This window comes from Odocoileus virginianus, chromosome 4, assembly GCF_023699985.2.
Source record: "Odocoileus virginianus isolate 20LAN1187 ecotype Illinois chromosome 4, Ovbor_1.2, whole genome shotgun sequence".
Taxonomy (NCBI): Eukaryota; Metazoa; Chordata; class Mammalia; order Artiodactyla; family Cervidae; genus Odocoileus; species Odocoileus virginianus.
This window is the reverse complement of record NC_069677.1, coordinates 47,272,796-48,426,228: the sequence shown is the minus strand read 5'-3', so window position 1 is coordinate 48,426,228 and position 1,153,433 is coordinate 47,272,796. Positions and strand designations below refer to the sequence as shown.

Sequence of the window (1,153,433 nt, the reverse complement as noted above, 5' to 3'; positions counted from 1 at the left end):
GGGCAAGAGGGGAGATCAGTGTCAGTGCCTGGGGCTCAAGAACTAGCGGTAAAGTTGCCCAAGGCATCGGCAGGGTAGAGGGCCTGTATCTCGGGACCCTGCCTTCATTCTCTCTTACCCTCAGGCCTCAGGCTCCTTACAGCTTCCCTAAAAGGCCGTTTACAGCACTAACACGCTGATGGATGTGCAGTCCACTGTCAGAGCCTTTCCTGTTGCTAGGGTGTTGCTAGGGCGGGGTGGGCGGGGAGTGGAGGGAGGAAGCCGCCGTGGCTCTGGACTCAGGGGGAGAAGGAGGATGATGTGGTACCTTCGTGTCTGGGAGAGCAACTCCAGGGAGCAGGGGTGAGGGACAGGGGAGTGGCCTGGTGAAGGAAGGACCTACCTTGGGCCACTCTTACCCTCTGGCAAGACTCTCACTGAACCCTATTTTTGGGTTTTTTTTTTTTTGGCCCTATGAGGCGTTCTTCTCCCTCCCCACATGCCCTGTGCTGCTTCTGTGTGGGAGAGGGGCTCCTGCCGCATCTGGACCCGCTTCTTTGTGTGAAGTGATTCTTGTAGTTTCTTCTTGTTTTTTTTTTTTTTTTTGCTATTGAGTTGTCTGCCCTTTTGCTATTGAGTTTTAGGAGTTCTTTACATATTTTGGATAAAAATATTTTGTTACTCATGTTACAAGTCTTTGTTTTCCTACTCTGGCTTTCCCAGACTTAAGGGCATATATATATATCTTTTTAGGAAACAAAGTTCTTAATTTTAACATAGTTGAAATGATCAATATTTCTTTTATGGTTTGTACCTTTTGGCTCTGGTTTAAGACTCCTTCTCTACCCTGAGGTCATAAAGATATTCTTCTGTATTAGCATATGAAGTGAAGTGAAGTTGCTCAGTCGTGTCTGACTCTGCGAACCCATGGACTGTAGCCTACCAGGCTCCTCTGTCCACGGGATTCTCCAGGCAAGAATACTGGAGTGGGTTGCCATTTCCTTCTCCAATTAGCATATAGAAAGCCTTCCTCATTTAGATCTAATTGATTTTTCCTACTGAAGGGTTTAATGTGTATGTGTGTGTGTGTCTGTGTCTGAGAAACAGAATGGCATGACTTGATTAGATGCTGTGTAGAGAGTGGAGCGGGGAGCATTGGAGACAGGTGGGGAGTGTTTGCTCTAGTCCACCAGGGACATCACGGTAGCTTTGACCTCAGCGGTGAGGGTATACACCCTCACCCAGAGAGCTCTGGGTGTATTCAGTGGCTATTTAGGAGGGAAATGAATGTGAGTTGGTGGTGAATTAAATATGGGGGAGGACCTGAGGACTACCCCTAGTGGCCTCTTTCTGCTGTCCTAACTGACACCTTCAACCCTTTTCTTTTTCCCTCTATTTCGTTGCTTTTCTGTTCAGTTCCTGCTTCCTCCTTGCTCCCCCTGACCCAGCTTTCCCTCTGGGCTTCCTTCGCCTTCCATCACTGCCGCAGATGGCTAACTCTGCCCACGGAAACTTGGGAATTTTCCCGAGAGACTGATTGGCCCAGGTGGTCACCGTTAATTCCTGTCTGGCCAGGACGGCCACACCGGGCCTCTGGCACGCTGGGGGTCTGCACACCTCCTGGCTGCCTGGTGGCCCCTTTCTGGTGCCCAGGGGCTGCTGGATGGGATCATGGAGGCAGGAGCAGGTCGCACTTGATGGGCGCACACCCATGGCTGCTGGTTCTGGGGAGGCTTTCAGAAAGATGATTCCCCCTCCGAAGAGGGCTCTGGGCAGCTGGCGCTTGGCATGTTCTGTGAGTACAGAAGCGTGTTAGAAAGAGAAGATACACTTAAGAGAATGGATTTTCTTTTCCACTAAACCCAATTTTCTTTAATAATGTCTATATTGTGAACTTGCTTTCTAAAATGCATGTTTATAACAGAAACTTGTCATGACTCTTAAAAGTGATTGTCGATAGCAAACGTAATATTTGAAGGTGGTCTCCAACACAGAGAGTTTCATTTATTAATAGTATACCAGTCAGAGATTTGACTCTGAGATATTTTGTTCATGCATAAACTATTTGAGTCAGCAGTCCTATTAATGATGGAATGCAGATATGTATGTTTATGGTAAAAGAACTAACTGGATATTTTTTGAACCTCATTATATGCAAGATGTATGAAAAACAAAAGTTGCAGACAGTAAAATCAGGCCTCAATGTCATGTTCAGTAAAACATGTCAGAGGTGAAGGCCTCAATGTCATGTTCAGTAAAACACGTCAGAGGTGAGGGCTCAGAAAGTGCCATGGTGAAATACAAGGGGAAGGTGTGGAGTTGCAAGGGGTTTCATTTAAACACAAGGCTCACGTATTAATATTTTCATTGATTTATTTTCATGCCAATATGTTCTGACATAAATATGGTGATCTATAATGTATCGACCATAAAAGTCAACATTATTTTTAAAGCTGACTCAGGGAAATAAAACCACATTGTTAGTGCTGATATATACGGTATGTTATTCTGTTGAAAAATTAACCTCTCCTATCCTGTTCCTGATTGAGCTAAATAAGAAGAATGCCTTTTAATAGCCAGTGACCTTTGTTGCATGTTTTGCTTCCTGGACAATGTTCAGTTTGCAATGGGACAGGCCCATGGAATGAAGTCCAGAGTGGAAAAGTGAAAGTGAAATTCGCTCAGTAGTGTCTGACTCTTTGCAACCCCACGGACTATACAGTCCATGGAATTCTCCAGTCCAGAATACTGGAATGGGTAGCCTTTCCGTTCTCCAGGGGATCTTCCCAACCCAGGGATCAAACCCAGGTCTCCCACATTGCAGGCGGATTCTTTACCAGCTGAGCCACAAGGGAGACCCAAGAATACTAGAGTGGGTTGCCTATCCCTTCTCCACAAGATCTTCCTGACCCAGGAATCAAACCAGAGTCTCCTGCATTGCAGGCGGATTCTTTACCAACTGAGCTACTAGGGAAGCCCAAAGAGCGGAAAGACTCTGCCAATATATTTTCCTTTCAGAGGCTCAAAAGGCCTATGAAACTCCCCTGGCCAGATATTATGGAGCCATAAATTGTGTCTTCTGTATGAGACCAACGGTGAGAATAGCAGAGTGGACCACCCCAGACAGCACACGTGGGTACAGTGTCAGCCGTGGATGGTCACAGAGAAGAGAGTCTAGCATGCCAGAGGCAGGGGACACCCCCCAGTGCTCTGCCCAAGCCAACCACATCCGTGATGTGACCTTCAGTGAAATGATATAACCAAGGAGAATTTAACTTAGCAACATTGGAGAGAGTGCTCATGGAACCTGGATACATTTGGATGACTTATTCTTCCACTAAGTTTCAGAACAGAGCAAGTGTGCGGACTTTTAACAAAATACTGAGAAATTTAGAAATACTGAGAGTTTTAGAGCTAGAGGGACCCTGGGTGTAAGGCAGGGGTAATCACTTGATCGATGAGGCAGCTGTTACACCCCAGGAGATTAAGTGAGCAGGTTGCCCAAGGAGACACAGCTGGTTAGTGGCTGCCATACCTGTGGTCCAGATCTCCTGGTTCTCCGTCCAGGGCTCTTTCTGCTCCCTTTTATCCACTAGAAGCCATGACTGATAATGCACATTCTTGGAGGATATTCCTCAGAGCCATCCAGATCTAGTTTCCAACCTGCCACTGCACCAGAACTGGTCTTGTTAAGGCTCTTGATAGCCACCAACTCGCCAAATTCTCTGGACTTGGCAAGTTTTCTTACTTGGTTTAAACCTCTCATCGTATTGCAGTTCAATACTCCTTGAAGTGTCTTGTCTCTTGCTTTCTCCATTAGTTAAGACTTCATTGCTGGTGAGAACGGTGACAAAGCTAAGCGATAATTTATTGGCTCATAGAATCACTGTCCTGGTGATGCTGGTTTTAGACACAGTCTGATTCAGGAGCTCAGACAGAGTTACTAAGACCGCTTTCTTTATATGTTATTTCTTGGCTTCATTTTCTCCAAATTGGCTCCATTCTGAAACATACTGTCCCTTCATAGTGACAAGATGGCCACCATAAACTCTGCTCTCTCATTTAATTATGTGCAACTCTGGCAAGAAAAATTATGCCTCAGCCAGGAAGTCCTGGGATTAGCAGTGATTGGTCTTGTTGTCTTATCCTGAGTTCAGTGTCCATTCCTGAACCTACCACTATGGCCAGGGGATGGAAGGCATTGATTGGCTCAGACTGGAGTTAAATGCTCCACCTACGAGAGAGCTGAATTCACCCCAATCCTGAGTATTAGAGTGAGGAAAGGGTGGTTCCCCTAAAGCATATTTGAGGTCCTGTTACCACACAAAATGGACTGACTCCGGGACAGCAAAAACAGCAAATGCCCAGAGCAGTTTTTCTGACACCACACTTCCCTAATATGCCTCCGACTTCACTCTTTTCAGTCTCGCCCACTGCGTCACTCACCTCAGCTGGATCTCTAATGCTGAATATCCCTGTGGCCAAGCCCCAGATCTTCCCCTCTTCCATGACTGTACTGTTCTCAAGGCGATTTTATCCAGTCCATTGTGAAAGGAGAAGTTGGGCATAGCCCAAAGCGCTTTGAGAAAACCTTGGCTCACACATGGTATTGAAATGGTAGGCCAGGGAATATAATGAGAAATAGTACTTAATGGGAAATTTTGAGAGGAAGGAAGATTGTTGACGCAAGTGTATCTGAGAAGGCAAAGCATCGCGTTACTCCTTATCCTTTGGTCTGAACATAAGGGATAAAGTATGAGAATATTTAGAAGTAGTTACCATAAAGGTATGGGGCTTCCCAGGTGGTGCTAGTGGTAAAGAGCCCTCTGCCAATGCAGGACACATCAGAAAAGCGAGTTTGACCCCTGGGTCTGGAAGATCCCCTGGAGGAGGGCACGGCAACCCACGCCAATGTTCTTGCCTGGTGAATCCCATGGATAGAGGAGCCTGGCAGGATGCATTCCACAGGGGAGCAAAGAAATGGGACTGAGGCAACTTTGCACGCACCATGCACCATAAAGGCACAAAACATCAAGTGTATTAGCCAGGTGGGTTAAAAGTCTGGTTAACGTTAGATCTATAAATGCTTGCCTTTCTCCCTGTGAAACTAAATTTCTGGCTGGGTTGCTTGCTGAGAAGGTAAAGAGTTCGCCTGGGATATTTCCCTTCCTTATTATACAGGTTTATTGTAATCCTTTATGGTCTACAATCTTTAACCTCGAGGCTATGGTAACTGCAAAGCTTGTTTTACATATTTGTTGTGGGGAATTCCATTTGTTCACTATATATCTGTTATAAGAAATTGTCTATATTAGAATATGTTTGGGTAGGAGATAGAATTTATGTACCTAAGCAGTCATGTGCTCACCAGCCCTGTTAATGACTCCACTCGCTTTGTCCCGTGACTGTTTCTACATAAATTCATAAATCCAGCTTCTAGTCAGGAACCATTAAAGACCTTTGTCTTGGCTTTCTTGTTGTAGAGTTTATCTGAGGGAAATATATTCATGATTCTAGAAGAATAATTTCTTCTAGAAATTATTATATGAAGCTTGTTTTCTTCTCACCATCCCTGTCTTGATAATTCCTTCCCCATACCCACAGCTCTGTTCCGTACCCTGAGCTCCACACTTGTATATCCCATAGTCCACTTGGCACTACCTGGATATTTAGGTAGATTTTACCAATCTACTGTGGTCAGGAGTGAACATCTAATTTTCTCATTTTCCTCCTACCAAATCTGCCTCTCTGCTGAGCACTCTATCATTTCAGTAAATAGCACTGTTATAGATCTAGTTGTTCAAGCAAAATCCCAGAAATCATTCTTCATTCTTCTCTTTTCCCTTTGCCCACATCAGTCCATCGCCAAGTCTTACCACGTATCTGTCACACCATCCACCACTGGTGTTTGCACTGGGATCTTTTGTCCACTTCAACTGTACCCGTCACTTGTCTTCTTGCCTCCTTTTACCTACTCCATGCAGAGTGGTCAGAATGATCTGTATGAAGCAGAAATCAGACTCTGTGCCCTTCTAAAGGTATTCTATTGCCTTCCTTTTGTTCTTCAGAATAAACCCCAAATGTTGTCCCAGAGACTATAAGGTCCTCTGTGGTCTTATCCCTTCTCTACACTTCAATCTCATCTCATCCTCTCTAGCCCCTGGTTATGAGGCTGTAGCCACACTTGCAATGTGTCCACTGGGCTATGGGTGTGCAACAGGAGAAAACTCTCTCTCTGTCTCACACACACACACACACACACACACACACACACCCCACCACACCCTGGTTGGTGTCATCAAAGCCTAGGAACTTTTCAGAAGAGGGGTGGCTTCAGAGGCCAGGAGCAGATGCAGTCTATTATGGTAGGACTTTTTCCTCTATGCCAGTCCACCCACCCCCCCCACCCCCCCATGGCATGTCCGCACACAACAGGACGGGGGCCTGCTGTGTCTAAGTAAGCAGCCAGATTTTGGCTGTGCCTCGTCTTTTACACACAGGACTCACCTCAAGACTGAGCCTAACCTTCTGTGCACTGTGTCCTTTCATTTTCCAGGTTTGAACCAAATTCAGCATCAGCAAAGGCCACATTATCATGTTGAAGGAGAGTCAATATTCAGTTAAGTCTGAAAAATGTCTGCTGCTTGCTTTGAAGCATCTGGATAGCCTGTTTACCCACGGTTCATTCCCGACTCTCCTTCAGTTTGGATTATTCTCATGCTGAATTTGGTTCCAGGACCCAAGGCACAAGCTCACTTCCCTGAAGCCCTATCTGTCCCCTGTACCCATCGCGCTTGTCCATGCCTCAGAGTGTTTACAATTCCTGCCCCAACTGCTTGGAGCACACGTTCCCAGTTTTTTCTCTGTATGACCAAATTCATCTCATCACATCTTAGCTAAAATATCATGTTCTAAGAAGGCTTTTTACTACATAAAACAATTTGGGCTGTAATTCCTTCCTACAGCACCTAATTCACTTTCCATATATATATATATATATATATATTTTTTTTTTTTTTACAAAATCTTTATTACTTTGCTTTGTTTTTGTCTGTATGCCACTAAAATATAATTTAATTGAGGTCAGGGACCTTGTCTGTCTTGTTATTTTTTTTTTCTTTTAAATTAGTTACTTATTTTTGGCTGTGCTGGGTCTTTGCTTCTGTGTGGGCTTCTCTAGTTGCAATAAATGGGGGCTACTCTCTAGTTGCATGGACCTCCCACTGCCGTGGCTCCTCTTGTGGCAAAATACAGGCTCTGGGTGCATGGGCTTCAGTAATTGTGGCACATGGGCTTAGTTGCTCCGAGACATGGGGAGTGTTTCCAGACCAGAGATCAAACCCCGTTTCCCTTGCATCAGCAGGCAGATTCCTTTCCATTGTACCGCCAGGGAAGTCTTGTTCTTTTTTGTATCCTCAGGCTTAACAGCACTTTGTACATAGTTGGCACTCAACAGAATTTAGCTGAATGATGGAGTGGGCTGTGTACTGTCCCTGAAGGGCGGGAGACAAGTGACTTGCTTTGCTGAGGGCCATACTGCCTGTCTTGCCCCAGCGGGGTGGATTTCATTGCTGGGTTCATACAGATGATGACAGGCTGGCCTCTGAGACAGTGGTTGTTGGGGAACCACCACCATGGATGGGCACGGAGAAAAGAGGCTTGAGCCTTCAGCTCCCAAAGTCTTGGCTCTTCCTGTGTTGAATTTCTCAACGGCCCTTACTCCTCCGACTCCTTCCTAGAAGCCATGGGTGATGATAGAGAGCATCATGAAAAGCACCTATTATTGATCCCATAGCCAACTTTCCACACTGCTCTTGGAAATTCTGTACAAAGTGAAAGTGAATACATAAAAGAAAAAAAAGAATGGATTATGACTTGTCTTCATCTCCGAAAACAGTTATGAGGTTGGTCTTGCTACTCACAATTTTATATGAGTTGTTTTGTGATGACTGACCATTTTTGTGATTTTCAGTTTGTTGGTAACTGTGTCAGTCAGCTTTCATTAGGTGATGTTGCAGCTTCCCTGGTGGCTTAGAGGGTAAAGTGTTTGCGTACAAGGGAGACCCGGGTTCAATCCCTGGGTTGGGAAGATCCCCTGGAGAAGGAAATAGAAACCCACTGCAGTATTCTTGCCTGGAGAATCCCAGAGATGGAGGAGCCTGGTAGGCTATAGTCCACGGGGTTGAAAAGAGTCGGACACAACTGAATGACTTCACTTTCACTTTCCTGAACTCCTAATGGCTTAAAACAGCAAAGATTTGCTTCTCATTCTCCATGTGCCAGTGTGAGTAAGGGTCAGATCTTCTCCATGTCTCTTACTCATCTTGGAATCTAGGCTGAGGGAATGGCCCCTGTCTGGGACATGTTTGTCTCATAGCAGAGGGAAGAAAAGAAAGAGAGGAAATATTCAATGCCCTTTAAAGCTTCTGCTTAGAAAGTTACACTTCAATTCTGGTTGCATGTCATTGGCCAAAGCATATCACGTAGTCAAGCCTGGCATCAATGTGCTAGGAGGCAGAGCAAATGATTGAGAATGTTAATATAATCTTCCATAGGAAGTTTCTAATGATCAGAAAGTACTGTTCCTGAAAATTTTTGGCAAGCTTCTAGTAATGAAAACATAATAAAGAATGAATATTTTTAATTATCATCATGTATTAACAGTATATGAAAAGCCACATAATGCAAGACAAAGCCCAGGATATAGAGAATTTGGAATCTGTATACCGATAGTTACTGAGTAAGCCTCAACAAGGCATTTTGTATCACTGGACTTCCATTTCTGCAAAACATAGGGTTTAAATGAGAGGATCTCCAATTTCATTGTAAATAAAAAACATCCGTGTTCCACTGACTCCAGGTACATGCCAAGTGGCATATCTGGGTGGCAGTGTTGGTAGTATTGAGGGTGTGATTTTCGGGGTCTCTTTGGACTGTTCGTGTTCCTCTGCATTTTGTAGGCGGGTAGGGAGATGAAAGATTTTCACCCTTAGTCAGCCTTAGAGGGAATGAATTTTGTACTTAATTTCTTCCCACTGAAGCCTTGCCACTCGCCCACATGGGACCTGCTGTTCAGTTTAGAAGGGTTTTTCATTCTCAATTCACTTAGCCAAAGGGCAAGTTCTGACAAGGTGGCTGTTTGAGTTTTCTTGATGAGTGATGATGAAAAAAGCAGCACTAGGAAGTGAATGGAAATCCTGACTCCAGTCGCCCAAGATTGTTAGTTTTGGGAAAGAAAAAAATTAGGAAAGAAAAATAAGATCTTGAAAAATCTCATCGATCTATAGATAATTCTATGTAATTCTTCATGTTGGATGAATCTCCGGGGTTTGGGAAACTTATTCAGTAAGATGCTAACCTGAACATGTCAGGACATTTTTTTCTCTTGGTACATCTATTCCCATTTTTCTTTGCTATTTATGTCTACTTGGCATATATCTTAAATTAGAAATGCTTATTAGCTCTTTCAACTAGATTTTCAGTTTAGATCAGACCCTGCAGAGCTTCAGCCACTGAATTAAAAACTTGACCAAGTTCTGGTTGACCTCTAAATGCCCATTCTTCATTCTACAAAATTGATTTCATTTATTTTTGAATAATTGTCCTGAAAATGGTGGCTTTGAACTATTCCCTGTAATGTAAACATGCCACTGTCATTGTCATCACTACTAACAATTAAAATATTACTTCAATTTAGTGGACTACTTTCCTGTAATGTGTTAAAACATTTTACATAAACACTGTCCCTCAGAGAAGCTCTCACACATGTGCATCAGGAGATAGAAAAATGCAAGGATGCTCACTGCAGTTATTGTTTGAGTTCAGGAAAAAAAAAGAATGCCTAAATATTCACCAATAGGAGATCTGATCAATGTATAGTACTATAATCATACAGTATTCATGCAGCAGTTAAAGTGAATGAACTAGAACAACATGTATCAATATGAAAATATCTCAAAAACATGTTGGGTCAAGAAAAGCAAGTTGCACAATTATACATACAGTATGAAACGACTTCAAGTTTAAAAACATAAAAGACTCCAAATTATATATAGGTATACATATTTATAGTACAGGTAAAATGTAAAAGAAGGATACACAATAATTTCAAAATAATTTTCCCCTTTGGGGAAATTAGTTTTTGTCTATAACTTATTTATCAAAAATAAGAACTCATAAAAACAAAAAAAACAACAAATCAAATATTATTAGATATTAACCTTGGCTAAATCTTGCTGGTGGGCATGGGGGTATCTGTTATTGTTTTTTTTTTTAATGCTTTTTGGTATATGGGAAATAATATTAAAACAGCCATTCCCTTTCTCCGTTTCCCCCTTTTTTCTCATATCAACTTCAGAGAGGTAGCATAGAATTGCACGTGGAAAACAACCCCTAGAAGATGGGTAATCTTCATGGGGTTTTCAGAAGGTGATTTCTTCTTTGTTTTTAATTTAAAAACACTGCCGCAAACTTAGATTCAAGATAGGTTTTGAAAAAGATCTGGACTCTCGGGACCTTTTCATTCATAATGATTTTTTTTTTTTTCAGGTGTCCTTGAGCGCCTTCCCTTGCTTCTGGCAGCCCCATGCTCCAAATCCTCCTGCAGCCACCTGCTGTCCTCAGAATGGAGCCCAGGTGGCCTGTAGCATCTGGCCCCAGGCATCTCCCCTGCCTCTTGGACCTCTGTCTCCTGCCACATTCCCTCTTCTCTCCCACCAGGTCTTCACAAGGCAGTGGCTTCTGCCTGCCTTCCTGCTGCCCCTCATCCCCCTTCAGCCCCAGACTCCAGGCGCTTCTTCAAGGATCCCTTCCCTGAGACCCTCACGAGGGTCGGTGTTGTTCTCATTTTCTACTGGTTCCCCAGTGCTGGGCCTATGCTCCATATGTATTTTTTGTTTGTTTATTTAGAAAAATTTCTAACAGCTACGTATTTATTAACTCTCACTAACTAACTTGAAATTAGAGTTGGAGAGAGTAAGTGAGTCATGTCACACTTTTAACACCCGTTATCTGTCTTTACGAATGGAGATGTCTATTTATTCTTGCCTCATTTTTTGCTGTGCATAAGACATTAACAGGCATACAGTTATCTTACCAGACTTAATAGAAATTCCTATCATGTTCTTTGCACATATTTAAATTTAATGTTACTTAGTCACAGCAATAGAAAGCTGTTACATCATGAATTAAGTTTCAGTAGTTATTTTTAAGTCAGTTACCTGTAAAGTAGACAATTTGTCCTCCAAATCAAGAGCGTCTATTGGTTAATAAAGATTCCTGGGATTTTCTGTTGAGTTTAATATCAGTATTAGCATGCACTATGCATGAGAAGAAAGTTACTGAAACACATTCCATGTAAAGCATGCTTCTTTTAAACTAAAGGCTTTAATTATGGAAGTAAGGGTAATTTTTTTGATAGTTTCATTATATCAGGCAATCTCTTAGAAAGAATTCATTGGGTGGTGTTAAAGTCAGAATCCTCTGAGTTTAATAATGCAAGTGAAAATTTAAGTAGTGTCTTTGAGTAAGGGGCTGGAAGTCTGCAGATCTTAAAAGAGTATATCTAATAACATGTTGATAACTCACAAATTGTCGGTTTTGGACTACAGACCCAGAGTGAAAGGGCCTTCATAAATTATGCATGTCTGACAAATAGGTGATACATTTTTCAAATCACAAAAGTTCTTCAGAATAAAGTCTGCTCTGTGGAGATAATTAAAGAAAATCAATGTGTGTTTATTGATAGATATTTGACTTGAAAACACATTTTCCACACTCGCTCAGACAGTGGGGCGCCCGAGCTTCAAGTCCTCTGTTCTCTGGGGTGGGAGGCTTGAGTGTGCTGGGTGTGGTCCTCTTGACTCCACATGCTGGTTCTCGCCTTGGTCTTTGCCCTGACGCTAACCCTTATAGAGCTGAGGACAATTGACCTGACTTCCTATCTCTGTCTCTTTTCCTGAGTGAAAGAGTATAACTGTGTTTTAGTTTCATTGGGACCACGAGAGGCTTAATTCATCAATGTTGGTAAAGTGCTAGGAAGATGAGGAGTGCTGTGTCCATTCTGAGCAGCATTATTGATTCCATTTTTTCTTTGTGGTTAATATAAAATTCTCCACATATCAGATAATGGCTAAGCATTGCATAAACAGCCAAGAATTGCTGGCAGGAGAGATGTGGCCTGTGTTTTCCCCTAGGAAAATTGATGTCTGTAAAATGCCTTTGCTTTCTCTCAAAAGACATTATTATTTGACTTAAACTGATTATATTGGTACTGTATTTTTATTTGCCTATCAGTGTATTTTCTTTTTATTTGCTTGTTTTGGTTTGCTTTTTCAGTAACTATTGGTGATAATGTTGAACCTAATAAATGCTTTATACTGTGGAAGGCCTGGATTGGTGAATATTTTGTTTATCCATTTTAGATAATCCTGTTTGTCAAATAATAAGGAGGATACATACATACGTGTGTGCATACATGTATAAGTGTATCTATATATGTAGCATATGTTTGTGTATATATACAAAGAAATATAAAATGGTAATTTGCATTATCCATAATGTATAATCCTGTCCATTAAATAATAGGCTATAGGTATGTATATATACATAATACACACATGGATACATATAAATATATCAATTTTATGCTAATATGCTTAACATGTCTGTTATTATTCCGCTAAAACAATGTAATATAAGTAACTACTGCTGCTGCTGCTAAGTCACTTCAGTCGTGTCCGACTCTGTGTGACCCCATAGACGGCAGCCCACCAGGCTCTCCCATCCTTGGGATTCTCCAGGCAAAAACACTGGAGTGGGTTGCCATTTCCTTCCCCAATGTGTGAAAGTGAAGTCGCTCAGTCGTGTCCAACTCTTAACGACCCCATGGACCGCAACCTACCAGGCTCCTCCATCCATGGGATTTTCCAGGCAAGAGTACTGGAGTGGGGTGCCATTGCCTTCTCCGAAGTAACTACTAATTATGACATTTAGCTAATTCATCATGCTTTAAAATATTTTAGGAATTGCACTCCTGAAATTACTTTTCACAGGCATTTAAAAAGCATATGAAGAATTTAGGCTAGTTACTTTATAATTTTAAAAAATGGCGTGATATAGTTGAATTATCTAGCTTATTATTCATCAGAGTTGGTTCTGGATCACTTTTCCAAATTCCAAACACAGCCTCACAAGATAGAGGATTCAGCACCATTGGTTACTGTAAAAGAGACCCTGCAGTGGGCTCTGAAGAGTGCTCTGAATGTGAAGACTCTTCTTTGTTACATGGGGTCTGGTTTGTTTGTTTAAACAAAATTCTGTTTCTAATGGTACTATGATCATGGCTTTTAGAAAGTATCTTTCCATGATACATATTGGAAAAAGAAATCAGTTTCATTATCTTATGGTCACACTATTTGTGTGGAGCTCAGCCATGAAAATCATCTCCATAAACACCCCAAAGATTTATAAGAATTTGCTTGTTTCATTTGTCACTCATCAGTTCTTTTCCTACATCATTTATTGGATGCTTGGTATGTATTAGATGCCTTGAAACACATTAAAGAGTAGAAGACAGCCCTTATTCTTAAGGAAGTTGTCATCTGGTTGAGTCAAAGAAAATGCCCTAGAAACAAGAGATTAAATAAATGTTTATGGACAGAGGCTAGTAGGTGTCCCCCAACATCCCCTCCTTCCTCAGTAATGGAATTCCAGTTTTTAGTTGGCCACCCAGGGTAAAGATGTATCTCTCAGCTTCCCTTGCCAGTGCCAAGGGCCAGTGCCAAGTCTGGCCATCCTGGATAAGAGGAAGTTTCTAGACCCTCCCTTATATGTTGGTTATGTCTCCTTCAATCTTTTTCACATTTTCTTCTTGCTCACTGGATAAGAATGTAATTGCCAGGGCTTCCGTGACCATGCTGAACCACACAGATAAGGGTCGAACCTAGGGATGATGGAGCAGAGTCTGAGGGTGACTGGGGGGCCCTGCATTTACGGGACTGCCACACGGCCCTGGGCAGCTACCCCTGGGCTTCTCCGTGAAAGATCAATAACTACCACCTGTCTATTATTTTAGGTGTCTGATACTTCCAGGTACTTGTAATCCCGACAGGCACTTTCAACGAAGTGTGCATTTTAAGTGTGGAGGGGATAATATACAGTGAGTACTCAGAATGGGGACGTGCCAAGAGAGGCTTCTGAGAAGAATATGCTATCCCAGCATGATTCTTCTCGCACCTGCTCCTTATTTTTGCTACCTCACAGTTTCCTGAACATGACACTTTCTCTCGTCCTTACCTTTTTCCCTTCTGCAATGCTTTCTCTATGTAGCTTCCTTCCCGTCTAGTTAATTTCATAATTATATTAAATTATATAAGCCACATAAGCAGTTAACACAGTTAATTAAGCTATGTAAACACACAGTACATTTAGCTGTTATCCTCATTGTTATCACTGACCTGCTCAAATCTAGCTTCTGTTCTGAAACCTCTCTCAAGATTCTTTTTTTTTTTAATTTTTATTTATTTTTTCATTTATTTTTATTAGTTGGAGGCTAATTACAATATTGTAGTGGTTTTTGCCATACATTGACATGAATCAGCCATGGATTTACCTGTGTTCCCCATCCCAATCCCCCCTCCCTCTCTCAAGATTCTTTCCGCCTCCCCATTTTATCAGAAACAACTAAAGTTTCTAATACAATTAAAGTCCTAATACCAGGCACTAAGCAATACTCCAGGAACCCTAGTGTTGAGGAAAGTGGCTAGCTAATTACTTGTGTAGCTACTGCTCAAGAGGAATGGGGGAGGGCAGGAGGAATGTGGCTCTTCTACGTTCCTTTCCCTTTGCCTTCTGGCAGCTTCTTTGTCATTGTGTCCCCTCCCCATCCCTATGCCTCCTTTCTAGGCTAGTTCTTCGTGTTCAATAACTTCAACTCTGCTTTAGCTCTGCCAACATTATAACCTCTGCTGTTTGGAGCGTCAGGGACGTGGTGGCAAGCAGATCAGAGTGTGGGGCTGAGAGCAGGCAAGCTGTGCTGGCAAGATTACCCCACCTCCTTTTGTGATAGCTGTGGGACCGGCGTTGGAGGACCAACAATGTTGCTCTGCTCTTTGATTTCCAGGTGTTTCTGCTCAGATGGGATTGCTCTGCCAACAAGATGGATGTGAGGGGCCGCGTCTCAGAGACAACCACGCTCAGCTGTACTCACTTTCTGGCACTTTCCCACCTCCAGCCTGCGGGGGCTGGGGGCACAGTCACGCAGGTGTCTGTGCATCTGACCATGGATGGCACAAGCCAGCATTATTCTGATGTCTGGGTTGGACTTGTACGTAGACTTCTTGCACCGTCTTTGGGAGTTCAGACACATTAAAAAAAACAGCCCTGTCAAGAATAATGAGGGCCCTGATGCTGATGGGATGAGGCAATTTCCCTCTAGATGGTGGTCTCTAGCAAAAGAAACTGGTGCTGTCAGACTTGAGGTTTTCAGTCACTGAAGAAGAATGACTGATTGAGGATCATTTACACAGCCCCTCGCTTTTTCTTGGCTTCGTCTCTGCTTAGAGAACCAAGTGGTCTGTCCAGCTTCCTCCTGTTGGTACTACCATACCTATGTTGCCTGGCTTTTGCACCACATTCCACAGTGGTATGTCCCTGAGGTCAGCATACGTTGGGGCCATATTTCATAGTAATTGCCTATTTCATTGAGACCCTTTTAATCTTGGCTAATTTCCCGAACAGGGCAAATTCTTACCTACTTATTCAAAAACTTTCTTCTGATAATAGGTGATTACAAGATGGCCCTTCATCTAAGCCCATCCACCCATGATATCCAATGAGCAAAATTCCCCAGGTGCATACTTTCTATCTTTTTATTATTATTTTTTTTAATGAAGAGGTTGGGGAAATTGAGTTTTAATATTTCTTTCTGTGCAAAGGTATTTTAAGTTTTATTGAGTTAATGCATATTTTTAAATACAGTTAGTCCCGGCCTCCAATATGAAAAACAGCATAACTTGTGTTTAGTGAAAAGTACCAGTTGAAAAGGAGAATTGAAAGTATTTCTGGAATTGTTATACTAGAAAATATCTTTAAAGAAATTTGCAGCATACAGTGGGTAAGGAACCACTTAATAACTGATGTATAAACTAAAGGTATCTTATGTTTTCTTCTGGGTTTTTTTAAAAAACCTGGATTAAGTAGGATTTACAGATGGAGGCAAACCTGGCTTCCAAGTACTGAGGAAAATGTTCTTGAGTTTCATTGCTTTGCACAGGAGGAATTTCATGATTTTCCAAACAGCTCTATTGTTTCATCAGGACAGAGTACTCACAAAGAATCCTCCCTCTTTTATTTTATTTATTTATTTTTGGCTGTGCTGGGTCTTCAGTTGCCGCGTGGGCTTTTCTCTGTGGTGAGCGCGCTTCTTACTGGGTGGCTTGCCTTGGAGAGCACAGGCTCTTCGCTCCAGAGCTTCAGTAGTCAGGCTCCCCAGCTCTAGGGCACAGGCTCAATAGCTGTGGCCAGGGGGGCTTAGTTTCTCCAGGGCATAAGGGATCTTCCCGGACCAGGGATTGAACCCCTGTTTCCTGCATTGGCAGGCGGCTTCTTTACCACTGAGCCACCTGGGAAGCCCTCCTCCCTCTTTGATTTACTGACATACAGAGATGAGAGGAACTAACCATTTTTCCTTGCAGAGTGAAAGCCCCTCCCCGCGAGGTTGGCACCTGGAGGCTTAGCAGCCTCGGGGAAGCCTACGCCGCGCAGAGCATTGTGGGAGCGACGGGGGCTGCTTCCGGGAGCTCAGGTTGAGATGTGCCCTCGCCGGCGAAGAATGCTCTGAAATCTGGTGCCAACAGCTGCCTTGGAAGAAGTTAAAGGCCTTAGGACCTCCCGTGTGCCCATTTCTCCGGATGACATACTCCAGGATGAAAGGCAGGTGACGAGTTTCTGTTCTGAAATGTGGGGTCCCTCCGAGCTGATGTGGTGTTGCTTTCAGGCGTGGAATGAATGTGGTGTTCCGAGGACTGCTCTCTGTTGGATGCTGAAACTCCCCAAATTGCAGTGAAGCTTGGAAAGCAAGACTCCAAGCCACCTGGATTAGCTTTGCCTGTTCAGGTATAACCCCTGGAGATGACTGCGTTTGTGCTGTCTGTGCTCATCCTTAAAGAGACCTGAATCCCAAAGGTTGCGGCGATTGGGAAATGGCAGACAGGCTGGTAGTTCTTTGTTAGGAAGCCCGGTGACTGAGGCTCATGTACGCAGCTGTCAGCAGTTTGTCATCCTGCCTCAAATCTCGCAACCTGGAGGCAGGCGATAACGGTACCATGTTGTCGTTGTTCAGTGGCTAAGTCCTGTCTGACTCTTTGTGACCTCATGGGCTGTAGCCCACCCACCTCCCCTGTGCATGGGATTTCCCAGGCGAGAATGCTGGAGTGGGTTACCTTTTCCTTCTCCAGGGGATCTTCCTGACCCAGGGATTGAACCTGGATCTCTGCATACTCCAGCATTGGCAGGCAGATTCTTTACCACTGAACCACCAGGAAAGCCAGTGGTACCAGGTTGGTCAGAGCCAAAGGCTGGTCAGTCGCTTTCCCAGAGCATGGAACGCTGGTGTTCTGGTCAGCCTTCTCAGCACCTCTGCTTGGGAGTTGTTAGGTCTGGTTTACAGGCTGCATGTCTCATGTGTATGTGGGTGTGTAGGAGAAATGACTTAAAAAATGGCCTTTTCAGCATGGTTAGCTTTTTCTCCACCCACCTCCTGGGCAGGTACAAAGGGAAATGGGAGCTACAGAATGGCGTGTGGCTCACAGACTTATTTTATTTTACTTGTAGAGGATTTAACACTGGGGGAGGGGGATTAGTTCCTACTTACTAAGAGGAAGAGTTCATCTAAAAACGATTTCCACTTTCTCCTGAAGAGTTGGTTTTTGTCTCAGGACAGTCAGCTAGCGCTAGGCAATGGCCGCCTCTGAGCCGAGGCACCTGCTCCCTAGTTCACTGTGGCCCACGTTTGTCCAGGGTTGTTCATTGTCTGCTTGGCCCTAGAAGGCATTTGAGGGTGAGAGCCTCAATTAACACAGCCGTCCTCCCTGCTCCCGCCCTCTTTAATGTCCTCTGTGCCACCTCTGCTCTCTCAGGGGCTCCCTCCGTGAGCCTGTCCTCCTGTCCCCAGTGCAGACCCTGGGCGGCAGCCCTCTGTTCTCTTGGGGAAGAGCTCCACGCTTGTGTTGCTTCACCACAGGTGAAGGTGAAAGAACTGGGAAGCCGAGTCCTGACTGGTACTCTGTTGGCACATCCCAGCGGGCTGGGTACTGGGCGTGGCGCTGAGTGCTGTGGCACGTGGGTCTGCCCCTGACTCCCTGGAGCTGAGCTTGACTACAGCCTGAAGTCGGGGACAGAGATGTATATGTATATATATATTTTGGTTTTTAAACTCCTTTTGGAGAACTGTGGGGCTTCTTCATAATAGAAATAATAATAACACAATTACACATATACTCATATTATATATAATGTGTGTATACATACCTTCTTGTAAATCATTCCTTTACACTCAACCATGACCTGCTAAAGTAGGGGTAAATTATTGCCCCTGTTTCTCAGATAAGCCCCAGAGAAGGCTCAGAGCACCTGCCCCAGATCTCACTCACTCATCCCGGCAGGGACATAGAAGCCCATGTTGGATTTTGTTTGTTTTATCTGCACAGTGCAAGGCCACACTTTTAAGCTTGAATGTTTCTATATATATGTAAATGTCTGTAGTCACAGCTTAGCACAAGAAAACATCAGGGTTACTACTCACATTCACTCTATCATTCAATAGGCCATTAAGAGAACTCGAGGAGGAAAAATCCCCAATACTCCTTACACCTGTAAATTCCTCCGTTAAGCTTTCAGTATCCTAAACTATTCGATATTAAAAATAAACACATTTTTAGTAACAGAAAAAGGTTGGCACTTCTAAATATTCAGAAATTTGCAAGCCCACCAGCACCCTTTTTACTATATTTGTATACTGTTCTTTAAATTTTTTTTAATTTTAATTTTATTGGAGTATAATTGATTTATAATGTGTTAGTTTGGGGTCTACAGCAGAGTGATTCAGTTATACATATAATCATTAATTTTTAGATTCTTTTCTCATATAGATTAGGATCATATTCTTATATTCTTAAAAATTTACATTTAGGTTGACACATGTTAAAAATATCAACTTAAATTTGAATGAAAAATTTTAAAGAATCCAGTAGTCACATATTAAACAATAGTAAAAATTAGTTTCATATGCTAGTTGTGTATTTAAATGTCCATGAAAATAATATCTGATTAGTAATTTCATTTTAAAGTTTGTCTATAAATTGGTTAAAATTGTGGCACATTTGCCACCTTTTGGGAAACCTGCTTCTGATGAAAAAAAAAAAGTAAATTGCAGCTCTTCATGTCACCAGCAAGCCTCCCGAGCTCAGCGTTGGAAATGTATAATATATAACACAGCAGACATAGAACAAAACTACTGGGGGACTTGTGCCGCATCTGGGCAGTTGTACAGTCTGTTGGGTCTTCCTAGGATTTCATGTGGTGATGGGCAAAGCTAGTGCATTGGTGGATATGGGATGTGCTGGGCACATGTAATGACTCATCCTTATGCTGAGCCTGCCCCAAAGGCTGGTGAACTGCTTTCTTCATCTGCCTTTATGTTCATGGCTAGCTGATAACCTCCATCTCAAAGAGTTTACTATAGGAATTGTCATGCAAATATTTAATTTCTCTAATCCAAAGTGTTAAACTTGATTGGTTTAAGAGATGGTAGGAAAGTATGCTTCATGTCTTGAGTATTGAGTTTAAACGCACTTTAGAAGTATAGCACTGATTCGTTTATTTTGTATATTTAGACTTTGAACATTTGAACTCAAGTAAATTTATGTACATCGTGAACTACTTATTAATTTGAACAAAAGGTCCTGATCATGGTTTTTTTTTTTTTTTTAGGCTAATTACTTTACATCATTACAGTAGTTTTTGTCATACATTGAAATGAATTAGCCATGGATTTACATGTATTCCCCATCCCGGTCCCCCCTCCCACCTCCCTCTCCACCCGATCCCTCTGGGTCTTCCCAGTGCACCAGGCCCGAGCACTTGTCTCATGCACCCAACCTGATCATGTTTTAAAAATAGATTTCAAGTACTGAAGAAAAAGTGAGAAAATTTTTATGTATTTACTTAAAAATATCTGAACACTGAAAGCAACACTAAAACCATTAATAATCCTTGTAGTTAATGTGCTAGGGAATTCACAATAGATCTCATGGTCTTCTGAAGTACTGACTTTATTGAATTATCCATGTGGTTCATATTGGTAATGGAAGGTGGGGCCACCTTACAAGATTCAGATCCAGGAAAATAAGAGCTTGGGATATGCCGTTTGGGCTACTTGGAAAGAATAAGATTCGGATAGCTCAAATTGTGGTATATATTAGCTTGACCCTTTGAAGACCAACAAAATAATCATTGTAAACATTTCTTAATACAGTTTTGAAAAGCTTGCATTGTTATTTAAATATGTTACCATTATAATAGCCATTGTGGTCTTCTAAAAATAATCTGGAGTTTTTATTTTTTAAAATATATTTGTTAAAGTGTTATTATATTTTTTAAAGTATATGCATTCAGTTCAGAATAGCTCTCTGAGGATATGCTGTGCATATAAATATCACGCTGCAGACAAGGCTTAGATTAATGGACCAGGGAGGGTTATTTTATGGAGAGTTTAAGTGTGTATTATTGTTATTTATAAATTGTATTAATAATAATATCCTACACATGTCCAGCATGTGTATGACATTTTACTGACCTTAGAGGGTCACTGCATACATTATCTCATTTGTTTCTCACAACAACCCTGGGAGGGAAGTGGGATGGTATCAAGTGTTGACACTGAAGTCCTTTGGTTGAGATAAAGTCCTGGTAATATTGGGAAGAAAAAGATGCTATAGAAACACAAGCATTCTTTTTATTCTGTGTTTCACCAGTGTGGTAGCAAGTGTTCAGACTGACTCTGGACATGTCAGTCTCCAAGGAGAGAGCCTATCTCGTCATTTCTTCCGCTGGTAGGAGGGAAGAAAAGAGCAAATTGTGTGAAAATGTTTTCCATTTCTTAGTGGAAAAGCTGCAAGATTAAGGGAGTAAACTACCTTCTACTTCATAGAAGTTAGCACTGAACCCTTGGATTCCCCATCGAGTACTTACATACACTCTTGTTTAAAACACTTTTCTATATCCTTTCTGTGCCATTCATGATGAAATCTGGAGAATCAAGTATGTAGAGGTTGTCAGAGGAAACAAACAATTTTATTGTTTATAGTGATTCAGTCTGGACTTATGTGTTGTTTACGAAATATTTTGAGCTTTCCTGTTTTACCAACAGCAGCATGGGAACTCAGAGACAATGGTATACTGATAGCTGAGCTGGAGTAGTGAACCCAGGACTGTAGAATTCTGGAGCCTGTGCAGAGAAATATTTAAATAATTTATCATAATGATTATTTCTATCAGATATGACTCCAGGATTAAATGCTAATTTTATTTGACTTACATAAAGGGGAATTATTACTGCAGTTACTTTTAAAGAGCTCCCTGGGTTTGCCAGGAGTATTTGAATTAACAGTAAATTGTGCGCCATTACTTATTAATGGGGTCCAGCTGATTTATTGGTGGTCTGTCTGGCAATTAGCCATTCTGTATAGTGTCTTCTGTTTGGCCATTACTTTTTCACTATTGAGTGCAAGCTCAGGGCTGAGCACCTTGAACCAATGGGAAAGTCTGCCTGTCAACCTAATAGGGCCTTGCATCATCTTAATGGTGAGTTATGATCTGTCTTGAAGGATATTTGGACGCACTTAATATCTTTTGGATGACAACCATTGGAGGCATAGATGAAAGTACATGTTGTCATTGAACCACTGAAAATCTTTACTCAGTCACCAGATAGCCATTATATTATATGAATCTCTTTAGAATATTTCTTTTATTTAAAAAAAATTACACAGGTGTTTTTTGGCACTTGTAGAATGAAATGCTGTGAGCAAAGTGTAGCACAGCAAGTTACGGCTGGCAGTATTTATTTGCAAGTGTCACTTTGGGGTGCCTAATTTGTCCTCAGGAGAAATATTTTTTTGCTCAGCTTGCAAAATGTTGTAATAAAAATTGGTGATTGATGTTGATTATAAGATTAAATGGCTGGGCCACAGTGGCCAACGTCGTAAATCAAAGCAGCTCAACGTTGTGATTGGCCACTAGAGGAGGTTCTAAGTGGGAGCATTTTTTTTTTTTTTTAATGATTCAATATATTCCAGGTCTTTATAATATTGACTCCTGAACTTCATTGAAACTGTATTCAAAACATCATTTTACAGTGCTTTTAATAAGTTTTAATACAACCTGGTTTTGCCTATCTAAGCATGCAGGGAAGCTACAAGGCTTCCCTCATAGCTCAGCTGGTGATGCCTGCAATGCAGGAGACCGGGGTCCAATTCCTGGGTTGGGAAGATCCCATGGAGAAGGAAATGGCAACCCATTCCAGTATTCTTGCCTGGAGAATCCCATGGACAGAGGAACCTGGCAGAGCCTGGGTCATAAGAGTCGAACATGACTGAGTGACTAACACTTTTGCTTTTTTCAAGCATGCAGTAGTGGAAGAAAATACACGAAAATTCTCTTCTTAGTGGAAAGGCAGTTTAAGAAGTAGTGAGGGTGTAGGAGCAGCTAAACCCAAACTCATCGCCTAATTCTTTGATTGAAGAGTTTTATATTTGGTTGCCTAGCATTAATTTCTCCTTCCTAACATTCCTTGGAGGGTATGTTGTCTATAGTATGATGCCATCCTTCAGTGTCCTAGGGGCCATCCCCTACTCTGACCCAGCTCCTCTCTGGAATTGGACTCTGGAGTAGAGGGAAGAACACTGGGAAAGCTTGGGGTTTTTTATTTCCAGTATGATCAGAATGTTCTGGTCACTCCCATTTTCTGGCCATCATAGTGACAACTGAGTGACAATTGTTTTCCAAGTCTGTTTCTCCTGTCTTTGACACTTCTGGGAGCTCCATGATAGCATCCCAATAAATCTCCCTTTGTTTAACTAAACCAGAAGTGGTTTCTCTTGCACGACACTAAAATTTGGCATCTGTAAACATAGAGGAAACAGAGGTTTTCTGATTGGGACTGAACATTAATTAATTAATTAATTCATTCACCAAATATTTATTGCATACCTATGATATATGTTAGGTACTCTTCTCAACAACTTGGGAAGCAGTAGTGAATAGAGCAAAAATCTATTCTTTCTTGAAATTTGCTTTGTAATGGAGAGAGATATATAAAAAGGTAAGTTAAATATATGTATGTATCATATATATAAAAATACAATATGTAGGCCATGGTGAAAAGTGCTATATATATGTACAGTATTTCTCCTCTTAGTTCTTTCCTTGTTAAAGTTCCTTGAATCAGATGTGGCTGCTGATCTGGAATGACTTATCTTGAAGTTCTGTCTGTCTCTTGAACTTTGCTCCAACACATTTCTGCATAGCTCTCAAAGGGATATCAGCTGGAGTCTGAGCCGAGTGTCTACAAAACAGAGAGCTGGAGAAAGGGGGCTGGGGTGAGAGAAGGCAGTGGCAGGAGTTGAGTGAGGGCTTTAGTCTTGAGGCCAAAATTCTTCCTTCTGGGGCTCTGCCTGGGCTCAGGCAGCAGCAAGGCTGCGGCTTGGGCAGGTGGCCTGGAGCAGGGATACAAACTGATTTGTGTGTGGAGGGGGAGTCTGGGTTGGAGATGTGAGGAAATATCACAGGACTGTGTGAGGCAGAGCAGGGTAGCAGCAAGTGGAGGGACCTAAAGAAAGAAAGTCTTTGAGGGTAAGGGCAGGAAGTATTGCTCTGGTGAAGTAGGTGGCCAGCACCTTCTTCATTTAGTAGGCAGATATCAAGTGAGGGGACCAGAGTGGTATCTGGAATAATGACCTAAAAGAGTGAGGAGGGACGTGGTGGTGCTGCCTTCAGAATTTTAGAATACAGCACATTTCTCTTCCCATGAGGTCGGGAGCCTGGCAAAGCATCCAGCCCAGTGTTAGCAGCAGGTTAGCGGAAAGCCCCATAGCAGGCCTGTTCCCTCACTAGGTGAGAGAAATCAAGGCCTTAATGCCAGCAATGGAAGTCTAGAGCCCCAGCAGGTCTGCAGGATGACAGAATATGAACACAGAAGATCTTGGGAGGCGAGAAGGAAGGTCTGGGTTTAATAGGGATGAGCTGAAAGTCAGTTTTGGGATGTAGAAAACCAGATGCATGGCACAGAATGAGGGAGAGATGGCCTTCCAGCAGCATGAATCAGGAAACAGGGCGAGTGTGTTTGCCCTCAACTTTGGCCTGCATTTTTAGGAGAATAATACTCAGAAAGAGAAAGGTGATTGTTTTTTTCCTACAGTGTATTGAAGACAGAAAACCTGGAACAAGCATTCTGGTGCCAATACTCTGAAAAAATTAGACAGAGTGGGACTCACTCAGGAGTGAATAACTGAAGGGATGAAAAGACCAGAAACCATTTTATATGTGAAATGATTGGAGGAATTTTGGATATTTAGACTGGAAAACAGGCTCAGGGGCTATATGAGAGCTGTTTTCAAATGTCTGTCTCATGGAAATGGTTTTGAGCTTCTGTTTGCTTCAGAAGCATTTGGAATGATTAATGTGGAGGCATAGAGTCGGACACAACTGAGCAACTAACACTTTCACATTTTCTGATAATAGAAGATCCACAGATTGGATAATTAGCCTCACAATGGGCTCAGTCTGGATGGGATAGTCACATGATGCCTTTTAGCCAGGTAAGGGTGGAGGGAAACATCCAAAGGCTTTTCAACCCTTCTATCATTTGGCTCTGCTAATAAACAGCAGACTGGACAAATAGCACAGAACTTAAAGAATCAAACACATACATGCAATATAGAACAGTTGGTAATTTCTTTTCTTCACTTTTGCTTGATGTTTATAGCTCTGTTAAATATAACCCTGGTCTAAAAACCTTAGCCTCAAAGTTACAGCCACTTCTTGAATCTACTCTTCGTGTAGATGTCCTTCGTGGTCATTTTTTTTTTTTTTTAATACCAGTGTGGCTCCAAAGTTTCTTTGTTGAGCTTCCGTGTTTTCACACTTATGACTATCTTAGTGAATTATTTTATTCACTGAATTTTTGTATAGCCTGCTACTGAAGTCATTGTCTCATAGTTCTAATCTAGTTCCCATTAGAGTTTTCTTTCTGTTTCTACAGAAGCCAGAAGAAAGGGCGACATAGCAGTGGTGGCTCCCTGGCCCCCGTCTTTCCCATTCAATAGTATACTTTTTTAAGTTCCTATTCGTGACTTAAGAGAACATCTTCTCCCTTCCATCTTGCTGGGTGCTCCTTGAAATTTGCAGCTAGCTTAAGTACATGGGTTAAACGTACTCATTGACCCCTTCACTGAAGCTCAAACTTGGTTCAGAGCACAACTTTCTTTTGCAGGGGTAGTATCTCTTCCCAGTAACAAATCCTAGTAACCAGGGTTTAGATTTACCAATTATTTCAGAAGGAATGTAGAAGGTTATTTGGACAAAACCGTAAAGATATTTCACCCCAGTATATTATTTCTCCTGGATTATATTCTTGACTTTTTATCAGGAGCCCCTGGGGACTGAACCCAAAGTAGTAAACAGTGGGGTGATTTTCTAGAACCTGGAAGTGTTATATAAGAGAGGTTTCAGTAGGTAGGGTTCTGTTGTCCTTCAGATAGCACCTTAGGTTTGGTGTTTACCCATGTTTAGGTCTTATTTAGAATCCCAGCTATTAATAAAGTAAAAGCCCTACTCCCCATAGTTCCTGAACCAAATAAGAAAAGCCACTAGCGAACCTCAGCAGGCCTGTGGCTCTGCAGAAATAGAAGTTGGGTCAGTTGAGAAAATGTTAAGGAGCAAAGCCTTTTCTTTTCTTAGAACTGAACTGCTAGTCGATCTGGCAACAGCATATTCCAGCTAGAAATAAACACATTTATCTTTTATCGCTGAAAACAAGAAAGAAATCCTGGACTGCTGGAAACAGCTTTTCTCCCTCATCACAGGAGCTTGCCATGTAGGTTAACCTGCCTGGCATTTCTGAGAACCAGGTTTGCACTGGGCAAGGTGGGGCTGGGAAGGTGAGTCAAGCCAGGTTAGTCCTGGAAGAGTTCTCTTCACCCGTGACTTTTGCATTCTGTGGCTCTTCCAGAACCTGGAGATAGTGAGAGGGGAGGTCTTGGTATCAGTTCAGTAGACCTCCTTTAAGCTCTGCATAGAGAGTAGGTCAGTGTCACTGGCGGCCTTGGGCTTAAGGGAATGGGACTGTTGGAGTTGTCACAGCCTTGGCCTGACGACAAGCTGAAGTAGGCTTTCACTCAGCTTTGCGCATCTTTTCTTTCAGAGCACTAATTGTTCTGTGTGATTCTACGCTGTTCTGACAAGATGGCAAATGTACAGAGTAATTAAAGTAAGTGTGTGGTTTCAGTTGTTAGAATCTATTGCCCTGAGCTGAATGCCATTTGAGGGGGAACCCAGAGAAGGGCTGCATTCAGGCATGGAGGACAAATAGTTTCTTGGTTGGTTTGTCTTTTATAACAAAAATTCAACTCAGGGAAATGACTGAAGAAAGAGAAACTTTGGGCTTTCCTTGGTAGTTCTTTCTCAGAACTTTAGGGATTCTGTGTTGTTGTTTATGATCAAATTTTTGAGGGTATTATCCATATATGTAAACTGATTAGGAAGACTACTGATATAAATCAATTTATACATGGTTTGTGTACAAGGTACGTTTGCCTCTTGTTGAAATAAAATAGCATTGGAATGTTGGGCTTGTAAACATTCCTTTTAAATAAGACTATACATCTCTGAAATAATTTTCCTCAGACTAAATCTTTGGGAAATCAAATATTTGCCCATTTGGAAAGCCTGAAAAATGTTTTGTTACAAATAGTTTACACTATTATTATTGTAGTAGCAGTGCTTATCAAAAATATTTTAGAAAACAGAGACAACTGTGAAGAAAAGAGAAGATTTTTTGCATTTTCATTAGGTTGAACTAATCTCTGAATATTTTCTGTCTTTTTTTTTTTTTCCATTTATTTTTATTAGTTGGAGGCTAATTACTTTACAACATTGCAGTGGTTTTTGTCATACATTGACATGAATCAGCCATGGATTTACATGTATTCCCCATCCCGATCCCCCCTCCCACATCCCTCTCCACCCGATCCCTCTGGGTCTTCCCAGTGCACCAGGCCCGAGCACTTGTCTCATGCATCCAACCTGGGCTGGTTATCTGTTTCACCCTAGATAATATACATGTTTCGATGCTGTTCTCTTGAAACATCCCACCCTCGCCTTCTCCCACAGAGTCCACAAGTCTGTTCTATACATCTGAGTCTCTTTTTCTGTTTTGCATATAGGGTTATCGTTACCATCTTTCTAAATTCCATATGTATGTGTTAGTATACTGTAATGGTCTTTACCTTTCTGGCTTACTTCGCTCTGTATAATGGGCTCCAGTTTCATCCATCTCATTAGAACTGATTCAAATGAATTCTTTTTAATGGCTGAGTAATATTCCATGGTGTATATGTACCACAGCTTCCTCATCCATTCGTCTGCTGATGGGCATCTAGGTTGCTTCCATGTCCTGGCTATTATAAACAGTGCTGCGATGAACATTGGGGTGCACCTGTCTCTTTCAGATCTGGTTTCCTTGGTGTGTATGCCCAGAAGTGGGATTGCTGGGTCATATGGTAGTTCTATTTCCAGCTTTTTAAGAATCTCCACACTGTTTTCCATAGTGGCTGTACTAATTTGCATTCCCACCAACAGTGTTTTTTCTTTTTTAAAATTAATGTGTAATGTGTGTCTGTGTGTTTACATAATTAGATTTATCCCCTGCAGTGTTTTATATCATGATTTTTTCTCACTTTCATTTCACTGAAGCTTGTAGAAATGTTTATTTTTAATGACTGCATACTATTTGATATTATATTTGGGCCATAACTTATCTAGCCTAGATACAGACATTTGGGTTTTCTCACATCTTTGGCGCACAGGACATTTGACTGCAACTTTATTGATTTCCCTTAGTGGATTCCTTGAAGTTCTTTTTCAAGGACAACAAGGTATGATTCCATCTTTTAGGTTACTGTGGCACAAACAAACAAATGTGGAACAGTTGAATTGAAGCAGATCTCATTTTTAGAGAAAGGGTATTATTTCTGGATGGTTTTCCTTGTTTCTTTTCTGATTGGGTTCTCATGGTGCTAGAATTCCTTGGACTTCAGAACTAGGTAGACCAAAATTCAAATTCTAGCTCTGTGACTTTTTAGCTACTTGATGTAACAAATAAATTACTTGATGTAACTCCCTTGTCTAGTGCCCCCATTCATAAAATAGGGTCAGTAATAGGTTTTCAGTGAGGGTTAAGTGCCTATCTCTTATGCTTGTTCCCTTTTCAAGGAGTATTCAGAGCTAAAGAAGATGTGAAGTCAGATGGATGATGAAGGTAACAAATGTTCTTACTGAGTAATACGTAGCTTGAGATACCAATTTCACACCATTTAAAATTTATTCTAATAAGAAAATCCACAATAGATAGGGATCAAAATAATATATTATTTAGTTATTTGGAAAAAAATCAAAGAATTAAATAATTAGAAAAATAAATTTACTAGTAAACTCACCAGTTTACTACACAGTGCTTGATTTCTTTCAGTGGGTGGTTGGGTCTCTGGAAATGATGAGACACAAAATTGTGTGAAGAACAATCCTTCCCTTTGGGCTGTTTGGGCCATTGTTATGACGAGGCACACTTTCGTGAACTATACTACAAAATCATAAAACTGATGGTAATATAGTCACAAGAAAGAAAGTAGTATGAATGATCTCATTTTTCCACAATAAATACTTGATATTTTGGAGGTTAGAAGTCATAAACCTGTTAACTGATAACTTGAGAATTAATGGAGAAAATCTTACAAATCTACTGAAAATGCATAAAGAATAATTAAAATGCACAGTATTGCAAATATTCTTTCCTGGTGAGTCCAATCTACTCTAGCCTAAGTAATGAAACACGTTTTTTTTTTCTTTTCCTAATTAATCTTCATAAATTTACTGTACTGACAAGAGACAAAACCTTTTAAAAGGAAAAAAAAAAAGGCTTAGTAGTTAGAGATTGTGGAAGTGTGGTATTTTTACCCATGAGAAAGAGACTTAACCACGGACAGGAAAGAAAATACTGGCATCAGCCCTTTAGCTCTCAATCTGTAACTTTCTTAATCACTTAAAGGTATGGTATTTTTAAAAAGATAGTTTAAAGTTTGAATTAAATGCAATAAATACTGAATTCCTCTGAGCAGAATAAGTTGTTTCAAAATATATAAGGATTAATTTGGTTCTTTTCCCTTTGTTTCTTAATGAGTCTTGCTAATGGTTTGTCAATTTTGTTAATTTTTTCAAAAAACCAGCTTTTAGCTTTGTTAATTTTTGCTATGATCTCTTTAGTTTCTTTTGCATTTATTTCTGCCCTAATTTTTAAAATTTCTTTCCTTCTATTAACCCTGGGGTTCTTCATTTCTTCTTCCTCTAGTTGCTTTAGGTGTAGAGTTAGGTTATTTATTTGACTTTTTTCTTGTTTCTTGAGGTAGGCCTGTAATGCTATGAATCTTCCCCTTAGCACTGCTTTTACAGTGTCCCATAGGTTTTGGGTTGTTGTGTTATCATTTTCATTCATTTCTATGCATATTTTGATTTCTTTTTTGATTTCTTCTATGATTTGTTGGTTATTCAGAAGCGTGTTGTTTAGCCTCCATATGTTTGAATTTTTAATAATTTTTTTCCTGTAATTGAGATCTAATCTTACTGCACTGTGGTCAGAAAAGATGACTGGAATGATTTCTACTACAAAGCCACAGTCATCAAGACAGTATGGTACTGGCACAAAGACAGAAATATAGATCAATGGAACAGAATAGAAAGCCCAGAGATAAATCCACGAACCTATGGTCACCTTATCTTCGACAAAGGAGGCAAGGATATACAATGGAAAAAAGATAACCTCTTTAACAAGTGGTGCTGGGAAAACTGGTCAACCACCTGTAAAAGAATGAAACTAGAACACTTTCTAACACCATACACAAAAATAAACTCCAAATGGATTAAAGATCTAAATGTAAGACCAGAAACTATCAAACTCCTAGAGGAGAACATAGGCAAAACACTCTCCGACATAAATCACAGCAGGATCCTCTATGACCCACATCCCAGATTTTCAGAAATAAAAGCAAAAATAAACAAATGGGACCTAATGAAACTTAAAAGCTTTTGCACAGCAAAGGAAACTATAAGCAAGGTGAAAAGACAGCCCTCAGATTGGGAGAAAATAATAGCAAACGAAGCAACAGACAAAGGATTAATCTCAAAAATATACAAGCAACTCCTCCAGCTCAACTCCAGAAAAATAAATGACCCAATCAAAAAATGGGCCAAAGAACTCAACAGACATTTCTCCAAGGAAGACATACAGATGGCTAACAAACACATGAAAAGATGCTCAACATCACTCATTATCAGAGAAATGCAAATCAAAACCACAATGAGGTACCATTATACGCCAGTCAGGATGGCTGCTATCCAAAAGTCTACTAGCAATAAATGCTGGAGAGGGTGTGGAGAAAAGGGAACCCTCTTACACTGTTGGTGGGAATGCAAATTAGTACAGCCACTATGGAAAACAGTGTGGAGATTTCTTAAAAAGCTGGAAATAGAACTGCCATATGACCCAGCAATCCCACTTCTGGGCATACACACCGAGGAAACCAGATCTGTAAGAGACACGTGCACCCCAATGTTCATCGCAGCACTGTTTATAATAGCCAGGACATGGAAGCAACCCAGATGCCCATCAGCAGACAAATGGATGAGGAAGCTGTGGTACATATACACCATGGAATATTACTCAGCCATTAAAAAGAATTCATTTGAATCAGTTCTAATAAGATGGATGAAACTGGAGCCCATTATACAGAGCGAAGTAAGCCAGAAAGATAAAGACCATTACAGTATACTAACACATATATATGGACTTTAGAAAGATGATAACGATAACCCTATATGCAAAACAGAAAAAGAGACTCAGATGTTTAGAACAGACTTGTGGACTCTGGGAGAAGGCGAGGGTGGGATGTTTCAAAAAGAACAGCATTGAAACATGTATATTATCTAGGGTGAAACAGATAACCAGCTCAGGTTGGGTACATGAGACAAGTGCTCGGGCCTGGTGTACTGGGAAGACCCAGAGGGATCGGGTGGAGAGGGAGGTGGGAGGGGGGATCGGGATGGGGAATACATGTAAATCCATGGCTAATTCATTTCAATGTATAACAAAAACCACTGTAATGATGTAAAGTAATTAGCCTCCAACTAATAAAAATAAAAAAAAAAACAACAAAATATATAAGGATTAGTACACTTTTGTCTGAAAATAGGTTTTATCCTTAAATATATTAAACTGTGTGTTGAACATTTCCTCTGAAGGATATCACTGGATCCGTGAGTGTCCAACCAGGAGTCAGAAACCACATGGTAATTTGAGCAGGGGCTTCCTGGGTAGTTCAAATGGTAAAGAATCTGGCTGAAACACAGAAGACCTGGGTTCGATCCCTGGGTTGGGAGAGTCCCCTGGAGAAGGGCATGGCAACCCACTGCAGTCTTCTTACTGGAGGATCTCATGGACAGAGGATCCTGACAGGCTCCATACAGTCCTTGGGGTCGCAAAGAGTCAGACGTGACTGAGTGATTAACACTTTGTTTCACTTTCAATTTGAGCTGGACAAGTTGAATATAGTTAGTAACTGTAACAGAGGTTTGGACTCATGGGGAATTGGCTATTAAGAAGTAAATAGAAATGAAGAATATGGGAATAGCAGACCTAAGGAATAATCACCACATCTAGGACTGAGGTAGGACACTTGAGAAAGGCCTCACTTCACCCCAGGGCTGAGATACAGACCTCACTGGAGAGGGCATGGCCGTGGCTGAATATTTGCTGGAGAAATCACTGAGGTGCTGTGCTGGCAGAACCTGTCTGAAATCTGCCCTCTCAGAGGCAGGGGAGTATCCATAGGAAGATGCCTCGCCTGGAACTTGCCTCAAGACCGCTTGAGGGGAGGCTGGGGGAAGCTATTCGTGGGAAGATGCCTTGCCGGTGGTACTCCACCATGAAGCTGCCTGAAGGGGTGCTGGGGAAGCTGTGGCCACAGGGGACTGCTGGAAGCTGTGGGCTACAAGAGCCGATGCTGGAGATGCTGCTTGTGCTTCTGGGGCAGGTGCTGTGAGGCTGAGTGTTTGGAGGACTCTCACAAGAGGAGCTCGTCGGAACCAGAGACGGAACTGCTCCTCCTCCAGTGTGCTTCGGCACTGTCACGGGATGAAGGCTGTCGTGCCAGCTGACAAAGGAGAAATACTTACAATCTCGGTACCAGAGGAGTCATTCAAGTGTGAATCTGGAACCCAGGAGCAATACATTGATAATGACTGAGTCCAGGCCTTTGGCTAACTCAGCTTCCATATACACCCTTCTACACAGATGAACTTGTGTACAGCAGTGAAACAACTCTCCCTAACGAGATACAGCTATCTTTTTACAGGTGAAAATGTTCTCCTCTTCTTCCCCAAATGAGGAGACACGCACAATGACACATTGTCATTGTATCCATCACTGGCTAATATTAATTACTTGTAAAATTCTGTCAAGATCCATTGAATACTTTGTTACTGACAAGCTAAATAATAAAGTTAACTCTCAAGAACATGTATATGAGATAAAGATGAGAAGGAAGTTGAAGAAAATTGTTGGCATCTACAAATAAACACACACATATAGCAGGCAAGGAGAAAACATGTAAAGCTACTGCAGACCTTGATGTTTCTCTATTTGGTAATGAGACTGTAATTGATTCTGATGGCATTCTTTTCCCATTGTCTTATATTTTGTCTTCTTTCCTGTTAGAACCTCAGCTGGTTGGGAATATTTATCTGTTGGAACAACCCACACTTTCCTGAAGGGTCTGAGCCCTCAGTTGTCCTGTGTTTTTTTTCTTTCTATAGTTTTCCATTAACATTTACTGTTGTGCTTGGAAGTGCCCAACACTTTTGGGGTGAGAGACACCCCAAAGAATCTCCTATTTTCCAGAATAGTTCTCCTTGCACTCATTTGTAACAGCATCCTAATTTCTCCTTGGTAATTTCCCCTTTTTTTGTTAAAATAGTTATCTTTTTATTTTTTCTGTTTGTTGGTTAGGTGGCATAGGCCTAAAATGGCCCAATCTCATCTTCCAATTCAGTGGAACCATTGAAAAGTTACAAGCACATCTTCCAATTCAGTGGAACTGTTGTTGTGCCTCCCGATTGGAGTATCACCCCATTGGGAACTGAGACCTCCAAACTAGCAAAACCTGAGTCTCCCAGAATAGGAACCAACAGTTCTGGGAATGATTTGTTAGGTAACACTAAGCAGAACTAAGATCATAGCATCCGGTTCCATCACTTCATGGCAAATAGATGGGGAAACAGTGGAAACAATTGCTGACTTTATTTTTCTGGGCTCCAAAATCACTGCAGATGGTGACTGCAGCCATGAAATTAAAAGACGCTTACTCCTTGGAAGGAAAGTTATGACCAAGCTAGACAGCATATTAAAAAGCAGAGACATTACTTTGCCAACAAAGGTCCATCTAGTCAAGGCTATGGTTCTTCCAGTGGTCATGTATGGATGTGAGAGTTGGACTATAAAGAAAGCTGAGCCCCGAAGAATTGATGCTTTTGAACTGTGGTGTTGGAGAAGTCTCTTGAGAGTCCCTGGGGCTGCAAGGAGATCCAACCAGTCCATCCTAAAGAAGATCAGTCCTGGGTGTTCATTGTTAGGACTGATGTTGAAGCTGAAACTCCAATGCTTTGGCCACCTGATGTGAAGAGCTGACTCATTTGAAAAGACCCTGATGCTGGGAAAGATTGAGGGCAGTAGGAGAAGGGGACAACAGAGGATGAGATGGTTGGATGGCATCACCGACTCAATGGACATAGGTTTGGTGGACTTCGGGAGTTGGTGATGGACAGGGAGGCCTGATGTGCTGTGGTTCATGGGGTCACAAAGAGTCGGACACGACTGAGCGACTGAACTGAACTGAACTGAACTGAAACTGAAGCAGAACCACTCCCAGGTCTACTCTTTGACTCCTGAATCTACTAATTTTGGCTTTCGAAAAGATAACACCATACAATTACCTGTGATTCAAAGCATATACTACATCCTGTAAGACAGAGCTCTCTTTCAGGGTGCAGGGTCCTGACTGGTGTCATAACTGAACCTTCTGTAAGTTATTCCACCTTTAAACTAGCTAGCTCAGTTCATGGGTCTGAACCCATTGCTACACTTACTTCTCTGTGAAGTGATTTCATAGATCAGAAGCAATGCTACTGAGAATATCATGATGATGGATAAAGCGTTCTATGAGTCTATGGATGGTGATGTTTAACTACCTTTTCAGCAGGGAAGGCAAATCCATATCCACAATATATGTCTATTGCAGTAAGGATAAATCTGTGCCCCATCCATGTTGGAGAGTCCAGTGCGATCAACTTGCTCCCTGATGGTGATCTGCCAAATGGTGTCATATCTGGGGATCAGTGCTGGTTTCAACTGTTGACAGATTAGTCACACTTCGCAGGTCATTTCTAGGGAAAGTCCATGTCTTTGAGCTCTTGCATAGCTTCTGTAGCCACTTTGTTCATGGGCCCAGTGAGAAAGCACTGGAGTGATGGAGGAAAGAGACTGACTGACATCCACAGAGTGCACCGTTTCGTCCATCTAATTACTAGGACCTTCCTCTGCAGTGGATAAATATGGAGATTCATTGAAAGAAGTTTTCTTCAGTCACTGGTTGTAAAGAAGCCACAGGCGTGTATTGAGAAAGAGGAGGCAACATAGCTGGACTTGTGTAAAACCTGAACGACACTCATGCAACTTGTGGAGAACACTGCACTGTTAACCACCGTCAGGGGAGGACTCTAACTATGTGGATGATAGCAGAGGTCATCATGATGCCATCCATCAGAAAGAGAAGTCCAACACTTCTGCCCACCGCATCCTGGTATCAGAGTCACTGAGGAAAGTACAACACGGTCAAGCACTAGATGGAATAATATTTTATTTTTACACGGAGAAGAGACAAAGCAAGATCCACCCCAGCAGTGTGCTAGTGTGTGCCCTGGCAGCCAGTTGCACACGGGGCAGTTGGCCTATGCACACCCCTCTCATGCTGCAGCAGAGGGACCTCTCTTTTCTCAGTTTCCAGGAAGTCTGAGATACTGAAAGCTGGGGCCGTGCCTGAGGGCCACTGATCCACATGCTTAAACAGAACCAAGGGGGTAACACGCTGCGTCTGCAATAGCAAGAGATATTCCCACACAAGGCAGTGATCCCAGCACAGGCCCTGTGGACTCTTTCCATCTTGGTAAGAATGCGTTCTAGACCCAAGGTCCATCTTACGTGGCTGTGTAGGGGTCAGAAGGCTGTGTGTTTGAGACTACCTTTCTCAACACATCCTTCTCCTGCCTTCCAAACCTGCTTGATCTTAGTCTTTCATTCCCGTTTTATGACAGACTGCCACTGAACATACCTGCTGCTGCTGCTGCTAAGTCACTTCAGTTGTGTCTGACTCTGTGCGACCCCATAGATGGCAGCCCACCAGGTTCCTCCATCCCCGGGATTCTCCAGGCAAGAACACTGGAGTGGGCTGCCATTTCCTGCTCCAATGCATGCATGCACACATGCTAAGTCTCTTCAGTCATGTCCGACTCTGTGCGACCCTATGGACAGCAGGCTTCTCTGTCCACGGGATACTCTAGGCAAGGATACTGGAGTGGGTTGCCATTTCCTTCTCCACACTGAACATACCTAGCCGATGGCTGTACAACACTCAATTCATGATGGGAAGCTCAGGCCTCATGGTCACCTGTTATTGCATAGTTAGGAGTTCAATCTTTATCTAGGTCTAGTGGCAAAACCAGATGCTGTTTCTCAGAAGGAAAACAGTTATTTACAGAAGAGAACATAATTCATTTCCATAATCCCAGCAGTCTGCATTGTGAGTCTCCAATTTGTCCTTCACCAGAGGCTCTAAAAAACATCCATATTTGCCACACAGATTTCCAGGTGTCATTGAATTTGCTGGATAATAAAGATGGAGTGGTAAAGAAGTTTGTACTTCAACCTGAACTTACTGCAAAGCCTTCTCTTGCTCTGGTCCCACTTGACATTGGGAGACTTGTGGGTGACTGTCTGGAAGTGTTAAAGTAGCACACTCAAGTGTGGTATATTTTGCTACCAAGAGGCCTCCCGAGCATCATGACTTTTACTTGGTGGTAGGGGATGTGAAGTGCAGGAACTTCCCTCTTTTCAGTTGAAGTGTAGTTGATTTACAGTATTAGTTTCAGGTGTACAACATAGTGATTCCATATTTTTACAGTTTATACTCCATTAAAAGTTGTTATAAGATATTGGCTATAATTCCCTGAGCTATATGATATATCCTTATTCTTTATTTTATACATAGTAGTTTGTATCTCTTAATCCTGTACCCCTAATTTGTCCCTCTTCTCTGCCTTCTCCCCTTTGGTAAACACTAGTTTGTTTTCTATATCTGTGAGTCTGTTTCTGTTTTGCTATATACATTCATTTGTATTATTTTTTAGATTCTTCATGTAAGTGATATAACACAGTATTTGTCATCCTTTGTTGAACTTATTTCACCAAGCATAATCTCTAGGTCTATATACATTGATGCAAATGGAAAAATTTCAAATTTCATTCTTTTTTTTTATAGCTGAGTAATGGTCCACTATTCATATACATACATATATATATATATATATATATATAAACAAACAGTAACTTATCAGAAACTTATCTTTAACCTTAGAGGAAATACCTTGACTTGCTCCAGACCATTAAACCCCTAGAAACTTCCCTGAGGTTGGGGTGGGGTAGAGTGGGGCTGAAATTTTGTGGCTGTCATCTTCCATATGTCTTATGAAAATGTTAAGTACTTGTTCCTTCCTGCTCATTAGGTCTCATCAGTATAATCTTGTCAGTGTAGTAGGACAGTGTGAAATTAGTGGTTGTGGTCCAGCTGGTAAAGAATCCACCTGCAATGCGGGAGACCTGGGTTTGACCCCTGGGTTGGGAAGATCCCCTGGAGAAGGGAAGGGCTACCCACGCCAGTATTTTAGCCTGGAGAGTCCCATGAACACAGTCCATGGGGTCACAAAGAGTCGGACACGACTGAGTGACTTTCACTTCACTTCAGGACAATCAGGCTCTCTACAAATTATGTTAGAGCAGAGAATAATAAAATTGAGATACTGTATACTCCTGAAGCAAGATTATGAGGGCATAGTGTTTTCACTATGAGGTAAAAACCAACTACTTCTGGTGGCCCTTGCAAATTACTGTGAGAAAAAGGCATTAGTTATATGCTATGTGCTGGAGGACATGTTTATTTGCTCTAGTTAGGATATTACCTCTGGGTCAACTGCTACAACTCTAGTCATCATTTGATTAAGGCTGTGATAATCCACAGTCAGTTTTCCAAAACCCATCTGATTTCTGCAGAGGCCAAATTGGTGAGGGGGATATGATAGGTATCAATATTTTAGCTTCTTTCAAGATTTTGATGGTGGCAGTGATCTCTAAAATTTCCCCAGGTTTTACTGTCTTGGCAGGAAGAGGACATCCTGGTAACTTTCACCCCATAGAGATCCTTCCAGTTGCCAAGTGTTTCTGTTCCAATTATACATTTAGAAACTGGGGAATAACTGAAAAGTAGGTCCAGAGCCCAACTGGGCCTACTGTAATTTAGAGTTGATGTAAAATTCCATTTATCATGTGACCATTGTGAGCTCCACTTATTCACAATGATAATTTTGGTTTCTAGAAATGAGTGTCAGTTCAAAGTCAGTGTTTAGTAATCTCTGAAAAATTTAGGTAGTTATTTTTCTTTCCCTGCATTGTACAGACACCTAGTAAATAGCTCCATGTCCTTTGGGGAAGATTTAGAGGAATAGTTGCAGTGTGAACTGTGTGGTTTCTTTCTTAAAAAAATGTATTTATTTATTTGGCTGCAGTGGGATCTTCGATCTTAGTTGCAGCATGTTGGATCTTTGGTTGTGGCACATGGGATCTAGTTCCCCGACCAGGGATTGAACCTGGGACCCCTAACACTTTCTTTGGGAGTGTGGAGTCCTAGCCACTGGACCACCAGGGAAGTCCTTGTGGTTTCTTTTGAGGCAGATTCCATTACAAATTTAAATAGGAAATACACAAAGATTAACAAGTCTTTACCTGAAAGTCAATTTTATTGGTTAATTTATCAAATAACATGGTGAACATTTCCTCCAAAAGATATGGTACAGGAAAAAACACTTGCCTGACTTTCCAGCTGAAATTAAGTTCTGGGCCATTTCAAGGGCATCATCACTCAAACCCTGACTCTTTGCAGACTTGAGAAATAATATTTATAATGACCCAGAGCTGATATTAGAAATAAATGAAAGCCAAGAGAATCATTCTCTCGGAGTCCAGAAAGCAGCTGATTATTATGACAAAGGTCTTTGCAGCCAGCAAAGGTCAACTTGTCACCTTTGCTATAGCTGCAGATCCTTCTCAGTGAGTTACCTTTGAGAAGTAACTTAAGGCAATAGACCCAAGCATGTGCTTCCTGACTGTCAGAAAAAGATAGCAGTAGTGGACTTAGACATTTAAAACATAAAGGTTCATCAATTTAAGGTGAGCAAGATGCTCCACTATTTTGCTAAGTTAGAGAAAAACTCAAATCCACACTTGATCCCGAAACCCAGTCGAAAAGTGTAGATTTAATTGTCCATTCATCTCATTGCCTATTTTCCTAGTTCTAACGGATTGTACCTAGATAGCTTGAGGGTCGTTCTTTTCTTTCTGAGTATACATTATTACTGCTAATGAGCAGGGGCGTGGCTCAAAGCAGACTAGAAGCGAAGAGTTTTGGAGAAACTGCAAACTAGAAAACCAGGTGAATAATTGACAGGTTAGCAGCCCACACAAGTGCCATTTAGAAGCCTGCTTCAGCAAGGACTGGGGGGCGCTACATTACTTTGCTGGGAGCAAAAGCAACCTCTGAAATTACGTGCTAGAAGCTTTGGCAGTTCAAACTGGGCTGCCCATTAGAGAGAATAACTTATTTAAAATAGCTCATTTGAAATCTTTGTTGCCAGGGTTCATTTGCCCACTGCTTCTTTCAAGGATAATCTCATTTCTACTTTCAGATAACTTCAGAACCATAGGTTTCTCCTGTTCTTTTCTTTAATTTAATAGTAGATATTAATGCTTATTAAATATTTTATCTGATTAAAGCTTAGATCTGGCTAGATGTTTAAAACTGCTTCCATGTATTTAAAAATAGTAAATAGATGATGCATTACTATCATTTTTTTCCTCTGCTTTTGGTCTCTGACCACGATTACTAATTGGAAAATAAGAAATGAACCAAAAACAAAACTAGGAAAATGAATTCTATGACATGCCAATTAGAAGCACATTTATAGTTTTAGGAACCTGGATCATACTAGAGTATTATGACATATAGTTTTAGTTATCAGCTTCTATTACTTTTGAAAATGATAAACATACAAAGATAGTTTTCTGTATTTAATTTTTCTCTTAATCTGTTCCAGCTAAATGTCTATATAATTTCCACCCATAATGTATGGTATAACTTTCAATTTATTACTTATGTTGGTCCTTCATTTCAGATTCATCTATTCAACAACTTTGAACCTATATCTATATTTTTACTGACTCTTCAAAGTTCATTATTGTTCTAAGGTCACATATAATTCTATCTTGAGGAATTTCTTCTTTTTGCTTTAGTAATATGTAGTATGGTCATTTGAAACTTTTGGGGTGGGGCATTTCACTATAGTATAAATTGTCCCATTGCTGCTTACTTGTGAAAATGCCCTAGTATTCACAATTAAAAAGTACCATAAAATGCCATTTACCCAGCTCCAGGAAAAAAATCGGGATTTATTTTGAGGAACTCTGATGCGTGTGTAAGGGTTTCCGTAAGGAGAATAGTCTTCAGGCAATAAATGATAAAACATAGTTTAGTGCAAGGAGAGCCAAAGATATATGTGAATTTTGGTATGAGACCACCTTTCAGCTACGTTGAATTGGACTTGTCTCTGTGTCACTCAATCATGTCTGACTCTTCTGTAAGCCCTTGGACCCTAGCCCACCAGGGTCCTCTGGCCATAGGATTTTCCAGGCAAGAATACTAGAGTGGGTTGTCATTTCCTTCTCCAGGGGATTTTCCTGACCCAGAGATCAAAGCCTCATCTCCTGCATTGGCAGGCGATCCTTTACCACTGAGCCACCAAGGAAGCCCATCTTGGTCTCTCAGTTCAGTTCAGTTCAGTCGCTCACTTGTGTCCGACTCTTTGCGACCCCATGAATCACAGCACGCCAGGCCTCCCTGTCCATCACAAACTCCCGGAGTTTACTCAAACTCATGCCCATCGAGTCGGTGATGCCATCCAGCCATCTCATCCTCTGTTGTCCCCTTCTCCTCCTGCCCCCAGTCTCTCCCAGCATCAGGGTCTTTTCCAGTGAGTCAACTCTTTGCATGAGGTGGCCAAAGTATTGGAGTTTCAGCTTCAGCATCAGTCCTTCCAATGAACACCCAGGACTTATCTCCTTGGTCTCTAGGTTCAAGCAAATGACATCCTTAGTGAAGAAGAAACCTGCACAGGTGAGCTGTTGGTTGGAGAAGACTTGGGCAAACATCTTGATTTCTGAGGTGGAAGGTGGTAGATTCTGAACAGAATATAACCAGTATAGATTCCTAAAGAAAGTTGTGGTAACCAAATAAACAAAACATTGGCTAGCTACTGGGGATGGTTTCAGTTAGGTTGAACCATATATAATTATTGATATTGGAAGATTTTTGACCTGGAAAAAATGGCAGTTTCATAACATTCAACCCGTTAAATAATGGGTTTTGATTTTTAAATTATTTATTTATTTACTTATTTTCTGACTCCACCCTGTGGCATGTGGAATCTTGGTTCCCCACCCAGGGGTGGAACGCTTGTCCCCTGCAGTGGCCACACAGAGTCTTAATCGCTTGACGGTTAGTGAAGTCCCCTGTGTTTTGATTTCAACAAAGCATTTTTAGAAGCCTTCCAAGAGTGAGATGATGAAATATAACCAAGATTAGATGCTTCAGCATCTAGAGTATGGGTAATGACTCAGTGTCACCTTGACAGGAGCCAAGGGCTCCAGCCTTGGCTCCAGCCTGCTCAATGTTTTCATCAGTGTCTTAGGTAAAGATGACACTGAACAAAGCAGACTTATTAAATTTAGAGGGAACATGAATTGAGAAGTATAACTATTGTTAAGTTTAGACTGCAGACGACCTCAACTAACTGAATCTCAAGGCTGATTCAAAAATTAAGTAAACAGCAATGGATGGAGTTTCCTGAATTTAAGTTTGTTTAGTTCATTAGCCCTTTCTGAATTCCTGCCATATGCTAGACACATTTCAGGTACTGGTCATACAGTGAGGAACAAACCTGCCAGTGTCTGCTTGCAAGTATGGATTAAAAAAAAGAGACAAAGACCAAATTACCTCTTACCTAGGAGAAGGAAATGGCAACCCACTCCAGTATTCTTGCCTGGAGAATCCCATGGACAGAGGAGCCTGGCAGACTACAGTCCATGGGGTCACAAGAGTCGGACATGACTTGACGACTAAACCACCACCACCTCTTACCTAAGTAGGGAAAGAAAGATCCTCAATACTGTAGGTATTTGTGAAACAAATCTGAAGGTTTTTGATAACAGAAACTTTAATACTGCAAACTTTCTGGGTGTGTTAGGAACTGCACCAAAATTGTCACTGCACCAAAATACAGTGTATTTACTAATGGCAAAAGAACTAATGAAAACTTAGGATTTGTTGTCATAAATGCAATGTTCAGCCCTTTGGAAGTGACTGGCAAACAGTTTTCTGGGCCTTTCAGATGACCACAGGGGCTATTCAGAGGTGGGGGGATAGGGAGGGATAACATATTTTGGCAAACTAGAGTGTACCTAGACAAGGGGAATCAGGGTGCCAAAAGTTCTAACAGTCATACATTTAATTTTTAATGATTTAAATTTAGTTTAATGATTGTCTTCAAATAGTTGAAGTTCTGGCAAGTAGACAAGGAAGGAAGCTTATTCTTTTTGTTGCTCTACTTTGTGGAAATAGAATAAAGCAATGGAACTTTCAGGGAGAGAAACTTTTATTTTTATTTTGGTTTAGTAATGACACTGCAAGGAGATCAAACCAGTCAATCCTAAAGTAAATCAACCCTGAATATTCACTGGAAGGACTGATGCTGAAGCTGAAGCTCCAATACTTTGGCCTCCTGATGCGAAGAACTGATTCCTTAGAAAAGACCCAATGCTGCGAAAGATTGAAGGCAAGAAGAGAAGGGGACAACAGAGGATGAGATGGTTGGATGGCATCACCGACTCGATGGACATGAGTTTGAGCAAGCTCCGGGAGATGGTGAAGGACTGGGAAGCCTGGTGTGCTGCAGTCCATGGGGTCGCAGAGTCAGACATGACTGTGCAACTGAATGACAGTGATGAATGACACTTCTCGGATACAGAAACTGACCTTCAGTGGAACACAGGGTGCCTGAGGTAGTTGGGCATCCTTCTTCCAAGCATTTGACCAGAGACTGGATAATTCTTGGCCAGGGCCAGTAAGATGGCATTCCTGCACTGAGTAAGAAAGGGCGATGCCCTGGGCTGTATCTCCAGCTTCATGTCTCTGACTCTTGTGGTGTGTTTGCCTGTGTTTATGTGAAGTTGTGAATACTGTGTAGGTTTTCCTTTCTCCCCAAGGAAAAAAGACCAGTCTAAGGTGGAGTTAGAGAGTAGGTTACCTCCATGCATTTGGGATCAGTCTAAATAGGGGGTCTCCCTGGTGGCTCAGGTGGTCAAGAATCTGCCTGCAGTGTGGGAGGCCTGGGTTGGATCCCTGGGTCAGGAATGATCCCTTGGAGAAGGGAATGGCTACCCACTCCAGTATTCTTGTCTGGAGAATCCCATGGATAGAGGAGCCTGGCAGGCTATAGTAGAGTTGGAAAGTCAGTTAAAAGTGGGCATAGAAATACTAGGAATGGTGAAGAATGGTCAAAAAAGGCTGCTCCAGCTGGCTTAGGGCTAGCACCATAGCTGGGAGCAGGCAAGTCACCAGTAGAAGAAGGTGAGGCTTTTACTCCAGTTACCACTCCTGGACCCTGGAGGGAAGAGTTGGGTGTTACTTAGGATTCTTGGTTGCAAGAGACAGAAACACCGACTCAAACTGTCTTTAACTAAAAAGAGATTTGTTGACTCATATAACTAAAAAGTCCAGCACTCAATCTTACTTTAGGCATGGTTCAGTCCAGTTGCTCCAACCATCTCCTTCCTTCCTTTCCTTTTGTTTTCATCTGTATGGATTGTACCTGTATCTAGAAGGGTGTCTGACAGGGTAGATAGCCAACAAAAATTTGCTGAAGGCACTTGTGAATGAGCCCTCCAGCTTGGCAACCCCAGGTAAAGTCCCCATAGTCAAAGTTCCAGAGGGACTCCAGTGCGTGACTTCAAAACTATCATTGGTGATGGGGAGGATGAAACACACTGATTGATCAGACCATTGGGCTGAACCGATTTAGGTCTGGGAGTCAGCGGTATCTGGTGACATGTTATTCTCCCTCTTCCCTATGGAATCATAAAGGAAAGAGGGAAGGCCCTCCTTTCCTTTTGCATCCCCCATAGAGGCTAGTTCTGAGTGCACTGTTTTTATTTGACAGGCGTGTATTCTTTTCTGCTAACCAGAATGGCTGTTAATAACAAAGGTGCTAACATAAGTGCTTTCCAGGTGGCTCAAGTGGTAAAGAACCGACATGCTGATGCAGGAGACATAAGAGATGAGGGTTCGATCCCTGGGTCAGGAAGATACCCTGGAAGTGGCAACCAACTCTAGTGTTCTTGCCTGGAGAATCCCATGGACAGAGGAATCTGGTGGGCTACAGTCCATAGGGTTGCAAAGAGTCAGACACGACCGAAGCGTCTGAGCACACACACGCATGGCAAAGCAACTGAATTGTGGCATCTCCTTTGAAAATTGTAACAAAAAAGTTGAATGAATTCAGAATTTGATATATTGGTTCCAATTCATTTTTATGTGCATAAATCTAAGTGATAAATAGGAATTTTGAATTCATCCTACCTGGTCACCACAGAAAGTTATCCTTTCTGCTTTCCACTTTAATCTTGTAATTAAAAGATTAAATTGAATGAATGCTTCCTGCAACAGGAATAATCTTCATGGAAAAGCTTGCTTATCTTTCCATCAGGGCTATCTGAATTCTAGCTCTGGAGCAGAATTATTAAAATATTCTTTCACCCAAATTTTAGCTCCTTTATAATCAGGGCTTGCCCCCAAGGGCAGTGCTGTCCTGTTTATCAGCAGGGCTGTGCTGCCCAGATAAAGGAAAGTGGTACTGAGAGTGGACTCAGGAGGATAAAGGGGGCATTACAGGTAGACTCTTCTTTTCAAATCCGCGGGGACAGAGCTCACTTTTCTCAGACACTGGAATGTTAGAGATTTGGGCTGTCAGGGATTTGATGGGAAATATCCTGATACAATGCTTAGGGGACTGTGCTTCTCTAACAGTGAAGGAAAATGGTTCTTCTTCCTCAGATTTCTTCCATTTTGTATTTGAAATGGCCTTACAAAGGTACAGCAGAACCCCGATCTGTGTGGATTCCCTTTTCCCTTCCAGTCTGACTTTACAGACTGAAATATACTCTTGTTTGGTGGAAGTTAAGTGTATTTGCAGTGTATTTATCTTACCTGATCACTCTAGTTTTTAACCATGTTCTCTCCATGTCATTATTACAGCTTTATTTCCTGAGAGACACTGTGTATAAGACATTTGATGATTAAAATAAAAGGGACATCCCTGGTGTTCTAGTGGCTAAGACTCCGTGCTTCCACTGCAGGGAACATGGCTTTGATTCCTGGTAAGGGAACTGATGATTTCTAAAATGTCAGTGTCAGGAAGGGAAAGACTAGAGATCTCAAGAAAATTAAAGATACCAAGGGAACATTTCATGCAAAGATGGGCACAATTAAGGACAGAAATGGTATGGACCTAACAGAAGCAGAAGATATTAAGAAGAGGTGGCAAGAACACATAGAAGAACTATACAAAAAAGATCTTCACAACCCAGATAATCATGATGGTGTGATCACTCACCTAGAGCCAGACATCCTGGAATGCAAAGTCAAGTGGGCCTTAGAAAGCATCACTACGAACAAAGCTAGTGGAGGTGATGGAATTACAGCTGAGCTATTTCAAATCCTAAAAGATGCTGCTGTGAAAATACTGCACTCAATATGCCAGCACTTTTGGAAAACTCAGCAGTGGCCACAGGACTGGAAAATGTCAGTTTTCATTCCAATCCCAAAGAAAGGCAATGCCAAAGAATGCTCAAACTACCACACAATTGCATTCATCTCACATGCTAGCAAAGTAATGTTCAAAATTCTTCAAGCCAGTCTTCAACAGTATGTGAACTGTGAACTTCCAGATGTTCAAGCTGGTTTTAGAAAAGGCAGAGGAGCCAGAGATCAAATTGCCGACATCTGTTGGATCATAGAAAAAGCACGAGAGTTCCGGAAAAACATCTAGTTTATTGACTATGCCAAAGCCTTTGACTATGTGGATCACAACAAACTATGGAAAATTCTTCAAGAGATGGGAATACCAGACCACCTGACCTGCCTATTGAGATACCTGTATGTAGGTCAGGAAGCAACAGTTAGAACTGGACATGGAACAACAGACTGGTTCCAAATAGGAAAAGGAGTGCATCAAGGCTGTATATTATCCTTTATTTAACTTAGAGTACATCATGACAAACGCTGGGCTGGATGAACCACAAGCTGGAATCAAGATTGCCGGGAGAAATATCAATAACCTCAGATATGACACCACTCTGATGGCAGAAAGTGAAGAACTAAAGATCCTCTTGATGAAAGTGAAAGAAGAGAGTGAAAATGTTGGCTTAAAACTAGTATCAGAAAACTAGTATCATGGCATCCGGTCCCATCACTTCATGGCAGTTAGATGGGGAAATAATGGAAACAGTGACCGACTTTATTCTTTTGGGCTCCAAAATCTGCATATGGTGACTGCAGCCATGAAATTAAAAGATGCTTGCTCCTTGGAAGAAAACCTATGACCAACATAGACAGCATATTAAAAAGCAGAGACATTACTTTGCCAACAAAAGTCCGTCTAATCAAAGCTGTGGTTTTTTTCCAGTAGTCATGTATGGATGTTTGAGTTGGACTATAAAGAAAGCTGAATGCCAAAGAATTGATGCTTTTGAACTGTGGTGTTGGAGAAGACTCTTGAGAGTCCCTTGGACTGCAAGGAGATCCAGCCAGTCCATCCTAAAGGAAATCAGTCCTGAATATTCATTGCAAGGACTGATGCTGAAGCTGAAACTCCAGTACTCTGGCCACCAGATGTGATGAATTGACTCATTAGAAAAGACCTTGATGCTGAGAAAGATTGAAAGCAGGAGGAGAAGGGGAAGATAGAAGATGAAATGGTTGGATGGCATCACTGACTCGATGGATATGAGTTTGAGCAAGCTCCAGGAGTTGGTGATGGATTGGGCAGTCTGGCATGCTAGCAGTCCATGCGGTCACAAAGAGTTGGACATGACTGAGCAACTGAACTGAAGGGAACTATACTGCATGCCGTGCAGCATGACCAAAAAAAAAAAAAAAAAGACGTCTACTTTTACTGAGGGCTCAGTTATTAGAAAAAAAACACAAAAAAACAAACCTAAGAGTGATAACTGGAAACAGGCCTGTCATTGTATAGGCAGACCTGGTATTAGAGTGTCTGAGCATCAACAGAGACTGCTTTGGTAAGTATAACTGTAGCATTCAGAATGAACGGATATTAAACATCGTTGTACTTGTGTATATACTTATCTTTTGTTATAAGTCTTGTCTTTCTCTGTCAGCCTCTCAGAATTGAGATCAGATAGCTGCAGAATGAGAATGAGGATAGTGTTGTACTGCAGTTTAACCAGAGCAGATTGGGAGAGATTACGAGTGCTGAGTTATCTGTATTCTGACTTTACGTGATGGCTGCAGGTGTTAGCGCTCCTCTTACCCTATCATGTCAGGTGATGTATGTGGTGAGGCATGTGTATAATTAACTCCTCGAGTATATTGTATTTTGCAGCTAAATGGAAAAGTCTTAAATATTTAAATATCTGAACATTTTCTGTTAAAAAAGTCTAAATAGCTAAAGGACATCTGGACCACTACTACCAAAAGACTGAACAGTTTAAAGGCATGGCTCGTGATGTCCTGTTGGTTTGACAAATAATCTTACTTTAAGGAGGCTAGAGGTCTGTCTAGGAGATTGACTGAGTGAATTACTTGTTCAAACCTTCCACTTTTCTGCTTGTAGCATTTAGTTACTGCCATCAAATGACACTTTCCACTTGAGGAAATCATAGCTTAGTGCCTCCAGAATCTCTGCAATAACCCCTTGGGTATTCAAATACTTTACCTAGCTTGGATTTTAAGCTTCTAGTGCAATAGGTGGAAAAAAGCAAATGGAACATTTTGTAAGCTTGAACATTTCTTCCCCCTAACCAGCCTCTCTCTAAGGATTTTTACTGTAACTCTGAGACTAGATACATCATGGAAAATTTTAGTTAAGTATAAAACACTCTTATGAACCACAGTTTAATTTTTGATTCAGATACTCACCTTCCTCGTATAGTCTATAACCAACAATCCACCTTTTGAAACTTCAGTGGTCTACTAAATTGTGCTAAACAATGAAAATTTAGTAAATATTCCTTGACATTCATTTTGCTTCGTAACTTGTATTCAGTTGTGGCTTTCTGATGTCAACCTGATGGATTTTGCATAATTTAGGTGCCTATGCATCTATTAGAAGGAAGATATGTTTTTTAGAATGTCTGAATATTGATTGTCATTATGTTGTGACCAGAGAGGTTAATGTTCACTTAGAATTTCACCCAATTGAGTAAGGGTCCTGGTTGGCAGACTTTATTTATGTATTTACATTGAGGATGGTTCCTTGCAGATACTGGATTTCGAGCATTTTGAAAGCTCTACCCAGAAGTCTCTCCCATTTCTAGGGTGTTGGAATTCTACTTTATGATATTTACTATTTTGGGTTAAAAATTGTCGTCTTTGGCTAATCCTCTTTTAAGACTATAAACTTTAGTAGAAAGTAGTTTCTCCTAATTGTCTTTGCTCTGTGTTATGGAAGCATGTGTCATCTTGTTATTTTAGGAGTCTAAAATGAAGAAAAAGTATGTAAAATGAGCTTTGCTAAAGATAAACTCAAGTTCCTTCAAAGTTTTTTCTAATGGTCAACCTTGATGTGTGAAAGAGATCTTTTCAGAAACTTTCTTTTCTACTTAGTTCTATTTTTTGGTTAACCAGTATAATAGGTTAATCATACAGACCCTATGGACTGTAACCCACCAGGGCCTTCTGTCCATAGCATTCTCCAGGCAAGAATACTGGAGTGGGTAGCCATTTCCTCCTCCAGGGGATCTTCCTGAATCAGGGATCGAACCAGAGTCTCTTAACGTCTCCTGCATTGGCGGGCAGTTTCTTTGCCACTAGCACCACCTGGCAAGTCCATATAATAGGTTATAAAACAGTAAATACAAAACCAGGGTGATTCCAGTTTTGTACCCCCTGCCAAAAAAAAAAAAAAGAAGAAGAAAACAGGTTACAAATACTGCTTGTTAAAGCAGTTTGATCACATTCCCCCTCCCCACCTCCCCACCCTACCCCCCCCCCCGCCCCCCGCTGTTTCTTTTGCAAATAAAGTAAAACTTTATCTAGGGACAGGTTAATTGAGCTTTGAATTAATAGTAATGGAAATAATAGTGATTAAAAAAACTGTACTAGTTAAAAAATACCTTTTCTAAAACAATTGAAAGCATGTACTTCTTAGAAGACCTCTGTTTTTTGACCCAGTCACTCTGATAGTAAACCAATTTTCTGGTAAAGAACAGTTGATGAAAATAGCATTAATTGGTGTTTTGACAGAGATGGCTGTGAATTGAAGTTTGAGGCACTGAGGGATAATGATACTCTTATCACTGGCTTGGTGGAGGGGAGAATGACACTGTGGTGGGCTTTTGATGGTGACTGGGGTGAAGGCAGGGTTGATGGGAGTGTGATGTCTGCGGTCAGTGAATAGAGACAAAGTCGTGTCTAATGCTGGTTTTTATTGTCTGGAATATCTTTATGGACACTAGAAAGATGAGAGGATAATTTGCTCACTGATAAATTGATGCTGCACAGACTTTGAAATAAGGGGAGATCAGCTACAAAACTGAGTAAAATGTAAATTTATTTAAGAACAGCTGTAGATAGTAAAGATTAAAAAGTATTTTCACTGTTAAATAATTGTATCTCATTTTTGACTGGATCTGTGTTTTTTCACTGTGGTTTTGGATGGACCATGACTTCTTTTCCTGTCATTGTTGCCTGCATGCTTAGAATAGATACTGGAGAGAGACGCACCAGAAGGTTTGCAGTGTTATCTCTGGATGGAAGCCTTATGGGTGATTTTTATTGTCTTGTTTTCTGTTTTTCTCTAGTTTCTAAATTTCCTGTCATGAACATTATTTTTGTAGTATGTGAAATAAAAGGCTGTAGCAGTAACAGTATTTTGATCTTTGATCTCTGGACATGAACATGTTGAATCCAATTCTGCCAGCTGAGGAGGCTACTTCCTTCACAAAATTGAGCTAGTTGGAACACAAAATTACATTCTTCATAAATGTGTCAAATCCCTCTCTACTACTCTAATTGCTTCCCTAAAGGCCTGAAACTTAAATTATCAAATGCTTAATTTACTGCAGGGAGTAATTTACTTACCATGTAGAATTATAGCAAACAAACATGCCTTATAGTTTGTATTAGAAATCTGGGTCTTTTGTGAAAGACCACCCCACTGAAAGTCTGATATAGGATTTTAAAGCAACCAACAAACAAGCAGAAATGTTTAAAAGGGGAGAGAAGGTTTATATTAAGAAATTTGAATTTTGATGCAAGTGAGTAGCATTAACTTAGTTTTGAAAACTGATTGAAAAACTGCTTTTAGCTCACTGTTAACATAGATGTTTGTGTGGTCTCTCAATTTTTAAAAATACAGATCAAAGTCTTATTCTTACTTAGGCAAGATTCTGTCACATTTTTAACAGTATGTACACACACTTATATGAGCATATCTTTTAAGTATTTTAATCATAATTTATTCACATCCTGCTTAATTTTAGAAAAGGATTTGATGTGTCTTAGATCTACTTCCTATGGAAGGAAATGGGTTGTTTTGCTTCTTCAAACATAAATGCATTTAGCTTATTCTTACGCATATACCACAGCTTTTATTTACTAGTTTTAAGTATAAATGGCCAGCAGTAGGATTACTGGGTCAAATCCTAGCATTGGGTTGAATTGTGACTATTTCTGTTCTCACAGGAAAGTCTGAGAGTCCGTTCCTCTGAGACTTGCTGCATGCACTTGCTGGCTGTTCTGCTTTTCTGTCTGTGCAATCTGATCACTGATCTCACTTTTATTTAATTTGCATTTTTGGACAAGTGGTGAAAATGAGCATCTCTTCTGAGACCATTTATTTATTTATTTATTTTTTCATTTATTTTTAATAGTTGGAGGCTAATTGCTTTACAATATTGTAGTGGTTTTGTCATACATTACATGAATCAGCCATGGATTTACATGTATTCCCCATCCCGACCCCCCCTCCCACCTCCCTCTCCACCCAATTCCTCTGGGTCTTCCCAGTGCACCAGGCCTGAGCACTTGCTGAGACCATTTATTTTGTTCTTTTGCCACTTGCCTAGTCATACACAGTCTTTGTCCATTTCTCGATCCATTGCCTTTTCTTCTTATCAACATGAAGGAGCCTTATGGATTTTATGAATAATAACCTTTTATTGGCCATCTGGTTTGCAGTCTTTTTCACTGCATCTAATTTGTTTTTTTAATAGTATCTTTTACTAAAGTAAATTGTTTAATTTCTGTCATCAGGTATTTTCTTTTGTGGTTTTTAGATTTCCTGCCCAGCTTAGAAAGGTTTCTTCTATTCCCAGTTCATAAAAATATTTTCAACATTGTTTTTTTATATTTTAAATTAATCCATTATTTTAATATGTAAATATTGAATTCATTTGGAATTTTTTTTTTAGAGTTATATGCAGTAGAAGTCCGCCTTTTTTCTACCAGGTGCCTAACCAGTTACGCCAGCACTATTTATAAATAAATCACCTTTTTCTATTTATGTTTCCATGCTGACTTTATTCCACTACAAGTGCTCATGCGTACTAGAAGAGATAATTAAAACACAAGTCCCGAATACTTTATCCATCCAATTGGCTAATACAATTTAATGATGCATGAGATGCTTTTTTTAAACAGTTTTCATATATGCATATAGGCAGTTCAGTTCAGTCGCTCAGTTGTGTCTGACTCTTTGCGACCCCATGGATTGCAGCACGCCAGGCCTCCCTGTCCATCACCAACTCCCGGAGTCCACCCAAATCCATGTTCATTGAGTCAGTGATGCCATACAATCATCTCATCCTCTGTCGTCCCCTTCTCCTCCTGCCCTCAATCTTTCCCAGCATCAGGGTCTTTTCCAATGAGTCAGCTCTTCGCATCAGGTGGCCAAAGTATTGGGGTTTCAGCTTCAACATCAGTCCTAGAATGAACACCCAGGACTGATCTCCTTTAGGATGGACTGGTTGGACCTCCTTGCAGTCCAAGGGACTCTCAAGAGTCTTCTCCAACACCACAGTTCAAAGGCATTAATTCTTTGGCGCTCAGCTTTCTTTATAGTCCAACTCTCACATCCATACATGACCACTGAAAAAATCATAGCCTTGACTAGATGGACCTTTGTTGACTAAGTAATGTCTCTGCTTTATAATTTGCTGTCTAGGTTGGTCATAAATTTCCTTCCAAGAAGTAAGTGTCTTTTAATTTCATGGCTGCAATCACCATCTGCAGTGATTTTGGAGCCCCCCAAAATAATGTCAGCCACTGTTTCCCCATCTGTTTGCCATGAAGTGTGCATATAGGCACACCCTCCCAATATGACACCAGCACCATCTTTTATAGATTACCTTTGAAATTCGTATAATGCGTGTTGTTCATTACTTTTTATTCCTGTACTTTCTGAATTGTAGTTGGGTCAGGAAAGGTATTTTTTACTGCTGGACATTGTGGGCATAGTAGCCCATGCACTTTTAAATCATAAATTTTTGTTGACACTCTATGAATTGTAAACAACAAAATTCATCATCTAAACACAGGAAGGAAAGGAGTTAGTGTATATTTACTGTTTATGTGTTTCTTTAATTTAGCTTTATGCAGGTTCATCAGTTATATGGTACACAGTCAATTCACTTTTGATTTAATGCTGTTTTAGGATATATATCTATGGCAGTTCAAGTAAATGAAGTTTACTTGGCAGTCTTTCCAGACATAAATATAACCAAAAGCCATGAGATTTTATACAGTAATCAAGGTTTTTAAATGGAGAACCCATATTTAATGGAATATTTTTGATCTTCTCATTTAAGATTTAATGGAGACTGTCCCTCAGATTTACATATTTATAAAAGTGAATGTGTCAATTACTCAGTCGTGTCTAACTCTTTGTGATCCCATGGACTGAGCCCTCCCATGGAATTCTCCAGGCAAGAATACTGGAGTGGGTTGCCATGCCCTTCTCCAGGGGATCTTTCAACCCAGGGATCAAACCCAGGTCTCCTCATTGCAGTCAGATTCTTTACTGTCTGAGCCAGCAGGAAACCCTTAAATATTTTCCTATGTCCTCAAATAAATCAAGAAATTAACTAGATACATATAGGACCTTTTTACTATAAATGAAAATCTTAATTTTCTCTTTTCTTTAATTTTGAAGATAACCCAAATAACAGTGTAATTAAATTATTTTTGATTATTTATTTTATCCTGAAGAACTCAGGAAAAAACAAGATTGAAAACATGGCTAAACTCAAAGTGAACATAAATGGTGGTAGCTGGATTCTAGCTTTCCTCCTGGCATGATGCTCAGTGGTGTTTCTGAATAAAGTTGTCTTCTTACCTCTGCATCCTTGTTCTGAGCCCTTGCAGTGATCATCACTGCTGCTCAGAGACAACCAGCTCTCCTCATTAACGAGAAAGGGATGCTGACATGTATCCCCATCCAACATAGAATCATGTAGTGGTGGGCTCCTTTCTGATTCTGGGGAAAATTTGGGGATTATGTAGAAAGGGCATTGCTGTCCTTAGGGTTCATTTCTGTTTATGAAGGATAGAGGAATAGGGGAAAGTATGCAGCATCAAGTTGTGAGTAAATAATACCTTTTATTCAGTGATGATGCTCCTTCTTTTCAGAGAAGGCAAAAAGTGAAGGCTTTCTAGCACGGTGGCAATAAAGCTAAACATTGAGGTTGTTAATTGTCAAATAGTGTCTTGAGGCCAATATTAACAACTGTTTTAAATTCTTGAGTAAAGGTGCACATCCTAGGAAGAGGGTAGGGTGGTTGAGTATGAATGAAGGGAGAAGGGTAAGAATTACAATTAGGCTTGAAATTTAGAGTTTTGTAAAACAACAACAACACAGTAGAGAAAATTCACTGATGTTGGGAAGAATTCCATGTAGGTCTTGTACTCTTTTTATGACAGTTCCAACTGGAATAACAGTTTGTAACCTAATTAATATTTTCATTCATCCATTTATTCAACAAGATTTTGTTAAGCCCATACTTCATGCCAGACACTATAGATCCTGGGATTACAAAAAGTCTGTCTTCTTAGGTCTTTTTTGTCTAATTTGAATACAAAAGCTGTAAAGGTATAGTTTGCTAAAAAAAGGGTTTACTTAAATTTATTCAGTGTTCCAAAAGAGATTTAAGAAGGCTCAAAAATTATTTTAATTAGCTTCAATGTGAATTGTATTTGAATTATTTAAGTCCCGTTCATCAGAAGCAATGCAGACTGCTGTTCTAAACTTCCAGGCATTTATGCTTGTCATCTAGTGAGATGAATAATGAAAACTGATACAGGATCTTAAAAATTCAGAGAAGAAAAAAAGTCTTTGCCCTGACACTATGTCTCCCAGTAACAGATATTATTATATGGCTAAGCATAAAGAGTCTATAATTGAGATATCTTTTAAAGTTTACTTTTTGAATAGGTAATATAAGTATATGCCACACAATTCTTGATATAAAATGGCATACAATAAAAAGTGAGTTTCCTCACCCTTTCTCCCAGTTTTCTAGCTTTGCTTGCTCCAGTGGGGATCACATTTTTGGTCTGTTCTTTCTGAGATAGTTGATGCATTTTGCAAACATAGGGGCTTGTGTGTATGTTTTAATTTGTACATAAATGATAGTATGCCACTGTATAATGTTTTGTACCTTACTCATTTTTTAAAAAAGATGTACTTATTTCTTTATTCTTATTTTATTTTTGGTTGTAGTGGGTCTTCGCTGCTGCACAAAGGCTTTCTCTAGTTGTGGTGAGAGCTGCTCTTCACTAGGTGTGCAGGTTTCTCATTGTGGGGGCTTCTCTTTCTGCGGAGCGCGGGCTCTAGGCACATGGGCTTCAGCAGTTGTGACATGAGGACTCAGTAGTTGAGGCACACAGGCTTCGTTGCTCCATGGCATCTGGGATGTTCCCAGGCCAGGGACTGAACCCGTGTCCCTTGCAGTGCAAGGTAGCTTCTTGACCACTGTAGCACCAGGGAAGTCCTGTATCTTACTCTTTGGTTCATTTGTTTAACATATCTTGGAGACCATTCCTTAGCTGGACATGTAATGCTTTCCCATTTTAAAAACTGGCTTCAGTATCTTTCATTGTAAGGATAAACTAGAATTTATTAATATTTACTGTTGCTGCTGCTTACCTGCCTCAGTCGTGTCTGAGTCTTGTGCGACCCCAGGAACTGTAGCCCACCAGGCTCCTCTGTCCGTGGGGTTCTCCAGGCAAGAATACTGGAGTGGGTCGCCATTCCCTCCTCCAGGGGATCTTCCCAACCCAGGGATTAGACCTAGGTCTCCTGTATTGCAGGGAGATTCTTTACTACTGCTGAGCCACCAGGGAAGCCTATTAGTATTTACTAGTTACCTATTATTGGTAGATATTTAGGTTGTTTTTATCTTTTTGTTCTCTAAAAGAAAGTTTCAGTAAGATCCCTGTATAAACATTCTACATGTAAATAACTAAAAGTAGAGATACTGAGTCAAAGAGTATGTACACTTTAAATTTGATGGATATTGCCAAGTTGTCCTACATATATATTGTGTCAGTTTACAATCTAATAGCTCTTCCCATACTGTTTTCAGCCCTCTGTGTTTCCAAATATTTTGATCCTTGTCTCACTAGTCAGTTACATAGCATCTCTTTTTAATTTGCATTTATTTTATAACAAATGAGGTTGAATATCTTTTCACATGTTTAAGATTAATTCATATTTCTTTTTTAGGGAGGTTCCTATGCTCTGCTTTTTCTGTTGGTTTATTGAGCTTTTAAGTTGTTTGTAGGAAGGACCTCCTTATTAAAGAAATCAATTATTTGTCTGAAATGTGGGTTGCAAATGTTTTTCTACAATTTATCTTTTTAAAACTTTTTTTTAACAACTTAAATTTTAAATATTGGTCAGGTTCATTGCTCTTTCCCTTTTATTGTTTCTGGATTTTGTATCATACTTAGAAAGACCATACCAGCTCTGAGGTGAAAAACATTCTCCTGGGTTTTCTCTAATGCTTTTATGATTTGATATTTTAGATTTACACCTTTGATCCATTTAGAGTTAATCTGATTAGAAGGTATGAGGTAATGACCCCACGTTCTTATTTTGGTCTCACACCACAGTCCTTTGTAAGGAAGCTTTAGAGTAGCATGAGGAGTCTGATGGCAGTGAGAGCAGGTGGAGAAGCACCCTGGAGCATCCAGTGATGGGTTCTGGCACTTTGCTTTGCCTGAGCTGTTTCTCACTCCACTTTCTTCTTGTTCCCACCTGTGCTGCTTTTGATTTTTGCTGATAATAATTCCTGGATATCCCTACAAGGGTCTCCTACCTTCCTCCCTGTTGGGAGAAAGGAGTGAGGATGGGGAGCTACAGAACATGCATATGTCTTATGTGATAAGGCCTTGACAAAGCTGACACTAAAACCAAAGTGCCTAGAAGGCTAGATGGGGCATATTATTTGACATTCAAACTTCTTGGGCCTTGAGTAGAAGCTGACTTCCTGAGGAGGTCACGAAATACTGTTTGAGATTGAAGAGCACCTATATTTTTCGTCATTTCGCTGTGGATCCGAACAACTGTTTACCATAGGACATTGTTTACAAGTTGATACAACATATACTTAATGAATATGGTTGTGTTTCTATGTGTAGATGTATTGTTTATCAATACACATTACTTGTTTTGTGGATTTTTATTCTTTGTATAGATTTAGTGAATAGGAACTCTGAAGTCAGCATAGAGGGTGACATTTTTCTTGTGGAACTTTCTTAGGAAGGCATAGATGATTTTTTAAGAAAATTATCTGAAGGAAGTTTGGTAGGAAGCATGGCATCTAGGAAGCTGGAACGGGCACCAGGCTTAGTTCACTTTTCTTTTCTCTTGGCAGTCACCCTCCTTCTTAATCCCTGCTCAGTCTCTAATCCCCTTGAATCTGTACACTTCAGCATTTCTCACCTTTGTAATGTCTACCCTCCAAATTATTAAACACATTCAAGCTCCTCATTATAAAACAAAGATGTAAACCAGCCTCTTCTCAGCCTTTCCAGCCCCCCTTTGAAATAGCACTTTTATCTATAGTCTCTTATCCTCTCTTATCCTCCTTCATACTCCAAATTTCTTGAAGGATTAGTCCACTCTTGCTACTTTCACTAGTTCACTCCTCAGTCCTCTGTTATACAGGTTCACCACATTCATACCATTTATATGACTCTTGTCTGGGTCAACAGTGACATCATCTAGTTGCCAGATCCAGTGGGTATTTTCCCAGTCTCTGTTATTATGGAACATCTCTGCTGGATTTGGGCTTTTAGCACTACTCATCCCTTCCTTCCTTTCAGTTATGACTTCTTCCTGTCTTTCTCTGGAGGTCTCAAAGATCCTCTTTCTTTGAGAGTTTTTTTTTTTTTAAAGTTGGTGTAAGTAAGTGAAAATCACTTAGTCATGTCTGACTCTTCATGATCCCATGAACTGTAGCCTACCAGGCTCTCTGTCCATGGAATTCTCTAGGAAAGAATACTGGAGTGGGTTGCCATTCCCTTCTCCAGGGGATCTTCCAGACCCAGGGATCGAACCCAGGTCTCCTGCTTTGCAGGCAGATTCTTTACAGTCTGAGCCACCAGGAAGCCCCTTCTTTTTCCTCTTACCATTTCTTAAATACCAGGTGGTCCCCGAGGTTCTGGCTTCAGCCATGGTTTTCACTGCTTCACATACTCTCTGTGAGTCATACCATGCTCCTTTTGGGTACTAACTGTTGTATGATTGGAAACAATTCCTCTGGGTCTTTATATTCCAGCAGACTTCTACCCTGACTCCTAGATTAAAAAATACAGCCCCTTCTTGGGGCCCCATCGGTTCCCAAACACAGATGATGGTTGGATTCATCATCTATATTTACATTAGCTCCTCCTCCTCCTTCATTCTCCGTCTGACTCAGCAGCATCACCTTTCATTCAGTTGCCAAGAAGAAACCCAAGCCAGAGGCCATATTGCTGCTCCTGTTTTCTTCAGCCTTATATCCAGTGAAACATCAACTTCTGGCAGTTTTAACTTCTCTTTTACTTATTCCCTCTCCTCTGATGCAGCCCAGGTCTTTAGCCTCTCTTACCTGGACTATTTTTAATTGAGTACTTTGATTCTGGTCATAGTCATTTTTCATAAAGTTCCTGGAAATATTTCTTAAAAATATAGAATTGACCTTTGAATAACATGAACTTGACTCATATAGGTTTACTTATGCACAATTATTTTTTTCAATAGTAAATATACTACAGTATACTACATGGTCTGTGGTTGGTTGAATTTAAGGATGTAGAGTAATGGAGGATATGGAGTACAGACTATGTAAATTATACATGAACTCATTTCCTACATTATATCTTACTAGGTCGTTCCTCTCTGGTTGCTCCTTGTTGCTTGTGGGATAAGGCCGGTCTTTGGATAGGATCAGAGGACCCTCTAATCTCACCTGCCTTCCTCTCCATCTGTCTCTTTCTACTTCTCTTGCACTTTTTTTCACATTCCACAGTGCTGTGGTTCTCAGGCCTCTGTTGCTTTAGTCTTTGTCCTCTGACCATCCCCCTCATTGCATGGAGTGATGTTTGCTCTTTCCTAGGACAGCTCAGGTGTCTCAGTCTGGGGAAAGTCTTGCTTTCTGTTTAAGTAGCCTTCATAGGAGGTTCAAAATACTCAGTGCCTATGCATTTATCCAACTCCTTTATGTCTTCTAAATAGTGTTTAAACATCTCTCCCCCTCTACTGGGCTTAAGGGCGGGATAAATGATTTCACCTTGTATCTCCTGTGCTGCATGCAGAACTTATCACATATTTTAACTCAGTCAATGCTTATTAAAATAATCTTGAATGAATGAATGAATGAAATTCAACAACTGTTTGTACAAAGATAAGCATGACATTGTTGAGTTAGAAAATATCTCAGAATCTTTTATTAAACCATATATAAATACAGATTTGCATCCTTGTTCATATTTATGAAGATTCTGAAGCAGAGAACCTTTGAGAAGTCTGCATTCCTATGCCTTTCCATTTTCCACTGGTCTGATTTTCTTTGAAACTGTGGTGGTTGGACACTGTTAAACATACTTGCAGCTTCTTACTGGGATCTACTTAAAGACAGAGATTAAGAGAGAAATACTGGAAAATGTATATGGGCACATTTAAATGACTTCTTTAAAATCTGCTTTCAAAGCTGTTCTAAACAATTTTGATTAAAAAATTTAACCAGTTTTTTGAACATCTGGTAGGCACAAATAGCTTACTCTATTACAAGGTGATATTACTTGAAGGAAGGGACATAGCAATTGTGGTACCTTTATGTGAATTTCTCTGTGGAGCAGTTATTCTATAACGTGGCCCCACTCTTGAATTAGTGTGTTGCCAGTGGAGTCCCTTTAAACACTATGTTTGTTGGTTGACACTGTAATAACAGCACTGCATGCTCAGTGGCTGATACAGGGTCTTTGATCATTGTTCCATGTTACTAAGCCTTCGTCTACACTCAATCAATCATCCGGCACAGTCAACTGCATTAGGAAATGAGGGCTTGCTTTTGTTTAGCAATGCACTTGATAAGTTCAATCTTCTAAACTTGGAACTAGGTGATGATGTGGCTAGTCTGTGTTCAAGTGGAGAATAATTTATTGTGAATTTTGGCATGCAATTTCACCCTTGCTGGTCCAGAAACTCATTACATGGTGAAGGTGATTGCTAATCAAGATTTCTGGGCTCTGCTGTCTCCCTAATAAAGTTTTCTTACCCCTCCCACTCTCTATTTTTATCCCAATTTTCAGCTGCTATCAGCGTGGAGCCACGTGTAATAAGTAATAAAACATTAGGGAGGGTTATGCGGCATTTTAAAATATTAGGGAATAGTTGTAAATCATGTAAATGATTTTCCTTTGTTTGGATTTTCTAATCATGACATCTCTGTAATGGGAATGTCTGAATCTGAGGCATTGGGGTATTAAAATGGTCCATTATCTGGAGACCCATCTTCTCATTGGTATATAAATGCTTGAGAGGTACCTTATCATGCCTATTCCATAGCCATCCATTCCTGGAACCATGACAAAAGGGAGCAGGGTAGAGCCTCGTTGGTGTGGAACTGTGTCTGTGGCTGACATGGCGCTTGTAACTGGTATGGAGAATTTCCAGGGCATTGAGAGACTTAAGGGAGAGAGAGGATGGATGAAATGGGATTGAGTGGAACCACATGGGAAAAACGTTACATGTGTTTTTACTTTTAATTATTTCATAATAATTGTTATTAGAAAACAAAAATTGCAATGTGGTATGTAATTTTGATACTTAAATTCATTAAAATGAAATTGACAACAGTTAGTTAATACTTCTCCCCCCCAATAGTAGCATTTATACTTTTGTATATTTTGCACAAGTATTACTCCTTTTATGATCATATTAAACAGCTTTTCATTTTGCAGATTATAGAGTGTGATTACTCTTTATGCTTGGAGGGTTGTGCTGTTGTTTTGATACCTGTGTGCAAAATCTTAAGGAATAATATCACATGTAAATAATGGGTGATGGTGTAGTTCCTTATATGTTAGCTGTGTACCAAAATATCTATTATTATATTTTCATAATTTATTTTTAAATGCCTCCAGGGAAGGTTGCTGTTTAAAGAAATCCTTAGTGGAGGTTTTTATAAAGCAAATTCTCACCCCCTAATCAGGATGTTTATGTATTGGGTTTGCTTAAAGCAATGGATGAAGTTATATGTAAAATTCAAACAGAGTTTTAGAATCCAACAGAAAGCAGTTACGGATTGTGGATAAGTTCCAAGGTAAAGTTATTTTACTTTTGTTCTCAGTGAGATTTTATTGCACATTCAGAGTGGCTTTTTCCACACCAGAAGTTTATATAGTGTTGTATAAACTTTACCTTTCAGTAGAGAAGTCTGAAGTTGAGGGTCTCCTTAGATGAGAATATGTTGTCCCCTCCAGCTCCCTAGGCCTGGGCAGTGACTCCCTTGTGCTCAGGGCTGCGTGGCCTGTGCTGCGGGGCTGAGCAAAGTCCAGTGTGGATGTGAGCCTGTGATCTGCTGGGCTTCTCCTTCTACATCCAGGAGCAGTATTCCAGCTGTGGTTGCTCCAAGTTCAGATCTGAGGTCATAAGATATTCAGGATGTTTTCTCTTCTCAAATTAAAATGATGCTCCATGTTTTGCTCAACCTTGTGGAGAGATGTGCAGGTCAGAGGCTGAACCCGTGTCCAGCTTCACTCAGGAGAACCTGTGCTGTGCCCTCTGACTGGCACTTTCCTTGGTTTCATGCACTTCCTTAAAATACTTTGACTTTGTGTGGATTTCTGGCTCCAAATCACAACTAAAAATAAATAGATCTACTTCAAAACAGTTTAAAAAAAAAAAGGAAACTCAAACCACAGTGTGAACAAAAATGACTCTTTCAGCGAGCCAGCTGACAGTCCTGTCAGGGCTTGTTACATTTGTAGGTGGCTGATTCCACCCCATTTGGCATTTGGTGAAATGTCATCACACCTGTGGCAGGCCAGGTGCCTTCATATCAGGCACATTGGTAGATCTGCTTTATGGTAGGATGAAGATGGCCTTGCCCCTCTCTTTGAGCTCCTTACCCAAGCTTCATTGTGGTCACATTTGAAGATTTTTCTAGTTTAGGGGAAAAAAACTGATTTTTATGTGTGATCCTGTAGAGGTGAGGGAGCCACAGATACATAGGTGGGTGTGTGTGTGTGTGTGTGTGTGTGCGCCAAATGACAGTGTTTGGTTGTCTTAGGATAAGACATATGATTTATGCAATATTAGTAAGTGCTAATGGAGAAGGAAATGGCAACCCACTCCAATTCTTGCCTGGAGAATCCCATGGACGGAGGAGCCTGGTGGGCTACAGTTCACGGGGTCACAAAGAGTCAGACACGACTGAGCGACTTCAGTTCAGTTCAGTTCAGTAAGTGCCAATACCTAACATTACTCAATTGCTATTTCAATATTACTTATATATATGTGTGTATAGATAGATAATTTATAAAACAGAAAAAAACACTATGACAAAGTAGTGGACCATTTAAATGGGAAGAAGAAAATAACAATTTAAAGGTAATGTGGGCCCCTTTCAGTGGACTTTGCCAGGTGTTGTGGAGGCCAGTGACCTAGGTTCCCATCTCCTCAGGGCCAGCCTGGCAGGCAGTTTGCAGAGAATCTAGGTGTCCTTCCTGGATAAGGTCCCTTCCCTCTAATTCAGGTGGAATGAGGAAGCTGACTTCAGGTTGACACATGGCAGTTTAAAGATCTATGGAGAAATTTTCTCTAAAACAAGAGTTGCTGTTCTGAGTTTTGAGTTCATGTATGGAATTAGGGCTCTCTGACCCTTGAAATTATATTCAAAACTTTTTAGGTATTTGTATGTGTGCATATTTCTGGGCATAGGTTGGTATGTGTGTATATATTTCTGGGAATGGTTCTGTACTTTTTATCAGATTCTCAAAGTGAAGTGTGAATACTCCCAAGCTGATCAACCAACTATGTCTTAAACCTTTTAGGATTTTAGATCATGAGGATGGTAGCTTGTATTGTTGGTCAGATGTTTTCACTGCATCTCCCTGTTGGCCCTTTCCCTCTAGAGGTTTAGGGTCCCTCTACACTGGTGCTGGAATTGGTCCTGTAACTTCCTTTAGCCAATGAAATGCGAGTGGAAGTGATACATGCCACTCTGAGAACCATTGAGTGGTTCCATCATTACTCTCTTAACTCTGCCACAAAACTCACATGTCCTTGAGACGGGCTGTGCATACTGCCTGGCTGGGGGTAAAGATGCCAGAGCCGAAGCTGACTCTTGGACATGTTACATGAGGGGGAAAATAGACCATGTTGTTTTAAGTCATTGAGATTTGGGTTTTTATTTTTGCTGCTGGTGGCGTTACTTAGCCTGAGCTGACTGATCCAACAAGTGGCAGCTTGAATTACATTCAGAATCCAACAGGGCACACGGGAGAACCCTAGTTTAGTGAGCTTCCTGTGGCCTGGCACATTTAGAAGAGACGCATTTTCCTACAGAGTCTGTGCGGCCCTCCAGGGTTCCCCCATGGAGGCAGAAATAAGACTTCAGCCCTGTGGTTAGTCTGTTAAGAGCTAGAGAGTTCACTTTGTTGAACCAGAATCCTCTTCCTCTGGAGCAAGAGAGCCACTCTGGGCCTGTGCCTTCTCTCTGACCTGCATGTGCAGGAGAGAATTACTGATGTGGGGTGTGTCTGAGGTCAGGAGCAGCTCTCTGAAGCATAACGCAAGCCACCAAACACACTAGGTATGAACATATTGAAAGATTATGGGGTGCATATCATTTGTGGTGCAAAGTACAATACAGATTCATTTTCTAAAATGCTCCCATACGCCAGGCATGACAAGGATGAAGAATAGGTGTTGCCACAATAGAGCACAGCAAAAGGCCACCATGAAAGAAAACAGATTTCAGAGGTGACTCATAAACAAAGTACTACCTTCAAGAAAATAAAGAAGCCATCCATTACCCACACAGAGTGCATAATAATAAGGACAAACGCTTTATCACCTCATATTTGATGCCTAGTGGTCAGAACTCCCACAAAGGAAACACTGCAGAACCTTGTACTTGAGTCAGAAGGGGCTGCGTTCAAATCAAAGAGCTGTTCTGTCTTTGGAGAGATTCGTTTTATTCCATACCCTAGATTCTTAACGATTGCTCCCATTAAGCAGTTTCAGTTTTTAATAATCTTATTGTTTAAGAAACATTTTGTACTGATTATCCCTAGTGTCATAAAATCAGGGAAAGTTAATAGGCAGCTCATAAAAGATCTGCCCTGAAGCTTTTTACTCAGTGGAAAATGATCTAGGAAACTATATAACTGTAGTTACTAGTACCCCAGATGGAATAATAATTTCTTCCTAATCTAGTACATTTAAAAAAATGTTCAGCTTCTTTCATCACAGATTATAGACTTCATTTCCTTTTCTTTTCATTCATTCATTCATTCATTCATTCATTTATTGCCTACTCTTTGCTGGAACTGTTCTTGAGCTGGAACTCAGCAACACTTTGCCCACAAGGTGACTACATTCTATTGGGAGAAGACAGAAATTAAGTACCAACAGCAAAAACAAAGCACTAGTACTATGTCTGGTGGAGATAAATACTCTGAAAATAATAGAGCAGAATAAGAGGAGATAGAAAACTAGGGGCGCAGAATGTTATTTTATACAGGATGGTCAGGGCGGTTCTCGTTGATGGAGGGCTGAAAGTCCTGAGGGGATGGAGGGATGAAAGTCCTGAGTGAAGTGAAGGACTCGTCATGTACATGTCTGTTGGAAGAGTGGGGAGTTGGATTTATGTCTCATTTTACTCAGCTCTATTTCTGAGGAGTGGTATATAAATTGAGTTTTTTTTTAAGTATATTATGGAAACTTCTTATAATTCCCCCCCCACCCAAGTGAATGTCTCTCTAGAATGAAGATCCCATTGGTAAAATGAGCAATTATGCCACAAAATTATTTGCATCATGAATGCGAGTTTCCACACCAAATTCATTTTGAGTTGGTTACACATGTTTATGCTAAGATGTTATAGATGAATGATGGACAAGAAGAACAGTTTGAGTGAAAAAACTTGGATGTAGTTTTTTTAAAGATACATCATTTTTTAAACTGTATAAGAGTAAGCAGGTCAAGAGTGCTGCATGGCTGAGACTCATATTACTTCTTTGAATTAATCATCAGAATGTTTTATTATTGGCATATGCAAATCACAGAAATACTTTCAAAATATCTGGCAGCCCTTAGAAATGATTTCTGTTATTGGGTTAGTATTCTTTTTGTACTTTTATGTACTCTGAGGATGTGCTGGAAATAAACATTTTTCCAAATGAATGAAGATGTAACTCAGGCCTCAGGAAGATTATCACAATCTCCAAATAAATTTGTTTAAAGCTGCAAGTTTATGCTCTGCTTTTTAGTTTCACCCCTCATGGATTCAGAGATTGTTTTGAAAACAAACAAACAAACAAAGCCTGTTAAGAATATAGTGAAAGTCACTCAGTCGTGTCTGACTCTTTGCGAGCCCATGGACTATAGAGTCCATGGAATTCTCCAGGCCAAAATACTGGAGTGGGTAGCCTTTCCCTTCTCCAGAGGATCTTCCCAACCCAGGGATCAAACCCAGGTCTCCTGCATTGCAAGCGGATTCTTTATCAGCTGAGTAACCAGGGAAGCCCGTTAAGAATATAGTGAATTATAAAATTTTGTCATCAACTCATTTTATGTATAATAAACTTTGACTTTATAACAAAAATTTCACGATGTGGTGGTTGTGGTTCAAACCTTGGGGAGTGTAAGCTTTGAGTGCCTTTGCTATTTTAGAACATTTAGGTGGTTGCTAATTTGCAGGAGAGTACAACTGGTGTGAAGGTGAGCAATCAATGTAAGAAATCCTGTTCTTTACCTCTTTCATTCCCTGCAACCTTCCCTTTACCTCCTTTCAGTAGGCATAGTAAATGTCGGATGCTGAAGAAGTAGAATTGATCCATCCTTTTAGCATTTATGACTAGTGTCAGGATTAGGCATTTCTGGGGAAGTACTGTATGATACAGTTCATTTCTCCTTCCCTACCACAGAAGAGCACTCCGAATCATCCAGATTATTACCTCTTTCTATACAAGTTTACCTTTTATAACCATCTTTCTTAGGGTTACCTGAGATGGTGTTTTTGCATGTATTTTTTCTGTTGAGTTAAATAACACAGCTGTTACTGTTAATATGTAAAACATTTGTCTCTTCATGGCAGAATGGTATTTTATAAGCAAAGCACTTCATCTTTAATTTACAGGTGTATTGGACCAAGTTCTTTGTCTTCAGAAATGCTCCAACTTGGCTTCTTTCTCTTTTCTAAGAAATCCATTTTCTATTTTCTCTTTTTCCCTTAAAGAGCTTATTCGTTCATATCTAGGCCTTGAAATAGAACTTGGCAGTATTATAAAATCAATGGCTCCTCTTTAGAGCACCAAACCCAATCCGAGTGGTTGAAGTGGAAGCTGTCTTCCCAATTCCAGACAAGTAACTGGCTGGCTGCGCTCCCTCTCTTCAACCTTCTGGGTGCTTGTTTTTGAAATGAGTTTTCTTCTTGCACTGCTGACTTCTCTACCTGCTGTGTTAGTTTCCTACAACTGCTGTAACACATTATTATAAATTGGGCAGCAGGAATTTATTTTCTCGCAGTTCTGAAAGTTAGAAGTCTGAAATCAAGGTGGCGTCAGAGCCGTGCTCTTTGACAAGGCCCTGGGGAAGAATCTTCTCCTGATGCTTCTAGCTTCTGGTGTTTTCCTGCAACCCTTGGGTTCCTCGTGCTGTAGATGTGTTGCTCCCACTTCTGCCTGTTATCACTTGGCATTCTCCCTGTGTATCTCTGTTTTCACAGGGCGTTCTTTTCTCTATGTGTGCATGCACAGTCACTCAATCGTGTCTGACTCTTTGAGGCCCTTTAAGCTGTAGCCCACCAGGGGTTACAATCCCTCTGTCGGTGGGAGTTTTCAGGCAAGGATACTGCAGAGGGTTACAGTTTCCTCCCTGGGGGTCTTCCTGACCCAGGGATCCAACCTGCATCTCCTGCATTGCAGGCGGATTCTTTACTGCTGAACCATCAGGAGAAGCCCTCTTTTCTTTGCATCTCTGTCCAAATTGAATAAAAGTCATTGGGTGAGGGCCCACCCCATTCCAGTAGGACATCCTTTTAACTTGAATACATCTATAAAGACCCTATTTAAACAGGGGTCCATTCTGAGGCTCTGGATGGGCATGCCTTTGTTGGGGACACTATTTAACATGCCCAGAGCTATTAGGCCCAGAGCATATTCATGGCCAAATATAATCAGTTCTAGTCTAAGACTTTTCTTTTGGTAAATGTTTCAAATATATAGTGTATTTCTTTTCTTTTGTAAAGTTTTTGTTGAGATTTAACATATATGCAGAAAAGTTCATACATTTTAAGTGGATAAATTTTTACAGAATGAAATACAGCTATGTTACTACTATCAGGTCAAGAAATAGAGCATTACCAGCAACCCAGAGCCTCCATCATTTCCCAGTCACTGTTACCCCAGAATGACCTGTATTATGACTTCCATCATCAGCATGGGTGAGTTTTCCTTGTTTTCAGGCTTGGTATGTGTGTATTATTTTGTGTCTGGCTTTTTGGTCCAGCGTTATGACTGGGAATTTCATCCATGTTGTAGTATGTGATTATAGTTTGTTCATTCTTTTTGCTGCACAATATTCAATCCTATGAATATGCTACTAGTATTTTCCCATGCCATTGCTCATAGATATTTGAATTACTTACGGTTTAAAAAAATGACAAATAATACTTTGTGAATATTTTTGGGCATGTCTTTGGATGCACATACATATGTGTCTGTGTTAGATATATAGTCAGGATATGAATTCTTGTCAGATACATGTAATTCAAAAGTCTCTGAGGTTAGTGTTTTTCTGTTAATGGTGGCTTTTGATTGAATATAATTTCTTAATTTTAATCAACTGATGCTGAATCTTATTTCCTTTAGGATTGACTGGTTTGATCTCCCTGCTGTCCGAGAGACTCTCAAAAGTCTTCTCTAGCACCACAGTTTAAAGGCATCAGTTCTTTAGCCCTCAGCCTTTTTTATTGTCCAGCTCTCACATCCATACATAACTACTGGAAAAACCATAGCTTTAACTATATGGGCCTTTGTTGACAAAGTAATGTCTCTGCTTTTAAATATACTGTCTAGGTTGGTCATAGCTTTTCTTCCAAGGAGCAAGCATCTTTTAATTTCATGGCTGCAACTCCATTCACAGTGATTTTGGAGCCCAAGAAAATAATGTCTGTCACTGTTTCCATTGTTTCCCTGTCTATCTGCTATGAAGTGATGGGACTGGATACCATGATCTTAGTTTTTTGTATGTTGAGTTTTAAGTCAGCTTTTTTCACTCTCCTCTTTCACTTTCATCAAGAGGCTTTTTAGTTCCTCTTCACTTTCGGCTATAAGGGTGGTGTCATCTGCATATCTGACCTTATTGATATTTCTCCTGGCAGTCTTGATTCCAGCTTGTGCTTCATCCTGACTGGCATCTTGCATGATTATTTTCCCCATATGGATATCTAATTGGTCTGGCTCCATTTATTGAAAGGATCATGCTTTCTCAGCTTTATTGAAAAGAAAGTAATTGTATATATGTGGGTCAGTTCCTGGGCTTTCTAGTCTGTTCTGTTTAACTTTGTGCCAATACTATTTTGTTTTTATTACTATAGCTTTATAAGAAATCTGGATATCTAGTAGTTTAAAACCTCCAGGTTTGCTATTTTTTTTTTAAAGAGTTTTAGCTATACTTGGCTTTTTACATTTTAATAAAAAATTTTGAATTAGCTTGTGAATTTCCAAAAGAAAATACCTATTAGGAGTTTAATTTGGAGTTAATGAGTATACAGATTAGTTTTAAGATAATTGACATTTTTGTAATTCTGATTCTTCTAATCATTGGAAACGGTGTGTTTCTCTAATTCAGGGGTTAGCAGCCTTTTCCTGTGAAGCATCAGATAAGAAATACCTTAGGCTTTCTAGACAACATGCAGTCTCTGTCACCTGTTACCCTGTCACAAAGTCTCTTTCCTTTTACGTTTACAACCTTTTAAAAATGGAAAAGCTCTTCTTAGTTTATGTACAGTAAAAAGCAGTTTGCTGTTTGTAGTTTGCCACCCCTTGCTTTGTTAATTTAGATTTTGTTTAATATATCTTAAGAATGCTTTATACTTTTCTATGTAGAATCCTTGCGTGTCTTTCATTATATTTAGTTTTGGCTATTTGTGAGTTTTAACACTACTTTGAGGAGTATTTTCTTAAAAATCATTTTTCCAATGTTTGTTTCTTGTACATAGAAATAAAATTGATTTTTGTATATTTACATTTTTCCAGTGATCTTGATAAATATATTTATTAATTATAATAGTTTATCTGAAATTCTTCTGGAGTTTCTACACATAAATAATGTCATGTGCTAACTATAGATTTCTTTATTTTGATTTCCAAACTTTAAGGCATTTATCTATTTTCTTATCTTAGTGTATAGGCTAGAATTTCCAGTACAGGTTGAATATAAATGATGACTGTGAACATCTTAATTTTTTCAAGAAGGCAGTTATATTATGTGGTTAATTATGGTATTAGCTATGGGACTCTTGTGGATACTTTTACCAGCTCAAACATGATTCCTTCTATTTCTAGTTTGCTAAGAGTTATTTTAAAATTGTTAATAAGCATTGAATTCTATCAAATACGTATGTATCTATTAAGATAATTGTATAATTTTTCTCCTGTATAATGTGGTATATTATAATTTTCAAGTTATATTTTACTTTCAAGAATTAAACTAACCTTGCATTCCTAGGATAGACTCTATTTGATTGTTGTATATTATTTTTAAACATCTTTATCTATATCGCTACTTTGTGTATTTTCATGGCAGATTGGTGAGATGTTTTTCCCCTTTTGAAATGTTTTTATGTTGCTTTGATGTGTAGCCTCTTTTCTATTCTCTTTTTGTCTTTTCTGAGGCAGTTTGTAAAGTGAGTAAAGCTATATTGGTCTCTCAAATCCAGCCAGGTCACCAATTAAGTACTGGTGATTGACTGCAGTCAGCGTTATGTAGAGTGGCATAGTCTGAGCTTTGCCTGAATTCATGACTCACAAAAACATGAAATAGAATTATAAGGTTATTGTTTTAATTTACTAAGTTTTAAGGCACTGGGTGTATGGAAGAATCTCATTGTAGTTTTAATTTGCATTTTCAAGATAGAATAATGGTTCGAGAAACTTTTCATGTACTTCTCTGCCAGTCATACATCTTCCTTGGTGAAATGTCTCTTCAAATCTTTGGCCCACTGATTTCATTGGATCTTTCACTATTACTGAGTTTTGAGAGTTCTTTATATATTTTGGATGCAAGTTCTTTATCAGATAGGTGTTTTGCAAATATTTTTCTCCTAGTCTATTACTTGCCTCTTAATTTCCTTAACAGTCTTTTACAAAGAGCAAAAGTTCTCAATTTTGGTGAAGTACAATTAATGAATTTATTTTATTTTTTCTGTGACTTATTTAAGACATCTTTGCCTTAACTCGATGGTCACATTTTCTTTTTTCTTCTGTATATTTTATAGTTTTATTTTTAACATTGTGGTTGTGATCCATTTTGAGTTTGATTTTTGTTTTTGATGTGAGACAAGATTTGAGGTTTGTATCTTTGCATATGAATATCCAATTATTCTAGTACCACTTATTGAAAACTGTCTTCTCTCCTTTGAATTACTGTGGAGAATGAGTTGACCATATATGTGTATACTATTCCTGGACCTTCTACTCTATCCCATTGATATGTATGTCAGTCCTATCCACAGTGTCCAAATAACTGTAGTCTTATCATAAACTTTGCAATCAGGCTATCACATCCTTCAACTTTGTCTTTCTGTTTCAAAATTATTTTGTAAAAACAAAAAAAATTGAGTATGTCTTCTGTTTCATGAAAATTTTATAATCAACTTGTGAAATAAAAAGTCCTGCTGGTATTTTGATATGGATTGTATTGAATTCATAGATCAATTGGGAAAGATTTGATATTGTAAAAATATTGAGTCTTCTGATCTGTGAACATGGCATCTTTGTTTATTAAAGGCATAATTGATTCTCTCAGCAGTGTTTTGTAGTTTCCAGTATACAGATATGTGCTGCTGGTGCTGCTAAGTCGCTTCAGTTGTGTCTGACTCTGTGCGACCCCATAGACGGCAGCCTACCAGGCTCCCCCGTCCCTGGGATTCTCCAGGCAAGAACACTTGAGTGGGTTGCCATTTCTTTCTCCAATGCATGAAAGTGAAAAGTGAAAGTGAAGTCGCTCAGTCATGCCCGACTCTTAGCAACCCCATGGACTGCAGCCTACCAGGCTCCTCCGTCCATGGGATTTTCCAGGCCAGAGTACTGGAGTGGGGTGCCATTGCCTTCTCCGACAGATCATGTGCATATTTTATTAAATGTATTTCTTAAGTATTTCATGTTAATGCTATTGTAAATTCTTTTAAAATTATAATTTTCTATTTTTAATTGAAGTATAGTTGATATACAACATTATATGTTATAGGTTATTATAGTGATTTCTAATTTTAAAAAGTTTATTTCATTTTATAAAACTGTAATTTTTGGCTGTATTCTGTGTGTTTTACAGTACATATTTGTAGTTTATTTTATACATAATAGTTTGTACCTCTTATTTCTCCACCTTGATATTACTCCTCCCCCACCCCCTTTCCTCACTGGTAACCACTGATTTGTTCTCTATACCTGTGATTCTTCTTCTCTTCTGTTATAGTCACTAGTTTGTTGTATTTTTTTAGATTCCACATATAAGTGATATCATTCACTACTTGTCTTTCTCTGTCTTACTTATTCCACTTAACATAATACCCTCAAAATTACAATTTTAAGTTGTTCATTTATAGTATATAGAATGTTTGACTTATACTGACCTTGAATTACGTTACACTACTAAGCTCCCTTAATAATCCTAATAAGAGTTTTGGGGATTTCTTAGGATTTTTCACATGATTTTTACTTTCAACAGTCACAAGTATTTTTAAGAACTTAAAGGATACAAATGGTCTCTGTGCCCAGATACTTACCATTTTTGCTGCTCTTTCATTCTTTAAGTCCTTTGTTTTCCTTTGGTATTATTATTATTTTTTCATTCTGAAGAAATTTCTTAAGCATTTCTTTTTTTTTAATCAGGTGTGATGGCAACAAATTATCTTTGTTTTCTTTCACCTTAGAATGATTTTATTTTTTCCTTTATTCCTAAAGGATACTTCTGGTAGAATTTTGGGTTAAAAACTATATTCTTTTAGTTCCTGAAAGATGTCTTTCCATTCCCTTCTAGCTTTCATGGCTTCTGATGAAAAATCTGTAGTCATTCAAACTGTTATTCCTCTGTACATGATATGTCGTTTTTTTTTCTCTGCCTGCAGTTTGATTATGAAGCTTCTGGGTGTAATTTCTTAATTTTATCTTGTTTGAGTCTCTCAAATCTGTAAGTCAGTATCTTTTCCCCAAACTTCACGTCTGTTCTTTAATATTTTTCAGTTTTTTTTTTTTTTTTTCTGTATGCTTTATGTTGGACAGTTTCTCTTGGTGTGTCTGATATTATTTTCTCTCAAGTATCCCATTGACTGTTAACTCAGTCCAGTGCTGTTTTCACTTCAGATTTTGTACTTTTTGTCTAGAATTTCCATTTAAATATTTTCATATCTTCTGTTTCTCTGCTAATTGTGCTTATGTTTCCTTTATATGGGCTTCCCTTGCGGCTCAGCTGGTAAAGAATCTGCCTGCAATGTGGGAGACCTGGGTTCAATCCCTGGGTGGGAAAATCCTCTGGAGAAGGGAATGGCTACCCACTCCAGTATTCTGACCTGGAGAATTTCACGGACTGTCTAGTCCATGGGGTTGCAAAGAGTTGGACACTACTGAGTGACTTCCACTTTCACTTTTCCTTTGCATATTGGAATATATTCATAAGATTTATAACAGCTGCTTTTTCTGAAAATTTCTGCAAATATCTGTCATTTCTTGTCTGTTTCTATTGGTTGGTAGAATCTTCTGTTTATAATTTGTATTTTTCTTCTTTGCCACATGCCTGTAAGTGTTTGATCAGATTCCAGGCACTGAATTTTATTTTGTTCAATGTCAGATTTTGTTGTATTTCTTTAAAGAGTGTTGTTTTTACCGTTGCAGATCAGTTTGATCCCTTTGAAACTTGTTTTCAAGTTTTCTTGTGGTAGGTCTGTAACAGTCTCTATTCTAGGCTTAATTTATCCCCCACTGCTAAGACATGACTCTTTTGAATATTCTACTTAATGTTCTCTATTTTATGAAGTTTATTCACTCTGAGTGCTGAGAATGTGAGTTAGTCCTATTAACGTGTGATTTCGGGGACATTTCCAGCCTGTTTGGTTCAAGTAATTCTATCCCTTGTCTCATGTAGTATTACCCCAGGCATGTGCAGATCAGTAGCTACAGACTTGAGGGGACCCCTTTGATGATCTCTGGAGCATTTTTGCTTAGTGCCTTCTTCGCCAATATTCTGACCTACAGAATATGTCTCTTTAAACGAGAATACTATATTCTGTTTGAGTTTCCACTCTGAACTACAGTTTTGGAATGTCTCCAGGAAGTAAACTGGGGCAATCAGAGCACTTATCTGATTGTTTTCCTTCTCTGAGAGATCACAGAGGTTGCCTCATTGCCTAGTATCTGAAAAATTGTTTTATGTAATTTCCCTACTTTTCTGATTGTTAATACTAGGGCAATCCCTGTAGTAACTGGTTCTTCATACATAAGTAAAATTCCAAAAGTAGACTCTTGAACATCTTCTGTGTACAGAGCCCCGGGTTGGAGTCACAGGTTAAATATTCTCCTAATTGTGTTAAAATGCATGCTGTATTTATACATACCTCTTATAAGTTATCTGTTTATTTCCTTTCCCCTAGCCTCAAATTTGATACTTTCAACTTATTATTTCTATAAAATTGATTGTGTTTCAGTGTAAATGATGATTGATGCAGGTTAGAACTATTGAAGAACTTAGTCATTTTATAGCTGGACATTTATTGCAATAGACTCCTAACTGATCCTGATCTTCTCAGTCTCACTGTCTTCCATTCTTATCTCCTCAGTATTTCCATAGTGATTTTTAAAGTGTGTGATCTCCTGGATAATTATAAACACCTACTAACTCTCACTTTGCTTCTACCTTATCCCCCAGCCCCCATCTGTTCTCAACCCAGCAGCCAGACTGATCCTTTTAAAACAATTCAGATCGCATGAGACAAGTGCTCAGGGCTGGTGCACTGGGAAGACCCAGAGGGATGGGATGGGGAGGGAGGTGAGAGGGGGGTTCAGGAAGAAGAACACATGTACATCCATGGCTGATTCATGTCAATGTATGGCAAAAACCACCACAATATCATAAAGTAATTAGCCTCCAACTAATAAAAATAATTGGGACAAAAAAATAAAACAATTCAGGTCAAGTTACTGTCCTGTGCCTATGTAAATCCTTCAGTGTTTCCTGAGTTCACTCAGAAAAAAGTCAAAGTCCTTCAAGGCCTTTGAGACCCTCCCTGGTCTGACCCTGTCTGATCGTATCTCCAGCTCTCTCCCTCTCGTTCTGTTCCAGCCACACTAGCCTCCGTGCTGTTGTATAGGTACATCAAGCAGGGTCCTGCTTTATGGCCTTTGAACTGATCGTCTCCTGTGCTCTGAATACTCTTCTTCAGACTGGCTCACACTTAACCCCTCAGCTCCTTCAGGTCTTTGGGGAAGTGGTACCTTCTCAGTGTTGCCGCCCTGGCCCTCCCATTAAATGATGGAATCTGACCCGGTCGTCCTCTCTGCCTCAGCACGTCCAGTGTCTTACACTGCTCTAATTATTTCCACACTATTTATCAGCTTCTAACATCCTAGATGATAAACACGTACTTATTATGTTTAGAATCTGTTACCTCTTTCCCACTAGAATGTAAACTCTCTAAGGGCAGAGCTTGTTGTCTGTTTTATTCTCTGATGTATCCCCAGAACCTGGTACTTTTAGGTCTATAATAAATATTTGTTGAATGCATGTAAATTTGATATTCTTTAAAGTTAGTTGATTTAGCTATTAATGAGCATCAGAAGGATAAAGCCTAAGCTCTTCACAAAGCAGAGTACATTCTTCATGAGCACCTCCTCTTTCCCATGTCCATCTTTTTAGCGTCTCCATCCCTCCATTCCCTGATTTCCACCCATACTTAATTAGTAATTCCTGAAATATTACTGGCTCTCTCACATTTCCTGGCAACATCTCAGGCAGCACCCATTGCTTCATACTCACTTTATGGCATTTAACAATTTCATATTCAGATGTGAGCAACCCAAATTTTGTTGTCTAATTCACAGTAAAGCTTCTTCCCTCTTCCCTGCTAGGGACATCAGCTCAAGGACCTAGAGTGGGGAAGAAGATGTGGTTTTCTCTTTCATGCTCTATCCTTGTTCCTGTCTGTGCTTCTGTTCTCTCCAGAGTCCACTGAAGAAGGAGAGAGAAGGGGTGGAGTCTGTCATCAGTTGAGGTTGTAATCTAGTTGTTGGTGGCCTTTCTGAGGCAGGTGCTTTCCCCCTGTCATCAGGGACCTCTGAGATGCACAGCATGCTGATGCAGGTGACATCTCCCTGACTGATTTACAGCAGAGTGACCCACTTAGCACCTTTCTACTGGGATATTCTCATATTGGTAAAGCCTTCTTGAGTGGGATTCTTTCAAGATACTTTGAAAGAGATGCTGGATGTAAACATGCACAAATACAGATCTGACATCTAAGGCGTAATCGTCCATCCATTTTACTTTACTGCTGCTCTTCTGGTCCTGAATCCTGGATGTGAGGAAATTAGGTAGGATCTAAAGAATGAATCGAATTCATGGACCTGGCAGAGAAATGGAAATAGTTTCTCAGTGAGACTCAGTAAATGACTTCTGAGTGGATGCAAGTTTCCGAACCTTGGTCTTTAACACTCAGATAAACAAGTAAGTATGTGCATAGTCATCTTACCACTGACTTAGCTGTGAGGTAATAGCTACTTGATCTCTCTGGGACTCAGCTTCATCATCCATAAAGTGAGGCAGTTGAATTTTTAAGTTAATGATTTATTGTAAGAGCCTATGATGCCCTTGGGCTTCCCTGATAGGTCAGTTGGTAAAGAATCTGCCTGCCATGCAGGAGACTCCGGTTCGATTCCTGGGCAGGAAGAGCTGCTGGAGAAGGGATAGGCTACTCACTTCCGTATTCTTGGGCTTCCCTGGCAGCTCAGCTGGTAAAGAATCCACCTGCAATGTGGGAGACCTGAGTTTGATCCCTGGATTGGGAAGATCCCCCGGAGAAGGGAAAGGCTACCCACTCCAGTATTCTGGCCTGGAGAATTCCATGGACTGTATAGTCCATGGGGTCCCAAAGAGTTGGACACGGCTGAGCGACTTTCAGTTTGGATGATAGAGACATGATGCCCTTTGATTCTCTGCTTCCCTTTCTATTTCTTGGGTGTGTCATGGAGATTAGGCTTTGCAAGGCTGAGCTCCATTGGTTTACTCTTTCTGTAGGATGGCAGTTCCAGCACTATGAAGCACTGGTTTTGAAATTTACATTGAATTATTAATGAAATACCACTTGTAGAGGGTAAGCTGGAACATAGCAGGGAGTCCAAGAAGCATGAAGATCTCAAATAGGGAACATCCCATTGTTTTCTCTGCCAGTGACTGGGTGGCCACCAGAGATGAAAGATAGGGGCTTGGCAGCGTGTACCAGGAATGCCTGCCATGGGTCTTGGAAAACAGAGGCTGCTCAGTAGAAGGGGGTGATATATCTTCCTGACAAAGCTCCTGCCAGGAAAGAATGTACATAACTCAGCCCTGAGCCTTGCTATGAGCTCTGCCAAATCCGACAGGCAGGTAACAAAACACTGAAAAGAAAGTAATGTCAGTCCAGCCCAGTGACGACCAATATTGCACCTTAATTACTCTACCTAGTGACAAAAGCTATTTATCAAGCTTGAAATAAAGTGGTTTTAAAGTCAGAAAATTATGTGCCAGCCAGTCAGAGGCTGTAATTTTTGGGGCACTGGCTTAAAGGCACATAAACTTAAATGAAAACAAATTGGAGAGCTAAGTAACTATGCATATGCCCAGTAGCTCCCCTGGTTCTGTCTTTGGTTTTTCTGATTTCCACACCATGCCCCTGCACCTGTGTTTCTGGTCAATTACAGCATGTCATCTAAGCCAAGATCTCACCCACGAAGCAAAAGGAAGATGTTCTGTCTTTATTTATTCCATTTACTCAACAAATATTTATTGTATTTTGTGAGTACAGTAGAAAAGAAGGCTGAGGAGGCCTGGAGGAATTCATTTATTCAACAGGTATTTATTGAATACCTGCTATGTGCCAGGTATTGACTGGGGAGCTAAGCATGGTGGTGGTGAACAAGACAGCAGAGACCTCTACTCCCGTGGAACTCACACACAAATAAATAAGAGCATGTATAAATGAGAAAATAAATGACAGTGGTTGGAGGGAAGGACAGCAATGCTAGAGGAGACTGTAGTGATCAGGGAGCAGAGTTCTAAATGCAGGGAGCAGCCTTTGCAAAAGCAGTAGAGCGGGAATAAACTTTGCATGTCTGGTGAATGGAGAAGCAGGTCAGCATGACTGAAGAGGGAAGGAGTGCAGACAGACAAGGTCAGAGAGGCAGGCAGGGGCCAGACTGAGAAGGGCCTGTGGGTCAGGTGAGGAGTGTGGATTCTATTCGAAGTACAGTGTGAGCCACTGGAGAGTTGTAGGGAGGGAACAATGATCTGATCTCAACACTTTGTTGAGAGGGAAGGGGTGGAAAAGAGTTTTGCAAAAGAAGAGGCTTTAATTACTTAACAGTTGTTTAATCAAAGAAGGATTTATTGAATTTTCCTCATGTGCCACATGCTGATGACAGAACAGTGAATTGGGCACACCACGTCCTCAAGATGCTTGAGGTACAGTGGTGAAGTCAAGTGTGTAAGAACAACATGACAGTAGTGAGCCTTCTTGGGCAAAGTCACCTGTAGTCACTGCCACCATTATTAACAGGACATAGCTTCTTAAAGGAGGCTCTTCTGGATGTGACTTTTAAATGCAAAAATCACACTGAGGGCAAAAGGAGAAGAGGGTAGCAGAGGATGAGACGGCTGGATGGCGTCACTGACTCAATGGACGTGAACTTGAGCAAACTGCAGGAGATGGTGAAGGACAGGGAAGCCTGGCATGCTGCAGTTCATGGGGTTACAAAGAGCTGGATGTGACTGAATGACTGAACCACAACAACATCAGCAGATGATGGACATGCCACTGGGTCTGCTCTCTTAGAGATAACACAAACAGTCTAAGAGGCACAGTGGAACTCTAAGACATGAGACTGACTTCTGTTCTCTGTGTGGCTGTAAGGGGCAAGTGTTCCCAGGAATCTGGGCTTCACTTCCTCTATAAGAAAGAGCTGAAATAATTGCTCTATAATGTCCCCTTCAGTTTTATCTGTTTGTAACTTAGAGGATGCTTTATCTTGATCATTCATTTTAGGCTGCTTTCTTGCCATAGTAATACAGAAGACTAACTTTGAACCCCAATTAAGCAAAACATTATCCCTCACAAAAGAATTTCAGTCTTCTCATTAGTAGACCTGAATTGCACAAAATTGCACTCAACTATGAGTATATATTTTTAATTTCATCAAAGTATTTTTAGAAATTTGTTTTCTCTCTTGCATCTAAGTCCCTGCATCATCTCCTTGATGCTGCATCATGGCCTGAAAAGCTTACAGTGTTTATTCTTGGGCCCTTTATAAAAAAAGATCACTGACTCCTATTTTAAGGCTGGAATGTTGTAGAGCAGAGTTTCCTGGTTTGAGATCCCCAAAACCCCACACCTGCCAGATGTTCAGTGGAGAAGATGATTCCATGGTCCCTGACAAATGCTGGAGTAAGAAACAAATCCATAACCACAATCAAATGAAGAAACAAACCCATTTCACTTTGTTTAATTCTGTGTTTCCAAATGTAAATGAAGTCAGACCTTTTATTAGATAACAATCCTTTTTTTTTCATTTATTTTTATTAGTTGGAGGCTAGTTACTTTACAATATTGTAGTGGATTTTGCCATACATTGACACGAATCAGCCATGGATTTACGTGTGTTCCCCATCCCGATCCCCCCTCCCACCTCCCTCCCCATCCCATCCCTCTGGGTCTTCCCAGTGCACCAGCCCCAAGCACTTGTCTCATGCATCCAACCTGGACTGGTGATCTGTTTCACCCTTGATAGTATACTTGTTTCAATGCTGTTCTCTCAGAACATCCCACCCTCGCCTTCTCCCACAGAGTCTAAAAGTCTGTTCTGTACATCTGTGTCTCTTTTTCTGTTTTGCATATAGGGTTATCGGGCCATAATCCTTAACTGCAGTTTGAACCCTGGACCTGAGCAGGTTCCCTCACCTACAGCTCCTGTGTTCTCCTGGCATGTACTCTTGATTTCATCCTGCCTGGCTGCAATGGCAGGAACGTCTAACTATGTTTCATGTTATATCAGTCAGTTCAGTTCAGTTGCCCAGTCGTGTCCGACTCTTTGCAACCCCATGAATCACAGCATGCCAGACCTCCCTGTCCATCACCAACTCCCAGAGTTTACTCAAACTCATGTCCATCGAGTCAGTGATGCCATCCAGCCATCTCATCCTCTGTCGTCCCCTTCTCCTCCTGCCCCCAATCCCTCCCAGCATCAGGGTCTTTTCCAGTGAGTCAGCTCTTCGCATCAGGTGACCAAAGCATTGGAGTTTCAGCTTCAGCATCAGTCCTTCCAATGAACACCCAGGACTGATCTCCTTTAGGATGGACTGGTTGAATCTCCTTGCAGTCCAAGGGACTCTCAAGAGTCTTCTCCAGCACCACAGTTCAAAAGCATCAATTTTTCAGTGCTCAGCTTTCTTCACAGTCCAACTCTCATATCCATAGTCTTCCCCTTTTGCTGGACCAGCTTTGCAGCAAGCTGAGGAGCCACACCAGCTGAAATGATACTTCTTTCTTCCAACCCTGGGAGATGCCCTTTCTGAGGCTTCATACTGCATGCCAGTTGGATCAGTTCAGCCTCAGGATGAGGATATACAAATCTATAGATGATGATGTCGTTGTTCAGTCGCTCAGTCATGTCCGGCTCTTTGTGACCTCATGGACTATAGCACAACAGGCTCCTCTGTCCATGGGATTTCCAGGCAAGAATACTGGAGTGGGTTGTCATTTCCTTCTCCAGGGCATCTTCCCCACCCAGGGTTTGAACCTGGATCTCCTGCATTGCATTGCATTGCAAAGGCAGATTCTTTACCACTGAACCAGCAGGGAAGCCCATAGATGATGTAGAACACATGAAATTGCTTTGCCTGTTTGTGGTGAGGAGTTTGAGTTAAGACATAAGTGCTTTCTTGCCTGTTTTTTCCTGTGACTGACAGAACTCTGTCCAGCTTATTATGCTCCCTGAGTTTCCCTGTAGGACAGCTACAACCAATACACAGTACCATGTGGCTCAGCCTATGTTGTGCAGGCCAGGCCTAGGCCCTGACTTCTCCCCTACCACAAGCATAACAATATCAATAATAATAACTACCATCTCTTCTGAACCTGTGAACCCCCTGGGTGGGCTATGGTCAGAGTGATTCATGTAGCATCTGCAGGGTCAGACTCATCAAGATTTTATCAGCAGTTGTCCAGCAGCTGAGGCATAGACACTGGTTAAATGAACGAGTGGGTGACTAAATGTTGTTCCGCTCTGGAGAGCTGCATCATGGTCGGCAGAGACTTGTGTAGTATAGGTGTTCTAGACTACTCTCTGTGCAAAGGATACTATATATAAGAGGAGATGGGGCAGAAAAATTGAATGGACATGGGTTTGAGTCCTAGACCTATCAACGAGGCAATGCATCACTTTCATCGAGTTCTTTAACTTCTCTTGAGTGTTACTCGTCTCCCCTGTAAATGGAGTAGTCATACCTACCTTGCTGAATTCATGTGATGATGAGGCTATGGACAGTAATTAACATGAAGGCTCGCATGGATCTGGTATGTGATAAAAACCCAATGGACTGCAGCCATGATTATGAGGTTATTAAGGGTGGGAAGCATCACCAGCCATCACTCCATCCAGTCCCCTCATTCTGTCAGTGAGGAGACTTGGTCAATACAGTGGTTGGTGGGAGAACACAGGCTTCCTTAGTCCTAACTCAGTACTCTGTGCAGCACATTTCTCTCTTCAGTCGTTAGTTAATTGCTGAGGGGAAAGTCCTCATTCTGACCTTGGATATTTCCTGTAAATCTTGACTCTGCTTTGAGGTCCGAAGGATGGGTGTCTGGCGTCCAGTGTGCATGGGTTTACAGTTTGACTTTTTACCCACAAAGCACATTGTCTTCCAGAAACAGGGCCCTCTCTCCTGTCGGTACCTCTCACGTTGCCAGGCTAGGACTTGGGAACATTAGGCTCACAGATGCCTCGGACACACGACTGGGTGGCTTGATCACGCCTCAGGGCTTGGAGGAGGTAAGCCGCCCTAGAGCCAGGTGCGGCCTTGTTAGCACACACCTGGCTGGAGTGTTCCGAGGAACAGCTGGAGGCAGCACTGATGAATGGGGGACAGAAGTAGAAGCTGCAGAAGGAGGAGAAGGACCGAGCTCTTGCCATAGGCTGGAGGGAGCAACTGTCTTCCTTAAAAAACCCAGTGTTACACCTGGTGTCTAGATTCCTTCTCAGGCAGACCCATGGAAATCCCATTAAACACAATCTAGCAATTCCAGTCTGGGAATTTACCCAAAGGAAATGAAAGTACTAACTCTAAAAGATATCTGCACCCCCACATTTATTGCAGCATTGTTTGCAATTGCCAAGACTTGGAAGCAAGCTAAGTGTCCATGAATGGATATATGGTTCAGTAGTAAAGAATCCACCTGCCAATGCAGGAGACGCAAGTTTGATCTCTGGGTTGGGAAGATCCCCTGGAGGAAGAAATGGCGACCCACTCCAGTATTCTTGCCTGGGACATCCCATGGACAGAGGAGCCTGGTGGGGCACAGTTCATGGGGTCACAAAAGAGTTGGATGTGACTTAGCAACTAAACAACAACAGCTGCACAGACACACACACACACACACACACACACACAATGGAATTTTATTCAGCCATAAAAAGAAGGAAGCCTTGACAGTTGCAACATCATGGATGGACCTTGAGGCCACTATGCTAAGTGAAATAAGTCAGACAAAAAAAGGCAAATATCATATGATCTCATTTATATGTGGAATCTAATAAAACAAAGACAAAAAGCTCCCAAACTGCCCCATTACAGAGAACAGGTTGGTGGTTGCCAGACTCACCGGGAAAAGTTGCAGGTGGTCAAAAGTTACAGACTTCCAGTTATAAAATAAATTAGTCATGGGGATACAGTGTGGTGACTATAGTTAATAATACTGTGTGTATATTTGAAAGTTGCTAAGAGAGTCGATCTTAAAACTTCTCATCCTGAGAAAAAGAATTTGCAGCTGTAGTGATGGATGTTAACTAGACTTATTGTGGTAATTATTTGCAACACATACAAATATCAAATTATTATGTTATACACATGAAATAAATATTATATGTCAATTATATCTCAATTAAAAAATTTCCACTAAACACATAAAGAATATGAACTATAGTACTCCACAACTGACTGTGCTACTTGGGTTCCTGTGAATGTAACTGGGTATCTACTTATCCAACATTATCATAAAATGAGCTACCACTAATTATTTTACTATAAAAATATCAAAAAATATGCCATAGTGTAAAATAAAGTCTCTTCCCTCACTCTGTCCCCAAAATAGTCCCACTTAGTCGAATTTTCTGCTGTTAACAGTTTCTTATGTATTTTTCTGATATTCATACTTTCTCTATATATACATATATATAATATATATATAGTATTAAAGTGAAGAAAGTGAAAATGCTAGTTGCTCATTCATGTCCAACTCTTTGTGACCCCATGGGCTGTAGCCCATTAGGCTCCTCTGTCCATGGGATTGTCCAAGCAAGAATAGTGGAGTGGGTAGCCATTTCCTTCTCAAGGATATCTTCCCAACCCAAGAATCAAACTTGAGCCTCCTGCATGGCGGGCAAATTCTTTACCATCTGAGCCACCAGGAAAGCCCATATATAGTGTTGTTGTTGTTGTTCAGTTGCTTAGCTGTGTCCGACTCTTTGTGACCTCATGGTCTACAGCACGCCAGGCTTCCCTGTCCTTCACCATTTCCTGGAGCTTGCTCAACCTCCTGTTCCTTGAGTCAGTGATGGCATTCAACAATCTTGTTTTCTGCCATCCCCTTCTTCCTCTTGCCTTCAATCTTTCCCAGCGTCAGGTCTTTTCTGATGAGTTGGCTCTTCACATCAGGTGGCCAAAGTATTGGAGCTTCAGCTTCAGCGCCCGTCCTTCCAATGAATATTCAGGATTGATTTCCTTTAGGATGGACTGGTTTGATCTTGCAGTCCAAGGGACTCTCAATAGTCTTCTCCAACACCACAGTTCAAAAGCATCAGTTCTTTGGTATTCAGGTGCTTTTATGGTCCAACTCACATCTATACATGACGACTGGAAAAACCATAGCTTTGACTTGACGGACCTTTGTATAGTAGGTACAAATTCCACAGGCATTGCGGAGGCGCTGACATTTGATGTGCCGGTGAAGAAAGCTGGGTAACTGGGGGCATGTGAGGGAGTGCCAGACTGAGGGCCCATGAAGTGCAGAGTCCTGGGTTGGGACTGTGCCTGGTATATTTGAGGAACAGCAAAGAGGCTGTGGGGCTGGAGTGGATGTGACAAGAGGTGGAGAATACACAGGGCTTTGTAGGTCCTGGTTGGGACTTGGGCTTTTACTCAGAGTGAAATGAGCTCCTTGAGCAGAGGCATGATGTGACCTGACTTACAGGGAGAAATATTTAGAGGCTCTTATGTAATAATCCAGGTGAGAGATGACAGCATGAACCTTGGTGGTAGTGGAGTAGAAAAATGGTTGGATCCTGGGCGTGTTTTAGAGAAACACCTAACTGGTGTGATTTGTTGTTGACCTGGTTTGTGGGATGTGGGAGAATGAGCATGTAGGGCAGATTCCAGATGTGGTGGCTGAACAACTGGAAGGATGGGGTTTTAAATTTACCGTGGAGCCAGTAGTCACGACCAAGTGTGCTGGGCCATGGGTCTCTGCTCCCTCCTCCACATCTTGCCTCCTGGACACCACATGGTCATCCATACCACTGTTTCAAGGAACAAAATTTCACAGTATTGCCGTCTATTAAGTTGGGGACTTTCTAGCCCAAATTGTTCCTAGTGTCTCAGAGTGTGTTATAGTGGCTATTTCTGGTAGGTAAAGAATCTGCCTGTAATGCAGGAGACCTGGATTCAGTTCCTGGGTTGGGGAGATCCCCTGGAGAAGGGAATGGCAACCCATTCCAGTATTCTTACCTGGACAATCCCATGGACAGAGGATCCTGGTGAGTTGCAGTCCATGGGGATCGCAAGGAGTCAGACTGAGTGACTAACACACACGTATTTAAAAGATACTTATTAGAACCCAGGTAATTCATCCCTGGAACTCTAGACTCATTGGGACTGCCTGCACTAGCCTGTTACTCTGGAGTCCTGCATCTCTGCTCTTGGTGGCCATACCCTTGGTGGCCTGAGTTTTACCATGCTTTCCTGTCAGTTACTCTCTGTGTCTTATAATGAAAACACAGTGAAGATGAACATGCTATTTATAATCTCCTTCCTGGAGCCATTTCAATTAAAAGTTAATTAAATGTCTTCACATCATAATTTTAAAGTATTCTTTGAGTAATAGTGAGATGGGGTGAGAGCTGTAAGAATTCCCAAGTCTAAAATAAACTTATGCAAATACCTTTTCAAAATGCCACTTTATGCACAGACAGCATTACTTAAACATGATTAGTGCTTTTATGTCTTTATTAATTTTATTAATTAAAATATTTAACAGGTGAGCTTGTGATTAGGGGTGCTCAGTGAAAGCATTCTTTAAGTATTGCATTATAGGTTGACCCTTGTGCTTTAGAGCCATGGTGCTCACATTTTGGTGGCTCTAGCGAAACACCTCAGGAGCTGATGAAGCAGACAGAGGCTCATTGGACTGGGGCCTGGGACTTGCCTATTTTTATGGTCTCCCACATGATTCTGATACCCACCAAAGTGTGAGAACCACAGCTTTTGAGTGTCAAGCTGCTTTAGTGTTTCCGGTCAATGATTCTGCACTTGAAAAACTGGGGGGCAGATCTATTGTGATCTGCCCAAGGGCACTCAGGTGCTTTAGGCATGATATCTTCCTCCCCACATTCCAGAGTGTGAGTATGTTGTTTACAATGTGACTGAAATGGACACAGGCCCCCAAAACTTCATGCCTAGGCATATTTCATACACTGTTTCCTTTGAACACAAGCTGTGGAGTTCTGGAGTTCCATTGATAAGACCTCAGGTATGTAGATTTGTAAGCAATATATTGGCTTGTGCCAAAGCAAGACTCTCATTTCTCTGCTCAATGCATCTCCTACTATGGCAGTGCTCAGTCTATTTTTCTGCCAATGACTTCATGGTGGCCGTAAGCGGACGAGGCCTGTGTGGACCAATTCAGGATTGAGTCTTCCCAAACCAGTGGTGGCAGGGGGCTGCTCATCTATCACAGGGAGGATGGTGTTTCTGTAGGGTTTGGGTCTTTTAGGTCTATATCTTATTTCTACTGTGGGTAAGAAAGAGACTCTCGGCCTTATCGATGATAGTGATGGGTAATGAGTGAAGGAATGTTCCACGTGCTTTATATGTATTATCTTAATCCACATAAATCCCACTGGTGCCAGTGCTTTGCTAAGTTGCTTCAGTCATGTCCAACTGTACCAACTGTGGGCTATAGCCCGCCAGACTCCTCTGTCCATGGCATTCTTTAGGTGAGACTACTAGAGTGGGTTGCCGTGCCCTCCTCCAGGGGAATCTTCCTGACCCAGGGATCCATCCCGAGTTTCTTATGTCTCCTGCATTGGCAGCCAGATTCTTTACCACTAGTGCCACCTGGGAAGCACCATAAATCCCATGGAAAGTTTGATATTATTTCTATTTTAAAGGAAAGGAAATGGAAGTACAGAGAACTTGCCCATGGCCACCTCAGCTGGTTGTGGACCCTAAGATCCAAAGCTAAGCCAGGCCATCTGGCTTCAAACTTTATCATTTTAACCATTATGCTCTGCTGTTTTCCAATCTGACAGTATTTATGTTCCTTCTTTCTGTTATGTTGGCCTAGGAGTCATCAGTGAGAATGACACACAGATGGATGCTCCAAAGGGCAGCCATGCAGGGTACTGAGGAATTTGGGGACAGACAGGACAGACAGGAGCTCCTGGGAGCCCTCCCTCACCTGCAGAACCAGAGCCAGGTGTGGGTAGAGGTGCTGGTGGGGCTATACAGGGCAGCATTCAGCAGTGAGACTAAACTCACTCCTTGCAGGTAGCATCCATTCTGATGGGCAGTGCCACGGTACACCTGACATTGGGTGTTTTGAGTGTTGTTGCTGGTTTATATCCCTCCCCTAGAGCCATAACTGGCTTGGAGATAGTCCCCTTGGTTATAATGGAAACTTCTTCTAGTCCAGGAGAAGGAGAGGGCCAGCTGTCTACCAGGGCTGTTCAGATGCTGCTGGCAAATAGCAAACTAAAAGCCCCTGGGAAGCCCCTGGGTAACGGGAAGGGAATAGGTGGAGGATGGTAGAGGTGCAGTGAATAGGTGTCATGATCCAGGGCAGGATTTATAAAATTTGAGTAATATAAGGATTTATTTTCAAGGAAAACTACTACAGTGTATTTCCAGTGGTAAAAGAAATTAGTCTTATTATAGTATTATTTAAATATGTTCAAACAAAACTAATTACAAATTCTTCACATTTTTAGCTGTTGTACAACTGTAAAACTGAAACATTTTAGTAAGACCAAATAAAAGCAAAATTACAATAGCAGTAATATTCCAGTTAGTGCCACTGGCTTAATGTGATGGATACTGCTGTTTTGCTGAAATAGCCACAACACATTATTAATACATGTGCATGGCAGTGACACTGTAGGTTCTGTGGACGTCATGGCCTCCACTTCTTGTGTCATGGGATGACTCAGTTACCATTATCCAGCTCCACTTGTCCAGAGGAACAACCATGTGGCTTTTGCTTGTACAGGGGCGGTGATGTCCTTTGACCTCCATTGAGTGCAAGGACATCATTGGCTTCTGCCCAACTCTTTGGTGCCAACCTGATCATGGTACCAAACCTGGATGCCAGTGTTGTATGGCTCTTCTTGGTGATAAAGGGATTGATTATACAGATGATAAAGAATGTACATATTTTGATTTTTGTTGAGATGATTTGGGATTGCACTCCACTGAAATGTAAGCTGTCTTGAGAGCAGGGACTTAGATCTGCACTCTGCCATATTCTTGGTGCTGAGTGTAGTGCCAAGAACATCTCTGTCCAATAGAAATATAATATAGCCCATAAATATGAGCCACATATGTAATTTAATATTTTCTAGTTGCTACACTTAAACTAAAAAGAACAGATGAAATTAACTTTAGTAATATATTTTATTTAACCCAGTATATTTTATATGTAGTAATTTCAACATATAATGAGTATAAAAATTACTAATGCAAGATTTTATATTTTTCTTTTTCTGTGAAGTCTTGTGTGTATTTTACATTTACAGCAGATCTCAGACTAGCCATAATTCAAGTACTTGGCTATTGTGTTGGATGTGCAGGTGTGGAAGATAATAGGTGCTCAATAAACATGTTTTTAAAAAGAATATTTCTTGATGAGTTAAAGAACTTTTAGACATTCAGGATACTGTTCTCAGAAATACTGGTGCTCCCTCTTATGTTACAGTGAGGCGGGGGAGCAGAGGAAGATGGGGCTCTAGGTTTTTTGCCTCTCTCTTGAATGATTGAGACATCCTCCTATCTGGTCTCACTGTGTCCAGCCTTGCTTCTGGAATTGTGCTCCCTAGGAGGACCAGAGGACTTTTTCCTAAAATGAAAAGCCTATCAAGTCACTCCCTTGTTTACAAACACTCCAGCGGCTTCTCTTAGGCCTTAGAGTCCAGCTCCTTACCTTGGGTTACAAGGCCCTGGATGGTCTGGCCCTCGCCCTTTGCTCCAGAGTCCCCTCTTCTGCTGTCCTCCTTGAGCCCCCGCTCCTGCCGCACGGGGCTTCTTCCTCTCCTTTCACAAGGAAGGCAGGAAATACCTCCCCCTCTGTGTCTTTGTTCACGCCACTTCCTACTCCTGTGACAGTCCTTCCTCCACGCTTCGTTCCCTGCTTATTTCCTGTATATTTGTCAGGTACAGGTTAAAATGTCGCCTCTGCCAGAAAGCCCTCCCTGAACCCGCTGTCCTGTTGGGGCCCCTGATTCCTGGTGCTGTGTGCTAGTTGAACATTTCTCTCTCTCATTTCTCGGAGCTGTGCCTCCTACCCTCTGAGACCTGGAATAACTTAGGAAAGAATACAACTGATATGGATGAGGGAGGCCTGGGAGACTTTACTGTTGTCATAAAGCATGGCCCAAAGTCTTGGAACAAAAGGAACAGACATTTCCTACCTGATAAAAATAGGCTTAAATAAAATACAGAAAGCCTATTCCTCATGGCAATCCCTTCCCTCTCCTCACTGCAAAGACCAGAGGATTTTTCTAGAGGGCTCAGCCACCAAATGTAACCTTCCCTCAGTTGGGAGATGTTGGTTATTGGAAAACTTAACGGCTCGTCTGTCCTCGAGTGTTGAGGGCTCCTCCCAGGCCCTCCTCCTCCTCAATTAGAGTGACTTCCATAGCAGTTACACTTAGTGTCTGTATCAGCTAGACCAGTGATTCTGAACCAGAGGAGCATCTCAGAATCACTGGGGAGTTTTCCTAAAGTACAGCTGTCTAATACTCATCCTCCCCCAGCTCCCCTCCAGACTGATGACTCAGACTCTCTCAGGATGGGGCCCAGGAATGCATATTGTGAACAGGCTTCTCAGCCCGATATTTAATCTGTGGTTAAGAATCGCTGAGCTGGAGTGCAGATCCCTGAGCTGGGATCCAAGAAAGCAAATAGTCTAAAACCAAAGTCATTTCAGGTTGTAACGGGTGCTTTTTTAATGAGGTGCTTTAGGGTCTAAGGGCAGTGACATTTCCTACTCCAGGAGAACAATCTGGGAGAACCATTAGCCAAGGCAGAAATGGCATCCCGTAGGGAAGGTGAAAGAATGCCATACCTGAGTGATCAGGCTTTATTTGTTCCTTGTGCAGCTCATAATCTTAACTTTTTATTATTGCACAGCTGCCAGTTCGATTTTACAATGCAAATAAAAGTCTGACATGTTATGACACTTAGCATGTATTGTTCACCGTATCTATTAAGAGATGAAATAGTTTATTAAAAATTGTTCTCAAACCACATTCAGATGCACATTGATAAGCATGTTAATGTAGTAAAATCTGATCTTCCATATTCCACTGGCCATGGGGCTGGAGACCGAGGATAAAACGTGGTGCTTCTGTTTTTGGGGACCTGGGTTAAAGGAAGCCCACAGTGTTGGTTCTCACAGTATTTTTATTCATTCAGTAGCTACTTATTAAGGCCCTGTATCAGGGTCCTGTTTCTAGCAATAAAAGAAGATCCAAACCTCTGCCCTGTGGAGCTTATGTTTGAGTGGAAGTGACAAAAATAAGCAAAATAAATAGTTACTTACACTAACTATATAGTGATAGAGAAATGGTAATTGCTAGGGAGAACAATAAAGCCTGAAAGGAGGATAGGAATTACTGCATGTGGAATGTTTTTTGAAAAAATTATTTATTTATTTTAACTGGAGGATTATTACTGTACAGTGTTGTGGTGGCCTCTGCCGTACATCGGCGTGGATCAGTCATAGGCATACATGTGACCCCTGCCTCCTGAGCACCCCTCCCCTCTCCCTCTCCACCCCGTCCCTCCCCCAGGTGGTCACAGAGCACTGGCTTCGGGTTCCCTGTGTCGTATATCAAACTCCCGCTGGCTATCTATTTTACACATGGTAATGTATATGTTCCAGTGCTGTTCTCTGAAATCATACCACCCTCTCCTTCTTCCACTTCTCCATCCAAAAATCTGCTCTTTATGTCTGTGTCTGCTTTGCTGCCCTGCATGTACGATCATTGGTGCTATCTTTTTAGATTCCGTGAAAGTGGAAGTGAACGTCACGGAGTCATGTCTGACTCTTTGCGACCCCATGGACTCTATAGTCCATGGAATTCTCCAGGCAAGATTCCTTTCTTTCCCTTTTCCAGGGGATCTCCCCAACCCAGGGATGGAACCCAGATTGCCCACATATCAGGTGGATTCTTTACCGCCTGAGCCACAAGGGAAGCCCTTAGATTCCATATATATATGTGTTAATATATAATCTTTGTCTTTATCTTTCTGGCTTACTTCACTCTGTATAAATAGACTCTGGGTTCATCCACCTCATTAGAACTGATTCAAATGCATTCTGTTGTAGAACTGAGTAGCATTCCATTGTGTATGTACCACAACTTCCCTATCCAGTCATCTGCCGATGGACGTCTAGATCGCTTCCATGTCCAAGCTGTTGTAAATAGTGCGGCAATTGTTGTGTGTGGAATGCTGATGGGCATAGGTGGTGGTGGTGATACGTGAGCACAGCCCTGAAGGGGAAAAGGGGATGAACTGTGCTGGTATCTGGGAGTAAAGTGTTCCCATGGGATACAGTAAGTGCAAAGGCCCTGAGACAGGCAGCAGCATATTTAGAGTGTTTTCAGAATCACCAAACAGTGAGGCTGGTATGGAGAGAAGAGGGAAAGCAGGTAGGAAATGAGGTTAGGGAGGTAAGAAGAGGCTGCAGCAAGGAGTTTCACCCTTACTCTGAATGAGAGGAAAAGCCAGTACTAGCTTTTGAGCTGATGTGTAGAAGAGACAATTTAATTTCAGCAGGATCACTCTGGTGGTGGATGGAAACTACCCTCTACAGGAACCAGGGTGAAGCAAGAAGAACCTCTAAGAAGCTGTTGCAATATCACAGATGGGTGATAGAAGCGGCTTGAATCAGGGTGGTAGAAGCAGAAGTGGAAGGGGTTAGATTCTCGACATATTTTGGAGAAAGAGCAAGCAAGATTTGCTGAGCATGAATGTCAGAGAGAAAGAAAAGAGTTAAGGATGAGACCTGGGACATGTGTGCACCTGGAGAGATGGAGTGGCAGTTCACCGAGATGAAAAAGGTCACAGGGAGGCAGGGAAGGACAGTGCTCAGAAATTCAGGAACTTGTTTTAGACCAGTTTACAAAAGCAAGTGGGGGTTCCCTTGCAGCCCTGAGCTTGCTACTGTACGCGGTTGCTGCTTCTGAAGTCTTAATGCTTCTTGTCACCTTACTAGCTCATATCAAATGGCAACTTTTATTGGTCATGTGCTTGTGAGAAAGGAATTAGGATGCTCCCAAATTTTGTTTCCTGATCTACAATTATTCCTTAAAAAGAAAACTTTTTTTAAAAAATGTTTTCTTTAAACGTTACAGGATTAATTTCTTAACCCCTAATTTGGCTCTCTTCTGTGTGTCTAATTAAATAATTCATCTTCCTTTTCAGAATTTCTGCTTCCAAGGAGCTGGATTAATTTCTCTCTTAAGTTGTTCCTTTTTAAAGAGAGTGACCCCACTCAACTTTCTAAGTTGTGAGAAACAGATTCTCTCATGTTTCCCTTAGTGGTAAGAATTCATGGTAAGGATTCTGTAAAATCCTTTCTGGGAAGAAGGATTGGGGTGGGATTGTTTCTTGCTTGATTCATTATTATATATTTTTTGCATATGTATATATATCATAGAAAGAATGTAAGATTGCAGTTGAATAAGTACATAAAATAGAAACAAATATGTGGGCTCCTAGTGACACTAAATATGAAATAAAACTCATTGGTCACCATTAAAGATTGCTAGGGTACCACCTCAATATTCTGAAAATAATAAAATGATAAAAACAATCTAGCAATTATTCTGTCTTCCTTGTATACTGTATTTGAGTCTGATCAATTGTTAAAGATTTGTTAAGGATTCCTTATAGAAGAATTTCAGCGAAAATGAAGAAGGAATTATGAAATCATAAATAAATGGATCTAGGCCATGTTCATCAGTGGGCGGTAAAACCATCGTGGGAAAGGCAGATGTAGACCTTCATGATGGATGGGCCAGACTGACCATACCTGAACCCACTAACCCGGCAATTTCAGCATGGCTCGAGTTCGGACACTTAAGGGAATAAATGCATAGGGGTTCGCTGTCTTGCTCTATTTTTGTGATGTTTGAAACTTTTCATAGTAATACAGTTTTAAAAGACAAAAATATGTTGATATTATGCACACACAAAATTTTTAACTACAAATAGGATCATACTCTCTATGTTTGCTCTGCACTTATCCACTGAGCTGATTTTCTGTGGGTTCGATATTGCTCAACCTAACTGGTCTCTAGACTTTCATATAGGGTAACTTTGCTGAGAGCTTTTATTCATCAGGACTGGTAGTGAGTATAGGAGATCAGTGATCAAGGACAAACAATCACTTTTCTTCCAAGACAGGCTTGCAAAGTGTACTGGCAGGGACCTCTTGAGTCCTAAGAGATAAGAAACTTTAGGTGAGAGGTGTCAAGGAAGCAGAAGTATTTGAAGCTGTTTTCCTGAGCAGAGAAGGGATTCACAGACGGTCCACGCTGCCATTTGGCGTCTTTAACCTTGGAGCAGCTTGGAGCGTGGTGGGGAGTGGGGGCTGCTTCCTAACGGTGGGTGGGAAGCCGCCGCCTCAGTATCTCCAGCTGTGCTGGCAGACAGTCAACTTCAGCCTCTTTCCCCTGGGTTCCAAAACTCCAACCTCAGCAGTTCTTCCTGGAGAGTTTAGGTCTGCTGCCTGACATCCCAGAGGGTACAGCTCTGGCCAGGCACACAGTGCTTCAGCAGTGGCTGGATCTCTCCAGAGGCCACTCTGCTGAGAGGCGTTTTGACAGGTAAATGGGGAGAGCAGACTGGAGTGTGTGGAAAGAGTATAAACTTTGGAGTCAGACAGGGATTTGAACGGTGGTTCTTCATCAGCTGTGTGTCTGTGGGCAAACCGTTTAATCTCTCTGTGCTTCCATTTCACTCCTTTGTAAAATGCTAAAAACAATTCCTCCTTTCTGTGGCTGTGATAGGGCTCTGTGATGCTGTGTAAACTAAGCCCGTGATGGTGCCTCACACTTGGCAGATAATTTAGGAATGTTCAATCTCAACAGAAGCTATGCTACAGAGATTAGAGTTTAGGAGATGAAAGTGAGGGATCCTAGTTGGGCCTCGGAGAGTCTGGGTTCTGTGGACTGAAAGCTGGTTTCTGAAACTGAGAGGATCCAGGGTGAGGCTTCGCAGAGCTGAGGACCCTGCTTCCAGGAGGCACGGCATTTACCACTGTTTGCATCATTGTGTGTGTCTGTCTGAGCCAGGAAGCTCCAGGAAGTTAGGGCCTGAAAGTCTCCTGCTGCCTGCGTTATGCTTCAGTGCCTCATGTGCCACAGGGACTTTATACTGATCTGTACATGAGTGAATTAGTGTTCATGGAAGAAATTGGAGCAAATACAAGTCAGAAAGAGGAAAACTCACCCTTAACCTAATCCCCCATTGCTAACATTATGGGTTTTTATCCTTTCAGTCCTTACACTTACAATTTACAAAACTGGGATCATGTGGTTTTATAATCTGCTTTGTGAAAATGTTTTGAACATTTAAAAAAATTGTGTATGCTTTCCTGTAAAATAGTTTTAATGACTACATAATAATCTTTGTATGTACATACTATGATTTTTATAATGAATGAATTCCTTGTCTTTAGACATTTAGGCAGTTTGTGCAGTGTTTAGCTAATATAAACAGCATTGTAATATTCTTTAAATTTTTTTTATTTGCTTATTTTTGGCTATGTTGGGTCTTCGTTGCATTGTAATGAACATCCTTGCTCCTACAATCCTTGACCAAATAACCAATTGTTGTTGTTCAGTTGCTAAGGCATGTCCGACGCTTTGTGACCCCATGGACTGCAGCATGCCAGGCTTCCCTGTCCTTTTCCATCTCCAAGAGTTTGTTCAAACATATATCCATTGAGTCAGTGATGCCATTCAACCATCTCATCCACTGTCGCCCTCTTCTCCTCCTGCCCTCAATCTTTCCCAGCATCAAGCTCTTTTCTAGTGAGTTGCCTCTTAGCAGCAGGTAGCTGAGTATTGGAGCTTCAGCTTCAGCATCAGTCCTTCCAGTGAATGTTAGCTTCTCCATTTGAATACCAGTTTTATTTTACTCTTTTTTTTTAGATAATTGTAGACTCACATGCAGTTGTAAGAAATAATACAGACAGATCCTTCAGACCCTTCAGCCAGTCAGTATCCCCCAGTAGTAGGAAAGTGTACTGTATTTTTTCAGAATAGCACCATGATCAGGAAATTGACACTGATGTAACCCTTCAATGCCTATTTTAAGTTTTTTAGTTTGCCTTGGTCAGACAGATGTTGTAGACACTATTGTAAACTATAGATTTGCATTTTCAAGCATGTTTCTTTCTTCTTCAGTCAGCTACCCTCTTCTGCTTTTCCCCTACCTCTCCTAGATAGCCTGTCATTATGACACTATTCTAGCTGTCTTTGTGCAGGTGTGTGAGCTCAATATTCTTGGAATTCCAAGCACTGATGTTCCTTAGAGCCCCTGTGAAGTAAGATCAGAGACTATTTCTTCTTTTATCAATTTGTAGCCTTCTCTTGGTTTCTGCTCCTAATACCAGTGTAGGTAACAGCAGGGTATCAGAGCTGGCAGGAATAATAGATACAGTCTGCTGTCCATCAAATTCACTAATTAAAGCTGTGAGTCAGGCTGTAAGGTTACATTCCTTTGTTCTTATTTCGGATTCTGTGTAGTCACATATTATATACATATGAAAGTGTGTCTATGTTATATTAAGAAAATTTCACCTTACGCACACGTGAAATCGCACAAATTTCAAATAAAAAATATCAAGAATTGTGTAATTTCAAAAATAACATGCAGCTTGAATGAAATAGTCACTGTGTTTACCTTTGCTTCACCTTTTGCTTTAGCCCTGCAAATGGGCACACCCACCACGGCTTGTCAGAACAGGAACTTCTGCAAGAGATGTTGGTGACTGTTGTGCCTTTATCTGAAAAGTCACTGTTATAATTGAGTCTCTTTTTGTAATTGTAAAATAATGTCATACATGTATTTATTAGTGTCTTGGACAGATGCTGGTGCTAGTTCTGAAAATGTGCCTGGAAACCAGTCACTAGAAAGGAAGGGAGATGTGATAAAACTATTGAGACAAGCATGGACTATGATACTCTGTGCTTTTAATTTCAGAGAGAGCATTTCCTGAAATATTATAGATGATGCCAAGGAAATAAAAGGCTGCATTAAAAGGAAATAAGCTACAATGGTTGTAGATTTATGTGCCAGCATCTTCATACATTATATTTATTCCAATGGGAAAATTAGTCATGAATTATGCAAGTTTTGATTTATGCGAGATCTTGACTAACTTATCCCTTACATAAAATGCATCCCCTTATAGTACTGAATTTACTTTGTTCATGATTCACATGGTGTGTACATTTAAGATGGGAGTTTGAAACTCCTTAGTCCTAGTGGAATTGAATTTCTTCTTTATTTTTACAACTTATGAAATTTTCAATTCAGTTGTTTGAAATTCAAGGATACATTTCTCAAAGAAACAGTCATTACATAGGAGCTCACATTTGTTGATTACCTAGTATACATGTGTTGGTGCTTTAATACAGTCCTTTCAACAACTCTACCCTGAATTTGTAGAAGAGGCTTCCAAGAATCAGAGGTGAAGAAATGGGTCCCACAAAAATGAGAAGGCTAGAATTCAAATATACATATGTCTGATGAATATTTGATATATGTCCAAAACCTGTGTTTTGTCTGAGAGCCCATGAGAAGTCAGTGTATGTCCGAAAAAATTATAGGCAAAATTTTGTTGACCTGTGTATTCATTTTTCATGTGCAGAAGGCTCATGGCTTTCATCAAATGTACAAGGAGTTTGTTAATCCCTTCTAGTGTTAAACACCCCAGAACCACACCAAAATCCCTCCTAAATGACCCACAGAGCCTTATTTAACCCTCACCACATATTAATCTTTGCAGTCAGCTATTTTAGGTGTTAATTAAGCATTGATGTCTTTGGGAAAACATTTCACAGTGTGCAGTGAAACAGGGTTTCTCTCTGTCCCACAATTCCTCTCAGAGGGTGGGGTAAAATCTTTTGGCTGTGGGACAAAACTCTTGATAAACCTTGAACCCCCTTTGCTCCTTGGATTTCTAAGGGATCCCAGACCTGTCCTCCACATTTTGTTGAACATCCAGGCAAATGTGCAAGACACTAAAACAAGAATCCATCTGGTTTCCTATTTGTTTCTCTCGTGTGGCATGTTTCTTTCACATATCATGTTGTCTTAAAATGGTCGTATTTATGCCTTATCTTCTCATTCAAGTTACAAGTCTTCTGAAAGCAGGAGCGTGTTTTGCTTATCTTGGGGTTTTCCAAGTGCCCCGGATCATGTGTGACAGGGACAGAAAAGCCCTGAAGTGTCAGATTCACAGCAGTTTTTCTGTCCACATCTTGCTTTGCATGGAGTCTTTGACTGATGTGGCTCCTGGCCTTTGTGGGCTGGCTGTGGTATTGGAGCTGGGGAAGGCGCAGAATAGCGATGGTGGGTAGCCGATCAACTTCAGCTACCTGTGGAAAAAGACGGCACCAGCCAAGGGGCTGGAGGAAAGGTGGGGCTGAGAAGAGATGCAGCTGAGGTTCAGTGTAGGTTATTTGAAAGGAGAGGCGATGGGAGCTGCTCTGTCAAGGGGCGCTCTGGGGAGAGAGATGGTAAAGAAGGTTGTGGAGAATTATTCTATGAACCTGTGTATCCTCCCCACTCTCCATCCCCATGTTTCTATCCAATCCCCCAAATCCCATGGATCTTCAAGTCTTTGGGGACTATGCTTCCGGTTATATTTCATTGTGTAGCTAGGTTCATGCTGATGGGGGACATGCAGATTTGTCAATACACATCTCTTTTAAGAGTGGAGTAAATATAGAACAGTTGAGCAAATTGATTAGGTTGGGTTTTAGTAAAAATGCTTGCCTTTTTTTTCAAATTTCAAAACTTAATTATAGGGACATCCCTGGTGGTCCAGTGGTTAGGACTTTGCCTTCCAGTGGAGGGGACATGGGGTTGATGCCTGGTCAGGGGACTAAGATCCCATATGACTTGAGGCCAAAAGAACCAAAACATAAAGCAGAAGCAATGTTGTAACAAATTCAATAAAGATTTTATAAATGATCCACATCAAGAAAATCTTTAGAGAACTTAATTGTAGAACACAGCATTTTCATAAAATTTAAACAATGTCGAAGTATGTATAAAAACAAAGCTTCCTTTACCCTTCATGTCCCCCTCTCCTTTTCCCATCCCACATTGCCTCTGCTAATAATTTGGATTTGCTTATCAAACCTCTTTATGCAATATTTGTCTTTCTATGGCCAAAGCCCCACAGAGTTAGGAGAAGCAAAAATTCTCTTCTGGTAGTATGAAGTCTAAATAGTGACAGCCATAGAATTTCTTCACTCAGTTTGATCAGAAAATGTAATTGCTTCTTCTGTCATACTCAAGAGGCCACTTGTATCTCCCTTGCAGGAAACCATCTGCATGAGTAGGTCTGAAATTCAGAGGGTGTGAACACAGAACATCCTGTAAGGAAATCTCTTAAATCTTTGTTGCCCTCTCCTGACCACACAGAAATTGCCTTTCCCTCTGTCATTCATTTGGATAAACTACAGCTGCTTTTATGGCTGTTTTTTCTTCCTTTTTTTTTTTTTTTTTTTTGTTTGACAGTGTCCTTTCAGTCAGAACGTCTTAGCAAATGCTCTCCTTTGCTAGGCTTCCCAAGGCGGTGTCAAATAAAGCACCAGGAACATCTGAAATAAAAACAGCATCCGTCACAGTGTTGAGGCTGGCTGTAAATCAGCACGTTTGTGAAGTTTACAAACCATGGTTGACACTCATCAGGGGCTGCCCACAGGCTGGGGTGCAGACTTCCTTACCAAGTGATATGCTTTGTAGATGCCTAGCACTGTCCCTGAGGCCTTTATTGAAGCGCTTGTCTGTGCTCTTGGCTTGTTTCGGCTCACTGCCTACATCCCGGTGGGGACTTACTCTGTGTCCTTGCCTTTGGTTCATTGAGTCTGCTGTGTCTTCCTGGAATGCTCTTACCCCACTCTCCCTGTGTCCTACTCTCATGCCCTTTTTGCAGGGCCTCAGTTCAGTTCAGTTGCTCAGTCGTGTCCGACTCTTTGCAACCCTGTGAATTGCAGCACGCCATGCCTTCCTGTCCATCACCAACTCCTGGAGTTTACTCAAACTCATGTCCATCGAGTTGGTGATGCCATCCAGCCATCTCATCCTCTGTTGTCCCCTTCTCCTCCTGCCCCCAGTCCCTCCCAGCATCAGGGTCTTTTCCAGTGAGTCAACTCTTCACGCGAGGTGGCCAAAGTATTGGAGCTTCAGCTTCAACATCAGTCCTTCCAATGAACACCCAGGACTGATCTCCTTTAGGATGGACTGGTTGGATCTCCTTGAGGTCCAAGGGACTCCCAAGAGTCTTCTCCAACACCACAACTTAATGTAATTACCTCAGATCCCCCACATCAGGTTTATCTGCCTTGCCTATCTCTATGAAGTATTTTGTACTTCATCCAACACTTAACACTTAGAACTCCTTGGTTGACGTCTCTTTTCCTTCCTGGGTGGCAGCCTTCCTGAGAGTCAGGACTGTGCCCATCTCCATCACAGCTGTATCACCAATGTCTTGCCCACAACCTGACACAGAGAAGGCGCTCAATAAATAAGTTGTCAAGTCATGGAATGAGGTTAAGAACAAGGTTTTCTAAGCTTATTTAATCAGGGTCACCAGGAGAAACTTGGTTGCAGTACATATTTTGGGCTCCTTTACTGTGGAGATTCTGATAGCAAGTCTAGGGTTGGCTCCAGAAACGTGTGTTGTTTTAAGCACTAAGTTTGTAGTAATTTGTTATGCAGCATAGAAAACTTAACGTGGTTATTAATTGATGAAATGATGCTGTGTAACAAACCACCCCAAAATTCAATGAAAATTTATGATAAGCATTTATTCGCATGCTGAGGTGTAGTGTGGCATGGCTAGTGTAGGCTAGGCTCTGCTGCTTGCTGTGGGTTATGTTGAGGTCTACTCCACATGTGTTGGGCTGAGGGGCAGCAGTTTCTCCTGACGGTGATCCCCTGGTGCTCAGGAACCAAGTCAAAATGTACAGATTCATCTAATGCCTGCACTTGTGTCACATCCCTAACATTTCGTTGACCAAAGCCAGTCACATGGCTTTCCAACATCAGTGGGAAATGAATTATTTTCTGATCAATAATAAAAAATAGAACAATTTGTCTGGCCTCTCTGTTTTGTAGCTCGTTCTGTTCTCCCTGAAATCTTATAAAGAAGGCAGAACTTTTTTTTAAAATTTTCATTTTCAGTTGAGGAGAGAAGGGCTGATTGGTTAAGTGAGAGTTTCTATCAAATGGATGGTTTCTGTCAGAGCTGTGACTATAAGCAGAGTCCTGTCCACTGCTCTTCTGATGCTCTTCCCGTGGCAGGCATTTCCCCGGATATAGTCAGTCTCTGTTAGTGGTGATAGCAACACTTAAGTGTTCTAAGAACCATGCAAGTGTCTAAGCCATTCTGAGTGGCTCACTCCCCAGACTACCCCGCTCCCTCATTCCAGGCCTCTGTGCTGGTCATCCCCTTGTGTGTAATGGTTTTCCCTGCTCCTCCCAATGCACAGTGCCCCATAACCTAACACCTCTACTTACTGTTCAGCTCTCTGATCTCAGCTTAAACTTCGAGAAGCCTTCCTTGGCTTGGGCTCCTTCTGTCTTCTCTTGTCATGCCCCGAACGTCTCTCTATTGTAGCAGTTACCTCACTGCGTTAGTTACCTGCCTGCCCCTTGGACTGTCGAGTGCCCGAGAGGCAGTAGCTAGGCTACGCCTCCTTTTCACTGCCATGTACTGCGGCACCTGGGACATGGTAGACAGTAGTGTTTGTTTATTGATTGACTAATGTTTTCTGCTTGTGGCCTCAAGTCACAGACGCTACCATTTATCTGTGAGTGACACCCTGCTCTAATGCTTTTATCTTGTTGTTTTACTTACTTGGCATAATGTCTTTATCCCCCCCAATTATTAAATAAAACCTGGAAAATTTTTAAGAGTAAATGGGTCCAACTAGCAATTTTTAGATAACTGTGAAGTCTCCTTGACAAAAATAGAATGGTGATGGGTGTGGCATGAAAGTTCAGACATCCTGGTTCTTGGCCAAATCGTGGAGACTTAGATATTTAGACTCCCCACTTTCAATAGCGCTGTGGGAAGTCACAGTGCTTTTGAAAGGAGATTGACAAGGTCAAATAAGTGTTCTGGGTAGTTCTAAATGGATGAGCAGAGGTGAATGAGGGATACCCGTGAGAAACTGCAATCCTACTGAGAAATCCTGTCAGCTTAGACCAGGGTAATGGTGGCAGGAAAGGAGAGGAGAGATAAATTCTGGTATTGTGTGTTAAGTCACTTCAGTCATGTCGGACTCTTTGTGACCCCATGGACAGTAGCCCACCAGGCTCCTCTGTCCATGGGGATTCTCCAGGCAAGAATACTGGAGTGGGTTGCCATGCCTTCCTCCAGGGGATCTTCCTGATCCAGGGATCAAACCTGCATTTCTTATGTCTCCTGCATTGGCAGATGGGTTCTTTACCACTCAGGCCACCTGGGAAGCTCTAGAGAGATTCTAGAAGTAATGAAACACTCTTATGGGAGATTGGTGACTTTGGGGCAGAGATGTGAGATTCCTGCCCGCCTGAGGCATTTTGGGTTCTGCTCCAAAATAAGAAGCCCAGTGCAGAAATCTGTGACCTAAAGAGGACAGCCCTCATGAGTAATGCAAACAGAATAGCCTTTGGAGTCAGAGGTGAGTTACTTAATCTCTGTGAATTTCAGAATACACAATGAGGAAATAAAAATGTCCCTCATAATCAAAATGAGATTGATATGTAAATATGATCAGTGGTTGGCAACCATCATTAAACATTCTGCACTATAACCACCTGACTTGTTTGTATCTATTAAAAGTCTACTCATCCCTCGGGTGAAATTGCCGTCTTCCCTGACTACTCCCACCTGAAGTGGTTCCTGCCTTAATGCTTGGAGCGTTGTTATCTGTATCTGGCACATGGTGCCTTTCAAATTTGGTTTGTTTTGCTTTGTCTTCAGGAGCTGATTGAATTGATCATACTTCTCACACTCAATGGATTGGTCCAAGCGAGGCATTGTCTTGTTTTATTCCTTTTCATTCCTCTCTACCCCTCCAGGAAACCAATTCTGTGTGTTTTAGTGTGTATCTTTTTGTTCATGTGTATGCTTGCAGAATGTCTCTTGTGGTTCTGTGAACATATATTTTTAATTTGCATAAGTGATACTGTGTTCTACATCTCATTCTGTTTCTTTCCTTTTCCTCAGGACTGAATTTTAATGCTGCATTCCTGTTGCTATGGTGTGCTTCTAATTCATCACATTGACAGCTGCATACTATTCCACGCTGGGCATCCCTCACATTTTACTTATGCATTTTTCTGATGTCAGACCCCAGGGTCGCTCCAATGCCCTTTGTCACAAGTGATGCTGTGGTGCACATCTGTAAGTGTGGCCCTTTATGGCATTGGTTTTCAACTGGGGATGATTTTGCATCTCCAGGGATATTTAGCAATTTCTGAAGACATACTTAGTTCTGATAAGTGGTGGAAGATGCTACTGGCCTCTGGTCGGTAGTGCTGTTAAATAAACATCCTACAATAATAGAACAGTCCCCCCAACAAAGACAGGGTCCCAGCTGTCAGTAGTGCCGAGGCTGACAAATTGCCTCATGGTCACCAGATAGGATTTCTTAGGACAAATCCCAAGCAGGGGCTTGTGAGTCGTGGTGTATGTATATTCTCAGTTTGAGCTGGTGGAAACAGATCAGGGTTCCTGCACAGGACTTCAACACCTCACATCGCTGCCAGTACTTGGATTGCCCAGCTTTTGATTTTTTCAACCTAATATATATAAAATGAGATTTGTTGTTTTAATTTTTCTGATTGTTAGAGAATTAGCAACACTTCTTGGGAGGCCAGAAGAACACATAATTGGGAAGCTGGGAACCTGCCGTTTTGCCTTTTATAAAATTTTTACCAGTTACCTGGTCTCTCTGAGCATCAGTTTTCTTATTGATAAAATCTGGAATAAAAGTAGTAACCTACTCCCATTATTATCTCATCATCATAATAAATGAGACAATAAAAATTAAGCTTTGCCTGGCATGTAGTTAGCACTAAATGAAAGTGCTATTATTTTAATGATAATATAATATGATACCTTTCTTACTTAAATTATATACCTTCCAGTACTTGGCACATAAAAATGCTTCATACGGTGTCATTGAGTAAAGAGCCAAAGGCTGCAGGAAGAAGGGATAAGAGGAGGAGGAACAGGTACTCTTATAACCTGGCCCACCTTTGAGCTGATGATTTATTGCTTCCACAGATGTTGTAAATCTCAGGGCAGCCAAATTCAAGGCTGCAAAAGACAACTCCATTCCTCTCATTTTCTGATGATGCACGGTCGCAAAGACAAGCGTCTACATCTTAAGGGCACTTTCTATTTATTAAATAAATGCCTACCAAGCGCCATGCGTTTCACATGCAGATACATCATTCAGTCCTCATGACTGCCCTGTAAGGTAGATCTTTTTATCCCCATTTCACTGGCACTTAGGTGATCTGCCCAAGCCACCTCCCTTCTTAAGTAGTGAAGGATTTGATGTTGGGACTTCTGGAGTCCACTTGTTCCCTCTAGCTGAATTTAGGTGAACTCTCAGAGAATATGTGTTTTCTTAAAACATTTCTTTGTTGGAGTAGAGTCGATTTACAACATTATGTTAGTTTCTGCTGTATGTTAAAATGATTGTTATACATATTTCCATTCTTTTTTAGAGTCTTTCCTTATATAGGCCATTACAGAGTATTTAGTAGCGTTCCCTGTGCTGTAAGTAGTCCTTATTAGTCATCTATGTTACAGATATGGTAGTGTGTATATTGGAGAGGGAAATGGCAGCCCACTCCATTATTCTTGCTTGGAAAATCCCATGGACAGAGGAGCGAGGTGGTTTATAGTCCATGGGGTTGCAAGAGTGAGACACAGCTGAGCGACCAGACCACCACAGTGTATATATGTCCATCCCAATCTCCCATTTCATCCCTTCCGCCAAACTCCTGGGAACCTTGTCTGTTTTCTACATCTGTGACTCCAGAATACGTACTTTAGATGTGCAGTGGCTTTGGGAGTCTAACAGCTCACTTTCTCTCATTTATTCAGAGTCATCAGATGTGTCTGACTGTATGCAGGGGGTCTCTGGGGAAGCTTGTACACTGAAGCAAAGGTGTGAGCATTTCTGAGTGTTGTGTTACAGGTTTCTCTAGTGGCTCCAGGCAAACAAAATACAACATGATGTGTACTGAAGGCAGTGTTCTAATTCTGCTGTGGTTTGTGCAGCTAGGCAAATGATCTCTGAGCTGGGTCATGAAGCATCTCAGGCTCAATGCAAATGCCATAAGCAGTGTAGAAATTGAGCTGGATACTGTGCCCTGTCTGTACCCCTGATCTTCGAGTTCTTGTCACAATCGGATTCACAGAACACCTTCATAATTCTGGTGGTCTGATGGAAATATTGTTTGCCTGATCTCCATAAAAATTGACTTCAGGAAAGGTTAATTCGGGGCTATAAAAGGACTAAATCTTTTCCTTAACAAGCTTATTTCCTGCCTAACAAATATAATGAGCTAATTAATAAACATGAGCTCAATTTGGCCACTCTTCTGAAGCCAGGCAGTCCGATTTTTACTTCTGAGAGGCACAAAAGAACAGGAGAGCTTCATTATTAAGTGCTAAGTGGAGTCACCTTTCTTTGTGCCTGGTTCCTTGTAACCGCTCCTCTTATTTAAAGGCCAGATGCTCAGATCTGACACCTGGGAAGTTGAGAACTTGGCGACAATACCAGAAGGAAAAAGTGGTACTTAATTACCTTCTTGCACCTATCAGTTCCACCAGGAAGGCAGGCCCCAGGATAATGATACTGACACCCTGAAACTGGTGTCTTTGTATTCTCTTTGATAGCTATAAAATGCGCTGACATGTTTCACTGCAAATTATTTCTTAAACCGTTAACCATAACCTAATAAAGAGACATTTTGACAGAATAAAATGGGAGAGGTTATTTTTGTATAATGAAAAAACATTTATGAGTTGATATAAAAATACAGTGTAAGTGACATAACTTTGCTCCAGCATCCAGCATGGATCAGTTGGGCACCTCCTTAGAATGGATTCAGCATTTTCAAATCTTCTGTGATGTGATCCAGGAGGAACTACAAGTTTGGTTTTAGCACAGGATTTTTTTGTAAGACCCGAGTTGTAGAATGGCTCAAAATAGAGGTGTAAGGTGATAGTGGAAACCTTCCAACTCAGAGCTGCCTAGGGCAGGAGGACTTAAAAGCTGGAGGTGTGGGTGAGTATTTGGGGGGTCTCTCAGTGAGGTTCTGAGTGGGTGGACTTTGTCTCAGAAGGGTTGGGCATCCTGAGCTCCCAGAGCCGTCAGTTACTCCACTTTGACGGCTGTTCTGTGTAGGGCAGGGCCATCCTAGGGTATGTGGAACCCTGGGTGTGGGCCCCTGACTATATAAACAAGTCTGATTAAAACTGTGTTACAGGATTCCTGGGCCCAGGCTAGGTAAGTGACATACCGAAGAAGATTTAGAATAAAGAGGGGGAGGCAGTACTGGCTTAGGTGTTGGTGAATTGTCCAGTCATTGCCAGTGAACACCTATGTGGTATCCAGGCTCTCTCTCTTCCTGTTCACATCTGGAAGCCATCTCTTTGTGTTCTTTATTGTTAAATGCAGTCTTTCTGGCTAATTTCGTGGCTCCCATGGTCAGGAAAATGTAGCGATGTTACTGTTGCTCACATTGATGTGCCTCATTGCACTATGTCTGTATGAAAGCCAAACCGTCAGTGGAGGGGATAAGGGAGAGTCCTGGGGACCGAGTGAGCAGAGGGGCCCATGTGAGCAAGGGCTGTTCCTTCTAGATCTGGCACAGCTTGGCATCAAGTCTCTGTGTCACTGGGGTCCAGTGAGGACCTGGATTGGAAGGGCCCGATAGCCTTGCAGAGTAATTTTCTTGAAGGCCCTCGGGATGGAGGTGGCCATGTGGGAAGTGCAGCTTGGCACAGGTAGTGTGGAGTCTGTGCGGATGGGCATTGGAGTGGGAGGGGCCGCTCTGCCAGCTGGCAGTGGGATCACACATTATGGAAGACCCCTGCTGCCCCCAGGGCCATCCTTGGGGGCTGTACACTGGAGGCAGCGCCCTGGTCAGAATACGGACAGGCAAGAGCCAAAGCTGGAGCCCACCCACGCGGCTCAGGTCTGCTGCCACCCTTCCTAAGTGACGCGTCCGACCTGAGTGAGAGTCATCCCCGATCTGTATGTCAGCACTCTGCACGAACCAATCTTGTATTATCCCAAAAAAGAAACAGTCTGCTGGCTACATCACTGTGTTGGAACTGGAGCTTCCCTAAGATGACAACTGGATTGCTGGAGCTTTCTGAATCGCCTGCGGAGCTCTCTGTACAGAGCCTGGGGATAAATGATCCGGGAGTGCCCTGAAGGGGAGACGTGGGAACCATGTGGCGCTGGTGCAGAGAGTGGCACTGCTGGCCCTGGTACGTCCCAGGTGGCAGAGGAAGGTGCTACTACTGACTGATGGCCATCTAGGGCCTGGTCCAGACCTCCAAATCATGGGGGAGCTCTGAGGCCCGGGTCTAAGCGTGTACATGAGCACTGGGACCATTGCAAAGCCTGAGAAGGGCAGAGGCAAGAATGGTCACCTTTCAGCCTGGGTGCTCTTTGCCCCACAGGCTGCCCTGCCAAGCCCTGGGGTGCTGTGATGCTCACGTGTTGCCCCAGGGCTCTCTTTGGCTCTGTCCTCTGGATCTGTGTATTTGTTTTTGGTTTTCGTCTTCTAGCAGTACCTAAGAAATTTGTGTTTGCTTCTTCCGTTTCACATATTCTTATTCTCATGATTGCATCTCCGGTTTCTTTTAAATAACTAGCTGTCTCCTCCAACTCTCAGCGTGCATTGCTGGAGCAGGGCTGTAGTGGGCCAGGTAATAGTTTTGGCTTTGTGGTCTGCGTGGCTTCTGTTGTGACTGCTCAATTCTGACCTGGGAGAGTGGAAGCCACCATAGACAGTGCGTAAATAGGTGGGTATGGCTGTTCTCCAGTGAAGATATTTTTACAAAAGCAGGCTGCATTTGGTCTTCAGGCCATAGTGTGCTAACCCTTGCCTGAGAATCTAGGGTCTAATCGGGTGGAGAGGGAGGTGGGAGGGGGGATCGGGATGGGGAATACATGTAACTCCATGGCTGATTCATGTCAATGTATGACAAAACCCACCACAATATTGTAAAGTAATTAGCCTCCAACTAATAAAAAAAAAATAAAAAGAAAATAAAGCAATGGCTTTAAAACCCTTTTGAATGTGAGTCACAGAAAGCACATATTTTACCTTACTACTTTATTTACTGTACACACACACATACACATATATATAATTGAAATAAAAGTTTCATGAGGCTCTATTTTCTACTTTTAATATACTCTGGTCTATTCCCTTCCCTTCCATTCTGCCTCATAATTAAAACATGCTAGTCCTCACTAATTTGATTTTATGACCTACTAAAGGTCACAACGCACCAGTTTGAAAGACAATGCCCTAATGAGGTTGACCCCACTGAACGACCCAGGAGTGGGCATGTGGCAGTCGGCACATTCTGTTTCTTTCCGCCCCTGGACCCTTCTCCCATCCTGCTAGCTAGGTATTCTGAGTTTATTTCCTTAGGGAAGCAATGGTCTACTGGTTTGCTTTGAGAGAAGAGTCAGTTCTTGACTTTTGGCATACAATCTAATTAAATGTAAAATTTGAAGACAAGGTCTGACCAGGAAAATGCTTTGCAGGGCCTAGTGTAAAATGAAATTGTGAGGGTCCTCATTAAAAACCCGAGAATTCCTTGATGAACACCCGAGCATTAAGCCCGGTGGATGGAGCCCTTCTAAGCACCAGGTGCTGTGTGGCCGCACAGGTCCCATACACTGTAAGCCGGCCCTGTGTGGGGGCGACATGGTGAATTAGGAACTCCTATCCAGGCTGGGAGCAGGAAGGGAAAGGAGAGGATGTGAGGGGCGGGAGGAGAGGATGAAGGGTCTGGGCTGGAGTGATGTGTGTGTGGATCTGAGTTTATTCAAGTCTCTTGATCCCTCCCAGCTCCCACGGGCACTTCTGTGAGTGGAGCCCGAGTCAGTGCTCTGGGACCCCAGCGTACACCTGGGTGAGCACTGGTTTTCCTGTATGGCTCAGCTGTCTCTGCAGCATCTGGTGATTTCCCTTCTGCAGTAACCATGCATTGCTGTTAGCCTTGGCCATGGAGCAGGAGAGAAGCCCTGGAGCTGTGGCTTAGCCCTCCTCTCGCTTGCCTGTTGTTGGCAACAGCCCTCTGACATTCCCAGATGCTGCTGCGCTGAGATGCAGGAGTGCCATGGTCATCTGGCGGAGGGGCGCCTGCATTTGGACAGGTGGGGTTTGTGTTAGTTTGCCAGGGTGACCTGAAGACGGTGTCACAGACTAGGTAACAGAATAACAGAATGCGTGGTCTCACAGTTCTAGGTGGCAGAAGCCCAAGATCAAGGTGTTGGCAGGACTGGCTTTCTTCTGAGAAATTCAAGGAAGAATCTGTCCCGTGTTGCTCCTCTGGTTTCTGGTGGTGTGCTGGCGGTCTTGGGCATTCCTTGGCTTTTGCTGCGTCAGCCCCATCCTGCCTTCAGCTTTCATGAGGTTCTCCTTGTGTGAATGTATATGTTCAGATGTCCTCTTTTTTATAAGGACACCCGTCATAATTGATTGGGGGCTTACCCCATGCCATTGTGACCTCATCTTATACCTGCAATGACCTTATTTCTAAATATAGGCAGTTCTGTGGTGCTGTGTGCTAAGACATCAGCGTGTGAATTTTGGAGGGCACAATTCAGCCCATAAAAGGGCTAAAGGAAGCCAGCTTGTCTTTATCCTGAGCTACCACAGTGGTGAAACATACCTCGATCAGCGTATAGAACCTTAGCCCTGGGAGAGGCTTGTGGCTTTGGGTTGTGTGCTTGGCAGTTACTTAGTTATCTTTTCCTTACCCACCTCTCACTGCTGAAGCTGGGGAAACCAGATGTTACCCAGGTTCTCAACTTCTGGGGCTTCCCTGGTGGCTCAGAGGTAAAGAATCCACCTACCAATGCAGGAGATGCAAATTCAGTCCCTGGGTGGAGAAGATCCCCGGAGAAGGAAATGGCAACCCAACTCCAGTACACTTGCCTGGAGAATCCCATGGACAGAGGAGCCTGGCTGGCTATAGTCCATGGAGTTCCAAAGAGTTGGACATGGCTGAGTGGCTAAAACTACAGCGATAGCTTCCCCTTGCAGTTTGGGGTGGCCGTATGCCCTAGTTCTGGCTAATGACGCATAAGAGGTGGTCTCCGGGAAAGCTTTTCTTTCCAGGCGAAAGGAGAGAGGGGCCAGTGGAGAGGGATATTGTTTCTGTTCTTGGAGTGTTGCCGTGTGAGATGGAGGCTTGATGCTCTTCTAGTTTTCTGCCACCATGAGGGAAAGACCAGCAGAGTCGCAGAGTGTCACACCTAGCACTGTGACCTCCACGAGCCACAGACCAAATAGGGGAAGTCTTCCTTTGCACTGTGTGACATGTGAGGTGCTTAAATGTCTATATTAAGACAGTGCTGGCTAGGTATTGCCAGTTGCAGTCAACAGTATGCCAACTTTTATAGAAGTTCTGCAAAAATGGTTAAATAGCTGAGGGAAAATGAATACCATTATTTCTCTCAAAGCTTTAGAGTGAATTCAGCAATTCAGAGACTTTACAAAGTTTCGTTAACCCCAGTGTTTCATAAACATTTGTACCTAGGATACTTGTCTTATCCATCTTCTCTTTCTCTCCTTCTCCCTCTTTTCTTTCCTCCCTCTCTCTCCGATGTCATCTATTGATGTAACCGTTGTCTCTTTTAGTATAACATATCTTCATGGAACTCATTTTGGAAAACATTAAAACTATGGTATCAGATATACTCAAGCTCTTTGCCGAAGCCCAAGTTTCTGATTTTTTCCTGCCACCCACACCACCTCTGTAAATTACTCCCAGCACATCCGTCTTCCAAGAACAGGCAGCTCACTATCCTCTCCCCGCTGTGTCTGAAGGAACAGAGCCACACACTTTGGCCCCCAACTTCGGGCAGATGGCTGACCACTGAGGGCCCCCTCGTGCCCCTTGGGAGAGCTTCCTAGATGAAGCAGTGACCTCTCACCAGCTCGTTTACCACCTCTCTCTGCTTCTATTAGAGACAAGCAGAAAAATGTGGGAGCCAGAGGCTGTGCTTAAACTGTCAGCTACAGAAGCCATTGTCACCCTGGAGCTGGCTGAGACTCAATTCGGGGAGAATGTATGTGCTTCCTCTCCGGGAGACAGAACGGAGCAGATGGCCTATTCGCCAGAAAGGAGTTTCATTAGCATCAGCTGAAACAACTTCAAAGAAGCAGCTTTGGTGAATACCACTTGCAGCTTCCAGGGGGACTTAGTTGCTTTCAAACAAAACCTCTACAATATCCTGTCTTATGCTTTGTTGTTTCTGGGCTGGCAAGGTAGAGAATGAAGCCAGCTTATGCTGCATTATATTTGTATTACATTCTGTATGTATTATGTTTCACAAGGTCTTCCCTTGTGGCTCAGCTGGTAAAGAATCTGCCTGCAGTGCAGGAGACCTGGGTTCGATCCCTGGGTTGGGAAGATCCCCTGGAGAAGGGAGAAGCTACCCACTCCAGTATTCTGGTCTGGAGAATTCCATGGACTGTGTAGTTCATGGGGTCACGAAGAGTTGGACACAACTGAGCGACTTTCACACCACGTGTATACAATTGTTTTCATCTGGTCCCTATGGAAAGTTCTCTTTGCTATCACCTTATCACAGGAGGAAAATCTACCTTGTTTCACCCCCTAAATCCACAAAGATTAGAATGTGCATCTTGCGAGTTGCTTAATTCATTCGGGGGGTACCTTCATAAAGTCAAATATCTCAGCAGCTGCAGAGTGAGATTCACACACCTAGCAGAGTGAGGCATGCTGAGTCGTGGAGAATGACTCTCAATTTGGAATTAGATCCAGCAGACAACTCACGCCAGCCTCTTACAGGTGACATTTCAGGGGGTGACTTGAGTTTTCTAAACCTCTCTGTCCTCGTTTGTAAAGTGTGTGGCCTGGCCACTCCAAAGCATTGTTGTGTGGATTCCACGGAGGAGGCTGAGCTCCTCATCTTATTCTGTGTCTGTAACAAATGGCAGCACACTCCAGTATTGTTGCCTGAGAAACCCATGGACAGAGGAGCCTGGTGGGCCGCAGTCCAGGGGTCTCCAAGAGTCGGACATGGCTGAGTAACTGAGCACACACATTTGTAACATTGGGCTTGCTCCCTGGTGAGTCATAAATATTTAATTAACAAATGTTGGATGAGAAGAGGAATGAATGAGTAAGGGTTACTGTTTCTTGTGGCACTTTCAAATATTACTCCTAGCAGTTTTAGTTAGTTGGTTTGTGAAATTGCTTGTTTAATGTTTTGACATTTGTTATAACTACAAAATGACATACAAATATAATAATAACAATCATGTTAATTTTTTCTTTTAACACAGATTGTCCAGGATCTAGATAATTTAAATAGATGTTTGAAGATTATAGATTCCCTCTCTCAGGTTGTAGTCAAATGTTTTTCACAGTATAGACTCAGACCAGTTCATGCCTTCTTGCCTCTCAAGGTGCTGTCTGATTATGGTCAGCATATGAAAGTGACATTGTGTATAAGAGCTTCCAGAGGTTAGGTTCAGAAGACAGTAGGGATAACAGAATAACTTTCAGGATATCTGACTTCATACTTTAGAGGAATGGCAGTAGTTCTTACTGACATGTAGGTGGAGGTTCTTGCCGTTTATATATTAAGAAACATACTGAGCAAATATATATATTGAGCACTTTCTATGCCAGGCAATGTGCTAGGCGCTGGGGAGAGAATGGTGAGCAATATAGTCTCTCTTGCCTTCTTTTACAAAGCATAGTGTCTAGAGGGGGGATAAATATTAAACATTATTTGTGCAAATAAGTCTATGTATATAAATTATATGTATATGCATAGTTATATCCAGTATACATATACATTTACAAAGTACAATAAGAAATGATAAGAGAAAGAGAGATTTAGGTTAGGGGCAGAGGGCTGCTATGAAAGAGTGTAGTAAACCAAGACCTAAATGATGAGTAGATGTAGCAGGTGAAGAGGAAGGATAGGATGGGAAGCTGCAAAGGCCCTGGGGTGGCTACATGACCTGCAGTGCAGAGAACAGGTGTGATAGGTGGCAGAGATAAATCTGGAGAGGTGAGCAGGACCAGGTGATACAGAACTTTGTATCAAAATGAAGGATTTTGGTGGTTTTTTTTTTTTGCATAGTGTTTTCTCCAGCTTTATTGAGATAAAATTGGTATGTAACAGTATGCAAGTTTAAAGTATACAATGTGATGATTTGATACATGTGCATATTGTGACATGATGGCCACAATAAGGTTAGTTACACATCACCTCACATAATTACCTTGTATGTGTGTGTACTGAGAACATTTAAGATTTACTCTCCTGACAACTTTTAAGCACATAATATAGTATTATTAATGAGTTGCTAAGTCGTGTCTGAGTCTTTGTGACCCCCCTGGACTGCAGCATGCCAGGTTTCCCTGTCCTTCACTATCTCCTAGAATTGGCTCAAACTCATGTCCATTAAATCCTCGATGTCATCCATCTCATCCTCTCTCACTTGCTTCTGCTCTTGCCCTCAGTCTTTCCCAGTATCAGGGTCTTTTCCAGTGAGTCAGCTCTTCATATCAGATGGCCAAAGTGATACTACATGTTAGAGCCCTAGAACTTATTCATCTTATATCTGGAAGTTTGTATTCTTTGTCCAACATCTCCCCATTTCCTCCAGCCGCCAGGACCTGCTAACCACCATCCTATTCTCCGTTTCTATGAGTTTGGCTTTTTTAGATTTCACATGTAAGTGAGATCATAAAATATTTGTCCTTCTCGGCACTATTTCACTTAGTGCCCTCAGGGTCCATTTATGTTGTCACGAATGACAGGACTTTATTTTTTTTATAGTTGAGTAATATTCCATTGTGTGTGTGTATATATATATCAGATTTTCTTTATCCATTCATTTGTTGATAGACATTTAGATTCTTTCCATGTCTTGACTATTGTGAATAATGCTGCAGTGAACTTGGGAGTACATAAATCTCTTTGAAACACTAGGATTTCCTTTGGATATATACCCAGAACTGGGATTGCTGGCTCATATAGTACTTCTACTTTTAATTTTTTGAAGAACCTCCACACTGTTTTCCACAGTGGAATTGGTGGACCAATTTACATTCCCATCAACAGTGTACCAGGGTTCTCTTTTCTGCACATTCTCACCAACACTTATTATTTGTTGTCTTTTTGATAATAGCCATTTTCAAGTGTTTGAAGTGATATCTCATAGTGGTTTTGTCTTAACTGCAGTGAGAACCTGTTGAAGAGTTTTCAACAGGGGTAAGATGTATGCTTTTTAAAGATTGTGTTGACTGATGTATGGAGAATGAATTAGGGTCATGTGAGAGTGAACAGTTCAGAGGTTATTGCTATAAGTCAGACAGGGGATGATGGTGTTTTGGATGCAACAGGTGAAGGTAGAAAAAAATGGAAGAATCTGAAATATTTTGGAGGCAGTATCTCTGACTGTTAGAGGAATTGAACATTTGGACAATGGAGAAGATGGATGATGAAGGTCTCCAGATTTGGGGCCTGAGAAATTGGTTGGGTGGAGGAACTACTGGAGGCGTAGTAATTTGATGACAAAGTTTAGACATATAAACTCAGGGTAACCTTGGGTTTTTTTTTTTTTTTTAATAAGACTTAAATTTGTAGAGGAGTTTCAGGTTCACAGAAAAATCGAGTGGTACATTTGTTGTGACTGGTAAACCAACACTGACATAGCATAATCACCCAAAGTTCATAATTTACATAGGGTTCACTCTTGGTGTTGTACAGTTTGTGGGTTTGGACAAATGTATAATGACATGTATCCTTCATTATCAGACAGAGTGTTTTCACTGTCTTACAGATCCTCTGTGTTCTGTCTGTTCAACCCCTGCTGCTCCCCTTTTTATCTGCATTTCCACTTCCTACTGCCAACCACCTAATCTTTATACTGTGTCCAGAGTTTTACTTTTCCTGAAATGTCATATAGTTCGAATAAAACAGTATGTAGTTTTTCAGACTGACATCTTTCACTTAGAAATATGCATTTAGTGCTGGAGGGTGTGTGGAGAAAAGGGAACCCTCTTACACTGTTGGTGGGAATGCAAACTGGTACAGCCACAGTGGAGAAGAGTGTGGAGATTTCTTTATAAAACTGGGAATAGAACTGCCATACGACCCCGCAATCCCACTGCTGGACATATACCCCGAGGAAACCAGAATTGAAAGAGACATATGTACCCCAGTGTTCACTGCAGCACTGTTTACAATTGCTAGGACATGGAAGCAACCTAGATGTCCATCAGCAGAAGAATGGATAAGGAAGTTGTGGTATATATATACACAATGAAATATTACTCAGCTATAAAAAGGAATGCATTTGAGGCAGTTCTAATGAGTTGGATGAAACTGGAGTCTATTATACAGAGTGAAGTAGGTCAGAAAGAGAAGCACAAATACTGTATATTAATGCGTACATATGGAATTTCGAAAGACCATAACGATGATCCTATATGCATGGCAGCAAAAGAGACACAGATGTAAAGAACAGACTTTTGGACTCTGTGGGAGAAGGCAAGGGTGGGATGATTTGAGAGAATAGCATTGAAACATGTATATTACCACATGCAAAATAGATAACTAGTGCAAGTTCAGCGCATGAAGGCACCCAAAGCTGGTGCTCTGGGACAACCCAGAGGGATGGGTGGTGAGGGAGGTGGGTGGGGGATTCAGGATGGGGGGACACACATGTACCCATGCCTGATTCGTGTCAGTGTATGGCAAGAGTCATCACAATATTGTAAGGTAATTATCCTCCAGTTAAAACAATTTAATTAAAAAAAAGAAATATGCATTTCAGGTTCATCCATGTTTTTCATGACTTGATAGTTCATTTATTCTTAGCACTGAGTAACATTCCATTGTCTGGATGTACCACAGTTTGTTTATCCATTCATCTACTAAGCAACATCTTGGTTATGTCCAAGTTTTGGCAGTTATGAGTAAATCTGCTATAAACACCGACATGCACGTTTTTGTGTGGACATAAGTTTTCAACTCATTTAGGTAAATAGTGGCTCACACAGTAAAAATCTGCCTGCAGTGCGGGAAACTGGGGTTTGATCCTTGGGTCAGAAAGATCTCCTGGAGAAGGGAATGGCTACCTACTCTAGTATTCTTGCCTGGAGAATTCGATGGACAATGGAGCCTGGTGGGCTACAGTATATGGGGTCTCAAAGAGTCAGACATGACTGAGTAACTAACACTTTTATTTTCATGATTGTTGGATCATATGGTAAGAGTATGTTTAATTTTGTAAGAAATCATCAAACTGTCTTCCATAGTGGCCTTGGCATTTTGCATTCCCACCAGCAATGAGAAATTCCTATTGCTCCACATGCTTCTTAGCATGTGATGTTGTCAGTATTCTGGATTTTCACTAGTAGGTATGTAGTGGTAGTGTTTTAATTTGCATTTCCCTGATGACATATGATACGGAGCATACTTTTATATGCTTATTTGCCATCTGTATATCTTTGGTGAGGTATCTGTTCAAGTCTTGGCTAGTTTTTAATTTTTTTTTGTTTTCTTATTGCTGAGTTTTAATAGTTTCTTGTTTATTTTACACCTGCAAAGATGCTCAACATCACTCATTATCAGAGAAATGCAAATCAAAACCACAATGAGGTACCATCTCACGCTGGTCAGAATGGCTGCTATCAAAATGTCTACAGACAATAAATCCTGGAGAGGGTGTGGAGAAAAGGGAACCCTCTTACACTGTTGGTGGGAATGCAAACTAGTACAGCCACTATGGAGAACAGTGTGGAGATTCCTTAAAAAACTGGAACTAGAGCTGCCATATGACCCAGCAATCCCACTCCTGGGCATACACACCAAGGAAACCAGATCTGAAAGAGACACGTGCACCCCAATGTTCATCGCAGCACTGTTTATAATAGCCAGGACATGGAAGCAACCTAGATGCCCATCAGCAGACGAATGGATGAGGTAGCTGTGGTACATATACACCATGGAATATTACTCAGCCATTAAAAGGAATGCATTTGAATCAGTTCTAATGAGGTGGATGAAACTGGAGCCCATTATACAGAGTGAAGTAAGCCAGAAAGATAAAGACCATTACAGTATACTAACACATATATATGGAATTTAGAAAGATGGTAACTATGACCCTATACACGAGACAGCAGAAGAGACACAGATGTATAGAATAGTCTTTTGGACTCTGTGGGAGGTTAGAGTGGGAAGATTGAGAGAATAGCATTGAAACATGTATATTGTTATATGTGAAACAGATCGCCAGTCCAGGTTTAATGCACGAGACAGGGTGCTCGGGGCTGGTGCACTGGGAAGACCCTGAGGGATGGGAAGGGGAGGGCGGTGGGAGGGGGTTCAGGATGGGGACACATGTAAATCCATGGCTGATTCATGTCAATGTATGGCAAAAACCACTACAATACTGTAAAATAATTAGCCTCCAATTAAATAAATTAAAAAAGTTCCTTGTCTGTTTTGTATAACAGTCCTTTATCAGATATATACTTTGCAATTACATTCTCTCTGTTGCTTGTCCTCTTGTTCTCTTGACATGATTATTATCAGTGCAGAAGTTTTTACTTTTAATGAAATCCAGCTTATTAATTATTTCATGAATTCTGCCTTGGTGTTGTATCTAAAAGTTATCACTACACCCAAGATCATCTAGATTTTTCCCCTATGTTCTCTTCTAGGGGTTTCATAGTTTTGCATTTTACATTTAGATTTGTGATTCATTTTGAGTTAATTTTTGTGAAGGATGTGAGTTTTGTGTCTAGATTAATTGTTGCATGCGGATGTACAGTTGTTCCAGCACCGTTTGTTGAAAAGATTCCCATTGTTCTGTTGTATGGCCTCTGCTCCTTTGTCAAGGATCTGTTGATTATATTTATGAGGATCTATATCTGTGTTCTCTGTTTCACTGATCTATTCTTGTTATTTCACCAGTTCCGCACTGTCATGATTACTATAACTTTATAGTAAGTCACGAAGTCAGGTAGTACCAGTCTTCCATCTTTGTTCTTTAATATCTTGTCAGTTATTCTGGGTCTTTTGCCTTTATTTATTTATTTTTTGGGTAACTTTTAGAATCAGTTTGTCACAAAATATCCACAAAATTTAGAATCAGTATCCACAAAATAACTTGCTAGAATTTTGATTGGAATTGTATTGAATCTATAGATCAAGTTGGGAAGAACGGACAGTTTTGAAAAGTTGAATCCTATTCATGAGTTTGAAAGTATATCCTTTCTCTTATATTTAAAAACAAATTTGGGTTGTTTCAGATTCAACTTTTCATATTTTCTTAGCAGTTGCAGGATAAATTCATTGACAAGGAAAGTGAAATTTACGTTTGTAATCCTTATGTTTTTATTTTTGAAAGCACGCTTGTTATTGGCTGTGTTATGTTTCTTAGTACTTTTGATGCAGATTTTACAGATTTCTACGTTAACTACCACACATTCATTTTGTTGAGCTGCATCAGGAGAAATGTGGGGAAATCAGTCATACTTTATCATGAAAGCAAGTATACTTGGCATTATTTGGCAGAGATGCTGGTTAGATTCCTTAGGTTATTAGAGATAAAGAGTGATTAAGGTGAAAATTTCTGTTTACCCCTTCAGAATGTAAGGAAGGTCACTAAGAGCCAGTCATATTAGAAGATTTTTCACAGTGGGAGGAATGTTGAAGGCAGGTTAAGTGTTCCAACCTGCCAGAATCCTTCAACAAACTCTATCCATACTTGGTAGCATTAGGCAAATGCCAGTGGGCTCCATTCATGTAAGGAATATGGTGCTTATTCCTTAGCTTTTGAAAGGAGCTTACAGCCCCTTTCAGTTCCACTGAAATGCTTCCTTTGATGAAGAATGGTTTATTTTAATTCCTAAGCCTATGGAATTAAATAATTGATAAATATCTAAGATTGGTGCTTATTTTCTTGGTAGAAAATTGAAAAAGATTTTACTTGAATAAAAGCAATCTAACTATAGTTGAGGTCAAAGTGGTAGATTCAAGAGCTATCTTAAAGAGAATCAGATGATTTCCTTTATTTGCTCAAATTGATAATCTGGATTAAATGACATTGAGGCACATTGCTAATCATACACTGAAATATCAAAATTGGGTACCAAATCACCAGAAATTCCAATATAAATATATTTTGGATCATTTATTGAATATATTCCAAGTTTCCCATTGATTGTATGTCAAAACAGATAGTTCAAAAATATCGAGTTTAAGATCTACTCTTCACCCATTATGTATGCAGTGCAGAATTAAGTCATTGTGTAACATGTTACGTTACCTTAGTATCCAGTATGGGGATGTGGAGAGTACCATGCTGCTGCGGCTGCTAAGTCGCTTCAGTCGTGTCCGACTCTGTGCGACCCCATAGACAGCAGCCCTCCAGGCACCCCCGTCCCTGGGAGAGTGCCATACACGTTTAAAATCTCTTAAATTATTTAACATATGAAAATCCATCTGTGTTACTGTTCATGTAAAAAAGCTTTTCCTATTTCCTTGGCGGCAGCAATTAAGCTTCATTTCTTCCAAGCTTAATGATCACGAATATGGTGCATATACTCAATAAATTTAGTTATGAAGAATACTGAGTCCTCCTTGATAAATTAAATATCTTTAAAATCCTCCTCCATGAAATTTAGAAACTTCAGATTCATTAAAGGCTATTTAAGAAACACTGAGATTAGCACAGAGGAAAGAGAATAAAGTTGTAGGACTTAGGCCAAGGTTAAAAATAGTTTTGCAATTCACCAGTCCTTTATTGAGAGTAAGCAAAGGTAATTATACTCAAAAGTGAGAGACAATATTTATTTCATTTATTATCATTACCTGAATATATTTCCTTCCAAGAGTTACTATAACAAAGTTCTACAGTTGGGTGTCTTAAAACAACAAAAATTTATTCAGCCTGAGATAAACTCAGGACCTTTAACTATATGCATCTTTGAACCTTGCTCTTAAGTTTCTGCTATCAGTTCAGTACTTACTGATATGTTTGACCTATTTGATCACTGGTAATATCCCAGCTTGACATATTAGTTGTTTTAAATCGCTGGAACACAAAGTTAAATCCTGTGTTTGAAGAAAACCAGCAGAAGTCTTCGTAATACTCCTCCTGGTACTTAAATGCTAATCATGAATTCTGCACTCCAGCACAGATTACAAGTAATAGTATTTTACTCACATACAATATGCTAGTGTTGAGCTTTCTTCCCTTGATGTCTGTGAGCCTAGAGTTACTGGTGTCAAAGTCTTTTCCACAGTGCACAGCCTAGGATACTATTGGTAGAGACTGATGGGGATATCTGTTAAAAACTTCACTTTTTAGTGCCCATTGCAAAATGATGATCTGTACTAATTTAGGATTGAAATTTGATTATGTTAACATTTTAATTTTGGCTATGAATGTCAGCTTCTATAAAAATGATTACTTTTATATTTTGAATCACCTTACATTAAATATCATTTTTCTACTTATTCATTCTTATAGCATCCCTGCTCTCCTCTCTACTTGTCACAGTACTTTGCATATTGTAGGTTAAATAAATGTTTAGTTAAAAAAAAAATGGTAGTAGAAAATTTTTGAAAACTTTCACCTACTACAAAGAGGGCATATTTTTTAACAATTTGTTTTTAGAATTTCATTAAACTAACATTTACTATAAACTTACTGCATTTGAGATATTTTCCTAGGTAATGATAAGGAATGGGACCTGGTCGTGGAGCTCACGGTCAAGTTAGGGAGATGGCTGGAAGTACAGGATTGTCACCGACTACAGTGCTACTTACGGAAGTCTCTCATTGACTCAGTGCACTTTCCCCACTTCCTAGGACAAGTGTGGACTTTCCCTTTCACTACCTGTTTAAAACCCCCCACCCCTATTACATTCTGGATTTTCTGCGGAGAGGTTTGATGGGATGAGAGCCAAGTAATGTCTGCTGGTGTGGGAGTTCTGAGTGGTTAAGGGTGAGGTGAGGGAGCAGAGTGGGGAGGAGAAGGACGTCCTCTGTGCTATAGAAGAGGGATCAGGTGGGACCCTGCCCACAGACCCTGGTGCAGGACATGCAAGACGCTCCTTGCAGGTGAAAGCTGAGCTGGCCTTGGGCAAGGACTCAGTTCACATGACTTCCATTGGTTCCAGGCCTCAGGACCCCAGCTCTTTTCATCTCCTTTGCCCTGATTGCTCCCCTGTTTCCTGGTAGCCTTGAGTCCCACCTCTGCCATACAGATTCTTCTCTATTCTCTACTTCCATAAAAGAACTTATTTGCAAGATGTCTTCTACCTGCCCCCCTCCCCTCAATTTTTTCCTAAAGTTTTTGGAGGTCAGAATCAAACCTTCAAAGGGGAATATGTTTTCTTTCATTCTTTGACTGCAGCAAAAGAGAGAATATTTCCATTTCCATATTAACACAGGTTAGCACATTGATAATCAACACTTAGACCCAAACAATTATGGTAGGAATCCAGTGAGCTTTGGTAGAGGCAGATAGAAAAGTTTATGAGAGCTATAAACTTAGTCAAAGCTATGGTTTTTCCAGTAGTCATGTACAGGTGTGAGAGTTGGACCATAAGGAAGTCTGAGCACTGAAGAATTGATGCTTTCCAATTGTGGTGCTAGAGAAGACTCTGGAGAGTCTCTTGGACAACTAGGAGATCAAACCAGTCTGTCCTAAAGGAAATCAACCTTGAATATTCATCGGAAGGACTTATACTGAAGCGCCAACACTTTGGCCGCCTGATGCAAAGAGCTGACTCATTGGAAGAGATCCTGATTCTGGAAAAGATTGAGAGAAGGAGAAGAAGGGGGTGACAGAGGATGAGATGGTTGGATGACATCACTGACTCAATGGGCATGAGTTTGAGAAAATTCTGGGACCTAGTGAAGGACAAGAGAGCCTGGTGTGCTGCAGTCCATGGGATCGCAGAGTCGAGCATGACTGATGACTGAACAACAAGCGGCATGAGAGCAAAGTGGACGGAGCCAGAGGTGAGTGCAGCCTTCCCTGGGGGAGTGGTGTGGGAGCTGGGTTGGCAGATGTGTAGGGTTTTAAGAGAGAATTTTCAGTGGGGCAGAGATGTGCAAGGAGCCACAGAGGAAAGAGCTTTGGGCAGACGGTGGTGGCTTCTGTGGGGCAGTGGTGGGCGCTGCGTCAGGGTGGCTCAGGAAGAGCTGATTGTGATGGGCCGTGTAAGATGCGCTAAGGAGTTGGGTCTTGACCTTCCAGGCAATGAGAAACTATTACCTAAAACAGAGGCACCCTTTCTTGCCCTCCCTCTAAATCAGTCTAGATGTTAATAGCATCCCTTAGCCTCACAATAAATTTGGGGTCGTCCTGCCAACTCGGGCTCACCCCGAGAAGCTGGTGAACAGCTGTCATCTAGTAAATGAACCGTATGTTTAGTAGGAAAGGCTCTGCCTTCTCTCATTCCTCCCAGCCTGTCTAGTTAATCAATACTTGTATATCAACAGAGAGCTGAAGAAAAAGAAGGGAAGATAAATTATAGTTGTTGAGTAAGATGGAACCTGCAGATTCATGGAAGCCTTCGAGGGAAAAGCAAGGTCTAATCGGCATTTCTTATCTTCTTGGCTTGGGTTCAGGTGATGAATGGAAATGGATTGATGGACACTGGTGACAAGGCCTGGCGCTCCCAGAGTGATGGACTCCTGCCACCCTTGTCTGCTCACTCCTGTGCAAAATGAGGAGTTGGCTTCACTTTCTCCTTTGTTTTCCTCTTGCTGTCGAATAATTTAAAAAATCATTTAAAAAATGAATTAAAGAGTCATCACTTGTCCTGCCGCGTTGGTCAAGAGAGTAAGTTTAAATCCCAAAATAATTTTAAGTAGCCCATTTAGAAGTAATGCCAAAAAGGTTAAAATTTATCAGGAAGGATAAACATTTAAGTTTTACCCTTTTCAGATATCATCTCAGGGGATATTTACCCTTTCAGGTCTCACTTTATCTACACAGTTTTTGTCTTGAATGCGTCCTGGTGCCTTGCAGGCCTGACCGGATGTATTTACTGTGGTAGAGCTTCTGTAAATCTTGCCTGCTGATGGGTACAGCCAGTGACTGCCTGGGTGAATTATTATGTATGTAAGCATGAAAACGAAGTGCTCACTTGAAGGGCACAAATGTTGGGAGTTACCTGAGGGCATTTCGAAAATGGCAAGTGTCTGTAACTATGATTTCAAAAAGGACATCTCATCTAATTAAAGGCAGTAGGCATCACATTAAAGCTGTAAATCATGTGCTTGGAATTTCATTTGGGATTCTGCATGAAATCTCATTTAAGACATTTACCTGGACATTTGAATCTGGGTAAAGTGAGAGATGCCTTTGGATTGTTTTTAAGGGCAGAAATCCATTGGCTTCCATTGCAATAATTCCTAAACTTTCCCAGTAGAATTTCTCCCCAGCCTTTCCTCTCCTGTTGATTTCTCCTTTTGGTAGCTGGGGACCTGGTGCTGTCAATGTTAGGATGAAGGCAGAAGGGTAGTCGACTAACAACCATCATTGGTGGGGGTGGGCAGGAAGCCCAGGGGTAAAGAAAGGTATTGCTGTTTCTGTTTTCCTTTTAAAAAGTTTTGTACATTTTTTTTTGTTCTGTTACTCAGTTGTGCTGGACTCTTTGTGAACCCATGAACTGAACCACACCAGGCTTCCCTGTCCTTCACTATCTCCCAGAGTCTGCTTAGACTCATGCCCATTGAGTCGATGATGCCATCCAACCATCTTATCCTTTGTCACCTCCCTCTGCTCCTGCTCTCAATCTTTCCCAGCATCAGGGTCTTCATATTAGAGTATGGTTGATTAACAATGTTGTGTTAGTTTCCTGTGTACAGCAAAGTGATTCAACTTTGCAAACACATGTTATCTAACTAAAAAGTGTAGGCAATTGCCCGGGGGATATCAATGAAGGTTCTGCCTTTATTTAGAATCCCAACATCTTAGAATCTCATATGCCTGGGATCACACTTGAGATTTGGATTTAGTAAGTTTGAGTGGGGAAGCCCGGAAATCTGGCTTTAAATCAGACATCCCAGGTGGTTATTTTTTTTTAAATAGAATGTTTTTTATTTTTAAGTTTTATTATTATAGAAAATTTTAAGTAGTCATGAAAATAAAGTTACATAATGAACCTCCATGCATCCATCACTCACTTTCATCAATTATCAATATTTTTCATGTATGTACCCATTAAGTTTTTTCACCTAAAACCAATACAGATAGCAGGTTGTTTCATGCATCTCTTTGATCAGAGTTTTCAGGGGCTTCCATTATGCAGGTGTGAGTACTACTCACAGAGTTGATCTCAGTCTCTGATCCTCAGCTTTTGGATGTTGACTAGCACTGCTGATACCAAAGCCCTTATCCTAAAGCATAGTGGTAATAGCTAAGGTGGCCACCCTCCACTCTAGAGCTATCTGGTATGGCCTGCATTTAGTCAAAATCACATTGTTGGACTATTCTGTGTGACCCAAGGCCAAGGCAAACAAAGATACTCCTATGAGGCATCACATTCCAAGAGCTCGGAGATTATATCCCAGAAGCTAAGGGCAAAGAACAGACCTCTTTTAACCTCTTTTTGAGCACAGTTAATTTTTTTTTTTACTGTATACCTATTCAGTTCAGTTCAGTTGATCAAGTCATGTCCGACTCTTTGCGATCCCATGAATCGCAGCATGCCAGGCCTCCCTGTCCATCACCAACTCCCAGAGTTTCCTCAAACTCATGTCCATCAAGTCAGTGATGCCATCCAGCCATCTTATCCCCTGTCGTCCCCTTCTCCTCCTGCCGCCAATCCCTCCCAGCATCAGGGTCTTTTCCAATGAGTCAACTCTTTGCATGAGGTGGCCAAAGTACTGGAGTTTCAGCTTCAGCATCAGTCCTTCCAATGAACACCCAGGACTGATCTCCTTTAGGATGGACTGGTTGAATCTCCTTGCAGTCCAAGGGACTTGCAAGAGTCTTCTCCAATACCACAGTTAAAAAGCATCAATTCTTCAGTGCTCAGCTTTCTTTATAGTCCAACTCTTACATCCATACATGACCACTGGAAAAACCATAGCATTGACTAGATGGACCTTTGTTGGCAAAGTCATGTCTCAGCTTTTTAATATGCTATCTAGGTTGATCATAACTTTCCTTCCAAGGAGTAAGCATCTTTTAATTTCATGGCTGCAGTCACCATCTGCAGTGATTTTGGAGCCCCGCAAAATTAAGTCCGACATAGGTTCCACTGTTTCCCCATCTATTTGCCATGAAGTGATGGGACCAGATGCCATGATCTTAGTTTTCTGAATGTTGAGCTTTAAGCCAACTTTTTCACTCTCCTCTTTTATCAAGCGGCTTTTTAGTTCATCTTCACTTTCTGCCATAAGGGTGGTATCATCTGCATATCTGAGGTTATTGATATTTCTCCCGGCAATCTTGATTCCAGCTTGTGCTTCTTCCAGCCCAGTGTTTCTCTTGAGGTACTTTGCATATAAGTTAAATAAGCAGGGTGACAATATACAGCCTTGACGTACTCCTTTCCCTATTTGGGACTAGTCTGTTGTTCCATGTTGGGTTCTAACTGTTGCTTTCTGATTTGCATACAGGTTTCTCAAGAGTCAGGTCAGGTGGTCTGGTATTCCCATCTCTTTCAGAATTTTCCACAGTTTATTGTGATCCACACAGTCAAAGGCTTTGGCATAGTCAATAAAGTAGAAATAGATGTTTTTTCTGGAATTCTCTTGCTTTTTTGAATATCCAGCAGGTGTTGGCAATTTGATCTCTGGTTCCTCTGCCTGTTCTAAAGCCAGCTTGAACATCTGGAAGTTCACTGTTCACCTATTGGTGAAGCCTGGCTTGGAGAATTTTGAGCATTACTTTACTAGCGTGTGAGATGAGTGCAATTGTGTGGTAGTTCGAGCATTCTTTAGCATTGCCTTTCTTTGGGATTAGAATGAAAACGGACCATTTCCAGTCCTGTGGCCACTGCTGAGTTTTCCAAATTTGCTGGCATATTGAGTGCAGCACTTTCACAGCATCATCTTTCAGGATTTGAAATAGCTCAACTGGAATTCCATCACCTCCACTAGCTTTGTTCATAGTGATGCTTCCTAAGGCCCACTTGACTTCATATTCCCGGATGTCTGGCTCTAGGTGAATGATCACACCATTGTGATTATCTAGATCATGAAGATCTTTTTTGTACAGTTTTTCTGTGTATTCTTGCCACCTCTTCTTAATATCTTCTGCTTCTGTTAGGTCCATACCATTTCTGTGCTTTATTGAGCCGATCTTTGCATGAAATGTTCCCTTGGTATCTATAATTTTCTTGAAGAGATCTCTAGTCTTTCCCATTCTATTGTTTTCCTCTATTTCTTTGCATTGATTGCTGAGGAAGGCTTTCTTATCTCTCCTTGCTATTCTTTGGAATTCTGCGTTCAAATGGATATATCTTTCCTTTTCTCCTTTGTATTTCCCTTCCCTTCTTTTCACAGCTATTTGTAAGGCCTCCTCAGACAGCCATTTTGCTTTTTTGCATTTCTTTTTCTTGGAGATGGTCTTGATCCCTGTCTCCTTTACAACGTCACGAACCTCCATCCATAGTTCATCAGGCACTCTATCTATCAGATCTAGTCCCTTAAATCTATTTCTTACGTCCACTATATAATCATAAAGGATTTCATTTAGGTCATACCTGAATGGTCTAGTGGTTTTCCCTACTTTCTTCAATTTAAGTCTAAATTTGGCAATAAGGAGTTCATGATCTGAGCCACACACAGTCCACTCCTGGTCTTGCTTTTGCTGACTGTATAGAGCTTCTCCATCTTTGGCTGCAAAGAATATAATCAGTCTGATTTCGGTGTTGACCATTTGGTGATGTCCATGTGTAGAGTCTTCTCTTGTGTTGTTGGAGGAGGGTGATTGCTATGACCAGTGCATTCTCTTGGCAGAATTCTATTAGCCTTTGCCCTGCTTCATTCCGTACTCCAAGACCAAATTTGCCTGTTACTCCAGGTGTTTCTTGACTTCCTACTTTTGCATTCCAGTCCGCTATAATGAAAAGGACGTCTTTTTTTGGATGTTAGTTCTAAAATGTCTTATAGGTCTGCATAGAACCTTTCGACTTCAGCTTCTTCAGCGTTACTGGTTGGGGTATAGGCTTGGATTACTGTAATATTGAATGGTTTGCCTTGGAGACAAACTTAGATCATTCTGTCATTTTTGAGATTGCATCCGAGTACTGCATTTCGGATTCTTTTGTTGACCATGATGGCTACTGCATTTCTTCTAAGGGATTCCTGCCCGCAGTAGTAGATATAATGGTCATCTGAGTTAAATTCACCCATTCTGGTCCATTTTAGTTCGCTGATTCCTAGAATGTCGACGTTCACTCTTGCTATCTCCTGTTCAAGCAGTTCCAATTTGCCTTAATTCATGGACCTAACATTCCAGGTTCCTATGCAATATTGCTCTTTTCAGCATCAGACCTTGCTTCTATCACCAGCCCCATCCACAACTGGGTATTGTTTTTGCTTTGGTCCAGCCCTTCATTCTTTCTGGAGTCATTTCTCCACTGATCTCCAGTAGCATATTGGGCACCTACCGACCTGGGGAGTTCCTCTTTCAGTATCCTATCTATTTGCCTTTTCATACTGTTCATGGGGTTCTCAAGGCAAGAATACTGAAGTGATTTGCCATTCCCTTCTCCAGTGAACAACATTCTGTCAGACCCCTCCACCATGACCCATCCATCTTGGGTGGCCCCACATGGCATGAGTTAGTTTCATTGAGTTAGACACGGCTGTGGTCTGTGTGATCACATTGGCTAGTTTCCTGTGATTATGGTTTTAGTGTGTCTGCTCTCTGATGCCCTCTTGCAACACCTACTGTCTTACTTGGTATATCTATTATATTATTATTACGATATTATATATTATAATAGGTATACCTATTATATTATTATTATTATAGCAGAAGGAGAAACCATAACCGGCTCATCAGGGGTGCCACTTGGTGTCAGTCAGGGGAGGTTCATCCCTCCTCGGGAGCGGAAGATCTTTCTTGGACTTGTTCAGGGTCAGCCCAGCAAATGTGGTTGGGGGGAGGTGGGGAGAAGATGAGCCTGAGAGAGGAAGGAATTGCCTTCTCTTTGTCCCCATTCTCTTAGCATACTGGGCAAGTGGTGATTATAAACACTAGAAATTCTACTTAATAAGGTAGTTTTTCTCAGGGGGCCTGAGATATTAAACCAAAGAAAACCAATGCCCTCTTTGATCATAGAAAAAGTGATGAAAAGCAGTTACACTATAAGAAAAGATTAGGCTTGAGTTGAGGGGTTATAAAACTAATGGACATTGTGGAATCTTAGTTTCCTTCTGAACTCTCCTAAAAGCGGTGTTGTTGATTTTACAACTGGAATTAAAAAGAACTCTAGGTCACTTAACTCTTCCTCTTGCTCACTAAAAACCTCACTTAATCATCTCAGGCAGACTGAAACCTCTCCTAATTGCAGAACCTCTCAGGAAAATCTGTTGGATGGGGCTCTTTTTCACTCTTATCAGAGATAACTGCAAAAATGTGCATTAACCATAGGTTATTGAGCAGATACCCCACTGCTTGCTAGGGCACCCAAATAGAAGGATTTATCCTCAGCATCTGCCTTTGGCCAATGGAGGGAGCTTTGATGATGGGTCTTTACTAGCAGAAACCTTGTTTTACTTGTCTGCACTCTCGGTGCCCATCCCAGGGCTTGGCAGTCAGTAGGCATTGCCTGAGAGCCTTCAGAAGGAACCCTGAAAGTAATGGTTTCTGTGTAAAGGTCTGCTGTGTCCAGATTAGCTTTAGTTTGAAAAACTTTTGAAAGAGCCTGTTTTATTAGTTACTGACATAATCCACACTAAATGGCTCAGCTGGTAAAGAATCCACCTGCAATATGGGAGACTTGGGTTCTATTCCTGGGTTGGGAAGATCCCTGGGCGAAGGGAATGGCTACCCACTCCAGTATCCTGGTCTGGAGGATCCCATGGGATTGCAGAGAGGTGGATACACTGAGGGACTTTCACTTTTACATGCAGGAAAGGAACTGGAAGCCTGTCGTGGCATAAAATGTTGGGAATTTTTTTTAACAAATTAAGCAAATTAAACTTGTTTCCCAGGTGCTGAAGTATCACTGACATAATAGCCAATTGAGAGTTGATGGGAAGAATATGAGGGGAGAATGAAAAACTTAATAGCATAATAAATATGCAAGAATAATTAGCAAAACTTGGTATCAATTTAATTCGCTTAAAATAATTATTTATTTTTAGTTTTTAAAAATGATGGGGTGTTTTAACCTTCTTGGTCCTTTTATTAAAAAAAATTTTTTTTAATTGGCTGATAATTGCTTTACAGTATTGTGTTGGTTTCTGCCAAACATCAACATGAATCAGTCATAGGTTTTTATTGAAATAGTTCACATGTAAATGAAATCATTCTTTTTCTGACTTATTTCACTTAGTATATTACTCTCTAGATCCATCGATGTGTTGCAAATGGCAAGATTTTTTTTTTTATGGCTTGGTAGAATTCAGTTCAATCTTTTTATGTAGTACTCATCTTCTTTATCCATTTGTCTGTTGGTGAATATTTAAGTTGCTTCCATATGATAATGCTGCAGTGAACATTTGCACATTTATCTTTTTGAATTAGTGTTTTTTTTTTTTTTTTCTCCTTTGGGTAAATACCCAGGAGTAGAATTGCAGGATCATATAGTAGTTCTATTTTAAATTTTTGAGGGACTTCCATACTGTTTTCCACAGTGACTGCATTGATGTACTTTCCCACCAACAGTGCACAAGTTTCCCTTTTCTCCACATCCTTGCCAACACTTATTTGCAGTCGTCTTGATGATAACGATTCTAAAATATATGAGGTGATATCTCATTGTGGTGTTGAATCCTTGGTATTAGTGATGTTGAGATTCTTTTCATATATCTGTTGGCCATCTGTATGTCTTTGGAAAAATTTCTGTTCAGACCCCCTGCCCATTTTCTAACTGGATTGTTTGTTCTTTTATGTTTTTTTCATTTATTTTTATTAGTTGGAGGCTAATTACTTTACAACATTGCAGTGGTTTTTGTCATACATTGAAATGAATTAGCCATGGATTTACATGTATTCCCCATCCTGGTCCCCCCTCCCACCTCCCTCTCCACCTGATCCCTCTGGGTCTTCCCAGTGCACCAGGCCCGAGCACTTGTCTCATGCATCCAACCTGGGCTGGTGATCTGTTTCACCCTAGATAATATACATGTTTCGATGCTGTTCTCTTGAAACATCCCACCCTCGCCTTCTCCCACATGTTTGTTCTTTTTGTTATTGAGTTGTATGAGTTCCTTATATACTTTGGGAATTAACCTCATATAAGATATGTTGTTTAAAAATATCTTCTCAAATTCAACAGGCTGCCTTTTTATTTTGTGGATAGTTTCCTTTGCTGTGCAAACCCTTTTTAGTTTGATGTAGTACCATTTGTGTATTAAAATTTTAAAAAATTTTATTGAGCTATGATTCACATACCATATAAAGTATTAAATTCCACCCATTTAAAGTATTAAATTCAGTGGTTTTTTAAAAATATATTTAAAGATACGTGCAACTGCCACTGCAGTCAGTTTTAGAATATTTTCATCACCTCAGACAGAAATTCTATACCCCTTAATTATCATTCTCTTATCTTCCCCTGCCTTCTCCAGCCCTAAGCAATCACTAACCTCTTTTCTGTCTCTGTAGACATGTCCCTGATTTGGACATTTCATATGATTGGAATCATATAATATGTGGTCTTCTGTGTCTGGCTTCCTTTACTTAGGACAAAATCTGTTTATTTGTTCTATAGCATCTGTCAATGCTCCATTTGTATGGCTGCATAGTATTCCACTACAACACACTTGTATGATACATTTTATTTTTTATTTACCATCATTTGATGGATATTTGGGTTGTTCCCATCTTTTGGCTAATATGAATAACATTGTATAAAATGCTCTTGTACAAGTTTTTGTGTGGGCATATGATTTCATTTATCTTGGGTATATACCTGGGAATGGAATTGCTGGCCTTCTGATAATTCTGTGTTTAATTGAGGAACAGCCAGACTATTTTCCAGGATGGCTGAATTATTTTACATTTCCATTAGCAGTATATGAGAATTCTGAGATGTCTATATCCTTGGCAAAACTAATTTTCCATTAAAAAAGATTTTTTAAAAATTATAGCCATTCATGTGGATGTGAAATGGTCTCTCATTGTGGTTTTGATTTTCATTTTCTTCATGACTGATGAGATTGGGCCTCTTCTCATGTGCTTATTGGCCATTTGTATATCTTCCTTATAGAAATGTCTATTTTTCATTTTTCTTATTCAGTTCTCCTTAAGCTTCAGCTGATAAACGAGGTTGTAATGCCTAGATAATAGAACTAAATGAAATGGTACTTGTAGCCATTTAGTCTGTGTCCAGCTCTTAATTAATAATTCTCATTATTGTCATCACTCACAACAACTCTGAACCTCTGTTTCTTCATCTCCATTGTCCTAAAAATCTGTGATATTTTTCCTAGTATATGAAAATTATAAAAGTAATCACTGGTGTTTAACATTAAATCATATTCTGTGCTAAGTCCTAATGGATAGATTTATTTGATTCCTTCAGACTGCAGTCTTGATATCTGATATGGATTCTCCTCAGCTTGAAGCATTAATGAGAGTGAAATGGACATCCTGGGAGATCATTTGGAGACCCAGTGTTTGAACCTTAGATTCCACATGGTTCAGGGATGGCGTTAAAGGCCTGTAACTGGAATGTCACACTAAGAAATCTCAAGAATTAAGTAGAACAAGATTTAAGTAAATCTGTAGTGATAGGTATGGATGGAAAAACACTGTCTAGCATAGCTAACTCTTAAAATAATAACAGTCACTTGCATAGCACTTACTTTGTGCTGTACCCTTTTATAAGATACATATAATACACTTATTTAACCTTCACACAAAATGTTGAGTGAGTGGAATGAACAGATTCTTAATAAGTGCTTCTTTTGTGCCAGGCAGGCCCTCTGCTCTATGCTGGCAAACCAAGCAGTGAGCCAAAAGCACAGTTTCTACCTTCAGCTTCTGCAGCGTAGAGAGAGAGGTGACGTGGCTCAACTGATTCCACCAGTGATTTGGATTACACTGAGATGGGAGCTGCGGAGGCATGAACGTGGTGCTGTGCAAATGCTTGCTGGAGGGGGATTGCTTTTCTGGGGCAATAGCTGAGCTGAGAGATGAAAGGAATGTGTTTGCTGGGGTAGAGTGAGATGCCAGAGGAAAGAGCAGGAGCCAATGTCCTGTGGCTGGAGGAAGCAATGTGAAGCTGAGAAACTGAAAAGTTAGGGTGTCTGGAATACAGAGAGCAAGGGGAGCATCCATGAGGTGGCAAGAGCCCTGTAAGCCTACAGGCTTTTGGTCTTTGTTTTGAGAGCACAGGGAGTGATTGAAAGATTGTAATTAGGGGGATGACATGACGAGATTTCTGTTGCTGTGGCTGCAACGTGAGAAATAAAGGGGAAGGGGCCTCAGGGGGCTGGGAAGACCAGTACAGACGAAGACTTAAGTGAGCAAGTTAGGGAGGTCCACCTTCATAAGGTGGATGACTCGCTGGCACTATTCGCCTTTGTAAGGCTTGGGTATTTGTGTTCCCAGTCATGCTGCGGGCTGTCTTCCAGGTGCCAGCCAGCATCTGACAGGAAAAATCAATTTTCTGGACACATATGCATATGACTTAGAGACAGAACATGGAAATACTGAGCTTATCCAGGATGCTATTCTGTTATAAATCTTATAATGCCTGAGATACAGCTCCTCTCTTGGTGCCTTTTTAGCCCTTGACATCCTGCAGGACCTAACTTTGAGTCCATCTCTTCCTTGATTTCTTTTCCCAGCACTCTGCCCCTCTTTGATCTCTCCTTCTCTGAACTCCTATTAGAGTTTGTCATCTATTTTTAGTTTAGGTTTTGCAAGGTCAGAGCTTAGCATCTTTCCTGCAATTGGACCTCCCGCTGTCCCCAGGTGAATATACCTTTATATGACCTCATGTTTCTGACAGCTGGGTTCTCCACAGGGAAGGTTAACGGCAAGGGAGAGCAGCATCCATTTCCACTAAATGATACCCAAGAGCAGTAGGCATTAGAATCATGTTTGTTAGAATTACTTTGATTAGAGTCACTGAACACATATATAAGCTTATATGAATAATCACTGAATTTAAATAAGTGTTCAGTATTTACCACTACCACTGAGATAGAGACTCCTTCCCACCCCCTCCTCACACCTTTTGGTCTGTTCTCAATTCTGCAATCTGAATACCTAGAAAAGTGCCTGGCACAAAGTAAGTTGCTCAGTAAATGTTGCGTGAATGAGTGGATAGCTGAATGAGTAAATGGAGAATTTTCTGCATGTCAAACACTGTTCTAGTTGCTTAAGTTGGATAATTTTCCCTTAACCATTATAACAGCTCTAGGATCTGAGTTTAGTATTATCTTTCTAAAGCAGTGCTGTCCAACAGAAATATAATACAAGTCATGTATGAAATTTCAAATTTTGTTGTATAGCTACATTTTTAAAAGCTTTAAAAAGCAACATTAATTTTATAGTATATTTAATGTAGTTAAAACATTTAATATTTAATCAATATAAAGTATTAATAAAGTTTTACTTTGCATTTTTTGTCCTGTGTGTGTATCTCACAATTATAGCATGTCTCTGCTCAGAGTGGCAACAGTTCTAGTGTTCATTAGCCATATGTGGCTCCCAGCTACTGTATTGGCCCACAGAACTCCAGAATCTAGGATGGGTCTAACTTAAGAAATGTGTAGATATCATTAGGCAAACTTATTAATCCTTAATCATTATCAAGTTTCAGTCAATATAACCCAATAATTCTGTGAGGCATGAAAACAAGGTATTTTTTTAGTTCCTGCTAAATCTTTCCTCTCATTGGCCTCCTCCAGGACTTGCTGTCTGATCCAGGACTTGAGGCCACCTTGCCGTCAAAGCCCTCCAGAGGGATGCCCTCAGCCTGATTCCTCTCTGTGATTGGTACCAATGGTACCAACAATCTCTTCACATTGCTAAGACCACTGGGAGAAAGGAAAGCGTGGCCTTTATCCTGCCTGGTCCTGCTGGCTCCCTAGCACTGCCTCCCCACCTGATTCTCCTTGGCTTCCTTGTATACAGCGATCAAATTGGAAGGGGAAGAACAATACACATTTGCCCCACGAGTGCCTTTTCCGCCAGAAGTCTTTTCCTGTCATTTTGAATTTAGAGTTGTGTCGTTTCTATATTTAAGTTGAATAATTATATCAATGATTACAACCCTGGATGCCATACTTTAGTTTGGACAAAGACTGCTTTTAAAAAGGAGATTTCTTATCTTTTTAAAGAAATTTTCTGTTACAAATTAGTGCTTATATTTTTCAGATATAAGAAATAATTACCACCCATTTAGCACTTGGTCATTGTTCAGCTAAAGTGACTTAGCAGCAGCAGCATTGTTCAGCTTTCTATTGCTATGAAACAAATAAAGCCCAAATTTTGGGACTTAAAACATTTACTTTATGTAGTTCATGATTTTGTGGGTTAGAAATTTTGGAAGGGCTCAACTGGATGGTTCATCTCATGGCTGGGGAAAGATCTACTTCCAGAATAGCTTCTTCACCTCCATGTCTAGTGCCTCAGTACTTCTTAGCATCTCTTTCTTACCACATGGCATTTCATCCTGCAGGATTTCTCCTGCATAGCTTGGATGTCACAGAAGGATGGTTTCATGGTGACTGCTATTCTTACATGTGATTGGCTTGTAAGAGGTAGGATGCAGAAGTTTCCAGGATGGTAAAGGGCTATGCTTGGAACTGACATAGTATTACTTCTGCCATATTCTGTTAGTCAAATCGGTCACCAGGCCCAACCAAATTAAAGGGGGTGGAGAAATAGAGTCTACCTTTTGAGAGGATATTTTGAGGTCATATTTCACATGAGCATGTGGGATGGGAAATACTGTTGCATCTATTTTTGGAAAATGCAATCTGCTAGTTTTATGCCATCTTGGATGGTGTCCATTTGTCTCATATGTCTTTTCTTCCACTGAGGTTACAAGAATCTTCATATACCTTCTTTTCTCTGGTTTTCTATAGAGACCATCAGTCCCATAATAGATACTAACTAATTATTATTGATTTGCAGATTGTTGTTGTTTAACTGGTAAGTCATGTCTGACTCTTTGCCACCCTGTGGACTGCAGCATGCCAGACTCCTCTGTCCTTACTATCTCACGCAGTTTGCTCAAATTCATGTCCGTTGAGTCAGTGATGCTATCTAACCGTCTCATCCTCTGCCATCCGCTTCTCCTTTTGTCTTCAGTCTTGCTCAGCATCAGGGTCTTTTCCAATGAGTTGGCTGTTCACATCAAGTAGCCAAAGAATTGGAACTTCAACTTCAGCATCTGTCCTTCCAATGAATAGTCAGGGTTGATTTCCTTTAGGATTGATTGGGTTGATCTTCTTCCAAGGGACTCTCAAAGTCTTCTCCAGTACCACATTTCAAAAGCATCAGTTCTTCCATGCTCAGCCTTCTTTATGAAGGCTTCAACTCTCACACTTGCTCATGACTACTGGAAAAACCATAGCTTTGACTATATGGACCTTTGTCGGCAGTGTGTCTGCTTTTTAATATGCTGTCTAGGTTTGTCATAGCTTTTCTTCTAAGGAACAAGTGTTTATTTTTCTGATAAAGTACCCAAAGATAAATTAATATTTGAAATTTTAGGAAAAATTTTTATATTCGTACCTTACATGAAAACTAGTTTTAGCCACATGATTTTCTTAGTTTCCCTAATTATTTTTCTTTCCTTTACTGTGCCCACCCTTCTCATTTCCTTCTAAATCATCCTTTTAGATTCATATTGTAGCCATCTCCTTCATGAGGTCTTCTCCAGTTAGCTCAGCCTGTGTGATCTGTCCATTATCTCTACTCTAGCCATTTGTGCTGCCTCCAAACCCACCCTTTTATACCCTGCTCAGTGATATTGAGCTGGCCTCCTGCAAACTAGATTTTTCTTTCGTAGCTATCTTCCTTTTAGGTTTCACCAGTACAACACAATAGAGGGACACTGGAAGGCAGGAACGGGAAGGAATGGACTTGCTTCTTCCTGCTTGCTTGCTCTTCCTGCCTTGTCCTCAGCAGTTGTCCTCCTCAGAGAACAGCGGTTGTTCACCCGGAAGCAATGGCTAGTTCTGATTCCAGCCCAACTACCCACAGAATAGGTGTGGTGGGCCCTCAGAGACACAGTGTCCTCTCCCTGGGAGTCTGTATCCTAGCTCCGCTAGCAGCCTCTCCTCTGAGCCCCTACTTCCAGCCCCAGTGGGTAGTGCTACCCCTTCCAGGAGTCTAGGTCTCAGCTCCCGGGGTCCTCGTCTATAACTTGTCTGATCCTAACTGCTTCCTCTTTTTCCCCAGTCCTGAGGTTGGTAGTCTCTTCCTGCAGTTACCATCTCTATGTTACATTCAAATTCCCTTTTTGTTTTCACCATCCTCCAACACCAATCTCTTATATTAAATTTTCTCTGTTGAAATACCTAGAATGGTCTTTGTGTTCCTGACTGGACCCTGACGGGTCTTCTGTGCCTACTCCTAATTTGATAATTGTATAAACCGTGTACTGTTTTGTGACATGTTCTCTAGGTGCCCTGAGCTGTCATTTACTTGTTTTTTATTTTATTAAAAAAATTTTTTTGGCTGTGCTGCAGAACATGTGGGATCTTAATTCCCTGACCAGGGATCACACCTGTGCCCCCTGCATTGGAAGCACGGAGTCTTAACCACTGGATTGCCAGAGAAGTGCCTGTTATTTACATTCTTAATAATTGTCTTCCCATATTCCTGCCTTTCAACTTCATATTTTAAACTCCTAGAGAGGAGAGACCATTTCTCCTGGTGGTTTGTGTTTTATATGACATGTGTTTTACATGGTTGCTTGTGCTAGCTCATGATAACTGTGTAATAAGTCTTTATCAAGTTTTTGAGTGGAGTTGGCAATCCATGATAGAGGATGTGGAGTCCAAGGCAATGGTCAGTAGGTAGAGGGATTGATTGCTCACAGAGATGGAGATGTTTCTCAGCCAAGTTATTACTGTGAACGGCTGGTGGATGGGTCACAATTATAGGGTGGCTGCATCAGGGTTGTGAGTTTGGGAGGTCACATTAATTGTCAGCTGAAACCCTTCGAACTGGTATTTGAAAACACCCAGTTCCTTGAAGTAATTTTCTCCTCCAGTTGAGGCATTTCTGGTTGACATCTTCTAGGTTACTGAAGTCTCATGTTTTACTTGTTCAGGTTAGTTTCATTTTTTTTTATATATATTTTTTCCATTTATTTTTATTAGTTGGAGGCTAATTACTTTACATCATTACAGTAGTTTTTGTTATACATTGAAATGAATTAGCCATGGATTTATATGTATTCCCCATCCCAGTCCCCTCTCCCACCTCCCTCTCCACCCGATCCCTCTGGGTCTTCCCAGTGCACCAGGCCCGAGCACTTGTCTCATGCACCCAACCTGGGCTGGTGATCTGTTTCACCCTAGATAATATACATGTTTCAATGCTGTTCTCTTGAAACATCCCACCCTCGCCTTCTCCCAGAGTCCACAAGTCTGTTCTATACATCTGAGTCTCTTTTCCTGTTTTGCATATAGGGTTATCGTTACCATCTTTCTAAATTCCATATATATGTGTTAGTATACTGTAATGGTCTTTATCTTTCTGGCTTACTTCACTCTGTATAATGGGCTCCAGTTTCATCCATCTCATTAGAACTGATTCAAATGAATTCTTTTTAATGGCTGAGTAATATTCCATGGTGTATATGTACCACAGCTACCTCATCCATTCGTCTGCTGATGGGCATCTGGGTTGCTTCCATGTCCTGGCTATTATAAACAGTGCTGCGATGAACATTGGGGTGCACCTGTCTCTTTCAGATCTGAAATCCTTGGTGTGTATGCCCAGAAGTGAGATTGCTGGGTCATATGGCAGTTCTATTTCCAGCTTTTTAAGAAATCTCCACACTGTTTTCCATAGTGGCTGTACTAATTTGCATTCCCACCAACAGTGTAAGAGGGTTCCCTTTTCTCCACACCCTCTCCAGCATTTATTGCTTGTAGACTTTTGGATAGCAGCCATCCTGACTGGCGTATAATGGTACCTCATTGTGGTTTTGATTTGCATTTCTCTGATAATGAGTGATGTTGAGCATCTTTTCATGTGTTTGTTAGCCATCTGTATGTCTTCCTTGGAGAAATGTCTGTTGAGTTCTTTGGCCCATTTTTCGATTGGGTCATTTATTTTTCTGGAGTTGAGCTGGAGGAGTTGCTTGTATATTTTTGAGATTAATCCTTTGTCTGTTGCTTCGTTTGCTATTATTTTCTCCCAATCTGAGGGCTGTCTTTTCACTTTGCTTATAGTTTCCTTTGTTGTGCAAAAGCTTTTAAGTTTCATTAGGTCCCAACACTAACAATGAGAAAACAGAAAGAGAAATTAAGGAAACAATACCATTCACCATTGCAACAAAAAGAATAAAATACTTAGGAGTATATCTACCTAAAGAAACAAAAGACCTATACATAAAAAACTATAAAACACTGATGAAAGAAATCAAAGAGGACACAAACAGATGGAGAAATATACCGTGTTCATGGATTGGAAGAATCAATATTGTCAAAATGGCTATACTACCCAAAGTAATCTATAGATTCAATGCAATCCCTATCAAACTACCAACGGTATTTTTCACAGAACTCGAACAAATAATTTCACAATTTGTATGGAAATAGAAAAAACCTCAAATAGCCAAAGTAATCCTGAGAAAGAAGAATGGAACTGGAGGAATCAATCTGCCTGACTTCAGACTCTACTACAAAGCCACAGTCATCAAGACAGTATGGTACTGGCACAAAGACAGAAATATAGATCAATGGAACAGAATAGAAAGCCCAGAGATAAATCCACGAACCTAAGGTCACCTTATCTTCGACAAAGGAGGCAAGGATATACAATGGAAAAAAGATAACCTCTTTAACAAGTGGTGCTGGGAAAACTGGTCAACCACCTGTAAACGAATGAAACTAGAACACTTTCTAACATCATACACAAAAATAAACTCAAAATGGATTAAAGATCTAAATGTAAGACCAGAAACTATCAAACTCCTAGAGGAGAACATAGGCAAAACACTCTCCGACATAAATCACAGCAGGATCCTCTATGACCCACATCCCAGAATTTCAGAAATAAAAGCAAAAATAAACAAATCAGGTTAGTTTCAAAACAGCTTGTTTGGAGCACACCTCTTACCTAGGTTGTGAAAATTGATCTTACTTAAGTAAATTGAGATATTTAAGTTTGGATTGTTGTAACAGATGTGGGATGACTTCTACTTTGATGTTCGTGGCACTGTTCTTATATAAGCTTAAAGAATAAGGAAAAAACTCTTTACAGTTGTATTTAATGGTCTTCTTTCAAGACAACATCTGTGATGGTTTATGCTTCAGCACTTATGGTAAAGTGGAAATTACTTTGTTAAACTGATTTCTATCTTTCCCCCAAGCAGCCCAACCTTCCATTTTGTCAGAGTTTAATTTTCTCCTTAACATTTTCCTGTGTTGATCTTCCAAAACCTTTTTTTTTTTTCTGGTTTCTTCTAGGCGCTCATATATTTATTGGAGTTAACCAAGCAGGTAAGTCCTGTCTGATTCTTGACTTTACTTTGCTCACCTCACTGTGAGTTTTAGTAAAATAATGTACTTAATCAGGTGTCAGTGTTTGGATAATGGAGATTTCTGTAGTATCTTTTACTTTCTTTTGGTCAAGCAAATATGTTGATTAATCTATGACATTAGATCACAAGATAGTAGCCATCAGAATGAACCTTTTTTTATTTCTTTTTTGTTAATGATTCCTGTCTAGATGTGTATGTCATTTGGAAAAGGATTAATGGCCACATTAGCATCAAGATTAATTGTAAGACCAGTTACCTGAAGAGGAGCTTCTCTGCTGAGTATCAGAATAAGCAGATAAAATTATAAATTCTAGCCCACATGGCTTTCTTGGTGTTAACAAGTACAAATTCAATCATCTATTTCTTAAATTTGGCACTATTTAAGGATCGCGTACTGTTTGTTTCATTTTGTTTTAATTAGATTTTAACTTGAGGAACTATATCCATGAAAAGAAAACTGATTACCAGTCATCAATGTGCAATTTTATGTTGTTGATTATGCAGCCATCCTATCATCTCTTCTTTTTGCCTAGAAAGCTGATTCATATTTTGTGTTCATAGATAATTTCAGTGCTTTAATAATGTTTAGTGCTTTCTGATTTTAGAATCTGATTTAAAATAAATTTAATTTATTAAATATTTAGAGTGCTTGAACCATTGTTTGTGTATCAGGAATTAGTAGTATATCCCTGGAGGAATAAATCAAGGCACAGAAGGAAAGTCTATGTGCTGTTTTAAAGTTAAGAAGAGATGCCTTTATAGCTTTCAAAAGTGTTTGAAAATTAAATGTTTGATTTATAAGGGCTGTGTACATACAGGGCTCAAATTATTCATGTATCATTTGGAAAATATAAAATACTTAATGTTCTGACATTATGTGATAATTGCTATTCTAATATATAGTGTCTACTAAATCTTTCTGGGAGCGGGTAAAGGTGGCATTGATATACAGGAGCACATGCTTCGTGTGCTAGTAAATCATTCTTCCATTGAGTTAAGGCCAAGGAGGGAGCAGTGAGTGGAACTTAAAGTGATATTACAGTATCTGGTACTGTTCTAATCAAGAAATATGTAGCACTGCTAGTGAAAAATGAGTGGAAACACAGAAATCCACTAAGGAGAAAATGCAGTCAGAGATTTATCAGTGATGCTTTTTGCAAGGTTTCCAAGAATCGTGATCATCAGTCAGTGGAGTTGCTTTTCAAGGTTGAGGCCATCTTAAGTCTCTTTTTTGTGTTGGTACCACTCTGACAACATGCTCTTTGGGGGTGCTTATTCATTAATGAGGCCTTCCCAGTGGGTGCAGTGGTAGAGAATCCGCCTGTCAGTGTAGGAGATGCAGGTTCGACCCCTGCATCAGACAATCCCCTGAAATAGGAAATGACAACCACTCCAGTATTCTTGTCTGGGAAATCCATGGGCAGAGGAGCCTGGTGGGGTACAGTTCTTGGGCTGGCAAAGAGTCAGACATGACTGAATGACTGAGCACACACATTCATTAATGAACTAGAGTCCTCCTGGCTCTATCACTAACCATCTGGGTGAACTTGAACACGTCACTTCACCCTCTGAGTTTCCTTCATCTTCAGTTTCCATAGGCCATAGCTTACCTTGTAGGGTGAATATGAGTAAATGAGATAATTCATGTCTAGCACCTCACCTGGGGCTTGGCACACAGTAATCACTTGATACTACCACCATTCACCTTCTGCAGATACCTGCCCACAGTTATTTTAACAAAGACTGAAGGGGTACATGGTAAAATAGACTAGGAAAAGAATTAAGGAAGGACTACAAAATCAGTGATTTTATCCCCACAATGCCAGTATAGCAAAATGGAACTCTCTGAGTAGGCATGTGGATGTGAAAGACTCGAACCAAATGTGTGTAGGAACTAGTTGACTAATTTAAATTCTTCTTTTTGAGTTGTAGAAAGGCAGTTTCACCCAGTGTGCCTTTTTTTTTTTTTTTTTTTAAATGTACTCTGGCCTCTCTTGGGGATCTCACTTTCTGCCAGGGACAATATAGAGCTCAGTACATGGTGAAAGGGGAAGTGCTCCTTAGCTATAATCATTCTCTTTTCTGGAAATCAGAAGTCAAGGAGATGAGCAGTACATCTCAATTTAGGAAGGTGATACATGAATGTGTATATTCAGGGTGTAGGGGAGAGGAGTGAGAAAGGACTGATCAGGCTAGATCACTTCAGTTCAGTCGCTCAGTTGTGTCTGACTCTGCAGCCTCATGGACTGCAGCACACCAGGCTTTCCTGTCCATTTCCCACGTCTGGAGCTTACTCAAACTCATGTCCATCGAGTCAGTGATGCCATCCAACCATCTCATCCTCTGTCGTCCCCTTCTCCTCCTGCTTTCAATCTTTCCCAGCATCAGGGACTTTTCCAGTGAGTCAGCTCTTTGCATCAGGTGGCCAAAGTATTGGAGCTTCTGCTTCAGCATCAGTCCTTCCAGTGAATATTCAGGACTGATTTCCTTTATGATTGACTGGTTGGATCTCCTTGCAGTCCAAGGGACTCTCAAGAGTCTTCTCCAACACTGCAGTTCAAAAGCATCAATTCTTTGGTGCTCAGCTCTCTTTATAGTCCAACTCTCACATCCATACATGACTACTGGAAAAACCATAGCTTTGGCTTGACAGACCTTTGTTGGCAAAGTCAAGTCTCTGCTTTTTAATATGCTGTCTCGTTTGGTCATAGTTTTTCTTTCAAGGAGCAAGCGGCTTTGAATTTAATGGCTGCAGTCACCATCTGCAGTGATTTTGGAGCTCCCAAAAATAAAGTTGGTCACTATTTCCATTATTTCCCCATCTAATTGCCATGAAGTGATGGGACCAGATTCCATGATTTTAGTCTTTTGAATGTTGAGTTTTAAGCCAGGTTTTTCACTCTCCTCTTTCACTTTGATCAAGAGGCTCTATAGTTCCCCTTCACTTTCTGCCATAAGGGTGGTGTCATCTGTATATATGAGGTTATTGATATTTCTCTTGGCAATCTTGATTCCAGCTTGCCCTTCATCCAGCCCAGCATTTCACATGATGTACTCTGCGTATCACGTTGAATAAGCAAGGTGACAACATACAGCCTTGATGTAGTCCTTTCTCAATTTGGAACCAGTCTGTTATTCCATGTCCAGTTTTAACTGTTGCTTCTTGACCTGCATACAGATTTCTTAGGAGGCAGGTCAAGTGGTTTGGTATTTCTATCTCTTGAAGAATTTTCCACAGTTTGTTGTTGTGATCTACACAGTCAGGCTTTGGCGCAGTCAATAAAGCAGAGGTAGATGTTTTTCTGGAATTCTCTTGCTTTTTTTAGGATCCAACAGATGAGTATCAGGCTAGATACTCTATGTCAATACTAGGATGATGAGTTCATTAAACATCTTTAAGAGTCAACTCTATAAGGAATATTTACTCTATTACTTACAATATAGGAGAAAACTCATGCAGGAAATAATCATCGATCCCTTGTTCTTGAGGATATTATCACCTAATGGCTATAGAGTCTGAGGGATTCCAAGAGAGAGGCCATCACACACACATGCGTGCGCGCGCGCGCGCGCACACACACACACACACACACAGAGGAGATGACCTACCTCTGTATGGGGAAGATCATGACACTACTCGCCCATCTGGATTTTTTTGTCCTCCTTACACCTTCTTTGTCCTTCGTGGAAGGATTGTTGAAGCCTCGGCTTACTGGTCTGGACTATAGAAAGACCCCCAGACTCCAGTGGAGATAAAGGTACCAGTGAAAGTGAAGTTGCTCAGTTGTGTCCGATTCTTTGTGATCCCATGGACTGTAGTCTACCAGGCTTCTCCATCCATGGAATTTTCCAAGCAGGAGTACTGGAGTGGGTTGCCATTTCCTTCTCCAGGGGATCTTCCTGACCCAGGGATCGAACCCAGGTCTCCCACATTGCAGGCAGACGCTTTACCATTTGAGCCACCAGGGAAGCCAGTATGTCTCCTAAAACAGTGGCTCTCAAACTTGTTAGTCCTCAGGACCCATTTCCACTGTTAAAAATTATTGCGGATCTTAAAGAGCTTTTATGTGTGTATCTATTAGAATTTACCATGTTAGAAATTAAAATTTATTAATTTGCTTAAAATGTCAATAGCACTAATCAATTCATACTTATTAACATTAATAGCAATTACTTTAAGCAAAAAATACATTTTCAAAACAAAATTAGAAGAGTAGCATTGTTTTACTTTTTTTCTAAATCTCTTTAATGTCTGAGTTAATAGAATACAACCGGGTTCTCAGATTGGCTTCAGGACTCAGTCCAGTGTGGTCTCACACATTCAGTTGGCTCTGGAAGGTTCCATTATCCATTCGTGAGAGAATGTGACCAAAAGGCAAGTGACAGCATAGTATTAGTGTGAAAATAGTTTTGACCTCACAGACCCTGCTCCCCCATGACTAAGGCTGGAAAGACACTCCTTTAGCTGATTTCAAGGAAGGAAGAAGGACGGCTATTACCTTGTAGTTTGGGGACCGTCAGGAAGCTGGCAGTATTGTCAGCGCTTAGAAGTAAAGGCCATGGCTCTAGAACCTCAGCCCTGATTCTGCCACTTTCTAACAACTGTGTGACCTTGAAGTTACTTAACCCTTTTTGCCTGCTTTTTCATCTTTAAAATGGAGTTTGCAATAGGATCTGCCTCTAATGTCTGTTGTGAGTCTAAGTGAGATAACGTAAGCAGAGTGTTTAGCTGGTTGTAAGTGCTCACTATTAGCTGTGTTTCTTTGGTGTTTATCACTGTTAAAGTGCCAATCCATTATGAAACTGTTTCCACATCTAACAAATGAGGCTGGTCTAGATGTTCTTAAAGACCTCACACAGCCCTAAACATTCTGTGATTTTGCTCTGAAGCTTGCCTTTCCCACATTACAGAAGGGAAGTAGGGGTGGTGATGGTGTATACAGTTCTAGTGGTAAGAAAAAGTACTTATTTTCCTGTTATTTTGATAATTAGCCACCATTCCCTTTCCCCTTCCCCTGCTTATAAGTCTGTTAAAAACTTTCAAGGGCTTTAAGAATAAAACTTGGTGAAAAAATTGTTGTTTGCTTGGGAAAAATTAAATTTAGCCCTTTCAGTTGGAGACAATATAGATAACTGAGCAAACAAAAATTTACAAATTTGTTTCCAGGTCCCATAGTGGTTTCAGGTCAAAGTCATAATAGGGTTTATCTCATGTCTAAATTTAATTGAAGGGTAAACGAAATGATGCTGAGAGATGTTGCTGACTCCTCACTTTACAAAAATATACAGAGTAGGTAATAGACTTTTAGTGGAAGAGGAAAGTAAGGAGCCTGGATTCATGGACTGGGGCAGAAAACAGGAGAAAACAGGTGAAAAAGTGTTTTGAAAAGGTGAATATTAGACCTGTAGTTTGATTGAAGACCAAGATCAAAAGAAATCAATACAGATGTTTTGGTTTATTTTTTCCCCCTCCATTTTCACTTAAGTAGCAGTCTCTAATACAATGGAAAGCTGGCACAAAGCGTATTAGAAAGGAGGTAAGATGAATGGGCTCAGCAGTAATAGGAAGTACGGCACATGTTGCATGCTGCTTAGTTTAAATTTACTGGAGCCTTGCTACAGAGTCCTGAGGGGAGGCTTGGGGATTTGCATATGAGGACTTTATTAAAAGGAGATACTTAGTCTCAAGGATGTCTTGAGAACATCATTGCTAAAGCTCTGTTGCTTGAGTTGACTTGCAAGGATAGTACAATAGCAAGGCTTGACTTTGGTGTGAAAATGTGCTAGAATTCAAATCACAGAAGCTTGTGTCCATAGTAGCAAATAGCATCATGAATGGCCGTCATCATGGAATAATGCTAAAATTCTATACTTAGAGGTAACTGTCAGGATAGCAGCTTTAGAGTTTATAGATATAATTGTCTACTTGATATGGTATGATATTGGTAATTTTTATGCTACTGACATTTCTAGAGTGATGCTTAATGTCGACTTTGCTATCAAAAGCCATTTGATACAATAATGGAAAGCATGGGGTCTTGCAGGTGAGAAACAAGCTCAGGTTGAACCAGCAAACTGTTTCCAACAAAGACAGATATGTTTGTGCTCAAAGGAAAAGAATAATAGCTGTAATCAGATAGGTTAGGAACTCTTACTTGTGGTAATCACTGGAAATGTGAATAATATTTTTCATTTTTCAAAAATATATAGATCAGAAGGAGCTGAACCTGGTTTGTTGCCATTTGCAACCTAAAAAAAAAAATGATCTCTTGACCTTATCCCATATGGAACTAGAAGTCATCCACTTGCAGTTTGTTTCATCAATCAAAGCTGTTATCTGCCTGAGTCTTTCATCTGTCCCAGGAAGTTTCAGTGTATGAAAAAAGCCCTAACGTGGCAGAGGAACACACATGTAGCCCCATGGCCTCTTCTTTTTGTGCCGAGCAAATATGTTCCAGATTCTGGCCCCAGACAGTTCTCCTGGACCGGAGACTCCACCTCTGGTTGATGCTTCTGGAGAGCCAGGACGTGGGTCTGTGGTTACCGGGTGCTATGGCAGGCTTGTGCCCTGATGGCTGGGTCTGGGATCAGGCATCCAGACTGGGGGTCATTAAAATGGCCAGGAGGGATGACTGGTGAGAGCAGCAGGAACCGCTTTTCCCTCTGAAAGACTGAGTGAGTTGACCTGTGCAGCAGACAGACTTCTGTTGATGCCACTGGAAGGTGCCTGGCATTTTCTGGGCACATAGGAGGTGCTTAAGTAACAGTTTGATTGAAGTCCTCAGACAGTACAACAGAGCAGGATGTGCCCATGTAATATAGTCCTTTGATGATTAATTCAGAGAAAAGGCTGGAAAATGATTTATCTTTTCTGTTTACACTTTAGGCAATCTGCTTCAGAAAGAAAATGATGACATTTAAATCCCAATACTGTCTGTTCTTTGTAATAATTGGCACTTTAGCAAAATTCTGCTGAAATAGGAAGGATTGGAAGGATGTTTACCTCCCTGAAAGTGGTGGAGAGACATGAGAGAGGAGGGTTTCTGGTATCGACTTCAGCATGAATTTATGAAAATTACTGAACTTCTTTGTCCTCACTTCTTATCTTTCAGAAATGGGAGGCTTCCCTGTGGGAGATGTCGCTAATGCTCAGCTCACCCATATCTAGTTCTCTTTACCTTTCATGTGTGTGAGAGGTTCGCGCTTGTCAACCCATTTTACAGTGTGGTGAGACCATGAGACCAGTACTGGCCCGTTGAGTTGTGGGCAGAAGTAATGTGTGCCCATTTCCCAAGGAGAGCATTCAGTTGCTAGTGGGGGCACTCTAGCTTTGTCTTGTCCATGCCTCTGCAACCAGAAATGTAGATGGCAGAGCCTCCATCAGTTTCAGTGAGTATCAGTGAGAAGGTAAGGAGCAGAGCTCTGCCACTCTCACCTGTATCAGCATCAGTGCACACTCGACACTTAGTGTGAACAGCCGTTGTTTCAGGTCTCTGGGGTATGAAGGGCAGTTGTCATCACAGCTAACTAAGTTTATTCTGGATGATATATGCCCATTATTTGATTCTTTAACTGGAGGATTATTTTATTAGTTTTCTTCTTTCAATACACAGATGTCTGGTTCTCAGGTTTCAGAGTACATCAGAATCATACCCTGCTGGTTCAATTTGCAGATTTTTGGGCCTTTTTGCCAGAGCATCAGACCTCAGTATACCTGGTGAGAGCTGCAGGTATCTGCTTTAAAGAAACAAAACAAAATGGGTTTTTGCATGATTCTGATTCAGGAGGTAGGGCCACACTTCAAGAAATGTTGTAAATCTCCATCATGCTATAAAGATTCTGGCAATTATTTCTCAAGTTCTCCTAAACAGACATGTTCAGATATTAGCAAAAGGTTAAAGGCATTTACAGTAGGAATAAGTATAATGGATATAAAGTTCACCAGCTCTGTTTCAAGGCTGCATGAAGCAGTGATAAAGTGAAGACATAGAAGTGGTGATTAATAGACCTGACCACTTTCTAAATGAGAATTCTAAAGATTGTTAATCATTTGGAAATTGAAGTGATGACCTGGAAAACAAGTCAGAATTAAGAAATATCAAGTTAGAAATGGATTTATAGAAGTAAAAGCAGAAAACATTGAGACATTTCTCTCACAGTTGATTTGGGAGCAAGGCGGAGAGCGGAAGTCACAGGGAGCTGAGAGCAGGGGGAGGAGGAAGCTGGGTTGAGCTCCACTTGTGGGCTTTGTCCTAGATCAAGATCTCCCAGCTTGATTCAGCATCTTGATATAGTGCTGCCATTTACAAAGATGACAGTGTTCTATGGCTCGTGTTTTCTTGACCTTCTAGAAGTGGGTTTTTACTGATTTTGCAGAAGGAATTTGCTCCTCCAAATTTTGAAATAAAAGACTTTTGGTTAAGATAATGATTTTATTCCTTCTACCCACCCTCCAGCTATCTATCAATTCTCTTAGTACTGGAGAGATGACAGACCTGTGAAGTTGGTAGCATTGTGCACCAATTCGATAGACTCATTTAGGGGTCCTTCCTCTTATGGTTGTCATGGGTGGTGGGGTGACTGCTCACAACTGCTAAATCCAGCAGTGGAGACACAGCAGCTGCTGCATGGTGTCTCAGACACAACCTGTGGGGTCTTCTGCTTCAGGATTCTGTGTAGAGAAGATCCAACTGCCCAGAGCAGAATCATCCATAAGAAATGGAGAGGGCTTGTCAGGGTTTGGGTGGAGGAAAGCAGAAGCAGTACCCACTAGGAGATTAACCCCCAGAGACAGTCTAGCACAATTGAAAGCGGTTCTGCCAACTAGTATTTGAGGTGTCCTGAAGTCATGGTCTTATACATTGAACAGCTCATCTTCCCCATCCCCTGTTATCTTCAGGGAAAAGCACATGGGGTCCATTTGTCCCCACCAGTATTGATATGCTGCTCAGTCTATCCTTGGGTGACTCCTTTTCCCCTGGAAGTTTCCCTTTGCTGTTCCCTGTGAACAAATGGTATTTGTATAAACATTTGAGAAGAGAGGGTAGCAGCAGTGGGCAGCATAATTTGCTTGGGTCCTCTATGAGGACTGGCCTGTGTCCTTCACTCTGCATCCTTGCTTCTACCCCAAAGGGATTCAGAATATAAAATGCCAAAATATACCACTCTGGCATAGGATTATTTTGAACTGAAGGCAATTGATTAAAAGCTCTCTGTCTTCCCTCTATCTGCTTGAGAGTAGAATATAAATTTCCCTTATGAAGGTGCCCCTCCCAGCATTTCTCATACCAGGAAGAGAATAACAATCTTATCACTGGAGATGGATGGCACCAAAGAAGATTCTACACAAACGAACCTTGCTAAATAGTCCTTACCTTCTATCAGTTTCCCCATTTATTTGCCTTCTCATCATTTGCTACCCATGGAGGCTCAAGGCTCAAAATCCTCTTCTTGTCACTTCTGTAAAAAAATTCTTACTCTTTGCTAAGATGCTCTATGAGTCCAAGTTCTAGCCACCCCTTCGAGTTACTCATCACGTGTGTATGCATGATGTGCATATTAATACACTTCTGTTCCTTTTTCTCTTGTTAATCTGTCTTTTGTCAGTCTTGCATATAGGGTCCCAGCCTGAGAATCTAAAATGAGTAGAGGAAATATATATTTTTCCTCCCCATAGTTCCATATCCTCTTTTTCTCATGCCATTATTTTAATGATTTTTAACTCATGTAATTTAGAAGGGAATTTTTTGCTGAAAGAGAGAGAAAGCCAAACTGAAGTAGGTCATGCAGAAAATAAAAGAGTGCACACATATGTTGTGTGTGCACGTGTGTCTTTATCATGTACTTTGAAGAGCCTAGGACAATTGTATTTATTATGTCCCAATCTATGTACTCGAATGATATTACCAGGAATCTGATTATGTTTTCCTCAGTCCTGCTTTCTTCTGTGTTGTTTTATTCTAAGATTCTCTTAAAGAGCTAGCAGATATTCTCTTGACTTGCGTTTTTTCTAGATTAGTGAAATCAATGGAAGGAGAGTTCCAATTTCTCTGGAAATACAGAAGTTCTAGGGCTGACATCTGTTGGCTCTGACTGGCTTGTCTTGAGTCATATCCCCTCCTTGAACCCATTATGGGGCATGTTCAGGTGGACTCTGCCAGTGGGCCAGGCCTTGGCTACATTCCCACCCCTGGATAGTGCAGGTTGGGAAATCCCACCTGAACCATGTGAAAGAGATGAGGGGAAGGAGTGATTCTCTAAAGGAAAATCAGAATATTCTTACCAGAGAGAGCAGGTAGCTGCTGGAAGCCAAAATTCAGAAAACTGTCTATAGCAGAAGATGTCTCCTGGCTAGCGGTGAAATTTGAAGTTTTTAAATTCTAATAAGTAGGTGGGAGAGTGTGAATTGGATTTACTTCTTTCTCATTCACTTTATCAACGTCAGTTTATGAGAGGATAAAATCTAGTTTTCAGGAGGAATATTCTTTGTTTGACCTGTTTTAGGAACCAAGAGAGAATTTGCATAATAGGATTAATGTTGCTTCTTATTAGTGACACATAGTCTAAAGCTCTTCAGGATTCCTATTATAAATTTCCATTTTACTCAAATATGCAAACTTGTTATTTTTGTCAATGAGAGGTATATGCACAGTTCAACATGTATTTCATTATTTTATATTTGGTGCAATACTATTTACTGTTTTTTATCATGAAAGTCACTAGTTGTCATTCTTAAAGGTGCAAAGCAAAGTTGACCTTGATATTGCTTGAAATTTCGCTTGAAATAAAAACTCCACAGAGTTTTTCTGTGATGGAATTCTTTACTTTCTTAAATTCAGTATTAAGAAGATGGATTTTGGTCAAGCCCCAGCCACCCAGTGAATGACAGGGTGACCTTCAACAAGTCACTTAGTCTTGGCTGTAAAACAGGATAATCAGAAAACCTCTGTCTCATTATTGTTTAAGGATTAAATGAATGCTTGTAAAGACCTTAGAACAGTGTTTGGCACATTGTTAGGATTCAATAGATGTTACCTATTCTAATCTTTTAGACATAGATGGTCTGAATTGTTATTCCTTTGACAGGAGTTCTTTTTTGGACAATTTTATGTGCATGTTGAGGGTAGGAGCTGATGGTTTGGAATTTGTAGGCTAAATATTTTTTACCCCTATCTTTACAAAAAATTCTAAATTGGGTTGAGGTTTTAAGTAAAGAAAAGTCTAACTTCTAAATGGTTATATTTATCATGAAAAAAGAAAAATAAAGTACTTATAAAAATTGTGGGTAAAAACCCTCCAGATTAATTCTCTGTATCGGCAGATTATAAAAGCCTAGGTCTTTAAACAGGTAAGCAGTTGGAGAAACTGATTCATAAATATTTTTAAGATATAAAATGTTCAAAAGTATATATATCATATACTTATTTATTAAATAATTATACACTCTCAGGGAGGTAAGATGGGGGAAAAAGAAAGGGAGGAGAGAACTGAGGATGCTAGTTCAGGGCCTAGTTAAATCTACACTTCTGTGTTTTCTTCATTCTAGATTCTGCTCTCTGGTATTTCTTATCTGGGTTTTGTGATCTGATTTGACTCTTGCATGAGTCCTTTTTCTGGCTTCATGTTTTTGAGCTGCCTCTGAGTCTTCTTGACTCTAATATGACACCTTGGGCATGCACCCTGTATTTTAACAGAGGATCCAGCCCTACTTAGATAAAGACCATGTTTAGTTCATTCAGAGAGGAGGAAAAAATGTCTTCTCTAGTTATTTAACTAAATTGGGCTTTCAGTCTAAGAGAATGGTAGGCCTGGTATTTCCATTAGGACATAATCTTATGTGACCAATAGACCAGTGAAAATATTATGGTTTAAGAATTAATCTAAAAAAAATTCATCTGATAAAGCATAGCATCTCAGATAATAGGACCATCCTTCAGTTGGTTAGTCTAGTCAAAACTTCAGTGGACTGAGTGTTTAAATGCATTGGCCCATGTGATGTTTGCTTTCATCATTTTTTCTCCAAGGTTTTATGTTTAAACTTTGTGGAATTTTCTCAAGAGAAACACTTACTTACATCCATATAAAAACAAAGCACAACCCAGAGAGTTTGTTAAAATAAAGCACAATTATCAATGGGTCTCTAATTCCTTATGTGGAAAGTTGATTCATTATATAGGACAACATCTATCTAATATAATGGGTTTCAGTTGCTATCTATTGCTTATTTTACCCTGATTTTCTCAAATTTGCTTAAAAAAAAAAGCTTTTAAAAGTCATTTTAAAGTTGTTTTTTAAATTATGAAAGTGATAAATGGGAATACTGGAAGCTGTTAGAAACAACAGACCAAGTTTGCACACTTTACGGATAGATCTTAATATAGTTCTGAATGAAAAAAAGTAAAAATAAAATGGAAGAACTATCACAATACTATTTATGTAATTAAAAAATACATTTCAAATCAGTGTCACACATTTTACTACACAGCACCATGGTTTTCTACAAGAAAGAAATGGAAATAAAAGAGGAAAAAATGATGAGACAAGAGAGAAAGGCCTTGTGAGAACAAATGATGATATATATATATGCTCCTGAGGACCAATAAAAAATTGTAAGTGTAATGAATACTTACTGTAAAAAGGCAAATAAAAACACACTCATTAATCCACTGGGTCCTACCAAATAATCACTGTTGGCATGTTTATCTATTCATTTACAGCCTTTCCTTCTTTTCTAAAGAAAAAAATCTTCAACACTTTCCATTTGGTTTTCTGAAGGACGAAAAGGCTTATGGATTTATTCATAGCAACTTGAAATTTGTGACCCTGCAGAGCCAACACAGGCTACTTTATTCTATTATCTGTTTTTACCCCTTTCTAATTTACCATTCACCCTGTCTTTCTCTCCCCCTGCAGAACATCTGAGCTGAAGTATCCAGGGATAGTTGGAAATACAATATTTCTAATACAAGAGATCTGGATCTCTCGAGAAGGGCCTGAGTAGTGATAATGATGTGGGTGGTGTAAACTTTTGAAAGCCATTCATTTAGCACATAGTAAGCACCGCATTTATTAATTGATATAATTAATTCTATAGTTATTTATTGAGAAACAGTTATGTGCTAAACACTGAAATAGTAGAGGGATCTAGGGGAGGGTTAAGAATCTTGGGATTGGTCGATTCGTTATAAGTGCTTACTGTATACTAGCCATGAGCATAGTCCCCTAACTTGGAATTTTTAAGATAATTTACAGTTTTTAGAAGTAAAGTATTTGGGAGTAGAGTTAATATGAAGCAAATCTTCCTGTTAGGGGGAAGGCTTTTCTGTTGGAAGAGTTTCCTTCTAAACTCTAAAACACTTCAGGCCTTTCCCTTAAAAAGGCTATGTAGAATTTTACCTTTGCTTAAACTATGAGGAAAAGATTGGGTAAGAAAAAGCTAACTTGTACACAAGATTGTGAGAGAATGTTTAAATCTACTTAAGGACATTTTTAAGCATCTTTGCACTTTTCTTTTTATACAGTGCAAAAATATTCATAACATAAAAATTATAATTTTAAGCTTGTTTAAGCTACAGTTCAATGGCATTAAGGGCATTCATGTTGTGAACCATAATACCATCTACCTCCAGAACTTTTTCATCTTCCAAAACTCCATACTTAACTAAACAAAAACTTACCAAGCCTCCTCCCCTAAGCCTCAGGCAACTATCATTTTACTTTCTGTTCCTTTGAATTTGACCATCCTAGTGCTGTAGACTAAATTCAGATTCCCTCCCAAATCCATGTGTGTGTGTGTGTGTGTGTGTGTGTGTGTGTGTGTATGTGTATATATGTGTGTTAGTTTCTTAGTTGTGTCTGACTCTTTGCAGCCCCATAGACTGCAGCCCACCAGGCCCCTCCGTCCATGGGATTCTTCAGGCAAGAACACTGGAGTGGGTTGCCATTTCCTTCTCCAAAAGGAACTGTAGAAAGAAAGAAAGTGAAGTTGCTTAGTTGTGTCTGACTCTTTGCAACCCCATGGACTGTAGCCTACCAGGCTCCCCCATCCATGGAATTCTCCAGGCAAGAGTACTGGAGTGGGTTGCCATTTCCTTCTCCATCACAAATCCATAGGTTGAACCCTAATGTTCACTGTGATGGTATTTGGCTCTGGGGCCTTTGGGTGGTGACTAGATCATGAGGTGGAACCTGCATGAATAGGACTGGTGCCCTCACACCAGAGACCCCAGAGAAGGAGACTTGTGAGGATACAGTGAAAAGATGGCTGTTGATGAAGCAGGAAATGGGATCTTATCAACACCAGATCTGCCAGTGCCTTCATCTTGGACTTCCCAGCCTCCAGAGTTCTGCGAAATATATATGTGTTGTTTATAAGCCACTAAATCTACGTTATATTGTTATAGTAGCCCAAACTGACAAAGGTACCTTGTGGTCTCATTTAAATGGAATCATACAATATTCGACTTTTGTGACTAGCTTATTTCTCTTAGAATAGTGTCTTCGAGGTTCACTCATGTTGTAGCACTGTTCCTGAAAGTGGGGTCCGGCTACTTGCTGCTCAAAAGTCAATAAAGAAGAAAGGTTGGTGGAAAACAAAGTTTGCTTTATTTTGGATGTCAGCAATTGGGGTGGAATGTGGTGGGGCGTGAGAGGGGGTTTCTGTCCAAAGGCTGACTCCCTCCTCATCCCCACCCAGTGACAATCAGGGGGTAAGAGCTTTTATAGGCGAAGGGAGGGGGTTACATGCATACAAAGTACAGTCAGCTCTGCTAGTCATCTCAAAATTGGTCATGGGGTGGCCTAATTAGTGTCATCGTGTTCTAAGTGCAGTTAATCTTCAGTTCCAGTATTGGTTTGTTCCCATTTCTTTGAGGCCAGCTCTCAGAAGTGTGGCAGCTGATGTCATGGCTACAGTCTGGTCCTCATGCAGTTACCGTCTTCCACCTGGTGGGGGTTTCAGTATCTACAAGACAGCTCAGAGGAAATGGCTCAGAATATTATCTATCACCCCTGACTACACCTAATGACTAAACTATTGGTTTTTAGTCTTGTTGGACTGTTTTCCTTTGTTTTTTCATTTTCTCACTTCTCTGATTAAACTTATTCTTTGGCTAAAGTTTTTCCATAGACAGAAGGCAGGTTGAGGACATGGTGGCAGAGGAGGACCCTAGGACCCTGTTCTATTTCAGCATGAATAATATTCTATTGTGTGTATATGCTACATTTTGCTTATTCATCTATTGATGGACACTTGATTGCTTTCACTTATGGCTATTAAGAATAATTTGGCTGCTGTGAACATGGGTGTACAAATATCTGATTGAGTGCCTACTCTCAGTTCTTTTTGGTATATATCCAGAAAGGGAATTGTTGGATCATATGATAGTTCTATGTTTACATTTTTGAGGAACCACCTCACTCTTTTTCATAGTGGCTGCACCAATTTATACTCCCACCAGCAATGTACCAATATTTGCATTTTCCACATCTTGGCCAATACTTAAAAAAATATATTTAGCCATCCTAATGGGGGTGAGGTAGAATCTCATTGTGGTTTTAATTTGCATTGTCCTAATGATTAGTAATAATCAGGGCTTCCCTGGTGGCTCAGATGGTAAAGCGTCTGTCTGCAATGCTGGAGACCCAGGTTCGATCCCTGGGTTGGGAAGATCCCTGGAGAAGGAAATGGCAACCCACTCAAGTACTCTTGCCTGGAAAATCCCATGGACAGAGGAGCCTGGTAGGCGACAGTCCATGGGGTCGCAGGGAGTCGGACACGACTGAGCGACTTTACTGTACCTTACCTTAATGATTGGTAATATTGAGCATCTTTTCATATCCTCGTTGGCCGTTTGTGTATTTTCTTTAGAGAAACATTTATTTAAGTCTTTCATTCATTTTAAAAACAAATTGGTTTGTTGTTGAGTTTTAGTGATTCTTTATTCTAGATACTAATTCCTTATCATACATACAATTTGAAAATCTTTTCTCCCTTTCTGTGGGTTGCCTTTTCATTTACAGCTCTTTCAAGTATCTTTTTTAAAATTAAGTTTTATTGGAGTGTAGTTGATTTGCAACATTGTGTGAGTTTCTACTGTACAGCAAAGTGAATTAGTTACACATGTACATATATGCACTTTTTTAATTCTTTTCCCATATTGAGTATTGAGTAGTTTCCTGTGCTATACAATAGGTTCTTATTAGTTATCTTTTTTGTATATAATGCCATGTCTGTGTCAGTCCCCATCTCCTAATTTATCCCATCCCTCCTTCCCCCTTAGTAACCACAAGTTTATTTTCTATATCTGTGACTCTATTTCTGTTTTGTAAATAGATTCATTTGTACCATTATTTTAGATTCCTTATGTAAATGATATCATATGATATTTATCTTTCTCTATCTGGTAGAGAAAGATAGCAGATGGAGAGAGATACCAGACATCAATCAGTATGACAATCATGTTGCTGCAAATAGCATTATTTCATTCTTTTTTATGGCTGAGTAATAATTCTGTGTGTGTATGTGTGTGTATGTATGTATATATGCCACATCATCTTTATCCCCTCCAGTGATGGGCATTTAGGTTGCTTGCATATCCTGGCTGTTATAAATAGTGCTTCAGTGAACATTGACGTACATGTATCTTTTTGAATTATGGTTTTCTCCAGATATATGCCCAGGAGTGGGATTGCTAAATCATATGGTAATTCTATTTTTAGTTTTTTTAAGGAACCTCCATTCCATTCTCCATAGTGGCTGGACCAATTTACATTCCCACCAACAGTGTAGGAAGGTTCCCTTTTTTCTATACCCTTTCCATCACTTATTATTTGTAGATTTTTTGATGATGGCCATCCTGACTGGTGTGAGATGATACTTCATTGTAGTTTTGATCTGCATTTCTCTGATAATCAGGGATGTGGAGCATCTTTTCATGTACCTCTTGGCCATCTGTATGTCTTCTTTGGAGAAATGCTTAGATCCTCCATCCATTTTTTGATTGGGTTTGCTTTTTTTTTATGTTGAACTGCATGAGCTGTTTGCATATTTTGGAGATTAATCCGTTATTGAGCACTTTGTTTGCAAATATCTTCTTCCATGTGGAGAAAAACTGTGGAGCTGACTTTTGAAGCGTCTTTAATGTAACTTGGTGACATGTGTTTACACGGAAGTACTCAACATTCATTGCGGAACACAGACAACAGGAAATGGCCTTTGCTCTGCCTCTTTGCACATTAAGGTTAGGGGAGAGACAAGCCCCTTATTAGATGATGATGTAACAGGGCGTGCTGAAGGGTGGGAGAGCATCGAGGGAAAACCTCTGCTGTATTTAGTGTGAAGTGCTTATATTTGTTTATTAAAGCAGTTACCCCAAAGACTGCCACAGAATTTCTCATCCATCTCAGGGTATCAAATCCATATCCAGGTACAGATGACTCCCAAGTCCCAAACAGAAGGATGAGAACCCAATTTTCACTTCTAGACTTAACATCTCTTTCTAGATGTCTTGTAGGTATGTCATAATCTTGTTAGGATCAGTTCCTAACAAATATATTTAAAAAGAAAAATTTTGAATTTATTCTATTGAAAAGTATAATGATTTACCTCTTCATCAAATTCTGAGTTTACTTCCTTAAAAAAAAAAATCATTGCACTTTCATTTTCAAGGTCATTTTGTACCTATATGATGCTTAGATGATACAGAATAAATAAAAAGAAGTAATTTTCAGCTCACTTTGTCATTGCCATATTTTTGAAATTTGATTGAATGTGAACTATTATTCATAGATGGTACTTAGAATTTCAGCAAGAAGGTTAGTATAAATTTCCTATGACTTTGGGTGACTGCTTTTAATATTCTAGAAAGATTTTGATAGAGTAAATATTTCACTATTTTAAAAGCTGGCAAGAGCTGTTGATCACAAAGAAAACAATGTATGTAACTTCGAGATTCTAAAGTTAGACTTAAATTTTTAATCTTATCCCTGATTTATTTTAGTCATTGAACATTCATTTTGCTCATCCACTTAATAATTGATTTTGGATAGCATCATTCTTTAAAGGAGACCAAAACAGAGCAGATAAGTCAAATTTTTCCAGTGCATAAATGCTTTCCTATGAATATATTAGATGTTCAAAATCTATATAAATACTTTCTATAAGGTTGCTTATTATTCATAGATGGTGATAAAATGATGATGAATAAGAGTTATGTGTTTTTTATAGTTTACAGAGCACTTTTGCATATATTATATCATTTTATCCTCATGGAAGCTTTGTGACATAGTCATTATTTTTATCATTTCCACTTTATAAGTGAGGAAATAAAGGCAAGGGAGAATTTAAAAAACCTGCCCAAGGTCACTGAGCAAGAGATTGGATCCAACTCTAGCTTTCTAACTACAAACTGCGCATCTTTTCCATCAATTACCACATCTCCCCTCATGTCTGTTAGTACGTGGGTTTGCTTTAAACTTTTTAGAATCTAGTACTGACTTGAGTGAAAATCACTTATGATCATTTTCCAAGGTTTCTCATATGAAGAAGTTGACCTGTGTCAATCACAAGAGAAACCTGGTTGTTGTTGTAGGGGGAATGAATTCTCAGTCCACCAACTGAATTACTTAACTGCTAGTTCATGGCAGTAACTCAAGCTGGTTACTTTCAGCGCCATTTCTTCTGGGCTCTTGACCACAAGGGACAAAGGTCTTCTGCTCCTTAGGTCTTTCTCAGAGGCTGTGAACCTGTGGTGGGTCGTCTGTAGACTTTGCTTACTATTCACCAACACTGCAAGGCAGAGGAGCCTCTCTCCAAGGCTTGCTCCTCCCTGAGCTGTACCTGGGAAAGGTGTTGCCTTACCGTCATTTCCTCCTCTCTCCCAGTCATGCCTGGGCATGGATGGTGTGCAGGGTCCTTCTTAGGAACATTCATCATTGGCCATCTCTCTTGCTTTCCCAAGACTACCTGTTCCATTCTCCAGTCCAGGCACTTTCCCCCACTCATGTATATGATTCACTTGAATGTTTAATTTAGTTGTTTCTTAAATATTAATGGGTTTCCCTGGTGGCTCAGAAAGTACAGAATCTGCCTGTGATGCAAGCAACCTGGGTTTGATCCCTGGGTTGGGAAGATCCCCTGAAGCAGGGCATGGCAACCCAGTCCAGTCTTCTTACCTGGAGAATCCCCATGGACAGAGGAGCCTGGTGGGCTGTGGTCCATGGGTTCGCAAAGAGTGGACATGACTGAATGATTAAGCACAACAGTACTTAGTGCTTAATACGACTAGTACTTATTTACTAAATTACTCAATGGATAATTTTCTTTCATCCCTGTGCCCTCCTCCTTTCTCCTCCTTACTTACAGACAACTACTTAACTTGTTTAATGTGCAAATATTTGTTTGCATATCTTCTTAAAAATGCATATTATTTTGTGTGCCCACCTTTAATTTACATTAATTAACATTCATTTAATAATAATTAATATCATAGCTAGCATTATTAAAATATTATCCTTTATCTAAGTCATCCCCTCATAGCAGGTTCGTGCTAAAGAGAGATGGACATAAGAAGCAGATTGTTTCAATTTAGAGAATGAGCCCACTCTCTCTGAAATCTTTCTAAACATGTGAAATATTTTCACTTACTTGGATAATTTATTCATTTTAAAACAAATGTTAAGGACTTCATATTAGCTGGCCGAAAACAAATGCAGTCTCAGCTTTCAGCAGTTCTAGTCTTGAGGGCTTAGTATATGTGGGTGTCTTGTTAACTATGAGAAAAGTCTCATGGTCTGCTTAGTATTCCATTTCTGGATGTGTAAGTGGAGCTGGGATAGCACCACCTGCCTTAGGTTGAGATGAGGTGCCATGATGGCAGGATCTGCAGACCCCTCACTGCAGGGCCCCTGCTCCTGCTAGTCCTGGAGTGACTCAGTCCTGGCTCAAATGAAAGAAACAGATTCCCAGAATCACTCAGAAATCTAAAAAGACATTGCAGATCAGAATTCTTCACCATCCTCAAGATATATAAATACTAAGCCCTGAACTTGAAATCCATGCATTTCTGGGTTGAGTGTATTCTTTTTCTACAGCTGTGAGTGACACTCCAAGGCCAAATGTGTGTGGGGCTATTTAAGCACTGTGATGATTAACCATTTTAGCCTCATTCTGTGGCTGCCAATACCAGAGGGGGATCAACATATGGCTCTTCTATCTTTGTTAACATTAACCTTGAGCACAAGGATGGCCAGACCGGGGAGCCAGAGAGAGCAAGTTCCTATAAAATCCAAAGCTATACATGAGACTGAGGGATGGGATTGGAACAGGGGTCCATATGGGGATGGGAAGGTGATGCTAAGGAGAGGTGGTGAAGAGACATAAGAACTGCTTCCTTTGAAGTCTTGGAAGGAGTTTCTCTTTTCATTATTCCTGCTTCTTGCTTCCTGGGTCTCTGATACCACTTGACCCTCTAATCCCCTCCCAGCATTCTACGTACTTGCATTCAGGCTGTGCTCAAAAACATATGGTGTACTGTGCCTTATAAAGATTATCTTATTTATTCTCCCCTTCTAGGAAGTTTTATATTGTTATCATAGGAAATGGGGATGCAGAGGCCTTGGTCTATGGTGATTCAATTTGCATAAAACTCAATCACTTAGACATTTCTGAGAGATTATGCTTTGGTTAAAAAAAAGTATAGTCTCTATTTTTGAGTGCAACATGGTTCCTGTAATAAGTTTCTGAATTTCTTGAGAAATTCAATTGTGAGGCCATCTGGTTCAGAGGTTTATGTCCTTGTCTTGAGATAATTGTATTATCTATACATCAACAGTGATGTCCTCCTTAACTAACTGAGTCATCCCACAATTTCTGAAAATATTTTAATTTGATCTCTATTTTTGATCAAGGACAAAAGGAACACCACCTATGAAAGGATGTTCACAAAAAAGATCAAGTATAGTATTTTTCTGGTTTGATTTCTTCAACAGAGCTAAGGTGCATTTTATCTGCTTTTGTTGTTTCTTTCCTTTCCAGTTGTAATCCTGCAGAAAAATTTACTAGGACACAGCATAAATGCAAATTGGTAAATAGTGACAATAGGTAAAATGATCATTTAAGAAATTATAGGTGAGCATAGTGATGAGGAAAATTATAGATGAGCATGGTGATGAGTTAAAAAACACTTGCACATTGGAACCTCCATGAGAAACCTAGACAGCATATTAAAAGGCAGAGACATTGCTTTGCCAACAAAGGTACCTGTAGTCAAAGCCGTGGTTTTTCCAGTAGTCATGTATGACGTGAGAGTTGGACTATTAAGAAAGCTGAGCACTGAAGAATTGATGCTTTTGAATTGTGGTGTTGGAGAAGACTCTTGAGAGTCCCTTGGAGTGCAAGGAGTTCAAACCAGTCCATCCTAAAGGAAATCAACCCTGAATATTCATTGGAAGGACTGATGCTGAAGCTGAAGCTCCAATACGTTGGCCACCTAATGTGAAGAGCCGACTCATTGGAAAAAGCCCTTATGCGGGAAGAGATTGAGGGTAGGAGGAGAAGAGGATGGAATGGCTAGATAGCATCACAGACGTGAAAGTGACAGTTGCTCAGACATGTCCAACTCTTTGTGACCCCATGGACTGCAGCACACCATGCTTCCCTGTCCATCACTGGAGCTTACTCAAACTCATGTCCATCGAGTCGGTGATGCCATCCAACCATTTCATCCTCTGTCGTCCCCTTCTCCCCTTTTCTAAAGCCAGCTTTAACATCTGGAAGTTCTTGGTTCACGTACTGTTGAAGCCTGGCTTGGATAATTTTGAGGATTACTTTGCTAGCATGTGAGATGAGTGCAATTGTGAGGTAGTCTGAACATTCTTTGGCATTGCTTTTCTTTGAAATTGGAATGAAAACTGACCTTTTCCAGTCCTGTGGCCACTACTGAGTTTTCCAGATTTGCTGGCATATTGAGTGCCCACTTTCACAGCATTATCTTTTTGGATTTAAAATAGCTCAACTAGAATTCCATCACCTCCATTAGCTTTGTTCATAGTGATGCTTCCTAAGGCCCTCTTGACTTCGCATTCCAGGATGTCTGGCTCTAGGTGAGTGATCACACCATCGTGGTTGTCTGGGTTATGAAGATCTATTTTGTATAGCTCTTCTGTGTATTCTTGCCACCTCTTTTTAATATCTTCTGCTTCTGTTAGGTTCATACCATTTCTGTCCTTAATTGTGTTCATCTTAGCATGAAATATTCTCTTTGTATCTCTGATTTTCTTGAAGAGATCTCTAGTCTTTCCCATTCTGTTGTTTTCCTCTATTTCTTTGCACTGATCACTGAGGAAGGCTTTCTTATCTCTCCTTGCTATTCTTTGGAACTCTGAATTCAAATGGGTATCTTTCCTTTTCTCCTTTGCCTTTAGCTTCTCTTCTTTTCTCAGCTATTTGTAAGGCCTCCTCAGACAACCATTCTGCCTTTTGGCATTTCTTTTCCTTGGGGATGGTCTTGATCACTGCCTCCTGTACAGTATCACGAACCTCTGTCCATAGAACTTCAGGCACTCTATCAGATCTAATCCTTTCAATCTATTTGTCACTTCCACTGTATGATTGTAAGGGATTTGATTTAGGTTATACCTGAATGGTCTGGTGGTTTTCTCTACTTCTTTCAATTTAAGTCTGAATTTTGCAATAAGGAGTTCATGATCTGATCCACAGTCAGCTCTAGGTTTCATTTCTGCTGACTGTATACAGTTTCTCCATGTTTGGCTGCAAAAAATATAATCAGTCTTGTTTTGGTATTGACCATCTAGTGATGATGTGTAGAGTCTTCTATTGTGTTGTTGGAAGTGGGTGTTTGCTGTGACTCATGTATTCTCTTGCAAAACTCTGTTAGCCTTTGCCCTGCTGCATTTTGTACTCCAAGGCCAAATTTGCCTGTTACTTCAGGTATCTCTTGACTTCCTACTTTTGCATTCCAGTCCCCTTTGATGAAAAGAACATCTTTTTTGTGTGTTAGTTCTAGAAGGTCTTGTAGGTCTTCACAGAAACATTCAACTTCAGCTTCTTCAGCATTACTGGTTGGGGCATAGACTTGGATTACTGTGATATTGAATGGTTTGTCTTGGAAACAGAGATCATTCTGTCATTTTTGAGACTGTACCCAAGCACAGCATTTCAGACTCTTTTGTTGACTATTAGGGCTACTCCATTTCTTCAAAGGGATTCTTGCTGACAGTAGTAGATATAATGGTCATATGAATTAAATTCACCCATTCCAGTCCACTTTAGCTCACTGATTCCTAAAATGTCAATGTTCACTCTTACCGTCTCCTATTTCATGAGCTTTCATGAACCTAACATTCTGGGTTCCTATGCAATATTGTTCTTTACAGCATCAGACTCTACTTCCATCACCAGTCACATCCACAGCTGGGCGTTGTTTTTGCTTTGGCTCCATCTCTTCATTGTTTCTGGAGTTATTTCTCCACTCTTCTCCAGTAGCTTATTGGGCACCTACCAACCTGGGGAGTTCCTTTTTCAGTGTCATATCTTTTTGCCTTTTCATGCTGTTCATGGAGTTCTCAAGGCAAGAATACTGAAGTGGTTTGCCATTGCCTTCTCCAGTGGACCCCATTTTGTCAGAACTCTCCACCATGACCTGACCATCTTGGCTGGGCCTACACGGCACAGCTCATAGTTTCATTGAGTTAGTCAAGGCTGTAGTGGGTAACCTATCCCTTCTCCAGTGGATCTTCCCGACCTAGGAATTGAACCAGGGTCTCCTGCATTGCAGGTGGATTCTTAACCAGCTCAGCTACCAGGGAATGAGTTTGAGCAGACTCCAAGAGATAGTGAAGGACAGGGAAGCCTGGGGCACTGCAGTCCATGGGGTTGCAAAGAGTTGGACACAACTTAGTGACTAAACAACAACAAAAGTGATGAGGAAGAAGCTGGAAGAATGTAAGGCGGTGTGCAGTTTCAGGCAGTCAATGACTTATGACTGAAATACAGAGACAAACGTTTGTATATATGTGGAGGTAACAGAATTGATTCATGGTGAACAGACTTCAATAAAAGAGAAGTAAAGTATAGCAGGAAGATGGATAAGGAAAAGACATTTAGGAAGTGAGAGTGAAAATCAGGCGAGCTTAACATGAGAAACCTGAGCCTAAAACATTAGGTAAAACACCTTACAACAACGAAAATACAATTAACATTTCAAATCAGTGTTTGTAATTAAAGGCATTGATTTAACAAAAAGGGAAGAAAGGGAATGAACTTGAGAAGGAAATCACTGGAGGAGAATAAGTCACCATAGTGATAGTCTAGTTATTCATTTATTTTCTACTGGAAACACTGCTGTGGGTCTGGCTGATATGAAAACCAGTGACCTAGGCTCTAAAGCTGTTGTACCCCATTAGCAATTTTTTCAGTCATCTTAAAGAAAATTTGAAGGGCAAACAAACATGATCCAGGATAACCTGGTACTATGAACCGAGTGGGAAGCTGAATGAGAAATCTGACCTGTTGAAATGAAAAAGCATGTACCTCATGTTTTTCTCTAAGGGTTTCTTATTTGGCATGAGAAATATGAGTGGTGTCTGGATAAACTGTTTTGGTAATGTTTCTGAGTTCTGTTCTCCTACACAGTTTCAAAGAGTTTTACTTCTCGCTTGTCTTCTGCTGCTTCTTCCATTTTGAGGTTTAAGTTTTGCAAACGTTATCCATAATATAAAGCTTTTAGCAACTTCTTTCCTAGGATTTTATCTTATGGACAGATTCACACATGCAGGCAAATATGTATGTCCGCCCCTGTAGAATTACCTGTAATAGCAAAAGAAAAAAAGGTCTCAATGCCCATCATCCAGGTAGCATCTATAAGTAAAAGAAGTAACATTTAGAAAATGATTACTGTGCTCTTGTTTCTTTCTTTCTGAGCCCCTGGGAGTCTCCAGTTAGTCTTAGAAGCCCATCAGCCTGGGAAGGGGGCATAATCAGTTTCTGACATGCAGAGTCAGATCACAGAGCAAGATGAGAGCCTGGCAATCCAGGCCATTGTGAAGAGAGGATTTTGTGAATATCACTACTTCCCTGCTTCATCATAGAATGGAACAGAAATGATATTCTTTCCTATGACAGTAATGCCACAGGGCTTTCTTCTGTATCTTTAGTGGTAGAAGAAGCCTCTCAAGCAAGGAGAATAAGAGAAAAGATTGACCCTTTTCTACTTGGGGACGAAGAAAGGAAGGAAGTCAGTGGCATAACCTATGTGTGTCCCAGGCTTTCCCTTCCTGATTGTTGCAATAGGGAGGGAGTGGGGCATTAGGTGAGAGAGGATGTTCTGCTTCCCCTCCCCAGGGAGGATCTGGAGCGAAGTCTCCTGTGGGACCACGCCCTCATCCATCTGCTCCCAAGGAGCCCCATTGTTTCACAGTACAGCTTCAAATTCTATGTGATTCTGGCAAATGCAGTAAAAATAACTGGACTTTTTCCTCTTTGAGAATTTCTTAGTAAAACCAAGTTTCATATCGTCATTCTTACCTAAAAGCATTGTGCCTTGTGGCCAATGTAGCTGAACTTGGGCAACTGACCACGAATGTGAAATTCCAGAAGGAAATAGCAGACCACCAATCTTGCTGAGACTCTTTGTCAATAATTAAAGAATTACCAGAGAGATATGGATAAAATCCATCCCTTTATCATCTGGGGTGGAGGTAGGGTATGTGCAGTAGTGATACCAGTATACCCCGACTGTTTATCCCTCCACTCACCTCAGTGGGTCCTGAGGATTCCCACCCTTGGCCAGGACTCCTCCGCACCCCAACAGGCTGCAGTGACATTGCTCTACTCCCAGCAGGGGAATGAAGATAAGTCACCACTTTCGACCATTCCAGCTATTTAGAGCATCACCATTCCAAGTAACTAGCTGGTTTACACTTAGAAATAAGTGGTGGTTTATCTTCATTTTTTTCTACTATGGAATGGCTGCAGCACACAGGCCCGACAGCAGCTGCTTTCCAAATGCCGGTACCCAGGAGTCTCAGAGAACTGGGCTCAGTGCCCAAAAAGTACAAGCACGCATAATGAAAATACGCACCAAAGAAAGTTGGGCAGAAAACAGTCCTGGCTTGGAATTAATGAGCCCCAGCAAATCCCTTTCCCAACAAGAGCATTTCATGTCTATTTTGTGTAGAGGTTGATTTTTATTTTTAAATAAAATTCTGATTTATTTTAAAGAGGGCTTAGAGGTATTTCTGATATGCGTATTTCTGAACCTGCCAGCAAATTTTGACTCTCAATTCCTTCTCTTTAAAAAAATTTTTTAATAAAATTCTGGAAATACAGGAAAAGCACATACCTCCCGCCCTTAAGATTTGCCCCTTTATCATCTGGGGTGGACATGTAGGGGGTGTGCAATTAATTAAAAATTAATACTTAAGTTTTAAGGTAAATATTTCATTGGAAAGTAGACGGAGATTCTGTTTGTGGGTTTTCCATTATTTAGTTCTGTGACCTTCATGGACTTCAGTTACCCCACCTGAGAAATGGGCTCAGGTGGATTTTCCTAAACTTGCTCCTTCCAACCCCAAGAGTGTCTGGTTCTGTGCACACACTCCACCTCCCCTTTCTGTGACCTTCTCCACACTCTGAGATGTCTTCTCACCTGTCCAGATGTTCCGTAACCTTAGGCTAGAGACTGTCTAGACCTCTGTCCTTCCCACCCCCACAGTCTGCTCCCCGTCCTTCCTTCCCCACCTGGTCTTCATTGGCTGAGGAAGCCACAGAGCATGTGAGTGTGGATTGTCCTGCTAGCTTTGGCACTTGCCTATTTCAATTGAAGTAAATGCAGTTTCCTTCCAGGCATTTTTTTGCGATGGTTACCAACTCAGCCTCTATTTCTGTGTACTTGATTAATGCCTCCCTCATAGATGGTAAACCACATGCAGGCAGCATGTGTCTTTGGCCTACCCTGAGTCCCCAGTGCCAGCGCAGGGGCCAGTGCAGAGTAGTGGCACAGTTACATATTTGTTTGAATGCATGAATGGGTCGTTTCCAGGCAGGACCCCTTAAATCACACTTAGCAGGCAGTGAAGTTAGACCTTGCTGAAATCCTTGTTGGCTTCTGTAGGTCTATCCTGACCCCCAATCTAAAATAACCCCCAGCCCCCCTCCCTCCCTCCACTCATCTACCTTTGGTCTTTCTTCATTCTTGTGTCCTGCCTTATTCCCTTTCCCAGGACTCACACTGCCTTTATTTATTTATTCCCAGCTTTGTTACCTGTCTCTTCTATCAGAGTAGACTTCATGAAGTCAGAGACCTTCTTCACCCTTATCCAAGGCTGTATCCTTACCATCTAGGACAGCAGCGGCACAGAGATGTTGGCTGAGGGCATGAAAACTGACATGCTGTTTGTAGCCGATTCAAATGGCGTGGACTCTCTGGCGTGGATGTTGGCTGGAAACCTGTTCCTTGCAGTGTCCCAGGCAGCAGTGCCAGGTACTGCTTCTCCCTGTTCCCGGCAGAATATTGGCTCATCATGTTTTCCTGGTTTCCCTTTCAGGGCCCAGACCTGAAGCCGTGTTGTTGAATGATGGTCAGTTCAAAACAGGTCATCTTCTCCTTCACTTGTTTCACTTATTTTTCTTTGTTTTTAACTTTCCAGAGCTCTGAGAAAAAAAGAGAGCAAGGGACTTGAATAGAGGGTACTAACTCTTCGATCTGATAATGTTTCCTTCGCTGGGCAGGCAGGCAGGCATGCGTGGTACCCAGGCCACTCTGGTGAATGAGGAACATCTGCTCCAGCTAAGCCTGATGTCTTGCAAAGCACTCAAGGCTCCTAGCTGCCTCTCTCATGGTACCCAGGGCCCCTCTCTTGCCTGCTGTTGTTGCTGCCTATTTGCTGGTTTTTTTCTCAGTCTTTTGTGCCTCGGGGTGTGTGTTTTTTGTTGTTACCTACAAAACCTCTGAGCTTTCTTGTTGTAAAAGCCAGAGAGGAGCTGGATTAACAGATGTTTTTTTAATTTTGCTATATAGAGGAGAATTAATATCTTCCTTGTTCAATAAAGAACATTTTCCTAGTGTTTAAATATATTCCTTGTTTAATAATGTTTTAAAGTCACGTGTGTCTGTAGAGAGGTGGAGGTTTAAAAGTGGAGGCAGGAGCAGTGGTGCATTTGAAATGATTTCTGCGGGAAAGACTTCCTGGCTTCTAAAGATATTATTCTTCATGCTGCTAATAAACTCTCTTGTTTGTCTGTGTAGCAGGCACAAATGAATTTGAATTTAATCCAAAGTGGCTGAGTGATTGACACACGCTGCTCGCTAAAAGCATGATAGAAATTTCTCAACATTGGGAAAAGAGAGAATAGACTAGGAAAAAGAAAATGCTTTTGTTGTAAAACATTTCTATATGATGAGTTTGATAGAATTAGAAGTCACTGACTGCTTTTCATATTATGTTGGCCTTTAGTACTGGCTTTGTAGGAGGTAAAGTCAGCTTTAGTTTAGAAAAACATTCCACTTATAAAGTACAGCTAATTTTTGTGAAGACTTGACTTTCTTGAAATGGATTATTTTTCTGAACAGCAAAGTGAATATTGAAAATAATCTTAATAATATGATGTGGATTTGATGAAAAAGGCATTGTTTCTGTATATAATACAGTAACACCTTTAAAAACTATTGTTTAACCTGTTTATTCACTTGCTTTGTATTAGAATCAGACCATATAAATTATTCCTACCAAGCATGTGCTGTTTTATGTGACTCTATTGTTAGCATTCTCCTTCAGATTTCTTCTATAGCTAATTTAGCACAACTGCATTTAAATCAGTCCCCGATGAGAGGACCTGGAGTTCACATTTTTGCTTTTAATAGACACATTAGTCTTCCTACATGGTAAGATTTCATAAATGGCTTCTTATTCTTTTCCTGGGAGATAGCTATTATATATCACTCAGTGCATTTCTGGTCTTACCTTAGGGAATTTACAGGGGTTGTCATTGCTTTGGCTTCAGCTGAAACACAAGAGGTTTTAAATTGGATCTTGTATTTGTGTTCACGATTGAGAAAACTCTTCGGGTACCTTTAATAAGAATCCTGTAAAGATTATGTTGGCTAAACTAGTTTGAATAACCAAATGTTACTGAGGTACTTGGTTATTTGCAGGCTGCTTTCCCCCTACTCCCAGTGAGAAAAGGAAGGGAGGGACTCTTAGAGGCAGGGGTGAGGTGAGGCTCCTGGCAGGGTTATTTACATGCTGGCATTGGGGCATAAAAGCTGTGAGTGCAGTCTTCACTTGCCAAATGAGAAGCTATGGTTGACTTTAAAACATTACACAATATAATTTGCATTCATAGTAGAAAAGCAGGTAATACAAATTAATAAAAATAAAAGAGTATTCATAAGCCTACCAGCCCAAGATAACTACTGTTGAAATGTTGTGTATAACGTTTTATGCTTTTTCTAAAGTTTGTCTTTTTTTTAATGCAAAAATGGATCTTTTGACTAGGATGTTCAATTAAAAATATATATCCTTTACCTGTTCCTTAATCAATAACCCTTGTCTTGTGCCTCATAATACAAATAGTGTTTACAAAGAGTAGAAGAAGGTCGTCATTACCGCAGGTCCCCAAGTGGCCTGGCCTGGGATGAACTCGAGGAGCACATGGTGGTCCCAGGGAGCTTTCAGGAGAGAGAGGAATGTCATGCAAAAGCTGCCTGAGTGAAGCCTCTAGTTACAATGAAAACAAAAACCCTGGTTGTGCATGTCCAAGAGTCACAGAGCAGAACTGGGACATTTACATGAAGACTCCTACACAAAATGGTTTGGTTGAAGGGAAGTAGGGTTGGGGGATCAGATTTTCAGGATTTGTAACTCCTACCCATTTACTTGTCATTTTTAAGACCTGGAAAGGCTCTGAAAATTGATCCTACTTGCAAGCTAGTAGGTTAGCCTGCTACAGTGTTTTGGATGCTGCCAGAAGACACAGGATGCCTGGATGACAGGCAGAGGACCTTATTGCTCATGGTGCAGCAAGAAGCATGAGCTTCATGTTCAGTTCAGGTTTCCCTGTCCTTCAAATCTCATGAAGTGACACAGGGAGGCTCAGGTAGATATCACCCATAATAACTAGGCACCTCTTTTGGCTTCCACAGAGTGGGTGTCTCAAAAAACTCAGACCTTGTTCCCTTCTGCTTAAGCTTCACACACATATTCCCTCCTAATAGATGTTCCCTACTTTAGTAGAATAGTAGGATTTTCCCCAGAAAATGTACTGTTAAAATGTGATTGTTGCTCTTCAAAATAGCCATCAGTTTTGAAGGGCAGTTTATCTAAGCATTGGTGAATTCAAACAAAACCTGTTTAAGTACTTTCCCTGTTGAAAAATAATGTGCTAAATGTTGAAGCCTGGGCCTCCTGCAGAGTTTAGGGGCCTATTTCCGGCCTTGGATGAGGAGAATCAGTGATTAGGCTACTATTTAACAGGACACTAGATCATTAAGTCTCAGAGGAGACCTGGGTATTTTACATTTTAGGCTAACTACTCCTTTTATGACTTTAGATGACATCTAATTTGGAGAATAAACACCTCTGTAATTAGCCTAGAGGCATGAAAAAGTATTTGATGTTTGTACCTTTGTTATCAGGATTTGGCTCTGCCAGCCACAGTAAGCTTTAAAACCCTGAAGGTAAAGCCTGTGTGCTCAGGAAACTCCATTAAGGCATCTGGTAATTAGGATTAATTTCCATCCTGGGCTTTCAATTAATGTAATTGATATAGTGTATTGTGACTTGGTCTGAGGTTATGAATTATAATCTTTCTTCTTTCACAGTATGAGTTTGGGAGATGGTATAGGTTTGGACTGATGCTGAAGCTGAAGCTCCAATACTTTGGCCACCTGATGCGAAGAACTGACTCATTGGAAAAGACTCTGATGCTGGAAAAGATTGAAGGCGGGAGGAGAAGGGGACAACAGAGTATGAGGTGGTTGGATGGCATCACCGACTCGATGGCATGAGTTTGAGCAAGCTCCGGGAGTTGGTGATGGGCAGGGAAATCTGGCATGCTGCAGTCTATGGGGTCGCAAAGAGTTGGACACGACTGAGTGACTGAACTGAACTGACAGGTTATGGTGGGCCCTAGGAAGTGTGATTTCAGGCTCGGCTGGATTCTACTTGCCTCATTTGTTGTGTGCTCAGTCACTCAGTCATATCTGACTCTTTTGTGACCCCATGGGCTGTAACCTGCCAGGTTCTTCTGTCCATAGGGTTTTCCAGGCAAGAATACTGGAGTGGGTTGCCATTTCCTACTCCAGGGGATCTTCCCGACCCAGGGATTGGACCTGCATCTCCTAATTCTCCTGCGTTAGCAGGTGGATTCTTTACCACTCAGCTACTGGTTGGTTAGGGGCTCTTTTAAAAAAATGGCTGTTAAACTCCAGTCCTAACCTTCTTTCCCAACCTTAGTTTTTCCCATTGGAAGGATTTGCTCAGCCAGGCTGTTTACTTTCTGGCCATAGGCAATGAGCCATCTCCAGCTTCATGCCTTTGCCCATGCCTTTCCTTCCCCTCCTTCATGGAGATATTTCCCAAGAATGGCCAGCCAGGTCTTCATCCTTCACAAACCTCTCTGCGTTCATGCCATTTCTCAGTGATGGCTTGCTCCTCTCAGATTCACAGCAGGGCAGTATGAAGTTTGAAGGCAGGAGCCTCACCTCGTACTTTGCTTAACATGCTGCAGTACAAGCAGGAAGACTTCAGTGGCCAGCTGGCTACTTGATCAAATTAAATCATGAAATAAATAATAATAGTGTGTGGAAGCTTGAGGGATTTAGGGGCTAATCTAGAAAAAAGTTAGAATCGCAGGAGGCAGTAACACATCACATGCTTTATTGGGTGGTGACTGGACAGGGTGCATGAGAAGGGACGTTCTCACAGCGCACCATCCAGAGGCTTATGGTGAGGGAACTACCATCCAGAAGGGTGGAGGAGGAAGTGAATTCCAGGGAACAGAGGAATCAAAAGGAGGGCTTGAGTTTCTACACAGTGTCCCTCAGCAATGTAGCAGGAATCTCTTTGTCAGAGAGCTCTGAAGGTCAGCAGTAGCTTGGGGTTTTACAGCTACAAAGCCCATCTTATCACTAGATAACAGCTGTTGGTGAGGTCTTGTGGGGTATGCAAAGTAAACAGGCCCTAAATGGATAGAAATTTGCTAGTTTGGGCTATTTTTTATTGAGTTATAATTAAATGCAATATATATTAGTTTCAGGTATACAGCATAGTGATTTGATGTTTTTATACATTGTGAAATGATCCCTACAGTAAGACCAGTTACCATCTGTCACCATACAAAGCTGTTAACTATAATTTACGTGCAATGCAGGAGACCGGGTTTTGATCCCTGGTTCAGGAAGATCCTTTGGAGAAGGGAATGGTTACCCACTCCAGTATTATGACCTGGAGAATGCCATGGATGGAGGAGCCTGGTGGGCTACAGTCCATGGGGTTGCAAAGAGTTGGACATGACTGAGTGATTAGCACGTTCATTACTTCACTACTTCATAGTGCCTTTGTGTTCATTACATCCTCATGACTCATTTATTTTATATATGGAAGCTTGTACCTCTTAATCCCCTCACCCCAATTTTGGCTTTCCCCTCAATCCCTACCCATCTGGCAAGCACTGACTGATTTTTTGAATAAGCTAGAATGTACGAATGTATGAGTCTGTCTCTGTTTTTGTTGTCGTTGTTAATTTGTTTTGTTTTTCAGATTCCACATATAAGTTAAATCATAGGGTATTTGTTTTCAGCAATATGACTTACTTCACTTAACACAATACCCTTCATATCTGTCCATGTTGCTGCAAATGGCAACATTTCATTCTTTTATTTTATAGCTGAGCAATATTCCATTGTGTCTGTGTGTATCTTGTGTCTCATCTTTTACCCATTCATCTATTGATGGACACTTAGATTGTTTACATATCTTAACTATTATACATAATGTTACAAGGAACATGGGAGTACATATATCTTTTGAATAGTGTTTTTGTTTTCTTCAGATAAATATCCAGGGGTGGGATTGCTGGATCATATGCTAGTTCTATTTTTAGTTTTTTGAGGAACCTCCAAAGATTTTTTGCCTTAGTGTCTGTACTAATTTACTTTCCCTTTAACAGTGCATAAAGGTTCCCTTTTCTACACATCCTCACCAGCACTTGCTGTTTCTTGTCATTTGGATAATAGGCATTCTAACATGTATGAGGTAATATCTTACTGATTTAAAGTTCCTGGATGACCAGTGATGCCGAGCATCTTTCATGTGCTAGTTGGCTATCTTGTATCTTCTTTGGAAAAATGTCTATTCAGATTCTCTGCCCATTTTTAATTGTTTTTTTTTAAATATTGAATGAGTTCACTCTATATTTTAGATATCAATCCCTTATCATATATATTGTTTGTAAATATCTTCTCCCATTCAGTAGGTTGCCTTTTTATTTTGTTGGTTTCCTTTGTTGTAGCCCCATTTATTTTTGCTTTTTGGCCCTTGCTTGAGGAGACACAGCCAAAAAAATATTGCTAAGACCAATGTTGAAGTGTGTACTGCCTATGTTTTCTTCTACAGGTTTTGTGATTTTGGATCTTTAAGTTTTTACAGGGAGGGGATGTTACACATTTTGACATCGGTCTTAGCAATATTTTTTGGAGATTATATGTGTATATATGTTATATACATACACACACATATGTGTAGACACTTTGGCATTGATCTTAGCAATATTTTTTGGCTATATATATCTATATGTCTCTAATTATGACTGATTCATGTTGTTATATGGCAGAAACCAATACAACATTGTAAAGCAATTATCCTCCAATTAAAAAATTTAAAAAAGGTTTTAATCCATTTTGAGTTTTTTTTAATATGTATCAAGTTGTCTCAACATCATTTATTAAAGAGACTCTTTTCCCCATTGTATATTCTTGCCTCATTTGAATAGATTAATTGACCATATGAGCATGGGTGTATTTCTGGGCTCTTGTTCAGTTTCATTGATCTGTGTCTGTTTTCTTGTGCCAGCATTTTATTGTTTTGATTAGTATAGCTTTGTAATATAAAATAAAGTAAATAAAGCCTTCAGCTTTGTTCTTTCTCAAGATTGCTTTGGCTGTTTTGGGTCTGTTGTGGTTCCCTATAAATTTTAGGATTATTTGTTTTGGTTCTGTGAAAAACGACTTGGGTGTTTTGATAGGAACTGAATTGACTCTGTAGATTGCTAGGGGTAATATAGATGTTTTAATGATATTGATTCTTCTAATTCATGAGCACAGTATAACTTCCAGTTTATCTGTGTCACCTTCAGTTTCTTTTCCTCAATGTCTTTCTGCTTTTTAGACTTTAGGGCTTTCAGCTCCTTGTACTGTGCTCTGCTAAGCTGCCTTAGTCATGTCTGACTATTTTCGACCCCGTGAACTGTAGCCTGCCAAGCTCCTCTGTCCTTGGGGTTTCCTAGGCAGGAATACTGGAGTGGGTAGCTATGCCCATCTCCAGAGCATCTTCCCGACTCAGGGATCGAACCCATATCTGTTTTGTCGACCTGCATTGGCAGACAGGTTCTTTACCGCTAGTGCCACTTGGGAAGCCTTTCACCTTCTTGGTTAAATTTATTCCTAGGTAATTTATTCTTCTAATGCAATTGTAAATGGGATTGTTTTCATTTCTCTTTCTGATAGTTTGTAATTGATGTATAGAAATGCAGTGAGTTTCTATATATTAATTTTATATCCTGCAACTATACTGAATTTGTTTATTAGTTCTATTTTTTTTTTTTTTGGTGGAGTCTTTGGGATTTTCTATATATAGGATCATGTCATCTGCAAATAATGACAGTTTAACTTTTACCTGTTCAGTCTGAATGTCTTTTATCTGTTTTTCTTGCCTAGTTGTTGTAGCTAGGACTTCCAATACTATATTGTATGAAAATGTTGAGAGTGGGCATCCTTGTCTTGTTCCTGATCTTAGAGGAAAATCTTTAAGCTTTTCACCATTGAGTATAATGTTAGCTGTGGGTACTTATGGCCTCTATTATGTTTAGGTATGTTCTTTTTATATCTACTTTGTTAAGAGTTTTTATGATGATTAGATGTTGAATTTTGTCAAATGCTTTCTATGCATCCATTAAAATAACCATGTGATTTTTATCCCTTTTTTTTTTTTTGGCTAATGAGAGGTATCATATTTATTGATTTGTAGATATTAAACCATTTTTGCATCCTTGAAGTGAATCACACTTGATCATGGGCACTCAATTTGATACTGCACTCCAGCCCACTCTAGCCATCCTGTCCCACCTAAGGAGAAAAAAAAATCTGAGGAACACTTTTGATGGTCACAGACCAGAATTTAGGCTCACTGAAAGACTGAGACCTACTCATGGGACTCTAGAACATTTCCCCTCCTCTCTCACCTCACCACTACGTTACGAAAGGCTACTGATAGTAGTTCCTTTTACCAAGTAGGTCACGTCTGTGTATCAAGAAAATAAAAAAGACAAGACATACCTTGATGAATCTGGGCGAAGATTGTCAATTAAATTTATCTACTCAAAGAATCAACTTTTAGTTTCGTTACTCTTCAATTTGTTTTTAGTCTCTACTTAATTTATTTCTGCTCTGATCTTTATTGCTTCCTTCCTTCTTCCAATGGTGGGCTTCATTTGTTTTTCTTTTTCTTTTCCTTTAGGTGTCAAGTTGGGTTGTTTATCTGGATTTTTTTTTTCCCCTTGAGGTAGGCATGTATGGCTGTGAACTTCCTTCTTAGAACTTCTTTTGCTGTGTCCTATTTTGGGCAGTTGTGTTTCCATTTTCATTTGTCTCAGGGTATTTGTTGATTTTGCCTTTGATTTCTTCATTGACCCATTGATTGTTTAGAAGCATATTGTATAGTTTCTACGTGTTTGTGTGTTTTTTTCAGTTTTTCTTTTGTACTTAATTTCTAGTTTTATCCTGTTGTGGTTGGAGAAAATGCTTAATCTTAATTCAATTTTAAATTTCCTCTTAAGTTTGTTAACACTTGTTTGTGGTCTAACATGTGATTATTCCTGAATGTTCCTGTGCACTAGAAAAGTGTTCTGCTTTTGAGTGGAATAGTGTATATATATCTGTTAAGCTCATCCGATCTAATGTGTTACTTAAGGGCAGTGAGTGTTTCCTTACTGATTTTCTGTCTGAACGATGTAGCCATTGGTGAAAGTGCAGTATTAAAGTCCCCTGCTGTTATTGTGTCGTGGCCCCTTTTCTCTTTATTTCTGTTAATATTTGCTTTATATGTTTAGGTGCTTCTATATTGGGCCCTTCAGTGCTTACTAATGTTATAACCTCTTGTTGGATTGACACCTTTATCACTGTATAATGCTCTACTTTATCTTTTGTTACAGTCTTTGTTTTAAAGTCTGTTTTGTTTGATATGATTGTTGCTACCCCAACTTTCTTTTCTTCCTGTTTGCGTAGAATGTATTTTTCCATCCCTTCACATTCATTTTATGTGTGTCTTTAAATTTGAGGTGAGTCGTGTGTAGGCAGCATTTAGATATGTCTTGTTTTTCTGTCCATTCAGCTCCTATGTGTCTTTTGATTGGAGCAGTTAATCTGTTTACATTTAAATAGGTCTGTACTTATTGTCACTTTGTTAATTGTTTTCTGTTTTTTTTTTTTAATCTCTGTTTCTTTTGTCTTCTCTTAGTTTCATTCCTTGTGGTTTGATTGATTACTTTTGTGTTATGTTTTAATTTCTTTATTTTTTATGTATACCTGTTAGGTTTTTGGTTTGTGGTTATCAATCAGGTTCATGTATATATTGACCTCTATATATCGCGGGAGGAGGCACTGGAAACCTACCCCAGTACTCTTTACTGGAGAATCCCATGGACGGGGGAGCCTGGTAGGCTACAGTCCATGGGGTCTCGGCACTTTCACTTTTCACTTTCATGCATTGGAGAAGGACATGGCAACCCACTCCAGTACTCTTTACTGGAGAATCCCATGGACGGGGGAGCCTGGTAGGCTACAGTCCATGGGGTCTCGGCACTTTCACTTTTCACTTTCATGCATTGGAGAAGGACATGGCAACCCACTCCAGTACTCTTTACTGGAGAATCCCATGGACGGAGGAGCCTGGTAGGCTACAGTCCATGGGGTCTCGAAGAGTCGGACATGACTGAACGATTTCACTTTCACTTTTCACTTTCATGCATTGGAGAAGGACATGGCAACCCACTCCAGTACTTTTTCCTGGGGAATCCCAGGATGGAGGAGCCTCGTGGGCTGCCATCTATGAGGTCGACAGAATTGGACATGACTGACACAACTTAGCAGCAGCAGCAGCAGCTATATATAGCTGTCTATTTTAAACTAATAGTCACTTAAGGCATTCTGAAGTGTTTGAAATATAGTCTTTTGTCTCTCCATTTTGTTTTTTGTTTTTTGTTTCTATGAATTAGCTGAAACAGCTACCTCTCTGTCTTGAAGGAGTGGACTTGGTGGGAGCATCCCCTGAGTAGACTGCGTCTGGTGGCTTTGGCAGGCTAGCTGGAACTGAAGCAGGCCTGAGCCGAGGACCATCCCTGGGGAGTGCTGTGCCCAAAGCTGCTTTGTCAGAGTGACTGCAGTTGGAGCAGAAGTTAAGTCCCTAGGGAACAATGCACTAAGGCTGCCTTGGCAGGTGTGGGCCAGGGGAGTCCCAGGGGAAACCCAAAATGACATTGCTGGCTTTTCTGAGTTTGGAAAGGGTCCCAGCAGTTTTCTCTCTGTTTGTCAGAAGCTCCAGGGTTAGTAAATGGATTTTATTTCTGTATAGTCTCATTGACCTTTAAACTGCCCCTTTTTTCCTGTGTCCCACGGTGGGTGAACCTGCGCTTGGGCCCCTCAGCAGTATCCCTCCTTGCTTGATTGCCAGGTTGGTGATAGGGTTCCTGTGGATACTGTGTCTTCATCTTTCCTGCTTGTTTCTATGTGGTCCTTCTATGTGCAGTAGCTGTTCCTTCAGACCTCAGGTCTTCTTCAGGAGGAATTGCTCTGTATGTAAGTATAGATTTGATGTGTTTGTGGAAGGTGGTGAGCTCAAGGTCTTTCTAGTCACCATCTTGGACCTAATTTGAGCTACTTTTAAAATAACTTAAAGTATTAAAAAGTGAGTTTGGGGAAGGAAGATGGCAAAGGAGTAGGTGGACGTGGAGTACATCTCTCTGCACGGATACATCAGGAATACACCTTCAGACCTAGAAGTTCATGCAGAACACCAGGTGAGAGTGGACAGGAGTAGCTGACCAGTGGAAAAGAATATATAGAACCATGTAAAACTCGATAGGATGAAGGAGCCAGGGGGAAAAACAGGAGTGTTAATAGAACTGGACCTGCACTTGGCAGGTGGGGGAACTGAAGCTGGGGTCCGATCCCCACACTGGGGCAATTGTCTGAGTCAGAGGAGAAACATTTAAGGCTGATAGGGAAACAGCTGATCTGTGGCAGCCTAAATGGAATGAGAATCAGACAGTCCTTGCTGCAGCCATACATACCCCAGACAGGAATGCTGGTTCCTTGGAAGGTGCAGTGGCTGGGAGCTAGAGTTTAGGGACTGTGGAGCAATTCCAGGGCTAGGGCTGCTATTGGCTGCGGGGGGGATGTGAGGGAGGAGATTGTGGTGAGAAATGCTGGTGGAGGAAAACCTGGCAGCCATGGAAGCAAGGTGTGATACTGCTGAGTCACGCCTAGGGGGTGAAACCATCCCCATAGCCTCTCTCTCCCCACACCAGCATTGGCAGCTGAAGAATAGAGAGGCTGGCCCATCAAACGCCTGATGCCCTGATCTACAGAGTAAGACCCCGGCCAGGGGGGCCTGTCTATGTGCTTGATGGGCAAACAACAGAGAAGGACCCCAGGCAAGGGAGCCCTCTAAGTGCCAGAATGGGTGGAGCTATGGAGAAAGACTGGCCAAAGAGGCTTTCTGATCGCTAGCTACAAGAGACTAGAAAAAAGACTCTGATAGGGCCATAACTCCTGCAGCGGAGGTGGTCTGTGTTCCTGCACACTTGGCACTGCCAGGGTCCCTGCAAACCAACCAGCCCTGCCACCTTCACACTCAACTCTCACTGGGGCAGAACTGCCACAAGCAAAAAAGTCTTGCATCTATGTGTGCAGGGTCGCTTCGGTCGTGTCTGACTCTTTGCAGACACGTGTCTGCAAAGTCTGACCGTGTAGGCTGTGACCTGCCAGGCTTCTCTGTCAGGGAGGGGAGTTCTCCAAGCAAGAGTTTGGAGCATATTGGCCAATACTGGTTGCAATACCCTTCTAGAGCACTTTATTTCCTGCTGCCGCAGCCGCCAACCCCCCTGAGTACCTGGTGCTGCCAGAACCCCTGTGACCCAAGCAGCTGCACCACCTCCGCACCTGGCCCTCACAGGGGCAGACCCAAGTCCCCTAGGGCAGCCTCAGGAGCAAACCCCAGTGGACGACCCACATGCAGAGGTGGAGATAAAACCACAATTGAAACCCAGGGGGCAGTGTGGCTGAGGAAGAAGACCCAAAGCCTTCCCACCAGCTGTACAAGCTGCAGATTAAATCCACACGATCAACTAGGCAGACTCTGTGTGTATGGAATATATAAAAAGCCACTGAGAGCTCCCAGAAAAGAAAACGCACTAGTTCTGACAGCTGTGGACATTGGAGGCAAGAACACAGGAGCAGGACCAGATTAGCATCTGAGCTGCCCCCGCAGCAGGTCCAGAGACCAGCGCAGTGTTGGAGGGCATCCTAGGCAGGTGAGGTGGACTGTGACTCCCAGCAAGGGAAAGGACCCTGACAGCAGTGACTCAAGGAAAACATTTGTTAGTCTTATTTTTAACTTGTTCTGTGGATCTTTTTGGATTTCCACCCCCTGCCCCTTTATAGTCGATTTTATTGGCAGTAAGAAACCCAACTAAGTTTTTGAGCTTTATTTGCTGAGTCACATTTTTTTATTGTTGTTATAAACCTCTGCCTCTATGTTGGGCTTTTGCAGTTCTGTGGAGTTTTCCTTTTTTTCCCTCTTTTTTTTTAAATTTAATTTTTTAAACCTGTTGGTTTTTCGACATTTATTCCTTTGTTTGCTTTTCCTACTGTTCTTTTCCCTTTGCAGTTAATATTTAACATTATAAATCTTCTTTATCTACCTCTATTTAACTTTGCATATCTATTCTTTCTTTTTTTCTTTCTCTCCTTTCCTCTCAACATATTTGTTAGTTTTATTTTCATTGATTTATTCCCCAATTGGCACCTTGCTTTAGTTTTGTTTTCCAGTTTGTGCTTTAATTAATTTTGTTCTGGTAGATATAATTCTTGGTTTCCTTTATTCTCCAGGTCAATCTATTGTATTTTATTTTTGTTGGATTGTTTTGACTTTGCTTATGGGTGTATATGTATATGTGTATATTCAGTTATACTTTTTATTGTTGTTATAAACCTCTGCTTCTACATTGGGCTTTTGCAGTTCAGTGGAGTTTTCCTTTTTTTTCCTCTTTTCTTTCTCCGTTTTTTCTTTTCTCTTTTTTTATAAATTTAATTTTTAAACCCATTATATTTTTCCCCACATTTATTCCCTTGTTTGTCTTTCCTACTGTTCTTTCCCCCTTGCAGTTAATCTTTAAATGTATATAAATCTTCAACTACCTCTATTTAACTTTGTATATCTTTCTTTCCTTTCCTCTCAACATATTTGTTAGTTTTGTTTTCATTGCTTTATTCCCCACTTGGCACCTTGCATTAGTTTTGTTATCCAGTTTGTGCTTTAGTTAGTTTTATTCTTAACTGGTAAATATAATTTTTGATTTCCTTTGTTCGCTGGGTCAATCTGCTGTACTTTATTTTTGTTGGACTGTTTTGACTTTGCTCATGGGTTTATATGTATTGTGTATATTTCATTATTTTAATTATTATTTGCCTGATTTTGTAGCTGCCATTCTGTCTGGGGTTCATCTTTGATTTCTTGTTTTTGGATATTTGTTTTCATCTCACTTAATGTCATAACAAACCACTGGTAGAATCTCCGTTCCTGACCAGAGACCAAGCCCCGAGCCTTTGGAGTGGGAACACTGGCTCCAAGACCCTGGACACCAGGGAACTGACCCTGGGAGCATCAGACAGTGAGAATCACACAGAGGAGACCCCGTGAATACCCTGGGAGCATCAGACAGTGAGACTCACACAGAGGGAACCCCTGAATACCCTGGGGAGCATCAGACAGTGAGAACTCACACAGAGGAAACCCCTGAATACAAGACCCAGCATCACCCAACCACCAGTAGCACCCTGTGCAGGATGCCTTATCTAAACAGCAAATAAAACAAAAATACAAACCCAGTCATCAGCGGACAGGATCACCACCTCACTCAGCCGTGCCCATCAGAGGAAAAACAAACAAAAACTCAGCACAAATCTTACCCTATAGAAGCTTACACAAACCACTGGACCAACCTTAGGAGGGCAGAAACCAAAAGGAAGAAAGAATTCAATCTTCTTCAAAGAAAGAATTCAACTTTCCTTGAAGCCTGGGGAAAGGACACCTCAAACACAATAAGTAAAAAAAAAAAAAAATAATGAAAAGGCAGGAAATACTGCACAAATGAAGGAACAAACTAGAAACACAGAAGTCCAAATAAATGGAGAGGAAATAGGCAAAATACCTGAAAAATATTTTAGAATAATGATAGTAAAGATGATCAAAAACCTTGAAAACAAAATGGAGAAAATGCAAGAATCAGTTAACAAAGACCTAGAAGAATTAATGAATAAACACACAGAGACAAAACAACACAGTTACTGAAAGTAAACATACTCGGAAGGAATCAAGAGCAGAATATCTTAAGCAGAAGAATGAATCAGTGAGCTGGAAGATAAAATGGTGGAAATAACTTCTGAAGAGCAGAATAAAATAAAAAAGAATGAAAAGAACTGAGGACGGTCTCAGAGACCTCTGGGACAATATCAAATGCACCGACATTCGAATTATAGTGGTCCCAGAAGAAGAGAAAGAGAAAGGGTATGAGAAAATTTTTGAAGAGATTATACGTGAAAATTTCCCCAACGTGGAAAAGGAAACAGTCAATCAAGTTCAAGAGGCACAAAGTGTTACATACAGGATAAACCTAAGGAGAAACATGCCAAGACACATGCTAATCAAACTAACAAAGACTAAACACAAAGAATATTAAAAGCAACAAGTAACATACAAGGGAAACCCCATACACTTAATGGCTGTTCATTCATCAGAAACTCTCAGGCCAGAAGGGAGTGGCAGGATATATTTAAAGTACTGAAAGGGAAAAATCTAGAACCAAGATTACTGTACCTGACAAGGATCTCATTCAGAATTGATGGAGAAATGAAAAAGCTTTTCAGACAAGCAGAGGTTAAGAGAATTCAGTACCACAAAACCAGCTTTACAACAAATGTTAAAGGGACTTATATAGTCAAGAAATAAAAGAGAAGAAAAAAGATCTACCAAATCAACCCCAAACAATTAAGAAAATGGCAATAGGAACATATATATCAATAATTGCTTTAAATGTAAATGGATTAAATGCTCCAAGCAAAAGACACAGACTGGCTGCATGGATATAAAAACAAAACCCATATCTATGCTGTCTAAAGAAACCCACTTCAGACCTAAAGATGCATATAGACTGAAAATGAGAGGATGGAAAAATATATTCCATGCAAATGGGAAGCAAAAGAAAGCTGGAGTAGCAATCCTCATGGGCAAAATAGACCTTAAAATAAAGAAGTTTGCAAGAAATAAGGAAGGACACTACATAATGATCAGGGGATCAATCCAAGAGAAAGACATAACAATTGTAAATATCTATGCACCCAACATAGGTGTACCTCAATACATAAGACAAACACTAACTGACATAAAAGGAGCAATTGACAATAACAATAGTAGGAGATTTTAACACCCTACTCACACTAATGGACAGATCATCAAAACAGAAAATTAGTAAGGAAACACAAGTCTTAAATGATACATTAGATGAGATGGATCTCATTGATATCTTCAGGACATTCCATCCAAATGCAGAAGAATACACCTTCTTCTCAAGTGCACATGGAACATTCTCCAGGATAGACCACATCTTGGGTCACAAATCAAACCTCAGTAAATTTAAGAAAATTGAAATTGTGTCAAGCATCTTCTCTGACCACAATGCTATGAGACTAGATATCAATTACAAGAAAAAAACTGTAAGAAACACAAACATGGAGATTAAACAACACATTTCTAAATAACCAACAGGTTCCTGAAGAAATCAAAAGGGAAATAAAAAAATTTCTAGAAACAAATGACAATGAGAACACGACAATTCAAAACCTATGGGATGCAGCAAAAACAGTTCTAAGAGGGAAGTTTCTAGCAGTACAATCCTACCTCAAGAAACAAGAAAAACATTGAATAGACAACCTAATTTTATACCTAAAACAACTGGAAGAAGAAGAAGAAAAAACCCCCCAAAATCAGTAGGAAAGAAATCATAAAGTTTCAAGCAGAAATAAATGAAAAAGAAATGAAAGAAACAATGGTAAAGATTAGTAAAACTAAAAGCTTGTTCTTTGAGAAGATGAACAAAATTGACAAACCTTTAGCAAGACTCATCAAGAAAAAATGAGAGAAGAATCAAATCAACAAAATTAGAAATGAAAAAGGAGAGGTTACACCAGACAATGCAGAAATGCAAAGGATTATAAGCGACTATTATGAACAACTAAATGTCAATAAAATAGATAACCTGGAAGAAATGGACAGATTCTTAGAAAAGTTCAGTCTTGCAAGACTAAAGAAATCAAAATTATGAACAACCCAATTACAAGCACCAAAATTGAAGCTGTGATTAAAAAAAACTCCCCCAAAACAAAAGCCCAGGACCAGATGGCTTCACAGGAGAATTCTATCATTTAGAGAAGAGCAAATGCCTATCCTTCTAAGACTCTTTCAAAAAATTGCAGAGGAAGGAACACTTCCAAACTCATACTACAAGGCCACAATCACCCTGATACCAAAACAAGACAAAGACAACACAAAAAAGAAAACTACAGACCAATATCACTGATGAACATAGATGCAAAAATCCTCAATAAAATTTTAGCAAACATAATTCAGCAACACATCAAAAAGATCATACACTGTGATTAAGTTGGCTTTATCCCAGGGATGCAAAGATTCTTCAATATATGCAAATTAATCCATGTGACACACCATATTAACAAATTGAAAGATTAAAACTGTATGATCATCTCAATAGATGCAGAAAAAGCGTTTGACAAAATTCAGCACCCATTTATGATTAAAACTCTTCAAAAAATGGTCCTAGAAGGAACCTACCTCAACGTAGTAAAGGCCATATATGATAAGCCTACAGCAAACATTATTCTCAATGGTGAAAACAGAAAGCATTCCCCCTAAGATCAGGAACAGGACAAGGGTGTCCACTATCACCACTGTTATTCAACATAGTTCTGGAAATCCTAGCTACAGCAATCAGAGAAGAAAAATAAATAAAAGAAATCCAGATGGGAAAAGAAGTAAAGCTGTCAATGTTTGCAGATGACATGATACTGTATATAGAAAACCCTAAAGATAGTATCAGAAAATTATTAAAGCTAGGACTGGACATGGAACAACAGATTGGTTCCAAATAGGAAAAGGAGTACGTCAAGGCTGTATATTGCCACCCTGCTTATTTAACTTATATGCAGAGTACATCATGAGAAATGCTGGGCTGGATGAAGCACAAGCTGGAATCAAGATTGCCAGGAGAAATATCAATAACCTCAGATATGCAGATGACACCACCCTTTTGGCAGAAAGTGAAGAAGAACTAAAGAGCCTCTTGATGAAAGTGAAAGAGAATAGTGAAAAAGTTGGCTTAAAGCTCAACAATAAGAAAACTAAGATCATGGCATCTGGTCCCATCACTTCATGACAGATGATGGGGAAACAGTGGCTGACTTTATTTTTCAGGGCTCCAAAATCACTGCAGATGGTGACTGCAGCCATGAAATTAAAAGACACTTACTCCTTGGAAGGAAAGTTATGACCAACCTAGATAGCATATTAAAAAGCAGAGACATTACTTTGCCAACAAAGGTCTGTCTAGTCAATGCTATGGTTTTTCCAGTGGTCATGCATGGATGTGAGAGTTGGACTGTAAAGAAAGCTGAGTGCTGCAGAATTGATGCTTTTGAACTGTGGTGTTGGAGAAGACTCTTGAGAGTCCCTTGGACTGCAAGGAGATCCAACCAGTCCATCCTAAAGGAGATCAGTCCTGGGTGTTCATTGGAAGGACTGATGCTGAAGCTGAAACTCCAATACTTTGGGTACCTGATGCAAAGAGCTGACTCATTTGAAAAGACCCTGATGCTGGGAAAGATTGGGGGAAGGAGGAGAAGGGGACAACAGAGGATGAGATGGTTGGATGGCATCACCGACTCAATGGACATGGGTTTAGGTGGACTCCAGGAGTTTGTGATGGACAGGGAGGCCTGGCGTGCTGCGGTTCATAGGGTCGCAAAGAGTCGGACATGACTGAGCAACTGAACTGAGCTGAATCAGTGAATTTAGCAAAGTTGCAGGATACAAAATAAATACACAGAAATCACTTGCGTTTCTATATAGTAACAATGAAAAATGAGAAAGAGAAATTAATGAATCAATCCCATTCACCATTGCAACAAAAAGCATTAAATATCTAAGAATAAACTTACTTAAGGAGGCAAAAGAACTGTACACAGAAAATTATAAGACACTAATGGAAGAAATCAAAGATGACATTAACAGATGGAGGTATTCTATGTTCCTGGGTGGGGAGAATCAATATTGTAAAAATGACTATACTACCGAATGCAATCTATAGATTCAATGCAATCTTTATCAAATTACCAATGGCATTTTTTTACAGAACTGGAACAAAAAATTTCACAGTTCATATGGAAACACAAAGTACCCCAAATAGCCAAAGCAGTCTTGAGAAAAGAATGGAACTGGAGGAATCAACCTTCCTGACTTCAGGTTATACTACAGAGCTAGTCATCAAGACAGTATGGTACTGGCACAAAAACTGCAATATAGACCAATGGAACAAGATAGAAAGCCCAAAAATAAACCCGTGCACTTATGGGTACCTTATTATTGACAAAGGAGGCAAGAATATACAATGGGACAAAGACAGCCTCTTCAATAAATGGTGCTGGGTAAACTGCACAGCTACATGTAAAAGAATGAAATTAGAACAATTCCTAACACCATACACAAAGATAAACTCAAAATGGATTAAAGACCTAAATGTAAGACCAGAACCTATAAAACTCCTAGAGGAAAGCATAGGCAGAACACTTGATGACATAAATCAAAGCAAGATCCTCTATGACCCACCTCCTAGAGTAATGGAAGTAAAAACAAAAGCAAAAGAGTAGGACCTGATTAAATTTAAAAGCTTTTGCACAGCCAAGGAAACTATAAGCAAGGTGAAAAGACAGCCCTTAGAATGGGAGAAAATAACAGCAAATGAAACAACTGACAAAGGATTAATTTCCAAAATATACAAGCAGCTCATACAACTCAATACCAGAAAAACAAAAAAACCAATCAAAAAGTGGGAAAAAGACATAAACAGACATTTCTCCAAAGACATACAGATGGCTAACAAACACATGAAAAGATGCTCAACATCACTCATTATTAGAGAAATGGAAATCAAAATTACAATGAGATATCACCTCACACAGGTCAGAATGGCCATCATCAAAAAGTGTACAAACAATAAATGCTGGAGAGAGTGTGAAGAAAAGGGAACACTCTTGCACTGTTGGTGGAAATGTAAATTGATACAGCCACTATGGAAGATGGTATGGAGATTCCTTAAAAAGCTAGGAATGAAACCACCATATGACCTAGCAATCCCACTCCTAGGCATATACTCTAAGGAAACCAAAATTGAAAGAGATACATTTATCCCATTGTTTATTGCAGCACTATTTGCAATAGCTAGAACATGGAAGCAACCTAGATGTCCATTGACAAATGGATAAAGAAGTTGTAGTACATATACACAATGGAATATCAGTCATAAAAGGAATGCATTTGAGTCAGTTCTGATGAGGTGGGTTAACCTAGAATCTGTTATACAGAGTGAAGTAAGTCAGAAAGAGAAAGATAAATATTATATTCTAACGCACATATATGGAATCTAGAAAAAATGGTACTGAAGAATTTATTTACAGGGCGACAATGGAGAAACAGACATAGAAAATAGACTTATGGACATGGGGAGAGGGGAGGAGACAGTGAAATGTATGGGAAGAGTCACATGGAAACTCACATTACTGTATGTAAAATGGATAGCCAACGGGAATTTGCTGTGTGTCTCAGGAAACTCAAACAGAGGCTCTGTATCAACCTAGAGGGGTGGGATGGGGAGGGAGATGGGTGGGAGGTTCAAAAGGGAGGGGGTACATGGATACCTATGGCTGATTCATGTTGAGGTTTCACAGAAAACAGCAAAACTCTGTAAAGCAGTTATCCTTCAATAAAAAATAAAAAAAATTTTAAAAATTGAGTTTGGTATTGGCGGGCTTTTGAGCTAGTGGTTGTCAGACCGCAGTGACTGCCAAGTCTTAGTTGTGGCACTCTGAATCTTTGATCTTGATTGTGGCATGCAGGACCTTTAGCATAGGGATTTTTAGTTACAGCATGTGTATTCTTGGTTGTGTCATGTGGGATCTAGTTCCCTGAGCAGGGATGGAACTTGAGTCCCCTGCATTGAGAGTATGAAGTCTTAGTTACTGGACCACTGGGGAATCCCCCATTCTTATTTCTAACTCCTCTAAGAATCCCTAGGCTCTCTGTGCCCTCAAAAAAAAAGAAAGAATCAAAAAAAAGATAGATGGAAGAATTTATATCAACTTGCTAAACTACTAATAGACAAATATAATTTTTTCATATTAAAAGTAGTGGATCTAAACCTATTTTTTGAGCAAGAAGTAAAATGCTTACCATCTGGAGGTTAATTAGTTCTTTATGTCATTAGTATACTATTTAAAATATTCAGTGGTCTTTACTTGTGAGCATACTGTAGTGTTAAAATGGTATCTATTGGGCATCACTTCATGCACTGTTCGTTTTAGTAATAGAATTAGAGTAGTTCTTTGGAAAGTATTTCAGATGGTGTGGCTCAGCCATGGGATTTTGAGTAGGCAAAGAGGTTTTTTCCCAATTATCATCTTGTACTCATCAGTTATACTTAATTTTCTTTCTGCTCAGCCTAAACCTCTCTTCTTTTCTGTTTCTCTCTTCTCTGTCTCCTTTTCATATTAACTCCCTCTCTTCTTGTCATCTTCTGTGCTAAAACTCACATACCTAATCTCTAAGTTCAACTTCTAAAGGAAGGGAATGGTCAGTTCTTATCCTTTTAATAGGTCAGAGTGATGGGGATGGAGGCTGATGGGGGAGGTGGGAAGTGGGGGAGTAATAATGGAGGAAGGAATTAAAAACTACTATGCTTTTCCCCCTTTTCTGAACAAAGGGTCAATTGTGATAGATTACAGAAAAATCAAAATACCTGCATTCCTCTTTAATTACATGACAACTAGATTCTCATAGAATTCTACAGGGGAGCCGGGTGAGGTCACCAAGGATGAGTGAGATTGAGGAGGAAAGAAGGCATGGTGCTCTAGACCCCCAAAGAGCACCAGCTGCTAAGATAAATAGAGCATAAGAAACCACCAAAAGAAACCCAGGAGATGGGAGTGTTGGGTGGGGTCAACAAAGGGTCAGTACTGCTGAGCAGTCAAGCATTATGAGTTTAGAAATGCCTTTACTCCATTAGCTACATGGAGGTCATTGGTCCTTTTGCTGAGTATAGTTCAGAGGTTCAATGAGCAGATGACTGATTGGAGTGTGTCAAGGATGAAAGAAAGCAAATAAATGGAGACAATTTGTGTGGTCATCTACACTCTTTTTTTTTTTTTTTCCATTCTAAGACCCACTGTTCCCTTTTTCTCTCTAACCCATATATTTCAGGGGGTGTCTTACAATGGCTGTCAAGGGTGCTTGCCAGAAACTGGGTGGAGGAGTGGGCTGGGACAGATTTGTCAAGGCCTCAGGTATATGTGGACAGAGCTTGGGCAGAACATGTTCATCCAGTTAGCACCTCAGTTGAGTTCTGGGATCTGATAGTACCACATTCTCCCGAATCTTGACTTAAATTCCTATCTCATTTGTGGATTAAAATGTCTTCTAAAAGGGTGATACAGTGATTCAGCATTCAAGCATTTTTAGACACTAGAAATTGATTATAGAGAGACAGTCCATGACTCTGAAGACTGTGAAAGTGACCAAATGCCTGGTTCTAGTCACAGATTTTCAAATGTGGAAGGGTTTGAGGGATGATTCATGCTTCTGAACACCTGTCTGTTAACCACATCTGGTTAATTTCAAGGCATACTGTTTAGCACTATACTAAGTATACTTTTTAAAATGAAATAAAAGTAGCATACCTTATTCATATTATGACATTCTTAGTTTGAGCTTAAATCTTTACATCTAGAGATTATGAATTACTTTTAGCCATTTTTAACAGTTATGTTTAGCCTCAGAAGGACATGCTAATTTTCATAAGCTGAACCCAAGGTTTTGATTTCTGTATCACATTTAAGGTTTGGCATATAATTTTTTTCACACAGTACTCTTTTCCATACAGTGATGAACTTTATTGGCTAATATTTATTAAAGAGTTTTATAAAGTTTGCATTTTAAATTTGACCTAGCAAAAAAAATTATAGCTGATATGCTAAGAGGTAAAAGGAAACTGAATCATATAAAATGCTCATTTAAAATCACAAAAAACAAAAAGAGTGGAAGATACAAATGGGAACAAAGAACAAGGGCGATCAACAGGGAAGAAAATGAACACATGTACTACGTATAAATCCAGCTGCTCAATAAACACTTTGAACATCAACAGTCTAAATGCACCAATTGAAAGAGATTGTCCGAATGGAAAAAAACAAGACCTAACTCTTCATTGCCTATAAAATTCCACTGTAAATATAAGATGCATATAGGTTAAAAGTGAATGAATGGAGAAAAAGATACTGTGGAAACACTAATCAAAAGAAAGCAGGAGTAGCTATGTTAATTTCAGGCAGACTTCAGAGCACAGAAAGTTATCAAGGATAAAGAAGGGAATTACAAAATTATAAAGGTGTTGATTCTCCAAGGAGACATAACAGTCTTTAATGTATATGTACCTAACCAAATCAAACTGCATGAGGCAAAAACCAATAGAACTACACAGAGAAATAGATGAATACATTATCGTAGCTGGAGACTTCAAAACTCTTCTAGTAAAAATGGACAGATTAAGACAATCAGTAAGGACATCGTTGAACTCAACAATATCACCAAGAAAGTGGATGTAGTTGACATCAATAGACTACTTCATCCAGCGTTTGCAAAATATACATTCTTCTCAAGCTCACATGGAATGTTCACTAAGATAGACCACATTCTGGGCTATAAGATACAACTTAACACTCTTTGTTATTGTTCAGTTGCTCAGCTGTGCTGCCTCTTTGTGACCCTGTGGACTGCAGTATACCAGGCTTCCCTGTCCTTTACCATCTCCCAGAGCTTGCTCAAAATTTTAATATGTTCAAAAGAGTAGAAAACTTGCAGTGTCTGCTCTCAGACCACAATGGAATTAAACCAGAAATCAATAAAGAACAATAATTGGAAAATCCCCAAATAGACAGAAGTTAAATAATACAGTTCCAAATTACACATAGGTCAAAAAATGAAATCTCAGGATAAATTTTAAAATATTTTTACGTTTGAAAATGAGAATCTAACATTAAAATTTGTAGGATGCGGCAAAAGCAATGCTTAGAGGGAAATTTGTAGCACTGAATGCATATACTGGAAAAGAAGAAAGGTCTAAAATCAGTAATATACATTTCCGCATTATGAAACAGTAAATTAGCTCCAAAGCAAGTAGAAGAAAAGGAAACAATGAGCAGAAATCAGTCAAATTGAAAATAGGAAATCAATACAGAAAATCAATGAAACCAAAACTGTGATCTTTTTCCTCAAAAAGATCAATAAAGTTGACAAGCCTTTAGGCTGATCAACCAAGAAAAATGAAAGAGAACACAAATTTCTAGATTTAAGGATATCAAATAAAAACACTCAACGTACCAGGTTTCCACGTACAAACAAGAGTGTTTGCCTTTACAGTCCACTTCTTTTAATGGTAATTCCTCCTAGTTCTATCTCCACTTCCCCTGCTCGGTCACCGCTAGCTGGGAGGCAAAAGCAGAAGCAGATTATATTCAGAGAGGCTGAAGAGGTTCCCGCCCACCGTTTATCACTTGTCTGAAACCACTGTAGTGAAGTTTCTTTCAACGGAATGAGTGGTCTCTGACAGGTAGCGATGCCAGTTTATAAAGTGTAAAGCATCAGATTGTTTCTGAACAGGTGTTCAGCCAGGTTGACACGCCCTGATAGGGAAGAGCTGAGGGAAAGTTGGGTGCTTGGCAAGGTGGGTGCCTGGAAGGAAACTGCCTCAGAAAAATGTGAGAAGCTGCGGGTGGAGCTGGACAGTAGCTGACCATGGGTACCCACCCTCCCAGTCAGGCCTCTTTGGCCTGATGTGATGTGATGTGATGTGATGTGATGGTGCTGCCACAGGCCACTCTCCCCATGGTCTTGCCTCGCCGTCTCTCATCAGGTGCCAGACCTCCTCAATTTTCGGTTTTAGGATGGCCCTGCAGTCTGCGCAGCTGCTCGGGCTTGTGATGGCTCAACAGTACCGATCCTGACTGTGAAGACTATGGCTGGTGACTTGTGTGTGTGTGTTTTTTTCATCTACAGCTTCTGTTTAGCATCATTGTGGTAGGGAGATGGTTGGGATGTTTCTGGCTTCCCTGGTTGTGCATATGGTGAAGAATCTGCCTTCTATGTGAGAGACCCAGGTTCAACCCTTGGGTAAGGAAGATCTCCTAGAGAAGAGAATGGCTACTCATTCCAGTATTCTTGCTTTGAGAATTCCATGGACAGAGAAGCCTGATGGGCTACAGTCCATGGGGTTGCAAAGAGTCTAACACAACTGAGCGATTAACACTTTCACTCTCACTTGGCATGTTTCTGCTGCAGTGTGGAATAACTGGAAATGATTTTCTTGCTCTTCAGTTATATGAATCTATCCTGATTAGAGAGGATACTCTTTCTGGCCTAAGTCTTGCCTTATGGATCCTGGGGAGATGTAACTCCTTTTTGGCTTGCGTCACTGGGCATATTCAAGACACTTCAACTGTGGTTTTGGCTAGCCTTGCTGGGTAAAGGGCTGAGGAAAATTCAGAAAACATCCTTGCTTACTAATATCTTCCTTCTACCCTTTTGCATTCACATTTTAATTTTGGCAAAATCTTGTTAAAATTGAGACCAAAGGTAATCTGAAAGGATAGAAAAGATACACCTCAAAAGAGCCAGAAGTCTGCATGTGAGAAGAAAGAGAAGAGTTTATTCAGACTCCCCAGCACTTCCCCTCTCCTCCCTGCTTTGATTGTGTGAACATGAGCACCTCAGGTCTTTCTCTGTCTGGTCAAGTCAAACATTACGTGTTTGTTCCCAAAAACTCCTGAGAGGAGCATATGACAGTTTGGATAGTAGTCATGATAGTCTTATTCTAGGAGGGCAGAACAGGAAAGGGTTAGAGAATGGGTTCTGTAGTCCGTGTCCCTAGATTCACGTGGGTTGTAGGGAAGGCCTCTTTAGAAAGCTAAGTTCTGAATAGTGGCAAGGTGGAAGCCATGCATGGATATGGGATGAGGGCCTCCTAAGTGGAAGGACACAGCAAGTGCAAAGGTTGTGAATGAACAAATCATGCTCAAGAAAGAACAGAGTGTGGAGTGGAGCTGAATTACTGTGAATGGAGAGAGACTATCTGGAGAGCAGGTGGAGGCAGCTTGTGTATGGCCTTGTAAACTAGGGTAGGGAGTTAGATCTCACTCAGAATGTAATGAAAAGTTCATAGAGTGTTTTAAGCGGGTAACAGACATAATTTGATTTTTTTTTTTAAAGATCACTCTGGCTATCATGGCAAATGGGTTGGGGAAGAGTAAGAGTGGAATCAGGGAGACCAGTTAAAAGCCTATTGTAATAATTTAATACAAGAGAAAATGGGGTCTTAGGCCAGAGTGGTTGTGGTAGGGATGGAGTGAAGTGGGTAAGTTTGGATATATTTGGGTGTGGGAGAAGGTGGAAGGACTGATGTTGAAGCTGAAACTCTAATACTTTGGCCACCTGATGCAAAGAGCTGACTTATTTGAAAAGGTCCTGTTGCTGGGAAAGATTGAGGGCAGGAGGAGAAGGGGACGACAGAGGATGAGATGGTTGGATGGCATCACTGACTCAATGAACATGAGTTTGGGTAGCCTCCAGGAGTTGGTAATGGACAGGGAGGCTTGGCATGCTGCAATTCATGGGGTTGCAAAGAGTCGGACACAACTGAGCGACTGAAGTGAACCGAACTGAAAATATAGAGACTGATGCTAGATATTTGGGAGTCACTGTAGGCAGATGACATTTGAAGCTTCAGGAATGGGTGTGATCTTGAAGGGAGTGGGTATGGAGGGAGAAAAGAGGCCTGGGATCTGAGCTCTCCAGCATTTAGAAGTCCCAGGTGGCTGGGTGGTAAAGAATCCGCCTGCCAGTGCAGGAGACATGGGTTCAATCCCTGGGTCAGGAAATGCCAACCCATTCTAGTATTCTTACCTGGGAAATCCCATGGGCAGATGAGCCTAGGGGGTTACAGGGGCGGACACACACACACACACACACACACACACACACACACACACACGAGAGGAAACTGAGAGGACTCAGCCAGACAGGTATGTAAAGTCCCTAACTGAGAGACTGACAGGTAGTAATGGTCAGTATAATTACAACCACTACCACTGCCTCTATTTTATAAAAGAGCTAAAATACATAAAATCTCTGATTTTACTTTTCCTTGGAGATATTACCTTTGAATATACAGTGCCAGCATTTTATGCATGTTCTTTAATTTCCTTATTTGCCTTCACAGTTGAAGACATAGGCAACTGGCTTGAGTCCAGTGAGCTACCAACGGAGCCTAAAGATTCGCTGTTTTCAGCACACCTAGTGATTTCCAGGTTTGTACCAATTATATGAACTTTATGAGAATTATACTTGCTATCACTAGTATCAGCACTTTCATCTTTACATTTTCCACTCGTTTATAAACCAATAAGGACGAAATGCAGTAAAGTATTCACATAATCGCACAAACTGCCGTACAAAGATGGTGCCTGCCAAAATGGACCTGGCTGCAAGAAGGCAGTACTATAGTGTGATAGATTTAAATGTTTATTACTCGGCTGAGGTATGAAAATATGCACGTGAACACAGTTTTACAAGGGCCTATGTTTTTCTACAGCTGCATTTTCTTCCAAAAGTCAAATATAGGAAAAACAAGACTCACTTGTACATGTCCACTACCAGGTATATCAGCCTTCTTTCGTGTGGGTCTCCAGATGCTTTCTTCACAGAATCCAAAGATCAAGAATTATGGCCCCCATTTGTAATACTGGTGCTTGACTTAGTAATCAATAGCTCAAAATATCATTTAGTCAAATAGTCCTCCTGTTTAATGAGGAATTAGAGATTGGCTAGCAAACACATCACAGATGGTAAGCAACAGACTTGAAGGGAGCCATGCCAGCCACTAATTACTAAGACATATTTGGAGAGCATTGGTACTTGTCTTAACCCGAAAGTGAAAACTTCCATTGCTCCAGGCTTCCTTCCATTTCCACAACTTCGAGGCATGGTTGAAATCAAATTCTTTAGCAATTGGCTTGACTTCCCAAATATCAGGCCATTTTAATTCTGAAGAAAGAACCCTTATCCCAGAGAAGATTAAAAAAATTTAGTTTCTCTAAGAACTCAATTCCCTCATCCTTGACTTAACTATACCTGCTCCCAAGACTGCCAGACTCACACACACACACACACACACACACACACACACACATATATGGATATGGATATGTGTATGGCTGCTTACTGATGCATTATTTTAATTGGTGCAGCTTCGCTTTTGGAATCTTTACATTAGTAATAGAAACACCCAAATTTACATTAGTGACCCATTTCTAAAGGTTGATCATTGGTAAAAGTTATTCTAGTTTACAAATTCTGATGGATATTGCAGTATTTATTTACAGAGAGCTGGGATGAGGAGATGACATCTTAATGCTCCAAACACTCATTTAAAAAACTTTTAAATTATGTACCACCTATGTCCAGTATACAACATAATACTAAAGTGAACATTCATGAACCTTTAAGAACTTTGCCAATGCCGCTGAAGTTTCTGCCTGTTCTTCCTTTCCTTCTGTTTTGTCAGCTGTATGATTTTTACATCGTCAGAGCATATGACACTTTCCATACTATTTATTTTCCCCATCCTTATCTTTTAATGTTAGTTCTACAGTAAAATAGATTCAATACTCAGTCTATTCTTTATACTGAAGTTTTCCCAGTAATTTCTTATTTGTTTGAAACTCATTTTCTGGTAGGATACTCAGGAAATTTCATGGAATCAATATCTCTGAATTCTTTCATGTTCATTATTATTTAGTTAAGGCATGTTTTCTGGAAAGATATATATAAAATCTTTGGCTTATATTTTCTTTCTTGGAATATATTTAAAAATATTGTTCCATTGTTTTCACCATAAAATGTTGTTATGAAGTCTAACACCAGTTTTATTCTCTGCCCTTCATGTGTGACCTGGTCTTTCTGTTTGGATGGGAAATACATTTTTCCTCTTTTAAAAAGTCTAATAGTTTTACAAATATATATATATATATATATATATATATATATATATATAAAAGCAATCTCATAATGTGCCTTTTTCATATTAAGATAAGTCTTTAAAATTTCTGGCATATCCATATTTTCTTGAATTATTATTAATTTTTTTCAGTTATATCTGCTTTAGTTTTCTTTTTGAAGACTCAAATTATATGCATGTTTATGCATTTTCCCCCTATATTTTCTTTTACTAAGATCCTTTTTACTGCTTTCTCTATTTCTGTGTGAGTCTGTTTTCTCTCATGTTCCTTTTGATTAATTTTTTCTGGTACTATCTTTTTTCTGATAATTTTTCACATTTATTCACTTCTTTCCTGTCATTTTATTTATGACTTCATTTATTTCTGATGGGTGCTATTTTTTCAAACCAAGTTTTCTTGATTTATTTTTGCTCACTTTGAAATATTAGATTATAGCTTTTGAGTCCACATTTTCTGGTTTGTTCTCATTGTCTGTTGGGATATTTAACAGCTCATTTTAATCTTTTCTCCTAGCAGTCATTTAGTATGGAATTGGGGGGTATATCTATTTCATGTTAAAGGGAGATGAGTTTTCCTGGGCTATGTGGAGAGGATTTCTTTTTTTTTTTTTAAGTTTTATTAGAGTATAGTTGACTTACAATGTTGTTAGTTACACAAAGCACTTACAGTGTAATTACAGTAAAGTGAATCAGTTACATATATGCATATATCTACTCTTCTTAAGATTCTGTTCCCATATGGATATTTACAGAGTACTGAGGAGAATTCCTTGTGTTTTATATATATAGTAGGTCCTTATTAGTTATCTGTTTTACACATAAATGCTGTGTATATGTCAGCCCCAAACTCCTTTATCCCCCCACCCTGCCCCGTTTCCTTCTTGATAACCATGTTTGTTTTCTACATCTGTGACTCTATTTCTGTTGTGTAAACAGGTTCATTTTTACCATTTTGTAAAGATTCCACATGTAAGCAATATCATATGGAATGTCTTTTTCTGTCTGACTTCATGCCATGTGACAACTCGAAAGCTCTTTTTTTTAATTCTAAATTTTAAAACATCTTATACTCAGGTATTTATTTTATATTTGGCATCTGATAATTTCAACTTCAGAAGTTCTTAGAGGTCTTCTTTCTTCAGTCTGTGGACTCATACTCATGAAGGCTTGTTTCCCTGTATGCTTGGCAGGTTTGATTAAACTTATCTGGTGGAAATTCTGAGGGCCTCAGTGTTAGTTTTTTTCTGCAGAGAAGATTGAAGTTTGCACCTGCTGAGAGCCAGGAGGTTTGCCAGTCTTGGAATGTTTCAGGCTCTTTTAAGAGTCCTCGCTTGAAGCAGGTGTATTGGGTTCAATTTCTTCACCTGGCCAAGGGCAGCCTTCCAGATAGCTTATCAGCTCTGGCTTCTGGAAACTCCTCTGACTTTGCTTCTTTATTTGTGTTTGCTGACTGGCACAATGCAAGATTCAGCTCATCATTTTTCTTTTTTCCCTGTCTTGGTTCTTGAGGATTTCTCCTAAGCTCAACATGCCTTACAAAATATGTTTGTCTAAAATAATCTATGAGTTGGTCTTATTTATCCAAGCATCTAGTTTTGGGTCCATCGTTTTGCTGAAAGGGGATGCTACTTTTTTCCAAAGAAAATAATTTCTCCTGTATATAGTACTTGAAATATGTAAAACTCAGAGGGCAAAGAGAAGACCTTTTCCATTAATAAAAATCATAGTGTTAGGTATTCAAAAAACTCCACCAAAATTGGTTCACAACATTCTTTTATTTTTGTCTTGCATTCTTCCATGAAATTAATTTAAATTAGTTTTGTTGTAGTTTATTTATTAAGAATTTTTTTTTTTTGCTATCACTCTAGTCATGGTTCTACACATGCATCTATTTTCTAAATTCTTTTTGAAAATACATTTTTAAATTTTTGAAATCAATAAAACACGACAGAAAATGTGGGAAAAACTGTCACTGTGCCTCCTTGACCTTTAACTGAGATACGTAGGGCCTAGGTAAAGAAGAGGTACAAGGATTCACCTATTCACAGTTCCGTCTTCTGGGATAAACACATGAGAGAATTCAGGAAGCCTAGCAAAAGACATATTCAGAAGGAATCAGAGAAAAAATTTTTTTTCCTTGACATCCAGAGACTAAGAGTGTCTGTTTAAGAATGTCTATTCCTGAACACTGTCCTAGATCCACCTGTCAGGATCTGTAGTTTTGATAAATTCTCTTTGGTTGCTCACAATGAAATCTTAGAACCACTGGCCTTAGGAATTTCTTAGGAAGGTAAAGAAACTAGATGTTAATGTCAGACTTCTGACTGCTTTTAGTTGTTCTAATTATCTATGCTCAAGTTAATATGAAGTAGATGTTATATCGTTCTTATTCCAGACTATGGGTTCAGTCCTCCTGAAAGACATTAATATTGAATACATTTTAAGTTCCATAGACTCTTCATGTAACTGTCATTTTAAATTATAATATGGAGAATATTCTAATGTGGGGAATAAATAATAATTTTCTTAGTCATTTCTTCAATCTGTACATTTAAACCATTTCTAACTCTGGGCTATAATATATGATACTTTGATAAACCTTGGTCTTGTTGTTGTTCAGTTGCTAAGTTGTGTCCAACACTTTGCTACCCCATGGACTGCAGCATGCAAGTCTCCTCTGTCTTCCACTATGTCGCAGAGTTTGCTCAAATTCATGTCTCTTGAGTCAATGAGGCTATCTGACCATCTCATTCTCTGCTGCCCTTTCCTCCTTTTACCTTTAACCTTTCCCAGCATCAGGGTCTTTTCCAATGAGTTGGCTGTTTGCATCAGGTGGCTAAAGGATTGGAGCTTCAGCATCAGCTCTTCCAATGAATGTTTAGGATTGATTTCCTTTAGGATTGACTGATTTCATCTCCTTGCTGTCCAAGGGATTCTTAATAGTCTTCTCCAACACCATAATTCAAAAGCATACATTCTTTGGTGCTCAACCCTTTGGCTTCGCTCATGGCTTAGATGGTAGAGAATATGTTTACAATGCAGGATACTCGTGTTTGATCCCTGGGTCAGGAAGATACCCTGGAGAAGGGAATGGCTACCCAATCCAGTATTCTTGCCTGGAGAATTCCATGGAGAAAGGAGCCTGGTGGGCTACATTCCATGGTGTTGCAAAGAGTTGGACACGACTGAGTGACTAACACTATACGCAACCTTCTTTATGGTCCAGCTCTCACAACTGTACATGACTACTTGAAAAACCATAGCTTTGACTATACGGCCCTTTGTTGGCAAAGTGAGGCCTCTGCTTTTTAATATTGCTGTCTAGGTTTGTCATAGCTTTCTTTCCAAGGAGCAAGTGTCTTTTAATTTCATGGTTGTACTCACCAGCTGTAGTGATTTTGGAGTTTGAAAGAATAAAATCTGTCATTGCTCCCACTTTCCCCTCTTCTATTTGCCATGAAGTGATGGGATCACATTCTGTGATCTTAGTTTTTTGCATGTTGAGTTTTAAGCCAGCATTTTCACTCTCCCTTTCACCCTCACCAAGAGGCTCTTTAGTTCTTCTTCACTTTGTGCCCTTAGAGTGGTATCATCTGCATATCTGAGATTGTTGATATTTCTCCTGGCAATCTTGATTCCAGCTTTTGATTCATCCAGCCCAGCATTTCACAAGATATACTCTGCATATAAATTGAATAAGCAGGGTGAAAACACACAGCCTTGTTGTATTCCTTTCCCAATTTTTAACCAGTCATTCCGTGTCCAGTTCTAACTGTCACTTTCTGACCCTCGTACAGATTTCTCAGGGGACAGGTAAGGTGATCTGGTACTCCCAATCTCTTTAAGAAGTTTTCACAGTTTGTTGTGAAGCACACAGTCATCATTTAACATAGTCAATGAAGCAGAAGTAGATGTTTTTCTGGAATTCCCTTGCTTTCTACATGATCTAACAAATGTTGACAATTTGATCTCTGGTTCCTCTTCTATCTTCAAAATCCAGCTTGTACATCTGGGAGTTCTTAGTTCATGTATACTGCTGAAGACTAGCTTGAAGGATTTTGAGTATAACCCTGTGATCATGTGAAATGAGGGCAATTGTATGATAGTTTGAACATTCTTTGGCATTGCCTTTCTTTGAGGTTGGAATGAAAACTGACCTTTTCCAGCCCTGCAGTCACAGCTGAGTTTCCCAAATTTACTGACATATTGAGTGCAGCACCTTAATAGTATCATCTTTGAGAATTTGAAATACCTTAGCTGGAATTTCATTATCTGCACTAGATTTGTTAGTAGTAATGCTTCCTTGTCAAGTAAGGTCCATTAGATTTCACACTCTAGGATGTCCAGCTCTAGGAGAGTGACCACACCATTGTTATTTGGGTCATTAAGACCTTTTTTGTATAGTTCTGTGTATTCTTGCCACCTCTTCTTAATCTCTTATGCTTCTGTTAGGTCCTTATCATTTCTGTCCTTTATCATGCCCATCCTTGCATGAAATGTTCCCTTGATATCTCCAATTTTCTTGAAGAGATCTCTTTCCCATTCTGTTGTTTTCCTTTATTTTTTTGCATTGTTCACTTAAGAAGGCCTTCTTGTCTCACCTTGCTGTTCTCTGAAACATAGCCTTCAGTTGGGTATATCTTTCCCTTTTTTCTTTGCTTTCATTTCTCTTTGTTCCTCAGCTATTTGTAAAGCCTCCTCAGGTGACCACTTTGCCTTCTTGAATTTTTCTTTGGGATCGTTTTGATCACTGCCTCCTGTACAATGTTTCGAACCTCCATCCGTAGTTTTTCAGGCACTTTTCTATCAAATCTAATCCCCTGAATCTGTTTCTCACTTCCAATGTATAATCATAAGGGATTTGATTTAGTTCATACCTGAATGGCCTAGGGATTTTTCCTATTTTCTTCTATTTAAGCCTGAATTTTGTAGTAAGGAGTTCATCGTCTGAACCACAGTCAGCTCTGGGTCTAGTTTTTGCTGACTATATAGAGCTCCTCCACCTTTGGCATCAGAGAACATCATCAGTCTGGTTTCAGTATTGACCAAAATATTGACAAGTGTTGTCCATGTGTAGAGTCCTCTCTTGTGTTATTGGAAAAGGATGTTTGCTATGACCAGCGTGTTCTCTTGACAAAGCTCTGTTAGCCTGTGCCATGCTTCATTTTGTACTCCAAGGCCAAACTTTCCTGTTACTGCAGGTATCTCCTGACTTCCTACTTTTGGATTCCAGTCCCCTATAATGAAAAGAACATCTTTTTTTTTTTTTTTTTGGTGTTAGTTCTAGACAGTGTTGTAAGTCTTCATAGAAGTGGTCAACTTCAGCTTCTTTGGCACCAGTGGTTGGGACATAGACTTGGATTACTGTGATGTTGAATGGTTTGCCTTGGAAATGAACCAAAATCATTCTGTTATTTCTGAGGTTGCAGCCAAGTACTACATTTCAGACTCTTTTGCTGGCTGTGAGGGCTCTTCCATTTCTTCTAAGGGATTCTTGCCCACAGTAGTGGACATAATGGTTGTCTGAATTAACTTAGCTCATTCCAGTCCATTTTAGTTCACTGATTCCTAAGATATCGACATTCAATCTGGCCATCTCATATTTGACTATGTCCAGTTTACCTTGATTCCTGGACTTAACATTCCAGATTCCTGTACAATATTGTTCTTTACAGCTTCAGACTCTACTTTTACCATCAGACACATCCACAGCCGAACATTGTTTCTGCTTTGGCCCAGCTGCTTCGTTCTTTCTGGAGCTATTAGTAATTGCCCTTCACTTTTTTCCAGCAGCATATTGGACACCTTCCAATGTCAGGGCTCATCTTCTGGTGTCGTATCTCTTTGCTTTTTCATTCTGTTCATGGAGTTCTCCAGGCAAGAATAGTGAAGTTGGTTGCTATTTCCTCCTCCAGTGGACCATGTTTTGTCAGAGCTCTTCACCATGGATCACAGCCTTGTTGTGGTGAAGGGCCTTGAATAACCTTTGTGTGCATAGACTTTTTTTTTTTTTCTCAGTTTAAGCATTATTTCTCTGCACTTAGATACTTAAATTTGTAATTACTGGAAAGAAAGACATGAATGCACTTAAGACTCTTGATGAAGTTTGCCAAATTGCTTTCCAAAACCTTATGCCAATTCAAACTGTTGCCAGCAATGTAAGAATATATTTCACACCATCCCAGCCAGCACTGAGTATTATCATTTATATTAGGCAAGTAGTCATGGATGGATGTGAGAGTTGGACCATAAAGAAGACTGAGCGCTGAAGAATTGATGCTTTTGAATTTTCATGCTGGAGAAAACTCTTGGGAGTCCCTTGGACAGCATGGAGATCAAACCAGTCAATCCTAAAGAAAATCAACCCTGAATATTCATTGGAAGGACTGGTGCTGAAACGGAAGCTCCAATACTTTGGCCACCTGATGCAAAGAGTTGACTCATTGAAAATACCCTGATGCTGGGAAAGATTGAGGGCAGGAGGAGGAGGGGGTGACAGAAGATGAGATGGTTGGATGGCATCACCATCTCAATGGACATGAGTTTGAGCAAACTCCAGCAGATAGTGGAGGACAGGGAAACCTGGTATGCTGCAGTCCATGGGGTTGCTAAGAGTTGGACATGACTTAGTGACTGAACAATGAACAACAACATTAGGAAAGTACTGTTCTTATTGATTTTTAGTTTTCAGCTGTTGGATTCCATTGAACCTACTTAATGAGTCTTCTGAAAGAGTTGGGCTAGGTGAAGCAGGAAGAGATGTAAGGCAGAGTGGATCCCCGTTGTTTGGACATTCATCATAGAATCTAACTGATATCTGTTTCCTCTTGGTCTGCCAAACTGCAGGTCACTTTTTTCTTTCAACCACTATTTCTGCATTTATGAAAACAAATGGCAGGGTCAACTGCCTTTAAGATTCTACCTGGCTTCTAAGTTCTGATACATCTCTTGTTGTGAACTTCACATTTCGAATATGTGCAGATTTCTCTGGTTGTCTTGTCAATAGCTGCAGGGACTTGTCTGTCTAACATGCATATTATATTCTTTTCTTTGGTGTCTTGAGTATGATGTGTTTTAACTTTTGTTCCATCTTTGCTTTCCCTCCTCTTTCTGAAAATTCTGATTAAAAAAAAAAGAATGCAAATATGGTATATGAATATTTAAAATGTGATTTGCATTTAACAAATTACACACGATCACATAATTCCCAGTGTGATTTTGCATCAGGGTAGAAGTGAGAATATGTATTTTATATTAAATGCATAGCATTTAAATACTTTAATACAAACAAACTGCATTTGAATATTAATCTCTCCCAAAAAGACCTTGCCAGGCATATTAAATATTTAAAACTTTTCCTCATGCAAAGTTCTTGAACCCCTTGAATTCTGCTTTTCTCTGTTATTTTGAAGTCTGGAGAATCTAGATATTTTCTATATACCTATTGTGAATTTTTTATCTGTCCTCATGAAGTTTTTCTTCTATAAGGACAAGGGTGAATTAACAGGCCACATTCTAATCCTCAGCATTGAGAGTGTTAACCCCATCATGCTAAATGCAGCAGTGAGGAGAGCTTGAGTCAGTGGTAAGGAGAAAGAAATTATTCAATATTAAGACATGATAGAAGCATAGATTCTAATTGTGGGGCTTGACCTTGAAATTCGTCAAGTTCAATCATCTACCTAAAGCAGAATCCAGGTAACACATCTATAGGTGATTGGTTAATCACTTCTTGCATCTCTTTGGTATTGTGGAACTTACTACCCCACTACCTGCTTATACTGTAACTAGACAGCATTTATTTTGGGAACATTATCTTGAGTTCAATACTACCTCTAAATGAGCCACTAATTTTAATTTATTCTCCTGGAGCCATTACTTGAAATTAGGTAATTTCAAACATGATTTTGTATAAAATAATTCTACAGGCATGTTTGCTGTACTTAGTAAGTTCCACAAAAAGGAATGATTTTCCCAGTATGCACTGAAGGAATTGAGCCCAAGAAAAGTTAGAGACGGTGAGAGAAATGGCTGAGTAGGAGAATGTGGAGTTGCTGTCTCCTCACACACAGGGTGCCTACAAGACACTGGCAGGGGGCCGTGGACACCTAAGGGGACAGGAGACGCCCCCATGACTGGGTAGGACGTGGGAAAGGGCGAGGTGGAGAAGTGGAAGTGGCATCGGATCGGTGCCCCAGAGGGGTGGCCGGGGAAGGGAAGGGAAGGGAAGGGCTTCCTGTGCTTGGAGTGGCCCACCCACAGTGAAGGGATTGTGGGCACTGGGAGAGACCATGGAGGGATCGAGAATTGGAGGGGAGCGGCCAGTGTTCCCACCATCCGCTGGAGCCCCAGATCGCCTGCTGAGGCTGTGGGTCCTAAATCTCCACCTTCAGAGGCCCCTGCCGGCAGAGATGAGTCTGAGCCCCACCCCTTAGGCCTTTTCTGGTCACACACATCCAAAGCCCAGGTCCTGCCCGAGCCAGTGCCCCACCCCTGCCTGAGCCCCACCCCTCCCAAGGTCATTTCTGGCCCTTTTTAAATTTTAAAAAAGTTTTTGTTGTTGTGGCTCTATTCTGCACTGTTGTTTTATTTACACTTTTATTTTCTAACATGCATTTTTAATTTTTCTATTTTTATTTTTAATTTTGTTATTGTTCCGCACCTCTCACATTTTTTTTCTTTTTTTGCTGTACACTTGTGGTATCTTGGTTCCCAGGCCAGGGGTCAGGCCTGAACTCCTGTGGTGGGAACTCTGAGTTCAAATTGCTAGACTAACAGAGAACCTCAGACTCCAGGGAATATTACTTGGAGTGAGATCTTCTGGAGGTTCTCATATAGGCACAAAGACCTGGCTCTTTCTTACTGCCTTCAAACCCCAGAGCTGGACACCTCAGGCCAAAACAACCTGTGAGACAATAACACCTACCCATCAAAAAAAGAAAGAAAATTGAGATGAGAAGAAAATATGTTACAGATGAAGGAGCAGGGTAAAAACCTAAAAGACCAAATAAATGAAGAGGAAATAGGCAACATACGTGAAAACAAATTCAGAGTAATGGTTGTAAAGATGATTCCAAATCTCAGAAACAGGATGTAGGCATGGATCAAGAAAATACAAGAAATGTTTAACAAGGACCTGTAAGAAGTAAGGGACAAGCAAACAGTGGTGAACAACAGAATAATAGAAATGAAAAATACACTAGAAGGAATCAATAGCAGAAGAACAAATAAATGAGATGGAAGATAGAATGGTGAAAATAACTGCTGAGGAGCAGAATAAAGAAAAAAGAATGAAAAGGATTGAGGATAGTCTCAGAGACCTCTGAGACAACATTAAACACACCAACATTCAAATTATAGGGATTCCAGAAGAAGAAGAGAAAGATAAAGGATCTGAGGAAATATTTGAAGAGATTGTAGTCAAAAATTTCCCTAATATGGGAAAGGAAATAGCCATGCCAAGTCTAGGAAATGCAGAGAGTCCCACACTGGATAAATCCAAGAAGAAACATACCAAAACACCTATTAATCAAACTAACAAAATTTAAATTCAAAGAAAAAATACTAAAAACAGCAAGGGAAAAGCAACAAATAATATACAAGGGAATTCCCATAAGATTATCAGTTGATTTTTCCACAGAAACTCTGCAGGCCAGAAGGGAGTGGCAGGAGATATTTAAAGTGATGAAAGGAAAAAGCCTACAACCAAGATTACCCAGAAAATATCTCATTTCAGATTCCACAGAGAAGTCAACAGTGTTACAGACAAGCAAAAGCTAACAGAATTCAGCAAGCACCATCAAACCAACTTTATAAGAAATGCTAAAGGAACTTTTCTAGGTGGGAAACACCAGAGGAGAAAAGGACTCACAAAAACCCCAAACAATTAAGACAATGGTAATAGGAATATACATGTTGATAATTACCTTGAAAATGATCTATGTAAACAGATTAAATACTCCAACCAAAAGATGCTGACTGGCTGAATGGATACAAAAACAAGACTCATATATATGATGTCTACAAGAGAACCACTTCAGACCTAGGGACATAGAAACTAAAGGCAAGGGGATGGAAAAAGATATTCCATGTAAATGGAAATCAAAAGAAACCTGGAGTAGCAATATTCATGTCAGATAAAACAGATTTTAAAACAAAGACTGTTACAAAAGATAAAGAAGGACATTACATAATGTTCAAAGGATCAATCCAAGAAGATATAGCAATTATAAATATTTATGCACAGTGGTGCTAGTGGTAAAGCACCCACCTGCCAATGCAAGAGACATAAGAGATGCAGGTTCAATCCTGGGTCAGGAAGATCTCCTGAAGAAGGCATCACAGTGCACTCCAATATTCTTGCCTGGAGAATCCCATGGACAGAGGAACCTGGCAAGCTACATAGTGTTGCAAATGGTTGGACACAACTGAAGTGACTTAGCACACAACCACATGTACCCAACACAGGAATACTGCAATACATAAGGCAAAAGCTGACAGCCATCAGAGGCAAAATTGACAGAAACACAATAATAGTGGGGAACTTTAACACCCCAGTTATTCCAATGGACAGAGCATCCAGACAGAAAAATAAGGAGAATAAGGAAACACAAGCTTTAAGTGATACAATAGACCAGATAGATTTAATTGTTATTTATAGGACAGTCCACTCAAAAGTGGCAAAATACATTTTGTTCTCAAGTGCATGTGCGCCATTCTCCAGGATAGGTCACATCTTGGGTCACAAATCAAGCCTCAGAAAGTTTAAGAAAATTGGAATCATATCAAGCATCTTTTCTGACCACAACACTATGAGATTCAAAATCAATTACAGGGAAAAAAAAAACAGCAAAAAACTGTTACACAAGCACATAGAGGCTAAACAGTGCACTGCTAAATAACCAAGAAATCACTGGAGAAGTCAGAGGAAAAATTTAAAAAATACCTAGAAGCAAATGACAACAAAGCATGATGACCTAAACCTATAGGATATAGCAAAAACAGTTCTAAGAGGGGCTTTTATATCAATTCAGTCTCACCTGAAAAAGCAAGAAAAATCTCAAACAATCTAGCCTTATACCCAATGATACTAGCAAAAAGAAAAAAAAAGAAAAACAAAGAAAACCCAAAGTTAGTAGAAGGAAAGCATAAAGATCAGATTAGAAGTAAAAGAAATATAAATGAAGAAAACAATAGCAAAGATCAATAAAAACAAAAGTTGGTTCTTTGAGAAGATAAATAAAATTGATAAACCTTTTGCCAAATTCAAGGAAAAAAGGGAGAGGACTCAAATCAATAAAATTAGAAATGAAAAAGGAGAAATGACAATTGACACCACAGAATTAAGATACAAAGGGCTAATAAGAGACTACTACAAGCAACTATATAACAGTAAAATAGACAACCTGGAAGAAATAGATAAATTCTTGAGAAGGTACAACTTTCCAAGGCTGAATCAGGAAGAATTAAAAAGTATAAACAGACAATCACAAGTAATAAAATTGAAACTGTAATTAAGAATCTTCCAACAAACAAAAGTCCAGGGTCAGATGGCTTCACAGGCAAATTCTATCCAATATTTCAGTTCAGTTCACTTCAGTTCAGTCACTCAGTCGTGTCCGACTCTTTGCAACCCCATGAGTTGCAGCATGCCAGGCCTCCCTGTCACACCAGCTCCCGGAGTTTACTCAGACTCCATCAAGTCACTGAGGCCATCCAGCCATCTCATCCTCTGTTGTCCCCTTCTCCTCCTGCCCCCAATCCCTCCCAGCATCAGGGTCTTTTCAAATGAGTCACCTCTTTGCCTAAGGTGGCCAAAGTACTGGAGTTTCAGCTTCAGCATCAGTCCTTCCAATGAACACCCAGGGCTGATCTCCTTTAGGATGGACTGGTTGGATCTCCTTGAAGTCCAAGGGACTCTCAAGAGTCTTCTCCAACACCACAGTTCAAAAGCATCAATTCTTCAGTGCTCAGTTTTCTTCACAGTCCAACTCTCACATCCACACATGACCACTGGAAAAACCATAGCCTTGACTAGACGGACCTTTGTTGGCAAAGTAATGTCTCTGCTTTTTAATATGTTATCTAGGTTGGTCATAACTTTCCTTCCAAGGAGTGAGTGTCTTTTAATTTCATGGCTGCAGTCACCATCTGCAGTGATTTTAGAGCCCCCAAAATGAAGTCTGACACTGTTTCCACTGTCTCCCCATCTATTTCCCATGAGGTGATGGGACCAGATGCCATGATCTTAGTTTTCTTATTGTTGAGCTTTAAGCCAACTTTTTCACTCTCCTCTTTCACTTTCATCAAGAGGCTTTTTAGTTCCTCTTCACTTTCTGCCATAAGGGTGGTGTCATCTGCATATCTGAGGTTATTGATATTTCTCCTGGCAATCTTGATTCCAGCTTGTGCTTCTTCCAGCCCAGTGTTTCTCATGATGTACTCTGAATATCATTTAAATAAGCAGGGTGACAATATACAGCCTTGACACACTCCTTTTCCTATTTGGAACCAGTCTGTTGTTCCATGTCCAGTTCTAACTGTTGCTTCCTGACCTGCATACAGGTATCTCAAGAGGCAGGTCAGGTGGTCTGGTATTCCCATCTCCTTCAGAATTTTCCACAGTTTGTTGTGATCCACACAGTCAAAGGCTTTGGCGTAGTCAATCCAATATTTAGAGAAGAGCTGACACCTGTCCTTCTCAAACTCTTGCAAAAATTGCAGAGGGAGGAACACTCCCAAATTCATCCAGGAGGCTACCATCACCCTGATATAAAAACTAGACAAAGATACCACAAAAAAACAAAATTACTGGCCAATATCACTGATGAACATAGATGCAAAAATCCCCAACAAAATAGTAGCAAACAGAATCCAACAGCATTAAATGGATCATACATTGTGATCAAGTAGAATTTATCCCAGAGATGCAAGAATCCTTCAGTACATAAAATCAATCAGTATGATATACCACATTAACAAATTAAAGAATAAAAACCATATGGTTATCTCAATAGGTTTAGAAAAAACTTTTGGCAAAATTCCACATGCATTTATGATTAAAAAAAAAAAAACCCTTCCCCTATGCCCAGAAAGAGGGCATAGAGGGAATCTACCTCAACATAATAAAGCCCACATAAGACAAACCTACAGCAGACATCAGTCTCAATAATGAAAAACTGGAAGCATTTCCTCTGAGATCAGGAAGAAGACAAGGATGCCCACACTTACCACTCTTATTGAACATAGTTTGGGAAGTCTTAGCTATGGCAATCAAAGAAGAAAAAGGACACAAATTGGAAAAGAAGAAGTAAAATTGTCACTGTTTACAGATGACATTATACTATACATAGAAAATCTTAAAGATGCCACCAGAAAACTACTAGAGCTAATCATTTTAGTAAAGTAGGAGAGTACAAAATTAATGCACAGAAATCTCTTGCATTCCTACACACTAACAATGAAAGATTAGAAAGAAAAATTAAGGAAACAATCCCCCTTACCATTGCAACAAAAGAAATAAAATATCTGTGAATAAACCTACCTAAGGAGGCAAAAGACCTGTACTCAAAAAACTATAAAACACTGATGAAAGAAACCAAAGGTGACACAGCTGGAGAGATACACATGTTTTTGGATGTGAAGAATCAATATTGTGAAAATGACTATCCGACCCAAAGCAATCTACAGATTCAGTGCAATCCCTATCAAATTACCCATGACATTTTTCACAGAATTAGAACCAAAAATTGGCAATTTGTATGGAAACACAGAAGACCTCGAATAGCAAAGCAATCTTGAGAAAGAAAAGCAGAGCTGGAGGAATCAGTCTCTCCAACTTCAGACTATATTACAAAGCTACAGTAATCAAGATGGTATGGTATTGGCATAAAAATGGAAATACAGATCAATGGTAGAGGATAGAAAGCCAGAGATAAACCCACACACCTATTATCACCTAATCTATGACAAAGGAGGCAAGAATACACAATGGAGAAAAGACAGGTCTCTTCAATAAAGGGTGCTGGACAGCTCCATGTGAAAGTATGAAATTAGAACACTTCCTAACACCATACACAAAAGTAAATTCAAAATGGATTAACACCTAAATGTAAGACTGGACACTATAAAACCCTTAGAGGAAAACAGGAAAAATACTCTTTTGACATAAATTACAGCAAGATCTTTTTTTGACTCACCTTCTGGAGTAGTAAAAACAAGTGGGACCTAATTAAACATAAAAGCTTTTTCACAGTGAACTATAAACAAGATGTAAAAACATCCTACACAGTGGAAGAAAGCATTTGCAAATGAAGCAATGCACAAACGTTTAATCTCCAAAATATACAAATAGTTCATGAAGCTCAGTATCAGAAAGTGAACAAACCAATCAAAAAATGGGTGAAAGATTTACATATACATTTCTCCAAAGAAGACATACAGATGGCCAAGAGGCACATGAAAAGATGCTCAGCATCACTAATTATTGGAGAAATGCAGAATGAAATTACAATGAGGTACTACCTCACACCAGTCAGCATAGCCAACATCAAAAAAATCTATAAACAGTAAATGCTGGAGAGGGTGTGGAGAAAATTGACATTGCCACTATGGAGAATGGTATAGAGGCTCCTTAAACTAAAAGTAGAACTACCATATGACCCAACAATTCCACTACTGGGCATATACCCTGAGAAAACCATAATTCAAAAAGACACATGTACTCCAGTGTTCACTGCAGCACTGTTTACAATATCCAGGACATGGAAACAGCCCAGGTGTCCCTTGACAGATGAATGGATAAAGAAGATGTGGTGCATACATACAACAGAACATTAGCCACGAAAAGGAATGAAACTGGGTCATTTGTAGAGATGTGAATGGGCCTAGAGTCTGTCGTACAGAGTGAAGTAAGAAAGAAAAAAAAACCAGTTGTATGTTAACACAGGTATGTGGAGTCTAGAAAAATGGTACAGATGATCCTAGTTTCTGGACGGGAATAGAGACACAGACATAGAGAAGGGACTTCTGGACACAGCAAGGGAAAGGGAGGGTGGGATGAATTGGGAGATTAGGTTTGACAGAGATACACTACCATGTGTAAAAGAGATAGCTAGTGGAACCTGTAGTGTAGCATTTAGTGGTCTGTGATGACCTAGATGGTTGGGATGGGGGTAGGGTGGGAGGGAGGTCTATGACGATATATGTGTACATATAACTGATTAATTTTTTTGTATACCAGAAACAAATGTAAAACATTGTAAAGGAATTATACTTCAATGATAAAAATAAAAGAACAAGTTAGACTGTTTTTTTGAATTTGACATCAACAGCAAAGACAACAAAAGGAAAAATAAACAAGTGGGACTACATCAAACTAAAAAGCTTTTGCACAGCAAAGAAAACTATCAACAACATGTAAAGGCAAGCTACTGAATGGGAGAAAATATTTGCAAATCAGGTACTTGATAGTTTGATAAGGGGTTAATACCCAAAGTATATAATGAACTCATACAGCGTAAAAGCAAAAAAAAAAAAAAATCTGATTTAAAAATGAGCAGAAGAACAGACATTAAAAAAAAAAAGACATCCTTATGGTCAACACAAAAAGATGCTCAGTATCACTAATCATTAGGGAAATGCAAATCAAAACCACAATAAGATATTACCTCATACCTGTTGGGTGACTGTCAAAAAAAAAAAAGACAAGGGGTAAGTGTTCATGAGGATTTGGGGAACAAAGAACCCTTGTGCCCTGTTGGTGGGAATGTAAACTGTGCAACTATTATGGAAAACTATGGCTGTTTCTCAAAAAATTAAAAATAGAACTACCATCTGACCTAGCTATCCCACCTCTGGATATATATCCAAAGGATGAAATCACTCCCTCAAAGAGATATCTGTACTCCCATGTTCTTTGCAGTATTACTTACAATAGCCCACATATGGGAACAATCTGTGTCCATTAGCAGATGAATGAACAAAGAAAGTATGATCTAAATCTAAATCCAAATTAGATACCTGTATCTAAGATGTAATATTCAGCCATAAGAAGGAAAGAAATCTTACCATTTGAAACAACATGGAGGGGCATTGAGGGTCTTATGCTGAGTGAGTAAAACAAAGAAAGATGCATACATTATGATCTCACTTATATGTGGAATCTAAGAAAAATGAACTCATATGAGCTGAAGATACTGGTGGTTTCCAGAGGAAGGGGATGAGGTTGGGGAAGTTAGTGAGTGTGATCAAAATGTATAAATTTCCAGTTATAAAAGATAAATAAGTTCTGGGTATGTAATCTACAGTATGGTGACTATAGTTAACAATAATGTATATTTGAAAGCTGCTTAGAGTAGATTTTAAAAGTTCTCATAACTAGAAAAAATTGTAACTTTGAGGTGATATATGTTCACTAAGCTTATTGTGGAAATCATTTTGTGGTATCAACATATATTAAATCATTATGTTGTATACCTTAAACTAAAATAATGTTATGTGTCAATTATATCTCAATAAGGCTGGAAAAAAGTGATCAAAAGTCAATGAAGATATCTTTTAATCAGTGATTATACATACTAATATTCACCAGTAGATTATTAGCTATTTATGGGCACAGTGCTTTCTCATAAATAAATATTGATACTTAATTGATTTGTTAAAAAGAGTTAGGAGTCTATAATAATTTAACAACAATAACAAAATGTCTAGCACATACTGTTTCCTCTGTGCCAGACACTGCTCTATGTGCTTCATATATATGGGCTCCTTCAATCTTTATGACCATCTATGAGTTGTATATACTTTTATCTTCATTTTACATATGAAGCACAGAGAAGTTAAATAACTTTTTCAAAGTTTAAATAACAGTGATTGGTTTTCAACTCAACACTTTCATCCAATTTGTGTTCTTATCTATTATTCTATGTTTAGAGCGACCACATCATCTATTATTCAAACTGGGACACTTTTGAAAGTAATAATAACTACTTCTTGACAACACACCCACCTCTCAAATCACAGGCTGACAAGAATATATTGAAAGTCTAAATATCACCATGAAGGGCAAATCCAACTTTTCTGGGGCCTTAAATGTGATTTTGAGGGCTTTCAGAAAATGGACATGAAGCTGTGAATACCGTGTACATCAAAGTGAATTTTTAAAATTAAGTTTATTTAATTTTAATTGAAGGATAATTGCTTTATTGTGTTGGTTTCTGCCAAACGTCAATACGAATCAGCCATAGGTATACCTATGTTCCCTCCCTCTTGAATATCCCTCCCAGTTCCCTCCCCATCCCACCCCTCTAGGTTGTTACAGAGCCCAGGTTTGAGGGTTTTGTTTTTTTTTTTTTAATGAGAAGAAATCACAACAAATTAGTGGAAACTTGAGGATCCAAGTTCCTTTCTTCTGAGATCTATTTGGGAAATATAGATTTCCCAAGCACACCAGAAATCTCTGCTTGCAGCTTGCCTTCCCTCTCCACTTGGAACATTCTGTAACTTCACAGGGGCGATGCAAATCAGGGGCCTTGAAATCAATGCTTCATTACGTTTATGGTAGAACTACCTCTGCTCATCATTTTCAGGTCACTTGGAAAATAAATTGAGTACCTAGAATGTTTGTGGTGCTCACTGCTTGATAAGATAAATAGCATTTTACAGTAACGTGTCCAGAGATCCCCATAGACACATCAGAATGGTCACTATACAATTCTCTGATCCCGGCCAGTTACCATTTAGAACCCCTGGAATCTATAAGAACAGTTCCTACCCAGGAAGGTGTTTGGGGGACTTGCTGTGAATGGATTGAGCTCCTGGTTCTAAGTTTTTGGTATGGGCTCACCACTCTCTCTCTTCTAGGTCAGAGATGACTTCATAAACTTTGGTTCCTAGCCTTAGAATGGCTGTTTCTATGAAAACGTGATTCTGCAAGTTCTGATCCCCTTCTATCTAGGAATCTCATGGTGCCATATGCATTAGCAACATTAGAGTCACTAATAAAGGACACAGAAGGCAAATGCTCACCACAAAATGATCATTTATTTGTGGTTATGTATGGATTTGAATGCTTTCAGAAGCATAAATTATACTGTTCATAATAATTCATAATTATTATGAATTAATGTTAATAATGTTCACCTATCATGAAATACCAACTCCGTTCCCTTCCTATTCTTACTCTAGTCCTCCACATCTTTCCTCACCCTCATCCCGTTAATCTTCTAGGATAGCCAGCAGACAGCGCAGTAGTTTGGGTTAGGAAATCATTTCAGGCTTCTTTTTTTTGGAGGTTGTAAGTGGAGGGATAGTGCCTCCCCTGTCTCACAGAAATTTTTTTTTCTGTGATAACCCCCACTGTTTCCCTACAAAAACAAGTATGAGAAATGGGAATCAAAAAAGCTGCTCCTAAATGTTCTAATAAAGGACAGGAAGTCTGAAATCTGAAGCTAGCTACTGCCCGTCAGCCCAAGTTGTTCATTATATTCCTGTTTGTCTTGTTTAGCTTATACATCCCCTGGGCAAGAGGCCAGGTGGTTTTATTACAATGCCCATCGGTCTGTCAACACCATCTAAATTAAAGCAAACGCTCTTCTCAGATGTCACTTTTTGATCATATCTCCCTACACCCAGCCTGCTTAGGACTGAAAGGTTTGAGTTGGCTATGACATCATTAAAATGGACTGAACCCAAAATGACTAGGATGTTCTTGAGAAAATTCATTTTCTCATCCTGACATGGGCTGCAGAAGACACGCTGAAGCTGTAAAACACAGCTTGGAAATGACTAGGCTAATTTTAGAACCCGTTTACACAGCTGCTCCACTGAAAAGCTGACTTTCATTGTAATTCTTGCTCTGGGAGGACCTGCCTTTTATTTAATTAAAAATGATCAGCAAGGCAGGCTTTTGATATAGCAAGATCCACAGTAAAACTGCAAGGCAAGTGCAGTAGCTCTGTGACATTCTGCTTTATTAGATGTCAGTTTATAATTAAAAGTTTGAGTGGCAGAACTCTGAGTACCCAGCAAAATAGTTTTGAGGATCTTAATTATTTCCAGCCATCTTTCCAGCAAATATATGAGATTGTGAGATTTGACGTGCAGGGAGACATTTGGTGTTGCCCAAACATTCCCTTTGAAAAATTCAGAAATGGGAAATGCTGTAGGGTTTAGAACCCAGGAGAAAGAAATTCATATTTTGAAATGCACTTGAGATCATCCCCTACTAGGTGAAGGAGTTTACGTGTTTGAAACAATAGATACTAGAAGCAAAACAAAAGGAGTCAAATATCCTAGGGAAAGATATCAGTCTTGGCTATGAAGCTAATTAGAAAAATAAAAGTGCTTTTCCCTTCCAGTTATGCTTGTTATTACTGATGCCATAGTATTCATTTTATGGAAATGCTTCATAGAAATATCTAAATTTTATTTAAAAATGTTACGAGATTCCCTCCCCCCCTTGTTGCAAACTAATACAATTTACTGAACATCAGGAGTCATCAAATGCTATTTTTTTTGGTCATCTATGTATCCAGAACAGAATTAATCACATTCATCAAATGTCTTTCTCATAAGGGCTATTTATATGTCTGAAACCTGGCATTTCACAAGTTAGTAATAGAAATAAAAGGAATTTCTGGGGAATCAACTAACTCAGTTGTTAATCTTATTAGCAAATTACATAGTATAATGTTCATGTGTACTTCATATTAATGGAATCAAAGCTTTTTGCAACTTATTTAAGATTGCTAGCTTCAATACTACCACATTTTAAAGATCTAGTCAAGTTTAAATAATAAAACTATCAACAAGATTGCACTTGAATCTACGTCAAGGCTATTTTGGTGGATTAAGGTTAGGTTCATTACTTCCTGTTATCTATTTTATACCTATTTAATATAGAGACTGATTAACTGATAAGATAGAAACAATGTAAAGAGAGATTACATATTCCAAAAGGCAGTAGATCTATTTGATGGTTTGGAGTCTTTGCATCCTTGTTTTCTCGAAGGAAAGAGTAGTAAGCAAAGAGAAAATATCCTCTTTTTTTTGACCATCATATTAATAGCTGGCTGAAATTTCTGCCAACTCAGTTTGAAAGTCAAGTTCAGAAATTATTAAGCCATATTAGTTTCCAACAACCTCAGACTGGCACATTTTTAGAACTGTCTGGTAATTCAAATGTGGGAGGTAAATTACAGATTTAAATGAAGTACATGTGGTGTGTGGAGATGACTTTTTTAGCTTGCAGGTTCTCCACTAATTAGATCCCAGGAGGTGAATGAGAGTTATTGTTGTTCTTCTAGGTTCAGCTTTAAACAAAGTGAACCAGCAGAGTTAGTCACCTATGGGCATTCAGACAAGGTACTGTTTAGAATACCCTCCCTCATCAAAGAAAGAAAAGGAGAGAGAATACATCATTTAGGAGATGAACTAGCTTTGGTTTACAAAATGTACTTTTAAAATGTTTTGTTTATTATATCATCTCCTTAGAATCACCATCACCATTTTAAAATCATAAAGTTAAATAATATATTTTCTTTCAAAAAGTCTGGCACAACCTTTCAAAATACCCTAACTTGAGAGTAAGTCCAAGTTATGCCATGTTTTGGGAAACAAGCTCTGAGAGTCTGAGGCGGCAGAATTATGAAAGCTGAAGAGACTGTTAAGCATGTTGACAGAGAGCCTCTCAGCTGCCTGTTGGAGAACAATGTCCCTCATCAAGTCCTTATCCAAATTCTGTACTCTGCTAGCCAGCTTGGCTAAGTCCCTCTCATCAGGTTAATTAGTAATGTTGGGAAAAATAAAGGGCTATTGAAGACATTATTTATCTCTGCAGAGTGTGTTTGAAAGACCAGATTGTGCTTTAAAATTCTTGGCGCAAAGCAGTACTGCTCTGTGCAATCCCCCACTCTTTTTTTCTTTATCATTTTTTCACTGTAATGCACAATATGTGTTTTTAATTTGTTTCCTTCAATTCCATAAAACAGTACTCAAGGCCTGTTGGGATGAGTTAAGCCTTTCTCTTCTTCCAGTGTTAACGATTACATGTGTTAGTGCATCCTCTAAAAGTAGTCAGCCTGTATATTGATCAGATTCATTGTAATAGCATTGATGCTATGCTTAGTCACTCAGTCATGTCCAACTCTTTGCAACCCCGTGGACTGTAGTCTTCCAGGCTCCTCTGTCCATGGGGATTCTCCAGGCAAGAATACTGGAGTGGATTGCCATGCCCTCCTCCAGGGAATCTTCCCAACCCGGGGATCGAACCTAGGTCTCCCACATTGCAGGCAGATCCTTTACCATCTGAGCCACCAGGAAAGCCCAATAGCATTGTTATGTTAATGAATTCATTCAAGAACGTCAGATCATGTACTATGAATCACTCATGGTTCTGGAAGTAAGAGTGAATGAAGCACAGTTTCCCTCTTTTGAGGGACTATTGAGGCAGTGCAACGTAGTTGTGCTACAGTGAGGGACAATAGAAGACAGTTCAGTTCAGTTTAGTGGCTCAGTCGTGTCCGACTCTTTGCAACCCCATGAACCGCAGCACGCTAGGCCTCCCTGTCCATCACCAACTGCTGGAATCTACCCAAACCCATGTCCACTGAGTCAGTGATGCCATCCAACCATCTCATCCTCTGTTGTCCCCTTCGCCTCTTGCCCTCAATCTTTCCCAGCATCAGGGACTTTTCGAATGAGTCAGCTCTTTGCATCAGATGGCCAAAGTATTGGAGTTTTAGCTTCAACATTAGTCCTTCCAATGAACATCCAGTACTGATCTCCTTTAGGATGGACTGGTTGGATTTCCTTGCAGTCCAAGGGACTCAAGAATCTTCTCCAACACTGCAGTTCAAAAGCATCAATTCTTCTGTGCTCAGCTTTCTTTATAGTCCAACTCTCACATCCATACATGACCACTGGAAAAACCATAGCCTTGACTAGACGAACCTTTGTGGACAAAGTAATGTCTCTGGTTTTTAATATGCTGTCTAGGTTGGTCATAACTTTCCTTCCAAGGAGTAAACGTCTTTTAATTTCATGTCTGCAATCACCATCTGCAGTGATTTTGGAGCCCCCCAAAATAAAGTCATCAACATAATAAAAGCTATATATGACAAACCCACAGCAAGCATTATCCTCAATGGTGAAAAATTAAAAGCATTTCCCCTAAAATCAGGAACAAGACAAGGGTGCCCACTCTCACCACTACTATTCAACATAGTTTTGGAAGTGTTGGCCACAGCAATCAGGGCAGAAAAAGAAGTAAAAGGAATCCAGATAGGAAAAGAAGTGAAACTCTCTCTGTTTGCAGATGACATGATCCTCTACATAGAAAACCCTAAAGACTCTACCAGAAAATTACTAGAGCTAATCAGTGAATATAGTAAAGTTGCAGGATATAAAATTAACACACAGAAATCCCTTGCATTCCTATACACTAACAATGAGAAAACAGAAAGAGAAATTAAGGAAACAATACCATTCACCATTGCAACAAAAAGAATAAAATACCTAGGAGTATATCTACCTAAAGAAACAAAAGACCTATACATAGAAAACTATAAAACACTGATGAAAGAAATCAAAGAGGACACAAATAGATGGAGAAATATACCATATTCATGGATTAGAAGAATCAATATTGTCAAAATGGCTATACTACCCAAAGCAATCTATAGATTCAATGCAATTCCTATCAAGCTACCAACGGTATTTTTCACAGAACTAGAACAAAAAATTTCACAATTTGTATGGAAATAAAAAAAAAAACCTCAAATAGCCAAAGTAACCTTGAGAAAGAAGAATGGAACTGGAGGAATCAACCTGCCTGACTTCAGACTCTACTACAAAGCCACAGTCAGCAAGACAGTATGGTACTGGCACAAAGGAAGAAATATAGATCAATGGAACAAAATAGGAAGCCCAGAGATAAATCCACAAACCTATGGACACCTTATCTTCGACAAAGGAGGCAAGGATATACAATGGAAAAAAGACAACCTCTTTAACAAGTGGTGCTGGGAAAACTGGTCAATCACTTGTAAAAGAATGAAACTAGAACACTTTCTAACACCACACACAAAATTAAACTCAAAATGGATTAAAGATCTAAATGTAAGACCAGAGACTATAAAACTCCTAGAGGAGAACATAGGCAAAACCCTCTCCAACATAAATCACAGCAGGATCCTCTATGACCCACCTCCCAGAATATTGGAAATAAAAGCAAAAATAAACAAATGGGACCTAATGAAATTTAAAAGCTTTCACACAACAAAGGAAACTATAAGCAGGGTGAAAAGACAGCCCTCAGGTTGGGAGAAAATAATAGCAAATGAAGCAACAGACAAAGGATTAGTCTCAAAAATATACAAGCAATTCCTGCAGCTCAACTCCAGAAAAATAAATGACCCAATCAAAAAATGGGCCAAAGAACTAAACAGACATTTCTCCAAAGAAGACATACAGGTGGCTAACAAACACATGAAAAGATGCTCAACATCACTCATTATCAGAGAAATGCAAATCAAAACCTCAATGACGTACCATTACACGCCAGTCAGAATGGCTGCTATCCAAAAGTCTACAAGCAATAAATGCTGGAGAGGGTGTGGAGAAAAGGGAACTCTCTTATGCTGTTGGTGGGAATGCAAACTAGTACAGCCGCTATGGAGAACAGTGTGGAGATTCCTTTATAAAACTGGAAATAGAACTGCCATATGACCCAGCAATCCCACTTCTGGGCATACACACCGAGGAAACCAGATCTGAAAGAGACACGGGTACCCCAGTGTTCATCGCAGCACTGTTTATAATAGCCAGGACATGGAAGCAACCTAGATGCCCATCAACAGATGAATGGATAAGGAAGCTGTGGTACATATACACTATGGAATATTACTCAGCAATTAAAAATAATTCATTTGAATCAGTTCTAATGAGATGGATGAAACTGGAGCCCATTATACAGAGTGAAGTAAGCCAGAAAGATAAAGACCAATACAGTATACTAATGCATATATATGGAATTTTAAAAGATGGTAACAATAACCCTATATGCAAAACAGAAAAAGAGACACAGATGTACAGAACAGACTTTTAGACTCTGTGGGAGAAGGCAAGGGTGGGATGTTCTGAGAGAATAGCACTGAAACAAGTATATTATCAAGGGTGAAACAGATCACCAGCCCAGGCTGGATGCATGAGATGGGTGCTCGGACCTGGTGCACTGGGAAGACCCAGAGGGATGGGATGGGGAGGGAGGTGGGAGGGGGGATCGGGATGGGGAACACATGTAAATCCATTGCTGATTCATTTCAATGTATGGCAAAAACCACTACAATATTGTAAAGTAATTAGCGTCCAACAAATAAAAATAACTAGGAAAAAAAAACCAAAAAAACAAAAATAAAGTCAGCCACTGTTTCCACTGTTTCCCCATCTATTTGCCTTGAAGTGATCAGCCTGGATGCCGTGATCTTAGTTTTTTTTAATATTGGGTTTTAAGCCAACTTTTTCACTCTCCTCTTTCACTTTCATCAAGAGGCTCTTTAGTTCTTCACTTTCTGCTTTAAGGGTGGTGTCATATGCATATCTGAGGTTATTGATATTTCTCCCAGCAATCTTGATTCCAGCTTGTGCTTCATACAGACCAGCATTTCTCATGATGTACTCTGCATATAATTTAAATAAGCAGGGTGACAATATACAGCCTTGACACACTCCTTTTCCTATTTGGAACCAGTCTGTTGTTCCCTGTCCAGTTCTAACTGTTGCTTCCTGACCTGCATACAGGTTTCTCAAGAGGCAGGTCATGTGGTCTGGTATTCCCATCTCTTTCAGAATTTTCCACAGTTTATTGTGATCCACACAGTCAAAGACTTTGGCATAGTCAATAAAGCGGAAATAAATGTTTTTTCTGAAACTCTCTTGCTTTTTTGATGATCCAGCAGATGTTGGCAACTTGATCTCTGGCTCCTCTGCCTTTTCTAAATCCAGCTTGAACATCTGGAAGTTCACAGTTTACGTATTGCTGAAGCATGGCTTGGAGAATTTTGAGCATTACTTTACTAGCATGTGAGATGAGTGCAATTGTGTGGTAGTTTGAGCATTCTTCGGCATTGCCTTTCTTTGGGATTGGAATGAAAACTGACCTTTTCCAGTCCTGTGGCCACTGCTGAGTTTTCCACATTTGCTGGCCTGTTGAGTGTAGCTCTTGCACAGCATCATCTTTTCAGATTTGAAATAGCTCAACTGGAATTCCATCACCTCCACTAGCTTTGTTCGTAGTGATGCTTCCTAAGGCCCACTTGACTTTGCATTTCAGGATGTCTGGCTCTAGGTGAGTGTGAGTGATCACACCATTTTGGTTATCTGGGTCATGAAGATCTTTTTTGTACAGTTCTTCTGTGTATTCTTGCCACCTCTTCTTAATATCTTCTGCTTTGCTAGTGCAATGATGGTAGATACTTTCCTGTATTCATGTTAATATAATCCCCAGAGAAACCCAGAGAGACAGCTATTATTAGCCCCATTTCCTTTTATAGCTGAGGAAACTGAAGCAAAAGAGGTTAAGTAACTTGTCCAGTGTCACATATCAGCAAGTAATTGACCCAGTCAGCCTGGCACATGAGCTCCTTAATTTCTGCTCAGGAGGACATTGGTTCCACTTTGAATCCCATTATTTACTGTCTCCACTCTCCCTGCTCCCCACTTAGTTTCAGCAACAAGCCATCCCCTGCAAGGCCCACAGCAGTATCTGTACTTTCACGACTTTTCTTGTCTTGCCTGGCTTTTGCCCCCTAACTCCCTGCCCTTTTCCTTTCTCCAGATTTATAGTGCAAGAACTGGGTTGGCAGATTATAAGTATGGACATCCACCTTATGATACCTTCCTGGTTGGGCTAAGAAATGTAGATAATGCATGCCAGTAATAAAATAATACTTTGACTTCCAGGTTTGAGCTTCCAGGTTTGAGTGCATTGTTTGGAAGGATCTTGAGTTCTGAGACAGTGACTGAAGAGGTTTATCTTTGTAACATTCTCAAGGGTGTATAAACTGTAAACAGGGAAACAATATGTTTACACTGACTTAGTTGTGGCTTTAAGACTAGAATTCTTTTTAGGTCCACAGATATCCTTATGTAAGAGAAGACGAACCAGTTATTCTTTAAATATACAATAATAAGATACACATTGCTTTTCCTGGCTTTGGGCAGTTATTATTTGTTTTCTAGAAATGGGATGTGTGTATATTAATTCAGTAATAGAACAATTCCAAGAGTTATCTTAGAAACTAAATGGAATAGATAGTATTTCAGTAGGCTGCCTTGATAGTGGAGGCAAGGTTTCTAATCATTAGCTCAGAGAGTGAGTAATAGAATGAGAAAGGAGCCTAGAAATTATTTAATTCCCCATTTTTCAAACTTCAAGTCAGTTGAGTATCTCTTTTTCAAGATTTAAAAAACATACCCATGTAACTAGCACTTATATATTATTTAGTTAATGTTTTTCTTTAAACCAACTTCTTGTTTTTATTTAAATTGCATTATACCATAAAGAAAATCAGTTTTGTATGCCATAAATAGAAATATAGATATAACTAAATCAATAAAAATAAAGCAATATGTTAGTTCTAGATAGCGACTTTGTCTTTGGAAAGCTCTGAACTTAAGGCCTGCCCTCTCTTTATTAAAAAAGGAGATTTGCTTTGATTATGAAGGTGTCAAATCTATACTAGCAACAAGCGGAGACTTTCTTCTTGACCTTAGAAAAGTTAAAAAGGGCATTGAAAAGGAAATAACTTTCTTACTAAGAGATTCAATATTATTTAGTGCTTTTTATAGCTCAAATGGTAAAGAATCTTCCTGCAGTGCAGGAGATCTGAGTTCACTACTTTGGTCAGAAAGATCCCTTGGAGAAGGAAATGGCAGTCCACTCCAGTATTCTTGCCTGGAGAATCCCATGGACAGAGGAGCCTGGTGGGCTACAGTCCTTGGGGCCACAAAGAGTCGGACACAACCAAGTGACTAACACACACACCAACTCATTTACTACTTCCACCATTATAGATCCCAAAGTTTGGAAGACACTGACTTAGTTTAATCTCCTTAGTTTTCAAAGTAGAAAATCTAGATTTCACAGAGATGAATTATTGGGCAAGTCAGCCCTGGAACCTGTCTCTTGATCCCCATTTTTCCAAAACACCTTCTCCCTGCAATTAAAACAACACAAAAGAGGGGTGCTTTTTAGTGGTAACCTGTCAATTTAGGGCATGGTGCATCTGAACTCTGCTATAATTAGGTACCGATCATGCTTTTGGTAATGGAGCACTGTTGCTTTCCTCCCTTCTTTGGGTAGATTTACTATTCCCTTTACATATCTGCTTGCTTATTTGTATATGTTTATTTGTATTTGAACACAGCACAGCATATGAATTTTGGAGGTTCTCCAAAGTCTGAGTTCAACTCAACATCAGCAAATCAACAATAAGAGTAAGTTCAATTCCTGCTCCACTCTTGCTACACTGCCTGTGATGAAGTGATGAACAGCTGGAGTTTTACTATTAGCCAGAGAATGATTCATTTTGACCTTGGTGGAGTCTACCTGCTTGCTATTCCTAGTACGGTACTTCTTCTCATCAGAGAACTTGAAGCAATTATTATATTGTGCTCTTATAGAGCAGGTTTTATAAACCTGGCTACTTCCCAGGTGGCTCAGATGGTGAAGTGTTTGCCTGTAATGTGGGAGACCTGGGTTCGATCCCTGGGTCAGAAAGATACCCTGGAGAAGGAAATGGCAACCCACTCCAGTACTCTTACCTGGAAAATTCTATGGATGGAGGAGCCTGGCAGGCTATAGTCCATGGGGTTTCAAAGAGCTGGACGCTACTTCACTTTCACTTTTCCTTCAAATTACAACTAAAGTATGGCTTAGGGCCACACCAAAGCAATACACTGGGAGTTGGGGGAGAGGGCTAAGGCACGTTATCATTTTCTCTGAGATATATTTCATCACATTTTTCTTAAGGAATTTTACACTTACACCTCACTGTGAAAGAAAAGAGCAGCTGCCCAAAGAAGGCAGGTTTACAATCACAAAAAGCTTCTGAGTTGTAGGGGTCTGTTTTCTGAAAATAAGTATTATTCTCTTTGGGTCTTCCTGTTATCAGTACCCTTATTCTTGTTTGTTTGTTTTTTTTTTAACACCAACACCTCTCTTTTATTTAGTGATGTCTCTTGAAGTCCCTTCTATATCACTTTGTACAGAAATACCTTTTTCTTTCCTTGCCTAGAATTCTATAGTATGGATATACCATAATTTATTTATAGTCCTCTATTTATAGCTATCTTTAATTTTTCAGACTTGTACAGACATGCACTATTAAACCATTGATTCTGAAAATATCTTTGCACCTATATAAATTCCTTTGTGCTTTTGTCATTAGCATAAATTTCTAGAAGTCAAATTCCTGGATCAAGGTGTATATCCAAATATAGAATTGAACAGATTTTGCTCAGTTTCCCTCTTAGAGATTTAGCAATTTTTATTTCCATCACAAGAGTGTGCATTTTCCTTGATCTTCAACCTCATACTTTTTTTTTTTTTTTTTTTGATAAAGCACATTTCGAAAGTTACAAATGAAGAGACAGATGGAGAGGTACATAGGGTGAGCTCCAGAAGGGCTCTGCGCCCATGAGCTCCTATCCCATTGGAGTTGGGGTGTATCACCCTCCAGGGGTGGAAGATGTATTCATGACCTGGAAGCTCTCTCAACCTCACATTTTGGGGATTTTTATGTTGGCTTCATCACGTAGGCAAACCTCATACTTTCTGATCTTTGCAAATCTTACACATAATAAAATTTTCCCCATAGTTTTAATTTGCATTTCTCTTATTTTTAGAGTTGTTTGAGCAATTCTCCACAGGTCTAATAGTTGTGGGCATTTCATTTTCTGTTAGTTATGTAAGTCTTGCCCTTTTATCCTTAGGTTCTTGGTCTTTCTCTGTTGATTACCCAGAGAACACATGTTAAGGAAAACAGCTTTGGGCCTGTTATATGAATTGCAAATATTTGTTTTCCACTTTCGTGATTGGTATTTTCTTTTACTGGTCTTTTATTATTTTTGTTTAGTGTAGCAACTTTTGACTTTTATCTGTTTGTATTTATTGTCTTTTTCTAAAATGTGGGATTTCATCATTCTTAGAAAAACCTTCCCTGTATCATAAAAATAAATTCTCCCATGTTTTCAGCATTTTATGGTTTCAATATTTACTATTAAAATTCTTATGTATCTAGAATATATTTTGATATAAAGTGAGATATGGATCCAACTTTTTCCTTTTCATCCAGATTAGCATTCACTCTTTATTCAGTCATTTGTATTTTATTCACTAACAAAGACTTCATTACATAAAATTACTATATTCATTCTAGCTATTGCCAAACTTCTTCTTCACAGTTTGTATTATATTCTACTATAAAAAATTAACACAAACTTAGTGTTAAAACAATATAAATTTACTATAATCTTACTTTCTGGAGGTCAATAGTCTGATATGGGTGTCACTGACTAAAATCAAGATGTCCGCTGACCAGAATTTTTTTAAAGCTGTAGGGGAGAATCCATTTCTTTGCTTTTTACAGTTTTGAGAGATTGACTGAATTCCTTGGCTCATAGCCCTCCCCCTCGATCTTCAGAGCCAGCAATAGCTGGTGGAGTCTTTCTCATATTGCATCACCCAGACATAGCTTTTCTTCCTACTCCTTCCACTTTCAAGGCCCCTTGTGATTACATTGGGCTTCCCTGGTAACTCATCTGGTGAAGAATCTGCCTGCAATGCAGGAGACCCTGGTTTGATTCCTGGATTGAGAAGATCTGCTGGAGAAGGGATAGGCTACCCACTCCAGTATTCTTGGGCTTCCCTGGTAGCTCAGCTTGTAAAGAATCTTCCTGCAATATGGGAGACCTGGGTTCGATCCCTGGGTTGGGAAGATCTCCTGAAGAAGGGAACAGCTACCCACTCCAGTAGTCCGGCCTGGAGAACTCCATGAACTGTATAGTCCATAGGGTCACAAAGAGTTGGACATGACTGAAGGAGTTTCACTTTCACTTGTGATTACGTTGGGCTCACCAGGATAATCCAGGAAAGCCTCCCTACTTTAAGATGAGTTGATTAGTAAATTTCTTTGCATCCACAACCTTAATTCCCTTTGCCACTTAATGTAACAAAGTTACAATTTCAAGTGATTGTCTGTGGGGGAACATTATTGTGCTTAATACAGTCCTTTCTTCAAAGTTATGTCTTCATACATTTAAAAGTAAAATATATCTTGAACAAAATATGGATTGTTGTAAGGAGATTATCAATTACATTTTAAAATTTATTACTGTTTAGTAATCTTCTCTGTGTTTTTGGTATTTGGATGTGAAGCTTACAGAGATATTAATTCACTGTTTAGTAGGTGGATTTTATAAAGTTCAGTGCTTTTGAATCCACTGCTCTTTCCTTCTCTCCCCTCGTCCTTTCTCTCTACATTTCCCCTGTATTTCCTTCTACTCAAAGCTTTTCCTATAATTACTGACAAAAGTCAACCTCACCACTTCCAATAGGAGCTTCAGATCCTGAGTTTTAGAGAGAAAAGGATATATTCTACCATAGATTTACTTTTTTTTTTTTTTATTTACTTTGAATTTGTTTTGGCCTAATCTAAAAAGATCCAGATTCTGAATTCAATCATTACATCAACAGATATTACAATTTGGTACCTACTGTGTGCAAAAGTGTTTTCAAATAAGTCAAAACATTTTATATATGGTTTCTGTTTTCGGAGAGGCAAGATGAAGCTGTTAAACCAGCATAAGATTAATGTAATAATACTGATTGACAAGATAGGAAACGTAACAGGCAGCACATGATCAATGATTAATGGGCGAATCAGGGGGACAGGAAATGAGTGTAATGAGTTCAGAGAAAGGATAATTCTTTGTTCTGTGTGTACCCCACACTCATATATTACCCACTACCACTTAATTAACTCCATCAAGCATGCCCCCAAAGCCACAGCGGTTCTGCATATTGTCATTAACCTGTTCTTGCAGAAGGAAAAATCTTGGTGGCAGATGCAAGTAAGGTTATAAAATTCATGCTCAGTTTTGGAGGAATTATGACTGTTTTCAGAAATCTGGGGTTCATAGGGTTATTTTCAGGAGGTGGTCAGCAGTAAGTGCTCATGGTGAGTGCTCTGCAAATATTTATTAAAATGAAATGGTATGACTCAGCTCTTTCTATTTCTCCCAACTTGATAGACACTTTCCTAACTTTTTGCTATCTTAATTTTTTTATGACTTTATCTTTACCATCTGAGCCACCAGGGAAGCCCACCTATGATTTTATCTTTGAGGGATTTTTCAAGTTGTTATCTGTAGGACTTAATTTAAAATCAGTGGTGGATTTAATTTACATAGTGTTTTCTTGTCATTAATGAGCATTAAATAAAATCCAGCCTTATATCATTTTAATTTAGATTTTCTGTCAAAGGACCACCACTTTCATTAATCTCAAATTGTGAATGTCTGTATGGGATGGGTTCATTTGACTTTAATTATATAATTTTAGCTTTTTCTAAGAAATTTAAAACTATAGAAGACTGTTTTTTAAAAAGGCGTTTTTTTTCTTTTTTTTTCTCCTTATTAGTTTAAAAAGAAAGGGTAGAGTTTTCAAAGCACAGACTTTGTTCATTAGTAATTATTTATATCCTGACTTATTCCCTGGGAATCATGTTTTTCCTAGGTATGTATTGCTTTTATAAGTTTTAATTGGACTGTTTTTGATACTGAAAAAGACTTTCTATAAAACAACCTGATTCTGTTGTATGACTCTTAATTTCTTGCCTTTCTAACATTGATATTTTCTTTGTTATTTTTTTATAATTGCATTTTATAACAACAGTGATAACTCAGTTTTATATTTACATGTGTAATCTCTCCATAATCCTCACAACAGTATTGCTGATATGAGTGACAGAGTGAGAAAATTCAGAGAGCAACTAGTAGTTAAGTTGCAGCTAAATCTCATGAAGCTGTGGAGGTGAGTGTATTAATGATAAGATTTTTCTGTCTGTGCAATCTCTTCCTTCCTTGTCACAGCATGTCTTCTCATCTCAGTAAGATTAAACTACTTGACAATGGAAAGTGTTTTGAGTGGTAGCAGATAACTAGAAATTCTTTTATCTCCTGTCTCGTATTTTCATTAGCACCAACTATCCACCTTGTAGAGAACATGTTTTCATGCACACATGTGTATTTTCATGCACACGTTTGTAAAGGAAGAAAGCAAGGGGCTAGGAGGAAGGTGGCTTGGCCTGGCTAGCTGCTTACCAAATCCTTTTTCCTCAGTTTCCTGCTAGACTGTATCTTTCAGTCTCTTTTGTGATAGGTGCTGGTCGGGTAACAAAATGATAGTGAATGAGTGGGATTTTTGATGTGTGGGGTTGATGTGTGCCATTTCTAGATTGGCCTCTTACCAACTTCCTATGTGTGATCCTGTATAATCTCTCCCGAAGAGACACCAGAGATTAACATCTGAACCGAGCCTGGAAACGTAGCATTGAAGATGGTAAAGACCCAATATGGAAGGCGTCTGGGTCTCTGAATCACTGCTTGGAGGAGTCCTCTGCTTTTTTTTTTTTTTTCTGTAAACAAGACATACTTGTCTTGAGTTGAAGTATTTGGTCATTTTGTTATGGCAGCTAATATTAACTTAATGGGAACACTTGTGTCTGCCAAAATTAGGCCCCAATTTCTTCTTTTATAAAATGAAAGAATTTGCCATATTGGCCTCCTTGCTCTTTCCCAAACACACCAAACATTCAGGACTTACTGTTTCTTCGGCTTGAAAATTCTTTTCTCAGGAATTCACGTGACTTGCACCCTCCATCCTCAGTTCAGTCCAATGTGATCTTATCAGTGAGGCCTCACTGGCCACTAAGTAAAATGACATTTCCTCTCACGTCCACTGCTCTTTTCCCCTCTTTTCTTGCTCTACTTCCCCTTATAGCACAATCACCAAACTATTTATTTATTTGGCATTCGGTAAAATATTTCTTGAAGAACTGTGTGAATGAAGAGTTCTCTCCAGGGGGCCAAACAGCTCTAAAAGATTGTGTTCCCTAAACTTAAGAATTTGTCATCTAAGGGGGAAAATAAAACAGATTAAAAGAAATCAATCTTAAATTCACAAAATGCATATAAACTTTGTCAACATTATATTGCCAAAAATGTAAGGCAAGATAGGAGTTCTAATAGTTACTGACCTCTGCATTTGGTCCAGCGTCTTAAGGGCAGGACTGCGTAACTAGTCTGTACACATCTAAGCCCAGCAGGTGTGCAGTGGAGCCGTTTTGGGCCATGGGTCAGGGGTGGTCTGAACAGAGCTCAAACTTGTCCCTGGGTTGTTGACAGATGTCTGTGAGGCCTCACGTGTTGCTGGATGGAAGTGGGATGTGCAGATGTGAAGAGAAGGGGGCCTAGCCCAAGGGGTGGGGGTGGCAGCGTGCAACTGCATCGTTGCTATGGAGCTGCCTGCCACTGGACTCAAGTGATGTTGTCACTCTGTTCTACGCTCCATGAATCTTTTTTTCCCCTTAGGGGAAAGGATGTCTTCATAACTTATGGATTTAATTAATTTTGCTTGAATCTTCAATTAAGGAAGTTGAATGATACACAGCTGAATGCAATATATTTACTGATTCTTCAAGCATTCATTCAGAAGGGCACCAATATGGTATCGTCAATAAATATTTGCACTGCCACTGCAGATGTGGGACTAATCAGAGTGCTACAGGGGAAAACAGAGATTAGACTCAGCCCCTATTTTTAATGCCCTTCCATTTTTAGAAAAGATCTTTTATCACGAGAGCCATTTCGAGGATACTAAAATTAACCACCATGTGATTGTAGCCTATACAGTAACATCATGTTTGTGTCTGGCATCTGTGTTTATCTCCTTGTTAATTCCTCAACCTTTCCATTTATTTTTCATGTTCACAAAGGTTAATTGACATCGACTACTGTTTACATGAGGAATTCCTGGGTGAGTCTTAGTGGTGGCCACTTTGCAGGGTTTCAGTTCAGTTGAGCAGGAATTTTGATAGTCAATCTACGAGGCTTTCTGGAAGCCCGGCACTTAATTGAAGCTGCACTGCCCCTGACTGGGCTGGACTGTTTAGCAAGGGGGGAGTTTGATTTTTCTTGTCTCTCTTTTGTATGGCTTAATCCTCCATACGCTGACTCCCTCTTCAGGTTCTTAGAGGCACTTTCTCCCTTTGCTTAAACTTCCGTGGATGAAATAATAATGATTTACTAGTGATGATCTGGGCTGAGGTAGGGCAGTAAGACTGCAGTATATTTGCATACTGTTTTCAGGCAGTATACAAATTAGTATAACAGTGTTATTTCTCCATACATCAATACTGCAAAGTAGGCAGGGCATACATGATCCCCACTACATTGATGAGAGATCTGGGGCTGAGATCACAGGGCTGGGTGATGGAGCGGCAACTGTAACCCTGGGTCTTCTGACTCCTAGTCCAGATCTTGTCCCCTGCTTGGACCCATTTCCTTTAGAGTGAGGATCAAGTGTGCCTGCTGTGGAACCTCCCGTCGGGCCATGCTCTGTATAGTGCAACATTGTAAAGCAATTATCTACACCCCCCCCCCACCCCCATTCTGAGTTGGTAATTGACTCCTGTATGTCTGTGGGTTTCCCTGGTAGCTCAGAGAGTAAAGAATCTGCCTGCAACATGGGAGACCTGGCTTTGATCCCTGGGTCAGGAAGAGCCCCTGGAGAAGGGAATGGCAACCCACTCCAGTATTCTTGCCTGGAGAATTCCATGGACAGAGGAGCCGGCAGGCTACAGTCCATGGGGTCGCAGAGTCAGACAATTAACTCCTAGGCACTCACTTTCCATACCTTGGATTTCTGTGGATGGTGCTTACACATTGTTCTCATTTTCTTCTACTGGCTAGCCTTTCAGGGCTTGAACATATTGTCACTTGCTGTTGTCACTTAAAGAATACAATGTATTTGCCTTACAGCAAAATAGAGAATGATGAAGAATCATATATGTGTATCTGTTACATTATCTTGTGAGTTTATAGCAATTATCACCTGCTGAAATTGGTGTAAAAAGGTAGGTTGGGGGTAATTTAGCCTAATTGTTGATAGTTTACCAGAGGTGGGGAAATCACATTAATGTTTTCTTATGTGAGTAAGTGTTTAGGGTTGAGATGTCTAACATGGCACTGTCTGTTACCCTTTCATAAAATTACCTCCTTATTCTTTGCCATTTGCATCCAAAGAAAAAAAAACTATAAGTTTAGGAAAGTAGGGCTAACACCATCCAACCTCCAGCTTCCTGTTCCGTGTCCATAGGCTTAGTAATGGTGCTCAGCCAGGGTCTTGGCTGAGACTTCCTGCAGACCCATGGTGTCTGCCCTTCCCTGTCTATGCAGAGCACCATCTGTGGCTGCTGGCCCATGGCAATGCCACATCTCTGGGGATGAGCAGACACCAGAAGCTTCTAAGCCTCTGGCCCTTCTGCCTGAGGTGGCCTGCCAGCTCCTAACAGGCGTTCCACTTAGGCCGCAGTTTCACAGTATCTAAGGACCCCAGATGGGCCTAAGATGGACATGGGTGCACCCCCTGCCCACAAGCGAGCCTTTTCAGGTTCATGGAGGAAGATGTGTGGCTTTGGAGCTCACTTTCTATATCCCCTGACTGTCTTGATTATTAGAAATTTTCTGGAGGTTACTAGAGATTTTGGGGGGATAGATTATTAGAGACTTTCCAAGCAGCAAACATGGATTTGCAAGACAAAACTCATAGGTGGAATAATCTTGCCAAACTCAACAGCTGTGATACTGGGGCCTCATTCTACTTTAAATTCCTTTGCGACTGAGCAGGAGTCATGTGCAACTGCGGTACCCCACGTCGTCTCTGCCTGTATCAGGTGTATTTAGACATCTGTTGGCCAGCACTTGCAGAAGTTGAGTTCTTACCTAATGCTGTTTGCCAGGAGTCTTGTAGCCAGAGCCTTTTAAATCAAAGGGAATCATCAGAGAGAACAAAAGGTAGTCTTCTGCCCTCAAGACACAAGCTCTAAGGTTGTTCCATTAACTGTCTGCCTTAAGTATCTGAATGGTTTAAGCAACTGGAGTGCATCTGTCTCCCTGACTTCATCCTCATTAGGCAGGATGAGCATTAAACATGCACACGCATGCACACGTGCACACACATGGCATTCCACAGTCTGGCTCCTGTGTGGGTACCGTACGTGTCACTATTTGTCATTCATTGAAATATATGAGATCTCTGTTATGAAATGTTCTGTCTCCAAAAACAGATACTGCTTCTCTTTTAGAAAAAATATCCTTGGCTGGATCCCTGGAACTTTAATTAAAATCCTGGTTGCTCTTTAAAAAAACGTTATTGCATTTCTGACAGCTTGGATTTAGAACAGTGAGGCCAGGAATCAGAACGTTTTGCTGGTGGGATGAAAGGGCCCATGAGGACAGATCAAAGGGTCTCCCGGACTAGCAAGCCTGGTGGGTCTCGGGGGGAAACCTGCCACTTGATGAGGGCCAGCACACCTAGCCCTAAGACCCCAGTTTGTAGATGATTATTGGAAGCAGTCACACATATTCTTTCATTTGTGCCCTTGACATTGTCTGGGCTGTTACAAACTAAAAAGATTATCATTAACAAGTTAGTTAATTCCTTTGTATATTTTATGGATTGAATATGCTTTTTCAAAATTCATACATTGAAGTCCCAGTCCTCAACATGATGGTATTTAGAGGTAGGACTCTTGACAAGTGGTTAGGTTTAGCTGAGCCATGAGGTGGGACCCCCATGACAAGAATGGTGCCCTTGTACAAAGAGGAAGTGACACCAGGATACAGCGAGAGTGTGACTGTCTACAAGCCTAGAAGGGAGCTCTCACCAGGAACTGAACCTTTGGGCACCTTGATATCAGACTTCCCAGCCTCTGGATCTGTTGTTTAAGCCACCCCGTCTATGGTAGTTTGTTATGGTAGGCTGAAACATGTATTTTAGTAAGCACTTAATTTATGTATTGAACTTATATATTTTGTTGTTCAGTCACTCAGTCATGTCCAACTCTTTGTGACCCCATGGACTGTAGCACGCCAGGCTTCCCTGTCCTTTACCATCTCCCAGAGTTTGTTCAAAACTCATGTTCATTGAGTTGGTGATGCCAACCAACCATCTCATCTTCTGTCATCTCCTTCTCTTCCCGCCTTCAATCTTTCCCAGCATCAGGGTCTTTTCCAGTAAGTTGGCTTTTCGCATCAGGCGGGCAAAGTATTGGGGCTTCAGCTTCAGCATAAAGGACATAAGATGTCCCCCCACCTTTTTTATTTTTCAATGGCTGTACCTTGAGGCTTCCAAGGTTTTTGTTCATTGACCAGGGATTGAACACAGCCCCTTGGCAGTGAAAGCCTGGGGTCCTAGCCATTGGACTGCCAAGGAATTCCTGAAGTATTATTTTCAAAGTGCTTAAAAGCGTTAGACACTCAGTCGTGTCCGACTCTTTGCAATCCCATGGACTGCAACACTTAATTTTTGTCTCCCTCACTGGACTGTGAGCCAAATGAGGGCAGGAGCCACCTGCGTCTTGTCCATTGCCGTGTCCCTGGCACCTAGCTGGGAATATGGGAGAGGTAGATGCTAAAAACAAACAAACAAACTTGTGTAACGGCCGTCGAGGCACATGGCATACATACTAGGGAGAAGGCAGATGACTAAGACATTGCCTGTTTCCACAGGTGAATGGGGTCTTGAGGGTGAGTCAACGCTTTTGATTATTATAATGTGAATGACTATTTCTTGATGTATCAGGAGTGTTTAAGATTTTTGATTCTCAGAGTAACTTGATCAGGTAGGTATTTTTTCTTTTACAAAAGAGGAAGCAGTCTGAGGAAATTTAAATGGCTTACCTGAAGACCCACTATGTAGACCATCTTGTCTTCAAACTCAAGTCTGTGTCCCCAGCATTTCTGCAGTGCCACCACCTTTGAACATTTGTGCTATTCCTTCTCTTTGTGGACAAGCTTCTCTGATTTTCTTAACTGGAGAACTAGAGGAGAGAGGTCATTTAATTTTTAGTAGAATTGTTACATGAAGAGATTTATATTTTAGTTGGTCACAGGTATTTGTCTTCAAAATGCCTGCCAGGGTGGTTTTCTTCCCGAGTGAATGCAGAGCAGTCCAGTGGAGAGGAGGCCAGGTGAGCCGTCCCCGCCGAGCTATTCTTACTGTCACCGTGGGTGGGCTTGTGGATCACACAGTGAGCTTGTGCTGAGGGAGGGCTGGGGTGGGCAGGCAGGCTGGCCGTCTGAGGACAGTGTGGCGGTTCTCCTCCTCCATCTCTGAGGAGTGGCCTGGACTCTCCTCCACCCTCAGAAATTAGCAGCAGAACCTGGAGGAGCTGTTCTGGAAGGCGCAAGTCCACCCTTCCAGGTCCTCACACTCATTAGAAGGGAACTGGCCATAGAGGGGGGTGGCGCTGGGTGACAGCCTGGCTTCTGGCTGTGTGACCCCGCTAGCTGAAGGTTCCGGTAAGTCACTGACTAGGGGGTCCTCTGGGACTGGAGCCGAGGCAGCTGCTGGAGCGGAGGAGGGAGGGAGCCAGTGGATAACGTGCGTGTTTCCACATTCTGAGCTCCTCCATGGTCCCCTGCAAAGAAGTAGAGAAGGAGATGCGTGCAATGTTGGTTTCCTAGCTCCTTACGCTAAAACTTCACCCTCACGAAATTCGATTTGCTGACTAGACACTTTAAAGCAGTGAGGTGGAAGAAAGGAGAATTCTGAGTTCTGACCCCAGGCTTGCTGTTGTGTGGGTGCCAGTGTAGCACAGAGCTGACTCCCTCAGAGAGCGTGCACATATGTTTTGGCAGAGAAATCACAGACTCAAAGCCCACCCTGCCCTCTCATTGGACACATAAGGAGATGGAGGCTCAGAGAGGTGAGATGAATGAACCAAAATATCTGCGCTCTCTTTAGCCTTTAGCTTTGGCTTCCAGATCCATTCAGAACCTGCAGAGCCAGGCTCTAGGGCGCACCGAGGCCGTGTGGGCCTTTTCCTTGGTGTGGGATGAGCAGACCCCGAGTGTAGGTTGGCTCCAGTGCTCTGCAGCTTGAGTCACAGCAGTGGATGGGATGCCCTCCGAGGGCTGGTCGCAGTCATCTTGAATCACCCTTACTCCTGTGTGGTGGAGGAAGGAACCAATCAGAATCACCTAGGGAGATTTTCCAAAACGCATGCGCAAACTCTGCTTGCCTCTCCTTGTCAAAAGTGCACCCAAAGGGAAAAAGAGGTGGTGGTGAGCCTAGGTGCTGATAAATACTTTGATTGTGCTCATCCCTTCCTGACACCCACTGTGGTCCTGCCAGACAAGGGTAAGCATCTTGAGGGGGGCCTTGTCTTAAGTGTCTGCAGCACCAGCTGGAGTGTCTCATTCACTATGTATGTGTTGAATGGAAAGATGAAGCAGATGGCATTGGAGAGATAAGAAAAAAGACTCCTAGACAGAAAGGACTGGCCCCTGAGATGTGAGGAGGCTGGGAAGTTTCTTGGTCAATACGTGTTTATTGAGCCCGGCCATCTTCAGCTGTCTTGCCATCGACCCTCTTATTAGTATACATAAACACTGTTCTGCCCTTGACCTCAAGAGTTAAAATAATAAATAGCTTAATTGGTCCTCATTAATTCTACTTTGAATTTATTACAGATAAACATGGCCTTGAAAAGAATCACTCCCACACTCAGCCCATGCATTTTATCCCAAGCCTCCCAAAGGTGTATGGGTAGTAAAACAAATAAAACCGGCCTCCCACCTCCGCCCTCCCATCAACAGCACATTTGCTATCGAGTCCAGGCAAATGGCCATTTGCAAGGTTGGATGAGTAGTTAAGCCACACAGGCACAATGTAATATGACAACATTCTTCATGGTAATATCGTCCTTCTCCTCATTACATTTGAATATAGATTGCCAGCGTGCGAGGCTTCCAACCTTGCTCTCTATGCGTGAGCTGAGGAGTTCTTCAGACAAGGTGAAGCCCGCGTGTGCTTCCCAGGAGTTATTAGCCTATTTGTAAGCCTAAACAAAATCACAGCTATTGTCTCTAAGAACTTAATTTGCCAAAGCTCTTTTCTTCCCATCCTTAATTATGTATATATTTATAGACTTGAGCCACCTGCTTGCTTGGTGCTCATGTATAACCGTATCTCTTACGTGGCACTTAATGGCTCAGGGCGCTTCCTTTATACTCTCTTTGCTTCAAACTCTACATTTAAATATCTGTACTCAGCTCAGCTTCTGAGTATTAAAACATTTTTCTCCACTTCCTTGAAAAGCTGCAAACAAACCTTTTCACATTTTATCTGGACCAAACAGTAGTGGTGTTACACAAGAATCGAGAACTCTGTAAGTAAATCTGTGTGTTCATATGACTAAAATGCATCATAAAAAGAAGCAATAAATCCAGTTTTCTACATAAAAGGAATTAGATTTTCCAGTTTACCTCTGCATTGGGATTAATAAAATGTGCAACAAGTAGCTGATGGAATGATCCATTTGAAGTTTGTAAAGGCGTCTTGGGAAGCTGGCAGGAGTAGCCTTTTTGTTTTTTTCAGAGAAAGGGTGCCTGTTAATTTTTTGATTCAGTCTTGATCCTGAATGGCTGTTTTAAAATGAGCTGAGAGACGGCTACCTGCCCATTTCTGCATGGCTGAGCAAATTCCCCCGTAAATCCAAGTTTCTCTTCATTTCCATCACTATACGTCTCCAAATTACAGAGAATTCATTCCTGAGCTGGAGAGGTGCCAGAAGTTTCTCATCTAGCTGTCTGTGGGCTGCCTTTTTCTTTCCCCTCTTTGAGGCTTTCTGATGCCTAGAGTGAGCTCAACTCAAAGGTTTCCAGCCTCACACTCGCCTCACATTCCCCCACAGTCACACCGAGCTCTGGGATTTGGAGGAATAACCGCGTGCCAGCATCCGATTCACAGGCTCCTTTTACCTGCAGGTGTTCCAGAAACTTCAAAATGCGTCTGGTAATGTATTTGCTCCTCTTAACATGCCACTTTGGCATGCATTATATGCAGCTGCTTATTATTTTTTTAAAAATCTGTCTTCTGAATAACATGCATGCTAAAATGTTAAAGGGGGCTTGGAGGACAGTGTAAGCTTAATTAATGCCTAGGTGTGTGTGTGTGTCCTTGTTAATGTAGGCATGTTGACATAAATATGTATTATTTATGGACACATTTGTCTGCAGACAGATTTCACTAAAGGGATCTCATTGAAAGCACTACTTTTTCTGTACATCCAGGTTTTCTAATCAGATCTGTAAACATCTCACACGGCAGCAAGTAGAGGAAAAATACGTTTTTCATCCCTATGCAAACGGCATGTTTTAGGCACCTTTTTGAAAAACCCTCCTTTCTTTCTTAAAAAAGGTGGTGTGTTTGTGTATGTGTGTGTGTGGGCAGGGACTGTTGCGTTTTTGAAAATTTGGAGAGAAGAGTTATCTTGCTGCTGCACGAAAATTTCTACCCCATGTTACCTGTCTTCTTAAAACTCAGTAATCACGGAGGGGAAGAGATGTGGTTCTGCTTCAGAGTAACCCCATGGGGATGCTGAGCTGCAGTGTTCAGCAGGCATTTTAGGCACTCTAAATACTGGTGCTGGAATAATAAGTAGATGGGGTAAATTTGCTATTGCCGAGTCCTGCTCTGTTTCCTGGCTTGGAGAAATTGCATTCACACTGTACATTTAGGATGTGCATGTGTTTATTGAACTCTAGTAAAGCAGCACGAGCGTGTGGGCTCATAAATCACATCATTTCTTTGCCAGTACTGGGTGCTAGCTTCTAAAATTAAGAAATTATTAGCAATTAATAATACATTCAGCATCCCTTGTCTCATTGGGTGAGATTTACATCCTGGGGACTTGCTCTTCTAGTTATAGAGACAGATGATTTAAGGTTCAGACTTAATTGCTATTTCAAATCCTTTAGCTACAAAGATGCTTGCAGTACTTTATTTAAAAGACTTGTTTTGAAAAATGTGTATGTATATTTCTCACTGTGGTGGTGAGCTAATTAGGACTGTAATGTGCTATGCATTTAAGATAAACAACTTCTCTTGAGTATTGCTCACTTGTAGAATAAGATTTGCTTTCTTGTCTTCATATTGTAATAATTCTTTCACTTTGCATTCTGTTCTTGCTGTTTGAGAGATCAGTAATTACTAATTGTTGTGAAGATAAGAAAATAATGTAGCAACTCAGAATTCACAAACAAAAGTAGGTTGAATTAGCAGTTTTCTGAGAAATTGAATGAAGCAGATTTTCACAAGTGAGTTTCTAAGTGTACAGTAGGTATTGATATTTGCAAATGGAAACAAATATAAACTTGTTAAGTATAACAGGTTAGGATAGTGTTAATGCCATCTTGTTGTAGCTACTTACCATATTTAAAATGAGGTAGTAAACAGGTTAATTATTTTATATTGGTTATTAATTACTTTTACTTCATGATATTGATTATAGACAAATTAATTTTGATTTGCTTTGAATTTGAGATGACTGTAAACTTTGGTAAAATAGCTTACTGAATTGTAACAGTGAAAAGATATATTCTTGAAAATTAGTGTGAAAATCACTGCTACTTTTTAGTGTTTGAGATCTAATGTTTTATCACTTATACATCTGTATACTCACAGAGGATTATGTGTATTTCCAAAAATTTTGCATAAATTTTAATACTTATTTTTATCAGCCATGTTCAATTCATAATTGCTCAAACAGTACAGTAAAAATGCATTTCATTATGTTCAAATGGTTCCTTGAAAGAACATATTGTATTAGAAGCCATTAAAAACCTGTGTTCCCTGTTAATGTTATACTTGTGTATTGTTCTATGTGTAACTGATTTTAAGTATTATTCATTTCCAGTATTTAAATACATCTAATATTATGACCTGTTTGATGTAGAAATCTTGTCTCTGAATGTGAATAATTTGATGAAGGTCTCAAATTGAATGTACAGGATGACTGAAGATTTAGTACTTTTTTTGTATGTATTGCAATATGCATTAATGTAATATACAAATATTAAGCTATGTAAAAACATTCATTGCATTCAACCACAATACAAAACCCTTTCATCTTACTTTTGAAGTTGGTTATTTTGTTTGAAGTCAGTTTCATAGGCATACAAAGAGGTTTTATTTTTCTGAGTTTGTGTGGCACTGTATGGCAACAGGAAAACATACAATGCCACTTTGTAGGGAATATTATGTGTACCAAATAGAGGAAAGAATGCCACATTCGCCATCTGTCTCTAATTATGATTTCCTACTGGCTTTTAGATGTATCATAGATCAGGTCTTTATTTTATAAAACAGATTTATCTTACCTATAATACCTAAAGTGATTGTAAAACACTTACCTCATAGAATAATTTCTCTGTTGTATGACTGAGACTGTCTTATGAAACATTTCATTTTTTAAGGTTCACATATAGAAAGAAGCTATAAAAATATGATTTGTGGACTGACCATGCATCATGGCTAAAACATCCATCCTTTAAGTAAGCATTCATTGAGCATCGCTTTGCCAAATCATAACCTGGCATTGAGTAAGTGGGTGGGTGGGGTTGGGAGGTCTTAAGAAAGAGGAGATGCTTTCCTGCTCTTTTGTTATTACTAATTGGAGAATATTTCGCCCTACCTAGTTTCAAAATGTTTCCGTTCTTAGAGTCTGAAGTAGAGAGGAATGATCACAGTTGGGGCAGACAAGCCAGGGAAACTGGAGAAGGTGAATTCTCAACCAAGTTTTGAAGGCAGTTATTAGCAGCAATTGAAAGAAAGGAGAGAAATAGGCATTTTGCATGGATGGAAAAGAAATATGAGAGGAAACAAACCATCTCAGAAGGAAGAAAGGTGATATTATATGGGGAAGAGGAACCACATTGGGAGTAACAGCAAGAGAAATTGAAACAAAAAGTACAGAGGTGGGTATGAAGTATTTCAAATTAATCTTTACTAGCCTTATTATGTCCTATGGAAAATTCTTTGAGCCAGTGAACATTTCTTCTATTTTATTCTGTCAACCTCTGTAAAGCAGCATTTCAAAATCTATGCAATAATATTAATATTTCTTAAACATTTACTCTGGGCCAGGTACTATGCTAATACTTTAAATGGACTATCTCATATAGTCTTCACTGACTAATTAAAATATTCATCCTATATATGAAGAAATTGAGGTACTGAGAAGTTCTGTAACTTGTCTAAGATTATACAAGGTCAGAAATGGGTGAGCTGGGATCTGAACCTAGACTCTGGAGCCCCACCTTCTAACCACTACACTTCAAAGCCCCTTCACTTCATCTTAGCTCCAGTTCCAGACTGGTGTGACCAGTTGCTGACTAGATGTATCATTTAGGTCCTTTGGTAACAAATGCGGAGACAGAATTACTGAGCAAGTATTTTATTGGAGGGTAAAGATAAAAGAGGAAGGAAGCAGAGCTGTGCAGAGAAAGTCTTCAGACTACAGTGCAGACACAGCCTCTTCCAATTCAGGGACGATTTCCAAAAGGAAGACTACCTATTAGAGGAACCCCACATTGGACAGAAATGGCCAGGCCGAGTACCCCTAACCTGCTAAACCACTGACTGGAGATTCCCAGGAAGGAAGGGCATGGCTGTGTCTCAAAAGTTGAGGCCATTCCTGAATGTTCTGTAGCTGGAGGCTGTCCGCTATCTCTGCTTCTTGCAACTCAACAGCAAGTTCTTTTTTGAAGGGTGGTCTGTGATGTGCACCTCCTTGGCTGCCAAGGTGATGTCTATACAGAATATACCATCGAAACTCAGGGTGAGGCAAGCTAGGTACACAGGACAAAGAATTTAAGGAAGTGTTCACTTTCAGGGTCATGCAAGTGCAGGGCATGGCCTAAGAGTGAGTGCCTCCTTAGTTCTACACCCTATGTGCGTTGCTTGTCTCACCCTGATCTTCCGAACCTCAAATTCAAGACATTTAGAATTTTGCTCAGATTCTCTTTTTCCTAAACATTCCCTTCCTTCAGGGAGATCCATGGGTCCTTGTATCACTAGCGTCTACCATCCAATCCAGTTCAGTCTCTCCACTGCCAGAGCATCATCTGAGTTAGATGCAGCACCGATTTATAATTCCAACACTTAATACTGTTAATTGATTCTCTATAGCCTAGACAATAAATCCCAAGCTAATTGCTGTGGCACAGAAAGACCCTGTATGGTCTGATCTGATTTTGTGGACAGTGTGGACTCAGAGCTGGAGGAAGTTCAGTACTCCAGCTAAGGAATAGCGGAAGTGTTGATTTGTATATACAGAAAGGTTGTATTTGATTTTGGGGTTGAAGGATGGGTAGGAATTTGTAGAGTTGAGAAGCTATTTCATTGTGGAAGGGGCAGAATGAGGTGATTTGGGGTGATTAGGGGAATGAGCAACTTGGCTGGAATATGGAAGATATATAAGCAGTTAATGGGAAATAGGCCTGGAAAAATAACTCAGAATCAGTCAAAGAACTGTAGCCACGGAGCTTAAGTTTCCCCCCCTGAAGGTTTTGGAGCAGAAAAGTGACGTGATGAAAATGATCTGGTATGAAGGTGATTGAGGCCTTGGTGTCAACACTACACCGGATGGAGAGCGGCCAGGAGTCAGGGAGATCAGTTAGAAGGGTCTTCTGGTATTCCAGGCAAGAGGAGATGGATTCTTGAACTCAATGTGTAAAGAATGGAAAAGATGTGGGAAAATATGCAGTAAAGGTGAACAGGACTCCAGGATTAGTTAAAGGAAGGGGTTCAGGGAAGAGAGTACTCAAAGACAACTTAAAAGTTTGAATTGGGTTCCAGGAGGCTTGGGTATGGGAGCCAGAAACGAACAGGGGGAAGCTTTTGTTAAGGGAAGACAGCAAGGGTCCACTGGCCGTGTACATGATGGACCATCCCATTGATTCCCCCAAACAAATGACATACAAGTCTTTCATTTTTGTCTCATCTCAGGCACTGCTTATTCCGCTTCTCAAGTTTTGACTAATATTTAATTCACTGTCTTAATTCCTTGAACAAAAGATTAAGGTATAGAAGACAGAAGTTGTGTTTATAGACACCAACTATTCTGATAGAACTTAGGTTCCTTTTTCTAAATTCAACTGTGAAAATACCTGTTTTGGACCCACACAGTTTCCAGCAGCCAGTTTGAGTGAATTATTATTATTATGCCTTTTTTTTTTTTTTTTTAAAGAAGGTGTCTTGGTTTCATATACACCTGATCCTGGCCAGTAGGACCAGCCTATCTCACTGACAGTCTTTGTTCATGGGGTAGATAGAAGAGCTAACTTTGTCTCATGAGATGCAGATATCTCCTCATAGAGAAGACCTGAGCCACCGCCTCCCACAGGAACAGAGGTTATTGATTTAACATAAACAGAAAAAAAGACTAAATTTCTTTGCAAATAAAATTCACATAATATAGGATTATGATGCATAATTGAAAACCCAATTTTCAGTGAAAGGGAAATAATGGCAAAGACATAATGCTAAATAAGCTTTAGGTACAGAAATGATAGTAGGTTTTTTATGGATTTGCAGTGTAATATGAGGAGCTCAAAGCAAATATTTAATTGCCCTTAAAACTGAAAAGCATAGTAAAATTTGCATTTTCTTTCAGGCTTGCTTATTTTACTGTCTAGTGCAGGAAAATACTTGTGGTAATATTACATTATCAGCTGTAGTGTACAAAAAAAGTAAAACTTTTAAGAACTGACCAAATTGGCCTCCAAAGGCTACTAAGTGGCATATACAGACAAAGTGGTGACTAACAAGCAGTGACAATCAAAGATAAGCTCTGGTAATATGTTTGTTTTGTGATGATAACATTTTGTGATGATGCCCATTCATAAATAGGGCTACCAGACATAGAAATAAGGATTTATGTACTCTGACCTCTAGAATGTAACTCTATGTGAGTAGAAATCTTCTCAGTTCCAAAGGTAGATGTGGATATAAATTTTCCTGATTACATTAAACAAGAAGTAATAAGACTGCAGCATGAAAGGGAGGGATCTATCTGTGTGGACTTGGGTAATTCTGTTCTGTACTCTGAACCTTCAGGGCAGCAGTCTGTACTGGGCAATATTTAATCTTCATGACAGGCTAAAGAGCTAAATACTATTGGTACTACTCATTTTCCAGATGAGGAAACTATGACCAGAGAGGTTCAGTAACTTGTCCAAAGTCACACAGCACACAAGCAGCAGGGCGGATTTGAACCCAGAGCCTGAACTCACACACACTGCACTGGTTGTGGTGTGTGCGCATAGAGCAGTGATTGGCTGGCTTTCCCACCTGGAAGCCTCTTCTCTGAACTCCTCTCTTTCTTGCAGCTCTTCTTATTTCCCTTGGCTCCTTTCTGTATACATTAAAGAAGTACAGTTGTAAACTCAGGAACCAGCACCGAACTTCATTTTCTGATGGACTGATAGTGAATTGCTCACTGAGATAAAAATATGTTGCTGCCATAGTCGTGATATATGTTGCTGTAGTGTGAGCGTCCATCTGCTTCTCCTCACCCAACTATGTCACTTTTCTTAAATGGGCTTTGTTGATATTTGGAATTGGGGAACCTTAATTCTGCCTTCAATTTTGGTCCACACTGAACAATTTGAGCTCACTCTTAATGGGAGAGGGCCAATTGCCACTCTGTGATCACATGCATGGGATTAAAAGTACATGAACATTCTAACCCTGCAGAAATCTGATGAAGGAAAGGTTAAGTGTGATACAGCCCCAGGTAAGCTCTGTTTATAGCCATCAATGACTCCAGGTTAGCCTCCTTTATTGACATATTTCATTCTGAAGACGTGGTATAGTAAAATGAACACAGGCTTCAGAACCAGACATGCCTGAGTACAAATCATCCCTCTGTCATTGGAGCAAGTTACTTTAATATCTTTGAGGAATGGGGATAATAGTTTGTATTGCCATGAGGACAAAGTAGTACAGTATCATTTCTGGCATAGAATAGGTACTTAACAGATGTGTTTAGCTCATCAATAGGAGTAGACACATAAGTGTTTATAAGTACCTGACTCAGGACTCAAACTTCCTCAGTGCAAATCTGAACTCTGTCATTTAGCAGCTGAGTGATATGGGATAAATACTTAATTTCCTTGTGCCTTAGTTTTCTGGTCTCTAAAATGGAAATAATAAAAGCACCTTCCTCTTAGAATTGGGAGGAGGATGCATGACTTAATCTAAATAAAGCACTTAGAGCAGTGCCTCGCATGCAGGAAGCTCTCCATGAGTGTTAAGCCCCCTCTTTATGAGCTTCAGTTCATTTCAACCTTGTTTCTGCTCAGAGCGAGGAGCCTGGCCATTCTTTACTAAGTAAACTTAAGTTTCTTGGTATCTAAGACCTACAAATATGTATTTTAAACCAGTGTCCACTGAATCACAGATATCATGCGCCTAATCAGCCTAGTGGTTTTCTTATACAGTCCACACCCATTGCTGGTAAAGGTCACATACTGATTGTAGGGGAAAGAATAGATTAGTACAGTCAGCTTGAGATGCCAATCTGTAATATCATCAACATTTTAAATGCACCTCTCTTTTGGCCAATCAGTGTTACTTCTAAGAATTTTCCTAGAGATGGTCTCATATCATTGATCAAAGGCGTGTGGTAGAGTCATTGCTTCCAGCATTGTTTGTGATATTAAAAACCTTTAAACAACTGATTATATATCCAGAGAAAAAGTTTTAAGTAATTGATGGTATTTCCATGCAATGGAATACCGCAGAGGAGATTTTAAAACTGTTAGGGCCATATAAGTAGATAGGAAAAGCTGTACAAACATACTTTTAGGAGGGGGAGAAACACTTTTCAGAGGAAAACCTACCGTAAGAATGATACTATTTGTGTTAAAAATAGGTTAATGTATTTATATACATATTCATGTGCTTATTTAATCATAGAAGAAATTTCAAAATATATATGAGTAACTGTCAGTAGTGTTTGCCAATGAGAAGTAGAAATGTGCATTGAGTGAGCATCTTTACCTTTCACTGTATGTGTACTATTTGAATTAACACAGATGTGTATTACTTTTGCAATTTAAAAAATGGTCAAGACAAACTCCTTTCTTTCCCCTACCACTAGATACTAGTTTTTAAAAAGATTAGTCCTTCCTACAAGTATAATCCTAAACTTTGGTATATTTTTGAATTATTGAGCCAAATATCATCCTGAATTAAAATAGTATGTGTATCAACTCACTGCCAAAGCTCCAATTTGCTCCCAGGGAGCAGAATACAAAATTACTAAGGAGATTTCCTAACATCAAGTCACAGGAGAGCCTTAAGTCCTGTGGCAAAAATTCCTGTTATTTGAAAGTTCATGCACTTAGAGAGTAAACATTAAATCGAAGAGCATTAGACGGGAGAAGGGAATGTTGAGTCAATAACGTTTCCTCAGGACTTGTTAAATTGAATGCTAAACATGGGGAAACGTTACACTTGGGTTTTGTTTTGTTTTTTTTGCATTAAGATTTTTCTGTATTTCTAAAGCTTCTGCTCAGTCTTCTGCAAAATGCTATATAAAAGTTCCACTGCTTTGGGGTTTCAAGGGCAGAAATAATTTGCATGCAGGGGTTAATCAAGATTCCTTGCTCTTTGTTCTTTTAAAAGTGCTGGCACATACATTGTTTCCTTTGATACTCACAAATGAGGTATTTAAGACAAGTATTATAAAGCTCATTTTCTACATGAGGATGTGAAGTTTGGAGAGGTTAAGTGAGAAGCTGAAGCCAGTCAGTGTGGACCTGAACACACGAGGACCCTTGGTTGTATCTTGGGTATCCTTGCCACCATCTAGAGCAGAGCTGTGAAGCAGAATCACTACTACAATTGTGAAGTCAGTTTCGTATTTTTGTGAAATCACGGCTCTTCTGGTTCTGGAAGACCTAGGAACGCCCAGTTGAACTCCACCGCCCACATTGTGAATTATAAATGTGCTCATTTGAGTGATTAAGGGACATCTAATAAAATGCAGATGGATCCAGGTTCCCATTTTGATTCTACCCCTTGCTAGCTATGAACTAGCTATTGTTCCCTCATCTATCAAAATAGAAATAATGATAGTATTAATCTTCCAGGGCTGCTCTTAAGAGTTTAAATAAAATAATGTATGATGAGTGCCTGACAGAGTGCATGAAGCATAGCAAAGGGTCAATACATACAACTACAATAATAATTATTAATAATATTATAAATAAGTCAGCGTCCTGGCCAGTGAAGCAGACATGGCTCCGATAGAGGCACAGATTTTGTCCACCTGGAGGTGACGGCAGGAGCTACATCCCAGAGCGGGCACCAATCAGTTTCTTTCCTTTTGAAAGAGACCTTTGTGAAACTGCAAAGAATTAAGCAACAGCAAAAAAGTTGCCTAAAACTTCACTGAGCCTTAGTGCTCAAGAAGGGGCTTGATCAAAAGAGACTGCCCCTAGATTGAAACAGAGTCCATCAGTTTCTGATCCACAGTGAGATAAGGCAGGTACAAAGACCCACTCATCCAGGGCTTTAACAAAAGGATAATCACTTCCCCTAAAAGAGCATTCTTGCCCTGGGATTTTGTCTTCAGTCTTTTAAATGTCAACTTCTTAAATCAGATTTTAGGGGAAATCCAGAAGGCCAGAACTCAGAATCCACACAATGAATGATAAAGGAATCTATTTGCTGTTTAGCTTAGAAGTACTTTACTAATTCTTCTTTTGAATTTTTAAAGCTTATTTTCCTTTACTATGCAATAAATTTATACTTACTGCAGAAAATATGCAGAATCAAAGCATAAGGGAAAAAAGTCCTTAGAAGCATTATTCCTATTTATTTTGGTATGTAGTTATTGAAACTTTTATAAATAAGTATGTTTATTTTTATAAAACTGTGGAGCACTAAAGAAATAATTTATGGCCTTTCAAATCCTAACAGAATATTATGCACATAGTTCCATGTGTATACATGTTTTTCTACAGCTTCGTTTTCAATGGTTGCATAGTATTCTTTTGGGTATTTCATTATTAGCTAATATTTAGATATTTCATTATTTAGCTGATCTTCTGATGTTGAATGCTTAGCTGTTTTCCTTCCTACACGAAAAATTTTCTTGAAAAATCATTATATAAATCTTTAATTATTATTAAAATAATCAATTCCTTTAAGTGGAGTTTCTAGGTTTAAGTGTAAATGCATATTTACGGCTTTGGTATCAAATTATCTGCCAGATAAATTTTGTCATATTAGTACAAGAGAGCATCTAGATCAGTGACTATTTAAGTAAACATAACTTCTATTCATTTATTGTAAAATAATACAATAATGATTAAGGGGCATCTAATAAAATCCAGATGGATCCAGGTTCCCATTTTGACTCTACCCCTTGCTAGCTACTTACTAGCTATTATTCCCTTTAAACTAATCTGTATTGTTGTTCCAATAATAGAGTACTTTCTATTAATACCAATATCTCATTTTGGTTTTGTACTCCAAACATAATATATCCAAAAACTAGTGTGTTAATTGTACTTGAGAGGTTGGTTATGATATCAGTGTAATATCATTAGCTTTTGAAAGAAATGTTAGAACAGAAAATGTTGAAATAATTTGGAGGAAAACTTACTACAAGCAAACTTACACTGGAGCTAATTAATTCCACCCACATATCCTTTTTAAAGTGTGAGACTAAGACAATCAAGAGTGTATAAACCCTTCCACTGTGGTTATCATCACCTCAGTGTTCTCCTGCCTGATCTTTTCTGTACTATGCTAGGATTCACAGTAGAAATGTGAAGATTGGAAACTTTTCAGTAGGAATCACTCTTGATGACACCAGCCTTGCTGTCAGAGTTAATTCCTGCTGGAAAGAAAGCATCTGTGTTAATGGTCTAATAAACTGAGTTAGTGTTTCAGCTTGGCAAAGGATTAATTAGGGGAAGAGAAATTAACATTTATTTGGGTTCTTTATTTGACAGCCCCTTTATTATTACATTATGGCAATTAATATTCCCTATAAACCTATGAGGTAGGCATTACCAGGGGCATTTTACAATGAAGGAACTGAAATTCAGTCAATAAAGTGTCTTGCCTAAGACCACAGAGCTGGTGAACTGCAAAGGTGGAATTTGAGCCTAGATTCCCTGCTTCTAGAGCCTGTGTTCTTTATACCACTTCTTCTCACCAGCTACACAGCATGCCTGACTATTCCTCTTCTAGAATATTCATTGTAAGCATGAATACACTTTTAAACAACTAAAGTTCAGTTTCCCTCTTAAAAATCAGTATGTTAGGCAGACTTAGAGACTCAGTCCACCTATAAATGCTGTGTTTAGTTAAGGTAATTTTGTAGGCCAGAAATAGGAAGTTCACTATCTTGTCTAAAAAGATATCCTGGGACAGAGGGGCTCTGGGTTTTTTAAGAGGCTCAGTAATTATGTTCAGTGGGAGAAGAGAACACTGTTGCTTTCTAGAAAATTTTATTTTTATATAACCACCATCTACAAATGAACATTTTTTTTTAGTGTGGTCCCCCAAATCCTTATCATTTCCATCACTTTTCTCTAATAGGATTTTGTATTTTTATCCTTTACCCAAATATTTAACTATTCTAACTCTTCTGCACCTTCTTGAGACAGCTTCTAAGAATGAGGAGAAAGTAAAATTTTATTGGAAATTTTAAACAGTGCCTGTGTACTAGACTTAGCACAATTTTTTTGCTTAAAAAGATCAGCATTGTCTTACTGAGAAGGATTAAGTAAAAGAAACCTGTATTTTCTGTCATGAATGAATACCCTGATTATCTCGCTGCAGAAAGGGCAAGTGTTCTGTTTTGTTTTTTAATATTAAGACTTGTATTAGCACAATTGAAACAGAAATTGAAGTAATGGGATGTCCATCAATTGCCAAAATAATTAGTTCAATAAAATAGTTTGTTGATTCAAGGGGGAAAGCTAGTTTAATAATGTTTAAATTAATTTGACTTAATTCAGTAATAAACTATCAAGAAGCTACAGTATACTAAAATAGAATAAGTAATATATACATCAAAAGTCTTCAACCTGGTAGAGGAGTACATTCAGTCAGTTCAGTCGCTCAGTCGTGTCCGACTCTCTGCGACCCCAGGGACTGCAGCACGCCAGGCCTCTGTCCGTCACCAACTCCCGGAGTTTACTCAAACTCATGTCCATTGAGTCGGTGATGCCATCCAACCATCTCATCCTCTGTCGTCCCCTTCTCCTCCTGCCTTCAATCTTTCCCAGCATCAGGGTCTTTTCATATGAGTCAGTTCTTCACATCAGGTGGCTAAAGTATTGGAGCTTCAGCTTCAGCATCAGTCCTTCCAATGAACACCCAGGACTGATCTCCTTCAGGATGGACTGGTTGGATCTCCTTGCAGTCCAAGGGACTATCAAGAGAGGAGTACATTACCAATATAGAAAAAGCATCTATGGTAAACCACTACATGAGATACAGCAAAGGTATATAATAAGTTTAACAACAGTAATAATTAATGTATTGAGCACTTACTGTGTTCTAGCATATGTTTTTATTATACTTTACATGTATTAACTCATTTAATTCTCAACAGACTTACAAGAGAAATTTTTTTTACTATCCCCATTTACAGATGATAAAACAGAGGTAATGGGGAGGGATAAAGAGAGTCTCATGGAGATGCAATTAATTCTGCCCAATGAGGTGTGGGGTTCATTTTTTGGGGGGGGGAAGATATGGAGAAAAGGTGACCTTCCGACTAAGATTGCGGGAAGAGGCCTAGATAAAAAGCCTCTGTTGCTGTTACTTTGTGGCTCAGTCATGTCTGACTCTGCAGCCCCATGGACTGTAGACTGCTAGGCTCCTCTGTCCACGGGATTTCCCAGGCAAGAATACTGGCGTGAATTGCCATTTCCTTCTCCAGGGGGTCTTCTCAGACCAGGGATTGAACCTGTGTCTCATGCATTGGCAGGAAGGTTTTTTTTTACCTCTGAGCCACCCAGGGAAGCCCACCTTAGAATACTACTCACTAGTAAAATGGAGAAGGAAATGGCAACCCACTCCAGTACTCTTGCCTGGGAAATCCTATGGACAGAGCAACCTGGTAGGCTACAGTCCATGGGGTCGCAAAGAGTCGGAAACGACTGAGCGACTTCACTTTCACTAGTGAAAAGAGATGAACTATTGACATACACAATTTGATTCATCTCTAGAGAATTAAGCCGAGTGAAAAAAAAACCTAATATCAAAGGTGTACACACTATATGATTCCACTTATATAGTGTTATTTTTTTAAACACTTTTTGTTTTGTATTGGAGTATTGCCAGTTAACGACGTTATGAGAGTTTCAGGCGAACAGTGAAGGGTTTCAGCCACACATATACATGTATCCATTCTCCCCCTGACTCCTCTGTCATTCATGCTGCTGTATACTCTACCACATCCAGCAGAGTTCCATGTGCTTTTATAGAGCATTCTTAAAGTGACAAAATCATAGAGATGGAGACCAGAAGTTAGAGATACAAAAGAATCAAAGAAGTTAGTGGTTCTCAGAAGTTAGAGAACAGGGAAGAAGGTGGGTGTAGTTATAAAATCGTAGCATGTGGGATCCCTATATGGAACTGTACGGTATTTTATCTGTGCTGGCAATTACTCAAACATGTACATGTGTTAAAGTTACAAAGAACTAAACATACACACATACACACAGTGCATGTGAAATATAGTTAAGGAAGATAGATTGTATCAGTGTCAATTTTCCCTACTGTGATATTTAGTCATGCAAGATGTTATCTTTGGGAGGAACTAGATAAAGAGTATGCAAGATCTCTCTGTATTATTTCTTACAACTGCATGTGAATCTATAATTATCTAATAATAAAAAAGTTAAAAGAATAAGGAAAATGGAGAGACACTGTATGAAGTTGTTGGAAGGATGGTTTGGTTCTTATAAGCATGTGTTCTCAGAGTTGGTGGGTAGGGCTGGTACCAGGTCTATCCATGATCAGTGTTTGAGGACCAAGGGAAGATCAGGAGACTTGATTGAAAGGTGGAAGGTATGCAGTAGGTATGTCATCATGGAAGATCTGGGAGGAAGGGAATAGAGTGAAGTGGAGGTCAACTGTGAGAAACCAAAGTGCAAGTGGGTGAAATGAAATGATTCTGGAGCTGAGTCTAGGGCTGCGGAGAGCCTGCAGTGATCTTCCTTTTCATAAGGCCTGGAACTGGCAGGGCCCCTCCTTCCAAGAGACAGAGTGAGGCCTGACACAGACCGTTTGTCTGACTTGGTCCCAGGCTTCCACCCATTCTTTTCACTGAATTGTCCAATTGGAAGTCATTGATCGAAGTGATCAAATGTCCGGGTTCATGTGGACATAACCTACGCATAGGACCAGCTTTTAGGAAAAAGGAAAAGGTATATTTTTTCTTACATGAATGTTCTGATTTCCACAGCTGGTTTGTATAATTCCTACAAATGTAGCTAAAAAGTTAAATTCCTAAAGGATATTAAGAAACATCAAATAAGGACCTTTTAAAATTATATTAATAATTAACACTGATACCTAGCAACCTCAATTTGAATTTTTTCTAGTGTGTTTTTGAATGCTTCAGCAGTGTCATCTTTATAGCTCATCAGTCCATCAGTTTTGCTATTGTAACATTCATGAAAAAGAATACTCCTGGAATAAATGGGTGATTACAGGTGTAGGGTAGGGAAGATACATGGTGAATCTGTAGTACCAGAAATTTAGGCAGTTCTCTTCCTGATCTCAAGCTATATTACAAAGTTACAGTAGTCACAACAATATGGTAATAACATAAAAACAGACACATAGATCAGTGAAACAAAATAAAGAGCCCAGAAATAAACTGATGCATATATGGTCAGTTAATTTTCAATAAGTGTGCTAAGAATACACAATGGGGAAAGAATAAAGTCTTCAATAAATGATGTTGGGAAAACTGAATATTCACATGCCTTGGAATGAAATTTGACTCCTATCTTACACCATACACAAAATCTGCTCAAAATGGATTAAAGACTTGAATGTAAGACCTGATACCATGAAATTTCTAGAAGAAAACCTAAGATAAGTTTTTTTATTTCACTAGACCATTCAGGTTTGACCTAAATCAAAACCCTTGTCATTATACGAGTGCAGTGACAAATAGATTCAAGGGATTAGATCTGATAGAATGCCTGGAGAACTATGGATAAAGGTTTGAGACATTGTACAGGAGACAGTGATCAAGACCATCCCCAAGGAAAAGAAATGCAAAAAGGCAAAATGGTTGTCTGAGGAGGCCTTACAAATAGCTGAGTAAAGAAGAGAAGCTAGAGGCAAAGGAGAAAATGAAAGATATACATATCTGAATGCAGAGTGCTGAAGAATGACAAGGAGAGATAAGACCTTCCTCACAGATCAGTGCAAAGGAATAGAGGAAAACAATAAAATGGGAAAGACTAAAGATCTCTTCAAGAAAAGTAGAGATACCAAGGAAACATTTCATGCAAATATGGGCACAATAAAGGACAGAAATCATATGGACCTAACAGAAGCAGAAGATATTAAAAAGAGATGGCAAGAATACACAGAAGAACTATACAAAATAGATCTTCATGACCCAGATAACCTCGATGGTGTGATCATCACCTAGAGCCAGACATTCTGGAATCCAAAGTCAAGTGGGCCTTAGGAAGCATCAGTATGCACAAAGCTAGTGGACGTGATGGAATTCCAGCTAAGCTATTTCATATCCTAAAAGATGATGCTGTGAAAGTGCTGCACTCAATATGCCAGCAAATTTGGAGAACTCAGCAGTGACCACAGGACTGGAAAAGGTCAGTTTTCATTCCAATCCTGAAGGAAGGCAGTGGCAAAAAATGCTCAAATTACTGCCCAATTGCACTCATCTCACATGCTATCAAAGTAATGCTCAAAATTCTCTAAGCCAGGCTTCAATAGTACGTGAACTGAGAATTTCCAGATGTTCAAGCTGAATTCAGAAAAGGCAAAGGAACCAGACACCAAATTGTCAACATCCTTTGTATTATTGAAAAAGCAAGAGAGTTCCAGAAAAACATCTACTTCTTCTTTATGGACTATGCCAAATCCTTTAACTGTGTGGATCACAACAAACTGGAAAATTCTTCAAGTGATGGGAATACCAGACCACCCTACCTGCCTCCTGAGAAATCTGTATTCAGGTAAGAGGCAGCAGTTAGAACCAGACATGGAACAACGGACTGATTCCAAATTGGGAAAGGAGTACGTCAAGGATGTATATTGTCACCCTGCTTATTTAACTTCTGTGTAGAGTGCATCATGCAAAATGCCAGGTTGGGTGAAGATCAAGCTGGAATCAAGATTGCCAGAAGAAATATCAATAATTTCAGATATGCAGATGACACCACCCTTATGGCAGAAAGCAAAGAAGAACTAAAGAACTCTTGATGAAAGTGAAAGAGGAAAGTGAAAAAGCTGGCTTAAAACTCAACACTCAAAAAACTAAAATAATGGCATCTGGTCCCATCACTTCATGGCAAATAGATGGGGAAACACTGGAAACAGTGACAGACTTTATTTTCTTGGGCTCCAAAAGTACTGCAGATAGTGATTGCAGCCATGAAATTAAAAGACGCTTGCTCCTTGGAAGAAAAGTTGTGACACATCTGGAGAGCATGTTAAAAAACAGAGACATTACTTTGCCGACAAAATTTCACCTAGCCATGGTTTTTTGAGTAGTCATGTATGTATGGATATGAAGTTTTTCTTCATAAAGAAAGCTGAGCGCTGAAGAATTGATGCTTTTCAACTGTAGTGTTGGAGAAGACTCTTGAGAGTCCCTTGTACTGCTAGGTGATCCAGCCAGTCAATCCTAAAGGGGATCAGTCCTGAATATTCATTGGAAGGACTGATATTGAAGTTGAAGCTCTAATACTTTGGCCACCTGATGCAAAGAACTAACTCATTTAAAAAGACCGTGATGCTGGGAAGGATTGAAGGCAGGAGGAGAAGGGGATGACAGAGGATGAGATGGCTGGATGGCATCACTGACTCGATGGACATGAGTTTGAGCAAGCTCCAGGAGTTGGTGCAGGACAGGGAGGCCTGGCATGCTGCAGTCCATGGGGTCTCAAGGAGTCTGACACTACTGAGCGACTGAAGTGAACTTGACAATGATTTTATTTGATTTGACACCAAATGCAAAGGCAACAAAAGCAGAAATAAGTAAGATTACATCTAACTAAAAAATTTCTGCACAGCAAAAGAGACAGTAAACAAAATGAAAAAAAAAAAACCAGCCTATTGAGCAAGGAAAATGTTTATAAATGATGTATTCAATAGGGGTTAATATATTAAAAATATAAGGAACCTGTCGATCTCTAGCCGAAACCCAAGTAAATGGACAAAGGATCTGAATAGACATTATTCCAAAGAAGGCATGCAAATTGCCGATAGGTATATGAAAAGGTGGTCTACAACAGTAATCTTTAGGGTGATGCAAATCAGAACTGCCGTAAGATGTTACCTCATACCTATCTGCCTATCATCAAAAAGACACGATGTAATAAGTGTTGGTGAGGATGTAGAGAACAAGCAGCTCTTGTGCAGTGTTGGTGGGAGTGTGCATTGGTGCAGCCACTGTGGAAAACAGCATAGAAGTTCTTCAAACAATCAGAAATAGAACTACCGTATGATCTTGCAATCCCGCTTCTGGGTATTTATCCAGAGGAAACGAAGTCAGGATCTTGAAGGGATGTCTGTACTCCCAAGTTCATTGGAACACTGTTCACAATAGCTAAGATATGGAGACAACCTAACTGTCTGTGGATAGATGAATAAAGAAGATTATATATGTATAGTAATATATATGAATCCTGGAGCAAGGCATGGCAAACCACTTTGGTATTCTTGCCTGGAGAATCCCATGGACAGAGGAGCCTGGCAGGCTACAGTCCATAGGCTCCAAAGAGTCGGACGTGACTGAAGCAACTTAGCAAACAAGCGTATATATGTATATATATATATGAATATTATTCAACCATGAGAAAGAAGGAAATTCTGCCATTTGTGACATCATGGATGGATCTTGAGGGCATTATGCTAAGTGAAATAGGTCAGACAGCAAAAGACAAATACTGTATGGCATTATGTGTGGGATCTAAAAACAAGTTCAACTCTAAGAAACAAATACAAATGGCAGAATGGTGATTTCCAGGGGCTGAGGAGTGGGAGTAATGGGGAGAAGGTGTTCAAGGGATACAAACTGTTATAAGATGCATAAGTTCTGAGGGTCTAATATACAGAATGGTGACCATAGTTAATAATAATGTGTTTTATGAGAGTGGGTCTTAAACATTCTCATGTGACTATGTTAAGTGAAGAATGTGTTAATTAATTTGATTATGAGAATCTTTTCACAATGTATTATATCAAATTATCACATTATATACTTTAAAGTTTTGCAGTTTTATTTTTTGATTATACCTCAGTAAATCTGGAAATACCAGATCTCAGATGGGAATACCAGACCACCTGACCTGCTTCTTGAGAAATCTCTATGCAGGTCAGGAAGCAACAGTTAGAACTGGACATGGAACAACAGACTGATTCCAAATAGGAAAAGGAGTACGTCAAGGCTGTATATTGTCACCCTGCTTATTTAGCTTATATGCAGAGTACATCATGAGAAACGCTGGGCTGGATAAAGCACAAGCTGGTATCAAGATTGCTGGGAGAAATATCAATAACCTCAGATATGTAGATGACACCACCCTTATGGCAGAAAGTGAAGAGGAACTAAAAAGCCTCTTGATGAAAGTGAAAGAGGAGAGTGACAAAGTTGGTTTAAAGCTCAACATTCAGAAAAGTAAGATCATGGCATCTGGTCCTATCACTTCATGGCAAATAGTTGGGGAAACAGTGGAAACAGTGTCAGTCTTTATTTTTGGGGGGCTCCAAAATTACTGTAGATGGTGATTGCAGCCATGAAATTAACAGATGCTTACTTCTTGAAAGTTATGACCAACCTAGACAGCATATTAAAAAGCAGAGACATTACTTTGCCAACAAAGGTCCGTCTGGTCAAGGCTGTGGTTTTTCCAGTGGTCATGTATGGATGTGAGAGTTGGACTATAAAGAAAGCTGAGTGACGAAGAATTGATGCTTTTGAACTGTGGTGTTGGAGAAGACTCTTGAGAGTCCTTGGACTGCAAGGAGATCCAACCAGTCCATCCTAAAGGAGATCAGTCCTGGTTGTTCATTTGATGAACTAATGTTGAAGCTGAAACTCCAATACTTTGGCCACCTGATGCGAAGAGTTGACTCATTGGAAAAGACCCTGATGCTTGGAAAGATTGAGGGCAGGAGGAGAAGGGGATGACAGAGGATGAGATGGTTGGATGGCATCACCGACTTGATGGACATGGGTTTGGGTGGACTCCAGGAATTGGTGATGGACAGGGAGGCCTGGCGTGCTGCAGTTCATGGGGTCATAAAGAGTCAGACATGACTGAGCAACTGAACTGAACTGAACTGAAATCTGGAAAAAAAATTAAAGGCAGTGCTCAAAACCTAAGGGAATCATTAAACATACATACATGCACGCCCGCACGCACACACACACACACACACAAGACAGCTTGTGGGCACCCTTTGGCAAAGTTTGGGACAATTTAAGCATCATAATAAGAATACTAAGGGATTATAATTCATTAAGTAAAATTTAAACAGTCTATGGGTTCATAGTGATACTAAAAAAAGGCAGGAGGAGTGAGGAAAACTGTTCTTCTTAGAAGAATGTAAGCCTATGAATGCAGAATTATGTTTTCTAAGAATGCAGAAGACATAATGGTGTTAAGCAATCCCTATTTTGAAATTCATAATAAATTAGGCAAAAGTCACCAATTGTGCTAAAATCATTTTGGAGATAAAGGACATTCTTATAATATTCTTAATATATCACCCCATAAAGGAAAATACACCTATGTAGTGAAGTGATCCAGAGGACATCACCTTACCAGCTTATCATCCCTGTCATTATCTGTTTCCTCATGTGTAAGAGAATACAACATCACCTACCAGTACCTTTGATAAAAATGTTAATTAGGAATACAATCAGAAAGAAACAGTCTGGAAAATGCAGAAATCCATTTATAAGACAAGTGGCTTGTGTTTGTATAAAAGTCAGTGTCTTGAAAAACAGACAAACAAATGGCATTGGGGCTGTTAGAAACACAGCATCCTAATATAGTGTATTAGTATTGGTTGAATGCTAGATTCTCTTCCCCACTACCCATCTTGAGCAAAGACTGTAAAAGACATTTTAGAAACAACTGGAGAAATTTAAATAAGGACTGTATTCAAGATAATATGCTTGAATTAATATGGTTTTTTTAAAAGCTGTGATACTGCATTATGGTCGTCCTCATCTGAGGGTTCCACACCTGTGGATGCAGGACCAACTTCAGTACACCATTTTATTTAAGGAACTTGAGCATCAGCAGATTTTGGAATCTGCTGTAGTCCTGGGACCAATTCCATGCTGATGTGGAGCGACAAACTGTATTGTGGTCATATAAGATATACCCTTGTTTCTAGGATATATATGTTAAAGTATTCAGAGATGAAGCGTCATAATATCCACAATGTTCTGTCAAATAACTACATTTTCTGAGAACTTATGATCTGATACAGTTGGTTTCGATCTTTAATTTAGTGGTTAATAATTTGGAATTTCCCATTTCTCAAAGTTATGACAGTTCATTTAACATCCTTCTGTGGCAGTTTGAACTTTGCCTCCCATTTCATCAGCTTTTTGGTTTCTTTTCACCTTTGCACCTTCTCAGCAATGATGAAGGAAATGCCTGGATTTGTATTAATCTCCTATGTCCTGCAGGCTCCTCCACCTGCATCTCAGTCAGTGGGTGTAGATTAGCATAGAAGCCTGCATGATCCTTACCACTTTTTAGATTCTTGTGACAGTTTTGCAGGAGGAATTTGTCTTTTCCTGGTTTCCATCTAACCTTCATCTGAAACTGAATCTAGACTGCTAGCTTCTAAGAGAATAGTCATTTAGAAAAGAGAAAAGTCAGGGACCTCTGTACCACCACTGAAAACCCCTTTTGTGAACTAGTTCTTTAGATTATCATTATTCACACAGATATATCATTACTCATATAGATCCTATATATAAAGACTTCACATATTTTTATCAAGATCTGACTCCCCTACTTTCCGTGAACCCCATCACCTTTGCATGGCAGCTGCAGTCAACTGTGTTGTGTGTTGTTCTCCAAATGGACCTTCACCAGAACCTGGAGAGGCTGGCAGGACAGGGCCACCCTCTTATCATGATGGGGCCATGGAGGCAGGGGAGGAGACTGTGTCACACAGGTAGTTCGTGGTCCAGTAATGAGAACAGGGTCTGGGCCTCCTGGTGCTTTGGGGCTTTTTCCTTCTTGACATGTGTCCTCTTGGCAATACCACAAACCTGTGCTCCTTGCCATGTCTGCAGTGGCATTTTTTTCAGTCTACTTCATGGGTCTGCTACCTCTGGGCCATGGACCAGTACCTCTTGTCAATGTTAAATTAGAAATAAAGTGCACATAAAAGTAACATGCTTGAATCATTTCAAAACCATCCCCCATCCAGTCCATGGGAAAATTGTCCACGAAACTGGTCCTTGGTGCTAAAAAGGTTGGGGAATGCTGCTCTACTTCACTGTCGTCTTCCTTTGCACAACTACAAAATGGTGAGAGCCAAATGTGTTACCCCTGGATGGGCTCACCAATGAGCCAAGAGTGGCAGCGTAGCCTCTTGTGAACCCTTAAAGTGGGAGGATGAGATCGAAGCTGCTAAAAGATGTCTGCTCTCTGTCAAGTGTTAAGTTCATTAAACTGTACTTTGGGAGATAGGATTTGACCTTGGATGGGTCAAATCCTGAACGATGTTTTAAGTTATCTTCCTTGTTATCAACTGTTGGTTGATATACATTCGTTTTCATCAGAACTTTGGTGATATTTGTTTAGTATGCATCTGTACAGTGAAACTAGTTGTTACAATATTGAAATACTTCCACATTATTTGATTATAACTGCAGTTACATGAAAATGCTCACCTCCACTCTCCCAGCATCCTCTTTGGAGTCAGGTCTACCATCTGTATCTCGGAAATCCAGCCACCAAAGGATTGATGGTTGGCACAACAAGGAAACTGATTGTTACATGTTTTGAGTATTCTCTTTTCCCTGTTTATTATTATAGTTCCTAGTTTCATGCCAATCAATTATACAATTCCTATAAAATATTCTTATACTTTAGAACTTGGCAAACTGTTAAAAACTATTTCAAAACCATGACATCAAGTGAAAACTTATAGTCTTAGTAGTTTTCTAGTTAAAATTGTAAATGTGTATGGATAATGTACATATTCCTGAATGCTTGAGAGAGAACTGGCCTCTATATGGAATGTGGAAACCATCAGTCAAGAGGAAAATGAAGGTAACATCAGGCACAACAGAGCTTTGCATACCAGAGGCACTGCATGCATGTTGGTAGATTGTCCCATAGGGGATGAGGCTGTTCCCTGGGAAGGAGAGAGTTGTTCAGTGAGTATCAGCTATCGTGCCAATGTGCTTTGTCACATGGCAACCTTCCCGAGTTATTGACATCTCTCGACTCCATCTTTGTCAGGAGAGGTTCTGCTAGTGACCTTTGGTGTCTCCCATGATGACTTCTCCTTGTCCATGGCCTTAAACCCAGTTAGTGTCCTCCAGACTTTAGATTCTCCTTTTCTTCTGGTTTCATCAGGTTTTGCCTGAAGTCTTTCCAGGATCGATACTTTTCTAATGTCAATATCCATTGTCTCTAGCTTGTGTTCAGTTAAATATTTTTTTTTAAGTGTAGGAAAGGCTAAACTCATTAAATTATTCTGTAGTTAAAGATATTTCTATTCGATGAGAGTATGTTTCTGTATACAATTTCATTTATGTACTGTTTACACATAGCAGCTGTACATTTTTAGCTTCTAGTGTGTTAGATTGCCTTTCAGAACAGAAAGAAGTAATCACAGCTGGCTTGAGTCTTCAGAATGGCTGTCTTTGACTATATTTTCTCCTGCTCTTTTGCTATGATGAATGTCATACTAGTAGCCAGTCAAAAGCATGTTCACCTGAAATGGTTCTTTGTACAAACAAGAAACAGGACTTTGAGTGCTGTACATCAGTTGCCAAGCTAATAAGATAATCCTCTTTCCATTTCAAAGACTATACTCTAATCTTAAAACAGAAGTCTCTTCTCTATGCAACAGTCACTGGATAAAGATTCTGTTATCATAATCCTATTAAAATGAGTTCGCTTTTGCAGTACACCTTGATAATAGTATTTATCCTTCTAAGCACCTGGGGAGTACAATGATAAAAGACAAATCTACTCAAAATTTCAGTAAAAAATAGTTGCAGAGAAGAGCAGGTATTTTAAAAGCTTAGAAATGAATAGCAACTAATATCCATAGCTGGAAAGAGCAATCATTAATTCATGAATGAGGCTTCTATTTAGACTCTGACCAGGAAAAATAGTAGTTTTCCAGTTGAAATGCCCTGTACCGATCACGTGTGTGCACACAGGCGACTGCTGGCTGAATTACCTGAGCCCTGAGCTAGATATCAGCTGTCACCTGTGGCGTTTCTGATACATCACCCTTTATTGATACTATGGTTTTGAGGTTTATAACCTTTAAAATCCAAGGTAAGGAGCAGCAGATGCGCTTTGCTGGAGGATCTGTGAAGAGATGCCCCACGCCCAAGGTAGGAGAAACCCCAGTAAGATGGTAGGCGCTGAGAGAGGGCAGACAGCCTGAAACCACAATCACAGAAAACTAACCAATCTGATCGCATGGACCACAGCCTTAGCTAACTCAGTGAAACTAAGCCATGCTGTGTGGGGCCGCCCAAGATGGACAGGTCATGGTGGAGAGGTCTGACAGAATGTGGTCCACTGGAGAAGGGAATGGCAAACCACTTCAGTATTCTTGCCTTGAAAACCCCATGAACAGTATGAAAAGGCAAATAGATAGGACATTGAAAGAAGAACTTCCCAGGTCAGTAGGTGCCCAATATGCTACTGGAGTTCAGTGGAGAAATAACTCCAGAAAGAATGAAGAGATGGAGCCAAAGCAAAAACAACACCCAGTTGTTGTTGTGACTGGTGATGGAAGCAAGGTCTGATGCTGTAAAGAGCAATATTGCATAGGAACCTGGAATGTTAGGTCCATGAATCAAGGCAAACTGAAAGTGGTCAAACAGGAGATGGCAAGAGTGAACGTTGACATTTTAGGAATCAGCAAACTAAAATGGACTGGAAAGGGTGAATTTAACTCAAATGACCATTGTATCTACTATTGTGGGCAAGAACCGCTTAGAAGAAATGGAGTAGCCATCATAATCAACAAAAGAGTCTGAAATGCAGTACTTGGATGCAATCTTAAAAATGACAGAATGATCTCTGTTTGTTTCCAAGGCAAACCATTCAATATCATGGTAATCCAAGTCTATGCCCTGGCCAGTAATGCTGAAGACGCTGAAGTTGAATGGTTCTATGAAGACCTACAGCATCTTTTAGAACTAACACCCCAAAAAGATGTCCTTTTCATTATAGGGGACTGGAATGCAAAAGTAGGAAGTCAAGAAACACCTGGAGTAACAGGCAAATTTGGCCATGGAGTACAGAATGAACCAGGGCAAAGCTAACAGAGTTTTGCCAAGAGAATGCACTGGTCATAGCAGACACCCTCTTCCAACAACACAAGGGAAGACTCTACACATGGACATCACCAGATGGCCAACACCAAAATCAGATTGATTATATTCTTTGCAGCTAAAGATGGAGAAGCTCTATACAGTCAGCAAAAACAAGACAGGGAGCTGACTGTGGCTCAGATCATGAACTTCTGAGTTCATGCCAAATTCAGACTTAAATTGAAGAAAGTAGGGAAAACCACTAGACCATTCACATATGACCTAAATCAAATCCCATATGGTTATACATTGGAAGTGAGAAATAGATTTAAGGGATTAGATCTTATAGACAGAGTGCCTGAAGAACTATGGACAGACGTTTGTGACATTGTACAGGAGACAGGGATCAAGACTATCCCCAAGACAATAATGCAAAAAAGCAAAATGGCTGTCTGAGGAGGTCTTACAAATAGCTGTGAAAAGAAAAGTGAAAAGCAAAGGACAAAAGGAAAGATATACCCATTTGAATGCAGAATTCCAAAGAATAGCAAAGAGAGATAAGAAAGCCTTCCTCAGTGATCGGTGCAAAGAAATAGAGGAAAACAATAAAATGGGAAGCACTGGAAATCTCTTCAAGAATAGTAGAGATACCAAGGGAATATTTCATGCCAAGATGGGCTCAATAATGGACAGAAATGGTATGTACTTAACAGAAGCAGAAGATATTATGAAGAGGTGGCAAGAATACACAGAAAAACTATACAAAAAAGATCTTCAAGACCCAGACAATTATGATGGTGTGATCACTCACCTAGAGCCAGACATCCTGGAATGTGAAGTCAAGTGGGCCTTAGAAAGCGTCACTACGAACAGAGCTAATGGAGGTGATGGAACTCCAGTTGAGCTATTTCAAATCTGAAAAGATGATGCTGTGACAGTGCTGCACTCAATACGCCAGCAAATTTGGAAAACTCAGCAGTGGCCACAGGACTGGAAAAGGTCAGTTTTCATTCCAATTCCAAAGAAAGGCAATCCCAAAGAATGCTCAAACTGCACAATTACGCTCATCTCACATGCTAGTAAACTAATGATCAAAATTCTTCAAGCCAGGCTTTATGAATATATGAACCGTGAACTTCTAAATGTTCAAGCTGGATTCAGAAAAGGTAGAGGAACCAGAGATCAAGTTGCCAACATCCACGGAATCATTGAAAAAGCAAGAGAGTTCCAGAAAAACATCTATTTCTGCTTTATTGACTATGCCAAAGCCTTTGACTGTGTGGATCACAATAAACTGTGGAAAATTCTGAAAGAAATGGGAATACCAGACCACCTGACCTGCCTCTTGAGAAATCTGTATGTAGATCAAGAAGCAACAGTTAGAATTGGACATGGACCAACAGACTGGTTCCAAATAGGAAAAAGAGTACGTCAAGGCTGTATATTGTCACCCTGCTTACTTAACTTAAATGCAGAGTACATCATGAGAAACGCTGGGCTCAAAGAAACACAAGCTGGAATCAAGATTGCTGGGAGAAATATCAATAACCTCAGATATGCAGATGACACCACCCTTATGGCAGAAAGTGTTGAAGAACTAAAGAGCCTCTTGGTGAAAGTGAAAGAGGAAAGTGAAAAAGCTGGCTCAGCATTCAGAAAACTAAGATCATGGCATCTGGTCCCATCACTTCATGGCAAATAGATGGGGAAACAGTGGAAACAGTGAGAGACTTTATTTTTCTGGATCCAAAATCACTGCAGATGGTGACTGCAGCCATGAAATTAAAAGATGCTTACTCCTTGGAAGGAAAGTTATGACCAACCTAGACAGTGTACTAAAAAGCAGAGACATTACTTTGTCCACAAAGGTCCATCTAGTCAATGCTATGGTTTTCCCAGTGGTCATGTGTGGATGTGAGAGTTGGACTGTGAAGAAAGCTGAGTGCTGAAAAATTGATGCTTTTGAACTGTGGTGTTGGAGAAGACTCTTGAGAGTCCCTTGGAGTGCAAGGAGAAACAGCCAGTCCATCCTAAAGGAGATCAGTCCTAAGTGTTCATTTGAAGGACTGATGTTGAAGCTGAAACTCCAATACTTTGGCCTCCTGATGCAAAGAACTGATTCATTTGAAAAGACCCTGATGCTTGGAAAGAGTGAAGGTGCGGGAGGAGAAGGGAACAACAGAGGATGAGATGGCTGGATGGCGTCACCGACTCAATGGACATGTGTTTGAGTAACTCCTGGAGTTGGTGACAGACAGGGAGCCCTGGCATGCTGCCGTCCATAGGATCACAAAGAGCCGGGCACTACTGAGTGAGTGAACTGAACTGAACCTTTAAAAAACAAACAAATAATTAGCTTTGACAGAATATATTACAGCAGAGCCAAAAAAATGAATCGATTCTGCTGAGAACAATAGCTGGTACTCAGTCTTTTAGTTTGTATAAGTATTGTGCTTTTTTCTCTTCATCATATGGGAACAATTAAAAATCCTGTTGATAGGTGACATTTTTGCCTTAAATGTGGGGATCTCTCTCCTCTATTCCTCTCTCTCACTTTCTCTTTTTTGAAAGAACCAATAGCAGTAAAGTTTGGTTGTCTATCCCTGGTGTGATCATCCTATAAAAGCTCTATGATGTGATCCAACTTTACTTATCTAAGAGCTGCATGAAATGATTTGCCACTTCCACAGGTTTTCCTTTCACTTTTTTGCTTTTTGGTTTCAAATCAAAGTGCATTTCCAAGCATCTATGCATCTTACCTCTAGCGTTAGGCTTTTCATTTATTTTTACACCAGAGATGAGGCTATCATATATTAGCGGTGTGTTTCAGGTATGCCTGTAGTTCAGATCACTGAGAAATATCCACTTCTGTTCACAAAGATTCTACGTGAAAGTTACTTACAAGTTGGTATAAACTTTACTTTTAATATTATTAAATGTCTTCTCCGTTGTAAAATGTGCACATAATTAAATATATGCAGAAAATCTACAGTGTCATTTTATATTTTAAAGTCTTGGAGAATTACTTCTTTTGCAGGTAAATTGACTTATGCTTTCTGTTCTTAGTTACTGACCTGTGATTTGACAGACATTTATAAAGCTTCCTGAAATGTGTCATACTCTACTCTTCAGGTGTTTGGTGATTAGATTAAGCACAAGATGGAGTTGTAATAGCTTATGACTTGATTTAAGGGTGTTTTAGGATCTATATTTTCCCTTACTAAAGAGCAAGTATGTTTTATTGGGCAGTTTAGGGCAAAAAATCCAAACAAAATTCATCATTCTGAAATAAAATATTTATGAAGCAAGTTTTGTATTTTCCTTTTCAGGGCTAAATTTAAAATTCCATAATGCTGGTATTTCTTACAGAAGTTTGTGTGGAATTTTCTGAGAGCTAACACTCAATCACTGACTTGTCTGCAGTGTTTCACATCTACATTGCTGGTTTACTGGACAGAGGCAGTGTTCATCTCTCTTTACAGCAGACAAGAGCACTTTAAATGCCTAATAGCTGCTGGGGCTTAAATATGGAATAGATAGAATTTTTTAAGAAGGAATAATGCTGGGTAGTTTCAGTTTCCCATTTTTGAAAAAGTAAACCCTGCAGTGATTTGATTTAATATATATTAAAATTGCACAAACCTACATGTGTTTCTTTTTTTAATAATTGAAGTATAGTTGAGTTACAATATTATGCTTGTTTCAGGTGTACATCACAGTGATTCAGTATTTTTATAGATTATACTTCATTGAAACTTATTACAAAATAATGACTATGTTTTCCTGTGTTGTATAATATATCCTTGTTTGCTTATTTATTTTATACATAGTATTTTTTACTTCTTAATCCTCTACCCCATCTTGCCTCTTCCTCCTTGCATCTCCCCACTGGTAACCACTAGTTTATTCTCTGTGTCTGTGAATCTGTGTCTGTTTTGTCATATTCATTTTGTTTGTTTGCTTATGAATGTATGTATGTTTCATTTTGAGGCCAGGCTAGTGAGGCTGAGAGTGCCTCCATCCAGTCTCTCCCTGTTTCATTTTCTCTAATATATTTACTTTCAGTCTGGAATCCTTAGAAATAGATCCGGTGTCTTTGCTTCTTGACCTATAGGTCTCAAGTGTGCTTGCTGGGGAGATGACAGTTTAGAAATGAGCAAAGCAAATGTACCCTGAGCTCTCTGGGGAGGGAAATGGAACTGCGCAGGACCACTCACTGTTTCCCAGGTGGGTCGTAAGTGTTCTCTCCTTGGCCTCCTGGGGGTCTCATCTCTGGTCTGCTCCACCCCTCCTTTCATTCCTTCCCTTGGTACTTGGATTCAGAGTTAAGCAATTCCCGTTCCTCAGCTCACTGGACTCTCTTATGAATAGTTCATGCAAGTTTTCTTTTTTGTTTTATGTAATTATCTTCCTCTTAATCCATACTCATTCTCCTTCCCCCCCAAGACATCCATTCAAATGTGTTTGATGTAAATGTGATAATGTATGATTCCTTATAAAATATGAAGTCTTTGTGTCTGTTTAAATTTGTATATGTTACTGTGTTATAGCTCCCATTCTTTATTGCCTTTTCCCCCTCAATACATTTAAAACATCTATTTGTGTGTACAGCTGGTTCATTGCTTCTAATTCTGGGCAGTCATTGTGGTATAAAGTCATTATGGTGAACTTATACTTCTCTATTATTCTAGAGCTCCTGCTCCCATCCTTCTCCAAATCTGAATCCAGATCATATTGACTTCTTTACTTTCCTCTAAAGCAGCAGAAGTCTTTGCATCTCCTGTTTGGTCCCCCTGCCTACCACCTGCATAATACCTATTGTTATATTGAATATATTATTTATATCTCTTAAAAATATAATTTAGTTTGAGAAGCCATTCCTGATATTCCCTCCAGAGTATCCTTAGGGTCCTGTTCTTCACTCAGTACTTCCTTTACTGAAATCAAGATGACACTTTATATTATGATGCTCACTGGCTCACTGGCTAGTAACCCAGTAAGCTCTCAAGAGCCAGGATCACGTCTGCTCTGCTCACTGTTGAATGCTTAACTTCTCAGTAACTACCCGAATGTCTAAAACGTGGTAGATGTTCTATCAAAATGTTGTTATTGATAGAATGAACAAGTGTATGAATGAAATCAAGATGTAACCACTGAATCTAAGAAGCTCTTAATGCTCCCAAGGACACAGTTAGTAGTAGCATGCCCATTTTATTTGAAACTGAAGCTCAGAAAAAAAAAAAATTCTTAAAGTTACATGCAAATGAGTCATGGAGGTGGGCTTCAGACACATATCTTTGTGTACCGTGGTATTTTAGATTCTGAAGCCTTTTGGGACTAGTCTGGGGCTTTTTCTGATGGATGATTTTGCTGTAATCAAGACTCTTTTAACTTCTGATACCTAGCCCACTTCTTCTGGAGCTGTAGGCTGAAGGGGAAGTTAGCAGAGAAATTCAGCAGAGCATCTCTATTGAACTCCTACTACATTCTAGACTCTGTCTAAGGAGCTGAGAACGGAGCTGAGGTAACGAGCAAAATCTCTACTGCAGTGTAGCTTGTATTTCTCACGGGGGAGACAGTGGACAAGTAAACATACAGTTTCAGGTGGTTTCAAGAGGCTTCAGAGTGGTCTTATGGTGGTAGTGGGTAGTTTAAATCGCTTGGTCAGGATATTGGAATAGGGGAGAATGAGGAGGAACCAGTCATAGAAAAGTCCAGAGCAAGAACATTCCAGGCAGATGAAAGAGTACGTGTGAAGGCTGGGAGGGGAGAACAAATGTGGTGGCTTTTAGAACAAGGAGGAGGCCGCATGCAGCTTGGTGAACAAGTTGGGAGTGGAGGAAGTGAGGTGGATGGTGTCTCTGTCCATTTGGGGCTGCTGTAACAAAATACCACCATGCCACAGACTTAGTGACTTATAAACTGTAGGAATAATTGCTCACAGTTCTGAAGGCTGAAAGTCCAAGATCAGGGTGCCAGCATGGTCAGGTTGTTGTCAGGACTCACTTCTGAGTTGTAGACTGCCAACTTCTCATTGTATCCGTGTATCAGCGAAGGATGAGAGAGCTCTTTTAGGCCTCTTTTATAAAGGCACTAATCCCATTCAGGAAGACAAACCCTCATGATCTGATTACCTCCCAAAGGCCTCACTTCCATATATGGTCACCTTGGAGATTAGAATTTCAACATGTGAATTTTGCAGAGACACAAACTTCCAAATTATAGCAGACGGATAGGCAGATGACATGTCACATTAAGTCTTTAGAGGCCATGATTAAGACCTTATGAGTGTATCTGGAAGCCATGGACAGGTTTTACGCCAGGGAGTTACTTGATCTCACTTTTGTTTGGAAAGGCTCATTTGGCTGATTATGGAGGCAAATAGAATAGAAGGATAGAGATCAGTTGTTGTAGGAGAGAGACTGTTGTAGCCCAAGGAGGTATCCGTGGGAATGGTAAGAAGTGGTCAGATCTGAAATATATTTCAAAGTAGAGCAAATAAGATTTGCTAATTCCCTGGATGTGTCAGAGGAAGAGGGAAGCCTGGGGTGGGGAAGGTGAGAGAAAGGAAGGCTGACTAGGAAACGGCGGAGCTGTTGACTGAGATGGGAAAAACTGAGGAAGCAGCGGATTTCAGGAAGAAAGCCAAGACCTCGGTGGTGGACGTGTTTGGTTTGCGATATCTGCTGGAAATCCAGGGACCTTATCAAGTAGAGAAGCAGCCCAGGGCTGGAGCAAAGGTTAGGCCTTGAGATAGAAATGTGAGCGCTGTCTGTGTATGAAGCGAGAGTGGAAGTGTGAGTCGCTCAGTCGTGTCCGACTCTCTGTGACTCCATGGGCTGTAGGCCCCTCAGGCTCCTCTGTCCGTGAAATTCCCAGGCAAGAATACTGGAGTGGGTTACCGTTCCCTTTTCAGGGGATCTTCCCAGTGCAAGGGTTGAACTCAGGTCTTCTGCGTTACAGGCCGATTCTTTACCTTGTGAGCCACCAGGTAAGCCCCTGTTTGTGCAGAGATCATTCTAAAGCCAGGCCTGAGGGAGAGGGGGGAGCTCGAGAAGGAAGGGGAAGGGGGAAGGGTTTAGCTCCAGGAACCTCCACACCTGGAAGTCCAGATGAAGAGGGGCACCCAGCAGAAGAGACGAGAAGGACTGCCAGTGAGATGCGAAGGAAAGGAGAGAAAGAAAGTGGAGGAAGTGGTCAAGAGGGGGACTGGTCATTTCTATTAGATGTTGCTGAAAAGTTGCACAAAACCCACTGCTCACTGGATTTGTCAAAAATTGGGGTCATCAAACTTTCCCAAGGTCTGTTTCCTACAGTGTAGCTTAAAAGCGAATGTACATGCTTTTATGTTAATTGTTTGTGTTTTTATAAATCAAGTTCTGCTTTATAGGTGCAAGAGGATCCTGTTACTTAGAATGATTTTCCTGAAGGGAGTCCTTTGGGAAGTCAAATATTCTGTTTTACTGCAAATTATCAGCCCTTAATTTTTCTAAGAGCTGTGATTCAGGTAGCGGGCATCTTTCTTTTCTATTCTTTTCAAGTAAAACTCTCATTCCTTTACCTGACATACTCAACTGCTTGAAATACTTGAAGTCTTTAAACTTATTTTCTGATTTTAAAATTAAAATTTAATTTAAATTAAATTGCCATGCACCTGCTAATGAAACTTCTGTCCAGTTTGTTTAAGGATGGTGCTACTGAGTCTAACATTAATACTAGTTAAGTGATGAGTTATATTAATAAGACTGAGAGCAATAGTAAAACAATTTACTAGGTATTTACCATGTGCTAGATATTGTTCTGTGGAGAAGGAAATGGCAACCCACTCCAGTGCTCTTGCCTGGAGAATCTCAGGGTTGGGGGAGCCTGGTGGACTGCCGTCTATGGGGTCGCACAGAGTCGGACACGACTGAAGAAACTTAGCAGCAGCAGCAGATATTGTTCTGAGTGCTTTACATTTATTGCTTCCTTTAATTTTCATGGCAACCTATGAGTTAAGTACTGTTATTACTGCACTTTATGGATGAGGAAACTGAGACACAGAGAAGGTAAGCAAATGGTCAAGGTCAAGCACCTGGTAAGTGGAGGGCCCAAGAACCCAAGGCCTGAGCTTCCTAACCATCAAGGTAGATCATCTTCATTCATTCACTCTTTCACTAGATGCTCTTGAGGTATTGGGCACGGATGACAGACAGGGACAGCAGCCTTCTACACCCTGAACTTGCTGTCATCCCTAACTCCTGCTTACCAGGGCCTTTCAGAATAGCTGTGAGAATATGCATGTTGCATCTGTGGATTTCCAAAACATTTTTTAGAGAACAACTTGATGGGCATGGAAAGAACTTTAATATTGGTTTGACAAACACAGCATTGTCTCTAGTTCAAGTTACTGAAATGAGAACTTGCAGAATGTAAGTGCTTGCCAGGAGCCCTGAGGAACTGCCACTGTGCTTGCTGTTTCATTTAGAGCTTGTAAATGTTGACAAACTGAGATTAAATTTCCCAGCTCCGCTTTACTGTCAGCGGTAAGGATATTGAAGACCTGGTTAAAATTAATTACTTGATTTGCATGCATTTTACTAATCACTCCATTTTCTACAAACCTGAATATTTTCTCATCTTGTAGAACAAAATAAAACAAAAATTAGATAGTAATAAGACTAGAAGAGACAAAGGCTTAAATTTATAATCATGTTTGCTTATTTTAAAGTAAAGGCAATTCTTTGACCTCTTAAGTGTTAATTTGAGGGGATTAAAGAGGAATGTCTTCTTCCCTACATAAAATAGGTGATGAGGAAAGAAAATGAGGTTTTTTGATTTGTTTGTAAAAATACTGTGTATTCTATTAATGGTTACTTATATCAAGTCTTTCAAAAAAAAAAAAAAAACACTCTCAAACTGTGATTTACATAACCATTAACCATGAAATTCTTCTGCAGTTATTTATTGGTGAATTTCATGCCCCAAGATGGAGCTCAGCAGTAAATCCCCATCATCCTGATACCTTCACACGCCTACCACTACCCACACACGCTACCACTCAGAAGCAACTATTTCAAGTCACAAAAATGTAAAATGATTACCCTATAAACTGCTTGTGTTTTATTGTTTTCATCAGATTTCTAAGAAAGCACTGTAATGAAAAATGCTGTTGTTTGGCAGTCTCCACTAGGAGATAGGGAGGGAGTGGGGTTTGTGTGTGAAAGGGGATGGGATCAACCCATATTGGATGGCTCCCAGGTCCAAGACTGTGTTAGACATTTTAAATACATTATCTAATTTAATCCTCCCAATAACTCTGTGAAGTGGATATAATAGCTCTTAAATTACCAATGACAAGCACTGAACTCAACCAGAAATCTTTAGACATGGACGTTGTTTCTGCCTGTCTCCTGCCTTAACGGCAGCTTTGAGCTAAGTGGAAGCCGGGTGGAATGAATCTTGCACCTGGCACTTACTGAGTAGGTTGATAGAAAGTTATTTCCATGCCTGCTGTTTTTGCTATGATTTTTTTTCCTTTTGTAGGGTAGAGGGATTAGCTTCCTTACAAGAGGTCTCTCCAACTGTGGCAATTTGAATACGCAAATCCACCCTTTTTGTTGGGCTCACTTGAGGAGAGCAGAACATTTACAAGGAAATGATCATACAACCTGCAAAAGTTAACGCTTTGCTTACTTTGCCTTACTTTGCCTTATGATAATGATATTCACTTTCTCTTAACTAAGGAGACTACTTCTCTTTAACTCTCAAAGAGCCAAATTAAAAAAATAACAAGCACATAAAATTTCTCAAAGGCTAAGAAAGCACAACATATCATAGACTGTTTTTAATTGTATTAACCAAGAACCATGCCAGTTGTAATTGTTGTCATTTGTGTTGTAATTAAAATCCTTATATTTTTAGCAAGAAATAGTCATATTCTCTGTTATTTTACTAGTTTCTAGAGACAGCCTCAGGATTCAATGTTTTGTTTAGCTGGTGTGTGTGTGTGTGTGTACATATGTATGTGTTGATTTCTTAACCTGAAATTGGGACATATGGACTAATAAAGAATTTTTTCTAATTCATGAGTTTATTTGTATGTGAATGTCTTGTGAAGATGTTCATCTTATTCCCTTGAGTATTTAAAATCAGAAGTAAACAAAAATTCCACCTTTCACTAGAAGAATGAAATCTGAGTCTGCAATAAAAAATGATCTCATACATATAAATGTTAGTAACATAGTTTGTGTGTGAAACATCAAACCTATCCTCTGCAACAACTTTTGAGGGGGTTTGATAGTATTTCATGTTCATCCATAGAAATGTTGATAGAAATGTCAACATTTTTTAGCAGTCAGAAATGTTTTTCCTCTCTGCCTTCTACTTCATGCTCTAGCCTTCTGAACAGTAGACTGGAAAGGTGGAAAATGTAGGCTGTGACTATCTTGTTCCTAGTTTGACCTGAGCTTTGCCACTTATTAGCTGTAGGATCTTGGACAGGTGAATCTCTACAAGGCTCAAACTTCTCATCCATAAAACGGGGATAAGTCTGCTGTGAAGACTTAATGATTGAGAGCACCTAGAGTGTTTAGCACCGTATCTGGCACATAGAACCACTCCGTGAATGTTGGCTATAATCTGATCATCATCTTTGTTATCACATTTTACTGTTTGCATCTGTCTTTACTCTGTATCTTCTCCCACTTGGCCTTTTCCTGATGAACTCCTTTTCATTTTTTCTCAAAGCCTGGCAGGAATATCCTAGAATATTCCTCTAGGGATCCTTTCCTCTCCTCTAGCCCAGACACAATGATTGTTCCTCTTCAGTGCTCTTTCCTCTTCTTCTGTTCGATTCTGCTGTAACATTAGATGCCCTGCCTGGATGGTTGCTTCCTGAGTCACTCTTTCCTTGTCCAGACTGTGACTGTCACGAGGAACAGTCTTTCTTACTCACCACTGTATCCGCAGCACCCAGCACAGTACCCAGGCAGTGGGTGCTCCATGAGTGATTACTCAGTTGAAAGTCTAACAGACGTAGGCTGTGCTGCATCTGGTGTAGTGAATCCAGAGACTGAGAATCTGAGGATCCAGGGTGTTTAACAATAAGCATTCTTCTCTTCACCTGCTGCTGCAAGTTAAGATCTGTTTACAGTTGTTGTTTACTTGCTAAGTCGTGTCTGACTCTTTCGCAGCCCCGTGGACTATAGCCGCCAGGCTTCTCTGTCTATGGGACTTCCCAGGCAAGAATACTGGAGTAGGTTGCTATTTCCTTCTCCAGGGGATCTTCTCGACCCAGGGACCAACCCACGTCTCTCCTGCATTAGCAGATAGATTCTTTAATGCTGAGCCATGAGGCAAGCCCTCTGTTGATAGACTTAAAAAAAAAAAAAGAACATCCAGTCTGAAATTGTGGTTAAAGGAATTTTAGTGTGACATTGTATTGTATACAACAGAACTTGAAAATGACCTGTATCGGAAAATGACCAGACGCTCTATGGTAACAGAAGAGGCTTGTAGCGAACCTTATTGATGTGGTCCTGCAGGTCACAGTTTCAGACGTTTGCCCGGGGCCTCCCTGCTCTTGTTGCAGGTCTCCTTGCTACTGGGATTCCCATCTTGTGGTTTAGCCCTCACTGGGGACTCCCTTGTAACTGCCACACAGTTTTGACTTATATTTGTGATTTTCATATTCCCAGAAAGCTCCAGGACAAGGCTTTATGAATACAGAGTGTCCTCAAATCCCATACCAGCAAATGGGTGGGGGTACATTCATTGTAGGGGATGGAGTTCAAGTATGAAAGTGATGCTCTAACTTGAAATAATATAAAACTATCTAGTAAAATGATTTTGTCTTAATCATATTATATTGAAACATATTTCTACTTGAGCCAGCTTCCTCTTCTGATTATGTGACTTTAAATAGAAAACAATGAAAAAAATCACTTAAACTGACAAATTGACCAGCATCTCTCAAACAGGTCTGTTTTTGAGGGTACAATGTGTATTCTAAGAGAAACTTTACAATGAGGGCTTTTATTTTGAAGACAGTGTGCAAATTAATCTAAGCATCTTCTAGCCATCCTGTAACTGAACACTGGGCTTGTATTCCTTCTCATATTAGCATCAAATGATTCCTAGTCCAGACTAAGGAGGAAGCCCAGAGGCTGGCTGAATGGGGCAGCCCCCACATGCGGTGAAATGGGTGTGCTCAGTCCGAAGAACCTGCCATTAGCAGTCAGCACCACAATGCATGTTCCCAGCGGTGACTCAGTTTTGGCAAAAGCACATAAATTTGTCACACTAAAGTAAGGCTATTAATTGGATTTTGTTGGTTTTGTAGTTTTATTTACATTTAATTTGAAAATTTGCTCTGGTTTGATAGTTGCTTAAAAGAATAATAAGTATAGAGGGTTTAGTTTTACATTTATACATATTTAAATAACATTATGATTTTTTTAATGTAATGCAATATTAGGTCTTGAGCTTTTTTCCCTTCCAGTTCTTTGGAAACAAGCCATATAGTTCCATTTTGAGAAATACTTCAGTGGGTTGTACTTATGATGCTGATTTGGGGGAAGTGTGTCAGTGACCTAAGAGCCCCTTGTTGTATGGTATACTGCATACTGTAGGTGCTCAACAGACTCTTAATGAACCTGAGGAGCACCCTGGGTTCTTGCTGTCATTCTGCCCCCTGCTCATTGGGCAGATGTAAGCAAGTTGCAGACTTGGTTTCCTTACCTCACCAACTTGGTGCTTGGGTTTCAGGACTTCTTTAGCTCCTTCCATCTCAAAAATGAGAGCCTCCAGAGTCTGCCAGTTTCTGCCATTTGTTTACTTTTCCACCGCATCACCCAACCTGACCCATAAAATTGGATTTTTTTTGTTTTCAATTTCTTGGATATCACTGACAACACTTCCATGTTTGAGTTCATCCAATCAATTTTGTTGAAACATGAACTCACCTTTCTTATTGGAAGTTGTAAAGTCTTTTTTTTTCCCCCTTGAAAGAAAAGAAATGTAAGAGGAAAACATTTAACCCAGACCTTTGGGCTTATAGAAATAGTATATCCCATTTGAAAGGACTTAAATACCTCGCACAAAGGCTGCTGGATAGAACTCTGAGGAGTGCTGACTGTCCCCTCCCTCCCTCTGCTTTTGGGGCCATCAGTTCTCTTCATTGGTGTGAAATCTCTCCAGCATGACGACAGACCCAGGACCTGATCCACAGCCATGCACGCTCTTGTCTGGGGTCCCGGGGAAGCTGAAACAACTCAACTGTGGGCAGCACAGTTGTGGTGCTTTGGGACAGAGCTTGTGCTTAGTGAGTGGGGGAGATCATTTGAGCAGTCTTAATGCAGCCCCAGATTATTAGCTTCCTGGGCCTCTCTGGGGTGGAACCTGCAGAGCTGGAGGGAAAATCAGAAAGAGAAGAGGGAACGCTGTCCCCCTGGAGGAGAGTGGGCCCACCTCAGAAGCAGTCAACTGGCCCCAACAAGAGGCCTAAACTAACCATCAGAAAATCCCTAAAGAAATGGCCCATTTAAGAAGATTCCTCTTTAATGTGTGATTAATTCAGGCTCTTGTGTGCTGGGTGGCAGATTGGAAAAGGGGAATGTAACCTTATAATAACTTTTTGGTTGCTGGGCTGTGGGTGAACTCAAGTTTGATTTGAAGCAAAAAACCATGCCATGAAGAAAAATGTTTATAGTTGCCATTTGGTTTAAAGAGCCCTGGGGCTCCCAGCTTTACTATGAAATGCAGTCTTAGAACAAAAATATTTAGCTGTGCTTCTGTGAATTAAAATCTAGTCTCTCCTTAGGCTTATGATTTGAAGTCAAGTTTCTGACTGAAGTGAGATAATTAAAAGGAAAACAGAAGCAAGAGGATGATAGATGTGGCCCACAGCCTTGGCATACAGAAAAGCCGCAGCTATTTTTCTTCTGCTCAGCGGAGACTGTAGATTTATCATCAGGACAGCAAACATATTCAAGGGGAGGAAAAGAAAAAGAAGTTACATATAAGCCCCATGACAGCATCTGTCACAGAGAAGGAAATGAGTATTCTTATAGGGAGATTCTGCTTAAAGAATTGCTTCTTATTGTCCTTTGAGTTGCTTTATGTCCATTTACTAAGCAACACAGAGTTCAAAGATCACTCTCATGATACAAAGGGATATTCTTGGCACCTCGATATGATGGCTGGGATAGTAGTTGCATCATTGGTACCTGTCAGAAGCTGAGGCCGCTGAGTGCAGGGGCTGGGCTGGAGAACACTTAGGGATGGAAGATGCACACACATTAAATAACTACTGCTTACTCGGTGCTCTCTGGTGATACCAAATGGCCCTGACTTAGTGGACTCTGAACCTGTGCATAAGACTTATGGTACTATAACAAGGGGAAAAGTGAAAGGAAAAGTTTGTTTCTCTTAAATTTTTTAAAAGATTTTTTTGACCTGGGCCATTTTTAAAGTCTTTATTGAATTTGTTACAATATTACATTTGTTTTATATTTTGGTTTTTTTGGCCGCAAGGCATGTGGGATTTTAGTTCCCAGACCAGGGATCGAACCTGCACCCCCAGCATTGTTAGAAGGCAAAGTCTTAAGCACTGGACCACCAGGGAAATTTCCCATCTGTTTTCATGAATTGAAAAAGTAAGTGGCAGCAATGGTTGAAGAATACATGAAATATTTGATGGTACAAGCTTGCTAGAAATGATAGAAAGTCACATGACAGCTCGAGTCGATTATTCCTTTCAGTTCCGTACTTGGCTGCTGGGTGTAATTTTGCTATCATTTCCTTCTCCTTCTCTCCACTGTGAAGAAAAAGAAGAAATGAGCCAGAGGTTTGTGTACTTCAGATTGACACTCGTTGCTATGAGTTGAAGAGCAGTTGACATAGGCTCCAGGTCCCTGAATATATAGGATTTCTGGATAGTCTTGCCGTAGAAACAGTACACTGTATTTTCTGGGGTTCTCTGGTGTGTGAATAATTCTTTTGTATTTCACACTTATCAGTAACATAGGTTTAATTTCACGCAAGACTTCTTGTTTCTAAATGGTTTTAAGTATTTCTTTGGGCTAAATTCTGAGCTCCCTTGCATGCTTAACCCAGTGAAAGAGAAGCTGGGAGATTGGCGAGCAAGCCACGGCCTCTTTGTGCCTCTGCAAATAGAAGCTTGCTATGTTGAAGCTGCCCCCAGTTTCCTCAGCTGCCCAAGAAACAGTGTGGTGTTATCTCACTTTGCCGTTTTCTCTCTTTTTCTGCCTCCTCCTGCTCTGTTCCCGAAGCTCAGGTGAAGAAAAGGAAATTTGGCGATAGGATCAAGCAGCGGGAGGTGGTCAGGTCTCCCAAGTTCCCCTTGCCCTGGATGAAGAGCCAGTGTATAAGTCACCCATTCAAACCAAGTGACCAATACAAAGGAGACTAGAAATGTGTCAGTTATAAAGAGGTCTTTAGAATGTTGTTGCCATTGCTTTGTCCATAGATTCTGTGGAGCCCGATTGTTTTTAAAAATTAAGCAATGTGATTCTCTTTCTAATCAATATCTTTTGCAAAACCTCAATACTGATATTTCTCCTCCTTCCCTGTGTAGCCTCATTCCTTCCAGGGTTTAGGGCACCCTCATTAACTAGAGCAGCAAAGCCATCACCTATTTTCTGTACTGTCCGCACATGGATGTTTTCATGAGAAGAAGTTTTCTTGCTTAAAAATTGTTTTAAAACCACTACCCTAGAACAGTGATGCTCATGATTTTTTGAATTGTGCATCCTGTTCAGTAAAAAAAAAAAAAAAAATTTTTATCATACTTTTCAGTATAAACGTATTTATTTGTTTTATACACATACTACTTTACCAACATATGTACATTTAAAAATAGCCCCAAATTGGTTAAATTCATTACAATGTGGTTAAGTAGAGGCTACCGCAGTGGATCCTCTTGCTTACCTGCTATAGTACTTGCCCTCCACTCTGGAGACCATTCCTAGAGGTATATTCTTAGTAGGTTGACCAGCAACCTCAAAATCCCGGTGACTTAACATAATACACCTTCTTCTTTTGTGTTGCTGACCTGGTTCAGCAGATGCAGGGTTCTGCCCCCTGGGTCAGGGATCCGGGCTCTTCCATTGGGTGGCTCTGTCATTTGCCAGGAGTTTGTCCTCCTTCCCTTTCAGCTGGAGGATGGGAAAAAGCCAGCCAGCTTGGAGCATTGAGGGAGAGGAGGGCTTTATGCTAACATCACTGCCTTCCCTGTTTCACTGACCGGAACTCAGCCACACAGACTCCTCTGGGGAAGATGTGAAATGTACTCAGCTGTGAGACCAGAAGGAAAACTGGATCTGGTGAATGTCAACCACACTCTGGCCACCAGCTGAATGCTGCAATGAGAAGGAGATTCTCTTCTGTCCAGTCTCCCTGGACTTGAAATCTCACTTTCAGTTTGTTGCATGAAGCATTTAGAGAGATGGATCTGTGTCTGTTTTTCAGTTAGGGATTACATTCTGCTGATTGTGACAAAAACCCATCTGGAGTGGCTAACTCAAAAGGGGTCTATTTATTTTCTTTCACTTCATAAGACGGGCAGGAAAGTAGTGTCGAACTGGGGGTGGGGGTGCTGTCTGGAGCCATCAGTACCCAAGGTCTTTCCAGCTCCCTTTTCAGTGATTTTATATCTGGTTTTTATACTTGTTGTCCCTAGATGGCTGGTCTTTCTTCAGACATTTTGTTTGTGTTCAAACAAGATGAAGGATGAAGAGCAAGTCAAAATACAGGTGTCAGTGGAATCCCATTTAGCTAGAGACCCCCTCCTGGTAGAATTAGCTCATAGCTCCTTGGCCATAACTGTGTCCCAGGATCAACATGGCAAGTCATTCTGCAAAGGAGTCTGGAAACCTGATGATTTTCAGCTGGGTAGATTGCCAGCCTGAGCAAGTTCGGGTTCTATTACTGGAAAGAAGGGGAAAATTGCTCTCTGCAACCATTTGATCATTCAGAAATCTCAGTCCAGCCTGGTGAAAGGAGGCTGGCATGCCAGTTAACTGAGTGCATCACTGGCATAAGTTACACTTTCCCAAAGTTTTTGTCTGACTTCAAATTGACTGCTGAAATCTCTTATAGTTGGAGTTATAAATTAAGCTATATTTGCTTTGAGATTGAAATTCTTTGCATGTTTATTTCCTCTAAGTTAACTGTAATATAGACCCTTGGACACTTTCTAGTTAACAGGAGTGAAGTGAAAGTTGCTCAGTCATGTCCGACTTTTTGTGACCCCATGGACTGGGGCCTGCCAGGCTCTTCTGTAATGGAATTCTCCAGCCAAGAATACTTGAGTGAGTAGCTGTTCCCTTCTCCAGGGGATCTTCCCAACTCAGGGATCAAACCCAAGTCTCTTGCACTGCAGGCAAATTCTTTACCATCTGAGCCACGAGGGAAGCCCAAGAATGCTGGAGTGGATAGCCTATCCCTTCTCCAGGTGATCTTCCTGACCCAGGGGTCAAACCAGGGTCTCCTGCATTGCAGGCAGATTCTTTACCAGCTGAGCTACCAGGGAAGTCCAGCTAACAGGAGGGCAAGCATTTAAAACTCAGTCTTGTATTGATTTCCAGATATTTCTCTAACTCTGCTGTTTGCAGCAATCATTTTTTTCAGAAAGCATGTGCTTCGCAGCACTTATTCTTAACAATCATGTCTTCTTGTTACACATTTAGGTTATAGGCAGGACTAGTAATGAAATGGAGAACTTTTTTGCAGCCCTCAACATTACTACTTGGAGGTACTGTTTGGTAGAACTTTGGTGATGGTGGAAAGTGTGTCTCTTTTAAAGAAATGAGAATCTGCTCCTTAACAGGCTTTGAGAAATGTGTGACCCTCCTCCCAGTTTTTTTTTTTCCTTTGCTTTGGCTGCTAGGAAACTCAGAGCCCATTTAGTGCTCATATGAATAATGTCTGATTTCAGATTCATGATTAAATTATTTCTTTTTTTCCTTTAAACAGCTTCTGATATTGTTTTCTTACCTTCACTCTTAACTATCTGTTCTTGTATATGGATTTTTATCATAAGTTGCCTTTTGAAATATAGAGTAGATAAGACAAGTAAATAAAGTGAAAATAAATGATGAAAATCCAGATTGTTTATTAATGTCTTATTCTATCAAAACCATTTCCTTTGGTAGGATGCAATTTAGGCTGTCAGATTTGTCTTAAAGTCTTTGGATTGCAGAATGGCACTTTCTCTTTGGAAATAAATAAATAAGCTACATTCTTCAGTCTGTTCATCTTTCTGCATTTTAACTAGAGTTTAAATCTTGAGGGGGGTTGGCATGAATGGGTAATTACCACTGAGATGAATGGTGATGATGTTTATTATTATGATGTTTTTTCCTTTATTTGAACCTTCAGAGGGAAGCAGCATCTATCTCAGTCAGTCATCAGATTTGGAAAGGTAGGGGCATGACATTTCCCCCTTCTTTCAAAACAGTAAATTTTAAACGTGACAGGCAGTAAGTTATGCTCAAGGTAATATGACAATGGTGCTTATGGTGAGTGTAATTGAAATAAAGTCAGTACCAGGGGTCGAAGTGTTCACACCAGCCTCCTGGAATCCATGTCTTTCTTAAAGCCATCAGTGCAGATGTCCAGGATTCGGGACACTCCTGCCCAGTTGACATCTAGGATCTGTGTAGACGTGACCAAGGAACAGCTCCTTTTCCTGGGGGGTGGTGATGGTGGATGGACTGGAACTTGAATGAATGGGTTGGGCTGTTCATAGACTTGAGGTCCTTCATGGCATTGATGGGTTTGAGGGTGGGAACAGAAGGGGCAGGTAGGCCAGAGCCTGGGGGCCAGAAGCTGGGAGCTGACTCTCTTCATGTTTCAACATTCAAGTACCAAACTGAGAAGTCTAGATTCTAACCTTCCAGCCTCGGATTCTTTTAAAAAACCTAAAAGGGCATCATTGCTGACAAGGCTGAGGAACTACCTTTGAGTTGGTGGGATAAAGAAGAGTTTTAGGATATGTAGAATTAAAAACTTCTATCTAGACTCTTGCCTTGGGCCAAAAGAAAGGGACAAGTCAACATAACATGTTCCTATTTTTCCTAGGTTCTACTGTTGTTGTTGTTTAGTCTCTAGACCATGTCCGATTCTTTGTGACCCCATGAACAGTAGCCTGCCAGGCTCCTCTGTCCTTGGAGGAGTTCTTTTCCAGGCAAGAATGCTGGGGTAGTTTGCCACTTCCTTCTCCAGGTGATCTTCCTGACCCAGGGATCGAACCCTCATCTCCAGCCTTGGCAGGTGGATTCTTTAGGATTGAGCCACCTGGGAAGACGCAGGTTCTCCTGTTTGAAGTCAGTACTTCCTCAGGGGGCCTTTAGGGTCCTCTACTACCTGGCACCCCAATTTCTGTTACACTCTTGTCTCATCATTTCATTCACTCTGTCTCCTTTCAGCGTCCCACTTTCCCTAAATATCACTGCTTGCCATCTAATTCCTCAAGACAGAAAGGTAGAGTCAGGCTCGGTAATTCTTGCTCCCCCCTCTATCATTTCCAGTCTGTGACTAGGCGCTCCAGAGTCCTTCCACCTCGCATTTCTTCGTGGCCACCTGTCTGGTGCAATTTGCCGTCATTTCTACGTGGATTACTGTAGTAGCTTGGTCTCCCTACATCTACTCTGACCCCATACACTCCCAGCTCTCCATGTGGCCAGAGTGATCTCTTTGAAACTGATATGGGATCAGATCACTTCTTGCTTGGCCATCTTCAGTGGCTACTATGGATCCATACCATAGGGGTGACCCGCCTGCCTGTCCTGCCTCCCCTCATGCCACTGTCCACCTCACTCTCTACACCCTAGTCACCCCTCCTTTCTCACAGGTGCTTCCTAAGTCACATGTTTCCCAGGGAAACATGTCATGTCTTCAGAGGAAAAATAAGGAGGTTTCCCTGAAATATACCCCCATAGCTTCCATGAGTTTTCATCATTGCACTTCTCACTGTTTGGAAGTACATGTTCATTTGTGTGATTACTTCATTAATCTCTATTGATGTTCTGTAGGTCAGGAGATGTATTTGTTTTTGCTCAACATTGTAACTCCCAGGGTCTAGGACCATGCCTGACACATAGCAGGTGCTCAGAATATGGTGGTTAAGTGGATGAATGAGTATCTTAGAGCATTTTTCCACAAGGAAGCTGGTATAAAAGGAATATGACAGTAAGAATTGTTAATGCTTACTGCTTATTCTGTGCTGGACACTGTTCTAAATGCTTTACATATTAACTCAGTATGTGCAACATATCTACAAAAGACATTCTATTATTATCCCCAGTTTTACAGATGAGGAAACTGAGGAACAAAAAGGCAAAATACCCACTTTTTTAGTGCGGGCTACACATAGGGACTTCCTTGCAGAGTCCATCATGGAGAAGGGGACAAAAAGAGTAGCCACACACAACCTCAGCCAGGTAGTCAAGGCCAGCATCAGTAGTCATCCCATGAATAAGTCCTAGTGATGGTATGTTCCCTTGGTCTGTGTGTGTGTGCTAAGTCACTTCAGTCGTGTCCAATTCTGTGATGCTATGGACCGCAGTCCACCGGGCTCCTCTGTCCATTAGGAATCTCCAGGCAAGAATACTGGAATGGGTTGCCATGCCCTCCTCCAAGGGATATTCTTGACCCAAGGATCAAACCATGCCCTCCTCCAGGGTATCTTTCCAACCCAGGGATCGAATCCACATCTCTTATATCTCTTGCATTGGCAGGCAGTTTCTTTACCACTAGCACTACCTGGGAAGCCCTCCCTTGGGATGATGCGATGAAAATAGTGCTTTACCTCTGTGATCTTCCTCCCCCAAAAAAAGACTAAAGAAGGAACCATCAGTCAGATCCCACCTGAGAGACATTCTACAAAATACCTGATTAGTCCTTCTCAGAACTATCAAGGTCATTAAAAACAAAGAGAGTCTGAGGAACTGTGACAGCTAAGAGGAGCCTAAGGATACATGAAGACTAAATGTAGTGTGATATCGTGGGTGGGATTCTGAATGGAAACAGCACATTAGGTAGAAGTTAAGTCAGTCTGAATAAAGAAGGGGCTTTCATTAATAAGAATATATCAATATTGGTTTATTAATTGCAACAAATGAACCCTGCTAATGTAAGATGTTAATGACAAGGGAAACTGGGTGTGGAATATAATGGGAACTCTCTGTTCTATCTTGGCATTTTTCTGGTAGACCAAAAACTGCTCTAAAAACTAGAGTTTATTTAAAAGAAAAGAAAAGGCAAGGTCACAGCGCTGGTAATGTTCATAGCCAAGATTCAGTTCCCTGTTATCTGGCTGTATTCCCTGCCCTTAATCTCTATACTACCATGCGAGGTCTTCCTTAAGGCTGTCCTTGGAAGAGAGAACATTCCAAATTCCATGGTGCAAACTTGGATCAGCAGTTCAAATCTAGACCTAATTCATGGCAGTCTTGACATAGGGGGACAAAGCTGGGGGACCTCCCAGTGTAGCAGAGTCACTGGGGCGCTGTAGGAACAATATTCTAACCAGGTGGGAGCAGAGACAGTCCCTGTAGGGTAGGAAAGTGGGGACACTGCTTTCTTGAGCTTGTCTGAGGCTGCAAGTGTGGCAGCTTCCTCAGCACCTTATTCAGAGAGACTGAGGGGCTCTCGGAATAGAAAGACTGATCGTCCTTTGTACCACAAAAGGAGTGGTACATTTAGTTGTGTTAGTCAAGAAGAGGGTGTCAATTAGAAAACTTTATCAAACCTATTATCAGTAATTACAAAAAATGTAGCTTGACCAATTATTATCAAAACTTTAATGGAAAGCCACATTATTGATAGCATGCTTATTAACTCAGTGGGGATGACACTTAATTAAAAACCAGTGGGGGGCTGCCTTTGGGTTTTCTGTCCAACGTGTACCAAACATTTTGCTGCAATGCAGAAGTTTAATAAATGCTTCTCATTTAATCTGGGAGTTCTGTAACTCACAGTGCTTATTTATGTGATAAACAGTTATCATTGATCCCTTATAAGTTATTAATGCTGTCTACTTAAAAAGAGACCTTGGTCACTTTTATTATAGTGTATCTGAAAGGCCGTAGATGGAAATATTGGAAATTATTGCTTCCTGCTTACCATCTTCATAAACCTATAAAACAATTCAAAAAAATTTTTTTTTATTTCATTTTGTCTGAATAAACCATAGTCTAGTAAAATGGTTCTGTCTTATATTTAAGCAAAGTTGTGTGTTAAAATTCATGGGACAATAAACCAAGATAACCAGAGGATACAATTGTAAGAGAAATTTTTGAGCCTGTGAATTTGAAGCACATCCTAAGATGAAAATTAGTAATAACTGAGCTTAGAATTGGTTTCAGATATGTCTATGTATGAGCTAGAGGAATGGGTAGAAATCAGGACATCAAATATTAATTTTATACTATCTGTGTCATTTCGCCTGGTGTAGACATGAATTTTCTTATCCGTCTGATAATGGACTGGGAGTTTGAAATATGTTTTTTCCTCTTATGTTATCTAGGAATATACAAGCAGATTTCACCAATATTTTTCTAGTGATATCTGTTGGAATTTCCCTTCCCAGGTGCAAGTTTCATCCATACATTCATGTTCTTTGCAGTGTTGGCATATTGGCCTCTTGTTTCTAAACTTAAATCCTCCACGTTAAGTCTTGCTTAGACATTCTCATCTTCCAGTCCACATGCATTCTGGTCCATTCTGCCCACCTGTGTGACCACACCTCTTTCCCGAAAACTCCATGCTGAACACATCACTCCCTTTCTTTTCCCCAAACACACAAGACACTCTTCTTCCCACAGTGCCTTCAGAACTGACTTCCCTTCATGATTTAGCCTGACTCACCTTTTTCTACCTACAGTTTCCCTGGTGGCTCAGCTGGTAAAGAATCTGCCTGCAATGCAGGAGACTTGGGTTCGATCCCTGGGTTGGGAGGATCTCCTGGAGATGGGAAAAGCTACCCACTCCAGTGTTCTGGCCTAGAGAATTCCATGGACTGTATAGTCCATGGGGTCGCAAGGAGTCAGACACGACTGACTCACCTTTTTCTACCTACCTCACCCAGGCTACTCACATACTCCTCCGTGTTCTATGCAAATGGGGTTCTCTTTGTTTCCTGAACACAGGTGCCTTCTGCTTTCCTGCCTCCGTGCTTTTGATCCTCTTGATTCTTTGGTATGAAATACCTTCTTTTTTTTACTCCCATCTCCCATAGTACTAATGTCCTATCTGTAAAATCAATTCATATGTTCAATAATGCATTTTTTAAACTTTAATTATAAAAAATCACTATAGCAACATTAGTGATAATTTGGAAAACAGGGAAGAAAGATTACAACAAAGCCTATGATATGATTATTATTTCCATTAGGTTTTTTTGAGGTAATTTTAGATTCTCATGCAATTGTAAGATATCATACAAAGAGCTCTCATTTGCTCTTCACCTACTTTCTCCCAGTGGTGGTAAAATCTTATATAACTATAGTTCAGGATTGCAGCCAGGAAATTGATGTTGTCACCATCCACTGATCCTATTGGGATTTCACCAGTTTATCATGCGCTCACTTGAATCTGTGTGCACGTGTGTGTGTGTGCAGGTGCTCATGAATGTGTTTAGTTCTATGCACTGTCATCACATGCATAGATTGGTGTGGCCACCGCCAGAGTCAAGTCACAGAACAGTTCCATTATCAGGGTCATTAGTGTTACCCTTCCATAGCCACAGCCCCCTCCCACCCCTAGCCTCTGGGAACCACTGATCTCTTTGTTCTCCAGCTCTCAGATTTTGTGATTTCAAGAATGTTATATAATAGAGTGATACAGTGAACAGACTCCATTATATAACATTCTTGAAATCACAAAAATCTATGGAGTCATACAGTAAACAGAAAGAAGGCTTCCCTGGTGGCTTAAATGGTAAAGAATCTGCCTGCAGTGCAGGAGACTGGGATTCAGTCCCTGGTTTGGGAAGATACCCTGGAGAAGGGAATGGCAACCCACTCCAGTATTCTTACCTAGAGAATTCCATGGACAGAGGAGCCCGGCGGGCTATGGTCCATGGGATTGCAAAGAGTCGTACACAACTAACGCTTTAACTTCACAGTAAACAGAAACCTCTCCTAGGCATTTTTCAGGTGCTTACTGGGAAGTTTTGAGATTTAAGTACCTCCTCCTTCCTCCTCATGTCATCTTCAAGGCAGTGTCTCGCTGCTCAGAGTTTCTTTACAGTGAGGCTCCGCAGAGACAGTATGTGAAAGAATGAAAGCTCCTGGGAATTAGCAAAAGTTTCCAGGAGAGCTTTGACTTTCAACGACCACAGAGTTGGTGGATCTTTGAGCTCATGATCGATCCCTGGGTCTCTGAGACACAAGAGGGCTACAGATGACAGTGTATGGAGCACATCCTGGCCACACCACCTGCTAGCCATGTAAGCTCAGCTTCCTCATCTATGAAATAGGGATGATGATAATTTCAACAACATAGGATTGAGGAGAGGATGAAATACAGAGATTGTATAACTTCTTTGGCACATAGAGTTTGAAACATAAGTAGCTCTTCAGGTGTAGATTTAACAAAAATTTATAGAGCATCTGCTATGCTAGGGTGTACCCGGGTTGGATGCAACAGTGAGCAAGGCTATGTGGACCTTTGTGTGATAACTGCTTTTATTAACTTAACGTAGGGTATATTTTTAGATGACATGTGGAAGCAGGACTAGCGCATAATCTAGTCTGATCTACTTTTCAACAAAAGTAGACATATCTAGTAGAATCATACTTCTCCTGGTTGAGGTCTTTTTTGAAAAAACAAAAGTATTCCTCTTTCGATATCTTTTAACAGTCCCTTCCATGTTGTTAACCATGGAAGCCCCTTGCTCCTAAGATGCTAGAGAATAGGAAATGGTTTTGCATCACACCTTTAAAATCATGCAGTCTACAGCTTTACTGGGTGATCTTTTTTCAGAAGGCACTCCATTCACAAAACAGCACTTGGTTAGCTGGATGTTAATTCTTATCTTTTTTAATGTAGTCTTAGGGAAAACTAAAATTTAGACTAATGGTGAAAGACATATGCAAAATTAAAGACTGCAGCATAAATGCCTGCTAGTGCCTTTCTTATTTTAAATTTTGCAAATTATTGATCCGTGCTTAATTCTTTCTGTTTAGCTAACAGGCATCAGGCAGCCCCCACCCTCTATTGCCTGGTGCCTTCTCCTGTTGGATCAAAGCCATTCATTATCGCCTACCTTTTAGAAGAAAGGTGTTAATTGCTTCTTTGATCCTTAGCTCCATCATCTGTAAAATAGAGCTAAAATCTGACTTCCTTACCCCGCAGAGCTATTTAGGGAACAGATACAGTAAAGTATGTGAGAGCTCAGTTGTGTCTGACTCTTTGCAACACCATGGACTGTAGCCCACCAGCCTCCTCTGTCCATGGAATTCTCCAGGCAAGAATACTGAGGTAGGTTGCCATTCCCTTCTCCAGAGGATGTTCCCAACCCAGGGACTGAACCTGAGTCTCCCACATTGCAGGCAGATTCTTTACCATCTGAGCCACCAGGGAAGCCCCTTAAAATATGTGAAAGAATTGGTAAAGTGAAGGGCTTACATATAGGAAGTGTTATGAGAGCGATATGGAGGAGTAAGCGTGAACTTGGAGCCAGACAGACCTGGGTTCAAATCCCAACTCAGCCAGTTTGTGCTGGTTGTGTGACCTGCGACAAGTAACTACTCTGATCCTCAGCCTTCTGTCATTTCAGATAGGAATGCCATTTCATACATGTGTGTCTCTTCAGGTGTGTCTGGTTATTTCCCATGCCCCCTTCCTCCCTGCCCCAATCCCTTCTCTGCTCCTCTCTGTGCCCCGGTGTCTCATCACTGTGACCGCATCATCCAGGCATTTGTTGCCAGTTGAGTTGGCCAGGAGGAGGCATTGATGGTGATAGGAAAGAAGCTGGCATTTCTTTGCTCTCTCCTGCCTCAATGTAAGGAACAACCAAGTCTCTGGCAAGGAATATGCCCTCCTTGATCTCAGCCTTCTGGACATCACCTCCCTGACAGTTCTTGTTCTCACTGGGCTCCAGGAATACTATCTTCCTGGTGCGTGGTGACTGCTACTTGCCGTTGCTAGTCTCTGGGTGCCCGGCCACCCCTTATTGGTCCCTTTAGCCCTCCTGTATCCACCTCTGTACCCTTCACTGAGGTCTGTTACTCTGAACCAGCTGCACTGATTATTGTTCCTGCTGAGATTCCAGCTGGTGTAGGTGGGAAGGGATTACATTTAAACATAGATGAACATTGCTTAGTCTTCGATCTGTAACATAAACAGGGGTTCTCAGGATCTCATTTATCTTTTGTTTTGCCTCATTTTTGTGCAGAGAGTAACTTTCTTTTATTCTTCATAGCTTACATAAAATCTACTGCTTTACACGAAACTCACAAAACACAGAGCAAGCCTGATCCCCCCCAGAGAGATTACTCCTCCGCTTATTTTCCCCTGCCAGCCCCTCCAACCAGTTTATAAATCCTTACCACGACTCAGGTTTGGAAACTATGTATTTCTTGTACTAAGCCAATGAGAACACATGCTAATCAGCCAAGCTCCTTCTGGAGTTTTAAACAGTCTGCTTTTTGGTTGAGAACATTCTGTTGTTGCTTTTAAGATTCAGGCTCAGAACTGGAAGCCACCATGGGGTCATGTGCTTCAGCTTCCCTTCTGTAAACAATCTCCAAAGCACTGGTGGCAGATGGGCACCGGGGACTCTCAAGTTCTAGGTAACTAAGGAATATGATTTGAGGGAAAAAAATTAACCCAGCCTTTCCCCCTATGATATCCAAGTGTGGATTAAGAGGCTGCCATTTATAGAATGAATTTATGGTTACCAAGGGGAAGGATGGGGGGCAGTGGGGAATAGTTAGGGAGTTTGCGATGGACATGTACACACTGCTGTATTTAAAATGGATAATCAACAAGGACCTACTGTACAGAACATGGGACTCTGCTCAGTATATGTGGCAGCAGCCTGGATGGGAGGGGAGTTTGGGGGAGAATGGATACACGTATGTGTATGGCTGAGTCCCTTTGCTGTTGACCTGAAACTATCACAACATTGTTAAACAGCTATATCCCAATGCAAAATAAAAAGTTCAAAAAACGAAAACACAAAGATGCTGCCATTTGAAGGCCTTTCTGATTATATTTGTCTTCTAAATGATTGAATGAGTACAATTAATTTTACAAGTCTTAAATCCATGGCTGATTCATATCAATGTATGGCAAAAACCACTATGATATTGTAATTAGCCTCCAACTAATATAAATAAATGAAAAATATTTTTTAAAAAGTTTAAAAAGTTAAAAAAAATTTTTACAAGTCTTTTTAGTAATCACAAATGATTTTTAATATATAATTTTTAATATAATATAGATATAATTTTATACATAATTTAAAAATTTATAATTATATAATTTTCAAGAGGAGAAATATTGGTGAATGATGAAGTTGTATGACCAGAGATAAATAACATGATTGTCAGTATTCAGGGTCTAATTCAAGTCTGTTTCCTGCTTCTGAACTCAGGGTTTTAGAGACAGAAAGAACCTTACTGACCGCCAATCAGTTCCTCCCATTTACAGATAAGGTAGCCGAGGCTCTGAGTTAGGGACTGACTTGTTCATTTGGAAAGATGCCATCTCTAGTTTTAGGGATAGTGAATTCAAAAGTTTAATCTGAGTGCTGCTATTGACCTGAGGACCTTGAGTAGAAAACGATACCATTTACACTGACTTTTTCGAAACGAAAAACAGAAGCTTGAGTATACTGATCCACATCACCCTCGTGTAAAATTAAGAAGAAAGTCCTGATGTGTGTCTGTATGCATTGTCTGTGCGTGTGCTTGCTTGCTTTTGGGGTGTCACTAACAAGCTCTGAAAACTGTGGGCTTCTCAGATGGCGCAGTGGTGAAGAATCTGCCTGCCAATGCAGGAGACGCAAGGGAAGTGGGTTCAACCCTTGGGTTGGAAAGATCCCCTGGAGAAGGAAATGGCAACCCACTCCAGTATTCTTGCCTGGAAAATTCCATGGACAGAGGAGCCTGGTGCGCTATAGTCCATGGGGTCACCAAAGAGTCAGACATGACTGAGCATGCACATATGTGTGCATTATTTTATTCTTCTCTTTTTGATATCATTATCTTTGACTTTTGCATGAATGAAAAATTATAGATTTAATTTTAAAAAGACATATGCAAGAAAGACAGCCTTTTTTAATTCGTCAAGTATTACTGGCACAAGGTCCAGGACACATGAGGTTTCTCAAGGGGAGGACGAAACAGACTGGGACCTAAACAAGAAACCGTGGGCCCCATAATTCTTAAAGAATCCTACAAAAATGAAATTAATAAGTATTTAAACACCTCCTAAAAATGCATTTTGTCGACTTCATTAAGTGTTCAGTTTAGTATGTGTGAAAATTTCATTATATTGGCAAACATTTGCAGGTGATATGTTCTTCTTTCACAGGTTCCTAAGTGTGCATGGTAATTGCCAAGACGTCATTGACATTCTAAATTAGATGAGTTTTTGAGCCAAATAACTTCAAGGTAAAATTATGAGTTAAAAAATTTCATTTTCCTGTGGAGAAAATTTAATGTGTGACATGGATCCATTATGGTATCGTTTATGTGATGTGGATGCAAGCCCCCTAGAATATCAAAATACATGTATCTTTGAGAGGCTTAGAACCTGTCCAGGGGATGATGAGGAAAGTGGCAGAAACAGAGTATAGTTTGCTAGAATGAAATTCTGTAGCAGTACCCGCCCCCCCAACATTACAAGCGTTACAAGAGTAACATTAAAGGAATGGCAGGGAGCTGTCATCACTTTCTATTAATGAAGTGTATTAGCTATCTAGCGCTGTGTAACAAATTGCTGCACACTTAGTAATTTAAAGCAACACCTTATCTCACAAGTTTTGTGTGTGAGTCTAGAGTCAAAGTGTTACTTAAATGGATCCTCTGCTGAGGGTCTCAAAGGCTGCAATCAAAATGTCAACCAGGCTGTGTTCTCATCTGGAGCCTGGACAGGGAAATAATCTACCTTCTGAGCTCACTCAGGTTTTGGCAGAATTCATTTTCTTATGGTTGGAGGAAAGGACAGAGATCGCCGCCATATTTCTTGCTGTCAGCTGGAAGTTGCCCTTGGCTCTTAGAGGCTCCCCAGCATTCCCAGAAGCTGCCCACAGTTCTGTACCATGCTGGCTTTCCAGGATGGCTGCTTACTTTATCAAATCAGCAGGGAGAAAGAATCTCTAGAGTAAGTTTGATAGCAAGAAGTCTGAAAAATAATGTAATTATGAGGATAACATCCCATTACCTTTGCCACATTCTATGAATTAGAAGCAAGTCATAAATTCCTTCCTGAATCAGGGGGAGATGATCACACAAAGCTGTGGACGCCAGGAGGTGATGGTGCCACCCTAGAGTCTATTCAACACAGAGAGAATGAAGAGGATCTGTTCATCTGAATGAATTGATTCAGCTTCTTTGCTTAGGCATTTAGAATAGTTCCACTTTTGGAGAGAGTGATAGAACAAACCTGAGAGTGACCAGAACTTCTGCATCCTTTCTTCAGTGACCTTTTCTGACCATATTGGGACCCTTGGCAGATGGCTTGCTAGTACTCAGATGGTTAGCATTTCTACGGGATGTGACATACCCAAACGTGCCTTTCTCAGCATCAATCCATGCAGAGGACTAGCCCCTCTCCTATCATAAAAATATTATCCATGCATCTTATTTAATTTGTTCAGGTCTAAGAGATTGGGAAAATGTTCTTATAAAGCAACACAAGCTCAGAAATTCAGAGTTGATAATAACCTTACTTTTTGTCCCATGTATAGATTGCATTTCCACACTAATAGGGCACAACACTGCGTCAGCTCTGAGTTGTAGGAATTACGGGGATTTTTGTCACTGAGGCAGACCCAGCTGGAAAGATGTTTGGGTGCATTATACCATTTGTAGACCAGAAGATTTTACCTATAGGATGCTTGGCTTGTGTTCATGGGGACAGGAACTTTGGCCAAAAAAGAAATTTTTTTTTTCCTAAGAATCATCTAAACTGATTGGAAGTGCTTTTTAAGCCTTTGATAGCTTTTTTTTTTGACTGAAGCCATCTTTCAGTTTACACTTTCTCCTAGACTGTTATGCTTCACCCTTTGGATTTGACATTTCTTGCAAGGTTACTTGGTATCTGCCTCTGGCCACTGCATAACTCTGCTTTCCTGTCTGGATAAAGTTTCTGTGTTACCCATGTTCCAGGCATCAGTTTTCAGCCCAGTCCCATCAGATGTAGTCACTAAAGGGTGTAGTGACTTGCCCTCAATATGCAGCACCCTAGAAGAAGTACTGGACTGTGTAGTTAAGACAGTGTTGTGTGTGTGTGTGTGTGTGTGTGTGTGTGTAGGTAGGTGGGGGAGGCATGTGCACTCAGTCATGTCAGACTCTTGTGATCCCATGGACTCCAGCTCTTGCGACCCCATGGACTGTAGCCCATCAAGCTCTTTTGTCCATGGGATTCTCAAGGCAAGAATACTGGATTGATTGGCAGTTCCTCTTCCGTGGGATCTTCCCAACCTAGAGATGGAACCCATAACTCTCGTGTCTCCTGCGTTGGCAGGCAGATTTTTTAACACTCCACCACCTGGGAAGCCCTTAGACAGTGTTGCTTGCGTGTTGTTTCCAGTTGCTCAGTTATGTCTGACTTTTTGCGACCCCATGACTGCAGCATGCAAGTCTTCCCTGCCCTTCACCATCTCCTGGAGCTTGCTCAAACTCATGTCTGTTGAGTTGGTGATGCCATTCAATCATCTCGTCCTCTGTGGTCCCCTTATCCTCCTGCCCTCAAACTTTCCCAGCATAAGGGTCTTTTCCAATGAGTCAGCTCTTTGCATCAGGTGGCCAAAGTATTGGAGCTTCAGCTTCAGCATCAGTCCTTCCAATGAATATTCAGGACTGATTTCCTTTAGGGTTGACAGGTTTGATCTCCTTGCAGTCCAAGGAACTCTCAAGAGTCTTCTCCAACACCACAGTTCAAAAGCATCAATTCTTCAGTGCTCAGCCTTATTTATGATACAACTCTCATATCCATACTTGACTACTAGAAAAATCATAGCTTTGACTATATGGACCTTTGTTGGCCAAGTAATGTCTCTTCTTTTTAATACGCTATCTAGGTTTGTCATTGCTTTTCTTCCAAGGAGCAAGTATCTTTTAACTTCATGGCTGCAGTCACCATCTGCAGTGGTTTTAGAGCCCAACAAAATAAAGTCTGTCACTGTTTCCTTTGTTTCCCCATCTATTTGCCATGAAGTGATGGGACCCAATACCATGATCTTTGAATGTTGAGTTTTAAGCCAGCTATTTCACTCCCCTCTTTCACCTTCATCAAGAGGCCCTTTAGTTCCTCTTTACTTTCTACCATAGGGGTGATGTCATCTGCATATCTGAAATTATTGATATTTCTCCCAGAAATCTTGATTCCAGCTTGTGCTTCATCCAGCCCAGCATTTCTCATGATGTACTCTGCATGTAAGTTAAATTAACAGGCTGACAATATACAGCCTTGATGTACTCTTTTCCCAATTTGGAACCAATTCATTGTTCCATATTCAGTTTGAACTGTTGCTTCTTAACCTGCATACAGGTTTCTCAGGAGGTAGGTAAGTGGTCTGGCATTCCCATCTCTTGAAGAATTTTTCAGTTTGTTGTGATCCGCTCAGTCAAAGACTTTAATGTAGTCAGTGAATCAGAAGTAGATATTTTTCTGAAATTCTCTTGCTTTTTCTATGATCCAAAGGATGTTGGAAATTTGATCTCTGGTTCCTCTGCCTTTTCTAAATCCAGCTTGAACATCTGGAAGTTCTTGGTTCATGTACTGTTGAAGCCTAGCTTGGAGAATTTTGAGCATTACTTTGCTAGCATGTGAAATGAGTGCAGTTGTGCGGTAGTTTGAACATTCTTTGACATTGACTTTCTTTAGGATTGGAATGAAAAATATCCTTTTCCAGTCCTGTGGCCACTGCATAGTTTTCCAAATGTGCTGCCATATTGAGTGCAGCACTTTAACAACATTATCTTTTAGGATTTGAAAAAGCTCAGCTGACATTCTGTCACCTCCACTAGTTTTGTTCATAGTGATGTTTTCCAAGACCCACTTGACTTCCCACTCCAGGATGTCTGGCTCTAGGTGAGTGATCATACCATCGTGGTTATCTGGGTCATTGAGATCTTTTTTTGTATAGTTCTTTTTATTCTTGCTACCTCTTCTTAATATCTTCTTCTTCTGTTAAGCCTATACAATTTCTGTCCTTTATTGTGCCCATCTTTGCATGAAATGTTCCCTTGATATCTCTAATTTTCTTGAAGAGATCTTTCTTGCTGCTAAAGCAAAATTTGATGAGCTTAACACATAAGACTTTATTTCTTGTCAGCACAACAGGATAATGCAAGTGTTCCTGGTCGTGTAGCTCTCCCATAATTGGGGTGATACTGGGGCCAAGGCTCCTTCCGTCTCTGGCTCTGCCATCTCTAGCACACAGCTTCCCCCATCACTGCATTTTTCTGCATCAAGCCATGGAAAGGAAAAGTTCATCAAAGATTGTGCAGAAAGCATTTTATGTGCTAAGCCCATCAAGTCTCACTTTCTCGGGGCACACCCAAATGGAAGGTTGGCTGGAAAATGTGATCTATGTGGCCAAGAAGAAAGGGAAAACTTAGCTAGCAGTGTTTGCCACAGGGAATATTTTAACAGCCATGAAGCTACTGTACCCACATGCATATTGGGGAGACTTAGTGGGCAGCACTCTCGAAAACAAGGACAATAATCAATGGGTTTTTTAATTGAAGCTTGTATTGAAACATACAAAATTTACTATGTTTCAGATATTGCTCTAAGTGTTTTTCAAATAATACTCTCTAATCCTTATACAGCCCTATGGAGTAGTCCTGTTATTGTCCTCATTTATAGATGGGGAAACTGAGGCACAAACTAGCTAAGCAGATTACTCTAGGTAATAGCACCAGTAAATGGCAGGAGTGAGGATTTGAATCTAGACATCCTGGCTTCAGAGCCTGTGTTTTACCACTGTGCCTCATGGACTCCGGCATCATCCCCACTGTGATTCTTTCATGAGAATAAAATTTTTTATTGGTAAGGAAACTGGATATCTTAATACAGCCCCCGAAGAAAGACAGTATTCTTCCCATTTTATAGATTGTGCAATACACTTCACAGAAATTGATGAGCCTCCCCACATTATACCAGCAGAGCAGTAAATTGCCCCCTTGGGAAGAATTTTTCTCATGGCCACACCTGGGCTTTGTGGGTGGGTCTTTGAGTGTGCTCCCCTCAGAGAGCATTTGGTACTACTTTTATAGGCAAAAATGTGAATATCTGAGGCAAAAGACTTGTTTAATTCAAGAAGAGCAAGGGAAGACTATGAATTAACTCAGCTCTTGTAAAAGTCAAGCTGTCAGGAAGTCTTCAGCATGGTGTGAATTAATAGCACAAATGCCAAAAGTCTTCCCTGTCAGGTAATGCCAGCAACCACTTGTATCAAGGAGTGCAGTTAATGTTAGAAAATCCTTCTTATGGCTCAAGTTTACTTATTATTGAAAAATAATACATGGAGCTGTTGATGTGAACTTCATACTCCTTTATGAGTGAAGGTTACAGAGAGTATTAAAGAATATTCCACAGCAGTGATCTGACCTTTACACTTCAGGTAGCAGTCTATGAACAATACCTAAAGATCTGTCTTTTAAGTTTTTTTGTGGGTTTTTTTTTTTTTTGCCTTGAGTTTTTGATGTTATCAGATTCATCATAGGATTTTTAAAAATGTAAAGCAAAAAAATTTGAGGACAGTATCTCTGCTTTAGCAATTCAATTACACTTAGATAATTCTATAATTTTAGCTGTTCTTTATTTTTGACTTGTTGACTATCTTAATTCATTCAGACTGCTCTAACAAACTATCAGAGACTGAGTAGCTCATAAACAACAAGTATTTATTTCTCTGGAGGCTGGAAGTCCAAGATCAAGACACTGGTAGATGTGGTGTCTGGTAAGAGCTGTCTGTATGGTTGATGGATGGCTGTCTTCTTGTTGCGTCCTCACAAGTTTGAAGGGGTGAAGGCACTAATCTCATTCATGGAGGCTTCACCCTCAGAACCTAATCATCTCTTTAAATGACTTCACTTTCTCATGCCATCACACTGAGGGTTAGTTTCTGAATTTGAATTTAGAATTTCAGGGGGAACATATGAATTTTGAGGGGACACAAACATTCAGACCACAAAATTGATCTTTTTATTTAAGTTCCAAGATCACGTATCTGATCTCTTTGGATTAAACTCTCTTAAAACGTTTTTACTCTTCCACAATTTGTTTTTGTTTTTGTTTTTGTTTTCTTATTTTATTTTATTTTATTAGTTGGAGGCTAATTACTTTACAACATTGTAGTGGTTTTTGTCATACATTGACATGAATCAGCCATGGATATACATGTATTCCCCATCCTGATCCCCCCTCCCACCTCCCTCTCCACCCGATCCCTCTGGGTCTTCCCAGTGCACCAGGTCCAAGCACTTGTCTCATGCATCCAACCTGGGCTGGTGATATGTTTCACCCTAGATAATATACATGTTTTGATGCTGTTTTCTTGAAGCATCCCACCCTCGCCTTCTCCCACAGAGTTCAAAAGTCTGTTCTGTACATCTGTGTCTCTTTTTCTGTTTTGCATATAGGATTATCGTTACCATCTTTCTAAATTCCATATATATGTGTTAGTATACTGTAATGGTCTTTATCTTTCTGGCTTACTTCACTCTGTATAATGGGCTCCAGTTTCATCCATCTCATTAGAACTGATTCAAATGAATTCTTTTTAATGGCTGAGTAATATTCCATGGTGTATATGTACCACAGCTTCCTCATCCATTCGTCTGCTGATGGGCATCTGGGTTGCTTCCATGCCCTGGCTATTATAAACAGTGCTGCGATGAACATTGGGGTGCACGTGTCTCTTTCAGATCTGGTTTCCTCAGTGTGTATGCCCAGAAGTGGGATTGCTGGGTCATATGGCAGTTCTATTTCCAGTTTTTTAAGAAATCTCCACACTGTTTTCCATAGTGGCTGTACTAGTTTGCATTCCCACCAACAGTGTAAGAGGGTTCCCTTTTCTCCACATCCTCTCCAGCATTTATTGCTTGTAGACTTTTGGATAGCAGCCATCCTGACTGGCGTGTAATGGTACCTCACTGTGGTTTTGATTTGCATTTCTCTGATAATGAGTGATGTTGAGCATCTTTTCATGTGTTTTTTAGCTATCTGTATGTCTTCTTTGGAGAAATGTCTGTTTAGTTCTTTGGCCCATTTTTTGATTGGGTCATTTATTTTTCTGGAGTTGAGCTGGAGGAGTTGCTTGCATATTTTTGAGACTAATCCTTTGTCTGTTGCTTCGTTTGCTATTATTTTCTCCCAGTCTGAGGGCTGTCTTTTCACCTTGCTTATAGTTTCCTTTGTTGTGCGAAAGCTTTTAAGTTTCATTAGGTCCCATTTGTTTATTTTTGCTTTTGTTTCTAATATTCTGGGATGTGGGTCATAGAGGATCCTGCCGTGAACAATTTTTAAGAGAAAAAATTGAAAACAAAACCAATGGGTATGAGATATATTTATTCCAATGTAACTTTTCATATTTCTATATACTATCCTTTTATCTATACCTAAACTAGAAATCATAATATTTTAAGAATACCTTGAAATTTATAGATGAATTTCATAGCATCTCCTTATTTAATATATTCACCACAGCTATGGGAAGTGAATATAATTATAATCTGATTTTATACATGACAGAGGCACCGAGAGGGACTTGTCTGTGTCCCACAGCACACAGGGGACAGCTTGAGGTTCAGGTTTTTCACAAGGACTCAGTGTCTTGGCTTTCCTGCCTCTTCCTGTTGGCAGAGAGTTAATGTGAGTATTTCCACTGAGATGTGGTCAGGTGGAGTCAGTATAACAGAGAAGAGCCTTCTGCCTGTTCCCAGAAATCTGCTAGGCATCCTAGTCTCCTCAGAGGAATGTCATCTTCATGATAGCTCTTTGGGTCAGTGTTACTGTCTTTCTCTTAATAGATGAAAAGCCCTGAAATTAGAAAGATGACATGACTTACACAAGGGTTCATGGTTTATAGCAGTAAAATTAGAGTTCAAGCTTCCGTTCATTTAGACCAGAATTCTGTGCTTTCCCTATATATCTTCCAAGATAAAACTTTTGTTCCAAATACTGTGTGTGCTTGTGTGGTAGTCACTGAGTTGTGTCTGACTCTTTGTGACCCCATGGGCTGTAGGCCACCAGGCTCTCTGCTCATGGAATTCTCCAGGCAAGGATACTGAAGTGGGTTGCCGTTCTCTTCTCCAGAGGATCTTCCTGACCCAGGAGTCGAACCCAAGTCTCCTGCACTGCATGAAGATTCTTCACAGTTTGAGCCAGCAGGGAAGTCCACCTACCTTTATTGAGTTAAACAGCAAATCTTAGATAACTAGGCTCTGGTACTGGCCTGTGGCTTAACCAGTACTTGAATAAGGAGAAGTTGGTCGTTAGCATGGGCTTGTGTTGAGGTGGTATATGTGCGTTGTTGGATCAGGCGGGTGTGTTAATGTCCACTTTGTAATCCTTAACACCTGCACCTGAACTTTCCTGGTGGGTGTGTTCCAGTGCTTTCAGATGAGATTGTTCCCATCTCTGTTTCAGACTGATGCTCTTGGCCTGATAGTCCATACTTGATTTTCTATATGTATTTATTTATTGTGGTCTTTCATAAGAAGTAATTTGGAAGTTTATTCATAAAACAGCGATTGATTCTTATGTAAGAAGCAGTTATTTTCTTCCAACAATGAGATCCTGAAAACAAGACCTATGACCTATTTGTTACTTGGCCTTGGATCAAACAATTATCTTTTCTCTGAGACCTTGAAACAATGCCTTTATTTCTGTAAGAAGCCAAGCTAACAGTTAAGTGCATCTATACATTTGCACTTAAATCTTTATAAAGTGAATTTTCCTGAGTAAGGAAAGAATATGAGATCACCCAGCATTTTTTTCTTCTTTGGGTTCTGCTTAGTAAGAATGTTGAATTTTTATTTACATGTTTATTTACTTTTATTTGTATTGACTTACTGATGAAGAAGTGAATCCTAGGTTAGTTCTGTTGACATGTTGGTCTTGAAGTAACATAATTAAAAAAATAAATGAATTAACTATCTTTTTTCATTTTTTTATAGAACTTCATTTTTTGTAATAGAAGTATATATGAAAACAGCTTTACTTGGAAAAAATATATTTTATGTGATGGCATATTATTGGCCCTTTTACTGTGAGGCTGTGTGGCTTGAATGCGTCCCAACTTCTCACTCCAGTGTCATGGACAGTTTCTTTTTCCCTGGTATTATTTACACATATCTTTACTGTCAAGCTGCTAAATGATCCCCTTGCATGAGGTCTGGCTCGCTGCTCTTCCCCCCAGGCTGAAGTCGACTTGCCAAAGTCCTGCTTGGCTGGCTGACCCTGCTCAGCAGCCCAGGAATAATCTTTTGCCAACTATTGGGGCCATTGCTGTAAAGCCCAGGACAAATGAGCCCACAAACCCAACGGTAGTGGTGGGGATACCTGCTGGGGGGCAGCCCAACAGAAAGGTGCTCTTCACACACATCCCGACTGGAAGCACCTGCCAATGAGGCATGCCTCAGACATCTGTTTATTGAGACTCACAGTCATGCATTAGCTTTTCTTTAGCTGCGTTACAGGTCATGCAAGGAAGGTTAGCAATAGGATGCAGTACTGTACCCATCTTTCTAATTAAGATTTCACATCACATAATCATTTCATGTATAATATCATATGTCATGTTAAGATCTGTTGCCCAAGTTCCACAGCGAGTGTTGAGCAGAACCAGGATCAGAATTTAGGTCTTTTAATTGAGTGCCCTAAAGTCACTTTTAAAAAATGGTAGATGTAAATCAAACATTTTTAATAGATTTTATCTTGTAGAGAAGTTTTAGGTTCACAGCAAAATTGAATGAAAGTAGTTTCCCCTGTTCATACCTGATGTGTGTGTGTGTGTGTGTGTGTGTGTGTGTATGTGTTACTCAGCCCTGTGCCACTCTTTGTGACCCCATGGACTGTAGCCCACCAGACTCCTCTGTCCTTAGAATTCTCCAGGTAAGAATGCTGGAATAGGTAGCCATTTCCTTCTCCAGTCACACATGTATAGCCTTCCTTAATATGCGCAGCTGACCAGAGAGGTACATTTGCTATGACTGGTGAACCTATACTGATACATCATCACCCAGAGTCTATAGTGTAGAGTTCCTGCTTGGTGTTGTACGTTCTGTAGGTTTTGACAAACGTATGAGATGTATTCGCCATTTTATCGATAGTATTACATGAAATAGTTATGAATTTTTAAAAGAGGGTTAAAAAGTGGCTTCTGATTTGAAGCCTAGTGACTCTTGCATTCACTGCAGCTGCCCCAGCCTTCCCAAGAGTGGGCAGGGAAGGCCCAGGATGAACAGCTGTGGATGGACTGCCATAGAGAGGCTTTGTGCAGAGGCCTGAGGGTCACACACCGGGCTGTCACAAACCTCTAACATCCTCTAGGTTTTGAACAACACCGGATGTAAGATATGAGCACCCTTTTAAATTTTGTCACAAGTCCATAGTGCTAAATCATTAGGCAGTTTCCATAGAGACGCCCAAGAGCAAAGTGAGGAATGTGAAACGAAGAGAGTTCATCACAGGGGCAGGATCATATAGGGCTTCTGAGCACAGGCTGTGGAATCAAAGTGCTTGCATTTCTCTCTTGATTCTGCCGCACACCAGCAGTGAAACGTCAGCCACGTTGTTCTGCAGCGCGGAGCCTCAGTGTTTCCATCTGTAAAATGAGGCGGTGGCACCTCCCTGTGCCAGGTTCCTGGGGCTGCCACAGCAAAGTCCCGCAAACTGGGGTGGCTTCAAACAACTGAAGTGTCTCCTTCACACTTCTGGAGGCTGGAAGTCTGAGATCGAGGTGTCGGCCACGATGCCTCTGAAACCTGCAGGGGAGAATCTGCTCTTCCTTTTCCCTGACTTCTGGTGGTTTCCTAGAAATCTGGCGTCTCTTGGCTTTCCACTGTACCACTTCAGACTTTGCCTTTGTCACCACATGGCATTGTCCTTTCATGTATTTGTGTCTCTTTTCTTCTCCTATTCTTATAAACAAGTCATATTGGATTAGAGCCCACTCTAATTAATTATAACGCCATTTCAACTTGATTATACCTTCAGAGACCCTGTTTCCAAATAAGGTCACATTCCTAAGTTCTATGCGTTCAGATTTCAACATATTTTTTTTTTAGGGGGTAACATACATCAACTCATAATCCTACCTCCTAGATGTGATGTGATGAAATAATGTGCATAAAACACATGCCCTTCTAGACACTCTGTGTTTTCCACCATCATCAAATCCATTCAGTTAGCAAATATATATTGAGTACCCACCGAAGGCCACATCTGGTGTCAGTTTAAGAAAAAATTATTTATTTTGGCTGCACTGGGTCTTTGCTGCTGCTCGCAGGCTTTAGCTAGTTGTGTGGAGCAGGGGCTGCTTTCCTGTTGCAGAGCACAGACTCCAGAGTGCAGGCTCACTAGTTGTGGCATGTGGCTTTGTCAGCCTGCGGCATGGAGGATCGCCCCAGGCCAGGCAGAGAACCCGTGTCCTCTGCGTTGGCAGGCGGATTCCCGACCACTGGACCGCCAGGGAAGCCTACCCTGCAGCCTTGATCCATTCAGTAAGATGCAGAGGAGCATAGGAGACCCAGGAGGGACTGGCTCCCAAAAGGGACAAGATCTCATCTAGGGAGTCTAGGAAGGGTTCTGTAAGGAAATTATATTGAAGAACAGGATCAGAAATAAAGAAAAAAAGATCAAGGGTTGACCAGAAGAGGAATGTGGGATAGAAGGTTCCATGCAGAGAGCAGAGACTGAGCAATGTCAGGTTGTGATACTTGACAGTCCAGAGAGGCTTAAGAGCATTGAATGAGGAGCTGAGGGCAGACAATGAGATTGGAGCGTGGGCAGGGCAGATCCCACGGGCCCTAGTAGGGTCTATTAAGGATTTTGATCTGCATACTAAGACTGATGGGAAACCATTGAAGGGCTTTAAGTGGTAGAAATGGAACTGTTTATTAGAATAATAAAACTCCTGTTTAGAATATTGACAATCAAGAGGAATTTTCCATCTGTAGTTATGTCTATAAATAAGGCAATGAAGTGGCTTACATCATTTGCAGAGCCCATATTTACTTTGAGAAATTTCTGATTAGCTAAGAGAGTAGAATAAATTCTCTTCAAATATTGTTAAAACATAGTAAATCATTTTAAGAAATAAACATTGGTATTTGAAGAAATTCTCTTTACAACTTAGAGGTACGATTTAGGTTAATAAATTACTATCCAGTCATATTTTTCCTCCAAATCAGCTAAGCATCTTACTATAGGCAAAGTGCAGTAGTAGACCCTGCTAGAATTACTTGGATATCCCATACACTCAGATTTTAATTATATATTAAGTCATGAATGTGTCTACTTTTATGGAATAAATTTTTTATGATGACATATTAAAACATGTCCCATTGTGCTTTGATTACTTTGGACGCATACAGTTTAATCAGATCCAGATGACATTTTTGTTGTTCCTAAAGGAAATTGAAATAAAGAATTAGTCTCCTCCCTTTTGTCTGTCTATTCTGTCTGTTCATTTGGTTTGAGTAATTCGAGGCATGGAGTAATTAATTATCTTCCATTCTTACAGAGTACTCACCAGTCATTCCTCTGCAGAGTCTAACTATGTTATTGTTTTGCTTCCTCCATTGAACAGATGGTTGTCACAATTCCTTGAAATGGAGGATAAGTATTTGTCTTGATTTTGTATTTTAGTTTTCAGTCTTCATCAAAAACATGTGACTGCCAATTGAACTGACTGTGGTTCAATCTATTCCCTGAAGATTCCCAAAGATTATTCAGTGGGGAAAACTGTTTGTTGTTGGCACCCCCAAGAGAACATGGGATCCTGAGTCCTCCACAGCAGGTATCCATGGTCCCAAGAACTATCAATGAGAAGGCGTGTCATTTAGGTATTAAAGACGGTAAATGCTTGAGGAGCAGATTGTCACCTAGAGGCCACGTACTGAGGGCACAGGACTTTTTAAAATTTTATTTTTGGACTGTGTTGCCAAGCAGTGGCCAAAAATCTGTAATATTTGTTTTCTCACATCCCACTGAATCTTTCTATATTCTTAATAATTTGATAATTACAACTGATTTTTTAAAGTTACAGACACAGCCTTAGAGGGTCCTATTATTAATAGAGATAAGCCTTTGATGTATATTTCTATATTTGATATATATATAAATATATAAATATATAATATTTAATATATATAATATATATTATATTAATAATATAATATATAAATATATATATAAATATATATAAATATATATATATATATATATATATATATAGTCACTTTTGGTAGTGTAAGTGGACATGTGTTTGTCATCATTGTGCCCAAAATAATTTCTGTGAAAATACAAGATTCAATCACATTGGAACAAACTGTTTTGGCTTTGTTATTACACATATTAAGTGTCAGACCTATACAGTCATACCTATCCATCAGCCCTTGAGAAGGAAAACTGATGTTTTTGAAACAAAATCCTGAAGTCACTGTCTGCATGTCACATAGCCAGTTATGGGTGTGAAGAAGTCACTCACAGCATTGCTTATAAAGCTGTGACTCATTGGTCCAGAGCAGGCTACATTTAAAGAATAAGGGCCTAAGTAAATCTTTATTAATATTTCTCCCATTGAAAGAAATCCAAGTACTTGTCCACACAAATTCTTAGGTTTCTTTCTATTCTTCAGTAGCCTGAACCTTTTGATAGCTTCTGACCTCCCTCCTGCCCACTTCACCCAGGAAAAATCTTTTTTCTCATCTGTGAAAATCTTTTTTTCTCATTTTGTCTTTATCATTCACTTCTTCCTTTCATTGTGCCCTCCTGTATGGTCCCTCATATTGTATTGTGTATCCTCCTCACCACAAATGCCCCATTGGACATTTGTCACTGTTCTCAGAAAAGCAGGGTGAAGGTTGGGGCGGGGAGGCGGAACAATAAATGCCTTAATTTTCTTTACAGATTGAGGGAAGAGAAGAAGGCTGCAAAACTCCACGTGTAAATGATTACCTCTGAAATAAATAGGAGCGGGTGTTAACTTCAAAATTCTAACCAGTCCATTCCTAATGTGTTCTATAGGAATATTGGAGCCAGAAGGGGTGACAGACATCAGGGAGGAAACGGAAATTCTCGTAGGTAAAATGACCCACACAGGCTTGTACATTTACTTACTTGCAGATCTAAGACTAGAACCCAAGCCTCTTGACTGATCACTCTTACTGTATTATTCAAAATAGTTATTTGAAGACTTTTCAGTTATGTGCACGCACACTAGACTTGATGGTTGTGTGTATGCAAGTACAGAATAGCACGCAAACCTTTGGCATGATTTGGGAATCATAAAGGTCTCTGATACTGACCGTGGGTGAAACAGTGCTTTGGTGGACAAATCCTTTCATGCACATTACCTCACAAGGCCTCATAATATCCCTCTTAGGTAAGCTGACAGATAATATTAGCCTTATTTCACTGGTGAGATACTGAGGATCAGGGATGCTATGTGACCTGTTCCTGATCCCATTGCTGGGTAGATGACTGAGCCACAGCTAACTTCCAGATCTCTTGACTACTTGTGATCTATGTTCAACCTTTCTGAAATATTCTGTTTATAGACACACGCACACACACACAATTCCTGTTGTATCAACTCTCATAGTGTACGGTGGATAGAACTTTACAGGATCTTCCTGTCTTCTTTGGGTAGAAAAGACCATAGTGCCTATCCACACATGCTTTTATGTGCTCCGTTGCTCGGTCGTGTTTGACTCTGCGACCCCATGGACCATGGCCTGCCAGGCTCCTCTGTCCAAAGGATTCTCTAGGCAGGAATACCGGAGTGGGTTGCATTCCTTTTTCCAGGGGATCTTCCTGACCCAGGGATCAAACCCAGGTCTCCTGCATCACAGACAGATTCTTTACCACTGAGTCACCAGGGAAGCCTATGCTGCTGTTGCTGCTGCTGCTGAGTCACTTCAGTCGTGTCTGACTCTGTGCGACCCCATAGACGGCAGCCCACCAGGCTCCCCGTCCCTGGGATTCTCCAGGCAAGAACACTGGAGTAGGTTGCCATTTCCTTCTCCAAGGGAAGCCTATAGGGGGAAATAAATCAATGACTCATCATTAAAGACATTTAATGGTAAACTATTTCTTTATTTTTAAATAATTGGATATGAAGAATGAATGGCCTCATTTTAAATAAGAAAAATGTTCATCCTCTTTTAATTTGCTTAAATTGTTTCTACCTTTTCTTCCGGCACTGCTCACAGATGGTTAAAAGTCTCTGCAGAAGCAAGTCTGAGTGATCATATTCTTCTTCTTTCCCCTTTTGTCCCTTTTTGCAGCTGTCTCTCTCTGAACTTGAAGCGATGAGATCACCTTCTGGTTCCTTTCATTGGTGTTATTCAGGTTAGCAGAAAATTCTGCCTCCTTCATCTGTCAGGAGCTTCAGTCTTTTGCTTTCTTTGAAATCTGACCTCTGAACAAGGCTGTAACATCCAGAAAAATTGTAGCTGAATTGATTTATTTCAGATTGTTGCTATGGTGATTCCCTACTGATATGGAGAGAAAATGAAGAAGGGGAAAGAATGTGTTGCAGAGAACAGTGGAGAAGCTGGTCAGACTGAGGAGAAGACATTCAAGGCTGTGGAGGGCATCTGTGGCCCATCTCTTCAGAGTTAGAGTCATCTGCATCCTTAGTTTAGTGTTAATTCATCTGGATTGATCACATACAACCTGTTTGCTTTTGAGAAGAAGAAGTGAATTGTTTCTGTTATGTGGGTAGGAAAGAATTTGTATCTGTAAGCAACCTTAAAAGTTCCAAAGATTTTTTTTTTTCTTCAGGAATAGTGAATATGAATTGTAAAAGAAATTTTTGTGACAGGCAACATTTTGATTCTTGAAATAACTCTCAGGGTTATGCCTTATTAAATATGTTTTTTTTGAAATCATGGGAGAAAGTCTTATCTGGGGAAAAAGATGAATAAATCCATTTTTATAAATTTATTTTTTTCATTCATTTCTCCAACTTCCTATCCATCCTTTCATTTAACAAATATTTATTGATCCTTTATACCAGGCCCCACCTATATATGAATAAATTCAATAACTATTAATAGCTTTAACAGATACTCATTGGGTGTTAACCACATGCAAGACAGCATGGAGATTGATGTGGGATGCAAAGTGTGCCCAGCGTGATTAGAACCTGGGATAAGGTGGGTATACTAGACCCACAACCACCACAATGCAGAATGTGATCATCACAGCGATTGAGGAGCTATTAATATTTCTGCCTCAAGGAAGGCTACATGAAGGATTTATTTGGGGGAAAATAGGGTAAGTAGGATCTTGATGGGTGTGTGGAGGTGGGATGGACAGAAGAAGGATGTGAGGGAGATGCATACTATTGTGATTGGAAAGGGTCAGTTACATTGGCCCCCTTCAGCCGTGGAGGTTGGTGATGTTTGTTGAAACCCTCCTCACTATCCACTTACATCATGGGATTGACCTTGGGAAGGCAGGACCTCAGCTTGAAATGTGGAACAGTTGGGACGAAAGGAAAGCAAGGGTGGAAAATAAAAAAGAACCAGATGCTGGCTCTACCTTGAAGATACGGCAAATCGATGCCATTGGTTTGAGCAGAGGTGAGGTTGGAAAGTCTTTGGAAATGAACATTTAGATAAGCTCAAAATCAGAGTGTGGGGACAAAAAGGAGGCAGACAAATGCAGTAGAACAGAGTTCCACACGGGGTACAGTCACTCCTTTCACGTCCCGGGTGCTGTTTTCCAACTTTCCTCCCCTACTGTGGCCCTTGAGGTTTTAGATTTCAGCCTTATGAGAGAACCGAGAGAGGCGAGTTCCCCTCCTGCACTTCACGTGACGGGCTTCCCCTAACCCCGCCCCCCGCAGGGTTGACGCTCCAGACAGTGAGGGGAAAAATCCAGAGTAACTCATGCTTTGAACCTGGCTCTGATGCTTACCCTCTGTTTAACCTTGGACAAATCTTTTAACTTCTCAGGACTTTAGGTTTCTCATTTGTTACGATAATACAGTCTTTCAGCCAAAACATTCATAAAAGCATGATATTAGAAAGGACTGTAATGGCTTCAAAATATATTTTCAGGTGCATAAATAAAAGCCTCTGGCATGAAGGGAATATGTTAATTCTCACTTCATTAATTCACAGGGTATATAATTCTCACTAGGAACTTGTGTTTTCATCATATTTTTCAAACAAGATTAAACAGTCAAGGGCTGTCAGGGGGGCTTAACTTCCTAAGATTTCATTACTATTACAAATAAACTTTGAAGAATTGTCATAAATAATTAAAATTAATGTCAGTTAGTAAAATAAGTAAAGGCCGAATCCCTGTTTCTCATGTAGAGTTTTTCAGCATCTGTGCATTAAGTAACATTCCTCATTCAGTCCCAGGATGTAGCCTTGAGAAAATTCTATTCATTTTTTCACATTTGTATAATTTCCCTTTAATATGTCAATGTAGGATTTATGCTAATTTTTACTAGAGTCAAGCATTCATAGCAAAATGAGGTTTCATCCTTTTAAGGATGGAGGAATAGACAGAAGCACTTGTTTCAATGAAAGGGACATGATTTATTTATTTGCTCCTGGAATTCAGACTGAGTTTAAAATATTCATTAAGGCATAAAGACTATCATTTCCAGAAGGTTGTACATCTAAGTCGCTTCAGTTGTGCCCGATTCTTCGTGACTCTGTGGACTGTGGCCCATCAAGCTCCTTTGTCCGTGGGATTCTCCGGGCAAGAGTACTGGAGTGGGTTGCCATGCCCTCCTCCAGGATATCTTCCCCACCCAGGGACTGAACCTGAGTCTCCTGAATTGGCAGGCAGGTTCTTTACTACTAGCGCCACCTGGGAAGCATATATCAGCTGATGCCAAGGACTTTACTTTTCAATTGCTACCTTTGTTCCTCTCCTTCCTCATGGTATCTTGAGACAAAATAGTTTTATATTCTCACATTAAGGCAGAAAACACAGATCTCCCAAGAACAAGGATCAGTTTTGTTGACGTATTGATCCTCTTTCTCAGAACTTTATGTACTTGTCAGGGGCCTGAGCTTGACCTAGATCTTGAAACATCCTAAAGCTGACTTTGTGACCTTAGACAATTCTCAGTCAAACTTTTCATTTTGGTGAAGGTTAGATTAGGAATGGGGGATTAAGAGGGGTTGAAGCATAATAATTAATGTCATGAAATAATTACTATGATTGGATTTTTTGTCAACTGTCTCAGCTTATTCCAAAGTAACCAATATACAAATTCTGCACAAAGTCTTATCTGTGTGATTTTTTACATCTGAACCTCTCTCTCTGAAACTTGCTAAAAAGGGCATAAGATAAAGTTTTTAGGGATGCTCTCTGAAGTGAAAGAGGTGTGAAACTGGAAAATTCATTTATGCCAGTGGTTTGGAAAATGTGGCTCCTGAAGCAGCAGCATCTGCAGAACTTGGGCACTTGCTCAAAATGCAAATTCTTGGGCCACAGTCCAGACCTTCTGAATCAGAAGCTTTGTGTCTGCCAAAGCTTCCAGGTGATTCAGATACACGCAAGATAACTGCTTGCAAACCATTCACTTATAGTGTTGTGCATATATTCTGTATGTTCACTTGGTGAACTAAATTTGGAAAGCATCCGACTATAGGAGGGGGCAGAAAAGAATGAGGGTTAGATAGCATCACTGGCTCAACGGACATGAATTTGAGCACACTCCGGGAGCATACCCTGGGAGGATAGAGAAGCATGGAGTGCTACAATCCGTGAGGTCGCAGGGTTGGACATGACTTAGCGACTGAACAGTAACACCAACAATAGGAAAGTTAGATTACCTGACTATATTGTTGTGTTTATTCTTCACTTCCTATTCTTGTTTTCCATGGTTCTGTAATTTGTATAACTAATCTTAAAACTGTTACTTTCTCTTTATTTTTAGCTGCTAGGAATCTCACAACCAAATCTCGTCTTGTGCAAGATCTCATGGTCTGTACCCTAGTTCTTTTATTTTCCACCCTATGGAAAATTTTCTGCCCTTTTGCCCCAATTTCCTTCTACAATTATGTTACATTTTGAATATTCTGAAAGATCAGGTATTAAATAGCAACCTTGTTCCTTGTCATGAGTAATACATGAATATCCCTGATACCATTCCCTGGTGTCAGTTCTCAAATTGTTTATTTTATGCACAAAGTGAAAACTTCATTTGGGATATTCTTGAGAGAATCTGGAAAACATGTGCTTAAATAGCCAGGCTCATTTTATCTGATCGCTCCCACATACTGGCATCTTTCTAGTGCAAAGTGATCCATTAGTTTAAATACATTGAAACCGAGAAGCCCTATTTGCCTCTTATAGGTTCTGTCTTTCCCTAATGGCAGTGAAATTTTTCATCAAGGACTCTCTTGCCATCAAAGTCTATTCTTTCTGACACTGCAAAATCACCTCTACCTAATGGCTTTATTAACACATTGAGAGCCAAATGTGATTGTAAAGAGGGATTTTTCTTACAAGTGCTTTGAAGATGGAGAATGTCAAAGGTTTTGTAAAATTTTGGCTTTCAGGGAAATTCAGACACACAGCAACCACTCCTTCAGATTGCTAGATACATTTTGACAGGAGTGCCGTAATCAGCAAAGTCAGGCTGTAGCCTGATGTCAGCCATATAGTCTGGGCCACCAAGGCCCTGTTTTATTTCAGTTATGGATGGCACCTCTCACAGTTCTTAATTGTGTCAGATCTGTGAAACAAACATAAATATTTAGGGGAAGACTCACCCTCCTGTATGTTTTGTAATGAAGCTTGTGAGCCCACTAAATAATTCAAATAAACAAATGAAGACTAATTTGCTTATCTTTAATTTTTTCCCAATTCACATTAGTTAATAATTTACAAGGTAAAAATGAATAGGAGATCAAAATGACTTCTCTTTAGGCTCTCACATCAGCACGATTGCAAAGATTCTGCCTTATTGACTGTTCATTTGTAGTAGAAATAACCCCAGAGAAAACAGTGTTCAATGTGAACCAAGCTTTAATAAAAGAAGCAGCAGACTCCGGAGGTTTATTTTTCTATTTCCATATAATCCCAAGATCATTTGTCTGGAGCTGTTTTTGAATTATTCATACCAACAGTAGCTCTTTCAGATACTGGATGTGAACGGCTTCTATCATACAGTTTCACAGGCAGCATCTTTTTTTGCTGGCGATTTAAAAATAGAACTTCTTTTTTCCCCCTGTTCCAGCTTGCTGTTGGGTGCTTCTGGGTGGGGTTGTATTAGCAAAGAATTGAACATGAAGAGACTGTATTGGGGCTGATTCTAAGACTTCTCCAGGTAAAAGAGAAGGGAATGGAGAACTAAGATTGGGGTGTAATATTCCTGAGAAATTATCCTTCTTTTGAACTCAGCTTTTGAAAGTCTCAGTACAGTCACCTGGTATAAGTGTTGTTCGAGACACTGGAGTTAACATTTCTTCTCAATTCACTGCAATCTCAACTCAAGTGAATTGGATTGAAGGGATTTACTCTGCTGATCTTGTTGTTCTTATGCCCCATTTGACACCAAGCTTTGAGTCTGGGCTTGCAGACTCTCAGAGAAAAACAATGCTCTCTAGGGAGGCTTCACAGGGCCAGGAGGTATAGGTGCTCCAAACCTCTCCAGTCTTCTCTCCCCACCCCTCCGCTCCCTTTATACCGCAGCCGTTCCAGAGACCTTTAAGTTATCCGTCCGCCAGGAAGATTCTTTCTTTCTCTCTGCTTTTTTTTTTTTGCAGTGGTCACATTTGCCTAGGGTGCCAGCATGCCTGCCCCCTCCCACTGCACCCCCATTCTCCCTGCCGTTACCTCCTTCCTCACCCTCTGGACTTAGGTTACTGCTCGGCTCCTCTTTCCCAGAACTTGTTGTGAGTGCCTGGCTTGTTTCCGCAGAAACAAACCCTGAGCCAGGGATTTAAGTGCTAGTCGTTCTGGGAAAGTGAGTCCATGAAGGCCTGGTAAGAAAGTGGGTAAGAGAGGGGAGTGAGGAAGCCAGTGCAAGGTGTGTCAGAAGCAGCCTCCTGTGGGCTGCCGAGACTGGGGCCTGCTGGGGACGTGGGCGCCAGTGTGAAGTTGGGTCTCCTGGGGAGAAGCAAGCTGAAGGTGTCCTCTGGCTTCCATCCATCACTGTCGGAGGGTGGCCCGGAGCCGCTGAACCCCTGTTAGCTCTGGTCTGTGCAAGGCTGGGGGAGAGAAGGTGGACGGTTGCTGATGCGTTCAGTAGGACACGTAGGTGTGTTCTGGAGTGTGGGAGGCAAGGGGCTGTGTGTTGGGCATCAGAGCGTGTATTGCATTGCCCCTCCATGGACACACACACACACACACACATACACACGGTGTGTGCTTCTGATGTTGAGACCAAGAAGCTGCTTCTTCCTGGCCTCCGTGCTCTCCTTCTCCTAGCGCAGTGCCCGCACGCAGTAACCACGCCGTGAACACGTGTTGAAGCAGCACGTGTGGAACTGCGAAGTGACTGTATCAGACGGACCCGCCTCGAGGCTGGGTTTCTGATGCCTTCTCGTGAGTTCACTCCGCCCAGCCTCACATCCTGCCCCTCCTTCTCCTCACTCAGTTCTCATGGGTCAGACAGAGTCCCGTGCATTGTCCCAGCAACTAGCCCCTTTATATTTCTACTTTTTAGAGGAGTTTTGCAGTCAGTACGGCCCCCGGGGTGCCCACACTCCATCGGGCCTCTTCCCGTGAGGTGGTGGATGCAGGGGAGCTCTGTGGAGAGGTGGTAAGGGTGGAGGTGGTTTAGTCTGTGTCATCTTCTACCTTCCTCCTCAAACACACTGACCTTGGGTGGCAGGTACCCAGAGCCCTACTCTTTGTGAGGAGCAAAACCTCTCTTCCAGCCAAGCAGGGGGCTGGGGCCCCTTGACCGGAAACAGTAACCTCAGCCGGAGCTGTGGGGGGCCCACTGCTGTCTGCTGGCCCTCCTTCAGCGCCAGCCTGCCCTCTGCTTTACGGCCAGGGGCCTTCTATCCTGCCCGGGGGCCTGGGCCTTCTAGTCAGGGTCTGACAGGCTTGGCTTTGTCCAACAATTGCTGCAGCCGCCCACTCGATTTCTCTCCCTAGCACATCCCCGCACGACATCCAGACTGTCTATGCCTCCTCACCTTCCACCTACTGTGCTGGCTACTCTCTTACCTGCCTTCTCCCCCCACCAGCCGTCCTCTGGGGAGCTGCCTCCCCCAGGGCCGTGGCCCGAAGGGAACTCAGTCAAGTCACTTGCATGCTAAGTCACTTCAGTCATGTCCAACTCTTTGTGACCCCGTGGACTGTAGCCCACCAGGCTCCTCTGTCCATGAGGTTCTCCAGGCAAGGATACTGGAGTCATTTGCCATGCCCTTCTTACAAACCCCCACAAAACAGAGGTACTCAGACTCGATGATTTTTAAGATTCCTTCCAAATCTCAGATTCAAATTTCTGTGACCCAAGGTGCTTCCCCTCACCCCTCCCAGTCATGGTTGCATAATTTCTAGGCTTGAGGTCCAAACTCACTTTGTTGAAGTCTGAAGGATGTACAAAGTCCTCTGGCGCACTGGGGACAGCGGAGACGCTACAGTGGAGATTTCCCACCTCCAGGAAATGCATCTGTTAGGGAAATGGTCCCCAGCCAGTCCCGCTGGCATAAGATGGTAAAGAGCTGTGACTACAGGCTGTTCAGTCACAACATCTGTGAAAGCAGGGCACGGTGGCTTCTGTTGGGGGTGTTTTGTTGTGCTGGAGAGTAAATGCTGAGCTGAAGAATGCTGCTAACTCTGACTGTTCGGGGCCACAGTCTCCCTTCTCTGAAGAGCCCGACCTCCACAATCAGGGTCTCTCAGGGTCCTGCTGTGTTATGAGGAAGGTTGTAGGTAACTCTTCAAGACGCTCTAAAACCAGTAGCTATGTCTTAACTAGGGGAGACCACTGGTTATTAAGGCAGGCTGAAGACCTGGGGTTCAGTACTGGCTCAGCCATTGACTGTGTGGTTTTGACCTCTTTTCAACCTCAGTTTACTCACCTGTAACATGGGAATAATAGCTGCTCTTTAGTGTTATATGAGAATTAATTCCCCAAACAGTTTTTGAGTGCTTACTAAGGCCCAGGTTATCACATTAAGTTTGAGGGGAGAAGTGCAAAGAAAAATTAGACATAATTCTTGCCCCATCCTCAATCTGCATTCTAGTAAGGAAGGTAGAAATAGGAACACATAATTACACCATGGCCTGATACATACAGCAGTGGATGAAGTGAATTAATAATTTGCTTGGAAGTTACAGGAAGATTTATTTTTCTCCTACTAAGGAGAAAAGAATCTGCTGTGAAGAAGTGAGATAAGGCGGGCTGCTACAGGTTCCCCTCCTCTAGAGAGCTGTCAGGGACATTTTCTGCAAAGGCCAGTGGAACTCATACCTCATACCTAAAGGAATAATTCCTAACCCTACAATAGTAAGTCATATTAATAACCTTGACTGATTATGAAAAGGTCAAATAGTGTTTAAGACTCAGGAAAGTATACAGTATATTTTAGAGAGTTCTCTATCTCAAAATATTAAAAGTATTTATTTTTATTTTTAATTTTTTAGAGAATGTTTGTTGTATCTATCTCCCTTCCTCTACCCCTAGTTTGAGAATGTGAACTTCTTTTTAGCTTGATATTCCTGGGGCTGCCTCAGTTCTGGGCACAAGACAGGTGCTTAGGAAATGTTAGTTGGATGAGTGAATGAAGCAAAGAAGAAATGAAGGTTTTAGGGTGTGTGTTAGTCGCTTAGTTGTGTTTGACTCTTTGCGACCCCGTGGACTGTCGCCCACCAGGCTTCTCTGTCCATTGAATTCTGCAGGCAAGAAATACTGCAGTGGATTGCCATTCCCTTCTCCAGGGGATCTTTCCCACCCAGAGATAGAACCTGGGTCTCCTGCATAGCATTCCAGGCAGATTATTTACCATCTGAGCCTCCAGGGATGAGTGAATGAAGCAAAGAATGAGTGAAGGCTTTAGGGTAGATATTTTAAAAATTTGGGTAATCTATTAGATAGTGAGGTAGAAAGAATAACAAACTAGGAGTGGGTAGGTCTGGGAGCTGATTTTGGCTGCGCCAGTTTTTAGCTATAGATATTGCAAGTCATTTGCTTGCAGTGAACCACATGGTTTAATCAGACGTAAAAAGGGATGCTTGTTGCTTTTTCACAGGCCGATTATGTAGGTTAGACAATAATGTTTTAATTATGTATAAGTGGGTAAAACTTTGGTGGTGATATAGTCGCTAAGTTGTGTTCGACCCTTGTGACCCCATGGACTACAGCCTGCCAGGCTCCTCTGTCCAAAGGATTCTCCAGGCAAGAATACTGGAGTGGGTTGCCATTTCCTTCTCCAGGGGATCTTCCTGACCCAGGAATTGAACCCAGGTCTCCTGCATTGCAGGCAGATTCTTTGCCAACTGAGATACGAGGAAAGCCCAACAAAAACTTTAGGTGAGAAATAAAATCAAAATCTTACCATGTATCCTTTACCAAAATCTTACCAAAATCTTTTATTAGCAGGCTGAGAAAATTTTCTGTAGGTCTTTTAATCAGCATTCTTTTGATTAACTCCCCAAACAGTTTCCCTTGTGGCTCAGCTGGTAAATAATCTGCCTGCAATGTGGGAGACCTGGGTTTGATTCCCGGGTTGGGAAGATCCCCTGGCGAAGGGAAAGTCTGCCCACTCCATTATTCTGGAGTGGAGAATTCCCTGGATTGTATAGTCCATGGTGGTGCAAAGAGTCAGACCTAACTGAGTGACTTTCACTACTCCAAATAACTGAAACTCTCCATTCCCTCTGTAAAATATTCTGATAGATGTCTACACCACAGTGACTGTTCAGAGTTACTATACCTATGAATAACTATCTGCTACAACCGATTGAGTTGTAAGGTTATCATTTGTGCTGATTACTATGTCTATTTATTCTTTTATCCAACATAAACTTACTGATCATCTGCTCTGTGCTAGATATTGTTTTAAGTCCTGGAGATATGGCAGTGACCAATGTTTATTGCATTCTGGTTGTATTTGCTTTTGTAATTATGTAATTTAGTCAAATATGTCATCAACTGACTAATGAAAAGTCTGAAAGAAGAATTGGTGACTTTTATGAAAATTAAAAAGTTATAGTGGACATCTGTCCTTTATGACTAACACAGGATCTTTAAAATTTCTCTCTACATCTAAAATTTCCATTTCCCTTGTCACCTAGGATTTATCAGTCAGATGCCCCTGTAACTGAAGGACATGAGATTGGGACATGGGGCATCTGTTTTGTATTGTGGTTTTAGGGTTGAGTTGACTGCAGTGGCAGATTCCTTAGAAAATCATTTCTGTGATGTAATTCCAGAGAGTTTACTTTGAGCCTACTTCTTCATCTCCTCCCTGCCCAACTTCTGTATGTTTCCAAATATTTCTTTACAAATTAATTTTCTTAGTGAATCAGCCATAATGAATCCTGTTGCTTGCAACAAAAAGCCCCAACCATCACAAACCCTTTGAAAATACTTTAAAGTTCCCAAACAAGCACAAAAATCTTCAAGTTGGTTGTGGGCAAAATTATGGTACAAAATTGAAGGGACATTAAATAGCATTAGAAAAAGTTCACACTAAGATTGTTTCACAACTTTTCATATTAGTTTTGGCTCCACTTGAAAAGAAAAAAAAACTGAAGTGAAAAGCAGCACTGTGGCATATTGACGTGGTGCACATAACGCGATGGGACCCCAGTCGGAAGGTGCAAAAGCAAGAACTTGGCTCATCGAAAGATGGAATATGTATGCATAGTTGGAACCGATTGGTGTCATCTCAGGGACTCTGAAGAGCTCCAGTACCAGAGTCCTTTATGTCTCAACACAGGGAAGAATTCAGCAAGAGCAAAGTGATAGACAGGTAAGAAGTGATTTGTTAGAATAGAATGCCTGTGAGGTTTACAATAAAGAGTCTGCCTGCCAGTGCAGGAGACCCTGGTTCTATCCCTGGGTTGGGAAGATCCTCTGAAGAAGGGCATGGCAACCCACTCCTGTAGTCTTGCCTGGAGAATCCTATGGACAGAGGAGCCTGGCAGGCTATCATCCATGGGGTTGCAAAGAGTCAAACACGGCTGAGCGACTAACACCTTCAGGCGAGTAATGCAGTGTCCCGAGAACTTACTGGGCAGAAGTTTTATAATCAAAGGAAAAGTGGGGAGGGGAAAACAGTTTTCTTGTCTTTCTTGAGTAGGCGTCATGCTTCCATCATCAGCTTCTCCCCCAGGTTGAGCAAGGGAGTTTTCTTGTCCCTCCAGTGGTCAAGCTAGATCCACAGATTATTGTGTTTATGTGTGCAGAGAGTGTGTACTAACTTGCTGAGCTCACTGGGCAGGATGTGGGTCTCAAGCCACCGTTGTTTCATTGTTTGGTGCACGTCTCATGCTTCTGCTGCAAGGTTTTGTTGCTAAGCAAGCCTGCTTGGTTTTGTGGTTAAGCCATCCTGCTTTCTTGAGTAATCATTAATTTACGGGGGTCTCCTATATTTTTTCTACTTATAATCCCTAGTGGGATCAACTATTTGATCACCTACTTTGTCCCTTCACTCTGTCCCTATCACATTGATACGTTTTTTTATTTGAAATAAAATATTTAAATTATTTTTTATGATTTTCAACTTCAATCATTTTGATTAGCCAAGCTGGTGTCAGCCCTGTCTTCTGTCAGCTGAAGCGACTTTCCTATACGACCTGTTTGAGGCCTCTCAGCTTGGAATGTTGTCCAAGGAGGAGCCTCCTCCTCACCACTTCACTGGCTTGTCTGGGCCTCTTCCTCTCAATGGTTCTTGGGGCTTGGCTCACCTATCTCTGTGAGCAAAGTCCTTTTAAACTCAAAGATGCCCTTTCGGGTCTGGTATGTCTGGTAGCACCAAGCAAAGCCTCTCTGGTTGGAGTCCAAGAGAGCGGTTACTGTGAATTCAGGTCACCTGTAGCCGGGGTGACATTGTGCATTACAGCCACAACTGTCTGATGTCATAGCTAAGGCCAGTAGCTGTGATCATGGTCAACACTCACTGTCCTCTAAAACATACATGAATTTCTTATTTCCTCACATCTTGTCCTTCTGTTTTTCTTTCCTCTCCCCTCTCTGCCCTTCTCTCCTTTCCCCTTTTCTCCCTCTCTTCCATTTTTCCCCTTAATACCTCCTCACCCACCTCCCTCCTTGCATCCTACTTTCAGTCTCTCCAGCCCTCCATATCTCCGTTTACACACTTCTTTTTCCAGGCCAACAAGATTGAGATCCTGGTAAGATATGAAACAACTTCCGTTCATGGAGTACAAAGGTGCAATTCATATGGTGATCTTAGCTAAATGGTGTTTCTGGCTGCTCTGCATTGAAGGGCAGCAACCAATATGTCATTTCTTCATTCAGAACGCTTAGGTAATTGTAGTCCCACCTATATGACCCCAAAAACTTTGCAGAAGACTACATGTCCTGCTTCTGAGATATTAACACTGTCTTTTTGCAGTCTTTATGGTATCACAGAAAAAAGATTTCAATACAGGACATTTTTAAACAAGACATCAACTTTTGATATGAGAAAATAAAAATACTGTTGATGAGTTTCTAGGCACTCAGGCCTAGTTTTAGTATGGCAGTTTTAATTTGACTTTTAAAAAGATTATTATAGAAACTGAATGTCATAAGCCCTTAAAATATGCAAATCATTTGAAATTCTAGAAAACAGCTAATATTTTAGGCAAAATAAAATAATGACTAACTTGTACCTTTTAAAAGCAATTTATTACTCATTTAACCAAGCTACCAATATTACAGGCACCAGACTGGCACTCAGTGAACATTTATTTACTAATGTAGATCATCTCTGAGATAGTGAAATTTAGCTTTTCTGCTAGTGTTAAAATTACCCAACCTATTTTGAAAATTGAACTATAGCCATAACATACCTGAAAGGCATGCCAGAGACACTGAACGCATGCCATCTCATTTCTAAATATACATATATTTAGCACTCTTTATGCATTTTAACAGCCTCCAATTTTATCTAATTCCCTACATATTTTCATCAAATATTTCTTAAGCTCTGCTATGTGCTAGATCTTGGAGATGAGAGAAACCTAAAATAAAACTGTATTCTCTTTTGGAGGAGCTTCTAATTTTATTGGGAAGATTGAACGTGTTTATAAGAGATGAATAAAATGCACAATTCAAGTGAGTGCCACAGAGGTGTGAGAAAGCAAGATTTCCTGAAGAAAGTGGGTGTTGATGGAGGCCCTGGGCTGGGCTTAGAAGGAGGTGAAAAGTTCAAGTACTAAAATAAAAGCTTGAAAACCAGTACCATAGTCAATGAAAAGACGTTAAGAATTTTTAAGCCCATCTATTGGGTAGTAACATACCAAGATTCTCCTCCCAGCCCTGCTACCAAAAGGTGGCCAGCCAATGGCCCTTTTCCATTCTCTTAAGTCTTTACAACCTTCACTTGACTATTTTTACCAATGGATTTGGCATTTCAAGGCAGCTGATAATCCAAGTCAGTCACATTTGGTTTTGTGTTGTGATGCCTCATCTCATCAGTGGCAGATTAACCTTCTCAATTGTGTTTTGCTTAGTCTATTGTTGAACTTAATTTGCATTCCTTGAGCATACAATGGCTGGCCAGCAGGGGAGGAGCTGGAGGGTAAGAAATGAAGGGGGAAGGATTGTTACCATCAACTGTGGTAGGGTCAACTGACCATGGTCAGTTTACAAGTAGTGGTAGTCTGCTCAAAATAATGTAAGTGGCACCCTTTAAATTTCAAGAGTATAAGGTTTATATCTCTTGCCTCTTGTCCTGCATATGCTTGTTTCTGGTGGTTTCTTATCCCATGGAAGCAAACATTTAATAATGTCACTAGTCAGAGGAAACCTTAGGCAGTGTTGTCTTGTGAGTAAATATTTATCTTTATACAGTGTGAATAATGACCTCATTCTAGACCATTAGTAGGTATGAGGTAAAACCATGGAGGCATTCCCTGAAAGATCTTTTTGAATAGGTGTTACCCTCTTATGGTCTTACTTCAAGTGTATGTCTATCGGTATAGCTATAGGTTATATAAAACGGCATTATAAAAGGGAAGAATTTCCCTTTTACCATTGTCAACCATGACACAATTCCCATGGCCCCACAGACAAATAACCACTGTTCTTGTGTGTCCTCCTCATTCTAAACAAGTATTCACAGGAAGTTTTTTTTGTTCAGGGTGGGGAAGCTTCTTGGTGATGCCAGCAGCCTTGTGCTTCCTTGACGGTTGTCTAGAAGGAAAGTTTCTGGAACTCTTACAACTCCAATCTGACCTGAATTTTGGAGAACTTCTGGCCTCAAAATCGGTACAAAACAAGTCAACAAGCTACATCTGTTTACAGGGGTTTATGTCATAGGAGCTACAGATCGCAGGATTGAGGGACCTATGCACTTACATGGGAAAATTATTTTTCTTTTTTTCTAACCTCTATCTGAAATGAAACATTTTCTTTAATTTTGAGTTCGTTTTGTGGCTCAGTTGGTAAAGAATCTGCCTGCAATGTGTGAGACCTGGGTTTAATCCCTGGATTGGGAAGATCCCCTGGAGAAGGAAAAGGCTACCTACTCTGTTATTCTGGCCTGGAGAATTCCATGGACTGGGTAGTTCATGGGGTTACAAAGAGTCGTACACAATTGAGTGACTTTCAATTTTCACTTTTTAGATTTTGAATATGGGCAAAACTACAGTAGAATTGGCAGTATGTGTGATTTTGTTACTGAGGAAGTCACAGGTATAGCCATGTCATATTACAGACATTGTAAATATTCCACATCATTTGCACTTATCATTATGTTGAAATTATGAATTTATTAGACCACCTGCTAGTGTTCTAAATTTCATGGCCAGGATTTGTCTTAATTAGGTGTGGTAAGACACATGGTGGGGTAGGAAACGATAACCCACTCCAGTATTTTTGCCTGAAGAACCCCATGGACAGAGGAGCCTGGCTGGATACAATCCATGGGGTTACAAGGAGTTGGATACAACTGAAGTAACTTAGCATGCACAGATGCATGCATGCATAAGACACATAGACATGGAAATAATCATATAGGAATAAACTTATACTCACAGATCTCTAGAAATAGAAGGTATGCCATACCACGCAGGGCCACACGAGGAAAGAGTTGGGTTGATACAGAGGCAGAAGGGAAGGAGGGAAGAGCATGGCCCAGAGCATTTATTGAGGTTTTCAAGTAAAGGAATGAGTGAGGCTGTTACCGAATAAGGTCCAGTGCTTGCCACTCAAAAATCAATATGAGAGACAGACAGACAGACACAAGTATTGGTAGAAAGGAAAGTCACTTTTAATCAGAATGCTGGCAATCTGGAGAGATGGTCTACTCAGTATTCCCCACAAACCACCTCTGAAGATTCTGCTCAGCTATACGTGTTTTAAAGGGAAAAGGGGAAATAATTTCAGTTTAATCTCTGGGGGTCAGAGTCAGGGCCCTCCCCACCATGGGCAGGCTTCTCAGCTCTTAGTGGTCTTTCTTTAGATGCTCTCTTGTTCGTACCACTTGCTGGAGATTACAGAAGGGGAAGCTGGGGATGAGATCTGGTCATCTGTTACTTATTCTTCATTTCTACTTCTTGATCTATGAAAAAACCAACAGATTAGGCAGGGTATGGTGTGATCCAAAGATTGGAAAGATATGTTGGGGCCAGAGATGAGTAGAGGGGTGGGGTAGGGGTGTCTGGTTTAAGGTTAATGACAAGACAAAGGGGCTTCCTGCAGAGAATTCTTTCCTGCCAGAAGCTGCTGACAGGGCAGCATATTGTATGCTGAATGAGTTTGGGATTTGACAGTTTGAATAATTCCATCAAACTCCAGGTTCCTAATTACCCTGTATGTGGCCCTGAAGTGATTTTCGATATGGGTGAATATTGGCTTGGTGTGTGAAAATTTCTTCAAGCAAATAGTTGTAGTGTGGGCTCTAGATGGTTGGCTTGTATATGAAAGTTGTGCATGTGGGCAAGTCTTTGCTATCTTTAAGAATTGGCTAACCCTGGAAGAGGCAGTCCCTCTAAGATGAAGGCTCCAAATGTCTGAGTATCAAAAATACAGAAATAAAAAATACTCAAAATATTTATATGTTGTGTTAATAATGAGGCACAGGTACTACATAATTACAGTTGTGCCTTTAAAAATATTTTAATTATTAAATTTCAATCTAGTTAGATTTCTTTGTAACCCTATGTACTTTATTTTCTTATTTATGAAATTTACTGTTCTGAGAAGGACTGCTGTCTTCACTGGACTACCAAACGGTCCATGGTCAAAGATACGAAGCTCTGAAGAGCAATTCAGTTTCTTGCCTTCTTTACTTTCCTGCATTTTCCACCTGTCTTTCTTGTGGACCAAAGTTTGGCCAAACTTAGCACCAGAATAAATACTATAAGAGATACTGCCCAAGCCCCAATACAAGCACCCACATCTTCACCCGTTCTTACACCCGACCTTTCTACACCTGACCTTGTGCTGAATGGAGGAGATATTCATTATGACTATAATTTATTGAACGTTCACACATGCCTCAAGTAATTCTATATATTTTTAAGGTTTCATCTCATTTGATTCTCATACCTTTTCTATGAAGTAGATGCCATTATTATGATCCTCATTTTATAGGTGGTGAGACTGGGCATGGAGGGCTTGTAACCTGCTCAATGTCGTCGAGTGGTGGCAGAGCGGTACTGAGGTTGGGCAGTGTGGCTCCAGGTCCCACTTCCTAAGCAGTGCTGCTATGTATTCACTAGGCTTGAGCTATAAGATGGGGACCTGTGCTCTGAGTATGTGTACCAGTAAGAATGCATTTTTTCTTACCAAGACTTCAAGTGATTAACTGTCTGAACTTACAAAAGCTTAGAAGCCAATCTGAGTGCAAATGTCAGTTCAGTTCAGTTCAGTCGCTCAGTCGTGTCTGATTCTTTGTGACCCCATGGACTGCAGCACGCCAGGCCTCCCTGCCCATCACCAACTCCTGGAGTTTACTCAAACTCATGTCCATTGAGTTGGTGATACCATCAAACCACCTCATCTTCTGTCATCCCCTTCTCCGCCCACCTTCAATCTTTCCCAGCATCAGGGTCTTTTCAAATGATTTAGTTCTTCGCATTAGGTGGCCAAAGTTTTGGAGCTTCTGCTTCAGCATCAATCCTTCCAATGAACATTCAGGACTGATTTCCTTTAGGATGGACTGGTTGGATCTCCTTGCAATCCAGGGGACTCTCAAGAGTCTTCTCTAACACCACAGCTCAAAAGCATTAATTCTTCAGCGCTCAGCTTTCTTTATAGGCCAACACTCACATCCATACATGACTACTGGAAATACCATAGCTTTGACTTGACAGACCTTTGTTGGCAAAGTAATGTCTCTGCTTTTTAACATGTTCTCTGGGTTGGTTGTAACTTTTCTTTTTTCTGAATGTTGAGTTTTAAGCCAACTTTTTCACTTGTCTCTTTCACTTTCATCAAGAGGCTTTTTAGTTGCTCTTCACTTTCTGCCATAAGGGTGGTGTCATCTGCATATCTGAGGTTATTGATATTTCGCCCAGCAATCTTGATTCCAGCTTGTGGTTCATCCAGCCCAGCATTTCTAATGATGTACTCTGCACATAAGTTAAATAAGCAGGGTGACGATATACAGACTTGATGTACTCCTTTCCCTATTTGGAACCAGTCTGTTGTTCCATGTCCAGTTCTAACTGTTGCTTTCTGACCTGCAAACAGATTTCTCAAGAGGCAGGTCAGGTGGTCTGGTATTCCCATCTCTTTCAGAATTTTCCACAGTTTGTTGTGATCCACACAGTCAAAAGCTTTGGCATAGTCAATAAAGCAGAAATAGATGTTTTTCTGGAACTCTTTTGCTTTTTTTGATAATCCAACAGATGTTGGCAACTTGATCTCTGGTTCCTCTGCCTTTTCTAAAACCAGCTTGAACATCTGGAAGTTCACGGTTCACGTACTGTTGAAGCCTGGCTTGGAGAATTTTGAGCATTACTTTACTAGCATGTGAGATGACTGTAATTGTGCAGTAGTTTGAGCATTCTTTGGCATTGCCTTTCTTTGAAATTGGAATGAAAACTGACCTTTTCCAGTCCTGTAGGCAGTGCTGAGTTTTCCAAATTCGCTGGCATATTGAGTGCAGCACTTCACAGCATTATCTTTCAGATTTGAAATAGCTCAACTGGAATTCCAACACCTCCACTAGCCTTGTTCATAGTGATGCATCCTAAGGCCCACTTGACTTTGCATTCCGGGATGTCTGGCTCTAGGTGAGTGATCACACCATCGTGATTATCTGGGTCATGAAGATCTTTTTTGTACAGTTCTTCTGTGTATTCTTGCCACTTCTTAATATCTTCTGCTTCTGTTAGGTTCATACCATTTCTGTCCTTTATTGAGCCCATCTTTGCATGAAATATTCCCTTCATATCTCTAATTCTCTTGAAGAGATCTCTCGTCTTTCCCATTCTATTGTTTCTCCCTATTTCTTTGCACTGATCACTGAGGAAGGCTTTCTCATCTCTCCTTGCTATTCTTTGGAACTCTGCATTCAAATGGGAGTATCTTTCCTTTTCCTCTTTGCTTTTCACTTCTCTTCCTTCCACAGCTGCTTGTAAGGCCTCCTCAGACAGCCATTTTGCTTTTTTGCATTTCTTTTTCTTAAGAATGTTCTTGATCCCAGTCTCCTGTACAATATGCAACCTGGGAATACTTAATTCTTGAGTCCAGAAGGCTATGTGATAAATATTCAAGTGATTTAGGAAAAAAATAATCTAGAAATGAATTCACATGTGATTAAACTATTTTTATCAAAAAATAATTGGCAGGTTAATTTCATGGAAATGGTAACCTCTTTGAAACTTACCTTTGGTAAAGGGCCATAAAATCTCAAAGTAACCGAGTCATACCAAAGGCTTGTTGCTGGTTGCTCTGCCAGAGCTATGATCACTACTAGCTTTTATTTTTTTTGCTGTTGTTACCATGAAAAAGAAAGCTAGATCAGGTTAGACCTCTTGCTTCCTCACCATCTTGCCTTTTACAATACTGGTATGTGTAAATCAGGTGTTCACAAAGTAGGCAGTGGCCATATCTTCCTTCAGGTTCAGCTACATGGCCATATCTTCCTTCAGGTTCAACTACATGAGATTGAAACCCAAAATGACAGTGCATTAAATACAAAAGAGTCTTACTTTCTCTTCTCGTCCGAGAGAGGTTTTAGAAGGATACCTTCATTATGATTGAAGCATCACTAGGGCAGCATACCCTAAGCTCAATTGCCTTGTGAGACAAATAAATCTCCTGGACACTATATCTGCAAGCCCAAATATATAGTGTGATGATAGCACACATCACAAGGTGTTAAAGTGTTAGCCCTCCCAGGTGACGCTTCATGTTAATAGGGTCTTATGAATACAAGCACTCAACTCAAGAGACCTGCCTCCAGGTGTGGTGACTTTGGATACTGTGTGTCAGTGGGAGGTTTGGCGATTCCAGAGCTTCTGGGGTTAAACTTCAGATTATACCACATAGTCTCTCTGAATATAAAGCTGTTTTTTTATATTCAGTTACAACAGAAACTATACTAAAACAAGCCTCATTTTGGTAAGCCTGGACTATTAAGTTTTATTAAAGTACATTTTATAAAATATTGTTTTAAAAAGGAAATGCATATGTGTCTTTGAAAGTCTTTGGAATCTTGCAAATGTGTCATGCATTCATTTGAGTCACTGGTTCATTTCCCCAATTTTCTGATTTGCAAAGAAATAATTTTATTGATTTTTTTCCAGCAGGTGGAAATCATAACAGCATCATGCATGCAGGAAGCAGTTGCTAAGCAACCATTTTCAGTGTGATAAAAAAAGTCCAAACAAACCTTTCTTTCAAATGTCTGTAGCAAGTGAAAAATTAGATAACTCTCCATCCAACTTTAAACGAACTCATACAACTTATAAAAATTACATCATCCTTTTCTGTTTCCTACTCTTGAAACTTTCATCAACAATGCCACAATCTTCAAAGATGTAGTTTTAGATCTGGGTCAAGCTAACCGTGGAACATAGCAAATCCAGTTAGAATTCCACTCTCAATTATGGCTTTACCAATCTGACATTCATCGACATGAGGATTCTTATAATTTATTTTTGATGTCTTTTGAGTTAAAATCATGTTAGCTCAAGTCTTGGGTACTCCAAGAAAGTGAATCCTTGTGGGCACTGGATTGTGATTAAACTTCAACACGAACTCCCTCACTTCCCAAAATAAGTCAAGTGACCTGGAATAAAAGAAGTATTTTCAGGAATTTGGAAATACTCCTCTTCCCAGCATTAAGAGTACTGATATCATTGGGGGCATTTACATGCATATTTATCAAACCTGCTGTTGTGTAAAGGCTGGAGGATGGTTTCATAGAGGTATAGGGTACTTTAATACAAAGGGTCATCTGAGTTAAATTCACCCATTCCAGTCCATTTTAGTTTGCTGATTCCTAGAATGTCGACATTCACTCTTGCTATCTCCCTTTTGACTAATTCCAATTTACCTTGATTCATGGACCTAACTTTCCAGGTTGTATGCAATATTGCTCTTTATAGCATTGACCTTGCTTCCATCACCAGTCATATCCACAACTGGGTATTGTTTTTGCTTTGGCTCCATCCCTTCATTCTTTCTGGAGTTCTTTCTCCACTGATCTCCAGTAGCATATTGGGCACCTACCAACCTGGGGAGTTCCTCTTTCAGTGTCCTATCATTTTGCCTTCTCATACTGTTCATGGGGTTCTCAAGGCAAGAATACTGAAGTGGTTTGCCAGTCCCCTCTCCGGTGGACCACATTCTGTCAGACCTTTCCACCATGACCCGACCGTCTTGGGTGGCCCCACACAGCGTGGCTTAGTTTCACTGAGTTAGACAAGACTGTGGTCCTGTGATAAGATTGGCTAGTTTTCTGTGATTGTGGTTTCAGTCTGTCTGCCCTCTGATGCCCTCTCGCAACACCTACTGTCTTACTTGGGTTTCTCTTACGTTGGACATGGGGTATCCCTTCACGGCTGCTCCAGCAAAGTGCAGCCGCTGCTCCTTACCTTGGACGAGGTTGCCCCTCCTGACCTTGAACATGGAGTAGCTTCTCTCGGGCCTCTTGAGCCCACGTAGCCACTGCTCCTTGGACATGGGGTTGCTCTTCTTGGCTGCCGCCCCTGGCTGCGGATGTGGGAGAACTGTACAAAAGAGATCTTCACGGCCCAGATAATCATGATGATGTGATCACTTACCTAGAGCCAGACATCCTGGAATGTGAAGTCAAGTGGGCCTTAGAAAGCATCACTACGAACAAATCTAGTGAAGGTGATGGAATTCCAGTTGAGCTATTTCAAATCCTGAAAGATGATGCTGTGAAAGTGCTGCACTCAATATGCCAGCAAATTTGGAAAACTCAGCAGTGGCCACAGGACTGGAAAAGATCCGTTTTCATTCCAATCCCAAAGAAAGGCAATGCCAAAGAATGCTCAAACTACTGCACAATTGCACTCATCTCACATGCTAGTAAACTAATGATCAAAATTCTCCAAGCCAGGCTTCAGCAATATGTGAACCATGAACTTCCAGACATTCAAGCTGGTTTTAGAAAAGGCATAGGAACCAGAGATCAAATTGCCAACATCTGCTGGATCATCGAAAAAGCAAGAGAGTTCCAGAAAAACATCTATTTCTGCTTTATTGACTATGCCAAAGCTTTGACTGTGTGGATCACAATAAACTGTGGAAAACTCTGAAAGAGATGGGAATACCAGACCACCTGACCTGCTTCTTGAAAAATCTGTTTGCAGGTCAGAAAGCAACAGTTAGAACTGGACATGGAACAACAGACTGGTTCCAACTTGGGAAAGGAGTATGTCAAAGCTGTATATTGTCACCCTGCTTATTTAACTTATATGCAGAGTACATCATGAGAGACGCTGGGCTGGATGAACCACAAGCTGGAATCAAGATTGTTGGGAGAAATATCAATAACCTCAGATATGCAGATGACACCACCCTTATGGCAGAAAGTGAAGAGGAACTAAAAAGCCTCTTGATGAAAGTGAAAGAGGAGAGTGAAAAAGTTGGCTTAAAGCTCAACATTCAGAAAACTAAGATCATGGCATCTGGTCCCATCACTTCATGGAAAATAGTTGGGGAAAACAGTGGAAAGAGTGAGAGACTTTATTTTTGGGGGCTCCAAAATCACTGCAGATGGTGACTTCAGCCATGATATTAAAAGACTCTTACTCCTTGGAAGGAAAGTTATGACCAACCTAGAGAGCATATTAAAAAGCAGAGACATTACTTTGCCAACAAAGGTCCATCTAGTCAAGGCTATGGTTTTTCCAGTAGTCATGTATGGATGTGAGAGTTGGACTATAAAGAAAGCTGAGCTCTGAAGAATTGATGCTTTTGAACTGTGGTGTTGGAGAAGACTCTTGAGAGTCCCTTGGACTGCAAGGAGATCCAACCAGTCCATCCTAAAGGAGATCAGTCCTGAATGTTCATTGGAAGGACTGATGCTGAAGCTGAAACTCCAATACTTTGGCCACCTCATGCGAAGCGTTGACTCATTGGAAAGACCCTGATGCTGGGAGGGATTGGGGGCAGGAGGAGAAGGGGACGACAGAGGATGAGATGGCTGGATGGCATCACCGACTCGATGGACATGAGTTTTTATAAACTCCGGAGTTGGTGATGGACAGGAAGGCCTGGAGTGCTGTGATTCATGGGGTTGCAAAGAATCGGGCAGGACTGACTGAACTGATCCGAACTGAATGCAAAGGGAGAGTTGAACGGCTCCGTCTGGCTAGTATAGTTGATTTCAAGACTCACCAAGTCTCAAAACTCTTCCCAGAGGAAAGAAGGAAGAATATTCTGGTATCTGAGATGTGCCCCCCTGACATGGCTTCCTAGAGGTCATTGGGAGTGACCTCTGGCAGCTGGAGCAGATCCTGGGGTTAAGGGGCATGTGTCTGATATGAGTGGAAGTGCTAGGGGTGATGGAAACGTACCTCTAACTATGTTGTTGTTGTTATTTAGCCACTAACTTATATCTGACTTTTTGCAAACCCATGGACTGTAGCCCACCAGGCTTCTCTGTACATGGGATTTCCCAGGCAAGAATTCTGGAGTGGGTCACAATTTCTTCTACAAGGGATCTTCCTGACCCAGGGGTTGAACCCACATCTCCCACATCTACATTGGCAGGCAGGTTCTTTACCGCTGAGCCACCAGGGGAAACTTCTGTAGGAAGCAAGCTCAGTATTTGCTAGTCTGGCTGGTGGTCTTACACATACAGGTTGCTTCTGATCACACTGGGAAGTGACAGAGTTTGCCTTTAAACCCTGTTTATTTCCTCTGCTGTGTCCCCTTCTCAAGTGTCTTCACCTGACATGGTAGTTACCTAAAACCCTCGCACAGATGTCTCTTGCCTTCAAAACATATGAATCCACTGGATTCAGCTAGTGAGGAATTCTTGTATTTCTATAGCTCTTTTTGAGTTTCACATTCCTTGTCTCATTTGCTTTCCACAGTAGCCGTAGCAACAAGCCAAGGCAGAATGCTTTATTCATATTTTCCAGTAAGGAAAACCACCTACTTGGAGCTGAAATTGGAACCCAGGACTTCCTACTTTGACCTTAGGCCTCTTGCCACAAAGTTGTAATTCACAGTTTCACTGATTTGTGTCTCATTTGGGCTCTGCTAGGGGCCTGCTGGCTCAGATGGTAAAGAACCCACTTACAATGCAGGAGATGCAGGTTCAATCCCTGGGTTGGGAAGATCCCCTGGAAAAAAGAATGACAACCCACTCCAGTATTCTTGCCTGGGAAATCCCATGGACAGAGGAGCTGGCAGGCTACAGTCTGTGTGGTCACAAAGAATCTGACACGACTGAGTGACTAACACTTTCACTTCACTGGGCTCTGCTAAGTGCGTGATTAGTGAGTGAGTGAGTGATAGTTACTCAGTCGTGTCCGACTCTCTGCGACCCCATGGACTGTAGCCCACCAGGCTCCTCTGTCCATGGGATTTCCCAGGCAAGAATACTGGAGTGGGTTGCCATTTCCTTCTCCAAAGTTCCTGATTAATGTATACATAAAAATAAATCAAGTTCCCATATTAGCATAAAGTGCTATTCTCTGCAGGCAACATTTGACTCTCAATCCTGGAATATAATGCCATACTTTAAAATAACAAAAAGGTGAGGATTTAAGGTGTCATGGATGGTTTGTTAAGATGGAAGATGGTATTTCCAGGCATAATTCTTAAATTAATGAATTCATAAGTCAATACTAATTCAGTTGCTACCATGTGATATGCCCTGGCATTACAACTGGAAACAGACAAACATGATCCCTACTCTCCTGAGTCTATCATGGGTCTCACATCCCAGGCAGCTCATTTGTATTCACAAAATAGATACATGTTGTCTGTATCTCAAGCTACTTCTGATGTGAAGGCCCAGGCAAGGTTATTAGATCCTGGCCATGACATAGGAAGAAGAGAAGGACAAGAGATAAAACTTGACTACACAGGATTCCAAACTATTTTTGAGTTACTATTCTTTTCAGAGAAGTTTCTCATCACCTGGAAAGACTGGAGTGGGCAAGAAGAGTCAGAAGGTGAGTGGATACTGGCAGTAAAATCCTTCGTAAAGACAGAAAACTGGCCTTTTATTTTTTTCATTCTGGGAATGTGCATAGCCTCAGAAAGGTAGATGGATGCAGAGCATAGCTAAAACATGTTGACGCTGTTGAGGGGACTGGCTGTGAGATGAGCCAGTCCTGCTTTGAGGCCCGTGTGTAGACATAATCTGCTGTTTTTGGATCTTTGTTTCACTTATTACCTTTCATTGTGTCCTGTGAGCTTGAGTGGGGAGGCCCCAGACAGAAGGAATAGAATGACAGTGAAGTTGAGGACGTTTCTTGAACTCCTAAAGTGGGGACCCGTGGAGAGCAGAGCCTCCTATAGTACATCCTCCCATAGTGTACACACTGCAAAATTACCAGTAATCAGTGGCTTTAAAACTCAGTTTTACTTGTCATGTAAATTTTTATATTAAAAACTCAGTGGAATATAATTGTGGTTCCTCTTCCCCTATAACCACCGCTATGAAGCGATCTTAGAAATGGTTTCATTGGTCATAGGTGATTAGACACCAATTTTGCAAAATCACTGTATTTTGAGCAGGAATGTAAGTGACTGATTTTTTTCGCTGCCTTTATGTGTATTCATTATTTCATCCGTGAGATTAGTAATAGACCACTCTGCCTGTCTACTAGGCTTCCCTTGTGGCTCAGCTGGTAAAGAATCTGCCTGCAATGTGGGAGACCTGCGTTCAATCCCTGGGTTGAGAAGATCCGCTGGAGAAGGGAAAGGCTACCCACTCCAGTATTCTGGCCTGTCTACTTCCCATTCTTGCATAAAACACTTTATTTCTAACAGTGAAGATGGGTACTGGTGTAGCTAGTAGTTTGATTTGTCTTCTCATAATTATTGACCACAACATTTATTGTGGGATACTCCACAGTGTTTATTCTCATTGGTTACTACTTTTTAAACAAAATATTTTGAAGTTATCTGTTAAAAACAAAGAAGACAAAACCAAAAACCACCCCCAAAACTTAATTTAACAGAGACAACAGATCCAAATAGCTGATGTTACTCTTGTGTGAGATTTGGTCTCATGGCTAGACCCAGCAAACTCTCCCAGTGATCCTGATGAGGATGATGGTGATTATGGTTTAGTGTCTGCCACTTATTTTAGCACGTACTCCTGTCACATGTCTCAAGGACATTGTGGCCCTACCCTGATCTCTTTCATGCATCATCTCATTGAGTCCTTTGAGTCCATCTCTCCTAAAGGAGAGACTTTTGGTATTCCTTTCTTACAAACTAAGGCTCAGATGGCCGAATATAATTTGAAAATAAAGGTTATAGGTGAGCTTCAATGATGCCAAAGCCCATTTTCTTAATTACACCACAGCTCTAGCCTGTTGCCAGAATAAACATAAGGGATAAAAAATAAAGAGGGGCACTTGAGAGCCTTGGTGCCTTGCCTCATCCCCTCTCAGGATTCCTGACTCCAACTTAGATCACTTGGGCCCAGTTGTGTTCTTTTGGGCCCAGTTGTATTCTTTTGACTGGAAGGTTATTTGGGGATCAGATTCTGGAGGTGTGTAAAGGAAGTTCTGAAAGAGGAAGGGAATACACCTAAGGATTTTAGCCATCATCAAATGTCCTTCCTGGGTGGGATAGGGAGGATAGCATATGAAAACCCTACCTTGTTTGTGACCATCTAGTGTCAGGCCCCCACATCTCGGTAACTCACTGTTTCAGGTCAATAATTATGAGTAGATTGTTTCCCACCCATTTCTAGAACTGACCTACTGGATATACTCTAGAGACTCAGTCCTAGAAGGAAGGTTAGTTTCTCTCAGCAAGTGGTTAGTAAACTTCCTTGATACCCAAGTACCTTTAGTATGATACACCATGACCCTCTTCCTTGGGAAAGATGCACAACACACCTGCATACAACTCATTATTCACAATGTTAGGTGTGCAGAGACCACGTTTAGCCCATCCACACTTCCACTGAAGGGTCAAGAAGCCCAGGGTAGGAAGTCATTTTAGGTTCAATGTTGTAGATGAGATGTTGGCATTTTTTTTTTTTTTTAAGATTACACAGTAAGTTAGACAAATAAGAAAGGACAGAAAGAAAAAAGGGGAAGGAGGAAAGAGGAAGGAAGGAAAAGAGGAAGGAAGGGGGCAAGGAAAGAAGGGAAAGGAAGGAAAATGAGAGAAAAATAGAAATAAAGAAGGGAAGAAAGAGAAAGAAGAAATCAAGTAACATGATCCCTCTTTTCCAGCTAGAATGGTCACTTATGTACATAATTTATTGGACTAGTTCTAATGACTAGGGACACATTCAATTTTAGCCAGTTGGCTATTCTGAAATAAGACCACAGCCAATGAGCTCTAATGAGCATATCTTTTATGCTTTTTAATACACTAAGCAAAAATTTGGTAAGTAACAAGAAGATCTTCAGAGGACGAAAGCCAGGCGTCCCTCGTGACTCTCGGCCTGAAGTTCTTGCGCTCTCCCAGGTCCTGGCTCGCTCGCTTTCCTTTCCTGTTTGAGCTTGACTGTACTGGTCTGAGTCAGAGATGGCCCTAGTTTGGGTGAGATGCCGTGACTGTCCTGGGAAGTGAGGCCAGATTGTGAACCTCAGCTCCTCAGACATCATGTGCGAAGTGGCAGCCTGCCCCAAAAGCCTCTGCTGTGGGTTCCTCATCAGCGTTCTCTCAAAGCCCGAGTTAAAAAAACAGAGAGCAGTGGAAGTGAAGTCATCCGTCCTTTTAGTACCATCTAATATTAGCTTTCCATTCCCAGTTAATTAAGGTGCAATGTTTTCCTTAGTCATTCTGCTAGGCATGATTGTATTTAAATAGCTTTTCTGGTCTCTCCTTATGCTTGTGAAAAGTGTTGCTTTCTCCTTCTTGTTAAGTTAGTCATTAGTAATTGGCCAGTCCTTTAAATTTTTTTCTATATCAGAACAGTCAAACTTTATCTATGTTTAAAGTCATTATTCTTGGAAACCAGTAGGTGAACAAATATGGGTTGTGATTAGTCTCACTAGTAATTAAATAAATATGATAAAACCAGCAATGAGGTACCTTTCAGCAATTAACCAACATCTCTATCTGTCTGTCTAAATCTGTATCTACCTGCCCATATCCTTGTATCTATGTACTTTTTAGTATGAGTACATACATGATTGTATTTGTATATATGTATTTCTAGGAGTAACTGATTGATTTAATATATCATAGTACATCCCCAAATGGAGTAGTTATTTAAAATGATGGCTGTGAAAGCTGACATTATGAAATAGTATGTGGTTTAAATCTAAATTAAAAATGTGTAAATGCTATGATTCCAACTGTGAATATATATAATATATATTAGACACTGGATATGTGTGTGTGTGTGAAATCCAAAGGGAAATCAATCCTGAGTTTTCACTGGAAAGACTGATGCTGGAGCTGAAGCTCCAATACTTCGGCTGCCTGATGCGAGGACCTGACTCATTGGAAAAGACCCTGATGCTGAGAAAGTTTGAGGGCGGGAGGAGAAGGGGATGACAGAGGATGAGATGGCTGGCATCACCTACTCAGTGAGCATGAGTTAGAGCAAACTCCAGGAGACAGGGAAGGACAGGGAAGCCTGGATTGCTGCAGTCCATGGGGTCTCAGAGAGTCAGGCATGACTTAGTCAGTGAACTGCAACAACATGTGTGTGTGTGGCTGTCTAGGTATTTGTGCACCAGAGACACTGGACGTTGTCTTATCCAAACAGACCATTAGACAAGTAGTTAATGTCTGTGAACTTCATCTAGGGTGCTTGTTCACCACAAATTCCTGGACCCCATCCCAAGAATTCTAGAGTGGAGCCTGAAAATATGTATGTCTGACAAGCTTCCAGGTGATGCTGTTGTAGATTCAAGAATCACAGGGTCCGTTAGCATTGCTTGAAGCTAGTAATTCTGGGCCCTGGCTGCACACACTCAAGGGGACATTTTAAAAAATACAGATGCCTTTGTTTCGCTCCAGACAAATCAGAACTGCTGGAACTGTGTCCCAGGGTCTAACAGGTTTTTAGTTCAAGTGATTCGTGTGTGCAGTGAAAGTTGAGGGTCACTGATTTTAGACCAGTGGTTCTCAGTCTTGGGGCTGTATTAGAATCACTTGGAGGGCTCATTAGTATGGTTTGGTAAGCCCCACTCCCAGAGTTTCTGACTCACTAGGTCTCTGGACAGAGAACTTGCATTTCTAATGAGTTCCCAGGATATGCTGATGCTGCTGGTCCAGGAACCAACCACTGAGGATCCTGCTTTCAAGATTAGATTGATGTTCTGTGCTGGCAGACTGAAGGGCAACACTTCCACTGGTTGTCACTGCAAATTGCAAAGTTTTGGGAAAACATTGTAGTAATATATATTAAGAATCATCAACACCTTTATGCCTATTGGTCTGGTAATTCACTTTGGGGAATTTATCCTGAGAAAATAGACTAGATATGGAAAACAGCTTATAAGCTTGATGTTCACAGAACTGATTTTTATAATTGTCAAATATTATCCAGCTAAAAATGTCCAAGAGTGGGTGATTGGTTTAATAAGTGATGGCACATCCCCATAATGACATCCCCATAGTCATTAAAAATGAGAGCTGTGAAAGTTGGCAACATGGAAAAGTGTTATGATTTAAAGCCTCATGAAAATGTATAAATGCTATTATTGCAACCATGAAAAAGTACACACAGGAAGAAAATACCAGAAGGAAATAGTCCAAAACAATAAATGTCGTGTCAGGATGATGGGATTTTTTTTTTCCCTTTCATTTCCAAATTTTCTATGATTATGTTTATCAGTTTTATAACTATAATTATAACTATACTACATATAATATACATACATTTTACATCAGATTACTCATTACCACTTCTTTCATGATAATGGGGTTTTATCTTGGTTTGAAGTAAAATTTAAAAGAATTCTGCATTTGCCTGCAGATCCTAATTGCAACTTTTCCCAAGTAACATTGCTTGCTCTCTCTGCTACAGCTCCTGTTCAGATACTTTCTGAGTGATGTTAATTATCTCAGAGGTGACATAGAAAGAGCTTAAGGTTCCTATTAGGCAGAGTGCAGCCAAAAAATGAGGCAGAAGACCTGTTGATGTTTTGTTTTCATGATGAATGATAAAGCATTCAAATGAAACTGATCTCTATTCATTATGCCTGCAATGTCTTAAGGATTTGTAAGAAGCTCCAAATATATTCTTTGGTTCTGTGCTGGTTCATCAGAGATGTTGAGAGTTATTTTCCTACGTTACCATGTAAGATGATATAAAACAGATCAAATCCCACAACTGGAATATTATTTCAAGAGATTGCTCATTATAATTAAAATAAATCTAAGACTTAGATAGTCAGAGGCAATCTTGCTTTGCAGACCTTATTAAGACTAGGTTACTTGTCATAAACACCCATGCCATCCTTAGGATCAGACTATGGGCAGAACTTAGGGTGGCATACAGAATTTTGAAACAGGAAAAAATGAGTAAATTCTGCATTTGGTTTTTAAGTGTTCCTTCAAGCTAGCTTCTTTAAAAAAAAAAAATTGTACTAGCCATTTTTTATAGCCTCTTTTCTGAGTTCTTGATGTCCTTGGAACTCAACATGATTTTTATATCTTTAACCAGAGTGTTTTCTGTATTTTTGGAGAGTGTATTTTATATTATTATTATTTAGATTTGTAAACAAAGTTTACCAATTTGTTTGTTCTCTTTGGTTCCTTTTATTCCACACTTATCTTCCAAGATAATTTCTTTTCTTGCTGAAGTACATCTATTTCAAATATCTGTGGGTAATAATTCACTCTTATGTACCCCAAAATATCATTATTTCCACACTCTCTAATTAAGGTAAAGAATTCTAGATTTTCCCACCAAACATTGGAGATAGTCTGTGTTAACTTTTGCATCTTTTGTTGCTAATGAGTTTGCTGCCAAGTGATCATTACTCCTTCTGGGCAATCTTTTCCTTCCATACCGTTTTTCCCCTTGATATTCTGTCATTTCACTATAGTATGCATGGATGTAAATTTAATTTTTTATTTTCTGTTTGTGTATCATGTTTTCTTTTTATTCTATTGACTCATGTTTTTCTCCATTTCTGGAAACCACTTAGCAGTTATCTTCTTCCAAAAATTCTATTAGGCATATCTTGAAACTTTTCAATAAATCCTTCATATGTGTCAATTTATTCATCCCTTTATATTTCTTTGCTGTACTGTCTGCAATTTCCCCAGTTCTAACTTCTAATTCATTTACAAATTCATTACATTTCTCTTTTAATCTACTTGTGTGTGAGTTTTAAAAATTACAATAACTATATTTTCATTTATAAAATTTCTAATTGCTCTTTAAAAAACACTTTCAGTTCTAGTTTTATATTCTTTTGTTTTTATATTCATAAACTCCTGTCATATTTTATGATTATTATCTTCTCTTTAAATTTTTAACAGCAACATAATTTTCTGATTGTTCAAATATTTATCTTTTCTTGAATATAAAGTCACATTTGATTATAGTTTTTAATTATGCTTTGTGGTTAAAGTAGCTCTAACAATTCTTTACTTAAAAAAGGAAATATTTCCAAAGTACATATAAGCACAGAGATTAGAACAAACACCTATTATCTCTACCCCAGAAAAAAATACTAAAATTTATTATAAATATTTCAGATCATTTTATAGTAATAATAATTATGTTGTTGTTTTTCAGTTGCTCAGTCATGTCCAACTCTTTGCGACCCCATGGACTGCAGCCAACCAGGATTCCATGTGCTTCACCTTCTCCTGGAGCTTGCTCAAACTCATGTCCATTAAGTCAATGATGACATCCAACCGTCTCATCCTCTGTTGTCCCCTTCTCTTGCCTTCAATCTTTCCCAGCATCAGCATCTTTTCTATGAGTCAGCTCTTCACATCAGGTGGCCAAAGTGTTGGAGCTTCAACTTCAGGATCAGTCCTTCCAATGAATATTCAGGGTTCATTTCCTTTAGGATTGACTGGTTTGATCTCCTTGCTGTCCAAGGGACTCAAGAGTCTTCTCCAACACCACAGTTCAAAATCACGAATTTTTCAGTGCTCAGCCTTCTTTATGGTCCAACTCTGACATCCATATGTGATTTATATAAAAATATAGCTTTGTCTATATAAGAACTTTGTTGGCAAAGTAATGTCTATGCTCTTAATATACCTTCTAGGTTTGTCATTGCTTCTCTTCCAAGGAGCAAGTGACTTTTAATTTTATGTCTGTAGTCACCATCTAAAGTGATTTTGGAGCCCCCCCCCCAAATAAAGTCTTTCACTGTTTCTATTGTTTCCCCATCTATTTGCCAGGAAGTGATGGGACCAGATGCCATGATCTTCAATTTTTGAATGCTGAGTTTTAAGCCAGCTTTTTCACTCTTCTCTTTCACGTTCATCAAGAGGCTCTTTAGTTTCTCTTTGATTTTTGCCATAAGGGTGGTGTCATCTGCATATCTAAGGTTACTGATATTTCTCCCAGCAATCTTGATTCCACCTTGTGCTTCATCCAGCCTGGCATTTTGCATGATGGACTCTGCATAGAAGTTAAATAATCCAGGTGAAAATATACAGCTTGGACATACTCCTTTCCCAATTTGGAACCAGTCTGTTGTTCCATGTCCAGTTCTAACTGTTACTTCTTGACCTACATACAGATTTCTCAGAAGGTAGGTCAGGTGGTCTGGTATTCCTATCTCTTGAAGAATTTTCCACAGTTTGTTGTGATCCACACAGTCAAAAGCTTTGGCATAGTCAGTAAAGCAGAAATAGATGTTTTTCTGGAACTCTCTTGCCTTTTTGATGAATCAAAGAATGTTGGCAGTTTGATCTATGGTTTCTCTGCCTTTTCTAAATCCAGCTTGGACATCTGGAAGTTCATCATTCAAGTGCTGTTGAAGCATAGCTTGGAGAATTTTGATCATTACTTTGCTAGCATGTGAGATGACTGCAATTGTGCAGTAGTTTGAGCACTCTTTGGCATTGCCTTTCTTTGGGATTGGAATGAAAACTGAGCTCTTCCAGTCCTGTGGCCACTGCTGAGTTTTCCAAATTTGCTGGCATATTGAGTGTAGCACTTTTGGAGCAGCATCTTTTAGAATTTGAAATAGCTCAACTGGAATTCCATCACCTCCACTAGCTTTGTTCATAGTGATGCTTCCTAAGGCCTACTTGACTTTGCATTCTAGGATGTCTGGCTCTAGGTGAGTGATCACACCATCGTGGTTATCTGGGTCATGAAGATCTTTTTTGTATAGTTCTTCTGTGTATTCTTGCCACCTCTTCTTAATATCTTCTGTTTCTGTTAGGTCCATACCATTTCTGTTCTTTATTGTGCCCATCTTTGCATGAAATGTTCCCTTGGTATCTCTAATTTTCTTGAAGAGATCTCTAGTCTTTCCCATTCTATTGTTTTCCTCTATTTCTTTGCACTGATCACTGAGGAAGGCTTTCTTATCTCTCCTTGCTGTTCTTTGGAACTCTGCATCCAAATGGGCATATCTTTCCCTTTCTCCTTTGCCTTTCACTTCTCTTCTTTTTACAGCTATTTGTAAGGCCTCCTCAGACAACCATTTTGCCTTTTTGCATTTATTTTTCTTGGGGATGGTCTTGATCCCTGCCCCCTGTACATTGTCACTAACCTCCATCCATAGTTCTTCAGGCACTCTGTCTATCAGATCTAATCCCTTGAATTGATTTGACACTTCCATTGTAAAATCGTAAGGGATTTGTTTTAGATCATACCTGAATGGCCTAGTGGTTTTCCCTACTTTCTTCAATTTAAGTCTGAATTTTGCAATAAGGAGTTCATGATCTGAGCCACAGTCAGCTCCTGGTCTTGTTTTTGCTGACTGTGTAGAGCTCCTTCATCTTTGGCTGCAAAGAATATAATCAGTCTGATTTCAGTATTGACCATCTGGTGATGTCCATGTGTAGAGTCTTCTCTTGTATTGTTGGAAGAGGGTGTTTGCAATGACCAGTGTGTTCTTTTGGCAAGACTCCATTAACCTTTGCCCTGCTTCATTGTGTACTCCAAGGCCAAATTTGCCTGTTACTCCAGGTGATTCTTTACTTCCTACTTTTGCATATATGTGTGTGTGTGTGCGTGTGTGTGTGTGTGTGTGTGTGTGTGTGTGTATAGTTCAACTATTTTATCCCAGTCTTTGGATTGTCTTTTTATTTCTTTGCATGTCTTTTAAAGAGCTGAAGTTGTCTTTAATTATAATATTTAAAATTTTAAATAATTTTTATTATTTTAATTGTTACTGTCTATTTAAAAAGTACTTTCCTTTAACAATTGGTATGTTAACAGTTGGTTTTAGGATATTGATAGGAGTCTAAAAATATCTTTAATTAGTAATTATCTAACTTACCTTACTGCTCATTAATAATGGTTGTATTTATTTAAAAGTTACACTAGATTTTGAAATGCTGCATAGATCTTTTGCCTTCCCTGGTGGCTTAGCAGTAAAGAATCCACCTGCAATGCAAGAGATGCAGGAGACTTGGGTTTGACCCCAGGGTCAGGAAGATCCCTTGGAGGGTAAAAATGGCAACCCACTCCAGTGTTCTTGCCTGGAAAATCCCATGGACAGAGAAGCCTGGCAGGCTACAGTCTGTGGGGTTGCAAAGAGTTGGGCACAACTGACCCTGCATAGAGCTTTTCGATGTAACCAAATTTAACTCTCTTTAGCAATAGTCCTACATTCTAGAGTAGTGTTACCTAATAGAAATGTAATGTAAGGCATGTATGTAATTACAACTGTAATTTAAAATTTCCTAATAACTATATTAAAAATTAAAATAGACACAATTAATTTTAGTAATATATTTTATTTAACCAAAATATGTCCCAAAATGCTATCATTTCAATGTATAATCAATATAAAATTTATGAGATATTTTACATTTTTTCTTTCATACCCTGTTTTAGTTTACAATTTTAAAATGTGCCATTGGCCACATTTGAAGTGCTCTGAGGCCACATGGGTTAGGGCTGTACCGTCTTGGTACACTAAAGGCAAGGCAAAATCTATTTTAACTGAATAATCTCCTATGGTGTAGACAGCATTGAACCAAGTGTTGGTGATAAAATAGAAAAGATTCAACTGTGTAGCCAGGAGAATATCAAAAAGCAATTTCAGCTTTGAAGATTTCCTGGAAATACCGTTGGATGGTTCATTAATGTTCTATTTGTGTGTTATATCTTAGAAAGTGGATATAGGTCTTAAGAATCATGTTAGTGACAGGAAAACTTTTACTATTAAACAGAAAACAGTGGGGAAGCTTTTGATCAGAAACTGTACACCCAAGTTGCTTCCTTCAGGTAGAGAAATGAATGATTTAGCAATGTTATTGTTCTATAACCTGTATCAGTGGGACTCCTTTGGAATGGTCTTCATTGGTTTAATTATCACAACATTCCTAACTGTATGGAGGAATCTGGGTGTGTTTTCTTCTTCCCTCCCCCTGTTCAATAATTCACACATAACACTTTTACTGCAGCATCGCATATTATTAGAATGCCTGATGAAAAACAAGTGACAATACCAAGCGCTAGCAAGGATGTGGAGCAGCTGGGACTCTCCTACACTGCTGGTGAAAATGGAATCGGGCACAGTCACTCCGGAAAACAGTATAGCAGCTTCTTATAAAGTTAAACATATATTTACTACATGACCCAGCAATCCCACTCCTAGGATTTGCCAAACTGAATGGAAGTTTGATAAATGAAATCCTTGCACAAAGCAGGGTTTGTTAGGAACTAGAGGTTGGGGGGAGGCAATGCCTATGAAGAAGCACAGGAGGATTTTTCGAGGTGATAGAACTCTATTTTGTTTGCATCAGTAGTTACGCAATTGTAGGCATCTGCCAGACTCATAGAGCAGTATACAAAAAAAGAATGACTTTCACTACAGAGGTTACTGGAAAAAAACAAAACAAAACATGTATTGTGTAATTATTAAATACTAGGACCAAAAGAGATGCAACAGAAAGAGAATATAAAGATACAATACCAGTTCACAGTAACGGAATTTGACCTGGAAACAAATATTGCTTCCATTTAATTCATTGTGGTCAGTGGATGTTGAATGCCTCACCTGTGCTGAGCACTGTACTCTGTCCAGGGGTAGATAGTGAACTTAGCTTCTGACTGCAAGAAGCAGTGTTTTTTGTGACACATGCACAGGCATATATAATGGACATTTTTATGATTTTCTGTCCTGCAAAATGAGGCAAATTCAGTTCTAATCATGTTTGCTCTTTTAGAGCAAATCCAAGGAAGCTGTTCAGAGGCAACACCAGGCAGTTGCAGCTTTTGAAAAGCATTTCCTCATTTCTATCTCTTCATCCTGGGGATGTCAGTATTCTGAGAGTAAATTCATGGAGAGGTGATGGGTGACATGAAGCAAATGAACGTCTTCCTACTAACAGGAGTAGTCAGAAAAGGACCCATCACAGGCCAGGGCATGCTGAGGTGTATCACGCAGCTCTGGGACAGATGGTTCCATCCATACCTCCACTTGACTGACAGCCACTTAATCTTGGGTGAATGATTTGTTACCTAGTAATGAAACCACTCACTCTGATGACTGAAGTCATTGCAACCCTACAATCAGCCAGAAAAGTCATTCCTTGTGGGAATACAACAGGAGTCCTGGCCCAAGGAAATATTCAGAGAGCAACAAAAGTGTTATTACCGTGGAGTGCAACATTGTCTATGTGGCTGGTGGTTCTGCCCAGAGATGCTTTGTACCAATTCTGCTTATCGCCCCTGGTTGCACCCCTGTGTTATATTCTGTTGCACCTTTTCATTGTAATCTGCTCTGAAGGAAGGGAGCATGCCTGTAAGACATCCAGGTAGAGAATAATCCCTACATTTGCATAGCACTTAAGAGCTATTGAACTCCTTAATCCTCCATACAGCTCTGTACAGTAGTAGAGGGCGTTATTATCACCTCAGTTGTAGAAGGAAACAAGAATCCAACAGAAAAGGTACGGAATCAATTCTTAAGTGTGGCTTTTCTGACCCCTTAGCCCAGCGTACTTTGCCCTCTATCATGACACATAGACGTCTGCTCAGTCGTGTCTGACTCTTCGTGACCCCATGGACTACGTAGCCAGTCAGGCTTCTCTTCCCATGGGATTTCCCAGGCAGGAATACTGGAGTGGGTTGCCATTTCCTACTCCAGAGGATCTTCCTGACCCAGAAGTTGAACACTGATTCTTCCTGCTTTCCACGATCTTTCAAGGAATCTAATAAACTGGAATTGGTTGGTAGGCTTGCAGCACTCCTGGTCTCACCAATGTAAGTGAGAATTACCGTGATGCAGTTATGGAAGGGAAAATGGAAAATCCCTCACACAGACTCTTACTGTGATCCACGCCTGTTCTTAAAATTATCATATTTTTCTCTTTGGATTAAAATATCTACTATAGGCCTGTGGGAGCCGGAGAGGCAGTTGTGAGATATTTGACCAGTATCAGCTACTAATGAGTTAGTATTAGTATTAATTAAGCAGGTATTTATTGACCACATCTATGAAGAGAGACTGTGATAATAGCTATAAAATAACTAGCACCTATTAAGTATTTAATAGAGATCCATCTTTAACACGTTGTTTCATTTCATAACAACCTTCTGAGAAAATTCTGAATGAGGAACTGAGAATTAGAGGTTAAATAATATGTTCAACTAAAACGTGGAAGAGCCAGGTTTGCGAGCCAGATCTACCTTAGCTGTGACTTTGATACTCAAGTAGATTCAAGTGTATGAGGAATCCTGAGAAAGACCAAGACTTTGGAAAAATAGCAACTCCTGGAAGATGTGATGGGAGCTCTAAGAGGAGGATGAGCAAATGTGCTTTGATATTTGAGAAGAAGGAAAAGTTTACCTGGCTGAAGGGGCTTCCTGGAGGAAGTAGCACCCAAGGTGGGTTCGGAAGGAGAAGGAGGACTATTGTCTTAGACAGGGAGGTTTGTCTGTAGTCTCTTAATATGCTTAAATAGAAACATTGATGCTGTATTATCAGCAGAGAACAACACAAGCAAATTCTGGCTCTTGGATTTTTATTTGAAATTTGTTCTTGACCCATGGGTCAAAACTCAGAGCTCTTCCTCTCTCCTAGAGTCAGTAACACACACACTCGCTCTCTCTCACACACACATACAATCCTAGTGATTGTGTGAACACATACACACAGAATATAATTAGTGTGATTTTAATAATTATCTTTTTCAAAATGTCATTGTTCCCAGGAGAACTTAAAAGCAAAGTGATATCATGTCTGCCATTTAAGAGCAATTCAACAGAAAATGCTATATATGTATATATATGTATGTTCTTGTTGTTCGGTCACCCGGTCGTGTCCAACTCTTTGTGACCCCATGGACTGCAGGACGCCAGGCCTCTCTGTACATATATGTGTATGTACATATATATATGTATATATATGTAATATTATACATTATATATAGACCACTATTAAAGAAGAGTAGAGTAGATGAATGAATGGATGGATGGAGAGAGGGAAGGAGAGAGAGAGAGACAAGGAAATGTGGAACACGTTAACAATTAGTAAAAGATAGGTTCTAAATGAAGAGTATGTAGGTATACACTATGTTATCCTTTAACTTTTCTTTAAAATTTTCCATAAAAAAGAGAAAACGTAAAAGATAAAGAAATGGCAAAAGAAGTAAATAAAAACCACCCATAACCTACCCCAACCCCCTCCATCAGACATAGCCACATTAACACATCGTAACATTTGGGTGCATTTTTTTCCAGTCTTTTTTCTAGTTATGGTTTTCATTTACATGATTTTGTCATCAAGTTGTATGAACAACTCTGCAACCTGCTGCGTTTCACTTAGCACTGTGGCCCAAGCATTTTCTCACATCAGCGAGATCCCTCAATGGAAAAATCATTCTCCTGGATTAAGACTTAACTAATCTATCAATACTGTCCTCTCCTCTTCCTGTCAGAGCTAAGTTTCTTCAAGGGTGCGCTGTCATTCCTCAGCCTCCGTTCACTCTTCCACCCACTTAAATCCAGCATCTTCATGGCAACTTCTTGGGCAACGTAAGACGCCACCAAGCCCGTTTGACACATTTGTTTTTGTCTTACAGTCTTCTCATCTTTCTTTCTTGAGGTTTCCTGTCTCCTTGGCTTTCATGACACCACTCTGTCCTGATGCCTTTCCTGTGTTAGTTGGATCCTTCTCAGAAATTTCACACGCCTCTCCTCCTTCCCATTTCTTAAACACTGGTATTCCTCAGCGCCCTGTCCTTGATCTGTGGTTCTCCTCCCTCTGACATTCTCCCTGGGCAAGAGGTCTTACTGGCTCACATGGTTTTAACTTCCACATAGGGACCTCTCTGGTGGTCCAGTGGATAAGAATCTGCCTTCCAATGCAGGGGACTTGGGTTTGATCCCTGGTTCAGGGAACTAAGATCCCAAAGCCCCTGGGCACCTAAACCCGCAGGCTGCAACTAGAGAAGCCAGTGCATTACAACTACTGATCCTGCATTCTCTAGAGCCTGTGCTCCACAAGAGAAGCTCATGTGCCGCAACTAGAGAAAGGCTGCATGCCGCAACAAAGACCTAGCAACAACCAAAAGTAAAAATTAATTAATTAAATAAAAAGCAAACTGTTCTTGTTAAACAAAAACTTCCACCTATATTCTGACAACTCTGAAATCTTCCTCTTTATCTCTGAACTCTCACTTGTACTTCAGTCTCTGAATCTCATGGCTGACTGAGAAATCTGCAATTTCTATAGTCATCTTAAATGCAACATTCATTTGATTCTGATTGGTGGACACTAAATCTCAACCCTAGCTGCAAGGATGTTTCAGAAGTAAGGTTTTCAACCTTACAATGTCTGTAGTAGAGGAGGGCACTCTAGAAGAAGATTGGAAAAGATCTTAAGTGCCACTCTACTATATTCATAAAACCTGCAGTTTCTGGAAAGTCATTGTATTAGTTATCTATTGCCTGCATAGCAAATTATCCCAAAACTAGCAGCTCAAAGCAACAGACATTATTTTCACAGTTTTTCAGGGTCAGGAATTTGGGAATGGCTTGGCCACATGGTTCTGGTTAAGCATCTCTGACAAGATGGCTGTCAAGATGTTAGGTGGGGTTGCAGTCATCCAAAGTCTTGACCAGGTCTGGAAGATATACTTCCATGATGGCTCATTCCCATGGTGGTTTGCAGAAGCCTCAGTTCCATGCTAATTTTAGCAGAAGGCCTCTGCTCCTTCCCATGTGGGCCTCTCCCTAGAGCTGCTTGATGGCCCTTACAACATGGTAGCTTGCTTCACTCCCCACCGCACAGAGCAAGTGTTCCAAGAGAGAGAACCAGACAGAGGCCACAAACATTTTAAGAGCTAGTCTTGGAGATCCACACTGTGAATTCTGTCAAACTCTGTTTGACAGACTGGCATGCTGCAGTCCATGGGGTCACAAAGAGTTGGACACGACTGACCAACTAAACAGCAGCAACTATTTGTTAGAAGCAAGTCACAGCTACAGATCCATTCTCAAGGTCAGGGAAATTTGTTTCCATCTTTTGAAGAGAAGAATATCAGAATTTGTGGATATATTTTAAAACTACCATGGTTATATTATCCATCAAGAATTGACAGGGCAGGAGGGTAGTCAAGATGGAAATAATGCTACAATAAAGCTGATCCAGTAAGGGCTGAATTTTTGGGGTATGAGATAAATATGATGGATCTAGGTCAGTCTCACAATTACGTATCCCCATCACCTAGTACAACATAAATACTAAAATACATGCAAGACACAGTGAATGCTGAATGAAGAAAGAAAGGAAGGACTGATTGAATAGGTAGATGATTGCTAGATGAATTAATCCCAACTTTCGGGATCCCAAAATAATGTTAGTCACTCAGTCATGTCCAACTCTTTGCGACCCCATGGACTATAGCCCGCCAGGCTCCTTTGTCCATAGCATTCTCTAGGCAAGAACACTGGAGTGAGTTCCCATCTCCAGGGGATCTTCCCAACCCAGGGATCTAACCCTGGTCTCCTGCATTGCAGGCATATTCTTTACCATCTGATCCACCAGGGAAGCCCAAACCATAATATAAAAAGTCATTCAGTAGCCAATCTGCTTGCTTGGGTTCTAACTTGCTTCTTTAACAAGACAACTCATTTCAAAACAGTTCACAAAACCCAAACATCATGGAAAGTCAGTTTGAAACCCTCATGTGTCTGTTGTTCCGGGTTTGTAATCAGCAAATAGAAGCTACAGTCAGGAGCAGGTCAATAGCCCCATGTGTTGTAGATATTATTAAGATAACCATTGCTTTTCAAGCAGCAGAAAATGTGCTCACCCTCTCAGCTTAGCAAACTCAGATGGGAGAAAAGGTGACTGTTAACTGTTCTTTCTTTTTTCACCAGCCTGAATTGCTAGCTATTTTTGAAAAGTTGCTTCCTGTCTAGCAAGATGCAGTTAATGACAGAGCAGCATGTTTCTCACTCATCAATCTGAACTAGTAGGTCTAAACCAGCGCAGCACTTTTGAACGTGTCGTTGGAGAAAGAAAATGGAATGTCAGATTGGTCATCTTTGAAAGGCTTTCTTGAATCACATGGCTGGTTTTCTGAAGAGTGAAAAACAAGCCTCAGGGTGACAACACCCCATTGCTCAGGCAAGGATTTCTGAGAAATACACTGAACTCCCCTTTAAAATGTTGGTTTTGGGCATCTAATCTTGCAACTTGCCTCAGGGTTTTGTTTGGAAGACACTGGATTGGACATGCTGTTATAGCAAAATGTTTCTTTCAACATAGAAAACCTAGCTTATAGTTAAATAAAGGCAATTTTCAGCGATTTATTTATTTTTCAGCAGACATGTGTTGAGCTCTTATTAGAAACTTGTTGGTATGCTAAGTCTTGGGAATTCAGGGTGAACGAGAAAAGTGGTTCCTGCCTCCATGGCTGTTGAAGTCCAGCTTTTTATTCCTGACTGAAAGCTCGGTGTCAGAATCAAGTAAAGCCTGACCCTTTGATCTCTACTTAGTCTTGCCCAGAACTGGAAGGTGACTTGATTTGATAGGCCTTTGGAAAGAAAACAGAAGGACCTCTCATCTGACACCATCTCACTCTTTTTGCTGCTCTGTTTTCAAAGTCATAAACAAGCTCTATGAAACCGTGACTGTGTGTGCCTCTTTAAATGAGGGGCTCAGCCACAAGGCCTGCTGACTTCAGAAAAGGCAGGAACATCTCTCTGGGGGCGCCCTTCCCTGCTCAGTCAGGTGGCCACCACGGGCAACACTGTGAACTTTGTAAGTCCACAAATTAGTTAGTTTTTCATGCTGCAAATAACAGAAACCCAAACACACTGCTATCTTCAGGAGCAGGACACAGTCTGTCCTGTGTGTGTGTTCAGTTGTGTCTGACTCTTTGTGACCCCATGGACTGTAGCCCACCAGGCTCCTCTGTCCATGGGATTTTCCAGGCAGGAGTACTGGAGTGGGTTGCCATTTCCTGCCTCCAGAGGATCTTCCCCATCCAGGGATGGAACTGGTGTCTCTTGCATCTCCTGCATTGGGAGCCAGATTCTTTAGCACTAGTGCCACCTGGGAAACTCAAATAATGGCACCTGGACCTGTTTCTCAGCTTTGCTTCCCTTGGCTGTGCGCGGTCTCATAGCATCCCTTGGTCTTGCTCCCTTCATGGTAACAAGATAACTTCTACAGGCTTGGAAGCCTCAGATTTTCATACCCTGATCCAGAGGAAGAGTAAAAGCTTTTCTTGCAACTCCTGGAATCCTACTGCTCTGATTGGTTACCTGCCTACTTTTGAGCAATCACATGGCCCAGGTGAGTGGGATATTCTCATTGGCTTAGACCATGAGAGCTCTTCTTTGGAGCTGGAATTGGGAAGGATCCCACGCAAGTTGCCTGCCGATGTTAAAGCAGAGGTGATTTAAAGGAAATTTGGGCACTACTAGAAACGGAGGGGTTGTGGATGCCTCTGCCACTGTTTTTAGTGTTCTCATCCTTCCTTCCTTTTTTTTTTTTATAAAATAGATTTATTTTTTAGAGTAGTTTTAGATTTACAGAAAAATCAACAGGATAGTGTAGAGGATTACCATATATACCCCATGCCTAATTTCCCAGATTATTAACATCTTCCAGTATATGGTGCATGTATGATCAGTTGTGTCCAACTCTTTAAGACCCCATGGATTGTAGCCCATCAGGCTTCCCTGTTCGTGGAATTCTCCAGGCCAGAATACTGGAGTGGGTAGCCATTCCCTTCTCCAGAGTATCTTCCTGACCCAGGGATCAAACCCGTGTCTCCTGCATTTCCCACTTTGCAGGCAGATTGTTTACCTCTAAGCCATCAGGGAAGCCCCAGTATATGGTACATCTGTCATATTAGTGAACTAATACTGATAAATTGTTATTAAGTTAGATCCACATTTTACTTAGATCCTCTTATTTTTACCTAATATCACTTGCCTGTTCCTGGATCCCATTAATACAGTTCCTGGATGCTATATTACAATTAGTTTTCATTTCTTCTTAGGCTACTCTTGGCAGTTTCTCAAACCTTCTTTGGTCTCCCTCTCCTTTACTAAGTGGTTTAAAATCAAGTATTGCCTTTGTTGAACCAATGTGTCCAGCTCATAGTAGGAATAGAAATTACTTTTTGGATAGTTGAATTAATAAAAGTTGACTTTTATAGTCTCAGTTCATTTAATGGTTTTAGGAATTTTCCCTTTAGGACGATTTATATTTTTAAACCAGAATTTGATTTAAACTAGACAGGATGATGCTGTAAGCATGAAATTACAGGTTCTGTTGGGGAAGGGAGTGGTAGTGAGATTGTGGTAGGAAGAATTTGGCTACTGGTGGCTTCAAGGCACATCTGAATTCATGTTATAGAAGGAGGATTATGTCAAGTCCCATGTCATGAATAGAACTTGGATATAATGGAGGATTGGATTCAGAAGATAACCACTGTGTGGGATGTTCAGGAGGGAAAATTACTGGCCAAGGAAATAACTACTGTAGCTAATCTGCTGCTTTCTGTAAAAGGAAATTTGGAAAAGGAAACTGGGGCTACAGTAGGTGATAGGAGGTGATATTTATTTTATTATTCATTTTGTATTTTCATAGCCCCTGAAGGTGGGAAGATAACTCAACCTTCCCATTAATAAATAAATAAAATTTATTTATTTATAATTTATAACTTATTATTTATAAATAAAATATATTAATTAATAAATATAAATAAAATAATAACATATATATATATTTTTTAAGCCAAATTTAGGGCTTCCCTCATAGCTCAGTTGGTAAAGAATCCACCTGCAATGCAGGAGACCTCAGTTTGATTCCTGGGACAGGAAGATCTGCTGGAGAAGGGATAGGCTACCCACTCCAGTATTCTCGGTCTTTCCTTGTGGCTTAGCTGGTAAACAGTCCATCTGCAATGTGGGAGACCTGGGTTTGATCCTTGGGTTGGGACAATTCCCTGGAGGAGGGAAAGGCTACCCGCTCCAGTATTCTGGCCTGGAGAATTCCATGGACTGTAGTCTACGGGGTCCCAAAGAGTTGGACGTGACTGAGCAACTTTCACAATTAACAAATCAATGTTTCGCCCTTCATAGTTTGCTAATAGTCAGCTGTGAACTTTAGCCCTGGAACATTTAAGACCAGGATTATTCTAGCAAATTCTGGCTCTTTTATGGTTTTATGCTGCACATAGCCTCATCCTCTGATACTGGAGGGATATAGTGACAGGCAGTTCCTAGAACTGAGATAGTGAGTGAAGCTCTGGAAACTAATTGTATGGTATTTGCTGCCCGAAGGCAGTTAGTGGTTAGTCTTGGCCAAGGGTAGGATTTTTTGACTCCTCTTTCAAGGAGACTTAGTTTGGAAAAGTAGGAGGCTGTCACTAGCTTCCTCCCTCCACATAAAGGCATGCAGTCCCGTGGGGGTTAGGAGGCTGTCAATAGCTTCCTCCCTCCACATAAAGGCATGTGGTCCCGTGGGGGTCTGTCTTGGGCTTGGACCAACCTTGAGGACATCTGTGCGGCAGGCAAGCCCTGTGTCCCACATCCTGGTGGTTCTTTCCCCATCTCTCCCCTTGTTGCCGATTCTGATTCCTCTCTTTTTTAACTAAAGGGCCATCGTGCTAAGATCCTTGTACCCTCTTGTTTACCTCTTATAGTACATTCTCTGGAAAGGGCCTGCCAAACCTGTTTGTATCAGGATATAAATATCTGAAAATATTCCATCTTTGTCAAGGAATGGACCTTTAATTGTAAAATTTCAGGCACTAGATAGCTGTGACCAGGGCGTGGAGGGCGGATACAGTTTTCAGGAGGATACCTTCCATCCCAGTGCTCCTAAACTGTGGCTGGAACTACCAACATCCACCTGATGTATGGCTAGAGATGGGCACTCGGGTCAGGGTCAGCACCTGCGCAGATGTACTGAATTGGAGAAAGCCTGTCCTTTTCCAAACTAGATTCTCCTGCATTTGCTACAGAGATCTTGCAGTTGTCTTGGCATATTATTGAGGAAGACAACCACTTGGCCCTGCTCTGTATTACGTGTGCATGTGTTCAATCCAATAAACATTTCCTGAGCACCTACTTCTTCCAGATAATGTGTGAAGCTCTGAGCTAGGTGAGTTAGTACTGAATTCCCAGTCTGGGAAGCCTAAAAAAGGATACGTTGTTCTTCCAGGAGGCCCATTAGAGAGTGTATTCTTTTCTGGTGCAAAATGAACTGTGAAGGACAGCGTGAAGCTTTGGATCAGAGGGGTGAGTCCTGCTGGCAAGGACTGCTTCAGAAACAACTGGAAGTTCCCCAATGCCTTGCTGGATTTGACAAGAGAAGATGGAAGAAAGGAAAATCATTCCCAACAGTAAGACTAGCCATGAGGTACATGGTCAGGTTAGGCTGTAGCCTGAGGAGCCCCGAGGAAAAAGGAAGGAAGATAACGGAGACAGCATCTTGGGGCCAGTGAGGATCCAACACTGAACTCAGCACTATTTCCCAGCAATGTGACCTTGGATAGTTTACATATCTCTTCTGTGCCTCATTTTCTCATCCGTAAAATGGGGACAATAGCAGGAGCTAACTTGGAGGCTTGATGTCAGCATATGGAATCTAGAAAGATGGCACTGATGAACCTATTCACAGGGCAGCAATGGAGATGCAGACACAGGGAACGAGAGGATAGACTTCTGGACACAGTGGGGGAAGGAGAAAGTGGGATGGATTCAGAGAGCATCACGGAAACGTATACATCACCATATGTAAAATAGGTAGCAAGTGAGAATTTGCTGTGTAGAACAGGAACTCAGCCCAGTGTTCTGTGACAGCTTAGAAGGGGATGTGGACAAGATGGGAGGGGGGTTCAGGAGGAGGGGGTTTATGTATGCCTGTGGCTGATTGGCCTTGATGTGTGGCAGAGGCCAACACAGGATTATAGAGCAATGGTTCTCCAATAATTGTATTTTGTTCTATACTTCTCCAAAAGAAGAGACATATCCAGGATACATGCTTGGAAAAATCCATGACACACAGCAACAGCTCAAAATGTTCTTGCGAGTTAGGATACTACTAGATATTATACCAAATAAACCTCCAAATTTCAGTGCTTGACACAATAGAGGTTGATTTCTCATTCAAGTAATTTCATTCATTTTATTAGTCCTATAAGGATGGTCCTCTTCTCAGAAGTTCTTCAATTCAGTGACTCACCATTAATGAGCCCTTGGCATTTAGTCAGCAGATGGGGTGGGAAAAACATAATTCCTCATAACCTTTACCCAGGCCTGAAAGTGACACATATCGTATGGTGAGACCATGTCCCACGGCCCTACCTAGCTGGCAGCTACTTCCCAGAAAAGTTTTTACTCATGGTGGGGTGGGTGGGTGGGTGTGGATTTTGGTCTTGAGTTAGATGCCTCTGCCTCTGTTAGTTAGGAGTATGAAGAGGAAGAAAAAGAGGAGGATGCTGGGGACTGATCATAAGCATCGTGGCTCTGGACTGAGAATCTAGATTTTACCCAAAGACGTAATAGTTGTTAGGCGGGGCAGCAGTGATACCCTCCTCCCCATTTAGGCACCCTCAGCTCCGTGTCTCTTGTTTTCCCTACTGGGAGTCTGACACTTCAGCTGGCCCACAGAGCTAGTGGTCATCTCATTTTCCCTGTCATTGCCGAAATGAAGTGGGCGATGGGATTTACAGCCTATATAAGGCTTTTGAGTTGGTTTATTAGAGTGAGTTCATGCAGAGGGTTAGCCAAATAGCCCTCCAAGTTGAAAAATAATAACACTATAGCTTTATCTCTGCTGTTATCTGAAGAGCCACAAAGCACTTTGCAAAGCCTGGCACCATCCCCCTGAGGTGACTGATATTATAGCTATTTTAACAGGGAGATTTTATCTCTGTTACAAGTTAGTCTAAAGCTGTTCTGAAAACACCCTGGCCAAGGTTGAAAATTCTATTCAGGAAACAGAGGCGATTGGATACAAGCTCTGTTTTCCCTTTTCCCCATTAGGTTCTATGTAGAGGTCTATATTTTATCATTATGATGATTTTCTTGTCAGTATCTCTGGTACATTTCTCTGTACAGGAGACTATTGGGGCCATTAAAGCCCTTTCAGACATGTTAGCAGAAAATCGTTTCCCTTGGGAAGCTGACATTTCCTCCCCAGAGTATTGATGCTGTTAAATTCAGAGGAGTGAGAGGAGACTCTTCCCTCTTAATTAAGCTCACACATGAATTTATGCTAAAGTTATTAGGGGGAGTTTGCTTTCCAAGGTATCTTGGTAGATGATCATTTGGAAAAATCAGAATTTTGGCTCCTTTAAGCATGCTCTCCCTGGCATCACTCTCATTTTTACTTTTATTAATAAGAATTACATGCTCTGGAGACAAATTTCCTTTAGAATCCATGAATTGCCACTCTCATCAAGAGTAAATTTAGAGTGGAGGAAATTGTTTCTTTTATCCATTAAGTGGGTGTTCAGTTGCTAAGTCGTGTCTGACTCTTTGTGACCTCATGGACTGCAGCATACCAGGCTTCGCTGTCCTTCACTGTCTCCAGGAGTTTGCTCAGATTCGTGTCCATTGAGTTGGTGATGCCATCCAACCATCTCATCCTCTGCCTCCCCTTCTCTTTTTGCCTTCAATCTTTCCCAACATCAGGGTATTTTCCAATGAGTCGGCTCTTCACATCAGGTGGCCAAAGTATTGGAGCTTCAGCTTCAGCATCAGTCCTTCCAAGGAATATTCAGGGTTGATTTCCTTTAGGATTGACTGGTTTGACCTCCTTGCCATTTAAGGGACTCTCAAGAGTCTTCTCCAGCACCACAGGTACAAAACCTTTATTCTGTTGTCATAGTTTTTTTCCCTTAGACTCTGAGATGGGTATTTGTGTCAAGATATTTATAGGAGAGTACTGTCGTTAACCACCTATATGAGGGGGTGAAGGAAGTAGGGCTGGGAAGAGGGAGGAGTTGACCTGTGAAGCAGTTGTAACAAAGGCCTCAGCTGGGAACTCTAGAACAAGAAAGGTCTATCAGAGTTGTCTGGAATTGAGATAAGAGGGCCTTGCCTTCCATATCTCTGCGTTACCAGCCATTGAATATGAACCACATGTGAGAGGTCATATAACTTTGAGGAAAGGAAGGCTTCTTCAGCAAAGAGCAGTTCCTGGGAGGGATACTGCTGTGTGCCACCAGTGGCCAACACTCCTGGCACCTGAGGGAATGGGTGTCTTGGTCCTAAAGGGCAGCCCGAGCCATGCACCTCAGCATTAACTATAGTTCACCACTTGATTGCTCAGATCTACTGTTTTCAAATCTTATGTTCTCTGGAAACAGGTCATCCAGAATTCCAGTTAGCCTCTTTCCAAGGGAAGCTTATAAAAAGAAGGTTAGAAGATGAACCTCAGCCCCTTCATAGCTGCTGGTCTCAGGGTCACACTGATACTCATCATTTCTTTCCTTTACTACCCACCATTCGCCCTAAGTTAGCACTTTGCAGGTCCAAGTGGCTTATTGTATGAGGCAACCCAGATTCTCATCCCTTAGGGCTCTGAATCCCTGCTTCCTATGTAATTCGTGGTCTGTGACTGCTATGTTTAATCTTAAAAACTGGGTAGGAAAGTACCAAGAGACACCCCGGTAGACACCTGGTCAGAAGGAATTACTCCCCCTCTGCTGGCCAGGACCTGTGGAGCTGATGAGTCTAGAGTTATGAAGATGGAAAACACAATTTTCCCAAGTAGGCCACTGGGAGTGATCATGGTGGGGCCACTCCCACTTCTGTCCCTTGGTTCCTGATCTAGGTAGCAGATAGTATTTGAAAGGTGTCATCTCTAAACTGATACCTTAATAAGCCTTCCAAAGGTCAGCTGAGTCCAGAAGCTTATGGCTTGTTCAGTAAGCGATGGGCGCACTAGACCCCATTCTTGTATATCCACTGCTCTACCTTCTTTGCTCCAAAGTGGGTTCCTTGGTTCAATGTGATACTATGTGTGATTCCATATTGGTGGGACAAACCCTCTATAAGCCCTTGGATGGTAGGGTAGGATGAGATCCTATGGGTAGAGAAAGCACATCTAAACCTAGAATATGTGTCAGTTCCAGTCAAGATCAATCACTGTCACTTTTAAATAGAAGGGATTCAGTGTAATCAACTTGTCTGTAAGTAGATATTTGGCCTTCTCAGGGGATGATGCCATACGGAGAATCACTGGTCTTTTGTACTAGCAGATGGAACATTTGATAGCCGTGGAAGCTAGATAAGGCTTGGTGCAAGGAAGCCCATGCTGTTAGGCCCCTTTGTACCCTCCCTTCCTGTCGCCATGGCTGCTGTGTTCATATGGCCATTGGCCAAAGCTGATAGGGCCCAATGACGGAGGCTGGCTGTCATCATGTCCTCTAGTAGTTCTGTCCACTTAATTGTCAGAAGGTATCAGTGTCCACGGTCCTCAAAATATCTCAGTATTTCTCTTCCTTCAGTGTATTACCTAAGTAAATGGTCATAGATCCCTTTTGGGAAGACCTGAGTTAATATCGATTGCTATAAATACTTGCTATGGCAGTCAGTCATTGTTATTTAATGATTACTTTTCCAGGATCTATCAGACATCTGATGTATTTGCACCTGCCAGTACACTCCCCTCCTCTGGTATCTCTCTCTAGTTCACCATTGGTTAAAAGGTTTAACAACTGCACTGTTAAAATATTCCAGGGTTAGTCCATTCTTCCCCTCTGAGTAGTGATGGAATCATCTTTGCAGCTGGCTAGCAGATGACCTCTCCCCAAAATTCCATCTTATAGTCTCCTACGTTGGGTCACTCTGGCACCAATAAATACAAAGTAATGACAGTAAGGATAATAGAGTAAGCACTTTATGAAGTGCTTTTTCTGTGCCAGGCACTCTTCTAAGTTCTTCTCACATATTAATGCATTTACTTCACAAATAACTCTCTGCGATTATCAGTGATAATCCTAAAGGGTAGAAAGGTAAGTAACTTTCTCAAATTAGCACAGGTGAATAAGTGATTTGAACCCAGGCCTAATTTCAGAGCCCATGCTCATAATTGGTACATTATTCTACTCTAATTGCTAGTAAATGGTGGCTATTATTTTTCTTACATCTTCTAACAAGTCTTTGACATACAGTAATGTTATAAGAAAGGGCTTTGTTGGAATTTACATTTAGAGCTACATTTTGATGGATGGAACCCATTTTAAAATGGGATATTCTTTCCTGTGTTTCCCTGGTGGCTCAGGGGTAAAGAATCTGCCTGTAATGCAGGAGACCTGCGTTCAATCCTTGGAGAAGGAAATGGCTACCCACTCCAGTTTCCTTGCCTTGGAACCGGTAGGCTGTAGTTCATGGGATCTCAAAGAGTTGGACATGACTGAGCAACTAACACTCATATTCATCCTTTCTTTAGGAATGTGATTCTCAAAATTGTCTGTATATTAAAATCACTTGGGTAACTTTTAAAACTCTTAACCCTCAGGCCACATGCCAAAACAGTTCAATCAGCATCTCTGGGGGCTAGATCAGACACGAGTATTTTTTGGAAGGTCTCCAGGTGATTATAATATGCAGTTGTATTTGCAAACTGCTGCCCGAGGGCTCCATCTGCCTCTCTGTCTCCCAACAGGGATCTGCACTTGACTTTCTTCCCTTTGCAGTGTCTTCCCCAGGGAGCACATTTATTGTCCATGCGTGTGATGGTTCATGTCTCTTTCTAGGATCCCAGACTCACTCCTTGCACTACACTTATGCAATAGGCACAATTTTTAATTCCCATTTTTCAGAGGAAATCAAGGCTCTGTGAAACTAAGTAACTTACTTACCCAGAGTCACATAGCTAGGAAGTCGTGGAGCTAGGATCCAAACCCAGATCTGTTTCTAGAGTCCATGTGATTGGCTATTATATTACGCCACTACTTACTGGACATATGCATCCATTTCTTGATTCTTATGTGCCAAGCTAAACCTTTTAACTTCCCCCACCTCCAGCCTTCTCTCATGCCCCACCTTCTGAAAAAGAAAACAAATGTCCGTTCTCCTGCATTCTTTGTCTTCATTAAAGGCAGCTAAAATCTGATTCGTCTTTGGTGCCCCCATTTCCTTTGGTACTTGTGTATAAGTGACCTAATAGAATGTTAGGCAGAAATTGGAAACTGAGCAGTGGAGCCTGACTGAAGTGGGGGGTGTGGGTGTGGGAAGTCCAGTCAGATCTGGGCAGTTGTGAAGGGTAGGTTCGTATTAAAATCCAGTCCATTGTCAGCTCTGGTCCACTGGCCTCCTTAGAATCTCCCACATCCAGCATTTCTCCATGGCTGCCGCCATTGCCCTGGTTCAAACCACTGTTCTTTCTGTCTCTTCTAAATGATTTCCCTTGTTCCCGAACTGTTCTCTCCCACCTTCAGGACTCCTTAGATCCAGATAAAGCCTGACTGAAACACAGGTCTGATCATGGCATCTGAGTCCACCTTGGATCCGCTGGTGAGAAATACATTCACAAATGTGAGAATTGTTTTCATAGACATCATAGAAAACTTAGAAAACCATGTCACTTGATCCAACAGATTTTTTCCTGAAGAAATAGAAACTATGCCAGTAACTATCTTAATTATATCTTACAGGCTTCTTAATTATATCTTATAGGTTATAGAATCTAGAACCCAAGGCACAAACTCAGTTGCCTACAGGGACCAGGCAGGGAATATAGGTAAGTATGGAGATAGGGAGGCAGGATGCTAAGGCAAACCGAAGTGTTTTCCTTATGCAGAGAGTAGCTGCTATCAACCGGGCACATCATTACCTTGCGTGCTCTGGGCCCAGGAAGCCCAGCTCTTCCCATTTTTCTCCAGAAGCCAGAACTTTCCATTTAATATCACATCTCCTGACTTTTAAATGTTAGGAACTAAGTCAGAATTTTTACTAGCATAGTATATGCTCACAAACAAATCATACCCAGGACTGATATGGTCTGTGGCTTCCAGTTTGCAACCAGTGGACTAGGGAAGGTTGTTTTTTCCTCTGCGTAATCTGACTCTCTGGTTGAATTGTAAATACCCTAGGGCCTTGAATTTTAAAAGTAGGTCCTGTAAATCCTAGTGAAAAGTGCTCTCCAGCAATCTCTGAAATGAGCTTTATCCTATTAAACAAAGAATGTGTGGCGGAAATGGAGACATTCCTTCAATGGTTATAGGGTAACTAGATGGGCTGTGAAGTTTTAATCAAGCAGAAAAGCATGTGTACTTCACTGAACCAACATTTCCTCACAGAGGCAAGTTTCTCTAATTCTGAACAACTGGAAAAGAGAAAGGAGAAAATAATGGCATGTACTGTTCCTGAGCATCTAGTATATACAAAGCATGCTTGGAGGGAGGATAGTAAAAATGGTATTAACTCTTCCTATGACCTAGAAATGTGGCTGGGTGAGCTCTTACTGCCTCTGAGCACATTCTCCATAAAATAAGTTGATATGATGATGTTAAAGGAATGATGAGAAGCTATTAGCTTTGCCATTGAGATATTAGTGATTAGGCTATGAGATGTATGGAAAAAAGGTAATCATGGGTAAAGTTTTCCTTTTTTCTTGAAAAAAATGAGAGTTCAAAGAAATGAAGTGGAGATGAAATAGCTAGTGAAGGAATAAATCCAGGATTCAAACACAATTCTATATTAATGATAAAATCTGTGTTCTTTCCATTGCTCCCCACCGTATTTCTACTTTTAATGAAAAGAGTTTGAAAGTTGGGTGATGCTGATCTGAAATCAGTGATCTGAATGATATTAAAAGTGGGAAACCATGGAATTTTTGAGGCATAACTCTCAGGTACTTTCTACTACCTTCTGAAACAGAGTAGAACAGAATTACCTACAAAACAGAAGTAGAGTTACAGGTATAGAAAATACACTTATAGTTACCATGGGGCAACAGGGATGGGAAACATGGGAAGACTGGGATTGACACATATACACTGCTGCTGCTGCTAAGTCACTTCTAAATATAAAATAGGTAACTGATAAGATCCTACTGTATAGCACAGGGAACTCCACTCAATACTCTGTGATGACCTACATGGGAGAAGAATCTTAAAAAGAGCAAATATATGTATATACATAACTGATTCACTTTTCTGTGCACCTAAAACTAACACAACATTGTAAATCAACGACACTCCAGTAAAAATTGAAATAATAATAAAAAATGAAACAGAGTGAAGCAAATAAGGCAGTCACCCGAGAACTCTCACTTTGGTGAGCAGATAAACCAACTAAAATGTATACTTCCGGAAACTAAAGTAGACAGACCACCCTCTGCAGCCTCCCTTGCAGACTGGCCAATGATTTTGATGAATGGAATTTGGACTGAAGGAAAGCGTACCGTTTCTGGGCCCCAGAACTGAAAAATGTGTCCATGGTCCTTGCATGCTCCTTCTCCCTTTATGTGAGCTAGATGGAGGTGATGGCAACTAGGACCTGGAACTGATGGCAGAGCCTCAGGGTACAAAGAACTGAGGATGCTGAACTACCTCGTGAAAGGAAGCCACTCGCTACCTGGAACACTCACACAGGCCTATATATGTTGAGTAGAGTTCCCTGTGCTGTATAGTAGGTCCTCATTTTCTATTTTATGTACAGTAGTGTATATGTGAGAGTTGGGCTGTGAAGAAAGCTGAACACTGAAAAATCGATGCTTTTGATCTATGGTGTTGGAGAAGACTCTTGAGAGTCCCTTGGACTGCAAGGAGATCCAACCAGTCCATCCTAAAGGAGATCAGTCCTGGGTGTTCATGGGAAGGACTGATGTTGAAGCTGAAACTCCAATACTTTGGCCACCTCATGCGAAGAGTTGACTCATTGGGAAAGACCCTGATGCTGGGAGGGATTGGGGGCAGTAGGAGAAGGGGACGGCAGAGGATGAGATGGCTGGATGGCCTCACTGACTCGATGGGCATGAGTTTGAGTCAACTCCGGGAGTTGGTGATGGACAGGGAGGCCTGGCGTGCTGCGATTCATGGGGTCGCAAGGAGTCGGACACGACTGAGCGACTGAACTGACCTGAGTGTATGTGTCAATCCCGACCTTCCAATTTATCCCTTTCCCTTTGCCCCCTGCTAACTATAAGTTGCGCAGGAGTTCCTTTGAGAACATTTTTTTCTTCTTTTACAACAATTGATACTACTCGTACACAGATTAGTATTGTGAAGTGAGTATTGCCATATGCAAATATAAAATATGTAGTTCTAAATTTGCAGTCAGTGAGTTAGGAAAATAGATATTTCAGGCTGAAAAGTTGGAAACTTCAGTGGCAGGACATTTGGTAATGGTTTTCTTGCTTCATTAGACAAGACGTTGAAGCCAAAATTGGCTAGTTTGAGATAAAAGACGGGAGATGATAGAGAGAATCCAGAAATTCAGGACTTCACTGGGCTTGAAAAGCCAGCTGCTTCTGAATTTAAACAATAAAATAAACTCAAAAAGTGTTGAAAAATAAAAGCTCACATAACTTTCGCAGCTAATCAGAGGGAGTCCCAATTTGTGATTTTCCGGTCTCCTGGGTGTCTGCCTGCATTTCTCTGGCACAGAAGGAGGATTAGATCCTTTAATAAATATTCATTTAGAATAGTCCAAGAAATATGGAATTCCCATCATTGTTTCTGGATTTAGATGTCTAAACTCTCCTCCAACTGTTGTGCATTTAGGCAGTGTAGCAGGCAAAATAAAGATCCTTAGTGTTCCCATAACTTAATCCCTGGACCCTGTGGATATGTTACCTTACATGACAAAAGGGACCTTACACCTATGATTATGTAAAGGGTCTTGAGATCAGGAGATTATCTAGGTTGACCTTAACTATAATAACAAGGGCACTTAAAAGAGCCATAGAAGATGTGATGACCAAAGCAGAGAGAGTCACAGAAGGATTAGAAAAGGTACTACATTGTTGGCTTTGATGTTGGAGGAAAAGGCCATGAGCCAAGGAATGCAGGCCGCCTCTACAAACTAGAAAAGGCAAGGAACTCAATTCTTTCCTAGTATCTGCAGAAGGAACCAGCTCTGCAATACCATGCCTTCAGCCTAGTGAGACCCATTTATACTTATGATCTCCAGACCTGTAAACAGTAAAAATGTGTGTTGGTCTAAGCCAGTATATTTGTGGCAGTTTGTTATGGCAGCAATAGGGACAGATGGTTAAGCTGAAGCTCATAGGTGTGGCAAGAAGAGAGCTTTTCTCTGTCTTGATTAAATAGGCTCTGAGGACATCAGCTGAACATTCATTAGGAGCTGAAGAGAGGGACCAGGGCCTTTTGGAGAGGAGGGCGAAAGCTTTAACCAATCATGAGGAAAGCAGTCCTGGATCCTTCATGCTTGGTCACAATGGTCTATAGTTAGAGTACATATCTCTTCCAGACAGAGAGTAAGATCCTCAAAGTAGTTCAATTACAACTAAGAGAAAAGTTCATGAAGACCCAAAAGGGCAACATAGTGCAGGGGCTAAGAGTACATAGGCTTCAGATTTTTCTGGATTCAAACTACTTCCTAAGTTGTGTGATGACTTCCTAAGAGGATATTTAGCCTCTTCATGCCTCAGTTTTCTAAATAAATAAAAAGAATAACAACTGTAGTATTTTTGTAGAACTGTTGTGAGAGGTAAATCATGTAAAGCACTTAGAACAGTGACTGGCACATAGTAAGTGCTCAAGGAGTATAAGCAGGTACAACTACTTGCTACCTAGAAGGTAAATGAATAGCACTGAGACTCATAGCCGGTTATTGGCACAGCCAGGCCCGGTATCCAGAAATCCTATCTTCTGGTTCAGGGATTTTTCTACTAGAAGACAGTGATGTCCTGAAACAGCTGGGAGAGGAGACGCAGTTAACTTCCTAGTGGTATAATGGGGTTGTGGCATCAGGGAGGCGGTGGAGTGAATTGGGTTAGTCTGCTCCCTGGGTTTCTTCATCAATCAGTTAAGTATTGTTTGTTTGCAACCAGAGAAACTGCTTGGGCTGACTGAATTGGAGGAGAGCTAATTGGCAGGATTGGTGGTGGTGGGGCTTTCAGAATTGATGGGGAGACTGAAGACCTGGGAAGCAGGTGCTCCAGCTGAAGGGCCAGTTTGTCCTGGTCTCTTGCTGAAGTCTGAGTGTCCTGAAAGAGAACATCTGATTCAATGCGCTCTAGCTTCATGCCCTTTCTTTGGCTCTACTGGGCAGACAGGAAAAGGATCTGGCCTCTGACCTTCCCATCACAGCAAGACTCTGCCACATCTTTACTGACTTTTCAAAGGCCTCATGGACAGATAAAGAAAGAAAGCTAGAGTTGGGGATCCTATCTAGTCTGAGTTGAGTGAAAGAGCAGTGTGCTGGTGAGAGAGGTGGTTAAAGAAAGTAGTGTAAGAAGATCTGTGTTCTAACGAGGCACTGCCATGGTTTAATGACAATTGCAGAAAAATAAGAAAGAAGTGAAGGGACTTTCCTGGTGGTCAGTGGCTGAGACTCTGTGCTCCCAGTTCAGGGGGCTGAAGTTCAATCCCTGGTTGGGGAACTGGATCCCACATGAGGCAACTAAGAGTTTGCATGCCACACAATTAAGTCCAAACACAGCCAAATAAATAAAAATAAATTTTTTTTAAAACAAGAAGTGAAGAGGAAGTGAACTAAATAAAAGCTAAGAGAAGTTCATCAGTAATCATGAGGCTTTAAAACTTACCTAGCTAAGGTATGAAATGAGAGAAGTAGGGAACATGTGTTTTTGTAAAAGAAAAGGCACTAGTATAGAAACTGACATGTAGTTGGCTGGTTACACTTGTGTGAGGGCCTGTGCTTACTATGTATATGTGCACAGAGAAGTTAATATTATTACCTGATTTAATAATTTAACAATTTTACATTCAATAGACACTATGTGATTCTTTTGAAAAGTGAAGATCTGAATTTTTTATAGTGGTATGATTTAGAAAAATCCAATCAAGGATATTTTATGTACAATTGAGCATGTCAGAATGGGAAGACTGAGATTTAGAAAAAATTACTATCTCTGATATACTTAATGCTGGTGCATTTATGTAAGAGTTTTTAGAAGCATTCTTTATGAAAGCATATGTGTGGAAGAGCATTGTTTCAAATTGAATAGAAGACCAAGTCTGCTGAGAGTTAATGGTATAAAATGCCATTATTAAAAACAAAACTCCTGACAGTGATTCTTAATCTAATTTTTCACTCTTCTCCATGAGTGAGTGTGTTAATTATGGTCTAGGTTGGAAAGCAGAAGCCCTCTGATCCTTGTCCTTGTGGAGCTTACAGTTCAGTTGAGTGACTTGGCAACTCTGTTTTTCCAGTGTAGAGAATGTGAGACTGTGAAAAGCTCTACACTGGAAGATGGGAGATGTGGGTTCTTTCCCAGTCCCCTGTAATTAGAGTGTGTCCTTGGGCAAGTCAGTTCACTTCTGAGATGCTACTGACTTGTAGGTTGCCTGGAAAAGTATGTAAATTTTGCATGCAATTTCATGTTCATGTTTTCCAGCGGAGAATGTCCATAGCTTCATTAGCCTCTTGATGGTCCACTTGCAACTTGAAAGACTCTTTAAGGTCCTAGTGGTTAAAAGTTATTCTCATCTTTAATGGAATCAGGATTGCCGGGAGAAATATCGATAACCTCAGATAGGCAGATGACACCCTTATGGCAGAAAGTGAAGAACTAAAGAGCCTCTTGATGAAAGTGAAAGAGGAGAGTGAAAAAGTTGGCTTAAAGCTCCACATTCAGAAAACTAAGATCATGGCATCTGGTCCCATCACTTCATGGCAAATAGATGGGGAAACAGTGGAAACAGTGTCAGACTTTATTTTGGGGGGCTCCAAAATCACTGCAGATGGTGATTGCAGCCATGAAATTAAAAGACGCTTACTCCTTGGAAGGAAAGTTATGACCAACCTAGATAGCATATTAAAAAGCAGAGACATTACTTTGTCAACAAAGGTCTGTCTAGTCAAGGCTATGGTTTTTCCAGTGGTCATGTATGGATGTGAGAGTTGGACTATAAAGAAAGCTGAGCACTGAAGAATTGATGCTTTTGAACTGTGGTGTTGGAGAAGACTCTTGAGAGTCCCTTGGACTGCAAGGAGATCCAACCAGTCCATCATAAAGCAGATCAGTCCTGGGGGTTCATTGGAAGGCCTGATGTTGAAGCTGAAATTCCAATACTTTGGCCACCTGATGCGAAGAGCTGACTCATTGGAAGAGACCCTGATGCTGGGAAAGATTGAGGGCAAGAGGAGAAGGGGATGACAGAGGCTGAGATGGTTGGATGACATCACCAATTCAATGGACATGGGTTTGGGTAAACTCCGAGAGTTGGTGATGGACAGGGAGGCTTGGTGTGCTGCGGTTCATGGGGTCACAAAGAGTCGGACACAACTGAGCAACTGAACTGATAAACCCTAGTTCTCCTTCTGGAATGTTCCAAGACAAGAAGAGTTGTCAATCTGAGAGCTGGAAGGAAAGGTGAAATCAGTAGATGGATCAATGTCTTTTTCTGAACATGAAAACTAAGCCAAGTGTTTTATGAAAACAGAAAGCAAATCAAAATATGAAGATGTGATTGAACAGCAAGTTCCTGCACTTCTGCTCCCTGAGGGACCCTCCATCTCCATGTCTCCATTTCCCAAGTGCCTTCTAAGGATCTCAGAATTCCCCCAGAGAACTCGGTTCTGTCCTGAAGCAGAGAAGCATAAAGTGAACGTGGTGGCCGTTCCTCGATGGATCCTCTGGATGATCTCGGGCCTCCCTGATACGCACTCCAACTGCCAGGGCAGAGTGGGATTTATGGCGGGAGCCAAGCCAATTGTAGATGCCAATCACCATGCTTGTTCTGGGCTGCGTAAGCAGCAGTCCCGCATAATGGTGCAGATTGCTGCCTGTGCTGTTTGGAAAAGGAGGAGTTGCCTCTGCCAGCTTTCTGTTTAGCTCGATGATTACAGCTGAGCACACAGACAAGTGAGACAGATTCTTTTTGATAAGTACAATGGGCTTTTAATTGACTCTTGCATTCCTAACTGCTTTTTGACCTATACATGCTGGCTGTTAGAGGAGCTAGCATTCTAGGAAATGTGTCGTTAACAAAATTCCTTTCTACTGGCTGTTTTTTTTTTTTTTTTTCACCCAGAAATTGACTAACTTCTGATAGCTTATGAAAACTTTTTCTCCTTTGTCCAATCTGTAAACTCCCAATGTTCCTGAGTGAGTTAAAGAGGAGACTCTGCTCCCTTCTCAGTGGTCATGTGTGAGTTAATCACCGAGATGTGTCTGATTCTTTGTGACCGCATGGACTGTAGCCTGCCGGGCTCCTCTGATGGTTTTCTCCAGGCAAGAATACTGGAGTGGGTTGCCATTTCTTCCTCCAGGGGATCTTCCCAACCCAGGAATTGAACCCATGTCTCTTGCATCTCTTGCATTGACAAGCAGATTCTTTACCACTAGCGCCACGGGGAAAGCCTCATCTAACATAGGATTGTGTACTGAAGGGGCTAAGGGCTCTGGTTTGAGCAGGTCAGCAATAGTTAGGGAGGGCGTGGTCTGTGGAGTGACTCTCCCCACTTTAGTGACAAGGAACCTGTAGCTCTGGGAAGCAGGGCCATTTGTCAAGTTCACAGTGGTGATAAGGAATGGACATCCTGGGTTTTCTGGTTTCGTGTGCAATGCTTTTATCACGGCATGGCCCCAAATGTCACTCTCAAACCCACTCATTTGCTTAGCAGTCTGTCCCCTCTCCTCCTAAAAGGTTTGAAATGTTGCTTATCTAATAAGTGACTTACACCCCAGACCCCAGAGGTTCCGTCATGGTCTTTTCAAGGTGGCTGTTAAGTTCAAGTTGTAGCTGAAGAGAGAAAGACCGTTTATATGGGGGCTCCTGGATTCTAGTGAGTCTGTGCATGAGAGGGAAGACAGAGCCTGAATCCTGTCTAAGAAGGAGACATCTCTGAGCATGGGAGGACAGGCCATCAGAATACCTCTAGGCGGGCAGAAGAGGGTGGTCCTCCAGGAGTGTGAGAGCTCAGTCCCTGGGTGGGAGAGCATTCAGTCCTTTCGTGTGTGTTAAGGGCAGTTTTCCATGGAGGTAGGAGGGCCATGCTGGTGTGTGTGAAAGGGCTTTGTCCTCCTGAGGTGGGAGCACAGGGTCCCCAGGAGGAAGAGGATTGAATTCTTGCATGTGTAGCATGGTTGGTTTCTGCAACTGTCAGAGGGTCATGGCTCTGTGTGTGAGAGAGAACCAGGCCCCCATGGGCACAGGAAGGCAGAGACCCTGGGCCCTGTTTGTGAGGGAGCACTGTATTTACCGATGGTCACATACCAAACTTGTTAAAACTTAGTGTCATAGAATTGTGACCCTTTTATGATCTCTCACAGCCCTGTGAGTCAGGAGTCTGCATGGGACATGCCTGCCTGGCTTCTGTCTGCATGCAGTGACCTCAGCTGGGGTGGCTCTGGTGACTGTGGATGGCAAGAATGGCTCACCTGGGGCCTTCTCAGCGCTGGCTCTCTTTCTCTTGTTCCTCTAGGTCGCACTGACTGAGGCTGGAATGTGCAGAAGGGCTTCTTGACTCTCGGGTTTGGCATCTTGCTCAGGTGGCTGGCACAGCTGAAGCTGGCAAGTCATCTTTCCTAGAGGCTAGATTGAGCTTCTTGTGGGATGGATGGCTTCCCCACATTGCTAGTACTCCAAAAGATAGGAGATGGAAGCTGTGCTTCTCACAGAAAACGGCTCAGTGTTGCTTCTGCCACATTCTATTGGTTGAAGCAGTCATAGAGTCTGCTCAGATTCAAGGAGAGGGAACATACCATCTTCCAATGCGAGCAATGTCAGGAAATTTGTGGCCGTCTTCAATCTGCTGTAATGATGGATTAGGCTCTCTGTGCCTAATAGAACTGCACACTGCTTGCTAAGTTGCTACAGTCATGTCCGACTCTTGGCAATCCTATGGACTATAGTCCACAAGGATCCTCTGTCCATGGGATTCTTCAGGCAAGAATACCAGAGTGGGTTGCCAGGCCCTCCTCGAGGGGATCTTCCCAACTCAGGGATCGAACCCACATCTCTTATGTCTCCTGCCTTGGCAGGAGGGTTCTTGATCACTAGCACCACCTGGGAAGCACTACAGGGCTGGGTCCTCAGGTATTTCAGGAGACAGGATGTGTGTGTGTTTGTGTGTGTGTGTGTGTGTGTGGATAGGAAGGAATTCCTGCAGGGTGGACTCCAAAGGGAGGGGACCAGTGTGGCTGTGTGCTGGAGGTAGGAGAATCTGGCAGAACGGGGGTTTCTGAAAGGGACCGAGTGAATATTGTGCTTCTGCATTCAGAACATCGCTGGCTGCATCGTCACGTCCTGTATCACTGGCTGGTAAGCTGATGCTCTGAAGGGTGCCAAGCCAGGCAAGTCGTGCTGTGGGTCTCAGACTGGTAAGCGCCAAGTGGCAGGTCACTCAGCCAGCTGCCCTGATCTCACAAGTTTATTTCCATGCTGACAAGTAGCAAACGTTTCTGCATCACGCAGTGTGCCTCTGTGAGGAGTTTGGCCAACTGTAAAGTTGGAACAGTCCTTAAGACGGCCCTCACCTCTGATACCAGGGGCCTCCCTAAACTGCCGTCAGTTTTGGTAATTTGCCAGAAGGACTCACAGAACTCAGTGAATGCTGTTATACTCATGGTTGTGGTTTATTATAAGGAAAGCATACAGATTAAAAGCAGTGAAGGGAAGAAGCGCGCAGACCAAAGACGGGAAAGTGGCAAGCACTGAGCTCCACGGTTCTCCTGCAGTGGAGTCAGGCCATGTCACTTTCCTGGCACCAGTGTGTGACCATACACAGTATTGCCAGCCAGGAAAGCTTATCCAAGCCATTGTGTTCAGTTTTTACTGGGACTCCCTTACACTGGGATAATTGATTAATTTCCCATATGGTTGGTCTCAGCTTCTAAGTCCACTAATACTATATGACTCAGATCCTCCACCCTAAATCACACTGATGTTTTTCTCAGAGTGACCACCCCTACCCTCATTCATGTTGTTAATAATCTAGCTAGTTCAAGGACCACAACTGAACAAAGATTACGTCTCAGGAGCTGAGGGCAGAGGCCAGACCTCTGTTACGGTAAGGTTAAATTATTTGCTACGCAATCTCATGTAGAGAAGGCAACCAGCCGTGTGGACAGGTTCCCTCATGTGAACACTCTGAGTGGCATCCAGGAATTAGGATGACATGTTTCTTTACAGTACATCAATTCTGGCAACTGTAATGTTCCTGCTTCTAGACTACAAATTATTTCAGAATTTCTTCTTCTTTTCTCCCCGCAGTGTTCTCTGTAGCCCCCTGCCGCCACCCCTAGAACCCTGGGTACCACCTTCCCTTTGCTAGGAGCATTAAAAGAATAAATAGGATGGGCACTGCTTCAGCTTCTCTCCGTCACAAATTTGCCTGTTTCCTTTGTCTCCTATATTCCTTCCTTCCCACCCCCACCCGCTCCTCTGGATTCTTGATCTCTAGTCATTCCTGTTTTCAGCTTCAGTTTCTGCTACATCAGTGGAACATGCTCACACCTATCGACTCCCCTTCTAGCCACCATTTTCTGTATTTTGGTACCTTCCATTTTTAAATGGAACCATTTCTTACATTTCCTTTTTTTCTAACTCTCTCCACTGACAGAGTCATAATGACTGTAATGGGCCTTTATGTGGTGCCATGTAGCTAACCCCTGGAGAAGGAAATGGTAGCCTACTCCAGGTATCCATGCCTGGAAAAATCCCATGGTCAGAGGAGCCTGGTGGGCTACAGTCCATGGGGTTGCAAAGAGTTGGACATGACTGAGTGACTCAGCACACATACATGCATGTAGGTAACCATACACGATTGCATGCCATGGTGGGACCCCTTGTTTTCATGTACCTAGTAGCTGTTTCCCTTTCTTTGGGTAGTAACACCCCAATTTTGCAGCACAGTATCTTCCCCATTTGGGGCGAACAATCTTACTGGGACTGTAAGTCCATGTGCTCACCCTGTTCTTGCCAAGGGGTTGTTGTGTGATCCTGGCCAATAAGTGGCTCCCTCCCTGGAACAGAAATCTTAGCTGAGTAATACAAGATTCCAAGTGGATAGCATCACTCATCCCTGGGAATGATGGAACAGGTAGACCCTTAGATTCACTACCTGCATCGTCTAACTCTGCCTTGGTTCATGCCACTTTCCAAGACCTAGTTCTTCAGCTTTTCTACTCATTCTCTGAGCTACCCATAGCCTATTGATAAATTCCTCCTTTTCCTCTCAGTTACCCTGACAGTCTCTGCTGCTGGCAACCAAAGAACCCCGGTGGAACCTTATTATTGACTTTTCATTAGTCTTATAAAGTACAGGGATGAGGGAAACTAATATCTACTGAATAAAATGTCTAGTTCAGCTAGTTTAAGTGATTTAAATTCACAAAGGTTATGCACTTTGTCAAAAGTCCCATATGGTTTTTTCACTTGCCGATTTCTTGAGACATCTATACTTGCCGACTCTACTTTTAGTTCTTGAACCCTAGTAATTTGGTTTCTCTAACTTGCTTTCATCTAAGATCCCAAGACACTAGTCAGTGGTCAACATCATAATAGAACTCTACTAAGCTCTGGAATTACTGTGCAGAGCCCCTGAGCCCGGCAGTCATTTTTCCTCATGCAATAGTAGAAGAAGGGCATTTATACATACAGTCTATTTATATTCCCTATTTTGGTACTCCTTTTTGCTTTCATGCCATAGAACTAAACAGTTAATTTAATAATTAATATTCTATGATTTTCTTCATGTTTTAGAACCTTCCTTCAAAGTCCAAGCGGTTACTGCATTCGACTGTGTATAGTCATGAAAAAACAGTAGATAAACACTTTATTGTTTTATTTTCCATCTATATTCCTTTCTTATTAATAAGATATGAAAGTTAAAAGTGATGGCATTTCAAAATGAAGAGCTATGGGGAAATTTAAGATACCATAAAATGATCAGAGAGTAAAATAAATGTCTGTATATTATTTTGAAAAAAAATAGATGACTTTGAAAGTCACTTGACTGTTGCATTGATGGGTTTCACAGCCATTGCCTCTCTGGTGTCATGGGGGTAAGCAGGCCTCAAGGAGTCCTATTCTCACTCAGGGAAGTTGTAAATAAGATTTCTGATCATTCATCAAAAGCTGATAAGAAGGAAAGTTTAGCATTTGGGGAATATGGCAAAGAAGGCTAAAAAGTTGTTTTTGAAAAGATCTCTCTTTTTGGGAAAATTTGCGGCTGTTATTAAAAATCTCGCTCCATCTGGTTGGCATTGTGAAGGTAATAACTAACTTCATTCCGAACCTTTGGGGCGCTTGGAAATTGCTCTGATTTTTCCAGTATGCATCCCTAGCTGAACAAGCAGAAAAGCGAATGCAGCCAGATCTTTTGACTTCATTTGTACACATGCTAAGAAAGCAAACATAGAGTAGTTCGGAGGCAATTAGGGCTGTGGGGCAGAGCACCATTATTTTAAAACTTACCCTTTAGCACAGTTGTGACAAGATAATGAATGTGCATTTGCTAGTGTGGGTGTGGAGCAACTTAGAAGGGAGGAAAAATGAGTTCATTGAGTCTTCACGCACCATCAGGTCCTGAGACCTTTCAGTGCGAAAGGATTCTTTGTTAGTGCTTCCGGGAGCTCCTCACAGATGATAGAAAGACTGTCAGACTATTCCTCCAGGAAAAGCCTTCCCCAGAACAACTGTGCCATGTTCAGCGCTTGTTTCCACCTCACCCCACCCAGCTAGTCCTACTGATGCCTTCCACTTCCCGCCGGCATCAGAGGGACCAGGTCAGCAGTCAGCTGCCCCAGCTGATGAGCCTTCAGGGGCCACAAACTGTCGTGTCCACATTTTGCCCCCCACTGTCAGTATTCTCTATAATGCTCTTGACTCCTACCACTCTCCTCTGTGGAGAGGTCAGGTGCAATCCTAAGCCTCTTTTTCTCTGCTTCTTGTGTTCCTGATATTTCTTAGCCTCCTTCTAAGGAACTTGTCCCCAGTGCAAAATTATTGACCGATGGACTGGAAACCACTCTGTTCCTAATAATCCTCACTTTGCCAAGGGATATTCTCTTTTCTCCAGCTTGTTATTTGTGGAAGGTTCTTGAATTAACCCCAAACTGTCACTGTCTATAGTGGGCTGTGTACTATGCTTAGTCGCTCAGTCATGTCAGAGTCTTTGTGACCCCGTGAACTGGAGCCCTCCAGGCTCCTCTGTCCATGGGGATTCTCTAGGCAAGAATACTGGAGTGGGTTGTCATGCCTTCCTCCAGGGGATCTTCCCAACGCAGGGATCGAACCCAGGTCTCCCACATTGCAGGCAGATTCTTTACCATCTGAGCCACCAGGGAAGCCCATAGTGGAGGTGTTCAGTTCAGTTCAGTTGCTCAGTCGTGTCCGACTCTTTGCCACCCCGTGAGCTGCAGCACACCAGGCCTCCCTGTCCAACACTAACTCCCGGAGCCTACCCAAACTCATGTCCATTGAGTTGGTGATGCCATCCAACCATCTCATCCTCCGTCATCCCCTTCTCCTCCTGCCCTCAATCTTTCCCAGAGTCAGGGTCTTTTCAAATGAGTCAGCTCTTCGCATCAGGTGGAGTTTCAGCTTCAGCCTCAGTCCTTCCAATGAATATTCAGGATTGATTTCCTTTAGAACTGACTGGTTGGATCTCCTTGCAGTCCAAGGGACTCTCAAGAGTCTTCTCCAACACCACAGTTCAAAAGCATCATTTCTTCGGTGCTCAGCTTTCTTTATAGTCCAGCTCTCACATCCATACATGACTACTGGAAAAACCATAGCCTTGACTAGACAGACCTTTGTTGGCAAAATAATATCTCTGCTTTTTAATATGCTATCTAGGTTGGTCATAACTTTCCTTCCAAGGAGTAAGCATCTTTTAATTTCATGGCTGTGTCACCATCCACAGTGATTTTGGAGCCCCCCAAAATAAAGTCTCTTGCTGTTTCACTGTTTCCCCATCTATTTGCCATGAAGTGATGGGACCAGATGCCATGATCTTAATTTTCTGAATGTTGGGCTTTAAGCCAACTTTTCACTCTCCTCTTTCACTTTCATCAAGAGGCTTTTAGTTCTCTTCACTTTCTGCCATAAGAGTGGTGTCATCTGCATATCTGAGGTTATTGATATTTCTCCCAGCAATCTTGACTCCAGCTTGTGCTTCATCCAACCCAGGGTTTCTCATGATGTACTCTGCATATAAGTTAAATAGTGGTGCACAAAAGTTATGTCCATGTCCTAACCCTAGGAACTGGAGAATGTGAACTTATTTGAAAAAAGAGTCTTTACTGATGTAATTAAGGATCTGGATCTCTTGACATGAGATCATTCTGGATTAGGGAGGGCACTGAATCCAATGACAGAGGTCCTTATGAGATAGATAGGAGGAGGAAGACAGAGAGAAGGCCATGTGAATGGTCTCAGGGAGCCGAGGGGTTCAGCAGATTAGTAATCAAACCTGGGCTGCAGTGGTGAGAGTGCCAAATCCTAACTGCTAGACCACAAGGGCCAGCTATCTTGGAGGACCTCAGTCCTTGCTCCTTTGAATAAAGAATTCTGCAAAGAGATGGAGGGTAGTGAAGCAAGTGAAGTATTTATTAGAAGCCGAGTATGTGTCAAAAGGACCCATGAGTGAACTCAGAAAGAATTGTGCTTTTGGGACGGTTTTCCAGATTCCATCTGGCCAATCATCTTGTTCATTGTCCTTATCTGGTCTGACTCAGGGCCCTCCTCAGCACATCTGTGCATCTTTTAGCCAAGATGGATTCTGGTGAGAGGGCTCCTGGGAGGTTGGCAGGACATACTATGGGCTGCCACTCTCTCACTTCCCTGATTCCTGAGGATCTTTTCTGCACACGTGTGGTCTAGGAGGCCTCCTTGATCCCTAGAAAAATATGGCCTCCTTATCTTTATTCAAAGAGGGTCTGCTCCTACCCTTATTGTTAAATCAAAGTAATGGGAGACAAGTTCCAGGGGCTCAGACTGGGGCCCAGCTGTCTCCGGCCTCATGAAGACAGGAAGATTGGAGTTGTTACCAAACCAAGCTTGGCTCCACATGCAGTAAAGTCAGTCTATGGACACAGAATTGTGGAGAAGGAAACTGCGGCATTTGTTGTAAGGCTCCATAATGCATAGGACAGCTAATGCTCAAAAAGCCCAAACTCTCCAGTGGGTTTGAACAAAGCACTTTGAACAAAGGCAAGGTGAGAGAGAGGGGAGTCCCAGGGTATGTGACCCGCTCATGCACAGTTCTCTGATTGGTTGATAGTGAGATAACAGTGTGGTGTCACAGAGGCTAACATTGTCAGTCCTTAGGCACTAGTAATTCTGGGGGCTTTGTGCTCATAGGCATCAGGTGGTTAATTTCTTCTATTTGGTGTCTGGTGGGAGTTAGCATCTGTGAAACAACACAGGAAACGGGCATTAGATATGGTTATCTAGATATTTCAGAGAGGAGCCGAAACAAAGGATATGGGAGAGGAGTCTGTCCCGGGAAGACCCCTTAGAGTCCTGCTTGGATACAGAGTTACACAGATGCAAGCCAAGGAATGCCTAGTACCATCAAAAGTTGGAAGAGGTAAGGACAAATTCTCCCCTTGAGCCTTCAGGGGAAGTGTTACCCTAACAACACCTTGACTTTGGCCTTCTGGTCTCCAGAATTGTGAAAGAATAAATTTCTGTTGTTTTAAGCCACCAAATCTATGATCATTCATTATGGCAGCTCCAGGAAACTAATAAACTATCTTTGCTGTAGTCAGGGATGGACTTGGATGAAACTGCTCCATACTAAGCTAGATTTGTACTATGAAAGCTGCAGGGATGGGGGGTATATTGGCAGTGACCATTAAACAAATCACAGAAGTGAAGACTTGTGAATTCCCACTCTGAGGATGAGAATAAATGTACTTCCCTCCTTGGGAAGTTTATATTCTAGCTGTCAGCGCAATGCCTCAACATTTTTTTTAAAAAGTTATGTTATTATGTCGTGGGTCATCTTACCTGTAAAGACAGATAACAGGCACACCAAAATAGACTGACACAGCTAAGGAGAAGTGAAGCCAGAGCCCAGAAGGAGTGGTTGAGTGAGCTGGAGGGGCCATGGGCTCGAGAAAGCTGTGCTTGACCAGGAGTGGGCCCGTGGGTGAGGTTGGCCCAGTGCAGACAGTGAGAGGCTCATAGGCTAGAGGGAACATAACAAAATAACAAGAGCCACTAAAAGTCAGTCTGCTCTCTGTTAACACCGTGGGCCAACAATTAGAAATGATTTTGTCAGGTAAAATGATTTTGTCTGTCTCCTCCTCACAAATCTTTCATTACTATGTTTTAAACAACTGCTGAAGTACTGATGAGTTTTGATATTATACACACAAAAGCTTAAAATGAGCATGCTTTTATTGCTTAGACTTTAACAAACATTGTATTCTACATAGAAGTCTATGCCATCAACCCCTGACAGGCAGAGTCAACTACATGTGGTTGTTTTGAGAGTCAGTATCTAGGGTCAGGTATTGTTTGAGGTTTCTTTGGGACTGTTCATATTTTCAGGACCTGGGACTACATAGTCCTGTGTGTAAGTGACTGATTCATAAAAATCAGGGATATCTCATGGATTCTAAAGACCAAGAAATAATTGGAGTTACTTTAGTTCCTTCACTTTGCAAATACTTTGAAATTTTATTTGGGACTGAGTTTTGAAACAGTAAAATAGAGTACACATTGCAAGTTGTACTATTTTTCTATGGTAAATGCAAATTTTGTTTCATACATGAAGTATTTTACTGAATTTAAATATCTTTAAAATTGCAATGAATTATTTTAAAATTATTAATTATTTAAAGAGGGAAGAACAGAGCAAGAAAATAGGATTATTGCTGATCAGTGAATTTTTTTTCTGAAAATAAATTTTATTATATTCGGTGGGGTATTAAAAAATTATCCACCCTGGGTGTCAAATATGTGAGTTGTGCCATTAGGGAAAGGAATATGTCAAGGCTATATTTGTCACCCTGCTTATTTAGCTTATGTGCAGAGTACATCATGCGAAATGCCAGGCTGGATGAAGCACAAGCTGGAATAAAGATTGCTGGGAGAAATATCAATAACCTCAGCTATGCAGGTGACACCACCCTTATGGCAGAAAGTGAAGAGGAACTAAAGGGCCTCTCGATAAAGGTGAAAGAGGAGAGTGAAAAAGCTGGCTTAAAACTCAACATTCAGAAAACTAAGATCATGGCGTTGGGTCTCATCACTTCATGGCAAATAGATGGGGAACCAGTGGAAACAGTGAGAGACTTTATTTTGGGGGGCTCCAAAATCACTGCAGATGGTGACTGCAGCCATGAAATTAAAAGATACTTGCTCCTTGGCAGAAAAGCTATGACCAACCTAGATAGCATATTAAAAAGCAGAGACATTACTTTGCCGACAAAGATCCATCTAATCAGAGCTATGATTTTTCCAATAGTCATGTATGGATGTGAGAGTTACACCATAAAGAAAGCTGAGCGCTAAAAGAATTGATGATTTTTAACTGTGTTGAAGAGGACTCTTGAGAGCCCTTTGGACAGCAAGGAGACCAAACCAGTCAATCCTGAAGGAAATCAGTCCTGAACGTTCATTGGAAGGACTGGTGCTGAAGCCCTAATACTTTGGCCATGTGATGTGAAGAGCCGACTCATTAGAAAAGACCCTGATGCTGGGAGAGATTGAAAGCAGGAGGAGAAGGGGTTGACAGAGGAAGAGATGGTTGGATGGCATCACTGACTCAACGGGCATGAGTTTGAGCAAGCTCTGGGAGATGGTGAAGGATAGGGAAGCCTGGCGTGCTGCAGTCCATGGGGTCAGAAAGAATCGGACAAGACTGAGCAACTGAACAAAATTGTGTAGGTGAGGAAGAGCAGATGTAGAATTTGAGGAATGGTGTGTTTAAAGTTCATTCCTCCAAATTTAAATCTTTTGCTTGCAATTACTCTGTTCAATCTGAATACTATTTTATAAAAATTTTTAAAGAAAAGAAGGAGGCTATTCAGATAACTAAGGTGACCATATGTCCTGGTTTTCCTAGGATACTTCTAGCTTAAGCCTGTTGCCCAGCATTGTAGTTAATGGAGCTCCTCCCTCCCACCCATCCATATGTCCCATTAATTATCCTTTAGATTAGGAGCAAGTTTTGCCAACACAGAACAGAGTTAAGAATCTGAAATATTGTTTGTAGTTTTAAATAAATGGACATTCAGCTCAGTTCAGTTTAGTTTAGTCGCTCAGTTGTGTCCGACTCTTTGCGACCCCATGAATCGCAGCACTCCAGGCTTCCCTGTCCATCACCAACTTGCGGAGCTTACTCAAACTCATGTCCGTCGAGTCAGTGATGCCATCCAGCCATCTTATTCTCTGTCGTCCCCTCCTCTTCCTGCCCCCAATGACTCCAAGCATCAAGGTCTTTTCCAGTGAGTCAGCTCTTCGCATGAGGTGGCCAAAGTATTGGAGCTTCAGCTTAAGCATCAGTCCTTCCAATGAACACCTAGGACTGATCTCCTTTAGGATGGACTGGTTGGATCTCCTTGCAGTCCAAGGGACTCTCAAGAGTCTTCTCCAACACCACAGTTCAAAAGCATCAATTTTTCTGCATTCAGCTTTCTTCACAGTCCAACTCTCACATCCATACATGACCACTGGAAAAACCATAGCCTTGACTAGACAGACCTTTGTTGGCAAAGTAATGTCTCTGCTTTTTAATATGCTATCTAGGTTGGTCATAACTTTCCTTCCAAGGAGTAAGTGTCTTTTAATTTCATGGCTGCAATCACCATCTGCAGTGATAAGGTTGTTCTATTAGTAAGAATGGCAATTGACCACTTTTTTTTTTTTTTACTGTCAGTTGTGAGTTACAAATATTGAGTAACCAGCGAATAGTGAGGGAGTTATGAATCTGTTTAAATGGCAATAAATTGCAACTCTTTTAATTGATTGAGCAGGTCTATGAGGGGTTTAGAAGGAAAGCACTGGTGTGGATCATCAAGTTTCTATTTCTTTGCTTAATAGTTTTAAAAGGAATGCCAGAGTGGTAACACACAATCTAGACAGAAAAGAGATTGAGATTGAGATTGAAAATTGCCACAGCTAGAGTCGAATCCTACAGCATGGTAATTAACACAGTGGAAAGAGTTGAAGGAGGCAGAGAAGTTCTAGTGTTAGACTGTGTGGATAAGTCAGCTGAGATTCAGTAGAAGAGTGTATAACTATAGAGAGAATAAATCAGACTTAAAATAAAAGCACAACCTGATTTAGATAGCAGGTAAGATTTGGACTGCAAGGAGATCCAACCAGTCCATCATAAAGAAGATCAGTCCTGGGTGTTCATTGGAAGGACTGATGCTGGAGCTGAAACTCCAATACTTTGGCCACCTGATGCAAAGAGTTGACTCATTGGCAAAGACCCTTGTGTTGGGTGGGATTGGGGGCAGGAGATGACAGAGGATGAGATGGCTGGATGGCATCACCAACTCAATGGACATGAGTTTGAGTAAACTCTGGGAGTTGGTGATGGACAGGGAGGCCTGGCGAGCTGCAGTTCATGGGGTCGCAAAGAGTCGGACACGACTGAGCGACTGAACTGAACTGAAGACTGAGATGCCCTGGAGTAGTAAATGGCAGTCCACTTCAGTATTCTTGCCTGGAAAATTCCATGGACAGAGGAGCCTGGTGGGCTACAGTCCATGGGGTCACAAAGAATTGGACACAACTGAGCGACTGAGCAAAAACTAAGATGACACACCCCAGTGTAGTTGTGCGTGAAACCCAGTGTAACTGTGCATGTTCCTTCATGTGTCTTTGTCTTAGTGCATACTCTTTCTTAGATTAGGAACAACCATTCCCATCTCATCCACTGAACAAATTCTGAGCTGTCTTATGAAAGGCAGTGTGAAAAGTGAAAGTGTTAGTTCCTCAGTGGTGTCCAACTCTTTGTGACCCCCTGGACTGTAGCCTGCCAGGCTCATCTCTCCATGGAATTCTCCAGACAAGAGTATTGGAATGGGTAGCCAATCCCTTCTCCAGAGGATCTTCCAAACCTGCATTGTGGGTGGATTCTTTCCCATCTGAGCCACCAGGGAAGTCCCCAAATGCAATGTAGTATAGTGGTTTTAATCACTAACTTTGGAAGCAGAGAACTAGCATCATCACCCTCTAGCTGTGTGATCCTAGGCAACTTAATATCTGTATCTCTTCCTCATCTGTAAAATCTGGGTCATCATAGTGCTTACCCTTTGGAGTTCTTGTGAAGATGAAGTGAATTAAATGTTTAATATTTAGAATGACACTTGGCTCCTGAGAAACACTACGTAAATGTTAGCTGTTAATATTTAAAATTCAGCTCATGAAATCATTTCCTCTTGAGAGTACTTCCTGAATTTACTTCCAAGCCATCATAGGGAATTCTCCCATTAGACACTGTAACAGCTTGTCCTATGCTGTAAGCATTTATTTTATTTTCCAATTCAGTTTAAACTTCTTCCTCCAAATATTAGGTCTTACAACTTTTTAAATCTCACTGCCTAGAAGAATTCTTCTTGGTACTAGTTACTCAATAAATATTTGTTGAATGAATCAAAGAATGAATGCTGGTGATTCACCTTTCCAGATATTTGAAAGGGATTTCTTAGGGAGTTGAAAATTCATTTTTAAAATTTATTTATTTACTTTGATTAGAGGATAATTGCTTTGCAATATTGTGATGATTTTTGCCATACATCAATATGAATTGGCCATAGGTATACATGTGTCCCTTCCATCCTGAACCCCACATCCCACTTCCCTCCCCACTCTATCCCTCCAGGTTGTTGCAGAGCACTGGCTTTGGGCATCCTGCTTCGTACATCAAACTTACACTGACATTTGGGAATGTGTCAATGCTATTCTCTCAAATCATCCCACCCTCTTCTCCCACTGTGTCCAAAAGTCTATTCTTTATGTCTGTGTCTCCTTTGCTGCCTTGTACATAGAATCATTGGTATTATCTTTCTGGATTCCATACATATGCATTAATATATGGTATTTGTCTTTCTCTTTCTGACTTACTTCACACTGTATAATAGGCTCTAGCTTCATCAACCTCATTAGAACTGAGTTCCTTTTTATAGCTGAGTAAGATTCCGTTGTGTGTATGTACCACAATTTCCTTATCCATTCATCTACCAGTGGATATATAGGTTGCTTCCATGTGGGAGATTTCTTAGGGAGTCATACTGTTTTAGGGAGAAGCTAAGCCTACTTTAGTGGCAGAAGGCTCTGCAAAGAATTTACTCTTCAAATACTGAAATCTGCACTTGCCCACAACATACCAATAAACCAAAAGGATAAACTTTGCTGTTGCCACAGTCTCCCACTTATGAAAGCCAGTTTTCAATTCTGATCTTCTTGATTACTTTTAAGCTTGTGTTTGGCAAACTCATAACTTGGCTTCTGTGGCCCCCATTTCCTCCTCCTACTTTAGTAGCTTGAGATGTTCCATCTATTCTGTGGGCTTCTCTTCTTCAACTCATTCTTTAAATGTTCATGTTCTTAAGAGCCATTTTTGTTCTTTAATTCTCCCTTGACACACTTTTCCTGGGGAAACCCTTCCTTCCTATTTGTTGTTGTTGTTCATTTGCTCAATCATATCCAACTCTTTGTGACCCCATGGATTGCAGCACACCAGGCTCCCCTGTCCTTCACTATCTCCTGGAGTTTGCTCAAACTCATGTTCACTGAGTGGGTGATGCCATTTAACCATCTCATCCTCCTGCCCACAGTCCTTCCCAGAATGAGGGTCTTTGCCAGTGGGTTGGTTCTTCGAATCAGGGGACCAAAGTATTGGAGCTTCAGCATCAGTTCTTTCAATGAATATTCAGGATTGATTCCCTTTAGAATTGAGTGATTTGATCTCCTTGCAGTCCAAGAGACTCTCAAGAGTCTTTTCCAACACCACAGTTCAAAAGTATCAATTCTTTGCCACTCAGTCTTCTTTATGGTCCAACTCTCACATCCGTACATGACTAGTGGAAAAACCATAGCTTTGACTATATGGACCTTTGTCGGCAAAGTGATGTCATTGCTTTTTAATATGCTGTCTTGGTTCGTCATAGCTTTTGTTTTTCTTTCCTATTACTACCTGCTGATTCCTAAATGTCTGTCTTTATCCTTGACTATTTCTTGAGTTGCTAACCTGCCTTCTGGGTATATCTATCTAGACATTAAACTCAGCATGACCAGAACACAGCACTGGACTTATGATCACCTCTATCCTCACCTGAGTCTATCATTTTACTCTCTCTTTGTTCATTATTATTAATGACACTTGTTAATGGAGTGAAAAAAGTTGTGAATTATTATAGTCAACTCTCTCTCTCTCCTTGATTTGATTTGGGGCTGGTACTAGCTGTTTGGCCTCCTAGAGTTCTCTTATCTGCATCCCACATTCCCTGGATCCTCACTGCCATTGACCTAGTTCACTCCTCAATATATTTTGCTTGAACTATTTCAAGATCTTCCTATTGGGATCTTCACAGGATTCACTGGTTCTGCATGATTCTTAAGCTTAGTTTCTTGGCTTGATGTTTCTAATCAAATGGGTGTTTCAAATTCAAGCCTCTCACTTAGCACAGGGTTTAGGTCCTCATCTGTCGGTGATGTCTCAATTTCACCATGTGGCCAAGGGCAGGCTGCTGACAGTGATCTCCCCTTACTCATTCACAAACACCAAACCTTTCTGGCTCCCAGCCCATAGATGAGACCCTTTTCACCTTATCACCAGGGCCTGTGCATTCACAAACATAAAAACCCACCTGCGAGGCAGGCACTATCCCAGTTTCTCTGGGAGCGCCACAATTTCAACTCTGGCTTGTAGCTTTGGCTATTGTTTCCTTCTTTGTTTCTGGTAGCCGGAGCTTTTCCTTTCTTACTGTTGAGCCTGGCTATGAACCTACAATTTTTTTTTAAAGTTTGTCCAGCAAATCCATGTGTTTGGAGTCAGAGTGGGTATTGCTATTCCTTTTCAGCCTATCCCACTGAAGGGAAGTCGGCTGTTAAAAAATAATTTCACAAGAAGTTAAAATAGCCCTCATTCCAATCTCCAAATGAACATGTTAATGATTTTATTTAATTCATTAATTAGAAAGCCAGCAAAGCTGAAAAACACCCATTATAGAACAGGAATATTGAAAAATGAATATGCAAATGAAATGGAGGTAAACTTGGCTTACTATAGTGAAGAGAGGTCAACTAAACCTCTCCTGGACAGGACAGCGTTTGCAGGTGGGAGTTATTTTACATTGTTGTCAGTTATCTACAATTTACAGAGTTGTGAAGCACCTCAAAGGCAATGAACAGCTAGACCAGATAAACTAGAGGATGTGCTGGATTAGATAATGTGTAGTTCTCCACTGAAGCCCAGTTTCCCCCTACAGTTAGCTATAATTATTTGTCTTATTTCACGTTTCTCTCAGGAATAGGGGTTGGGTTCAAGTCACATATCCAGGTTCTAGAACATCTTATGTTTCTTAGAAATAACTCACTAACTACAGATGGAATGAATAAATGTTTCATAGAGATTCTGAAGGATTTTCCCCCTTCCATTAAAGAGGGAGAGATTTTGAGAGAGAGAAAAAAAAATACACACATATATATTTATGTCATATATATGACTCAGAAAAGGAACTGGGAAGCTTCTGTCCTCCACCTCACTCTCTCTCTCCATGTGCATGCATGTATGAGGAAAGAATACTGAGTGGGTTGCCATGACCTCCTCTAGGGGATCTTCCTGACCCAGGGATCAAACCTGCATCTCTTATGTCTCCTGCATTGGCAGGCAGGTTCTTTACCACTAGCACCACTGGGGAAGCCCCTGCTTGCTCCGTAATTCAGGCATTCATGGGCACCTTTGCCACACAGGTGCCCTCTGACAGCAATGCCCCACATTGTTATGCTGCTGCCACTGAATCACTTCAGTCGTGTCCAACTCTGTGCGACCCCATAGACGGAGTGAACATCAAATAAAAGATCCCTCTTTTTCAGTTGTCAACCAGGTGTAATTTAAGGCATTTTTGCCAGAGTATCTTCCTATTAATAAATATTGCTAGTTCTCCTCCTTTAATACATGTAAAGAAATTTCCTAATTACTTTCTTTTCAGATGCCTCTGCATCTGAATTGCTTATTGGCTGCTGCCCTTTAGGTCCTGCCTTATCAGGGGGATTTTAGGGGCCTTGCCAGCAACACCATCAGTCAGGTAATTTGCATGAATAGTTCTTTAATAAACATCCAGCCCCCTTATCACTGTTCCCTGCAGGATCCTCATTAGTCAGTAACCTAATTCAAGCTTGAAAGATTTCCATTATGGTGCCCTTTGTTTCCTGCCCATTGCCTAATTTTCTGGTCAGCAGGACATTTTTTCTGCAGTCCATGACTTGTTTCTTGACTGACATATATGATTTTTTTTCCTTCAAAATAAATGAGTGCATACATGCGCAGAGTCCATTTCCCATCAATGGTGCATTCATTTAGGCAATACAATAAAATGTCAGAGGGGTGTTATCCAAACAGCCCTTAAAGTTATCTTTAAAACCAATATAAAGTGACTTGGGAAAAATAGCAGTCAGTAACTTGACTGTGAGTGTATGTGAAGGTACATAGACAATCCAAATAGCAATATCAATTTAATCATTGAATTAATAATTGCCATTTTACCAGTTTAAGAACTCGATTCTCTCTCCCTTTTCTGCCTAACAAATTTGGGTTGAAATAGTTATCAAAATTGGAATAGATCACTTACTAGAAAAGTTTGGAATATTTCAAAACTCTGGAGTCTTACAGAAAGTGCTAAGCCAGTAATTTTCATCCCTGACTGCATTTAACCATCACCTAGGAAGGTTTGAAAACATATCAATGAACTGTTTCCATCCATAGATACTGTTTTAATTGGTTTGAGATGAGGCTTGGGAATTGGTAATTTTCAAAAACCCCCTAGGCAATTCTTTACATATATACATATAATTTTATTTATTTATTTTTGGCTCTGCTGGGTCTTCGTTGCTGTGTCGGCTTCTCTAGTTGTGGTGACAGAGGGTTACTCTTAGTTGCCTGGTTGCCGTGTGCAGGCTTTTCATTGCAGTGGCTTCCCTTGTTACGGAGCACCGGCTCCCTACACAAACTTCAGCAGTCGAGGCTCACTGACTCCAGAGCACAGACTCAATAGCTGTGGCCTGCGGGCTTAGTTGTCCCAGGCCTGTGGGATCTTCCTGCATCATGGATCAAACATGTGTCTCTTGCATTGGCAGGCAGATTATTTACCCCTGAGTCACCAGGGAAACCCCCTTCTCTAGGTAATTCTAACATCCAACCAGGGTTGAAAACCTCTAGAAATTTTGCTCAGTAGAACTCTTGTAAATAACACTGAATTGTGCTTTCCTTATTGTTGGATGATTGAGTTGTCATCTAGATTTCAAGGTGGTCCTTCAGAACACTTTTCTTTAGAAACATAAAATATCTTTTGTGTTTGCTGAGCATTTATGACATGCTTGGCTGAACTGCATCATGGTGGCTTAAAAGTTTGTGAGATGTATAATTTCTGTCATGTAAGAATCCGGAGCATGAATTCTCTCTCAGTCTCTGTTACTTAGGAACGATGATCTTGAATTTGCATATTGAACGAAAAGCAGGATTCAGCTTTCTGGGTTCCAGTGAATTGAGAGAGAGTAACTTTTAACCCAAGATACTGTCCTTTCTGGACACATTCTGTCCTTGCTGCAGGAATGCTTAATTCCCACTGCCCTCTTGTCTTCTCTTTTGTCTGCCTGTCCTAAATCACAGCCTCTTCCCTTAATTCCTCCATTTACTTGTCCAACTCCTTTTGCTTTTCAGACCCTAGTGGAGGGATTTCCTTCCTCAAGTAGCCTTTCTTAACTGCCCCTTCACCCTAGGTTCTGCATCCCCCTAAGCACTTCCGGAGGCTGTGTGTTGAAGCATGAACCCTCAGTCACACTGGCCTCTTTTCTTGCTTGGATCTCCTGCTAGAAAACTCTGACGACAAGGGCTGTGCTCTCTTTCCTAGTGCACAATTGGTGCCAATCACTGTTCCAAGTACTTTATATACTCAAAACATGTAAGTCTTAAATTAAAAACAACCCTATATGGTAGTTATTGCTACTATTCCCGTTTTAAACATGATGAAGCAAAAAGGTTAATTAACTTGAATATTTCAGTTCACATAGCTAGCAAGAAGAGTTACTGGGATTTGAACCCAGGTAATCTGGTTCTGGATTCTGAGTTCTTAATGAATAGCTGAATAAACCAGTATACTTGAATTAGTACAGAGTTACAGATGCTGAGAGGCACCATGACTGTGGCTTTCACTTAGGTGTGCTCTGAGTGAGTATGCTAGTTATTGAGATAGTAATAATCACATTTCCCAAAGAGAAATTGTGTGTATGTGTGTGTGTTTTTGTGTGTGTGAGAAAGAGAGTGGGGAGGTGAGATGGAGAGAAAGATAACGTATTGTCAGAAGTTTAAATACACAAGATGCAAGATTATGACAAGTCAGTCAATGACATGTTTGGGATGGCTCAGGAGTGGTCAGAAATGTAAATATGCAATACTGTGTCATAAGCTTTTGAATAAGCTTGTCTTTGTCTTTTGTATAAGAAGAGAGGACAGGAAGAATCTACCTGTGGCTTCACTGGACCACTTGAAAATCCCTAGGTGACCTAGCATGGGGAAAAGGATTTGAGTTCACAAGTCTCAGAACTGTTTATATTGTCAGTGGGGTAAATAAAAAAAGTAGGCATAATTTCCTATTTCAAAGTCTATTTCAGAGTTGTATGGATTGAAACTTTTTATTAGTTTTCCACTGCTGTTGTAATGAATAATTATAAACTTAGTGGCTTAAACAACACAAGTTTATTATCTTGCCGACCTGATAGTCAGAAGTCTGAAATAAGTGGGCTTTACTGAGCTAAAATCAAGTGTACAGAAACCTGCATTCCTTCTGGAGACTCTCAAGGAGAACATGCCCCCTCCTTATAGAGACTGCCTGTGTTCCTTGGCTCCTGGCCCCTTCCTAAATCTTCAGTGCCAGCAACAGAGCATCATCAAATCTCTGTTCTCATTCTGACTCTATTTCCCTTCTATAAGGATGCATGTGACTACATTAGCCCATCTGGATAGTTGGTCTTCCCAGGTGGTTCAGTGATAAAGAAGCCACCTGCTAATGCAGGAGACGTAGGAGACTCAGGTTTGATCCCTGGGTTGGGAAGGTCCCCGAGAGGAAGAAATGGCACTGCACTCCAGTATTCTTGCCTGGAAAATTCCATGAACAGAGGAGCCTGGCAGGCTACAGTCCATGGAGTCGCAAACAGTCAGACACTGCTGAGTAACTGAGCACATACCTGGATAATCTGCAATAGTCCCCCCATCTCAAGACTCTTAATCACATCTGTACTGTCCCTTTTGCTACGTAAGGGAACACAGATTCCAGGAACATCGTTCAGGGTGGGGACCTTTATTCTGTCTATGACGACTATTAACAATCTCTAAGAAAGTGTATGTAGCCAAAGGACAACTGGTTGAGGGCATTGTAGAAAATAAATCCAAAGACTCAGATTTTTTTATTCATTTACTTACAATGTAAAAAGAAACTACTTTTAAAAAGAATTGTGTTGCAGGAAGGATGGAGGGAAGTCTTCCTCAGTTAGAAGCTTGGGACTATCCTATCTCAGTTCAGTACATATCAAAGTTACTGGCCTTCTATACATGAGACTACACTAGGACCCCACCTCCTCTGACCTGTAGTTAAAAAAGAGGACCACCTCTAGATGTATAAGAAAGACAAGACTATCTGGTGCTTAGCAGAGGAGGTAAAGGTAAATTTTGTAGTCATCAATGAGCAAACTTCAAAAAGGTTATTTGAGAAAGAAAAGGAGCCAACTCCAGATCTTTCAAAAGGATCACAAGGTTTTAGCAATAAAGCATTAAGGGTCTCTCCTTTGCTAGAGACTTTAATTTTTTTTTTTTCCCTAACTGTGCTGGCTTGTACCCTTGACATAATGGAATGGCTGATCTCATCAGGATATACACATAGGCTTGCTCATACTTTTATATGTGAGAAGTGACTTTTGGTCTAAGCTAAAACAACTTCTTTATAACTTCCAATTCACACCCAAGTCTGCAATATTCTCCAGTTGTTGGTCCCACGGGATGAGGCCCTAGATGAGTGAAAGTGGAAGCCTAGTTAAATGGGATGCTTTCCTCTGCACTCAGGAGTATCTCTGGAGCAATTTGACTGGTTTCTCTTTACCCTTTATGTTTTTTGAAATTTTTCTCTGTTGATGCATGAATAAATCCTAATGGACAAGCAGTGAGTCTACAGCAGGTCTGTTTTCATTCTTTGTATGTCTCAGATTTCCATGACTTGTGCTCCCCAATATTTCCTTTTTCACTCTCACATTAGACTTTGAGAGGCAGCCTCTGTAGCAGATTAAAAATGGGAGAAGATTATGGGATTGAAGTCAATGCATAGTTCTCTATGGTCTCTGTTTTGGTCTGAGTTTTGCAACCCTCCTCTCCTGAAAAAATTCCTGTACTGACATCATAAGGCTCTAAGTGACTGTGTTTGGAGACAGGGCCTTTAAAGAGGTACTCAGGCATGCTAAATCACTTCAATCATGTCCAACTCTTTGTAACCCTATCAACTGTAGCCCGCCAGGCTTCTCTGTCCATGGGATTCTCCAGGCAAGAATACTAGGGAATCAGAGAGCTTTTCTTGTATCTGCTTCATCTCAGCTGCTTTCTTTCAGCTCAATAATTAAAATGTCAAAGTGGCATATTTGGGGATAATATTCCCTTCTTCAGGGGATCTTCCTGACCAGGGATTGAAACCACAACTCTTATGTCTTCTGCATTGGTAGTCAGGTTCTTTACCACTAGCACCACCTGGGAATCCCTTTAATGACATAACTGAGGTTAAATGAGGTCATTAGGGTGGAGGCCCTAATCCAATAGGACTCAGTTCAGTTCAGTTCAGTCGCTCAGTCATATCCGACTCTTTATGACCCCGTGAATCGCAGCACTCCAGGCCTCCCTGTCCATCACCAATAGGACTAGTGTCCTTATAAAAGGAGAAAGAAACACTAGGGAAGTATATACATAGAGAAAAGCACATGTGAGGACATAGCAAGAGGAGATGTCTCAGGAGAAATCAACCGTGTTGGGACCTCGATCTTGAACTTCCAGCCTCCAGAATGGTGAGAAAATAAATTTTTGTTGGTTGAACCGCCCAGTCCACAGTATTTTGCTTTGGGAGTCCCAGAAAACAAATACACTCTCTTCTTTCTAGTCATGAAACATCTGAACTGGAAACGCTTCAGGTGGTATCAAAGCGTGGCTGCTGCGTTGGCCTGGGTCCCAACCTCAGCACAACAAAGACACAGCAGCTCAACAGTGGGTCTGTGATGAGTATGGAACACGGGCAAAAACTGCAGCTCTGTGGGTTTGGAACACTAAGATTTGGGGCTGCATGGCCTGGCAGCTGCTAAGGTGGTGGTGATTTTCATCTTCAATATTGGAAGATTAAGCTGACAGTTTAGGTGACTTGCCCAAGTTCTTCTGTGTCCCGAACTGAAGCTTCCATTTCTGTACTAGACTCCTTGCTTCGCAGTTATCATTTACATGTTTGGTTTGTAGGGGAGGGAAAAAAAAACTTTTTCCTCTGCTTCTTTTAGATTCTCAGACTTGGGCGCCTTTATCACATTGACAGAAGACAGAGTTACTAACGAGAGAATATCAAACAGAAGTTGATTAACATGTGCATTGCATACACATGTGGGAGCACTCAGCAATGAATAACTCAAAGGAGTGCTTAGAACTTGGGTTTCATAGCGTCTTCACAAAAGAACAATACATTTTTTAGAGAAGACAAGACAGAGGAAAGGAACTTTGAGTTTCTAGGGCAGCAAACTGTGAAAGTAGTAAATGTATGGTGGGACTCATGGTAGATAAGTGCTAGTTTCAGCAAGATGTATTATGTAGATTCTTCTGGTGGTCTCTGCACTGATAAAGGTCCAGAATTGTCTCTGGAGATTAATGCCTGTCCTTCCTGGTGAAGAGGGGAGGGGAGGTACCTTTATAAATTTATGTCTTGCTTTAAGGCAAGAAGGAAAGGTCAGAGAGCTTTTCTTATATCTGCTTCATCTCAGCTGCTCTCAGCTCAATAATTAAAATGTCAAAGAGGCATATTTAGGATAGCATATTGTGCTACCTTTCAATTTCTTTCAGAATTTGAAAGACCTAATGATATAAAGGAAAAATCTGTTATGGAGAGGATAACAGTCAGTTTGCCAACATTTGAAAGGTTATTTAGAATAATACAGCAGAGAGCAGGTAAATTAGGAAGTCAGAAACAACAACACCTGGGTTTTGTTTTTGTATCTTTCAAATTTCAAACAGAATGTGACATTATTTATAGTCTTGAAGTTAGAACATGACTGAATTCAAATGCCCACCCTTCTGTGTAATCTTAGACAAGTACTTAACCTTTCAGAGTGTTAGCGTCTTCCTCTTTAAAATGATGATGACTGAAATAGTGTCATAGGCTTGTGGGGGAGAATTTGGTTGTGTCATAAATGTAAGGTTCCTGATACAGAATAGATGCTCCGTTAACTTCCAGGCACCTTCCCCAGTACCACAGATGCTTAACAAGAGACCTTCAAGAATTACGTAATGCTTTTCTGAAAAGTTGTTCTTAAAATTGTATCTCAGCCCTGGAATTCTGAAGGAAAAAGCCTGAAGGTGATTGTGTCTGAGAGTTTCCTACAGAAAGTGAAGTGATTATAAACTGTAACAAGTTTTCCTAAGTAGAGACACACACTGGGGCTTTACAAGGCACAGACTTTCTTCTTCTCACAGACTTCATGGAGATATGAATATAGAATGCGTGTCAGCTTTCTATTTGATCCAGATTCTTCCAAATGACATAAAACCCTGCTGTCTCAGTCCCTTAAGCCAGACCACAGTCGCTATTAAGAGAAGTTTCTACTCTATTCATTCTTCCCAATCTGGTGGGCTTATCCTAGATCCAGTCTCTCTGCCAGGGAGATGACAGAGCCCAAGAAACAATTTTAGAATTGAACATGAAACTAGAAGACACATGAGTGAATAAGTACTCAGTCCCATAAGAGAAAGAAAAAAGTGAAAAAGAGAAAAATGGTTAAAATCCAAAAGAAATGGAAGAGGAAAAAAAAGATTTAAGAGAATATGACAAATACTTAGGACTTACAAGAAAAGTCTAACATACTCAATCCCTAAAGAAGAAAATAAAATCAAGGAAACCAAATAACAGAATTATAATTCATCAGGAAATTTTGCTAAAATAATTGTTTGTAACTATATATTGAAAAGAATCCTGTGTACTCAAACCTATCAATCCATAATGTTAAATACCAAGATATATTCTAGTGAACTTTTTCAACTAAAAAAAAAAAAGAAAAATAGCCATCGAATATCTAGACAGGAAGAACATGTGATTTACAATGGAAAAAAGTTAGATTACCTTTAGATTTTTCACTAGGTCCAAAGAAAATGGAGTAACATATTTAAGAGATTCAAGTAAAAAAAAAAAAGTATGCCAAAGAGTTTATGTATTTGAAAGAAATCTTCCAAATGTAAAAGGCTCTATAGGAGACGAAAAAGCCTTTCCTCTACCATCCAAATTAGTTAGCTGGGCTTGAAATAAACTGATAACAGGTAGATTAACAGGACAAAACTGACCATTACTATAAACAGCATTTATTAATTTTAATATGGCATACACAGGGGTATCACAAGAGAAAGTAAATACTCTAAAAGCAGTGAGTTTGAGAGTTTCTATAGCATCATAATAGGGGAGGGGGAGGGGGTTGATTTTTAGGGAGGATGAATGGACCCTTAGAAAACTGGCTGGGAGAGGTGGTCGTCTGTGATCAAGCTGGGTGCGGTGTGGCGTTGCCATCTGCTCTCCTGTACTGGTTGATAGACCTCCCAGGGAAGGGATTTGTGACAATCAGGTTCCTTGTGGAGGATCTGTCTTTAAGCAGGTAAGAGGAGTTCAGAGAAAGTCTGTCCCTACTTTTGCTATTTTTCAGCTTCCTTCAGCTCAATATAATGTAACAAGCAGCACATTTTGGTGTGGCATGAGCTAAACTTCTTCAGTACAAACTCTTACAGACAAGAACTTATGGAATTTTGTTTCTAAGAGGAATTTACTAGAGAAAAAACTTCAGAAAAAACTGATCAGAGAGATGCGAGCTGATGGAATGGTGGTATTTATTAAACATACTCTCACTGAATAATTAAGATTAAGATCAGGATCAAAAAAGAGAGAATATAGTATACAATGGCCACAGGCAACAATGTAGATATAATAAAGCTATTTAAAGAAATGAGGGATCAAAATGAGGATGACATACGTAAAAATCTAATTATTTTTGGTAATTGTAGTGAGTGGTAGTGGTATTAGTAATATTACATGTGTAAGTTCTTCTGTGTATGATGTTATTATGGATTGAGTAATTATGCAGGATTCTAATTCTATTACTTCCTATGTCCTTGAGACCAGGACTTCAGTGTGAGAGATGGAAATAGAGATATTTATGAAAGAGGTTAAGTTAAAACTCTGCAGTCCTGAAATTGAATTGGAAATCTCAGTAGGAGCCCGTGAGGTATTTTATTATATATCCTATCTCAGTCTACTGAAAAGTCCTTGAAATAATGACCAGTGCAGTGATAATGAGCATTCCTACTGCCCAGATGATGATATTAAAATACCATTTCCCACTAAAAGAAACCAGGGCTTCTTGAAGAAATGGCTGATTCCTGGTTTGTGGCAGGAAATGTATAAGTCTGGATTATTTTGTCAGAGCAAACAGCCAGGAAGCTATCAGAGATTACAAGGCTATATCAAAGGACTCAGGAGCCAGTTTGAAGGGGGTTCTCAATGCTGCAAAATGGAACAATTTGAGTTTTAGTAATAAGAAACACAACAAAAATTAAAATATGTAGTATTTAATAATAAGGAAAAAGCATTTAAGTTCATAAACTCCTAGTGAGGTTAGAAAAATAATTGGCCACCTTTGCAGGATGACAGAGAACCACTTCATCTTGAAAACTCTTAAAAGAAAATAATCAAAATTTACCCTGCCTCTCCAATATCAATTTAGTAGTGGGTAAGCAAATAGTAAATAAGGGAAAGTTTCTTTATAAACTTATTTTCTATATATAACAATAAAATCATTTAATTAGCACACAATCATTTTGCAACTCACTCCCCAAAATTAATGGATGTAGACTAAGCAGGCACTAGGCTCTGGTTTCCAGACGGCTCAGTGATAAAGAATCCACCTGCCAATGCTAGAGACGCAGGAGATGTGGGTTCAGTCCCTGGGTGGGGAGAAGGAAATGACAACCCACGTCAGTATTCTCGCCTGGAGAATCCCATGGACAGAGGAGCCCGGTGGTCTACAGTCCCTGGGGTCACAAAGAGTCAGACAGAACCGAGCGACTGAGCCTTGGCGGGTGCTCTCATCAGAGACACATCAGACCAGGATGAACCTCCTGATGAGAGGAAACACACCACCTAACTCTACGCCTGGAGGACCAAACTAAAATCTGATGATGCCTCTGGATCCAGCTGCATGCACGGATTCATCATCAACACATCAATCAGTAAAATCCAAACTAGGAAACTCTGTAATTCAACTTGCCTGAGTTTTTCAACAAACATATTTTCAGGAAAAGAAAGAGATAAAGGGAGAATCTGTAAATTAAAAAAAATTCAAGTACATATCAAAAAAATTTTAATGGGAAAAATGAAGTATTGGCAAGGATGCAGAGAAATAGGCTAAGTCCTGTACCTCTGGTGGGAATGTAAAATAGAACAGTCACTCTGGACGATAGTTCCAACAGTTTCTTCTAAAATTAAAAATGCACCAATCATATGACCCAGAAATTGCATTCTTTGGCATTTATCCTAGAGAAGTAAAAAGTTATGTTTATACAGACATGTATATATGAATGTGCATAGCAGCTTTATTCTTGATAGTCAGAAATTGGAAACAATCTACATGTTCTTCAATGGATGACTGGTTAAACAAACTGCAGTATGTCCATAGTGTGGGATACTGCTTAACAATAAAACGGAACAGGATAGTAAAGAACCTGCCTGCATTGTGGAGACCTGGGTTTGATCGCTGGGTTGGGAAGACCCCCGGCAAGAGGACATGACAACCCACTCCAGTATTCTTGCCTGGAGAATCCCCATGGGCAGAGGAGCCTGGCGGGCTACAGTCTATGGTGTTGCAAAGAGTTGGACACTACTGAGCGACCAAGCATAGTACTCAACAGTCAAATGGAACAATACTGTTAATACACACCACAACATGAGTAGAACTCGAGAATACTACATTATGTGATACATACTCTCTGAAAGTTCCATGACCTATGGATGCATTCAAGAATATTCTAGGAAGAAATTATGGGAATGGAAAACAGGTTACTAGTTGGCAGGAACAGGAATGGGGAGAGGAAGAGGTGTCTGGCTAAAAAGGGGCACATGAGGGAGCCTTGTGGTGATTAACAGTTGGGCATCCTGATTGTGGAGGTCATCGCACAAAGCTACATGGGTGAGAAATCCTGCATAGTGCTGTAAACACATACACACATAAATGAGTGAATATGAAACTGACTAAATGAATAAGTCCTGTGAATTGTATCAATGTCATTTTCACAGCGCTCCTAGTGCACGATAGTTATTCGAGATGCTAATATTGGTGGGGGGCGGGGCAGGGAGCATGAAGGGTGTGTGAAACCACATTGTCCATTTTTTGTAACTCCCTGAGAATCTATCATTATTTCTCAAAAAGTGTTAAAAAAAAATAGGCAAGCTTAGACAATAGGGGTTAAGTCTGTCCAACTGGATGAGAAAACTGCCGCGAAATGAGAGGAAGTGGCCCCTGTGTAAGTTGTGGGGAGAGTGACTCTGGAGGGAGTGAGGAGAGAGTTGCAATCAGAATGGGCACGTGAAGGGGCTTCCGACATGTTTGTTTGGTGAAGTTCTCTTTCCTAGGAGATAGTGACCGGACATGCATAGTAATAACTCACCAACTCTACCTTTTTTGTGCGAGTGCTGTGTCTGTGGTGTGCATGTCCATGCTTGTGCACATTCTCGGGGTGTGCTTTCGTTTGTGGAGCAGAGGTGAAGAGGGACCAGTTTAGCACACACAGTAGATCGCATGTAGCTAATACTCGACAGCTGCTGAAATCGGAAGGCTTAATGAGCTGGTGTAACAGTTTTATGTCTTTGTGTTAACAGGGAAAACCTCCAAATGATCCAGGTTTCAGTAATAGGATGCATTCTGAATGGTTAAAATTAGATTATTTTGGTAGCAATGAACGTAGACAATACCATGCTTCACCTTGAGAATGCATGTTTTTAAAGATATCAGGAAATCCATAGTTTTGGCTGTGGTGAGTTATAACTTAATGAATTTGCAATTATCATAAATTATTAAGCCACCACAAAATTGCAGCTAATTGGATTCCAAGGCCTATTAAAGCTTATAACCACTTACACTGATATTTTCAAGACCTTCTAACAGAGTGAGAATCTTTATTATTTTTTGTGTAGGATCAGGATGGGGGTGGAATAGCATGACTATTTTCCTTAAAGCAGATGTCCCAGAATGCATTTGCCCCACTCACCTTGCATCTGGGTAAATACTGGGGTGTAGTATAGTGGCCTTTAAATGTGACATTGTGCATTCATTCATCTAAGGCTGTCTCCCTGCCTTAGCTTTTCAAAGCTGCTTGATGGCAGAGAATGACCAGGTCCAGAGTGGACTCTAAACAGATGCTAGATGGATGGAGCGTATTGTGTGCATCAAGTTTTTCTTGAAGATTGTGGCTAAGAGCATTCTTCAGAGAAGATTCTGCTAGATTTTCATATAGCAAAGGAGAAACATTTACCTGAAGACTATGGTGTAAATTTTTTGTCAGAGAAGGATTGCGTTTTCAGAAGAGCTTTCTGTTATTGGTGGGGACATGGAAATTACAGAGCAGGTGTGCATGAAATCATTGGAGAATTCAAGATGAAGTCCTCAATTTGAAGATTTTACAGATATTGAGAGTGACTATTTCATATTGAATAGGGAGGGCTAAGTGATAGTCAGTAAAGCAATTTAACATGAAGAGAGAGAAGCGAGATGAGCAGTCCAGTCACCAGGCTGGGGATGGGAGCTTCAGTGAGCTGCTCAGAGAAGTTAACATCACTTATTGGTTTGGTAATCCAGTTGCCATTCCATATTGTGTCCCAATAATTTATTTTTATTTTGTTATTATTTATCTGTTTCTATTGTTTTTTTTTCCAATAATTTCTTATTCTCTCTTCTCTTTTCTTCTTCATCTTCCACCTTTAGATAACCACTCATTTTTGCCCCTGTTTATTTTCTCTTGGTTTTTAGATAACAATGTCACTATATCTTGAGTACATAGAGATCGCATGTCTAAAAGATGTAATAGTAATTTTAATAAAAGAGAGCTCAACTGAAGTTTAATATCCTCTTCGGGATGTTGGTGTTCTTTCTGAACATTCTGCTATAGCTGTTGAAGGAAACATCAATTCCAACATACCTCAGTTCAGGATGAATTACTTTTTATCGAGTTGTTCAGCTACTTGTTATGAAGCAGTTTGGGCAATCACTAAGATCATGAAATGTAATGAGGAATTTTCACGTATAAGCAGAATAAAGTCATCTCATTGGGAATTTCTTTGGTTTTTGAAAAGTGATGCCCTGTTTATTTGCCCTTCTGCATGGGTTTCTCTGTTCAAGAAAATTAACACTTAGTTTAGAATGGATAATCTATAGAAGGAAGCATTATTATTCAGTATGATCTGCCTTTGGTGTTACTAGATGTATGTGATACTCAGTTATTAATAGGTTATAATATGCAAGGACTAACTAGGCATTCTTAGTTGTGATGATGTCATGGCTGATCATATGACAAAGCAGATTCAGACACACTGTCTTCTCTTCTCTTGTCTGCCTGCCTGCCTCATCTCTGTCTCCCTCAGTGCATGTCATTCTTATGGAGTGAGCCCCTAATACGTGCCCTAGAACTTTGGTGCCATTTCCATCACCCTTCGCACGCTGCACGCAGGCACAGCGTTCTGGTCAGCTGGTAGGATCAGGTGCTCCATTGTGAGGACATGGACCCACTCACCTCCTTTTCTTGGCCCTCTCGGGATGTCATCGTTCAGGCTCTATTGTCCCACACGCAAGAGTCAGGCTTATTTGACTGATCTGCACTCCGTTCTGAATGTCAAAACATTTAAACCAATATCTGAGTAAAAACTATCTTAAGACAACTCCTCGGCTACCTACAACTCACCCTTCCTCCTCTGGTTATTTTGGACCTGTCAAGGGGCAGCTGGATGGCTGTGTCTTGTCTTTTCCCTGGACCCCATTGTTGCCTCGTGCCTAGCACAGTGCTGAACATGTAGGATTATATCTTCATTAAATCATGAGTGAAACCACGAAAAAATGATGAAAGGACAGCTTGCAGACTTGTGGAGCCTCTTCTTCACGTTCTTCCTCTGTCTGTTTTCAGCTTCATGCTTTCTGTGCTGTGGCCTCCATTAACCCCTAAGTGTCTCTTTCTTCTTTTAATGATTGTTTATTAAATATTCCTCTTAGAAGTCAAGTTATTGCTGAGTGTCCAGAATTATGCTGGGCACTAAATTGATCATATTGATGTACCCTTGAGATCATAATCCAAGCTTAGAAAGCTTAGCATTCACTGGGTGTGATGGGTCATCAGATGTAGGAGTGAGTTTTCCCTTCCACAAGTACAGTGAAGTCTGCTTCATTTGATCTCATATGGGCAGACATACATGGATTCCACTTCCCCCTCTGAAACCAATGAGTGCCATAAGAGAACTAGAAATAGCCTTTCAGTAGAAATACAGTCCTATGGCAATGAAAAGAACAGTGTTAGCCTTACAAGTACAAAATGTTTCTTTATTTTATCCAGTGTTGATAGAAATCATACTATTGCACACTGCTCAGCAATCTTAGTTTTAAAAATACATGATAGTCACTTTCCTTCCTGACTAGGGTAGTGCTTATCAAATTCTCAGGCAGAAGTATCAAAAGCATAAAATAGTGAGCATGTATATAACCCACTTCAGTATTCTTGCCTGGAAAATCCCATGGACAGAGGAGCCTGATGGGCTATAGTCCATGAGGTTGCAACTGAGCACAGATTATTGTTAGGGGTTATTAGAAGTTGCCATAAGGAAACCTAAACCTTATTTTAGGCCTTCTGTTTTTACTTTAAAATTGATGCAAGCCTTGGACTTCATTTAAAAACCATGCATTTGTTATCCTTGGGGTAAAGTGATACCCTGGGAAATTGTGTCCTGATCTCGGGCTCCTAGTTCCCCTGGCCTGTTGCTGGCACACCCTAGTTTGCCAGATTCAGCAGTAGGGTTTGCAAGCTTGAAAGATACTTACACTTAATGAAAAAAAATAAATTTTACTCTTAAACATTTAGGTTATATTAAGGAAAATAAAATACAAATTACATGAGCAACGTAAGGGCTATACCCAGTGTAAACACATACAAGGTTTCAGGAAATTAAAATTACTTCAAAAGGGGAGAACTTGCAGGAAGTTTTCAAGAAAAGGCAGCATTCCAGGCAGTAAGAATTTTCCTTTATGTGTTCAGTGAAAATATAGATCAGGATCCACTTTCTAATTTTTCTGTTTCTTCCTCCCACATTTAGTCTGAGAACATCTCAGCTCACAACTTCTGATAATCTCATTCTTTTGAATTTTTTTATTTGCTGCAAGTTAGGAAACACATTAAATTTGCTGAAGAATTGTTTTCTTTTAAAAAAATTTATAAGAGTATAGTTGATTTACAAGAATTGTTTTCTAAAGAAAACTCTAAATGAAGACTCGACAGGTCGTATGGGTGGGTTTAGGGACTGTGTGAGGGGTGCTTGGAATTCAGAGGACCTAGTACCTAGGAGACATGTTCCAGTGTAGTATTGAGTTTTCCAAGAGCCCACTCTCTAGATAATTGAGGAGATGTTGTAGTATTTAATGATAAAATATACACTACAATGCATTATTACTCTTTTGCTTCTGCTTTTAAAAATATCTTTATCATTGTTTTATTTCAACTCATGTGTGGACTGACTCATTTCAAGTTTTTGAGCACCTGATCTTAAAATGAATTGTTGATGTTCTAAGAGGATTTAGTGGGATAGGGAGGTGAGATGATCAGAGAAAGGAGTTGGAGGAACAGATGGGGCAGGTCACACAGAACCTCATATGAGGTCCTTCCAGGCCCAGTGGCTTAAGCTCTCCCTATAGGTGAAGGGAGGCAAGAAGGGTTTCAAACAGGGGACTGACCCAAGGATGAGGTTAACACTTAGGTTGCTCTGTCTGGCAGGTGATAAATCCTCAACCAGGGCCAGTGGAAACAGAGAAGGTGTGATGTAGACACAATTATGAAGGCTATTTGGCAGAATAGGGTGACTAATGGGCCATGGGTTTAGAGCGGGCCAGGAGAAGGTGTCGAGGTACAGACCCATGCTTGAAGGGGCTACAGAAATATACTAATAAAAACCATGAAAATAACAAACACACTGAGCACCTACTCTGTGCCTCCTGCAAGGCTGAATGACTTACATGAATATTTAATCATCACGCCTCACAGCAATCCTTGGAATTTGGTACAATTAGTGTCCTCATTTTAAAGATGATGACTCAGGGGTCACCCAGCCCAAGAACTCACAGCTAGGACTGAGAGAGATGGCACCTCAGGAACGATGAGAGAGGTGGCAGTGCTGTCCTTGGGAACACAGGCACTTAAGGAATGTCTTTATGAGTGGCCAGCACTTTATCGTACACAAAACACTTTAAAATATGTCAGTTTAGTTGATCCTCACAAAACACTTGGTACTAGAAGTTGTCATCATTTTACAAATGACGGAAGTGAGGTGAGAAGTGTGAGTCAGTTGTCTAAGGTCACACAGTGGGTAGATGACATGCCTGGCTCAAGTAAGAAGTCTGAGTACTTTGCAGATCTGTATGACTTCTGCTTTACAAGCGCCACTGGTGAGATACTGCTGCGGCTCACACCGTCCAGGTCATTCATAGGGAAAGAGTGAAAAGGAAAGATTCTGGAGTCAGACTGCTTGGGTTGACATACCATTTCTCCTGTAAGACCTTGGTCGAGTTACTTAATCTCTCAGAGTCTGTTTTCTTATCCAGGTAATGGGAATAATAATCACATCTTTTGCTATTTTTATGGGGCTGAAGTCATAATTTTCAAAAGATAATTTATGCAAAATGCATGGCACCTAGTAAAATTCAATAAATGTTAGTAGTAATAACAGTAGTTCAAAGAAATGACATGCAATTTGCTGTGGAAGGAAATATTAAAATATACAAAATGGCATTTGCAATGAACTTGAAAGGATTTCAGAAGGGATCGAAGGAGCGATGCTGGGGTTAGGAAATTAACAGTTATTTTTAATCATGAAGATGATTTTTGTTTAGGCTGGCAGTAGGGTTTATGAGCAGGAGTGTTAAATTATTAGAAATGTACCTAAAGAAAAGCGTTTAGGCAACCCAGTGCAGCCCATTCCTGGTGAGAATCAGAAATGGTCCTGAATACCTTGGGAGTGGAGAGAACAGGGAAGGAGGGGTGAACAGGTCTGAGGTGCTGCAGGCATGTTAGAGAGCTCTTCCCAGCAGGCACTTTTCCACGGTATCACTTGATGAGTACCTACGAAACCCAAACTCATTTTCTGATTGGACTAAGCCAAAAATCTAATCTGGACAGCATTTGCTGCACTACAATGAAATGCATTCCAGAATCTTTGCTTCAGGAGTCACATGTTGTTCTGATTACCTGCACTTTCTTTTTGTCCTTTGGCCCAAGAAATCTGGACTTGGTGTGTGTGGACTCACTCATCCACCTTTGCTATTCTGTCTGCATTCTCAGAGGGGTTTATTTGCTGACTTGTGTGCTAATGTGTATTTGAATTTTCTGCTTGAATCATGGTATCTAGATTTTTTTTTTCCCCCCGCAAAATGCAGAAATATGTAAGATGCAAAAATATCTACACCCTGGTGGTTGCAACTTAGTATTTCAGCCTCAGTTAAGTCTTCATGGTTGTCCTGCTGAAATTAAGCTGAATTAACTTTGAGTAGAGTGAGCATGAACGTGCAAGGTCAGTTGTGTCCAACTCTTGCAACCCCATGGGCTGTAGCCCTCCAGGCTCCTCTGTCCATGAGATTTTCCAGGCAAGAATACAAGAGTGGGTTTCCATTTCCTATTCCAGGGGATCTTCCTCGAGTGGGGATTCAAACCTGCATCTCCTGTGTCTCCTGCATTGCAGGCAGAAGATTCTTTACCACTTGAGCCATCCAGGAAGCCCAGACTGGCTGAGTAGAGTAACCAACTTAAGACTACTACTAATGGTGTTTTAATTTGTCATATCCTAGATTTAGTCAAAGAGGTTAGACTTTTTGTAGTGAGCTGGGGCTTCATTCCTTAATGGTAACTTTGGAATGTCAGTGATTCTAAAAACTAGCAAAAGTCCTTGAGAACATCATGCACAATCTTAGGAAAAGGACACGGGGGACATTTAAGCCTAGAGGATGCTTTTCCACATGGCTTTGGGCTGGCTACCCTGTCTGACAATCCTGGATCCACTGGTGCTGAATAGTGAAAGTGGATGGAGTTGTGGATGCTTATTCAGATTAGGGCACAGGGTTGACTTGGGTGATCTGGTTATAGGTGTACCCTCCCATCCATCACTCCAGGAGAATCTTAGGAGCTGATATCATATCAGATTCAAGGTGACCAATGATTGAAACAGTTATAACTGGATTTTTACTTAAGATGTTTCTCTTTGGCATCTGCTCAAATGAGCTCAGGTGTTTGGCATGCTCAGCATTGGCAGTCGAAGGCTTTTATGTCCTAATGCCTATGATGAGAGCCTGGTTGGTCAAACAAGATTAAAGAATGAGCTATCACAACGATGCCTAGCATCATATTGTATGGTCTTAAGTCTGTAGGTTTCACTGTGTATGAGGTGAGGAATAATCATACTATTGAGACTTTGCATAGTGAAACCAGGATCACCTCACTAAGTGATTGTCACCATAAAACCACAGCCCCCGATGCATCTCACTGGACATTCAGAGTGTTCTTAAAGTGCTAGAAACAGGCAAATCAAATCTCTTTCAAAGTCTGCTACCTTGTATATGCTTCATGTGCCCATAACTTACCTGAATGAATCTTTTAAATGAGCTGTTGATGTCCTATTAGCCATTTTTTTCCTCCCAAAGAAATTCACATTCAGCTGCAAGGTAACTTCCCTGTGTAAAATTTACAGGTCTGTCAGCCATAAAAAACATTAATGCATAATACATAAACAAAATGTATGTGCTTTTTGCAAAAAAAAAAAAAAAAAGCCAAAGAAAAAAAGAAAGGAGTTTAGCCTCTGCTTTCCAAAGGGAGAAAACATGAATCTTGCATTTTTATTTTTGATGCCTTTTTGCCTTTAAATATATGAGATGACTATTAATGCTCATATTCACAGCAGGGGTAGGAGGGAAGTGCAGTAAATTGTAAAGCACATTTACATTATAACAAGACCCATGGAAGCATTGTAATTCACACAGTTATTTCAACAGAGGTTTGGACTCCCTCCAATTTAATTTTCTGAAGTTGGGCTGTGCAGCTGGGTCATTCCTGGTCTAATCTGGGAAATGTATCTCTTAAGGCTGTGGATCAGAATGCCAGCCTCCCAGCTGTCACCAAGGAGCATCATTTACAGCCACTGAGGTCCGAGGGCAGAGCATCAGACTCACTTTATGTGGACACAGCAGCCTAGCTACTAGCTTCATAAATCTGTGGCAAAGAGCAATAATCAATATTTCATGTTTAATGATGCAGAGCTAAAATTAGTATAGATTTTATGTCTTCTACTTTTCCAAATTATGCAAACATTAGTAACCTCTTTTTTAGTGCCCTTATTACACTTCCATTAAAAAAAGGGCAATGGGAGGGTGGTGGAGGGGACTGAGGAAGCCTGGTGGTGTTTAATTGAATGATGGAATAGTCAAAAGTAATTCTGGCATTTAACTTTTGTTAAATAGTTACCCTTAGGTTAATATGAAATTATTCCCAACTCAAAAATGATGTATGAAAGTGGTATCGGTTTTGTCACCCATAGCTACACAATGAAGTAAATTGTAGATTGTTGCTATGGGTTTTAAGCTACCTTAAATGCTCTGGGATATGCTGAGAATAAAACGGCAAAGGCATAATTCAGAAAAGTTAAAAGGTTGCCGCTTAGACACAAGTGCACTTTAGAGAGAAAGCAATTTTGAGTGAATTTCTGATTTTAAACTTGTCCAAAGAACATTCCCTGCTTGTTTAGACAGTAAGAGTGGCAGAGACAGAAAAAACCACGTAGAGTGTTTTATTATTGGTCAGGTTAAGGGGCTGACCAAGTGGCCACAGAGATGCATTTGTCTAACCTCTTAGCTGTATTCTCCTGATTGTGACAGGAGAAAACCTACAGGATTAAGGTGGGAGGGGGAAGCCAGACACAAAAGGACAAAATCTAGAACCCATCATCCAGTCTAGCATTTCACACCAAAGTGACTTCAGAAGGACTCTGATGACGGTGGGAAGCATGGGCTTTGTTTGGCAAGTAGTCAGTCAATTATTCCCCCTTAAGGCAGCCTACATTTCACAGCCCCTTATAACACAGACTTCATTTGAAGAAATGATATTAAGGAATATGGAATGCTCTATGTCCAGGTTGTACTTGAATAGCTCAACTTGTGCTTTGTTGAGGGGCTTAGCCCAAATGTCAAAAAGACAGAAATTAAATTGAGCATGGTAGAAATTGTCCCCTGATCTGGTGAGTCAAACTGAGTCATAAAATTGAGCTGGGCCCTTGAGTTAGGATAACTTCTCTAATAGGGATCAGCCATAAAACAGACATGTTCTTATGTTAATTAATGTGATTAATTAACATTAATTGAATTTGTTGGATTATATTAATGGGAAAGGAATTGCATGGATAGGGCAAACCAAAGCAATTTTAGGATCCTTGAGACATGTGAGCCGGAGTCCAGGGAGAAGGCAGATGGCTCGCTTAGAAGGGTGATTTGAAGAGTTGAATTGAGTGACTATAGATATGGGCAGGATGTAGGGAGAACCACGGGGAATGGTGAAGCATCTGGGGCTATCAACAGCTGGAAGGGCCAGAAGAAGGGAAGGGAAGAGAGGGAAAGAAATGTTTTGGAGGGGCAAGAAAATGGAGCAGTTATGGGAATGTGACAAGAATGACCATGTGAGAGAGGCCACCACCCCACAGGAGCTATGGCCTGCAGTGACTCGAGCCTGTACTTAAGGCGATAAAAGAAGGAAGCACAGAGAAGAAATACTCCAGCTCTCTTCTGTTCCCTTCTGATCTCCTGGCAGTGCCTCCCACTGCTCAAACCCTGTTCAAAGCCATAGAACCAAGGGACCTGCATGATAAAGTCTAATTTTGAGCCTCCAAGAGCATAGAAGAGAATGGAGATGATGACTGAGTGTGTAAATGGGAAGATGCTGGTCAAGGTACCAAGTGCAGTTATGCAAGACAAGTAGACTCTGAAGATCTAACACATAGCAGTATACTGTACTTAACAATACTTCAGTGTAAATCTGAAATGTGCTAATAGGGCAGATCTTAGGTGTGCTCACCACCACCAAAAAAAAAAAAAGAAAGAAATTGGCAGGGATAGGAAGTGATAGATATGTTAGTTAGCTTCATTGTGATGATTATTTACAATGTATGCATATATCAAGTATGTACCTTAAATATATACAATTTGTAATGTCAGGTATACCCAAGTAAAGTTGGAAAAGGTATGATGTTAAATAAAAAAGAAAGCTAAAGAACAATTAAAAAACAAACAAACAAAAGAGGTGGAGAGGCAGGGAAAAATCACGGGAGGACATACAACATCTTGAGATTTGGAGGGAACGTTAAGCCACTAAGTTTTCTTTCCATCTCATTCAGCTCAATTCATTTATTCAGCATATATTCATTAGGCACAACCTAAATGCATCATTTGGGGAGTATGAACCTCAAGGTGAATAAATCACCACCCCTGATTTTGAAAAGCCCAGTGGTGGGGTGGGTCAGGTAATGCTAAACCAGGGATCAGCATCCCCACAGGATGCTGAGGAGGCAGGGTGAGGTACCAGATCCTCTTGTTGAGTTAGGGAAGGCTCTATGGAGGAGGGGAAAGTGGGGGGGGGGGCTTCCTGAAGGAAGAATGAGAGAGGCCAATACAAGAGTTGGGGCCCCAGTGTCCCCCAGTGTGAGAGACCGTGTGACTTCAGGGTTGGGTGAAGTTTCATAGGACTGGACTTGGAGAGGAAGGGCATGAGTCAAGGCCCTCCCTGATAAGACAAACAATCTCTGGCTGAGATCCTGGAATTCATCTGAAAGCACCTGGGAGCCATGCTGGTTTCTAGTAGGAAATGACATGCTTGGATGTGAAACTGAGGCAATGAAGACTAGTGAGAGAAATCAGGGGTGGGAAAGACCAACATGTATATATTTTTAATGGTAATTGATGGAAAACTGTGTCAGAGTGAAACTCCAAGCAAAGATCCATGGAATAAGTCAGTTTCTTTGTCCATCTCCCAGAAAACGAGGATACGGTGTGGAACTTGCAGGCCAATTGAAGTGAAGTGTTTTTGTATAGTTAGCTTAAATAACCAAATGATGAAATCAATCCTCCAAATTGTCAGCAGAGCAGCTGTTCGGAAAGCTCTTGTTAGTCATTGACCTTATGTTTAATATGATTTCCTAGAACGTGGATAGTCAGATTGAATAAGGGCTGCACCAAAGCTCTCCTTCTCCCTCCCCAAAGCTCCCTGCAGTGAAAAAGACCCAAAGGAAAGAGAATGGCTGGCCCCAAGTGCAGAAACCTGTTCCTTCCTGCCCCACAGATGCCCAGGGAAAAAGAAAAGAAATCCACAGGCACATGCAAGAGGAAAAAGTGCCAGGACCACCACAACTCAGTCTCCTTCCTAATCCTAAAACAGGTGGGAAACAAGGAAAAGTTCGTGGCCTGAAAAGCCACCTCTGGTTTTCAAGAACTAAGGATCCTTATCCAACCTATTTCCTCTCTCTATGAAAGTGGCTTTAAGCCTGACCTTTTCTATGACCTGGATTTATTGCTCTGGTCGCTGGAGGTGGGGTGGGATATGCTGAAGGATTAGTGGGAGGAATGGAGGGTTGGGAGAAAAATAGAGAATAGAGCAGGCTTCCCAGGTGGTGCTAGGGATAAAGAATCTGCCTGCCAATGCAGGAGCTGCAGGAGATATGGCTTCGATCCCTGAATCGGGAAGATCCCCCAGAGCAGGAAATGGCAACCCACTCCATTATTCTTGTCTGGACAATTTTGTGGACAGAGGAGTCTGTCAGGCTGCAGTGCATGGGGTCCTGATGAGTCGGATACAACTGAGTGACTGGCAGTGAGAGTGTAGAGGTCGAGGCTTACTCTTAGGAACCAGAGTCTAGAAACCAGAGCCTATGGGGTTGAAGGGTAAGGTTTACCTTGAAAATAAAATGTGTAAGAGTGAAAAGGATGCTGTGTCTCTGTCTGCGCTTCAGTCATCTCTATCTTCATAGCCATTTGCCATATACAGCTGCCTATGTATCAATATGATGCTGAGGGAATTAAGCCAGATACAAAAGAATAGACAAATACATGTGAAATTCTAGTACAGGCAAAATTAATCTATGGTGAGCACCTATGCGCCAATAAAAATTAATTAAAAAATTGATCTATGGCGATAAAAATCAGAACAGGAGTGCCTTTGGGAGAGGGGAATTGATTGAATAGGGACACAAAGAAAGCTTCAGGAGTGAAGTAAATGTTCTGTATTTCATCTGGAGTGTTAATTCTACCAACATATGCATTTGTCAAACCTTGTTGTACTGGACACTTATGATGTGTGCTTTTCAGTCACTTAAAAAAGCAAACCCAAATATTCAATGATTGTGCTGGTTGATAGAAGGAGAAGGGATTGAAGTGGGCTAACTTGGGAAGCAGGGAGATGGGAGACTCTCACAGTTGCCTTGGACCAGACTGAGGAGTAGTGGTCAATTTCTGGATTTATTTTGAACTTGGGACCAACGTAAATAGCTGATGATTGTGGATTGAGAGAGGAAGGAAGGAGTAGAGGCTGACTTCTAGGTTTTAGGAGTCATATCACTGCATGTCTAGGTGAATATTGACGTCATTTGTTAAAATGAGGAGGAAGTGGTGAAGCAGGAGGTTTGGGTGGGAGGGTCTAGGCAGTGAAATCAAGACTTTGGTTTGAACTTGAGGTGCCTGTCAGCCAGGCACACAGAACTCCCAAGAAGTCAGGTGGCTGTGTCAGAATGGTGTTTAGAGGAGCAGTCAGGTGCAAGTATAAATTTAAAGCTGTGGACTGGATAAGACCTCCTGGGGAGAGAAGATAGATGAGAAGGACCAGAGCCCTTGGACAGGCTGCCGGTGTGTTTCTAGAAGAGTGAGGTTTTACAGGATGAAGAGGATCTGGGAATAGCAGGGAGGAGCAAAAATGGCCCCATCCCTCCTCCAGAGTGTATTTTATGTAGCACATGGGGAGGAAATGGCCACCGCTACAGAGGACTGCAGGGGAGACAGAGTGCTCGGGGACCAGCCAGGTTTGTCTTCAGCAGACTCCTTTATATCCTAAAACTCTTTTTGAAACTGTTCTTTGATCTTCTAGCTCCAGCAAAGACGTAGCTGTCCCCAGAACAGCATTCTAGCAGGTTCAGTTAGAATGAGATAATTAAGGGAATGTTCAAAGAAACTGAGGAGACAGAGGGTTTTAATGATGATGGACTGTGAGTTGCAAAGGGTTCAGTGGAAAGACTGGAGGGACTGGGGAGAGGTGAGTGACTGGGTCAAATTTGGGATTGTACAGTAGAGTAAGAAGTTAAAGAAAATGGGTAACTGAGGAGACTCGGATGGCTGATGGGTTGGAAACATGTTGGGACTAGTCTTGATGGTCTTTCAGAGGTGAATGAGTAGTTAGTGCAGATTGGAGCTTCCTCTTGGCATTTCAGCCATTTGTGGTGATGAGACAAGCAGGTTGATCTCAAGGAGTCGTGGCCTTCCCAGGTCCAGACTTCTGTGCATGCCTGCATGCTAAGTCTCTTCAGCCATGTCTGGCTCTTTGTGACCCTATGGACTATAGCTCTCTGTGGGCCTTCCTTAAATCCTGCTCTGACTGACAACAAGTCAGTCTCACCAGAAACCGGGGCTGACTTCTGTCACATACCTGAAGCAATCGCTGTGACTGAGGGAATGGGATTACTGAGACTGGATGCCGGAAATTCAGGAAAGTGTGTGCGTGTGTGTGTGTGTGTGTGTGTGTGAGCACTGGGGCTGAGGTAACCAAGAGCTACCAAGAGACAAGAGACAGTGTTTGCTAAATGGTCAAATCCAGTCCACCTTCCTTACAGCCCCTCGCCCAGCAACCAGCAAACATAAACCTGTTAATAAGAGTAAATTTGGGAAGTGTGTGGGTGGATCTGTATAAGCATATTGCCTCTCTGGAAAAATAACAGGAGGTATTATCTTTAGTGGTTAAAAAAAAAAATCATACAATATAAGTGGAAGAACTGTATTTTAATTTGATCCAGGATAAAATTGTATGTGAAACACTCATCCGTTGCAAAGTCCAGAACTCGTAACAGTGATTATCTCAATATTGGTAACAATTTTCCTGAAATATTACTCATAAATGCATGGAGTCAACTTGTAAGACTTTTTTTTTTCTTTTTCACAGGAAGAATTGAAAAGATTGCAGAATCCCTTGAAACAAGTTAATGATGGAAAGTATTTACTTGAAAAGTAAGTAAAAATACTAAAGGAAACTAAAGTTGAAAGGCTCACATTAAAAAAAAACCTATTCACAAGGCAAAAATAATTAAGTAAATTCATCTTAGGATATTATTTGATCAGTACCCAGAAATGTGGCTCATTTGAGGTATAGTCAAACAGACTTATAGCTACTTGAGCTACAATACCCAGACTGTACGGATTAACTGTGACATGATACCTGGAGATGTATCTGATGGTATGTCTGAGGGCTTGAAACTTAACCCGACTCCATCTTTGGCGTTTAATCAGGGATGTGTAGAGAAGGAGGTCATAAAATTTGTAAAAACACAAGAGTAACACCAAGACTAATAGAATGACCATTCAAAGTAATACTGCAGAGTGGCACAAACCTGAGCTGGAATTAAAAGCAAGAATGAAAGAGAGGAAATTGAACAGAGATTAAAGTACAGTCTTTTATTTAGATTTTAAAGAAAATTGCACAATTAGAGCTTGTGAAAGACATATTCTGATTTCAGTGTCAGTGAATGCTTCGAGGTTTTATCTGACATTAACTTGAGACCATGATTTTATATGGCTTCTAAAAATATCACCATAATATTAGTCTGAGTAGTAGGTATACACTGTCAAGATAAAAGAAGAAAAAAATGAGCTATCATGGATTGAGCATTTACAATGTACTTTGTACCAGTGGATGCTTACGGATGTTTCCTCAGCAAACTCCGATGATGGCCTTTTGATATTATGATTTCCATTTTACCCATAAGAAAAGAGACCCAGAGAACTTTCAGCACTTGCCGAGGTACACTCAGCTGAGAGTGGAAAGGATGAGAATGAAAGTCAGGTTCAGTGCCACCAGAGCCCACGCTGGTAACCAGTAAGTCCCAGGTCATTGTTCTCGTTCAGTCGCTAAATCGTGACTCTTTGCGACCTCATGGACTCGTGGACCATAGCACACCAGGCTCCTCTGTCCTCCACTGTGTCCTGGAGTTTGCTCAAATTCATGTCCGTTGGGTCAGTGATGCTATTGATATCTAACTGTCTCATCCTCTGCTGTTCTATTCCCCTTTTGTCTTCAAAGGGAGTCCTGTGGTCAGGTCCATTTGGGGGTTCACCACATTTGTCTCTGGGTACCACACTTACAAAGCACATTGACATCCCCAAGAGCATCAAAAGGTTAAAACTGTGAGGGTTCTGGGACCATGTAAAACTACTGCAAAGAGCTGAGGATGTGTAGCTTGAAGAAGAGAGATCTTGGAGGGGACATATACCTATCCTTAAACATTTGAAGAAATTTTCCTATAAAAAGGGGACTACATTGTTTTTCTTGTTTTAGAAAGCAGAACAAGGATAAATGAACAGGATTGATGGAGAAATAGCGGGTGACGCAGAAAATAGAGTGAATTTAGTAAAGATTCATCCTGCTCAACAGAGAGCACTTATTTTGTTAAGCAGTGAGGTGATAGACACTGGGAGTGCCTAAGAAGAGTGTACATGGCCATCTGAGATGCTGTGGAAAACATTTCTGCCCATTGGAAAACCTGGATTTGAGTCCTCTTTCTGCTTTTTCCTGGCCTTATGAGTCTGCACAAATTACTTAATCATCCTGAGCCCATTTCCCCATCTTTAAAAATGAAGCTAAGGATGCTGGCTTGACAGTCTTATTGAGCATGTGAAATGTGGCACCTATGACAGCATGTTGCCATCAGAATCAGCTCCTTCCCCACCCATCTGGGTGCTGTCTGAATTCACCAGCCTTCAGGTTCATTGCCTTCCCATGGCAATTCTAAGAATTCTCCATGGTACCACTTGAAGAACAGTTCATTCGATCAAATGAAAATGCTGACTGATCTATGGATTTGATTTATCTTTGTTATGCTGGTTATCATTAACTTGGATAAATAAGAATAAAATAGTTTGATTTCCCTCTTCTCCCTCATCACCATCATCACTAATTATTCGTAAACAATAATAACTGAAGACTTTTTGGCTGAAACTGAAATGAAGATTTTTCTTCTATGGAGATTAATTAGTATTATAATGACATTACATCAGTGATTCTTCATCCTGGCTACCCTTTGAATCACCAGGGAGTTTAATAAAAATACCAGCCCAGACAAGTCAAATATGAATCCCTGGGGTTGAGGTCCAAGAATCAGTATTTCTTGAAAGCTTCCTTTTTGTGATACTAATGAGGATCTGGAGTTGAGAACCAGTGGTCTACATATATTTTAGATTATTTTTTAGTTATTCAATAATCTCATTTAGCTTAATTCTCTGAGGACACACTTTCTCTGTGATGTTCAGCTCAGCTCGTTTACTTTTTAAATCTAACTATGCTGTTTTTTCATTATTGATTTTAATGTGGGAAGTGAACTCTAGAAGTTTTTTCCTACTAATTGATCACAACTCTGTATTAAACCCCTCACTAACACCAGCATGTATCTTTCCCAACTCTGTGCTCTCAGGAAGATACGCGAAGGCTAGTGGTCAGTGTGTGGACTTCTGCCTCCTTGCCCTCCCTCTGCTTTTCTCTTGAATTATCTAGAAACTTGAGAAAGCTAAAAGCTTCTGGATATGGCCAATCTGCTTTGTACGCTTGTATTCCCCAGTCATGATTGAGAATTGCCCCTGCGGGGCAAGCTTCTCTTTCATGCTGGTCCTAACCGCTCTATCCATCTGCCTGGAATTCTGGTCCACTTCAGGGCTGCACAGTGTCCTTGAAAGCTGTCAAATTTGATTGAGAAATTGGGGTACTTTGAGTGAGCAGATTAGGCATTTCATTATAGCTGTAGCTGACTTGGGTGCTGATGTAAATCATCTCAGCTACTTGAAATGACCATAAGTTAAGCGATAGTGGTGTCATGGCAGTTGATCAGTTATTCCCCCTTGGAACATTACATTTATTCTGAATGCTCAACAGGGTTTTGTGGTAGACAGTTGGTAGGAAGAGAGGGGAGGCTGCAGCTCTATTCTACTTGAGACCATACGCAGGAGCTTTGGGTACATTTTTCTCTCTGTCTGTCTTTCTCTCAGTGAAGTTTGGCTTATGTCCACAAACAGAGAAGAGCAATTACTAAGGCCATTAATCAGGAGGGAGGCTGCGTGTGACTCTGTAGTTTTTGAGAATCATTTATTAACTTAAGACCTTAGGTTGAGTACTATTTTTTGTAAATATTGAGCCAGGCTGGGTGTGAGAATAGGAAATTCATGATTGCAAGTCACACAGTCTTCTGACATATTAATATAATCATTTTATTGTGCTGTGCATAGTCACTCAGTCGTGTCTGGCTCTTTGTGACTCCATCCATAGACTGTAGCCCGCCAGGCTTCCTCTGTCCATGAGATTCTCCAGGCAAGAATACTGGAGTGGATTGCCATGCCCTCCTCCAGGGGATCTTCCCAACGCAAGGATTAAACCCAGGTCTCCCACATTGCAGGTGGATTCTTTATTGTCTGAGCCAGCAGTAAAGTCCAAGAATGCTGGAGTGGCTAGCCTATCCCTTCTCCAGGGGAACTTCCTGACCCAAAAATTGAACCAGGGTATCCTGCATTGCAGGCAGATTCTTTACCAGCTGAGCTACCTGGGAATCCCCAATCACTTTATTACCCACTGGCAATTATTGATAGAATGAACTAAAGTTATCTAATTTAAACCTATTGGTATTTGTAGTGTATCACTTCCTGAGGATGTATAAATTAACAAATTTACAAACATTGATAAATTTGCTAATATTATAAAAATGTTCTCATTATGGACTTGAGCCTTGTCTTTGGTTGCTGCTTATAGCAACAGGTCCCACAGCACTTCATGTATATCTGTATTGCCCAAATTGTTAATTTCTTATTGTAATAATACAGTATTTTAAAGTATCCTATTTGCAAGTTTGTTGTAAAAAGACCCACCAGACCATAGAATTATAAAAATAAGACTTTTCATGCCTACCACCACTGGCTTAGGTCTCTGTGGTGCCCTTTAATAACATCTGTCACATTTTTAGTTGCTTTTTCAATATACATCTCCTGAACTGTAGGACCATAAGAACAGTAACCATGTCTAATATTTTCATCACTGTGTCCCCCATGTTTTGCATCATTCCTGGCACATAGGAGACATTTAATATAGTTGTAAATGAGGGAATAAAGTTAATAATGGACCCTGAATACCAGTGGCTCAGACCAGACAAGGGTGTTTTTTCCCTTGCCCTGAGCACCCCACTTGATCAACCACAACACTATGTTAGGCTGTTGGCACCGAATAGTGGCCATATCCAACCTACCATGTGTTCCCCATCACTTGGTTATTCCTTTCTCAAGAGGAGAAAATACATTCGTTATTCTAATGATGTCTCTAGCCCCAATTTTTTTCTTATCCTTTTCTCTTCTTTCTTGTAACTATAACCCTGGTCTTCATCATCTGGCCAATTTGAATACCCAACTAAATGATTGCCTTCATTCTCCTTGCTCGCTCCCACCACAAGCCATTCTAAAACATCCCATTCAAACTCATTTTCCTGCTTCAAGTTCTTTGTTTCCCTGTAGTAACCTTTTTCAAACTGTAGATCACAATCCACTGATGATTTGTTAAACTGATTGGTTGGGTCACCACTGACCTTTTAAAAAATCTGAAATATAATTTTAAAATATCAGAGTATATTGTATGTAGTTGGAGAATTCATAGTTCCTGAAACTTTTGTTTCAGTTTTAAACACACAGACACATACACACACACACGCATTGCCACATGATTAGATGTCAAATATTTTATGGTGACCACAGTCAGTAGAAGGTTAGTGAAAGTCTGGTATTAAAATCTTCCAAACGCCTTCTAGTGGCGAGACTTGGGTTTTAATGCGATTTCTGCTGAGTTGCACATAACCTCTCTGAGCTTCAGATTTCTCAGCTCTATGCTATGGAAAATAATGCTTGACTAATAGAGGCCACTGGGAGAACGAAATGAGGTAATACATGCAAAATGTCATGACAGTGTTTTGTACACATTGCGCGGCCAATAACTCTTAGTTTTCTGCTCATACAAACTTATTTCCTTTTATATTCCTACTTGTCCCCTTCCACAATATTTTTCTCTATTGTTCAAAAATAGCCTGAACGTTTTACTTCTACTCTGTTTTTCCAAAGAACATAGGTCACTTTTATAATCATTTAACAATGGCACTTCAAATCATCATTTCAATAAAAGAATGCATTCATTCGTTTAGTTTGATGCTCACAGTCATGGAAATAAATTGCCATCAGATGGCAATAATGTCGGTACAGTCACTTTCAATGAATCATTTTGCTGTCCCAATAAAGTCAGAGGTGAACAAGATCCTGTAGGTGGTGTAGAAAGATACGGGCTCTAACTGGACCCAACCAATAGCTGCCTCCCAGATTCCCTTACCTGAGTGGGCAGGCCAGGTAAATAGCTTCCTGCCCTCCTCTCCCTTTTCTCACACCTTCAGAACGGGACCTCACTGGGGTTTAGTCCTGCCTGGGCCTGCCTGGGTTGCATTTCTGGAATCAATGACCTAATTTTTTAATTGATAACTTATTTGATTCACAATATTATATTAATTTCAGGTGTGCAACATAATGATTTACAATTCTGTAGATTACACTACATTTAAAGTTGTTATAAAATATTGTCTATATTCCTGTAGTTCCTGTACAATATATTCTTGTAGCTTATTTACTTCATACGTATTAAGAGCAGCTTGAGCCTTGCAATCCTCTGCTTCTGCTTGGTTTTATCCATTCATGTGTTTTATGTTTTAGATTCAGCATCTAAGTGATAGCATACAGTATGTCTTTGTCTGACTTATTCCCTAAGCCTAATACCCTCCAGGTCCATCATGTTGTTGCAAAGGGCAAAATGTCATTCTTTTCATAGCAGAACAGTACTTCATTGTATGCGCATACCACATCTTTATCCATTCGTCTATTGGTGGACACTCAGGCTGCTTCTCTATCTTGGCGATTGTAAACAATGCTGTCATGAACATTGGGGTGTGTGCAGCAGTATCTATTTAAATTAGTGTTTTTGTTTTCTTTGGATTTTACTCCTTTATTTTAATATCTTCCTTATCAGTTCAGTTCAGTTGCTCAGTCGTGTCTGAGTATTTGTGACCCCGTTGACTGCAGCATGCCAGGATTCCCTGTTCTTCACCAATTCCCAGTGCTTGCTCAAACGCATGTCCATTGAGTCAGTGATACCACCCAACCATCTCATTCTCTGTCATCCCCTTCTCCTCCTGCCTCCAATCTTTCCCAGCATCAGTGTCTTTTCCAATAAGTCAGTTCTTCGTATCAGGTGGCCAAAGTTTTGGAGCTTCAACTTTAGCATCAGTCCTTCCAATGAATATTCAGGATAGATTTCCTTTAAGATTGACTGGCTGGATCTCTTTGCAGTCCAATAGACTCTCAAGAGTCTTCTCCAACGCCATAGTTCAAAAGCATCAATTCTTTGGCACTCAAATTTCTTTATGGTCTAACTCTCACATCCATACATGACTACTGGAAAAAACCATAGCTTTGACTATACAAACTTCATCAGTAAAGTAATGTCTCTGCTTTTTAATATGCTGTCTAGGTTTGTCATAGCTTTTATTCTAAGGAGCTAACATCTTTTAATTTCATGGCTGCAGCCACCATCTGCAGTGATTTTGGAACCCAAGAAAATAATGTCTGTCACTGTTTCCATTGTTTCCTCATCTATCTGCCATGAAGGGATGGGACCAGATGCCATGATCTTAGTTTTTTGAATGTTGAGTTTTAGGCCAGCTTTTTCATTCTCTTTCACTTTCATTGAGAGGTTCTTTCATTCCTCTTCACTTTCTGCTCTAAGGGTGGTATCATCTGTGTATCTGAGGTTATTGATGTTTCTCCCAGCAATCTTGATTCCAGTGTGTGTTTTATCCAGCCTGGCATTTTGCATGATGTATTCTGCGTATAAGTTAAACAAGCAGGTTGACAATATACAGCCTTGATGTGCTCCTTTCCCAATTTGGAAATAGTCCATTGTTCCATGTCCACTTCTAACTGCTGCTCCTTGACCTGCATATAGATTTCTCAGGAGGCAGAACAGGTGGTCTGGTATTCCCATCTCTTGAAGAATTTTCCAGTTTGTTATGATCCACACAGTAAAGGCTTTAGCGTGATCAATGAAGCAAAAGTAGATGTTTTTTTAAAATTCTCTTGCCTTTTCTATGACCCAGTGAATGTTGGCAATTTGATCTCTTGTTCCTCTGCTTTTCCTAAATGCAACTTGAACATTTGGATGTTCTCTGTTCCCGTACTGTTGAAGCCTCGCTTGGAGAATTTTCAGTATTACTTTGCTAGCATGTGAAATGAGTGCAATTGTGCGGTAGTTTTAGCATTCCTTGGCATTGCCTTTCTTTGGGATTGGAATGAAAACTGACCTTTTCCAGTCCTGTGGCCACTGCTAGTTTTCCAAAAATTTGCTGGCATATTGAGTGCAACACTTTAACAGCATCATCTTTTAGGATCTCCCTCATAGGTATTACCTTTCAGTTCAGTTCAGTTGTTCAGTTGTGTCCAACTCTTTGTGGCCCCTGAATCACAGCATGCCAGGCCTCCCTGTCCATCACAAACTCCTGGAGTCTACCCAAACCCATGTCCATCGAGTCAGTGATGCCATCCAGCCATCTCATCTTCTGTCATCCCCTTCTCCTCCTGCCCCCAATCCTTCCCAGCATTAGTGTCTTTTCCAATGAGGCAACTCTTCGCATGAGGTGGCCAAAGTATTGGAGTTTCAGCTTCAACATCAGTCCTTCCAATGAACACCCAGGACTGATCTCCTTTAGGATGGACTGGTTGGATCTCCTTGCAGTCCAAGGGACTCTCAAGAGTCTTCTCCAACACCACAGTTCAAAAGCATCAATTCTTTGGCCCTCAGCTTTCTTCACCGTCCAACTCTCACATCCATACATGACCACTGGAAAAACCATAACCTTGACTAGACGGACCTTTGCTGGCAAAGTATTATTTCTGCTTTTAAATATGCCATCTAGGTTGGTCATAAAACTTTTCTTCCAAGGAGTAAACATCTTTTAATTTCATGGCTGCAATCACAATCTGCAGTGATTTTGGAGCCCCCCAAAATAAAGTCAGCCACTGTTTCCACTGTTTCCCCATCTATTTGCCATGAAGTGATGGGACCAGATGCCATGATCTTAGTTTTCTGAATGTTGAGCTTTAAGCCAACTTTTTCACTCTCCTCCTTCACATGTTAACTTAGTACTTCCTGTCTATTCTTCAAGGCCCAGCACAGCTGCTATAGTCTTCCTTGACCATTGTAGCACCCAATGATTGTCTTAGGCTCATAGGAGCAATGGCATATATTCACAGTTCCTCCATCTTTATCCAGGGCAGATTGATGCTTTGCTCACAGCGGGAGCTCTGAAAAAGCTCACAGAGTGAAAGGAGAACAGGTTCAGTGATAGTGACACCACTGGGAATGAATGAGACTCTCTCTACAACTTGCTAGTTGGACAATACCATGGGATTTGTAACACTCCACTCATGGGTTTTATTCCTCTGAAACAGTTTAATATTCTGCCTTAGTCTTTGAGTAAAGTGAATGATTTACATGCCTTAGATATGAATGTTGAGCTAAGTGGTAGAAATAAAAAGAAAAGCAATGTTAAAAGGCAACACCACATTTTCTTTCAATGGTATGGTTATTTATCTACTATCCATCAATAAGAACTTTTAGGGCTGTATTAATAAAATGAACAAAAGTGCGTATGTACTTGCTTTGTCAATTAAATTTAAATTGGCACTTTTATTGATGTAAATGACAGCTTTATGGATTCATCTATATTGAGGCATTATTTCTGTTTGTAGTCACCAACTGGCCATGGATGTGGAGAATAACATTCAAAAGTGTCACGTCAATCTACAACCCTTGGAATCAAAGGTGAAAATGTAAGTTATTTTAAAGTTCACGTTAAAATTTTTGTGTTTTTACAGTTCTTACTCTATTAATCTCTAAACTATTCTTGAGTTCATGGGTATAAGACTCACACATTTATTCACATTTATATTTATATATTACACAGTATTTCTCCCCAGTTGTAAGTAGCAACAAAGCTGTTTTGAGCACACAGCACTATCGATAGATATGTAGAGAATTATTTGATTGTCATCACTTTGTTTCTTGATTTTTCCTTTTCAGGCAAAGGAACATTCTTTAACTCTCACTAGTATTTTTCACTGCCTTTCTTCTCCATAACTTGGTTTATTCCACCTTAGGCCATACACACACACACACACACACACACACACACACACACACTCTTTCCACCCTCTTCCTTCTGTTTCCAGTCCAGCGCTTGTCCAGTTATTTTGAGAAAAAATCCTTTCCTTTTCTTTCTCACTTCTTGTCCTTTACTTTCTTATTCTGTCTTAATATGGCTTAATGAGATTCTCCTTCCCCCACTTCAAATGACTAAAGTATAAAAATACTGCTAAATACACCTCAGTTTTAACAAAAATAAAAGTAATGAGATCCAAAGAGAGACAGGCTGTATTCTAGAACAAAATAACAACCTTCTAAAACTTTATTAGGAAAGGACCCATCAAAGTCACTTTGGTTGGCTGGTTGGTTTACTCACTAAGTCGTGTCTGACTCTTGCAACCCTGTGGACTGGAGCCTGCCAGGCCGCTCTGTCCATTGGACTCTCTAGGCAAGGATACTGAAATTGCCATTTCCTTCTCCACGTAGTCACTTTAGAAGCAATTTTAAACTGTTTATGTTTGTACTCTGTGATCCTTTCCCATTCAGATTTTTTCTTTGGGGATAAGCTATGAGCCAGTGAGTGTATATAGTCTTTCTCTCTCTCCCCGCCCCTCCCTCACCTTCCCTTCCTCCTTCTCTCTTTCTTTCTCTCTGTCTCTCTCTCTCATACACACACACACATACACAGCTTAACACTCTGAAAAGCATGTGTCTGGAGAATCTGAACATGTCTGTGCTTGGTCAGGAACACTGATCATTTGCAAAAAGCCTAAAGAGGAATCTTTTAGGAAAGAAGTCACCTTGAAGAGGGGAGCATTGAGGTGTACAACTTTGAAAAAGTAAGCCATTGCTGATTTTAGGAATTTGAAACAGAAATGATGCAGTTATATAATATCCTGCTGGATAAAAGCAAATATTAATACACACCCCTATCAATCTACATTAACCTTGGTTATCAGTAAAAAGCCTGACTCTGAGTGAACGCATAGGGCTGCCTCTCAAGGTAAAGTTCAACTGTGGCTTCTCAACCAGTTGGGCCCCCTGCTAAGTAGCTGTGTGTCACACTTTCTAAGTGAAAAACGAATCAGGCTACCAAATTGTTTTATGTAAGCCATGTGTCAGCCTCATTCCACAAGATGTTAGTTTCCAAACATAGGTTGCTTTATTGTTAGGAATTTTCTCATTAAGATAGCATCCTCTTAACTGCAGAAACACTGGAAAGAAAGGTTGGTTGTGTGAAAAATTAAAGTGATTAATTTGTATGCTGAACTGAAGTTAAGAAACCTCCCTGGTCTTTTTCAGTTTTCATCTTCTCCAGTCTGTAGAGACAGAGGAGCAGGTGCCAGGGAGAGGAGCAGGCAAAGAAAAAAAGAATCTCTGTGCCTAAGAGCCCAGTAGCTCCGAGACTCTGGGATTTTATGTGTGGCTGGTATGATGGAGGAGTCTCAGCTCAGTGAGGTGCAAACAGAATGGTTTTATCTCTTCTAATAACTCTGAACCCCATTTCCACTCAGTGGAGGGGGATGAGGGAGAGAGAACTTAATCTTACCCAATAATGGAATTTGAGTCCCATCGGAGAATTGACTCCAGTTCAGTGACCCTTGTCTAATCTGGTTATTAAATTCTTAACTCTCATGACAGTTTGAACGCCTCCCCTCTACACGCGTTATACCTTCCCTACAGCTGTGCAGCCGGCTCCCTTCCCTTCCCTCTCCTCTCTCTCTTTCCCCGTCCCCCTCCTTCCTCCTCCCCTCCCCTCCTGGTGTCGCCTCCCCCACCCTCTGAGTGCTGAACCCAAGGCTGCCCCAGGTTTCCTGTTGACGGTGAGCTTCCACACCCTAGGCAGTTCCTTCCTTAAAAGAGCTGGGACTCTGTGGGAAGGGTCGCTGGGTCTCCCCTGAGCCCCCACCAGTGGTGTGGGTTGCACCCCTCATTGCGTCTCTTCATTTGCTGGTGGTCTTCCCCAGGCTGACCTTGGCATTCTCAACAAGGAATATCTTGGCATACCCCCATTCCTGCTTCTCAAGGGACCTTTAGACCTGCAGAGCCTTGGGCATGAAAGGTGGGGTCTTATTCCATGTCCCAGTGTTACTGTCAAACTTCACAGGCTTTCTCTTATGGTCTTCTGTCTTCTCTTGGTGGGAAACAGCTGGAAACCTATCTTTCTCAGGTAGAAGAGGGATGGGGAGAAGGAGAAGCTGAGGTTACTACATCATAACATTTGCTTTCCTGTAGACTCTTCAATCCCCTCCCTGATGAGGAGAGAGAAGGAGGTTCCAATGAAGGTTTACTGGACAGTCCAGCCCCTGCAAGCCCCGAGGTGGGATGTACTTTGGCAGGCCAATCTCTGGTAGGGATCAGAAGGAGCAGGAAAGGATCTCAGTCATTCCCTCACACTCAGGACAACATTAAAAGGAGACAGTTTGATAAGAGCACCTCCCTGGTGATTCACTTGGTAAAGAATCTGCCAGCAATGCAGGAGACCCAGGTTCAACCCCTGAGTGGGGGAGATCCCCTGGAGAGGGAAATGGCAACACACTCCAGTATTCTTGCCTGGAAAGTGCCATGGGCAGAGGAACCTGGCAAGCTGCCGTCCACGGGGTCACGAAGAATTAGACACAACTTAGAGACTAACACCACAACCAGTAAGTCGGTGGCCGTGGCACCTGGAAGGAATGAGAGGCCTGGGGGAAGAACAAGTGTGTTGAGAGTGGAATTTAGAGGAAATGCCAGGAAGAGCACATCCCCCGGTTCAAGAATGCCACTGTTAAGAGGTAATTTTGTGTTTTAGACTTGGAGGATCAAAGAACTGCATCAAAAGGGCAAAAGCAATCAGGATTGCACAGCTATTAAAAAAAAGTCACTTTGGGGAGGTGAAAGGCAGGAAGATCAAGCAAAGGAAACTTCTTAAGTCAGAAAACTTAGTGAAAGCAAAAGTAATAGTGAAAGCACTATGACAAATGCTCTCATGCAGCCCTAAGGCAGAAAGTATTCTAAAAAAAAATTTTTTTTTTAACTGAAGGATATTTGCTTTACAGTGTTATGATGGTTTCTGCCATACATCAACATGAATCAGCCATAGGTATACATGTGTCCCCTTCCTCTTGAACCTCCCTCCCACTTCCCACCCCACCCCAGCCCTCTAGGTTGTCACGGAGCACAAGGTTTGAGCTCGGGCCAAGGCTGCCCAAGGGTCTGGGAATGGGCACACACGGCAGAGAAGTGTAGGTTTTAGCACGGAGGCCGGACTGCAGAGGAAGGAAATGCACCCTCCAAACCCTGACCTTCACATCAGGGCCACTGCTTGCACATTGCAGTGAGACCTAAAGTGCATCTTCTGAACACAGACCATCATTTAAAAATTGTTTATTAACTCTGTGTGGTCTGTCTCTTTATGTTTTTAACAATATGTTTATTTTGCGATGGAATAACATAAAGATCTATCAAATACGAATCATCTTTCAAAAGTCTTCCCATTAAATATGTTCAATTCCTCTCCTTACTTTTTATTAGTGTATTTTATTTAGTGATGAAATAATATTTCGACTCTAAAAGGGAGAGAGAGAGACAGACAGACAGACATAGTCTTTTTTTTTTTGCATTTAGATATATTTTATTTTATTTTATTATTTTTTTCCATTTATTTTTATTAGTTGGAGGCTAATTACTTTACAATATTGTAGTGGTTTTTGTCATACATTGACATGAATCAGCCATGAATTTACATGTATTAAGAAGGAAGACAATTCCCCAAATAAAGTCAAACTTGTATCTCAATAAATCCTGAAGTGCCTTTGTTTGAAAGTACTGCCTATCAACTTTTGTCAAAAGACTCATTAAAAGAGGCTATGAGGGATGAGGGGTTGAGAGAGCAGACTTTGAAACTAGAACACCCTAGGTTCAAATCCCAGCCCTGCTCCTTGTCTGATGAGTGACCTTGGGAATGTTGCTTACCTCTCTGGGCCTTCATTGCATTTTTCTGTAAAATGAGAACACGAACCATATCTTAAAGGATCGTAGTGAGCTTTCAATGAGAAAATCTAAGAGAAACCTTTACTCTAGTGTGTCTTCCTCATGCAACTGTACCTTTTCTAAACATATTTTTATATCAAATTGGGCTAATAAAATATTTCCTGTAAAGATCCTCAGAAATCCAGTGTATCATGTGCTATAGCCCACCAGACTCCTTGGTCCATAGGATTCTCCCAGCGAGAATACTGGAGCGGGTTGTCATTTCCTCCTCCAGGGGATTTCCTGTCCCAGGGATAGAATTTGAATTTCTTGAAATTGGCAGTCAGTTTCTTTACCACTAAGCCACGAGGGAAGCCCTTATGATTTGCACCTATTACTTAAAAATATTTGAAAGTGTCTGATTTTCTTAAGTAATTATACTGATTTATCTAGAACCTCTATTTGTCAAGTTTGGGGCTAAGTGACTTAAATATCAATACCATATCTTTCACTCCTTGCAAGAATTATGAAGACATTATCGCTGTTCCCGTTTTGTGCACCGGCAAACTATAGTCCTGAAAGTTTAGTACTTTTCCCAGGGCCACAGCTAATAAGAAGTAAAACTGAGCAAGAATATACATCACTCTAATATGCCTGCAATGCAGGAGGAGATCCAAGATCAATCCCTGAGTCGGGAAGATCCCCTGGAGAAGGGCATGGCAACCCACTCCAGTATTCTTGCCTGGAGAATCCCGTGGACAGAGGAGCCTGGAGAGATACAGCCCCTAGGGGTCGCAAAAGTCAGACAGGACTGAGTGACTAAGCGCGTGCAAACATGTTTAGTTTCCGGGAGGTTCTGGTTCAAGACATCAACACAGAAAGATCCTGAACCATGTCCTCCCATAGACACACTAAATCTACAACTACGTCTGGAACAATTCCCTCTGGGGGGGAATTAAAACCTGGTGGAGTGACCCCTTCACATTGGACAGACAAGAGGGAAACCACAGCAGAGTGGATAGGAAAGGCTGAGACACAGTTTCTCCATAAAACCCTGGAGTGATGACCCCTATTTGGGAGTGCACTCAGAACCTTGAGCTTCTCTCTGAGGAGACAAAGAGTTACACTTTGCATTGAGCACCCCAACTTTCATGGCTGGCCCCTGAGAGATGAGTCCCCAAGCATTTGGCTTTTTTTTTTATATTGTTAGAATTGTGTTCACTGCATTCTTTTTTTTTTTTTTCATTTATTTTTATTAGTTGGAGGCTAATTACTTTACAATATTGTAGTGGGTTTTGTCATACATTGACATGAATCAGCCATGGAGTTACATGTGATCCCCATCCTGATCCCTCCTCTCACCTCCCTCTCCACCCGATCCCTCTGGGTCTTCCCAGTGTACCAGGCCTGAGCACTTGTCTCATGCATCCAACCTGGGCTGGTGATCTGTTTCACCCTAGATAATATACATGTTTCAATGCTGATCTCTCGAAACATCCCACCCTCACCTTCTCCCACAGAGTCCAAAAGTCTGTTCTATACATCTGTGTCTCTTTTTCTGTTTTGCATATAGGGTTATCATTACCATCTTTCTAAATCCTCTACATAGAAAACCCTAAAGACTCTACCAGAAAATTACTAGAGCTAGTCAACGAATATAGTAAAGTTGCAGGATATAAAATTAACACACAGAAATCCCTTGCATTCCTATAGACTAACAATGAGAAAAAAGAAAGAGAAATTAAGGAAACAATACCATTCACCATTTGGCTTTGAGGACCGTTTGGCTCATGCTCACGAGATCCCAGAAGTTGTGGTGAATGGAGGAACCTCTCTTAAGGAGCCTGTGTGGAGATTCAGCCACTCCAGGGCTCAGCACAGAAGCATCCTTTTAAAAAGTGCCCAGAATTCTTGCCTGGAGAATTCCATAGACAGAGGAGCCTGGTGGGTTACTGTCTATGGGGTCCCAAAAGAGTTGGAAATGGCTGAAGCAATTGAGTATGCATGCCCTGGTTATTGTGACTGCCTCATGTCAAAGAAACTCATTTGCTGATTTGAAAGCTGGTCAGCCCCAGCACACAGGCTCCTGTTTACAACAGAGAAGTAGGATATGGACCACAACCAATGGAGAAAGTGTTCTTACAAACAGTTACCACTCCCAGGGCACAGCGAGAGGGAGCAGACCCAGGAGCTCAATCTTGATGTGAAACAGGAGGTTTCTAATTAAGTGCACATCTAAGGGCTGACTGTAAACCTTTCCTGAGACATTGGGGGGTGGGCGCTATCTTCAAGTTGTCCCTCGGCCATACTTCAGAGCTTCAGCGTCTCATGCAGAGGAGCTCTTGTGAGTGTCTGGGGCCCCAGCTTTTATATCTGGTGCCCTGGATATTGGGTTTCCTTGGTGGCTCAGTGGATAAAGAATCTGCCCACAATGCAGAAGACTCAGGAAACTCTGGTTTGATCCCTGGGTCCAAAAGATCCCCTGGAGGAAGGCATGGCAACCCACTCCCGTATTCTTGCCTGGAGAATTCCATGGACAGAGGAGCCTGGTGGGTTATAGTCTATGGGGCCCCAAAAGAGTTGGACACGGCTGAAGCAATTGAGTCTGCACGCCCTGGTTATTGTGACTGCCACCCAGGGAATGTTACCCCTTGATCCCTTCCTGGCTCTGAAGGCCAGAGGGGCTTGTGCTTTTGGTCCCACAAGACTGTGTATATTTATACTTTCTTGAAAGCTGCTTCCTAAGGGTCTGACTTCCAGTGAGTCCAACTCTAGCTGCTGACTGAGAGCCTCCCCTTTGTGGCACTCACTGGTCTGCGTGTGTGTACTCAGTCACTCAGGCATGTCCAATTCTCTGCAACCCCATGGACTGTAGCCCACCAGGCTCCTCTGTCCATATGATTTTCCAGGCAAGAATACTGGAGCGGGTTGCCATTTTCTCCTCCAGGGCATCTTCCTGACCCAGGGATTGAACCCACGTCTCCTGCGTGGGCACACCCTTACTACTGGGAGTTACTAAAAATGAAATGGGTTGTTTGGATAAGCATAAGCTTGGGAGACAACCAAGAGCTGGGGCAAGGTTGAATAAGAAGGTTTATCTCCTACACAAGGTCAACCCTTCAAGACTGGGAGAGGGGGCTGTTTCATCTAATACATAGAAACTAGTAGTTGCAAGTAACAGAAACTCAACTCAGACTAATTTGTACATAAAAAAAGAGGTTTTTGTTATATCACCTAACATAAACACCCAGGGGGCACAGTCAGCAGGCATCTCTGTCTTCTGTAAGCGCTTCTCTCTTCATTCTCTCCCAGCATTGTGGCAAACTGGTCATGGATAGCTCAAGGTTAGCAATTGAAAACCTCTAGGTGCAAGAGGCGGCTTCTCTTTCTGTAGCCTCTCGTTGCCCGGCTTGAGCCACGTGAGCTTCTATGAACCAATCGCTGCCCTCCAGGTGTTCAGTCTGGCACAGAAGCTGCTATCCACAGTGGAGAGGTGGGATCTAGCTCATTGGTTGAGGATTGGTGGGTCCCCGTGGAGAAATGGGTGCTGGAACCAAGAGGAGAAGTTAATGTCGGGCAGGCAAAACCTACCACTATGATAATAATAATATTAGTGGAGCCTTCCCCACAGTCCATGTGTGGTAGGACTGGGCGGGAGAATGCATGCAAAAAGAGCTGTATAAAATCAGTTGTTTCCTAAGATACTTAGACTTGTGTTCTCTTTGATGGTGCCCTCTTTTCCCATCCTCAAATTCCACTTACTTTGGGTAATAATGTATTTTTTAAATTATTTAGTAACTTTGACACAAGAATCCAGATTTCTGGCTGTCTTTGAAAAGTTGAAGGTCTGTTAACTACAGACTGTGCCTTGATGGGGGATTTCTCTCTCACAAGGGGCAGGTGTTGCCCAGTCTTGCCCCCACCTGACCCCGTCAACATCGGGATCCTCTTCCTGTCTTGATAACCTCATGCTCTGCCGTCTTTTCTGGGACCCTCCTGCATCCTGCCTAGTACCTTCACTTCCATGCCTTTTTCCAAGATCTTTTCCTCTTCCTCCCTAGCAGTCTAAATCCCATCCATCCTTGAAAACCAACTGAAAACCAGGACTCCCTCAAACCTCCTCTAAGCATCCCAACTCTCAGAGTGTTCTCGTCTGCTCTTATCTGTAAGGACATCCAGAGATGGCCAGAACTGTGAGTCCCCAAGTAATGTGAGTGTGGGAGAGACGCACCCACACTGCAAAACTGATGAGGTGTACAAAGAAAGGGAAGAGGCAGATGATTATGCCATCCCTGAGACAAGAGAAGATAAATTGGAATTGACCCGGCAAAGAAATTGAAAAAGGTATTTATCATCTCTTTTGAAGTAAATTTCTATACCCTATTTATAATTCAACATATGGGAACACACAGAGAATGCTCCCTCACTGCAACCAGTTTTAAAGCATTATGATGATATTGCTTAGTTTCAGAAGTAAAGACGTCAAGGTAGTTTGTGTTCAGGGTTTCCACCGCAGCCATAGAGGAGACCTGTGAGTAGGAATTGTGACTAAGCTGGAATAAGAGAGTGAAAGTGATTCCCTTTGACCGAAGGACAAATGCCTCTGCATTTTGTTTTAATTCTCTCCTACAGTAAAATAACATTTAGAGATGGTATTCTGAGGGCTAATATTTAATTTAATCTATGAACATCATATCAGTGCAAAGAGGAGTAAGTGTGTGATGCAAATACTTTTCTATGATTCGGAGAGTAATAATAGCAAGGCTCTACCATTCAAAAGAAATAGTATGGGATGTTTCAAAAGAACAGCACTGAAACATGTATATTATCTAGGGTGAAACAGATAACCTGCCCAGGTTGGGTACATGAGACAAGTGCTCGGGCCTGGTGCACTGGGAAGACCCAGAGGGATCGGGTGGAGAGGGAGGTGGGAGGGGGGACTGGGATGGGGAATACATGTAAATCCATGGCTAATTCACTTCAATGTATAACAAAAACTACTGTAATGATGTAAAGTAATTAGCCTCCAACTAATAAAAATTAAAAAAAAAAAAAGAAATAGTATAGCAATTTAGAATAGTAGCCTAAAGTGATGTGACTGGCCTTTCATTTTTGACCCCTAAATATAGACAAAAGAAGAATGAAATATAACATGCTTTCGACTAAGTAAAACTGTTTTCATATCTGTCCAGTCCAGTTCAGTCGTGTCCGACTCTTTGCGACCCCATGAATTGCAGCACACCAGGCCTCCCTGTCCATCACCAACTCCCAGAGTTTACTCAAACTCATGCCCATCGAGTCGGTGATGTCATCCAGCCATCTCATCCTCTGTTGTCCCCTTCTCCTCCTGCCCCCAATCCCTCCCAGCATCAGGGTCTTTTCCAATGCGTCAACTCTTCGCATCAGGTGGCCAAAGTATTGGAGTTTCAGCTTCAGCATCAGTCCTTCCAATGAACACCCAGGACTTATCTCCTTCAGGATGGACTGGTTGGATCTCCTTGCAGTTCAAGGGACTCTCAAGAGTCTTCTCCAACAAAAGCATCAATTCTTCAGCACTCAGCTCTCTTCACAGTCCAGCTCTCACATCCATACATGACCACTGGAAAAACCATACCCTTGACTAGGCGGACTTTTGTTGGCAAAGTAATGTCTCTGCTTTTTAATATGCTATCTAGGTTGGTCATAACTTTCCTTCCAAGGAGTAAGCGTCTTTTAATTTCATGGCTGCAGTCACCATCTGCAGTGATTTTGGAGCTCAAAAAAATTAAGTCTGACACTGTTTCTACTGTTTCCCCATCTATTTGCCATGAAGTGATGGGACCAGATGCCATGATCTTAGTTTTCTGAATGTTGAGCTCTAAGCCAACTTCTTCACTCTGCTCTTTCACTTTCATCAAGAGGGTTTTAGTTCCTCTTCACTTTCTGCCATAAGGGCGGTGTCATCTGCATATCTGAGGTTATTGATATTTCTCCCAGCAATCTTAATTCCAGTTTGTGCTTCTTCCAGCCCAGCGTTTCTCATGATGTACTCTGCATATAATTTAAATAAGCAGAGTGACAATATACAGCCTTGGTGTACTCCTTTTCCTATTTGGAACCAGTCTGTTGCTCCATGTCCAGTTCTAACTGTTGCTTCCTGACCTGCATACAGGTTTCTCAAGAGGCAGGTCAGGTAGTCTGGTATCCCCATCTCCTTCAGAATTTTCCACAGTTTATTGCGATCCACAGAGTCGAAGGCTTTGGCATAGTCAATAAAGCAGAAATAGATGTTTTTCTGGAACTCTCTTGCTTTTTCAATGATCCAGCAGATATTGGCAATTTGATCTCTGGTTCCTCTGCCTTTTCTAAAACCAGGTTGAACATCTGGAAGTTCTCGGTTCACGTATTGCTGAAGTCTGGCTTGGCGAATTTTGAGCATTACTTTACTAGTGTGTGAGATGAGTGCAATTGTGCAGTAGTTTGAGCATTCATTGGGATTGCCTTTCTTAGGGATTGGAATGAAAACGGACCCTTTCCAGTCCTGTGGCCACTGCTGAGTTTTCCAAATTGGCTGGCATATCGAGTGCAGCACTTTCACAGCATCATCTTTTAGTATTTGAAATAGCTCAACTGGAATTCCATCACATCCACTAGCTTTGTTTGTAGTGATGCTTTCTAAGGTCCACTTGAGCTCACATTCCAGGATGTCTGGCTCTAGGTGAGTGATCACACCATTGTGATCATCTAGGTCATGAAGATCTTTTTTGTACAGTTCTTCTGTGTATTCTTGCCACCTCTTCTTAATATCTTCTGCTTCTGTTAGGTCCACACCATTTCTGTCCTTTATCAAACACATCTTTGCATGAAATATTCCCTTGGTATCTCTAATTTTCTTGAGATCTCTAGTCTTTCCCATTCTGTTGTTTTCCTCTATTTCTTTGCATTGATTGCTGAGGAAGGCTTTCTTATCTCTCCTGGCTATTCTTTGGAACTCTGCATTCAAATGGGAATATCTTTCCTTTTCTCCTTTGCTTTTTGCTTCTCTTCATTTCACAGCTATTTATAAGGCCTCCTCAGACAACCATTTTGCCTTTTTGCATTTCTTTTTCATGGGAATGGTCTTGATCCCTGTTTCCTGTTCAATGTCATGAACCTCGGTCTATAGTTCATCAGGCTCTCTGTCTATCAGATCTAGTCCCTTAAATCTATTTCTCACTTCCACTTTATATTCATAAGGGATTTGATTTAGGTCATACCTGAATGGTCTAGTGGTTATCCCTACTCTCTTCAGTTTAAGTCTGAATTTGGCAATAAGGAGTTCACGATCTGAGCCACAGTCAGCTCCCTGTCTTGTTTTTGCTGACTGTATAGAGCTTCTCCATCTTTGGCTGCAAAGAATACAATCAATCTGATTTCGGTCTTGACCATCTGGTGATGTCCATGTGTAGAGTCCTATCTTGTGTTGCTGGAAGAGGGTGTTTGCTATGACCAGTGCCTTCTCTTGGCAAAACTCCATTAGCCTTTGCCCTGCTTCATTGTGTACTCCAAGGCCAAATTTGCCTGTTACTCCAGGTGTTTCTTGACTTCCTACTTTTGCATTCCAGTCCCCTATAATGAAAAGGACATCTTTTTTGGGTGTTAGATCTAAAACATCTTGTAGGTCTTCATAGAACCGTTCAACTTCGGCTTCTTCAGCGTTACTGGTTGGGGCATAGGCTTGGATTACCATGATATTGAATGGTTTGCCTTGGAAACGAACAGAGATCATTCTGTTGTTTTTGAGACTGCATCCAAGTACTGCATTTCAGACTCTTTTGTTGACCATGATGGCTACTCCATTTCTTCTAAGGGATTCCTGACCACAGTAGTAGATATAATGGTCATCTGAGTTAAATTCACCCATTCCAGTCCATTTTAGTTTGCTGATTCCTAGAATGTCAACATTCACTCTTGCCATCTCCTGTTTGACCACTTCCAATTTGCCTTGATTCATGGACCTAACATTCTAGGTTCCTATGCAATATTGCTCTTTTCAGCATCAGACCTTGCTTCTATCACCAGTCACATCCACAACTGGGTATAGTTTTTGTTTGGCTCCATCCCTTCATTCTTTCTGGAGTTATTTCTCCACTGATCTCCAGTAGCATAGTGGGCATCTACCATCCTGGGGAGTTTCTCTTTCAGTATCCTATCATTTTGCCTTTTCATCCTGTTCATGGGGTTCTCAAGGCAAGAATACTGAAGTGGTTTGCCATTCCCTTCTCCGGTGGACCACATTCTGTCAGACCTCTCCACCATGACCCGACCGTCTTGGGTGGCCCCACACGGCATGGCTTAGTTTCCCTGAGTTAGACAAGGCTGTGGTCTTGTGATCAGACTGGCTAGTTTTTTGGTGATTATGGTTTCAGTCTGTCTGCCCTCTGATGCCCTCTCACAACACCTACGATCTTACTTGGGTTTCTCTTACCTTGGACTTGGGGTATCTCTTCACAGCTGCTCCAGCAAAGCGCAGCCACTGCTCTTTACCTTGAGATACCCCTTGTTCATATATGTAGACAAGGATAATAAGGTAAATATTCAAAAATTGAAATAGCTTTTTAATTAAGGAAGTGAGTGGGCTTGTATCAATAGATGATTTTAATGCCTATTTTAAAGGTATATATATATATATATATATATATATATAAGATTCTGATGCTGGGAAAGATTGAGGGCAGGAATAGAAAGGGGCAACAGAGGATGAGATGGTTGGATGGCATCCCTGATTCATTGGGCGTTAATTTGAGCAAACTCTGGGAAATATTGAAGGACAGGGAAGCCTGGTGTGCTGCAGTCCATGGGGTCACAAAGAGTGGGATACTAACTAGTGAATAAACAACAAAGAACAAATGTCACATTTTATCAATTAAGAAGAGGATATCTTTCCACTTGGAAGGAAAGAATACTCTCTTCTTAATCTTTGACTTAAGGAAAACTGGTATGTCACTTTCCAGACCCCATGGCACTAGAAGGGAGAATGCTTTAAATTCTACGCAGATCTCACCTGGGGTGTCCAGCATTGTTTTGTGTTTTTTTTTGCAGGTGTCATGCTGCCCCCTGGTGTTCATCAAGCTAAAATGTAACTTCTCAAAGTGAAAGTCGCTCAGTCTTGTCGGACTCTTTGTGACTCCATGGACTATACAGTCCATGGAATTCTCCAGGCCAGAATACTGGAGTGGGTAGCCTTTGCTTTCACCAGGGGATCTTCCGAACCCAGGGATTGAACCCAGGTCTCCCACACTGCAGGTGTATTCTTTGCCAACTGAGCCACAAGGGAAGCCCAGCTTCTCAAAAGGCTACTATATTTTCTTTCTATATTTTCTGAATAACCAAGGCAATTACAAAGTGGGGCTTGGAGAGAAGAATACTTCATAGTCCTATAAACGTGTGGGTGTCCTATGGGTTGTCAGTATTCTCTATTTTTCAAGTTACTTTTAAAAAATCACATGCTTTTAAGTGCTTGATGGGCAGGTTTACAAGCTGTAGGTGTTCTAAAGTGGCAGAAATTCTCAGCAGCACTCTGGCAGTTGCCCAGCACTTCAAGCACTTTGGATGACATGGAAATTAGCTGCCAGAAGTTTGATACTCCCTTAGTAAAGTGGATCCCAGAAGAAACAATGGGATTACCACACTCAGCCAGCCTTACAGGACCCTCTTAATCTTACAGGACTCTCTCTGAGATCCTGTTTAAAATTTTAAACCAAAGGAAAATAAATAAATAAGGATGCATTTTGAGAAGACATTAAATAAGAAAACAGTGAACATCTGTGAGCCAAGGCAAGAAGCTCCTGGCCTCTAAGTGAGGGCCCCAGAAGCTGAAGTTTCATAGTTTCAGGAAAATTGGTCTCTGATCCCAGGGTTGTTTCACTGTAGCTTCTGGACTTTTCCTTGAACATTTATAACTCACAAAGCCTTAATAAATTAGGGAACACATACAAATGTTTATGTGTTCTTTATGCCCTTTGATTGTTGAGAATGGACAGTCTTTGAACCATTCTAGCCAAATGAAAACAAATGTTTGTTTATACAAAAACACCTTCAGTGACTTTGGTTGTATGTTGAAGAATTGAAGAAGATTGAATGCTTCCAGGAGTTGAGAAGAGATCATGATAGAATCAGCACAGCCATTTAAAACTGTTTTCAAAAGCTGAATCCTGACAATTGGTGTTCATGTCTAGCAACTCCCAGGAGAAAATAGATTCAGTTCCCTGGCCACATATGAAAATCTAGATGTTAATCTCTTCAAAGATTAGAAACTAGTCCAAATGGAGAAAAGTCACTTAACTTTCATGAAGAAGTGAAGTGAAGTCGCTCAGTCGTTTCCGACTCTTTGTGATCCCATGGACTATAGCCTACCAGGCTCCTCCCTCCAGGGGATTTTCCAGGCAAGAATGAAGAAGAGTTTTGTTATTCAGATCAGAAGATGACTCTTTTGAGAGTTACTAACCACAGGAAATAAAAAACTTCCTTGGGTGAAATCTCAAGAAGCCACCTAATCATGAGTTACTTTAATTTTCTGAATAGTACATAACACTTTCAAATATTTTTGTCTGCTCTGTCCACGTCTTCATTCATTCATCATATATTACCTGTTTCCTTCCACAGTATGTAAAATCCGTGACATCAGGGCACTTGTCTGTCTTGTCCCAGAGCAGAGCCAATGCATTTGGTCACATAGACGATGCCATCTGACATCATGGAACACCCTTCACCTGGAAGTCTATGTGAATAGCCCCCCAGGGCGGTGCTGTCTCCTCTGTCCAGAGCCAAGTGCTAACCCTGGCACAGAACCATTCTTCAACAACAATTTATTATTCTCACTTGAAAAAATGATGAGAAATTGAAAGGTTTTGTGTCCCATAAACCAAAGCATGTACATTTACATGTGCAAACTGGTTGCACTTTGACAGATGACTTTTTCTGACTAAGTCGATTCTTGTAGACTGGCTTAGTTCAGGTAAGCTTGTGAAAGTCAAACCAATAACACAGACAGTCTAGGTCTTCTGACTTCCCACGTCACGTTCTGTGTGCTTCAGGTTCCTGGTCAAAGTCAGTTCCTTCGGGCGCCTCGTGTTTGTCGGAGTCTGAGTCTGTGACTGGAGTGACACTTTTGTTTGTTTTGGCAGCATTCAGCGAGCGTGGCGTGAGTACCTGCAGCGGCAGGAGCCCCTGGAGAAGCGGAGCCCGTCCCCGCCCTCCCTGTCCTCGGACAAGCTGAGCAGCTCCGTCAGCATGAACACCTTCTCAGACAGCAGCACCCCCGTGAGTGCTCATTTCCTTCTCGTGACTTGGTTGGCCAGTCATCTGGTCTCCAGGGCGTTGGCTCTAAGAGAGGAATCTGGGGATGTGAGCGGGTGGTCTGTGATCTACAAGTTGCTTGTTTGCTATGGTGAGGGTTTTGTCCTCTCAAAGATGTGGGTCATGAAGGCAAAGTGAACTTTATCAAGGCTTAGGGAATTGACTGCATTTGAAATCAGTCTAAACTATTCATTTGGGTGTTGGCATTCCTCTGTTACTGAGAATATCTTTTTACTTTTCTTGATGATAGTGTGTTCCTTTTAATCTGCGCCGTTGGTAGCCTTCTGTGGCACAGATAGGACAGATTAGCTTGGTTACTAGGATTTTAAAGAGAACTTTGATGAGAAGAACTGGAAGGGGCCTCGGATTCAGAGGTTGCATCTTAAAGGCTTTCAGGGCCAGGTAAGTAACCTGTGTGACTGATGGGGACTGAGTTGTTACTGGTTCACCTAAAGGGACACCCCCTCCCCCCAACACACACACACACACTTCCCCCGGCTCCTGGAAGTATGTTGCCAAGTGTTGCCAAAGATCATTTTCCTTCTTCAGAACATTTTTAAATGTTGGCGACCAGTAGGAAAATTTTAAATGTAAATAGACCATGCCTGCAGACCACAATTTTCCCAGGTCGACTAGTTTAAGAACTCTGGAGTACAGGGTTGAGGAATGGAGGAATTTGAGAGATGCCTCTGTTTAAAAAAACACCACCACCAAATGTGTAAGGAAATAAATGATCAGGCAGTTGTAACACAGAGTTGTATGGATTTAGCCATTGTGATCAGTTACCGTAGTCACTGGGGTACTGAAGTAAGTTAGGAAGAGAAATGAACTATACAAGTGTATTGTTAATTTTTAAAAGTCATCCTTGACTACTTTGTAATCAAGTTTATTTGGTTGTAAAAATGCTTCCCAACAGCCAAAATAATGCATTCACATTGGGATCAAGCAAAGGTACTTTGAAATGTTTTCAGATGATTGCATTGCATGTTCTTTAATAAATGGCTTTATCTAGTTATGGATTCTAAAGAGAGAAGTAAGTTAAGTTTGTGGCTGTGCAAATAACGGTGGCAGAAGATCTATTTTTAACTGACATTAGAAATGGAATACTGTGAATCTGCACATTTTAAAGACAGTTTTGGTAGGGGGCAGGTGTTGTCTTAACTGGCCTCACTGTCACTAGAGGGTGCTCATGAACCACTTTGGAAAATGTCTGCGTTTAGAAAAGTTTGTACTTAATTTTGATTTGTCAGTGAAAAAGAATGTGAAAATTGAGTGTTTAGGATACCTTCTCTGTGAATGTTAATAGAAGGTACAAAGTAAATGACTTTGAAGCCTTGATTTGAGGGATGGAAGTTGGGTATGAGAATCACTCTGCCCCGGAGTGAAAGGCTTGAGTTCTCAGCCCTAATTCCAGATGATATCAACTGTCTAGAAATCTCTGATGGTTTTAGTATTACTTTAGGATAGCTAACATTCTGGCTTATTGAAATTCTGGAAGAATCTATCTTTGCTTTATATTTATGCCGCTGCAGTGCTTTGATTCTAGCACCTCAAGTGTTTTTGTGCCTAAAATGCCTGTTCTTCCCCCTCGTTGGTCATTATGTTTACGTCTGTCTTTGCACAGCTTTGCTAATGGTTTTGCCTTATTTAATGTAGCCTAGACTCCAGGTGCCCTGAGGTTTCTTAGTAGAGGAGATTTTCCCTTTCTGGTGTGCCCAGCAATTTGGTTTCCCATAAGGTGTGTCAGACTGAATTGAGAGTGGCACGCTGCTCCACCAGCATGTCATCATGCCTTAGCTCTGTGCCCATGGGACAAAGATGACTCTATTTCCTGTGTGGGAGTCTGGCTCACTCCTGACTGCCTACACTGAAAATCAAAACAGACTTTCAAAAATCATTACTGGAATTAGCTTCAGAAAGCAAGCAGATCCTGCCTGGAATTCTTATGTTGACTATGGGAACAACTTTGGTATTGATGATGGCAATGGTGTGACCCTGAAGACGGGATAAAACATGAGAATATAAGATGTTGGCACATTCCCAAGTCTCTCATTCGTCATGCAGGTAAAATACCAAAGCCATAATTGTTTAAAACTTCATGCTTCGTTGTTTGGAACTGGTGTAACTAAGGTTGTTTTATCTTCCGTGATTAGCCCTTTGCTGAGGCTTCATTCAAAAAGATTCTCAGATCTTTTGTTGATGCCACCCCGTGAAAAGAAAGTGACTTTGCTGTACCTTGACTCACCTGCCACACCCACAGGGTTCATATATATCCTCAGGGGAGCCCCAGATGGGAAGACTTGGTTTTACCACCGTCTGATGAGTAGACCCCAAGTTTATGGAGGGGATAAGGATGACCCCCAGCTCACCTTGGCTAAGCCTACCAAGAGCTTTTTCAAATAATCAGGAAGTCGTTTGGAACTTCCAGGTTAGAAGCCTTTGGTCCAAGTCAACTGCTGTCAGTGAGGTGTCTCCCTAGGGGCTGTCCCAGGCCCCTGACTCCTGCCGGATCCTCTCAGCTTGCTGAACCACAGCCCTCTTCCTCTGGGCTTGATCTGTCACTGCTGCTGCCAAGACCATTGTCTGTCTTCTGCAGGCTGATCAGCTGCCTGTTTCCTTCTAAGCCTCTAACCTCTAACACAGCCTCAGTTGGAGGCCAGTCTGCCTCTGCCTAACCCAGGGGCCTTGGCAGCTGCTCACCCGCCCCCATGCCTATAATAACTGCAATCACTGCTCATCCTAGCTGTCTGCCCCGGGCATGTGCTACATGGGAAGCCAGAAACCTGATCTGGGGGAGTCCTTGTGTTGAGCTGAGAATGATGCTTCTGCACGCGCCTGTTCTCTTCTGGCCAAGCATGTAGTTAATACAGTTCTTAGAATATTTCGGCTGTGAATTAAATAGCAACAGCAATGTTTCCGTATGAGTTCTCAAATTCATCATCTGAGTAAGAACTGAGCACTTGTTGTGTGCCAGGCACTTGGCTAATGCTTTCTGTGGATTATTTCCTTTAATCCTCTCTATGACCATATAAAGGAGGTACTGTTATTATCTCCACTTTACAGATGATGAAAATGAGACTTTGAGAGATAACCAGCTTGCTTGGGTTACTCACTGGGCTGGGGCCTGCATGCTTTACTGTTCTACTATATTGCAGCACTTGAAAATAAGCCTTCATTTAGACATGGTCAAGCAGTGAAAGACACAATCATTGCATTAATGCATTTCTAGGACTGTTTTACAATTTAGTAGGTATAAACAGTGAATGAAATAATTGAAAAAAGAATGCTTATTTGATTTTATTAATTGCCTCATTCAGTGCTCTTTGATTAAAACCTCAAACCTCAGCTGCTCAATGCCAAATTAAAGAGCAACAGGAGGGAAGATAATATTAAGTTATGTTAGCAATTTGCATATTAAGTGCCCTTTACCACAGTGTATCATGTGGTAACAGAAAAATTTGTTTTAGAAATAGCAATTTTGAATAGCAGCTGTTATTAAGAAAAGGAACTTGTGGGTATCAAAGTGAGAAGCAAAGAATAACTTTTTTTAACCATAAAAATATTCGTTATTGCATAGAGGACAACACTGGAAAATGCTTTGTGTTTTGTTTGTTTTTTCTTAAGCACATTCATGTGACCAAATACTTATTCTTTTAGTTCCCAGTTTTAAGAAATCTGTGATTTGTGTAATAGGATATCATGGAAAGAAACTATAGAATGGTACCTTGTAAACCATTAGATTTATACCTTTTTTACAAATCAATAGCATATCCCTGCATAAATACAAAAAAATCCTTCATTGTTTGAAGACATTCTTAGTCCCATTTGTTTTGAAGGGATGCACTTTGCCTGGGCCTGCCTTCCTGGCCACACCCCTTTCCCCCCATTGGTTCCCATAATGTTACCGTCTGGCCTGTAGGGGGCAGTGTGGATCAGGGAATAGAGCCCTGTCTTGGTAAGAGGACCCGAGGACCTGACTTAAAATAGCAGTTCTGCCACTTCTTGTGAGTCTAAGATTATCACTTGAAAGTCCCTTCTTCAACTGCCAACTGGAAATAATAGATTTAGAGATAGAGATAGATTGTTATTGCTGTGAAGATTAAATGGTACTGCATATATAAAACAGCACAGAGCCTGGGCCCTGAGATCTCTCAATAAATGTTAGTCAATTCTGAACCCATCCTTGAAAACACTCCATGCCTTCAAAACACTGTGGAAAACTTGTGAAGAGCACAGGTGACATTTTTACCTTGATTCCCATTGAGGGAGCCGGAGCTGCGCGCAGCCTGTTTTCAATTCACCAGATGAATCCATCAGAATCAAACTGTGTCCTAAAGTGTGTGTGTGTGTGTGTGTGTGTGTGTGTATACATTTTTTTTTCATATGTTCAGGGTATATATGTATATGTGTGTAGGTTTTGAGATTGGAGCTGTACTTTAGAAAATAATATATTATGCATTTATTTTAGTATTGCTCCTTTAAAAATGAATTTTCAGTGCTCAAAGTTGAAGTCAGGTGCAAGCACTTTTGCCTCTAAACGAGTTTCTTTTGATAAATCACACCCACATACATAGTAAAAGAAAAGTTTTGTTGTTCAGTCGCTCAGTTTTGTCTGGCTCTTTGCGACCTCTTGGACTGTAGCAAGCCAGGCTTCCCTGTCCTGCACTATCTCCCAGAATTTGCTCAACTTCATGTCCAGTAAGTTAATGATGCCATCCAACCATCTCATCCTCTGTCTCTCCTTCTCCTCCTGCCCTCATTCTTTCCCAGCACCAGGGTCTTTTGCAGTGAGTTGATTCTTGCATCAGGAGGCCAAAATATTAGAGCTTAAGCTTCAGCATCAGTCCTTCCAATGAATATTTAGGGTTGATTTTCTTTAGGATTGACTGGTTTAAAAAGAAAATCTAGATTATTCTTACTTCAGACCTGAGGAAAAACAAATGGGGGGCTCTGCAGCATGTCGGGGAGAACAGGGTGTCCTGGCCTCACCTCTCAGGCAGGCCAGTGCAGAAAGTGCCCTTCCAGCAGCTGCCCCCCCCCCCCCCCGCCCCCCACGAGGCCCAACTTCACTCCTGCTCAGGAGCAATTACAGTTCTTGTGATTCTTGAGCAGTTTCTGTAGTTCTTATAATTCTTGACCAGGTTCAGGAGCAGTGGTCTGGGCCAGCTCAAGACCCTGATACCCTAACTGTCCTGGCAAAAACCGTGGAGCCCTCATATTAATGGGGTTGCTGGAATGGTCCTGGCTTTCGGCAAAAGTACTGGGTAGTCAGTAACAGGCAGCCAGGGGACCCACCATATCTTCCCAAGGACACCACCAAAGCCAGTACTGCGCCTGCCTGCCAGACGTGGCAAGTGTGCCTATATTAAATATGCCTAATTATCCTCAAGTTTTATTACCCTTTTTGAGATTTACAACCTCTAGGCTTTAAATACATCAGGAAAAATCTAGTGACTAAAGGGAGAAAGTCTTCTTACAAAGTTGCATTTGTTTTAGGAGGAAACTCAGGCCCTAAAAGACTGGACTTCTAGTACAGTCTTGAGAGCTGTGATATTATAGAGAATGTAAGCCTTGTGCAACTTAATAATTTAATAACCTAGATTTTCCAGGTCAAGGACAAGTTACAGTATTATGCTCAGCTGTTATAAATTTAGGTTCCATGAGTTCTAATGTTTCAGCACCCAAGTTCTATCCAACATCTAGTCTTTCAGACCATGAGATAGCACAAATTTTTTGCCAATCTATTTGTTTCAAATTTTCGTTCCGAGAATATAGTAATCATATGTAAAAAGAGAAGACTTCTTGCTATAGAAATAAATACATTTTTCTCTACTTCAAACTAGGGTCTTAGAGAACAAGTGTTTTCTTTTTCAAACTTTTAGAAATGATATAATATATAACGATATACGATAGTGTGAATGAATAAAATGGAATTGTACATAAGTAATATCTTATTTCTATAATTACTTTATTGAAGTATATTTGGTTTACAACATTGTATTAATTTCTACTCTATAGCAAAGTGACTCAATTATAAATATATAATTCATTTTCATATTCTTTTCCATTATTGTTTGTATTGAATATAGTTCCCTGTGCCATACAATAGGACCTTGTTGTTCTTCCATTCTACATATAATAGTTTGCATCTGCTAACCCCAAACCCCTGATCCTTCACTTCTCCACCGCGTCCCCCTACCCCCGCCCCACGGGCAACCACAAGTCTCTATGTTTGTGCTACTGTTTATATTTCGTACGTAAGCTCATTTATGTCATATTTTAGATTTCACATATAAGTGATACCATATGGTATTGTTCTTTCTCTTTCTGATTTACTTAGTATGATAATCTCCAGGTTCATCCATATTGTTGCGGATGGCATTATTTCACTCTTTCCTATGGCTGAGCAATGCTTCATTGTATATATGTACCACGTGTTTTTTCCATTCATCTGTCAATATACATTTAGATTGTGTCCATATTTGGTAATTGTAATAGTGTTGCTGTGAGCATTAGTGTAGAGGGATCTTTTTGAATTATGGTTTTCTGCAATATTTGCCCAGAAATGGGGTTTCAGGATCATGCGGCAACTCTACTTTCAGTTTTTTGAGGAACCTCCAGACTGTTTTCTTTAGTGGCTGCACACATTTACATTCCCACCAACAGGGCAGGAAGGCTTCCTTTTCTCCAAATCCTCTCCAGCAAAAAATAGTATCTGTATATCACAAGCACTCTCTTCTTTATGCATTTGAATATTGGTTGATAATACTGATTTCTTCACCCAAGTCATCCTTTTGACTTAATGATTTGTGAACATTTTTCTTGTTAGGTTTAGAGGCGAGCATGTTGCTTCAGTTTGAGGATTAAAAACTTATTTTAAGAACTGCTAACGTTGAACATTTCCTGAGTTCAGAATGATATGCAAAATTGACAATTCCTTATTTGATAACTGACTCATTCATCCATAGTAAAATCATAAATCCTTCTAAGCAGTCTAAAAGTTATTGACCTTGGAGTACAGATGCAAAAATCTAGGCATTAAGTACCTCATTTTACACAGAGAGTTGAAAAAGAATTTGTTCCTTTTGAAGTTTACCTCAAGTCCAGTCTCAGCATTTGTCCTCATATAGATCCTGTCCTTAATTCTACAGCTTAGGTGAGATAAAATGTTGAATCCCTAGTTTAGAATCAGATGCTCCTTCTGTTACAAAATCTGTTTCATCATCGCAAATCAGCATTTCACTCTTTGGATGAGCATCGAAAGATGCTTTAGAATTCAAGGAGAAATTGGATGTGGTGGAACTGGAGTGAGGTCTGTTATTGTATTCTTTTTTCTTTTTTCCTGGATAGCTCATTGGCCTAAGACTCTTTAGGATGTAGTTTTTGTAAATAAGACATCTTGGGGGAAAGGGGAGTTATTCACATCCTTGGGTTAAGTCTACAGCATTTGTTCACTCATTCAACAAATATTGAGTGCCTACTGTGTGCTGGGCCTTTCCTAGCACTGGAGGTAAAAATGACCACCTAAATACACACAACTTCTGCCCTTGCATAATTTACATAATTCCCCAGTAGTGGCTGGCAATTCTTTCAACAGATGTACTGACAACTTAAAAGAGATCCTCAATAACATTTCAGTGATTAATTGTATAGATAGTTTGGGCACAAAAATCTGACTGCTAAAACATCTTCCAGAGCAGAATTTCCCAAAATGTAAAACCTGCCGTACTAGTCTCATAGTATATTGATAGATAGATGCCAATTGGGTAAGGGTGAAATAAGTCAGTTTATTTACTTCAGGACTTATTGGGGCCTTACTAATAAGCTAATACACATTTTGAATTTGCTGAGGGCAGTCATGTCTCCATGTTTCCCAAACTTCTTTGACCAGGAAACTCATTAAGAGTAACATCTTATTGGATTACTGATCCATGGAACACTACTAGAGTTAGTAGTTATTGAAGAAAATTCCAAGAACTGGAGTTTCTAAGTGGCTCAATAATGATATAAATTGAACAGTGCATTTTGTAAACCTCTAATGAAAGTTTTACACATGACATCTCCTTTTTTTTTTTAATAGGTCTCTATCACAGAGCTATATGATGCAAAATTTGCTCAATTGGTTCACATATAAAACTTATTACATTAACTGGCTACAAAGACCAAGCCTAGTCAACAACATAGCAGTGTTAGGAGATGGGGTTTTAGGGAGTCAATAAATAACTCCTTTTCTGCATTTAATTGGGAAACATATTTTGAAAGGCAAGTGATTCAGGCAGAGGGATGTCGAAATCTGAGCTTTATTTCCTGTCAAAGCTGGATTTGAAAGTGTACTTAGGACTTGCAGCCATAGTGCTTTCTGCTACTAAACTTTGGCTTTAGGGAAACTTACCAATCCCAGGAAGCACTAAATACTGTCAACCTCACCCACAGATCTGGTGCAGGGAGGTGGATCCCATTAAATAGCAGAGGGAAAATGATGCTTGTCGCCAGGACCTTTGCCTAATCCTCCAATTAGAGTAACTCCTTCTACCTTCCTGAAATGGATCAAAAGGTAGAAATCAGAGACTGGTAGTATTTAGGAACTTTCTTTCTCATGGAAACCTGAGATGGGAAGGGAACCTCCAACATTGGATGCTTCATGCAGCAATAATTTGGCCTTTTATTATGACAAATATTTTAAAATATTTTTGTACTTCCCTTGTGTTTAGATAATTGTATACTTTGTAATTTATTAATTATTGCAGTTTTCTGAATAAGGTTTTTGAGAGCTTTAAAAAAATACAGATTCTATAACCACAGTAGATAGTTTGAATCAGAATATCTGGGAATTCTGTATTTTTTATTTTAAATGTTCTAGGTAACTTTCATTATCACTGAAGTATAGGAAACACTGAGTTATAGAAATTGCAAAAAATTCTATTTTATTTAAGAAACTTACATGATCATCCAGGTGATCAATTTTTTCTAATTTTCATCTCGATATTTTTGTATTGTAATGATGTGCCTTGAGGAGGTGCTTAGGCAAATTTTCATAGTTCCGATAACAAAACACCCACTATTGTTTTAATAGAATTTTCCCAGTGGCACTCATTGTGTTGAAAATTCCATTTTCTCTTTCTAAGATTTATGGTTCTTTTCTTTCTCAAAAATATAAGTACAGTGCTCACCAAGGAAGGCTTCTGTTGTTTGATCCATTTTGGTTTATATTAAAAGAGGATACATTCAATAAGCACTGATTAGATTAGTTTTAATTTATTCTTCCCTTTGACTTTGACAGCTCTTAGTTGGCATGAAAAGATATTTGATGATTTAATTATTAGTTGACAAGAATGTCAACTATAACTGAAAACCCTAAATTATGATGTGTGACTACATAGTTGAGAAAGAGAAAATATATGATACTACACAGAATAGAAATAGATATTTGTCATTATTATACATTCTTTAAAATAATATCTGTGTATACAATTTATTACCAGTTACATGTAAAATTTATAGTATAGCTAAAGTCTTGTTACTTTATTCAGAGCTGAAAAACTTCTAGAAATAGTGAATAAAAAACTTTCCTACTAATATTTGAAAACATATTCAAATCCTTTGTGAGATAGTGTTAGTAAAATTTTTGTCTATGGAAAATTTTAAATTCCATGAAGTAAAATGTCTGGAATTGAGGAGAATTGCCTTAATTTTTATTTTGCAATTTTCATGGATTGATGTTAAAACATAATTTTAAAAAACTTGCTAAAAATTCTGAGAGAAGTTTTAAAGTAGATTCTACATCTCTGCAAGTCCTCGCATTCCCTTCACATCTCTGTGAGAGGAAATCCCTTCTTTGGTATCTTCACCATGGGTTAATTACAATCTAAAGGAGCAACGGAAGCTGATCTTAGTTTAAACAGAAATTCTGCTTCACGTGTGGGGAATACATTGATTTTCTCTTTATGGTATTGATAGGGTTAAGTATATTGATAGAAGAATACGCTGTCTGATGCAAGTAGATTTTCAAGAAAATCACCATGCCAAAATCTTCACTGGAAGGACTTCATCTACACACAGCAGCAACTGTGACCTGCTTTAGAGATGACATCACTGGGTGTCATGTGGCTCTTTATACGTTTCAGCCTCAGAAAGAGATAATCTGTGAAAGCCACAGAGCCTGATTTCTGCTGTCACAATCTTCAGCACACAGAGGCTGGGGCTAGAGTGAGACATACCTGTTTACACAGCGTGTGCAGTGCCTCGTGGAATTCTGAGCTTTATTTCATTTTATTATATTTTTATTAAAAAAATAGAGGCAATGATAGAATGAGGCAAATTGGCTTCTTTGGACTAATGGGAGCTTGTTTTCTGCATTAAGATCAAGAACTTTTCTGGAATCCTCTGTTCTCTAAATAGCCTTGTAGCCTCTCTCTCTCTCTCTCCTTTTCCCCAAATTTGAAGAACATTGACAAAAATCAGCAAACTTCATCTCCCAAAGAGCTGTCCCTCTTTCTTGTCAATACTTGAAGATTTGTGCTCCAAAATCTTCTTTGAGCTGCCTGAGTATCGTGGTTGATAACTGAAGAGCAAAGCGTCTCGTTTGTAGTATGTGTTACAGAAATTCTTCGGATAACTTCACTTGCTAAAGCTGACAGTCCTTTATGGATTTCTTGCAAAGCCAGTTCGAATAAACAACTCTTTCCTCTCAAATGGGCAAGGGTAACTCTTCAGCACCATGGAGAGGTCTGGCCAGCGAACATCAACGACGTGGGACTGTGACCAGGGCAAGCAATCTGACAGTGTAAGTTTTCCAAATGTCTATCATCTATTTTAGGTCTATCATATTTTTACAGATAGAAAGAGGAAACTCCAAGCTCTAACCAAGTCAATCTAAGCTATAAAAAGTGACGGTATTCATCACATTTCAAATTCAGGGTTAATCATTTAATAATACAATATTAGAAAGTGTTAATATGTTAATTTGAAGAATTGCTTTCTTATTGCAGCAGTTGATACATGAATGTCACTATGACTAAATTTTGGTAATCTGAGTTTTTGTTTTAATTTGTCATAAATTAATTGCAGTGTACAAAACTGTTGCTTTGGATAGCATTTTTATATACTTATTTAAATAGCCCTAAATGTACAGTTTGTTGCCTTCTGAAAATACGAGGCTGTCTTTGGAAAGTTGTTTTTGATTCACACTCATTTGAAAGGACAGTTTTAAACTTTTAAATTGCAGATTTTATTTTACTTACCAAAAAAGAAAGTGTCTGGGTATTCTAATGTTGGCATTCATAGAGTATATCTGATGACTTAACGAAGTTTTAAATTTACTGATATAAAATATGTACAGTAAAAGCCAATAGTAAGTGGAAAGGGCAGATCCTTTTATAAAATGATTAGATATGGACCACTGGAGATGTACTTTTAGCATCTCTGAAGTGTTTAATTTGTTTCAAAGTAGTCCAATTTAACTGTTCAAACCAGAAATTTAAAAAATAGTTTATTCAAAATATCTTTTAACAACCTCATTAAAACTGTCAAAGGTATAGTTCTATAATGCTGTTATATCACACAGCCTATGAAGAAATGATACTTTGAACTGCTATGAAGAATGCTCTCCATAGATATTTTGATTAACTATTCAAATTTGTCTAAGGGAGCAGAGTGTCATAAAAAAGTAATTTGACAAATAATTATCTTTTCTCAGGACAATTAAGTGAGGTTTGGAACAATATGCTGAAGCATTTATTTTAAAGTCTAATGAAGCTACCTTTTATATTATTGTAATATGGAATTTATTTCCCTCAGTAGTTCTCTTCATATGTAAAAACCATTATAAATGCAACTTACTTAACTAAACAGCTAATTCAAATATAACTAATTACTCTATTATAACTTCCAAGTAAATTTACTGTTACTTCTTAACTCCAGTAATTTGGCATTTGATTTTTGGATAAATGGCACTTAAACATTTTGACAGTGTGTTTGCTGCAAAATTTTGGAGACTTATGACTTAGTTTTATATTAAGGAGCTCTTGTTATATATTTTTGTCAGCTTTGCTTAATAGACCAATTGATGATTTCTTTAATTGATGTCAATGTTTAAAAGAACTCCATTTTTGAAAATAATTAAAGATAGATTTATGATTCCAGTTCTTTTAGTTTTATTTCCCTGTATTTTATAATTATGCTTTGATTTTTTTAGATGAATAAGTAGAGCCTTTTACACACTGTTGAGCACACTTTTGTGATTTTAAAACTTTGACTGTGGTTTTATGATAAACTGTATCCATTTCTTTCAGTGGTAGACTTTGGACAAACTGCTCTGATTAATTAGATTGTAATATTCTAATTCAGAGGATTTGAGTCTCATATTGTAAGATGTACCTTCTTTATTCTCTGAAATGGGAGGAAATGTACCTGATTCAGAAACATATTTTCTAGCAGTCTTTTCTCTGTCTCTATCTCTCAGGGATGTGATTTACTTATGATATTGTCTGACGTGTAACATTTGATATTTCTTGCTTTTTTGCACACATTTTAGTGATGTATTTATAACAACAGCTATCTAACATATACATTTTCTAGTTGAGATATGGTTGTCTGTATATTTATTTAACCAGAAATTGTTGCTACATGACAGACCACAAACATGTTTTGGCTTCTGCTTTGATAGCCTTTCAATCATTGTTGAAATAGCATAAGTCATCTGAACAATAGAAAAATGTCCAGAGCTATTTAGACTGTGAACTATTCTCATTTCTTTTTCTCTTTTTCTTCTTCTTTTTTGATTTTTTATAACATTCTGGTGGTAGCAGATGTGTGTGAACAATCTTAAATTTAGTTGAGTGACATTTTGTTTTTCTTGCCAATGTAAAAATATGCTCATGAATCTCTTTTTTGTGGTTCACTCACCCTTGCAAAGGCTTTGTAACCTTTGGCTATAAAGGAGTTTAGGGCATATTTACTTAATGAAGGTTTCCTTGGCGGCTCAAATGGTATAGTAATATGTCTGCAATGCAGGAGACCTGGTTTCAGTCCCTGGGTTGGGAAGATCCCCTGGAGAAGGGAATGGCAACCCACTCCAATAGACTTGCCTGGAAACTTCCATGGACAGAGGAGTCAGGAGGGCTACAGTCCATGGAGTCACAAAGAGTCTGTTACAACTGAGCAACTAACATGTTCACTTACATAATGAAAATCACCCTAGTTAGGATGCTTTGCAGGGCAGCTGAACATAGAGGGAGCTGACTGACAAGGGTGGTTCTTTCTATTGATCTCAACCTTTTTTGACACCAAGAGAGAGAAGTTGGTTATGTGAAATAGTTCTATCCCAGGTACTCACAGATGCATTTCTGTTGCATGTCTCCATCACAGCTTCCAGCCAGAAGCAACTGTCCCAGCTACAGTTCCAACAGGAGCAGTTTCAGTAAAGGAGAGCCTGCAAGTGGAAGGTGCTATAGGAAGTTCCCAAAGGGTAGCTTTTTAGAGGAAAATGGGTATTCTTGGGATTCTTGCAATAGAGCAGGACCCTGACTGGTTCCAAATGGATTCTAGGCTTGTTGTAATGAGTAAAGGTAGGGCACAGATTACATCAGGTGCCCTGAGTCAATGCTTCTGCATAGAGATTACCACCACATGATTTTTGTCCTCAGTTACCATGTTTTATTGTTAATATACCTTCTCTCTTTCTTTTGTAACTCACAAGGGTCATTCCTGCTTTACATGACACATTGGACCTAGATATATATGACCTAACTGATTTGAGCTTTAAATTAAATACTACTAGAATCTGCAGAGTAATCTGAACTGTTTCAGGAAACTAAACAGAGCTTAGAGACTTTCCAAGGGAAGCTAAAAGACCAGAAATATCCTCCAAAGAGATAGAAGTCTGTACCATGCTTTTCTCATTGTAACTAGTCATTCAAATCCCATCCCCTCCAAATGAAGCTCCATAAGTAAACTCAAGCCACAGCCTGTAAAACACATCCAGGCAGCCAGTCACTGGGATGGATCCAGGCCATTTCCATCTTGTCTATTTTCTCCTGTGCTCCTAATTCTCATCGTACGTGTATCTTCTTAAAATTTTTTACTGGAATATAGTTGATTTACAGTTTCATGTTAATTTCAGTTGGACAGCAAAGTGAGTCAGTGAGTTATATATATATATATGTATATATTTTTAGATTTCACTCTCTTTTAGATTTCACTCGTGTCTTTGACACCATCTAATCTGTACTTATGCACTTGACACAGTACATTACACAGCACCTCACTCCATTAATAAGACCTGTCTTGATGGAAAACCCATTTTGAATGCAACATTCTGCAGTTATCTCAGTAACATGCTTCTCCAGCAATACTATTCTGGTGCTTGATGTCTGACCTCTGTGCACCACAATGGCAGGAAGGAAACATCTCTGCTCCTGGAGTTTCATTTTGGGTGCAGCAGAACTGATGGAACTGTCCTGGGCAGATTATGGTGCTGGCGCGGAGAGCATGTCCTTTGACCATGCATGACTTACTAAATATCTTTATATTTTAAGATATGGTCTAAGATAGACTCAGACTAATGATTTGAGAATAGTTAGAAAAAGAACATACACTTTCAATACCTTAGAGCAAGTCATACAAACTAACCTTATTTAACTTTTGGGGGTACTATGAGAAATATAAATGTAGGCATTGTATCTGGACTTCAGTACAACTATGAAGATTTTTTCTGATATCTCTGTGGAGAAGGTAATAATTGTGGATGGAATAATAATACAAATTGTTAATTTTTTAGCTGGTTATATAATCTTATCAAAATCGTGTTAACTGATGAACCAGAGCTAGCCTGGAGATGTGTCTAGTGGTGCGTCATAGATTTCTGATACAAGCATTATTTTAATCAATGATCTTAAGCATGATACTTTTCTCTCTTATTGCATAATTGAGGACATGTCATGCAGGAGAGGAGAGACAGTTTTCCTAAGGTCAGCTAGCAGGTCAGCTGCAAAAGTGGAGCTGTTAAGAGAAACCAGATTTTTCTGAATCCTTAAGCAATCTGTTTTCAGATATGTGATCACTAAGAACCCTAGAGCTGAGCAATTAGTGAAAGTTTTATTGAGAATTTTTTTTTTTTTACTTAAAATAAGAACAACTTTTTAAACTTTGAAACTGTCATTCAATGACATTGACTTTCCCTTAAAACAGTAAGCTTTTTGTCACCAGAAATATACATGCACATAATGGATGGGCCACATAGAATGAATGTTATAAAAGGGGACTCTATATTGTGGAAGGGGGTGTGGGTTTGGGTGTGTAGTGACTGGACTAGATGATCTCTAAGGTCTCTTCCAACTTGAACATGGGGAGGAGACATTAGTGAAGTTTTCTCATTAAAAAGAGAAAACAAGAATAATTTCTTTGTTCAACAGACATTAGGTACACATTTAAGGTACTGTTTGATTCTAAAAACTGATCATCCATGTCTAACTGAGCCACCAAGAAACCACCCTCTTGAGAAGGAGCAAGAAAATGGGGAGATTGAGACATGGATTAAAAATACAAGGGTGGGAAAAAAGACCCAGGAGAAGGAGTAGGATGCATTACTTGGCTCTATTTGAGGAGAAAACTGGGTTAAAGGGGTAAAAGCTGAACCTAAGTTATAATTTATCTTTTCATTATCTCTAGCATAAAGATACTTCAATGCAAGAAAAAGAAATAAAAATTTAGGATTTGTTGACCTCTAATAAATTCCACAATTCTATTCACAATTGTCAAATCTCTAATGAACTTTGTTGCCTGCACCCTTTCAACCTGTGTAGCTGTAGCTGCATAATAGACCCTTAAAAATTTTATCCCAGTTGTTATGTGTATTTTTCCTAATTGAGAGAAATCCAAAGCTATAGACTCTTGACTCGGGGTCTCCACATTGAGTCAGCCTTGCTGCTGGTTCTGCCCCGAATTTGGCTCTGTCCTTGATTAACTGGGTTTGTACTATATATTGTATATTTATGCTATGTTGTAATAAGCATGTGCATGCCAAGTCACTTCAGTCATGTCCGACTCTTGGTGACCCCATGGAGCTCCTCCATCCATGAGATTTTCCAGGCAAGAATACTGGAGTGGGTTGCCATTTCCTTCTCCAAGGGATCTCCCCAATCCAGGGATCAAACCCAGGTCTCCCGCATTACAGGCAGATTCTTTACTGTCTAAGCCACTGTGGAAGCCCTTTCTACAGCATTAGTCATTGCCTATTTCAGTCTTCCAGGTTGCAAACTACAGAATCTGAGCCTAGTTAATTTCAGCTAAAAATGAATTCATTAGAAAGATATCAACTCTCTCCTTGAATTAGCAGGAAGACTGGAGACTCAGGCTCAGGAAGCAAAGAGGCACTAAGGGAAACTGTTCAGCCAGAACTCCTGGCAAAGGCGCATCTGAGGGAAAGCATGGTGCCTGCATGGTTGGAGGGCTGCAGTGGTCCTAAGGAGCTCTAAAATGCGCCCTCTTCTCTGACCCACTTCCTCTGTATGCAGAGTCCTCATCAGGGCCATCTCGTGGACTGGTTTAGATCCTGTGTTTGAATCCAGATTTCTAGGCTGCAGAAAAAGGGGGTTACTTTTGTAGTGAGGGGTTAAGGCCTGTTCCTTGCTGTAATTCCTATAACAGTGGAATTTATAATTATGGGATGGGGGCTCAGAAGCACTGAAAAAAGGAAAAGAAGAAGTCTACTCTGCCTGCTGTTGTAAGATGCCCCTGATGCCACATTTGATCTTCTCATGGCCCATGCCAATGCTCACGGATTCCAGCTGGCCACATGCCTACACTGTGCCTTATTGCTATGCTAGACTATGTCTTGTCCCCCCTGGAGTGTTTTGATCACTTTTGCCAGCTTGTTACCCTAACCCACCTAGCATCCTGTGTGAAACTTGCTTTGGCCCTTTTAAATGTTAGCTTTTCAGGTCCTTTCCTACAACACTTGGCATTGTTTTGAGAAGTAAATTCAGACCTGGGTCCTATGTGATAAGTCTCGTGACCATCGCCCCGATTTGACCCATCTCCTGTGGGGTTTTCTCATCTGTAAAATGAGTAAGTCGGCTCAATTCCCGTTAGTCTCAAAGGGACGCTGAGAGGCTTAACAAGATGGTGCTTCGAGATATTTGGAACACAGGGTGGCATTATCACATTATTATTTTCACAAGCTATTCACCTGAAGGGAGAAAGTAAAGAGTGGAAATTTAATGCCAGAGAGGGTTTTTGGCACTTTGTCAATTCGACATTAGCTTTGAGGGATTTTGGAATTCTGCCTGAAATTTTCAGTACCAAGCAGCTAAAAGCTGTGTTTTTCTGGGCTTATGATATTCCTGTCCCCAGGGATGGCATTCAGCATTTGTGAGGGATGAGCTGTGCCAGACCCATTTTCCAACGTGCCACCATCAGACACACAAAAAAGACGCACACTCTGTGAATCTCTGCTTGTACCCACGTTCACACTTGGAACAGCACCTCTGACTTGTGCCAGCAGGAAATGGATGAGAGGAGAGATCCACGTAGGCTGTGTGTAGGAAGCTCCCTGTCTGACACGTGGGTCGTTTGTGGCTGGGCAGCTTCTGTTTGAGTGGTCAGATGGACCGTGCTGAAGGTCACAGAACCTTTTTTAGACCTTTCAAATTTACCCACGTCATAGTCCTCTTTGAAAGAGAGCTATTGGTTATGCAAATGTCACATTTGCCTACTAAACTGAAGAGTGGGCTAATTAGAAGTAGAGAGGAGATGTACATACTTTTGGAACTTCATTTTAATGATTTTAGGAAGGAAGAGAAGGCAGGAAAATGTGTTGGGATCCGGGGAAGCGTTTGTTCATGTGATTGAAGTTTAAGCCTTGTGATGGTAATTACATGGAAAGGTTATAAACGGTTTCCTTTGTTTGGACCAGAATCATTTGCAAATACGTAGGCTTCCACATATGTGCCTTAAATACATATTTATGTGTATTTTAAAGTGGTAATATGCCATCCATATATTAGAGTAATAGTTGTTAATAGAAATTGTTCAGTGTCGAGAGCTAAAAAGTACAGCTTTGAACATGCTTACTCCTAGAAAATAGGTCTTGCCTCTTCGTAAAGAAGGACTTACCCGAATTTTGTCAGTGAAAGAAGGAAGCTACTTGCATTTCAAAACAAAATACAGTGACCACCAGTTCAGCTAACACTGTTGGAAAATGAAGGTTCTGCATAAATGAAACCTACCAATAATGGCAGGTTACTTTTTTTTTTCAATCAACATATTTCAAATGACAGTATTCTAAATTACATTATAAAACTTTCTGTTCATTTTATAGCAATGCTTATTTGCTTCCTAACATGTATTTATGCTCATTTTACAAAATATACATGGAAGTTTAAAAATATCCCTCATCCTTAACCCAGGAGAAAGCAGCTACCATTATTAACAGGATTAGATGATTGGATAGCATCACTGACTTGATGCATATGAGTTTGAGCAAGCTCCAGTAGTTGGTGATGGACTAGGAAGCCTGGTATACTGCAGTCCATGGGGTCGCAAGGAGTCAGACTTGACTGAGTGACCTAAACTTAACTGACCATTATTAATATATTGGTGAACTTCTGTCTAACCTGCAGTCCCAGTCCTGAGTATCAGTTCAGTTACTTAGTCGTGTTCGACTCCTTGGACTGCAGCACGCCAGGCTTGCCTGTCCATCACCAACTCCTGGAGCTTGCTCAAACTCATGTCCATTGAGTCCGTGATGCCATCCAACCATCTCATCCTCTGTCGTCCCCTTCTCATTCCGCCTTCAATCCTTCCCAGCATTAAGGTCTCTTCCAGTGAGTTGGTTCTTTGCAGCAAGTGGCCAAAGTATTGGAGTTTCAGCTTCAGCACCTGTCCTTCCAATGAATATTCAGGACTGATTTCCTTTAGGATGGACTGGTTGGAGCTCCTTCCAGTCCAAGGGGCTCTCAAGACTCTTCTCCAACACCAAAGTTCAAAAGCATCCATTCTCTGGCACTCAGCTTTCTTTATAGTCCAACTCTCGCATCCATACATGACTACTGGAAAAACCATAGCTTTGACTAGATGGACCTTTGTTGGCGAAGTAATGTCTCTGCTTTTTACTATGCTGTCTAGGTTTGTCAGAGCTTTTCTTCCAAGGAACAAACGTCTTTTAATTTCATGGCTGCAGTGACCATCTACAGTGATTTTGGAGCCCCCCAAATTAAAGTCTCTCACTGTTTCCACTGTTTCCCCATCTGATTTGTCATGAAGTGATGGGACTGGATGCCATGATCTTAGTTTTCTGAATGTTGAGTTTTAAGCCAACTTTTTTACTCTCCTCTTTCACTTTAATCAAGACGCTCTTAGTTCTTTGATTTCTGCCATAAGGGTGGTGTCATCTGTGTATCTGAGGTTATTGATATTTCTCCCAGCAATCTTGATTCCAGTTTGTGCTTCACCCAGCCTGGCATTTCGCATGACGTACTCTGCATATAAGTTAAATAAGCAGGGTGACAATATACAGCCTTGACAAACTGCTCTCCCAGCTTGGAACTGGCCCATTGTTCCATGTCTGGTTCTAACTATTGCTTCTTGACCTGCATAGAGATTTCTCAGGAGGCAGGTAAGGTGGTCTGGTATTCCCACCTCTTGAAGAAGAATTTTCCACAGTTTATTGTAATCCACACAGTCAAAGGTTTTGTTGTAGTCAATAAAGCAGAAGTAGATGTTTTTCTGGAACTCTTTTGCTTTTTTGATGATCCAACAGATATTGGCAATTTGATCTCTGGTTCCTCTGCCATTTCTAAATCCAGCTTGAACATCTGGAAGTTCACAGTTCACATACTGTTGAAGCCTGGCTTAGAGAATTTTGATCATTACTTTGCTAGCATGTGAGATGAGTGCAATTGTGTGGTAGTTTGAACATTCTTTGGCATTGCCTTTCTTTGGGATTGGAATGAAAACTGACCTTTTCCAGTACTGTAACCACTGCTGAGTTTTTCAAATTTGCTGGCATATTGAGTGTATCACTTTAACAGCATCATCTTTTAGAATTTGAAATAGCTCAACTGGAATTCCATCACCTCTGCTAGCTTTGTTCATGGAAATGCTTCCTAAGGCCCACTTGACTTCGCATTCCAGGATGTCTGGCTCTAGGTGAGTGATGACCCCATCGTAATTATCTGGGCCATGAAGATCTTTTTTTGTACAGTTCTTCTGTGTTTTCTTGCCACCTCTTCTTAATATCTTCTGCTTCTGTTAAATCCATAGCATTTCTGTCCTTTATTGTGCTCATCTTTACATGAAATGTTCCCTTGGTATCTCTAATCTTCTTGAAGAGATCTCTAGCCTTTCCCATCCTGTTATTTTCCTCAATTTCTTTGCATTGATCACCGAGTAAGGCTTTCTCCTCTCTCCTTGCTATCTGTGCTATACTCCTGAGTATGCATATGGAAAAAAAAGAAACTCAATTCAAAGAAATACATTCACTCCAATGTTTACAGCAACACTTTTTATGATATCCAAAACAGAGAAACAACCCAGTGCCCATCAACAGATGATTAACTTAAGAAGATGTTCTATGCACATAATGGAATATTATTTAGCCATAAAAATAATAAAATATTGCTATTTGCAGCAACATGGATGGAGCTAGGGAATACTATGCTTAGTGAAATAAATCAGATAAATTTCTTTTTCAAATTATTGTTAGTTAAGATTTTCACACATTTTATGGCTGTTTTTGCCTAGTGTTTTATTGAAATTTCATTGTTTTTCCCAATTATTTGTATAAACTCCTTAAATATGATGTATGTTCATGTTTGCCTTTATATTTGTGAAAATATTTTCTCACATGGTATGTTTATTTATGTTTATACGATCTTAATCTATGGAATTTTAAATAATGAGTTTTATATATAAAACATTTTAGTATCTCTTTTTTACCGATGTATTTTCCCATTTTTTAAATGGTTTCATCTTTAACATTTGTCTTATGTTCATCTGAAATTTTGGTATGTGTTAGGAAGAAAGGCAATAGTCTCATCTTATGCCAAGTAGTTAACCCACTTCCTGAGCTCCATTCACTGGCCAATTCCTGGTTTGCCACTGATCTGTGACATGATCTTTATCATGTGTTAAAAGTCTATCTGTTTGAATCTCTTTCTGCACTATTTTCCTGATTCCATTTATCAGTTCTGGCACCTGGTTCAGGCTGTCTTAAATATTATGTTTTGACTGTAGATTATAAAATCTAGCAGAGAGATTCCTCATTTCTTTTTATGTTCTTGATTAATCATACTCGTTCCATATCAACTTTAAAGTTGTGTAAACCTCCAAAAGAAATCTTTGATGACTTTAACTGGAATTGTACCAAATTATACACTGATAATAAGACTTGTTACCTTTACAAATTTGCATTTTTTATCTAGGAATATAGTATGCCAGATAGATATGAATATGGAAACTCTAGGAGATAGTGGAGGACAAAGGAGCCGGGCCTGCTGGAGACCATAGGGTTGCAGAGTCAGACAAGTCTTAGAAACTGAACAACAACACCAATAGATATAGATATCAGGAAAGATTTAAAATTTCATTATATATATTTCCTTATTTTCTTATTATTCTTCTTATTACAAATCAATTCCTTCCTTCCTTTTTCCATCTCTAAATGCATATGACTAGAATATAGGAAGCAATGACTTTTTGCATGTTGATATGTATTTGTTCATCTTATTGAAATCTCTTATCAGTACTTGTGTTTTTTAGTTGATTCTTTAAGAGTTTCCAAATGTGTAATTTTCTGAATGTGAATAATAATGTGTGCCTCTTCTTTTCCAATAGTTTTATATTGACTAAAACATCCAACCCAAACAATGTAGGTTGTCTTGTCATCCTTACTCGGTGAGATGAGTTATATTATAGACTTAAAATTCTGCATTATGATATAATCACTGTTTAGTTTTAATGGGTAGTTTCTTTTTAAGTTTTTAAATTTCCATTTTTTATATCTCTCCTTATAAAATAAAGCTCATCTATAGTCTGTGACTTTTTTCCTCAAGTTTTGAATCAAGGCTATGCCAGCTTCATAAAACAAATTGAGAAGCTTCTTAGATTTTCCTTTGGCCTCTAATACTTAAAGCATAGTAATTATGTGTTACTTGAAAGCTTGAAAACACTTAATAAAACTGTTCCTACATGAAGTCTTTACTTATAGGTCTTCTTTTATAAATAAAATGTTCATTTCTTCATTGGTTATTGAATATTCAGTCTATTTACATTATCATAAACCAAATATTTTTCAGATATATCACTGAATACTTTAAGATTAATGAGTATATTATTATTTTATTTTAAAAATTTATCTGCATATGTCCTTTTATTGATTTTCATACTTCAAATTTAATTTTAATTTTTCTTTTTTATAAGTATCAGCTCATTCTGCTATATTTTCTAATTAATGCATTTCAGTGTTTATATTTAATGCTCATTTGCCTGTTAATTTTAGGTGTACTTCTTGTTCTACTTATTATTTCTTCAGTTTAATGAAAAGTTTATTTATTTATTTTCGTGAATTAATATTTTCACAATTAAATTAAGGTTTTAAATTTGCTTCTAGTTTAGTTTTGTCCTCAATCTAATAAGCAGAATCCTCATTCTATCTTTCAAAGATTTTCTAATTGCATTTTTTCTTTTGAATCAGCTGTTATTTATAAAAGCATTTAAAGTACCTCCTTGTTTTGTTAAATTGAGGCTATAAAATAGTCTATTTTTTTATCTTGTGGTATTTTTAGGGGTTATTTTTTAATTTCATGTACATATATGATTTATTTGTGTTAACATTTGATGGATGCTTGAAAAGAAGTGGTGATGTTTATTTTTAGGGTACAGTTTCAGTTCAGTTCAGTTGCTCAGTCATGTTTGATTCTTTGTGATGCCATGGGCTACAGCACGCCATTCTTCCCTGTCCATCACCAACTCCCAGAGCTTGCTCAAACTCATGCCCATGTGTCGGTGATGCCATCCAACCATCTCATCCTCTGTCATCTCCTGCTCCCACCTTGAATCTTTCCCAGCATCAGGGTCTTTTTAAATGAGTCAGTTCTTCGCACGAGGTGGCCAAAGTATTGGAGTTTCAGCTTCAGCATCAGTCCTCCCAATGAATATTCAGGACTGATTTCCTTTAGAATTGATAGGTTGGGTCTCCTTGCAGTCCAAGGGACTCTCAAGAAGCACCACAGTTCAAAAGCATCAATTTTTCAGCACTCAGCTTTCTTTATGGTCCAACTCTCACATCCATACATGACTACTGAAAAAACATAGTTTTGACTAGATGGACCTTTGCTGGTAAAGTAATGTCTCAGCTTTTTTATATGCTGTCTAGGTTGGTCAGAGCTTTTCTTCCAAGGAGCAAGCCTCTTTAATTTCATGGCTGCAGTCACCATATACAGTGATTTTGGAGTCGCCAAAGTAAAATCTCTCACCGTTTCCATTGTTTCCCCGTCTGTTTGCCATGAAGTGATGGGACCAGATGCCATGATCTTAGTTTTCTGAATATTGAGTTTTAAGCCAGCTTTTTAACTCTCCTCTTTCACTTTAATTAAGAGGCTCTTTAGTTCTTCTTTGCCTTCTGTCATAAGGGTGGTGTCATCTGTGTATCTGAGGTTATTGATATTTCTCCCGGAAATCTTGATTCTAGCTTGTGCTTCATCCAGTACATTTTGCATGATGTACTCTGCACATAAGTTAAATAAGCAGGGTGACAATTACAGCCTTGATGTACTCCTTTCCTGATTTGGAACCAGTCTGTTGTTCCGTATCCAGTTCTAACTGTTGCTTCTTAACCTGCATACAGATTTCTCAGAAGGCAGGTAAGATGGTCTGGTATTCCCATCTCTTGAAGAATTTTCCACAGTTTGTTGTGATCCACACAAAGGCTTTGACATAGTCAATAAAGCAGAAGCAGATATTTTTCTGGAACTCTCTTGCTTTTTCATTGATCCAATGGTTATTGGCATTTGATCTCAGGTTCCTCTGCCATTTCTAAATCCAGCTTGAACATGTGGGAGTTCATGGTTCATATACTGTTGAAGCTTGGTTTGTAGAATTTTGATCATTTTCTGCTAGTGTGTGAGATGAGTGCAATTGTGAGGTGGTTTGAACATCTTTTGGAATTGCCTTTCTTTGGGATTGGAATGAAAACTGACCTTTTTCAGTCCTGTGGCCACTGCTGAGTTTTCCATATTTGCTGGCATATTGAGTGCAGCACTTTCACAGTATCATACAAAGAGTTACTGATTAATTAATTAGATATTCATATTCTTTATTCATACCTTATTTTTCTGTCCCCCTGATAAGTAAGTTACAAAACTTATTCTCAGCATTTCTGAGTCATTTTAAATGATCATTTAATAAGCAGTATGTGGTTGAATTTATTTCAAACAGAATATCTTTTTCATGAATCCTCCATTAACACCATTTGAGGGCAGAAACCATGCCTAATTTCATACTTATGTATGTCCAGAGCCTGCCAGATAGTTGATGCTCAGTAAAAATTTCTATTGAATGAATGAATGAGAGAATTCATCAGATGCCACACTCTCAGAAAACATCAAGGGAAGAAGTAAATGATACTTGTGTTGTTCACTCAGTCATGTCCAACTCTTTGTGACCCTGTGGACTGCAGCAAGCCAGGCTGTGCTGTCCTTCACCATCTCCCAGAGCTTGCTCAAACTTATGTCCATTGAGTTGGTGATGCCATCCAACCATCTTGTTCTCCATCTTCCCTTTCTCCTCTTGCCTTCAATCTTTCCTGGCATCAGTATCTTTTCTGATGAGTTGGCTCTTCACCTCAGGTAGCCAAAGTATTGGAGTTTCAGCTTCAGGGTCAGTCCTTCCAATGAATAGTCAGGATTGATTTCCTTTAAAATTGACTTGTTTGATCTCCTTGTAGTCCAAGGGACTCTCAAGAAGTCCTCTCCAACACCACAGTTCAAAAGCATCAATTCTTTGGCACTCAGCCTTCTTTATGGTCCAACTCTCACATCTATACATGCCTGCTGGAAAGACTGTAGTTTTGACTATATGGACCTTTCTTGGCCAGGTAATGTCTCTTCTTTTTAGTAAATGATGCTGACACATTTCAGTCGGGAAACGTTTCTTCAAATAGAGGATAAGAGAGGGAGTCTTGGTAGCATCCACTGTCAGCACTGCGGTCTTTTTGATACTTCTCTGGAGTAAAGTACCAGAGGGCCAGGCAGTAGGGTGAGAAAAGATTCTGCCGTCATCCAGTGAAACCACACTTGAATAACTGCTACCTGTGGGCATGGAGCTGTACTTATCAAACTAATATTTTACCTGCAGATCCAAGAAGGAGAAAGTTGGCTTTGGTAATGGGGACTAAGTAATTTGGAATAATCTACCCACTGAAGACAGCTGGAAAAGGTGGGTAACAGAGTAGGCAGTTGTATAAAAAAAAGAACGCAGAAGATTTTAACGCACTAGTGTGAAGCATCTCCAGTGTATATTATTGAGAAAACAAAAGAAAGAAACAGAGAGGCATATGTAGTATGCTACCTTTTATGTAAGAACAGAGGGGAGGGGTGGTAACAAATAAATAGCTGTACAGAATATTTTTCTTTGCCAAAAGGAGATGAAAGGATATACTTCGCAAACTAACATGACTAATGAAAATGATCACCTTTATGTGGATTCAGGGAACATGGCAGACAGAGAGTAGTGAAAATGAAACCTCTTTGCCTTCTTGTTTTAAAGTTTTGAACCTGGAAATATGTAAATATATTCAGAAAATAAAATTAAAAAAAGAAAATAAAGCAGTGTCTAAAAATTGAAAATTAATGGAAACAAATGAGTCTAATTGTATGTGTCATAACCACAGAGAAAGAATTATTTCAAGTGATTTCAGAACATGGGTATTTTTACTATCTTTAAAGGAATATTATCTGAGGAGATATAGAGCTGCAAAGAAATCTTACATTTCACTCATTAGTGATGTTGGTGGTATTATATCAAAATATTTTTGCTTGTTTTTAGTGTTATAGTTATTTACAGAATGCAAGTTACTGATTATTTTAGTGTTTTAAGGAATCAAGATTTTCAGATATCAGAAAAGAAATTCAGTATAAAAGTCGAATAAACTAAGCAAAATCCTACATTATTAAATGTAATTGGTAATGGCAATATAAACTTAAAGTTTTATCTTTCTTTGTAATTATGTATTTCTTATTCTGTCCAGTGACGAGGCATAAACAAAATAATAACCCAACAGAAATGAGCATCATGCTATTCAAGTTGTCATCCCCAAAAACTGTTCTACTCTGATATGTATGTATGTGTAACTGACTCACTTTGCAGCAAAGCAGACACTAACACAACACTGTAAACCAACTATACTCCAGTAAAAATTAACTTAGAAAATTGTACCTCAGTAAAAAGGAATACTATACCATTCTGAACAGAACCAGGATTACTAGAGGAATGACTGACTCCAGGTTTGGGGTAAAAATATGTAGAATTCACACGGGAGATTCCAAAGACCAAAAGAGTTATCAAAGGATACTGAGCCAAACGTGAGACAATTTTGGCATAAAAGAGATATTGAAGGCAATTATTGGAAACAGAATAAATACATTAAAACCAAGAGGTTGTAATAAAACTACAGAGATAGAAGGAGACAGTATTGGACACCACTGCAATAACTAGAGCAACAACTCCACTCTAAAAGTAGAATACTATGAATAATATGAAAGAATTAATTGTATATTGTTTTTCCAGTATAAACTATGTTTTTGGACAACCAGATGCACCTACCTAAAAAGGGAAATTTCTTCTTTACAAAATTCCAAGTAATGAATAGGGAAAGAATGATATAATTAGGAAATCATTGTTTTGCAACCCAAATAAAACAACAGAGTCAGGTAATGCTCATGAATTAATGAAGCCACAAGATGAAAGGTTGATGGGTAATCATACCAGTGAGGCTTCAGGCAGTCCTCACCTGATCCCACTGATTGATCAATCTCAGCAGCAGTAAAATTGTGTCCTCTTGACCTAATTCACTCAAATTACACAGCATCACCTATGGTATGGGCTTCCCTTGTGGCTCAGCTGGTAAAGAATCCGCCTGCAATGCAGGAGACATGGGTTCAATTCCTGGGTTGGGAAGATCCCCTGGAGAGGGGAAAGGCTACCTGCTGCATTATTCTGGTCTGGAGAATTCCATGGACTCTATAGTCCATGGGGTCGCAAAAGAGTCGGACACGACTGAGCGACTTTCACTTCACTTCACTTTACCTGTGGTATAATCCCTGGGAAAATAGTAAAATCTGAGTCTAATCAAGTCTTTGTGGCTAACTTCCATTTGCAAGAAAGAAGGCAGATGAAGAAATAAGTTAAATAATCTCAGAAGAAAGCTAACAGAAAAGTTGTGAATGTGTGATATTCTGTCAGACATGTTCTTTCATAAATCAATGGGATGAAATAAGAAAAATAAAGAGAGATCTACTCTAGATTGGGCTTCCCAGGTGGCCTTAGTGGTAAAGAACCTGCCTGCCAGTGCAAGAGACAAAAGAGATGCGGGTTCAATCCCTGGGTCGGGAAGATCCCCTGGAGGAGGGCATGGCAACCCGCTCCAGTAGTATTCTTGCCTGGAGAATCCCATGGACAGAGGAGCCTGGTGAGCTACAGTCCATGGGGTCTCAAAGAGTCAGACACAACTGAAGCGACTTAGCATGCATGCATGCATGCTACCGTAGATTAAATGAAGCCAAACAAACAAGTGCAGTATATGGGCTTTGTTTGAATCCTGACTCAAACATACCAACTGAGAATCAGGAAAATTTGAGTATAGCTAGGTATTCAATGATTAGAGAAAAGAAAAGTATTTTTTCTTTTTTTCAAGTGCAATGATGACACAATAGACCAAAATTATTTGAGAAAAACATCCATGTTATTTTAGAGATGCATATTGAAGTTCTAGGGGTGAAATGAGCTGATATTTGGATTCTCCATAAAATAACTGAGAGAGAGAGGGAGAGGGAGAAGGAAATGGCAAAGGAGAGAAGGAAGGTGAAACGAGAGAGGAGGGTGGGGATAGAAACATGAAGTACAGGAAAATCTTGATATTCGATATTTGTTAAATCTGAGGATGAATAGTGGGGGTTTATTGCTATATTCTTTATTTTTATATTTTCATATTTTTCGTAGATATAGGTATGAACAGTGAATTTATAACCTGGTAGCTTAGTCGGTAAATAATCCACCTGCTATTCAGGAGACTGCAGTTTGATCCCAGGGTTGGAAAGATCCCCTGGAGAAGGAAATGGCAACCCACTCCAGTATCCTCACCTGGGAAATCCCATGGACAGAGGAGTCTGGCGGGCTACAGTCCATGGTATTGCAAGAGCCAGCCAAGAGGCAGTGACTAAACCACCACCACAAGTTAAACAGAGTCTTGGTTAGTTGGCTAATCAACTGAGACAAACACTTAAAATTTTTTTTACTTGCCTTTATTGTGCTGATCAAAAAAAAAAAAAAAAAAAGATCTTTCTGCCTGCACCATATGGCATGTGGGATCTTAGTTCCCTGACAAAGGATCAAACCCTTGCCCCCTGCATTGACAACGTGGCATGTTAACCACTGGACTGCCAGGGAAGCCCCCGAGACAAATACTTGTTCCTTATTATAAGTAATATGTCTCTGTTGTGTTTGCCAGTCGTTTAATATAAAGACATTAGGACCACAAGGTTTTCCAGGTGGCTCAGTGGTAAAGAATATGCCTGCCAAGGCAGGAGATACAGAAGATGCGAGTTTGATACCTGGGTTGGAAATATCCCCTGCAGTAGGACATGGCAACCCACTCCAGATTCTTGCTGGGGAAACCCCATGGACAGAGGAGCCTGGCAGACTGCTGTCCGTGGGGTTGACAAGAAATAAACAGGGCTGAGTGACTGTGGAGGCACAGACACTTCTAAGGGGACATCAAATAACTATCAAGGGAAGGAGGAATTAATCTGCTAAAATCTTAAAGGTGAATTCAGCATTGGCTGTAGTATGTACTTAGTTGAAATATGAGGACAGATGGGTTAGTGTTTGTCAAATTGCTTTCAGCAACACGTGGGACATATATTAATTTAAGTACTTGTTAAATAATGGAAGTGTGAAAAAGTGTTAGTTGCTCAGTCACACCCGACTCTTTGCAATCTCTTGAACTGTAGCCTGCCAGTCTCCTCTGTTCATGGTATTCTCCAGAAAAGAATACTGGAGTGGGTAGCCGTTCCCTTCTCCAGGGGCTCTTCCCAACTAAGGATTGAACCTGGGTCTCCTGCATTGCTGGCAGATTCTTTACTATCTGAGCTGCCAGGGAAGCCCAAACTATCTGAACATGTTCCTGGTTACTCTACAACACTGTACCTATTTTCTGTTTTGTTTTTTCAATGTATTTGCTTATTGGTATATTATGCAATATACATGGATTTCTGGATATTGGCCTCATAGTTCTGTTTAGGTTTGTTTTAGGGAATCATGGGATATGATAGGGTCTCTATTCTATGAACACCAACCTTTATTGTGCTGTACAGACTTTGTCATCCCATCTGTGGCTTTCCGCTTTTATCCTTTCTGCCAATAGAGGAGCACCTTCTCAATAACTATCCCATCTGATGTTAATCTCAGCACCATAGGATGATGTTCATAATCAATATCCATTTGTATGAATTAAAAACAATAGCTCTTAAGCAGTCTTTCATAAGCATCACATGATAGCTAATAGTTAGATTTTTTTTTTTCCTATTTGGTTGGTTGTTTTGGTATTTTGTAGAGGTAGCCTGTGTTAAGTGGCTGCATTTCTAGACAAGCTACAATAAATTCTAGTATTACCTTTGAAGTTCCTTCCTTGTTTGACCATTTGCACTGGCCTCTTTAATGGGAAGAATGATTCCAGATCCATTTCCCAGCCATGCTCCCCATGTGCAGATGGGTACCAACTCAGAAGGGAAAACACCTATTCTGAAAAAAGGCTGTGAGACCACGCATGAACATTCTGAAGCCTTTGTTACCTTATCTGGGAACCGGATATGCTCCATTCCTTTACCTTGATGAATGCCGATGTTTGTATAGAGGCAAGAAGGCCTTTAGCTATGAAAAAGTGGTACTTTTCAAAGACACCGTTTTGTTTCTTGCTCTGGCCTTTGCTTATTCCCATCTGTATTCTGAAACTACACTGCAATTCTGATAGGTCATTGTTGACAATGCCAAGTAGCAGTCTGTCTGGAAGAAATATAAATGAGGCAAAGAGCAGGTGGTTAATGCAAAAGGGATCTCATATAGGAAGCATGTGTCTCTCTCCCTCCAGACCGCCTTTACTCTGTTGTCCTGGATATCAAATTAGCTGCTGAGCTTTCTTGAAAGCCTATTATTCTCAGGATGTCATTCGGACAATTTGACTCAATAGTTATTAGATGGAAAGTAATTCTCTCTCTCTCTCTCTCTTTCTCTCTGTGTGTATGTGTGGGGGGTGAGGAAGAAGGGAGGTGAGAGGAAAATAGAAACTTCTTTCAGATAATTATTTTCTTTAGAGGGAAATTAAAGTAATTCAGGGGACTTACAGGAGCCAAAGAGCACAAAGATTGGAGTTAGATACATGCTTGGAAATCAAGGTCAGAATCTGCAGGGCAGGATGTCCTTGGGTTCACCCGAATGGCAGACAGTACCCTGCAAATGCCATGTCTTCGGGGGTGCTGTGTGATCATCCATCTTGGATGGGTCATCTGGTGATCAATGTTGTGGACAACTGTTTAATCCCTGTAGGACTCAGTTTACACTTTTATAGAATAAGGAGATTGGATTAGTGGCTCATCAGGATCTTACCAGGTGCTCCTCTGATAGCTTCATGTACCAGGGCAAATAGTGTGCTTCCAAAGCCCACAAGTATACAATAAATGTGGATTACTTTTATCTTACTAGTACAGAATGTCTGTATAGTTCCACCTTGGTATCAACAGTACATAACAAATACTGATATCACCAATTTGATTTGGGGTTTTCAATGAGCTCTCATGAACTGGAACTGCTAATGATATGCTTTTAAAATATCCCCCTTTGTATGGTGAAACAACTTGGAACTTGTAACTTGAAAATATATAGGTGTTTATTTACAGCCTACTTTTGGGCTGAGACTTGAGATGACATATTTCTTTCAACAAAGTTCTCAAGTGGCATTATATAATTTATAATTTTATTCAGTTATTATCTGCATATGCTGCAGGAAGTTGAAAAATTATTCAAATCTTGCCAAAATGTGTTTACAGTTATTTCTCTGCTACTAAGATTTCCACCTGCAAAACATTTGAAAGTCTTCATTTAGGATCAAGATTGGACTTTTCAGAGAGGGAAGAAAACCAGAGAAGCCTGAAGTAGATTTGAGGGTCTTAAATTATCATTGAAAATCTGGGGTGGAAACATTTGGCAACTTGAATTGCCCAGTCTCCATAGGTATTTCATCCTATGTCCTGCTAGGGCATAAGAATTAGTAATGTTCTTACTAAGCATCTTAGAAGAGACCAGAACCAAACCATTCCTTGGTGACAGGTGGTGGGGGGGATGGGTGAGTGTGGTAGTTTTCACCTCCTTATTTTATCTTTTCTAAGTGTCCTTTTGCCAGGTCATCTGAATTCAGGCTTTGGAGGTGGAAATGGCATGTATCCTCAGCGTGTTTCTACTACCCTAATAATTCAAGGTGGAAGTCTACCCCACATTAAAGAAGTGTCCAGTAAGGAAGTTACAGTTGCCCCCAATTATGGGTTGCCTCCTTCAATTTCATTTGCTGATTTCAAAATAAGAAGATTTGCCCATTTCAAAGTAACATTTTAAACACCCTGTACTCTCCTGCCCCCTTTCTGTTTTTCCTTTGGCTCCTTCTGTCTCCATCAGGGATCCTCCCCCATCCCTGCTGGCGAATCCACCTGGAGAATCCTTCCTCTCGTCACGCAGGAGCCACTTTAACTTCCACCTCTCAGACTCTAAGAAACAGCACGTTGATCCCCTCCCCTGCCCATGTGGCATTTGCTTTGTATGTATCTGTTACCATGTTGCCACTTCCCTATGCTATAACTATACAGTCAGCCTTCTGTATCCGTGGGTTCCACATCTATGGATTCAATCAACTGCTGATCAAAAATATTAGGGAAAAAAATTCTAGAAAGTTCCAAAAGGCAAAGGCAACTATTTACGTAGCATCTACATTGTATTAGGTATATAATCTTGAGATGATTTAAAGTACACGAGAGGATATGCATCGATTATTTGCAAGTACTAAGTCATTTTATATAAGTAACTGGAATATCCATGGACTTCAGTAATGTTAGGGCTTCTCCCACCAGTCTCCCTTGGATAATGAGGGATGACTTACATGCTTATGTTTTTCTTTCTAGAGAAAGATGCAGTTGCTTTTGACCTTTGTATTTCTCTCAAGATATTTATACATGAAGATATCACATAAAAGTTTTTGCATTGAATTCACTGGTATTTAATCTTTCTTAATATATAAATTGTTCCTGTGTATGTCCGTGACAGGGGAAAAACGCTATGAGGTTTAAATGTGAAGAGGGCGTAGAAACTTCAGGCATTATCCATGTTTGCTTTTTGTAACAGTTTGCACTGCCGCCGCCGCCACTGCTGCTGCTGAGTCGCTTCACTCATGTCCAGCTCTGTACGACCCCATAGACGGCAGCCCACCAGGCTCCCCCGTCCCTGGGATTCTCCAGGCAAGAACACTGGAGTGGGCTGCCATTTCCTTCTCCAATTCATGAAAGTGAAAATGAAAGTTTGCACAGTTATGCTTAATTGTTCCAAACCTCAGTTTCCAAAAATAAATAATGTCTTTCCTGAGACAGGACAGAGGAAGGTGAGGACCGAGCTTGGTGCTCTAAGACACGCATTTCCTTTCTCATTTTTAAGGGAGGTTAAGTCACCCGTTCAGCTCCTCACAGTCAGAAAGGGCTGGAACCAGAATCTGAACTCGGGGCTGTAAGAAGCCAAAGGCCTGACTCCCCCATCACACTATACTCACACTCACTTCTTAAACAGTGGCCTTTTCGACCTCTCTTTGTAAACTGGCAGGCACACCCCCAGAGTCTGAGAGGTGGAAGTTAAACTCTATCCTGTTCAGCACTTTCCTCAGAGCCTTCCTTCTGATCTGGAACATTGTGATAGATTTATTTCCTTGTTTAGCACCTGCCTTCTGCTCCCTATAGTGTAAGTTGCTTGAGGGCAGGACCTTATCTCTGGTTGTTCATTGCTATCTCTCCAGCATGCAGAAGAGTGCCTGACACACGAACATGGCCAACTCCAGTTCATATGTCTTGACTGGATGAACAGACACAGAAGAGATGATCCTACAGCTCACTTAGCTGATTCAAAATTAGTGCCACTGACAGTTGTTCAATGACTGGGAAATTTCTTTTCCCAATGTATGTTCCTGCAAGCCCAGAAAGTTCTTGCCTCTGCTCACCCTACTACTTCCCAAACTGCTTCCCACAGCTCCTCTTCTCTTGTTTTTGCCACGGGCATCTTTTATTACAAGTCACCCATGTAGACCTAAAGCTGTTAACACTTGTTGCAGAATTTCTTGCAGCAAATCATATGTGTCACCCATGGGCTCCCCACTGTCTCCAGTGAGTTAGTGATACCTCTGCATGTAATTCAGCACACAATTTAGAGATTTAAAATATTTTTTTAGTTGCCAATATTTCTATTCATTGCATAACTTTACTATAATAGCTTATGCTGGGAGCATTTATTAGGGTCCCTTTAAGTTAGATAAGACAGAATAATAAAAGAAATTTTCACCTTCCCACTTCTTCCAGAGCCCCAGTTTTGTTCCTATGGGGTTCTGCACCTGAAGCCACTCGAACATTTGACACTCAAAGCCAAGAGTATAGAAGCCTCCATGGAGAACAACATACATGTGTTTATAAAGGACCCATTATATTAAAAGGCAAATGTCAAAAATTGTTAAGGAGACTAAAAGCATAGGAAATAAAATCTAAAAAAATAAACTTCAGTCTTTTAAAGTACACCTGGTTGGCCCATGTCACATATTTATTGGAATTAAGCTATGTGGGCGTTTTTTTCAAGTTAATTTTGAAGACGTTTCTGTATCTAACCCAGTTCATCTACTCCAACCCCCACTGCATCTCAGTAAATGCTGCCAGCATCTACCAGATGCTTTAGCAGGAAACCCGGAAGTCTCTGCCTCTCGGCATTGTACCCAATCACCCAATTTTTTCATTTAAAAAAGTCTGCTTGACCACTACTCTAGGGAAAACCTAGACTACTGCAGTAACTAATTTGGTCTTCTCCCATTATTATAGGTTACATTGTATCTTCTTCAAAACATGTCAAGTCTAACCCCCCAGTACCTGTGAGTGTCATATTTTTTGGAAATAGTCTTTGCAGATGATTATGTTAAGATGAGTTCATTAGGGTGGGCACTAATTCAGTATGACATCCTTAGATAAAGAGGAAATTTGGATTCAAAGATACACACACACACACACACACACACACACACACACACACACACACACACAGAACTCCCTGAGAAGATGAAGTCAGAGATCAGGGTGATCTGCTAGCCAAAGGAATACCACGGGTGGCCTGCAAAGCGTAAGAGCTAGGAGAGGCATGAAGCAGATTCTTCCTCATCTCTCTCAGAAGCAGCCAACCCTGATGACATCTTGATCTCAGACTCCCAGCTTCCATATACAAGTAATGCATTCTGCTTATAAAAACTTCAGCAACTGATACCTAGCATGTATTGAAAGCCTTTTCTTTAAGGTACCAGGCACTAAGTGATTTAAATGTTACTTCATGCGCTATGTATTTTGTTGCTGTTTATCTGCTAAGTCATGTCTGTGTGACCCCATGGACTTTACCCTGCCAGGTTCCTCTGTCCATGGAATTCTCTGGACAAGAATATTAGAGTGGGTTGCCATTTCCTTCTCCAAGGGGTCTTCCAGACGCAGGGATCGAACCCTTGTCTCCTGCATTGGCAGGCAGATTCTTAACCACTGAGCCAGTGGGGTAGTCTGTATATCAGCCCCATAATCACCTTCATTTTAAAAATGAGGAAACCAAGGCACAGCAAGCTGAGTGACTTGCCTGTGGCCACATAGCTATTATTTGAACTGCATTCAAAACCACACATGGAGCTCCAAAGCCCAGGTGCTCAACACCGTGGCTTAGCCCCTCTGATTACACCCCCAAATGCAGTACCCTTCCCAAGTCCTCAGAAGTAACTTCTGTTTGCTTTAGTGTGCGATGTGCTGCATTTACATATATGTGTGTGTTTCTGTAAAAAGTATGCAGTCTTAAGTATCCCTTAAAGTGTTTAGTTCAACTCTTTGGGACCCTGTGGACTGTAGCCTGCCAGGCTCCTCTGTCCATGGGATTTCCCAGGCAAGAATACTGGAGTAGGTAGCTGTTCCCATCTCCAGGGGATCTTCCCAACCTAGGGATCAAACCTTGGTCTCCTGCATTACAGGCAGATTTTTTACCATCTGAGCCAGCAGGGAAACCTTTTACATACCCTCTAAAGTACCACATATATCTTCCTATAATTTGCTTTTTTTTAAACTTAATTTATCTTAAATATTTACCACTTAGACAAGTATATACCTTCTGCTTGGTAGCCTACTGTATAAAGTGTTTAAAAAATACATTTTTTAATATCATGAGTGTTTAAATTTGTGTATAATATGGGGGTCAACCATTCTCCATGTCCTTGAAATGCCTTCCAGAAAATGGTAGGATCAGGAAGACGCTCATCCATGTATGTGAGTTGTGGGTTTTGGGGATGGAGGGTGAAGACAGTGGGAGGTGGCCCCAGGCCCAGCTTGTATGGTTGCTGGTTCCTTCTATGTCAGTTTCTGTTGAGATTTTAGCAAGGAGAAGAATATGGGCCAGGAAATTTCAATATTTAGGATTCACATACAACTGGGTTTCACTGGTTGAGTCAGTTAACTTCGCTGAGCTTTATTTATTACATTTATTTAGCAAAACAGAGATAACAGTTCCTGACCTTCCTTGTCACAGGATCTGAGGAAAAAATTAAATGAAAAATAAAAATGGTTTGCAGACACAGTTGTTATTATGGTTATTCCCTTTCCACTGTTTCCAGGTAGTAGGTATCAGAAATGTTGGTTTGCAGAGTCTTTGGAATGCAAACCACTGTATGCGATGCTTTTTGTTGACTTGATGGGATTGTTGTAAGGAGGAGATCTAAACTTCTCTTTTCTCCCCTACCGCCCCCCCCCCCCCGTTTTTTTGTTTTTGTTTTTTTTTTTCCCCTACATTCAGGGCATGAGTGTCCTTACCATCTAACTCTGTTGAAAATTCTAGGATCTACCTTTTCATGGTATAAACTGAAAGAGATTTATAATTAATAAAACTTTTCAAGGCTTCAAACAAAGAGGGCATTAAATCATTATTTAATTTTAAAATGCACGGTTTAGTGAATTCTTCATTGATTTTACAAGCAAGATTATTTGGCTGCTTGCGTTTGTATCTGTGTACTTTGCTTTCTCAAAACCACCAAATTAATTTGCACAGGAAGGCACACCCCTAATGTTTCAGTCATCCAAATCTCCTTTACCTCTGATAGTCTGAACTTCAGCTAAGACTGTTTTTATTTTCCTTTCACCCATATGAATGTGAATTGGGAGCCTTTACAGGTGTTGCTTTGAGTGATGGGATTTATAACAGACCTAGACTTTGTCCTATCAAATTATGGAAAGGATACAGATGACTCTGAATATTACAAAAAATGAAGGCAAAAAAGTAGAATCTGGAGAGACATCCATCAAACCATGGTGATGACCTCACATAGACATTTACTACACCAAGAAGAGAGATTCTCTAGATTGATTATCAGAGCCCCAAAAGAGAGAAATGTGTTTCTCATTTTCCTGGCTCTGTGGCTTATATCCTTAACATCTTTGTTTGTGTTCCTGTTGCCATTGCATTATTTTTCATACAACATGGTGTGGCCTGTCCCATGTCATTCCTTTTCACTCTTTGAGTGGGTCTCTCCCAATGCGGGGTGAGGGTTCCTTGCAATGATTCCTATTTTTTGCAGGTCACTCCTCATCTACCACATGTCCATGCCAACAGATGAACAGAGGGGGATTCCTTCGCTGGTGTGGCCTCTACCACCCTTTAAGGGAGAGAGCTTTGTATGGTCCAGTCCATACACTGGACCTCAAAGAATGTTTAAGAGTACATTCATGAGTGCATGTGATAATTGCACACTCACAGAGGAAGGCAGGAGAGTTATTAATTTCCCAATCTAGCTGCCTCCTCCCCCTGTATCTCATAATAAAGGCAGATCTTGGGGAAGTGAGAGTCAGAAACAAGAACTTCAGAAGATGACTCTAGGGCTGTCCTCTCCTCTCCTGGAGCATCTTTCTGTCTCCTTTTTCTACAGCCCTCTCACTTGATCTCAGTATCCCCCCTTCCTCCTAAGAAATCTGCATTTTTATCCAACACCATAATAGAGTCTAGGGGAGCTACTCCAAGGAGACCACTCACTTTGGGAAACCATGGCCAACACAATGGAGCCAGTGACTTAGCACGCTGTCAGTGTGCTTCCTGGCCTTTCCTGGCCTCCCACTGCCCCTTCTTCAGCTTCCTTTGCTTTTCCTTTCCCCTTCCTTCTGCTCCTCTCCTTCCCACCCTGCCCTCAACACCGTGTTATTATTATTTGGTTGAAACTGAATGCTTAACTCTTTCCAGACACATGCTACTGCTGAGTCACTTCAGTCGTGTCCAACTCTGTGCGACCCCATAGACGGCAGCCCGCGGGGCTCCTCTGTCCCTGGGATTCTCTGGGCAAGAACACTGGAGTGGGTTGCCATTTCCTTCTTCAATGCATCCTTGCATGCTAAGTCGTTTCAGTCATGTCTAACCCCGTGTGACCCTATGGACAGCAGCCCACCAGGCTCCTCTGTCCACAGGAGTCTCTAGGCAAGAATGCTGGAGTGGGTTGCCGTTCCCTTCTCCATCCAGACACATGCTGCTGCTGCTGCTGCTAAGTTGCTTCAGTCGTGTCCGACTCTGTGTGACCTCATAGATGGCAGCCCACCAGGCTCCGCCGTCCCTGGGATTCTCCAGGCAAGAATACTGGAGTGGGTTGCCATTTCCTTCTCCAATGCATGAAAGTGAAAAGTGAAAGTGAAGTCACTCAGTCGTGTCGAACTCTTAGCGACCCCATGGACCACAGCCCACCAGGCTCCGCCGTCCCTGGGATTCTCCAGGCAAGAACACTGGAGTGGGTTGCCATTTCCTTCTCCAATGCATGAAAGTGAAAAGTGAAAGTGAAGTCGCTCAGTCGTGTCGGACTCTTAGCGACCCCATGGACTGCAGCCTACCAGGCTCCTCTGTCCATGGGATTTTTCCAGGCAAGAGTACTGGAGTGGGGTGCCATTGCTTTCTCCACCAGACACATGGAATTAGATCAAAATTCAGAGCTGTTGCACTGACCATGGTGGCCTGTTCCCACCTTCAGGTCCTACAGAGTTGTGCTACCCTCAGAGAGCCGGTGAGAAGCATCTTATGGGGTGAGCCCCCCCTCCCCGTCCCCTCCCTGTCCGCCATAACCCCTCAGTCTTCTTCCTTCTCAAGTTCTAATGCCTCATCTCTCCATCTGCTGGCTTACTTACCCCTTATCACTCTTATTGTCCTTATCATGTGGCTTATGATCCAGCTCATTTCCTCCCTGAAGTTTGTCCCTGAGATGTGCTTCCATTTTCTTAACCATCTATTGCATGTCTTCTTAACCTGTCTTATGTTACCTGTAACATTCTATCCTAAAATTAATAATAATACATGCATATACAGCACTCGCTCTGTATCAGGCCCTATTCGAAGCCCTTGATGTAAATTAGTTCACTTAAGCCTCACATTAACCTTTGCAAGCAGGTGCTATTATTACCCCTTGTTTCATAGATGAGCAACACAGAGAGGCTTGCAACTTATGAACTCACCCCACTGCTAAGTGGCTAAGCAATGGTTCACACCTAACCAGTCTGGCCTAGAGACCATTCTCCAAACCATTAGGCTATGTAGCCTGTCTCTATATCTTGTGTTTTGCAGCTATTTGTGTCCTTGCTTTATGAATTTATTTTGTTCCATCTTTGCATCCTTGTGTCTCCTAGCACATGGTACTCTCCAAACTGGGGATGACTTTTTTTTTTTTTAGGAGATCCTGGATAACTCTAAATTTTGAGAACCCTTAGGAAAAGCTTTCAATATATCTGGGAGTGATATTTCTGGTGGCGATAAAGGGCAAAGCATAAATTTCTTTTGGCAGTTAGCATTTTCTCATGATTTTCATTTTCCTGCATACCTTTCCAAGCAGTTTTCATTTTGTTTTACATTTTCTTAAGATATGTTCACACTTATATTTTAAACGATGGAAAGAAAAAGATCACTTGCAAATGCCAACTGGCAAGAGTGTTTATTTTAAACAATGCTGTTCCGGTGTACCAGCTGCTGTTGCTAGGACTGCATACTGGTTGCTAGGGGTGGTGAGGAGAATTAAGCTTGTGATGTCAAGATAAAAAGTTGCTTCAACTCCACATTCTATTGGCTAGGATTTTCTGTAAGTGAGAAATCCTCAGTCCTAAAAAAATAGAAAGGTACTTGGTTTCAACTTGCAGAAATAAACTACAGAGCAAATTAATTAATCTAGTTATTTTCTAAGGGCAGAAGAAAATTTGGCAGTTAATACAGACTCAGAATTTGGACAAAAGTTTTTAAAAGTTTACGTGTGCCCCAAAGATGATATGAGTCATTATATTAATAGAAGGCTAACATAGTGTTGTAAAATGAACAAGAAAAATGAAAAACCTTTAATATTGGATTAAAGCATTATCTGTTTTTAAAAAAGATTTGTTTAAATATACCAATTGCCATATCAACATAGGAAAAGAGAACTTACTCTTCTGGATTGAATGCAGATTTTTAGATTTATGTATATACAAGAAATATTTGTGTTTGTATTACGATTTTAGATACAGACTCATTCAATAAGAATTCTTGAAATATTTCCTATATGTAAGACATTTGCCTTAGGCATAAATGCAGGGTGAACGTTGCAATTTGTCTGGGATTTCCTCAGTCTTAGTTCTGAAAATTGCAAGTCCTGGGAAATCCATGAGTCCCGGGCAAAGAGAGATAGTGGTTACCATGAAAGACTAAAATAGTCTCCAAAAATTTGCACTGTGGTAAGGAAAACAAGGTGAATACCCCAATAATCAAGGAACACAAATAATAAAAACCTGCATTTGTTGAGTGCTTGTGAAGTAAGTTCTATCACTGTCACTATTTTAAAGATGAGTAACCTGAGATAACATGGGTAAATAACCCAGGTGGTGGAGAAGCAAGACTTTAAGCTCAGAAAGTTTGGCTTTAGAGCAGATACCACATTCAGTAAGAGTTCTACAGGAAAATTCTCTTTGAGGCGAGATTGCTAGAAGGCAGGAGCGTTGGGGAAAGCATCTCCGAGGAGCTGGGTGGCTGTACCTGGCTTAGATGAGCAGGTTTAAGGATAGGAAGAAGAGATCAAAGTGTTGTGAAAAAGAGGAAATCACACAAGCAGTGATCTGGAGCGAAGACTAGGAAGAACCTTCTTTCTCCAGAGACAGGATGGAGTTAACTTGGGGAAGACACTATTGCAGTGATTGCAGACAACTGAACGCAAAGGCAGAGATGGGGAGGTTTAGCCTATGGTCAAAGGCAAGGTCACCAACTGGGTGAAGGAGGTGGGATTGAGACTGGAAGAAGGGTTTTTTCGAGCTCCTTTCTTGAGCTGTTTTAGGAAGCCCACAAGTGTCCAACAGGAGAAATTCCTAAGCAGTAGGAAGGAGTTGAAATTGAATGCAATAATTTAAAATTTTAACATAGCCGTGTTATTAAAAATGTGAGAGAAAATAGGGAGAAGGGAAATCTTCCATAAAACCCACTGTTAAGTTTGTCTTCATCTTATATTTGTTTCCTACACATTTAGAATCATGGTGTACTGGATACCTGAGTACTACATTTGATTTTTACTTAATGTATTATCATAAATATTTCCCATATTACTGTATAGTCTTTATAACCATCAGTTTAACAACCAGATAATATTGTATCATAGGTATCATCCCCAGTTTTCTTAATTATTATACTTTGTTGATACCCAGGTTTCCAAAGTTTTCTTTTCATAAACGAATCTTAAATGACATTTTTTTTTAAGTTTCATTGCTTTACAATATTGTGTTAGTTTATAGTGTGTACAACAAAGTGAGTCTGCTGTATGTATACATATATCCCCCCCTCTTGGAATGGCATCTTCATTCGTGTATTTTTTCCCAGTCTAACGAGTTCTCATATGGGTTTTATATATTGTCTTTCTTTAGCTGCCATGTGGCTACGAAGCAACAAGATTCTTTTTTTCACACAAACATACACTTGTTAACATATCCAAGTGTGTGTTATCTCCTTTAAAGAAGCAAAAAATATTTTCTTGGAGAAATATTCACTTATTTCGCTGACATCTCTAATGACTTGGAACTTTTGGATTTGTTTTCTTGTTTGTAATTCCTTCAGTTACAGCCTGAGTCACCTGGAAAAACTAGTCCTGTATCTTGTCTGGGGCCTCAGACCTTCTTCAGCCATGCCATGCTCTGTTTTAGAGCACCCGGCTCTGATTAACCCTGGGCTGAACCCAAACCATTGTTACTACCCAGAGGGACTCTGGGTAATCCTCTGAGTACACCTGGAAATCCCTGCCTCTCAGCCTCTGACAACCGCACCCCCGCCCCGCCCCTGCTTTTGACTCTGTCCACCCTTACCCCTCCATGGTTGTTGCTCTTTGAGCTCCTTGGAACTCTCGGTAAATTGGCTCATCCCGTTCCTTTAAGACTTTCAACCAGCTCTTGGCTTCAGCATCATCACATCACATCATCCTCTCACGCCACATCATGTGTGGCTTCATCACATCATCCTCTCTTGCTGTACCTTCTGTCCTGCCTCATCTTTCTGCTACCCCTGCCCAACCGATTCTGCTTCCTGGATTCGTCTGACTGGGTGCCTTCTCCACTTCCACATCTGGCCCAGGGCCATGCTGGGGTTGGATGGCAGAGGGACACCTCACAAATGTGGTCTCCCACCAAGCCATGTCCTCTGGGCTCCTCAGTAATCCGCCCCGTCCCCCTAGAACCCCCTGCCAAGGCCATCCTGTCTTGCTCTCTCCCTCACCTCCTGGCTCAACAGAGAAAACAGAAGCTGTCAGGTGTGAACTTCTTGACCTCCACACTTCGTACCTGCAGTTCTAAAAATTTAAATTCTGCCACACTTCCTTGTTTCCTTTCTAACAGGATGTATTGTTCTGCCTTCATTCCAAAGCTGATCCTTCCACCTTCCACTGATACCATCCGTCCAGATTCCTCTGTGATCATGTCTCATCAATAACAGGTTCTCTTTCATTTCCACTGGCTCCATCTTTCAGTAGGAAGATACACCTAAGACTCTCCCATCTTAAGGGAGAAAGGAAGATAGATTTGTATTTAGTCTCTACTATACCGGTGGATCAGCGGTAAAGAATCTGCCTGCCAATGTAGGGAGATGCAGGAGACACAGGTTTGAGCCCTGAGTCGGGAAGATCCCCTGGAGGAGGGCATGGCAGCCCACTCCAGTATTCTTGTTTGGAGAATCCCATGGACAGAGGAGCCTGGCAGGGTACAGTCCAAAGGGTCGCAAAGAGACACATGATTGAACCCGCTTGCATGCATACGTTTGTCACATCACGTTGAATCTTCATACCCAGTTTTATTAAGTGTTATTTTCCTCATTTTTCAGAGAAGAAAACCAAGATTCAGAGAGGTTACATTAACTAATGTTTTAAGTTAATAAAGAGGCTTGGTCTAATGGCAAGACCATAAATGCTATATTCTTTAGCCCACTCTAAGTTCTCTTCTCCTTCCCTTCACAACCATATTGTTAACAGAGTGCTGTAACAGATTGCTCACTTAAATTCCACTTCCACATGCTTTACTAGTGAGTTGTCTGTGTGGGAGTTGTTCACAATGTATCTGCACACAGAATATGCAAATGGTAGCTTCTTAACCAATTTTGAGCATGTTTTACTAGTCAGCAATACAGAAAGAAACCCCACTGGCCACTTTTTTTTTTACCCACTTAGCTTGTGGTTTGATCACCATCTGTAGCATCCTTTTTCAGAGGAAGGGTAATGCATATATGAATAGTAATAGTCAGTAGTATGCTGGTGAAATGTGTAATAACCACTCTTTGAACAAAAGTCCTTGATTAGTAGCATTTGCCCATTTTTGTGGTGTAAATAGTACCACGATGAGGAACATTTAATAATGATTGTGCTTCATGACTTCCAAAATTTCTGAAAGCTTAGTAATCACATGGCCATCTGAGCCAGTTCCAACACACCATGAATTGGCTAGCAGTTACTGAGCACTCACTAAGTGGTATGCAGCTCTCCAGGTGCTCAGAGGTACTCTGAGTGCTCCAAGTGCTCAGTTAATCCTACAGAGCTTTATATCCATTCTTCACTTGTGGAAACTGGAAGATTAAGTGAATTGCCCAAGAGTGTGCCCTAAGTGTGGGAGCTGGGATGTGCATATGTGTGTGCTAAGTCATTTCCATCGTGTCTGACTCTTTGTGACCCTATGGACTGTAGCCCACCAGGCTCCTCTGTCCATGGGATTCTCCAGGCAAAAATCCTGGAGTGGGTTGCTATGCCCTCTTCCAGGAGATCTTCCTGACTCAGGAACCAAACTCGCATTGCAGGTGTATTCTTTACCCACTGAGCCACCTGTGAAGCCCAAGCTGAACACCTGAAAATGCTATAGTCCTTAATGAAACATATGCAAATATTTGCGGGTTTAGTTTTCTTTATTTTTTATAGTATGATTTTTATTTATGTGTTTATTTTTGGCTGTGCTGGATCTTCAGCGCTGCGCAGGCGTTTCTCTAGGTGAGGCGAGAAGGAGCTACTCTCTCGTTGCCGCGCGCAGGCTTCTCCTTGCGGTGGCTTCTCTCCCTGCGGGCCACAGGCTCTAGGGCGTGCGGGCTCAGCAGCTGCGGTCCCTGGGCTCTGGAGCACTGGCTTAGTAGTCGTGGTACTTGTGCTTAGTTGCTCTGCGGGATGTGGGATCCTCCCAGACCAGGGCTCAAACCTGTCTTCTGCATCGTTAGGCGGTAGCTTTACCTAAAGCCTAAAACTTTACCACTGAGCTACCAGGGAAGCCCCGAGGTTTCTTTATTCATAATAAGTTAGAAGACTTGGTTGGAATTTTGTCATCATGTAACCTATGAAGAAAATGTATTTTTAATATAAATATGTTTATATTAAATATGTTTAGTGAGATTAAGATTAAATTAAGATTAAATATATTAAATGTGTTTATATTAAATATGCTTAGTGAGATTAAGTACCAGGAAGGCGGGAGTCTCCTCTTCTGATGTTTTTGTACACCTAATATTTAGTTCAGTGCCCAGCATGTAGCAAAAACTCACAAGGAATGTTGTAAGAATGGAATATAATAATTCTTATCCCTCATTAAACCTCTGTAAGGTATGTAAATGTATTTTTAAAATATTTTATGTTTATATCACTTGACAAAATAATACCACTCCTAGGAATTTATCCTTAGAAATTAATTCGAAAGGAGGAAGAAAAAAAGCATTAGGCAAGAAAATGTTCATTGTAGTACTAGCTACATAGCAGAGAAATAAGACATACATAAATATCCAGGATACTGAAAAGTTAAACTGCAGTACGTTTCTTCAAATGAATGTTGTGCAGTCAATAAAAAAGGTATGTTCATTTAGCAAGATGGAAAAATAAAGCAGGATACATCTGACCTGATCACACAACACAGGGACCATGTTAGAGAGTGGTTAAAAGTATAGATTTAAGATTTGGATCCATCAGAACTCAATTCCAGGATCTTTCACCTTGCCGTACACCCTAGGACAAGATAACTTTCCTAAGTCTGAGTCTCCCCTGTGCAACGGGGACAGTGCTCTTAAGGTCACTGTGGGGATTAAATGAGCAAATGCGGACAGTGCCCTGGCACCCTGCCCTACTACCTGTGCAGATGAGCAAGGACTGGCAGGGAATATGGACAAGGAAAAATAATCTATGCCTTTGGGTGGGGAAATTGTGGATCAATTATTTTTACTTTAAAATTTTTATTACATTGCATACATAAGTAACAACTAATTAAAAACAGTCACTTTTAAAAAATATCCTACAAATTAGGTTTATATCTAATTTAGACAACCTTCCTTCCAAACATCACTCAGTGATGACATCACTCATGACTCAGAGAGTGCACCCTGACTCTGACCTCACGAGGAGAGCTGATGCTTCTGTGTTTCCTTCTGCTTATGAACTGCTGAGATTCACCACCATTCACTAGTTCATCCAATTTTCACCAGATATTTGTGGAACAGATTCATTTGCATGCTACCAGGATACACACAGAGTCATGCTTATCTGATACTGATGAAGGTGTGGCCTGGTCCTTTGGATTCCTGACCCTGTGTGGAAAGTATCTTGTAACCTTCCAGGTTATCAGATCACACACTCCTATTTCCCTTCCCCTTTGTTCATCTTCCTCTTGTCAGACTGAAATTGGTAAAGATGAATTAAAGGTGCCTACATTATGGACAGACCTGCATACAATGTTTCCATACTGAAACCTTACTTCTCATGAATCTTATTTAGGTGACTACCTTGCTGGATCCACAGTGGAATATTTGGATCATGGTTTTACTCAAAGTAAGATTTTTGAGAGCATGATTTACCTGAAGTCATTATGATAAAATTCCATTGTAGTAAGAATCAATAATAATTATCTTGATATAAATTCTTTTCATTCTTTAGGGCCCCAAGACTCAGAGAAACTTTTAGAGAAAATAGCCTTCTGAGTCTTTAACTCAAGCAGAAATAAAATCCAGAGTTCAGGGCAGGCTCAAGGCTGTCACCCCCTGCTCAAATGTGAGAGCAGCGCTTTGGGCATGCCCAAGTCTGCTCAGATTCCTTTTATTAGTGGGGGCATTTAATTAAATCAAGACAGTCTTTCTGCCTGACCAGGGCAACTACTGATGAGAATAAAATTGATGGGAGATGAACAGTTAACAGCAGGAGATACACGGGAACAAGAAATAAAAGAGCCATAGTCAAACTGAAGAATATTGCTGTAGTATATTATATTTGACATTTACTGCTGTGTCTAATAATGCGTCCCTCACTTCTCTCCGGCAGCCACGTGACTTCATTATTTCAAATTTTGGAAGCTTTTGTTTTTGAAAAATGACAAAAATCTCAGTTCTCCATTCCTCGTTAGGGTGCATATTTAATTTTGTTCCTCTCTTCATTATATTTGAATGTTGCCATTCAACCAGAGAAGTGCTGGCAAAAATCATGTAAATGGCTATGCCTGGCTTTTCCAAGGTATTTAAAATTCTATCGTTGTTTCCATAAGCCACAGACAGTGGGTTATTTTTCATGGACAGACAGTACATTCTTCTCTTGGGGTTTTTATGGACAGACTGTATAAAATGATAACACAATGAATGGGGTACCAGCTCTACTATATCAAGGGCTTAAATCAGCTATTTCAGACAGAAACTCAATGTGGTAGAGCACGTTTCAAATAGGTTTGCAGGTACAACTATAACACAGAAATTTCAGCATCTTTTGTGATTAATTCTCAAGAAAGGTTAGTGACATTTTTCACAATAAATTAGAGCTAAGGTGAGGGAGATTTAAGTAATGTAGGTTTGGGGGGTGACCTGAATGAAATCAGTAAGATTTGCATGGCAGGATTAAAATAGAGATGTGATCCATCTTCAGAATGGCAAGGGTTTGGAGTGTTGTGGGAGGTATAACGAAGGTGAATCTTCTGCTTGCCTATGATCTCTCCCATGCCACATGAGAGTTTTTACGAGTTTATAATACCATAGTCACTAAACTCATTTCTACACTCTCCTTTCCTGAAAGGGACATTTCTTCATTGTAATTGTTTTAAAAGAAGCTATTTTGAGGTTAATTTATAATTAACCCTAACTTAATTATCGTCATTAGACCTTATTGTTGTTTCTTTTGTAAACCTGTTGCGGAAATGGCCTACACTAAGGTGATTTCTTAAAACTGTCTCTAAGGAGTGTGAAGGAATGCCTATTTGCATTTAATGATCTGGAAAATCAAGAATTACCCCCAGTTTGACAATAAAGAATATTTTTTTATCAGTTTGAAATTCCTTTTAATGGAAAAAAAGTTACATGGAATTAATTTTATGCATAGCTTTTAGTACAAATTTAAATTCCTAGCTACGCAGGTATGACACGTGGTCAGATCTCTTTTCTAGTTGTGTTTCGTTTGGAATCCTAAGTTTGTGCATAGATTCTCTTTCTCTAAAACTATTATGGGCACACTTTTTTTATAATGATTCTTGTTTAATAACATTACTCAATAAATAATAATAATGTCATGTAACATATATGAAAATAGTTTTTAAATTATTGAAAGAATTTCAGCATCATAGTCTACAGACTTTCCATTTAATCTTTTTCTAATCAATGTAATTGATAAACTTATGAAGAAATTATATTGTATAATGCACTGGAGAGGAGGAACCATATTTCTGTGTGCCTACCCCGTTGTGTCTGACTCTTTGCAACCCTGTGAACTATAGCCTGCCAGGCTCCCCCCTCCATGGGATTACCCTGGCAAATGGGTTGCCATTTCCTCTTCCAGGGGATCTTCTCGACCCAGGGATTGAACCCATGTCTCCTGGGTCTCCTGCATTGAAGGCAAATTCTTTACCACTGAGCCACCAGGGAAGCAGGGAAGCCCACCCTATTTTTAGCTACCTAAGCAAAAAATAGGGGGAAAACTTATGTTTCCTCTGCTCTTAAGAAGAGGGTAAGGTGGCTTATCTTTAGGATAACCATGTAATTTATCATCCAAAATTTTGAGGTTAATATTAATCATCATACTAAAAAACAGGTATGAGCTAGCACTCTCAGAAAAGCTGGAACATATACTTTCCCCACTTACCCAAAAGCTGAAAAAACAGTAAAACAGTAGCTTAGGCAATGTATACTTAAAAAAATATTCACAACCAGAAGTTGAGAGTTATGTTTTATTTGGTTGGAATTTTAAAGAATTTAAGCCCAGGAGACAGCATCTCAAATAACCCTTAGACAACTGCTCCAAGGAGGTGAGGAGAGGAATCAGGTTATATACAACTTTGTAACAAAGGGCAGGCAGTCTGAACATCAAAAGATTATTGTAAATTAAAGAAACCAGGGTGAGATGAATGAAGAGAGTAGCATAGAAGCGTATACACTACCATATGTAAAATAGATAGTCAGCTGTTAAGACTCAGGGAACTCAAGCTGGGGTGCTGGAACAACTTAGAGGGTTGGGAAGGGGTGGGAGTGGGAGGGGAGTTCAAAGGGAAGGGACATTTGTACACCTGTGGTTAATTCATGTTGATGTATGGCAGAAATCAAAACAATATTGTAAAGCAATTATCCTTTAATTAAAAATAAACAAATTAAAAAAAAAATAAACCAGATATCTCTAGTTATGGAATTTAGTGTTTTTCTAAGTATGGGAAGATGCAAGAGTCTGGGCTTACTGAAATCATTCTTTTGATATGCATCTTAGCTATCTGGGGCCAGTATCCTGTATTCTCACTGTGGTGTTGGAAAAGACTCTTGAGAGTCCCTTGGACTACAAGATCAAACCAGTCAATCCTAAAGGAAGTCAACCCTGAATACACATTGGAAGGACTGATGCTGAAGCTGAGGCTCCAACACTTTGGCCACCTGATGCAAAGAGCCGACTCATTAGAAAAGACCCGGATGCTAGGAAAGATTGAAGGCAGGAGGAGAAGGGGACGACAGAGGGTGAGATGGCTGGATGGCATCACTGATTCAGTGGGCATGAGTTTGAGCAAGCTCCGGGAGATGGGGAAGGACGGGGAAGCCTGGCGTGCTGTAGTCCATGGGGTCGCAAAGAGTCGGACGCCCGAGTGACTGAGCAGCACCGTAGGAAGTGACTGCAGAGGGAGAGGCTGCGGTCTGAAGGCTGCTAGAGCAGGTGTTCCTTTCCTTCCTGAGTTTCCTTAGGGCTTGTTGTGATCACTGATAACTGTGACATCCTTGTTTACTGATATGGCAGGAGACATTCCATTTCTTAGCTACGTAAGACAAAAAGAAAAAGGAGAAATAAGAAAGAGGTAGTAAAAAAAAAATTTCTGGAATACCTGCTTGACTTTGATCTATCTAGACACAACTATCTCATTTAGTTCCTGCCTGGAGCTCAAACTCAAACTCTAAAATCTCTATCAGCTTCAGATATGGCTCCTTGCAATCTGCTGACTTATGAATTAGAGAGACAGTATATCAACTCCCCACTCACCCTTCCATATATTCTGTAAACCATGATGGAACAGGGATAAACACTAGGGTTGACATTTTCTGTAGGGAAAACAGATAATCAATAGTCAGCTAGAAAGCATTTTTCTTACTTTTGCTTTTGCAGAACCTTACATTATTCTTTAGCTTCAATCACAAATGCCATTGCCTTTCGTTTTTGCTGTTATTCCTCTTGAGAAATCACCAGCGTATTTGATCATACTAAACACATTAAATCTGTTCACTCTTTTGTAGCTCAGATTAGCAACTTTGGCAGCTACTTAGTAAAACTCTCTATAGTCCTCATTATTTAAAGCGTATAATGGAGTTAACAAGAAAAAGAGCTTCTTTATCAGTGGTTATAAGGGTTATGGAAGAAGATTTATGAGTTCTAAAAGAGTTGAGAAAATTACTTCTGGACCAAGATACATAGGAAAGGAGGAAATGGTGTAAGAGCAAAGTAATTTGGTCTCCCAATACTCAAATTCTTGCCTACTGACTTATATCTTTCTATATCACCCTAAACTTTGGTGCTTTCTACTTATTTGTTTTTATATTTAGTACCTAGGAACCATAATGATTTCACTTGATTTTGTTGGCACACCACTGCTGTAGCAAACTGGGAAAATGTGTGAAAGTCTGATAATATTTATTGAAAAATTTAAACCCTGAAGTAGAATAGAATAGCAAATAAGCAGTTTTATTTCTTAATTTTTAATCTCAAAATAATTTTAGACCTAGAGAAGAGTTGCATCTACAGTGTAGAAAGTTCCTGTATATCCTTTACCCAGTGTCTCCTAATGTTAACTTCTAGCATAGTCGAAGTACAATTTTCAAAAGTAAAAAACTAATTTGGTGTCGTACAGTTAATCAAATAAACAGGCTTTATGTGGCTTTCATCCTTCTTCCCACTCATGTCCTTTTCTACACCAGGATCTGATCCAGGAGCTCATGTTGCTCTTGGTTGTTGTGTCTCCTTAGTCCCCTCCAATCTATGTCTGTTACTCATTATTTCCTTGTCTTCTGTCACCTTAACTTTTTTGAAGAATAACTTCATGTATCTTGTAGAATGCCTCAAAATTTTGGTTTGTGTGAGTTTTTCTTGGGGTTAGATTAAGGTTGTGGAATTTGAGGAAGAATGCCACACCAGGTAAAGTACCTGCCTTGTATTATATAGAGAGCCCATCGCATTCACCTGACTTATCTCTGGTGATGTTGTATTCGATCCCATGGCTAAGTGGTACCTATCAAGTGTTTTTCATTGCAGAGATACTTTCTATTTGTTGTGAGCAAACATTGTGGGGGAGACACTTTTTGTTAGTGTTTGTATCTTATCTCTCGTTCTGGGCGTCTGCTTTCCTCTCAATTCTGGGTAACTATTGCCCTGTGATCTCAGCCCTCTGATGATTAAGAGAAAATTTGTGAACTTGTTGTTGGTTCAGCATTTTTGTTATAAATTTGAGTACTTTGCTGTTTTCACCTCTCAACAGAAACCAGAAATCTAATGTTTGAGGTTTAAACAAGTGCTGTTAATGTTAACTTTCATTGTTAGTTATCATGGTGATTGATGCTTCAACATTCATTCTATTCCAGATCCATCTTAGTCAGATTTTGTCATCTCATTTCTCCTGGCGGTGACTGGTTGGTTTTGGAATAGGCTGTGATTCACTTTTGTCCAATGAGATATGAGGGGAAGAGTGCTATAGTCCTCCTGAGGAAAAGTTCTTTCTCTTAATAAAAGGAATAGTTCATTTACTTCTGGGTGTAGCTATTTCTGGATGTATCGCCTGAAACTATGACCATCATCTTGTTTCCAGTATGAAAATGAAGCCAATACAGAGGACAATAGGACAAACAGTAGAAAGAACCTGGGTCTTTGTTGGCATTTATCCACTCCTCTTCCAACCAACCATGGAATAAATCCTGTCTGTGGTTTTCTGCTTATGTATTATTGGGTTTATTGTTTAAGCTCAATTTGAGCCTTGGTACTTAAATTACTTGGACCCAGTGACTTGTAACTGTTATCACCACTATAAGTAAAGTATGATTTTTGTGCAAAAATACCACAATCTATTTATCCATTCTACTGTTCATGAGTATTCAGGTAGATTCCAGGTTTTAGCTTTCAGGAACCATGCTGCTATGAATATTCTAGTACATGTCATGTACTAAAAAATATGTTCACATTTCTTTTGTGTGTATGCCTAAGAAATAAATTGCTTAGTTAGAAACTATGTGAATATTCAGCTTTAGTAAAAACTACTAAACACTTTTCTAAAGGGGTTATTACATCAGTTTATCCTCTCAACAGAAATGTATGAGAGTTAGAGTTGCTCCATGTCTTTCTCAACACTCGGTATTATCAGTCTTTTCACTTAAGCATTCTGATGTATGTTTATGTGTATTGCTATCACATTGTGGTTAATGATGTAGATTAATATCTATATTCATTTCCATATTATATCAATTTCTATATACTTTATAATTTTAGAATCATAGCCTGAGCGTAAATTGTTGGGAAACCATGGAAAGATAGTTAATAGTCATACAAACTAAAGGTCTTTACACTGTACTTGAAAGCAAGGTAATGAAGAGATGTTAAACTTAAGTATATGTTGTCCAAAGAATAAGCTCTCATCCATTTCTAAGGGTAGAGTTGTTTGTAAAGTAGAACAACAAGATAAAACAAAAGACAGAAATTTCTTCAACATATGACATGAAAAATGAAAATGAAATATATTCACCAATGGGAGAGATATGAAAATTCACAACAGAAACAAGGGTCTTTGGGAATTCCCTGGTGGTCCAGTGGTAAAGAATCTACTGGCCAACGCAGGGGACACAGGTTTGATCCCTAGTCCAGGAAGATCCCACATGCCGCTGGGCAACTGGGCCCATACACCACAACTACTGAGGCCGTGTACCATAGAGCCCATGCTCCCCAACAAGAGAGACCACCGCAATGGGAAGCCCGCACACTGCAATCAAGAGTAGCTCCCGCCCCATCCCTACCCCCACCCCACCCCGCCAATGCCTCGCTCACTGCAGCTAGAAAAGCCTGCATGCAGCAGCAAAGACCCAGCACAGCCAAATAAATAAATAAGAAAGAAGGGTCTTATCAAATGATTTGTTCTTTTTGGGCTCATCTGTAAAGTGAAAAAAAGTTAGATGACTTATATTCTTTTAACACAAATATTGATTGTCATTCACACAAAATCTTGAGACTATGACATCAGGAGAGCACTGTGAGGTTCAGTCATTTCCCATGATCATTGGAAAACAGATGTCCCAATGAAGGTTCTTTTTGGTTCACATCTCAGTGTGGGCAGGTATGATATGGACACTTCTCTAGAGAAAAAGCTTCTTTTTTTCTTTATGTTGAAACTCATAGTTGTAAGCAGTAGTATTAACCTGAAATAAATAGATTCCCAGATATTTCTCCAGCAAAGATGGAGTTCTTTATTCAGAATCAGAAGAGAATTGCAATTCAGGATCTGCAACCATGGCAAGCCACATGTAAGTTCTTCCATGACAAGGGAGGAACAGTTCTATAAAGGGGAAAAGGAAGTTGGCAAAGATACAGTTAACAGAGTCCATGGCATTTCATTGGCTGAGTCCTTGACAGGAAGGAAGATTCTTTCTTCTTCCTTTTGGGCTCTGTTATAGTCATAGGCCACCTGATGCTCTGTTATAGTCAAAGACCACCAGTACTTTGGCCACCTGATGCAAGGAGCTGACTCATTAGGAGAAACTCTGATGCTGTGAAAGATTGAAGGCAGGAGAAGAAGGGGATGACAGAGGACAAGGTGGTTGCATGACATCACTGATCAGTGGACCTGAGTTTGAGCAAGCTCCAGGAGATGGTGAAGGACAGGGAAGCTTGGTATGCTGCAGTCCATGGGGTTGCAGAGTCGGACATGACTGAACAACTGAACAACAACAACATAGTCACAGGGATAAAGAAACCCTGAGCGCATGGCAGCTCATGCCAGTATTCTTGCCTGGAGAACCTCATGGACAAAGGAGCCTGGTGGGCTACAGTCCATGGGGTCACACAGACTCAGACACGACTGACGCAACTTTGCACATAGGCATTGCAGAGACATTACTTTGCCAACAAAGGTCCATCTAGTCAAGGGTATGGTTTTTCCAGTGGTCATGTGTGGATGTGAGAGTTGGACTCTAAAGAAAGTTGAGTGCCAAAGAATTGATGCTTTTGAACTGTGGTGTTGGAGAAGATTCTTGAGAGTCCCTTGAACTGCAAGGAGATCCAACCAGTCCATTCTAAAGGAAATCAGTCCTGAATATTCATTGGAAGGACTGATACTGAAGCAGAAGCTCCAATACTTTGGCCACCTGATGCAAAGAGCTGACTCATTGGAAAAGACCCTGATGCTGGGAAAGATTGAAGGTGGGAGGAGAAGGGGATGACAGAGGATGAGATGGCTGGATGGCATCACCGACTTGATGGACATGGGTTTGGGTAGACTCCGGGAGTTTGTGATGGACAGGGAGGCCTGGCATGCTGTGATTCAGGGGTCACAAAGAGTTGGACACAACTGAGCAACTGAACTGAACTGAAAGGATGCTGGGAATGATGGAAGGTGGGAGGAAAAGGGGATGACAGAGGATGAAATGGTTGAATGACCTCACTGACTCAGTGGACATGAGTTTGAGCAAGCTCCGGGAGTTGATGATGGACAGGGAGGCCCGGCATGCTGCAGTCCATGGGTTGCAAAGAGTCAGACAAGACTGAGCCACTGAACTGGACTGAGCTGATTGCATGTAGGGCATGAGACCCCTTCTGGTCTCCTGACTCTATTTAGTTGAAATTTCTGTTCATTAATTTTTTTTTTCAACAGTGGTCAGTATTTCATAAGTTCAAGCATGAAAACCCCTAGATGTTGTTTTTTGAGGAGAGAGCTAACCATAAGACAACCAAATAGCTATCTCAGTCTCAAAATCCTCTGACAAAAATATACCTATAAGTTGATAACCAAAGTATTGTTATGAAAGTCTAGTAAGTCTGTATGTTTATTTAGAGTATGCTTTTAAGATCATGGATTGTGGCTGAGAATTGGGCCAGATCATTTGTCCAGTGACTACCATATAGTCTATAATATAATTAAGTTCTCTTAAAATGCCAGTGGAGACAATTTTGGGGGAGCAATAATGTTAATGTTTAAAATTTATTAGCCCAATCAAAAAGTGGGCCAAAGAACTAAACAGACATTTCTCCAAAGAAGACATACAGATGGCTAACAAACACATGAAAAGATGCTCAACATCGCTCATTACCAGAGAAATGCAAATCAAAACACAATGAGGTACCATTTCACACCAGTCAGAATGGCTGCTATCCAAAAGTCTACAAGCAATAAATGCTGGAGAGGGTGTGGAGAACAGGGAACCCTCTTACACTGTTGGTGGGAATGCAAACTAGCACAGCCGCTATGGAGAACAGTGTGGAGATCCCTTAAAAAACTGGAAATAGAACTGCCATATGACCCAGCAATCCCACTGCTGGGCATATACACCGGGGAAACCGGAATTGAAAGAGACACATGTACCCCAATGTTCATCATAGCACTGTTTACAATAGCCAGGACATGGAAGCAACCTAGATGCCCATCAGCAGACGAACGGATAAGAAAGCTGTGGTACATATACACAATGGAATATTACTCAGCCATTAAAGAGAATTCATTTGAATCAGTTCTAATGAGGTGGATGAAACTGGAGCCTATTGTACAGAGTGAAGTAAGCCAGAAAGAAAAACAGCAATACAGTATACTAATGCATATATATGGAATTTAGAAAGATGGTAACGATAACCCTGTATGCGAGACAGCAAAAGAGACACAGATGTATAGAACAGTCTTTTGGACTCAGTGGGAGAGGGTGAGGGCTGGATGATATAGGAGAATGGCATTGAAACATGTAAATTCTCATATGTGAAACGAATCGCCAGTCCAGGTTCGATGCATGATACAGGATGCTCAGGGCTGGTGCACTGGGATGACCCAGAGGGATGGGATGATGAGGGAGGTGGGAGGGGGGTTAAGGATGGGGAACACATGTACACCCATGGTGGATTCATGTCAATGTGTGGCAAAACCAACACAATATTGTAAAGTAGAAAAATAAATAGATAAAACAAAAAAATTAAAACATAAATAAAATTTATTTGTATAAGCAGTTATCTTCTCTGACATTAATGCCAAATTTCCCATTTGCATTGAAATCTGCTGCTCTTTTTTTGAAAATGTTGCTCTCTAGTTTTCAAGTGTAATTAATGATAAAAAGCATTTCCTCTTTTATAATCCTGGTTTACTCTTCCTTTGAATCTACCGGGCAGTACTTAATGTTGGTCAGTTAAGTGTCACAGCATGTCACAGGTATGCTCTGTTGATGCTCTCATAGCATGCCCCTGTGGCACAGAGAGTGGAACATGGGTTTGCCTGGCAACCTGGTTCCAGTATTCACGTTTGACTATCAATCTAATGCAAGCTCAGAGCTGCTTGGCATTTTGAACTCAAGGACTATTTATTTTGGACATATGGTGGTGAGTCCTGGTTTTTCTTAAAAATAGTATAATCTTGGCTGGTTGAGTCATGACCATTGTAATTTATGAAGTGCATTTTTGCTTATAGGATACTTTCTTAATTTCTATAATTTTCAAAACTGTGCAGAGGGCAACATGAAATGCTTGAACACTGTGGAGTGTCACGGCTGTGCTTCTCATGACAGCTTCCTTATTTACTACTGGCATCTACCAGGAAGGGTTTTTGCAGACTTAGATAAAAGAAATTTAAAATATCTGGCAAAAACTGAGTACTCAGTACTGTGTGGATATTTTAATTATCAGAAACATCTCTCTTCCTTAGTGACAGACCCTCTGCCTTTCTGCAGTAACATACTCTCTTCATTGCAACTGGATAAATATCGATAATTGGGAATCTGAGAAATAAAGGCCAATTTTATTTTAAAGATGGCTAAATATAAAGATACCTTTTGCTTCTTTTATTAAACACACTATATTAAGAGAAATACTTATATAAAGAACTTATGCCAATGATTTATTCTTTCAGGCAAGAATTGAAGTGGGAACAAAAGTTGATTTTTATTTTTAAAAACTATTTTTCTTATTGAGTAATTTTCTTTTTTAAAAAAAGCTGTAAAGTCATTGTCCACTCAGATAAACTAAAAGGGACGTCTTTAGAACATAGTACATATTAATTAACCCAACTACATAAATAACAACTTCAAATGGGAATTTTTTTCAAAGGGAATATCTTTAAGATTTCTAGACAATGGCATGTGACCTGAACACTGTTATGGAATAATAAAATTTTGAAATTTTTTAATCATCCTCTTGACTTATAGTGATGTGATTTTTGACTTTATACTTGCTAATTCTTTTGACAACTGGGAAATATATTGTTTAGTGAGTTATATTTTCTGAGTAGTATTTCAGTCAGAGAATATAGTCTCTTTTACTCTATATCCATTTTATCTGTGTGGAAAGTGTTATTCTGCACTACGTCCTTGCCAGTAGTCCTATCAATTTTCCCAGGCAGAAGGCACTGAAATTGCATAGCATTTGGGGCAGAATTAGAGGACAAGATTTGAATGATTGATTAATAAAACTTAAGTCTCGTTTCCTAACCCTAGGTCTGAGACATTAGGGCTCCTGAATTGTTTAGTTTGCACTCAGCATCTACTATGTGGCAAACACTATTTAGGTGCTTCAGAAATGTCAATCAACAAAACAGACCAAAATCTGCAGTCTATATTCTGATGTGAATGAAGGCTGTCATTTATATGAATACTTGTAGTGAGGATCACATAAAGTCAAAACTATTGGGTAGGAGCAAGCACTAACATATTAACATGGTCACCCTGTCTCTGACATCTTGCACTTTATTGGAAGGCTTGGGATTCTGAGTCCATATTGCTGCCTCTGTCTTGTAACCCAGGTGTGTTGTTGGAGGCCAAGGGAGCACCTTCCCGCCCCCCAAACCTCACCTACAGTGCTGGATGTCTGAATGTCTCTGATAGCCACAAGGTCACACCAAGTGGTGAGACTGTGTCCAAGTGAAAAGAACATTTCACAGGTCAGCCAGGCCCAGCTGAGCTCATTCCTCCGTAGTGGCCCCGCCACGTAATTCAGTCCTGAACAACATTTGTCCTCTTTGCCATGCCTACCAATGATGGGGATGTTTGTTAAACATGCTGAGTCAGGGCAAGAAGCTGTGCTTATATGAACATCCTTCCCCATCGCCCCTGACCTGGTAATAGGGATGCAGGACATCTTACTGACCTTTGGGAAACACTTCCAGCTCTGGTCTTCCCCGGGGCGGGGACATAGTGCCAGGAGAGGAACAGAGTTCCCTATTGTAATGTAACTGTTAGTGAATAGATACGCAGATATAGAACTGTTTCTAATGGAAACTTTAGGAATACCAGGAACTTCTCTGTCTGTGACTCAGTGATCACCAGAATTTGTTTGACCTTCTGTCACTCACTGCCCCAGCTGTAACTACATTGTTCAAAGGGCAACATTCCTGAGAGCAGAGGACTGGACAGCCACACTGTATATAATTATCTTTGGTTCCCACACAAAGGGTTAGCATTAAAGTTATTTTTGTCATATATTAAAGTTATTTTTATAATATACTACTATATATTTAAGACTGGATTTTATATATTGAATCAAGTGTCTTTATGGGAAAATAGCCACTCTTTTATTACTCCAGGTGTAGCAAAAACTAGATCTTTTATAAATTAATCTTTTTATTTGAACAAATAATTAATAGACATAATACAAAATTCAAAAGAAACAAAAGAATAAACATATATAGTAATATTGCATTTGGTTTTTTTTCTCAATCCTTCAATTTATTTCCCCTAGACAACTATTCTTAGTAATTTCTTGTGACTAGATTTAGATGTATTTAAGCATATATGATTGTGTCTTGTATACATTGCTTGAAACTTATTTTTTCATTTATTTTGTTTTTTTCTTAATGATGTGACTGGTGAGTTACTTTGGTATATACAAACACGTATCTACCTCTCTCTTGTTAGCAGTTACACAGTATTCTATCCACAGATGAACTGTAGTGTGTTTTACTTCTTTCTTGTTGATGGACATTTGACTTGTCTTTAGTCTTTTGCTACATAAAACATGCTAGAATGAATATTCTTTTGCAAACACATTTGCACATTATGGAAACAGACAAAGACGAACCAAGTGAGAAGAGCTTTCTATCCCAGCTTCCTATCTCATTTGCATTTTGGCAGCTACCTGAAGGCAGGCAGAAGAGTAGGGAGATTTGCAGTGGAGAAAAATGGAAGGCTTCAGGTATGACCTGATTGAACGCTCTGGGCACAAGGCAGCAGGCTAGCTAGAAGTATGGAATTCTGTGTAATTGGTTCAGTTCAATTCAGTTCAGTCACTCAGTTGTGTCCGGCTCTTTGCGACCTCATAAATCCCAGCACGCCAGGCCTCCCTGTCCATCACCAACTCCCAGAGTTTACCCAAACTCATGTCCATCAAGTCGGTGATGCCATCCAGCCATCTTATCCTCTGTCGTCCCCTTCTCCTCCTGCCCTCAATCTTTCCCAGCATCAGGGTCTTTTCCAATGAGTCAACTCTTCATAAGAAGTGGCCAAAGTATTGGAGTTTCAGCTTCAGCATCAGTCCTTCCAATGAACACCCAGGACTGATCTCCTTTAGGATGGACTGGTTGGATCTCCTTGCAGTCCAAGGGACTCTCAAGAGTCTTCTCCAACACCACAGTTCAAAAGCATCAATTCTTCGGTGCTCAGCTTTCTTCACAATCTGTCACATCCATACATGACCACTGGAAAAACAATAGCTTTGACTAGATGAACCTTTGTTGGCAAAGTAATGTTTCTGCTTTTTAATATGCTATTTAGGTTGGTCATAACTTTCCTTCCAAGGAGTAAGCATCTTTTAATTTCATGGCTGCAGTCACCATCTGCAGTAATTTTGGAGCCCCCCCAAAATAAAGTCAGTCACTGTTTCCACTGTTTCCCCATCTATTTGCCATGAAGTGATGGTACTGGATGCCATGATCTTAGTTTTCTGAATGTTGAGCTTTAAGCCAACTTTTTCACTCTCCTCTTTCACTTTCATCAAGAGGGTTTTAGTTCCTCTTCACTTTCTGCCATAAGGGTGGTGTCATCTGCATATCTGAGGTTATTAATATTTCTCCTGGCAATCTTGAGTCCAGCTTGTGCTTCTTGCAGCCCAGCGTTTCTCATGATGTACTCTGCATATACGTTAAATAAGCAGGGTGACAATATACAGCCTGGCGTACTCCTTTTCCTATTTGGAACCAGTCTGTTGTACCCTGTCCGGTTCTAACTGTTGCTTCCTGACCTGCACACAGGTTTCTCAAGAGGCAGATCAGGTGGTCTGGTATTCCTATCTCTTTAAGAACTTTCCACAGTTTATTGTGATCAACACAGTCAAAGGCATTGGCATAGTCAATAAAGCATAAATAGATGTTTTTCTGGAACTCTCTTGCTTTTTCGATGATCCAGCAGATGCTGGCAATTTCAGCTCTGGTTTCTTTGCCTTTTCTAAAACCAGCTTGAATGTCTGGAAGTTTTCGATTCACGTATTGCTGAAGCCTGGTTTGGAGAATTTTGATCATTACTTTACTAGCATGTGAGATGAGTGCAATTGTGCTGTAGTTTGAGCATTCTTTAGGATTGCCTTTCTTTGGGATTGGAATGAAAATGGACCTTTTCCAGTCCTGTGGGCACTGCTGAGTTTTCCAAATTGGCTGGCATATTGAGTGCCGCACTTTCATAGCATCATCTTTTAGGATTTGAAATAGCTCAACTGGAATTCCATCACCTCCACTAGCTTTGTTCATAGAGATGCTTTCTAAGGCCCATTTGACTTCACATTCCAGGATGTCTGGCTCTAGGTGAGTGATCACACCATTGTGATTATCTGGGTTGTGAAGATCTTTTTTTGTACAGTTCTTCTGTGTATTCTTGCCACCTCTTCTTAATATCTTCTGCTTTTGTTAGGTCCATACCATTTCTGTCCTTTATTGAGCCCATCTTTGCATGAAATGTTCCCTTGGTATCTCTAATTTTCTTGAAGAGATCTCTAGTCTATCCCATTCTGTTGTTTCCTCTATTTCTTTGCATTGATTGCTGAGGAAGGCGTTCTTACCTCTCCTTGCTATTCTTTGGAACTCTGCATTCAAATGGGAATATCTTTCCTTTTCTCCTTTGCTTTTCACTTCTCTTCTTTTCACAGCTATTTTTAAGGCCTCCTCAGATAGCCATTTTGCTTTTTTTGCATTTATTTTCCATGGGAATGGTTTTGATCCCTGTCTCCTGTACAATGTCATGAACCTCCGTCCATAGTTCATCAGGCACTCTGTCTTTCAGATCTAGTCCCTTAAATCTATTTCTCACTTCCACTGTATAATCGTAAGGGATTTGATTTATGTCATACCTGAATGGTCTAGTGGTTTTCCCTACTTTCTTCAATTTAAGTCTGAATTTGGCAATGAGGAGTTGATGATCTGAGCCACAGTCAGCTCCCGGTCTTGTTTTTGCTGACTGTATAGAGCTTCTCCATTGTTGCCTGCAAAGACTATAATCAATCTGATTTCGGTGTTGACCATCTGGTGATGTCCATGTGTAGAGTCTTCTCTTGTGTTGTTGGAAGAGGGTGTTTGCTATGTAATTGGTTAGGGGAGCAAATTTGGCTTTTCCTGATTGGTCTGAATTAGAAGTGGGGACAAAAATTAGGGGAGCTGTCAGTTATTATTCAGGTTCTGGACATATTGAGCTGATTGTTGCAGAAGTTATTGTTTAGCTTCCTGGATTGTTACTTGAGATAGCAGACTGGTTTCCTGCAAGTCTGACTTACAGCAGGTTGGCTACTTGGGCTGTTTATTATAGATAAGGAATTGGCTTCCTGGTCAGGTTGCTGCAGGCTGTGGGTAGAGTTCTAATTTTATATATGGCTCAAACATTGTCCATTTGTATATTGAATTTCTCAATACATTTGAGAATATATGTAAGATTATATAAAAGGTAAATTTCTTTAAGTAGAATTTCTGAGTCAAAGACATATGTTATTAATTTATATATATTTTGTCATATTGGATTCCATAAATTTTGATGAATTTGTAGTCCTCATACCTTTGTGGAGATATAAGAGGGTGGATTACCAACTTCTCATCCTTTCCCAGTCTGATAAGTCAGCAAATAGTATCTCAGTGTAGTTTGAGGTTGAGGTTCTTTTTCAAGTGTTAAATCACATTTTTTTCTTCTTTGTGAATTGTCTATTCACAGAACATATTTTAAAGTGTTACCAAGCCAGAGAAGGCACTGATTAGAGGAGACGTAAGAGACTCGAGTTTGGTCCCTGGGTCAGGAAGGTCCCCTGTAGGAGGGCACGGCAACCCATTATAGTATTCTTGCCTGGAGAATCTCATGGACAGAGGAGCCTGGTGGGCTACAGTCCATAGGGCCACAAAAAGCCAGACATGACTGAAGAGACTTAGCACACATGCATACACAGTATTTGTTTTTTTCTTTAGCATAATGACCTCAGGATTCTCAAGATTCATGCATGTTGTGGCAAATGGCAAGATTTCCTTCTTTTTTATGATGGAAAGATATTCCACTATGTATACTGGATCTACATGATTTGTACATGATGATGTATATGTATATATGTTTCTGAAAATACTCCATATTTTTTTACCCATTCATCCATCAACAGACATTTAGGTTGTCTCCAAGTACACAGGCTTTGAATTTGGGCAACCAAGGCTATATTTTAATCTCAGCCTTGAATGAGCCTGAGGGAAGGAGAAACTTTCTCATCCTCCTCTTCCTCATTTGTTCATGGAACTTTTCAGAAGTTCTTCGGAGAGGCGTGTTGATTAGCACAGTGCCTGAAATGTTGTAACTGCCCAGTAACTGTTGGCTCAGGGTCTCCTCTTGAGTGTTCAGGGGACTTTCTTCACCTAGAAATCTAGGGTAGACAAGACTTCGATTTTTAGCAAAAATTTCAAGTTAAGCTCTCATGAACATGAGTCATAGACCTTAAAACTTTCTAAGTTGGCAGCAAATCTTTAATTAAAGAGTCCTAGTAATATACACTGGGAAGGAGTAGAGGATGGGGGCCATGGTGGGGAGCATGTGGTGTAATTTTGTTGTAAATGCAATTAGTTTTCCTGTCATTTGCTAGTAAGCCCACTGTTTATAATAACAGTTCATAATGAATCAGGCTGATATTTTGTTCATACATTTTCCCTTGAGGCTTTAATAACTCTGCTCCAATGTTTTACGGTTACATGTTGTGGAATGAGACTCTGGTGAAAATACAATCCTATTTTATAGCCTCTATAGAAATGAGAGGCAGAAATAAAACAGCAAAGGAAGCAAATTAGTGGTCAGAAACAACTCTAAGAAATAGAGGGGTGCTTCTCCAGCCAGGCCTAGAAAGTGTATGGAGAAAATGAATGATGGTCCAGAAAGTCTCCATCAATGAAGTGGTTGAGCAGAATTAAAAATATGCCAAAGGTTATATTGACTGGGCTTGGTTGGGTGAAAGCCTTGGGTAACTTGAACCAAATGGCTGTACAACTCAGCAAATACCTGCTGATACCTACCATGTTCCAGATCTTTTATAACAGGGGTCCCCAACCTCTGGGATCTGATGATCTGAGGTGGAGCTGATGTGATAATAATAGAAATAAAGTGGACAATAAATGTAATGTGCTTGAATCATCCTGAAACTGTTACCCGCCTCCCCCTGGTCCATGGAAAAAATGTCTTCCATGAAACCAGTGTCTGGTGCCCAAAAGATTGGGGATCACTGCTTTATAAGTTCTAATGCTACACTATTCAATATGAGAGCAATTCTTTACATGTGCCTGTTTGAATTTAAATTACTTAAATAAAATTTAAAAATTCAGTTCCTCAGTTGTACTAACCACCTCAAGTTCTCAAGCCACAGAACACGTGGCTAGCAACTACTGTATTGGGCAGCGTAAGAGAACGCTTCAGTCATGACAGGAAGTCCTGTTGGGCAGCGCTGCACTGGAGGGACTCAGATGGCAAGAGATGTCTCCTGCCCTTGAGACATGTGTAGTCTTGGAAGGATAGCATGTCAAAAAATAAGTCAATTATATGTCACATAATATTGCTGAGGTAGGAGTATGATGACGGACAAGGCAATGGCACCCCACTCCAGTACTCTTGCCTGGAAAATCCCATGGGCAGAGGAGCCTGGTGGGCTGCAGTCCATGGGGTCACCAAGAGTTGGACACGACTGAGCGAATTCACTTTCACTTTTCACTGTCATGCATTGGAGAAGGAAAGGGCAGCCCACTCCAGTGTTCTTGCCTGGAGAATCCCAGGGATGGGGGAGCCTGGTGGGCTGCCATCTATGGGGTCGCACAGAGTCGGACATGACTGAAGCGACTTAGCAGCAGCGGCAGGGGTATGACAAGAAAGTTTAAAACACATGGAGGTCATGTATAGGAGGATAAATGAAGAGCAACTTCAGAAAAGCTTCATAGAAGGTGGAGAAGAGACTTGAATCTTAAAGGTGAGTGGATTTTCTCCAGATGGACAAGGATGGGTGAGAGCATTATGAACAGAAGTAGAAATGCAATTCAAGGAAGAGTGAAGCATCATGGAAATGCTCAGGAAAATGTCCCTTGTCTAGTAAGGCTGGAAGATGTCTGTGGTGAGGAGCAGCCAGAACTAAGCCCAGGAAGGTGGGTGGGGCAGACTGGGAGGGCTTGGGCACCACTCCAAGGGGACAGGCTTTATCTTTTGGATAATGAGGAGACAGGGAAGGATTTTAAACAGGAGAATGAATTACATGGTCAGATTTATTTGAATTGGAGTGGAGACCCCACAGAGATTGAGTCAGAACTGTGCTTGAGTGTCTCCTGAGGAGGTATGGGTCAGCAGTGGACTGCTGCGGGGTCAGGGGCTCTGGGTGCAGCAGACCTGGGTATGACATAAGCCATCTTGGAGGAGATCACCATTAACCCCACCACAGAGCTGCCGGAACTTATACAGGACTGGGGAAACAGACTCTTGGAGGGCACAAACAAAACATTGTGTGCACCAGGACCCAGGAGAAAGGAGCAGTGACCCCACAAGAGACTGACCAAGACTTGCCCATGAGTGTCCAGGAGTCTCCAGTGGAGGCATGCGTTGGCAGTGGCCTGCTTCAGGGTTGGGGTCATGGAGTATAGCAGTGGCTGCTTGGGACCTTTTGAAGGAGGTTGCCATTGTCTTCATTACCTACACCATAGTTTGGCCTCAGGTCGAATAAGAGAGAAGGAACACAGCCCCATCCATCAACAGAAAATTGGATTAAAGATATACTGAGCAGTGGCCTCATCCATAAGAAAAAGATCCAGTTTCCCCCTCAGTCAGTCTATCCCATCAGGAAGCTTCCATAATCCTTTTATACTTATCCACCAGAGGGCAGACAGAATGAAAACCACAATCACAGAAAACTAATCAATCTGATCACATGGACCACAGCCTTGTCTAACTCAGTGAAACTATGAGCCATGCCATGTGGGGCCACCCAAGATGGATGAGTCGTGGTGGAGAGTTCTAACAAAGTGTGGTCTACTAGAGAAGGGAATGGCAAACCACTTCAGTATTCTTGCCTTGGGAACCCCATGAACTGTACAAAAAGGCAAAATGATAGTACACTGAAAGATGAACTCCCCAGGTCGGTAGGTGCCCAATATGCTACTGCAGATCAGTGGACAGATAATCCCAGAAAGAATGAAGAGATGGAGCCAAAGCAAAAACAACACCCAGCTGTGGATGTGACTGGTGATGGAAGTAAAGTCCGATGCTATAAACAGCAATAATGCATAGGAACCTGGAATGTTAGGTCCATGAATCAGGCAAATTGGAGGTCGTCAAACAGGAGATGGATGACAAGAGTGAACATCAACATTTTAGGGATCAGTGAACTAAAATGGACTGAAATGGGTGAATTTAACTCAGATGACCATTATATCTAGTACTGTGGGCAAGAATCCCTTAGAAGAAATGGAGGTTTCTTAGCTCTTAAGTTTAATCATAGTCAATAGAAGAGTCCAAAATGTCAGTACTTAGATGCAATCTCAAAAAGAATGGAATGATATCTGTTCATTTCCAAGGCAAACCATTCAATATCACAGTAATCCAAGTCTATGCCCTGACTAATAATGCTGAAGAAGCTGAAGTTGAATGGCTCTGTGAAGACCTACAAGACCTTCTAGGACTAACACCCAAAAAAGATATCCTTTTCATTATAGGGGACTGGAATGCAAAAGTAAGAAGTCAAGAAATACCTAGAGTAATGGGCAAATGTGGCCTTGGATACAGAATGAAGCAGGGCAAAGGCTAATGGAGTTTTCCCAAGAGAACACACTGGTCATAGCAAACACCCTCTTCCAACAACACAAGAGAAGACTCTACATATGGACGTCACTAGATGGCCAACACCAAAACCAGATTGATTATATTCTTCACAGCGAATGATGGAGAAGCTCTATACAGTCAGCAAAAACAAGACTGGGAGCTGACTGTGGCTCAGATCATCAAGTCCTTATTGCCAAATTCAGACTTAAATTGAAGAAAGTACGGGGAACCACTAGACCATTCAGGTATGACCTAAATCAAATCCCTTACGATTATACAGTGGAAGTGAGAAATAGATTTAAGTGACTAGATCTGAAGACAGAGTGCCCGAAGAACTATGGACGGAGGTTTGTGACATTGTACAGGAGGCAGTGATCAAGACCATCCCCAAGAAAAAGAAATGCATAAAGGCAAAATGGTTGTCTGAGGAAGCCTTAAAAATAGCTGTGAAAAGAAGAGAAGTGAAAGGCAAAGGAAGAAAGGAAAGGAAAGATATGTCCATTTGAATGCAGAGTTCCAAAGAATAGCAAGGAGAGATAAGAAAGCCTTCCTCAGCGATCAATGCAAAGAAATAGAGGAAAATAACAGAATGGGAAAGACTAGAGATCTCTTCAAGAAAATTAGAGATACCAAGGGAACATTTCATGCAAAGATGGGCGCAATAAAGGACAGAAATAGTATGGACCTAACAGAAACAGATGATATTAAGAAGAGGTGGCAAGAATACACAGAAGAACTGTACAAAAAAGATCTTCACGACCCAGATAATCACAATAGTGTGATCACTCACCTAGAGCAAGACATCCTGGAATGCTAAGTCAAATGGGCCTTAGGAAGCATCACTATGAACAAAGCTAGTGGAGATGATGGAATTCCAGTTGAGCTATTTTAAATCCTAAAAGATACTGATGCTAAAGTGCTGCACTCAATATGCCAGCCAATTTGGAAAACTCAGCAGTGGCCAAAGGACTGGAAAAGGTCAGTTTTCATTCCAATCCCTAAGAAAGGCAATGCCGAAGGATGCTCAAACTACAGCACAATTGCACTCATCTCACATGCTAGCAAAGTAATGCTCAAAATTCTCCAAGCCAGGCTTCAATAGTACTTGAACCATGAAGTTCCAGATGTTCAAGCTGGATTTAGAAAAGGCAGAGGAACCAGAGATCAAATTGCCAACATCCATTGGATCATCGAAAAAGCAAGAGAATTTCAGAAAAACATCTACTTCTGCTTTATTGACTATGCCAAAGCCTTTGACTGTGTGGATCACAACAAACTGTGGAAAGTTCTTAAAGAGATAGGAATACCAGACCACCTTACCTGCCTCCTGAGAAATCTGTATGCAGGTCAAGAAGCAACAATTAGAACCCGACATGAAACAACAGACTGGTTCCAAATCAGGAAAAGAGTACGTCAAGGCTGTATATTGTCACCCTGCTTATTTAACTTATATGCAGAGTACATCATGAGAAATGCTGGACTGGAGGAAGCACAAGCTGGAATCAAGATTGCCGGGAGAAATATTAATAACCTCAGATATGCAGATGACACCACACTTATGGCAGAAAGTGAAGAAGAGCTTAAAGAGCCTCTTGAAAGTGAAAGAGGATAGTGAAAAAGTTGGCTTAAAGCTCAACATTCAGAAAACTAAGATCATGGCATCCAGACCCATCACTTCATGGCAAATAGATGGTGAAACAGTGGAAACAGTGGCTGACTTTATTTTTCTGGGCTCCAAAATCACTGCAGATGGTGATTGCAGCCATGAAATTAAAATATGCTTGCTCTTTGGGAGAAAAGTTATGACCAACCTAAACAGCATATTAAAAAGCAGAGACATTACTTTGCCACAAAGATCTGTCTAGTCAAAGCTATGGTTTTCCAGTAGTCATGTATGGATGTGAGAGTTGAACTCTAAAGAAAGCTGAGCACTGAAGTCTTGATGCTTTTGAACTTTGGTGTTGGAGAAGACTCTTGAGAGTCCCTTGGACTGCCAAGAGTTCAAACCAGTCAATCCTAAAGGAAATGAGTTCTGAATATTCATTGGAAGGACTGGTGCTGAAGCTGAAACTCTAATACTTTGGCTACCTGATGCGAAGAACTGACATTTGAAAAGACCTTGATGCTGGGAACGCTTGAAGGCAGGAGGAGAACGGGACAATGGAGGATGAGATGGTTGGATGTCATGACCGACTCAATGGACATGAGTTTGAGTAAACTCCTGGATTTGGGGATGGACAGTGAGGCCTGGTGTGCTGCAGTCCATGGGGTCACAGAGTTGGACACGACTGAGTGACTGAACTGAACTGAACTGAACAGAGTGGAGAATGTTGGGGTTTGTTGGAGAAGTGTCAGCATTTTGAATGATTCACATTTCACTGTGTTTTTCATCAAGTTATTTAACCTTTGTGAGTCTCAGTTTCCTCATGTGTAAAATGAGACTTTTATCTCCACCTCATAGGGATGATATCAGAATGAAATGATATAATGTAGGTAAAGCAGAATTTCTGGTACATAAAAAAGTATCTAAAACTCTTAGATATTGTTTTTTGGCTTTGCTGTTGTGAAAGAAGAAATGTGAGTGAGGCCCATCTGTGCCCTCAGAGACACAATAATGTCTTAATTAACTAATTAACTAATGTGTCTTAATGCTGAGTGGAAGTAAGAATATGTGGATGAGGAAGACAAGGACACAAGTCCCATGGTACACACACACACCCATCCACATACAATTTCAGCTGCCCAAGAAGATAGTCTAAGCTCTAAGTGGGTACTGGCATTGTGCAACTGTGTATGGATGGGGGTGGATATTTGTTGTGGATTTATTTTCAGTGATGGAACGGATATGCTTGAAAGCAGAGAATTGATTGAACCAAGGAATAAGTAATGTTGACATAGAGAAAGAAAATAAAGGTGGTCCCCAGTGGAGTCATGAGGTAGAAAAAGATAAACACTGGCTGACCTTCCTCCTCTCCTGGAGGCTGAGAGGCTGCCCTGGGGGCCCCTAAGCCAGGGGTTTGCATGAAGGAAGGAAATGGCAGGTTCTGTTAGAGTGTTGCAGGTCTGGGATGTGGATAACTAGCTGTGGAGTTCATTGGATTTCCTACTTATTTATATAAAAACTGTCTATAGTCTGATTTCATACCTAATCCTACTTATTTTCTATGGCCATCATCTCAACCCCATTTTTTTCTTTCTCAGATTTCTAATTTTCCCTTAACAACTGAAAATTGTATTTATGTAGTGAATTAGAGGACATCCCTGGTGTTTCATATGGTTAAGAATCTGCCTGCAATTCAGGAGACCTGGGTCAGGAAGATCCCCTGCAGGAGGGAATGGCAACCTACTTCAGTATTCTTGCCTGGAGACTCCCATGGATGGAGGAGGCTAGTGGCTACAGTTTGTGGGGTCCCAAAGAATCAGACACGACGGAGTGACTAACACAGTGAATTAGAACTGTAGTTCTAGTTGTAAATCTACAGCAGTATTTCCCAGTTGAAGACCCTCCGCTCCCACATGACAATGGAAGAAAAATTGAGGACACAAAATTCTTAGTATTAACCAAAGAAAACACAACAGAACAACCAATGACCTTTGTCTAGAGTGCTATAAAATCAGGGATGATGGCAATGGTTATGTTCTATCCATTGAAAGCTCTGAGTGGATTTGTTTACCTCTGATTAATAAAGCAATGGAAAATTAATCATCAGGATGTCCAGTATGATGCATGAAATCTTTCAAAGTACCTGACACATGGATGGATGTTAAAGAGACAATAGGAGGTAAATAGCCAGGAATCACTGGTCTGCAGCAAGACTGTTGTACATGGAAGGGTAAAACCAGTCACGTTATCTTTTCATTAAGATTGTTGAAGGTTGATCACAATTTTGTATATTTTATTCTGATTTTTGGAGTAGACTATTATCAAAGCATGCATAGAGCAAGAATGCCTTTTTCTCTATGTGTTGTTTAGACATGTAACTGGAGCAATTCACCCTGTAAGATTGCACAGTAATCATTTACTGTGATTTGTCACAGGAAATCATTTGTCATAACACATGTAGTAAGAATGGCAGACCACTCTAAGGACCATAAACGTCTGAGGTCTGGTGTAGTCTTAGAATTCAAGGGCTAAATTTTCTTGAAATCAAACTAGTGGTTTGTTTCTGATTCTTCTTTTGGTGCAGTTGTGCTATTTTAATAAATATTCAACTGAGAACATTCCACTTAAAATTTTTAATCTTTGTAGATTTATAGTATTGCAGTTTCACTGTCAAAATGACAGATACTGATACGTATTTTAAGGTAATCTTATATGATTATTTTTCAGTGTACCGTATCAATCAATGCCCTGACAGGCCATAAAATGTTACAGCTCATAAAGAACCAGTAAATACTCAATTTTCAAGGTACAGCAGAAGAGTTATAAATTAAATTGATTACATAACTGTAAAATAATTAGTCCAGTATTTCCAGATAACTTTGTTTGAAAACTTCTCTGCCCTCGATCACTGAAAAGGAAGTGGTACTGTCCAAGTCTATCTGGTTTCACAGACTATGCTTGAGTATTTTTCATTTTTAACCTTATGTCCCAGTATCTCCCCTCTTATCCCTTCCTCAGAATGAGCTTACTTCCTCTTCCGGCTTCCAGGATCGCCTAAATCCAGATAGCTTCCAAACTTAGATCTCCTACCTAGCCATCTTTCACTGCACAAATCCATAGGCTCCGAAGCCCACTGGCATGACTTAGGTGGCATCTTCCCTTACAGACAGGCCCCAAGACCAGGCTTTGAGTGTGAGTGGTTAATTTGGGAGTTTCCCAGAATGCTCCAGCAGGAGAAGTGAGGAAGCGACCCAGGAGCCAAGGGTTTCCCACAAGGCAGAATGCCACTTGTGTGCAACTGGGGTTCAGTCCTGTTGGGGTTGCAGAACCTGAGAGACAGCACAGAAGGTACATTAGATTTACCCTCCCTAGAGGGCTGGGGGAGCTGGAGTGTGTATCCTTCAACCCCTGGGTCATTGCCTGAGGCTGCTTCAGGGACTAACTAACCCCCATCGCATTGACTTGGATGCCCATGAACGTGGGGGAGCAGGAAGCTCTTGGGTGCGAGGAGCCCGGCGTCTGTACAACGGGGTGTGGGCAGTGCACCACAGCGGGGACTGCCCATTCCACCGAAGCGCACGTGGGTCCATCCCACTCTGCGCATCCAAACCTGGCTCCCCAAACTTGTTTTTTCCTCCACACCCCGCGGAATAGGCTACAATTTACTCCTAGGTCCAGCCAGGAACCAAACCCCCTCTGGCTTTCTCGGGGGCCGAATCTTACCAGTTTTTCTCCTCAGTGGATCCTGACTCTGCCTACATTTTTCTCTCAGCGCTGGTGCTGTAGAACTTTAGACCCTCATCGTTCTCCCCACACTGGCCTACGTTAGCCCCTGCCTGTCTCTCCGCCAGTTATGCCTGTCTACCAGCCTTCCTCCTCCAATTCTGAAACGTAGATCTGCCCATGTACCTTCTCTGCTTTAACCTCCTAATGACTGTCCTGGGTGGAGTGTAAACTCCTGGCTGTGCTCCCAAGGCCCTTCACGGTACCACCGTTCTCATCCCGGGTCACTTCCCCGCTTCACCGCACACTCGGGGCCACACCAGCCTTGGCGCAGGTCCTACTGGGGCAGCTCAGCCTGAAGTCTCCTCCTGAGGATGCCTCCTCCTGACTGCTCCCCTGACAAGGCCGCGCCAGCTCGCAGCTTAATGTTGCAGTGTTACCGCCCACTTATTTGCCCTTGTCCTCACTCAGCTCCGAGTGCTCCGGAGGCAGAGGCTCTTTATTAGTCTCAGCTACTAGCAGAGCACCTGCTCATGTGGGTGTTCAATAAATATTTGATGAATTAATTAACTTGCCGAAATTATTTTCTTTTCTCCTCAAAGCAATTCTATAAGATTGTATTATTATCTTTACAGATTAAAATGTTGAGGTCAATTAAGCTAAACACCTTACCCAAGATCACTGAGCTAATGAATGATCAAATCAGAATTTGAACTCAAACCTGCCTCTGCACTCTGTCTTCCTTCTATTTACTATCTATAAGTAGCATTAATTTTTAGCATCATAAAACAGTACAAATTTTCCTCTATTTCACCCTTTATGAATTTAAAGTGACCAGGATTTTTAAAATTTTCCAGAAACGAATGTGTTCATGTTAACTTCTTCTAGAAACAAAATAGTCAGACTTCAGCAACACAAAGACCTATAAGGTTTGGTGTAGAGCTTGCTGAGAGTAGCCTGTGAATTTTGGACTGGAACTTTAATGTGTGGGGGTTAGATCATGGTAATGAATATCCATGGTTAGATTGTGATGCCTCTGAGCTTGTGGAATTTAAATAAGCATCAGTCAGTTTGACAGCCAAGAGGATATATGTGGGGGCCTGTGGGGTGGGCAGGGTGAGAAGATTTGGAAATATAAGCAGTAAATTTTCATACATCACTGATTGTGGAAGTGAAATGATTATCCATCAATTACAAAGCAGTTAAATGGATCTGTTTCTGGTTTTTACTGCACTATTTATGTATCCAAGTCTCCTGCAAGAGCTACTTATGCACCACAGTCCATGCTTGACAGTCAGCATCAGTTTCAGTATATGTGGTCACTGAATTTAGAAATAAGTAAGCAATGAAAAGGAAGGGAATGTACTAAAAGAATGGCACTTTTGAAATAAAGCATGTACCTAGGAAATAACCCTAATTATAAGCAAATAATTTCCAAAGATAAAATTAGGTCACCATACAGGAGTTTTTTTTTTTTTTTTATGTTGTGAAATTTAAAAGACAAAATTATTTATAAAAGCTATTAGTCAATTCAGTTCAGTCACTCATTCATGTCCGACTTTTTGTGACCCTATGGACTGCAGCACACCAGGCCTCCCTGTCCATCACCAAATCCTGGAGTTTACTCAAACTCATGTCCACTGAGTCAGTGATGCCATGCAGCCATCTCATCCTCTGTCATCCCCTTCTCCTCCTGCCTTCAATCATTTCCAGCATCAGGGTCTTTTCAAATGAATCAGTTCTTTGCATCAGGTGGCCAAAGTATTGGAGTTTCAGCTTCAACATCAGTCCTTCCAATGAATACCCAGGACTGATTTCCTTTAGGATGGACTGGTTGGATCTCCTTCCAGCCCAAGGGACTCTCAAGAGTCTTCTCCAACACCACAGTTCAAAAGCATCAATTCTTTGGTGCTCAGCTTTCTTTATAGTACAGCTCTCACATCCATACATGACTACTGGAAAAACCATAGCTTTGACTAGACAGACCTTTGTTGGCAAAGTAATGTCTCTGCTTTTTAATATGCTGTCTAGGTTGGTCATAACTTTCCTTCCAAGGAGTAAATGTCTTTTAATTTCATGGCTGCAGGCAACATCTGCAGTGATTTTAGAGCCCCCCAAAATAAAGTCAGCCACTGTTTCCACTGTTTTCCCATCTATTTGCCATGAAATGATGGGACCGGATGCCATGATCTTACTTTTCTGAATGTTGAGCTTTAAGCCAACTTTTTCAGTCTCCTCTTTCACTTTCATCAAGAGGCTCTTTTGTTCTTCTCACTTTCTGCCATAAGGGTGGTGTCATTTGCATATCTGAGGTTATTGTTATTTCTCCCGGCAATCTTGATTTCAGCTTGTCTTCATTCAGTCCAGCGTTTCTCATGATATACTCTGTATTTAATTTAAATAAGCAGGGTGACAATATCCAGCGTTGACATACTCCTTTTCCTATTTGGAACCAGTCTGTTGTTCCGTGTCCAGTTCTAACTGTTGCTTCCTGACCTGCATACAGATTTCTGAAGAGGCAAGTCAGGTGGTCTGGTATTCCCATTTCTTTCAGAATTTTCCACAAATCCAAAGTTGCACAAGTATGTTTCTTTAACATCCATTTAAGCTCTTGGATCAGGGTTTCCCAGGAGGTGCAGTGGTAAAGACTCTGCCCACCAATGCAGGAGATGCAGGTTTGATTCCTGGGTTGGGAAGATCCCCTGGAGGAGAAATGGCAACCTACTCCAGCATGCTTGCCTGGAAAACCCCATGGGTTCCAGGCCACAAAGGGGCCTGGTGGGCTATAGTCTATGGGCTTGCAGAAAGTTGGATGCAACTAAGCATAACACACAGCACAAGCTCTGGATCAACTGGATTCCTAATGCAAAATGTGAGACTTGAAATTTTAAGCATTCTTTGAGAATTCAGAATAAATGAGAAAATTAATATAAAACAGTTAATATAGTACATGGAATATGGCAAACAATCAATTAATGCTTGCTCCAATTGTCATTAATATTACTATAAGAAGGAGTCACTGAATGAGATCTTATTTTGTGGTACCAATATTAGACACACACATACACACCACTGACTCTTCCTATGAGGCTAAAGTTAGATTTATGATCTATAAGTTCTTACAATTCCATCCTCAAAGAACAGAGCAGACACAAATGATTTGTTGTTGTTGTTGTTCAGTCACTAAGTCATGTCCGACTCTTTACAACCTCATGAACTACAGCATGCCAGGTTCCTCTGTCCTCTACCATCTCCCAGAATTTGCTCACATTCATGTCCATTGAGTCAGTGATGCTATCTAACCATCTCATCCTCTGCCACCTCCTTCTTTTGCCTTCTATCTTTCCCAGCATTGGGTCTTTTCCAATGAGTCAGCTTTTTGCATCAGGTGGACAAAGTATTGGAGCTTCAGATTCAGCATCAGTTTTTCCAATGAATTATTCAGGGTTGATTTCCTTTAGGAATGACTGGTTTGATCTCCTTGAAGTTCAAGGGACTTGCAAGAATCTTCTCTAGCACCACAGTTTGAAAGCATCAATTCTTTGGTGCTTAGCCTTCTTTATGGTCCAACTCTCAAATCCATACATGACCACTGGAAACACTATAGCTTTGACTATGTGGACCTTTGTTGGTAAAGTGATGTTTCTACTTTTAAATACACTGTCTAGGTTTGTCAAAACTTTCCTTCCAAGGATCAAGTATCTTTTAATTTTGTGACTGGTCACCATCTGCAGTGATTTTGGAGCCCAAGAAAAGAAAATCTGTCACTACTTCCACTTTTCCCCCTTGTATTTGCCATGAAGATGGGACTGGATTCCATGATCCTAGTTTTTTTAACATTGAGTTTCAAGCCAGCTCTTTCACTCTTTTTTATCACCCTCATCAAGAGACTCTTTAGTTCCTCTTCACCTTTTGCTATTAGTGGTATCATCTGCATATCTGAGGTTGTTGATATATCTCCCGGCAGTCTTGATTCCAGCTTGTGATTCATACAGCCCATCGTTTCACATGATGTGTTCTGCATAGAATTTAAATAAACAGGGTGGAGTTTATAGCCTTGTTGTACTTCTTTCCCAATTTTGAGCCAGTCAGTTGTTCTATGTAGGGTTCTAACTGTTGCTTCTTGGCCCACATAAAAGTTTCTCAGGAGACAGGTAAGGTGGTCTAGTATTACCATCTCTTTAAGACTTTTCCACAGTGTTGTGGTCCATAGAGTTAAAGGCTTTAGCCTAGTCAATGAAGCAAAAGTAGATGTTTTTCTGGAACTCTATTGCTTTGTCCATAATCCAACAAATGTTGGCAATTTGATCTCTGGTTTCTCTGCCTCTTTGAAACCCTCATCCTACTTCTTTTTACTTTCCCACAACTCCTAACCCCAGTTAACCACTGACCTGTTCTCTTTTCCTGTGTCTTCTCTGGAATGCCATATACATGGTATTATTCAATATGTGATCTTTTGAAACTGGCTTTTTTAACTTGGGTATAATGCTTCTGAAAGTCATTCATGTTATGTATCAATAGTTTGTTCCCTTATATTGCTGAATAGTATTCCATTATGTGCCTGTACCTTCATTTGTTTATCCATTCTCCCACTGAAAACTGTTTTGCTTGTTTTGAGTTTTTCACTACTATGTATAATGCTGCTATAAACATTCATGTATGGGCATTTTGTTGTTAATGTATTTCTTTTCCATACTGCTTGGGTAAATAACAAAGCGTGGGATTGCTGAGCCAAATGATATATGCTCAGGTTTATAAGAATCTGCCGAGGTTTATAGATCTCTGCCTAAGTATTTTCCGGAGTGGCTGTACCATTTTGCATTCTACCAGCCCTGTGTGAGAAATCTAAGTCCTCCATATCCTTATGAGCACTTGGTGTGATCAGTCTGTTTTTGTTTGTTTGTTTTAGCCATTCTAATAGCCTCTTTGTCTTATAATTGTTAGAATTCTATTCTTCATATCTTCAGGGACCCTCTGGTACCACATATTGTTCTGTCAAGAAACCTTGGGACACATTCGCTAATTTAATATAGTGGCTTCATTTCAATCCTGAAATGCATCATGGCATGAGATATTTCTGAATATTGTCAAGCCTTATGAAGTCATTATCATCTCTGTCCTCTGCCAACTAGAATACTTTCTCATTATCAGTAATTAAACATATATTGCAATTATGTAGATGAGCACTCATTTTTGCTTACATTGGGCCTGGCTTAAGTATTTAAATTGACAAATGTCAAGGAACACTCAACAAAACTTTACATATCCTTTTTTTTAACTTCATTAACATTTGCAATGAAACAGAAGCCTCCTTTCTTCCTCTTTAGAAATTTGCTTTCAACAAACATCTATTGAGTTCCCTCTTTGTGCCAGGAAGTTTTCCAGGTGCTTAGGGTACAGCAGTGAATAAAACTTGCCCTAACGATGCTAAAATTTTTAGAGCAGATCAGACAATAGAAAATAAATAGTTGAGCTAGGTAATATTTTAAATGAAAAGTGTTCCAATCCAAGAACATAGTATATCTCTGCATCAGTTTGTGTCATCTTTGGTTTCTTTCATCAGTATCCTATAGTTTTCTGAATACAGGTCTTTTGCCTCCTTTGGAATTCCAGGTTTACTCCTAGGTATTTTATTCTTTTTGTTGCAATGGTAAATGGCCTTGTTTCCTTATTTTTTCTTTCTGATCTTTTGTTGTTAGTGTATAGGGGGGCAAGAGATTTCTATATATTTATTTCATATTCTGCTACATTGTCAAATTAATTGATGAGCTCTAGTAGTTTCTGGTAGCATCTTTAGGATTTTTTGTAGTATCGTGTCATCTGCAAACAGTGACAGTTTATTACTTATTTTCCAGTTTGGGTTTCTTTTATTTCTTTTTCTTCTCTGATTGCCATGGTTAGGACTTCCAAAATCATGTTGAATAAAGGTGGTTAGAGTGGACATCCTTGTCTTGCTCCTGAACTTAGAGGAAATGCTTTCAGTTTTTCACCATTGAGAATGTTTCCTGTGGATTTGTTGTATATGGCCTTTAATTATTTTGAGGTAGGTTCCCTCTTTGCCCACTTTCTGGGAGAGTTTTTACCATAAATGAGTGCTGAATTTTGTTAGAATCATTTTCTGCATCTATTGAGGTGATCATGTGGTTTTTATTCTTCAGTTTGTTAGCATGGTATATCATGTTGACTGGTTTGCATATGCTGAAGAATCCTTGCATTCCTGGGATAAATCCCATGTGATCATGATGTATAATCCTTTTAATCTTTTATTGGATTTGGTTTGCTAGTATTTTGTTGAAAATTTTTGTGTCTGTGTTCATCAGTGATATTGGCCTGTAATTTTCTTTTTTTGTGTGTGATATCTTTGTCTGGTTTTGATATCAGAGTGATGGCAGCCTTGTAGAATGAGCCTGGGTGTGTTCCTTCTTCTGCAAATTTTTAGAAGAGTTTCAGAAAGTAGGTTTTAACTCTTATCTAAATGTTTGATAGAATTCACTTGTGAAGCCATCTGATCCTGGACTTTTTGTTTGTTGGGAGTTTTTAAATCACAGTTTCTATTTCATTACTTATGATTGATCTGTTCATATTTTCTATTTCTTCTTAATTCAGTCTTTGAAGATTGTACCTTTCTAAGAATTTGTCCATTTCTTCTAGAGTATCCATTTTACTGGTGTATAGTTACTTGTAGTAGTCTCTTATGATCTTTTGTATTTCTGTGGTGTCGGTTGTAATTTCTCCTTTTTCACCTCTAATTTTGCTGATTTGAATTTTCTCCCTTTTTTCCTTGATGAGTCTGGCTAAATGTTTATCAATTTTTCTTTACTATTGTTTTCTTTGTCTGTGTTTCATTTATTTTTGAACCAATCTTTATGATTTCTTTCCAACAGTGAAGGACTTTACACCCTCACTTACACCAATGGATAGATCATCAATAAGGAAACACAAGCCTTAAATGACACATTAGACCTGATAGGTTCAATTGATATTTATAAGACATCCCATTCAAAAGAAGCAGAAAAATTTTCTTCTCAAATGCGTGTGGAACATTCCTGAGGATAGATCACATCTTAGGTCCAAAACAAGTCTTGGTAAATTTAAGAAGATTAAATTCATATCTAGCATCTTTTCTGACCACAACACTATGAGACTAGAAATCAATTACAGGAAAAACTATGAAAAACACAAACACATGGAGGCTAAACAATATGCTACTAGAAGCCAATAGATTTACTGAAGAAGCCAAAGATGAAAATACCTAGAGGCAAATGACAATGAAAGCACAGTGATCTAAAACCTATAGGATGCAGCAAAAGTAGTTCTAAGAGGGAAGGTTATAGCAATACAGTCTTATCTCAGGAAACAAGAAAAATATCAAATAAACAACCTAACCTGACACCTAAAGCAATTGGAGAAAGAACAAATAGGAAAGAATGGATGTATGTAGATTTGTATAACTGATTGACTTTTCTGTATAGCAGAAACTAACACAAAACTGTGAATCAACGATACTTTGATAAAAATTTAAAAAATAAAGAAAGGAAGGAGTTTGCCATCTTAAATGGAGAAGATATGGAGAGCTGCAGTGAGAAGGTGATGTTTGAGTGAAAACTTGAGTGAGGAGAGAGAAAACCCTGTAGTTATCTCTGAAACCATGTCACAGGCAGAGGAAGCAAGGACATAGGCTTCAAGACATGATCAGAGGGCAGCAAAGAGCCTAGGTGACTGGTTGAGAAAATGAACAAGAAGATGGTACAAGATGAGGTCAGAGAGGTAATGGTGGACCATACTGTGTGGGACCTTGTAAACCACTATAATGATTTTTGCTTTTACTCAAGATGGGAAACCACCGGAAGATTTTTAGCAGAGAAATGATGTGATGGGACTTTAACTTTTCTGTAGGATATAGACCTGGGGCCAAGAGTGGAAGCAGGAAGACCAGTTTAGAGACTAATCCAGGCTAAAGATGACGGTGGCTGGGACCAGGGTGACACCCAATGGCACCATGAAGCCAACCAGGCTGAAGGAATAACTTTTATCTGAGCATTCTAATAATACATTTTATGCTATTCCTATTTTTAGGGTAAAGAAAACTCATTTTTAATATGTTGGCATATTACCAGTGTTTGGATTTCATCAAATACATAGGGGTGTGCTTGAAGAATCAATATAATGCATATTGCAATTCCAAGCAGAAGCTACAGCTATACCAATCATAGAACTTTGAATCCACGTACTCATGAAAATGCTGCATTTACAGTTGACAGCTGAAGTGTAGTGCCTCAGTCAGATAATACAATCCATCCCCAGTACTGAAGACTTTTCTCTTACATTTTGTAGTTGATTATGGAGATACTGGCAGATTCCATGGCCGCTCAGAGGCAGCCAGCTGAAACAATCCAGTGAAGCTCCCTCAAGGATTTTATCTCTTCTGTGCATGCCTATTACATCAAAGAGTTACTATATTGTGAGACCCTTTCAAAAACTACAAATGCCTCTGACATATTCAAAATGATAAAAATTGTCTTTGTCAAGTAAAATGTGATTAGAAAACAAATCTTGGTATTTTTTATTCAAAAGGCAGCACTATGATGTTAGATCACACATCTTTGTTGGATATTTTGGTGAGGGAAAAAAAATATGGCTTCCACATCAGCAAGTACTGGTGTTAGTCTTTGCCAACAGATTTGAAAGAAAATTTGTCCAAGGTCACAAGCATCACCTCCCTCTTCAGAGCCACTTTTCCAAGAAGTTTCATTTGTGAAGTGGGAAGAGAACATGAAGTTTTTCTACATACACAGATGTTTTCTGGTCTTCTACTAAACATCTTGAAACATGAAATTGCATTTCAGGTAGCAGTTTCACTTATCTTTGAAAAGAACAAAGTCCCCATTGCCACCAACTTGTTAAAGAAGCATGCATTCATGTACTGATTTACTTAATGGATGTGTTGAGTCCATAGTATTCAAATTAGGGATCTACATAGATTTTCCAAGGAGTATGAGGGCATGAATGGATTTTAATGGACAAAAGCTTCCATAATTTCAATTTTCTATTAAAATTTCTCTAAACCTGAGCTACATGAGAACATACTTCAGTTTATTTTTTTTCTTTCCTTCTTTCTATTTTATAACTCTCTTTATAAGCACTTCTTCCACATAAAAAAGAGAAAATATATCTCATCCACCAAAAATTTAATATGCAGCATTGCCCAAGGTGTTACAATGTCCAAGACATAAAATACTAACCCTGATTTTCAGAAAGGGATTGATTCCAATGACTAGGTAGTAAATTGTTTTGCAAGTCAGATGTTTTGCAAGTCAGATAGTTTTTAATGAAGTTGAAGGAGGATCTAATTCAGTTTTCAGCTGATAGATCATTAAATACAATGTTTGATGAAAGGCACTGCAATTTTAAGAATATGACTTACAAAGAGTTTAGAGACTTAAGCAACATTTATAGAACTGAAACTTTTATTCTCGTCTATCTATTCATATAAATAAGCCTTCTCAGGCTTACAACTCTAAAGATGATAAATAGAAATGATGCAAAACCCTCTCTCATTCTCCCAGAAAGGAATACTTATTCAAAGATAAATGAACCAATAGAAAACTGGCTTGATTCATCTCATTAAATGATGCAATTCCAATAAAAATAATTTTGCCTTTGTTAATTATCTATCAAAATTTGTAATATATTTATGTTGTTTTGGTAAATTATGTACTACTAATGATTATAATTAAAACTAGAATAAATTTTAAATGCTTAAAGCCTTACAGCCATAGGAAATAAATTCTAACCATGCATTCACATTTTATGCAGAGAAATAAGATTGAGTAATCAATCAAAAGACTTTTAAGCATATAATTTATATTAAATTTAGATAAAGTTCTGTAGGTGGAATAAAATGTCAAATTCCTCATCTGCTCATTGTTATGGCCACCTTTTCCTGTAGATCTTTTAGCATTATTTTCATAGTTATTTTCACCTCTGACCCTGAAATTTCTAACTTCTGAGCCACCTCTGAATCTGTTTCTGTTGATTGTTTTTCTCTTGATCATGAGTCATATTTTCTTGCATTTTTTGCACATTATTATTTTTCTTAGAAAGAATAATTTGTATAAGGGTTAAATATAGACTGAAAAAAATGACATCTTCAAAAAGGGGAACATCTGTTTCTTATCAGGTCACTAGAGTGGAAACTTAATCAATTTGAACTGTGTTTGAACAGACTTGAAGCTTTTTGCACCAGTAGTCTGATTTGGCTCACCACCATTGGTTTCAGATATTTTGAAGGCATGATCCAGACTTCGCTTCCAACAAGATAGCATTGGAAAGATTCCAAAACCCTTCCTGTGCTTTGGAGTTCAAAACTATGGGTGATGTTTCCTTGCTTGTAGCCCCATTGATATGCTTTTGAGTTACTGGGGAGTTTTCTCCACTAACTAGTTCTGCCCCTGTTTTCTGCACCTGTGGAGACTGAACCTTCAGCCTGATTGAAGCTTCCTTCACTTTTGGAGTGCTGCCATCCTGCACTATGGAGACCAGGAATGTCCTGGAAAAGCCTCTCTTAGCAGCTTTTCATCTTTGGTAGCTGAAAGTTTGGAGTGCTTCGAAGCATTTCCCTCCACTCTCTTCCCATATCCCCCATCCCTCTCCACCTTTTGTGCGGTAGGAGGTTTGCATTGGAAAGAGTCTTTATGAACCTCAAAGAGAAATGTTTATCAGCTTTCCTGCCCTCAGCCTCTTGCTTTGGGCATGTTACTTCTATACCCATTAAAGATCTGTGAGTAAAAGTTGGTAGGTAGGTGCATATTCACAGAGTTGATTCGAGTTCCTAGGCATATCCTCCGTCATATCATCACCATATGGCTATTCAATATTGGTTTAATGTTTGACTGGCTTCAGTTCTTATACCTACCTATCTATGGGGGAAGCCATAGATTTCTTCTCTTCCAGGAAAAGCTTATCATTTTCTGAAATTTCCCTTATTTATGTATCTTTACAGCTTATCTGTTTCTTTCTGCAGCTTATTTTATTACTATTTTTTTAAATTTAAGATTTTTATTTGTTAAGTCAGGGGCAATGATCTATTGTGACTTTCTGTATACATACCAGAAGTCCTATTCAAATATATATTAAACCTGAGAATGGTGGATATTATTCAGTCTTTAGATCCCATTAGTTTCATTCTAAGTGATGTTTCAACTTGATTTGAAAAGATTAAATTTATACAGTATTCCAAGAAGCACATCATTCAGAGCTATTTAAACTTATAATGAAAAGTTTTAGATGTCAACTTTAAAAATGTAAGGGAATACATAATTCTTAATATTTTTTTGGAGGTAGTACATGATTGATCTCAGCCATAATAATAAAGGTGATCTTTTTTATTCTTTCCTGATCGTGGGAGTTGATTGACTGGCCCAGTTTTGCCTTAGGCTGTGGGTTTTCTAGTCTTGACTCTAATCCTGTTTCTGTAGGCTGTAGTGGAATGGGGTCAAAGCCTTGCCAATCTCTCTCTAGATGGAAATTGAAGACATTTGGAACAGTCTAGAACTCTTTCGAAGAAGAGTTTAAAAGCTATCACTTATTAATTTTATAATTTTTGTCTCAAAGATATATAATTTTTAAACATCCTTGATTCAGATAAAGCTAAATTTCCATTTCTATCTCAAATGTAATACATTTTAAAATTGTTCCTGGAAAATATTTTTTAAATTGTTATAACAAATTTTTCTTTACCAAGTCAGCAATTTTAAATAGTCTGCTCCAAAATAAACACTATTCAACATATGTTATAGGAAACAGATATTGTGTTTTTAGTATATCATGTATAGATTTAATTTCCTTCTTTAAAACCTAAGTTTTCATTATATAAGATTCACTTTGGCGTTGAATCCAGTCAGATTCAAAAGATAAAAAAATTGCTTTTTTTTAAAGTCAAATTTGAAGAAAAGAATGGTAATCTTGGTTTCATAGGTTGCAGACTTTGCCATTTGATGACTAAAAGCAATTTAGCAAAATTATTTGTATGTAAGTTTTGGTTGCATTGTTTGTTTGTGGAGTGCTTCTTATGGTGTCAATAATTAGATAGTCCACAGTGCAAAACAGTATTTTTTTCAATCTCCTTTTTTCAATCTCAATTCAAGACTTATAATTATCTGGACACAAAATAGAATGAAGATTGCTTAATATCAGTCCTTTAATGTAAGTTAACTGTGTTATCATAATTAACTAGAAATTAAATGAAATAGTTTTAAATCCTCAAACACTTGAGGTAACCAAACAATTAAAATGCTGACTGTATGTCAGCCTTATATTTCAACCTAAAGTAAGTTCGCTGAAAGCTGAAGAACTGTGGTCTTCCTTCTATGTGTCTACCCAGCAAGGTAAAAGCAGCCCCAGACCTCACATTTCTCAGGAAGTCAGGATGCTTTTCCTCAACAGTTAGAATATTTCACTGTAGTGCATAAGGTTTTGAATGCAGTAAATCTTAAGCTGTTGATATTTTGTGACTTTCACTTGATAACTCATGATAGCAACTAACATTCATTCTATGCCAGGCCCTGTGCCAAGCTTTTTACAGGAATGATCTCATTTGACTCTCATAGCACCCTATGAAATAAGCATTATTGCCTCTATCCTGGAAGCGAGGAAGCCAAGCTTAGTGGGTCAGATAGCTTGTCTCAGCTGTAACCAGTAAGTGGCATAGCAAGCATTTGAACCCAGATCTGTCTCATTCCAATGGCCTTGACCATACTACTTTCCAGTGGATTTTATGTGCTGAATGTGTGTGCCTGTGCTCCGTCACTCAATCATGCCCAGCTCTGCGGCCCCGTGGGCTGTAGCCTGCCAGCCTCCTCTGTCCATGGAGTTTTCTAGGCAAGAATACTGGAGCACGTTGCTATTTCCTACTCCAGGGGATCTTCCCAACACAGAGCCTGAACCAGCACCTCTTGTGTCTCCCTGCACTGGCAGTCAGATTCTTTGCCACTGGCACCGCCTTGGAGGCCCACGTGCTGAATAGTCGTATTCAAAGACACCAAGTGGAACAACAGACTGGTTCCAAATTGGGAATGGAGTACGTCAAGGCTGTATATTGTCCCCCTGCTTATTTAACTTATATGCAGAGTACATCATGTGAAATGCCGGGATGGATGAAGCACAAGCTGGAATCAAGATTGCAGGGAGAAATATCAATAACCTCAGATATGCAGATGACACCACCCTTATGGCAGAAAGCTAAGAGGAACTAAAGAGCCTCTTGACAAAAGTGAAAGAGGAGAGTGAGAAAGCTGGCTTAAAACTCAGCATTAAAAAAACTAAGATGGCATCTGGTCCCGTAACTTCTTGGCAAATAGATGGGGAAACAACGGAGACAGTGACAGACTTTATTTTCTTGGGCTCCAAGAATCACTGGAGATAGTGACTGCAGCCATGAAATTAAAAGATGCTTGCTCCTTGGAAGAAAAGCTATGACAAACCTAGACAACATATTAAAAAGCAGAGATATTACTTTACCAACAAAGGTCTGTCCAGTTAAGGCTATGGTTTTTTCAGTAGTCATGTATAGATATGAGAGTTGGACAATAAAGAAAGCTGAGCACTGAAGAATTGATGCGTTGCAACTGTGATGTTGGAGAAGACTCTTGAGAGTCTCTTGGATTGCAAGGAGATTCAACCAGTCAATCCTAAAGGAAATCAATCCTGAATATTCATTGGAAGAACCGATGCTGAAGCTGAAGCTCCATTACTTTGGCCATCTGATGCGAAGAGCTGACTCATTAGAAAAGACTCTGATGCTGGGAAAGATTGCAGGCAGGAGGAGAAGGGATTGACAGAGGATGAGATGGCGGGATGGCATAACCGACTTGATGGACATGAGTTTGAGCAAGTTTTGGGAGTTGGTGAAGGACAGGGAAGCTTGGTGAGCTGCAGTCCATGGGGTTGCAAAGTGCAGGACATGACTGAGTGACCGAACTGAAGACCGCATGTATCAAATCTTACTCTTGACACACATGTGCTTTGTTTTAATTAGTTATTTTTGCAATAATGCCACGTGATAGAACACTCCAAACTGAGTGCTTCTAACAATCAGCATCTGTTGTTTTTTGATCCCACGAGTGTAGGGCAGCCAGGAGGACTGCTTCAAGCTGTTGGTCAGCTGGGCTTAGCTTCAGCCTTGGAATTGGGTCCATATCTGCTCTAAGTGTCATCATATTCTCCTTGGGCTGGGAGCTCCCTAAGGCATGTTTGTCTTATGGCAAAGCACAGTGGTGCGGGGGTATAATCCAAACCACACAGGCAGATTTTAGGCTCCTCCTTGTATCACATCTACTCACAGTCCATGGGCCAAATGAAATCACAGGTCCAGGTTCCAAGTCAGTGGGGCAGAAAAATATGCTACACCCCATGACAATATATATTTCTTCCCTAAGAAAGAGAATATTTCTAACACAAAATCAGTCTATCACATATTGCTTATACAGTGCTATGGGTTGAGTGCTTTCTTTTATTACAGTCAACATTGTACGTGGGAAGTCTATGAACTGAAGGTGTATGTATATCACAGATGCTACATAGAATAGAAACAGAAACATATTATAAATTATCAAGTGCAGCTTCTTTCTTTATAAATAAATGTTTATGCCAGTTCTTTACTTTTTAAAATAAAAAATCTGCTGCTATTTGGAAAAATAAAACTAGTAAAGCTTAAAAAGTATTTTGAAACAAAGTTGGCTATTTAAAAACACACATATACATAAATTAAAATTAAATTGCATCTTGGTTTCTAATAGCATTTTCCAGTAAAAGGAAAAAGTATGAAGAAGTGGGGGACGAGAGTAACTTTACGTGGAGAAACCTGGCAAACACTATGTCTACCAAGTTGTCAGGATTAACTTCAGCAGTGATAAATCAGGTTGGTGTGACTGACTCACCACTGCAGTTTATGTCTATGGTTTTCCTCCCAAAATACACAACATAGAAAAACACTAAAAAATCTCAGTTGAGAGACATTTGAGAAAATACCTGTCCAGTGCATCTCACAGTTGCCAGTCATTAAAAAATAAAGAAAGTCTGAGAAACTGTCACAGTCAAGAGCAGCCTAAGGAAACACAATGTCTAATGTAATGTGGCATCATAGACAGGGTCCTGGGGTGGGAAAATGCACATTAGGTTAAAACTAAGAAAATTTGAATAAAGTATAGACTTTAGCTAATAATGGGCTTCCTAGGTGTCTCAGGGTGAAGAATCTGCTTGCCAATGCAGGAGATGCAAGAGATGCAGGTTCAACCCCTGGGTCAGGAAGATCCCCTGGAGAAGGAAATGACAACCCACTCCAGTATTTTTGCCTGGTAAATCCCATGGATAGAGGGGCCTGGAGGGCTATAGTCCATGGGGTCGCAAAGCGTCAGACATGGCTGAGCGACTGAGCATGTTAGCTGATAATAATGTATCCATATGGTTTTATTAGGGCTTTGCTGGTGGCTCAATCAGGAAAGAATCTGCCTGCAATCTGCCTGGGTTTAATCCCTGGACTGGGAAGATCCCCTGGAGTAGGAAATGGCAACCCACTTCAGTATTCTTGCCTGGAGAATTCCATGGACAGAGGAGTCTGGCGGGCTGCAGTCCATGGGGTTGCAAAGAGTCAGATATGACTGAGCGACTTAGCACAGCATGGGTTTATTAATTGTGACAAATACACCGTACTAATGTAAGATGTTAATAGGAGGGAAACTGGGCGTGAGGTGAATGGGAACTCTGTACTATCTTCACAGTTTTTATGTAAATATAAAACTACCTAAAACAAGTTTCTTTGAGACAAATATTAAATTGCAATGATATAGAGGAAAGAAAAACAGTAAAAACTAATTAAAAGAAAAAACCAAATACCAGAAAAAAGTTTCAAGGAGGAAATTTAGTGATACTAAATAATTGTGGCAGTTGGAAAAACCCAGTCAAAGCTAGAAACTATGTAACTCTTGCTGAATATGTCTCATTAATATTTGATCTTTAAACATTTAAAGCTGGGTATTCTGAAAGCATTGCCCTGGGACTGCCTAAGATGAAGCATTCCATGCCCTCCTCCAGTGAATTCTCCCAACCCAGGGATTGAACCCAGGTCTCCCACATTGCAGGCAAATTCTTCACCATCTGAGCCGCCAGGGAAGTCAAGAAAAGCAAGGAAGAGTCACATGCCAGTCTTTAGGAATGAAAGTCTTGTTGGTTTGACAGAATTCTCTCTCTCTCTCACACACACACACCCCCACACACACTGTAGAAACCTGTGGTTTCTGATTCCCTCCTGAACCCTTCACCCTTGGCCCTCCTGGTTATACACACACACACACACACAAAACGCTATCATTACCTTGTGCTTCTCAGAAAAGGAGGAACATGGACAGGAAAGAGTTAAATGACTGTCAGTGTGTGTAAGGGGGTGGGGGTGGGGAGGTGTCTTGGAATATTCCAGGGCCACTAGTAGGAGGCTGGCTAAGAACATGTGAGAATCCTTCTTAAACTATTGACTGTATAGCATGAAGACAAAACTCCATTAAATGTATCAAAAAATAAGGAGTAATTATGCTCTCAATTTTTTTAAAAAATGCAATAAAACATTCAAGAAAAGATATGGTTAGATTTTGATAAAGCTGCAATTGTTTCCAATAGCAGTCCTGTCTCTGCTTTATATTTTACTGTTTCTCTTGAGAGCAACCTTGACATCCCATTTCTGGTTCACATGTTTCAGAAAAAAAAATGAAAGCATATTGTCAGTCATGTAATTGATATACAGTGCTTCTTGACATGTCTATTTTTAATTAAAACACATTTTAATTAAAAAAGGAGAGAGTAATTTTAAGAAGAGAAACTCTCTGCCAGATGGTGATTCCTAATTTACCTCAAATGTGTTGGGAGCCACATGATTCATTTTTGATTAGCCTGGGTTTGTACGTTGTAGAGAATAGTAATTTTATTATGAAAAATAACCATCTACAGCACCCCTGCTAAGTGAGGTAAGTAAGTGTGTGTGGGCATGGTCACCTGCATTAGTGGGCGTGTTTCACAGCTATTTACCCAGGAATTCTAATGGTATGAATAACATTTCTGTGTAAAAATCCATATGTGCAGTAGCACTTTGTTAATAAATAAAACTCCTGCAATCAGATTCAGGTTTGCAAGGGTAGGACCACATTTGAGTGCCAAGTCTCAGAGCCAAGAGATACCTCTGGACAGGGATCCACTTGCAGTCATAGTCAGGACTGCCAGTGAAGCCGGATGGGAGGAAAATGACTGTCCTTCCATTTCCCCCCCTAGTTTCATATCTCATTGGCTTCATTACCAAATCTAAATTCCTTATAAGCTCTTTGCTCCACAAATACATACACCTCACACGTTCCCAGTCTATAGACCATAGTAAGGATATATAGTGTATACTATACAATAGCACTTTGTGTAGAATACTGTCTGCTAGAACTACGCTTAGTTCCTTGGCTTCAGACCATAGTGAGTAAAAAGAAGGTGACTAGAAGGTAATAGTTACTCTAAAGAATTTGTCCCTGGTTAGAGGGGCAGAAGGGCTTTCTGGGTGGCTCCTGCCCGCCAATGCGGGAGATGTGGGTTCGATCCCTGGGTCAGGAAGATTCCCTGGAGAAGGAAATGGCAACCCACTCCAGTTTTGTTGCCTGGGAAATCCCACGGACAGAAGAAGCCGTGGAGTCTCGAAAGAGTCGGACACAACTGAGCAACTAAAACAATAACTCAAGGGGGGCAGAGTGAAACTAACATTGAAGCATTCTAAGTCCTAATTACAGCATCAAGTTAAGCCAAACCTAAATTATCCAAGTTAAAGCACTAAATTTAAGAAGCCAGCAGTAACGTCCCCTCCATATGTGACTTGGACGAACCAGTTAACATCTCTATTTCCCCAACTGTCAAAAAGAAGTAATAATACCCGCCTGCTATAGCAACGGCAAGGAATGAATGTGATACTGACTGTTAAAGCATTTTGTATGGTCAAATAGTAAAATATTAATAGTGAATTCAACAATGCTTTTTCTTGGATTTGAATATTGTACTGTATGCAAAAGAGACTGTTGGTATTGTTGTTTGCTGTTTGTTTCTTAATATTCCCTCTTAAGACTAAGAAGGAATAAAAGAGAAAATACTCCAGGTATCTTTGGACCTTAAATAAGCCAAAATAGCTATTTAAAATCAAGCTTTGAGGCTTATAATTTTAATCACTCATGAGAAACTCAGTTTCCTTTTTCTTGCTTGGATTCAATTCCTGAGTCATGATTGGTGTTAAAATAGCTCTAGAAATGAGAATGCAAATTAAAAGCATCGTCAGAAATAACCATGCCTTTCAAAATAAGATGCCATTTAATTCAAAATCCTGGGATGAAATTGACCCTAATTTGAAAAGAAGAAATTGTTCAGTGGACTCAATGAGAGGACTGACCTTCCTGGTGTCTTTAAAAAAGATGTTTTAATGTTTAAACACTGAGTTTCTGACCACAGTTTTGAGAAATGACAGGGTCAGAATATTGTATTGATTCTTACAAGTTATTATAATGTAGTGAGATATAATTGATTGGTAAGTTGTAGAAACTTAAATTTTAGACTTGAAGATCTTCAATAATAAAAAAAAAACTTTAATCCTCTTGTAATTCAAATTCACTTTTAGTGTGCATGCCTCAAATTTTCTGACTGTGGCAAAGATACCATGTACCCAAATCATAGAATTTATCAGTGATGATAATTAGTGTGGAAAAAATGGAGTAAAGAAGTTAAGTATTCTTGAGTGTACCTCTTAGAAGTTAGATATTTGACAGATGTCACATTTATCTTGAGGTTAGTTAACATTAATCTTGCCAAAACACAGTTTACTTCTAAATATTAAAGTTTATTTATACAAAGGCTTTAAAGACATGGCTCATTACTTTTACCAAAATGCAATTGATATGACACTACTATAATTTATCTATCTAACTCCTACTTTTTATATTAATTTATTTTGCATTGGTGTGATTTCTAAAGAGTTCAGATCTTTTAAATTTGCATTTCAAAGTAGCTATAAAATATGTATTCCACTGCAAAACATTAGCATAAAGTGATTCAGTATTACATATTCTGTCGGAAATGCCAGGAAGAATTCCACAACTATTGCATTTCCATCTGGCAGCATCTTCCTACACTGAATATCTGCATAAATATTTCAGCAATAAAGTAAAATTATGAAACATAAACTCTTTAAGTTATATTCCAAATTGATAACCTCTTCAAAATTTAATAAGCAAAGGAACTATGCAATTGCAGAGAAATTGCTATAGTGCTTTCCACCTATTTTCAACTGTCCTAGGGAAATAGTTCCTCCTTCAATACATATTTCAGTCATATCTTACCTTTTCTGTCCATAAGGAATGAGTATTCAGTGGTTGAAAAATGAATTCCTACCCAAAATAAGGATGAATGTTTGAGTAGTCTAGCTATATTTTCCAGAACATTATTCAGTCAGAATGAAAGAATTATGTGTTGAGTTAATGACAGGTGACTGTAGGGGAATTGGGACATTATAGAGCAAGAACTTTCTATTTTCTTTAAATGAATGCCAGTTTTTTTAGTGGAAAGATAACATTCATCCTCAGAGCTACGTTTTTCAGGATTGGTGATGATTGGTGTGCTAACCAAATTTCCAGACCCTCACTGAATTTTTACCAGTCATAGCAGAGAGCACCTGTGTTCTAATCTATATAGTGCAAGGTATGTCCACATTTTCAAGTGTAAATCAGGCTACAGAGATAGGAGACATACTTTATATGCTACTTTATTTAATAATCTAACTCTGCAAGTATCATTATACATTATTGATGGCTGAGTCCCTCTGCAGAGTCAGAAAGAAGTGAGTATCAGTTTGGCTCTGCCCTTTATTGATTTCGTGACCTTGGGCAGGTTCCTTAAAATCCTTTAATTCTTTTGCTCATCTTGAAAAGAGTATAACAGTAATGCCATTCACTGGGATTGTTTTATAAGTTAAGGGAGATAATATATGTCAAGTGTTCACTCCAGTGCTTTGCAAAGGTAAAAGTTGAGAAACTCTGAGGTATTAATATTAAAACTGTTCTTGTTGTATTATCAGAGTTGTTATTACCCATCTGTTAAAACTTTACTATATGATTTCTTTCATGTATATATGATATACATGCATATACATATGCTATACATTTCCATGTACATCTAAAGATTTATATGTGATTTATTGGGGAAAGCAACAGCTTGGGAGTCAGGGCTCTGGTCTCAGATCTATTACTTATTAAGGTCTTTGGGTCAGTAATTTACATCTCTGAACCTCATTTCCCTTATATAAGCAAAAGGTTGGGTTTAAAGGTGGTAGTCATGAAAATATAACTTAGTGAATGGGAGAAAATATTTGCAAATGATATGACTGGTAAAGGATTGGATTATATATATCCAACATATATAAACAGCTCTTATAAATCAACATCAAAAAACAAAAAAACAAAACACCAAGCTGAAGAACTGAATATGGATTTTCTAAAGAGGAAATCCAGATGGCCATCAGACACACAGAAAGATACTCAACATCATAAGCATCAGGGAAATGTGAATCAAAACCACAGTAAGGTATCACCTCACATCTCAGAATGGCTGTTATCAAAAAGAAGACAAATAACAAATGTTGGCAAGGATGTGGAGAAATGGGAACCCTTCACTCTGTTAGTGGGAATGTAAATTGGTGTAGCCACTATGGAAAACAGTATGGCGACTGCTCAAAAAAACTAAAAATAGAATTACCATATGGTCCATTAGTTCCATTCATGGCTATATAGCTAAAAAAAAAAAAAAAAAAAAGCTGAATAACTTAAATTTCCTTCACAGTACACCCATGGATGCTCAGTGTTTGTGATGGGCCAATATAGTCTAAAGCTCACATGTCCTCCAAAAAGAATACAAGCTTTAGAATTGTAATGTTGCATGCACATGAGTTTGATATGGTCATCCTCTTCCTCCACTAAGTATACTCCCTTTTTTGTTAAGTGTTTTGCTATTTTGTCCACCATGGAGATCTGAACACCCCTGTCAAACTGTATTACTAGTTATCATTTAATCATCACCTACTACGTGCCCATCACTGTGCTATCCATACCATAGGACCCAGCACTTCTATTCCTAGGTATATACTTGGCAGAAATACACACACATACACGCACACACATATATATAAAGACATATTTGAAAACATTTGTAGTAGCAACTTTCTCTTTTTTTAATGTTTTAATTGGAAGATAAGTGCTTTATAATGTTGTCTTAGTTCTTGCCTTACAATGCAAATCGGTTATAATTATATTAATATATATATACACCCTCTCTTTTAAGCCTCCCTCCCCCATCCCATTCCACCCCTCGAGGTTGTCACAGAGCACCAGACTGGGCTCCCTGTGTTTTATAGCAGGTTCCCACTAGTTATCTGTTGTACCCATGATAGTGTATATATGTCAGTTTGGAAAAGCACTTTTTGTAATATCCTCAAAATGTCATTGACCCAAATGCCCATCAGCAGCAGAGTGGATAAAAAGATTTATAGCATGGCTTAAAGAAGATGTACACTGTATGTTATAATTGCTTAAAAATCTTCAGAATTATTCAAATATTTTTATTCTGTTTTACAACAAATCAAGGAAGCTCTGAAGGCTAAACTGACTTGTCTAAAAGTGTTCATGTGGTAAGTGAAAGAAAGTGAAAGTTGCTAAGTTGCGTCTTACTCTTTGCAGCCCCGTGGACTATACAATCCATGGAATTATCCAGGCAAGAATACTGGAATGGGTAGCCTTTCCCTTCTCCAGGGGATCTTCCCAACCTAGGGAGCAAACCCAGGTCTCCTGCATCCTCACCTGATACTAACCAGGTGACCTCAGGCCTCCTGCGCCCTCGCATGGGGAAGAAGCAATTGGAGGAGACTGATGTTTCCTTAAAATAAACTTGGTACTTTAAACATTTATGTTGAAAAAATAATAGTAAGGTGGCCTGATGTTTTTATCTGGAATTTGTTGGGAAAAATTCGATAAATGTGTTTAAGGTTATTTTCATTAGAAAAAAATCCCAAATCTATAAATTAAGAGAAAACACATAATTTAAGTATAAAGAACCCACAGACCAATGCAGGAGACATAATAAAAGTGGGTTCGACCCCTGGGTCGCGAAGATTTCCTGAAGGAGGGCACAACAACTCACTCCAGTGTTCTTGCCTGGAGAATCCCATTGACAGAGGACCCTGGTGGGCTATGGTTCATAAGTTTGCAAAGAGTCAGACACAACTGAAGTCGGACACAAATGCATGCACCTAATTAAAAAGTATGAAAAATTTAAAACTATATCTGTATAATATTTCAAAATTTGATCTCTAGTAAGGAAAGCACTGTGTCAGCTCTTAGAGACCCAGCAAGGACTCTCAGAAAACCGCTGGAGGATTGAGTATCAGTTTTTGCCGTGAACAGATCCTGAGACCTTCCTCCATTTAGAGCTGTATTGAGTTGAATAATAATTATGCCTACCATTTCTGTATGATTCCCAGGCAATACTGTAGTTTTCCAGTGGGTCAGCTGTGTAGCTGAATATACCCATTTGCATATGAAGAAGCCAAAGTTTGTAGAGGGAAAGTGACTTGCCCAAATTCTCATGGCTGCTATGTGACAAGAGTCAGGAATCAAACCCAGATCTTCTGACTCTAACTCAAGTATTTCTCCAACACATATCACTTATTCTTGTAATGATCCAACACACAACTGCTGATGTTTTTGTGTTTTCAGAGAGCTGGGGGAAATGGTCAGCATTCTGTATCCTTGATGGCATAAGTACCATAGTGTAACTATAGAATTTAAATCATTTTTCATGCTACTTCTGTAGGAATTGATGCATTACATGGTATACATTAATGAGTAGGAGATGAGAGTGAAAGAATTTTTGCATCAGTTGTGTTCTAATATCTTCACTGGCTTAACCCCAGTGTATGGTACATGAAATGCACAGCAAAATGGGTAGAGAATTCATAGACCATCAGATCTAGAAGGAACCTTGTTGTTGTTTAATCACTAAGTTGTGTCTGACTGTTTTGCAACCCCACCAACTTTATAGCCTGCCAGGCTCCTCTATCCATGGAATTTCTTAGGCAATACTCCAGTATTCTTGCTATTTCCTTCCCCAGGGGATCTTCCTGACCCAGGGATAGAACACTTGTCTTTTGCATTGGCAGGCAGGTTCTTAAGCCACTGAGCCTCCAGGGAAGGCCATAGAAGGAATCTTAGAGTTTGTCAAACCTCTTACTGTACCGAAGGGGGAAACTGAAGCCTTAGACATGAAGGGAGGAGCTACAGATAACACAACTTTTCCAGGGCAGAGTGAAGCAAACTTAATCATTATCTCCAACACCCTGGGGAGATAAGAATACCACTGGTGCAGTGGATAAGTTTGGGAGCTACTGAGATGAGAATTTTTTAAAATGTATTGATATGTTTATTTGTTTTTTATTCTCACTGTTGAAAATATGTAGAAGAATAACAAATATTTTCCCAGGAGTTGTCCAATCCTGTCCCATTCTTACTCCTTGGAAGGAAAGTTACGACCAACCTAGATAGCATATTAAAAAGCAGAGACATTACTTTGTCAACAAAGGTCCGTCTAGTCAAAGCTATGGTTTTTCCAGTGGTCATGTATGGATGTGAGAGTTGGACTATAAAGAAAGCTGTGCGCTGAAAAATTGATGCTTCTGAACTGTGGTGTTGGAGAAGGCTCTTGAGAGTCTCTTGGACTGCAAGGAGATCCAACCAGTCAAACCTAAAGGAAATCGTGCCTGGGTGTTCATTGGAAGGACTGATGCTGCAGCTGAAACTCCTATACTTTGGCCACCTGATGCGAAGAGCTGACTCATTGGAAAAGACCCTGATGCTGGGAAGGACTGAGGGCAGGAGGAGAAGGGGATGACAGAGGATGAGATGGTTGAATGGCATCACCAACTCAATGGACATGGGTTTGGGTGAACTCCGGGAGTTGGTAATGGACAGGGAGGCCTGGCATGTTGCAGTTCATGGGGTCCCAAAGAGTTGTACACAACTGAGCGACTGAACTGAACTGACGGAACTGTCCCATTTAAGTCTGAACAGCCTTCATGCTTCATCATAAGAGACTTTGGATCTGCAGCAGACATGACGGTAATCACATCTCTACCCTGCTTGGCGCTGTACCACAGAAACCCCAGATTCTCACAATTCCTCATTTTGTTTTATTTCCCACCTTGCTCACAAGGGTACATTCAGCTTCTTAATTATACCAGGCCCCTTGATAACACTAGGCCTTTTGTACATGCAGTTCCCTCTGCCTGTGATACTTGTATGCCTCAGTCTACTTAGTCTTCTTTCAATTTAGGTCTGAAGTTAAATATAGGGTTGCCAGATAAAATATAAGATGCTCAGCCATATCTCAGATAAGCAGCAAATATCTCTTTTGAATAAATATCTTCCAAATATTGCATGGCAAAGCTTATACTAAAAAATTACCCATTGCTTACCTGAAATTCACATTTAGTCATACATCTTGTATTAATTTTTTTTACCTAAGTGTAGACTGATATGCAATTGTAAGAATAATACAGAGATCCTGTATACTTTTCATCCAGCTTCTCCCAATGGTAGTATCAGGTATAAGTATAGTATAATAGCACAACTAAGAAACTGACAATGATATGATCCACTGATTTTATTCAAATTTCACCAGTTTTACCAACACTGTGTGTGTGTGTGTATGTATGTGTGTGTAGTCTATGCAGTTTTACCAAGTGTAGATTTATGCAACAACCACAATCAAGATACATACCAGTTCCATAATAAGGATTCATATTACTGTTTAGAGCCATAGCCACACTCTCTCTTCCTCCTTCCATAAGCCCTGGCAATCACTAATCTGTCCCCTCGCTAAATATCTTTGTTAAGAGATGAACATTTCTAATAGTTCGATTCTTACTTTAACATATATTGGGAAAGTGTGCTGTGCTTAGTCACTCAGTTGTGTCCAACTCTTTGAGACCCCATGGACTGCAGCCTGCCAGGCACCTTTGACCATGGGATTCTCCAGGCAAGAATACTGGAGTAGGTTGCCATGCTCTCCTCCAGGGGATTGTCCCAACTCAGGGATGGAACTCAGGTCTCCCACATCGCAGGCAGATTCTTTACCATCTGAGCCACCCAGAAGCCCAAGAATACTGGAGTGGGTGGATTATCCCTTCTCCAGGGGATCTTCCTGATCCAGGAATTGAACCAGGGTCTCCTGCATTGCAGGCAGATTATTTACCTGTTGAGCCACTAAGGGAAATGAATACTTTATAATCATCTATTCCGGGGATATTGCTTAGGATGACGGTACTTGGGTATTTTGTAAAAGAGTCAGTTTAAAGAAGCATAGTTGCGGTTTGGGTAATATTCTGATAGGCAGAGACAGGGCAAGACAGCATTTCAAGAGAGGAAAGTCTCTGATATTAAACTAAGGAGTTTGAACCTTATCCTTTAACCAACAGTGAACCCTAAATGACTTCCAAGCAGTAGGTTTATAAGGAAGGCTCTTTGGAGGCATTAACAGAATAGGGTTGAGAGCGAGAGAAATGAGAGAGCTGGAAAAAATACAGGTACAATTTGTTGGGTTAACCAAAAAGTTTGTTTGAGTTTTTCCATGACATCTTAACCATACACCTGATTGAGTATCTGTCTCATTGTTTTCCATTATTAGTACACAGCAAAAAGAGGATAAGTTTTTACTCAGGGTTGCTCAAAAAAAAAAAAAATAAATAAAGAAGCATAGTGAGTATGCAATAATTCCAATGATGCATAGCTATAAGAAAAATTGTAGAGGTGGTGGGTGAGGTGTTAGGAAACAGAACATTTAAACCAGGTAGAAGTAGTAGATTGAATGGAGGGAAACCATCTGTTCAACCCTTTTTAATTCTAAAGGTTACTGTTAAATGTGAGCTGGGCATCCCAAGCCAGTACTTCCAATCCAGTTTCCAGGGCTCAGTTGCAAATTCAGCTAATTATCCCCATACATGTGAGCAAACGTAAGTGATTAAGAACAAGATAGCTCAGATATACTCTGGCTGATTCTCTGTGAATAGAATAGAAGTTACCATGTGGCATGCAGAGTCTAAACTTCTGAAGTTTTTGTTAGACATAGTTTGGTTTTTCCACTTGTAATTCATACTCAGTTCTTAAAGAAACAAATTTCTTATTTAGGTAGAAATTAGCATACCTGAGCATATTCTAACATAAGGGCTAAGGAGAGGAGTTTGCCTAAATCTGCAAAAATTATTTGTATCTTCATATGCAAAAAGGGGGAGGAAGAAGCAGGGCTGAATATATATATATGATCATGTGGAAGGTATTCTTATTGCTTGTTTTATTCTTCCTGTAGGTGTAATAGCAAAGGAAATAGTTTAAAAAGAAAGCTTAAGTACAGATATTTTACTGTTTTCTTCATCAAGGCAGCTTTTGTATTAATTAGAATAGAATTTCTACCCCAATGTATCTATTTATCTTCTATCTGTTAAAATAAAATCACAACAGGAAATCTACAGTGAGTTTTCATCCAGAAGAAACACAACATCAATTCCATTAAACACCACTTTCTACCCTCCTGTACACAAAGTAGCTATTAAATAAATATTTGTTGTCTACTGCATTGATTTAATTTAGAATAACTTTTTACTAGTTTTAACAGCGAGTCTTAAAGTTACAAATTGTTTCATATCCTAGCAAATTAGACTCGTGAATTAGAATTTTATGAAAACTGTTACCACTAGGGTTATTTTAAACTTTTATTTGTGTTTTCATTTCCCATGAACTTCTAAATGACAATGAAATTGAATGAAAAATTCCTCTTACTCACTGGCTTACAACATTAAGAACAAATCTAATCTTTGATTTGAACTAGACTCACTCCACAATTTCAGTACTCTTTCTTAAAAAATTAACTTAGACAGCTTTGACTGAAAATACACAGCAGAAATGGGATGGTGCCACAGTTATTGTAATCTTTAACACAAACTATTCTAATTCTGGCTCTTAATATAAAATAACAATTTTGTATTCGAGAGTCTTCCTGCATCCTAATTAGAAGCACCGTGTTACTATATATCCAGAGGCTATATCTGTAATATTTATCACTGCATTAATTCATAGACGTTTTCCCCTGAATATTATGAAGAGAGTCAGTGCATATTTTCTTTCAGAAAAATGTGCCTGGAGTTTCTCAATGGCTATTTAAGGAAAGGAAAAAAAAAAAAAAACTTCATTTCATGTTCTAAATTTTATAAACCACACTTCTGTAGCATTCTTCTTATTGGAAATTTGAAGAATGGGAAGTGATTTTTCTCCAGAGGAGAAAAATGCAGTGAGAATGGCTTAAATGGTGATTTCTCACTAAATAGAAGCACTATTGATACCCGGGTAACTCTCACTTAAAAATCTGGTGGAGGTAAAGGGAAAAACGTTACTAAGAGTACTAGTAGAGCTAGCATTTTTAAATGCTAAATACAATAGTTATTTATAAGAAAAAACTTGTAGCATTTATTCCACATCCAGTACCAGAACTGTGTTAGGAAGGAAAATGCAAGTACGACTCTCGTTTGACACTTCCTCGTAATATTTAAAGGTGCCACAGAGAGAAATGGGTTCTATTGGAAGACTTTCTTGCCTTTTCTATCCTGCTAATTAATGTGCTAAACATAACTAGATTGGCAAGGCTGAATCCATTTCCTCCCAAGGATAGATTGAACTTCTGGCTGTGTTTATTGACAAAGCATTTGCAAGTCCACTAGACCTGCCAGTTTGTGCCCAGTTTACAGATAACAGGTGGCTTCGGGTCACATCAACAGTTTTCTGAGGTTGTCCCACCCTGAAGACATTACAACGAAACAGGTGGGGAGGATGGACTCGACGCTTTTATACACACACACAGAGACATACACACCCTGCACACACACACACACATGCCCTCGAATTTGCTGGGGAAGAGTTTAAAGCAACTGAGCAAGTCCTTTAAAAGGATGAAAAGGCACCTAATAATTTACTCCCTAGAAGTCTGTCAGGAGGCATAAATCAATGACACTCATCCCAGTGCAGCATCTCGCTTGCATTGAACCCTCCAACACCATTACCGTGCCAGAGCAAAAACAAGGAAATGACTAGATCAAAACAGCCGGGGCTGAGGACATTTATCTTAGTCATTAGTGCACAGGAAGGTGACATTATATAAGATCAGATTGCTATGTACTCAGAAATCTGAAAATCAATTTCTTCAGATGCATGAAATAGAAACTTGATAAGCATCTATTGCATTTCTGGTATTCAGTATTTATCGTGGACGCAAAATTAAATTCACTTTCTTGAAGAAAGAGTTTCTCCATTCCCTAGTCTTAATAATCCTGATCCTTCCTGAACCCTCCTCCCTGCAACCCTCCAACCTAGCCTCTAATACCCTAACCCGCCACTCATGCCCATTACTAAATCTCTGCCATTTCACACCTGACCACATTTTTCCTGATGAGGATAAATTTGACCTGGACAATTTAAATTAGAATTTCTCCAGGGAGATTACAAATCATAGTGACTTGGGATACTACTCCTTTTACTGTGCTTCATGAAGTCATTTTCCCCATTACTTTATTTTAGAAATTGGGATTAGTAATTTAATGTGAAATTCTTTATTGAATGCCAGTCCTGCTCATTGAGCTTTCCTGGTGACTTAGCAGTAGATAACCTGCCTGCAATGCAGGAGAAGACCCAAGTTTGATCCTTGGGTCAGGAAGATCCCTTGGGGAAAAAAAAAGAATGGCAACCCATTCCAGTATTCTTGCCTGGAGAATCCCATGGACAGAGGAGCCTGACGGGGAGCAGTCTATGGAGTCGCAAAGAGCCAGACACTAGTGAGTGACTGAGCATTCACACTCGCAATGTCTCCACCGAAGAAATTTCTCTTAGGGTTGAGTTTCCTATTGTTTAGCCCTATGCTATACTTGGAATGTATTCTTCTAGGCCATGAAAAGTCCCCAAGGACCTACAATACCATGTGCCCTTGGCCATGCCAGATTACCTTCTCTCTGTAATGGCGCCAAAGTTAAATTCCTTCAGAATGGTAGGCAGATCCACACCCAGGCTTTGGTGGGATTTTTTTGCTGTGTTTTGGACTTCCACTGTGCCATGCTCAGGTGTTTTGAAAGTGGTCTACTATTTAGCTTCCATTGCTACTTTTATCTTGATTTTTTTTTTTTTGCTAGAGTTTGAACTAGGCATTTTAAGATGGAAAAAGACGGTCTGAGGAGATTGTGAGCTTACCTACACCTCATTAGCTAATTAGAATCAAGTTTCTTGAACCAGCACTAACTTTTGGGGAAAAAGAAAAATCTTAGGGTCTGAAAGAATTAAGAATTCAGAGATGCCAAATTTGGGGAGTAGTTTGGGGCCTGGGAGAATTTTGACTCATTATAGTGTTTAACTTTCTGTCTGAAGGAGCAGTTTGCATGGAAGCTGACAGACGGAACAGGGCCTTCATTATAGCCGAAACATGCGTTGTGAGCACCCTTTATGTCTGAACAGAGGCCACGCTAAAGAGAGAGCAGTTCTAAATTATACTTCTCACAATGCTTCCCAAAGAGAACATGGCAAATGGATTCAATTCTTTTAAACCAAATTGGATATCCGAAAATAAATTCAAACAATCAACCTAGTTTTATGTGTTCCTTTTCCATAATTTCACTGCATTCTCATTATTTGAATTGAGTTAGATCAAATTTAAGATAAAACACCTTAACACAAATTTGTAGAATGAGTTTTTAAAAGAGAGAAAAGGAGACTTGTTTTGAGATGGAGAGATAGCTTACCTATATTCAAATATCACTTGTATTCATAATGTTTCACTGTCTAGCAGTGCTGGCTTTTGTTAGGAAAATAAAGCCGAGAAAATCTGAGTTTAGGAGCGAGACCTCACAGAACTTAGTAAGATATTATCAGATGCCTACATGAAAAAACTTAGAGCAGACTAAGAATAAAGTGCTTCTTTCTCATGCATTTCAAGATTACTGAGAATAATTGAAATTCTAGGGAGAGGTATATTTTTCAGATTTGGCACAAAATCTGCATTGAACACACACAACAGGCACACAAACACACGTACTAGCTCGACAACCATCAAGTCAGCCTCAGGTGGGATTTATCCATGAGAGAACAGGAACTATCGCCCTTTGGAACATGTGTTTCTAGGGGAGAACTGCTACATAGACTGTGCTATGTGCTTAGTCGCTCAGTCGTATCTGACTCTTTGTGACTCTGTGGACTATAGCCCGCCAGGCTTCTTTGTCCATGGAATTCTCCAGACAGGAATACTGGAGTGGGTTGCCGTTTCCTTTTCCAGGGGATCTTCCCAACGCAGGGACTGAACGCAGGTCTCCTGCATTGCAGGCGGATTCGTTCCCGTCTGAAGCCACCAGGGAAGCCCATGCTATATAGACTAGAACAACTCATATCTAACCAAAGTTTATGAATGAATTCTAGTGTGGGATCTGCTGAAAGTGTTGCATCTATCTTTGATTTTGGAATCAACATTTTTATTTCATTGAAGTGTTTTCCTATTGTACTAATATGTATAAAATCCTCTTAAGAATAGTAAATAGCATCTAATTGTTTATTGAAGCAAGAAACATATATTAAAAAAATACTGAGCACCAGGCACTATCTTCCATATGTAATGATGTCATGGATAAAAAAAAACCAACCAAACAAACACAGTCACTACCCTTGGAATCACACCTTTCAGGAGGGCCACAGGATATAATGAACTGAGGAATAACGTGAGGGTGCTGTGGGGGCCATGTGCAGATGGCCATAGAAGATCAGGTTAAGAACAACCAACTCTGCCTCCATGGGATAAGCACCGGGGAAGGCTTCCATTGGTGGGAGGAGAGGAGTGGTGGTATCTAAGCCAAACTTTGGAGGATGAGACTTGGTACCTGGGAAACACTGGTTGCATGAGTAACAACCGAAATACAAAGTTAGAAGGGGCTTGATTTTGCACAAAACCAGGAGCCATCAATGGCTGTCATGGAGGCAAACCCAGAGCCTACGGAGAAGGAGGGACGAACGGTGGGGGCAGTCAGATGGGAAATGGCTGGACACGCCTGGCTGCCCCACCATGCTTTATTATACTCAGCATCTCTCCGAGGACTCCCATAAAGGTGGTTGGAGGTGTCCGGCAAGTCCTCAGGAATGGTGGGAGATAAAGGCAATCCAGGCAGAGCAAACAGCCTCTCAAAGGCAAAACTTTGCAACGTAATCAGGGAAACTGCAAGCAGTAGTGGTGATGAGTGTGAAGCATGGGCCTGAGGTACAGTGCCATAGCCCTGCCTACTGGAAGGCCTGTGGCAGGAATCAACCCCCTCTCCCCCCAGAGCATGGCAGGGGCTCCCAGGGGGCAGTGAGACTGAAGGCCTTAACAATCTGCACTTCTCAGAACGAGCCACTCTGTTATTGATGAAACTGCTTCAGCAGAACTTGGCTGTTGACTTTTAAGCTTCCCAAGCAAATACTTCACTGAGTGTCAAAGTCATTGGCAAAAACAGGTGCTTAAACAATTGGACAGAACTCCATTGGTGCAGCACACCATGTAGGCTTAAAATTGTGTCATCTGTATAAAGTCCACAGGGCAGACTGGAAAATAGGTAGGTGACTAAGGGATACTACGGTACATTTATGAACGAGTCCCTTGGTAGAGGAAATAAAAATGCAAGCATTGTGAGCTGAAGCACGCATGGACTTTCATATGATATTTGAGTCAAATGTCTATATAACTTAGTACTCATCAATCTTTTAAAGGACAAGACAGAAAAGAACATGATTATATGCTGATAGGTTTCAGAGTTGCATAAAATGGTGTAAGATTTCATTTTTCATAAAAGAAATGAGGATTACTGATCCCTTACATGTAATAGGAATGAATCTAGTCCTTGCCCTGCCTCTGATGGGTCATGTGACCTAGAGAAAGTTATTTAACCATCTTGAACCTCTGTGTCTTTTATTTTTGTAATGGCAACGATACTAGCTGTCTGTCCACTTAATCAATTAGTGTGAAAATTAAAAGATGCCACCCATAACAGATAATATGTATAGTAAACTGTAGGATACATAGTAAATATAGAGTCTTAGCAAAATAGCTGGAAATTGTTGTTGTTATAGTTGAGTTGTTCAGTTAGGTCCAACTCTTTTGAGGCCCCATGGACTGTGGTCCACCAGCCTCCTCTGTCCATGGGATTTCCCAGGCAAGAATACTGGAGTGAGTTGTCATTTCCGTCTCCAGGGGATCTTCCCAACCCAGGGACCTAACCCAAGTCTCCTGCATTGGCAGGCAGTTTCTCTACCACTGAGTCACCAGGGAAACCCAACTGGAAATTAGAATAGAATAAAAATGCAGTGTCAGGGTGGGGAATGGCTGATCAGTCAGAAAGAAGCTTGTTTTTTAAAGCAATAATCAAAGGACTGAATGTTTCTCTAAGAAAATCTGTCCTTTAAAAGAACAAGTCATCTGATGCATGAGTAGGTAGCTCTTATAAAGTGAAAACCGATCTCATCTTATGCAGTCATTGTGAATGGCAAGCCTATTGTAAAAAACAAAGGCCCACAGGTGTAAGTTTTGTGTACTTTCCTGGTTGCAAAGAGTTGGACACAACTGAGCAACTGAACAACAATTTGTTTGTTAGCTGACAACACACATGCGGAGGTGACAGGCTAGGGCGGGTTTAATAAATGACACCTTGGAGCAAACACATACCCAGAAATTTTCACTGCCAAATAATGCATGACTGGATAAATGTAAATAACTGGACCCAAAGGAGTCCTCCCTGCTTGTCTAAAGATGTTCAATGCAAACATCATAAGGAACCCCTGGGACCATTAAGCTTCTTTAACTTTCTTTAAAATTTATGAGCATGTATCCTTACAGCTTAGATTTTAGCAGAGCATCAGCAGTATCTTGTAAAGGGGGAATGTCATTTAAAAAATTTGCATACAGTGATATTCACTTTTTCTAATGCATAGGTCTATGAGTTTTAACAAATGCAGAGATCTCATGACCACCAGGACAAACAGGGAAACAGACCCGTTTCAATATCTTTTGTGATCAAAGTCCTCACCATCCTTAATCCTTGGTAATCTCTGATCTGTCCTCCATTTCTATAGTGTTGCCTTTTTCAGAATGTCATCTAAATGGAGTTATTCAGCATGCGGTTTCTTGCTGGTTTAGGTTTTGAGCTATGACAAGTTATTATAAAAGTGCTGCTAGACCAGGGCATCAAAAGAAAGCTAAGCTCAGATTCACCTGGAGATGGGGCTGGTTTTAGTGAGCCCTGTGCCTCCCCCTTCATTCTTTGTTGCATCAGGCTGACAGGATTTATATTTTCATAAATGCTTTTTGCATTGGGTGTTTCTTCTCTAGGGCATCAGTAGCTTCTATAACTGACATAGCCAGACATTATTCTGCAGTCTTTTACTGACCACTTGTTTTCAAATCAGGATGTGGTATATACAATGCTGGCGATTCAGAGCTGAGAGACCTTGGTCTCTGCTATCAGGAGGCAAGAAATTCTTCATCAGCTGCTCCCTGGTGTCAGGTTTGTGCTATGGAATTCTCAATTCTTCTCAAACAACATCTGGCTTATTTTCACTTTTATATATTTAACATTTGAGCACGTGTTATATTCCAGGTACCTTTCTTGACATTTGGAATAAAACAGTGAGCAAATAAAGAAAAACCTGTCTTTTAAAAAAACTCCTATCTTACTGGAATTTATAGTCCAACTGGTAGAAACAAATAATAAAACACTCAGTTCAGTTCAGTTGCTCAGTTGTCTCCGACTCTTTGCGACCCCATGAATCGCAGCACGCCAGGCCTCCCTGTCCATCACCAACTCCCGGAGTTTACTCAAACTCATGTCCATTGAGTCGGTGATGCCATCCAACCATCTCATCCTCTGTCGTCCCCTTCTCCTCCTGCCTTCAATCTTTCCCAGCATCGGGGTCTTTTCAAATGAGTAAAACATTTTTCAAATTAATAAAACATTAATATAATAAATAAGTAAACTCAGTGCTATGTTGGAGAGGGAAGAATGCTATGGAAAAAAGAAAAAGTAAGATGAAATAACAGAGTGCTAGGGGAAGGTAAAATTGCCATTTAAATGATTATTTTAAGAAAAGGTGGCATTTCCTTGATAAAGGTGAGAGGATTAGTCATAAAGTTATCTAGTGAAAGAGCATTCCAGGTGGAAGGCATTTCCAGTGCAGAAGCCCTGAGGAAGGAGCTGGCCCAGAGTGTCAAAGGAAGGGGAAGCAGGACAGACTGGCTGGGGGCGACGGAGCGTGGGGTAGGACATGAGATCACAGAAGTACTTGGAGCTGGGTAATGAGAGCATGTGGGACCAAGTCGACCATTCCAAAGTGTCTACTTGTTACTCTGAGGGATATAGGAAACTTTGCAGGGTTTTGAGAGGAGGCCTTGCTTCACCTGACTCACATTTTATAAGAATCTCCCTGGACAGTGTTTTGACAATAGATTGTGGGAAGCAGTGGAGATATAGGGACTCTATTGTGGTGTTCCTGGAGAGAAATGAGGTTGTAAGGACAATGGTTATTAGCCGTGGAGGTCAGAAAAGTTGAATTTGGGGTATATTTTTAAGGCACATCCAACATGATTCTCTTAAGAGTTTGGATGTGGATTCTGATTTTTTAAGAAAGACTATTAAAAAACTGACTCCATTTATTTTGGGCCTGAGGAACTGAAAGGTTGGAATTCCCATCAAGTGAGTAAGGACAAGGCATGAATATAATATTACTTGGAGAGAGAAGATCAACACATATTGAGTGTTAAGATAGATATTCGATATCCTTGCAGATCTGGTAGAGAAGTATGAGCTAGAGATGTACATTTGACAATTTGGGGTGCAGAGATGGCATTTAAAGTTATGTGACCAGATCACACAGAGTAAATATCAGACCATCTTCCTGTCTTGGGTTTAATAGCTAAACTGAACTAGAAGCCTGAAACGAATTAGGAAAACCGACTTCTCTCAGAAATTCAATGTCTCTTAGTTTGGTCTGGGTTTTGGTCTGGCTTTTTCTGAATGGCAGTTCCCCCTCCCTCCCTTCTTCCTTCCTTCCCTTCTCCCTTCCACTGTGTCTTCTTATCATCAGCATCACCAACCTCCTCCGTTTAAAGAAAAGGAAGAGAAACAGAGAGAGAAGAGGAAGGAACGAAGGGAAAGAGATTTTTTATACTACTGATCATATAGTCATATATGATCATATAATCCCACTTCTTATTTTCACAATGTAATATATATATATACACACACATATACATGCATATATATGTATATACATAGATATATATGTAGTGACTGACAAGTAACTTATCCATATATATGTATATATAAAAATTAGTTAACAATGAAAATAAATTTTGATTCTTTATATATCTAAAGAACCAAGGAGATAAAATGGACAGTTTTGTTTATCTTTCCTTTTTTTTAACTTTTTTATATTGGAGTATAGTTGATTAACACATTAGTTTCATGTGTACAACAAAGTGATTCAGTTATACATATATAGGTATCTATTCACTAAAGGACTTTGTACAGCATGAGGAGGCAGTTGTTTACCTCTGTTTCGCTTTCAAATCCTCCAGTGTCTGGACTATTAAAGTTACCCAATAAGGTCAAGATTCAGCAATAAGGCAGGCTCTTCATAATGTGATATATGATTAGCTACATTTTACCAAGGACTGCCTTTTCTCCCCCTGAAACCACAACCTGTCTCACAGGTGAGCTGGGAATCCTGTGGAGAGTGTTGCTGTATGCACTGTCCTGAAGTAACTATTTCCTCTCCACTCCGCTGGGTGCCCACAGGAACACCAGGGGGCCCAGGATGTCCTGCCCATAGCGTAGAGCCCAGCGTTTGCACATCTGACCGTGAGCCTGTCGTCCCTGACATGAACATGTATAAACGTTGGTCAGGGGGACCTTTACCCTCCTTTCTTGTCCTGCTCGTGGCCTCTCTCCAGATCGCTTTCTCTCCATCACCGGCCTGCGGGCTGATCCCTCCACAGAACTCTTTCCTCCCTGCTTCTTCCTCCCTCACCATCATTGCTGCTGACCACCTTCTCCTGTGCCAGGATGAATGGGTCCTTCTGCAGAAAATTGCACAGACAGAAGCCTAGTTCAAAAAGCCTCCATTTAACACTCACTTCTTACCCCATTTTCCTCTCCCCCATCTCAATTTCCTTCTTCTGAATGTTCTCAGTTACAACTTTTCTGAAATTAAACTCATATTACTCTTTTTAGTTTAAGTGTATTACCTTGGTCATGACCAGGGTCTGGCTTAGAGAAGGTTGACAAGGAAAATAAAGAGCTGCCGTAAGATTAAGTTCATTAAAAAGTGAAAGGAGTAGATTGAAAAGATTAAAAAAAGAAAATTGACATAATAAATAAGTAAATCACTTTTGTCAATGTAAGAAAGTAAAAACTAATCAAGGACCCTGTCTTTTGAATGTAAGCAAAATTTCCTCTTTCATAAGGAGCAGGGTGAAGCGTGGAGAGAGAGATGATAAATGAGCACAACAGCTGCTGCGTTGGCTTGAAAACTAGTAATGTGATAGTAATGAACCCAAAGGATGATGGGCCCTTGCAGGTTGTCGAATAATGAAATATTGAGTAAATATCACGGCAATTGTTCCTCCCCACCAGACAAATACACATCTGTGCAAGTGGCCATCTGGCAGGATTTGGTAGATGAAATTGTCATACTTCATTATCTGAGCTTCTGTGAGACCCCCTAACAAAACATTCACCAGCCCAGTCACCACCCCCCCACAACTATTTTTATATAAAAACAGGACACTTACCTAGTATGTCTGCTAACATTTGGTCAGCTCATTTCAAGGGTGGTATTCGGGATTGCAAATTGACACTCTCTTAGAGGTCATTAGTTTGGTGTTATGTAGCCCTATTCTAGGCTTCCCTGGTGACTCAGTGGCAAAGAGCCCACCTGCTCTGCAAGAGATTCAGGTTCAGTTCCTGCATCAGGAAAATCCCGTGGAGAAGGAAATAGTAACCCGCTCTGGTATGCTTGCCTAGGAAATCCCATGGACAGAAGAGCCTGGTGGGCTACAGTCCATGGGGTCGCAGAGAGTTGGACATGACTTAGCAACACAAAAGCCCTATTCTGACAGAAAACATAAAGGTATAGTTTTTAATATTGATAATGGGTTCTATTTTTACTAGGTGCCTAGAGAAGAATAAAAAAGAAAATACCTGAATCCAAGTAGGAGAATAGGTGGAAACTCTTCAACTTTTGTTTAATGAAAACTTGTCCTTTAGACAAGCTAGTTCTAAAACAGCCAACTTTACCTCTTGCTCTTTCTCAGAATGCTAAATAACTATTTTGCATGTTGCTGGTTTCAATACTAGTTTAATACAGAATTTGGGAACTTTCCAAAGAAGGGACACGTTTTACTGTTCTCTGTTGTTAGTACATCTTGCTATCATCACTCTACTTCTCACTGATCTCAAGATAAGAATTGCATATTAGCAAAACTAGGAAACAGGGATTTGTAGTTTGATGCAGACTTCTAAATGGTCAATAAACATAATCTGTGAAAATGTTATTATTAGAAGTTGAGGACATTAAGTAGACACTCAAAAATACTTTCTGATTTGTTGTGCAGGACCCTATGACCTAAAGGAAATGGATTTCCTAGAACAATTGGTATGGGAATTAAAACTGCATATAATAAATGGAACTCACAGAGAAAGAAATCTTTGTTCCTGTTCCTTTCATTGCAAAGAAGTTGTAGGACTCTGTGTCTAGCACCTAGTAGGTACTCCATGAACATTTCTTCGATGAATCTGTAACAGAAAATATTTATAATATACTCCCTGTGGCTTTCCCAAAGGTAATATTTCCTCAGTTATACTGCTAGAGACTTAAAATTGTTCTGCAGTTTGTAATGCAAAGAAATGGAATAGCACCTCTACAGTTTGGGAGGCAGAAATGAGAGCTACAGCTAGTACAGAGAGTCAGACAGAGCAATGTGGAAGTGACTCATTAGTTCAAAATTCATCATAGATCCTCCACTTGACTAATTAATCCACCCATCGTTCAAGGGTTTATGTGGCCCTTTCCCTCTAGGGTGGAATAGAATTGAGATCATGCTTTTCAAAGTTACAGTCACTGGATACTTTATAGCTAATATAGATTTGTGCACAGGATGGGGGTATATGTCCATTCATTGTCTCAAATGTCCTGGTTTGTTCATAATGTTTCAAAACCATTTCAGTGCAAAATGAAACACTTTGTAGGCTCAGAGTAAAGTATCTATATACTCTGGCTCTTAATCTGGTATTTAGTCTTATGTCAAGAATTGAGCCTGGCAGTGATGTTTTGGAGTGATGCCTGTATTGTACTGAATTCATTATCATCTACACACCCTGAAGGGAGAAGGATGTAGGCAGGTACCCAACTCAAGAGATGAGTCTTGACAGGACTGTCTTCTAATATAAAGTATAATCATCTTGGTCTGTCTCTCGTGATATCGCCCTACTGACTGATATTTTGCTTTTAGAATATTCTCTAACAAGCTATATGTGACATGTTGTTACACAGGTCGCTCTGTTAGAGGGTAGTATTTTGAGATGTGATAAAGTTTTTGAGAGTGGTTGTAGAGTGCTGGGGTATATGATACATATCACCACTAAGTGTCTAAAATCACATCCACTCTGCTACTCTTTGTCCCTTTGTCTTGATCACTTTCTCGTATTTTATATATTTATTGTTTATTGCCCCTTGCTCACACTAGAATGTCAGGACCATGAGGGCAGGCAATTTGTCTGCCTGTTTACCAGTGCACCCTAGTGTTTAGATCCTGACGTAGGATGAACACTTAAAACATTTGTTGAATTAATAAACAACATATTCTGTGATAATCCTAAATCTGAGCATGGATTTCTTTGCTCTCATGCTTTCTCTATGCACTGTTTTGAATTATTTAGCTGGTTACTCTGATCTAAAACCATCCATCGGGATCCAGATGTGTCGTTTGGTTGAATCAGTCACCTCTCTTTGTGATATGGCTTCTAGCTAAACAACTCTATAAATAGCTCATTCCATTGCCTGATGTGTCCTCAAATTGGCCTCAGGTGACCTCATGTTGGCCAAAAGCAATAGCTTCTGTGCTCTAGCTCCCTCTTACACTGGACAGAGTGAATACCATCTTGTCTCACTGTCACTCTTGCCTTTAACAGAGGACCGCTCTCTTGGTTTTTACTTCGTCTTTCCACACTGGTCCTCTTGGCAGGCTTTTTTATACTGAGGGATTCTAATAACCACTTAAACTTAATGGAAGCTGGAATAGCACAGTAAACAAGAACTCAAGTATTTAATTTGTGCAAATATGGGTTCAAATCCTGGTGTCAGCACTTGCCAGTCTGTGCCCTCGGACAAGTTACTTAATCTTCCCTACCTCTCAGTTTCCTTATCTGTAAAAATGAGTTAGTGATAATATTCATTTCACATAATGTCATAGAGTAATCCTTCTATAACCATTGCCTCTTGATATTACTGGCAATTTGTGTCTAGATGTGCTTCCCCAGGCTGATACATCTGCTGACTCTCTGGACCTATCTCTCATAGGAACCACTCATTTTAAAGCTAAGAATCATCTGGCAAAAGCAGAGCTGCCTGTCTCCTTGCCCATATCTCCCTCCATGACCAATAACCTAGGGGTTGCCCACCTGTAGTTTTCATGGGATAACAATATTTAAAAAGACATTTTTTTTGATAGGGAAAAAGTTTACACGAATGCTAATTTTTACTTAATAATTAATGACCTTTAGAAAATACTAGTTTCTCCTATCTCCATGATTTTACTAAAAGTATTTTAATTCCCCCCAAACCTAGAAAGGATAAAATCTTGCAGTACAGAATGAATAGTCCTTCTCCAAAAAGAGCATCTAGCAACTGTGTCTGTACAGTGCCATCTATGAATTTGCATCCTTACCTATTGGGCTGCCTTTTTTGTTTGCTTGTTTTTCTCATTTCACTGGAGACCACTGAAAATTTTGCACAGAAAAGCACTGGGTGACAGCCTGGCATTTAAAATCCCATCTTTATCATGTCAAAACTATCTCCAGGTACTTTGAAATCTTCTAGGGAAGATTCTGTAGCCTCCTTTAAATATTCTCCTACCATCTGTCAGAAATTTTAATCCCATTTGAAACCTTACAACCTGTATGTTGTAATTTAGTTCACTTGAGTATCTCCTCACTACCATCAAGTAATAGATACAAACCTACATACTAGACAATTTGCTTGCATAATCTACATAGAATTGGGGCATATAGACCATCTTCCAGACAAAATTTGTTCAAAAACCAGAACTTTTTTCCATCTCACATAGAATTGAGACTTCACTCCCACCAGCTAGCTTCACCCGAAATGCCCTCAGTCCCAGAACGTCCTGAAGAGATGGTGTAATCAGATATGCTCAATAATGCAAGAAGTAACAACTGTTCAAACAATATAAAGAATGTCACAAGACGCATATGATTAATTGCCAAATTAATGGTATTGAAAATCTATGCCTCAGTAGCCCAGAATTAGTGAGTGCTCACTGATGGCTTTGAATGTTTGTTCTAACTTATTTGTCAAATAGCACATTGCTGCCTTCACTACTTGTTTTTCAGATACCTCACTCTATTTCTGTTCCAACTTTATGATTCTTGTCTAATTTCTGACCTTACCAGCAATCTTTCTAACCACCATCTCCAGCATCTCCTCTTCGCGTAAGTCCTTCCAACTCCTTTGATCAAGACTTTTCACTTTCTAAATGCACCAATAGAGTAATTTTCATCAAGTATCATCTATGTTTGGCATAGCCTCTATTATTTTTCACAGAATCCCAATTATTACTTACCTAGTAGTATTATTTACCTCATCCTTTTCTAGCTGGTTTGTGCTGCCATAAGGATGTTACCTCTTTCTTCTTCCATGACTAACCATTCTCTTGCACCCCTTCAAGCCCACTTTCTAAAGTCTCTCCCCTCCACATTTTCTCCTTGTTTCAGAAATCTAGTCATGATGATTTTTGGTTAGCAGACCTATGGTTTTTTTAGAACTAAATTGCAGTTCTTAACACTGACCTTGGATCAGAAGACCAAGTCTTAAGTAATGAAGAGCCCATAGTAGCTAACTTTGAACAAGTCATTGGCTCAGTAAAAACCACAGAGTGAAATGGTGATTCTAGAAATTGATACTTTAAAATTGTTGTTACTTAGTGAAATAAAAGTATGGCAACCCATGAAGTAGCCTTTGTCCCTAACAATAACAGTAAAAACTGTCTTCTAAAATATTGCTGATCCATGCAATCCACAGGTCTGTCTATACCTAGGTTAGCAAGTGTGGTGAGAGATGTGGGCAGGGTGACAATGTAGCTTAGCTTTTATCAGATGATGCTTAACTTTAAATCCAGTGGGTCTGAGAGAGATGTGTTTGGAGACTCAGAGAGTGATTAAGCCCAGAGGTATGTCTAGACACAAGCTACTAATTATTGGATTGGCCAAAAAGTTCATTTTAGTTTTTCCATAAGAATAGAGAGAACAAAATAGAGAGCCCAGAAATAAACCCATGCACAGATGGTTGATTAATTTATGACAAAGGAGGCAAGAATATACATTGGAGGCAAGAGTATACATTGGAGGCAAGAGTATACATTAGTCTCTTCAATATATGGTTTGGGAAAACTGGAAAGCCACCTGCAAAAGAATGAAGCTGGACTCCACCTTATACCACACAAAAAAAAAACAGCTCAAAATGGATTAAAGATGTGAATGTAATGACCATGTCAAAGCCTTTGACTGTGTGGATCACAATAAACTGTGGAAAATTCTGAAATAGATGGGAATACCAGACCACCTGACCTACCCTTTGAGAAATCTGTATGCAGGTCAGGAAGCAACAGTTAGAACTGGACATGGAACAACAGTTCAGTTCAGTTGCTCAATCATGTCCAACTCTTTGCAATCCCATGAATTGCAGCATGCCAGGCCTCCCTGTCCATCACCAACTCCCAGGGTCCACTCAAACACATGTCCAATGAGTCGGTCATGCCATCCAACCATCTCATCCTCTGTTGTCCCCTTCTCCTCCTGCCCTCAATCCTTCCCAGCATCAGGGTCTTTTCAAATGAATCAGTTCTTTGCATCAGGTGGCCAAAGTATTGGAGTTTCAGCTTCAGCATCAGTCCTTTCAATGAACACCCAGGACTGATCTCCTTTAGGATGGACTGGTTGGATCTGCTTGCAATCCAAGGGACTCTCAAGAGTCTTCTACAACACCATAGTTCAAAAGCATCAATTATTCTGCCCTCAGCTGTCTTTATAGTCCAACTCTAACATCCATACATGACCACTGGAAAAACCATAGCCTTGACTAGACAGACCTTTGTTGGCAATGTAATGTCTCTGCATTTTAATATGCTATCTAGGTTGGTCATAACTTTCCTTCCAAGGAGTAAACGTCTTTTAATTTCATGGCTGCAATCACCGTCTGCAGTGATTTTGGAGCCCAGAAAAATAAAGTCAGCCACTGTTCCCACTGTTTCCCCTTCTATTTGCCGTGAAGTGATGGGACCAGATGCCATGATCTTAGTTTTATGAATGTTGAGCTTGAAGACAACTTTTTCACTCTCCTCTTTCACGTTCATCAAGAGGCTCTTTAGTTCTTCTTCACTTTCTTCCATAAGGGTGGTGTCATCTGCATATCTGAGATTATTGATATTTCTCCCGGCAATCTTGATTCCAGCTTGTGCTTCCTTCAGCCCAGCATTTCTCATGATGTACTCTGCATACAAGTTAAATAGGCAGGGTAACAATATACAGCCTTGACATACTCCTTTCCCTATTTGGAACCAGTCTGTTGTTCCATGTCCAGTTCTAACTGTTGCTTTCTGACCTGCATCCAGGTTTCTCAAGAGGCAGGTCAGGTGGTCTAGTATTCCCATCTCTTGAAGAATTTTCCACAGTTTATTGTGATCCACACAGTCAAAGGCTTTGGCATAGTCAATAAAGCAGATATGGATGTTTTTCTGGAACTCTCTTGCTTTTCTGATGATCCAGCGGATGTTGGCAATTTGATCTCTGGTTCCTCTGCCTTTTCTAAAACCAGCTTGAATATCTGGAAGATCACAGTTCACATATTGCTGGGCCTGGCTTGGACAATTTTTAGCATTACTTTACTAGCGTGTGAGATGAGTGCAATTGTGTGGTAGTTTGAGCATTTTGGGGGCATTGCCTTTCTTTGGGATTGGAATGAAAACTGACCTTTTCCAGTCCTGTGGCCACTGCTGAGTTTTCCAAATTGGCTGGCATATTGAGTGCAGCACTTTCACAGCATCACCTTTCAGGATTTGAAATAGCTCAACTGAAATTCCGTCACCTCCCCTAGCTTTGTTCCTAGTGGTGCTTCCTAAGGCCCACTTGACTTCACATTCCAGGATGTCTGGCTCCAGGTGAGTGATCAGACCATTGTGATTATCTGGTTCATGAAGACATTTTTTTGGTATAGTTCTTCTGTGTATTCTTGCCACCTCTTCTTAATATCTTCTGCTTCTGTTAGGTCCATACCATTTTTGTCCTTTATTGAGCCCATCTGTGCATGAAATATTCCCTTGGTATCTCTAATTTTCTTGAAGAAATCTCTAGTCTTTCCCATTCTATTGTTTTCCTCTATTTCTTTGCATTGATCACTGAGGAAGGCTTTCTTATCTCTCCTTGCTTTTCTTTGGAACTCTGCGTTCAAATGGTTATATCTTTCCTTTTCTCCTTTGTATTTCCCTTCCTTTCTTTTCACAGCTATTTGTAAGGCCTCCCCAGATAGCAATTTTGCTTTTTTGCCTTTCTTTTTCTTGGGGATATCCTTGATTCCTGTCTCCTATACAATGTCATGAACTTCTGTCCATAGTTCATCAGGCTCTCTGTCTGTCAGATCTAGTCCCTTAAATCTATTTCTTACTTCCACTGTATAGTCATAAGGGATTTGATTTAGGTCATACCTGAATGGTCTAGTGGTTTTCTCCACTTTCTTTAATTTCAGTCTGAATTTGGCAATAAGGGGTTGATGATCTGACCAGTCAGCTCCTGGTCTTGTTTTTGCTGACTGTATAGAGCTTCTCCATCATTGGCTGCAAAGAATATAATCAATCTGATTTTGGTGTTGACCATTTGGTGATGTTCACGTGTAGAGTCTTCTCTTGTGTTGTTGGAAGAGGGTGTTTGAAATGACCAGTGCGTTCTCTTGGCAGAACTCTATTAGCTTTTGCCCTGCTTCATTCTGTACTCCAAGGCCAAATTTGCCTGTTACTCCAGGTGTTTCTTGACATGGAACAACAGACTGATTCCAAATAGGGAAAGGAGTATGTCAAGGCTGTATATTGTCACCCTGCTTATTTAACTTGTATGCAGAGTACATCATGAGAAATGCTGGGCTGGAGGAAGCACAAGCTGGAATCAAGATTGCCGGGAAAAGTATCAATAACCTCAGATATGCAGATGACACCACCCTTATGGCAGAAAGTGAAGAAGAACTAAAGAGCCTCTTGATGAACGTGAAAGAGGAGAGTGAAAAAGTTGTCTTCAAGCTCAACATTCAGAAAACTAAGATCATGGCATCCATTCTCATCACTTCACAGCAAATAGATGGAGAAACAGTGGCTGACTTTAATTTTTTGGGCTCCAAAATCACTGCAAATGGTGACTGCCGCCATGAAATTAAAAGACACTTACTCCTTGAGAGGAAAGTTATGAGCAACCTAGACAGCATATTAAAAAGCAGAGACATTACATTGCCAACAAAGGTCCTTCTAATCAAGGCTATTGTTTTTCCAGTGGTCATGTATGGATGTGAGAGTTGGACTATAAAGATGGCTGAGCACTGAAGAGTTGATACTTTTGAACTGTGGTGTTGGAGAAGACTCTTGAGAGTCCCTTGGACTGCAAGCAGATCCAACCAGTCCATCCTAAAGGAGATCAGTGCTGGGTGTTCGTTGGAAGGACTGATGCTGAAGCTGAAACTCCAAAACTTTGGCCAACTGATATGAGGAACTGACTCATTTGAACAGATCACCAGCCCAGGTTGGGTGCATGAAACAAGTGCTCAGGCCTGGTGCACTGGGAAGACCCAGAGGGATCGGCGGATGGAGAGGGAAGTGGGAGGGGGGACCGGGATGGGGAATACATGTAAATCCATGGCTAATTCATTTCAATGTATGACAAAAACTACTGTAATGATGTAAAGTAATTAGCCTCCAACTAATAAAAATAAATAGAAAAAAAAAAAAAAAGAAAAGACCCTGATGCTGGGAAAGATTGAAGGCAGGAGGAGAAGGGGACAACAGAGGATGAGAAGGCTGGATGGCATCACTGACTCAATGGAGATGAGTTTGGGTAAACTCCCAGAGTTGGTGATGGACAGGGAGGCCTGGCGTGCTGCAGTCTAGTCCACGGGGTTGCAAAGAGTCAGACACGACTGAGTGACTAAACTGAACAGACTGAAGGCCTGAAACCATAAAGCTCCTAGAAGAAAACACAGGGATAGTCTCCTTTATTAGTCTTAATGATGACTTTCGGGATACGATACCAAAAGCAAAGACAGCAAAAGTTAAAAGAAACAAATGGACTGCATCATAAAAAGCTTCTACATAGCAAAGAAAATCATAACCAAATGAAAAGTTAAGCTATGGAATGGATAAAATATTTGCAAAGCATATATCTTATAAGGAGTTAATATCCAAAATATATAAAGAACTCATACAACTCAATAGCCCACCCCCAAAAAAGAAGCCTGATCAAAAAATTAGGCAGAGAAATTGAACAGACATTTTTCAAAAAAAGTCATACAGATGGTCAACAGATACATGAAAAGGGGCTCAGTATTACCAGTCATCAGGGGAATGAAAACTAAAAGAACAATGTATACCTCACACCTGTTAAAATAGCTGTTACCAAAAAGAGGAGATAAGTGTTGTTGAGAATGTGGAGGAAAGGGAACCTTCCTCCTCTGTTGGTAGTAAATGCAAATGGTGCAGCCACTATGGAAAGGACTTCCCCCGGGGGGCTCAGAGGGTGAAGTGTCTGCCTACACTGTGGGAGACCCAGGTTTGATCCCTGGATCTGGAAGATACTCTGCAGAAGGAAATGGCAACCCACTCCAGTACTCTTGCCTGGAAAATCCCACAGACAGAGAGCGTGGTAGGCTACAGCCTATGGGGTCGCAAAGAGTCGGACTCAACTGAGTGGCTTCACTTTCACTTTCACTATGGAAAAGTGTATGAAGGTTCCTCAAAAAATGAAAAATGCGACTACCATGTGATTCAGCAATCTTACTACTGGGTATGTATCCAGATATATATGTAATATTATTCACCCATGAGGAAGAAGAAAACTCTGCCACTTGCAACAATATGCATGAAACTCAAGGGCATTGTGTTGAGTGAAATAAATCAGGCAAAGACAAATAATGTGTGGTTATCACTTCAGTGTGGAATCTGAAAAGGTCAACCTCATAGAAACAAAGAGTAGAAAAGTGGCTGCCAAGGGCTGAGGTTTGCAGAAAATAGGGAGAGGTTGGTGAAAGGGTACATACTTCCAGCTATGAGATGAATAAAATCTGAGGATCCAATGTAAAATATGGTGACTGTAGTTGATAGCACTCTATTTTATAACTGAAATTTACTAAGATAGTAGAGCTAAATGTTCTCACTAAAATAAAATAATATGTGATGTGATAGATGTAGTATCTAACTAGATGGAGGGGAATCCTTTCACAGTGTGTGTGTGTGTGTATATATATATATATATATATATATATATATATATATATATATATATATAAAATCCTCACAATGTACACTTTAAATATTTTACTATTTTACATGTCAATTATACATCAATGAAGTTGAAATTTTAAAAAGTTTAATGAGATCGATGACAATTTTCAGGGTTCTTTCTCAGGCCATTGTCTTTAATGAAAATTCATTAAATATTTGTAGCTCCTGCTCTGTTTAAATCCTCATTCTGTCATCACTTTTATTTATTTCAATAATTTATTTAACCATCATCCATGATATCCTTTTGCCAGTGAAGTGTTAAATAATAAAAATGTGCTATTCAGAAGTTTTATTTCAATAATGGCAATTTAGCAGTATTGTTATACTGATAATACCTCATGTTACATACCATTTGTCAGCTGTACAAGTGAATATTCTTTCTCATTTCAAGATCAGAGATAATATTTCAGGGAAGTAGGTGATCAGTGTTATATCTATATAACCTAAACATCAGGTTGACAATCTGTACCTAAGGATTCAGATGTTGGAAGGAGGGTAGAGGAAAATAAAACAAATTCTCCTTTGATATTATAATACTTATGTATAAATATATGTAGAATTATTTTTATAAATGAATGTCATATAACTTTCAAATTCATGGATAACTGCCCCCAAGTGATACTTGTCATGAACGTAAATAAAATTGAAGAGACCAATTTGGTACATAAATAACCCAAGGGCAGCAAAATGAACAGTTTATCTCACATCCAAATGTATTGTCTGGACAATGCCAAAAAAATGCACAATTTTAAATATTCAACATATGTAGAAAGTTGGGATTATCCAGTTAAAATATCAGAATTGATCGATTTATTTCTCTTGTGAGTAATCAACTGTTCATAATCAATGAACAACTTACAGGGAAACAAAAATCATTCTTTTCAACCATATTCATACTCCCGAGAACTATCAGACAGGTTAAGAAGCCTAAATTCTCATCCCACATTTTCCAAGTGTTGATATGTGCTCAGGCAAAATGCTTTCTTTATGCATCAGCTTCTCCACATGTTCATTCTTTTAATGAATGTAATCTTGCTAAAACCTCAATTGAATGTCACTACTCCGCTCAAAACCCTCCAATGGATTTGTCTTTGCTAATCTTCGAGACTGTGAATCTGAATGCCTGTCTCTCCCCTGACCTCTGCCCAGACTGATTCTCACTCATTCACCTGGTACCAGCCACACTGGCCTTGACAGACCAAGCATCCTCCCTCCCTTCTTTCCCCCAGGTGTCTCTGTGGTTCGTTTCCTTCTTTCCTTAAGTCTTTACTTAAATGTCGCATTCTCAATGAGGTAACCCAGTCTCAACAACACTCACTGTGCCCTTCCCTGCTCGATTTTTCTCCACGGTGTTTGCAATCATCAAACATGCTGTACATTTGCCTGATCTGTTTTGTTGATTGTCTTCCCTCTTAGAACGACAGCGCCACAAGAGCAGGGGTTTTATCTCTTTTGTTTCACTGTTGTATCTCCAGCACCCAGAAAGGACCTTAGCTGGAACATAAAAGGCATTTAACAAATATTTGTTGAATGAACATGTGAACTGGTCGTTTATTTCCTGAGCACGTGCAACTTGCTGTGCATCATGCTGGCTGCTGAGATCCAAATGTGAATAAAATTGCGGTCCTAACCCTTAGGAAGGTCACAGTCCGCAGATGTGATCCAGCTCTTGCCAAACAGCTCGGTTAGCTTAATGAGATACAAGGAGCATTGGTCACATGGAGGTTGGACTTTTATAGAGCTGGCGATGGTTTCACGGAGGAAGGGAATTTCAAGCTGAGACGTGTAGCGTTCCATCAATTGAGTGAAGCCAGAAGTACTACGGGGAGAATGAAATCAAGTATGGGGCACTTCTGACATCACGAAGTTTTAAAAATTAAAAGAAATAGTGGCTATGGAAGTCCTTTGCAAACCAATGCAATAATAGAATATATGTATTATTATTATCTACCTATGTTAATTTTTCTTTTCCCATTGGCATCATCTCCCAGAATGTTCCAAGATACAACTTTATGGCAAAAAACAATCATACACATTTGAGTTTTACTGAAATAGATCATAAATTGAGATATTCATATTAGTCAAAGGATATATGAAATGTTTGGCATGCCTAAGCATTTTGTAGATCTGTTTTTCAGTAATTAAAAGCTGTTATCTCTAATTTCTCAGGCTGAATACAAATTAAGTAGGACACTGAAAAAAATTAGTCTTAAAATAAACCATGCTGTATTTCTCAAGTGTACAAATCGTTAATTAGAATTGGGAAGTGAACAGAAGGGGCTTAAAATAAAGACCTTCCATTTCAAATAAAAGCTGAAAACGGACCATATTTGGCACTGGCATTAAAAAAACTAAGGCTTATGGGGACGGAAATGGAAACTGAGAATTTCTGAAATATTTAAATAATTTTAATTTAAAATTTTATATTGAATGATTGAAATGTGTATTTTGCCTATTTTAGTAGTCAATTTTAATATTTTAAAATAAAAATAACTTTTTTGAAAGCATGAGAAATTATTTATTTTTATATTTTTACATTTATTTTGATTTACATATTCTACACTAGACTCAAACTTTGCACACTTTGAAATCAACTGCATTTTGTTTTTCAATTGTTTATATCAGAGTTCAGCAGACTATGCCTTGCAGACCAAATGTGCACCTGTTTTTGTAGTCTGCATGCTAAGGATGTATTTATATTTTTGAATAGTTGGAAAAAAATAAAAAGAACAGTAATATTTGTGGTATAAAATAATCATATGAAATTCTGTCTGTAATGTCTATCAGTGCTGTTTACTTGGGACCCAGTCACAGTTTATGTGTTGCTTATGGCTGCTTTCCCATGACAAGAGCAATGTTGAGTGGTGGCAACAGACTATGTGACCCACGATACTGAAAATTTGACTGTTTGTCTTTTACGGAAAATGTTTGCTGATTCCTGCTTTCAATCATTCCTTTCAGTAGAACACAAATTATATGAAAACCTTGATTGTAATAACACAGTATATCTTCAAGAAAAATAGCTTTTGTATTTTAGGTGAACAATTATCAATCATACATTTTTATTTTCATTACTCTTCTAAATATTGCTGGCCCATTAATAGAACATAAAAAAACCATGTATATTTTGAATCTTGGTATTTTTGGTATATGTCTGTCTTTGGTGAAGGGTGCATGTATTTTATTTAACAGTGAAGGATGAATGTACTTTATTTAACAGTTATGAATGGTTAGATATGTGGTAGATGGGGCTCCATTTGTGCTGTTGACTCCACCTCTGCTCTGTTAAGAAAGCTGAAAAACAGAGTAATCCCTGAGAAACAGAAAGGATGCAGGAAGTGAACAGGATTATGGCCAAGCAACTGATCTGACAGAAGACATTTTAAAGAAAATTAAGCAAATTAGAGTCAAAGAAGCTTGCATATCTCTGGGCCCTGTGGGAATCTGTGGGCCCTAAGAAGACAATTAACTCTTGGAAAAGCATTCTCTTCCTAAGTTATTCCACACATTATGGAGGAGAAGGCTGAAGCACAGTAAGATTGTTGGTCATACTGTTACTTATTATGAGACATGATTAACTGAATCAGTCCATGCACCGAGTAATTATCAAGAACCCAGAGATTATAGGAAGATTTTCTTTATTTCTTTATCATTTATCATAATGATAAATTATTTATTCTTATTATTTATCATTTATCATAATGACATACATGGAATTTTCAACCTTATGACACTAAAGATGCAGTAATTAATGTTGCTTGTGCTGGAAACTCATTTGTCAGCAACATTTCTTGAGTATCTTCTGGGTTGCAGATGCCCTAGAAGCAATGGCATAGAGCTATGTAGTCCAACATGGTGACCATAAGCCATATGTTGGCTGCTGAGCACTTCAGTGGTGAATGGGCCAAACACAATTGTGACGTGTGCTCTAAGTGTAAAATACATGCTGGATTTTGAAGATTCACTATGGGAAAAAAAAGAAGTCTTATTCATAGTTCTTTATCTTGGCTACATGTTGAAAAAATAATATTTTAGATCTATTAGGTTACATAAAATATTATTTAAATTACTTTTCCCTGTTCCCCTTTCCCTTTGATCATGTGACTACTAAAAAATTTTAAATTGTGTATGTGGTTCCCATGGTATTTCCATTGGACAGCACTGGAACGGAAGGTAGGAGTGCCCTCAGGGAGCTGGCGTTTTAGGCAGATACGTAACCAACAATGGCAGGTGACAGGCATAAACATATAGCTGCTCGGGTAGCACCCAGGCAAGTCACAGGTGTCTGCAGCAGTGGGTGATGGCTGCTTGGAATCTTCCAGTAGAAGCAGGAGAGAAACTTTAGCCAGGGGAGAATGTTCCAGCTAAAGAATATAGCATGTGCAAAGGCACAATCATTTGAAATAGCATATCATGTTTGTGCTTAGTCACTCAATCGTGTCTGAGTCTTTGCAAGCCCGTGGACTGTAGATCGCCAGGCTCCTCTGTCCCTGGGGATTCTCCAGGCAAGAATACTGGAGTGGGTTGCCATGCCCTCCTCCCGGGGATCTTCCCAACCCAGGGATCAAACACAGGTCTCACACATTGCAGGGGAATTCTTTACCATTTGAGCCACGAGGGAAGCCCAACATGTCATGTTTGGGAAACTATTAGTAGTTTGGTATGTTTAAAGCTGGGCTTCCCTCATGCCTCAGTGTTAAAGAACTCACCTGCCAATGCAGGAGATCAGGGTTCGATCCCGGGATTGGGAAGACCCCTTGGAGAAGGAAATGGCAACCTATTCCAGTATTCTTGCCTGGAAAGTCCCATGGACAGAGGAACCTGGTGTGTTACAGTCCATGGGATGGCAAAAGAGTGGGACATGAATTAGCGACTAAACAACAACAATTTGTTTAAAACTAGGGTGGGTTTGTGGGAATGAGAGAAGCAATGCTAGAGAGGTAGGCAGGCGTCACTGATGAAGGGCTTTAAAAGTAGCATTAAGGAAAGCTTTGGGGAAATTTGACCCCGGTCTCACATCTAAAAAGATGTCATTTTCCAATAATGTTGAAAAGGCACTTACAAGCTTTGGAGTGAACCTTCTTCACGACAGCTTAATGTGAATTCTAGAAATGATATTGATTATTCCTTTTCTGTTGATCCATGAGTCAAGGAATGTATGGCTTAGACAACCAGAAAAGCAGTGCCCAGAGTACTGCTGTGTGGTTTACAAAACATAAATAATGCCTAGAAAGGTGCTGAAAAGTCAAAAGACCCTGTTAAGTAACAGAGCAAATGGTTTTGGAGGATGCAAAAATTACTTACACAGAGGCTACTTCCTTCAGTTGTAATTCACTAATTATTTATGCAAAAAACAAGCAATATTTCACTGTCAAGGAGACACTGCAACTTAGATGACTTATGTGGTCTTCATAAGAAAGAGACAAATGACCATGACATCAAGGACTTTGTAAGGAAATCATTTTTCAAGGCCAGTTCTATACTGAGAGATGATCATCCTGGCATAACTATTCTTGACTCTTGATGGAAGAGCCTTCTTCCGCCAACAGCTGTGACTGTCTGACTCTCCAAGAAAAGCTTCAGTTTATTCAGTATCATGGGACCAGTTGCTTCCTAAGTAGAAAACACTTTAAGGACCCTAAATTTAGCACATTGAAGTGTTAGTCGCTCAGTCATGTCCGTCTCCTTGTGATTGCATGGACTGGGACTCGCCAGGCTCTTCTGTCCATGGGATTTTCCAGGCAAGAATACTGGAGCGGGTTGCCATTTCCTTCTCCAGGATGTCTTCCTGACCCAGGGATCGAACCTGGGTCTCCTGCGTTGCAGGCAGACTCTTTACCATGGAAGCCACCAGGGAAGCTCGGATTTAGCACATTATTTGGCTAAAAAACACTTCAGATGTGTTCTGAGCTTGGACTCTGAGTCTGGTAACAAGACTTTTAAAAAGTCTACTTTGAACCTCAGCAACTCATAAATGGGAACCTGCTGTTTTCTTTCATCTTATCGAGGTGCTATGCTTCATGTTCTTGTCTTGATCTTCTTTCTCTCCGTGGATGTCCTACTCGAATGACCTGTCTTATCTGTCTCCCTCCCTATAGTTGTCTATACATGTGAACATGTCATGGTTCTTGGTCTTGTTCCACCCCTGGGCCAGTGCCTAACAGTTGATAGACCTGTATACCCTCTATTTCTGCATCAGTAACCGAAATTTTAGACACTATGTTGAAAATGCAGTTGAAGTATACACTGTTTAAGAAATCAGGAAAGCACGGACTTTTGAAAGCACTATTTTTGAGATTTACTATTAATAGTTTTTCAATGTGGTATCTGATTACTTTTATGAGCTTAGACTTATTCTTCACAGGTGAACTATTCCATTGTAATGCCAAAGTTGGTGTTTCAAAGGTGGTTGAACTTTTCAATTTTCATTTTATTCTTTTTTGATTCCTTAATTCATTTGAACCAGAAAGTAGACTTGATTGCTGGGGGCTGGAGGTAAATTAACTAATTGTTCAGTGTGATTGTGGAAAGTAGCATGAATGCTTCTGAAAGCGAAGCACTTTCATTAATACAAACAGCCCATTTTCTCTATACTCCTGCTGATTTTTCTGGTTTCCAAACAAGACACGCTGGACAACTTTATCCTGTCCAGAAGAGCCCAGTATCTGATCCTGGTCCTCACTCAGCAAAGGAAGTATGGCTGAAGCACTTTCTTCCAAGTGCTTTCTACAAGCTCAGACTAGGAGGTTCATAGGTTTACCTTGGTCACGAACTGGGCCTGCTCACCTCTTTCTTTTGCAGATGGTTTGTTGTATCCTCAGACCTATACCCTATAAACACAGGGGAAATAAAGTTAAATGGAATGAATAGTCAATCATGAAACTATTGCTTGTTCTGGCTTGGGCTGTCAGCTGCTGTGCCGGTTATCTTTTTTTTGGTAGTCATTTGAGATGCTGAGTCACTGGAAGAAAGTGACTGGTTTTTAAGTAATTGAAGAACAAGACCTCTCCAGGGGAGTTACCTACATTGGAATGATTTTTACTTCTTCATCTGAAACTGTATAAAGCAAGGTTAATTTTGTGTTTTTAGGCTCTCATCATCTTGTGGTATTTAAACACTTTTGAAAAAGTGTGTTACTAACAAGTCTGCTTTCCAGGAGAAATCTCACTGATTTAGAATTTATAAACCCAAGGAAGGGCTATATAAACCACAAAGACAATGGAGGAGAAAAATGATAGGGGTAACCATGGCCGTCCAGATTTGAAAAAGATGAACATGTGCTGCATCTTCTTTTAATCTGTCACTGTCTTTGGTCAGTTGGCTGCAAGGCTCTGTCAGGTAGGATGGACTGTGGAGTCAGAGTAGGGTTTGGTTTTAGGAATGATTAAGAGATTAGGAAGGGCTTCCCTGATGGCTCAGTGGTTAAGAACTTGCCTGCCAATGCAGAAGACACGGGTTCAATCCCTGGGTCAAGAAGATCCCCTGGAGAAGGAAATGGCAAACCCCTCCAGTATTCTTGCCTGGCAAATCCCCTGGACAGAAGAGCCTGGTCCATGGAGCCACATAAGAATCAGACACAACTTAGCCACTAAACAGCAAGACATAAGGAAGACAGAATCAATGGCTGTGACATTCTCTCTTTGAAAACAGAAGCCATCCCTAACAATGAAAACTCTTCAAAGGCAAAGTATTTTCTTGGGTGATTTGAAGCTGAGAAAACTGCCTTCAGCAGCCCCACACATCTGCATTCTTATCACCTAATTTATAGTGTTTAGGGGAACAGGCCAGGCTGTAGTAAAGGTTAATCTCAGTGTCTGTGTCTCAGTAATTCACTCTGTAGAGTTGGGTTTTGCTGAGCTTTGCCACACCAGGCAATCAGTTCCAGCCACAATCAGGTGGTAAGTAGAGGTATTTAGATAAAAAGAATATTTCTTTCTGAAGGGAGGTGGTTGATTTTCAGGAGACCTTTCCTGTAGGTATAATATCAAACAGATCATTGACTACAGGGGTGGTTGTTTTTGTTCGTTTTGAAACTTTCAAAAAATATTTAGAAATTGTAATGTCTTTTGACTCATCTCACAGGCAAGTGTTCTCTAGGAGAAAAAGGTAGTGAATTTGCATCTTTCTCTTTTGTGAGTGCCCTGATTGGGGTCAGGTCATGGGGCTTGTGAGCACAACCTTGTTTTTATGTCGGCTGACACTGGACTCTTTGAGCTCCAGGCCAGCCCTCCTAGGAAACCTCTGAGCTCTCTCAGGCAGGAAAGCAGGTAATTGAAAGCAGCTCTGGAAGCTGTATCTGTTCACCATCATCAGTTATTATCACCTCGACACAGCCTCTCGTGAAGGTTTTGTATCTGAGGAGTCTGCCTCTGAAGTCACAGTGGCAATTAATAATGTCCACACCAAAATCAAAATTCCTACCACATCTCTTGCTAGTAATATAAGATTTTTCCTGGTTCTTTCATAATTTAGTTGATAACTGTCTCTACTTCTCTTTTGAGTGAAAGGATTTTAATTACACAATGCACAGGGGCACAAAGCTTCATCTCAGGGGCAACCGACAATGGAGGCTTGTGATAAAAGCACATTAAACCTTCATTGAGGTTGTTTACACATTTGTAACGGTGGCTGTGGTCGTCTCTGATAGCAGGGACAATAAATCAAAACCTGAGGATGTTCTTTTCATTAGCCAATGATTTTATAGCCTGTGGTGGCTTTTTAACTATCCATGCGTAAAATGGAGTGATATAATTTGTAATTACTGGAAATAACTAGCTTTAATTCCCCCCACAGATATTTAGAGCTTTCGTATGATTTGAAAGACTCAAGTTGACTTCAGAATAGCACATTGATAGTCCCCTATTAGTGACTGCATCCCACTGTGTACTTGGAGAATTTCTGTAGGTGTCTTTTTCAACCTTTACTAGGGGTTACTTTAATCCTCTCAGAGTATGACCATCAGAGTGGCAATGTTGACCCTAGACAGATGACAAGAAAAGCTGCCTGGTATTCTGGGGAAAAGATGGGATGGGAAGACGAAATGAAATATGAGAAGAAATGCGGGGAGAGACTTCTCTCTGGGAAAGCAGGAGAGATCTGTTCTCATCCTAGCTGTACTGAGTACCAGGTGGGTGGACTTTGGCTTGTTCCCCAATCTCTCTCAACATCAGCTTACTCATCTGTAAAATGGGACTGTAGCAGCCACCTTGTTCCAGGACTGATGAGATGATGCTATGACAATGCTACACACAGCCTTTGGTTTGGTAAAAGGTGCCCAGGATATCTAGACTCTGTTCACTCACCTGCAGCCTGTGCCAGACAGTGGTCTGATTCATCCTCAACTTTTCCAGAAGTGTATGAAAAATCAGCAGTGCTTTGGCTCATCTGAAGTCCCCAGATATCATCTTTTTTTTTTTTCCCAGCAGGGACTCACAAATGAAAACTTGCATTTCAGAACCCTAATTTGATGCTTGGGATGTGGATTTAATTTATAATTTGAATTCAAAGGCCAACCCAAACAATTGATGTTAGAAAAAATATGGCAGAAGGGAGAAATTTTAAAACCAGGGATATCTAGTTTGAAATGCCAAGTTTCCTGAGTGTCAGAAGGTTTGCAAAGTTCTTTCACTGAAAAATGCTGTGACAGAGACAGGCAGTCTTAAAATCCCAAGAGGGTGGTTGACAGCATAGATTCCATTTATAAGTGGCCCTTGGAGAGAATAATGTTTCTCCCAGCCCCTGTGGTCTCATCAAAACATCAGGAAACAGTTTCTGGTTGCTTTGTTTACCATCAGTTGTTGATGTGTTTAAGGCTGACACATTTTCGGTATCTCTTTTGTCCAAGCAACTAGTGATATAAAGGGCACCAAAACTCTAGATACTGAAATGTCAAGCCGGAACTTTCCTGTGTCTTCTAATAAAATACATACCATCAATTAATTCTGCTTTGAATCTGCCTTGGATGTCATTTTCATATTATTATTATGTTAATATGTAGAACTTATTAATACAGTACTGACCAATTAAAATATAACTTTACATAGCAATATATAATAGCATACATTGATAATTTTATATTATATATTATGAAAGTATCTCTATATGCTTAGCACCTGCCATGTGCTGGACTTTATATACATTGTTTTAAAGTCTCACAACTACTTTAAAGCAAGTAACATGGAAATTGTCCCAAGGCTAAAGGCAAGGAAAGTGAGTGAAGTTCAAAGAGGTTTAGTGAATTTTTCAATGCCACATAGCTAATGATTATCAAAGCCAAGATTCAAATACAGTCTGGTCTAACTCCAAAACCCAGGCAGTTTTCACCACATTCTGCTGCATCCCTTTCCTGGAAACTGGACCACACACTCATAAAAGATGTGTTACATACAGAACAGCACAGCCTACAGCAGTTCATAACTGCTCGTAACTGCTCATAAGTGTTCGTAAGTGTCACTTCCGTGTGGGCAAATTTTAACTACCTCATGAACTACATTTGCAAGGAGATGCTTAATTTACTATGGGTTGTTTATGAGTGCTCTTCAGCAAGGTGAATCATTTAGGGCAGTTTATTTTCATAGTTACCCAGGGGGTGGATGAATAAAAGACAAAAAGAAAAATTTCAAGCAAACAGCCAGCACAAGGTGGACACAGAGGATTATACGTGCTTCCCACTGAACTTAGCCCTGATCCCTGTTTGTAATCCTGATACAGACATCACTGCTTTGCATTTCACAGAATCAACTTTTTAGTGAATATCAAGCTTTTTGTTTTAGAAAATCTGAATTAAACGTTATTACTATAGGTTTGCTTTCTTCCTAATTTTTTAAATTTATTTAGGCCCCCAAATTTAGAGCTATCCTTGACAACTTTTCTTACATCCCATCCCTAATCCATGCAGAAACCCTGCTGGCTCACCTTAAAGATCTATCAAGAGTGTGAACTTATCTTACCACTTTTGCAGTTTCTTGCCTCATTCGTTTCTTGCCCTGGATTTCTGTAATAAGCTGCTAACTAGCCTCATTGCTGAAACCCAGTCCCTAGGGTCTATTCTCAACACAACAGTCAGAATTATTCTCTTAAAACTTTAGTCACCTAGTCATTCCTCTTCTCTAACCCTGTGTGGGCTCCCCCATCTCTCTCAGGGCAAAATCCTACATGTGCTATGAGATTTTCTTCCTCTCAATGCTTCTCTGCCCTCATTTCCTATGATACCTCTTACTCCTGTATTTTAGTCACCTGGCCACCTTGCTGTTGTCTGAGGACCCAGATGTATTCCACCCTTGGGCCTTCACATTGAGTGATTGCTACATCTGCCTGTAAGACTCTTCCCTAAAGATGTGCCTAGCCAATGGCCTCACCTCTTTTAAGTTTTTGATCAGATGTCACCTTCTCAATGAGGCTAACCTTCCATCTACTTTAACATTGCAACCTGCCAATTTATTCTGTTCCACTACTTCTTTTTATAATCTACTTTATTTTTTATCATTTATTTTTGGCTGCATTGGGCCTTTGTTGCTCCTCACAGGCTTTCTCTAGTTGGAGTGAGTTGGGGGCTACTCTCCGGGGGCAGTGTGTGGGCTTCTCGTTGTGGTGGCTTCTCTCGTTGAGAAGCCCGGGCTGTAGGGTGCGGGCATTGGCATTTGTAGCCAATGAGCTCAGTAGCTGTGGCTCACGGGCTCTAGAGTCCAGGTTAGGTAGGCACACGAGCTTAGTTGCTCCGTAGCATGTGGAATCTCCCCACACCAGGGATGGAACCCATGTCCCTTGAGTTGGCAGGCAGATTCTTAACCACTCGACCACCAGGAAAGCCCACTACTTTTTTTAAACAGAGCCATTATCAACTTATTTATTGTGCCAATTGTCTGACTTCATCTACTAGAATGTAGGCCGTAAGAGAGCACTGAACTTTGTTTCCCTAGTTGACCTATTTCAAGTGGCTAGAAAAGTGGCTTACTCCTTAGAAGGAAAGTTATGACCAACCTAGACAGTATGTTGAAAAGCAGAGACATTACTTTGTCAACAAAGGTCCATCTAGTCAAGGCTATGGTTTTTCCAGTGGTCATGTATTGACATCAGAGTTGGACTATAAAGAAAGCTGAGCACAGAAGAATTGATGCTTTTGAACTGTGGTGTTGGAGAAGACTCTTGAGAGTCCCTTAGACTTCAAGGAGATCCAACCAGTCCATCCTAAAGGAGATCAGTCCTGGGTGTTTGTTGGAAGGACTACTGATGCTGAAGCTGAAACTCCAATACTTTGGCCATCTGATGTGAAGAACTGACTCATTGGAAAAGACCCTGATGCTGGGAAAGATTGAGGGCAGGAGGAGGAGGGGATGACAGAGGATGAGATGGTTGGATGGCATCACCGACTCAATAGACATGCGTTTGGGTGAACTCCAGGAGTTGGACAGGAAGGACTGGCATGCTGTGATTCATGGGGTCGCAAAGAGTCAGACATGACTGAGCGATTGAACTGAACTGAACTGAGAAAAGTGGCTGGCACATAATAGGTGTATAGTACATGTTTGTAGAGTGTTGAATAAATAAAAGTAGGGTGCCAGAGTAATAAAAGAAAATAATAGTTCTACCTTATATTTCAATATTTGGTAGATATTTTGTAAATGTATGTTTATGCACGTGGACAATTTCCTATTAGACAAAGGTGGCATTTGACTAACATTTTGGACCAAAGTAGAATGAGAATCATTGCCTGATCTCTGACCCAAATGGCCATTTAATGAATGTAAGAGACCTTTGGCTTTTTCTAGAATGCAGAGGACTGACCTGTGGCTCTACACCTGGAGGGCTTGCTGCTCTTCAAAGGTTAAATGATGTTCAAGAGAAACAGTGACTTTTAAGTTTGCTCCCAGCTCTACTTTTTAATGCCTGTAGTAACAGCAACTCTTCAAAGCAACAGTAGCATGAAATGACCAGTACCAGTATCAGTAAATATTATAAACACCCCTTAACAAAAAGTCATAGAGGCACACAGGAAGAGGTAAAGAAATACCAACAAAAATGTAGTCACATATCTATGCTAAGAAACCATCAATAAAAACAGCAATAAGAGAATCACTGTTTGTAGTAAACCAGTTCTAAGACATAAAAGCAAGCAGCAGCAACAACAAACTCTAGTATGGACTTTACATGTAATGCCTACAATCACATTTGTTTTTTTATCTTTTCACATTATTCAATTGAGCCAATCAGTTTGACCAAACTGACCCAATAGTTAGAAATTCATGCCCATATTGACTGTACTCACAGGGCTTCCCTGGTGGCTTAGATGGTAAAGAATCCGCTTGCAATGCAAGAGACCCATTTCAATCTCTGGGTCAAGAAGATCTCCTGGAGAAGGAAATGGCAACCCACTCTAGTATTCTTGCCTGGAGAATTCCATGGACAGAGAAGCCAGGAGGACTACAGTCCCTGGCGTTCCAAAGCGTTAGATACACCTGGAGACTTAACACTCTCACTGTGGACTGTGCTCTGTGCTGAGCTGTGCTTCGTCGCTCAGTCGTGTCCAACTCTTTGCAACCCCGTGGACTGTGGCCCACCAGGCTCCTCCGTCCACGGGGATTCTCCAGGCAAGAATAGTGGAGTGGGCTGTCATACCCTCCTCCAGGGGATCTTCCCAACCCAGGGATGGAACCCAGGTCTGAGCCACCAGGGAAGCCAGGAATACTGGAGTGGGTAGGCTATCCCTGCTCCAGGGGATCTTCCCGACCCGGGAATTGAACTGGGGTCTCCTGCACTGCAGGCAGATTTTCTACTAGCTAAACTACCAGGGAAGTCCTGACTATACTCCCCCTGCCTCCAAAAGGGATTAAGAACAAACCCAAAAGAGGAATAGATTACTTTCAAAGATCCTGATTGAATCTAGTTCAAGGGAAAAAGTGTAAGATACGAAATAATAGAGAGTAGAAGATTATAATTTTAAAAAGAAGTATAAGTAATTGAACTTTTTAAAAGCATAAAGTTAAATAACAGGGTATATATAGGAATATACTTTTTAAAGCAATATTTTAATAAATTTAACATAACATTTAGGTATGTTAAGATATGATAGATAATGTTACAATAAAGTAAAAATCTCAAAATATAAACAGCTTAATACAATATAAATGTATTTCTTTGCTCATGCTATGTGTCCAATATAGTTTGAGAGTTGCCTCTGCTTCTAAGTGACAAGTTCTAAGCCAAGACTGACAGATTCCACCATCATTTAGATCTTATATGTAGCTTTTTTGGTTACTACAATCTGAGAAAAAGAGCTGGAGAGCTGGCTTATAGCAATTAAATGCTTTGGCCTAGATGTAACTCATATAACTTCTAGTCACCTCTTTTCAAAGGAAGGGGTCCATACTATGTCTTGCCTCCAAAGGAGCAGTAACTTATAATCTATGTATCAGATATAGAGTAGGAATGGATATAGGGGAACATAAATAATAGTATCACAACTTAAATCTAATCTACTTGAAAATGAAGGCAAAACCTGAGTGTTTCAACAACTCTCTTTGCCTAAGAAAAAAAATCACACCAGTTTAAGAGAAAAAAAGCTTTTACCCATATCACACTTTACTGTGTTAGACTTTGGCCCTTTTACCAAAAAATGCTCTGTGTTTTATTTATGAGCATCTCATATATCAGTCTTTGACAAAAGTGCCAAGGGATTGCGCCTATTTGTAGCTTTATCAAGACCATTTTATTGAGGAGACAGGTAATTCAGATAGAGAGGATTTTGGCAATCCATTCCAAGGGCTAACCAAATAGAGATAATCTTGAATAACTAATGTTTGGTGTATCCTTCAAACTCTGTCTAAAACTTTAACTATTTACCTAAGATTTTGCTGAAATACCATTTCAGATTACTTAAGGCCTCTAAGCAGTATATAGTGATCAAGAAGTGATGCTCCAAATTAGTAGAAAACCCCTGCAATTCTAAATACATATAGCTTTCTTTCGAAAGTGAGTTTGTGTTATTCCTTTTTACCTGCATATTTATTTATTTCTTGAGCAGAAAAAGACTGAAGGCAAAGTACTAAAGCACAAAAGTGCAGTTTGAATCTACCAAGTTCTCAGAGAATTGCTCTAAATTTCAGACTCCAGAATCCAGTATCATTGGGCATGGAAGAAGTAACTTCCACAAAAGATTTTTGAACATAAGAGTTACTTATCTAACTCTATCATAAAAGTCCGTGAAATGACATGTTTTGAACAAGGCTGATTCTACTGAGATAAATTAGTTGCAATATGCAACTCTTCAAAGAGGGAAACAGTAGGGTGGGACGAATTGGGAGATTGGGAACTTCTGGATAAAAGACTCGATAATAGCATTTTGAATTCTCTCCATGTGCATTTATAAATTCAACATAAATCCATTCAGAACCACTATAGGCCTTTTTCAGAGCTGGACAAGGTGATTTTACTATTCAGTGGGAAGATTAAATGTGAAAGAAAAATTAAGCAAAATGTGAAGGAAAAAAGAACATTGAGGGGCACTTGCCTTTCCCAATATTAGAACTCCTATAATACTATAGCATTATTATAATGCTATAATAATACAGTGTTGTATAGTGACAAAAATTTTACAATAGATCAATGATACACATTATAGACTTCAAAGGTTGACTCAGAAAGATATTTGTAATAAAAGTAGTATTTCAAAGTGGTGAGGAACGGATAAATTATTTGATAAATTATCTTGATAACTATTTATCCATCTGAAAACAAATAGATATAAATGCATATCCTCTCCTCACATCATATACAAAATAAATTCCAGCTGGACTAAAACACTAACTATATAAAAATTTATAAATGCTTTACAAAAATATTTTCATAAACTTTGAATGAGAAGTATGTTTCATAGGAAATCATATAACCCTGTGCTCAAGAAGGAAAATACTGAAATATTTTACCTAGATGAATGTGTTCACTCACACACACACACACACACACACTCATTTAGGTCAAATATCTCAGTATTTATTTTGGACAAAAGTTTAATATCACCAGTGTAGAAAGAGGCCCTAAAATTAATGAGAATTTTTAAGCAATTTTTTCCAAAGAAAATGAGCAAAGTCTACATATGTATTGAGTGTTTTATTAAATGGCAAGGACTGTTTTATGTACTTTATTTCATTAGCACACCAATTCTGATATATTTTCCCCACATTACTAATCATCATGGGAAGATATGTTGAAATGAACATTTTCCTCTATCAAATTGGTAAAATCAAAGATATATAATATTGTGTTAGCAGTGTTTGGGGATGTAATGAATCCCCCCCTCCCATACACACATACTTTTATTGAAATAAAATTATTAACAGCACAGCATTTTTAGAGGATAATTTGGCTGTTTGATCACTCTTTAATGGTCATACTTTTTGACTTAGTAACTCAACTTATGGGAAACTCTCCAACACAAATGCTAGTAAATATGCATTAAAATACATGCAAAAGGATAATCAGTGAAATATTGCTTCTTACAGGAAAAAAAGTTGGAACAATCTGAGTGTTGCATTACTCTGACAAACCAAGAGTAAGGCAGGGAAATGTGAGGACTCATCTTAAATTGTTCGGAAAAATTGCCCAAGAGTTGGGCAATGGTCAAAAAGAGATTACTAGGTGTTCTTTCAATAAGGGAAAGAATGCAACACTGTATGGATTATCAGATTCCATAAGACATATGTACCTCTATATTTCTATTGACTCAGCTCTTTTGTAACCCTGAAAGAGTAAAATTAAGTTGTAGAAGATAGATATTATTGCAAAATGATTCTTTGTTGTTTAGCCATTAAGTCCTGTCTGACTCTTTTTGTAACCCCATGGACTGTAGCCCTGCCAGGCTCCTCTGTCCATGGGATTTCCCAGGCAAGAATACTGAAGTAGATTGCCATTTCCTCCTCCAGAGGATCTTCCCAACCCAGGAATCGAACCCCTGTCTCCTGCTTGGCAGGCAGATTCTTTACCACTGAGTCATCTGGGAAGCCAGTTCTTGTCTATAAGAATATAAATGAATTATATTCCATAGAAAAGCAATTGATTTCCAGCCTATGGAAAAGATAACTTCAAACATTACATTTAATTGACCCATGGAATATTAACCAGTTTTGCATCTATTACCACATTCATTTCACTATTCCTGATTGCCTATCTATATAATGTTTGTTCTTGAAGTTTTCTCTTGCATTGGTCTTAACACATTATTGTGATTTCCTTATTAATTTATGAGTTGAAAACAATCTTTGATATATCTGGAGAAGGAAATGGCAACCCACTCCAGTACTCTTGCCTGGAAAATCCCTTGAACAGAGGAGCCTGGTAGGCTACAGTCCATGGGATCACAAAGAGTCAGACACACTGAGCGATATTATTGTGATTTTCTTATTAATTTATGAGTTGAAAACAATCTTTGATATATAGTCATTTTACATTTGCATGGGAAAATTGTACCTTTTTGAAAATTATATGTCAGCATAATATTAAAATCATTGCTTTTCATGAGACAAGAAGTTTTTTACTGATCTTTGCTATGGCTTTAACCATCTGTTCTCATTCAAAATCAAAATAAATTTTATTATGCCCTGGACAAGAATAAGGTTTTATTTGGTGATACTGTTGAACTCTACATTGGGACAATGAGATTTAGCTCTTGCACACAAAAAAAGGTGAACTAGAGAACATTTTCTGGAGGTTCTTTATTGTCTTATCCAAAAGTCTTTCAACACAAAAGCTTCATGTGAAATTTATGCTAAAGGAGAAGGAGATTGTGGATCCCCCAAAATTGAAGAGTTGGAGTGAACTCATTAAAAAATAAATAAACCCAGCTCCAATGATAATTAAAAAATAGCTCTTGAAAGGTTGTTTTGAATTTTATCCTTAACCTTTTTCCCTTTTGCTACCATAAAATGCACTGTGGTATTCAGGTTCCACAAGATAGAATTGTGCCCTATTCTAATCCATGTTGCCACATGTAGGCTGCCAAAACTGGCATTTGTTGAGGCAGAAGTGAAGGCGCAATGGTATAGACTTTGTCATGCATATAGCCAAGTCATTCTTCTTGCCATATGTGCAGTGCCTCAGGGAGTGGGGGAAATCAAGGTGCTTAAGGAAGAAAAAAATAAATAAATAAAACAGAAGAGAGAACTCAATCTATAGCGCTCTGTGAAGTACCACTTGCTTCTTCCCTTCACACAATCAGTTAATCACCTTATAAAATGCCAAAATCATCAGAGCCTGAGTTGAAACAGCAAATTCAATTTTTTCCTCTCCTTTAAATGTCTCCTTTTCAGTTATACAGTATTTTATGAAAAATTGATGTCTTGCTAGTCAACATGATGAATGTTGGGACATGCAGGGAATAGTTTAAAGAGTTTGTTTTAACAGTTATGCATTTAAATTGTCCCATTACAGTGGACATGTTTCCTCTGCCAACAAAAAAAAATCACTTCTTAAAGGTCCAGTTCTCTTAGAATTTTTTTGCTGCCTTCAATCATTTTGATAGCAATCCTGATGAATTCATGAATTAAAATTATTTCATCCAAATGTTAGATTTCAAGGCAGCAGTTCAGGGCCCCTTTTTCGTTTATTGCGGGGCTTTAATACATAATACTGAAGCCATTTAGAGTTTAAAAATATGATACATTCTCTAAGGAAAACCTTTAGATATCCAGGCTCAGTAGGGCATCTGTCTGAAAGCAATTAAGTCATGCAGTGTATATCAGTATAAAAGCCATTTCTGCACTCAATGTGCTTTTGTTTAAGTTCAGTTCTTGGGTCAAGGTCCCAGCCTCTGATCTTGCTAATAGTACATACATAACAAATATTTACTGAACAAATGAGTTTGTTGAAAACATCATCCATTCATCCATTTCTGTATTCCATCAGTGGAAGAGCCAAGGTAAATTGTTCTTTTCTTTCCTTGTCCTTCTTTGTCTACTTACCGCAGAATCATAGATTTATAGAACAACATAGCTGGATCTTCAGAGCCATTAAAGGCAATTTCTACATTTTACAGATGAAGCAATTGAGGCCTAGAATTTTGAAGTGGCCGGGATACTGCTACACGGCAAGTTAATGGCATGACAGCTAGATGGCAAATCCAGGTCTTTCATCTGAAAAGCCAGTGGTCTTCTTATTGTGCCAGACTGCCTCTAAGATGTGCTCCCAAATTACTGGTGAAGAATAACCTGGCCAGCCTGTTGGCTTTTGTTCTGCTGGAGGAAAAAGAGACAGATCCCAAAAGACCTTCTGGGTCTTGGGTAACCAAGATTCGTAGCTGCCTGTCATGAATTCATTTAGGCTCCTAGGAGGCAGTATCATTTCTGAGCCCTCAGCAAAGCAAGATATGTAGCAATGCAGTCAGACCAGTGTCTGAAGTACTGTTCTAATAAAGACAGGTAAATATGACTGAAATTTAAGCAAATGCCTCTGCCAGAACTCTTTTCAAGGAGTTCTACAATTAGAGCAAGTTAGCCAAGGCTTTGAGAGCCACAGTGAAGATTCTGGTAGGTCAGGGGTAATCATGGAGGAGTTTTAATTTGGGTATTAAATATCTGATTGGCTCTTTTCAAAAAGTACCTTTGGAAGAGTAACTGTGGCAGTTGACTGGTAGCCTTGGTGAATGCAAGAACAGTTAGCAAGCAGCAGCTGTGATTGTGGTGGTCTCGGAGATAATGGCAATGTAGAGAAGGGAAGGGATTTGGAAGGTATTTTGGAGTAGGATAGTAAGGACTTAATAATTGATTGAATTTGGTGGAGAGGGGTAGTGGGGGAGCAAAAGACTTGATTCCCTGATATCTGGTTTGGTTGACTGGGTAGATGTGCCATTAACAGGGATGGAGAAGTCTGAAGCAAGGGCAGGTTTGCAAGGGCAGTGGAATGTCATAAGTTTTTCTTCCTGTTGAACTTGAGTACCTTGGGCCACCCAGGTGGAAATGTCTCACAGATGATCAGATATACTATCTGAAACTTAGCCGTATATAGGATCATCAAACCATCATGGACAGCATAGTCAGGCTACAGCATGGCTCAGAGAGCCTGTTTCTGCTCTAACCTCATTTCCTAGTGCCCACCCACCCCCACTCCATCCCAGCTACACTGGCTTCATTGCTGTGGCCCCAACATTCCAGGCACACTCCAGTCCTACACTACTTAACATGCGTTTCATCTGCCCCCCTGATAACGTTGGGATATCTTACTACTTTAAGCAACCTGAAAGCTTAAAGTATAAGATATACATTCTTACATTTCCATATTTAATAATATTATGCAAATAAGTAAGTGAATGAACTGTAAATATACACTTTCAATATCCCTTTCTTTTATATGCTGAGTTCTGCATTTGGTGGTGAGAATTTGTTCAAAATACGTGAGCTCTGCCTTTGAGTGATCTAGACTAAGTGTTATGGTAGTTCAATGTAACCAGTGTTGAATGACATCTATTTATTCAATGAAATAATTTTAGGTAATACTAATAAAATGCTACCATTTTTTTGCCTTCATGTCATACACCTGGTACATGCATAACTTGATTTAATCCTCACACTTACCATAGATGACAAGTACCATCAGGTACTGAAATCAGGGCTCACATCCAGATCTGTTTAACTCTAAAACTCATACCCTTTTAATCCTCCTTTCTGTGCATACTGTCAGTTACTTATAGAAACATCTCTTGACTATACATTTATTCTCTAAGAGTCCCCCACACACGTGGATAACATTATACCTAACTGAGGAGCTGTGAAAGACCAGGGATCAGTGACTCTAAAAGTGAAAGAAGCCTAGTGACAAAGAGTAAAGATTCCATGGCCCACACGCAAGGCCATTCGTTAGTGAGCAAAGAGGACCCATAGGACTAACCAAGAAATGCCTCAGCAGAAACAAAAATCATAATAATTTTGTATTAGTTGATTAATTGTAATCTAACTATACACTAAATATGCATTTAGATATGCATCTATGGTACCCCATAAGAATATGAATGACTCCTACTTTCACTGTAGCTTGCACTTGTCAAAATGTAATGATGAAAAAATAACAGGTCAAAAATGGCATCGATGCACCAATATACACCAAAGGATTAACTAACTAATCTCAAACAGAATAAATAATAGCCTTTAAAAACTGCTAATATGAAACCCTTAATTCTTTATTAAATGGAAGCCTATGAAGTCACATGTCATTTATTCACAACAATAAAAAGAAACGCCTGCATGATCTCAGGTCTCAGGCCACTATCTGGATCCTCCTGGCTTGGCACTGGGCCACAGATCACACACTGAGAATTACTCTAATATAACCTTGTGGCAGCAATTAAAATTGAGGTCTGTGTTCATCAGACCCCAAAGTCACTTTGTAAAGCTCAAGTTCTTGAACCAGACACCATTCATGAGGCATGAAGACCAGGACTGTGACACCTTTTATTATAGGGAAAATTAAGTGCAGTCAAAGAGGAAAGTCCAGCGTTGAAATGAAAGAGAACAGCAAGATGAGGACGAGAAATGAGACCATTTACCACTGGATACAGCTATCAAAATCGACTGTCAATTATCTGCTTATTACACACCAGAGATTATGCTAACTGCTTTGCATATATTATCTTGTTTAAATCTCAAAACAAACCAATAAGGCAGTTAGTGTTATCAGTCCCAGTTTATAGCTGAGGAACCAAGGTGTAAAAAAGATAAGCAACTTCACTCAAGATCACTTAACTAGTGAGATTTTTAACCCAAAGCCAGATTTTTAACCCAAAGCTAATGTTTTTAACCACTACCCAATTCTATGACTGCCGTTAAACCACTAGCCATTAAATTCCAAATTTAATTTGCTATCAACTACTGTCCTGTCAAAGATCAGACTGCACGTCTTAACCTAAGGGTTATTATTCAAACTGAGATACTTTTTATGGTAAAAGGCGGACACCCTTTTTTTATTGGACTTTCACCAGGTTTTTCCCAGGTAAACTGGATGATCAGTTCATATCCTGACATGATTCATATGGAGCAAGAATTCACATGCCAGTATGTAATTGGAGTACAAGTTTAGATGGCGTACCACAAACACCTGCAGGGAATCATTATGATGTGTGTGTTAACAGACCTCTTGTGCACTTGGAGAAAATCTATTTTCTGGCTTTGAAAAGGACCAGTCAATTGCATGGGTCCAAAATGATGCTTTGGGGCTATGTGTAGCAAGGTTGCACTATGAAATTTCACAGAGGTAAGAACTTTTGTGTCAGTGATGAAAGGCTGGGATCCGTCAGTAGTTACAAAGCCAACTCCCCACTGTCTCTGGCCCAGCAGGAAGGCAGTTCTGCTAAACAGGGGACAGGCATAGCTGTAGCTTCTGCATGTGCAGCCTGGATCCAGGCTGGACTAGGATGTCAGAGCATCACCACCAGCAACAGAGGTGGAGGTATAGAAGTTAGGCTGGCGGCAAATGGGGCAAAATGAAGCTGCAGAACCAAGTTGGAGCCTCCCCCTTCCTGTTAGTTGTACAGATTCCTTCCAGATATTAGCCTGTTATAGCAATTTTTTTTGTGAATTGCAAAAGGAACTTCCTAAACTCTTTTGCTTGGATATTCTTTTCAACCATCATATGGTGGGGTTTCAGGTGATGCAGTGGTAAAGACTCCACCTGCCAGTGCAGGAAACGTGTGTTTGATCTCTGGGCTGGGAAGATCCCCTGGAGGAGGAAATGGCAACCCACTCCAGTATTCTTGCCTGGGAGATCCCATGGACAGAGGAGCCTGGCAGGCTACAGTCCATATGGTCACAAAGAGTCAGACACGACTGAAGTGATTTAGCACACATGCATGCAAGTAACCACATCTTCATGCGAGTTCACATTTTTAGTGGGTTAATTTAGAAACTAACAGGGTTGTCTCTTTGATGTGGATCTTCATCTTTGTCTGAAACTATCAGTTAGGATTTCTAGTTATTTTGATCCAAAATTCCCTTATCATCAACAGGAAACTTATCTCCAAGAGCTAAAAATTTCTGCATTCATTTAACAATGAGCTGATCACATGTTCCGGGAGATCTTCTCAGAGCTGTGGATGTCACAGTGAACATGATACATTCCCTGATCTCATTCTTGAGTATGTTTATGTACTTTTATGGAAAATGACACTTTAAAAAAGGTATTTATACAAAGTACCTGGTTCCAAGTCATGAAAATTATATCTCCTCTCTATCCATCATTTCCCTCAAGTGTAAAATGAGGACACTGGCCTAGATGCCTCCACAGATCCCTTCCAGCTCTAAAATCCCATGATCCCCTTGTCATATTCATCAGGCACGTGTAAAGGGCAATTTCTTTAACTTTCCTTTCTTTCCTCAACTTTTCCATTCTTAATATTAAAAATCTAAATCCATCTCAAAGCAATAGATTTGACATTTTTCCATACACTGACTATGAATCAAAAGGTCAGACACATAAATCAACTGAGGAGATGTCAGGAGGCTTGGTTATGCATCCAAAATGAAACAAAACTTTCCTCTGACCTCTGGAAGGGGCATCAGAAAAGACTTTTGCCTGCTCTTTGTGGGCCTTAGGTAAGCCAACACTCCAAAGTAATCATGCAGTGGCAGGGCACCATGGCTAAAAGAGAAATGTTATCTTCCTTTTTATTTTCGGTTCAGAAATAAAGTTGACTCCAAAGGTGACTGCCCTTTTCCAGAATAAGGTAAAAATCTCACCAGTTTCAAGGTCAGAACAGGCAGCAATTGGCAAACTAATATAGGGAGATGAGGGAGAAAGTATACATTAATACTCCCTTTCTGCACCTCAGCACTTATATAGTGACAACATGACGTCTAAACTTCACAAGAAGTCTATCCAGCAAGCCCTGTTAACTTCCATTTTAGAACCAAGGAAACATAAGGATGAGAGGCAAAATAAACTTCATGATGAAGTGGCTAGGAAATGGCAGAGTTGAGAGGCACTTTGAGTCTAGAGCCACACTCTTTCTGGGCTACCCCTATATATTTACTCCAGTTTAAAGACTCTGAATTAATTATATATCTAGAATTCCAACTGTTGCTTCCGCATAGTATAATTATATTTAAAATAACATATAGAAGTTTTCCTAATTAAAGAAAATCTCTTTAAGTCTTTGTCAGATAATTTTGACTTCTGTGTTGTGTTGTTATTGGCATCTACTGTCTTTTGTCTCTTCTATTGTCATCTATTCTCTTTTCCCAGTTGAGTTGTGACTTTCCTGATTTTGCATGTATGTGTATTTTTGTGTGTGTGTTGAACAATTTTAAACTATGTTCTGGATATTTTGAACATTATGTTTTGAGGTTCTGAGTCTCATTTAGCCCCTTTGGAGAATGTTGATATTTTCACATTCAGTTCAGTTCAGTCACTCAGTCATGTCCGACTTTTGTGACCCCCATGAATCACAGCTTGCCAGGCCTCCCTGTCCAACACCGACTCCCGGAGTTTATGCAAACTCATGTCCATCAAGTCGGTGATGCCATCCAGCCATCTCATTCTCTGTTGTCCCCTTCTCCTCCTGCCCCAAATCCCTCCCAGCATCAGGGTCTTTTCCAATGAGTCAACTCTTCACATGAGGTGGCCAAAGTATTGGAGTTTCAGCTTTAGCATCAGTCCTTCCAATGAACACCCAGGACTGATCTCCTTCAGGATGGACTGGTTGGATCTCCTTGCAGTCCAAGGGACTCTCAAGAGTCTTCTCCAACACCACAGTTCAAAAGCATCAATTTTTCAGTGCTCAGCTTTCTTCACAATCCAACTCTCACATCCATACATGACCACTGGAAAAACCATAGCCTTGACCAGACGGACCTTTGTTGGCAAAGTAATGTCTCTGCTTTTTAATATGCTATCTAGGTTGGTCATAACTTTCCTTCCAAGGAGTAAGCGTCTTTTAATTTCAAGGCTGCAATCACCATCTGCAGTGATTTTGGAGCCCCCCAAAATAAAGTCAGCCACTGTTTCCACTGTTTCCCCATCTATTTGCCATGAAGTGATGGGACCAGATGCCATGATCTTAGTTTTCTGAATGTTGAGCTTTAAGCCAACTTTTTGACTCTCTTCTTTCACTTTCATCAAGAGGCTTTTTAGTTCCTCTTCACTTTCTGCCATAAGGGTGGTATAATTTGCATATCTCAGATTATTGATATTTCTCCTGGAAATCTTGATACCAGCTTGTGCTTTATCCAGCCCAGCATTTCTCATGATGTACTCTGCATATAAGTTAAACAAGCAGGGTGAGAATATGCAGCCTTGACGTACTCCTTTTCCTATTTGGAACCAGTCTGTTGTTCCATGTCCAGTTCTAACTGTTGCTTTCTGACCTGCATACAGGTTTCTCAAGAGGCAGGTCAGGTGGTCTGGTATTCCCATCTCTTGAAGAATTTTCCACAGTTTATTGTGATCCACACAGTCAAAGGCTTTGGTGTAGTCAATAAAGCAGAAATAGATGTTTTTCTGGAACTCTCTTGCTTTTTCGATGATCCAGCAGATGTTGGCAATTTGATCTCTGGTTCCTCTGCCTTTTCTAAAACCAGCTTGAACATCTGGAAGTTCATGGTTCATGTATTGCTGAAGTCTGGCTTGGAGAATTTTGAGCATTACTTTACTAGCATGTGAGATGACTGCAATTGTGCATTAGTTTGAGCATTCATTGTCATTACCTTTCTTTGGGATTGGAATGAAAACGGACCTTTTCCATTCCTGTGGCCACTGCTAGGTTTTCCAAATTGGCTGGCATATTGAGTGCAGCACCTTCACAGCATCATCTTTCAGGATGTGAAATAGCTCAGCTGGAATTTTCACCTTAGCAAGTAACTAACTCAGCTGGGTTCAGGTCAGAAGCTCCTCCCAGCCCGTGTGTGTTATGGCTTCAGCATCAGTCTGTTGTTCCCAGCCTTGTGCATGTAGCCGTGCAGTTGTGAAGATATGTGTAAATGCAGAGTGGCTCAGGTATTGCTAACTGTTCACAAGTGGTCATAACCTATGTCTACCTAACTTGGCAAATTATATGATTGAGGACAGTTTGGTTTTGAGACTAGAAGAATTAGGCCAAATTAATGAGGAAACTGTTGCTCTGGCACTAGCCTGGTGAAGAAGAATGAACAGAGCCCAAAGATCCAGAGACTTAACTTGAACACCAGTTTGGACACTTAATAACAATGTAACTTTGAGTGCATTACTCCAAAGTGCATTACTCTATCCTCTAGAAAACAAGATAAATATACACTACAGGATATTTGGAGGATTAAATAAAAATAGACAAATTAAATGTTGAAATTAAAATACTTAAACCCCCTAAAACAATGCCTGGCCTATAGTAAGTACTCAATAAATACTTTATTATTAACTCAAGAAAACACATACTTCAATAATAAACTTATTAAAAAGAGCAACAGTATTTTCAGTGCACATACCAAAGTCTACATTTCTTCTGTTTTATGCATACATTCCCAGTAGTGAAAGATGCTGATGGCGTTATAATGGGCTGAAACCCTTCCAGCAGCAAACAGAGGCAAGCTGATGTCCTCAAAGATTTCATGCAATGTCACCCCTCCTGCCTCTCTGACCTTGTTTCCTACCACTCTCCATTTATTTACTCTTCTTGGACCTTCTTCATAGCTCCCCAATTTCTCTGACTACGAGGAACTTTCCATCAACCATTCATTCTTTTCAAGAATCTTCACATTGCTGGTGCTTTCTCATGGTTTGGGTCTCAGAGCAAAGATAATCTCTTAGACAGCCTCCTCTGACAACCCCATCTCAGATCACAGCCCTACCCCGACCCTTCACTGCCCATCCTGTTACCCTAACTCATTTTAATCACAGCATTTGTCATTATCTGAAATTATTTTAGCTATATGCTTATTTAATTTCTTGTTTATTCCTGTTTTCATTCAGAAAACTGTCAGTTCTATTAGGCAGGCATCCTTTTATTCCCACTGTGGTATTACTAGAGCCTACACATGTCTGGAACTTGACAGGTTATTCAATACATGTTAAAGGAGTGAATAAGCCAAGTTGCATTTTGTTACCTATAATTTCTTATATTTTCTTTACTTCATTAGAAGAAAATCTGGAAGTATTATTTGCTCATTTAACTGGACTTTTTTCAATTTCTGGTATCCACTAACATTCAGTGATTCATCAACATACCTGAGTAAATTTTGCATTTGAATTGATTTCCATATTTAAAACCTTGATTTAATATTTTTATTGTAGAAAAATCCAGTGAAAACAGGAAGCTATTAATTGTGCATCTTCTCAGCATCTGACACATGCAGATGGTGTGGCAATGTAGGGCTCCTTGGCATGGCATTAAATTATCTAACAATCACAAAATATCAGTGACACACCTGGGTTTGCATCAGACAGGCTGATCTCTTCAGATGTGGTTAATGCCTTTGCTCCCTCAAAGGAAAGCAGTCTTTAGTTTTACATAATGCCAGTATGGATCCGTGACAGAAATCTGCAGCCAGATGTAATCACATTTAAGAAATATAAACTCCGTAATGATTCTGGCCACCTTTAAGCTGTGTGTGGCTGGAAATGAAGACAGATCGGCTGCTGGATTTCAGGCCAAGATATCTTGCCTGGCACTGATTAACATGTGTTGTTTTTCAATCTCTTTGGTCTATATCATTTGGCAGGGTTTGTTCAGGGCCAGTCTTGGGGGTCATTTATCCTGCTCAGTACTGTACTTCTCCTCCATCAGAGAAGGTCCACCCGCAAAGCTGAGGCTTGAAGAATCTGGAGGGCCATTCAGAGCATGGGAGACTGACCTGCCAGAAGGAACTTGAGGTTCAAAGTCACCAATTTTGAAGAGCCACACAATTACTTTGAATCTCATATGCTTTGATGCCTTAATAAGTAAAAATTTTAAAATTAACTTTTGGATTTATTTATGGCAAGCATGCAAATTATACAATCCTGGAAGTTGGGAAATGAATTTAAAATTCTCTTCCACTTTCCTCTACAAACCTACATTCCCAAGATAAAACCAATAGTCTGAGTTTTCTTGGCATCTTTATAGAAATTTTCTATGTATCAACATATAGCTGTCTATATTAATGAACAGGTAAATAGTTGGATAGCAATACAATCAGTCAGTGAATATGATTCTGCAAACTGTTGAGTGCATTCCTTCCTGTAACCTTTCAGTGCTGTCTTCCCATGGGTAGTTGACCTGTTCTATCTTTTGGCACTGGGCTCAGCTATGTCACTTGTTTTGGCTAATGGGATGATTGTTCTTTTTATTTAGTTGCTAAATTGTGTCCAGCTCTTTGTGACCCTATGGATTGTAGCCCACCAGGCTCCTCTCTCCATGGGATTTCCCAGGCAGGAATACCAGAGTGGGTTGCCATTTCCTATTCCAATGGGATGATAGTTGATTTCAAAAAGCAGTGGTTTCAAACAGAATTGTGCATTAGGGGCTATTCTTTTGAGCCTGTGACACTATCATTTTTTCTCTTCCAGTTTTACTGAGATAAATGACATACTGCAATGTATTAATTTAAGGTATACAGCATAATGATTTGACTTACATGCATCATGAAATGATTATCACAATAAGTTTAGTGAATATTAATCATCTCATATACACGTGAAATTAAAGAAATAGAACAAAATTTACCTTCTGCTGAGAACTCTTAGGATGTATTCTCCTAACAACTTTTGTATACAACATTTAGCAGTGTTAATTATGTTTATCATGTTGTATCAATACTTTATATCCCTAGTGCTTGTTTATCTTATAACTGGCAGTTTGTACTTTTTGACTCATTTTATCCAGTTCCCACTTCCTCTACTCACCCGCCGTCATCACAGATCTGATCTCTTTTTCTATGATTTTGTTTGTATGTTTTTTTTTTTAGTATAGTTGACCTACAACACTGTGTGAATTCCTGTTATATAACATAGTGATTTGATATTTCTGTACATTTCAAAATGATCACCACAACTTTGCATCACATTGCAAAGATATTGACTGTATTCTCCACACGTTACATTTCACACACATGACTAATTTACTAAAATATTGAAGTTTTTAGCTCTTAATTTCCTTCATTTATTTCTTTCCTCTTCTCAACACTCTCCCCTCTGGCAACCACCTGTTGGTCTATCTATAACTCTGTTTCTGTTTTGTTATGTTTGTTCATTTGAAATCATACAGTATGTGTCTTTCACTGTCTGTTTCACTTAGCAAAATAGTCTTGAGGCCCATCTATGTTGTTACAAATGGCAAGATTTCATTCTTCTTTATGGCCAAGTAATATTCCACTGTGTATATATACCACATCTTCTTTATTGATTATCTATTACTGATGGGTATTTAGGTTGCTTTAATTTATGGGCTATTGTAATTAATGCTGTAATGAACATAGGGGTGCATATATCTCTTCTAATTCTAGTGTTTTTGTTTTCTTCAGATGAATACCCAGGAGTGAAATTGCCGGATGATATAGTAGTTCTATATTTAGCTTGTTGGGGAACTGCCATATTGTTTTCCATAGTGGATGAAGCCGTTTACATTCATGCCGACAATGCACGAGAGTTTTCTTTTCCCCACATCCTCACTGACACTTTTGCTTTTTTTATAATAGTCATTCTGTATGACCTAATATTTCGTTGTGGTTTTGTTTCGCATTTCCTGATGGTTACTGATGTGCATCTTTCCCTGCATCTGTTGGCTATCTGTATGTCTTCTTTGGAAGAATGTCTGTTCAGATCCTCTGCCCATTTTTTAAATTAAGTTCATTGGGGTTTTATTGTTGTTTTTATTGAGTTATATGAGTTCTTTGTATATGTTGGATATTAACCTATTATCATATGTATCACTTGCAAGTATCTTCTCCAATTCAGTAGGTGGCCTTTCTATTTTGTTGGTAGTTGCCTTCATTGTGCAAAAACTTTTTGGTTTGTAGTCCCATTTGTTTATTTTTTCTTTTGTTTCCCTTGCCTGAAGAGACATCAAAAGAATATTACTTAAGACTGATGTTCAAAAAACTTACTGCCTATGTTTTCTTCTAGAAGTTTTGTGGCTTTTAGTGTTAGATATCTAAGTGTTTAATCCATTTTGAGCTGACTTTTGTGCATGGTGTGAGAGACTAGTCCAGTTTGATTCTTTTGCATGTACCTGTCCAGCTTTCCCATCACTATTTATAGGATGGGCTGTCTTTTGCTCATTGTGTATTTTTGCCTTCTTTTCTGTAGATTATTTTCCTGTGTAAGTGTGGTTTCATTTCTGTGTTCTCTATTCTTTTCCATGGATCTTGTGTCTGTCTTTATGCTGCTGCCATACAGTTTGATTACTGGGGCTTTGTGTATAGTTTGAAATAAAAGAGTATGATTCCTCCAACCTTGTTCCTCCTTCTCAAATTGTTTGGGCTATTTGAAGTGTTTTTGTTTCCATATAAATTTAAGAATTATTTGTTCTAGTTCTGTGAAAAATGCAATTGAAATTTTGATAGGAATTGCATTGAACCTATAGATTACCTTGGATATTATGGCCATTTTGACAATATTAATTCTTTTGGTCCATGAACAAATTATATATCTCCATCTGTTTGTGTTATCTGCAATTTCTTTCATTAGTTTCTTATACTTTTCCAAGTAGAGGGCTTTTATCTCTTTAGGTAAAAAAGAGGCAAAATATTCCCAGGTATTTTATCCTTTTTTAATGCAATTGTAAATGAATGTTAATGTTTTCTTAATTTCTCTTTCTGATAGTTTGTCGTTCTTACAAGTTTACCAAATGCATTGATGAGTTCTAATAGTGTTTGGTGGCCCCTTCAGGATTTTCTATGTATAGTGTCATGTCATCTGCAGACAGTGACAGTTTTACTTTTTCTGTTCCAATTTGGATTCCTTGTATTATTTTTTCTCATCTGGTTTCTGTGGCTAGACTTCCAAAACTATATTGAAAAAAAAGGTATGATCGTGGTTATTTCCACTAGTGCTATGTTCCTTGTTTTGTTCCTGATCTTAGAGGAAACAGATTTTCACTGGTGAATATGATTAGCTGTGAGCTTGTATTTTACGCCTTTATCAAGTGGAGAGAGCATCACATGTTCTCTGACATGAAAAGCTTGACATGCCTCCTACTGGCTGCGTGATCTTGAGTATAGTCAGTTCACCTCTTTGCACTTTTCCCTCTCTTATAAATGGAAATATGGTTCCTACCTTGAGGACTGGTGTGAGGCTTAGAAGTACTGGGTGTGAAGTACCTGGCATGGGTCATGGGACACAGTAGACCCTCAGTGGTGGTGCTGAGTACATTTATTTGTGTGATTTTTGTGACTATAACTAAGTGATTGTTACTGTCCCTCACTGTTTTCTCCTACAGTATTTTAGTTGATTTAGGGAGCCCATTCCTCACATTTTCACATCTCTGAATAATGCTCTGTGACTTAATATCAATGATATTTTGTGAACGCTATCAGCCAGGTGGCAGTCATAATGTTATTGTCATTGCCTGTGCATGGAGGAATTTAGTGACATAAATGGACAACTGAAACCTTCTGGTGTCTCATTTCAGAGACCATTTAAGGAGCAGGACTAGCATTCCTATTTTCCATCTGAAGGCTGGTCATTTCCACTAGTGCTATTACCATTATCACCAGTTACAAACAACACTTATAAAGCACCTAACAAGTGAAGGAAACTGGGCTAAGACCCAGAAAGGCAAAGCCCTTGAATATCTTACAATATCACTAGAGAAATAGGACACAGACATAAAACATAATTAACTGTACAAGGCAGTCTGTGTCTGGTGCCAAGAAATAGAGCAGGCACTGTGTAAATGCTTCAAAAGGCAAAGAAAAGAGATGACTGGGAGGGTGAGGTTTCAGAGACAGCCTCACAAAGCCGAAAATCATCATGAAGTTTTAAAATGAGGATAGAACTTAGGAAAGAAGGTAGATCTCTCTGGCATGTGGGATGGCTGGAACAATGGAACAATAGGAAAACCCCAAAGTGCATGACAAAATGTAAGTAGTCCCTTTAGATATTCTTCCTTTTAGCATCAGGTAAAAGGAAGGATGAAGTAGTGTGGCCAGTAAGTTAGGGACAGTGTAACCATAAAGTTGCACTGTATAGCCCTCCTTATTTTTAATTCTTAAGTTAATGATGTGAATGTGGAAGATTGCCATTTAGACAATCAAGAATTGGGTGGAAATTTCTTCTTCATGGATCATTTGATCTGATTGTACAGAACTTGAAGAGGTCTCAAAAGGCTATTTGTCCTGCTCTCTATTACTGGAAAGAATAGCATAATCATCAACCACTCAAAACTGGAGATCATTATTTTTTGGCAGATGTCCTTTAAATGTAACTGGTTCGATTTGATAACCCCAGGAAGCAAGTCAGTTCACTTGGTTACCGAGAAGCTTTGTTGAGACATGTTTATGGTCATGGTGGGCAACTGGCAACACCTGCTTTGAAGATCATACAAGCTTATATCATCCTGGCCTCATAATGTACAACTTTTAAGATAGAAGCAATTATTTGTTAAGTAGTAGATCAGGGCATTTCTTAAGACAAAACCGACGTAATGCTGAAAAAGTGACCCCATAAATCTAAGTGAGATTCTCACCTCATTAAGGTCCATTAAGGATGAACCTCACCTTCTCAGTGAGACTGAGATCTCGACCAATCTATGAAAAACTGCACCCTGTCCCCCTTTCCACCATAACCCTACACCCTAGACCCTTTTGCTGCTGCGTTTATTCCTGCAGAGTTGGTCATCTCTAACATGCTGTGCATTTGTTTGCTAAGTTTATTCTTCATTGTGTCTTTTCTGACTGGAATGTATGCTTCAAAAGGGCTAGGATTTTAGTCTGCTCTATTACTGCTTTGCAAACATCTAGAACAGTGCCTCAAATCTGAAAATTCCAAGTATTTGAATAACTATTTCTTGGATGAGTGAACTCAACAACAAAAGTCAGGGATATTGTAGAAAGACTGTCACACTCTGGGGATTGGTTCCACATCTTATTCTATGGCTTCATTATTTCTTTATTCTATGATGTTATACTACCAAAGAGGAGAATCACTTAAGTTTAAAATTTTTTAAAAATATTGATTGAGGTGTGACACATGAATAACAATTGGATTGTTTTTCATGAATAACAATTGGATTGTCATTGGATATTTCTAATGATATCAGGTCAGGTCTCTCCACTTGATAAAGATGCAGGCTGGAGTTCTGATTCAGAAAACGTGGCAGAAGAACACCTAAATATATTCATATATGAATGTATCTATAAAAACTGACTCTGCCTATTGCTCTTAAATGCTGGAGTTTGGGATTGACATTGTATATACTGCCAAATGACCAAATTAGGTATACCAGTTCATCTTCTGAACTTCAGCTTTTACAAGGAATTCCAACCACCACCAATCCCCTTAAATTAAGTTCACATTGAGTCCACTGCTTGTTTCTCTCAAGCTCTTCATGGGCACTTGTAAGTCATGTTGCAATTTTATCATCATATGACAGTTCAGGGAAGGACTTGCGACAGAAAGTTACATGGAGACAAATTTTTCCAATGCTAGTGGACTTCTGAAAATGCATGCCATATATTTAGGCAAGCATTGCATTGTGTTTTGTTATTCAGTTGCTGAATTTAAACTCTCAGGGTCATTCTGAGCATCTTCCCTGAAACATTCTGTAGACCTTTTATCTGGTGTGGCCCTCCATCTAACATGCATAGACAGTAACTTGCAAGCAGAAATCTGAAGATGTCTTGTTCAATTTCATCATTGGATTACTAGCTAGGGGATGGGAAGAGTGGGAATGTGTTACCTGCTTATCCTTTGACTCAGACTTTAAGGAAATTTTGTAACCTTACAGAAGGTCTCCCAGCTCAGATCATTTTTGTCAGACACATCTAGGAAATGCTTTGCTATTTTCAACAAGATAGAAGCCAGAAATAAAGGGTACCTGGTCCTTTGAAATCCAACTAACCTAATACTGGTGTTTTAATTATTATTCTTTTTAAAATGTTTACTTAAATTTGTTCTTAAAAAGCACTTAAGCTTACATGAGCTTACAGCTCAACGAGTTTTCACGACATGAATACCCTTGTGCAGCAACAGCCAGCTCCAGAAGCAGAACTCTGTCAGAAGCTCAGAAGGACCTCTTTGTGATTACTTCCAGTCACTCCCTACCTCCTGAGGATAATCACTATCTTGACAAGCAAGTAACAGCATGCATTACTTGTTCATGCTTTTTTGTTCTTTATATAAACAGAATCATACAGTATGGATTCTTTCGTGTTAACTTCTTTCAACTTTTTTACCTTGACAGTATTTTTTCATTGAATTTAATTATAGATCACTCTCACTGCTCTATAGGAATCTATTGTGTGAATATACTACAATTTATGTATCATTTCCAACACTTGATGGAAATTTGGACAGTTTCTAGAGTAAGGCTATTGCCAATAATGCTGCCTTGCACATTCTAGTGCATGGACTTATGGTGGAAATATGTAGGTAATCCTGTTAGTTATATACCTCAGAGTGAAATTTGGGGTTCTGATGCTTTTCTGTAATTGTACTGTTCATTCTCTGAAAAGGAAGACACACCTGTGCATGAAGGAGAAAAGAACATGTGAAGGCAATAGAATCCAGTGATAGCCATCAACTTGATGATTTCAAAGAGGACTACGAAGCAGGGCCTTCTACTTCTGTTACCATGAAGAATTCAATTTCATGTTCTCAGTACCTTTCCTTGTCTCTTCCATAGAGGGGTGGGGTAAGATATAGATGTTTGGGTCACCTCAAAACCCACAAAGAGTTTCACTCTCCAGAAATCAAAGCATCAACATGATACATTAGACCATGGCTTCTTGTTCCAAGAAATTATCCTATTTGTATCTGCCAAGGAGGGCAGGGAACCGTAATTAAAATTCACACTTGCATATCACTCTCCATCTGCAAAGTACTTCATAGATATTAACTAATTAATCCTCCACCTTTCTCCTCCTGCTCTCCCACCATTCCTGCCCACCAGGAAGCAGGTGGCAGCTCCATAATATGTCGCTCATTTGCAAGAAGATAAACATGAGAACAGGTTATGCCATTTCCTTGATGAGGTCCAGGAGTGTAAAATAAATACTTTGCTGCCTGGGGCTTTTGTGAAATAAAATTACCACATACTTTAAGCCTGCAGATCTAAATTGCATAAATAAGGCCTCTGAAGAATTTTCGTCACATATGACAGGAAAGATGGATTTATCGTCGGGTTTGTTTACTAAACTGTCACAGTGGTTGCTCATGAATATCAATGATGCCACAGCTCCTGGGAAAGCCGTGTGAGAAGCCTGAGATGGAGAAAATCACTAAATGTTTTCTAACATGGGACCAAGAAAGGCTATTAATGTGGTTATTCTATATCTTTTCCCCCTCCCAGTCCAAGAAGAGAAGATTTTCAATTGGTTAGAAAAGAGAGTATGGGTGAACTTTTAAATGTAAATATATAGAAAAGAAAGTGATGTCTATTCCTTTACATGTTTGTGATTAGAAGTAAGCCTTTTGTTACACATTTCTGTCTTTTTTAAAAATAATAAAACCCCATGTAAGTTCTAGTTGTCTATATCCAGATATTAACCACAAATCAAATTCAGCTTAAGTTGTTATTTTTTAGGAGGAAAAAGCCTCAGCCTGTGGAAATTTTCTGTCATTTTATGTTTGTGATTTATAAATACAGAGTAATCCACTTTAATTTTAGATACAGCCTACATTTGTAAAATCAGGAGCCAGGAAAGTCATCAAACTAGTAATTATACCCAGACAAAAAGGAATTCTTCCTGAGGCTACATTCTGCTCTGGTTCTTTTAATGCAGTTTGCTCTGGTTTCCCGGGACTTTCTTGTGCATATTGAGGGCACTGGAGGCTCCTTAGGGTTTTGAATATAAAAAAAAAAAATTTAAGAAGGAGAAATAAATGGCTATATAAGGCTTGATAAGTCTGTTCAAAAGAGAAATTAATATGCTTAATATTTTATTTTTTTTCTATCCATCTGAGCATGGCTGGGGTGAAAGCCCCATATCAGAAACTACCTAAGAGAAATAAAACAAAGCACTGCCCTAGGAGAATTTCCACAGAGCAGAAGAGATGAGTCAGGTAGGCTTATGTCTACATTATGAGATAGACCAAGAAATTAGTCTGAGTGAGCTGAGCTGCTCAGGAGGGGCTTCACTCCCATCCCCCTACAATATATAGAAGTGTCCGCAAATAATAATGCATTTAACAGAAATACAGAGCAGTGCTCCAAGCAAGCAAAGGATATACTGAGATTCTGGAAATGAAGAGGGAACTCAAAGCTGGGATGATAAGTGGGATTCAAAGCCAAATTCTCCCAGGGAGCGAATCTACCTAAGGGCTGAGACTATTAAGACTAATTTGAGGTCTATGTTGAACATCTCCTATGGAGAGGCTTAATGAGAAGTCAAGGAGTAACACATTTGATTCAGGAAACAAAACAAAACAGCGTGGGGGAGAAGAACCGCTAAAGGAGGCAGGAGAACATGGGAAGTGAGGTGGGCAGAGCGAACAGGACTCAGCTGTGAGCTTGGAGGTGCAGCGACAGTGGGCCCCAGAACAAGGGCTTCTTTTCAATTCTGGCCCACCAACGATTGTGGACGATGAGATTTAGTTTGACAGTTAGGAATCTTGGTGATGTTTGGGAGAGTGGTTTCAGTATATGTGAGGCTGGGTGGCGGTGGGTGGGAATTAGACTTCAAAAGCAAGTGGACTGAGAAAGAGCCGAGGTGGCTGGGGAGGAGGAGAAGGTGGAAACATGAGAGGAGGGCAGATGGGGCAAGAGTGTCATTTGTTTGTGGTCGTTTTGCTATTTTAAGATAAAAGAGATCTTTATGTGTTTGTAGGCAAGAGGTCATAGAGAGAGGGAAAGAGACATTGAAATTCAAATGACACTAAGATATGGAGCAAAAACGCAGGAGGAGGCAGGAAAGACTGCATTCAAACCAGGTGGATGGTTAGCATCGGGCAGAGTAGTTAAAGGCAGTAACTTTTTATTGAGTATTTCAAGATATTTTATCATCTTTCATCATTCAGTTCAGTTCAGTCACTCAGTCGTGTCCGACTCTTTGCGACCCCGTGAATCGCAGCACGCCAGGCCTCCCTGTCCATCATCAACTCCTGGAGTTTACTCAAACTCACATCCATTGACTCGGTGATGCCATCCAGCCATCTCATCCTCTGTTGTCACCTTCTCCTCCTGCCCCCAATCCCTCCCAGCATCAGGGTCTTTTCCAATGAGTCAACTCTTTGCATGAGGTGGCCAAAGTATTGGAGTTTCAGCTTCAGCATCAGTCCTTCCAATGAACACCCAGGACTGATCTCCTTTAGGATGGACTGGTTGGATCTCCTTGCTGTCCAAGGGACTCTCAAGAGTCTTCTCCAACACCATAGTCCAAAGACATCAATTCTTCAGCACTCAGCTTTCCTCACAGTCCACCTCTCACATCTTTCATCATCACTACTGCTGAAAAGAAGTCTGCTCTTAGTCTGGTGTCATTCTTTTGTAGGCCATCTACCTTTTTATTCTGGCAGTATGTTAGTTATCTAATTTTGCATAACAAGGTAGTCTAACAAGTGGTAGATTCAAGCAAGGAACATCATGGTATCTGTGGATTTGGAACCCAGGGGTTACTTGGCTGAGTGGTTCTGATCCAGAGTCTCGGTGTGTTGGACTGAAGGCTTGCCTGGGGCTGGAGGACCCAGGTCCAAGTGGCGGACTCTCTCACCTGGTAAGGTGGTGATAGTTATTGCAGGAGGCTTAGGAGCTCCTCTTCAGGGAGCTGGCTTCCCTAGGGCAGGTGATCTGGAAGGGAGAGAGGAGGAGGAGGGGAGAGACAGAGAGGGAGAGAGTGAGTGCTAAATCACTTCAGTTGTGTCCGACTCTTTGCAATCCTATGAACTGTAGCCCACCAGGCTCCTCTGTCCATGGGATTCTCCAGGCAAGAATACTGGAGTGGATCGCCATTTGCTCCTCCAGGGGATCTTCCCAACCCAGGGATCCAGCTCAAGTCTCTTCTGTCTCCTGCATTGGCAGGCGGATTCTTTACCACTAGTGCCAGCTGGGGGAGAGAGAGAGAGAACCAGGAGAAAGCTTTAATGACCTCACACACCTTTATGTCTACCACATTCTGTTTCCTGGAAGTGAGTCCAGTGCTATTAGAGCACACAGTCAAAGAGAAGGAAATTGGACTCTGGGTTTTGAAGAAAGAGGTGTCAAAGAATTTGTGGTTGTTAAACGACAACTGGCAGTTAGGACCTGAGGTGGATGCAGTTAAGAAGTTGGGGGAAATCTCACATTGGAAATGTTTAACTTTCTTGATGAGCTGAGATTCCTTAGGTGTGAAAAATAATGAAGTGCCTACATACCATGTTGTGTTATTCCACTTTGCATGCCCGAGAAGGTTGGTGTAATTCTGAGGATAATATCACTGAATGGTGCGTGTTATGCTGTCTCATATAGTGAGGGCGAGGGCTTGCATTGATAATGGGATGGACAGATGATGGGGGAGGGAGTGGACACATTCGCAGCGCCGTTTGTTACTTCCTTTATTTACAGATCTCCTCAGTGAGTGCCATTATGTGATGTATTTCACAAGAGAAGCAGTACTGTTGGTCACAGAGTCTCTAGAAGTCCTGACCTTGCCTGTCCAGCTGCTCAGAGCAGGGCAGCCCCGTATGAGTGGAAAGAGCCAGGTTTGCGGTGAAGTTTCTAACATACGTTAAAAAGAGAAGAATGTGCCCCCAGTGTTGTTTCCTTGTTCCTTCATTGAGCTTGGAAAGAAGAAAGAATTAATGAGACTCATTGTGTATGCAAGGCTGAGCACAGTTTGTGTTGGGCTCCGTCTAGCAGAAGCTGAAAAAGCATATCTGAAAGAGCTAAATAATTAGACTTCACTTTTCTCAAATTTTGTAAGGAAAAATGTTGTTAGTGGGACGTGTCTTTAAACTCATTTTCCACAGACAGAGATAGCTTTCTCAGCCCAGCCCCAGGCTTGGTCGTTTGTTGACCACATTTGAAATAATGGTGGAAATCAGCGTCGTCATTGTTTAGGTTATTTGTATGCTCCGCAAGAGAGGGGTGACTGCTGGAGGAGAAAGCATGGCTGACGCTACGCTCTTGACTAGAATGGAAATCCAGCAAAGGGTCCGTCCAGATCAAATGCGGACACCAGAGCAGGGATGAAAGCGCCCATTTCTAGTCTTCTCAGATGACCGGAAATATATCAAGACAGGGCTCCCCTGGTGGCTCAGATGGTACAGAATCTGCCTGCAATGCAGGAGACCTGACAATCCCTGGGTCAGGAAGAGCCTCTGGAGACGGGAATGGCAACCCACTCCAGTATTTTTGCCTGGAGAATCCCATGGACAGAGGAGTCTGCCAGGCTACATTCCATGAGGTCGCAAAGGGTCGGACACAACTAGGTGACTCTCTCACACACACACACACACACACACACACACACAACTAGAAAACAGTGAGTTAAGTCTTACAAATACTGGCTAATAACTGGCTTCTAGAGCCAGACAGCCTGGATTCAATTTTGGCCCTGTCACCTACTCTCCGTGTAAATTCACTTCATCTCTCTCTCAGTTTCTCCATCTGTAAAATGAAGGAAATAAGAGTACCTACCTCACTGGGCTTTTGTGAAGAAGAAATATATAAATATATGTACATCACAAAAAACAGTGACTGGCACACTATAGCACTATAAAGCTGTAGTTCCGTGATGATGATTAACTGTTACAAAGAATAATGTCATGCGCAGAGTGGCTGTTGAATGAACATTTGCTATTTGAACTGAACACCAAGACTGAAACTACGGCAGAGGTTACTCCCTCATCCCTCATCCTGCCCCCACTAGAGGATTAGTTACTCCTTTCCCCATGCTCAGGTGACGGTTATACATTAATCCTCTGTTATAGCACTTCTCACATCCTAACTATGGTTCATATCTGCCTCCCACCTTGAACTCCCCCTAGCATATTAAGGATAGACTGCATATCTTATGTATCTCTTTATCACCTGAATCTCTTAGTGCCTGGCATATAATAGGGATGAATAATGAATGTTTGTGGAGACAGTATTTGATTAATTTAAATTAATAAGCAAATATTTACTATGTGCCAGGCACATTGCTAGTGACCAAGACAGAAGTTGTTCTTGCTCTCATGGAGTTTACCTGCTAATGGCCCTTCTTCTAGAATTCTGGACCCTTCCAAGACACTGAGAGGAAGAAAAGGCTAGGAATAATATCTACTAATTCCTACTCCACACGAGTCACCATGTATTAGATTGTAGATACTGGGAAACCCAAAGTGACTGAAAACTTGAGACACATACGTTCAAGTAATAGAAAGTCTGGGGTTTGATGATTCTAAAGATAGTTCCCTCGTTTTCCGAGGTCAGAATGATAGGTTAGCGTATCACCACTTTACGCAACTCAGCTATGAAAACAATCACATCAGAGAAATAGAACACTCCAAACAGGCCCCAGACACTCCCCCGCACCTCTAGTGACAAATGCTAGCCCCCTTGAGGAACCTGGAGATCACTGCCATCACAGTTGTCAGTTTTCTAGCTACAAGTGCTAGTGTGTGAGCTCTTGTTTTAGCATGTTCCCTTGCACTTCTGGGATCTTCAAGATGATTACATGCGAACCAAGAGGCAGGTGAAGAACTTTGCCTTAGGCACCTCAGAATTTCAAGGTTCATTCACAACAGAGGGTACATTATTTCAGACATTATGCATGTAAATGTAGTCTTGATCTTGCTAAACATTGGAAATATGCTAATAAGAAGGCCGTGTTTGTGTTCAGTTATGGACTGAAATGCCACACTTTACAGGATGTCATCTCCCCAGCCACATGTGCGCCGCTCCATACACCAAGCAGGTGTAAGTTTCTCTCCTAATCAGACTTAAAAATCCTTGGAGATATTTGAGGGGAGGTGAGGGTGTAAAGATGTCTTAAATCTAACACAAGTTCTTTAAGAGCCAAGTTTACTGAATCATATCACCCAGCAGACAGCCAAGCCAAACTGAAGAAAAGCAGATTAGTCCTCTTTGCATGATAAAAACCTCCTAAGCTTGTGTCTTAACTGATGCAATCTGACAGCCCAACCTGAAAGCTTCAGCTGGAAAATGATAGGGAAGCAAAAACTGCTGGAAATGCTCTAGAGGTGCGGTCACCTTAAGTAACCCCTCAGTGTTACAAGTGACTCAGTCAGCACTGGTAGCCAAATAAGAGTGCTGGAATTTTGCACACATCATGCATATTCTTGCACAGAATTTCTTTACCCTTTTCCAACCTTTTATGTTAAACTGTCTCTGGAGAGTAGTAGCGCAGACATTGCAGTGAAGCAGACACGGACGGGCTCAGATCCCTTCAGCACCCACTTGAGTGATATTTACTTCTTTGCCCCCCACCACTTTCTCATATGTAAAATGAGAAGAATAGCTCCTCGCCAAGTTGCCTTGAGGATTAAGGAAAATAATCCTTAGAATCTAGCAGGCAGTCTGTCTCCAGCATGAGTGATCAATAACAGTTCCCTTCTTTACCCTGTCAATGGAACTAGAGGAGTTTGCTACCTTTTCTTGGCCGTGCTTTCTTTCTCTACGTGTCCATGGCTAAAATAGTTAATTTTTGGCAAAACTAATGAACATGGGCTTCCCAGGTGGCACAAAGGTAAAGAAGTGGCCAGTTCAGGAGACATAAGAGAATGAGGGTTCTACTCCTGAATTGGGAAGATCCCCTGGAGGAGGAAATGGCAACCCACAGCAGTATTCTTGCTTGGAGAATCCCATGGACGGAGGAACCTGGAGGGCAACTGTCCAGGGGTCACAAAGTGTCTCATATGACAGAAGCGGCTTAGCACACACACATGCAATGAACACTCCAGTTATTTTATTGGGCCTTAAGTTTGGAGGGTAGAGCCTCCTTTGAGCACATGATGAACATTAAAGAATGGTTGGGACCCAAGGTTACCTAAAAGGAAGTTGCAAAGAGAATTAAATACTGAGGGCAAGCGGCACATTCATTGTGTGGGCAGGAGAGCTTATGCACCAGATACAGTGGAATGAGATTTCCTCCGACTTTTTGTCAGTTTGCCTCCTGGTCAGTATGTATGACATGTGTCAGGAGTCTCATGGGACCATCTGACTCTGTGGTCATTTATTTGTTTTCTAAGCATTGCTAGGGAGCTATGATGTAAAATGATCCATAGTGAACATGACCAATTCCCACCAGTGCTTAACCTTGAATTACATATAATCCAATTACAGTCGATTGATGGTAATAGAAATACTGTTCATACTTTTCCACCTTTATCTCCTGTGGCCTTTTCCCTAAGTCCATACTGTAATTTATAAGACTCCAAAGTCCAAACTCCTTAGTATAGAAGGTCTTCTCTTACCAGGTCTTTGCTCTTCTTTTGAGTCATCTTCATGGAGAATACTCCTGAGAATCCCTTGGACAGCAAGGAGATCAAACCAGTCAATCCTAAAGGAAATAAACACTGAATATTCATTAGAAGGACTGATGCTGAAGCTGAAGCTCCAGTCCTTTGGCCACCTGATGCCAAGAGCTGACTCATGGAAAAGACTTTGATGCTGTGCAAGATTAAGGGAGGGAGGAGAAGGGGGAGACAGAGGGTGAGATGGTTGGATGGTATCATCGATTCAATAGACATGAGTTTGAGTAAACTCCAAGAAATAGTGAAGAACAGGGAAGCCTGGCAACTGCAGTCCATGGGGTCACAAAGAATCGGACATTATTGAGCAATTGAACTTCAACATTGATAGTCCAGAGAGCCAATAGCTTCCAGTCACATTAACTATTTGAAGAGCCCTAAGAAAGCTGTGTTCTCTCTCATCTGCCTGCCTTTGAACGTGTTCTACCTTTAGCCAGAGTTAGCCTTTACTGCTTTGTCTATCTAGATAAATCTTCCTGTGATCATCCTCAATTATATAAAGGTTCCTTCTGTAGGATTCTTTCCTCTCCTTTATTGACATGTCATCCCAGCTGATGACTGTCTCAGGAACTTATTCTGTGAATTACAGATTTTCCTTTTACTCTCGACTTTGAGGTCCTTAGTGTCAGGAACTGTGACTTCAATCCCCTTATCTCTACTGTTTCGTTCGGTTCCTGGCCTGTGACTCATTGTCAGTAAATGTGAGAAAAAGGAAGGAAAGAGTGAATAAGAAAAATTAATCCCCGTTTGTCTTTCAAAACTCTACCTGTGAAGGGAATCCAAAGTCATTCTCTTGCTAATGGGCTGTAGGGCTAAAAGGGCTATAAGCCTGAATTCTTGCTCTAACAAAGCCTTTAGTAGAGAATATTTTGGGGCTTCCCCAGTGGTTCAGTAGTAAGGAATCCACCTGTAATTCAGGAGACTCAGGTTCAATCCCTGGGTTGGGAAGATCCACTGGAGGAGGGCATAGCAATCCACTCTTGTATTCTCACCTGGAGAATCCCATGGACAGAGAAGCCTGGTGAGCTACAGTCCATAGGGTCGCAAAGAGTCAGACACGACTGAAACGACTGGGCATGCATGCGCAGAGTATTTCGGGTACCAAAATTAGTTTTATGAGAGAAGACTTCTATTTAAAGACACGACCTCGTTTCTGATACTGGAATCATGGAATCCTTGAGAAAGATGCTGGGGAGAAGTAATATAGCACAGGCATTAAGAACAGCAACATGGAGCTGGACATCTCAGCTCTGCCACTTACAACCTTTATGAACTTGGGTGAATTGCTTAATATTAATAGCTCAGTTTCTCAGACTACAAAATGGGGATAATAACAGTACCTTATAGGGGTTGTTGTGAGGATCAAATGCTTTGATGTATGTCAAGTGCTTAGAAAAGAGCCTGGCACATGATAAGTGATATGTAAGCATTTGCTCTCATTCACAATCATCTAGACCAGGATTTTCCTGAATATTTAGCTGCAGTCTTGTTTCACGCAGTCTTACATAGAAGCCCATATATACAACTTATAAATGCAGAGCTATCTTATTGAGATGAAGGAAAAGACTAGAGCAAATTTCCAGGGTTACTCCCTGCCTACCCCCGAGAGGTTCTTTGGAAACCTAGGACCATAGAAACTTACTTAAGAAACTCTGATCACATCACAAAGCCCCTCATCCTCTGGAAGAAAGATTAGGGCCCAACCTCGCTCCCTATAGGAGCACCCAACCAAGCAGTAGACACCTTTTTAGAAACCAGGTCACCTAGTCCTCAATCCAGAGCTCTTTCCATCCACCTGTGCCCCCTAGCTTCAAAGGACTCACGGTTAGGACAAGAGGAGCTGGCTTCTGCTTCTCTTCCTACAGTCATTTCTCAGTGGCCCTTCAAAAATTTGCTTCATGATGTAATCATACCCACTTGCTCTCTGCCAGTGGAAGAGTGTATTTCTACAGACTCTCAGATTTATATCCTAGAGTCTTGTGTTTCTGTTGTGCAATTTGCCATGTCTGTTTTGGTAAAATTAGAACTGGAACTCACTCTTTCTTTTGCCATTATCTTAAAACTTTTCCTACCCTTAATTCATCACATTGCCCTGAAATAGATAGGCTGTGGCTATACAATATTCAACTACACTAACAAGTAAACAAGAAATTTTATCTTATTATATAGTTAGATACACATGTAAACCGAACCAGCTTTTCCTGGAGTCCCCACTGGTCACTTGGTTGACTCAGCAAGTTGTTTGAAGCAGGATAGCATCCTCATGGGAGAAGGCAATGGCACCCCACTCTAGTACTCTTGCCTGAAAAATCCTATGGATGGAGGAGCCTGATAGGCTGCAGTCCATGGGATCATGAACAGTCAGACACAACTAAGCAACCTCACTTTCACTTTTCACTTTCATGCATTGGAGAAGGAAATGGCACCCCACTCCAGTGTTCTTGCCTGGAGAATCCCAGGGACGGGGGAGCCTGGTGGGCTGCCGTCTATGGAGTCACACGGAGTCGGACACGACTGAAGTGACTTAACAGCAGCAGCAACAGCATCCTCATTCAATTCCTTTACTACTTAATAGTAACTTAAGTTCACTTTGATGGAGAAAATGATATATTTCTATTTTTTACAGCGCAGCTGTCTGACAGAGTAACACACTGTAGTGCTATATAGATGATTTTCTCAAGAGAGAGTTATCTTTGTATGGCTTGGTCCAGAGAACCCTAATGACCCTGGTTGTAGGGTAGGAACTTAGAGCTTTCTTGTTACACATGAGGTCATGTGGAGTGGTTACAGAAAACCGGTGTTTTCCATTAGGTTTTGTTTTGTTTTGTTTTGTTTTTTCTGCTAGACTCTAACCAAAAGAGAAGTCTTGAAACAACACACTCACACACACACACACACACACACACGTATAATTCCTTGGAATATGTGCTATTCATTACATGTTTCAATTTTGGATTGTTTGTTTTTATCAGGATGCTAGAGGTAGCTTGAACCTGTTCAATTATTCTTTTAACAAAAGTTTATTGAGAACCTAGGCTTTATTCTACCTTCTCAACCATATTGTAAAGTAAGTACTGTGATTTCCATTTTGAGGTGAGTCAATTTAGAAAGTTCAAGTAACTTGCGAAAAACCAAGTCAGAGCTGGGATTTGAACCCAGATATGTGAGACTTCAATGAATGTAGGTAAGGATTATCAAAGGGGAGAAGGATGGTCCAGTAAGAAATAGCATGGACAATTGTGTGGCTGTGTGTTTTGTCCAGGGAGTGATGATTCACTGATGAGGCTAAAGTATGGTGTGAAAAATGGGAAAACAAACAAGAACTGAGATTCTGTATCTTTATCCTAAAGGCAGTGGTGAGCTGTATCAGCCAGAGTTCCTCTCTGGGAAGCAACAGAAACATACTCCATGTTAATTTAAGCTCTAGAAAAGACCCTGATGTTGGGAAAGATTGAGGGCGGGAGGAGAAGGGGATGACAGAGGATGAGATGGTTGGATGGCATCACTGACTCAATGGACATGAGTTTGAGTAAACTCCAGGAGTTGGTAATAGACAGGGAGGCCTGGCGTGCTGCAGTTCATGGTGTCACAAGAATTGGACACGACTGAGCAACTGAACTGAACTGAACTGAACCTCACAGGATGTACACTGGCAGCTGGTAAAGTCTGTGGGAAGGCTGGAGAACCAGCCTTGGAGACTGGCAGGAATTTCTTTTAGAATAGTAGCTCCAGAGGGCCAGCAGAGAGAAATATCAGGAATGGTTCCTCAACAGGAAGGGTCTGGTCAGGTTATAGGAGCTCCAACTGTTGTCTCCATCCTCTATCTTATGTTGAATATCCAGAGCCTAGAAGGATAAACACAACTTAGATGAGCTTAGGCATCTCATTGTCCCCGGATCTGAGAGGAAAAGGCAGTGGGAAGAGCCTCTGGAGCACTTTTCAACTTCTCACACAAAAGGGAAGAGTATTTGGCCAGAAAGAAAAGAAAGGGCTCTGCTGGGAGGGCAGAATGAATGCAGGGTAGATTTTTTTTTCTTTTAATTCATCGATATACTATCAGTGATTTCAGAGCAGGGCGGTCACATGAGGTGGATGCCATGGCAACGTGGTGGGTGGTTCGGAGAAGTTTGGGGGGTGGACCTCTGGTCTGCCCAAGAGGCAGTTAGTTGCTTTGCTCCGGGTGAGAATCACTGCCTTCGGAGTGAGCAAGCGTGGGGATGAATAGAGGTCGGGAGACAGGCTCACAGTGTGATGGGAGCGGTACTCGGCCGCCACAGTTATCTGTAATAGTCCTCACTTGGGCAGTGTTACATTCATTTGATGAGAATATTATTGATCTAATGAGAGATTATCCCAAGGCTTATGATTTTACAAATGAGAAAATAACACACACTCCGGGGAGACTTAGCTGTTACATTAACAATTAATAGGAAAATCTGACAAAGCCAAGGCTTGGAAGTCATGCTCATCATGAATAATATAAAGCTGGGAGAGTTGGTCTGAGCCCAAATACATTCAGAGTAATTTTCCATAAACCTGCCACATCTAGTTTGAAAATATTTCATGTGTGAGACTGCGATTTTCTCTGACAGGCGAGGCTAGGAAGAAGAGGAAGTTGGAAAAGTAAATTGCTCTTTTTGTAATGGTAAAAATGTCATTACTGTGAAGAGCATTAATCTTCCTGATCAGGTATTAGATTTTGAGCTAAGATAAGAGCCTGGCTCTGGAATCCTCAGGGTTACAAGCAAGCATGTTTGAGAACCCCTAAATACATGATAACTGGTTTTATGTTATTATCCAAACAGTAATAGGTATATTTTTTAAGGCATTCCGTGCAGCCAATCACTTTTCCCAACACTGAAAACTGCAGTCATTTCAAGGAGAAGTCCCTTAGGCCACAGCCCAGCCAGCCCTGGCAGTTCCAGTGAGCTTAGATTCTAACAGCTCCACCCCATCTCTTGTATCCTCTCTTGTGCCCTACTGTGTAGGATCTGCTAGAGATAAGAAAGTGGGTTTCTTTCTCGACCAGTTAGGTTCACTGTGGTCCATATTCTAATCCCAGATCAGATTGCCAGAGGACTGTGGGGAGAAGATAGAACCACCTGCCCCACAACTGAAGACTCTGAGACAGGAATTTATGAAGCCATTCATTTATTTAGGAAGCACACAGAGGGATTGGTGAGGCTTCCCAGCTGGCTCAGTGGTATAAAAAAAATCCTCCTGCCAACACGGCAGCCGCAGGGGACACAGGTTCTATCCCTGGGTCGGGAAGATCCCCTGGGGGAGGAAATGGCAACTGGCCCCAGTATTCTTGCCTGGGAAATCCCATGGACAGAGGAGCCTGGCAGGTTACAGTCCACGGAGTCGCCAAGAGTCGGACAGGACTTAGTAAATGAGCACACACGAGAGAGGCTGGTAAGGTGAGTAGGAAGGGAGGAAAGCAGCGACAGGAGACTTAGCGAGTGGTACCGCTGTGCGTGGGGGAGCTGAGTTCCTGCTGAGCATCCTCTGGGAGACTCTGCGGGACACACTTGAGAACTATCCAGCCAAGAGGGAAGGAAGCCAGGGCATTCATCCACCTACTGTTTTTTGAAGGTCATTCCTGGATGTTAAAGCCTCAGGACCTGGGGTCTTTCCCCTGACCCCCTCCCAATGCAGGCCAAAGCATGCCCTTACAGAGAATGTTCTCAAGAAACCGTTTGCATGCACAGGAACTGTCGGCAGGCAACCTCCATGGAAGACCCAAAAGATGCAAACAGCAGCTGATACAAAATGAACTAGGAAAAATTAATTGCTATGCCTGAAAAAAAAAAAAAAAGCCAAAAATGCAACAAAGAATATCCTTAAAGAATGTCCCATTATGTTAAATGAGGTAGATTGATTTCTCCTCTGAGTGAAGCAGAGTAGATAGTCAGCTCTGGATCTCACTAGAAAGCACCGACAACTTAATAAAGGAGTTAGGATATATTTACAAGTCTAATACAAGAGACAAAGTGATGGGAAATCTAACAAGTTATATAGAGAGAGTGAGAGGCAGGAGGGATGATCTCTAGGAAGGAGGAGAAAGACTCAAGAATGACTTCTTAGACAAGGCAGCCCTTGGCTTTTATATTCAGAGGTGAGGAGGATGGACGTTCCATGCAGAGGAAACAGAACTATCACAGCCACGGAGAATGAAAAGTGAGGAACAAGATTCGGTCAGTCTAACCTGACCTTGGGGGAGTGAAGGTGAGCAGTTGGAAGAAGATTAGAAAGCTTTATTGGGCCCAAGGGGCTTCCCAGGTGGTGCTAGTGGTAAAGAATCCTCCTACCAATGCAGGAGACATAAGAGACGTGGGTTGGATCCCTGGGTCAGGAAGATCCCCTGGAGAAGGGCATGGCAACCCATCCCAGTATTCTGGCCTGGAGAATCCCATGGACAGAGGAGCCTGGTGGGCTGCAGTCCTTGGAATCACAACGAGTCAGACCGGACTGAGCGACTGAGCACACACATACTGTGAAGGCCCAAACTGTGAAGAGTTTTAAATACCAGACTCGGGATGTTGATCTTTACCTTTGCAACTGATGTACCAGGCACAGATGAGTGAACCAACCCTTATGGGCATCCTATCATATTTTTTATTAAAATTAAAAACTGATTTTTGCTGAAGCAGACACATGTACACATACACACATGACACATACTGTTATCATGGTGTCTTTCAGGTAAGCCTAGTGGTCATGTGTCGCAGTGTAGGACCGTGTACAGCTTGCAGAGAACAAGCGGAGAGAGGTGGAACAGAGCGACAAGACAATGTTTCCCACAGTGTGAGAGAAGGCTGCCTTTTGTGTCTATAAACAAGCACACAAACAATGCAATGGGGATGGCTCAACCACTGTCTCAAATGTGAAAGACAAGCAAGTAAATAGTTTAGAGACAGTGGATAGAATCCACTCAATATTTTCAACTGGGCACATGCCTTTTTCTTAATCTTAATATTTAGAAGTGTGCCAAGAAATCCCCCCCAAAGGTTATCAGTCATCTTAAGACAATGGAGAATCATTTCAGGACTTTTCCTGAGCAGAGTAACATGCCTGCCCTTCACTTTGTTGTTAAGAGTATGAGCAGTAACTTGGGTCCTCCATGGGTCTTCATGGGCGAAGGGTTTTCTGGTGACACAACATGAGGTCATTTGCCAGGCTACTTATGCATGTGGCAAAAAAGGAAACTAAATTGGATATTCTGAGATTAGAGACAGAATTTTCTTTGATACAGATATAGAAGAAGGAATCTAGAGTCTTCCCATAGCATTTTTCAATATGCATTTGAAAACTATGTCCTGGACGTTAACTGTACACAAGGGTCCCATTTGTGTGTTGAGTCAGAAAGACACATAATACTCTGTGGTCTTGGTAAGTTACTCATCTTGGTCTCAGTTTACTTACCTATAAAACTGCAGATAAAAAGAGCTATTTTGCAGAGTCATAAGAATTGAATGATGCAATTTGTTAAAATTCTTAACCTTTAGTTGAGCTTAATAAATGAGAAATCTTAGATATTTTCTTAGGAGCATATTTTGAAAATCACTCAAAGCGAATCTAGCAATTCTAGGAGAAAGCAGAATTTCTTCACTAAGCTATGGTCTATATAAAGAAACTTCCTGTCACACTAGTTTTTATCTGTTAACTTTGGGTGTAGTTCTTGTGGAAAATGTGATATACCTCTCTCTATATATATATATTCCTAATTGGCACATAAGACTGAAATTTATGAGAAATAGTATATTGTACAGTGCTTTAATTCCTCTTTCTAGAGCATGGTATTTTCATTCCAATCCCAAAGAAAGGCAATGGCAGAGAATGTTCAAACTACCACACAATTGCACTCATCTCACACGCTAGTAAAGTAGTGCTCAAATTTCTTTAAGCCAGGCTTCAACAATATGTGAACCATGAACTTCCAGATGTTCAAGCTGGTTTTAGAAAAGGAAGAGGAACCAGAGATCAAATGGCCAACACCCGCTGGATCATCGAAAAAGCAAGAGAGTTCCAGAAACACATCTGTTTCTGCTCTATTGACTATGCCAAAGTCTTCGACTGTGTGGATCACAATAAACTGTGGAAAGTTCTTAAAGAGATAGGAATACCAGACCACCTGACCTGCCTCTTGAGAAACCTGTAAGCAGGTCAGGAAGCAACAGTGAGAACTGGACATGGAACAACAGACTGGTTCCAAATAGGAAAAGGAGAACATCAAGGCTGTATATTGTCCCCCTGCTTATTTAACTTCTATGCAGCATACATCATGAGAAATTCTGGGCTGGATGAAGCACAAGCTGGAATCAAGATTGCTGGGAGAAATATCAATAATCTCAGATTTGCAAATCTCAGATATGACACCACCCTCATAGAAGAAAGTGAAGCAAAACTAAAGAGCCTCTTGATGAAAGTGAAAGAGGAGAGTGAAAAAGTTGGCTTAAAGCTCAACATTCAGAAAACTAAGATCATGGCATCTGGTCCCATCACTTCATGGCAAATAGACGGGGAAACAGTGGAAATAGTGGCAAACTTTATTTTTTGGGGCTCCAAAATCACTGCAGATGGTGACTGCAGCCATGAAATTAAAAGACACTTACTCCTTGGTAGGAAAGTTATGAGCAACCTAGACAGTATATTAAAAAGCAGAGACATTACTTTGCCAACAAATGTCCATCTAGTCAATTCTATGGTTTTTCCAGTGGTCATGTATGGATGTGAGAGTTGGACTATAAAGAAAGCTGAGCGCTGAAGAATTGATGCTTTTGAACTGTGATGTTGGAGAAGACTTTTGAGAGTCCCTTGGACTGTAAGGAGATCCAACTAGTCCATCCTGAAGGAAATCAGCCCTGAGTATTCATTAGAAGGACTGATGCTGATGCTGAAACTCCAATACTTTGGCCACCTGATGCAAAGAACTGACTCATTTGAAAAGACACTGGTGCTGGGAAAGATTGAAGGCAGGAGGAGAAGGGGACAACAGAGGATGAAATGGTTGGATGGCATCACTGACTCAATGGAGATGAGTTTGGTTGGACTCCGGGAGTTGGTGATGGACAGGGAGGCCTGGTGTGCTGCAGTCCTTGGGGTCGCAAAGAGTTGGACACAACTGAACGACTGAACTGAACAGAACTTTTTTTAAAAATCATTCCTCTACAACCATTTTTTTAGTATATACTATAAATGCTAGGCATAGAAGAGAAAGAAGTGTAAAATTTCTTCAAGTATCTTACAGTCTATATGTAAAAACAAGCTACATGTGTGTGTGTGTGTGTGTGTGTGTGTGTATTATACAATGTGCATTTACTTATGCCAAACATATAAGTAATGCTACAAGATAGCTTCCTTGTTGGCTCAGACAATAATGAATCTGCCCGCAATGCAGAAGAGCCAGGTTCAATTCCTGGGTCAGGAAGATCCCCTGGAGAAGGGGAATGGGTACCCACTCCAGTACTGTTGCCTGGGAATCCCATGCACAGATAGATACTGACGGGTTACAGTCCGTGGAGTCACAGTCGGATGTGACTAAGCGACTGACACTTTCACTCTCACCAGATAGTATAGATTAAGAACAAAGACAAACTGTAATAGTGAATATTGTTATTGTTTATAAGAGGAAATGGTTAAGAATGTTTCATGGAGGACACGGAGCTTAACTTGGCCTTGAAGAGCGTCTGAGAGATCACCATTTAGGCAGGAAGAGGAGCCTGGCTTCTGTGAGAATAAATATTCATAGGACAATGAGAAAGTCAAGCCAGAGAAGAGCATTTTGTTAGGGATTAATGGGAAGTAAGCAGGCAAACATAGTAGGATTTGGGCTGCAGAAGAGTTTTAATGTCAGACTGAGTCATCTAGTCTATAGCTCAAGATCATAAACCAAAATGTCTTCAGGAGCAGGTAAAAGTTTTGGGTGGCCAGGGTAAGAAAGAGGGAGTGGGCAGATGGTGGGAAGCCTGGAGAATATAAAGATCTTTAACTTAAAACTATTTGAAACATTGGGCTCCCCAAGCAAAACTTGGCTCCAGGCCAAATTCTGTCTCCTGGATCTTGGTTTTTGGCCACTCTTCTGGACCATTATTCAGGCTACCTGCTGCCATGCACATGACTGGCAGATATCATCAAACCAACAAACAACTATTTCTTACTGAGCCTAAAGGAGCTCTCAGAATCCTTCTCAAAATAAGTCAGGAGATTATTTCCATGTTGATCTCTCTCCCACCCTGTTCTCCAGTCTCAATAAGGCCATCACAACATTTGCCTTGTACATATTTGCAAAACCATATTAATGTATAAGTGAAGGGGATGGTATTTATTGTATAAATGTGTACTCTCTAACCCCAACTACCCGCATTCAAACTTTTTCTTTTGCATTCATTTTCAACTATGTGGCAGTTTTGTACTTCTAGGGCCTTTAAGGTAACTATAAGGTTACCTGTTCTTAAGAGAATCAAGGTCTCATGGTATCCTGTTGGAGTAAAGAGCTTAGGGATCCAGGCAAGGGTAAACTAGGATATAGACAGAGTTATTTAAGGCATTGGGGCTTCCCAGATGGCACTAGTGGTAAAGAACCTACCTGCCAATGCGAGTTAGCTATAAGAGGCACAGGTCCCATCCCTGGGTCAGGAAATTCCCCTAGAGGAAGGGCCAGCAACCCATTCCAATATTCTTGCCTGGAGAATCCCATGGGCAGTGGAGCCTGGCAGGCTACAGTCCGTAGGGTCATACAGAGTTGGACACAACTGAAGCAACTTAGCATGCACAAGCATTTGCGTGTGTGTGTTAGTCATGTCTGACTCTTTGCTATACCCCCATGGACCATAGACTGCCAGGCTCCTCTGTCCACGGGATTCTCTAGGCATGAATACTGGACTGAGTTGCCGTTTCCTTCTCCAGGAGATCTTCTCAACGCAGGGATCAAACTCAGTCTCCCACATTGCAGGCAGATTCTTTACCATCTGAGCCACAAGAGAAGTTGTACAACCATTTAGGGCATTGGAAACCAATTCCTGGCTCTGGTGATGATTGACATGAATAACCTAACCTCTGAGTTTCAGTTTCCTCGGCTCCCAGTGAAGATAATCATCTCTACCTAATGATGTGGCTGTGAGAATCAGATAAGCTCATGAGTATGTAAGGGTCTGGCAAACTAAAAGAATTTTAACATTATTCTTCAATCTATTCCTCTAATGAATTAGTCATAAGGGAATTGTGGGAGGTCGATGGATAGGGTGGACATAGGTCTGATGAGACTGTATTTTATATGCTGATTAAGTTGTATATTTTTAAGATTTACTGTAGAATATCCTGTTTTAAAGGTTTTCCAGGAAACCAGAAGAAATTTTTTTTTGCAGGGAGCCATGTTTGATGGTAACAAACACAAAAACTGAGGTCAAACAAAGAAATAAAACCATTTTGCAGCATGACTGTGTCATCCTGTACTGCAATGAAGCTTTCTCCTCTCCAGCCTCTACCAACAAATCCTTACACGCCCATGGACTCAGGCGGTCCTCGCAGTGGAAACAGTCTGGGAGGGGATGACTGTTGTCATTTGAAGCTGAAAAAATCCAAGATTCAGTGAGGTGAAATTGCCCCTGCCTGGTCAGCAACAAAAATGGGATGGGGATTTTCTGATTCCCTGTATAACCCTGTCAATTTCCTTGTCTATCCCTATCTAAAACTATTTTTTCAGCTCAAATTCTGAAAGGATGGTTGAAATAAGAAAGAAAAAAGGAACCAGAACATGACCATTCCTTCCCATGTCTTCTGCCAAGATTGTACTCCCAGATTTCCGCTGCCCTTGACTTGCAGAGCCGTGCCCTGATTTTAATCATCAGCATAAAGGTGGCCTTACCTGCAGCTAACCCAGTGCCCTTCTGCATTGCCCAGATGCAAGAAGGAATGGATTTACACTTAAATCAATACTTAATCTAATGTACCTCTCTTGATTCCATTTGTAAAATGGTGTGTAGATCTTGGATAAGAATGTAAGCCCGTAAACCGAATCAAAGCCATTTGAAAGACAACTCAGGAAAAAGACATGGTAATACATGCAGAAGAGAGGAAGTCTCCTTGGTGAGGACCAGTGTATTTCCTTACCCTCCCTGTTATTAAAGATATGAAAAAGGGAATCGATAGTGATTTAATTGTGCCCTATTGCAAATGAGGCTCAGGATTCCAATAGGACCAAAGACATTAGCAATAATGAAGAAAAATACCCTAATAACATGAGTAGGAATTCTTTTCAGTCATATATCATAATACTTCACAGGATATTTTCATTATTTGGATGAGAAAAGGCCCATGTATGTCATTTTTCCAGATCATAAAATGCGAACTAAACACATAATATTAAATGAAACTTAACCCAAATATTTCATTTTCATGTAGAATCTGAAGTCTATGTACCCAAAGTGTCCCTGTTTTGAAACAACTTGTCCAATGCCATTTAGAGTGTGAATTTCAATCTCAGCCTGACCATTAAGAAACAGGTTGAACTTCCATCTCCCAGTCTGGGAATTAAATTGCTGTCTGTGGAATGGAGATGCTAAAGTGAGCTTGAAGCATGAAGCAAGAATGCAAGGAGAAAAGAAGGGGAAAAGGGTGGGGGAGCGGGGGTAAAGAGAGAGAGAAAGAAGAGGAAGGGACTTGTAGAGGGGGGAAGGAGAGGGGACGGAAGACGGGAAGGGCTTACCTCTAGTGACCTGCAGGAGTCAAAGCCTCTTCACAGGAAGCTTTTACATCTTTCTTATCAGCAAGATCACTCATTTTTTAATTAACAGATTTCAAGGTTTCAAGTTCAGTGAATCGGTCTACTTAATTTAAAAGTGGTTCACCCTCCCTGTGCTAAAATATTGTCCCATGTTCAGCAGTGTTCTACATGACCATGTTTTTGATTGACAGTAAAATCACAGTAAGGGATTCATACCATAAATTCACAATTAAGTGGCTCTATGAGGCATATGAAATGAGCATTTCATCAGTGAATTCTATTGCCCGCATCTAAGGATCAACAAAGTGCCTCTAACTCAAGGATGCCTTTGGAAGCACTTCTAATGCTGATAGGAAACTTTAGTTATATGCTTCTAAATGCATAGTTCCAGCAAGCAGTGACACCATTCATAGCTAGTATTTTTAGTATTCCTCAGGAAATGGAAACCCACTGCAGTACTCTTGCCTGGAAAATCCCATGGACAGAGGAGCCTGGTAGGCTACAGTCCATGGGGTCGCAAAGAATCAGACACGACTGAGCGACTTCACTTCACTTCACCTGGTAACCAGGGCTTTGGGAAGTCAAGTCAGATTCAGGACAAAAAGCACATTTTGATAGCACCTCTGTTACAAGACATGAGCTTTGGCTTTCTATAGTGGTAAAATGCCCCCTCATAATCACTTTCAGCTTCTGTTTCCAAAACTCCTCAAATAGACATACAGTCAAAGCAGAAGATTGGTGCTTGCTTTGCAAGTGTATCTTCAAGCCAAGTGGTTTTTCCTCCCTGCAATCTGATGGCCTCATCTAAGATTGTCCTAAAAATTTTACAGCCTTTACCGAAACAAAATCATTACATCTGAAAACTTATGAAAGGCCTAATTTTGTGTGTTTAGTACTTTTATAATGGCTGTGATATTTTGGACTTCTTTTATTAAATCTTTGTAATAAGCTGAGATTTTGATATAAGCATACAGTGAGGAACACTGTCCTCCATCTGGAAGATAAATGTTATAGTACACATGGGTGGTCATTTGTTTGTAAGTTAGTGCTTACACACCCCCTACCTCTCTTAATCCTCCTGATACTGGTCTGATTATATCAAAAGGCAAGAGACAAAGCCACTATGACCAAAATAACAGGGAGAGCAGGTAAACCACATGAAAATCATAGCTTTTCATCTGTATCCTCCTTAAGAGCACACATTTCCTCTGTGAATGTTTGATAATGATATCTACTTTGTCATTTTAGGTTTAACTAAATAGATAGTCAATTAGAAAGGGATTGACTATGCTTTAACTGACCTTCATTCTAAGTTATATTACACTACTTCTTTTGCATTTATCTGAAAATATTAGATCAATATTTTCTTTAAAATTCACATCCAAGAATTTTTAGTTGACATCTGAATCCCTTCACAACAGTTCAAGCACTTAGTCAACACATGTTTATTGACCAAACAATCTGGAGCCATGGAAGACACAAAGATAAATAAGACTGTCTGCTCTGAGAGAGTTCAAATCTAGAAGGGAAAGTAAGACGCACATGGAGACCCGTCATATAAAGCAGAATGTACTGAAAGGAAAACAGAAGCAAAGTACTGTGAGAGCTGAGAAGAGCCTATCCAGAGGTGGGTATCTGAGAAATGTGAGGAGCAGGTGGGATTAAGGTGGATACTGAAAAAGGGGTTAGATTTTGACCTTCAAATAAATTTACATTTTCCTCCTTCCAGAAAGGAGAATCCCAGCTTTCTTGATCTTATTATGAAGATAATTATAAAAAGAAGTGTTCAAGGTCTGCATTGTATATAATTATTTCACTAAAATGCTCTAACTTCATTAAGCCAAGACAATAAGGCTAAAAAACAAAACAAAAACAAAAACAAAACCTATTGAAGTATCTCTTGTAACAGATTTGATCCTTTGCCAATGCAAGAGAAAATTCTTAAATGCATAAAGAAAGTTAGTAAAATACAAATGCATCCTCAGTCGCTCAGTCGTGTCTGACTCTTTGTGGACTCTTTGTGGCCCTACAGCCTGTAGCCCGCCAGGCTCCTCCGTCTATCGGGTTTTTCAGGCAAAAATATTGGAGTGAGTTTCCTCCTCCATGGGATCTCCCCGACCCAGGGATCAAAACCACCTCTCCTGCCCTGGCAGGTTGATTCTTTACCACTGAGCCACCCCAGAAGCCCAAAATATTAGATGACAAATTAAACTGCTAGAATTTAGCTCAGTGTTCTTTAAAAAGAAAAACCATGCTTTTCCTTATTTAACTTTGTAAACCTTGCCACCCTGAGTTGGCTTCTGAATGAGATTGGGGACAAAGATTTCAACTGAGTCACATCAGTATAAGACCTATGAGTCAGTAGCTGCTTTCCCTCCATCTTTTGTTCCACATTCCAATTAGACACTCCCAACCAATTCTTCTTGCAGACCTCAGGAGAGCTGTAAGTGGGGCCAGCATGGGGCCAAGAAGGGAGTGAGCACCTAGACAGGGCTCAGCTTTTCAACCCACTCGGTGACCCTGGACAAATACTGTCATTTGTGAGCCTCAGGTTCTTATCTGCACAATGCTATGCCTACCTCACAGGGCTGTTGTGGGTTTCCAGAGAGGTAAGCCACAACGTGAAAAGGCTCTGTAAACTGCAAAGCACAGCCTAAATATCAGTGTCATCACCATCATCAGTACTAGTTGCTTCCTTCCCTAAACAAGAAACCTCCCTTACCGAAGCAAAAGCTCTTTTATATTGTCCTCAAAGCCGTCTTTATTGCTGCTTACTTTTTGCTCTATGACCTCAAAGAAGCTATTAGACATTTTTAAGCCTTGTTTTTCTCATCTAGAAAGTGGGCATTATAATTGTGTCTGCCTTGCCTGTGTTAGAGAGTAATTAAATAGAATAAAGGGATGTGAAAGCAAATTGCAAACATAAATCATCCCATACATATTCATTACTGTGCTCATATGGAGGCCCCAAGCCTGCATTCCTAACCCAGACCCTTTGACCGAGTGCCTGATCCTTGCTCCTCTGGCCAGCTCCCTAGCTCATCACCTACTCTGACCTTCAGGCTTTCAAGCCTCTGCTCATCCTTGAAGCCTTGCTTGCCTCTCTGGTTCTTATCCTCTGAGTGCTGATCCAGCATATGCCCCTACTCTGGAGTGTCCTGCTCTATCCTGCCCATCATTTCAGGAATCCTACTTCTGAATCAAGCTACACGTGCTCCATGGCCCTGACCTTGAGCTCAGACAGGCCACAGTATTTTCAGGTCTTGACAATTCCAGGCTTCTTTGCCCTTGGCCAGTAACCTCTTAGGCTTTCAGAATTCTAGCCATTTCATCTCACTAGTACATGGAAGGTTCGTAGAAGGCAGTGCTCCCCAGTGTTAGCTGCACGCTGGAACCACATGGGCAACTTGAAAAAAAACTATGCCTGGGCCCCACCTCCGAAGAAAGATTCTGATATACTAGCTCTGAAGTACAGTTTGAGCATTAGAATTTTTCAAAGCTACTTATATAATTTTAATAGGTAGCCATGTTTGAAAACCACCAAGTTAGAGATTGTTCCAGCCGAGTTATAACCTGGATTGGATGTGAGGTTGGTGACAAACCACCTTTTACCTTTGCTGGTTGTGGAGGGCAAAATCGATTATTACAACATAGGTGAGTCCTAAGAGCAATTTGCTCAACACTTAAAATACCAGTCCTAATGCCAAATCCCAGGAAGACCAATTCAAATGGCAGCAGGATCACTGGGACTCAAGAAGCAGTAAAGAGGAGGATGGCAGGGGCAAGGATAAATCTGACTCTCCAGTTTGGCATCATTTGAGAAGAGGGTGGGGGCTTCATAGTTAATGATAGTGGGCAAAGTGTTTCCTAGAGTGGGCTACAATAAAATTTTTATGGGCCTAAATGTCAGCTTTTAGCTTATTTTTGCTTTTTTCACATTTATAAGTTTGGAATCACTTTGGGCCCAGGAAGTCTTGGTCTTCCCCATGTTCAACATCTTTAATGAGGAATCAGAGATGGAGACAGCAAGAACCTCAAAGCCCAGCTGTTTCATCTTAAATATGTAAAAACTGAGGCCCAGAGAAGACAGGGGTTAGTCCAAGGTCATACAGCAAATTGGAGGTAGAATCCTGTTAAGAGTGCGTGCTAAGTCACTTCAGTCATGTCCAACTCTTTGCAACCCTATGGACTGTAGCCTGCCAGAGAAGACTCTCCAGGCAAGATTACTGAAGAGGGAATTGTGTATTTAAACTGTGAGGGCAAGAACTATGTAAAAGATTCTCTTATGATAGTTTATGCTGTTTGTATAATTTCTGACTAATGCAGATATATTTTAAATTCTTTCTCCACTTTAAAACTATGGGGCAAGATACTTTAGTAAGGGTGGGGGTTCAGCAGGTGAAAGCCAGGTGTATTCCACTTAAGGGGAAACAAGATAAAATAAATCTGACTTCTTCTTTGGATTTTTTTTCCCTGAACAGGACAGGAATTAGTAAAAGCTTCTACTATCTTCCTTCTGTGATTTCTTGTGGAGTGTAATTAGTAGGGTGGGATGCATTTTTCACCTAGACCCAGGGTATTGGTCTAAGGACTCAACTGTAGTTGGATGCTGAATGCAGATGTTTCATGTTTCTATGTAGTTGAGTGTCAAGACCATGGGTGAGCCACCAGAAGACTCCTCTCACTGGAGGACCTTAGCTGAAGAGGAAGACAGACAAGGCAATAATAATAATGCCTGGCATTGCACTTTATAATTTGCAAGACCCTTTAAAGTACTGTTTAGCAATATCTTAGAAAAGTATACAAATCAAGTGAGGGTCACGAAATAGGTAGAAACAACTCAAGCTATTTTAAGAGAAAAAGAAAAAGACAATTTTTTAGTGCCCTGTGGTTTGGAGATAAACATTTCTTAGCTTCCCAGGTGGTGCTAGTGCTAAAGAAGCTCCCTGCCAATGCAAGAGAGACGAGAGACATGGGTTGGATCCCTGGGCCAGGGAGGATGACCTGGCGTCGGAAATGGCAACCTACTCCGATATTCTTGCCTGGAGAATCCCATGGACAGAGGAGCCTGGGCGGCTGTAGTTCGTGGGGTTGCAAAGTCGGACGGGACTGAGCAACTAAGCATCTCTTAGCTGCCCAGACTAACGTTCAGCAAGACCATGTGACTTGTCAAGGTGACACATGAGTAAGGGTAATGAAAATGACCAGTGTTCATATATCACAGGGAGTTTATTTTTCTATCACACGCCAGATGCCTCAAGGCAAAGAAAGGTAGCCAGGGCTGAGAGGCCTGTAGGCCAGATTGGCAAGAACAGCACCCCCAGTGGCAGGGTGGGCCGTGAGACTTCCAGGCTCATGAGTAGGGAGGGAGTTGAGGACAGACGTTTAGGGCTACAGTCAGCCTGGGGCAGAGGTGCTGTCATTTTTTTCTTTTTATTTTTTTTTATTGAAAGATAATTGCTTTATATAATTTTGTTGTGTTCTGTCAAGCCTCAGTGTGGATCAGCCATAGGTATACATATATCCGCTCCCTTTTGAGCCTCCCTCCCATCTCCCGCCCCATCCTACCCCTCTAAGTTGATACAGAGCCCCTGTTTGAGTTTCCTGAGATACACAGCAAATTCCCATTTGGCTATCTATTTTACATATGGTAATGTAAGTTTCCGTGTTATTCTTTCCATATATCTCATGTTCTCCTCCCCTCTCCCCATGTCCATAACTCTATTCTCTATGTCTGTTTCTCATTGCTGTCCTGTAAATAAGTTCTTCAGTACCATTCTTCTAGATTCCATTTATATGTGTTAGAATACAATATTTATCTTTCTCTTTCTGACTCACTTCACTCTGTATAACAGATTCTAGGTTCATCCACCTCATCAGAACTGACTCAAATGTGTTCCTTTTTATGGCTGAGTAATATTCCATTGTGTATTTGTACCACAAATTCTTTATCCATTCATCTGTCTATGGATATCTAGGTTGCTTCCATGTTCTAGCTATTGTAAATAGTGCTGCAATGAACAATGGGATACATGTGTCTTTTTCAGTTTTGGTTTCCTCAGGGTATATGCCTAGGAGTGGGATTGCTGGGTCATATGGTGATTTTATTCCTAGTTTTTTTTTTGTTTTTTTTTTTTTTATCCCTAGTTTTTTAAGGAATCTCCATACTGTCTTCCATAGTAGCTGTATCAATTTACATTCACACCAACAGTGCAAGAGCATTCCCTTTTCTCTACACCCTCTCCAGCATTTATTGTTTGTAGACTTTTTGATGATGGCTGGTGTGAGATGATATCTCTTTGTAGTTCTGACTTGCATTTCTCTAATAATGAGTGATGTTGAGCATCTTTTCATGTGTTTGTTAGCCATCTGTATGTCTTCTTTGGAGAAATGTCTGTTTAGGTCTTTTACCCACTTTTTGATTGGGTTATTTGTTTTTCTGGCATTGAGTTGTATGAGCTGCTTGTATATTTTGGAAATTAATCCTTTGTCAGTTGTTTCATTTGCTATTATATTCTCCCATTCTGAGGGTTGTCTTTTCACCTTGCTTCAAGTTTTCTTTGCTGTGCAAAAGCTTTTAAGTTTAATCAGATCCCACTTGTTTATTTTTATTTCCATTTATTTTTATTTTTATTTCCATTACTCTGGGAGATGGGTCATAGAGGATCTTGCTTTGATTTATGTCATCGAGTGTTCTCCCTGTGTTTTCCTCTAAGAGTTTTATAGTTTCTGGCCCTAAATTTAGGTCTTTAATCCATTTTGAGTTTATCTTTATGAATGGTGTTAGGAAGTGTTCTAATTTCATTCTTTTACATGTAGCTGTCCAGTTTTCCCAGCACCATTTATTGAAGAGGCTATCTTTGCCCCATTGTATATTCTTGCCTCCTTTATCAAAAATAAGGTACCCACAGGTTCATGGGTTTATTTCTGGGCAAGATAGCAGTACCATTATTAGTGAGTGTTTCTGGCTTGTCTCTTTGCCTGGGTTGTACCAGCTGAGCTGAGCCTGTCTCTGAAATGACTACTCAGATATAGCTTCAACCTAATAAAATAACTTAATGGAATTTTTCACTCTGATCAGATGTCTTCAGGACCAGCTTGGGATGACTGATCACACTCCGCCACCCTTGGCTCATCTGCCCTCCACTAGAGCTTGTTGGATTGTCTGGCGGCAGGATTTGAATGATGTTGCCGTATGGTTTGCCTCTCTATTTAACTTGTATGAATATCTTGGGACTTAAATAAATTGTTTAACATAAAGAGTAAAAGTGTTTCTGTGCCTTTTCTCTATGTTGAGAGAACAGTAAGATAGAATAATGGACTTCATTTTAGAGAAAATCAGATAAATTGATCTTTTCATTTGTGTGGATACTGGGAGTTTTCATACTCTGAATTGGAAAGATGAGCCCAAACTCATAACCAACTAAATGCCTTATGCCCCAGAAAAATCTCTGTGAAAAGTGATCTTATAAGAAATCTCAGCTCTACTCTCTCCCTCCTGTGAAGAGTGTAATCTTTGTTCACCATTAAAATGGTATGTTTATATACAGCAGTTAATAGAAAGACTCTCTATGAATCCTCTGTTTGTGAAAACAGAATATTTCTTTCGTGCAGACTGTGGTGGCCAACTCTCTGTGTTGGGATTTGACTCTGCCACTTACGCTCTGTGACTGTAGCCAAGTTACTTAACCTCGCTTTGCCTCAGTTTCCTCCTCTATGAAATGGGAGATACCTCATAAGGTGGTTGAGAATATTAAACTAGTAAATTTATGTAAAGTGTTAGGGGACCTAGCACATGATAAATACTCAGCAAATTAACTTTATCATTATTGTTGCATTATAATTTCCTCCTTTTGGATTATTTCAGTGGTCTCTTCACTCTTATTTTTGTTTAGTCTCCCTTTTCCAGTTCCTTGCTTTAGAGACCCATTCTATATCTGGTTGCTAAAATAGTCTTCCCAGTGAGCACACTATATTATTTTCCTATCCAAAAATTCGCATTGAGAAGATCCTGCTACAAAATAAAGTGGAGAGCACTTTCACATATTGTGTTTTTCACATGTAATAGGTAACTATATACTTATGAATGAATAAACTATCTAAATCACTGGGGCAGGGGTAGGGGAGGGGGGGCAGAAGAGCACATGAAAATTATTAATTAGGAAAATTATTAATATATATTCAGAATGAGATGAGAGATTAAAAGGGCAACAGACTCCCATGTCATAAAATAATTCATTAAATTCTTGATTTGGTTTTCTGCCCAAAACCTGTTAGTCATTCTGACCTGGCCTTAGAAGTCTTAAATATTATGATATGTAGTTATTTTGAATATGAGTAGATAAACATAAAGTTAAGTGGAAGATTTTTTAAGATCATGATATCTAATAAAAGGTTTTATAGAAGCACATAACCATAACAGGAGGGGTTGTTAAAAGCAAAATAATGTTGTCTTATATACTATATATTTATTGACCTGAATTTATATAATTAAAGTTGCAAAATAAAACCCCCAATACAATTATGATTTGGGATGCTTTTGAAATAAAAATTTCTGCCAAAAGTTAAATAAGCATATAGATGCCACTATTTCCTTTGTCTCAAAAAATATATATTTTTAGAATAAGAGATGATGAGAAATTCTAGACATGGGTTCTGACATGCCTGTAATTAGCTCAGCTTTCTCATTAGGGAATGCTGCTTTTTTAAAAGTAGGAGATTGCCAAGAATAATAGCTTATCTAATTGAAGATCATTATAAACAAATCAGAAAGTATTTGTGAGTTGTGCTAATGATGCATGTTAAATGTATGAAGTGATATCCTGGTGTAGAAATATGATGAATATCTGTCTTCACATTTTTACTAATTGTTGTTTTCTATTGCATATGTGTTATTTCCATTATATATATATCTATAGACATATAAATATGTGTATCTTCTAAGGATAGGGAGGTTACAAAACTGGTGTACTTTGAGAAAATTAATCTAATAAGCAAGTATAAGTTGGTTGGATAAGGGAGGGAAGGTCTTAATGGAAGATCCTTTGATGAAGGGAAGGGACGAGGCTGTAAAGAGAATGTTAAATTTGATTAATATCTAATTTAAAATATCATGTATCATGTTGATTCAACAGAATCGTATCATTAAGAAAAGCATGCATTGCCAAAGGGAAAAAATACATTAACAATTGCTAGCAAATATGTTTTAAACCTCAAAACTGGCTTAACAATAAAACTTTCGATGGTATCTTCTCTATAGGGAATTTAAAGTACTTTACCATGATGCAGGTTTCTAAAGAAATAATCCATAAGAAACATAAAAGAAAAAAATAATATTAAATCATCCTGAGTTGCTATCATGCAAATGTGCCCATGTGACTGTGGCACTGATCCAGTGACACCCCTCTTGTCCTTCCCAATGGGTGTGCTTTCTCAGGAACAGATGGTCAAACCTGCCTCACATGCATCCCTTTCCTGAAAAAGATTTCCTTTTTCCCAGGCCTCCCTTTGTCCCCTAAGTACACTCCCATGTATATGCATTCAGCTACCTCTTCCCAAGTCAAGAGAAGAGGATAGCTCAGGAGGACAATCTCATGAGGCATGCTAGGTAACAGAAGGTATTACAAGAATGGTCCATGGGCTTTTTTTCTTCCCAGGCTCCTGGAAACAAAGAATAAAGGAGTAACTGGACTCAGCATAGGTGATTGTCAAAAGTTATACATTTAGTTCAGCCTCATAACAGATGAACTGACTTTAAAAAAAAGAGTTAATGGTTTGGGATGGTGGTAATAGCTTTTTGTAATAGGTAGTAAAAGAGTTTCATGGATTGAAGCCAAACTTACCTTCAGTGGAAAAATACAGGAAGGTAATTGTTCAGAGAACTTGTACACCAAAGAACAGTTCACGACATTTTAACACAATAAATGATGGTGAAATGCCATTTGGGAATTAATCTTTAATCCATACAGCTAGAAAGTTGAAAGGGAGAAAAGTAAAACTATTCTTTTATCTGGCTTTGGAATGAAAAAGCACAATCCTGAGGATGCTACCTTTTCCCTGGGAAACACAGGTATTTCCCTGAGATTATGCTCTGATGAAAAAAGAGCTTTTATAAAAATGCACTTTAACATACCTCTTCATGTGTACTTCTGTGTTTTTATTGAATACCTTTATGTGATTTCTATTAGCATATTATTCATCATTGTTCTAAACTTTGGCATCTAAAATTACACATATATTTGACAATTCAAAGAGGATAATTGTAAGGTTCTCTTCTCTCCTTTTTTTATTATGCAAAATGTAGTGAAGGCACACTTTTCATTTCTGCAAACACAGTATCAATCATTTTTGCTCTTCCTGCATTTTCTACCACCTTAGTGGTCCTGTGCTTCTGATTGCTCCTTTCCCAGGTGCTGTCTCCAGGGCCCAGCAATGGTTTTATAATGCTGAGATCAAAGCTCAGTGATTTAATTGCAGCCATTTTAACGTTATGGCCCAGAAAACACTAATCAAAAAAGTTAATAAAATGAATAAAATGAAAGTTGAGAGGAGCATTTCTTAGTCTTGCTCTTCCAGGCTTCCTGCTCAAAATGCTAATCTGTGTTTATTCATTTGATAGACATCACCAAGTACCTGCTATGGGGCTGTAGATAAGAGAGATGAATAATATAGCCCTTGCCTGAAAAAGTTTACACACAACTAAGTACAGTAGGTTGACCTCTGAACAAGTTATAATACTAAGTGGAAAGTATATATATATACTTATATATATATAAGTATAACAAAAAAATATGACAAACTATCACATAGGCATGAAGTGAAGTGAAGTCACTCAGTTGTGTCCGACTCTTTGCGACCTCATGGACTGTAGCCCACCAGGCTCCTCTGTCCATGGGATTCTCCAGGCTCTTCTGTCCATGGGATTCTCCAGGCAAGGATACTGGAGGGGGTTGCCATTTCCTTCTCCAGGGGATCTTCCAGACCCAGGGATCGAACCCAGGTCTCCTGCATGGCAGGCAGAGGCTTTAACCTCTGAGCCACCGGGGAAGCCCATCACATAGGCATATTTCAATGCAAATGACACAAAGTAAAACTGAAACTCAGGGTATCCCAAAGAGCAAATCTATCAGCTTATGTAACTAAAACAGATATTTCTGATCCAAGATGAGAATGGATTCAGCAGCTCAAAGTATGACAAAGGCTCTGGCTTCTCTTTATCTTTCTGCTCTTCTTTCCATGATGCTGGTATGTTATGGGCTGAATTGTGTCTCCCACAAATTCATACGTTGAAATCCTAACTCCTAGTACCTAGAATGTGACTGTTTTTGGAGACACAGTTTTTAAAGAGGGGGTTAAGTTAAAGTCAAGTCATATGGGTGAATCCTGTTCAATCTCACTGGTGTCCTTTTCAGAAGAGCAGATTAGGACACAAACATATATATATAGAGAGAAGACCATATGAAAACACAAGGAGAAGATAGCCATCTACAAGTCAGAGAGGCCTCAGAAGAAATAACTCTGCTGATACTTGTTCTCGTGTTTCTAGCCTCCATGTTGTGATAAAATAAACTTCCATTGCTTAAACTTATTTTGTTATGGCAACCCTAGCAAACTAATACAAGATAGGATTAAGGCTTCATGGTGGTCCTGCATCAACTTTTGCACCATTCTTGAGGCTACAATATACCATCCGCTGTTCTAGTCTTTACAACTTCTTACTACTTCATCCAAGTGTAACAAGAGGAAGCTTCTAGTAGTTCTCCATAAGTTTCAGAATTCTTACTCTCTCCTTTGCCTTTGTTTGAACAGTTGGTGTGCCTGAGGATGGAATCCTTGGATTGGCTTAAGTCAGCTAGGACCCACCCACCCCTGAGGATGAGTGGAGTCATATCTATCCAAACCATGTAAAGCCCCCAAAAGAAAATCAAGGTATGTTAGTGACACAAAGAAATGGAGATGACCAACACAGATGTGAGAAGGATCAGATAAATTCACCTAGGAAAGCTGAGCAAAAGGAACCCCAAGAAGGATTAGAATGGATCTTGGAGAATTAATAGATATTCACTTGGTAGAGAAGGACTCCAAGGACAGTCCAGACAAAGGACGCAGCATCTGTGAGTGAACAGAGGCACAAAGGGCCAGTTGTATTTGGTAGAGTGGTCAACTTGTCCCAGTTTGCCTTGAAAGTGAAAGTGAAGACGCTCAATCGTGTCCGACTCTTTGCAACCCCGTGGACTGTAGCCTACCAGGCTCCTCCATCTGTGGGATTTTCCAGGCAAGAATGCTGCAGTGGGTTGCCATCTCCTTCTCCAGGGGATCTTCCCAACCCAGGGATCGAACCCAGGTCTCCCGCATTGTAGGCAGACACTTTACCATCTGAGCCACCAGGAAAGTGACACAGTTTGCCTTAGTCCCAGGCAAACAGATGCGGTTTGCCCAAGACTGTATCTATTTCAAAACAGAAGCCCCACGTCCCAGGACCTGCTCAGTCCTGTAAAAACTGGGATGATTGGTCACTATGTGTTTGGGAGTTATAAGCAAGGTTCATGGGGCAAAGTGTCTGGAGATAAGATTGGAACATTTGGCTGAGACTAATTGGGAAGGGGTCTTCATGCATGCTAGTTTAGACTAGAGAGGCGATCTGCAGTGGTCCTCTGCCATGCTGAAACAGTAAGTTGTAGGACATTATTCCACAGAGGGTAAAGGAACTCCATGTTAATATGAATTTCATGGACATTCTGCAATTTGACCAGTTTGAGGAAGTTCATGGAACTTGAGGGCTATATACATTTGCAAACAGCAGAAAGTTCCAGGCCAGCTCTTCTAACTCAGAAGTACTGATCTCTAGGGTCAGAGGTCAGCACTCTGCTGAGCACATCATGAAGCTTGGTTAACAAGCCTATCTTTATAACTGGAATTCTCTCTTTGCCTTCAAGGACCCATTCTGTGCACCTGTCTCTTAAAACTGTCTCTCTCCTTTTTTTAAAGGCTTTTTTCATACCTTCATCTTTTAGCTACCCACCTGTATATTCAATCTCATGATATCAACCACTAACTGCTCATTTTCCCTCCATTATTACTTATTTTTTCCATTGCTTTGCCTCTGTTGAGAATATTACCATTCTCCCAGTCACCCAAGCCCGTGCCATGGAATACACTGCAGCCACTGAAAAGAAAGCACTCAAATAAACAGAGTAGCAAACAATGACTGTTTAGAAGAATCCCATATTTGTAAAAATAATAAATATGTATTTTACATATATGAAAATATATAAGATAAGTGTCCAGAAATTAATATACCCACCTCTTAAGTGTGATTCACTGGAAGATGCTGGTGAGAAAATGGGAGGGAGAGGATCCTTCTAGTTTTTATTTTATGTTTATCTCTATTTTTTAAATGTTTATAGAATAAGTAAATGTAACTACTTTCCAAATAAAGATAATATACATTCACTGTAGAAAATCTCAATTACAGATAAATATAAAGGGCAATATGGAATCCATTTGCGATTTCACCCCCAGAGGTGCCACTGTTAGCAGTCTAGGGAGCAACCTCCCCGCCCTCCCCCGGCCCTCCTGCTCTGATGGAGAGACAGCAACTGCAGAATGGCTCTTCCCTCTTAGCCAGAGACCAACAGGATGCTGCAAAAGCCTCCACTGCGCCCTGCCGGGAACTGGAACCTGTCACCTTCCACGTCCACCATCATCACTCTCATTAACTCTCATTAGTGTTGAGCTCTCATTAACTCACTCTTGCTCTGCTTCTATGGGGTCCTAACAGACACCCACTCCTTTCCTCTCTCCCTCCTTGCATCCAGTCTCCCCACAACCTCCAGCTTAACCTTCCTAAAACCTGGCTCTGATCATGGTATTGCCTGGTTCAGAAATCTTCAGCAACTCCCCATTGCCTGTTAAAGAAATGCCAAACTCCATGATCTGGAAAGAAACTTTTCATTGTTCCCTTAGGAACTTTTCTTCCTCTCAATTCTAGTTCACATTGTTTTCTTTAACAGGAATACCATCTCACCCAAGCATTTCCAGCCATTGTAATTCCCCTCCTCCAGATACGTGCACAAGTGTGAGAAAATGTTCCCACAAGAATGTTCATTGTGGTCAAATCTATGATAGGGAAGAACTGAATTTAGCTCTAATGTGCACCAATAAGGGTCTGATTAAATAAATTATACTGCATGCAATTTTCCAATGGAATATAGTTATGCTGTTAAAATGATATAGCTATAGCTTATTATATAGACATGGGGGAAAGTCTACAGAATATTATAAATAAAAAGAGTAGGTTGTATAGCAGTTAATAAATAATTTTTTTTAAAGCACACATCAAATAATAACAGAGGGAAACTTGGTGGTTGAATTTAGTTGATTTGTCCTTTCTTCTTGGTACTTTTCTATTTAATTTGGATGTTTATAAACACAACCACTTGGCTCAGTGGTAATGAATTTGCCTGCAATGCAGGAGATACCTTTTGCACAGGAGACGCAGGTTTGATCTCTGGGCTGGGAAGATCCCCTGGAGAAGAAAATGGTAACACACTCCAGTATTCTTGCCTGAAAAATCCCACGGACAGAAGAGCACAGTGAGCTACAGTCCAAGGGGCTGCAAAAGAGTTGGACATGACTTTGCCACTAAAAAACAACAACAGCCAACATAACCACAATTACAGACGTTACCATTTGTTGAGGGTTATTTGTCAAGTACTATGCCTGGTGTTTGACATAGAATAATTCATTTAGTTCGTACACCCAAACTTCGAGAAGGTTATCATCACTATCATATTATAGAAAAGGAAACTGAGAATCAGGGGCTAAAGAAATGTTCCCAGGATCACACCATTACTGAGAAACAGAGTTAGAATTCAAAATTCTGTTTTTCTGACTCCAAAGACCATACTCATAGACATTATGTTACATCATAATGAATTATCATTTTTACAAAGATAATAGAGTTACTGAAATATGTTCCTCCAGGCTTATAAGAACATACTCCACTTCTCTGTTCCTCAAAACCCTCCCTCACTCCATATTCAGAAGTATGACATAGTCGGAAGATGAGAGTACAGTAAGAGATGTATCAGGAACACGTACAAGGGATTTTATTTTTCAGTATAAGAAGAACCATTCTGTGTAATCTGTTATTTTATGTATATATCTGGTTGTTTATACCTGAACGTGCATCCTGGACATCTTGCCATGACTGTACATATAAATCACCCTTGATGTGTTTGTTAGCAGCTTCATAACTGTACGGACATCCTAGAATCACTTACCTGCCCCTTTGGATGGTCTTTTGTATTGTACGTTTTGCTATTATAAACAATACCAGAATGAGCACCCTCATTTAAATCAATGTCTGTACATATGGGGGACTGCTTTTGCAAGATGGATTCCTATAAATAGACTTACAAGGTAAAAAAAAAAAAATGTTTTTTTTCTTTATCAGAATTCCCAAAAGTTTTAGCTGTGCTGAGAGAATCTGATCTAGGAACCAGCTAGCTGGGCTCCCTTGTAGCCTCGTTTCCTATTCACAGCCTCCCCCAGTGTTGGCAGCTGTCCACACACTGACAATGCCATCATCTCCCAGCTGACTTGTAGAGAAAAAGTGCACTGCGCTGTGCATCGCCCGACTTCTGGTGAATTGTTGGCCACCAAGTTGCTGTGTGACCCTGAACGATATGTGATGCCCCTGGTGACTTACATTTTGACTTTTATAAGATCATTCCGGCGTTAGCAGTCAGGGTTTCTTAACTTTAAAGAGAATAACAGTTTGTTATTCTGACTTCTTAGATTTTGAAAAATAGCATACATACCATAAAGGGTTATCTTGCCTCATTGAAGGTTCAAACGATATGGTGATAAGACCATATTAAAAGCATTTATAAAGGTCCAGGTAAAGAGTTCATTATGGTTCATTAAATCCCCTCATGCTTTTATCCACTTTAGTCACTGTATTTCCTGTAAATGGGATTTATGCCAGGGCCACGTTAACACCATTTCACATTCTGCTGTGCTATTACCCAATGAGCTTGAATCAATTGAATGAAAGAGGCCTTTTCGAGTGTATTGATTTTCATTTATCCAAACTCATCTGTTTGCTTTGCTGCATGCTCACACATGAGAACAGGGCACAGCTAACTTTCTCTACGGAATTGCTTTTTTCCCTTAAGCACTGAATACTAGAATATGCATATGATAAACACTGGTAGAGCTGCAGACTGTTGGAAATATGGTATCCAGGGATAAGGGTTTGGTGTTCTCTTATGTCCAAAAAAGGCACTGCCTGAAGCAAGATACTGCAACCTTGCTTCCTGCAGGAAGCCAGCTGCCCTGGACTTCCCCAGCCCCCAGGGTCTCAGTCCTGGGCACCTGCTCTCCTCTCCCCAGATATCAGGACTGTTGTCAGAACAGCAACTCTTCTAATGTAAAAATGTGTTCACTGTCAGGAAGCAAAGTATTACACTGCTGTCCTGCAAAGAAACACTCTTGTTTCTTTGGTCAGAGGTCAAACTGAAATCTGAACAAAAAGAAATGTGCGGTAGAGAAACACTTTAAACATACGTTTTCACGCCCTTTTTACACCCTCCTAGCTTGATGTGTTTCTGTTTCTGTGTTTGAGGTTTTGTGATTTTGTTTGACCGAGAGACAGCCACAGAGGAAGAACACATTCATTTTGACCCATAGTTAGGATTTTGAAAGTGGAAAGTATTTTAACAATTTTGATTGAATTATTGTGTTTTTTTAGGTAGGGTGTTTAGGTAGCCTACCAGGCTCCTCTGTCTATGGGATTCTCCAAGCAAGAATGTTGGAGTGGGTTGCCATTTCCTTCTCCAGGGGATCTTCCCAACCCAGGGACTAAACCCAAGTCTCCTGTGGCTCCTGCATTGCAGGTGGATTCTTTGCCACTGAGCCGCTGGGGAAGCCCCATACTTAGCAGAGCACACGCTTTAGGCAGGGTGTTCACAGCACCATGAACTGTAGCCGGCCAGGCCCTTCTATCCACGAAATTCTCCAGGTGAGAACACTAGAGCGGGTTGCCATTTCCTACCTCAAGGGATCTTCCTGATCCAGAGACTGAACCCGAGTTGGCAGGCAGGTTCTTTACCACTAACACCACCTGGGAAGCACTAATGTGTTGTTAGTCACTGGATAGTGTGTGTCCATCTGGTGTGGGATTACATGAGATGTCCTAGACTTACAGTAAATAGATCTTGACACCTACTCAGGTAAATACTAAAATTTATTTACCTGGGGGAATAAATATTGGCTAAGGCAGAGTCAAGGTCCATATCTTCTTTTAACTGCAATAAATATTTCTATACTATACATTGAAATAAGATTTTATGTTAGAACTAATAATTTAACATTTTCCAAGGCCACAGCAGAAACTAAAACTATCAGGCTAATTCTAAGGCATCTTGCTTTTATATTTAATGTTTTAAAGGATAATCACTGTTGATTTAAGCAAGATCTGATATTTAATGTTGGCATAAATCAGATTGATTAAGCCTGAGTCCTTATTGTGAAATAGATAGTGAAAGAGATTCATTTATGTAAAGCTTCAGTTACTTAAATATACCAATGAATTGGCATTATTGATATAAATAAAATGAACAGTTAACTTTTACAAAAGTTTAAATGTGACACTAATAATTGAACTATTTTCCCTTATGCATTTCCATGTCATATGCAGGTGTCATAAAATTTTTGAGATATCATTTATAGAAAGTTTTTTAGAAAATACTTTTCCTTTCAAAAATAACTATATTATAATAAGTAAAAAATGTCTATCACTTGGTTAGGAATTAGGAACACTGTAGAGATATATATTCAAGGAGATTATCTGTTGTTTCTAATTGAGGAAAACAACAGATACATGCAAATACAATACTGTATAGCTGTTAAAAACATGAGATTTGGAAACTTAATGGGTTTGAATTCCAGCTCTGACACTGTGACCTCAACAAGATTTTCTGAGTCTACTGTATAAACATGGGATAATAAATCTGACCTCATAAGATCATGATAAGAGTGAAAAGTCTGTAAAGCACTGAGAATGTTCCTGGCAGTGGTAGAGCTCTCCAGAAGTAGTAGCTTAATGATGTACTGTTTAAGTGACAGATGAAAGCACTCATGAAGGCAATTTAAGGAGGTACACAATTACTGAATTTTAGTGAAACAGAATATTTTTGCCTTAATTTCAAAGAGGAAAACTCTTATAGGGGAGTCGCATGGTCAGTCAGCTCTACAAGGAAGAGGCAGGATTTGAACTTGAGGTTGTCAGAGAAATCGAGTTTTATTGCCCATGCTCAGTCGTGTACAACTCTTTGCGACCCTACAGACTGTAGTCCAAGAGGCTCCTCTGTCCGTAGGATTTCCCAGACAGGAATTCTCGAGTGAGCTGCCACTGCCTCCTCCAGGGCATCTTCCCAACTTGGGCATTGAATCCATGTCTCCTGGTATTAGCAGGCAGATTCTTTCCCACGGCGCCACCTGGGAAACCCCAGGGTTTCATTAGTTAATACATAAAACTAGAAGTAATGAGCACTACAACTGCCAGTAAAATAATTCATCTATTCAACCATGGCCCCACCACGTCTTCATTAATTTTCTCTTCTTGATTAATTGCCAGAATATCATTTCCTCCAGGTTTTTCAGCCATTTCTTCTGGTTCTCTTTTATTAACACCTCTTCTGTCTCTTTTATTTCCCTCAGCGAAAAATAACTTTAAATAATAAATAAACAAAATAAAATAAGAAAGGCAAAAATCACCAAAAGTCTCATCTTTCAGTTGATGTATAACCCTCTGTTAATATTTTGGTGAAGGTCCTTCTAAATTTTTATATATCTCTATCTTTCTGTCTCCCTATTCTTGCATGCATGTGGGCATGCACACACATACAACACACATTTATCTAATATGATCTAAGTAAGATCATGCTGTACTTACATTACTCTTTGTAATCTCATTTTTTATTTGAAAAATATATGCAATATACCATAAATATCTTCCCACATCAAAGAACAACTTCTTTATGTTTAAATGGATTTGTCACATTTTATTGTATAAATATTAACACAGTTTAATAAAAATTTTAATCATTTGCAGTTTTTATCTGTTAAAAAATGTGCCACAGTGCTACAGTGACCATCCTTGTACATTCATTTTGGCCCACTTATGGGACTACCTCTTTAAGAAAAATTCCTGTAAGTACAATAGAGGGATCAAATAATACATGCACATTTAAAGTTTTGGTATTTAGAACCAGAAATGACACATAAAATTACCACAGTTTATTTTAGAGGACTTTAAAATTTTTTTTTTTAAATATAATTGATTTACAATGTTGTGATAGTTCCAGGCATGCAGCAAAGTGATTCATATATATATATATATATATATATATATATGTATGTATATATATGTATATATATATATATACAACTCCATGGACTATAGCCTACCAGGCTCCTCAGTCCATGGGATTCTCCAGGTAAGAGCACTGGAGTGGGTTACTATTTCCTTCTCCAGGGGATCTTCCCGACCCAGGAATCGAACCCAGGTCTCCCGCATTGTAGGCAGACGCTTTAACCTCTGAGCCACCAGGGAAGCCTAGCTTATGATTACCAAAGGGGAATTGAAACGTTCAGGGGAGGGATAAATTAGGAATTCGGGAGTGGCAGAAGACTGTTTAAAAAAGAACTTTCCGTGCTTGCTTCGGCAGCACATATACTAAAAAAGAACTTTCCCCAATCTTAACTTTCATAAATAAATAATACAATTATCCTTTTAAAATTTATGTTCAAAACTGAAAATTTAAAAATAGGAATAAATAATTAGAAACAGTTACATGTAATTCTATGTAGAACAATGTTTTAACAATAGAAAAAATTATGGAGAGGGAAAAAATATCAAATTGGTTTTGTTGAAAGAAGTGTTGTCAATTAAGCTAGTTGAACTTTTTCATTTAAATGCCTAACTTCACAATTAAATTGATTTTCCAGCACAACTGTCTGACATTTCGTTGAGTTATTATGATATACTGAACTGTACTGATCACTGTAAGTTTCTTGTATAGAGAACTTGTGGGCTAGTAACAATTTAATCTGGTCTATGCAGTTCCTTCCTCTCATTTCTTTTAAAACTATAGTAAATAACATATGCTTTTATTGGTTAGTTATCTTGTCATATTTAAGAAGCTTCTCATCAACATGACTTCAATTGTCTCAAGTGTTTCTTGCAAAGTGTTTGGTTTCTTGACCAATCTGTACTAGTTTATTTTGCTAAATTTGGCTTATTTGTCAGAATCTATGTCACTTTTAAATTTAATTCATAGTTTTCTCATAGTAGAGTGGATTTGATGATTCTGTCCTATTGGATTATGTCCCTTTGTATGACAATCTACTTCTTAAAACATGTAATATGCTTGTGTCATTATAAAATTTTTAGAATCAGAAAAATTCTGATGCATCATTTCCCAAAATTTGGCCTGCAAGGTATATATGTCCCCAGATAATAATACCATATGTGTTATCCAAAAAAAGGAATATAAGTGAGCATATATAAATTAACTTGGGTAACTCTAGGGTAAATAGGAGGTCTTTTTACTGAAGGATATTCGTGAATCCAGTGAGCTAAAATCCTATGCACCCATTCTCAAACTGATCTGATCTTGAAATTCATTTTGATAAAGTACCCATTGGAAGCTGTTATCGGCAGAGCTTCCGTGGTGGTAAAGAATCAGCCTGCCATTGAAGGAGGCACAGCTTCAATCTGGGAGGATCCCAACGCTACAGAGCAACTAAGTCCATGAGCCACAACTACTGAGCCTGTGCTCTCTGGCCCAGGAGCCGCAAATACTGAAGCTATGGGCCCTAGAAATCATGTTCCACAAGAGAAGCCTCCACAGTGAGAACCCCTTCATCTCACAACAAGCGAGGAGCCCCACTTGCACAACTAAAGAAAACTAGTGCAGCAACAAAACCAGCACAGCCAAAAATAAACAAGTAAAATTATATTTTTAAAAAGGAGCTATTTGTTAACTAGTTAGGCAAGCACAGAGTTAATCCAATCCCCTCACTTCACATGTGAGAAAACATATTCAGAAAGATTAAAAAACTTCAGTATTCTAAAGAAAAATAAACATTTTCTTTTTTATATAAAAATAAATAGTAAAATTATTTTAAATTAGCTGCAGTCATTGCTTGTTAAGTATACGCTGTCAGTCAAAAGAGAAATGCTCAGCACTTTTGTTAAAGAATGCAGAATTATAAACAACTCTATCCATTCATAAAAATTTTGTTTTTAAATTTTGCAACCTCTGGAAAAAGAAATTCAATGTTAAATCAAACTATGAAAAACTAAATTATTACATACATGAAAGGGGAGACTTTTAAATCCCAAACAAGAAGGTAAAAGGGGAGACTTTTAAATCCCACATGCTTTATGAAAGAAGCAATTTGCACACACTGAGGTATGGAGAAGTCATCCTAACTTATACATGATTTAACTTAAATCCTGTGCTAACTGGAGCAGACTGTTTTGTGGCCTATCAAGCATGCACTCTACATTTAAAGAAAATAATGCATTTAAAAAAGAAATGGGAGTAACTGTGGTTCAGGAATCCAACATGGAGCTGGGAGGTCATTGTGGAGGTGCTTTCAGACATGTTCTTATATCCCTGAGAAGTTGAATTTTCAGAAGTGCATTAGACTCAAAGACACCACCATCTCTCCCAAAACAATGTCAGCTAGCAGCTGCCAAGTGCAGCCTTGTGATCTCAAGCTTTCCCCTTGTAAATATGCAACCATTTCGGACCCCAACCAATCTTCCTTTAACAAGAATCTTTGCTTCTTGCAAAAACTCGGCAGTGACCACAGGACTGGAAAAGTTCAGTTTTCATTCCAATCCTTAAGAAAGGCAATGCCCCAAAATGTTCAAACTACTGAACAATAACACTCATCTCACATGCTAGTAAAGTAATGCTCAAAATTCTCCAAGTCAGGCTTCAACAGTACTTGAACCATGAACTTCCAGATGTTCAAGCTGGATTTAGAAAAGGCAGAGGAACCAGAGATCAAATTGCCAACATCTGTTGGATCATAGAAAAACAAGAGAGTTCCAGAAAAAAATCTACTTCTGTTTTATTGACTACACCAAAGTCTTTGACTGTGTGGATCACTACAAACTATGGAGATGGGAATACCAGACCACCTGACCTGCCTCCTGAGAAATCTGTATGCAGGTCAAGAAGCAACGGTTAGAACTAGACATGGAACAACAGACTGGTTCCAAATTGGGAAAGGAGTACATCAAGGCTTTATATTGTCACCCTGCTTATTTAACTTATATGCAGAGTACATCATGCGAAATGCTGGGCTGGAAGAAGCACAAGCTGGAATCAAGATTGCCGGGAGAAGTATCAGTAACCTCAGATATGCAGATGACACCACCCTTATGGCAGAAAGTGAAGAAGAACTAAAGAGCCTCTTGATGAAAGTGAAAGAGGAGACTGAAAAAGTTGGCTTAAAGCTCAACATTCAGAAAACTAAGATCATGGCATCTGGTCCCATCACTTCATGGCAAATAGATGGGAAACAATGCAAACAGTGAGAGACTTTATTTTCTTGTGCTCCAAAATCACTACAGATGGTGATTGCAGCCATGAAATTAAAGGACGCTTGCTCCTTGGAAGAAAAGCTATGACCAATCTAGACAGCATATTAAAAAGCAGAGGCATTCCTTGGCCAACAAAGATCTATCTAGTCAAAGCTATGGTTTTTCCAGTGGTCATGTATGGATATGAGAGTTGGACTTATAAAGAAAGCTGAGTCCCAAAGAATTGATGCCTTTGAACTGTGGTATTGGAGAAGACTCTTGAGAGTACCTTGGACTGCAAGAAGATCCAACCAGTCCATCCTAAAGGATATAAGTCCTGAATATTCATTGGAAGGACTGATGCTAAAGCTGAAACTCCAATACTTTGGCCACCTGATGCGAAGAACTGACTCATTGGAAAAGACTCTGATGTTGGGCAAGATTGAAGGCAGGAGAAGGGGATGACAAAGGATGAGACGGTTGGGTGGCATCACCGACTCAATGAACATGAGTTTGAGCAAGCTCCGGGAATTGGTGAAGATCAGAGAAGCTTGGTGTGCTGAAGTCCATGGGGTTGCAAGGAGTTGGACAGGACTGAGCGACTGAACTGAACTTGCTTCTTGCTAGCTCCAATTATAATTTTTGACAAACAACTTATGTAATTCTGCAGTTTTTTCCTATATAAGCCTCCCCCATTATGAAGTCTGATGCGATCAAATTCAAGTACTTCTTGAATCTGTGTTTCCTGGGTTTTAGTCCTCAGTTTGGCAAAATAAAACTCTTCTCTTCCTATTAGAGATTTTTTATTGGTTATTTCCATTGATAAAGGTAAAATGACATATGTATGATTGACAGAGCAACCTGAATTGGAATTATAGTGCTGCCATTTCTTAGCTGTATGACACTGGGAAATCGCCGAATTTCTCTGAGCTTCTTTTTGCTTATTTTAAAAGTAAGAGTATTAGTAATACTCTCCTGACAAGGAGTTGTAAGAATATAATGAAATAGTGTAAAAATTGAGGATACTCATTCAAGTATTTATTTCCTTTCTTGAGGATGGAAATGTACAGGAGCAGGCAGGCTGTCATGAGCAAAGGGAAACAGGCAAATGGGGGCATCTTGCAAAAGCCGGGAGTTTTATTAGTAAATATCTCTCATTCAAAACAATGCTGAAAAAGCTTCTGATAGAGTCTCCGATTAACTCTTTCATATATTCAGAGAATACAGAGTCAAATAATAATGCAACATGACCAAGTAGGTTTTATTCTAGTAATGCAAAGATAGTTCAATGTAGTGAAATATTTATATAATCCTAAACTGTTAAATATAAAAATGTTTATGACTATCAAAAGATGCAGCAAATGAATTTGATAAAACTTAACACCATCCTTTCCTAAAAACATCAAAAAAGTAATATTAGAAATACTTAAAATTATAAATTGGCTAGTTAATATTATATTTAATCATGAACTACTAGCATTGTGATTATGAAAATCACAGCAAACACAAATCTTTATCATCACCATGACTGCATTGAACAAGATTTCCAAAGTATGTTAAATCAAAGAAATGAAACAGAAATAGAAATTTTATACAATAGAAAAGTGGCGTGACTGTATATACAGACAATTCAAAGATATAAGGAAACAACCATTTGACATGATATACAATTTAGATAAGTAGCTGAATACAAGATGAACATTAAAATCAATGATATTTCTATAATCTGGCAATAGCTATCTGAAAGTATCATTTAAAAATATCTTGTTCACATTAGCACAGAATTATGATGTGCCCATTAACAATGTTAGGTTAAAAATGCATTTCCTGGGACTTCCCTGGAAGTCCAGTGGTTAAGATTCCACACTTCCACTGCATGGGACATGGGTCTGATCCCTAGGTTGGGAAATAAGTTACTGCATTCTGTTTGACGCAGGAAAAAATAAATAAATAAAGATTTTTAGTGTATGTCCTATTTGAAGAAAACTACACACACACACACAATAAAATTAGAGTTTGAGAAACAGAAGAGTCATGCATTATTTATTTTCCCTTTTTGAGAACAATAAATGCCAAAAATATCCTTTACCCCCTTTAATATACATATACATATAGCTATAGATATAATCCCAATCAAATTTCTGATAGAATTCTTATTAGAACTGAAAATTATTATTTGAAAATTCAACTGGAGAAAATCCAGTTTTCTACACAAAACCTAGCATGTAAATGTTTGTCACAACATGATTTATAATCGCCAAAAGCTGTGTGTAGCCCAAACATCTAATGGATAAACAAATTGCAGTACATCTATACAATGTAAATACTACTCCTTAATACAAAAAAAAGGGTGAAGTACTGATGTATGGAACAAAACAGAAGAATCTCAATAACATTATGCTAAGATAAAGAAGTCAGACTGAAAAGTTTGCCTAATAGATGATTCCATTTATATGACATTCTGGAAGAAGACAAAAGTATAGGGAAGGATATCAAACCAGTGGTTGCCTAGGACTGGAGGAAGAAATTGGCTACAAAATGGCACAAGAGAATGTTGGGGAATGGTACTAGTTATATGACTATGTCCCTGGTAGCTCAGAAGTAAAGAATCCACCTGCAATGTGGGATACCTGGGTTCCATCCCGAGGTTGGGAAGGTGCTCTGGAGAGCGTGACAACCCACTCCAGTGTTCTTGCCTGGAGAATCCCCATGGACAGAGCGACTAAGCACACAGCAAAAGTTTGTGCCGATTTATAGTAATATATACCCAGAAAGGGTCATTTTCACTGTGTGTTAATTATACCCAAATACACAGCAAAGCAAAACATACACACATGCTTTTTTAAAAAGTGAGGTATTAAAAGGTTTTCCTGGAAAGGAGTTGTTTGCCTCTACTTCTACAAGATGTTAAAATGTATTTGAAAGAAAAGAATTAAAGCAGTGACTTATTTAAGAGAGGATAGACAGATCACTAGTGGAGATGATATGAGCCCAAAGTCAATCCCATTGTACATAATCATTAAAGATCTGGTAAAAAGAAGTCCATCCAAAACAATGGGGAAGAGAAAGATTTGCCAGTAAATTGTTATAGAATACTAACTGGTAAATACTTTCTCAGTTTAGATTTATACTTTACCTACCATAAAATAAGTTTCATTACATAATTAGCATCAACTCTTTAAAAATTAAATCATTTTCCAGGACTCTGAAACACTTAGAAATATTATAAATAAATCACAAAAATAGATCCAGCTGTCTAAAACATATATTCCCATATAAATAAAATTCTACAAAAAAAATGAATAAAAGAAAATATTCCCAGCAAATACAGCAAAAGATATTTGCAGTCCTACAGTACAATGTAATTAGCAAGAAAAAATATTAACACTCTGCAATAGATAATTGGGTAAATGAATTACTTTATATTACAAAAAAGTAAATATAACTATAAAACCAAACTTATGAAAATATTTTAATATAATAGAAAAATGCACATTATTTTAATTATAGCATGCTATTCTTTTATGTGTACAATAACATTGATGAGTTGTTTTCTTGCTACTGATGGTAGAAATTTGCACATCCCATTCAAAGAGATACTTCTGAAATGTGAAAGCATTCCCACTTCTGGTCATTTTTGCCTTATTAATATTTCAAATGAAGGAAAATGATCTTCAGTTAAACATATTCACTGTGGCATTATTTATAACAAGAAAGTTAAATCAATTTAATGTTAACCCTTGTACGAGATAGACCAGTATGCAGTCATTACAAATTTAATTATGCAAACAATAACACAGCATGGGAAGAAATTATTAGGATCTTAAATGAAACAAGCATCATACACATTGTAAACATCTTATCTACTCAGCTGTGCTTTTAGAATCATGCAGTAGAGAAAGAACTGAAAATACTGCTTAAAGACAACAGCAAATGTTTGTACAACTCATACTATGCCAGGCAGGATTCTAAGATCTGCCTATGTATTTACTGATTGAATTCTCACAATTCTGAGACTTTCATTTTGTCAGTTAGGAGCTTGTGCAACAGAAAAGTTATGTAACTTGCTCAAAGTCACACAGTTACTAAGTGCAATTTTTGAAATTCAAACATAGGCCATCTCTTAACTGTTATCCTGTATTGCTTCAGTGTGCTATACTCCCTGAAGCAAAATGGATACAGTTGTGCTAATACTACTTGTGACTTTTACTTTCCAATCTTTCTGTTTAATATTCTTAATTAAGTATGCACTTTAGAAATATTTGCATGGCAGGCATTTAAAGGTTTCAGGGAACAGGATGGAAAGCATGAAGGGGAACGAAGGAATCACAACCACCAAAGTATCTATACCAAAAGAAGTTGCCTGCAGACTATGAGGTTAAGGGATCCAGCAGTCCTTCTGACCATGCCAGCTGGGAAGCCAAAGTATGCTCTGGGTGAGTATTTCAGGATAGGGGAGGCAGAAGGCTGATCCTCCTTTAAATTCTTTTTTTAAATTATTTTAATGAAGTATAGTTGATTTACAATGTTGTGCCAATCTCTGCTATATAGAAAAGTGACTCAGTTATACACATATATATATTCATTTTTATATTCTTTTCCATTATGGTTTGGGCTTCCCTGGTGGAGCAGATGTTAAAGAACCAGCCTGCAATGTGGGAGACCTGAGTTCAATCACTGGGTCGGGAAGATCCTCTGGAGAAGGGAATGGCTACCCACTCCAGTATCCTTGCCTGGAGAATTCCATGGACAGAGGAGCCTGGCAGGCTACAGTCCATGGAATTGCAAAGAATTGGACATAAGTGAGTGACTGACACAACACTTTCTATTATGGTTTATCCCAGAATATTGAGGATAGTTACTTATATTATACATTAGGACTTTATTTATCTATTCTAAATGTAATAGTTTGCATTAGCCATAAAAAAAAAAATGAAAGAATACCATCGGCAGCAACATGGATGCAACTAGAGATTATCATACTAAGTGAAGTAAGTCAGAAAGAGAGAGATAAGTATCCTGTATCAGTTATATGTGGAATCTAAAATACGGCACATGTGAACCTATCTACAGAACAGCAACAGACTTGTAGACATAATCCTACTGTTTGATTGGGTCTCCCTCTGAAGTCAGTTGAGTTTCAACAGAAGAGCCAAGTATATCCTGTGGAGTCACATAGTTGTAATGCAGTTGGGTTGTAATGCAGTTGGGTCAGATGTTTGATCCTCCCTGATTCATGTGGGCTCACTGATATCAACACATTTGGTAGCAAAAATCCTGAATTACCAGTCCCAGTGCATGGTCATTATTTTATATCATACAGAAAACTAGAAAGAATACTAAATAGGTTCTGTTTTTTCAATGAACTCAATAAAAAATATATTGCCCCAGACCCATTTGGAACAATTACCCTAGTTGTATGTATAGCTATAGGCTAAATTACTTATTAAAGTTCATCAGAAGAGTATTGACTAAAATTGTGTAATTTATCACCAGTTATTGAAAAAGATGAGACGATCTACTGTCAGCGCTTTAGGCTACAATTGGGGAAAAAGTCAGAAGTATAAAAATGTCTCATGTTTTTTAAAATACCACTAGGAAAAAACCCAACATTGATTTTCTTACTTTGTCATCTAAATATAAAGCATGTTTCTTTTTTTGGCAGAAAAGCCAGCAATTCCTGTAATAAAAGTTACCCTGGAGGATATGTAAGAATAAGCTTAGAAAAACGTGAATAAAAGAAATCACAAAAAATTACTTGGAGCTATAGTTGTTGATCATGAGGATTAGGTCTGACAGGAAAATATATCCTTTGGGAAATACTATTAATTCTTAAAAGCAAATTTCGCTACACCCGGCACAACTGTTGCAGTGCGTCTGATGCTGAAAACCTATTTTTATTGAATTTAGGAAACAGGTTTCTAATGCCCCAAAATCTACCATACAGGAAATGGGACTACAAGATTCTAAACATGCAGACAAACCAAACAAACAAACAAATTAAAAAGTGCTAAAACATCAGAAACCTGAAAGCTCATAAACACAGAATAGATAAAGCATCTGGATTTGCAAATATTTTACTTCTGATTTATCCACATACTGAATTTCAAGTAGGGACTCAGTGAAAGGAAAAAGAAAGTGGTTTGGCTAATATTTCAAGTGCTATGTGTACATGCTCAGTTGTGCCTGACTCTTTGCAAACCCATGGACTATAGCCCTCCAGGTTCCTCTGTCCATGGGATTCTCCAGGCAAGAACAATGGGGTGGGTTTCCATTTCCTCCTTCAGGGGATCTTCCCAACCCAGCGATCAAGCCTGAGTCTCCTGCATCTCCTGCATTGCAGGCAGAAACTTTACAGCTGAGCCACCAGGGAAACCCCATTTCAAGTGCTAAGTAGTTCATATAACATATTTTGAAAGGATTATTTACTTTGTGATTCCGCCTTCTCTTCCACCCCAGTTGTCTTTCCAGTCTTAAGTACAGATAGCCTCTTATTCCAAACTGTGGTTAAAATTTTCTCTAAATAAAAACTGTCTGGTTTCTGACAGACACTGGTTTACTCTGAAAACAGGTTATTTCTTATCTCTTATTAAGTGTATTGATCTCCTTTGAAGCATTTTTCTGTAATCAGTCTTCACTACCTGTTTGATATTCTAGAGTCCTGTTATTACAGATATAAAACCAAAATATCCCAGTTTATAAAGGACCTCTAATCCTCAGTGACTTGGCTTTATTAATGTGATTTCAGATTCACCTTGTTTCTGACCATTTCATAGACTACCAGACCATGGATTCTTTTAGCAAATCCCAAAATTTCTGAAAGCAACACAGGGAAAGTGGACTATATCTGCAAGATGTATTCCTGGTAGTCTTTGGTCAGTGGTTTTTCACAATCCCAAATGTTATGTGTCAAAACATGCTTCTGTTGAAGAAGCATTTTTAAGGCCCTGATTGAATAGCAAAAAAAAAAAAAAAAAAAGCATGTTGGTTAACTTGTTTTGCTTTCAGAAAGCTTAATCTCCAAGACATTATTTCAAAATATTTCTAAACTATATCCTGATTCAGCTTTTTTTAAAGCAGTAATAGAATAAAGGGATTTCCCAGATGGGTGAGTGGTAAAAAATCTGCCTGCCAAACCCTTCTCTCCTGGAGAAGGAAATGACAACCCTCTTTAGTATTCTTGCCTGGAGAATCCCATGGACAGAGGAACCTCACAGGCTACAGTCCGTGGCATCACAAAGAGTCAGACACAACTTAGCGACTAAACAACAACAACAACCAATAGAATAAAGATGTTCAGATGCAGAAATAGCAAGTATAGATAGGATCTCAAACTCATGCCCACAGGAGCTAGGCAGGTGACATAAAGGGGTGAATCCCTACAGAAGTTAAACAAGTTGTGGGAGGAGCTCTAAGGCATGTGAAGGCTGGAGAATTCATGCCCCACCTAATGTCAAGTGAAACCCATCCACTCCTGAGAGACACTAGTCAGAGCCCTCCAGTGCAGAGAGTCAAACTCAATGTGTCCTAAACCCATCCCAGGATGTCTCTTGACTATTACTTTTAAAATTAGATGAGATACCAATACTACAATGAGGTACCATTTCATGCCCATTGCTACTGCTGCTAAGTCATTTCAGTCGTGTCTGACTCTGTGCGACCCCATCCCTGGGATTCTCCAGGCAAGAACACTGGAGTGGGTTGCCATTTCCTCCTCCAATGCATAAAAGTGAAAAGTGAAAGTGAAGTCGCTCAGTCATGTCCAACTCTTCACGACCCCATGGACTGCAGCCTACCAGGCTCCTCCATCCATGGGATTTTCCAGGCAAGACTACTGGATTGGGATACCATTGCCTTCTCCATTCATGCCCACTAGGATGGCTATAATAAAATAGGTGGACAATACCAAGTGTTGTTGAGTATGCAGAACAGTTGGAACCCTCAGACATTGGTGGTAGGAATATAAGACGCTGCAGCTGCTGTGGAAAACAGTTTGACAGTTCCTTGAAAAATTAAATGTAGACTTATCATATGACCCAGTAGTTTCACTCATAAGAATATACCCAACAGAATATGAAACACATCTGCACAAAATTTTATTCACTAATGTTCATGGCAACATTATTCATAAAGTGCAGAAACAACTCAAATGTCCATCAACTGATTAAATGGATTAAACAAACTGTGATATATCATATAACAATGTATTTTTCAGTCATAAAACAGAAACCAGGCACTGCTAAGACATGGACAAACCTTTCACGCATTATGCTAAATGGAAAAAACCGGACACAGAAGGCCACATTTTGTATGATTCAGTTTATATAATATGCTTGAAATAGGTAACTTCATAGAGATAGAAAGTAGATTAGTGATTATCAGGAACTGGGGAGAGAGGGGAATGAGGACTCTGTACACTCACAGGTACACAGTTTTGGGGGAGGAGTGAAAAAAATGTTCTGAAATTAGATAGAGGTGATGATTGCACAACTCTGTGACTATACTAAAGGCTGCTGAATGGTATACTTTAAAAGAATGTATTTTATCATATTTTAAAAGTATCCAATAAAAATAACTAAACCTTGATAAGAAGAGCTTATATACTTACAGGTTTTACTTTCTCAATAGCTTTATGCTGACAAACACCCTCCTCCTCAAACCTATTACCCATCTTTGAGTTTCTTAAAGTTTTTCATATATTGATCTCACTTCTGCATCTCTTTTTGGCAACTTCATTGTATTATCTGGGAGTCACTCCAGTTGGAGGTGATTAGGATATGAAGGATTCAGAGGCTGGGAATTGAAACAGGAGGAAAGGCAAGAGCTGAAATGTCTATAGTGAGGTCTTGGGAGAAATAAAGGAAGCTGTGGATAAGTGAACCCAGCAAGTATCTGCACTTGTGCGAAGGCAGGTCCTGTGTTGTGTAAGTCAGAAACTGAAGGGCTGTTCCTTGAAGCTGCCACTTGAGGCCTGGATAGGTTGTAAGAAGCCTCTGGAAGTCAACAGCTCAGAGTTGGAAAATCTCAAAAGCATCTTGGGTTGAAAGGCCAGTCAGAGAACAGCAACTATATCTCTGAGTGGGCAGTTCATCTATGACAATTCAAAATGACTTTACAAGCATTTAAATGAGACTTCACAAGAGAATTCAAGATGTGCAAAGCAGTCAATGGCTGGTAAATCAAAACTGGTTGTATTGTACTCATTAGCATTAACTTTTTTTTTGAGATTTTTAAAAATGTATTTGTTATTTTAATTGGAGGCTAATTACTTTACAATATCGTGGTGGTAGTATTAACGTTCGATCCATAGGATGCCATGGATGTGATATTGAGGTCACAGTGACTTGATCATTGTCTTCAATATTCAGTAATCTCCATCTCCTAGCCCATGTCTCCTATAAGGCTTAAATTCTTCAAATGAAGATTCCCTTATAGAGGGCTTGTCAGTTGTGGTTGGGGAGGGAATTGCTGCCTTTGGTCGACAAAGGTTCTAAATAGCTGGGTACAGTAGAAGCAGATTCAGTTATTTTCATTTTTATTGCTGCTATCAATATGCACTGTGATGCATAGACTATACCACCAAAAGCAAAGCAAAGCAGTACAAAACTAGATATATTTATGAAAATAATGGACATTTTCTAAAGTCTCAAAGTATTGTCATAAATTATGGCAACTATTTATGAGATGTTATGCATCTGTTCCAAATGATATTTACAGAGGTTTTAAAAGCATGAGGAAATCCACACATATTAATATAATACTAAGCCAGAAAAACAGATTGTCAAGTTTTATATATTATGTTATTATGCCTATTATACATTATGCATCGAAAAAAGTTCAGAATAGAGACTAGAACTTAATGCTAATGCTTTAGTAGTGATAACTTTTAGGGAGTGAGATTACTACTGATAATTTGTTCCCTTTTCAATTTTTCTGAATTTTCCAAATTTTCTCATGTATTACTTTTTTTAAACTCAAAACTCTCCCCAAATATCTGATAAAATGGAGTTCAAAAAATTCTAAAACCTGGGTTTGAGAATGCTAAATTTCCCAGGTGCCACTGGTGTAGCTGTGGAGCACATACAAAAAGGCTCAGCAGAATTCTGTGTTCAGCGTGTGGACTAGCCTGTATGTCATACATTTTGCAATATTCCAAGAAAGCTGTCCTTGTTTTTTCCCACATATGGTCAGATTGAAAATGAATATGGTTAAACAAGTTGCTTAGCTTTTAAATAATCATATCATTTATTTTTCCAAATAGTAGGCAACTGGTTGGCTAGTTTGTTTTTATTTGATTCATTACATTTTACACTGACTAGTTAGACATACAAGCCCTATCTTAAAGGATTTCCCTGAATGTCAGGCCAACTTTCCACCCACATTTTACAATAAGAAAATTGTTGTTGTTCAGTTGCTAAGTCATGTCTGACTCTTTGCAACCCCGTGGACTGTAGCATGCCAGGCTCCTCTGTCCTCTATTATCTCCCAGAGTTTGCTCAAATTCATGTCCATTGAGTTGGTGATGCTATCTAACCATTTTGTCCTCTGTTGCCCCCTTCTCCTTTTGCCTTCAATCTTACCCAGCATCAGGGTATTTTCCAGTGAGTAGGCATTTTTTTCGAATCAGGTGGCCAAAATATTGGAGGTTCAGCTTCAGCAACAGTCTTCCAATAAATATTCAGGGTTGATTTCCTTTAGGATTGATTTGTTTGATCTCCTTGCAGTCCAAGGGACTCTCAAGAGTCTTCTAGGCCCAAGAAAGTTAGTCAACTGGCTGTAGGGGAAAAAAATCTGATGAGTGTGGGAATGAAGACTAGACTCCAGCAGTCTGATTTGCCAGCTAACAGGATGTATAGAGCAAAAGATGACAGGTAAAAATAACTAACAATTATGATAACCTAATTTCAAAGTTAGCTTCTCTCTTTATTGAAGATTTCTTGAAGCAGGTTGCCATTGTCTGGTAATTAACACAAATGCCTACAAAAAAGCCACATATTTTTGGCCATTGAGAAACTAGGGAAGAAAGGTCTCAGCAACTATGAAGCTATGTGTGTAGAAGATAAAAAGGACCCCAGACATCCATGATTCATGTTCAAGCTACCCCTAATAGATACAGTTTCATGACCCCTCTGGACTAATGTTCACTGAGTCTCTGTAAAGTGTCAGGGTGTTTCCAAGGCTCCTTTCCTGGTACATCTCTTGGAATCCCTTAGCCATGTTGTGCAGATGTTATTTCCAGCCATGTTTCTGAGCGGGGGAAATTTATTAGACTCAAAGAGGTTATGAAGATTTCTCAAGATCACCCAGCTAATACTAGCCAACCCAGAATTCCCACATAGACCACGGGACTCCTTAGTCTACCACTGTCCCAAACAGAGAGAACAATTGACCCTGTTGGCTAAACTCACGGGCTTCAGTCACCAGTTCCCTCAAGTATAGTACATTCAGCCTCCTGCCTCACTTGCAGCTACCTAGGCAGGTGGATTGTGCTAAACATCATTACTCCATCCTGAAAGAGACAGGAATGAAAGATACTTCCTATATGGGACAGTGTTCTAGAAATTACTCCTCCCTCAGAATCTGGTCCTAAGAAATTGTTAAGTATTTGTTGCACATGTGGCCTTGGTATCAAAACATAGTAAAGTAAATATACTTTTCTTACTGTCTCTAGGCTGACTTCAAATTAAACCATAATTTATTCAGAAGGGGTAAAATGAATGATGGTTTGGGAGAACTTAATCTTGTTTCTGTATAAGATACCTTATAGCCCTCCTCAGAGGAATAAAGAACACTACAGTCTCTCTCATTTAATAAGAACTGCTTCTGACATTCCCCTCTTCCTCCTCCCCACCTTCTTCTTTGGCTAAACACAGTTCTTTCATTGTGTAAGATTGGCTCACAATGACCTGAGCAAAAAAAGTTCACCTCATATCTATTATGACTACCATCAGCAGCAGCACCTGTGATCTCACTAGAAATGCAAACTCCTAGGGCTCCACTTTGGACCTACTGGATCAGAAATTCTGGAGATGGGAGCCCAGCAATCCATGTTTTTAAAAGCCCTGTAGGTGATTCTTAGGCGCTCTAAGTATGAGAGCCACCTGCATATAAGTTATTTCCTTTTTAAAAAAATATTTGTTTTAGGTGATATAGACCAGATGTAGATCTAAAAAGATCAAGAAAAGTGAATTTAGTAATCTAGTTCTTACATATTCAATAACTTTAACAGGTAAAATACAAAGTGTCCAGTTATATTTGAATTTTAGGTAAATTACAAATTATTTTAGTACAAATATTTCTCATGCAATACTGAGGACATAGTTCTACTAAAAAATATTATTTTTTAATCTGAAATTCAAATTTAACTGGGAGTTTGTATTTTTATTTGCTAAATCTGGCAGCTGTATCCCCAGCACCAACCCATTCTTCTGCAAGTAGACTCTGAGAGCTAGGAGTAGCTGCAGTTTGGTGGCCTCTCTCTTGTTTTGATTCTCCAGCAGGTCAAGCTGGGAAGAAAGCACCATGTAATTCATGCCTGCGCCTTTTATAAGCACTTGGCTGCATGCTGTGATTTGGGAAACAATAATTACTACACTTAACATTACTTGTTTGTTTTGTATCACAGAAAAGGATAATGCCTCTCTCCCCCTTTTAACCTAATAGCCTATTAGAAAAACACAAGGTAGCCTCCCCATTACTGCCTCCAGAGAATTTCAGAAAAATCAAGCAGAGTGAGATAAAATAAGATGGAGGCTGAGGAGGAGGATTTGTTAAAACGGCAAAGGGGCAGCCAGCACACCTTGAATGATGGGAAGGGATCCATAAAGGATTAGGAAACTCATACTCACTGGGTTCCAACTGGTATCAGACATTGTGCATAAGCCTTTACATAAAGTATATTTCACCTTGATGTTACTCCAGAAATATTCTTTGAGAAGGATGGTTGGACACAGGGGAGTTCAGCACTGATGTCAGCATTACCCTTCCCAATGCTACCTGAGCTTCAATATGAAGCCATCATCTCTGTCTTGCCCACCCAGCTGTAATTATTGCACATCTCCTTCCTTCAAGAAGGAGACATGAATAGCTTTTAAAAAGAGAGAAAATTCATCCTAAACTTCAGGGAGTTTAGAATTAAATCCTGAGTGGGAATCTTCTAATAACAAGCTACTGATCCTTTGACTGATTCTATGAGATACAATACAATAGGAGTCAAGAGACACTCAGCTGAATGTGGCTCATGAATTTAATCACCTTGTTGAGCATCCCCACCTACAGGTGCTAATTATAAACCACTGTGAAAATTATCGAAAACATATTTCTTATTAACTAGTTTATGTAAATATGTATTTCTTAGCTGGTAATAGAAATAGTTTATAATTTGAATTTGGTTTTCTAGCACATGTATGCTTTTGTTACTAAGGATTAAGGAGAGCGACACAAACAGCCAATACCCACCCCAAACCCTCCCATTGGAATGCAAGAGAATCGAAGATAGGAGAGTGATTCTGTGCATGAGGCGACTTAGAGACCAAATGGCCTCTTCAGGCCTCCAACCCCCACCTCTGGGCAGGCGTGAGTGACAGTGGAACAAGGTCTGCAGTCACATTTCTGGCAATGCCTAATGGTGAGCAGTATATTTTTGCTGAATGGCAAAGGACAAGTGAGCAAATAGCCAGGCAATGTGATCACGGGCAGTGGGTGAACAGAAAGAGGGGCGAGGGGCCTCGGTGGTCTGGACTGCCTCGTGTTGACTTAAGGAGGAGTAGTTCAGGACTCTTGAACCATTTGCAACTTTCCATAAAATTTAATCAGTATATTTTATCTGTCTTTAAAGCAGCCTCCCAAGCAATTAGTTTAGATGCAATTTGGGGATCGCTGACATAGCTCCCACAGTTTTTTACTAGCCATTAACTGAGCAGCTGTTTGGGGGGATTGTTTTTTCCTAAACTAATTCAAATTTAGAAATCACTTTTATGGGCACTCATTTCCCCTTCCCTATCAAAGATGCTGTTTTTTTGTGATTTCTAACTGAAAGACAAAGAATTGTTTGACATAATGATTTCACTTTCTTAACCAGGTCTGGATATAATTCAGTTTAATTGGCAGAAAGCACGGTGAGAAGTAAAAACAATCTAGAGTTTCCAGAACGCTCATAAAATATAAATTATTCTCTAAGTTCTTACATTATACTTCTAAATAGAGATACACTTGTATTTGCAGTTAATTGGAAGTGAAATTTGTGATAAAAGTGATAATTTTTAAAATATATGTATACTTGCCTGTTTTTACCAGTGAGAGTCTTGATGCACTGTCATATTAATAAGAAATATGTTTGCCATAATTTTCACGATGCTTTCACATGCACATATTCATGGCTTTATAGGTATTTATATATGTAAATAAATGCAAGTAAATCTCTTTCTCTCTCTCTCTCTCTCTATATATATATATATATATATATACACAAACATATATGTTTGTAATGTTCTGGCATATTGTAGTTGCTCAGTAAATAGCAACCATTATTGTTACATAGTGCAAAAAAACATGTGGTAAGTAGAATAAAAAAAAAAATCTGAATTGTCAGGTCCCTTTGTTGCACAGTGAATACAAAAAAAAGAGAATATTTTTAGCTGGTCTATAATGTCCCCCCCAAAGCCCACAAAATTAAACAGGAAGTGAAACTTCTGTTGTACCTACAGACCATATTGTGAACAAAGAGTTCCAAGGAAGCATCACTTGTTCCTGTATTTAAAAATGAGGGTGGGGAGGGGACCGGAACCAATCATTAATCATATTACATGTGAGCAGGTATAATCACAGGGTTTTGTATAATATTCTGAGTAGTTAAAACTTATAACATGGTTTATGTATATTATATGTTAGCAGATAAACCAGATTGTTCAACTATCTAGTTACCTCATTTCTCAAACATTTAATACAAATGAAAAATTTCCTACTATTTTATTAATTATAGTTAACACTACTGAATTGAACATTTCAAAATTGCTAAGAGAACAAAACTTTAAAGTCCTTGTAAAAAAAAAATCCTTGTAAAGTAAAAACAAATTTTTTGTAAGTATGCACAATGACAGATGTTGACAGATGTTGACTAGACTTATTGTGATGATCATTTTGCAATATATAGAACTATTGAATCACTATATTGTACACCTGAAACTAATGTTTTATGTCAAGTATAGCTCAACTTTAAAAAAGTATATTCTAATTCTTATCCCTAGGTTTATCACTAAGACATCATTAAAACTGGCTGAAAAGTGAAAGTTAGGTTAAAAAGGGAATAGGGTATTTAGACCTACTGTGGGATAGGTGATAATAGCCAGAGTTGAATTTCTCATGGTAGTTGTATGTGTGTGTGCTAAGTCTCTTCAGTTGTGTTTGACTCAGGGTGACCCCTTGGACTGTAGCCCACCAGGCTCCTCTGTCCAAGGGATTCTCCAGGCAAGAATACTGGAGTGGATTGCCATGCCCTCCTCCAGAGGATCTTCCTGACCCAGGGATCAAATATGCACCTCTAGTGTCTCCTGCATTGGCAGGCAGGTTCTTTACCACTAGCGGCACCTGGGGAGCCCCTCTCATGACAGTTGGGGTCTTCCAAATACAGATAAAAATCTCAGTGGTATAATTGACAATAGCTAATTGATGCCAAGAGGTTTTTCTAACTAAATAAAAAATGAGCAGGTTATCATCATATGGTATGAAGGGATCTTATCTATGTTTCATTGATATAATACAAAGAAAAATTTCTGTTTTCTTTATTATAGGTATTTTTTCTTTGAAAAATCAGATGAGAAATTCTACTTAAATATCATTCATTGCAGCTTTTGTGGGGGGGGAAAAACCTGCATAAACAGTTGCCTAGGCTGATTAAAATCACGTATTATATACAAATTAAAACTATTGACCATTTAGAGGAACAATTACAGAGCTCTGCAACACAGTGGCACAGAATTCTATCAGTGTTTTCTGCCTGAGTCAAAGCAAAATGACTCTTTCGATTCCTACAGCTCATTAATTTCCAAGCTGGGTTATTAAGGATAATAACATTTAGTTTTTCAGTGGATTGTGTTCCCATCTCCCTTTTGGTTTTTAGAGAGTAAATGGACATTTTACATCCAGGACATGGATAGTAATTTCACAACTGTGTCTTTAGTACCTTATATATTTGACCTTGAGGAACAAGCTCAAGTCTCCCTTTTCGGCCAAACTGAAGCAGAGTTCTCAAAATCAACCTTTGGTTCCAAGGAAATCCTTTCTCCCCACTCCCTCACACTTCCTGGGTAATCAACCTTTCTCCCTGTTGTCTCAGAAGGGCATTATAGTGTCTGAGCCAGCCCACCTGGGTTCAGATCTCCAGTCACTCACTTATTCCTCTGGATAGCTTCAAATAATTACTTCATCTAGAAAGTACGTTTCATCATCTGTAAAATAGGAATAACACATATAAGGCCAGGCACCTAGTAAGCATATATTAGTGGAAGAAAAAGCACTCCAGAAATATTTGAGGGACTACATTTTGGTAAAGCAGAATGAGTGATGCTTTCGGAAACTAAAGTGATGGGTTGTGAGATTTGGGGCCAGTAACTACACATCTCGGAGCACTAAATTTCTCCTAAGTAAAATAAGAAATAGAATTACCTTATGGAATTGTTACAAGGAGAAAATAAAGTAACATGCTTATGGGAAACATTTCTGAGAGAACATGAGTTTTGGTATTCAAAGAGTGTGAATCCTAGCTTTTCCACTTAAATAGCTCTGTGGTCCTAAGCAAATTACTCCCTATCTCCTAACACCTCCATTGCAGAGTTGCCATGTGAACTTAGAGTTAATTTCTATAAAATTTCTTAAACATGGTAGGGACTTGATAAGTTGCAGATGCATTGTTTTGTGAGATATTTTGTAAGCCATGCACTATGAGTAATATAATCTAATAGCACTGTGCAGATATGATATGCCAACCTCATGATTACTATTTTTGTCCTAGACAAGATGGGCCAGTGAGTTCTTTCCCCCTACTTCCCATCTGCTAGGTGTGTTTACCATGAGCTTTAGAATTTAAAGGTCTCATATCTTTTGAAGTCTCAGAAATGCAATGCCAAAAAAAAGAAAAAGACATTGCCTCAAGAAAGTGGCCCTGTGATGATCTGCTTTCTGTAGGAAGTATCAGAAATCCAGACTAAATCCATGATGATTTATTTACACCACAAGAGAGAAGATGCAGGAAAGGCAATTCAGCACCATCAGAGATACCAGGCACCTTCTGTCCACCTGGGATCTCTTCCTAAGTGTGTAGCTTTCGTCGTCACGCTGTTCTGAGAACACATTCTCACGGAAGGAGGAGGGTGGATGGAGTGGCAGCTGCTCTTAACGTCTCATAGGCCAGAGCTAGGTCACATAGTCACTTGTAGCCACAAGGAAGTCTCGAGCAAACGTTCAGTTGGACATATTGTCTCTCCAGATGAAGTTGGGATTTTAGTAGTAGGGAATAAAGGAAGAGAACATATTGTTTGGCAGTTAACACTGTCTTCCTCAGTGGCCTGGGCTCCTGAAGGGGGTGAGAATGAGCCGGTGGCCCTCCTGCAGGACTGAGATCTGTTCAAATTGCTTCAGAAGATGACTTGGCATTGAAAATTCTAGGAATTCTAAGCTTCAAACTGTCTTCCTTTCTTTTGTGGTGAGAACAGATAACATGAGATCTATCCTCTTAACAAATTTTTAAGTGTATCCTAACAATATTGTTACATGTGACATTGGTACCATTTGCTTTTCTTCCTTTACTTACAGGAAATGAAAATGTGAGTCTGCTGTTGAGAAAAGCAGCTATATACCTATGGTGATGTTTGGTTTGCTTTGATCACCTTGTTCTTCTGAGGCTTGCAGAGCCTCAGGTATCCAGGCTAATACACTTCTTCCATCATCTTTGTCCTCACAACCCATAGCTCCAGGTCTGTCTCCCCAGGGTAGTGTGTGGACACTCCCCACATCAGTCTGCACCCACTCTGGGCCCTGTTATAATCTCTGTACGTCCTGCCGTGCGGAGCACAGCTCAGGTGGTGCAGGAGCTGTGGCCCCGCCTCCCGTGGTGGGAGCCTCTTTCTTCACTGTGAAGAGGGAAGTGCTTGACTGAAATATAAATCCTATTCAAATAAGCTTTGCCTGATTCCACACAGGCCTTGGATATTGCTATGAATTCTCTATCTGAGAAGGAAAGATAAATCATACGTATGAAACTGAGATTGGTGCCATAAATACAAAAAATAAATGTTAACATCTGTAACAGGTCTGTGTGATATACAGACCTGATATACAAGCCCACCTAAGAAAAATGTCCATTCTTATTTGCTCACCTTCTGGGTAAGAAAGTGACTCTCAACACAAGAAAGATAAAAAGTGTGCTCCGGTTGTCTTAACCCAGTGGCTAAAGTTTATAGTACTACCTAGTCTTTTAAGAGGAGAAGGCAATGGCAACCCGCTCCAGTGCTCTTGCCTGGAAAATCCCATGGACGGAGGAGCCTGGTGGGCTGCAGTCCATGGGGTCGCCAAGAGTCGGACACAACTGAGCAACTTCACTTTCACTTTTCACTTTCATGCATTGGAGAAGGAAATGGCAACCCACTCCAGTGTTCTTGCCTGGAGAATCCGAGGGATGGGTCACCCTGGTGGGCTGCTGTCTATGGAGTCGGACAGAGTCGGACATGATTGAAATGACTTAGCAGCAGCAGCAGTCTTTTAAAGTCCCTGTTAAATTATGGATGTCATAAGTGACATATTAATTAGACTTTATTTTCCATAGTGTTTGACCTTAAATCAATTTATCAAATTAATTCTAGAAAATTCCATCAAGTTTAAACTTTCCTGGGAGCAGGAATTGGGCTGTCTTCCTACCTCCAAGGACCTGGCATGATGTGGGCAACTGGGCACAGAGCAGGTGTCAGTGAATGTTGTTCTAAGTCAATGAAGGGGATTGGATATGGGAATGAAGAAGGAGACAGGCTGAGGAGGACAGAGCTGACATAGCAGATACCTTCCAGGGGGAGACCTGGCAGCTAGGTATTGGGGGAGAAAGGGCAGAGAAAGAAGACTGAAGAAGCCCCACAGAAAACACGCATCCTATAACATGCATTTGCCAAGAGCAATGCTGCACTTTGTACAGTCAAAGTGGAGATTAGGAACCCATGATGCAATGTCATAGAAAAAAAAAAAACACAGAAAGAAGAAATATTTGTCAGCAGGTCCATTTCTGGCTTCTGCTCTGGATTTATTTTTAAATAAAGCAAGTCTTATTAAAGTCATTAGCCTAGCTGTGAGAGTTTTGCCACTGATTCTGGAGTCCCCAAGGCAATAGAGCACATGTTGAATAAAAAGATAATTCTGAGCCTCCATGCTTCTCAAGGGTGCTTTTTTAGTACATGCTTATAGCCCAGATTCATAAGTGTTGAGCTAATGTAATGTTTTAATTGCTTCTGCTCCTCTGAATGCCATGATAGAATGCAAGCCATAACACTGATTAATTTTACATTTTGCTTAAACAATATAAAAGTCCTTTCCATCTTTTGTTTTAATCATGCAGTACTTTTTGAGTATATTCTTTTTAGATTTTGTTTAACAATAGGTGCTGATACTCATATATTGGTGAATACTAAAGTGTTTGCCCTACCCTTTCCTTCAACCCATGTCAGTTCCCTCTATCTCTCTGAATTTGTGGTCATCATACTAAGTGAAACCACTAACTCAGGAACACTTACTTATTTAAGGGAATTTTTACTAGTAATCTGATATAAAGGAGCCATCATTCTGGGCTAACTCATTGTATTATACTATCAGTGTATAGATAATCACTGAATTTATCAGGTCATGACTTGTAATGAGGAGATAATTAGCCATATTCCTCTTTAGAGTGGAAATGCTCTGGGCCTCTCTGAAAAATCATTGATGAGAGTGTAAATAATTGACTAAACTTTGAGGGAAAGCACTATGGCAGCTTGTATCAACATTTTAAGTTTGTATGTTCTTTTTTTTTTTTTAAGTTTGTATGTTCTATGTCTAGCGTCCATGCCTAGGAATCCATCCTACTGAGGTGCTCATGTTATATACACCAATGAATGTTCAATTCTCCAATATGGCTTATAACAGCCAAAAATTAAGGGAAACATCTAAACGCTTATTATGAATAACGTGATCAATAAGCCTCAAGACAGCCACACTTTGGATTATTCTGTACCTATAAAATACTAATAGATGGTTGATAGTACAAAGCTACTAGAAAGAGCCCAAGACACATTGGTCAACAAGGTTGTAGCTTCCTTGCTGGCTCAGATGGTAAAGAATCTGCCTGCAGTGCAGGAGATCCAGGTTCGATCCCTGGGTCAGGAAGATTCCCTGGAGAAGGAAATGGCAACCCACTCCAGTATTTTTGCCTGGAGAATCCCATAGACAGAGGAGCCTGGCGGGCTACAGTCCGTGGGGCCTCAAAGAGGCAATAACATGACTGAGGGAGTAACACATGGTAAAACAATGCGTACAGTATGACCTCCTTTATATGAAAAAATATATATATGTATACACTTGTGCATATTTTTAATTTTATAGAAAGGGGATTGGAAGGATGTACAGAAAATTATCAATTCTGGTTACTTCTGGGGAGCAAAGGGGTTGAATGAAGAAGATCTTTAGCACTTTGCTGAGATAAATTTTACAATTTGAATCTTTATATGAAAATGCATTCATGTATTAGTGTCTTGGATCTAACTTTTTACTGGTTCAAAATAAAAGAGTGTGCATAATTTTTACTTTTAAATAATAAATGGCATCTGTGGCTACCATAAGTTGATAGGAAAAAAGAAATATCAGGAAGATAAAGCAGAAGAAAGAGTTCTTTATAGCTAGATATGTTACCAAACAGCATGCACACACACATACACACACACCTCCATTCAACTTCATTCAATCACTTATCCAACTGATATTTATTATGTGCTTACAACTTGTCAGTGCTAAGATAAATATATAAGTGCATACACACAAAACTTCAAACACTGAGGGAATAATGAACTGAAGATTAAATTGATGTCCTATTTACTTCTACCAAACTTGTGGATATAGAAGGGGGCCCTCGTGCAGGGGAGGAAATTAATTCTGTCTGAGATGTACACAGCAAACCACAGGAGGCAGTTTTGGGTGTCATTGAGTGGAGGGAAAAAAGTTAATCTTAGTTTCTCATCTGTAATATAACTGACAATATGACCGGTTATAACTATACAGAGAGATGCCAATGGAAAGAGAGGTGATTCGGGAAGTGGGTATGACTCTATACCAAAAAGTTGGGAATCTGGTTTTCATGATACCTCTCAGCTTTACCAAATAAGATCCTGGTTTGAATTTCAATGTTAAGGAAATTATTCCATAATAAGACCCATTTGACTTACCAGTTTGTAAACTCATTAAATTTATTTTCATTTTTTTTGTTTTTAAATTTTTTGTTTTATGTTGTAATATAGTTGATTTACAATGTTGTGTGAGTTTCAGGTGTATAGCAAAGTGACTCAGTTGTCCATGCACATGTATCTATTCTTTATCAAATTATTTTCCCATTTAGGTTATTAAAGGGTATTGAGTAAGCGTTCCCTGTTTTATATAGTAGATCCTTGTTATAAACTTATTAAGTTTAGTAGTAGTTGGTAAGTAGACATTTTGCAAGTTCTGGGGAGGCAGAAAGAGAGTATGAGGGTGGAGCCTGAGGCACTATTACACATTCAAGAGAATCAGACACACAAGATGAGCAAGAGTTCACTCCTTCCACATTTTAAGTGTATACCACTCTGTATATGGAGAAAGGGTCTTTATAAATATTCTATCACACGCTTTTCACAGCTACATTATGAGATAGCAATTACCATATATTGAGGGTCTAATATGTACTTTATCATACCAGCTGCTTACATAAACTATCTCACTTAGTCATCACAACTGCCGTGTCAGTACATATTATTACCACGTTTCAGTGGAGGAAACAGAAGCCCAGAGGCACCTGGCAAATTGCCTGTGTCATCACACAGCAGAATTAAGATGCCAAACAATGTTTGTCTAATTCAAAGGCAATGTATAGTCTGCTAAAAGAAGAGGAAGAAGGTGAAGAAGACAGGAGGGAAGGGAGGGAAGAAACACTCTTGTCAGTCTCATTATTTCATGGGTTTAACATTGAGGACTGAGTTTGCCGTGGTCTCAACTAGCAAGTGGCAAAACCCAGAACAAAGCTCACATCCTCAAAGTGTTCCTCCCACGGTGCCCCTGCCGGCTCTCCAGTATCAGGGAATAATGAGACCATGATAAATCTGACAATCCACTATGTTTCATTTTACATCTGTATAGCTTCTCTAAACCAATACTGGAAGGGTAAAAAAGTGATTCAAAATATTTTTTATCTCTCCCTGATAGAAATAGATTTTCTCAATCAAGCTATAATGCAGAAGTGAACAAACTAGGTATTATACATTCAGATTACACAGAGCAATAAATAATTCTCAAAGGAAATAAGCAATGATTTCCAAAAATTCAATTGACATCCCAAATTAGATCTACATAAGAAGATCAGCCAATTAACTCTGCCAACCACTCTTTCTATTTTGCTATTCTCACTTGCATTCTAAAATTTTGTTTATATAATTACTTCAGAACCATTGGGGAAGTAAGCTCATTTCTGTCTTTTAGGGAATAATTGTCTTGTTCAAAGGGCAGCTATTCTATCCATGAATATGAAAAAGATGCAGAAGAATAACCAATAATAACCAATAATTCCTTGTATTACGAGAGAAAATTGCTTCAGGTTGCAAAAGAAAGAAAAGGTTAGGAAGATTAACTAAAATAATCTAATCATTTGCTCAGATAAATGTCAGAGAAAAAGGAAATAGAGTTGGTTTCTGGTTTCTCCTTCCTAAAGCAATAATCCACAGAGGTGAGTGAAGGAAGAGTTTGCTCTGTGATGGATTCCTTATATGGAAATTTAGGAGTATCCATCACCCAGCATTGGGGAAAGGGGCTAATGTTATGTTCCTACCTACACATCTTCAAAATCCCTTTTCCTTAAGACGAAGTCACACTTTGCCTAAAGAAGTAACCAGTTACCCCCAAAAATGTTTTGATACCCATATGTTCACAAAAGTCCTATATGTAATAGCTGGAAATTACTAAACACAAGAGAATGACTAAATAAAATAAAGGTGCAAATATATATCATATTTCTTTAATCCTTAGATGCTATCTACTGTAAGGTGCAACCCTATTTTATAAGTTTCTTTGAGGGAAAAAGATACATATTCATCAAATTTTTTATTAACTAGCATTGCAATTTGCATGTAGAATTACACACTCTTACCACTGACGCTGAGTCTTTTTTACTGTTCTAGGGTAAAGTTACATCTGGGTCCTGTGGCCCAGAGCAGTCTGTATGGCTCAGCAGGGGCATATGGCTTATCTCACCCAGGCCTATTCAATTTCTGGGTATCTGGAAAAGAATCCGAGTTCTGTCTTCATTTTCTCTTTGGTTAAACTCAAAGTTCTTCTTTTCTGTCCTGAATTACTCACGCTGTATATTAAACAGCTTCTCTTCAAAGCAATTTGGAAGTTTCTGACAGAGACGTTCAATGCCTGAGTGATAGACCATCACAATGCATAAATCAGGCACATCTATCTACCAGCTTTGAAAATGCTGTGATCTACTCTAAAGAATTTGACAATTTTTGCTGCCTTTAATTCCATGACTCAGGGTATGGCCTACTTTCTTCTGCATACACAGTAACTTTTCCTTTCAAAGTCCAATCACACTGTGATATTTTTGAAGTCATCGGGAAATCGAGTCCATACTTAAGCTAAATATTTAAGTTAAAATTCAAATGTATTTGCTGTTGCCAAATCTACTGAGATTATACTCAAATGGATAGGTATTTCCCCTCTTAGACAGAAATCTGTAGTCTCAAGTAATGACAACAATGTTTTACAATGTCCTTCTCTGGCAGTCTGCATGTTCCTTTGTCATGGATCATTTTGCATTTACTAATTTCAGAAACATTAAAATGTTTTTTAATTCTTAGAATATAAAAAAAATCAGTAGTAGGATCTCATTCAACTGTTTTTTTAAATTTTATTTATTTATTTATTTTTGGCTGTGCTGGGTCTTCGTTGCTGCACGGGATTTTCTCTAGTTGCGGCGAGCAGGGCCTCCTCTCTCATGATGCTCAGGCTTCTCATTGCAGTGGCTTCTCTTGTCGCGGGGCTTGGGGCATGAACTTCACTAATTGTGGCACATGAGCTCAGCAGTTGAGACTCTTGGCTTCTAGAGCACAATAGTTGTGGCACGCAGGCTTAGTTGCTCTGCCGAGTGTGGGATCTTCCCAGATCAGGGATCAACCCCTGTCTCCTGCACTGGCAGGCAGATTCTTTACCACTGAGCCACCAGGGGAGCCAGCAAGCATTTTAAAAGGTATGTTTAAAGCTTGTCAGGCACAAGTGAATGTATTCACTTACCAGCTGTTGGACCTGGGGTGACTTACAAGCCTCTCTATTGAAATCATATTATCTACAACAGAGGTCTTTCATGAAGATTAAATGAAATGAGGCAACGATTCTCAAAGTGTAGTCCCTGGATCAGCAGCATCTGCATCATCTGGGCATTTGTTAGAAGTACGTTATCTAGCAGCAACTTCAGATGACTTTGATGCACGCTAAAGATTATGAACCATTGGGATAAAACATTAAAAACGTCTGACACATAGTTATAATCATAGCTACCAAGTTCTAAATACATAGCAAGTAAAAGCGTTCTGTAAGTATTGTCCATGCCTAATGCTACCTAGTAATCAATAATGCATTGAGGTATTACTGCATTCATTTTATAAACGAGGAGACTAAGGCCCAGGGATGTTAAGGAGCCTAGGTTTGTTCTGTACTCAGATTTCTTGGTTGGAGAGACAGATTTAATCACAAGCTTATTTATCAGTCTCATTGAGTTTACTGCCTTGCTTTCTAGATTTTAAATAGTGATTACTGGAGAAGGAAAGGGACTTCCCTGGGGTCAAATAGTTCATGCAAGAGCCTGAACTAGGACTGAAATCATGAGACTTCTAGTGTGGGACAATTTCCATCACACCATCACAGGTTTAGACACTCTGATTTCAAAGTAACGGATGGATACGCATGAAATGTCACTCTTGGAATATGTGTTTTGCTCCAGGGGAAACCACTTTTTTCCCCTAGAATACTCAAGGACCTCAGATATGTGCCAGGGCATTTCAAACTGTTCTCTCCGCTGCCCACTGATATTAAGATTTATATTGTTGACATTCCTTAAGTGTTTAGCTCACTGACTGCATCAGATGTTATTTTTCCTTGAAAACAAGTATTATTTCATGTCCTAAAGAAAAAGTAAACCAAAAATGGTATTGACCCCCATGTCTGCTATTTAGCTATAATTTTTGGCAGCTTTTTAGTAGCAGAGTATTTGCCTATAAAAGCAAATTATTACTTGGGGGATTGCCTAAAAAGCAAATTGTTATTTGGGGGATTGCCCTCAACCCCATTTTTCATCATTTTATCATATCCATATGTATTGAATTGTTTATTTACAAATTAAAGTTGGGCTACTTATTTAGGCCATCCCAGGTCCCAATCACAAAGTAGGTATTTAATTTTTATTTTATTTAATCAGGTAATTATTAGTGATTTTTTTATAGGGTTATACACAAGTGCTTAGTAATTATAAAGTTTGGGATTTTTCAGGAAAGCAGAGTTTGTAAATTCAGTACTTTCCTGGAAAACCTCAGCCATCTGGGGCCAGGACAAAGTGATATTTTATACTCTGGGGAGGAAGCTGTATTGTTTGTTCAATGTTCAAACGAAAAACTCATGGACTATGACATCTGATTCTGGCTGTGTTCTCGCTTATACTGTGACTTCTCAAAGCTTACTGCCCCTTAAATGGAGACATTTATTTCCTTATGTATTAAAAAAGATAGTAAATAGGTACCTGATTTTAAAGTATAGAAGCTAAAAATAAAAATTTTGTAGCATCAATAATTTAGGACAGATTCATTTATTTTATAAGTCCTGTCATCCCAAACTTTACCATTTTCCCAAAAACCACATTCACATTTTGTCTCTGATAAGGAATACAATGGAGACTTATCTAATTACCACTTGACCAGGGTGACCAGAAAAACAGTGTCAGCATTTGAAATATAGTGCAAGACTATGGACTTCCATTTTTGTCTCAATTACTCTCAAAATATCTGCAAATATTGTATACTTTTGACCAAGTCTTAGAAGTTTCTACTAGTAAACCGTGTGGTATAGCAAAATGATACTTTTTTTCTTCACTCGAGTGATGCTCTTTCATCCATTTCACATACAGCAATTCTAACAGTTAATGATCACTTGTAAGACTAATATACTATCTACTCTCTGTCTTCCTAGTTGATAAATTAATTCATTTGAAAAACTAGGCACATCACAGTAGCACTGTGTTTTTTTTTTAAAGCATTTTATATACACGATTATTTGCTTTGTACGTGAAAACTAGTAGCTAGTATGGAGAAGGAAATGGCAACCCACTCCAGTATTCTTGCCTGGAAAATTCCATGGACAGAGGAAACTGGCGGTCTACAGTCCATGGGGTCGCAAAGAGTCAGACACGACTGAACACAGCAGCAGCATTAGCTGGGTAGTATTCATTAGTATTCATTCAGTATTGACTAGTATGATGAAGACAGAGCTTCTCATTGTACCGATGAGGAAACTGAGTGAGCGTCAGACTTGTTCACTATCCCACAGCAAGTTTGACCCAGGTCTCCTGACAGTTAATCCATTTCAGATTTCAATAGTTCATCATTAACCATCCGTCAGTCCACTGTCCCTTCCACTAATTCTTTCCACTACCAAACTTGATAAAGAATATTTTCAGTTTGTAGAAATCCAGCAAATGTAAATTTCAGTTCAGTTCAGTTCAATTGCTCAGCCGTGTCTGACTCTTTGCGACCCCAGGAACTGCAGCATGCCAGGCCTCCCTGTCCATCACCAACTCCCGGACTTTACCCAAACTCATGTCCATTGAGTCACTGATGCCATCTAACCATCTCATCCCCTGTCATCCCCTTCTCATCCTGCCTTCAATCTTTCCCAACATCAGGGTCTTTTCAAATGAATCAGCTCTTCACATCAGGTGGCCAAAATATTGGAGTTTCAGCTTCAACATCAGTCCTTCCAATGATACACCCAGGACTGATCCCCTTTAGGATGGACTGGTTGGATCTCCTCGCAGTCCAAGGGACTCTCAAGAGTCTTCTCCAACACCACAGTTCAAAAGCATCAACTCTTTGGTGCTCAGCTTTCTTTATAGTCCAACTCTCACATCCATACATGACTACTGGAAAAACCATAGCCTTGACTAGATGGACCTTTGTTGGCAAAGTAACATCTCTGCTTTTTAATATGCTGTCTAGGTTGGTCATAACTTTCCTTCCAAGGAGTAAGCATCTTTAAATTTCATGGCTGCAATCACCATCATCTGTTTCTGCTTTATTGACTATGCCAAAGCCTTTGACTGTGTGGATCACAATAAACTGTGAAAAATTCTTCAAGAGATGTGAATACCAGACCATCTGACCTGCCTCCTGAGAAACCTGTATGCAGGTCTGGAAGCAACAGTTAGAAGTGGACATGGAACAATAGACTGGTTCCAAATCAGGAAAGGAGTACATCAAGGCTGTATATCGTCACCCTGCTTATTTAACTTATATGCAGAGTACATCATGAGAAACACTGGGCTGGAGGAAGCACAAGCTGGAATCAAGATTGCTGGGAGAAATATCAATAACCTCAGATATGAAGATGACACCACCCTTATGGCAGAAAGTGAAGAAGAACTAAAGAGCCTCTTGATGAAAGTGAAAGAGGAGAGTGAAAAAGTTGTTTTAAAGCTCAACATTCAGAAAACAAAGATCATAGCATCTGGTCCCATCACTTCATGGCAAATAGATGGGGAAACATTGGAAACAGTGGCTGACTTTATTTTTTGGAGCTCCAAAATCACTGCAGATGGTGATTGCAGCCATTAAGAAGAGGTGGCAAGAATACACAGAAGAACTATACAAAAATGATCTTCACGACCCAGATAATCACGATGGTGTGATCACTCACCTAGAGCCAGACATCCTGGAATGCAAAGTCAAGTGGGCCTGAGGAAGTAGCACTACAAACAAAGCTAGTGGAGGTGATGGAATTCCAGTTGAGCTATTACAAATCCTAAAAGATGATGCTGTGAAAGTGCTGCACTCAATATGTCAGCAAATATGGCAAAAGTCAGCAGTGGCCAAAGGATTGGAAGAGGTCAATTTTCATTCCAATCCCAAAGAAAGGCAATGCCAAAGAATGTTCAAACTACTGCACAGTTTCACTCATCGCACATGCTAGTAAAGTAATGCTCAAAATTCTCCAAGCCAGGCTTCAGCAATATGTGAACTGTGACTTCCAGATGTTCAAGCTGGATTTAGAAAAGGCAGAGGAACCAGAGATCAAATTGCCAACATTCACTGGATCATCGAAAAAGCAAGAGAGTTCCAGTAAAACATCTATTTCTGCTTTATTGACTATGCCAAAGCCTTTGACTGTGTGGATCACACTGTAAATTTGAGTGAAATTAAATTTAATAGTGGAGTTAACATGTAAGTACAAAAGGGAAAAAGAAGTCTTCTAGTCAACTACTGAGCCCATCTCAAATTTGCACGGGGTAAGACACACCAACCTGTGATAGTGGTCACTTCTAGGGAGATGGAAAACAGCTGAGACATCGACTTCAGTGCCTCTGTAATGTGCTGTGTGTGTTTGTGTGAGTAAGTGGGTTTGTGTGCACACATGTGGGCAGGGTACAGAATGGATATCTGTTGTGTTGTTTACATATGAATGGGCCTAACAGGTGATTATAGTGTTGGGAAAGAAGTAGGGTGAAGGACCATATGTGACATTTTATTTTCTTCCCAAATGTCTAACCAAAGGAGTCATAGAGGGTAGACATACAGTGACCAAAATCAGCTTTATAGCTTACAAGGTCTGGGTACGTGCACTTGCCTTAAATATGTGGTCCCCGCGGCCTTTCTATCATTTACCTCTTAATTAAGCAGATTGAATTGCCCAGATACAGGTTCCCTGCACAGTGGCAGAGCAGCCCCTATAAACTTACTCTTGGAGGAAGGGCGGAAAACACAAGCAGACAGGCTGACTCTAAGACACCCTGAAAGAGGCTAAACGGAGCATGGTCAGTTTCTCCTCTAAGCTCACCAATCACACTGGTGATGCCTTCTTCCCTGGGGAGACACTGGAAGTGCCTTCTGTACTTTTCCTTCCTCAGGAGTGTATTATTCCTTTGCTCCTTGGAAACACGGAGGAGTCTTGGAGGTGAAGTGTTTCTCCCTGATATTAATCAAGGTTTAGGGGCAGAGGAATAGTATCCCTTATGCACAGGTGACTTCCCTCAGCTGTGTGCTATTTGCAGGTGTCTCCCATTATCTGGGAGGATGGTGACATGTCTTTTTTTTTTTTTTTTTAACAGCTCATAGACTTTTTATTTGCTTGTTCCTTTCTTTTTGGGGAAGTCCAAAATAGATGAGGCAGTATGAAACTATGAACCCTCCTAACTTGAATCTGTGATATAGAGTTTGTTTTCCTTTCATTAGTCTTACTATACACAGTGAATAATAGTGAAGACTTAGTAACATAACCATATAGATTTCAAATTCTGATATTTATAGGTATTATTTTCTCAACACATGCATATATTTCTCTAGCAATGTCATAGTTTCAGGCACCACTACAGCACATGTGAAATCTGACTGGAAGCCATAAGATCTTCCTGACCTCTTGGAGTCGGTCTGACAGGACCATCCTCACCCCAACCCTTTCATATGGTATTCAGAGTGTTATCCACAAGTGTGGCCATTTATGGCATGGCTCTCAAGAAAAAAAAAAAAAATCATGGAGAATTTTACTAGGTGAACTTTCTTCTGACAGATAACACCAATTATACCCCTTCAACACTCAGTTAATACAACATTCTCAATTTGATGTCTCCAAGAATCATTCAGAATTTACAGAAGCCTCCCTACCCATATAAAAGTAATTGGCTGAACATTTGCTGAGTAACAAGTAGGTACCAGGCACCATAGATTAAAAAGAGGCATAACAGGATTGTTGAGATTGTTGAGGAATGCATGGTGTAGATAGGGAGAGAATTGTAGCAGTGAATAATTTGGTTACAAAATGGGAGATGAGAACAAAAGATAGGTTGATATGCAAGACCTTCTATGCTTAACTGGAAGAAATGCAAGACCTTCTGTGCTTCACTGAAAGTTTGTACTTGGCCCTTTAGCCACTAGCAATTCATCATAGGCTGTTAAGGAAAGGAGAGACTGTTCCGATTGGTGTTTTGGGACTGTTTAGGGTCACAGAACACAATGGATGGGGGAGAGAGAAAGGAGCAGCATACCAGTGATTGGGGAGAAAGATGATAGGGGCTCGAACTCAGGCAATTAGAAGATGAAATTGCCACTTTCATAGTTTTAAAATCATGATTAGGAAATACAAAGTTCTATACTAAAGATTAGAAGTATCAAGAAGAAATAACATGAAGAGTCTTTAACTTGGGGGCTACCCAGAAATTGTTTTGCCGAAATTCTTCTCCTATAGCATATCTCACGTCTAAAACTAGAACCAAGTCCTACCTGCCATGGAATTGAAGGTTTCTGTCATTTTTCACAGTTCATGGTGAATTGCTGAAAATATCAATAGAACTTTAAAGTATATTTATGTTTAAGATAAAAACACCAAAAATTATAATAAGACTGTATACATTCCATAGAAAACTGATTCTAATGAATCTGGGAAGCCAGCCTAAGTCTCTACCACTTTATATGCTTATCTTTTTATTGAAGTATGACTGACATACAACGTTATATTTGTTTCATGTCCACAGCATCGTGATTTGACAGTTGTATGCATTGCACAATGATCACCACAGTAAGTCTGGTTCACATCTGTCATCATACAAATGATACATTATTGACTGTACTTCTCATACTGTACATTACATCCCCATAACCTATTTATTTTATGATTGGAAGTTTATGCCTCTAGATCTCTTTCAACCACTTTGTCACTCCATCCCCTCGTCCTCTAACCACTGATCTTTTCTCTTTATCTATGAGTCTGTGTTGCTTTGTTTTGTTTTTTGGATTCCACATATAAATGAAATCCTATGGTTGTCTTTCTCAGTCTGATTTATTTCACTTGGCATAATACACTTAAGGTTCATCCATACTGTCACAAATGGCAAAATTTCGTTCTTTTTTATGGTGGAGTGGTATCCCACTGTGTGTACATATGTACCACATCTCCTTTATATATACCACATCTTCTCTATCCATTCATCTGCTTGTGGATAATTAGGTGGTCTCTGTATCTTGACTATTGTAAATGACGCTGTAATGAACAGTATTGTTTAGTCATTAGGTCATGTCTGACACTTTTACTACTGACACCAATAGCCATTCAGGCTCCTCTGTCCATGGACTTCCCAGGCAAGAATATGAGAGTGGGCTGCCATTTCCTTCTCCAGGGGATCTCCCCAACCCAGGGATCAAACCCATGTCTCCTGCCCTAGCAGGCAGATTCTTTACCACTGAGCTGTGAGGGAAGCCCCATTATGAAGATAGTGATGCGTATGTCTTTTTAAGTAATGTTTTCACTTTCTGAGGAGAGATGTTCAGAAGTAGAATTGCTTGATCATGTTTTATTTTTAACTTTTTAAAGAACCTCCATACTGTTTTTCATAGGTGTTGTACAGTACCAATTTACATTCTCACCAGCAGCATTACAAAGGTTACCTTTCCTCCAGTTGTTACCTTGTCAACAGCTTTTTCTTTTTGACAAAAAGTATGATATTAGCTGTGTGTTTAACGTATGTGGCCTTTATTATCTTGAGGTATGTTCACTTTATATCTTTGTTGGGAGTTCTTACAAATGAATGTCTAATTTTTTCAAATGGATTTTCTGCATCTATTGAGATAATTATAATATCTTTATTTTTCATTTTGTTAAAGTAGTGTATCATATTGATTGGTTTGCAAATCTGGATACTTCCTTTCATCCCTGGAATAAATCCCATTTGATTATGGTATCAGTCACTCACTCAGTCATGTCTGACTCTTTGTGACCCCATGAGCTGCACCTTGCCAGGCCACCCAGTCCATCACCAACTGCCGGAGTCTATCCAAACCCATGTCCATTGAGTCGGTGATACCATCCAACCATCTCATCCTCTGTCATCCCCTTCTCCTCCTGCCCTCAATCTTTCCCAGCATCAGGGTCTTTTCCAATGAGTCAACTCTTTGCATCAGGTGGCCAAAATATTGGAGTTTCAGCTTCAACATCAGTCCTTCCAATGAACACCCAGGACTGATCTCCTTTAGGATGGGCTGGTTGGATCTCCTTGCAGCCCAAGGAACTCTTAAGAGTCTTCTCCAACACCACAGTTCAAAAGCATCAACTCTTTGGTGCTCAGCTTTCTTCACAGTCCAAATCTCACATCCATACATGACCAATGGAAAAACCATAGCCTTGACTAGATGGACCTTTGTGGACAAAGTAACATCTCTGCTTTTTAATATGCTGTCTAGGTTGCTCATAACTTTCCTTCCACAGAGTAAGCATCTTTTAATTTCATGGCTGCAATCACCATCTGCAGTGATTTTGGAGCCCAAAACAAACACAGTCAGCCACTGTTTCCACTGTTTCCCCATCTATTTGCCATGAAGTGATGGGACCGGATGCCATGATCTTAGTTTTCTGAATGTTGAGCTTTAAGCCAATATTTTGACTCTCTTCTTTCACTTTCATCAAGAGGCTCTTTAGTTCTTCTTCACTTTCTGCCATAAGGGTGGTGTCATCTGCATACCTGAGGTTATTGATATTTCTCCCAGCAATCTTGATTCCAGCTTGTGCTTCTTCCAGCCCAGTGTTTCTCATGATGTACTCTGCATGTAAGTTAAATAAGCAGGGTGACAATATACAGCCTTGAAGTACTCCTTTTCCTATTTAGAACCAATCTGTTGTTCCATGTCCAGTTCTCACTGTTGCTTCCTGACCTGCATACAGGTTTCTCAAGAGGCAGGTCAGGTGGTCTGGTATTCCCATCTCTTTGAGAATTTTCTACAGTTTATTCTGATCCACACAGTCAAAGGCTTTATGGTATATGATACTTTTACTATGTTGTTGAATTCAGTTTCCTAATATTTTGTTGAGAATTTTTGCCTCTATGTTTGTCAAGGATATTGGCCTATAGTTTTCTTTTTTTGTGTCATCTCCGTCTGGTTTTGGTATTAGGGTGATGTTCTTCTCTTAAATGATTCTCTCTTTAACTTTTGACTTTCTTGTTGTAATGTTTCTTCTTGATGTGGATCTCTTTATGGTCATCTCATCTGGAACTCTCTGGGTTTCCTTGACCTGGATGTCTGTTTCCTTCTCCAAAGTAGGGAATTTTTCAGCCATTATTATTTCTTTAAATAAGTTTCTGGTGCTTTTTGTTTCTCTTCTCCTTCTAGAGACCCCAATAGTGCAAATGTTATTCTGCTTAATGTTTTTCCATCAGGCCCTGAAGACATCTTGAAACTTTTTAAAGTTCTTTTTTCATTTTGGTGCTCTGTCTGAGTGAATGGTGTCTTGTTTTCCAGCTTGCTGGTTCTTCTGCTTCATCTAGTCTTCTGTTGAAACCCCCTAATGTATCTTTCACTTTAGTTATTGTATTCAACTCTGTGGCTTCTTCCTTATATTTTCTTTCTTTTTTATTGGACTTCTCACTATGTTCATCCATTCTTCTTCCAAGTTCAGTGAGCATTTTTGTGACCATTACTTTGAACTCTGTATCAGGCATATGTGCGTATATGTTGGTCATGTCTGACTCTTTGCAATCCCATGGACTGTAGCCTACCAGGCTCCTCAGTCCGTAGAATTCTCCAGGCAAGAATAGTGGAGTGGGTTGCCATTTTCTTCTCCAGGGCACCTGCTCGACCCAGCGATCAAACCCAGTTCTCCTGCATTGCAGGCAGATTCTTTACTGTCTGAGCCACCAACAAAGCCCTTATCTCCATTTCATTAAGGTCTATTTCTGAGATTCTGTCTTATTCTTTCATTTGGAATGTATTCCTCTGTCTCCTCATTTTGCCTGACTCTATGTTTTTCTCTCTGGGTTAGAGGAAGCAGTTACTTCTCCTTGTCTTAAAAGAATGGCCTTGTATAGGAGATGACCCCTGGAGCCCCAAAGCACAATCCTCCCTGGCCATCAGAGCAAGGCACTCAAGGAGTATCCCATGTGTGGGCTGCACGTGCCTGTTGGCAGTGGCATTTCTACAGCAGCGGGGGTGGAGGCGCAGTGTTCCCTCGGCTGGCAGTGATGCAGCTGTGGCATGGGGATCAGCCCGGGCTCATCCATTGGCACCAGCAAGTTAGAGAGAGAGTTCCAACACGGCAGCCGTCAGCACCAGGAGGAGCAAGGTAAAATGAAGCTGCAGGAATGGTTCCTGCCGGCACCTTTCTCCTGGAGAGAGCCCCAACAGATTCTCACCTCTCTGGCAGATACTGCGAAATTAATGAGTCTTAAACTGCTGCTTTTACTCTGGGTCCCAGGGCAAGTGAGTCTAAGTGAGATCCCTTTAAGAGTGGGTTCTTGGTCCCCAGTTGCCCTGTGGCTCTCCTGGGTTTAATCCTGCTGGTTTTCAAAACCAGTCAGTGCTCATCTTCTCAGTGTCAGACATTAGGGATGCCTGACATGAGGCAGAAATCCCTAGCTTCTCAGAGTAATCTTCCATATTTTCGAGATCCCTTCTGATTAGGGGTGAAGATTTTGGCAAGACCATGTCTCTGCCTCTCCTGAGTCTTGCTGCAGTCCTTTTATCATTGTTTTTGGAGGTGCCATTTGTCTAATTTTCTGGTCTTTTTCAGAAGAAATTATTCCATATGTAGTGATATATTTGTTGTGTCTATGAGAGGAGGTGAGTTCAGGATCGTCCTACACCACCATCTTGAACCATCCACTCTTATACTCTTATCTTTAATCCAATATTTCTTACAGTATTATAATTTATACATACAAGCCTAATCAGCCCACTAGGCTATAAGCTCCCTCCAGGAGGGCTTGTTTAATTGTTTTGTATCCCCCCAAACTGCACGCCACTGGGACTTGCTTCTACCAAAGATTCAATGTTTATACACTCAGCAGTATTTTTTATTGCATGCCATCCAGGTGCCAGATCCTGGGAGTCAGTGATGAAGTGTTGATGAGACTTCCGTGAATAATGTATAATAATCCCTGACAGTTCATTAGGGACAGGAAATTTCCATACCATGTGAGGAAGCTTATGACAGGGGAAGTGTGGGAGATGCTGAGGATGACCAGAGCAGAGCATCTAATCCATACAGAGGAGGCAAGGAAGCCTTTTCAAGGAAGTGAGACTAAAAGTAAGTAGAAGATAGACAGATGAACAGGGGCCAAAGAGTGTGCTACATAGAGGAAAGAGCATCTGTGAAGACCAGGAGGACAGAGGACAGGGTGGTGCATTTGCTCACAAGAAAGAGGTTCCTGACAGCTTGGGTGCAGAGAGACAGATGGGTATATGCAGGGGTAAGGGTGGCAGGATGGGCTTCCCAAGTGGCACTAGTGGTAAAGAACCTGCCTGCCAATGCAGGAGACCTAAGAGGTGTGGGTTCAATCCCTGAGGCAGGAAGGCCCCAAGGATGAGAACACAGCAACCCACTCCAGTGTTCTTTCCTGGAGAATCCCTTGGATAGATAAGCCTGGCAGGCTTTAGCCCATGAGGTTGCAAAGAGTTGGATGTGACTGAGCGACTAAGCACAAGGGTGGCCAGATAAGCCAGGTCCAGATCGAGACATTCCCTGAGTAATATCAGCACAGGAACTGGCACAAAATAAGCACTCAAAAATGATTAAACAAGTGAACTGCTATATGTCAGCTTAGTCAGGCATCCTGCCTATCTACCCAAATTGATTTATGAATTCACTATAATTCTAAAGAAATCTCATAATTTAGCAAGATGTTTTGAAACTTTATACAAAAAATAAAAAGAAAACACATTAGCCAAGACCATTATGGAGAAGAATAAGCCTGGAGGACTTGCTTATCTGAAATCCAGATTTATTAATAGTGTGTAGTGTTAGTCACTCAGTCATGTCCGACTCTCTGTGACCCCATGGACTGTAGCCTGCCAGGCTCCTCCATCCATGGCATTCTCCAGGCAAGAACACTGGAGTGGGTTGCCATTTCCTTCACAGTGTGGTTTGGATACAAGAATAGATAAACAGATCAACTAAACAAAATAGAAAGTCTCAAAGGAGACATGTGAATATACAGGCTCGGACTTTGACAAACCCTGCATTGCAGAGAAAGGAAAGATTCCTTAATGAATGGTGCAGGTGTTACTGACCAGGATTCTTGGCTTCCTTAATCGATAGAAATTGATCAGAGGTCAGATGAGAAATTCAAGTAAGGCTTTGTTGGGGCTCCTGCTGCAGCAGGAGGGAGTGGGAACAGAGTCTCCTGCTCGCTCCTGGTGGGTGGGGATGGAGGGGGAGGGGGGAGGCGCGAGGGGGCGGGCAGTAAGCTTGTTCCTTAAATGGCATAAAGGCAGGGGCGGGTCCAGGGGGTGGGCCAGAGGAGTGGCTTGGGTGCTTTGCCCCCCCCTCCCATGATGTGTACGGGCGGCCCGTGCAGTATTCTGTTTTTGCTCCCATCTCTTCAGAAGTGGCAGTTGAGCTTTTTGGTCTTTTTGCATCTTGCCATCCATAATTTGCTCCAACGATATGTGCACACAGTTATTTTTAAGTCCCTTATAGTTTCTTTGTATTTTTGTTGCTTGAGAACACATTTTTCCAGTTACAAGCACTATAGCAAAGGATCCGAGGTCCCAGCCTGTCTCACAGGGGGTTTTCTATAAAGAAAAAAATGGATCTTTACCTCTTATCATACAGGCAAAATTAATTACAGAAGAATTCACAACCAAAGCATGAAAAGCACAAACTTTAAATCTTTTATCAAGAACATGCGGTTGAATATATTTATGAACTAGAGCTAGAGAAGAATTTCTTAAACATAACACACACTCAAAAAGCTCAAACTTACAATGGAAAAACAAAATTGATAAGTTGAACTGTGTTGAATTTTTAAATTCTGTGTTTCAAAAGACATTATTTTTAAAAGTGAAAACACAAGCAACAGGTATAACTGACAAAGTGCTAGTATCCGGAATATAGAAAGAACTCCTACAAATCAACATCAACAACAGAATATGTAGAAAACTGATGAGAGAAGGAGAAAGGACAGAAAGGAAGAAAGGAAAGAGGGAGGGAGAAAGAGGGTGGAAAAGATCAGAAATGATCAAAAGAGGATCATTAGAATGGCCAATAAACACGTGAAGATGTTAACCACATTAATAACCACAATAATAATAAACCCACAATGAGATAGTACTTCACACCCATTGGACTGGCAACAATTTTAAATTCTAAGAATATCAAATGTTAATAAAAGATGGGGCAACTAAACATTGCATTGTTCTTATCATTTTAGTTTCTAAATCATGCCCAACTCTCACAACCCCATGGACTGTAGCCCACCAGGCTCCTCTCTTCATGGGATTTCCCAGGCAAGAATACTGGAGTGAGCTGCCTTGTATAAATTGTCACAACCACTTTGAAGAACAAGTTAACAGTTAAAAAGCAGACTTTCAAATGTGAATTTCCATAGCCCAGCCCAGGACAATTCAGTCACCTCCTAAATGCCTAGAGAATCTCTCACCCTTGTCCACAGAGAGGTGTATGCAAGATGGCTATGAAGCACTGTTTGTTATGGAAAAAAAATAGATACATAAATTATGGTTTATTAATACAGTTTATTAATACAGAATAAAGCAGTTAAATGAATGAAATACTTGCATGTATCAAATTAAATAACTCTCAAAAATATATTATTGAACAAAAAGTAAGTTGCAGAATTACACAATGAGATAGGATTTATTTAAATTTAAAATATGCAAAAATATGACATACAAGTTCAGTTCATTTCAGTCACTCAGTTGTGTCAGACTCTGCGACTCCATGGACTGCAGCACGCCAGGTCTCCCTGTCCATCACCAACTCCTGGGGCTTACTCAAATTCATGTCCATTGAGTCGGTGATGCCATGCAACCATCTCATCCTCTGTCATCCCCTTCTCCCACCTTCAATCTTTCCGAGCATCAGGGTCTCTTCCAATGAGTCAGTTCTTCGCATCAGGTGGCCAAAGTATTAGAGTTTCAGCTTCAGCATCAGTCCTACCAATGAGTATTCAGACTGATTTCCTGTAGGATGGACTGGTTGGATCTCCTTGTAGTCCAAGGAACTCTCAAGAGCCTTCTCCAACACCACAGTTCAAAACCATTAAATCTTCTGCGCTCAGCTTTCTTTATAGTCTAACTATCACATCCATACATGACTACTGGAAAAACCATAGCTTTGACTAGACAGACCTCTGTTGGAAAAGTAATGTCTCTGCTTTTTAATATGCTGTCTAGGTTAGTCATAACTTTCCTTTTGAGGAGGAAAGTGTCTTTTAATTTCATCACTGCAGTCACCATCTGCAATGATTTTGGAGCCCCCAAAAATAGTTTATTATTCTTTTGACTGTTTCCCCATCTATTTTCTAGTGAAGTGATGGGACTGGATGCCTGATCTTAGTTTCCTGAATGTTGAATTTTAAACCAACTTTTTCAGTCTCCTCTTTCACTTTCAACAAGAGGCTCTTTAGTTCCTCTTCACTTTCTCCCATAAAGGTGGTGTCATCTTCATATCTGAGGTTATTGATGTTTCTCCCAGAAATCTTGATTCCAGCTGTGCTTTCTCCAGCCCAGCATTTCTCATGATGTACTCTGCATATAAGTTATTTAATCAGTTTGACAATATACAGCCTTGATGTACTCCTTTCCCAATTTGGAACCAGTCTGTTGTTCCATGTCCAGTTCTAACTGTTGCTTCTTGACCTGCAAACAGATTTCTTAGGAGGCAAGTCAGGTGGTCTAGTCCTTCCCATGTCTCTCAGAATTTTCCACGATTTGTTGTGATCCACACAGTCAAAGACTTTGACATAGTCAATAAAGCAGGAGTAGATGTTTTTCTGGAACTTTCTTGCTTTTTCTATGATCCAGTGGATGTTGGCAATTTGATCTCTGGTTCCTCTGCCTTTTCTAAATCCAGTTTGAACATCTGGAAGTTCATGATTCACATACTATTGAAGCCTGACTTGGAGAATTTTGAGCATTACTTTGCTAGTGTGTGAGATGAGGACAATTGTGCGGTAGTTTGAGCATTCTTTGGCATTGCCTTTCTTAGGGACTGGAGTGAAAACTGACCTTTTCCAGTTCTGTGGCCACTGTTGAGTTTTCCAAATTTGCTGGCATATTGAGTGCAGCACTTTCACAGCATCACCTTTTAGGATTTGAGATAGCTCAACTGGAATTCCACCCCCTCCACTAGCTTTGTTCATAGTGATGCTTTCTAAGGCCCACTTGACTTCACATTCCAGGATGTCTGGCTCTAGGTGTGTGATCACACCATCATGATTATCTGGGTTGTGAAGATATTTTTTTGTATAGTTCTTCTGTGTATTCTCGCCACCTCTTCTTAATATCTTCTGCTTCTGTTAGGTCCATACCATTTCTGTCCTTTATTGTGCCCATCTTTGCATGAAATGTTCCCTTGGTATCTCTAATTTTCTTGAAGAGATCTCTAGTCTTTCTCATTCTATTGTTTTCCTCTATTTCTTTGCACTGATCACTGAGGAAGGCTTTCTTATCTCTCCTTGCTATTCTTTGGAACTCTGCGTTCAGATGGGTGTATCTTTCCTTTTCTCCTTTGCCTTTAGCTTCTGTTCTTTTCACAGCTATTTGTAAGGCCTCCTCAGACACCCATTTGCCTTTTTGCATTTCCTTTTTTTGGGGATGGTCTTGATCACTGCCTCCTGTACAATGTCACGAACCTCCATCCATAGTTATTCAGGCACTCTGTCTATCAGATCTAATCCCTTGAATCTATTTGTCACTTCCACTGTATAATTGTAAGGGATTTGATTTAGGTCATACTGGAATGGTCTAGTGACTTTCTGTACATTTTTCAATATAAGTCTGAATTTGGCAATAAGGAGTTCATGATCTGAGCCACAGTCAGCTCCTGGTCTTGTTTTTGCTGACTCTCTAGAGGTATGTATATATGTAATTGGGCTTCCCAGTTGGCACTAGTGGTAAAGAACCTGCCTGCCAGTGCAGGAGACATGAGACATGGGTTTGATCCCTGCGTTGGGAAGATCCCCTGGAAGAGGGCATGGCAACCCACTCCAGTATTCTTGCCTGGAGAATCCCATGGAGAAAGTAGCCTGGTGGGCTACAGTCCATGGGGTTGCAAAGAGTAGGAGGACACAACTGAGCAACTTAGCAGACACACATCTATGTGATTATATATATATATATTTAAATATGTAATGACTGGATAAACTATCAATTCACAATTATAGTTACTGTCATGCAAAGAAGAAGAGGGGAATTTGACCTGCGGGGAGTGTACAGACAGTTTCAACTGTATTCTTATAATTTTATTTTCAAGTTGGGTGATAAGTGTTATGCAGATGTTTGCTATATCATTCCTAATATCTTTTTATGTGCCTGGAGTATTGTATTAATTTTTAAACCTGAGAAGTTTGATTCAGATATTCTTCTGTTTGAATCACAGGTTGCTTAGACATATTATTCACTTTTCACACAAGAAAGATTTTCACATTCCTATTTCATTTTACCTTCTGAATAGCTTTATTGAGGATGGAGGGCAAAGTGAGCCTTGAATTAGGTGACTTTCCCGAGGCCAGCGTATTGAGTGACGGAACCAGGACTGGCAGCGCTGTTTCACCCTCACTGTGGCTTCCACCGGCCTAGCTGCCACTCAGAGTCAGGGAGAGACTCGGTGCCATGGAGACGGTCTGAAACGGCCTGATTGAAGGGAGAAAGGGGACTCCAAATTGCTCCAAATGGCACTCTGCAGACAGGGCAGAGCGGATAGCATGTGTCTAGAGCAGATGCTGATGGGCATTGGGGTGAGCCTGTGTACCGCCCACCCGAGTGACTGCAGAAATGCCCTGATGAGGTGGGGGGGAGCTGATCGTCCTCCCTCTTCTCACATTTCAAATCCTAATGGTCCCTGTCACTAACATTGCAGTGTTTCAGTCCCCACTCAGGGCATGATTAACTGTTGGTCTCTTTAGGTGTAAAACACTGCCTGTTTCACAACAGCATCCCGTAAAAACAAATTAAATGAACTCGGCAGTCATTCAGGCACAAGATGTGAAATGAACTCAACATTAGGCAGAAGGACACAATAATAGTCTCAAAGTGGAATTAACTTATGGACATCTGGAAAGCCACCCCTTTTCATAAACGCAAGCCCTTTTCACAGACTAACTAGCTTCCTCTGTGGGCAGGCCCACAATATAAGGGAGCAGAAAACCACTATGATCATGGAGAACTACAAATGTGCATCAGAAAGGCTTTTCCCTTTTTGTTTAGCAAAGAGAAATGCAAAAAATGTATCAACTGATGTTACACTGAAATTCTTATTTGCTGACATCTTTTCATAACTATTAGGCTTATGGAATTTGTCACTATAATGCATTCAGTTAGCTCAAATGAACTCCTGAAAGGAATTACATATTTTTTCATAAAGTAATTTATAATGAATTATTAACAAGGCTTCAGTTCAGTGCATACATGGTTCATTAGCAAACTGAGATCGTCCTTCACTGAGCAGTGTCAGCACTGGCTACACCTGACAGTTGTACTATTTTGAGTGAATGGATTAGATTAGCGGTGCTTCATTGCTGGGGAAGAACTGCAATGAAGCTGTGGTTCTCTTTTCTCACATGATTTTTCTGAGTTTCTGTGTTTCTAAACTTCTATTATATAAAGGATGAAGATCACCAGAATATTTTGCATTAAGCATTATTTTTATTGAAGATCATTCATTGGGGCTTTCCAGGTGACTCAGTAGTAAAGCATCCACCCTCCAAGCAGGAAACACAGGTTCAATACCTGGGTCAAGAAGATCCTCTGGAGAAGGAAATGGTAACCCACTCCAGTATCCTTGCCTAGGAAACCCCATGGACAGAATAAGCTGGTAGGCTATAGTTCATGGGGTCCCAAAAGAATCAGACAGGACTTAGAGACTAAATAATAAGAGCAAGTTCATTCATTATTTCTAAATACAACTGGATTTCAACCCACCACATGGCTTCAGAGATAATGAATATGGTGTACTAATGCTTTCCCCTGAACTCCAGATGTGTGTGTCCAACTGCCCACTCAGCATCCCTGTTAGATGTACCTGACACCTCAATCTTACCATGTCCAAAACAGATCGTCTCACATCTACCCCAGACTGCTTCTAATTTAGCAGCCTTCCCCATCTTGGCTACTGACAACTCTATCCTTCTCATTGCTCAGACCAGAAACCTCAGAGCTCATCCTCCTCAACTTGTTTCTTTCCTTCAGATTACATCTATATGTCCAATATTTGAATAAATCCTCTTATTATCTATCTCCAAAACGTATCAAGAATTTGATCATATCTCAGCGCCGTCTATATTATAACCCATTTAAAGTGAAAAGTGTTAGTCAGTCGTGTCTGACTGCGACTCCATTGACTGCAGTCCACCAGGCTCCTCTGTTCATGGAATTTTCCAGGCAATAATACTGGAATGGGTTACCATTTTCTTCTCCAGGGGATCTTCCTAACTCAGGGACCGAACCAGAGTCCCCTGTATTGCAGACAGATTCTATACTGTCTGAGTTATCAGGGAACACTAGCCCATCTGCCTGGATTATTTTATTAACCTCAAAACTTCCATCCATCCTTCTGCCTCGGCTCCCTTTTAGTTTTTTCTCAACATAGCAGTCAAAGTGTCTTGTTAAACAACTAAGACAGATCTTGGAATTCCTCTGCCCAAAACCCTTTAATAGTTTTCCATCTCATTCAGCACACAAGCCAGATCAGGTCCCCATCACCACCCTGTCTCATCTATTTCCATTCTCCCTGTCACTGGCCTGTTTGACTAGATCCATGAATGAATGAATCATGGGCTCAGCTTCTGAGTGTCAAGGTCAGCATAGTCCTTGAGCATAGGCCTATGAGGGAGAGGAGACACCAGGGGGACCCAGGGGATCTTCCTGACCCAGGGATCAAACCTGGGTCTCCGGCTTTGCAGGCAGATTTCTTTATTGTCTGTGCCACCAGGGAAGCCCAATCCTTTAAAGTTGGGCTTCTCTGCCCCTGGATTTAAGTTTAAAATCCAGTTCAACCGCTTAATAGCTTTTTACCCAATTACTTAATTTCTTCATTTTCTTATCTAAAATGGAGATAACACAGTGATTGCAAAATAACATAAATTATATAAACTGTCTTCTGTATATATTTTGTGATCAATACAAGGGAGCTGTTTTATTGTCGTTTCTTCATCTTTAATTGAGACGTTTGTTTATCCTAGTATGGTCTTGAAGCCTCTGTGGAGCAAAGCCTATTTTACAAACTTTAAACAGCAGCGGCAAATACTGTTGAACATTTCACCTCTCATAAAAGCCTCTTGGTATCTTTTATATAGTAAACTTTGCTAATTCATTTATTTGTTCATTTGGCAAGCATTTACTGAACACTTTGTGCCAGGCACTGTTCTTAGCACAGCAAATATGGTAGTAAAGAAAACAAATAAAACTTTGTGCTCTCACAAAGCTAAATGTTAGTACAAAGCAACAAAATAACTAAGATAAATGAGAAAAATATATAGTATTTAGAGGTAAGTGCCAAGTGAAACCTAGAAAGCCGACAAGGAGGATATGACAAGTTGGGGTGAAATCTTGGATATGAGAGTCAGGAATGACCACATCTTGTATCTCGGACCATTCCTGGACCCACCTGGAGGCTCCTCTCCATCTTTTGAGATTTTAAACATCAGCAGCCCCCGGGATTCTGCCTGCAGCCTCTTCTCCAGTCCCCTGAGATCTCTGTGGGTGGTTTCAGGACACCCTTTGACAGCTTCATTTGTCTCCTCCCAGTGAGCGGCTTCCAAATCTTACTGATCCAAGCAGACCTCACTGCCTGCACTCTGGACTCCTCTGTGTGTATGCTCAAAGTCCATGTGAATGAACTCATCTCTCGGCTCACTTTGCCCAGACCTCCCCCTGACACCACCTCCAGCGCTTGACACTTCAATGAACTTCACCTCCTGCCTCTGCTTCACTAGCTTTCAAGAATCAGGTGCCCAGCCTGTCAGACCTACTTCATAACATCTCTCAAATCTTTCTCCTCCTTTCCATCATCTTCATGTCCCCTCACTCAACATTACCTCTCTCAAAATTGCCTTCTAAAAACCGTTCTGTGTCTCCATCTCCTCAAACGACCTTCCACTCTGCTGCTACATAAATTTCTTAAAAGTGGGATTTTGATCACATCCCCCTTTGTCCCAAGATGTTCTCATTTTACCTTTAATAAGATCCTTAGTTCTGGCCATAAACCTGCTCCACAGTCTGACCCCAGTCTTCCTTTCCATCTTCATCTCCCCCGGACCTCCCTCCCTGCTGCTCAGATTCATCTTTCTGCTGTCCTTCCCACTTGCACTGCCCATTCCAAGCCTCTGTTCATGTGGCTATCATCAGAGAAGCCTCACTTTTCCCTTCCATCCATCCATCCAAACCCCACTTGTCACATTAGTCAGTGGTCCCCAAAGTGACGTGTGTGCACTATGTGGGATGCACAAGATTTTCCACTTGGGGGCAGAATTCGAAAATTCCATTTCTCCTTATTTTTTAAAAATTTATTTTGGCTTTGCTGGGTGCATGTTACTTTGCATGGGCTTTCTAGCCCCTGCAGGGAGCAGGGGCTACTCTTCATTGCAGTGTATGGGCTTCTCTGGTTGCAGAGCACAGGCTTCAGTAGTTGTGATGCATGGGCTAAGCTGTTCCTCGACACGTGGGATCCTCCCGGACCATGGATTGAAATCATGGCCCATGCATTGGCAGGCGGATTCCTATCCACTGTGCCACCAGGGAAGTCTCATTTCTGCTAATTTTTTTATCTGAGGTTTATTGATGGTGTAAAGCAAACAGATGCTGACAGCCTCCTTCAGGTGGTGTATCAGACTAGGAGATATTCTGAGGGCAAGAGGACAGTGCCCCCAAACAAGTGTTGGGGTACTCTCACTCTTTCCCGGCTCCAGCATACTATAGGAAATTTTAGTCTAAATGTGCCTGATTAAGTCATTTTATGGATTATAGTCTGAGAGAAAGGAAAATTTTATTATACTTGATACTGAGATGAGCAATGATCATAAAATCTTTTTATTATACGAAAGTTCAGGGAAAAGACTTGGCAAGTTTAAAGCTGAGTTGGCATTTTTTCTTTCAAGACATAATTGTTCTTAAATCTGTGGCCTTTTCTGTGAGGAAAAATGGCCGTTGAGACCCTGCTCCCCTGCAGATATTTTAAAATGAAGAAATAGATACACACCTTCAAAAAAGGTGTGAATCATGAATGAAAAAAAAATAACTGCCCAAATAGATTTTGCTATGAGAGGGCATTTTAAGAATAGAAGTGTAGAGATGTTTTCATTGTTGTAAAATGTTACTGCTTATATGATGTGTATCACATATTAAAATGCCTCAGCTGCATACTTTAAAGAATTGCAAATCAATTTGCTAATCTACTTTAAAATTTTCCAGATATACAATTTCAGTGGGTTTATTTTTTTTACCCATTTATATAGATAAATAATTGTGTGTGTGTGTATGTGTATCCTACAACAAGACCTAAATAGCTGCAAAAAATATCTTTCTGGTCAATGTTCAGAAAGTATATGGAAGTATATGTTCAGGGAAGGTAGACAATTTCTTAAAAAAAAAAAATACAAAACTTCAACACAACTGATGGAAAGGATGAAAAAAAGAGTAAGTACAGGTTCAATGCATTTTTCCATTTGGAACCACACATTTTTGAGCAAATGTGTTGGCAATTGCAAAAAGATGAATGAACCTAAATGTGTATCAGTATGGAAATGGACAAATAAACTGTGGTCTATTCATACAATGTAATTCTACACAACTGCAAAAATGAGGGAACTAGAGCTAGATGCAATCATATAGCTTTTTTTTAGCAAAAACAAGAAGCAAATTGCAGAAGGGTATATAAGTGTTGAGACCATATATATGTCATTTGAGAACCTATAAAATAATATCGAATGTTGGGTTGATTGTTTGAGGTATAATATGTAATAAAAGTAAAAACACACGCATGGCCTGAAACACAACAAATTTAGATAACAGTTGCTCCAGGTGGAGAGGAGATGGAATGGGATCTGGGAGGGAGTTGTCAGGGCTGCCGTGGTTCTTTTCATGTTTGATCACTCACCCTGTGTGGTGAATACATAGGTTTTCCTTTTATTGTTCTCTCTGCTTTTATGTACATCTGAAATATTTCATAATGAAAAATGTTTTCTGCTATTGAAGATGGGTTTCTTTTAAAACCCCTTTGAGGAAATTATAGCGATGACAAATTTGTAGACTTATATCCATGGCAAAAACATTCTGAGATGCTTCATTAATTTTAGAAAGCTGGCATGAAACTGCTGTGGCTTTCTGAAAGTGTGGGTTATCATGTTTTCCTAACCACTGAGGAAACTCCCTCAGAGTGTTAAATATAAAATGCCAGAAGGCTAAACAACCTACAGGGATATGACCTTTCAGGATTAAAAAGCAGATGGAAACGTAGAGCTGCGGGTGGGAGCTGGTCAGTATTTTCTCTTCTGGGCTTTAAGCATTTTTCTATATCTCTCCAATAATATCTAGTACCACATCTTCCAGATCCATAAGAAAATCAAACAAAAATGCATTAGTAATGATAAAACGATCCATTCTCATTAAATCATGTCCAGGTTGATTTCAGATTAGATTTTCCAAAAGACCCAAGTAAAACTTTAGTAGAAAATCTACATGTCTAAGCCAAGATAATGAAACATTTCTGTTTGTTTAACTTGAAGAAGAATTTGTTTTTAATTTATTTAATAAACGACTTCCATTTAAAAAACCAAACTCTGTAATGCTAACATTGTTCACCTATGTCTTAGAACTCAAGAAGCAATATCTAATAAAACAAAACATTACCAAGTTAGCAGAGACAGTTCATGTTAAGGCTTGTAGTTTAATTTTTAACCTTAAGATGAGATGAAGAAGTGAATGTTTTTTAAAAATGGATTTAAAGCCTATTAAAAAGCCATGCTTGCCCCTTTAAAATAAAAGAAGAGAAGCAATTAAAGAAAGCTTTTGGGTATGGTATAAAGAGAAGTATCAATTGTGGTCAGAAGTATACAATTATTATATGCACGACCTGGACAAATCATTATAACTTTGCTTAGCCTCACTTTCCTTACATAAAAAGATGGTAATAATATTATTATGAGAATCAATACCAAAAAAAATGTGACTTCACTGTAAGATAAGCAGTAACTTAATTTTTTAAAATACCAGTTTGCCCTAAATGTCCAAAATTTCCAAAATAAATCCCAAAATTCACTGTCATCTTCTGAGTTACTATACTTACTCATCTGCAAGTTATTTAGAAAAAGGAAAAGATCACAGAAGGCTTAGTTTCCATAGGTAAAATACTAAGAAAAAAATTTTTTTGGAAATAATTAACAGCGTATTTCTCATCATGGCCCCTTTTCTTTTCTTCTAAAGTAAAATATGAAGGCCTTTAGTGCCCCAGATTTAAAGAAATTCAAGTTTATATGATAAAAAATATATGGTCATAAAATAACTACAAGCCTTGAGGTTGCAAAAATAACATTTTGGGCACTGAATTTCAGGGGTGAGGAGGAGGGTAATGGCTATTTACTCTCTGTAAAGACAGAAAGCAGGCCCTCAAGGCAGTTTCAGTCATGTAAAAAAGACAAATATATACATGAGGTTAAACCCCACTGGGGCCCAGGGCCACTGCCTACATTGTGCATTCAGGGCACAGTGTGACGTCCAGGCTGCAGTTCACATGGGCCATGACCCATCGAAGCTCTGTGCGTATATAGGGTCCTGGAGAGTGGGCTGTTGCAGCATACACACATGGCAAACCCATCACCTCCCTCATCAAGAAAAAGAGCCTACCCCCTCGGAGAAGACAGCTCAACAACACCAACCGATCCTCCCAAAATGATGCGAGAGTGCAAACACAGGCACAGAAGAGAACATCGCGGAGCTGAGGGCTGCGGAGAGACTGGGCCTCTAGGAACCGGAAGTGTGAGTAGCAGTTCGCGGAGGAAAGGAAGGACGGGAGCGCTCCATGCTGATGGGCAGAAACACTAAAGTACAGAGACTAGAATCTAATGTGTCCCTGAAATTACAAACAGTCTGGTGCTCTGAGACTCTGTAGCTTGAAGCATCAGGCAATAAAGATCTGCCAGTTCAAACGGCCAGGTCTGGCTTTTGTGACATGGTCTAGTGCAATAGCCACAGACATACCATTAGCTTTGAGACAGCTGAAGTCGGTGTAGTCCTGTCCCATAGGTGCCCTATCTAGGTTAGCCTAGAGCTTGAGTCTCTGCTTGGACCACTGTTGTCTTCTGGCATGCCTTGCATTAGACTTGTTAGTCCTACTCGTTACTTCTTCTTTCTTGGTTTACTCTTCCGTCCTTGCATCATGTGTCGTTGACAACTTTAGCTAACTCTCCATCCCATGATTTAGACCCGAAGCTTCCTTATGATGTTTTAGAACATGTCATCAGAATACAAATCATTTTCTTTCATTTAAAATAATAAATATTTGTGCTTATTTAATTACAGAAGTGATGTAGTACATCATCATTTACTTAACCAGTTTGCTATCGTTAGACATTTTGGTGTTTTCATATTATTGAAAGTGTCAATTGCTTAGTCGTGTCCAACTCTTTGCAGCCCTGTGGTCTGTAGACTGCCAGACTCCTCTGTCCATGGGACTCTCCAGGCAAGAATACTGAAGTGGGTTGCCATGGCCTCCTCTAGGGGATCTTCCCAACCCAGGGATTGAACCCAGGTCTCCTGCATTGGAGTCAGATTCCTTACAGTCAATTCTTACAGTCTGAGTCACCAGAGAGGTCCCTTCACATTATTTACTACCATAAATGATATGAGATGAACAACCTTATATGAACCTCTGTGATTTTAAACCTATGTCATTTAACATCTGTGATTTTTCTCTTGAGAATAAATTTATAAAAGTATAATTGTTGAGTGAGTAATGTGTATATTAAAAAAAATTTTAACATACTGCCAAAATGCTCTCTATAAAAGTTGTTTCAATTTACCCTCTCACCCTCATATACAGAAAGGGCCTTTTCCTCTACTTTGCTAGTTATTTTAATCCACACTGCTAGGCTGAAGCTACAAAGTGGCCCCATGTCTCTCTTAGGCAGATACAGTCAGCATACAGAAGATCCTGTGAGATGAATAGAGGACAGATATTCTTATCCAGGTGAAAAGAAATACACTCATATACTGAGAGATGGTGCATGAGACCCTGATGCTGGGAAAAATTGAAGGCAAAAGGAGAAGAGGGCAGTAGAGGGTGAGATGGTTGGATGGCATCATCGACTCAATGGACATGAACTTGGACAAACCCCAGGAGATGGTTAGGGACAGGGAGGCCTGGCGTGCTGCAGTCCATGAGGTCACAAAGAGTTGGACATGACTTAGCAAGTGAACAACAGCTACAGTTGAGAAATTAAGTTGTGGAAATTCTACAGTCACAAGCAATCAGGGGCAAACCTCTTCCAGTGCTGTTTATCCTAGGTCAGTGTTTGCTCCATGCAAACAGCAGGCATGACTTCTTTGGCCCACATTTTGAAATCAGGAAATTTAATAAAACTCTAGGCTCATGCCCTCTCTTGGTCTTCGTTGATGGCTCAGATGGTAAGGAATCTGCCTGAGATGTGGGAGACCTGGGTTCAATCCCTGGGTTGGGAAGGTCTCTCAGAGGAGGGCGTGGCAACCCACTCCAGTATTCTCGCCTGGAGAGCTCCATGGACAGAGGAGCCTGACCTCTGTGGCTGGCCACAGTCCATGGGGTCACAGAGAGTCGGACATGACAGAGTGACTAAGCACAGCACACACATGCCCTCTCTTGAGGATAAACTGGGGTATCTAGAAACATTACGCCCAAGGGTGCAGCCTGCTAGAGCTAAGTGTGCTGCCCTCTGCAGACGGAGCAGGTACCTCCAGGTTATTCTTGCTCAGTCACTCAAAGAGCTACACTGGACACTCTTCTAAGTTGTGTCTGACTCTTTTGCAACCCCATGGACTGTAGCCCACCAGGCTCCTCTGTCCATGGGATTCTCCAGGCAAGAATACTAGAGTGGGTTGCCATGTCCTTCTTCAGGTAGCCACCTATATATTCCACCTACCTGGCTTCACTTATTTTTGTTACCTACCTGATCCCTGTCAGCATTTGAATTTGAAATCCCACCATGAATACTATTTCTTCACAGAAACAATACTAGAATTCTGTTGGAAGAGAATTATAACAGATTTATATACACTGAAAATCAAGCTATGACCTCTGAGATAAATCAACAGCAGTAGGGCTTCTGAATTTATGCATCTTGTTCAGTTCTACACTGTGAAGGGATTTTACCACAATATGTTTACATAAATATATAGATAATTTGTGTATGATATATGAATAGCTATAAATATAATTGCTAGTCTATTATTAGAAATTCATGCAACAATAGACTTCAAACAAGAAATACAAGAATTTTGCTCTCACATACTTTCCAATTTAATTCAAACTCGAACTGCAGTAAACTTACTTGGAAAAATAATAGTCAATTAAAAATTTAAAATATCTAGCCTGTGATCTGAGGACAGGATTATATTCATTTCACTTAGTTCAAAAGTATAATTAGACATATATCTGCGCATGGTGTCAGAATTCTGCAGGCAGTTAGTTATGCCAGACCATGCAGGAATTAATGCCTGTGAATTAGCTGTCCTGAAGTCTTTTCAGTTGCAATGTAAATACAACCAAGCTGAGTAAAGGTGGCAAAACCCTCAGGAGAACTCTGAACAAATGAGAGGGCTATAAGCACATACCTTTGTCAGAAGAAATACACCTTAGGTTTTATTTTAGTAAATCTTAGTTAAACATATCAAGAGGATTTATGCTAAGGTTAGCAAGTAATATAGAGTTCTTTTAAAGCACAAGGCATGGGTCTTAAGATGTCCTATATAAAGTGATTTATATGACAAGCAAGAAAGAGAATGTTTGAATGGTTTGTTTTATTTCAGTGACTTTTAAGATAAAAACAAATGCCTTCTTCACCAAGGCATCTATTGCCTGTGAATATGCATACACAATAGCAATAGATTAGATGAATAAAGAATTTAGAAGTATGCCTAATATTGTTAACTTAAAACACCATGGTGTCTGCTTTACCAGTTTTCCAGATCTTAATACCCACTTTAGTTTTTTATTATTATTTATCAAGGATAAATAATATACAACATATACAAAAATAGAGTAGCCCAAGAAATCTCCATGTACCCATTACCCAACCTTGATGACCATCAAAATGTAACCAGTCTTGCCATATCTGGACCCCTAACCACCTTGCCCTTTCTGTATTAATTTGAATCAAGTCCCAGATATCATAACACTTCATCCATAAATGTTTCAGTATGTATCTCTAAAAGGTAAGGACCCTTATTTTCTTGAATATAACCATGCTACCATTATCACACCTGAAAAAAGAAATCATTAATAATCTCTCAGTATTATCATATATGTTATCAGTGTTCAAACTTCCAATGTCTCATAAATGTCATAATTTTTATTGCTCATTTTCAAATCGGGTTTCAAATAAGGTAGTTACATTGTCGTTATTGCTTTGTCTCTTACGTGGCTTTATATTGCAAGGACTCTGCTCCATTTCTTTTTTCTTGAAATTTATTTCTTAAAACAAATTAGGTTTTAAAATAAAAACCTGTAGGAAATAAAATTAAGGCTTGGTTTCTGTTTTATAAAAAATTAGTATCTGATAAAAATGGGAAAAGGGAATCAGTCTGTGGTAGGATATATGTGTAAATGTGTATGTATGCGTGTGTGATTCAATGTCCTTTTTCGGAACCTTTGTTTACAATGTGATCATTTACTCTTGCATGCATTCATTTACTTACTCTTCCATTCATTCATTCAGCCATCCATCCATCCACACAATAACAGTCTCTGAGCACTCTACGTGCCAGCACTCCTTCAGCCACTAGGATCAAGCAAAATCCAACCCTGCTCCCTGCCCTCAAGTTGTCTGCTCATTAATAGTTAGAACTCTAAACTAATACAGCCATCCAGTTACACGGGAAGGAAAGAACTGCCTCCTCATGCTCTTCCTAAATCTGGGCTTGGTTTCTGAATCCCCCCAAAGTCTGGCTCAACATTCTGTGCCTGGGCTGTTATTTCCAGCTGAGCATTTCCTGAGGCAGGAACAGTGACATCCTCTTATTACACAACTTCTATTCCTCAAAAGCCACTGGGTTCCGTCCCAGCCTGCCCCTGCATACGACATCACCTTCCTCAATTAGCTCGGTTGTCTGTCTAGAATCCATGGAGATCTAGCTCACTGTGTAGCATGTAGAGACGTCCAGCCCCTGCACACGATGGGCGTGGCCAGGCATGCATGTGGGCAGGACATATGTGACCTGCCCATGCCCTCAGTACTCCTCCACTTTTTTAGAACAAAGTTGAGTTTTACAGTGTTGACTTCTTCACTGAAAAAAAATGAGAGGCATCCTCTCTCTCCCTGGTCTATCCAAGAATGTCATACAGTCCTTTTCAATAGACCCCAGAAGATCTTGAGACATCCTTGTCAGGTCAGGAAAGCCTTGTAGCCAGGTCTCCTCGCAAACCTGGGGAGACCAATTTTTGTATCGCTCCTGTCCAGGGAATCTGTATGGAGGTTCTGCTTAAACATTTAAATCTATCTCAGTAGACCCAAAGACCTACAGCATACTCCTCCAGGAGTCTTATGAGTCACTGCCTTTCTTAAGGATCCTACCTCATCGCTATCCAAGCTGTAATAGTGGGAGTCTGGAGTAAGCCTGTGAAGTGTGTGACTCTGGGAATTGTGTAAATAAGAGAAAGCTAAGCCCAAGAGAGAGACTGGGTCTCAGGTGATTCAATGAGGAAAGAGCATACACAGGTACTATGGAGGAGGTGGGGGTCAGAGGCCAGGGAAGCACAATGGGCCAGGATCACAGACAGCTCGGATTAGCTGTCCTGCACAGAGCCCGTCTTCCCCTTATCTTCTGGATCCGATCCAATTAATCGTAAATCCTCCAAGCTCCATCTTCAGAGTGTTTCCAGAACCTGACCATTCCTCCTCACCCCTGCTGTCCACCCCACCCCAACCACTGTCATCTCCCATCTCCCACTGTCCTGGCCTCCTGACTGTTCTCCTTGCTTCCATACCAGGCACCCTGGTCCATCCCCGCTTCTGGACATTTGTATTTACTGTTCCCTCTGCCAGGAAATTCTTCCCCTCGGTGTCCCTGGCGCTCACTCTCCACCTCTTCCAGGTGCTTGTTTAAATCTTGCTTTGCTAAGGAAGCTTCCCCCAACCCCCTGTTCTTAAAATTATAACACGTACATACACAGACATTCACACATGGTCCAGGTCTCCTATGCAACTCCTCTAGCTACTTTTTCTTCACTTTCAAGTACACAACAATTTCCTTTTTTATTTGTTTATTGTCTGTCTCCAGTCTCCTCATCAGAAAGTAAGCTCCATGAGGATGAGGCTTCTGTCTTTCTGTTCACTGCTATAGTCACATTACCTAGAATAGTACCTGCCACAGAGTAGGTCTTTGGTAAATATTGAAGGAATGAATGAATCATCCAGTCAATTAATCAATAACTCCCTCTCCCAAAGAATTAGGGAAATCTGTGTATGAAACCAAGTTAGGCATACCTCTTGCCCTTGACACACAGTGATACTTTAATGATGATAGCAAATATTTGTCTAGTGTAATTATGAACAGGCTTCCCTGGTAGCCCGGCTGGAATGAGCTATTCAGTAGAATCTACCTTCAGTGCAGAAGACCTCATTTCGATTTCTGAGTCGGGGAGATCTGCTGGAGAAGGGATAGGCTACCTGCTTCAGTGTTCTTGCCTGGAGAATTCCATGGACTATAGTCCATGGGGTCACAAAGAGTCAGACACGACTGCGTGGCTTTCACTTTCGTAATTTTAAGCTGTATTTGGAATGTTAGGCATGTGGGGAGGTGCTTGGTAAATTGAGACAGTGATTAGCTAAAGTTCTTAGTTGTGAGAAGGATGCTCAGACATGGGGTAATGAGGAGAAAATGTTGGAGGGGAGGGAGGCATGGTTATGTGTCATCTGCAGTTTGCTTTGTTTTAAAATAGACATGGTGCTGTCTTCGGACTGAAGTAGTGCTGGGACCTCTGAGCAGCGTCACTTGGCAACACAGCCCAGATTGCCTTCTGGATATTCCCAGGGTGAATCAGGACACATGGGCAGCCTGAATGGGCTAGTGACTTGATGCACCCCCTTAGTTATTTTTCACATATTTGTTCAATATTCACTTAATGGGCTTGGAAAAAAATATTTTCTATTAATAAAAATTACAGACTTTTTGTTCAAATTCAGTGTAAAGTATTTATTTCATTTTTGCTATACCACCATATTTTAATATATTTAAAATTCTTCACATCACAGTTTTTCTACCACGCATAACTCGATTGTGTTAGTCATCAAACTCATTGAAGATAAACTACACTTGCGTGAGGATGCTCAAAATATATTTAAATTTTCTTTCCTTTTGAGCTTCATGTTGGCAAAATATTTTTTGCTTTTCTCTCTTTGACTTTTATACATTTTTTTAAACCAGAGAACTTCTTAAGAAATGTATTGAAGGATTTAAAGTTGATGAATGAAATGATTTGTTCCTGAGGAAAGCACCAATCCGTGCTTTAGCCAGTTTCCCTTTTAGCTATCTACAGTTGCTGAATAGAGCACTGTCTACTGGTAGCTGGTAGGACAGTGGATACGGTTCTGTGACCGGAACATCCGTAGCAGACTTGGTTATGTGGAGAAGACGTGTCTTCTTTTGTTTTTGAAGAGAACAGTTATGCTACTAGTACTGAACCACCAGTTTTGTAAGGTGTGGCCTGTGGAAACTGGGTTAGCCAGCTACCTGTTGCTGGGATAGATTGAAGGCAAAAGGAGAAGGGGGAGGCAGAGGATGTGATGGTTAGATAATACCACCAACTCAATTTGAGCAAACTCCATAGATATTGGAAGACAGAGGAACCTTGTGTGCTACAATTCATGGGCGTCACAAAGAGTTAGGAACGACTTAGTAACTGAACAACAATGTCTAAACATATTATGGAGAAAACTGGGCTTTCTGAACAGTCCCAGAATGTTGATGTATACACTGCTATGCAGTGTAGACTGGCAGTCCAGAACTGTAGTTTTCAGGGTAGAAGATGCAGCAAAAGGAAATCTCTTTACCAATATTACATTTTGCCTCAATCACCTTATGCTGTCATGCTCCTGGGTCCAAGTTTGTGATTTCTTAGTTAAAACACAGCCCTGCCCCTATTTACCACCGTCTCTCACTCACACACACATGTACACACACACACACACACACACACACACACACAGCTATATTCTCCCAGCACTAGGTTTCCAACACTGCATTCAAATGGGCATATCTTTCCTTTTCTCCTCTGCCTTTCACTTCTCTTGTTTTCACAGCTATTTGTAAGGCCTCCTCAGATAACCATTTTTCCTTTTTGCACTTCTTTTTCTTGGGGATTGTCTTGATCCTTGCCTCTGGTGCAATGTCATGAACCTCCATCCATAGTTCTTCAGGCACTCTTTCTATCATATCTAATCCCTTGAATCTATTTGTCATTTCCACCGTATAATCATAAGGGGTTTGATTTAGGTCATACCTGAATGGTCTAGTGGTTTACCGTACTTTCTTCAATTTAAGTCTGAATTTGGCAATAAGGAGTTCATGATCTGAGCCACAGTCAGCTCCCAGTCTTGTCTTTGCTGACTGTATAGAGCTTCTCCATCTTTGGCTGCAAAGAATATAGTCAGTCTGATTTCAGTGTTGACCATCTGGTGATGCCCATGTGTAGAGGTTTCTCTTGTGTTGTTGGAAGAAGGTGTTTGCTATGACCAGTGTGTTCTCTTGGCAAAACTCTATTAGCCTTTGCCCTGCTTCATTCTGGACTCCAAGGCCAAATTTGCCTGTTACTCTAGGTATTTCTTGACTTCCTACTTTTGCATTCAAGTCCCCTATAATGAAAAGGACATCTATTTTGAGTGTTAATTCCAGACGGTCTTGTAGGTTTTCATAGAACCATTCAATTTCAGCTTCTTCAGCATTACTGGTCAGGGCATAGACTTGGATTACTATGATATTGAATGGTTTGCCTTGGAAACAGATATCATTCTGTCATTTTTGAAATTGCATCCAAGTACTGCATTTCGGACTCTTTTGTTGACTATGATGGCTACTCCATTTCTTCTAAGGGGTTCTTGCCCACAGTAGTAGATATAATGGTCATCTGAGTTAAATTCACCCATTCCAGTCCATTTTAGTTCGCTGATTCCTAAAATGTCAACGTTCACTCTTGCTGTCTCCTGTTTGACCACTTCCATTTGCCTTGATTCATGGACCTAACATTCCAGGTTCCTATGCAGTATTGCTGTTTACAGCATCGGACTTTACGTCCATCACCAGTCACATCTACAATTTTCTTTGGCTCCCTTTCTTCATTCTTTCTGGAGTTATTGCTCCACTGATCTCCAGTAGCATATTGGGCACCTACCAACCTGGGGAGTTCCTCTTTCAGTGTCCTATCTTTTTGCCTTTCATACTGTTCATGGGGTTCTCAGGTCAAAAATACTGAAGTGGTTTGCTATTCCCTTCTCCAGTGGACCACGTTTTGTCAGAACTCTCCACCATGACCAGTCCATTTTGGGTGGCCCTACACAGCATGGCCCATTGTTTCATTGAGTTAGACAAGACTGTGGTCCGTGTGATCAGACTGGCTAGTTTCTGTGATTGTGCTTTTTTACAAATAGCTGTGAAAAGAAGAGAAGTGAAAGCCAAGGGAGAAAAGGAAAGATATACCCATTTGAATGCAGAGTTCCAAAGAATAGCAAGGAGAGATAAGAAAGGCTTCCTCAGCGATCAATGCAAAGAAACAGAGGAAAACAATAGAATGGGAAAGACTAGAGATCTCTTCAAGAAAATTAGAGATACCAAGGGAACATTTCATGCAAAGATGGGCACAATAAAGGACAGAAATGGTATGAACCTAACAGAAGCATAAGATAATAAGAGGTAGCAACAATACTGGAGAAGGCAATGGCAACCCACTCCAGTCCTCTTGCCTGGAAAATCCCATGGATGGAGGAGCCTGGTAGGCTGCAATCCATGGGGTTGCTAAGATATGGGCGTGACTGAAGTGACTTATTAGCAGCAGCAGCAAGAATACACAGAAGAACTATACAAAAAAGATCTTCACGACTCAGATAACCATGATGGTATGATCACTCACCTAGAGCCAGACATCCTAGAATGTGAAGTCAAGTGGGCCTTAGGAACCATCACTACAAGCAAAGCTAGAGGAGGTGCTGGAAATCCACTTGAGCTATTTCAAATCCTAAAAGATGATGCTGTGAAAGTGCTGCACTCAATATGTCAGCAAATTTGAAAAACTCAGTAGTGGCCACAGAACTAGAAAAGGTCAGTTTTCATTCCAATCCCAAAGAAAGGCAATGGAAAATATGTTCAAACTACCACACAATGGCACTCATCTCACATACTAGCAAAGTAATGCTCAAAATTCTCCAAGCCAGGCTTCAACAGTACGTGAGCTGTGAACTTCCAGATGTTCAAGCTGGCTTTAGAAAAGGCAGAGGAACCAGAGATCAAGTTGCCAGCATCCGCTGGATCATCAAAAAGCAAGAGAGTTTCAGAAAAACATCTATTTCTGCTTTATTGACTATGCCAAAACCTTTGACTGTGTGGATCACAATAAACTGGAAAATTCTGAAGGAGATAGGAATAACAGACCACCTCAACCTGCCTCTTGAGAAACATGTATGCAAGTCAGGAAGCAACGGTTAGAACTGGACATGGAACAACAGACTGGTTCCAAATAGGAAAAGGAGTACATCAAGGCTGTATATTGTCACCCTGCTCATTTAACTTATATGCAGAGTACATCATGAGAAATGCTGGGCTGGAGGAAGCACAAGCTGGAATCAAGATTGCCAGGAGAAATATCAATAAACTCAGATATGCAGATGACACCACCCTTATGGCAGAAAGTGAAGAAGAACTAAAGAGCCTCTTGATGAAAGTGGAAGAGGAGACTGAAAAAGTGGGCTTAAAGCTCAACATTCAGAAAACTAAGATCATGGCCTCCAGTCCCATCACTCATGGCAAATATATGGGGAAACAGTGGAAACAGTGGCTGACTTTATTTAAATCACGGCAAATCGTTACTGCAGCCATGAAATTAAAAGATGCTTAGTCCTTGGAAGGAAAGTTATGACCAATCTAGACAGCATATTAAAAAGCAGAGATGTTACTTTGTCAACAAAGGTCCATCTAGTCAAGGCTATGGTTTTTCCAGTGATCATGTATGGATGTGAGAGTTGGACTATAAACAAAGCTGAGCACTGAAGAATTGATGCTTTTGAACTGTGGTATTGGAGAAGACTCTTGAGAGTCCCTTGGACTGCAAGGAGATCCAACCAGTCCATCCTAAAGGAGATCAGTCCTGGGTGTTCATTGGAAGGACTGATGAAGCTGAAACTCCAATACTTTGGCCACCTGATGCAAAGAACTGACTCATTTGAAAAGACCCTGATGCTGGGAATGATGCAGGAGGAGAAGGGGACGACAGAAGATGAGATGGTTGGATGGCATCACTGATGCAATGGACATGAGTTTGATAAACTCTGGGAGTTGGTGATGGACAGGGAAGCCTGGCGTGTTGCAGTCCATGGGGTCACAAAGAGTTGGACACAACTGAGCGACTGAGCTGACTGACTGACTGAGATCTCCAACTCTCACTAGAAAATGTGTCAAGTACCAATCCTTTGTTCAGATGCTCTCATCCTTAGGGTAAATTTCCTTTCACAGCTTTCTTTGATTTTCTCTTGATTGTTGATCTCTGTCAGGGCCACGTCCTTGCCAGAGAAACACTGAACCTCAGAACAGAAGGCATCAGAATTGCAATCCCTCTCCTCCAAGGAGACCCCTTGGCTCCCATGCAGTGTCCCCTGTCCCCACCTCCTGAGATTTGATTTCCACAACCAACAAGGATGGGCAAAGAGGGACTCCGTCAGGCCAACAGATTTCCAGTTACCATCTTCCCCAGAACAGTATCACTGGCCTTACGTGTCTGATCCAAGAGGAGTTACTTAAAGGTGTTTCTCCAACAGAGACCTCTGCCCCAAGGTAGTGTTAATAAACAAATGAGTGGAGTTTCCCTAGCCATTAAGTGATTAAGATCCCACACTTCCAATGCAGAGTGTTCAATCCCTGGATGGGGAACTAAGATCCTACACGCTGCGTGGCATAAATAAGTAAGTAAATAAATAAATAACAGCAACAACAACAAAAAACAATGACTAAATTACCAGACTCTCTCAGCTGTGTGTATGTGTACATTTAATGATGGAAATTCCCACTGAGTTAAACTGTTCATTACTGCATGCTCTTTAGTAAACTCATTTTATAAAACTGTTAGAAGCCTCGTTTTAGACTTAAAATGTTGACTTCTATTATAAAGAATTGTTGACAGGACAAGAAGAGCTTGAGTTTAGGTATGGCCGCTTGTTGTCCACCTTAAATGGAGCAGAAAACCTATTATATTAATGCACATTTGGAGTAAGCAGATTTTTTAATAAATTGTTTGTGAACTAAGTGGGTTTTAATTGGAGAGGGGGAGTGATGTCCAGTATGATCGATCTTATTAAAAGGATAAATCTCTCATGCATGAAGTTTTAATATTTCAGCCATGAGATTAGCACTGTTACATTGCAAATCTCATTTAAATTGTTTGCCGAAGGCTTGAATTAAAAATAATTTATGGTAATATAAAGTCATCATGGCCCCAAACCGATGATAGATAACTTTTAGTGGGTTTCAGATAATTGTTCTGAACCAACAAAATGGTTTCCAAGTCAAATTTGATACATCTGTTCAAGAAAATGTTTAGTGATGTGCTAATTACCTTCAGTAGTTTATTACTTTTAAAAAGTGTTAAAGTTAGTTATATGTAGAGAAGGATCTCCGATTCCTTTGTTACAATGAATAATGCAAAGGTTTGTTTAAATTCATGCAGTCCTATTTATAAAAGAACACCTGGGTATCTTTATTTTGAGCTTAGAACAAAACATAAAATTGTTGAGAACATGATATTTAAATTTACTCATTTACATTCTTAGGCAGATCAGCAGCAGTAAAATAATCTTGCCAAGGATGTAGAAACCTAGATGAGTGGTGCTGTAGCAAACCAGTAGCCTTCAATGCGGGGAAAGAGGAGACTGTTAAGACATCAAGATTCTCCTACTGATCCTGTTCCCCTCGTGGAAATGAGGAGGATCAGGTATTGATCTCCCTGTTAGTGATGGCAGGAAGAGAAGGATTGCTGACAGTGGGGACTTGATTTTTACCCTGTTCTTTCTCTGTCACCCTGCTTTCATCCACTTCTAACTCTTCCACACACACACATACACACACACACACACACACACACACACAAACCTTTCTCTGTCAAAATCTCCTCCCAATGTTCTCTTTCCACATCTCTGGGAACAGTTGGTTTCATGGGCCACACCAGTCACACAAGGCTTCCATCCACAGACCTGAATCAGGGAGAGGGTGGTTGAGAAGCTGCCTGGATAGCATTGGATAGCATTCCGTTACCCACAATGGAAAAGAGACGGATCACCACAGGAGTAAATCTGACATGTTCTCACACAAGGCTTCTTAACCCACAATATAATTTGGTCCTGCTCCTAGAAAAGAAGACAGAATCCATGGTTAAAAAGTGGAAACCTAAATAAAAATCCTCACCAGAACATTCCAGCTTCTGTTAGATAATTTTTCTATGCACACACGACAATGTCTATATTTGGAGCAGATCACCAACTCAACGCTGGCTAGCCAACAGCCTCTGATATCAGCTGTCAGAGTCAATTAAAATGCAGAAACTAAATATTGCTGTTTTCACTAGTAATGAGTCTTAGTACCCAAATCCATGTATATTTCTGCTCTTGTTACAAGGTGTAGATGCCAAACACTACCCATGTGTGTATGATGGAAAAAATATAGAAGGGAAATTCAAGTGAGTGGAAATAGAGGTAACTAAGGGCCCATCAGTTCTTTGTTACCTGCATATACTACTTTTATTAATTAAAAAGATCACTTCCTCTCCTCCTTAGCTAAATAAATTTTGAACAAATGCTGAATAAATTTTAGGTTGAAGGATGATCAACCTAAAGGTGGTGACCTAAAGGAAGGACGACCAACCTAAAGGAAGGTGACCAGGGTGGTAGCCCAAGGTGCAATCAGAAACTAGGCTAGAAGTAAGGATGTGATGAGACTGATCAAAAAACCACCTTCCTTTGCTGACTTCCACCTACTCTCTGGGATTTCCCCAGGGGTTCAGGTAAAAAAATCTGCCTGCGATGCAGGAGACCCAGGTTCGATCCCTGGGTCAGGAGGATCCTCTCTCGGAGAAGGAAATGGCAACCCACTCTGGTACTCTTGCCTGGAGAATTCCATGGACAGAGGAGCCTGGCAGGCCACAGTCCATGGGGTCACACAGAGTCACGCCTGAGTGACTAACACTTTCAGCTACTCTCTTGGTCTTTCAGGCTGGTGGCCACTCCCCAGTCATCTGAGGTCACAGCAACCTTACATCCCCTGGACTCTCCCTCCACAGCACTGGGGCCGGTAACCTCTGATCCAGGCCTGAGAGAGAGCTGCTGACGGAGCTCGTGTGGGCTGGACAGCCATCTTGGGCCTGGGCCTGACCCTGGCACCGTTCTCCCACCCCACCCTCATTCAAAGTTGGAGGGTCAGGCTGTCTTCCCCCTTCCCCAAACCCTAAAAAATGACTTGCCTTTTCCCTGCTTCTACAGTCTCACCCACCACCAGCCATCCTACTTCCGAGAATTCACCTTTGGGTTTCACCTTGAATGTCTCTATGCTCTGAGTCCTTGGAGGGCTGCCATGAACACCCACCATGGACGTACCAGCAATGAGTCGGCAGCAGACATGAACAGAAACCCGTTCCCCGCTTCCTCAAACACATCTCGCCCACATAGGAGACAGACCCTCACACTGCCCCTCCACGTGTCCAGCCTGACACAGGGGCCCTTACTGTTTCTGTCCCTGCCTCATGTGGGCATTGACCTGCCCAGAATATTATCAGATCTGCTCACAAGAAACCACGAGGTTGAAACCCACATGCAAAGGGCTGTGAATATCCTTCTGTGTCACCCAGGAAATGATGATTTTTAGCAGGGTAACAACAGCCACATTTCTGCTTCTGAAAGTCCCCAGAAGTAAAACCCTCTTCTGACAGTTCACTGCCCTCTTGCAGAGCCTCACCAAAAGTGAACCTACATAATGGTATGTGGTTTGTAGTATTTGGATTTACCCCCAAGAGACCCTAAAAGATTTTAAGATCACATTATACTGAAGGTTGATAATTTTAATTAATAAAACCTTTGTGAAATAATTTTTAACTAACACTCATGAGAATCAGACTCTACTTATGATGATAAATTATCATTTAAAATGCAAAGTGTGCAGACACACTAGGAAATAACCACATTAATTACTCACTACAGCCATTAAAATGTTTCCTAGAGATGCTTCATGTGGTCTTCACCACCTGGGATGCCCTTCTGCTTTCTCCCTGATAATGAAGCCATCATTCCCTTCAAGCCCCAACTGAAGTTTTATTATTTACTAGAAGCCTTCTCTTTTCAGTCCCATACACCTGTGTAATAGTTGCTTCACTATGTAGTAGTGAATATTTAATATTTAATAGTTGTTTAAGTTCTTCTGGGGTTAATACTATCTCCTCTTTGTTTGTGGAGCTTAGTAAAATAGCATGCATACAAAAGACCAAATACTCCACAGAATGTGGGATACCATACCTACAAAAACTGATGGGCCAATGGGTAAATGACCAAGAAAGTCATTTCATAAATTAATCAGTCAGTACATAAATACATAAATTTGGAAACCTGATCCAGAAAGTCATACACTGAGGCTTAAGTTTGCCAAATAGTGTTATCCTTGCTAAAAGCATAGATTCAAATTTGGAGTATTGAGGTTTGAGTTCAGGCTATGTTTGGCCATTTAACCAAACATTAGACAAGTGATTTTACATGTCTTGGAAATAGTTTTTCTCATATTTTTTTAAAAGCACAGTACTAAATCAAATGAGCACATGAATGAGTAAAGGCTTCGTAAGTGACGTAAATGTGGGTAATCATCAATATTATATAAATAAAGAAGGAGGAAATTAAGCACAGAAAAAAAAATCTGTGCAGCAAGCTGGGTCAGTCTAGAGATTCTGAAATATGCCATTATAAATATAGTATTTGAACCAAACAAAAATATTATTTTTCTCTAATATTCAGCATGTTTATATTCCCTAGCTTTATTTTATAATTGATAGCAAAGCTGTAAGTGGCCTGGGGATTGTTGCATATCTTCCATTATTGCCTTGCTATGGAGTAGCATAATCAAGTGGAAACGGAGAAAATTTTTGGTCAAATATTTCTTTCTGTAGGAAAGATGCTGCTTTTTTCTAAGTACCTTTTAGCTGTTGACTATTTTATAATCATTGGCATAAATATAAAAATGGTAAGCAATGTTTATTATTTGCACACAAGTGAGTCTGAATTGGGGGCTTTTACTGCCAGTCATTCCCAATGCAATCTCAAGAATGTAATAGGCAATCAGACAGTGATTTATCTGACCCATTATTGAGAAAGAACCAAGAAAAATCTAAACATCATTTGGCTCACTCATGTGCACATTGCAAATGCAAAGCAGTGAATTATCTGAGCTTTGTCATGATTTTCTACACTATAAACATATTTAGTATTTGAGAATTTGCTTTTATTGCTGCCCTTAATTTTTCTTTGTTCAACCATAGGAAGAAATATCGAAGCAAAGCAAATATAATGGAGTTTCATAAAGAAAAGGTATCTAAAAATCAAGCCAGTGGCTGCACTGGAAAAATAATTCTCTAGACTTTCTTAGGGTGAGATGTGTTGTTTCAATGTCATGACCGAATTCCAGCTAGGGTAATTACTTCAGTCTGCACTGCCTGCTGGAAATGCCTCCTATGGTTTGGGGTGGCCACTAGACTCTGTCACGTTGCTGAAACTATTGCTTAGTGGTCTTCTAAAAAGCTGCCACATGGTTATGTTTCAAGCGATGATGAAGCAGACTTGTGTATTGAGTGAGTTCTAAGTCCCAAAACAAACTCCAGATCACAAAATGTACTTATAGTCATTTATTTTATGGCCAACAGTTATGAAGTCCATTTGACCAAAAAAAAAAAAAAAAAGGCACTGTTACACCATGAAAAAAATAAGGCACAAATGAATTGCTTTATTAGTTAGTATAGTAGCTAATCAGATAATGCTTCTGTGCCTGTCTCATGGATTCATAGCCTGGTGAGCAAAATGGACCTATCTAAATAATGACACAAATAAATGCATAAAATACACGCTGAGAAACTGATGCAGAAGAGAAAGAGCAGAGATCAGTGAGAGCCCGTGGTCCAAGGAGCTGACCAGGACTGGAGGGTCAGAGGGACTGGAGTCAACCCTGGGGAGTGAGACCGAGTGGGGCCAAGGTAAGGGATAAAGGAAGAAGGACAGGGAAGAAGAGCAGGTATAAAAGCTCCCCAGCTGTGCAGTGAAGGCAGCTAGGGCAGGCTCTGGGCAGAGGCGAAAGTGATGGGTAGGAGAAGACCATCCCAAGCCTTGTAGGGCTGACACTGCTGCTGGGTTTTACCCCTGAGTTTTAACAGGAAAGATTTCATAAATCAGCTATAATATCAACTTTGTAGAAGTCATATAATTTGTTCCATACTAACCATATACTTTATTACCTTTACTTTTCATAGTTAAAGATGATTAATATTTAAGCAATTAAATCTCAGGTACTTATCTAAATATTTAAATGATTAAATATTGACTCACTAAAGATTGGGCACTACATTGGTCACTTGGATACATCATTTTGTTTTCTTCTCACAGCAACCAATGAGGCAGACATTTTCCAATATGAGTATTGAGGAAACAGAGTGTGTAACCTGCCCAAGGTTCACAAGCCATAAGTGGCAGAGGAATAATTCATGCCATAGCCAGCCAGACTCCAGAGCCTTCTTATTGATCTATTGGCCCACATTTGTACTCTGGCCCTGAATACTGAATTAGTCTGTGGAACTACTTGATCATAGTTCCAAGGAAATATTAAAGAGTATCCCTCAGATCAGTGATGGACTGTTAATGCTGCAGTTTTAATTTTATGATTTTCAGTGGGCATTGTTGTTGTTGTTTAGTCACTAAGTCATGTCCAATCTTTCTGACCCCATGGACTGCAGCACACCAGGCTTCCCTGTCCTTCACTATCTCCCCGAGTTTGCTCAGATTCATGTCAATTAAGTCAGTGATGTTATCTAACCATCTCATCCTCTGCCACCTTCTTCTCCTTTTGCCTTCAATCTTTCCTAGCATCACAGACTTTTACAAAGAGTTGACTCTTTGCATTAGGTGGTCAAAGTATTGGAGCTTCAGCTTCAGCATCGGTCCTTCCAGTGATTTCCTTTAGGATTGACTGGTTTGATCTCCTTGCTGTCCAAGAGACTCTCAAGAGTCTTCTGCAACACCACAGTTCAAAACCATCAAGCTTTTGACACTAAGCCTTCTTTATGTTCTAACTCTTATATCCATACATGACTACTGGAGAAACCATAGCTCTGACTATATGGACCTTTGTTGGCAAAGTGATGTCTCTGCTTTTGAATACCCTGCCTAGATTTGTCATAGATTTCCTTCCAAGGAGCATACATTTTTTAATTTCATGGCTGCAGTCACCATCCACAGTGACTTTGGAGCCCAAGAAAGCAAAATCTGTCACTGCTTCCATTGTTTCCCCATCTATTTGCCATGAAGTGATGAGACCAGATGCCATGATCTTCGGTTTTGAATGTTGAGTTTTAAGCCAGCATTCACTCTCCTCTTTCACCCTCATCAAGAGACTCTTTAGTAGTTCTTCACTTTCTGTCATTAGAGCGGTATCATCTGCATATCTGAGTTTGCTGATATTGAGTTATGCAAGCTCCTTTGCCATGACAAGACTGTGATCCATGAAGGGTACAGTGGGCATCGTCAAGGCCAATTAAAATGTACCCCTAATTCTGGAGTTTGCTAGGAGGTAATTTTAGTGTTTAGGATCTTGTATAAGTCAAGGATTGACCAGTGATATATGCGTATCAAATAAAAATGATGTGCATTTAATATGTACTTTAAGTATCTCATTTGTTAATTATACCCCCAATAAAGCTGAAAAAAAGAGAATTGACCAGAGAAAATAGATTGGAATACCTTGTAACAAAACCCTACAATTAGCAATAGTGGTAAGACTAGGATAGTTCAAACTTAGCTCATGCACAGAGGCCAACCCTGATGCTCTCTATGACTGAAAATAGTTTGGTCATCTTCATTCTTTGGCTGCCATATTGGATAACAAAGGCATAGAGAACTCAAGTGGGTCAGCACTGGTCTAGAGCCTGGTTCAAACTAGTAAGTTATTTAGAGTGTTTTCTTTAGGCTATTCCATCCCCACCCCCACCAATTAACTCATCCCCATCACCATAGTAGTCTACAATGTAGACTCTACATGATTCCCTCATAAGCAGTAGGGGCTGTTTTAGGAGAAATGAACCCGCAAGCTAGCAAACTCGACTTTCACCACAAGTTCTTTGTTTTGTAATGATCTGGGCTTTTTCATAGAAATTAGCCAGACAACCTCAGAGACCTCCCTTCTCATTCAGAGTTTTGTACTTCTTGATGCTATCCATGCTCTTCCCAACTTTACCATCAACCTAAAGGACACACCCCAAGATGCCCTGGATCCTCCTACAGTAAATAGATGAACAGTGAGGAATCCTAGCTCTGACTATCTACTTGTACCCCAATCACAGAAGGGAATGGAAACAGGGAGAGCAGGCTATAAGACATTATCCCTCCTAAAGGCATCACCTAGGGTCAAGAGGGAAGAGAAGGCAGACAAACAGGATGGCAGTTTACGGGAAGCCAAAGCCAGCTCCTACTGGCATGTGAGAGCCCATTGTTAAGTTGTCAGGAATTTTGCAAGCCTATTGTTAAACATAGCTCTTATTTTTAAATAAATTGTGTAAACTTATAATTTAAAAAATTATATTTAAAACAAAGTAATAAATGCATAAGCTCATTCCTTTCTAATTATTTGGCTACATTTTTACTATCATCTATGAGGACTATCAGCTCTGAGGACTTCCCTCATAGTTCAGTTGGTAAAGAATCCGCCTGCAATGCAGGAGAACCTGGTTTGATTCTTGGATTGGGAAGATCCCCTGGAGAAAGGGTAGGCTACCCACTCCAATATTCTTGGGCATCCCTTGTGGCTCAGCTGATAAAGAATCTGCCTGCAATGTGGGAGATCTGGGTTCAATCCCTGGGTTGGGAAGATACCCTGGAGAAGAGAAAGGCTACCCACTTCAGTATTCTGCCTGGAGAATTCCATGAACTGTATAGTCCATGTACTCACAAAGAGTCGGACACAACTGAGCAATTTTCACTTTCACATGCTCTTGAGGTTATTTGTGCCAATTGCTCATGTTTGACAGAAATATTATATAATACTTTGTTTCTATACATTTTCTCTCAATTCTGCGTCTTGTGATGTCATGTTGGTAGTTTGAACTTTTTCATAGTATCAGTATTTATACCACAGAAGAAGCAAATACAATTAGTTGTTTGTTTGTTTTTTTTTTAACCTGGAGAGCCAGTTGTTAAACATCCTGCAGACCAACATGCTCCTGCACAAGCCAAAAAATAAAAATAAAAAAATAATGTGGACTATTAGAGATGTAAGACACTATCAAGGAAGAGCAAGTGAAAGGAATCAGACCCAGAGAGGTATGAAGTTTCTGCTAACTATGGACCTCTGCTCTTGAAGCTGAATACTGACTAGTTCAGTTCAGTCACTCAGTTGTGTCCAATTCTTTGAGACCCCATGGACGCCAGGCTTCCCTGGCCATCACCAACTCCCAGAGCCTGCTCAAACTCTTGTCCATTGAGCCGGTGATGCCATCCAACCATCTCATCCTCTGTCATCCCCTTCTCCTCCCACCTTCAATCTTTCCCGGCATCAGGGTCTTTTCCCATGAGTCAGTTCTTCGCATCAGGTGGCCAAAGTATTGGAGCTTTAGCTTCAACATCAGTCGTTCCAATGAATTTTCAGGCCACTTCTGAAGGAGCACCCCCTACCACCACCCAGTTAGAACTTCCCCTACACTTTGAACCAGTCTGCTTCAGTGTTTTTCAACAAGGAGATCTATCACTGGGCCTTGTTACAGCCAAACACCTGTCTTTTGGGGTCTCTGCCAATTACTTGCCATTTTGACTTGCCTTGATGCGCTACCCTATCATTACTTAGCACAGGTTGTGGACCCATTTCCTGGCATAGCTACAGTGGTTGCTTTCCTCTACTATTTCATCCCTGGTTTAATCTCAATTTTTTTTTCTGATAATAAACTCTTGCAATTCCTATCCCGATCTTTCCAGGTGGTTCAGCAGTAAAGAATCTTCCTGCTTTGCAGAAGACTCAGGAGATGTGGGTTCCATCCCTGGGTTGGGAAGATCCCCTATAGTAGGAAATGGCAACCCACTCCAGTATTCTTGCCTGGAAAATTACATGGACAGAGGAGCCTAGCAGGCTACAGTACATGGGGTTGCATGGACTGGACACAAATGTAGTGACCGAGCACATTCCTAGACCAGTGGGTACTTTGTCTTGCTGCACTCAGGTCCTGACAGTCTGAGTGTCTGACCCTAAGCTTTCCTCTTTTGGATAGTCTTCTTGAGGCCCTTTCCTAATCTCTTCCCATTGCAGCTACCAAATTATAAACAAAGCTTTTATGGAAGGCAAAGGAAGGTTGGCCTTAAAACAAAAACAAAATAAAACAAAAAACCTCTAATGGCAGCTTACCGAAAGATTAAATTTAATGGTTACATTTAAGTTTGAAGAAAGTATTTTTATGAAAATAGAATGACATTTTCAAGGGGCTTAGAAGAAATTAACTGTTATAAGTTTTAAACAACTTAGTCTAAGCATAAACAGCGGAAATGAATATATGTATTGTATTAAAGGCAATTCACAAAAGATTAAATTAAAGAGATGCATAATACAGAAGCCAACAGGAACAAACTCACTTAGCTCTTGACACAAATTATTAAGCATCATCTTTCTTGTGACCTGATCTGTACACCGTCATGGATCAAGGGAGATTAGCCACGTGGCTAGAGTGAAATTAGATGCTCTTGTTCTGAAGGAAACCACCAAAGCAGAGCACATCACTCACATGTAATTATAATGATTACAATGAGAAACCCTTGGACTTGACAAGGAAAATCATGTAATGTAAGAAGTCACTATTACCCAAGTTGAGAAAAGGGAGGAAAACTTTAAGAAAACAGCTGTAAATAATTCAAGTACAGAAAATAATTAAGCAATCGCATTAACAGCTTATTGATGAGAAAGTAATATTGGACTAAAGTTTTATTATTTTTCCCCATTGGATGATCCAAAAAAATTGACTTTTATTCCTCTTGTTATTTTCCTTACTTATAAACTGTTTATAAAATAATAAATTAGCTAAATAAAAAGATATTTTTATACAGTCTTTCAAATTTTATATTAGAATTTGTATAGTACTAGGACTTGGGAACATTTTAAGGTACACTTTTTGTTTCTAAACACTTAACGCTTCCTGTTGTGTGACAGTAGCAATAATTTACTGTACATAACACCTTGCATTAGCCAACAAGCTAAAGAAATATTTCATAGCTTCAACCTTGACATAGTGAAAGCACAGTCATAAAAAGATAAAAGGAGTATTGCAGTAGCCTTAAGTATTTAACTTTTAGAAAGCATTGGTTTTGTATGTCTGTACCTGCCAAGTGATGCTGCTGTCTTTAAATATTGGTTAGAGCCATAACATTATACATAACAGTCATTATGTATAGCTGCCTACAATATGTATAGCATATTATTAAATAAAAAGTCACTGTTATTTTTATTCTTGTTGGGTTCCCTTTGCCTAACTTGGAGCACCATCCAAAGAACAGACATTTGATGCTTTGTAGTATTTTTGTCCTCATTTTAAAATAATCCCTTGCACATATGCTATCTATGCCTCTATAAGAATGTACTTTAACCAAAGTAATTTCATGGACAGGACCCCCATCTGCCTTCGGTCTGGTGTGTTGATAACACTCCACCTCTTCCATGGATGGTTATACGTGTGCATTGCTACTCTCTCCAAACTGTACATTCTTACAAATATCTGAAACTAAGAATAATCTTGAGCTAAAGCTTCAAGATATGATTTAATATTGATCCATAAAGATATATATAAGAAAAGGCAGTGCCCATTGAAAATAAAGATATTAAGATTTATGTGAGTCTATCTACATGCTAAAAGAAACTTTCTTTTCCTCCCTTTTACTTGCAATCTGTAGTACTAATCAATTTTTCAAAGATCAGCAATTAGCTTAGTGTAATTATTTTTTATTTATAACATTCTATGTTTCAAACGGGATTTAGAAAGCATACAAAGATGTGTAGACAGCAACAATGATATTAGAACAAAGATAAAGTAAGTTAAGACTTCTTGTTGGGAGACTTCCCTATAGCTCAGATAGTAAAGAATCTGCCTGCAGTGCAGGAGACCTGGGTTTGATCCCTGGGTCAGGAAGATCCCCTGGAGAAGGAAATGGCAGTCCACTCCAGTATTCTTGCCTGGAGAATCCCATGGACAGAGGAGCCTGGTGGGCTACAGTCCATGGGGTCTCAAAGAGTCAGACACAACTGAGTGACTAACACACAAATTAAGCTAACAAATAAGGGGGAAAACAAGAATAAGAAAATAGTATATATGTCGTAATCAATTTAGTGCATCAGAGTTTAATAATCTGGAATAGACTTGAGATGAAGTTAAGGAAAGAAGGGTCAGGGAAGCAATGGGTGAATGAGGCACTGTGTGTTTGTGCAGAATGTGGTGAGTATGTCTGGTGTACGATTTTCTGCTCCTTCCCCTTTCATACATCTTCTCTACAGTGGCAGATCCTCAAGGCTAGATGTACAGTCAGTCCTTAGATATCTGCAGAAATGTCTACACTGTGCCCTAGGACCGTGTAAGCGTGACTCAGTAATGATGCAACATGATTTCACTTTCCATTCTTGCTGTTTCTCTTTCCTTTTGTACATTCTTTTCTCCTTTGGATGGTTTCTGCCCATTTTACTTAATCATTATTATGTGAACTAGAATCAGCGATCCCCACTCTCTTTGGCACCAGGGACTGGTTTCATGGAAGACAATTTTTGCATGGACTTGGGGGCGGGGATGGTTTAGGGATGATTCAAGTATGTTACATTTATCATGCATTTTATTTCTATGATTATTACATTAGCTTCACCTCAGATCATCAGGCATTAGATTCTGGAGGTTGGGGACCCCTGAAAAGGAAAAAATCCACTATTATCACAGCACATACATTATACCAGATAGAAAACAAACAGAAGTTTGCTATAAATCTTACAGTGAAACCACTGAAGAAATAGTTCCTCTCTAGAACACCTAACATTTCATATTACTCTAAAGAGATAAGCATTTTCTTAATATTAGGAAAGATATGTAGATTTCTACTCTCTCCCCTTTACATTCAAAAGGAACTCTCTCCTATAAATTTATATTTTATATATAAATAAATATATAAGTGTTTATATACATATGTACATATTTTTTTTGTTTTCTTCTTCTCCTTTCCCCATCAGGACTTCTGAAGTATAAAAATCAAATACTATTTCAAAGAAAGAATTCTTGACAGCAGCATATTCACTAGCTTTCTTAATGTCACCTCTAGCTTTTCCATTTCTTGAATTTTAATGGTGTCCATACTATAAAATATGGTATTTTTCAAAAGAGCACAAAATAATGCACTTCTCTCCAAGAATTGTCAGTGCTTTGGCCATTTTTCTTTCCATCATCTTAGGAATGCATGAGAAGTCTTTTTACCCACAGGAATTTCCCTACCTGCTACCTGAAATAAGGTAATTAAGGGTTAGGTTCTCATAGGAGCACGTTGAAGGATTTTTAAATTCTTTGAAAATTGGTTTCACACTCAGTCACCAGATTTAGTCCCTCTTTCCTTTTGCCCCCTTCAGGGGGCTATCTTGAGTTCATTTCAATGAAGTCTCTGAAATCTTGGGCCATTTTTAAAATTACATTCAGGGGAACTGGTCAGTGTCCTATTTTCAGAAACTTTTATAGGAGAAAAAAAACACTGTATTAACTGTATTATCTTTACCAAGAAGAGCTTTAAATGTGAGCTACTTTTTAATGAAATAATAGGGGAGGAAGGCCCAGAATATAAAATGGTTTTTGTTGCATTGCCTGGATGTAAATAGCCTGAGCATACAGTTTTGTTTGCTTATAATATAGTGAGTGGCCAGAAGATGTATGGGCATCTTTCAGGATAGATGGAAGCAGAATAAAGAAACTCATTAAGCTGTTTTAGCCATTTTCTGGTGTTAGCTGAACAGATTCTCAAAGATCAAACTAGAGAAACCATTTTATTTGTTCTTAGTTCCTGAAAAAAGCTTTCCATAGTCCTGTCAGTGACTCTAGCTGTGTCTATGTCTGCAAACTGGTTTTGTTGTTTTATCTCAGTCTGGTTACTTAAAAAAACAAAAACAAAACCTTAAAATCCTTTCTAACCTTTCCTGTTTGCTTTGCATGACATAACATCACAAAAAGGCAGCCACTCATACATCCAACTACTGAGCTTCTTCAAAATGCATTCTTAGATAATAAAAAACTTTAAAGAGATAATTGAAAAGTGGGGGGAAAAAACACTGTCAAACTATTTCTATAGACCCAAAATATCTTAAAAAACTAGAAATATGGAAATAGCCATATAAGGCAGTTTACATCAGATTAAATAGCTGTGAGTCAAAGTTCAGTTCATACAACATATTGTAACCATTTCAGAGAGGATATAGTTTTCATTCAAAAGCTGCTCAAATCTGCTTGTTGTAGGTTTTATTAAGACAAGGTAATAGTGTTTCATTTTGTAAAAAATGCTGTGGATTGTAGCATTTACAAATTTTTTGTCCTTGATTTTCTCTTTCTTGGTCTCCTTCTTTACACCTCCCTTCCTCCCCCTTGCCCTGCATCCCTCCCACCTTTTACATCTCTGACTATTTCAATGCATTTGCAGGATTCCATCCCAACCTTTCTTCAGAGAGGGGAAGAGGTCCACTTTTGCACAGTGCACAGGCTTAATGTTTTAAGAAAAAGACCCAATCATTGGTGATGGCCTCAAAATGTACTTTCTCTCATCAGCCCTGTGCATTTTCACTGTAGGAACAGCTGTTACATAGTGCTCGTTTCCAGTAAGGTACCTAAAAGATGCCAGCGCATTTTAACCAGCACCTGTATAAATGAGCAAAATTTGGAGCTGAAGACTGGTGACCTGATGAAAATATTTCTGACATATTTACAGTACACTTAACCGCATATGGGTCCAGGAGAAGCAGATTTTCTAAATGGCCTACCTTATTTTCAGAAAACACAGACAGTACCCAAGTGACTTAGCATGAACACCATGGCACCATTTTGGCCTCAGCAATATCTCCAATCTGGATAGGGGGGAAATAAAATTCTTTTAGTTTCTGGCAACATGACCCATAGAAAGTTAGAAGAGAATTTTTGCATTAACCTTTTCTTTTACTTACATATAAGGTGCAGGTGTAGATGACTTGATGAAAAGAAAAGGGAAATATGGTCTGGGTAAACATTTACATTTTAATTTTCTCTTAATTTCTTGAGGCCCATTATGTGTTTATCAAGGCGTGTAACAGCTTTAAGTTAACAATGCAACAATGCATCGTTAAATGTACACCAGATGTTCCTTTTCTGGCACCTATTACTGAAAGCCCTCAACTTGCCTGTCAAGGAGAGGGAAAAAAATGTGTTCTCCTTTAATAACGAACACTAACCCATCAAAACAAGAAGCAATAACAGAAAGGCTCTGACACATTGCTTTGATAAAATACTGCCTGGAAACTCATTAGTGTAACAGACTGCAGATGAACCAGCATACCCACTCCTCAGCCATATTCTTGAGGAGCTGAGTAATAAAGACACTCAGCAGAAGGTTAAGCCTAAGAATTGAACCGCGGATGCAGTTTCAAATGATGGGCACATCGGTTGCCCTTGTGAATTACAAATAGAGAAGACTTGGGAGCTAGATGAAATTGACAATGATAAGTATGCACAAGCCCATTCAGAAAAAGGGTAATATGTGTTTTGGAGATCATAAAGTAAAATGTTACGAAGAAAGTTGGAGCAGATGGCTAGAGGGGCATAAATGTTCTAAAATGTGGAGGGTTTTTTAAGGATCTTTTTATGGAAGATATGCAGTTGGATCTTGGAATGGATTGAAAGTGGGGGAGTTATAACTAGTTCTTTGCTTTTTCGTGTCTGATTAATTTACCTCCCAGAGAGAAGTTACTTAAGTGGGTTTTCATAGATCCACCGTAACAAACCTTGTGAAAAGATGACACATTTCCCCTGTGGCTGATAGATTTATGGATATATCTACATATCAAATCTCAGCCTGGAAAATGGGTGGGGGGAGGTAGAGAAGGGAAGTGGATGGAAATAAATGCACAAGTGAAACTTGTGCTGTTCTTTCATTGAACCAAATTAATTGAGACACATTGGCTTTCCTGTTTTGTAGGCAATTATAATGAATTTTGGATTGCAAATGTCTTCTAAGTAAAGTAGAATCGAAATCTCTTAAAATGCTGAAATGTTCCATACAGCTTGCTTTCTATGAGGGAAAACATTCCCTTTTACCCAAACTGATAAACTCGGTGTTTATTCAGGGAGAAAGAAAATCAAAAATAATAAAGGTAAAAGGAGCTGTAAAATTGCTTTGAAATATGTAGAGCACTCATTTCAAGGCTGGAGCTTTTGCCCAGCTACAGTTTATGGATAAACTTCAGAGCTCTAAGATGCTACAGCATGAAAGTGGTACTGGCGGCGGAATATTTGGGATTTCACTTCTCTTCTTCTTTAGTTCTGTCCTCCTCTCTTCCCCTATAAATGAAAACAAAGTGCATCAAAGTTCCTTTAACATTGTATTAGTGGATTGAAACTCTGAGCTCCACAATGAAATGCAGAAATCTTCCGTTGGGCAATATCCAAAGGTCGTTTATCTAGCATTGCAAAGTGCTATTTAGTCTGTGCCAGGTAAATGCTGGGCCCTCTATGAAAGGAATCCAGGAATTGAGTCGGTGATAACAGGAATCGTGCCACCCACAGGACCATTCAGCATGAGGCATGATGGCGTGCTTAATGATAAGTTATATCCTCCCACAAAGGAATTTCTGAACCTGCCATTTGAGAGCCATCCCATTGAGCTATGATTCCTGTAATTGAGAAAATGAAGCTCTGCCTCCCACTGAGTGATCTGTTGGGTCTTTCAGTGCTGAGGTGAAAATAAAGAAATGAATACAAATAGTGCAGATTACAAGTATAGCTGTTTCTGTAACAAAATTAATAAAAGCAACTGACCCAGGTGTTTTGGGTCATTTCCAAATTCTGTTGGTTTGAATGAAGTTGAAGGACTATTATTCTGAGCATTAGGAACTAGAATACTAGAAGAATTGCCTTGAATAAAAATGAATCCTGAGTATTATATATATGTGTGTGCATGTGTGTGTATTCCTCTGTAGGAGTATTTATAGCTCACATAGATACAGAAGAAGCATAAGTGAACAAATTGATGAATAAACTGAACACATCCAGTAGTTTTATATTATTACCATCATGCATTGCATTTTGTATGTACATGTATCTGAACTCTTTGAGTCCATGTTATGGTCAAGAGAGTCAGTCCTCCAGGTAATAGTTTTTATTTCCATTGCTGTAAAGTTCCCATTGAATGAATATATTATAATCTATCTATTCTAATGTTTAAGGATATTTGGGCTGTCCTTAGTATTAAGGTATTATGAATAGTGCTTCAAGAGCACTCTTACATATCCTGGAACTGCTAGCAGTGGAAGTGCTGAGTGACAGGATATGCACATGCGCAGCTTTAGTAGATAACACTGTACCATTTTCTCCTGTGTGCAGCAAGGCACAGTTCCACCATCAGTATATGAGCACCTGTCACTCAACATCATTGTGTGATCTGTTTGCTTAAGTTTTAGCTATTCTGGTTGGTATATAGTTTTTGCCATTCTGGTAGGTATGTAACATTGCTCATTGACTTAATTTACTGATGATTGATGCAGTTGAGTATCATTTCTCATGTTTACTGGCAATTTGAATATTCTCTCTTATGTAATCCCTCTTTAATTTTCTTGCCAATTTTAAAACTTGCATTGTCTTTTTCTTACTGACATATGGGAATTCATTATTTTAAATATACTCTCCATGTGTGTCCTTGTTTGTATGTACTGCAAATATCTGCTCCTATTCTGTAGGTTGCTATTTAACTTTTTAAATGTGTCTCTGATGAAAAAAAATTATTAATTTTAACAAGGTCATTTTTTTCACATATAGTGTTTTTGGTGTCCTTTTCAAGAAGTTTTGCCTCCTCAAGATCATAAGGATATCCTCCTGTGTTATATCCTAGAAGCTTTAACATTTTACTTTCACATTCAAACCAGTAATCCATCTGGAATTGATACGTGTAGATGACAGAGGCATTTTTCTCATATAGATATTCAATGTGCCCAATAGTGTATGCTGACAAGATTATGTCTTGTATACTGCTAGGTAGTACTTCCTTTGTCATAAATGCCTGTATATGATTAATTGCAGGGTGTTGTGTATGAAAAATTTTAGTGATAATTTATTGTCCTTCAATAAGGATTTACTTTTCTTCTGGCAAGTATTTGAAGAGGAGTCATTTACTTTTCAAACAAGGACTGAGCCTGTTTAAAGCTGAGCTCCATCCTTTGATAGGGGCTATCAATTTCCATTTCGCCCTTAATTATGGGGTATAGCCCCTTCAAGAGTCCAGCCGAATGTCTGGAGTGTTTAGCAGGGTTCCTCATTCTGGGTGAGCCCTGAACTGCAGTTTTCCATGCCCTCCATCTCATCCACCTTCCAAAATTCTGCTTGCCTTCTCAACCTCTTGGCTGTCACATTAAAATTGCCAAATGCTTTGCCAAATATCACCCTCATCTCTCTAATCTTTCTTTCTCTCTGGGATCATAGCCTCTCAAATTCTTTTTTTCAAATCCATTTTTCAATCTTTATTTTTCCTTCAATTTTTCTACTTAATCACACTGGTAGGGCTCAACTTTTGAAAACCAGTCTACCATAAGTCTCCAACATATGTTAATAAAAAAATGTGTTTTAAACCTTAAGATTTTATCAGGCTTAACCAAATCAAAAACTAAAAAATATACTTTGATTTGTATTAAAGAATTAAATGCTAATCTTCCTCTGAATTTTGATAAAATTTGTTTAAATACAACCAGTAAAAAGTTAAAGCAATGACCTTTATTTTTTTAATAACTTTAGCAGATATATTTTGGTTATTAACATGTAGCAAATATTCCTCCAGAAATTGTGGATGCAGTAGTGCACAAGAGGGTTCCCTCTCTCAGGCAGCTTAAGATTTTCTAACTCTAGTGAGCTGAAAAGTCCATATGGTTTTAGCAGTGAAATGGCTGTTACAAGGAGGGAAATATAATGGAATCCATCTTTCCTTCATTGTGTAAGTCAGTCTCAGCTTGGAACCAACTACCAGTAACTGTAAAATCACCCTCTCATCTTTTCAGAATAGGCATAGTGTGGAGGTGCCTAAATGGGTCACATACAGGCCCAGAGCAGAGAGGTGATGATCCCATTTGCAGTGAAAAACTCTGACTTGATTGGAAGGGGGAAAAAAAAGAGCATTTTGTTGACCATATTATCAAGCAGAAAAATTTAACAAAATCAATTGAACCTAATTCTGTACTTAGGGTGAACTTTAAATAATTAAACCTACAGAAGCAGGCTTACTATTATAAGAAAAACTATGTTATGAGGAAATGATGCCCTGACAGACAACGTGCAAAAAGACTAGTATATGCCCCACATTAAAGGTGGGGCCAAAACTTAATAGAGCAGCTAAAGAAATCTGGGCCAGACCAGAAAATCGTTAGGAATTAACGTCACCCCCACCATACAATTAGGGGCTTCCCTGTTGGCTCAGACAGTAAAGAATCCACCTGCAAGGCAGGGGACCCAGGTTTGATCCCTGGGTCAGGAAGATGTCCTGGAGGAGGGCATGACTACCCACTCAGTGTTCTTGCCTGGAGAAGTCCAATGACAGAGGAGCCTGGTGGGCTGCAGTCAATGGAGCTGCAAAGAGTTGAACAAAACTGAGCAACTAACACTTTCACTTTCACACCATAAGATTATGGTGTGAAATATTCACAAGGAAAGCCCAATACAATTATACTTAACCTAAATCAGTTCAGTTCAGTCACTCAGTAATGTCCAACTTTTTGCGACCCCATGGACTGCAACACGCCAGGTTTCTCTGTCCATCACCAACTCCCAGAGCTTACTCAAATTCATGTCCATTGAGTCGGTGATGCTATCCAACCATCTCATCCTCTGTCATCCCCTTCTCCTCCCACCTTCAGTCTTTCCCAACATCAGGGTCTTTTCAAATGAGTCAGTTCTTTGCATCAGGTGACCAAAGTATTGGAGTTTCAGCTTCAGCATCAGTATTTCCAATGAATATAAAGGACTGATTTCCTTGAGGATGGACTGGTTTGATCTCCTTGCAGTCCAAGGAACTCTCAAGAGTCTTCTCCAACACCACAGTTCAAAAGCATCAATTATTTGGCACTCAGCTTTCTTTATAGTCCAACTCTCACATCCATACATGACTACTGGAAAAACCATAGCTTTGACTTGACAGAACTTTGTTGGCAAGGTAATGTCTCTGCTTTTTAATATGCTGTCTAGATTGGTCATAGCTTTTCTTCCAAGGAGCAAGCGTCCTTTAATTTCATGGCTGCAGTCACCATCTGCAGTGATTTTGTAGCCCCAAAAATAAAGTCTCTCACTATTTCCATTGTTTCCCCATCTATTTTCCATGTAGTGATGGGACCAGATGCCATGATCTTAGTTTTCTGAATGTTGAGCTTTAAGCAAACATTATCAGTCTCCTCTTTCACTTTCATCAAGAGGTTCTTTGGTTTTTCTTCGCTTCCTGCCATAAAGATTCTGTCATCTGCATATCTGAGGTTACTGATATTTCTCCCAGCAATCTTGATTCCAGCTTGTGCTTCATCCAGTCCAGCATTTCACATGATGTACTCTGCATATAAGTTACATAAGCAGGGTGACAGTATACAGCCTTGACGTACTCCTTTTCCTATTTGGAACCAGTCTGTTGTTCCATGTCCAGTTCTAACTGTTGCTTCTTGACCTGCATACAGATTTCTCAGGAGGCAGGTCAGGTGGTCTGGTATTCCCATCTCTTGAAGAATTTTCCACAGTTTGTTGTGATCCACACAAAGGCTTTGGTGTAGTCAATAAAGCAGAAGTAGATTTTTTCTAGAATTCTGTTGCTTTTTCTATGATCCAACAGATGTTGGCAATTTGATCTCTGGTTCCTCTGCCTTTTCTAAATCCCGCTTGAACATCTGGAAATTCACAGTTCACGTACTGCTGAAGCCTGGCTTGGAGAATTTTATGCATTACTTTGTTAACATGTGAGATGAGTGCAATTGTGCAGTAGTTTGAACATGCTTTGGCATTGCCTTTCTTTGGGATTGGAATAAAAACTGACCTTTTCCAGTCCTGTGGCCACTGCTGAGTTTTCCAAATTTGCTGGCATATTGAGTGCAGCACTTTCACAGCATCATCTTTCAGGATTTGAAATAGCTCAACTGAAATTCCATCACCTCCACTAGCTTTGTTCCTAGTGGTGCTTCCTAAGGCCCACTTGACTTCATATTCTAGGATGTCTGGCTCTAGGTTTGTGATCACACCATAGTGGTTATGAAACATTTAACAAGGTGGCAGAGTAGAAGGACATGCATTTGTCTCCTGCAAGAACTCCAAAATTACAACTCACTGCGGAACAACCAGGGACAGCAGAATATTGGATCTCACCAAAAAAAGATACTCCACATCCAAGGACAAAGGAGAAGTCCCAGCAAGATGGTTGGAGGGATGAAATCTCATTTAAAATCAAAATCCATACCGACCAGAGACACTCAGAGGGCTGAAACAAAACCTTTTGCACAGCAGGAAACCCCACCGAGACTGAGCCAGACCTGCCTTTGAGTGCTTGAGTGTCTCCCGCGGAGGTATGGGCAGCAGTGGCCGGCTGCAGGGGCAGAGGCTCTGGGTGCAGCCGACCTGGGTATGGCATAAGCCCTCTTGGAGGAGGGCACCATTAACCCCACCATTCAGCCACCAGGGCTTACACAGGACTGGGGAAACAGACTCTTGGAGGGCACAAACAAAACCTTCTGTACACCAGGATTCAGGAGAAAGGAGCAGTGACCCTACAAGAGACTGGCCCAGACTGGTCTCCTGCAGAGGTATAGGTTGGCAGTGGCCTACTGCAGGGTCAGGGGCACTGAGTGCCCTTTTGAAGGACTTTTAGAAGGAGGTTGCCATTATCTTCATTACCTCCACCATAGTCTGGCCTCCGGTCAAACAACAGGGAGGGAACACAGCCCTTCCCATCAACAGAAAATTGGATTAAAGATTTACTGAGCATGGCCTGCCCATCAGAACAAGACCCAGTTGTCATAAATAATTTACTTAAGTATTTAAGTAAATAATTCTACTTATATCTACTTGTTGTAAATAATTATTGTGTTGGGAGTTAACTTTGTATTCTTTTCTTCCATAAATTATTTTTTATTCTCAGTGACATGTTTTTATTCTGTTCATAAAGTCTCAAGTTAAAGAACCACTCCAACACATTATGATTAACTAACACACCAGCAGTTGTTAACTTGAAATCTGCAGACCCCCTTTAATAGCTATGGGGTTCCCTTGTGTCTCAGATGGTAAAGAATCTGCCTGCAATGTGGGAGATCTGGGTTCAATCCCTGGTTTGGGAAGATCCCCTGGAGAAGGGAAAGTCTACCCATTTCAGTATTCTGGCCTGGAGAATTCCAAGGACTGTATAGTCCATGGGGTTGCAAGGAGTCAGACACAACTGAGTGACTTTCACTTAATAGCCATGGCAAGTTAAAATCTTATATTAAATTTTGTGTAGATATGTGATTGAGTATTTTCCTGGGGAGAAGGTTTAAAGCTTTTACCTGTTTCTTGGAAGAGTCCATGATCCCCCCAAATTTAAGGACCACTACTATTCCATTAGTATGTGAAGTGAGATGCCCACAGTGAATGAAACAAGGAAAGTAATTTCTTTACAGAACCCTGCATTCACAAGGTTTACATTTAAGAGATCGCACAGAGCTTTACCATGGAATATGATAATATAAACCATACTAAATCTCATTGGAACCATTATTTCAATCAAACCACCTCAAATAGCCTGCTATTGTAGCAGTTTTTTGTTTGTTTGTTTGCTTTTAATAAACTTGAGATCTTTTCATGTCTTATATCAGCAACTTTGATTTACTAAAAAAAAAAAAATCAAGATTGGGATACTGTTATTATAAAGGAAAACTAAGACTTCTTCCAGTATAATTGGTATCTATAAAATTTGTTCTTTCACTGAATTAATATTGTTAAAATGGTCATACTACCCAAAGCAATCTAAAGATTTAATGTAATCTCTATCAAATTACCCATGAGATTTTTCACAAAACTAGAACAAATAATCCTAAAATTTGTATGGAATCATAAACAACCCAGAATTGCCAAAGCAATCTTGAGGGAAAAGAATAAAGCTGGAGACATAATCCTCCCAGTTTTCAGACAATAATAATACAAAGCTACAAAAATCAAAACCATGTGTTATTGTTTTGAAGACAGACATATGGATCAATGGAACAGAATAGAGAACTCAGAAATAAACCCACACACCTATGGTCAATTAACCTTTGACAAAGTAAGCAAAAATACATGATAGAGAAAAGACAGTCTCTTCAGCAGATGTGCTGGGAAAGCTGGACGGCCATGTGTAAATCAATGAAGTCAGAACATACCCTCACACTGCACACAAAAATAAAATCAAAATGGCTTAAAGACTTAAATATAAGACATGACACCCTAAAAACTCTAGAAGAGAACATGAGCAAAATATTCTCTGATGTAAAGAATACCAATTATTTTTAGGTCAGTATCCCAAAGCAATAGAAATAAAAGCAAAAATAAACAAATGGGACCTAATTAAACTTATAAACTCTTGCAGAGCAAAGGAAACCGTAAGCAAAACAAAAAGACAACTTATAGACTGGGAGAAAATATTTGCAAATGATGTGAATGACTAGGGTTTAATTTCCAAAATATACAAACATCTCATACAACTCAATTGAAAAAACCCAAACTACCCAACTGAAAAATAAGCAGAAGACCTAAATAGACATTTCTCCAAAGAAGACATACAGGTGACCAACAGGCATATGCAAAGGTCTCAACACTGCCAAATATTTGAGAAATGCAAGTTAAAACTACTATGAGATATCACCTCACACTGGTCAGAATGGCCATCATTAAAAAGTGATGGAGAAGATGTGAAGAAAAGGGAACCCCTCCTACACTGTTGGTGGGAATGTAAATTGGTGCAGCCTCTGTGAAAAACAGTATGGAGGTTCCTTAAAAAGCAAGAAATTTTATCCAGAAATCCTGGGCATATACCTGGGGAAAACTATTATTCAAAAAAATACATGCAGCCCAGTGTTTATAGCAGCACTATTTTCAATAGCCAAGACACGAAGGTAACCTAAATGTCTACTGACAGATAAATGAATAAAGATGCAGTATATATACATAATGGAAAAGCCATAAAACAGAATGAAATAATGCCACTTGCAGTAACATGGATAGACCTAAGGATTATCATACTAAGTGAACTAAGTGAGAAGGAGAAAGACAAATCCCATAAAGTATCACTTACATGTGAAATCTAAACTGTGACACAAATTAACTTATTTTATGAAACAGAATCAGGCCCACACAGACATAGAAAACAAGTTTACTGTTACCAAAAGGGAAAGGGAATGGAGAAGAGATAAATTACAGGATTAGCAGATACAAACTACTGTATATAAAATAAATAATAATGCTCTTTCGTGTAGCACAAAGTATATTCAGTATCCTATAATAACCATAAATGGAAAAAAATATGGAAAGGAATGTGTACATATATGTGTAACTAAATCACTGTACTATATACCAGAAACTAACACAACATTGTAAATCAACTATACATAAATTAAAAAAAAATTTAATACACAACTTTAAAAAATTGTTCTCCACTATTAATTTTTAAAATAATAATGAACTATAGCTTTATTTTTAATTTTTATTGGAATATAGTTGCTTTACAATGTCACATTAGTTTCTATTGTACAGCAAAGTAAATCAGCTATACATGGACATATACTCCCTCTTTTTTGGACTTCCTCCCTATTTAGGTCATCACAGAACACTGAATAGAATTCCCTGAGCTATACAGTAGGTTCTCATTAGTTACCTATTTTATACACAGTATCAGTAGTATATATATATCAGTCTCCCAATTCATCCCATCCCCCCCTTTACCCTTTAGTATCCATACATTCTCTATATCTGTGTTTGTTTCTCCTTTGTAAATAAGATCATCTATACCAATATTTTGATATTCCATAGATATGTGCTAATATATGATATTTGTTTTTCTCTTTCTGACTTACTTCACCCTATATGACAGTCTCTAGATCCATTCATGTCTCTGCAAATGACCCAATTTTGCTCCCTTTTATGGCTGAGTAATATTCTGTTGTATATGTGTCCCACATCTTCTTTATCCATTCCTCTGTTGATGGACATTTAGGTTATTTCCACATTCTGGCCATTGTAAATAGTACTGCGGGGAACATTGGGGTGCATGTGTCTTTTTGAATTATGATTTTCCCTGGGCATATGCCCAGCAGTGGGATTCTGGGTCACGCAGTAGTTCTGTTTTTAGCTTTTTAAGGAATCTCCATACTATTCTCTGTAGTGACTGTACCAATTTACATTCCCACCAACAGTGGGAATGTACAAGGTACACCGTCTGCAGTATTTATTATTTGTAGACGTTGTGTTGATAGCCATTCTGACTGGTGTGAGGTGATACCTCACTGTAGTTTTGATTTGCATTTCTCTAATAATTAGTGATGTTGAATATTTTTTCATGTGTTTTTTGGCCATCTAGAATAGCTTTATTTTAAAGCCTATAGTCTACTCAATAGAAGTGTTTAAAGCTCATGTTTTTTCAAATATGGCATCTGTTAGATTTTACCACCATTGAGATTTTATCATTACACTCACTGCTATTAAAATGTTGTTTGTCATTTTCCAATTCTCTCCCATCAGAAAAAATTAACAAATATGAGTAAAGTTGGTGGAAAAGTAATTATGGGGTCAAATTAATTTGCATTATGTTGGTACATGAAATCACATTATGGATGCCAAACTTCAGATTAGAGGACAGTTGTCCCCAGTTGATATTACTATAATATGGCATTAAATTATTTACAAAATTAGCTGTTGGCTAGACATTTTGTGATACTTATGAAAGGAGAAATGTGAAATTACCTAATTGCACTTGCTTCTGGTGTAGTGATTTCACTTGAACAGATATTCCTTTAGGCTGCTGCACTGCATTTTAATTAGAATCCTTCATTTTTGGACAATGGCCATAGAATAACTCGGCCGACCTTGAGTTTCTTAATCATCACTTCCTGATAATGAGCAAATCAACAAAAGGGAGTAGTTTTAGTTTCCAAGCCTGAATCTAAATGTGACATTACTTCCATGTTTAATTGCAGTCCATTCAGTTTTAAAAGACCATTCTGCAGGCTAGCTCGGGCTTAATAGAGGCAATTTCTGAAAACATTCTTTACATACAGTCAACATGTCCCTTAAAATGAATGGCAAGGCATAGGATTATGTGATTGGTATTTTTAAAACCACTTCATCCATCCATCTTGCCTTCCAGTTATTTTTTAAAGGAAAATTACTTTCATAAATATAAGCAGATGCACTCTGGAAATATTTAAGATAAAATTATAAAATAGCATTAAAATTATACGTATAATCAAGTCTCAGTCCCTTATGTAACCTTACCATTGATTTGAAGAACTTCCTTATTACCTGACAAGCTTGTTCATTCTGTACATTTATTTCGATTTTGTTGGGCTTTCAGCCATGCCTGTAATGTTGCTGAGGAGTAAAATATCTTTCATAACCAGAATCATAAATCTTTCTTATAACCATGAGACTATATCTTTATGGCCATAGATCATTTTAGTTACTGTCAAAAAGTGCCATCATATCACATTACAAATTAGAAAACTGAAAGACAGTGCGTGGCTGACAATACCTATTATGTATAGACAAGGAAAATAATTTTCCTTGCTCATAACCAACATTTCTAATTACAAATACTTTTTAGACACACAGAACCTGGATATGTGCTTTAGCCAAACTTGGAAGGAAGGCACAACCAGGTAAATGCAAGGAAGACTGATATTTATGAAAGAGTTCTCAAATGGAGAAGGTTAAAAAAAATGTGGAAAAGATGGGAATTCACCCTTTTATTTTATAAGGGATGAGAGGAAAGGACTGCATTTCTAAATTCAGCCTTCCACACTAACTTTGGAGCACAGATTCAGCAACAAGATAACTCTTGTTTCTTCTTGGCAAGAACCAATGATTGTCTAGGATGTCCGATGTATGACCTTTGTGTATATTTTGAATGTATGGTCAATATTTTCTCTTCCTTGGAAAAGAAAATAGAAATTTGGATAATTAGAATACATTTGGATAAAATTTGGATAAATGTTTTATTTTGATTAATAAAATGTTTAACTTTTTGGTTGCTTTATATAAACTCTCCTCTGCACTCAACCCTATATGATAGTAGTTATACTTTTAAAGTACCTCCAGTTCAGTTCAGTTCAGTTCAGTCGCTCAGTTGTGTATGACTCTTTGCGACCCCATGAATTGCAGCATGCCGGGCCTCCCTGTCCATCACCAACTCCCAGAGTTTACTCAAACCCATGTTCATTGGGTCGGTGATGCTATCCAACCATCTCATCCTCTGTCGTCCCCTTCTTCTCCTGCCCCCAATCCATCCCAGCATCAAGGTCTTTTCCAATGAGTCAACTCATCTCATGAGGTGGCCAAAGTATTGGAGTTTCAGCTTCAGCATCAGTCCTTCCAATGAACACCCAGGACTGATCTCCTACCTTACTGCCTTAGAATTCATAGTACCTGCTATATCCTAATTTGCCATTCAGAGTGAAAACTGGTTGTCATAAAACCACAGAAGAGAGTGAGCCATGGCTTTTCATATGTGCCCGTTTCCCCTAAGATATGACTGCATGGAAGTGTTTTACATAACTGAGGACTTGGAGGGAGGGCAATGGAAAGAGAAGGGGGACTTGGGGTGAGTTTTCACGCCCTTTGTATTTTATCTTTGAATTTGTTTCCCACCTTCCCTGACTTTGCCCTGTATTGCAGGGGCACTGACCTGGGAAATCATGTTAAGGAGGCTCCTTTGCAAACCGCTTCCAGCTAGGTTTAGGCAGTGGGAGATACCTGAAGGAGACAGGATGCAAAACAAAGTGAGTAGCCAGAGCATGCTGTCTCCTCTCCCATGCCTTGGCGGCTCCTGGGGCAGCAGCTGCTTCTGTGGCATGGTTCCTGCTTCCTCTGGGCAGATCCACTGTGATTCCAGCTTCCTGGGTGGCCCTTGCTCTGGGCTTTGATGCCCCATCTCTTTGCTGTGTCTCTCCAGCACTAGGAGAGGTGGCCACACCCTGAAGCTGCTCACCTCTGGGTCACCTCGCCTTTTTCGGCTTGCTCTTTCAGTTCCTCTAACACCTTTGATACTAGGGCGTCTTTTATTTCCCAGGCTGCTGTTACAAATATTAAGTCTCCTTCCTCTATGTGCTCCCACCTTTACTATCTTTATTGAATCAAAAGGACTTTGCAATCCTAGTAGAGAGAGGAAAAGGAAGAGACCCAAATTTGATGTGGATACATACCAGTTTTAAGGAAAAAGAGAATAAAAGTAATACTAACACTTAACCAGCACCACAAACACACACACACACATGCACACACACGCGTGCACACAGCACATTAATGGGAAAAAATAGCCACTTAATCTTCTCTGCATAACTGGTCCTTCCTGACCTCTGCTTTCTTTTAATTCAGAAGCTTAGATAGATGGATTCTGAATAGTTCTAGTATTGCCATTTATCCATCTAGGTCCCTCAGTCCATGCATAAGTGAATTCCTCCCTCTGGCTACCACAAGATAGAAGGAAGATCCAATGTCGATAGTGACTCTGGCCCTGGTTGTAGTAGGAGGTTAATGAAGCTCAGGGACATGTGCTTGGAGAGCCTGAAATTCCCACTGAGAGTTAATTTTGTTTGCCCATTTCCTAATGGTCTTTGTGGTCATTAGGCTTACTGCTGTTTGGCACTTGATGCATTTTCTTTTTACTTTTGGCTTTTGTTATACAGGGTTTATAGCTAAAAGCATCTACTTCTTAAAGCTACTGAGTGATTTTCTAATGGTCACAGTATGTGGGAACTGGGCACTCTGCAAAGCTTAATGTCATTTGGCACAAATTACACTCGGTAATTTATAACCAATCTTGCTGTTCTTTCTGTGTGTGTGTGTACATGTATGTACATCCCGAGAATGAGAGTCAAGTCTGGTGTTTTAAATTAGACTTTCATTCTCTATTAAAGGACACACGTTGACCTGAAATTCATAACCATCCTTCTGATGCAAAATAAGCATTATTTTGATTTTGCATTTTGATTCAAATTAGAAAACCAAGAACATGTTGTAATCTGCACCCCATGTTTCTATCTCTATGGTGACTGTATTTCCCAAACCAAGATCTGTGTTATGGTAAAGAACTGCCTTTAAAAATGTTGTTAACTCTTACCTATATAATCATTTATATGAGTATAAATATTCAATCATGTTTTATGCACATTTTATAATTTTTAAAAAGAATAACACTTTCATAAATTAAAAAAAAAGTCTAGAAAGTCCACGACATTGACTTACACTGTGTCTTCTCCTCGTTCCTCCAAGGAATGATTCTATTTCTTGGCCCTGTTTAATCTGTAGATGAATTAGGCAAGAATAGAATGGTCACTGGTTCATTCAGAAAACAATAAAACTCTTTGCTCACAACACTAGGTTAGTAGGCATTTAAGAATCTAAATTCAAATGCAATGAAACAGGAAGCTGGAGTTGGATTCCATAAAATATCCTCCTTGTTCTGAACTGCACTAGTATGCTCCCAAGAGTTAAAAAGAAGAAATCACAGTACATAGTCTTTCCCCCTACGAGATATAAACCAGCATTTCTTCAAATCAGATTAAAACCAATCTAGCAAAAATAAGGCAAATGCAATCTACATCTTTTGTGCAAATAAGCTCTTCAGCTGAGTAAAAATTGAAGGAGGCAATTCCTGGGTAGGACATGAAGGCTGTTGAGAAAAGAGTCAGTGGCCAGGGGGAGCCCCAAGATGTAATAACCCATTTAGGAACAGTGTGAATCTAAATGGAATGTGCCTTGTAAGCGCCCTGTGTAGCTTCATCTGGGATATTTGTGTAAGAAAGAGCCAGAACCCAGGGTTCAGAAGAAGGCAAGCGTCAAAAGCCATAGGGAGGTGTGAAGAACTCTCTCTCAGGAGTAAAACTTGAAGATGGTTCTCTATGGTTCCTCAATCCTAGCTAGAAAGAAAAATAGAAACTATACATCAGGAACTTCGACCCTGATAAGTGGTGTGACTTTTTAAAACTCTGTCATTTTTCCAGGTCTGTGCCCTATTAATCTGTTCTTCTGATAATAAATCTTTGAAAGGAAATCCTGCTTCTTTTTTTCTAGGACAATAGGAAAGAGAATTTGGGGAGACTGCATCTAACTTGGTATCCTCGTTTGGGGGTAAAAGAATTCTAAGGATAAAAGAGGAAAGCAATATGGTAAATCCTTGGCAGTTGGGCTTCCCTGATGGCTGAGTTGGTAAAGAATCCACCTGCAATGCAGGAGACTGGGGTTCGATCCCTAGGTTGGGAAGATCCCCTGGAGAAGGGAAAGGCTACCCACTCCAATACTCTTGCCTGAAGATTTCCATGGACAGAGGAGCCTGGCAGGCTGCAGTCCATGGGGTCACAAAGAGTTCGACGCGACTGAGCAACTACATTTTCACTTTTCTTTTTGCTCAGATGGGGAATTCCTGCTTGTATCTCTAATTTGCATTGAAGGCCCTAGTCTCTGCTTAAATTTTTTCATATTAGAGTCTTCAGTACAGAGTCATTTTCGAAGAGATGACTTTTTTCTTTTCTTATCCCAGAATTAATATTATGAAATTTTTCAAACAGAAACATTGTAAAGTGAATACTCAGTTACACATCATCTGGATTATCCATTGTTATTTTACTGTGCTTTCTGTCACATACGTGTCCATCTATGTATCCTTACAGCCATCAATACAACCACTACTTTATGCATTTCAAGATGCAGACATCAAAACATCCCCCCCAATATTTCAGCCTGTATATTATTAACTAAAATATATTTATTTACAGATTTTAATGTAAAATTTGCATACAATAAGATGTATAAATTTTAGAAAAATCTGACTTTTCAATCTGCTAAGTTTTAACAGATGTATATATGTATGTGACCCTAATTCCTATTAAGATATAGTATTCCATATTGTATTAAATTCTGTCCAGCATTACCATCATCCCAGAGAGTTCCCTCATGCCTTTGCCAATCAAACCCTACCCACCAGTCTCCCCCAGAGTCATCAACTCTTTTGATTGTTTTTTTTTCCTAGTTCAGTTCAGTTGCTCAGTCGTGTCCGACTCTTTGTGACCCCATGGACTGCATCACACCAGGCTTCCCTGTCCACCAACTCCCAGAGCTTGCTCAAGCTCATGTCTATCGGAGTCAGTGATGCCATCCAGCGATCTCATCCTCTGTCATCCCCTTCACCTCCTGCCTTCAATCTTTCCCAGCATCAAAGTCTTTTCCAATGAGTCTGTTCTTCACATCAGGTGACCAAAGTATTAGAGTTTCAGCTTCAGTATCAGTCCTTCCAATGAATATTCAGGACTGATTTCCTTGAGGATGGACTGGTTGGATCTCCTTGCAGTCCAAGGGACTCTCAAGAGTCTTCTCCAATACCACAGTTCAAAAGCATCACTTCTTCAGTGTTCAGCTTTCTTTATAGTCCAACTCTCACATCCATACATGACTACTCGGAAAACCATAGCTTTGACTAGATGGACCTTTGTTGGCAAAGTAATGTTTCTGCTTTTTAATATGCTGTCTAGATTGGTCATAGCTTTTCTTCCAAGGAGCGTCTTTTAATTTCATGGCTGCGGTCACCATCTGCAGTGATTTTGGATCTTTCTTAGATAAGTGTATTTGTCATGCTTGCCGAAGAATCATGCAAAATCTGGTTTTAGTGATGAACCTTTGTGGCTAAACTTTAGGGACATTTGGCTTTGACACAAGAGAAACTTAACATTTCTAAATGACTGATTATTGTAGATAAATGAGTAAAACAATGACAGAAAATCATCCTACTGCTTAAGTCATGTTCACCTCCTGCCCATTCATATCTAATAACCTGGATAAAAAATATAGTACTCCCTGTCTCTGCTTGATAAATCAGTGATCTCATTTGTCTCATAACAAAGGGTCAAGGAAGCAGGTCTTCAGTTTTTGAATATGGTCGCCATGTGATTACAGGTCTCAGAACACAGGACAAAGAGACCAGGTTTTGATATTACCCATGAGCTCTTTTCGGCTTAGTCCCTCATACTCACTTCTTAGTAATTTGGTGCCCTACAAAATATTATGTAGAAAAAATATAACTACAAGAACAACACCTTGCCAAGGGTTCACCCTTCCTGGATAGAAGTTAAGAACCAAGAAAGGAGCATTTTCTTCTTCCAGGCTGGGCAGGAAGTTGCTTTACCCTGTTCTCAGTCATGGTTCCCTAAGAGCTTAAGAGACTGAATTGTACTCCTAAAATGGCAACTGCCTATAGGAAGTAGCTTTCTGGCCCATTGTTTTGAAAATTAAATGGAAAATTTCTGACCTCTGTCGCATCTTTACACCCATTCTTTTCTCTGGTGTTTTCTCTGATGTTTATCGGTTTTGTTTCTGTTAGCGATTATCTTTCTTCCTCTTTATCCTACTGAATCACTTTCTAGTTTCTCTTTACCAAGTCCTTCCACACACACCCCCACCCCCATGTCATCTTTCCTTCACATCATTGCAAGATTTACACCCAACATTGAACTTGCTGCTTGTTCATGTAAATCCCCACCCCTCCCAATCTCCCTATCTCTCCAGTTACCCCCTTCACTTTCTATGCTTTTTGTTTCTCTTTCCTGCTGTTCAATGATTTTTTTTCCTGCTGATAAGCTGTGCTCAAAAGACTGAGAGGCCTGAAGCATTCACAGGACTGCTCACTGGGCTCATTGCTCATCGTTCATGTTCCAGAGCAGATGGAACTAGGACTTCAGTCATGCTTAACCCAGGGCAGCTCCACCGTGATGTGCAATTCGTATCACATACCCTCAGCTCTTTGGTTAATGAACCTATATGTTTCCTATTTTTATTTCCCTTTTGTAAAGTCAGAATTTGATATTTTAGAAAATATTTTTCTGTTGGGAACAGAAAGCAACAGAAAAAGCAGAAGTAAATCCAGTGTTTATTCACTTTACACAGCAAAATCAAATTTTTTTATTGTGACTAATGCTGGGGGAGTGGAATAATAATGATTACTGACATTTGTTAAGCACGCTTCTTTGTATCAATAAATGCCATCTTGTGCATTGGCCCATTTGAGTCTCATAGCTTCCCTAGCCATAATTTTTATGATTCTCACTTTAAGTCAAAAATATCTGTAGGTGTTAGTGAGGGAGTGCCTCAAGACAACTACCCATAGTTGAAAGAGAAGCTCAGCAGAATACCTTTTTTTTTTTTTTTTTTTTCGGCTAATGCAAAATTTGCTAAGCTCTTCCACTGAATTTTCTCCCTGGGATCAGTAATAAGAATATGGAAACCAGTGTGGAGATTTCTTAAAAAGCTGGAAATAGAACTGCCATATGACCCAGCAATCCCACTTCTGGGCATACACACCGAGGAAACCAGATCTGAAAGAGACACATGCACCCCAATGTTCATCGCAGCACTGTTTATAATAGCCAGGACATGGAAGCAACCTAGATGCCCATCAGCAGACGAATGGATGAGGAAGCTGTGGTACATATACACCATGGAATATTACTCAGCCATTAAAAAGAATTCATTTGAATCAGTTCTAATGAGATGGATGAAACTGGAGCCCATTATACAGAGCGAAGTAAGCCAGAAAGATAAAGACCATTACAGTATACTAACACATATATATGGAATTTAGAAAGATGGTAACGATAACCCTATATGCAAAACAGAAAAAGAGACTCAGATGTATAGAAGAGACTTGTGGACTCTGTGGGAGAAGGCGAGGGTGGGATGTTTCAAGAGAACAGCATCAAAACATGTATATCTAGGGTGAAACAGATCACCAGCCCAGGTTGGATGCATGAGACAAGTGCTCGGGCCTGGTGTACTGGGAAGACCCAGAGGGATCGGGTGGAGAGGGAGGTGGGAGGGGGGACCGGGATGGGGAATACATGTAAATCCATGGCTAATTCATTTCAATGTATGACAAAAACCACTGCAATGTTGTAAAGTAATTAGCCTCCAACTAATAAAAATAAATGGAAAAAAAAAAAGAATATAAAGCTTTCTGTGAGGCTGGGATCTTTTTTAAATACCCTGCAGTGGTCAGGAAGTTGCTACTACGATAATGCATCAGATACCAATATGTCATATGCTGAGACTTTTAGCCACATCAGCAGCCATCATGAATATACAGGCATTCCACTCTCCACCCTGAATGTGTGCTCCTAGAAAAATTGTATGTAGATCGAATTATTGCACTTGAAATCATATTGTAAAACACACCAGCGTAATTTGCTCTTTAAAGAAACCCTGTAGTTTACTTTTGTGTAAAGAATTCTTCCATGATGCAAATAATCCATATTTTATTTGTAAATTGAGAACTTTAGGTGTGAGTTTGCATAAAGTGAAGGACATATCAATTTTAATGGACTTAAGTAGATGGTGATCTGAGACACACTTTTCTCTACCACCCAGGGGACCCCAGCAAATGTTCAGTGAAACAGAGGGACAAATTAGTCCCTCTGGAACAATAGAACTCCACCATTATTCTTAATATGAGTTGATATGAGAACAGGAGGTCCTTTCCCCTCTCCCATGGTGGTTTTACCTTTCCCAGTAATTGTTTCCTCGGAGTAAACTTGAGTTTTATATTTGTGAAAAGCACAAGGAATTCTTTTCTAACAAACCACACGAGCATCAGATATCCTTGAACTAAGCATGCAAGGGTACACAAGTGCTTTCCCTGCATTTCCTGAAACGAGCTTCAAAATGTTACCTCTAGTCTCTGAATGCTCCTTCAGCAGGCTGTGCCTTTTCTAACTTATGACCTTGGAATCAACTCTAAATTCCCTCAATCCTTTGCTCCCATTTTCAGTTTGTGGACAACCACCATGCCGTTGGATTATTTATTCCCTTTCTGTTTTCATCAATTTATACTACATCCCACTTTCATTGAAGAATTTTCCATCTAAATACTAATAGACATTCACCATTCTTGCTGAGAAAGGTATTTATAAAACGCTCACTGCTGAGGAAAGTGTAGGGTAAGGCAACATTTTGTGATGGGGTTATCTCATCTCCAGTGTAGGTGAGTGTCCTTCCCAAGGAGTCAACCTCAAGAACTTTAACGCCACTGTTCTTAGCGAAGGGAGGAACTCCCTGATTATCTACAATTATGTATGGAAACAACTGAGGAAGGAGTAAATGTGTCTCAGCTCCCCAGATCCTTTGGACTATGCTGACTCCTATGGGAAAATCGATCAAAACAGAGACCTTAAATGTCCATCTATTAGGAGATATTGCTGGCTCCATTGAATTGTTTCCCAAACCATGAGAGTTAAATACTACCTTAGTCCATGGCCAGAAATGACTTCCAGGAAGATTTTATAAATTCCCAACTTTCAGTAATTTCATAAGTTTGCTCCCAATTCCTCCCCTTCCAAACACAATTACACGGGCAGAGATGTGGAAATAGTACAAAAGAGAGACAAAACTAATGAACTTAGTCAACAAATGTTGTCTGTTTTACCTTTTTTCTTACCAGGTCTCTCACCCTGTCTTGTTCTGTGACCTCATCCTATCCTTTGCTATTTTAGCTAGACCATGGCCAAAATCTTTTTCTCCCCATGCCACACCTCTAAAGTTTGAAATTCTAGATTTGATGAAATGTATAGGAAAAGACATTGTTCACCTTTACCGTGGATACCTTTATTTGAGAGGGGTGTGGTTTGTAACTGGTTAGAAACCAGTGAGAAATCTTCAGATATATTTGTTTTAATAAAAAGATTATAACTCAGTTACTTTGGAAGGAAAAGGTACAGCATCACGCAGATACAATTCTTAAGATAATGTCAGCTCTCCGGCAGCAAGTTAGAACCAGGGATTGTGCAAAGCTTAAAGGTCTTCAGTTTATTGCTTAAATTCCTTTAGTATTAAACTTCTATATGAGTGATATTAATCCTCAAATTACCTCTCCACATTTCTCAGCCATGTCTGACTCTGCGATCCCATGGACTGCAGCCCGCCAGGCTCCTCTGTCTATGGGATTTTCCAGGAAGGATACTGGAGTGATTTGCCATTTCCTTCTCCAGGGGATCTTCCCGACCCAGGGACTGAACCTGGGTCTCCTGCACAGCAGGCAGATTCTTTACCAACTGAGCCACCAGGAAAGGCTAACCTGCCATATACTTCTTGAGAGAAAGAATCTCATACTATTGAAGTTTTTAGAATTTCTCCTCAACTCATCTACCCCACTTTCCACCTCCCTTGAAGAACACAGTTTAGATGTTAATAATGTCATATTTACACCTGACTGTGGACTTGAACTTTAAGAAGAGACAACAATTATGGATACAGATAGGCTGTATTGGTTAAATGTCTTACACTAGGGGACCTCTTCATCCTTACCTGGGCTCATAAGTTCTATTGACACCAATAGTTGTTTGGGGTTTTTATGAAGAATACAAGCCTCTATATTCTACAGAAAGTGAAAGTTGCTATACAGTCCATGGAATTCTCCAGGCCAGAATACTAGAGTGGGTGGCCTTTCCCTTCTCCAGGAGATCTTCCCCACCCTGGGGTAGGACCCAGGTCTCCCAGATTGCAGGCAGATTCTTTATCTGCTGAGACACAATGGAAGGCCTGCATCCTCCTTAAAAATGCATTTTTTTTTCTTTTCTTCACGTTAGGCTTTAAACAAAGTGGAATGGAAAGTCCTGTTTGATGAAATGATACCATATTATGTGGTTACAGTAAGTGCATGTAATGTACAACATTTATATTCCTGACATTCTTCACATGCCTCATATAATGAGCATCTCACTATTAAAATTCTCACTGGTAAAATTCACAGTAGGGTAACCACTTCCCTTATATCCATATATCAGGGCAAGCATGATTGAGAGGCTTTTGCATTCTATTTCGCTTGAAGTAATTCTTATTTACCAAATAAATAGAAAGATTCTCCTCAAAGTAATAGATATTCTAGAGACTACATAATATTTAAGGGAATAAACTAATTTGCCATTCTAATATTTTGCTTCCCAGAAGAACATATTGGAATGTGGAATTTATTCAAGGCAGAGAAAGGGCAGCCTTACATACTTGGGACTGTGCTGGACGTTTGTGCTTGACTCTGGGCAAGCTCCTTAACCTGTCTGCATCTCACTTTCCGCCCAGGGCACAGATGGGGGTGTTATTCACCCTACTCTTTCTCACAAAGTGTTGGATGAATTACAAACAGTGCTGTAAGGAACATTTTTAGACACATTTATTCATATAATAAGTATTTATTGAGAACTTAACCATGGACCATGTATGTACTAGGTCCTAAGGAAACTGTAGAGAAGAAAAACAACCAAGAAGCCTGCCTTTGTGAACTTACACTCCATAAGTAAGTAAATAAATTAAATGTGTGTTATGTGCTCAGTCACTCGGCCATGTCTGACTCTTTGCGATCCCAAGGACTGTAGCCTGCCAGGCTCCTCTGTCCATGGGATTCTCTAGGCAAGAATACTGGAGTGGGTTGTCATTTCCAACCCCAGGGGAATCTTCCTCACCAGGGATCAAACCCGTGTCTCCTGCATTGGCAGGCGGATTCTTTATCACTTGAGCCACCTGAGAAGCCCCCAAATAAATTAAATGTACATTATGTTAATGATAAGTGCTAAGGTAAAAAAAAAACTAAGATGGAAAAGGGGGTAGAGAATAGAGGAGCCAGAAAGACCTCCATGAGATGTTGACATTCAAGGAAGTACTGGAAGGAAATGAAGAAGGAGCCATGGCGATACCTTGAGGAAGAACAGTTCAGGCAGACGAAGCAGCAGGTGCCAGGGCCCTGAGCTGGGATGGTGCCCAATGTGTTCTAGGAACAAGGAGGCCAGCACGGTGGAAGTGGGCAGAGGGAAAATGGAGAAAATGGAATCAGAGAGGTAAGCAGGAGCAGACCACACAGGCCACGTCACCATGAGCACGGGTGTGAGGGTTTCTCCAGGGTCTATAACCCTGGAGTGGAATTACTGGGATGTAGATATGACCAGTATCCACAGCATCTGCAGTTTTCCTAGATATTGTCAAATTGTTCCTAAGCACACAGTTTTACACTTCCATAAGCTTTTATTTGACTTCCTGTTCTGTATCTTTCCAATTCTTATTTTTAGCCTTTTAAATCTTTGGTCATTTGATGGATATGAAATGCTACCTATTGTCATTTCAGTAGGCATTTCCTTAACTGCTAATGAGTATGAGGATCTTTCCACCTGTTCCAGATTGCTCCTTTTTTATACTTTTATGTATTTATTGGCTATGCTGGGTCTTGGTTGCTGCCCAGGCTTTTCTCTGTGAATAGAGAGCGGAGGCCACTCTCCAGCTGCAGTCAGCAGGCTTCTCGTGGTGGTGGCCTCTCTTGTGGAGCACAGGCTCCAGAGTGTGTGGCCTTCAGTGGCTGCGGCACATGGCCTTGCTGTTGCGGCTCCCCGCCTCTAGACCGCCGGCTCAAGGACTGCGGTGAACAGGCTTGGTCACTCCACAGCATGTGGGGTCTTCCTGGACCAGGGATCAGACCCGTGTCTCCTACATTGGCAGATGGATTCTTTACCACTGAGCCTCCAGGGAAGCCACAGGTTTCTCCTTTCATGAAGTCTGTTCACATTTTAATTTTCTATTATGCTGTTTGCTTTTTCCTATCCACAGGAAACTTTTTTATATGTTCTGAGTAGTCATTCTTGTCAAGTAAATATACTGCTTCTCTATTCTCCATGCCTGTGACTTCTCTGCGTTTGTTCTTACGGTGTGTGTTGGTGCAGAGAAGTGTTAAATTTTAATGTATTCAAATTTGCCAGTCTTTTCCTTTATGGTTTATATTTTTGTCTTCTTTGAGGATTTCTTTCCTACACACAAGATATGTGTTACCTCTATAGTTTCTCCTAATGATCTAAGATTTTAGTTTTTACATAAGAGAATTATGTCTCCCTGGAATGGTTTGAGGTAAAGATTTATTTTTCTTTTGCCATGTGGCTCACCAAGTCTCAGTCCCACTTTCCTCTTTAGATGAAGTGGCAGCTTTATAACTTATTAAGTTTCCATATATTTGTGAGTACCTTCCTGGATTTTTCAACCTTTCCTTTGGTCAAAATTTTCTTTCTCTACAACAGTACCATATTCTCTTAGTTGCTACAACTTTTTAATAAATCTTGGGCAAGTGAACAGTTTTCCCCACCTTTGTCAAAATTGTCTTGGATATCATTGACACTTTGCTCTCTCAAGAAAATTTTAAAATTATTTTGTCATGTTCTACAGGAAAATCTCTTGGGATTTTTATTAGAATTGCATTGAATTTAGGGGCATCGATATCTTTATGATATTGAGTCTATTATAAATGCGGCTTATCTTTATGATAGAGTCTATTATAAATGTGACATATCTTTTCATTTACTTAGGTATTTTTTTATTTTATTCATTAAAATTTCATAGTTTTCACGGTATACTTAATGTACATATTTTATTGGTTTTATTCTTAGGAGCCATTTTTGCTGATGATTGTAAATGGCACTTCTTTTTATATTTTTGTATTTTGTCACTGTTGGTTCCTGGTGAATAAGGAGTGCAATTTTGTTACATTGATCTGATATCCAGTAAGCCTGTTAAAATTCCTTATTAATCCTAGTAATTTTACTATAGGTATTCTTGGGTTTTCTATGTACAAAATCATATTTCCTGAGAATAAGAACAATTTTATTCCTTCCTCTGTAACTCCTATACAGTTTATTTCTTTACCTCATTCTAATCCTTGACTCAGTATGATTTTGAAGCAGAGGTGACGGTATTTTTGTTCCATTCCTAATTTTGAAAGAATGAGTCTAACATTTCACTATTATGTACTTACTATGGAGGCATTTTATTGATGCCTTTCATAGCTTAATGAAACTCCTTTCTATTGTTAGTTCACTAAGAATCTTTATTATGAATAGACACTGAATTTTATCACATGCCTCCTCAGCTTTTATTGAGATGATCACATAATGTTTTAAATTGGGGTATAGCTATTTTGCAATGTGTATTAGTGTCTGCTGCACAATGAAATGAGTCAACTGTATGTATACATATGGCCCGTATCCCTTGTGGACCTCCTCCCACCCCACCCCATCCCACGGCTCTAGGTCATCACAGAACCCTGACCTGAACTTCCTCTGCCATACGGCAGCTGCCCACTAGCTAGCTGTTTTATACGTGGTAGTGTACATGTGCTAATCCCAGCCTCCCAGTTTATCCTACCCCCTCTCCCCCTCCCTGTCCACATGATTTTACTTCCTAAATTTGATAAGGTAAATTTTATTGGTGAATTTTTTCATTGTCATACTGCTCTTTCTAATTGATTGATGGAATTGATTTGTTAATATTTTAGGTCAATTTTCTTTTTAATATTCCATGCTGTTTGAGGGGAAAAAATTTATTTTTTAATTGGTGGAGACAAGTCTGTGTATGTTTGTGTGTGTCTGAAAGATCAAGGCTATTAACCATATTGTTAAGTTTTTCTATATCCTTTCCAAATTTTTATCTGCTTCATCTATCAATTACTGGACGGAGGAGCCTGGTAGGCTGTAGTCCATGGGGTCACTAAGAGTCAGACACGACTGAGCGACTTCACTTTCACTTTCCACTTTCATGCATTGGAGAAGGAAATGGCAACCCACTCCAGTGTTCTCACCTGGAGAATCCCAGGGACGGGGGAGTCTGGTGGGCTGCCATCTATTGGGTCGCACAGAGTTGGACACGACTGACGTGACTTAGCAGCAGCAGCAGTATGTTCAGATATCCCTTAACAATTATGGATTTGTCATTTTTTTCTTGTAAATATGTAAATTTCATCTGTGAATATTTTATTAGGCATATACAAGTTAGAAATTTTATGTCTTTTTAGTGGAATGAGCCTTTATGTGTGATTCTCTTTAGTTATAAGATTTTTTGCCTTAAAAAATATTTTATCTAATATTAATTTAGCAGCAAAAGTTCCTTTTGGGTTGGAATTTACACTGTGTATTCTCTTATATCTTTTTTCATTCAACATTCCAGTGTCCCAGTGTTTTAGATGCCTCCCTCAGACCTTTGGTGGATTTCTTTTAAACTAATCTAACTCTCCACTAGCAAGTTTAGACTACATAGATTCATTGTAGTTATCATTAAATTTGAGTTCTACCATATTATTTTGTGTTAGTTTTCCTGAAATTCTCTGTATTTTTGCTCCCTTCTCTCCTTACTATTTAGATTGAATTTTCTTAATTCTATTTTTTCTTCTTTCCTCATAATGTTCACTTTAAAAGTCCAAATTATTCAATAATTTTATACTTATTCTAACAATAATAAATTTTGATTATCTTCTTTCCTCAACATTTTATTGATTTTTAATATTTGCCCCCATTTTTCTGCACCAGAAGCTAATCATTAATATCATTTTGTTATTGTTTTATACAGTCAGTATTTACATATATTTAACTTCTTGTTTTCCAATTACCATATTCACTAGTCCTTCCTATACCTCTGTGCTTCTGGGCTCAATTTCATTTTTCAGAGGGCTCATTCTTCAAAAGTTCATTTAGTGATTGCCTCTCAGATTTTTTGTTTTCTTTTTCTTGAATGATAGGTTGATAGATATTTTCTCTTAGCAGTCCAAGCCGTCCTTTGGCTCCTGTGTTTATTATAGAAAATTCTGCTATCACTCTAATTCTATGCTTTTGAAATACTTCATCTTTTCTCCCTGCTGCTTTTATCTTTTCTTTTGTCTTTTTATTTCTGCAGTTGCACTTTTGTACTTTGATGTGTCTACATGTGTATTCATCATTATTTATCTGCTTAGGATTTGTTGCATTTCGTAACTTTGAGTGTCCAATTTGTTTATCAGTTATGTAAAACTGTCAGTATCTTTTTGAATGTTAATTGCCCCCCATTTTTTCTACCTTCTCCATCTGGCACTCCAGGTAGAGATTTTGTTACCTCCTTTTCCTTATAGGCAAAATTTTTTAGTCTAGCCTTTCACTGAAGTGCGAGCCTTCCGTGATCCTGGCTTTTTGGAAGGATCTCAATTTCAGCTCCTAATTTTGGGTGGGCCCAAGGCTTTGCCTCCTTTTTCTTATCTACCCCCACCTTCTGCATGGTGTGGTATGCCTGTGTGCTCAGTCACGTCCGATTTTTTGTGACGCTATGGACTGTAGACCCCCAGGCTTCTCTGACTATGAGATTATCCTGGCAAGAATATTGTAATAGGTTGTTATTTTCTCGTCCAGGGGATTCTCCCAACCTGAGGATCAAACCTGCATCTGCTGCATCACCTGCATTGGCAGGTGGGTTCTCTATCACTGAACCACCCAGAGAGCCCCACTTCCTGCGTACATTTGTTGAATCACATGCTCTCATTGACAAACATTGGAGAAAAAACTGAACAGCCTCATCTAACCATTACCATTTTGCTTATTTTTGCCCCTGAGATTTTCCCCTGAGAAGATGTTTCTTGCATCTAATATAGCACATCTATGTGCTTTGTAGCTGAAAGCTTCACCTATAAAATCTAGACTATGATATCACTGAAAAGGAAGCTCTAGCCTTTTTAATTATAGTTTTTAAGGTCCCAGCCTTTTCCATTGCTGGTCACATGATAAAATAGCAAAATTTTCATGATTCTAAAGCACCTTTCAGATCTACAAAATGTTATTAGAAATTGCTCTTCCCTACCATCAGCTAAGGATTCATTCACAAACTCCCCTCAACAGAAGGAGTGGGGGAAATAAAAGACAAACTGTCAGGTGAAGGATGAAGTATGAGGCCTGTGTGATTACCCTCTGCTCTCTCTCTTGCCTGTTGCTAGGGTTCACCTTAAGTGTTGAATGCCATTCATTTTGTCAAATAATTCCATTAACATTTCTGAGCACCCACATTTATTGTGCTTAATTTGCTGAGCAGTCACCCATCTCAAAGTGTGAATATCATAAAATTCCAGAGAAAAGATGTTTCTTACTCTAAGGAACTTACAAAGAGTATAGCTATCTAAGCCTTCACATTACTGACAGTTCCTTTACTATATATAAATGAACAGCAGAATTGGAATGAAGCAGCTGTGCCACAGATTTCTCTTGGACTACCTATCCACATCTTTATGAAAAAGAATCAGGTGATCTGTCCTTGAATTCTCTCTCAGGACTGCTGGTCTGTTCTGTGGGAGGTACCACTTTTTGAATAGACTCATTCACTGTCCTACCTTGAAGGCAGCTAGAAGGGAGACAAGATCTCATCCCTTTGCAGGTAATTATTGTGTTAGCTATTCTTCACTGGGAAGGACCAGATGAACAGCAGGTTTCTCCACAGAAAATCCTGGATTGTCCCAATAACAGTTAAAATTTTGGTAAAAAGTCACCAGTACGTACTGATCATTTGAGAAAGAAGTGTTTAAGACAAAATATCGAAGCAACTTTTCATATGGATAAGAAAGTGAAACAAGCAAAAAAAAAAGTTTTACCCAATATCTAGAGTGGTGCTCCTCAGCATTTAATGAGCATATGAATCACAAAGGGTTCTTATGAATCACAAAGGATTCTTGTTAAAATGAACCTGCTACTTCCTGAGGTGGGTTGGGGAGGGAAAGAATTGAGACCCCACCCAACAAATTCACAAGTGATACAGATGCTGTAAGTGAACCTCACTTTAAGAGACACAGACCTAAATGACTGAAGTATATGGGTTATATTTGAATCATCTAGATCTGGGCTATTTATATTTAATATAGCAACCACCAGCCACAAGTGACACCTGAGCACTTGAAAATGGCCAATCCAAGTTGAGATGCACTGTAACTATAAAATATATACTGAGTTTTGATGACAATAAGAAAGAAAGATATGAATTAATTTTTAAATTTTGGTTTCATGTTGAAATAATACTTTGAACATATTGGGCTAACTAAAATACATTACTAAAATTAATTTTGTTTACTTTGATGTGATCACTAGAAAATTTTACATTCAACATATGGCTCATATTTGTGGCTCACATTATTTCTATATTCATTTCCTACTGCGGCTATAACAAATTATCACAAATGTAGTGGCTTACAACAAAACAAATTTGCCAGTTTTCAGTTCTGAGCTCAGAAGTCCTAAAATCAAGGGGTAAGCAGGGATCTAAGAAATACTTTGTTTCCTTGCCATTTCCAGCTTTTGAAGGTCTCTCACATTCCTTGGCTTGTGGTCCCTGCCTCCATCTCCTAAGTCAGCAGTACAGTATCTTTTTTTTTTTTCTTTCACCCTTTTATTCTCCCCCAGAAATCTGACCTATAGGACAGAATACCAGATGAAAAATTCTCATCAAAACAAAAATAAAGACCAGAGTTTAAAAAACAAAAATGCACCCTCAACTTCACCACCATGACTTAACTATTTTTTCTGCTACTTGATTTCTTGTTTATACAAGTAAGTGAAACTATAGAAGAGACACATTATGGTCTTTCATCTACCATCTGTTTGTTTTCAGCTGCATTTCAGATGCACAGAGTTGGACTGATATGATTAATCATCTACGGCTGCCTTGGGGAACATCACCTTCATCAGTTAATCCGTGGTCCCTCCTTATGAAGTTTAGATTCTTGGTTAGTTCCCTTCCTTTCAGATCCTTGTGCTTTGCTCCATCATAGACTCCCAGGCTTGTGCATTTAAGGTGTTTCCTTCCAATATAGATTCTCTGCCTTTATTGATGGCACAGTATCTTTTAAATCTCTCTTACTCTCTCTCTCCTTCTCTACCTTCCTCTTTTTGCCTTTCGGTGCTCGCTCACATACATATGCTTCTGCTTCTGTCGTAACATCTCCTTCTCGCATTCTGATTCTCCTACCTCCTTTTTTTTAAAATTTTTCGTTTATATTGAGTATAGTTGATTTACGATGTTATGTTAGTTTCAAGTGTACAGCAAAGTGATTTTATACATATGCATATATGTATTCTTTTTCAAATTATTTTTCCCATTTAGGTTAATAGAACATATTATTGAGCAGAGTTCCCTGTGCTATACAATAGGTCCTTATTGGTTATCTATTTTAAATATAGTAGTGTGTAAATGTCAATCCCAACCTCCCAGCTTATAAGGATGCTTGTGATGACAGTGGGCCCACCTAGATGATCCAGGATAATCTCCCTTCTCAAGCTCCTTAGCTTCATCACATTTACAGTGGGGCTGCTTTTGCTGAGTAAAATATTCACAGACTCCAGAGATTAGGATGTGACTGTCTTGATGGGGGAATGTCATTTTGTCTACCACAGTTTCCGGTGAAGAGCACTAATCTAGATTTAGTTTTGCATTAGACAACAGCCAGTTGTATGCCTTAGTTAGTATGCAAACAGAAGCAGGAATCTGAGATAAGGAATTTAATTATTTTGGTATCACAATTCCAAACATCAGGTAAAAAAAACCTTAAAATTTATTTTGGGGTGAAGTACTTCCAATTTTTGCACAGATTCAAAGTCAAATAAGGTTTTGTGGCAAAAAATGCAGATTCCTGGATTTTCCTTCTAATTCAAGAGATTTCTGTGGCTGTTACTTAATTCAACCTATTAACTGACAGATGAAGATTGATGAATATAAAGGATAAACTCTGGAGAGATGAGCTAAAATCCAGTTATATCATAATATGTATGAAAAATTTTGAATATTTGGGGGAGCTCATCTGCCTTGTAAATTATTCATAAATATATTTTACAAGTACTTGCTATATGTGAGGTATTATGGAAGACTAGAATATATCTGGACTCTATGAGCTCATAAGCTAGTGAGGAAATAAGACATGAATCACTAATGGTCAATATCCCAAATAGGAAATAAATATCACTTGCATGGTGGTAATAATAAGGCTGCAAGAAAATGGAAGACCTGCTGGCAAGGTCCTCTTAGCTCAAAAGGATCAGGAAAAATTCATTGGAACAAGTAGAATGTGGCTTGGGTCTTTGAATGGAAATTAATCTGGATCCCTTAAGCACTGATTCCAAACAATCCTATGACTCTTCTGTTAAGAGGCACATTTCTAAATACTGGGGTTGATAGCATTGAGTTTCCCTTTTTTTCTTTTTTTTTTTTTCATTTCTTAAACATTAACCTTGAAGGTTAAATCAATGGAGGAAATGAAGGACACATAAAGTGAGGGCAAGAGAAAAAAAGAAAAACTGGAAATCATTGCAGTATTTTCCCCAAATACTTCCTGTCTACAGTACAAAATAATCCGTGCTTAGATTTGAGGAATACAGTCACAAACTAGCTTGTCAGAATGACATAAAATGGCCAATTTTCAGGATAGTGAAGGCATATAGTCTAACTTACTATACATTTCAAAGCATTTAAGATTCTGCTGTGTTCTAAGTGTACATTCTTGCAGCAAATTTCCACATTCATGAATTATACATAGATCCACATTATCATCTTATCTATGTATTCATCCATCCATCTATTAAATAGCAACTTTCTCCTGAGGGCCCTACCAGGATTCCAATTTGAGGAACTGGTGGGGGACAACCTGATAATCCAAAGCCCTGTTTTGTCGTGATTATTAGGCAAGCATCCATAAATGCCAGGCACATTATGAGGCCTGTTGCTTTGGCTTGCATTGGAGCTCATGTGCCCGGACAGCAGTTTGTCCCCACCAGAAGAAGGAGCAGATGTGGACAACGTCTGCGCTGAGCTGTGGCAATGAGAGCTGACCCACAGAGTCGGATCTGTTTTAGGCACTCCAGAATAGAATTACAACTACTGTCTCTGCAAGGCTATTGAGATGGCTCATAAAATATTTATTGGGTGAAATATAGAATGTCTCACAAATGTTATCAAATATTTTCAGCAACAACAACAAAAATAAAATAAGGCTACAGTGAAGTGAAAGTGTTAGTTGCTCAGTTGTGTCTTTTAGCTCACCAGGCTCCTCTGTCCATGGGATTTCTCAGGCAAGAATACTGGGGTGGGTTGCCATTTCCTCCCCCAGGGGATCTTCCCAACCCAGGAACTGAACCCAAGTCTCTCATGTCTCCTGTATTTGGGGGCAGATTCTTTACCACTAGCGCCACTTGGGAAGCCTGGGGTGGTAACGCACCTCTCTGAAAACCTGTTTCTTTTGAGAACTTCAGCCTGCTGCTCTGAGAAACTTGCCTTGGAGTATGCCTCATGCCTCTCCATTGCCTTCATTCCACAGTTCACATCAACAGCTGAGCAATGTTCATAGCATTTTCTTGTAGATAAAGATTCAAAACTATTTGAGGAGAGCTTTTGCTTCTGGGAATATGGGATAGATGTTCTTTTCCCTATTCCTCCCCATAGGTGCAACTACAAATCCTGGACCTTATATATAAAATACACATAAGAAGACACTGAAAGGAGGAGAAAAGAAGGCAGAATGGCTAGGGACCCAGGGATCACAGAATAACAGAGTGCTGAGTTTCCTGGATTTTCTGTCTCATATATCCCACACTTAGAGCTGAAGAAACCAGCCAGCCAGAAACACCAAAGGGTGCAGGGGAAAAAAGCTTCAACGAAAGCCTGCTCTGCCTGGCCAAAAGAACAGTGAGGAGGAACCTTGCAGACAGAAACATTCATATAATACCAATCCACCCCCACCTAACGCTACTGAGAAAACCATAGCCCCATGCCTGCCCATGCCAGTAAAGACCCAGTGGGGAGCCTTGATTTCTGCCCTCTGGAGGCTGCAATGAGGAGCCTCTAACTCCTCACTCTAACTCTAACCTCCTAACTCTAGCCCCAGTGTGTTGAGGACGTGAAGTAAAGCTCTGGACTTTCACCCCATCGACAGGAACCAGTTCCCTGTCCTCCTCTCAGAATTAGCAAAGAACATCACATTATAGAGAAGCTGGGGCTTCCACTCCACCTCCTAAAGAATCATTCTAAAATTTATATGCAAAGGAATTCAAATATCTGAAGCAATTTTTAAAAAGAAAAGCAAACTGGGAAGAAACAGTCTACCCAGTATTATCTAGCTATGGTAATCAAGACTTTGTGGTATTGGCAGAATGAGAAGCATATACATGAGTGAATATGACTCTACAGTTATCTCAAAATGAAAGGTCGAACTTTTAAAAAGTTATTTGTGCTGCAGTCAACTTGTTCTTATAAGGCTCATTTATTTTTTTTTCTTTTTATGAACTTGTATGCTATGGAGAATATTGCAGAGGAGTTGGGTTTTCTCCCTATACAAAAAATCTTCACCAGTTGAAGAAACCATTATTCAAATATACAAATCGATTGTGAATCATGCTTATGTCACACCTAGCCTCATATTTTAAAATGTTTTGAATGTTATTGGTGAGGTCCAAGTCCAGATGCAAAGCCAAAATTGTCAACTATCTGGTTTTAACTTGGCTCGGTTATTTAGATTTTGCTATATGACAAAATAAGAACAATTTGTAAATTCAGAAATGTGTTCTATTTATAGCTGTACTCTGAGAATTAATCAGAAATTAAGTGAGAACCAGAATCTGCACTACCTGTGTCAACAAATAATGAGATTGAGTTGGTCAGGGCTACATTGTAAAATGTACATCTGATACATACGGCACACTTTTATTTTAAGAGGAAAAAAGCATACTCTCAAAATTGATGGCCATTATTCTTTTTAAGTTTTTATTTATTTATTTATTTATGTTTGGTTGTGCTGGGTCTTTTTTGCTGCTCTTGAGCTTCCCCTAGTTGCGGCGATTGGGAGCTTCTCTCTCGTTGCAGTCCTCGAGCTGGGCTTCTCATTGCAGTGACTTCTCTTGTTGCAGAGCACAGCCTCTAAGTCAGGGGGCTTAGGAGTTGCAGTGTGCAGGCTTAGTTGTTCTGTGGTGAGTGGAATCTTCCTGGGCCAGGGATCGAACTCATGTTCCTTGCATTGGCAGGTGGATTCTTGACTTCTGAGCCACCAGTGAAGTCCCATGGCCATTATTCTTAACTGATGGGAACTAATTGTAATTCAAGACAGCTCACTAAAGACAGCTCATTAAATGCAAATTAGCATCCATTAATATAGTTGGTGATTGTTCCTTTCTGATCAGGGTCCTATATTCAGCATTAATCAGTAAGCACGCCATCCAATTGGTTACCTCAATTTTTACTTTTAATGTGTTATTTCCTTGATATGGAAAACAGTCAATTTATTTAAAAGTTGTGCATCCTCCAGCCACATTTCTGTTAAAATTGTGTTAATTTTGACCTTCATATGTGAAAGTGAAAGTGTTAGTTGTTCAGTCAAGTCTAACTCTTTGCAGCCCCATGGACTATAGCCTACCAGGCTCCTCTGTCCATGGAATTCTCCAGACAAGAATACTGGAGCAGGCTGCCATGCCCTTCTCCAAAGGATCTTCCCAACCCAGGAATTGAACCCAAGTCTCCTGCATTGCAGTTAGATTCTTTACCACCTGTGCCACCTGGAAAGCCCTCATATGTAGATTATACTAATATCAAACATATGTGCAGCAATTTAGGACTTAAAAGCACAGTCACATAAGCGATCACGTGTCCCTCCAACAAGCCCCTTAACTGGAATCACTGTGCAGATTTTTCAAGGAGTATGAGTGACTTTCCAAAGTTTATACAACACTGAGACCCGGCAAAGACTTTTAATATATGTGTCATGGCCCCAAGCTGAGCAACTTTTCCCAATCACCAAACTGACTTCTTGTTAGGTGACTATCAAATTCACAAAGCAGTCCCGCTGACTGAATAATGCTTTCATTAGCAATGGATACTCCTCTGGCAATACCTTCACCAAAGGCAAAAAATTATATTTTAAAAGCAGTGATCATTATTTCTTTTGATGAGTATAATGTCAGCTAAACATTATGGATATATATTTATTTGAAACATGAGCTTTGCTGAAATGAATATATATAGTTGCTTTGACTTCAGCTGGCAAAAGGGAACTATCTCCAAACATAACAAAGCAGAGAAGAAGAAAGAGAAATGCGTACCTGAAAGTGACTTGGTAATTGCTCCAAAATATGAGACACCGCTTTATAATTTATATCTCCCCAAGGCCTGATATTCCTTAATCAGGCACACTCAGAAATCAGCATCTCTGAGTCAATGAATGCCTTGGGCTGCTCTCGATCCTCCTTGGCAAGTGTTTGTCAAAATGAAATGATTACCTTAGTTTTATGCATGTTTTTAATCATTCCCCAGTTGTCCTCTCTTGCCCATTGGAGCATGTCTGTGTCCTCATTATTTGCATTTTTCACATGTCAATTACCTCTTTATTCTTTTGCTGAGTACCTCTTCTCTGAGGGGTCCCAGTAATGCATAATTGCCCGTGTCCAGCCTATAGATCAAACTCCAATCTAATTTGCAAAACCAAGTAAATACAAAGTAGGTTGCACATAATTCAGACCTCATCTTCCAATGATTAAGTTATCTGTTTCCAGTTTGCACAAGTTTCTGCTTTCCACTTAATATTCTCACCACCATCTCTTCACAACAAATACTTGCCGGGTCATTTTGGTTTTTCAAGTACTGCTTCAGCTTCTCTTTAACAATAGTCACAAAAATCTTTTATTATTTAGAAGTCTAGGGGATTAGTTGCCTCTTTTTCCTAAACTGAGTGTCAGCCTGATGAGAAGACGCTCTGGCACTCCACATCTTTAATCTTCCCCTCTTGAAATGAGTAGAGAGCCATGTTCTATGTTAGACCGTAACAAGTCGGGCCAATTTTGTACCCTATGGAAAGGCTTTAACATTATCTTTTTAGAGGCCCAAATCTATGTTTGTAACAAGGTTGTTCCCAAATTCTTATTCAGTGAGGAGAATAAAATGCGATTATAGCAGAGCTAAGGAGCCACCATTGTGACTGAGAAGTTAATCAGAAACATTCTCAGAAGTTTTTCTGGCCTAACCTGAGCTAGAAGTCAAGTCTCATGCTCTTCCCTTGATTGGGAAGATTAAGTTGATGCTAGACCTTCAGAGTGGTCTCTGGGTGAGTAATCCAGTCTGGAGTACCCTAGGGCCAGGATTCCTAAACTGTGGTCTAAGACAGAGAATTTTTCAGGCATTGCCATTTCCTATTTCAGGGGATATTCCTAACCCAGAAATCGAATCCACATCTCTTGAGTCTCCTGCATTGGCAGACAGGTTCTTTACCACTAGTGCCACCTGGGAAGCCCCTTAGAAGTCCAGGAATACTATTCAGTACAGTTCAGTTCAGTCGCTCAGTCATGTCCAACTCTTTGAGATCCCATGAACTGCAGCACACCAGGCTTCCCTGTCCATCACCAACTCCCGGAGCTTACTCAAACTTATGTCCATTGAGTCAGTGATGCCATCCAGCCATCTCATCCTCTGTCATCCCCTTCTCCTCCCACCTTCAATCTTTCCCAGCATGAGGGTCTTTTCCAATGAGTCAACTCTTTGCATCAGGTGGCCAAAGTACTGGAGCTTCAGCTTCAGCATCAGTCCTTCCAATGAATATTCAGGACTGATTTCCTTGAGAATTGACTGGTTTGATCTCCTTGCAGTCCATGGGACCCTCAAGAGTCTTCTCCAACACCACAGTTCAAAAGCATCAATTCTTTGGTGCTAACTTTCTTTATGGTCCAACTCTCATATCCATACATGACTACTGAAAAAACCATAATGTTAACTAGATGGACCTTTGTTGGCAAAGTAATGTCTCTGCTTTTTAATATGCTGTCTAGGTTGGTCAGAGCTTTTCTTCCAAGGAGCAAGCATCTTTTAATTTCATGGCTGCAGTCACCATCTGCAGTGAATTTGAAGCCCCAAAAATAAAGTCTCTCACTGTTTCCATTGTTTCCCCATCTATTTCCCATGAAGTGGTGGAACCAGATGCCATGATTTTAGTTTTCTGAATGTTGAGTTTTAAGCTGGCTTTTTCACTCTCCCCTTTTACTTTCATCAAGAGGCTCTTTAGTTCCTCTTTGCTTTCTGCCATAAGCGTGGTGTCATTTTCTTATCTGAGGTTATTGATATTTCTCCCGGCAATCTTGATTCCAGCTTTTGCTTCATCCAGCCTGGCATTTCGCATGATGTACTCTGCATAGAAGTTAAATAAGCAGGGTGACAATATACAGCGTTTATTAAAATATGTGTGAAGAGGGTAACTGTCTTCTGGGTGATAGGTTCTCAAAATGAGGTCCCCAGACCAGTAGTATCAACATCATGTGGGAATTTGTTAGAACTGTTGGAATTCTGGAGGTGGGGTCATCAAGATCTGAGTTCCCACCATCCCCAATATATGATGAAGTGTGGGGATCATAGCTCCAGAGAAAGGGTGCATAGCTCTCCTCAGACAGACTGACCTCATTGCCTTCCATCCCCTGGCTTCTTCAGCTCAGCCACACTGACCACCTTGTAACACCCTAGGCATGCTCTACCCTGGGACCCTGGAACAAGTTGTTCCCTCTGCTTCAAACACCTTTCCCTCACACATCTGTGCAACCAACTCCCTCACCTTCTTCACACCCTTGCTCGGATTTTACTGTTCAGTGAGGGCTACTCTAGTAACTCTATTTTAAATTATACCTTGTTCCTCTCCACCCCCACCAGTTCTTCTTTCTCCCTTTCTCCTTTTCTTATCACTTTTCTAAAGCATGTCACATGTATTTTTTTTTAGGTATTTTTTATTATTATTTTTTTTAATCTTTTTTAAAACTCCAAAAGCATTTTGTATTGGGGTATAGCCAATTAACAACATTGTGATAGTTTCAGGTGAATGGTGAATGGATTCAGCCATACATATACATGTATCCATTCTCCCACAAACTCCTTCCCATCCAGGGCTGCCGCATGACATTGAGCAAGGTTCCATGTGCTATACAATAGATTTTTCTAGGTTATCCACTTTAAATATAGCATTGTATAAATGAACTCAATGACCATTATATCTACTACTACTGTGGCAAGAATCCCTTAGAAGAAATGGAGTAGCCATCATAGTCAACAAAAGAGTCTGAAATGCAGTTCTTGGATGCAATCTCAAAAAAGACACATATGATCTCTGTTCATTTACAAAGCAAACCATTCATTATCACAGTAATCCAAGTCTATGACCCAACGAGTAATGCTGAAGAGGCTGAAATTGAATGGTTCAATGAAAACCTACAAGATCTTCTAGAACTAACACCCCAAAAAGATGTCCTTTTCATCATAGGGAACTGGAATACAAAGGTAGGAAGTCAAGAAATACCTGGAGTAATGGGCAAATTTGGTCTTGGAGTACAGAATGAAGCAGGTCAAAGGCTAATAGAGTTTTGCCAAGAGAACACACTGGCCATAGCAAACACCCTCTTCCAACAACACAAGAGAAGACGCTACACATGGACATCACTAGATGGTCAATACTGAAATCAGATTGATTGTATTCTTTGCAGCCAAAGATGAAGAAGTTCTATACAGTCAGCAAAAACAAGACTGGGAGCTGACTGTGGCTCAGATCATGAACTCCTTATTGCAAAATTCAGACTTAAATTGAAGAAAGTAGGGAAAACAACTAGACCATTCAGGTATGACCTAAACCAAATCCCTATGATTATATGGTGGAAGTGAGAAATAGATTTAAGGGATTAGGTCTGATAGACAGAGTGCCTGATAAACTATGGACGGAGGTTTGTGACATTGTACAGGAGACACAGATCAAGATCATCCCCAAGAAAAAGAAATGCAAAAAGGCAAGGTGGTTGTCTGAGGAGGCCTTACAAATAGCTGTGAAAAGAACAAAAGCTAAAGAAAGGCAAAGGAGAAAAGGAAAGGTATACCCATTTAAATGCAGGGTTCCAAGGAACAGCAAGGAGAGATAAGAAAGCCTTCCTCAGTGATCAATGCAAAGAAATAGAGGAAAACAATAGAATGGGAAAGACTAGAGATCTCTTCAAGAAAATTAGAGATACCAAGGGAACATTTCATGCAAAAGATGGGCACAATAAAGGACAGAAATGGTATGGACCTAATAGAAGCAGAGACATTAAGAAGAGGTGGCAAGAATACACGGAAGAACTATACAAAAAAATCTTCATGACCTGGATAATCAGGATGGTGTGATCACTCACCTAGAGCCAGACATCCTAGAATGTGAAGTCAAGTGGGCCTTAGGAAGCATCACTATGAACAAAGCTAATGGATGTGATGGAATTCCAGTTGAGCTATTTCAAATCCTAAAAGGTGATGATGTTAAAAGTGCTGCACTCAATATGCCAGCAAATTTGGAAAACTCGGCAGTGGCCACAGGACTAGAAAAGGTCAGTTTTCATTCTAATCCCTAAGAAAGGCAATGCCAAAGAATGCTCAAACCAACACACAATTGCATTCATCTCACAGGCTAGCAAAGTAATGCTCAAAATTCTCCAAGGCCGTGAACTTTCAGATGTTCAAACTGGATTTAGAAAAGGCAGAGGCACCAGAGATCAAGTTGCCAACATCCACAGGATCATTGAAAAAGCAAGAGAGTTCCAGAAAAACATCTATTTCTGCTTTATTGACTATGCCAAAGCCTTTGACTGTGTGGATCACAACAAACTGTGGAAAATTCTTAAAGAAATGGGAATACCAGACCACTTGACCTGCCTCTTGAGAAATCTGTATGCAGGTCAGGAAGCAACAGTTAGAACTGGATACGAAACAACAGACTGGTTCCAAATAGGGAAAGGAGTACATCAAGGCAATATGTTGTCACCCTGCTTATTTAACTTATATGCAGAGTACATCATGAGAAACCCTGGGCTGGATGAAGCACAAGCTGGAATCAAGATTACCAGGAAATATCAATAATCTCAGATATGCAGATGACACCACACTTACAGCAGAAATCAAAGAACTAAAGAACCTCTTGATGAAAGTGAAAGGGAAGAGTGAAAAAGTTGGCTTAAAATTCAACATTCAGAAAACTAAGATCATGGCATCTGGTCTCATCACTTCATGACAAATAGATGGGGAGGCAATGAAAACAGTGACAGACTATTTTTTTGGGCTCCAAAATCACTGCAGATGGTGACTACAGCCATGAAATTAAAAGACGCTTGCTCCTTGGAAGAAAAGTTATGACCAACCTAGACAGCATATTATAAAACAGAGACATTACTTTGCCAACAAAGGTCTGTTTAGTCAAAGCTGTGGTTTTTCCAGTAGTTATGTTTGCAGTCTCTTGGACTGCAAGGAGATCCAACCAGTCCATCCTAAAGGAAAACAGTCCTGAATATACATTGGAAGGACTGATGCTGAAGCTGAAACGCCAATACTTTGGCCACCTGATGTGAAGAACTGACTCATTTGAAAAGGCCCTGATGCTAGGAAAGATTGAAGGCAGGAGGAGGAGGGGATGACAGAGGATGAGATGGTTGGATGGCATCACTGACTCGATGGACATGAATTTGAGTAAGCTCCAGGAGTTGGTGATGAACAGGGAGGCCTGGTGTGATGCAGTCCATGGGTCGCAAAGAGTGGGACATGACTGACCAACTGAATTGAGCATGACCTTCCCCCAAAGTTCTTAACTATCCCTTCCCTGGGCAACCATGAGTTTGCTTTCTAAGTCTGTGAGTTTTTTTCTGTTCTGTAAGAAAGTTCATTTGTATCATTTCCTTTTAAATTCCACATATAAGGGATGTCATATGCTATATCTCCTCTGTCAGACTTACTTCTCTTAGTCTGACAATTTCTAGGTCCATCTATGTTGCTGCAAATGGCCTTATTTCATCCTTTCTAATGGCTGAGTCATATTCCATTGTGTATACATACCCCATCTTCTTTATCCATTCCTCTGTCGATGGGCATTTAGGTTGTTCCCATGTCTTGCCATTGTAAACAGTGCTGCAATGAACATGATAAGACAGTGTATCACATCTTATATATTAGATAATACACCTGTGCATTGTTCTTCTTTCTTGTTGTCTATCCACTTGTACAGAATATAACCTCCACAAGGGCAATCTTTACTTTGTTACCTGAGTGCCTATGTCGACTAAAAAATATAGTCACGGCCTGAAAGTAGAGTTATTTTATTTGGTGGGAATGTTTAGGACTTTGAGCCCAGGAGACTGCATCTGAGTAGCTCTGAGAAAACTGCTCCAAGGAAGCAGGAGGGGAAGTCAGGCTATATACAAGTTTGTATCAAGGGAGCAGGCAGTCTGAACATCAAAGATCAAGTATCAAGTTAAGGAATTTAGCATTTTACCTATGGAAAGATGCAAGCCTCTGGGCTCACTGAGTTTATTCCTTTCATATGCACCTCAGCTATCTGCAGCCAATCCTGTTTCCTTGTTCACCTTAAAGAGTGGCAGATGGCTGCTTCTTGCATTCCCCCCAGCTCCTCAGCAGTCACTGTTGGTGGGGGTGGCAGCATCTGTTGGATCGTTTGGGGAGTCCTCATTCATATTTGGAGGCCAGGAATCGCTGATAACTTTGACATTTATTGTCTATTGATATAGCAGGAGATATTTTCATCTCACACCTAGAATAATGTTTAGCACATGATAGGTACTCACAAAGTAATTATTAAGTCAGTGTATGAAGGACCCAGAAAAATCCATGACCCAGAAAGAGAGAGGAAAACATTGTCCCAGAGGCAAGCTGGTAATGCTCTTTCATGAAAGAATCTCTTCTTACAGCCCGTGTGCTTACCACAATCATCGTGCTATTGCTTGAATCTCAGAGTATGCCACTTGGGAAAGGCGGAAGTAAAATTATAGCAGAGGGTCAAGAATAAAGGTGTGCAGAAGTTAGAAATATTTGTGCAAATTCTTTGTCTGATTATATATTTGCCTTTCAGATTATGATTTCTGAAATTTTAAAAATAAATATATATTAATTCACTTAATCCTCCTAAGAAGCTTATAAGGTAGATACCTCACTTAATCCTCCTTTTATAGATAGAAACTTGGGCATAGAAAGGTTAATATTTTGCCTAAGTTTACACGAAAATAGATGGAAGAAATAGGATTTTGTTACTGAAACAAACTTGGGTCTACTCCCCTGTTGTACAGTAAAGCCACTTTACTGACCCCTGGTTGTGATAAAGTACAGCACTTATTTCAGGGCCCAACAAGAAGAACAGGGAGCTCATGCTCAGAAGAACTGAACTCTGATAGTTTTCAGGGAAAAGTTTTTGAAGGCAAGGTTTGCGATGAGGACTGCAATGAGCGCATGACTTTCTTCTGATTGATTGTGGGTGAGGTAACAGGTTGATATTTTGGGCATTTCAGTTATGAGCAACTCAATTAAGAACAACTCAAAAAAATGTGTCAGATTGTTATCTATATCCCTCGAGCAAAAACTAGGACTCAGGTTTATCGCTGAACTAAGGGGACAACAGAGGATGAGATGGTTGGATGGCATCACCGATTCAATGGACATGGGTTTGAGCAAACTGCAGGAGATGGTAGAAGACAGAGGAGCCTGACATGCCACAGTCCATGGGGTCACAAGAGCAGAACACGGCTGAGCAATTGAACAACAGCATTTGTTTCTTGGCTGCTTTTCCTTTGTTTTTGCATTCTCTCACTTCCCTACTTAGTAACTGCTTGAATCTGCTCTTTGGAACTCAGAGAAGGCCTAAGAGACTAATTCCTTTTTCTGGAATCAAGAACAGGGGGGTACACAGGGGCTTTTATATCCTAGGAGAGCTCTGCAGGGTCCTTCTCTGTTTCCATCCCTCCTCTTTGATACCCCTCAATTCTGAGAAGAATAGAGGGAAGGACAAAAAAGAGAATAATCAAAAACTTGGCAAGGATAACTTGGTTTTAGGGCGACTCGATTTCAATTTGAACCAGCAGTTTTGGTCAATAGTTGGGCTTCCCAGCTGGCTCAGATGGTAAAAAAAAAAAAAAAAAAAAAAATCCACCTGCAATGTGGGAGACCGGGGTTCAATCCCTGGGTCAGGAAGTTCCCCTGGAGAAGGAAATGGCAACCCACTCCAGTATTCTTGCCTGGAGAATTCCATGGACAGAGGAGCCTGGCGGTCTACAGTTCATGGGATTACAAAGAGTCAGACATGACCAAGTAAGTAACACTTTCTTTTCTTCCATAACACTTAAAGTGATACTATATCAAAGTAACCTTCTCGAATACAGTAAAGTTGCAGGATATAAAATTAACACACAGAAATCTCTTGCATTCCTATACACTAGCAATGAGAAAACAGAAAGAGAAATTAAGGAAACAATACCATTCACCATTGCAACAAAAAGAATAAAATACTTAGGAGTATATCTACCTAAAGAAACAAAAGACCTATACATAGAAAACTATAAAACACTGATGAAAGAAATCAAAGAGGACACAAACAGATGGAGAAATATACCGTGTTCATGGATTGGAAGAATCAATATTGTCAAAATGGCTATACTACCCAAAGCAATCTATAGATTCAATGCAATCCCTATCAAGCTACCAACGGTATTTTTCACAGAACTAGAACAAATAATTTCACAATTTGTATGGAAATACAAAAAAAACCTCGAATAGCCAAAGTAACCTTGAGAAAGAAGAATGGAACTGGAGGAATCAACCTGCCTGACTTCAGACTATACTACAAAGCCACAGTCATCAAGACAGTATGGTACTGGCACAAAGACAGAAATATAGATCAATGGAACAGAATAGAAAGCCCAGAGATAAATCCATGAACCTATGGTCACCTTATCTTCGACAAAGGAGGCAAGGATATACAATGGAAAAAAGACAACCTCTTTAACAAGTGGTGCTGGGAAAACTGGTCAACCACCTATAAAACAATGAAACTAGAACACTTTCTAACACCATACACAAAAATAAACTCAAAATGGATTAAAGATCTAAATGTAAGACCAGAAACTATAAAACTCCTAGAGGAGAACATAGGCAAAACACTCTCCGACATAAATCACAGCAGGATCCTCTATGACCCACTTCCCAGAATTTTAGAAACAAAAGCAAAAATAAACAAATGGGACCTAATGAAACTTAAAAGCTTTTGCACAACAAAGGCAACTATAAGCAAGGTGAAAAGACAGCCCTCAGATTGGGAGAAAATAATAGCAAACGAAGCAACAGACAAAGGATTAATCTCAAAAATATACAAGCAACTCCTCCAGCTCAACTCCAGAAAAATAAATGACCCAACCAAAAAATGGGCCAAAGAACTAAACAGACATTTCTCCAAGAAAGACATACAGATGGCACAAAAACACATGAAAAGATGCTCAACATCACTCATTATCAGAGAAATGCAAATCAAAACCACAATGAGGTACCATTACACGCCAGTCAGGATGGCTGCTATCCAAAAGTCTACAAGCAATAAATGCTGGAGAGAGTGTGGAGAAAAGGGAACCCTCTTACACTGTTGGTGGGAATGCAAATTAGTACAGCCACTATGGAAAACAGTGTGGAGATTTCTTAAAAAGCTGGAAATAGAACTGCCATATGACCCAGCAATCCCACTTCTGGGCATACACACCGAGGAAACTAGATCTGAAAGAGACACGTGCACCCCAATGTTTATCGCAGCACTGTTTATAATAGCCAGGACATGGAAGCAACCCAGATGCCCATCAGCAGACGAATGGATGAGGAAGCTGTGGTACATATACACCATGGAATATTACTCAGCCATTAAAAAGAATTCATTTGAATCAGTTCTAATGAGATGGATGAAACTGGAGCCCATTATACAGAGCGAAGTAAGCCAGAAAGGTAAAGACCATTACAGTATACTAACACATATATATGGAATTTAGAAAGATGGTTTAACGATAACCCTATATGCAAAACAGAAAAAGAGATGTATAGAACAGACTTGTGGACTCTGGGAGAAGGCGAGGGTGGGATCTTTAAAGAGAACAGTATCGAAACATGTATATTATCTAGGGTGAAACAGATCACCAGCCCAGGTTGGGTGCATGAGACCAGTGCTCGGGCCTGGTGCACTGGGAAGACCCAGAGGGATCAGGTGGAGAGGGAGGTGGGAGGGGGGACCGGGATGGGGAATACATGTAAATCCATGGCTAATTCATTTCAATGTATGACAAAAACCACTGCAATGTTGTAAAGTAATTAGCCTCCAACTAATAAAAATAAATGAAAAAAAAAAAAGTAACCTTCTAAAGATAATGAGTTATACCTATGTGTTAGCATTTAAAATGTCTTATTATTATTTTTATATAATTCTATCTTCCCTGCCAAGCTGAAAAATCTTAAAAGGGGGCACTGTTTCTTATTTATTGTCTCTACTTACCCACTGCTTAGCATAATGTTATTGGATGGATGGAAGGATGGATAGATAGATGGGTGAATGAACAGATGGATGAATGGAAAAGGATACAAGTTCCAGGCTGGCTGCTCCATTCAGCTGTAAGATAAACAGTCCCTTGAAACCCCAGAAATGAATTAATCAGCTTTGATTTTTTTCCTCAACTTAAATCTGTCAAGTAAGCCTGAGCATTTGTAATTGAAAAAAAAATGTGTAGGTAATCAGATAAGGGAAACTGAATGATAAGGATATTTGTCTCCTGGTACTTTTGGCCACAGAAAGTCTATTCCCCCAACCGTCCTGCTTCCTTCCCCAGAAGATAAAGAGCAGCAACAGCAGGGGAAGAAAAGGTTGCTGGGTTTTGTCCTTTTCCTCTCCGTGGGAGTTTGGAAGGATGAGCAGCTTAGCTCCTCTACTGGACCCCCAATTTCCCTATGTAATCAAGATCTGATAATAAAAGTAAATTTTACAAACTATGCCTTGAATTGAAGGAAGGCAAAAGGAATGCAAATTGCACGTGGCTGCCTGACCAACCTAGTGGGTCCTCTAATCCAATTCTTCCTTCCTGCCTCAGTCTCAATTTATAAAATGCTGTTTTCAGCGGGCATTCATTAACATTTCAATGTTAAATTCTTGCAAATAGATAGCATCTCAGCAGAGCCCCTGAGGATACTGTCAAACTCAGCCTTCTGCTCACCAGGACAGACGGTTCCCACTGACTGGCTTCAGCTCCTGCCTCTCTCTGCTCCTGGGTCTAGAGAATAAGAACTGTTCCGTTTCCACCTTCGTCCTGAGGCTGGTCCGAGACCTTTTTCTGCAGACCCCGGGGATGCTCCCCGCTGCTGGAATGATGAGGCCTTTCTATCACAAATTCCAAATATCCTTTTTAAAAGACTTCAGTAACTCTTCTCAAAATAAACAGAGCAGCACTGGCATTTAAGAAATATACTGGGCAGCAGCTAACTTTAGAAAGGTGGTTATTTATCCTCATTAGAGCTGCCGCCTGCACATCAGCAGAGAGTGAGCACCTCTCCACACCTGGGGAGTCTAAGCCTGCACCTGCTGTTTCTAAGTCACCAGTTCCTGAATGCCAGTTCAAGGGCAAAGGCCACTCAGCTCCATCAGAACCATGGGGGAAGCTCTTCTAAAATATAGATGCCTGAGCCAGCCTCTGGAGATCATGATTTATTAGGCTAGGGGTGAAATCCAGGAGGCCATCTGCATTTTTAAAGCGTTGCTCTGGTGAAACTGCCACAGAACCCAGTTAAAGGACTGTTCACAAGATTTTGAGACATGTGTCATCTTAAAAAATAGCTGACTTTTAAAAATGAAAGTATCTTTATTATGAAATGTGTTATACCCTCATGTTAACACTTCAAAAATCCAGAAAACTTAAATAAGCCACTAAATATCACTCAAAAAATGTTATTACCCAGAGGTAATTGCTGTAAAGATTTTGGAGAACATTTTTTCCAAATAACTTGACGTGCAAATATGTATAATCTTAATGTGTTATTTTTCTTAACATGTGTAATAATCATTCTATTAACCAGAATTATGTATTCTAACACCAGGCTTTGGTAAAAACTTTTCTTAGAAGAATTAGAAATAATGCAGGCGCCTGCATGAGACTTCAGACCAAAGATTGTACACTATGAAAAACCGTTAGATGGTAAATATTTACTAGTATTCTCTCTTGTTCCACGTCAGCATTTTTCAAATAAGTACTAGTCAAAGTATCAGTAAGTGAACCAGAAATCTTCAAATAATTGAGAGTCTTAGGGCAGAGGAAAGAGGAAATAAATCTCAGTGCTGGTGAAGGAGGTTTTGTTGCCACATAAAATAATAGGATTTCAAATTTGAATTCCAGATAAACAAATACTTTTTTGGTGTAAGAATACTGCAATTTGTTCATCTGAAATTCAGGTTTAACTAGGCATCCTATATTTGGATTGGCTAAATCTGGTAACCCTAGAAGGAGGGGACCCAAGCTTTGCTGGGGCAGAGTTGGCCCATGGTGGGGGTAGAAGGTGAGCAGGTACAGGGTCAGATTCCAGGCCCAAAAACAAGGTCATGGCAAACACTCACTAGGTCTGACTTGTGTTTGAGTCTGGCTCAGCTCTGCCACTTTGAGAAGTCAAGCATGAGCCCACCCCCGGCCCCACCTCCTGCTCAGTGAACAGGAGGAGCCAGCATGGTAGGAGCTATTCCTACCATGGCAGAATCTACCATTCATCTTCCCCAGTTAGCATCCTAACCCATGCTCACTCCTTCTCTTTTTATTGTGTTATATATCTCCCTCTCCCAGTGCACCCTCTCCAGCTGAATAATTATTTACTTCAGGAAAGTTTCCTTTATCAACAACTTGTTTAATTCTAATTCTCCTAGTCTCTTTTCTCTAGAAAACATAATTTTAGGTGGGAGTATCATTTCTTTTCCACATTTATCATTGTCTCTCTCATCATTTTTCTTCCTTTTTTTCCTTTCCCCTGCATCCAAGTTTGCCCAGGACTTGACTTTATAACTTCAGTTCTGTCTCCAGGATGAATTTCATTCTGCCATTGGTACTTAGCATCTTTACAATCTTGAATTATCTTACCCATAACTCTTTTTTAACTGATCCTGTTTTCTTTGTTTTCTGTTCTGGTTTCCTAGAGACTATATCTTTTGGTATTCTGAAGACCCCAAATGTTATTCCAAAATTTTCTTCTGGGTCCAAGAACCTGGCAAAGTACTGGTCAGTAGATATTGAGAGTAGATTACTCTTGGCCCAGCTTTCCATCTGTTTGGGAACTGGGCAAACCCCTTTCTCACAAACAGCAAAAGCAGTAGTTGTGCCTACCTGCTGTCCCTCTCGATCCACTATAGCAGATTGCACTGGACTGAAATGGGCAGTTTCAGGGATAAATTCTTATCCCTCCACTTCCTGTTTCTTGACTTGCTGAAAAGAAGGACTCCGTAAAAATCTGTAATCCCCAATGTGCTATGTTACCAGGACCCTTCTTTCTGCTTTTCCTGGGAGTAGAGTATTTCCCCACATGTATTTGCTACAGTCTTTCCATCACCCTCTTTTCTCTGCCCTGCGCACCACCTGTGGAGATTCTAATTCCGTAGGTCTGAGAACACGGATGTAGAAAGACCCAGTTAGTATATAGATTGATATAGACCCTCATATCTAAAACAGAAGACCCCAAAGACAAAAGAGTTGAAGCACTTCCCCTCACCTTTCAGACGACAAGTCATAAGTAAGACTTCAGTCTAGTTCTCTGGGCTTTATGGTTGGATTCTGGTTGTCTAATCAATGATGGCCTTTGCTGATGGGCTTGGCTGGTGGCTCAGACGGTAAAGCATCTGCCTGCCATGCAGGAGACCTGGGTTCCATCCCTGGGTCGGGAAGATCTCCTGAGGAAGAGAATGGCTGCCCACCCCAGCATTCTTGCCTGGAGAATTCCATGGATAGAGGAGCCTGGAGGGCAACAGTCCACGGGGTCACAGAGTCAGAAACGACAGAGCAACTAACACTTTCCCATTTTTTTATTTTGCTAATAGAACAGTTTTCCATCTTTTGATGAGTTTTCTGTCTTCACAGGCATTTTCAACCTGAGGGAGCTAACCAGATTCCATGTGACTGCAGAACTCTGAGGATATTTTAGCTTGTTTTATTTTCAGAGGGTCAACTTCACATAATGAAATTTCACTGATCGGAGTATCATTAATTTGACCATTGTCGGGAACAACAGAAGCATCCCCTGCCTTGGTAGATAAGTCAGAAAGGTGATAGAGACAAAGATGCTTGGCTGTGCTCTGTTAGACTACCATCTTTAAACTAATCCAACCCTAATGCACTGTAACATAAAAGCCCAGAGCATAATAGAAAAAGACAACTGGGGAACCTCAGGATACAGGATGCAGCTATCAATGTGAAAACATCTAGGTTTCAGCAGTTTTGTGCTATATCCAAATGCCCTCAAAGTTAGAAGTGTTTCTAAATCTCAAATACTTAATAATTCTATCCTGAACTGTAACTCATAATTTGGAAAGCCTCCCAAATGTCTTAACACAGTTTAAGACCCTTTCACACCTGGATTTTTCCTTTCCTCCCCCTCCCTGTCCTCAGAATCCCTACCACGTGCCCCTTCCCCACAGTAGCCCCAAGCCTCTCCTCTCTGGGGTGGCATCAGTCCCTTTCCAACCACCTTATCTTTGCACAAGCTGTTTCTCTCTGCGCATGCCCCATGCCCTCCTGTACCTGGAGGCGCCCCATGCGTCCTTTGGGACCCAGGTCCCTAGTTTGTGTCTCTGTGAAATCTCCCTTGCCCCCCAGGCAGTTTGTGGTTCCCTCCAATTTGTCCACTTAACACCTTGTACCAAACCTCCCTCATAACAAAGCCATGGCCACTAGTCCCTATGTGATAGTGGATACACACGCGACTAAATGAACAGAGAAAAACAAGGCGAGGCTGGGGCTTTGTGCTCACTTAAACAGCACAAACCATGTCTCCAACCTCCCCTGCTCTTCCAGAATGCATCATCTGGCCTGACTTTGTGTTTTGTTTTTTTTTTTTAATGGAGGGAACAAACTAATAGTTACTGCATATTAGGCTCAAAGACTTGCTCTGGACCAAACAAAAAGTCCAGACTCTGTCACTTTCATTTGTGTGCCCTGGAGAAAGATTCTCGCCTTATATGAGCCCCAGTCTCTTCATCTGCAGAACAAGGATGATGATAGAAATGGCTTTATAGGAGTGTTGTGAAAATGAAAAGAGACAGTATTTTAGAGCACTTAAAAATATTCCTAGCACTTAGAAAATGTTCAATAAAAGTTAGCCATTAATATCAATCCATTGGAGAAGATGGACAAATTAAATGTACCAGGATAGGTGCCTAAATGGCATCCCTTGGCTAGAGTTGGGAGTTGACAAACAATGAACCAAAAGAGATGACTCGAGAGAGACCTCCATGAAAAAACACCCCTCTCTGACTAGCAGGCTGCCCTCTTTACAGGGTACCTCCCCCAGCCCAGCCTGCCCAGAGGACTAATTTGATTTAAGCCCCCACTCCCTAGAAGTCTGCTGCTCCAGCCCAAACTATCCCAGACCCTAGGAAAGGATAGGGATCTGGAGGAAGCTGCTTCCATCACCAACAAGCTGTGTGAGGCTGGAGAAGCAGAGCAATCTCTCTGGGCTTCCAGAGCCTCATCTGTGATGCTCTTCCAGTGCCAGTGGGGTGAGGGGAAGTCCCTAACGGACCTCCCTCAGCAGATCAGGTGAATCCAGGCACAGCAGATAACTGGGACTCTCCTGGACAGACAGTCCCTCCCTTTCCCCCGCCTCCCTGTCTGGGTGAAGAGATCTGAAAGGGAAGAACAGAAACACATTTGGAAATGCTGTGCCATTTTCAGCAAGAGACAGATGGGAAAAGCTGGGGGTTGTGTTGTGGAGTATTTGCATAGGTGGTGTCTCAGGGCATCTATTTCCAGGATGTTTGTGTCTGAAATAAGGGAAGGCAAAACCAGAGGGCTCCATCCAGGGTTGCTGGCTCCACTAGACAGATCTGACTCTGTCCCAATCACCTCTGTGGCCGTCTCTCCTGTCAGCCCCCTCCCCCACCCCTGCCCAGCAAAGTAAACTCCAATATTGCTCACAGATTCACTCTAGAGGTGCTCAAGGAATGCCCTCTGCTGACCCCTAGCTGCCTCCTCTGTGAGGAAAGGCACAGTGACACTTCCAGAAGCCCAGCCTGCAGCTGCCTCCATCTCTTTAGTCAGAGCATGGCTTAGACATTCATTCATGGGTGTCCTGGGTTTACAGGGCTGGAGAAATGGCAACTTTGTTAAAAAAAAAAAAAAAAGGAAAGTGCTCAAGCAAAAGCTGGAGGCAGGCCTTAATGGCTGCAAAATAAATTAAGAAGAGAAAATCACCAAGTAATTTTTCCTGGGTGTGATTGCTTTGTCTTTGAACACTTTTTTTCTCGTGTTATGTCATTGGGTTAATTGCCTTCTGACACCGAGTGACAGTGAGACGTGTTTGCCTGCTAAGATAAAGCAAAGTTAATTGAAGGAAGTTAGTAATGAAAATATTGGACTCAGTCCATTCCAGGTAGAGTATGACATTTGAAATTATAGCCAAAGTGACTCCTACAGTCACACATAATGTTTCCAAGAGCTTGGCTTCCAAGAAACCAGCCATCAGAGTTCTGTGTCCATCATAAATGAACGGCGTGGGAACCTATAAACCATAAATCCTGAACATCACTGGAGGATAGAAAGCTACGGTGCTCATCTCTAGAAAATTCATTAGCAATGTCTTCAGCATAGCGGGAAGCCAATTGTTTCTATATTTAACCATAATTTTACTTCTGAATATAAACTCAGATGGCTGAGTGCATTCATTTCTGAAATATGTTTAACCCAAATACACAAATTGTTCAGCCTGTTCAGTCCTTCGGTAATGGAAACAGTGCCTGATAAAGCACAAAGCCTGGTTGTTCACTTAATTGGCTGTTGTGGTGTTAGCCCTGTAGAGATGAAAAACGGGGATGAGGTCAGGTCTCCAACCCTGCGTCTGCTAAAGAGCATCAGAGCCTAATTCTCTTAAAATACTAAAAATCTCCCAATTTCTGAAGGGCTCTTTGGCCACCATCTGTCATAAATTCAAGGGGAAAATACTAGGATCACCCTGTCAGTGACAAAGCAAATGGGATTTAATTAGTCACTGGCTGGAGCATGGTCTGCTGGTGGTGAGAACTGCCTGCCAGCAGAAGCAGCTGGGCTATGAGTGGTCTGCACTGCTAACCCAGCGTGACTCTGCCGGCAGAGAGGGACCAGTCCTTGAACTACTGACCTTCTGTCCTCCACCTGTCCTCAAAACAAAGGGACTGGTGGCCATGGCTGTCTCACTGAGGGATTCAGGAAGGGAGGAGGTCTAAATGAATAGTTCAGGGGTGTTCTTTCATTATGTGATGAGTGTTATTCCTTCCTTGATGGCAAAGCCAACTACAGAGTAGGCAGAGAGCCCTGCATGACTCACTTCAGGACACTGTTTAAAGTTTTTCAGCTTCAAAACGATCCACTGACTTGCTCTGATAAAAATTTGTGTGAGTCTGAAGTTTTCAGTTCCATGATCAGAGTCAAGTTTAAAAGGGTGAAAGATTTAAAGGAGAGTGAGAGTGAGCTAAAAACACACACACACACACACACACACACACACACACACAGAAGTTGCATCTATGGCAGGGTCTAGGAACACTAAAAAGTGCTCTATCCTGGGGCTAGCTAAGGAGAGAAGTGTTCTCAGTCCTAGAACTGCAGGAGTTCAGAATGGTTACCAGAACCCAAAGATTGCAGACATATTGAAAGGGCTGCCTTGGCAGGAGACGTCGTCTGGTGTAGAGGTATGTGGTCAACCAGGAGTGAGCTGAGAGGGAGCCAGGGGAATAGACACCCACTCCTCTCTCCTCATCCTCCACGCTCCTACCCGTGCTCTCCACTGGCCAAACCCAACCAGAAGTCAGAGGGCAGGGAGGCCTATTGATGTATCTCCTGTAAGCAGGTTAGAGAAGAGTGAGAAGTGGATCCAAAGGAGCAAGCAGGTGACACACAGCATCAGAGTGTACCATAGGTACCTAACCACCCGCTTTCCCCGGGTAAGGTCCACAGTCAGGCAGCCGGGATTCAAACTCACAGGTCTGAGAATTTAAAGGTCTCTCTGCCCCACCGAGTAAATGGACAAATTCTGAATGAGATAAAAGACAGGCATAAATTCACTAAAGCTCTGAACGCCTGCTGGATGGAACAGAAAGATAAGCAGGTTCTGCAGGTTCTGAGAAATGACCAGAAGGAGGGCATGGCAGGCACAGAGAATGAGAAAGGATATGAAAGAGAGGGCCAAGGGCCCAGGAAGACTGACTACCAATTCCTGGCCCTGGAGAGCTCCCTGTCCCTTCAACAATCATGTAAACCTGGGTCCCAAGGCACTGGACAATAGAGTTCACCATTAGACCCATGGTCAATAGGTCCCTTGAGACGAAATTTTCAATTTTTAAGCCAGCATAGGTCTTATTTCTCAAAGTCACTAGTATATAGAAAGTATACCAGAGGTTAGATGTGAAAAGATAAACTGCTCTGATCCTAAGCTGAAGAGGAACATTATGAGTATCTTTGTAGTCTGGTCAGCGTTTGCCATGAAAATCCCTGATATTCGGTTATCCTGCTGCTGCTGCTGCTGCTGCTAAGTCCCTTCAGTCGTGTCTGACTCTGTGTGACCCCATAGACGGCAGCCTGCCAGGCTCCTCCATCCCTGGGATTCTCCAGGCAAGAATCCTGGGCACAAACCAAATACAATTCAACACCAGATCCAGAAATCCAGTTAGACTTCATGGCATGGTGGAAACAACCCTAGGCTCATTTTTAATTCACCTGGAATTCAAGAACCTGAGTTGATATCTTGATAGTTCAGTTCAGTTCAGTTCAGTTGCTCAGTGGTGTCCACTCTTTGTGACCCCATGGACTGGAGCAGGCCAGGCCTCCCTGTCCATCACCAGTTCCCGAAGTTTACTCAAACTCATGTCCATTGAGTCAGTGATGCCATCCAACCATCTCATCCTCTGTCGTCCCCTTCTCATCCCACTGCCTTCAATGTTTCCCAGCATCAGGGTCTTTTCAAATGAGTCAGCTCTTCGCATCAGGTGGCCAAAGTATTGGAGTTTCAGCTTCAACATCAGTCCTTCCAATGAATATTCAGGGCTCATTTCCTTTAGGATATACTGGTTGGATCTCCTTGCAGTCCAAGGGACTCTCAAGAGTCTTCTCCAACACCACAGTTCAAAAGCATCAATTCTTCGGTGTTCCGCGTTTTTTATAGTCCAACTCTCACATACATGACCACTGGAAAAACCATGGCCTTGACTAAAAGGACCTTTGTTGGCAAAGTAATGTCTCTGCTTTTTAATATGCTGTCTAGGTTGGTCATAACTTTTCTTCCAAGGAGCAAGCGTCTTTTAATTTCAAGGCTGCAATCACCACCTGCAGTGATTTTGGAGCCCAAAAAAGTAAAGTCTGCCACTGTTTCTACTGTTTCTCCATCTATTTGCCATGAAGTGATGGGACGAGATGCCATGATCTTAGTTTTCTGAATGTTGAGCTTTAAGCCAACTTTTTCACTCTCCTCTTCCACTTTCATCAAGAGGCTCTTTTGTTCTTCTTCACTTTCTGCCATAAGTGTGGTGTCATCTGCATATCTGAGGTTATTGATATTTCTCCCAGCAATCTTGATTCCAGCTTGTGCTTCCTCCAGCCCAGCGTTTCTCATGATGTACTCTGCATATAATTAAATAAGCAGGGTGACAATATACATCCTTGATGTATTCCTTTTCCTATTTGGAACCAGTCTGTTGTTCCATGTCCAGCTCTAACTGTTGCTTCCTGAGCTGCATACAGATTTCTCAAGAGGCAGGTCAGGTGGTCTGGTATTCCCATCTCTTTCAGAATTTTCCACAGTTTATTGTGATCCACACAGTCAAAGGCTTTGGCATAGCCAATAAAGCAGAAATAGATGTTTTTCTGGAACATCTGGAGATGCTTTTCTCTCTCAGTTCCAGATATCTTGATAAGTCACCTCCTAACTTACTTCTTCCCTCTATCAATTGTTTCCTGCTCGACAAAATGGGGGAAATATTATCAGCCCAGTGCATACCAAATAGACTTACTGTGGAAATCAAATGCATAAAGTATAGTTGCAAACTGTAAAATATGTAACTTGACCATTTCCATTTCCAACCCTTCTCAATACCTATAGTCCCACAACCTAGCACAAGGTTGAAAGAGAAAAATTCACCAAAATTGTAAATATAACTATGACTTATTTTCTTGGCAATTTTCCTGATACATCTGAGTGAAGTGCAATAATAAACTAACATTGTTGTCTTTTCTCTGCCTTGGGCTTTTCCCTATCCCCATGATCATAATGAAGTACTAGATAGCCTGAGAATTCCTTGGTGGCAATTGTAGCCTCTTCTTTTGAGTAGACAGTGTCTGAAGAACCGAGAAAACTTGGTTTTGTCATCACTGAAATGAACAGGGCTCCCATCTCCTTCCACCTGCTATCCCGAATGCCATGAATTAGTCGCAAGTGAGTCACAGCATGATACAATTGCAACAGTGAGATAGCTCATTTAACCAGCATCACTGAATGCTTCCTCTGTGCTAGGAACTGTGCCAGGGCTAAGATGAGTGAAGGCAGATGACACAGTGCCCTGCCCAGGAAGTTCACTCATAGCCTAGTGAGTAAGTTGTTGAAGTAAACCTCAGTCCAGGTCTGTGACCTGGGTAAAAACAAGCATATGAATAGATCTCTACTGGAGTTGTTTCATCACCTAAAAATAATTTAAAGGAACATTACAGACCTTGTTAGTGCATTTTACTTACATGTTATTGACATTCCAGGTGTTTCTCATCCTCCGAGTATTTGGCCAGACATTGTTCAGATCCAGATCATCAGAGTTTTTACATTAAAATGTTCCGTAGTATTATTTGAACATGGTATTGACACAATCCAAAGAAATTAATTTCCCACAGATGATGAACAATAACCTCAAACGGTTAAAAAGACCAGGTTGTGAAATAAGAAAAAACTACCACTTGGCCCAGGACATTTCTGATGACATTTGATGACAGGGCCACTGATTTAACTAAATTAGTGTTTTCTTCTATCAGAGAAAAACAATCAAGGGACATTAGGTGAACAAAACATGTCCCTAGTAGGAAGGCCCAGGTTGGTGAAGTCAAAATGTAGATGAGGCTAAAACCTTTAGTTCCACAGTCAGAAACAAGATTTAAAAGGGTGAATAACAGAAGAAGCATAGGCTGGGAAACAATGAACATATACCTTCGGGACACACGATCACTTTGACAGAGTTTTTAATCAGATATGTTACTAATCTGCTAAATTCAATTTCACAGTGACACGCTCAGGCATTAAAATGCTGGCAAAAATGAATTAAAGTCCCAGTAATTCATTGATGGGTTTGAACTGGTTTTGAACTCTTGAATGAACTCAGAACTAGAAAGTAATTGTGGCTTCGATCATAAGCTTTCAGAACTGGAAGAAAATTTAGGATCTTTCTGACCAATCCCATCACCCTCTAAGATAAGGAAAGTGAGTATCTGAGGGGTTGAGGGACTTAGTCATGGTAATGACAGGTCTAGAAAATGGAGTTACACCTAAGGGTAAGGAAAAAATCTTGATAAGTCAGGAAATGACAGACAACCCGATAATGCAATCATATGGGTAGAAAAAAAAATAATTATGTTACAGTTTGAGGAAGCAAAGTTAATCAAACTGATGAATAAAAGTTCAGGTTTATTCTAATAACTAATAAGAATTCTTTAATTGACAGTCCTTTAAAGGACAGCCATTCTTGTCAGCCCTGATCACATGAAGAGATTATCTTCGGGGACTTCCCTGGTGGCCCAGTGGTTAACAATCCACCTGCCAACGCAGGGGACACAGGTTTGATCCAGGGCAACTAAACCTGTTCTGGAGCCCATGAGCCACAACTGCTAAACCCATGCATCTTATAAGAGAAATGGGAGAAATAACCACAATGAGAAGCCCCTGCACCACAACTAGAGAAAGCCTGTGCACAGCAACGAAGATTCAGCACAGCCAAAATTAATTAATGAATGAATTAAAAACAGTATGGTTAGCACTAGTGGTAAAGAATCTGCTTGCCAATGCAAGAGACACAGCTTCAATCCTTGGGTCTGGAAGATCCCCTGGAGAAGGGATTTCCCAATACTGGGAAATCCCATGGACAGGGAAGCCTGGCAGGCTGTAGTCCATGGGGTTGCAAAGGGTTGGATATGACTAAGCACACACACACACACACACACACACACACCCACACACATCTTCAGGTGAGTGGGTAAGCTGTAGGATCCTAGAGGGGCCACCTAGAGTAGTCTGCTCCCAAGGCAGGAGACTCATGATCCAGCCCCATGTCCCTCCCTGAGGTTTGTGGGAAAGGCAGATGCAAGCCCTACTATACGGGGCTCTTCCCTAGAAATCCCAACTCCCCACCCCCACCCCCCAGTCCCAACCTTCCAAGAGAAAACACTGAGCTATGATGTAGCCATCTTTATACCAGAGATGCATTACAGCTGTGACCCCCTGGGGCAATGCGTTCCGGAAAAAATTTCCCCAGGTAATTCTCATCTTGAAATATTGTAGAATCAGCAGTCTCAGAAAATGTCTTTCTGGGGAATTTGATTCACAAACACCATAGACGTCATAGAGTCCAGTGGTTCCTCAACTTCCGGATTTTACAAATGAGTATATTTTCAAATACATTGAAGACACTCACTGGTAACTTTCTACTTTGTGAAATAAGGACATTTAAAAAACATATATTCCTTTTATACAAGAAATATCCTTTTAATCCCCAGAAATTAGGAAGGAGAAGTATAATGATAAAAAAAATACATAGTACTCTATGCTAAAAAAGTTCAACTTGAGGAAAATCTGTATTGCTCTCTTTAAAATTTCACACTGGACCAGTAAAACTTCATTGCATTATCTTCAGCCAGTCCACAGATAGCATTTGGAAACCATGATCTTATTTCATTAGAAAATATTTCTATCACCCTATATGCTTATTCAGAATATCTGCTGACTGCTTTAACAGGAAACAGATCCCAAATAAGATGATTTGAGATTGTAATGAAGGTACTGCTTAGAGAGGTGTGGGCAGATTTAAGGAAACAAAGGATGATGAGATACCCATGACAATGCAATGGTGGGATGACGAGATACCCATGACAATGGGATGAGGGGATGATGACACACGCATGACAATGAAATGATGAAACACCCATGGCCAGCACTAGCAGCAAGCTGTGACCACACCCAGGCCTAAGGGCTGTGAGAAGGAAGTAGGGTTATTGGGACCCAGGAGAGCTCAAGCGTAGAAGAGGGACCAAGCAGGCATGTAGTAACGCAGCCATTTCAGGAAAATGCCACCCAGGATAGAAGAAGCCGCAAAGCTGTGTCTTGACCTCTTCCCTCTCGTGTCCTCCAGACGCTTGCTGGGCTTTCCACTGGTCTAACCCATCTGGAAGCCAAGGGGCAGGGAAGCCCGGGTGACAGGATCCCCAGGAATCAGCCTCCTGGCTTAGAGCAGTGCAAAGAAGAATGAAGAATGGATCTAGTGGGAGGGGAGAAAGGGAGCATAACTACAGGAAGCAAACCGTTCCGGAATTATAACCGAAGATCCTTTGACTTTTGAGCCACTTCAGTTGTTAGAAACATACAACTGTTTACAGGCTTTTTTCTCTTTAAAGAGAAAAAGAAGAGGCATAAAAGTGGTTTCATGTGCTTACCTTTCTTATACCACAGTGTTTTCTCATGATATTTTCCTTTTGAACATTCCAGTGCTTCTATGTTAATCATGCTAAATCACTTCAGTTGTGTCTGACTCTTTTCGACCCTATGGCTTCTAGCCTGCCAGGCTCCTCTGTCCGTGGGATTCTGCAGGCAAGAATACGGGAATGGGTTGCCATGATCTTCTCCAGGGGATCTTTCTGACCCAGGGATCAAACCCACATCTCCTGCTTGGCAGGTGGATTCTTTACCACTGAGCTACCTGGGAAGCCCAATTAAACTCTAGATGTACATAAATTTTGTTCTTTAAAACTGACTTGTCCTAAATGTCTTTGGGATTTATAACCATTAGTCATTCATTTCCAAAAATTTGTTCACACACTTTCTTCTTGATTTGTTCCTAAGTCATAAGTAGTAATCTGGAGCTAGGGGGGATGAGTTTTATTTAAAACTGAAACTGATTTTAGCTATTTCTAAGAAGGCGAGTAGCCTAGTTCGTATCAGGAGAAAGTTAAGCGATGAGACAGATGACAAATGGATAAAGTAGGCACTCAACTGTCAAAGCCTCTGTCAGTTATTCTTGCTGATAAAAGACAGAAACCCTTTCTTTTTCTAACCACATTAATGAGGCTTTGGTTATTCAAAGGAGGACCCAGCACCACAGGGAGTGGGTGCACAATTGCTCTGCATGACAACATGAAAGAAACCGAGTTTCCAGAGCACATCAAAGATAAGAAAATAGAGGAGGAAAGAAACGTAGGAAACCTGAGGCGTGAGCAACATGGCAGACGTTGGGAGCCTGTGGAGAACCGAATCACCTGTGGTGGGAGGGTCACAGGGTTCGAGGAACAGGGCTGAACAAGAACTAATCCGAAGTGGTTTTGTATTCTGTAATGTAACACTTCCTCCACAGACTCAAACTATAGTCTGATATGCATATAAAGGTCTCCTATGAATGGTTTGAGGGAAAAACTGAGAAGAGCTGACTTCCGCTGGTGACGCAGCAGGAAGCAGGGGAAGACGGCCGTTGCAGGAGAAGAGACTCTAGCCCCGGGGAGGAGCCAGAGCAGCAGATGCCAGGAGTAACGAGGAAACAAGGGAACAGGAGCCCTCAGGAATCCACGGGACCCTCCAGGAAGCGCTTGGGCTGCTCTCAGCAAGTCTCACAGGGGCTCACACAGAACTACTTAAATCTCAGCAAGACAGGGATCACACCACGCATCTGAGTTAAGCACTAAATTCCAGAATATGAATCTGCTGTTGGTCAGTGAGACCTGGGTGATTCAGCTTGCTGACTTTATGAAGCTGAAGTAAAATCTCTATTTGTGGATTGAAAGCTTTCATACGGCCTCTGTTGCTGATACTGCCTTTGTATAAGCAAATCACTAAAATTTACATTTGCCAGAAATTAGCTCTCAACTGATTGAAAGCAACTTCTTCACTTCTTACTAGGCCACAAAATTATAATAGTAGGACTAAAGCAGCAGCTGCTGCTGCTAAGTCGCTTCAGTCGTGTCCGACTCTTCGTGACCCCATGGACTGCAGCCCAACAGGCTCCCCCGTCCCTGGGGTTCTCCAGGCAAGAGCACAGGAGTGGGATGCCATTTCCTTCTCCAATGCATGAATGTGAAAAGTGAAAGTGAAGTCGCTCAGTCGTGTCCGACTCTTAGCGACCCCATGGACTGCAGCGCATCAGGCTCCCCCGTCCCTGGGGTTCTCCAGGCAGGAGCACGGGAGTGGGCTGCCAGCGCCTTCTCCGGTAAAGCAGCTACTGTTGTGCTTGATGACATTGATCACTACATTCACTCTCCTTCTCAAGCTTACTGTGTCAGATTATTGCTGAGTTTTAAAGTGTTCCTAATTTACTCAAGATTGTCAAAACGCTTTAAAATAAACCCATCTAACTTCACGATCAGCCTGTTAAAATTTTTGTTATTTGTATTTACATATAAGTTCTTTGGGGGGCTTCCCAGGTGGCGCTAATGGTAAAGAATCCACCTGCCAGTACAGGAGATTCAAGAGATGCCAGTTTTATCCCTGGATCTGGAAGGCCCCCTGGAGGAGGAAATGGTAACCCACTCCAGTATTCTTGCCTGGAGAATCCCATGGGCAGAGAAGACTGGCAGGCTATAGTCCATAGGTCACAAAGAGTCAGGCACAACTAAGCAACTGAGCGTGTGCGCACACACGCACGCACACACACACACAGACACAGACACAAACAAATTCATTTTAGAGCACTGGGATAGAATAGTCCTACAGAGAAGTCTGGAGTCTTCAGCAAGAGCCTAGTTCTGCTTTAATGAAGACCTGGATGACCATGGATGTTTCTTCCCTTTCTGACCTTCAAGTTCTCTATGAACAAGTGAACAGGTTACATATTGATTATCCAAAGTTTTATGAGCAGAATTGCTAGCATTCTAAAGAAGTCCATGAATTAGTCCAATTTTCTTTCTGTTTTACTCCTTCTTCCACATACTTGCTCTGTCAGTTTACCAGCAACAATGGAAGAACCCACTAATCAGCCACATCAACCGTTGTAGTAATTAACGTGAAATCACTGGCTTAACTGTTCTTCATCCATTCATCATACTTAGACTAAATATGAGCCAGGAAAATTCTAGGCTTTAGGGATTCAAACTAAGAACAACATAAATACCTGTTCTTGAGGGCTTCCAGCCTAGAGAGAAGATGGAGCCGTAAGTAATTGAAGTGACATAATCAGTTTATATATGCAGGCTTCCCAGGTCGCTCAGTGGTAAAGAATCTGCCTGCCAAGCAGGAGATGTGGGTTCGATCCCTGAGTCAGGAAGACCCCCTGGAGAAGGAAATGGCAACCCGCTCCAGTATTCTTGCCTGGAGAATCCCATGGACAGAGGAGCCTGGTGGGCTGCCGTCCATGGCATCACAATAGAGTCAAACACTACTTAGTGACTAAACAACAATGACTAAATTTTGGAGGAGGGTGAGGCCATCAGAAAAGGCTCCATAAAGGAAGGGTTACTCAAAATGGTCCTTCTGCAGTAAGTAGGGGCCCAGCATGTGGACGGAGGAGGATCACACATGCCGAGGTACTGGGATGTCCAATCAAGAGGCCTATTGGGAGAACAGTAAGTAGCCCACTATTAATAGACTGTGATTTATGTAGAAGGGATAAGTAGAAAGGAAAGTGGTGCTAAAGATAAAGATGCAATGGTAGAAAGAACAGTCCTTCTTGTCATTGTGGCAAAGGCTACTAACTGTTCATAAGTGTCCATTACTTTAAAAAGAGAAACATGGGGATGTTTTACCTGAGTATGTTGCCATCCAGCTAAAGACTACACTTCAGAAAGCTGGCCTTTCTAAAGGCAGGGAGATTGTAAGAAATAGTAAGTGTCACTTCTAAAATGTTGCACTGAAAAAGCTAGGTGTGAGTTCCCCTTTCTCCTTTCCACCAGCTAGAAGATGGAACCAACAGAAGCAACCCCTTAACACCTAGAGATGAGAGAGCTGCCTTACTAGCCCTGGACCACTTATGTCTGAACATTGTGTGAGAGAAAAACATCCATTCTATCTAAGCCGCTGTACTTTTAGGTCTTTTTGTCACTGGAGTTCGCCCTGTACCCTAACTAATAGTGCCACATTCTGGAAATTAATATTTGCCCAATAAGTGGTGGGAAAACCACAAAAGGCAGGGAGGGGAATGACCTGATTGGGTATGTGTATGTAAAAAGAGAACTGCAGTATAGAGAGGCTGGAAACAGGGACAGGATGGAGGAACCCAATGATGTGAGAGGCTAACCCTGTGCCAGATACTGTACTGGGCATTTTCCGAAACATTATCTTCTTTAATCCTCACCATAACTTTCAGAGATGTTCTTATTATTTCCTTTAAGCTGCAGGGAATCAAGTTTAGACATGTTAAGCATACCCAGAATCTCAGGCTGGTAAGCAACAAAGTTGAAATTCATACCCAGGTTTGTCTCCAAATCTGGGGAATCTCCCCTCTGCACCAGCCTGTCCCTAGGTAAGAGATGCCACAGAGGTGGGCATCGGGTGGAGTTGTCCAGCCTGGGATGGTGACCTGTAGCAGTAAGCAGAGGGCAGCAGATGACATGGAATGCATTTCAGAGATAAAACTGATAGGCATTGATGACTGACTTGGAGCCTCAGAAAACAATTACCCATTCACTTGTTCATTAGCAAGGAATGGATCCAAGATTTTGTGGATTTTGTCATCTGTTTTTTTCTTTTTTTTTCCTAAATCAGATTCAGGTTTTTTTCTTGTTCTTTTCAGATCTCATTCAGTTTGTTTTTGTTTCTCTCTCTAGGGGTCTGGTTTCTTATTATTTAGAGACACTTGAAGTGATTTTCTCCAAAGGTTTATCACCTCCCGCTGTTTCCATTAGGATGTCCCTTTCTTCCGTTCCACATCAAACACATACCATGTAGAGCTCGAAACCAAATCTATTGGCAGCCTTTTTGGAAAGCTGGAGGATGATTTATTTTACTCCAGGTCATCAAAACAAAGTCATTTTTTTTTCTTTCGCTTGGACCAGTAGTGTGGTCTAGAAAGGCATTCAAAAATCTCTTGCTGTCCCTTGCTTGTACTGAAGGTGATTTAATTGAAATTGGTATAATAAATAGTGCAGTAACATTGAGACATAAATTTCTTATCATCGTTCAGCAAAGAGCAGCCGTAAACACCCAGAGGAAGAGTTTAGAAGCCAGCTTAAACTTTCATGGCAGATGTATTTATGTTTAATAAACATTAACCTCCATGCATGATGTATCTAGCACATCACAGGTTTCAAAACAATTCCATATTTCTTATGACACTTCATCATCTTGAAAACTCTTAAGAAGTAGGCAAGGTAAGAATTATTATCTCTATTTACAGAAGTAAGCTCAGGTGGTTAGATGGCTTGCCTAAGCTCTTTTGGCCAGTGTAGTCTTAGAACTCAAAGGAGGTCATTTATTTCCTCGGTCTTCCTTTCCATCACAACCTGCCATAAATATGGAACAACAGGAAGTAATATCAGAAAGCAAAAAGATAGAATCTTATATATCTTGATGGTCTCTGCTCTTGTGTATTTGCCCACTTTCAAACATTCCAGGTCATTTTACAAACAAAATGCCATTATTCCCAAAGATATGAAAGCACTTGTAATAATAGAGAAGCAGTCTTATAAGAACTAAAAACATTTTTCAGATAATAACAAATGTTGTAGAGTGTTTTCAGGGCTGGAGTTTCTCCTCCCAGAAGCTGGTTTATAGGGTAGCAACTTAAGTGATTAGCCATGGGCTGTTTGGTAGAAAGCTTATATGTATGCTCAGATGCTCCATCATGTCTGACTCTTAGCAACCCCATGGACCATAGCCTGCCAGGCTCCTCGATCCATGGAATTCTCCGGGCAAGAATACTGGAGTGGGGTTCCATTTCCTCCTCCAGGGCATCTTCCACACCCAGAGGTCAAACTCACTTCTCGTATGTCTCCTGCCTTGGCAGGCAGATTCTTTACCACTAGTGCCACCTGTTTTATTTTACATTTCTATCCTTCTTATAGAAGCTTTTTTATATAGGTAGAAGAAGCAAAATGCCTTTTCTCACTTTTATCTTTGGGTAGAACGCTTCATGAACTTCTAGAAAAAGATCTCGAGCCTTTATCAGAATCAAACTCTGGGAGTCAGGTTGATGGCCCCAGGTCTTATTTCTATCAGAGATGTAAGTGCTGAGAATCTGTACATTTAGGGCACAGTTTCACAGGCTAATTCTCTCCAGAATGCAGATGCTGCCTTTTTCATCTTGGGATTTGTAGTGCCTAGGACACTAGTGCTCATTACATGTGTGGGGGATTATAAGTAACCCAGATGAAATATACTAGCCTCTGCCAGTATTTTGCCAAAGTAGCATTGATGATGTTGTTGTTCAGTCCCTCAATCATGTCCAGCTCTTTGTGAACCCATTAACTGTAGCACGCCAAGTTTCCCTGACCTTCCCTGGCCCTCCCAGAGTTTCTTCAAATTCATGTCCTTCGAGTCAGTGATGCCATCCAACCAACTCATCCTCTGTCACCTCCCTTCTTCTCTTGCCCTCAATCTTTCCCAGCATTAGGGTCTTTTCAAATGAATCAGTTCTTTAAATCAGGTAGCCAAAATATTGGAGTTTCAGCTTCAGCATCAGTCCTTCCAATGAATATTCAGGACTGATTTCCTTTAGGATGGACTGGTTGGATCTCCTTGCTGTCCAAGGGACTCTCAAGAGTCTTCTCCAGCACCACAGTTTGAAAGCATTAATTCTTCGGCCCTCTGCCTTCTTTATTGTCCACCTCTCACATCTGTATATGACTACTGGAAAAACCATAGCTTTGACTACACAGACCTTAGTCAGCAAAGTGATGTCTCTGCTTTTTAATACACTGCCTAAGTTTGTCACAACTTTTCTTCCAAGGAACAAGCATCTTTTAATTTCATGGCTGCAGTCACCATCCTCAGTGTGAACCCACTCTAAATTTTTACATATATTTTTTCATTTAATATTTTTATTGAAGTATGGTTGATTTATAATATTATATTTATTTCAGGTGTACAACATAGTAATATATTAATAGATTATATTCCATTTAAATTTTTTAAAAAATAATGACTATATTTCCATGTGTTATATGAAATATCCTTGTAGCTTATTTATTTTGTACATACTAATTTACAACAGCATACGAGATATCCTTGTGGCTTATTTATTTTGTACATATACTAATTTGTACCTCTTAATTCCCTATTCCTATCTGGCCTCTCCTCACTGATTACTAGTTTGTTCTCTATACCTGTGAATCTGTATCTGTCTTATTATATTAATTTGTTCATTTTACTTTTTAGATTACACACATAACTGTTAACATACTGGATTCATCTTTCTCTGTCTGACATATTTCACTGAGCATAATACTCTCCAGGTCCATCCATGTTGTTGCAAATGGCAGGCTTTTATTTTTTTTATAGAGTGATATTCCATTCTATGTATAGCACATCTTTGCCTTTTTAAATTAATTTGCTTATTTATTTTGGGCCACTCTGTGTCTTCGTTGCTTTGCAAGGGCTTTCTCTAGTTGTGGCAAGCAGGGGTCACTCTTCGTTTCGGTGCTCAGTCTTCTCATTGTGCTGGCTACTTTCGTTGCAGAGCACGGGCTTCAGGCTCATGGGCTTCAGTATCTGCAGCACACAGACTCAGCAGTTGTGCCTCACGGGCTCTAGAGGGGGAGCTCAGTAGTTGGGGTGCACAGGCTTCGTTGCTCTGTAGCATGTGGAATCTTCCTGAACCAGGGATCAAACCCATGTCTCCTGCACTGGCAGGCAGATTCTTGTCCACTGCCATACCAGGGAAGTTCCTACCACATCTTTTTTATCCATTCATCTCTTGCTGGGCACTTACATTGCTTCCATATCTTTGCTATTTTAAATAATACTGCTATGAATATTGAGGTGCATGTATTTTTTCAGACTAAAACACAGATTTGTTTTCTTCAGATATAGACCCAGAAGTGGAATTGCTGGATCATATGGTAATTCTAGCTTTTTGAGAAACCTCTATGCTGTTTTCCATGTTGGCTACATCAGGTTACAATGCCAGTAACAGTGTACTAGAGTTCCCTTTTCTCCACATCCTTGCCAACATTTCTTTCTGTTATTTTTAATGCTAACCCTTCTGACACGTGTGAGGGGATAGCTCATTGTGGGTTTGGTTTGCATTTCCCTGATGATGCGCCATGTTAAGCATCTTTTCATCTTCATTTCTTTTGTGGAAAATGTCTATTCAGCTTCTGCCCATTTTTTAATAGGTTGTTTGTTTGATGTTGAGCTGTTTACATATGTTGGCTATTAACTCCTTATTGATCATATCATTTGCAGGTATTTTCTCCCATTCAGTAGATTGTCTTTTCATTTTGTCAACAGTTTCCATTGCTGTGCAAAAGCTTTTAAGTTTAATTAGATCCTGTTTGTTTATTTTTACTTTTATTTCCCATGCTTTAGGAGACAGATCCCAAAACATTGCTATGATTTATGTCAAAGAATGCTCTGCCTGTTCTCCTCTAGTTGTATAGTTTCCAGTCTTACATTTAGGTCTTTAATCCATTTTGAGCTTATTTTTATGTATGGTGTTAGAGAACATACTCTCCACCAGCAGAGTCTTGGGTTCTTACAGCCTCTACTAGTCCCACTGATTGTCAAATCAGCTAAGGGAACTTGTCCTGCCAATGTTGGAACCCAGGACTGGGACACCCAACATGTGACCCCACCACTGCCTCCGCAGGGAAGACTGCTGCCTGGGTAATCCCCTACCTTCTCTGCACACAGGTCCCAACCTGTTCCCTCCTCTTCTCCTCCTGCCAGTTCTATGCGAATCTTTCTCATAGCTTTGCTTGTACCGGAGTTTCCAGGCAGTTTTCAGTGAGAACTGTTCCACGTGTAGATATATTTGTTATGTGTTTTTAATGTGGGGGTGAGGTCCGTGTGCTCTACTCTGCCATCTTGATGTCCTACTCCTAAATATAAATATCTTGACCCCAACAGCAGATTGAAGAAGCTGCCCATCAGTGTACCAAACACTCTGCTTCTGCCTCCACCTGTATTACTGAGTCCCACTGTATCATTCTATCCACTCCTCTCTGCCTTTCTCTTTGGTTCACTGTACATTTCTAAGTCATTTTTTCCTCTCTCCGTATAATCCCTTACAATTTTTCTCATGGATTAGCTAGGAAGCAAACACAAATTATTAAGTCATTTGTAAAATGTATTATGAATTAATCCTGGTAGGAATGATTAATGTTACTGCTAGAATCAAAACTTTACAAGTACTATAACTCTATTCAGTAAAATTTATTAACTAAAAATTGGTGAAAAGATAAAAAATTCCTGAAAAATTTTGTTATGAAAAACTCACTCTATGACTCACCTCCCAGAGTAATGGAAATGAAAGCAAAAATAAACAAATGGGACCTAATTAAACTTAAAAGCTTTTGCACAATGAAGGAAACTATAAGCACAGTAAAAAGACAGCTTTCAAAATGGGAGAAAATAATAGTAACTGAAGCAACTGACAAAGAATTAATCTCAAAAATATGAAAGCAGCTCAATACCAGAAAAATAAATGACCCAACCAAAAAAATGGGCCAAAGAACTAAACAGACATTTCTCCAAAGAAGACATACAGATGGCTAACAAACACATGAAAAGATGCTCAACATCACTCATTATCAGAGAAATGCAAATCAAAACTACAATGAGGTACCATCTCATACCAGTCAGAATGGCTGCTATCAAAAAGTCAACAAACAATAAATGCTGGACAGGATGTGGAGAAAGGGAACCCTCTTACACTGTTGGTGGGAATGCAAACTAGTACAGCCACTATGGAAAACAGTGTGGAGATTCCTTAAAAAACTGGAAATAGAACTGCCATACAACCCAGCAATCCCACTGCTGGGCATACACACGGAGGAAACCAGAATTGAAAGAGACACTTGTGCCCCAGTGTTCATCGCAGCACTGTTTATAAAAGCCAGGACATGGAAGCAACCTAGATGTCCATCGGCAGATGAATGGATAAGGAAGCTGTGGTACATATACACCATGGAATATTACAGCTGTTTAAAAGAACACATTTGAATCAGTTCTAATGAGGTGCATGAAATTGGAGCCTATTATACAGAGTGAAGTAAGTCAGAAAGAAAAAGACCAATACAGTATATTAACACATATATATGGAATTTAGTAAGATGGTAATGACAACCCTATATGCAAGACAGCAAAAGAGACACAGATGTAAAGAACAGACTTTTAGACTGTGGGAGAAGGCGAGGGTGGGATGATTTGAGAGAATAGCTTTGAAACATGTATATTACCATATGTGAAACAGATCACCAGTCCAAGTTCGATGCATGAAACAGCACACTCAAAGCCAGTGTACTTGGACAACCCAGAGCGATGGAATGGGGAGGGAGGTAGGAGGGGGTTCGGGATGGGGGACACACGTACACCTGTGGCTGATTCATGTCAATGTATGGCAAAAACCACCACAGTGTTGTAAAGTAATTAGACTCCAAGTAAAATAAATTAATTAATTAAAAAAAAAAACTCACCCAAGAAAATTGGACTTTGTAGAAATAATGACCAAAAGAGAAAACTCATTATGGCCAAAGCTATAATCACTTAAGAAATAACTTATTAATGACAAAAGTGAATACTTGACATAAAATTTAAATGAAAGAATTGATTCTGGTGAAAATAATTTTAGTAAAATAAAAAGGAAACTGGAAAAATATGGAAAACCATTAAATGCACTCTATAGAAAATTAATCAGGGAATTAAATTGTCTTAATGATTTTCACTCCAGAAAGTGCTTTCTTGAATCAAATTTTTTAATGTTGGTGTGATTCTAACTGAAATGTTTATGTTAAAAATGTCCTTGGGGTCAAAATATTGAGTCAAAACAACTGACACCAAAAACTCTCTCCCAGTGACATGGGATATCTGAAAGGCTACAAATTATGTCCTTAGCCAAGAAGATGTTGGAATACAAACAAATCTCTTTTTTTCTAGTTATATGATTCTTTGATTAACCAGTTAAGTATTAAATTATTTAATTCTTTTAAAAACATAGTTCTAAGTCAGTACAAATAAAGAGATCATGAAAGTAAGCCAGAAATAGACCAAAACAAAAAAATTTGAGGACACAAAATATTAAGACCAAAACAATTAATCATATAAATGACATAGTTAAAGTCATAAAAACATGTTGTCACTTTGATAAATAACAAAATATTGATTTACTTTACAAACTGAGGGGGGGAAATCTCATTTTTCATTCATTTCTGAATTCTGCAAGATAAAGCATAACAGATACAGATTTATATGACTAGTAGCATTTGTGGTAAAATCCTCAAAGTGTAATTTTCTTTTTTCATATTTCATATTGCTGGCCAGAGAGAGTATTTAAGTTATACTTTATATTGAACTAGATACTTTATCCAGAGCAATCATAAGATAATAAAGCACATTCAGTCAATTTACAAACAGAATTACTAATCATATCATCAGTGTAAAATTGGGTTAATTAAATAACCAATAGGTTTTTAAAATTAATTTTGTATAAAATCTTTTTACTCTAGTTTTGTCATATATGTTCAATTTCACTTAAAACATTAAACATCTTTAAAGATATCCCTATTTGCAAGTCCTCACATTAATTTCCATTTTCTGACATGACCTACAGGTGCATCTTGACACCCCTTAAGCAGAGTAAAAAGGACACATTTAAAAGTTGCTGCCATGGAACAAACTGGTTAGAACAATCCGAAAGACCCATGACTGAAGGATCAACATCCTGGTTTCACTACCAGCAATCCTCTCTCCCAGGCTGGATGGAGTTCTAAATCATCAAAAAGAAGTTAGAAAGCAAACGTGGCTGCTTTTGCTCACTATTTCTGTATATAATATATTTGATTATATAAAACATGCATATAAACATGCAAACCAAAACAAACAAAAACTAAACATGCAAACAAAAAAGAATCACTTATGAAAGAAGAAAAGGCTCAGAGAATAGACCATTGGAGCTGCATTGCTTTGCAAATTTTGATTATTTTGGCCCTCAAGTAATAATAAAATAGTATCATGTAATGTCATTCGTGAGATACTCACTATCCCAAGTGTATGTATATTGAATCATTACTGAAACGCCATGGGATAGATGCCAACATTATACCCATTTTATGGATAAGGAAACGGGTTCGTGTAAGTTACCTAAGGTCATACAGCTAAGGAATGTCAGACCCAGTGTTTGGATTCAAGGAGTGTGGTTCCAAAGCCTATGCAGTGCAACCTCCCCAGCACAGCGTGGGTTTTGGGAGGAGAGGGGTTACATAGAGAAATCTAAATTCCTTTTCTTCAGCACCTGAATGAGAACTTTAGGCATGAATTTTTCTATTTAATGTGAAAGGATCTCCCTTGCATCTATACATTTTAAGATCCTGATTTCTCAGATTACGTTGTAATATGTCCTTTCTTTCATGAGGTTTTATTTTCTCATCTTAAAGTTTTCTGTTCTGTTGACTACACTTTAATTGCTCTTTAGAGTCAGTGTCCCTTAAAAATTCTAGATGAATGTTCTTATCTTGTTTTCTTCATTTCATTTGTGGGTCACAACTGCCTTATTTCTTTAAACTTAATACAGTACTGTTCTTTGCACTTTCATTTGGGGAGGATCAAGTGAGAAGGGAGATGGAAAAATACCAGTATACTCAATTATGCTTCCTTCATCCCAATTCCTTCCAGTTCAACCCTTTGCCACTCTAACACGTCTTTGAAAGTAACCAAGTTCATAACGGCAATTTTGTAGTTTAAACCACTGTGTTTAAAAGAAAAGGTGTGGCAGAAGCTTAAAATTTTAAAATAAGTTCAATTATGTGAAGTTTCATTGAAAAATTAGGCATTCAGCCCCCAGTAATGAAATGGGCATTCATTCATTTAACAGAGAATTGTGGAGTGCCCACTCCCTGCCTGGTTGTGCTGAGGGCAGGGGACACAAAGTGAAAGAAGGCATGACAGACTCTGCCCCCAAGGAGTTCAGACAAATTGGAGAATTTAAAATGCACAGGTTCCAGTAAGTTCAGTGATGGTGTGAAAGAGGAAAGGACAGTTCTTCTTGTGGATGTTCAGAAAAAGCTTCATCAAAGACATGATGCTCTGGTGGAGTCTCAAAAGAAGAGACTTCCCAAAGCAACCCAGGAATTGGGGGGATGGGGATATTCTAAGCAGAAGGTACAGGGGGACAGAGATTCCAGGGCCTGGTCAGGTTCTACAAGGAGGAGTTCGGATCGTGTTTGACGGAATGGGGAAGAGTGTGCGGGAAGACGGGGAGGGAGAGGCTGGGGGGTAACCGAGGCCGCATCACCGCAGGTCTCGCTCCAGGCCACCTTAACGAGCGTGTGCTTTCTGAGGGCAGTGGAAAGTCATTTAAGTTTTCAGGCAACAGAGTGCCAATATTAAATCTGTGTTGTGAGCCATCACTCTGGTTTCATTGGTCAGAGGGAAAGACACTCAGGGCAAACTAAGGCCAAAGAGAGAGCTGTAACTGGCCTACTTGGCTCATTTCTGGGATTTAGAAAGAGCCACTCCCTCTGGACATCACTAGGAAAAGGCATCCCCTTGGGCTGTGGAGCCTCACTGGCTGGAATGCAGATGAGCCTCATCCCCCTCAGCCAAACCTTTGGCCAGTGCTCAGAAGCACACGCAATGGCTTTGGCAATGGAGTCAGAATGAAGAAGGAGGTGAACATGGTAGAACTGATGGAATGTGAGAGGTGAGGAGCTGATGAATCGAGGATGGCCCCCAGATTTCTAATGCGTGTGAATGTGTGAGTGATGACAGCATCTACCAAGAAAAAAATTTTAATAATAAAAATAGATTTGAAGAACAGAAAACCATGTCAAAATAAATGTTTTCAATGTATACATGCTGGAATGTAAAAATATGATTGTCTATTGAGAGCAGTTTCTTGAAGACTCTTTTGTGACTCTATGGACTGTAGCCCACCAGGCTCCTCTGTCCATCAGACTCAGGCAAGCATGCTGGAGTCAGTAGCCATTCCCTCCTCCAGGGGATCTTTCTGACCCAGGGATCAAACCCTCACCTCTTGCATTTTCTGCATCTGCAGAACTGTTTCTGTACCTGCAGTTGCCCCCACAGCTCCAGAGTCTTTAACTGCAGTATCCATTCCATCAAATCTAGAGTTATTTCTTTTTCCTGTCAAGTGGTGAGAGTGTGGAAACAGAGAATAAGTCCTCTCAAAAAAGACTAACTACACATCCCCCTTACTTGAAAGTTGACCTAAAATATTTTGAGGCGAGTCTGGGGTTCCCTAGCCTTGGGATAAGGTAACATTTCTGATGGTTTCTCTCATATTCAACTGTGACAGAGGAGGCCTTTTCATCTTCTGATGGAGCTTAATAACCACACCAGAAATCATCAAGCAGTTCATCAGTCACATGAGGACCAAGGTCACGGCTGATTCCTCTCAGCATCTCTATGATTAGGCATAGTGCCTTACAGAAGGACTAGCGGCTGAGGAATCGTTCATTATTTGTCAATATTGGACTCTAATAAAAGTAACAATACTTTGCTTTGGATGGTTACATCAGTCAGTATAGGCTAGGCCCTGCTATTGTAACAAAGAAGCCCCCAGCCTCAATGGTTTACAAAAACAGAGGCTTGTTTTTTCCTCGTACTACATGTCCCAGGTTGATTGGGGCTTGGCCCTGTATCATCATGTCCTCACTCCTAGACTTAGGCTGATGGAGCAGCCACGGCCTAGAGTTATGTTATCCAATATGGTGGTGCCCAGCCACATGTGGCTGCATAATTTAAATTAAAAGTAATTCAATAAAGATTAATTTCTCAGTTGCACTAGTCATGTTGCCAATATTCATTGTCCTAGAAGGCCAGTGGCTACTCTGTGGGACAGTGCCGATAGAAAACCTTTCTGTCACTATAGCACCAGCCCATTGTACTGGCTGAGTTAGAGCCCTGGAGCTTTGGAAGTCTTACACCAACAAGTAAATGTCATGTGGTCCCATCCAATAAATAAAATCAAAAAGTGCCTTCATCCATGTGCCCAGAAAAGACAGAGCTGGAAATATTTGGTGAGCTGCATTAACAATCACCCACTCATGGCTTCGGAAGAGCTCACCATTTCCCCCTTATTTTTGTTATTCATCCATGTGCCCAGAAAGGACAGAGCTGGAAATATTTGGTGAGCTGCATTAACAATCACCCACTCATGGCTTCGGAAGAGCTCACCATTTCCCCCTTATTTTTGTTATTCATCCATGTGCCCAGAAAAGACAGAGCTGGAAATATTTGGTGAGCTGCATTAACAATCACCCGCTCATGGCTTTGGAAGAGCTCACCATTTCCCCCTTATTTTTGTTATCATCCAGTATATGAACAGGGAAAGAAAGAGTCACAGTTTGGAAATATGAAAAGCAGAAGTAGAGATCCCTAGTAAATTGTAAGTTCATAATTATGTTAGAGGAATAACAATCATCAATCATAATTATAGCAATGACATTTCACTGAGCTTCTCCTCTGGGTTATGCACATTATTTTATCTTTACAATGGCCCCGTGTAGGTATGTTATAATCCCCACTTTAAAAATGTGGAAACTGAGGCTCAGAGAGATTAAGTAACATGACCTCAAAGCACCAGAGAATCTTTATATGGAGATGGAATATACTATCAATATTGCCCAGGTCTTTTAATTTGTACCCTTCAGTTCCATAATATCACTCAAACATTAACATCTAATTCTATATAAATGCGCTAGAGAGATGTGTTTGGCTTAGTTACAAACCTATTCAATTAAAAACATTTGAAGGCATAAACTGCACGAACACACAGAATGAAATGATGGTCTATTTCATACTTTCAACTGTTTGGAAAAAGTATGTATGTACACATATGTATGGGCTTCCCTGGTGACTCAGATGGTAAAGAATTAGCCTGGCCTACAACGTAGGAGACCCAGGTTCGATCCCCGGGTTGGGAAGATCCCTTGGGAAAGGGAATGGCTACTCACTCCAGTATTCTTGCCTGGAGAATCCCACAGACAGAGGAGCCTCATGGGCTAGAGTCCACAGGGTCACAAAGAGTTGGACACGACTGAGCAACTGAACACACACATATGTTTATGAAACTGACCTGTGTGTAATTAAGCTCCTTGGTAACTCTGAAAATTTAAATGGCAAATTTGTACAAGATGTTCAACTATATATATATTACGATGGAGAAACTATTAAGTATGCCATATTCTTCTTGATTTATTTTCTTAAGGTCGCCCTGGCACCAATGTTCCATCTTTTTAGAGGCCAAAATGGCATATTTAGCACTGGAGCAGAACTTTATCTGTTGAGTTGGGGAAATACGACCCAAATAAGAAGTCTTCCAGACCTATGAATGCTGGCCAGGAGCCCCTTGACCTTTGACCAAAGCTTAACAAGCTCTCTTTGGGGCAACTGCTCGTGGCCTATCGATGGTATCCCAGAAGCTGCACCACCAAGGCTGCCCATCCCTAGGACTGGCCAAATGAATCACATCCTCTCACACTGGTCCTCTTCCTTTCTCCCTCTTTGCAGCATTCCTTAGCACTGTAAACAGTGCCATTTCAGCAACTTTAAAGGTGACTTTCAATAAAATATGTATGCAGATTTACTTCAGGGCTGGTAGGCTAAGCTCTAAATTGATACCAGGTCAACCATGGAGAACTCTTCAATTAACAAAGAAGAAAGAAAATGCAGAAAGTAGAGTTTCCATCAACATTTATCTTTGGATTTAAAAAAAATGCATTTGGACTTTTTCCTTTTTTCTGTTCTTTTTTCCTTTTTTTAAAAAAAATGTGAATCTATTTCTTCTCTCCTGTTTTCTAATAGAAAAGACAAAAAATGCCCATGAAAAGCAACAGACTGGAGCCTTTCAATAGACTGGTTTATAAACCCCCCTTGTAATGCCTGGAAATAAAGAGAAATCTTCTGACCATCAGTTCACAGGGACCCCTGTGCTTTGGGATGCAGCCATGCGCGCCTAGCAGCCTTCACCACTGGGGTGCAGCCTGAAGCGCTGCCTTTGGTCCCCCCACCCCCGCCCCCGCCCAAGCTTATGAAAACTGAGGGATTAGCAGAGCCTGAGAAAGACACCCTGTTGAGCCGCCAGCTTCAGTGGGCTATGCGCGCTTTTTCCTCTTTCTTCCTAACCTCAGTACCCATCTCTTTCGAGGAAAAACATCTTCCATCCCAGTAAATGGATAACCTTTGGCCTCTACCAAACAAAGACTGCGGATTGCTTCATACTTTTCATTTGCCAAGAATTTATTGGAACCCATAAAACAGATCTCTGTGGCTGGGGAGACTGTACCCTTTGTGTTTGTTGGTATTGTTGTTTTTTTAATCTAGGCTGCGATCCAAAAGTTTGCAGCATGAGTGAACTGTTACGCTCTGCTTTCTAGTTCTATTTGGCCTTAAAAAAACAAACAAATGGCAGTGCTTTGTGTTACATTATATATTTGAGGTCTCTAATGTTTGGTATTTGCCTTATTATCTTCAAAATAAAACTTGAAAGTGGGGGAATACTAAAACATTAAATCCATGGGACATAAAGCAATTCTTTGCCAAGTAGCAAAAGCATAAATAAAATCAAGTTTATCTTCATAACATTCTGTATCTCGGGAAACACTTGATATGTTTTTCCCACTTTATGGATGGGTGCAAGGACTGGGTCTAGGCCATGCACTGTAAGATCAAAGATCACAAAATCAGCTGGAGGTGGATCTATATCTGTCACGAGAGTTCTCGTCCTTTGTGCTCACTCCCTGCCTTATAGAACATTGGAGATTAATTTAATTTTGAAGCATAACACTGTACGTGAAAGCCACTCTAGACAAAATGTGTAAGCATGCCCTGTCAACTTTGCAACTATTAAAATGTATCCCCAGTGCTACTGCATGTTCCCTATTTATCAGAGCTTTTGTTTCAGTCCAAAATAAGAACTGAGGAACAGAGTGGAAGAGAAACGTGACACTCAGAACTACAAAGATAGGTCATGCTTGCTTCTGTGACAAAGCATGTTTCTTTGAAGATTTAATTCATCTGGAAACGATGGCAGGCATAAAGCCCAGTTTCAGCTGGGGAGGGAAACAGACAATTGCATTTGTCAGAGTTTTGTGGGGACTAGAAAGATGTACAGTAAAAGTACCATAGCAACCGTGCGTCTTCTCTGCTTTCATGCCTGAGCTACTGTGAAAGAACTGACCCTGTAATTCTTGGGAAACAATACACTTTGTGGGATGTTGTGAGGAGGGGCCACTGGAGGCAGAGTAGGCTCTGTGGAACATGTTTATGCATTCTTTTTAAAAAAATTGATTAGTTAATTTTATTTTTAAATTTCATTTTTATTTGCATTCATGCCATGTCACTTCAGTTGTGTCCAACTCTTTGCAATCCTATGGATTGTAGCCCACCAGACTCCTTTAACCAAGGGATTCTCCAGGTAAGAATACCAGAGTGGGTTCCCTCCTCCAGGGAATCTTCCTGACCCAGGGATGGAGCCCGCATCTCCTGCATTAGCAGGAGGGTTCTTTAGCACCAGCACCACCTGGGAAGCCCATTTTTATTTATTTAACACCAAAAACATTTTGTACTGGGGAATAGTCAATTAACAACATTGTCATGCTTTCAGGTGAATGGTGAAAGGACTCAGCCATACATGTACATGGAACGTGTTTTGCTCCACTCTGTCCTGCCTGCCTGCCACGTTCTCTGTGATCATGGGTGGTGGTGCCTATGGGTATATTGCTGAGTGGAAGGAGCAGCTGGTCATGCCAGGAAACTAGCAGAATCAGGGAGGGACATGAGCCAAACCTTTTGCTTTCTTTGGTTGTACCTTCAAACTTTTCCTATTTTAAACCTTCTTATCATGGCATCCTTTACACTACCTACGTATGGAGTTAACGTGGCAATCTGATTATACCTGTAAGCTTGTGTTTTCTGCTATTTGCACAGATATGCTAGACTTGTGACATATATCACATTTTCATATTCTCATTTAAGTAAGCAAATGCTCGACATCTCTGCTGAGTCACCTGTTACTCGCCACTTGGAGGAACAGCGCAGCTCTGTAAAGTGATAAGGAACGCTGACTGACGTGGGGTCATTTTGGCAGGTGTGCCCCACGTTGTCACCATGAAACCTGCAGGCTCCCGGGAGGAAGTTTCCATGACAAATAGGAAGGTGACCAGAGTACAGGAATCAGTAAGAGCTACACATGCTCCCGAGAAGCAACAACTGCGTCAATCCCAATTATAGTAGACGCTATAATGGGAGATGATTCGAGAACTTCAAACAAAAATGCAGGACTACCTTTCCTGAGTACTTGGCTGGAAGGGCTCAGGGTGTCCGAGGAGCAGAAAACTTGTTCACAGGCATCTAGGGTTCTTACCCTTTCCACATTCCAGTGAATGTAAATTATCTCCAACTCTCTCTCACACATTATTCATTGGGACCTCTGGAACCTGGGGTAAAGCCAGCTTGGAGTGAAACCATTGTGTTCCCCCAGTGAGGCTGCTAATCCTTTCATTTTCTAACAAGGTAACAGCTATATTTGCTTCTTTTGAAAAAGGCAGTTGAAACAGAAGGGGTGTGCAGGCGTGTATTTTAATAAGGACATCTGTCTCCCAGCTGCAAGGCTGCCAGCGCAGCCTCTGACCCTTCCCCCCATCTCAGCAGCATCCCATTTTATCACAGAAGTGAGAAGTGAACTGTTCCAGAGGTTTTTGGGAGATGACCCCAAAGCAGCCCTGTTTTCTGTCAGCCTTCCCAGACTCCCGCTTTGCTTTGGGCCTGGGCCCAGCAAGCTAACGGGCTTGCTTGCTTCGCAGGCAGTATGACACCCGAGCGCCAGAGAGGGACCCGCTGACCAAACACTAATGGGGCCCTCGGGCATGAATCCAAATCCACAGCAGCAACACATCTGTCAGCCTGGAATAGCCCCACTCCAGGTTAAGGGGCTCAGCCAATTTCAAACTAACATAATTATATAAACAACAGCTTCTGTAGGCAAAGGAAAACTGCTTCAGCTGAAAGAAAATGCTATTTGTTTCTGGTGATTTTCCTGGAAGCTGGACATGGCTTTGTTTCACAGAGTAATGGATTAGGCTTATAGCACAGTGAGAATTCTCTTTACCCCAGGATCTAAAATATCTCTGTAATTTCATTAATCCTCACGAGTTGAATGCTCTAAAATATTGACTTCTATGCAAATGTTCCTGTTCTTTGGGTCAATAATCAGAAATATAAGAATTGTTTGCAAGGGAAAAAAGCAAATAAAGGAAATTTACGGGTGACTGTGTGGGTGTATATATGTGCATATGCATGCTCAGTCACTCAGTGGTGTCCAACCATTTGTGACCGTATGGACTCTAGCCCACAGGCTCCTCTGTCTATGGAATTTTGCAGGAAAGAATGCTGAAGTGGACTGCCGTTTTCTACTCCAAGGGGTCTTCCTGACTCAGGGATCAAACCTGAGTCTCTTGTGTCTCCTGCATTAGGAGGCAGATTCTTTACCACTGCACCACCTGGGAAGCCATATATATACATATATATATATATGCACAAAGATATCATGTATATAAAACTACATATATAGTCAAAGAGCTTCCATAGAGCATCATTTTAAGATAAGAAACAGCTGCATAACATTCATGCATGCTAAGTCCCTTTAGTCCTGTCCAGCTCTTTGTGACTCCATGGACTGTAGCCTGCCAGGCTCTTCTGTCCATGGGATTCTCCAGGCAAGAATACTGGACTGGGTTGCCATGCCCTCCTCCAAGGGATCTTCCCCACCCAGGGATCAAACCTGCGTCTCCTGCAACTCCTGCATCACAGGTGGATTCTTTACCGCTGAGCCTGGGGAAGCCCTGGAAACGGCATAAATGTTCTCTATTAAAAAACATAGATTGCTGCTGCTGCTGAGTCACTTCAGTCGTGTCTGACTCTGCGACTCTACAGACAGCAGCCCACCAGGCTCCTCTGTCCACAGGATTCTCTAGGCAAGAATACTGGAGTGGGTTGCCATTCCCTTCTCCAACAGTGATTGAACCATTGTCAATTATCTCAATTGAACAATATTCAGGTATTATAAATAATAAATATTAAGTTATAGTTGATTTGAAAATTCTCAGCATGTAATAGGTTTTTTAAAAGTAAAATGCAAAAATTTTTTATGCCATAGGTACAATTGTGTAAAAATAATAAAACCCCAAACGGAATATCAAAAGTTGCAGGGGGATGGAATCTTCAGTTTTTGAAGTGAGAAACTTGAGATGTATATATGTACTTCTTTTGTTTAAGTATTTATTTATTGTCATAGTGTTTGAGTGGTAAAAGAGAAACACTGAAACAATAGCTTTCCACTTTACATGGCAACTGCTTACTATGTTGTCTTCATTGGGAAATGTAAATTTTAGGTCCACACTATATGGTGCTGTTAGCTTGTGGCTTTTTCGAGGTATAGAATTGGGAAGGTTTTCCATTAAAGAATGCTACAGGGAGAATATAATTTGCTATCCCAGAAAATCCTACTAGGGATACATCTAAGCTCTGCTTTGATTCAAAAAGAACATCTTCTACCCACACCCCACACTCTCTCCCCTATTCAGACAGGCAACTTTGGAACACTAGGCTAGTAAGAGAAGTCCTTCCCCCACTGCCTTCCCCCACCTGAGTCTAAACCTCCTGGCTGAGGGAGGATCAGGGTGCTCCTGTGAGGCAGAAACTTGATGTTTCAAGGCAATATGAGCATAAATGACTATTGATCATCTTATATGTCAAAGACACCTTATGAAATATCATGTATGGGCTACATTCTGAGAAACAGTTATAATCACGGTTGGTATGAATTTAACCAGGCACTGTGCTAAGCATTAGGCATGTGTTATCACATTTGATCTTCCCAGCAATCCTCTAAGCTACATGCCATGAATAGTCCCATGTTACAGATCAGGATCATGAGATGTGAAGATTCATCAGCTGTTAAATGGAATGAAAATTAAGTAGCCTGTGACTACAGAGCCATATTATAACAGACCTAAACTCTCTGCCTTCCTGAATACTCATTTGAGTACTTTTTAACTTCTCATAAGATGAAAGTTCATGAGGTTTTCCCTAGACAAGCCAATGATTTCCTCTAACTTGCAGGTATATAATAAGAACCACAAACTGGGGACACCATAGTACAGGATTCAGATCCTCCCAACAAGGTGGTGATCCAACATGGCGGTGATCTGTGTCTGGGATGGACAACTTCTGCAGGAACCACACAGAGAACAGAAAGCTGGCAGAAAACAGAATAATAGCCAGACCCAGAGATGTGTGTTTCATCAAAAGTCAATGGACCACAGACTTACCCACTGAGAAAGTGATGCCTAAGGCCATGGAGATTGGGAGTAGAAGAAAGACAGGCATCTACTTACCCAGAGATTGAAAGCACTACCACACATGAGAACTCATGTTGGACTGAAGAAGCAAGCTTGATCTTAACAAATAAGAAGAACCACTATCTAGAGGTTTAGAGTCTCAAGAAACAGCTAGAAGAGTTATCAGACCAAAAGCTTATGGGCCACAGCAGCTGAGGGATATGTTCAGGACTGGGGGCTTTGGGAAAGCTTCCTGAGTAGCCTGAGTGGAAAGTCATGGGTTCTGCCTGAATCAAGGTTTGTATTTCTAAAACTCTCACATCAAGATGGAAGTTAGTTGTGCTCTTGAAACAACAGTGTATTTTGGACTTTGGAATAATACGAGAACTAAAGGGGAAGAAGAGGAGAGGAGGCAAATACATGGGAACAGAGGTTTTGAGTACAAGTATCCTCTTAGTGAAAATAATGAATGGGAAACTGAAGATGATGCAATGACCCCTCTGGATTCTGCATGCTAGACTTCTGCTGTGGGTCACAGTGGAACAGATCGTGCAGTGTTAGTTGCTCAGTTGTATCTGACTCTTTGAGACCCCGTGGACTGTAGCCCACCAGACTCCTCCGTCCATGGATTCTCCAGGCAAGAATACTGGAGTGAGTAGCCAATCCCTTCTCCAGGGAATCTCCCTGATGAGGGACTGAACCCATGTCTACTGCATGGCAGGTGGAATTCTTTACCAGCCAGCAGGGAATCCCGAGGTTATACAGCGTGGTGAACAAACCCTGAGTTTGGAGTCAAGAGAGACCAGATTCATGTCCTACAAGGCATACTTCTAGAGGTATGACTTTAGGAAAGTTACTTCAAATCTCTGAACCTACATTTTCTTACTTACTTACTTACTTACATGAAACCAATCATACTTGGTCTAGTGTTATTGTGAGATGTGAATGCCATAAAGTACATGAAATACTGGACATATAATAAGTACTCAACAAGCTTAGGTCTCTCTCCCCCTTTCCTTCTGAGCATTGCCCTTATTAGCCAGGAAGTTTATTTGAACCTGTCAGAATAGCCTTATAATTCAAACACATAGTTCAAGAGCTCAAAGTAACAGGATTCTTCAGCCTTGTTTCTCAAAGAACCTGAAAGGTGATTAAAATACTAACGCTTTTCTTTTTTCTCTACTTCCCTGCCACTGGGTGGTATGCTGAATTTTTCTAGCCAGTTGACTTCACATTGGCAGCTTGTGATCAGCCATAGTGAAAGTATTTACACCACGGGACTGGGAAAGTCTCCTTTTACGTTACCAGAGAGCTGGCTTATGAGCACACCACGCTGCAACCCCACAGCTGCTCCAAAGCCTTTCTCTTCAACTCTCACCTCCTCCCCACCCCCACCCTCCAGAGAAAAACTCATTCTCTTTCACAAGCTTTACATCTTTCTTCCTGTGACACGCCCCTCCTCTGCTCAACACCTTAACACGTGGACCCACCATGCTTCTCTCCAGACACAGAGGATGGAGGACAGCAGGGCTGGAAAACGCAAGGTTGTCTTTGGTGGAACAGGAGAGAGATGCTACCAGAATCACTCCTGGGTTAACAGTTATCTACCTAACCTATCTATCTACCTACCTATCTACCCACCTACCTACCTATCTAACCCTCCATGCACCAACCTTGTTAAGTCACTAAGTCATGTCTGATTCCTTGTGACTCCATGGACTGTAGCCCACCAGGCTCCTCTGTCCATGGAATTTCCCAGGCAAGAATACCGGAATGGGTTGCCACTTCCTACTCCAGGGGATCTTCCCCACACAGGCATCAAGCATCATCTCTTCTGTCTCCTGCATAGCAGGCCAATTCTTTCCCACTGAGCCACCAGGAAAGTCCCACACCACACTTAGAGCACCTTCTAAAACTCAGGACTGAAGGATTCCCAACTTTGTAGTTTTTAACCTTGAAAAAAAAAATCAAAGAATGAGACCTTGCTGATTCCACCTTTACGTCACCTTGGGGACCACATGCTCTTTAGTCCACTGCTTCAGAGAGTACCTGGAATCTGGTATTCATTCCTGCCTGTGTTTCTTGGAAGGCGCAACCAGACAGGATCGATCTGTGGTCCACCCGGGCTCATCTGAGATGTGAATGACCCAGTGTATGATATAGGAATAAACCCACAATGTTAAAGTGCCTCTACTAAACAAAACTTAGCAAGCAATACAGTCTGCCCAGGGGTGTAGACAGTAGTTTGCATTTTTTGCATGCAGACCAAACCAATGAGACCCTCTCGGCTTCAAGGGATGTCTTCTTCTGCTGGTATTCATTCATTCATGCCATGCGGGTCTCTCCTGAGGGCGTCTCTGAGAAAGCTGGTCTCCTAGATTGCATCCCTGCCCTCTCTTTTGTCCATGCCTTGAGATTGGCAAATGTCCCAGGCAAGGCAGTCCTGGCAATCAGCTGTCGTTTGGCAGTGGATTCTTGTAATTATCAGTGAAATTACAGACTATAGTCTTCTTAGAGTCATTGTGGGAGAAAAGAATCTTCTAAGTTCTTCTAGAAGATCTGTTTAAGTCCTTAAAAAAAAAAAAAAACTCAAGCTGCATGATGAGGCAAATAGATTTAATACACAAGGATGTCCTTAGGCAGAGGAATGGCAGGAATGTGACATTTACTTGGAACTCAGTGTGTGCTAGTAGGCATACCATGCCTCATCTAATCCTCACAACAAGCTTATGAGAAAAATACAATTCTAAAGGGAAAAAACACACTCCTTTGTGTCTCTCCTTTACTCTCACCTACTATACTACTGTATTTGTGACATCAGACGTATGAGTTTTCCATACATCAAGCAATTCTGTGACATGAACTGTGAATCTGACGATCTAACTCGATTCTGACACCATCTGCCTGGGGATAGCATCAGATCCCACAGGTTAAGGGCTCAGTTCTGCAAGAGTGTCCCCACTTCAGATGCCAATTACAAATTCTATTGTCATCTGTCCTTCTGATCAACTGGCTATAAGTCGAAAGTTCCCAGTATCCACTCCTTGGGTTTGATTAACTTGCTAGTGTTTCTTACAGAACTCAGAACAGTTTAATTACTAGGTTAATAAGCAATAAGCATGCCTGCATGCTCAGTAGTGTCCAACTCTTTGCAGCCCCATAGACTGTCACCCACCAGGTTCCTCTGTCCATGGGATTTCCCAGGCTAGAACACTGGAGTGGGTTGCCATTTCCTACTTCAGGGATCTTCCCAACCCAGGGATCGAACCTGTGTCTCTTACATCTTCTTCAATGGCCGGAGGATTCTTTACCACTGTGGCACCAAGGAAGCATTCTAGGAAGAGAAATTACTAGATTACCAGTTTATTATAAAGAGAGATAACTCAGTAAAAGCCAGATGGAAGAGAGGCATAGAATGAGGTGTGGGGAAAGGGTGAGGGACTTCCATGCTTTCTCCGAGCACACTGTCTCAGCATGTTTCCATAATTCCACCAACCTGGAAGTTCTCAGACACCCATCCTTTTAGATTTTTATGGAGGTGTCATTTATAAGCATGATTGGTTAGATCACTGGCCATTGGTGATTGATTTAAAATCCAGCTGTGTTCTCCTCCCCAGAGATTAGAGAGTGGGATTGAAAGTTCCAGCCCTTGAATAACATGGTAGGTTCTCCAGGCAACTAGCTCCCATTCTTAGGGTCTTTTCAAAATCACCTCATTAACATAAACTTTGGGGTGGCAGAAAGGGGCATATTATGAATAACAAGAGATAGCCATTCCTTTCATTTTTGGTGTTCTTACTGTTTAGGAAATTTCAAAGGTTTTAGGAGCTCTGTGCCAGAACTGAGATGAAGACCAAATATACATTTCTTATTATAAATCATAATATTACAACTACTATAATCCCTGCTTTACAGATAAACAAATCAAGGCTCAAAGACATGAAATAATTGCCCATGAGATAAAAACTGGTTAGTGGTTAAGCCAGGATTTTCACCTTGGTCCATCTGGCGCAGAAACCCACATTCTTCCCACTAAGATGTGCTTGCTATGCTGCCTATCTGATAACGCATCAGATAAAGTTCATAGTGAAATGGCTTGGTCAAGCAGAGTCTATGTTGAAGAAGAAGCTGGCCTTAGCCAGTCGTCAAAATCTATGTGAATCAGGACTTAAGTATATTATTTGTTTGGGGGTTGGGCAGTTAGCACAAAGGATATAGTATGCCTGTTTGTACCTCCAATCAACAGCAGAGTAAAATTTCCAAAATGGAAGTGGTTTGCTACAGGATAATACTTACCAGATGTTTGACTTTGGCCAAATCACAAGCTCCCTGAGATACTGTATCTGTCACAAGTGCTTGCCACACAATGGGCCAATGAATCTGAGAGACAAGGTGTTGAGGTAAGGAATAAGACATTATTTGGAGAGCCTGCTGTCTGAGAAGATGGCAACCTAATGTCTCAAAATAACCATCTTGTCAGAGTCTAGATGCCAGGTTCTTTTCTGGGACAGAGATGGGGGTGGTGATGAAACAAAGTGAAAAGGCCAATTATCTTGCAAATATCTCCTAGAATGGCAAGCCTCAGGCAGGGGGATGTGTTAATTTCTTTCTTCTTGCAATCTACAGGTGAACCGGGTTATGAGCAAAGGCATTTAGCTTAACAGTCAGGCAGTGAAAGTGTTGCTTAGTTGTGTCTGATTCTTTTCCCCCCACGGACTGTAGCCCACCAGGCTCCTCTGGAGTGGGTTGCCATTCCCTTCTCCAGGGGATCTTCCCAACCCAGGGATTGAACCCACGTCTCTTTGCCTCCTGCATTGCCAGGCAGGTTCTTTACCAGCTGAATCACCAGGGAAGTCCAACAGTCAGGCAGAGGAGTGGGACTCTCTAAGGCCAGCCATCATGTATGATTATAATAACAAAAGCAACAGAAAGCAAGTCAAAGAAACAGTTTCAGCACGGAATCAGAATTGACTTCTCTCTGCAACATATCCATAAAGTGAGGCCAATTCCACTTTCTTAACAAAGCTGTTGTAGAGATTAAACAAAATAGAACATGTGAAAGCACTTTGTAAACCATACAGCCTTTTAAAATAGTCAGTTACTTTTGTTCCCTGACGCCTGTACAGAAGGGAGTAACTGGGCCTCATTTATGTTTACAGAGAAATTCTGTATGTTTTTTAAACAAATTCCCATACTTCCTTTAATCAGTATTCAACACACTTTTATTAAATATCTGGTATTTTCCAGGATCCCTGACAGATGGTAAAGACACAATGACCAAGAAGACATGCACTTTGCCCTTAAGGGCAGACCTCACAGACTGGGAGACAAGACAGACAGTAAACTATTAAGTACCACGTGATAAGTGATGAACCAAAAAAGAGAATCATCAACTCTGCCTTAAGTCAGGGAAGGCTGGGTGTTGCTGGATAAACAGGAGCTCGCTAAGCAGATGAAGTTTCCCCCACAGTCAGTCTCTCCCATCAGGAAGCTTCCATAAGCCTCTTATCCTTATCCATCAGAGTGCAGGCAGAGTGAAAACCACAATCATAGAAAACTAATCAAACTAATTACATGGACCACAGCCTTTTCTAACTCAATGAAACTATGAGCCATGCCACATAGGGCCAACCAAGACAGATGGGTCATGGTGGAGAGTTCTGACAAAACGTGGTCCACTGGAGAAGGGAATGGCAAACCACTTCAGTATTCTTGCCTTGAGAACCCCATGAATAGCATGAAAGTACAAAAAGATAGGACACTGAAAGATGAACTCCCCAGGTCAGTAGATGCCCAACATGCTACCAGAGAAGAGGGGAGAATCAACTCCAGAAAGAATGAAGAGACGGAGCCAAAGCAAAAACAACAATCAGCTGTGGATATGACTGGTGATAGAAGCAAGGTCCGATGCTGTAAAGAGCAATATTGCATAGGAACCCGGAATGTTAGGTCCATGAATCAAGGTAAATTAGAAGTGGTCAAAGAGGAGATGGCAAGAGTGAACATTGACGTTTTAGCAATCAGTGAACTAAAATGGACTGGAATGGATGAGTTGAACTCAGATGACCATTATATCTACTACTGTGGGCAAGATTCCCTTCAAAGAAATGGAGTAGCCCTCATAGTCAACAAGAGTCTGAAAAGCAATACTTGGGTGCAATCTCAAAAATGACAGGATGATCTCTGTTCATTTCCAAGACAAACCATTCAATATCACAGTACCCCCAGTCTATGCCCCAACCAGTAATGCTGAAGAAGCTGAAGTTGAATGATTCTGTGAAGAACAGTAAGATGTTCTAGAACCAACACCCAAAATACATGTCCTTTTCATCATAGGGGACTGGAATAAAAAAGTAGGAAGTCAAGAGATACCTGGAGTAATGGGCAAATTTGACCTTGGGGTACAAATGAAGCAGGGCAAAGGCTAACAGATTTTGCCAAGAGAACTCACTGGTCATAGCAAACACGCTCTTCCAATAGCACAAGACTCTACACATGGACATCACCAGATGGTCAATAGTTGAAATGAGATTGATTATATTCTTTGCAATCAAAGATGGAGAAGCTCTATACGGTCAGCAAAAATAAGACCGGAAGCTGACTGTGGCTCAGATCATGAACTCCTTATTGCCAAAGTCAGACTTAACTTGAAGAAAGTAGGGAAAACCACTAGGCCATTCAGGTATGACCCAAATCAAATTTCTAACGATTTTACAGTAGAAGTGATAAATAGATTCAAGGGATTAGATCTGACAGAGTTCCTAAAGAACTATGGATGGAAGTTTGTGACATTTTACAGGAAGCATTGATCAAGACCATCCTCAAGAAAAAGAAATGCAAAAAGGCAAAAGAGTTGTCTGGGGAGGCCTTACAAATAGCTGAGAAAAGAAGGGAAACTAAAAGCAGAAGAGAAAAGGAAAAACATACCCATTTGAATGCAGAGTTCCAAAGAATAGCCAGGAGAGATAAGAAAGTCTTTCTCATTGATCAATGCAAAGAAATAGAAGATAGCAATAGAATGGGAAAGACTAGAGATCTCTTCAGGAAAATTAGAGGTACCAAGGGAACATTTCATGCAAAGATGGGCTCAATAAAGGACAGAAATGTATGGACCTAACAGAAGCAGAAGATATTAAGAAGAGGTAACAAGAACACACAACTATACAAAAAAGATCTTCATGACCCAGATAACTACGATGGTGTGATCACTCACCTAGAGCCAGACATCCTGGAATGCAAAGTCAAGTGACCCTTATGAAGCATCACTATGAACAAAGTTAGTGGAGGTGATGTAATTCCAGCTGAACTATTTCAAATCCTAAAAGGTGATGATGTTAAAGTGCTGCACTCAATATGCCAGCCAATTTGGAAAACTCGGCAGTGGCCACAGGACTGGAAAAGGTTAGTTTTCATTCCAATCCCTAAGAAGGGCAATGCCAAAAAATGTTCAAACTACCACACAATTGCATTCATCTCACACACTAGCAGAGTAATCCTCAAAATTCCCCAAGCCAGGCTTCAACACTACATGAACCGTGAACTTCCAGATGTTCAAGCTGGATTTAGAAAGGCAGAGGAACCTGAGATTAAATTGCCAACATCTGTTGGATCATAGAAAAAGCAAGAGAGTTCCAGAAAAATATCTACTTCTACTTTATTGACTACAAGCCTTTGACTGTGTGGATCACAATAAACTGTGGAAAATTCTTCAAGAGATGGGAATACCAGACCACCTGACCTGCCTCCTGAGAAATCTGTATGCAGGTCAAAAGCATCAGTTGGAACAGGACATGGAACAACAGTCTGATTCCAAAATGGGAAACGAGTACGTCAAGGCCGTATATTGTAACCCTGCTTATTTAACTTCTATGCAGAGTACATCATGTGAAATGCCAGGCTGGATGAAGCACAAGCTGGAATCAAAATTGCAGCAAGAAATATCAACAACTTCAGATATGCACATAATACCACCCTTATGGCAGAAAGTGTAGAGGAACTAAAGAGCCTCTTGATGAAAGTGAAAGAGGAGAGTGAAAAAGCTGGCTTAAAGCTCAACATAATAAAATTAAGATCATGGCATCTGGTCCCATCACTTCGTGGCAAATAGATGGGAAACAATGGAAACAGTGACAGACTTTATTTTCTTGGGCTCCAAAATCACTGCAGATGGTGCTTGCATTCATGAAATTAAAAGATGCTTGCTCCTTGGAAAAAAAGTTATGACCAATCTAGACAGCATATTAAAAAACAGAGACATTACTTTCCAACAAAGGTCTGTCTAGTCAAAGCTATGGTTTTTCCAGTAGTCATGTATAGATATGAGAGTTGGACTCTAAAGAAAGCTGAGCACTGAAGAATTGATGCTTTCGACCTGCAGTGTTGAAGACTCTTGAGAGTCCCCTGGACTGCAAGGAGATCCAACCAGTCAGTCCTAAAGGAAATCAGTCCTGAGTATTAATTGGAAGGACTGATGCTGAAGCTGAAACTCAAATACTTTGGCCACGTCATAAGAAGAACTGACTCACTAGAAAAGACCCTGATGCTATGAAAGATTGAATGCAGGAGGAGAAGGGGACGACAGAGGATGAGATGGTTGCATGGCATCACCGACTCGATGGACATGAATTCGAGTAAGGTCCAGGAGTCAGTGATGGACAGGGAAGTGTGGAGTGCTACAGTCCATGGGGTCACAAAGAGTCGGACATGACTGAGCAACTGAACTGAACTGAAGTAGTTGAAGAGAGTTGGGTAGATAGTGGCAACCAGAGGGAATGTACAAAGAATCAGAGGCTTGAAAAAGCATTGCACATTGTAATTTCCCTTTGATTAAAAGATGAGATTGAGATATGAACTTGGTCACTGCCCTTCATGGGCACAGTGTGATAGAATGGAAAAACAGACATAATAAGCCATCTTAATGTTAGCATGAGTCCATGTGCCTGACACACACTGAGTCCAAACAAACCAAAAGCGAGAAGGGTTTATGGCAGGGCCATGCAAGGAGATGGATGGCTCTTGCCCTGAAAAGCCTTGGGCTCCCTTGAAGGTTTCCACAAAACAATGTTAAAGGCCAGACAGGGGAGGGGGCGGTCACAGGGTATATGATCAGTTCATGCACAATTCTCTAATGTGCTGTCGATTAGGTTGGTGTCACAGTGGTTAACATTATCAGTCCTCGGACTCCAGGAGGCCTGGGGATGTGTGCTTATAGTCATCCAGTAGTTAGCACATTTGATTTAAAGGGGGGGGGGGGGGTCCATATCTGTCAAACAACTAGGGAAATGTGCATCAAATACTGTTATCTGGGTGCTTCAGAGAGGAACTGAAACAGAGGTTATGATGAAAGGCCTGTCCTGGGAAGGCCCTATGGGGCCCTGCTCAGTTACATTAATTGTTTTGTGGAAAATCAGGGTACAAAAGTACACGCTCTATGATCTCATCTGTGGAATTAAAGGGAAAGAAATGTATATAAAGTTGACTGGAAACAAACTAAAGAGAAACAACCCAATTAAAAAAATAGGCAAAAGACTCAAGTAGATATTTCCATGAATAAATATATAAATGGCCAGTAAGCACATGAAGCTCAACATCATCAACCATTAGGGAAATGCAAATAAAAAACACAGTGGGATATCACCTCATTTCCATTAGCATGGCTGTCATAAAAAAAAAAAGCAAAAGAAAATAGCAAGTATTGGGAAGGATGTGGAAGAATTGGGACACTTATGCACATTGCTAGTGTGAACATAAAATGGTACAGGTGTTTGGGAGAAAGTTCATGTTTTCTCAAAAACTTAAATGTGAAATTACCATGTGATCCAACAATTCCACTCATAGGTATAGACTCAAAGGACAGAAAACAGGGACTCAAACAGATGCTTATAAACAAACGTTCCTATCAGCATTATATATAGTAGCCAAAAGGTATAAACAAACCAAGTGTCTATCAGCAGATGAATGGATAAATAAAGTGCGGTAAACACATACAATGGAATATTACTCCTCCATAAAAAGGAATGCAGTTCTGATATATGATACAGCATGAAATAAAATTTGAAAATATGCTAAGTGGAATAGGCCAGAGACAAAAAAGACAAACACTATATGATTCCACTTACATGAGCTTTTTAAAGTAGGCAAATACATAGAAAGGTATAGTAGATTAGAGATAACCAGTGTCTGGTGGGAATTGGAGACAAGTAGTTATGATATAATGGTTGTAGAGTTTCTGTTGAGGATGATGAAAAAATATGGAAATTGTGGTGATGATTACACAACATTGTGAATACCCTTAATGCCACTGAATTGTAACACTTAAGTATGGTTAAGATGATAAATTTTACGTTATGTGAGTTTTACCACAAAAAAAATCTTTAGTGAAAAAAAAGTGGTTGGAAAAATATTTCAAGATCTTACTAATGGTTTTCTCTGGGTAGTATCTCTGTCTTTTGCATTCTCTATATTTTCCAACAAATATTCTGTAGTTTTTTCCAAAAAAACTCTAAATTTCACTTTTCAAAAAAAAAGCAATATAGAAAATCAATATGGTAAGACAGAGAAATCTATGCTTTCTCTATGTAATAAAAATACCGTGAGAATGCAAAGGACAGCATCTAGATTTTACTGGGCCAGGCAAGAACCTTGCAACTGGTCTGTTTGGAGGGCTTGTAAATGGCAGCCCTGGGTCCTCTTGTCCTAGGAAACTTCTCCTGGAAGGGATGCAGCCCTGGTCTCCATTATTCTGAACATTTGGCAGAGACGTAGCTCTGTGCTGCAGGCTCCCACAGAGCAAGACAAGCACAGCCTCCAACTTCAAAGAGGCACCACTACCCCCGTTGGGATGCAGCTGCCCAGTTGGCCTGGCCAACCCTGCGGAGATTAGAGGGATCAGACAGAAACCCTCCAGGAGAGAGGAGGAGGATGGGAACACCAGCCAGGTTCTTCCCAGGACTCCCTAGCCCTCAGGGTGCTGCCAAGATCATTCCCCTTTTACTTTAAGGAAAGGAGAGAAGCTAGTCTTGTTATCTTAGTAAACTGGCCTCTGGCCCCCTGCTGCCCTCCACTATGTCCAAGCAAAAGGACAAACAGTATTGTGTTGTATCTTAGCCCTTCTCAAACTTGGAACCAAAGTTTTGGAACTGGGCCCTGGCTTGGAATAGGATCAGCAGGCAAGGACCTGGGAACACTGCTTTGTTCTCAGAGGGTTTTGCTGTGACCTCCTTCCACTGAGAAGCCAACTAAACTGCTAGGAAAGGAAAAAGGTGTGAAGAGCTCCTGGTAAATCTGTCATTTAAGCTGATGCTGCTCTTTGCATATCAAAGGAAGACAGGTTAAAATTACAAATCTGGGAGATGCTAACCCTTAATTTGACAGCTCCTGAACTGTTAAGGGATACATGCATGAGACATCTAAATAAGGGGCTGAGGATGAAAGATGCCTTTTCTTCTGGGATTATGCTGAAAAGATTGGGTCTGGATTCCTTCAGTCATCGGATATGGTCCCAGAGAACAAGCTCAAACATGTAAACCTCTCCTATGTCTAAGAAAGCTCACAGATATAGCCTGGCATTTCATTCTTTTGCTTTTTAAGGTCTGTGATTTCAGAATTGAACTAAGAATTGGGACACTGGAAATTTTTACACTAGGCCCTCATTTCCCATTTATTTTTCTCCTTTGTGATTTCCAACTCTCTGTTGCAGCAACCTACACACATACAGTACATCAATATTTAGAAGTTTATTCTCTGGGGAAATTGAAATGGGAGACACTTTGGATTCTGGGACCCAGTGGTGTGCTAGAGGCAGTGCATAATGACTTTCAAGAGCCGGCAGTACACATCTCTTCCCAACTCTGTTCACACATGCATGTCCCATTGGTAGCTTAAAATTAGCCAAAGAAGGGTATTGACACAGAAATGAGCAAGAAATAAAAATCAGGGTTTTTTGCTTATTTGTCTGTTTTTTGGAGGTCAAGTATAAAGCTCAGAACTAAAGATGAAAAGAGTTTGTCTTCAGAATGCAGCAACCAGACAGTAACCACCAGGCAGGGAGTTAGAATTTTATCTCTGGAAAATGAAATTGCCCCAGAGATAAAGGCCTCTAATTACTATAATTTGGAATTCCTTAACAAGTAGCAATAACAACAAAAACTTATATATCATTCATGATCAATAAGACTTTCAAGCAGCTTTTAGTTCCTTTCTTTAATTATGAACTTTCACCCAATTTTTATCAGAGATTTGTGGAAGCCCCCAACATGAAAACAATTAAAGCTTTTCTTAAAAAAAATGAAGCTTGTTATTATGAAAGTAAAGAAATCTTCAGGGAGACAAAGGAAGAGAAATTGCAACCACAAGATAGAAGAGTAGGTTGCTATGTTAATTATCTATTACTCCATTACAAATAACCAAAAATTTAATAGGTTAAAATTGCATCTATTTTTTTTATTCCAAAGTTTCCATGGGTCAAGTGTCCAGGCATGGCTTAACTGGGTTCTCTGCAGGTTGCAATCAAGGTGTCACCTGAGCTGTCTTCCTTTTTGAAGATTGGAGTTCTCTTTCAAGCACATGTGATTGTTGGCAGAACTCAATGTCTTGTGCTTGTAAGAGGCTGTTCTCTTGCTGTCTTGTCAGCGAGGGACTGCTGTTGGCTTCTAAAGCCCCACCTCTGTTCCTTGCCTGATGGTGCTCTCATAGGCCCTCTCCAAATAGCTGTGTCCCTCTTCAAGGCCAGTAGGCCAATCTCTCACTCAACTCTGCTAAGACGTTGTCGGATATACCACAATGTAGTTATAGCAGTCTAACCTCTACATTTACAATATGATATAGCCTAATCATGGAAGGGACCCTCTCATTGGTTTTGCCATATTTTGTTGGCTAGAAGCAAATCAAAGGACCTGCCCAAGTTCAAGGAGCAGGGGGGATTATATATATATACGTTAATCTTAGAATTTCTTTAAAAGTTTATTTATTGGCAGTGCTACGTCTTCAGTGGTGCACACAGGCTGTTCTTTGGTTGCAACGAGTGAGAGCTACTCTCTAGTTGTGGTGTACAGGTTTCTTATTGTGGTGGCTTCTCTTGTTGCAGAGCAGGGATTCTAGGGCAGAAGCTCAATAGTTCTGGTACACAGATCTGGTTGCACCACAGCATGTGAGATCTTTCCAGATGAGGGATCGAACCTATGTCTCCTGCACTGGCAGGTTGATTCTTACCACTGAGCCACCAGGGAAGCCTAGGAGGATATTTGATTAAAAGGTGACTCATTGGGTTATCTGAAGGTGTGTATCTGCCACAGTTGCTATGAAAATGAAACAGAGAACAAGAAAGATCCTAAAAATTTAAAACTAAAAATAATAGCATTAAATAGAAGAGTTGGAAGATAAAGTTGAGGAAATCTTCCAGAGAATAGCAAATAACTATTTGCTAAAGAATAGCAATAACAAAAGGAAATTAAAAATAAGAGACAAAGGATAAAAAATGTTAGAACACCAATTCAGGAGATCCAACATCTGACTAGTAAAGGGTTCCAAAAGAGAAAACAGAATAAAACTGTTTTTATATCAAATATATAAAAGATGTAACACATGAAAATTTCCCAGACCTGGACAACACAGATCTTCAGATTGAAAGGTACCTTTGATGGCCAGCACAATAAATGAAAGAGAGAGAGGAAAGAATAACCCCATCAATATGGCATACCTCCATGAAATTTCAGTACACTGGGCGTGAAGAGGAAATCTTAATGGTGAGGAAGTATATTGAGAATTTATTTTTGGAAATAGAAAGGAGTAAACCTGGGACTTCCCTTTTGGTCCACCGGTTAAGACTCCATGCTTCCACTGCAGGGTACATGGGTTTGATCCCTGATGTGAGAACTAAAATCTTGCATGCTGCATGGCACAACCAAAAATAATTTTAAAAAATAATAATAATAATAATAATAGAGTAAATCAAAGACAAGAGAGACATGGGGAACAAGAAATGGGGGATCCAGATTAAAAAGAAAGATATAGAGAAATCTTGAATATTAGCACACAACAGGTTTACAGAGAACAGGCAAGATTGGAACAGCAATGTAGAGGATTATGGGAGAAAATTTCCATTAAAGAGGAAGGATTAGAGCAGTTAGATTATCTGATAGTGATTAGATATTTGGAAAATATTAGGTACAAGTTATTTGACATATCTTTTGAAAAATTTGGACTGGGGAGATAATAGTACATTTATGAACCTAATCTTAAGTGTGAGGGGAAATGGCAACTTAACTCCTGGAAAAAATAATACTGTAATCTTAGAATACTCATCGTGCATGCTCAGGTGCTCAGTCATGTCTGACTCTTTTGTAGCCCCATGGACTGTAGTCCCATGGACTCTAGCCTCCCAGGTTCCTCTGTCCATTGGATTTCCCAGGCAAGAATATTGGAGTGGGTTGCCATTTCCTTCTCCAGGTGATGTTCCCAACGCAGGTATTGAACCCACGTCTCCTGCTTGGTAGGTGGATTCTTAACCACTGAGCCACCAGGGAAGCCCACTTTTTACTTTAGCAGTAACATTTAATCACAAAAATGTAACACTAACTATATGTTATTGTTTAAATATTGCAACACATGAAGAGAATAGGATATGGGAGCATTTAGGAGATTCATTCTGCTTGGTTTGGTCAGTAGGTTAGATGGCTTAAGAGCAGAAAGTAAAGAAATGGTGTTCAAAACTGGCCAAGGAAGCAATAGCATGACTAACAGGCTAGTTAAAATTGTGGAGTGACTATATATTCCAAAAGGAAAAGATAGTGAAAAAAGTTAAAAGGGGTTACCTCTGGAAGGTAGAAATGAGGATGGGTTTACTTTCATTCTGTTTGGTACAGTAAAAATAAGAGCAAAAGTAAAACCTATATAAATGTATTACTTGGGTTTACACAGACTTAGGGTTTCTCTGGTGGCGCAGTGGCAAAGAACCCGCCTACCAATGCAGGAGACGTGGGTTCAATCCCTGGGTCAGGAAGATTCCCTGGAGAAGGAACTGGCAACCCACTCCAGTATTTTTGCCTGGGAAATCCCTTGGACAGGGTAGCTTGGCGGGCTACAGTCCACGGGGTTGCAAGAGTCGGTCGTGACTTAGCGACTACACCACCACCACCCGATATGTATGTACTTACTAGTTTATCAGGTCTCATCAAAGTCTGTAAGAATCAAAAAGTTTTTTCAGCCAGAATAAACAAAGGAAGTGCTGAACAGTTAGAAGCAAAGACCCACCTCTCTTGGTTTAACAAAGATAAACCAAATTTATCTTTCTTTTGTTATGACTTCCATGCTGATTTTGACAGATTTTCCTGAGTGCCTTTGCTCCACACCAAAGTACTTATTTTTCTGAGTCACTCTTGTCTAGACGTAGGAGCAGTTCCTGCCTGGTGTTGGGCGGATGGAATTGTAGGTTCTGTGCAGATTTGTTTGTATAGCACTTCCTCCCTCGTGTGAAGTATACATTACATGTGAATGAGGCTCTTCAGGGCTCTGGGTAATTACCGCATTTGGAGCCATTCTTCTCTTCAGAGGTTGAGCTTTTTCCTTTTCTTTTGATTTCTTATATTCTGCAGCAACTGTCATCATTATTTTGATGCTGTGGTTTAATAGCGGCTTCAAATGCAAATTTGACAACACAAGCTGAAAATTACGGATGGCAGACAAAGGAACTAAACTTCCATGCCTGTGTTTTGAGAGGCTCCACCTGAGCTATTAAAGTACACATGTTTTAGTAGTAAGCCCAGCATACAACCTTGGTTTTTGTATCATAAAAGCCAGAATTTTCTGAAGACATTCCCCAAAGCTGGGCCTCAAAATGGAGTCTCAATTATTTCCTCAGTTATTTTCCAGTCAATCTGATTTCCTCGTCATATCACTTATCCGAGGATGGTTAGCCAAATGTTTTACAACCGGAATTACCCTGGCCACGGCCCAACAGCAAGAGTAGACCTGGAACTCCTGGTTGGCACAAGCATTCTGCCATTATCTGCTGGACTGTGAGAGGTGACAGGAAGGGCGTCTCTGGCTAGGATCTGAAGGGCAAGAGGGACGCCTGCAAGACCTGGGGAGTAGCATAACCCATCAGAATTGGAGTGTTTAAATGTTTGAACAACTGATAGGGCTGTATCTGTGCATACGGAAACATGACTTCCTGTCTTGGAGCAGGAAATGGCAACCCACTCCAGTACTTTAGCCTGGAGAATCTCATGGAGAGGAGCCTTGGCGGGTTACAGTCCATGATGTTGCAAACAGTCGGAAACAACTGAAGTGACTTGGCATGCATACGTGACTTCCTGTCTAAGGCAATAGTTACTCATGGACATACCTCTCCTTCCCTACTATCTTTTAAGTTCCTTGAGAGGAGATTGGGATTCAGCCTCTTCTCCGTGTACGACACAGCACTTTCTCTGGATGAGTAGATGAATGAATACAGGAACGCCATAAATTATTTCTTCACCTTTCTAAGCCTTGCTTTCTTATTCTTGACTTTATTCACTATTGAAATTTAACACGTCATCATTTACTTAGGGAGGACCTTTTCATAATCACAAATCTGGTCCTTTGGAGGGACAAAGGGACTTAGAATTTCTTGAAAGAAGTTATCATTGGCATAATGGATGTTTGAGAGAATGATGAAAGTATATTCTTTGTTATGGTTTGTTAGTTCTGTAGGTGCATATGGAGTCTAGTGGAACAGACTTCATGCTAAAACTTTTTCTTCAGGGGAAAAATATTGAGCCTTCATATGCAGTGTTTTAATTTTGCAATAGTTGTTTAGGTTTAAATTAACACAAGAGAATCAAACCATCAGCATCACACTGGCAAGTCTTTGTTTTCCCTGCAGAAGCTACTTGAAGAATAAAAAGGGAGAGAAATCCATAAATAGTAAGGAAGAAATTAGATTTCTTTAAATCAGTTCTCAGAACCTAAGAAAGTATCAAGCTATAAGGATGAGAGATTGTACAGGAATATGATTTTTATCTAGGTCATAAAATTTATAGCTATTTTCTTCCTTTAATTTAAATGTAGAAGTGATAAGCATCTATAATGTGCCAACCCAGCAGGATCAAAAACATGGAATCATAGGTTAAAACATTTAGTTTTCCTCCAGAAAGAAATTGACATGAAACAAATTTATCAAGCGACTACATTTTTAAAGCATGCATTTCATAGCTGCCTAGGACAAAAAAAGAATTCTAGTATATTAAAGCAATAATTCCTTTTGAACTATAGATATTAATGTAAGATGAGAGAAACAGACAAAAATAAACAATTTTCAAAGAAGAGACTGAGGCCAGAGTGTTATTTTACTTCTCCAATACTTTATTAGTTGTAGTTTTAGCTACTCATGCTCTCTAAAGGTAATTACCTAGAATTCTCTCAGCTTGTTCTGAAGCTCTGAGCAGAGTTAACTTATTGATGTCACACTATTTGATATGAATCAAATGCAAGATGTCTCTTTTGAAGCAACTGAATGGCTTATTTAATTCAAGAACTGTTGATTACATGAAGTGAATAGTAAATTACTATATAACCAGTCTTCATAAGACTTCGGGATATTTTTAGTTGTTCTTTAATAAGATTCTAAAAATAGTGTGTGTTTCTCTAATAATATGATTCCGAAGCTACCACTTGCTAGGACTTGAAGATGTAGAGATAAAGAAGAATCTCTCTGTAACCCTAGAATTCAAGACTTAGTGTAAGGAGTAGGCAATTCCATAGATAATTTCAACAAAGCCTGAGGAATGTCATAATAAAAGTACCCCAAAAGAGGAAGAATTCTGTTCTCTGCAAAGAAATAACCAAGGGAAGTTCTCTAAGGCAACCCCTGAACTAAGTTTGTAAGGAAATGAGACATTAGCTAGGCAGGAAGGACATTCCAGACAGGGGGAATGGAAACCTGAGAAATGCATGTGGTATTGCAGAGGCATAAACTAAGACTGGATATCCTTAGAGAAAATCAAATGTATAAATTAATGCAACACATAGAGTCTAAAACACTCCTTCTAGAAAAATCATAGAGTTAAATAATTAAGATTTTCCTTTTGAGAATTATCATTGCATTATGTTCTCAGTTGCTGTCAATAAAAAATATATAGAAAACCTCTCAAGGATTAGCCATAAAAATGCTTGAGAAAATTTCAACATTGGCCATTATAAGACACTTCTATAATATTTGATATTTCTGTCCCTGAGAGGACGAATAACATGCTAAATGGCTTATACTCATAGAATAAGACCAAAATTTGTTATGTTTGAATTTGTTTCCTATGTTTGCTATGTATGTTTGAAGCATTACAGATATCACAATGTGGTCTCTTCAATATTGTCTCCTTATAACAATTTCCATATATAAATAGAGGAAAAATATGCTAATGTAAATCAAGTGAAATTTGCATTCCTTATAAAGTAAAACATTTTCCTAGTCTCAGGTACAAGTCCTCCTTCTGAGCCCAGCCAAGAGTTGGACTGGCCCCAAAAAACATTGGATTGTGCTTGTCTTCTGCATTAAAGACAAGAGTCTTACATAACAACATAGTTAAGTTCTAATGCTGTTGACCTCAGCTTCCTCACTGTAAAATGAGAGTGTGGACCAGATGACCTCTGAGGCCTTTACACTCTAACAGTCAGTCTATAACTTTTTAATTCCTGCTTGGCCTTGGGCACCTGGCATCCAAATAACTTTGCCAATAGCAGTCAGTGAAAACACTTCTTTCAGCCTGAGTCTCCGCCGTGCAGATCAAGGGTCTTGTTAACCGTACTCTGCTTTGTGCATCTCACTTAGGTCATAATCATATTCCTCCACCCCCAAATGGAGCACATTGGACAATGACCTACTTTCCCAACAAGGATGGCTCATGCAGGTGTATCAGCCTAAGTCCAAAATCACAGTGCAGAAAGAAAGACTCTAAGGTAGTAAGCAACCAAAGCACTAAAGATCCTCCTCCAGACCACCTCTGTGGTTATTACAGAAAGAAATGCTCAGCTAAAGCAGCGCCAGTGGTAGCATCATTCTTGCACATTGAGCCTGTCCCACCCTGCTTCTCTCGACAGTCTGGAGCAGGGGTGCCAACGTTTTTGATCTCATGCTACCTCATCAGTTAATGTATGTCTGAGTGTGCCCAGTCATGTCCTACTCTTTGCAACCTCCCAGCTCTACCTGCCAGGCTCCACTGTCCATAGCATCTTCCAGTGGGTTGCTGTCTCCTCCTCCAGGGGACCTTCCCGACCCAGAGAGCCAACCCTTGTCTCTCCTGCCTCCCACATTGCCAGCCTGGTTCTTTACCAGCTGAGCCACGAGGGAAACCCACACTCCCCCACCCACCCAGTTAATTTATAGATATATTCTTATACATATATATATTGTGTGTGATATTTATTATATTCATGTTATAATGAACTAATAGGCTACATAGATTATAAAACATATACAGAAATAGAAACTTGAAAAGGATGAAATTTTTTTTAATTAATAGAAATGAAAGTTGAAGTGTTCTTCCTGAACACTTGTGAATCATCTTGAGTTCCCTACTCAATTGATTTAAAGTGCTGACTCTTCTGAATGGTCCAGATGTTTGCATCTGGACATTAATCTGTCCCCTTCTAAACTTTTGTAATCCTTAAGAACTTATTATTCAAAATCTTAAAATATTTTAATCTTTAAAATTCCTGAGTTTTGATATTTTTTTTCCAAGCAATCAGGTTTGCTTTTTTTGTGAACGAAAGAGGCAACTAAGGGTCACGTTTACAAGGCAAGTAATATCATATCAAGTGGTTTTCAGTAAGATCCCTGACCTATCCAAGCCCTCCAAAATATCTCTCTCATGGCTCATTTTTCTCTTCCATTCACTGGATCTTAAATAGGGTCTCCTTCTTATTGGTAAATCTATTTTTTTTTTACATGCATGCATATGAGGTATGAAAATAAGATAGTGGCGCTGGTTCAGAATCCAACATTCCAAGAAGCATACAATTACATTCTCATTACTTTATGATCACCCTTTATTTTCTTTCCTTTTTTTTGTTTTAGTTCTGTTATCTAGCTTAATCACTTAATTCATTCAATGGATTGATCCATTATAACCAAAAATCAGACCCATATAAAAGGGGATTTTTTTTTTTTTTTGTCTAAAGATAAGAGAACAAAGGTTTGTTATCCCTAAGCCTATCTTAAACAATGTGTCCTAGAATTCTGACAGTAAATCCAAACAGGATTGATAGCATCTTTATAATCAGTAAAGGACTCCCCTGGTGGCTCAGATGGTAAAAGCATCTGCTTACAATGGGGGAGACCCAGGTTTGATTCCTGGGTCGGGAAGATCCCCTGGAAAAGGAAATGGCAACCCACTCCAGTATTCTTGCCTGGAAAATCCCATTATTGGAGGAGTCTGGTAGGCTACAGTCCATGGGGTTGCAAAGAGTCGGACACAACTGAGCAACTTTGCTTTCACTTTTCTTTTATAATCAGTATACAAATAGTTTGTACATTAAAAGAAGACATATGATCTTATGGTTTTTGAAAATCTATTTTATTTCATCACAGTCCTTTCTGGAGACATCAGTCTCTCCATGTAGGTTGGAAGACAGTATGACATGCTGGACAGAGCCTTCAGAGGACTTTAAACCAGAGTTCCAGTCTCCACCTCATCATTAGCTGGCTATGACCTTGAACAATCAACCTGCTTAATCTTTGAGTCTGTTTCTTATTCTGCAGAATAGGACACTATCTGCCTCCTAATCTTGTTGTGAAGACAGAGTGTTTATAAAGCTCTTAGTACAGTGCCCAGAACATTGCAGCTCCCCATTAAATGGAAAATATATATGCTACTCTTTTAAAACCTTAAAGATTATGATTTGTTTCTTCCTTCCCCCACCCCCCCATTTGGTGCCTAGCATAGTATCATCTCTGGAGTTAATGTTTAAATATTTTTACATTGACTAATACAGGTGATTTCCTACACCTGCATAATTTTATTTAACTTCAAAGAAGTAAATGATGCTCTGATGCTTCTTATATTTTGGAGATTAAAGATAAAATAGCTTGACAACAATATAACAATAACAACAGAAAGTCTGTGCAGTCCTGTCTGTTTTTCCAGCATATGGAACTTCGATTCCTAGGGTCTGAAGTTATCTGAGCTCTGAGGGAGAAATGAGAAATTGAGGCACTTTAATCCTGACTCTACCAGCCACTGTGTATGACTGATCTGCAAATCCCTTTCTCAGGGTCAATTCCACAATGCAGATCTCTGCATCTGCGGGGTTCAAGTCTAATCTTCTCCACTGGGTATTCGGGGTAATCCTCTGGCCTCCATCTTTGGGGTTAAACCTTATCTTATTCCTGAGAGGAAAGCCAGGAACATTAGTTTTTCCATCCATATATGGCCAGATTAGACTCTGTGTGACAGTGTGTATGTATACATGAAAGAAAAGCAGATATCTTCAGATGATATTTCTGCAACTCTCTGCCTTAATTTATAAGAAACCTGGGCCTAAATTTTAATCTTTAAGTCCCAACACAAGAAAGCAGATTCATCAGAAATGTCAGATGAAAAGGTGGTACAGCCTTGAAATGGGAAGTGTAGAGAGTCTGTCTCCCTGAGATACACAACCCTGGCCATTGGTTGCATCACCCCTGAATTGGCCAGGAAGACCCACACTCCAAGCTTCTATGGTGACTAGTAAATGTTGTGAAAAGATCAGCCTCTCCAGCTCATAGTTCCCTGCACACATAAACACACACAAGGTTAATCAGTTCTGAAGTAGTTCTTGCCAGCGTTAGAGAGACAATGATTAAATCTGCTTAATTTGTTCAGAAAGTGCCATGTCATTGTGAACAGACATTTGACTTAGAATCAGATTCTGGTGTTTTTCTATTTACGGGACCTTGAAAAAGAGGCCTAAAAATATGAGCTCCAAGGGACTTCCCTGGTGGTCTAGTGGTTAAGACACTGAGCTTCTATTGCAGGGGTGCAAGTTTGATCTCTGGTCTGGGAACTAAGATCCTGTATCCCACCTGCTGCACCATGGCTCCACCAAAAACTAGACAAAAAAAAATTTTTTTTAAGCCTACCTCATAGATTTATTGGGAGAAGTGATTGAGAGATAAAGTGTGAAAAATCCTAGAAAGTGCTTAACATATAGTAGCCCTTCAATGTCTGCCTGTGTGGTCAGTCACTCAGTTGTGTCTGACCCTACGACCCCATGGATTGTAGCCCACCAGGCTCCTCTGTCCATGGGATTTCTCAGGCAAGAATACTGGAGTGGGTTGCCATTTCCTTCCCCAGGGGGTCTTCCCATCCTAGGGATAGAACCCACCTCTCCTGCATTGACAGGCAGATCCTTTACCTTACTGTCTGATCCACCTAGAAAGCCCCAGCCCTTCAATAGGTATTGAATCTCCATCAAATAATGAAATGAATTTTTTTTCTGTTTCAGTTTATATTCCTGTATCTATTTCATCCCTCCAATTTAGAATTTTGACAGAAATTTTTTTTCTGCTTTTAGAGCCATTTATCATTGATTTAGCTTTGTCTTCTTTGGATGATTAATTATTCAGCATTAATGATTTTTGCTGCAACAAAGATAGATTGTGAAGATTTACCTCTGTGTGAGTTTTAATAATTGTAACAGCCTCCCATATTTGCATAAAGCTACGCTCTGCAAAAGGCTTTCCTGTCTATTTTCTCTGAGTTAGTACAGTTGTGCTCTTAAATTTTAACATGAATTTCATGGAGATGGGTTTAAATGGTTTTCTGTGGCAGGATACGAATTGGGCTTTCTTCTTTTCAAATCTTCATTTGAAAATGACAACCATATCCCATAACCTATCTCAGAAACAACACCCAAATAGGGCAGTGTTTCCAAGGAAATTCAGAAAAATTGCAAGTGTAGATTACAGAAGTGTGTCTGACATTTGCCTTGGCTCCCAAGTGAGTGTAATTCACCAGAATAGGTGGCATGGGTGCTGTGTGCCACACACTGGGAAACACCCAAAGGCTCATTCTCCACCGTAGCTAGCCTGCCAGAGAGAAGAAATAAATGACCGTCTCTAAGGAAGGAAAATATTGGTGCTAAATTCTTTGTGGACGTTTTATTGTGGCACAAAAGAAATCCACGCTAAACCGGAAGAAGGAAATTATTTTGTGGTAAGTTTACATTACATGATTTGTATCACAATCTCAACTTGAGCTGGGGCTCCAAACAATGCTCATTTTTGTAACTTTCTTGTGTGGGCAGTACAGCTGTGGGGAAACGTGGCGTGGAGATTTAGAGCCGGAGGACTTGGTTTTGAATCCCATCTCTGCCATTTGCTGACTGTGATTCAGTAATTTTTAGCTTTTCAGAACTTCTGTTGCCCCATGTGTAAAATGGCAAAGCACTGTAAAGGTGATCTCATGGTTTATTAGGAAGATTAAATGAGATAAAACATATAAATCTCCCTTCTTATGCTGTAAAGTGCTAAACAAACTTTAATGTCAATGCAATAATATTATTATGAATTGTGATAGCCCAGTAAAAATTACCTCCTGGTTCACTAGAAAGATTAAATGAGATAATACATATAAATAGCCTTTCTTATGCTGTAAAGTGCTAAACAAACTTTAAGGTCAATATAGTAATACTATTACTATGAATAATGGTAATAGAAACACTGGTACCAAGGTCTTTGCATTGCCGTGTTCTAAGGGAGAGTGATAGAATTTACCCAAGTCCCCTGCCCCTTAAATGAAACTTCCATCTACTCCTCCCTCAGATTGATTGCATGACACATATAATTTCTCGTTCATACAGCATAGTACTCAATGCATGAAGACTTTGGCTATACCTTCCTTCACCTTTTCATCTCTGTTTAACTTTCTCCAAAGTGTTTATAGATTACTGGAATGGTACAGTTAATGTGGGCTTCACAGGTGGCACTAGTGGTAAAGAAACTGCCTGCCAATACAGGAGGCATGAGACACAGACTCGATCCCTGGGTTGGGAGGATCTGCTGGAGGAGGGAATGGCAACCCACTCCAGTATTCTTGCCTGGAGAATCCCATGGACAAAGGAGCCTGGCAGGCTGCAGTCTGTAGGGTCCCAGAGAGTCAGATAAGACTGAAGCAGCTTAGCACACACATAGTTAATGCGGCCAGTTGATGAACAAACATTAGGTGATGTGTATCTACATGCAGAACTCTGTGGCGGGCACCACCCTATAACCTACCCCAGCCAAGAAGTTCAGATGCTCGAAGGTGTGAATGGAAATTAAAACCAAATGCAGTATCTGAGGATATGAAATGTTGAGTAGGACACAGGGACAGACTTACCCATGGGTTACAAATTGTGCCATTAAGAGAGATGGTATCTTGGATCATCTTATGGAAGTCAGCAAGCTAGAGGTACTTGTCAGGTGGGAGACTGTTTCTGGGAACAGAAATAGGGGAGAGTGTGAGGTGTGCTGTGCAGACTTAGGAAATGGGAGAGATGGCTGACATGCTCAATGGATGTGGCTCTTGGGTGGAAGTGGGGAGACTGCTGAGGAAGGGGCTAGTCCTGATTGTTTCAGTGGAGTGGAGGGATGTGAAGGTGAGTGAGAGCCAAGCTTGAAGACGAGTGGTAGTCAGTCAGGTCGGTCAGAGATAGGCTTTTGGTTGGTTGGTGAAATTTCCATGTGCTGAGTACTGTCGTCCGTTTGTATCTGCGAGGGGTTATTTCGAGGACCCCCCTGAGGATACCAAAATCCTGGGATGCTCAACTCCCTTACTGTCAGCCCTAACTATCTACAGGTTCGACCAACTGTGGATTGAAAGTTTCAACCCATCCTTGGCTGAATCCACAGATGCAGAACTTACAGGAGTGACTGTCATGCAAAAGTGAATCAACTTCAGCCCTTTCAAGGAGAGAAGGCAAGATTTAGTGAAACAATATCTAAGTATCAAAGGACAATACCTGCTGCAGATGTTCACAAGAAGGTTACCGTTCTGATTTCCAGAATAATTTCTTGTTTCCCACTGAGTTGAAATTTGTTACCATGGCAAACTGCCATGATCCTGAGCCTGGCTCAGTCTTGCAATTTCTAAAACCAGATTGTGTAAGCACACAGGAGTGGCTGACCCTCTAGGGCAGACTCCCATTAGCCAAGCCCATGAGATGCAGAGTGCCAACAGACTCATTTACAATGAGAGCTATTACTGTCACACCAGAATACTCAGATGGCACATGGGCACCTTCTCTCCCTGTAGGCGAGTCTAGTAGGAAATCAATTTGTAATCAGAAGATAGCCTGGTAAGCACAAAGTCAGAACACAAGGAACAGATGATTTGAATGTTAAATGGCATTAGACTGCAAGAGCTGCTTGTATTTTTTACATCATAATAGAAATATCCTTGACTCTCTACAAAACTCCACTACTTTAGACTTCTGCTACCCTAGATTGGAATTGGCTGGTTTTCTGATCATTTCCTCTGACTCCTTTTCATCCTGTGTTCCACCTCTCCCTTGTGCATTTTTTTTTTTTTTGCTTTTTTTTTTTTTTTTGCATTTTTTTTTGCTTTCTCCCTTGTGCATGCATGCTAAGTCACTTCAGTCATGTCCAACTCTTTGTGACCCCATGGACTGTAGCCTGCCAGGACGCTCTGTCCATGGGATTCTCCAGGCAAGAATACTGAACTGGGTTGCCGTGCCCTCCTCCAGGGGATCTTCCTGACCTAGGGATCAAACCCGAATCTCATGAGTCCTGCATTGCAGATAGATTCTTTACCACTAGCGCCACCTGGGAAGACTTTCTTCTTTAGGTTTGTTTAATGTATATTAACATATATACATAGTCCTTTATATACTGTTTCATGGGAGCCTAGGATCTCTCCTCATCTAGTGTGTTGACTTTTATAACTTGACCCTAAGAGATCTATCTTACTTCTATACCTTCTCTATTTAGGGGCAGAGGGAGTACGTCACCATAGCTCCATTTGCTAATAATGGTTGCAGTGATTTTGACCACACTCTTCACTTGCCCCACTCAACATAAGATCATTTCTAAGTTGCTAATATCCACCTGAAAATGCCACATCTGGAATTAAACACAGTATGCCAGGTATGGCTTGATGCACTCTCAGAAACTACCACCCATCCACTCATTTTTCTCAAGCACTATACCTCTAGTAATGTACTCTAAGATAGAATTTGTTTTCTCAGCAGCAAAATTGCATTATTGATTTATTGAGCCTCAAAGCAACTAAATCTCTTAAATTGTCTTGTTGAGTTAACCTACATCTCCCTGGCTTTTGCATGGTATTTTTCACTTGTTCCCATTAAATTTCATCTTGCATGCTTGACTCATCACTGCAGGCTATGGACACGTTAAAACTGGTTTGTCACCAATCAGGAACTATGTAAATACCTGGGCACATGTTACAGACTAAATTCCTACAAGTCATTATCTTCTCTACTTTGTTCAGACTATCTGTAATGCTTTTGAATAAATGCATCAAAACCTCATTCCTTTTTGATCTTTTTCTCTTTGTCCATTTGGAGCTTTGCATGAACCATTTTTCTTTTGCACTGGTGGCCACAGAAGGATTGAAACAAGATTAGCTACAATGCTCATCTCACACTAATCAATAAACAGGTCTGTGAAGGTACTTACTGCTCCAAAAGTAAATGAGGTAGACCACAGCCCTGCAAATTGAATAATGTCCACTAAATCCAAATTAAAAGCTAGCTTCATTATTTCACAAATTCACAAGATTATATTTCTGTTTGACTTACTTTTTTGAGTTCATTGCTTGTCTTGTGGCACTTGAAATTTAAGCATTTGAAACATAGGGTAGCAAGAGTCAGATTATCAGCCTGACATACGCTAAAAACTCTGGGGACTATAAACTGAAGCAGACAAAAACCCTGCCCCCAAGGGGCTAACACTCTCTATAGGACAGAGACTATAATGAGGCTATTGAATTGAATCTTGACACCTCTCTGATAAAAGCAGAGTTAGGCCAGCAGCCCCCAAAAGTTTGAGATAGAGAATTCAACCTTAACCAAATATTGCCTTGATCTTTTTTCTGTTTTACCTAATAAATCACAATTCTGATGGGGGGAAAGGGCTAAGATAGATTTCCTTTTCAGAAATGCTTAAGAGGACAAGACAGTTCACATAGGTGAGAGTTGGAGAAGCCATGACTCAAACGGACTTGAGAAAGATCCTTCCCCCAGTTAATACCTCCCCTACCCCCCACTTGGCCTTCGATTACATTTATCTGAAACAAGAAATGCTGCCTATTCTACTCAGCAACAAACTCTAAACCTGGAACTCTGGTGAGTCAAAAAGTTTCCATCCCATTGATATCTACAAAAATGGTGGATTAGGTGGGAGGGGGGATCGGGATGGGGAACACATCTAAATCCATGGCTGATTCATGTCAATGTATGGCAAAAACCACTACAATAAAAAAAAAAAGTAGATTAAAAAAAAAAAGAACAACAACAACAACAAAATGGTGGATTGACTTGCTTTCATCTACATCACTGAAAAAAACCAAAAACACACAACTCAAAAGGTTCTTCCCAGAACAGAGTGATATGCTATTCTCAGGGTGAATTCTGTTTCACACTCCAGATGGAAGGATTGCTTGCAACCCCCAGAATCACCACTCTGCCCTTCTAGGAATTTAGATTCTCCCTCCACCCTGTATCCCCTGTGTGTTTAGGTAGCTCAAAATCTGACTGCAGTATGGAGGATGGATTGGGGCAGATTATCCTAGAGGGGACCTATTGTCATAACCCAACAAAAAGATGATTTAGTGTCCATGTCAGTAGGATTGGAGAGGAGATATGGGTGTGAAAAATGCCACCATTTCTGCGACTCCTTTATGAACAATCTCTGCACTGGAGGTAACTGAGACTTTCTCAGCATCTGGTGGTAGTCTGAGGCTCATTCTACCCAGTCTTCCTTCCTCTTTCCTTGCCTTCCACAAGTGTCAGATCAATTCTTGGCTTTCTCTGCCTACTCTTGCTCTCTTATGTTCAATAATGCTTTGTACTTCTAACCATCTTGACATCCGCTTTCTTGCAGACCCAACCTGCAACTCAACACAAAAGACCTAGGTTTTCATACTCTAGACCCAACAGTCAATGGTTAAGAGTTGCAATGGGGCAGATTGGGGTGGGGATAGAGGGAACACATAAACTCTCCATGCGTGTACACAAAGCTACTCTGGTAACCTGAGGACACCCCTCTGAGAAAAGGGCAGAAGACCTGTTTGGGGAGTGGGACTTGGCACACAGATATACTAAAAGGGACCCACGGTGCCTGGGGAGCCCACCACCATTGTCTGTTGCATCCGGAAGGAAGTTAGGTATCTATGTAGATCTGGAACACAGGAGAGAGATGTGGGCTGGAGGTTGGAAGCTTTTATTGCATGACTACTGGGTGAAGACTAGATGATAAGGCCAGCAAAACTGAATATACAGAGGGTGTTAAAGGAAGATAGGGGCTTCCTAGGTGGCATTAGTGGTAAAGAACTTGACTGCCAATGCAGGGGAAATAAGAGACAAGGGTTTGACCCCTGGGTTGGGAAGATCCCCTGAAGGAGGGTATGGCAACACACTCCAATATTCTTGCCTGGAGAATCTCATGGACAGGGGAACCTGGTGGGCTGCAGTTCGTGGGGTCACAAAGAGTCACACACAACTGAAGCAACTTAGCAGAAAACAGCGAAGGAAAGAACCAGAAAGTAAATCAACATTTAATGGATAGACAGAGAGAAAAGAAGTTAGCATGAGAGGAAAAAGCTGAAAGACAGAGAAATCAGAAGAGGGTGTTGTCAGAGAATGCCAAGGGAAAAGAGAAATTCAGATGTAAGGGAGTGGTGGACAATGGCAATGCTTCCATGGTCAAGCAAGGTCACAAGTGAAATGAGTTCAATGGTGAGACGGATAGGCTGGAGGAGGAGATGGTTGACCTGCCGGGGAGTTGAGAGTTGGATGGGAAGTGAGGTGGAGATCAGGTGCCTAGTGATCTTTTGGGAACCTTGTCATTGAACTGAAGGAGACAGAGCTGTGGGCAAAAGGAATGTAGATCCTTCTCAGGTTCTTTGTGGTTAGCAGGACATGTGCTTGTGAGCATTTTCAGCAATAACACTAAACGTCTATGGAGAAGCAGCTCCATGACAGCTCAGTCCCTGTTTCAAGTGCTGGCCAGCAGTGTCTGTCAGAACAAACGACTTTGCTAATTGTGTGTCTTCGTAGCCATTGCACTTTGCCCTGGAAAGCCATTATAGCTAATGTTCCAATGCTTTTTACTACTTTTACCCACTGGACTGGTCTGAGATAATACAATTGTTCAGCATTGTTCATTTTCCTATGTCCTGTCTAGAAGCTAAATTGATATAGTTGCTGACTGAAACAAAAATGGAAAACTATTGGATCTAAATCCCAATCTCTTCCAATTTGGTTTCTTTGCAAAGCAAGAAAGACTGTACTAATTTAAATTTTCTGTCTTCAAAAATCACCTCCCCTATGAGACAAGTGCTCGGGCCTGGTGCACTGGGAAGACCCAGAGGGATCAGGTGGAGAGGGAGGTGGGAGGGGGGACCAGGATGGGGATTACATGTAAATCCATGGCTAATTCATTTCAATGTATGACAAAAACCACTGCAATGTTGTAAAGTAATTAGCCTCCAACTAATAAAAATAAATGGAAAAAAAAAGAAGCTAAACTAACCTACGTGAAATACACATTTACTATTAGCAACAGGACCTGTTGTTTCCCCCTCAATTAAAAAAAAAAAAAAAATCACCTCCCCTGATCCTACCCCTAACCCCACTCCCTAACCCTGGGCCAACAAACAGGTTTTGCTTCCTCAGGGTCATGGAGAAACTGATTTATCCAGATATCTCTGCCCAGGGGAAAGCTAATGAAGCAAACAACTCTTCCACTGCATCCCACCAGGCCAATGAGATTGACCTGCTCAGTTTTCTCAGAAAGTGATTGCCAAGACACTAAAGAAGCCGCAAGAGCCTCCTGAAGGGAACAGGATGGAAGGTGAGAAAGTGGAATTGTCACAGAACCCCTAGCACACACCTCTCCTCTCCCAGCCCCCAACTTCCCTTCTCTGAAAAATGGGAGGAAAGAATGTCAGCCTCGGCCTCGACCGGAAGTTAGAGCGAGGCGGCTTCGCACCACCACTGGAAGTCACGTGCTCCTGCGGACCCACAGAACAGCAATCAAAACCATGGATGGGATCACCACAATGCTGCCCAGCAGACTAGTTTAGAGCTGTGTGTCTACCATTTGTGTTCTAACTTAAGCAAGTTTTTTATACCTCTGCTTAGGTTTCCCATTTCTTAAAATAAGAACAACACACTTACCTCACAGTCTTGTCCTGAATGGGATACTGCTTGGAATATGTTTAGAACATAACTATTTAATCACTCCAGTAATCTTGCCCAGAGAATCCCATGAGGACCCTGGCAGGCTACAGTCCAAGGGGTTCCAAAAGAGTCTGACATGACTGAGAGACTAAGCAACAACAGATTCGATTAACAGTAGCTGAAGATATTGTCAGAACTACTGATGCTTTTCTTACAGTGCTCATTGAACACTGTCTTTTCTCATTATCAGGGTGTGTCTATATGCCTTATGCTGGATTTGCACACAGACACACCCAAATCCATTCCCTGTCCTTCTCTGTTCCCTTGCAGCCCTTCTCTATTCCCCCAGAGCCTACCCCTAGGGACAGTTTCTGCCAGGCTCCCTGGTTCTCTGGTTCAGTTACACCGACATTCTGTCACTAGAACATGCTAGCGGAGCAAGCTCAGAAGCTCTCTCCTCTCACTTTGTCAGTTTTGACAGGCTGGTTCTATCTAACTGAGGCTGGGTTCCTCTTTCAGATAATGGCCCTTCTCCAGCTCCAGTTCTCAGGGTCCATGTAATACTCTCCCCACTGCCTCCCTCAATTTCTTGTAGGTGAGAGAGAAGTTCTGTCTGGTTACTTTGGACCTTCTGTCACTGGGACCTGAAACTAATCCTAATTAAATGCCCACCTCCATCTTCTTTACTTCTTGGAGATACAAGACAGACAGAATAGGATTTGACTATACAGGCCAAACTATATATAGTCAAAGCTACGGTTTTAGCAGTAGTCATGTAGGAATGTGAGATTGTACATGTTGGACCATGAAGAAGGCTGAGCATAGAATTAAATGCTTTCGAACTGTGATGCTGGAGAAGACTCTTGAGAGTTCCTTGGACAGCAAGGAGATCAAACCAGTTAATCCTAAAGGAAATCAGTCCTGAATGTTCATTGGAAGGACTGATGCTGAAGCTGAAGCTCCAGTACTTTGGCCACCTGATGCAAAGAGCAGACTCACTGGAAAAGAACCTGATACTGGGAAAGATTGAGGGCAGGAGTAGAAGGTGGCAACAGAGGATGAGGTGGTGGGCTGGCCTCATCAACTCAATGGACGTGAGTTTGAGCAAACTCTGGGAGATAGTGAAGAACAGGGAAGCCTGGCATGCTGTCGTTCATGGGGTCGCAAAGAGTCGGAGACGACTTAGCAACTGAACAACAATAGAGGCTAAGAACCCTGATGAGAGGATTCTAAGGAGAGAAGTTAGACATTTAGATACCTGCATTCACTTCAGCAGCAATGAAACAGGAAGGTTTGATTCAGCCACTGGATCCCAAGGGTGATTGTCTCTGTCACTTTATACCTGCAAGCTGTCTTAGCCCCTCTGTACATTCAAGAACTCAGCAAAGATTCCTTAGGACTAAGTTGGTCTCTTATGTCTGGCTCTCTTAGTCTTGATTTTCTATTGCTCTCACTTTATCACAAAAGTATTCACAATATTATCTTGGGTTAGCTAGGAGATAAGTGCAAACCATTAGTCTTTTATTCAAATTCATGATACAGTAAATGTGATGGTTGAAGAATCAACCCAAAACTGACAATGGCTTAAACTACAATGTAAGATTAATATTGAATAAAAGTGACAAAAGAACCAAATCTTCATCACCAAATTTAGACCTGCAATAGACTCAAAAAAGGAACTTTGCAGAAATTATGGCTGTCAGACAATGATAGAAGATAGCATCAGTACAGTTTTATACAGAGGAAAACTGATAAGTCAAATCTGTTTAATTTATATGGAAAAGAATTGACTCCAATACAAACAACTTCAGTTAAATAAAATAAAAATTAAACAAAATAGAGATGATGCAACAACATCATGGGGAAAATTGATTAAGAGATTCACACTGACTTTATTGAAGCCCATTTCAGGTATACTTTCCTCAATGAAACTCAATCAGTGTTTTATAGTTCTGATTAATATATTTATATTCAAAGTGTCCTTTGAGTCAGGAAAGCAGGGCCAAAGTGGAAAGGATCCAAGAATCCTGTGTCATCTAAACCATCCCTGAATATGCAACCTCCATATCGTTCTGGTTGCTGACATGTTTCCAGAAATTATATTTTCCCAAGACACAGGTACACTCTACTTATTTTATTAGCATGGCTACAGTTTTTTATGGAACCACACATGAACTCTATAAAATCACAAGCCATCATCCTGGATTTTGTAACTTGATTTTTAAAGAATTCATATTCTCAGAGAATCACTGAGCTGGAAGGGACTTTGAGAAATTATCTGGTGTACACTATCCAGGACAGATGGTGGTCTGTCCCCGCTTAGTCCTCCCCAGAGCATGATAGAGATGGAAAAGAATGAATAATAAGAAAGGAACACTGTTGGCAGGAGAAAACAAAAACTCTACATTTGAAATCAGGTAAAAAGGGGGAAATTCTAAACTGCCATTCATAATTACACCTTTTAACTATTTTACTTGTGTTTATGTAATCATTTTGTGACAAATCCACCAATATTTTCTTTTTTTTAATTTATTTTTATTAGTTGGAGGCTAATTACTTTACAATATTGTAGTGGTTTTTTGCCATACATTGACATGAATCAGCCATGGATTTACATGTGTTCCCCATCCCGATCCCCCCTCCCACCTCCCTCCCCATCCCATCCCTCTGGGTCTTCCCAGTGCACCAGCCCTGAGCACTTTTCTCATGCATCCAGCCTGGGCTGGTGAAAAGAATGAATAATAAGAAATGAACACTGTTGGCAGGAGAAAACAAAAACTCTACATTTGAAATCAGGTAAAAAGGGGAAAATTCTAAACTGCCATTCATAATTACACCTTTTAACTATTTTACTTGTGTTTATATAATCATTTTGTGACAAATCCACTAATATTTTCTCAGAAATAGGACATACTACCAAAAACTATAAAATAAAGATATGTTATAAAAGTTACACGCTTATAAAATTATTTTTATTTAAAGTATTAGGTAATGAGAAAGGTTCTGATTCACTCTTGGTAGAAATATAAATTTTCACAACCTTTGGGGAAAATAAACAGGTAGTATTTATTAGGATTTAAAATGTGCATATTCTTTGACCCCCAAAAGTCCCATTCTGAGAAAAATAAAAGTGATAGTACATAGAGATTTATGTTTAAAGCTGTTTATTGTTTATAATGGCAAAAAATTGAAGCAATCTACATGTTCCTCACTGGAGAATAGTTGTATAAAGTATGATATGTCCATGTGACAGAAAGCAATGCCGCCATCCATCAGAACACCTTGGATCTATCTTCATTGGACTGAAAAGAGGTCAGTGACATTTGTTAGGTAGGTGAAAGTTATAGGGCACATGTGATATAAGCCCCTTTATATAAGACAACCAGAAAACCTAAGTGTGGGAGGCAGTGTAGCTTAGTAATTAAGACTGCATGAGTTTGAATGTCATGTCTGCCACACACTACCTGTGTGGCCTTTGAGAGATTACTTGACCTATCTGTGCCTCAACTTCCTAATCTACAAAATGAGGCTGATAATTTATGCTTGTCTCATAGGGTTACATGTATTGTATAATATATATCCCATCCTTTAAAAAAATGCCTAACATATTCAAAGCACTACAAGATTGTTACTTCCTATTATTTTTATTATTATGGTTAATGTTTACATTTATATAAGCAAAGGAGAAAAGATGAAATTTATAACCTAAATATGTGGCACCTAATATATGCAGAGTAGAAATAGGGGAAGAAGTTAAGACTATAAAGTTCCTACAGGTACTTAGCTTCTATTTGAACTACTGCAAAAATGTGTTAGTTTTGCAATTCAAATGACTGAAACTTTTTTTTAAAAATAGGAAGAATTGTTTAATAAAGTGTATCAATGAATCTAGAAATGTCAGCACATATTTGAGTCTCCCACAAGTGAATAATATAGACAGCCAACCTCCTGGAAACCTCACTTCTCCTATTGGTAAGAGTGTAGCGACCTGAGCAGTTTCACTACTGTTATTACTAACAACATTCTTGTTTGGTTATTACCTCAACCATATTAAAATGCATTTTTGTTTCTGTAAGTGCATGAAAGGTTTAATAATTTCTATTAGCATCTCTGTAAAAAGCAGTTGCAAGGTAAAAGGCAAATTGTATAATTATGAGAACATTAGACACAATTTTTCTTATTATTTTCTATTACTTTTTAGTAAGCAAGCTTTTTTTTACTAAAAACTCCTCCATAAAATAAAAGCCTAAAGCATTTTGTTGTTAAACTACTCAAAATGTTACCTTAAGTAAAGGAAAAGTATACCTGTTACAATTTAACTTTAAGAAACTAAGTAAACTCTGTTTTTGCTGCTTCCTTGTAAAGTTGGTCCTTACTTACTTAATAGAGTAATTCATAATTCATTATTCATTATTCAGGCTACCATGTTCATTAGGATCTGTTCAGTTCAATTCAGTTCAGTCACTCAGTTGTGTTCGACTCTTTGTGACCCCATGAATCGCAGCACGCCAGGCTTCCCTGTCCATCACCAACTCCCGGAGTTTACTCAAACTCATGTCCGTTCAGTTGGTGATGCCATCTAGCCATCTCATCCTCTCTTGTCCCCTTCTCCTCCTGCCCGCAATCCCTCCCAGCATCAGGGTCTTTTCCAATGAGCCAGCTCTTCGCATCAGGTGGCCAAAGTATTGGAGTTTCAGCTTCAGCATCAGTCCTTCCAATGAACACCCAGGACTGATCTCCTTTAGGATGGACTGGTTGAATCTCCTTGCAGTCCAAGGACTCTCAAGAGTCTTCTCCAACACCACAGTTCAAAAGCATCAACGCTCAGCTTTCTTTATAGTCCAACTCTCACATCCATACTTGACCACTGGAAAAACCATAGCCTTGACTAGACGGATCTTTGTTGGCAAAGTAATGTCTCTGCTTTTTAATATGCTATCTAGGTTGGTCATAACTTTCCTTCCAAGGGGTAAGCGTCTTTTAATTTCATGGCTGCAATCACCATCTGCAGTGATTTTGGAGCCAAAAAAAATAAAGTCTGACACTGTTTCCACTATTTATCCATCTATTTCCCATGAAGTGAGGGGACCAGATGCCATGATCTTAGTTTTCTGAATGTTGAGCTTTATCTGTTAGAATCCTCAATGTATTTATTGGGCATTACTGGAAGAGGATTTTTATTTGCATTCATTATTTTTTGCTGAGGCAGTCAGAGGTGGTCTTTAATACATTTTATGTAGTGATAGCCATATTAAGAAGTACATACACTTAAAAGGAAATAGAACCAATGAAGTCACTACTAATTTTCAGGTTTTGAAACCTGTTCCACGCTTTTGCTGAGTGTCTGCCACAAGTGGTCTGTGGCCCAGGGAAGCTCGCATTCCTAATAAGGGAGAAATGAGGAAACAGACACATAGACAAGCCCATTGCAGGCTCTGAGTGTCGTGAAGGACATACCAGGGTGACATGAAGGAAAGTGACCCCAGGGATGGGGCCGGGGGTATGCAATGATGGTGAGCAGTAAACCTTTCAGAGGAAATGACATCTGAGGTGAAGCCTGAAGTCATGGCAAATACAAAGCGGAGGTGATGGGGGTGGCCTTTAACTATTGAGGGTTAGCTTCTAGTGATCATTAATTCTTACCTCTATAAAAATCATCAATTAAAGTCTAATTTCAAATTTTCATGAAGTCTAAAACATACCATCATTGGGAAATTATTTTTAATACTTGACATCAATCACTATTTCCTGCTTTTATCTCTCTTAAATTATAGGATTTGGTTCTTTAAATTGCTAACATAAATAATTAAGAAGATAGTCCTAATCAAACGACTAGAGATGTTGGAGAAATCCCCCCACTCCAGCTACTGAGTTACCTTCTGAGTTAGGGAATATTTACAGGGGTGGATAACGAACCACCTTTTCTGTCTAGCACTAAGCTCTTCCCCCACTGCAGCCCCGCTCACCCGCTCCTGGTCACTGGGGCACCATTCCTGGTGCCCAGGTTTCATGGGTCATTCAGTTCTGCAGACCCACGGAACTTGCCGGGGCCCCTTGGACCTCAGATTCCTCATCTATAGAATTAGGTGATTGGCCCAGATGAACTCTGAAGTCTTCCTCGGCTCTAGCAGTTTATGGCCCACAACGCACTGTCTACGAGCCCTGCCGCCTCCACCTCTGATGAACAGTTGAGCCTCAGCCTCCTTCGTCTCTGAGGGCAGGGCCTATATGTGCCTGTGTGCCCATAACCTGAGGACACAGGTCTGCGTGATGGGGGAGAGGGAAGCGAGTGGAAGGTGAGGCTGAGCATCTGTGAGTGCCGGGGAGGGAGGAGGAATGAGTGGGGTTTCTGTGGGTCAGAGTGTGGGCATGGATGGAGTTAAGGGACACTCCAATTTCAATTACTGTCTCCTCAAAAAATGAAACTACTTTACAACATGGCCTATGACTTTGTCTTAAGCAGCAAAATTCCTCGTAAACCATGCAGAGACAATCTGCACACATTCAAAGTGACACATTGATTTACTGATTTGTCGCTAGTGACAGAAAGGCTGACCAGAAATGGTGGGCCCCGTTATGTCCCCCCGCCCTTTATGTCGTCTCAGTGCCCACTAACTGCCTCCTTCCATAAAACAGGAAGACTCTGCTGCCCGTCACATATATTGCCTGCCTAGGGCAGCGCAGTGTAATAGTTAAGTGGATGGGGTCTGGGTTCAAATCCTGGCTCTACCACTTATACCCTGTGTGACTCTGAGCGAAGGGTTTCAGTTCTCTGAACCTGAGCTTCCTCATATTTAAGATGGGAATGACGATTTTACCTATTTCATAGGTTTTATGAAAATCGACTATAAAACATCTGGCCTAAAACGATTTTTATTAGCTTATGCAAGTCTCGACAGTAAGGTCTCCATTTTGCAGACGAAGAGGTTAAAAACTCAGAGAAGTTGGTCAGCTGCCCAGTCACACAGCTTGAGAGTTGGGGGGCAGGATTCCTCCCAGGTCCTCTGCCTCCAGAGCTACCTTCCATCCACACAGCCCAGGAGACCCCATGTGTTCACCGACCTCCTTCCAGAGACATCTGGGAACCTATGAGTTGTATGGCCTACCCTATCCTGCTAACAGCCTGTGAGCGTAGCTGGGGGTGGGGGGTGAGGAGGGGCCCTTCCTTGAGCACCCTCTCAATCTCAAGCGTTCACACCAGATTAACCACTAGAAATGTAATGGTTTCCCCATGTATTACCAGATCAGCCTATGCATATTAAAAAGAGCCATAAACATTACATCAGTTATTCTTGAAAAAACTTTGAGGAAATTAGGAATCACTAGGAAAGAGATACCAGTAACCATCCTCAGAATAAACAGTCCAAGGCAGAGCCCTGACCTCCAGCACTACCCTGTCCCTACCTGACGGCCAGGTCAGCGGGCCTAGAGCATTAATTGCCCTCCCTGGGCTCGTCCATGGCACCCACTGTGGTGTTCATTTACTTTAGCCTTTACATAATTAGCCCACAGATATTATTAGGTGGTGATAATGTACACGTACATCACACTCCGTTTACAGGCTTGTAGTTAAGGCTGTTAGTCACGCTCCGTGTGACTACAACCAAATCTGTCACCGAGTCTAAACTGACCAATAAATCCATGTCAAGTGGAGAGAATAATTTAAGTGATAATAAAAGGCAACCAGTTTAGATTTTGATTTTATTGGCAGAAGTTTCCTGCTGCCTGAATGTCATTTAACTCTTCAGGAAATACTGCTGAGGGTCCTGAACCTTTCTGTCACCAGTGCCACAGTGGGGATTAAAAGAGATATTAGACTCCTAGGATGGGTGTTATAGATTGGATAGTGAATCAGTTATTTTTTTGCTGCAAAACAAACTATTTTGAACTTAAAGAGAGATATGGGCCTCCTGAAGACAAGCTAATTGTGAGATCTGATTTTAGATTAATAAGTGTCAACACTGAGAAAGAAGTAAATGAAAGGATTCAGGAACTCTTAGCAGCATGTGTTATATGGATGCAGTTACCATGGTGATGAGTTTGTTCTCAGGGAGACAGAAGCTGGAACCCAGGACAGACATATGGAATCAGAAAGTCTCATCAAAAGGCATTTTGTTTCCAGGATTGTCCTAGCAGAACCAGTGACTTCTGGGCTAATGCCACTAAAGTCTGGCAGATAGTCAAGAGTGGTGTCTGGCCCACTTCCTCCCACAGTTAGTTACCTGGAAGGGTAGCAGATTGCCTATCCATGTCAAAGGAAGTGAATAAGAGTCCCAACATCATAATGGGAGATGTGTGAATTGTTTCATAAAACTCCGCACTTCCAAATACTGACGTTCTTTCTGATTCAGAGAGAAGACATGATACCTGTGTTTTTCAAGGTCTCCCATCTATGACAACAATGTCCACATGACAACATTGTGGAGTCACTCTAAATCAGAATCTAGGGAGCCTGTCAAATCTGAGAATTGACAGATTCTCAAGTCAATGGAAAGGTGGGAAATGGCAGGCATTAAAAAAAAAAGACTGATGAGGACTTTCCTGGTGGTTCAGTGGTAAAGAATCCACCTGCCAATGCAGGAGACACAGGTTTGATCCCTGATCTGGTAAGATCCCACATGCTGCAGGGCAACTAAGCCCATGAGTCACAAGTGCTGAGCCTGTGATCTACAGCCCATGTGCCACAACTACGGAAGCCCGAATGCTCTAAGAGCCTGTTATCCAAAACAAGAGGCACCACCACAACTAGAGAGTGGTCCCCACTCTCCACAACTAAAGAAAGTCTGAGCGGCGGCTAAGATCCAGTGCAGCCAAATAAATAACATTATTTTTTTACAAACTGATGAAAAATCCCTTAAACACCTAATCAAGTACAATGTGCCAATTTTTCTGTATTCTGTTTAGATATTCTTATATTAAAATTTGAGAATGACCTGAGATAGATTAAAGGACAGAATGATGCCCTGAGTTTACTTGCTTCCAAAACACCTTACTCCTAACAGTTCTGGCTCCTTCCAGACTCTCTGATGTTTATAAGTTGGTCTGCCTCACTTAAGTTCTTGAGCCTCTCTTCTTATCTGTCCACACTCACTGTCTTGGGAATATGATCCAGTCTCATGGCTTTAAATCCATCCACATGCTGACTGCTTTCAGACAGGCATCTTTATTTTTTTTAACTTTTAATTTTTATAATGAAGTATAGCTGATAAACAATGTTATAATAGTTTTAGATGGACAGCAAAGGGACTCAGCTATACATATACATGTATCCATTTTTCCTCAAACTCCCCTCCCATCCAGACTGCCACATAATACTGAGCAGAGTTCCCTGTGCAATACAGTAGGTCCCTGTTGGTGATCCATGTTAAATATAGCAGCGTGTGCATGTCCATCCCAAACTCCCTAATTGTCCCTTCCCACTAGCCTTCCTCTGGGTAACCATAATGTAGTTCTCTAAGTCTGTGAGTCTGTTTTGTAAGTTCATTTGCTTCATTTCTTGTTAGACTCTGCATATAAGGGATATCATACAATATTTATCTTTCTCTGACTTACTTCACTTGAGCCCCTCAGACATTTCATCCAAACCCCAGACTCACATATCCAACTGCTGAATCAACACCTTCACTAGATGTTTACCTGGCGTATCAAGCAAACTCCAAACCAAGTTTCTGATCTTTCCTCCACCAATTTTCTCTTCCTATAATCATCTCCATCTCAATAAATAATTTCATTTTAGTTGCATGAGCCTAACACCTAGTTGTTCCTAGTTTCAGTTTCCTGCTATCTCATGATTTGGGGCTCAGTTTAGGATCCGTTATGCTGCGATGATCCAGATGATGACAGGAGAGAGCTCTATGAGGACAGCACACGTCTGCCCTGCTCTCTGTTTGTACCAGACTGGGCACATGGAAGGCTTTTCAGAGGAGCGAGATTGCTGGTGAATGAGTGGAAGCATCCTTGGGATGAGTCTGGGTTCTCAGCATATCCAAATGGTGCATCTTCTTTTTAACAGTTACCAGACTGTAGCAAGTGAATGAGACATTTACCCACATGGCATCGTTCCAAGCACTGTCAAACCAAGTGGCTTCCTTTCAAAGTGCCATTGTATTCCTAGTAGAACTATTCACAACAGCCCCCTAAACAGGTATAATTCTCAGGGTCTACCTCATTGAACGTTCAGTACTTATAAAATTATGTGAAGAATACTGAAAATAGTGAACTAAAAATATAAAAATAATATCCTGTTAATGAGTCACAATGCCTTTTGTGATGCTTCACGATTTTAAAAAATCCGAGAAGGCTAGATGAAGGAAAAGTCATGACATATTAATGATTTCAAATGTGTGCTGGAAATGGCAGAACAGAAAGTGGCATGAATAATTCAAATAAGACACCATTTTTTTTTTTTTCTTGCAAAAGGTTGAAGCATGAAAAACGAGGGAGGGAGGCTTCAGGAAAGACAGAATTATATATTGTGTTGTCTACTGATCGCCTTGCATTTGGAGAGTTAACACAAGTTCAAGCAACGCAGGACACCATCTAGTCATTTTGAGGGATTATATTGAAATCTTCTGACATCACATTTAGTTCCTTCTGACTCTGGCAGCTGCTGGGGAGAGTTAAGACTGAATGTTTGATGCCCAGTGAATTAAAGCCTATTTTTGAACTTGAAGCTCCAAATCCTGAAGGAACAGTCACTGAGAAGAAAGGAAAGCAGAAAACAGCACAGAGGGCAGCTGGTTTAGTGTCCTCTCTCCTTATCTCCACCACGCAAACCAAGATGGGGACTGGATAGGAATGCTCTCAAAGGAAGCTCAGAGTGTGGATGATGACTGGGAGGAAGCCAGGCGTAAAAGCCAACACAGCTACCTTTTTGCTTTAATACCTTTTCTCTGTTGTTTTCTTTCCTTAAATTGCTATTGAAAACATAGCTGAGTATGCTGAAGACGAGCCATCTATTTCAGCTGTGCATAGATTGTCATGACTTAACATGTATAAGACTGAATTTCTTTTAGAGCTATATGATGTACATTTCATATGTATGTATATATAAATACACACTTGCACCCATATGCACATATTCATGTAAGTGTTAGTCACTCAGTTATGTCCAACTCTTTGTAACCCCATAGACTATAATCCAGTTAAGTCCTTGAGTTAACTGGGGAGCAGACCAGGCTCCTCTGTCCATGGAATTATCTAGGAAAGAATACTGGAGTGGGTAGCCATTTCCTCCTCCAGGGGATCTTCCTGATCAGAGATCCAACCCAGGTCTGCCACATTGCAGGCAGGGAAGGCACATATGCACATATACATATAACACACACACATAGACATATAACATATACATGCATACATATAATAAATATATTTGGACAGTACAGGAAGAAAATATTTTTAAAGAAATCTTTTGTGAATATGCTCAAGGCACAAATAAATGAAGAATGAGAATTTAAATGACTAGGGTGAGACTAAACTTCAGGAAAATCATGAATTTAGTTTTCTTTCAGAAATACTATAGAGAAAATAAATCAATAGGTGCTTGAGTCAATCCATAAATTATCTGCTGCAGGTTGTCTTAGAAATTACCCCAAAGAGATTCAAACAAAGAGAATAGTAGAGAAATCAGCCTACAGAATCAGGCAGCAGTCTGCAGCTTGGAAAAGGGAAACCCATCCATCCATCCGCCCACCCACATACCCATCCACTTATCTACCCCTCCATCGACCCACCCACCCTTGTGTGCCTCTGTATAGTGAGTGCATACTCATGTTCGGTCCTGTGCTCTGTGGATATGAAGAAAGCTCAGCACTCTTCACTGAACTCTTAGCCCAGTGGGTGAGGGAAATAAGGAAACCCAGACTCTGGTTGATATCTGCTAAGCTATATAAAAAGGCAGGAGTAAGGGGCTCTGGATAGATGTTAAGGGGGCAACAGTGTTTCATCAAAAAGTCACCTGAGATTTCAGATTCCTATAGTCAGAACACCTTTCTGTAAGGATTAAACTATGTGAAAGCTTAATTTCCTTTCTTATTTCCTTATTTATCCCACATAATTTATATAATCATTTTTATGCATTTTAGACACAGTTTCCATATACGTCTCTCTCCATATGTTAGGGACTGACATAAATATTTTTCATGCTCTTGCCCAGCTATGTGTAAATTACAGGAATAAATTTTGTTAAGCATCTTACACATTGTTTAAAAATAGACCATGCCCATAATCAAATATCATTTTCAGATTTTTTAACTAAGCACCTACTATGTGCCAAGTCTGTACTAGAAAGTTTCACAGTCATATTACAAAAATCCAGTGAAGAAAATATTATGATACTGATTTACAAAAATGCATATATACACATACCATAACACATGTTTATATGTAAATGTGTATATATTTTCATGTCATGTGTAATTGATATGTATATGTACATATAATTATAAAATATATAATCTATATAATATGTGGTGTATGTACACATATAATATATGTATACATAAAATGGGGGGGTTCAGTGGTAGAGAATCTGCCTGCCAGTGTAGGAGATGCAAGAGATGTGGGTTCAATCCCTGGGTTGGGAAGATCCCCTGGAGTAGGAAATGGCAATCTGCTCCATAGACAGAGGAACCTGGTGGGCTACAGTCCATGGTGTTACAAAGAATTGGACATGACTTAGTGACTGAGAACATATATATGTGTGTATTTTTTTTAAACATATAAGATTGTGAGAGATGAGATGAGATTTCACATCTCAAGATTAAGACTTGAGCTCAGAGCTTCTGACTTCAAGTTGCGCTTTTATTATTATTATCACCATGATCATCATGATTGTCACAATTATTATCTTACCATTATCATATATCTCATAATGTATATTGCAGCCATATATTTTATTTACTAATAGCTGACAGTATAATATCTATGGCAAGTATTATTAGTCAAGAAAGACATTAAGGATTATCTAATTTATGGTGTCCTGCAAGTGAAATGTATTTTGTAGCCAGCATAGTGTTTGTTTAATTCAAATTGGAATGTTTCTCATAGGTATAAGGGGTAGGGTTGGATGATGAGGCTATGCTTCTGCAGTTTTCCAGGGGACCTACTCACAGCCAGATCCTGAGGGCTTTGAGTTAACCATCCCTGAATCCTGGTATAAGCCCTTCCTTTTACAAGTAAGGAAAATAATGCCCAGTACACTTCCCAAAATCACAGCACTCAGTTGCTCAGTAGCCCTTGCCTGAAGACTTTGGGATCTAGATATGGAGACAACCTAATTCACATGAATTGAGGCAAAAACCATGACTGGACAAAGCTGTAGGGCTCTGAACCTAGCATAAATCAGAATCACCTGAGCAGTTTTACTTGTTTTCTGATTAAAAAAAGAAAGAAAATAAGAAGATACTCTGCTTGATTTTTATTGAGAAAAAAAATTGCCCTTGTTTTAAAAGTATCAAACCATTCAAAGAGGTATATAATCAAAATCCTAGCCTTCTATCCTTTAAGGTGTGTGTGTGTGTGTGTGTGTGTGTGTGTGTGTGTGTTAGTAGCTCAGTTGTGTCCAACTCTTTGTAGCCTGCCAGGTTCTTCTGTCCATGGAATTCTTCAGGCAAGAATAATGAAGTGGGTAGCCATTTCCTTCTTGGGGGATCTTCCCAACCCAGGGATCAAACCCTGGTCTCTTGCAAGTCTCCTGCCTCCACCAGAGAAGCCATCCTTTAGGTTAAAATGGTTAATAATTGTTTTTTGTCCATCAGAAAATTTTTCATACATAAAAAAAGCAAACAGGTATGTAGGTCTCCCCTCACTTCTTTAAATAGAAATGATACCCACAATGTTTTCCTTTTTTCATTCACTGTGAATAGTTGTAAGTTTCCATGGTGGTACATATCACTTCAGTTCAGTTACTCAGTTGTGTCTGACTCTTTGCAGACCCATGGACTGCAGCAGGCCAGTCTTCCTTGTCCATCACCAACTCCCGGAGCTTACTCAAACTCATGTCCATCGAGTCAGTGGTGCCATCCAACCATCTCATTCTCTGTCATTCCCTTCGCCTCCCTGCTTCAATCTTTCCCAGCATCAGGATCTTTTCTAGGTTCTTTGCATCAGGTGGCCAGAGTATTGGAGTTTCAGCTTTAGCATGATTCCTTCCAATGAATATTCAGGATTGATTTCCTTTAGGATAGACTGGTTGGATCTCCCTGCAGTCCAAGGGAGTCTCAAGAGTCTTCGCCAACACCACAGTTCAAAAGCATCAATTCTTTGGCACTTAGCTTTCTTTATAGTCCAACCCTCATATCCATACATGACTACTGGAACAGCCAAAGCTTTGACAAGACGGACATTTGTTGGCAAAGTAATGTCTCTGCTCTTTATTATGCTCTCTAGGTTGATTAAAGTTTTTCTTCCAAGGAGCAAGTGTCTTTTAATTTCATGGCTGCAGTCACCATCTGCAGTGATTTGGGAGCCCAAGACAATAAAGTCAGCCACTGTTTCCACTGTTTCCCCATCTGTCATGAAGTGATGGGACCAGATGCCATGATCTTAGTTTTCTGAATGTTGAGTTTTAAGCCAACTTTTTCATTCTCCTCTTTCACTTTCATCAACAGGCTCTTTTGTTCTTCGCTTTCTGCCATAAGCGTGGTGTCATCTGCATATCTGAAGTTATTGATATTTCTCCCTGAAATCTTGATTCCAGCTTGTGCTTCATCCAGTCCAGCATTTTACATGATGTACTCTGCATAGAAGCTAAATAGTGCTCCATCCAGCCCAGCATTTCACATGATGTACTCTGCATAGAAGCTAAATAAGCAGGGTGACAATATGCAGCCTTGACATACTCCTTTCCCAATTTGGAACCAGTCTGTTGTTCCAAGTCCAGTTCTAACTGTTGCTTCTTGACCTGCATACAGATATCTCAGGAGGCAGGTCAGGTGGTCTGGTATTCCCATCTCTTGAAGAATTTTCCACAGTTTGTTGTGATCCATACAATTAAAGGCTATGGCATAGTCAATAAAACAGAAGTATATTTTTTGTGGAGTTCTCTTGTTTTTTCTATGATCCAATGGATGTTGGCAATTTGACTGGTTCCTCTAGCTTTTCTAAATCCAGCTTGAAGTTCATGGTTCACATACTGTTGAAGCCTGGCTTGGAGAATTTTGAGCATTAGTTTGCTTGCATGTGAGATGAGTGCAATTGTGCCGTAGTTTGAACATTCTTTGGCATTGCCCTTCTTTAGGATTGGAATGAAAAGTGACCTTTTCCAGTCCTGTGGCCACTGTTGAGTTTTCCAAATTTGAGGTTTCCAAATTTGGCATATTGAGTGCAGCACTTTCACAGTATCATCTTTTAGGATTTGAAATAGCTCAACTGGAATTCCATCACCTCCACTAACTTTGTTTGTAGTGATGCTTCCTAAGGACCACTTGACTTCGCATTCCAGGATGTCTGGCTCTAGGCAAATGATCACACCATTGTGGTTATCTGGGTCATGAAGATTTTTTTTGTATAGTTCTGTGTACTCTTACCACTTCTTCTTAACGTCTTCTGCTTTCTGTTAGGTCCATGCCATTTCTGTCCTTTATTGTGCCATCTTTGCATGAAATGTTCCCTTGGTATCTCTAATTTTCTTGATGAGATCTCTAGTCTTCTTCATTCTATTGTTTTCCTCTGTCTCTTTGCACTGATCACTGAGGAAGGCTTTCTTCTCTTTCCTGGCTATTCTTTGGAACTCTTCACTCAAATGGGTATATCTTTCCTTTTCTCCTTTGCCTTTCCTTAGCTTCTGTCCTTTTCACAGCTATTTGTAAGGCCTCCTCAGACAACCATTTTGCCTTTTTGCCTTTCTTTTTCCTGGAGATGGTCTCGATCACTGCCTCCTGTACAATGCCATGAGCTCTGCCCATAGTTCTTCAGGCACTCTCTCAGATCTAATCCCTTGAATCTATTTGCCAATTCCACTGTATAATCGTTAAGGGCTTTGATTAGGTCTTACCTCAATGGTCTGGTGGTTTTCCCTACTTTCTTCAATTTAAGTCAAAATTTGGCAATAAGGGGTTCATGATCTGAGCCACAGTCAGTTCCCAGTCTTGTTTTTGCTGACTGCATAGAGCTTATCTTTGGCTGCAAAGAATATAATCAATCTGATTTCAGTATTGACCATCTGGTGATGTCCATGTGTAGAGTCTTGTGTTGTTGGAAGAGGGTGTTTGCTATGACCAGTGCATTCTCTTGGCAAAACTCTGTTAGCCTTTGCCCTGCTTCGTTTGTACTCCAAGGCCAAAGTTGCCTGTTACTCCAGGTATCTCTTGATTTCCTACTTTTGCATTCCAGTTCCCTTTAGTGAAAAGGACATCTTTTTGGGGTGTTAATTCTAGAAGGTCTTGTTGGTCTTCATAAAACCATTCAACTTCAGCTTATTCACCATTACTGATCGGGGCATAGACTTGGATTACCATGATACTGAATGGTTTGCCTTGGAAGCAAACAGAGATCATTCTATTGTTTTTGCAATTGTATCCAAGTGCTACATTTTGGACTCTCTTGTTGACTATGAGGGCTATTCCATTTCTTCTAAAGTATTCTTGCCCACAGTAGTAGATATAATGGTCATCTGAGTTCAATTCACCCATTCCAGTCCATTTTAGTTCACTGATTCCTAAAATATCAATATTCACTCTTGCCATCTCCTGTTTGACCACTTCCAATTTACCTTGATTCATGGACCTAACATTCTGGGTTCCTATGCAGTATTGCTCTTTACAGCATCAGATTTTACTTCCATCACCAGTCACATCCACAACTGGGTGTTGTTTTTGCTTTGGATCTCTTTCTTCATTCTTTCTGGAGTTATTTCTCCACTGATCTCCAGTAGCATATTGGGCACCTACCGACCTGGGGAGTTCATCTTTCAGTGTCCTATCTTTTTGCTTTTCATACTCTCCATGGGGTTCTCAAGGCAAGGGTACTGAAGTGGTTTGCCATTCCCTTCTCCAGTGGACCACGTTTTGTCAGAACTCTCCACCATGACCTGTCCATCTTGGTTGACCCTACGTGGCATGGCTCATAGTTTCACTGAGCTAGAAAAGGCTGTGGTCCATGTGATCAGTTTGATTAGTTTTCTGTGATCCTGGTTTTCAGTCTGTCTGCCCTCTGATAAATAAGCATAAGAGGCTTATGGAAATTTCCTGATGGGAGAGACTGAGGGGGAAACTGGGTCTTATTCTGATGGGCGGGGCCATATTCAGTAAATCTTTAATCCAATTTTCTGTTGATGGGCTGTGTTCCCTCCCTGTTGTTGGACCTGAGGCCAAACTATGGTGGAGGTAATGAAGATAATGGTGACCTCCTTCAAAATGTCCCATGCATGCACTGCTGCACTCAGTACCCCGACCCTGCAGCGGGCCACCACCAACCCACACCCCCACCAGAGACTCCTGGACACTCACGGGCAAGTCTGGGGAAGTCTCTTGTAGCGGCACATATGGATCCACCTTATTCTTTTTAATCTCCTCATAATACTTCATTGATTAGAATTTCCATAATGTATTTCATGAATGTCCTGTTGATGAACATTTAGATTATTTCTATTATCTTGTTATTACAAATACCTTTGTAATAGGTCTTTGCCTATATAGGAAAACATATCAGTAGAATAAATCTTGGAATTTCTGAGTTAAAGGAAATATGATTTTTTTAATTTGGCAGATTTTTTTTAATTGCCTAATATTGATGTCCTAGAAGCAGCTTGTACTAGCTTGCAATGGCCAGTTGTTCAGTATATTCAAGAATCTCATGAGACCATTATTAAATTGCTTGTAACTTGAGATGTGTCATGGTGGGAGTGTTTACACCATGAAAACCCAGGCTTCTAATTTTTATTGACATACATATTTTTGGCAAGCCAGTGTACCAGCACACCACTGACTATAAAGGTAACTAGCATTCATTTGGGGAAGGTTCCTAAAGTGTGGGGTGCATCCCAGACCTACAGAGCATCCGGCGGGTGGGAACAGAGGATCTGAACTTGGAGAGGATTTCTCACGGGAGCTCAGTGTGGCCAATGAGGAGGGAACCTCAGTGATGATTAGAGAAGGGAGGGGATGGGTGGTCAGAGGGTGCTTTCTGGAGAAGATGCTGAATTGCAGCTTTCAGACTGTTCAGGAGTTAGATACACGAAAGATCCCGGAGATGGATCCAGGTGTGGGAAGTGTTTTCCTCAACTGCATAAAAGATAGATTCTTGGGAAGCAGGGGTCACAGAAGAGGGGGTTCCTCTCACTCAGCCGCCCTCACAGCCATCAATCTACTTCCCGTCAGAGCTCACCGCAGAACTTGCCCCTCAACCTCTCCCCAGACGTCCTGTTAACACAACACACTCACACACGCAGCCTTAGGATAAGTCAAGCTTTCCCCTCTCTTCTTATCTTAAAAATCCTACCGCAGATCCAACTGAGTTAAATTTAAGTGAATAGTTTCAAGGACATCAACTTACACTCAGACCAAGAGGGGCATCTCTCTGGATTAGTCCTGAGCTTCCTGATGTCAGATGGGGTCTTTCTGATCAAGTACATCACAAAGACAAAGGAATCCCACTCCTAGTTCCCACCTGCCAGTAGATCCCAGGGAGGTCTTATCCTACAGGCTGTTACAACCTTTCCACCCAAGAAACACATCCCCTACAGCACTGCTTCAATGTGGTCCTTGCTAAAGGCAAGAAGAAGGCCAGGTGATGCCAGTCTAAATAAAAACACAATCCCAGGAAAAGTGTAGATTCTATTGTCTAAGTCACGCTACTGTTTTCCTTTTCATCCCATGACCATTTGGTTAAACAGATTGAGATAACCAAAGAAGCTGTTTAGAGTGCTAGTACTTTAGCACATAGATTCTAGACTGAGTTCATATCTTGACTCAAGCTCCTTAACCTTGGGTATGTGGCTTAACTTCCATATACCTCAATTTCCTCACATATAAAATGGGAAGAATAATAGTATAACAACACGACCTATTCACAGTGTTTTTTTTAAGCTTAAATAAGGTAATACATGTGTGTGTATGATACACATACACGCATCACTACGATGACTGACACATTAATAACTATGATGTGCAGCAGCAGTTTTGAGCCTTTGGACAGTCTTTCAGATATTAATGCTCCACTTCAGATTGTTTCCAGATGGACAAACCCTGGGTCAGGAAAATTAAAGCCAGTTTAATCGCAACAGGAGGGATAGATATGATAGATGAGAGAGATGCTTTAATAATATTTTTTGAGCAGTTTGTTCACAAAAAACACATCAAAATTATTCCTTTCAACAAGCTATAGTGGGGTATAAGGTGCAAAAGTAATTGCTTTAGACCTCCATTTTGACAGACCTTGTAAGAGTTCCCTTTACTTTTATAATCACTAACTCAGTGTGGAAATAAAAAGTTTAAATTGGACAGTATCTCCTATTCCATCATTTGAGGTTTATTTGTCTGTCTCGTTTCATTTGGTCTTTCTGATGGGATTTAATGGAAGCAGTGGGAGCCAAGAGGGGGTCATAAGGTGCTAATTGACCAGGAAACCCTGCCGGGGAAACTGCAGGAGAAAGAGGCATTGCGTTCATCTCTGCCCCACTCAGCACAGCACCATTTCCCTGGAGGCAAAGTGACCATGAGAGAAATGAGTCTCTGGCTGGTGTGGTGGAGGGAGGAGAGACCCACAGTCTACTTCATATTTACTTATATTGACATATACTGTCCCCGTGTCACATCTGTGATCCCACTATCAATACTGTAGCAGTTCTATTTCCTTATGTGTTCCTTACATACTATGGGTTTTAACAAAAGAAAGGCTTATAATGACTTCAAGTCTTATAACATCCCAAGGCTGAAAAAAAAAGGATAGCCATAGTTTATTTTTGTACTCACATTAATGTAGGAAATAAAACCTATTTAATGAAAAATTGCATGTCGTAAAAGTGTTTTACAATACTTCCAACAATGTAATATTACCATTAACAAATTCAGTACAAGCTCCACAGTTTATGTTTGCTGGACGAAACCTAATGCCAAGTCAATGAAAATTGAATCACAGCCTGTTCTCAGTGAAGTGTGTTTTGTGACAGGGAAGGTGCTCCAGGCAAAAGGAAAAATGTTTTCAGAGACCTGTAGGTTAGACAGAGGGCTTCCCAGGTAGAGCTAGTGATAAAGAACCCATCTGCCAGCTCAGGATATGTAAGAGACATGGGTTCGATCCCTGGGTTGGAAAGATCCCCAAGAGGAGGGCATGGCAACCCACTCTTGTACTCTTGCCTGGAGAATCCCATGGACAGAGGAGCCTGGTGGGCTACAGTCCACAGGGTCACAAAGAGTCAGACAGGACTGGAGCAACTTAGCACACACACAGTGTAGAAGGAACATGTGCATTTATTAGAGGAACATAAGAAATCAGTCATAGCTGAGTTGGTAAAGAATCCACCTGCAATGCAGGAGACCCCAGTTCGATTCCTGGGTCAGGAAGATCCCCTGGAGAAGGGATAGGCTACCCACGTCAGCATTCTAGTCTGGAGAATTCCATGGACTGTATAGAATCGGTCACAAAGAATCAGATAAGACGGAGCGACTTTCACTTCACTTCAGGGAGTCGGTGGGTGGCGAGGGGGGTGAAGAAGAGAATATGAAACCAATGAAAGGAAAAAATAAGGCTTGTGATGGTTCATTTTATGTGTCAACTTGGCTGGCCTGAGGGATGCCAAGAGAGTGGTAAATCATTATTTCTGGGTGTGTCTGCAAGGATGTTTCTAGATGAGATTAGTATTTGATTCAGTAGACTGAGTGATGGCTGTCACCTCTGTGGATGGGTATCATCCAGTCTGCTGAGAGCCCAATAGAACAGGAAGGCCAAGGAGGGATAATGAATTCTCTCTCAGGTTTTGAGCGGGAACCTTCATCTTCTTCTGCCTTCAGAAATGGAGCTCCTAGCTCTCGGGCCTGAGGATGCGGGAACTTGCACCATCAGTCCCTCACTCCCAGGCCTTTGACCTTAGACTGAATTACCCCACCAGCTTTCCTGGTTCTCCAGCTTGCAGATGGCCAAGTGTGGGACTTTACCTCCACAACTGCGTGAGCCAATCCCTATAACCAATCTCCTGTATAGTCTATCTGTCTCTCTGTACTTCCAGTGGGTTGGGTTTCTCTGAGGAGCCCTGACTACTACAAGGCTTTGGGGACACCTAAATGTGGATTGTCAGCCACTGTGTGTGTGGCCTGGAACCAGCATTGCCAGTGTCACCTGGGCACTTGTTAAAAATGCATATTCTCTGCCCTCTCTCAGATCTACTGAATCGAAAACTCACATAGGACCAGAAATCTGTGTTTTAACAAGCCCTCCAGTGATTTTAGAGAGTATAAACCATGTTGAAAGGTTTAGTTTGCACAACAGAATCAGCTGGTAGACTTTCAATACAGGTGTCTGATCCCCATCCCGAGTCCATTAAATCTGGGAGTCAGGCTCTGGCACTAGTATTTTCTGAAAGTTTGTCAGGTAGTTCTAACCTGTGGGGGTGGGAGGGTGTCCTTGGTGGCTCAGACAGTGAAGAATCACCCAGGTTCCATCCCTGGATCAAAAAGATCCGTTGGAGGAGAGAATGGCAACCCACTCCAGTACTCTTGCCTAGAGAACTCCATGGACAGAGGAACTTGGTGGGCTACAGTTCATAGGGTTGCAAAGAGTCAGACACAACTGAATGACTAACACTTTTTTTTTCTGACATGGGCCCAGGATTGAGAATCATTAATTTAGACTAATATTTTGTCATCTGTCACATGCTAATCATAGGGAAAGTTTTACTCTGAGAGGCAATTCATTGATAGCCAACTCTCGTTTGGTATAGGCCTTGGTAACAAAGATCTGTTGGAGAAGGCAATGGCAACCCACTCCAGTCCTCTTGCCTGGAAAATCCCATGGACGGAGGAGCCTGGTAGGCTGCAGTCCTTGGGGTCATGAAGAGTCGGGCACGACCGAGCAACTTCACTTTCACTTTTCACTTTCACGCATTGGAGAAGGAAATGGCAACCCACTCCAGTGTTCTTGCTTGGAGAATCCCAGGGACGGGGGAGCCTGGTGGGCTGCCGTCTATGGGGTTGCACAGAGTCGGACACGACTGAAGCGACTTAGCAGCAGCAGCAGCAGCAGCAATGATCTGTAATTTGCATCATCTGTCTTCTGGTACTCAAAACTAGATTGCCCATGCCCTTGGCAACCATGTCTACATGTCTCTTAACAGAAAGGCCTTTTTGCACAGACAACATGAGGTAAACTTCCATTTAGCACAAACTGAGTCATCAACTAAGCAAAGAAGTGGGTCCCAAAGTAACAACATCCTTTAAATTTACAAAATGTTGAGTGGGGTGAACGAGGGAATAGGGAAGTGGTAGGAGAGAAAGGGACACAAGTAAGCATCAGTGAAGAAAAAGAAAACTTTCATACTTGGATTGTTAGGAGATTGGGATTGACATATATACACGACTATATATAAAATAGATGACTAACAAGAACCTGCTGTATATAGCACAGGAACTCTGCTCAATACTCTGTAATGAGCTACATGAGAACAGATCTAAAAAAGAGTAGATTTATGTATAACTGATTCACTTTGATGCACAGCAGAAACCTATGCAACATTGGAAATCAACTATATGCCAGTAAAAATTTAAATATGTGTGTGTGTGTGTGTGTGTGTATATATATATATATATATTCTTACTATTTTTTTAAAAAAGGAAATAAAGTAGCCATACTCCCTTTGGTCTAACTGGGAGCTATTTTCTAAAGTTCAAATATCATCTTTATTCATTACAAATCCTTGGACACTTGCTAACTGGGCAATCTTTAATAATGATAACCACCATTTATTGAGCACTTATGGTGGGATCACATCTTCAGGAAGGGAGTTTAGGTTCTAAAGATAGTATAGAAGTTGAAAATCAAACGAAGTCAAAATTACCCTTGTACATCACTTAATGGCTGAGATAGAAGAGGCATGTGTGTGAGTGTGTGTGAAAGTCACTCAGTCATGTTTGAATCTTTGTGACCCCGTGGATCATACAGTCTGTGGAATTCTCCAGGCCACTGGAGTGGGTAGCCGTTCCCTTCTCCAGAGGATCGTCCCAACCCAGGGATCAAACCCAGGTGTCCCACACTGCAGGCAGATTCTTTATCAGCTGGGCCACAAGGGAAGCCCACAGAAGAGGCATATAGAAACCAAATCTCCATGAGACCAGCTGACCACATCCCCAGTATCACACCTCAGAGCTTCCCAAGTGGGTTGACACTTCTCTTTCTTTCTGTTGTTCATGGACTGGATGTCTGCTTTGAGTGTCTCCCTTGCCATTACCTCTTCAAATATTCATCACAATCCTATGATGCAAAATTATTATTATTATTATCTCTTTTGCATATTTTGCAGAGGAAGGAACTGAGATTTGGAGAAGTAAATTGCCCAAAGTCATGTATTGGAGCCCAAATTAAGACAATATGTGCAACTCAAGGACTCAGACCCACTCCTCCTCTAAACCAGAGCCAATTTTAAAATTATTTTTTCAGTGGGGGTCTTTTTACCTTTGCATCATTTCCAGGAACAATGAACTTCTTCTAAGTAATCAGTTATGATCCCTGCAAGACTGATGAGGCCGGTGTTGTAGGATCAAGGCAGAACTAGTCCCTTCTGGCCCACAAAGGGAACACTGATACACTGTTGGTAGGTGTGGAAATTGGTGCAGCTGCTGTAGAAAACAGTATGTGACTCCTCAAAAAATTAAAAATAGAACTACCATGCATATGTTTCAAGCCGCTTCAGTCGTGTCTGACTCTTCGCCACTCCATAGACTGTAACCTGCCAGGCTGCTCTGTCCATGGAATTCTCCAGGTAAGAATACTGGAGTGGGTTACCATGCCTTCCTCCAGGGGAACTTCTTGACACAGGGATCTTGAACTTCTTGACCCTTGTCTCCTGCATCTCCTGAATTGCAAGCAGATTCTTTACCACTGAGCCAACGGGGAAGCCCAAAACTCCCATATGATCCAGCAATCTCACTTCTGGGTATATATCCAAAAATTGAAATCAAGGTCTCAAAGACATATCTGTGCTCCCCATGTTCACGGCAGCATTGTTCATAGTAATGAATAATGGAAACAGCCTAAGTGCTCATCAATGGAAATAAAGAAGGGAATAAAGAGGGAGTAAAGAAGATGTGGTGTATAAATATAATGGATATTATTCAGTCATGAGAAAGAAGAAAATCCTCCCATTTGTGACGATATGGTTGCCTTGAAGGCATTATGCTAAGTGAAATAAGCCAAACAAAGACAAATACTACACAATATCATTTATATATGAAATCTAAAAAGAGTCAAACTCATAAAAAATGTGGTTATGGGGGGCAGGGGAAAATAGAGAGAGATTAGGAAAAGGGTATAAACTTTCATCTGTAAGATGTATGAGGTCTGAGGATCTAGTGTATAATGTGGTGACTGTGGTTGATGATTCCGTATTATATTACTGAAATTTGCTTAGAAAGCAGAACTTTAATGTTTTCTTCAAAGAAGAAAATACATCTGTGAGGTGACAGATGTGTTAATTCACTAGATGTGGGAATCCTTTCACAATGTATATGCATGTCAGATGACCATCATATACATTTTTTTCACTTTTTATTTGTATTGGGGTGTAGCTGATTTATAATGTTGTGATAATTCCAGGTGAACAGGGAAGGGACTCAACTGTACATATACATGGATCCAGTCTTTCCTAAACTCCCCTCCCACATATATTTGAAACATCTTACAATGTTCTTTGCCAATTACACCTTAATAAGGTTGAAAAAGGGCTTCCCCGATGGCTCTGTGGTAGAGAATCCTCCTGCAATGCAGGAGATGCAGAAGATGTGGGTTCAGTCCCTGGGATGGGAAGATCCCCTGGAGGAGGGCATGGCAACCCACTCCAGTATTCTTGCCTGGAGAATCCCATGGACAGAGGAGCCTGGCAGGCTACCGTCCACAGGGCATCAAAGAGTCGGACATGACTGAAGGGACAATGCAGATTGAAAAAAATAAAGGTTTTTAAAAATTAACAATAAGTAAAAAGAGGCCACACATTTGACACCCTAATAAAATCCCCTCTATCCCCTGTTTGCTGATCTCCAGAGATGGGAGCCCAGTATGAAAAGAGTGTCCTTGCAGTTGACAGACCATACATATGAACACCCCAAAGGGAGATTCTGAAGGGAGAAGCAGTGGAGAATGGCAACGGTTTGAAAAGTTATCACATCCTTCTCAGCATCCTCAGGCTCTGCTGGAACCTTCTTTCCTTTCTAGTGAGAAAACAGACTCAATGAAGGAGCAGACATTTCCAATTAGTGCCCAAAATAAAGCCAGAAGAAACTCGAGAGAGCTTGTGAGATGATTGATTGCCGGCTCAGTTTAGCGTCTCCTGAGGCCCATTCTCCTCCTCCCTGGCCTCCCCACTGTTGCACAGAGGGAGGGGGAGCTCTCCTCATCACCCACATTTCCTAGGACTTCAGCCCAAACCAGGAGGAATAGTTTTGCCTGGGAGGAGAAACAGGAGTAATGGAATACCTCCCTGCTCCACGGCCACCTCCTCTTCCAACAACTCCAGCCCCGGTCAGTACATAGCTGATGAAAGCGGAGAACAGTATGAGTGTAATTAAATTCCTTGAGCTGACACACACGGATGTCCAGGTTGCAGACTGAGCAACTTCGTAGATCACAGTGTAAACGGCATCCCCTTGTGATGGGCAGTGCCCAATGTGCACAACTGTATGTGGCAGCCCGGCCAACTATCCCCCAGGTTTTGCCAAGGCAAATAGTAAAACATAATACTGTACATCTGTTTTTCCCCCAAGGCAAAACAAGAATAGAAGACCTTGTTGTCCATAATTTTCTATAAGGATATTATCACGTCTTCTCCTAAAGTAATTCAAATGCTCAAGACAATTAGGTGTCTTTCTTTCTGAAACAATAGAATGCTTATTTGTGTGTTTCCTTCCTTGTTACAAATTTACATGTACATCTGTTCACAAATATACATGTACATATGTTCCCATAAACAGCAGTGAAAGAGTAAAGCAGTGAAAAAGGATTTATGCCAACTCTACAATTAGCACACATACCATGAATATTGTCTTTAAACTTAATTTTGAGCTTCCTAGAGGCCAAGGCATAACAGGGTAATGTTGATTAGCCACTAAGTTATATCCGACTCTTTGTGACCCCATGGGCTTTAGCCCACCAGGCTCCTCTGTCCATGGCATTTCCCAGGGAAGAATACTGGAGTGGGTTGCCATTTCCTTCTCCAGGGGATCTTCCCAATCTAGGGATCAAGCCTGTGTGTCCTGCACTAGCAGGCAGATTCTTTACCATCTGAGCCACTGGGGAAGCCCCCAAACAGGGTGATACAATTATATTATTCTTAGGTGGTGGGTAAAAATATACCTGAAGTTTAGGAGACACACCTGTTTTCCTGAATCTCAGTCCTTAAAGAAACATCACAATGAAGTTAACTAGCTAAGCTAGTTTTCCTTTCTTGGCCAGGCAGCAATGGTGAGACTGGGATGAGGGGGCAGAGCTTCAAAAGCTACATGCAATGAAACCTACATGATGTAATGGTCAAACTTGCAGGCATGGAAGCTACTAGGCCAGGTTTAAATGCCAGCTGGCCTTGGGCCATCCACGTAGCGTGGCTCCGGTTTTCTTGTCTGTAAAATGGGAGTAAAATATGCACATGATCTGCTGTGACAGCATGTGAAATATAATGATGGTATGCTTAGCATAGCGTCTGGTTCATGGTAAGCCCTCAATATATTAGTTTTTATTACAGAAGCTTAAAACAGGAGCTGGAGCTTGTGGCTGGGATTAAGTAACAGACTTACACCTAAGCTGCCCAAAGAAGGAGGCGTGAGGAAACAGGTCAGGGAGGCCAGGGTGAGGAACCTTCTGGAGAAATCCTGAAAGATGTCCAGCCTCTGTGCCGTTGACCTGCTGCAATGTTGAGGTTTCACCCTCGCAGGCAAGCCTTAGCAACCAGCAGGTGACGTAAAGAAGTGGCTATTAGGTTGACAATAGTTTTGTTGCAAATGCAGAAGGGACGTGTATATATGGTGGGTTTTTGAATCACCCTTACGTGGATGGTCAAGGCATCCAGTGTTCTGACAAGACTGGAGCCTCAAGCCACAGACCCGCGTGTGTGTGTGTGTGTGTGTGTGGTGTGGTGTGGTGTGGAGGGTGAGGGGATGGGCTGGTGCAGGTAGCAGGCACGGGAGACACGGGAACCAAAGTCGTGGTCATGGATCAGCTGACCTCTGCAAGGAAGGAGTGTTGAGTTTGAAATGTTGAGCCTCAGAGGCAGGCACAAAGCCACAGTGACCTTCAGAACGGCTCTATGAAAGGGCTGTAAAAGCCTCTGACTAGAAGAGAAAGGGGAAGTTAGAGCACTCCCATAGGCAGAGTTTTTCCAACTTTTCATACTATGACCCACAGTGAGAAATGTATTTTACACATGAATACATATAACTGAACCAAATCTCACAAAACAGTTCTTACTCTTACCACGTATGCTTCACTCTCATATTATCACTTCCATTTGCTTTCTTTAAAAAAAAAAAATTTTATTTCACAATTTCAAGAACACTGCTTTAAGAGAAAAGATGGAGAAGGACCCTTTGGGAAAACCTTGGGCCCAAGACAGTGAGAGAGAAGGTTCTTTGGAACAGATACTAAGGTCTTGTGCCACCGTGCGGCTGCGCGTGTTGGGCTGAAGAGGGGAAATCGGTGAGACCCCACTAGGCTGGATCTTCTTCGAATCCCTCATGCCTTGCGCACAATGGGCCTTTGGAAGCGTTATTTTAACCGAACTTGACTTACCTTGACTGAAAGTAGCTGCCTCAAGTCGGCAGCCTTCTCATGACCTGACGTGACAGCTCAAGGGGCTTGAATGGCTGGAGGAATGGCGGGATGGCCTGTCCCACCCTCTTCCTTAACCGCGTCCTTTCTCACCTGGGCTGACACAGGGCCTTTGTACCGGAGACGTCAGGTCTGCGCCTGACATTCCTCTTGTGGGGCCTGGGGCTCCGGCCTTCTCTGAAGATGCTCCCCTCAGGTTGTCAGGCCCCGAAGTTCCTGCCAGCTGGGAAGAGGTGAGGAGGTCTTTTAAATCTTTCAAGCTACTAAATGAATTTTCTAGGAATGTTTCCTCGTCGATTCCTTCTCCATTTCCTCTTTCTGCAGTAGAGAACTTCTTTCTCCCTTTCTCCCCACCTCTGTGCCGTTAGATTTCTCAAATAAAAAAGTTACAGGTCTTTTTTTTTTACAAGCAAGCAAGTGCTCTGGCTGTTCCAGAATGCTAATGCTTACCTAAGAGAAAAAAAAAAAAATCTTTTATGAGACTACAGGTTCTACCCCAGTGTGTGCAGTTTCCATTCTGAGTAAGACAGCTCCAGCTTCTCCCTCAGGCTTTTTCCTTGATGCTCCCAGACGACTTAGCTTTAATCCTCCCCGGGTGCTCCCATGGGCAGAGGGGCGCGCAGGACCAGAGTTCTCGCTGAAGAAAGGGCTGCAATAGGGCGTTGTGAAGGCTCCCGTGCCTGGGGCAAGCGACTCAGATTTCTGACACGTCATTGCCTCTTCAAGGAAACTAGGATAGTAGTTAAGTGTCTTGCAGAGTTGTTACAGAGGGAAGTTGTTCCAGAGGAAAAGAAGAGTGCAAGCCTCATGGAGATGCTGAAAAGTCATTAGTAGCTGTAGTATCTGGAGTTTTGTCATCCTCACAGTTACTAGAAGTTTCTTTTTGAAAGTGAAAGTGTTAGTTGCTCAGCCCTGTCCAAGACTCTTTGCGACCCTATGGACTGTAGCCCGCCAGGCTCCTCTGTCCATGGAATTCTCCAGGCAAGAGTACTGAAGTGGGTAGACATTTCCTCCTCTAGAGGGTCTTCCCAACCCAGGAATCACACCCAGGTCTCCTGGCAGATTCTTCACTGTTTGAGCCACCAGGCTAGAGTATGGATGCTCAATTCACAAGTTTCTTCTTCGGTGACTCAAAGAAAGCTAGGCTTATTTTGACCAAAAGAAATAGGAAATGGATCATTAGTATTGTTGCCATTGTTAAGTATTTATGAGGCAGCCTTCTGCTCACATCACTATATAAAGAGCCTTGGACCCAGTGTCTATCCAATAGGAAGGGTTTTTTTTTTGTTTGTTTTTTGTGGGTTTTTATTTTTAATTATTTATTGGCATATAGTTGCTTTAGAATGTTGTGTTAATTTCTGCTGTAGCAAACTGAATCAGTCATATGTATACATATATGATCTCTTTTTTGTTTTTTTTTTTATAGCAACAAGGCTTTTATTTTTCATTTAAATTATTTTTAAAACAATACTTTTTCCCTAGAAGGTGACACATTTTCAACAATTAAAAACAAAATCTAATGACCCAATGATAATCTGTCTAGAAATATATGCATACAATATTAATCTGACAATATTAAATCAGTGGTAATCACCACAGAACTGGGCTGTAAGTAGACTGTATACTATAACAGAAGAGTGTGGATATCCCTTCTCTTTTGGCTTCCCTTCCCATTTGGGTACCACAGAGCACTCAGTTCCCTGAGCTATACATAGGAAGCTAGAGGACTCAGCTGTGGAGTGGTAGGTTCTACATAATGATGTGAAATGAGCAGATCACTGGAAGCAGGGGTTCCTTGGTACAACTGTGACATTTAGGCACAGATCTTTTCTGTTCTGCTAGGTTAAAAGCCCTCTCGCCCCATCTCAGGTCAAAGCATCTGTTTCATTTTGTTTTCAAATTCTTTCCTTTGCTCTGCTTCCTACACAAAGCAGGCTTTTGGCACAGTTTGGTCAGATGGGTAAATACAAGAATTAAATAATCCTATGACACCGCATCAGATGCTCAGGTAATGTTCTAATGCATCCATGGTGATGGATGGTAGGGAACAAATGCTGGGACTCTTTTCAGAGGAAACTCCACTGCCTGATATCCTCCAGCCCTGGAAGGAAGCAGTGGGTGTATCTTCTTGAGTCAGAGTTAGCAAGAGGCAAAGAGAGGAAGCTGGTGCCTGAGCTTGTCATAAGTGAGCCTGGGTGAGTCAGGGCCTGTTGTGAACAACTAGATCCTCAGTAAGGGGCTCTCTGGGAAAGAGAGCTTCAGCAGGCCACACATTCTGAACAGCTAAATAAGCATTTGCCTTATGGGAGGATGCCAACCAAAACTCCAGAAAAATGATCTTGCGTAGGGAAAGCTTGTATCTGGAAAAGGAACTTTGTGCTCCACTTGAGGGCAGAGTTTTGGCTATACAGGTGCATCCATCTGCTTCTCAGCTGGATTAGAACATTCAAAATATTAAAATTAGTAGGTCTGCCTAAGTTAAGCAGAATAAACAAACCCAGGCCAAGGAGAAGCTCAAAGGGCTTCTTCTCACTGATTTTCTTTTAATTTTTAAAAAATATTCATTTACTTCTTTTTGGCTGCATCAGGTCTTGGTTGCAGCACGTGGGCTCTTCCCTGTGGCACATGGGCTTAGCTGCCCTGCAGCGTGTGGGATTGTAGTTCCCTGACCAGGGATCGAACCCTTGTCCCCGGCATTGGAAAGTGGATTCTTAATCTCTGGGCCACCAGGGAAGTCCCCTCACTAATTTTCAACATCATCAAAGTTAGATCTCAGAGCCTAAGTGTCTAGTTGTTGACATCTTGCAACTAATCGCAGATAAAAGAGCACTTTAATTGCTCTTCCACAAAACATGTTTCATTGGATTTAAGCAGCCCTGAACCGAAGAGAGAGCAGCCAGGTCAAGGGGAATGCTTCCTTTTACTGTCCAGAATTCAATCACAGGGTTGATGAAAACAGGTTGTAAACTGTAATTTTGCCATTATAAGGTGACTTTTTTTTTTCATGCTTTACAATTTAGTATTTCTTAAATCAGTATAGGTTGCATATTTTATTTATACAGCTAATGTGTCTATTTTTCTCAGGAAAACAGAAACAGCTGCCACTAAGCCAGTGGAATGTCAGGTTTGATGCTACCTTCGAATTAGAGAAATAGCATGCTTCACTGTTTTTGTCTGAGAACTTTCAGCACAATGCCTTGTGCAAAGCCCTGAGTCACGAGCCCCCTCCTGCACAGCCCCGGCCTCCCTTGGAGTAACCTAGAGGTGCCTTGCACAAGGGCATATTAGGACAGCATGGCCACTGCCGCCCCGGAGCAGCTGTATGATTTGCAGATCCAAGTGCAAAATGAAAATACGGGGACCGCCATTCAGAAATTGTGCAAATTTCTACGGAGTGACGGCAGAACATTAAGCCAAGGGTGGGCCTTTCTGAGCCTAGGGCGTTGTGCAATTTCCCTCATCTTATATACACAAAGCCAGCCCACTGCTGGCCAAAGGAGCAGGCCATGCTGAGCTTCAGATGCCATGAGTCCTCACGCTCCCCAGAAGCTCCCCCCACCCCCCCTCGACACTTCAAGTTTTCCTCGGTCTCATTCCTAAATCTCCATCCCACCACATCTTCTACCACAACCTATCAATTTGGCGTGTGCTTGCTGAGTTGCTTCAGTCATGTCCGACTGTTTGTGACCCTATGGCCGTAGCCCACCAGGCTCCTCTGTCCATGGGATTCTCCAGGCAAGAATACTGAAGTGGGTTGCCATTTCCTTCTCCAGGGACCTCTTCCCAACCTACAAATCTCTTCCCAACCCAGGGATCAAACCTGTGTCTCCTGTGTCTCCTGCATTGCAGGCAGATTCTTTACCACTGAGCCATCAAGGAAGCCCCTTATCAATTCTACACATGCCCAGTTAACCCATTCTGTCCGAGGAAGGGTGATAAGAGAGTCATGAGCAGTGTGAAGGCTGAGGAGACCTCCCAGCCTGGACTTGGACAACATGACCCCCACCCCAGGCAGTTTGGGCGTCTTCTCATTGACTTCCTTTCTGTCCCCTTTTCCTCTTTCTTATTGTCCAGGTGTCTGCTGCTTTAGAGTTAGCATCCCTGCCCCACTCTCCCAGGCCCTTCTTTCTCTCCATCCCACATTCAAATAATTTTATTCTACAAACCACCACACAGCAGTAAACTCAATAAAGATTTTTAGCTTGATAATTGACCTATAGGTCAGAATTCTTCCTATGTGAGCTATAGCACAGTCTGGTATGTTACCAAGTTATTAAGCCAAGTTCTGGGTCAGGCTTTGTTTATTTGCAGCGTGGTACTGATGCCTGGGCTTTCTTCCACTAGCATTGGACTTGAATTTTCCTTCAAAATAATTACTGTTAAGTCATTGCCTGAACTCAAATTAATGAGTTCATAATCACATTTTTTTTTTTCTGGGATTGTGACTTAGAAATAGAAAATGTTTTCAAAACCCATGGCTTTTTAGGAAAGAGAGTGCTAAGAAACCAAGAGTCTGAGAAATGCCGAGAGCCAGTTTTGAACTGATTCCATTTTCCCCAACAGGCTCCATTCACTCCCCTGGGAAGGGGTCACTGAGGGGGTGACAGGCAGTTCTACCCCATGAGAGAGCCCAGTACCAAGAAGGATGTGCAATCCTATCAACTAATTGGTTGGTTTCATGAAAACTGTTGAGAGCAATCATCTTTTTTTTGACAGCTCAAGTTTGACCAGGTACATTCCATAGTTGAAGATAATTGGAACTGCAAATGTCACTAAAATCTAATATCTTACAAGAACTCCAGAGTTGAGCTTTGAGAAATTATTAGTCATTGCAGAATTCTCTCATGATGCTGCCATGGCAAAATTTCCTTTTCTGAATCTACTTTGTTATATGCTGAGTCTGCAGGCATATCATTCCTTACAAGGTTCTGGAGATGATTAAATGGGCAAACATGTACAAAGTGCTTGGCACACCTCTTGGAACATAGTAAGCACTCAATAAATGTTAGCTGTTATTGTTATCGGCTCCTTTATTTCGAAACTGACATTAATTGCTGTGACAACCAAAGTACCTTGAATCATTCTGCTGCTGTGCAAGGCAGTCTCTTCACACAAGTGCTGATGCTTACTTGTAAACTTAGTTTCTGGCTAAGCAAAGAGTCAGGTTTGCAGGTAGCTTTGGATTCACAACGTAGGTTAACCAGTTATGCTATGAACAGTGATTCTTTACCATCTGAGCCACCAGGGAAACCCCCGAACAGTGATTCTTATCCAAGGGCAATTTTACCCCCAGAGGAACACTTGGCAATGTCTGGAGACATTTTCTGTTGTCACAACCCAGGGAGGTACTATTGGCATTTAGCAGATAGAGGCCAAAATGAATGTGGTAGTCATTTAATCGTGTCCAACTCTTTGTGATCCCATGGACTGTAGCCCACCAGGCTCCTCTGTCCATGGGATTCTCCAGGCAAGAATACTGGAGTGGGTTGCCATTCCCTTCTCCAGGTGATCTTCCCAACCCAGGGATTGAGCCCAGGTCTCCTGCCTTGCAGATAGATTCTTTACCATCTGAGCCATCAGGGAAGCCCAGCAGAGGCCAAGGATGCTTCTGAACAACCTGCAATGCACAGGACAGTCTCTCCTCTCAAGAAAAAATGATCTGGTCCCAAATTCCAGGAGTGTCATGGCTGAGGAGCTCTGCTCTGTGAGAGACCTAGGTGGGATGTTGAATCTCACCAGGCCTCAGTTTTCTCATCTTCAGGAAGGAAAAGAAATAGCATCCTACTTTTGAGGTTGCTAAAGCAAAAGAAAAAAATTTAAATAAAAGTCCCTCAGTGGGATCCTGACATACAGTCACTGACCTATGCACCAGTGGTCATGGAAGTGGTGGTGGGTTCTGTTGGTTCCTATGCAACTGGAAAGTTCATTCCCATAGATACCTGGGGGGAGAGAGAGTGTCTCAGAAACCATTTAGGCTTTTTATTACCAGGAGAAGGAAAATGTAACAAGAAAATGCTCTTCTCCTTTTGTTTCTTCTTTGAGCTGTTTAGAAGTGTCTGTAAACTCCCTTGCACTACTGTTTCCATCCCTTCTCACACACACACAAAGTCCAAGTTATGCGACCACAGTGGACTTGAAACAACTTTTCAGCTCTGCTAATTCACTCAGTTATCACTGACACTGGGCTTCCCTGTTAGCTCAGTCAACTCTGCCTGCAATGCAGGAGACCCAGGTTCCATCCCTGGGTCTGGACGATCCTCTGTAGAAGGGAATGGCAACCTGCTCTAGTATTCTTGCCTGGAGAATCCCATGGACAGAGGAGCCTGATGAGTTACAGTCCATGGGGTCTCAAAGTCTCCACCAGCCATGTAACTGAGCCCCCATGAGTGATCTGCGTGATCCTGCCCCAACTCATGTCCCCTCAGCCCTGAACATGCTATCTTCCTCCACCCTCACGATGAGCACACCTCCCTGTGACTTCTTTTTTTTTTTTAAGATTTATTATTTTTGTCTGTACTGGGTCTTCATTGCTTTGCACAGGCTTTCTCGAGGTGAGCAGGGCCTACTCTTTGTTGCAGAGCGCAGGCTCTAGGATGCATGGGCCCAGTAGTTGTGGGACACTGGCTTAGTTGCTCCAAGGCATGTGGAATCTTCCCAGATCAGGGATTGAACCCATGTTCCCTGCATCGGCAGGCAAGTTCTTAAACACTTGACCACCAGGGAAGCCTGTTCCCTGTGACTTCTATCCTGCCATAGACTATATCCTAACTTAAGGGTGCAGATATCATGATTGCTTCCTCTTTTACTGATGAAATGTCTCTGAAGGACAGAGCTCAGGCCTATTTGGTGAGCATTCACCTGATTCTGGATCTCTTGTTAGTGATGTCAGGCAACTGTGGTTCCCTGCAGGGAAGACCTTCAGAAAATTCTCATGTGGGTAACTAACCAGGCCAAATGGGCAGGGTTTTCTTCAGGGAGGCAAATGATCCTCACTGCAAATCCTCCTGGGTCTCCTGAAGAAAGCAAGGTATATCATTAGAAGTGCATAAGCCAGTGGTAAGCCTTTATCAGAAGAGAATACTGAGGGGGAAAGTTATTTACCATCTAATCTGCTGCTTCCCAGGGCTTCCCAGTTGGTGCCAGTGGTAAAGAACTCACCTGCCAGTCCAGGAGACATAAGAGATTTAGTTCGATCCCTGGATCGGTAAGATCCCCTGGAGAAGGGAATGGCAACCCACTCCAGTATTCTTGCCTGGAGAATCCCATGGACAGAGGAGCCTGGTGAGCTACAGTCCATGGGGTCGAAAAGAGTTAGACATGACTGAAGTGACTTAGCACCCACACACTTCCTAGTTCCAACCAAGGAATGGCTTTAAGATAAGAGACACCATGCTCAGGCCTTATTGAGCATTTGCTCAGGAAAGGAGTATTACCCAGTGTCAAGCATGTTCAGGACCATGTGCTGGGCACAGGAGGGGGCAGTGAACAAGCCATGCCCCTGCTCCCTGGATGCTAGTGCTGAGCTGACCCAGGGTCCTCCTCAAGTCCCTCCCACCCCGGGGGCTTGGGGCTATGAATTATTTGCTGAATCCTCTCCAAGGAGCTGATCCAACCTTACCTGAAACATCCTTTTCACATATTTCTACCAAAACGCCTCTTGGGCCCTTCAAGGACCAAATCTGTCACCTCTGCCAAACCTGCCCTGGATCGTGAGTATGCTTCACTCTCCCACAACGTTTAACTGTCTTCATCAGCCCTTACCTTCATATGTGTACTAAATGTAACCTACAAGATTATGTAAAATTTGGCTTCTTTATGTCATAAGTTTGGCACAAGGAGTCACCAGAGACCCTTGATAAACTGGGACTGGAAGGGTGTGGAGGGGCCCTGAGCTAAGCCACTGGCTGACTGTGGAGGGCCCAGGAGGGCTAGCCTGGCGACAGATGGTGCCCAGAGAGGGCAGCTGGGCAGCCCAGCTAGAGTGCACACAGGCCTGCTTCCCACTGCCTGTTTTTGGCATATCCAGCAGGTAAATGAGACATAACATCTGGGGACCCAGGCCGCCTTTGAAAGTCAAGGTCAAACTTCTAACAGCTGTCTTTGGAGAAGACCTGTCCACACAGGCAGGACCTGGTCTATTGTCCTTAGATATGGGGTCAGGATTCAAACCTCCAGAAAGAGCTGGGAAAAGCTATCTCTAGAAAAGTTGACTTGAATCAAGACCAGGAGAAGGAGGAAGGAATGATGTACTCAAGCAAAATCAGGAAATGAGAACCTAGGGAAAAACTCAATCTCAGAAGCTGTTGTGGTGGTGATTTAGTCGCTAAGTCACGTCCAACTCTTTGTGACCCTCATGGACTATAGCCTTCCAGGCTCCTCTGTCCATGGGATTCTCCAGGCAAGAACACTAGAGTGGGTTGCCATTTCCTTCTGCAGGGGATCTTCCCAATCCAGGAATCGAACCCAGGTCTCCTGCATTGCAGGCAGATTCTTTACCAACTGAGCTATGAGGGAAACTCAGGCAGGTTCCAATTAAGATAGGCCGCAGCAGTGCCTGGGCTCCCTGAAGCATGCCCAGGTCTCACAGGCAGTGATAACTCAGTAGGAAGTAGCAGCAGGGATCAAGGAGAGACCAAGACAAGCATACAGTGATAGCAGGGCTGTGGAGATCAAGTCTGGAAGTGACATTTTCCCAACTGGAGGGAACAGGGGGACAGTGCTGATGCAACCCCAGATCAGACGAGGTGAGCCCAGAACAGAGCCCCCGTCAGAGACGTGGGTTCATGCTTTAGTGGATCTGTACTTCAGAGGACCTGGTTTCAGGGCTTTAAAAGGGCAGAGGTCAGGCTGGAGGATATAGCAGAGAGGCAACTGATTTGTACATCCTTAGATGTGTGGAGACAGAACTGTCAAACTTATTGGTTTGACATGCTTACATATCTCCTCTCCAAGACTGAAAGACTGTCAGGATTACAGGGCAGCATAGCTTCTCTGCTCTGCAAAACCCTGTGTTTGTACCGGCTGGTAATAATGGTGGGGGAAAGGGCATATATTCAATGACGCAGTCTGTAAGTTAAGAAGAAGCGCAGCTACACATATATTCCAAAGCTTCCCTGAATCACTCATATATATGAAAGTAGCAAAGGGTGACACCACCCCCAACTATGTATGACGAGTTTGTTAGCTTGAGGGTATGTTAGATCACAGACTTTATTTCTCACACTCTAAAAAAGTTACACAGAGTAAAAGGGACATAATGTGATCAGTGTGAAATCTTTGGGGACATCTCACCAAAGGCCAGGGAACTGCTCTGGAGCCTGCATCGCCTTGGTCAGTACCATGGTTTTGGACAGCTCTGCTGAGAGCAGTTCAGGGATGCTGAAAGCCCTAAACAAATTCCCTTATGACCTAGTGCCAGCTTTACGTTCACAAAAGTCCTCCTCAGCACACTGAAGAGAAACCAGAAATCCCTGCTGCTTGGAAGTTTTAACTTATGCAGGACTTCCCTGGTGGTCCGGCGGTTGAGAATTTGCCTGCCAACGCAGGGAACACAAGTTCCCTCTCTGGTCCGGGAAGATCCCACATGCCATGGAGCAACTCAGCCTGTGCTCCACAGCTCCGGAACCTGGGTGCCCAGAGCCTGTGCTCCACACGCAATAAAAAGCCCACGAACCACAGGGACAGAGTAGACCCTGCTCGCTGCAACTAGAGAAAGCCCATGTGCAGCAGTGAAGACCCAACGCAGCTGTAAATAAATTTTACAAAAAGAACTTATGCAAAGAGAAGTGAGGTCTGCCCTCTCTTGCCCATGAGGGAAATCTTGGAGGTGGGTCTGAGCACAGAAGGATAACTTAATATTTACATATGAAATCTAAGTGTTTCTGTAGCTACGGAGGAGACCAAGCTCTCGAAGGCTTTCCTCTTCACCATTCTTCTTCTCAAAAATAATCTTCCATAGAAACAGATATTAGTTTCTTCTATCTACATCAAAGTTGGAGAGAAGGCAATTACTCAGATTATGCTTCAGATAAACAGCTTTATTCTGTTCAGTTCTTCAAATAATCTTCTATTTAAATCATAGCTAATTACTATTTAGCAAATTAAACTCATTGAGTATTTCAGAAATGTTCTATTTCACTGTCAGAATGTATGCTTTAGAGATCCCCTATGGTGAGGAGCCTTCCTTTTTCATTATACAGAATATTATCTAGTTGGCCTGAATCCTCTACAAAGATTTTCTTTTCATATCCCTTAAAAAACAAACAATACAAATCATTTGTGAAACTTCAGCTCTTTAAATAGACATTTCTTTAGCACAAGAAATTTCTTAGGTAATGCAGAAAAACCTTGCTAGTATCTCTAGCTGTGGTTAGACCCTCAAACCACGTGTCAAGAGGTTAGGACTGAAGAAGGGATGTTTATGGAAAGGTGTGACCGGCTAGCTGAAATAAACTAGAATCAGGCATGGTGGTTTAGTTGCTAAGTCATATCTGACTCTGTGATCCCATGGACTGTAGCCCACCAGGCTCCTTTGTCCATGGAATTTCCCAAGCAAGATCACTGGAGTGGGTTGCCATTTCCTTCTCTAGGGAGTCTTCCCAACCCAGGGATTGAACCTGCGGCTCCACCATTGCAGGCAGTCTTCTGCATTGTGGGTGGATTCTTTACCGACTGAGCCACCCACCAGAGCTGCTACTTGGCTGTGTGCTCCACGATTGTTCGGCCATCCAGTCTCCCTCCAACCTGAAGGAACTCTTTTAACTGAAGATGATATGAAGATTATATAGAGTCAATAATATGGATTCCTTGAGAAGAACTAAATCCACATTACAGAATGAAATCTATTTATTAAAGAATTACTAAGTGTAATGCAAACAAGCTACGCATACAATAGAGGCATCTACAGTGGGGTCATGCCTACCATGTCTGTTATGGTACCTAGAGCACTGGCTTTAGACCCACATGCTTCAGAGGATCCCTCTCTGGCCATCTTCTAACCACATTCCCAGCCACAGCTCCCACCCCCCATAGCAAGAAGCTCATGGAACCAAAGGGCCTTTTCCACTTGGAACCCAAGTCCTCCCTTCTATGCAGGGATTCAGGTTCTCAGGACCCTAGAATTTCCTGCTCAAGTGATTCCAAGTCTACATCCATGACCTACACAGACCTCTACTCCACGTCCTACCCCCATGGGCAGATTGAGTAACCAGTGTGTGTGCTCAGAGGCCCAAGGAGTGACCAGGGGAGGGGGGCTGTGGACTTGGAATGTGGACAAAATTTGGACATATGGTACAGTAAGAGGGGAGGCTGAGAGAGGTATACACACACACACACACACACACACACACACACACACACAAGGCCCAGGGACAGAACTGAGTCAGGCTACAGGCTGAGAACCAGTGAGCCAGCCCTTTGTGTACTACAGAAACCTACACTTGAACCTAATCGTCCAGATAGTTACAAAGGTATATTTGTAAGATAGGAGGATGGAACATACTTATTTAACAGTTTATCAGCCTGACAACTTCTAAATATTTAGACATACGGTGAGTGGGCCTCCATCTTTACCCCTGCCCTGGGGCCCAGCAGTGTTGCCGAGTGGGACTCCCTGGTGAAGTCTCCAGTGTTGGAGGGGATCCCCTTAGGTCTGCACAACCTGCTAATCTACTTCCTGATCACATCTCAGTCCCTCATTTATACTGGACACAGAGAATTCTCAGTATGTGCATCTGGGGTTGCTCAAAGTCCATCTTTGAAAGAAGGAACTTTGTCAGATATGTTCCTATAACTCTAGTTATTTCACAGACCTGTGAAAGCTCTAGGAGCAGGAACATTACCCAATAAATCGTATCTGCCTTTTATGTCTACTTCCTCCTCTTTTGAATCCATAGCTTTTGTGCTCTCTCTAGCTACCCAACATCTCTGCTAGATAGCAGCATTCTCACCCAAATCTGCATCTCCGTAAATTGTCCTATTCTCCACTTCACCCACAACTTTGTCATAAAGTCCCATTTCCTCACTGAAGATGATTTTATCCAAGTGAAAGAAAAAGGAGTCAGCAAACACTAATTCATACTACAGTGTGAATAATTGATAGTTTCCTTTTCACCATTTTTATTGCAATTGACTATCTAAAAAGACTCTAGTTGAACAAAGTAATTTCAGCTGTCAGCTCTTATACTTTAAGAACAACATAGACAAGAATGTTTGCTTTTTATTTGTGAAAATTTTTATCAGCAAAAATGTATTAATATTGACAAAATATATTTTAATTTTATAAATTATCTGTTTATGATTAAGACCAATACAGTAAAATATCCCATATAATAAATGTCCCAGTAAAAGAAAGTAAAGTAATTTAAACTTAATTAGTTATTGGATCAATGGCCCTGACTGGCAGAGGGGAAACTGACTTTCTCAGTAGTGAACATTGCCCAAAGGATTCTATTGATGAACTATTTCCTCTAAGCCCCAGTTTAATTCTCACAGAGTATGACTTCAGAATTCAGTAATTAAATTCAAATCATGCCTGGCTCTGCTCTTCAAGTCTGCATCAAGGTGATTTCAACCCAAGAGAGTTCATTTTAAATTTAGAGAGGGCTTGTTGGCAAACATGTGTTATGAGGGAGGGAAATCCCTCTTATAGTTTTATAATATAATACCCTGTCAAGAGATTTTTTTAAGTGAAGTGAGGAAGAAAACGCTTTTATTCTTCAAACCACAATCAGGAGAATACCCCAGATATGAAAATCAGAGCATCTTGGCATTATGGTTTCTCTTTGGACTTGCAGAGGAAGTGATTTTTTCAGTTGGGATGTTTCTGTGAGAAAGTCTCCATCAGTCAGGAACAGGGAGACAAATGGTTCAGCTAACCAGCTCTGAAACAAGATGGGCATCGGGAGAGCGTGTCCCTCAGGCAGACAAGGGAGTCATCATCTGCCTTATCTGAGTCACATGAGGAAGGGTGGTTCTTGGCAGTAAGCCATTTTTGGGAACAGAAGTGGAGGGAGATCTCTTAACCATCACTGTTTTCCAGGAGTGCAGGGCTCAGAAGTTCCGCATCGTCCATCCACTTGTAGAAGTGTGCGCTTTCTTAATGCACAACGGTCCTGTTTCACACCAACCCCTCCCGACTTGCTGAGAGCAACAGTGCACTTGGCCTCACCCCTCACCTGCTTTCCTTTCTCACACCAGGCTAACCTACTCAGCACCTCCGCCCGGAGCACTCCACCAGCAGCCTCTCTCACTCAGGTACTTGACTGAAATGCCATCTTTCCTCTGAGACCTTCCCTCTCACTTAGCCTGTCTCCCTTCTGCGCTTCATTTTTCTCCTTGTGGCATGCCTGGACTACTTCACTGATTTAACTGCTTTATTGTATGTCTTCCCATTAGATTATAAACTCCATGAGAATGGGGATGTTTTCACACTTAGTCTAAGCTTTGCCTCGCCTCCTGTTATTAAAGCTGTTTGTTACAGTGATGAATATTCTTTTTTACACATGAACAGCATGACCTGGGAAGAATAGCATTCTGTTTCTCTTCTGAATGCTCAATCTAAAAATATGTATTTGAAAACTTTAAAAAGTTTTTTTTTTTTTTTTTGTAATTAAAACTAAAGATCCTAAAGCCAATATACAACTACATATGTTCCAAATATCAGCTTTCAGAATTTTGGCCTTTTAACTCACATGTCTAATTGATCTGAAGGAACAGGGCAGAACACTGTGTACATTAAGAAATGGCCACTGATCCCTCAAGGTCTCCTGATCTACAGGTGTGTGTTAACCATATGTCACACGAGGTCTGGGTTATCTCTTCCTTGCAGCAAGTGAGAGTTGCACAGCTGAATGAGAATTTTCTTCTTTATTTCCTATTTATCATCGGTGGGAGAAGCAAGCATAACAGCATTTCCCCAGACTTCTTATAATCCTGCAGAAGGTTTGGGTTCCCAGAGAATGAGAAGGAGAAAAAAAATTCTAATGAAAAAAAAGGGGAAACTTGGTTCTCAGGTGATGTTTCTTTATCTTACTTTTTATTGTAAAACTAACATCATCACAAGTAATAGGATATTCTTAAGCCTTTGGTGAGTCTATGTCCCTAACAAAGATTGATTTTATTATTTCATATTTTCTTCCAGTTCCTGATCACAAGCACATGTAATTTTTCATACAGTTGCAATCATAGCATAGATAAAACTTTATATTTTTAGGGGTTTTTCCTGCTTAATGGTAGTCTATAAAAATTACCCACATTATCTTGGCATCTGCAAAATTATCATATTTTGGTGCCTGAAGAATATTTCGTTAAGTCACTAACGTACCACAGTTTACTTGTTCAATGGACATTTCTCTTCTTTCTGGGTTACTTCTCTCTACTCTTCTTTTTGCTGGATGTGTTATTAGTTGGACTTTGAAAAACTCTTCCAGTTGAGTCACTTGATTTGTCATAACTTGACGTTACCCAACTAGCCATGTTCCACAGAACTTCTGTTGTGCTCCTAATAGGGGTTCTGTGTTGGGGCAGGGAAATGAGGTGGGGGGACTGTGACAAGGGGAGTCTGTCCACAAATGTACTTAATAGATCTTGGAGTTTTAGTATCACATTTATATATTAAAGGCTCTGAGAGGTCTTTCAAAAAAGGAACTTTTTTGACTTTAATTTAGCTTTTCCAGACTTTGACCATCAAAAACTCTTCCTGGGATTTCCCTGTGGTCCAGTGGTTGAGAATCTGCTTGCCAATGCGGAGGATGAAGGTTTGATCCCTGGGCAGGGAACTAAGATCCCACATGCTGTGGGGCAGCTAAGCCTTCACGCTGCAACAGTTGAGCCCACACATGGCAACTAAGACCTCACACAGCCAAAAATACATAAATAAATATTTTTCAAAAAGAAAAAGAATTTTGGAGCTCACAGAAACCATCCAAGGGAGCATTCAGCTTCCCTAGTACCTAGTGCAAAAGCGCTGCTCAAACAGCTCTCTGCAACTGAAGTCTTGCTAGTTCAGGGACAAGTTCCTCATCTTTTCTGTTCAAAAGCATCTCTCCACTATCCATTGATTTCACAGCTGGACTTTCAGAGGAGCAAATGGAAGCCCATGTTGTCTGGGGTTAGCACAGGGGGTGCTCAGGAGCTAAGAGGTCTGAGTTCTGCTCCCAACCTTGCTCCCATCTTTCTCTGTGACTTTGGGCAAATCACCACCACCTCTGCCCCATTGCTACAATGATTGTAAAATGAGGGTCTGGAGTAGATAGTTTCTGGAAGGGTAAGGCTGTACCCAGCCCCTACAGTCTGTACACCTCCCTAGGGAAATAGTGGGAAGATTGGCTCAGTCGTAAAGAATCCACCTGCAATGCCGGAGCCACAGGAGACATGGGTTCAATCCCTGGGCCAGGAAGATCCTCTGGAGTAAGAAATGGCAACCTGCTCCTGAATTTTTGCCTGAAGAATCCCAAGGACAGAGGAGCCTGCCAGGAGACCATCCACAGGGTCGCACAGAGTCAGACATGACTGAAGCGACTGAGCACAGAGGCTCAGCGAGTAGCCTGAAGCCTTCTCTGACTGTTGGCTGGAGCCTCCAGGAAGGGGATGTGGGATCTCGCACAGAGATGCTTCCACAGGAGCCCACGTCCTCCAACAGAGCATACACATTATTCTCAATAGCTGGGGACATTCTCAATGGCCACCAGTGATCAAAACTTGCTCCTTTCTCTTCCCTTTCCTCTTTGATTTCCTCTGTTGTCTTGCTGCAAGGAATCTTAAGTGACTTACTTTTTTCAGTTCTCTCAACTTCAGTGACTTATCCTTTCTGAGCCTCAGTTTCCTCATCTTTAAAGTAAAAATAATCCAACCTCTCAATGAGATAGCATATGTAAGAGACCTAGTATGCAGTGAGCACTCAGTAAATATTAGTTTTCTCTCCTTCCTTTTTCTTTGCCATATTAAGTGACTGCATGCATACGTTCTCAGTTGTGTCTGACTCTTTGCGACCCTATGGACTGTAGCCCGCCAGGCTCCTCTGTCCATGGGATTTTCCTGGCAAGAATACCTAAATGGGTTGCTATTTCCTACTCCAGGGGATCTTTCTGACCCAGGGATGAAACCCGGGTCTCCTGCATGGGCAGGTGGATTCTTTTCCACTTAGCCACCTGGGAAACTACTAAGTTTCTAAAGAAGACACTGCTAAGGTTGAATAATTGCCAAGATACTCAGTAGAGCATGAAATGGCTTCAGGAAAGACCTCAGCTCCAGCTCAGGAACATGAGAAAATGGCTGGTGCATATCATCAGAATTCAGCTGCTTGATTACTTCATGCCTGTTTACATTAGGGTTATAGTGATGGCAATGAACTAATATATATATATATGTGTGTGTGTGTGTGTGTGTGTGTGTGTGTATACACATATATATACATAAAGAGTTTAAATGAATTTGTGGATGATAAGGTCAAACCAGTAGATGACTGGAGTACATACTAAATCTCTGGAAATCTAGATCTTCGAAGGAAACTGTGTACTTCTTCTAGACAGCCTCAGAGGACATGATCACAGAAATATGACTGAAATGGACTGACCATCTGGTGACCTAAACACACTAGACAAAGCAGGCATTCTGAACATGACCCTACTTGAGCTGGGGTCCCTTGGCAACTGGAGTTATTTCTACCAACACATACTTTATTAAATTCCCTTTGGGCTCAAATTTCACAACTGACATTCAAACCATTATTTTATTTGTGTATTCCACTGATGCCTTACTTTGCCAACAAAGATCCGTCTAGTCAAAGCTGTGGTTTTTCCAGTGGTCATGTATGGATGTGAGATCTGGACTATAAAGAAAGCTGAGTGCCAAAGAATTGATGCTTTTGAACTGTGGTGTTGGAGAAGACTCTTGAGAATCCCTTGGACTATAAGGAGATCCAACCAGTCCATCCTAAAGGAAATTTAGACCTGAATATTCATTGTAAGTACTGATGCTGAAGCTGAAACTCCAATACTTTGGTCACCTGGTGTGAAGACCTGACTCATTGGAAAAGACCCTGATGCTGGGAAAGATTGAAGATAGGAGGAGAAGGAGACAACAGAGGATGAGATGGTTGGATGGCATCACCGACTCAATGGACATGAGTTTGAGTAAATTCTGAGAGTTGGCAATGGACGGGGAGGCCTGGCGTGCTGCAGTTCATGGGGATGCAGAGTTGGACACAACTGAGTGACTGAACTGAACTGAACTGATGCCTTTAATTTAAGATGGTGCTAACTTAAGTCACTCCTTTCTCCTTATTCCTAATATACTTTTCAAAATTGAATTATAGTTGATTTACAATGTATTTGGTTTCAGGTGTATAGCACAGTGATTCAGTTATATGCATACACATATGTGTGTGTGTATGTATATGTATGTATTCTTTTTCAGATTTGATTTACAATGTATTTGGTTTCAGGTGTATAGCACAGTGATTCAGTTATATACATACACATATGTGTGTGTGTATATATATGTATGTATTCTTTTTCAGATTTTTTTCCATTATAAGTTATTATAAGATATTGAATATAGTTCCCTGTGCAGTGCAGTAGGCCCTTGTTGTTTATCTATTTTATATGTAATATTGAGTGTCTGTTAATCCCAAGCTCCTAATTTATCCCTACACCTCTCTTCCCCTTCGGCAATCTAAGTTTGTTTTTTGTGTCTGTGAGTCTACTTCCATTTTGTAAATACGTTCATTTGTATCATTTGTTTAGATTCCACATATATGAGATATGATATTTGTCTTTGACTTACTTCACTTAGTTTGATAATCTCTAGGTCTCTAATATACTTTTTAAAATTCACTTTTCTTGGAATAAAGTTGGTTTACAATATTGTGTCGGTTTTGGGTATACAGCAAAGTGAACCAGTTATACATATACATATATCCACTCTTGGGGATTCTTTTCCCATGTAGGTTATTTCCCATATAGATAATTACATTAAAGTTCCATGTGCTATCCAGTAGGTTCTTATTAGTATCTATTTCATATGTAGTAATGTGTTATATGTGTCAATCCCAATCTCTCACTTTATCCCTACCCCCCTTCCCCCTTAGTAACCATAAGGTTTGTTTTCTGCATCTGTGACTCTCTTTCTGATATGTAAATAAGTCCATTTGTACCATTTTTTAGATTCCACATATAAGTGATATAATATTTGTCTTTCTCTGTCTGATTTACTTCACTCAGCATGACAGTCTCTAGGCCCATATATATTGCTGCAAATGGCATCATTTCATTCTTTTTTATGACTCATTTCACATATAAGTGATACCATATGATATTTGTCTTTCTGACTTATTTCACTTACCATGATAATCTCTAGGTCCCTAATAAGCTTTTAACTATAAAATAAGCAAAGAGGAGGAAAGTAGAAGTGAGAAATATTCAGTTATAACTGTATTTCTCCAAGTTTGATCTTGCATCAGAATTATCAAGAATGCTTGTAAAAATTCATATTTCTGAGTCCCATCTCAAACCTATTGACTCAGGATTTCTGGAAGTAGGAATTAGGATTTTGCATTTTAAAAAAGCTACCTAGGTATTCACACCAACATTGAAGTTCAGAGCCTCACAGCTCATACTTAGGTTACTACAACTGTCTGTTAACTGTTGTCCTGTCCTTGTGTTTTCTTTCAATCATTTTTGGAATACTCCTAAAGATCTACATTTATCATACCATGATAAATGTAGCATGGTTCCTTTGAATCACCTCATTATATTTAGATTTTCCGTTGATGACGAAAGGCTTTCTTCCTGCCTTTTCAATGCCTTCCCACTGGCCTTGTCCCCAGCTCCTCCCCAGACCAACTGTCCATTTGGGCTAAAATAAGCTGCCTTCAGACTACTTAGAGGTCTCTCGCGGTTCCATTGAGAACTCTAGGGGCTGTCACTGGGGAAAACAGATTGGCTCTAGAGTTCTCCATCTCCATTCCAACCAGAGCTTCACTTGTACTTCCTCATAAAATTTATCTGGGGATAAAACTCTTGTGGATAGAATAAATTAAAAACAACAACACTGTCCTAGATTAAATCTCCTGCATCACTCTCCTATCTGCAAACACTTCCACTTTCTTTGTGTGAAACCCCCGCCCGTCTCTCCCACTTCGAGGCTTCCTTATCAACAGCCCAGAGGCTGTCCATCAGATTTAAAAACCTTCCTTGAGAAGCAGCTGGGTCTCATCTAACCTTCCAACCTCAGGGCTGTTTGTATCATTCAGAGCTCAGACCAACTCATGACAAGTGGGTTTAACAATTTCTCATTGTTAAATTATACCTATCTCAGTTATTTCCTTCATACAACACACATTTATCAAGCCACTGCTCCGGAGCAGGGTCTGCACTCAGCCCTGGAAATACAGCAGTGAACAGACAAAAGTTCCTGCCCCTTCTGGAGCTTACATTTTTATGTACATGTCCCCCCCAGAGAAATTCTACGTTCTGCGATAGGAACCTGATCTTCTCCTAGTTTTATATCCTTTCAAATTTCATAGTAGAAATAATCAATTAACTCCATTATTGGAAACATGACCTAAAATTCACGACAAAGCTATTTCATGTCTTAATGTCAAAACTTTGCGTTTTTATTTTCTGGTTACTTGAAAATTAATTTTGAACAATAATTTGTCTGCTTCCTACTTATGTTCCAGATTGTGTTTAGAATCAGAGACCCAAAATTTAAGGGGAAAAATTAAAGGACAATTATTTGCAATTCTGTAATTCTGTAATCATCATGTCACCATTCAATTTTTCTCATACTTTTTCCTTAAGAGGCACTATTACCCTTACCAAAAGAGCTTGTTTAATTTCCCAAAACTTACCCAATTTGCTTAATTTGTTAAAACTATAAAAAGCTTTTAAAAAGGGAAAGTTCTCCCAGTTCTCCTTATCCCCTCCAGAGTCAAGAACAATTTTTTTCTTATCTCATCATAGATCTAGTGAGTATGAACTTCACACTCATATAACCCAAGCTTGACTTCTGATGTCCAGCAATGCTGAGCTAATTTATTCAGGCCAATTCTCCTATTGAAAATCACTAAAAGTACTGAATAAAATATGCTTTCATCTTCACTAAAAAGCATCAATAAGCCAAAACATTAGGAAGGCATTACCAGGCTCAGAATAGATGGCAACAAAGAAAAGTAGGCCAAGCACTTGAAGCTGCTTTTGTTCCAAGGGCATTTGCCTTTTTGGACTATGAAACTGAGCTGTGGCCTCAATGGAATCCTGGGGTGAGAGGAATGGAAATCAGATCCCAGGGCCCACCGAATGTGGAGGGTATAATAGAAGAACCCCATATTACAGTGAAACACAATGGGCTACCCCAGAGGTCAGTTCATCCCCTCCCACCCCTATCAGAGAGCTATGAAAAGAGTTGTTTTAGCCCAGCACAGATCAGAGCAGGAAGAAAAGGAATCCCACCCAGATCCCAAAAGACTATAACCACAGGAATATTTGAAGCCTAAAATGTGCAGCCCCAAATTTGTATCACTGCCCAAAGTCTAGTTTAGAATGATACCAGACTGTCTACCCAAGCCCCCAGAAGAAGCAAGTGCAAACCTCCTCTAGAGGAACTTAGCGTCATGCGATCAAACCTTTGAGAGTCCTCAACATACACTTGCTCAAGTGGTATGAACAGCAGAGAAGCAAAGGTAACCAGCGCACAAAGAAAGAAGGCAGCCGAAGGAACAACCAGCAGGGAGACCATGGGACTTCCCTGGTGGAGCAGTGGATAAGAATCCGCCTGCCCATGCAGGGGACATGGGTTTCATCCCTGATAGAGGAAGATCCCACGTGCTGTGGAGCAGCGAAGCCCGTGTGTCACAGCTACTGAGCCTGCAGTCTCGAGCCCATGAGCCACGACTACAGAGCCCCAGTGCTACAACCACGGAGCCGACACGCCTAGAGCCTGTGCTCTGTGGCCGGAGCGCCACCCAATGAGATCATACCGCACATGGAAAGGAACCTCTGCTCACCGAAACTAGACAAAGCCTGCACACAGCGATGAAGACCCAGCCCAGCCAAAATTAAATAAAAATAAAAGCATGAAAGGGAAAGGAACCAGTAGGAAGAACAGCCAGCAGAATCTGACCCTCAGAAACTTTCAGATATTGGAATTACCATACTCAGGTTATTAAAAATAGTAAAAAATGCTTTGTTAAAGAAATTTTTAAAGCTTGAAAATATCTGAAAGAATCATGAATCTATGAAATGGTCAAAGCAGTTTTTTAAAAGGGTCAAATAGACTCTCTGGGGATTAAAACATACAATAATTAATATAGAAAGATAAATGCCTTTTTCTCCATAATTGAACTTAGCTCCTTTGCCTCTGTTTCTGTTGATGTGAGAGTTTGAAATGTGTTGATTACATCTCCAGGTAATACATAGCCTCTTCCAGGTAAATATTCAGTCATCAGTACTCAGTAACTTAGAACTATGTAAGTTCCAGTGTTGTGCATATCCTGGGATGGTGGTTTGGTCTATGAGGTATTGTATCTTATTCTGGATCCTAACCCTGCTTTCTCCCTTTCTGAGGCATCCTTTGGCCTCTCTCCTCACTGTTGTTGTTGTTCAATTGCCCAGTCATGTCCAACTCTTTGTGACCCCAAAGACAGCAGCACGCCAGGCCTCTCTGGCCCTCACTATATGCTGGAGTTTGCCCAAATTCTTGTCCATTGCATCATTAATGCCATCCAGCCATCTCATCCTCTGGTGCCCTCTTCTCCTTCTGCCCTCAGTCTTTCCCAGCATGAGGGACTTTTCCAGTGAGTTGGCTGTTGACATCAGGTGACCAAAATACCGGAGCTTCAGCTTCAGCAACAGTCCTTCCAATGAGTATTCAGAGTTGATTTCCCTTAAGATTGACTGGCTTGATCTCCTTGTTGTCCAAGGGACTCCCAGGAGTCTTCTCCAGCGCCACAGTTCAAAGGCATTGATTCTTTTGCACTCTGCCTTCTTTATGGTCCAGCTCTCACAACTGGACGTGATCACTGGAAGACCATAGCCTTAGCCATACGGACTTTTTTCAGCAAAGTAATGTCTCTGCTTTTCAACACACTGTCTAGGTTTGCCATAACTTTCCTGCCGAGAAGCAATCATCTTCTGATTTCATGACTGCAGTCACCATCCACAGTGATTTTAGAGCCCAGTAAGAGGAAATCTGTCACTACTTCCACCTTTTCCCCTTCTATTGGCCATGAAGTAATGGGGCCAGATGCCATGATCTTATCTTTTTTTAATATTTAGTTTTAAGCCAGTTCTTTCACTCTCCTCCTTTACCCTCATCAAGAGGGTCTTTAGTTCCTGTTCAGTTTCTGCCATTAAAGTGGTATCATACACATATCGGAGATTGTTGATGTTTCTCCTGCCTATCTTGATTCCAGTTTGTAACTCATCCAGCCCGGCATTTCCCATGATGTGCTCAGCATATAGGTTAAATAAACAGGGTGACAGCAGACAGCCCGGTGGTACTCCTTTCTCAATCCTGAACCAATCAGTGGTTCCATACGGGGTTCTATCTGTTGCTTCTTGACCTGCATTCAGGTTTCTCAGGAGACAAGTAAGATGGTCTGGTATTCCCACCTCTTTAAGAGCTTTCCACAGTTTTTTATGATCCACACAGTCAAGGGCTTTAGTGTAGTTGATGAAACAGAGGTAGCTGTTTCTTCTTGAATTCCCTTGCTTTCGATATGATCCAGCGAATTTTGGCAATTTGATCTCTGGTTCCTCTGCCTTTTCTAAACCCAACTGGGACATCTGGAAGTTCTTGGTTTACATAATGCTGAAGCCTAGCATGCAAGATTTTAAGCGTGACCTTACTAGCATGGGATGTGAGTGCAGTTGTCCAATGGTTAGCACATTCTTTGGCACTACCCTTCTTGGGAATTGGGGTGAGGATTGATCTTTTCTAGTCCTGTGGCCTATGTTTTGGTCTGTGAGGTAGTCTATCTTATTCTGGATTCTAACCCTGCTTTCTCCTCTCCTGAGGCATTCATTGGCCTCTCTCACTGTTCACACTGTCAATGCACCCACACTCACTTCTGCACACTAGTCCCTCAGCTAACTCTTGTTCATCTTGACCGTAAGTTCTAGCTTGTGCCTGTAGAAAACATGGAGAATTCCCAGCTGCTAGACCAGCTTCTAGGGCCATATGATTTGGGACAGCCTCAGGTCCTCTCCACCTAAAACCTCACTTAGGGAGCTCTATTTTCCCAGACAGTAAGTCAGGCAAAATTCCCCTCTGCAGTCAAATCCAAACTTTTCTGTCCATTTTGTCTTTCGTGACCCCACTAGCCTCCCTACCCAGACTCAAGCAGAACTGGAAAGGGAGCTCTAGCTTCTCCTCTTCCTCGCTAAACTTCTCATCCATCCCAGAAATGCTTTTGTCTCCTCTCATATTGCGAGAAAATATTCTGTGCTTACGTAAGAATTTTTTGTTTTGTGTTTATTTTATCAACTCTATGCTCTGAGATTTCCATGCTTTCTCTTGATATTCAAAATTTTTGGAATGAAAAACACAAACAAATAATAACAATGAAAATGTTTCTCTTATCAAGAATCGTGCTCTCAAAGTTGAAAGCTCTGGCTTTGAAGACTATCTTTGAAAACTCAAAGCTAAGACTATGACTCTGTTTTTACCAGCTTCTTTGTCTTCTCCCTTCTCTAAGATGTAGAATTTTTCTCAGGGTGAGGGTAAAAGGAAATTACTTAGAAGGAAACATATAGTAATATTTCAAAATATTTTTCTGCTGTATCAACTTTTCTTATGCAGTCTCTATAAAAAGACAGTGTGTGTAACAATGAACTTGATATAACAAAATTGTGTGTGTTAGTCGCTCAGTCATGTCTGACTCTTTGCAACCCCATGGACTGTATCCCTCCAGGTGCCTCCATCCATGGGATTTCCCAGGCAAGAATACTGGAGTGGGTTGCTATTTCCTCCTCTAGGGGATCTTCCCCACCCAGGGAATAAACCTGGGTCTCCCTCATTGCAAGCAGACTCTTTACCATCTGAGCCACCAGGAAAGGATAACAAAATTATCCTGTGACAAAAATGTGTGGACCGTGGAGTTTTGTTATAGAAGTGTTCAACCAGCCTATAGGTTTCAAGAGCAGGTCATTGACAAGTTGTATTAATATACCATGCATTTCCCGTGTGTGTGTGTGCTAAGTCACTATAGTTGTGTCCAACTCTGTGACCCTATGGACTGTAGCCTGCCAGGCTCCTCTGTCCATAAAACAGGTCAAAAATGGTGTTATTGAGATAATTGAAGATTGGGGGAAAAAATATATTTACTTTGGCTGGTAGCTATAAAGATAAGATCCATTTTCTTTTCTTTTTGGAAACGATTGGTTTATTTTATTTATTTATATTTGGCTGTGCTAAGTCTTCATTGCTTTGTCTGGGCTTTCTCTAGTTGCTGCAAGTGAGGGCTACTTTCATTACATGGGCTTCTCACTGCAGCGGCTTTTCCTATTGTAGACAACAGGCTCTTAGTGCATGGGCTTAGTAGCTGTGTCGCAGGGGCTTAGCTGTCCACAGCATGTAAAATCTTCCCAGGCTATGGATTGAATCCACGTCCCTTGCATTGGCAGGTGGATTCTTAACTACTGCACCACCAGGGAAGTCCATCCATTTTCCTTTAATCTCAAAATTAAGAGGGATATATTGTTACCATGATTATGTCACCCCTAAATGTCAACAGGGAGGGTTTTGTTTTTAAATGAGAATGCGTACCATAAGTAGACAATTCAAAAATGACCCTACTCATCACCTAAAACTATCACAACATTTAATGTTATTCAAAATAATTTGGGTTTCATTGAAGCAGAAACTTTATTTTCACACAGATTCTAAGATCTTTCTTTCCTTTGAGGATAAAAATATATATAAAGAGAAAGTATGTGAAATCTGTATTTGGAAAGAAATACAGAGATGATTTTCCTGCCAGCAGTCTTGGATATGAACCAAGTAGATAAAGTCATCAGAAAGGATTAATTGGGTCTCAACAAATGTAATTGAGCTGACACTTCTGGTATGCTGACTATTAAAGTTTTAATAGAGAACACAGTGCCTCTTTCAGCTAGGATTGAAATGTTCCCAAAGACCAAGTAGAAAACACATTAAGAATACACTGAAATGTCCATGATCTTGTTAGCCTATCTCTGATTGTAACTGTTGACATAGCCCACATCAGTCCTATGGAATCAGCGTCAGTTCTGTACATCTGCATTTAAGGGAAATAACAAAATCCTCCATTTTCAGAGCCGTGGCTGTAAGAAAAAAAAACTCACCTAGAGCTGGAATTTACAGAAACCAAACTACAGAATCTTCCCATTTTTAAGATTTCAGTTTAATAAGTTTTAGAGATTGTCTTCAAAAAGCAAATCCATCCATTATTAAGTCGTTTACAGAGTGTTAGAGGTGAAGGGACGTGCGTGTGTCATGAAAATCAGTGCTGTGGTTTTCACAGCAACGACAGCTGTGTCTCACTTGACTCCTCACTTTCTGCCTTTTTCAGCCTGTGCTAGTAAATTCAGGCCCGTAGTAAGTACAAATAGGTGAATACGGGCAGGTGCACACACACACCTGTGTTTCAACAAGGTCTTTCCAGTAAAACCTAAGTTTTCCTTTTCATCATGTCATGATATATTTAACCTTAAAGGTTGAAATCAACCGAGTCTTTTGAAGGGCTTTCAGTTCCAAGGCATTCTAGTTAAACACTTCTGTAATGAGAACATCATATTTTTTAATCCAAAAAAAGAAGGAATATAGTGTAAAAGTATAGCTGATTCACTTTGTTGTATAGCAGAAAGTAATATAATATTATAAAACAACTATCCTCCACTAAAAAAATACATTAAAAAATTTTTTTAATTAAATAATCACATCTTTGAATAACCCAAGTCTGCCAAGTTTATGACTGAGCAAGAGACCTGTCACTGATTCAAGAAAGGAGTCTTCTTTTGAGCCCACTGCTAATTCCAGAGATGAGGCTGATAGAATAAGGGGATATTTCAGCTCAATTTTCCTTGAAACCAGGTATCTGGGGTTCACACAACAGCACTTCCATCCCTTCCAACTGAGCTGTTCAATTGCTTTGTGATTCCTGATAGATTGGTTGATTGGGCTAGATGTATCTGTCACAGCAGGTCCCAAAGCTTGACTGATTTCTGTGCAGTGCAATTAACAGGCCACCAAGTTATTAGAAGACTTGTCCCCGCGGTAAAGTACAATCTCCATCCCAACAATTCTAGAACTTCTTGCTCCAGTTTCCTGTGGCCTGAGTTCCTCCTAAAGGAAACCACTGTTTGCACCTTTGATGTTCATTTATAAATACATCCAACAAATATTTGGAGAATGCCTACCATATGAAAGGGGCTGTCCAGGGCACTATAGGCCCTGTGCCAAGCCTGTCTTCAGTGCCTTGAATGGAGGTCTGAAAAGGACCCAGAGCAAAGTGAACAGTCTTAGAGAAAGGTTCACAGCTTAGGTCATTCTCAGCTACCAAACACTTACAATGACTTCAACATAGCCACTGCCGTGCTTTCCTCGTCTATTACAGGCTTTCACCTACATCCTCAGGTCATGCCCTACTACTGATCCTTCCTTCAGAGGCCCCACTCTTCCTTATTCCCTGTGTCCTTTCCTCTAGCCAAATAAATCACCACGTGATCCCCACGGTCACCTCAATATTACTCTGGCAGCTTCTCACGCCCCTTCTCACACCTGTCAGGCCACTTCCTCCACATGTCGTTTTTGTTTTTCCTTCCTTTACTCCTCTTTTCACTGAGAATTTTGAAGCCTTCAAGAGACAAGGAAATCTAAGACATTCTGTGGTTTTTGTCTGAATAGTCGAGGACTTGATGGTGTTCAGGGAATTAGTCTGGGACTCAGAGTTGATATGAGAATCTAACCACTGTCTCGTTACATCTTTGACAAGTGTCTCCATATCCCATATAAGCCATTACCTTCTTTATCTCCCCCTCCAACCAGTCTGAACTCTCAAAGAAGAGACACCATGCATAAATTCACCTGAACCAGAATCCTAGGAATGATCCAAGACCCTCCCTGCTCACTAACCCTTCCTTATCCCTCGATCGCCAAGTCCTGTCTTCATTGCCGCTACCTTTGTTGTTGTTCAGTCGCCAAATCTTGTCCAACTCTCCATGACCCCATGGACTGCAGCAGCCAGGCTTCCTTGTCCTTCACCACCTCCCAGAGTTTGCTCAAGTTCACGTCCATTGAATCAGTGATAACATCAAACCATCTCATCCTCTGTCACCCTCTTCTCCTTCTGCCTCCAATCTTTCCCAGCATCAGGGTCTTATTTAGGTTTTTATCACCTCTGGCTTAAAGTGTTGCTCTAACCCCCACACCGATTAGTCAAATCTAATCCACCAACACCACACACCATACTGAGTCCCTTACCTCCAATCCATCAAATCCATCCCTCCAAATGCAACCGTGGAGTTTTTTCCAAAATATATGTCATTTCTTGGCCTGAATCCCACAGCTTGCAGAGTAACATTCAAACTCCTTGGTTTTATAACACATAGTTTGTGATGAGATCCTGCCTCCATTTGTATCTTCCTTTCCCAGCAAGCTGTGCTCTTTTTTCCAACCGGGTAAAACTGTGAGTGACTCCTGTAGCCTACTCACACCTGCCTTGTTTCACATTGCTGACTCCTCCTGCAACACCCTTCTTCTCAGCATAAGGGAGGAAAAATTAGTTTTCCCTCTATCCATCTAACTTCTCAACTGTAACAAAAGACAGACTAATAAAAGCAAACAGAAGTTTATTAACATTTCTATCTCACATATAGATGAGATATACCCAGGGAAAAATACATAACTCTGAAAGAGGTGGCTTTAGAATTCAAGCTTAAACACCATCTTAAACTTTAAAAAAAATGGTGTGGGGGAGGCCAGTTATAGGCAGATAACCTTGAGCAGGAGGGTATTATGCAGATTGACCTTCTTCTAAATCGCCGTTCATCTGGTGGTTTAGAGTCTTTTTTCTCTCCCTGGTAAGGAAAGGGAAAGAAAGGGAGACCCTAATACATGGAGATTTTCTTTATAAATATGAATTTCCCCTGTGTGTGCATGCTTAATCATGTCCGACCCTTTGTGACCCCACCAGGCTCCTCTGTCCATGGGTTTTCCAGGCAAGGATACTGGAGTGGGCTGCCATTTCCTCCTCCAGGGGATCTTCCTGACCCAAGAATCAAACTCGAATCTCCTGGGTCTCCTACATCGCAGGCAGATTCTTTTACCTGCTGAGCCACTGGGAAAGCCCAAACTTTCCTTCCAGAAGGGTAACTTCTCTGTTTTCAAAGTTTCTTCTCTGTCTGCTGTTTCTCAAAAAAAATCAACTCAAAGTAACCCTTTGCCCAAGAGGCATACTTTGGGATGGCAAAACTTGTCACCCTTCACCATGAAAAGGCATATTAACTCTCATTGATCTTACTGGTCCTTCGAACTGAGTTTACTGTGTATTGTGCACTGTGCTCAGAGCAGTATATGTGTTCATGAAACCCTAACCCCAATGTACGCGTCCTTCATTTGGGTTCCTTAGTATTCTCTGAATACCTCTACTAGGGCTTCAATCATAGATAACATTTATTTTGTCGGTCTCATTCATTTACTCAACCAATATTTATTGACTATATTTCAGACAATAGTGGGCAGCTTAGACAAATTTTCTACTCTCCAGTTCTTACAGTCTAGGAAGGGAGAAATAACAAGAAAATGGGTAAGTGTCTCCATAGGAGAGAAAGTAGAAGGTTCAGTGGGTCATGGAGCTCTTAATACAAGCCAGAAGGTCAGGAAAGGTTTCTCTAGTGAGCCTTCCTTCAGTTGAGGCTGAGGCATGATCCAGGAAAAGAGTCAGTCCACAGAAGACCTAAAAAGGTGAGCACACAGGCCTTTGTAGTGAAAGGAGTTCACCACAGATGGAAACAGACTGGCAAGACACCACATTGGAGAGATGGTAGAGGCTCCAGCTAGCAGAAGACTGCAGAAACCTTGTTTATGGAATTTGGGTTTTTACCCCCCAAACAATAGGAAGGCCATTGATCAGTTTAAGGAAAGAGTGACATGATCAGACTCACCTTATAGAATGATCGTTGTGCAACATATGAGAGTGGACCGACTGGGAGGTCAGAAAGAGATTAGATGTAGGAACACAAATGAGGACACTATTACTAATCCAAGAGAGAGATGATAGTAGGTGAAAGTAGACAGTACCAGTAGGGGTGAAGAAATGTAGACAAATTTTAAAACTGCTTATGAGGTAGAATTGACAGGATTCATTGATTTATTAGAAAAAAAGACATGTGGGAGAGGCAGTCAGAGATAATCCCAGATTTCTAGATTAGGATCATAGGTATCATTTCAATAATTGGGGATGTTTGCATGGAGAGGCAGTTTTAAGAGAAAGAAAATAAGCTCAGTTTGGGACACATAGATTTTGAGGAAAATAAACAAGTAAAATTGTCCAGTAGATATTTGAATATGCATGGACCTAAAACTCAGAGAAGATGAAGACGTTTTGAAATAGAGATCTGAAAGTCACTAGCATATGGGTTGTGATCAATTAAAGCCAAAAGAATGAATATGATGCTATTATTTACTTCTGTATCACCAGGGGGTTAATACTGTGCCTGAAAGAGTGTAGGTACTCTGATCATTTTATTGAATGAATGAATGAATGAGTGAGTGAATAAACAGTGTGTAATACAACCAAGTTTAATTGGCAAAACTGCTTGAATATAAAATACTGAAAGATAAAAATTATTATGGTATTAGTATGCACTAAAAAGTTTTTAGAAAAACAGTACTGGAATGGGTAATCTAAAAGAGTTGGATATAGTAATAACTACTCTAAAGACAAACAAAATGCATTTCATTTGTACAAATTAAGGCACAGTTACAGTCCAAAAATTACCAAAGCAGATTGCAATTGCTATTTTATTATCATCATTTATAAGGTGCCTGTGATGGTGCAATTAAAATTTGATAATCATATTTGTCTATGCATAATAATTAGCAAGAGACGAAGAGACTGAAGGAACGGCTAAAGAGAAACGACAATGACCAACTTTTAAACCTCACATTTGGCACCATCCAAGCCTACTTTCAGCAATGGCCTGTCGTGGTGTCTTCTTTTCCATTTCCTACTTTCTAACCTCACAGTTCTGTACTGCAAAGATACAACAAAACTCCTCTTGTGTATCATCATAGTAATTTTCTAATTATTTTTGGAAGGAACTCTTTGAGTCTTTTTGTTCTTTTACTGAACATAACATTTAAATGTAGGAACACATGCTCTGGAATCAAACCCTGTCTGCTGGTAAGGGGAACAGATATGGGCTCCATGACTAAAAGACTAGGTCCCCAATATTTTGTAAGCGTGTCTCTTTTTCTTCCTGTAGATTCTTCCGTTTCATTGGAAAGCCTAGGAGGTACATCTGAGAGATTTTTATTTTCTATTTCTGTATCATCATCCCAGTCATTAGGCCAAGCCCAAAAGATAAATCTCAAGTGCACCATTATCAAGTACACAGATAGTAGAGGAAACCATCCCAGCCAGAGGCAGACATGGATGCACATTGCAGCATGCCTGTTCAGTTGGCGAAGGAGCTCAAAGAAGGTTGTTCAACCTTTCTGGGTCTCATGGTCTCATTCATAAAGTGAGGGATTGGATTTGCTTACTTTTAAGACCCCCTTCTATCTCTATCATTTTATTATTATACCCTGAGGAACATTGTATTACTTTAAACTACGTAGACTTTATTAAATTTGACTTGGCCTCGTTATTTTATCTGTTCTCTATTAAATACCATTTTTTGATAAACTGACTATGTCTCCATGGCTGGTGAAAACTAAAGGGCTAGAGACATAGGATGACCATGGGGCCATGATAGCACTGACACTAGTGCTTCCATTCTTTGGGTGTTTACCATGGGCCAGGCATCGGCCTAGGCATTTGCTCTATCTCATTTACTCTTCATAAGCAGTCCCATATAATAAACGTTAATATTCCCATTATGTAGAAGATGAAACTTACACTTGTATATGTTGATAACAGGGCTTCCTTGGTAGCTCAGCTGGTAAAGAATCCACCTGCAACACCAGAGACCCCAGTTTGATTCCTGGGTCAGGAGGTTCCCCTGGAGAAGGCATAGGTGACCCACTCCAGTGTTCTGGGGCTTCTGTGGTGGCTCAGTTGGTAAAGAATCCACCTGCAAGTGGGACAACTGGGTTCGATTCCTGGGTTGGGAAGATCCCCTGGAGGGCATGGCAACCTACTCCAGTATTCTTGCCTGGAGAGTCCCCATGGACAGAGGAGCCTGGTGGGTTACAGTCTATGGTGCTGCAAAGAGTCTAACACGACTGAGCACAGCACATGTTGATAACTTGACATCTAGAAAGTTCTGTAGTTTTATTTCAGCCCCAGGTCTGCCTGCTTCCAGTGTCTGTGAGCTTAACCAGTACATTAGATCTGGATTTCTGGCTGGGTCCCACCCTGAGGGTTGGTGTGAACCCAGTAAAAGCAGGTAGCACTCAGGGAGAAAAGTTAAATGGAGCAATCAGGGGTGTTTATCACAAAAAACACAGACTCAAAAGGTGAGCAAGGGAGTCAATTCAGTTGCTCACTCATGTCTGATTCATTGTGACCCCATGGACTGCAGCACACCAGCCTTCCCTGTCCATCACCAACTCCCAGAGCTTACTCAAACTCATGTCCATAGAGTCAGTGATGCCATCCAACCATCTCGTCTTCTGTTTTCCCCTTCTCCTCCTGCCTTCAATCTTTCCCAGCATCAGGGTCTTTTCCAATGAGTCAGTTCTTCACATCATGTGGCCAAAGTATTGGAATATCAGCTTCAGCATCAGCCCTTCAATAAACATTCAGGACTGATTTCCTTTATGATGGACTGGATCTCCTTGCAGTCTGAGGGACTCTCAAGAGTCTTCTCCAACAGTTCAAAAGCATCAATTCTTCAGTGCTCAGCTTTCTTTATAGTCCAACTCTCACATCCATACATGACTACTGGAAAAACCATAGCTTTGACTAGTCGGATCTTTGTCAGCAAAGTAATGTCTGCTTTTTAATATGCATCATAGCTTTTCTTCCAAGGAGCAAGCGTCTTTTAATTTCATGGCTATAGTCACCATCTGCAGTGATTTTGGAGTAAAAAAAAAATAAAGTATCTCACTATTTCCATTGTTTCCCCATCTATTTGCCAGGAAGTGATGGGACCAGATGCCATGATCTTAGTTTTCTGAATGTTGGGTTTTAAGCCAACTTTCTCACTCTCCTCTTTCACTTTCCATCAAGAGGCTCTTTAGTTTTTCTTCAATTTCTGCCATAACGGTGGTGTCATCTGCATATCTGAGAGTATTGATATTTCTCCCGGCAATCTTGATTCCAGCTTGTGCTTCACCCAACTCAGCACTTCTCATGATGTACTCTGCACAGAAGTTAAATAAGCAGGGTGACAATGTACAGCCTTGACTCCTTTTCCTGTTTGGAACCAGTCTGTTGTTCCATGTCTGGCTCTAACTGTTGCTTCTTGACCTGCATACAGATTTCTCAGGAGGCAGGTAAGGCAGTCTGATATTCAGGAAAACTGAAATTGTGCTGGAAGACTGTTCAAATTGTGGCTGTGTGATGTGTCACATCCATGGTGAGCAGCAAGAATGAACATAAGGGACTTTCCTGTTGGTACAGTGGATAAGAACTCACCCGCCAATACAGGGAGCACAGGTTCCATCCCTGGTCTGGGAAGATTCCACGTGCTGTGGAGCAACTAAGCCCGTTGCTGCAACCACTGATGGCCATGTGACTAGAGCCTGTACTCCTCAATGAGAAGCCTCTACAATGAGAAGCCTGTGCACCGCAGCTAGAGAGAAGCCCCCACCAAAACTAGAGAAAGCCCGCACACAGCAACAAAGATCCAATGTAATCAAAAATTTTTTGAAAAAAGATTTTTTAAAATGCTTTTTTAAAAAAGATTGGACATTGAACAGTGACATGGGTAGCCTGTAGAATCTTAACAGAATTCCCTCTAAGTCTTCATCATTAAAGCTGGGTATAGCAGGACCACGTGGAAATTCTTAAAATGCTAGCTAGTGGTGGCATAAAGAAATATGGTGAAAGTATCTATAAGACAATGGAAGGGGATCCCAGGAAACACATGGCAAGTTGCTTATGCTCATGAGAAGCACATCGAAGAAGCCTTCTCAAAGAAGAAATGGAGAAGATGCCCCATCGGCCCCACATGGCCGATGCTCACAACTAGGAGATACAGTAAGTGTCCTTGCGGCTGGTGTTCTATATTGCCAGGTCATCTCAGTTCACATGGTGAAGGCCTCAGAGGCAACCACACCCACTCTTTAGAAGGGTTTGTTTCCCAGTTGGTGCAGTGGTAAAGAATCTGCCTGCCAGTGAAGGAGACATTGGAGATGCAGGTTGGATCCCTGGGTCAGGAAGATCCCCTGGAGGAGGGCATGGCAACCCACTCCAGTATTCTTGCCTGGAGAATTCCATTGACAGAAGAGCCTGGTGGGCTACATTCCATAGGGTCACACAGAGTCAGATCCACCTGAAGCGACTCAGCACACATGCACGCACAGGCAGTATTGGACCATATGGATGATGGATGGCATGTGATTAGAAAAACCTAGATTTTATGTAAGGCTGATTCCCACTGTTAGACATTTGAGCAAAGCAATCTTTCCTCATCTTAAAATAACATAATTGTAGTTCCTATCTCAAGGAGATACTATGAGAATTAAATATAATAACATTAAGCACAAAGCTTGGCAGAGTAAACATTTGCTGTATCCTTTTAGAATATACACAAGACTTTGTAGGGTGGTCATGGCTATCTAGAGAGGAAAGTATCGATTTTTTCTCTTCTATTTTAGACAGACTTTCAGTGTCATTCAACCCTAAAGTTTTCATCATTTTCATTGTGAGAATACATGTGTATAGCCTTTTCTAAATATTAACAAACTTTATTTCTTAGAGAACATTTAGGTTCATGGCAAAATTGAGTGGAGAGTAGCCTCCATGTATCCCCTGACCCTACACACATACAAAATCTCCCACTATCAACACTGTGTCCTTTTTGAACAATGAATTATTTAGGTCTGATTTTTAAATTTTCAAATAAATGGAAATTTTTAACTGATAGATTGATATTTAGTTGCACTGTCATCAGAGAAAATGCTTTGTATGATCTTGACTTTGTAAGAATTTTATATTTAAACTTTCATTTTCGTATATAAACTAATATATGCTGAATATTTGAAAAGGAGGCATATTTTCTATATGCAAGAGTCTTCAAAATATTCCACATTTTCAATATGATCTATCATTCTTTAACATAAGTTTTTAAATCACTCATTACTAAAGTCATAGATTTCTCCATTTTTCTAATAATTTTTATTGTGTTTTAAAGGTAGTGTAGTGACCCTTTTAATCCTGATTGATCTTTTTTGCCTCCTATTCTATTTTCTTGTATGAACTATTTACATAAGGTAGCACAGGGCAAGGAGTAGTCAGGAGATGGGCCAGACTTCTGAAAGTGTAAGACTCAGAATGCAGAATGGTATAGTGGTTACTAGCATGTTCTTTTGATGAAGACTGATCTAGACTGAAGTCTAGGTTTATCATGTCTAAACTTTTGTTTACTCTGTACAACGTGGCTAATGACAATAACAGTACCCACCCCAATCCAAATCCACACCTGGAGGTGCCTTATGCTCAAGGTCAGTGTGTTGCAAAATCCTGACAAATTCTCTGACAAAGTCCCAGTTGGGAAATAAGTCAGTGTCGGCCTGGGTAATTCATGAGCTTAAGAGGGTTTGTTGTTGTTTAGTCACTAAGTCATGTCTGACTCACTCTTCTGCGATTCCATGGACTGTAGCCGTACCAAGCTCCTCTGTCCATGGGATTTGCCAGTCAAGACTACCGGAGTGGGTTGCCTCCAAAGGATCCTCCCCATCCAAGGATTGAACCTGTGTGTCCTGCATTGCCAAGCAAATTCTTTACCACTGAGCCACCAGGGAAGCCCAAACTTGGGAGGGCTTACCTACCCACTTGTAGCAATGGCAAGGGAATTAAAAAAATCACAGCCGAAGTCACACCTGCACCTGGTCCGTTTCCTTGAGTCCTTGGTTCATCACCTCAGTCTTCAGAGCACTAGAGGAGCTGAAGAAATCGCCTGAGTTCTTTTTCATTTTATCACGTTTTCACTCTGTGAGCAAATTCTGACTAAACCAAAGTAATTTGTTAATTCAGCCATAATATTCTTAATATCCCAACAAATTATAATAATCTAAGTAATAATGGGATTTCAGCCAATGCCTGTTCTTTTAATCTTCTTACACAAATTCTTTAAGTCCCTTTGTCAATCTTTTTCTCCAAAAGCATACATAAAGCCAAACCTAATCTTTTCTTGACAAAACATATCCATAGAAGTGAGCTTTGACGTCTGCAGAGAGCTAAAAGGAATGGACACAGTTTATAATAGTTGCGAATGTTTAACTTTCCAAAGTGTCCACAAGATTTAATAGCTTTGTCCAGTTCTAAAAAAATAGCACCCTTCTTGAGCCCTCACTTATCTAGAGATCAGTTCAGTTTATTAGCAAATATTTGTGCTCTGCTATGTGTCAGACACTAAACTCTAGGCTTTGGGAAAACCAAAACTGCTAAGACATGATCTATGGTGAAGGGAATCCTAGTCTGTTTAGTAAACAAGCAAATCTATGAATTAATACTGGTGTATATCAGAGTCTAAAAACAGGTAGCCTGAGGACAACTGACCCACATGCCATTTTTGTTTTTAATCCAGAGTTTTCAAATGGAAATCTGAGTTTGGGGGTTCTCCAGTAGAGCCAAATGTTATAGACAGCATTTTGGACTCACTTTTCTGTGTGGCTGCTGTCAATATTAAGAAGCCCTGTTCTTGGAATAGAGACACCACTGTAGAGAATGAATGTGTGGAACCGATACAGTGGGAGGGATTGGTATGGACTGGTCTGAACTGGGAAATTGGGATTGACATATATACACTTCCATGTGTCAGACAGATAGCTATTGGCCACGTGCTATATAGCACGGGGAGCTAGTTGATGCCCTAGTTCAGTGGGATGGAGGGTGGGAGTGGAGAGAGGCCGAAGAGGGAGATGATGTTTGTATACTTATAGCTGATTCAGAGGAAATGAACACAACATTGTAAAGCAACTACACCCCAAGTCAAAAAACATTAATAAATACATAAAGCCCTGCTTTCTTTGGAAAGAACACATACCTCTCAGGTGGCCAGAGTCCGCAGCCAGCCTGCCTCGCACACCTGCCTGTCTGCTGGAGGAAGGGAAGCCTGTGACCGTTACCAAATAATCACAGACAAGGTGGTTTGCTTGAATACCAATGATCACATTCACAGCACTTATAAGCGATACCTTGATACTTCTTTGTAGGAGCTTCCCGTGTGGCTCAGTAATAAAGAATCTGACTGCCAGTGCAGGAGACCTGGGTTTGATCCCTGGGTCAGGAAGATCCTCTGGAGAAGGAAATGGCAACCCACTCCAGTTTTCTTGCCTTGGAAACCCCACAGACAGAGGAGCAAAAAAGTCACACAACTTAGAGACTAAACAACAACGATATTTCTTTGTACATAAAGATATTAAATTATTTTAATAAACACAAAACCCAGCATCGCTAATAAAGCTGCTGGAGACCCTCCACAGTCAGGAATGATCTTGAGGTTTCTTTGACTACGAGTAAAAAATACTAAATATATAAAACTATCTACAGTGAATTGGACCAGATTACTCTGTAGAAGAGTAGTTTGGAAACTGATTTTGTTCACAATGACAACCTACATGTTTATAATGTTTTTGAGATCTTTTCAGCAAATAACATGTAAGTGTTCTGCATGGATAAGGGAAAAACTATTTACTGGTAGGCAGAGAACATCTGTAAAGTAATTACCTGTGTAGTCATAGCCTAACTTTAAATGTGGGCAGAGCTTTCTACATCTGAGAGAGCCAGTCACTAACAGCAAGAAGCTAAGTTGAATTCTGGGGGAAAAAAAATGCACTCTGAACATAAATTGCCCAGACTCCTCCTAACAGGTGAATTTAGAACCTGATGTTAATTTCTGATTAGTTCTTTAAATTTTTAGAAAATGAGTATAGCATTTGAAACTAAAAATGCAATGGCATTCCTGCACTTAATTTTCTGAAGTTCAACTGCATAAATTTTATTATACATGATTTATACATTTTAAAACTTAAAAGTATTTTTTGCAGATCAATGAAAGGATTATTTTCCAAACCAAAGTATAGCAAAAGTTTGTGATGACAAGTTGACTTACCAAGCAGGCTTGTGAAGAAAGCCAGCCAATGATACGATTTTTCTTGCATTTCCATTTATAAAGATGGAAAGTTTTTCTTATATAATTGTCAGTATAATTGACAAAGTATACACTTTTATTCTGATTGCCATTCTCTGAGTGCAAAGGTGTTAAGGAGGAGCCATTTGTTTGGGACCTTGAGTTGAATTCATACCTCTGATCTTAATGCAGCCAATGATTAGAACCCAGTGTAGTACATTTCTGCCTGGACTGGAGAGGGAAAGGAGGATTATCCATAAAGAATCAAATGATTAAAGAACTTGAACAGCAGAATCAAGTAGAATTCCAGACTGCTTCTAGACTGAATGACTAAAAACCTTATTCCATTAACCATTTGCATGGAAGGAAACTGATTTTCAAATTTTTTTTCCATAAATATTCTCTTTCCACAGCCATTTCCCCCTTACCAACCTAAGAACACATAGTAGATACAAAGTTGAGTTAAACCTTGACAATAAGTGATGCTTGCCAACAGCCTGAAATGAATTTCACCCAAGATTTGTAGCTGACCCTGTGTAATAAAGTAAAACTGTTAGTCGCTCAGTTGTGTCCAACACTTTGCAGCCCTGTGGACTGCAGCCCGCCAGGCGCCTCTATCCATGGGATGCTCCAGGCAAGTGTCCTGGAGTGGGTTGCCATTCCCTTCTCCAGGGGACTTCCTGACCTAGGGATGGAACCCTGGTCTCCCGTATTGCAGGCAGATTCTTTACTGTCTGAATCACCAGAGAAGCCCTACCATAGAGATATGGGTGAATTATGTCTCAAAGGAACTGCAGGATTGAACTAGAGGTCCCACAGCAGGACCTATCACAGTATTTTACAAAAACAGGATCCTCAGGCAGTTTCAGTATTGGTGCCAACCCCTGACACATCCCTGCTTTCCAGCGCCCTGAAACATTTTGAGGCACCAGTGTCTCCCAGTATAATGCAGTTCATCCATACCAGCACACATTGGAATGGCATCCACTTACACAGTCAGGTTTTTATTTTTAAGAAAGAAGGAACACAGAAATTCCGAGAACTTGAGTTCTTTCTTGCACATTGAACTGTGTTTGGACAAAAGCCATTCTACTTGGTGTAAATCCAAGCAAATTTCATTCTCCAAACATAATTTTGCGGCTCTCATCTCTGTGTTTTGTGTATTCTAAAATGTCCATCTTGGGACTTGCCTAGTGGTCCAGTGGCTAAGATTCTGTGCTCCCAATGCAGGGGGCCCAACTTCTATCCCTGGTCAGGTAACTAGATCCCCATGCATAAAGAGTTCATATGCCTCAACTAAAATAAATCCCGAATGCTGCAGTGAAGATCGAAGATCCCACATACCACAACTAAGGCAGTGCAACCAAATAAATAAATATTTTAAAAATAAATAAAGTCTCCATCCCATATTTCTCACTTCTTAAGCTCCCACTCCTCTCTATAGGTAAAACCTGAGCTTCACCTCCTCTGTGAAGTCCTCCATGACTCCCTCTCCCAAGGCCTGCTTTGCATCAAATAATATTAAATAGAATGTAAAGTAATCATTGTTTTATCTGCCTATCTGTCCACTATACAGTGGGTGCAGGTGCCATGCCTTTCCTAAATATTTAGTGCCAAAGGTTGACCTGAGGTTCAAGAAATGTGTTGGATGGATAACTGAATGAATTAACATATGCATACTAAAAAATCTCACTAGATATTATTTCACCTGATTAGAGACTGTCTTCTTGGTTGCCAATTAGTATATTAATTCCTATGATTCCCAAACACCCCCTCTTTAAATCAGAAAAGTGGAAAAGCAAGCTTCTTATCACCTAGCAATAACTTAATAAAATTTTTTTAAATGAATGAACAATTTTTTATGAGGCACTGTTGAGTTGACCAACAAGTTTTTTCTATAACATAAGTCAGAAAAACCCGAATGAACATTTTGGCCAACCCAATATTTTTGTATTGAGCAATTCTATCAGAAATTAAAATGGAAATTTCCTTTACAGAAAATAATCTTTCTTTAACACCAAAAAGACCTCCATTTTAAAATATTTGAATCCTGTTCTTGAGGCAAAAAAAAACAGCACAAATACAGATAGGGCTTCACAGCAATACAATTCTAACAGGATAATAGGGTTAGGGTTAAGTGCTCAGGCCTGGTGCACTGGGAAGACCCAGAGGGATCGGGTGGAGAGGGAGGTGGGAGGGGGGACCGGGATGGGGAATACATGTAAATCCATGGCTAATTCATTTCAATGTATAACAAAAACTACTGTAATGATGTAAAGTAATTAGCCTCCAACTAATAAAAATAAATGGAAAAAAAAAAGTTAATTTTGTCCTTTTATCCTCCTACTTCCTTTTATTTGGCCACACTATCTCAAAGAGAGTAGAAAGATTAGATTGAGAATAAAAGAGAAGAACGGTACATGTTAAGCTTTGCAACTCTGAAGCAGGCTTTTGCAAATCAAAGAGACATCTTGAGAGCCCAGAGCCCAGTGACATAGAAACAGAGATTAGATGAAGGGCCAAGCCACCAGCCCCCATCCCTCCCAAGGAGGACTAGCAGATAGAGAGATAGGACAACACTTGGGGTCAGGGAATGGAATCAAAAAGGACTTGGGGTCCCTGTGAAGTACCACGGGGACGAGGCTTGGTGGACGTGAAGACAGGCAACATCAGAAGACTGCCCAGCACTGCTGGAGCCCAGTACCAGGAGGGAAATAAGGGGCCCAGTCACCACTTGAAAGAGCACTGCACTCAAGTGTAGGTGGAAAAGCTGCCTTGCATCTCTATCCCTGCCCTGCAAATAGTTTTACCTCTACCATTTTTCTAAATTCCATCTATATGCCTTACATATGATGTTTGTTTTTCTCTTTCTACTTATTTCACTCTGCAGGATAAGCTCTGGGTCCATCCACGTCACCACAAAGGACCCAATTTCATTCCTTTTTGTGACTGAGTAATATTCCATTGCATATTTATACCACATCTTCTGGTAAACAATAAGCATGTGGACACAGGGGGAAAGGGCAGGTGAGGCCCAGTGGCAGAGTTGCACTGACGTATATACACTGCTGTGTGTAAGATAACTAGCTGGTGGGGAGCTAGAAGGAGCTCACTCGGTGTTCTGACAACCTAGAAAGGTGGGATGGGGGAAGGCGGGACAGAGGTCCAAAAGAGGGGCGGTATATGTATACTTATAGCTGATTCAATTCATTGAATGTCAAAAACTAACACAACATTGTAAAGTAACTATACTGCAATAAAAAATATTTTCAAAGAAAAGAGCTGCTTTGCTAATCTTTCTATCAATAGGCATCTTCTCACTACCTGTGGATTGTCCAACCTAAGAACATTTACTTATACCTCAAGTCTTTTCTTAACTCCATCAATACTTCCCAATGTAATTTTTTTTTTTTTTTTTTTTTTTTACTATCCAAGATACCTGTAAGCTTCATACCAGTCCCTTAGTAGAGGGAATGAGAATCTTTGGCCTCCAGTGATGCTGGGGAGTAGAATGGCATGGAAGAGAAGGGCCCAGCACAGGTACTTGGGAAACACTGGACAGTGATTAAATAATTACTTTCTTATGCATATTTTATTTTATTTATTTATTTTGTTTGGCAGCACCACAAGACTTGCAGGATCTTAGTTTCCCCACCAGGGATAGAACCCATGTCCCCTGCATTGGAAATACAGAGTCCTAACCACTAAATCATGAGGGAATTCCCTCTTACACCTGTTTTAAGTAGAAGTTGAAGATCTCTTCAAACTCCATATCAGCCATAGAGGAGATAAAGTTATAATCTTAGTTTCAGTTCAGTCACTCAGTCACGTACTACCCTTTGTGACCCCATGGACTGCAGCACTCCAGGCTTCCCTGTCCATCACCAACCCCCAGAGCTTGCTCAAACTCACGTCCATTGAGTTGGTGATGCCATCCAACCATCTCATCCTCTGTCATCCCCTTCTCCTCCTGCCTTCAGTCTTTCCCAGCATCAGGGTCTTTTCCAATGAGTCTGTTCTTCACATCAGGTGGCCAAAGTATTGGAGCTTCAGCATCAGTCCTTCCAATGAATATTCAGGACTGATTTCCTTTAGGATTGACTGGTTTGATCATTTTGCAGTCCAAAAGACTCTTAAGAGTCTTCTCCAACACCACAGTTCAAAAGCATCTTAAATTAGAGTCTAATAAATGTGGTCAGAAAACATATAAAATTCAGCTCTTTATCCTGAGTACTAAATATGATGTGCTTACATTCCATAGAATGTGGACAGACTGATTAGATGAGGATAGTCCCAGGCACAGTGGACACTGGCAGCCCAAAGACAAGACTGAGATGGGCTTTTCTAGGGGGTAGAAGGAAACACTGGAGTTCATTAGTCTGCTTCCCTGAACAATGGCACTAGCAGTCAGGGTGGTTCAAAAATGCTTCAAGGACAGTTGGTGGACCAGCTGGTTAGAATGATTCTACAGGACTTTTGACAGATGAATGTGGGTTAGTTAGGAGTTGTGGTGACTTCTGACTCAGAATCTGTAACTCTATGAAATAAAGATAAAAGAACCTATTAAAGCAACCAATAAACATATATTGATCACTCACTATCTATCAAGAACTCTTTTCTAAATGCTGGAGATGTAATGGGGCAAAATGACCTCTCTCATGCAGCTGACAGTCTAGGGAAGAGAAGACAGACATTGACCAAATAATCATATGAACAAATATAAATTTCCGTGGTGACAGGTGCTGCAAATAAGAAATCCACAGTGCTGTAAGAGCTTTCAAGAGGGCAAGAAGGTGAGGATGGCTCCCTGAGGATATGACTGTTAATCAAGGATGAGGAGGAGATATCCAGGAGAGGGGAGAAGGGTAGAACAAGCAAGGTCGTTGGAAGGAGCAGCCCTGTCTTCCCATTTCCTGTTGGAAAACAGTATGACTCACTAAGAGACAGATGCCCTAATTACTAAAAGATAGACTTGAATTCTATACCTTTCACTTATGAGTTGTGTGTCCTTGGGCAAGTTATTTAGGCTTTCTGAACCTAAGAGTTCTTACCTGTCAAATTAGGAAAGTACCTATCTCACAGGATTGTTGACTAAGATAAATGAAACAACAAAATAAAATGCTTAATCCAAGCCTAATACATAGTGTTTATTAAACTTTGTCTATAATCTGTAAGTAAACCATAATATCACAATGACAATTTATTCATTAAATGCAAAACCTTTTAAACTGCTAACTAGTAGCTTGGGGACACTATGTATTCCAGCATTGAGGCTGGGAGCACAAAACCATTAATGATCGGGAGTGAGAACCATGGTCCACAAACTTGTTATGAAAGAAATCCCACAATTCTTCTTTTTAATTTGAATCTAATTAAATCTTACTCTTACCCAGGTCAGGAATTTTTTCCCCTAGACCAGAGAATTCAATCTCAATTGTAATTGGATTCTGTTCCCCTCCCTAATCTTCAGTCCTTCAAGGTCATTAATGATAAGTTCATTGTCCAAGTACCTTCACCCTTGAAGGCAGGCACCTCGACTAGTCAAGGTCTCTGTCCATTTCCTCATCTGGGTGCTTGCTCCTCTCTGGTTCTCCCTCTTCTCCTTGCCCTCTTTTCCCATGCCTCAGGAGGGAGGGGTTGTGCACAAAGGGGTAATTATTCTTAGATTTATCTTCTCCCATCCCCTCCATCTTTTGCCAGTGCCTCCAGTGACCCCAGTTGGAAACCAAAGAACAAGGGAGCCTGGGTGATATAATCTTCAAAGGCTGGCCTTCTCAGGTTCAGAGTAGGTTAGAAAAGGGCAGATGGGAGAGGGGAAAGGGTGATGTAGTATAGAGCAGTTACCTGTGATGAACATTTATGCCCTCAAAAGAGATTAGCTCAGTATAAGATAGCATCACTGACTCAATGGACATGCATTTGAACAAACTCTAGGAGACAGTGAAGGACAAGATGTCTGATGTGCTGCAGTCCATGGGGTCACGAAGAGTCGGACTCAACTTAGTGACCGAACAACAACATATGCCCAGTAGTGGGATGCTGGGTCATATGATAGCTCTATTTTTAGTTTCTTAAGGAGTCTGCTCACTATTCTCCATAGTGGCTATATCCATTTACATTCTTATCAACAGTGCAAGCAGCTTCCAGCATTTATTGTTTGTAAATTTTTGGATGATGGACATTCTGACCAGTGCGAGGTGATACTTTATTGCAGTTTGACCTAGGTGGGTAGGATGGGGGGTGGAAGGGAGATCCCAGAGTGAGGGGATATATGTATCCATATATATATATGGATATATCCCCATATATCCCCTGATTCACTTCATTGTATAGCAGAAACTAACACAATATTGTAAAGCAACTATATTCCAATTATTTTTAAAAGAGATTAGCTATTTTTGAACTGAAAACAGTGTACAAATGAAGAAAAGATTAGTAGTTGTTATGAGTGAGGCTGGAAGGGACGGGAGCGTCTATAAAAGGACAACACCAGGGACTCTCATAGTGATGAAAATGTTCTGTATTTTGACTATATCAAATCCTAGAGGTGATATTGTACTGGAGTTTTGTACAATATTACCATTGGGGGAAACCAGGTAAAAGGCATAAGATCACTCACATTATTGTTACAACAGCATGTGAATTATAATTATCTCAAAATAAAATGTTTAATTAAAAAAGAAAAAAACAGACTAGTATAAGATAGATAAGATGCTAGATATTTTCTGGCCTCATCTCATCAAAAGAAGTGTAATTATTTCTTTCCCCCAAAGACTGCATCTTGCCTTTAGTTTACACAGAAATATGTAGCTCCTGGGATTTTTATTCAGTAATAATAGCTGAACAAATTGCTTTTTGCTGAAAGATGCCTCAGTATTCAGCTTGACCACATCTTTAGAATGTTTGTTAGATTGCAGACTCCCAAGCACACCCGTGAATAGCCTTGATCCATTAAGTTTTTGGCAAAAATACATGCTTTAAGGACATGAAGGCAGAGAGAACAGGGGCCTAGTAGACATATTACAATGAACAGAGCAGGGAAAGTGGAGGCAGTTTATTTAAATATTTATTCTCCATCGTATTACAACAAGGATTTAAATGGGTTTCAGAACTTCCCTGGTGGTCCAGTGGTTAGAATCCACCTGCCAATGCAGAGGACACAGGTTCGATCCCTGGTCCAGGAAGATCACACATGTCACGGGGCAACTAGGCCCTTACACCTACCTACTGAGCCTGTGCTCTAAAGTCCAGGAGCCCAAACTACTGAGGCCCTCACGCTCCGGAGGCCACGCACCGGAACGGGAAAGGCCACAGCAACAAGAAGCCTGAGCCCCACAACTGCAGAGTGGCCTCTGCACAACAATGAAGACCCAACAGAGGCTAATATAAGTAAATTTTTAAAAATTTTTTTAAAAAAAGGAATGCTTTAAAAAAATAAAAATGCAATGGGTTTCAAACAGAATCAGTTCACTTCAGTCACTCAATAGTGTCCGACTCTTTGCAACACCATGGACTGCAGCACGCCAGGCCTCCCTGACCATCAGTAATTCCCAGAGTTTACACAAATTCATATACATTAAGTCAGTGATGCCATCCAACCATCTCATCCTCTGTCATCCCCTTCTCATCCCGCCACCTTCAATGTTTCCCAGCATCTGGGTCTTTTCAAATGAGTCAGTTCTTCACATCAGGTGGCCAAAGTATTGGAGTTTCAGCTTCAACATCAGTCCTTCCAATGAACACCCAGGACTGATTTCTTTTAGGATGGACTGGTTTGACCTCCTTGCAGTCCAAGGGACTCTCAAGAGTCTTCTCCAACACCACAGTTCAAAAGCATCAATTCTTTGGTGCTCAGCTTTCTTTATAGTCCAACTCTCACATCCATACGTGACTACTGGAAAAACCATAGCCTTGACTAGACAGACCTTTGTTGGTAAAGTAATGTCTCTGCTTTTTAATATGCTGTCTAGGTTGGTCATAGCTTTTCTTCCAAAGAGTAAGCGTCTTTTAATTTCATGGCTGCAGTCACCATCTGCAGTGATTTTGGAGCCCAAAAAAATAAAGCCTGCCGCTGTTTCCACTGTTTCCCCATCTATTTGCCATGAAGTGATGGGACCAGATGCCATGATCTTAATTTTCTGAACGTTGAGCTTGAAGCCAACTTTTTCACTCACCTCTTTCACTTTCATCAAGAGGCTTTTTAGTTCCTCTTCACTTTCTGCCATATGGGTGGTGTCATCTGAATATCTGAGGTTATTGATATTTCTCCCAGCAATCTTGATTCCAGCTTGTGCTTCTTCCAACCCAGCGTTTCTCATGATGTACTCTGCATAGAAGGTAAATAAGCAGGGTGACAATATACAGCCTTGACATACTCCTTTCCCTGTTTGGAACCAGTCTGTTGTTCCATGTCCAATTCTAACTGTTGATTCCTGACCTGCATACAGGTTTCTCAAGAGGCAGGTCAGGTGGTCTGGTATTCCCATCTCTTTCAGAATTTTCCACAGTTTATTGTGATCCACACAGTCAAAGGCTTTGGCATAGTCAATAAAGCAGAAATAGATGTTTTTCTGGAACTCTCTTGCTTTTTCTATGATCCAGCGGATATTGGCAATTTGATCTCTGGTTCCTCTGCCTTTTCTAAAACCAGCTTGAACATCTGGAAGTTCTCAGTTCACATATTGCTGAAGCCTGGCTTGGAGAATTTTGAGCATTACTTTACTAGCGTGTGAGATGAGTACAATTGTGCGGTAGTTTGAGCATTCTTTTTGGCATTGCCTTTCTTTGGGATTGGAATGAAAACTGACCTTTTCCAGTCCTGTGGCCACTGCTGAGTCTTCCAAATTTGCAGGCATATTGAGTGCAGCACTTTCACAGCATCATCTTTCAGGATTTGAAATAGCTCAACTGGAATTCCATCACCTCCACTAGCTTTGTTCACAGTAATGCTTCCTAAGGCCCACTTTACTTCGCATTCCAGGATGTCTGGCTCTAGGTGAGTGATCACACCATCATGATTATCTGGGTTGTGAAGATCTTTTTTGTACAGTTCTTCTGTGTATTCTTGCCACCTCTTCTTAATATCTTCTGTTTCTGTTAGGTCCATACTATTTCTGTCCTTTATTGTGCCCATCTTTGCATGAAATGTTCCCTTGATAGCTCTAATTTTCTTGAAGAGACCTCTAGTCTTTCCCATTCTATTGTTTTCCTCTCTTTCTTTGCACTGATCACTGAGGAAGGCTTTCTTATCTCTCCTTGCTATTCTTTGGAACTCTGTATTCAAATGGGTATATCTTTCCTTTTCTCCTTTGTTTTTCGCTTCTCTTCTTTCACGATTGTTTGTAAGGGCTCCTCAGACAACCATCTGTCCTTTTTGCATTTATTTTTCTTGAGAATGGTCTCAATCCCTGTTTCCTGTACAATGTCACAAACCTTCGTCCATAGTTCATCAGGCTCTCTGTCTATCAGCTCTAATCCCTTGAATCTGTTTCTCACTACCACTGTATAATCGTAAGGGACTTGTATTCAAACAGAATACAGTAGGATTTTTCTTAACATGTGAAGAAATCCAGGTGAACATAAAACCAGAGTAGTAACAATGAGACAGGGTCAGGGGTAGGGTTACTACACAGCATACGAGTGTGATTTCATGTACGCGCTGAGAAGCCAGCCACTCCAGCGGCCTTTGGTCTTACCTTTCCGACAGCCAGTGCAAAGAGCGCAACCTGATCTATTACATGCTTGTAAGATAAAGTTGACTTGAAGGACACCTCTTTGCTGTGTTGTCATAGAGGTGACATTACAATTTATTCAACATTTTTAGGGTTAACAATACAACCAGTTTCACAGTTCAATAAAAGCAATTCTCTCAGGGACCTAAATGACGCTGTTTAGATGTACAGCATTCTGGTTCTGATTTGGGGGCATTTTGGAGTATATTTGAAATGAAAGAATTACGCTCTTTAAGAAATAAAACGTAATTTTCCAACAAGCTTTAGGTAAAGATTAGTGAGGTGGCAAACGAAAATCCTGACAGGGTCCAGGAAGTTACAATAACTAAGAAAAATGAGACATCTGTTATACACACACGTGCTACAAATACAGTAAAAATGGCATTTTCTAAATGGCCTCCCATCGGGAGGTTCTCTAAGGCATGGTGGGATCTATGCAACCTACAGGCCACTGCTCATTGCCAGCCTTTTGTTACCATAACCAGAATCAGGGCCAGACGTGGTCAGAGCTCCTCGTATTCCTGTGTATTTGTCAGAGTTCTGTTCCACGAAACAGAAACCACTCCAGCTATTTTAAGCACAAAGGGCAAAGGGCTTCAAACAGGGAATTAGGTGCTTAGAGAGTGTTCAAGCTGGGCCTCCAGGGCTGACCGCCAGAAGAACAATGAAGAACCCGCCCCCGAGGAGGCTGCCAACTCTGGCTCAGCTGGGAAGATGCGAATTCTGGATGTTTTCCCTGAACTGCTAGCTCTAGGAACAGCCTGGAGATTAGGTGGCTGTGAATGCTGTCACTGCCAGCTCCAGAGCCATACCTCACCTGTTAGGTCCCCGCAAAGCTGCTGACACAGGTGCTGTTACAGAAAAGCCCGAAGCATCCTTGATCGAGCCTGCCATCAGGGGCAACTGGCCTCTGCCTTTTCCATCTCCTCCGTGTGCATCTGATTGGTCTAAGGTAAAACTCAGTCCCTTCCAACTTAGAAATGTCATTTTTAGCTGCCTGGCCTCTGGGGTGGGGGGTGAGAGGGTCAGGGAAGAGGGGTGTGTGGAATGCATGCAGAGTAACTATTTTATCCCTCACATCTTATTTTGATGCAAAAATCACCTGAGCTTTTCGATGCTGGTAATTAAATCGTTTTTAATGAATATCAACAGGCAGGCTGATGATGTGGGAGTTGATAAAATACATCTACGAACAGATTCAGCTTCATGACAAGAAACTGGATGGCAGTTTTTGGTCCACTTCAGTACACGGAAGAAGAGACCATTAAGCCCTCCCCCGCCACCATAGGGGCTTCCCTGGGGGTTCAGACAGTAAAGAATCTCCTTGTAATGCAGGAGACTGGGGTTCGATCCCTGGGTCAGGAAGATCCCCTGGAGAAGGAAATGGCAACCCACTCCAGTATTCTTGACTGGAGAATCCCATGGACAGAGGAAGTCCTGGCGGACTACAGTCCATGGGGTCGCAAAGAGTCAGACACGACTGAGCGACTAACACTTCACTTCCTCCCCGTCAGTCCTTGTATGAATAACAATTTGTATAGTTGCTGTGCTGTATTCAAAGCAGTTAAAATGAGCTTACTGTTACAAATGTAGTAAACGCTTAAACAAACAATATTTCAACACACAGGTTCATACACTAGAAGTTTGTTTTTCTCCTCTCACTTCCCACTGTCACTCCCCAGATGTAATTTCAGATAACATTGTGAAATAAATCAGACTTCATCGTATTCAAAGTTGGCTCTTCCAGAAGCACCTTTGTTCCAGATGATCTACCAAGAGAAAGCTAGAATCAAGCATTTGAAGTGTTTGGACTCATGTGAGAATCTATCCAACATATATCTGGGGTTTAATTGGGCTGGTAAGTCTGCTGACTGAGGAATGGGCTTACTATCCACAGCAAAGAGCTCATATTCAGTCTGGGAACAAATATAATTTCCTATAACATACTTTATAGCCAAGTGAACAAATGTAATTTCCTATACCATACATGTTTTACAAGCTTTGTGGCAATCTCAGACTTTGTGGTTAATGGTCACATTTATATTTGACCATTTTATATTTGACCATTTAATTTGACCATATTATATTTGACCATTAACCACAAAGTCTGAGATTGCCACAAAGCTTGTAAAACATGTACAGTATAGGAAATTGTATTTATTGTTAATATTTTTCCCTGATAGCTCAGTTGGTAAAGAATACACCTGCGAAGCAGAAGACCCCGGTTAGATTCCTGGGCAGGAAGACCCTCTGGAGAAAGGATAGGCTACCCACTCCAGTATTTTGGGGTTTCCCTTGTGGCTTAGTTGGTAGAGAATCCATCTGCAGTGTGTGAGACATGGTTCAATCCCTGGGTTGAGAAGATCCCCTGGAGAAGGGAAAGGCTACCCACTCCAATATTCTGGCCTGAAGAATTCCATGGACTATACAGTCCATGGGGTCACAAAAAGTCGGACGTGACTGAACGACTTTCACTTTCACTGCTAATCTTTGAAAACCTTGGTGTGTCTTCTCAGTAAACATGAAAAGAGAGGAACTATCATTTATTATTTTCTAAAACACTGTAGGCAAATACTTAAATTTAAATAAGACCTTTGTTCTCCTAGGTTGTCTTTCAACAATAGTCCCTGTTTATTGTGCTCTTCTAGTCACCAGAAAGTAAATATTCTCTAACTTTCTCTTTCCTGTCTTATGGAAAAGAGTAATAAGCAACAGTTCTCAAAACATTTGGATCAACAGAACATTTCCTTCTCAAGGCATCTCATCAAGTCCACAGTGATCTGTTATTTTATTTACACTTAGTCAAGGTCAAGTCAGGGAACTAAGCTTCTGATTATTATATCCACAACTGTGTAGTATATACACATAGACATTTGTAATAAACACATTTTGTGTATATGTGCATGTGGACATTTGTACCATATCATTTTTTTCAAGCACTTTCACATATTATCTCATTCAGTTGTCACAAGAAGTATATAAGGAAAGTGGATTTCCTATTATTGTCTCCAAGGAGGCTCAAGGAGGTTTAGCAGCTTCATTAAGATGACCCAACTAGTGAGCAATCAGACTAGATCTGGGGCTTCTATTTCTGGGTCTGGTTCTCTTTTCCCTTTTACATGTCTTCATATGTAAAATCACACAGTATAACTGAAGGGTCTTAGAGCTCACATCCATGCTCCTGGAGAAAGTGGGGACCAGAAAGAGCAGTAGGGGTGGTCCTTTCAGTAGCATCTCTTCCTCTCACAGTTCCAGCCATTAGGATCTGCTGTTGCTCATGAACAAAGCCTGTGTCTGTACAGTGAGCCAGCAATCAGGTATATGTTCTGCAGCTTCTCATCTGAATCCTTGGCCTTAGCTCATCCAGAATTTAGATTCTAATTTGTTCCTTTTCAATTCTCTTAGTAGATTGGAGAATTACCTCTAAAACTTAATGTCTTTCTATTAAAATACTTTTAAATGTTAACTAACTAATTTAGAAAAACCAGTTTCATAAAGATAAGAAATAATCACTGGGACATCTCTGGCAGTCCAGTGGTTAAGACTCTGTGCTTCCAATGCAGGGGGCACAGGTTCAATCCCTGGTCGGGCAACTAAGATCCCACATGCCTCAGGGTGTGGCCAAAAATTTTTTAAAATAAAGATGAACTCTCTTTTAAAAAAGAAATAATCAGTAATCCCACCATCCAAATATTTCTACCACTGTAGTTTTGATACATATCTTTTATCTCTTAGTTATTTCAGGCCACTCTAACAAAACACCATAGACTGACTTAAACAACAAATATTTGTTGATATTTCTCCCAGTTCTAGAGGCTGGGGAGTCCAAGACCCAGGTTCCATAGTGTCTGGTGAGAGCCTTCTTTCTGGTTTGCAAATAAGTCCCTTCTTGTTGTATCCTCACATGATGGAGGAAGAGAAGACTCTAGTTTCTTCCTCTTCTTCTAAGAGAACTAATTCCATCTGGGGGCTCCACCCTCTTGACCTCATCTAAACCCAGTTGCCTGCCAAAGATCCCACTTCCAAATACCATCACATCGGGAGTTAGGGTTTCAATATTAGAAGGAGGGGGAGGGCAGGGTAGGTGACACAGACATTCAGTCCCCTTAACATGAATTCAGCCAATGGTACTTTCTTTCTTTATAAATGTAAACATTTAAAAAAATAAGATGAGCCTGTTTATTCTCTTTGCAACATGTTCTTTCCTCTAGAAATAGAAATATATCATAAATATAGTTCTATGTCTTCTGGAATAGTCTTCTGTAAGAACAGTTTGGATGATCACCTCACTTCATGGTGTCACAGTTCACTTCATATCCTGGGCTGGGCTTTTAAGTGATTCCTCTTCTTCACCATTCTAGATAGGTTGTGCTGATTTCACTCCCTGTCTCTTATGGTGCATGGAGCCCCTAGCCCTCACTCCACAAATAGCCCCTGGAAGTAACTCTGTGTATCCTATGGCACTTCTTTCCCCAGACAAATGATGGTTGATTGGATGAAGTCAGCCAATCAATTGGCACTCACCTAGTAATCAGTCTAAATCAATCAAGAATTTTAACTAAGAGAACCAGAAAATGTAGAAGAGAATAGGCATGTCCAATGAAAGATGCCTTGCAACCTAATACTTGTGACTAAAAGAACCTTGGCTAAAAAATCTGTGGTAAAGCTCAAGGCTGAATCTTTTTTCTTTTAACCTATTCATGATTATTTCTTAGAATAATGTTCAGAAATGGGATGCTCACTCAACTTTATGTATTTTTTAAAAAGTTTTGACATGTATTGCCAAATTACTCTCTAGAAGTTATTCTCTTCCCAAACATCACTAAAGGTTAGTTTTTCCAATTGTATTTCCAAAATGGTATCTCATTGTTTTATGTTACATATTTATGAATTCAAAGTGGGCTTTAATGTTTTTTGTGGGTGTTAGGGTTTTGTATTTCTTCTTTAGTGAATTGACATTTGTGATCGTTTGCCCATTATTTTCTGAAGTAATCATAATTTTCTTTTTTATTTAAAATAACTCTCTATATGTTACAGGCTTTAATCTTCATCAGGATACTTTTCACTGTGAGCTAGTGGGAGTCAGAAGGAAGGGTAGAAAAGATAGAGCAAGGATTTGGGTGAAGGTCAGCAGCCAAAAGAGGATCAGGTCAGGAGACACTCCACCCTTCTTTTTCCTCCTTCCTAGATGGGTCTTAAATGTGAAATACAAGTGTCGCTGGACACTCATGGAGACTTTCGAAGGGGTATACAGACATAGAGATTTTTAAGGGAGTTAAGTTCTAGATGTTTACATTTTATATAACTTGTTCCTTAAATTGACTGCCTAAGAAATCCTTTCTTTCCTATTTCAATTCTCCTGTAGTGTTTCTCTCATTTTATAAAATCTCATTATGGTGATTTGCACTAAGACATGCATATAATTCAATTGGGAGACATGCTATAACTAGCTCTACTCCATCTACATGAACAATATTTCTTGGTGTTTTTATTGAGATGCATTTTCAAAAATTAAAAATTATTTTTCTTAACAATGAACTATCAAAAGTTGTAATATATCCATCTTGTTTTGATCAGTTATGGCATATGTTAATCAGGATAGTATAAGTTACCTTAGTAACCAATATACCTAAAACTTCAATGGCTTAACACACCAAAAGTGTATTGCTAATTTTTATATCACAATCCAGTTCAGACAAGGAGGCTCTTTGGGGATTCTCCTCCAAGGGGAGCCTAGATCATTATGCTTCCATCTCTCATCTTTGCCATCTCAGAGTTTTAGGATTCTAACAGGGAAACTGAAGGAGACGAGAAAGGGAAAGAGAGAGAAAGAAATAGAGCTCAACTCACTGTTAACTAAAACAGGAAGCAATACATCATTTCTGTTCACACTCCCAATGGGAAACTAAGAAATATAAACTTCCTGTACCTCCAAAACCAGAAAAGGATGTGGTGAACACAGTCTCTGCTACAGGTCTTTTCAGTAATGACTGTAATGATAACTCAATCCAGATGGTTTGTTTTAACAGCCCTTGTGACTACAGATTTTTTAAAAAGCTTTAATTTTACTTTATTTTTATACAGAAGTATGGTGATACAGTTGATAAAGAATACACCTGCCAGTGCAGGAGACACAAGAGACGTGGGTTCAATCCCTGGGTCAGGAAGTTCCCCTAGAGTAGGAAATGGCAACCCATTCCAGTATTCTTGCCTGAAAAATCCCATGGAGAGAGAAGCCAGGCAGTCTAGAATCCATGGGCTTACAAAGAATTGCACAAGACTTAGCACACACACACTGTTATGTGCATGAAATAGTTAAATAAATACTTTAAATCACAAAAATACATTTTATTAGGATAAAATTATGGAAATGAATAGAAATAAAAATAGAAGGAGAAAACAAAAAGATGTAAAATTGCAACGATTACTTAGTGGATGGTAGTGGATATCCAGTTGATATAGTATTTACATTCTCTTGGATTTATTACAACAAGTTAAGTAAATATCATTTTAAAGGGCTTCCTGGACAGCTCAGTGGTAAAGAACCTGCCCGCAGTGTCTCCGCAGGAGACACAGAAGATGAGGGTTCAATCCCAGGGTTGGAAAAATGCTCTGGAGGAGAAAATGGCAATCCACTCCGGTATTCTTGTCTGGAGAATCCCATAGACAGAGGAGCCTGGCAGGCTAGAGTCCATGGCATTGCAAAGAGTCAAACAGGACTGAGCGCACGCGTACACACACACACACACACACTCACACACACACACACACACACACATATCACTTTGAAAAAGCCAGTATTGACACAGACCATAAATTATACCCTTTGCTACTATTCAAGGTTTTGATAAAATGTTTTACATTACAACATAAAACTGAAGCAGGGTGCATAGTTTTTCAAAATTTCTTTAGGAGATAGTGAACAAAAGCTTTGCAGCCCAGTATCCTATCCTATCTTTAAAGAAACACCCACCCAATTTGATTTTTTTCTTTAAAATCATCAAGAAAAAAGAAAAATACACTGTTAATGGAACTGCTTCTGCCGTACTGGACTTGCAGATGCCAAGGGTTGCAAACCATGGTAGTTTATGACATAAGCTTCCCAGAAAGTCTAAGGATTGAGTGCCAAGTAAGAAATGTATTTCTCGGCAGAGTTCATGTGTCAAGGTAGCAACCAGACCCACAGTGAGCCACGCCCTGCTTAGCTTTGTGGTCAAGCTACCTTAGGATTTCAATCTTCCCCCCTGAAATCGGTGAATTCTTATTGCCTTACTCATCAGCTGATCATATTGAACCACTCTCCCAGCTAAATAAACATCCTGCCACTTTCCAGAAGAATCTAAAGTAGCCTGTCTTTTTGACTGCCGTTTTAGACAGGGCCTAGCTCTCCTTCCTAAAAAGGCCCATTGACCTTTATTGCAAGTGAAATAGCTTATGGGAACAGTAAATGGCTAACCTCACTGTCCCATAAAATAGAGCTTGCTATAGCCTCTCCTCGCTCAGTCCTGGCGAGAAGCCTGTAATAGCATTCCTCATAAAAGCCTCCGTGCCATTCCCCAGGTGCAACCCTTTACAGAAGTACAACTAGGGAGTTTCCAAAATAGCTTGAAGAGAAGGCCATCTAAGAATAATGCCAACTATTTAGCAGATGTTTCTTGGCCAGAATTTGACTTTTTTTTTTTGCATTTACTCTTTTGTAACTAGTATAAATGACAGCTGGCAATATACCAGAAACATAGAAGAGGAAGCTTACATTAAAAGGCCATTGAGATCTTAACTCCCCGACCAGGGATCGATCCTGCACCTTCTGCATTGGAAGGTGAAGTCTTAACCACTGGGGAAACAGCCAGGCAAGTCCCACAATATCTTTGGTAGGCTGAGGTCAGACCCAAGAATTTGCATTTCAAAGGCTTTTCCAAGAGATGCTGTTCTTGTTGACCCTGGCTGCACTTTGAGAATCATTGCTTTAAATTGTAGCATGACTAGAAGAAGCTGATGAAATTCCTTTAGAACAATCTGCTGGGAGTTGACAATGCCTTCTTTTTAAAATTAAACAAATGTTACATTTAAAAAAAAAAGAAACAATACTGTAGCAAGTTTAATAAAGACTAAAAATGGTCCACATTAAAAAAAAAAATCTTAAAAAGCCATTGAGAATGCCATCTGATTTGGAGATTAAAAAATAAATTCTACTCTCTGAACCAAAGTTATAAAATAGAAATTTTTGTCACATTTCTAAAATAAATAAATGATTCTATAATATTGATTGAGTACCAACCATTTGCAAGGTGGAGTGCTACAGGAACTAAGAAGAAAGATATCAGCTTCAAAGTCAAGAATTCAGAAAATCTTTTTCTAAGCAACACCATTATCTCCTTCACATATCGTATTTTCATCAAGGAGTTTATCACTGCCTGACATTTTCTCCTATATTTCTCTATTGGTCTCTCTCCCCCTGAGACTATAAGCTTCATGACTGTTGAGACTTTGCCCATTCTGTCATAGCTGCATCCCCAGGGTTCATCATTAAGCCCAGGATGCTGTAGACTTACATCAAATTTTATCAAAGAATGAGTAAATTTCCACCTTCAGAAGGAGCGTGGACTCACAAGGGGCTGAAATGTACACCCCGAATATCAATAATATTCATTTATATGTTCAGAAAAAAAAGAGCTCAAACAAACCATAAGGGACTTAGTGGGAACTTTCCTTTTTCACTTTTTACAATCAGCATCTACATATATTTTTAGAAAAACAAATATAAAACTGTAAAATAAATGTAAATTTTAAAAAAACATGTAACTTTGACATTCCTAAGAATAAGCTTAACCTTAAGCTTGAACATAAAGATAATGCATGAAAAATTATATTCTTTACTGATGCTTCTAACCATCATGTGCAAAGATGGATTAATACCTACTACTCAACCTGTTGTTTAGTTTATTTTGTTTGTTTGGGTTTTGTTATACTTGCTTTTTCTTTTCCAAAAAGGGTAACTTACTATTAATATTATGTAATATGTATTTAGCTGAAAAGAATATTAAATAAATTTGCTCAATCTACAGCTTTATGAAATTTTAGTTTACATTATTAACATTTTATTAGAAAGAAACCTTTACTTTCCTTTAGACATGAAAATCCCATGGATGGAGGAGCCTGGTAGGCTGCAGTTCATGGGGTCGCTAAGAGTCGGACTGAGCGACTTCACTTTCACTTTTCACTTTCATGCATTGGAGAAGGAAATGTCAACCCACTCCAGTGTTCTTGCCTGGAGAATCCCAGGGACCGGGGAGCCTGGTGGGCTGCCATCTATGGGGTCGCACAGAGTCGGACACGACTGAAGTGACTTAGCAGCAGCAGCAGACATGTTATTAAGTTTATTAAATCTTTATTTACACATTCATTTGGAATTTTGGAATCACATGGTCTCCTGTCCCTTTCCTTTTTTTTTTTTTTTTTAATATTTATTTATTTGGCTGTTTTGGGTCTTAGTTGCGGCATATGCGATCTAGTACCATAGCCAGGGATCAAACCCGGGCCACCTGCTTTGGGAGTCTTAGCCACTAGACCACCAGGGAAGTCCCTCCTCCCTCTTTCTTTTCCCTTCTCCCATGAGAGAATATCTCTGACGTAATTTTAGAAAGGGCTTGCCTGATAGCTTAGTTGGTAAAGAATCTGCCTGCAGAGCAGGAGACCCTTGGTTCGATTCCTGGGTCGGGAAGATCCCTGGAGAAGGGATAGGCTACCCACTCCAGTATTCTTGGGCTTCCCTTGTGACTCAGCTGGGAAAGAATCTGCCTGCAATGAAGGAGACCTTCGATCCCTAGGATGTTCTAGGGAAGATCCCTTGAAGAAGGGAAAGGTTACCCACTCCAGTACTCTGGCCTGAAGAATTTCATAGACTATATAGTCCATTGGGTCACAACAAGTCAGACACGAGAGAGTTTCACTTTCAATTTTAGAAAAGAAAGTATGATTAATGGGTCAAAACTATAAAAATATTAATGCCTCCTGAAGCAAGTTTTCAGTTTGTTTTTTAGACCTTAACTTGTTTGATTTTGCAGTACCTTATAAGGTATAAATATATTCATTTCATACAACCCTCAACAGCTTCAAGCAATACAAATAATGTCTTAATTGCTAGTTAATTTATACCCATAGTTGCCCTCTTTAATCCTAGAATAAGCCCATCTTCTGAGACATATCTGTTTGTTTACTGATAAATATTATGATTTAGAATCCCTCACTGGAAGCCTTCCTACATAAGGAAAAATGTAGGTTAGACTTCTTTCCTGAATAACACTATCACATAAAGCTTTATCCTCATTGTCGTTTAGTTACTAGGCCGTGTCCAACTCTTTTGAGACCCCGTGAACTGTGGCCCGCCAGGTTCCTTTGTCCATGGGATTCTCCAGGCAAGAATACTGGAGCGGGTTGCCATTTCCTTCTCCAGAGGATCTCCCCAACCAGGGATCAAACCCACGTCTCCTGCATTGGCAGGCAGATTCTTTACTATTGAGCCACCAGGTCAGGTCCACAACTCATAAGGTATTAGGTGAAAATGGACACTGAAAAATATTTTGATGTACAGTCAATTCAAGGGTGATGGAACAGTAGTGTGGGGATGCGACATTCAGGTCCCTTCCCCAAGTGTGGTGAATCACTCGGCTGGCAGAGAGCTCCCCTGGGGTAACAATACCACCAAAAGAACCTCTTGACACTCACTAATCAAGGCTGATAGCATCATTTGGATAGGCTTAGAGCCAAAAGAATGCCAAGGTCAATGTATTTGTAGCAAGTATTAATTCTTATCAATTTTAAAATGAAAGCCATAAACAACATTTAAGACAATTTTAGAGAAATCATATCATAGTCCAAAACTATTATGTAACTGTTTTCTGTTTTGCATAAGGCCTTCCATTTCTTATAGAGAGTTAACACTAGTTATAATCATAGGTATTTTATCTTCTGCTTCAGTTAACTTTATATCATAAGCATGTTTCCAAGTTTGTATAGAGCTTTCATAATTATTATTTTTAATGACTATGTGAAGGCCATTTGATTAATTTTATTACTGTGTCTATCCTCAATGCCTATTATGCTCAATGAGTCCTGATGAGAGCATAGGATGAGTGCGTGTGTTCTCTGTCATTTCAGTCATGTCTGACTCTTTGTGATCCCATGGACTGTAGCCTGGCAGGCTCCTCTGTCCATGGGATTCTCCAGGCAAGAACACTGGATTGGATTACCATGCCCTCCTTGAGTTTAGGATGATGCTACTCTAAATGCTAATGCCAAAACACCTCAATTCAAATGTCAGTTTATTAACCTCTGTGCCTTAGTTTTCTGGTCTGTAAAATGGGGTTGATGACAACTCCAACCACATGGGTTTGTCATGATTAAATGAATTAATTTTCTTAAAGTGCTTAGAACAGTGCCTGGTACATGGTAAGCCATCAATAAATTGAACTATTATTATTGGTGTATCAAGGTAAATGACTTTGGAGCCTTCAGGTCATCTCTCGCTTTTGCTACTGCAGACAGCAATGTAATGAACATCTCTACTTATCAGATGTTTTGCTTCTGTTTAATTATTTCCTTAGATTAAATTTCTAGGAATAGACTGCTAGGTCAAAGAGTTTATCACAATGATTACTTTCAAAGCAATTCCTTTAACCTTTCCCCTTGAAGAAGATGTGATGGCATGGAAAACAAACACTAGTTGATATAAAAGGGATGATCAAGAAAAGGAATCATGGCTTTATTTAACAACAATCGTTTTAGTAAAAACACATTTTATTCATAAAACTAGGTAGACATTATACAAAACCCTGGGTCCTATTCAACTGATTTAATCCAACAAGTATTTCCCTGCCTGCTCTATGCTTGTTCCATGCTAGGTATTAAGCAGAGTATGAAACGATATGAAGTGACCTGTGTCCTTAAAGACTCAAAATCTATGTAAGAAAGTGAAATATGAAGGTAGTATGAGACTATAGAATCAAGGGCCAAATTTTATATATATATATATATATGTATATTTTAATCCAAAATCTATGATACAAAGTATTAGGTGTAGTCAGCTGGCAATAAAGAAACAATATTCAGTTTCAGTGAAGAAAAAGTGTGTGTATTGGGGAGGTGGGGTGTGTAAGATACAAGTGCACTTATACACAAAACGGAAGCAGACTCCCAGACATAGAAAACAAATTTACGATTACCAAAGGGGAGCGGGGAGATAAATCAGGAGGATGAGATTAACATATACTCACTAATATATATAAAACCAACAAGGACCTACTGTATAGCACAGCGAACTAAAGTCAGTATTTTGTAAAAACCTATAAGGAAAAAGCATATATATACACACACACATATATGAGCTTCCCAGGTGACCCAGACAGTAAAGAATCTGCTGCTTGCAATGCAAGAGACCCAGGTTCAATCCCTGGAAAGGGGCATGGCAACCCACTCCAGTATTCTTGCCTGGAGAATTCCGTGGACAGAGAGGAGCCTGGCAGGCTGCAGTCTACGGGGTCACAAAGAGTCAGACATGACTGAGTGACTAACACACACACACATACATGCATATACATGTATCTTATATGTTTTACACCTCAAACCAACATAATATTGTAAATCAACTATACTTCAATTAAAAATTAATAGTTAATTCATTAAATATATTAAGCAAAAAAGAAGGAAAAAGAGAAAAGTATGTGACCATCCAAGTGATAACTAAATTAAGCTCCCCTTTTTTCCTAGGAATCTAACATTTTACAATTTCTTCTACTACACCTCAAACATTTTCCGTACCAAACAGAAAATGTTTGCTTTTCCGAAGACACATTCTTATCCCTGCTGGGTAAGATTAAAGCGCTCCTCAGACTTCAGCGGTGGGCTTCAGCCACGGGGGCCTGAAAGGGGTGCTCAGGAATGGAGGTGTCCTTGGTCAAGATCTCTGTGTGTGTGTCTGTTTAGGAAGGGCTTCTGCCAGCTAAGCTGCAATAGCAAAATCATCTCCATTTCCCTGTTTTGAGGGAAGCACTGCTAAAGCATCTTAAACAAGCAAAATCTCCGACCACAAGCCCCACTACTTTGCTGTACTCTTCTGAATGTTGAAGGAAGCAGGACCAACTGCCTCTTCTTTTTGAGATGAGCAAGATCATTGGTTTGTTTCCAGGAAGCCAAACCTGAAATAGGAGCAGAGCCCTTTCCTGCCACTGAGGCAGACTTCCCAGTCACGGGGTCTTCCAGTCTTTAAAATGGCCTGCCAGATACCATGCGTGTACCTTATCCAGCAGTTTTCAAGCTGCCTACTATGTACAGATCCTCTTGAACTGACAGGCTCCAGATTTTCCCAGTCGGTTTAAGCCTCTGCAATGTCCAGGGAAGGAGCTGCTTTGCCCAAACAGGTCCCAAAGCAGACAAGTGAAAGTGTCTTCCTTATATGGTGAAAAGCGCCCTGTCGCTTTAAGGCCAAGAGATTTGGCTGCAGATGGTCCCTGGGAAGTTTGCAGGCAGCCCCATCCTGTGTCTGCTCCTCTCCTCGCAGCTGTGCAGGTGAGTTTCCAAACCTTCTTTCCCCAATTTGCCCTCTACAGTCTCTCTTCTGGCCTAGCCAGTTGGAAATGCCCTTACAGAGGGCTAGAGAAATTCAGGGTCAATAGAGATGGTGTTGTTTGAAGAAGTTTGAGCTGAAGGGAAAAAAAAAAAAAACAAAACCACAAGCTTACTAGGGAAATGTGCAGCAATGCAGCCAAGGAGGGATGCTTTCAACTTCCAGTGGGGAGGCAGCATCAAGGTTACAGGAGGCCCTGAGGCTTTCCGGGGCCAAACAGGGGAGGAGAGACAGACTCTAGTAAGACCCTGCAGGGGTGAGTTTGGACTTCTAAGCTCTAGAACCTAGTCAGCTGCAAGTCTAAGCCAGACAGAGGTGAGAGGAAATAATACTTCTGCAAATGCTGAAGGCTTTACAGGAGATGGAGCTACAGGGTTGACTGTAGAAAGTGAACGTGAAATGTTTGCAGCGTCTGCTGGCATGGAAGGCTGCAGCCTTAACCCTTCGTTCAGCCTGGCTGATTAGCAAGTAGGATTTGACTGCACAGAAGGCGGGCGGGGGTGGGGATGTGTGTGGAGTATTGCAGTAAAGACTAAAACAAATGGGTAAGACTGTGATCTATGGTCGTGGAACCGCATCTCCGGTATCCCCACAGTACCACCTGCAGAGAAAAGAGCTTTTCTAAGCTTAGAAATTCTGTGTCATCCACAGGCAAAGAGCTGCAAGAAGTCTCATTTAAGCTGCTTACTGCTCTGTCATTTACTAATTCAGTTTCCTGATTTCTTTTCTCCCATGGCCTGGAGCCCCCTAAGATATTAATTTGAAATTAATGAATAGAACTTTTTAACAGCTAGAGATGTGCTAGCAGAAGTGTGTCTGTGAGAGGCTGAGATGTATTTGGGGGTTGGGGTTGGGATTTTATGGATAGGGTGAAAAGAGACAGGATGGCATAAAAGGAGAAACACTTGATAGTCATTTTACAATGTATGCAAAGCCCTTCAACTGAGCCCATTCGTCAGCTACAGCCAAAATAGAAGTCCACCCAGGAATTTAAAAAGAGTGATGCCAAATGATAGGATTGGGCTTGTCTTCCCTCCTGGTTGAGTCTGGGGCCATTCATCATTCAGAGGCCAGTGCTTTCTCTACAGTTGTTGTGTGGGGGAGTGAACCCAGAGGCTAGATTAAAATTCCTTACATACCCCATGCCTCTAAAAAATATTCATTCATCTGAGTAGTCACTGAAGAATTTGTTTTATTATTAACTAACAAGTGCTCTATCTAGTTGTTTTCTAAAGACAGAATGTTCATGAAAAAAAGGTTTGTTTTATCAACAGGGATTTGTTAGTGCAAGAGTTCCTCTTTTCTCACTTGTGATGGCTGGGCAAAGTGAGAATTATAGCTTGCTGAAACGCTGCTGTCCTGAGCAGAAAGTTAAATTTTGAGTTCATAATTTGGAAGAGAGCAGGGAGTGTGAGTATAATTTTACTTCATTTGTTTCAAGTTAAATCCAGAAAGCAGTGTCGAATATACTGCTTTCAAATATGAACATTGCCAAGAAAAACAAAGTCTAATCCCCAAAGCTGGAAAATCTCTAAAAGTAACAGACTGTGATCTTTTATAAGCTAAATCAAAGTGTTAAAAGGAAAAAAGATGTGGCTTCCTGAACATCTCACATATTGACCCTCAATCACACATCAGCTAGAGGACATCTCTTAAGTGATTTATTTTATCTGTGCCTCGGTTTCCTCACCATTAAACTAGGCATTTCTGTGAGGGACTTTCCAGTGAAATGGAAAGATCTATTGGAGCTGGAACTGAACAGATCTGAGTTAAATTTTCCAGTCCCTTCATTTATTCCATAACCTTAAGCAAGTTACATAGCCAGTCTGAAGCTTGGTTTCCTTATTTGTAAAGAGAGTAAATAATTAACAACATCATCAGAATTAGAGGAACCTACCAGGACATAGGCTCAGACCTGCATGTCCTTGGACTTGGAGAGCAGGACATTGTGAAAAGAGAACAATCTAAACATGGGTAATGTTTTTTGTTTTTTTTTTTCCATTTGTTTTTATTAGTTGGAGGCTAATTACTTTACATCATTACAGTAGTTTTTGTCATACATTGAAATGAATTAGCCATGGATTTACATGTATTCCCCATCCCGGTCCCCCCTCCCACCTCCCTCTCCACCCGATCCCTCTGGGTCTTCCCAGTGCACCAGGCCCAAGCACTTGTCTCATGCACCCAACCTGGGCTGGTGATCTGTTTCACCCTAGATAATATACATGTTTCAATGCTGTTCTCTTGAAACATCCCACCCTCGCCTTCTCCCAGAGTCCACAAGTCTGTTCTATACATCTGAGTCTCTTTTTCTGTTTTGCATATAGGGTTATCGTTACCATCTTTCTAAAGTCCATATATATGTGTTAGTATACTGTAATGGTCTTTATCTTTCTGGCTTACTTCGCTCTGTATAATGGGCTCCAGTTTCGTCCATCTCATTAGAACTGATTCAAATGATTCTTTTTAATGGCTGAGTAATATTCCATGGTGTATATGTACCACAGCTTCCTCATCCATTCGTCTGCTGATGGGCATCTGGGTTGCTTCCATGTCCTGGCTATTATAAACAGTGCTGCGATGAACATTGGGGTGCACGTGTCTCTTTCAGATCTGGTTTCCTTGGTGTGTATGCCCAGAAGTGGGATTGCTGGGTCATATGGCAGTTCTATCTCCAGCTTTTTAAGAAATCTCCACACTGTTTTCCATAGTGGCTGTACTAATTTGCATTCCCACCAACAGTGTAAGAGGGTTCCCTTTTCTCCACACCCTCTCCAGCATTTATTGCTTGTAGACTTTTGGATAGCAGCCATCCTGACTGGCGTATAATGGTACCTCATTGTGGTTTTGATTTGCATTTCTCTGATAATGAGTGATGTTGAGCATCTTTTCATGTGTTTGTTAGCCATCTGTATGTCTTCCTTGGAGAAATGTCTGTTTAGTTCTTTGGCCCATTTTTTGATTGGGTCATTTATTTTTCTGGAGTTGAGCTGGAGGAGTTGCTTGTATATTTTTGAGATTAATCCTTTGTCTGTTGCTTCATTTGCTATTATTTTCTCCCAATCTGAGGGCTGTCTTTTCACCTTGCTTATAGTTTCCTTTGTTGTGCAAAAGCTTTTAAGTTTCATTAGGTCCCATTTGTTTATTTTTGCTTTTATTTCGAAAATTCTGGGATGTGGGTCATAGAGGATCCTGCTGTGATTTATGTCAGAGAGTGTTTTGCCTATGTTCTCCTCTAGGAGTTTTATAGTTTCTGGTCTTACATTTAGATCTTTAATCCATTTTGAGTTTATTTTTGTATATGGGGTTAGAAAGTGTTCTAGTTTCATTCTTTTACAGGTGGTTGACCAGTTTTCCCAGCACCACTTGTTAAAGAGGTTATCTTTTTTCCATTGTATATCCTTGCCTCCTTTGTCAAAGATAAGGTGACCATAGGTTCGTGGATTTATCTCTGGGCTTTCTATTCTGTTCCATTGATCTATATTTCTGTCTTTGTGCCAGTACCATACTGTCTTGATGACTGTGGCTTTGTAGTAGAGTCTGAAGTCAGGCAGATTGATTCCTCCAGTTCCATTCTTCTTTCTCAGGATTACTTTGGCTATTCGAGGTTTTTTGTATTTCCATACAAATTGTGAAATTATTTGTTCTAGTTCTGTGAAAAATACTGTTGGTAGTTTGATAGGGATTGCATTGAATCTATAGATTGCTTTGGGTAGTATAGCCATTTTGACAATATTGATTCTTCCAATCCATGAACACGGTATATTTCTCCATCTGTTTGTGTCCTCTTTGATTTCTTTCATCAGTGTTTTATAGTTTTCTATGTATAGGTCTTTTGTTTCTTTAGGTAGATATACTCCTAAGTATTTTATTCTTTTTGTTGCAATGGTGAATGGTATTGTTTCCTTAATTTCTCTTTCTGTTTTCTCATTGTTAGTGTATAGGAATGCAAGAGATTTCTGTGTGTTAATTTTATATCCTGCAACTTGACTGTATTCATTGATTAGCTCTAGTAATTTTCTGGTAGAGTCTTTAGGGTTTTCTATGTAGAGGATCATGTCATCTGCAAACAGAGAGAGTTTCACTTCTTCTTTTCCTATCTGGATTCCTTTTACTTCTTTTTCTGCCCTGATTGCTGTGGCCAAAACTTCCAAAACTATGTTGAATAGTAGTGGTGAGAGTGGGCACCCTTGTCTTGTTCCTGATTTCAGGGGAAATGCTTTCAATTTTTCACCATTGAGGGTGATGCTTGCTGTGGGTTTGTCATATATAGCTTTTATTATGTTGAGGTATGTTCCTTCTATTCCTGCTTTCTGGAGAGTTTTAATCATAAATGGATGTTGAATTTTGTCAAAGGCTTTTTCTGCATCTATTGAGATAATCATATGGTTTTTATCTTTCAATTTGTTAATGTGGTGTATTACATTGATTGATTTGTGGATATTAAAGAATCCTTGCATTCCTGGGATAAAGCCCACTTGATCATGATGTATGATTTTTTTAATATGTTGTTGGATTCTGTTTGCTAGAATTTTGTTAAGGATTTTTGCATCTATGTTCTAAACATGGGTAATGTTGAAAAGGACAAGAAGATTTTTATTCAGAAGTGTGTCCAGTGCCATACCATGGAAAAGGCAGACAGGCACAAGATTGAGCCAAATCTCCATGGTCTTTCTGGGCAAAAGACAGGTCAAGCCCCTGGATTTTCTTACACATATTCCAACAGGAACAAAGGCATCTCTTGGGGAGAGGAGATACTGATGGGGTATATGGAGAATCCCAAGAAGTACATTCGTGGAACAAAAATGATCTTCACGGGCATTAAAAAGATGGCAGAAAGGGCAGACTTAATAACTTATCTCAGAAAAGCTACTAATGAGTAATAGTTGTGCATTGCCTTGTTTATTACAAAACAGAAATGTCTCATGAGCTTTTTTATGTGTACCACATTTAAATAGACCTCATATAGCAGCGTTCCAATCATGAATAGCTGGTAGGATATTTATTTTGAATAGTCCTGATTTATATAGACTGACTCATGGTTAAATTAATATGATCAGCTTTTTGAATTTTGATACTAATGTGAGTTCAGCAAGTACTCTCTCTGTTCTCCCCTTCTAAAGACATGACTGGACTTTAGTCATGTCTGGATGAGTAGTGTTCAGCTCTTCATAGAGATGGTGAATGCCATCTCAAAACCTATAGGAAACTGGTTTTACATTTAAATTTATATAACTGATTACATTAATATATTTAAATATGGAGGATATCCCTTCACTGTGTCATAGAACAGCAAAATTCACCTGTGATTCACGTTGTATTCATTAGCCTGCTAAAGGCAAGGGCTGAAGATAAACTGGTAATGTCCACCCTATCTTTTTTGTCTTAACTATTAGCAATTTAATTAAAATCCCCTGTATCTAAAATGTTGCCTTTTATTCAATGAAAGGCATTTTAGTGCAGTTCATGTATAATAGCATATAAAGAATATTTAATTCTTTTCATATTTCATAGGTGATCTGTAAGGTCAATGGACTTCGCAGGTGGCAGGTAAAGAACCCACCTGCCAATGCAGGAGGCATAAGAGATGTGGCTTCAATCTCTTAGTTGGTAATTTCCCCTGGAGGAGGGAATGGCAACACTCCAGTAATGTTTCTTGGAGAATCTCATGGACAGAGGAGCCTGGCAGGCTACAGTCCATAGGGTCGCAAGAGTCAGACATGACTGAATCGACTTAGTACACACACAAGGTCACATGCTTTTAAAATTGAGCATCACAAGCTATAATGGCAAACTTTGCTTTTGAATTCTTTACTAAGTCAAACTCAAGTTATAATTCAGGATTGTCTTTTTAACTGCTATTCCAAACCACACATAACTGCAGAATTACCATATGTGATTGGCAATGGTGCTTTGGCCAACTTGTTAGAAACGTTAGAAGAGATATACAATCAACAAAAATTTATAAATTATGTGATCCTAAGGCTTCAGATAATTAAAAACAAAATCACAGATCATAAATAAATTAGAGGAATCTTGGAATCAAGTAGAGTCTCCATAAATATTATTTTTCATTATTTTCTCTATGACTTAGGAAACTATATTGTTCCTTGCAGAGGAGGAAATGAGTTTTGAGAGCAGAAACCAGCTCTGTAGCACAACTTTAGAATCCCTGTTACTTCATCCCCTTCTCCCCACCCTCCTTCAAGAAAGGATGCCCAAGTCCCTAGAAAATCCATTCCTAATTATTAACCAGGCTCATTGCTCAGAAGTTTTTCCTAAGTCAAACTCACTTCCACCTATTTTGTGTTCAAAGGTATGAATATTTGGTTGTTTCCCTATGGCATAAAGATAGTCCATGGGCTTCCCAAGTGGCGCTAGTGGTAAAGAACCTGCCTGCCAACGCAGGAGACATAAGAGACGTGGGTTTGATCCCTGGGTCGGGAAGATCCCCTAGAGGAGGGCATGGCAGTGCACTTCACTATTCTTGCCTGGAGAATCCCATGGACAGAGGAGCCTGCCAGGCTGCAGTCCATAGGGTTGCAAACAGTTGAACATGACTGAAATGACTTAACCACACATGCCCACAAAGATAGTCCAGGTGTGTGAAGAACAATGGCAACCACCTTAGAATCTCAATAAAGGTGGTCTATCCAAAAGCAAGTTTGAACAGCATTTTTAATGGATTTTTGTTGTTGTTGTTATTAGAAGCCACATCTTATGAGTGGTTCAGTAATAACCAATTACTAACTTTCAGTAAAATCTCCTAACACATTCCCACTGCTGTGTTTAAGAACCTAGTTAGTGCCACTCTCAGAGTTTTAGTCATTCACTGCAGTCTGTTTTAAGATCAGGGTTACCATACCTGCAATGGGGCTGTGTGTAGGACACAATGTTAAACTGAAAACATTCCTTCCACCAGCTTAGAAAGGTGGTGATAAATAGCAGCAGCAGCAGAAACCTTCCATTGGAAACACAAACCACAGCACATGCATTGGCTGGGAATTGAGAGCTGTCATTTTTAACTCACATAAGGGTAGGTCACCCCTGTAGCCAGTCTTCTAGTGGTGGATTAACACCACCTCTATCGGGATACTGGTTTTGAGGATCTACCCTTGGCCACTTAAAGTAGCTGTGAGACACTGACCTAGTTCCTTTATGTATCTGAGCCTCAGGTCCCTGGTCTGCCTCATGGGAATGACAGTAATATTCATACACATGGTTGTGGGAAGAACAGGAAAGTTGGAAGTGCAGATACTCAATAATTATGTTGGATCTGAATGCCTGATGTTTTCTAATAAGGTTCTTGTCCTTTAATAATAAGACATTGGCCATCAGTTCAGTTCAGTGTCCAACTCTTTGCAACCCCATGGACTGCAGAACGCCAGGCTTCCCTGTCCATCACCAACTCCCGGAGCTTATTCAAACTCATGTCCATTGAGTTGGTGATGTCATCCAACCGTCTCATCCTCTGTTGTCCCCTTCTCCTCCCACCTTCAATCTCTCCCAGCATTAGGGTCTTTTCAAATGAGTCAGTTCTTTGCATCAGGTGGCCAAAGTATTGGCGTTTTAGCTTAAGCATCAGTCCTTCCAATGAGTATTCAGGACTGATTTCCTTTAGGATGGACTGGTTGGATCTCCTTGCAGTCCAAGGGATTCTCAAGAGTCTTCTCCAACACCACAATTCAAAAGCATAAGTTCTTCGGCTCTCACCTTTCTTTGTAGTCCAACTCTCACATCCATGCATGACTACTGGAAAAACCATAGCTTTGACTAGATGGACATTTGTTGGCAAAGTAATGTCTCTGCTTTTTAGTATGCTGCCTAGGTTGGTCATAGCTTTTCTTCTAAGGAGCAAGTGTCTTTTCATTTCATAGCTGCAGTCACCATCTGCAGTGATTTTAGAGCCCCCCAAAATAGTCTCTCACTGTTTCCATTGTTTCCCTATCTATTTGCCATGAAGTGATGGGACCAGATGCCATGATCTTAGTTTTCTAAATGTTGAGTTTTAAGCCAGCTTTTTCACTCTCCTCTTTCACTTTCATCAAGAGGCTCTTTCATTTTTCTTTGCTTTCTGCCGTAAAGGTGATGTTATTTGCATATCTGAGGTTATTGATATTTTTCCCAGCAATCTCGATTCCAGCTTGTGCTTCACCCAGCTCAGCATTTTGCATGATGTACTCTGCATAGAAGTTAAATAATCAGGGTGACAATATACAGCCTTGACATACTCCTTTCCTGATTTGTAACCAGTCTGCTGTTCCATGTCCAGTTCTAACTGTTGCTTCTTGACCTGCATACAGATTTCTCAGGAGGCAGGTCAGGTGGTCTGGTATTCTCATCTCTTTCAGAATTTTCCACATTTTACTGTTATTCACACAAAGGCTTTGGCATAGTCAATAAAGCAAAAGTAGATGTTTTCCTGGAATTCTTTTGCTTTTTCAATGGTCCAACAGATGTTGGCAATTTGATCTCTGGTTCCTCTTCCTTTTCTAAATCCAGCTTGAACATCTGGAAGTTCATGATTCACGTACTAGAAGCCTAGCTTGGGGAATTTTGAGTATTGCTTTGCTAGTGTGTGAGATGAGTGCAATTGTGTGGTAGTATGAGCATTCTTTGACATTGCCTTTCTTTGGGATTGGAATGAAAACTGACCTTTTCCAGTCCTGTGGCCACTGCTGAGTTTTCCAAATTTGTTGGCATATTGAGTGCAGCACTTTCACAGCATCATCTTTTAGGATTTGAAATAGCTCAATTGGAATTCCATCACCTCCACTAGCTTTGTTTGTAGTGATGCTTCCTAAGGCCCACTTGACTTCACATTTCAGGATGTCTGTCTCTAGATGAGTGATCACACCATCGTGGTTATCTGGGTCATGAAGATCTCTTTTGTATAGTTCTTCTGTGTATTGTTGCCACTGGCCATAGGCCTTGTTTATACCCTTTAGACCAATCTGCAAGTATGAGTAGTGTCCAAGAATGTGTAAATTGAACTTTTAATAAAAACTAAGGTTTCAGATTTGGTGCAACCAAAGAGAAGTCAGTGCTGAGGCCATCCTAGATCGTGCTGCAGGGGTTAACTTTGGAAAACAGGTTTTTAAAATCTGCTGGATCACACAGGGCTTTGGATAGATTACATTCTCTGAAAGTATGTTATAACTTTGACCCCACTAGAGGTACTTCTGTGTCTGTATACTGGCAGAAAGAGTTGGAATGGGGGATGCAATGGTCTAGGTTGAGCAGGTGGAACAGAGAAATCCCCATGGAGTTGGATCTCTTGATACATCTTTGATGCCGCCTCCTTCCCGCTGCCCCCAGGCACCTTGAGCTTGTCAGATGCAATTCTGTCATGAAATTACCAAGCTGGGGGAGCCTGAGAAAGTGTCTAGATCAGCTGCTTGCCTTCAGTCAAAGCTGCACTTGAAACCACCAGGAACAAGGGCCACCTTCCTCTGCTCAGAGAAGGGGCCTTTCAGTTTCCAGTCTGTGGTCCCCCTGCATCTGGGCTGCATTTGGGAAACTATTCCTTTGCTTTGTACTACAAACCCATTCTCTCTTGGTGAGCTCCAAGTCCATCCTTGGTTATAGCAAAGTGCTATCCTGCCTGGGGCTGCGGCCGCTAGGGTGGGGCATGCTCATGGCCACATCTTCCTTGAGGGGAGGCACTTCCAGTTTCCTCTCTGATTAACCACCAGGTGAGCACACATGCTTCTTGTTTGACTTGATCACATCTATTCATCCTCTGCCTTCCCTCCCCCTATTGCAGTGCTTCCCAAACTACAGCGAGCATGCACCGGCAAGGCTTGTTAACACACACAATGCCGGGATCCATCCCGAGTTTCTGACTGTAGATCTGAGCTGGGGCCTATGTACCATTTGTTTAGGGACCACTCATCTAGTCATGGAGAAGGCAATGGCACCCCACTCTAGTACTCTTGCCTGGAAAACCTTATGGATGGAGGAGCCTGGTAGGCTGTGGTCCATGGGGTCGCTAAGAGTCAGACACGATTGAGCGACTTCACTTTCAGTTTTCACGTTCTTGCATTGGAGAAGGAAATGGCAACCCACTCCAGTGTTCTTGCCTGGAGAATCCCAGGGACGGGGGAGCCTGGTGGGTTGCTGTCTATGGGGTCACACAGAGTCAGACTCGACTGAAGCGACTTAGCAGCAGTAGCATCTAGTCCAACACTCAGTCTCAATCTACTGTTTCCAGTAACCTGCACCACCTCCTGCCTTCCAAGATAGTATCTCCTCTCTGTTCTTGGGGGTTAAACAAAGCCTTCTCCTCACCACAGTTCTACGCTACTATTTAGCAAATTCTAATTGTAACAAGCATGGTGATAAACACTCTACTGCCATTATTTGTAATTTTCCCCAACAACCCTACAAGTTTGGTATTATGAGACCAACAGAAAAAGAGTGAGTAACCAAGATCTCACACGTGACAGAGAGCAAATGTGGTATTCACACTCAGATTGATCTGGAAAGATTTACTCTTTCCCGTATTCCAGGGCTGGCAAATAGATGTTTAACACGTGTGTCAACTCTGGGTCACTGCTAGTTGCTGCTAGGAGCCCTGGGTTAAGAGTCCCAGATGGAACGAGTGCTCAGCAAGCAGAGGTAGTAAGATTGGTGCTGTGAGGCAGGAGTGGAGGGAGAACCCATAGCCACGTGTTTGCTATGCCCCATGTGATGCCCTGTTCGTGGATCAGTTTTGTCAGCTACTAGAATCAGATGAGAGATGGGTGTTCAGACTTGTTTCACAGAAAACAATAAAACGTTTCCTTTTTCATCACCTTCTCCAAAGGGTGAATCTAAATTTTTGAGGCTAGGTTTGAAAAGGTATAGTAGCTTGTAAAGTAAAACGAAATCCAGTTAATATACATATGGTAGTAGCCACAATGGACATTTAGCCTCAAAGTGGTGGAAACAAGAGAATTTATTGATTACGTTTGTCTCTGTATGTCGTAGGGTCTTCCTTAGTGGCTCAGTGATAAAGAATCTGCCTGCCAATGCAGGAGGTACAGGTTCCATCCCTCGGTTGGGAAGATCCCCTGGAGAAGGAAATGGCAACTCACGCTAGTATTCTCCCCTGGGAAATCCCATGGACAGAGGAGCTGGTGGGCTACAGTCAAGGGGTCACAAAAGAGTCAGACACGGCTAAGTGACTAAACAACACCAACAACTCTATGTTATATGTGTTTCGTTGTGACCTAATAGATCACCACGTCCTGAATAATCCACTGTGACTTAAAAGGAGATAATGGCATTTCTGATTTTGTTCCTCCCTCCACCACTAAAATTCAGCATGAGGTCTGTTATTTTTAGTGTCTTGGTACTTTATCTAAAAAATGAGTTTGATAGTGCTTTTCTGCTTCTTCCCAATATGTATTATGTATGTGGTTAAATGAAAAATAACCTTATGGAATCTATTATTCAATCAACAAATATTTATAAAAATTTATCCCCAGGCTCTAGGGGTATAGCAGCAAACAAAACAGACTGTTCTCATGGAACTTACATTCTAGAGAGGGGAGACAGACAATAAACAAGTAAACAAAGAAGAAAATTGTGTATCGTGGTAAGTATACTTAGTGAGAGTGACTGTGCCTGTGTGTATTGCTTAGAAGAGGTGACCTAGGCATGATATTTCTGAGGAGGTAGCATTTAAGATAAGACTTGAATGTGGAAAAGGAGCCAAACATGGGTAGTCTGGGGGTGGAACAGAGCCCATGCAGAGATCCTGAGGCTGGAGGTAGGCAGGCAGGCGCCAGATCATGTAACCTAGTGGGGATTTTCAGCTGGGGGTGATGCCACCCTCCTTCCCCTGCCTAGATGGTGTTTGAGGATGTGCAGCTGGTGATTTGGATGCAAAATACAGAGTTGAGGAGAGAGCACTGTTGGCTTTTGTGGGCAGGACCAGGGATGCTAAACTTCTTGCGCTCCTGTGGATGGACGCACATAAGAAGACTTGTCCTGCTCTTCCCGTCCCCCACGTACTGTCTCTGTTGAGAAAGCCTGAGGAGTCTCTGGGGTAAGAAGCTTGAATTTTATCCTGTGTGCAGTGACAAGCTCGTGGAGAACTGTAAGCTTTAAAAGATGATCTTTAAAAAATAATTTTTGAGAGGCAAGTGAACTGTGAAGGTCAGAGGTGAAGCAGGTAGATTTAACAGGCAGCTATTTCAGTAATCCAGAATAGAGGCAATACAATGGTGGCCTGGGCAGGGGAGTCACAGTAATGGTTTTGAGAAGCATTGAGTTGACCAAAAGATTCATTCAGGTTTTTCAATAATATGTTATAGAAAAAGCCAAACGAACATTTTAGCTAAGCCAATATTTCTACCTTCAAGAAGACGGCTTAAGTAAGTAAATATAAAATGTTTTTCCCCATGACACCCCCATGTTATCTTTTTAAAAATTATTTATTTATTTATGGCTGTGCTCGGTCTTTAAGCATATTTAAGCATATTAAAAAGCAGAGACATTCTTTGCCAACAAAGGTCTGTCTAGTCAAAGCTATGGTTTTTCCAGTGGTCATGTATGGATGTGAGAACTGGACTATAAAGAAAGCTGAGCGCCGAAGAGTTGACGCTCTTGAACCGTAGTGTTGGAGAAGACTCTTAAGAGTCCGTTGACTGCAAGGAGATCAAACCAGTCAATCCTGAAGGAAATCAGTCCTGAATATTCATTGGAAGGACTGATGCTGAAGCTGAAACGCCAATACTTTGGCCACCTGATGCAAAGAACTGACTCCTTAGAAAAGACCCTGATGCTGGGAGAGATGGAAGGTGGGAGGAGAAGGGGACGACAGAGGATGAGATGGTTGGATGGCATCGCTGACACGATGGACGGGAGTTTGAACAAGCTCCAGGAGTTGCTGATGGACAGGGAGGGACAGGGAAGCCTGGCGTTCTGCAGTCCATGGGGTGGCAAAGAGTCAGACACGACTGAGCAACTGAACTTAACTGTGCTGGTCTTTGTTGCTGCGCAGACTTTTCTCTAGTTGTGATGAAGAGGGGCTACTCTCTAGTTGCTGTCCACAGGCTTCTCCTGGCAGTGGCTTCTCTTGTTGTGGAGCAGAGCCTCCAGGGCACATGGGCTTCAGCAGTTCCAGCTCCTGGGCTCTAGAGCACAAGCTCAATGCTGGCCCACAGGCTTAGTTGCTCCACAGCATGTGGGATCTTCCCTGATCAGGGATGGAACCCATGTCTCCGGCATCGTCAGGCAGATTCTTATCCACTGAGCCACCAGGGAAACCCTGATATCTTTTATTTCTCCTTTAAAGATTTTACAGTTTTGGAATCTGCTGGTTTCCTCTGTAGCCATTTAACAGAATCTTTGTGGCACCAAATTACAGACTTCGCTCTTTCAAATGCAACTCCTTATCCTCTCGCTCTTTAACCTAGAAGATCTATGTGCATTTCAAGTTGTTCATAGCTCAGGGAAGTAATCTATTTGATTTGGGCTTGTAAAAAGAAATAAAATTACATGTGCTTCTTGAATAACAATATGTGATTTCTCTCTCTGAAGGGTCAATAGGAATTAGCCTGCATACATCATTTTACACAACTGATGCCTAATCACATGAATAACCAAGTTCATGTTTTTTTCTGCCAGGAGAGGGATATTAAGTGAACATCACAACCTCTTGAAGAGATTCCAGGCATTTCAGTATTAATTTTACTTGGGCAGTAAAGTCTTGCAAATAGTTTTCAGGTGCATCAGCTACTCCCCGACAGAGGCAATTCAGCTTCCAAAATTATGGAGAATTCCCCTCGCTGCTATCTTCTTTTTTCACCTCCTGGCCATCTCTCCTTCCTGTCCCCTCCTGGCAAGTGCTCCCACACTGCCCCGCCCCCACAATGTCCCTGCAAAGGCAGAGATCCATAAAACACAACACAGGAACCCATTAGCTCACCTGCAGAAGCACACACTTCTCCAATAGCTGGGGGGGAGCTGAAGGGCTGGAGGAGAAGAGACAGGCAGCTGGCTTCAGGCCATCTCGTACCAGTGAATGGTTCCACTGCATGTGAAAGTCAGGTGGTGGGTCTTTCCACCAGAATCTTGTGTCCTCAGAGCAGACAGAGGTATCACCAAAGAAACACTTGGGACTGGATGCAGACAGGTGAAACACCACACCACAGGCTCCAGTTACCCAGGCCACCCGAAAGCCTCTTGCAAAACAAACCATCCACCTCACCCAATTCCTGCTTCTCTCTCTCCCTGAATTAATAACTGTCCCCATGCTGCCCCCATTGGCTCCTGAGAATGCTCCCGTTGGTACACCTAGAACGCTACAGCTTTTCTTTATTTATTTCAATCTCTTTCTCTATTAGCTCTTCAAACCCCCCGCACTCAAAAGGAGGTACCGATGTCAGGATTTTTCTTAGAAATTCCAGAGTTTAGCACTGTACCTGACACTTACTTACTAGATGTTTTATAAATGTTTGTTGTTGAATGAATGACTAGAGAGGGTCTAAAAACAGAAGAACAAGCCTGAGCCAATTCAAACCTCAAGAGCCAGCTTTTGCTAAAAGCCATATATTCTGCCCATAAGATCTTGGACTTCTTGGAATTAAAAAGAGAGAGAAGAGGGAATTTTAGATATTATAGCAATAATTTTCAGACATCACAGTTTCTAATACCCTATGTCTCCACTGAGATACACCAATTTCACAGGATTTTAGAAATACTAGAGTGTTACCTAGCCTTAATGGAATGTCTTATATTTGTAAAAACCTAGTATAAAATTGCTGAGTAGAAGTTCCCAGATCCCTTACTTCATGACTTCATGCTTCTTTAAGCTGTTCTTAGGGAGGTGGAAAAAAAAAAAAAAAACCAATCAGAAAGTTTAAAACTACCTGCATCTTGTCTTCATCAGATTTGATCCTTTCACTTATTTAAAATTCATAATCACCCTGGCCTCAATTAGAATTGCTAAAGAACATAGAAAAGGTCAGATAGGATGAACCCCCTGGCCTGTTTAGCCAAGTCACTAAAAATGGTAAAACCTTGCTGATTGGTGCTGGGAGGAAGGAAGGGGGTTGGGGCTCCCAGCAGAGGTGGTCCAGAGCCTGACACCCCTGTTGGTCCAGTTCCATGTGTCTGGATGTGAGGGGACTGAGATTCGGTGCAGAAGCAAAACTTTTGGGCAGTGGCCAACTGTTTGATGAGCTTTAGTGTAATCAGGGAGGACCACGCATGGGTGATTCCAGCCTCAGGAAAGGGGTCAAAAGGAAAAGGGAAATGCAGTTCATTGTGCCACTTCCTTGCACCAGTCCTACTGCCTAACGGATGCTTCTGCAGGGCTGGGGCGGGAAGTCCCTGCCCCTGGAAATGTGGAATCCCCAAAGGCATTTCTGAGGGGTACTGAATGAGGGTTTCTTCCAGAATACTGTCCACAGGGAAGAATAAAGTACATCTCCAACTTCAGTGTAGTAATGTGCTACTTAAGGCTCATCCATCTACTTGTCTAAGCAAGTTGAGTAGCCCATGTCATGAACTCAATTATATTTTTAGTTTTTCTGTCCTCTGTGGAAAGAATTGAGTCCGTTTGGCCTTCAGTAGTGCTGCCTGAGAGTGGGGAAGAGCCCACCATGAGACCATGATACAACCAGAGATATGATGACAGTAATAAGCCTTATTTGGAACCAAAAGGAACGGGGTTTTGGTAATGCTGGAGACCCAGGTTCAATCCCTGTGTCAGGAAGATCCCCTAGAGAAGGAAACGGCAACCACTCCAGTACTCTTGCCTGGAAAATTCCATGGATGGAGGAACCTCATAGGCTACAGTTCATGGGGTTGCAGAGTTGGACACGACTGAGCGACTTCACTTTCGCTTTTTTGGTAAGCCCCTGGGGGTCTTATCTAAGGGGTGCACAAAGAGAAGGCCCTGGGAGGTGAAAGACTGTGTATCACCGGCTGCTGGGGAGTTATATCAGGAGTGCACATTTGCTGTGACTCTGCAGGCTGTTATTCAGGGCATGTGCTTGATGACATGCGAGGCTGGCATCAGTTTAAACCCACCCCCAACCCCCACCCCGCCACACACAGGCCTCTTAGCCAAAACATTGGATGCTGAGGCAACAATACTTTGGAATAGTTTACTAAGCTCTGGATCATACCTTATTGTAAAATGTTAAGGAAGGGGTTAAGCTAACTTTTAGGATAATGTTGAGGAATAGAAAGGAGAGACAGAGGGAGAAAAGTGGTCAGGATGCGATACCCAGAGGGCCTGAAAGGTACCGGAAGGATCTGACTTTAATTGGAGAGATGGGAAATGCTGGTGTTCATTTCATTATTCTTTAAACTCTACATAAATGCTTGTAGATCCTGATTTGTATTTATGATGTATTTTAAAATAAAAAAAATGAATTCCTTCCACAAAAATAAAGACCGAGAGTCTGAATGAAAGAAACTGATAAAGAACCAAAAAAGTTGCCAAAATAAGGTCACTAAGACCTTGAGTGAAAAGGTAAAATATTAACCAGAGAACTAATACTCTCTCTCTCTGCCTTCCCTGGTAAGACTTTTGCTGACTGGAAAAACCATCATGGGAGTGAGAAGCATTAGAACTTATCCATGAATTACATTTGGGAGAAAATACTTTTTCCTCTCCCTTCCCATGCCGCTCATCAGGGTAGGAGTGATTCAGAACACTTTCTTTCCCAAAGGTGAAAGGTTAGAAATAGTGCCCACACTCTAACCATTGGACAGAGTCCCACTTGATGTCAGAATGTGCTGTCTGTAGTCCTGGGCCTTCTGAGTGCCTCATCCTGCCCCTGGCCGCTGCCTGTCCCTCTGTCCAAGTCTCTCCATTATGCCCTCTGCACCACCTCAATATTTCTTATGTAGCTTCAATCTTTACATGCCTCAGATAGCTCATTTTTTCCCTGAGCCCCCAGCTGAGCCAAGTTCCCAACATTTGGATCCTTTGATCTGTTAAAACCAACCTCTTCCTCTAATTATTTTCTCTTCCACTCCATTGAACCCCTTCCAGTTGCCTCTATTTCTCAAGAAGCCAGGTGTTTAATAAAGAATCTGGATGAGGTTCAGGCAGAATCAGGTACACGCAGCTGCTTGCCCTTGGGTCACTTGTTAACCTCCTCTAAGCAGTGAAGATGGTTTATTAAGGCCGGTAACATTCCAGAGATATGACAGTGTGTTGCACGAGGCAGGCGCTCAGTAATTATTGCATGAAGGAATTAATTGGGATCCCTTTTAAATGAGCTAGGCTGGATTCCAACTTACGCTTAATCTGTGTCCCTATCCCACTGTCAGCCCAGGTCTTTCTGCTTTTCCAGTTTAATAGCTTATTTCTTTTATGCTTTAGTTTACACATTTTCAAATCAATTTTCTTCTGTTTCCTGCTCATATATTTAACCTCATTAGTTTAATTCAGGTTGCAGGATTTTACTAGTAGCTTTGCTTACTAGATTAGCATTATTTCTAAGTTACTCTGTTTTACCCCTTTCTCTAAATAACTGATCATCATGTTCATATTGTCTTATTATTAATTCCTCTTTACTGGAGAGTAGACTTTGCTTCTGTATTTGTGAATTTCAGCTTTTTTTAATTAGCCCATAGCACAAAGTTCATCATATCCTATGATTCTGACACAGGTTTGGGTTAAGGATACAGATCATTGTTTTAAGAAGGTATGATGTCTGGGATTTGCTTGAAAATAATCAAGTGGAAGGATTATAGAGGAAATAAGATTACTGTGGGCTGATAATTGCTAGAGTCAGGTGATGGATACATGGGGCTCCTTGTGTTATTCAATTATGTAAACCTTTGAAGTGTTTCCACAATAAAAACTTTTTTAAAAAACAGGAACATATAAATAAAATATAGATGTATAAATAAAAGTTGACACAATGGGTGATCTTAGGATATACAGAGAGGGAACGCCTCCCACATTCTCCAGCCTTCCCTGTCACCCTCGGTCTCCTGGAGGTTCGGCCAGTCCTCTAGGCTCAGTGTGGAATTTAGCTCCTGCTCTTCCTTTCTTCACAAACTCTCTTTCTCACCTGGAAGATTTCCTCCTGCCTGTATGGGGCTCCTTCAGCACCTCACGTCCGCAGTGCTAATCATCTGCGCTCTCACACGCTTTCAGCAGCCACCGTCCTATGTCCTGATCATACTTCAGTTTTTTACATGACACAGATCTCTGCGTGCTGACTGTCTAGCACTCTGGCTGAGGCCTTCAGGTTATGTTTTAATGCAGAATTTACTTTTCCTCAGCATCAGTCAACACATAACACGCACATATAATCCAGCCATTTCTGGCTTAAAATCCTTCAGATCTCTGTGTGAACTTCAAGTTCAGTATTCTTCACCTCCACCTTGTGATTTCCTACCATTTCCAGCTTCTTTCTCTACCGTCCTCTGATATTCACTTTCTCTTTTCCACTTATATTAACTTCTCTCATTTGTGGATGACAGATCATGCTTTCTTAACAATCTGCTAAACTTTGACCACGCTGTTCCCTGAGATGGGGGTATCCTTCTGTCATTTGGCATCTGGAGGATTTCAGCAACTTTCACTTACACCCCAAGACTCAATTCAAGCATCACTCCTTCTGGAAGACGTCCCTGGGCGGTCCACATTGAGTTAAATGCCCCGTTTCAATACCTTTTTCCATTGTACTCTTTGTCGACACCCACCCTAATACTTTGAAACCCAACTGTCATCACTGCTGTTCATTTCCTTTCTACGCTGTGAGCTGTTTGACCTCTTTCAACTCTTTCTTTCCAGAACCCAGCACAGTGCCTGGCACATAGTAGATATTTCAATGAATGAACAGAGAAATGGAAAAATGAATGCTGTCTTCTGAAGGGAGCACCTCCCTACTCAAGGGCCTTCTCAGAGGTCTAGGTCCTGGACAGCTCCTGCAGGCTTTCTGCCTCCTAATTGCCTTCTTCACCCTCCCTGACCCACCTGGTTCTGGCTGTAACCCAAGTGTCCCTGTCTCCATTGAGATCTTCCTACTTGGTGTTCCATCAAGATGAGTGTTGTCCAAAGTGTGACACACAGTAATTTTTAGGTGATGCTCAGACAAATGTCTTTTGACAGTCTTGTATTTACATTCATATATATTTGGCAGAAGGGAATGAGCACATAAAACCTGTAATTTCACAGAGAATATTGCTTAGGATGAGACAAATGTAGCACTGTCATGGGAATCAAGCTTACCTAGACCTCATAAATCAGGGGTGCAGTGCTCAGGCATAATCATAAGTGTTCCAAGCCCTCAATAACGGAACCCTCGGCCAGGCCCATTAGAAGCATAGACAACCATGACTCACACCAAGAGGGAAGGACTCCCACATACTGAATTTTATAGGTACCTCTGTGTTTTATTAAGTGATATGTTGAAATATCACTTCCTAAAGTTGCTGGGTATGTATATGTACACCTAAATATAACCGATAAAATAGTTGAATATTTTTGAGCTGTCTTAACCACATCCTTGGTCTCCCTAGGTGGTGCTAGCGGTAAAGAATCCACCTGCCAATGCAAAAGACATAAGAGACACAGGTTCAATCCTTGAGTTGGGAAGATCCCCTGGAGAAGAGCATGGCAACCCACTCCAGTGTTCTTGCCTGGAGAATCCCATGGATGGAGAAACCTGGAAGGCTACAGTCCCTAGGGTTACAAAGAGGCAGACACTACTGAAGAAACTTAGCATGGAAGCATGCACATAGCCATGTCCTAATGCAAGTTCACATTTTTAGTGGGTTAATATAGAAACTAACAGGTTTGTCTCATTGATGTGGATCTCTATCTTTGTCTGAAATCCTAAACTTCTAGTTATTTTGCCAAAAGTTCCTTTATAATCGACAAGAAACTTATATTCAACCATACATTTTATTTATTTATTTTTTAGCTGTGCTGGGTTTTAGTTGCTGCACATGAGATCTTCAATTTTCATTGTGGCATGCAGGGATCTTTAGTTGTGGCATGCAAACTCGTAGTTGTGGCATGTGGGATCTAGTTCTCTGACCATGGATGGAACCCCGGGCCCACTGCATTGGAAGTGCAGAGTTTTAGCCACTGGACCACCAGGGAAATCCCCAGCCACACATTTTATAAGTTAGTTTGACTTATTCTGTTTTTCATTTGTTACTTTTACTTTTCATTTTTAAAAGTTCAATAACATTGTTTTTATAGAATTTACTATATTTCATCAAATCTAATATATCACTGATAAGTAAAATACATTATTTTATGTGCTACTAAAAGATGATGTTGCCAATTATAATTGTAAGATGCTATTAATTTTAAGATTCATCTCAATTTCAGAGGTATTAAAATTATTTTCAAGTTGATAAAATGTCATATATGTATACTTCTATTTCAGCACATAATACTTATACTCCATTTGTCATAGTAATGTAAAGTTTCTCCTTTGAATGAATATAATTGAACAACAATTGATTTAGCATAAAATATTGTGTAAGTAGGAGTAGAGGTGGTATGTGTGCATTCTGTCTTGTTTTATTCTTTGCAACTCCATGGACTATAGCCTGCCAGGCTCCTCTGTCCATGGGATTTTTCAGGCAAGAACACTGGAGCAGGTTGCCATTCCCTCTTTCAGGGGATTTTCCCAACCCAGGGATTGAACCTTCATCTCTTGCGTTTCCTGCATTGCAGGAGGATTCTTTACCTGCTGAGTCGTTGGGGAAGCCAGAGGTGGTATATAGTATAGCAGAATCCTCGAGGTGGTAGCCAAGTGCTCTGCCTTCGACGAGAGTCTAGACCCAGATTCTGTCACTTGTCCACCCCTGCCAGCTCAGACCAACCAGCCACCCTCTAGTCCTAGCCCTGTGCCCAGATCCACATGAGGGAGAGCCTGACTTCCAATGAGAGTGGGAGAGGAGTCTGAGCCCAAGCTCAGGAATCTGAGATGCTCAGGTTGAGGAATGTGACTATCATTCTTTGAAGTTATTTGATGAGAGTGAAAAGAAATTCCCAGGACTCATTATAGGCATTGGAATAACCTGGTGTGTGCGTGTGTGTGTGTGTGTGTGTGTGTGTTAGTTTCTCAGTTGTGTCTGACTCTTTGCAACCACACGGACTGTAGCCTACCAGGCTCCTCTGTCTATGGAATTCTCCAGGCAAGAATACTGCCATGAGTAGCCATTCCCTTCTCCAAGGGATCTTCCCGACCCAGGGATTGAACCTGGGTCTCCTGCATTGCAGGCATATTCTTTACCATCTGGGAATCCCAGGGAATCCCAGGAGGAATCTGGACTTGCCTCTATTTAAATAACAGCATACTCAGAGGTTTCTCTTTTGTATTCTTTTGAACCCAAGAAATAAGTGAGGAGAGAAAAAGAGCATTTGAGTATCTGTTGATGAGCAATTTATCTACTGATAATGGCTGAAAACTGAAAGTGAAAGTCACTCAGTTGTTGCCGACTCTTTGTGACCCCATGGACTGTACATGGGATTCTCTAGGTCAGAATACTGGAGTGGGTAGCCTTTCCCTTCTCCAGGGATCTTCCCAACCCAGGGATCGAACCAGGTCTCCCTCATTGCAGGCGGATTGTTTACCAGCTGAGCCACAAGGGAAGCCCGAGAATATTGGAGTGGATAGCCTATCCCTTCTCCAGGAGATCTTCCCAACCCAGGAATCGAACCAGCATCTCCTGCATTGCAGGCAGATTCTTTACCAACTGAGCTAACGGCTACCTGAGCACTAAACACTCAGTTTCAGTGATTATCAAACCAAAGAATGGTCGACTTTGTTCTTCATAATAGATCTGTCAGTTGAGAGTAACTATAAATAATTTGAAGCAAAATGTATTTCATTGAGAAAGTAGAGAAGCAGCTGATTTCCTTCTTCCAGAATAAGAAAAGTGAAATCACTTTAGAGGGAAGAGTGAAAAACGGTTAAGTTTCTATTGGTGAAACTCTGTGCTTTCATATACCATCTCTCTGGATGTTGCAGGGGATTTGTGTTCCTCATGCTTCCAGCTCTCACCTTGCTCTGGATCCAGCCCTTGGACTGCAGTGCACATTTCCCTGGGAGCCATGCACAGAACCCTTCGATTAATTCAGTGCTTATTCTTAAAGGTTATTGTCATCATTAACCAGATGCAATAGTGCAGGAGATCACAAGCCATATAGGCTCTATCGCTTGTCTGTTTTTGCAAACTTGATTTGGAAGGTTTTAATGTAGGTGTAATTGAGAAGATAAATTGAACACATATGCATATTCTAATAAAGGTATTCTTCCAAGTCAGCAAATAATCACATCATATTAAGGACCAAGGAAACTATTACAGTATAATAAAGTGGAAAAGCCTTATAATAAAAGATTATTTATAGGCTATTGGTTATTAGTACAGTTTTTAAAATATAATCAATAACAATTAGCAAAATTGATAATATTGGAGATACAGCTGTTTCCACTCACTAGTACAAATAATACGAGCAGTAATTCTATTTAGTAATATCAATCGAAAGCTAAATCTCTCCCACGCTCTTTGTCTGTCCTTATGGGTATTTTTGTATATCAGATCATTACTGCACATTTTATAAGAACTATTTCCTGGTATTCATAAAAGTTATTGGTATCATACAGTAAATTTTGAAATTTATTCCTGGATTAGAATAAAATTATAGGAATAACCCAGTCCTGTCTCCTTGCTCCAAACAGATGTAGTGGTCAGAAAGCCAAATATATTAAGAAGCAGAATCATGGGATCTTGACGTCTTAGGTCAGGTTCCCTAGAAACAGAGTCTGAGACAGGGATTTGCATGCAGGTGATTTCAGCTCAGTTCAGTTCAGTCGCTCAGTCGTGTCCGACTCTTTGAGACCCCATGGACTGCAGCACGCCAGGCCTCCCTGTCCATCACCAACTCCCGGAGCTTGCTCAAACTCATGTCCATCGTGTCAGTGATGCCATCCAACCATCTCATCCTCTGTCGTCCCCTTCGCCTTCTGCCTTCCATCTTTCCAAGCATCAGGATCTTTTCCAACGAGTCAGTTCTTTGTGTCAGGTGGTTTATTAAGGGATAAGCCTATAAGAAAGTGAGAGGAGCAGGATGGGGCAGGAGAAATGCCAAGTAGCATGTGGATCAGATGGTCTATCCCTGGCCTGATGAAGGCAGAGGGATAAATTCCACCATAGAGGATGGCTGTGAGCCTTTATAAGTCAATATTCACAGCAGCTGGGGGGTGGGTGTAGGGGCCAGGATCACGGATCTGCTTAGAGCATGAACAGCACTCTGTGTGCTATGCTTAGTCGCTCAGTTGTGTTTGATTCTTTGCGACCCCATGGACTGCAGCCCGCCAGGCTCCTCTGTCCATGGGGATTCTCCAGGCAAGAATACTGGAGTGGGTTGCCCTGCCCTCCTCCAGGGGATGTTCCCAACCCAGGGATTGAACACATGTTTCCTGCATTGCCTGCAGATTCTTTACCATCTGAGCCACTAGAGAAGCTCAAATAACATAACCTTAGAATGAATATGTTGCAGATTCTAGGAATCAACCTGGGATCCAGGAATCAACCCGGGGTCTCCTGCACTGGTGGATTCTTTACCAGCTGATCTACCAGGAAAGCGCCATCATTTGGTGACTGGAGGTGAAGCCCAGATGGGAGGGACAAGGATGACTCCCAGGTTTATGACTTGAGCAAATGAATAGATTCCTGGATATAACCGCAACACTCCCCTCGTGGCACCAAAAATTAAGATTACAGAATGATGGAAAGATTCATTTTAGAAGAAACTTTTCTTTAGCTTTTACTTTCTAGGTAAAACTACCAACTTCTTGATGTATTTGTATAGGTTCAGTTTTCCATTAAAAAAGATAAAGACTTTCCTTTTTAAAGTTTGCTCCAGGTGACTCCAGTGGTAAAGAATCTGCCTGCTACTGCAGGAGACGTAAGAGATGTAGGTTCAATCCCCGGGTGGGGAAGATCCCCTGGAGAAGGAAATGGCAACCCACTCCAGTATCCTTGCCTGGAGAATCCCACGGAGGGTCCACGGGGTTGCAGAGTCAGACATGACTGCGCACACACACACCAGACACACTGGATCTTTTCTATTTATTCTGCTTCCTGTTGAAAGTAGATCCCCACTGGTTCTAGGATTTTAATAATTGAACATTCAATCCCAATATTATGTTAGTTTTTAATGAGAAAGCAGTTATGTGTTGTTCTTTTTTTAATGTTTTGTTTTGTTTTAATTTTTAAAATTTATTTATCTTTGCCTGCGCTGGTTGTGTTTTGTTACCTGAAGGCATCTCATCGTGGTGGTTTCTCTTGCTGCAGAACACTGGGCTCCAGGTGATGGGCTCAGTAGTTGTAACGTTCAGGCCCAGTTGTCCTTGGCGTGTGGAATCCTCCAGGACCAGGAATCAAACCTGTGTCCTGTACATTAGCAGGCAATTCCTAACCACTAGACCACCCGAGAAGTCTGTTATGTGCTGTTCTTAACATCTTCATCCTTTACTCCAGTGGTCATTAAACTGTGGTGTGTGGGCCAGATCAAGCCTACGACCTGGTTTTGCATGGCAGGAAAACTAGAAGTTTTTACATTTTTAGAGGTTTGCTTAGGAAAAAAAAATAAGTAACACTCAGTATGACTATATGATTCACAAAGTCAAAAACATTTACTACTTAGCCATCTACCATAAGAGTTTGCCAGCCCCTGCTTCCATTCATTATGGTCTCAGACTTTTTTTTCAGATGTGTGCTGATTCAATCTGTATTTTGAAAGAAAATCTTATGTTCAAAAATTTTATATTAATAAGCCATTTTGTTGTTGTTCAGTCACTAAGTCATTTACGACTCTTTACAACTCCTCGGATTACAGTACCCCAGGCCTCCCATCCCTCACTATCTCCTGGAGTTTATTTACTTATTATTTATTAATTAGCTAAATGTATTTTTATTTGCCTATTATTTATTAAATAAGCAATTTATGAAACTATAAAATTATTTATTTTATATGAAGATTCATCACAGAATTTATATAAATAAATTCTATCTCATTGGAACAATCATTTTAATGGGATTCTTCAACAAATTTAGAATCATTCACTTTGAATAAAATAAATATGCATAATTTGTTTTCTAGTTTGAAAAAATGTTACAACCTATTCCATGATGATTGTAAAAAAATTGAAAAATACAAATAGATACAAATGTCAAAAAACACCTGCAATTTGCCTTCCAGAGTCAACCACCATTAACATTGGGCTACATCTTTTTCTAGGTATATATCCATTTAATTTTTTAAAATGTGGATCACATTGTGTGTATAATAGTATACCCTTCTTTATTCATTTAATGTTATAATTTTCAAAAGCATCTTACTTGACTGCATTTATTCCACAGAATGAATATGTCACAATTTATTTAAACATCTTCCAATTTGTTGACATTTAGGTTGAAGCTAATTTTTCACTATTGTATATGCCACAATGAGCATCTTTATGTATAAATCCAGATCCTCATTTCTGTGTCCTTAGGCTACAGTTTTCAAAGAGTAACTATTGTCTCCCCTCCCATTCCCTTCCTTGTCTTCCTTGTCAACAGGCTCTTGTTACCAGAGACCCATAAATGATGGAGGTCCTCAGGGCTAGAGACTGGTCTCTTCTCACCCTCTCTGTTTGTCTCCAATGTCACAAATACCGAACTTTCACACCTATATGCTGCAACTCCCATATTTATTCACCCCAGATCACTCTTCTAAGTTCCAGACCTACATACCCAAATACGTTCTTGTGATCTCCATTTGTATGTCTTACACCAACTCAAACAGAAGATGTCCCAAAAGGAGTCAATGTTTTCCTTCTTTCTGCTCCCCTGCCCAAACTCCCTCCTCCTAACTGCCCACTTCAGTAAAGAGACATCACCTTTGCACTAAATTCCCTGTGATAACAACCTGGAAACTGTCAGTGACATCTCTCTCTCCCTCACTACCTCCATCTATTCAGTCACCAGATCCAGTGGATTCTATCATGGAAATAAATGTTCAGTATTTCTATTTCACCCTATCTCCCCAACTCTCACCTAAGCCACATCCATCTCTTTCCTGGACTGCTATATTTGTTTCCTAATGGGTCTCTCTGCATCCACTCTTGTCCGGCTCGATCCTGTCCCCATGCAATGCTTCACCATGGAGAAAGTGTCAAAAAAGTCTGTTTGTACAACCCCTAAGTAGCTGTTGGGATGAAGGTCTTCATGACAACCTTGCCTCCCCTTTCCACTTCATCTCGCCACTTTCCCTGAACTCTCTTGCTCCAACCCAGTAGTTGCCTTTCAGTTACTCAATTGTGGTGAGCTTCTTCCAACCTCAGAACCTTGTCCAAGATGCCCCCTCTGCCTGTTAGATTCTTCTCTCCCTCTTCAGCTGACCACCCTGTTTCCTGACCCTCCCCCAACACGCACACTACGTCCATGTGCTCTTGGTGTTATGGCCATTGACTTTGGGGGCACTTATTACAAACTGTAATCCAAATTATTACCTTTTTTCCTCTGTAATGTCTTTTTCTCTGCTACAGTGAAATTCCATTTTAGGGCAATTAGTATTTATTTCTTTTACCTCTATATCTCTCAGTGCCTGGCATGTAATAGGTGCTCAATAAACATTTGTTGATTAACAGATCATGGAGTATAAATATTGTAAAGACATTTAAAAGATATTATTATATAATATCTCAGCCGGTTTATAACCCCATTAACCATATATGAGTGTTCCTTCTATCACATCCATCCTGACACTGACACTGTCATTCTAAATAATTTTTAAATATTTTTACAGGCAAAATTTTACCTCATTATGATTGAAATTGCCTTTCTTTGATTACTAGTGAAGTTGAACACTTTTCACAAATTGGTAGCCTCTCATATATTTTCTGTGATTTTAAAATTCATGACATAATGCTTTTACTGAACCATTTTTGTTGCACTATTTTGGAAATTTATTTAGACTAATAACCTAAAACACAGTGCCACCCAACCTGCTTAACTTCATTTGAAGGTCTGGACAGATCTGGGAAATACTGCTCCACGAAGTTTACGTTTAGTCATTTATGATTCCCCCTTAACTGGGATGATCATGTAATTTATCATGGAAACTGGGACATTATTGAGAGTAAGGGAGGGTGCCATTAGTAATTATGCGAAGACAGCAGGTATAAACCAGGACTGTCCTGTACAAGCTAAGATGTATGGCCTCTTTAACTCATTTCACATGGACTTAGAATTCTCGGGATGAGGTCTCAGAGCAGAGGTCCAAGTGGTGATCCAGGGATAAACCGAGGACGTATATTCTGCTTAGTCGCTCAGTCATGTCCGACTCTTTGTGACCCCATGGACTGCTACTGGCCAGGCTCCTCTGTCCATGGGGATTCTTCAAGCAAGCCTACTGGAGTGGGTTGCCATGCCTTCCTCCAGGGGATCTTCCCAACCCAGGGATCGAACCCAGGTCTCCTGCATTGCAGGTGGATTCCTTACCCACTGAACTACCAGGGAAGCCCAAACTGAGGATAAACCTGCTTTTTGTCCTGAATTTTAATTCAGATGGCTCTGTGCTGTTCAGTGATTCATTGGCTCAACCTGTGACTTCCTGTTGCCCCTACTGACAGCAGCACTCATTTGCCTGACCCTTGGAGGCATCTGATGATTTCGTTCAAGTCTCCTTTCACGATGAGGCCAGTGGCCCAAAGAGCTGCAGGGACCACCTTGCCCCTAAATGTAGAGTTGGCCAGAGGCAGAGGCAGAGTCAGGTCTCTTGGAAGAGTTCTTCCTGTCCCACCTCACCACCTCCCTCTTCACCTTCCAATGCATTCCTCTTGCTTACATTACACTGACAATGCCAACAGCCACTTTCGAATTTTAGAATGCTTCCAACGTTATGTCAAGACGTGGCCGGAAGTTTTCACTTCCATATATATACACACATATGTATATATGGAAGCGCTGAGTCTGTGCTGCGTCCTTATTGCCACGTGGGGGATTCCTCTAGTCGCAGCGATTGGAGGCTACTCTCTAGTTGCGGGATGCGGGCTTCTCATTGTGGCGCTTCTCTTGTTGCAGAGCACGGGCTCTAGGGCGTGCAGGCTTCAGTAGCTGCAGCACATGGGCTCAGTAGTTGAGCTTCCCGGCCCACAGAGCATAGGCTCAATATTTGTGGCACACGGGCTTCCTTGCTCTGCGCATGTAGGATCTTCCCAGACCAGCAATTGAACCCATGTCTTCTGCTTTGGCAGGCAGATTCTTTACCACTGAGGGAAGCCTCAGGTATACACTTTCTGAGCACTTCATTCTGTATCAGGTGATGGGTAAGTGGGCTTCGGTGCCCATCACTTGTAATGCTTCCCTCAGCTCAGGCAGTATGTCTACAAAATTTCCCAGCTTTTCCTAAACATCCTTTTATGTAATGTATACTCTTCAATGGACTTCCCAGGTGGCAGAAGACTTACAGACGTGGGTTCTATCCTGGATCAGGAAGATCCCCTAGAGGAGGGCATGGCAACCCACTCCTGTATTCTTGCCTGGAGAATCCCATGGACAGAGGAGCCTAGCGAGCTGCAGTCTATAAAGCCCACAAAGAATTGGACATGATTGAAGCAACTTAGCACGTATGCATACCCTTCAATAAAGTTCAAAAAAGAAATGCAGAGTTGCTGACAGACTTGCATTTTCAAGAAGTGCTAGGAACTTTTGGAAAGTAGAACCTGATGACAGAAAATGTCTGGGGAAAGAAAGACTGGAGGGTTTCGACGAGTTGAATTTTGTTTTGGTGTCATCCAGTCTGTGGTATGACTTGATTAGGAAAAGATAGCAACCTTCCTCTTCTAATCATGTCAACAGAGAAGGAATTTCCTACCAGTGGAATTCCCAGCAGAGCCTATGTGTATTGTTGTGTACTGAACAACTCCAGAGGGCATCATTTACATTGTCATCTATGTGAAGGGAACCAAATGGCCCCTCCTGGAAGGCACCTGAGGTGGGGTTCACAATCCTCCTGGCACTGTTCAGGGCAGTCTGTGTGGCCATATGCTCGGGTCCTGACTGACACATTCTACGTCAGTTTTCTCTGATAAAGATGCTGTCACTTTGCCACAGTTAAGACTTGCTTTCTCCGCCAATGCCTACAGATTTTTCTGGGTAATCTTCATCTCAAACACACGTTCACCTAGTTTCTGTAAGTGCTGTAGTATTTGTCAAGCCAAGTGTCCTGGTTTCAGGTTTAGAAAATAGGTCATTGGAGCTATCTTTTAAGGGCTGAGTTTTGCCTAGATTTTGCTATTTCATTTTTACTGAGGAAAGCACAGGAAATAAATGCAATCTCATGGTTTGCTAGAGAATCAAAATATTTCAGATAATTTTTTTTTAAGTTGTGTTTTTTTCATTAAAGCATAGCTCTATAAATGGAAGAAAAAAATTATGTTAGGTGCGTATAGGAACCATCTCCAAAACAGCTTCACATATAGACTAATAAGTTAAATCAATTCATTTGCCCTACAGAAATAAAAGAGACACAGCATGTATTCAACCTACCTAAGGGAGATAGACCTTGGTTATGAACTGCTGGAGGAACCAACATTGTATCTCTCAAGAAGGAAAGTGATAAAATGATGCAGAGACATTTCTAAAAGGTCCTTAAGCTAGAAGAAGCCTTTTAGTGCATTCACTTAATCATTCAGTTAATTCTTACTATTTGCTTAACCCTGGGAGCAGGCAGTGCAGCTCCTTCATGAGGAAGCTGAGGTCACAAAGGTGGTTAGAGACACTGTAGGAAAGAAGCCCAGATGTTCTATACCCAGGACACTCCGCCCCACAGTGCTGTTAAATATTCCCATATAGTCACACTCAGGTGATGAAACAGGAGAGCATCTGTGTACTGCATGTGACTTGCATGTAATTCGTGTAATAAAGATAAAATACAAACCCCTTTGCCAGCCATCTCTTTATTACTCTAAATGCCACAACTTAGAAAAGGTTCAGCATTAGGGCTAATAACTTCAGAATTAGTTTGGAAATTTTGCAAATAAATCTTTTCCCCACCTATTCTTACTCCTTATGATTTAAATATTTCAGTTGTGTCTTTTCACAAATGTTGCCTTTACAGATTAAAACCCTATAAATAGCACTGATCTCTAAGGAAGGTGATCTCATCCAAACCCTTTCAGTATTATTCCAGTTTCCTATCCATGTCAGAATGAAGACCTCAATCTTAGGGTGGCTGCCTTCTTAAAGGAGTTCATAATAATGTGAAATTCATTTTCTGAGATGTCTAGTCTCTTCCTTTTAGACAATGAAGTGCCCCAACTTGCTGATTACTGCTGAACTTGTTGACAATTGAGGACGTTGACTGGAGCACGTATGTGCAGAGGGGAACAGCTGCTCTTGCCAGCTGCCTTGTCCTCTGTATAGACATAAACACTGTGCAAGGAGCCTCTGCAAGTCAGGAGAAGAGAACTCACTGAGGTGGCTGTAAGGAATCAGTTTGGCTTAGTCAATTCATCTATATGCATCTGGACCAAGGGATGCTAAGCTCTTGGCTCTGTGACTAAGGGCAAGGATTCTGAAGCCCAGCTACCTGGAATCAATTCCTGGCTCTGCCACCCAGCTTTCTAGCTTTTGACATTAGTTGCTTAACCTAACCATCTTCAGCTTCCTTACCTATAGATGGAGATACTAGGTGGTGTATTTTTTTAATGGTTTTTGAGGATTAAATGTAATTATTAATAATTCCAGCAGTATACATCAATCAAGTTCCTATTCCATTCCAATTACCAGGAACAAGATAGAAATAGCCCCTCCCTTTATGGAATTTAGAGTCTTTTTTTCACACCCAAACTCTGATCCATTTGAGGGTTGTAAAGTCAATGGTGAAATGTGACCACATTTTGTTTTAAATGGATTAGGATAGGATTTTTACAAAACAAGAGTTTTAGGAAACTTTTTAGTATTTTTATATGTATGTATGGCCTGAGTCTTGATGTAAAATGGATTTTTTTAGTTAGTAAAGATGATCAGCAATTAAACAGCAACTTGGGTATAGCTTATGTGATAAGTGAAGTGTCATGGGAACATGGCAAAGTCATATGATCCCCTTCCGATGGGTACACAGAATCAGAGAAACCTTCCAGAAAGAAGTGACATTGGAGCTGAGACTTAAAGGATGAGTAGAAATTAACCAAAGGAAGTTGGGGGAGGTTGGACAGAAAGCAGTTGCTTTAAGGGCTGTAAGGAGCCCTGGTTAATGAAGCCAGGAGAGAACTGCCCAGATCTGCATGGAATGGGGGGGGTGGGGGGTAGAGGTGGTGGTGGCATCTTCGTTGTGGCCGTGGGCTTAGTTGCCCCATGGCACGTATGATCTTAGCTCCCCTGACCAGGGATCAAACTGGAGTCCCTTGCATTGGAAGGCAGATTCATAACCACTGGGCCACCAGGAAAACCTCTCAGATTTGCATTTTAGAAAAGCACTCTGGCTGCTTGCACAGAATGGATTAGCAGGGTTAGTAGGGACACTGTTCAGTAATTTCAGGACACAGTGGTCTAGACTAGGGTGGGAGCAGTGGGCTCTGAGAGGGACAGAACCCTGGTGATTGATGGGGCTGAAAGCGCTGGTCTGGGATGACACCCACCTGACTCACACGTCTGACACCTAATTTACAGGAGCTGCAGGGGACAAATCTAAGTCTGTAAGCCCCAAGCCCCTGACTTGAGGAGCTGTTCCTGTGAACAGGAAGACAGGGCCTTTCCATCATTTTGAAATCATTTCTTCATCCCATTGGACATATCTGTAGACTTGCCGGGCCTAGCAGTTGGCAGGGTTTCATGTTCCAAAGTGGGACGGTTCTTGGCAGGAGATGGAAAGCTGGAAACAGAATGCAAACTGGGCGAGCCAGGCACCTTGTATGAATAGAAAAGAGGAAAAAAAGGGATGGTACTTTCCCATCTGATCCAGAATATCTGGTCAGAAAATAATTTAAAAGGACAGATAATTCAAAGATGTTTCTATCTGGCTTTGAAATGCCGTGCATTTTTGGCAGGGATCTACCTTGCCAAATGTTTTGCTAAGACATCATTTTGCATTCCCTGAACACAGACCATCTGGGCAGCAGGGGGCTGAGCCTGAACCCAGGAGGGAGTCTGGGGGGCTGGCTGAGGAGGTCCTGATGCTTGAAAATTGGACGGAGACCACAGCTCTCCCGTATCGCCCCAGTAGATAAACATTTGTCTGTCTACCGGTGTCCCGCCACAGAGCACGAGCTTTTTCTGACCTAAGCCTTCACATGGTGACTTGAAAAGTAGCTCCCCAGTTTCCAGCACACAATGTCTTCTACTCCTATCCCTGGACACTCACAGGGCCTCCTCTGTTCCACAGGGGGCAGCCCACTGACCCAGGGCTCCGCAGCAACCTCAAAATCAAACCATATTTGGAGCAGGAGGCAGGCTGTTTACAGATGTTACCATAAAAGACATTTTAACTTATATTCCATCATCCTATTTTACAGAAGAGCTGTAAACGGGACAGACCAGAAGGCCCCTTTCCTGTTATTCATAAATAAGATAGCTGCTTCCAGACACGTGAAAAGATTAGCTTATCTTCCCTGGCTCAAGCCTACCTAAGAGAGGAAAAGAGTCTCATTTCACAGAAATCACTTAAACAAAGGGTCTCTCCCATTTAGGACTTAGAAGAAATGTCAGGGTGGCAGCCACTCCCTACTAAAGAATTCCAAGCATTCCCCCTTTTCTCTGTCTGGAGAGTGCCAAGCCAGGGCAGTGGCTTGGTCCAGACTAGAATTCACAGGGAATAATTAGTAACAGGCCCAAATCTGGAAGTTCAAGGAAACTGGCTTTCCCCAATCTGTAGTAAAATTAAGCACTGATTTTTTTTTTCTTGTTCTTCGTTTTCTTAAAAAAAAATTTTTCCCACTTTATTGAAGTACCAGTGACATACAAAATTATTAGATGTTTTAAGTGTCCACCATGGTGATTTCATATCTATAAATTAAATATATATATATGGGACCCCCCCACCCCTGCACCTAGTTACATCCCTCGCCTCGTGTATCTTTTTTTTTTTTTTTTTTTGGTCTGTGGAAGAACACTTAAGTCCCAAGTACTGTTTTTCATAATCAGAAAAGAGGGCATTTCCTTCTTCCCCAGAGTTGGCTAACAGTTTGTTCACAGGAAACTCTCAATCCTTAAAAGATGCTCTGTGACCCACCTCCTTTTTCCAAGGGTCAGTTCTTTCATTTCATAAAACCTTGTTCCTAAAGAGGATGAGCTAACAAACTAACGCCGTTGCAGTGTTTTGAAAAACCCAGCAGAGGTTTCTTTGACTCGGTTTTCCGAAAAAACTGAAGGAAGCCAAGCCAGGCGGCATGTGACCTGACACCCACCTCTTCCCCTCCTTTAAAGTCTCCTAGATCGGAGGTGGCCAAGGGGGAATTCGGAGGCATGCCCAAACCTTTAGAACAGATTCCCCACCTCCATGCCGTCTACTAGTCCCATCTGCACTCCTGTGTTCCTCATACACACACCTCTCACAGGTCATCCTCAGCGAGCAGCCAGGAAGGGAAAGAAAACGTGTGCTAAAGCAACAGGTCCCACCCACAGCCTGAACTTGGAAGGGGAGGCTGGAGCCAGGCGACAGGAGCTGGGCGGTGGAGGGAGAGGAAGCAGGGAGGAGGAAGGTGGAAGGGAAATGATGGTGCATGACCACGGAGCACACGTCACTCGGGCTCCCACATGGGCTTGTGTATGTGCGCGTGTAGGGGGAGGGAGGTCCTGCAAGGGGTCACCCGGGGACTTCCGCGTGGGTTTAGGAGACAGGGGCCTGCGCTTCGGGGTGCCGGGAGGTTTAGGCGGGGTAATGAACCCCGCAGAGAGGGCTTGACGCGCGAGCAGGAAATATGAGTGTGTCTGGGGGTTAAAATTCACCACACTCCCCAGGGCGCCAGCCCTGCCAAGTGGCCATGTCTGCGTCCCTAAAGCCCCAAAGTCCCCTTCCCTCGGGCCTTTTCCCGGCCCCTCCAACCCCGTCCCCGCCCGGCCTCCCGCCCCAGCCTGCAGCCGAGAAAGCCGGGAGAGCGGACTCCGCCGCGCCCGGCAGCCTCTGGGCATGCTCGGTGGCGGGACCCGCTCCGCGCCGGCAGGGCGCGTCCTCCTTCCCCCAGGGCGGCGGCGGCGGCGCCTGCAGCTACGGCCGCCGCGCCCCGGCCCCGCACACCTTTGAGGGCGGCGGGGGCCACCCTGCTCGGTGGGAGCCGAGAGTGCCCCCCACCCGGAACCTTCCGGCGAGCAGAGGCGGGGCTGGCTCGAGGGGCGCGGAGGCGAGAGTGAGACCTCCGAGCTGCCTGCGGTTCCTTAGAAAGTAAAGCTCAGCTCGCTAGCGGAGCCGGCCTCCCGGCCGCCGGCGGGGGCGGGGCGGGCCGGGTAGGGGGTGGTCTCCGCGCCGAGCGCGAGGTGCGAGTTTAGTAGCCGCCCACCCTCTTCTTGGTCCCCGCCCCCAGGGAATTAGAATTCGCTGGGAAAGTGTCTGGTTCTCGGAGAATCCCTGGAGCGGGGTGCGGGGGCGCACCCGGCACAAAATGGTTAAAAAAGTCCACGCGCGCCTAGGGGCCCCTCTTATGAAAAGTCTGCGCGCCAGCGCCTGGGCACCCCCTTTGCTGATTTGAGGGTCAGTTGCCCGGAGGAAATCCGCTCGTCGCAGGGGAAGGGATGCGATGAGGGAAGCCTCAAGCCGGTGCCGGCTCCCACCCCGACGCCTTCTCGGGGGCGCACCTCCAGACTGGCGGGCGCGGGGCACTGCTGGGCCGGGGCGTTCGCGGCGGGCGGCGGGCGGCCGGAGCAGGCTCGGCCAGCGGCTCACTCTCTCTGCCTCCTCCCCCCAGGATTACCGAGAGGATGGGATGGATCTAGGCAGTGACGCCGGCAGCAGCAGCAGCAGCAGCAGCCGCGCCAGTTCGCAGTCCAACTCCACCAAAGTGACCCCTTGCTCCGAGTGCAAATCCTCGTCGTCGCCGGGGGGCAGCCTGGACTTGGTGTCTGCCCTGGAGGACTATGAGGAGCCCTTCCCGGTCTACCAGAAGAAGGTGATTGATGAGTGGGCGCCGGAGGAGGACGGGGAGGAGAAGGAAGAGGAGGACGGGCGCCACGAGCGAGGGTACAGGGATGACCGCTGTCCGGCCCGGGAGCCGGGGGACGTGAGCGCCGGGCCCCGCAGCGGCGGGGGCAGGAGCGCCACCACCGCCATGCCGCCCCCGGTGCCCAACGGCAACCTCCACCCGCACGACCCCCAGGACCTCAGGCACAATGGCAACGTGGTGGTGGCCGGCCGGCCGAGCGGCTCCCGGGCCCCGCGCCGCGCGGTCCAGAAGCCCCAGCCGGCAGGGGGCCGGCGCGGCGGCCGGGGCCCGGCAGCCGGGGGCCTCTGCCTTCAGCCCACGGACAGCAGGACGTGCGTCCCTGAGGAGCCCCCGGCTCCCCCTATGGACTGGGAGGCGCTGGAGAAGCATCTGGCCGGGTTGCAGTTCCGGGAGCAGGAGGTGCGGAACCAAGGCCAGGCGAGGACCAACTCCACCTCCGTAAGTTGGCCGGGGTGCGTGCTCACGCGCGCACACACGTACCCACCCCGCGCACGGCCCGCACGCGCCCTCCCTGCGCTCGCGCCAGCCGCCGGCCCCATTCATTCTGCCGGGAGGGTGGGGGCCGGGCCGGGAAGGCTGCCTTCTGCTTCCTCGGGGTAGGGTTGCTCAGTCTCCGAGCTGTCTGGGTTTGCAGGATGGGCGGAGAGGAGGGAGGGGCAGACAGAGGGCAGCGGAAAGTCGGGTTAGTGGAACTGGCGACTCATTTTAATGGAATTACTTATGGAGACGAGACTGTGAGTCACTTGCCTGAAAATAAATCCGGGGAGATTTTGGCACCGAAGCCGGTACCCTGCGGGTGATATTTCAAGTCGTAATACTTGTGGCTTTGTCAAGCGTGGTAGGTCTCCCTTCGCTGCCACTGATGTCTCGCCCATATATAGGCTGTCCCTGCGTAGAAGCATGCATTCGCCTGCCCACACCTCCGGTGAGGCAGCACGCGTTGTTCCCTCTTGACGTGTGTGCGGATGCTCCTGAATTGGAATGGGCTGACCGCCCTCCTCAGACTTCTTTCCTTTCTGAAACCCGACTTATTGTTGACCTGCTAGGATAAGGGAGTGGTTCTTTCCTCTGTAGGCTGACTCACCCCACTGTCCGGTGAATCCCTCCTAGTTTTGATAAGAAGCCACTTGCGGTTCCTTCCCAGAGGCTGATGCCTCGGTCAGGAAACCCAGAGAGGAAAGGGTACTGGAGTGGAAAAGAGAGGGAGGGAAGGAGGGCTGCATCTATAATAAGAAGCTCTGGCAGGTTCACACTTGTCTCAACATCTCTTTTTGCCCCCGAGAGGAGAGCAGATAAATGACTTAAAAGAACAGCATTTTGAAAGTAGCTCCTCTATTTATCACTGTTTTGGGAGAAAGCAACAGTTGTAATTTGCAGTCATTAATGACGATCGTGTATGGGGTTGAAGGGTACACAGTTTAAATGAGGGTCTCTCTGTGTGTGGCAGCTGTGTGGCAGGCTAGGAGAATGCTTGCTTGCAGGTGTAATTTTTGGCTTCCCGGCCCCAGGGCTACTGGAAATTGGGTGCGTGCACTTCTGACTTCAGGGGTAAGGACAGTAACTGTGTTCCACAGAGAAATTGGCGTGGTTTCTATGAGAGAGAGCCCTTGGCTGACAGAGCCTATTGGTTAGTGTCCCTTGAGAAACTACCTATTAAATTAACACACTCGTTTTAATCCCAGCTGTTTACCATGGCCACTAGCAGACACAGAATCTTTCCATTACAGCCAGTACTTGCTCTTGTATCTTGCAATTCAAAACATCCTTCTCCCACTTGGTGCTGAGAAAAAATACCTGATTAAGCTCCCTGGACTTAAACAGTGACTTGAAGATAAAAAGTTTCTTTTACTATGGCCTGACATTTTTACATTCCAGGAAAATGTAATCATTGGGTTATACGTGCAAAGTTAGGGTTTAATTTGACAATGAGCTCCATTATTCAGAATGTTCTTGAGCACCCATGTTGTTGTTGGTCAGTTACTAAGTTGTGTCTGACTCTGGGTCCCCATGGACTGCAGCATGCCAGGCCTTCCTGTCCTTCACTATCTCCTGGAATTTGCTTAAACTCAAGTCCATCGAGTCGGTGATGCCATCCAACCATTTCATCCTCTGTCATCTCCTTCTCCTCCTGCCCTCAATCTTTCCCGGCCTCAGAATCTTTTTCCAAGGAGTTAGCTTTTTGCATTAGATGACCAAAGTATTAGAGCTTCAGCTTCAGCATCAGTCCTTCCAGTGAATATTCAGGGTTGATTTCCTTTAGGATTGACTGGTTTGATGTCCTTGCTATCCAAGGGACTCTTCGTGACTTCTGTGCTAAATTCAAAGTCTGATTCTCAGGGCTGCAGTGACACATCTGTCCACATAGGCCTGGAATTATGATGAGCAAGGTAGGGATACAGATTAGATTGACTTCCTTCTAGAAACTTAAAATCTAATGGCTCACCTAATAGACCTGCTTCTGCCAACACACACACACACACACACACACACACACACACTCCTTTTTAGCTATTGTGGAGACTGAATCTTTCCTTCTTGGGCCATCTTTGACACCTGAGGTGTCTTGTCTTCTCCCCTAGTAAACAGTTTGCTTGTGTGGGTTCCTCCCCCTTCCTTTTCTCACTGTCCTGAAGATGTCCCCACTGGGTGTTTCTTTCCCAGAAATTTGGGTTCCATTTGCTTTAAAGCAAGTATGTGTGCAGGGAAAAGGGAGGGGGAAATGGCCTTCGAGGTTGTTGAATATTGAATTTTTCCACAGTTTGGAAAAATTTGAACAAAACTACTAGTCATTGTTGGGTTAGAATAGTGATTTTCAAACTGTAAGTTCTCCATGAAATCACCTTATCACCTTTTAAAAAAATAAAATTAAATAGAATGTACTACAATGGCCGATTTTCTAAAAAGTTTTATTTCAGTTGTATGTGGACACTGGGTCACAGTGTAATTAAGATTTCTGTAGCACTGTGGATCACTGTCGTAAAAGGATGGAAAACGCTGATTAAAATCCTGTTTACTCCTGCCTGGAATAGTGTGAGAATTTATAACCCTGAGGACAGAAGCTTGAGAGGCACAAAGGAGTTGGTGTGGAAGAAGTCTGTTTTGAAGGAACTGCTCAAATCAAGTGCTAGTTTTTGCACCTCCTTAAAAAGTTGTGTGTGGGTTTGACAGAAAACAATAAAATTCTGTAAAGCAATTATCCTTCAATAAAAAATAAATAAATAAAAAATTGTGTGCGGGTTTCCCTGGTGGCTCTGGTGGAGAATCTGCCTGCCAATGCAGGAGACGTGGGTTCGACGCGGGTTCCATCCCTGGTCTGGGAAGATCCCACATGCTCCGGAGCAGCTGAGCCCAAGCACTATAACTGTTGAGCCTGTGTGCTAGAGCCTGGGAATCTCAATTACTGAGCCCATGTGATGCAACTGCTGAAGTCGGTGTACCCCAGAGCCTGTGCTTTGCAACAAGAGAAGCCACCGCAAGTGGTAAGGAACCTGCCTGCCAGTGCAAGAGATGTAAGAAATGAGAGTTCAATCCCTGGGTCGGGAAGATCCTCTGAAGGAGGACATGGTAACCTATTCCAGTATTCATGCCTGCAAAAATCCCATGGACAGAGGAGCCTGGTGGGCTGTGTCCGGGGGGTTGCAAACAGTGGGACACTGCTGAAGCGACTTAGCACGCAGGCGCTGCAGTGAGAGGCCTGCACCCTGCAGCTGGAGAGTAGCCCCTGCTGTCCACGAGTGCATTAAAGCCCGTGCAGCAGCGGAGACCCAGCGCTGCTGCTGCTGAGTCGCTTCAGTCGTGGCCGACTCTGTGCGACCCCATAGACGGCAGCCCACCAGGCTCCCCCGTCCCTGGGATTCTCCAGGCAAGAACACTGGAGTGGGTTGCCATTGCCTTCTCCAGCGCATGAAAGTGAAAAGTGAAAGTGAAGTCGCTTAGTCGTGTCCAACTCTTCGAGACCCCATGAACTGCAGTCTACCAGGCTCCTCCGTCCATGGGATTTTCCAGGCAAGAATACTGGAGTGGGGTGCCATTGCCTTCTCCAGATCCAGCACAGCCATAAATAATAAGCCATTTTTAAAAAGGGCTGTGTGCAAATATATTTAAGTGAAGTTAATACATAGTACTGAGAGGAAGGGTATAATGAAAAAGAAGGGCACCTCTTTTTCCCCTGTGAGGAGACCCAAATAAGCTATTCCCACCTATGACTTTTGCCTAAGCTGTTAGCTCTGTGTGGAATCAAGTGACTGGTTCCTCGTCATCCTCCCAGGCTGTACTCAACTCCCTTCCTCAGAGAGGCTGTCCCGGAGCCCCCCTCCAAGTGCAGACTAAGGCACCCCACCCTCTAACCAGGCACTCCTTGTGTATTTTCTTAGTGCTTGTCACTGCCTGACATGATCTTATTCAGTTCTTCATTTTTGGTCTTTTTAGAATTGGAGTACAGTGGGCTAGCCTGCATTGTTTTATTGCTGTAACCTAGTATCTGTGATAGTTCTTGAATATTAAATGAATGACTGAAGTGTTTAGAAGACTCACATGCCCCAGACCTAAAAACCAGCCCCCTTATTGTACAGTTGAGAAAATTGAGGCTCAGAGAGGTTAATTTGCAGGTGATTTGCAGAAGCTGCCAGTAAGAAAATCATGAAAGGGATTTTGTTCTTTCTTCTGATGCTAGATTGGGTTTTTTTCCTTTCGATGCTTAAAATTAATTGAAATAAAAGGAAAGAGCTTCCACCTTCCTGAAATAACTTAAAGGGTGGACGGGTCCTCTCTTGTGTTTCCTCAGTGTTAAGGACAAGTAAACTAGGAGATCATCAAAATCCCATGACTTTTGAGTCTCTTCTCACAGACAGGCTTTGGTTTGGTTTGGTTTGAATGGAATAATATTGAGTTCTGTCCATCAAAGCAGTGACAGCCTCCTCACCCTTGTTCATGCCTCTTTCTTCCTCTCACCTACAGTGACAGGCTCAAAACGAAGGACTGAGATCACAAAGATGTGTTGACGATCAGCTGTCTCTAATCTAGGGAAGATTTAGAGGCAAATTTAAAAACAAAGTGTTTGGGTAGGATGTAAAACCTAGGGCTGACCCTAACTTTGTGACAGTTTCCAGGAGCTAATCTCTTTTGCTGCCAGTGGAGGAGAAGGACCGTGGATGCTCCTGGGAACTGTCTTTGGTGTCAGAGCAGGAGGGGCCTGGGGAGTCTTGAAGGAGCCTCTGGTGACCTGACTCCGTGCTGTCGTCTCCGGGCTACTCCGGCACAAACCTGCTTGGCCTCAGATGGCCCAGCCCCTCACCTTGATGTCAGATCCTTGAGGGCAGCGAGGTCACTTTAGTCCACTGCCTTATCCCCAGTAGCTCCCTTGGGCCCCAGAGATGCCTGGCACTATGGAGGGGCTGGGTGGGGGGTGAGGGTCCATCCAACAACCAGAACTACTCCCCGAAGCCCCCCCTTCGGTGGCCAGACCTCGCCCCCATCCCGTGTCCCTGTGTTTCTCAGTCCTGCCCTGCGCCTGCAGCCGTGTAAAGGCTCCTGGTAAACTCAAGGGCCTCACACAACCCAGGACTAGAGTACCGAGTCATGTGCGTCCTGCCCCCATATGTTCATTGTGCTGTGCTGTGCTTAATTGCTCAGTCATGTTCAATGTTTTGCGACCCTATGGATTGTAGCCCACCAGGCTCTGTCCATGGGGATTCTCCAGGCAAGAATACTGGAAAGGGTTGCCACGCCCTCCTTCAGTGGATCATCCCAACCCAGGGATTGAACCCAGGTCTCCCGCATCGCAGGCAGATTCTTTACCATCTGAGCCACCAGGAAAGCCCATTGTCTTCCTGCCTACTCCGTGGGAACTGGTATGGACAACTCAGGGAAACCTGAACTTCTCTTCCTGTTTCCCTCTTCTGAACACAGTCCCAAGTGCTTGGCTTTCCCTTTCTCCTGCTTCTCCAGGACCTTAATTTGTCACAGTATCATTCTTCTGTCTCCCCATCACCCCACGTGGAGTTGGGGTGCCCACTGCCTCAACCTACTCCTCTTCCTAAATGGAGTATGACTTCACCCCTTTTTCTCAATGGTCTTTTTGTGACATTTTCTCAGGCTTTGTGATACTTCATGTTGAGCCTTTTCCACCTCTGGAAGGTCACTCCTTTTTTCTCCCTTTGACTTCTCCTTTTGATTTTTTATTAAAAAAAAAAAAAAAAAACTCCATTGAGGCAGAATTGACATACAATTAACTGTCCATTTGAAGTATGCAGTCTGATGAGTGGTGACTTATGTGTACACCTGTGAAACCATAACTAAAGTTGAGGTAATGAACCTATTTTTCACTCCCCGAAGTATACTCATGCTGCTTTGTAATCCCCCCATTCTGTCCCTTGGCAACTGATGACTTCATTTCTATGACTATGAGTTAGCTTGCATTTTCTAAAACTAATGTAAAAGGAATTATATAACATGCACTCATTTTTTTTTTGTCTGACATCTTTCAGTCAGCATATAATTATTTTGTGCTTCGTCTGTGTTGTTGGGTGTGTTAATAGCACATTCCTTTTGACTGCTGAGTAGAGTTCCATTTAATGGATATACTGTATTGTCCAGTTGATGGACCTTTGGGTTGTTTCATTTATTTGCTTTTGTCTGTTACAAATAAAAGTGTCATGAATATCCACATACAAGTCTTTCCATGGACATATTCTTTTACTTTTCTTGGGAAAATACCTTAGAGTGGAATGACTGGACCGTATGAGAGGTGTGTGTTTAACTGTTTGAGAAGTTTTTTATTTTTGTGTTTCTTTTCCATTCATTTTTATTAGTTGGAGGCTAATTACTTTACAATATTGTAGTGGTTTTTGCCATACATTGACATGAATCAGCCATGGATTTACATGTGTTCCCCATCCCGATCCCCCCTCCCACCTCCCTCCCCGTCCGATCCCTCTGGGTCTTCCCAGTGCACCAGCCCCGAGCACTTGTCTCATGCATCCAGCCTGGGCTGGTGATCTGTTTCACCCTTGATAGTATACTTGTTTCAATGCTATTCTCTCAGAACATCCCACCCTCGCCTTCTCCCACAGAGTCTAAAAGTCTGTTCTGTACATCTGTGTCTCTTTTTCTGTTTTGCATATAGGGTTATCGTTACCATCTTTTAAATTCCATATATATGCGTTAGTATACTGTATTGGTGTTTATCTTTCTGGCTTACTTCACTCTGTATAATGGGCTCCAGTTTCATCCATCTCATTAGAACTGATTCAAACGAATTCTTTTTAACGGCTGAGTAATATTCCATAGTGTATATGTACCACAGCTTCCTTATCCATTCGTCTGCTGATGGGCATCTAGGTTGCTTCCGTGTCCTGCCTATTATAAACAGTGCTGCGATGAACACTGGGGTACACGTGTCTCTTTCAGATCTGGTTTCCTTGGTGTGTATACCCAAGAGTGGGATTTCTGGGTCATATGGCAGTTTTATTTCCAGTTTTTTAAGGAATCTCCACACTGTTCTCCATAATGGCTATACTAGTTTGCATTCCCACCAACAGTGTAAGAGGGTTCCCTTTTCTCCACACCCTCTCTAACATTTATCGCTTGTAGACTTTTGGATAGCAGCCATTCTGACTGGCATGTAGTGGTACCTCATTGAGGTTTTGATTTGCATTTCTCTGATAATGAGTGATGTTGAGCATCTTTTCACATTGAGAAGTTGCCTGTTTTCTAAAGAAGTTGCCCAGTTTGATGTCGACTTCCTCTCCCACCATTTGCTGTATTCCTCCTATGTTCTTGGGGACTGGCAGGACATCTCTCTTCAGGTGATTGGGGTAATGGCTCCCCTCTGCCTTAAGAGAAAACCCCAGCAAAATACCAGGATCACATCTTATATCCAACCTGCAGTCATTACACCCATTGTTCAGAAAAAGAAAAGGACTCGTTTTTAAATTAGAATTCTAGTTGTAGACCTGAAACATTTTAATCGCCATTTTATTATTTTTTTTACTGTCGATGACAGGTGCATTTCCCTCTTTTAATGAGAAGATAAGAATAATTTTAATTGACATGTTAATTGAAAGTAGATTCTCCTGGTGAAGTTATTTCTAAAGTACTTGAAAGCAGTTTGTCTTTTTATTTGTTTGTACTATTAACAAGTAGAAAACTTTAAATTACCTACATTTCTTCCTAGAATGGTACTAATTACAGGTTGTTTCCAGTGTATTATTCTGTAAGAATTACAACCTAGTTACTCCTCCATCAACGACACCTCTAAAGTAGCTTTGAATGGCTAAGTAGTTTGTTTCCTTAGTTACTTAGGCTATGTTTAAATTACATGAATTCCTGTTTTTATAGACTAAATTAAGAGGTCTTTATTATTCCTGCAAAATATAGTAAAGTTTGTGTTTAACAAGTTACGTGATTCCTCAGCCTGGGACACCGCAGTGAAAACATTCTGAGTGGCTTGCAGTTACCATTTATCCTTCTTAGAGAGCATGACGTGACAGTGTTACAATCACTTTTTGAAAATTTTAACCATAACTGGAAATGACTGGGGCTAACTGTATTCTGTGTATCAACCTTACTTTGAAATATTTAGTGTCATCACTGTCGGCTTTTCTAATTTATGTTGATTCCTGTTTAAGAGCTGCAAGGCTGCTCTGTCCATTACCATGTAACTCAAGAAAGAAATATGGTTGGCTTTTCCAAAAAAAAATAGGTTGCAGGTAAACCCGTAGGTTTTCAGGCTCTGTGTATTTCAGCTACCATCAGATAGTTCACCCTGCTGCAGAAGAACCTTTGGAAAATATTGCAGTTGTAGTAAAGGAAATCAATGCCCACCAGTTGGTTTGCACATCATGGTCCTTTAGAACATTCTGAGGAGCACTGTCATGGTGCAGATCTGAAAAACAGATGCAGATATGCTCATCACACATTCACTGTGCTGTTTGAGCATCTCACCACTGACATCACATCACCTTCCTCCATCCATTTCTAGCTCAGCCTGCACTTTCAGCTCCAGATCCTTCGCCTAGCATTCCTTGTGACTTCACTCCCAGGAAAGCCCAGCACGAGCCTTTTCCTCTGTAGCAGGACCAGACATTATTGGCCACGAAACAGTCCAGCGCTATCTTCTCCAAGGCCTGCTCTGACTCAGGGCCCTACCTCTTTGGGAAGCCATACCTGATCATCTCAGCTCTGAGCAACTTCTCTTCTGAACTTCTTATTCCACTTGTGTTCCACTTTCTCATTCTTAGGCTTTCAAAGGCTCATCCCCAACAAAACTCAGACCATATCTGTCAATTTCTGCTTCCAGGCATTCTCTTTTTGTGGGTATGTCTCTTGTCTGCCCCACTATTTTAAATCCCTTCTCCCCTTCAAACACATACGTATACAGTCTTGGGCATTTTCCGAGGAGTAGCAATTTGATGGATGCTTGCTTGTTATCTGTATTAATGCATTTTGTACCACCTGTTTAGTTTTTAAATTTGCTCAAAGCTGCTATACTATGAACTAATTCATAGGACTATAAATTAGTCACAGTCCTAATAATAGTAATTCCAGGTCCTTCTTTAAGAGCTTCTCTAAACTCTGTGACATTACATTTGCATTTTAAAAGAAATTTGCTTTTACTCCTGGACCTTTGCATCAAAGACATGAATGGTTTTGTTTTCTTACCTCTGAAATTCAATCCTAAGATTTGTTTTTTTTTTAAACAACAAGGGCCTTTGCAAATGTTTTTCTTTAGGCGCTTTATGTTCCTTGAGCTCTTAGGACTGATGACGCTTTACACACTTACTGCTTTTATACTGTCAGTCACTAGGAGATTACTTTGCACATAGCTTTTGGAGAAATTCGAGTATCAATTATGAAACTGAGCATTTTTAATAGAAAAGTAGTAAGATTTTAAAGATAGAAAGGATCTCAGAGGTCAACTCATCAAACCCTCACCACTTTCAGAGGAGAAAACTGGCTTATGATGATTAACCATCTTCACCCACCTTCCTCAACCCAGGACTGACCCAGTCTCAGGTCACCTGATTCACAGTTTCCACTTTTAATGAACTCTGTCCCCTTCAGCTATCTTTTTTTTTTCCTTAAAGAAAGTCTTTTCACAACTTAATTGGAGGATAGATCCAGCCTCATCACTTAAGAGCTTCATGACTAGAAGTAGATTCTAATTTTTATCACCTGATAGAAAAGTTTCATTTTATTTCTCTTTTTCTTTTATAAACTTGGTCTCTTCCATTCAGAGTTTAGCTCATCACTGTGTGTATTTCTACCAACAGAACGATGCTGTCCTTGAGCTGACAGATTTTTTTTTTTCTGTCCTTTCTCATCTGTAAATACCTTTCTCTGACTGTCCAGCCTCCCTTCCAGCACTGGGGGACATGCAGTCCTCTCCTCTCAGGGGTTCAGGGCTCACTGGCACTTGAGAAGCCTGCAAGGACCCACCTGCGCTCCAGGAGACAGAGGAGGAAGCTGCGAGGGTGAGGGCTCGCCTTTGCCTGCATCACTTCTATTTACAATCTGCCCATTGACTGTCAGGCCTTGAGGAGGTGCCTGGGTTCAAAAGGACAGAGGAGAGAAGACAGCTCTGTTACTCACTCAACAAGCTGATTGATTTTGTTTTGAAACTGATTTTTGTTTTATCTAGACAGAGTTTTGGGCTTGCCTGGTGGGTCAGATGGTAAAGAATCCGTCTGCAGTGCAGGAGACCTGAGTGTGATCCCTGAATTGGGAAGATCCCTGGAGGAGGGAACCCTCTCCAGTATTCTTGCCTGAAGAAGCCCCATGGATAGGGAGCGTGGCAGGTTGCAGCCCATGGGGTCCCAAAGAATCGGGTGCAACTGAGCGACTAAGCACAGCATAGCACAGAGTTTCAAGTGCTCGTTTATTATGAGCGTCCAAAAGAGCAAAATGACAAAAACCAAGAAATCGCCTAGAAAGAGAGGTATTTGTGGAGTTCAGGAGCAGCCCATGGAATAGTCGCCATTAGGACTCTGGCGTCATTAGAATATGGGTGAGAACTAGGAATGGAAAAATGGCTGTCAGGGAAGGGAGATGTGTTTGGATTTTTCTGTTGCCTGTATGATGCTTCTTACTCTTCCAGTTAAATCTGTAAAACTGAGCCATCACTCTTGTCAGGTCCAGAAGAGTTGCGATAACTCGCCTTCACTTGCCAAGCTTCATCAAATCCCTAAGGGTGCTCGCTATTCCAGATGTTCTTGGTTTGTCTGCTTTGTTTTGGTTTGATCTGATTGCTATTTCACTCTTGTGAATGATTCTGTTATTTTCCTATATATTTCTTTGTTAATTATGTCCAGCATGTGCTGTCACCAATCTTTATCACTTGTTTCACTCTGTTTTCATTCATAAATACTTTAACCTAATTTTGTTTTCTCCACCTGACCTATTTTTTTAATATTTGTGTTATTTTAAGCTATTCTCAATTTTTCCTACTTCCATGGTATTTACTCAGTAAAGTATATCTGATTCAAAAGGTGATGATTTAGATTAGGCAACAGTCAGGTGATAGGAATGAACTTGACCAGTCTTGTTCAGCCCCTTGTTCAGGTTGATGGTAATTTAAGTACTTGTGAAATATTTTTTAGTTATGTTTAACTGGCATGAGGTTATTCTTAAACCAAAGCTTACTGGAAGTGAAAAAATTACCAGTTTTCTTCAGTCTAGCTTTGTATATCAGATTTCCTAATAATTACCTCTTGTATATGTCCATTTTACTGATAACCCTGTATCTCCATCCAAATATTTTATATTTGTAATTGGGCTTTCTGGTATATCCACCATCAACAATATCATGTTCATCTTTCTCTCTTTTTCTATTTTTCAATGTCTTTCCTTAATATTTATGGCTCATGAAACTGATTGCGAATCTTCCTTGGGGTATTAGCACAGTATACAAAAAAAAAAAAGCTTCAATTTTTATGGATTACAGGGAGCAATGCATTAGTCAGCAGCTGATTTCTGCAAATTCATCACTTCAAGAGTTTTATTACCCATGTCCTAATAGACATGATTGATTCTTCCGAACTCTTCCTTGTAGAAATAATGTCTTAGTTATTCATAGACTTTTTGACTTTTTTCTTCTTTTTTTTTGTTACAAAATGTTACAAAAAGCTTCTATCAAGAAAGTGTGGGGACTTGGGCTTTTCCAGGTGATGCTTCATTTGCCCAGGTGGATGGGGTTTGTTTTCAGGGTCTTTGAGGAAGAGCAGAGGACAGAGTGCCATCTCTGCAGCCTCACAGCCAAGCCTCCAGGCGGCGGAGTTTCTGCCCCTGCCTCCTGGACACCCACCAGCCAGGCTGGTAGATCCCTGTCCCCACGGCGGCACATACCCACCACTTTCTCCTCCAGGACACCCCTCCCCACTGTGATCTGCAGCCTGCCTCTGTTTCCCTTTTTACACCTGTTTAGGTGACCTGTCTGAGAACCAATGCAAAGTCGGTAAGAAAGTGGCGCCTCTGTGCTGGGTGCCTCTGGCGGCCAGAGTCCCTGCCAGGCTCCCTCTTGGACCACTTGGTGATGAAGAGCTGAGGGCAGGCACTCCCCCCAGCCAGCTGGCTGTGGTCAGGGCCCACCTGCTCACTAGTAGGCTGTAGACGTGTCCAGAACAAAATACCAGGTAAGTCGCAGCAGCTGCTTGATTCTGTAACTTGATTCTGTTTCCTTCTTTGCCATACATGGGAAGAACTTTGCTGTCTAAAAAAGTTTAAAGGGAATGAGGTAATTTCCTCATAATTCCTGAGATCTCTAGCCGTGTTGTAAATTTACATTTGAGGTTAAAGCGTTAAAAAAATAAAAACAGAAAAGCTGCTGCGTTAGGAAAGGCTGGGGCACTTTAAATGTCAAGTGTGGCAGCATAAGAGCTTGTACCTCCTTTTCCCCATCCGTAGAAAGAGTAGTGTTCAACTTCTTTCTAAAATAAGAAGGGTCTGGACCTCTGGGAACCTAGCACATAGCACAGTGTCTTCTTAGAAAAGAACCTTAAGGCCTCATCTCCACTCCTATAAAAATAACATGTTTTCAAATAGTTTCAAAACCAACATAGCCTTCTGTTTTTCTCCTTATGGTTCCGGTGGCTAAAAATTATGCCACTTATGAAAATTACAATTTTTTTTCTTTGTGCAATCTTACATAATTTGGGTCCATTTTGACCTGGTCTGACATTTTATTATGAGTAACAACATCTTAAGTGCTCTGTTCTTTTTATTTGCACTCTGAAATTGGTTTTGTGAGGAGTAAGAGAAGGCCACTGGGATTTTATTTTTAAATACTTAAATTACGTAAATTATGTAACCATTCATCTCCTGTTAGAGTTGACATCTGGTCAGCAGTGGCCCCACTGTCTGACCCAAATAGCCCTTAAAGTAAGAGCTCATTCCAGAAGAAGAATTTTAGGCAGCAGTAACTTTAAGTTTTTCTGAATACTGACTCTCTTCTGGTATGGTGATTTCAACATAGATGATTTCAACAAGATGTATTTTCTTGTGTTTCATATAGAAACTCAACCAAGCAAATGTATAGTGGTTGTGCTTGTACTGACGTGTAAGACCTCTGCAGAAATTTTAGTGCTCTGGAAGCAAATTAAAACTCTCTAGTAAGCAATCACACTGAGAGTGTGAATATTAGAGCTGGAAGGGACTCCATAGCAAAGGTGGCAAATTCTAATGCTTCCAGAGGCCACGTTGGGAACTAATGAGAGCAGTGGAAGATGGGTCCCAGGGACAGAAGACAGCAGTTCTTTCATACTCCCGACTCGTTGCTGGGACAGGCAGAGTCTCAGAGTTCTGATATGTCAGGAGAAACCCAGGACCCAGATTTTTAGGAAAAATGTCTTGGCTACTGGGGCTTCCCAGGTGGCTCAGTGGTAAAGAATTCACCTGCCAATGCAGGAGACTCAGGAGATGCAGCTTTGATCCCAGGGTCAGGAAGATCCCCTGGAGAAGGAAATGGCAGCCTACTCCAGTATTCTTGCCTGGAAAATCCCATGGACAGAGGAGCCTGGCAGGCTACAGTTGCAAAGAGTGAGAGGGGCATGACTGAGCAACTAACTGAGCATGGATGCATTTTGAATACTAAATGCCCTGCAAATAACTTCAAATAAAGACAAGTTTTGTGGAATTAAGAAGCAGATCTGCAGTTCAAAAGGTGCCCTTGGGCTACCAGTTTTCCATCCTACTCTTAACCCAACCCCTTCATTTTACAGGTAAGAAAACTAGACCCAAAGACGTTAGATGACTTACCTGATGTGGGGATGAGATGAGGGTAACTTGCTGAAAGGTTTGATAAGAGTCTAGAAATGAGAGATCTCAGGGAGGAAAACTTCTGAAGCAGTGTTGGCCTGACTTACTGACACCAGAGTAACACCTCCCCCACTTTCAGTGCTTAAAGTAATTTAAAGCAGTAACATCCAGAAGAAAAAAAGAAAATAAAAGATACCCTACACACCTTCCTCTATTTCACTTTATTTTTATACACATTCCATTACTTGGAATTTTCTTTTCTCTTTCATCTTCAAAGCAGTTCAGAAATTGATTTGTTATTTGGATTTGGGGTATTTCATTATTTGCGAAGGATGAAAAGGGAAGGGCTCTTTAAGAACAGATTGTCTTAAGCATAAACATGTGTGTGCACACAGCCCCAGACACACTGCAGAATACGTGGTCTCAGTTCTTTTATCTTGTGGAAACTCATCTGAGACCATTTAATTCCAAGGGGTGACAGCAGGGGTGAGTTCTAATAAAATTTCTTGTTATATAGAATCTAATGAAACTTTAATACTGCTGAAGTGTTTTGAGTTTTTATTTAATTGTAGCTGTTACTACACAGTATTTAGGAGGACCTATTGAAAGTATAGAGTTTTTTTTTCCATTTATTTTTATTAGTTGGAGACTAATTACTTTACAGTATTGTAGTGGTTTTTGCCATATATTGACATGAATCAGCCATGGATCTACATGTGTTCCCCATCCTGATCCCCCCTCCCACCTCCCTCCCCATCCTATCCCTCTGGGTCTTCCCAGTGCACCAGCCCCGAGCACTTGTCTCATGCATCCAACCTGGACTGGTGGTCTGTTTCACCCTAGATAATATACATGTTTCGATGCTGTTCTCTCAGATCATCCCACCCTCGCCTTCTCCCACAGAGTCCAAAAGTCTGTTCTGTACATCTGTGTCTCTTGTTCTGTCTTGCATATAGGGTTATCGTTACCATCTTTCTAAATTCCATATATATGCATTAGTATACTGTATTGGTGTTTATCTTTCTGTCTTACTTCACTCTGTATAATGGGCTCCAGTTTTATCCATCTCATTAGAACTGATTCAAATGTATTCTTTTTAACGGCTGAGTAATATTCCACAGTGTATATGTACCACAGCTTCCTTATCCATTCGTCTGCTGATGGGCATCTAGGTTGCTTCCATGTCCTGGCTATTATAAACAGTGCTGCGATGAAAGGAAAAATAATCAAAAGGAAAAAAGAAAAAACAGGTTTGTTTTTTTTTACTCTTTAGAACTATTGGCTTTATGTCCAAAGTCAACAGATTTCAAACAAATGAGACAAGTTTGAGGTGGTTATTTCACTTTCCTTTGAAAAAATAGAAAATGTTCACTTAGCTTTTTTAAAACAAACTGATTACCTGGGAATAAATTTAGATTTACAGAGATGTTAAAAAGATACAAAGATAGTACCAGTTTCTGACTATCCTTTACCAACTTCCCCTGATGTTAAGATTGTATATAATATATATTATATACAATATACATATATATAATTAAGAGAAATACATTTGTTTTTTAATATTTATTCAGATATAATAAATAGTTCATGTATATGTGTGTGTGAGTCATTTATAGCTGTGGTACATTTGTTGAAACTATGAACATTGGCACAGTATTATTATCTAAACTGCAGGCTTTAATTGGGTTTGTATTAGCTTTAAAAATTAAGAAGTATGTATTAAAACCACCCAACAAAGCTAATAAATAACATATAGGCTGTGGCTTGAGGAGAGAGGGGAGAGTCAAGTGCTTCGTATTGTCCCTCGGCTCGCACAAAGTCATCCCAAGCGAACTTGAAACTCAAACAAGTTCTGCTAGTGTGTTTGCTTTGTAAATGCATTTTGAAGACGGGTCTCCCAGCTTCTCTTCCAACGAGGCTGCCTTCTCTCAGTGTCTCCCCTGAAGGAGGAAGCCTGTGTCATGAAGAGACAGGAGAGCCAGCGAAGAGAGAACGCATACACACAGACCTGGGGACGAGAGGCTCCTCCAGGCAGGAAGGTGGGAGGCAGGGGGCTGTCCGGAGCCATCGCCTCGTCTCACGGGCTGTGGCCAGCCACAAGTTGTCACTGTCCTCTGGAATGCTCTTTGGCTCGCCAACTTCTGAATCTTTTGTTTGCTTGTTTTTTTTAATGAGGGCGCAGCATTTTGGCTTGAGAGTCTCCCTCTTTAAAGTCAAGGGTCTGGTGGAATTGCACAGGCTCTGTGAGCCCGTAGTGTGAACCTTCCAGCAGAAGGCAGTGAGTTAGAGTTGACTAGAAAGTGGTGTAAGTGACCTGGAGGACACAGGCCACTCAAGGTGTGAAATGAGGGGGGTCATGGGGAACACGCTGGAGATTTCACAGGCTAAAAATGGTGAGGAAAGAGGTTTGAGACTTGTGAAAATGAAAAAGGAAAGGAAATTGGCAGGTGAGAATGATCAATATTTGCGGACTGGCTGAATACTCTGAATTTTCAAAACTAAACTGGTAATGGGCTCCAGGCATAGTTTTCTCAGCCATAGAAAGATGTCCCTGTGACTCAGTAACTTCTCAGGAGGGTTTCCTGGTTACTCATTCCCTGCCTTTGGGTGGCCTGGTTTGGCTGACAAGCTCGGTGATTTCCTCTTAAGGTTTCTTCAGATTTCCCAGAATTCTTTGTTAATTACATGTTCAATGTATTGTGGATTATGCTACTACTAAGTAAACGTTCTTTTGGTAGAACCCATGTAATCAAGTTGAAAACTGTGTGTTCTCCAGACCAAAATGGTTAGGTTTTTTTTCTTTTATTTGTTTAATTGAAGTATAGTTGATTTACAATGTTGTGCCAGTCTCTGATGTATAGCAAAGTGTCTAAGTTATACACATATAGACATTCTTTTTTATGCTCTTTTCCATTACGGTTTATCACAGGATATTTCAGACCAAAATTGTTTTGACCCACTGCTTCAATTGATATACTCCTTTGAAATTCATTGGAGGCTATGCTTGAAGACAGAACATACGGACGTCACTGACCTCTGTAGTCTTAGGTTCTTGCTCCTCTGGTGGATGTGCATGGGGTTTCTGCCTGGCATGAGTTACCCTTCCTAGTAGCACCTACGTTCCCTTACGGAATTAACTCTTTGCTGTTGTGTGTAATTTTAGTAGGAGGACAATTGCAAGTGGCTGACTCCTGCTCTAGAGACCTCAGCCCAGATTCTCCCTCCCCTGACACTGCTGCAAGTGGAGGAGCTCCCCTGGGACTTTGGGTCTAGTGCATTCCCTGTGAGGCCCTCGGTAGCAGTGGGAGGCCTCCTTGAGCTGGTGACAGCCGCTGAACCCCTCCCACAAGGGGACCATGGCCACGGCTTCACCTTCCCTACCTTTTCCACCTCCCTGAGTTTCTCAGTGTCCATCTCCTGTTGATTCTGTGAGCTTAAGTCAGCTAGGGTTGGTCTTACTGCTTTCCAATCAGGAACTCTACTGGATGAACCAGCTCATCAGTCCCAGAACCAGGCCCTGATATGCTGGGAAAGATTGGGTGCAAAAGGAGAAGAGAGCAACAGAGGATGAGGTGGTTGGATGGCATCACCGACTCAGTGGGCATGAGTTTGAGCAAGCTCTGGAAGATAGTGAAGGACAAGGAAGCCCAGCATCCTGCAGTTCATGGGGTCACAAAGAGTCAGACATGACAGAACAACAACAAACTGATAATAAAAAGCAGTCTCTAAACTTATGACTCAGGTTCGAACGTGACAGTTGTAGGCCCAGTAGCACTAAGTACATGCCTCTAAGGTATTTTGAGTCTTTCACAGAATCAGTTAAGTCAGTTCAGTTCAGTTCAGTCGCTCAATCGTGTCCGACTCTTTGCGACCCCATGAACTGCAGCATACCAGGCCTCCCTGTCCATCACCAACTCCCAGAGTTTACTCAAACTCATGCCTATCGAGTTGGTGATGCCATCCAGCCATCTCATCCTCTGTCATCCCCTCCTCCTCCTGCCCCCAATCCCTCCAAGCATCAGGGTCTTTTCCAATGAGTTAACTCTTTGCATGAGGTGGCCAAAGTACTGCAGTTTCAGCTTCAGCATCAGTCCTTCCAATGAACACCCAGGACTGATCTCCTTTAGGATGGACTGGTTGGATCTCCTTGCAGTCCAAGGGACTCTCAAGAGTCTTCTCCAACACCACAGTTCAAAAGCATCAATTCTTCGGCACTCAGCTTTCTTCACAGTCCAACTCTCACATCCATACATGACCACTGGAAAAACCAAAGCCTTGACTAGATGGACCTTTGTTGGCAAAGTAATGTCTCTGCTTTTTAGTATGCTGTCAGGTTGGTCATAACTTTCCTTCCAAGGAGTAAGCGTCTTTTAATTTCATGGCTGCAGTCACCATCTGCAGTAATTTTGGAGCCCCCAAAATAAAGTCTGACACTGTTTCCACTGTCTCCCCATCTATTTCCCATGAGGTGATGGGCCAGATGCCATGATCTTAGTTTTCTGAATGTTAAGCTTTAAGCCAACTTTTTCACTCTCCTCTTTCACTTTCATCAAGAGGCTTTTTATTCCTCTTCACTCTCTGCCGTAAGGGTGGTATCATCTGCATATCTGAGGTTATTGATATTCTCCTGGCAATCTTGATTTCAGCTTGTGCTTCATCCAGCTCGGCATTTTGCATGATGTACTCTGCATATAAGTTAAATAAGCAGGGTGACAATATACAGCCTTAACGTACTCCTTTCCCTATTTGGAACCAGTCTGTTGTTCCATGTCCAGTTCTAACTGTTGCTTCCTGACCTGCATACAGGTTTCTCAAGAGGCAAGTCAGGTGGTCTGGTATTCCCATCTCTTTCAGAATTTTCCACAGTTTGTTGTGATCCACACAGTCAAAGGCTTTGGCATAGTCAATAAAGCAGAAATAGATGTTTTTCTGGAACTCTCTTGCTTTTTCGATGATCCAGCGGCTATTGGCAATTTGATCTCTGGTTCCTCTGCCTTTTCTAAAACCAGCTTGAACATCTGGAAGTTCACGTATTGCTGAAGCCTGGCTTGGAGAATTTTGAGCATTACTTTACTAGCGTGTGAGATGAGTGCAATTGTGCGGTAGTTTGAGCATTCTTTGGCATTGCCTTTCTTAGGGATTAGAATGAAAACTGATCTTTTCCAGTCCTGTGGCCACTGCTGAGTCTTCCAAATTTGCTGGCATGCTGAGTGCAGCACTTTCACAGCATTATCTTTCAGGATTTGAAATAGCTCAACTGGTATTCCATCACCTCCACTAACTTTGTTCATAGTGATGCTTTCTAAGGCCCACTTGACTTCACATTCCAGGATGTCTGGTTCTAGGTCAGTGATCACACCATTGTGATTATCTGGTTTGTGAAGATCCTTTTTGTACAGTTCTTCTGTGTATCCTTGCCACCTCTTCTTAATATCTTCTGCTTCTGTTAGGTCCATACCATTTCTGTCCTTTATCGAACCCATCTTTGCCTGAAATGTTCCCTACTGAATATCAAAGGTGGGATGGACCATAGAGCTCAGCTGGTCCAAGGGAAGGGTAACTCACACTGGGCTCTCGGTTCCTTCCATTTTTATAGGTAAGGAAATAACCACACAAAGTGAGAGAGACTTTCATGGTGTTACAGGTAGAACGTGCCACACTGACATCTACACTGAGGCCTCGTGATTCATCTGCTCGGGGCATCTTGTCCTCCTGCCCGCCCTCTACTTCTCTGGTCCTGGTGCCGTGGTACCCATTTATCAGGTGACTGGCCCGAAGTCAGGTCAGCATCTGTAACCCTGAAGAGCATCCGTGGCCTTGGTAAGGAGCAAAGCTCACTGGACCACATAGGGCTTCAACCCATGGCTGGTGGTATTAATATTAGAACCAGTATTCAAACTCTGAGCTGACAGGTACCCTCTGATGCCAATGAAGATATGTCCATTGTTTTTTACCATTTTTTAAAATCAATTTTTATTGGAGTATGTTTTACAATGTTGTTAGTTTCCGCTGTACAGCAAAGTGAATCCGCTATACATATACATACAGACATTCCATCTTTTTTGGACTTCTTCCAATTTAGGTCATCACAGAGCTCTGAATAGAGTTCTCTGTGCTGTGCAGTTTGTTCTCTCTAGTTATATATCTTATACACAGTAGTGTATAATGTCAATCTCATTTATCTCAGCCCCCATCTTCTCCTCCACCCTGGCATCCATACCTTAGTTCTCTACATCTCTATCTCTGTTTCTGCTTTGCAAGTAAGTTCATCTATATCATTTTTCTAGGTTCCACATGTAAGAGTTACTACACAATATTTGTTTTCCTCTTTCTGACTTATTTGACTCTCTGTGACAGTCTGGGTCTATCCACCCATGTGTCCTTTTGATGCAGCTCAGACCGTGTATAAGGAAGTAGTTATCATCAGTCTCCGGAACCAGGCAGACCTGACCCAGAATAGTAATAGTAGCCTCTTTGTGATTAGGGACAAAAAAACAACTAATATTATGGTAGAAATCTCGTGTTTTTCATGTGGATTTTAAAGATTGTCTTCTAGACACCTCTTATTTTATAGAAATTGTGCTTTTACGTTGTCTAAGTGTAGTGAGGCTCTGAGCTTTGAAAGGGTAAATTTTCTGAATTCATTTTGGAGCAAAAGCTATATTTTTAAATTGCTTATGTGAAACTTTTCGGCGAAGTGAGAAGTCTACAATATGATGTCTGCCAAGACTTTCCTTAATATATGTCATTATTTTTTTCTTCAGAGCTAAGCTCTATTCAGCCAGTGACTACATACTGCACGTCTGCTGTGTTTTGGGTGTGGGAGATAGAGACGAGCGGCTCACATGCAGCTGCCCTGTCACTGGGCTTGCTGCCTTCATGGAGCTTGCAGTTGAGTTGCAGAGACCCACAGAAATCATATAAACACACAAATGTGCAGGTTCTGCTGAAGAAGGCCATGATGCTGTGAGAACTGCAGAGACGTGCCCTAAGCCTGTTTTAATGAGAAAAAGCTGTTACTTATTGAGTGCCTACTGGGCAGGCACTGAGCTCATCGTGTATTTGCCTAATGCACAGTGGGGCCAGGTGAATGCTGTTACTCCCATTTTATTGACCAAAAAAAAAAAAAACCAAAAACAAAAACCCTGAAGTAGGGCCTTCCCTTGTAGTCCAGTGGTTAGAATCCACTTTGCAGGGCAGGGGGTGTGGGTTCAATCCTTGGTCAGGGAACTAATATCCCACATGCCTCAGGGCAACTAAGCCCACATGCTCCAATGGAGAGCCCACACGCTGCAATGAAAGATCCTACATGATGCAACGAACATCCTGCGTGATGCAGCTAAGACCCAATGCAGCCAAATAAATAAACAATATTAAAAAAAAAACAAAAAAACCCCACCTGAAGTATATGATGGGATCACAGAGTTAGTACACATTCTTCTGGCTCCAAGGGCCATGTGCTTTCCACTTCAGCTAGAAACCACTATACCAACTGTTTGGAATGTAGCCCCTCTAACTTTCCATAACACAGTAACTGCTTATTTTTTTCCTGATGGCTATGACCACATCTAAATATCTGTGATCTTGTGATATAGAATATCTATCTACCTATGCCCACCTGTTTGAGAATTTCTCATAAGCTGAAACTTTAAGTGATTAATTAATAATTAGAAATTCATTTGAACATAAACATGTGGCTTTATGTTTGTTTTCTCTCTTTTAAAGGTCCCTACCACCCACCCTCTGTGCTTACATTTAATCATCAAATCTATCCAGTTGTTGAGGCTCAGTCAAAAACTCACCCAGCGTATTGGCTTGAAGGGGACGTAATGACCCTCTGGTTGAATGGAAGCTCATGGAGAGAAAACTGCATTCTCACTCACTTTGGCTCCTCTGAAATTATTTTATGCATAGAATAAGATGAGGGGTCCCTGAGGTTCCAGGCAACTCAAATGGATGGGGCATGCCTCGGGAGCCCTTACCATCAAGGCCATGCACCCAGAGAACTTTCTCTCCAAAAATCCTGAGACCCCATTCGGCAGTGGCTTTATCTGTGCCAGTAGTTCTAAAAGAGACCATTCCCTGAAGAACCAGGAAGAGGGCCAAGGTTGGATATGGTGAAGTTGAACACACTGCATTCTGTGATTTTCATTTTGCCCATTCGTGCACTGATTCACGTAATAGTCGTTCACTCAGTAGTTGTGCTGTGCTGAACACTGAGAAGTTGTTGTTGTTCAGTCACTAAGTCGTGTCTGACTCTTTGTGACCCCGTGGCCTGCAGCGCACCAGGCTTCCCTGACCTTCACTATCAGAGTTTGCTCAAACTCATGGACTTTGCTCAAGAGAGCGGTCATCCTGCCCTAATGGCATCGTTATTTTGATGAGGGAGGGGGGCAATAAACAACTTACTCAGCTAGTTATTTAATATCCAAGGTAAGTGCTATGCAGGAGAGGTCCAGGGGGCAGAGGCAGTGGGGAAGGACAATGGAATGGAGATCTGGGGAGGAGGGAGCCCTGCATAAGGCGGGCTGGCAAGAGCCACCCAGGTGGAATGCTGTGGCGCAGGAGGGAGTCTGGAAAGGTACATGGACATCAGCCAGGAGGGTCCTGACCAAAATCACTCTCCTTCTCAGCAACCGTCCCAGCCTTTTGAGTCTGTACATCACTTTTGGAACTTTCCACCACCACTCTTAAAGCCATCTTTTTCACGAGAAAATCACCTTGCAAGTTTCCTAGAATAAATTTTAAAACTGTTCATGCTGTAAGGAGTTTAATAAAAGAGGCAATATTTGAAATGCCATTTCCTTGGACCCAGAGAATGGGGGTACAGTGGGGAATGGAGCCTTTTAGGAAAATAAGAGGGAAGAAGCTACTTAAATTCGGAGGTGAATTAATGTTAAACTTCTCAGGCTCCAGAAACTTCTAGAGTATTTTGGTTTAAAGGAGTTGGCGTATTGGTGGGTTTTCTGCTCAGGTCTGCTGGATGCTGTGGGCTGGGAATATGTTAAAAACAGGAGTCCCAGCCTTTTTCCTCATGAGCTATTTGTGCTTTAGACACACCAACCCAGGATGGGCTAGAAATGTTAACATGCCGGATGCTCACAGGATTCGGGGTAGAAGGTCAGGCATTCTGATGCTGGCCATGTGAGCACTCCATCCTAGGAATCCCTTTCAGAAATCCCCACAATGCTCTGTAGGCAGGTCTGGGAAAGTCAAAGCTATGGTTTTTTTTTTTTTTTTTTCCATTAATCATCTATGGATGTAAAGCTGGACCATAAAGAAAGCTGAGGGCTGAAGAATTGCTGCTTTCGAATTGTGGTGCTGAAGAAGACTCTTGAGAGTCACTTGGATAGCCAGGAGATCAAACCAATCGATCCTAAAGAAAACCAACCCTGAATATTCATTGGAAGGACTGATGCTAAAGCTGAAGCTCCAATACTTTGGCCACCTGATGCAAAGAGCCGACTGACTGGAAAGACCCTGATGCTGGGAAAGATTAAAGGCAAAATGAGAAGGGCACCAGAGGATGAGATGGTTAGAGAGCATCACAGACTCAACGGACGTGGATTTGAGCAAACTCTCGAGACCGCAAAGGACAGAGGAGCCTGGAGTGATGCAGTCCATGGGATTGCAAAGAGTTAGACACACCTTACCAACTGAACAACAACCAGGGAGGTTAGAGAAACCCCTTCCCTCCCCCAACCATCCAACTTGAGATGATTGGATCTGGAACCTTGGTTAGGAGCTATAGAGTAATTACCTTGTCTGAGCAAGACCAGTGAATAGCATGAGCTGAGGTAAAGCTTAATCCTCTCTCTACCCACCCACAATGAAAAGCTGTTGAAAGTCAAATAGGGTTTGCAACTTTGAAGTGAAAATGTTTCCTGCCACATATCATCAAGTTGAACAAGTCGACACCTGTTCATCTGGTCCTTGGTTAGTGGAAGGAGTGAAAAAGAAGAACTGTGTTCCTTTGAGCTAAGGTATTTTAAATACTTATTACCGTGATTCACTTTCCAGCATTCACCTTCATTGCCACTTTCCTTTCATCTTGAGACTGTAAGTAATGCATGAACCTTCCCTATGGAACACTGCAGATCTCATTTAAATGGTAAAAACGTCTCCAGCTCAGGCCCATTTGCTACGCAAGAAACAGGAGATGTTTTTGTCAGGTTACAGCCAAAGCATTTCTTGTAACATGGGTCCCTCCCATTGGCTCCATCACTGTATTCCTTTTACCAATGGTTTCTGTTCTTTTGGTTATCCTAAAAACTGATGGAAAAATAAATGGCTTCATAACATTGTGCTGGGACAGAGAAAATTGTTTATACATCTCCATCAAAAGCAAAACCTCAAGGACTTCCCTCATGGTCCAGTGGGTAAGACTCTGCCTTCCAATGCAGGGGTACAGGTTCAGATCCCTGGTTAGAGGGCTAAGACCCCATGTGCCTCTCGGCCAAAACCCCCAAAACATAAAACAGAAGCAATATTGTAACAAACTCAATAAAGACTTTTTAAAAACTGCAAATGCTTTAATACTAAGTAAAAATCACAAAACCAATCTGAATTTTCTCCTTAGTATACCTCCTTTGCTTTATAACCTAGAGATTGAACTAGAGCTAGAGGTAATGAATGAGACAAGGTTTGCATGTTTTTTGTTTTTTTTTCCCCCAAACACACCCATTAAAAAAGAAAAAAGTTTTAGGGAGAACTCAAAGGTCCATATTACTTTAAAAAAATCACAATTCTGTATTATTCAGGTTATCTATCCACCCACCAAAGGCAATACACTTAAAATGCCATATCAGAGCAGTTGTGCAACTTCTCAATTTGATAGCTTTTCTGAAAAGTGTAACCATGCATCCATAAATGTAATGAGAGCTTTTTTCATATTAAAGGCATGTTATTGGGAGATGGAATGTTTCCTTCTACCTCCATAACTGCACAGTGATTAAATATTGACTAGGAGCCAGGAGCTGACATCCCTCGGCCCCACACTGGTAAATGCTGATGTGCGAGGCTGAATGTAAATACAGAGTCATCCCCACAGGGCCATGGTTTCCTGGTGGGAGGTGGGGAGCGGCCAGCAGTGTGTTATGCATGAGGTGTCAAATTCCAGTGCTCAATAGAAGGATATAATTTGAAATAAGTAATTCCTTAAAAAGCAACCCGACTCTGTCAAAAGAAAAATATATTTTCCTAATCAATCTGAATAATAAAGAGGATGTTAGTCAGAAGTTTTAACAAAACATCCAGGGTATCCACTGAACACTGCTTCTTGCAGAAACAAAAGAGATGCCTGGCACTGGAACGGCTTATTCTTTCACAGACAGTGATTACTTGGTTTCTATGAAACAGATTGGTTGAAATCATCAGATTTATTTCTGTGATACTCACTTGATTAGGAAATTTCAGTACATTGTCTATAGCTTTCTTGTGTGTGTATTTTTTATTGTTATTTTAAACAGTCTGACCATTGAAAACACACAATTAGCTGTTTCTGTCCTTCTGTGGGGGGAGGGGAAGGGAAATGAGATGTTTTGCTTGGTTTCTAGAAGAAAATAGTTTTCATTTTTTTCTGTTCATAAGGTTCAGGTAAAGAATCTACCTGCAGTGCAAGAGACCCAGGTTCAATTCCTGGGTCAGGAAGATCCCCTGGAGAAGGAAATGGCAGCCCACTCCAGTATTCTTGCCTGGAGAATTCCATGGACAGAGGAGCTTGGTGGACTACAGACCGTGGGGTTGCAAAGAGTCAGATACAACTGATCGACTAACACACACACACACACACACACACACACACAATCTAATTATTTTTATTCTAAGACGTTTAAATGATGCAGCAAATACCTGGAATTTGTTTCAAAATGGCTCCCATCCAGGCTGAAGGTAGACTATGAGCTTTTGCCTAACCTCCAGCCTGTTTGGTTTCTTTGGGTTTGGGTTGTCTTTCAAACCCTGGAAGTTGCTGAGGCCCCTTCCTCTGATTTTCCAGTCCTTGTTCATCCCCCACACGCTCACACACACTTGGCTCAGGGCTGTATATTCAGACGCCGAGATCTGAGTGACCGTCAGCCTGTGGAGGACCCTGCCCCAGAGTCTGTCCCTGGCAGAGAGTCTCCTGGGCTGAATGGACTCATACTGAAATGATGAATCCCTTTCCTCAAATTCTCTGTTTTTAAGGTGAGTGGAGAGCAAATCCAATAGACTAATTCTTAGTGTTTTCTCCTCCCAAAAAATACCTTTGTGGCTTACCTGGGCTTTCAGAGATTCAACCAAGGACTGACGACTGTGTTGAAGAGGCAGCTGTTAGCCCAGAGTCCTCCTGTCTCCCTACTGCACTGGGACCAGACCTCCTCAGCCCAGTCTCAGCTGGTCAGCCAGCATGGAACCCCTGGCGTGGTTTCCATGACACTTGACTTGGGCTTCAGTAGGTGGGATGGAGAAGGTTAGCCAAGGAATGTTTACTTTTTCCGATTTCATGTGGCAGATAGGATCACCATCCCTGAGATTTCAAAATGGTATACTTTTCAAAATCTGAAATTAATCAACATCTTTGCTCTTTCTCCAGAGAAAGAAAGGTCTGTGAATACCTTAACTTCATCTACTTTCTGTCTGACTTACATAAATTTTTTAGGCACATATTATAATTTTTAATAAAAGTTATTCAGTTAAAAAAAATAGTTTAATGAAGGTGGCTTGACCCCTGCTCAGAATAGTCCGCTTCGCCAGGAGACCAAGCCCTGCCTTCATTCTTCATTAGCTGGCCCGCTGAGTGGCTAAGACGGAGGTGGAGGGGAAACATCCTTGTCCCAGAGTTCTAGGAAAGTACACTTTTTAAAAAAGACTTTCCAGATTGATGTATTGGGACAGAGACGCTAAAACAGACAATATTTGAGGTGAAGTTTTCAATTTTACTCTTTCCAGAAAAGCAGTGTACTGATAAGAATCTACTGAGATACAAGGCCTGGCAGAAATGACAAGATGCAGTCACCCTGCTCGGAGCACTTAAACCAGTGGCTCCTGTGGATAGAACAGAATCTTAAGAACGGCCTGCTGAGTGCTGAGCATGCTTTCCCTTGTAAGAAATTAAACTCAGAAACACTAAACACAATTCCTTGATGTGACTTCCTGTTGGTTCATCTGTATACTCTAGAAGATTCCTGAGGAGAGGTTTATTGCGGTGTCCTCCAACAGTGTTGACTGTTTGCTAAGAGCCCCCTCTCAGAGCCAAATTATCCACTTCCCTTTCCCAGTGAGCTTAACGCAGCTCATACATTTATCAAAAATATAGAAATAGGGACATCCCCAGCAGTCCAGTGCTTAAGAATCTGCCTTCCAATGCAGGGGACTCGGGTTTGATCCCTGATTGGGGAGCGAAGATCTGTCACATGCCGTGGGGAGACTAAGCCCAAACACTGCTGAGCAATCCCAATATAGCCAAAAATAAATACATATTTAAAATATGTATATATATTGTATATGTACATAGAAAGAGCCTACTATAGGCTGGGCACTGAGCATACAGAACTAGAAGAAACAGGTAGAATCCTAGTCCTTAGGTAGTGCTTAGTCATGTCTGACTCTTTGCGACCCCATGGACTGTAGCCTGCCAAACTCCTCTGTCCATGGGATTTCCCAGGCAAGAATACTGGAGTGGGTTGTCATTTCCTTCTCCAAGTTCTTATGTAGACACACACATACATTAAGCCTATGAACCACCCTGTATTAGTAAGGGTTCTCCAGAGAAACAAAACCAATAGGATATGTTTGTTTTTGCCTGCCTGTCTTTCAGTCTAGCTAGCTATCTCTCTATCTAGAGATTTAAGGAAATAACTTTTGTCCAGACTGCCAAGTCTGAAATCTACAGGACAGGCCACCAGGAGTTGATGTTTGAACTTTGAGTCCAAAGGCAGTCTGGAGACAGAGTTCCTTCCTTGTCAGGGGACCCCAGAATTTTTTCTCTTAAGGCCTTCAGCTGATTAGATGAGTCTGCCCCACATTGTGGAGGGTAATCTGCTTTACACAAAGCCCATGAAGTTAAATCTTAATCACATCTAAAAAAAAACAAAAAAACCTTCACAGCAACATCTAGACTGGCATTTGACCAAACAATTGGGCACCATGGCCTAGCCAAGTTGACACATAAAATTAACCATCCAGTCCCCTTCCCACCACCCCCAAGTGACTATGTTATTTCAATTTAATGGCTCTCAGACTTAAGCAGCCATCAGAATCCCTGGAGTGCTTGTTAAAGCAGAGTGCTGGCTCCTGTTCCCTTGATATAGGAGGTCTGGGATGGGGACCAAGAATTTGCAGTTTTAACAAGTCCCAGGTGATGCCGGTGCTGCTGATGCAGGGACCACACTTTGAGAACGAACTGCTTCGTGTAATCCAGGGGCTGCCCCTTTGCCTCACGGCTCAGAGACTGACTTTGTGATCATGAGAAAGGTTTTTATTTCTCAGGGATGGACCCAAATGAACCCAGATTACAAAGCTGCTGTGCAAAACATCAGTGCAAGGATGTATATTAAGTACCATAGTGGTTAGAATAATTCTATCAGTTTGGGAGGGGTGGTCTCCCATAGGGCCACTTCTTGGAACAATGAGCAACGATCAGAGGGAGCTGGAGAATCAGAGCCAGAGAATAGGAATGACTGACTGCTACAGTCTCCTCACCACAAGGTCGGTCATGTTCTCAGGCTCCTGTGGCCAAGGCCTTCCCTCCCTGGACCTTGTACAAGGATTAAGACAGGGCTATTGTTTAAGGAATGGATGCCCTAAGTGGATAGCTTGTTTGCACTGGTCTGAAAGAATGCTTCTCTCTGCAAACTCTACTCAGCAGTGGGGCTCAAAATTCACAGAGATTGGAAATACTTGTAGTAAATCATTAAAAATTTACTTTTTATAGTAACTTTTCATTAGCTATAACACATACCGTTTTTATGAAAGAGAAGACTGGGCAGCATTAGAATTGGTTCGTGTGTGTCCTTTATATGTTGGGTAGCCTTACATGATTGTACTCTGAGTGAATTTACAATCTCCCCTTCAAAGGCTATTTCCACCTTTCTTTGTACATTATAGGGATTTGAGTTTGAAAAAAAAAACAGATATACATTTCGTATTTTCAGAATCTTCCATGTCCATTTAGAAGCCACTTTCCCCTGAGTTTTGGCTTTCTGCCTGCATTGTGCTATATTTAGATTTTTATTAATAGTTAAGAATGGGATTCTTTGGTTAATACAGACCTTTGAACTAAATTGTGTTGCAAAAACGTTATGTTTATATTATTTGTTGCAGTGTTCTTTTTTTTTTTTTTAAGAGTTCTGCATTTGCCTTCCTCAGTATGAAAAGTTTGGTCTTTTGTGGGAAGACAGACCCTTAAAGCTGGTTCTTTGAAATCTGTGGGCTAAACTGCCATCACCCCACTCACCTAGCCAGTCTTTCTGAATAAAGAGCCTTCGGATGTGAGGGTAGGTGGTGGGAGCTGCCCTGGGTTATTGTCCCCAGATCTCAGTGCAGATAAGAAGTGTATCCACGCGAATCTCAGCGACATGGCAAAGGCAAGCGCCTTCTCAGGCTTCCTGTCTCTTTGTTCTACGATTCAGGGTGCCTGTGTGCATGCTAAGTCGCTTCAGTCGTGTCCGACTCTGCGACGCTTTGGACCAGAGCCTGCCAGGCTCCTCTGTCCATGGGATTCTCCAGGCATGAATATTGGAGCGGGTTGCCGTGTCCTCCTCCGGGGGATCTTTCCAACCCAGGGACCAAACCCCAGTCTCTTAAGTCTCCTGCATTAGCAGGCAGGTTCTTTACCACTAGTGCCACCTGGAAATCCCACCAGTCTAGGGTCCAGTTACTAAACAGAAGGCAATTTAGGAATTTCAAAGAACTGACTTAATACAGGAAACTGGTTACACAAGCGAAGGGAGGCTGACAGAGCAAAAGGTGCAGATCGAGGTAACCCAGAGACGCGTTAACTGCAAGCAGCAGCCGCCTCGCCCAGAAGGGACACCGCAAACTGTCACAGATGGTGTTCCCAGAGTCTTCCTGGGAGGTGCCTCGCGTGGTTAAGGCACAGCCCCTGGAGGACATGGCATACCTTGGGGAGCATCCTGGGGCTGGGAAGCCAGCAGCCACAGTCAGATCACAGGAGACCACACCAGCGGTGGCGCTCCGTACCCACTGGCGGAGCTGACCTCACCGAGCACATTCCTCTCGCCTCCCATTGGCCAGCCTCCCACTGGGGCTTCCCGTGGACAGGATCTCGCGAGAAGACAAGTGGCGGAGGATCATGAGATGTGGTTTGCGGAGTCTCAGTCTCATAGAGCAGAGATCTTCCGTGGCTTTGTTTTCTTTCCTTGCTGTGTTGGTCTTTACCCTTTGTTTTATTCATTTATTTTTATGTAAAAACAATATCTCAAGTGAGAGTAATGTTAGTGCTAGAGGGATCTCCAAGAACAAGGGAGGAAATCTATCGATCCGTTTAGCTGATCTTACTGATGCTTCCCTAGTCATTATTAGGGAACACTTTTATACTAATAAGGGAAAGAAAAAAATCTCTATTTATTTCTTTATTTATATATTGGCCGCAGCAGGCGGCGTGTAGGATCTTAGTTCCCCAACCAGGCATCAAACTGCTGCCCCTGCAGTGGGAGCACAGTGTCTTAACCACTGGACCACCAGAGGAGCCTCAATCTCAATTTATTTTTATTGTTTAAGTTTCCTGGAGACTAGAATGACTGTGTATGTTATCATTTCACTTTTGAGATTTTAAGTCTTGTTCTCATTTGGCTATAAAAGTATGTTCTCACAAGAACCATTCTTGTGTGTGTGTCTATCTTGTGTCTAGAAAATGAATCATTTTTCTCCTAAAGATTAGATTTCCATGGGCATCACTTTTTGCTACAATTCCTTTGTTTGTTCATTTCAGAGATGATGGAGTTGGCAGTGATAATGCCGTCCTTGTGTTGGGTTCAGCTCAGCTGAACGACCCTTTAGCAGGGCTTGTCCAATGCCAGGCTGTATCCTGAAGGCAAGGAGGCAGAGGAGGTGGGCAGTGAGAAGAGCTTTGGGCTTAGGACAGGCTTGGCTTTGAGTTCCAGCTCAACCACCTGTTTCTTACCCTGATAAGCTCAGTTGCTTCATCTATGATAGGAGGATAAATACTAATGTCACAGGGTTGTTGAAGAATTACATGTGGCAAAGCATTTGACATTGTGTCTAGGACATAGTAAGTGTTCTATAAATGATAACATGTTTTTACTGTTATGACTATTGTTGGTAATAATTCATAGTTTTGGTAGGCTTTTTATACATTATTAAATCCAATAGCAGAGTATTCATTACTTAGTTATTTGTATTTCATTGGCACAATCAGCATATTAGTTGTTGTTGTCTAGAAGATTTTTCTTTTATATTTTTTAAATCTATAGACTTACTAGTTTGTTTAGGATTTGTTTAACTCCGTTTCCTACTTCCAGAAAGGATTTGAGTGGCTGGCTTATTGTTTATAAGGATTTAATAAAAGAATTAAAAAGAAATAACTCACATACTTTCATCAGTTTTTAGGTCTTTGGTTTTCATACTCACTTAATGGTTGAGAGTTTGTTCATCAGAATGGAGATTTGATGTGGACTTGAATAGGGAGATGTATTCTATTCCAGTGACTTAAGCACTGAATTGACAGTTTAGAAGGAACTTGAGCTCTATTTTTAACTATGTCAGAGATTTGCCCATAACTGTAGGCTGACTATTTTATTCTCTCTGCTTGTTTTCATTTTATATTTGCCATCTTCTTGATTCACTATGGTTATAAGAATTAATGAGAATGTTTATAAATAGCATATAGTATATATTTATTTTATTTGAAAAAGGCTGTGTACAAACTATATCCTACCCTACTTTTGTTGGTATGGGGCAAAATTCTTAGCTCTCCCTGAGTATCATAATCCCTTGAGAGCCTTCAATAAATTCAAACCGAAGTCATCTCCCATCCCACCCTAAGATTCTGATTCAGTTGGGACTCTAGCATTAGCTTGTGTGTTGTGTCTGTCTGTGTGGTCTATTTATCTGTCTATCTAGGAAGGTTCTGTTAAGCCACCAGCATTGACCTGGGCACAAAGGATCGAGCCAAGCTGTATGCTTGGTTCTTTCTCTTATGTTGTATTTATTGGCCATTTCATTACTTGTTACACATGGCAGATGCATTCGTTTCTTACTGCTGCTATAATAAATCACCAAAAACTTGGTGGCTTAAAACATCACATCTTTGCTATATTCTGGTTCTGGAAACCAGAAGTCTGAAATGGCCTTACAGGGCTAAAATCAATGTGTTGGCAAGGTTAATTCTTCTGGAGGCTGAAGGAGAATGTGTTTCCTTGCCTTTTCTAGCTTCTAGAGGCTGCCTGCCCTCCTTGGGTCATGGTCCCACATCACTCCTACCGTTTCTTCTGTCTTTACATCTTACTCTCCCACTCTACCTGCCTCTCTCTTATGCGGATCTTGTAATTATCAATACATTGGGACCATCTGGATAATCCAGGGTAATCTCACCATCCCAGTATCTTAATCACATCTATAAAATCTCTTTGGCATGTAAGGAAATTTATATTAGGACATGGACATGTTTGGGAGACACCATTATTCTGCCTACCACAGCAAGAAAAAAAATTCGGATCCTCCCACTATTCCTATTTGAGTACAGAAACCCCAGAGTTAGCCACAGTTTCCTTCTCTACAGTTTTGATAGGCAAGAAATAAATAAATAGATAAAAACATTTTGCAAAGGCTAGAGGTGATGATACCATCTTCAAACTTTTTATTTTATTGATTTTTTTTTTTTTGAAGACTACCAATTTTTAAATTTTTCAGATGCATTAGGTATTTGTTTCAGAAATAAATTGCTTAACATTTGAATTTCATCAGCTCTTAAATGGTACGTTGTCCTTCAGGTAGGGTACTTTTCTGCTACTAAAACAGTGATCCTCAACTTATACTTGAATTCATTTCTCCAACAAGCATTTATTGAACCCCGCATGTGTACTTGGTCCTTAGACACAAGGAAACAACACTCCTGACCTTTAAGTCAAGGTCAAAGAATTCACCGCTAGTGGTCAATGTGTTGTATTTTAATATAGTTGATTACCTTGTAATCATATGTTTTTACTACATGCATGTGAAAAACATTGGCCTGAGGCGGGGTTCCACGGGCTTCACCCAACTGTCAAAGTGGTCCTCTTGACATAAAAATGATGAAGAACTCCTATGTGAGGCCAATAAATAGGATCCTAATAGAATGGTAGGTCTCAACAAAAACATGATCCTGAGATGCCAGAAGCTGCCCAAGGGAAGGGGAAGCTCCTGGAAGTCGGTTTTCAATTCTAGCTGCCTATTGGGATAATGGGCAGAAGGTGGGTGGTGCTCCTGAAAAATACCAGTGCCTGGGACCCATCAACAGAGATTCCAACTTGATGATTCTGGGGAAGGTTCTCCCATCTGAATGCAGAAGTGGTGTTGAGTTTGGTCTTACAGAAGTGAAGCAGAATGGGAAGACCTGGAGAGTGTGGCAGCTGAGTAAAGGATTCGCAAACAGTTCAGTAGAGCTGAGGTGTGGACACAGCCAGTTAGTGCATTAGCTCATCCTACCAGCTCCACCCCAGGTCTAATGCCAAACAGTCTGCTGAAGACTCTGACCTCTGAGTAAGACAGAACCAAACTTGGACATTTGGCAGCACAACAAACCTCTGTTCCTCCCTTAGCCGGCTCATTTCCTTGTAGGGAAGACAGGTCTCCAGTTGGCTAAGAATGTGGGCACAAGCCAGACTGCCTGGAGGCTAATCCCAGCTCCTCTACTTAAATAGCTATGAGCTCTTTGGAAATTTACTTAATCTCTTTGCCTCAGTTTCCTCCCTAATGATGACTTACTAGGATAGTTACCAACAGCTGAGTGAGGTAGGTACTGTTCTTGGCTCTATTTACAGATGAAATTTAGAGATACTAAGTAACTCCTCCAAGATATCACAGCTGCTGTTATGGCCTGAATATTTGTGTCTCCTCAAAATTCATATGTTCAAGTCCTAACTCCAGATGTTATGATATTAGGAAGTGGGGCTTTAGGGAGCTAATTAAGTTTAGACTACGGATGAAAAGCCCCTAAGGATGAAGTGATGGAATTAGTGCCCTTCTAAGAAGAGTAATAGAGACCAGAGCTCCTTTCTCTGCCATAGGAGTATATAGGAAAAACTCTCTTCTTTGAAGGCTCAGCAGTAAGGAATCTGCCTGCAGTGCAGGAGCTGCAGGAGACCTGGGTTCGATCCCTGGGTTGGGAAGATCCCCTGGAGGAGGGCATGGCAACCCACTCCAGTATTCTTGCCTGGAGAATCCCAGGGAAAGAGGAGCATAGAGGGCTACAGTCTGTAGGGTCGCAAAGAGTCAAGCATGACTGAATGAATTTAGCACGTGCACACACACTCTTCTTTGAAGAGGGACCTTCAAAGAACCAAATCTTGGACTTCCATAGCATCCCAGTGGTTAGGGGGCATGGATTTGATCACTGGTCTGGGAACTAAGGTCCCACATACCACTGGGTGTGGCCTAATTTCTTTAAAAAAAAATTAAAAAACAAAGTACCCAAATCTTCTGGTGCCTGATCTTGGATTTCTCAGCCTCCAGAATTAAGAGAAATAAGTGACTGTTGTTTATCAGCCATTCTATGGTATGCGTGTATGTTAGTTGTTCTCTGTCATGTCCGACTCTTGGTGACCCCATGGATTGTAGCCCACCAGGCTCCTCTGTCCATGGAGTTCTCTAGGCAAGAATACTGGAGTGGGTAGCCAATCCCCTCTCCAGGGGATCATCCCAACCCAGGGATGAAACCCGGATCTACCACATTACAGGCAGATTCCTTACCATATGAGCCACAACGACCCAAATGGACTGGCAGCTAGTGAAGGGGCAGAGCTGGGATTGGAAACTGTATCTTTGATTTTCATGTAGAGATGTCTCACATGCATACCATCTCAGTGGAGGGTAGTCAGCGTGATGAACTAGGCACAGTGGTGGCCCAAAGGAAGGAAGGAAGGAGTACTTCATCTGAGTAGGTTAGAGGAAAAGAATCTTTAATTGCGTCTAGAAGAGTAATGAATCCTCCCGAATTGGCCAGGAGGATGCAGGAGAAGGCATTTCAGGTGGAGGAAGTGGCACATGGGAAATTATGAACACATAAAAGAGAGGCTGCATTGGGGAGCATTTGGCCGTGGAGTAGGATATCTGGAAGGAAGCAAGAGGGAGGCTGAGGAACAGTGTTTACCGGGGTTGTGCTGCATCAGATGTATACTAGAAGCACCGGATATGCAGAATCTGGGCCTCTCGCATGTGTCATGAATCAAAATTTCTGAGGTTGGAGCCTGGCCATCTGCATTTTAAATGAAGCAAACCCTATGTATCCAAGAAGACTAAGGTTTGGTGAACCACAGACAAGGCTGTAGGGGAAAGAGAAGTCACAGAGGGTCTTCTGTGCTCTCTGAGGTGTTTGGACTGAGGCAGAGCCACTGCAGGTCAGATTTGGATTTTCGGCAAGATCACTGAACACTGTGGAAGAGGAAGGTGAGGGGTGTGCTGGGGGGTGGCATCTGGTGTGGTGGGAGTGATTCTTGCAGGGGGATAAGTGTCCTGAGGGAAAACACTCCTGAACTAAGACAGAAGGTGGTAGCAGAAGAGAGAAGGGCAGAAACAGAAGTGATGCAAAGCATGGAGAATCGTTAGAATGTAGTGAGAGATGGGCTGTGTATAGAGGCAATGGGTTGTTGGTTGACATGAAGTGGTTGATTGGAACCCGCTGAGTCTCTAAAGCACTACTTGCAGAGGAGACCTGCCAGGGCTGAGTGTCATGCCGGCATCCTCCCTGGATCCCCCAGAGGAAAGCAGAGAGGGAAACAGAGCATGGCTGGGTGACAGCACCTGGAGGGAACAGGGGAACAGCATTTGTTTCACTACAACCCTCCCTCTGCCTGACACTTGTAAGTAATGGTAACCGTAGTAAAGGAGGTTTGCCGTTTTGAAATAGAAGTTGCCGTGCAGAGAGTTGACAGTCATTGTACTAAAGCAAAGTGCTGATCTAGAGCATACCTTGGTGACAAAGAAGTCTTACATTAACCATGGAAAAGCAACGTAATAATTTCTCTGAGCATACCAAGGCCATGAAATCATGAAAGGGGGATTAAAAACCCAAACCAGGCACTCTGAATGTCAGGGAGGGAAATGACTGGAACTTTCTGGACAAGCATCACTGTGTTCTGCTTTCAGATGATGTCATTCAGTTAGAACAAGGACTTACATGATCAGCGACTGAATTACCCATTTTTCCATGACTAACTGTCTTCTCTTTTGTTTGGTATTTGGATTTCTGCTGCTCAGGAGATCCACAGCTGCTAGTTCAACACCATGCTCTTCAAAATTACTGATTTGAAGATCTATTATTTTAATTCCTCTAAATTGATGGGAGGGAATGGTTGCTCCCATGTCTGCAACATAGAATTGATAAGGTAGTAAGGTCATCACATGCATTTGACCCTGGATATTTATTTTGCCCCACTGGTAACACTAACCAAAGTCATTGTAAAACTTGATTTTACTAGATGTCTTTACATTTCTCTTAGGTTAGAATGTGAAACTCCTACAACCACTTATTTCTTAAGACTTTCTTTGAAATTTTTCCTCCAAAGGATTTTCTCTTCCTTCCCTTAAAGGAAATTAAACATGGCATCAACTTTATGAAGTTTCTTATTGCAGACAACACATTTGTAAGATACGATTAGTATTGGAATGTTGTTAGACTAATTCTGTACTACATTTTTCTTAAAAATATAAAACTAGGTATTAGAGACTGTAATTTATATTAGTGTTTACACAAACTAGAAAGTTGCTTTTGCATAGAACAGGTTTTGGAGGCAGCTGGGCTAGATCTATTCCTTTCTGTCCCGTCTAGCTGTGTGACCTTGAACAAATTACTTAACCTCCCTGTGCTTTTCAGATTTTGCAGATGCAGATATTTTACAGATGCAGACATTGATGGTGTATAACTTCAGGGCTGTTAAAGGATTAACTTGTGATGTGTATACCTGGCCCATAATTATTGTTATATATTTTTCTTTATCATCATATTTACTTTATTTTCATAATAGCTAAACAGGACTTATGTTTTTAGGGGTCTGCTGTGATTTTTGTATACCTGTTTGGCTCTTAACAAATGAATAAATCTGAACTTTTGCATTAGAATAATCATAAGATGAAACAGAAAGTGATTTAAAAATCCCTCCCTTGATTTCATGGATTTTTGTTTTCATGAGAGTTGCAAAGCTTCTAGAATTTTCCATGTAGCTATCTGCCACTTGTGGCATCACACGCGGGATGAGAAAAGTTGGGTAATAGAGGCAGATGCTGGGCGGGGCAATCATTTGACCTACATTCCTTGCTCTGGTGTTCAAAGCAACACTCCTGAGAAACAGCGAACATTCCGTCTGCTGCTGGTGGCATTCTTTCTTGCTGAGGTAAGGTTAACGTTCTTGTGAGTGCTGTGGGGAGAGATGAGGCACAAGTGAGCTGCCGGGGTGGCTAACCTGGAAGAGGAGGCACCGGTTTCCCCCACGTGGCGCAGTGCAAAGGGTGTAGGCTCAGGTCCACGGACTTGCGCTTGGACCAGGGCCGTGACTTAGCCTCTGTAGCCTCAGCTTTCTCGTCCATGAGAAGTGGAGGATTACCAAGAGCGTGGCACCGAACCCAGCGCAAAATAGAATGTATTTATCCAGTGAAAGTCTCCTCACTGCCTGTTTCGTGCCAGGCCTTCTGTGAGCCAGATACCAGGGATGCGGGTGACCGGGGTCACCAGACAGCCTGATGGTGTGGCCTGCAGACAGCCCATCCGACAGAGGGCACAGTGAGACAGTGAAGGGTGGTGGTGAGAACGTGTGGAAGACAGATGCTGAGAGCCGATGGATGAGATGGGAGTGTGCACCCACCCTGGTGGAGATGGGAAGGAGGGGTGTGCGAGAGGGCTCTGGGCGCGCAGAGGAACTCACTAAGGCTGGCCAGGGCGGGAAGGATGGCTGGGGGCCTCATTTAAATACTTGGACTTTGTCCTAAGAATAATGAAAACCATATTGTAGGATTTTTTTCTTTTTATAGTTTTATTTATTTGTTTTATTTTTGGCTGTACTGGGTCTTCGTTGCTGCATGGGCTTCTCTCTAGTTGCAGTGAGCGGGGGCTGCACTCAAATTGTGCAGTGCGGGCCTTTCATTGCAGTGGCTTCTCTTGTTGCAGAGCGTGGGCTCTAAGGCATGCGGGCTTCAGTAGTTGTGGTCCGTGGGCTCAGTTGTTGCAGCTCTCTGGATCTAGGGCACAGGCTCAGTAGTTGTGGCACGAGGGCCTGTTTCTCTATAGCACGCGGGATCTTCCTGGATCAGGAATCGAACCCATGTCTCCCAAATTGGCAAGCAGATTCTTTATCACTGAGCCACCAGGGAAGCCCTGTAGCAGGATTTTAAGTGAAGAGATATCAGAGATTGGATTCTAGAAAGATAACTCAAAGTGGAGATTGGATCTGATGGGGAGCTATGCTGAGGTCTGGGGTCCAATTCAGTTGAAAGGCAGCTGAGGTCTTCCAGGTGAGAGACAATGGAGGCATGGTCTGGGAAAGAGGAGGCTTCTAGAGAGAATAAAGTGGTGCTTTCATTCATTCACTTAGCCCATACACATTAATTGAGCATCTATTATGTACCATGTACTGCACCATTCTAACTGCCTAGGGTCCTGTAGTGAGCAAAGGTCCTCACTCATGGAGCTACATTCAGCACATAACAAGTGAATATAAAAGAAGCGTGTATAACTCTCTGGTTTTATGACCAAGTCGATGCCCACCTTGCCGATCTCGCTTTTACAAGGAGAGGTCAGTAGAGTTGAGTGGGTGTTTCTCAGGCCAGCCTCCCAGTGCACGGGATTGACGGACATCTCTGATCACGAGACCGACACTCCCGCGTCCCAAGAGCCAGAGTTTTCTGACCTCCTCTAGGAGCCCCTCTTGCGCTTCTCCTCCCCCACTAACAGATATGGAAAAGGGGCCAATTCAGAGCGACTCAATGCCAGGCTCAGACTCAGACGCCTTGAGGGGCAGAATATCATTATTGGCTTTCTGTTACACAGATGGTGTCTGGTGCTGGAAGGTGAACTCTGCAATGAGTCCGTTGGGTTTGAGGAATGCGGACCGCCATGGTAATTGCTGCCCTGTGGCTGTGGGGCAGTGGTTCTCCACGTGTGGTCTTCAACGACTGATGGGCCGAGAGGGTCCCAGTGACAGAAGGGGAACTGAACCATGCCAGATCATCCTTCGTTACTCTCTGCCCATGACCTACAGGTGCACGGTCTCCCGTTTTCACAGGGCAGAGGTGTGTGTGTGTGTGTGTGTGCAAACTCAGACACCTTAAATCATTTGTGAAGATTCATGCGTCTTCAATACAGGCCAGGCCAGTCTGTAACTAAGGGGAGTACCCCTCCTCACCCTGCCCCACCACAGGTACAGAGAGTAGACTTCATCTAAAGGGGCCCAGACGGTGCCGTGTGCGGTCAGCTGTGTGTGACTCTGCAGAAATGCAAGTCATGGGATTTTTTTTTTAATGTGAAAATTCCAGTTTTAAAATGTTGGCAACTGTGTCCATTCTTTAAAATTATCTGTGGGCTGGATTCTCCTTTGATCTTTTTCAAGGCTGCCCCGCAAAAACCTCCACTTCTGGCATCTGCTTTTCTACCGTTTCACTCCCCGCTGAATCCTACAGTCCATTATATCCAATAGGAGTGAACCCAAATTAGCCAAAATGTTCTTGCTTTTATACAAAAGTTATATACAAAAATAAATTTTTTATGCAAGGATTTTCTTGTATAAGAAAGAATTTTCAGTTGGGGATGTTAGCCAGTCTGTTGCAATATTGTAAATGTTTCTCTAAAGGGAGAAACTTCTAAATTCTAGTCAATTTACAAACACGTTATGGAACACAAACATTTATTTATAAATAAAACAGAGAAAGTACATGCAGACATATTAAATGTACATTAATACACACTACGTATGAGTACATAATACCTTTTTCCTAGGAATTGTCAGTTTTTCCTGAATCAAATGAACCAAAAGACTACTTAAAGTATAAAAGAAAGAAAATCAATATATTCTGTAACCAATTAGGTAAATAGGTGCCTCTATTCTGGCATTATGTAGCTTTAGATTATTTTTTAAATTTAATACAAGTTTTATGAAGAAACAAATGTCTTGCACCTCCTTTAATGAGTGAAATATTTTTCTTTCTAAAATTAAGATATTTTCTTCTAAAAGAAGTAATTGATTTGATCAGTACTACTGCCGTATTTGTATGTTCTTTACAATTTTATAAATTTCTTTTATACACTGTATCCTTATAATCACATGCTTATTTTTACTTACATTCTTAAAAACATCTCTAGGAGGAAGAAAAAACAAGTTTCACTGAAATAATAAAAATAAAAGGTTTAGTGCAGTGCCTCACACTTGATAATCATGCAACATGCCAACAATTGTTATTGTTATGATTAATGATATCACACTTGTTATAAACCTGATTGACATTAAAGAAGCTGACTCTTAAGTCACAAGTCCAATAGAGTTATAAAACCAGTAAGTTTTAGAGACTAGAACTTCTTAAGATAACAGTTCTACTCATCTAAACTCCATAGGCTTTCTTTTTTAACAAATAAAAAACTAAAGAGCAAAGGAAAAGAAGCATTTGTTATTAGAGCACTTTATGTGCTGGGTGCATTGACCATATTAGCTTATTTGATTTTGTGGGGTTTTTTTACAAGTATACTGAAAGAGGTTTCATTTTACAGATAAGGAAACTGGAGCTAGTGAGGGGTTGTGTTACTTACCAAGGTCACATTGCAAGTAAGTGGCAAAGCCTAAAAGTGCTCCTAGATCTGAAGTCAAGGCCCCTGACCACTGTCTAAAGCACACTGTCTCTCACTACATTGTCTCTAGTTGATGCTTGCAAGTAACAAGTATTGTACTTTTAACTGATAGTGAGCATTTGTGTCGCTAAGAAAATAGTCTTCATTTCGTAAAATTGCCAACCAAAGTAGGAGAAAGCAGTCATCTTGAATAGATAGGGTTTTCTGTAAAATAAACAAAAGGTTTTGTTCTTGGTTTAAAAAAAAAAAAAAATCTGTATTTCTTTCCATGTCTGAGAGATGACCTTTCTGATGTTATCCCGTGGATAGAATTCATTCTGTAGGATGTGAGTGGGATTTGGGGAGTATGATGGAAATCACTGATGAGTCCACATCCCCTTTGTAAGTGATGTGTCACATTAGACACAGTGCCATTCTGATATCACAGATGCATGCAGGAAACATAAACAATCGATATACACAAGTGTCCATTCAGATTAGGTTTTTTAACGAGTGATAAAAAAAAATACGACTCAATGCTGGGGCCTCAAATAAAATAGTGTTTTATTTCTCATGCATGTAAAAACAAGTGTGAAAGTCAGGCCTCTGAGGCAGTTTCAAGATGACTGTTCGTTTTCTGTTTTGCTCTTCCATCCTCCTCACTACATGACTTTCTGCCTTGTGGTCCAGCCTGGCTGCTTAAACACCTGCTATCATGTCATAGTGTGGCTGGTGGGGAGGAAGAAGGGCACATCTCCCCTCCTTTAAGGGCACTTTGCAGGAGTTACACATGACATCTTTGCTTAGACCCATTAAGCCAGAATGCAGTCACGCAGTTGTGAACACACACACCTGGGTGTAAAGGAGTATGGAAAATGTGGTCTTGTGGGAAGGAATGGGGGAATGGGACCTATGTTGTCAATAGGAAGAGAGAGAAAACGGATATTGGGGGACTTTCTGCCGCAGAAAGAATGGAAAAGAGAAAGATTGACTGTGATCCACCTTTTGTTCTAGAATACCTTATGCGCACTTGCACTAGGACAGGAATCTTGAAACAGATGTGCTAATGTAGGTCCCACACTTTTACTCTGAATAAATGATAGAAATCTTTAGGAGCCTATGTATTTTTAAAAAATCGAAGATGACAATGATCTTATTTTTTTAGTAGCTCCTTTTCACACTGCTTTAGCACAAATACAATCTACCTAGGAATTACATCATTAGCAAATCACTAACTCCAAAACGGCAATGACTATCTGAAACGGTCAACTTCCATTTCAAAGCCTGTGCTGCCTGACATAGATACAGACTATGTACAACGGACATGGATTTCAAAGTTCTTGGCCAACTGATCTCATCAGTAAGCATTGTTGTTGTTCAGTCGCTAAGTCGTATCTGACTCTTTGCAACCTCATGTACTACAGCACACAGGACCGGTTTCCCTGTCCTTCACTATCTCCCAGAGTTTGCTCAAACTCATGTACGTTGAGTCAATGATGCCATCCAACCATCTCCCTTCTCCTGCCTTCAATTTTTCCCAGCATGAGGGCCTTTTCCAATGAGTCATCTCTTTGCATCAGGTAGCCAAAGTATTGGAGCTTCAGCTTTAGCATCAGTCCTTCCAGTGAATATTCAGGATTGGTTTCCTTTAGGTTTGACTGGTTGGATCTCCTTGCAGTCCAAGGGACTCTCAAGAGTCTTCTCTAGCACCACAGTTTGAAAGCATCAATTCTTCAGCGCTCAGTCCAACTCTCACATCCATACATGACTACTGGAAAACCCATAGCTTTGACTATCTGGACCTTTGTTGGCAAAGTCATGTCTCTGCTTTTTAATACACTGTCTAGACTTGTCATAGCTTTTCTTCTAAGGAGCAGGCGTCTTTTAATTTCATGGCTGCAGACACCATCCACAGTGATTTTGGAGGGCAAGAATATAAAATCAGTAAGCATAACCCAGAGAATCTCATCATGGGTGGGAAGTAAATACAGTCCTTCCTCCATTTCTGCAGGGGATTAGTACCCAGGACCTACCACCAATACCAGAATCCTCAGTGTTCAAGTGCCATAGTCATTTACAGTGGATTGTGAACATAATACAGGATCTGAGGGTGCAGACCCCTTTGATTGGGAAAGCAGACTATAAATACACTGAGAAGAATGTTTAGAGAGCTGGCTGCTTTTCTGCCAGAGTGCTCCTTCCACTCAAGGAATTTTGAAATAATAATGATAGCAGCCATTCTTTGAATGCCAAGCCCATTACATGTTACTATGCTTAAACTTCAAGGCAACTCTGAAAGGTAGGGTTTATTCATTCTCAGTTACAGACATAGAGGCTCAGAGTCACATTAACTAGTAAGGGGAGTTCCTGAGATTTGAATTTGGGTCTGATGGACTCCAAACATCTAAACCCTTTGTCACCATAGCCTCTCATCTTTAAAAAATACAAGAAGGAACTAGGACCCCTTCAATGTTTGTGTGTGTGTGTGTGTGTGTGTGTGTGTGTGTGTGTGTGTGTGTAACAGTCTAAGAAAAGTAGGGAGTTGGGGTCAACTTATCCTGATGCCCGGAGTTGTGTCAAGACCCCTCAACCCTCTCATTGGTTCTTTACTGAACCAGTTGACTAGATAAAACCTCGGTAGAGTCAACTGCAGGAAATGAAATAAATAAGTAAATAAAGCAGTGAGGGTATAGACTGCTTAGGGCTGAGCAGGTGAGGTCAGTTAACAAAGACCTGGGGCTCTGTTCTGTCCCTGGGTTTTTTTGCTTTTCAAACGTCTGTTTTCACCACTCTATACTCTTTTCTTCCCCAGTTACCTTCATCTTATAGCTGTGCCTCCACACCTGCTGATTACCACCAGGTTTGTATCTGGTGTTTATATCTCTAGGGTTTGGGATTTCTTCATCTTAATCCTGGGAGAGAGAAAAGGAGGAGAGAGACTTAACAGAAGCTCTCCCAGAAGAGCAAGGAAGCTACTTGCCCGTCATCCACAGAAAACTTCTTCTCTATTTCTGTTGGCCCACATAGGGTCACCTGTTTATCCTTGAACCAATCCTGTGGAGTTGGGGATGGGATAATGCAAATTCACTTGGGCAGAGCCACAGATCACCCTCTCAGATCAATTTCCCCCAAGCACTTGGACTTTGCAGGGGCGACTGAGCAAATAAAAGTTAAGATTGTTACTAAAAGGCTGGGAATGGGGTTTGGGAAGGCATCCACAGTGTCTTTTAGATCCTCCCTGTTCTGAGAATCACCCCCTACCACCCAGCAGCACCCCAGGACTGGGGCTCTTAGCCGCCTCGTGACTTTTGGAAGCCTGCTGACCCCTAGTGTTTGGAGTGGAGCACTGGAGGGAGGACCCAGAGATTTGAGTTAACCTGTGAAATGAGAGGGCTTCCCAGGTGGCTCAGTGATAAAGAAGCCGCTTGTCAATGCAGAAGTAACAGACGCAGGTTAGATCCCTGGGTTGGGAAGATCTCCTAGAGGAGGGCATGACAGCTCACTCCAGTATTCTTGCCTGGAGAATCCCATGGACAGAGGAGCCTAGGAGGCTACAGTCCATGGGGTCGTAAGAATCGGACACGACTGAAGCCACTTAGCAAACTTGAACGAATATGTGATTTTAGTTAGAATCGTTCCAAAGACCCTTCAAACCCAGTATACAGGCCTTCCTGACCTTGCGGACTCGCACCCTCAGGGCACACTCTGTAACCCCTGTCATACCTGCAAACAGTCATTCAAACGATGTCTGCTTCCCTCAATGGAGGCTGTGCTCTCTTAGGTCGAAGCTGGCTGCGAAGTCCGCAACACCAAGCACCCAAGCCTGGATGCATAGTGAAGAACCCAGATGTTGCTCAGATCTACTTTTCCCTACCCTAGTCACTGCTTTCACTTACAAAGATCAGATAGATCAGCCTAATTGTACTCACAATAATAAAACTAAGTTACCAAAATTGTGTTTGAAATATATACATACATAAATATGAAAATATTGCAACAACCCCAAATACACGTGCTTTGTGATGTGAAATGGTCGCTATGGGGAAGGATAGCAGAGAAAACTGATTTGACTTCTACGCCGATCAGCAAGCACAACTGCTGGGAGCTCTCCTTTGATCTGCAGACAAAGCAGATGGGCCCCTTCTTTGGTCTGTGCATTTGAGTCACGGGGCTTTTTCTGCCTTCCACACTTTGGGATAAGGGTGGAAAGGAAAAGCAAGAAAGTGGCCATAATACAGGATGGCTCTCAAGAAAACAGAATTTTTCATTGGCTTCTGAGTCAACCGTACATGCGACAGCTTGCAGGATGAGAGGTCTTTTGCACGAACCCGTGAGTGGAATGAACTGCCACTCCGCAGTGGAGGGCAGGGAAGGACAGATAGGATTTCGCAGTCGAAGCTGAGGGAGTGGGTTCTGGGAAATGGTGGCAGCCACAGCTGTGGAAGGCCTGACAGCTGTTGGTTTTGGCAGGCCAGCTGCTGCGTGCCACGGGAAGCTGTGCCGGCTCAGGCCGGGCCCGCTCCTGACGCGCAGCCTGTGAGAGCTGCTCCCCGAGAGGAGTCCCACACAGTCTTTCTCTCCCCCTTTTCACAGGGAAAAGCAAAATGGGAACAGGAGGGATTGGAAACAACAGACTATATCCTTCTCTCCTAAAGTATATCAGTTCTGCTAGCCTGTTCTTGTCTCATGCGTGCGTGCATGCCGAGTCTCTTCAGTCATGTCTGACTCTTTGTGATTCTATGGACTGTAGCCTGCCAGGCTCCTTTGTCCATGGGATTCTCCAGGCAGGAACACTGGAGTGGGTTGCTGTGCCCACCTCCCCATCTTCCCGACTCAGGGATCGAACCTGTGTCTCTTAGAGCTTCCTGCATTGGCAGGCAGGTTCTTTACCACTAGCGCCACCTGGGAAGCCTTCTCTTGTCTCTTTAAGTAAAAGAAATGCTATTTATTGTCGAGACTATCGTTATTAATAAAACAATATTTTGAAGAGAAGGAAGATGGGTACTAAATATTATTTTAGCATTCAGTTGGCAAATTTCACTGTTCTGCTTTGGATTTGTTCTTCTCCTTCGGGATACCTAGTGGTCTTATAGAAATACAGATTATATCCAGTCAGTGTTTAACTGACTTTTAAAAAGCCACGAAAGTTGCAAGGAGAAGGAAATGGCAACCAACTCCAATATTCTTGCCTGGGAAATCCATGGGCAGAGGAGCATGATGGGCTACTGTCCATGGGGTCGCAAAGAGTCTGTCACGACTTGGCGGCTAAGCAACAACTGAAGTTGCAAACTGACCCCAGTCAGCTGGTTTGAACAATCTCCTCTTTTAAACTGTGTTTGTGCCTCAGGGAGAAAGTGATGAAAAAGGGTCTGTGTTGGTTTTGTCAAACGGATGTATGAATAATGGACTAGTAATGGATGACCTGGGGCCCGTGCCAGCCGACCCACCCGCACACCTGCTTACCCAAGCACCTGGCGCAGGCCTCACGCTTTTTTAGTGTGCTAAGGACATAAATGTAGTTGGTGTGTTTTTTCTAGGTGCTCTCTCTGATCCTGTGTGAATAACATTCCTAATTCTATTAGGAAGGTTACAGCACTTTGGGTACAAAAATGAAAGTATTTTTAAAAGTTTGCTCTCTACAGGTTAACTTTTATCTTCAGGGTGCTTTCTTTGATTTGGTTTTGTTTCCATTATTTCATTTTGGCGGCACTGGGTCTTAACTGCTGCATGCGGGCTTTCTCTAGTTGCGGCACATGGGCTCTAGAACGGGCTCAGCCTTTGTGGTGCATAGATTTCATTGCCCCCCCCAGCCGACATATAGAATCTTCCCACACCAGGAATCGAAGCCAGGTCCCCCTGCATTGTCAGGCCCCCCTAACCAGGAGGCCACCGGGGAAGTCCCCGGTTTTGTTTTTTCGTTTGCTTTATGTGTATTTTTTGGCTCGGCTTTTTGCTCTTCCCCTCCCCCTTCCATACCCTGCAGTCGTAATTGTGTGTGTGTGTGTGTGTGTGTGTGTGTGTGTTGAATAGATGATATTTAATTAGGAATTCTCTTGAGAAAAATTTTCATCCTGAGAAATACGGGGAAACCATGGCTGAAGAACTCTGAGACAGCTGTTTAATTTTGGCAAGAAAAAAAAAAAAATAGGGCTTAATCTTCTTTGTTGGGTGCGTGAGGCACTGTTGTGTCACTCTGCAGTGTGATCTGTGAAGGAGGAAGGTTAATGCACTGGTAAGTGTTTTTACACCTGCAGGCTTATCACCTCTACCCAGTAGCCCTGTGAAGGAGGTATCATCATGCTACCTGTGCAGGTGAGGACATTGAGGCTTAGATAAGCTTTGGCATTTGCCTAAGGCATAGACACTAAAAGAGGGTGGTCAAGTTTTGAATCCAGACATTCCCAAACTCAAGGATGCTGTTCTTTCTCCTGTTCCAACTGGCTCAGTTCTCAAGTTTTTGTCTTAGAAATAAAAATACTAATAACAATAGACATTTGTTCAGCTTTACTATTTCTCAACAGAGTAACAGTTTCTTTGGAACTCTTGTGTTTTCACTGAGAATTTGATTGTTTTTGTTTTCATTTGGATAAGAAACGATTAATAAGAAGCATTTGGATCATCTGGATTATCACTTTATAATTGAGTCCTCCTCTATTATGTAAACAGTGCTGGTTCTATTTGTGTTTCCATTGACCCCAAGAAGTGTTTCTCCACCCCAGAGATGGCTAGCTGCTCTACTCAATGTCCACTCATTCTTTCTTCCTGATTTGGCAATATTCCTAGATTTCTACATTCCAATTTCTACATTTATTAAAAAGCAGAAACATTACTTTGCCTGCAAAGGTCCATATAGTCAAAGCTATGGTTTTTCCAGTAGATGTACGTATGTGAGAGCTGGACAGTAAAAAAGGCTGAGTGCCGAAGAATTGATGCCTTTGAAATGTGGTGCTGGAGAAGACTCTTGAAAGTCGCTTGGACTGCAAGGAGATCAAACCAGTCAATCCTAAAGGAAATCAACCCTGAATATTCATTGAAACGACTGATGCTAAAGCTGAAGCTCCAAACTTTGGCCACCTGATGCAAAGAGCCAACTCATTAGAAAAGACCCTGATGCTGGGAAAGATTGAAGGCAGGAGAAGGGAATGACAGAGAATGAGATGGTTGGATGGCATCGCCGACTCAATACATGACATGAATTTGAGCAAGCTCCGGGAGATGGTGAAGGACAGGGAAGCTTGGCATGCTACAGTCGATGAGGTCACAGAGTCAGACACCACTGAGCAACTGAACAACAACTACTACTACATTTCCCAGCCTTCCTTGAAATTAAGAATTGCCACAAGATACAGTTCTAACCAGTATTATATAAGAGAGTTGTTGGGTGGGGCTTCCCAGAAAGATCCTTAAAGATGGCCAGTTTAGCAGACTAATGCCTTGTATGGTCTCTTCTTTCTCCTATTCTTCCTTGGACAGAGGTCAAGCTATAACCATGAGGACAAGAACACATGCTAGGGATGGGTGAAGATGGAAAAGGCCGGGTCTCTAGTGAGTACAAAAAGCATAATAATAGCCCTGGACTTAACTATCTACAAACATCCTATTATATGGGACCATTAGCTTCCTCATTTTTAAAGTGGAGATAGAATTTACATACCATAAAATTTTACCTCTTTTGTATGTACAATTCAATGATTTATAGTAAACTTTCAAAGTTGTGCAAACATCACCATAATCTAAATTTAGAAAATTCCCGTCACCTTCAAAATATCCTGCCTGCTCATCGACAATCAATTTCTAATCCCACTCCTAACACCTGGTAACTATGGATCTGCTTCCTGTCCCTATAAGTTGGCTTTTTCTGGACACTTCATATAAATGTGACCATTCAATATGCAACCTTCTGCATATGGTTTCTTTCACTTAGCTTATTATTTTTGAGCTCCATCCATATATCAATAGTTCATTCCTTCTTATTGCTAAGATCCCATTATATGGTTGCCCTGTGTTTCATTTATCCTTTCACCAGTTGATGGACATGTGATTTTTTTCCACTCTTGACATAGTGAACAATACTGCTAAAAGCACATACAGGTCTTTTGTGATACGCATTTTTATTTCTCCTGGGTAGATACTAAGAATGGAATTACAGAGTCATATGGTAAATTAATGTTTAGTTTTTTTTTAAAAGAAATTGCCAGTCTTTTTCATGGTGTTCACACCATCTTACATTCCCATCAGCAATGTGTAAAAGTTCTAGTTTTTCCATATTTTCACCAATAGTTATTTTGTCTTTTTGATTCTACCATTCTAGGGGGTGTGAAACGGTCTCTTGTTTATATTTGCATTTCCCTAATGACTAATGATGCTAAACCTTGTTTCATGTAATTATTAGCCCATTTTTAAACTGGTTTGTCTTCTTATTGATTTGTAAGAGGTCTTTATATATTCTGGATATGTATCCTTTTTCATAAGCAATATTTGCTTATATTTTCTCTGGGACCATGGCTTGTCCATTATTATTGGTATTTTTTTGTATAATTGTGTTTATTCATTTATTTTTGATTGTGCTGGGTCTTCACTGCTGCTCAGGCAACTAATTTCTCTAGTTTTGGAGAGCGGGGGCTAATCTCTGATTTTGGTGCACAGGCTTCTCATTGTGGTGGCTTCTCGTTGCAGAGCAAGGGTTCTAGGTGCAAAGGCTGCAGTCATTGAGGCACATGGACTCAGCAAATGTGATCCCAGGCTCCAGAGCACAGGCTCAATAGTTGTGACACATGTGCTTAGTTGCTCCACGACATGTGGGATCTTCCTGGATCAGGGATGGAACCTGTGTCTCCTGCATTGGCAGACAGATTCTTTACCACTGGATCACCAGGGAAGTCCCTATTATTGGTAATTTTTTAAGCATAAAATTTTAATCTTGATGAAGTCTTTTTTTTTCCTGTTTTTATTTTATTGACCATGCTTTTGGTGTTGTCTAACCCAAGCAACAAAAGAGCTATATTTTCTCTTAGAAGTTGTATAGCTTTAGTCCCTACATTGGTCAATTTTGAGTCCTTTTTCTGTTTATGAATGAGGGAAGTGTGTAAATTCATCTTTTTGCATGCAGATATCCAGTTGTCCCAGCAAAATTTGTTGAAAGACTATAGTTTTCCGTAATGGTTTCAGTTCAGTAGCTCGGTCATGTCCAACTCTTTGTGACCCCATGGACTGCAGCACACCAGGCTTCCCTGTCCGTCACCAACTCCTGGAGCTTACTCAAACTCATTGAGTCCATCGAGTCGGTGATGCCATCCAACCATCTCATCCTCTGTTGGGCCCTTCTCCCATCTTCAATCTTTCCCAGCATCAAGGTCTTTTCTAGTAAGTCAGCCCCTCCCCTCAGGTGGCCAGAGTATTGGAGTTTCAGCTTCAGCATCAGTCCTTCCAATGAATATTGAGGACTGATTTTCTTTAGGATAGACTTGTTGGATCTCCTTGCAGTCCAAGGGACTCTCGAGAGTCTTTTCCAACACCACAGTTCAGAAGCATCAATTCTTCAGCAATCAGCTTTCTTTATAATCCAACTCTCACATCCAAACACGACTACTGGAAAAACCACAGCTCTGACTAGACGGACCTTTGTTGGCAAAGTAATGTCTCTGCTTTTGCGTATGCTGTCTAGGTTGGTCATAGCTTTCCTTCCAAGGAGCAAGCATCTTTTAATTTCATGGCTGCAGTCACCATCTGCAGTGATTTTGGAGCCCAAAAATTTAAGTCTGTCACTGTTTCCACTGTTTCATCATCTATTTGCCATGAAGTGATTGGACCAGATGTCATGATCTTAGTTTTCTGAATGTTGAGTTTTAAGCCAACTTTTTCACTTGTCCTAAATTGGTGGACTATAAATGTAAGACAAAAATCATATGACATCACTTATATATGGAATCTAAAAACTGATGCAAATGAACATATAAACAAAACCAAAGCAGACTCACAGATATAGAAAAGAAACAGTTACCACTGGGGACTGGGGGAAAAGGATAAATTAGGAGTTTAGAATTAACAGATACAAACTACTATATATAAAATAGATAAACAAGATCCTACTGTATAGCTCAGGGAACTATATTCAATATCTTGTAGTAAACTATAATAGAAACGAAGCCAAAAAGAATGTTGTATGTGTATGACCAACATATTTATGGCGACTGAGTACAGTGAAAGTGGTAGTTGCTCAGTTGTGTCCAGCTCTTCATGACCCCATGAACTGTGACCCAACAGGCTCCTCTGTCCATGGGATTCTCCAGGCAGGAGTACTGGAGTGGGTAGCCATTCGCTTCTCCAAGGATACTTCCTGACCCAGGGATGGAGCCCCAGTCTCCAGCATTGCCGCAGATTCTTTACCGTCTGAATCACCAGTGAAGCCCTAACTGAGCACTATATATGCATAATGGACTCACTTTTCTGTTCACCTGAAGCTAACACAAAATATAAATTATACGTCAAAATACAAATTATACATCAAAATACATTAATTAAAGGGTTTATTTCTAGGTTCTCAATTCTGTTCCATCTATCTGCATGTCCATCCTTACAACAGTACCACACTATCTTGATTAATGTACCTTTGTGGTAAGTCTTGAAATTGGAAAGTGTAAGTTCTCCAACTTTGTTCTTTTTCCAGATTGCTTAGGTATTTCTGGGTTCTTTGCTTTCCTGTGTAAATTTTAAGATCAGCCTGTCAGTTTCTGCCAAAAGCCTATTGGAATTTTAATAGGAATTGTGTTGAATCTATAGATCAATTTGAGGAGAATTGCCATCTTAATAATATTGAGTCTTCTGAACCATGAATATAGAATGTCTCCCCATTTATTTAGGGTTCTTTAATTTGTTGCAGCAATATTTTGTAGTTTTCAGTAAATAAATCTCACACTTCTTTTGTCCCTTAATTTTAAAATTCATTGTTTTATGGACTTTGTTCAGCTAAATTGAAATCCTGAAGTATGTTCTAATGGGTAAATGAAATAGAAAATTAAAGGAATAGAAGAGGACTTAACATACATAAATATTTCTATGTGAAGGTCAAATAATGTCGTGGTTCACTGTATAATGACAAGTTTCACAGTGGCTACAATGGAGGCAAGTGTTGAGAAAATGGAATTATTGCATGGCATACAGAATATAGGCATCTCCAATCCAAATGAAGCTGGCCTTAAAGTTAGTACCATATGTATAAAAGCCAATAAAGCAACAGCCTCTATCACAGTAACTCCATATTTGTTCATTGAAATTGATTGTATATCATTTTTATTTATATTTATTTATAAATTTGTTTGTATTTTATGTATGATCAACATAAGGAATTTATACTTAGTTTTACATTTATTGGCTCAATATTTTTTTCCCTTTAACAGGTGTCTAGTGCACAACATTGGAAGACACTGGTTTTAGATTATTAGTTTACAAAGCATCTTCAGTTCACCATCTTACTGTTCTCAGAGCAACCCTGGAGCTTGCATAAAATAAAGGTTTCTATTTTCCCACATTATAAATGATGAAACTTAAGATTCACAAAACTATAAGTGATATATGTAATTTCATACATCTGTAAGTGGCAATTCTGGGATTTAAAATTAGAATTTCAGGCTCCACATCCCTTACTCATTTCACTACATTATTGATCACTTTCTTAAACACTGCTAAGGATACAAGAGAAATATAAAATGTGGATGGTCTTTGCAATCTAGGTAGGGAGATAAAGCTCATGAAACATGCTAAAAGTAAAGTTAGTATAACAGAGCCCACACCTCAGACACTAAGTTCTGTTGACATCTACAGGATATGGACAGGTGCTCGTCCTAAATAATCGAGTAGAAAGCATGACCTGAACAAGGTGGAGGATACCTTCAGGCAGCCCAGATCCATGACACCACCCACTCCGTTCAGAAATGAAGCACTCATTCCCCACCTCCATGCTGCTGGGAAGGTTGGCAGTCAACAGTTCTCATCAGAGACCCTCTTTGAGGATTGCTCTAGGTGCCCTTGGCCAGAGAGCTGCCTTCCCCAAGGTCATACCTCTTTGGGGCAGCCCATATCCAATGTCTGGTTGAAGATGAGACCCGATCCTCCCAGCTTGGGTCAACTCTCCAGGGTCAGCCTGGCTCCAAGCTCTTACAGGGGCAGTGAGACCTTCCCAGCAGCTGTATCAGAATTGAACCTCCTCTTCTGTCCTGTCCTGCCACCTTTCTTCCCTCACAGGGGCTGATCCCCAGAGAGTTCCTCAATAAAGGTCCTGCTGTGATCCTCACCTCAGAGTCCACTTCCTGGGAAACCCAATTGCATCAAATGATCCCTAAGGTTTCCAGACAGCAGAAACAACATGAACAAAGGCCTAGAGGCTGCAGCTTCTCTCGAAGATGCAGCAGAGAAAATGGAATTATTTTTAAAAGCCTAGAAAAAAGGGGGCAGATGGTGAAGGACTTTTAAAGACAAAGTGAGGTAACAGCCCTGATAATATCAACAGAAAAAATATATGCAATCTAAAAGTTGAGAGAGAAGGGGATGGACGACAGAGGATGAGATGGTTAGATGGCATCACTGACTTAATGTACATGAGTTTGAGCAAACTTCGGGAGATCCTAAAGCCTTCAGGAGACAGGGAAGCCTTGTGTGCTGCAGCCCATGGGGTTTCAGAGTTGGATGCAACTTAACGACTGAACAGCAACAATGTCTTATTTGGTGGAAACTCTTAGGACTTAAGCCTGGGAGGCAGCCTCTCTAGTAACCCTCAGAGAACTGCGTGGAGGAGGGGGATGGGGCAGAGCAAGGTTAAGTAGAAGTTTTGCAACAAAGGGCAGGTAGTCTGAAGGTCAAAAGTTTTTTTGGAAGTTAAAGAAAACAAAATATCCCAAGTTAAGGAATTTAGCACTTTTCTTTGTATGGGAAGATGCAAGAGTCTAGGCTCACTGAAGGCATTCCTTTGATATGCACTTCAGCTATTGGACCAGTATCCTGTTTTCACACCCTGAATTCCTCAGGGCTGAGTGTAGGGAATGGCTGCTAGATGGCAGCTATTATTTCCTTCCTGAGTTCCCTCAGGGCTTACCAGCACACCTTCTGTGCTGGCTGCCATTACTGATGTCTTTGACATTCTTTGTTTACTGATATGGCAGGAAATATTCCATTTCTCAATAGAGAATGCTCCAGAAAATCTGGCTGACCCACCTGCTGTGGGTACCGCCCCATGAGAATACTGGAGCTCACCCTGACAGGTCCTTTATAAAGTGAATGTGTAACCCAGATAAGTCAGCCTTGGCCTTGAGAGCATAGGGCCCCAGCCGTCAGTCATCCTGTGACTCGGACCCTGAAACTGGAAAGGGAAGATCTGAATTTAAGATCTCCCTAGCCCACTCTCTGCTGGTGGGATTTTAGAGCTTTTGCTCCTCATTTGGAAAATAGATATGCTATGAGGATTGAAATATTCCTAATTTCACTTGCAGTATCTGATAGGAGGCTTCCCTGGCCAGAATAACTCTGGATGATACCAGGCTAAAATTAGTTCAGTGGATTTCTTTACTGCAGGATTTCTCTGTCTTTAATACACTGCTGTGCCTTGTGATCTCAAAGAGGGGGATGAAATTCAAATCATCTTACCTGAACGGCAAGATCTTTGCCCATTCCTGACACCTTCCAGGGAGCATCTAATAGGCTTGTAACCCACTGAAATCATACCAAGAAGCACTGGCCCATCACAGAGTAGGTGGTTAATAAATGTTAAACTGAATTCTATTGATCACTGTAGTCTGCACTGCCTTGGCCTTAAACTAAGTTAGGAATCTCTCAGTAATATGTGTGTGTGTGTGTCTGTCTGTGAGAGAGAGAATTGCTCAATTGTGTCTGACTCTTTTCAACCCCATGGACTGTACAGGCTCCTCTGTCCATGGAATTCTCCAGGCAAGAATACTGGAATGGGTTGCCATTCCTTTCTCCAGGGGATCTTCTCAATTTAGGGATCAAACCTGGGTCTCCTGCATTGCAGGCAGATTCTTTACCAGCTGAGCCACCGGGGAAGCCCCCAGGAATCTGTTAAGACTTCTCTATGACCCTGCTACTGAAGATCAGTGTGGTCTTGCATATTTAAATTTGGCAAGGATACCTCCAAATGATGGTATGTAACTTTTAAAGAATGATACTCTCTCAAGCCTTTCGATCAGAAGGAGTCATGGGCTTCCAATGCACGCACTCTCCATTGGACTGCTAGTGGCCGCCACGTTGTATGAAACATATGGTGGCTGCCCTATGGGGACAGAGCAGTGTGCTGAGAAGGATGCTGGAGCTGTGCCTGGGCTGCGTGAACAGGGTGCTCTGATGGATCAGTGATGTTATCCATTAACACAGCATTTGTTACCTTTATTTTAGATCAAAGTTAAATTTAGCTTACATACTCCTTTACTTTTTTTGCAATACTTACATTTTTTATTGTTGTTGTTGCACCACAGAGCCTTTGGAATCTTAGTTCCCTGACCAGGGATTGAACCTGCACCCCCTGCATTGGAAGCACAGAATCTTAATCACTGGACCACTAGAGCTGTCCAACACTCCTTTACTCTTTGAAGACAGTGGGAGAATAAATAAAGTACACAAACTATCTCAAATGTGGCATGTTCAGACTAACTCATCATCATCTTCTCCTCTAACTTGAGTCTATGCCGGTACTTTTCATCACAGATGATGGCAGTGGCCACCACCAACATACACATGATTCCGCCCTGCTCTTCGTTTCCTAGAATAAATCAGTCACCAAGTCTTGCCAGTTTTCCCTTCTAAATGTGTCTCAAATCATTCCCCTCCCCATTGCAGCTACTGCCCCAATCCTGAAAATGCTACTCATTCTCAATCTAGCTGCTGTAGCTTCTCCCACCTGGTCTCCCTGCCTCCAGCCTTGCACTCTTTAAGTCCCTCCCCTAGTCTACCTGTCTTACCTGTTCAGGTGGGTCTCCTGCTCAGATCCTTCAGTGACTTCCTCAGGAAAAAGTGAAAGTGTTATTCGCTCAGTCATGTCCAACTCTTTGGGACCCCATGGACTGTAGCCCACCAGGCTCCTCGGTCCACGGAACTCCACAGTCAAGAATACTGGAGTGGGTTGCCATGCCCTTCTTCAAGGGATCTTCCCAATCTAGGGATCCAACTCGCCTCTCCTGCATTGTAGGCAGTTTCTTTACTGTCTGGGCCACAGGGGAAGCCCAAAGCCTAATCTAAATGTGGCATCAAAGACCTCCCATATGCGTCTCTGGCCTCATTTCCTGCTACGCTCTTGTGCTCTAAGAAAGCAATCTCTCTGACCCGCCCGGCTCACACTGTTTCTAGCTTCCATGCCTTTGCTTCTGCTATACTCTCTTCCTGAAATGTTTTCTCCATCCTGTATACTCTGTCCTTTTCTTGCCCAGTTAATTCCCACTCATCGCTGAAACTTAGCCATCACCAACTGCAGAAAACCTTTCCTGACCCCTCCTTTCTCTAGACTTGGATAGGTACCCTAACCTATGACATAAATTGTGTATAAATAGAATAAATCTGTGATGTACAGTATACTTGTCTGTTTATGTACCTGTCTGCACTTTGAGAAGTGGGGTCTGTATTATTTCATCTCTATTTCTTGCCGTTGTCAATATGACTGCTTTATCTGAAGCATTCAGTAGATTATGTGTGCCCCAAGTGAAGGAATTAAATATCTATGATGGATAAAACTAAGCTGACAGCAGCCCATGAACATGGAAAATACAACCCATACTCAAGTAAAAAAAAAATTTCTTTGTGGATTAAGAAAGATTGCCGTGCCTGGCTGGTGAGGTTTAGAGAGAAAAATCAAGCAATGGGTTTGACCAGTGAGAGTAGCAGAGTCTAATACCTTAAGGGTCACACAAAGCAACATGGATACTGAATTGCATCTTGTTTCCAGGGAAAGAAAGTCGCTCTAAGAAGCGCTTAGCCATGTTTAAAGTCATTTTTCCACTTTTGTGCAGCCGTTTTGGTGTTGGCCCATATCTGTACTTCTGTGGCTGACTTTAAAAAAAAAAAATGCCTGCAATTCAGCTCGTTTTCCTCATGGATTACTATAAAAAGAACACCTTCTTACTACTGATTAGATCAGATTTAAGTTAACTCCTGTGACCCTAGGGGTGAGCAACTGGGTGGATTAAAACATCTTTTCAAGGAAAGCTTTCTTTATGACAACAGAGGAATTGAGTGTAACCTGTCACCTGGTTAAATTCCTCATTGTACTTTTGTCACTGCATTTTTACTATGGGCAGGACTTCTGCCAGTCACAGCCGCTAAGCCTTGACTTTTGAATGGTCTCAGGCATACAGACTTCCAGACTCCCTCTTGTACTGTCATTTGTTTTGATTTCCCTTTTTATATGCATACACCACAGTATGCTACCTTCCAGAAACTTTGAATTTAAAAATAAACATTCAGGACTTCCCTGGCAGTCTAATGGTTAAGAATCCATCAGCCAGTGCAAAGCACACAGCTTCGATCCCTGGTCCAGGAGGATTCCACATGTCGTGGGGCACCTGGGCCCCACTGCACCACAACTACTAAAGCCCGTGAGCCCCAGAGCCCGTGCACCTCAATAAGAGAAGCCACTGCAATGAGAAGCCTACGCACCTCAAGTAAAGTGTAGCCCCCACTCTCCACAGCTAGAGAGTAGCCCACACATAGCAATAAGACACAGCGCAGCCAATAAATAAAGAAATAAATATTTTTAAAAATAGTTATGTAATAAATTCTCATGATATTTTTTAAAAATAAACATGCAACCCTGTCGCACTCGTCTGATGATGAGACCTTCAGCACCTGAGGTTGACTGAAGCCTCAGCAACCGTCCTAAATTCAGGCAAATCACGCAGTGGTCAGCACCGAAGGAGGGTTTGCAAAGTTGTGTGTATCACACTCAATCAGGACAGGAGTGTGTGAAGGGTAAGCTGCAGTTGGGTGGAAATGTTTGTGCTGTGCTGTGCTCAGTCGTGTCCATCTCTTTGCAACCCTATGGACTGTAGCCTGCCAGGCTCCTCTGGTCCATGGGATCCTCCAGGCAAGCACACAGTCTCTCAGCATCATGAGCTGCGCCAAGCACGTGGCACTCATCATCTTGCATGGCCTCTTAACCCCACTGCCAGGAGGCACTGAGGCTTGGGGGAGCCCAGTTACCCGCCCAAGGATTGGGCATGGCTGGCCCAGAGGTCTCCTCCAGCCTATGCTTCCTCTTAGGTCCTTTTTCTTCCTCTCAGCTGAAGACATTTTCCCTCATTAACAAAATTATATGTTATAGGTTCTTAATTTAAACACGAGAAAAGTTTGTGTGGTCTTTTCATGTCCTTATCTGTCTTAGTTACGCATAGCTTTCAGTTTACTGTAAAACTGAATAGCTTATAACAACAAACATGTATTATCTCACAGTTTCTGACAGTCAGAAATCTGGGAGCAGGACTTTCCTGGCAGTCCAGTGGTTAAGACTTGCACCATCCAGTGTAGGGGGTGTGGGTTTGATCCCTGGTCAGGGAGCCAAGATCCCACATGGCCTGGCAGCAAACAACCAAAACATAAAACAGAGCAATATTATAATAAACTCAATAAGGGCATTTTAAAAAATGGTCTGCATCCAAAAAAAAAAAAAAATTCTTTAACACACACACACACAAAAGAAATCTGGATGCTGCTTTGCTAAGTGGCTCTGGCTCCGGGTCTCTGGTGAGTTTTAGTCAGAATGTAGTCATCCAAAGGCTTGGCTGGGGCTGGAGCATCCTCTTCGAGGTGGCTCAGCCACGGAGCTGCAGGTTGGAGGCTTCTCTTCCCCACCGTGCAGCGCCCCCCATGGGCCGCTTCAGGGTTCTTACGACTTGGTGGCTAAGTTCCCCCAGTACAGGTGAATGAGGTGGGGGAGAGAGAGAGCAGATCTGTGCTTCTTAACCTAGTCTCTCTGTTCCTTCTGCTTTTTTTTTTTTCTTTTTTTCCTATTCTATAAAAGAAAGCCACTAAGTCCAGCCCACACGCAAAGGGAAGAGAATGAGGCTCATCTCTTCAAGGGGAGAGTCTCAGAGAATTTGTGGACATATTTTAAACCACCTCACTCTCTCTAGCCCATATCCATACATCTTCTAAGGCAAACAAGACAGAGGAGACCCACCATCACCAAAAGCTAATTGTTCTGCTCTTTCTCTGTTTGACTCTGACTTGCATGTTCACTCCAGTTGAGAAAACATTTTCCTATCCCTAAACTGCTACCTAAGGAAATGGTTGTTCCTATAGCGGAGAAATCTTTACTTTCCCAAGGAATTTACAGAGACTTGAAAATATAGGGCCACAGCTTGTCCTCTTGATCAAGCCCTGGTTTGGGGGGCTGTCTAGAATCTGTCTCTTGCTTTTTGTTCTGCAGGCCAGTGGTGTAAGTGGGACTGAGCTGGTGCCTGCAGCACCCTTACCTGCAGATTCTGCCGCATGTGATTTTTTTCTTCCTGTCTCCTAGATGAGGCTGGGCCTCAGGGTGGGGCTTAGCCCCCAACTCCACCCTACCTGGGCTTCCTAGGTGGCACTAGTGATAAACAATCCACCTGCCAATGCAGGAGACATAAGAGATGCGGGTTCAATCCCTGGGTCGGGAAGATCCTCTGCAGGAGGAAATGGCAACCCACTCCAGTATTCTGGCCTGGAGAATCCCATGGACAGAGGAGCCTGGTGGGCTACACTCAATGGGGTGACAAAGAGTCGGACAAGACTGAAGCGGCTTAGCATAGCACCACCCCCACCTGGTACCCGCACCCTCGGGGCAGATGGCTCAGGGTAATCAGTTCCTGGGAACCATCTCTCTCTGGACCAGATGGTCTTATCAATAGTCGGGATCAGTCAGTTATTTCCAGTTTTAATGAAGGTTTTGCCGGTTACCAGGGTCACACACCTGGCAACCTGCACAGCTCTGCTTTTGGTCACTCAGAACTCTCTGCCCAGACCTCAGGTGGATGCTCTATAAAAAGACTTAAGTGGCTCTAGCAGGGCAACCCCAAGGTGAATTCTATATTTGAAAGTGTTTTTCTCAGAGTAAGAGAGCAAAACCAGTTCTCGAATTGAGGTATTCTTACCTTTCCCCCCTGCACCTACCTTAATCAGAAATTATGATGTCTTCCTTTGAGAGGAAATGATTAAAACTTCTAAAAATTGTAATTACAGACAAGTTAAAGAAAAATGTATAGGTATATATATTTTCAAATGAATTTATCAATAGCATGTAGAATATTTTAAAAATCTTTAGCTTTTGTTCCATCTGAAATTAAATGGATCTTACCCCAAAGGGGTACAGATAGTTATTAGAGCAACATAATTGAAACCTGAAGAAAACTAAGAAAGGAAGGAAACTGTGTGCCTCTGTTTGGTCATTCATTCAAGAAATGTTTGTCGAGGTGCCTGGCACATGTGAGACAGTTTTCTACAAGTTGGAGACAGCTGTAAACAAAACAGTCCCTTTAAGTCCTAAGGCTGAAATGATACCAGGAGTTAAACAATAAACAAATAAGTACTTGTATAATATTTCATTTTATTATTTATTTATTTGGCTGTGCCAGGTCTTCCTTGCAGTATATGGGATCCTTTTTTTTTTTTCAGTTGTGGCATGCAGTATCTAGTTCCCTGAGTGGCACAAAGGTGAGAATACCATGACTTTGGATAGGGGGGTCAGATAAGGCCTCACCATTAAGGAGGCATTTGAGGGGAAACCTGGAGAAAGTATGAGAGCAAGTCACAGGCTGCATGGGGCGGAGAGCTCCAAGCATTGGAAGCAGACTGCTTAGCTTGATCGAGGACTAATAACAGGGGCTTTGTGGCAGAAACTGAGAAGGTAACGGGAAGAACATGTCTCCCAAGGGCTGAGAGGCAGAGGACAGAGGCCTCCTGGGCTCCAAGCAAGAATTTGGCCCCCGTTCCAGCTACGAGAGGATTCTGAGCAGATCTGAAAACTGATGCACTCAGATTATCCCTGAGAAGAATTAATTCTAGCTGTTTTGTTGAGGGTAGACCAAGATGGAAGAAATTGGAAGGACGGAAGCAGGAAGTCTGAGTAGATGATCTGGGTGGGAGATGGTGATGATCCACAGCAGAATGGTAGCAATGGTGGTTGTGAGAAGTGGGAAGACAGTGGAAATATTTGAAGGTTCAGCCAAAGAGGATTTGCTGGTGGGTAGTGGGGTGTGAGAAGCAGGGAAAAGTCAAGGATGACCCCCAGAGTTCAGGCCTGATGAACTAGAAGCATGGAGCTGTCAGATACTGAAATGGGGAAGACCAGATGGAAGAGTTGCAGAAGTCAAGGGTTGGAAGAGATCAGGAGTTCACTTTAGGACTGATAAAAGTAAGATATTTATTAAACATGCAAGTGGAATTGATGAGTAGGCAGTCAGATAAAGGAATGTGGAGTTCAGGAAATGTTCCAGGCTAGATGTGTAAGTACTGGAGTCCACCAGCCAGGAGACAGGCTGACAATTTGAGGAGAGGGAGTTCAGATAGAGAAGAAGCCCAAGGACTGAGCCTTGGGCGTTCTAGTGCAGCACTGCCCAATAGAATATTCTGTGATGATGGAAACATTCTCTATCTACTCCATCCAGTACACTAGCCACTAGATGTGGCTTCTGAGCGCCTAGGATCTAAGGAACTAAAGTGATAATTTAATATAAATAGCCACTCAAAGCTAGTGGCTACCATATCGGACAGCACAGCTCCAGTGGGTAAAAGTTGAAGGAATGAGAAGGAATCCACAGAGGACAGACCTTTAATGTAGGAAAAGACCCAGGAGAGAATGTTGTCTAGGAAGCCTATAGTATTGACTATTACTCACTGATCTGGCATGAGAAAGACTGAGACTCGATCTTGGTATTTAGGAAGATGTGGCCATTTCAGTGGCATCGGATACACAAAAGCCCCTTCTTTATTTATTTTTTTTTATTTTTTTTTTTTCTTCCATTTATTTTTATTTGTTGGAGGCTAATTACTTTACAACATTGCAGTGGTTTTTGTCATACATTGAAATGAATTAGCCATGGATTTACATGTATTCCCCATGGATTTACATGTATTCCCCATCCCGGTCCCCCCTCCCACCTCCCTCTCCACCCCATCCCTCTGGGTCTTCCCAGTGCACCAGGCCTGAGCACTTGTCTCATGCATCCAACCTGGGCTGGTGATCTGTTTCACCCTAGATATACATGTTTCGATGCTGTTCTCTTGAAACATCCCGCCCTCGCCTTCTCCCATAGAGTCCACAAGTCTGTTCTATACATCTGAGTCTCTTTTTTCTTTTTTTGCATATAAGGTTATTGTTACCATCTTTCTAAAGTCCATATATATGTGTTAGTATACTGTAATGGTCTTTATCTTTCTGGCTTACTTCGCTCTGTATAATGGGTTCCAGTTTCACCCATCTCATTAGAACTGATTCAAATGAATTCTTTTTGATGGCTGAGTAATATTCCATGGTGTATATGTACCACAGCTTCCTCATCCATTCGTCTGCTGATGGGCATCTAGGTTGCTTCCATGACCTGGCTATTATAAACAGTGCTGCGATGAATATTGGGGTGCACGTGTCTCTTTCGGATCTGGTTTCCTCAGTGTGTATGCCTAGAAGTGGTATTGCTGGGTCATATGGCAGATCTATTTCCAGCTTTTTAAGGAATCTCCACACTGTTTTCCATAGTGGCTGTACTAATTTGCATTCCCACCAACAGTGTAAGAGGGTTCCCTTTTCTCCACACCCTCTCCAGCATTTATTGCTTGTAGACTTTTGGATAGCAGCCATCCTGACTGGTGTATAATGGTACCTCATTGTGGTTTTGATTTGCATTTCTCTGATAATGAGTGATGTTGAGCATCTTTTCATGTGTTTTTTTGCCATCCGTATGTCTTCCTTGGAGAAATGTCTGTTTAGTTCTTTGGCCCATTTTTTGATTGGGTCATTTATTTTTCTGGAGTTGAGCTGGAGGAGTTGCTTGTATATTTTTGAGATTAATCCTTTGTCTGTTGCTTCATTTGCTATTATTTTCTCCCAATCTGAGGGCTGTCTTTTCACCTTACTTATAGTATCCTTTGTTGTGCAAAAGCTTTTAAGTTTCATTAGGTCCCATTTGTTTATTTTTGCTTTTGTTTCTAAAATTCTGGGGTGTGGGTCATAGAGGATCCTGCTGTGATTTATGTCGGAGAGTGTTTTGCCTATGTTCTCCTCTAGGAGTTTTATAGTTTCTGGTCTTACATTTAGATCTTTAATCCATTTTGAGTTTATTTTTGTGTATGGTGTTAGAAAGTGTTCTAGTTTCATTCTTTTACAGGTGGTTGACCAGTTTTCCCAGCACCACTTGTTAAAGAGGTTGTCTTTTTTCCATTGTACATCCTTGCCTCCTTTGTCAAAGATAAGGTGACCATAGGTTCGTGGATTTATCTCTGGGCTTTCTATTCTGTTCCATTGATCTATATTTCTGTCTTTGTGCCAGTACCATACTGTCTTGATGACTGTGGCTTTGTAGTAGAGTCTGAAGTCAGGCAGGTTGATTCCTCCAGTTCCATTCTTCTTTCTCAAGGTTACTTTGGCTATTCGAGGTTTTTTGTATTTCCATACAAACTGTGAAATTATTTGTTCTAGTTCTGTGAAAAATACCGTTGGTAGTTTGATAGGGATTGCATTGAATCTATAGATTGCTTTGGGTAGAATAGCCATTTTGACAATATTGATTCTTCCAATCCATGAACACGGTATATTTCTCCATCTGTTTGTGTCCTCTTTGATTTCTTTCATCAGTGTTTTATAGTTTTCTATGTATAGGTCTTTTGTTTCTTTAGGTAGATATACTCCTAAGTATTTTATTCTTTTTGTTGCAATGGTGAATGGTATCGATTCCTTAATTTCTCTTTCTGTTTTCTCATTGTTAGTGTATAGGAATGCAAGAGATTTCTGTGTGTTAATTTTATATCCTGCAACTTTACTGTATTCATTGATTAGCTCTAGTAATTTTCTGGTGGAGTCTTTAGGGTTTTCTATGTAGAGGATCATGTCATCTGCAAACAGCGAGAGTTTCACTTCTTCTTTTCCTATCTGGATTCAAAAGCCCCTTCTTTAGAGGGTGTTCAAAAGAGAAGAAAGGGCAGAGAGAGACTGTAGACAGTGAATCTGGACCACTCTCTGAAGGAGTGTTGTGGTTGTCTATGAGAGTGTGGGGGTGAATGAATGGATGGGGAAATATAGAGGAGATCAGGCAGCAGCAAGGGCGCCCTTGGGGTTAGTGGTCATGAATTTCAAGTGAGATCTGTTGGTATCCTTGTGTATTTTTCTCCAGCCACAAATGTCAGCCTGAGAACAAGCAGAGTAGCAAAGAGCTGAGTTATCCACAGTCGGAATTTAACCAAAGGAGTGCGAAGTGAGAGGGGCGAGTGAGAGGCGGGCAGGGAGTTGGTGTCTGTAACGATGGGCCATGGAGTTTACGATGTTCCCAGAGAGAAGGGAGGATGTACAGGGAGAGAGGATGGTAGAAAGGTGGGCAAGAAATGGGGTGTGGGGCCCAGTGCCGTCGAAGAATTGTTGAAACTAGAATACTAGAGAGTCAGCCAGAGTGATGAGGCGAGATTGCTGGAGAGTAGGAGGCTTGATCGGAGATGGCAAGGTCAGGATGAGCGTGGGAGTAGGTATAACAGATGGAATGGAAGAAGAGCGACTTCCCTGGCCGTCCAGTCATTAAAAACTCCGAGCTTCCCCTGCAAGGGGTACAGAGGGTTCCACTGCTGGTCCAGGAACTAAGATCCTGCCTGCCCCGAGGCACAGCCAAGAGGGAAAAAGAATGAAAGAAGCAGTCGAGTGTTCTGCCCGATGTCCGAATCCCTGAGCGGGAAGAGAGAACTTCCAAGACAATGCAATTTACAAAAAGGGAAGTTTTATTACTGACTCGAGTCAGGGCTTTCTGCTGCAACCAACACAGTGGCGCAAGGTCAGAAAAGCCTTGAGCAGAGGCTGTTATCCAAATTTATAAGGTATGCATAAGAGGTTAGTAGCTGGCTTAAGCGGATTGGTTACATGTTTGCAAAGCAATTTTATTGGTACAAACTTTCGCGGGCTTTTTCAAACCTGGGCATTCGCGGGCTTTTCAGCTCTTCCTTTGTTTCTTACTGGGCGCATATTGGCTGGCTCCAGGTTACCTGATGGGGGTAGGGAATCTTATCATTTCGGGGGAAGCCAAAACTTAGGTCCAGGCCGCCTGTCATGGTATTAACCCTGGCAGCCTCACATCGAGGAATTTACTAGTCGGGATATTAGAGGGATTGTTTAGCAAACATGGAAATTCCTAGGAATACAACAGGACTCACAGGGGAGAGGAACTCCTTAAGGCTTGAGGCAGAGTCACCTGGGGAAGAATAGGTGATTATAACCTGGGGGGCTATCTAGGGGTGACCGAGGAGCCTGAGCAGGGTGTTAGGGAGGGCAGCAGTGGCCAGGAAGCAGGAGGTGAACAGGAAGACACCTCCCACCCAATAGACCCTTTTACTGAGAGGGAGGTGGGAAGGCAAAGAGCTGCCACTTGGAAGAGCTACTAGGGAGACAGTGCCCTGTTAGAGCAAGACAGTGACGTGGGGCCCCCCGGGAAGGCTGTGGGGGGCTTGGGGAGGAGGAGGAGCTGGGCCTGCGATGGGGGTTAGAGAGCCATACAGAAAGGAAAAAGGATGAGGGATGCCCCGAGGGGTGAAGGAACATGACTAGGAGCGAAAAGACCTCTCAGTAAGATCTATGGTCTGTCTCTGAGACCGACACTGAAGGGGACGCTGCTCCTGTTGGAGGCAGAGGGTGAGTTCTTGCCCAGAGCACACAGACCTCTGGAGTCTCTGGGCTGATATCTGTGGTGGGGCTGACTGGTCTTAGGTGGAGGATGTGCGTCAGGAGAGGAATCTCCTCCAGTACAGAATAGCCCCAGCTGTCCCGGTGTCTGTATCTCTAAACCTGCTCTTTCTAAACTTGAAGCGGCTGAGCTTAAACCCATCACTGACCTCAGCTAACTCTGCTTTTGTAGTGTCGGCTCAATCCTACGCTGGAACGAGAAAGAATAGCGCCAATGTCAGGGCCAGCTCGGGGCCCAGCAGCCGGCATGTGGTGGGTGCTTGGAAAAGGTCATTCTCCTCTCCTTCTCAGCAGCCTCTTAAGTTTCATTTCCTCTCCTGTGGAGGGAAGTTTCATCTTGCCATTGATATTCGCCTGCCAAAATCAAAGATACTTTTTTCTTTGTATCTGAGAACCCATGGACATCGCAAAGGAAATGTCTGTATGTCTGGTTCCCTCTCCACCCCTCCTCTGCCACCCAGGATGGGTATCATGGGTGTGAACTTCTGCAGTTCACACAGGGCCCCGGACTTCAAAGGCACCGGCTCTTGGCTTCGTGCTCTGCTGATGCCATATGGAAATTCTTAATAATATTTGAACAAAGGGTCCCCATCTTCTTTTTTCACAGGGTCCTACAGAGTATGTAGCTGGCCCTGTGACTATAAATCCAACCCCTAAAAGAACAAATAGCAGGTAAAAAATGACCATGGAAGAGTCAGGCCACTGGATTTATCTTCCCATCCACGTGTCAATGTTTCAGTGATGGGTCATTTGAAAATAATGAAAACACCTTAACCGTATCATTTGTAAATCAGAACATAATTGAGTACCTCTGAAATCTTAGACACACCCAATTGTTTTAAACTTTTTGTTTTGTATTAGGGTATAGCTGATGAACAAATAGTGTTATGATAGTTTCGGGTGAGTAGTCAAAGGACTCAGCCATATATATACGTGTCTCCATTCTCCTCCAACCTCCCCTCCCATCCAGGCTGCCACATAACAGAGCAGAGTTCCAAGTGCTATACATCAGGTCCTTGTTGATGATCTATTTTAAATATAATAGTATACACATGTCCATTCCAAACCCCTAACTATCCCTCCCCCCTTTCTTCCCTGTAGCAACCGTCAGCTCCTTCATGAAGTCTGTGAGTCCCTTTTGGTCTTGTCAGTTCATTTGTATCATTCCTTTTTAGATTCCACGTGGAAGGGATATCAAACAACACCTCCTTGTCTGACTTATTTCATCCAGTAGCACTCACTCTAGGCCCATCCATGTTGCTACAGATGGCGTGATTTCATTCTTTTTAATGGCTGGGAATAATATATTCCATTAATATACATACCACAACTTCTTAATCCTTCCCTCTGTTGATGGACATTTAGGTTGCTTCCATGTCTTGGCTATTGCAAACAATGCTGCAATGAACACTGGATGAACACCCAATGTTTAATCATATATTTTTTCAACATTAAGAACCAGCGTCACTTTCAGAAGGATTCTTCATTTATTCTCATTACCCCCATGTATCAATACATTGAAACTCTTAAAGTTACTTTAACTTCAATGAGGCATGACTCAATTATTATCACTCCAAATAGAGCCCTGAGTTCTTCCCTGAGAACCTTTCTCACTTGCTTGTAGGAAGTCTCTTGGCTTTACTGGAGACATCCATTCCCTGTAGAGTGTACATCTTAGAGCAGCAGCCTTAGAGGTAGGAAGGTGAGAGACGCCAGGGCGGAGAGGGTGTGCATTCCAGTTATTGATCTGGGCCTAGCCAGCAAACCTGCCTCATTCTCTCACCATCTGTGAAAAGCAAAGTCTCTACACAGATTAAGGCATCAAACCTGGATTATGGTGATTTGTGCTAAATGAAGCACCTGCTTGAGTTATCTAGATTCTGCAGTGCCAGGCCTGTACTATGCACTTCCCAGGTGGTGGTAGCGGTAAAGAACTCCACCTGCCAATGCAGATGGCATAAGAGACTTGGGTTCAATCTCTAGATCGAAAATCCCCTGGAGGAGGGCATGGCAACCCACTCCAGTATTCTTGCCTGGACAATCCCATGGACAGAGGAGCCTGGTGGGCTACAGTCCATGGGGTCGCAAAGAGTAGGATGTGACTGAAGCGACTTAGCTTGTATGCACGACCTGTACTCTATTCATTCTTTAATTCTGATCACAATTCATCACTGAGAGAGGGCAGGCCAGGGCGCGGAACCCTGAAACTGTGTAGCACCTTTACTGTGGAGATCACGATGCTGCCGTACTGTGAAATAGGAGGTATTTTCTACGAAGAGCACGCTTTGGGATTAGGTAGACTCAAGCCACATCGTTTTTCTTCTTCAAACAGTAGAATGCTTTCTGTAAAACCACAACCCAAACTGTAGGTTCTTGCTTGTTTTTAAGCTGTCATTTTTGTTTTCCTCTAAGAAAACAAAAGTCCTCATTTTTTTCTTTCTGTGCTTTTTCTCCCTCCAGCCTAAACCTCCATGGGAGGCAGGCAAATTTTTAAATGTCAGTCTTTCACAAACCCAGTTCACCTTCCTACTGGTCATTTTGCATCTTATTCTTTTGGTTAGGAAACTAGTTGGGACACTTTGTCATTCCTTAAATATTAGAATTCTGACTTTGTACACTTATCAATATCTTTTTTATTTTTAGATGCACAAGTTGCCGGGGGCAAATTGAGAAGGGAGGAAAAAAATCCACTAGGCTGTTTCCTTTTTTTTTTCTTACTAATGTTGAATTCAATTGGGGGTAGTAGTCTAGTGAATGCACTTTGGAATGTGCTAGCCTTCCCTGGGGAGCTGTAAATGATTATTTTTTTCTCTCAGGCCCGGCTGGCACAGGGGGTCCTGTTTCCGAGGCAGATTTAGAAGGTGAGGAGCCCTCTAAACCGCTGCTCCCAAGAAGGGAGATGCAGCCAGGATGCCTCACCCGGCTTAGCTCACAAGCTGGCCATCAGCCACTAAGTGTACAGGTGAGGCCTCCCCCGCTGTCTTGGGGTGAAGAAGTGGCTGTTTCACCAGCTCTGCCACAGTGATGAATTGAACTAAGAGCAGCTAGTTGCAGGCACTGGCCTGCCCTGGATCCCAAGGCCTGATCCAAGAGAATTTCAAGGATTTCCTTCTTCCTTCCTTCCTTCCTTCCATTATTTGTTGATTACCTGCTATGTGCCTGGCACTGTGCTAGATGCTGGATGGACAAGCTGGATGAAGCACGCAGTTTAGTAGAGCAAATCAACATCATACATCCCACAAGTTAGCAGATAGTTACACACTTTGTGTGTGTGCTAAGTCACTTCAGTTGTGTGCAATTCTTTGCAACCCCACAGACTAGCCTGCTAGGCTCCTCTATCCACGGGATTCTCCAGGCAAGAATACTTGAGTGGGTTGCCATAAAGTGCTCAGAAGGAAAACATGGTGTTGGGTCTTCCCTAGTGGTCCAGTAGTTAAGAATCCACCCTGAAATGTAGGGGACATGAGTTTGGTCCCTGGACAGTGAACTAAGATCCAACATGTAACTGGGCCCACGCACCACGACTAGAGTGCGCGTGCATGGCAACAGAAGATCCCGCACGATGCAAGGAACATCTGTGTGCAACACAGCCAAATTAATAAATAAATATTTCTTAAAAAGAAAAGAAAACATGGTGTGCTAAGTGAATCTGAAAGTGAAAGTCGCTTAGTAGTATCGGACTCCTTGCGACCCCAGGGACTATACAGTCCATGGAATTCTCCAGGCCAGAATACTGGAGTGGGTAGCCTTTCCCTTCTCCAGGAGATCTTCCCAACCCAGGGATCGAACCCAGGTCTCCCACATTGCAAGTGGATTCTTTACCAGCTGGGCCACAAGGGAAGCCCAAGAATACTGGAGTGGGTAACCTGTCCCTTCTCCAGGGGATCTTCCTGACCCAGGGATTGAACCAGGGTTTCCTGCATTGCAGGCGGATTCTGACTCAGGACCTTATTTAGCCTTGGGGCTAAGGAAAGGCCTCCAACTTGAACCCAGAGGTGTTACTCCAGGTTGAGAAACAGCTCCTGAGAAGGGCCTGAGACAGAAGCAATCTTGGATTTTCTAGGAAACTGAAAGGCAGCCAGTGTGCCCAGAGCTAAGTAAGCAAGAAGGTGAGCGGCACAGAGGAAGCCTGGAGAATAGAACAGGGCTGTGACAGGCAATGTTAGGGATTTAAGCCAAGGCATGACATAATCTGATTTATGTTTTCAGAAGGATTTTTCATTCACAAACAGGAAGCCTGCAAGAGCTTAATTTTGTTTAACAATTTGGCAATGAGATCAAGAAAGTATGCAGCTATGGAGACTATGAAATTGGGGGCAGCTGGGTGAATGAGCGAGGCTAAACTTTGAAAGTGACGTTTTATAAATTTATGCCATCTAAAATTAGGGTCAAAGGTCTGATCGCCTCGGTTGTAGTGACGGCTCTGGTGAAGAAATCACTTCTGTCCTTGGGAAAGCAAATTTGATTCCTAAAACCTCAAAACAAAACACAAGTAGCTGGAACCATCAGAGTGCCAAGCAGTCTGTCTGCAAAGCAGCTGTGAGCTTTTTCAGCTGTTCCTCAAGTTACACTGGGGTCAGAGGCCAGGAGAGGAGGAGAGGAAATGTGGGTGTTTGGACAAAATGGATCATGTTTATTTTCCTTTCTTCCCTTCCTTTGATTGAATGGTAAAAATGTGAGCAAGTGAACTCCACCTTCCCTCAGCGTCATCTCAGATGAGGGAGAGAGAGAGATCCGGGTGAGGCAGACAGGTGTTCTAGGAAGCACCAGATCGTGGAAGGACTGCTAATTTCTGTCTTGGCTTTCTTAGTAAACAATGAACACAGTGGAAAAGTCCTAGCACTTAACAAGAAGTGGGCAAAACACAGATGTACAGAACAGACTTTTGGACTCTATGGGAGAAGGGGAGGGTGGGATGATCTGAGAGAACAGCATTGAAACATGTATATTATCAAGTGTGAAACAGATCACCAGTCCAGGTTGGATGCATGAGACAAGTGCTCGGGGCTGGTGCACTGGGATGACCCAGAGGGATGGGATGGGGAGGGAGGCGGGAGGCGGGTTCAGGATGGGGAACACATGTAAATCATGGCTGATTCATGTCAATGTATGGCAAAAAACACTACAATATTGTAAAGTAATTAGCCTCCAACTAATAAAAATAATTGGGGAAAAAAAAAAAAAAACAAGAAGTGGGCATTTTGTTGACCCTGCTTGTGTGTCTGAAAGAGATGCTCTTTGCTATTCACAGAAGAAAATTGGTTAAGTTAGGGAATTGGGATTAATGTGCAGATTAAATTTATTTCTTATGAGTTATCCATGACTGAGCTTTTTAAAAAGAATGTCGTTGAAGCACAGTTGATTTACAGTGCTGTGTTAGTTCAAGTATATAGTAAAGAGATTCATTTATATATATTAAATACAATATATGTTTATCTATTTCTTTTTTACACTCTCTTTCATTATAGGTTATTGTAAGATACTGAATATAGTTCTCTGAGCTATATAGTGGAACCTTGTTGGTTATCTATTTTATATATAGTAGTGTGTATATATTAATCCCGAATCCCTAATTTGTCCCTCTCCCCCACCCCTCTCCTTTGGTGACCCTGAATTTGTTTTCTATGACTGTGATCTATTTCTGTTTTGGAAATAAGTTCATTTGTATCATTGTGTTTTTTTGTTTTTTTAGATTCCACAGTAAGCGATATCCTGTGTAATTTGTCTTTCTCTGAACCCATGACTAATCTTAACCCTTAACAAGTTCACCCCTTGTCCACTGGTCAGAGCGGAGCAGCACAATTTCCTAACCAGTAGATTTATATTCTGAAAAAATTCGTTTCTGTAAGATGAGAAAGTTTCTTCATTCCATAGATTTAAGATAAAGCAAGCTAATGTAATAACTCATTGATATTCTAGCATTTTATTATCCTTCAAGACACTTTTTAGACCCCAATTTTCTCTCCTAGCTTTTAGCAACTAAAATCATTTGAATACCTCTCTTAAGGGGAGAGAATGAGAAAGATGATAAAAACCAGATTGCTGCTTACCTGGCCCTAGGAAAGCTTGTTAGAGAATCTACCTGAGGAAGCTCTTAAGTACTAAATCCCATTATAACTAGTAGCCTTTCTACACAACTCTTGTATTGAGGAGGGGGGAAACATTTAAAGAGAATTAAAGAATTTTAATATTAAATAGTTCCTTTGAGATTATGTTGAGTATAATCCTAAATTATTATGCTGTGTTCTGTGTTCAGTGATGAAGCAGGAAAATATGTCAGCTGGTGAGCAAGTAGTTTTCCGAAGAGATATATACTCATAAATTATTATGTTTTCCTTCTTTTTATTATTTTTACTTTATTCTATGAAGCAAATTTTTTGAAAATAGTAGCTCTAACTTTCAGAATAAACTAAAATGTCATAATAAACTCATGATCTAGTGTGTTTAGTTTTTGAAATGCTTTTTCCCACAGTCAATGTAAGAAGAAAAGTTAATCATTACCTTCCATAACATTTATATTAGGAAAGATCTTAAGTTGAAAGCAAATAGTTTTTGTGAAACTACCCAGTGCTAATATATAATGTGATACTAATTTTGTTTGGTTTTGTTTCTGATGTTGATACTGATTTGAAAGCCTCATCATAAAAAATAAACTTAATTTTAGAAGACAACAGCCTGATAGCCTGACGGGAAGAGAGGGGGTGCAAGGAGATGATAGTTTGTAAATAAACCCGTCTTATAGATTAGGAAATAGAGACTCTTGTATACGAAGTTGCCCAAGAGAATACACCTAATCAGAGGCAGAGTCAAGCCCAGAATCCAGGCCTGTGACTCCTGGTTCAAGGCTCCATCCATTCTGGAAACCATCAAAGATGGCCTAGGTTGTAACTTTGGATATATTAGCATTAGTGTGACTTTTACATTCTTTTGTTAATGAAGACTTACATATTTATGTTTATAATTAGTATTAAAAAATCACTGAAATTTCAGTAAGACAATAGAGCATAATTTGAACCTTGTTTTTGCTTTCTAATCCTATTCAGTTTGAACTGGTTGCAAAACACACTTGTCCACTAGAGGTCGCCTTTCTTCAAGATGAAGGTCAGTTCCCTTCCCTAGAACACTGATTTTCAACTCTGGTTTTCAATCCACCACCACCTGAGAAAAATGAACAGCCCTTTTTGTGGTCAGGGACCTCCTGTTGCGTTAGCTAAATGCACTAATATTGGTAAGTAACTCTATTAGGGGCCGAAGGGGAGGTCTGCCCCCTTCTTCCCCTACACACACACGAAAAACCACACACACACATACTCTGTGTGAGTTCTGACTTGGCCCCTCTTGATGAGCCAACTTATTTTGGAAGTCTTGTGTTAACCCTGGCAGGTTTATACTACTTTTCACTTTTTCTGCCACTGCTCTCTCTGACTCCAAAGTCAGAGACTAAATGGAGACTAAAAGAAATGGTCCTTAAACACTGGCACAATTTGGGATGAAACCATATAAACTTCACCCAAATTTATCTAGGAGTCAGTTACTATCTTTCTTCAGTAACTGACTCCTATGCAGTGTGAATTTCAGGCAGGGTTGGCCAGAGAGTACAATAAACAAGTGCTTTGGCAGATTGTATTGAAATATAAACCAGCTCATTATTCTAGAGGGAGAGGGAGGCAGCGGCTATAGCAGGACCTGATGCATCAGGTTTCAGACCGTGTCTGCAGAAACCCCAGGGCTGCAGGAGGTATTTTTAGAGGTTCGTTAGCTCCTATTCTGTGAACTGCTGAACACCTCGGCCCCTAAAAAATCAAAGTGGAAATGAAAGAGTTCTGAGATGTGAATGTAATTCAGAATAGAGAACAAATGAAATTGTGAGGCTCTGGGCATTGGGAGAAGAATTTTCCTGTAAAGCCATGGTAAGAAGTGTATAACAACATTTCAGCCCAAGTTGTAGGATCTCATTCCCTCATATCTATTCAAAGAACTTCTCTCCACCCACTTTTCTGACATCAGCATATTAATTTATCCTGCCAGGGTAAGTAGTCTTTTATAGTCCTCAAAATTGAACTTGTAAATGTGTCATTGACCACAAAGGTGGTGGCTCCGTGCTATGGTCTTGCTGAAAATTCATGTCCAGGTAGGAAAAATGACCAGGGCTGTCCGAGAGGCCCAGCTGAGTTCAGTGTCAGGTTAGGTCTGCACATCTTTTTGGCACGTTCCCACATCAAGCCTAGTAGGTGGATTGTGCAAATCACAAGTGAATGCCTAGTGTATCCCATGAAGAGGCTGTTTCCAGGTTGATGAACTATTGTCAGTCTGGGTACTCTGTCTTTTTATATCTTGTTTATAAAAAGGAATGTGAGCAGTTGCTGTATGTTGTTAGTAAATCAGTTCTGAAATAAATTTTTTATGATGTTGCTTTCAAACTCCTGGACATGTTTAATGAAGAATATCCAGGGACTGTAGCATAAGCTATTATGAAGGACTGTTGCCATTTCCAACCACTTATCTGTGTGAAACAGGATTCTCTTGGTGTGGCACAAACTAAATAAAGAAATCAGTGTAAGCATGCAGTTGGAATAAGACTGTCACTGACTTTTATAAATTCTATTTTCAAATTTTTGTATATATAGAAAAACAGTCTCATGTTCCCAGTTAAGGATTTAATAAGTAAATAGTATCAATTTGAATGAAAAATAATTTTATTCTGATTGAAAACACTTTGGTTTATTTTATATATGAGTTTTCTTTTGAAAAGCAGACTTGAATACTTAAAGAAAAAGTGACAGCAATTGAGTCACACTAACAATTTACCCAGGCAACTATTTTGTTAATATCTGAAATAATAAACACAGGTGGAACCATTGTCAGAATAGTAAAAACTTTTGAGTAAATTAATTGATGTACATTTGTAAGACTATCAGGTAATTTTCTTATAAGGATAAAAAATTACAACCTATTTTTACCCTTCTCTCTCTCCCACTTTTGGGGCTCAGGGGATGTGGGAAGAAGTTGTGGACAATACAAATACCAAGCATCCTTTTCTCTGGGAAATGACCTTGGTGCAATAGTAGCCTCCAAGTCCACTACCAGGCACTCCTCCAAGAAATCTCAGACCAAATTAAGATGCTCAGATCACAGCTTATTAAATCAATTTAAAATGCATATCAAGATGCAAGGGAAAGAGATGGGATGAGCTGACATACTTAGTGTGATATTGTGATTAGGCCTTCTTCCCTCTTTCTGGCACAGAGCTCCTAAAACCCCTGGAATTTCCTAAGCAATGAGAGTGATAAAAGCATCTCCTGCTATCTGTGTTAGTGAGGTGATTTTCCAATATATGTCAGGATGGGAACCTGGAGGGTCAACCACAGAATTAGAGGGTGGGAACTTTCAGTCCCACCTCCTGACCTGAGAGAGGCGCTTGAGGTTGAATCAGTCACCACTGACCTGTGATTTAATCAGCTGCACCTATGAAATTAAGCCTTCATAAAAATCCAAACAGGACACAGTTTGGAGAGCTTCCGGGTTGATGGACACGTGGGAGTTTAGGGAGAGTGGAGCACTGCGGGAGAGGGCGTGGAAGCTGAGTCCTTTCCCCACACCTTCCCTGTGGCTTCTTTCCCATCCCATGACTCCTATGCGTGAGTGCCCAGTCACTGAGTCACGTCCGACTCTTTGTGACTCCACGATTGTAGCCCGCCAGGCTCCTCTGTCCATGGGATTCTCCAGGCAAAAATACTGGTGTAGGTTGCCATGCTCTCCTCCAGGGGATCTTCCCAACCCAGGGATCAAACCCCGGTCTCTTACATCTCCTGCATTGGGAGGCGAGTTCTTTACCACTAGCACCACCTGCTCCTGAGTTATATCCTTTTAAAATTAACCAGTAATCTAGTAAACAAAATGTTTCTCAGAATTCTGTGAACTGCTCTAGCAAATTAATTGAGCCCAAGGAGGGGTTTGCTTGAACCTCCCACCTCTAGCCCATTGGGCAAAAGTGCAAGTTAATAACCCGGACTTGCAATTGGCATTTGAAATGGGGAGGAGGGACAGTCATGTGGGTCGAGACTTTAACCTGTGGGCTCTGATGCTGTCTCCAGGTAGAGAGTGTCAGAACTGAGTGGACTTGTAGGATACTCAGTTGGTATCCAAGAATGACACGGTGTGGGGAAGCCCCCTCCCTGCACCAATTGGAATTGGTCCCAGAATCCTACTTAGGATATGGTACAGGAGTATGAAGGACTGCATTACCTGAGTCTAGGATTATGCGATATTTGTGTATCCAACCTTTCTGCCACATCCACCTTCCCTGTTGATGATACAGTCACAAGCCAGGGTTGAGGTTTCAGAGAGGAGGCCCAGTTAGACAGAAGGTGTCTGCCAAAGACACACAACCTGCTTGATCAGAGACACAGGGGCAAGTCCCCCTCACCTGATGAGCGGCTGTGGAACTGTATTTCTTGGGCAGAGGACAAATAGGGACAGAACGTGTGTCACCAGTGGGCAGTGTAACATCTAATGAATATTGAGGGCCTCGGGGTTGTTTAGCATGTCATGAATATTAGGTGCTTCTCTAGTCTTTCCATCCCTTTCTGTGTTCAGCTTGATCTAAGGCATCCAGGTTACTAACTTATTCTTCAGTACATCACATCTCATGAATTCTGCCTCATTGTCTAAATCCTGCACACTTCATCTATGTCTGACAACCGTTTACATACTTCATTGTTTGTACTTAACACATCTTACAGGTTTCATCTATCCCATCTGTTTTTCTTGTTTCTTATATAGCATTAGTCAGCATTTCTCAAATATTCTCAAGTAATAGAGCAACACCTTCTACAAGATATCTTGGAAGAGCTTTTCCCACACTGATCCTCCTTCTCTGATTCCATTCTAGCCAGCCTCCCCATCCTTGAGGTCTTTCCCTCAAGGACCCAATCAAGATGCTGGTCTGTGCTCTTTCATCTTTCCCCATCTCCACTATGGGCTCCTCTTTACTCAACAGTTCTTTGTAATTTCACTCCCCATATCTTCAGTTTCAAGGCTAAATGAAGTCCTGTTATGTGCTCCTGATCTAACTCATCCAGGATCTGGTCTTTCCAATTATTTCCCACCTATCATAGTCAGTTTCTCCCTTCTTCCTGGCTCCTTCCCTGATGCCCACATAGACATTTGGATCTCTATCTTACAGATCAACCACAACAACCACTTCTCTGATTCCATTATTTCCTCAAGCTATCAACCTGATGCTCTAATTTATCTACAACCTTCTTTACCAACTTCTCTCTACTCAGTCCTTCAACTTTTTAGTGGCTTGTAACTTGGTTTCTACCCCTAACACACTAGTACTGAGATTATTCTCGAGGGAAACTGATGACCTCCCAGTTGTCAGATCTAACGACTTATGGCTGTGCTTCCCTGCAGTATTTGAAACCGTGGCGCTCTGTCCCTTTGATCCCTCACTGTGGTGGTTTTCCTCTTCTTCTCACCTTATCACCCCACCCCCTTTCCTTCCTCTTACCCTCTAAATGCTGGCTTTCGCCCTAGGGGACTGTGTTCATTTTCTATTGCTGCTGTAAAAGATCACCCCAAACTTAGTGACTTAAGGCAACATGCATTTGTTGGTGTTCAGGTGATAAGCTGTGTCCAGCTCTTCTCTACCTCGTGGACTGCAGCATGCCAGGCTTCCCTGTCCTTCACTATCTCCCAGAGTTGGCTCAAACTCATGTCCATCGAGTCGATGATGCCATCCAACCATCTCATCCTCTGTCGTCCCCTTCTCCTCCCACCTTCAATCTTTCCCAGCATCAGGGTCTTTTCCAATGAGTCAGTTCTTCGCATCAGGTGGCCAAAGTATTAGAGTTTCAGCTTCAGCATCAGTCCTTCCAGTGAATATTCAGGACTGATTTCCTTTAGGATTGACTGGTTGGATCTCCTTGCAGTCCAAGGGGCTCTTAAGAGCTTCTCCAGCACCACAATTCAAAAGCATCATTTCTTCAGTGCTCAGCCTTCTTTACGGTCCAGCACTCACATCCATATATGACTGGTGGAAAGACCACAGCTTTGACTACACAGACCTTTGTCACCAAAGTGATGTCTCTGCTTTTTAATACTCTGTCTAGGTTTGTCATACATTATTTGTTGTAATAGATAAACATACATTTATGATCTTACAATTCTGGAGGTCGGAAGGCCCTAGGAAATCTCACTGGACTAAAATCAAGGTGTCAGCAGGCCTGTCACCTCCTGGAGGCTCTAGGGGGAGATCCACTTCCTTGCCTTTTCCATCTTCCAGAGGACTCCCGCCTTCTTGGACTGGGATTCTTCCTTTGTCTTCGCAGGCAACAACATTGGGCAGAGTCTTCCTCACACTGCCATCTCTGGTTCTTCCTCTGTTGCCCACGTCTTTTTGCCTTATAAGGACCCTCGTGATGACACTGGGCCCTGGATGACCCACAGTAATCTCCTTGTCTCAGGGTCAGCTGATTAACAAGTCTAATCCCTACCCCCCCCACCCCCACCCCAGCTCTGTGGGGACTGATGTGCCCAACATAGCAATGTCTCTGTTTGCTAGTCCTTTCTCTTCAATTTCTCCTTTCATCTAATCCATTTCTGCAACTGTCCTGACCCTGAAGAAGACCCCCCACATACTATCTGTTGGCCTGACTTCTCTTTTGAGCCCCTATTGCCTCCTGCACCTTCAACTCAAAACTTTATGGTGGAAAATAAAAGACCACGACTGCAACCCAACCCCACAGAATCAGTTCCTCCTCCTAACTTCTCGGGTTTCACAGCACCAAGATTACTTCAGCAGTGGTCTCAGAACCTCAGGACTATTCACTCTTCCAGGTCAGATCACTGGCTAGGTGCCATCAATGTATTTTTCAGAGTCTCATGGAATGCATCCCTCTGTCTTCAACTTTCCATTGCTACTATCGCCTCCATCTGTCCGGCCTCTTTTTATTCCTTGGACTGTTGTTGTTGCTTTTAATTCGGGAAGGGGGGCTGGAAATCTATTTTCTGTTCCTTTCTAGGGCCCTTTAGAGCTGTTTTACATATTATTCTAATTTTTTCATGTCATCGACCCAGTAAACCAGGAATTAGCATCCTTAGTTTATAGATGAAGAAACTGAGGCTAAGAGCAATGAAGTAACTTTCTGAAACTCATAATCATTCATTTGTTCATTTAAAAATATTGAAAGCCTATTATAGGCCAAGTATTATTTCAAATGTTGGGGATAATAGTACTGAATTAATTAACCATGACCTAAGTTCTAAGGAAAGTTACCCTAATCTAGAAATAGAAAAAATAGACTCAAGAAGTAGAAAACCAAATGAACAAGATTATTGCAATCTCCCAGCTAACCTAGCTAAGCGTTTTCTTGCTTTTCTGAATTCCTAGTGAGCAAACAACAAAATCTCCTTGGTAGCACTTTACTCATTCAACACTATATATAGTCATTTGTATACTGCCTTATTTCCCTAACCAAACTCCCTGGAGACAGAAACACTGCCTCACATGGCACATAACAGGATTTTGTTTCAGCTACAAGGTTGTGACAGTCAAAGAAGAGGTTCAGGAAAGTACTCTGTAAACTGTAAAGCCATTTTCTAAGGTTTATTGTCATCAGTGATGCCGGCTGTGATCTTCTTTGGGCAAGTCATCCAAGGACCCAGGTCCCCTTGATGTGGACAGGGTCAATTTTCCTTACAATTCCTTTTCTTCCCTTACCTGGTGAAAACGCACAATGTAACACTGTATGTTGGGTTGGCCAAAAAGTTCATTCAGGTTTTCTGTGTCATCTTACGGAAAAACCTGAATGATTTTTTTTTTTGGCCAATCCAACAACGCAAGTTTCTAAGAAGCTTAAAAGTTATTGCTTAAGACAATGACTTTCTTGTTCATCTTCCCCACTCCCCAATACCTTCATTTTTTCCATAATATTTCATTACAAAGCTTTTCAAACTGAAAAGTTTTTAGGTGACTATCCATCTATGCACCATCCAGATTCTACCATTACTGTTTTACTAAACTTGCTTTGTCACAGTTTTCCAGTTATCTTGCCATTCATTCATCTCATTTATTTGATGCATTTCAAAGGAAGGTATTACTAAACTGCCCCCTAAATACTTCAGCTGCATATCATTAACCAGATCATTTTTATTCTTTTGAGGTACATTTGACATACAATGAAATGCACAAATCTTAAATGTTTTATTCAATGGGTTTTGACAATATATACTCCTCTGTAAGCCAAGCCCTTTCAAGTCATTCAGCTTGTGCCAGAAAGTTCCCTTATACCTTTCCCAAGTCAGTCCCTGACCCCAGTAGTTCACTCTTGAAGCTGTATGCTCAGATGACCTGCAGATGTGACTTTTTACCACTATATTTACTATCCAAAACACCCTGTCATTCTGTTCCCATTGCAAAAATTTATTTTAATCTTTTTTTCAGCTTTCTTGAGGTATAATTGACAAAATTTGTATATATTTAAGGTGTACAAGATGGTTTCCTATTAACGTACGTTGTGAAGTGATCACCACAATCAAGCTAATTAGCATTCATTATTTCATATAATGTATATAATATAATATAATATAATTTCTTTCAACCCCTACCCCCTCTCTGTGGCAACCACCTGTTTATTCTCTGTATCTATGAGTCTGTTTCTCTTTAGTTCTGTTTGTTCATTTGTTTTGTTTTTTAGATTCCACATATAAATAAAATCATGCAATATTTATCTTTGTCTGTCTGACAAAGACACTGAACATAATAGCCTCTAGATCTACCCATGTTGTCACAAATGGCAAGACTGCCTTCTTTTTTATGGCTGAGTTATATATATATATATATATATATATGCCACAGGTTCTTTATCCATTCATCTGTCGAGGGACATAAGCTGCTTCCATATCTTGGCTATTGTAAATAACACTACAGTGAACGTAAGCGTGCGTATGTCTTTTTGAGTTAGTGTTTTTATTTTCTTGGGGAAAATACCCAGAGGTGGAATTGCTGGATCAGATGTGCTTCCCAGGTGGCTCAGAGAGTAAAGAACCCACCTGCAGTGTGGGAGACCTAGATCCGGTCCCTGGGTTGAGAAGATCGCCTGGAGAAGGGCATAGCAACCCACTCCAGTATCCTTGCCTGGAGATCCCCCACGGACAGAGGAGCCTGCGGGCTGCAGCCGATGACGTTGCAGAGAGTTGGACACGGCTGCGTGGCTGAGCACAACAGAGCACGTGGTAGTTGTGTTTTTAATTTTTTGGAGAATTCTCCATAGTCTTTTCCATACTGGCTGCTCCAATTGACATTCCAATAGTATACAAGTGTTCCCTTTTCTCCACATCCTCTCCAACACTTGTTATCTGTTGTCTTTTTGATGACAGCCATTCTGATGGATGTGAACGGATATTTCATTGTGGTTTTGATTTGTGTATCCCTGATAATTAGTGATGCTGACCATCTTTCCTGTGTCTGTCGGTCATCTTCATTCTGTTGCTATTAATTGCCACAAACGAAAAAGTACTTTTCAGGATTTAAAGACATAATAGTTTGCTTGGTGGAAGAAATAGGAAAAATGGCTTACTGAGGCAATGGTCTAATTTTTCTTCTTTTAAAACATACTTTGAATTCAGCTTTAGGTCGAACCACTCTGCTACCTCTCTCTTACCTTATGATAGATTTTGATTTCAAGGTCAACCTACATTAGTTCAGTGAAAAGGGGTTTATTTCTTTAAGTCCTGTGGTTCTCATTTAGCATTTTTTTTTTTTTTTTGAACACACTCACAAGAAAATCTGGAGGGTTTTTTTTTCCTTCTTACTGCCGTTGCTGGAAGATTTATGCTCTTGGGCATGTCACCACTCTCTCAGGCCTCAGTGTCCATATCTGGAAAATAACAGTTTATCTCTTAAGTCCCCATCTAAATCTGAAACCCAGTACTTTCTGTGGGAAGAAAAGTTATGAAGACCTGAGAACAAAACAAAAGCATCTTCATGCTACATACAGTAATATATTAAATAGTTCATCAATATTTTTTAGTCCCAAAATAATAAATATTACTGTATCTTGGTAAGTTATTCTAGCTTATGTGTTCTTGGAACAGCTGATTTCTGTTTAAAGTTTTTTGTACTAGCAAATCATAATTTAAATTGTAACACAAAGTCTTTTCCAATGAATGACTGTAGAAGGAAGCTTGCTTGATATATTCCTTTTTTTTTTTAATCTTGTTTATACTGCTTTAGAGAGCTTTTTGACAGGATTTGGGAGACAATTGTCAGAAATCTGTTCTCCCCATAGCCACCTCTGAGTCACTTCCACTATTTATGGAAGAGCAACTGTGAAGAGTGGGATCATGTTTAGGCTTTTTTTTTTTTTTTAAACAACACATGATAAATGTCTTTAGAAGTTTATGTAATACATCCTGAAGCTTTCAGTTTTCAGAAGAGAACAGAGTCCAAAAAGCAACTTTTTAGGCCTTGTATAGCTTGAAAGCATGTTCCTGAGTCTTAGGGTCCTAGATTGTCAAAGGAGTAACCTGAGTGAAGTTTTAGCAGTCTTTGGAGTAAAGCTGTTCTGTCTTGGAAAGCTGCAACTCTGCCTCCTATATCAGGCATAAGATTTCCATTTCATCTTATTTGCTACCTTGCAAAGGAATTTTACTTTGGCTTACTTTTCCTTGCACATACTTCAGATTCCAGAGACTTCATCTGCGCGGTTGTTTAGCAAGACACTCCACAAAGCAGCCTCTGTCTCTGTCCTATATGGATTGCTCAAGAGGGAGAAATGAAATTTAGGATGGGGATATGTTGCCTGTTGTTTACTTTCGCTGAAGACTTTCTGTCCTCTTTTCTGTTTAAGAAGACTCATCATCTAGCTCAGCTGTCTGCTTCGTTCATCAGGCTCTCATTGGACCACCTGCCAATAAGCTGGCCTAAGAAGTCTTGTACATGTTAGTGGCCTAGCTATCTCCTAGATTCCAGGCCCTCGAGTTTGGCGGAGTGCGTGTCCAGAGTGCTTTTTCCTGGGAACCCAACGAGCCTGTGCGGAAATGGCAGCCTGTGAGATCACCAGCTGGGTCTTTCCTATCACCTTTCCACTGTCTTAACCAGGAAGCTGAAGCCAGGCTTGTGAATGTGTCTCTGGAATTGAACTCAGCCAACTTCTCTCCTGTCAGAATCTCAAGTCATGAAAATTAAGAACACACAGAAAAATAGGTTTTTCTCTTTCCAAGTAACAGAGATGTTGTCAAGTTATAAGATTAAAAATATTTCGCCAAATATCCTTAACACAAACTCTCAGCACTCCTTAAGATCGAGTTTGATATGAAAATTTGTCAAATGTGTTGATCCCACTCATCAAGCAACAGTACTTGTTTTTCTTATTAATAGCATAATGAAGACCTTGCAGTTATTAGTAAGACTATTGAAGAAGACAGATATAGATGTAGCAAAATAGCTTAAGAATGTTTTTAAACTTGGCTTAAATTCAGTCAGGATTTTACTGAGTTCCATTTGTTTGAGCATCATTTTGAGAACCATTTCTTTTTATTAAGAAACAACAAAATGAGTTGCCTATGGCAACTGAAAAATATAGATAGGGAAATTTTATTGTGTTTATTTTTAAAATTTTCTATCATTAAATTAGCTTCAAGAATTTATAGGCCTAGTTGTTCCTCCTTATAAGCTAAAATCCTACAACAGCCCTGAAGAAGTGCAAAACAGGCTCCTCTTTTTATCAGAGACATGTATGGTCCAACTTGTGTGTCCTTTGATTACTATCTGGAAGTCAAGAATCCTTTCTATTATGGTCACTTACATGGAATGGTCTGTTTCTAGGATCATATTGCTGTATTGAGGGTGTCTATATATTCTAGTAATAGCACTGGGATACACACACACACACACACACACACATATATAGCCTTACTTTTAAAAAAACTTGCAGTTTGGTTTCATTTTCATGAAATGAATTATACTGACTTTAATACTTTAATAAGCCCTCTCCCTAAAAAGTTATGGGAATAATTATTTCATCTTCTTCTGTTTGACTTAAAAAGCAGATAAGAACCAAAAATGAGTGGAGAATCAAAAGAATTCCAAAATAATATTTTTAAAAAGAATGAAGGCCCTCATTTTAGCTGTAAAGTTGACAGACACTTCAAACACTCAACACAGAGAACCACCCCTTCGGGGTCAAAATTCAGAATGGATTGTTTTCCCTTTCGCCTGTCCAAAGTTCTGAAATGATTGTTAAGGGCTCTCGTTTCATAAGCACCAGGCAAGCAGCATCCGTGGGCAGGAAGGATGATGCCGGAGGCTAGAAATGTTCAACTGCAACATTGATTTGTGTCTGTCCCTCTCCCTCTCCCTCGCTGGCCTTTTTCCCTTTAATGAGGACTAGAATGTTTCCACATCAGTTAACTGCCTTCATAAAGCACCAGAAGGTCACACCAGCCCCAGACTGATCCTTTTCTTTGTGTCGATAATATAATTGGCTGATTGTGCCAGTGATGAGCGCGCCCCCTCCCCCAGCCGGGTCCTAGCTCCATGTTTGTGAGCCTTACTGCTGGTTTCCGAGGAGAGCAGCCGGGCTCGCTGCGCGCTTCCCAGCGCAGGCAGTGCCACTGCGCAGGTTGATCAGCGAAACAGCATCCATTTTAATCTGCGGGGAGCCCCTGCCTTCCCAGGGCGTTCTCTCGCCAGCGGATGCTCCGCGCTTTCCCTCCGCAGCCTCGCTGAGCAGTCCTGCTTTGGGGTCTGCTCCCTAGGATGCACTGAGATGGTACACCAGGAGAACTGTTCGTATCAGGTAAGATTTAAAGCCTGATCGTGAGGCCGGCATCCTTTGGGAGAGGAGGCCTTCCTCGTCCAGAGCAGCAGGTTGCCTCTTTCCGGGTTTTCACGGGATTTTGCCATGCTACACTCCTTGCCTCCATCACATTACAGTGTCTGAATTGTAATTAGATTTTCTGGGGAGTAATGGGGCAGAAAACTCTGTTTCTTGGCCTTTAAAGCATATGTGAAATCCGCTGAGGTGATCTGTGTTTTGCACATTCTGTATGTCTCTGCAAAATAAGAGAAATCGGGTTGAACTTTGAATTTAAGAGGCTTTGGAAAAGAAAAATCTGGGTGGAATTTCACATAGATAAAAGGCAAAAATGTTTTTGCTCATTGCATAGGAGGCAAATGGCTTCACATCCAGTTTTTAGGATTGTCTTGAAGGAAATTATGTAAATCGGAAGTAATAACTGATGATCTGAGAAATTTTCAAACACCAGCTGGTACGCACTTGACATTTAAAGTTGCACTTGTCTCTCCAAACTTATTTTTACTAGTATGTTGTTTTAAATGACTAGTAAATAAGAATTAAGGTACCAGCATGCATAAAAAACTCCAAATAGGAAATTTTTAGTAATAGGTACTCATCTCTATCCCTAATTTTCTGTCTGGAGTTATGAAGTAAACACTTAGAGGATCTCGAAAGACCAATTCTAGAGTGTGACTGAAACTATGGAAGCAACACTGAAAATATCTTCCTCGTAAACAGACAACGAGAAGGTTCTCAGAGAAATTTCTCTGCAGCAGCAGGCAGGGCTAGTCCAAATGCCGGATAGTTAATATCAGGGTATTACTCAACTGACCGAGTTTAGAAGCTCCAAGGGACCATTTCTCTAATTTAACAGTGCTTCTTCCTTGTGTGAGGTAAGTTACCTGAGACCAGCAGGTGTTTCTCAGAAGGTCGGATTTCACAGTAGTGAATGTATGCAGGCAGAATAGTACATCTCACAAGACTCAAAGCAGTCGTTTCTCAGCTAAGTAATGTATGCCTAGAAAATACGTTTATGCACTTTTTTTCTCGGCTTAATAATTGGAATTTTGTAATTGTGGGCTTGTCTCATAGTATTTTCATTTTATAGTCCATTTAGGTCCATAGATCCTAGGTAACAAGATTTATGCTTCATGGGAGTTCTTACCATGTATGAGAAAAGGGTCATGATGCTGAGGAAACAACAAAACTTACACAGAATACAGTGGGGGAGTGGAGAGTGTCGACTTTTATGGAGAGCCTAACCTACTTATGGCATGGCTCCAGGTGATTAAATTACTATAATAATTAAAATCATTTTTCTGCTTGCTTTTTAGAGAAGCTATGTAATGTAATTTTTTGAAGGCAGGATGCTACGAGATTATTCCCTTTATCTTTTCATTTCGTGGAACATGGAGTCACTGGTTTTACAAGTCACAGATTGGTCAGATGTCAGCAGTGCCATCGGGAGGGGAGGGGTTTTTTAGCCTTCTGCTTCCAGAGGAAAACAAATTGATTTTCTTTTATATGAACTACAACATATAACACTGATTGTGTGTTCAATAGTTTTTGAAGTATTTATTGCTTATTTTTACAATAAAACTATGTCCATTAGGCAGGTGATAATAGGCAATAGATTCTACATCTCCATGGGATTTTATAGAACTTTATGTGCCTGTCCTTTTGAAATTCTCTCCCTCTGTTCATAACTCAGCCAATAAAGAAACATTAGCCTTGAAGCCATGTCTCAGTCCTACTTGGAAACCTTAGTTTTTGAACCCCCTGACACCACAGATTCTGAAAGGGCAGTTTCTCTAAGTTCTTGATGTTATCATGGTCACTGGTAAAATCAACAATGATTTTTTCAGAAATGTCCCCTTTTCTGATGAAGGCTTGCTTATTTATCTATCTATTCTTAAGGATGATAATAGAGTGGTTAAAACAAAGTCCCTAGACTAGCATCTTAGTGAGTAGAAGGAATTTACTTGTAGGACTGATTCCTTTCATCTGTAATGTATACCGTGGTTTCTTTTTTTCTTAATCTGATTTTGTTTTTTTAAATTGAAGGATGATTGCTTTACAGAATTTTGTTGTTTTCTGCCAAATATCAACATGAATCAGCCATAGGTATATATATGTCCCCTCCCTTTTCTTTTTTTTTTTTTGGCATATGGTCATTTCCTGACCAGGGATGGAACCCAGGCCCTCTTCAGTGGAAGCACAGAGTCTTAACCACTGGACTGTCAGGAAGTCCCCTATACCTCGATCTCTTAACGGAGAGACCATGAATGGGGCTTCGGAGGCCATTCCCCTCGGGCTTATTTGGATAATTTGGGGCATGTGTCTGGGTGTGTGTTATTGTTACCTTTGTCATCATCATCATCATCTTCTGAGCAATAGCGGTCTCCTGACTACTCCTGCCCTTGGCCTGTTCTGTGGTCCATGTTCAATGCAGAATTCAAATGCTCTCTTAAGACCGGAATCAGAGCCTGCCACCGATCTCATAACTCTCCTCCTGGGCGTAAAAACCCACGTCCCACCAGGGGCCCCTGGGGTCTTACATCCCCTCGCCCCTGATTCCGCTCAGACTCCTCTCGCAGCCCCCTCCGCCCCTTCACCCCCTCTTCTCATGTTTCCTGCCATGCTGTCTCTCCTGCCAGGTATGTGCTTCCCCCCCAGGGAGCCCAGTTAGTTGCAGGTTTAATGAGCAGTCTGCCCTGTTTGGGGCATGTTTACACTAAAAAATTGTTCACTTCTACCTGAAATTCAGATTCACCCAGACATCAGGTATTGGTCCTGTTGGTGACCCCCACAGCTTACTCTCTCTCACTTTCTTCAGATCTTTGCTCACACGTCACCTTCTTGTGAAGGCCTCCTCTGGACTTTCTGTGTCAACTTCCAATTCCCCAACTCTATCCCAGTCTTTCTATTACATGTTATTTTTATATTTGGCGTTCATCACCATCCATCCGACTCCATGTGCTGTGCCGTGTTCAGTTGCTCAGTCATGTCTGACTCTTGGCGAGCCTGTGGACTGTAACCTGCCGGGCTCCTCTGTCCATGAGATTCTCCAGGTGAGAATACTGGAATGGGTTCCCATTTCTTCCTCCAGGGGATTTTTCCGACCCAGGGTTTGAATCCACATCTCCTGCGTTGGCAGATGGATTCTTTACCACTGTGCCACCTGGGAAGTCCATCAGACTACATTTTTGTCTATTTTTTGTCTTCCTTACTCCACAGAAGCTCCACGAGGACAAGGATTTTTAGGTTTGTGTCCATCTGCTCTCTCAGTGCTAAGAGCAAGCTCTCAAATAATACAGATGGATGTGACTATTGTATGTAAAATTGAGTAAGAAAAAAGGCACTGTAAACACTCTAGCATTGTGGTTTCTCACACTTTGATGGCCACTGGGATGATTTTCAACCCTATTCCTATTCCGACTCCCTGCCATCAACATGCCCTGATTTCAGTGTCTTAAGATCAGATTATCCCTTTATTTTTTGTTACTTTTCTCATCTGTAAATGGTATTTTTTTCTTGTTAACATCCTGGCATGAGAGTTGGCGGGTCCCTACCAGAGGCCACCTTTCTGTATCAGCAAGTTGGTTACCATGAATTATGAGCCACTTTCTCCTACTGTTTACATAAAGGGCTCAGTGAAGATTACAAAGCAGCCCAAGGAAACCATGCATTGCTTCACTTCCCAATTATTTATTGCTAATATAGAGAGTATAATGATCCTCGGGTATTACTTTTCCAAATAGATGATTGTTTTGAAAAAGAGAATTTCACTGCTTCCTGGAGCTTGAGCCCCCTGTTGAAGGTGGATGGATGTGCCATGCTGTGAACAACTCCATCTGGGGGGGGAGATGTTCAAAGAGAAATTCTCAGGCAGAGTTTTTCGTGGTTGTTTTATTTTTGAAGTTTCTCGGGTTGTCGTCATCTTTGTGTCCTTTTCCCCCTCGCAGGATTTACATCAGCACAGAGCTTACTGAGGCATGTCTTGTCATTTTCCGTTGTAGCCGTGTTAAAAGATAGAGCTATCCACCTCCATTTTCCAGTCTTGGGAGGAAGCCAATCTCTTCAGGAAAGAGCCTTGCCCACAGCTTCAGGCCTGGCAGCCTTTAAGAGACCAAATTCCTCTACACAATCTCTGATAGAAAGCGTCAAAATACTGTTAACTTGAAAGCACAGGCTTAGGTCAAAGGGTCCATTTTGCTTAAAAACTCCCAAAGATTTTCTCCTCTTTCCCTGCAGTCAGTTTTGGGGATGAATGTGTGTATAAAATCAGTGACATGCTTTTATCCCTTTCTTTCCGTTGCTTTAATTCCTTTATGACCATTCCAGATATAAACCACACCCTCATGTTCTCAGCTCCAGTAGAAATGACAGAGAAAAAAAGTAAAATGGTACGTGAATGACTCTCATCTTTTTCCTCCCTTGGGAGCATAAAGAGACTCTTCTTCAAATGCACACCTGATCTTGAAGAAGCAGAGTGAAAATTTTCATACTTCCCCGTTTTCTTTAGGATAAACTTCCATGCCTTGCATTTAAGGCCTAACCATGGGGACTTCCCTGGTGGTCCAGTGGCTAAGACTCCATGTTCCCAATGCAGGGGACCTGGATTTGATCCCTGGGGACTAGATCCCACATGCCAAAACTAAGAATTCACATGCCAGAACTAAAGATCTTGCATGCCACAATGAAAATTGAAGATCCATTGTGTCACACTAAGACCCAGCACAGCCAAATAAAGAAATAAATATTAAAAAAAATATATATATATATATATTTTTTTTTTAAAGGCCATGATCTGAGCCCTGGACAGAAACACCCCTCCCTCCTCACCTTGTCCTCCTGCCCCCACACAGCCGTCAGTCCTTTTCCTTCGCTGTGCTGCCTCAGCCTGGAATCCCTGCCACCCGCACACCTGCTTCTGCCTGTTGCAAGCTGATGCTCTCTGAGGCTCGTGTCACCTCCATCAGGAAACTTTCTCCTTCTCAGTGCATTTTGTTTTCACCTCTATAAGAACCCATTTACAGCTAGTGACATAGAAGTCTGCCTCCCCGATTAGACAACAGGCTCCTTGAGGACAAACGCCTAGTTTTCATTTCCTGCCCTATACACAGAGTGCGTGTTCCATAAATGTGTGTTGGACTGATTGGATTTTCTGCAGTTGGTCCTGTTCTGAGTCCCCAGGATGAGGGTTTTGCATCATAATACCAGAGAGGAGCTCAGATCTGTGCATTGCAACTGGGAGTGGGTGAAGGGGATCCCCCTGCATTGGGAGATCAGAGTCTTAGCCACTGGACCACCAGGGGAGTTCCCATGGTTAGGCCTTGAATGCTGTGCAAAGGAGTTGGAAATTTATCCTAAAGAAAATATGGTAAGTATTCTACTCCTTGTATGTGGCTTATGAGCCTCTTGCCGAGTTGCCATCCCATGTGCTGAGATGAGGGACATTGTGCAGGGAACAAAATGAAAGAGACACACATCCCACCCTTCCCAGTAACAATCATTAAGAATATACCACCACACCTACTTCTCCTTCACCTCGAGAGGTTCCCCAAGGTGAACCTCATGGTCTGTCCCCAAGCACTTCTTCAGAACACCCATGGTCAGTGGAAGCTAGTAGTCATCCTCAAGACACCTTTCTTAATATACTGAATTTTGCAAAGTTTTCATAAACCTTCTTACAATATAGAAGGATAATTTTAGTGCCTCCTGAAACACCAACTATTCCTTGGGCAAAATGTTTCAGCCCAATTGAAGTATTGCACTCATCACCTAGAATGAAAGGTGTCCTATATTGGTCCCAAATGATAAAACTAGGGAATATATCAATTTAAGTAGTACATCAAGATATCTTAAAAAGCTCTTGCTGGGAGAAAGTAGTAAACAGACCTTCATGCCCAGATTCTAGTGGGTTGGTTGGTTGGTTTGTTTGCCTCCATGCGTGGCATGTGGGATCTTAGTTCCTTGACCAAGGATGGAAACCTCGGCCCCTGCATTGGAAGCGTAGAGTCTTAACCACAGGACTGCCAAGGAAGTCTCTGTAGTGGGTTATTTAATGGTTAACAAAAGAAAGGAAATACAGTATGTCCCCATTGACACCAGGCCAAGAGAGGGCTCATTTTCCAGTCCCCTCTTCCTGTGAATGAGAAAACAGGTATCAAATTTGACTTCATTTAAGATTCTACTCAATTTAAGCCTGGTTTCATCCACTGCAGGGAAAAACAATATACTGACTTAATAGGAAGGGGAATTTCAAAGCATTTAGTGCACTATTTGATGCAGGCTTTTTAAATATAAGTTCAGTGAAAAATAAATGAGTAAAATATAAGTTCAATGAAGTTATTTTTATGTCTTGTTCTATAGATTTTTATTTGATTGGAGAATTTTTTCCCCTGGAGGGTTGAAGAATACTTTGTCTTCGTTGTTTTGCCTGGTTGGGGGTACAGTTGTATTTTGCCTTGTTGAGATACAGTGTGTTTGTCTGAGGAGGGAATAACATGTCTGTCACCTTAAATATTAAGAAAATAGTTCTGGAAACAAACTCATCTGCACTTGTTTTTAGGTTGTATATCTGAAAATATAATATATATATTTTACCACAAAAGGAGCACAGTGCTAAGTGCCCAGATGGGAGGGGAAAAAAATCATTTTAACAGGATTTCAGTATGGGCCTGATCTGAAATAGAAATTTAGTACAAGCACATCATTCCTATTTAGAGTGGCACTGGGAGCCTCAAACATCATGATTCAGACATCAAGTGATTCTAAGAAATAAATGTGCCATGCGTATTTTAAGCCAAATGTCTAGTATTTTCTCTTGGAAAGAGAGCGGTGGTGGGGGATTGGAGGGAAATGGGCACATTGCTATGATACATGCCAGTGCTTGCATGCAGAGCAGAGACCTCACCTTCACACACACACACGTGCATGCACGCACACATGCACAGTCTTAGGTAACTAAGACTTCACATGCAGAAGCCCAAGATTAATAGCATAGCGTTCTATTATTTATTTATGCTCTCAGTACCAAGGGAAAATGGGAAATCTCCATGTACTTAGTATTCCCCTGAGCACTGTGTGGAAGCATCAGAAATTACCAAGCTTCCTGAAATAGAAAGTACTTTGACAAAATTGCTCGAATTCAGAAGAAAACAGTCATCCAAAGGCCTAGTGACAGTCAGCGTAGGAGAGCCATTAAGAGGGGAAGAATGCTAAGAGCACAGAAAAACATAATGAGGGCATGAACAATGGTCCCCTCTGAAGCTGCGCCACCCTCAGCCAAGTGACCAACCACAGTTGGCGTTTCTAGTACTCAGGTCTTCAGATGGGCGGAAAGCTTGATGCCTGTGGTTCTCAGTTTTCTTATATGCATAAACGATTGACACTCTTGTCTCCTTCCAACGCTTTAACCTCCTCCACTGCACACTCCCAATGCCATTAGTTTAACTTTTTAAATTTACAGTGAAAAGTCCTCTGCAAAACAATATGCAGATCTTCATGGTTTATCTGGCTATCGGAATACCTTATTTGAAAAGCAAAGCAAATTTAGATGAATACTGCACAGAAGAAAAAAAATAATTTTAAAAGAGAGTATAAATCAGTGTCAGTTTGTGTAGCACATGGAATTTGGAGGCCAAGGCTGAAGGAGAGGTGGTGGGAAGCTGAAGGGTTAATCAGGATGCAATAAGACTTTCCATTAATAAGAATAGGAAGATCTTTTGACAGTGCATAAGTGATTTCCCAGTAATGCGGTCTGTGTTTTCAGAGTCAATAATTTCCACCAGTGGCCGATAATGATCATTTAAAAGCATTAGCTCACGTGACCAATGTGCCTCACAGTTCAAATTATGGCTTGACAGGAAACTGAAGCTCTCCATTCTGGTCCTTGAATTTCAGGGCAGGGGAGGGTGAGTGGAGGCCCTTTCAACCTCAGGGATTGTAAGTGGCTTTATGTACATTTTCTAAGAGGAAGCATTAGTATCTGGCCCCATGTTTTGCAGGCAGAGTTCATTTTAGAGAGGGCAGCGGTGGAGGAAGTGAAAGGTTTAGTCATTCAGTTGTGTTCAGACTCCTCTATTCATGGGATTCTCCAGGCAGGAATCCTGGAGTGGGTAGTCATGCCCTCCTCCAGGATATCTTCCTGACCCAGGGATTGAACCCAGGTCTCCTGCATGGCAGGCAGATTCTTTACTGTCTGAGCCACCACGGAAGCCCGGTAAGGAAGGAACCAGGAAAAATTCTGTGTAGGAAGGACACGACTGACTGTTCTCCTCTTGTTTGTGCGTGGCTGCTACAAAACCACCAAACATTAAGTTCAGCTCAAGTGTTCTAAGTGGTGGTTTGTTTTTTCATTTCCTGTATTCATCTGAACCAGTTGGAAGTGAAATTAATTACAGTATTGATCCCAAGCATGTAAAGTCAGGGTCTTATCACCAAGCCTAGAAATATGATCGAAAATAAGATAATGGCTTATACTGAATTTTTTCAAGGTCTCAAGCTGTGCTTCTGAAGTTTAAAGTACACTCAAAAATCTTAGAACACTTGTAAGACTGCAGGTTTTTATTCAGTAGGTCTGGGGTGGGAGCTGAGAGTTTGCATTTCCTGTCCACTCCCAGGTGATGTGGATGCTGTGGCTGGAGGACACAGTGCAAAGAAAGCACCAAAGATCAGTCCATGTGATAGGAAGATAGTCTATATTTTAAGCTGGCACAAGCCATCCAGATAGTAATGATACAGCTCCTTCTGGAAAGGGTCTAGGCTATGAACATATGTCCCGAGCACTCATTTAGGGAGGGTGCAAAATACATTCATCACCACTGGAGACCAACTTTCTAAAGAAGGTGTTTTATCACTTGTCTCTATATAGTACTTCGTAGAGGATCACTTATGCCAAAAAAAGGTATAGGGGGTAGAGAAGGAGAATGGTTTTTCTTACTTTCTTGGGACTAACCCTTGTTCCTATTGTACAGCTGGGAAATTTCCATCTTGGATTTTGAGATACCCTTCTCCAAAAGGTAATCTGTTATAAATGTATATGCATTTATATATACATATATATGTGTATGTATGTGGTCAATATATTATTGGTGTATATAAATTAATTTGAATATGTTTATACATATACATAGTTAATGCTGAGAGTTCAGTCCTTTTAACTGTTTATTTAAGGCCACCCTGTTAAAACAAACCTGAAGAAGGGCATGGCAACCCACTCCAGTATTCTTGCCTGGAGAGTCCTATGAAGAGAGGAGTCTAGCCAGCTACAGTCTATGGGGTCATAGAGTCGAACATGACTGAAACAATTTAGAATGTGTGCATGCATGTTAAAATTAAAGTCAAAAGATAATAACCAGACATATAGTTTTATGTACTTTACTAAGTCTTGTAATATCTAAGTTTTTATTGGGAATTCCCTGGTGGTCCAGTGGTTAGGACTCAGAACTTTCACTGCCGTGGCCTGGGTTCAATCCCTGGTCGGGGAACTAAGATCTCACAAACTGTGTGGCATGGCCAAATAAATAAATAAATTTTTATAATTGCATGCATGTTAGCTCTTGATTATAGATAGCTAAATGGGCTAGATGCTGACCTAGGTAAGAGGCTGAAATCACTGAAATTCATGGTAGGCCCCCTCCTTCAACCTGAGCAGACCCATGTTTACTTACCTCTTAAATGTATGTGGTTTCCAAAAGAGATTTCCGTTGAAAAGCACTCATATAAACTATTAATGTTTGCTTCCATGGACAGCATTCCATGGAAACATTGTAAGCAGCCCAAACCTTTCTCCTCTGTGCCTGTATCTATTCAACAGCCATTCATCTTCCACTTAACATGTGGGAGGTGGTGTCTAGATGCTGTGGGAAAAACAAGGTGAGTAACACGAATTTCTGTGCTCTTAGAGAAAGGCTTGAAACTGTAACGGTGTTAGAGAAAAACCATTATCAGTCTAAAAGCAGCAGGGTAAACCTGAAAGGAAAGGTCACTGTACAGTGTGTTAGGTCACAACTATTGATGAAGGAGTTTTTATTTCATTCCTTGAGGTCTGATCCTCAGGAGACAGCAGTGACACGTGCTGAATGTTACAGATATGTGATTTAGAAAATAGTGTCAGCATTTGATATCATTTTTAAAAGCTACGTTTGATTATTCTTTGTTTGATTATTCTGTTGGGTACAGTTGTTTTTTACAGAGGCAACCAGTAGGAGGCAGTCTCGCACACCCATTTAGAATATGGGCCACAGAAGCGAATTCTGTGCTTCAGATTCTGGCCTGACTGGGCAAGCTGCCACACTGGGGCAATTCCCTAGCCTCACTGATTTCTCACTCCACTGTGAAATGCAGCTTGATAATAATATCCACCTCAGAGGGTTCCTGTGAGGACTGAAGACAAATGTAAGAGGCACTGTAACGTACCTGGCCCACAGCAACCCCTAGTAGAGGGTATGCCGTGTGTGCTAGGTAGCTTCAGTCGTGTCTGACTTTGCGACTCCATGGACTGTAGCCCACCAGGCTCCTCTGTCCATGGGATTCTCCAGGCAAGAATACCAGAGTGGGTAACTATTCCCTTCCCTGGGGGATCTTCCCACCCCAGGGATCGAACCCACGTCTCTTATGTCTCCTGTATTGGCAAGCGAGTTCTTTAGCACTAGCGCCATCTGGGAAGCATGTTAATATATGTCGTGTAATAAGATGTGTGCTTCCTTCATGTTAACTAGCCTCCTTTGGCAGAGTTTAGTATGCAGAGGGTCCTTCAAAGTCGAGCATCCTTTATTTTAACCCCAGAGCCTTACCTCTAGAAAACTGTTTGGCTCTGGGAACACCCATTGCATGGCAGTACTCAGTGACCAGCATGGCCTCTCAGGCCTGGAGGGTGTACCGGGCTTCTTGCATGCAGGTGGTGGGACCCCTGCCCAGAGCAAGGGTCCTGGGGTCTGGAGGAGATTAAGACAGGGGAGATCTCTGCTAGGGAGAAGGCCTGCCCGAAGGGAAGTGTGGCTTGGGAGACACAGCTCCATCAGGCTGTCTGACAAAGGCACAGGACAGTCTCAGGAACTGGGCTGGGGGATGAGGGTAGAGTTAAGCAGGGGTTTGGATGTGAGTTAGGGGCGATAGAGCAAAGTATTTGCTTTATGGAAGTAGTGCTACAGAAAACCACATTAAGACAACTTTATCCTACAAGTCTTCCACAAATTGATTTTATTTTTTAATTTGTGGAGAGAAAATACTCAACAAGAGATGTGAGCACATCAGCAGAGGTGCAGATGCCAAGAGCTGTCTTGAACAGCATTTTGCCCTAGAACTCTGTCTTAACAGCGTTGGAGCTGGTCAGGAATTCACGCTGGAAAACCTATTGACTAGTACATTTACTGCTTCCTGTGTAAACCCGTCAGACTGTAAGATTATGCTGCTAAATGGAGCCTTGGCCTTTGAATTCTTCTTTGACCTGTTTCTCCTGCACACAGTAACTTTCAAAAAAAATACCGCGTATATATTTTAGTTTATGGCCATAGTAACTTGATAACAAGGAGCGTGTGTTTATGTGCACGCTTGTTTGTCTGCTTCTTGCATCAAAACATCCTGCAGCTGTGGGCCTTTTCCTTCTCTGTACATAAAGCCAGTAAACAAAGCCAAAAGCCATGGGAAAAGGGTGGAAAGAGCAGCAGTAAGGAACGTCCTCTTTTGTGAAAAAGCCCGCCACCGGCTCTTAGAGAAAAGTTGATGGATCTTTTTCTCCTGCCTATATTAATAGAACAAAGCAACGATTCTGAGGGCAGAGGGGTCCCTCTCTGTGTCAGAGATGAATTTCATTCTTGTGCTGGGGTTTCTCCCTGAAGGTGACACTTTCACGTTTGATTATTGGTTATAGGAAAAAGGCAAGGGGGAAAAGGCAAACCTCTATCTTACAGGTTAACTTTTAAATTATACTGTTTGGTTTTGTCATGCAATACCCGGCTTTTAACTCGCCAGTGAAGTCTGTGAGGCAGGGCTTTGCATCTATTTTTATCCTGTACACTCTACCCCTGGTTCAGAATAAGGTTGCTGGATTCCTCCAGAACTCTTATCCACACTCAGCCCTGAAGCGGGAAGTTCAGGGGTTAAATTGGCTTTTCCTGGATTGGGGGTAGAGAAGGTGCTGGGGAGAGGCATCCGGGCAGGATTCAGGGGAAAAAGGTGACAGCAGATGTGGAAAGGCTGGACTCTTAACCAGCCAAGTGTCAGGACAGAGTAAGCCTTAGAGAACAGCAGCTGCCCCTGTGCCGGGCGCGGGACAGACCAGGGAGGCCGGGTGGGGCGGCGTCTTTGGGACTGAAGGGGCAAGGTCACACACAGCCGGACACAGACTCTTAGCTGGCTCTCCATGTCAGCATGAGCGGGAGCCAGGGTCCCGAGCAACGGCACATCAGCCTCTCGGGATTCATGGGAGCTTATTTCTTAAGCGAAATTGTAAAGAGTTAAAAGGATGGATTTGGACAGTGATGGAATGGATGACATCATCAGTAAAGAATCCCCATTGGATATGGAGGGGAATTATAAAAAGGTAAGGGGGGAGAGCTCTTTTGTTTGTAAACAATCGGGCCATTTTTCAAACTGGGAGAAAGATAACCCTTGAGGAGTGGCCAGATTCCACGCTCAGTGGCCATTGCCATAATATATTCAGGAAAGCTTAATGCACAGAATCGGACACATTGAGTTGGGAGAATACTTCTTTCTGCTTTTTTCTGCTTGTATTCATTAATATACTATAGCAGTAACTAGAATACACATGTTGTTCTCCTGAAGTTAAAGAAAAATTCTCTTATGTTTGGAGTTTCTAGTTAGGCTTTTTATGAAAGGAATAAAATTTTACATTATTGACATGTTGACAGTTCACCTGTAAGAAATAATTACTAGCATGTTGAATCCATCTTTCTAAGTTTGACCTTTTTTTTCAGTTTATCTTTTTAAACAATGAAAACTATGAAGTTTTACTAAGAAAAGTGTGGGGTTTAAAAAAAAAACCGGTGCAGTATCTGCTAATTCTTTGCTTGCATTTTCTTTTGCAAGCCAGTAAATATATTTTTGGTATGTTTTATATGGTAATTGTTTCATAATAACAGCCCCAAGTAAAAATAGCTTTAGTTATATGGGTGAGGTCATGAAATTAAACTGCCAGTATATACTTGTCTGTCCACAGAAGGCTAAACACTATGTTCTTCCCCCTTATTATTTCCTGTAAGTCAAGTGTAGGTCACGACACAGCACAGTATGAAAAATCAGGGCCTGGAAAGAAAGACTTCTTTTCCCTCAAAAGCAAATGACCTAAAACAGTAGAACTTGCTCCTAAATTTTTAATTTGATCAAATATGTCACCAACTTTTTTTTCCCCCCTAGACTGAGATAGAAGATCTATCTGTCTTAATAGATCTTTATATATAATAATGTAAAATATGGCAGTTTAGATCTTATATGCATAATTGTGTGTGCGTATGGGGGCTGTTTAAGTATATCCTTTATTTCTTAGGGCTGTTCAAATAGTTTCTTTTCTTTCTCAGAAACTGAAACTTACATGTGTAAAAGAGGTTTAAATGACCTACAGTGTTGCTCTGTGTGGGTTTTGTCCTTTGTGATCCCCAAAAGGAAATGAGGGCCCAAGGGGATAAATGCTCAGAGTCCTGAAACCCTGACACTTCTCTGATGTCCCCTCCTGCCGGAAGTGGGTGTGCAAACGATCCTTGGGACGCTCAGCAGTCAGAGTCCTTACCCAACCCGGCTGAACAAGTGCGCAGTTCTCCTGTTGCCTCTATATTCAGTGCCAAGGACTGGTCGCATTTTCTCTGTCATGGCATTTCTCAAAAAGGAAAGTGTAGGTCGGTTTTCACTTAGGAAAAATGAAAGACATACCATTTGCTAATGCAATAACAATAAAGTAATGCCCACTGTAGTTTTATCTGCCTAGAAACAGAGAGAGCCCAGATGCCAGGAATGGCTGAACCATGATCTGCGGGCTACGTGATAACAATGCTGCCTGAAGTGTCAAACATGAAATGCTCAAGTAGCTTTAACACCTCAGCAACAACAAAACAGAGTTGCATTGTATCACCCTTTATCTCACTAAGGCAGTAGCACACACGTGTGACTTTAGGAGGAATTGTATCTGAGAGGTTAGCACAGAAGACTACTAGATGAAACTCCTAGATGTGGAAACACCCAGAGATCAGTATGTGTCATTCTGGACCCTAAACCTGAGAGTCATTCTCTAGTCATTTTAGCTTTTTTATCTACCTTTCTCAGGCAAAGTGTTTTCAAATGTATACATATCATGGAACTATGAAGGCTTCATTATGCTTTAAAAAAAAAGAACTATTAACCATTTCATTAAGAATGTTTACTGAAACCAGGTGATATGGGCCTTCTTTAAAACACAAAAGATAAGAAAGAAGTTACCTAAAATAAAAATCACTTTTCCTAATTAGAACCTTCCTTTTCTAAGTTTTTTTCCCTCTAACTTTTTTTTTCCTTTCTTTCTTTTTCTTTTCTTTTCTTTCTTTTTTTTTTTTTTTTTCTGTTTGGTTTACTAAGTAGAAAATTAACTTAGATACTTAGATGCCATAAAGCAGTGGTCTGCAGGCTTTTTTGATCTCATATTTATCAGTAAAATGTTTTTGAACCCAAGCTGTTAACATACACGTATCCCACTCATAATTACACACGCATGCTATGTCACTTCAGCTGTGTCCGACTCTTTGAGACCCTATGGACCATAGCCCTCCGGACTCTTCTGTCCATGGGATTCTCCAGACTCTAAGAATACTGGAGTGGGTTGCCACGCCCTCCCCTAGGGGATCTTCCTGACCCAGGGATTGAACCTGAGTCTCTTATGTCTTCTGCATTGGCAGGCAGATTCTTTGCCACTAGCGCCACCTGGGAAGCCCCATAATTACACATATACCGCTGTAAAATTCCATCTTGTGTGTATGAAGCTTATACACTAGTCCTTTGGTATCCACAGGGGATTGGTTTCAGGATCCCCACAGATTCTGAAATCCCAGGATGCTCAAGCATGACATAGTATTTGCATATAACACACACATCCTCCTGTATACTTTAAATAATCTTCAGATGACTTATAGCACCTCTCTCTGACCTCTGAGTGCTCAGTCATGCCTGACTCTGTGACCCCATGGACTGTAGCACAGCAGACTGCTCTGTCCATGGGATTTCCCAGGCAGGAATACTAGAGTGGGTTGGCATTTCCTCCTTCAGGGGATCTTCCGGACCCAGAGATCGAACCCACGTCTCCTGTGTCTTCTGCTTTGCAGGCAGATTCTTTACCTAGTGAGCTATCAGGGAAGCCTGCTTACTACTACCTAATACAGTGCAAATGCTATGTAAATAATTGGAAATACAATGTAAATGCTATCCAAATAGCTGCTGGATGCATGGCCAATTCACGTTTTGCTTTTTGGAACTTTCTGGAAGTATTTTTCCAAGTATTTTTGATCTGTGGTTGGTTGAATCCACAGATGCAGAATCTGTAGATGTGGAGGACTGACGTAACACAAATAGGTATTTTCAAAACTAAGATGTTTAAAATATAACCAAAAGCAAAAGTTTTAGTTATTTCTTCTTTCACCTCCTTATATTCTGAGGTCAGTTGTCCAAAACAATTTGAAAATTGGTATTTCCCTGCCTGGGTACAATAGAATTTCCTGGAGCAGTTGCACTAATAAATACCACCCTGTGTATAGCGATTATTTTACAAGGTTGTTTTAAAGTCAGGCAAACAGCCTTCAGGGGAAAGGTCATTTTACAATGACTGAAATTAGATTCCACCCAGGCAGAGGAAGGAAAAGAGTGCGCATCTGTTTCGTTTCCTTGGGGAAGGTCCTGTTGGTAAGAAAGATGTTTCATTAAGGACCGCTGGTTTATTCAGTAACAGTAGTAAGACTGTACTCAACAGAAAACACAGCTGAGTATCTAGAAAGGAAAACCTGCACCTTGGCAGAATCCGGGGTGTGAACGTTCGGTCCGTTATGGCCCCGCCTTGCTCTGAGCAGCCTCTGGCCCTTTGATCACACAGCCCATTGTCTTCAAGACACAAAGGCACACAGGTGAGTGTCCTGATTCCTTCAGCTGTCACTCACCTAGAGCCCTTCTGGGTCCCTGGCGCTGTGCTCGGGGCCAGGATCACAGAAGGGAGCTTGGGGTTTCCCTCAGGGAGCTTACAGTCCTCATGGGGAGGTTCACGTACAAATAGGCTGCCCTGAAATTGATGCCACCTGGAAGGACGTTCAGATGGCCAGTGTGGACCCAGAAAAGGCACAGCCATGCCATCTCAGGGCGGGCCATAGATCCAAATTGTACCAGTGCGGGGGGGTGGCGGGTAAGTCAAGAAAATTTAACATGAAATACAGCAGAAGACTGGCTCCAGCTTGGCCCCAGAGCAGAGCAAACGCAGGGAAGCCGGCCTGGCTTTCTGTCCCCGGGCTACCCCTGGCGGGAGGAGCCGCAGCCGTGTGTGGCTGGAGGATGGGCAGGCAGGCTTTGTTTCTCCGGGGTGCCGTCTCCAGCGTGGTGCATCCAATTACGGTGAAAGATTAGGGAGGAGCCCGTGAAAAAATTAAAAGGCTGGAAGGAACAATATTTAAAGTGAAGCCACAGCTGCGCCTCATGTTTTTTTAAAAAGGTGAATGGAAATGACTGCTTGAGATAAACTGCAATAAACAGGAACCCAGAATGCCAGCTGCCATTCCAGACGAGCGCTCTGCCCGCCCCACGCAATTACTGGGGAAAAGCAGCCGTCGACCTCTGAGCACCCTCACGTCTTCCTATCTGTGGGGCTGGATGCCCTTGAGGACCTCCGCTGAGTTGCTGAACCCTGGAGGACAGCCCCACCTCAGCCCCCCAGGGACAGTCTCTTCCACTCTCTGGGCCGGAGTCTCCTTTTCTTTCAAGGGAGAAATTGGCGGGATTGGTTTTAGGTCTTGCAAATATGAAGCCTCTTGGCTCCCCGTTCAGGCTTCTTTGCATGGTATCACCTGGTTGGTTCACCTTGGTGAGCCAGCGTGGTCAGGGAATGGGTTGTTTCAGAACCCATAGATTTTCCGGATATATGATATGTGGATTTTGTCTCAGTTTAAAAAAGACTCACACACACAGTTTGTGGGAGGGAGAGTGGGTTTATTTATTAACTGAGATACAATTCACATACCTTAAGATTCATGTTTCCAAGTGTACACTTTAATGGTTTTCATTATATTCATAGGGTTCTACAAACCACTGCTATCTAATTCAGAATGTTTTCATTAGCTCCCCTCCTAAAATAAACCTGTTTCCATTAGCAATTACTCCTAATTCCTACCCACCCACCCCCAACAATTATTAATCCACTTTCTGTCTTTATAGATCTGTCTGTTCTGGACATTTCTGGATCTCTCTCATCCCTTTCTCCACTCTTCTCAGCAGCTTACCCCCACCCCTCCCTTTAATATTAACAACTGGACCATTTAATGAGTTTCTCTCTGGGTCAGACACTGGGTCAAGTACTTTCTATATAGTATTTTATTTCCTCCTTAATACAACCTAAAAAATAAGGTATCTTCATCCTTTTTTTTTTTTTTTTTTTTTTTTTTCAGAAAAAGAAACTGGGGCTTAAAGTGTTTTCATAACTTGCACTATTAAGTGTCACAGTGAAGAGGTTAACTTGGGTCTCCTTGGCTCTGATTGCCCTGCTCCGGTCTCCTGCACTCCTTCCTGGTCACGCACATGTGTTTAACTCCCCCAGATGGGCAGCCCACCCTGACGTGGGAGGTAGGGGACCCAGCTTCCTGTGGCTGATTGTAGTTGGGCCATTTCATCACCTTGCAGTGGGTGTTTTGAACTGTTGTGTTCTGACAATGATACCGAATGACTGAGATGGTTTTACCGACTTGTGAGATGTTGCCTGTTAAAAATAGAGTCCCAGATAACACTGTCCTGTTAAAAGTAGTCTCTGAAGGCAGTCATTTGAGAAAAGAGGAGAGCTGAAGGTGCACCCAGCATTTCTGTCTGCCTTCTTTTGTTGAAGTCCTCTCCCAATAGCTGGAGGAAGAAGAATGCAGTCAATAGGCCAAACCATCCTCAGGATTAACCAAGAGTAAAAAAAAAAAATCTCCATCCTCTGGACTGGTATCCCATCACTTTTGATGTTGGCAAATTTTTAAGTAAAATAGGTGTCAGGAGGCTCCTGGGCCCTGCTTGGATACCCGTCCTGGACTTGATCCAAGGGCAGCTCTCTCCTGAGTACTGATGTTGAGCAAGCCAAACCCAGGCCTCAACATTGCCCAACAGCCCAGCCTGACATCTAGTCCAAAGGACTTGTTTAGGCAGATCAGTGTAAGGATGCAAAGATAAGAGATTTCAACAGCACTTCAGGAAACTTTTCTGGATTGTTTAGTGTAAGTGTCTGAAATAGAAAATGTTAGAAAGACAAACTGGAAAAAAAAGCACCCAGATTTAATATCCATTTCAGTGATACAGTGGGAAGATACTTGGTTATTTAACTTACATTTCCACTAAGAATCAAAAAGGCTTTCCCGGGGGATGAAATCAGATGCGAATAACCTGCCCAGAGCAAGTATTTCTGCCCTTGCCGTTCAAAAGCATACAGTCTGTATTCTTACAGAATGCTGTGTTCATATTTTGATCTTGTGACAAACCCGTAGTTGTTTCAGTGAGAAAATAATTAGAAAGTACTATCAATATTTGGGGGGGGGGGGTTGTTTTTATTTTTTGTTTAAAAGAAAATTTTCTGAATTAATAGCTTGTCCTTCTGGTTCCTAATGTTTAAAAGTCTCGGACTCCTTCACACTTGAATGCTGCCTTTATTTTAGAGTAAAAGTTCCTTTCTTAAGGAGAGAAATAAGAGTCACTTTTATGCTCCTAAAGGAAGAGTTCTTTTCTGCAGGGAGCTCCAGAATCCCAGTTGCATTCCCTGGTAGATGCTGCTAATAGCAATGATGCCAGATATCACTAGGCAATGAAGCAACAGGCACATTAATTGCTTCAAAACAGGCATCCTGTCAAGGCCTCGGCAGAGAGCAGCCAGCTACCAATGCAATGCACCTGGATCCGGAGTCTGGACAGTCCACAGGCAACACAGTTGTGCTCAATTGAAGAAGTACCAGCTTTGTGCCTTGTGTAGCTCCTTGATCGGTTCAGGTGTTTAAAGCCATGGTTCTCAAGGGGTTTGAGCCAGCAGCATCTGGGAGCTTGTTAGAAATGCACTTTCTCAGCCTCACCCCAGACCTTCTGAATCAGAGAAATAGTGTCTGGTTTTGCAAACCCTCTGGGTGATTCTCATGCATAATCAAATTTGAGCACTGCTGATTTAAAGACACTTGTGAGCAGAGAGAGAGGACCACGTTGTGCGGTCCCCACCTATGCACTTCTGCGTTTGGCATGCCGGCTTCACAGTAAGGTCCCTACAGCCGGAGTTTCTTCCTGGGCCATGGGGGACCAGGGTTTCCATCAGCTCCTGGACTAATACAGCTGCCAGCCCTCAGGAGGTTTATCCTCAGTGGCACATTGCTTTCCTTTTCCCCACTGGTGGAAAATGTTTATATCATCACTTTAACAGACATTTCCTGAGACTTATGTGGGATGCCTAGGTGAAAGATGGGAGAAAGAACATTCATGCCCGGAGGCTTCTTGAGCTTAGAGAGGGAGAGAGGACCTTCTGTGAGCCAACTAACTCCTCACAACTCCTGTAGCATGTTAGATATGCAAGGTCTCAAGAATGGGGTTGATATATATACCCTACTGTGTGTAAAAGAGATAGCTGGTAGGAAGTAGGTACATACTCAGGGAGCTCACCTCTGTGACCTAGACTGGTGGGATGGGGGCGGGGTGGAAGGGAGGCTCAAGTGGGAGGGGAGATATTTATACATGTAGCTGATTCACATCATTGTTCAGCAGAAACTCGCACAGCATTGGAAGCAGCTTTGTGTGTGGGCTAAGTTGCTTCCGTCGTGTCTGACTCTTTGCAACCCTATGGGTTGTTGCCTACCAGGCTCCTCTGTCCATGGGATTCTCCAGGGAAGAATACCGGAGTGGGTTACCACCGCCCTCCTCCAGGGGATCTCCCCAACCCAGGGATCGAACCCGCATCTTTTACATCTCCTGCGTTGGCAGGCGGGTTCTTTACCACCTGGTAAGCCCAAAGCAGCTATACCCCGATTTTAAAAAAGAAAAAGAAAGAAATGCAAGCTCTCTGGCCTGGCGCTAAATCAGAACGTACATCCCCAGGTGATTGGTATGCACCCTGAGGTATAAGAAGCCGTGACAGAGTTAACTTAGCAACCTTAGCGAGGCAGGAAGGAGACTGCTGGAAGTGGTATCTTACAGGATTTGTAGTGAATCGTACTGAGACAGCATGGTGAAATAAGCACATCCAATAATAACAGGCTATTTCTGTTCCCATAGTGAACAGGTAGATGTAGGAAACCATGGAGCTGGGAAGGAGGGGAAGATCAACCCAGGGAAGAGATGGAAAACAAGAAACCAGGGAGAAATGTTTTCCTTTCCCCTACTTCCTTCCCCATAACTGAATCCCTTTCAGACTCAGGTTGTCACTGCGCCTAAGCTCACATCTGCCTTTGTTCCCAACGTGCCGCTGAATCGTTTGCATCAGCTTCTCTAAGCCAAGCTTCCTTACGTGTCTTCCTGCTTTAGGGAGTTTAAGGAACCCCTTCCTCTGGCTCAGGCGCTTTCCGGCTACATGGGACCAGCATCTGTCCTGGGGTCAGAAGGAAGCAGCTGCTGGCAGTGTCCTGAGCACCAGCTGGCTATAGGTTTAGGCGCAGGGTGTTGTGTGTTTCTGAGAACCCTGGTGGGCCTGCAGCTGCCCTCACGAAAATACAGTGCGTCAAATAAAGTTTAGAAATGTGCAAAATACACAATTTTCTGCTTATAAATTTATAAGATCAGCATGTGGAAGACTAGGTGGCTCCTGCATCAGCGACCAGATGCTGCGAGCAAGGTGAACAGAAATGAGAGAGACGAAGACAGAATCGGAGGAGGGGTGTGGGTAACAGGTGTGTAAGAACTGGGTACAGCCACATCCCAGAGAAAGTATGAAAAGAACTTGGGATGGACCAGATTTGGAGATGGAAAGAATCTGCCTGCCAGTGCAGGGAGACTCAAGTTCAATCCCTGGGTTGGGAAGATCCTTTGAAGGAGGAAATGGCAACCCACTCCAGTATTCTTGCCTGGGAAAATTAATTCCATGGACAGAGGATACTGGCAGGCTACAGTCCATGGGGTCGCAAAAGAGTCGGACATGACTGGGCACTGCTTTTCCCGAAGCCCGTCTTGATTCTTGTCGAGTTTGGGGAGTTACAACAGAACAGTGGTGCGATGGGAAAGGCTGAGCCCCGGCGTTTGGAGTATCGAAGGGCTCAGTGGTCCATGTTCTGAGATCTCGGCTCGCATGATGCCCTCAAAAGCCACTGTGAGCCTTACCTGCCCAGGCTCGGGGCGGCAGTAGGAAATTCGGTGATGGGTGAGGACAGAAACCGCCTGTGACTGGACAGTGGTGAGTCTGCGAGAGCATTTTCTCTCTTGATGGGGGTCGTGAGAGCCATTCTGTCTCATAGTGACGAGCCGCTCCTCCTCAGGTGCCCCCTTGCATTTTGCTAGCAACATCGATTTTAGATGTTTCACTTTGGTTTTATGACAGTATTTCCCAAGGCTGTCTTAGGAGTGGACGTGACTCAACTTGCCATAAACACAGTCGGAGAGTGTAGTTTTGTGTTCACACCTCCTTTTCTTGTGCACTTTGCTGTTCTTCACCCTGGGGCATCTTTGGGCTTTGGTGGCTTAGAGGACATAATTGCCCTGCAGGTATAATTCCTTCTTAGAGAACAAAAGAACTTCGGAACTATACTATAGAACTTCAGAACTATATGTGCACACACATAGACTTAAAAAATACTTAGAGCCTTGAAGTTGAGAGTTATGTTTTATATGGTGGGGATTTTTAGGACTTTAAGCCCAGTAGTCAGCATCTCAAGTAACCCTGAGAGAACTGCTCCGAGGAGGCATCAAGGGGAAGTTCAGTTCCATATGTAAATAGATAGCCAATGGGAATTTGCTATATGACTCAGGGAACTTAAACTGGGGCTCAGTAACAACCTAGAGGGGTGGGATGTGGAGAGAGGCGGGAGGGATGTTCAAGTAGGAGGGGAAGTGGGTAAACCTATGGCTGATTCATGCTGATGTTTGGTAGAAACCAATGCAATACTGTAAGGCAATTATCCTTCAATTAAAAAGAAAAGTTTTGCAATAAAGGGCAGATGATCTGAACAGCAAAAGATGACTTAATTAAAGAAAACCAGATATCCCAAATTAAGGGATTTAGCACTTTTCTATGCATGGGAAGATGCTAGAGTCTAGGCTTACTGAAATCATTTCTTTGATATGATTTCTGGCCTCAGCTATCTGGGGCCAGTATGTGTTTTTACTTCCCAAGTTTCCTCAGGGTTCAGTGTAGGGAGTGGCTGCAGTCTGATGACTGCTAAATGGCAGATATTCTTTCCTTCCTGAGTTTCCTCAAGGCTTGCCAACTCACGTTAGAGGGCCGCAATTGCCAACGACTACGGTATCCTTTGTTTACTGACATGGCAAGGAATATTCCATCTCACACACACACACACACACACACACACACTCCTACTTTACACATGTGGGCAACTGGAAGGAAATTGGGTTCCAACTGTTGAAGTTTAAGAGAAAAACTGTTTTACTAGTCATTTGAATATAGGAATTTGAAATGTTAGGAATCACATTTTTTCCAGAAGGAAGATTGAGCAGTGATGGCAAGAGAGTGGCTCTGATGAGAAGATATTTGTGTTATAAATATTTGTGATTATGATTAGCCATGTTTTAGTATATGTTTTGAAGTCAGGTGTGTTCTTTTCTGAGAAAGCGTCACATCCATTTCAGGAAAGAAGTCGATAGACATCTATCTCTAGCATGGTGTCCACCTGGACACTTGACTAACCCATGTGGAAGAGGAGCTGGGAGATGTGGCCCCAGAAATAGGGACTTGAATCCTTGCTCTTGTAATAGTAGGGTAACCCTCCTTCAGCCTCTGTTTCCTCATCTTCAGAGCAAGAATGGTTGGAGGATTAATCATAACAGCTACTGTTTATTGCAGATTTACATTACCATAGGGCAGGTACTACTACTAAGCAATTTATGTAAGTTTTCTCATTGAATCCTCCAACATCAAGTGAGAGCCCTTACTTCTCGACTGGGAAGGGTTTTCCAAGAACAGAGCCAGCGGACACTTCAGACGGAGTGCACTGTTGACTGAACTATGTAACACATAGGTTCTAAACTCAAAAGGACAACTTATATGCTTACTATAAAATTTTCAAAACTCTCAGACCTATATAGAAAAGTAAGCAAAACTCATAGTAAGTAATTTCCAGAAAAGCTAATATGTTAACTGAATAAATGTAAATATTTCATCTCACTGGTAATCAAAGAAATTAAAATAAAAAGGATAGCCCTTTTTTCCCATCAAATTAAAAACAATAGCATTTTTTTTTAAGTGAAAATACTCAGTGTTAGCCAGGATATAGTGAAAGCTGCACCCTTTCACGTTGCTGGTGGGCATGTAAATTGGAACAGATTTCCTCTCGAGCAATGTGACAAAATGTGTCAAGCGCCTCAACAAATGTTCACACTCAGCTGATCTGGTAATTCCACTTCCAGGAACTTATCCTGAGGAAATAATCAGACATGTGGGCAGGGATTGATGTAAAAATGCTAACTTCTATGTCATTTTTAATTGGATACAACCCAAATGGGTAACAATAGAAGATAACTCCAGAGGATAGAATGGCATGCAGCCATTTACAATTGTATCTTTAAAGGATTTTGCATGAATGAGGGCAGTTCTCAAAGTATAATAAGCAACGTGATCTCAATTTTATAAAAAAGAGAAAAATACACACATAAGATTAGGAAGAACTAAAAGGAAATATACCAGAATGTTAGCAGTGATCTGTGTCTCAGTGGTGGGATTATGGTGACTTTTATATTCTTCATATTTTTCTTTTTTAATTTAATATTTTATTTATTTGTTTATTTGTGGCTGTTTTGGGTCTTCATTGCTTCATGGGCTTTCCTCTAGTTGCGGCGAGTGGGGGCTACTCTTCATTTCGGTGCCCAGGCTTCTAATTGCAGTGGCTTCTTTCATTGCAGAGCGTGGGCTCTAGGGCGCACAGGCTTCAGTAGTTGCCTTTCCAGGGCTCCAGGGCACAGGCTCAGTCGTTGTGTTGCTTGGGCTAAGTTGCCCTGTGGCGTGTGGGGTCTTCCCAGATCAGGGGTCAAACTCATGGCCCTGCAGGGGCAGGTGGATTCTCGGCCCCTGAGCCACCAGGGAAACCCTTGTATTTTTCTTGATCCAGAGAGAGAAGAGGATGGGGGGGGGGGGGGGAATTTGTGTGTTACAAAATAGTTCTCTTTATTTTCTTAAATTTCATTTTTAATTGGTGGAAAGTTGCTTTACAGTTTGTGTTGGTTTCTGCCCTACAACAACATGAATCAGTCTCTCTCTCTCTCTCTATTCATCCCATCCTCATCTTCCCCTACTGTGTCCACAAGTCTGTTCTCTACTAGGTTTATCAGTAGCATTTATCTAGATTCCATATATATGCATTAATATACTATACTTGTTTTTCTCTTTTCTGACTTACTTCACTCTGTATAAGAGGCTCTAGGTTCATCCACCTCACTGCAACTGACTCAAATTTGTTCCTTTTTATGGCTGAGTAATATTTGTTTGTATAAATGAACCACAAGTTCTTTACCCATTCATAAAACAGGCTTCTTTAAACTGTTATTAAGTATTCTCTTATTAAAATTGTAATTAACATGAATAAGAATATTTTTAAGATCTTCTCTACTATCTATTGCTTTAACATACCAAGTAAATCAGGAGGGACAGACATGGAATCAAGTGTATGTTAACACCTTTATACCTGGGATAGGTGTTTTCTTTAAAGAAAACCTCTTCCAGACCCTAGGATAATGTTGGACAACATTGGTCATTAACACTCATGTTATAATCTACCGATTTTATATTTGGATATTTCGTTCCACTCAACAGTTTTCTGACTATAGAGGACATTAAGTAATCTCTTTTGTCTGTTACATGGATTCAGAAATAAGTTCACTGACTATGTTAAATCTGCATAGCAGATTTGGGGATTTTGAAATGAATTTCTTTTAAGTAAAGATGTCAAGTGTGCTTCTGTTTTGGCAGGACCACCACCAGTAAGTACCAGCCTTGCATATTTGGAAGGGTGGGTTGCTTTAACTAAGGTTTCCAAAAATACAGTTGCAAGTGGTTAGTGAAATGAAGAGCATTCTTTACTTCCCTTTAGAACCTTGTGGTTACCTTCTCAGGGCTCAGTGCCGTGCTAGCCCAGTTATCAAATGAGATCAGCATCACGTCTGTAACTGTGCAGAAGCAGTCTTTCACCTTGTGGCTGTGTACACACACATGCACGCACACACACACACATGCGCGCGTGCACACACACACACACACACACACACACACTCTACAGCTGCTAGTATGACACAGTTCCATGGGTACATGACAAAATAGGAAGATATCTGAGTAGATGGATAGACTTAAATATAATTGCTCAATATGAAAGTTGAAAGAATGGTTATAGTGTCCAAGAATTTTTAAATGTTAGAGAAAAGGAAAATAAAGATGAGCTTTCCTTGAACTAGAAGGAAAGCCTATTGAAACTAAATATCCGGTGCTAGAGACTAGGAGTGTGTGTTTTGCACTTGATCTTAGCCAGACGGCTCGGAAGCAATGGGAATGTGCATTTTTAAGTCTCTACAGGAAATTCTGATGCAGACTGTTGAAGCTAACGCTGTCTTAGCGGGGCTGCGCTGTCGTATATTTTATTCTGGGCTTCCAATATGGTATCTGCTAGAGCCACCTGTGGCTCTGGAGCTCTTGAAATGCAGTAGTATGACTGGAGAAACTGAATTTTTTAGTTGAATTCATTTTAAATTTGAATGTAAATAGCTGCATGTGACCAGTAACTACCATGTTAAATAGCCTCCTTAGCCTATAGTGTATTGCCCTTCACTTCGGGATGAAATGAAGCCATTTTTCAGCCTTACGATAGGTTGTGCATTTCATTACTGTGACACTGATGCTCAGATGGTGGATCAGAGCTTCTGCTGTAACTTGTGGGTACCGGTGGCAGCAAATGTGGCTCCAGAACTTCCTCCTGGGAGAATCAGGGTGATGGGGTGTTCCGAGACCACACCCCATCACCTGAGCTGTGTTGTGTAATATAATTTGGTCAGCATCGTCTTTAGCTCCCTGCTCAAAACTTAAAATGGTGCTTCTCACAGTCCCCCTCATCCCACAAGAACAGAAAACCTAAATCTCATTCTCACCCCAGGATATCCAACTCATTATATTTGTTTTTTGTGGTTTTATTTTTAACTAAGGAAATCATGTCTAATCTCCTCTCCTGTTGTTTAAAGGGTTTAGAAGTTCAGCATGGTGAGTTTTTATGGGACTTTTATGGGAAGCCAAGTGTTGTAAAGATATCCAAATTATCCCAGTAGTGTAGTTTACCAAATTCTGTTCCTATGCCCATGGACCTGACTTCCCTTCAAAATATGAAACAGATGGTCCAGTGAGAATCCTCCAGCTATTCCAAGCACTGTGTTAGGATTTCTCACATTCTAAACCCGGTGAGATCAGGATATTGAACAAAAACAAATGTCCCCATCAAGACTGTAGGCTGGGTGGGGGCAGAGGCTCTGTCTATCCATCCTGAGCCGTGCTTCCAGCATCACAGTATGGCTCCTGCCTCTCACAGAGGCTTGGTGCCTGTCAGTTGAATGAATTAATTCTTGCCAAAGAGAAAGTGGACTGAAAGGGACCATGTAAAGAAGGCAAAAGACATGATCCGGGGAAAGCCCTCATTTAAGATAAAAGCAATTTGATTTAGGACAAAGTGCTTGTCCTCCATGATTTTACTCTTGTCATATCTAGCAGGTAAGAAGAAAGATGAAAGCACCAAATAACCTACAGGTGACCCTTTAACAGGGAGTTAGGGATGTCAACCCTCACTACAGTAGAGAATCTGCCTGTAATTTATAGTCAGCCATGCCTGTGTGTGGTTCACAGATTCAACCAGTCATGGATCATGAAGTACTATAGTATTTACTATTGAAAAAAGTCTTCTGGGTGGATCTGAGCAGTTCAAACCCATGTTGTTCAAGAGTCAGCTGTAGTTCCATCCTGATGACAACCACTTAGTACCATGAGGGTGATTTCCTAGACTAGTGATTGTAATGGGCTCTGAAGAATTGAAATTAACTCACAGACTCAGAGTCAGGAATGACTGGTTGCATTTCAGCTCTTGTTAATTCAAATGCTCTTGTGCTGTGGCCTGTTTTATTTTATTTTTGTCAAATATTACAGTTCTAAGAGACCTAGCAGTTAGATTGTCTCTGGTTGTGATGTATTTGCCAGCTTATCGGCATGTTTTATTTTCCTGAAATTTTAGGCACAGAAAAATGAGAGGGAATCTATCCGACAGAAGTTGGCACTGGGAAGCTTCTTTGATGATGGCCCAGGAATTTATACCAGCTGTAGCAAAAGCGGGAAGCCAAGCCTTTCCTCCCGGTGAGTGTTGTTTTGAGTTGATTTTTTGATATATACCTAATGGATTTTGTCATCTGACTGTATGTTTAATGAGATATCCTTTAAATCCTTGAGTATTTTTCTCCCATAATACTACCACTTTTATTTGTGTGCTGGACAGATCCCTCCCCACCTGTTTGTTGGGTTGGTTTTTGGGGTTTTAGTTTTGGGGATTTGGGGCCCATTTGCCCAGCCATTTGAGATCAGCTTTCTATATTTCATTTTTAGACACAATACTGATTTTACTTTGTGATAGGGAAATCAAGCTATACTCTTAAGCAAGCCAACTGATATTTGGAACATTGTGGCAGACCACCAGATTTCCCATTAAGCAATCCCCAAACATCCAGACTCACCCCTCTGATGCATTTGATAACAATGAATACTGGTAACTGAGAAATACGAATCCCGCTTTGATCATTGAATATTTTCTGCAAGCTTAACCTGTCTTGCAAGGTGTTTTTTGTTGTTTTTTTTTTAATCTTGATTTCAGGGTATCATTGATTATTTGCATAGCTTCTAATTCCAATGAAAATACGTTAAAATTATAATTCTACCTAGAAAATAGGACTGTAGACCAGAGCTTCTGAAACTTGAATGCGCACGCGTGTCACTTGGGGATTTTGCTAAAATGCTGATTCTGATTCAGTAGGTCTGGGTGGGGCTTAAGATTCTGTATTTCTTACAAGCTCTCAGCTGATGTTCCTCTGCCAATGCATAGGTCACACTTTGTTTGAGAGTGTATAGACAGTTTGCAAAATTAACCATTACAAGTACAGGTATTCCAAGTGGTGAAAGCACATAGAACACTGTATTTAAAAGATGGTAGTAACTGAAGATGCATCAGCATTCTCTGGATCCCTCCCCAGATATCCGCTTCTTGTCGAAATATCTGTCTCTTCCTTTGGACCTTCTTAAGAGCAAATATCCCCTGTATAAATACTAGGTATACTTACCATGATAAACCAAGTGTGGGAAACAAATAATAGCATTCATGCATTTGTTCAACCAGTGAATTTCCACTCTTTCCTTCGTATGAGGTCCAGAATTAGACACTTCGGTATCTATTTTATCTGGCTTGCAGTAAGCCTCATACTTCTGTCTGATCCCTACAGATTTACCTAAATCGGCACAAATCAGAAAGCACACATATGTGCATATCAAGGAGTTGCTGCCGGTGTGTTAGTGCCTGGAGTCAGGAGCTGAGACCTGGCCACGCAGTGTTCAGGCATGTCCTCCTCAGTGGGTGTGGGGCCAGCACAGGCTCAGAGGATTCCCTCGATCTCTTCGTATATCATCCCAGAGCTGGAAGCCTTTGCCTTTACTGGAGAAGCACCTCTTTCCCCTCCCAGTGGGATGTGGCAGGAGGACTCTGGCCTAGGAACCTGGACAGACACCTGAGGGTTCATCCTAGTTAGCTTCTAACTCTGAGACTTGAACAATTTACTCAGTTTTACCATACCTCAGTTTCCTCGTCTTTGTAAAATGAGGGGAGTAGACCCCATAGATAGTCTTACAGATCTCTGATACTGCTCTCTCTCCAAAACCGCAAAAGTTTTCTTTTAGAAATCCCATCTCTCTGCTCAGCCATGTCATATCCATCTGGTCTAAATGGGGTGTCTGGTTTTCAGAATAAAAGTGTGTGTGTGTGTGTGTGTGTGTGTGTGTGTGTGTGTGTGTGTGTTCCATGGCTTTAAAAGTAAAGTAGAATTAACTACAGTGTGTACAATAACAACACAAAATAAAAGTAACAGTCCTTGGTCCTATCTCACTCTCCAGAAATAATAGCGTTTAACTCCGTAGCTATCTATCGCTGCTGGTATTTATGTCTCTGAGTAAAATGCTGATCTTCTTAGCTTTTACTTTTAAACCATCTTTTGACTACCAAATAACAGAAGGCTGGGGTTTAACTCTCTTTTACAGCCCTCCCACAGACGTATCTGTATATCCCCCCATCCTCTGCATGTAATTATTTCAGAATTTGGGGTAAAATAGCTGTTTGATTTTACATTAATAAGATCGTATATCATTCACCATGAACCGTGTAGTAAGCTATGATTACTTGAGAAATTTTATTGTTTATTCTGAAATTCTAATTGCCCCGTTTTCCCCTTTGCCAGTCCATGTGTGAATGTATCCCGATTCGTGGAGCCACTCTTCTGATGAGAGGCATTGGCTTGTTCCAAAGGTTTTTCTCATAAATAGTGCTGCTTCTAAACATACTTGTACATGTCTTCTGCTGTCCATGTGCAAGAGTTTCTCTTGGTACATTCCTAGGAGTGGAATTCCTAGGAAAATACATGAATGTTCCTACTTAGAAAATAATGCCAAAACTGTTCTCTGAAACAATTGTACAAATTACACTCCTACCAGCAATAGTTCAAAGATCCTATGGATCCACAGCCTTTCTAACACTCAGTATTGCCAATTTCTTTTATATTTTTTAACTGAATATGTATTAAATGTATTTCATTATGCTTATTAGCTGTCTTTGTTTCCCCTTCTGTGATATATCTATTTGGGCCTTATGTTCAAATTTCTGTTGGATTCTTTATGCTTTTTTCATTGTACATAATATTGGAATGAGCTGTTTCTCACCTGTATAACCCTCTGGGCCTGGTGTCTATTTTGTATGTTTGATTTAACTGCTTTCATTTTTTTTAAGTGATTTTAAGATTGTACACACTTTTTATTTCTTAAGTCAGTTCTGGTGAGTTGTAATTTTTAAGAAGTTATCCATTTTGTTTATGTTTTCAATATTTCTCACATCATACTTTCTCACTTCACTAAAGGTATTCAGTTCAGTTCAGTTCAGTCACTCAGTCATGTCCAACTCTTTGCGACCCCATGAACCGCAGCACACCAGGCCTCCCTGTCCATCACCAACTCCCAGAGTTTACCCAAACTCATGTCCATTGAGTCAGTGATGCCATCTAACCATCTCATTCTCTGTCATCCCCTTCTCCTCCTGCCTTCAATCTTTCCCAGCATCAGGGTCTTTTCAAATGAATTAGCTCTTCACATTAAGTGGCCAAAATATTGGAGTTTCAACCTCAGTCCTTCCAATGAATACCCAGGACTGATTTCCTTTAAGATGGACTGGTTGGATCTCCTTGCAGTCTAAGGGACTCTCAAGAGTCTTCTCCAACACCACAGTTCAAAAGCATCAATTCTTCAGCTCTCAGCTTTCTTTATAGTCCAGCTCTCACATCCATACATGACTATTGGAAAAACCATAGCCTTGACTAGATAGACCTTTGTAGACAAAGTAATGTCCCTGCTTTTTAATATGCTGTCTAGGTTGGTTATAACTTTCCTTCCAAGGATTAAGCGTCTTTTAATTTCACAGCTGCAATCACCATCTGCAGTGATTTTGGAGCCCAAAAAATATAGTCAGCCACTGTTTCCCCATCTATTTGCCATGAAGTGATGGGACCAGATGCCATGATCTTAGTTTTCTGAATGTTGAGCTTTAAGCCAACTTTTTCACTCTCTTCTTTCACTTTCACCAAGAGGCTCTTTAGTTCTTCTTCACTTTCTGCCACAAGGGTGGTATCATATGTCAACCTACATATCTGAGGTTATTGATATTTCTGCCGGCAATCTTGATTCCAGCTTGTGCTTCATCCAGCCCAGCGTTTCTCATGATGTACTCTGCATAGAAGTTAAATAAGCACGATGACAGTATACTGGAGCCTTGATGTACTCCTTATTTTAGTTAAATTGTTCAAAATGTTTTCCTCTGATTTCTGTAGGTCCATGATTTTTTTCTGAGTTTATTTTTTTGTTTGTTTTCATTTTTGTTAATAATTAGGTATAAAACTCTAAGAGCTGTTAGCTCCAAGCCCTAACACTAAACTCTCTGGTTAGGGCCTGTTAGCCATACACTGATTCCTCAGAGAGACATGCCTTGATCACCCAGTTGAAAAGTCAATACCCAACCTCTTTACCCTGATTTGTTTTTCTTTGTGACCTTTATCATTACTTGACATTGTATTAAATGTACTTTTAACTTGTTCTTTGTCTTTCTCTAGTACTAAAATATTAACCTCAAGAGAGCAGATCTTTGTTTTGCTCATCACCATAACTATTGCTGCTGCTGCTGCTGCGTCACTTCAGTAGTGTCCGACTCTGTGTGATCCCATAGATGGTACCATAACTATTAGATAGTGCTTAATAGTCAGTCACGGAATAGTTACTGAATTCATGAATGATGAACTTCACTTGGGGCTTCCCAGGTGTTGCTAGTGGTAAAGAACCTGCCTGCCAATGTAGGAGATGTAAGAGACACCGGTTCCATCCCTGAGTCAGGAAGATCCCCTGGAGAAGGAAATGGCAACCCACACCAGTATTCTCACCCTGGAGAATCCCATAGGAGCCTGGCGGGCTACAGTCCATAGGGTTGCAAAGAGATGGACACAACTGAAGTGACCTAGCACGCACACACAAATTTCAGTGTAGAATGGTCAGGTAAAAACACAACTGTTTTGTTAGGATGAATCCAATTTAAAGTTTCTAAATCTCTTTTCTCTTGGGCTGTAAGTTACCCAGAGACAACCTCCCCTACTTCGTCCTGAGAAATTTTAAGCCTGGCTGCTAGTGTAAGACTCAAGCAGGTGAATGGTTGACGATTCATCATGCAGTTAATTCCTGTGATTTCAATAAGGCCTTTCATTGCCACCTCAGCTGTGCCTGAGGGAGCCCCAGCCTGGAACTCCTCTGATTGAGCCTCTCGAGATAGTATACTTTCTCATTCTGCCAGACCACAGGTAGACAGGGCAAGTTAGAAGGTCTAGATTTTTCTTTCAATTGCTTAAATCAGTCTTCCTCCACATACAGTCTGCCCCACTCTCCCAGCTTCAGATGTACCTGAGCATTTCCAGGATCCTGCAGTGAAAATGCACGTGATTCCTCCACCAGCCACCCCTGCAGGCATCTAGCAAATTGAAATAAAGTCAGATGCTGCTCATCCATCTGTGTTTGGTTTTTTTCCTAACTCTCTTGTGTGCTGTTGTCTCCTTTTCCATTTTCTTCATCCCTGTAGGTTTATACCTTCTTTCTTCCTTTTATATTATTTTAGTAGGATTTCAGAAGTGAGAGTAGATAAATACCTGTGTTCCATATGCCATTTGTAACTAGATGTCTCATAAAGATTTTCATTATTTTTTAAAGATTTTTTTTTAAAATCTGGACCATTTTCAAAGGTTTTATTTAATTTGTTACAATACTGTTTCTGTTTTGTTTTTTGGTTTTTTTGGCCATGAGGCATGTGGGATCTCCCTGACCAGGGATCTAACTTGCCCCTTACCCATTGGAAGGTGACGTCTTAACCTACAGGACTGCCAGGAAGTCCCAAAAGATTTTCATTATTTTTAATAGAAGAAATGGCTTTGCAGATAAAATTGTGTGCTGAAACCATGTAGGTAAAACAAAGCTGACCTCTGGTTCAGGAGGACTGAAGGAGAGGGGTTGGGATAACCCTGCCCAGAATATGCCCCCCCCGACTTGCGTTCAGTGCCCCCCTGTTCCACCCTCACTGCCCCTTACCACCCGTCTCCTGTGAACCCTCAGAGCCCACCTGACACTCTTCTAGCCGAGCATCATTTGAGAATCAGTGACTCACCCACGCTCTTTGGAGACACAGCTCTCTAAACACGTATGTATTTCACAGGAGCTCAGAACAAGCTACCCTTGTTGACGCGCCATAAGGAAGATTATTTATATCCTGTTCTTTCAGATGTGTTTTCATCCTGGGATGAGATCATCCTCTCTGAGAACATGATGACTTTTTGGATGATGGTTAATAATGACACTTAATGTTTCTAAGAAATGTCACTTTATCCCTGTAAATTTTAAGTCTGCAAAGACTGACTGCCATTCCCTTTGCTCAGTAATAATGTAGGAGAAAAGCCTGAGATGTTCAGTTGCTATTGTATAACCCATATTCTTCATCCCTATTAGAATTAATGTTCTAATGTATTCCAGTTCCTGAAATTCTTCATTAAGCTGGTAATACTTTACCTCTTCCTTACAGAAGTACTTAAGGTATGTTAGAACTCTGAGGTCTTGATGTGACATTCCAAAATATGCCTCAGCACATGTGCTGAATTAGTTAAATAATCAAAACCAGGTAAATATTAGATGAATTTACTACTTCAAGGAGCTCACTACTCAATTTTAAATAAGGCTGAGGACTTAAAATTAATTGACCAAGCAACGGGTTTTGATGTGCTAAGCTTTCTTTTAAGGCAGGGCTTACCTGGTTAAGTAGGATCCTTTGGCAAAATAATAGAGTTCTGTTTATGCATTTTAAAGGATGTGTGATTACCTGTAAAAATTAACTTCATACGCATTATGTGAGAAATTGTGAAGTAGCATGAAGGTCCTTTGGGAAGACGTGCTTATTAAGCTGCTACTGAAAATGTAAGTCCTTCTCAGTTAGCCTTTGGGTTTCAGCTCCACTGAATTTTCCTAATTGGTGCTATCTCCTAAAGCACTTTTTAAAAGAATGACAAGTTATTAAATGTAAGCTAGACTTACTATAATCCCATAAAGACATTTCATGCCCAATACTGCAGCAAAAGAATTTTTGATATTGCTTCATAACTCAAGTAATTAAATTTGACTTATACTGAAATGTGGCAAGTACAGGAAGTGCCATATTTTTCTTCCAAATTTGCTAATCCACACATAATCAGCCTTTTCAAATGGAGATCGTATGACCTTTGTCGGTTTTTCTGTTTAAAAATGCTTCAGCTAAAAGCTTAAAAGGAAATGGGGAAAATGAATTACCTATTTTTGAAATAAGCTTTCTAAGAAATATTACTCATGTTCTCAAAAAATATTCATTTTCTCTTATGACTAGTATAATACTTTGCTATAAAATTTTTCTCATTGACCAAATTAATCTTGAATCAGCATTATATTTTGGATTCTAAGTTTACATAGCTTAATGTTATTAATATCAAAGGAATGGAAACTGGCTTGGCTGCTATGAAAATACAAGACAAAGTGGTCATTAGTAATAGATAAATAGGAAATCTTTCATCTTTCAAACAGGACAACCTGTTTGGACATGGTAGAGAAAGCTATTTCTGCCTTTTCCACTCTCCTTTTCTCAGAGTAAACACAAAATAAACCTGACCCCCACTTTCTTCTTCTTCCTTTATCCTAGATAGATTTTATTTGTTGTTGTTGTTGTTTAGTAGCTAAGCCATCTCCAGCTCACGGGCTATAGTCCACCAGACTCCTCTGTCCATGGAATTTCTCAGGCAAAAATATTGGAGTGGATTGCCATTTCCTTCTCCAGGGGATCTTCCTGATCTTCTGTGGGGATCCAACCCAAGGCTCCTGTATTGGCAGGTGGATTCTTTACCACTGAGCCAAAACGGAAGCCCAGATTTTATTCACATGCATATAAATATAAATGCAACTTGATGCAGTCTATTTCATAAAATATGCAATGGGATGTTGTAACCTAGAAAAGGTTGTATACCCCTCTCTCCATGCAGCGTGAGATTATGAAAACTATAAGTTCCCCAGAGAGTTTTTGAGATGCTGGTTTGAATAATAATTACTGTTTACTTGTCTCAGCCATTTCGACATCCCCGAGTCAAAATGCGTTTCTTTCTTGTTCTTCCAGGTTTATTGGTGAATGACTGAGACAAGACCGATGAAATTAGCCCACCACCTCCTTTTGTGTTTGGGCTGGGTGGAGGGGAGGGGGAGCAGGGAGGCACTAAACAGCCCAGGGAGTTGCATTAGTAGGACGAATAGCAGTGATCTAGAGCGCCTTTAGAAAACTGGATTCATAGGAGCTTTGAATGAGGAGTTGAGAATCTGAGTATATAACCTGCCGTGGAATCACAGGTCAAAGCAGCATCATTTTGCCAGTAAAGTAAATCATCCTTTGGTCTCTGACAGTAATAATGTTTGCATAGATTCCTAGAAGTAAGCACAGTGGTCATATACACCCAGCATGGGTGAGAAGAGGTTGTCCTGTTTTAATGCAGTGAAATTTTCTTTCCTGAAGTAATAGGTACATACTCTAGCAACCTATTTATAACGTGTGACTTATCTTTTAAACTTCATATTAATCTCAAACAGGCACACTATTGATTTGCATAGAATATCCTTCATATGAGTAATTCCAAGGTACATGCCATTGCAAATGATAGTTTACAAATTCTTTTTTTTTAATATACTATTTGAAAAGTCATCGGGTACTCTGCGGAAAACTCTTACTATTTTTTATGCTGTCCTCCAAGAATTACCTCCAGTATTCTAAAATATTACACAATTTTAAAAGTAAAGGAAAATTTGAAAAGGATCTTTTGAGGACTAATACTATTAAAATGGCAAAACAAATTTAATTATGTAAGCAATTCTTCTCTTTCGAAAACATGAAAGGACAGCGAATTGATATTTGTGAGATTTTCTTTGTCTAATAAATAGCCTCACTTTACAGTAATGCCAATGACCCCAGTTTAATTAGGTGCAATTAATTTTGTGCAAGTGAAATTTGACATCTTGCTAGAGGCATAACTAGCTGTACTCTGTCTTATGAATTTTATTATTATCACCAGTGAGAATTCAATTGTCAGAGCTCCTGCAGAAGGGTGGGGGATGGGGAGAAAAAGGCCACAGGGCTGGCGTGTTATATTTAAAAACGGTTCCAGTGGACAGCCAAATGTTTAATTAAAAGAACTTCTAGAAATGATTTTTCCATTGGCGCATCATCTTTGACAAGTTATCATGACTTTATTATTGCCATTTGCACTCCCTGCAGACAGTGGTCCCTCCCGCATGCCTGGACACACACAGCTTGTATGAGGACTGGATTCTTTGAGACTTTACATAAGCAGTAGCTGCTAGGAGAAAAAGAAGTCCCACTGACTGCAAGTGAGCTCTGTCATCTGGAGGTTTAACACATCCTTTTGTTTGATTATGTTATAAAAATTTTTGTGCCCCTCAGATTATTCTCATTCAGATTGTTGTTCAGTTGCTAAGTCATGTCTGACTCTTTGCAATCTCTTCTGTCTTTCACCATCTCCTGCAGTTTGCTCAGATTCATGTCCATTGAGTCAGTGATGCCACCCAACCATTTCATACTCTGCTGCCCCCTTCTCCTTTTGCTTTCTGTCTTTCCCAGCATCAGTCTTTTCCAATGAGTCGGCTCTTCGCATCAGGTAGCCAAGATATTGGAGCTTCAGCTTCAGCGACAGTCCTCCCAGTGAATATTTGGGATTGATTTCCTTTAGGATTGACTGGTTTGATCTCTGCTGTCCAAGGGACTCTCAAGAGTCTTCTGTAGCACCACAGTTCGAAAGCATCAGTTCTTCAGCACTCAGCTTTTTTTATGATCCAACTCTCATATCCTGGACTACTGGAAAAACCATAGCTCAATCAGATTATCACATGCATTAAAACCCATGCAAGATATTTCAGAAAATCACTGTCAATTAAATGGTGACACCTGCCTCCTTAACACATAGAATTTTATTTTATTTTTTTGTTAATCAGGGCAGCAGGGGGGCAGGGGGAGCTGTGCCATGTACATGTGGAATCTTAGTTTCCAAGGATCAAACCTGTGTCCCTTGCGGTGGAAGCTCAGAACCCTGACCACTGGATTTTCAGGGAATTCCAGAATTTGTGTTTTATTGAAAAGCTCTTTCAGGTTTATTTGGATATACATTTTTGTCGCATGTGTCTTTTGTGCATACAAAAAGATAAGAAAAGGGGAAATTGGTTAAGGTAGTCCTACACCCCTTTCACATGCAAAATTCAATTCTCCTTTTACCAATTTCCCTTGGAGTTGTCCATCTTTCCGCACACTGTCACCCCTTGTGCCATCAGGAGGTGCTGCATGTCACCTTCCAAGCCACTGACCCCCAATCTGCATGTTTCCATCAGAAGTTATGGAGAGCCAGCTTCCAGAGCCCACCTCCTTCTCATCAGTCCTCGTATGGCTTGTTGGCTGATGGGGCTACTGCTCAGAAGAACATTCATGCCACCAGCTGTGTGGGTGACTGCGATCATGAGACATAGCCAGACTTTAAAAGATAGCCAAAGATGAATAACCACATGTCACAGAATTAGCACAATTCAGTAAATCTACTGCATTCTCCTAATGACTGAATGGAATCAGATGACCACAAATTAAATCATGAAACAGAAAGTCTCTGAGATAAAGCTTACTATGGGACCAAGCCTAAATGGTAGCCCCAATATTTTTTTAAACATAAACATGAAAAGTGGTGAAAGCAGTAATTCAGTGTTCAAGAGAATAAAAGAATTTGCAGTTAAAATTTTCACCAAATCCAACCATACCCCTCAAAAACATCCACAGACACTGAGTCTTCAACTGCCCTATCTTTAACCTAACCTCACAGACCTTAGTGGAGAAGGCAATGGCACCCCACTCCAGTACTCTTGCCTGGAAAATCCCATGGACGGAGGAGCCTGGTAGGCTGCAGTCCATGGGGTCGCGAAGAGTCGGACACGAAAGAGCCACTTCACTTTCACTTTTCACTTTCATGCATTGGAGAAGGCAATGGCAACCCACTCCAGTGTTCTTGCCTGGAGAATCCCAGGGACGGGGGAGCCTGGTGGGCTGCCGTCTATGGGGTCGCACAGAGTCAGACACGACTGAAGTGACTTAGCAGCAGCACAGACCTTAGGGTTTCCCAGGTGGCTCAGTGAGGGTTCAGTCCCTGGGTCAGGAAGATCCCCTGGAGAAGAAATGGCTAACCCACTCCAGTATTCCTGCCTGGGAAACCGCATGGACGGAGAAGCCTTGTGGGCTACAGTCCACGGGGTCGCAAAGAGTTGGACATGACTAAGCAGCTAAACTGCAGCCGCGGTACAGACCTTATCGCAGATCTGGAAGGGGTATGAGCTGAACTTCAGCTCCAGCAGCTGAAAATCATCAGCAGGTCAGGCAGATACAAGTTTAAACTCCACCTGGGCTGAGCAGAATCGATAGGCAGGCTGGTTTTAAAAATACAGTGAGGGACTTCCCTGGCAGTCCAGGGGTTAAGACTCCATGCTTCGACTCCAGGGGATATTCCACTTCAGGAGATGTGGGTTTGATCCCTGGTCAGAGAACTAAGATCCCACATGCTGTGTGACACAGCCAAAAAAAATTTTTTTTTAAAGGCAAAGTTAAAAAAGAAAACAAATACAAAGGGTGAAATGTATATCCATTACTTTAGAGTCTGTCCTCTGTGCAGATGCAAAAGGAAGGAGGTAAGGCTAGGCTGGGGAGGGATGACAACAGTTGAATCAAAGAGTCCATCCACAGAAATGTCCACTTGCAAGAAAATATGTTTCTCACTGCCCTCAAAGAGGATCTTCCACCACCCCCACCCCAGCACCCTGCCAGGAACACAAGCCAGCCTGACTCATGTGTGAGTCATGGACTCTGCATAGTTACCATCTGAGTCACAAACGCAACGGTCCTCTTCCAGCTGTCAGATATTTAATCCTACTCACCTTTCTCCAACAAACAAGCGCTAATCAACTCGCCCATTTTCTCTCCTTTTCCTTTTTTAATTCCTGCTAAATGCCCACACATAGCAACTTAGAGGCACTCAAAAGAGAAAAGTTCAAAGTCAGCTGAATTTCTTCCATCAAAAAGTATCTAGGTGTATTTCCTGCCACTTTTTCTGTACATCTATCTCCACATTTTTGTTTACAGAGTTGAAATCATACTATACCTATTGTTCTAGAGTTTGGTTTTTCTTTTGGACTTCACAATACATCAAGATCATTTGCCCGTTTCATAACTGTTCATGTATTTTTACCAGCTGCGTAATGGCCAATCATGTATTTCACCATAATGTACCTAAATCTCTTATCGTTAGACATTGAAGTTGTTTCCAAATTTTTTGTTTTTTGTTTTGCTTTTATTTTTTCATCTTCTCTTTTATTCTTCCATTCATGAATTTATTCTAGCCTTGTTAAAGTGCCTGGCTTCTCACCACACTCTCTTAGAATAAAATGCCAGCTTTGTGACCTTGTATAATTTAATCCGTGAGCCTTGATTTTCTTATATGTAAAGTGGAGTTTATCATACTTGTTTTATGTGTACCTGAGGATTAGAGATAATATTTATTAAGTGCCTACAACATAGTAGATGCTCAAAATTGGTAACTTTGTATTTGAGAATGTAGATGGCTTAGAAATCATTTGGCTTTAATAAAGATGAAAGTGTACCACATTTGGCACTTAGGAGAGATGACTGTTTTATTCCATCATTATTGCCGTATCAGAAGAGGTCTCATTCTGGTCTTCAATTCATGCAGAAAATATTTCTGGTGAAAATGCATTTTTTAACATTAAGACCCTATAATTCCAAACTTAATTACATGTAAGTGGTCGTTAGTGAAGGGACTGGATGCTGACGTGGAATTGGAACCAGCAGCTGTCTGAGGAATGCAGGTATTTATGGCTCCCTGAAGAATTAGGCGAGGCTCCAGAGGCTGGCACTTCACCAGAGAAAAGCTGGTGAGTGCTAGCCCACCCCTAGCCTCTTAAGTAGTGAGAAGACCATGGAGTTGGATGCCCACCAGCCCTCATGTGAACACATACAGATGGAAGGTCCAGAACTGACGAGCCTTAGGAAAGAAAGCGGACAAAAGGTCTGCCCGGAACTGGGAGAAGAAACCCCAGAGGGCGCCGTCCACACTCCCCCACCCTCAGAGCTGCTTTCCTCTGCTTTGGCTGAAGAAGCCGGGAGTCTGAGTCCTGTAAGAGGTGGGGTCAGGACAGGACGTGAAGAGACATGATGGTCCCTGTCCCCAGTCCTGTCTCTAGCACACAGTTTGAAACAACCCTTAACTTCTCTGACACATAACTGCTGGAGAATTAGCTTTCCATCCCTCTCTGCATTTGCTCACCCCGCCTCCAGTGGCCAGACGGCCTTTCTGCAGTTAGCTCCCTGCTCTTTGTGGTTAACACCTTACATGGAATTAATGTTCAGGTTAAGTAAAAGTGTTTCTTTTCTCATATGTAGGATAAGGAGTGTCTAGTGTTTGTTTTTTTCAGTTTTGGCAAAGTGCTTTATATAGTCCACATTTCTGTTTGTAAATTGTGATTTAGTGATCCAAGCACTTGGTACCTGTTCAAAGACCTAGTCTCTGTTCCTAGATCAACTACCTCCATGCATCACTTAATACAGGGGTTGTGAACTATAAAATGCCTGCAGGGGGCAGGAAGAAGCTTGAAGGAATGAGGTAGCCCAGATAAAATGCAATAGGTGGGACTGTAGGGAACTAGGAGGAGTGTGTCCTGGCCTGAGGAGGTGTGGGGAGGGGAGGAATTCAGGGGTCTTAGGCTCAGCGACTGAAGTGACTTAGCAGCAGCAGCAGCAGGCTCAGCAGCGGCTGACCAGTGCTATGGGGTTTGCAGAGATGTTCTTGCCTGATCATCGAATGAATGAATGAATAGTTAAACATCCCCTTTTTTTCTAATATACTTCTAAGCATCATTTATAGTACTTTGTGTGTGTGATGTTATATGTTAGGCCAGCAGTGTTTGAACCTGTTGTATGAATATCACTCTTTTTAAAAAGCCAGCTTAACTCAGCCATTAAGGAGGAATGAATTGTTATCACTTGCAGTAACATGGATAGACTTGGAGGGCATTAGATTCAGTGAAATTGTCAGACAGAGGAAGATGAATACTGTATGGTATCACTTATATGTGGAATCGTACCAAATACAGCAAACTAGTGAATATAACAAAAAAGAAGCAAGCTCACAGTTATAGAGAACAAACTAGTGGTTACCACATTGGGCACTGGGAGAGATGGCTGTGGGGAGGCGGAAGAGGGAGAGGCATCAGAGGGGGAGGGGAGTAAGAAGTATGAACTATTAGGTGTAAAATAAACTACAAGGATGAGGTGTACAACGGGAGATAGAGCCGATATTTTTATAGTAACTGTAAGTGGAGTATAACCTTTAAAAATTGTGAATCTCTGTACTGTATACCTGTAACATATAATATTGTACAGCAACTATACTTTAATTTTAAATTTTCTAATTTTTTAAAAGTTGAATGATCATCCCAGGCATTACACAGTCTTTAGCAAAAGGAAGTTAACACAGCCCCACTGAAGTAAAATAAGAAATAGTATACTTTCACAATAACAAACTTTGGGAAACAGAAACTTTGCCTTTTCTTTTCTGAATAGTAATTCTGTAAATCTCATGGTAAATGTCAGTATGACACAGTCAGTAAGGAAAAGAAGAGTGAGGAGCAAGGTTTGGGAAACGGGAAAGGTGTTTCACAATTTTTCTCTGGTTTTTTTTGGTCATGCTGCATGGCATGCAGAACCTCAGTTCCCAGTTCAGTTCAGTTCAGTCTCTCAGTCCTGTCCGACTCTTTGCAAAACCATGGACCACAGAAAACCAGGCTTCCCCGTCCATCACCAACTCCTGGAGCTTGCTCAAACTCATGTCCATCGAGTCGGTGATGCCATCCAACCATCTCATCCTCTGTCGTCCCCTTCTCCTCCCTCCCACCTTCAATCTTTCCCAGCATCAGGGTCTTTTCAAATGTATCAGTTCTTCGAATCAGGTGGCCAAAGTATTGGAGTTTCAGCTTCAGCATCAGTCCTTCCAATGAATATTCAGGACTGATTTCCTTTGAACTGGTTGGATCTCCTTGCTGTCCAAGGGACTCTCAAGAGTCTTCTCCAATACCACGGTTCAAAAGCATCAAGTTCCCAGACCAGAGATCAAACCCATGCTCCCGGCAGTGGAAGTTCTGAGTCTTAACCACTGGACCTCCAGGGAAGTCCCTAGCAGCGCTTCATTTTAACCCACCTCAGTGCATCCTATAGAGACACCATCATACACCCCATGTATCTAGAACTTACCCAGACCTCAGGTGTTCCCACATTCCTTCTTCATGACAAATTCTTAGAAAAATGAAATGTGTTCACAGCTATCCTTGGTTAATTACAGCATACATTTTATATTCCATCTCCTTTGAAATTCTCATAAAACAGCAAATGTAAAAAGGCTTTATGTAGAAAGCCTTTGAATAATGCATCAAAGATCCATTAAAATAAATAAAGGTAATATATTTTAACAGTCCAGCCACAGACTAGTTGGGAATACTGAGTAATACGTAACTGCAGAGCCAGAGGCCCTCACAACCACACTGGTTTTGGACAGAAGGTGAGCAATGCAGGTTTGAAATGCCTAGGCATTTTGAAGTCCCTTTTACTCTGTTTCTTAAGGAAACCATACAATTGCCTTGAAATTATAGGCAACTACAGGATTAATACATGGGCTTCCCTGGTGGCCCAGCCATAAAGAATCTGCATGCCAATGCAGGAGACTCGGGTTTGCTCCCTGGGTCAGGAAAATCCCCTGGAGAAGGGAATAGCAACCTGCTCCAGTATTCTTGCTTGGGAAATCTCATGGACAGAGGAGCATGGTGGGCTGCAGACAATGGGGTCACGAAAGAGTCGGACACGATTTAGCACTAAACAAAAAATAACAACAGGAGGTATATGCGCTTAAAATTATATTGCCATCACAGGCAAGGCTTGATAAATCCACACCTGAGATTAAGTGCAGGGGGAAAGGCCACTGGCGGTACAGCCTGTAGTCTCTTGCTTTGTAAGCTTTCAGCAGTTACCTGCTGCCACAGTGATGGTACATCATAAAAACCCACCCACATCAGTGGCATCAGATGATAAGCTCTGATTTCTACTGCTGGTCAGACCTGGGTTCACATGGGGCTTCCTCCTGTGTCTGTGATCAGCTATGGATTGGCAAGGTGCCTCTACTGCTCTTCACTGAGTTCTCTCAGATGCCTGGGGCCACAGTCGGGACAGTTGCCAGTTGAACTCTGTGCTGCAAAGTCTGTCTTCTGCCATCCGGCCGAGCTGGACCTGGGCAGAGGCAGCTTTCCCTGCGGGGGGAGACTCCGAACTCTAATGCCATCACTTCTTCCGCACTCTGTTGGCCGTGGCAGATCAGGAGGGCAGCCCAGGGATCAGGAAATAGACTCTACCTCTGGATGGAGAAGCCACAATCTTATTACAGAGGGACCAGACAGAGGGAAGAGAAGAATTGGGACATTTTGATAATCAGGCTGTCGCAGATCAGGGGCAAGTTATCTGAGTTCATCAAGTCCCTGCCTTGCCCATCCCTAGAGAAGGAAATGGCAACCCACTGCTGTAGTCTTGCCTGGAAGATCTCATGGACAGAGGAGCCTGGCGGGCTGCAGTCCATAGGGTCGCAAAGAGCCCGACACGACTGAGCGACTGAGCGTGGCTTCCCGGTAATCCACAGATGGTTGTTCGGCCCAGGGAAGGAACGTAGTGAACACACTTTTAACTCACATTCAATGCCGCTGTCCAAGTGAAGTTAACCAAGGTGTGGTGTAGGGTATAGAACCAAAGAATCTTAACCATTTCTGTGTGAATGCGGGCAGTTTCAGCTGGTGCTGGGAGATTCCTGTTTCTAAAATCGAGAAACACCCCAATTAGTTACGAGTTTTGGAGCTGGCCGTCACACCAGGCCACTCCCAGTCATCGAAACCCAAGGCCAGGACAAAGGCTGGGTTTCCAACGCTTCTGCCCCCAGTAGATGTCACAGCACACTTCAGGACCAGCCATCACTTCACCCAGGGAATAATCTGGCCTTTTCCTTGTCTTGTGAAGAGGAAAAAAGAAGTATTATCTTTCTACCAAATGTTACCACCAGGTAGCTAGGTTTCTTAGGAGGTAAGAGTTTTCCAACTCCATCATTCTCTCAATTCTGTGTTTTTTTTTTCATAATATGCCTGGTGATGGTAATGAGAAATCAGCGCAGGCATTCTCTCAGTAACAGTTGCTTAGAGACTTCAGTCATGTCCAAGTGTTTGCGACCCCATGGACTGTAGCCCGCCAGGCTCTTCTGTCCATGGAATTCTCCAGGCAAGAATACTGGAGTCAGTTGCCATGCCCTCCTCCAGAGGATCTTCCCGACCCAGGGATCAAACCTGAGTCTCCTGAATTACAGGCAGTTCTTTACCACTGAGCCACCCAGGAAGCCCCAAGTAACAGTTTCCCTCACTATGAATGCCAGGAGGACCCCGAGGCTGAACAGCCTCCTGACTAAATGCCTTCCCAATCCTGGGTGGCAGGAACTGTCCCTCAGAAAGCCACATGGCCTCACAGAGACGTTCAAATGACCCACTTAGTCTTTTTCTCTCTGTGTCTCTGAGCCTTCTTCATCTGGCACAGCCCCTTCTCGGGCACTTGGCTCCCTGACAGTAACCCTGGGCAACAGTATGGTTGTTCGTGGCATAAGGAGAAGCAGTTCCTGGGGTGACCAGGACACAGACCTTCCAGAAATCAAATCCAAGGCAAGACACATGTTAAGCAGCCTTTTGCACGTTGCAGTCTGCCAAGCGCCACTCCAAACATCAAGTAACCTCGAATTGGATGCTTTCAATTATACACTAATTAACAAGAAGAGGACGGTGTTTTGTTTTCACCTCAGACTGTGCTGGAGAGATCCAGGCAAATTAGCCCCCCAACTGCTGGAATTTCCCAGACTGTGTCGCCTTATTGTGAGCGAGGCCCCGCAGCAGTGGGAAGGACAGAGGCCCTGGCTCCAGGGGGCCGGAGGAAGAGCCTCAGGGCGGCCATGCCTCCCCAGGGTGGGAAGGGGCCCCGAGCAGGGGTCATGACCCCTGACCCTGCAGCACAGACACTCTCCCAGCACCCGGCCACTGCTTGGGAGCTGTGGTCGAGTCTTCCTAAAAGCTGCCTTCATCTTAAACCCGCTTAAAGGCTAAAGGGAAACAAATCCTCCTTGAAACCTGAGTCTGTTTTAAGATGTCTTTACTAAAATCCCCGCTGAACTATTAGCTGCTGTGTCATATAATTTCCTTTTCCTGAGAGTAACATTCTTGGTGATTACCGCTACAAGGAATTATAAGGCTCGCCCTGTAAGAAGGTCTGCGCAGTTTCCCACGGTGATAATGTGTTACTAAGGCGATTTTCTGAATTTCTACCTGAGGTGATTTTTTTCATTTTGCTCCAACTACTAAAGCCTTCCCTTTTTTTTTTTTAATTTGCCTTTCCTGAGTTAGAAACGCTGTGTGGGATGGTTGATTTAGGTCTAAGGGCCTTAGCACAAAGGTCAGTTTGGGGGCAAAACATCAGAATTTATGATCAAGTTTTCTTCAGAATGAAATGTATTTCTTTGGATTTTTTTTTTTTCCTTTGGATGTTTTAAACTTTATTTTGCAATGGTATTGTCAGTGATTTTGTGTGTTTATAATCTGTTTATAATAGTATCATCTTCTCTTCGAGACTTTATTCGATAAATAGGAAACACTATATAGTTCTAGATTCAAATTAGGTTTAATTTGAAATGTCTTTATTTTTAAGATATTACTTTAAAATATGTCTGTTTTTAATTTGCACTTTTATTTCCCACTATTGTCCAATCCATAGATCTTGAGTTTATTGTTAAAAATGGTTGACTTTTTTTTTTTTAACCAACTACAAACAGTGAATTTTTAAAGCTTAATTTATATGGGATCAAAGGGTAACCTGAACATATTAGATTACTCCAGAAAAAAATATTCTATTGGAAGAAAATTAAAAGGAGACAAGCTCCATCTCAATAAATTTTCAAGCTGCCTAACGTTCAAGTCAGCTCAGGATGTCTCAGAGAGTCAGTTGTGCATCAGGAATTGTCGTGACAGGCCAGGTGTTCAAGTACGTGACTTCAAGGGTCTCTTTACAAAATTGCATCACCTTTAAAATCCTGTGTTCCTTTGTGTAGGCTTTCAGAAAGTAGGGAGGAGGATAATGAACGCTTACAAAGCACCTGTCCTGTGCCAGCTCTGGGCTAAACCCTCTCATCTTTCTTTCTTGTTATGTCACTCACTTCAGTTCAGTCGCTCAGTCGTGTCCGACTCTTTGCGATCCCATGGACTGCAGTACGCCAGGCCTCCCTGTCCATCACCAACTCCTGGAGCTTACTCAGACTCACGTCCATTGAGTCGGTGGTGCCTTTGAACCATCTCATCCTCTGTCGTCCCCTTCTCCTCCCGCCTTTAATCTCTCTGTTGCTCAGTCACGTCCAACCCTGTGCGATCCCATGGACGACAGCACGCCAGGGTTCCCTGTGCTTCACTATCTCTCGGAGTTTGTTCATTGAGTCTGTTGAATCCATTGAGTCCACTAATGCATGTCCATTTGAGTTGGTGATGCCATCCAACCATCTCATCCTCTGTCGTCCCCTTCTCCTCTTGCCTTCGATCTTTCCCAAAATCAAGGTCTTTTCCGATGAGGCAGCCCTTTGCATCAGGTGGCCGTAGTATTGGAGCTTCCTTCTTACTGAGTTATACACCCTGTTTTACAGATGAGGATACAGATTGAGTATTATGCTTAGGGAATGGAGTGAGAATTCAAACCTAAGTCCTGCTGATTCCAAGCACCCTCAGCTGATCACAGAAGAACCTGCCACCTTCTGCGGCCAGCCCTGGGCCTGACTCTGCTTGCCTGAGCAGGAGGGTGGGGAGCAACGGAATTGGACCTACTGAGAGAAAGGCTGCATTTCCTTCCTGGGGAAATAAGTTGGGACTCTCAGTAATCACAGAAGTTAACAACAGGTGGCAGTACATACACGTAACAGAGGTGCCTGTGTTAAATCAGTACTTTTTCTGACTTCCGTATTGTTTTCAATCAAACAAGTGCGTTCAGTGAGTCATCTGAGCATTTTGTACAAAGCATCCCTACCCACTGGAATTTTTTTAAAATGCAAATGTCATCTATCAGACGAGTTGATCTTTGCGTCTCTCACTGTGACAGTAATGCCAGAGCAGATTCGACGTCCACTGTTCTAAACCTGGCTTACACAAGCCTCCTTAGGACCCTTGCTGCTTAAGGGGTTTCCTTCTGCTTTTTCTTTCTCAAAGCTTACATACAGACCGGAGATACTAGGGATGCTAAGAAAGTGCTTCTTGAAAAACTTGTTGTTGTCAAACAGTCATGAAACGTGTTCACCTTCCAATGAGCGTGAGGACACAGAGTTGGATCCTCAGCCTGGCTGTGTGTGTGGCAGATACACAGCCTGGCGGCCCTTTGTGACCACATTTCCAGAAGCATCCCTCCTGGAGCTTCCCGGATTCGCCACAAACATAATGAACTCCCAAGACATCTCTGCCTCTGAGGCTCGGCGCGCCAGGTGGTCTGCAGAGCCTTGCTGTGTTCCAACGTTGTGCCTTTATAACTAGGTTGGAAGTTCCCTTAAGTTTCTCCAGGGTGAACCTCTGGTGTGTTTTTTTTTTTTTTTTTTTCCTTAATGACATAAATGAGCTCCCTCAGTTGGCTTTTGGCAACTGCCTCAAATAAAATTTTCCTAACACCAAATCAGCTCTGACTTATCACAGTGAGAGATGCAAAGATCAACTCATCTGATAGGTGACCTTTTTCTATTTGAGGCAAAAAAAAAAAAAGGAGTCTTTTTTTCTGAGACCTCTGGCCCCGGGATGCTGGCTTTAATGAGCATCTTTGGATTGTCCCTGTGGGGCAGGACATTCGATGACACCAGGCAGCCCTGCTTGGCTGAGGATCCATTCATCTTCATTGACAAAAATGTAGACTCAGTGTCTCAACACATTTTTATCGTGTCCCAACTATGTGTTTGGTATTGTGCCAGGTGCTTATAATGGGGCTTGAAATTAGTTTTCCAACAACATGAATTTCTGTGTGGGAAAAAAGCTACTACAGTAAAAGTTACCACCTTACTGTTTATCAATGTATCTTTCTTATCCTCTAATAAAAGTTACCATTTATGAATTGGGCATAATATTGATCACTCACTGCTCCCTGTGAAGAACACATTAAACTACTTTCTCTAGCAAAACCACTGTTTTTGGATGCTGCTGGGTAACAAATAGCTGAGTGGAATGAGTGTTCTGTGTGCTTCTGCCCAGCCTGCAGAGTGGGATGAACCTGCAGATTTGCTTTGTCAACGACAGCGGCAGTGATAAGGACAGCGATGCTGATGACAGCAAGACAGAAACCAGCCTGGACACCCCCCTGTCTCCCATGGTGAGTCTCCGAGCTGCCACTGAGGTTCAGAGCGTGCTTTCCTGCTCACTTAGCTTCTTTTCTATCGTTGATCAGGAACAAACATTGCAGAGATTTAGAAAGAGATGTCTCATGACATTTCTTAACATGTCAAGTGTGGAAGTCACTCAGTCGTGTCCGATTCTTTGCAACCCCATGGACTGTAGCCCACCAGGCTCCTCTGTCCATGGGATTCTCCAGGCGAGAGTACAGGAGTGGGTAGCCATTCCCTTCTGCAGGGGATCTTCCTGTCTCCTACGCTGCAGGAGCTTCTTTATTGCCTGGGCCACCGGGGAAGCCCTTCTTCTTAACGTGACATGTTCCTAAAATTTGAGTGGTTGAAAACTTGAAACTGTGATCTGAGGATACATAGTTCTGTTAAAGTTAGCAACTACTTTCATATTAAATCATCAGGAAAATCACATAGGCCCTAAAAATTATAAAAGAAAATATGCTATAAAAAGGAATGAAATGGTGACTTTTGCAGAGACATGGATGGGCCTAGAGACTGTCATAAGACTGAAGTAGTCAGAAAGAGAAAAACAAATATCATATATTATTTACACATATATGTGGAATCTAGAAAAATGGTGTGGATTGTCTTATTGCAACACAGAAATAGAGACACAGATGTAGGGAACATCTGGATGCTGGAGGAGAAAGAGGGGGTAATGAATTGGGAGATTGGGGTTGATATATATACACTACTAGGTGTAAAGTAGACAACTGATGAGAACCTACTCTATAGCACAAGGAACTCTTCTCAGAGCCCTATGGTGACCTAAATGGAAAGGGAATCCAAAAAAGAGGGGATATATGTAAACATACAGCTGATTCTCTTTGCCATAAGGCAGAAACTAACACAATATTGTAAAGCAACTATATGCCAATAAAAATTAATTTAGAAAAAAGAATTGCATGCAGTAAATAAAAAAATAGAAAATGTTCTATATACCATTCCTTCCCCATTGGTCTTAGAAATATGAGCATAGACTAGCAGTGGACACATTTTAAAAGACAGGGCATGGGGTCCTGGCAGGGGGTGGGAGGGCTAGCCCTGAAAAGATACCGCTCAGAGAAACTAGCAAGATAATGTGGGTTAAGCTTTGCTTACTTTTCCTTGCGGGGTTTCCCTGGTGGCTCAGTGGTAAAGAGTCCGCTTGCCAAGCTGGAGACAAAGGTCAGATGTCTGGGTCGGGAAGATCCCCTGGAGAAGGAAATGGCAACCCACTCCAGTATTCTTGCCCATGGATGGAGAAGACTGGTGGGCTGCAGCTCATGGTGTCACAACAAGTGGGACTCGACTTAGCAACTAAACAACAGTTTTCCTTGCAACACATATATAAAAGATGGCTTGATGATCCTGAGTACTTGTTCCTGAATTTCTTTCCTCTCTGGGAGGTCTATCCAGCACCTTTCTCATTGAAGACCAACTAACAGGAAACTGTGTTAGTTGTTGAGCACAGTGCCACATGAGAACTTCTTTGGATAGCTGAGATCCTGTCCACTCAGGGAGCAACATACCACCTTGGCTCTGGGTGAAATATTTTGCTGTAGTCTGTTCACTTCAAGCAAGTTTTGAGAGTAAGAATCAAAGAAAAGTCTCAAGTTTGTTATAAATATATATTCTCCCTATTATTAATTATGTTACTTTTTATGCTAAAATCAGCCTTTTATTGAGACTGAGGAGATAAACTACCTTTGAAAATGCTACTTACTAAAAAAGAAAAGTATGTGTGTGTGTGTGTGTGTATATATACACACACACATATAACTGATTCACTTTGCTCGATGGCAAAAACTAACATAACATTGTAAAGGAAATATGTGCCAATAAAAATTAATTAAAAAGTTAAAAGAGAATTCTATTGAAATACAATTATTAAATATAAAGCAGCAAATAAATAAATGCAAAAAATAATATGCCAAGAACTTAGAACAATGCTAGCACATTGCTTCCATTAAATGCTGTGTGCTAAATTGCTTCAGTCACGTCCGACTCTTTCTGACCCCCTGGGCTATAGCCTCCCAGGCTCCTCTGTCCATGGGATTCTCCAGGCAAGAATACCTAGAGTGGGTTGCCATGCCCTCCTCCAGGGGAATGCCCTGACTTATTAAATGCTAATGGTAAATAAATAATCATTCAATAAAAGTTATTTGCGATTGGTACAGATCAAGTCAAGAGTTGGGTTGTGTTGATGGAGGGGACTCGGCCGCTCTGAGAGAGGGCTCAGGGAAGGCATTAGTCCATCTCCAAAGGTGGGAGCCGGCGCACAAAGCTCAGATGCTGCTTTTTTTCCCCTTGGCAGAGCAAACAGAGTTCTTCCTACTCAGACAGAGACACTACTGAAGAGGAATCCGAATCCCTGGATGACATGGATTTCCTCACAAGGCAAAAGAAACTGCAGGCCGAAGCCAAAATGGCCCTTGCCATGGCCAAACCAATGGCCAAAATGCAAGTGGAAGTGGAAAAACAGAACAGGAAAAAGTCTCCCGTCGCTGATCTCGTAAGCCGCGAGCGCTGAAATGCAGCTGACTGGGGGCTGGCGTGTGGTGGTTGGCTGGCGAGTGGTGGCTGCACATGGTTGAGGCTGTCTCAGTCCTTTCCCAGAGTTATGCAAACTTGGGTTTCTAGAAGGCACTATGTAAAACGTCATTGAGAAATATTTAAGTCTGTTTCTTTTTCCTTCCTACTGTATCACAGAAGGATGCATAAGCTACAGATTGCACAAACATAAACTTTGCTCCCCATTCATATCTACTCTGTGTCTTCAGGGCAGTCTTAGCTCTTGTGAGAATATTTTCCTTCCTTTAAAGCGGTCTCAGTTTAAGAACCCATTGCTGTGGCAAACTCACTATTGCTTTAACTCTTTGTTCCTACCTTTCAATGAAGACAGTGTGATAGAGTGGATAAAGGTCGTGGCCTTTGGAGCTTAAGACGAGCCCTGCCACTGATCTACTGTGGGGCTCTTTGCAAGTCTCAGTTTTCTCATCTGTAAAATGGGGATAATAATAACACCTGTGTCAGAGCATGATTGTGAGAATTCAGTGGAAAAAGTGTTCAAAGCACTTGGCACAGTGGTTGTAGCATGCTATAAATTAATAAATAGTGGATCTTAGTAATTTAATCTATGTAACTGATAACTGCTTGAGCTCCCCGGTAATTCATTTGTGGATCTAGTCATTGACTGTCAGTTGTAGACCAGTCCAAAAACTTTTGATTTGAGTAATGTCCCTTTATGGTGCTGATAACTTGTGAGAATGTGTGGTGTGTGAATGGAGGGCCTTGCATTGGAGAAGGCAGACAGGGGAAGCTTTTAAACGAGGACCCTGAAGTGGGTGAATGAAGGTGGGTCTTTTAGGAGAAAACTGGGTCCTGTATTCAATGTGCTTACTATTCTGTTCTCATCGCTGTTTCTTCCTTTTGTGTCTTCAGCTGCCACACATGCCTCATATAAGTGAATGCTTGATGAAAAGAAGTTTAAAGCCCACTGACCTGAGAGACATGACTATTGGGCAGCTACAAGTGATAGTCAATGATCTCCACTCCCAGATAGAAAGTAAGTGTAAGATACTCTGGAAGATGGGATATGAAGTGTTAAATATCATGGGATATCACGTTTCCTCGGGGTCCTCCTGTGTCCTTGCAAGGAAAGGAAGAGAATCGACCCTCTCTTTTTTCCTCTGTTTTTTCACTATAAAATGTTGAGAAAGTTTAAGACTTTTTCAAGATTCACAGAGACTATGGGTCTTTTTTATGTATTCCCCATCCCAGTCCCCCCTCCCACCTCCCTCTCCACCCGATCCCTCTGGGTCTTCCCAGTGCACCAGGCCCGAGCACTGGGTGTGGAGAAAAGGGAACCCTCTTACACTGTTGGTGGGAATGCAAATTAGTACAGCCACTATGGAAAACAGTGTGGAGATTTCTTAAAAAGCTGGAAATAGAACTGCCATATGACCCAGCAATCCCACTTCTGGGCATACACACCAAGGAAACCAGATCTAAAAGAGACACATGCACCCCAATGTTCATCGCAGCACTGTTTATAATAGCCAGGACATGGAAGCAACCCAGATGCCCAACAGCAGATGAATGGATGAGGAAGCTGTGGTACATATACACCATGGAATATTACTCAGCCATTAAAAAGAATTCATTTGAATCAGTTCTAATGAGATGGATGAAACTGGAGCCCATTATACAGAGCGAAGTAAGCCAGAAAGATAAAGACCATTACAGTATACTAACACATATATATGGACTTTAGAAAGATGGTAACGATAACCCTATATGCAAAACAGAAAAAGAGACTCAGATGTATAGAACAGACTTGTGGACTCTGGGAGAAGGCAAGGGTGGGATGTTTCAAGAGAACAGCATTGAAACATGTATATTATCTAGGGTGAAACAGATCACCAGCCCAGGTTGGATGCATGGGTCCTTTTTATTCATCTGAAATCCCCAGCTTCTAGCACAGTGCCTGGCATATAGTTGAGTTGCAACACCTGTTTTAGAATACAATTTGGTAGTTCCAGGTCTTTTGTTATATTTATATATATTTGTATGTGTATTATGTGTATACAATTATGTGCTCAGCTTTACTTGTATATATATTTATTTTAGCTCATCAGATCCTATTCACCTTATGTTATGGGACTTCAGGTGGCAAAAGTGTATAGAACCGATAGGTGAAAATTATAGGGTGAGAAGGAGTGGGCCTTTTACCCCCAGAATAAAGAAGGACCTCTATCGGAAGTGTGCAGGCAGTTGTGGTGAGTGAGTGGCATTCATTCAACTGGTTGTGCAGAGAAGGGCATGTGCTGGGCCAGTAACAGAGAGAGCTCAATCACTGGGGCATCTTGCTGAATCCAGGTGAACTCACGAGCCCTCCAGCCTTGAAACATATGAGTCCATAAAGTCCATGGCTGATAGATTGAAACCACTTAAGAGACATGCCAACCCAACGCAAACCAACCATAAAAAAGTATTTGGGAACCAAGTAGGGAAATTCAAACATTGACTAAATGTTTTATTAAAGACATATTGACTTATTTGGGTACAATAAAGTCATTATAGTTATGTTAATTTAAAAGAAAAAAAGAGCCCTGTCTTTAGAGATGCATACTGAAGCGTTTATGTATGAAACAATTGGATGTCTGAAATTCACTTTAAAATGACCTCACTGGAGAAGGGGAGAAACGTCAGTTACGATTGGCCAGGAGTTGATTATTTTTGAAGCTGATTGGATGCATAAAGCCAGGGGATTCGTTAAACAAGTCTCTTTGCTTTTGTATCACTTTGAAAATGTCCATAATAAAAAATTTTAAACTTCATATAGAAAAGACATTCCCATGCGCTATGCCAGTATAGAAAGCTGCCCTAAGAACTCACTAGAAGAAAATAAAATGTGCAGTGGCAATTTAATACCTTCAATATTTTGCGGAGTCAGGGCAACCACACCAGGCAGCATGAGGGACCTCAGTTCCCCAACGAGGGATCAAACTCACACCCACAGCAGTGTAAGCACAGAGTCTTAACCTCTTAACCCACCTTCATTATTTTAAAATCAAAAGAAGGGATTTACATTTTAATTAGGAAACTATAGATTCATAGGATTTTTTTTTTTGAAGTTCTACATTTTGGACTTTCCTGGTGGCTCAGATGGTAAAGCGTCTGTCTGCAATGCTGGAGACCTGGGTTCGATCCCTGGGTCGGGAAGATCCCCTGGAGCAGGAAATGGCAACCCACTCCAGTACTCTTGCCTGGAAAACCCCATGGAAAGAGGAGCCTGGTAGGCTACAGTCCTTGGGGTCACAAACCATAGATTCATAGGATTTTTTTTTTTTTTAATTCTACTACATTTTAATTTTCGTTGAGAATAAATTACTAGGAGTATTTTTCTTTCAAGGATTTAAAAGGCTTTCTGATCTCTTACCATCAGAATATCTTTCTTAGACTTGTAAATAATAGCATTGCCAGCTAGTCCTTTTCAGGAGTAGAGGAAGTTTTAGATTTCTTTGTATGATTTTTTTTTCTCCTTTTTAAAATTGGAAACAAATCTGAACTAAAGGCAGGCAAATGCATCATTTCAAGTCTGAATCCAGCGTTTTCAAGGAGGACCTTGCTGAGTACCCTCTTCCTTTCTTTTGTTGCTGGGCTTAGAGCTCTTGCCAAATGAATGCTCTCCCCACGTGTCCACATGTTCAGACCTAGACGCTTTTGTTCTAAGTCAGTATGGGGGGGAAAAGCATGAAGCAGCCCCCGGCTTGTTTATATTTTCCAATGGCAGAAGCCAGATTAACCCAGTGCACAGATTTCAGGAAGACTAGCCGTGTTTCCATCTATTTTATTCCCACTATAAATCCTAAGGAGTCTTTTCCTCAGCACCTGTTGTCTAAAGACCAGGGGTGACTTCTTCAGGTCTTTCGTATCTCCTTCTCCCACATCTTTAGATTTCAGTCTTTCTTTGAACAGCCTGCATGTCGGGCTGCTCCTCCTCGTGGCCCCAGGTAACCTTTGAGCATCCTCGTGCCCCTCCCTCTCCAGCTGGGTGTCTGATGTGGTGCCTGTCAGGTGGGGCGGCCCCTCCAGTGCTCAGCGGGGCTGGAGCCCCCTGAAGATGAACAGTGGAGAACTCAACATGCCCCAGACTTTTACACTCACATATCTTCAAAATAAAATCCTGCTTCTTCTAACCGGCTACTTTCCTAACAGCTAACCACTTCTTTTCCCACTTTAATGTGAATGTAATTGGATTTACTTCATACTCCTTTTCTTCCAATACTTCTGTAAGTAGGCAAACTAGTGCTTTCAAATGGGTGACTTCTCCTGAGCTTCTGAGAAGCTAATGAGAACCCTAACATTTCAGCAAAAATACTTTCCTACTGTTTTTAGCTGTTTGTATATGTGTGTGTGTCTATATGGTACACACACCATGGTCCATAGATAGTTTCACATCCTGACTTTGATGCAGCTTTATTAATGCTCTCTTTCCTTTGCCCCAGGCTTGAACGAAGAGCTGGTCCAGCTGCTCCTTATCCGAGATGAGCTGCACACGGAACAGGACGCCATGCTGGTGGACATCGAGGACTTGACCAGGTCAGTGGGGCCTCACCCTTCCCAAAGAAGGAAAGTAGCCCGGGATCATCGGAAGCTTAAGAATTAAGGCAGGAGTGAGGTGGCGCTAGGGGTAAAGAACCTGCCTGCCAACACGGGAGATGAGGGTTCGATCCCTGGGTCGGGAAGATCCCCTGGAGAAGGAGATGGCAACCCACTCCAGTATTCTTGCCTGGAGAATCCCATGGACAGAGGAGCCTGGCGGGCTACAGTCCATGGGGTTTCAAAGAGTCGGACACGACTGAGGGATTGACACACACATGGAGCTGTCGAGAATTTCTTCCTTTACTTTCATGAGTGACTCGCCTAATTTCTGCTGGTGTCAGCTATTTAGATGGAGGGAAGCAGTCCACGGGATCTCAAAGAGTCGGACACAACTGAGTGACTGAGCATGCATGCAGGTAGCCGAAAGTTCTCCCAACCAAATGCTCTGCTTCTGCACAACCATCCTTCCCTCATGATGGGTTGTCAGTGCATTGGAACACCCCCACCTCAATCTGGTCAGCAGTTCCGGCCTAAGAACTTTATCCTGAAGGACCATCCCCTGGGGAGCTGTCCCTAAACCCTTCCATGCGGGCATGCTCCCAGCACATGGTGGGTGTCCCCAAGTGGCGCTTGCTGTTATCTGACCCAACTCCTGATGCCATCTGCCATGCCCAGAAGGCAAGGACCCTGGCATCTTTCCACAGCACCATGCCACCAGATTGCTCTCACCATGGGGAGACTCCCAAGACTTGGGTTTCTAGCTGGGCCTGGCTCCAGGCCCCCTCTCTGTAAAGAAGTGAAGAATGCCTCCTTCCCTGGGCAATAGGGAAACTAGACTAATGCTTGTCAAGATCTTGCATTTCTGTGTCATTTTCTTTGTGGAAAAGCCTCTCATAATAAGTATGTGAAGTGCATGGAAAAGCTGTGAGCATTCCTACGGTCTTATGACACCTTTTCTGAGTCAGTTTATAGGAAGTCTTTTAAGCCACAAGGCAATAATTACTATTAATCCCTGGAGATGATATTCAGAGAGTAGAGGCTCCCGAAGAGAGAAAGAAAACTGCTTGTCACAATAACATAAGGAATTAACCATGTGATCAAGAACCATCCAAGGGAAGCTTGACAACATATGTAGTGACAATGCTCCCAGCACTCACCAAAGGGACCTGTTCTCTGTGTGAGACACTGGGTTAAATATTTTCACAAATGCAATGTTATAAAAATAGCTCAGGTAGCAAAATAAAGGCTGCAGAACTATGTTTAAGTTTGTTTTTAAAGACCTGTGGGCAGCACTCTGTTTTGTATGCTTTGGATGTTATTGCCATTGCTCCTAACAAAAACAAAAACAAATAAAAAACCAGAAGGTCTTCTCATACCTTCTTAGCATGTTTGCCTACATCTGAAACATGGTACCATTCAAATATTGTTACTGCCCCCTACAGATATATTCAGGCACAGCACCAACAATTGTAAGACACCTCCCTTTGTTAGGCTAAGAACTTTGCGTATAGGGGTTAAGATTATGGGATCAGGGCCTTCCCTTGTGGCCCACTGGTAAAGAAATCCACCTGCCAATTCAGGAGACAGGAGTTCAATCCCTGGTCCAGGAGCCTCGGGGCAGCTAAGCCCTTGAGCCGCAATTGCTGCAGACCAGTGCCCTAGAGCCTGCGCTCCGCAATAAGAGAACCCACCACGATGAGAAGCCCGCACAAGGCAACTAGAGAGTAACCCCTGCTCCCCACAGCTAGAGAAAAGCCCACGCGGTAACAAAGACCCAGCACAGCTGATATATAAATAAAATCATTTTTTTAAAAAAAGGTTATGGGAAATCAGTAGTGCACTATACTAGGACATGCATCTCCTGAAAAAGATGCAAACGCTTCATCAACTCTGTGGCTTGCCAGTGGTAAGAGGACAGTTTCTCTGTCCCTCAGAGCAATGCTGTCACTTGGTGCAGAGAAGACATGCAGAGGCCCTCCCTTTCCTCCGAGTGTTCAGCTGTGACTTAGGTCTGCAGTGTACTGTGTTTATGCTGCAGATGGTATGGTCGTGGGAGACGGGGCGGGCGGAACCATGGGGTTTAGAGGAGAGGAGTCACTTATTTAAAGGTGTTGGAGGAACCCTTGAAACAAGAGCAGGTGGGGAGTAGTTTCTATGTCCATTTCTGGCTGCAAAAATATAATCTTGCTCATTGCGGGGCGGGGGGGGGAATCTAAATATACTTCAACTTCCCCAAAGGTGACCAGAATGTAGCAGAGTGCCAGAATGTGGCAGCCGGATCCCAGAGACTGCGAGCACGGCTACCAGGGAGCCCTCCTTGCCGGCTCGCTTTACCTGTCCAGCTCCTACCATCCAGGCGTCGGTTCAGGTCCATGGTTCCCAGTTTCAGTTGCACATTAGAATCACCTGGGGAGCTTTTAAAATATTGATACCTGGGTCTCACTCCCAGAGGTTCTGATTTAACTGTTCTGTGAGACAGGGACTTCTGTGCATTAGAAGTTTTTTAAAGCTTTCCTGATGAGTCCAATACACGGCCTAATTTGAAAACCACAGGTTTAGATATGTCTTAGGAGTAGCGCTCCCTGAACCCCCAAGATGGACCTAGGACCCTCTTTGAGCTTCTGGCGGCACGGCACTCCTCCCAAGTGGGGCCTGATCATATTGTGTTATATTTGTTTGCTGTCTCTCCCAGCCTAAGTATTAAATCTTCAGCTTCAGACACAGTGCTTACTTTCATTCATTTCAGAGTCCTCAGAGCCTCTGACGGGGGCTGCCAAGCACATAGGAAGCCCTCAAAAGTGATTGTTGATATAAAGGCCTTCTTGTGGGGCATGAGTGAAAATAATTCTACTAAAGGCTTTCATATATAGTTGTTGAGAATCTTTTAGTTTCATAAACTGAAACTCTTTCCCTCATTTGTTTAAAATTTTAATGAAATTCACCCTTGTGTGTGTGTTTCAAAAATAACACCCAACTTTCAGTGTTTTCTGAAGCTATTGCCTATCTGTTCTGTCCTTGTCTCTCAGAAAACCTCATGTTGTAGGTTTGCACACACACTCACACACAGAGAGATACCTATTTAAAGCTGCTATAAGAACCATAATTTAATTAGCTACATGGAATCTTAGCCACTGGGTATCAAAATATTTCTTGAGCTGAATTTGTTCAAGTGAGGCCCATGAGCTACTTTATGAAAATAAGCAAGATTCTTCCACACACGTTAAAAGATGATCTGCTCAACGGCATGATTTTCCTTGGGGATGCAGTGCTATTGTTATCTTTTTTCCCTGAGCCCCTTTAGGGTTCAGTGGATATCAGAATATTATCTGTGGGCTGCTGCATGTGGCAAAGACACTGCTGTCCCTTTTCTGAACATATTTGTGGTTTGTCTTCTCTGTGCCATAGATGTGAGACATTCTGCATCATTAATGCCAGTGAGTTACTCTTGATGTCATCAACTACACCCAAGTCAAGGCAGCGCACAGAAATTGCCCCCGAACCTTAGATCACAGCTGGAAACCACAGCATTAGATAACTTTTCTCTTGCCCAATTTATAATTTTCTAAGATCCTCCTTCAAAACGTTTGTTTCTGGCAGCCTTCAGACCCTACCACTCTCCCAGAAGATGTTTGATTAGTGCTTATTTGAGTGACATCAGCAGCTTGGCCATTCCCCTCTCTCCGTCTCCACTGTCAGCTGCTGGGTTGGCCCGCCTTTGGGCTCACAGGCCATGATGGGACTTGATGAGTAGGAAGGATTACCCAGCCCCGTCCCCACCCTCACTGACTCAGTCATGCCCTTAGGACTAATTGAGGGGAGGAAGAGTATCAAATATGGGAAATCTTTGCATCCACCAAAGCCTATCACTTGTTCTAAAGACATTACTACCCTTTGTAAGAATGATATTGGATTATTGTATTATTAACAGGAGCCTTGTTAATACTTAAATTTGCATCTTTATGCATATTTAGATAAAGTAGTCATGCAGTTAACTTTCTGTCACAATAGCTTGTTCTGACTTTTTTGCTTAGCGCTTATTTTCTGTCTGCTGTCTGCTTGTTTGCTGTCTGTTCCTTTCTTGTCTCTTTCCATTGAAATATATGCCCCAGGAGAACAAAGAGTTCATTGTCTGCTCGCCACCAAATCCCCATCACCAGAAGCAGTGTGCCTGTCTCAGAGAAGGCCATATTAAACATTTGCTAAATAAATTATCCTAGTTCATTTTTTTCCCTTTTCATTTTTAAACATAACACTTTTCTTCTCAAAGAAAAATGGCATCTACACGTCTCAGGCTAATCCAGTGACTTACTAGATAAAAGGAATCATACATAGAATATAAAAATTGAAGGGAATTCCCTGGCAGTGTAGTGGTTAGGACTCCACCCTTTCACTGTTGAGGACACAGCTTCAGTCCCTGGTTGGACAACTAAGATCCATCACCATCCATAGTTTGGGAGTTCCCTGGTGGTCCAGTGGTTAAGACCATGCTCCCAATCCAGGGGGGGCCCGGGTTCAATTCCTGGTCAGATCCCGCATGCCAGGGAGCTTGGCCATGGGAAAAAAATCAAAAGAAGGCACCATCATTTCAATTAAGTACTGTTTTCTTTTTCTTTTTTCTCTTTTTTTTTTTGAATTAAGTACTGTTTCTTGATTCCCATGATTTAACCATGGAGGATGTTTTAGCTGCCAATGGAAAAGTAGTTTGGCTCTTCCTCCTCAGAGCTAAATAATTGTGTTATTCATTCCACAGACATGCCGAGAGTCAACAGAAGCACCTGGCCGAGAAAATGCCTGCAAAGTGAAAAGAAGCCATCCAACCAGAGGACAAGCTAGACTTTCTTTTGCTTCTGTGGTTGTAAAAATGCTGTTGCTAAAGGTGGCACAGAAACAAACAAATATCAGTGTTAGTCATTGATAATGTCTGAAGCTTAACGTCCAGTGATTGGCCTTTGCTTCTTAATTTATTTTAATTTTTTTACTGTGCCACTCAATATCAGGCATTTTAATAAAATATTATTACAAAAAAATGTATAGTACTTACACCACCACAAGTCATGGTTAATCAAAGAGGGTAGTTTTAACTTTATTTTTATTTGTTTAGAGATTATGAGTTGGAGCAGTATTTTACCATTGACTGCTGTCATTCTTCACTGTAGTTTTAAAGAAGAACTGTAAATGATGGTGCTATCCAAGTCAAATAAATACATGCCTGCCTCATAGTGAAGTTGTAGCTCTCTGTTATATGTATATTTTAATCAGTTTTCAACATTTTGTGAATGTTGACTACCTGAAGTTCATTTTTAGATGTGCTATTAACATTCTGTTGGATTCAGAGGGTTCCTTAAAAGTTTTATGTATAAATATGTAAAATAAAGATTAAAACTTTGTTTCATAGGATATGTCTTTTTGCTCACTAGCAAGCCCTACGCTGGCTATATATGTCTGTCTTCACTCTTCCTCAGCTGAAATCCCCCACAGGGAAGCGTTTCTCGGTGAAAAACAAAGAGCTCCAGAGAACAGGCAATGCAGGGAATTGCCAGGAAGATTGTGGAGTGTTGGGAGCCTGTGTGTGAGTGTGTGTGTGTGGTCCAAAGAAGGCAATATCAACAACATCAGCACCAGCACGTTTGTTTCTGCTTAAAGTTATCAGTTGTAATTTCAACACTTGTGGCTCAACGGTAAAGAACCTGCCTGCCAGTACAGGAGATGTAAGAGATGTGGGTGTGATCTCTGGGTCAGGAAGATCCCCTGGAGCAGGAAATGGCAACCCACTCCAGTTCTTGCCTGGAGAATCCCATGGACAGAGGAGTCTCTTGGGCTGTATTTCATGGGGTCGCAAAGACCCAGACACTACTGAAGCAGCTAACACATACACACGATTTAATAGCTGCTGGACTTGGCAGAGCCAGTGACTGCATCCAAACCGCATTTGCCATATGAGCAAATGACACCTGCATTTACACTTTTCCCAAGGCTAATTGGTGCCATTTTTCACATTTCGATCACTTCTTTTGGTCACGTGAAGAAAAATGCCAAGTCTGATGCAATTACAGAGAGTTCCTCAGGAGGTAGAAAGTTTCAGTGGCTCTGACAGTAAAGAATCTGCCCGCAATGCAGGAGACCCAGGTTCGATCCCTGGGTTGGGAAGATCCCCTGGAGGAGGAGATGGCTACCCGCTCCAATATTCTTGCCTGGAGAATTTTATGGACAGAGGAGCCTGGTGGGCTGCAGTCCGTAGGGTCACAAACAGTCAGACACAGCTAAGCGACTAACACACTTCAGGGAATCAATGTCATCAGTGAATGCCCATGTAGGTATTAGAGAACCATAAACTAAAGCAGAGATGAGCAGTCAGCATTCCAGAACCACTCACAGACCACCTGTTTTCACTATAAGGTCCGTCATATAATCCAAAGATAGAAGGTTAATCCACTGTTTCCATTTTCCTTTTTTAAAAATAAGTATCAAGTATTAAAGATAAGTATCAAGTAATTCAGAATTACCAGGTTTCAGAACCTTTTTATTTTTTAAAATAGGCCGTCTTACATTGAAACACTCATCATTTCTTTGTAGGCCTCAATCAGATTATTTTCATTTGGAATAAAAAAATAATGCAACCCATAATTTTGAACTGTGGTGTTGGAGAAGACTCTTGAAAGTCCCTTGGACTGCAAGGAGATCTAACCAGCCCATCCTAAAGGAGATCAGTCCTGGGTGTTCATTGGAAGGACTGATGCTGAAGCTGAAACTCCAATACTTTGGCCACCTCATGCGAAGAGTGACTCATTGGAAAAGACCCTGATGCTGGGAAAGATTGGGGGCAGGGGGAGAAAGGGATGACAGAGAATGAGATGGCTGGATGGCATCACCAACTCAATGGACATGAGTTTGAGTAAACTCCGGGAATTGGTGATGGACAGGGAGGCCTGGCGTGCTGCGATTCATGGGGTTGCAAAGAATCGGACATTACTGAGTGACTGAACTGCACTGAATTATATTTGGTTTTTGAGAGTTGACTGTTGAGTGGAGCAGGGTGCTCACCACGGGGCTGGCAGGTGGAGCCCCAAGTCCTCCCTTCGCCAAGATCTCTAATGAGCCCCAAAGCCCTGCACTGGCTGTCTGCTCCCCTGAGCTGACCCCAGCCCTGAAACTCCAGGCCTAGATGCTGGAGCTTTGCTGCTCCAGCTGGGTGAGGATATTAGTCACTAAGCCAGTGGTTCTCATCTTCAGCAGCACAGTGGAGTCACTTGGGGAACTTCAGAAACCATGGGCCCCTGCATCCCACCTCCACAGACACTGATTTAATTGGCCCAGGATGTGGCGTGGGCATCAGGATTTATTCAAGTTCCCTTTGTGACACTAATGTTAAGAATCATGGTCTTGAACTTCCTTCTTTTTTAGCTTTTCTTAAATCATTTTTAATATCGATTAAAGTATATTCGTATTAATTTGGAACCCTGGGGGAAAGCCAAGGATGAGTACCACAAAAATGCCTGAACCCAAGTGCAGTGACCAAAGCCTTCTACAGTGACATCGGCAACCTGAAATCCTGACACTAAAACAGCCCACCGAGAAAGACGATCTTCATTTTTTTAAAATCCTTGTCAGAATTGCCCTTTCCAATAAAAATTTAGAAGTGAGCGTTCTTTGTCTTAAGCAATGCAGTCTCTCTGGTTTGAAATATGTTCTGAAGAAATTCATGGCCTTGAAACCCTTCAGTTGTTTGAAGCCCATAATTAGAACTGAAGATCCCCTTACTCAAGAAGGAAGAGGGACTTGCCTGCTGGTCCAGTGGCTTAAACTCTGTGCTCACAATGCTGGGGGCCCAGGTTCAATCCCTGCTCGGAGAACTAGAACCTGGCACAGCTAAATAAACAAGTAAGTTTTAAAAAAAAGAAGGAAGTGAGATTACACCCACAGGGGCCCTGCAAAACACTTCTGGGGGCAAAGCCAGCTGAAAGTTGAGCAGTTTCACCCACGACCTGAAGACCCTCCAAGGAAATTGTGCCTGTGTCCCTGTCACACCTCCCTACCCCTGGTAGGGACGTCACCAAGTGACTCACCTCCAAGAGGATTCTTTCAAAATTGAGTCTTTCCAGTCCTTTTGCTTTTTCAGCAAGGATTGGGATTATTCCCGAAAGGACTCTTATCTGCTCTAGGTTACCCCTCCATGCATTAGCTAGGACCCTTACTAGTTTACCTGGCTTAGGCAGATGCTAGAATTCCTGACCTAAAAATTGGGCTGCCTCTCCTGCCAATTTTAAGAGAAAGAGGTGTAAGTGAGAATGCATGGATTCTGGGGCCAGAGGGAATGGGCACAAGGCTGACTCCACTGTCTTCCCAGTGATTAGACCTTAGGCAAGTCAGTAAAGCTCTATGTTATCTTAGTTTACCTCCTGCACATAGGATCTCTTGGGTTTATTCTAAAGACTGAATAAAACGGTCGCCATAAAATAACTGGTACCCAGTGAGTGAGCACTTTGTCACTCAGTCATGTCTGACTCATTGCGACCCCTTGGACTGCAGCCCGTGAGGTGCCTCTGTCTGTGGGATTCTCCAGGCAAGAATACTGGAGTGGGTTGCCATTTCCTCCTCCAGGGGATCTTCCCAACCCAGGGATCAAATCTGTACCTCCTGGGCCTCCTGCATTGGCAGGAAGATTCTTTATCACTGAGCCACCTGGGAAGCCCCTGGCACCCAGTAGATACCCAATAATTGTTGAAAGGAGAAGTAAATGATCATAATTTGGGTGTAGGAGGCCTTCTGTATTTTACTAGTTTTGAGATTTAACACATCCTTGTAGGCTTTTTCTTTTTCTTGTTTATTAATCATTCATTTATAAAACAGATGCTTCAAGAAGAAATTCACTTCAATCTTCCAGCACCTCCTCCCTCCTCCAAATATTGATGTTACAACTCCAAATGTACTCTTACACACCTTTCTCAGCACTTGTACAAATGGATGCACACATTTTGGCTTTGTTTTGATTTGTTATACAAAGGTGGGGTCACATACAGCTCAGTGCTTTGCAACCTCCGTTATCCTTGGACACCCATCCAAATCAGTACATACAGACCTAAGCTATTTTTAAAAGCTGTATGGTAATGCCCAGTGTGATGGAATATACTTTACTAGTCATTCCCTTTAATGATGGGCATTAAGGATCTTTCCAGATCTCCACCACTAAAAACAGTGATGCAATAAACATGATTGTAGTTATATCTCCTGTGCCTTCATTCTGTGATTACCTCCTTTTTTCTTTAACTATTACTTGGTGTTTTGTTTCAATACTTCATACTGTGTGCTGTGTGCTCATTCAATCATGCCTGGCTCTTGCGACCCCGTGGACGGTAGCCTGCCAGGCTCCTCCATCCATAGAGTTTTCCAGGCCAGAATACTGGAGTGGGTCACCATGCCCTCCTCCAGGGGATCTTCCTGACCCAGGGATCTCTACATGTCCTGCTTTGGGAGGCAGGTTCTTCACCACCTGGGAAGCCCACTTTAGAGCACAGAGAGCTAATTAAGGTGGGGAAGGCCAGGTGAGTCTATCGTAGAGAAGTTCAATTTCTTAAAACAAAATTGGGCCACCCCCCACCCCTTATCTGACTAACACCAATTCATTTGTAGAATGTAGGTGTCACTTCCTTGATGCAACTGTTTCTGTCTATTACACATACACACACACACATACCCACACTTAGGCTCCAAGGATTATCAACTGCTTCCTGAATACAGATTTCTCTCTGTTTCCTCTTTGAGGGTAGAGGCAAACCTCAGCCATCTTTGTAACGATAGCCCTCAGCACAGAAGCAGGCAGAATCTCTCTTGAAGGGAAATGCTGACCATTAGGACCTGCCTTTTAACGCTTTCACTAACGGGTGTGACCCTACTCTTCCTGATGCCTAACACCCCTCACCTTAGCTGCGGGAGGAGACCCTTGGCCTGACTTTCACTCAGGTTTAATCTCACTGCTTTCAAGCTTGAAACCCCCTATCCGGTTGACCCTTCCTTAAGTCCCTCCCTTTTCAAGTTTTGGATCTGTGATCCCAAAGAATTTCCTTCCACAGGATGTCATCTCTGCTGTCTCTGACAGACAGCTCTCTGGCAGGTAATTCATCTGCTGAAATTCATCCCTCTCCACCATGTTCCTACAGAGAATTACAGATTGAACTATGGTGTTGGAGAAGACTCTTGAGAGTCCCTTGGACTGCAAGGAGATCCAACCAGTCCATCCTAAACGAGATCAGTCCTGGGTGTTCATTGGAAGGACTGATGCTGAAGCTGAAACTCCAATACTTTGGCCACTTAAGAGCTGACTCATTGGAAAAGATCTTGATGCTGGGAAAGATTGAGGGCAGGAGGAGAAGGGGACGACAGAGGATGAGATAGTTGGATGGCATCACCGACTCAACAGACATGAATCTGGGTGGACTCCAGGAGTTGGTGATGGACAGGGAGGCCTGGCGTGCTGCAATTCATCGGGTCTCAAAGAGTTGGACACGACTGAGCAACTGAACTGAACTGAACTGAACAGAGTTGTTCCTAGGAAGCAGCTAAACAGACAGAGACTGGTTTCAGACCCACCATCCCTTTGCATTTAGCTGTGACCGATGCCTGATTTTCACCAGTGGAGTGAAGTAAGAATGATGTGTCTTAATTCCAAGCAAGGCTTTAAGAAGGGACTTCCCATCCATGCTTTCCCTCTCCTTGCACCAGCCACAATCCCAAGGTCCTAGAGGAAGGCAGAGCCACCATATGAAGGTGTTGGGGCTCCTGAGTCCACTGAACGAGAAGAGCTGCCTGCTGTAGAGCAGGGTTTGCTTAGATGGTTGCAGAAATAAGAAACAAACTCTGACTATGTTCAAGCCAATATACTGTGTTAAATCTCTTTGTCACTGCAACCAGCACGACCATAGCTGATGCAAGTCCTTTACGAAAGATCTGGAACACAAACCAGGTCTCTGAAGACAAATTTCATTTTCTTAGTCACCACGCCACACTGCTAGAGGCTCTGCTTCTTCCCTCTAGAAAATCTCTTCTAGGTCAGTGACTCACCCTTTTTCAGTTCATGGACCTCTTCAGTTTAGCCTAAATCCTGTCTCCCAGTCTATATTTTCCTTTAGCCACCAGGGCAGAAACCAGATCAGGTCAAAACAAGATTCATCATGAGCAAACAATCAGTTCATGCCTGAAAAAAGAAGCTGGATTTTATTATGATGTCAGAAACACAAATGTTTATCAAGTGACTACAGGAGACTACTTTGGCATCCTCTGGAAAAGCCAAGGGTGTCTGCAATCCTCAGCACCACGCTTCAACCATTACCACCCCAGTTGAATCCTGATGCTTAGAAATGCAATTACCTTTTCCACTGACGTTCATTTATTTGTTTCTAACTAGGATATGACATATTCATTATGAGATAGGTTGATGGGTAATGAGTTTTCCAGGATATTTTAATTGAGGCTTATAGTCAGTTGTTGGTATAAATTAGTATTATATTTAATAATTTATGAACTAATGGTCTCTCCCTCCGCTTAGTTGCTCAGTCATGTCCGACTCTTTGCAACCCCCTAGCTGCTCAGAATGAAAAGTCTCACTCCTCAGAAACAGTCCTTTCACTGTGTAGCTTTGGTAGGAAATGACTTACCAGGACTAATTAATTAGTTTAAGTAACGCTTTGCCATGGCATCCTTCTCTCTGAACATCCCTCTGTTTGAGAACAATGCTCTGCCGATGTTCGTAACGTGGCCCTTGTTTTTAAAACTACTGAGTCCACTTCTCAGCACACTGATTGAGAGCACAAGTTAGAAAAGCAGCACTAACGTAAAACAGATTTTATTTTCACCCACCAGACTAGGCATTCAAACTTTCTCAGTGTTTATTTACTACCTGAGTCTTTTTTCTTTTATATTCAATCAATATCTTATTTTCTTTCTGGCTTTGCAGAAAATAGTGGCATGTATCCTGATTCTGGTAAAGCATAGACAAGGCTGCAAGTGAGTTCTTTAATTTTCTGCCTCATAAAGTTACTTCCTTCCAGATGTCTGTTAGTTCTCAGTAGAAATTACAGTCACCTTGTGAGGGGGCTTTTTAGGTCACAGAGCATCCCCCACGTATTAGAAATGACATTTGAAAGACAGCTGTGGGTTCACTTCGGTAGCAATTCAGATGTGAAAGTTCAAGGTGTGGACTCTCACAGGCAACAGAGAGAGAGGACTTGACTGTTTATCACAAAGCGTCCATTTCCTCTTTCCAGTAACGTGAAGGACTCTTGTCCCTGCTGCTTGAGAAGGCTGATTTTCAGATGAGCCATTGCCTCAGATGCAAATCAGATTGAGAGCGAGGCGCCAGGCAACTCTGTCAGGCTAAGTACTTTTTTAAGGGAAGTAATAAACGCCTCAGGAAGAATAATTCCGTGTGGGGATATTTCATATGGGAGAAATAAATCCGACTCCCTGCAGTTCTGGCTAAACTAAGAGTGGAAGGAAAACAGAACATGAGTCTTTGCGGAGTTCCCAAACAGTCTCACCACACTGCAAGCGGGGGGTGCTGGGTCTTCAGAGACACAGCAGCTTTCACTTCCAGGGCCGGGGCCCAGAGCAGGAGAGGCGAACGTGAGGACAGACGGTGGAAACGCCTCCGTGAGCGGCCCAGGGGACAAGGCAGCGTCTGCAGACCCCACCCCTCTGTTGCAGGCCTTCCCACGACGGAACTGTGGTGCTGGAACACGCTGGCCCTGCAGTCTCCGGGGGGTGTTTCCTCTGTGAGTCAGAGTCAGACAACTACCTGGTGTGCCTTTCAGGGGACCCGCAGTGTCTCTCGAGGACATTCTTCAGTCTCCAGTGGGACTCGGTGACGCTCAGAGCCAGGCCCACCTGTAGGAGTTCTGAGGCCTCGAAGGGGCTTGGCAGGTTAGCAGAGGCAGCCTTGAAGGAACTGAACTGCTAAGGTTTTTCTGAGTTCTGTAGGCAATACGTATAAACAGCTAAAAACCTCATCTGCATTTCCTCTGCTTTCCAAGCTGATCTGAGGGCTTCTTCCCTCACAAACGTTAGGCAAGGTTGTATTTGTAAATCACTCAGGAAATACAAATTAACAGGCTTTAAAAGGAAGGGGTCAAACCAATAGTAAAAAATAAAACATAATAGTTTGAAATTATTCCCCTTTTGACCACACTTGAAATTTGATGTTCATGTGCCCGTTTCTTTTTTTTTTAATAAATTTATTTATTTTAATTGGAGGCTAATTACTTTACAATATTGTAGTGGTTTTGCCATACATTGAGATGAATCCGCCACGAGTGTACATGTGTTCCCCATCCGGAAGCCCCTCCCACCTCCCTCCCCATCCCATCCCTCAGGATCATCCCAGTGCACCAGCCCCAGCACCACTTTCAAGTCTTATTCTCTTATCTCTTGTTTCCATTATAATTAGCCCAGTCCCCTGATTTGCATAACTGGTGTGCCAATATCATACCAACAATGCCCTCCTCAACTCACAGAACTAAAAAGTCTCAGTGCCTACTTCCTCTTTGCAAAAGTACACATATGTGTATCACTTCCCAAATTATACTCATTGTCAAGAATTCTGGACTATAAAATCATCCAAAAGTTGTTTTTACCTGAGGCAGTTAACTGCTCTTTAAAGCATCGAAGTTGTTTTGATTTCAAAGCTTAAGAGCCTCTATATGTACAAGTTGGGGCCGAATATACTCACGCATCCTCAGAATTTTGAAGTTCAAAGAAAGCAGGAAGTTCTCATACAAATTACTTTCATTTCAGGTGCTTGCATGAATTTTCCTCTACCACCAGTTAATTGGACAAGCAGCATTGCTCTTACATCACACAAGAAAATGAAAGCCAAATCTTAGGGCCATTTCAGATTTCTAAGACAAGTACTTATGGTCATTCCAAACGCAAAGTTACTCAGGCTTCTTGGCTCAAGATGAAAGCGTTTTCATTGGGAATTCCTTTGGCTTCACTTTCCAGGCTGGTCATGCAAACCATCCAAAACATGGACCAATCTCAGGACACTGCAAGTGGAGGTTCCAGGTCTTTAGGAAAACAATAGCTTTACCATTTAGTCAAATGGTCCGTATAGTCAAAGCTATGGTTTTTCCCAGTCGTCATGTGCGGATGTGAGAGGCTGACTGTTCAAAAATGGATGCTTTCAAACTGGTGCTGGAGAAGACTCTTGAGAGTCCCTTGGACAGCAAGGAAATAAAACCAATCAACCTAAAAGGAAATCAACCCTGAATATTCATTGGAAGGACTCTTGCTGAAGCGTCAATACTTTGGCCACCTGATACAAAGAGCCAACTCATTGGAAAAACCCTGATGCTGGGAAAGATTGAAGGCAAAAGAAGAAGGGGGTGGCAGAGGATGAGGCGGTTGGATAGCATCATCAACTCAGTGGGCATGAATCTGAGCAAACTCTGAGAGATAGTGGAGGACAGAGGAGCCTGTGTCCTACAGTCCATGGAGCTGCAAAGAGTTGAACTTGACTTAGCAACTGAACAACAAAACTTTACTTTCCAAGTTCTGAAGCCCTCCTATGACGGATTAGTTAAGAACTTGGGATGGTATAACTCTTAAGTTACTTTATTACCCCTGTGAAGTGAAAGTTACTCAGTCATGTCCAACTCTTTGCAACCCCATGGGTTGTGAAGTCCATGGAATTCTCCAAGCCAGAATACTGGAGTGGGTAGCTGTTCCCTTCTCCGGGGGATCCGATTCCTGTAAGTTGTTTCAAATTCTTTTGAGGAACCAAAAAAGTATCATAACCAAATAAATATCTTTATATTTAGTTATATCTCTGTCTATATATTCTAATCTATATATTTCCTGGTGGCTCATATAGTAAAGAATCTGCCTGCAATGCAGGAGACCTAGGTTTGATCCCTGGGTTGGGAAGATCTCCTGAAGAAGGGAATGGCTACCCACTCCAGTATTCTTGCCTAGAGAATTCTACGGAGAGAGGAACCTGGTGGGCTAGAGTCCATGGGATCGCAAAGAGTTGGACATGACTGAGCAACGAACACATATATTTATCTCTCCATATTTATTTAGCTTTCTCTGGCTACCAAAATCTGGAAACTCCTCCCAGTGGCAGAATCTCCAGGTAGCTGCCAAAGATGGAAGTCTATTTTGTTTTAGAAGATCGAGTCAGTGCTCACTTCAGCAGCACATATACTAGAAGATCAAGTCAATAAAAACCAGTCTTGATGTCAACTTTACCTGCATCCTAAATCTCTTTGGTCCCTCCTCTCGTTCATATTTCCAGTATCCTATTGTAATCAGATTCTGCTCTTTTGGTTAGTGGTATTAATAGCTATGGCCTTTGTATACTCAATACATGTTACCATTCTTCTGGCTTCTTTGGGGATTTCTTCCGCCAACTCTAGGTGGTTCTGCCAAGGCTGTAAGACTTGCTGTCAGCTTCCTCTATCACCAAAGTGACCTAGGCAGACAAACCCAAAGAAATACCCATTCTGCCACCCTCTATGTGCACTAATGTGCATATGACCCCAGCAGCACCAGTCAGAAGCTTCCCTGGAATTGATATACAGATACTGAACTTTCTCAGCTGAGAAAATGAGAGCCTGGCATCCCTCTTGTATACTATGTGGAGAGAGAGCTTGCATCAGAAGCTAAGGATAGAGGACTTCCCTGGTAGTCCAGTGCCTTCATGCTCCTATTGCAGGGGGCCTGGTTTTGATCCCCGGTCAGGGGACTAGATCCCACATGCTGCAACTAAAGATCCTGCATGCTGCAAAGAAGACCGGGCACAGCCAAATAATTAAATTTTTTTTAAAGAAAGAAGAAGCTAAGGAGAGCAGCAGAGTCAAGCGGTGGTGGAGGAAAAAGAGAAAACCTTGATGACATCCTATTAGTTTGGATTTAGCCTGAAGCTAGATCCACCCCTGTACATTTTGTTATAGCAGCCAATAATACCCCATTTTACTTACACTAGTTGAGCCAGATTTCTGTCAAGACTGAAAGAGTCCTGACTGTACTTTTGTCTCTGATCTTGTGGCCCAGTTCCTATCACCTCAACCCATCCTCCACATGGCTAAGTGAACAAGTAATGTGTCTAAGAAACATCTGATTTTAACATGTGCTCATTGTCTTAAAATCTGTCACCCATAGTATGAAATAGAGGCTCTCTGCATGATGTTCAAGGCTTTCTATTTAGTTACCTGAATAGGTGTTAACAGTGACAACGCTCATAACCCGAGTCAATGTTCTCTGAGCTCAAATACATGTAGGAAGAGAGTTTAGTCTTTTTGGCTTTCCTGTTGTGTAGTTTGTGATTTCGCATGCTGACCGTTAGAGTCAAACCTCGGGCTGAGCCCTGAAATAATTAGGTCCCTTCTTGCTAACTCTGTGATGCAGTGATGCAGAAACTACCCTTAATGATGTTAGATCTCTTTCGTTAAGTTCCAACCGCTGAATCTAAACCAGGGGAAATGGGAGGCCACAGTAAAGTCAAGGTAGTAATAAGAATACCTTTCATTTATGTTTTCTGGGGAACTAACAGTATCCTGTTAACCTGAAAAAGTTATTGAAACTTCCCAGAGTTGTCCAACTTGCCCTCAGGAAATAATCTGGACCTTTTTGCATTAGTTCATTATCTCATATGATCTCAGACCATTCCTGAGAATAAGGGAAAGCAAGCAGGTGTGCTTTTTATTTTGCAGAAAGAGAAATGGACATAGAGGGATTAAGAAGGGATTTCCCAAGAGTTGATAGTAACTGTGCAGCCAGGATTAGAACATCACACTTATAGTATTAGCCCAGTGGTCTTCAAACTTAGTCGCTCACATAGCCCCCAGAATAATGGTTAAAACCATGCCCTCCTCATACATTTTTAGGGTTACTTCAAAATTTGTCCATCATATATTTAAGGAATTACAAAAAAAAAATCATTTCCAGAACTTTCTAAATATAAACATTAAAAAATATATCTTCTAGGAAATTCAAACAGGGGCTCCATGACAACCTAGAGATGTGGGATGGGATGGGATGTGGGAGGGAGATTCAAGAGGGAGGGGACATGTGTATACGTATGATTGATTCATGTTGGTGTATAGCAGAAAGCAACACAATGTTGTGAAGCAATCAGCCTTCGATTAAAAATAAATAAATGAAAAATATATATCTGCTATACCCAATAGAATGCATCTTTTAAATGTATCCAATAGAATTTAAATACCAAGTCAACTTGACTATCATATCCACTTAAAAAAAGATAAATGAGCAAGCTGGGCTTTATTCTTTTTCAAAATTTTTACTTACTGGCTGTGCTGGGTCTTCGTTGCTGCACTTGGGCTTTCTCTAGCTGTGGTGAGAAGGGCCTCCTCTTCTTTGCGGTGTGTGGGCTTCTCGGTGTGGTGACCTCTCTCGTTGCAGAGCTCGGACACTAGGTGTTCGGGCTTCAGGAGCTGCAGCGTGTGGGCTCAGAGTTGTGACTCTTTGGCCTCTAGCATGCTGGCTCAGTAGCTGTGGTACACAGGCTTAGCTGCTCTGCCGAACGTGAAATCTTCCCAGACCAGGGATCGAACCGGTGTCCCTTGCATTGCAAGATGGACTGGACCACCAGAGAGGCCCCTTATTTATTCGTGAACTTATATTCCATTTTAATCCCTCTCAAAATTTAGTACTAACATATTTTTAGGTTTTTTAAATGTTTTATTGACATTTAAACATTTTTAAATGTTTTCTTTATCACCCTATCACAGTTCTTCACACATAAATATCAATTTAAATTTTTGTTTCCTGTGACCATAAAGTTTTAAGTAACAAAATTCTTCTATCTTTGTTACTATTACAATTACTATTATTAATCAACTGATTAAAGCAACAAAAGTCTATTATAGACTTTGATGAACAATTATAGACTAAAAAGAGAAATTGTACTGGAAATGGCTATTTTATTGAGAGGGTCTTTTCCAATTAACTCATGTATCTACCAATAAACGTTACTTATTGATAGAATGAGACAGAGTTCTCCATCATTTCTATTCCCATTATTTGCATTTAAGGATGTAAACCTTGAAAAAAACCTATTCATAATTAAGTAGGTAGGAGTGGAAGGAGTCTTATATGTCGCTGTCAATCAATTCTTTGAGTTCCCTTTGAATGCCAAAAACCTGCTGCGATCGATCATCAAAAATTACTTCTGGTGATCTTTCAGATGTCAACTCCATTAGTTCTTGAATTTCATTGACAGCAAAGTACTGGAAACCCCTTGGCTAGCAACAATTTACTAGTCAGTGATTAGAGCTATATACTGTTTCATATTTGTTCCTATACCGCCCAGGTTTCTTCACAGGTGATTTTTTTACCACATGGGGGAATGCGACTCAGTGAGACTGTGAGAAAAGCCTTTCATTTGTTAAGTAAGAGGAGAAAGATTGGGGAAAGGAAGATGGAAAATAAACCAGCAGGACAACTTTCTCGGTGCCTTCTCAGGCAGATCAAATTTGAGAAATGACTCATAGGGAAGTAAAGGATCTAGAAATTGTTTCCCTAAAGCTATCCGTATCCAGCCATCTCTTGCAAAGTATTTTGTAAAGTCATTTGGCATAAGCAGACTGCAATTTGAAGACCACTGTGCATGCTCAGTCACTTCAGTTGTGTCCAACTCTTCGAACTTACGGACTGTGGCTCGCCAGGCTCCTCTGTCCATGGGATTCTCCAGACAAGAATGCTGGAGTGGGTTGCCACTTCCTCCTCCAGGGGATCTTCCTCATCCGGGGACGGAACCCACGTCTCCTTCGGCACATGCATTGCAGGGAGATTCTTTACTGCTGAATCACCAGGGAAGTCCTTGAAGACCACTGTATTAGCTCATTCCTCTACCACTTTTAAATATATCCTTCAAATTTGTGCCCCAGCCTTATCCCCTGTATGTCAATCATCAACAATATGTTGGACATTCTTCTAACCAAAAAAGACAAAATTCCTGCCTTCCACACTAGTGGAGGAGACAGAAAATAAATTATCAGAATTTGACTCTGTCTCACAGTGAGCATGACAAGGCATGGACATGGCAGTCAGAAATGGCAAGCTCAGGCTGTTGCTGGTCCTCAAACACGGCTGTGTGGTCTCCCCTGTAACCTGCAAGGGCAGAGGGTACTGGGACCTTCATCCTAAGTTTCCCTTGCACCAGGCAGAGTACCAAACACATAACAGGCTCTCCATACAAATTTGACTAATTAGCTGAGCGAAATTGCAAGTCAAGGAAATTGTGTTTATCTTTCCAAAATGTCTGACACAATTGTCCTTCAAAGAGGAAATACTGTAGAACCATTCATAAAATCAAAGCCTCTTCAGATCCAGAAGAAAACTCAGTAACCACCTGGTCCCTTCTCTTCTTTTTTTAAATTAACTATTTATTTTCCATCCACCTTATTTACATTTTCTGTTAAAGAGTATGTGAGGCAGCCGTGTAAGACCGCTGTGGCTGTTCCTCCTGGGTCAGTGGCCGGAGCCGCGGCAGTTTCAGACCAGCCCTCAGAGGCAGGCAGAGTGCGACGGTCCTCCAGGAGAGGCTGCTGGCAGGCCACGAGGCCACCTCTGCCTGCAGACCCTGTCCCTGCAGACCGTCTGCAACTTGGGGTTGAGTAGAAATAAACTCAGGACCTGGAGTGATTCATTCACCCTGAAATTCCTCCTGAGTCTCAGCCTTATCAGAGCCACCTGCTCCTCCTTTTCAGTCTCTTCAGGATCCCTGGTGAAACAGAGACAGGACCTGACCTCGCACAAGTGTGCGCCTGAGACGGATCCTCACAGGCGCAGAATCCCCAGGCCGGCATGGCCACATCAGACCCCGGGAGCTCCTCCTTGCTGTGGGGGTGGCGGGGTCCACACAGCACCGGGGAGAGTGTGTGACCTGGCGCAACAGTAGGCAGGTTACCATAAGACGCCTCTGTGAGATTGGTGGTCAGTCCTGGGGTCTGTAAGCACAGAAGACAGGGCAGAAGCTGCCTACATCAGGTTAGTGATGCTTACAGGAGTGGATGAAGCGCCCCACAGTGGAAGTCGCTCCCGAGGCAGCAGCAAACTTACACAGCTTGGCTGAATGGCCAGCATTCCTGGAGCACGTGATTCTGGCATCAGCTGGGTTTTCAGCGTCAACAATGGCGCGAGTTTTTCCCAGGTCCCCTTCAGATTAATGAGGTAGTTCAGTTCAGTTCAGTTCAGTTCAATCACTCAATCACTCAACTCTTTGCAACCCCATGGACTGCAGCATGCCAGGTAATGAGGTAACGCCATCGCTTTTCCTTTTGGAGATGTGCTGTTCCATTTGGAAGTCAGGCTTAGTGTCCCTAAGTGGGTTCCTTTCTGAGGGATTTGAGGACGTCCTCCTCCTTCATTTGTAGGACATCAAGGGCTCCAGATATTGTGAAATTCTCCCTTTAAGTTACAAGCAAAAAAAAAAAAAAAAATGTTACAAGCAGGAGCCCAGACCATGCCGCCATATGGACCCCTCTCTGGCTAGTGTGGAAAGAACATTTTGCCTTTTCTTGAAGAAGAATATTTAAGCCTGGTAACATGAAGCAGTTTGTCAAGGTCATGAATCCAGTCAGTGACAGATGTTATATTTGCAGCCAGTGGAAAATCTCTGGATACCTTCAATTCAGGTAAAACCCGCATCTACTTTTCTTTAACATTGCCCCAGTTCGATAGTTGCCACCGAAAAATGTCCCTGCCCTGTACCCCTGTAAGTTCCCAACAAAGCCTTAGCATCTATATAAAAAGTGAAATAAGAAAATGTTTCTCCTGCTATTTCATGAATTCCCTTGGAATTCACGAAAAATATATATGTATCTCATAACAGAAACAATTGGTTAATTGGGTCATTTAAAGTGGCTACTTCTACAACCCAAGATGTGGTTTCTGTTTTTTAGCTTGGAGAGCATGAATGGAATTTCTAATGAATGGGAGTCTTCTACAGTTTCATTGTGAATTTAATATCTGTAAATGGAGCCCCAAGGCCAAATTTCCCATAAATGGTTAGTAGGATTATTGGTGAGGAAGATTCCTTAGACAGAGAAAGAGCAATTCGAGTGGAAATGCAATTGCTTCTGTTTTGAGGTCTCTGGGGTAAGTCCTTGGGATGGGTGCTGCCCCCACAAAAGGGAAGTCCCTGGTGGCTGAATAAAGAGGTTCCAAGTAAAAGAAAAAAAAAGGGTTGTTTTATTACCCTGGCACAAATGGAAACCAAAGAAGTAAATAAAGAAGAGCTTCTGAGAGGAGAGTTTGATGGTTTGGTTTCTGGGTGTGTCCCCAGTGGTTTCGCTTTGTGTTTCTGTGGCACTTGATTGAGGTGATGTGCCGTGAGAAGTTTCTGCTCATGGCTTTCCAATAAGAAACCCTGGAAACCACACTCAAGGGTAGGGACCGGCAAATCCCAAAAAAAAGATCATTTCACAGTTATCATTCAACCTCCATTGATGACACCCAGGTAATGCAATTCATTCCTGAGCTCTCTCCCACGTCCCAAGTTGGATTTCTCACCCCTCTGGAAGTCTGTATTCAAAGCTTTCCAAGATATCTCAAGCCTATCCTCATTATCTTTGCCCCTGAAACTGCTCCTGCTCTTAATTTTCTCTTGTTTAGCAGACAGCCTTGCCCATTTATCCAGGTACTGAAGCTTGCCATTTATCCAAGCCTGAAGCTTGAAACTTCTTGACTTTTTCTCTTAAACCACTTCAAATTCAAATTCATCACCAGATCCTGTCATGTGAATGATCTGTCTCACAGGTATGTCTGACTCTTTGCTGACCCCATAGACTGTAGCCTGTCAGGCTCCTCTGTCCATAGAATTCTCCAGGCAAGAATACTGAAGTGGGTAGCCAGTCCCTTCTCCAGAGGGTCTTCCTGACCCAGGGATTGAACCCAGGTCTCCCACATTGCAGGCAGTTTCTTCTTCACCACCTGAGCCACCAGGGAAGCCCAGTCCTGTCACGGCTGCCTTCTAAATCCATTTCACACCTTTTTCCTCCTCAGCAGGCCTAGAGCAAATGCCTTAGTAGAATGAGTCCCAAGTTCTCGCCAGGGCTGATATAAAAACTTTCCCAGAGTTCCAGCCTCCGCAATGTCCCCTCCAATCCATCCAGCACATCATTCCTTATGCTCTTTCAGAAAAGCAAATCCAATTCCACTCTGCAAAGTCCTTCAGTGACTCTGGCCACAGAGACATCAATGAAACATGATGTAACAAGGAGGAAACCTGTAAGTCTAGACGCATGAGCAGGAATTCTAGCCCTGTTACTCATCTTGGGCAAGTCACATAGCCTGTATGAGCCTCCATTTCTTTACCCACAAAATAAGGGATTTTGAACTAGGACAATAGATTTAAAGTTTTTAGCCCAGGAACAACACTCCAGTACTCTTGCCCAGTAAATCCCGTGGACCGAGGAGCCTGGTAGGCTGCAGTCCATGGGGTCGCTAAGAGTTGGACACGACTGAGCGACTTCAATTTCACTTTTCATCTTCATTCATTGGAGAAGGAAATGGCAACCCGCTCCAGTGTTCTTGCCTGGAGAATCCCAGGCCATCACACAGACACATGTATGCATAAGCACATAGCACACACAAAAATGTACACACAAAAAACATATATGCACGTGCAGGCCACACATATACACACATGAATTCACATGCTACACACAAATACACATATGTACACACAAAGCATATTGTAAAATGCAAAGCTTCCAAGTACGAAATGCAGCCTTTGATATACAATGTAGTCTGATACTTTGTTTTTTACATATTACTTAATTTTTATATTTTTAATGATTGAAATAATATTAATTGTGGCCCACAAAATTGACGACAAGACTCATTAGGAGACTGAAATCCTGCTGTTATTAAATACTGAGCTACTATATTTCTAAGTTTCCTTCTAACTGTGAAGATGTAGGTGGGCCAAATCAGAAAAAAGAAGTGCTTCCAGAATTTAAGAAGAAAAGTTAGGAAGAATCCCTTCTAACTAATAAAACCCTGAGCACAAAGACCTTTCCATGTCCCTTTTCCTATTTTTAGGATAAAGGCTTCAGCCTTTTAGATCTTCCCTGATTTCCAAAGGGCAGATTCAGTTACTCATTAGGGAAGCGAGGGGATGCAGAAAGAAACACCAGTGCAGTGATGGGTCAGGGTCCTAGCTCCTCCTGGGCTAGGGTGGAAGATGAGGGGAGAACAATCTGATACATATTTCTGAGGTCTTTTACAGGAACTAAGGCCCCACCCAGGTGAAGGATGGTAACTTCATGCTGAACACAAGCACACAGACTCCCAGACAAGTAGGAACCAGCAGGCTGATGACTGAGATTCCTGGAACACCACCTTGTTACTATACCTTACCACTAACCAAGCAGAGGAGGCTAATACATTCTGCAGCCCTCCCCCCACATTTTGCCCATAAAAACTTCTTCCCTAAGACCCAGGCCGGAGTTCGGATCTTTTCAGCATGAACCACCTATTCTTCCTTGCTGAGTTCAACAAACTTTTTTCTCTGCTCTAAACGCTGACATTCCACTATGTGTTGGGCACACGAACTTGAATTCAACAACACTAACACCATAAAAACAGTCACTTTATTACAAGGCAGCCCCATATCCTAGTCGACAACTCACTACTTTGCTACTTGCAAATATGGAAACCACAGGCGCCAGTTAAAAATTAACCACAGACCTCAGTTAAAAATTGTGTAATTGGCTTCATGACAGTATTCAAAATTCCCCATCTCTTTAGGCAGACAGTCCCTTTTAAACAATACACGCACACAAAAAGTGTGGGCAACAGCTTTTTTTTTTTAGCTTAATAATGTATCTTGCAGATAATGCTACTCAGATTCTATATTCAGATACATCTCTTTCTTAATGACTAAATAGGATTCCATTTTATAAATTGAGTCTAATTTAACTAATGTCTTATGGATGGCCTTTTCTACTATAATACAAACATCCTTGTCCAAAGACAAAGAACATATGCAGTTGTCATTTGATAGGTTATCTTCCTTGGAAAGTTATCTTCCTTGGAAAATTTACCAGTTCATACCCTTCTTAATGGTGTATGAGTACCAGTTACCCCAGATCCCTGTCAACATTTGTTTGAGAATCAACCACATGGATTCAAATCTCAGCTTTGGCATGAGGTATGTGACCTTGAACAAGTTTTCTGGCCCTTTGTCAAAGTCCACAAGGTTATTATAAGGATTAAATTCAGTCATGAGTGCAGTAGGTCTTTTATAATTTATTAAGTACCATTGGTTGCATTTTTTTCCCCAGCCCCACCCCAGTAATACTAATATAATATTTACCTTTAACATGGAATTATATGTTAAGTTACAACTGTAAACGTGTATGTTCCTTGAGGGTAGTCCAGTTTAAACAGCATGACTACTAGCCTCTGTAGCAAATTTCAAGCTCAATAAATGTTGACACATTATGAGCTTACATCTTTTTTTTTTAATATACAGTTTTCAAGTGATCCTTGCGTATTGATGATCTTAGGTATTTAAAGTCTTCTGAACCATTAACAGAACAGAGTGCTGAAGAATTCATTGTAGATGACCAAGATCTATTACCAAAACAGTTAATTATTGTCTGACAGAAGTTGATTTTGAAGTGTTATAATATACCAAAAGAAAATAAAACATTTATTAGAGTTATTTATTAGAACTTGAATGTTTTTCACAGATTTATTGATGTATAATTCATATACCTTAAAATCTGTTTTGAGTATAAAATCAGTGATTTGGGATAAATTTGTAGAGTTGAGCAAACATCACCACAATCCAGTTTTAGAACATTTCTATCAACCCAATAAGATTCTCTCATGCCCATCCACTTCTCTGCAAGTTCATGACATCAGTTAGCTGGGGATGGGTGAATAGCTTGTATCACCTCTGGTTCCCCCACCACCCTGCCCTGCACATGCTCAGAAGACAACCGGGGGGTGTGGGGTGATTGTTCAAGCTGCTCTATAGTGTCTCATTTCTAGGATCTCCCTATTCAATGCCTGGATTGTCACCCATAATATTGCTTTTCCCAACCTGGACTGCAGCTTCAGGTCAACAAAGTGCTGGCTTTCCTTGTTCACTTGCCACGGGGATCGTTCCTTTAACACAACCGGGGGTGGGTTTTCTGCTGAAACTCAGTTGCACTCCCTCCAGCACTAATGGCTTCCCAGGTGGCTCAGTGGTAAAGAATCCACCTCCCGATGCAGGAGACGCGGATTCCATCCCTGGGTCAGGAAGATCCCCTGGATGGAGGCATGGCAACCCGCTCCAGTATTCTTGCCAGCAAAATCCCATGGACAGAGGGACCGGGGGGCTACAGGGGGGTCTCACAGAGTTGAACATGTCTGTGCTAAAGAGCACCAGGACTGAAGCTGCAGGCTTTTTCAGTATGTCCGATCCTGCTAGAACCTTCTCACTGAGCAGGCAGAGGACTGGCTGGGAGCAGTCCCAGGCAAAAATGTCAAAGAACTCCACTATTCTTAATAAGATACAGCAATTCTTTATGAAGGAAAAAAAAAAAAAAAACACTTCCCAGTTTGTTGTTTGCCTTTAGTCAATTTCCAGAGCCCTGAAATGGGTGCTGTTCTCATTTTATCATTACTTTCTAGGGTGACTTGCTTGCTCTTCCCTATTGGAAGTCTGGAACTTGGGTTTTAAGATGAGCAGTTTTCTTCTCTTTGGCTTATCAGTGTTCCAGCAGCATTGATCCTTGGCCTCAGTGGACATTCTCCTATAAATAACAATGCCTTTGGAAGGAAGCCTGGACTCAACCTCACTGTGCCAGCCAGACCTGCCACTTAGGAGGTGACTGAACATCACTCAGCATACAGATTGTCTGATTCTTCAGGAGCAACTTGATGTGCAAAATGAGTCAGTTAGGAAAAGAAAACAGAAGTTTTAAAAAAATGTATTAACTACACACAGAGTAGTAAAACCTCCTTTTGTGGCTTGAAAGCTGAGAACTGAACCCTTCCCCAGTCTGGAAAGTCCAGAGATGAAGACCTTAGGACAGAAGCCAGCCCCATCCAGGACCGTGCACTGCTAGAATTCTGAGAAAAGGCTGCAGGACGAAGACGCCACGATCTTCGTTTTCTGAATCAGTTAAGTTTTAAGCCAACTTTTTCACTCTCCCCTTTCACTCTCATCAAGAGGCTCTTTAGTTCTTTTTTGCTTTGGGGACTGACATATTCTGTTCTATGCAGGGAAGCCCTATGTATATGTATACATATATATTAATATGTGTGTGTATATATATATATATATGCCATATTCTGGGTATAGGGTCAAAATTACAATTATTCCAAAATCTGACTTCAGTTCTTGCTTAGGGCTACACGAAATACTACAGAATATTTTCAGTGATTCTTAATCTCTCAGAAACACAGGCCAATGCTATTTGGAGAGTTCAGTATTAAACACCCTAAGAGTCTTTACATTGATTTCCCACTTTCATGCCATGTAAACTCGGATCTACACCACATGGGTTTAAATGAAAAAACAAAGGTGAAGACAATCAAATCAAAACAAAATAAAGCAAAGCGCTCAGAAGGCAGTGTCTGTGATGGATTCAAGTGTGGCCGATGAGCACAGCCTGCCTGCTTTCAAAAACTCGCTCTTGCCCAGGTAACCACGTGAGCCTGGACAATCTGACTGACCTCCCAGCACCTACTCCTTCGTCTAGAAAATAGGAGTCGTTGTAGTATGTCAGTGTGTTCGATGCAACTTGTGTTTTCAATGACAAAATAAAGGAAAAATTATGATTCAAATGCTTTGCTCTTTTTACTAAAAATGTTAAGAAGAATATAGTCTCTGCTTTCAAAGATTTAACAGTCTAAGGAGGAGAATTTTCATATTTTACCAATCCATACTAAGCCAGTGTGGGGACACACTGCTAGGAGAATAAGCACTCGGAAAGAGCTTGCTACACTCTTTCATTCTGGTGTAAATTTGTAGACTTAGTAGATTAGTGACTGTCCCAGAACACACTCAGCATCACTAGCAGCACTAAAAGAACTAGAAAATAATTCTTTCAGTAAGAGTGCTTCATCGTGCCAACGGTGAGGCTTACCCTGAATACTTGTCTTCCTTCTAAGAGTCTGGAATTCTGGCAGCGTGTGCCTACACGACCAACTCCCAGTAAAAACCCTGATCGCTGAGTCTTAATGAACTCCCCTGGTAGACAACATTTCATACCTGTTGTCCCAATTTGTGGCTGGAGAAATTCAATGCGTTCAGTGTCTTGAAAGCCCACACCTGGTTTCCTCTGGTCTCTGTCCCATGTACCTCTTCTCTTTGCTGATTTTGCTTTGCATCCTTTTATTATAATAAATCGTAGCTGTGAACACACACACAAAGAAAAGAGTCATTTAAAACAGTATGCCAAATATTTTTATGACACATAAAAAAAGACATAATCACATCTTAAAACATTATACTTATCATTAGAAACAAACTAACAATTCAATTTATAAATGACAGAAGAGGATAAGCAATTTATAAAAGAAATACAAATGACTGTATAATATGGAAAGACCCTCAACCTCACTAATAATAGACATTATGTGAACTAGATACATTTATTCCCAACACACTGGCAAAGAGAAAAATGAATAATTGATAATAGAAACCTGTATGCAGGTCAGGAAGCAACAGTTAGAACTGGACATGGAACAACAGACTGGTTCCAAATAGGAAAAGGAGTATGTCAAGGCTGTATATTGTCACCCTGCTTATTTAACTTATATGCAGAGTATATCATGAGAAACGCTGGGCTGGAAGAAGCACAACCTGGAATCAAGATTGCTGGGAGAAATATCAATAACCTCAGATATGCAGATGACACCACCCTTATGGCAGAAAGTGAAGAGGAACTAAAAAGCCTCTTGATGAAAGTGAAAGAGGAGAGTGAAGAAGTTGGCTTAAAGCTCAACATTAACAAAAATAAGATCATGGCATCCGGTTCCATCACTTCACGGGAAATAGATGGGGAAACAGGGGAAACAGTGTCAGACTTTATTTTTGGGGGCTCCAAAATCACTGCGGATGGTGACTGCAGCCATGAAATTAAAAGACACTTACTCCTTGGAAGGAAAGTCATGACCAACCTAGATAGCATATTAAAAAGCAGAGACATTACTTTGCCAACAAAGGTCCATCTAGTCAAGGCTATGGTTTTTCCAGTGGTCATGTATGGATGTGAGAGTTGGACTCTGAAGAAAGCTGAGCGCCAAAAACTTGATGCTTTTGAACTGTGGTGTTGGAGAAGACTCTTGAGAGTCCCTTGGACTGCAAGGAGATCCAACCAGTCCATCCTAAAGGAGATCAGTCCTGGGTGTTCCTTGGAAGGACTGATGCTGAAGCTGAAACTCCAGTACTTTGGCACCTCATGCGAAGAGTTGACTCATTGGAAAAGACCCTGATGCTGGGAGGGATTGGGGGCAGGAGGAAAAGGGGACAACAGAGGATGAGATGTCTGGATGGCATCACTGACTCGATGGACATGAGTTTGAGTAAACTCCAGGGGTTGGTGATGGACAGGGAGGCCTGGCGTGCTGTGATTCATGGGGTCGCAAAGAGTCAGACACGACTGAGTGACTGGACTGAACTGAACTGAACTGAGGACTAGGACTTCCCTGGTAACTTAGTAAAGAATCTGCCAATAATGCAGGAGACCGGTGTCCAATCCCTGGGTCAGGAAGATTCCCTGGAGAAGGGAATGGCAACCCACTCCAGTAATCTTGCCTGGAGAATTCCATGGACAGAGGAGCCTGGCAGGCTATATAGTTCATCAGGTCGCAAAGAGTTGAACGCAACTGAGTGGCTAACACTTTAACTTTCAGTAGCAGTTTGGTGGCAGTGTGCACTGGTGCAGCCTATGGCAAGAATGCGCCAAGACCTTTCTTTCTCTAAGGTTCAAAGCCAGCTGGAAAAACTCCCATCAATGTTCCATAAGCTTTACTTGGCCTAATGTTGTTTTTTAGTCCCTAAGTCATGTCTGACTCTTTTGCAACCCCATGGACTGAGGCCCGCCAAGAACCTCTGTCCATGGGAGTCCTCAGGCAAGAATACTGGAGTGGATTGCCATTTCTTTCTCCAGGGAATCTTTCTGACCTGAGGGTCAAAACCCTGCCTCTCGCTTTGACAGGTGGATTCTTTACCGCTGAACCACTAAGGAAAGTCATACGAGGGACTAGTACATGTGTATTGTTCTACAATATTTCTTTGTTTCACTTTTTAAATCCTGGAGACACTTCCATATCTGGTATCCCCAAGTTAGGAGCATCCCTGATCCATTTTTCTAAAGAATAAACTCTTGACTGTGGCCAAGAAGGAAGTGGAGGTTATCTGCTCCCCTAAATACAATATGTTTGTCCCCCCTGCCACCTCTCTCTACCTTCCTGGGTACCACCATTTCCTGAGACTCTTTATGTTTTATTTTTCATTACCCTTTTCAAAAATTATTTTCATGATTTGGTCTCTTTAGGGATACTTTTGTGCTGTCATTTCAATGAGATTTAAGAAGGACAAGTGTGTAAACCATGTGGTCAGCCTGCTATATTGCAGCAAAGTTTCCATAATGTAATTTTAAGGGATGAAAGCAAGTTGCAGGAATATCTGTATATACATAAATAATACATATATTTACATATAATACCATTTTCAACATTAATAAACATGTGCTCTGTATGCCTAGAAATTGAGAAAGAACTTTCTATAGTACACGTTTCTATATTTTTAAGTTTTTTGAATGGCAGAGATTATTTTCACAAGGAAAGATACTTTTTAAAAGCTCTAAACTGTTTTTTAATTTTTTAAGAGAATACATGTTCACTGCAGAAATTATTGAATGTTCAAGAAGTGAAATGAATCATTAAAAGAAAAAACAAAAAACACCTTTCATAGTCTCCTTTCACTTTGGCTATAACTATTTGGCAGATAAATATTTGGGCTTAAATTCCCTTTCTTCCTGCAAGCATGTACACACTTTTTCTCCCCAGTACAATCAGTTTTAACATGATGCTTTCTCTCAACAATATGTCATAAGCATCTTTTCCAAATCAATAAAAGAAGTATCAACAAATCTAAAAGAATAGATTTAATATCCTCTGTCCACAGAGCAATAAAATTAGAGATCAATATGAAAAGACAGGGAGAAAATACACTTGGGATTTTAAAGACATCATTCTAATAATGTATGAGTACAAGAAGAAATTGCAAGAAAAATTCAAAATATTGGTAAACAAAAGATAATCCAAACAATAAAAATCAAGGTGCAATGAATGTCATATTTGTATGGAAATGTGTAGTCGTAAATGCTTTTATTAATAAATAAGAAATCTGTAGTCAACAAGGTTGAAAAAATCTGATTTTTAAAATCCAGGTATGATACTGTGATTTATAGAAAGAAATATATATTTGGTCTTCCTTCTAGTTTCTAGCACAGAGCTCCTAAAACCCTTGGAGTTTCACAAGTGTTGAGAGCTATCAAGATGTCTTTTATTATGTTAATAAGGTGACTTTTGGAAAGTTCCTGGGTCTCTTGAGGATGGGAGATTTCCTCACCAGAGGTAACAACAAAGGGATTAAAGGGTTGGAACTTTTAGTCCAACCCCTTGACCTCCTGGAAGGAGCAGTGCCTAAAACTTGAATGGCCAATGATTTAATCAATCATAACTACTTAATGAAACCCCTGTAAAGACTCAAGGATGGATGGCCAAGCTGTCTAAGGCACTGTATTCCGATCGCAGTCTCCTCTGGAGGCATGGGTTCAAATCCCAACAAGCCGGACTTTGGGCTTCCCTCATAGCTCAGTTGGTAAATCATCTGCCTGCAGTGATTCAATTGAATCAATTCAATCATCTGCCTGCCCGGGTTCAATTCCTGGGTCAGGAAGATCCCCTAGAGAAAGAAATGGCAACCCACTCCAGTATTCTTGCCTGGAGAATCCCATGGACAGAGGAGCCTGGCAGGCTGCAGTCCATGGGGTCGCAAGAGTCGGACAATGTCTGAGTTCTGTGAGCTGCTCTAGGAAATTAATCAAACCCAAGGAAGGTGTTGTTGAAACTCCCATCTATAGTCAGATGCACAAGCAGCATCTGAAGCAATGGAGGTGGAGAGGGCATTCTTATGAGACTGAATTTCTTAACCTGCAGAATCTGATGTGCTTTCCAAGTAGAGAGTACAAGAATTGTGTTGAATTGCTGGACACTCAGTTGGTGTTGGAGAGTTGTGTTCTGGTGTGGGAAACCCTCCTCCTAGATTCCCACACACTGGAATTAGGTGCAGAATTGTTCCCAGATTTTAGTTACATTGATGTTTATTATATATTAATGGGGAGTGTTTTTTGGCTTTCTGGGTGTTTGGGATATCTCGTACATTAAAACACTTTAAGAAAATAAATGAGTTAACTCAGGAAGCATTTGACTCAAAGTAAACTCAAAGGAAGGGGCTTTCCTGGTAGCTCAGCTGGTAAAGAACCCACCTACAATGAAGGAGATCCTGGTTCCTGGGTCAGGAAGATCCCCTGGAGAAGGAAATGTCAACTCGCTCCGGTATTCTTGCCTGGAGAATCTCACGGACAGAGGAGACTGGTGGGCTATAGTTAGTCCATACGGCGGCAAAGAGTCGGACATGGCTGAGTGAGTAAGTACAGCATAGCCCAGCAAACTCAAAGAAAGCAGGAAAAAAGAAACAAATACAAAAGCAGAAATTAATGACGCTCAGTAAAACTAAAAGCCAATCTTTCAAAGAGAATAAATAAAGCTCCTGACTACAGTGACCAAGAAAACCAAGAGGGACTTCCCTGGCAGTCTAGTGGTTAAGACTCTGCACTTCCAATGCAGGGGACCCAGATTCTATCTCTGGTTGGGAAACTAAGATCCCACATGCTACAGCCAAAAATTAAAAACTTAAATAAAAAAGAAAAAATAACTACCATAGAATTTTTTTTTTAAAGGCTACCAACTTATTTTGTCAGACAAAATTGTCTTCTCCTGGGCTTGCCTGAGACAGAACCTGAGACACAGGCTTGCATGTAAGTAGTTTATTTGGAACAAGATCCCAGGAAGCAGAAATTTGAGAGAGAAGGTTGAAACAAAGAAGAAAAGCTGAGGTAACGTTGCACCATTGACTTGGCTTTTGGGGAGCTATAGACTGAGGACTGATGGCCCAAGGATAAGTAGCATTTTTTCTGGAGTGATGAAAAATGTGCTAAAATGGATTGTGATGGTAGATGCATGCATGCATGCTCAGTCATGTCTGACTTTTTGTGGCCCCATGGACTGTGGCCACCAAGCTCCTCTGTCCATGAGGTTCTCCAGGCAAGAGTACTGGAGTGGGTTGCCATTTCCTTCCCCAGAGGACCTTCCCAACCCAGGGATCAATCTCCATCTCCTGTGTCTCCTGCATTGGCATGCAGATTCTTTACCACTGAACCACCTGAGATAACAGTTTCAGTTGACTTTTACAACTGAAATGGTAAACTGTATGTGAATTATATGTCAATAAAGCTGTTACAAACACAAAAGGAAAAGAATTATTTGAAAATTACTTGAATTCTTTAAAAATAAGAAAATAACACCAAAGTAAAATAGAAAAGAAGAAAAAGAAGAATGCAAAGAAGCGGTGTACAGAAAGTGGGAGAGAAAATGAAAAGAAAGAATAAAATTCTTTGAGGAACTTTCCTGATTGTCCAGAGGTTAAGACTTCATCTTCCAATGAAGGGGGTGCCAGTTCAATCCCTGATCAGGGAGCTCTGATACACATGCCACACGGCACAGCCAGGAGAAAAAAAATTCTTTGAATCAATAAGAAAACACAAAATGGTTAATTGCCTGTATAAGAAAGGGTGACTCTTCAGACAAACACTAAAAGTTTCTGAACCTAAGGTTTACACACCAAAATTGAAAAATTTTTTAGGAGGCCTAGTAATGGCCCCCAGTGATATCAGGTCCTAACCCCTGGAATTTAATAAACATCTTACTTGGAGGATTTTTGCATATATGATTAAAGTAAGGATCTTGAGGTGGGGATTTGATCCTGAACTCTTCAGGTAGATCTTGAATACAATCACTTAGATCACAGAAGGGAGGTTACACACACACAGGAGAAGGCAATATGAAATCAAAGCAGAGGCGGATGTGAAGACTGACCCTGAAGATTAGAATGATGCAACCACAAATCAAGGAACACCAGCAACCACCAGAAACTGGAAGAGTTGAGGAACTGATCCTTCCATAGGCTGCTCTGGAGGGAGAGCAGCCCCGCACACAGCTTCATCTCCACCCAGTGGTACCAACTGTGTGCTTCTGGCCTCCAGAACCATGAGAATAGATTCCTGTTGTCTTAAACCATCAAGCTTTTAGAAATTTGTTACAGCAGCCTTGGGAAACTAATGCACAGTCCTGTGGGACCCACCAGAAGAAACAAATTAGAAGGTGTAATGAAAAAAAGTTCCTCCTCACAAATCAGCAAACACTTCGAGATACTTAGGAACAAATCTCACGTTATACAGCATTGACCATGGACTCCCAGGTGTGTGCACCCAGGTCTGGCTTCTCTATCAGGGGAAAGCTTCTCTGAGATGGGAGATTGCATCTTTAGGAATGATGTGGCAAATGCAGGTGTTGAGATTTAGAAATAGACATAGGTCCTGTCCTCAAAGTGGGTAGACAGATAATAAGAGTAGAATTCAATAAGTATCTCAGTGGTACACCAGCAGAGTTCTGCGGGAGTTTGGAAGTGAAGAGCAAAGGCATAGGAGCAACTAGCCTTGAAAACAACCTTGAAAAATTAAGAAAGTTTCAGAAAGAACATAGCTTCAGACGTGGCTCTTCAAGGGACTTCCCTGACGCTTCCAGTGAGGGCAGGACAGGGTCGATCCCTGGCTGGGGAACTGAGATCCTCCATGCCACAGCTAAGCCCATACCCTCAACTAGAGAAGTCTGCGTGCTGCAACGAAGACCCAGCACAGCCAAAATAATTTTTAAAAAAACCAAAAAACTGACTCTTCCAACTTCAGGCCAAGAGGTAGGGGAAGGACCCTGATGGTCGAGGGAACAGTGAATACAAAGATAATGAAACATCAGGAAAGAACCTGACATGTTTGGGGAAAGGTAAAAAGTTCACCTTGATTATTTACACCATAAGTACTAGTCCATATATATTGCATACTTCATAGGAAAAATGCTAGAGAAGTCAGAAAAAGCCAGATCAGAAAGGAAAATGTGCCTTAAGCCAAACAAAAAGGATCTTATCCTTGGCGGAAAGGGAGATAGAGTCTTTGGCGGTGGAGTAGTTTTGATCTTTTCTAGGTCAACCTGGTGGCTAGTGGCAGCAGATTGGTATCAGGGGCCAGTTAGGAAGCCATGAACAATCCAGGTAACAGGTGATGAGAGCATGAGGAAAGCAGTAGGGGTGAGGGACAGGGCAATGGGGAAGGTCAGATTGAAGAGGTTTTAAGCACCAAGGACGTGGAGACCAACATGACATGCAGGCAGGAGCAGCCCCCCAGAATGGCAGCCCCATGAGGATGGGGCAGTTTATACATTACTGCATCCTTGGCATTTAAACCAACTCCTGGCACATAGTACGTGCTCAGAAAACAACCATCTAATGAATATATCACGTATGACCTCAAGTTTCTAGGTTGAAAGATAGATTCAATGGTGACAAGAATAAGCAAAATCATAGGAGGGAGATCAATTCATGGGCAGAAGTGCAGTCTTTGTAGTTTATATGTCTGTGAGTGGAGATGTCGGTGTTGGGCTTCTCAGGTGACGCTAGTGGTAAAGAACCTGCTCGCCAGTGCGGGAGACATAAGAGACACGGATTCATTCCCTGAATCCAGGGTATCCCCTGGAGGAGGGCATGGCAACCCACTCTGGTATTCTTGCCTGAGGACTCCCATGGATAGAGGAGCCTTGCAGGCTATAGTCCATAGGGTCTCAAAGAGTCCGACATGACTCAACTTCACACGCACGCACACACACACACACACACACACACAGAGGAATAGAGATATGGGTTTAGAGCTTAGGAAAGAGTTTGAAACCATTAGGCAAAGATAAAATTTCCCAGGAAAAAAAGCATCAGAGCAAAAGGGATAAGATCAAGGATGGAACTTCCCCCTTCCTCGGTCAGCTTGGGCTGCAGAATACCCAAATTAATAAATATCAAGATGACTAGTTTAACAACACAAATGTATTTTCTCTCAGTTCTGAAGGCTGGAAGTCCAAGGTCAGGGCGCCAGTATGGTGCGGTCCTAGCGAGAGCTCTTTCTCGGTTTGCAGGCAGCTTTCTTCTCACCGTCTTCTCACACAGCACAGCAGTGTGTGGGGTGCGGGCGGGGGGCTCTCTAGCATCTCTTCTTACAAACTCACCAATCTGGCGGCCCACAATCATGACCCCACCTAAACATAACTACCCCCCAAAGGCTCCATCTCCAATATCATCACATTGGAGGTTAAGTCTTCAAAATGTGACTTTGGGTGGGTGGTTGGGGGAACGGTTCATTCCATGGCAGAGACTGTGAATGCCCTTTGAGAGAGCTACTTCAGAAGCATAGGAGGACCATAAGCAGATAGTAATGGTAGAAAGTGGATGGGAATGACCTATATTTTTAGCTCTTTGTTCCAGGAATATAGTAAGACCTTTAAAAATATTCAGGAAATGAGTATGGCAGGGGTGGGGGGGAGTCTCTCTGAACCTGTCCTTTTCCTAATTTAAAATAGTTTACACCTTATCTTGAATTTCTCCTGCATCCTTCCTCCAAACCCCTCTGGATTAACTTTTGCTGTAGATTTCACAGTTGTTCTAGCAAAAGCACCTAATAACCACACAGCAGTGCAGAGCACCTGCTCTGGTCCTGGGAGCTGTTTTCACCCTGGGAAGACAGAGTCTGGGACATGCTGTGTGAAGGTCTACACCATCATGACCATGATAGCAGATCTCAGGGTCCAGAATTCTGTGGGAAAGCTATTCTAGGGGTTGCACACTCAAAAAAAAAAAAAAAAAATTAACAGCTGAGCAGGTAAAATAAATGAATGAAGCCAGCTGCATGTAAGGCAACTGGGAGTGGGGGTGACTGCGTTAGAGGGAGTGTCCCCAGGTCTGTGTGAGGTGACCTCTCCCCAGTTCCAGTCAACTATTACCATGAAGGACCGTGGCCCAGAACTTCCGGGTATTTGTATTTTCCAGGAGAGGTCGTAATCTCAGATTATTATATAAAATTACCCAATTTTTAATCTTGACAACTAATTCGAATTAGTTGTGTCGTAATCTCAGATTATTATATAAAATTACCCAATTTTTAATCTTGACAACTAATTCGAATTAGTTGTGGGAGTTCAGCAGAGCATACCTGTGGGTCCAAGAGGCACTTGAGTCATGTGAGACTCTAAAGTTGCCCGCAGTGTCCCTGCCTCAGATCTTGCAAGAAGTAAATGAAAGATTCATGAAGAAAACTTGTACACCTACACTGTAAGTCAGAGAGTTAGAAACCTCATTAACCTCTAGGGCACGACTTGGGTTGAGAATGAAAATAAAGTCTCATTAAATTCATGGAAATGGAACCAAATTTGTGGAGGACGCTTCAAGATGTCAGGCATCCTTAACTGCTCGAGAACAAGCAGGCTGTTGACAACACAGCCCTCCACGTCCCTATCAGAACAGCCCCTGAGAGGAACAGACCACAGGACGATGACCTCATGCAGATCCAGGCTTCTACTAGGGACAGGCAGAGGCGGCGATGGGGGGACAGTCAGGAGAAACAGGACAAGATTTTGTTTCCTTGCCTTCTTGAGGCTTCAGTTTGCTCAATTATACAATGAAAGGGCCTAGCCCGAGCCGGGCTCTCCTATCCCTTCTACTCCGGGGTTTGCACGGAGTGATGGGCTGCCTTCGTTTCTGCTCTCTTGCTCTGACTTCGTGTTGTTTTCTGACTGGCAGGGGCAGGCAACACCTCCTAGACTTGATGAAAAGCTGTCACCTTAGGCCTCAGCAGTCAGCACATGGAAGAGTGCCTTAGGGAAAAAACTAGCATCAGAAATTCATCTTCATAACCAGTAAGTGAATTTGGCCAAGGAAAAAAAGGACACCAGGGGGAATAAGCTGGTGTTTTTTGTTTTTCCACTTAGCATCACCTCCCTTATTAGAAGGAAAGAGAGAGACAAGAAAGAAGTCTTGCTCTGAAAGAGTCAATTACACTGATTCATTCATTCGGTCACTTTCTCGACGAATGCTTATTGAGTTCTCCAGTCTCCAGCCCCTGTGGGAGGCCGAGGGGCACCATGGTGATGGACAGGCATTCTCTCAGGACAGGACAGACCTCAAGTAAGTAAACATAATAAACCAAATTTAGACGGTAAAGATTATATGTTTTTAATTTTTTTCATTAATTAATTTATTTGACTATGTTGGGTCTTAGTTGCGGCACATGAGATCTCCACTGCATCACACAGGATCTTCCTTGCAGTGTGAGGCTCTCTGGTTCCAGAGCATGAGTTCAGTAGCTGCAGGCTCAGACTCAGCTGGGGCACGTGGGCTTAGCTGCCCCGTGACATGTAGGATCATACTTAGTTCCCTGACCAGGTATGGAACCTGTGTCCCCTGCATTGAAAGATTCTTAACCACTGGACCACCAGGGAAGTCTCTATTATTTTTATTTTTAATGAACTATGACAGAAAGTCACCATGTGCTGTGATGAAGAATAACTTTAAGAGGTATGTGGAGGCCCCTCTAAAAATTACATTTAGGCTGGAAAGTGGACTAGAAGTAGGTGACCGGAACCACTCAGGGAAGGGTGCTCTAGCAAGAGGAAATAGAAGTCAAAATAATTAGTCAGGAAGAATCTGGCAAGTCCTAGAAACCATCAGAGGGCCAGCTGGCCAAGGCCTGCAAACAGGACGGTGAGTAAACTATGTCTGAGATTCCTGGAGATGGGCTGGGACTCCAATGTCCACCATGAGGAGCTTGGATCTTGTTCCAAGGGCAATGAGAAGCTGTTTTTTAAGGGATGTAAGGAGGGTCTGTCCTTATCCAACAGAGGGCAGACAGAATGAAAACCACAATCACCGTAAACTAACCAGACTGATCACATGGACCACAGCCTTGTCTAGCTCAATGAAACTATGAGCCATGCTGTGTAGGACCACCCAAGATGGTCAGGTCATGGCGGAGAGTTCTGAGAAAAAGTGGTCCACTGGAGAAGGGAATGGCAAACCACTTCAGTATTCTTCCCTTGAGAACCCTATGAACAGTGTGAAAGGGATAAAGAGATAGGACACTGAAAGATGAACTCCCCAGGTCAATAGGTGCCCAATATGCTACCTGAGAAGTATGGAGAAATAACTCCAGAAAGGATGAAGAGGTGGAACCAAAGCAAAAACAACACCCAGCTGTGGATGGGACTGGTGATGGAAGTAAAGTCCGATGCTGTAAAGAGCAATATTGCATAGGAACCTGAAATGTTAGGTCCATGAATCAAGGCAAATTGGAAGTTGTCAAACAGGTGATGGCAAGAGTAAACATCAGCATTTTAGGAATCAGTGAACTAAAATGGACTGGAATGGGTGACTTGAACTCAGATGACCATTATATCTACTACTGTGGGCAAGAATACCTTAGAAGAAATGGAGTAGCCCTCATAGTCAACAAGAGTTTGAAATGCAGTACTTGGATGCAATCTCAAAAACAACAGAATGATCTCCGTTCATTTCCAAGGCAAACCATTCAATATCACAGTAATCCAAGTCTGTGCCCCTACCAGTAATGTTGAAGAGGCCGAAGTTAAACGGTTCTATCAAGATTTACAAGACCTTCTAGAATTAATACCCAAATAAATATGTCCTCCTCATTATAGGAGACTGGAATGCAAAAGTAGGAAGTCAAGAGCTACCTGGAATAACAGGCAAATTTAGCCTTGGAATACAGAATGAAGCAGGGCAAAGGCTAACAGAGTTTTGCCAAGAGAACACACTAGTCATAGCAAACATCCTGTTCCAGCAACACAAGAGAAGACTCTACACATGGACATCACCAGATGGTCAACACCGAAATCAGATTGATTATATTCTTTGCAGCCAAAGATGGAGAAGCTCTATACAGTCAGCCAAAACAAGACTGGGAGCTGACTGTGGCTCAGATCATGAACTCCTTATTGCCAAATTCAGACTTAAATTGAAGAAAGTAGCGAAAACCACTAGACCATTTAGGTATGGCCTAAATCAAATCCCTTATGGCTGTACAGTGGAAGTGGCAAATAGATTCAAGGAATTAGATCACACAGAATGCCTGAAGAACTATGGAAGGAGGTTCGTGACATTGTACAGGAGGCAGTAATCAAGACCATCCTTAAGAAAAAGAAATGCAAAAAGGCAAAATTGTTGTCTGAGGAGGCCTTACAAATAGCTATGAAAAGAAGAGAAACTAAAAGCAAAGGAGAAAAGGAAAAATATACCTATTTGAATGCAGGGTTTCAAGGAACAGCAAGGAGAGATAAGAAAGCCTTCCTCAATGATCAGGGCAAAGAAATAGGAGAAAGCAATAGAATGGGAAAGACTAGAGATTGCTTTAAGAAAATTAGAGATACAAAGGGAACATTTCATGCAAAGATGGACACAATAAAGGACAGAAATAGTATGGACCTAACAGAGGCAGAAGATATTAAGAAGAGGTGGCAAGAATACACAGAAGAACCATACAAAAAAGATCTTCATGACCCAGATAACCACAATGGTGTGATCACTCACCTAGAGCCAGACATCCTGAAATGCAAAGTCAAGTGGGCCTTAGGAAGCATCACTACAAACAAAGCTAGAGGAGTTGATGAAATTCCAATTTGAATGAGCTATTTCAAATCCTAAGAGATGATGCTGTGAAAGTGCTGCACTCAATATGCCAGCATATTTGGAAAACTCAGCAGTGGCCACAGGACTGGAAAAGGTCAGTGTTCATTCTAATCCCAAAGAAAGGCAATGCCAAAGAATGCTCAAACTACTGCACAGTTGCACTCATTTCACACGCTAGCAAAGTAATGCTTAAAATTCTCCAAGCCAGGCTTCAACAGTACGTGAACTGTGAACTTCCACATGTTCAAGCTGGATTTAGAAAAGGCAGAGGAACCAGAGATCAAATTGCCAACATCCATTGGATCATAGAAAAAGCAAGAGAGTTCCAGGAAAACATCTACTTTTGCTTTATTGACTATGCCAAAGCCTTTGACTGTGTGGATCACAACAAACTGTGGAAAATTCTGAAAGAGATGGATATACCAGACCACCTGATCTGCCTCCTGATAAATCTGTATGCGGGTCAAGAAGCAACCGTTAGAACTGGACATGGAACAACAGACTGGTTTCAAATAGGGAAAGGAGTACATCAAGGCTGTATACTTATTTAACTTATATCCAGAGTTGCTGCTGCTAAGTCACTTCAGTCGTGTCCGACTCTGTGCGACCCCATAGATGGCAGCCCACCAGGCTCCACCATCCCTGGGATTCTCCAGCAAGAGAGTACATCATGCAGAATGCCAGGCTGGAGAAAGCATAAGCTGGAATCAAGATTGTTGGGAGGATTATCAATAATCTCAGATATGCAGATGACACCACCCTTATGGCAGAAAGCAAAGAAGAACTAAAGAGCCTCTTGATAAAAGTGAAAGAGGAGAGAGAAGAAGTTGGCTTAAAACTCAACACTCAGAAAATGAAGATCTGGTCCCATCACTTCATGGCAAATAGATGGGGAAACAGTGGAAACAGTGACAGACTTTATTTTCTTGGGCTCCAAAATCACTGCAGATGGTGACTGCAGCCATGAAATTAAAAGATGCTTGCTCCTTGGAAGAAAAGCTATGACCAACGTAGACAGCATATTAAAAAACAGAGATATTACTTTGCCAATAAAGGTCTGTCTAGACAAAGCTTTGGTTTTTCCAGTAGTTGTATATGGACGTGAGAGTTGGCCTATAAAGAAAGCTGAGCACTGAAGAATTGATGCTTTTGAACTGTGGTGTTGGAGAAGACTCTTGAGAGTCCCTTGGACTGCAAGGAGATCCAACTAGTTCATCTTAAAGGAAATCAGTCCTGAATATTCATTGGAAGGACTGATGTTGAAGCCAAAACTCTAATACTTTGGCCACATGATGCAAAGAACTGACTCGTTGGAAAAGACCCTGATGCTGGGAAAGATTGAAGGCAGGAGGAGAAGGGATGACAAAGGATGAGATGGTTGGATGGCATCGCCAATGCTATGGACATGAGTTTGAATAAGCTCTAGGAGTTGGTGATAGACAGGGAAGCCTGGCATGCTGCAGTCCATGGGGTCACAAAGAGTCAGACATGACTGAGCAACTGAATGAAAACTGACTTTTTTCAGTCCTGTGGCCACTGCTGAGTTTTCCAAATTTGCTGGCATATTGAGTATAGCACTTTCACAGCATCATCTTTCAGGATTTGAAGTAGCTCAGCTGGAATTCCATCACCTCCACTAGCTTTGTTCATAGTGATGCTTTCTAAGGCCCACTTGACTTCACGTTCCACGATGTCTGGCTCTAGGTAAGTGATCACACCATCGTGATTATCTGGGCCATGAAGATCTTTTTTTGTATAGTTCTGTGTATTCTTGCTACCTCTTCTTAATATCTTCTGCTTCTGTTAGGTCCATACTACTCCTGTCCTTTATTGTGCCCATCTTTGCATGAAATATTCCCTTGATAGCTCTAACTTTCTTGAAGAGATCTCTAGTCTTTCCCATTCTGTTGTTTTCCTCTATTTCTTTGCATTGATTGCTGAGGAAGGCTTTCTTATCTCTCCTGGCTATTCTTTGGAACTCTGCATTCAAATGGGATTATCTTTCCTTTTCTCCTTTGCTTTTTGCTTCTCTTCTTTTCACAGCTATTTGTAAGACCTCCTCAGACAACCATTTTGCCTTTTTGCATTTCTATTCCATGGGGATGGCCTTGATCCCTGTCTCCTGTACAATGTCACGAACCTCTGTCCATAGTTCATCAGGCACTCTGTCTATCAGATTTAGTCCCTTAAATCTATTTGCCACTTCCACTGTACAGTCGTAAGGGATTTGATTTAGGTCATACCTGAATGGTCTAGTGGTTTTCGCTACTTTCTTCAATTTAAGTCTAAATTTGGCAATAAGGAGTTCATGATCTGAGCCACAGTCAGCTCCTAGTCTTGTTTTGGCCCACTGTATAGAGCTTCTCCATCTTTGGCTGCAAAGAATATAATCAATCTGATTTCGGTGTTGACCATCTGGTGATGTCCATGTGTAGAGTCTTCTCTTGTGTTGTTGGAAGAGGGTGTTTGCTATGACCAGTGCATTCTCTTGGCAAACTTTATTAGCCTTTGCCCTGCTTCATTCTGTATTCCAAGGGCAAATTTGCCTGTTATTCTAGGTGTTTCTTGACTTCTTACTTTTTCATTCCAGTCCCCTATAATGAAAAGGACATCTTTTTCATGTGTTAGTTCTAAAAGGTCTTGTAGGTCTTCATAGAACCATTCAACTTCAGCTTCTTCAGCATTACTGTTTGGGGCACAGGCTTGGGCAGCCATGAAATTAAAAGACACTTACTCCTTGGAAGGAACGTTATGACCAACCTAGATAGCATATTAAAAAGCAGAGACAAAAGAAAAAAAAAGCAGAGACATTACTTTGCCAACAAAGTCCATCTAATCAATGCTATGGTTTTTTCCAATGGTCACGTATGGATGTGAGATTTGGACTGTGAAGAAAGCTGAGCCCCGAAAAATTGATGCTTTTGAACTGTGGTGTTGGAGAAGACTTTTGAGAGTCCCTTGGACTGCAAGGAGATCCAGCCAGTCCATCCTAAAGGAGATCAGTCCTGGGTGTTCATTGGAAGGACTGATGCTGAAGCTGAAACTCCAGTACTTTGGCACCTCATGCGAGGAGTTGACTCATTTGAAAAGACCCTGATGCTGGGAGAGATTTGGGGCAGGAGGAGAAGGGGACAACAGAAGATGAGATGGCTGGATGGCATCACCGACTCGATGGACATGAGTTTGAGTAAACTCCAGGAGATGGTGATGGGCAGGGAGGCCTGGCATGCTGCGATTCGTGGGGTCGCAAAGAGTCGGACACGACCGAGCGACTAAACTGAACTGAACTGAGCAACTGAACTGAACTGAAGGAGGGGTTTGACAATTGATTTTTTCCCAAAGATCCCTCCCTCTAGCTGCCACATAGAAACTAGATTGCAGGTGGGCAGGAACCTCATGACGAAGCAGATAGAGTCATCCAGGCCAGAGCTGACGGCTGTGGGGAACAATGAATAGACTTGGGATGCATCTCAGAGGCAGAACAGAAAGAACTGTTGATGGGTTGGTTGGGGATGGTGCAGGAAAGGAGGAATCAAGGACAACTAACAGATATTTGGCCCAAGACACAGAAATCTGTGGGTACCATTTACCATGGAGAGGAAGGCTAGAGAAAAAGTGGGTTCAAAGAAGAAAAAATGGTTACATTAGTAGGTAAATGACTGGGCTTGGGAAACATTGTCCTGGAAGATCCCCCAGTAACCCACATCACGGTGATGATGAAGCCACCATCCTGCCTGAAACATCAACCACTGCTCAATGCCATTGAGACACATTGCAAAGTAGCTTGGAGTCTAAAATTGTTTATGGTTTGGGCCCCACTTTACTCCCCAGCTTCATCTCCTCCCACTTCCTATGTATATTCTACACTCCTTTCATCATTATTATTGTTATTTTTTGCCATTCCCCATAATTTACAGTTGCTTGAATATGCCTTTCTTTCCTTACACCTTTTTGCCTTTGAACATATTGTTTAGTTTCCCTAGAACAGGCTTCCTTCTTTGTTCACTTACTGAATTCAACTCAGCTCAAAAATAACACCTCTTCTTAGAAGCCTTTCTTGATTGCTCCAAGCTGACTCGTGTATTTTCTAACTGGACAACATAGTGTTAATTTAGAACACAGAACAGGGAGTCAGAAGGCCTGGGTTCAAATCCTGACTGTAGCACCCAGTAACTGGGAGTTCCTCAAGGTCAGGGACTATACCTGCATCAACTTCATAGCCCCTAAGCACCTGGGACAATGCTTGGCACGGCGTATGGAGTTGCCTGGTGAAGACTTTGTGAAGAAATGTAAAAGATCTCTCTGCTCATGCTGGGCTTCATATCCTCAAACCAAGTTCTCAAATCTTCTTTCAAAACTTAAGAGGATACACTCTAGAGACACCTATGTCTGAACTACTAGAGGCCCCAAATGAGAAGCAATTGCACAGATTCTCCTCCAGGGCTCTCTCTCCTTCTTGAATTTTTTTTCTCATCCCACAGCCCTCCAAGCTCACTTTTGTAGTCAGTCCTTACCCCAATCATCCACACCCTAGCCCTCACAGAGAGTGGAAGAGATCAAGCTGTGGTCTGCAAGATTTCAAGATACACTTTGAGGATGATATAAATTTCCCAGAACCAAATTTGTGAAAATTCAGTGAGTTATACTTTGAGTGATAAGTACATTTTCTATGTGCATTTTCTATCTCTATAAAATACAATTTTATAAAAGGACCCAGTTACCGAATTGAGGGGTCTCTTGATGGCTGAATGGTCAGGAAACTGCCTGCAATGCAGGAGATGCAAGCTTAATTCCTGGGTCAGGAAGATCTCCTGGAGAAGGAAATGGCAACCCACTCCAGTAATCTTGCCTGGAGAATCCCATGGACAGAGGAGTCTAGTGGTCTCTAGTACATGGCATCATATAAGGTTTGGACACGACTTAGTGACTAAACAACAAGCCAAATTGAAGAGGTTCTTACTGGCCAAAAAAAAAAAAAAGGATCAAAATGTGACCATCAGTAAGTATAATAAACCACAGTGGATTTAATACCAAAAGAATAATAAATTTCTCAGAACCTATTAAGCAAAAATTGCTATTGAATGCCTACTAAGTGCCCGCTACCAAGCTAAATGCTTCGTGGATAAAAGTTTTGTACTGTGGAGTGTGAAACATGTACAAATGTTGGAGTCGTTTAAAAAAATAATAAAAAGTGACAAATAGGAGTTTAGGAACAGAGTCCAGAAAACCATGGTAAAGTGAGAGACCTTGAAGCTTAAACTTGGTTAGTTTCACATATATCTCACTCCAGCTCAAGAATTCTTAAACTATTTTGCGTCATTTGATAGCCTGGTAAAAGTATAGATCACTTTAAGGTTTTTAAATGCATAAAATAAAATACACAGCATTACAAAAGAAACTAGATTGAGAAACATTTGGGAAATACATTCGTGAAACAAATTTGTGATATAGTTACGTTTTTCTTTATGAAGGCATTAAATATCAAGATCTTGCAACAAGCTGAAGGAGTGCTTTCCCTCCTATAGAAGAAATTGCCTACTGTGATCTTAACATCTACCTTGTCTCCGTAGCCAGCACCCAGTGCCTCACCCATGGGCGACCTGAACACCTGCCAGTGTTCACAGCTGTGCCAGCCAGTGCTGGGTCCTTGTGCTCTGTCTCCAGTAAACAGTAGCAGTGGTGTCAGCTTGAACGTTGGAGCCATAATCACACGCACCCCACATATACGTTCTCCAGATTTCTTCCTTATTCAATCATCTCAAAGCTCTCATGTTAGTCTGGAGATTTGCGCACGCTGGGAGGCAGAGAGAGAAAAACAACAAGACTCACAGTCTGCAAATCTGAGATCAACTAGTTAGGCGATCTTAGCAACCACTCTGAATCAAATCTCCAAAACTGGCAGAAGGAAGGGTTCTGCCCTTCATGGGTGTTCTGAGAATGGGAAGGTATGTTCAAAGCACTTCCATAACTAAACCTTTCTGTGAAGAAGTTACATAATTTGACTTCCTTAGGAAGGAAGAGAGAATATATTGAGAGATGCATCTAACCATCCCTGGGAAAGGACAGGGAAGCTCAGCATGCCACAGTCCATGGAGTCACCAAGAGTCAGACACGACTGAGCAACTGAGCAACAACGAGCCATCTCTGGACTTCCCAGGTGACTCAGAGGATAAAGCATCCACCTGCAATGCAGAAGATGCAAGAGATGTGGGCTCGATCCCTGGGTCGGGAAGATCCCCTGCAGGAGGGCACAGCAACCCACTCTAGCATTCCTGCCTGGAGAATCCCACGGACAGAGGAGCCTGGTGGGCTACAGTTAATAGGGTTGCAAAGAGTCAGACATAGCCTGAAGCGACTGAGCATGCACACAGCCGTCCCTTCTCTCCATATCGTGAGAAATGCTTTAACATTCGTTGACTGCTGCTGCTGCTAAGTCACTTCAGTCGTGTCCGACTCTGTGCGACCCCATAGATGGCAGCCCACCAGGCTCCCCCGTTCCTGGGATTCTCCAGGCAAGAACACTGGAGTGGGTTGCCATTTCCTTCTCCAATGCATGAAAGTAAAAAGTGAAAGTAAAGTCGCTCAGTCGTGTCCAACTCTTCGCGACCCCATGGACTGCAGCCTACCAGCCTTCTCCATCCATGGGATTTTCCAGGCAAGAGTACTGGAGTGGGGTGCCATTGCCTTCTCCGTTTGTTGACTAGTTTATTAAAATTAGCTGTCGGCACGTGCACCCCAATGTTCATCGCAGCACTGTTTATAATAGCCAGGACATGGAAGCAACCTAGATGCCCATCAGCAGACGAATGGATGAGGAAGCTGTGGTACATATACACCATGGAATATTACTCAGCCATTAAAAAGAATTCATTTGAATCAGTTCTAATGAGATGGATGAAACTGGAGCCCATTATACAGAGAGAAGTAAGCCAGAAAGATAAAGACCATTACAGTATACTAACACATATATATGGAATTTAGAAAGATGGTAATGCTAACCCTATATGCAAAACAGAAAAAGAGACTCAGATGTATAGAACAGACTTGTGGACTCTGGGAGAAGGCGAGGGTGGGATGTTTCAAGAGAACAGCATCGAAACATGTATATTATCTAGGGTGAAACAGATCACCAGCCCAGGTTGGGTGCATGAGACAAGTGCTCGGGCCTGGTGCACTGGGACGACCCAGAGGGATCGGGTGGAGAGGGAGGTGGGAGGGGGGACCGGGATGGGGAATACATGTAAAAAATAAATAAATAAATAAATAAATAAAAATGCATGAAAAAATAAATAAATAAAATAAAATAAAATTAGCTGTGGACATAGCATGTGCTCTGCCCCAAGGCACACGATAGAGTAGAGCAGGGCCACTAGTTTCACCATTCTGCCGGACAGCGGAGTTCCAGGTCAGCTGGAGCCGGTTTCCCTGTTCCAAGGCCCAGACCATAGAGTACTGTGAGTTTCCTCACAAATTTCTTTTTCTCTGGGTCCCCCGAATTCCGGTTCTCTTTTCTTCACGGCTTCAGAGCTCCTCAAGACCACAGATCCAGCTGTTAGGACAGGAGGTCTCATCCTCTTCATGAAGGGCCCTTCCTGGGCAGTTAGTCTAGCTATTAGAGCAGAACTTATGCTTCATAACAAGTCTTCTTTCCATCTTTATTTTATTTTTTATCTTTTGGCCACATAGAGCAGTATGTGGGATCTTAGTTCCCCAACCAGGAGTCAAACCCATTCCCCTGCACTGGCAGCACAGAGTCCTAACCACTGAACCACCAGGGAAGTCCCCATAACAAGTCTTTACTCCTCTTTATAGGATCCCCACCAGACAATTCATGCACACACTCAAAATGTCCTGAGTACCTACTATGTGTCAGGCATTGTCCCAGGCCCTTTGGAGCAGACAAAGTTGACCCAGGGATGGCCAGTCTCTGACCTTGAGAAATCCCACATGGTGGAGTTAGGACTTGAACTCAAGCAGGTCGTGAGGTGTTTTGTTGTGTTTTTATTTTGAGTGTAGTTGATTTACAACGTTAGCGGTTATGAATTTTATATCGAAAGGATTCTCAGAGTTCATTGGGTCTAGTTCTCCAATTTTACAAGTGAAAATGCTGCTTCCATATTTACTAGGTGTCAGGCAGTATTCTAAAGACTTTAAAACCATGAAATAAGTGCTCGCTTCGACAGTACAGATACTAAAATTGGAGCGATATGTGACTGCAAGGTGTGTGGTGTCCAGTCGCTCGCTGCTCAAAAGCCAATAAAGAGACCAGGTTGGTGGAAAGGAAAGCTCACTCTATTTCAGGTGCTGGAAAGTAGGGTGAGGTGGGGGGACTACACACAGAAACAGCACAGTAGACTCTGACAGTCATCTTAAAACTGGTGGTCTGAACAGCATCATCTTGATCATTTTAGGTACAGTTAATCTTCAGTTCCAGGGTCCATTTGTCCCCATTTCTTTGAGGCCAATTCTTGGAATTGTGGCAATTCATGTTGTGGGTACAGTCTGGTCATCAGGGAGTTAACTTCTTCCACCTGGGGTTTCAGTATCTATAAGACAGCTCACAGGATATGGACCAGAACGTTATCTATAGTCTTTGAGAAGGAACTAAAGGTCCTTGACTATTCTTAATGAGCACATTATTATTATTTGGTCTCCTCTGACAGTTTTCCTTTGCTTTCACATGTACTCTGAATTGAGAAGATGCCCTGAAGAAGGGAATGGCAACCCACTCCAGTGTTCTTGCCTGGGAAATCCCATGGACGGAGAAGCCTTGCAGGCTACAGTCCATGGGGTTGCAAAGAATCAGGCGTGACTGAGTGACTAACACTTCCACTTTTTCACATGTCCTCATTTCTCTGATTAAACTTACTCTTTGACTAAAGTTTTCCACCGCAAAAGGCAGGCAGAGGCCATGGTGGGGGTGCAAGCACCATCCGGCCCTGCTCTGTTCAGATAGACAGTAGATTATCATGGCGCCTGTGCAAGGATGACATGAAAATTCTTGAAGCATTCCGTATTTTTATACATAATACAAAATAAAATGGGTGTTAGGAAGACGGAAAATAAAATGTGAAATAGGTACAAAACAAAAAATGAACTTTTAAGTAACGTACCTAAGATCACACGTTTGTGCTCAGTCACGTCCAACTCTTGGTGATGACTCTGTCCGTGGGATTTCCCAGGCAGGAATACTAGACTGGGCTCCCATTTCCTACTCAGGGAATCTTCCTGACCCAGGGATCAGACCCGCGTCTCTCGTGTCTCCTACGTTGGCTGACAGATTTTTTACCACCGAGCCACAAGGCAAGCCCTGAGATCACATAGCCAGGAAGGAACGGCAGAGCTTGGCTTCACACCCAGATAGTCTAGTTTCAGCATCCACAGTCTGAACCTGCTTTACTGAGCAGAGAGTAGGATGCTGGCCCCTCTGCCAGGCTGCAAGCCTTCTCCCCACATCGGTGAGGATGTTCCCCCCATCCTCTGGCAGGCCAGATCCGGCCCTGTCTTGAGTCAGACAGCGGAGATGCTATCAGTGACAACTCTGAGGACACACCAGAGAGGAGTTTGTCCTCCGCTATTTTTTCCAGCACTTAGTCAGGCTGGAGTGGTTGGTTTCCCAGCATCTCTGGTTATGCAGAAAAGCCCCAAGGCAATGGAGACCAAGCAAATCAGTCTCCTTCCCAGCTAGGCCTTCTCCACCCTTCCCTCTCAAATCCTTTGGCCTCCTTTGCCCTTGACCTGACTTTGAAAGGACAAATCATCAGTATTGAATGAGGGCTGATATTTCAGAGGAAGAATATCAACAGATGTGTTGAGACAGATCTGCTGATTGGATCCGGGTGGCTTGTGAAGTGTGGCACCAGATCCCCCTGCAGCGGGCTGCCAGGCAAAGCACTCCAGCTGGCCCTGGGCAGAGCAGACCTGTGGCATCCAGATAGAGGCCTCAAGCTTGCCAGCCTCGATTCGTGGTTGCAGAGACACTCTCTTCCCCCACATCAGTACATTTTCACAGCTCCTTCCTGCTGCCAGAGAGGAACAGACTTTGGTTTCCTCAGTGCTGAGGTTTCCAGGTCCCAGCTGCGTCAGCATCAGCACCTCTCATACTCCTGCAGTACATGGAAACTGGTCTGAAAAGACTCCAGATTCTGCAGCCGCTTTCAGGGTCTCACAATTGCTTTCAAGCCATCATTGTTCCCATACTTACTGAGCCTTTACTATATGCCAGGCATTGTGCTCAGTGTCAGAGACCAAGGAGTGAATAAGGCAAATATGACCCCTGCCTTTAAGGAACTCACAGTCCAGTGGGGATACCGCAATCACAAGGACTAACAGGGCTATAGAACATAGCTTCAACTGGGTCGTCAGGGAAGGCTTCCTGAAAGAAGAAATATCTAATCTAAGATCTGAAGAATTAGCGAAGGTTAACTAAGCAGATTCTTTACCATCTGAGACATCAAGGAAGCTCACGATGTCCTTTTCATTATAGGGGACTGGAATGCAAAGGTAGGAAATCAAGAAACACCTGGAGGAACAAGCAAATGTGGCCTTGGCATACAGAATGAAGCACATCAAAGCCCAACAGAGTTTTAACAAGAGAACGCTCTGGTCATAGCAAACACCCTCTTCCAATAACACAAGAGAAGACTCTACACATGGACATCACCAGATGGTCAATACCAAAATCTGATTGATTATATTCTTTGCAGCCAAAGGTGGAGACGCTGTATACAGCCGGAAAAAACAAGACTGGGAGCTGACTGGCTCAGATCATGAACTCCTTATTGCCAAATTCAGACTTAAATTGAAGAAAGTAGGGAAAACCACTAGACCATTCAGGTATGACCTAAATCAAATCCCTTATGATTATACAGTGAAAGTGATGAATAGATTCAAGGGATTAGATCTGATAGACAGAGTGCCTGAAGAACTGTGGACAGAGGTTCGTGACATTGTACAGGAGGCAGGGATCAAGACCATCCCCAAGAAAAAGAAATGCAAAAAGGCAAAATGGCTCTCTGAGGAGGCCTTACAAATAGCTGTGAAAAGAACAGAAGTGAAAAGCAAAGGAGAAAAGGAAAGATATACCTATTTGAATGCAAAGTTCCAAAGAATAGCAAGGAGATAAAGAAAGCCTTCCTCAATGATCAATGTAAAGAAATAGAGGAAAACAACAGAATGGGAAAGACTAGAGATCTCTTCAAGAAAATTAGAGATACCAAGGGAATATTTCATGCAAAGATGGGCACAATAAAGGACAGAAATGGTATGGACATAACAGAAGCAAAAGATATTAAGAGGTGGCAAGAATACAAAGAACTGCACAAAAAAGATCGTCACGACCCAGATAATCATGATGGTATGATCACTCACCTAGAGCCAGACATCCTGGAATGCAAAGTCAAGAGGGCCTTAGGAAGCATCACTACGAACAATGCTAAAAGAGGTAATGAAATTGCAGTTGAGCTAGTTCAAATCCTAAAAGATGATGCTGTGAAAGTGCAGCATTCAATATGCCAGCATATTTGGAAAACTCAGCAGTGGCCACAGGACTGGAAAAGGTCAGTGTTCATTCCAATCCCAAAGAAAGGCAATGCCAAAGAATGTTCAAGCTACTGCACAATTGCACTGATTTCACACACTAGCAAAGTTATGCTTAAAATTCTCCAAGCCAGGCTTCAACAGTATGTGAACTGTGAAATTCCACATGTTCAAGCTGGATTTAGAAAAGGCAGAGGAACCAGAGACCAAATTGCCAACATCCATTGGGTTATCAAAAAAGCAAGAGAGTTCCAGGAAAACATCTACTTTTGCTTTATTGACTATGCCAAAGCCTTTGACTGTATGGATCACCACAAACTGTAGGAAATTCCAAAAGAGATGGGAATACCAGACCACCTGACCTGCCTCCTGAGAAATCTGTATGCAGGTCAAGAAGCAACAGTTAGAACTGGACATGGAACAACAGACTGCTTCCAAATAGGGAAAGGAGTACATCAAGGCTGTATATTGTCACCCATGCTTATTTAACTTATATGCAGAGTGCATCATGAGAAACATTGGGCTGGATGAAGTGCAAGCTGGAATCAAGATTGCCAGGAGAAATATCAATAACCTAGGATATGCAGATGACACCACCCTTATGGCAGAAAGCAAAGAAGAGCTAGAGCCTCTTGATGAAAGTGAAAGAGGGGAGTGAAGAAGTTGGCTTAAAACTCAACATTCAGAAAATGAAGATCATGGCATCCAGTCCCATCACTTCATGGGAAATAGCTGGGGAAACAGTGGAAACAGTGACAGACTTTATTTTCTTGGGCTCCAAAATCACTACAGATGGTGACTGCAGCCATGAAATTAAAAGACGCTTGCTCCTTGGAAGGAAAGTTATGACCAACCTAGAAAGCATATTAAAAAGCAGAGTCATTACTTTGCCAACAAAGGTCTGTCATGTCAAAGCTATGGTTTCTCCAGTAGTTGTGTGTGGATGTGAGAGTTGGCCTATAAAGAAAGCTGAGCGGCGAAGAACTGATGCTTTTGAACTGTGGTATTGGAGAAGACTCTTGAGAGTCCCTTGGACTGCAAGGAGATCCAACCAGTCCATCCTAAAGGATATGAGTCCTGGGTGTTCATTGGAAGGATTGATGCTGAAGCTGAAACTCCAATACTTTGGCCACGTGATGGGAAGAATTTACTCATATGAAAAGACCCTGAAGCTGGGAAAGATTGAGGGCTGGAGGAGAAGGGGACAACAGAGGATGAAATGGTTAGATGGCATCACTAACTCAATGGACATGAGTTTGAGTAAGCTCCAGGAGTGGGTGATGGACAGGGAGGCCTGGCGTGCTACAGTCCATGGGGTTGCAGAGTCTGACATGACTGAGCAACTGAACTGAACTGAACTAAGCAGAAGTAAGAGGAAGGAGAACTCTGAAAAAGTATTTGAGGGGCTTCCCTGGTGTTTAATGGTTAAGAATCTGCCTGCTAATGCAGGGGAAACAGGTTCGTTCCCTGCTCCTGGACGATCTCACATGCCACAGAGCAACAAAGGCCGCGCCCCACACAACTACTGATCCTGTGCCAGAGCTTGGGAGCCATTACTCCTGAACCCTCGTGCCGTAAAGCCGCAACAAGGGAAGCCCCTGCAATGAGAAGCCTTCACACCACAAAGAAGAGCAGCCCCCACTCACCACAACTAGAAAAAGCCTGCACGCAGCGAGGAAAACTCACCACAGCCAAAAGATAAATAAATCTCTTTTTAAAAGCATTCCAGGTAGACAGAAGAACATATGCAGAGGCCTTCATTAGAGGATGCCCTTGGCTTTCGAGAAATCAATGTTGTGAAGAATATGTGGAAAGGTTGGTCATGGAATGTGAGGAAAGGCTGGAGAGATAACAGAAAGCTGTAGACCAGAGAGTTGGACTGTGAAGAAATCTGAGCACCGAAAAATTGATGCTTTTGAACTGTGGTGTTGGAGAAGACTCTTGAGAGTCCCTTGGACTGCAAGGAGATCCAACCAGTCCATCCTAAAGGAGATCAGTCCTGGGTGGTCCTTGGACGGACTGATGCTGAAGCTGAAATTCCAATACTTTGGCCACCTCATGCAAAGAGTTGACTCATTGGAAAAGACCCTGATGCTGGGAGGGATTGGGGGCAGGAGGAGAAGGGGACGACAGAGGATGAGATGGCTGGATGGCATCACCGACTCGATGGGCATGAGTTTGAGTAAACCCCGGGAGTTGGTGATGGACAGGGAGGCCTGGAATGCTGCGATTCATGGGGTTGCAAAGAGTTGGACATGACTGAGCGACTGAACTGAACTGAACTGTAGACCAAGGTCGAAGTTGGATTCATGAAGACAATCCAGGCCTTGATTGGATTTTATGTAAGCAAGAGTATGTCTGGCTAACCCTTCATCATTCCTCTGGCTATGATTCAAGTGACCTGACCCTTCAGCTCATATGTCACTTCCTCAGAAAGGCTTTGTTTGAACACCCAGCTCCCACAGGGAGGAGGGTCAAAGCTCTGACTTGAGTCAAGGTTGGACATTTTGACTGAGCTCGACTAAGACTGAGAAGCCTTGCCTGACTGGGCTGAATTCTAAAGAGGGATTCAGAGATCTCAGTCAGCCAGAGCTCTTGGAAAACAAGACTCCTAATTCATGTTCAAAATGTAGAAGCTCTTCAATGAAGCCAGTTCCATAAAGGTGAGGGACTCCCTCTCGAAAATGAACACCAGAGGGAACCAGAGCGGGGCCTTTGAGGAAGAGGTTTGAGGCGTTTGTGGGCATTTCTCATAAAAGGGTAAACAGGAACTTTCATTTTCTCTTGGCCTCAAGCAGGTATGAATAGCAAGGCCAAAATACTGAGCCTTTTCACCAGAAACAGCATTACTCTCAGAACAAACCGCCCTGCAGGGTCTCATTGCTCAACACGGAGGGTTTAAAAACCCCACAGGGCTTAGCAGTAATGGTGAGAGAAGTGAGAGAGGCAGAGGCCTGTGAGCTCATGGGGTGGGCGTGGGGCCCCCTGTAAGAGAGGGACCCGCACTTATCTGAGAAACCAAAATAAAGAAGAGTTGCCAACACCAAGTGGGTCGGTTGGAAGAAAGACAGTTATTCGGAAAGAGGAAAATGAAAAACCCCACAAATGTGAGTGGTGTCAGTGTAAGCGGAATTTCCTCTTGCTATGCAGGAAGGAGGGTTTCACGAGGCAGGTCTCCAAGACAGAAAGAGATAATTCCCTTTTTTTTTTTTTTAATTTTATTTCTGGCTGCACTGTGTCTTCACTGCTGCACACGGGTTTTCTCTAGTTGTGGCGAGAGGGGAGCCACTCTTCATTGCAATGCAAGAGGCTCTCATCCTTGTGGCCTCCCCTGCTGTGGGGCACAGGCTCCAGGCACCAAGGCTTTCATAGCTCCAGCACTTTGGGCTCAGTAGTTGCAGCTTGCAGGCTCCAGAACTCGAGCTCAACAGCTGCGGCGCAATGACCCAGCCACTCGGCAGCACATGGAATCTTCCCAGACCAAGGACCGAACCCTCACCTCCTGCATTGGTAGTAGATAGATTGGGACTCTTATCTACTGTATCACCAAGGAAATCTTGGTGGTGCTGTGCTGAGCCTTTGCTGTGGCTCATGGGCTTTTTAGTTGCCCCATAGCATGTGGGAATCTTAGTTCCTGACCAGGGATGGAAACCAGGTCTCCTGCATTGCAAGGTGGATTTTCAATCACTGAACCCACATAATTTTGGATCATCCCATAAAGTAATGATTCAGGAGCATAGTGTTCTGGGTCTGCCTGAGCTCCATCCTCAGAAGACCCTCAGAAAGAAATGAGGTCGTAGTGTTCAAAAGTTCCCATCAGTCTTTTCCCCTGAAAGGCCATTGTGAAAAGGCTGATGAAAACTTGACATGTAAACGTAACCATGTGTTGATTGGACATCCTTTCTCAAGCAAGAAACTAGCAGTTATTTTTGGAGACGTGTGTAAAATAAATATCACCCCCTGGAAGCACATCTTCTCACCTCTAACACCACATCTCAAGCGGGGTTTGGAGTCCACCCAGGCAGGCCCTGGGTTCTGACAGGAGAGTGCCTCTTGATGCAGATGGACTTGCATGGACCAGTTCTGGGGAAGTCCAGATTCTAAATAAGTTTGGAAACCAAGAGACTCTTTGGTGATCAATGAAAATGATAAATTGGCTGGAAAAGTGATCATTATGTGGGAAGGCTACAGAAATTGAGGTCGTTTTTCAGTCTGAATAAACAGATTGAAGAAGAAAATCCTGAGGAAGCTGGTGGGGCTTCGCAGAGCAGGGCACTTGACAACAGTCATCAGATATATTACAAGTTATGTGGAAGATGTGAGTAAGGTCTTTTCAAACCCACAGGGGGAAAAATGAGAAAATACACATAACTAGCCACTCAGTCCTGTAACCATTCCCCAACTGTTACCCTCTGCTCCCAAAGCTATGCGGAGAATATGGGAGTTTGTGTTTCAAGGCCACGCATACTTTTCACTGATCCTATGACTTTATCTTTTTAGCTATCATTTTTCAAAAGAGCTGCCAAACAACTATTGACCCCTGTTGAACAGAATATGAGATCATTAGTAAAATACAAGATTTCATATGAGTAGGCACATTCTCTCAGCTATCACTTCTGTCCTTAAAAGTCCCCTCCTTCCCCTTGGCCAAGGTCATAGATGCCTTATAAAAATGATGATAAACAGGCCTCAAAGATTTCAAGAACTGTTGGCTTCTCTCACATTTGGATGCAAGCCCTCCCACTTGAGTCTGGTTTCCTAAGATACCATTCTGTTGCCTCAAACCTGGAGTCTCCACAGGGCCTCTGGATAGATGACTCAGTTGTCCTGAAATTTTGGTTTTGTTTTTTGTTTCAGCCCGAGTTCATTTACCATCTCATCTTCGGTTTCGTAGTTGACAGTCTATGGGCAAATCCCACCCAACGTTATCAGTCAGCTCCACAGTTTAGCTCCCTGAAGAAGTTTGTATTCTCAAGAGGGAGGAAGCCTCCAAGTCCTGTTGGCTGGAGGCTCACATAAACTCAGGAAGACGCAGCCAGCGTCTCATAAATGGCATTCTTAGCAAAAAGTCCTGTTCGTGGATTACACTAACGTCAGGATTGCATAGCCAGATGTAAGTAGGGAGACTGCTGGGGCAAAGTTGATCACCCCGTCCCAGTACGTAGAAAGTACTTGTTGTTGTTATTTAGTCGCTCAGTTATGTTCTACTCCTTGGGACCCCATGGGCTATAGCCTGCCAGGCGGCTCTGTCCATGGGATTCTTCAGGCATGGGTTGTCATTTCTCTCTCCAGGGGAGTCTTCCCAACCCAGTCTCCTGCACTGGCAGACGAATTCTTCTACCACTGAGCCACCAGGAAAGCCCAGAAAGTGCCTGACACGCAAGAAATAGACGATAAGTATTGTTGATTGAATATGTGAGTTAAATACTATCTACAGGTCTTCTCAAAACCCTTATAGTGCTGATGTGAATCACAAATCTCCAAGAGGGTGACAGTTTGCTCAGACCTGCCATAAGTGATCCCTCTCTTATTTTTCACTAAACACCAATCAGCATCTCAGGGAGACTATTACACAGAGGAACTCGGTTTAGGAAATGATAACCTATTTTCTTTTTCCCCTCCAATGTGATTTATCTACTGTTTTTACCAGTCATACCTTTGAAGCCAAAGCTACTTAAAAAATAAATGACTATCTTTCATAATGCATATTTCCCTTCAAACCACAAAAGAGAGTTTCCTAGCTGTGGAATCAGTTTTTTATGTAGTCTCCCAAAGGAGAACCACAGGAGAGAATGATAGCCCTTGAGAGGAGCCATATGCATTAAAGATCTTGAATGATTGACTGAATCCCAAGAAATAGTCTCTTTGGAGATTTGTCTTGCTAGTTTCTGGCCAAAAGTACCCGATTCAACTAAAATTGGGTACCTAAAGTTTTAACGTTAGTATGATTTTCACACAATAGCTTTAAATTGAAGGTTATTTTTCCTACAAGTTGGAGTGCCATATAGCATTCAAAATAGCTGTGCCTCAATTTCTCCTGCTTCATGAGACATCTGTTTCCTTCTGCCTTCTGAGGATGCTAAGACAATGCCCGAGTCATTCATAAACTCAACAACAACAAAAATCTAATTAAAAAATAGGCAGCAAATATGAATAGATATTTTTTCTTCCAAGAAGACATACAGATGGCCAACAAGCACATGAAAAGATGTTCAATGTCACTAATTATCAGGGAAACACCAACCAATACCACAATAAGATATCACTTCACACCTGTTCAGTTCAGTCTATCAGTCGTGTCCAGCTCTTTGAGACCCCATGAACCTTAGCACACCAGGCCTCCCTGTCCATCACCAACTCCCGGAGACCACCCAAACCCATGTCCACTGAGTTGGTGATGCCATCCAGCCATCTCATCCTCTGTCGTCCCCTTCTCCTCCTGCCCTTAATCTTTCCCAGCATCAGGGTCTTTTCAGATGAGTCAGCCCTTTGCATCAGGTGGCCAAAGTATTGGAGTTTCCACTTCAGCATCAGCCCTTCCAATGAACACCCAGGACTTATCTCCTTTAGGATGGACTGGTTGGATCTCCTTGCAGTCCAAGGGACTCTCAAGAGTCTTCTCCAACACCACAGTTCAAAAGCATCAATTCTTCAGCACTCAGCTTTCTTTATAGTCCAACTCTCACATCCATACATGACCACTGGAAAAACCATAGCCTTGACTAGACGGACCTTTGTTGACAAAATAATGTCTCTGCTTTTTAATATGCTATCTAGGTTGGTCATAACTTTCCTTCCAAAGAATAAGTGTCTTTTAATTTCATGGCTGCAATCACCATCTGCATGATTTTGGAGTCCAGAAAAATAAAGTCAGCCACTGTTTCCACTGTTTCCCCATCTATTTGCCATGAAGTGATGGAACTGGATGCCATGATCTTAGCTTTCTGAATGTTGAGCTTTAACCCAACTTTTTTACTCACCTCTTTCACTTTCATCAAGAGGCTCTTTAGTTCCTCTTCACTTTCTGCCATAAGGGTGGGGTCATCTGCACATCTGAGGTTATTGATATTTCTCCTGGCAATCTTGATTCCAGGTTGTGCTTCTTCTAGCCCAGCGTTTCTCATGATGTACTCTGCATATAAGTTAAATAAGCAGGGTGACAATATACAGCCTTGATGTACTCCTTTTCCTATTTGGAACCAGTCTGTTGTTCCATGTCCAATTCTAACGGTTGCTTCCTGACCTGCATACAGGTTTCTCAAGAGGCAGGTCAGGTGGTCTGGTATTCCCATCTCTTCCAGAATTTTCACAACTGTTAGGATGGCTATTACTGAAAAAGCAAGAAATAACACATATTATAGAGGATGTGGAGAAAAGGGAACCCTCACCTGTGGTTGGCAGGACTGAAAATTGGTGCAGCCACTATAGAAAACAGTATGGCGATTTCTCAAAAAGTTAGAATAGAACTATCATATAGCCTAGCTATTCCACTTCTGGGTATTTATCCAAAGAGCATGAAAACATTCATTTGAAAAGATATATACATTCCTATGTTCATTAAAGCATTATTTACAATAGCCAAGCTATGGAAACAACCTAAGTGTCCATCAAAGGATGAAGGAATAAAGAAGGTGTGGTGTACATACACAATGGAAGACTACTCAGCCATCAAACAAGCAGGACATCCTGCCGTCAACAACAACATGGATGGACCGTGAAGCTATTCTAAGTCAAAATAAGAAATAAGTCAGACAGAAAAAGACAAATACCATATGATTTCAATCATATGTGAAACCTAAAAATAAAACAAATGAACAAACAAGACAAAAACAAACTCAGAGATCAGATTAATGGTTGCTGGAAGGGAAGGGAATTGGGAGTGGGTGAAATGGCTGAAGGAGGTCAGCTGTTTGGTGATGGATAGTAACAAGACTTGTGGGCTATTGTGTTGATCACTTTTAAGTGTATACAGATGTCAAAGTACAATGCTGTATGCCTGAAAATTTATATATATATATATATATATATATATATATATATGCCTAACCAAAAAATGTAAAGAAGCTACAACTTTTCATGCATCTATGCTTTATATGTATTTGCAGTTAATTATAACAACAGTTTGAGATTACTACAATGAAATTACTGATCAGGAGCAGACAGAAAATATGAAGTTGGAAAGGTGTCAGAGTAGCCAAAAGAAACATCTCTTTCAGGGCTTTGCCCTGAAGTTTACATGCCTTCCTCACTGTAGAGATTCTCATATTTTCACTCAGAGCAAGCTTTTTTTTGGGGGGGGTAATCACTTGGAAAACTTCTAAATTTTTAAAAATTAAAAAAATTAAACATTTTAATACAATTTTTAAAGGTTACTTTCCATTTACAGTTATTATAAAATATTGGCAATATTCCACATGTTGTATAATCCATTCTTGAGACTACCTTACACTCAACAGTTTGTACCTCCACCCCTTATTGCCCTTCCCCCCTGGTAACTAGTTTGTTCTTGCGATCTGTGATTGCTTCTTGCGATCAGCTTCTTTTTTTTATTATATTCACTACTTTGCTGTATTGTTTAGATTCCACATAGAAGTGATACCATACAGTATTTGTCTTTGACTTATTCCATTTCAAGTTCATCCATGTTGCTACAAATAGTAAAATGGCATTATTTCTTACGAGAGCCAACTTATTTTTATCTCACACATAACTCTAACAAGCTTAAGAACTTGTTTAAAAATTTAGGAACAAGTTAAAAATTCTAAAAATTTAACAAAAAAATGTCTGGTATTCTTTAGCGTAATGGACAAATGACCTTACCGCAGTGATCTGCTTAACCCCTCATCCCTTTTGTTCTGATAGCCGTGGGTTCTATCTCGTTACACCTGTAAGTCTGGCTTATGTCTCATGTCTGGAAGCAATCCTCCTTGGAAGGCAGAGGCAGGTTAAGGAGCTCTGGACCAGTTCCTGTGTGGTTCAGCTTCACACTGTTCTGATGGTTGTACCCCAGGGTCCATCAATGAGTTTTGCCGTGGTCTGGAGATAAAGCCCTGCCTTATACCAATCTGGTTCCTGAAGAAGTCAGTTTGGGGTCAGTCTACTTTAGGAAACTAATTTGAATGCTGATACTGTTTTAAGAATGGTGACTGCATTTTTCAAAAACAAAAATTAGGACATAAAATCTGATCAATCATTTTCTGATTTGTGTCTCACATTTAGCGTCACACAACACATCTTCATTGAGGCAAAATTCAAAGAAATTTAGCAATTTATATTTATATAAAATCAGCTATACAAGTACTAAACATTAGCAATTGGGATTTTTCCTTTGAAAAATCCACCTTTGTTTCAGATACCTGTAGGTAGACATTTGCTTCTTGAATTAACTTTATTTCTTTTTGCACTGGGGATATTTCTGCATATAAAAAGAGGCTCAAGCATTTAGTTTCAATGGACTGGGGAAAAAACGAAGCCTGTTTTCTTTATGAAAAAAAGGAGTCCCATTTCTATGCGTATTGGCATATGCATCTCCCTGTGGCTTCCTGGCCAAGTCACACAGGCTTATTCAATGCAGAGGCCTTTTATAGTGTAGAGATCTGGGCTGCATCTGTAAAAAGAAAGCATAGAACAAGGGCTTCTGTCAGTTTCAGATGAGATGATATGAATACTAGTACTCTGAGAGGGGCTATGATACTACACTATTACATAATGCAAGGCATATTATCAGCAGTGAGGAGAAGGTTCCAACTAAGCACATAGTGAACATGGTCATGAGATCAGGGAAAGATTCTTAGAAAGCCCTGAAGGCCTTGCCTACCTAGCTAGTCCTTAAAGCTGCACAGAGGCCCCCACCCTGACCCTGGCAGGACAAGAAAGAGAGTCTACCTGTCCTTTTCTGCTTTTTGTGCTCCTAGAACTCTGCTCCCTCCTGATCACACTCTGAGAAGAGAAAGGGAAGTAAAATAGAAGGCAATAGAAAACAATGTGCTCGCATTCTTATGAGCCTGGCCATGTTAATGCAAGTCCTTTCCTAGGAGAACTAGCAATGCTCCATCCATGTACATCTGGCTGACCTCTTGACTCTGAAATAATCCACCTTGGGAAGGATGGGACAGAATAATGTGATTCTATATTGCTCCATATATTGCTCCTAAAAATGTATTGGTACATAAGATATATACATATTATATAGACAGGTGTTGTGTGCATGCTCAGTTGGTCAGTCATGTCTGACTCTCTGCAACCCCATGGACTGTAGCCTTCCAGGCTCCCCTGTCCATGGAGTTTTCCAGGCAAGAATACTGGAGTGGGTTGCCATTTTCTATTCCAGGGGATCTTTCTGTCCCAGGAATCAAACTCAAGTCTCCTGCATTGGCAGGTGGATTCTTTACCACTGTGCCACCTGGGAAGCCTCATTACATATGCATATAAAATATATACATAATGTGTGTATAAGATATAGATATAAACATATAAAATCTGGAGTTTGGATTGGTATCCAGCCAATCCTTTCACTAGAATTATGGACACCTGTCCTTTCGTAGCTCCTTTGACGTCTTTCTATTGACGGGCCAAACTAACTAACTAACAAGTTCTCTACGAGGATGGTGTACGTGGAAACCATTTGCAACAACTTCTGCATCAGTAGAGCATCTTAGGTCAGGACTGGCTTTCTTAGCGTTTCCTTGTATACAAAACTTACCACAAATGATGCACTTTCTCTCTTTGGATTGTATTTGTACTACCCTATGCTAGTGCATTGTGCTATGCCTGGGTACATGTTCTTTCATCACTTCTTCATTCATTCAACAAGTATGTATTGATCCCCTTCAATGAGTCAGATTTGCCTAAAACGCCTTTTATTTTACTCTTAGCAAAAACTCTTTGCATTCTCCTCTCCTCCAAAGGCAGCCCACACACCACTTCCTTGTTGTTGTTCAGTTGCTAAGTTGTGTCTGGCTCTTTGCAACCCCTTGGACTGACTTCCCTGTGCTTCACTATCTCCCAGAGTTTACTTAAGTTCATGTGCATTGAGTCAGTGAAGGGGCTATCTTATTTGTGATCGCACTATGTTTCACCTCCTCACTGCCTGCCTCCCTTACCAGGCTACGAATACCTTCAAGGAAAGACCCAGTCTTGATCATTTTTTTTACTGCTAGTTTGAAACAACAGCACATAGTAGACAGTCAATGAATGTTTGTTCATTTGAATTCTATGTGACAGATCCTGGGTCAGACCTGGGGACAAAAATGCCTCAGTATACTCACAGCCATCCCCTCCCAGTTAACCTTACATAAGCCTGGGAAGTATCCATGCCCTTTCTTCTTTTTCTTGTTCTCTCTAGTCCTGCATTAAATATGAAGCAAAAATTAGCGTGTCCTTCATTGCGCAAAGGAAAGGAGCACCTCTAGCTCATGCCCTTAGCTCTTCACTGCCCCTCTAGACCCGAGCTGAATTTTCTGTAATTGTCATTATACACTTATGATCAATTTCAATCAAAACCATTAAAAACAATATTCTTTGACCCATCAAGTGACAAAATTTTAAGTTTGATTTGAAGGTGTCATCAGATAGCTCATTTGTTTCCATCTCACAGTGTGAGAGCTTCATTCGGTCCAGCATAAACAGAAGGGCTGGGTCTGACCAGCATTTAACTCCTCAACTGATTTGTGTAACAGATCCTTTATTTGAAGTGATGGACCACCCAAGGAGGCATCATTGCTGGTCTGTGTTTAGGGCATAGATTGACCTTAATCTAGCCCTGGTCCTTCCATTACTTGTTAGCAATTCTGGTGAAAGGCTTGTTGCAGGAACATGAAACAGCTGGATAAAAGGCACCTTGGGTAGCAAGTACAATCTGGCCCCTGTCTAACTGCTCAGTCTTTTTTCTTACATGTGCACACCCCTGTGCTCCATTCCACTCCTCCTGGGACACTCAGGTTCTCCCCAAAGCACTCTCTTCCTCTGTATGGCCTTCTCCCCATCCTATTCACTCATCTGGAGTTTATCCCTAGGAGGACTCAGCTTCAGTCCAGCCTCCTCCATGGGGCCTGTCTGGAAAATGTCTAGAATGCATTACACTTTATGGCAAAAAGTAATAGGCATGGAGCATCATTCTTCAGTGGCCCATGAGTTCTTTTCAGTTTTGAAAGTTAATCTACAAATATATTTTAACTCTCAGTTAGTTAGCAAGCTCTTGGTGGTCTGTATGTTTTGGTACAGGGTAGTGTGAACAGTAGGTGCACAATAAATGTTTTATAGTAAATGCTCTCCAGATTTCAGTTGTCCATGGGATTCCCTCTCAGTCCTCATTCTCTCCTTTCCCAAATCACAGACCATGGTTGTCACCTTTTAATCCAAACTCAGTCACATTTAGGAGTCTTGTCTGTGTCTCTCCCTCAAGGGTGAGTCTTCTGCATAGAGGACATCACCATGAAAATAAAGATAGTTATGGGAAGTCTGGGGACTTCCCAGGTGGCACCAGTGATAAAGAACCCACCTGCCAATGCAAGAGACGTTTAAGAGACCCATGTTCAATCCCTGGGTTGGGAAGATCCCCTGGAGAAGGGCGTGGCAACCCAGTCCTGTATTCTTGACTAGAAAATCCCATGGACCAAGGAGCCTGGCAGGCTGTGGTCAATAAAGGGTCACAAAGAGTCGGACTGACTGAGCAACTGAGCAGGCATGATGGGAGTCTGAACCTGACAGCCTCCTTATGCCTCCTCCTGAAAAGCAGTGGAGAATTTCACTTCCTCGTTGTAGCCAAGTGCTCTCCTTGTCTTCCAACGAGTGAGGCAGATCATCTGGGGAGGAATCAAGCAGGATCTAAACAAAGAAATCTCAATATGCCTAGTATATATCTCAGCAAAACCGTCTCCTAGAGCTATGGGCAGGGACTGCTGACCTGAGCGAGGTGGATAAGGCGATGAGTTTGGAGTCGGCGTGCTGGAGGGCAGTACTACCGAACCTCAGCTACCGCTGTGCATTTGCCCTAAGCCGGGAACTCTGCGAAGAGCATGACAGCCTGCTACCCTCTAATTCTCACAACACTCCAATGAAAGCAGGACTTATTGACCCCATTTATTTTTTCCCCCATTTATTTTTAAAGATTTTTTTTTATGTGGACCATTTTTAAAGTCTTTATTGAATTTTTTATAATATTGCCTCTGTTTTATGTTTTGGTTTTTTGGCTGAAAGGTATGTGTAATCTTAGCTCCCTAACCATCGAACCTGACGCTCTGCACTGGAAGGTGAAGTCGTAACCATTTGACCATCAGGAGCTCCCCTATTACTCCCATTTAATGGATGAACAAACTGGGGCACCATCTATTTAGTGACATGCCTGACTTCCAGCAGGAACCCCAGCCACTGAACCACGCTGAATAGGGTCTTTCTAACAACTACTCAGATACAAGAAATAAAAATACTAAATGTGAGCTGAGTATTCTTTATGAGCATGAACTAATTCTGATGCTGATGTTTCCAGAATGACTCCAATTAACAATTTGAAGTCATTTCCAAGTGCTTAGATTTATTAGGTTCAGAAAGCTCTGAGGATTATAGAATAAAGTTGTTCTATGGTGCAGCAAGACCTGCTCTAGCCAATCTTGAAAGCTTCACGAGTCACAGGAAGAAAAATAAACTCACTGAATTGTGCAGAACAAAATGCTGCTCTGGTGAGCCTTCCTGTCCCAGCCAGGTTCCCACCCTGACCTCGAAGTGCCTTTCTTGCAGACATGATGGGCAGAGCCAAAGATACGCCTTTACCAACTAAGTTATCAGGGAAGCCTTCAGGGCTCTAGAGCTGGGCATTAAAAACTTATTAGTTATCTGTTAAATTATTTTAGTGGGTAGTCACCAGCAGGAGAGGGAGATGGGGAGAGAAGGAGGGAAAGAGAGAAAGAAGGAAGGGAGGAAGGAAGGAAAGGAGAAGAGGAAGGGAGGAGAAGGGAAAAAGAGAGAAAAGAGAGTGCATTCCACACAGTTTAAGTATTGTTTTGTGAAACAATTTTCAGGTGGAAATCATTTTTTAAATATATAGGGTTTCTGGAACATGATGTAGAAATCCTACTCTAAAAACACTTGAGAAACACTGGCTTTGATCCTCGAAATAAAAAGTTTCTCCAAAATGTAGACTATTGAATTTCCACAATGACTGGACTAAACAGAAACCCTTCCAAAGTTTTCCTTCCTACCCGCCTAGCTGAGCTCACTGGAGACATTTGAGAACCTTTCAGGTTTGTGTCGTGTGTCCTCAAGATCCCCTCCATCTCCTTGGTTCTCAGGAGCTGAGAAAACCCATGAGCGACTATTTCCTGAACACTTTATCCTCCCGACCAAAAAAGCTTTCCAACAGTCTTAAGTTTCTGATCATGTTTCCAACTGGGCACTGAGTCTGGGAAGCAGACTCCAATGAGCCCAGGCTGAGTGAGTGACCCAGTCTGCTCCCACCTCATCTCTTCATTTGTCTCTCACCAAAGTGGGATGCCTCGTGCTTGGAGCTATTTACTGTCATTGCATCCCCACAACTCAGTGCCCTGTATGCAATAGGCACTCTGTAAGTGTTTGGTGAATAAAAAATAAATAAATAAAAGAGAATGAATCTGCTATCAGTGAAGATCAGCTAGGTGAAGTACATGTAGCTTTGTCAAGGCCTTTCATTAACCAAGAGGTTAATGAAATTTGCTTTCGTAGTAGATGACTGGATTAGAGCCCAATTAAAATTCGTCTTCCTCTGATTAACGGGGTTAAGTGAAGGTCTCCAGGTCACAGTAAAAGATCTAGGAGATACGTGTTCCCATCTCATACATGGTGGCCCCAGCGAGCGTTGCCAAGAGGCCTGTTATTTGCCTGGGAGAGGAAGAAGGGTTCCGTGTTTGGGCTACAAACAGGAAAACAGAGAAGGAATGGGCAGAGACAGACTCAGCCACTCCAGGAGAACCCCGATGGCCCAGGAGCTCACCTAGAGGCCTGAGAAGACGGTGGAGTGCCTCACCGGAAACCAGTGAAGACGGGGGAGGAAAGAAATTTGCGGGTGCCACGTACACACTGCCTTTTGGCTGTCCCCCGACTTTGCCCCAGGGGAGTTTAGTGCCACACAGCACCCTTCCTGTACTAACTCGGGGGCTAATGGGGGGTTACTGTCTCCCACACAGGCTTCCCAGGTGGCTCAGATGGTGAAGAATCCATCTGCCACTGCAGGAGACTCAAGAAACGCGGGTTCACTCCCTACTGGAAAGATCCCCTGCAGTAGGAAATGGCAACCCACTCCAGTATTCTTGCCTGGAGAATCCCATGGACGGAGGAGCCTGGCGAGCTGCAGGGCTCACAAAGTGTCGGATACAACCCAGCAACTGAGCACACAGGCACACACACCGCAATCCGCACAGGCTGAAATCCCAACACCACGGCATCCCAGAGACTGCCTCGGGGTGGAGAAGGCCACGGCTGCAACAGGGCCCAATCAGACCCCAGCAGGCCGGCGTGGAGCCCACTCCCGCAGCAGAACACGCTGAATCGCAGCCCAGAGAACTATGGAGTGGCTCAGAGACAGAACGAAGGAGATATCTGGGGGTTCTGGCCTAGATTGCTGTGTAGCTGCTCAAAGCTAAAGTTAGCCTTCCTTCCTGTCAGCATTTATCAGCTTTCACTTGAACCTTCTCAGCTGATGTGGAAGAAAATGTGGCTCCCCGGCATTGTGGAAAATCCTTCACCATCAGCCTTTTTCCAGAGAATTCAGATATCTGCCAGCCCAGCTCCGGAGAGCTCTTTCAGGTCCAGTAAATGTGCTAGTGAGTCAGGTTCTGGGGGCCTAATTTCATTATTAAAGAAGGTTCCTATGCTATGAGGAACTGCAGCTCTGAACTCTCTCTCTCTCAGCCTATTCTAAATTTAGGATACGAGGTTCCATGGGGCAAAGCACACTTCTCTATGAATCCACAGAAATCCCTTCTGAAATTACAGCCGGGCAATACTCTTTTGTTTCTATTCTGTCACCACGTCAGTTCACAGACATGTAACCAAAACATGGAGAAAATTTCAAGCTTTGTACAACTGTTAAAGAGACTTATACAGAGCAATGCTGTCATTGACTCATGGTTTCCAGTAAGAAGGAAAAAAAAAAAGGCTCCTTATTTCTTAAGAAAAATCTATCCATTGAAAGGTCATTCACTTATTTTGTTAAAGACCTTGGATGCTCACAGGGCCTATAAGCTCATGGGGAGGCAGAGACAGTGAGTCCTCATGTTAAAAGAAAGAGAAACATTGGGCTCTCGTGTTTTTAAGATTTTAATCTTCACATTGCATGTTAGAATGGAAAAGTACCAAAACCAGCTATAACAATAATAGCTACTGTCTATCCTGTTTATTTACCATGTGCCAAGCACTTTATGTGCAGCGTCTTACTTAATCCTCAGAACAACGTTACGAGCAGAGCTGACATTCAGCCTTCAGTAGGTTTTTAAGCTACTGAAATACTTCTTTACTGGTTGGTAAAACACGCACTGCCCTGGGACCATTGAGTGACAGCCCTCCTCCCCATGTTCACAACATTCTCTCCAGCCTTCCTCTCCTCTGGGGACATCCAGGACTGTCCTCCAGACTAAAGCTTTCATGCCAGTGACTGTTGTGATTGGTAAGTGTCCAGGCTATACTCCTGATTACGTATTTTCAGTGTCTCTGCTACCTTATGAGGTAGATATGGTTATCCTCATTTGCAGAGGAAGAACAGGAAGTTTGAGACAGTATGGCAGACTCTCTTTTCCAGAATTAGCTCCAATAATAGTTCCAAGCACACATGCTCTTCCAGAACCTTGTCACTTCCCCATCAGGCATCCATCTCCCCTCCCCTAGAATCTGGGGGGTGGGGGTGAAGGGCTGTGTGACTGTCTCAATGAGCAGAATGTGACAGAAGCAATGCTATGTGACTTCTGGGGCTAGGTCAGCAAAGTGGGCTTCCCTTGTGGCTCAGCTGGTAAAGAATCCACCTGCACTGTGGGAAACCTGGGTTTGATCCCTGGGTTGGGAAGATCACCTGGAGAAGAGAAAGGCTACCCACTCCAGCATTCTGGCCTGGAGAATTACATGGACTGTATATAGCCCATGTGGTTGCAACGAGTCAGACATGACTAAGCGACTTTCACCTTTTCAGCAAAGGGATCCGGTTTCCACTTGGCTTTCTCAGGACACTTGCTGTCGGAGTGTAACCACCATGGAGAAGCAGCCCAAACCATATGAAGAGGCTGTGGGCAGTTCTCTGGCTGATAGTCTCAGCTGAGGTCCCAGCTGCCAGCCAACCTCAACAGCTAGAAGTGCGAGTGAAGGAGCTCTAAGATGATGTCAGCCCCCAGCTGCAGAGCTACCCCCTCAGCCTGTGAGTTTCCAGTTAAGGCCCCAGACACCAGACAGCAGAGACCAACTGTCCTGATATGCCCTGTCTAAATTTCTGACCTAAAATGTACTAGTATGCAAAATGGGAGGAGTTTGTCACCTGGCACTACATGATCAAGTGCTGTGCTAAATTGCTTCAGTCATCTCTGACTCTTCGCAACCAGACTCCTCTGTCCATGGGATTCTCCAGGCAAGAATCCTGGAGTGGGTTGCCATTTTGGCCCAAGGTTACACAGCTAGTAAGTGGTGAAGCTAGGATTTCAACCCAAATCACCTGACTTTGAAAGCTGGCATTCTGAACCACCCGGTAACACTGTTCCTGTGCTCACAGCATCATGAGGCAACATGGTAAGGTGAAGATGCCAGCTGGACCACCCTTCAGTGGATGTGTGGAGTTGAAGGGTGGGCCTGGCTCTTTTTATGCTGTGACTCTGCTGTATGTGGTTCCAGTTCCTACCACCACCTCCCAATCCAAGATGACAGCTCCAGTTCTAGCCATCATCTCTGCATTCCAGTCACTAGAAGAGGAAAAAGGGAGGAGCAAGAGCCCCACCTTTCAAGAAAACTTCCTGGGAGGTGCAGATCCCATTTCTGTTTAATGTACCACCACCCAGAACTTCAGTACGCAGTGTACTTAGCTGCAAGTGATGTTGGATGACCTTGTGTTCAGCTAAAAACTGGAGGCATGGGACTTCCTTGAGGGTCCAGTGGCTAAGACTCCATGCTTCCATTGCAGGGGACCTTGGTCTGATGCCTAGTCAGGGAACTAGATCCTACGTGGTGCAACTAAGTGTTCACATGCCACAGCTTAAAGATCCCACGTGCTACAACAAAGATCAAAGACCCCGTGGGCCACAGCTAAGACCTGGCATGTCAAATAAATAAATAAATATTTGAAGTTAAATTATTCAATAAAAACTAGAAGCATGTTTCTGTAGATTCTGGGGAGTCAAGGGAAAGACTTGATACTTGGACAACTGGCAATCTCTGCCATAGTGAAGAAAGGGGCTTGTATAGGAAATGAACCATTTCCAATTTGGAGCCATACTCATCCCTATCTTCCTCTACTTTCCCCAATCTTTTGGTTAAAAAATATATACCTATCATCCATTATTAAATACTTTCTAGAGAATTTAAACTGACTTTACTGTAAGAGTGTTAATTAAGTACCTTGAGATAACAGGAATCCCCTGTGACTGGGTTGAAGGGGAGACTTGCCCTAAGGATAATCTGGGCTCAGTCCGCTTGGGTCCATCATGTTCCAAAACATTGGAAATGTTACATGGACCAAGACCCTGAAAAATAGAGTCACATTCAGTCATCACACAGAGAAAGCCACACATGATTGGCTGGTAGTTTTTTCGGGGGGATGGGGGAGCTGTGTCAAGTTTCATTTGAGGCATGTGGGCTTCTATCTAGTTGTGGCGCACAGGCTCAGTTGCCCTGCAGCATGTGGAACCTTAATTCCCCAACCAGGAGTTGAACCTGCCTCCCCTGCGTTGGAAGGTGGATTCTTAACCATTGGACCACCAGGGAAGTCCTGATTGGCTGGTAGTTTTGGCCTGGTTGAAAAATAAAGGTTACGTGAATTTCGCAGGAGCCCATTTCCAGTTTTCAAGATGTATTTCCTTCCCTCTTAACCGTCCATCTAGAGAATATTTTGGATGATACCTGTTTGGATGGCTACACTGCTGAAAACTGATTTCACTGATTACTCCACAAAATCTAAATGCCTACCATCTTCTACAATTCCCAGATCGTTCCCAACATGGGAAGCTTTTAGGAGGTAAAGGTGGAAATCACAGGGTCCCTTGGAACAAGCACATCATTTGACATCATTACAAGCCTTTAAGGTCTACATTTTTCAGTGCTTAATGCCTCAAACACAAAGAATTCTTTTAAAAAGGGACCTGACCTGCAATAACCAATGGAAATGAGTTTAAAGGAAAGAAAATCATACCATCCCCAACACACAAATCTGTTCTTATATCATTTCAATGAAAATTTGCTACCACATAACTAAACAAAACAGAAAATAAAGCACAGCTTAGCAATAGGGAGAAAAGGCTCTAAATAAAATGTTCTGTTGGCACAAAAATGCATCTGTTCTCTGAATTGGAGTCTATCTGATCCTAATTAGAGATTTCTTCAACTTGCTTCTACAAGAAACGGGACTGCAGTCTTCATAGAATGTTTCACCCAGGCCTCCAGAGGAACATGGGAAAGGGAAAGTATAGGTAACAAGAAGTCCTAACCCCATGAATTCCCTGAAAGCTAAAACCCTGATCCTGAAAGGAAACTGGGTAAGAACTCTGTGACCATCACTTTATGATGAGAAAGGGGCAGATGTTTGGGTTCTGCCCACAGGAGATGAGGGTAAATTTTGCTTTACCACATGTAAAGCCAGCCCGAATATAAGAACAGAGTAAGTTGGGACTTCCAGTGCAGTGGATGTGGGTTTAACTCCTGGTTGGGGAACTAAGATCCCACATGCCGTAGGGCAATTAAGCCCTCGCGTGGAAATTACTGAGCCCAGGCTCTAGAGCCCATGCCCTGTAATAAGAGAAGCCCACGTACTACAATAAAAAGCTTACACACCGAAACAAAGACTAGTGTGGCCAACATAAAAAAATAGTAACAAAAAATAAAATAAAAGCGGTGTAAGTCTGCCTAACGTTTTATGATGTACAAACAGATTTTCACACACATCACGCTCAGCCTCTACAAGGCTTGCAGTTTGTAAGAAAGGCATATCGTCCACTTAATTCTGATAATGGTAAGGAAGGTTCTGAGTACTTATGATTTCCTAGGAGTCACCAGCTGGTGAATGGAAAAGCCAGAACTCAAATCAGGGCTTTGATGCCAAATAGACCATTCGTTCCACTATACCACATTTCTCTCTCTCCACTTTTCCAGGAGTTCAGGTTGTGTAAATGCATACAGCATAAAAAAGATAGAAAGGTTTTAAAATATGTCCACAGATTCTCCAAAACTCCTTAAAAGAAGTAGAGTCTATTAATTCCTCTTTCTTTCAGCATGGAATGGACTTAGTAACTGATGCTTGATAAAAAGAATATGGTAGAAATGACTGAATAGTAACCAAGTCACAAAAAGCATTGTGGCCTCCTCCCTGTTTGAGCTCAGCGCCCTTGGGGAAGTCAGTGACCGTGGTGTAAGGGCACTCAAGCAGCCCTGTGGAGAGAACTAAGGCCCCCATCCAACAGGCAGCAAAGAAATGAGGCTCCTACCAACAGCTTTGTGAGTAAGCCACCTTGGAAAAGGATCTAGACCCAGTCAGGTGTTCAGATGACTGCAACCTCAGCTAACATCTTGACTACAGGTTCACCAGAGACCATAAGCCAGAACTTACCAGCTAAGTGGCTCTCAAATTTCTGACACATAGAAATTGCAAGATAACAAAGTTTTATTGCTTCAAGCCACTAAGTTTGGGGAGTAATTTGCAACACAGAAATAGATAACTAAGATACTAGGGAATACTTTATTCTGTTCCTTGACTTCTTCCATGATACCACACATTTTTCTATCTTTCTTCACTTTTCCAGGTGTCCAGACTGTGCAACTATACACAACCCAAGAAACTCCTTATTCAGTTCCTTGGCACCCAGAAGCCCTACCTTTTGGGCACATTCACCCAGATTCTTGTTATCCTTTAGCTATTGAGTCAATATGTTATTATTTAATAATTTAATAATAATCACCCCTTTCAGATACCCCTTCCAGATACTAACAGGGAACTTCAACATCTTAACCTAAAGGGCAGTCTCAATGGAAGGTAGAGTGGGAGGGGAATTTCTGGCCGTTGAAGATCCCTTGTGTTCCCCGGTCTTTTTCTTTACGTAGATGCCCTACCGGCTGTGCTCACTATGTGATTACCCAAGACAACCAAGGACCCAAACCTTGCACTTGAAAAGGGTCTGAGAAAGGAAGTAATGGAAAGATGAAAAGTAGAAGACTGACTCCGAAAAGGCTACACGCTGAATCATTCCAACTCTATGACATTCTGGAAAAGGCAAAACTATGGGGACGATAAAAAGATTGGTGGTTGCCAAAGATTAAGGGCAAGGGAGGGATGAACAGCAGAGCACAGAGGATATTTAGGGCAATACTGTAGTGATGGACACATGTCATTAAATAGTCATCTAAGCCCATAGATTGGACAACACTGAGAGTGAACCCTGATGTAAGCTATGGCTTCTGGGGGATCACAGTGTGTTAATCTAGGTTCACTGATTTTAGCACATGTACCTCTCTGGTGCAGGATGCTCATAGTGGAGGAGAGAAGGGCATACATGAGGAAAGAGGATAGATGGGGAAGTTCTGTACTTTCTACTCAGTTTTGCCCTGAATCTAAGACTGCTCTTTAAAAAAGTCTATGAAGGGACTTTCCTGGTGGTCCCGTGGTTGAGAATCTGCCTTCCAATGCAGGGGACATGGGTTCGATCCCTGTCCAGGGGAGTAAGATCCCATATGCCTCAGAGCAATTAAGTCCGCATCGCACAGCCAGTGAGCCTGCAGGCGGCAACTAGAGTCTGAGCACTGCAACAGAGTTCCCACGTGATGCAACTAAGGCCTGAGGCAGTCACATAAATAAACATGTATTTTTTTAGTCTGTGAAGACCTAAAAAATAAAGTCTAAGATAACAAGTAGGAGGTTAGTCTAGATTTATAGATTGTACAGAAGAGAGGCAGACAGCAACAGAGGAGGCCGATTTTAAGGAAGTCTTCCATCCGACATCACAATACTTGATGTCCATGCAGAGTCAACATGACACCTCAGCAGCAGCAGTCTGTTTCTGGGCTGTCTGTTTTCTGCCGAGCCTTAGGCTCGATGCTGGGAGTCTGGTAGATGACTTCCCAGATCTACAGTCCACTTAGGGAAGCAAGATGACTCACAAAAAGGAGAATAAGCAAGAGCAATGGATAGAACCCAGGAGACACTTGTTGCTGAAATGCGAAGCAGTGAGGTCAGGTGTAGATTGGCTAGTGAGGTGATGGGTAAGAAGTAAGTGGATGAAGTTGGGGGGGGGGGTGTTAAATGATGCCAGGTACAGAAGATAAAAGATAAAGAATTGGGTGGGAAAAGTGGCTGTTTTGTGGGGATTCAAGTGAAGGTATCTTAGAGAAACTGGATTCTGGGTGATGTTGGTGGGGATGAGGGCACTGAACATGGATTTTAAATCCGTAACTCTAAGTCTATGGACTTGATGTTGTCCTCCAAAGTCTCAGTAGCTGGAGAGCATGCCCAATGATAGAAATGGAATGTGCATGTGCTTCCTCTGCCTCCATAGGGAGCCCTGCCCACAGTTGGGCATCTGTTTTCACAAGAGGACCCGGTGTTTCTGCCCCACCATGTGCTTTATCTCTGGAGCCCGGCAGCCTGTGGAACCACCCATCTGACCCCAGGAAGGGATTCCAGAGGCCAGCTTTTTGTGTGCTGGGGTGAGGCAGGGCTGGTTTGCGGTATGAGCCCAGGACACTCAGACAGAACTCAGAATTGACTGTCAGACATTCAATGGAAATGAAAGGTCAGGGTAAGGGGACCACAAAGAGGGCAGCCAGTCAGGATGTGGAACCAGTCAGACAGAGATTCCCTGAGATGGGAAACCCCAAAGCCCAGCCTTGTTATACAAACATTACTCTCAGATGGGAAAAGGACCCCTAAGGTACAGCCCTGAAACTGCCCATCTTTATCTGTTCCCATCTGTGAATCAGGGAAGCTCATAGTCCTTGCCTCACAAGGGTGCTATGAAGATTAGGTGAATTCATACATGAGTGATCACTTGGGGCTTCCCAGGTAGCACTAGTGGTAAAGAATCCTCCTGCCAATGCAGGAGACACAAGAGAAGAGAGTTCAATCCCTGAGTTGGGAAGATTCCCCCGGAGTAAGAAAACAGCAACCTACTCCAGTGCTCTTGCCTGGAGAATCCCAAGGACAGACAGAGGGGCCTGGTGGGCTACCGTCCATGGGGTCTCAAAGAGTCAGACACGACGAAGCAGCTGAGCACACGGGCACACACGTACATGCACAATCGTTCAGAACCATGCCTCTCACAAACTAAGTGCTTCCTAAGAAGATTAGCTGCTGCTATTGTCATGGCAGAAGTAGCAACGGCTCCTAGCAAGAAAATTGCCAGAGGAGCCCACACACCATTTGCGGACAAGTACGCATCTGGACAGCATGCTGGAAACTCTTTTTGAAACACCTTCTGTGGAGCTGACTGTCCTTTAGGGGACAGTCAGGGGACCGCTTTAGGGGATGATCCATCCCAGCCAAGCCCCCAGGATCCTGCCTCACTCCGTGTGGGAAGCCATGACGGGCTGGCTCTACAGGGGCCCACTGTTCTATCATCCTATGCACCATGGGGACCGTCTTGTGGCCAGGCAGCAGCCACTACGAGACTCAGCCCTCAGCGAGGCATCGCCAAGGAAATACGGTTTTCGCCTTTCAGGGGGAGATTTGACCTGAGAAAATCAAGTTGCCATTATCTCAGGCACAGCCCATCCTGAAGCCCAAATTAATTCCCTCGGTTTAGTGAAGGTGCCGTTCCCAGGGTTATCTTTATAATTCACACTCCAAATGCTGCAGCCAAGGAAGGATTTTACTGATGAGCGAGGAGATGAAACAGCTTCACTCAGTCTCCACAGTCGCAGAAGGAGGGGCCGGGGCTTGTCAGTAGGACAGATGCATCTCTCAAGAATCTTCACTCTCTTCCGACTGAGGCAGCTCTCCTCGTTACCATCTGTGTTGTGAGTCACCACGGGCAGATGGTTCCGAAGTCTTGGGGTCCTCTTCCCTTTCTTTGTGGAGACCCCCTCCCCACTACTCTTCACCAGCATCTGTGTGCTACCTTCAGCTTAGCTGGCTTCTAGACTCGGAAACATCTAACACTGTTGGTCATTCATTCAGAAATATTTCTTAAGGACCCACTGTGTGCCAGGCACTGGACTAGGCCGTGGGGGTGAAAAGATGGCTAAGATAAGGTGTCTGCTCTCTAGGATCCCTGTCTACTTGGGGTGGGGGGGTGACAATCATGAAAAAAGTAGTGTGGTCAATTCTATCCTGTAGGATTGTTATATTATTACAGGACTCCAAGCAGTGTACATGAAGGACCACATCCATAACCTATCCCTTGATGGACGTCTTTGGGTCCATCCCTGTCAGGGAGAGTTATGTTTTAATAAAAGCACAGTACAGAAAGGCAGAAAGGCTTTTAAGATGAAAGGATTAATCTGTAGGAGAGAAGAAACACCTTGCCAGTGAGAAAGAACTGGTGGATGGAATTGTGCTTGTGCTTTTTAACTGTTGGAATGTACCTTCCTTAGAAGGCAGTGCCAGGACCTAAGATTATATCTCAGATGCCCACCTTCCTGCCAAGTGTCTTTAAAAAAGAATCACTTAAGAGTAACAGTTTTCCTACAGAGAGAGGGAATTTTGTCTGCTGTGAAGAAAAGTGAGATTTTTCACCATTTTATTGTGTGGTTCAGTCGCTCAATCATGTCCAACTCTTTGCAACTCCATGGACTGCAACACGTATCTTTATATTAAGGACATGGTTTCTTCCAAGATTCAAACCCCTTTCCAGGGGAAGAAGATGTCTGGAGTCAGTTGTTAATGCATCATCATTTATCTGGCAAGGGATGCTCATGGGCCCCAGGCCACGGAGGGAGAATGTCATGGTCCAGGGTGCCCAACTGATACCCAGCAGTGTCAGCTAAAATTAGGCTCTATCTCAGCTGCAAAGATCTCCCTCTTTCGGGAAAAGCTATTCTGGGAGATAAAGGAATCTGGTTGTTGCCTTTTTACAACCCATTTCTAGCTAAGAATGACTTCACTGGGTGTTCTCAACCACAAGGAAAAGGGGAAGCACTCTACTATTCAATCCCCACTTTGAACTCTGCCCTGCCTACTGCCCTAGATCACGGCCAAAATTAGGGGCACACTGTCCTGGGACCCCACCACTGCTAAGAGCTGACACTCATTTAAAAATAAACAAAGCTGGAGGAAAAGCCGCTGGAGTTGGGTTCTGCAGGTCAACAGACTATCCACAGGACAAGCACAGCGTGAAAGGGTCTAAGACAGATGCTCAGGAGAAAGAAAGGGACAGAGACCCTCATGTCATCTTCAAAGAACTAGCAACCTACCTGCAAATCCCACCACCCAATAGAGCAGAGATTATCTAATAGTTAATTATCATCTCTAAGGGATGATGAGTGGAATACTCAGTACTATAGAAGGAGGAGGGAGTTGAGGAGGACAGCAATTCTGTGGGTTAATAAATTTACAGAAAACACAGGACTTATGTTGGGTCCTTGGAGCCCTCATGAAGGCAAAGGAAGGCAGTCTCAAAACCAGTCATTGTAACTCGAATGGTGTTTGCAACTATCTGAGTCGGAGATTTGAATTGTACATGTGAGAGGTGTGTGCTT

At 41.0% G+C, this 1,153,433-nt stretch overlaps 1 protein-coding gene, 2 long non-coding RNA genes and 2 pseudogenes across 8 annotated transcripts; 3 read left to right on the top strand and 2 right to left on the bottom strand.

Moving 5' to 3' along the window:
• Window positions 1-3,745, bottom strand: part of LOC110149246 (uncharacterized) — a 12,127-nt pseudogene extending 8,382 nt beyond the window's left edge.
• Window positions 3,746-235,458: 231,713 nt separating this feature from the next.
• Window positions 235,459-1,081,568, top strand: LOC110130659 (schwannomin-interacting protein 1). Of its 6 annotated transcripts, XM_070466509.1 has the most exons (11): window positions 235,459-235,569; window positions 405,130-405,194; window positions 414,048-414,128; window positions 429,537-429,672; window positions 935,080-935,772; window positions 1,047,844-1,047,962; window positions 1,068,939-1,069,056; window positions 1,071,384-1,071,581; window positions 1,072,511-1,072,634; window positions 1,076,080-1,076,173; window positions 1,080,927-1,081,568. In XM_070466509.1, the coding sequence occupies exons 1-11, from the start codon at window positions 235,561-235,563 to the stop codon at window positions 1,080,976-1,080,978; spliced, it is 1,689 nt and encodes a 562-aa protein (XP_070322610.1). In that variant the 5' UTR covers window positions 235,459-235,560; the 3' UTR covers window positions 1,080,979-1,081,568. The 6 variants fall into 6 exon arrangements, with proteins under 6 accessions (XP_070322610.1, XP_020738472.1, XP_070322609.1 ...); XM_020882813.2 differs by lacking the exons at window positions 235,459-235,569; window positions 405,130-405,194; window positions 414,048-414,128; window positions 429,537-429,672 and adding an exon at window positions 439,896-440,491; XM_070466508.1 differs by lacking the exons at window positions 235,459-235,569; window positions 405,130-405,194; window positions 414,048-414,128; window positions 429,537-429,672 and adding an exon at window positions 934,468-934,559.
• LOC110130661 (cytochrome c pseudogene) lies at window positions 904,768-905,085 on the top strand (annotated as a pseudogene).
• LOC139034760 (uncharacterized) lies at window positions 922,353-925,094 on the bottom strand. The gene is made up of 2 exons (XR_011487303.1): window positions 924,450-925,094; window positions 922,353-923,234 (listed from the first exon to the last, which is right to left on the bottom strand). It is a non-coding gene; the product is annotated as an uncharacterized lncRNA (long non-coding RNA).
• Window positions 973,067-977,518, top strand: LOC139034665 (uncharacterized). The gene is made up of 2 exons (XR_011487158.1): window positions 973,067-973,130; window positions 974,780-977,518. It is a non-coding gene; the product is annotated as an uncharacterized lncRNA (long non-coding RNA).
• Window positions 1,081,569-1,153,433: the final 71,865 nt, after the last annotated feature.

Excerpts from the sequence above, each read along its gene's own strand:
- LOC110130659 (XM_070466509.1), top strand. Across the intron at positions 935,773-1,047,843 it reads CGAGGACCAACTCCACCTCC|GCACAGAAAAATGAGAGGGA; the intron begins GTAAGTTGGCCG and ends CTGAAATTTTAG. Across the intron at positions 1,069,057-1,071,383 it reads ACACCCCCCTGTCTCCCATG|AGCAAACAGAGTTCTTCCTA; the intron begins GTGAGTCTCCGA and ends TCCCCTTGGCAG.